The sequence below is a fragment of the Harpia harpyja genome, chromosome Z (genome assembly GCF_026419915.1).
Source record: "Harpia harpyja isolate bHarHar1 chromosome Z, bHarHar1 primary haplotype, whole genome shotgun sequence".
Classification (NCBI taxonomy): domain Eukaryota; kingdom Metazoa; phylum Chordata; class Aves; order Accipitriformes; family Accipitridae; genus Harpia; species Harpia harpyja.
This window is the reverse complement of record NC_068969.1, coordinates 9651034-10800897: the sequence shown is the minus strand read 5'-3', so window position 1 is coordinate 10800897 and position 1149864 is coordinate 9651034. Positions and strand designations below refer to the sequence as shown.

General features: G+C 37.1%; 12 protein-coding genes and 1 long non-coding RNA gene across 37 annotated transcripts; 9 read left to right on the top strand and 4 right to left on the bottom strand.

Annotated features, from left to right (window-relative positions):
• The first annotated feature begins 557 nt into the window (after window positions 1-557).
• Window positions 558-12507, top strand: ARF4 (ADP ribosylation factor 4). The gene is made up of 6 exons (XM_052777905.1): window positions 558-997; window positions 7856-7936; window positions 8450-8559; window positions 9942-10013; window positions 10539-10664; window positions 11559-12507. Exons 1-6 carry the CDS (start codon window positions 931-933, stop codon window positions 11643-11645), a joined length of 543 nt encoding a protein of 180 aa, XP_052633865.1. The 5' UTR covers window positions 558-930; the 3' UTR covers window positions 11646-12507.
• A 7037-nt stretch (window positions 12508-19544) lies between these two features.
• Window positions 19545-24343, bottom strand: PDE12 (phosphodiesterase 12). The gene is made up of 3 exons (XM_052778463.1): window positions 23099-24343; window positions 21933-22011; window positions 19545-21193 (listed from the first exon to the last, which is right to left on the bottom strand). The coding sequence occupies exons 1-3, from the start codon at window positions 24341-24343 to the stop codon at window positions 20751-20753; spliced, it is 1767 nt and encodes a 588-aa protein (XP_052634423.1). The 3' UTR covers window positions 19545-20750.
• A 3086-nt stretch (window positions 24344-27429) lies between these two features.
• DNAH12 (dynein axonemal heavy chain 12) lies at window positions 27430-100223 on the top strand. Its single transcript, XM_052778441.1, has 73 exons — window positions 27430-28131; window positions 30292-30382; window positions 30670-30696; window positions 31635-31824; window positions 33707-33782; window positions 34639-34797; window positions 35472-35667; window positions 36854-37042; window positions 38127-38277; window positions 38387-38478; window positions 38744-38922; window positions 40952-41087; window positions 41947-42072; window positions 43772-43906; window positions 44903-45096; window positions 45988-46228; window positions 47402-47587; window positions 47955-48155; window positions 49271-49465; window positions 49689-49810; window positions 49939-50221; window positions 50850-50969; window positions 51357-51513; window positions 51750-51922; window positions 53399-53551; window positions 53967-54206; window positions 55269-55514; window positions 55821-55940; window positions 56677-56786; window positions 57699-57882; window positions 59162-59302; window positions 60227-60310; window positions 60394-60582; window positions 61265-61384; window positions 62227-62415; window positions 63095-63246; window positions 63972-64110; window positions 64198-64364; window positions 65445-65700; window positions 67838-68137; window positions 69336-69514; window positions 71111-71303; window positions 71394-71555; window positions 73545-73739; window positions 74562-74695; window positions 75039-75201; window positions 75655-75735; window positions 76931-77107; window positions 77947-78078; window positions 78521-78610; window positions 80167-80307; window positions 80442-80683; window positions 81025-81172; window positions 82032-82177; window positions 83658-83872; window positions 84849-85041; window positions 85906-86098; window positions 87096-87268; window positions 87778-87918; window positions 88877-89035; window positions 90061-90205; window positions 91035-91185; window positions 91516-91769; window positions 92334-92474; window positions 93300-93437; window positions 94356-94589; window positions 95015-95200; window positions 95676-95779; window positions 96883-97087; window positions 97283-97420; window positions 97891-97982; window positions 98240-98307; window positions 99436-100223. The coding sequence occupies exons 1-73, from the start codon at window positions 27968-27970 to the stop codon at window positions 99624-99626; spliced, it is 11877 nt and encodes a 3958-aa protein (XP_052634401.1). The 5' UTR covers window positions 27430-27967; the 3' UTR covers window positions 99627-100223.
• Window positions 100224-101076: 853 nt separating this feature from the next.
• Window positions 101077-124635, top strand: ASB14 (ankyrin repeat and SOCS box containing 14). 2 transcript variants are annotated; one of them, XM_052776290.1, is made up of 12 exons: window positions 101077-101133; window positions 101540-101579; window positions 102724-102935; window positions 103450-103504; window position 104836; window positions 105469-105600; window positions 105698-105856; window positions 107744-107989; window positions 109634-109805; window positions 110757-111300; window positions 112139-112292; window positions 113097-114419. In XM_052776290.1, exons 3-12 carry the CDS (start codon window positions 102808-102810, stop codon window positions 113288-113290), a joined length of 1785 nt encoding a protein of 594 aa, XP_052632250.1. In that variant the 5' UTR covers window positions 101077-101133; window positions 101540-101579; window positions 102724-102807; the 3' UTR covers window positions 113291-114419. The 2 variants fall into 2 exon arrangements, 1 of the variants encoding a protein (XP_052632250.1); XR_008233397.1 differs by lacking the exons at window positions 101077-101133; window positions 101540-101579; window positions 102724-102935; window positions 103450-103504; window position 104836 and adding an exon at window positions 123500-124635 and having other exon boundaries at window positions 105471-105600; window positions 113097-113437.
• Window positions 114196-146491, bottom strand: APPL1 (adaptor protein, phosphotyrosine interacting with PH domain and leucine zipper 1). 2 transcript variants are annotated; one of them, XM_052776288.1, is made up of 22 exons: window positions 146322-146491; window positions 141487-141585; window positions 140336-140395; window positions 138339-138410; window positions 137422-137509; window positions 135766-135807; window positions 134875-134933; window positions 134238-134384; window positions 132666-132748; window positions 132402-132560; window positions 130857-131045; window positions 130315-130357; window positions 128528-128584; window positions 126663-126754; window positions 125889-126071; window positions 123488-123537; window positions 122927-123101; window positions 122786-122822; window positions 121131-121277; window positions 120826-120876; window positions 120372-120461; window positions 114196-119797 (listed from the first exon to the last, which is right to left on the bottom strand). In XM_052776288.1, the coding sequence occupies exons 1-22, from the start codon at window positions 146373-146375 to the stop codon at window positions 119648-119650; spliced, it is 2127 nt and encodes a 708-aa protein (XP_052632248.1). In that variant the 5' UTR covers window positions 146376-146491; the 3' UTR covers window positions 114196-119647. The 2 variants fall into 2 exon arrangements, with proteins under 2 accessions (XP_052632248.1, XP_052632249.1); XM_052776289.1 differs by having other exon boundaries at window positions 114196-116202.
• Window positions 146492-149289: 2798 nt separating this feature from the next.
• Window positions 149290-156168, top strand: HESX1 (HESX homeobox 1). The gene is made up of 5 exons (XM_052778248.1): window positions 149290-149390; window positions 153953-154211; window positions 154324-154529; window positions 154836-154937; window positions 155907-156168. The coding sequence occupies exons 2-5, from the start codon at window positions 153998-154000 to the stop codon at window positions 156003-156005; spliced, it is 621 nt and encodes a 206-aa protein (XP_052634208.1). The 5' UTR covers window positions 149290-149390; window positions 153953-153997; the 3' UTR covers window positions 156006-156168.
• IL17RD (interleukin 17 receptor D) lies at window positions 149367-224695 on the top strand. Of its 3 annotated transcripts, none has more exons than XM_052778247.1 (13): window positions 149367-149390; window positions 200839-200896; window positions 204274-204399; window positions 209015-209133; window positions 209583-209703; window positions 210710-210754; window positions 210854-211005; window positions 211847-211912; window positions 212455-212509; window positions 213462-213572; window positions 215286-215470; window positions 218148-219084; window positions 221361-224695. In XM_052778247.1, exons 4-13 carry the CDS (start codon window positions 209086-209088, stop codon window positions 221474-221476), a joined length of 1836 nt encoding a protein of 611 aa, XP_052634207.1. In that variant the 5' UTR covers window positions 149367-149390; window positions 200839-200896; window positions 204274-204399; window positions 209015-209085; the 3' UTR covers window positions 221477-224695. The 3 variants fall into 3 exon arrangements, with proteins under 3 accessions (XP_052634207.1, XP_052634205.1, XP_052634206.1); XM_052778245.1 differs by lacking the exon at window positions 149367-149390 and adding an exon at window positions 171735-172024; XM_052778246.1 differs by lacking the exons at window positions 149367-149390; window positions 200839-200896; window positions 209015-209133 and having other exon boundaries at window positions 204314-204399.
• A 6265-nt stretch (window positions 224696-230960) lies between these two features.
• Window positions 230961-371729, top strand: ARHGEF3 (Rho guanine nucleotide exchange factor 3). 3 transcript variants are annotated; one of them, XM_052777527.1, is made up of 13 exons: window positions 230961-231080; window positions 243983-244078; window positions 276981-277047; window positions 305360-305422; window positions 352236-352343; window positions 359236-359406; window positions 360959-361021; window positions 361378-361474; window positions 361576-361652; window positions 363166-363423; window positions 365743-365913; window positions 368298-368484; window positions 369450-371729. In XM_052777527.1, the coding sequence occupies exons 1-13, from the start codon at window positions 231046-231048 to the stop codon at window positions 369794-369796; spliced, it is 1740 nt and encodes a 579-aa protein (XP_052633487.1). In that variant the 5' UTR covers window positions 230961-231045; the 3' UTR covers window positions 369797-371729. The 3 variants fall into 3 exon arrangements, with proteins under 3 accessions (XP_052633487.1, XP_052633488.1, XP_052633489.1); XM_052777528.1 differs by lacking the exons at window positions 230961-231080; window positions 243983-244078; window positions 276981-277047; window positions 305360-305422 and adding an exon at window positions 340279-340539; XM_052777529.1 differs by lacking the exons at window positions 230961-231080; window positions 243983-244078; window positions 276981-277047; window positions 305360-305422 and adding an exon at window positions 350839-351346.
• A 7551-nt stretch (window positions 371730-379280) lies between these two features.
• TASOR (transcription activation suppressor) lies at window positions 379281-413976 on the top strand. Of its 5 annotated transcripts, XM_052778943.1 has the most exons (24): window positions 379875-380449; window positions 384042-384065; window positions 387272-387417; window positions 388597-388689; window positions 389584-389656; window positions 390969-391060; window positions 391411-391569; window positions 392917-393044; window positions 393720-393751; window positions 394448-394553; window positions 394992-395095; window positions 395219-395322; window positions 395558-395630; window positions 395779-395853; window positions 397495-398211; window positions 399957-400399; window positions 402870-403014; window positions 408285-409228; window positions 409947-410069; window positions 410656-410815; window positions 411489-411597; window positions 411770-411948; window positions 412035-412190; window positions 412841-413976. In XM_052778943.1, exons 1-24 carry the CDS (start codon window positions 380356-380358, stop codon window positions 413401-413403), a joined length of 4842 nt encoding a protein of 1613 aa, XP_052634903.1. In that variant the 5' UTR covers window positions 379875-380355; the 3' UTR covers window positions 413404-413976. The 5 variants fall into 5 exon arrangements, with proteins under 5 accessions (XP_052634899.1, XP_052634898.1, XP_052634897.1 ...); XM_052778939.1 differs by lacking the exons at window positions 379875-380449; window positions 384042-384065 and adding an exon at window positions 379281-379829 and having other exon boundaries at window positions 408408-409228; XM_052778938.1 differs by lacking the exons at window positions 379875-380449; window positions 384042-384065 and adding an exon at window positions 379281-379829 and having other exon boundaries at window positions 412955-413976.
• CCDC66 (coiled-coil domain containing 66) lies at window positions 413432-441430 on the bottom strand. Of its 5 annotated transcripts, XM_052778945.1 has the most exons (20): window positions 441259-441430; window positions 439904-439968; window positions 437581-437603; window positions 436296-436713; window positions 435299-435434; window positions 435023-435126; window positions 433919-434043; window positions 432953-433117; window positions 431397-431528; window positions 428475-428728; window positions 428014-428098; window positions 427016-427177; window positions 425366-425513; window positions 424792-424914; window positions 423032-423510; window positions 421607-421644; window positions 421040-421326; window positions 420430-420557; window positions 415806-415890; window positions 413432-413564 (listed from the first exon to the last, which is right to left on the bottom strand). In XM_052778945.1, the coding sequence occupies exons 1-19, from the start codon at window positions 441267-441269 to the stop codon at window positions 415807-415809; spliced, it is 2967 nt and encodes a 988-aa protein (XP_052634905.1). In that variant the 5' UTR covers window positions 441270-441430; the 3' UTR covers window positions 413432-413564; window position 415806. The 5 variants fall into 5 exon arrangements, with proteins under 5 accessions (XP_052634905.1, XP_052634904.1, XP_052634906.1 ...); XM_052778944.1 differs by lacking the exon at window positions 413432-413564 and having other exon boundaries at window positions 415490-415890; window positions 441259-441427; XM_052778946.1 differs by lacking the exon at window positions 413432-413564 and having other exon boundaries at window positions 415490-415890; window positions 437581-437669; window positions 441259-441425.
• A 27984-nt stretch (window positions 441431-469414) lies between these two features.
• ERC2 (ELKS/RAB6-interacting/CAST family member 2) lies at window positions 469415-1012304 on the top strand. Of its 10 annotated transcripts, XR_008233622.1 has the most exons (22): window positions 469415-469806; window positions 487981-488783; window positions 550792-550815; window positions 551468-551884; window positions 599383-599457; window positions 612156-612311; window positions 618791-618958; window positions 660869-661036; window positions 689785-689922; window positions 705450-705590; window positions 706143-706283; window positions 709743-709778; window positions 715667-715696; window positions 716572-716765; window positions 722685-722696; window positions 737566-737701; window positions 781442-781602; window positions 858797-858944; window positions 875835-875969; window positions 893138-893203; window positions 949992-950182; window positions 1009334-1012304. XR_008233622.1 is itself a non-coding variant. In XM_052777994.1 (21 exons), the coding sequence occupies exons 2-20, from the start codon at window positions 488127-488129 to the stop codon at window positions 893162-893164; spliced, it is 2964 nt and encodes a 987-aa protein (XP_052633954.1). In that variant the 5' UTR covers window positions 469415-469806; window positions 487981-488126; the 3' UTR covers window positions 893165-893203; window positions 1009334-1012304. The 10 variants fall into 10 exon arrangements, 1 of the variants encoding a protein (XP_052633954.1); XR_008233624.1 differs by lacking the exon at window positions 550792-550815; XR_008233625.1 differs by lacking the exon at window positions 715667-715696.
• Window positions 1012298-1025457, bottom strand: LOC128137236 (uncharacterized). Its single transcript, XR_008233631.1, has 3 exons — window positions 1025366-1025457; window positions 1014655-1014864; window positions 1012298-1013884 (listed from the first exon to the last, which is right to left on the bottom strand). It is a non-coding gene; the product is annotated as an uncharacterized LOC128137236 (long non-coding RNA).
• Window positions 1025458-1027298: 1841 nt separating this feature from the next.
• WNT5A (Wnt family member 5A) lies at window positions 1027299-1042314 on the top strand. Of its 2 annotated transcripts, none has more exons than XM_052778268.1 (5): window positions 1027299-1027606; window positions 1031169-1031302; window positions 1032460-1032725; window positions 1037560-1037852; window positions 1039450-1042314. In XM_052778268.1, the coding sequence occupies exons 1-5, from the start codon at window positions 1027601-1027603 to the stop codon at window positions 1039906-1039908; spliced, it is 1158 nt and encodes a 385-aa protein (XP_052634228.1). In that variant the 5' UTR covers window positions 1027299-1027600; the 3' UTR covers window positions 1039909-1042314. The 2 variants fall into 2 exon arrangements, with proteins under 2 accessions (XP_052634228.1, XP_052634229.1); XM_052778269.1 differs by lacking the exon at window positions 1027299-1027606 and adding an exon at window positions 1030607-1030731.
• Window positions 1042315-1149864: the final 107550 nt, after the last annotated feature.

Genomic DNA, 1149864 nt, shown 5'->3' with positions numbered 1-1149864 from the left:
CCAGGTCATAGAAACAATGTAAGAAAAAGATCCTTCGGTAATCAGCGTTCCCGTGATAGAGGTTGGGTTTTTTTAATTACCTGGCTCTGTTGCTACTAGGGTGTATTTGGGGATCCTCTGAGGATTTGGTTTGCCCTGAACCCCCTACGTCTCGTGCTCTGAGCTCTCCTGCGGCCCTGGGGCAGAAGAGCCTGTTTGCTGTCGTGCCTCAGCCTAAGCCCAGCGGGAGCGGGAGCTGCAGTGAGGTGAACTACTCGGGTGTGGGGGTGCCCCGGGGAGCGGCGCTCCGGCCCCCGCCGGGCGGTGCTCCGGGCCGGCCGTTGGCAGCGGGCCGCTCGGCCTCGGCCTCGGCCGGAGGAGCTGCCTGGCGCCCGGCGGACTACATTTCCCGGCATGCCGCGCTCCGCCTTGCCCCGGGCGGCCGGAAGCTGCGGCGAGGCGGGATGGAAGCCGTCAACTACATCCCCCGTCGTGCGCCGGCAGCGGCGGTTAGAACGAGCGAGGCGCGGAGCGGGCGCAGCGCTCGCTGGGAGTAGTAGTCCCCGCCGCCGTTGGGCGCTCGGGCCGTGTGGCGAAGGGTGGTTCCGCGGACGGGGGATGTGGCGAGCGTGACGTGATTCTGTCCGCGTTGGAGCCGGGGCGGCCGTGGCGAGCGTGACGTGGCAGAGAACGAGCGAGCGAGCGAGGTTCCCCGGTCACAGAGCAGCAGCTGCCGCCGTCGTTGCTGCCGCCCGCGCCTTATAAGTCGGCGCCGCCGGGCGAACCCCGCGCCTCAGCAGCCTGCCTCCTCGCTCGCGGAGGGATCCGTGAGCGCAGACAGGCGCCGGGCCGCGCTCCCCCTCCCTCCCTTTCTCCCTCCCTCCCTCCCTCCCTCCTCGCCGCGCTCCTCTCGCTGCCTGCGCCGCCGCCCAGCCGCGCGCCGGAGCCGCCATGGGCCTCACCATCTCCTCGCTCTTCTCACGCCTCTTCGGCAAGAAGCAGATGCGCATCCTCATGGGTAAGGGGCGACAGCGGCACGCTGCCGCCGCCCCCCGGAGCCTTGCCGCCGCAGCCGTTGCGCCCTACCCGGCCGCGGCCGACGCCAGGCCCGCCCGCTCCCTCACGGACGCGTCCCGCTGGCGGTGGGGGAGGGGAGGCGGGTGGCAGGGGGCCGCGGGCTCAAGGCGGGGGGGGCTTGCCCCGTCCCGGGGCGCGGGGGGGGGGGGACGGGACACCCCTCTGTCCCCTTTCCTTAGGGCTTGCGGGGTCGTTGGTAAGTGAGCGAGCGGAGGGGAGGGAAGGAGCGGTGGGGGAAGGGGGTGGGGATCGGGATATGTCTGCCCTTCCTTTTCCTTTGCCGTGTTCTCGTTTTCTTCTCTCTTGTGCCCCCCCCGCCCCCGCGTCCCGCTGATCGGGGGTCGCGGCTGCGCTGGACCGGGCGAGGCAGAGCCCCGCTTTCCGCGGGGTTTGCAGCGAGGCGTGCGAGGCTTCAGCCCCTTCTCCTTGCACCTGCGTTTCCGCTTGCGTTGAGCCGGAGCGAAAACGTAGAACAAAGATCAAATTGCAGTAGGTGAAGCCGGTGCCCGCCTGCCGGGGAAAAGTACGTGGGGCGGAGGAGGGTGTCCCTTTTCCGAAAAGCGAGCGAGGTCTGTGCCTTGCTTTTCCCCGCGCTGCCGGTGCGGTTGTGCTCTCGGCCTGGAGACGCCGCTCCTGCCCGAGCAGTGTGGCTTTTCGAACAGGATGTGACAAAGCCTGGTGCGTTTGACACCAAGAGCTTAAGAAATTGCCATATAATGGCCGATTTTCGGCAACTGTGGTGCCTGTATCTCTGACTCTTGTGAAAGGACATTTCGGTATAGCAACTGTGCGCTTTAATTCTGCTGTACCTCATGTACAAAATCATAAAACCCAGTAGGCTGCTCTTCCGGCACCTGCTTAGTTTTACTGTCTGCCCGTAACTATTTATTTGGAATTAGATTGTGGTTCTCTTGACACAGACTGCGTAAGAGTTGAAGCAAGTGGCTCTTGAAGGTTCTCACTTTAAGATTACGGTTCAAAAGGTCGAAGCCAGCGCATACTGCATTCGGTATTTCCTCCTCCACTTCAACTCCTTCCTGCCTTCTTCCACCCACCTACCCACTCCCGCAAGCTTTATGTACAAACAGATCTTAACCCCCAAATTTTTCTCAAATTCTATTACCAAAGTGAATGGAACTTGATTCATGGCCATTGACTGAAGTAGCTTGTCCGAAGAAATTACACGAAGTGCTCACTTCAATACAGCCAGTGATGGGGCTAGGTCCTAACTGTGAAACTTCTTGGCACGCAACTCATCCTTAACGCTGCCTGGGTATGCGCAGCAGACACAATAATGAAGCTTTTTTTAATTATGATTTTCCATGATCTCCATACATTTTGTGATGACAGAGTTCTTTACTGCATGCACAGTAATTTTTATTGTATCTTCTCTGTTTGAAATTAGAGACTCTGATCCATTTCAAAATAACCTGGGTAATTTTTGTCTTCGAGACAACTTAGTACATCTTTTGGTTTCAAGGAAGTGATTTGACTGTCTCCCTCGCAGCCAGACTCTTCATATGACTCTGAATGAATGAAGTAGAATCTTCAAATGAGCTTGACTGTAGGATGAGATAGTGTCTATGGTATTTGTAGTTCTGTTGCATTCTGCAAAATAATGAGAACAGAAAGGCGATGTCCTACAGATCAAAACAGCTTGCAAGACTTTAGTTTCTTCATTGGTAGGTAATCAGTTCAAATTTAGGCTAGATATGAGTTAGGGAGCTGTACTTTCTAGCAGTTGGTTCAAATGCTTTTTAATAATTTTGATTTTAAGGCATTATATTCAAATACAGGACTGGATCAGAGCATGAGACTGCACCATGTTTGTTATGTAGTATAAGAGGCTAAAACTTTTGCTGTGTTGTGATGAGAGTGTATCATAGGACCTAAACTGGATGTTTAGAAGCAGAATATGTTATATTGGATATGACATAATTCATTTATACCTGTAACATGGAAAAGAAGCTCTTCATAGCATACTACATTATATATCAGCACTTTGAGGAGAGATGTCTGAATTAATACTGTGACTGAATTAAACTTCTCCTCAGGGTGATAATTTTCAGTTTATGGTTTGAAAATGAGCTGTACAAGGCTAGGCATTTAAGTTTTTGTATGTAGTATACCAATGAAGTAACTTTATGGGGTAAGGTGTTTCTGGAGAAATATTTAGGGGGAAAATATTATATGGGTGAGTTGATAATGAACAGATGATTAATTTATAATTCAGACTTCCCTTTCACAGCTTGCTTCTGTTTCTGCAGAATTCAAGATAAAGTAGAATTAATTTAGCTCTTAAGACAGACTTTGTGTTACTGAGTTCTGCAGAATTTGAATATTTCTCATCAGGTACCATTACCAACAGTAAACATGACATACTAGCTTTTATATTCTCAAATTACATTTATGATAAAAGGTGGACATTTAATGGTATGCTGTTACTGAAATTTTGTTTTTTAAAAAGTGCACTTGTATAATTAAGTATTTTTCAGAAATATTAAGTTAACATTCTGAGGAAATAGATGCAAAATAATTCCTGCATCATCTTTATAGGTGGAAGTAACATGAGGGAAAAGAAGTAACTGTAGGATAGGATTGAATGACTTAAAGTTAAACTAGGCAATGGGGGCGTTAGAGTGGAAAAACTGAGTCCTAACCCTACACGTACCTGTCTGTAAAACTCTTCGCTCGTAGTTTCTCGTGCTTAAAAAAGTTATTGATTCATTGTGCATCTTTCAGTATCATAATTTAGTGTTCTGTGTCTTGGTGTAGTTGTGCAAGTGTTAACTGAGATAATAGCTACTCAGGAGCTTCAAATACAAAGGTAATTATTAAATACATTGGGGAAGAATTTGTCAGATTCTTTGGGAGTTGTGTCACTGTACAGCACAAAACCATTTAGCTGTTTTTATTTGTTTGAGGGTTTTTGTGTTGTTTGTGGTTTGTTTTTTTTTTTTAAACCGCTGTTGGTTTGCATGCTGTTGGGGTTTGGGGTTTTTTTGTGTGTGTGTGTTTTCTTGAGAAGCTGTATTGAGAATTGCCCCTTCATGTCCCACAAAGACTTACCCAATTGAAGCGAAACCTGAAAGAGGAATAGTATGTAAAGGATAAATAAGTTTTGAGAGAACTGGTATAAAGGTAAAAGAAGAGTGAAAGAATACAAACCTGTAGTAAATTGGGATTCCTTAATTTCACTTTTTTAAGCTGGCTTTTGATTGTAACATGAATGTCACAAATTGGTTAAATACAGTAGAAGCTGCTTTTTTTCTTTGCTCCCCCCCCCCCCCCCCCCTTCTCATTATGGGAAACATTCATTTTGGAAGTGGCAACATGCTGTATTCTATAGTAAACTTTGGAAATCTCAATCTGACAACCAAAATCTATTGGTCGTGATGGGGGTTCCTTTTTAAAAGTCAATTCTCAGTTTTTCTGCATCTATAGTTTATATGAAGCTCTGTGCTGTGATAACTGAGGCAGCTTGATATTTAGCCACCAATGATTAAAGTAGAGAGTTGGTAAATGAGGAATGCAGTGGGGTCACAGGGGTGGTGTTCCCAGGGACAAGTGAACTACAAGCTTGAGATTTAGAAACACGACTGACGGGCTGTGCATAAAACACTCTTAAGAGGAGTAAAGGGCTTAGAACCACAATGGTTTTAAGAGCAACTGGAGCATTATAGGTATTTTTTCTCCAGCTAGAGGAAGAGGATATTTGACTCCGTTTAAAGATAAATGGTTGCAAGTGCAAGTCTGTGCTTCCCATTTGTACTTTATTGTAATCTTAATGCTTTGTGGTACAACTGTTGACCATCATACCCACGTCAAGATACTTACGCCTTGGTCTTGGTGGTGGTCAGTCAGGTAATGGAATCAGAGTGAAAACGTAGAATTGGAAATTTACATTATTTGGAGATTTAAGACTTAAGTTTTAATCTTGATAGTTAAATCAGCTTAAACTTTATGACATGGAAGTAGCTCATAGATTTACATTTAGTGTTTCAGTGCAAACGTAAACATGTGTTTGTTCTTGGGCTGCTAAAAGCAATAGTTACACTTCCTAGTAGCTCAAAAGACCAAATGTGATTTGGTGTTCTGAAATTTCTTGTTCTAAAAAGGGTGGTAAATGGTAAGTTGGAGTAAGAAGTATGAATGGAGGCTATGCTCTTGATGACTATTGCTTGTTTAGACTTTGTAACATTAGCAATTTGGCTAAAAGAGGCAGGTTTTGCAAATACGGTCATTGTGATTTGCAGAGCTGCCTTCCCTTAGTTAAAAGCTGCTGTCTCAAGTGTGGAGTCAGAAGAAAACGCATGTCCATAACTCAGCCTGCCTCAGTGCAAAGTCCAACAGCTTAATTAGAATTGTGGATAAGAGTGGATTTAAGCAAAGTCTCTGGGCTTTGTGCTTACATAGCTAATGTAGCCTTCTGCCAACACCATTGAGGTGTTGGTGAGTCCTGGTAAAAGAGTAGAGTGGATAACTAGGGCAGTAATTTCTTAAATTTAGCAAATAGTTTAAAACTCTTGACTAGTTTCTAATTTCTTAACTCTGAGTCATATCTTCAAATGGTTCTCAATACCCTGTGTATATTCTTTGAAATGAGATTAGCTTTTTTCTTTTTGTCTTTGTCTGTGTCTTTAGTATAACCCCTAAATACACTAAAACCATTTGTGTAGATAACACCATCTTTCTTTCATTGCTAATTTTAACAAAACTTGTCAGTGTTTGTTCTACTGATAACTGTTTGGGGGTTTTTTTGGGGGGGTGGGAGAAGAGTTTGTGGGTATGTGTAGCTTTAATTGATGGTTCACTAAACTATCTTAATTTACTCAAACTATCACATACATATTATGTACATGCATTATATTTTCTTGTAAAGATCCAGGCACCATACAAATGCTCACTTGAAGATGAGCTGTGTGAGCATAGTGTTGGGCTTCAAGCATTGTGCTATCAAAAACATATTTTTTCAGCATAGATGGAGTGTTCAAGGGTTTCAGAGTTTGCTTAAAGGGTTTTCTAAGGCTACCCAAAACTTTATTGGTGTAGGGAAAATGCTAACATTTACAAGTTTCATGACTTGCAAGCTCTTGTGAAACTTCTGCTGCACCATGTCTTGTCTGTCTTTTTTTTTTTTTTTTTTTTTTGTTCATGCTTGTGTGTGTTTCTAAGAGACCAACACTTAGACAATAGCAAATGTAAAACTGTTAAATTTTAATTTGAGCATTTTGGGAGGTTATTACCCCTGAAGGAGCTTTGGTTTTGATGGTAGATTCCGCCCTCCCTCCTCCCCCCCTTCATGACATTAACAATTAGAACAACTTTTTTTTTTTTTTTTTTTGAAACACACAATGATAATACCAAAGAAACTGCGTTGGCATGTATAATCCTGTTTACAGTATCAGATATAGGACAATTATAGGTAGGGTTTTTTAATTAGTTAGCTGTAACAGCAGTTTGTGTCTTGAGAAAGAGGCGGCTTTTTAAGAGTTTGGTTTCATTCTGAATAAGCAGGTAATTTCTAATTCCATTTTATAGTAATGCTAAGGAAACAGTTGTATTAATAGTCAAGTCATCAAACCACTTAAAGCTTAATATATCACAATCACCAAGTAGGAAATTAACATTCTTAAGTGTTCTCAGTTATCAAACAAGGATAACATTTGGTTTCTTGTGCAAGTATTATTTAATTAATTCTTTGATGGGGGTTTTATTTTTGTTTGGGCAAAATTTTATTGGCTATTTTAAGTTTCACAAATAGATATTTTATTCGAACTGTTGCAGTGGTGTTCAGTACCTACTGTTTATTTAGGTGCTTATGTGCTAGGCATTGGATTCTAACATAAAGAATTGTGTTTTGAGTTGCTCTTGTGTGTTCTGAAATGCCTAACAATGAGCAGTTGCACAGACAGTTCTAGAAAACTACAGTGTGTGCCTGCGGGGTTGGTCATGCTTCTCAAAAAATGTCTTTGAGGCTCCAGTTTTTGGTTTGTTTTTTGTTTGTTTGTTTTTTTAAGGATCACATATTTACCACATAGCTTACGTTGAAAAAACAGCAAGCTTAAGTTTTGTTGTAGAAACAGAAGAGCAAATTTTGGTGCAGAAGGCCTTCTTTAAAGATCAAAAGTGGAGACTCCTAGTGAAAGCATCCTAGTGGATCTCAATAAATAGAATTGATATTCTAAAGAAGAGTTACAGTCCTTAGGCTATATGCGGAGGGACGACAGGATTTTCCTAATGTATGTGTTTCTGTCAATGCAAAAGAAATGTTTTAGCAAAGGGAGAAGAGAGTGGAATAAGGCGGACTGAAGTGTCCTCTAAGGATAGTGCCTGTTGGTTCAGGTGCATGTGAAACTGGCCTTAGCTGAAGGTTGAGTAAGTGAGACCTTCTCCAACTTGAGTGCAAAGTAGCAAACGTGATCAGTTAGAAACTGTGTGCTGCTTCTAGATTGTTGCTAAGCATTTAAAACCATCCTGACTTAGAAGAAACTTTGAAAGTGAATGATAAAACTTAATTAAGTAACACAAATACGAAGGAAGGTGACTAGAAACTTGTGAGCCTGTAGGTTGTGGGTGGAAGTGTGTTATCGAGCTTGTTTTCTTCATTGCTTGTTCTCTCTGTCAGTGCTGGGTAGAGAAACATACAGTAGTATATCAACAATGACTTAAGAGTGTTTAAAAAGGTGTTTCTTCTCAGAAAAAAAACCCTAATACTCTGCATGTAAAATGGCATATTTTAAAATTAGCAGGTTGTAGTTCATATTGTGAACTAAATCAAATTTTCTGTTTATTCTAGTTGGTTTGGATGCTGCTGGTAAGACAACTATTCTTTATAAACTGAAACTAGGAGAAATTGTCACCACAATTCCCACTATTGGTAAGATAACCAATTCTCATGTCTTCATTCTTGTTACTGTAAATCTGTGTTTTAGAGACGGGCTTCTGAATAGCGTAGGGATTTGCTATCTTTGCTGTTAGTGTAAGAATCAAGACAAACATGGGCTTTCTAGTACTGCCATAATGTAAATGTGTCAGACCAAAGATACATCTAGACCAGAATCCTGTGTCTGATAGTGGCCAGTAGCAGGTGCTCAGGAGTATAGGAACCGATTAAGTACCAGTACTTCCCCCAAACATCATGACCCTCTAGCAGTTTGTGGCTGAAAGATTTGCTGAACCAAAGGTAGTGTATGTGAATTTAAGCATTTAATATTTTTTTTTCTCCACTTAAATCAATGTTATTCTTGATCTAGCAGTTCAATTCTGATAAGCCATTTTATATATATTTGGGAGAAGTATAACTTAGGAAGTAGCTATCTTTAACATGGTTAGAATTACATTTTAACACTAGCATTAACTATTTCTAATCACTTAACTCTTTTATTTTTAGGTTTTAATGTGGAAACGGTAGAATATAAAAACATTTGTTTCACAGTTTGGGATGTTGGTGGTCAAGATAAAATTAGACCTCTTTGGAGGCATTATTTCCAAAACACACAGGTAAGAGTTCTGAGATGGCAATAGTTAAAGACCTGTTTTGTAAAGTCTCGTGTTCTGTAGAGTATATGCGGAAAGTTGTCCTCTGTCCTTTCCTTTCAGAAAGGTTCCTCACTACTTCCTGCAAGTGCTGAGGGATACCCAGATTTTATTCTGGTTGAAGCTAGTTTGTTACCCTGAAGGCTTCAAGTCTAGTCGTGAGTGTAGCCTGGCAAGGATGAAGTCCTTTAGGATCTACCAGTGTTCTGTAATGTGCCAGAGCAGCTGGTTTGTTTGTGAGGAACTCTTCAACTTTACCCTATCCATGCTTTGATCTGTTTGAACTGGCATTGCCTTATGCATAAAGATTGTTACTGTTTAAACACCCTTCTACGTACTCTTTTTTTAATAATCAGCCTTAAAATATACAGCTTTTACTGTGCTATATCAGTGTATTTAGTACATTGAGTATCTAAAAATAGCGTAAAAGATCTTGTTACCAATTGATGAGAAAGTGTCACCTTCCTATTGATGTGACTGCTGTCATTTTTGGTGACATAAATGTGATTCTTTCCTTTGGTTCACAAGTAGTAAGGTAAGTTGCTTATTAGTATCAGGAAACTTTGGGAGTGTGTTGTTTTGTGGGTTTTTTGGTTTTGGTTTTTTTTCTGTGTTGAATATAGAATTGTTTCCAAGAAACTTCTGTGCAGCATAAAGCATGTGATTGGTGCAGAAAAATGGAGAAGTCTGGACTGACAAAAAGGAGCTAGCAAAGTACTGTTGTGAATAGACTAATACTTAATTTCAGTTCCTTATTCAGCCCTGTCACTAAATATTTTTAAAAGATGCTTCTCTTTTCTTAGAATGATAAAATGTAAGGCTTTCAGACTGAAATTTTAAGAGTAAATAGTGTGTGTGTGTAAGGAGGACACTTGAATAACAGAGATGCCATGAGAAATGCTGTTTGGTACAAACTTTTTAAAACAGATTCAGGCCTTACTTTAAGGGTGTGGGTTTTTTTCAGTGAAACATGAGATGGTGAAGCAGTTGCAATTCTCTTGCTGCATTTAACGTGATACAATGAGTGAAAAGAGACGGGGGAGAGTTAGCTTCTGAAATTTTGCTGGAGTCTCCCCCCCGCCCCCCAAACTAATGAATCCCACAGTAATCTGTAAACCAACATTTGTGTGTGTTAACTTTATTGATTTAGAAGGCCTAGCTTTATTCTGCAGTTGAAACTTACATAGCTGTTCAGACAGACATCTTGTGCTGCTTAAGCAGAAATTTCTGTCAGATTTGCTTACCTAAGAAAGGGGATGATCGCAATATTCAATATGAGCTTTTTGGTTTTTAAAATAGTATTGTATGTTTACATTGGTTTTTCAAAACTGCTTAACTTCTTACAGGGCCTCATTTTTGTGGTAGACAGCAATGACAGAGAGAGAATCCAGGAAGCAGCAGAAGAGCTGCAGAAAATGGTAAATATAGATACCTTCTGAAATACGATTGTTAAACTTACTTGTCGTGTTTTTGGATGTCCGTCAGCTTCCCCAAGAGATTTAGGATTTTAAAATTTTAGGGAGTTTGTACAGTGCATATTGTATTCACCTGGTAATTCTGGGTCACGTAGTGCACTGAGTTGTAACTACAACTCTGTAGAGAGCTTTAGCTCAAGAACTACTAATGTGTCAGAACCTTTCTTTCTGTCTTAAAACCATAATAGAAATGCAGCAGAGAAAGAAAGAATTTTGGAAAAACAAATTGGTGCTAAGAATTTCAGCAGCAAGATGCCAGTAAATTTATACTGCCTATTGAAAGAATATTTCCTTACTTGTAGGAGAAGTTCTGTTGGGTACTAGTTCCATTTCACTTAGTACTTACTAGTGACTTCAGGAGCAAGAATGAAAATGTTTATAACCCTTAAATCAGTATTTAGGTTTCTTTAGTGCTTGTTGAAGTACTTAACTGGGCTAATTTAATAACATGACCGTTTTTTCTGTTAGCTTCAGGAGGATGAGCTGCGAGATGCAGTGCTGCTTCTGTTTGCGAACAAACAAGATCTGCCAAATGCCATGGCAATCAGTGAAATGACAGATAAACTAGGTCTTCAGTCTCTGCGTAACAGAACTGTAAGTGCTAAACTTCCTGCTTGCTGAACTCTTGTCTTCCTTTATTATATATCATAAACATAAGTTTTCCTTTAAAGGAAAGGGAAGTTCTCACCTCTTTTTGTAAAAAGATGCACATACCTGCTATTAAACTCTGTACTGCATAGTTTAAGGTCCTTGTTGAAAAGAAGTGATTTAGGAGTATAATCCAGTGTGTATAGCTGTTGCAGGTGTTTCATCTCTCACCTTTTCCTGGAAAAATAAATATTCCAGTCTGTCACTGAAATACAGCTGTCAAACATGTTTGACAAAGTATGTGGTGGGCTTTCCCGTCTTCTCAATATTTGTTATTATGGGGGAGAAAATGCTTTCTGCGTTCTCACCACTACAAAGATGAGAAGAAATTAAGTAGCTCCTGAATCGTTAGATTCCATCTGCACAAGCCTTTGAGACATAGGGTTGCTTCACATAAACCATCTAGCCTTCTGTAATACTCACTTAATGTCTGTATGTTGACACACTAAGATCGTATCCATAGAAGCTGTTTTAGAGGTCTGTTGATTTAGATAATTCCATGTCCCATTTCCTAAAAAGCAGTCTTTCAAAAACAAGAAGCTAGTTTTCAGCATATAAACCAAATGCAAGTTCTGTATTTGTTTCTTGATGCCCTAAATGGTGTTCTAGAATTTGGTAGGACAACACTTGAGTTTCCAGATAATGTCTGAGCCCCATCTGCTTTATATATACTTTTCAAAACTTTAAAAAATACCATGCGTTCAATATTTACTCTACTTAGGGCACAAAACAGTGTTTAAAGAACACTGAGTGTGTATCTGAATGTCACATACTGTGATAACTTAGCTTGCATTTTGTCAGTATTTATATTTAATTTCTGTTTGTGTTCTACATTAACAGTGGTATGTCCAGGCTACCTGTGCTACGCAAGGAACTGGTCTGTATGAGGGACTTGACTGGCTGTCAAATGAACTCTCAAAACGCTAACTCAAACTGGATGACTCTTTCACCAGGGACATGTTTGATATAAGTGGTCTAGGCTTGTTACAACAAAATTAGTTCGCATCTTGGTTATTACAGTATCTGGAACTGATATTTGGGCAGGATATTACAGCGTTTCAACTTATTTTGTTGCCAATTATTGTTTACCGAGCTACATGTTGCAAAGGTAGCAATATGCTTGGGTAAAAATCTCCTTAACTTGGAAAAAGTGTATCTTCTGATTTTATTCCCCTTGTTAGCCTAAATGCCTGAATATAGTTATTGTGACATCTTTAAGATCTGTTTTGAATACTCTTCTGAGCCCCAATAAATTAATGTTTTTTTTCTCCCTGCTACTTTTAGTTTACTGATGCCCTGTTTCATTCCTCAGACAGTCTGCTGATTTAAAAATGTAGCATTCCGTATGTATTTATTTCTCTCCCTTGCCAAAAAGAATTCCTAATACTGCTTGTTCCAGCCAAGGAAATGCTCTAAAACACTATACAAATCTACTGCACTGAGGAACATTTTATTAATCCTTGGGTTCTGTCAGCCCAACTTGCCTTTGTGTGAATTGGATTTGATGGGTAGAATAGTTCTGTGCTGGTTGCGAAGAGCTCATGTTGAGGTTGTTTTTAATATTCAGCAGATTGTCTTCCTTTATATTGTATCTTTTTTTTTTATGTTGCATGTTGCTTTTTGGTATCAGCCTGACTATTTTTGCCCAGTGTATAATAGTTCTGCTGAAGTTTTACTGTTTGTTGGTGAACATATCTTCATAAAGAAATTTTGGAAAATTCATCAAACTCAATGGATTAGTTTCTTCATAACCCACTTGGAATTATTCCTAATAAAATGACAAAATGTATAGTTCTGTGTATGCTCTTCTTGATTCCTGAAATAGTTGAATTGCAAATTACCACTTACTCTTTTTCCGTATACTGAGCTTTCCTGCAGCTTGAACGTGAACATCAGTCTCAGATTTTCACTTGTTTGGAGCTATGTAGAGCGGGACATGGAAGGTGGGCATCAAAGTTGTATACAGTGCAGTAGAGTAGCTGTCCTCAAGACTTAAATGATTCTGTAAGTGTCTTCTGAAGTTGTAAATCTAAAATTCCTTTTAAGATGTCCAGATATGAAAATACTAACAGTTACAAAAATTGTAATAAAACAAATATGAACTGTCTGAAAAGCATGCATGTCTGTTTCATAGCTATATCTACATTTAAAAACCAACATGGGTTCCCGCAGGAGAATCACAAATTCTGTTGATGGCTAGCTGGAAAGCTAACTTGAACACTTGTACAGGGATTTAGTCAATATTATATTAATGGTGATAGTCACCCCAAAAAATCAGCTTTATGCAACTGCTGCTGTCTGCTTTCATGTTTCTGCCCCCTTAAACCTCTGTAGTTCAAAAGACTTAGATTAACATGTTTTTTGAGGCTGCTATTAATGGGTATTTCAAAATCTATTTTTCTGTTGCCTGTCTGCTGTATGGATGCAAATATGGCTCAGTCCTCCAACTGAAATATTCTATTCTATTGATTGTATGTCTTCAGGAACCCAAAGCATGATTTCATTGCAGTTTCAGGCTAAGCTCCTCTTGTAGTTTTAGCCCAGATCTTGTTACTCTTGCTACAAGAAATCCCAGTGACAAAGTCTGGTAAACTCAAGCTAATTTAGGTTAAGAGCACCTTCCAAAGCAGCTTCTGCTGTAACTGAGGTTTAAGTTTCTAGGAAGTACTGTTACTGAGAACACAGCTAAGCAGAGAAAATGCCAGAGCTTTTGAATACAGTCATTAACTGTCTTCAATATGTAACAGAAACCCAGGAGACAATGTGAGTAGGGTTTTGCCTGCACCTTTAATGAATTGCTGATTACATATCGACCAAAGTTGATATATCCATGCATTGCATCGGTAGCTGTTAATATACATATTTCTAGCAATGCAGTTCCTTGAAATAAACCTTAAAAGGAGCACCTTGTTCAGAAGAGGCAGCTTGTCTGTAATACAGATTGTATTGGTAGTCCCAATAGGTTAAAATGAAACAATGCTTGTGACAAATGAAATGCCATCTCCTCTTTCAAGGATTAAGTTAAAGGTAGACTTTAAATAAAAAAAGCAGATACTTAGAAACAAAGTAGGCCTTTTATCTTGAAGGAAACATTCTGTCTGGTAGAGATGAAGGTTCATTGTTTTAATTATTTCAAATGCATTTAAGTAATTAAATACTCAGGTTTAGGTGAGCTCTGTTTAGCCACTATGCTTCTGAGTTACAGCATGTGTATAGAAGTTCACATTTCAAAGAGTCACCATGCTTGGCTTTGTGTACCAGCAGGTTGTAATTCCGCTATAAAGTGAGTAATTTCCCAAAGTCAAAGTCAGAAAGTAGTAAAGATCTTGAGCCTCATTTAAGACTAATAGAGTCTGCATGCGGGGTTAAGGCTACAGTTTACACTGAAGTGTAGTAAGACAAAGTTAATACAAGTCTTGGGTGTAATTGAGTAGTCGCTGTAGTGTTAAACAGAGCATAGAGAGGAACTGAAGCAAGTACTTCAATCTTCCTGTAAATAGGTAAATCACACTTGACCTCTGTTACTATAAAATGATATTTGCCTCTTAGTACTCTGTAAGGTTGTAATCTTGGAAAGCAAGGCCTCTGTTACGCAGTTTATTCATAGTAATACTAAGCTGTGGAAGGGACAAGACACTCGATGGGCTGTGGAATAATGTCACAATTGACAGAAGTAAATAAACTTTCCCTCAGGTTATTATAGTCTCATCAGCTGTTCTCTTTACATTTTCAAGGTACACTCCAGATACGTGTTCTTCATTCTAAGCTGGAGTCCCTGAGATTAGTGCCTGTGCTTAGAAGGCTGCCTTGTCTTCAGATGACAAACATGAAGTAGTTTGTTACACATAGTCTTACTGGCTATTGCTGTGAGCTGAAATCTTGGTGGTTTTCTTTTTCCTTTGGAGTTAGTGCTACTTTTGTAGGTAGTGCTTGTCTGTTAGTACAAGAACAAACTTAGTCCTGATGAGTTTTTTTTTACTATGCTGCCTTATCTCTTTTAGTACCAGGATCACATGCGGTGTTGGAATCTGTATCATATTCCATTAATATGGCTATCTGTTAGTAAATTCATTAGCTGTGGCAGTGATGCTTTCTTGAACTGACCAAAACAATAATTTGTATGCTAGTCTTAACACAGTACAACTCTTCTATTGTAAAGGCACTGACTATCATTTAAGACATTGTGGATAGGTAAAAATACTTTTTTAGCTTTTTGGCATTCTTTAAAATCGTTCAATGATAACAGTGACCTATATATGTTGCATATCAGTAACAACATATAATACAGCCCTGCTCTCCAGAGGCAGATGAAATTCCCATGAAGATCCAATTTTGTCATGTCTCTTAAGAGTTTAGATACTTTGTCATTTCCCTATCAGAAGTCAAATACCTGAACTGAGCTGTTGTCCCAGAAGTTCAAAATCTTGGGCAAGCACAAGACCGCTAAAAATTTGTTTCTCATTCTACCTTAATGACAGGAAATCCTGAGTTCCAGTAGATGAAATATTTCTTTGTGTAGCATCAGGTCCTTTACTCAAACAATGAGTAAATTCTACTGCACCGGGGAGTCAGTCTAGTAATATTTGTATGCAAGAGTTTTTATTTCAGTGTGTCAGATGGCCAGCTTAACTGTAGAGCAAAACACTGAAGAAAAAATGCTTACATGCATGATTGGCTTTTCGTTTTTTTTCCAACATTCAGAGAATAGTTTCGCGTGAATATTTAGATCTACATACAGACCGATGCAAAAGGCTTGTTTTGTTTTTCTTGTGTGTAACTAACCTGATCACTCAATCCCACAACATAAATACTAGTGGATATTTGTTGGTGTTCTGTTGGTTTGTTCTTTTTAAAAAAAAGGCTTCATGAACAACATAATCTAGAACTTGTTCTGCAGCTGTTTTGTAGATAATCTGTAGACTTCTGTTTGACTGTTTGCAAGCAGAACAAAAATTGGTTCTAAACGCATCAGGAATTAGCAACAAATGCTATAAGCATTTCTACTTGCTTGGTGTGTTCTTAGTGTTTTCAACATACACCAATAAAGCAATATACTGGTGGCAATAGAACACTACGAGGGTGCTTACAGCAATGCCCTAGCTTGTGTAAAAAGTGGTTTAGAGTTTTGCCAGTAATGAGAAGTCAGAGCCCAGTTTGCAGTCCCTTGCTCATCTATTAAGGTCTGGACAAAGGCAATCTGAGTGCAGTATGATGAAAATGCACATCACCTTGTCGCAGTATGTCTTTCCCACCCTTGTCAAGAATGGTATTGACGGGACTTGAGTTGGCTACCGAATGTGTTGTGCATTGTGCAGAAAAAATTTTAACAGCATCAGGTTCTGTTAAGGGATCTGATGCAAATTGTTGGAAAACTGAACTGTTTCAGGCTCTCTGGGTGGGAGTTGAAAGTCTTGGAACAATTTTTTTGATGCTAGGAATGTGAGAAATGAGGCAACTCAACAATTAATTTGAGGTGTTGAAAGGTCTGACTCCTTAGCACGTTGGGTATTTTTTCCCCTTCTTTTCTTGTACCATTTTTCTCCTTCCTTTTCTTCCTCCTTTTCTCGGTCGTACTTTGCATTATTGTTTGCTTTATTGTGATACATAAAGGCATTTTACTGCAGGCTTGATTTAGTCCCCTCAAAAATAGCAGTGATACAAGAAATACTGATATGTAAGACTTCAAGTACTAACTGTGACAGGTGGCTAAGACCCCTTTGTCTGGAATGGACAAGGTCAGGGAAGAAAATAATACAAGTTCCAAGTTGCCAGATCAGTCTGAAGGATCTGGTAGAACTTGGTTGGTTTTTATACATGTCAGGTAAGCTACATTTCACAATAACCAGAACAACCCAAAAAACTGGCCAAGTATCTGTTACCTCCAGAAGGCCAGTCTTCCAGTGCTCTTAGTTCTAGTAATTTCTTGTGTTGAGTTTGTCCACAGCAGGAGCCAGGGTGAAAGAAGATGCTCCTCCTTCCCGAGACATCAGCTAGCCAGAGCAGATGCTGGAGCAGTGCTGTCTCTCTTGAGTTTACTGCATCAGAGATGGGAAAGTCGATTAGAAAGCAAGGTGAAATGTTCCTTTTTCCCTTTTTCCTTAATGGTTGGTCTGGGAAAGCAAAGTAGCAACAAAACAAAACAAACGCACACATTTGAAAAGATGCAGAGAGTCTTGCCCAATTTTTGTATGTGAAGGATATGGAGCATTCCAATTGCTGGAAGAGGAACACAGGTGAGTTTAGGTTTATGAAGTAAAATGGGGACAAGCTTAATGGGGCTTCTATAAATCTGGGTTCTAGAGGTGATTTAGAGAGGAGGAATTAATTGCTGGGCAAGATCCAGATGTGTAGGGGGAGCTAAAATGGAAGCTAGAAACACCTTACATGAACTATGAAGCATGAAGCACTGTATATTACCTCACATAGGTTTAAATATAGCTTGGGAATATGGGGGATATGGGCCAAAGGTGTACCTAAGGGTTGCTTTTCACCCCCTGAAAAATCACAATTCTTTCGAATTGTGACTTCTTCCTAACCTAGACCCTAGTGCTGCATTCTCACTCCAGAAATGTCTAACTGGTTCTTGACACATTGCTGCTATTGGCAGTCAGCCTGTGCTGCTGCATTTTACTAATTAAACGAGGGATACTTGGACTGGAGAATCTCCAGCACTAGCTCGTGGGGCTGAATTTCCTCCTGAAGATATTAAAGGATTATCTGCCATGTGCAAGGGCCGTTTAATTTTACTGGGCCTGTTCAGTGCTGTGTTTTCCCCTTACCGCTTGCTTCCTGCAGATGCCAGCTGTTCTGTGCTCTCCCTCTCCTTGGTCTGCAAGGAGACAGAACCAGCAGCCCAAGTACCAGTACAGGGAATGAGAGGGACCTGCTGTGTCTTGGAAGGGAGGCAGAATACAAGGCAAGTCTATTCTCCGAGCAGCTCCATCTTCTGGTACTATGGAAAAGTCAGAGATTTTTTAATGTTTTGGTTTTGGAAAATAAGATGAAGTAATGCAGTTGTAATGGATAGGTACTTAAAAAGGAGAAAAAGAATGTTTTTTAGAGTTATAAGGGGAGCTCAGTTAGCCTATGTGAGTAATACTATTTCACTTCCAAACAATTGCAATCTTACTAGTCTAAGTGACTGAAACTGAGACATTTCTCTTGCTAGGCTGCAAGCCTGCATTACTTAGTGGAGTTTGGTTTTGGGGTTTTTTTTCTGTCAAATTTTTCAGAGCTGGCAAATGGTAGAAGGCCTCTGACTCAGCTGTTTTTCCAAGGTGTTAATACTTAGATTTTCTTCTTGAACAGATCTTCCAATTAATTTTTCTGCCCTTTAAGATGCCATATGCTTGCAAATGTTACATCTTCAGGTGCAAGCTTTCCCTCATTTACTAAATTAGTAAATATTCTTTGCCCAGATACGAGGTTTACAGCTTCCATTGCGTTTGCAAGATTTTCTCCTCGCTCCTGTATCTTGAAGTTTAGTTATGAATCACTGATGCTTTAATTATCCACTTTGTAGTTTGGAAGAGTACAGACATCACCTTCAACTCATATGCAAGATTGAATTACACTTTACTTTTTAATTAGACTTAGAACAGTAACTGACCAAGGACCCACCTGAACTATTTAGGGTCCAATTTTACAGGGCAAGTACTGTCCATCACTCTGTTGCAATGATCTAATATCATCCTTGGCCACTTTTATTGCTACATTCCCCATTTTGCTTCCTTTTTTTATCCAAAGGCCCTCAGCTACCATTTGGCTTTGCTAAAATGCTGACTTAGCAAAAATTGAAATCTGAAGGTTTACATGCAAGCCTGCCAAAGCCCGTTACAATAAATGCACGTTCTTTCAATGCGGTCTTGTGTTATGTTTTGTGGCAGATCTACTTAAGCAGCTGGATGCCTTGCTCCAGGCCTTGATACTTATTCCAGCCTCCAAGCCTGTATCTTGCTCTTTGGGCACAAGAGGCTTTGTGGTGAATCAGCTCAGGATATAATGACCCACTGAAATGGTAATACAGTCAAGAAAATTGAAGGCCCTGTGTTTTCAGCTGGATCACTTCCCTGTTTTAGCTTGGTGTGGCATGAGTGGGAACAAGAAGCCAGGATTCAGAGGTGATAAAGCAGGATCAGGTAAGAAAGGTTGGGATGAGAGGAAGATGGAAGGTTAACTGCTTATGTTGCTGAAAAAAGCTACTTGTAAAGGACATTTACATAAGACCTTTAGTAACAGGGGCTTCTACAAACTTGCATATTAGTGGAGCAGTCCTTTTGTCAGTTTCCGTTTACCTGTGGTTTTATGTGCAGAGTCGGTAACAAAACTCTGGACAGTTCACGAGACTTGTCTTCTCATGTCATGTTGTTTGAGATGTGTTTTGAGATTTATGGGCCTGCATCTTTTTAGCCTTGTATGACCTCTGAGGCTAAACCTGCCTGTTGGCTTTACTAGTGCAGTTGTTTATCAGCATTGACTTGTTAGATGCTCAGATACTACAGTAACGAAGACCAGTAGTAATTTTATTGGAAATAACATACAAAAGTGTAAAGAGCATGCTTAGAAGCTTTTGCAAAGCACTACCCTTCACAGTATAGCAGGTACTATGGCAAGAGACAGGACCGATGACCCTCAGCGATACGCTACTTGAAAGTGGCTATTTTTAGTAGTATATAAACAGCTACAACCTACAGTCCACTAGAATGCAGTGGAGGTGAGTAGTTGTGCAAGTATAGGGTACACAGCTTTTATCAACCTGGGCAGACTTGTTTTGCCATGAAAGTCACCAGTAACTAGAAAAAAATAAATCAATTGACAACAGTGACAGACAATTGAAAAGGGAACATTATTAGGTGAAAGAGGGAGATCTAGTGAAATGGTTTTCAAATGCTGTTTCATATGGACTAATGATGCAGGGAAAAAACATTGTTAAATGATTCAAACCCCTCCAACACATTCAATGAAGGTACAGATAAAACACATTTCCCCACATCCAAATTATCTCCTACAAAATAGGTAAGACTAGACTATTTCTAGAAGGAAAAAATGCAGGTAAAAACTCTTCAGAATTCAGGTCATCTTTGTATGCAATAGAGGAACAAAATAGAACAATTGTGATAAAGGTTTGCAAGTCACTTGTGTTTCTTTTTAAAGATTTAGGCACAGATAGCTAATGCACCACATCATTAACTATTCTGTATCTCCTCCTACCTGGAAACATATTATATTGTTAAAAAGCTCCCTCCCATCCAGAGTTGGCTCTCTTAAACATTAGTATTTCTTTTATCACCAATGACTATAAACAACAGAAGGATGGTCAAAGTAGATGCTACCTACGTATCCAATTTTACCAGGTGCTAAAGTTACCCTCATTACCCATATTAAGTGGGCAAGCAAAACGCTTCCAAATCAACTATAACCTTGAATTTAACATGGCTGATTGTTGACAGAAAGTCTATTCACTGATAATTAAAGAACATATTTTCAGAAGGTAGTAGGTACAAGTACATTGTTCATGCCACTTACTAAAAAACTGGGACACAGTAATGGTAAGTGAACAAGACAATTTCTGAACTTATTTTAAAAAAATTGTCTTGTCATAACAGTAATTACAATGAGGTTGAATCAACTAAATCCTTTTGTTTTCAGGTTCTGCGTTTGGTTCTGAATTAAGCAGGGTTCAGTTTGTACACTGTCTTATAAATCAGATTAAATTCATGTATCTTTTTTACCAAAATAATTCTTAATCCTTTAAAAATACCAATAAAAAGGTATATGATAATCCAATTTTCAAAACCCCCTGTCTTAAATATATTTTTCCTATTAGCATATAAAAAGGGAAGGGAAAAGTTGTCATGCAGATACTCTGAATACTGTGATAATATTCAGTAGAACCATTAAACACATGAACCTCACAGTAATCATTCTGACCTTCCTTTTAGTAGCATACAAGCCAGGGTGTAACCTCAGTTCCCTAGCAGTGAATTAAGTTTCGTGTTTGAAAACCCCCAAAAGCACCATGCAAGAGCTGATCTATTTCCACTTTAAGTCGCATATTAGTGCTATATGATCAGAAGGATGTGAAACACTTGGCAAAGCCTGATGGGTTGTTACTTCTTCATGACTTGGCAATGGAATGACCTGTTCAACCTCTAGAGCATTTCTGTCAATGAAAATGTAGTCCAGACATCCGTGAAACCCACCAACATAGTTTGTATAAGCAGGTTCTCCACAAGCACTTAGCAGTTTGAAAGGATGGCTTAGAGGCATATTGCACCTTTCTTCTTCACCATTTGAGACCCAGTCTTCATGATCTTCAGCAATGCCACCGCTGTTAATAAAACTGTAAGTTCCAGACGATGGTGTACTATTAAAATCTCCACAGAATATGATTGGTATGCTAGGATACAAGTCACATGCTACGTGTTTGATGTGAGACAAGGCTACGGCGATTTGGATGAGACGGATGTTCCCACCTAAAAACACAAAAACATATTATTTTAAATACTTCACAGTAGCATTGGAGGTATTTTCCAAGTTGCTCATTTAAGCATCTATCATGTATAGTGCTGAAACAGCAATCTCATTTTAAATCTTCTGTGCACTACATTTTAGAACAGTTTCCATAAATAAAGAAGCCTTTGAAGTTTGTGACTATGAAAGTTTTGGAGAGGCAGACAATGTTTTAAACTCGCACGTGCAAGAACTCTGAACCTTCAACACCCGTATTACAGCAGCTTCCCATTCCATGGCAACCATCCTAATAATGTTCCTGAAAGGCACAGAACCAAAAGAAAACCAATTTAAAAGAGGAGAATTTCTTCTAAAAGCTTCTGTAGCCTGATCTGGTTGCCCTGCTGGCAGTACCCCAATATAGCTCCTTCAGGTACAATAGGATTGGGAAGCCACGAGCACACACAAAGCTAGCTATATTTTATGGTCTACTCTTTGGGTGATTTGTGTGTAACATGACTTGCCTTGCTTTCAGCTGTATTCTACTGACTCCCAGGCAGACTAGAACAATCTTACTCTAAGGAAAATAAAGAAATAGCAGCCGGGCTTGCTTCATCTAGATAAGGAGCAAGGCAGGAAACCCTCCGTTTCAGAAGAAAAGGTCATAGCTGCAAAAGAATGGGGGGAAATCTATTCTCCCTAGGAAAGACAAAAACCTTTACAAACCCTGTTACCCTACATCCAGGAACACGACAAAATTACCTTTTGGGTGCCAGTATAGGTGGGTATTAGCTACACAAATCTTCCTGGAAGGATCAGTTGTAGACTGAAGAACTGAAACCTTCAAGAAAAAAAAGCAATCTTTGTTAAGCCTTAAATAGAGAGGTTATGTATTTTAAAAAACGCAATGGTTAGCTTATACTTGTATGGCAATCCAGTTCAAAGAATCTGATGCTTATAACTAATAAGCAGTACAGCTCCTAAGTTGAGTCTCTTTATCTTCTATATAAGGTCTGCATGTCAGCTAATATATTACCACTACATGCAGGTATTTAACAAATGTTCTTTTGTCCATTAAGTGTCTGGTTCGGCTGTATTTTTCCCCTTCAATCCATTCCATATTTTTCCCTAAGATGTTGCTAATGCTGTACCATTCTTAGCTACTTTTATTTTCTATTCTCCCACCTCTGCAACAGAATTGGAGCTGTATCTCTGGTTTTAGCAAGCAAACTGTAGCATTGCATAGTTGTTAAATTGAATGTAAGTTTAGAGGTGATTTCGGTTATCAAGGAAGGCTTGTTAGTCCTACTCAGTCCACGAGTAGGAAACTTTTACCAGTGAGCGTTTCTGAAATTCCTGACACGGACCTCTATCTTCCACATTCGTACTTACACAGTAGCTCTGCTGGAAGACCCCCTTGCACCAACAAGCTCACAAACCTGTCCAACCTTATTTCTCTCCCTACTGTCACCTTCTAAAGTGGCATTATTAAAACAAGCTAAATTAACTTAATCTCATTTAGAACTGATTTACAAGATGTGAGTTTTATGAAATACGTATTCTGACATACGGGAGTGAGTAGCAAAAAACTCAGCAGCCAATACTACCAACCAGGAATCGATACCTGGCCCAGAAGTTCAACAGCTGTCTTCAGCTTAAGAGGAAGAAAATAATTTTGCCTTTTTTACCAAATGTTGGTAATTCCATATATCCAGTTCAGCAAAGTCTCAATGTTTTGTTCTTGTTCCTAAGTTGCTCTTCTGCCCTGCTCGTTACCCTAGCTAACTTGTTCTATGTCTCAGACTGTTCATCCCTCCCCCCCCTTCTCCTGTGGTTTGACGCTCAACAAACCTAGCTTGGCTGCGCCTGCCTGGAGACGGTGGGAGGAGGAGAGAGGCAAGAGGAAGCACGCATGTAAAAGCTGGTACCTGCAGCACAGATGACCTCTGCAGCACCTTCTCCTGCACCAAGGGGTACTTGGCCAGCTTATCGCACAACTCTCTGTGCAGCAAGTCCGAGCGCAGGGCTTCGCTGAAAGCTACGTCGTGCTGGCTAAGGAGGCCGAACTTGTCCCTGCGGTAGAAAGTGGCCAGGCCTTCGTGCTGCTTCTCCTTGATCCTGAAGAGCCCTTCGAGTCCAAAAGCGTCTAGGGCTGGAGCCAAGCTGTCCACGAAGACGGCCTTATCCACTTCTTGCAAGCAGATGAGGTCGGCGCTGTAGCCCGCCAGCTCCTTCTTGAGGAGGTTCTGCCGGTAGTCGAGCTCCAGGGCGTACGGGGCACAGTAGGGGTAGAGCACGGTGCGGGAGAACTCCGTCTGGGCGTAGACGTCGGCCAGGATGTTGTAGGAGACGGCGCGCAGGGAGCCCTCGCCGCAGACCTTCTTGGTGTAGAGGTGCCGGGAGTCGAAGGTGCAGGCGCCGGGGCCGGCCTCCACGGGGCCGCTACTCTCCACCTCGCGGGGCGGCCCGTAGCGCTGCGCTCCGTCCCCGGGCGTGCACCGCAGCTTCAGCCGCAGCCCCACCAGCGCGTTGGAGGGCGTGAAGACGCGCTCGGCCGCCGCCTCCACCCAGGCCGGGCCGCCGTCGCCCGCCGCCGCCTCCCCGCCGGCCGCGGGCCGCTGCTCGCGGTACCAGCGGAAGAGGCAGTGCTGCGGCGCGGCGAACTCGGCGCTCACCTTGGGGCAGACGGGGAAGCCGGCCAGCAGCGAGCGCGGCAGCTGGAGCTCGGTGAGCGCCGGCGGGTTGCGCTCCACGCGGTACCGCGCCTCGCCGATCTGCAGCACGGCGCCGTCCTGCCAGGCCGCCGCGTTCGGCACCTCCTCGGCCACCGCCTCCCCGTCGCGGGAGAAGAGCCGCACGGCCGGCGCCACCGCCGCATCTTCCCCCGCCGGGCCGCCCTCCGCCCGCGCCTTCTTGCTCTTCTTCGCCGCCTTGGCGTGGCCCTTGGCGGCGTTGGTGGCGATGCGGGCCAGCGCCCGGCCCAGCGGCTCCGTCTGGTCCCGCTGCATGTGCCTGGCGCTGCCGTCGGGGAGCACGAACCGCAGGCTCAGCTTGGGCTCGGACGGCACGCACCGCACCACGGCCCGCTCCATGGCGCCGCGGCCGGCGGGCAGGCGGCCGGCGCCGGGCGAGCCGCGGAGCCTCCCGAGGGCGGAGCGCAGCCTGCGCCACATGGAGCCGGCGACGCGGCTCGCCCGCTTCCGAGAGGCGCGCCCGGAAACGACCTCAGCGGGGCTGGGCGGGGCCGCGCCCCCAACCGCCGCCGCTGCTCGCGCCCAGAGGAGGGGCGGCGCGCGAGGGCGCCCTGCGTCGCTTTGGGCGGGGGCGGGAGCGTTAGCGCCTCGCCGTGACTGAGAGGGCGGCCGCGCGGCGGCTCTCTTCTGTGCCGGCTGTTCGTTCTTGGCCCCGTTCTCGGCGATTAGCCCGCCCGTGCGGTGCGAGCGAGACCGCCAGGAGGAGCAGCGCCTTTTGTTCCCTCAGCCGTGAAATCCCGTCTCCGGCGGAAAGCTTTCCCGGCCGCCTGGCAAACGGCTTGTCCGAAAAGGGGGTTGGTTTCCCACACAAGGCGCAGATGGGCGTAGTCTGCGCATGGATAAATCTCTTGATACCAAGGGTTTGGGTTCGTTTACTGTTTGTGAGAAAACATTTCACGTTTGGATTGAAACTTAAAACGGAGTAGTCCTGGGCTGTGAAAACGTGTTAGGAAGGTGCCCGGGGCTTTTGAAAACGGATCTAAAATTCTCCCCAGCTGCTCTTGTGGGCTCTGCCCACACAGATACAAAATCAGGATTTTAAAGGCTCTGTCAAATGCGGCCAAGGGGGTAGTAAATCTCTGGAATTTCTTAAAATTTCCATTTATAGTTCTACAAAACGTAGAAGCTTAGCAACAGCTATCTGGTTCGTGAGGGTATTGTCATTTCTTAAGCATTCTTGCTGTGACCTGGAACAAGAAGATTTTTATTTGCTTTGTGCAGGCAGAGCGCTGGAGCAAGGAGACTTACTGACTTGCTTAGGCTGTGTTAGTGGCAGACTGGGAAATTTAAGGTAAGACTTTTCCAAGTATCTGCTTCTTTTCTTTTTTTCTTTTTGATCGCAAGAGTATATTAGTAGCCTGGTATCGTACAAAGCACAAGAATCACCCTTTCTGTGAATAAATAGGCGCTGAATGATCATTCTGTTTTGGGCAGGTGAACCTTGTTAACGGTAGGGATCTAGGCAGGCACAGCTCCCTTTCCAGGGCAGCGCGCTGCTTCGTCTTCGAGGGAGAAGCCTGCTCTGAAAGCAGGAGGGACGCGGTTAAAGGTCTGGCCGTGAAGTCAAGGGGGCGCTCCGGGGAGGGGGGGGGGATTAGTGGCGCGGGCGCTGATTTGCTAGGCGGAGGCGGGCTGGAAACCGCGGGGTGTCTCTGAAATGGCGTCAGGGAAGGCGGCCGGCGTTGGGGCTGTGGCTGGGCAAGAGTGTCCCGCCAGAGCCCCCGACGTAGACCCGCTCCCCCGAGGCCAGAGACCCGCACGGCGCCGGGCCCCGCTGGCCGCGCCTCGCCCCTTCCGCTGACAGCCGCCGCGCCGCCCGCCCTCGGCTGCCTGGCAACCGCCCCGTTGTCCTGAGCCGCCTCCGCGCCGCCGTCCTGCCTGGCGGCCCCCGGCCCTGCGGCCCCGGGAGAGGTGAGGGCAGCGTGGGCGGCGGGGTGGCCCTCCGTGGGGCTGGGGCGGTCGCGGGGGTTGATGCTGCTCTTCCCCCCGCCACACACCGGCAGGGCTGTGGTCCCCGGGCCTTGCTGGGCTGAGGGAGCCGGGAAAACGTGATACTGTCTCGGCTCTCTTGAGCTGAGCTGTATTTCTTTTGATGCCTCCACCACCACCCGTTTTAATTAATTTCTAGGACGTACCGCTTGTTTAGGAGGTAGCTTTGTCTTTCTGCTCCCCTGTGAGAACCTGTTGAAATGCAGGTGTGAGTTTGTGCCTCGTGTTTCCAGGGGAACCCTGCCGTCGATCTTTTGGGATAGCCATACTCAGCCACCAGCAGGACTTAAGCCGCTATAAAAGGACAGTCTTTTAGTGAGCCTGAGCCCAGTCACACAACAGGGTTTTTTCTTTATTTCCCCTCTTTTTTTTGCATTTTTCTGTTTTTATACCAGGTGATTATCAAACTTGTGTTGCCAAGTGTCTTCAACCACGGTTACCTAATTACCTGCTCCACATCTTCATCCTGCCCCCAGACTAGGATTATTATTTCAAACCCATAACTGTTGCCACTTCCCTGTTGCAGAGCCCAGCTACCCACAACTGTGGTCATAACCAAAACTACCATCTGCTTAGCTTGAATCCCATATCCACCCCACCAAATTACAAGCCTTCTTTTCATTGGGAATCTGCATTCACAAGCCAGGGTTTAGCCACATCCCCTCAGCCACATTAACATCTTTCTCGCCTCTTCGTTTCAATAATCTCAGTTTAGTCCTTGCTCAGTTTAGCCTTGCTTCTGAAGATGCGCACCTTGGCATACTGTAAGTGAATATTATCTAGAGAGCTCAGAGTTGGTGCAGTTTAAAAGAGTCAAGTACTGTCAAGCACCTGCTTGGTATTTACAGAGGCACTTGTTCTGGTAGCTCGGATAAACATTTCCAGACAGGCAGTTGAAATGAAATTGTGCCCTGCTCTGCCTCAGGTAAATACATAAAACACTATCACTACGGCCAATTGATGGAATACAGGTTTATATGCAAGACAGGGTTCTTAGGCAGCCTGCTAAGTTCACCACAAGACTTTCAGCACCAGAAAATTATTTCTGAAGTCTCCAATTTTACACTGCTTTTTACAAGATGATCATGCAGTTTCTTAACCTTTCCATGTATGGAATAGAACTTTTAATGTCTACTTTGCACATAAAAGATAAGCCTAATTCTTTTTTCCCTTGAGAAACATGAAAAGAAGAATAGGGTGCTGTTTTTACGTAAATGCTCTCTTGATAATTTCCTGCACTTTGTCTCTCTCTAACAGTGACACAGTGTCTAAAGAGTAACTTTCTCATAATTTTGCTCCCATTTGTTTGACACTGTGGTGAAGCTATAAGTCTATGTTGATGTCATTATGATTTTGTTTCTTTTCCTTTAAAGACTGCCTCTCACTTCAGTAGAATTCTAGGATCTTGTATTCGAAAATTTGCTGCAGCTTTATCTTCACAGTAATACCAAACATCAAGGATGCTTTCGGGCATTTTTTTTTTCCTCAGAACTTTAGAGGGCATCCTTGTCTGAATTTGTTCCACATTATCTAGTATGGGTGGACTTAATGAGGCAGTAACTTTTTTAGTGACCAAACAAGAAAGGAGTAGTTAGTCACCTACTGAAGCCACAGGAACAGCAACGCTGTCTCAGGCCCCATCAGAACAGGAAATATGCCTAGAACAGGGCCAGTCAGGTGCAGCCTGCTGGGGGGTTTAAGAGGCTGCTTTTCTGGTGTCTTCTGTGCTGTGTACAGCTGGTAGATAAGCACTTAAAGAGATTTGTAATAAAACTTGACTTTTATGCAATGTGCTCATCTTGAGTTAATAGAACTGTACAATCATTTTTTACTATTGCAGGCTTTGTACACGCTTTATGTTGAACTTTACCATTTTAACACATACAGTATTTTTCTGTTTTCTGAAAGCTAAACTTTCATACCTAGATTGCGGAAATCTCTGAGACTACCTCATTTTATATCTTCTGTACATTCAACTTAATACATGCATCTGTTAAACTGCTTTCTGTACAGGATTAATTGTATTCTGGAATCTTGGCTTTGTTATGGTTTTAGATGCTGCACTCAGTTGGAACACCTTCCAATAAAAAGACTTTGAGAACTTTGTTTCTACCCACTGTTTTACCTTCGTCAGTCACATCTGATATGTCACCATTACAGAATAAACTACTGACATACCGAAGATGCAACGAACAGCAAAAGATGCTTAATCAGTTACTGTGAGTTTCATGTCATTCAAGAAATGTTGAAGTTCAAATGAAAGAAACATTGCACATTTGACATCTGAGAAATAATAATGGTGTTTGTTAATTTTAGAGGGTTTTGATGTCACTATTGCAGTGCTGAACACTTTCCATCTAAAATCATTAATAATAGAAGAACATTTGATAGAATCTCTGATGTTTTTTCTTTTTAGCACCTAAAAATCTGCTTGAGGTATGTTTGTTGGCGTGAGTTGTGAGGAGAAAACGACCTTCACGTTTTGAATGTTGTTTATGATAGACTGAAAAAAAATCCTTTCTCTTTATGAAAGCCTTTTTCAAAGAGAATCAAAGTCTGGATTACTTGCTTGCTTTTGTATGAATGATCGAAACGTGGGTCTACTTCTACCAGGCTTCTCTGTCACTATCTTAATGCATTTGCTGCTGAGCTTAGTGATCTGTGTTGCTGCCAGAGGAGCACAGCTGCCAAGATGATTGGTAAATTCACATAAAATTGTCTTTCAAGATTTTCATTTGCAAAGGAGGAAAGACAATAGGAAGGGGCTGCTTTCATGTAATTGTTGTAGGTCTAATAGAAAATTAAGTTCTTTTTTAAAAGTTTATTATTTTGATAGAAATTTATTCCTGAAATACCTACATTATTTTCAGGAATTTACTGAAGAATCTCTAGACATGTTGATTATCTTAGCCCATGAAATATATAGCAACTTGCATTTGCATGTAAAAGATTAAAAAGATAAGGAAATCTAGTGGTATTTGAAAGGATTAAAAAGCACAGAAAGAAATTGTTTGGCCCTTCAGAAGAAGAAATGGAAATTAAAGACCCACATACAGTCCTAATTTAACCCATTTTAGATATTGTCGCTGATGTAAATAATTTTATTTTTGTTGGTGTGGGTTTTTAGTGATTCCATTTGCTGCGACTAGATTTGGTGATGGTAACCAGTTATTTAACTAATTCCTATGCAACTGATGTTCTACTTCAGTGGCTAAATTTTTAAGTGGCCAAGTACTACAGTTGTTTTTTTCTCGAAAGATACCTGTATGTGTCCCAAATTGTTGGCTTCATTGGAGGTTGGCAGTGGTGTAAAACTAAGTTGAAGGATCAAAGTCTGAGAAGAATTGATCACAGAAGGGAATCTGATTTGTGCCAAACATAAGTGAGGGGGGTGTTGCATTTTCTTCTTTTTCTCTTCTCTCCTTGTCCTCTCTCCTTGTCCTCTCTCCTTCTCTCTTTTATAGTTATAGAAAGCAGTTAATCTATATAGAAGTTAAAAGCAGAGAAAGATGTTTCTTTTAACAATTTAAATGCTGTTATAGTACAAATCTAACAAACAAGAAGTCTTTTAATTTTAGCTCTTGGAAAGTAAATCCTGACTTTTCAATGATACCTCCAGTGACACAGTGCAGTTTTTAGAATGCAGGTGTTCAGTATGCTGAAAATGTGAACTATGTTGTAGTGATAACTTAGTGTGCAGTAAGATGACTGCTGACCAGCCACCTCACAAACAGTGAATATTCTGCTGGAACATTGATTCAGTGACATTTTTGTACGAAGTGAACTGAAGTAATGATTTGAGCGTATACTTGAAATTGGCAGTCTAACTTACACTTGGGAGTTTTTAGCTGAGTTATATTGAGATAAGGCTGAAATACTGTTTGCAAGATATGTACAGAGTGCATCCCAAAAGGGTGGACTGAAATGTCTTAGTGCATAAGGTCAGCAGGAGATGCCAACATTAACAATTTAAAGTTTTCTGGTAGTTATTTAGCAATTTATAACCACAGGCAGTAAAAAAGAGCTGGTGTTAAAATAAACATCTTTAGGAGTTTTGTTCTGCACTTTTTTTTTGTTTTCATAATACAGTTGGACAAGAACTGTTGCAGTTGTTTGAGGTGAAGTAAGGTATAATCCTAACAGGAGCACTGGGCAATTGGATGAGGTGAATCAAGGCATGTATACATTGCGATTGTGGTCAAGACAAATGTGGCTCTTTACATAAGAGAAGACAGAGTATGCAAAGGCAGCCTTAGCTTTTAGTGATCAAAGAGTTGGTAAACATGACAAAACAGGTTGCATCAATTAAAATGATAGCGTTATTTTTGATATATTATTTGTAGTTTTTCTGCTTTTCTGACTCGTATGTTTTACTTTAGAATTGATAGAGCTTTAAAAGTTTGTCGTGTATCAATGGAAGAAAAATATCACAGAGATCCTGTACCTACTATCCCGGAACTGCCTTCCACTGTGAGAAAGTATTTCTTTAATATTTTAACTATTGCCTGTTTTGTTCTTTGTTATTGGGGCATTTATGCCTCTTATTTCTTAGTATTTACTTAAAGATACTTATCTCAATCCTTAGTAATTCATAAATGTATTTGTATGCTGAAGTAGTCCCATTGGAATTGATTCCTGCATATCTACAGAATAAAGTCTTTATTTAGGAATAATATTTGTTAAATTTTATAGTTCTGATTTTTTTTTTTGTTTATATGTTCACAATACATTACGATTTTCTGTTCCTTTTTATACAGATGAACAGTGAGCAAAAGCAACGAAGAGTGAGTTAAATTCTTTCTTCTGCTTTTTTAGAGTAGAAGAGTGAATGGTCTCTATTCAGTGGGGTTGAGTATGTTATGTGGAATTAATGGTGGTTAAACAGGAAAAGCTTTTTCAGTAGTCTTGTTGGGGAAAAATGGAATAGGAAGCAAAATAGGAATCTTTTGTGGTCCAATAGAAGGAAAGTATTTTTCTATCACAGAAAGTATGTCCATCAGTAATTTCAGTTTTGATCTAAACCTTAGCTAAAGATCATTACTTAGAAAAAATTATAACAGGCTTCAGGATTTTTTCAGTTGAGGTCGTAGATCATACTTTAGCCTGTACAAAAAGTAGTCTTTGACATTGTTCACCTGATCTGAGGAACATGTACAAATCCTGGAATTTGTGTATAGCTTTTAAAATAAGACTTTATCTCTGAGAGCCACTTTAAACTCAAATTAGCACTGAAATATTAAGTAGTTTAAGGGAACATCTGTTCTTCCTAGCCAATGTTAGGTAAACTCATTCTGAAGACTATAGCGATTCAGATCCTTTTTTGTTTTATAACAAAGCTATCACTCAAAAGCATAAATACCTATTTCTTTGCCCCCCCCCCCCCATTTGTGCATTCTTTTTGCCAGATAAATGTTTGTCCAAAGAACAATAACAGGAACCTTGAACTGTTTTATCGTCATTCATAAACTTCAGCAGAGAACCAAGGAAAATGCTGTACTAAAAAGTACAGTATTTTGTATTTAAGCATTGAGATAAGGAGACCATTTTACCCACCATAGAGTAGCTTTTAGTGTAGTAGTCAGTGAACACTAAAAAGATTAGATTATGTTGCCTGTCCTTAAGCATAAGAAATGGTGAATAAAAAGAGACTTCATTGTCAAGCCTAATGGAAAAATACTTACATAGCCAATTATTAGACCTCTGACAATATTTGTCCTTTCAGACAAACTATCTCTTTATGAAGAAGTGCGTGCAAAGTAATCCGGTGGTTCCCATTCAGCAGCAGTGGCTAATGTCCATGCTCGCATTGGTGCCACAGTCGCTTATGGAAGGCAAAGATAGACAGCTGCTAGCTGAGAAGCTTTTAGGGGAGATAATAAGGGATTATGAAATGAGCATGAGAAGATGCATGGGTAAGTACCAGAAACTACACAGTAGTAATATTAATATATTAATGTGTATATATATATGTTATAAGCTGTTTCATGTTCTCCCACTGAAAATATTTTATCTAGATTGTTCTTTCAGCCAGGCATGATCTTTGTAATTAAGCACTGATTTATCTTTTTCTGCCTCATCAAGTGTGTATTTGCCATAATGTTTAAGGCAAAACTTGCTGACTTTATTTGGACTAGTAAAAAGTTAACCAGCCAAAGGTATAGTTCAAGCAAAGACAAAGGCAGCTGTAGAGTTCATGAGAAAAAGGTTGATTGCTGATGACCTTATTTCATCAAGTCTTTAACCTGTTTAGTTAATTTGATGCAAGAATATATTGCTGTTTTCTACTAAAGAAGGTAGAAACTTTTTATGTACTAGTCATTCTTTTTTTTTGCCTCTTCAGGAACAGCAGCTTTTTTTAAGCTGTTCGTCCACAAGCACATCCATAAGTTTTCTGATGCTGCCTTCTATGCATGAGGAAGCTCACAATAAAAATCTGCAAAGATAATTAGCAGTTTTCAGATCTCACTCATACAACTTACTTTGATTTTTAAACTTTTTTTAAGAGAGTCATGAACTGGAATTTTGTCCCTGTGAAGTCATGTATTACTATCTTTTTTTATTTACATTTATAGTATTTGAAATCTGAAATTGAGCCAAGTTTTATCAATATTTTGGTGGATGGCTGATCTTTTTAAAAATGCAGATTAAAAAAATACACAATTTAACATGGGACTAACTTCTTCGTAATGTCATCAGTGGGATAATTATGGTATCCCACTATAATTATGGCAATTTTGTTCAATATAAATACTTAGAATTATAGACTATCTCAAGTTGGAAGGGACTGTCATGGTTTAATCCCAGCCGGCAGCTAAGCACCATGCAGCCACTTGCTCACTTCCCCCCTGCAGTGGGATGGGGGGAGAGCATCGGGGGAAAAAAAAAAGGTAAAACTCTTGAGTTGAGATAAAGACAGTTTAATAGGACAGAAAAGGAAGGGAAAATAATAATAATAGAATATACAAAACAAGTTATGCACAATACAGTTGCTTACCACCTGCTGACCGATGCCCAGCCAATCCCTGAGCCACAGTGCCCCCCCGGCCAGCTCCTCCCAGTTTATATACTGGGCATGATGTAATATGGTATGGAATATGCCTTTGGCTCGTTTGGGTCAGCTGCCCTTGTTATGTCCCCTCCCAGTTTCTTACGCACCCCCAGCCTCCATTGGCAGGGCAGTATGAAAAGCTGAAAAGTCCTTGACTTGTTGCTAAGCAGTGTTTATACTAACTAAAACATCAGTGTGTTATCAACACTATCCTCATCCTAAATCCAAAACACAGCACTATACCAGCTACTAAGAAGAAAATTAACTTTATTCTAGCCAAAACCAGGACAGGGACCTATAAGGATCATCAAGTCCAACTCCCTGCTCCTTGCAGGACTACCTAAAACTAAACCATATGACTAAGACCATCGTCCCGATGCTCCTAGAACTCTGACAGGCTTGGTGCTGTGACCACTTCCCTGGGGAACCTGTTCCAGTGACCAACTATCCTCTCAATGAAGAAACTACTTAACAAAGTATTTAATTATTTAAACACTAGTCTATCTGAAAACCTTCATGAACAGGGGACAGAATTGGAATTAAGCCACCTGAATCTGTATATATATTTAGCAGAAGCTGTGATTTTGAGTTACCTTTGAGAGAATGTGTTTTGAAGACTTGGATGATAGTTACCTTTCCATCCTAATATGTGCTTGATTCAACCTGGAGAAAGACTGAGGAAGTACAGTGCCTATTGAATATGGCTTAATTTTCTTCTAATGTTCTTTTTTTTTTTTTTTACCTAGTGCGAAGTGTTCTTATTAAGCCAGATGTAAAAGGACTTGAAGATGAAGAGGAGGCACCTTTGCCTTTATCACCTCTGTGAGTGGATTAAGTTAACAAATAACCCACTGGCAAAACAAACTTGGTTGCATGAGTGAAATTCTCATTGAGCTGCATGAACAGAGTTATGGCACAATATTAGTTCTGGAGTCCCTTAATGAGACATTTTTTTCTCTCTATAGAGGATCTTACATTTGAACATCTTGTATTTGAATGCTTTACAAAGTTTTAGCACTGACAGTGTTTTATTACTGTTTTTACAGTTACATAGAATAGCACTAATGACTGCAAATGAGACTTCTGGCTCTGAGTGCCCAGATACTAAAGTCGTATTGCAGCCACCTCTGGAATGAAGTGTATGTGTACAGGGCAGCTTACTGGCAGACAGCAGCATTGTACAGTACTTTAACATGCTAAAACTGCATCTAATGCCAAGGTTTCATAGGACTTTGGTGTTATGAGGTGAAACCTTGAGACCAAAGGAAAGGCTATTATGCTCTGCTGAAATAGAAGAGGAATTCAGGTAGACGGAATATAATTATCTGAATTGCACAATTTGCTGAAGCATCAGAATGTGTACCATCTAAATACTGATGATAAATGCTTCCTGTTAGCAGTTGGTGAAGTTAGAAGTTTACATTGAAAGAGCTTCAGGAAGAGCAGGTGATCTGAAAATACTCTGGAGTATAAAACATCGTTGATCAGACAGGGTATCTTTATGGCTTCCACTGCATCATATTGAGGATATGTGTATGGCACTTAAATTTCATGTTAGGGAATAAGCTTTTTAACTCTACTTTTTATATGTAAGAACATTTTACTCAAGTATTGCTTGAGCTCTTAACTTTTGTTTGTTTGTTTTGGTTGGTTTTGTGTGTTGGGTTTTTTTTTTCAGAGGCTTGGATTTTTCTAGACCATGGCATAACAGTTTTATCCAAGCGAAAAATAAAATCCTTTCCAACTTGCACATTCTTCACCCCACAATGAAAACTCTACTGGATTTTGGTTATGCAGCATTCTCTACCTGTCTCATAGTAGATTTCTCAAGTTTCAGGTAAAGTCTGTTTTGGTGAATTATTAACCCATATAGATTTTTGAAGCTAGCAAAGAAGAGTTTGTGCGATTCTGTTATTCATCATAGGGTTTTTTACGTAATAAATTTCTTCAATGTGTCATTTAATGTTCTTTGAGTAGGTTACTTTGTGTCATGACACGTTTAACTTTTCTTCTCTGTTAGATATAAGTATTTTATCAGTGCTTAAATTGCCGGTAGTATCAGCCCTTTTGATTTATGTTTTGCCTTTAATTCTGTAAAGGTCTCATTATTTATTTAATCTTAATGCTGTGATCCCCATAGAAGTCTGGTTGAAGTAGCATTTGAAAAATTGACTTCCAGTAGTATTACTATCTGTAGGGAATTCTACGCTAACCCTAAAGATCAGATTCCTTGCCGATTTTCATCAGTTGAATTTTATTTTTAATCTTGGAACTTTTTGGTTTCATAATTTTCAATATCTTTTTCCTCATTATTTTTTCTGGTAACTGTTCTTTATTTTCTGGGGTATGGGGTATTTTTTCCTTGTTTAAGTCTACAGAAGTGATGCTTAGGTTCTCACTGTGCTTTCTGCTAAAAAAGAATGGGTTTGTAATACAGTATATATTACTATTACTTCACTCCATGGGTTTTTAAATTTCGTTTATAAAGTTGCCTGTAACTTTCTTTTCTAGATTGAAAGGGCCAGTTGACTGTGAATCTTTAAAGACTGATGTCTCTCTAAGCTGTTCTAAAGCAGAAGAGAAGATACTGAACACATGGTATCAAAGAGTTATCAGTCTCTTCAGTCAGAAGGCGGCATTGAATGGTGTAAAGTTGGATCAGGTTGACTCTTTTTATAACTGTGTGGCTATGCTTATGTCTAATCAGGTAAAAATCTTTCCTCTCCGTGATAAACTTAATGTGAAATTTAGGTAATTTTAATGAGTCAGCGCATTATGTGATATGGGGCCTGTTTAATTAATCATTGTTAGCCATCTGTTGCATATAATCCAGTAAAGTATTCAAAGTGTTAAATGTTGTCAACTTCCCTCATTTAAAATAAATACGTGGTCTTGTCTGCTTCTTTTTCTTCTAGTTTTTTGGATGCAGAAAATTTATTCATTCTACCAGCTACAGTGTAATTAGCTTAAAGAAGGAAATATCTCAGTGTTCTCAGGACAATCTCATTGCCAATCTTGGCACTACAGTGATGTCAAATATTAGCAAAATGAACAAAACCTGGTCTCTTTCCCTTGAGAGTAAACATACTTACAAAACTAGACTGAAAGTCCAGCTCTACCAACGTGTGTGCAAGTGGCTATAGTTCTGCAAAATTTTCAAACACTTTTTTTTTCTGTGGAAAATGATACCACAGTGCTTTGCGAGTTAATTTTTTTTTTTCTCCCTGATTGTTTATATCAAGATGGAAGTTATATGAAGTGTTTCTCAGTTAATTTTTTTTTGTTTTAAGGAATTTCCAATTGTTTTATTTCCTAATAATAATAAAATGAGAACATTCAAATGAAATCACTGATTTCAGACTGAGACAATTGTTTTTCAAAATTCTTGGTTTACTGAAAATTAAAAATCCATTAACTTCCAATTAACTTAAAGCATTTAAGAATATAATAATCAGTGGGAATATGTATGTTCAGCAGTTTGAGAAGGCAATAATTTTTAGGATTAAACGTTTATTTACTTTGTAGAAAAATAATAGTACAATAGTCTAATGAAATCATTGTCATATTAAAAAAAAAAAAGTAGTCAGAGGAAAATGCATTCCATATATTTAATTTATACTTAAAGCATGTATTAGTAATAGATTTACTTTTGTAGCAAAAATAAATGCATGGGCTATACTGAAATGTTTGTTTACTTGTTCATTAGTTTACATCTTTTAAGGGTTGGGACTAATACCCACTGAAGTCATCAGAAAAATTCACACTACTTCAGTTATCCATGAATCGGGCCAAAAGTACTAAAATGAATGGAAATCCTGGCTTACTGAATGAAGGGAAAGCAGGATGGGGCTTTCTGTTCTTTCAACTAATATGTGATATATGTTAATACCTAGCTGAAAGAATTATTGAGAAGAACAGTTGAAGCTTTCGTGAAACTTTTTGATCCTGAAGACAGAAATTGTCTACCTTTATTTAAGATGGAATTGATTCTTGATGAAAAGAAAATGGAGTTTTATCCAAGCTTCCAAGACCTAGAAGAAGCAATTCTGTTTATAGTAAATCGTATAGGACAGACTCTCCAGGTATGCTTTTATCTTTATTTAAATATGTAACTGCTAAGTTGCACAGTACATGAAAATATTAGTAATTTAGGACTCTGACTACCACGGTAATGGGAAGCAGAATGAAACTTGAAGTATTTATTTTTCATGAGCATTCTGCAGGTCGCATCATGAATCTTGTTGCCCAGTGGAACTCCAGGCTCTGAAACTCATTTTGTTACTCCTTATTCATAAAAAAAAATGGTACACCTGCTGCTGATTGTTTTAGTCTGCTGTTTTAATCTGCAAATCTGTGTGTATGTCTACACATTGATTGTCTGCTTGTTCATTAAATAGAATTCAAGCTGAAAACTTACCCAGGAAAGAAAACTAGCTAGAAGATAACCTTTTTGTTTTCTTCTGTGGTATGTTTAGAAAACCTGAGAGTACTTTAAGTATAAGTAACCACATATTCTAATTTATTTATGTATTTATTTTTAACATTGAAAATCAAGTAGGTTTGCAGTGTATACTTTCTGTGAACTATCATTTTGCATAGAAATATAATTAGCACCTTATTTATATATGTGATGATTTACAATAAACTTGCATTAATAATTACGATCCCCAGAGAAAGACAAGGAAAATTAGAGCTGATAGTCCTTTTCTTTCTAAGAAAAAGAAAAGCCTCAGATCTCTAACAACTAATATATACAATATCTAAAGATTTCTGTCTTGGGAACCAATCTGTGACTCCAGGGAAGACAGCCTTTCTGGCGGCTTTAGATGTATCTCTGTGGACTGAGTATGGGCCTTTAATCATACATGATGGCACTTTCAGAGAAGTGTTTTGGATTTAGTTTTGTATGTTTGCACATATGATAGAATTTAACTTTATGTAAGATTGGATAATTATTTTTTTGTCTGTTTTACATGCTTCCTGTTAAACTTTTTGAATCAGGATGAGTCATTCTAGTTGTGTATGAAGCACCTGGCCTTGGTCACGATTAGGGTCTCATACTTTTCTGACACAGTGTCTTCTGCAGATTGCAACTTACTTTTAAAATATATATATCCTTGTATTGCTTTTTAAAATTCAAATAATCAGAACTTGCACTTCTGTTAGAACATCCAAACGGTACGTTCTTGGCTAATGGGAGACACTACAACTCTGGACACTGAGCTTCCTAGTCATGTCATAGTATGGGCCACATCTACACTGAGAAAGTCTATCAGAGACAACTTAGAAGGTCCAAAGGAATATTTTGAAAACTATGGTGAGTGATAGAAGAGTGTTTAAATAATTGTGTTACTTCTTTGCCATAAGTAACTTACTGTACAGTGTATGTGTTATAATAATATTAATACAATATAATTGAATTCTAGTTGAAAGGTATGGCTGGCTTGTAGATGGAACTGCACAGGCACGGATAGAAAGATTTGAAGCAGAAGAACACAGTTTTAATGAATATACTGCTGTAAGTTTTAATTCTATGTTTTATATATATTTTCTACTATACATACAGCAATAATAAAAAGGGAACAGAGGATAACAGGTGCTTAGCCTTTAGCTAAAAATTATGGTAACTACCTACAAATCTACAACATAAGTGTTTTCTCCCCTAAAAGTCTGTGATAAATAGAAAAAAATACTATTTATTTTCTTCAGTGTGTATTACTTATTCATGTAGCCAAGTATTTCAATAACAGCTCTGAAGTGTAAAATCTAATGTTTTTCTGAAGTTCATAGATGAATTCTTCACCCACAAGAAGGAAATTTTGAGTTTACCAGAGGTGGCTCATTTCCCTATGATCTGTTTGAATTGTGAGGATTTAAAGCAAGGTTTGGCTAGTAAGGCAGACACCTTTGCAAAAGTGCTAATGGACAGAATAGTTGCAAATCACAGAGAGGAAAATGAAAAGTAAGTAAAATTTTCTGCTTGTGAATGCTATATGTGTTAAATGCATAGTAGAAACATGTAGAAGAAATGCAATTACACCATACTCCTGTTTAATGAAGACTCTTGGCTAACTAATGATCTCATGCAAATTGCACCAGCTGATGTATTTTTTTCCTCTGTTTTAGACTCAAAAACTAGTCGGGGACCTTACTAGTAGACTTGGATACAGAGGAGCTAAAAGATCAAAGAGCTTCATTACCGTTCTGGCTTTTTAAATGTGAAATACAGTAATACTGCACTGTCAAAGGAAAGACTAGCTAGAATCTCTTATTATATGTTAGATACCTCTAGGTTTTCATAGATAATGGCAGATAATAACACTGATCAATTAGAATAGAATAGACTATTTCAGTTGGAAGGGACCTGCAATAATCATCTAGTGCAACTGCCTGACCAATTCAGGGCTGACTAAAAGTTAAAGCATGTTATTTAGGCCATTGTCCAAATGCCTCTTAAGCAGTGACAGGCTTAGGGCATCAACCACCTCTCTAGGAAGGCTGTTGCAGTGTTTGACCACCCTCTTGGTAAAGAAATGCTTCCTAACGTCCAGTCTGAACCTCCCCTGATGCAGCTTTGAACCATTCCCACCATTCCTATCACTGGACACCAGGGAGAAGAGATCAGCACCTCCCTGTCCGCTTCCCCTCCTCAGGAAGCTGTAGAGAGCGATCAGGTCACGCCTCGGCCTCCTTCTCTCCAAACTAGACAAGCTCAGAGTCCTTGGCCGTTCCTCATAGGACATGCCTTCCAGCCCTTTCACCAGCTTTGTTGGCCTCCTCTGGGCACATTCGAGTTCCTGAACATCCTCCTTAAATTGTGGGGCCCAGAGCTGCACACAGTACTCGAGGTGAGGCTGCACCAATGCTAAATACAGCAGGATAATCCCCTCTTTTGTCGGGTTGGTCGTGCTGTGGTTGATGCACCCCAGGGTGCGATTTGCCCTCTTGGCTGCCAGGGCACACTGCTGACTCCCATTGAGTCTGGTGTCAACCAGCACCCCCAGGTCCCTTCCTGCAGGGCTGCTCTCCAGCCACTCCTCTCCCAATTTATACTTGTGCCCGGCATTACTCCATCCTATGTGCAGAATCCAGCATTTCAAGTTGTTAAATTTCATCCCATTAATCATAGCCCAGTGCTTCAATCTATCTAGATCCCTCTGCAAGGCACCCCATCCCTCAAGAGAGTCAACAGCACCTCCCAGTTTGGTATAATCAGCAAACTTTCTAATCATGCATTCAACTCCTGCATCCAGTATGTTGATAAATATATTGAACAGAACTGGCCCTAGAATTGAACCCTGAGGAACACCACTGGTGACTGGTCACCAGCCAGAGGTAGCCCCATTCACTACAACCCTTTGAGCTCTGCACTTCAGCCAGTTCTTCACCCAGTGCACCGTGAACCCACTCGTCCCACAGTCGGACAACTTGTCCAGAAGGATGCTGTGAGGGACAGTATCAAAAGCCTTACTAAAATCCAGAAAAACTACATCCACCACCTTCCCTTCATCCACTAGGTGGGTGAAGCTTATCATAGAAGGGTATTGAATTAGTTAAGTAGGAGGTTAGTTTGGAGGTATGGATTAAATATGAGTGAAGTCATATTAAATTGTTTGGTTAAAATGAACAATTACAGTCAAGTTTTATAGTGATTCCCCATTACCAAAATGACAATATATTTACTAGGAAAGTGTTTGTGTGTATGCTAATGATACTGTACTTAAGTTCATGTACTTACCAAAAGTAATTGAAGCATTTATTGCAAAAGAATACCCCAAAATCCAAACAAATCAATTATTGCAAGTTAATAAACAGTATTTTTCTAGACTGACTTAGTCATATTCCCTATTTAGTTTCATAAAGTAATAGAGTTAGTGCGGGCATAATACTTAGAGAAGTAATTTGAACTTTCAATTCCATTAAATCTGTGCTTGAAGCCAGTCAAATTAAAATCTTAAAATTTTGATATTTTATGTAAAATAAATTTATAGGATATGCAGGGAATTTGAAGCGATTAAGGAACGTGCATTAAAAGTTCCTGAGACAACAGAAGAAATGGTGGAAACAATAGCTTACATAAAGAAGGTCAAAACCAAAGGTATTCAGGATCTGTTGTTAAGGATCAAGGTAAATGACTATCCTTTAATTCTTAATCTTTTACCAAACATGCTGGCCTATACAAATACAGAATTCGTTCTGGAGCGCAGAGTCTTTTGTCTGATCATGCTGCGTGTATGAATAAGCTGTACCCTCAGTGTTACTTCAGACAGAAGTGGGAAGTCCAGCTCATTCTTTGCTATATGCCTTTCCTTCTTATTCCCCATTCCTATGTGTTCTGCATGTCAGTGAGGAAAATGCAGCTTTTAATAAATCATAGCAGATTGTAAGACACTCCGTTTATTGTTCGTACTTAGACACTTCAGGGCTGCTTAAAAAGCTATTTGTGAAAATGTAACACACAAGTGTAAAGAGAATTTTATGTGTAAAAAGAGTCATGACTTTGAACACGCAAGAAGCAATTTACTCTTTGAGCAGAATATAGATGATGTTACATTAGCAGTAGTACTTGTGTGCGCTCAGAGAACAAAACTGAAAAATTGTGTAAGGTGTGGGTCAGCCAAAAACATTACTGGATAAGAAGCTTTTTGCTATTATGTTATGATATGTATCAGATTTTCTGTTCTGGTAATAGGTCTGTATAACACACGTTTATTTTTTATATTTTTAATAATATTAGGATTTTTGCATGTAGATTTACAGACCACAGGAGTCATATTTAGAGAAGAAAACTCATGAATGGGGCAGGGATTTGAATAACTTTTTATATGTACTTTGAATATTAATATTCAATTGGCTGAAGTAGCTCTGAATTCAGAAAAGTCCATGAAATGTAGACTTCTATTTTATCTTTGTAAATAATATTGTTCTACCCTATATTTTAAACAGACCTATGATACCTAAAGTTTTGTGAAATCTCTTTTTATAGGAGTCCTGTCAGCAAATGAATTACTTCTTAGATGTTTTTTTATTTGCTCCTGAAGACATCGCACTGAATGCAAAAGTTCTATTATGGCCAAAGAAGATTAACCCTGTTTTTGATGAGCATGCTGATGTAAGAGCATTTTCTTAATTTACGGTATATTTTTCCTTGTTAGACTTTTCACTTTACTTGAGCTATTTATTTCCTCAGCAGGCTAAATGTATCTACACATATAACATGAACCATACTAATTTAGACATGCATAAATAATGTATTTCCAGATTTTTATCTGGGCTTTTTGTGGAGTAATGTAAAAATTTTCACTGTAACTTAAAACCTTCAGCAGGTCTTACTATCTATAGTTTGTTTGTGGTCAGTATTAGGTAATTCATTGGAAGGTGAAGATTCACTACACTGCGGTTGACTAGTACTGAAAATGTAACTGGCAGGCCCTTAATCAGAGTTAGTGCTCTGGACAGGAAGTCATTTAGTTAAAATAATATTTTGTTCTGTTAATAAAAGAACAGTGGGAATTGTGGTTTCTAGGTAGCAATCATTAATAGAAAATATGCAACATCTAATTTTCTCTGTGTGACTGTAGATTACTCTTTTCTACTTGTCTGTATTCGTCTTGCTAGCATTCTTTCTCTCTGGCTATGATACAGTAAGTCAAGCCTCTTGGTGTTCTCTTGCCTCTCTATAGTAATTTAGCGTAGATTTAATAATTGCTTCTAAAAATGTTTAAGAATTAACAATTGACATTTTTTAAAATAGAAATACCTATCCTTTAAAAATCACAATTGAGGATTTCTCTTTCACTAAGTCTTACTTAGATACTAAGGAGTATGTCCAAGGGCAGTAAATACGCCTCTGACTTAAAACATACCCAGCTTTTGGGAGACTGCTATGTTTGTAAAATATTTTGTTTGCATGTTATCATTCTTTTAATCCCCCAAAATGAATGAGTGAAATTAATTTTCTACTTGTACACAGGGAGTCCATGATGCTTATTTAAATTCTTTTTAATGAAAATGGTAGTACAGAGTGTATCTGACTTAATGAGAGTCCCTCAGGAGTATCTCTTTGTAGTTGACTATCTAGCAACTTGCATTGTGCTAGAGCTTGAGGACAAGAATAGTTTCATATCAAATTTTTTTTGAGTCTGCGTATTTGCATTTTATATTCTCAGATACGAGTCCATTCATATTCTAATGCAGTAGGAAAAGACAGGTTGCTCCTTTGGAGAAGTTCTCTTTGTCTGCTTCACAATTTTTGCATGGCAGTAGGTGTCCTTGTCTTAGGAGTTCTCCTCTGCCTCAGTTGATTTCTTGTTTGGTACCTTAAAAACAACTCCTCTGTGTGCAGACCCTGTGCTTTGGAGTGGTCTTATGTTCTAGAATTTCTGCCTTTTATAGCAGTAGATACATGTGGGACAGCATTGGCTTTCAACAACTGCAGGTGTCTTCTTTTGGCAATAAAACACTAAATCCCAAAGATGAGAAAATCTCTGTTTTTTTCTGTAGTACTTTCCTATTTTTTGTCTGATTGCTGAAGAAGGCCTTTAAGGCACTCCTAACTGCTATGATTATTGAGGTAAGGGTTCCATGTTAACATATACAGGTTGCAACCACTTACATGGGACATATAAAAAGCAACTCCTGAAGAAATTTCTGTTACTGTAAGGATAATTACTTATCTGTATTGTTTATTTTCTGTCTGTTTGTGCTAAATGTTTAATTTAGGTGTACTATGTATATTAATCATTGAAGGAGTTACAACCACTTTTGCATTGCTTTTTTCCATTTAAAACAATAAATTGATTGTTTTGTAGCTGATTGAACAGTCTAAACGTAAAGGAGAGCAAGAACTAATACATAAATGTGAGAAACTGATGGTGGAATTAGACAAGCTGACACGTTCTGTGACAGAGTTTGAAGAATACTCAGAACTGGACTGCATGCAACAGGTCTGATTAACACTTAGGATAAAATGGGTAGAAATGTTTTTTTATGTTTAATACACAGAGGTCATGGAGGAAACGTAGAATTAAAAGTAATCAGTTATTTTAACATGTGAACTAAAACATTTGTTATCCTCTTGCCACAATGAACAAACTCATAAAATGACCCCTGCCCCCGCCCTTTTTGTATTACATTGGCAATAACATTTGACTTAAAGGAAAGTTTACTGTAAAGTTGTGCTTAGATTAGCTGATAGGTAATCCCAGCAAGGACTGAGATACTACAGATGTATAAAGCAAATGATTTTTTTTTACTCTGGTTTATATAAAGCATGGAATTCTGGCCCCAGTGACATTATTTGTAAGTAACTTCAGTGAGATCAGAATTTCCCTCCCTGTTTTTGATATATTGAGGAACTGAAGGAAAAAATAGCAGGTTAGAAAGAGTGATTGGTAGCAGTTTGATTTTTTTTTTTTTCCCTATGAGCCTCAAGACTTCATTTTTCTGCTAATGAAGACCAGACCACTGATTCCAAAACTTCGCAAATTTCTAGAACTATTTTATAATTGCCAGAGTATGTCTTGTGCTTTGATTGGAGGATATCACAATTGTGCGTAGTAATTTTGTTTTTTAAAAAAAAAAACACTTTAAAGCACAAAACAGAAATCCTAAGCTAATAAATCCCAGTTGCCCATATGATATGTCAGGTACATAAAAACATGTATGCCTGCATCTTGGAACAGTGAATTTTAAAGCTGAAACATTTTGAAAATGGTTTTATACTCTTGAATTCAGTAATGATAAAACCAACTTTATTTTTCTTAGTGTTAATCTGGGTTCTTCAGAGTTTATCTACTCAAGGATAAGAAGACAACTTTTTAACTCATGTTTTCTAAAATTTTAATAAATGCAAAGACTTATTATATTTTTATATCTTATTTTGATAGCTGTTCAGAGCATAACTTAGTTTTCTCTCAAGACATACAATTATTTGATTTCAGTATGTGGCTGACCTGAGGGCATTACAGAAACGCATACAGGAGGCTGATGAAACAATAGCTCTTATTAATAAAGAAGAGACTCTGCTCAAATGGAAACTGAGTGACTTTCCACTCCTCAACAACTTAAAAGTTGAGATTGAACCATATCAGAAACTCTTTCATCTTATACTGAAATGGCAACGAACAGAAAAAAGGTAATTCAGCTCCTGAAGCTAAATGAGGGAGAGCGGGGGAAATGCTTATGCTGGTTTTGTTCATGTCAGATGTAGAATACAGATTTGTTTTCTTATAAACATTTATTTATTATTGGCAATCCAAGTATAATGGTAATATAACTTACATATCAGGTTGTTATTTTTAATTCAGCTAGAAAAAATGTCAGCTTTTTTTTTGTAATGCAAAGGTGTGTATCGCATACTGGGTTCTAACCGTATTGGTTACGCTGGTGAAGCCTATAATAAGACAAACTCTGTGAAAGAAATGTATTAGGAGGAAAAAATTTGATTAGTTGTGAGCCATTTTGTATAGCAGAAAAGGAAGAAGTTCAGCTGGAAAGCTCACAACCTGTATGTAATGAAAACCATTTTTAACCTAACAGCTGTCCAAAATGCTATGTAGATGTGCTCAAATTATTACATTGCTATCTGGTGGCTAGATCCTACCACAAAAACTGTAGTATGTCTGAGTCTAAATTAGGTGAGATTGTTTACCAGTTCCTGCACTCTTTGGAAGTTACTTGATATGGCTAGAAAGTATGGATTTTTTTGAAAATACAAAGGCCTAGTATATTTTGATGTCATATGTTGATCTCTATCCAGAGCTTAACTTAAATTTCTCAATCCATGCAGTTACTTGATTTCAGTACATGACTGACCTGAGAGAATTACACAAATAAACAGAAGAGTGTGATTAAGCCACCTTTAGTTGTGCATTAGTGTTTTGCATAGAATGACAATAATTGGAAATGAGCTTTGTTCTAATTTAAATAACTATTAATCTACATCTCGCTTGTGTTGCAAAACAAAGTGTTAATTATTTGTGGACTATGTTTGTTATTCTGTTTTCTAACTTTGTGGTTTCCTCAGATGGATGGATGGTACCTTTTTGGAGCTAAATGGGGAAAGAATGGAGGCTGAGGTTGACGAGTTTTTGAGAGAGATATACAAAGTGTCAAGACTCTTCCAACAAAAGCAGAAGAAAATTCAACAGGAGTGGAAAAAGACATCACAACACAGAACTGCAGAAGAGAAGACAGAAGAAGAAACAAAGGCAAATCCAACTCTTTCAATGTGTTCTTCAGTTCTGGAGCAGATGAAAGACTTTAAGGTAAGAAAAGGTGAGGGATATTAATATTTGATGCTGAGGGACAAATGTGAAATTCAGCGGTCTGTATAGGTAGATGATGCAATGTCAGAGACTCCTATTATTACAGAGAGAGCGCGCTCTGAATCACCATTTCCAGATTGTACTGTCCCATTGATTTTAATAAAATTGGATTTTGGATATCTTTGTAGTTTTAGGACTGTGAATTGTTAAGGAGTGGACACATACAGGAGAAAAGTAATTTTTTGATGCAGAGAAACATTTAAGGATGTAGTTGGGAATTTTGAAATGGGACTATATGTTATGTTAATGGCAGCCCAATTTAATATAACATAGCTGAAAAATTGTTCCTTTTCTTTTTTCTGCTAAGGCTGTGCTTAATAGTTTTATATTTCTTCTTCAGTAGTTTACTACAATTATTTAGAAGTGGAATGGATAATTGAATGGATCTGTCTGCACTTTTCAGAAAAGATTTTCATGTCATCAGCTACTGTAGCAGAATTTTAAGTGCACATCTGTCGTGGTTTAACCTCAGCCAGCAACTAAGCACCACGCAGCCGCTCACTCACTCCCCCCCACCCAGTGGGATGGGGGAGAAAATCGAGAAGAGAAATAAAACTCACAGGTTGAGATAAGAACAGTTTAATAGAATATAAAAAGAAAAAACTAATAATGATAATGATAACACTAATAAAGTGACAGCAGTAATGACAAAAGGATTGGAATATACAAATGATGCGCAGTGCAATTACTCACCACCTGCTGATCGACACCCAGATAGTCCCCGAGCGGCGATTCCCCCGCCCCCACTCCCCCCAGTTCCTATACTAGATGGGACGTCCCATAGTATGGAATACACTGTTGGCCAGTTGGCGTCAGGTGCCCTGGCTGTGTCTTGTGCCAACTTCTTGTGCCCCTCCAGCTTTCTTGCTGGCTGGGCATGAGGAGCTGAAAAATCCTTGACTTTAGTCTAAACACTACTGAGCAACAACTGAAAACAGCAGTGTGTTATCAACATTCTTCGCATACTGAACTCAAAACATAGCACTGTACCAGCTACTAGGAAGACAATCAACTCTATCCCAGCTGAAACCGGGACAACATCAAAGATTATTAAAAAGTTAAGAAATCATGCACATCACAATTTTTACCTTATAAATGTTTTTCCTCAATTAGGAGAACATTCCCACCGTGACTATCTTTTGTAACCCCGGCATGAGAACTCGTCATTGGCAGCAGTTGTCAAATATAGTAGGATATGATTTAACACCAGACTCTGGAACTACCCTGAGGAAAGTTTTAAAGCAGAATCTAGCCCCTTATTTGGAAGAGTTTGAAGCTATAAGTGTAGGTGCAAGCAAGGTAAGCATAGAGATTTGATATTGACAAATACAACATCAGGTATCTTAGTGATGGCTTTTATGGCTTACTAGAATTTTTTTGTCTTTGCCCTTATGCAACAAAAGAGATTTGGTGAGACTTTGGACCATTAGATGATAACAGTGAGTGTGTAAACATTTGTATCTCACGTTACATTTTTAGTATTTCCTGAGCATACTGCTTTCTGTGCACTAGAAAATGACATACTAAGAAAAATAATAACAGGAAGTTAGTTTATGCTGTTAGAGCAAAATAGCTTATTCAGCTAGATAAGTTTATATATTGAATTAGTGAGGTGGAAAAAAATAATGCAGTGACTAAAATAAACTGTTTTCTTCTTAAACTGTAGGAATTTTCCTTAGAGAAATCAATGCATGCCATGATGGAAACCTGGGGTTCAATTTCCTTCAATACAAGTGTGTATCGTGAGACTGGTATTCATATTCTGTCTGCGGTGGATGAGATTCAAGCTGTTCTTGATGATCAGATTATGAAAACTCAGACAATGAGAGGATCACCTTTCATTAAACCATTTGATAAAGAAATCAGGGTACGATGAGTACTCTTTTTTTTTGCTGTTTTTATTTGCAGGATGACTATAATGTAAGAGTATGCCAATTGTATTACAGCTTTATTGTTTGACTTATTAATGAAATGCTTTCATTGATTTTTCAGCAAGATTCTTCTGAGTTCATGTAAGTCCTATTTACATTATTTCTGTGTTGGAATTCCCTCTTTCATTCAGATTCAAGTGCAACCAAGAGAATGTGATTATTTTTTCACATATTTTGCAAAACCACTATTTCTGTTAGTGTCTTTAACCTTGCTTCTTAATAACTGGAAATTATGTTTTTATTATTGTTAATAAGAACATTTAGTGACTTAATCCTTGAGTTTTGGACTCAAATTTTGAACTGTAGTGTTTTTGTCTGGGCAAGGAAACTTCTTGAGGGCTGGGAGGTTTTTTTAATCAGGCCTCAGAACAACGATGGGATTGCTTTACACCTGCTTTTGTATTTTCAGGGCTTGAGTAGTCTTTGTGGTGCTAACGCCATGACTATTGACAGGAGAGAAGCTAGTGAAATTGCTTTGCAGTTACCGTCCCTAGTTCTTCATTGGTTTATGTAGGAAATTTTCATGTTTGGGCAGGCTCAGTGAACATAGGCGGTATTTACCCTTTACAGGCAGCCTCTCCAGCCTCTTCCAGAGGTATCTGCTATTGTCCACTTTAGGGACAGGATACTGGGCTGGCTGCATCTCTCCTGTGATGTAGTGTGGCCTTTCTGGTATTCTTGTGCCTCTGCTGTAATTAGGCTGCAAACCAAGAGCTCCTTGCTGTGGGGAGATGAAACAGAATTTGCCACTGGTAGCCTCCTGGGTATTAATTAACCATTAAGTTGTTAAAAGATCATAGCACTAAAGTGATAACTGCATTTTGGAAAATTAATTTCCAGGTGAGTTAAACTTACTGATATTTTGGCCATCTGTATACAGGGAAGAACATAAATACTTCTAAATATTTTTGTTTTATTCTGTTTACTGCTAGACATTTTTATTTTCTCCTTGGGAACTAGAGTACCACAGTGTCTACCTTTCCTGTATTTATTCTCTCTAACATTATTAGTTTGGAAATATTAAGGTAACATTCTTTAAATATTTATTAAGGAATGGGAAAATCGCTTAATTCAAATTCAGGAGATTATCGATGAATGGCTGAAAGTGCAAGCACAGTGGCTTTATTTGGAACCCATTTTTTCTTCTGAGGATATTATGCAACAGATGCCAGAAGAGGGGCGACTCTTTCAGACTGTGGATAGATGCTGGAGAGATATTATGAAGTATTGTGCCAAAGACCCAAAGGTAAGGGAAGTATACAGTACTAAAATGAAACAGTAGCTTCTCTCTTTCTTTTTTTTTTTTTTTTTTTTTGTCAGTGCTTTTGTTTTCAGAATATATACTGGACTACTACATCAGTTGCCTAGGCTTTCTAGGAACAAAGCCATGTTGTACATTATTCAAATAACTTCTACTGTTTGAAGTATCTTATTTATAACTTACAGTTTGCGTGTGTTTGTTGTTACAGGTTCTTGTTGCTACTTCCTTGATAGGGTTATTGGAAAAGCTTCAGAACTGTAATGAGCTTCTTGACAAAATCATGAAAGGGCTTAATGCTTATCTTGAGAAAAAACGTCTCTTCTTTCCCCGGTATGATGAGTTTTGGCTATTTAGAAAACCAAGATTCTGAATGTTTATTTTGTTGTGAATAAGGTCGGCCTTTGAAGTTGCTTGATAATACATTTGCCTTTTTTCTTTTTTCTTAATTTTTTTTTTAGCTTCTTTTTCTTGTCCAATGATGAAATGTTGGAGATCCTGTCAGAGACTAAGGATCCTCTCAGAGTTCAGCCTCACTTGAAGAAGTGTTTTGAAGGCATTGCTAAGCTACACTTCCTTCCCAATTTGGATATTAAAGCAATGTATAGTTCTGAAGGCGAGCGTGTAGAACTGATTTCAACCATTTCTACTTCTGAAGCTCGAGGTGCAGTGGAGAAGTGGTTAATTCAAGTAGAAGATACTATGCTGAAGAGTATACGCGATGTTATTGCTAGATCAAGAATGGTACGGATTTTGTAATATTTTAATAACTGTGGCACAAATAGACCTTTCTTTATTTTAAGGCTGTCTCTTGGCTTCCTAAAATTCTTCCTGAACACAGGAGTTGATGAAGTTATGGGGCCAGGACCAACTTAACATGACTTGTATTTATAGGCCAGTGAGATAAGTAAGAGTTTAGTTTGAATAAGAATCAAGTCATTTTCCTGTAACACTGAATATAAATTCTTTTAAAAGCTTGGCAGCAATAGTGTGTTTATAGGATATCTCACCTGACATAAATAAATTATTCAGTTTTTTTATTTAATTACAAGTTAGAAATACAGCACTTGTAATATGTTTGCTCCCTCCTAAAAGAAAGTCATTAACCAGGAAATGTTTCTTTGTATAAAGTTAGCAAGTTGTGAATATTTACATAATATGGAAAGATAATTGCAAAAATCTTTAAAATTATTTGATAACAAATTGCAAATCTAAGGGGAAAAGAGCATTTAAAAGTTTGTTTGGGCTTTGAAAATAGGAAAATAATATTTTTTAGCAAAGAATAGGAATAGGATCACATTATATGCTTCTGTATTACATTATGATATGTAGGCACTGGCACTGTATTTGTATACTGTATTTAACTCTTCAGGCGTATCTAGAGACTGAGAGAAAAAGATGGGTTCTGGAGTGGCCTGGACAAGTAGTATTGTGTGTGTCTCAAATGTTCTGGACAAGTGAGGTACATGAAGTTCTTTGCAGTGGACCACAGGTACTTTGTAATGCATAATCTTTTTAAAAAATCTTTATTAATTTTTCATTTCAGCTAATGTATTTCACTTAAATATTTTTCTACAATAAAAATAAAATTTGAAAAAGGATCAGCATATGCATTTGATATACATGAGTTTATGTACAGTGATTTATACCTTTTATTCAGGTACTTGAATATTCTTGTTTAGAGCAAGCATAGATTAAAATGTAGCTTTGCAACAAAAATGAATAACTGTAAATGAGAGAGAAGTTGATGCAAAAACATGACAATGTAAAAGAATAGCTTAATAAGCAATCTCCATTAAGATATTTAGTCAACATGAAGAAGTCTGGAACACTTGAAACTGTCATATAATCAGTTTCATAATTACCTTTTTTCTCCTAGGGTTTAAAGGATTATTATGATACGCTTCAGCTTCAACTCAATGATATTGTAGAGCTGGTAAGAGGAAAACTGTCGAAGCAAACAAGGACTACACTGGGTGCCTTGGTTACTATTGATGTTCATGCTAGAGACATCCTCATGGAAATGATTGAAAATGGTAATTATCTTTTAAAACTTTTTTTCTCCACATGTGTCTTAATACATAGTTAATTAAAAATAATTAACCAATCTGATTTTGCTGCCTAAACCACAACAGTATTAAGATATGTACGTGAGTATTTGGATGTAAGCATCAACATTAGTAATTTCAAAGCTGTTTTAAATTTAAACCTAATAGAAAATCCAGTTACCTAAAATGTCTTTTATGATTGCTTTCAATTCTGTGTTTATCAGGCGTGCAGAGTGAAACAGACTTTCAGTGGCTTTCACAACTACGATATTATTGGGAATTTGAGAACGTTCGTGTCTGCGTTATTAATTGCAATGTAAAATATGCCTATGAATACCTTGGAAACTCACCACGCCTTGTCATTACTCCTCTTACAGACAGGTGTTACCGCACCTTGGTATGATCTTCCACCAGTGCTACTAAATACTGTATTTACTGTAGTATAGTATTTCTCACACTGTTCATTATAGCCTTATTTTTAGGGCTTGCAGTTGCTGTCAGACTCTGGTATTTCTGTTAAAATGCAGTTTTCAAAGATTGTAATTTCTATAGAATATTGAACGTGAAACTGACTTGTAACAACAAATCTGGACAGCCCACCAATGTGACTGAAACATTAGTGGATTGTTCTGTTGTGGATATGTTTGTTAAAATACAAACAGAAAAAATGCCCAATATTTTTATTGCTGTCTAGATTACGAGAACACAAAATCCTTTTCTGATGTTCTGTGGTTGCTAAATAAAGTAGAGAAGGACCCACTTGTGATCATATTGTTCCTAAGGCTAGTACAACAGTTTGGCCACATTTTAGTATCCCTGCTCTTGTTAGACATTTTTATTATTGTACCGGTCTATCCTCAACTAACCTGGCAACTGAAAGTTACCAAAGTCATCTCAGATATGGCTTTTCTGACTATCATTTACTGCAGTTTATTTGGCTGGAGTTTCAAGTTTTACTAGGCACCCAGACTCCTCCTGTTGTAAGATGGTAATTCTCATGCTGTGGAGACCTAATCACCAACTCCGTAGGGTTTAAGAAAGAAAAGGTCCGAAAAGACCTGACTGATGCATCTGAAGATATTTTTTTGCCCTCTTTGTAGCTTCAATTTTTATGGTACAGTTGTAGCTGATGCTTGGTAAGTTCATCAAAACTTCAAGGTACATTGGTGTGAGAGGGCAATGCAGCTGGTAGTTTGTTTCTTTTTTAGGCTGACAGACCTTGAATCCTGGAACAAAGCAGTTGAAAGCCTGGCACTCTGGCAAATGGAAGTCTCATCCTTTGCCCACTAAGGTCTTAATACAGTATTCCCAGAGCTTGTCAATATAGACGTGTCCCTGTAACTGTGGATCGGAAGCCAAACACATCTGAGTTTTTGTTTAGAGTCTGCAACTTTATTTTTTTCTGTCAGATTTTCCTCCTACTTCCATGGAATATGGGAGATAATATGGAATGGTAAATGGAATACACATGCAACAAAGGGGGACAGTGTGGGAAAGAAAAAAGAGGAAAAAAGTATATTAAAGGAGAAACAGGGATAGAAAAGAGTAGCAACCAAGTAATTGCATTGAGTTTAATTTGAAAGATGTATCTAAGCAAGGACTGAAAGATTGAGTCCAATAAAGTTTGAGTAACTAATCATGGTCATGATGATAATAAAACTAAACTCTTTTAGGGTCAAAATTCAATTCCCTTGTATATATTTCCAAGCTGTAAGTAAATTTCAGATTATTTTTTAATTAGTATAACCATACTCTTTATGTCAGATATGACTGTATGAAAATATCTAGTGCAATTTAATTTAGCATTTTCATTCAGAATAATTTAATATGAATGAAGTACTAATAATTTCCATAAACTATTTCTGTTTCTTAGATTGGAGCCTTTTATTTAAACCTTGGTGGTGCCCCAGAGGGTCCAGCAGGGACAGGTAAAACAGAGACCACCAAAGATTTAGCTAAAGCTCTTGCTGTTCAGTGTGTTGTCTTCAACTGCTCTGATGGCCTTGATTACCTGGCAATGGGAAAGGTAAATAGAAAATAAATGTATTTTGTATTTTATTTTTTCGGATGAAAATTGTAGGGTCCCTACTTTGCAGAGACAAATAAATGTGGCACCTGTGGTCTGCTACCCTTGGACACTATATACTGGTCTCTACCTAGGTTTAATTTTCTGTGCTTTACGAAATCCTATTGAGTTGCTAATTAAAACATGAAAGAAACAAGAGTTCACAGGGTCAGGATCTTCTGATTTAGCTTTCTTTAGAACCAAGAGAAGACTTTGTTCTTCAGTACATCACTGATCTTTGCTCTAAACAGGCTTAGATATTATTATCATAATAGTATCTTTTATGTAATTAAACTTCCAGCATGATACTCTTAGTTTCTTTTGAATCTTCTAAGATTCTGTTAGCGATATTATTGCTATCTTTCTTTATTTGCAGTTTTTCAAGGGTTTGGCTTCATCAGGTGCATGGGCATGTTTTGATGAATTCAATCGCATTGAACTGGAAGTACTGTCTGTTGTGGCACAGCAGATCCTTTGCATCCAGAGAGCCATACAGATAAAGCTAGAAACATTTATTTTTGAAGGAACTGAACTGAAACTTAACCGCAACTGTTTTGTAGCTATTACTATGAATCCAGGTTACGCAGGACGTTCTGAACTTCCAGATAATCTGAAGGTAAAATAATAAAATACACACTTCTGCTTAAGAATGAATTTTTTTTTAAAATTGAGGGACACGTGTATTGCTGGTTTTAATTCAGACTGTACCACCTGGAATATAAACATATACATGTTATACATTTTACACATACTAAGCCTCTTTTTTTCTTTTTTTTTTTCTAAGTACTTTGTTCATTTTGAAGGAATTTGAAATATTTTTTTATTGTGTCTATTAGAGTTTTTCATGATTATTTTTCCAGGGCAAAGGCTGTAATACTGTAGCAAGTAAACTGGCAAGTGTCGGGTTGGGGGTAGATGATAAGATTTGGATGCTAACTTTTTTAAGACAGAGTGATAGTTTGCAAGAATGCTTTAAGAAAGTATTTTTACATTGCATTCGTTGTAGTCTTATTTAAAAGAGGTGTTGGCAAACTACACTTAATACATGTAATGAATTTGCTTAGATTACCTGATGAAATAAAATCTTTGAAATGATTGTTTTGACTAGATTAGCTATTTCGTTGAGGAGGCTTGGCTTTAGCAAAGTAATCTGGAGCTTTTTGGAACAGCATCTATTCCTTAAGACTCAACATGGCACAGAGCTATTACTTAAAGAAAGGAAGTGCATTCTCTCACCTGCCATGTACAACACCTTCCTTTGCTTACTGCTGTGTTGGATGTGTCAGTGTAAGGGGCAAACTGCATTCTTGAGACAGTGGTGAGGGAAAAGAGCTGGGAGAGAAAGTGTCTTTTCTGCACTGGATTGTACATTGAGATGGATCTTGATGGCAGCTTGCTTACATTAGCTTCCTAGTGAGTCATAAGCTGCAAACGATAATTCTTCTATTTCATTGGCTGCCAAGTGTTCTGCAGGCCACTGCTTACCAGTGTAACCGTTTTAAATGATCCACAGCTTACCTAATCATACTAAGCAGTACTTCATTTAAAATGTTGTTACTGTTTTCAGTTAGAAATGCTGTGATGGGATGAATACTGATCCATCACCTGCAGAAGTTCTGAGTTACTTTCCATTCCTCAACTAATTACTTAAAGATATTTCTTTGGGTATGTATTTCAGGTTCTTTTCCGAACAGTAGCCATGATGGTTCCTAACTATGCTCTGATAGCAGAAGTTTCGCTCTATTCATATGGATTTTTGAATGCTAAGTCACTGTCAGTGAAGATAGTAATGACCTACAGGCTTTGTTCAGAACAGCTTTCCTCTCAGTATCACTATGACTATGGTATGCGAGCAGTTAAAGCTGTGTTGGTGGCTGCTGGGAATCTAAAATTGAAATTTCCTACGGAAGATGAAGATATATTGGTGAGTTCCTGAGGGAGTAATTCTTAAGGAATTTTATAGATGCACGTAATTCTGAGTTCTGAAGGGTAGTTCCACCATGTCCAGTCACATCCCTGATCCATGTTTCTTAGTTTGTGAAACGAAGATAATAAAATACATGCTGTGCTTTCCAGTGCTATGCTGATGATTGCACAGTTGTGCTTAACTGATTATCAAAGGCACCATTTAATTAATTAATCTTTATTACTTATTAGATTATTTTAATTGCTGAACAGTTTATTCTGTGTTTTTAATAAGAACAGTAGAATGTATTTTTGTTTCCTCTAGCTTCTTAGATCAATTAAGGATGTGAATGAGCCCAAATTTTTGTCACATGATATACCTCTGTTCATGGGTATAACTAGTGATTTATTTCCTCGAATCAAGCTTCCTGATGCAGGCTACAATGTAAGTACACTTGTAATTTTTCCTTGGCCATAATCATTGTGGGTTGTTTTGTGGTGTTTTGTTTTTAACTAAGTGTAATTAATACAGTAATTTGTGAGCTATTGCAAGATAAGGAAAGTTGCTGAATGTTTGCAGTGAAACTTAGTACCAAAGAAAATTCTTGTATCTGTTCTGAGTATAATCCACATCTGAGTTCCCTTGCATCCAGAAGGGTTGTGTAAGGCATCCTACAGATTGGAAATTGATCTGTGATTTTACCAGATTTCAGGGTCTTTTGCTGATTTCTTTCCTAATTTTTGGACATAATTAAGTGAGATTAAGCTTTGTGTTTGTATTTTCTTTTGTTTATAGCAACAATTAAAGCATAGCTCCTTTGTAGGAGGATGGTTGGGAAGAAGAGGAGCATGTTGGAAAAGACAAAGTAGATTAACTTTTTAAAAATTTCCAGTAAATACTGGAGTCTTGTTAAAAGCATAATGTTCCAAAGCACACTGTTGGTTTCCTGATGGTGATATGCCTTCTCAAGATAAAAATTGTAGTTAACTCCTGTTCTAGCATATGAAGTACAGAAGTGATTTTTTTTTTCCCCAGGGATGTTTGCTATGTTCTGATTAATAGTATTTCAGTCATTAATTACTTTGAAACTCTTATTGATGAGCATAAACTGTTCTACTGTAGTCCAAGGCAGCAATTTAAATTGTAGCAATGATAAGATTACGATCTATTTTGATTTTAGGATTTTCTGGAATGTGCCAGTGAATGTTGCATTCGACATAATGTCCAACCTGTAAAAGCTTTTATAGAGAAAATGATACAGACATATGAAATGATGATTGTTAGACATGGGTAAGATTCTCATTACTGTTTCACAATCAGTATTTGTTGTAATTTTGGCTTATACCATAGTGGTTATTTGTATCAAGTATAAAAGGACTTAAGGGTAGCAAAATGTTTCTGTTTGTATTTCAATAGTTGATCACCAATAATGCTTTTACATGTACAAAAATTCCTGTGAATGTATGTCTGGTGAATTGTACTACTCTTGATAGCAGAAGTAGCCTCACCTGTGTAATGATTTTAGGTGCGGCTATCAGTATGGTGAAGACTTAGGACTGCAAAAGTTTGTCTGTATTAAAATATTAGTTATCATATCTCTGCCATTTTATTCCTAGCTTTTATTAGTGAATAGCAACTGTGTGGAGAAAATATATTTAATATGACATTAGCCATATGATTATTAATAATCAGCTTATTAATTAGTCTTTTCAGTGTGACGTTGTTATAGTTGTATCCTTCTGCTGGGTGACTAAAAAAGTGATTTTGAAATGTGGGTGAAGATAGTTTCATGATTTTTTTTTTTTATTATTATTATTATTTGGGGGGGGGGGGGAGTATAGTACACGTGCTTACTGTTTGTATTCTTCCAGAACTTCGTTATAAACTCTGTCTAGACTGAAAAGAAACTAGAAAGTAATCTTTGATTCAGCAAATAAATTAACTAGTGTGGTGGTAAATCTGTGTTTTAGAAGACAACTTGTGTACAGTGGCTGTGCAATCAGATTTGCATGTGCAAATAAACTGGTTTTGCCTAAATGAAGTTTTGTATATACCAACCAGATTTACTTGCTCTGCTTTTTGAAAATTAGGTGAAAATTAGCTTTAAGCATATGAACGATGCTGTTGGCCTTCATGTGGTCTGTAAGAGTCTAAATGGCAAGAGAAATTTATTAATAGCTTTTTTTTTTTTCTATCTAACAGCTTTATGCTGGTAGGGGAATCTTTTTCTGGGAAGACCAAAGTTCTACATGTGTTGGCAGAAACACTGTCTCTTATGAAAGAGCGTGGTTATGGTGAAGAAGAAAAAGTAATTTTTAGAACTGTAAATCCAAAATCAATCACTATGGGTCAGCTTTTTGGGCAGTTTGATATGGTATCCCATGAGGTAATGTGTGTTTTTAAAATAGTGTATAATAATTGCCCACCTTTATCTGTTTCTTCCTCTCTCACCTGCTGTGGTTTTCATGGGGTTTGTATGAGTGCACTTGTGTAAGTATATTCTAACTTCAGCTTAACTCATGGTGTCATTCCCAGTTATTTTCAGGGGGCAGGAAAAGCAGTTTACAAGGCTGCTGCTTCTGGTTTTTAAGTCCCAATTCCAGACAGCATTTCTTCATCTTTTCCCTGGACTCCAGACAGTGTTTATAGGGCTGTGCTATAAATGAAATTACTGGTGTGGTTTTAAGAAAAAGAAGCAAACATACCAGTGTGGGTTCAAGACTAGAAGCTAATAATCCTGTCTGTTTTTTCTGCTTTTTAGTATTTCTAGTGCTTTCTTTTTTTTTTCCTTTTCCTGTATATGTCAGACCTCCATTATTCTGGATAGTAAACCACTGAAATCATAATTTTATGATTTTACGATTTTAAACACAGATGAGAACACAATTATAAGTTTTATTTTAACTAATACTTTTATGGATTGTTTTAAATTAGTGTACTAAAAAAATACATTACCAAGTGTGTATGCACTTATGTAGGCTTAAATATGCAAAAAACCCACAATAGCATTCTGAGGGTCATTGTCCTAATATAGTTGCATCTATGCTAGGAAATCATACCACATTTAACTGTATTCATTTCTCTCTCTGTTCCTAACCAATATAATCAAAGTAATGCAAAAACTATCTAGAAAAACTTATGGACTTGTGGGTCCCTAAGTGTGAAACGTAGGTTTGGAGAAAAAACTGTATGAAAAAGTGAATGTGAAATAGTGAGACTTAGGGTGACTCTGGGGAGAAACAGATGCAAGATAGAGCAGAAGCACTTCTAAGTTTCTGTAAACTGAGTTGCTGTTTGTTACAATATTTTTTAAAGTGATGCAAGATAGAGCAGAAGCACTTCTAAGTTTCTGTAAACTGAGTTGCTGTTTGTTACAATATTTTTTAAAGTGATGCAAGATAGAGCAGAAGCACTTCTAAGTTTCTGTAAACTGAGTTGCTGTTTGTTACAGTATTTTTTAAAGTGAAAAAAACACTACTTTAAAATTTGCTGATGTTGCATGACCCTCAGTGAAACTGCAAAGTTATGTTCTGCTCTCTGCAGAACAAGAGAAGAATAAAAGAGAGGAATAATGAAGAGGAAATAGAAGGTTTTTCTGTTACTTGCAGTTTAAATTGAACTATGTGTACTGTCTTACTTTTCATTCCTACGTTCTCCCCCTCTAGTGGACAGATGGTATAATTGCTAATACTTTCAGAGAATTTGCATTATCTGAGACTCCTGAACGCAAATGGGTTATCTTTGATGGCCCAATTGACACTCTGTGGATAGAAAGCATGAACACAGTTCTGGATGACAACAAAAAGGTATCAGTCAGTGGAAATAAATGCCTAAATAAAATAATGTGACATTTTGAAAATATTCTTCTACATATAAAACCACAAATGCAAACAGCAGTGCCTGGCATTTGCAAAGAGTAAGTGCAAAGTGGCTTTGGTAACAAGTTGTAAGCTTTTTTTGGTTGTTTGTTTTTGGTTTTTTGACTTTAATGGAATCATAATCACAGAATCAACTAATTGCTGTAAGACATTAAATATATATTTCCTTAATGCCATATTGTAAGCTTGTAACATAAAAAATTGAAATTTAAATTTAAAAGATTACATTTAATTATATTTAATGTAAATCCCACAGTTTCAAAACTTGCACAAACTTAGGCGCTTACATTTAAAGGCAATCCCAAGACGCAAAGGGTTGTATTTTCAAAATTAATGACTTCTGAAGCCAAAGTTGTAACCTTACAGCACTTCTGAAAATGGGCCTTAGGAGTCTCAAAGTGAATATAAAAATTAGAGATGACATTTTAAATTTAAGTTCTGGATGATAGTGTGTCAAAATACTCAAACTGGAGTTTTATTTTAGTAAGTAGGAATGGTGGGTCTCCAGCTGGAATGCTTCAATGTAAGCAACAATAGCAGCAGATAGCCTTCCTTTTTTCTGCTTGCTGTCTTTTTGCAAGATTTCCTGTCATATGCAAGATTGATAGTTACCTGTAATGAACCTACTGGTAGGATAATGTGGAGTGCTGTGGTTTAAGTGAAGAATTTAGCTAACGCTTGAAAAAAATAATTATTGCTGCAAGTGATTAAACATTTTATGTGGTTGACCTTGCCTTTGGTTATACTCGGTTTTGCTGATTTTTATATAGAAATCTGTGATAGGATGCATAATTTACAACTAATTTTTTTTTTCTAATCTTGCTTGTGATTTTTTTTTTGTTATTATTAAAGCTTTGTTTGATGAGTGGGGAAATCATCCAAATGTCCCTTCAGATGAATCTTATTTTTGAAACAATGGATCTTTCCCAGGCATCAGTAAGTTTTGTATTTAATGAAAATATAAAACAAAGTTCAATATATTAAATGTATAATAAAATGAGTTTACAATTTTTCCTTAGCCTGCTACAGTCAGTCGTTGTGGTATGATTTATTTGGAACCTTCTCAACTCGGCTGGAGGCCACTTGTTATCTCTTGGTTGAGTAAACTGCCTGAACCTCTTAACTTAAAGGGACATCAAGATCTTCTGCAGGGACTTTTTGATTGGTTAATACCACCAGCATTAAGATTCCGTCAGAAACAGTGCAAGGTATTTTTTGCCATTTTTTTTCCTGCAGTAGCTAGGTGGCCATTTCTATTCTGTTACCCTTGGTAGGGAGGGACTATTCTCTCATGACAAGGACAATTAGAATGAATATGCAGCAGCCTCTTGTTGTTTTGAGAAGGGCAACTCTTGGGTCTAATTTGGAAAGTTAAAATGAGAATGTTAAGTAAGACTTGTATTGTGAGTTGATCATAGTTTTCACCTTGTTCTTTTCAAAAGTAAAGTAAGTATTTAAAACACTGATTGAGAAGTCTTCCCAAGATAATTTTGTACATTATTTTTTTCTTTAAAGATGTCATGTTGAATAGGGAAGTACTTTTTTAAGTATTAGGGGAAACGTACATGTAGTTCCTTGCAAAATCTATGTGATATAGCGCTTAGGCGTTTGCTCATGTATTGCTGTAGTTACTTCCGTGGGGTTTTTTTGTTTTAGGATTTATGACTGTAGTGGCCACGTGGTAGCTGTGAACATGGTTAACAAGCTAAATGTCTTGATGTTTCAAGGACAGAGGAGGGCAAATGATCCTTTGATAAAAGTCAGTGTAAACCTTGCCTTCAAATATTTGTTCAGAATTAGCTAATTATCTAATTATTTTAGTATTTTATCTCCAAAAGATAAACTAACTGAACACGTAAAGTATAATACCCATCCTTTTGTATCTCATAGGAGCTGGTACCTACAAGCAATACCAATGTTGTAGTAGCTCTTACACGGCTTTTTGAAATGTTGATTTGTCAAACTGTGCAAGAAGATCCCACCAACAGAAATATCCGTGCATGGATTATGGTTGGTTTTTTTAACCTGTAGAAAAATGTATATCTGTTTCTGCATATGCCAGTCTTCAAAAATAATTGGACTAATCAAAACAACTTTAGTTTGGGATAAGAGACATGTGAAACAATTTTACTACCTCCTTGCTCCTACCCCCCAAACTTTGGAGATGCCCAGATGAGACGCAGGTCTTGCAAGTAACAAATATGATTAAACATTTTACTATTTTTCCAATTAACTGGGATAAATAGTGTTTTTGGTTAGCGAAAAAGCACATTTAACAAGTAATTAGCTAAAGCAAAGTGTCTTGTTTCTCTTAAAGAAAATATGTGTTCATGTAAGACTGATGGGCTTGTTTGAGCAAAATTTCTTTGGGAAGTGTTTTCTGAGAGTTGTATTAGTTGGATGCTCTGTCCGATCTTAAATGACTGTTCTTATGAAAAACTGAAGACAACAATGTAAAAGTATTTATTTAAAATTGAACTAGAAAATTCCTAGATCCAGGTTTGCAATTAGAAAATCTTGAGACCACATGATTGAACTCTTCTCGGGCTTTATCATGGGACTTAATGCTTTAGTCAGTGGCCTTTATTTTTTTGTCATATATATCTCTCTCTATAGATATCTAGATAGACAGATAGATAGATATATCTCTCTATATCCTTGAATAAAGTTTTTGGTTTACTCTGTCTTTAATCAGATTTCTGAATCTCTTTAGACCAGGGCTATCCAAGCGTAACTTGTAACACCTATCTGCTTAACAGTATTTTTCAGAACTGTGTTTGTTAATCAGACTGTACAAGGTTCACATAATATGTCAACTTTTTAGGCAGTTGCTCATCTTTTTGCTCTTGCAGGGCTGCTTTGCTTTTGCCACAATCTGGTCCATTGGTGGAACTTGTGATGGTGACAGCAGGATAATTTTTGATATTTTCTTGAGGGAAACTGTGGCTGGGAAATCTGGAATAAATCCTGTACCAACAAGTGTGGGAAAATGGGAGTGTCCCTTTGAAGAGAAAGGCTTGGTCTATGACTACATGTATGAGGTATGATTGATTGCTTCTGTGTTGACTGGAGTGGATTCTTACGGTCTGAATGGAAGGAAAACATAGCTAGATGGATATCTTAACTTTACAAAGCTTGTTGGATGTTGTAGAGTATTGGTGTTGGATTAAATCCCACAGTGCATTTTTCACTTCTTTTTTGAATGCTAACGTGCTGACCAAATGTTTTTAGAAAACACCAAGATGTACACATCAGTTATATTTATAATGTTGCCACATTATAGTTATTCTGTAGCTAAAGCTAAGCTGATGGACCCGAATCTGGTTTCATATAGAAGAAATGTGGACTGAAGGAAAGCAGGATATTGAGCCCATAGGCAGTTTGCTTATATTACAATTTTGTTTATAGTATCCATTAGAAATGTTAGATTATAATTACACTTTTTAATTTTTGCATATGTTCTTCTGTTGGGTTTTTGTATGTTTTTGTTTGTTTGGTTTAGCTGAACAATATCTTTAAGAAAGGGGTCTAAGCTTATGTATGTACCTTAACACTTTATTAGTGAGATAAAGCAAACTAAATATGAATTTCTGAAACATTTAATATTAATTAATTTATTAAAATTCATTATTTTCATTTTTCAAAAGTGAAGTAGTAGAGAAAACCTTCCATATGTCTAGAAGTAACACCATTCTATTTTACATCTGTATTTCTTTCTAGCTGAAAGGCAGAGGATGTTGGGTTCATTGGAATGGATTTATTAAAAATATTAATTACAGTGATAAAAATGTGGAGATTCAAGATATTATAGTCCCAACTATGGATACAGTCCGATATACCTATTTGATAGAGCTATTCGTTACCCATGGGAAGTAAGTTACGTTACTTCATTGCAAATTTCTGAAATATTGGTCATAGGTAGAAATATCTCTTATTCTTTCCATTGACTTCATTGTTTTTATCAAGCCCTCAAAGGTTATTTGGCCTGTTAAAAATAGACATTTACTATAACCAATGCAATTTGTTGCCTTAAAGTCTCTTTTTGTTTGTTTTTTTTTTTTTTTTTTTTATGAAGCCTTATTATAATCCAGTTTTAGTATGCTCGTTCTGAGGATGCTGTTATGACAGCCCAAAGAGTTTTTGTACCCTCTGTCTTCTTTGGTAATGAAATTTTTTTTTTTCTTTGATTAGTCCTATCAAAATGAGTTACATTATCTGTGGTCAGATCATATAAGAGAATGAAATATAAACCAGCCTCTCATTAAATTTCAAGGCTGAAAGTTTTATGAAGTTTAAACTACTGCAAGACCTATCAGAAGAAATTTAACTCGCATGTATGTTCATGCGTACTCCAAAGCCAGTAGAATGAGGGAATGAGAAATGTCTCTTTCACTTTGTCCCCTTTGTCTTGTTGGTGGGAGCAAACTAAAATTATGAGAGGGTTATATGAACATGTTAAAACATTTTAGTTTCTTCTTAAGGTGTGTAATGTTTTTAGAGGTAGAACAAGCAGGGCAAATTAGTAAAACCTTTGACTTCTAATTGCAATTAGCATACAGTTTGTTAGTCTGTACGCTTTATTTCTTTCTTTGTGAAGACCACTGCTTTTAGTGGGACCAACAGGTACTGGGAAATCTGTGTATGTCAAGGACAAGTTAATGAACAACTTGGAAAAGGAGCGCTACTTTCCCTTCTTCATTAATTTTTCAGCTCGAACCAGTGCCAATCAGACCCAGGTTAGTAGAATAGATAATTTATGTTTCATAAAGATAACATGTATGAATATTTATTCTGTGTTTTGAATATTCCTGTCTGCGTTATAGAACATTATTATGGCCAGGCTGGACAAGAGGCGCAAAGGAGTCTTTGGCCCTCCAGTGGGAAAAAAGTGCATTATTTTTGTAGATGATATGAATATGCCTGCTTTGGAGAAGTATGGTGCACAGCCTCCTATAGAACTTTTAAGACAGTTCTGTGACCATGGATTTTGGTAATTATTTGAACTACAATTTAAACTTTTTTGTTGCTGCATTTCCTGTTATAATTATTTATTGACTTGAATTTTACTTTCAAAAACTTTTTTAAACTGCTTTGTGGATGTTAAGATAGCTTTGGTTTATATAAGAATATGTTATTTAAAGTTAGAGCAACTTCTCTCTTGCTCTTTAAGTGACTTTTCAGTTTAAGAAATTGATGATCAGATTTGGTTTGGGTTTTTTAGATTTTATTGCTGAACTTCAGCAGTATTTGTATGTATAAATAAAATCATTCTTTTACACCTGGATTTTTTTGTCTACATTTTTCATTGTTTTTATTTTTGTCAGTGCAGTTCCTTGTTTCTTTCCTTTCTTTTCCTCCTCACAGTGAATTGGCAGGTTTATATATATATATATATATATATGCAATTATATAAAACTTTTGATTTTACTCATTGCATTGGTTTTTACTGTCATCCAAGATCACAAATTTTTTTTTTAACAACACTTCAAAATAATTTTTTAAAGTAACAATGAAATCAACTGGTAATAGGCATGAAGAAAACTAAGCTAAAGGTCTGCCCTGCTTTTGAGGTTATTGGCTCTGTTTATATTGGAAGGTTGGAACAGGTGGTCTCCTGAGGTCCCTTCTAGCCTGAATATTCTGTGATTCCAGGCACTTCTCAAATACTGCTACTTTTGTGATTCCAGGCCCAAATATCTGTTGCTCTTGAATAGAGATAATACATCTTGCCACGTTACAGTTTTAAATACTTGTCTCAAAATTTCATGTCAGGTTTTATGTAACCCAGTTTAAATAAATATTCTTTCTTTCAGGCCAGCATGATGTGTTGAGATTAACTGGGCCATAGTTATAAGACTAGTTGTTCTTGGTTTTTTGTTTGTTTTTTTTTAATATAAAATATATATAAATATATAGAAAAAATATAGTATGTAATATATGTAATGTAATATATTTTTAAGTACATATGGTATGCATACAGAGAGTGCTCTGTAATATAGATGCATCTAAGCTGTAACTAATGTGTTATATCTGTAACTAACTAAATGTCACATTGCAATTTATTTTGAAGGTATGATTTAAAGGACACATCTAAAATTACACTTGTTGATGTACAGTTACTTGCTGCTATGGGGCCTCCAGGCGGTGGGAGGAATCCTGTTACTCCTCGATTTTTGCGACACTTCAACATTTGCGCTATTAATTCTTTTAGTGATGAAACAATGGTCCGCATCTTCTCTACCGTAGTAGCTTTCTACCTATGGACTAGTGAATTTTCTGCTGAGCTCTTCACAACTGGAAATCAAATTGTCACTGCCACTTTAGAGGTAAGAGGCAAATACCTTAATGGAAGTTTCCTTTAATTTGTTCAGTAAAGTTCCACTGGCTTTATAATAATTTAATTGGTGAAGTAGAGGTTTTAGATATTTTGTTCCTTCTTATTTTTAACATACAGCCTCATCTGCTTTGACAAAAGCATCTTAGTTTCATTGTTGCAGTAACCGTCTTACTCTAGGAAAATTGTCTTTAAATTTGTGTTAGTGTGGGCTCCCTAGTACCTGTCCACATAATGTCAAGACAGGCACAGGAAGCTGTCACAAACACGCAAAGACAAAATGAAAATATCAATCACAACCCTTCCAAAATTCCTTCTAAGAGAGACTAACAATGAAGAAATCACCCTCTCCACTTTCCTCCTTCCTCTCCTAGTTTTTACGCTAATTATGGGCACATCACAGCAGACTAGGGAAGCCAACATGAACATGCCGCTTTGTAGAATCTGACTCCAGTATGACAAAAGACATCACAGAAATGTTGTGAAACTGAAAGCCATTAGACCTGGCTGTATGGAATTTATTAATGTTTTGTGAAGTTTCATGTGACAGATTTTAGCAAGTGTCCCATTTGCAATGTACTATACATGTAAAGAAAGGAATGGCAAATCGTGACATTTTTGCAATGAAGCATTAAGTTGCAGACATAATATCAAAGTATAGCTTTGCCGGCTTATTACGTAGCAGAAATCATTAGCAGTGTGAACAAATCTATTGCCTACCATAAGTATTCATCATGGAAATGCATTAGGTAGCTAATATTTGACCGATGAAAAATTCTGACAGAAAATCTGGTCAGCTTCAAAGGCAAAATCAAATGGCTGAAGTTTCACAGGGGATGTGACTTCCTTCTACTGCAGAGCTGAGGCCTTTCTCAGACTTTTCCACTAGTTCTGCTTATACCCAAGGACATATTCAAGATTGAATCCATCTCATTCCAAGGACTTGCAGAGCTGGTGTTTCAGAACTACTCTTAGATAATACATTCAATGTATGAATCACAAGGCTGACTGACTACTGCCACTAGAAATCTTTTTGTAGGTCCAAATAATCCTCCCAAAACAAACAAACAAAAAAATAATTTGCAAGAAATTCACAAGTTTTGCTTCTTTAAATAGAAAATAATAGTAGCAGCTACTAGCAATTTGAATGCATTTGACTACGTGTTTAAAACATTCAGTTTTGTCAGGATACATCTTAGACCAATTTCAGAGTGTTGTATTTTAATAGTGATGGAGGTATTTCTCATCAGACTGCATCAAATTTTGTTTATACTGTTAGACTCATACGCATTTACCTGCTAGAGAATCTGTTCTAACATGAATTTTCATCCTGGTAAACAATACCTTCTAATTCCTAGGATTAAAGTATAATACAAGAACTGGGCTTTGGAATTGGCTTTGGACATGGGACAACAGGTGGAATGTGTACTCAGTACCATGGATATAGTCAAGCCTGTAACACTTGATTTCACTGTACTTTTTTTTTAGCCGGTTGATGTTTGATAATTGTCTTCACCTGTGAGTGTACAGAGACAGATTAAAAGTTTCCTCTGTCAGCATTTGCTTCAGCATGTTATTTATGTTCAATGTAATAAGAAATGACACTGTTTCTGTTACAACAGCATGAGCTAACCACAGCTGATGCATTTCACATTAGAGCAAAATATAGTCAAGAGACACTTTTCTTGATCTGCCTATTCCTTCAGCATTTTTATTGACTCTATTTTTGAGTAATTTGTAGTTATGCAAACAAATAGATTTAAACAACTGAAAATCTAGGAAGTTACCATTACATATCATTGAGTCCTTCACTTGAAGGAGGATATCATATAATTAAAGGAAGTCAAGAGATCTGATTGGTATTCCTGGTCCTACAACAGATTTCTTTACTCTTGCTACAATTACTTTTTCCATTTTCAATTAGGTTAGTAGTACATAGTTCCAGAACTGCAGAAGGTGCATCTGATACATTTGGAGGACTTTGAGATCTTTAGACATTATTAGGATTATTAAGTGTGAAATGTTTTTCTTGGAGAAATATAATTTTAGAAAACATTTAAGATTTATTGTAATAATATAGTCGGTGTTACTGTTTTGTTGATTTTGTTCTTTGTTGTTATTATCTTAAGGTGTACAAGAAAGCCATCAAAAATCTTTTGCCCACACCAGCCAAATCTCATTATACATTCAACCTGCGTGACTTTTCACGTGTTATCCATGGCTGCTTGCTCATTAAGAGAAAATCAATTGAAAGCAAACATGTAATGATTCGGCTGTTTGTACATGAGGTATTTCGGGTCTTCTATGACCGTCTAGTGGAAGACAATGATAGAGCCTGGCTGTTCAATTTAATGAGAGATATCGTGAAAGAACATTTCAAAGAAGCATTTGATTCAGTTTTTGCACACCTGAAGCAAGGAAACACACCTGTGAGTATTATGTTTAACCTGTCACAAAACAATTGCTTTCCTTATAAATTTAGGACTAGTAAGTCTCTCAATCAGAGGTGAAATTTTGGATCAAAGGTGCTTGAAATTTTGAGTTGAATGTGGCAAAATGGCTTCTTTGGAAAAAAAAAAAAGAGTAAAAATGTTTGGAAGGGTTTAAGTGTTGTACATAAGCGTTCTTTTCAAAAGTATTTCATTTAAAGTGTGGATAAACTTACTATTTTTCCATAAAAGAATTTTGTGTATTTGATAGTGAAACGAAAACTTGTTTCTTATTCAATTAAAAAAATAGTGCAATGTTTTTTTCACATTTACCCCCAAACCCCTGGGTATTTATATCTTATGAAATTCAATTTATCAAGCGTAGTGTTTTATTAAGCTCCTAGATGTCTGCATATAGAAATAAAGCATCCAATTAATCAGTAGGTCAGCAGAGCAACTTTTCAAAAAAATTCTGTCACATCTTTTCTTGGAGATGTAACACCACATACTGAATCTTTGGGCAATGGGAGATAAGGTAACAGAAACAACCAGAGTAATTTATAAATCACTACCACAAAAGTAGCTGGGATCTGCGCATAGTATTGTGCCTGCAAGGAGAAATACAAGTATAAATACTCTTCAATAGACTTCCAGAGACCTGCTTTACAGGATAAAGAAATATTCCCTTTTTAAATTTAGCCTGTGACTGAGTTACTGTGTGGTAAACAGCATTCTGTAATTGTTATGAAATTTTAGTTTTTAAAATGTTGTATGATCATGTTAGACTGTATGCCTTCTCTTCCTTTTTCTGTTTTTCTTTTTTTTCTTCCACTGTCACTTCATTGATGTATAGAAGAAATAACTTTGTGGTCGTAGTTATCCATTTCATAATATAATGAAAATTGCTAAACATACATCTGTATAAATTTGGTGTAATCTGAAGGTCATGATTGTGAGACTGCTAATGGCTATTTGAGCCAATTATGTTCCAAGAACAAATTAAGAATAAGTATATTGTTTAATATGGGAAATAGAGAATTTTGAGGTGGGTATTATCTGTGAGTCAAAATATTTCAGAGTGCTTGTTTCATGTCTTGAGTATTTGTCTAAATTCTCCTTTGTTTTCTAAAATTCCAGTGAGGGATATGTTCATTAAATATTAAACTTGATTTCATAATTTGTTGAATATTTACCATAGGTAACGGAAGAAAACATGAGAAGTTTGTTTTTTGGTGACTACATGAATCCAGAACTTGAGGGAGATGAAAGACTTTATGTTGAAATTCCAAGCATTCAGCTGTTCAGTGATGTTGTGGAGCAGTGTTTGGATGAATATAATCAGACCCACAAAACAAGAATGAACCTTGTAGTTTTCAGGTGCATTGATCTGTATTATTAAGAGCTTTAAGCAGTAGTTGATAATTCAGTATATCCAATTTTGTGGGCTGTGTTTTTTGTATGTCTCCTCCCCTTTATGCATCCACAAAAGTGTGTGTGGTGTTACACTGTTCTGCATGGAAGTGAACTGATTTTTCTCTTATGCCCCTGCTTTTTCTATCCAAAAGTAAATAACGAGAAGTTTTTCTCCTAAGGGGCTTTGAATACATCCCTTGGTTGTTAAAGAAACATTGTGCGCCAAATCAGGTGGGTGCTCTGCTTCTGCTAGGCCTCTGTTAGGGGTGAAGATGGGTATCAGTTTTGTCTGCAGCCACTGGACTTTCATTTCACCAAGGACAAGGATTCTATGGTTGTGAGGTACAGAGTGAGATATAACACAATCATCGCCATCTGTCTGCTCCGTTGTGATGCAGCACAGCTGTGCCCCACTTCGGGGTGTGTACCTAGCCTGGTGCTGTAGCTAATCCTATGAAAGTTTAGACTCTGCGGGCTGCTATTGTTACCTTAACTTGTGATCAGGCAGAACTACAACTGAGACAGATTGGGAGGTCAGAACTCCCTCCTCCTCTTTATTGCTAGAGATTACTGCCTCTTCATACTTGCCAGTGTAACTTGACACATAGATGCTTTGTGAAGGTAATTAGGGATAGTTTAAACACTTCTAATAGCAGTTTATTTCAGTCTAGGTCATTTTGACGAGCTGGATTTGTGAGTACCTTTATATACAGCTATGCTGGGAGTTTGAAGAGCTGGCGGCCTCTGATCAGAGGGCACTTCCTGAGTGTAGAAGCAATATCCCAGTTACCTCACTGAACAGCAGCTGGGAGAGCATGTCTGACTGTAGGCTTAGAGTCCAATCTCATGGATAACATCTGGATTTGACTCTCTTATTTTTCTAACCAATCAAAATAAACAAGAATTTATCTTCTTTGAAATGCCTTAACCTTTTTTTGAGACCACTTTTAACTGCTACTCAGCTTACTTTAACTACCCTGTGCCTTGTGCTGAAACAGGCCATTTCCTATAGACCTTGCTGCATACTCCAAGATAAACTGTACTTGTGTTTTCACAATAGATAGGACTCTCAGTAATGTGCAGATACTGCTTTCTGAAGATGTTGTTCCAATATCTATTTCACATGTAAGTTATAAAATACTGCCAGAGGCAGAGGGTGTTGATATAACCCGTTTTTCCCCAGTTGTTCCTTTAAAAGTATTTAAATTGTTATACTTCAAGAAAGTTAAAACTGATAATACTGTTATGGTTTAGAAGTAGAGAATTTCTGTTGGTTTTCTTTGACACCTTTATCCATATAGAGCTCCTGTTCTCACCACTGCCTATTCCTTTCAGTAATTTGTAGTAATTTGTCATTTAGCTAAATACTGATGTTTGTATAATAGAAGAATTGTAAGTTTTATTTTATTTTGTGGTGCAAACCCACTCCCTTTCTTCCTCTTCCCCACCACCCCACCCCGCCTTCAGAAATTTGTTTTGGAGATGCTACTTCTATACGTTCACAAATTTATATGTATATGTATTTCTGCCATTCTGGTAATCAGCACATTTCAAATACAGGTATGTGTTGGAACATTTGTCTCGTATAAGTCGTATTCTGAAGCAGCCAGGGGGTAATGCTTTGTTGGTTGGAATGGGAGGAAGTGGACGTCAGTCTTTGACTCGTCTAGCAGCATTCATGGCAAAAATGTGTGTTTTTCAACCAGAGATTTCTAAGACCTATGGTACAAAAGAGTGGAGAGAAGATCTGAAAGTGAGTATTAATAACCTGTCTGCATTTTGACTTAATTCTGAGGAAGGATGTTTTGGAATATACAATATTTCAACTGTCTTGCATTTTTAGAGTCTTCTGAAGAATGCTGGTGTAAAAGGCTTGAAAACTGTATTTATAATCACAGATTCACAAATTAAAGAAGAAAGCTTTTTAGAAGATGTTGACAGTGTCCTCAACACTGGGGAGGTACCCAATCTTTTTGCAGCAGATGAAAAACAAGAAATTATAGAGGTATCTTTAGAAATTCTCTTTAATGTCACCTCCCTTTTAAGCTATTTTGTCAGTTCAGTGTGAAGTGTGGCCTTTGGATATATGCACTTAATTCTGTGACTTTTTTTGAGACCTTAGATAAATCAGCCAGTTATTATTAAACTTATGGAGTAGCTTATGCCTACTACTAGCTTTAGTTCTGACCTGGCATTCTGTTCACAAACACATTAAGTTGTGCATTTAGGGAGCTTTGATTGTTCACAAACGCCCTGTGGCCATAATTATTTTTTGCAGTTTATTGTGCACAAAAAGAATCTACCTCATAATGTTTTCATTGATCAATTAAGGACAAAGACTTTTTTTTAAAAAAACACAGCCTGCTTTTGTCAATAGACCCTTGCTGTCTAGAACACTATGGCGTTTTAGACAGAATTTCAGTCTTGACATTTCTACTCAGAGAGAAGTTGGGGAAGGGTGCTCCATGAATTCAGGCTCAGAAGTAAAGATGCAATGTACTCAGGCAATTTAAAAAAAATTTCTAACTAAAATCAGGCTTAGATTTTCAAAATAGCAGTCACCAGTTGGGAGTGAGGGGCATCAGTCTTTGTATACATCAAGCTGGAAACAATGTTAGCTAACAATATTTGGAACTGTATGCTGTGCTGTCTTCATATCTCTGTAGTATGTTTACTAATAAATTTCTTAGGTATGCTTCTATTGACATTCAGAGCGGTCCTTAGTACATACACAAATGTTTTTTATTGAAATAGCTATGTCACTTGATAAATGTTACTGTATTGTTTGTTCTTGTGCTTAAGTTATAGAGCATGTTGATACCTGTATTCCATGTATTTTGCAAAGAAGTTAGATTATAATTCTAACCATCTTTCTCTATTACTGTTTCATTCTTGCCAGGTATATAATAACAATATTAAGATAATGTGGCTCTCTTGCAATTTTATAGTTTGTATGAACATATTCAATTGGTGTATGCTAGAACTTGGTAGCTATCCATAATATGCCAACTGGACCAAAGTTGGTTTTTACTCATTTAAATCTGCTCCATCAAAATATTTCCACTTTTACTCTATTGCTACTAAACTAATTTTTGTCATTTATTTTAATTGTGGGATTATGTAAAGTATACATGCTTTTGTGGAAGAATAATTTGAGTTTTAGGGGTTTATAGTCAGTGTTTCATGGATTGTTAATTGAGGATAATAATACTTTTATGAAGTAGTCTTTAATTTCAAATCTAGAGGTTTCTTGTTTTGAGAGATTATTGGTTTTGGTAAATGAACAAATGGAATATGTTTTGATGTTTGAAACTTAAATATTCCTCTCCAGTTACATAAATACAGCATATTTTAGTATAATATTAAAGCTAAAAAAGTCCTTAGTAAGTTAATGCCTTGAAATATCGTTTAGGGGACTTACGTGGCACTTAAGCGTAGATGATGAGAAAAACATTTGCTTTTATTGTAGTGGCTTTTGTGTAATGAGAGTAGTAATTTGCCTCATCTGTTTCTATCTTCTAAATCTTTGAGTGACTGAAGATTGATTGTAGTTAAACCTGATAGTTGTATTTATCATTAGAAGGGTTTGGTTCTTTATTTCTTGAGGCATCTGATTATGAATTTTGATTCTTCAGAATGTCTTAACCCTCTGTCTGATCTTAATGTGTCTTATCCATCTGGAACTCATCTTGGGATGGATTTTTAGTTTTTGTTCTGGTGTATTCTCAGTTGCTCAAAGCAGCAGATGAGTTGTCAAGGTCACAGATAAATACTGTGACCTTGACCTTGACTCAAATCCTATTCTCAAATAGTATTTACTACTTTATTTACTACTACTTTATTTATTTAATACAGTTTTTCTAGTTTATTCTGTTTCATTTATCAATAAAAAATTTACGTCATGGTGATGCTCATTAACAGGATTGATATAGGACTTTAGAAGTGCTTAACGAGAAATTATATAACAGTTTTTACACTATGTGTTATTCCTAAGGGTGTTCGTGCAATAGTTCAGGCTGGCAATAAACATGAAGAACTCAGTCCCTTGGCCTTGTTTGCATTTTTTGTGAACCGTTGCAAAGAAAATCTCCATATTGTGGTAGCATTCAGCCCAATTGGAGATGCTTTCCGCAGTCGTCTGAGGCAGTTTCCCTCACTCATCAACTGCTGTACTATTGATTGGTTCCAGGTACGTGAAAGTATTTATATTGTTTTCTCAACAAACTACTTCAGTTTTCTAAGAATCTGTATTTTTATGTCCCATTAGATTTTTCTCTTGTCTTCTGTATAGAAGTACTCCATGTTTTTCAAAATTTTAAAATAGCATAGGCATTTTTTGTAATATTTTGGGAGCTCTTTGATATGCAATCTAAGCATTTTTACAACTAAGGAAACTTAAATTTTGTTGCTACAAATTTTACATTTCTGAAGTAGTGAATAGTCTCAGTTTGGTGATGGTAATTTGTCATTTTATTGCATAGTATGTGTGTTTTAAAGGACTAGAGAAACAATTTCAATGTGATTGTAAAATGATCATAATTTCTGCTCCCTGTTAAGAGGTCATGCATCATGGGAATAACTAGCAAATACAAGTCCTGTTGTTTATCAGTAGATCTTTTATAGCAGAATAAAACTTGGAAAATTACTGTAGTTAACAATCCTCGATGTAATGGGTGTTACTCTCAGTGAAGTGCAGTTAGCTCTATAGCTTGGCCTGGTGCTGACATTAATTAATTTTTCTGCCAAAGGATGACATAGACACAGAAATCTTTGGGTAGAATGGCAATATGTAGCTTTTAACTAGAAGGTCAGCCAGGAGTTGCCAGAGAAGATTGCATGGGTAGTGACCCTGCTGCCTGATCTAACCCTCATATCAGTTAATTTTTCTTGAGACGTAATTGGGACTAGTGTGTCTCGTTCTGGTGGTTTGAATGGTAAAAATTGTTTTTAAATTATAAAGACTGCTAACAGCTGAATTTTAGAAATGCTTCTCTCTTCACTTCTCCCTCAGCCGTGGCCTGAAGATGCCCTTGAACGTGTGGCTAATAAGTTCTTAGAAACACTTCAGCTCACAGACAGTGAGCGTCAGGAAGTTGTGCCAATCTGTAAATACTTTCATACTTCAGTTTTGTCACTCTCTGTAAGGTCAGTCTGTTTCTGTTGAAAACAACTCATTAATTTATAGAAATATTAAGAGGGAAAAGATTATGCTGTTGAAAGTAGTAAATTGAGCAACACAGAACTCAAAGGTTGAATTTTTAGAAGCAAGAAACAACAATATAGTAGGTGATTGAGTTTCATTACTACTAGTTTCTGTTTTAAAAGTTAATGTATACTATCTGCGTGCATAAAAATATATAAAATTGTCGAAATTGTTTACTCCTATTATTTGTCAAACAGTTACATAACTTTGCTAACAATAGTTAAACTAGAAAAAGAAAACAAAACTTAAAGGTACTCTTTTCTTTTTTTTTTTTTTTTTTAATAGGTTCTTGCAAAGTCTGGGACGCCATAATTATGTTACTCCTGCTTCTTATCTTGAGCTTATTGCTGCGTTTCGGAAACTTCTTACTCAGAAACGAGACGCTGTAATGAAAGCCAAGAAGAAATATGTGAATGGACTAGATAAACTAGCTTTTGCTGAATCACAAGTGAGTTAGGACAAAAATGGAACTGAAAATACAAAATGTTTGGCAAAAGCTGGTCTTTTCCTGGAGAAGTCAGTCAAAAGCATTACTTCAGATTTTGTTTAGCTCTAACTTCAACAGTAAAACTATAAGAAATGTATTTTACCTTTTCTTTCTTACAGTCATAGCAGTTGTGCTAGAGGCCACAGACCTATAAGCATGTATTGCTTAGCAGTATGTGAACAGAACTTCCCTTTGCTAAATGGTTGACAGGTGACTGTAAGTGAATGTAGTTCTTAAAATTAGAGATTGCACATATGAGATAAAAAATAAGTCTCTGAGGTGTTTTGATTTGAAACAATGTTATTTCCTTCTATCAATAAATTAGTCATTAGGTAAAATCTAGGTCTTATAGAATTTGTTGGAAATTGTACTTGGCACTTCTGAATCCTGTCTGATTCTTCTGCATATGTATAGGTTGGTGAGATGAAACAAGAACTAGTTCAGCTGCAGCCCAAACTGGAAGAGGCTAAATTTGATAATGCAAACATGATGAAGGTAGAGTTATACAAATACAGTTTTGTGGTTTTTAATGTAAGCATGTGTATGCTTGGGATCCGTAATTTCACCTTTGTAATAATTAGCTTTGAATGAGGAATCTTAATCATACAATGTACTTCAACTTCAGTATCTCAGCTGATTGTAGTCAGGTTCTAAAGACTATGCCTGTATAAGGTTGCTGATATGTGACTTTCAGAAAATAAGAGTTGAATTCAGGTTTTTGAGGTCACTTCTTGTTTACTGGGGTTTGCAGTATTGTGAAACTTGTCACTATTTATGCTTATATCCTTAGAACTGGAAGAAAATTGTGTTCTTTATGTAAGGTACAGACTCTGGATGTACAGTCCTTGCCTAAGCTCCACGCTGAAGGATGTTAGAGGAACTTTCATGCTAATAGTGGTTAGGCTGGATTTCCCAAAATCATTCACAAACATTGCAAAAACCACATATAGTTCTTCAGCATACAAAATAAACAAGAACAGTTTTGCACAGTCTGTCTTTGCATACACAGGGATTACACACTTGGTTTCTAAAAGGATTCACTTAATAGAAATTTAGTGGGATGTAGGAACCAATCTTTTGCGTGTTTTTGAAAATTCTGGCTTGCGAAAATACACTTATCTAGTATGTTACTGTCACATCACAAAAAAACAAGATTTGATTGACGTTTTTATGCACTTCTGATTTGTAAGTGTTTTTAGATACAGTGATCTCTCTTCTACCTACTGTTACAAACATATAAGAAAACTAGATGTCACTTACGTGGAACTGAAAAGGGAGTACTTGTATGAAGTCTTGACTCATCACTGAAAAGAAAATAACTTTTAGTAGTCAATGTTATAGACTATGAAGCTATGAAAACTCACTATAAAAGCTAGTCATTTTTTAATTGTAGCCTGATGCACAAACATTGAGTTTGTCTCCTGAACTTCAAACATACTTTAAATAGCTTTTATTGATAGTAATCTGATTTCATGCAGTTTACCTACTGTTAAAGCTCCATGATGATTTTGCATTATGCTAAGAAACAAATTATTCCCTTAATATAATTTGAAAATATATGAAAATATTGAAATACTTTAAAATATAAAGAGAAAATTGAAGTAGTCCATAAGTGCTATACTGGGTAATTTCAGTTTATTTTTGATCATTCACTGCTCAGTAGGAAGCTCACCCATGTGTTTTTCTTTAGACTATAGAAATAGAATCTGCAGAAGTAGAACAAAAAAGAAAAACTGTAAAAGTAGATGAAGAAATTGCTACAGAAAAAGCTGAAGAAGCTCAGACATTGAAAAATGAATGTGAGAGTGACCTGGCAGAAGCAATCCCAGCCCTGGAGGCTGCACTTGATGCTCTTGACACTTTGAAGGCAAGCTGATCTAAACTTCAGCATTTGAAAGAGTTATTTAACATGATTAAACCCTTCCGTTTATTTGGGAAAGAAGGCACTAAGATGAAAAGAATTTGCAAAGTGTTAAATTTCCTTGGTTTTGGCAAAGGACAGGACCTGTACAGTCGTAGTTCAATATATTTGTTCTTCATGTACTCAGAATACCAACGGGAGGGGGGCATTTAAAAAAATTGTTTATTTGCAAGAAAGCCCACTTGTGGTAAAAGTAACCAAAACCTGAAGTTACCAGCAGTGGTATCAGCTGAATTTCCTCTTTGAGCGAAGTTAATGTTGACTGCCAGTGTGTAACATGGCATTTGTTTATAGCTAAGAATTATCTCGATCTTTGGTTTAAAGGTTTTGTCCTTGTCATGACTTACACATGATCTGAAAGCGGAATTGTTGGGAAAGTCCTGCAGGAATTTAGTATAGTAGGAGGTAGTTTAGTAGGAGTTATGAAGTATATGAGATGTCTTAGATGACACTTATGGAATTGTATCAAAAAATATATGGACTTTTAAAATAAAATAAAATAAATAAATAAAAAATACCTGGACTTTTTAAACCATAATTTTAATTAATCATTAGTTTACAGTTACTAGCATTTATTTCATTTTTATTTCCCCTGCATAGGATACATTGATGGATATTGTTAATTGTCTTGCTAACACTGTATCATCCCATCTAAAAGTCCTCTCTAATTATGTTCATTGATAATGGTGTTATAATTCCCCCTTTTTTCTGTTAGTTCATTTATCTGAGTGGTGAGAAAAGCATAACATTTGTCATAATTTTTTTAAATGTGATTTTTATTTAAGCCTTCTGATATATCAATTGTCAAATCAATGAAAAATCCTCCGTCTGGTGTCAAACTTGTCATGGCTGCTGTCTGTGTCATGAAAGACGTAAAACCTGAGAAAATTGCAGATCCTTCAGGGACTGGAGGCAAGGTAAAATGGCAGACAATAGTTTCAAATAAAAGTGTAATTCATGTTCTTCTCAACACAGAGCACTTTTCAGTAAACAAGATCACCCAAGGTCCACTAAAGTAGGCAAGTACTTACAGCCTCCATCCATTATTTTACTGAAAACTTCCAGAACTCCAAATTTTTAAAGTTTTGTAATGTGCAAAGACAACACATTTAATTTGCTTGACTCTATATCTAGATAATAGATAATACATAACTCTTCTCTGAGACACTCTTCAGTTTTGGGGTTTGGGCATGGTTTGGGGGAAATGTTTGATCTGATAGGCTTTCTCCTTTATTGACGTCTCAAGGAGATACGAGGTCATCAGTATTAAATATACATGAGTTTTAGTTAAAAGAGATTTGTCATTTTTTGTTTGTGTGTTTGAAAGGTTGAAAAGATATTTCCTACTGTATTTTGTAGATTTTGGATTACTGGACTCCAAGCAAGAAACTGCTTGGTGACATGAATTTCTTAAAGGATTTGAAAGAGTATGACAAGGACAATATTCCAGTAAGACTTCTGTGTAATTTTTCAGTGATTTTTACCATGTAGACACTTTCTTGCAGGGAAAAAAAAAAAATTAGAAAATACTATATCAGAGGCCCCATTTGTCCCAAGTTAGTCAACTTCTGTTATGACCAAGGATCTTTATAATATGATAGGGTGTCCCTATAGGATGAGTATGATCATGGAAAGTGAGTCAAAATTCCTCACGGTGAGCATTCCAAGTGGCATTTCAGAAGGTTTTAGAATTTCTTTTGGAAGACAGCCTGTCTTCTATTTGAATGAAATGTCATTCTGTGCACAAATGTTTCTAACTTTGCAATTTATAGGTAGTATCTCATCAAAAGGTAAAAATAACATGTAAAAAACCCTGTATCAGAGTAAATAGTCTGTCCTGTCCATTATCCTGTGTCTAAAAATGGCCATAAGCAGGTGTCTTGGAAAGAGTAGGAACAGCATATATGATAATTTCTCCAAATATTCTTCCAGCCTCCAGCACTTTAAGTGAAGGACTTCCAAAGCTGGATGTAGTTTCTGTGTGTTTAGTAGCTGTCAGTGGATCTCTCTTCTGTAATTTCTCTAGTCTGCTTAAGCCCATGTAAACTTTCTGTATCTACAAGATCTTTTTATAAAGCATCCCAGAAGTCTACTTTAAGTGGTATGAAGAGGTATCTCCTTCTGTTTCTTCTGAACCTGAGTCCTTTTAACCTCATTTCATGTATTCTGTTTTGGGTTTTGGTTCGGGTTTTTTGTGGAACCAGGGAACATGTGATCCCTGTCCAACCTTTCTATGCCTTATTTTGTACTAGTTTTTCTAAATCAATTACTCTGGCATTATAAACTTTTTTCTATTTTTAAATAACTGCCCACATTCATGCTTTTCTTAATGGCTGTTTCTAGTTGTATTTTGATTGAATGAACGTTGACAAAATGGGTAATGTTTTGTTAAGTATACTAGAAGAATATAGAGTAAATGCAGAAATGTACTAGCTATATAACTTTATTTAAAATATGACCATCTCCCTCGAAGACCTTACTATCTGAGAGTGTGATTCTTGCTGTTTGCCCAATTCAGTGGAAATTGAATATAAAAATAGTCCTTTATAAAAAAAAAAAAAAGCTCTTTATAAAAAAAGTCCCCAAAAGTAGGCACAAGCAATGTAATTCATTTAGATGTTGTCTTAGATTAGTAGAAACATGTTTTTATAATGATCCCTAACAGCTGTGTCATGAGAAAAGACAGCAAATAAGGAAATCAGCATCTTTTGCACAAGGGACAGTGTAAATTAAGGCTTCTATGTGACTGTAATGCTCTTAGCACTTAGGTAGCTACCACATGGAAGACATACCAAAGGCATAGGACAGGATTAGGGTGAAAACCAGAAAAGGCCAGAAAGCGTGATAGGAAAAATCAAAAGAAACAAATGAGCAGTGGTTTCTACTACAGTTAACACTGAGTAGTTCTTTCCTATTTCATTGTGTAGAGAAATGGCAATCAATCAGTGTAATTTTAAAGTGTCAGCCACAAGACTTTGATGAGCTGTAATGCTTTTGTTATCCAGGCAGCTGTCATGCAGAAGATTCGGGCTGAGTACTTGACTAATCCTGAGTTTGATCCACAAAAGGTGGCTAAAGCTTCCTCAGCAGCAGAGGGTTTATGTAAATGGATTATGGCAATGGAGGTGTATGACAGGGTTGCAAAGGTGCGTTTTTGATCCTAGTCCCTCAGTGCTAGGAAATCTTTCCTTAGCTTGGTATATTCACCCTAAGCATTGTATTAAATAATGAAGTTACAAAATGTGCTTTAAGCATTTGTGTATTGGTTGTAATTGAATAGGTGGTTGCACCCAAGAAAGATCGTTTAAGAGAGGCACAGCAGTCCTTAGCAAAGACACTGACACTCTTGAATCAGAAGAGAGAAGAACTTGCAGCAGTTGAAAATCATTTGGCTGCTTTGGAACAAACCTTCACTGAGAAAACTGAAGAAAAGGCTCGTTTAGAATTCCAGGTTGATCTGTGTGCTAAAAAACTAGAACGAGCAGAGAAGTTGATTGGAGGCCTTGGTGGAGAGAAATCAAGGTCAGGTTAACATTCAAATGTCAGATATAACAGCCATTGTTGAAACTGAATTTGAACATCAGTTCTCTGAGCCTTTAATGCTGTATCTCTCAGGGCTGTACTGCTGAAGACTGTAACAGTCTGGGCCCTTGAAAGATTCCTAATTGTTTGTAATGTAAAAATATGGGCAGCAACATTGAAGAATTGTAGAGAAAGTCTTCAAAATAAGAAAATACGTAAACACAGTGTCCTTATTCTCCACCTGAAGTTAAGATAACAACAACAATTTGTTTTTTATTGTCAATATCATTAATGTGGAGGTTTCAGCACCGTTTTTTTTCTGTATTTTCTGCTTGTTATAGATGGAATAATGCTGCAAATGATCTTCAAGACACATATGATAATTTGACAGGAGATGTTCTGATATCAGCTGGTGTGATAGCATATCTTGGAGCTTTTACTGCTGCATTTCGACAAGAATGTACCAAAGACTGGAGCAAACTGTGCAAGGTTAGAAGGTTATCTTAGATTTAAATGACTGTTTGCTTTTTTTCACACTGCTGCAAAAGGCCTCAAAAATAGCTTGTCGTTTATTTAATATTAGCCTAGTAAAACTCATTAAGATCAATGGGATAAATTCTGCTGATCCAATATTCTGTAAATTTGAATTTAATTAAATCAGTTAATTTACTCTAGAATTAAAGTACCATATCAGAAACAAGAGCACATCATTGACTTTGTAAGGCTTGATTATTACTTAAATAAAATCTCAGAATTTTCTCTTTTTGCCTTTATATGAAAGAATTAACTTTAAAATGCAGTTATGTATAATGTAAAAAAACTTCTATAATAACTTACACTGGCACATATTTATATGTTAATTAAATGGTCGATTATGCTGTTTGCAAAGGGACAGTTCCAACATACTTATACTAACACCATAATTCATAAATCAAGTGACTTGAAGTCACTGATTGTGGCTGTGACATTCAACAGTAACAAATCAGCATTGGATTACTGTATTGAGTTATTGGAAGATATAGTCATTAGAAGATTTCCAACTGTGTGTGAGTTTCTTAAGGTAATGCATTGTCATAACTTTATGTAACAAAATCCCCACATTTAGAATGTACAAAAAACTAGACAAATCCTACAAAATTTGGAGAGTAAATACTCAGTGGGGAAATATAGTTAGCTGTTGAAACTATGATATTATTTTTCCCAGAATTTTTCTTATACTTGACCTATTTCAAACTCTTAAGAAATTGCACATAGTCACTTTGGATTTAAGTGGCATTTAATAAAAGATGTAAAGAAACATGGAATAAAGTTAAACAGGGTTTTCTTTTCTTTTCTTTTTTTTCCGCAGGAGAAAAATATCCCTTGTTCTGAGAATTTCTCTTTAAGTAAGACTCTTGGTGACCCAATAAAAATAAGAGCCTGGAATATTGCTGGTTTGCCAACGGACATATTTTCTGTAGACAATGGGGTCATTGTTGACAATTCAAGACGTTGGTAGGTGACAAAAAGGTTTAATTTTCAAATCCAAACAAGCTTTCACTTTTTTTTAAAAAAAGCATACAATGTCTAGAGACAGTGTAGCTTCTGTAGAGACAATGTGATTGAAATCAAGAGTGGAACCTTTATATCCAGCTCCTGAGAAATTTAAGATGTGTAACACTTTAGAGATTTGTGTATGTAGTTACTTGAAAGCTTTCCTCTCAGGAGATGGAGTGCTCTTGGATAAAGTTTTTTTTCCCTCCTTTTCCCTCCTTTTCCCTCTCCTCCTTTTCCCTCTCCTCCTTTTCCCTCTCCTCCTTTTCCCTCTCCTCCTTTTCCCTCTCCTCCTTTTCCCTCTCCTCCTTTTCCCTCTCCTCCTTTTCCCCCTCCTTCTTTTCCCCCTCCTCCTCCTTTTCCCCTCCTTTTTTTCTAATATTGTACCTTGTTGTCCTATTACTAGCTAGCAAAGCATTTATAAGAATTGGTTTTAGAACTACACATAAATCCTCATGCTTCACATGTTTAATGATAAGAGTCAGGTTATGTAAGTTGCAGGGTCCAGATACATCACAGTCCACTTCAGGTTCTTATGGTTATAAGGCTATCAGATGATATTTTAATGCTTTATAGATATTTATTGTGTGTGAAACTCTCATCTATATAAAGTATTATTTTAGGACCTTTAACAACTTTTTTTTTTTAAATTCCAACTGAAATTTTATTTCAAGGATAGTATCTGTTACATTATATGAAAACTTGTGATAGCTGTCTGCAAATAATCTGCACTCAGTAGAAATACAAGATTATAAAACTTTCTAGTGATGTTCTTGTGATCTGTGTTCTCTTAAGAATTAGTCTTTGTGGTAGATTCAGATTATATTCAGCTTATAGTGTGTAATTCCATTTTTAGAATGTTGCTTAATTCTCTGAGGGTGCAGTTAGAGGAGGTGTTTGATATCATTCATGCCTCACATTAAAATACATACATATAGATGAAATCAGCAAGTACAAAGGGGGTCAAATGTGTCAAACAAAATTAAAATATTGTCACCTTTCCCTGCCCCACTTATATTTCCAGCCTTATACTAGCTGATATACCAACATATCAGATTTAAATTGCAACTAATTGTTGACTTTTTTTTTTAAGTGAAAAAATGTATGAGAAAGAACTCAAAATTTGTAAAAATAAATATATTCTAAATACTGAGAATTCCAGGGGAGAGGCAGAGCAAGATTTTACAAGAATTCTGCATTCTGGTGTATTTTATAAAAAATGTTATGAACATTTTTTGCAACTCTTAAAACTATTTTTGGTATTACTTTTCAAATTATGATAAAATATATATACCTCCATTTCTCACTGATCTGTTAAAATAACAGAATCAAAATTGTATCACTTTTTCCTTGACAGCCTGACACATAAACATTTTTAAATAGTTTAAATTTTTTAAAAACTCCTGCAAGCACTGAGAAAACTGTGTCTTGTATGTTCTAGGCCGTTAATGATTGATCCTCAAGGTCAAGCAAATAAATGGATCAAGAATTTTGAGAAGGAAAACCGCCTGAATGTTATCAAGGTCAGTGACACAGATTATATGAGAACCCTGGAGAACTGCATTCAGTTTGGAACTCCACTTCTGCTAGAAAATGTTGGAGAAGAACTAGACCCATCACTTGAACCTGTGCTACTTAAACAGACTTTTAAACAAGGTACACAAAAATTAATTTTGAACCCTGAAGTAGATTACATTAATGTTCATCTTGTAGTCTATGGTACTGTCTGATGTTTTTCTTATTGCTCTCTGGTTTACTACTGCCTGTGGTAAGAGGAAGGTAACTTCACAATGGCCTGAAGTTTTATTTTATTTTTTAATAAATATCATTCACCTATCACATGATAGTAGTTTTATGTGAAAACCTTCACCATGTCACTATAGGAGACTAAATGAAGACACTTGACTCTGCAAAGGGAAGATTCTCAATGAAATTATGTTTTGGTTGTTCATTTTCATATGTTTTTGTCTAATACTAATATTTACTAAATTTTGCACAAATCAAGGAAAGTTGTCAAGGCATGTTGCTTAAGGCACAATTTTCCTGTGTTTCTCTGAAACTTGCTAAGTAGCTATGAATTTGGTTTTAAAACTTTTCTTTGTTTTCCTCCTGGATAAAAAGAAAAATTGCAGAATAGCACAAATATGTTTTCCTTCCTTCTTACATAGTTTACCTTTCCTGGTTTTCACATTCATACTTAAAAAAAAAAAGAGAGAGAGAGAGAAAAGCTCAAACACTTTTTATCCCTTTGGTGGTTTGTTTTTCTTTTTTTTAGAGTTTCCTATTTCAGACAGGTAATTCAAGGAAAGAATAGTCTGTAAGAATATCATATTTAAGAATAATTCCATGGCGCTCTGTTGCCATCTCCAGTATTGTATATGCACATTGAAAGTACGGTAGTAATTGGATTGACTGGATTTCATCTGCTAAGAGTAAAATGTGGCCTCACTGAAGTCTGTGAGAATTTTTCAGAGTATCAGATTTATTTATTTATTTATTTAATTATTGTTCCTTCTCAGGAAATTTGTCATTGACAAGAAATTTGCTTTTATTTAATCACAAAAGTAATTTTTTTTCTGTAAGTAATTGAAGAAGATAACGGTTTTCTTAACATTTCTTATCTCAACTTTAGGAGGCATGGAGTGTATCAGGCTTGGTGAGACCATTATTGAGTATTCCAGTGATTTCAAGTTTTTTATTACCACAAAACTGAGAAATCCACATTATATGCCTGAACTTGCTACAAAAGTTTCTTTACTCAATTTTATGATAACACCGGAGGGACTTGAAGACCAATTGCTAGGTATTGTCGTAGCAAAAGAGAGGTAAGTCTCTCTTTATGGCAAATAGCCATTTAAAGTTTTTATGGCGTAATTCCAAGGAAATGAGAGATTAATTTATTGGAAAGCAAAATGAATGTTACATGGTGTAAATGTTGCTCAGTAACAGCTTTAAAAAAAAAAAAAAAGTTGTTTTTCTAGTTGTCATATCTAAAAAGTTTGTTAGGGAAACAGATTGTCTTGTTTACTGTGGGTTAAGTGTCCACAAGTTAATTAAAATAGCAGATGTAAAATCATTGTTTTTTCATGGCAGTTTTCTCCTGAAATATTCCTTTCATGTTAGAAAACTATGTAAATATTATTTGAAGTTTAAGTCATTACTGTGATTTTTGCAATTTGACTGAGCTTCCAGACAAGGATGCAGAATTATGAGGATTTAGTTTTAATTTCATATGAAATAAATGCACAGTACCTCTGAAGCTGATTATGGGTCTTATCTGAACCCTCACAGAGATACAGAGAAGTAGTTTCTAGGTTGTACAGAAATGGCTATGCAATTAGGCTAAATTCTGTTTGCTAAAAAAGCGTTTCCAGCAGTAAACTTACTCCACATATCACATGGAGTTTTTTCAGGCAGAAGAGATACAATAAAGGAAAACTAGGATGTACTGACATGTGCAAAATGCTATGATGTTAAAGTTTAGACCATCATTTCCAAATACTGAAGTTATGCAAAGAAATCTATACTCAGAATTATAAACATATGCTGAACAGTAACAACCTATTTAAACTGAAGAGAGCATTCACAAATATTCATTGTACGAAGAGGGAGTCATCTTCATGGGCTTTCTTTACAGTCAGTGGAAGATGAACATTAACTGTTTTTATGGTATTTGTTTTTTTCATTAGACCGGAATTAGAAGAGGAAAGAAATGCTCTCATCCTTCAATCTGCAGCCAATAAAAAGCATCTAAAAGAAATTGAGAAGAAAATTTTAGAAACCTTACATTCATCTGAAGGGAACATTCTGGAAGATGAGACTGCTATTGAGGTCTTGGATTCTGCTAAAATAATGGCTAATGAGATCACAAAAAAACAGCAGGTAAGGAGTGTGTATATGTGTTTTTGTTAACAGTACATAGAAATTAAATGTTAAAAGTTGCAGCTAGCAGAAGGAATGCAAATGAGATGCAAAGTGTAAGGAGGAAATTCTGTGCTTGTGAAATGTGAAGAGAAATAAAATTGGATCTGTTCTCACATCTTCACTGGTGGTTTATTAAGTCTCCAATTAAAAAAATTTAAATAATATGTATCTATCTGTAAGGACTGGGTGAGAAGTAACAAATTTTGAAGTTAAGGTAACATGTTAAGATAAAAGAAGAAACTAATTTTTTAAAATGACAAAAATATTCAGGGAGACATTAATAATCTGGGTGACCAACGTATGTATGCAAACGCAGATTCTTTTGTTATACTTAATGCAAAAAATATCAGCTGAACTCAATGAGAGCTAAATAACATTGGTAAGAGAATAAATATTTTTATTTTTTTAAATTACTATAGACTCAACAGAAATCCAATACTACTGTTTCCTTCAAGCTGCTGTTGGCCTTCCTGCTCTTTGTTAATGCCTATCAAATGCAATCTCAGAATATGTCTGATGGTCAAATTTTGAAAAACTTCTTTATATTCAAAGTATTGTTTTGTATAAAGCTGATTTACAGTAGAATAACTAGAGCTTAAATACGTAACCAGTCTGAAATTACCCATGTTTTTGAAAATTGCAGAGATAAAGATTGATACTTTTGGTGCTAAATAATGCATTGAAACCATTGTGCCTCCTTTGTCCTTTGTTTTGTCTATTGCATCCTGTAGTATACGTAAATAGATCAGGCAGTACTATGTTAAGGGCAAGTACTCATTTTACCTAGTGTAGTTATCACCTACTGTGACTGTGCATTTTGGAACATAAAAGTTGTCTTACTCTGGCATTATAAAGTGCTGTATGGAAGTATTTTAATAATGTTATTAAGTAGTAATATTTTTGTACAAAAGAGAATATTGAAAGCTTTTCTTTATCAACTACTATTCATATTTAGATTGCAGAGAAAACAGAACTTAAAATAGCCGAATCTCGAGAAGGTTATCGACCTATTGCAAAGCGTTCATCAGTGCTGTTCTTTAGTATTGCGGACTTGGCAAACATTGATCCCATGTACCAGTACTCCCTTAGCTGGTTTGTTAACCTCTTCATCAACTCTATTCATGATAGGTAAATACAGTCTTTTCTGGTGTAAAATAAAGTGTTTTCCTTCTCTTCTTATAAACAGTTCCCTCCATTTTGAAACCATGTACCTCTTATGCCTTGTTAAATGCAGGTTTTTGAAACAAAATGTGATTTGTTAATGAAGTAAATGCTCTTTTTAATTACTGTTTGAGCAAATAATGAACTGTAAGCATGTGCTTTATTTAAGTATTTTTGAGAATGTGACTTAGAGAAAGGGTGAAGTCTGATTCTGAACTAGGCTCCATTACGAACACTGTGAGTGCACCACCTAACTGGCAAATTGATTTCAGATCATTATTTTGCTTGTGACTTTTAAAAGAGCTGTAAAACATTGAGTATAATTGAAACTTGGGTGAAATGGGCATCTAAGACCATTGTGGAGCATGTGGTCCTAATATAATTCCTCTGCAACTCTAAATAGATTTAGATTTCTTAACTGATTTGCCTAAGTTATTCAATTTGAAGTCTCAGTTTCTCACTTCTTTTCTTTTTAGTAACAAATCCAAAATTTTGGAGAAGCGACTTCGATATCTAAATGACCACTTTACATACAATTTGTATTGCAATGTGTGTCGTTCACTGTTTGAAAAGGACAAGCTGCTCTTCTCGTTTTTGCTATGTTGTAATCTTCTCATGTAAGCCCATTTTTGTGAAGTCTCTTAATAACAGAAACTAATGATTTTCTTATAGTGGAAAAAGGTATTGCTGAGATAACGTGTTCCCGTGCATATTGGTAGTATAGCCTTTGGAGTAATATCATGAATGTTTGGGGTTTTCTAATACTGATAATATTTACAAGTGATGGAGTATGTGAGTACATGCATCACTACTATGTATAGGCTTTGGACATTTTACATAAGGAATGTTCCTATGCTTATTAAAACCAATGGTTTTGTCAATGATACATCTTTGACTCCCTTTAAAGGACCCGGGTAGTGCTACATAGCATCCTATGTCAGGAACAATTGCTGTTATTTAAGAAAACGTTCTAGAAAGAAATCTGACAGTAATATGCCATCCCAGCAAGCTTTTGTCTTTGTTTTTAATTTTCTCTCTTCTTTCTCTTTTATCCTTTTGCATACATCATGAGGTCTCGCTTGCAGTCTTCCCTCTTCCACAGGCTTTTCAGTTTAGTCTTCCTGGGTTTTTTGTGATTTTGTGTGACTACATTGTGAAAGGAAAGATAAGTTCAAAATTGCACGATCACAACTATCATGTGCATATTTATTTAATTATAATGTGTACATGTCTGTATATGGACCATTCTTCCTGGGTCAACTTGTAAAGCTACTGTATTCCCAGAACCCATTATTTTCTATAAAGCCTTTAAAAATCAGGAATAATTGCACTTTTAAAAACAAATAAGCAGATATATACCATTTACCCCTTGAAACCCTTACTATATTCTTAATCAGTCATTTTTACCATACAGTTTTTTAACTATATAGAATACTGAGATCTGATTTCAGCTGCTACTGCAGTAGAAGTATTACTAAATGGCAGTGAAGTGTAATTAATTTTAAACAACTCTTTATATTATGTAAAATCATATCTCAGTAACTGAATATTATCCATCTTTTTTTTTTAATATAGGGCTAAAAATGAAATAGAACATCAAGAGTTTATGTTCCTACTAACTGGGGGTGTGGGTCTCAAGAATAAGTATAAGAATCCAGATCCATCTTGGCTACCAGATAAGAGCTGGGATGAATTATGTCGTGCAAGTGAAATCCCAGCTTTGAAAGGACTGAGGTATAGTAAAATGTTGATGTGAATTAGCCTTAATTGTTTTTGACCATAGCATGTGTAACATGCTGAAAGAAATGTTTCCTGTACGTTTTCCAAACCAGTGCCAGAATGCCAATATGGTAAAACCAGCCCCTTTTTTCATCATTAGGTTTGCTTCACTTAAATAAGTCAAATGGTCAGTTGGCTAATTGTAATATTATTTAATTAAGCTATTTTTCTAAATTATTTGAGGCATTCCCTAACGAACCTTTTCTTTTGGAATGTCTCCATGGTAGAGAAACAGTGTTTCAAGGGGGTCAATGGAGGCCAAAGGAAGTATATGTAGCAAAATTCGAATGCAGTGCCAGGCGAGGAATTTTTCTGGTAAAATCTAATCTCTTGAAATCAGGACAATTTCACCCTGGATTTAAATAGAATTTAACCCTAAACTCTGGAGCCAGCATGGCTGTACAAGTCTTGTATATAAATAGCTGACAGAGCCCGAATATTTGGAGGATTTGGATCTGATTGCGTAAACACTGCTCTCTTAGAAGAAATTGTTTGGGGCTGTTTTGTTTTTTCCCCCCTTTGAAGTTTTAGTAGCAATTTGGATGATGATCCAACCTTTAAACAGTCTGGGAGTTGTCCCATTGCAGAGGACATACTCTGCATGTTGCGTGAAAGAAAAAAAATTTTTTTCCCTGGTTGAATTTCCTGGTCGTTTTCTTCAGTTAAAGAGTGGAGTTTTCATGAAATATGAGAGGCAGAAAATTCACCCAGACCTTTGAAGGTCCAAGCAGTGCTGGCTGGAGGAATAGGCAGAATTTATTGTCAACTCAGAACCTTTCAGGTGGAGTCTTGTATGTCTGCAATAGCATGGTGGGAAAAGATTTTTTCACTCTTCAGCACGGAGAAGCTCAACTGTGGGATTATTTGCTGATGCAGATGTGGAGTGGCTTGTATGACAATACAATGTAATTGGCTTCTGATAAACATCAAAAAACAGACTCCAGGTATTTACAGTAATTGTAAGTGCTTTTTTTCTCTAGGAGTCACATCTCTGAAAATATAGGCGAATGGCAAAAAATTTATGACAGCAAAGAGCCACAAAGCTTTCCGTTACCAGAACAATTGAGTAATACATTAAATGAATTACAAAAGATGATAATTCTTCGGTGCTTAAGACCAGACAAGGTAACGTGATCTGTTATCAAGTGTTTGTAGACTGTTCCGTGTCTTGTAGCATAGTTTGCACTGGTTGTTAAAATAACTAATCTGTTGTTTTATTAAGAAAATAAATGCTATTCTTATTTTTCAGTTGAGCAATACAAACACCGCAAGCATCAGCTGACATCTTTTGTCTGACGTCATTTAATGCATCTTTCAGAGTATACTCATTGTTCTAGTTTTCTTCAAGTGCTTGTTCATGCTTAGTCTGTTATATACTTGAGAGCGGGATATATTAGCCTGAAAAAATACACAGTGTCCAGTACCATGTGCTTTCATACAAAGGGTTCCAAGGCAAAGAGAGATCAAATGTGTTTATTTGAACAGCCAAGGTCAATTTTTAACACATTCTACCTTTGGTGCACTTAGCAAATTGTATTGGATGTACTTTAGGAGCAATCAATGTTAGGATTTAAAGTATGTATTGCAGTTGCTCCTTAGAATTAATTAAAAATAATTACATTAATATTTACTAAGGGGGAATGCAGTGGTCCTCCACATCAGGTAAAGCCTTAATTAAAGTCTTACTTTAATTTAATATTGTTTATATGAGGTATGTTATTTTCTAAAAGCATTATTTTTCCTCTTGTAAGGAAAAAAAAAGGGGGGGGGGGTGTCAACAAGAGGTGAAATCTTTGCTCCTGAAGCATTCTGCAAGACTAGTCTTAAATCCGTGCAAAGCAGAGAGGTGTCTGTAGGCTCAGGAATTTAACTAATATATGGTACATAAAAGATGCTGTCAAATATCCAGTTATGTTTAATTTATGTTAATGGTTTTATTTACTTTTTTTACCAGATTGGTCCAGCTATAACAACATTTGTAACTGATAAACTGGGGAAGAAATTTGTAGAGCCACCACCTTTTGATCTAACAAGAAGTTACTTAGATTCAAATTCTACAATCCCTTTACTATTTGTGCTATCTCCAGGAGCAGATCCCATGTCTAGTAAGTATACACAGAAAGAGAAAGCAAAAGCGTAGTACAGCTTTTCAGATTAGGGACCTGAATTTCCCCTTCAATACACAATGAGGATTGTTTTGCACTTAGTGCAAGTAGATTTGTGTGCCTCATGTCACACTGGTAAAATTCTGTGCTCCCTAAAAATGGGAATGGTATTTTAAACTGAATAAATTTTACACTCTATATCAAAGCTGTACCATCTTATTAGATGTACATTTTAACACAATAGTAATAAAAAATTTTAATTTTTTTTTTTTTCCTGACATAACGTTTTTTTAATGAAGAAATGCTAAAATCTCATGCTTTCTGTTCAAGGCCTCCTGAAATTTGCAAATGACAGAGAGATGGCTGGAAATAAGTTTCAGTCCATCTCATTAGGACAAGGACAAGGACCTATAGCTACAAAGATGATTCAAAAAGGAATGGAAGAAGGAACCTGGGTTTGTTTACAAAATTGTCATTTAGCTGTCTCTTGGATGCCAATGCTGGAGAAAATATGTGAAGAGTTTAACAGTGAAAAATGTCATCCAGTCTTCAGACTTTGGCTTACTAGTTACCCTTCACCAAAGGTACATGCATTGCCAAATATTCTGTATTTGGGGAAAGGAAAAGTTGATGACATTTTTTGGAAATATTCATATCCCTGAATGAGCTGATGATACAGAACTTTTCTGAAATACAATGAGGCTGTTGACGAGATAATTTAATTAAGAAAGTACATTTAAAAAATAATAATAAACATATTAATACCAAGCTTCCTTTGTAATATTTTGATATTGTGATGTGTAATATTTTGTGTACTAGTGAATGGAACTGCATTTCGCCAGCGTTTATAATAAGTTTTTATGCCGTCACCGAGGTTTTGTTTCACATAAATTAAAAAATTTAATTTTGCATTTTACTTATAAGGTGTTGAATACCAAGAAAACATTTTAAAATATAGGTTTGTTGTTTACAGCAAGGTCTTACTTTCTTGATGCCTTTGAGAATTTTTTTTAAAAGCTTCTAATGTTTAAAATGTAATTTCTTACAGATAATTGTTTATATAACAAACACAGAGTAATAATATATTGTTATAACAATATAACATCTATTCCACACTTTCTGAATGTTTTGCTATTTTTTATTTCTAGTTTCCAGTAAACATTCTGCAGAATGGAGTGAAGATGACAAATGAACCTCCTACTGGTCTCCGGTTAAACCTACTGCAGTCATTTCTTTCAGATCCTATTTCTGATCCTGCATTCTTCTCTGGATGCCCAGAAAAGGAGCTGGTAATGTACCTATCTCTTGACAGTTTTATTCTTTCTTTTTTTTTCCTTTCCACAGATACACTGATTTCTGTCCAGTGAATATTATAAGCTGAAATTTTTACTATGGTTTTGAGTTTAGGTTTTGCAATGATAAAGATGATTAGTTGAGAATTACTCTGCCAGGTAATTTCATGTGGCAATATTTAAAATGGTTTCTTAAGCTTTATTAAGTCACATACCTATTACACACACATATTACACAATATACATAAACTCTGAGCATTAATTAGTAGGGCATACCTATCATTATTGAGATGGTAAGCACTGAAAAGGTCTTTTCTTGCTTCCAGGGACCAGTAGTGCAGTGCCCATATGTCTTACTAGTAAGTGATAAACCACTTAGCTAATCATTACCTATGAAGGAAGTGAAAAAACAGTGGGATTACTCAGAGATATGAATGTGGTAATCAATATACATAGGTATAAGTGGGTGCATGTAAGGACTTATATTAAACAATGCATCTGTATTTTGTGTTTGTCTAATGAGCCTTAAAAGTAAGTATCTGGTGCTATTTGAATTCTTACGAAGTCAGCTGCCCTTTACATGGAAGAAGAGAAGAATCTTGTGTAATGGTACTTGAGGAACTAGCTAAATGTGCTTGCATATGTGACAGCTATGTGTGTATTTGTTCCCAAGTCAAATAACCACATCATACTTAATAGTTGCCTGTATTTGTACTTTAGATGGAGAGTGTTAATCAAATGGTGTGTTTTCTATGTAAGTTACAGACTGGCATGAGCATATAGGCTAGTTAATAATACTTTGTTGTTTTGTTTTTCTCAAAGGTGTGGGAGAAACTGCTCTTTGGAGTTTGTTTTTTCCATGCTCTTGTTCAGGAGAGAAGAAAATTTGGGCCTCTTGGTTGGAATATACCCTATGGATTTAATGAATCAGACTTGCGAATCAGTATCAGACAGCTGCAGGTAAAATCTTATATTGCTACCTTTAACTCAGATCTTGCAAAGCATAGGAACAAGCTGATAGTCAAAAAGGAGCAATACACTTATGCTACATCAAATGTTCATAGATTTTCATGGCTTCAGTTCAGCTATAAAGGCAAAGAATGTCAATCATATTATAAATACTTTCAAAATTACAAATGAAATAAAATTTAAAATTGTCCTTTTTGAGATTTAGATTCATATAGATGTATGGAATATAATGAGTATATATGAGTATAATAAGAGTTAAAATTGTCATATATAAGACTTCACTGTGTTTTAAGTAACAACATGTCAGTGACAGTCACCTATTATGGTGTTTTTTGTGGTTAGTAGGAGGAATTATTTTTTTCTACATATAGACTGTTAGTTAAACAGACCCTCAGACTGTTCTCCTTCCCTAAAATGAAATTCTGAACACTGCTTGACCTTGAGTCTTCTGCAGGCCCTGTGTAGAAAAGTCAGTAGAGCTAAACCTGTGAATTACAGAAGCTGAGGCTGAACAGTTGGAAAAGTTATCAAGAAATTAAGGAAAGAGATCAGAGGGTTCTGAAAATTGGAAGAAAAATTACATGAAATGCATATTTCTTTATGACACAGAAAAGTGTCCATCTAGAAAGTTTAGACTGGAAAAACTATCCACTTAAAAATAATTCAAGAATTACTTGAATGACTTACTAATTTGGATATTCAGAAGAAGCTTTTACTACTAACTCCTCTTTATTTTAAACAGAAATTTTACCCGAAAAAGGATTTCAGAATTCAAATTTCCAACACTTAGGGCGAAAACTCCATAAACTGCAGTTTTGCATGCACTATAGCTTCCAACCCTTTAGTCTGTAGGTCACACTTGTTCTGCAGATATTTTGTCTCTAGAATTACTCATGTCTTCTGTTTCAGTTATTCATAAATGAATATAGCCATGTTCCTTTTGAAGCTGTGTCTTACCTAACTGGTGAGTGCAACTATGGAGGTCGAGTGACAGATGACTGGGACAGACGTTTACTGCTGACAATGCTGGATGACTTCTACAATCCAGATATAATTGAAAATCCTCGTTACACTTTTTCTCCCAGTGGCAACTATTATGCTCCACCAAAAGGCACATATGAGGACTACATTGAGTTTATTAAGGTAAAAAGTAGCAACAAGATTTTGAACTGTTATAATGATGATGCACTAAAAAACAACCCTTAAAGGCTTCTCTGTGTTGAAAAGGTAGTTTTGCAGCACATTAAACTGTGTGCTTGGCTTCTTGCCTAACTTCCTTGTATGATCCTTGCCATGATCTAGAACGTGTCTCAGGGGGAATCAGTAGGTAAACAGGAGGGCCTAGCATAGATAATCAAGAATTCCTTGGAATGGAATGGCTTTCTGTAAGTGAGGTGATGGCTCTATCACCCATAATACTGTCTGCAAATACCTACCATTAAGGTCCTTATCCACCTTCAATTAAAGTCAGTGGTAGTTTTTCACTCTGCTTCTTAAAGAAGACTTGGATCTAATTCCAAGCCTGCTGCTTTATCTCATGCAGATGTTTGTTGTTTATTTTGTCTTAGAGTCTTCCCTTTAGTCAGCAACCAGAGGTATTTGGTTTGCATGAAAATGTGGATATTTCGAAAGATCTTCAGCAAACGAAGATCCTCTTTGAATCTCTGCTTTTAACACAAGGAGGAGGCACTCAGGGAACTTCTGGAGGTGGTGACAGCACTCTTTATGAAATTGCAGATGATATTCTCAGCAAGGTATTGTATTACACCAGTGATTCCAATTTATCTTTTTACAAAGCAGAAATTCTTTAACTAGAATCTTCCGTGTCAAATTGATTTCGTGTTGGAGGAAAAACCTCCTGGGAGGGATTTAATGCAACATGAAAGTAATAAATAGATAGGAGATGGGAGACAGAGAGAGAAAGCAGAGTAAACTTTGGAAGAACAGTGATTCATTCACATGAACAAGATTAAAATTAATAAAATTGAAATGTATTCATAACTTTTCATGGTATGAAAAATTCTAGGTGGTTTTTAAAAGATAAACATCACTTAAAAAAACCCATAATTTTTGTTTAGATTAAACTGCTAAATACTGTATTGATAAGATACTCATCAGAAAGTTTAATGGTATCTATTACCCTGCAATTTTTTACATCTGCATACTTTTAATATAATACTGTTGCATAATGATATATGGCATGATTTCCAAATATGTTGTCATTTACAGCTTCCAAATGATTTTGACATTGAAGGTTGCCTAATTAAATATCCTGTGAGATATGAAGAAAGTATGAACACTGTGTTGGTGCAAGAAATGGAAAGATTTAACAAGTAAGAGTGTTATATTTTATTTAATGTAACTGAAATCTTTCCATTTGCAGAAAAAGTTTTCCTGCAAATCATACACTCTAAACCCTATGTTGTGTGAAATATTTTATTTATTTATTTGTTCCCTTCTAATTGTCTGCAGTGATATCTGCAGTCCAAGCACCATTACTCCTTGTGGAAAGTCAGAATGTAGGATAGATGTCAGGAAAAATGATCTAGTGGCAAAATGAACTGAAAGAGGAAAATACATGACAGAAGAAGGGAGTCTGAGGAGGCACTTGGAAAAGAGAATGTGAACAATATTTTTATGTTTGGGGTTTTTTTTAACTTCACTTTCTCTTTCACCATCTTTATCTTCAATTATATTTTATTTTATTTGTATTTATGACCTGTAGGGTAAAGGGGTTAGAAACTATAATACACGCACAGTTATAGTTTAAGAAACCTTTTCCTTGATAGTTGGAAATATTTCTGCTTATTTCTTGTGTCATATGCTTCCGTTTTAAATTATTCCTTCTTTTCCCATTCCCTGATGCCTTTCTTCCTATACCTTATTTTCACAATTATTCTTCTAGCATTACAAACTTATAATCACTTTTATTTTTCTCTTTGGGTCCCCAGTCTCTCTTTTGACTTTGTTTCCTAATTTTCTTTCTTATCTTCACCTGCTCCTCCATTCTTTCTTCCCCCTCTTCTATTTGTCTCTGCATGTCTCCCACTTCATTTTCTCCTAAACTTTCAGTAATGCTCTCTGGCCTTCAGTCTCCCAGTTTTCCTTTGTTGCAGACCCTACCCACCTCTTCTTTTGTAATCTAAACCTTTTTCCTTCATCTAGTATACGGTGTATATATTTGGAGTTCCAAATTTATTCTCTTACCAACAAATACAGAGAATTATCAGATATAACAAAATAATTTATTAAACTGTTCCTAGTCTTAAATAAATTGTCACAAATGCACAAATCCACGACTTTACAGATGTGGCTAATTACACAGTTATATAGCAGCTATACAAGTTCTGTAGATGGTTTCATAATCCATGGAGGATGTTGTGTTTTACAAATCATGCAAAATGTGTGAAAATTTTGTTTTATTTTTAAATTCTAGTTTAATCCAAACTATTCGTATTACACTAATTAACCTGAAGAAAGCCATTAAAGGACTGGTTGTTATGGATGCTGAACTGGAGGCTCTGTGTGGCAGTCTACTTATTGGAAAAGTTCCTGAGAATTGGGCGAAACGTTCATACCCAAGTCTAAAACCATTAGGGAGCTATATTCTAGATTTTCTAGAAAGGCTGAAATTTTTACAGGTAATGTACAAGAGGCAGTACTACCAACTATTTAATCTACGTCTTCATATAATTTGTCATTTACGTTAAAGGAGTATTGGGAAAGGAGTGATAGATTTCGCTTAGATTTTCTGAGTACAGTTATGTAGAAAATGGTCAAACAATATGGGATTTGTCTCTTTCTGATTATTGAATGTGTCATTTTTCGCTTTCCAGGATTGGTATGAATTAGGGAAGCCCACAGTTTTTTGGCTGTCAGGATTCTATTTTACTCAAGCTTTCTTAACTGGAGCTATGCAAAACTATGCTAGGAAGCACAGAATCCCTATTGACCTTCTGGGGTATGAATTTCAGGTAGGGAGAAATTATAAATGCATCTTTTGTTAATCCGAGTCCTGATTTTGCAGTGAGATGTAGTAAGTAAATTCTGACTGGAAGGTTCATTTTGCAGCTCACTCACTGCAATTTGAAGACATACATTTAATTCTTTGATAAGGTAGGCATGTTAAATAACATCCGTAAAAGAGTTACATTAAAAGTAGTTTTCTGATTGGACCTGGACCTCCACTCAAGAAAATAGCCTATAGAGTAACATGTTTGTCTGTGTGATTAAAGCCTTATTTTCTAACCTACAATAAAGGTAATTAAAAAACCCACAGAAATCTGCTGTCTTTATAGTTTTGTATAAAAGTGGTACTGAAAGGAAGGTATTACTATATTATTCTCAGTTTGGATTGATCTTCTGAAAAATGGCTATTAGCATAATACCTCAAAAAGCAAACAGCTGTGAACGTTTAATAACATGGAACACTTATTTCTCCTAGGTTATTCCTCAGGATACTGCTGATACTGCACCAGAAGATGGTGTTTATATCCACGGATTATTTTTAGATGGAGCTCGCTGGGACAGGACCAAGTCAGTAACAAAGTGTTTTACTATGGTTCTGGAAGGCTTTCCTAGGTGCTTAAACAAGATTTGTTTAAAAATTTTAAGTGATACTTTTCATATTGTTGAAATAACACATCAAATGAAATACTCTTTCATGCATGGAAAATGGAGAAGGAAAAAACCAAAAAACCCCAAGCAAGTAATAACCAAAAAAATACACACCAAAACCCTCTTCAGTTTAACACCAAGCCACAAATAATTACTTTGTTGCTTTCTCTCACCAGGGGAATGTTAGCTGAGCAGTATCCCAAATTGCTCTTTGATATGATGCCAATCATTTGGATAAAGCCAAGTGAGTATAATTTCTCTGAAGTGTGAGCTATTCAACAAGAAGTTGCAACAGTGAATTCCTTTTTTACAGATTGATGCTCCTACCCTCACCAAAGTTACCCAAATGTGCACAGAAATCAAGTGCATCTGACCTATGACTTTTACATTAAAAACTGGTCCTACTAGCTTCATCTCATCTGAGCAATAGGCCTATCCCTTTCCCCACAGATGTTTATAATTATGAATTAGATGAAAGGACTAGCTAAATGAATTTTTTTATAAATATGTTTAAGTGCTGCCCAATCTATTTTTTTCAACCAAAAATTAATTTGGGTAGGAAAGCACATGGTGCTTGAATTCCTGGCTCTACTCAAGTTGAGGAGAACTTTTAATTGACTTACAGAGACTCAGTGTTTTACCTCACATGATTTAGCAAGGTTTGCTCAGGTTATTTTTAGCTGCTATGCTAGTTGTCTGTCATACTAGTAAGATATTTTCCATAACTTTTGTTTTCTTTGAGCAGGAGCAGTAAATCCCTGGTTTTGTTTATTCACTTCAGCAGGACTTTCTACTGCAACTGTTGCAACTTAGATGTTATTAGCTAATAGGCAGTCTTATAAAGTTTCCACTTTTTCTGCCTGTGCTTTCTCTTAAGGTTGGATGAATCTGTTCAGATATGCGTGACTTTAGACTTTGCACAAGTTGCATCTAAGCAGTCTAGGCATACAAAGAGTTCCTGCTGAGTTGCGTCCTTGGGATCTCAGGTGATTGAATTGCAGTTAGGTTCTGTGGCTGCTGGACCAGAATTCTTGTGGAGCTGTTAAAAGCTTGTGTATAAACTATGCTTTAAATAAGTAACTATTCAGATTTTAATGTGTCTTTGAATGATTACAAAGCTGGTAGAATCACAGAAAGGCATCCAGTCCTGAAAACAAATTGTAGTTAAATTAGTTGGGTTTAAAAACAAAACAAACTACAAAAGAAAACACACAAAAAAGCCAGATGATTTTACTATGTTACTCACAAAACAATTTTGCTTTTTTACTTAGCTTTAAGGATGTTACTGTGAATACTTCATATTTGTATGTAGATTATGTTTCTATCAATAGATCTGCTGAATGTAGTATATTATTTTGGGTTTTTTTTGAAGCTGCAAAATCGGACATCAAGAAATCTAATGCGTATGTTTGCCCACTCTACAAGACGAGTGAGCGTAAAGGAGTCTTATCTACTACTGGACATTCTACTAACTTCGTCATTGCTCTGATGCTTAACACGGATAAACCAGTCCAACACTGGATCAAGCGAGGTGTTGCGTTGCTCTGCCAGCTGGATGACTAACTTTGGACAGTTCAGATTCAGATTTCACAAGATCCCATTCTTGTCGTTGGCCTATAGAGGAAGTAGAACATCCTGTGTAAAAGAAACATCTGGACTTTTTTGATACTAAAATATTTTCTGATCCTCAATATTTTGTCTTAAATAAGTATGTATTATTATTAGCGTCTTTACAATCTATAGAAGATACAGCTAGGATTTTAGCCTTTGGTAATATTATTGATGGGTAAACATCAATTTTATGCATTACTTGAATACCACAACATATATCTTAATGGAAAATGAAAATAGTCTGCACTTTCTGAGAGAAACATTACAGGTAATGAACTTGAAGCATTAAGAGTGCTGAATTATGTGAGTGGAAAGCTAGTAGGTAGTAAGTTTTGGGATTTCAGTCTGGATTTCTATATAGCCTATGTTCTGTCAAAGCAACAGTGAAGACTGCAGTTTGAGAAATTGTTTAACTGTCTATAGTAGGTACTTCTGGTGCCTTCATTCCTCAGCAAATTCATCCTTTCAGGATTTAATTCAGATATTCTGATTTTTGTAAGGTTTTTTTTCCAAATAGTTTCTGTGAAGAATAAATGATAAAACCTCCCTTATGACCACCTGCCATAAAATGTTATCTGTTTCCCTATTGCTCCAGAGAGGTAGTCCAGTTTCAGTTCCTTCACTAATTCTGCACTTTTGTTTCCTTTAAAAAAAAATTTACTCATTCTTCCTAGATCTCCTCTAGCAGAAAACTATTTCCACCTTGCATTCAGCCACAGCCATCAGAATTTCTTTGTAAGGATCCCTCTGTAAAATACGGTAGGAGTAAACTAAGCACATGAAAGTCTCACTCCATCCTACCATCACTATTATAACTAGGCATCTATGTCCTTTGTGTCTGTGCTTATCGTGTGTTACACCAGCGTAAGTTTTCAGCGTAGGTCTGTCTTTCTGAAACTGTGCTTTTCTGTTTAAAGACTCTATATATTTCTCTTTTGTTTGCTTTTCTATTTATAAGAATTGTGATTAAGCAATCAGAAACACATAGTAATTTTTCATAGCATTCTTACTTGATTTTATTTGCTTTTTTATGTTTACTTTTATTGGTTTTATTTTTTCTTTTTACGCTGTCTTACTCTTTTAAGTAAGCTCCTAACAGTAACTTCAGTTTACTCTCTTAGGAAAGCACTAAAGAATTTTCTTTCCATAATGTAATAGCTACTACTTAGAGTTCTCAAATTCTCGTTCCAGAAATTTTAACAAGTATTTTTACAAAGAAACTGGATTTTTAATTTCTTCTTTTCCTGACACCATTTGTCAGGTCAGATTATTAAACATAACTAACCTATATGAAAGAAACATGGAGAAAGTCCCAGAGTATCTTATGATCGGGTATTTATAGTGAGCTATTAATGGACATAGGCTCTACTGAGATCATAGATCATTTTCAATCCTGAAAATATCACTTTCAACTTAATAATCACTTCTTCAAAGTGTGAGGTCTTCCCTCTTTCAGAAGGTGAGGAAAACCAGTATATTTTCTCAATTCATATGAAAAATAAGTAGTCTTTTTACAAAAAAGAAATAGTCTAGATTTAAAATGTTTACATACTCATTGTACTATAGATATAATCGAATACTAACAGTTACTTGTGTGTATATTTTGTTACATGTGCAATTACAGAGCAAGGCCTTGCAATCACACATTAGGTGGATCAGGTAACGGGTGATGCAGATTTGCTATGAATTACTGCTCCTCAACTTTAAGATGTTTCTAGAATGATTCCAAACTTTGTAAGTGGCATGTTGACAACTTCCTTCATTTTGCTGTGCTCATTCATTTTGCAAATTTATTTATTTGCTTTCAGTTTTTCTTATGACTTTTATGTTAGTTTGCCCTGTTTTTTTTGTTGTTTTTTTTTCAGGCCAACTCTCTTGAAAGACAGAAGTGGGAGTTTTGATAAGGTAAAACAGATGAGAGGTTTAAGCCTAACAGAACATCTGTGATTTTAAACTATAATAGCACATAGCTGAATATACAAAAGAATAGTGTGACTACCTATGCATATAACAGTGTACATCTACACACATTATACTATTTAATGATTGATTTGATTGTTAATAATTTTTTATTATTTCTTTTAAATTTTAACATCTAGACTTAGCAGATAGTATCAATGGGATTTATTTCTATGCTCCATTGTTTGTATGACAATCTTAAAAGGGTAAAAATATTTTTAATTGAACCGTTTCAATTTGGGGAACTCTTTAAATTTTTTTTTAAACTAATGCTATTCTTAAGCTTTTATTTTTATTATTATTAACTCCATTGTGGTTATACTAGTGTGTTTTATTTCTGCCTGTATTTGGATATATATTGTTGCAGTATTTTATATATATATCCCTTACAAGTATTAGGAAAAAAAAAGGCATGCATTGAGGAAGAGAATGCAGAATTGTAAGTTTATCTGTCCTAAATGGCTGTAGATTATGTAGATAAGATGGTAAAGTTGGTCTTTTTCTCAAGCATGGAGTTCGATGTTGTTTCATTTGGAAGGCTGATGCATGTAATAGCACAAATCTACAATACTTTCCTGACTACAAGATATAGCCCTCATGATATCTTTATTGAAACAGTTTGAACGAAAGCTATTATTAAAAACTTTCATGTCCTTGACTTGTCCTTCACTTCTAGGCCTTCTGTGAACAAACTGAAAAAACATCCTGAGTCTTATTACACATCTGTTGTCATACTAAGGAAACATCGTAGCACAATTGTGATGATATTTGAGTGTCTAAAAAACTTAAGAGGGAATGAGTATTTATCTGAAAACTAGGTTTTACTTATTTTTGTTGCTGTCTAATAAGTAATGCCAGAACAAGTAGCTATTCTGTATGTTCAGTCTGTGGAACAGAGATAAAAGTGAGCACATGTTATTGGAATAGAAAACCTTTACTCTGTTCTAAATAGAATAACTCTTTGCAGTGCAAAATTAAATAATTGGGAGAAGGCTGAAGCTTGAGATGGAGAAGTTCCGTATAATTTATTTTAAACTGTGTTTCATTTCTCTTGATACTTAACCAGCGATTGCTATTTCTGTTATTCCAGATTTAACCTGAAGATTTAACATCTGCTTCCAATTAAAAAGCAGGGTTTTCCTTTGAAAAGTGATCCAGGTTGTGTTGATTTGCCATGTATAATTCTACGTATCTGTTCAATGATGATTCTGATGATGAAATCCCTACCCAACAAGCTATTCAGGAAAGCTTACAAGATAAGCATAAAATTGAAACCAGTGGCAGTGCAACAGAGGATGAAAGGTAGTATGTTACTACTTCTATTTTGGGTGTTTTCTTGACATTACTATAAGCATGTAGTAACCTTATTTTCATTTGTGAGTCCGTATGTTGTATCGCTCTGACCTTGTCTAATGGATACTGGAAACCACTGGTAGCTCACTTGTTCTGAGTTCTCCCTGAAAAAGTATACCCATTTCCTCGAAAATATGGAATGTATGATGTTTTACATCAATATCTAAATGAGTACAAGGCTTTATGAAGAAGATAAGTACGTGATGTAAAAATAGATTGGTATGGTAGCTTTCCCTCATTTTAGTATTGAATTGTTGTCTTTGTGTGAAAAATCCAATATTTATAGTGGCAGGGGAAGACCAACAAAAAAAGTGTTTTAATGTGTTAAACCCTGACAAAACCTACGTAACTTACAGAACTTTAACATGTAGTCTAGACTTGAGTATTTAAATTAAGGTATAATTATATCCTGAACTTCACATTAATTTTTACTTATCTCTCTATTTTTGTTCTGTTTATGCAGTTTCCAGTATATTGCAAGCAAAGAACATGGAAAGATAATTGCAGCAATTCGGACAGTTAAGTACAAATACACCGCACTAAGCCTGTACTCCGAGGAATCACTTGGATATTGCACTGTCGAGTAATGCCTACATTTTGGGTGTTTGATCACGTGATTTAACTGCACTTTTTCTTTATATAGTCTTGGGAGGAGTAAGGCAACTAAAAACAGGACACCCAAAAGCTAATTTATTAGATGGGAACATGGATTCAAATGTCACTCCTCTCAGATTCCAGTGCTTCATCTCCTGGAATTAGGGGACAATGCCAGACCTTTCTTGTAATATAAACAACAGGATGGCAAGGCCCTCAGTCAATTAATACTTCATAGAAGCATTTGCCACTTTGTGAGATACCCAGATTGAAATCCCTTCTCTGCCTCAAGAGTGTTCCAGAATTGTTCCTTAATTGCCAAACTTTAGTGTATTCCAGCACGAGATGCTCTTAGTCTGCTCCTCTGAAACTTCTACTTTTTGTGATATAATCAATTTATATCTCTGAGTCACAGAGATAACTAAACAATGAGCATAAGTAGTACAGTTGTTTGGACAGTTCTCTGGCAGTGGGAAACTTTCAGTCCAGTCCTTGCACACATCATAGTAGTTATAGAGAGATTTAGAGGAGTAGAAATCAAGAAGCCAAGTCTTTTCTGGAAAAGCAAATGCTATAAATGTTCCATACACAATGGAGAATGTGTCTAAACTCTAGTTACAGTTGCTGTCTGGCCTTATGAATATATAATTCTTCCATATGTACGAGAACTTCAGCAGCAGTGATTAAGAGCAGTCTGTCCCCCCACCCTATAGTTGTAACTAACAGAGGGCAGACTGCCTTCTCCCAGGAATGATGGGATAAAAAACAAGAGCAGAAACCAGGCGTCTACTTAAACAGGCTTTCCAGCCAAGAAAGTTTTGCTGTTTCTTGATGAGATATAAAATTGAAAACATAATCACTTGTGTTGATTAAAGATCCAATAAGACTGTTAGTAAAAGTAGGAATAACGAGATAAGTCTCATCCCTATTAGATCAGCTTCATTTTACTTTCATGTCCTTATTTTGGCTGGGATAGAGTTAATTTTCTTTATAGTAGCTGGTATAGTGTTATGTTTTGGATTTAGTATGAGAAGAATGTTGGCAACACACTGATGTTTTCAGCTGTTGCTGAGTGGTGTTTATACTAAGGCAAGGATTTTTCAGCTTCTCATGCCCAGCCAGCAAGAAGGCTGGAGGGGCACAAGAAGTTGGGAGGGGATGCAACCAGGGCAGCTGAACCAAACTGGCCAAAGGGATATTCCATATCATGTGATGTCATACCTAGTATATAAACTGGGGGGAGTTGTCCAGAGAGGGTGGATAGCTGCTTGGGAACTAACTGGGCATTAGTCAGCGAGTGGTGAGCAATTGCATTGTGCATCACTTGTATATTCCAATCCTTTTCTTATTATTATAATTTTATTTTTGTTATTATTATCATTATTAGTTTCTTCCTTTCTGTCCTATTAAACTGTTCTTATCTCAACCCACGAGTTTTACCTTTCTTTTTTTTCCCCCCAATTCTCTCCCCCATCCCACTGGGTGGGGGGGGAAGTGAGTGAGTGGCTGCATGGTGCCTAGTTGCTGGCTGGGGTTAAACCATGACATTTTGCCAACCTAAATATTTTTTCCTACAGTTTCACTAGGACACCTGTTTATACATTAAACTTGCATGCACTGTTGCTTATGAGAGGATTGTATTTGAAATATTTTAACCGTACTATTATAAGCAAGTTTTTTCAATGTATAATTTAAAATGCTTTGTGAGTCAATGTCAATCATTGATTGTTCTGTTCATGTAAACCACCCCCTCAGAAAAAATTGCTTTGACAAAGCAAGTTTTTTATTCTAGATACACTGATGGGATAAATGGCACTCAATATATTAGTTGCCTGAATTTTGTTTTATGATGAGTAATGGGATATGTGTCTGTCTTAAAATTTCACAGGTCAAGAAGAAGCGTTGATGAAGTTGGTGAGGCACAGTTCTGCTTTTGAGGAAGCAGATCAGCAAGGCTGGCTTCCTGTGCATGAAGCTGCAGCACAGCTAAATAAGAACATCCTCGAAATAACTTTGAAAGGTACAGAGTCCTTCTGGTTTTCCACCAAAAAAGTTTTACAAAGTCGGGTTTGATGAATCATCCAGCTTCAAATGTGTTCTGCTTTTCTGTATTTCAGCCTCCCGTGCCATTACGTGGGAACAGACCACTCTAAAAGGGGAAACACCTCTCTTGGTGGCAGTAAGAAATTGCTTTGTAGACAATGTCCACTTTCTCCTGCTCAATGGCTGCAATCCCAATGTTAAGAATGAAGAGGGAGATTCTCCTTTAGTTATAGGTGAATACCTTATTTAGGGGTGGAGAGGTGAGGGAATGAGGTGAGATTATAGTTACACATTTTAGGTTTCAATTTGACATATTTGACTTCAAATCAATGTCTAAAATATTTTGCTATAAGGAGCAAAAAATGTTAATCTCAGTATTGAATGTGTCTGTCCCCGTCCGTTTTTCTTAAACAAAATCAAGGCTTTAAATGACCTGACAATTCCAAGTTAGGGACTGTCACCACAAATTTCTTAGCATTGTTTATTAATTAAAGTATTATCCTTATTGGTCTACTGAAGTGTGGGAAACATAGAATTAGGAGGAGCTAAAAATCTTTCCCGTAAGTCTGATCCAATGCAGGGAGCTCCAGATGCCTGCCATTTTCCATCCCTCAGTTGCAAAGAGTTTGAGGTTCAGGTTGAACATACAACTTTTTCCTCAAAGAATCAAATAGCTTTCTCCACGAAGTGCAGAGTGTCATCCTCTGCTTTCCTTGGCATCATTTACGCAGTGGTGCCAGATAACCAGGTCCACCTGCTTTTTTCATGCTATTACTGTCCTTCATGTCTGCAGGCATAAAACATTCATATTCTCTGCTTACATGGTATCTCTTTCATTGCATCAGCTTCTCTTTCTCCAAAAACTAAGGTAATTGGTTTTGATTTTCAAAAATTATAGCTAACCAGCCTGATTTATCTGCATTACGTAGAGCATAAAACAGTGTTTGTCCCTATTCAGACATTGTTGGAATTAATCCAAGTATGACAAGTGAAGAAGCTAGCCAGGCCTAAATTCTTGGTTCACTTCTCTTTGAATTTTTTTAACTGAAGAAGAAGGTCCTATACCTGGTATCACTTTTAATGTGAATGCCATTTTAATTTGATCATGCACAAGAACTGTAATTCTTGATTTGTAAGGAACCATATTTTTCCAAGATGCTTTTAAAAAATGTTCTGTGTTCATTTAATTTGCTTCCCTCAATTTGGGCTATGATGCTATTATTCTTACTGAGTCCTAGCCAAAAAAAGGAAAGCGTGTTCTCATTGTCTGAGTTCTAAAGGAGCACTGTAAGTTTCCTTACTGGACCCCCAGTCCATCCTTTTGAAATGACTAAAGCTTCTAGTCAGGGCCACCTGCTTAGAAAAGATGTAGAGAATTCCTAAATACTTTTGAAGTGCACTATATTAAAATGCACCATCCCCCAAGAAAGGGATGTATGGGATATATCTAAAGCAGCCATGTAGGTTACAGATAATGGGATATCACAGGTTATAGTATGCTGTCAATGGTATTTCAAGCAGCTGTGGCACATGAAGCTTCTCTGCCTAATCTGTCTCAGTGAAGGGCACTCACTGCTCTACCCCGCACAGCCTGGGAGATCAAAGAGAGAAGGAGGGAAAGGTGTTGCCTATTCATTCCATCCACTGGAGCCAATGCAAATTACTCTTTTAAGATCCTTACTGACTTAACAGATCAGGCTTATTAAGCTAAGGGGGCATATGACACAGTCATTTTAAACTTTGTTTCATATTATGGTAACTGTTTGTGAAGATCCAATAGAGCTGAGCAGGCCAGCTCCTGACTGGGCCAAGTCCCTGTATAGGATCTCCATCTAGTGGCAAGGAAAGTTGCATTCTGTTGCATTACCAAACGCAACGGGATTACAGAGAGAAAAAGAGATTACCATAAAATTTTTCATTTGAATAGTTAATGTTCTTCTGCAAACAAAGAACAGACTTGTTGATAAGTAAAACCTTTCAGTGTAGTGTGACATTTCTCAGTGTATAAATAGCACTGCCAGGAACAGCTCGAGCTTTCCTGGGCTGCCACGTAACAGAAGCCATAGTGCATAGAATAGTGTTGAAACATTCTGGCTGATACTTCGCTTATTGTCTTACAGCAATTAAACATGACTCGTATGAGATTGCCTCCTTGTTGATAAGTTCTGGTGCAAAAGTGAATTTGCAGTGTGTCCACAAGAGGACTGCTTTACATGAGGCAGCCAGACTAGGCAGGAAGGATCTGGTGAAGCTGCTTCTTCGTTCTGGAGCAGATCCTGACCCTCGCAGTGGATATGGGCTTACACCTCTAGCACTGGCTGCACAGATTGGACATACAGAAATTATGGAGCTCTTATTGCAAAAAGGTGAGACTTTATTACATAGGATGTTACAGGAAGAGAACACTCAGGGTGGGGGTCTATCTTGCCAGTGTTATAAGTATCTGATGGGATGGTGTAAAGAGGACAGAGCCAGATTCTTCTCAGTGGTGCCCAATAACAGGACAAGAGGCAATGGGCACCAATTAAAACCTAGCAAATTCTGTCTGAACATAAGAAAACACTTTTTTTCTGTGAGGGTGGTTGAACATTGCAACAGGTAACTCAGAGAGGTTGTGGAGTCTCTATCCTTGGAGGTACTATAAACCTGACTGGACACTGTCCCGGGCAACCTGCTGTAGCACAGGCTTGGACTGGATGATCTCCAGAGGTCCTTTCCGACCTCAGCTATTCTGTGGTTCTGTTTTACAACTCAGTAGATTGATTTAGTAACATGTAGGTTCTGTGGTGGTAGTCTTCAAGTGAGTAGAAATTGTAAGCCACGTGTGTTAGTACTGAAATGTTTAAAGCCCAAATGGGAGAAAGTGAATCCTCTTTCCAACAGAGAAAATTATTCCTAAATGCAGAGGCAAAAAATTGTTCTTAGCTCAGTAGCCAGTAAAACTTCGCATAACTGAAGTGAAAGGAAATGGACTGTTATCATGCTACTGAATATACAGCCTGTATTGTTAATAGATCCAAACATATACAAAATATATTTTTAAAGATTACTTACTTGTAGCAAACTGTAGTAGTAGTCATCAGTAAATGCTTTGCAAAACTGCAAGCAAATCTGACGCACTGCAGCAGATATTTTGTTTGCATTTTTGGATGGCATCTTAATATATTTGAAGAATTTGACTCCCAAATCACGTGAGTTGAGGTCCATCTAAAGAATTCCTAGCATCTTAAATTTCATGTTATAAGATATATATATGTGTGTGTGTGTGTGCATATATATATGTGTATAAAGTAGTTAGCCTATTTACACACATTTTTATTAGTCTTCTGAAAGTTCTGTGATTGGATGAAAACTGGTTATTGTAAAATACACCTTCGGAAATAGCAGCAGAAATAATTTCCCTTACTAAAGAAAATTAAATGCTATCTGCTCCAGGAGGATTGTTGTGATGTAGTTAAGTAAAGGCCTGATAAAGACTACATTTTCATAATATTCAAATAATATTTTAGAGAGCAGTTGTAATTGTTTTTAAATGCAATATTGTTTTCTCATGTAGACAGGTCACCTTAGGGGAAGGCCTGATGACATTTGTGGTGGGGAATTTTGTATGATGGCTCAGCAGTGCTGGAACTGGATTGTATGAACTGTTTCGAGACTGGCTTCCCTCATATTTAGTTATACCTGTCTTTGTAAAGTAGAAGAATTGAAATGCATTGTATGTAAGCCAAAAAACAATTGTTTGTATAAATAAGAACCAAACCCCTTCTTTGCCCAGTTCTAGCAGCAAGTCTTACTATGTAATTGTGTTCAAAGCAGTTTGGACCTTCTTGTTCCCAGGATTACATAAACACATCTAAAATCGAGGATCCAACGTGAAGGTTTATGCCCATAGTGGTTTTATTTGCTGAAGAATAGAATTCACAATACTGTATCACTGGAGGGTTGGAGATATTAATTATTGCTGGATATTTACAGTGACAACTGTGAAAATCCTTGATGCTTCTTTCCAGGTGCGAATGTTCTTTCACAGGCAAGGGATTGTGCTTCTGTTTTATTTGAAGCAGCAGGAGGAGGAAATCCAGATTCTCTGAGTCTTTTACTAGAATATGGGGCTGATGCCAATGTACCAAAGCACTCAGGTCATTTGCCAATCCACAGAGCTGCATATAGAGGACACTTTCTGTGAGTTAATATACTTAAAAATCAAGTAATGGTGACATGAGAAATATTAATTTTGCTAATTCTACGTTATTCAAAGCAGGCAGCAAATCTGTAGTTTTGTAGAACTCTTTTTGATTGTGTAAATATGAGTTTTCTGTGTCTAAATGTAAGAGACTGGTCAGGCTAAAATATTCATCATTTTAGGATGAACATACTAATTCCTATAGTATCTCCCCACTTGCCACAAATAGTAACGCTGTGCAGTCTGATGTTGAGGTTCTTGGGACGTCCTCACTCTCTTTGGGTATGCTTCATCTCCACCCCATCACAGGAAGTTAAATGTACTAAATAAATAAACAAATAGACTTAGGGGATAAGGTTATCCCTATTTTAAAGACAGGAAGGTTACTGGAAGATAGTTATGCTAAAATCACAACCAGTAAGTGAGAAACAAGTCTTCAATACTAGGAATGTTGCACTGTGGTTAAGAATCTGAGGATTCTTAATTCCTATGTTAGTATTTTATATCTATGTTTAAACCTAAATGTATCATATATATTAAATTATATATGTATTCATGTTATATATTCTATTCTATTCTATTAAATTCCCTAATTCCTATAGGTTAAGCAATAATACTGTGCTCTCAACATTCAGGAAAAGCTTCTATTGAGAAGGAATCAGTATTTCGCTAGCAGGGAATGGGGTTGTTCCTGAATAGTAGTATAATATAATAATATTTTATGCGTAGTAGGTGTGAAGTCAGTATCCATTGCTGGCTAACAATTTAATCGTTAGCAATTAAAGTCAATGCAGAGGTATAGCATGCCATGGTACTGATTTGGTAGACTAAGAAAATTGTATACAGTCATGATGAATTCTGAAGCTCAGCAACACAGAGAAATTCAAACACTGAGCTAGGTGAACCAGTATGTTTAAGATTCTGAGATTCTTCTTTTTTTAATTCTTTAGAGCCCTAAAATATTTAGTTCCAGTTACTAACTTTGATGCCATTAAAGAAAGTGGGATAAGTCCAGTTCACTCAGCAGCAGCAGGAGCACATCCTCAGTGCCTTGAGTTTCTCCTCAAATCTGGGTTTGATGCCAATTTTATGCTGGATCAAAGAGTTCGCAAAGGCTACGATGACCACCGGAAATCAGCGTTGTACTTTGCTGTTTCCAATGGGGATATCTGTTCAGCACAGTTGCTGTTGAATGCTGGAGCCCTGCCAAACCAAGATCCCATCAACTGTCTCCAAATAGCCTTGAGAATGGGCAACTATGAGTTAATGAATCTACTGCTCCGACATGGGGCTAATGTCAATTACTTCTGCAGAGTGAATACAACACATTTTCCATCAGCTCTACAGTATGCTCTGAAAGATGAAGTCATGTTAAGAATGCTGATGAACTATGGGTATGATGTGCACCGCTGCTTTGATTGCCCTCAGGGAAACAGTTCGCATTCCCAGTATGTGACTGATGGATGGACTTCTACTGTTATCAAAGATACAATGGTAAGTATATCAGATGGCTTCATATGTTGTTTTACTACCAGTATCCTTCCTAAAGCTAAATGAAAATGTACTTAATGCAGTGTCAGAAAAGGAAGTTTTGAAACTGTAGGACAGTTTACACAACAATTGATGTTGTCAGGAGGCCTGGTTCATGACAGCAAATGATCATGAACAATATTTTTGAATCATGAAAATATAGCTAATGATATGCTAATGATCAGTACAGAATTGGCTCTCCAGGGCAGTCTTGTCCATGCTGTGAAAGCAGGGACTTGAAGGTTGGCTCACTGGGTTGTCTTGTGTCATAACACTAGTACTGGAAGGCTGTTGCAAGGACCCCCTGGAGCTGGCACAATAAGCACTGAGCAGAAATTAACAAACCTGGACCAGTCTAAAGAGGTTCCTAGAGACACCCATCAGCATCATTGTTTTGTAGTCTGCAAAGTCCACTTGAACCTAATAAACCCTTCTTTAACCTGAAGATAAGGGGGTGTGGCATGCACTGGACTGGTGGGTCCCCCTGTTCAGCACGTGGGGACACAAGTCTAAATTCCACTTAGTGAGTGGTAGGACTTCTTTTTAAGCACTTAGTTACTAAATATCCAGCTACTTAAGTTCACTTTTAGATCTAGTACAAAATAACCATCTCTCAGATTTTCAGATTCTACTAGTGAGGCTTAATGCAAGCTGTGACAACCTCTAAAGCTCCCCTGACTGACAGAACACTCATTCTTCCTAGCGTTCTGCTGAAGTTATTTAATTGCTCTTGTCCTGCAAAGGCGGAAGTCATTTACAGGAGTATTGAATATCATCCTATTAAACATTTTGTTTCTATCAGTTCTGTGAAGTGATAACCTTGTCATGGTTGAAGCATCTGTCTGGGAAAGTAGTGCGAGTAATGTTAGATTATGTCGATCACGTCAATATCTGCTGGAAGCTAGAAGCAGTTCTCAAAGAACAGGAACTCTGGCCAGACATCAATTTGATTTTAAGTAAGTATCTGGTGTTCAAATTTGAAATGACAAGCTGTTTTGGGATTGGGGCCTTTTTTGCTGGTAGTATTTTAGTTTTCATTTTCTTTACATCACACTGGTGCTTTTCTTGACCCTTGTTAGGCCAAAAGTTATATTTGACAGTAGGAGACCTCTTAAAAATCAGTCTATGCAGGGTTTCAACTAAGTTTCTTTCAGAAGTCTGACAGACAGTAACTGCATAATTTATGTAGAGCACTTGGGAACTTTAATTACAACGTAGACAACACAGTCCTCTTCAAGGGGAGAAAAGCTTTTCCCCCTGCCTCAAGTTGATGGAACAAATCTAATAAATCACTATTTTTAATTGAGTGATTTAATTCTAGTCTAGATTAATTCTATGTCCTTTTTGCTTGTACACAGATTAAGTAGTAGTGACTCAAAATTCTACTTTTAGTAGCTTCTTTAGGTTGACCGAAGACTGGCACCAGTTATTTAGGAATAAAGTATATTCCCCAAACTTCACTACTTAAACTTGCATTAACCTATATTTAGCCAACTTGACAGAAACAAAATCTGTTGATTTAGCTGCCAATGATTGTAAATATATAACTGAGAGGTGTATGGGCTAAGATAAAAAGGCTATATCCGGACAGGTCCGGTTGTCCAGGGACAGCCACATTCATTTTATTCGACTATTTACAGAGTGAATATGCAGCAAAATTGGGAACAAAGCTTTTGAAAGGTAGAAGAGTACTGAATAAATAAACTGAACAAAATTTAATAACTAACTTATTAATATCAGTCTCGCCTTCTCATTTCTAGCAAATCCTCGCGCTCTGAAGCATCTTTGTCGTCTGAAGATACGGGAATGCATGGGCCGGTTGCGTCTCCGTTGTCCAGTCTTCATGACCTTCCTTCCACTGCCAAACTGCTTGAAGGATTACATACTGTACAAGGAGTATGATCTTTACGGACAGGAAAACTTCACAGGAACCTACAACCTCAACTGTACATAATTAGTAGTTCTATATTTTGAAGGGAATGTTGACATGGATAAGACTGTTGTGCAGCTGCTTTTTTCTTTGGGGATTTTATCTCCTATGTATTAAGGAATACCAGCATTTCCCCCTCACCCCTCAAGAAAACTGGGAGAACCCCAAAATGTAAGTATTGGTGATCCCATTCTACATATCTGCTGGAATATAAACTATCTGAAAGTTATGGCAATAGTCTTTTAAATGCTTAGCGTGAACAGTTAAGGAACTGTAAAATGTAGGTCTGCAAACCTGGTGTTATTGCTAAGTTAAAGCTTGTCATAACAGATAACGCTACGCCCCCATTGCAGGGTTAAACTCAGGGTTTAGTTAAAGGTCAGGGATTTAACTAAAACTGGGAAGGGACATACTTCTTTTTTGTCTTGTACTTCCCTTTCTCTTGCCAAGAAGTAGTTTTTATTTGTAAAGTCCTACAGTGAAGTTCTGAAGAGCAGCTTAAGTAGATTTGTTTTTTTCACCCAATTAAGCAATCCCACATTCTAAGCAGTGAAATGGGATTAGCAGCTATAGAAACCTCTGCTTAGCACAGCAGCTAGTGTGAAATACCGATGTTTCAACAAGGCGGCACTATTTCTGAAAGACGTGTTAGTTCTGCATCTCATTCTCAGGTACTGGTATGTCTCATTCACCACGTACTTTGATTGCTCGCTCTAGAACTAGGTTTTCCTTTCACAGTGCTGTCCAAAGGCATGCTTGCAATTTTTGAATAGTTGGAGCTTAAGCTTTTGGAGCACTATCTGTCAGCAGTCACAGTTGTCTTAGAAGTCTTACATAGTACAGAGAGACCCACAGCATGCCAGTTCTTTCTAAAAATACTGCAGATGTCAGTCCGTATTTTAGGAAAAAAAAAAAGTTCATCAACACACTTGACATTAGTAGTATTTATTCCTTCATTATCAAGTAAGCATAGATTTATTTTTTTTTCTAGTTATACATGCATCTTTATCATGGAAGTTACATAATTCAAAAGTCTGCTTTTCCCCAGAAAAATCTACAAACCTTATAAAATACAAATTTAATCATAATGTAGTAATGACCCATTGCTTTTTACATGGTGTTTATCATATAATAAACTAATGAAGCCTGTGAAGATGTGTATCGGTACCCACGTTAATGGCTGTGCTGGTATAGCCTCTGTACATGTGAATTCTGATCACTATCACAACCACAGCTCTGCATAGTGCTACACATTGTCATGTGGCTACAACGACGTGTGCACTATGAAGAGCCAGCTACAATGGTAAGGATTTTCTTCTTCTAATGTTCAGTCTTTGATTGTTGCAAAAATAAGTTATCAGCGTTCCCAAGTACAATAACTTCCTCTGAGGTTATCTAGCTAATACAATTAAAATTAAGAAAATTGAGATACACTTCAACAACAGAGGGATAGCTGCATGTTAAAACTTTGCTTAATGGAAGGGAACGCATCCTGTCACCAATAATGGTACTTCCTGGAAGTCAGTATTATGAAAAATGCAGGAGGTTTTTGCAACAGTACAAATCCCACCCAGAAAGTTACTATAACTTAGCTTTTATTTAATCTACAAAATGCTGACTGGCATAATATGTTTACTATCCATGTTTTCCAAGATTAAGACACGACAATCAAAGTTGACGTAAGTATGCCATTGGAGGTTTTTAATACAGCTATTCAGGGAAAATGTGTAAGTCAGTCTCAAACATTGCAAAAATCACTTACACTTCACTAGAACTGGACCAATCCAGAACAGCATTGTAAGAATTTGACCACTTCACTCTATTATAAAAATGACCTGAAAGATTGTACAAAATCCTTGGCTTGCAATATAAACTTCGTTAGGAATACAAGTGCATTCACAATGACACACTGACTTAGTCTTGTCATGACAACCTGGATACCACTGTGGCAGGAAAAAAAAAAAAAACAACTCAACTTACTGCTTGGTTAAAAAGAAAAGCCTTGGAGGCTAATTGACTTGCAAGAAATTTTGTAAAATAGAGCAACAGAAAGAATATAAAATATTAGCTCTTGCTATTAGACTCTACTAAATTCACTAAGCAGAGGCAGGTCATCTTTCTCTACGTGAATTATTTCCGAAATAACAAGAGACTATATCATAACAGTTTTCTCCATTGGCTTCTCCTAAATTCTGTGCAACTATTTCATCAGAATTTACCTTAAACATACGCATAGTCAAATTTGCTTCTTTATATCAACATACATAAATTATATCTTCATAAATAGCTTCAGCTGTTTCAGGATTTTCAGCTCTGGGTTTACATCCATATAAAGATGAAATCTGACAGCACTGTAGAGGGGGAATGCTCCTTAACTCTTAAATATTACTTTACTGTTAGATAGTAAATTGTCTTGATACAATTTCAAACCTAAACAGATTAAGGAAGTAATAGACTACGAAATTCAGATTAGTTTACGCTACCCGCTCGTAACCAGTTATATATGGCTAAGTTGTATATGACTCTTAACTTGTCCTCTGATTTAAACTTGGAGAAATCTATTAGTGGCCATAGAGGAGTGCTAGGTATTACCTATAATGCAATAAAATGCATACCCATAAGCACACTTTATATATTTTGATATTCATGCCATTACATACATAAAGACGACTTGCTTGGTCTGCAGTGTGTAAATCTACATAGTGTAACAAACTTAATATCCCCTTACCTAAGGGAAAAAATGTGGCAGTAACTATGAGGCTGCAATCAACAATATACATAAAAAGTTAGTCCTAAACAACACTGCTGATTCAGTACCTATGCAAAGTCACTTTAAAATCATGTACTTGAAAGAATATTTTCAGGAGTGTCTGAAATAATAGTAGATACACATGAAGCAAACTACAGCTTCAGCTGGAAGTGCTTGAAAGATCAATCTGTAAGTAAAAGGCAATAGGAAATATTAAACAGGAGAAATAAATTAGAGGAGAGGAAACCAACCAGTAATTTACTTACAATAATAAAATGCTCAGGCGGTGAAATCCTACCGCAGTTCTTCCCAGGAGAACATGAGCTGTTTATATTAGAAGTCATACTCTCTAGGAAAATACTGAGCACTCTAATATTTTTTAATGAACAAAAATATTTTCCGATGAAGTAGTTCTAAACCTCACAGGAAAAAAGGTACCAAATAGTTTTTTATTTTGGGGAGGAGGGCATGGATAAAACCTCAGCAGCTGTTTTTTGCCTTGAGGTAGTTCTAATTACAAAGCCATGTGCTCCTCCCCTTAAGCAAAACTCAGTAATTCTCACCCCACTGCTACTTCACTGCACCATTACCATTTAACTTCCTCATCTCTTCTGACCTGCCATTTGCTCTTGCAGCTTTCGTCACTCTCCCAAATGCTTTTATATCTTTTTGCTCACTTTACACCAGTGAAACTCTCCTAAATAAGCACACCCCCCCTTTTCATTCCTGCATATCCATCTGTTTTCTTTTAAACTGCTCTCTTCGGTCATTTCCCCCTTTTTTAAGGGTTAAGATGAGAATCATCCAACACAAATGAAATGCACTTCACTCCTATGCTGTCTGTTCTATAAAAACTACATGTAATGGCATAGATGGAAAGCCTGAAAATCAAATGGAATAATTCCAATCACATATTGCTAAATCTGAAAAATCCTGTATGACAGTAAATTCATCTGCCAACTTTATTCTCCTGCTTTCGTCCTCATCTTTGCAGATTTATGTCTAAAACAGTAATGGTAGGTTTCAAGAAAAAAATACAGTAATTCAATTTTCTGACATTTCTTCAGTAAGGCTAATGCAAAACAGGCTACACATGAGAAATGCTTTTTGATGAGATGATTGCTAATCTCTTATCTGTTTTCCGTATGGAGCTAGGGCTATTGCAGCTAAACTGGTTAACACGTTAATCAATCCTACTCTGACAAGCTGGGGGACTAGATTCTAGAAACTGGAGACTGCTGATTTCATATTCTTCCTGTGCTGTTTCAAAACTACTTCGTATTCAGCATGTACTTGAGGAAGATACAGTAAGACATAGTAACCTTGAGCTATGCTGTCATATTATTTGATAGAAAACAGAAATATCAGTAAGTAAAAAAAAAAAAACAAACAACCCCAACCCCCCAAAAATGAAAGAAACATGAACTGGAACGATTTGCAGAGACAAACTGCCTGCCATGCACTATCTGTAAGCCTAGATTTAGGCACAAAAAGGGAAAAAATTTGATTTGCTGCCTCTGTCCATTTTTGTTGTCAAGAATAAAAACAGCCTCTTAAGGATGAAAGCTGAGAATAGAAGACTGTATATGAAATAAAAATGCCACTCCTCTTTAGAAAAAAGCCTCGGATTTGTGTGGTCCACCTGACAGTGTACTAGCCAAATTTGGCCACAGGGCAATGCCATTTGGCCTGACTGGGCAACAGCAAAAGCAGGTATTTCTGCAAGTGACTGGCTGGCTACTCTGGGGATGAATATGTACTGGAACAGGAGTTGCTAACTAACTTGGGAAGAGAACCTGGAGGGTCTCTGCTGCTCTGCCTCCCCCTCCACCTCCTCTTTTAAGGCAGGGGTAAAGTGACCCCTTCCGAGGCTGCTCAAGCCCTTCCCTAGGCTGTGGTGCCAGTAACATCTGCTCCAAGAGCTGCTCTAGCTCCTGCTGCCGTAGCGGCCCCAGTGCAGCAGACTCTGTTAGTCCTGCCCAGGCGCTGCAAGGGCAGGCACTGCTCCCCCTTCTCTCCTGTGACAGGAGCCAGATGCAGTGAACTTCTGCATGGAAATTCACATCTCCAGCATAAAGGGCAGGAGGACAGTGCCGCCTTTAGCCAACACAGGGCCACTCCAGTGCATGAGAAGAGCTAAGGATACTGATGCCTCCATGCACCTACAGCCATCTAGCAGAGAGGTCCTGAGATTCCTCACTTACTTCATCAGCACTGAGCAACTCCAGCTATGAAGGACTGGGCCATCATCAGCTGACAGGGACATACTCTGGAAATTGCTTCCATTCCTGAACACCGGAAATGCCCTGCAATGAACTGTAAAACACTCTTAACTGTTACACTGTAACTTGGAGTATAATTATATTATTGTCTTTCTACATTTCCTGTTACTTTCATGCCACTATTAGAGAGTTCTGTTCCACTGGATTTTAGTATTTATAGTAATTAGTGCAAAAATAAATATTTATCTTCAAACAAGTTTTCTCTTCTGGATCAAAAGATGAATGCACATTTAGTACTATACAAAATAAATATTACACAGTGTATGGAACATGGAGTTCAGATTACAAGCTGTAAACAGACACTGCTTTGAAAAATGCTTTGTGGGATTGACTGTAGGATGTAGATTAGCATAGTCTCTTACTTCAGAGCTAGTAAATTCTGTTTGCAAAATCAATTTCCATAAAGAGACTTAAAGAGCCTCAACTCATTTTCAGTAAATGTAGTGTACTGGTGGCAAGGTATTTACATATTCAGAAGATTTTTCAAATGATAGAATTCAAGATGTTCCTGCAACTCTAAGCATGTTTTATAAGAAGTGAACTCAAAGGCTTACAGCTTTTAATTGTATGTACTGGGGAAAAAACAAGAACATGGCACTTGTGCTACAAGAATATATACATTATTCTTATCATTTGATAAGGAATGCTTTATACATTCCTCAGCAAAGTGCAACTGCACCTCATCAGCTATTACCTAGATCTCAACAGGAGAAAAAAAATACTGTCAAAGAAGTCTTTCAGCATTATATTCACCAAAAAAATCAAGACAGTATCATACAGTGCAATATGAAATAAAAAGTAAGATCCTTCTGTCTAGAACTATTGCACATCTCACTGATGTTAATAAGGATTTTTCTTTCTAAATCTAATAACAGTTATGTGCAACAAATTAGATAAAGCTTAGCACTGTCTTATTTGGACATCCACTTTGTTTCCAGCAAGGTGTTCTCCATACTGCAGTGTAAAGAAAAAATTTCAGTGTACTGCTGAAGTCCAATGAGAGTTTAAGTTTTGCTTCAAGAGCAGTCAATTGCACGGAGAGGTAAGTGGGGAAAAAAAACCCCACAGTTTTTTCCATACTGCAGAGAAGCCTTGAGAAAACATAATTTTGTAATAAACATGGTAGCATTACCATGCTTCATCTGGCATACAGAAGAGAAATTATACTGACATGAAAATGGAAATCACTTACTTAACTGAGAAAGAAAAACCAAGGCATAACAGGGTCTACATATTGTGAAGTTTTTTTACATAATACAACAGACCCTCCACCTACATTTCACTTCTTGTAGAACTTGTGCCATTTCACCAGATATACCCATGATTCCAATTTTAATAAAGTAGGCAACCTTAGGCTTCAGATTCTCTCTTCTTCTTTCCATCTTCTCCTAAATCACTGTCTTCTGACTGACTACTGCTAAGCACTACAAATTGTCCTTCTCCGCTGCTCTGGTTCGATCTGCTGGAAGCAGCTATCAACCGGCTTTGCTCCTCTAAGTCCTAATTTGAGAAGGGGGGAATCAGAAAAAGAGTGTTAACTTTAAAGCCATCTACCATGGTAGGATACCATTATTGTGATTTCTAAACTATCTTTTAATACTATCAATGGACAGCTTTCTGTACAGAGGGAATTAAAAGACTGAATAGGAAACCAAAACATGTACATTTCATTAGTTGGCATTATTAGAACAGCTAACACATTAATGCATCTGTACCTATAGCCCACAAAATGCAGCCGGTCAGAACAAGTATCTTTGTCTACAGCCCCTTCCTCACTGTGTAACTGAACCCTTGTCAGCAAATGAAATTATTTTGGGCCTGTGAAAGGTGTTCCTTCAAGCACTGCTCTTAAATATTCCTATAAAGACATTTTGTGGTTTATCTCCTCAGAAGAGCTCTTTTAAAAAACTACTAAATTATACAAAATCTGCACAGGAAATAGTCCTATTAATTAACTCCATAATGTTCTATGAACTTGTACTAAAGAATATGATAGTGGAGCTTGGAGTACAAAACTGCAAAAGAAAGTAAGTAGAAAAAAAAAAGAATATTAAGAAATAATGATGAAATGTACCTTTTCAATTTGTTTTTGTTTATTCAGTTCTTTTTGTTGTTTCTCTTTGACTCTATCTATTTCTTTCTGCTTTTCTGATGCTTTTCGATCCTAAAGGGCAAAAACATAAATAAAGTAAGTAACAACAGCCTGAGATGTTTGATACACTACTGATTTATAGGAGTTTGCTCAAAACTGTTATACCACGGTTTTGATTATTCTTCTTCTAAAGGACTGGTATGTTTGTTACAGGTAGCAAGCTGAATCCTATCATCTTGAATATTGTTCCACAGTAGACATTAGTCAGTCCTTTTATCTTGGGTTTAAATTCTAGAAAACAAATCCCTTCCTTAAAATACACCACAACAGTATTACTGCATCTGTAAGCATCTTGTAGAATATATTCTATTGCACATATTAAATATACCCTCTCCCTTCCATTCACAAGTATCCCTTGCCCCCAAAAGATTCTTACCAGTTCTGCGTGAAAAGCTATCTGTTTTGCCAGTCCAACAGAGTCACAAATCTAAACACAAAACAGATTGGAAATAATCAAAAAGACTCTAATAAAAATGCCTTTAAAATTAAGCCAGATTCCCAAATTAGATATAATAGCATATTAAAGCACTTGCAGGTACTTAAGACTGTCAGGTTTAACTGTTTTTTGGTACATAAACAAAATACTCTCCCATAGAAATTCCTTAGACAGCTTGAATGGATCTAATGTCTTGGAATCCACATCAGGCTCAAAACTGATACAAGTATAACCATCACCAATACCTTTTCCCCTTCATTATTTGATTCAAATATATAGCAGACGGAAGTTTGGCGGCTCTCAACTCTCCCTCCTGAAGTTCTAAGCACAAATCCAAAAAGGCGCTTATTCTCCTGGTGCGTAGCATACAAGACTACATTGGGCAAAGGAAACTGCCAAAAGGATCAAATATGGAGATATTAAAACTGGTTCCAAATATTTTCTATATGAGGTTTCAATATACTGCGCATTAATTACTTCAATATCATAAATGCACAAGCACATCAGAAGTTACGACCTGACCAAACATGTAAATATGCAACACAAACAGTAAGTCAGAAGGCAAGGACTAAATTATTCAAAAGGTAGGAAAACTTCTAAAAAACACATTCCATGTAAGAAAAGGGGACCACATTTGCAATGCAATGCAGTCATCTTTCTAAATGTGAATATACTCCTTTTCTGTTTTATTTTCTTTAAAGAGACATAATTCATACAAATTACATTTGTGACTAAGATTTCAATATTTGGTGCCAGGTGAAGGCACTACTCCAAAGCCTTTACTGCAATTAGTTCAGCTCTCCTGAATTATCTAAGCAAGAAAAAAAAAGAAAAAACCCAACCCCAAATGAACAAACCACATATCCTCATTATTTTGTTACAATAAAACTATTTTGCATTCTTATTCCTAAAAGAGGGCAGACTTAGAAATTTCAAATGTATCTTTTTAAATGTAGGTTTTTAAATTCTGAAGGCCCCTACTACAGCTGTTATAATCTGATAGGATGAGTTTTTCCTAACCTGAAATGTACACATTTAGAATACAGGACATGCACTCAGTTGATATATCTCACCTGTAAAAGCTTACAGCTTTGCAGCAGGTTTGAACTTAATGCCACAAAGGTAAAGAAAAAAAGCTCTACTTGAAATATCAAGATATTTTCACATGCTTAGGATTTCCTTTTAAGGAAATGAAAGTAATTCAGAGTTCCCAAAAAACTGGATGTTTTTAAAAGAAGACCCAAAGAAATTAAATGACAGACCATAAATTGTGCATAAAGAAAAAGAGGGGGAGGGAGGAACAGTTTTGAAATATGAAAAATAAAGACTGCTATTACTGAAAAATTAAGATGGCCTTATTTGATATCCTAAGAAGAATTCCACTTATTTCTTTCAAGTGCGTTTTTTATAAAGAATTAGGAAAAAACACCCAAACACAGAAACTGCAACACACTCAATGCAATTGTGCATTAAAAACCAATTATGCATTAAAAAACAAAAACCCAAAACAAAACAAAAAAACCCCAAACACCAAGCAAACCCTTTTGGACTTCGGAACTAATTAGACTCCAATCTTATTGTTACCTCTCTACTAACAATATAAATGTTTATAATTCAACACATTGTTAAAATAAAATACTCTGTTTTCCTAAGATTTTACCCTGTCAAATCAGGGGAGAGAAAGTTTCAAAAGCCTCTTTGACCTACTGAAATCACTTCCCTTAAATCTGATTTGCTAGTGTTTTTCTGTCTATTTTTAAATGTATGCATTAGTCTCCTAATTTCAGTGGAAATTTTTCTGGAAATCTCATGCTGTCAGTGATTTTTGCTAACATCTAATAGTATTAAAGTAGAAGAATTACATTGTTGGGTATTTGTCTTAAAATGTAAAGTTACTTACTCGTAGTCTTGTAACTTGTGTCTGTGGATCAATTAACCTAAAAATTTGTTTTTAAAAAACAAACCAGAAAGTAAATTTTACCAAAGTGAAAGAAGATCATTCTGTAAATAAACATCAGTACAAGTCAGGAAGCAAACTTACTTTAAACAGTCACAAGTCACTACTAAATGCGATTCTGTCATCCTGAAAACGTTATGGATGGCACGAGCTGCTAGTATTTGACGCATCGTTTCATAAACAACATCTGGACTTTCATCAGACTTCACCTCCATAGAGCCAAGAAATCTTACAATAAATAACTGATGAAGAATTGAATCTAAGACAAAGAAAAGTATTGAAAAAAGTGAACTCCCTTTGGGTCTTCCATTCAAAACCAAAGATGGACTGCAGTCAGGAAAACTCCAAACTTCTAATAGCTTGGAAAGAGATTGCTCACACTTAGGAATTAGAGGTACAATTACTAAACAGTAAGTCACACATCTTTTCATTTGGTTTAATGAATACAAAAGATGCAATGAATTATTTTTAAAACAGACTTTCAGACAGTAGCCTGATTTAACTCAACTTGTCTAATACATTGCTAATGTAACTAAGCATTCTAAAACAGGTGTTAAATTACAAGGAGAAGCTACAGATGAAAATAGAAAAATAATTTTCAAATTATATTTTTTATTTTGCACTGAAATAAAATTTTTGTTTTACCTTCTGTTTCAGATTTTGAGCCTCCAGATTCACCAAAAGGATTTGTGCGTCTATTAAAAAATGAAAACATTAAACCAGGAGTCAGATTACAAGAACCACTAATGAATAATGTAGTAGTCTCATGCTGCATCAAATAAGAACATGTAATGATTTCACAGACGTGCAATCTGGAGGAATAATGTATGGTAAATCGAAGGACAAGCAATTTAATCAGGACATAAATAGACATAAATTGCTATATTCGAGGGCTCAAATTATGGGAAAAATACCAGATATTATTGTCCTATTGCTGCCATCGAGAGTTTTGCTCACATGGGGTTTTTTAATATCTGAATTAAGCCCAAGGCAAAACCTTGTTAATATTTGAAAAGGTACAGTTTCAGGGGATGAAATTTCACAGAACAGCTTCAGGAAGTACAACCAAAAGCTAGTTCTTTCAGAACTCCATAGGAGCACCACACTTCTCATAACTGTCTCAAGTTGTTGAATTACTTACTGAAGAGAAGTCACTGGTTTTGTTTCAAATGCAGCTTTCTGAAAACATCACGGGAGTTTTACTCCTAGAGGGTCAAGAGAAATGTGGCTATTTCTGGCTCTCAAAGACAGAATTGCTATCGGTTACAATGAAAAGTGAAAATACTCTAGGCTTCCAAGTCTACATTTTTCAAAAGCAGTAAAGCAATGCTGAAAAGAGTATGGGAAATGGGGAAATTTTATTTAAAACTTCTGAAGAGGAAAAAACCCTTTCTTCTTTGGTTAACTGGTAGCTGAAAAACAATTGTCAAGGGTTCAATAACTTCAAATTAGATTTTATAGGGGCGTAATGAAGGTGTCACCTTTCAATAGCTAGTGTTCTAAAAATAAATTTCAGAACCAAGAGAAAAAAAGTCAGTTTCTTGTTCAGTTACATGTCATACCAACTGCCAGTTTTATCAGTGAAATCTTATTAACTGAGCAATGTCTAGTTTAAAGTAATAAAATTGTTCTAGATTGAACTCTGAAGTCAAGATGGCATTGCTACAATGTTTATATAACATCAACTCAATCAAGAATCATCCCATTAAATGTTGACCTGTGTAAATAAATACTAAAGGGAAATTATTTTTATTAGCATCTTTTATTGCTCAGACTTTTCTTGTCATTTGAGATTAGACTGGAACAGTAAATGCAAAATCTCACAGGATCTCTCAAAAGGCAAAAGTAAAATTTAAATATATGTCATCAGCATCAGAAACTAAGGAAAGTCTTTTTTTTTTTTTTATTAATTAATACTTCTGAAGTTGCATGTTGCCTATCTGTACAAACACTGTGGTTCTTTATTGACAGTGATGGTTAAGTGAAAATACTGAGCACAACTCTCTATAATTTCTACTATGAAAAATATGACTTTCTAGAATGGAAGTATAACTGATGACATTAATTTAGCTGAAGTATTAACCTTTCCACTTCCTGGAATACAGTTCAAGTCTACTTTAAATCAATGTATTCTTAAGGATCTAGCTAGTCAACTGATTATCCTGCGATACCAAACAACAAAAAGAAAACTGTCAAAAAAAAAGAAAAAAAAGAGTTGAATATATATATAATTTTAAATCTTATGTATCTGTGAGGTGCAACTGAAAATTCAAATATTTTTCTAGAGGGCAGGGGGATACAACACATTATTGTGACTAGAGTCACGTAAATTAGTTGTCAGCTTTTTAGCTTGCTTTATTGTTGTTAAGAGCAGCTGGATCTGCAAATATATTTTCTTAATGTCTGAATTCTGTACATATAGTTCCAGAAATGCAGTGCAGATTTACAGGTTTCTATTATTATTTTTGAGTGGGACGTTTACAAAAAAACAAGTAGGAGAAAAAGTTTTTATATTTTGGGAAAAGTCTAAAGCTTAAGACTTGTCTGTATTCTAGATTACTCTAGAAGCCTAGATCATTTTCACTCACCTTTCAGGTTAAGAAGAGTGTCATCGTATGCCATCATCACCTGGAGGCAGGGCTACCAAATTTCTCTTGAGTTTCCAAGAGGAAATAACCCAAGCTGCTGGGTGAGCAAGCAATAGGAAAGGAAAATACTTTGTGAAACCAAAAGATTAAAATAAATCAATAAATAAAAGCATTAGCTGTTAAAGCAAGAAAAGCTACTGCTAAATAGAAAACTACACCTTGAATCTAGTGCATGTAATTAAGCCAATTTTTTACAAATTTAAATTTAACAATTTAAAAAATTGTTTTGCTTCGCTGGCCACTGCAAATTTTGTGACGTGAGTCAGGGCAAAGGCAATGTGTGTTTTGGAGCTGCAGCCTAAATATGGTTTTCTTGTTTGTTAGTTAGTTAGTTAGTTTGTTTTAAAATTAGTAACATTAACTTCAGGAATTTTTTTCCTTCTCTCTACATTTCCTACCTGCCCGATTGCCCTGAAGATTTTGCTTGACCAGGCAGATCTTCACTAACTGGAGATATGATGTCAAATTGTATAGGAGTGTCAGGGGCAACAAGTGAATCCAAGGAAAGTGCTGATAAAGCTGCTGATTCAGATCCCAATGACCCTGTGCTGCTAGTACGAGCTGCAGGAGGACGAGATGGCCTAAAACAAAACAAAAAACCAAAATGAAGATATCTTAGTTTCAGGCTGGTTGATAATAAATTAAACCATATGGGAGACCAATACAATATTCCAAAACTTGGATGTAAACCAAAACAAAAACTAAAAACCTGAAGAAGATCAGGGTATAGTAAACAAAAATGGAGTCTGCATTCCGAGTCAAATTTAAGTAAGTTAAAGTTACTACTTGCATTAATAATTGCATCAGACTGTACTATATTTCATATGTGATTATATGTTAATGTTAAAACAATCTGAGGTCTGCTTCCAGGAGTTGGACACATTAAAAAAAAAATCTCATTATGCATTACTACAACAAACCAGACATATGATGGAACCAACAAAACTGTCTAGTCAGCTGGAAATCCAGATTACTTGTTAACAGTGGATGCTAAACAATGCTAAAAAAGTGAGTCCAAGAAACTTTCCTCTAGCCTATCAAAGATTTCATTCTGAACATAGAAGGTTTCGTTGGTTTTTTTGTTTGGTTTTGGTTTTTTTTTTCCTGGAACTTTATCCAGGATTCTCTTTATAGATGTGCTCTTCAAATGACCTATAGTTCCATCAACTTACATAGTTGGCCGCATACTCTCATGCCTCTGCTGAAAGGAAGGAGATGGAGTAACAGCCTCCAGAGCTGTCTGATTTACACGTGCAGCAATTTCCTGCAATAGAGAGATGTGAAAAAATAACTGAAAAGATTTTCCTCAAAATAAGCTTTAAGATTTTATTTTTATTTATATGCAATTGACAGAAGTTATAAGCTCAACCTTTTGTGAGAATCTTCCATTCCTAAATTTTCACCAACATAGTTGTTGTATTTTCTTCTAACTTGCAACACGTTTCCTGCTGTTCACTTTCTAAATTTAAATGAATACACTTGTTTTATAATACTGCAAATGTTAATAAAAGCCAGCAATAGAGAAAAGTCCCAATGACAAGTCTGACAAAATAAGTGAACGTAGCCAGGAAGAAAAAGAAAAATGTCATTTGAGAAATGCAGTCCTCAACTACTAACTAAAAACATGAAGATTCAAAAGTCTGCACTTGAAATTTGGGAACACTTAAATTTTTCTGAAAAACCAAGACATGAACAACGATCAAGTAAGGACTGTGTAACAGTGTTATTTCAGTAAATAATGGACCATTTACCATTGAAGAATTCCATTTTAATCTTTCATTGAAATCACTAATTCTGAAGTATCAGTATTAATGCTGATGGCTTCACTTCATGGGGTAAAGCCAATAGCAAAGTCCTTGAGGAAAGAGGATTTTTGGAGAGAGAGGTGCAGGAGACAAACAATGAAGAAGCAACATTTAGTGTGAGCGTATGACTCAGAAAATGAGAATGACTATAAAGCCATTGGCAAGTGAGGAGAAGGCACTAACATTGAGGTGTAAATGCACACACCTTCACTGATGTAAGGGAGCTGCACCTGTTTATGCCAGGACTAAACAGAACCTCAGCTGTATATTCATCAGAACATGTGCTTTAGGTAACTGAGCTCTGCACTAAAACCGTTTTGTTTCTCACCTGTATAGTTAACTTAAGACAGTCAACCAGGCATTTATATTATCTACAAAGTTGTATTTAGTTCCTAAACCAAAAACTGGCATGACACACTTTCCATTTCACCTTGATCTTCCAGCTCATTTGGCAAGAGCCTTGTGTTACGTAGGCGAATGATGGATTCCTGTATTCTTCAACTAGCTGCCTGTTAACTGCTGCATCTACAGTTCTCATCTCTGGTATATGATCACTGGAAAGTTTCCTTTCGAATAACCTGCTTCAGACCTCAGCAGGGACACCAAGGAGTACAATTTCACTTTCAACACACTTTATATAGAGATGAATGCTCTGTTATAAAACAACAGATTTTATTGGGCCAATTCCCCTAATTTAGCAAGTAAAAATCACTATGTAAGTTTGTATCAATACGAATTTACTATATAAATATAAACGTAAACCATATAAATGACATTAACTTACCCAAATTCTCTATAAGAAACAAATAATTTATAATTGTTCAAAAGGCAAATAACTCTTTCATGAAGTTTTTTCCTACAAAACTGCTATGCTCGTAAGATTCATATTCATAAGATTGTCAGTTCCCTCTAGTAGAAATTAAATGGATCCATCTCGAGTATTTGTCATATTAATTTGTAACAAAGTATCATATACAAAATACAAATATAGGATCTTGAAAATGTCAAAAAGTTATACCAAATATAAAAGTCATGTATTTTTAATGCTTTCTATATAAGCATTTAGATGAAGGAGAGAATGAACTGTATGCTTCCATACCATGAAAAGCTTATAGTTAGACATGTAGGAAGTACTCAGCTTAATTCTGTGCTATCCAATTAGATATCTTTTTAATCTTGTGCATATCTACATCTTAACGTATTACTGATATTATAAATTTTAGTAAAGTTACCTCAGGGTTTTCACTTAAATATATCTGTTTAGATATGTTGTTTATGGTGCATATCCACTGAAAAAGAGAGAGAGGAAAAGAAAGAAAAAAAAAATTTAGTTTTTCACAGTTTTTTAACGAACTTGATTAAATACCTGAGTTGGCTAGTTTCAGCACTTTTTCCACTTCCTTTGTAACTTCAGAGAGCCAAACCAGTATTCTGCGCACCCAGCTTGTCACTAAATTCACTGCTATCTGCATACTGTACCTTACAATATCAGATCTTACTTGAAAAAATTGTTTTAGTCACACTAAAGATCAAAACTAAAGCAAGCTTAAATCATGACTCTAAGGAATTAAAAAAAAAAAAAAAAAATCAGGATTCTCCGTACCCCATTATTCTGTGACTGCAGAAGACATTGTTTCCTCAAGACATTATGAAGATTCCATCTCTCTTTTGTGGAATTTGCCCATTTCTTGCATCTGTAAGCTAGAATCTACTTTCTCCCTGTGCTATGGAAAACCATCTGCTCTTGCTCCTTAGTTTTCTCCTTCAGAGAGAAATTGAAAAGCAAGTGGATTATATGCATTCTACCTGTGCTGCTCCACTGAACCCCAGCTTGTTTTTAGGGTTGTCAGAGGAATTTGAATGCAGGCTGAAAAGTACCCTATTTTCTGTATTTCCTTATCCAGCTGCTTGCTCAAACACATCTTAAATCAACAGTGCTTTTAAAACATTTTCTTTCCCATCCTGCCCCTTACTGAAAAGTCTATATTGAATAACAATACAAACAGACATACCTTTTTAATTAACAAATATTTTATGTCACTTACTACATTTGTTCCTTTGTTTCTGGACAAATCTGTATTCATAGACTATGAATGTAATGAATCTATCAGTTTGGCCCTTCTGTGCAAGCCTTTGGAAAGCAGTAAAAAGCTGTCCAAATAAACATAATTTCTAATAACTAGAACCTTCTTTGTTAGACACGTACAAGCCTATAACATTAGGCTATTATTTGCAAAGTCTAGAGAAACTTCTTATTTTCACCTCTAGAGAAGGCTAAAAAAAGTAGGGAAAAGATATCCCTGCTGGTTGGGTGGGGATTTTTTTCCATTTCCTTTCCCCATCAATATTTACTACAACATATAAGGTTGCTGACCTAGTATTTGAATACTGACATTTTTCAGCTGGTATTCATCCACTGCAAGTAAATCTGCATCACCAGACTTAGCAGCTCTTTGGAAATAATGATCACTAGCAGCTTTGAAAGCAGTCCAAAACCGAACTATTTCACATTTCCTGATTCAACTTGTTCATGAAATAGAAACATGTTTCCCATCATGCATCAGGGGCAGAAAAACAGTTTTTCCTCATTTCTCAACTGCCTGTATCATTATCTGTGTCCTAACCTAAGACTTCCTTTATTTTCCATTCCTGACAAGCACGTAGGAAGAAAGATGGTTAGGAAAGCATGAACAGGAAGAAGGAGAAGCAGCATTTGTCACGATTCCATTACTGCCAGCTATTTTGCTGTGGGCTTTTTTTTTTTCTTTTTCCCTTTCTTTCTTCCATAATACTGAAAAGGTCTTGGTGGCAATCATAACTACATTTTTTTCTCTAGGATTTAAACACAGTAATATTATGTCAGACTTCCTGAAACCTGTCATTATGGACAGAATGAGTTAAAAGTTCACTGCTTCCCACCTAGAGAACATAAAATGAGCATTCCAACTGTTGTTATGAACATATTACTTCTGTGCAACAGAAGATTACTGGACTCCATGAGAACCTCCTATAAGCTTACCTCTTCATAATCTTTTTTACTCTCTGCCTGTAAGATTGAAGACCTGAAAGAGGAGAATGGAAAAGACAATTTTGTCTATTTAAAATGCCTCACAAATACATTCAGACAGGAAACTCCATTGTCATGTTTGTACACTGCACAACAAATTAAGAAAGGCTGAAGATTCTGTGTACATGCCAAGTGCAGTCAACATTTAATTGGGGTGGGGAAAAAAAATAAAAATCTATGTTTTCATTTCAATTTAAAACAGAAAAGGAAAAAAAATTCTAATTGTGCCTGTGTAATACTTAAGCACTCACAAAATGTAATAATACACAATTGTAAACTGATTATGGTAATTTTATTCTGAAATACCACTCATCTGCATTACAGAGCTTATAAACAAAACCCCAGACATTACAAAGTTAAAAAGACACCCCAGATTTTGCTTCTAAATACCCCCCAAATCCATCAAGCCATAATCTGGCCAAAGGTAGACCATCCTTCTCTTAATTAGTGAGTCCAGTATTACTTACAGGTAATAGTAACGTAAGAATACTTACTTTTTGCCATCAAAAGATGTTATCTGAAAACAGTACCGCCTGTCTTCACAGTCCACAGCCATTACAGAACAATTGTCTATATCCATGACAAGTCCCCCAGCTACATCACCTCTTGCCTGGCTCATGAGATTTCCACCTTGAGTGAAGTAGAACTGTCTCTCCCAACTAGAAGATACCAGCCCTGTCTTACTAAAAGATAAAAAGAGGTTCTTAGTTACTAGATTAGGAATTCAGCTGAGCTGAAAATCACTTGGAACAAACCATCTAGGCAGTTAAGAAAACCTTTTTCCCCATTTAATGTTTTAGGTTAGCTTTACAGCTAAATTAGTCTTTCCATCTGTTGGTTTTTTCATGCTAAACCTATTGCTGGGCAAAGACTACATAAAATAATAATTTCTTTATTAAATTATGTGAAACAATTTAGAATAAAAAGGCGTAAGTACTTCAGTTTTGATGATCAGTTTTTATGTTATTGCTTTACACAATATGCATATTCAAATCATATGCATTATCAATATAATTGATAATACCTCTGAACTCCGCACTTACATTGTTAAGACTAAGTTTTGAAGAGCTTTGTGTTAAGAAGTAGCTTAGTCATGTAAGATACCTCAATTCTCCAAGTACTTTGTACCATTTAACAAGACTTCCAAAATTTTGCTTACAGCATGTTCCTTTTTTGTCTGTTTGGGGTTTTTTTGTTTGTTTGGGGTTTTTTTGTTTTGGTTTGGCTTGGGTTTTTTTTTTAGTTTTTCCCAGAATAACAGAAGAGGAACAATCTGAAACTAAAAATCAATAACACTTGCAGTTCAGCCTCCCTTCTTGTTCAGATACTTTCTTCAATATTAAGTGCTGCAATTGTGTTCTACTACCGAAATTCATGCCTCATTCAGTGAGTATTTTACTCTAACTGTTGTTGTAAAAGTAATCTAAAGTTTTTTAAAAATTGCTTGGAGCTTATTATATAAATTACCGAAAAAATCTGAGTGTTAACGATTTATTTTAGTTAACTATAAATATCAGCGGCTAGACTTTAGTAAATAGAGTAACAGCTCCCTCCGGTGGACAAAAGACTACCTCATGAAACTGAGGCAGCCATTCAAAGTATGTTTCAGTTAAGAGAGAATGTTTTGCTTGTATATCTCAAGGTCGTCATATTTTATTAGCAACTTGAATCCCAAAGCTTTAACAGATACTTATAGAACAATCCCGATAGCTGCAATCTTGTTGTTTTCCAATTAAAATCCAGTGAAATTACACTCTGATAAACTTTTTCTTTTTGATGTGAAAATTCAGGCAAAGTTAGACTAAAATCACGATAACTATGCCTTGCACCTGAATGACACAATTTCAGTGTAACAGTGAAATTAATACTAATTAAGTGAAGGAGTCCAAAGAAAGAAACAGAATAGCTCCTATGTGACTTACTCAACTAAGTATGTAAAATCAGCATAGCTAACCTTCAAAAAAATATTACATACCTTTTTAGCTTTCCTTTCCCAAAATTAAATATTCTGGAATTTTTAAGTAACAAGTTAGTCTTACTTTCTTGCATTGAGATAGCCAGCCTTCCGTGTTAGATTTCTATGAACAGGAAATTTCGTAGGATCAGGATCAGGCAAATACAGTGGATCACTAGCTACTTCCAAGTCCTCTATAGTTTGTTGCATGTTTTCTACTTCACACTCCATTTCCCTGCGAACACTAAGGTAAATGATGTGTTATTAACAAAGATAACTTATTAATAAGTAGAAACAGAAAAAATAATTGTCTTGATAACAGTTCAAAATTCAACAAAAAAAAACTTACTTCTGTACACTTGTGCCAATATTGGTCAAAAATTCTTCCAATTGCTCAGTAAGATTTTCTGAACCCATTTTAAAAAAACTTATCTTTAAAAAAAGAGGAGGAAAAGGGAGAATTTAGTCATTAATAAAACTACATAAACAATTAACAGATGAAACCACAGGAGGTTAAAGTTTCTCAGAGAAATCTGTTTTCATTCCTCATTCTCACCGAAACCTCTCAATAAAAGGAGCAGAATACACAGTTTTGTTTGCAAGTGAAGGTTGATGCTGACATTGCAGTGGGATTTCATTGAGTCAAGAGGATGTACACAGAGTCACCTGGAGAAAATACAGAAATATGCAGAAACTGCCCTGGAAAAGGAACAAGCTTTGATCTTTTAGTGGTCCCAAGGTGTCTCTATACTTTTTCAAGCCCACCAGTCTGCTAACTGTTGTGTTATGGGTGGGGTTATTTGCGGGGCACAGGAGAGGGGAAACCTGTGAGGACTTGTCCGGGACCATCCTCTAACTGCGGACACTGCCAAGGGGAACTGACAGTATGTATCTTAAAAACAGTGTACTCCATATTGGTCCAGAAAAACTGCCACATCTAAATTGAGTTTAGCCATATGAAATCTCAGAACAGGAAGCCACAGGACATGGCCCTGCCCTTCCCATTCTTAGATTCAGCAAAAACCTGCACCTAAACAACAGGTTGCACTATCTACTTTGTTACAGAAAACATCCAGAGCTTAGTTCTTAAATACAAGCTGCAAAGTTTCAAAAAGAAGCAAGAGTTCTTCTTGGACTTGGAAAAGCTTTCAAACAGTCTGTAGAAGTTAATTTCTACTCGGGACACTGTGGCAGTGCCACATGCTGGAAAGTTTGACTTTTTTTCTTTTTAAAAAAAAAACAAACCATACTGATGACATACTTGTGAAAATACAAATTAAGACTCTCCAAAGAACTTTTTCATAATTGTATTTTCTATTGCACCAATCCTCAAATAAACCAGTCATGAACTCATTTATATTAAACAAAACCAAGCCAGAATGATTTTTAACATTCCAGTTCTTCCACACCCTTGATTTAAAACAGTAGAGACTATCTCATCTCAGAATAGCCGCCACAGGAAAGAGTTTAACTGTCTCCACATTACTTTCTAAGAAGGTACACCTCCATGTGGACTTGCATGCATGAAAGTTTTAATCTGCTATTCCCATTAGTGATTGAGTGGAAAAAAGTACCTAGCAATGAAAATTTACGCAGTGCAGTAAATTTAGCCATCTGGGGTTTTGGGTAGGATTAGACCTTTATATTTGTCACCCAGACTTTCCTAAAGGATTCTCCGATGGGAGTGAAGGCATGTCATGCTGAAATTCATATATTGAGTGGGAAATGACTAGTGCTAGCTAATGACAGTGTTCACAGCAGCAGCTATGACAGCTACAGGGATGAGAATGGGGTATGTCTTTTTCTCCATTTGCTTCCTTGGATTGCAAAAGAGGTCTTGCAATGGATTTCAGTACATCAACCTTCATTAAGTACTTTTACATCTTCTTTCAGACCTACAGCTTTCAGAATCTGAAATTACCTGAGCTTGCATGTATCCTAGCAAGGGTTCTAGCATAGCAATTTTCTTTTTGTACTGAAGAGTATTTAATGCACAGAAATAATGCATCATAGTCTGATGCTGTTTTTTCCTTGAAGTATATACATCTTCTGTAACTTCAGCCTTGATCTAAAGAGACACAGACAGGGGGAGGGAGAAAAAGGAATGTTTGAGACTTGGTATTCATCATATGCCTTCTGGACAGCTTTATAGCCAGCATGGAAAAAACAACACAGGAAATGTTCTACCCTCTTTCATCAGCAATTGCATATTTTACCCTACAATTCCGCTTCTCTAACTTATACATGAGAGATACATGAAAAACAAATACAGCATTCTTTTATCCCTGGGAAGGGTAGTTATTTCTTTAAAAAAATAAATTGAATATAGTATCACAATCTTACTCCTAGAGCATTTTCAGTGTTACAAACACAGGCGTGTATTGGGGAAATCTGCTTTTCTGCTCTGAAACAAACGGTCTAGACTGCTAAAACATAAACTATCAAACTTCAGCTGGAATCTGCCATACATTGTCTTCCATCATACATATATGTATTAGATGAAAATTATTTCTTATCTCCTCTAAACATCTTCATATTAAGTATTTTATTTTACAAACCTTTTCATTTTCCCTTCTTTTTGACAACCGACTGTATCTGGTAATGGCAGCATCATGGTCTAAGCAATGAAGAGAGAATTTATGATCATTTTGATAAATTAATGACTTATGAAACAGCAGAAAACCTTTTATATCACTGTGTGTTGCACAGCCAGCTGAATGCAAAGTTCTGTCGTATTAAAACCTCCAAGAATTGTTCTTGCCTGTTTATAATTACTTCACTGCCACAAATACTTGGGCTGTAGAAAAATACTAACCAGATGCAAATATGGCCAAATTGTTACAAATTTCCTTAAACATCTAATATTCTTCAGAGACAGAAGCTTTCTGTAAGTAGAGACAACTTTCCATTATGAAAACCTCTATCTAATCTTTTTTGCCTCTAAACCAATGAAGCAATTTACATTGAGAGAAGCAGAATCCTTACTTAATCCTTACTTAAAGAATATGTTTCTACAAGGATATAGTAGAGTTAGCTAAAAAAAGTAACTTCCAACAATAGGGAAGAGAACTATCAAACTAAATTTAGGGAGGTAAAATTTATTAATCCAGTCCTGACTTTAAGAAGTGAGCTAGTACCTTACTGCTTTAGTAATTTTGGTAGCATAATCCTAAGTTATTTAATAATTATATATACATTTTAAGTATTGTAAAAAAACACTAATATGTAAAAAAGACTAATACTGTCAATTTGCCTTAACACTTCAGTACACAAAGCAGGGATTTACAAGTGAACTAAGGAAAGCTGGGTGCCTAAGTATCACTGAAAAGAATTATACCTTAGTTAGTCACTTTAAGCCTTACAAATATCTTCACTAGTTTTCTGAGTAAATAATCTACAATAATACTGCCATCTTGTAATATCTATAACATTAAGTATTTTACACTTACCATTGCTTGCAATTTGGAAAACTTCTTTTAGAGTTAATATCTCTACAAAACAACATATGACAATTTAAGTAAGTTGTTATTAACATAACATTTATATATTAAGGTTTCTCATGCAATGTTTCACTATTGAACACTTGTAGTTCACACTTTGTACTATACTGAGTTACCAGTACAGGCACTATGTGGCCAGGAAAGTCTGCTCCTACTTAAGGCCTGAGTATCACTTATGTGGCTGTCTAGCTTACCAAAAAAAAGATACTGTACTGTACTAAGTTAAGGAGGAACTTCTTTTCAAAAGACTTTGAAAGACATCGTCAATACAAATGTGTCACCTATAGTTCTGGTCTGAGCTGTGGTCTGAGTTGGGGAAGTGGAAGCACAGGAGACAGGGAAGTATCAGTGGATCAAAGGAAAGCCCCAAACACATTATGATTCCTCCTACCTAAAATTAGTCATGTTCTAGATGGTTACTTAGTCTCACTGTGTCAAGGAACAGAACACAGTACAATACTTAGCACTTGTTCTGTTCTTGACTGTGGTTTTGTGTCATATTACAACATAAACAAGCAGAGAGTGGTGTTCAGCTTTATGGTAAAGCAAAGACAAAAAAGCATGGAAAAGCTTTACAGAAAGTGTCTATCGAGTCGCTAAAGAAGTATGGTGTCATTAAATACTACATCAGCTGGTGGTTAAAAACTTGCAGTGGGAAAATTTAATTTGCGATTATTGCCTCACGGATGCTTTTTCAGTAAATACTAACAGATTTTTCCATGTTCTGAGGAGTAATATTAGCCTTGAGATACTCATGTTCCCTTGCTCAAAAAGCATAATCTATTTAATCCATAATTTTGTAACAAACTATGGCCAAAGAAGTATTTCCCAAGATTTGTAAAGGGCTACAAGACTTATGGAAGAGTTATAATTTTTATTTCAATTTAGACTTAAAATGTTCATATGTTACGTATAGCCACTCCAGGATGTTCACATTAGCTATTTAAGTTATTTTGGTTTTAACTCTTATCATTTATATTTTAAGCCCATTTGCCACACCAGTCTATTCACTTTGGCATCTCGAGTAAAATCTATCACAATCAGATACATTATATATTATTTTAGACCAGGCAGAGCAAGATACAACTGTTAAAAAATAAGAAGTTGGAAGCGTCTTATGCCTGCATATAAGAAGCCACCTGTATTACCAGCAGGGTTAAAGAACCACCTTACTAAATCTTAATAATATAATAAGTACTACAACTTCGGCACTTTACCTTTTGACTTTAGTCCAGCCATTATATTGATGTCATGGTATTATAATATATATAAATATTTCCTGAGCATGCAAATTATCTGCAAATTATTCTTTCCTAATGCTTACAGTAACTGCAAAATTTTCATCTTGAATAGAAGATAAGTGCTTCCATAATATAATATTTCTGTTGAAACAGTAATAGTGTTAAGTTCTTCAACCGTAACAATCTCATGAATAGAAATAACTTACTTTTTTTTTTTTTTTTTTTTAATTGGGAGATACATACTTTTGAGAGCTGAAAAATACATGGCGTATTCTTTTTAGTGAAACAAGAGCTATGGAGATTAAATGCTACGTTTTTGTTATTGCTGCTGTTGATAAAACCAGTATTTGTTCAAGCACTCTACCTTTTAGATCCCTTTCTTTAAACTGGGTAATAGGAAACATCATTGCATCCGCAAGTTGAGTTGAAAGTACTGCGTGGCAAGAGCTGAGCTGTAAAAGACAAGAGAAAGAAAGAAATTTTAGGAAAACAGTGCTGAGACTAAATCAAATCAAATTAAGATAGGCTGACATCAATTTCACTCAAAGATGACATGTACAAATCAAACACAATTTTGCATTCATTTTTTTGCAGCTATTCTTTTCTAGGTTCCTGATCTTATCACTAGCTTTTTATAGAAGACCTTTAGAGTTTAGCATTTGTCCCTACTTTTCCAACTTTATTCCAACTTACTGGATCATGTCAGAAGTGGCCTCATACATTCTGATGACTAGTCAGTTTATTTCTCAGTTTCCCTCCAGCTACATCACAGCCCATCTCTCACAGGTTACAGAGGTAGAACAACTGTGTTCTTCCTCCCAAAATGCTGTTTAAGTAGTGCTAAGCGTGAGGGATCACAGAAAAAATCCCGATTCAGATCTTAAGTGTGCTAAGCTGTCTTTCATAAGAGTCAGTCTCTGTCTCTAATACGGACAGCAGGAGGTTCATTTGTCAGTCAGGTATCTAAAATCAGACAATACAAATACCTTCATGAAATTATAGTTTCTAGCTGCCATTCTGTAATGTTTTTTGTCTGTATCTCCAGTATGTTAAACTACATTTTTTCTCAACACTGTATCCTCATTTTGCTGAATTGATTCTTTACCTTCAGGTTATATAACTTCAAATATATGCTGCAATATACAATTAAGTGTTACCTTATTGACAAATGAAAGCCATTTCTGTACCTCCTATCTTAAAAAAAGGCTGGAATGATTAAGCAAGTTAAAGTCTACACATGACAACATTAGCAAAGTAAGTGAAACAAATACAAGTACTTGCCTCATCTATCACTTTTGCAAATTGTTGTAGAGTGGAAGTCATAACTTCATCATCTCCCCCTAGTGGGAAACGCTAAAGGAAAGTAAAATAAGGCATGTTGTTTGCAGTGTTTTCTGCCATTCATAAAACTGTATTGATCATGTCTATGAATGTATTAAGTATTCCATTATTTTAAAATATTATACAGTTAAGATACACTGAAGCACTTCTTTATTGTCCTGTGAAGAAGGAATATTTCGGGGTGGCGGGAAGTAATAAACAATTCTCATTTTTTTAAAAAATCTATTTTTAAAATAGATTAATTAATCTAATTAATGATCTTATAAATTAATTAATATATTGTATTTTACAAAATCAGGAAAGACCCAGACTTGACATCTATTAAGATTTTTATCTAGCTTTGCAAATTATTTTAAAATTATTAAAAATTAAGCAATATTTGGTGTTCATCTTAAACTTCTAGATCTCAGATTATGTGAAATTTTTAAACCATCCAGAGGAGTTTACTTCTATAATGCCCCGATGGAGGCAAAACTATGACCAAAATAGTCACAACTGAGAAAGAAATAATTCAGTTAAAACATTACTTGTGTATTTTTAAGCTAATCTCCTAACTGGGAAAAATGCAGTCCAAAGGAGACAAATCAGAAAAATAAGTGAAAAGGTCCAATGCTAATTCAATTCTTCTTTTAATTTACAGCAGCTATACATAAAACACTTGGAAATATAAAAAAACCCCAACTTTTTTATTAAAAATTTTGAGCACCTCCTTCCAGCTTGTTAAGTTCCCCCTCCTTCTTATCAATGAATCTAACAAACTGTACTTGAAAAAAGGATATTTAGTGTATATTTTGATATCCATAACTGCTAGTGAATAAGAATACCTTGCCCTAATTGGTTCTTCTAAGCTGAAACTTCTTTTCATTTTGATTTTGCAAATACTATATTTTTGCTAGAAAACGGCAGAAACAGTGCAATTTATTAAATAGCTGTGTCATTAAAGTCACTTTGGAATTGTATCAACAAATGACAGTACTGCAGCTACTTCTAAACAAAAAAAAAGCAGAAATAATTTAATTCCTGCTATAATTCAGAGTGTGCACACACATCTTAGGCAGCATTTCCAGTCTGTCATTAGGAATATAAGACTTCCCCCCCCCCCCCCAAAAAAAAAAAAAAAAAAAGACACTCTACATCTTTCTGTTTCTCCATCTCTTCCTAATGGGACTACTGTAGGTATGAATACTCACTATTCTTTTGGATCAGCACCATTGTGTTTTTCATCCTATCTGCATTACACCTATTTGTTAGTAACAATTAGCAAAGGAAAAACAAAGTGTCATCTCACCCCTCTAGAAAGACTCATGAAATCAAAATAATTTGTAACTAGTACTTTTTCCAGTTCACCTCATTAGGTGGAGAATGAGGATAGGGAATGCCAGCCTCCCTAAAAGAAGTGACTTTTTGTTTTTAACGTGCATCTGAGAAAGGGGGTCCCAGCAGCATAGCTCCAAATAGGAAACCCTTCATAGTACAGGCTACGAGTGGAGAAAGTTATGGATTCCACAATCTGTGCTTTCAGAGATGGAGTTATTCTCATGATAAGAGTAAATGATGGTTGTTAAATGGAGACTGCTATGCAATCTCTTCTCTTTCTGACTAGTAAAAGTAAAGCACTTAACAGTAAACAGGTTTATAAAACAAAACCAAAACACCACCACCACCACCCTAAGCAACCCCCAAAATGCTGATCCAAAAGTACAATACTTCAGAACTTACTAATATTCATCACAGTTAAGAGGAACTTCATTCTGTTTTAGTTGGAAGAACTATGATGAAGACAGTAGATTCTTTTGGCAAAGATTTGAGCCACCAACTACAGAAATTATTTTATCTGGACCAAACCTAAATACATTCTACACTGTGCTCTGGCAGGTAAAAGGCTACAAAAATACATAGTCCTGACCACACTAGGACAACAATGATTTACACTGTACCTGTTTCTCATATTCCTTCAGAAGCTTTGAAGTCAGATGAGTTGCTGCACTTAATTCATTCTGATTTAAAACAAACAAAAAACCCAAAACCAAGCTTGTTACTTTTGGATTTAAATTAATATTAAAAAAAAGACATATTTGAAGAGGAAACTATTACAAACATGGAACTTAAAATCTGACTACAGATTTTCAGAAAACCTAAGTTAAGCATCCTGCCCTTCCATCTCTCTAACATTATTGAGAGTTACAGGTAATCGGTATTTACAAATACCAAGTTCACAGCGTGTACTATGTGCATCGATTTCTGTATTTTTTGTGTTATGCAGTGCATATCTGCATTTAATTATTTCAAATTAGCTGCCCTACTTACTGAGTATTAGGAATTTGTTATCTGTAAAGGAAAGGAAAGATTACAATGAACCTCAGTACTACCGCATTACAAACTGCTCTGTACTTGTACACAGACAGGACCTAATTAGCAGATTCATGGTATCGAACAACTTCATCTTTCATGATGTAGTTGAAGCAGAAGGCACAGAAATTAAAAGCTAAGCAGAAAGGCAATAAAATAAAACATAACAGCAAACCTACAATAAACACAGTAGTCATTAAAGTAAAAACAACAGTAAAATAAAAATATGAAAAGCAAGAATAACAAATCAGTAGAAAAGTCAAACAGTTCAGGTATAAACAAATTAAAAATACAGCCATAAACTCAGTTGTTCAGAAAAAACACACAAAATAGATTCTGTCTTTGGCATAAAAGTGCAGTTACTTATAGATGATGAGAGAAACATGAATATACTGTGGGTAAAAAATAATCTCCCACTTGGTACATACTATTATATACACTAAAATCATGATGGGAAACATTTTCGAAGCACGTGGGAAATAAAACAGAACTACTAGAAGACCAGAAAATCTTTTTACTTGTCACAAGAAATTCTGTTGCAAAAGAAATCACAAGAATTTAGTCTTTAGCACTGCCTAACATACAGGAAAACAATAATTTAATTATTTTATTTTGCTTCCACATTTAAAGAATGTGGAATTTAAAAAAAAAAAAAGCTTATAATAATTTAAAAAAAGCAAGAGACATGAAGGGTGGTTCAAAAGCTTTGTAATGCATTCAAGAATTTCATTAACACTACCTGTGCATCATATATTCTGTGCATGGCTTGAAATAACTGATTGATGTAATTGGAAATTGCAGCAGCATCTTCTTCAAATACTCCCAGCAAAGACCGTGTCTGCAAAAATGAAACAGCCAAAACACTAACATGTCAAGTTAGAAAAGTAGTATTTAAATGTAACAGAAATTTCAAACTTAAATAGCATTGTTTCAGGTTTCATTACTGCAAAGTTTATAGACCCTCCAACACTGTTTACAGGAATGATACCTGTTGCAAGCCAGAGAATCTTAAAGATATCCAAGCTCAGCCTCACTCCTACTGTCAGCTTCTCTCCACGTTAATACAAGTACATTTTCAGAAAAGAAAGGACCAAGGGAGACAGATAAGTGTATAAAAAGGTTGGAACTGTGGGCAACTACTGGACCCACTATAGTACATCCCTAAGGAAAAGGGTAAAGATAACTGGTATTAAATAGCATGCCAGGTATACACATTTCTTCTGCAGTGAGATCAAAACAAAGGCTGTGGCTTTCTGATACTATCCACCCTGCACAAAGACAGTTGCTGGCTGTGCTTGGACCTATAATTCACCTGGGCAACAACAGTCAATTCCGTGATCAAAAGGCTGAGGAACTAAAAGCCAAACCAAAACAGCACAACCTACATCTTATTGTTCTTAAGATATACGTTCCCCTCATCACTCCACGGTGAAAGGGAGTGAAAAGATCTGTCCTTTTGTCCTCACCCCAGCTTGTCAGCCAGTCTGTTCCTTAGTTGGTGTCGCCCACAAGCTTGATAACTACGCAACCTATTGCACTGCCTGCATCACTGATGAAGGTGCTTAACAGTATTCACCTCAAAATCAACCTCTTTATCACTGTCCACCTATTAGACTTCAGTTTTTCTACCCAGGTCACAGTCCTCCCGCAACACCGTACTTCTCTGTTTTGGCCAGACGAATGTTACCAGAGACCGTGTCAGAATCCCTGCTTAAGTCAAGGTAAATGACATCCACTGCTCTTCCCTATGATGAGATGACTGACTCTGGATGAGAAGGCAATCAGGTTGCTCAGGCATAATTTGCTCTTAAGCTTAAATGAGATGCTGACTCAGTGTTCTTGCATCCTTTTTGCACTTGGAAGCAATGTTACTCCTCACCATGAGGACATCGAATAGCTCCCTTCCACCAAGACAAAAACCCAAAAGGGGGAAGAGCAGAGAATGTACCTATAACTCTGCACAGGCTACATTTGCTTTTCTTAATTTAAAATATTGGTTGGGATGCTTGGATGTAGAAACTGGAGTATCGCTTGCAAGACCCACAAAATAAACCCTTTAACTCCAGTAACGATTTAGCAAGAGGACTGTGCTTTGTTTTTAAGTTTACACTAAAATTTATGTCCAGACAGAAAATGGAAAGAATTGTAAGTACATAACTGGGTTTTCCTCCCAAAATTATGACTGTTAAACACTTGAAATTGGAAGTTCTCTTTCTTGGTCTTTCCTAGGCTAAGTAACTGTGGTTTCCTCAAAAAGGGAAGGAACTTAATGGGACCTGGGAAAAGAATGGAAGACTGACACAAGAAGTCTGGACATCAAGAAAACCTCTCTCATGAGATCAGTGAAAAGCACTGGATCACACTGCATATGAATTGTGGCGGTTTTATTATTAGGGGTTCTTGCTGTGTCAAAGACTTGTCTTGAAATGACTTAGACTTTAGCCCATCTCCCCTTGAAGCATGGAGGTCTTTTTCAGCTACTTTTCTGATTTTCTGCTTTTAATGATAATCAAGGAGTAGATGCCAAACCTGTACAAAGTATATTATTTAACTATTCTTTTGACATGAAATTCTTTTATTTAACTTGAATGAGATGCCTGGCTGTCTCACAAATATTATCATACCATATAATGCCTACAAGATACTTAAATATTAAAAAAAAACCAAAAAAACAAACATCATCATCAACACAATAAATCACTTTAATGGTGGTTCTAGTTAATAAAACTAGAAAAGGGGGGTAGAAGAGGAAAGAGGTGGAGGAGAACTCAAACGTTTGCCAAGTGTGGCAACACATTGTGTCATCCTAATAGCCGTGACTCTCCCATTAAAGGAGACATACATGAATGAATGAAAAAGAAAAAATTACATAGTACCATAACCACTGAATTATATACTCATGACCTTTAAACCTGAACATAAATAAACCTGAACATAAATAAACCTGAACTTGTAATTTTAAAGGAGTATCATGTGAGGTTTCTGGATTATGCTTACTCTTTAAAGCTGAACAGCGTGGAATAAAAGCATTTCTGTATTTTATTGTAAAAATACCAGTTACTGATGTCTGGACTTCAAACTGACATTGTATGATATTGATGGAAAGAAAATAATCTGAAACTGTACACAAATTATGGCAGACTATTCCTTAGCAAAAAATTAGAGGAATTACGTACTCATGTTTCTAGTAAAACTTTGCATCACTTTGCATGTTCTTTAAGATCCTTTCAACCCATGTATATGAGCTAGAACACTAGAAACTGCCAGTGATAAGCTGCACAAAGAAACGACCTAGTTAGAAGTCAGTGAACTGTTAAGCATTCTATGTAATCGTATGTATGGTAGTGTAAGTGACATGAGATAGAGCCTGTACTATCAAGTCTCTTGGCTTTTTTATTGTGCAATGCTTCAGATATGCAAGTAAGTCTGAGCAGAAACTCTCTCTAAATATATATATAAACACTGAGTATGTGTGTAATATATGTCTTAAGTTAATATTTAAATTGCACTGCTTTGCATAGCAAAAGACAATGTAAACTTGTCTTTGGTTTATGTCTAAAAACACAGTGGTTAGATTTTTATCCTGTGACAAGAGGAAATGAATGGGTTTTGCCATTTAAGAAAAGCCTTTCCTTCCCTCAGATTAAGTTTGATATGAGGTTTATATACCTAAAGTTAGTGTCTGAAACATGTCTAAATGTGCAAAACTCCAGTCCATAGTTCAGCGCTAAACAACAACCTAGGCTGATGATCTTTTTCAATATTACAGCATAAACACATCAATCAGAAAGTCGTGGCAACTCCTAAAGAAAGCAAGGTTTTATTCTTTCTTCAAGCAACATTTGTTGCCATTTTCACTGTACTGATTTCAGAATAATAGAAATGAACTAATGTAATAGAAGACCACAGAGTCCTTGTTATGTCCTTCTAAGAGGTGGTTAGCCAGAATTCACCTGACATATTAGGTTGACTGAAGAATGTAAAATTTTGTACCTAAAATAGAAGAAGATATTGGCATGTCTAATAATTTAAGCACATCAAACTCAATGGGCTGAGTTAGGCTTTGCTAGTCTATATCACAAATAACCCCAAATGGAAGATTCTAGAATTTATAATCACGTTCCAATACGTAATTTTTTCCATGTGCTTCCCAAGTGAAATTCCAGTCTTGAGTGCTTGGAACTGCCCCCCGCCCCCCCCCCCCGCCACTTTTTAGGGATCCTAAGTTTATCTTACATTCGACATTTCCTATAAATACGAGTAGTTCTACCTTCTCTATACTAAGAACAGACCTTCAACAGATAATTTTGTTAAATTACTACTATTATAACACTTTCAAAAATTTTTCCTCTTCAGGGGAGTAAATCAGGTTCAGTCTCTGGGCCAGAGACCATACTACAGGCTAGATCTCATCTAACATCTAGTATTTGAGCTATATGTCCTTCGGAAAGCAATGATACACTTTCTGCGTGGCCGCCTTCTGCTGCCTTTTCTAATTTGTCCCTCCACTTGATGGAGATTTGTTAAAATGGTTGTCATTTTAGGGGTCAAAATTCCCTATTAAGCAAGTGAAGGTTTCTCTTCCTGTGGTTGAGGAATCAAAACTACCCATGCGTATGTTATTACAATATAGGAAGTCTCGTTCATCTACATAAACGATGCAGCAAAACAATTCAAAAGGCTGTAATAAAAGAAAATATATTGTAAACTTTTTTTTCACGTCTAGGAAGAGCAATACAAAGTACTTGCTGTTGTTGCTGATAGCAGGAGAAACCAGTGCAACCCAATAAAGCATTTCCTGCTTAACAGTAGTATAAAAGAAATGCCAATGCAATATATGGCATGACTGATGAACGTCAAGTGGCAGAAATGGAAGTGAAGGTATCATCAGAGCAATTAAAGGCCTCTCAGCAACATGGGTTTCCCACCTACTCACAGCATTAACAACCGCCACGATAATCTCATCCAATAACTGCTTTTCATACGTATCTATTAAACCTTAACACGTTTTTAGTAAAAGACTAAGATAAGAAAAATCCTCTTGAGAAGTAAGGCGCGGTTTTGTCGACACGAGGTCTCCAAAATAAATCACGAATGTAAACGCAGGGGTGGGCAGCTAAGGCAGTCAATGCGAGCTACCACCCTGGCGCCCGATGCTGAAGCACAGTACCTCTGGAAAATCGTTACCGAGCTCGCTGCTTTACGAACAGCTCATCAGCCCGCTGCACACCTGGGAGGAAGCGGTGATGCAAACGGGAAGAAGGCGTCGCCGAGACTGGGGCGACCGGGGCGACTGCCGAAGCTGACAGCCCGAGAGCTGTCAACTCCTGGCCCCAAGCCCCTGCCACGCCACAGGGGCGAGGAGGACAGGAAGGCACCTGGCCGTGCGCGCAGCGTCCCTGCCCCGCTGCCGGGGAGGGTTTCCCCCTCCTCCCGACCGCCGCCGAGGCTCTCCAACGTCTCCCCGAGGGAACGCGGGGGCAGAGAGCGAGAGGGGAGCAGCGCTAGGCCCGACGCCCACGGGTTGCGCCCGAGCTGGCCTTCACCCACCGGCCTGCGTCTTGCCTCTCGTACCTGGGGGCTGTCTTCCAGCGTCTCCTCGATGGGGAGCTTGTCGATGCCGGGCATGGCGGCGGCCGGGGTTGACTCTGCACCGCTGCAGCTCCCGCACCCCACCGCACGCCCCGCTGACTTGACCCCTCCCCTTCCCCCCAGTCACAACACAGGCGCCCCCGCCCCGCTTCGCGCCGGATGTCCCGCCCTCCCCCCGCTGCCCGCTTGGTCTTTCTATTGGTTCTCCCACCCCGCCCGCCCAGCTTGTTATTGGCGAGCGGGCCCATCTGTTTGCTTACCCGCGCGCGTGGGGCTGTTGGCGCTGAGAGGTGCGTCGTGCTTCTGCGTGGGCGCGCGGCTGCGCTCCCGCCCTTCGTCGTGGCGGCTGCCCGGGGGCGGGGGGGCGCGCGCGCTGCTCCCGCTCGCGCCCCGGCTCGCGGCCCGCGTGCCCCTGCCGCCCGCCGTCCCTCGGGGCGGGGGGGCAGAGGAGTGCGTCCCTCCCAGTCAGCCCGGGCCCGCGTCTCCCTGTCAGTAAAACGCGGGGCCTTTTGGCGGTCAGATGGGCTCCCGCTTCTCCCGCCGCGCCGGGCCGCCCCCGGTTCGGGGAGGTGAGTGAGGAGCGGGGGCAGAAAGGGACGTTTCCACGCCGAGGTGTCTGTCCGGCGGTGCCGCGGACGGATGATGGTTGCCAAGCGAAGTTGCTGGGAAAAACCAAGCAAAGTTGTTTGGGGTTTTTTTTTGTTTTTTTTTTTGTCTTTTTACCTTTTCAGTTACATGCTCTGTGTTAAATTCAGTATGTCCCCCTAGCCCTGTTTGTGCTGGATGCTGCTGTCTTCTCAGAACAGATAAGACAATTATCTTGGGGGCAGAACCACAGTGGGACTAACACTGTTCTCTCCCTGTCATGATGGAAGCATCTTTTGCACTCTTTTGGTGTGACCTGGAGTGTCTCTTTTGAGAAGTCCCTTTTTATCCCTGTCATGTCTTTCTCCACCGTCCACCAGGGCTTCTATCAAAAAAGTATTTCTATCGGTAACTACCGAGGACTTTCTGTTACCAAGTGATAGCTTCAGCTGCAGACCTGGTGTTCCTGCTTGTGTCTTAAAAAAACCAAAAACATTGCTGACTGCCATTTTCCCCCTTCAGAAGCAAGAACATAATCCGCTCTAATGGACTCCCTACTTTCTTAGGCTGGATAAGCTTGGTGCTGTAGGTTGGTGGCCAATTTTAAATGCTTAAAACTACTGTGTGGGCTCGCTGGAATTGAACCAGATCATTGTGCACTGTTTAAAGAAGAGCGTATTCTTCAATTGCCCTCTTTGATTAGTATGTTTTGACCAAAGTTATTGTACTTTAAATTATTCCTACAGGTTAAGCAATTCATATTTTAGGAGTAGGTCTCTTAGGATGCGTCGAGTATGTACAAATTGCTAATCAAGAATATCCATCTAAATTTCCATTAATTTAAAAACAGATTAAAATATACTGTGTGTCAAACAAGAGGCTGCATAAAATTCTCACACTTAAAACTAACAAAAGCAAAACCGAGTCTTACATAATATTTGAATTTGCAAACTGGTTCAACTCTGAAATTATTTGATGATACTTCATTTCTGCATTTTAATAGATGATTGGTAACTTTTTAGATGCATCTATTATTACAGCTTAAAAAAAAAAAAAAAAAAAAAGAAAGAGGGTGCTCCCTTGCTGGTTTTGCCTTTTTGTGGCCAGGTGAACTTAGTATAAAACCAGATTAGAAAGTATACCAAGTCATCCGGCAGAGCAAATGATTAACTATTGTGCAGTCTTGCTGTGGAGACCTTTCTTTATGTTGTGTCAGATCATGTTTTACCTTTAAAAGCAGATAAGGGAAAAGGCTGGTATTAAATTACAAACAAAGTTTTTGGGGGGAGGGGGGGGTGTGGGTTTTTTTGTAGGGAGTGGTGAGGAAATTTCAAAGTTACAACTCGGTTCACTCAGTTCATTTACCAGCTCAGCTGGTGGTGACTCACCTGTCTGAAGCAAGTCACGCCACTTCTTCTCTTGCCCCGTCATATGAGGGTAATAATATAGAGTTATCTTACAAGGTATTTTAAAGACTAAGTCTTGTATCTGTAGTTATTATGTGACAGAACGCTATCATTGTTTCATGACCTATATATATGTGCATAGCTTTCTGGTTTTGAGATCAGTTAACTTGTGACTAAGTTTTACAGCAGTCTTCTGTAAGAAATGCTCTCTGTTTTGTACTATAAGATGTATTTCCCTAGCAGAATTCAGGAAGGTAGTAACGTTAAATGGAATTGGTTTTAGTTAGCTTTGTATATTTACAGCTGTAAGAAGCAGAGGAAAAAAAGAACTTTACCTGCTATGAATAGAGGACAGCTCTTTGACAATTAAATGTTTTGTAGAAGAAAAACCAAAACACTAACAAATATATCTTTAATGTGTAGAAATGTGCTTTGGTATCTCAGCTGGCATATAGCATAAAAATGTGTCTTGTTCCTGTTGATCTTAGCTATTCAGTTTAATGATTCAGTTTGGTTTAGTAGCAACAGAGAGGCCTTTCTAATAATTTCGTAGCATACCAGGGCCTATTAGTAGTCAGCTTTTTTAATAGAGCCCTTATGTTGAAACATTCTGTAAGATATTACTACTCTTGTTCTTACCTTTTCTGTATGTTTTTTACAAGTGTTACAAGGAATCAAAAAGTTTTATTTGAGATACAAATTTGACAGCAACAGATGAGATTTGATAGTAATGAATTAAAGAATCCCTCTGAACCATCTAATAAGTGTGTTTTTAGTGTTACACTTTTTTCAGCATTGTAGGCTTTTTGTTAGTGTGTGGTTTTTTGTTGTTGTTGTTTGGGTTTTTGGATTTGTGGAGTTGTTTCGTGAGTGGTTTTTTTTTTTTGTTCTTTCTGCAAAATACTTACTAAGAGGCCTTAAAAATGGGGGGAACTAACACTTGGCACTATGTAAACAGGGAGAAGAGCAGCCAACGTCTCTATAGAGGATTCCAGATGTGTCCCCCAATGGAGAGAACATTTTGCCTCTGCTGGAGGGTGAAAGTAGCTGTCTGGATAAGGTAGGCTTTATTCGCATGTTACCCACCGTTTCTCAGACTTCTGTTAGTGCCACCCTTGGATTTACCTTGAATTTATCTGTGTTCACTTAATCTGCCTGGGTAAAAATAGCTTTTACTTCAGCCAAGAAATAGCTAACTGCTTTTAGTCATGTTTTGTGAAAATTGGTGTTAAGAGTTTTGAGGTATTCTTGCCTAAAAAAAAACCAAACAAAAAAACCTACAAACTAAAAACTTTTGAGTTTTGAAGTTGGCTTTGAATATAATCTTTGTTATTCATGTTCAAAACATATTTGAAAGTGAGCTATATGCAGCAGAATATCTGAGGTGGTGAAATACTTGTGCGGTGGGGTAAAGAAGCTGTGGGAAAGGTGAGTTGAAAGGCAATTTTTTTGAGTGTGATAAGTAATCAAGAAAGATCATATATACCATTTATACCTTCTTAAAAAGCTGAAAATATTGCACAGGCTGTTGTGAAAGGTGACCTGGCAGTGGAGTAGCAATGGGTGAGAACAGCAAAAGGTAGCAACAGTAAGCATTGGGGTTTCAGACCAAAGCCAGCAAGAACTCTTGGTGTGGTCTCTTCAGCTGGTATAATCAGAGTCCTTAGAGGCTTCACATCTCTAAAGAACAAGAGCTTCATCTACTAAACAGATGAGCTCTACTGTCCCTGGGCAAAAAAAACAGTGGTACAAAATCTGAAACAGACATTAGTTTGCTGCCTCATCAAGTATGTGATGCTGTAAGAGGATTGGATTTGCATATCCAAGGAACAGTGATTTCTCTTATCATTGATTACTTAGGATTTTCGACTTAATGTTTGTTGTGTTGCTCTAATTGCTCCTACAATGGTATTTAACTAAAACTCCATAGGTAGTTTCATATAGGTTGCAAGGGAAGTATTGATCATTTCTAATGGGCCAAAATAAGGAAATATAGTTTTTGAGTGAAAGCTCAAGGTCTATTTACACTTGCAGTGGGAATTCCTAGAAATTTACTACCAGGTATTCTTGGATCTAAAACTTCAAGTTTTCTGCCCTGTGGAAAATACATTTTCATCCTTATTTCTTAGAGAAAGGTTTGTTGACTGTTTATCTTGATAACAAATAGCTTTCTTCTACAACTAAGCAAGCTGCTCTTCAAAGAAATCTAGCAACATTTGAATGCTGGACCTTTAGCCAGACTTTCCAGTAGATTTATCTCTACATAAATGTTGTTTTAGAATTATAGAATGGTTTGGGTTGGAAGGGCCCTTTAAAGATCACCTAGTTTCAACCCACCTTTGGGACATTTTTCACTGGATGAGGTTGCTCAGAGCCCCATCCAACCTGACCTTGACCACTTCCAGGGATGTGATGGAATTTTGGCATAATGCGGACTTCTTATCTTTAGAATAATTTCTCTTTTCTTGTGAAATTTTCATAAACAGTTATGTGGAGCTGCATTAGCATTATAAAGGTCTCTTAGATACATGGTGTTTCAATTTCACTGAATTTCTCAGAAATTAGAGAGCATAGTGTGAGCACCTACCTTGTGACCTTCTGAATTGGTACTTGCTGTTCCTATATGCAGTTGCAGTCATGAACTCTGTTTAAAAACAGGAGTGTTGATATGTTTCAGTGACTGCATTGCAGTCTCCAGGTCTGATTCAATTCAACATTGAGCAAATGAATGTAATATGATTATTTTAATAACAACACAGTTTGTTACTCAGATAACATTGCTGAATGAACCTAACAGCTAGGCAAGGCTAAACACCAGGTGGCAGTATTTGGTGAGCTTCTAACCTGTGCCTAGCAAATGAGTTAACTAGTTTTGGCCTATTTTATGAAAATTCTTCTTGAGAGTTACAAAGACCTCTTTTCCCTGAAAAGTCATTAAAAAGTCTGAAAGAACGAGTGTTTCCAACTGGGAATTAAAAGCAGACTACCCTAAAGAAGTTTTTTTCCATCTTCCACAATCTGAGAGACCAAAAATAAGTTATAATTCTTGGTTAACTTAATGGTTAGCTTTGGGAAGATACGTGCCTCTCATAAATGTGTCTCTTACCACCACATATGCCTGTCTTTATTGATAGTTCTTGATAGCTTCCTGAGAAGAACACCTATTAAGGTATTTACCACTTTGAGACTTGAAGTATGTGGTAATCTGAGTCTCAGCTGTGTGGCTCAGGTTAATGTCATTCATATTCATCCGGAAGAAATAAATATTTTCTGAAATGTTTTGTATCACTGCTTGTGTTGTTTTTTTCTTAAGTTCTTTAAAAAAAATTAGTGGGCTGTATTTGGAAACTAGCTATTTATATTATAATTATTAAGAGGTTTTTTGTATTATTAAAGTTTTTATCCATTAGTTTCTGGATTCAAGAGTCTGTGCCTCTATTAGTGATCATGCTTTTCACCTCTTTGGGACAGAGCAATCGGTAAGCAGCTCCAAGTTCAGTACAGAAGGAGATGCATTGTTTTCTTTTGGACTTAATGTGTTTTGTGGGAATTTTTTTTTTATTTTTTTTTAAGAACTGGTGTTCCATGTAGAGACTGTAGAGGCAAAAACTGATCTACCAATCACTGCTGTGTAAGAGGCTTTGCATTATCTCTTTAGTAACCTCTGGACTTGGTGTGCAATCTAAATACTTAAAATAACTGCCAGCAATCAAGAAAAGGAGTCCTGTTGCTTTGTTAAGGTCATAGATTGCCTTGTTGGGAACAGCTGTACTGAAACATAAAGGGCTGTGAGGCCCTTGCTTAACAGGGTTTCCTGCTGACCTCTAGTTCACCAAATATTCCAGCAAGCAGTGGTTTCATACATAGGTCCTTATGGCTTTTTTGTATGTCTACACTTTGTGGTTGCTGAGGCTGTTAAATGATGGTTGGAGCTTAGCTTGCCTGTGGTCATTGCAGTTACACTGATGCCACTTCAAGATCCATTGATATGTGCTGATAAGGTATGCTTAGTAAGATCACTTCTTGAATTGTCACTCTTTGATAGATTGGTTTGACAACAATATCGCTGCACAACACAAAGTCAGTCCAGTAAGTCAACATTCTTCAGCTGAATGTCCGTCTGATATAAAGCCACATATGGATTGCATTTTTCCTCTGTAGAATCTCCCTCAGCACAGTATCATCAATTCTAGACTGCGCCATTTCTTTAGCAATTTTCCTGCTTCTGTCTATTCCTAAAGGTTAGTCTTGGGTTGCTTACAAATGTACAGGAAGTCAAAGTGGAGGTACTGTTTATTTCCTTAATATTAGTTGGTAGCCATGCGAAAGTGATGGATTACACAGAATAAACTGCTCTGAGAAAATGGTAAAACGCGAAAAAATAAAGGACCAGATTTTTCCTCTAAAAGCATACAGTCCTACATGCTCATGTACTCCTACATAATGTGCTCCAAATTAAAAGTTTTATGTAAGAGGGGTCACTTTTGCATCCTGAAATTAAAATATTGTTTTCATTTTTGCATGTTATAAAATAAAGCTTTCTCCAAAATAAGAAAAGGAGGAATCTCTGTAGAGAGGTTATCCTGAACCAAAAGCTGGTTTTGAACATGTGACGTGAACTGCTGTGTGGCTGACACCTGATAGCTTGAATATAAAAATGTTATAGTTGGTACTTTCTTTGTAATGAATGAAATCGGAATTCTGTTTTCAAACTTTGAACCTCATTACAAAACCTTTACCTCCTTTCTCCCTATTACTCATGATTTTTGGTCATTTTAAGTGTTTGCTCTGTAGGACTTAAATAAATTTCTATTGGTTATAAACCTACAAGAAGGAAGGAATATCTAGCAGTAAAAGGATTTTTTAAACCAGTAAATTTGAGCATACTGCTTCTATTAGTTTAAGTTTTGTTTTTATGTTGTAAAGAATGATCAGGAAATTTCACATAGGGTATGTTTCAAAAAAGCTGCAACAAAGTTATTTTAATAAGAAAAATGAATGCATGAATTATTTAAAATAGTTGGTGCAACCGTTCCTGTTAACTAATCCAGGCACTCGGAAGGCAATTACACTGAGCTTTGACAACATTGCCAACCCGCTGCACAGTGCCTTATGCCAAAAGCTATTGTTGTTCTATTGACCATGTTCACCATTACATATGCATATGAAAATACAGAGGCATTTTCATTGGGATTACCCTAATAGCATTAAGAGATTATTTTTTAAATTTCCTTGGAAGGAAATTCACTTAAATGAGATTACTTATTACTTGACTGGTTTCCTATCATGCTGCTATGTTTAGGTAAGTGGAGTCCATTAGAGTATAAAGTTTTTTAAAAAACTGATTTTATACATTAATGATTTCAAATAAAAGAGAAGTACTATATTTGTGCACAGCTTCTTTTGAGAAAGTTAAGTCGATGTTCTGGTTAGGAGAGATAACACTTTTTGTCCCTCTTGGTGGCCCCCCTAGTGTCACCATTAGTTGCTAATTACTTGCAAACAAATAAACAATTAACTCCTCGTGCCTCTTGGTGGGAGAGTTTTCATTGACATGCTAAAACTTTCTAATAAAAGATTTTAATTAATGACGTTGCAAATCCAACCCCCTTGTCAACATAGCTATAAGGAGGACTTGTGGAGAAATTCAAGTACAGTATACATGCTATGCTGGCGGAAGGTGAAAGCATGGCAAGTACAACGCTCCGTGCCGCAAATACATCAGCGTCTCAGAATCTTCAGAAAGTGTCTGGTTTTGTAGAAAATAAAACCACACCGTGCTCATTTTCTATTGAAAGTATTTTGGGACTGGAGCAGAAGAAAGATGGCATTCCAGCTGTGAAACCTCACAGACCATGGATGGATGCATGCACCAACTTGGGTAAGTCAGTCTGTTTTGTAACCTCTCAAGCTTTTACTCCTTTAAAAATGTAAAAAAGTAGTTTCTACTGAAAATGAGTAAATTGAAACTCTCGTTTGCTTGCTTTTTCTAGTTTTAGGTGATGACAGTAATCCTCATCTGCAAATCCCTGTTGTTTGCTATGAAAATCCTTTATTTCATGCTAACAGTAATCCGGTGCAAGAGGAAAAAGTTTTGAAATGTGAAAAATATTTTTCAGTCACTGAAAGGCTATCTTTCAAACGAGAATTGAGCTGGTACAGGGGTAGAAGACCAAGAACTGCATTCACTAGAAACCAGGTAGGGATTTCTCAGTATTTAATAAATGAATAACAATGTAGTTTAGTAAAATGTTGGTAGAAGCCTATAACAGCTGATTAATTCAGTATGATGTACCTCTGCAGAGAGAAATGTAATCAGGAACTACTGTAAATTAACAGTAATGTTGCTAATTTCAGCAGACCTATGTTTATGCATGGAATCAGAATTGTGCAAACACTGCTTAGAAGTCTCCTGTTGAACAAACTAAACCCTTTTTTGTATTTGTTTTATTACTGCTATGAAGGGAGTGATAACTATTCAACAAGTGTGTTTTAATCTCCTCAGATTGAAGTCTTGGAAAATGTTTTTAAAATGAACTCCTACCCTGGCATTGATATTAGAGAAGAGCTAGCTCGCAAATTAGATTTAGATGAAGACAGGATCCAGGTAATTAAAAATGTATTTGAACTTTTCTGTAATTCTACCTATATGTACTCTCTGGTTATATAAATAAGTAGTTTGATAGCAGTAGCAATAATTTTAATAATCTCAATTTAAAACAATGTAAATTTATACATGTGGTATGCCCTCAATGATTTGTGAAATGGAAGCCATTGAATTCCTTCTGAAATATGAAACTTTCTTCCATAGCATTGATGAGGTATTCATTGCTACAATGTTTGTTATATGTGCTCTGTTAATCTCTAGTTATCATGTGCAGAACTTCATATTTGCCTCCACATTTTAAAATCATGTTTATATTATGCTTGTCATCATGTGAAAAACAAATTTGAAACAAATATTGAAATAATTTGTATGAATGTCTAAGTATTTTGTGAGACTGTCAGTAGAGAGCATACATGTGTTAAACCAATGTTTGAGCCTATGTCTTCATCTGGCCAAAAGCAAAATCTACTTGGGGATTTTAATTATTGGTGTCCAGTAGTCCAATGTGATAAGAAGCATACCATAAACATTAGAATTTGGGCCTCATCTTGATGTTTATTAAGCTTTTGATGCAAATATTATGTTGGGGTTGGTGGGAAGCTTGATGTTGCTATTAATTAAGCAGCTGAAGAAATAACACCTTAAGACTTGTGTGAATTCCAGATGTTCAGGATCTTCCAGGGTCTGATTCAGTGTCGCTGAAGTTAATATTAGTTTTTATAGTAATTACAGTGAAGCTGGTCCTCACTTTCCAGTTAAGCTGGGGGTATTATTTTCTTCATCTGCGGTGTTAAAATTATTGCAGATAGCTACAGGCCATCATCTGCAGATTTTAAATTTGTGTTGAACTTCCAAACTAATGTCATTACACAAAATACTGTGAAGTTGTGTGAGTATTTTTAAGTTTCAAAGCTTATTCTGCTTACAGTGCTGTATTTCTGAAAAGCACACCTTTTCTTTCAATTTTAGATCTGGTTCCAGAACCGTCGTGCAAAGCTGAAAAGGTCACACCGAGAATCTCAGTTTTTAATGGTGAAAAATACTTTCACCTCCAGCCTGCTAGAGTAGAAAGAAGGATGGTTTGCTGTTACGGCACTACAACAGCACATGAAGAATTATTGGAATTTTCATAACTTGTATTAAGTAGCGGTGATATATTAATTATGACTTTATCCCCAGATTTGAAAGTTTATCATAATTTTCATTCAAATAAACTAAATACTTAAAGTTATTATAATCTACTTTTTGTGGAAAAAGTAAACTTTTCCTATATATTTTAATAAGTATTTTCAGAAGAGTTTAGATATTTTTGAAGTTTAAAAAAATCCAAACCCTAGGTTGCACAAGACTTTCAGCTAGTATGAATTACAGCAGCTTAACTGAAGATGAATTAACAAAGCTTCATAGTTTTAAAAAAAGTCTGTTTAAAGTCTGAAATACACAATATGCAAAATAGAATTTGCTACCTGAAACAGATTGTGTGCTACAGTGGAGTTTAAATAGCTTATTTATAAAGAGTATGATAGTTTTCATAAAGAACATAATTTTTAGAAAAAGGTGTCTCAAATGGAACGGCTAGTATTCAACTGACTGTTCGGTTTAGAAGAATTGTTTGGTTTAAAGAAGCTGAAAATTACAATATTTTTATATCATATTTTAATTAATTTAGGATATTTGCCTATTTTAATACTTGAACTTGGCTATTTCCAAGTTAATTTTAGGGTGTTGAATTCATTTTTATCAAACAATACACGAAAGTATCATATTTGATATTCAGCCTGAAGTCTACGTGCATAAGGAGAGCCTCATACAAAAAAACCAACTCTTCCTGGCCACAATGTAGGAAAACATTGTAAGTATGCATTTACACCGTTCCTTGTTCAGGAGAGCTTTAAGCACTTGCTTGAAGTGCTGGTGTCCTTCAGTGAGACTTCAGCCTGTGTTTCTTACTAGAGATATGTTCTACATGGGCCCAGCTGTATATACAAAAAGTCATTTTGTGTTAGGCTGATGGTTCAGCAGAAGCACTGACTTTAAATGATATTTCAATCTTTAAACCTGAAAGAAGTAGTAAATCCCAAAGAATTTAGACATAAAGCTTTGTTAATTGCATTTTCCCACTTCGCTGACTTGAAAAATAAGTTTTATTTTGAACAAAAAATATATTTACAGTAGTCAAAAAACTGAACTGAATCATTTTATCTGATTTTAAAAAAAAAAAAGCATAGGGAAAAATTTTGAAAATTAGGGAAGGGAAATTATGTGAGTGCTTATGACATTCAAATTGTTTTTATCTAACTCAGAGTATAGATTTCAGACTAACTATCCCACATTGAAGGAATGCTTAGCCACTGACCTATGATGTTGGTTTCCAGATTTCTTGTGGAAATGCTTTATACAAAGTACTTTGATATTCGCTGGAGGAAGAATTTGAGCCAGTCTTCAGTCTACATACCGTAGCCACCAGGCTCATTCACAGTCTGACACTCAGCTTCTATGAACTCAGTTAGGACACTGAGCACGTAGAATTCAGCATATCATTATTAATATAGGCTAAATATAAATAGCAAAAAAGGGAAAAAAAAAATCCATAGCATCTTGTAGTGTTTTAGTAGTGCAAATACAGTTAGATTGTTCTTCACTTGCACTTTCGTGTTTAATAAAATGACAACAGATTTTTTTTTTTTCCTGGCATGTTACTTTCAATGTAGTATAGTCTCTAGAAGAGGTAGGTCTTAAAATTTTAAAGACCTGTCTCTAGTGCTTCCAGACAGTTTTTGATTCCTATAACTCTTCTAACATGCTCTGCTTTTCCTTCGGTTTGTGTTCTTTCTTATGACATCTACATTTCAGTTGTTACAATGGATGATTTAATGTAGCTTTGCTGAATGTTTGCAAGGTATTGCGAAATGCAGTTAGTTAGGATTTTATGAGATAACATTGTACCTGTTATATCATGAACAAACCAAGTATTGCTCTTCCTTTCTCGATGCTTGCATCCATGATATCTGCTGTCCTATAGAATGAAAGGTAAGTTTGAGAAAAGCTGTGATAGAAAAAGCTTAGTTTTATGTAGTCTCATATTAGGAACACTAAAGGGAAGGGTGATCTGACCTCAGTCCTTAGTTGATATTTTGGATGATAGGTTGAGATATAAGAGTTTAAATAAAAAACATTTCTATATTTACTGAAAAGCTGCATTACTTTAGAACCAGGCTACAGGTATTTGCCATTTTGTGTCTTTAACTTCATGGGCCCATTGTCTTCATTTTTATAGAATCTCTAAAATCTTGAATTGTTTGACTTTGCTCCTGGAAATCCTATTTCAGTGTGAAAGTAAAAACTTTTATCCAATATTGAAATGTTAATTATTCATGCTTTGTTGGATTCAGGAAATAACATTAGTAACAACTTCTGTTGTATCCTGCATTCAAAAAATGCCTAAGAGAAATGGAGCCAAATCCATTAAGAATAGTTTTTAGAGAAATTGGAATCTCAATTCAGATGCCTACCTGATCAGGTAAAGACAATATTGGGAGTGCATGAATTCTATTTTGTTTTTCTTCTCACCCCAAAACATATATTGCCCATAGCTTAACCTTACTGCAGGTAATTTGAAACTATTGTCTACTTTACTGCTGGAAACAAGGTTTCCAGCAGCAACAGATTAGACTAATCTGTACAGATTGATGCCTAAGAACCTTACTCTATTATCTGGCAAATACCTAAATACACCTAATGTCTCTTATAATGGAACTTGTCTCAAGTGACGGAAGTCTGACAAAGCAATTTAAGAGGAGTAGAATAGTAGCAGAATAATAATAGCACCAGCCCTGGTATCCAGCTCTCAATTAGCAGATGCTACCAGAAGGATGATTGGTGTAAGGTAGTACGAGTGTAGCACATACTCCTGAAGGGCAGAAAGTTTAATAGCATAATTGCATTATTTGCTTCATCTTGGCTTAGTTTGTTCTTTCCAAAGTAAATGCATCAAGAAGTTAAAGGAGAACCTCAACTTTACATTTATACCTACTTTGACCAGCATGGGGTTAAATTGTGGCCATCACTTTCTCAAATACAGCTGAATTTTTTTCCACCTTAAAAAAATATGCCTGGATTTCACAGGATTTTCTAATCTTGTACTTCCTGATAATACGCAGCTTTCTGGGCTAGCTTGGTAATACATGCAATACGTGATGTTCTCTGTCTAGGCACAGCAAGTCCAAATAACAGTAGTGGATGAGACTGTCAGAAGAGGCTACCATGCGTGCTGAAATCTGGTCCCACTCCAGTTTTGCATACTTTGCCTTGCAGTGTTTCTGTTTGTCTATCTACCCTTCAGAACTGTGATCAGAGAAGTCTCAATCTTCTTGGTTCCTATTCTGACTTAAGATTTGTGAAGCCACAACCTCCTTTACTTCCAGCCATGTTGCCTGGCATTGGCTCCAGTGATCAGTTGACCCTGTGATAAGCTAATACATTTACTAGGATTGTGAAAAACTTATAGCAAAAAACTGGCTAGTCGTAATACCTTAATATTGGCAAGCTGTTACGTCAACATCCATCAAATAGGTCCAGTTCCTGTGACCCTAATTGGGATGCTGGGCTGCATAATTATTTGTTTTAAATTGATGTTCTTCTCTTAATTAGTGTCTCTATCTTTGATTTTTTTTTTTTTTTTTTCTAACCACAAACTTCAGCAGTGCCCAATGCTGTCCAAAAAAGATGAACTATGCTCACGGTCTAAAAGCAGATTCAAATTAATTTATACCAAAGAGCCAAGGCTTCCAAAGTTCCATTGTAATATTATTACTTGAAGCATACATAAAAGCATAGTTTGAAACTTAGTCTGTAAATTACCAATGTTAGCATTGAAAGCCCAGATTTAGAACACCATTCATTAAATTGTCACTTAAAACTTTGAATTTGAAATTATTTAGTTTATCAGGTCTGTGCTTACAAATAGGAAGCTAGCACACCAGCAAGCGGTATGTTATAGTTTTCCTGGTGTGTGTGGGTACATCTACAATTTTCTAGTTGTTTGAAGTTTTGTATTGAAAATACTTCAAGAGCAATGAAACCCAGGACTTTTTGTAGTTATATGTAAGAAGATTAGTGCTGTGTTCATAACATTATTAAAAGGAAATGTGGCTTTAAAAATAATCCAGCATTTATGTGATTGGATTTAACAAAAGACTTGCACAAAAGTAGCATAAAATCATTTGCAAACACCTTCAGATTACCTAACATGAAATTAAGCTAATTTTAAAGTTGAGATTAACTCTCTGCGTTAACTAGCAATTATAAAATCAAAGCTTTTTAGAAATTGGTTGTAAAAATAACCTTTTTTTTTTTTTTTTTTTTTGATTCCTTGGATTGACTTAGTTTCCCTATCAATTATTAGGTTGGTGCTCTTTGTCCCTTCGTTTTAACAGACTTAATATTACATAATAGGATGGGAAATATAAGGTATTTTATTTTCACAAATACTTTTGAACAATAGCGATTAACCTACATTATTATTTCATGTCCTGTTATTTGTGTCATGGATTCATCTTGACTCAAAATTATATTCTGTTACTTTTATTAGAGCTATTTAGAATATCTTATATACTTATTTGATAATGGAACAGTAAAAAGACAAAGTAGTAATGATCATTATGTGAGGGGGAGCTGGGGCTGTTCAGCATCTTGGGGGGAGGGAGTATCCCATCTGATTGCATGACAAAGGAAGTTCAAGTGGTCATAATGGGCAAACAATTGTTAGTGAGGGAGAGGAATCTAGGGCTGTTGAAGAGCCATCAGTTCTAGATTCCTTTGTGGGGGAATAGTCCCTTGACTTGCATGACTTCAGGGGGAAAAGGTTAGACAGAAAATGTGGAAGACCAGTCTTTCTACTTTGGGCACCCAAAGCTGATATTGGCATGGACTGGCAGTATTAGACCAAATCAGGAGAATCTCAGAAAGTATGAAGTGCCATGTTAGCATGGCACAGTATTAGCATTGCTGTTTTACTTTCTTAGATTAACTAGCAAAATAGAAAACTAATCGTATGTTTGTTGTGTTTAGATGAAGCAACAAATTGAATTTCTTCTAATACCTGTTTTTGCAGGATGCTGTTTATTAGTAATGAGGCAAGAACATGATCAAAAATGCTTAGGCATATATAGGCTTTGGTGTAGTTGTGATGTAATTGCCGATGACTTTCATACCACCATATATGTTTTATATTTGATCATATGAATGTGGTACAGTGCTGGTATTAGAGTGATAGAACAAGTGGTGCATTGCCTGTGCCTTAATTAAAAAAAATTTAAAAATGCAAAGAACAAAAGAACAGTGAAATAATAGATTTTTTCAAGTGTCTTTTGATCCATGCTGCAAATCAGTTGGTGTAGTCTAGTGCCTTTAGCAAACAGAATGTCTGTTGATGCAAACAGAATGTCTGTTGATTCAAACAGGGCTCAAGTAATGCTTTTGATACCAATTTTCAAGCATGGTCATCTGGTTTGGGATATTGTAAGGATCCGTATGTGTGGCCTGTAAATATGATACCATACCTGGATTGGGAGGGAAATACATATTCCTTCTTTTTGGATTTACAGTCCAATATTTTGTTTTTCCTAGCTCCTAAACCAGTTTTTCCTCTGCCACTGTGATGGCTGGAAAACCCAATGAGTATAGTCTATCACTCTTTTCCTTAATATTGTGCAATTTGGAGCAAAAAGGACAAAAGTCAGCTGGTGGAATAAGATAGTCCCCTTCATTAAAAGTTATCTACATTATGTTATTAGTCTTGTTACTAATCACTGTAAAATTTGGTGAATTTGCCATTTTTAAATTGCATATGTAAGCATGTGTTTCAAACTTGTTATCTCATGGTGATCTTTTAAAAAAACAAAAAACAAAAAACAAACTGTAACTTTGTACCAACTTAATTACAGTACCTTATTTTTCTCTAATCCTTTCTTGCTCTTTTAACACTGAATTTTTATTTTACCAGTCTGTATCATTTTACTACTTCTAAGGCGATAAGTGCCTGTCCACAATTTCTAGATTCTGGGGCAGTCTTTTGTCTGTGTATAGCCAAATTATGTTTTATATATTAAATGAAAAGTTATATATATATTTTAATGATAGATTTCACACTCTTTTAATATTTAGAATAGTATTGCATCAATCATAGTAATACTCCAAAATATCTTGGGATTCAGTTTCGATGAATGATGCCATATTAAGGAAATGAGAAGATAGCAGATCAAATATACTGCATTAAAGATTGTTGGCTATATATTAGCTGCATCTTAACCACTTTGATTTTTCGTTTTAAATCAGACTTCCTAAATCTTGAAACAGTGATGTCTGTATTTGAAATGCCTATAAAAATGCTGGGCTGCTTTTGCCCTCTTGTGGCTAGATTTTATAATTACAGTTCTACATGTTAAATTGATTTTGAGTAAAATCTGCAGTCATGAGTTAGGCTGTAGGTAGACAGAATGCCAGCAGGTGACTACCTATTTTAATTGTTGTACGAACTTTGTGACAAAATTTATATTGTACGTGCATACAAATGCTTGACGTTGGGCCTGATTTTCAAATGTTCTGAGTGATCAATATTGAACTGAAGCTAGTGAAAATTGGCGGGCGCTTAATATTTTTGATAGTCTGAACATTTATTAATAATTAGCTATTACCTTAAGAATTCAGTTGTGGGCAGCCAACCTTTTAAAATCTTGCTTCTAAATTAATTTAGGCTGCTTTCATGAGTACATGTTTATAAGACTGCCCAACATAGTCAATTTAGAGTAGCAAATCTTTTTACATTCCAGCAAGCATTTGACGAAGTGGCCAATAATTCTAAAAAACCCACCCCTTATAGTGTAAAACTTAGAATAACTTCTGGTACAGTATCTACTAATATAATTCTTCTGTGGTAATATCAAAGTTGACAATGCAAAGGTTTGCCATGCAGAAACACTTATTACTACCAGACTTCTCGTTTATCATTGTTTTATCACATTAGAAGGATAAGAAATGACTTTGTGCTGTTTAAATACCGTGCATTTCTTAACAGTTTGTCTTGAATTTCAAAGTGTTCAGTCAGGGTAAAATATTAAAAAAATGTGATAGTATCCACTTCAATTCCTTTCTTGATTCAAATATTTGTAAGTTACCAGGTAGATATTTGGATATGAGGCATACAGTGAAATGCAATTATCTCACTTCAGAGTTGGAACAGCATCTTATTCTATGCTACAGGATGTGTCTATCTGACAATATAATTGCAAATTGCTCTAATTCATTTGACAGAGAAAAGAAGTCATAGGGAAGCATTGCCCTTAGAATGCAGGTGGCTATGGCTAGACGTAATTCAAGGTTAATATTCAAGGGTCACCTCTTCCAAGCTCAGGAGCAATGCATCCCAACAAAGAGGAAATCAGGCAAAAATGCCAGGAGGCCTGCATGGATGAACAAGGAGCTCCTGGACAAACTCCAACACAAAAAGGAAGCCTACAGAGGGTGGAAGCAAGTACAGGTAGCCTGGGAGGAATGCACAGAAATTGTCCAAGAAGCCAGGGATCAAGTTAGGAAAGCTAAAGCCCTGATAGAATTAAATCTGGCCAGGGATGTCAAGGGCAACAAGAAAAGCTTCTATAGGTATGTCAGTGATAAAAGGAAGACTAAGGAAAATGTGGGGCCTTTCCAGAAGCAAACTGGAGACGTGGTTACCCAAGACATGGAGAAGGCTGAGGTACTCGACAACTTTTTTGCTTCAGTCTTCACCAGCAAGTGCTCCAGCCACACTGCCCAAGTCACAGAAGGCAAAAGCAGGGACTGGGAGAATGAAGAACCATCCACATCTAAGGAACCTGAGGGTGCGCAAGTCCATGGGACCTGATGAGATGCACCCATGACTCCTGAGGAAACTGGAGGATGAAGTGGCTAAGCCAGTCTCCATCATATTTGAGAAGTTGTGGCAGTCTGGGGAAGTTCCCAATGACTGGAAAAGGGGAAACATAACCCCCATTTTTAAAAAGGGAAAAAAGGAAGACCCGAGGAACTACAGGCCAGTCAGTCTCACCTCTCTGTGCCTGGCAAAGATCATGGAGTGGATCCTCATGGAAACTATGCTAGAGCACATGGAAAATAAGGAGGTGATTGGTGACAGCCAACATGGCTTCACTAAGGGCAAATCGTGCCTGACAAATTTGGTGGCCTTCTACGACAGGGTTACAGCATTGGTGGACAAGGAAAGAGCAACAGATATCATCTACCTGGATGTGTGCAAAGCATTTGACACTGTCCTGCATGACATCCTTTTCTCTAAATTGGAGACATGGATTTGACAGATGGACCACTTGGTGGATAAGGAACTGGCTGGATGGTCACACTAAAAGAGCTGTGGTCAACAGCTCGATGTCGGAGTGGAGACCAGTGATGAGTGGAGTTCCTCAGGGGTCGTTACTGGGACCGGTGCTGTTGAACATCTTTGTCAGCGACATGGACAGTGGGACTGAGCGCACCCTCAGCAAGACTGTCGACAACACCAGGCTGTGTGGTGCGGTTGACGTGCTGGAGGGAAGGGATGCCATCCAGAGGGACCTTGACAGACTTGAGAGGTGGGCCTGTGCGAACCTCATGAAGTTGAACAAGGCCAAGTGCAAGGTCCTGCACGTGGGTCAGGGCAATCCCAAGCACAAATACAGGATGGGTGGAGAATGGATTGAGAGCAGCCCTGATGAGAAGGACTTGGGAGTGTTGGTTGACGAGAAGCTCAACATAACCTGGCAATGTGCGTTCACAGCCCAGAAAGCCAACCGTATCCTGGGCTGCATCAAAAGAAGCGTGACCAGCAGGATGAGGGAGGTGATTCTCCCCCTGTACTCCGCTCTTGTGAGACCCCACCTGGAGTACTGCATCCAGCTCTGGGGCCCCCAACATAAGAAGGACGTGGACCTGTTGGAGCGAGTCCAGAGGAGGGACATGAAGATGATCAGGGGGCTGGAGCACCTCCCCTGTGAGGACAGGCTGAGACAGTTGAGGTTGTTCAGCCTGGAGAAGAGAAGGCTCTGGGCAGACCTTACAGAGGCCTTCCAGTGCCTAAAGGGGGCCTACAGGAAAATTGGGGAGGGACTCTTCAACAGGGAGTGTAGTGATAGGACAAGGGGTAATGGTTTTAAATTGAAAGAGCGTAGAGTTAGATTAGATATTGGGAAAAAATTCTTTACTGCAACGGTGGTGAGGCACTGGAACAGGTTGCCCAGAGAGGTTGTGGCTGCCCCATCCTTGGAAGTGTTCAAGGGCAGGTTGGATGGGACTTTGAGCAACCTGGTCTAGTGGAAGGTGTCCCTGCCTGTGGCAGGGGCGTTGGAACTAGCTGATCTTTAAGGTCCCCTCCAACCCAAACCGTTCTATGATTCTCTGATATTTTTGTGAAACCTAAGTAAGTTATGTGGAAAACCTCCTTTTCTTGTAGACATTCTTGTTTAAATGAGAAAACTGATCCAGTGTTTCCCTTCTTTCCTCTGTAAACATACAGTCCTGGGCAGTAAGTTTTATCACAATATACAGTTTAGTAGGAGTGGTGTTTTCAGTGATTGTTACTCTTATTATCAAATTAGAAACAAATAATAATTAACTTATATTAACATGCATTAACTTTCTATGTAAGTATTAACAAATCTTGTTCATTGTGTTTGATCAGTCTATTTTTGTCTGCATATTTATCTTACTCTTTCAAAAAATAAGCAGATAACTCAATCCTGATCCAACTACTTCAAATTTTTGTTTTAAAAGAATGTGCTAGACTGTAGATAGAAAGAACCTTGAGTTTGCTTGTTTGAGAGGTAGGGCTGCTAGCAACAATTGTCACTCCTAGCAGGGCCCTTCCTCTTTTTTTTAGCCCAGTGTTGTAGAATTGCTGTGGATTCTTTTGTAAATCTACTATAAAATGTTTTAAAATTCTTCTCTGAAATATTGTTATGTATCTATCACATAAACAAAGATTGCTATTTCCATATGCTTCCAGCCTTAGTATTTTCTTTTGTTTGTGTATTTCCCTTAGTGGGAATAGAATGAGGTGCTATTGACAAAGTGCTTTCCAATCTTCTTCCATAATGGTTATACAATAGTAAGATTTTTTTAATTCTTCCAGCCATGTTCCTATTGTTCTGTAACGGTATCTGTTACGAGTGTCTCTATGCATTTTAATTACAAAAATCTTCAAAACATTTTCTTTAGCCTTAATTACCCTTAGCTTTTGGCCTCAAATAACAAATGATGTCATCCTGAAGTGCTTGAGCAAATAGCTCTCCCTCAGTTAAATGGGAAAGGGTTTAAGGCAGGTTATGCTCAGTGAGGGGTCTCTTAGTGTGCTAGGATTAATTTTGCAGACATTGCCACAGGATGCTGTTGAATTTCAGAATAGACTGTTAAATCAGGTTAGGGTTGCTCCCCCCACCCCTGTCCCCTCCCCTGTATTTCCCTGCAGAAGAAAAATGACAAGTTGTCTGGATGGAAAGTATTGTGCTGTAATAAGAAAGGGTTGAGATTAGAACTAAAACTGAGAAACTTTTGTAAAAACATTATTAACATTTCTAGCATTTATTCAATCTGCATTGTGGGGATCTTGATTTGCATTTTTAATAGTTGATTGAGATGAAATGCCTATATTGCAGAAAAAATTTATTTTAAAATTGAACATTAAAAATTATTCAATTATTATTAAAGAATAAAACACACATAACTTTGGGGATACAGTTGTTGGTTTGGAATATTAATAGTTCAACAGAATTTTTATTGAAAAATGACTCTTCCCTGCAATTTTTCATTTTCTTTGCATCACAAATCTACTTTTCTCTAAAAGTGCAGTTTCGTATTACACCTAATCCAGGGTAACAGAAGACTGCTGCTGAAAGATGCAGTCCTGCCCTGCTTGCTCTTTTCTGAGAAACAACATGTGGCCACAGAGTGAGTCCATTCAGCATGCCTTTGGAGCAGGGAGGAGTGTATTTGGTGGCACATCAGTAAGCTGAATCATCGCAGAGAACTCATCTGTCTGTTCCTTTATTATATTCATATGAATAAACAGAAGCAAAACTAAAAAGAAGTACAGAGACTTGACATTTGACTGCAAACGTTCTCTGCCAGCAGAACAAGTTGCCCTGTATATGATGCAGAGAACTGTGAGGTCTGGGGAGTGGTAATATTATATGAAGATTTGCATCCATGAGTCACTGATAAATTGTTATTTTGATGGTCATCAGAGGTAATTTTCGTATAATGACTGTTTGGTTTATTTCAGTCAGTTCCTTTTCACCATAACTTAATCTTACATCTAATGCTAACTTGAGCCTTTAGGAATATAGGACTGAAACTTCCTTGGTCATTAAGTGCAATTTCCTGTAGAAGACATTAAGTCATCCAGAAAGGTCACAAGACCATTCACTCCTTACTGTCTGAACTCTACAAGCCTCAAAACATCCCCAAATACCTGAAGATAGACTTGAGATTTTTAAGAAAAAAGGTCAAACATGACAGTGTGACATAAAAAGTGAGCAGGAGAGAAATCTTACTGTCAGTATACTGCAAAGGATTCTGTACGGTCTAGCCTATTCAGCATTAAGGACTGGATACACAATTTCAAGACTTGTTGTAAAGCATCTGGGTATAGAAGTGGTGGCTACCAGTGTCAAAGCAGAATTCATGCATCTAATTCCACTTTCAAGTCCCATCTGGACACAGCAGCAGCTACTCCAGAAGTGCTAATAAATGTTTGGACACAGCAGGAGGCAGCTGGCTGCCAGGACAGCATGCTGTGCTCTTGCCACTCGCAAGATAGAAGCAGCCAGTTGGATGGAATTGTTCTGGAGGCTGGATCTGGGCTCCATGGCCCACACTATTTGAAGCATCCACTGGTAATGTCTGGATGACCTTAGGAAGTTGAGTGTGTGTCTATAGAAAGCAGCAAATTAAAAACAAAACACACTACACCCAGGGGTCTTTTCCTGTGTTACTAGGGGGCAGAGTCTTTCATAACTCCAAATCTAATTATTGGTTTAGCCTTGAGCATGTGTGCACGACATAAAAGCAAGCATCTTTATGACTCTGTGCTTAAGTTTCCTCATCTATAAAATGGGACTAGTAATACAGATTTTTCTTTCAGAACTCAGTGTTTTTCACGAATTTTTGGCACATTTCTCAAGGCCTAGCGATTTAAAAAGTTGCCTTGAACAACCTAAGTATTCATAACAATTGATAGATTTGATTCAAATTACAATTCAATTTTATGGCCTGAGGTCACTGTCTTAACATTTGATAATCTTTCACTTGAGCTTAGCCAGATCTTTTGAAAATATGGCATGTTATAATATGAAAGATGCCATCAGAGTAGAATTTTTGGGACCCTTGACACCAGTGGGAATGTTCATGCCCTTGCTGAGAGTGTCCACATCCATGTCACACTTTCTAATTCTGTTCTTAAGGTTTGATACCGGAAGATCTTTCTTCCTCCTTTTTATGCTAGATGTTCATTCCATAGGTAAGCCATCCCCACGTGGGACACTTTAGTATAAGTGGTTATTTTCAAAAGATCTGGTTTTCTGCCTTCCATTATCTGCCAGATGAAGTTCCAGAAAACCCTTGCATTGCAGGTTCTGGGATCTTATTTCTGCTTTTATGGAGAGTGAGATGATATTTTGTGATTCCAGACCTGTAAGAGGTTCCTGAGATGCTGCCAATCTTTTCGCATACTGCTTGGTTCACCGTAGCGCATCTTTGTTTCCTAACAGTGGGAGGTGTTTATTTATAACAGAAGTGTGATACTGCAATAGTCACAATTGTCTGATTAAGCTGAATATTTCTACAAGTACGATGCATGCTTTCTGGCCCAAAAGTGAGCTGTTTTCATAACTCTTTTTCCAGTCAAGATCAGTCTATCTTGGGAGAGATCTCATTGCTAGAAATATGAGGTATGGATGGAGCATACAACTTCCAAGTCTAAGAAGGAACTTTTGCTGAGCGATAGAAAAATTTGGTAGTGAATTTTTAACCATATTATCAGAACATCTTATTAAATGAGTTTTCATTTTTTTTGTAGGAACTGCTGAGTTCTCACTGTCCCCTCCATCTGGGAACAGCTGCTCAGAAAGGGGAAGAAAAAAAAATAATGCTTTTTAGCTTTAAGCAAGAAGGTAGGGTGGCAACAAAAAACAGCTGTAGAATGCATGATATTGATACCCATGACTTTTGGATATTACACGTTCTATACTATTTGGAAACAAGAGACTGTTGTAAAAAGGACAAAAGAGCCTACAGACAAGCAGAGTCCCCACAGCCACTTTTGCCCTTACATGAGCTAGCAGCATTTTGGAGAACCTAGCTAAAAATGTTAACTGCTGTCATTTGATTCCCACCTCTCCTCTACCCTCTTCCACAAAAGATTTCAGTGGAAGTTATTCTAAATGCATACGAAACAATGAAATACATCTGTATTCAGTCAGTTCATTCATGTAAGTTGAACATGGTGGCAGTATGGAGGTAATTTTTTTTCAGATGTGTCATTTTGTTATTAGCTTAAGCTGAACTATGGGGAAGGAGGCATCAATGCTGATTTTGTCAGATGGCATCTTTGCTTTGGGCTAGTAAGTTTGAGGTCTTAGTGAGTAAGACCAATCATTTTGCTGCTTTCTGGGTACTGCCAGTGTAATCAGTGGTAGCTAAGAGTTAGTTCTTGAGATATTCTGCTACCTAGGAAATGTCACTATTCATTCTGTATCTTTGTTTATATTAAAATCATTGTAGGCTAATGCATCAATAGCACAGATAATGCTAATTTTCCTCTTAGTTCTCACTTAAAAATTTCAGCTTCTTGAGCAGTCTACATCTCTATTAACAGAAAATGCCAAAGAGATTTCGCCATAGTTTAGTAGGAGATCTGTTTGCAGATCAATGGAGATGTGTTCAACAGGGAGTCATTGCTTGTTATGGGTGGTTATGGGCAGCAGAGACATTGTTGTCCTCTAAATAAGTTGTACGTATGTCTTCCTTTCTTTAGCCATGATACTGTGTTGCTTTATGTCCTTTGTAATACATTAAAACATAAAAGGACTAGTTATTTACAGTTTTTATACAACCTGACTTGATAAAAGAAAAAAAAAAAAAAGAAAAGGCATCTATAGTTTTCAAGCCTGTTTGGTCACTTCTGAGTAATGCAAGGAGAAAATGAAGCAAGAATACCCAGATAGAAGTGTTCGGTGTGCAGTGAAAAACATGTGCTAAACTTTAATTCTGGTCTGGGATATACTTGACCTTAGAAAATATCTCATCATAAAATCAGTGAAATTCCACCTATAGAATGAGTAGTCTTAATACTGCCTTTTTCAGGATTCCAGCCTGCACGGGAAATGGAGATCAAAAGTAAGCATCATTTGTTCCCAGAGCCTTAAAAGGACTATGGCCTAATCTCCGATTGGTGCTAAAAAATGTTTAATGGCAAGAATGTAATTTCTGTTCATGTCACAGTGAAGGGCTATGACCATCCTGAGACCACAAACCTGTTTTCAAAGGTAACTGTGAGTGCAAGAACTGTGATTCATCAACTTAAACAAGCAGCTTAAGAGAGTTTTATTGTATTATTTTTGCCAATAGTCACAAAGGATAGAAAACCCTGTGGTAGGCGCAAAACCAGTACTAGTTTAAAAATTGCCAACTGGTCATGTTTCCTTTCAACTGATTGGCTTAGTGGTGGTTTTGCATACTATTTTGATCCAAACTGTAATGTCTTTTATAATACTGATGGGTTTGTCTGTTCCGTTAGGATTATGGTTTTGTCCAATATTAATCACAGCAACAGAATGTACTAAAATCAGGTTTTTAAAAAATAATTGGAGTTAGGTGATGTGTAAAAGTGACGTATGATGAGGCCCTGAGCTGCCTGATCTAAAACTGAAGTTAGGACTACTTTGAGCAGATGGTTAGACCTAATGACCCCCTGAGGTCAATTTGGTCCAAGCCAAATTATGCTGTGGTTCTGTGCTTCAGAGGAGCCTTGGTCTTCTGTGTCTCTTACATGATTTTGAGAAATTCACGCAAGGGGTTTGTAATTGATATAATTCACTGATAGGTATCAGAGCAGCTTGCATTTGAAATTTATTAGAAACGTTATTTATTTTCAAGGAAAATGTTTGGGTCGAAGCATGTGGTACCAAAATTAGAGACTCCAACAGAAAAAGCCGATGTATTTATTGCTACATACAACTTCTGTTGCATTTTCTGCAGTTGAACTTCTATGATAGGATATTCCTCCAGCTTGTCTGTCTTAGTATTTCATGCATTACTGCTTAATTGTTAAAGATGCGTGATTGACTTCTGGCCTGTGGCCCCGACCTTGCCAAGTACTTCCACTGTACCGCTCCGGTTTCAGGAGGACCGGTCCCGTTACTGAAGTGGCACCTATCCTTTCTTGCTTGCCAAAAGCAGCCCAAATCCATAGGTTACTGTGAACTGCATCCAGCTCTACAGCGCAGTACACGGATCAGCAGTACGGTCTCGCACCGTGTAAAGGCAGACCGGGAAGGACGGTCAGGTACTGGGGAACGCCGCTGTGTTTCAGGAACGCAGCACAACGCCGCTGTTGTCCCCGCCGAGCGTAGCGAGGGCTCCTCGGGGAGGAGGCGGCGGGAGGGTGTCCCGCTCGTTCCCGTTGTCACGACTGGCCAAGGCTGCCGACCCGCTGCGGCCCAGGCCAGCCCTCCACCCCCCGCCCGGGGCTGTGGTGACGGCGGGGCGGGGGCGGCGGGGCCGAGCCCCGCGCCCGAGGAGGAGCCCCCCGCCCCCGGGCCGGCGGCGCGCATGCACAGGACGGCGGCGGCGGCAGCAGCAGCCGCCCTCCGCCCCCCCGCCCGGTGCCGGCGGGCCGCCTCCGTCCTCCGGCGCTGCTGGGCTCGCTGCAGACCATGGCACCTGGGCTGAAGCTCGGCTCCTTCCTCTTCGCGCTCGTCGCCTGTTTCGGTGGCCACCAGCTCGCTGGGGCCGCCGGAGGAGGCAGCGGCAGGAGGGGGCCGGCGGGCGATGCGTGCGGAGGGAGGGTGAGTAGAGCGAAGCGGAGTTGCCGCTCCGTTCCACTCGCGGGCAGGCGGGGCCGCGGAGCGGGGCGTTTTGCGAACTGCCGCGTTCGAGGGGCGATGCTGAGCGTTTTGCGACCTGGGGTCTCGGGCGCTGTCCCGCGGGCAAGTGGCCGTGTGAGCGGGACAGGTGGGGCGGGCACTTCCCCGGGCGTGCGAGGAGGGAGCGGGCTGCCGTGGAGGGGGAAAAACGTCTTCTGCAACTAATAAAGCAGCTCCAGCGCTCTGTGTCTGGTAGTTAGCTTGCGGCCGGGGCAGAGGGTGGCATTTCCCGGGAAGGGATATTTATTGGTCTCTCGCCTGGGGCAGGGAGGCATCTTGTAAGCAGAGTGTGTGAAGAAGTCACTCGCTCCTCCACAGGTCTGTTACCGCCTGCGCTCTCCCCTTCCTGAAGTCGACCTGCGCTGCCAGAAGGATAAAAGCGATCGCTTAGGCTTTGTTATTTTAATGATTCGAGGCCGGCTTGGGGTCTTAGCTTCAGGCCTGATCATTATACAGAGGATGTAGGAAATTTACGGGAGGGGGAAGGGGGGAGGAAGGTGATAAGCGTTTTGTTACTGGTCCTTGCCTTTTGTTCCTGTTTCTGGTGCGTTTCGCTGTCAGACTTTCCTGGATTGCTTTTCCTTTTTTGATATTTTTCAGTAACTTTGGTATTGTGTGTTCTGTTCTGGTTTTTTCCTTTCTCCTGATGTCTAGTTACAAATTTAGTTGAAGCGTGGTGATCCAGGAACACTGGGGGGAACACGACTGACTTTCATTGCTTTTCCTTTTTGTTGGACTGTCACTAAGGATTTTCTTGGTTTCAGATCAGATCCTTTGAGAACGTTACAGCAACACACAGTTCAGAAGTTTGTAGGGCATAGTTTAGAAAGGCGAAAGCATTGGGAAAATGTGTTAAAGAGGAGTGTGGAAAAACAAACTTCAAACCCTGGTAAAGCTTAAGACCTAAATCTTTGTGTTGGATGGAACTGTTGAAGGTTTGGACTTCCCTATTAGGTCTTTTTAACTGAGAATTAGGAATAAAATGTTTTGGCTCGGTTTGTTTATTGTATGTTTCACCAGACGTAGGCAGGATACTCCACAGGCTCATATTGACCACTGGGTACATTTCTGTCGAGTTTTGCATCAGCTGTTAAGTAACTTACCACTATTTAAAAGTCATAATGTTCAATTAGTGTATTTAGACGTTTGCAGAAATATGCAGATGCAGTTTGTATTGGATTTATTTTTCCTTACATAATGAATGTCACTGTGTGTATTAAAGCTCAATGTGCCACAATATAATTCTTTTAATATAATTATTTTGACTGGCTTTTAGATTAGTAAAAAATACACTCTTTGCAAGTAGCATAAACCCCCCTTTGTCTTTATTGCTCACAACGAATGTAATATTTTAGCTTATTAACTATTTGTACTAGTTTCTGTTTTCATTGTATTCTCAGCTTCAAGTTCAGATCTCCCTAGCCAATTTATTACCTGTCTTGTCTGATTGTTTAGTTATAATTTCATAGTCTGATTTTGCCAATCTTGCTTATGATAACCTACATAATCCAGGCAGGGCAGCGTTTATTAGAGTAATGACTGCAGGATGGTACCCATTGTCTCAGTTAATGTGGTATTTATCTTGGTCTGCATGTAAGTTTTGAGTAGACTTGACATACTATTAAATGACTGATGGCCCCTCTAACACATTGTCTGCTCTGGAGCAGGGTTGCCTTTGAAGTAGTACCCTGTAGGAAGTAAAGAGACTATTTGCTCTATTAAAATTCCTTGGTATTTCCTCTGTTTAACCACAGGCCACTTCCCCTCTGCCACTCTAAACACTGCAGGGACACTGACTGATTGAAAAGGCACAAGCCCTGAAGTAATTGTATCCTATTCAAATAGATATTCTTATTGCAGGTTATTTGTAAGTTGTGTCTAATTAATGTATGCTAAGGGTATGAATAAATCTTAAAATTCTGTTTATAGAGAAAGTAAAAATGTCTAGATTGTATTAAATGAAGCACTTGAAGTAATTCTCAATGGCATAAATAAACAATCTAGAAAAAGATCAGTTAACTTTTAACAGTTTAAGGAGAAATAAAATGTAGATAGCTGGGTGTTTGTATGTACATCTAGATATGCACACATGTTGGATATTTTCCTCTGCTGAAACTGTGTGTGGTGCACTTCCCACCCCGATGAATCTTTTTTTATTGTTAGAGTGTTGTTTTTGAAAATCTGTGTTCCATCTTGGTACGTTTATACAAGTAATGCTCATCTTCCTTTCGCTCTACAAAATACAGTTTTAAGTTTCCTCAATATTTTGTGGCAGTAAAAGCTTGACTTGATGAGAGCATATTACTGGACTACTGGTTAAAAGAATGTGATGAGGGAGTATTTGATGTTTTGATTCATAGCTCCCGAAATTATTCTTAATACCTAAAGTTTTCAAAACTAAAGTCTTTAGATGTAAAAAAAAAAAAAAAAAAATCACAACTTCCATTGCAAAATATATGCCTGTATTAATCGCCTTGTCTAGTAATACTTTGGCATTTGTCTTGCAAGCTCAACATACGTCTGCAGCAGGAAAGCAGTTAATATTAGGACAAGTAACCTAACATTACTGTTGCTAAGAATTATCAGTGATTTCAATGGGTCCAGGATTTTAGAATTTGGATTGACTTTGCTAAGTCTCAAATTTCTTTCATTGATGTTTAACAGAAATTTTAATGTATTCGTACACTTAATGTTATTTCAGATTAAGGTAGAATGTTTGCTTAAAGCAAAACAGTATTGCAAAGTAGCTTTCCATATGGATGGTCTTACTACATCATATGCATTTTATCCAGAAAAAAAAAATCAGGGAAGGGCCTCTTTTAATCTAGAATAAGTATGTCCACATGGGGAGCTATTCTGGAAAAGGAGTCTCAGATTTTTTTTCATCCTATAAACAAGCCATGAGGTGTGCAGAGAAGATGGACTTGGGCTCTGATGATGATTTGAATATATTTCAGATTCATTTATTTGGTGTTAAACACATGAGCAACTTTACTCTCAAGTTGTTTTGTAGATTCTAATGGGACTACACACATGAGTAATTTTTTTCATATGTTTAATTCCTCTGAAGTTCCTGGCACTGAACCGTGTTCAGTATAAAGCTTAAATTTAATGAGACTGTATGATGAGAGAGAATAAATAATACAGCATTTTAGCAAACCACCTCCCCCCTTTTGTTAGCAGAGAGTTGTACCTTCCTTTGCTCTGCTAAGCAAAGCTTATCAGACATACTGTGGTCTCTGTTCCCGTGCATCCTCCCCTGAAACTCTCCCTGTGTCATCTTCTATGCTCTTTATTTAAGGAGCTTTCTGTTTCCTTTTCTCTTTCATTGCAGAGACTCTGAAGATCCCCATTTCCTACCGTTCCACTATAAGGAGCTGTGCCTGTCTCGTTATGCTTCAGGCTTATGCTGCTATGTCTGTACATTTAACTCCTCAAGCATCCCTCCCAACACACACTCATTCTTCTCTTCAGCTAGGATTTTTCTTAGCACAGAGCGAAGTCATACTGAAATAATTTTCCCAGCTGAATATAAGTTTTGGGAACTTTATTTAGGAGGAAGAATACCCTGTAAAATGGTAAGAAATAATTTACCAGAGTTTAAATTCCTCCCTTTATTTCTTATTATTTTCCAACAGTTAAAAAAATCAGATTTTCTCCTGCAGAGTATTTAAAAATTTTAAAGGGTATTGAGCAGAAGACAGACCTAAGATGAAGCATGGTGGAAGGTGTTAATGTTTGCCATCAGGGGGTTCTTTAATGTATAGACCAGTTCCAGAGTTGGTTGAAAGCTCTGCAGACCAGATGCCAGCAGTTCTGTATCCTCTGTTTTTTCTGAATTTTTAGAATCAATAGATTCCTTTCCACTGGCATATAGAACAATGTGATAGCATTTTAGAATTGATTAGATGTGTCATTTGAAGCTTAGTGCGTTTCTCTGATTAGATACAATGCAACATGTTGAGTGCAGGGCTTTGCAAGCATGGTCAGTCAAGCAGGTAAGCATCTGTATTACTTTTGTTTAGCTTAGAATTTGGCTTCAGGATCACTCCAGGGTTTGGTTTTGGGGTTTTTTTTTTTAGTTTCATTTACCAAGTAATGTAGCAGAGAATGTGACCCCATTTTTACTCCAGTGTCAAAAAGTGTTGATGACCGTCTGCCTATTTAAGTTAATTTAAAAATGCAAGTAGCTTAAGTATGTTACTGTTTAAATAAGCAGATGAATGTTTCCTCAGGATCTATGAGGGAACAGTTTAAATGCTGCTTTTTCAGAATGATCGTTAAAACACACAACCTAGAGAAGAAAATTAAGGAAACATAAGCCTGCTTATGTAATTGAAACTGACTCTCAGTATTAACAACTAAAATATTTCCTTGTATGTTTGTGTGAAATTGGGCAATTTGAATATGATGCTAATTCATAAGCTGTTGATTTAACAAGGTTTGTGCAGCTGAAGTCTCTCAGGACTGCTACAGATTTGATTAATTTCCTCTCTAGATTGTGTCCCTTAGTTTAGATGTTGAACTTCACTCCCTGCCTTACTTCCCCGCAAAATCTGCTTTTGAGTAAGTAGGAGTGTAGTAACTACTGTATCAGATTTGTTAATTTAAAATCTTGAGACACTTATTTGAGAACAAGTTCTGCTTTAATAGATTAATACTTTATAGTCCACTGGTGAAAAGATGTTAAGCAGTCATGATTAGATGATGCTAGCTTTTCTTTAGTTAATTATTTGGTAATGTTAATATAACATGGATGTTACTTAATTAAAACTGCAACATTTAAAGGGTGTTTAATAAGGACCAGCTGTCTTTTCCAACAGATCAGTCTAAAGATGATGAAACAAAGCTTTGATGTGAACTTGCCTGCTTAATTCTGCTCAAAGGTGGAATTTTACCCATAAATTTAGCATGGTTTTTTTAGAAGCAAACAAGATAAGAGGAGTTTGAAGTATTGCCGGAGAATGGTTAAGCTTGAATACCATTTTTAATTTTTAAAAGTAAAAATATTTTTTAGTTTTAAAGTATATTGCTTTGTTTTTATATATACTGCTACCAATATAATGAAGTGTATTTGAAATACATTTTTTCTGAAACTTTAGATTAATGCTGATGTTTCTATACTATGTGTTGTTTTTACATTTAAAAATGAACATTATGCCTAAATACATCACACCTAGAAAAACACTTAAAAGTTATATCAAAAATACATGGATGTTTGTTATATCCTTCTCCCTATATTATGAAAAAATATTTTATGGAAGTGCAAGTTACAATAACTTAAAATAAGGAACTATGGCTGGATCAGTATATATAAAGTACTTAATTTTAGATTATGGTAATGTGAGACTATTTAATGATCAAAATTGAAGTGCAACCTTGAAAAATAATTTTATCCTTTTATGCATATAGTATATGACAATTGTTACATTGTCCAGCTATTTGTCTTTTCCAGCTCTCCTCAATTGGAGTCACCCATCTTGACACCCAAAACTCCTACATGATTTTCTCAGAAAGTCTTTAACCAGATATATACTTACTAAAGTAGTGAATACATGATACCGAAAAGCCAGTCGAAGAAACTCTCTAAAACTCATTTTGGAGTTTTAGAAAGCAGGCGTTCTTTATCGCAGTGCTGGATGCATGGGGGATAGTTCCACCTAGCGTGCATGCCACAGCTTTAGCACAAACAGGTTCTATAGAAGAACTAATTGCATATTAATCAGAATAGTATACATATACATAAAAATGATTGCAACTGATTATCATTGTACTGCCTACATCCGATCATGCGCAATGAAGGATCCATTTGAGTCGAAGGGCTGCTTTTGCGACCACCAACCCACTTGAAGTTCTTGTTGGCTGTCCTTGAAGTCTTTATTCTTGTCCTTGTTCTTTGATCTTGAAGCTTAATGCAGTTTCAATCACATGTGGTCAGTTTCAACATTGTTCTCATCTAGCATATAGGCACATCTAGTCATAAGAGCAAAGAACTGCAAAACTTATGAGTAACTACCTCTACTAGTTAATTGCTTGGCTATACTTTTGTCTATTGTTTCAATCATAGTGTTAGTATAAGATTTCTAATAATTATTTACCAAATCTCACTTTTACAGTCACCTAGCAGCAAACCAGTTTCCACGGCTGGTACAAAATATTAAAACCATCAAAATATTTAGACATGCCATACAGAATGTATGGAAATATGCTATCATACAGGCTTATGCCAGTAATGCATAGATTCATTTCTGTAGTTTTACTGCAATATTTATTTAACAGAAACATATATATTATCACTTTGATTATCCAAAATTCTGCCAGCTGAGCCAAGGTATAAATTTGAATTTTAACATGCCTGAACCTGTTTTTACTTAATAAATTGTACTTTCAACATCATATCTAAGACATCATTCCTGGATTTAAAAAAAGTATTGGTGACCTCCATGGATTGGAGAAGATGCCCCTTACCAAATGGGCATACTGGTATAAAACAAGCAGATGTTACTTTTGGAAGTGACTCAAACTGTGTAGACAATAAATATTAAAGAACAGAGGAAAGTACAGTTAAGAAATATTTCTTAATAAACTACAGTGGCTGTCCAGTTTTCTCTGGGTCTATGTATATCAAGTGTTCCATCTTAGAAATTACTTCCTGTTTGCCACCAAAACTCAGAAGACTATCAGTAAACCTATTTCTAATAAATACGTGAATTCTTAATGCTGTATGTTCTAAAGTTCATAAATAATTTATAACTGCAGGTTCTTAACTGTTTTTTGTTTTATCCTATCAGCAGTGTTTTTACATTTGGCTTAAACCCACTTTGAACAGAATTTCTTGGCCATGTGTACGGATAAGGCCCTGAGTTTTGCTTTTGAAAAGGGCTTGGCGTAACCAGCTTTGCAGCAAAGGTACATCTGATGACTCTGTATCAGTGTTTGAGTTTTTGCTAAGTCTTCTAGTGGCACCGGCTTTCAATGGGTCTCTGCTTGCCAAGCTTTCTGTCTTACAAGTTGCTTCATTTGCCACCAACTCTCAGAAGGCAAGCTGATAGCTGGTGTGTTAACTGCCTAGTTCATCGGGCCTGTTCTGTTTGGTAGTATCAGTCAAATAGCTCTAGGAGATACTGTCCAAATGCACTGCTTCTTTAGACTTCCTAACAGAGCAGAGTTGGAGGGAGAAGAGAGGGAAACTGCACCAGAGGAGCCCGTCATGGTAAAAAACAGAGATGAGGCACAGATTAGCAAGAAGGTTCTTCTGTTAATAACAACGTTTTAAAAGGTATTGTAAGCAATAGTACATGAAACCACGTGTACAAGTTGCATCATTGTTCTAGTCCTCCTGTCACCTCTCACCACTGCATGGATGGATTCCAAGAGCGTGAGGGAAATTAAATGTGCAGGTAGGGATGTGTTCTCTCAACGTTTGACTTGATTATTAAAAATAATTAAAGCTTGGATTAGAGGTTTAGCAAGCATGAGCACATGTTTCAGGAGATACTATATTCTTTGGAATTCTGTCTCACTCAAAGGTTGTTACAGTGTTATTTCACTATTGGCTTTGAAGAGTTGTTCCAGACATCCTGTTTTATTATTCCTTGTGCTGATAATGGTGCAAAAGTCCCATGGGTATGCCAGAACACTGCCTCTTGGTACTCTGTTCTTGCTGTACCATTCAGGTAGTAAGGGGTTAGCAAAAGGAAGCTAGTTTTGTGGCTAGGAAGTGTCTGCATCCTAATTTGGTATTCTGTTCAATGATCACCCATGTTTTTCCTCATCTCTTGGCCATTGATGAGGATTTTTCACACATTTGAAACTCAAAATGCTGTTAGATTCTGGTAAAGGACACATTGTAAGTGGCTGTTTCTGTACTTTTTAAGCCCCCTGCATTCCTTGGTAGGCTCTTTAGGGAGTAGATGATGAATGTCTTCGAACAGGTGGATGAATTCCTTTTATTGGCTTAGAAAAGTAGTTGTCTGCTCCTGCCAGAGCTATCCAGTACATTAAACTCCTCTGTTCCTCTTTCAACCCGAGTTAAACAATCTGTTACTGACCCTAGATGAGGTCCTTAGTCTGTCATGACCAGGTTAAAAGAGTTGAGTATGAAATCCTTTTCTTAGTGTGTTATCAATAATTAAGGCTGGAATCATGGCTAGCAAAACCTTTTGAGTAGGTTTATGTAGTGATGAAATAAGGAGTACAACAAGATTAATTTAAGTATCAACCTGCAGGTGTGCATGGTGCAGAAGGTAAGGGGTAGGGATTGCTTGCTTTTAGATGACCAAAGAATGCTAGCTCTTTCATTTCACTGGTAGGACACTGTACCTTTGAATAGCCATCAAGACCTTTTGGGAGAAGGCCATGCACTTCTAGGGAAGGTAGGAGGAAAAAGACCAATAACTCACCTACTGCATGAAAAACATTGATTCTGGCTACAAGACAGGTGAGCAACATTTTCAATGAAGTGTCAAAATCTATCAGTAGTACATAAATGGATATTGAACATATGGAACATGTGTCATAGCAGTCTTAAATGCGTGTTATGATCTTTGTTCATGTTGCCTCTTAAGTGTAAAGATGTAGGTGCATGAGCACCCTTTGTTTTTCTTACAGATCTGATCTTGGGCTGTTATTCAGCAAGACAGTAAATCTGGTTTTGGGCCACATCACTCATGCTGCTTATTCTAATGTGCCCAAATAAATGTGAGAGGTGGCTTTGTCCTAGGAGATTTCATGCTGGATCAGGTATCCCATCTCTTCTTGCAGGCCTGAAAGCACAAACTCTGAAATGTATATTCTGGTTAATTCAACAGAATTAAACTTGTGTGTCCATGACTGATCTGAATCAAATTTGCACCACTTGGTGATCTGACAGTGTACAGAGGTGGCTGTGAAATGGTGACCTCTGTGTTGACAGATGCACCTTCTTGTTGGCAGCACTGAATCTGCAAGCCAGTAGTCTTTGAGTCTGTACCTGGCTTTTTCCTTTTCCTTTACAAATGCTGTGCAGAGCATAATGTGTCACAGTAATGCAGAGGTCATTGTAACGACTTCAAGGGAAGTGCTGTTGAAATGCATTCTTCTGTTTTCTGTAACCTTTGTATTCTGATGATCTAACATTTAAAGTACAAGCTCCTTCTGTGCTGGAACCTTGTGTTGACAGAAACTATAAGGGACAAATGAGGAGCATGCACAGTTCAAAGGGCTCCAACTAAATGTGTGTATCAGGTCATAAGTTGCTATAAACGGTGGGTATTACACTAACAACTAGACATCAATCTAAGTCTTGAGGCTGCTATGTGGAGAAGATGATAGGCATGCAATTCTGCTTGGAACTGCACGTTCTGTGTTTAAAGGTTTCCAAATAATTGATTTCTATTGATCTGTCTATATGATTCTCTTACCTTACAGAATTGTATATAATAACCATTTTCTATACCCACTGTAATATGGCAGTGCTGGATTTTCCTTGTGGTTGGTGGGCAGGCTTGGATTTTAATTTCTGACCTTCCCTATGTTCTTCACTCTTATATCAGTGGGAGGGACTAGATATTTCTGATCTTACTTCTGACTACATTCAAATCCAACCAAGCAATCAGTGACTTCTCTGACTTTTTTTGTATACGGCTGTGGGAAAATTCCTGGTTGGCTGGCTATGAATTAATGAAAATCCTTAGAATGCTTCACTAATGATAGCTCCTGTGGCTTTAAAAATGCTATTCCCTTTTTTAATTTGAGGGAGGTCACAGAGGTTTACAGAAACTAAGAAAAGAAAACTTAACATCTGGTTGTGCTCTGTTGATGACTGCTTTTGTGTGAAGAAAAGTTATGGCGTCTCTTCAGCATCAAACACATTCAAGGTGATCCTTTCTAAGAACTCTTTGCAAGAATACTTTTCACTCAAACTGTGTTTTCTAATTAATTGTGCTTTGTATTTTCAAATGGAGGATTTTAGTCCTCCATGGGAATCCCAAACTCATAATATTGTCACTTAAAATACACCCTACCTTTACAAAATAAACCTATTTTCTTGAGTTTTGTGTTTATAACATAAAGAAAAAATTATGTATGTTTCTAATATTTTCTTTTAAAGTTGTAGAACTCCAAGATTAAAACGAGCTATTTGGTTAGATTTTGGGATTCATGAAAAGAACTTTTTTTTGTTTGCATATCCATAGTGAAATTCAGTTTTGTCTATTTGCATATCAAATTCCAAAGAGTAATCTGATTTGTAAATGTCCCCTTTATATAATTTTAATTTTACAGGCTAAAAGAGAATGATTTTATTTTTTCTTAAATAATGCAGGTTAAAATTATGTGTGAATTTAGCTTAGCTAGTAGGAAGGCATAATATGAGAATGTTTAGGTCCAAACAGTAAATATTCTAAATTGTTAAAACTAGAAGCTATCAGCTGCTCAGTTAAACATATGTATTCCAGGTGTGACTGGCCTGGAATCAGAAAGCATAAAAAAATACAACTTTAGAGACTTTTAATAGTCACATTATCTTTTTATTTTATACAATGATTTAAACAAACTATATGCAGGCCTCTATTTGTCATCTACTTGTGGAAACACCCCAATCTGTTTTCCTTTTAAACATAGAATACTAAGGGTTTTGTTGAATCATTTTTTTTCTGTTGTTTGTTGGGTTTTTTGCTCTCTTTAAAGAGCTAAAATCCTACCTGTTAAAATTACTGGCAAAACTGTGACTTCCGTTTTGATGGGATTTTGACTTTTATACCTCAAGTATGATTTTTATACCATCGAGCATGTCTCGATGCTTTGTGATTACCTAGCACTAAACAGCTGTAGAAGCTGGGTGCTTTGCACACTTGAAAAACAGGCCTCTTATCTGGCTACTTCTTTGTGTATATGGCCGTATTACTACCCAGTAAACTAGGATGCAAGTTCAGAATGCAGTTCACTTCCACAGTAACGGCCCGTGTGGAGAGTTTTTTGGTGCATGTTCTCAGCACAGGGCAGTGCTGCAGACAGCTGGACCAGCTGTGAGCCAACAGGCTGAATACCAGAAGCAGGACAGCTGTGTTAGTGGGGCATCATACTTGTGCTCGTGGCTGATCCAAAGCAGAGCAGTTTGCTAGCATGGTAACTTCTAATGCTTAGGCTTTCTTGATAATAGCTATCTTCAATCTCAGTGTTGCATAGGTGTGTCCTGGAACAGCCTGTATAGTATGTTGTCATAGAGTAAGTAGTGTGCTGTGAAGTTATGTCTTAGTTTATCACATAGTAGTAACTTCCTTTACAAACAGGCCCTTAGGGATAGATTTTTTTTTTATTTTTTTTTTTTAGTGTACCAGGGTAACTTTGGGTACAGCTGCCCAGATAATGAAGAATTCCATCCCTTTCCCCTGTCTGAGCTATTCAGGTGCCAGTTTGTATCTTGTCTCAAAGCCCTCGTAAAGCATGTGTGCACTGCTTCATATTCCTCCAGTTCCTATGGGGATCAATGTTACCGACCTGTCTGGGCTTGCCCCTAATTATAGGCAGTAGTAACAAAATGAGGATGGAAGTTGGAACTGGTAAGTTGTGCAATTTACTCTGAGCATAAAGACTGCTCTGTCTGAATGAGCTTTAAATATGGTGTGGGAAGGGGGTGGTGTTGAATCGCAAACCTTTTTAGCAAAGTTTTCAAGCTGGTGCTGGGCTACCCCTTGAAGTCTTAGAGATACGCAGTATAAATGGGTGATTTAAGCTTCACCCTGTAAGTGTGAGTGGATCCTTAGAAGCTTGGAGTGGGATTCTGAAAGAGAATGGAGTGCCCTGACTCCTATTAACTTTCAATGGGATTTGTTCTCTTTTGTGGCTCAGGGTGTAGTTACATTTTATATTGACTCAGCAGTGAAACTGGTTAGTGAAATTTTCACTCCCATCTGCTTCCTCCTACTTTGGTGTTGCTGTTTGCCCTTTCTTCCCCACCTGTTTTAATGCACCTGGTTGTGAGCTGCATTGTAAATCACACTATTAAAACAGGTTGAATTGAAAGTATCCCAATTTTTTTTTTTTCTTTTTCTTTTCACAACTGGGGTAATTTCAATGACATGGATAAAATGAGGTCCCCATGAAGTTATGTTAAGTATATGTTTAGAAGTGGTGAACTACAGCATGAAGGAAGAGCCAAGGACTGGACAGGGGAGTCAGGAAATCCCTACGCTAATTTTGTGATTAAGTCAATGTTCCATGTAACTATTCAGGTACTTTTAAAATTCCCACTCTTGAGGTGTTTTAACTTAGATACCTTTAAAAAAAAGTATCTCATCAAAAGAGTTTAAGGTTAGTATACTGAGCATATATGAAGCTTTAAAGTCTAAATTATGCAAGATTTTTCATGTGAAGATTTTTTAAATGGTGAACTTTTCACAAACAAGATGATAATGTTTCAGAAATCACTTCAGTGTCTGTTGAAATGCAGCCAGCTCTGTGGTGGAACACAGAGTGCATGGTAACGCTATACAACCCTTCCTGCCAGGAAATGAAGAGTAGTGTATTCATTTGTAACCCGAGGCGGGGACTTCACTATACAGCCTATAGTTTGTGAATGGAATTTGGGCAGATTACCACTAAAATTGCAGAATGACCCACTAGGCCTACATAACTCTATTCCTTATATTGCTCTGAAGACAGCATCTCCTATTAGTACAGTATCTATGAGCAAATTTGTGTAGTTACGGAGCACGGTGAAGGATTATTCCCCATTATGAAGAGCTTTGATTTTATTTATTGCATCAGAATTTTATCTGAGGCCTCGTGATACTGCTTCACAAGGCATGTATTAACAGCCCTAAAAGAAGAAAGGGCCAGATGCATAGCCTGATGCTTTTGTTATAAAAGAATATCTAACATTTTCCTTTTTTTGTTATATAATGCAAAATATTTAGCTGAGATATTTTTCAAAGGATCAGTAACATGATCTATTCCAAAATAGTTACAGCTTTGCTTTATTGTTTAAATTTTTTCAGCAAATTATGTTGGTGATGTTTAATAATTATCTTTACCTTAGTTTACCTTCTGACAGGAGTAATAGGTTAACCACAAAAAAAGTTAAAATAATCAAAAAGACAAAACAAACACCTAGCTCAGCCTGATCCTTAACAGGTGAAAAGTTATTATTCCATGCTTCTTCAGAACATCAATGGAAACAAAACCTTTATCTTTTATTCATTAGTTAGGAATAATGCAAGTTGGGATAGCTTAGGTTGCTCCATATAGTTGCATTTGTAAGAGTAATTCACTAATCATGCCATTCACTTTTGGGGTTCTCTTTCAGTAAGGACCACTAGCCGTGAAATGTCATGCAGAGGTTTGAAAATGGGACATTCAGCACACTGAAGAATGAGCTGCAGGGACAGAACTTCCTTTTTATTACATTCTGGCAGTAAATGTAGGCATCAAAGCCACAAAAAAAGTGATAGAATAATGCCCAGTATCATCTAACAATGCTGATAGATAAGGATGACTAATGTTCAGTGTAGCCACATTACCTTTGGTATGTATGTTTTAGTTACTGTTTGTTATATACCATTCAACCACAGGAGTTAGCAATATGTAAACTCCAGTAGTTTATTTGCATGCTTACATGTAGAAAGTTGATTTGTAGTTACAGGTATGATTTCCCCCCTCTTCCCCCAATATGGTTAGATTTTGTTGCAACAGAAGAAAAAAATGTTTCCATGTTTATATTTTACAATCACGTTCAAGTAGTATTCCTGTTATAAGTTATCATTTATATTGCAGGTGAAACTTGCTGGCCTTTGGATCTACTTCTCAATTTACTACAATAATGTAATTTTATTTTAATAGAGATGAAGGTTTAAACTGAAAGGGTTTTATATTCTGTATCATATTTATCTTCCTGTTCAATGTTTTAGGATTAGCTATTTATATATTCAGTTTAACTTTGATAAAAGGAAGTCAAGTAAAAGTTTGAGAGGAATACAGGTTCAATTTAATTTTATAATCTGTTTATTTAAATGCTTAAGCTCTTAGAACTTAGGTTGCAGTTCTGGCTTCTTAAGTAAGATGACTACTAGAAGGAAACTTGTTCATGGTATTGACTTCCTGTATAGAGACTTTTTTGTTAGAAGTGACTGTTTCCTACAGAAAAAGATCAATTAGTTTGTGTCTCTTTAAAAATAAGAGGTTAAAAAATTATCGTAAATGCTTTTTCAAGTATTTTTAAATTCAAAAGAATTTTTTCATAATTTGATCAAAGTCGCATAACCTGTGGCTCTGTTTTTGTTACACATGCTGATGGTCTGTGGATAACATTACATTTTTTCAGCATGAAACTGAACACTTCAAATCCCTAAAGCAGTCTCAAATTTATGGTTAATAAAAGAATTTATTGTACTGGATGTCATCTGTTGTATCACTCTGGGAACAGAAACTGGCAGTGAGTGGACAGGAAATATTTCCATTTCAAATCGCTTCAATCTTATGGTCTAGGGTGAAAGTGTCTGATTTCAGAAAAATCACTGTGAATATCGATGTAATAGAAGTATTTTATTTAAGAAGAGTATAATCTTTTTCAAACATTTCTTTTTGCTTTATAGTATTTTATGTAAAGATACTACTTAATTTCTCATACTTTCTGTATTTCAATATTGATCCCTTAACCTTTTCAAGGCAGAAGGAATAGTAGTGATTTATTTTCAGGTAAATATCTGTACATGCCAAGCGAACAGCAATTTGATGAGTTACTGTACGATGGCCAAACTGCTTCAAAGTCTCAGACCTTTGTATTTGTAATGGGTTGGTTTTTTAAGAGTGTGAACTCCTATGTGATGATTAGGTTCTAGTTAAATGGATTTCTTCAAGTTGTCTCCTTTTCAAATGTATTATAAAGTGTGAGATCCATGGATTGTAACTTTATTAATAGAACTTCGAGCAGTCAGATTGAAGTTTCTGTATATTTTTCATGTGTTAAGTAGTACTTGAGTAGCTCTACATTTTAAAGTATTTAAAGCATTTCAAATAATTATACATTTTAAATGGATGTATTTGTCTAGGGGACATTATAATCGGTGGAAAAAAGTTCTACATTTTTATCTTCAGCATGTATTAACATCCTGAAATACTCAATTTTTCATTTTCATACTGTTGTGCATTAATACGTGGTTATAAAAGTTTGGAACCAATTGTGTATTTCCTTCTTTAAAAGATATGTAGCAGAGGCAGAAGTGTTAATTTTTTTTTTACAGATACTGTGTAAGACTGATTAAAATTCATTTAATGAAAGGTGGGTGTCATTTAATGAAAGATGTGTTTAACTTTTTCAGTGCAAACCAGCTTATCGGCATTATTTTGAGGAAAATTATGTGAGAAGAGCATATGAGAAGAAAATGGTACCATGTAGTGGCCATATGAACACTAAATCTGGCTGATAATTTTCATTTGAGTTCTTCCATTTTCAACTAATTAATTATATTTTATTTTATGCTTTGAGTAAGTTAGAGATGGAAGGAAAAAGGAATTCATGGTAGCGTTCAAAAGGAAATAATAAAAGTCTAGTATGGTTGCTTTCCTTCTGGGAGTGTGTATACCTGGATGTGGCACGGGTGTATTTGTAAACAGAGAAAACTGTTCTGAAGCTTTTTATTGATTGTTTTACAGAACATGGGTAAGCAGTGAATTTGGTGTGTGTCATGACTTGGAGGATCTGGGCTGGAGTAATGAAGGATCATCACATTAGAGATTAAATAGGGTTCAGATAATACTTGCTATATTTGCTTGATGGGTTTCTGTCCAATCATGGTAAAATTATGAAACAAAGCTAACTATTTACTTAAAAATCAAGAGAAGAGTTAATATACCCTGTCACTAAAATCAGAGCAGATGATTATTTTACCTGACTTGACACCCTGTTTCTGCTAGAGTGTAATTCCATGTCTTGAACATCACCTTGTGGAAAGCTCAGTATATTGCCACTGTAAGTGTGACCTTTGTTCATCCTTAAATGTTTTACACATTAACTTTGTACTTTTTTTTTTTCTAAGCCTCAGTAGATTATAATTTAGGTTTCAAATAATTCCTGTCAAATTTATATCAGCACTTATTAGCAGTTACCCTGATTATACTGTTATAATAATTTAACCTCATACCTTATTACTAATCAAAACAACTCAAGCAAATAATCCACAAATTATAATGTGGAAAACTGTGCATCTATTTTCTTTTATAGTCAAGCCTTAGCTTCTGTATATCAACTCTGCATCAAGTAAGTTATTTGGGTGTATGGGATTTTTTCTGTTTTGCGTTCCTGCAAAGCTGAAAAACAAGCCTTAATAGGGTCAAGATTTATTACTTAACTTGGGCAGTTTGGAAAAGTTTTATTATCTGAGGTGTAGACTAAAAGAATAATTAAATCTATATGTAAAACCAAACCATTCCTCTTTTAGAGAGAGGAAAAGTTTAAACTATGGATTTTTTGTAAAACTTATTAGTTACTATGAATATCACCAAAGGACATGAACTGAAATCTGCATCTCATTATGCTGAGTGTGTGGTGTGCCTATGTACACAGTCTAAATGGAAGTCCTTGCTCTGAGTACTTCGCTATCTGAAATTATTTCATAGACAACTGGAGGAAAGGAAATTCTGTTATCCCATTTTACAGACGAGAGGCTAAGGCACAAAAGGTGTTAAATGGCTTCCTCAAAGTTGTTGATAGAGGGTATGGATAAAGCAGGAAATGAATCTGTTTCCCGAGTCTCTGAGCAGGGAGAAATCACAAGATGATTCTTCTGTTCAAAATACAATGCAAAAGGTGTTTGTGTGTTTTAATGGTCAGTCCTTCATGTCTATGGCTTTCATAGAAAATTAGTTGAGAAGGAAAGTGAGATTGAGAATATTTTTTCAATCTAAAGGTTTTAGGAATGCCACTGTCCTCCTTACGTGTATGTGCAACACCACAGGAACATGCTGGTCTATGACTGGACATTATAAAATATGCCATTGTGATAATCACAGCCTCTTGCATACTGGCACCTAGCCTAGCTTGACCTTTCAGATGTTACTGCAATAGAAATGGTATGTAAGAAAATACATGTCTTTGCTGATTTTTTTTTTTTTTCACTTGAACAGCTTATGTGTTTGATACAGTATTCTAAAATTATTTTTTATTACTGGCAATTTTAGTGAGGTAGGTGAAATTACAGTTTAGGATATCCTCTCTTTGGGTTCCTTTCACTTGTAAGGACTTAGTGTGGAATGAGTCTGGATCTTATTGGTGCTGATTGTGTGGAAACCAGAGGAATTTCTTTAGAGCAGCACAGCAATGGTATTTTTCCTGAGGCTAAATGCACTTTGTACTGTTCCTGCATCTTGTCAGAGTAGGCCATGAGAGGGTAGACCCATATGCCAAGCCTGTGTTTGTGCATCAGGCATCTGATTCTAGGGTTCCTGCTATTTTTCCCAAGGTGTGATTTCCTTTTATTACTTATTAGTGAGTATGGACATTCATCATTTAAACGAAAGCTGCTTTGACTGAAAAATGTTACCAAGACATAGGTTTTCTTTGCCATAGTTTTTTTTTAATTGGATAATCCAATTTTAAGCAATAATACAAAACCAAAAAGTGCTCCAAGGTTCTAGGAACTGGCTAAGAACAATCCTTCATGAGGAAGATTTAGAATGAAAATATTCTAAGAGCTTAAATGGTAGTTAAGCAAATGGCACCAGTGAAGTAATTTAAAGCCCAAGCAGGTTGTGACACAGTTTGTATCAGTGTTTTAGCAGATACCACAGTTCATGTCAAATAGTGTATTAATTAGTATAAAAATTGCAGTTATGAACTAGCCATGTGCTGTACAGATAGAATGTGTAACCTTTGCTTTGGCCTACTTTCAAAAGCACTTAACATGAAATACATAGCAAAAATGCATCTCTTAAACTGTTTTACTTGTTCAAGTGTGTTATAAAGTGTGATATCCATAGGGTGTGACTTTTATTAGTGGAAACTGAATGCAGTCAGACTGGAGTTTCAATACTATTTCAAACATTAAATCTCTATTTTTAAAACTGTATTTAGGTTCCCTTTTTTAGTAGTTAAAAACCTCATGGGACTTGATAGCACATAATGCCTGAAGAGATTGCCAGTACAGATAGACTTAAAACACACATTTCCTTGATTTTTTTCCAACAGTAAGATTTAGCAATACTTAATGCTTTTCAAATCCAAGTACTGAAGAGAGATGAGCACACAGGAATATTTGAATGTGTTCTGTCTTCTCTTCATCCTTTTTTTCATTGTGAAAAGCCTCAACAATCTTGATGGCAGAAGCTATTCTGTATGAAGAGATGGTTGAATACAATTAGGGACAAAATACATGTATTTGCAGAGTGTGAAAATCAAAACCGTAGGAGAAGAAAGTCAGCCTTGATGATCAGGTGAATTCTGAGGTAAACTTAATTCAAGACTGGAGGTTCCCAGAAACATTCTCAAGAACGTCTCCACAGAAGGCTGTATTTTGGATGGTTTTATTGTGTTGTGTTCAGATTCCTGGTGTTGATGATCATTTGGTGGAACTTTTCCTACTTAGATGGCTGTAAGTGGGGAAGCTCCAGTATGCTTGCAGAGAGGGGCCGGTATAGTTGGAATATTTGACTACTATTTCTTCCAAGTATCCTTCAGGTGGACCAGAAGTGTTTGTGCAGCTTTGTGTATATTTCTGACACATTCCAAATGGAGTTTTTTTGGCTGCAAATATGATGACTGTACTTCATAGAGGGTAACCAGGAGTGTATAAATTCCCTGGCAGTTGAAGCTTTAAATCTGTATCTGCCTGTGTCTCTGAAGTTCAACCATGTGGATCATCAGTAAATAGTAAGCACTGGACCTTCTAATCCTCACTGCTGATTGTATTACTGCTTAAGCTGTGGGAGTAATTTTCATCTTCCCTGTGGACCAGGACTAGATGGAGGCTCTAAAACAAAATTTATTTGCTAAAAGTGCATAGTTCAGCAGTAAGAATCTCTGCTGGCATGCTTGTCTCGGGGAGGTGGGAGTAACAATGGGTAGCAGTGAAGGAACCAAAGCCCATAGCTTTAACACCGTTAGAAGGAAGGGCAACATAACTGAGACTTGTTTCTAACTCTGCAGGAAGCCAGCTTATGCAGCTTGTCCATTAACTTTGTGAAAGGAAGAAAGGGAGGAATACTTGATTGCTTCCTAGGGGCAGATTTATAGGGAAAGGTAATTTATTTTATTAGCATAGTTGATGCACAAGAACTTTTCTTCAAACCAAAAAGTATTTTTAGCCATTGTGTTTGACATAATGGTGCCTCTGTTTTTGCTGGTGTTTGGTTTTTTTTTTTCCCCAATCCAGATTAAAAAAGTCTGATACAGTCATCATGCCAGTTTGTTCTGAAACTATAGCAATCTGCCCCTCACTTTTCATGAGGGGATTGTATAACATGGCTGTATATGGAATAAATGTGGTGCTTCTTGGTATGTTATTCTTATGTCCCTCATGATATTGAACTTAATTCGAAAGATACCTTTGCATTGATACTGAGTAGATGCCTATCACGTTTAAAGTCCCAGCTTCTCATTGCCTGAGCCTTTTTAAGTTATGTAGCTCACAAGGATGGTAACTTTGGGAAGAGATGCTTGATGCTTGTATCATTTTAAAGAAAGGGTTTTTTTGTGGGGTTTTTTTTTTTTTTTACTTCATCTCCTGCAAAAACAAGTTTCATGTGAGGTATTAGAAATACTGTTGGGGGAATGGTGAAAGATTCTTTAAAGCTGGAACATGGGATTTTGGCAAGCAAATAATTGATTGTTCCTGGAACTGAACCATACTGCTTACAAATTCTCAGTTTTAAAATCTTATGGATGAGTACAGTTGTGTGTTTCTAAATCCCTAAGAATAGGTTTTTATGTCCAAAATAATTGCATTACTTCAAAGGGAGGGATTAAGATGGAACAATCCCAAATCCTATCTACTTTAAAAGTTTTATGTGTTCTGTGGCACTCTAATCAGTAAAGTGGAGTTATTGCTAAATTACCTTGCCTCCATATCCTCCAAAACCAAAACTTTGGTCTGTTTACATGTTGGTTCTACAAAGCCAATGTGCATTAGTTTCCTTTACATTCATGAGCTCCTGTGACTTTCCTTAGTTGTCCCTCTATGTTTCATTTGTGTAAGTAAGAATTAAAATTAAGTTTCTAAGAATATGCATTTCATATTTTCTGACTGGAAAGCTCTTAAAGAATTTCAGTGACTTTCAGATAATACAGGAGAAGGATTAAGATTGGGGAAGATACTGTGTGAATATGCACAAAACAAAATAGATGTGCTATGTCCAATTTTTCACATTCCAGCCTTTATGTGATGTTCTGCTCTAAAGATTTCCTTGCAAGCAGCTGTTCTTACCATTTTCAAAAGTTACAGATCGGGTAAACTCACCCTGTACTGCAAATGGAGTATCTTCACTCTGCTTGCTCTAAGTTTGTTTGCAATGAAAATCTCAAAAAATGCAGTAAATTTCAGATTAGAATTTTTTAGGTAGAACAGTTATGAATAAAGCAGTTAATCGACATTTGATGACAGTTTCCCTCAGAATTCTTAGGGGGGGGTTGTGTGCACTTTGGCATTAGATTGAGAAGCCAAGAGCAAAAAAACCCACCCTGAAATAGTTGTAACTCTGAATTGTGTTCTGGCTGAAGCTTAAAACTGAACCTATGAAGTCAGTCCTAGTTGCTTTTACAGCTTTTCTGTTTCTTTGGATGAAACCTGGGATCAAACAAAGAGCTCGTGCTAGGAGTTTCCAATTTGAAAGGTAGGAATCTGGCAGCAGAACATTATTAGTGAACCATTTATGATTTTGGAAATAAGTTCCTTTAGTTGTTCTCCAGGTGCCATTGCATATGCTTAGCTTTAAAGGAAAAAACTTTCTTTTTGGATCTGGCTGGCTTGCAAGTACTTACTGATTTAGGAGAAGCAGCAAACCTTTATGTGCATAAAATCTTGAAAGATACAATTTGTAGCTCTGAAGTATTGTTCTTACTTGCTTTCCTTTTTCCCTGATGCCCTCTCCTCTGAAAGCTACATCATTTCTTAATGTGGTAAGCAAAATGAATGAATGAATATATCCATATATATTATATACATATTAATATAAACAATGTATATCCATTGTTCTCTCAAGCTTCAGTCACCTCTTGATACCTTTTCTTGATTGTCTTCTAACTCTCTTTGAACATCTTTGAGAGAAAGACTGTGCCTCTCAGCTTATGGCTCTGCATGTTTGCACATTAAGTGGACAGTCAATTAAATGAATGAAAATATATGGTTTAGTTGTTTCCTAGACAGGTTAGTTTAGAAGTGCTTGGGCATAAGCTAAAATTCAGTGCCTGTGCAGTTGTTCCTCTAAGTGTGGGACCCTGTAGGCTTATTGAAGTTGTAGATAACATCCCACCATAAGAAGAAATATATTCTTTAAGTGGAATAATTAGCTAACTTGTTCATCTTACAGTATGCTGTGTTGTATGTTAAGCAGTAAGCATGCATAACAGGCTTCATTAATTTCTCCTCCTCCATTATTTCAGTTGTAAATTATTCTATTTATTTGTTGTTTATAGCACAAGTCAGTGCTTCTCAAACTAATTTGTCTTGGGTTTCTCTAAAAACAACTTTACCATTTCCACCACCCTTCCTTTGCAGTCACAATCACCATTCGTGCACCTGTCTTGGCATTGCTTTTCTTCCCCCTCCCCTTCCCAAACACCTCGTCTTTTCTCCAACTCTCCTGCCAGGGGTCATGTCCCAGAGTTAAGAGAACACTGGCTTAACTACACACTTCTGGCTTTTGTCCAAATATCCTTATACTAGCAGGTTTCAGTAAAGTTTGTGGGAAATGTGCATTGTTTGAAAATATTTATTCTGTTGATTTTGGGGGGGCTTTTTGTTTGGTTTTTTAGAAGGCTTTTAATTTACCAAACATTATTCACACAAGGAAGTTGGAAAAAAATTGTGACAGGCAAACTACAGAAAACTGCTTAGGCAAACTTGCAAATTGCATGAGAGAAATAAGAGCTGATACCCTTTTTCTTCCATGCTTTGCTGCATTGAATTCCTGGGTTTGACTCAGAGACTTCAGATTTTCACAGTAGGTGGCAAACAGTATAGATTAAACTTGCTTCTATTGTTGTTAAATTGTAGCTTTCAGGACTGTCTGTTCCTTAAAGTAAACAAGTTGACATACATTCAGTGAACAGCTGTGTGAAGCCATGCTGCATACTGAAGAGTCATGCTGTAAATATTTTTTGTAGTATTTCTTCATTACAATGATTTCTTACCTCTCTGTCAGACTGACTAATGTGTAAGGTAACCTTCCACATCGCCTTTCTAAATAGAAACTAAAATAGCTGGGAATGAGGCATAATGAAAAGGCATTTCTACTGTTTTTTTGTTGTTGTTTTTGTTAGTTTTTTTTTTTTTTTAGATAGGATACACTGCAATTCGTGATCTTCAATCAGCATGTTTGACCCCCAAAATCTGAAAAGACCCCCATGAAGCTAGCTGGCATATGAGTATACATGTGTACGTTTAAGGACAGGATTTAAGTCAGCAGCTGTTCAATTCAATATCCTTTCATGACAGGAGGAACTTGAGAAAACCATGTCTAGTTGAAATGGCAGAAGAATTTGTTCAGACAAAATGTAATTACCTATGTGGAAAGTCAACCATGAAACCATGGATAATGTCGTCATTTTGTGAAAAAGTGAGATATTTAACGATCACAAAAGGTCAGGACAATTCTTATACAAATGGGGTATGAGTTCCTTGTGTTTGGTTTAGGAAAGTAAGTTTTGCATGTTTCGTCTCCCAGATTCTTATGTAAAGTAGTTTGTTTGTTGTTGATGATGTACCTGGATTATAACGCACAGTGTCTGGGCCATCTATACAGTACTGGTTTTGAATTTTTGACTTCTTAGAAGATTTTGACTGCTGCTTAAGGTAGAACATTTTTTTAAAAAGGCTAGTATGGATGCTTCGTAATGTTTTTCCAAGTTACAGGGCTTAAATTGGGGTAATAAGCTGTATTCTGGGAGATGGAGAAGGAATATGCTAAATGTGAACGTGCCTGACAGTTTTAAACAAAGGGAAGTGTATTGTGCCTGCCTCAGGTCACCAGGCATCTACTTACTCCCTGGAAGGCTGAGCTGTGCTGAGAAAGTCAAAGCATTAAGTATGTTCACATGAAACAAAGGTTCTTCGAGTTCAGAGGAAGGGCCTAATTGATCTACCAGGCAACCTAATACTCTGTCTGAAAGGGACAATTGTGTAAGAGTAATGTGCTAACACCTGGAGATTGACCATTGAATTTTCACAAGTGAGGTAGAAGAAAAATTGGGATCCTTGAACATGTCAGGCTGCTCTTGACAAGGATGTGTTGGGGAAGAATCAGCTAACCAGCTTGTATAACAAGAGGATAACCAGGGGTTGGATGGATCATGAAGTTCCTTCGTGCTCAAAAATGATGGTTTTCTTCCCCCCCAATACATATTTTATAGTGAAGTAAAACCAGTGCTTTATCTTTCATATCTCAGGTCAAATTCAAGATGCAATGCTATGAAGACACATTCAGCTCCTCTGTGGCTGAATTTACGTGCAGTGGCTCTAAAGATGAAGCAGTGAAAAAGTAAATAAATAACAACAAAGAACCAAACAAAATCTGGTAATTTCTTGTAAATCATTATGTTGCTTACATAAGAAGAAACACAAAAGATACCAACTTATTAAAAGAGCTTTAAAAAAATGTTTTTAAGAATCTAGGTCCCTGTTTCAAATATGAAATAGGCACAGAGAAGGCTATTGCTCCTTGAATTCACTTTTATTAAAACTTACTTCTGCAGTGTCACTGAGATGTTTCTTTAAAATGTTTTTCCCATAATTTGTGCATGCAGTGCAGGAACATAAATACATATATATAAAGCCAAATCTGAACAAAATTTATGTTTGGAATTGTCAGTTACACCAAGGATATAGTAGTAACAGTACAAACCCATCCACCCAGGGTTTAGAATTCATTCTGCAGTCAGTGGAGTACGCAGAAGTTATATAGCAAACATTAGCATGGATTATGTATTTTGTTATATTTTGTTGGAAGCAATCCAAAATGCAGGCGTATAAACAGTACAGATAATTAATCTTTTTACTGATGATTGTAGAAACGGAAAATACTTTAACTTGGTTGAAAGCATCAAGAAAGCTTTAAAACGAAAAGAGCAGATGTCAAATATAAAGCTTTTAGTTTACTGAGCAGTGAGTATGATAAACATTGATTATTCATCTTGATGTTAGAGTTCAAAAACAATTGTCCCTTCAGTTTGCCTCATGGGAGCATGAAATTAGGACCATGTGTGCATTGATTAACAACATATGAAAGATGAATCATGATTACTGTTTTGGTCTGGTGCACAAGGCTATGCTTGAGGGGTAGTGATTTCCTACCTCCTTTAACAGATCTCTGTAATTAGTGCTAGCATCTCTCTCTGTTTCCTAGTATTGATGTTAAAGTGGCTGCCTGACAGTGCCTATTCACGTGCATAAATTGCCTTTATTGAATGAAGGAGTGTTTGCTCAACAGAAGTTGAATGTTGAGTGTATTTCAATATTATTTGTAAAAATGGTTATTCATAGGACAATTCTGAAATCACCAATGCCATCTCTGGCAGGAATTGTCAAATATAAAAGATAGATGTTACTTTCAAATATGAAACAGTATATGTTCTAGATTAAAAGGAAGAGGGGAAAGTTCAACAATAAAAATCAAGCAGATTTTTTTTATTTCTTTCTGTTGTACTTAGCTTATGCCTCTGATGGCAGGCATTAGTTAAATTTAACTTTTTTTGGAGGCACAATTAGTTCATGTGGAAATGTAATCCTAACTTTGTTCCTCTCTGGCATAGTAATGGGTAAAAAGAGTTGTTTTAAGTGCATTTCATTAATAAGTTGTTACCATAAATGAAGTGTAGGTATTAGAAAAATATAAGCAAAAAAAATACAGGTTAACTTCATGTAATAGTCTTTGACTGTTATTAATACTTGTGCTCTTTCATGTTGAAAGGTGAATATTTAAATAAAATTAAATGCCTGCACATGCCTTGAACATCCAAATTAGGTATTCCTTCTTCAGGAGATTATATGTATTAGTGTTATTCAGAACTGTGCTGATTTAAGATATCTTAGGATCTTAACCTTAACTGTCTCAAGTTGTTCATATGGATTGAGGAACAGATCGAGCATTGATCTCTGTGATTTGAGGTACGTGATACGTGATGGAAATTCTTTCTGGCTTGCTTGCCCAATGTAGATGCAGGATTTGGATCTTAGTTTATCATGTTTTCTGCGGAGTTCTGTGCTTTGAGCTCACATAATATGAGATTTAATGTTGTTATGGATAACCCCCCCGCCCTTCCCTCATCCCTGCTTTTTTACAAACAAGGTTATTGGTAATCTAATCTGTGTGCATTTCAACTTTGATTATCTCTTTAAAGACCAGTGGTCTATAGCTCTTCATAAAAGATGTTTTGGCTGTTTTCTTTCCTACGTATTCCTTCTCAGTCGGTGTGTATAGAAGTATGTGGACCAAAGGGATTTTATAGACAAGGCTTCAGGCAATGGAGACTTGCTTTCTAGTAAAGTTCAGAATTAAAAGCTTCGTGTAAATTCACAAATGTTTGTGGTTAATTAACTAAGAATGTGGAGCCCTAAGGCCACAGCATTAGTATTTATAGTTTTAAAGAAAGATGCTCTAAACAAGCTGTCTTAGCTATAAGCCATTTAAATACCACAATTACTTTATGGCTTAAATACAAGGGAATGCTTCCTGGAAGAATATATTTTTAAACTCACAGCAGTAAGTACTTGGAGGATTAATACCAAAGTTTAGCATGATCAAATTATCTGACTAGGTTACATGTTTTTACTCATATGACAATTAGCTAGTTCAGCACTTTAAAGTGACCCTAATTCTCACCCAAATTACTGCAGCCTTTTTTGAACCTTTTATACACTTGGGAGCATAGTTTTACAACCTGTAAGTGCTGCTTAAGTTCAGCAGAGTTTGGCTTATGTTATGTTTACCTTTTGCATCTACTTTATTAATGATTGTGGTATATTGATTTATGCTTCTACTGTTACATATTTTGTGCTGTCACCATAATTCCAGTAGAAATGCAATTAAAGGTGCAGTAAAAAGCATTGCTTTATTTTTTTTTTTTAATACAGGATATAAAAGATCCTGTCTAAAGAATTAAAACATTTGTGCTAATTTTCACTGGGCTTTGGTGAAATTTGTCTCAAAACTTCAGCTCTAGGAGACAAAAGGAAGACGGGTAACAATTAATTTGATGGTTTATCTGTCTTTATTTATAAATATAAAAAGTCAATAGTTTTGGGGGGGGGTTTCTGCCTGTTGTATGAAACACATAATGTCTTTGCTTTGCTGTAGTACTGAGTTAAATGAGATTTTATATAGCTTAAGAGAAACAGAAAATGAGTTGAACAAATATTAATAGAAAAGTTAAGACTGAAAAAAATTTACGTCTTCCTGTTTCAGGAAACCTTTTTGTATAACAGCTTGTTTAATGCCAAACTAAATCAAAGTTAAACAAATGAAAAGCCACCTAAGAAGAAAGTGAGATTACAAATTTCACTTTTAACAGTACTATCAAGATCTGCTTTGCTTTCATTCTTTATGTAGTATTTTACGGTTTGTGGGGGTTTTTTTTAAAGGTAACTTAACTCATACCTCGTTTTTCTTTCTAAACACCTGTCTCTGACTATGAAGTGAGATGCAGTGAATGTTTACATGTGATCGTGACAACATCTAATTAATGTTGGAGTTCTTTCTGTCCTTTACAATGTAGCTGTAAACCCAGATATAATTCCATGTAAATGGCTCATATTTTTTGTCAAGATAATGGTAATTATGATGTTATTTGCCTTTCAGGGAATGATATTACTCCATAAGAATCAGTGTTACGGTTTTCTACTTTGTGTCTAGTAAGGGTGAGGGTGATGCTATGTTTTGCGTTCCAAAAACAATTTCAGTGCTTTCTGAAGAGTAAGGTATTGCTGTCTCTGAAGTCCAAGGTTCTTTTGTGTACGTATAGAAGAGACACCAGACGCACCAGCTTGCGTATGTGTCTGGATTCCTCCCTGGGAGAGCAATGGAATAATTCTCCCATTGGTCCTCAGATCTGCGACACTCAGCAAGGATGGCAGTATCTGTTTTAATAGTATTTGATAATAGGAAAGTGTGTCTGATGTAGCATAATGGATTTCTATGATATGCACTTCTGCTGGAAAAGTTAAGGGATATAATTATCTCAATTATTCCAGTTGGAAAATCCACTGCTTCATTTGTTCTCCTTTAACTATTTGTTGATTTTAGACAATAATCAATGGGAAGATCGAAATTTAAATTCTCCATCTGTGTTTTTGTCTAATTAAGCTCTTCTCGGCCAGAATTTCTTCAGAATATTTACAATACATGGTAAAATGATTTGGGCCTCTATATGGGGGCCTCTCACATAAATAAATACAACAGGAAAGTAATCCAGCGCATAAACTGCGTAAGACTCAAAGCACATGGAAGTATAAATTCCACAAGAATGGTATCAGGCACAGAAACATAAGTTACATATAAATATATCTGTATAAAATAATTTAATGAAGGGTAGGTGTGGGCACATATCTAGACACTGGACATTGATACTCTCTCTGTAGTAAGAGTTTCTCCCATATACAATTCAGACACACTGATGAACCAGGCCATAGGTTTTGTGTCCTGGCTTATCGTACCTCAGCTTATGTTAAGCTTTGAATTCTGTGTAGTTCTTGTGAGCATTGAATAATATTAGACTTAAAAAAAAAAAAAAAGGATGACTTGATTGTAGATGAATTCTGAGTGCTGAAAATTTGGTGGGTTAGTTTGCCCAACTGACAAATAGGTAATAGAGTCCTTTAGCCACCTGTTCTGAGGTAGTTAATGGGATGAGGAGTGTCTGGAAGGTGATGAGTGCTCTTTCATCAGTTCTTCTACTGTTTTGTTCCTACCTTTAATTTCTTTCCTGCAACTGACCTTCACCAAGAAAATAGAGCTAAAGTGCTATGACCACAGTGCTTAGCAGTGACATTCCTTCTTCTGTCTGTTAGAACTTCTTATACTCTTTTTCACGACTGTGGAATTGAGATCAGCTTTTTCAGACTGACATTCTTCTCTCTTCTTTCTCTCTTCTTCTACATTGTGTTTGCCCTGGGAAACCCAATTTGATTTGTCATTAATCCTCGATTAATAGGTGTGGGGTTTTTATGGGCATGATAAACCTATATGGTCGAAGTTGAGAATGTCACATAACTTTCTTTCAAAAATAAGCTTCTATGATTCACATCTACTGGGCAAGTCGTACTACCGAAGTCACAATTTCATGTCTTCATGCAAATATTGTATTTGGACTTTCATTTCTCTTTGTTTTCACTTCTTTGAGTATTACATTTGGAAAGTTGATGACAGGTGAGTGCATGCAGGTATATGCAATCTTTTCTGTCATTGCCTGTGTTCAGATTGATGGATGCTATGCCCAAACAGAAGGAAAAAAATCATGAATTCTATGATCCTGCAACAAACTATTTACAAAATAAAAATCTATGTAAGTTCAAAGTAGCTTGCTTTATTCAAATTATTTTCTTGATATTTCTCTACAGGGGCTGTCATCAGTCACCAAGAACAATGGACTACTCAATATCACCTTTAAATATGACAGTAAGTTGAAAATTTGCACTGTATTCACAAAAATCAAGGACTCCATCACAGTTGTCAATATATAGCAACATGTGTCTTAAAAATGACTCTAAGAATAGCATGAGCTCTTTAGTATTGACATAATTTTAAAATCTAGATTTCTTTTTGCTGCGTCTGGTGGATCTTCTCCTTCCTGTGTTTCACTGATAATAAAATGAATTAATAATTTGTAGTAGTTTCACTTTCAGATTGATGTACATCATCTGCCCAGTATTTGGCTGGAAAATTATAGAGAATGTTTTTATTCTGTGAAAGAATGTAGCCATTGAAAGGTTCACTACACACAAAGTCATAGGAAAGGATTATTTCAAGCTTTATATATCTTTGATGTGTAATTTTTGGGGAAAGTGGTGTAAAGTGCCTCAAGGTAGAAAACGTGTAGTTTGTATTTGAATATATTAAAAATGTGTCTTTGCAAGAATTAATATTGAATATGAATATTGAAGATGAGTAGAATCTCTTCATCTAGTTGAAGTAGTTGGAACTTTTTGTTAGCTACAGTGTTAAAGGACCAGGTTAGTGGAAAACTACTGTTTACGTTTTCAGTGAAGACAGATGGTTTTAGTCCTGTAGCAGATGTGGTCTGTTTTGCAGCTAAACTAAGAAGAAAGTAATGTCTAGCATAATAACAGTAATAAGCAGGTTGCAGCAATAATACTTCAGACCTCCTCAAACGTCTGCTAAATAGCTGTGTCTTTTTGTTTTCATTTTTTAAAGGTTTTTGTCATCTATGTTGTCTAGTCAGTAAAGTATGACTATTGACAACATTGGGAATTTATCCTTATTTGGGCAGTTAGTGGCCATCATCAATATAAACTCAATGTACAGTCAAGAGAAGGTCCTAATTTACAGCATTAATGTTTGTATTAATGCCAATGCAAGTTACAGGTTGGGTTTTTTGCCTACCCAAAGAAATTAGATACTGAATGTGGGTATAATTTCATCATTGAGAGCATGTATCAGGAAACCTAACAATAGTGCCTTTGTTTCATTCTGATCATCTTTTTGCTGCTCTATTTTTGCGTTAATTTCTGAATTTGCAATCCTTCACTGTGAATTTTTTTAAATCTAATTTGATGTTAATATTTAAAATGAGCAAAATTTAAGTATGTCAGATTGTACAAGAGGTAAGTGGTCACTACAAAAGACTTATTTTTTTTTATCTACATAAAGAAAAACAGGAAATAATACCAGTCAGAACAGAGATCCCCACATATAGTTAACACAATGGAGTCTGTTTAAGTCCCCGTATCTGTCATGTTTTTTCCATTAATTCTGGCACCAGGAACTGTGTTTAACCAATGACAAGTGTTAATTCAAAATTCTGCTGGCACTGCATGCTTCCTGGACAAAAGAGTTATTTGAGTTCTGCAGTACTAGAAAAAGAGTTCCCTGATATCAAGGCTAAAGAGTTTGTATAATATGGAAATACATACTTATCGTGAATAAGCCAGCACAAAAGAGAATTGGACTTGCTGGCTGGGACTTAAAGGCTTTTGTTTGTCACACAGCAACTCTAGCGAACTGTGTTTTATGTTGTTAAATCAGTTGGTTAGATTATTTATTCAGGTGAAGAACAAATGTTTGTATGTTTTAGTATTTTCATTTGTATTCAAGTAAAAGAAGTGGTTTCCTGAAAAGTGCAATTTTTCCCTTCTGTTTTCTTCCTAAATCTGTTGTTCTTTAAAAATGTAAATCAGTGACTCACAGTCAAACTTGAGACGTTTGTGCTATATTCCATTTTGGCAAATTGTCGTTTGACCATAAAATTTTAGTAACCAGGATCCAAAATCTTGGGCTTGCTGTTAATTAGATCCAGACCTAGCAGAAAAACTGTTACTTCAAACTTTCCATTGAAAGAGATACTCTATTCTCCTAAGAGGAAGTTCATGCTGTCATTGAGTTCACTCGTAGCAACAGAATTCTACAAACAGCAAAGTAAGTACCAACTGCCCAGCTTTTGTAAAAGGCAGTGTTGTACAAACTGTTCTATTCTTATTTGCATGGCAGTTACATAAAAGATCCCTTACCATTGTTCTTCACAGTAAGAAGCCATTTTCTAAAACTGCTTTTCAGTTAATAGTTTTCCTTTCCTTGCCTTTAAGATCACACCTCTGAATTAAATTCGAATTTCCTGCATTGGCTTATCGTAACACTTGGTTTTTCATGTTTCGTTTCTACAAACTCAGTATAGACAAATACATAGCATATAGATTATCTCAGTTTTTTAGAGTTAATTGTGAGTCAGCAATATATAGTCTACTGGTCAACTTTTTCTGGATTTTGTTGGCTTCACTAGTTTAGAAGCAGAATGTTTGTTCATACACATCTTCATGTATACTGTGCTCTGGAACTATTGAATTCTCTGGCCGCTACTTCTCTTCCTGCCACAAAAGATGACTCTAAACATTGTAATGCTTTAAAAGTAATAAAATTCAGGGTAATTTGTTTTCTTGTTTTGAATGCATGAACACATGGTCAAGTTCAATAACAAAATCAAGAATGTTTTTTTTATATTTTATTTTCTTAATGAAAGCTGAGGTTTTCTATAATCGTATGTTTGCAGAGCTGTAACTTAAGGGAGTACACTGTTTTTGTGAGGATAACAAGACAAAACTAGTTCTGACTGGATCCAGTGGCAGGAAAATGCTCTACTGGGGATATGGCTATTGAATGGATGACAGACATGAGATGGATTTAGGCAGTAGGTTCTTTATGGTCAGGATCAAACAGTGTCGTGGTTAAAAAGCACTTATTGAGTACCAGTTCTAAAGCTTCATGTTGTTCGTTGTTCTCATACGTGCCTGATCATTGACCAATATTGTCTTGCTCTAAGCTCTGTACATGCACAAAATTAATATCAGTCTTCATATTCTTTGGAGTAATTAGTGAGGAAAAGTTGTTCTCTTTTAGGAGTCCCGACGTGTCGTTTTTAGAGTGTGGTACAGGCTACACTGGTATTATAAACTGGTAATTTCCTTTGGAGTCCTGTGAACTAGGGTTTTGCAAGTGGTGAAGGTGGTTGTGCTCAATGATTTGGAAAGTTTTGTGGTTTTCAGAGTCCTGAAACAAAAGCTTAATTTAGATTTACTATACAGTACTTATTTTTATAGAATAAATAGTGCACATGTACTTTTACTTTGCTCAATCTTGAGGAAAAGTTAGGAAATTAACTTAATTCTTTATTTACATGGAAAGATGCGGGTCATGTTGGAAACTGGTTGCTTGAATAGATCTTTAAGGTGCTGTTGGCAGATAAAGATTTAATTGCCCTGGTATGGGACAAGAACGTCGGTTAGAATGTTTTTCCTAAAGCATTTATTTCTCCATATTTTTAGACTGTACACCTTATCTGAATTCAGTGGGAAAACACGTGATTGGAGATGTGCAGAATATAACTATCAGTCAGTATGCATGTTATGAACAGGTTGCAGTGACGATACTTTGGACAGCAAATGCCGTTGGTAAGTAGTAGAGGGAAATGGACTAATTCATCATGTCTTCGGTAATAACTTCTTGCTGATCGGTATTAGGTAAAATAATTAAATTATGCTTGGAATCATTGAAGCAAACTGCTTAGGAAGAAAGAAATTCTTAACAGCTTTGCAAAGCTGCTATTTTTACTAGCTCACTTGAAATACCCTTAAAAGTAGGATGCTCTCTGCAGCTGTACACTGCTTTTTACTATTCCAGTTTGTTGAATTTTTCCTGCTCTTCAGAACTGTGTAACAGCCCTGATTTTATTCTCTGCCCCAAGGCATTGGTGCATTTCAGTGGCATTGATTGAGTTTAATTGCCAATACACTTAAAGATTCATTAGGATGCAGATTGTCTTACAGGTGGAAACATTATTTAATCATAGCTATACAAACTTTAATGTGTTTCTTTGTCAGGTCTGGTCACTAACAATATTCCTCAATCACTTAAATGTCACTGGAAGTACCTTGTTGCCCACTAGAGCAGTAGTCTCCAAAGTGGGGGGTGGACAAGATGATCCACTGTGTCACATGTAGAAAATTTTAGAACTTCTATTTGCATATTTTTTAAATCTTGAACAGAAAAACTAAGCTATATATATGGATTGACACTGGCACCCTTACTTGGTCTCTATGTCAGATGTTCATTTTTCACATGTGGTATGTGAGGTATCCTAAAGGAAGAGTGGGTGTTCTACAATGTGGAGGGGTTCACAGTGGTGCCCTCACTCTTTCATTTGCTTTCAGTATATTGTGACTTATTGCAGTGTATGTGTGCCAGGTTAAGTGGATTTACTGATTATATTATCTAGTTTTAACTAAACTAGCAATCACGATGAAATGGACAAGTGGCTTAAGGTAATTGAAGATAATACTAATAATGCGAGCATATGCAAACAACAAGAAAATAGTAGAGCTGACAGTTCCCCTACTCCTGGTACAGGCTCTTTGTCAGTCACATTAGAAGGTAAAAACAATTACTATCCAATCAGTTCTGATAAAAAGTAGGCCAAAATTATCAAGATTGTTTGAAATACAGATTTACACCTGCCATTGTTAATGATGAACCTTGCCGAAAGCATATAGCGTGCCTTGAGATATTAGCTAATACTGTGAAGCCATCACGATTAGCAAGACGTTTGAAAACTGAGCATCTGGAACATGAAGACAAACCTCCACAATTTCTCAGCGATGTTTGAAGCCATGCAATACTCAATAAAGTACAAAATTTCACTGAACTTAATGATAAATCTTTGGAAGCCTCTTTTTGTGAACTCTCTTTTGAGATTTCTTACTCAATAGTGAAAGACAAAAAGCCACATACCACTGGGGAAACACTTGTTCTTCCTGCAACAGTAAAACTGGCTGAAATAATACGTGGAAATTACGGAATGAAAAGGATTCTGGCATAACGTTACAGAGATAGCACCACACGTGAAATTCAGTCATTGCATCATTCATAGGGAAACTATTGCAGCAATGAATTTGGAGCCAGAAGTGCACAGGATGTCATCAGTGGTTAGTTTTATAAAAACAAGACGTTTAAATACTAGAATCTTTACAGTACTTTGTAATGAGATGGGCAGTGACCATGAAAATCTTTTGTGCCACTGGGAGGTTCACTGGTTATCTTCTGGTAAAGTGCTTAAGAGTTGTCAAACTTAAATCTTTGAGTTAAGCTTTCTTCTTTGACAAAAAGACAAGTCTTCCAAATTTGCTGACCTTTTCTGTGATGCCGAGTTGCTGTCAGTAGTATGCTTGCTACCTAGCAGATACTTAAAAAAAAAAAAAACCAAACCAAAACCCAAACCAAAACCACATTTAATGTGTCTCTTCAAGGTAAAGGTGACATTTTAACAATGAGTGAGAAGTAACTGCTTTTCAAAAGGAACTGATGCTATGGAAAGGGCTTTTTGAAAATGGATGTTTGAAATGTTTCCTTTGTTATGTGATTTTGTTGCTGAAAACAATGCCACCTTCTCACGTATAAAACTATCATGTTTTTACACTTAAAAAATCAGGAAACAGAATTTCCTAGCCTGTTTAAAAATCTTCTGAATGCAGAGTTTCAGTGAGTTTTGAACCCATTTGTTAAAAATACAAAAATGCAACACATTCTGATTAGTTTGCAAGAAAACTGACATCAGGGAAGATAGAAATTTACTAGCCAAATTTCAAGAAAAACCTTTGTGTAATTGGAGGATGAAAGTGAAAAGTGAGTATCATGATTTAGTAAATGCAGCCGATGATGCACTTCCTTCATTTGGATCCATGTATCTTTGTGAGGTTCTTTTTTCTGCTATGATAGCCATTAAAACCAAGTAACGAAATTAACTGAACTTAGAACCAGACCTTCAAATTGCCTTATCATAAAGTGTTAAACCAAGATTTAAAAAAAATAAAAACCAAAGCCTGTTCAATCACATAGCTGTCACTCAAAAATATGTATTATTATTAAGTGGGAATAAAATTTTTATATCATTAATAAAATTATTTTTAAAGTAGTTTTTAATCTTTATCTCGTGCTTTTTGTGTGTGTGTATATTTTATAATGTACATTAATATATTACCACAGTAGTACCTATGTATATTTTATAAATATACTGGGGGCTTGTGCTCAAAATTTTTTTTGTTGATAGGAGTGCATGATCAACAAAATTTGGAGACTGCTGTGCTATAGTGCACTCTCTCTGTAGCAACACCTGCTCATAATTTCTTTTTCTTCACACTAATTGAGGTCCTAAATAGAGTAACTTAATATAAACTCATTTTTTTTAGTCACCGGTGTTTAGCAAATAAGAGGTAGAGTTTCCTTCTTGAATGTTTTTAATACTTCATTAAAGAATTTTAAATGCAAAGGTGCTTTTCCATAACAATGAAATAATTCTAGTTAGAGTTAAGCACAATACAGTTTTCAAAATTAAAACAGAAATTTGTTTTTTTTCATGTTCTTCTTCTCATACAGCAGAGTCTGAACTTGATATTTCATGGTTCCTACTCCCTCAAAAAGCTTTTAAATCAGGTTTTTCTTATGATTTAGTGAGAGCTGGAAGTTCCCATTTATGTGGTAGGATTGCATCCTAAATGATGAGATATAGCTAATAATGCAAATGTGTATTTATTAAACTTGATATAAATTTTTTAGCCTAGACCTGCATTTATTAAATCAAACATTTTAGGTAAGAAAAACTCATTTTTTTGTGGCCTCCCAGTATTAAATCATGCTTTCATAATTTTTAAAATAAAAAAAAATAATTAATTTCTGGGGTTTAAAAGAGTATATGAAAATTACACTTGTTTCTGCAAAACTGCAGTTGAAAGCGTTTGATAATCTTTAGCTGCAGACTGGATGAATCAAATCTCTATGGGAAACAAAGCTTGGTGTTCTTTCTTGTAATGATCAGAGGTTAATCCTTTGGAAAGCGTGAGGACAGAACTGCCGTTGAAACATCTCAGGTAACATGGAGGCTGAACACTTTCTCTTTCATGGTCTTCATGTAAGCACAAATAGTGCTTTTGTTCTATGGATTATTAAGAACACATTGGGCAACTCATGGTCTTTATCTTCTACAAAATTATAAAACATTAAAAAAAACCCCACAAAACCATGAAAACTAGTGAAACAGAGGAGGTCTGTGGTAAATCATACATTTGGGATTTTTTTTTTTTTTTTAATTTGACAAGCATAGCATAAACTCAAATTAATCCATTTTGATTTATGTAGCATTTAGCTTACGAAGGCTGTGGCTGTGGCTTTGATAAATATCTATTCTGATAAATATCTATCTGTAATGCTGCTGAAAAGATGTGATTAGATGGAGTAGTGGTAGTTAGTCTTGAAGAACTATGCAGTGACTTTGATACCTGAGCCACAAAACTATCACAGGGTAACACTCTGGTATTGTTCTCTGACATTTGCATCACCATGACTCAGTTTAGTCATGTAATGAAGTAATTCCATGATTTGAACATTGCAAAGAAATGTAAAGACACTGTGCTGAGAGTTAGTTGTGTTAGAGTAACTTGAAAAAAATGGGTGTAGTTCTGGCATCAGTTACAAATAACTGGAAGTATTCACGCACTGGAATAAATTCCATTCCATTTAAGTCAAGTTTTCTGTTATCCCGTGCTATACTAGAACTAAAGAAGTTGTAACAATGGCTATCACTTTAATCTGCTAGTCTCAGAAATGATAGGAAGATGTTATAAAGGAGTATTTCTATAATTTGCTAGCAAAATGTTATATTTAATTGCTAATAATGGAAATGTGAAGTTACTATAAAGTATTCCTGAGGGTGATGAAGGAAATGATAACTTACATTGCAGTGATAATTTGGAAGCCCCAGCTGAGATGTGGGCCCCTCTGCTCTAAGCATTACACAAGTATGTAGTAATTGCAGCCTTTGCCAAAGATTGAATTCTAAATAGGCAAGATAGAAAATGCGGGAAGAACTGACGTACAACAACAGATATTAAAACACAAATGCATTTCATATGAATGGTAAGTTTTATTTTTAAAGACAAATATATTCAAATTACATAAAATACCACATTATGCATTTTGAAATATTAGTCTTCTATTTAAATGCCCTGCTGTTTGCAGGGATTGAATACCTGAAAGGATTTCGAGTAATACTTGAGGAGTTAAAATCAGAGGGAAGACAATGCCAGCAGATGGTTTTAAAAGATCCAAAGCAGCTCAGCCCCAGTTTTAAACGAACAGTAAGTGCTTTGTTTCAAGAAAAGTTTCATTGTTGCTTGATTGTGTGAGTAGTCTTGAAAGTGTTCCTATGCTGCATATAAATCTATCTCTGTCTAAGCATATACACAATGTGCTGTTTACTAGGATGCAAGTCGCTTCCTAAAAGTATTACTCTTTAAACTAGTGATAGTTGTTGCTCTAGAGACAGATCTAGTCCCCTTCTATAGAAGCTTTCCTGAAACTGGAAGCTGTCATTTGGGTGGCTCTGGAGTACAGGTGCACATCTGTAATAGTCCACATCCAACTCTGTTTTGAGATCCCTTGTGTCCATTTGCAATGGAGGAGTGGATAAAGGATTCTTAATGTATTAATTTCTGCTTATGTTTGCAAAACTGTGGGCTTGTTTTGAAAGATACTTTCAGTTATAGTAGTTGTTTTTACAATATGTTGCAATCTTGTCTTTTTGTAGGGAATGGAATCCCAGCCCTTTGTAAATCTGAAGTTTGAAACAGATTACTTTGTAAAGATTGTTCCTTTTCCTTCCATTAAAAATGAAAGTAATTACCACCCATTTTTCTTCCGAACTAGACGTAAGTATTGCATACAATATAGTATCGCATATCATCTCTTCACCAATGGGTGCGTCCCCCACCCCAGCTTTTTAGTTTTCCCAACAAAGGAATGTAGTAGATGAAGATGTTAGCTGAGTCTGGGTTGAGATAGTTACTGACATAGTCTTTGAAGGAAAATCTGGGTGCAACGTAGAAAGAATTCGGATGCCGCAGATAAATATGTGGTGTATGATAATACGTGTTAGGCAACAACCAGAAGAAAAGTCTCAGGTAGGCCTGAGATTACCTCATGTTTGCTTACAGCAGGATTACTCCCATGGTTCTCAGGAACATTTGACTCATGGTTTGCTCCTTCTCCTCTCTGGACATTGTGAAGAAGCTCAGGTTGTTTTTAGTTTTGAGATCACGGTTTCAAAACCAGGTATCTAGAGATGAGTATATATAAAATTAGATAGCAACAAATCAGGTTGAATTTCTCAAAATTACATAGCAGTTCTCATTGGAGTTAGAAGAAACTTGAATAAGCTCCTCAGTGCTTAAACTGTATAATGAGAAACTGCAAGTACCTTTTGGAGTGAAATGTTGATATTTGTCCTGCTTAGGGGTTTTTTTCCCCATTAAACTTTCTTAAAATATTTTCAAGTCTGTCTGTTGATGCAGACCGTAGTTTGTCTTTGTAATAGTGCTCAGCATGCTTATTTACTTGGAGTAAATGTATTTAAGGCTAGTTTCAACTTCCTCCTGCTGTGCTGTCCCTGGTGCTATCCCTTTTGTCTCACTAAGGAATGCTATTTTCAAATTAATGAACTTGTGTTTCGCATATAAAGATGAGAAGGGACTTGAAATCATAACAAAGCAGCTAAGTTTGCAAAGTATATTTACTCCATGCATATTAGAGACTGGGAAAGAAATGGGGGTATTGTCTTCAAAATGATGAACTCTCTTCTTTTGCCCTCCTTTTTTCTGTTTGCATAGCATAGCATTTTGATACTGTATCATTAATAATTTTTGTGTGTATTTGTAGCATGTGAATTGTTGCTACAGCCAGAAAACCTTGTCTGCAAACCTTGTAAGTAAAGTGTAATACTTTCTGTATATTCATCTTACAACAAGGTACTTTACTTGAAGAGCCACTTTTTTTCTAATTCATTAATATCTCTTCTGACAGACTGGAAGCCAAGGAACCTGAATGTTACCCAGCAGGGTTTTAACATGCAAGTGTCCTTTGATCATGCACCTCACAACTTTGGGTTTAGATACTACTTTCTTCACTACAAACTTAAGCATGAAGGGCCATTTAAACAAAAGACCTGCAAGCAGGTATGTCGCTGAGTTTTGCAACTCTTACAAGCACAAAACCTATTAACATTAGATGTTCTAAGGTTTTACAGAAACCTTAAAAACTTAATATAGTATAGAATGCTATCAGTTTTAAAATTTTTAAACTATTTGGTACTTTTTATGTAAATAATAATTGTATTGTGATAGCACTCATCAGTCAAAACCAGGCTTGAGGGCTCCATTGGAGCTGGATAGTATAAGCAAATGGGAGGAGACTGTTCTCTCGAAGACACTACAACTAATTAGTACTTCAAACTGCAGTTTTATTATGTTTGTTATACATATTATTTTTTTACTTTTTTATTTCACCTTTGCACCAAATTTGATCACTTTATAGATTACCCATCTGAGATGGTATCACAAGATAGCCGTCATTTTAGTTTGTGCATGGCATTAGGCTCTCTGTGATTTTTGTACAGCTGTGTGCCTAAATCTTATTATGGGAGCTGCAATTTGCTGTATTATTTTCCTTAACTTTGGTTAGTATTCAGCGGTAAGTTTGTTCTCAGTGGTCAACCTTTCATCCGAAGTCTCTGAAAGCTAGGGAGCTCCAGGGCATAATGTAGAGTTTATATATTAGACCAAACTTTTAAGTTGTTTTTTTGTTTGTTTGTTTGGTTTTTTTAATTAATCATATTTTAGTTCTGCAGGCAGAGGATTGTAGTCCTTGCATATTTGAATGGAGAGACTTAGTTTTGCTGGTTTAAGGTGTCTTAATACAGGAGGGCACTGTTTATTTCTAAATCAATGTGAATGTATATTTTATTAGGTTTTAAAAGTATGTGAATGGCTTGCAAAGTATTCTCTTTCTTTGATGTAGGAGCAAAATACAGATACTACAAGTTGTACTCTTCAGAATGTGTCTCCAGGGGATTATATAATTGAGGTAATATTTCTAAATAGCCATTTGTACAACAGCTAAATGAGTATGTTAATGGAGAAATTAACTGAAATTAAAGTATTTCAGGTTATACTCTAGTAAAATTGGACCTCACATCCCTACTGAAATACGTTGGGCAAGTAAAGGTTTTTATACAGATTGTTCTTGACCTTTCCGTAGCTTTGCTTCCCTGAGTGCATAGCAGTTTCATCTGTGCCTTCAAGTAAAGTTGTGGGCCTGTGTAATTCTTGGACTTCGACTTTTTTAGTTGGAATTCAGTAGTTTGGTCAATTTTTACTACACTTAAAAGCTGTGTATTTCTCTTGATGGTGACAGTATGTGAACTCTGAAAATTAATGTTACAACATTAAACTATGTACCAACAAAGGTGATTTCACTAATTACTAGTTTGTGGTGCTCTTTAATTTTAACTTTTTGAACAGTAAGTGTCTTCACATTTGGTCATGAAAGCTGTTATAGTTTATGTATTGCAAAAATAAACAAAATTAAATATCCACAAAATAACATTCAACTTTTACTTTTCAAAGCTGGTTGATGACACTAATACAACAAGGAAAACAATGCACTATGCGCTAAAACCAGGTATGAATTTTGTTTTTTAAACAGTATACAGTATTTACCTTATTAATTTAGATTGTTTTAATTATGTTGGAAACAAATCTCGATTTGACCTGTGTCTGTTTGCCATAATCAAGGCTACTGAGGCAATTGTGCTGTGATTTTTTGACCTAAGGAAAAAAGAGCAGACGTGCACACTCGTACATACGCATCTGCCTGTCTGTACATTTATATTTAGTAGTTTAGATCAATATGTCATTGGAAATCTGTGTGGGAAAGTCACTTTTGTTGTATATATGGATATGAAGAATCATAGTCTGTATCTTAATTGCATGCAACTTATGCATGCAGTAGTGTGGAAATAATGTAGTGAAACTGAGAGAGCAGCCTAAATGTGTTACCTGCCTATGTACTTCAGCACTGAAGTCAAATCAAGCAGTCTAGAAAACCTGTCAGGTGAATGCTTAGCATGTCTGTGGATAAGACCAGTTATTGAGAAGCTAAGTAGGGATTTCAGAATGTAACTGCAGACACAAAACATAGCCTCAGATGAAGGCAATGGGCAAAATGGACTGAATCCTAATGCACATTGCTAAAGATAATCTGTGCAGGAAGAGAGTTGTTTCTAAGTGGCTAGTTCAGCACCCTGGAATAAAAATCTGTCGGGTCCAAATGACTATTGCATATCTTACCAAAACTACACTTTGTGTAAAGTTCTTACGGGGGGAAGTATGAGTTGGTATGCAGCACTTGATACTTGTGTTAGTTGCTCTAATGCTGTGGTGATGGAGACAGTCAGCATAAAACCAATTTAAAATGGAGCAGAACATGATGATGATGTTTGATTCTACTGGATATTTGAGAATTACCTGCTAATAGTGTACTGCAGCAGTTTTACATTCCCAGTGTGAAGATTTGATTAGATAATTATCATATAGCTTATTTTTTTATGGCTAATTCTGCTTTATTTTTCAAGTACATTCTCCGTGGGCTGGACCAATAAGAGCTATTGCCATTACAGTCCCATTAGTTGTCATTTCAGCATTTGCAACGCTTTTCACAGTGATGTGCCGCAAGAAACAGCAAGGTAAGAGGGTTTATTCAATACAGACTTCCACTTAAAGATGCACTGTTGCAACCAAAAAAGTCTTAACTGGTAGGTTTGTTCCAGAAATACCTTTGTCTGAAGAGCTTTCTTTTCTTTTCTACTTCACTCTCCTTATTGCCCACAGCTTTTTTTGTGTGTTGAAACTTGTAGCAAATTCTTAATCAGTGCTTGATGGTAATTTGTTGCCACAGAAAGTATTGTATCACAAATCAAGACTTCACTGTAGAAAGAAGAGAACAAAATTGCTGTTGGGAAGTATTTTTCGTTTTGGGTTTCATTTTATTTGTGAAAGTACTACATGACCATGTAGAATACAAATGGATCTGTAAATTGATATATTTTAAACATTCCCTTATTTAACTCAGAAATGTCTAATTCATATTTATTTTAAATGAGAAGGAAAGTAAAGCCATGTGATACAATACAATTCTCAGCACTCTCTGGAATACTACCTGTATCTATTATTCCAGATTTGCTCACTTTCCTGGAAGTTGCCTTTACACTTCATCCTAAGCCATCTTCCTAAATTTACTCTTTCGAAGACTTACTTGCAGATGTTTCTCTAAATGAGATTCCATCCCTCTTTGCTGACTTCTCTCTCCACTGTGTCCAGGAGCTGGCAAGCCACGCTTGTTAAACATTGAGATGTTAAAATCAATTGGCATTTTTTGTAGAATCTAGGGAATCATGCGGTTTCATGGATATGGAAAAAGAGATTACTTCCCCAAACCTCACATATCTGTGTTATCCATCTGAATTTTGGCATTGAGGTATACTGCAAGCGCTATATGCCATCTGGGTTAAATCCTTTTACCTTCTGGTCTTCTGTAGCTATCCCTTTGCTCATAGCTAGCACAGTTCCAACACAAAACCCAGACAAATCAGTAAGGATTTGTCTACAGAGAGAGTTGTTCCAGAATAGCTATTCCTTTTGAATTGTTCTAAATTAAATCCCTAGATGGATATTCTTGTTTTGAAATACTCATGCTTTATTCCAAATTAGTTTAATCAACTGTAGAATTAGATTGAATTAGTCTGGTGTAAAGCCAGCCTTTTATGTTCCAGCATAAAAACATCTATACAAGGAAAGAAACACTAATAGCTATTTTGATTTAAATTAATCATATCCTAATTCAAATTAATGTCAAATTAATGTCCAAATGTGTGTGTGTCTATATACACCAGAGAGATACTATATGATATTCTGAAGGGATCTGTGTTCCTGGAGTTTAATATTCTTACCTGGCTTGTGTTGTAGTTTTGTTTTTTTGTTTTTTTTTTTAAATAAGACCGTTATACAGGGAGCTCTTGATGATGATACATCTTTAAGGCTTATACTATTTGAACAGAGAGGTGAAGACTGTTGAAGCTGGATAGAATTGAAACAAGCTCACTATTTATAAAAATAAACCTTTCTTGAGTTTGCTGAATTGTACAGTAATAATTGCACATTTCACTTTCAAAGTTTTTTCCACATATGTAGCAACTCATAAGCTGGATAAATAGAGCATGTGCAACTTTTGTTTTTCAGGCTGGAAAGGAAAGGAATCTCTTATGAAAAAAGTCATTACTGTATGCATTAGTAACATGCCTACAAAAGTTTAAAAAAAACCCCAAACCAAAACAAACCCCACAAAACCCGAACAAAACCAAGCTTTATAGTGTGAACTCTCTTTCTTTCTTCCAATCTAGAAAATATATATTCCCATCTAGATGAGGAGAGCTCAGAATCTTCAGCATATGCTGCAGGTCTCCATGTGGAAAGACTTCGTCCCCGGCCAAAAGTGTTCATCTGCTATTCCAGTAAAGATTGCCAGAAACACGTTAACGTCATCCAATGCTTTGCTTATTTTCTTCAGGACTTTTGTGGCTGTGAGGTAAACTCATTTCTTCTGTAAACAGTGTTTCCGTAATTGAAACAGCACCCTCAAAATTTGTAATAATTATGTGCTTGAAAGTGAGGTATTTCAATCTCTCCACAGAGATAACTTTCATTATTTTTCTAGATATTGGCTTTATACATTTCCTTTACTTAGGGAAAAGGAACAGATCATAGCCCATGTAAAAAAAAAAAAAAAAAAAAAAAAAGTAGTGGAAAATGTGTACTGTATTGGTTCCAGGACTTTCATTCAGTCATGTTTAGCTTGTTTCATATTAACTGCTTTTTCTGTTAAGTAGGTCTTGCATCTTTATAGTCAGCAGCCACAAAGAGGTATTGGTGTCTACCTGATACACTTCAGTAATCCTAAAAGATGTTTTATATTGTAATTTTAAAGTAGTTGAATGTATCAAAACTCCTACTCATAGAGCAAAATCTATGTAATTAGGATTAATTGTTGTCATTATGTATTAATTTTTATTGATTTTAATTTTTTTTAACTTCCCTTCTGTTCCATTAATGCTGTAAAATCAGCATGTCTTTTTCTTGTTTTTGATTTAAAGCTATGAGAAAGACATTCAAATTGTTACTTTGAACGACTAGGCTTAGAATCTCAGACTGCTTTCTAAAATATAATCAATACGTGGCCAGTCTTTCACTTTTCAACTGTAAAAAGGCAAGACAATTGTTAATCTATTTTTGCTGCATTTCCTGCCACCGTGATTTTAAATGTGAATGGGAACTAGTTTTTGAACTATACAGCAAGTCTGGCCTCTAGTGGCCACACACAGTAACATAATCGATGCCTCTCATGTTGGGGCATGTCCACAATTCATTCATAATGTTTAAAATAGTTCAGGTAAGGTGTTTTATAGGTAACTTACTTAAATCCCCTTTTTAGAGATGTACTTTAGCCCTGCTACACCATACTTCTTTGAAATAGTGTCAAGGTGAGCTGTTATTGCTATAACTGTGTATCATGGAACACATGGTATGAGGCATCATTTAAGATTTATATAACAAAATATTGATAGCGTCTACATACAGAAATAATATGTGTTATTGTTAAAGCTGTGGAGTTTAGTACAAAAAAGTGGTGCTCAATGCATAATGGAACAGTTGCACAACCATTTTTCACATTGAATTGGAATGTTTCCTCATAAAGGACAAAACCAGTGGCATTTAACAGTCATTTAAAATAATAACATGGCCATACTAAAAATCCTTTCTCACAGATAGGAGATCAGCCAGTGTTTTGAAGAACAGAAACAAAAACAGACACAAAAGAAAAACTACCTGCATTGTACAGGTAGTGTCAGAGTATGTCCCAAGCAGCTGTAAAGTGACTTCTCTTCCCCATGCATAGAATAGAATAGTTCAGTTGGAGGGGACCTACAATGATCATCTGGTCCAACTGCCTGACCACTTCAGGCATGATTACTTTGTTCTTGTAGCTGACTCTGCGATAACAGTTTTCATGAGTCCTTGTGTTCTAGGCATCCACCTACTCTCTGTCTTCTGACATGGCAAAGTTTTCCGCTCTGTTATGGGTGAGGTAGCAGAGCAAAAATACTTTGTTTTCTGGAAGAATGCTTGAGAGAAGACTTTATAAATAGTGTTGATGTGTATCTATTACAGAAGTCTTTTGCATCTATTTTTTTCTGTTATTCTCCTGCTCATTCTTTCTTTCATGAGATTAAGCATTGTGCCCTTCATCTTGGTGTACACAGACATTTCAGACCATGTTGAATGTTCAGAAAATTTGACAAAGTACAAAATAAAAAAACACTTATGATTAAATTTTCAGAGCTTTCTTATCAGAGATAAGCTGCTGCTGTTTTGCAGCCTAACTGAAAGGGCTTGATGTTACAGGCACTAATTATGTTTGTATCTAGATATGAAAATTCTTGGCATCAGATTTCATTAATATGAAAAACATGATAAATGAATATGGATTTCTTTCACATTCAGCACATTAAGAATCCAAACATACAACAGTTACATTGTTTGAGGCATGCACAATATATTGTTTAATCTGGATTGATGATATCTAATTTGATCAGATAAGTAAATAGTAAATTACTTGGTCCAGCCACATTTTCTATATTCTTTTTATTCCCTGAGAAATATTGCGATGTACCAAATCCATAGTGGTTTTATTTTTTAAGGAACCAGTTTACATTCAACTACCTGGCTTTGCACTGTTACTTGTTGATTCCATAAATTTATACATAACATGGGTATAATTAGGTATGTAATAAGTAAGCAGCAAAATGGGTTCATATAGTAAGTAGCATTCTTGTTTTAAAAAAAAAAGTCCAGAAGGTTCTCCTTTTTACCTTAGCAATTCACCTACTTCCTTAGCCCACTGAAATATTCAGCCTGCAAGCCAAGTTTAGTATGAATGTGAGGCCTTGCTTATTTTGGGAAATAACTACTGACATAGTTAGTATCATTGATTCCAGGTTGTCCGCTGTCAATGCTTTGTTAATTATTACTTATTTCTCTTTTAAAACAGCTTGTATTTGTATCAGAGACAAGCTGTAGTTAAATTAATCATTAATTCTCAACTGTCAGATAAATACAAGCTGACTCACTGAGTATAACTCATTTAAATTTTATTAGCAAATATATCTTATAATGCATATCAACCAGAATGTTCTGTTCTTTTCCAGGTGGCTCTAGATTTGTGGGAAGATCTAAAAATTTGTAAAGAAGGTCAGAAAGAATGGCTTATTAAAAAAATAAACGAGTCCCAGTTTATCATCATTGTGTGTTCCAAGGGAATGAAATACTTCGTTGAAAAAAAGAACTGGAAACACAGAGGGATAACCAAAGATGCAGGAAGAGGAGAACTCTTTCTGTTTGCTGTGTTGACTGTTGCAGAGAAGCTTCGTCAAGCAAAGCAGAATTCAAATGACCTCTGCAAGTTCATTGCAGTCTACTTTGATTACTCCTGTGAAGGAGACATCCCTGGTATTCTGGATCTAAGTACAAAATACAAACTCATGGACAATCTCCCTCAGCTGTATTCGCATTTACACTCCAGAGATCTTAGTGTACAGGATTCAGAGGTGTTTCCTGTTAACATTAGTAAAAGGAATTATTTCAGGAGCAAATCTGGGAGGTCCCTTTATGTTGCCATTTGCAATATGCATCAGTTCATTGATCAGGAACCAGACTGGTTTGAGAAACAATTTATTCCCTTCCCTCCACCTTCTTTACATTACTCGGAGCCTGTCATGGAAAAATTTGATTCAGGCTTGGTTTTAAATGACTTGGTGACTAAACAGGTGATGGATGGCGATTTTTACCTGAAAACAGATGTAAATATTTCAGCGGGGAATTCAGACTCTCACTGTATAATTCAGCACTTAAACCTTGGAGAAGATATAGAAACTCAGGACATTCAAGGTGGTGGCAGCTCTGTTCTTCAGCCGTTGTTACATGTTGTTAAAGCTTCAAATCTTAAAGATATGCCTCGAGATTCTGGAATCTATGATTCATCTGTTCCTTCATCTGAATTATCTTTACCTTTAATGGAAGGACTATTGACAGACCAAATTGAAACATCTTCCATTACAGGAAGTGTTTCTTCATCATCAGGTTTAGGTAAGATACAGCAGTGTTTCAAAAATTATGTTCAGTTACTGTGTGCATATTTCTAGCATCTCAAAATACTTAATATGTGAGGAGTCATATAGAACGCTGCAGAGAAAGGTAAGCATTGTATAAAGATGTTAAAAAAGATAGGTTTCAATAATTTCAGCAAAATGAATCTTTTCCTTAACTTATTGGGGGGTGGGGATTCTTAGCTAAGTAAGAGGTCACTAAAATTCTATTAGTAAGTCACTTCTCATTGATTGACCTGTTATTGGAGAGATGGCTTCCTTCTTCCAGGGACTTCTTGGCAGCTGGGATACTCAGCTGACAGCTGTGTGGTTTAACGAAGAGGGTGATATGGTGAAGCATTCTTACAGAACAGCCATAAATCTAGAACTGACATCCTATTTTGCTCCAACACATGCTAGAACCTTTAGGAATATAGTCTGTACTGTGGTTAATTGAAGTTTCAGAATGACATTAGGCTTCTCACTGGATATTGGGCTGGGGGGAATGAACAAACAGGTTTCAGTGGAGGAATTTAAATGCTTGGAAGACACTCTCTGAAATAGATACCTAGCTTAGATGCCTATGGTTAGAAGGTGTAGATACTGCCTCAGGCTATATAAAAAGCTGATGCGACCTTACCAGTTACAGTACATTGAACTGGCATCACAACTACGTCAGTGTGGAATGTTCCAGCAATTGTATTCATAGGATTAAACTGCTGTTTGCCGAGATTTTCCTTAAGCAGCTACAACAGGTGAATATTGCATTTTGATGGTGGTATGCTGTTCTGCTTTCTTGAATGCGCATTGACAGTGAGGTAATTTCTTAGACTTTTCTCTTGGCTAAATGGATTAGTTTTTTATTATTCAGATAATTCATAACTAATATTTGATGCCAGAATTATCTTGGGGGGAGAGAATAGAGATGTTGATTTACAGACATAGCATCTATATTTATAGGCTAGATAGTCTATAGGACTAAATAACTAAAACCTGAAAACTTTTCAGGTAGAAAACCCCCAGATTTACTGATTTCGTTACATAAGCCACAAATACTCTGTTATTGTTACAAATTTAATATATTCTTTAATTTCCTGCCATCTTCTAACATAGCCTTTTTTCACATTTGTGGGAAAAATTACAGATGATATCTGTAAAGGTTCTAGTGTTGGATGAAAGTAGGATGCTAGTTTAAAATTTATGGCCTTTCTGTGAGAATGCTTTACCAGTATTCCCCTCCTGATTCAATCACAGAGCTGTCAGCTGGGTATCCCAGCTGCCAAGGAGTCACTGGAAGAAAGAGGCAGTCTTTCCTGTAATTAATTCTCAAGTCACATACCTACTTGTTCACATGTTTCAGCTATAGAGGTTAAATATTACAGCACTAGCTGGTAGAGTTGGATCTTAACACTGACGTTCCAACATCTTAAGAAACCACAATAACTTCTGCCATTTTCCCATTTGCTGTCCCTGTCCAAAAGCACTGCTTTGACCGACTCTCACTCAAACCTCCCCTCACCCAAACCACAGCCCTAATTAGGTACAGGGTACAAAGGAGACAATATCTAGAGCTGAGCATCATCTGCCTTTTAGAGTGCAACCCATTAAATATTTTTACTGTCCCAGACATACAAAATATTTATAGCCCTAGTATTTATATGCCTAATCATGAGAGGAATAGAATTTTTTAGCTTTTATTCTTGTTCTAAGAGTTGGACATGTCCAAATTGTTACTTTGAATTCACAGTACCATTTCTGTTCTGGCTACCTATTTTTTATCCATTACTTGGTCAGAACAGAAGTGGATAGCTCTGTCATTTAGCATCTCAAGGTAGATCTTTCCTTTCTTCTTTAAAGGACAGTTTGATTTAATCTTTTCAATTAAAATCATAAATCACATAATTTGTAATACTTTGTCTTTCAGTGCAGTTCATGTGCAGACTACTGATCTGCAAAGAAAAGATTCTCAAAGAGATCATCATATTGGGCATCATCAACTGAAGTTCAAACCAGTTTAATTTTGAGGAAGTACCAACAACCAAACCTTTACTAGGTCCATTCACTAGCAAGGTTTTCTCTAAGAAGCCCTGCCTGGGTAGAAAATTTGTATTAATTCTTTAGATAAGGAGTTACTGAGCATGGTAGTTCAGCATCATGAATGTATGGCATTATGATCCAGAGGGTTTTCATAAGTTTTCTTTGCATTGTTTCTAAAATGTTGACCAAACAGAAAATCAGTGTTTCAATTAATGAACCTCACTTTTTTTCCTTTTATAGGAGAAGAAGAACCTCCTGTAATCACTGCTACAAAATTCTTAGTGCCTGGAATATGTAAAGCAGAACTTCATTGCCATATCCATACTGACGAACTGCAGGCAATTGCTCCTTTATAATACATTACAGCATTGTTATGCATTGCCACTTTATCAACAGCCTCTGTTTGTGCTTTAACTACACTAACACACTGTCTCAGCACTACATCTACATGAAGGAACAAATACTCCCTGAAGAAGATCTGTTATTCCTAAGGGATTTTTTTATGGCCAGTAAACTTGAATCTGTTGGTCTTTCATGATTTGAAAAATGCAGCTTGGAAAAATAGATGAGAATGCATTTCAAAATTATTCCTATTATTAATTTAAATGTTATGATATTACATTGTTTACAGATGCCATAATCAAAATTGACTTTTTTTTGCTAGAAATAATCTTGCAACTGGACATAAAATAGCTTGGAACGTTAAGTCTTAGTAAATTCTGTAGTCCAGCCTCTAGTTTTAAGTGCTGACATACTTGATGGCAGGGGTGTTGTAGTGAATGAGAGCAGGATTATTTTCAGAAGCAAGATAAAATGCCAATTGTGAGATCAAGAAATTTATCAGCAGAAATTATTTTCTTTTAGAAATGTTTGAGCTCCTTTCCTCACAGTCTCCTCTCTTTCCCAAATGTAAATGTGTCTCAGTATTTAATTTCAGATAAGCACCTCTCCCTCTTCTGTATGATTCTTCTATCTCTTCTCCACAATCTGGCTATGATGACTCACAAATAGTACCATATTAAGTCTGAAGTATCATTTTTATAATAGACAACAGTATAGCTACTGCATATGCTGAGTGATACCAAGGAAACTGAAGTTTCCTGTTTTCTTCCTGGAACGGTTAATATAAAGAATACTTTAAAGAGATGGGGGAAGGAAGACCAGATTTTGTATTTAAGGCATCATTCTGGATTTTTTCAGCCATGAGATGAGTATGCTTTATGGGGGATTTCATACTATCCTTCAAGAACATACTGCTACAAGATTACCTGGGGTAAAACCAGTTAAGCAGTTAACAGGCATGAATACTTTGTTTTGAGCCAACCAGTAAACAGAAGCCTATGAGTTATTTTGTGGTTCGTACTACTTATCATTACTTAGTGATTAAGACAGTATAATATTACTAGTGTTATATTAACAAAAAATGCCAAAACTAAAACTGGACATGTTTATCTAAAGACACAGAGCATGCATGTCCTTTCTTCTGCAGTGACCAGGTAGATATACCATCATCCAAAATATCCCTGCTGTTTCCAAAGAGCAACTTTTCATAAGTAAACCCCATCTATGTAACTGCAATTCTAGGCACTATTGGAGTAAGCATGATAACAGAAAATAGTAAAGGACACCTTATCAATGTGCCTTTGCTAATTTTGCTCGTGGAGTCAGATTCTGTCTTGTTTAACCTGTCTTCACGTTCCACTATCAGGAGGTTACTTTAGGAATACATCAAGGGAGAACTAAACCACCTCAAATATTCTCTCAGTTTTGATAGATGAGAAATAGACATTGCTAACTGTTACATTGTATTATCCATTTTAATAGCATGAGATAGAACTATTAAACCAGTGATGATTTTGGCTGAGCAGCTTTAAAGCTCCAGGGTAATTTTTTTTTTTTTGCGTCAGTTTATACTTAATCATTTGAATTTCCAAACAAAAGACTTGAAATTGTTGTCACAACTGGAGTAAGAAAGTGCTGTAACAATTATTTGAACATAACCATCAGTGGCATAACTCCGACATGCTTTGCAATTGTAATACGGAATTCTGTGATCAACTAGATGTATGTGTCAGGTTTGGAGGGCCTTGTCCATTAATGTAATGTTTCTTACGCTTCCTGTTTTCTGAATTTGAAAGAAAGAACACTAACTGGAAAACCTCAAACTTGCAATACCCAAGTAAGTTTTTGGTAGTTTTTAAGTACATAGTGAATCATCTGCACCTTCAGTGATGGTTTTTTTTTTTTATGCTGTGCCTTGAGCTGTACTGAAAGCAAAATTCTTCATGTTTTCCCATTATTTGAAGTGGAAATATACCTGGGTCAAACTAGGCAGAATAATCTAGAGGTAAATGGTCTTCCACTAAATCCAGCTGTGAAGGATCTTGATTCAGTGCCATTCTTGCCATTTTAATAGAGAGTTTGGGTTGATAAGACAGGCAGAAAGGTTACAAAATTTGTGTGCTGAAGAGCTGCTGTGCATAGAAATGCCAAAGCTGCAAAACATGAGGAGGTGGCAATTTCTTAGCAGTTAGCTGGTGAAGGCAATGCTGCTTTCCTCCATGGAAAGTCCCAGCTCACATACTGTTTATTTCATGCTAGACTAAAGATAGGGAAGACTTCCTGGTGCCATTAAATTCAGTAGCAGAATTGGTATTACTTTAATGGAATTAGGTTTTCATTTTGAGCTCTAAGAAAGCTCAGTTTTGAAAACAGATGAAGGCAGTTGCACAAAGAATCACTTGTCATTAATGTTTTTATTTTTATTTCTTCAAAATTTGCTGTACAATCCCGCAAAACTTATTTTTTTAATTGTAAGATCTATGCAGATGCCAATCAAATCTGTTGGGAGAGAGGGGGAGAAAAGAAGAATTCCTTCATTCCTTCTTAGCATAAGGTAGAAACAGCATATTATATGTCCTCAGAAGAAAGAGAATATAATTAATTAATTGAAAATTTAGAGTAGGACAAGCCCACACTTAAAATATACAAAATTGAGAAAAGTAATACTTAATCTGATTTAGCATAGTTTGGGGTTTGTTTTGTTTTGTTTTGTTTTGTTTTACAAAGCTACAGTGCTTTAAAAAATTAGAAAAATATTGTGTATATTGAGAAGCTGGAAGGACACAGTACTGAATTTGCAAGAATTCTGTATTTTCCCTTCAAGAAGAATAACAGCAAAAATCCTTGTAAAAAATATTTTTAAAACAAATATTTTAATACACATATTAGAGGTTAGCTTACTACTCTTTTCAAGCATTAGTAAACTCTAAACAATGTTAACAGTGAAAGGATCCCTTTAATTTCTACTAGACTCAAGTGTGTGGACGTTGTTTGGATGTTTTAAAATGTATTTTCTGGGAGGGTGGGAAAAACGTTGGAAAGCTGAAGGTTTGAGATACAGCAGTGTGTTCAACATTTTAAATGATAAGTATAGGTTTTGCCATAATTTGTACCTGTACACAAACACATCAACTGTTGAAAATAGAGTGCAGCTGACATTTGCAGAAATAAAATTTTTATGATACTATAATTTAGAAGTCAAATATCAAAATAAAACATTACTGTTCAGTTTCTTTCATTGGGCTTTTCTTAGTAATATAAGAAGATTTGGCTTAAGAGTCCAGTTGTTTTATCCGAAACACTTTTAATGCAGTTATGGATACCACACAAGTAACCAGACTCTTTAACTGCTATTCATACTACATCTGGAAGTGAAACATATTTTGATGGGTGTTTAATATAGTCAAGCAACTGTAAGAAACTTTAATTTTCTAAAACTTTTATATTGGAGAGACAGGGTCTGTTTGGTTTTTGGGTTTTTTTGTGTTTGTTTTTTTTTAATTAAAACTGACTTAATATGATTTTATGTAATTATTTTTCCTATATCCTCCTTGAACGTCTCCTAGCAGTACATGGTGCTGCATGTCAAGTGAAATGTATCCACACCAACTACAAAACCATAATAACCTGGATTGGATTAGTTTTGTCAAAGAAGATGTGATCATTACCTAAGATTTGTATGCTTTTTGTTTTCATCCAAGTGGATTTCAAAGCACTGTTCCAGTCAATGAATCCTGCAAACTGTAATTTTAGGGATAAGCCTTGAAATCGCTCGTATTCCTTAAGTTGCTCAGGTAAGGTTTTTATAATGGACTTTTGGTCTGGCACAATGAAGCTTAGAATTCTGTAGAAAAATCTGTAATGAATCTGTAAAACTTGATATTAGTGAAGACTTGAACTGCTTCCTTAATGTTAGATAGTTTGTGTACACATTAGCTATGTTAATTTACAGGATGATGTTTAAAATGTTTATACCTGTTGTCGTCTTTGGTTGGGCCTCGATCACACAATTCCTAATTCTGTTTCTATCACCAGTTAAATCAGAGACATTCTGAAGGGTCACTAAGCATGTGAATAGTTGCATTAGTAATTCAAAAGGGAATTTGATAAGTTACTTCTCTGTATCTGAACTGGACTTCTTTCAGATATGTTATCCATATGTATATCCCACAGTCCTAATCTCTGTCCTCTGTCTTGGAGCCCTGTACATGAGGGACTTTGTGGCTGAAAGAAAATGGAAAGAAGGTGTTGCTCTAGTTTTTATATCTTCAGTTGAAAACATGAGAACCCTCAGGATGCTTTCCTGATGTTTGGGAACTGTTGGCCAAAATTCTTCCGCCTTGAGTATGTGAAAAGATACGCTTCAATATAAGGATGTGCATGTGGATAATACATCTCAAAAAACTTAAGGAAACAAGCTCTCATTTTCCTTTTTTTTTATCTTGCATTTAAATATTGTGGTGACTTGATACTGAAATCTGCCCCCCCCCCCCCCCAACCTCTCAAACAACCAAAACCACACAACAGCAAATACTTCTTGAGTTAGTGAAAAATGTGCACTGCACACAGTATATACATTCAAACTGTAACTGGTCAGACCTGAATTATTTCTAAAAGGTCAGAAGTTAAAGGTGGTGCTATAGATCAGCTGAAGGAATTTTTCCATCTAAAGGCTGATTTACCAATGATGTTTGTTTTTATGGGCAGCTGCACTTTTGACAATGATTTCATACTTATAGTAGTCCATGGAAAAAGTAGAGATTGGTCATATTGTCCTGTTCACAAAAAGCAGAGGAAAAGGAAGTGTTCTTTCCTCAGTGTCAGATGTCACCTAAATGACCAGAAATTGAAGTGTTTGCCCATAACCTACCTCAGTGCTGAAGGCTCAGTTCTTAGTGATTTTGGTATTTTACTCCAATGCAGATACTTTGGGAGGGCTGGGAGTTTGAAAACATTAATGTGAAAATATGAAAGATGCTGGGGTGGGTGGGCAATTTAGTTATATATAGTTATATATAATAGTTTATAATAAACTATTAATAGACATAATAGTTATAATAGTAAACATCAGTGCAAGAAGAAATTAACATATGGAGAATTTTCTTCATCAGTTAATAAAAACCCTTCATTTTTAATGGATAGGGAGCTGTAACATTCAAGGCTGATTTACCACAGAAATCAAACTACTTTTTTTCCAGATTCTGCCGATTAGGTACACAGGCCTTGACAATAGATGGAAGGTTGAACCAGCATGAGTGAGTGTATGGAATGCCATCCTGTTGGGCTGCTGACTTAGCTGGAATTCTAAGTGTTTAGTTGCTAATGGTTGCAAAAAGATCTACTTGGAGAGAGGCAGTCTTGTTGATTATACAAGTCAGGTAAATTTATTTCATAATAGTTTATGGAATTGGTATTTTTTCTGCACAGGGGAAGTATGCATCTGTGGTTTCACGTAATTGTAAATGCTATAACACGTGTGCTCCCTGTGCAAATTCTGTATTAACCCTTTGACTGTAAATCAACATCAAATAGTTCACATAACTTGCTCTGAATTTCTGTAATAGCCAACCATGTTTATGATGAGATTTTACTCAACCAAAAATATTTGGTTGTTGATAATCATAACATAATTTCGTAAGGAATTCATTTCTTACTAACAGACATGGAACCTGACATTATACAAAGGGCCTGGGAGACTGATACAGTGTTTTTCCCATATCAGAGTGAAGCAACCTTTGGAGGCTATGCTCTGCCTTTTATTGGAATATTGACTATTGCCAACAACTGCAGACCAAGAGTTCTTTATTACCTTTGACTGTACACTAAAAATACAGATCAAAACTAAAAATGGAAGTTGCCAATTTTGTGGCTGAGAAAATTTTATTTCTAACCCAATTACAGAGGATTAAGCTTGTCAGAAGACTGGATGCCTAGCACAGCAAAAGGGAAAACTAAACACTTAGGGAATGGACTTGTTTTATTTATTCTTTACATAGTTCCAAACTAAACTGTGTTTCAAAGAAAAAAGTTCCCAGAAGGATTTTACGTTGATGAAATGAGTGCCAAGAGTGTTTTCACTGAAGCTAGCGACTGCCTGGTGAAAGTAATCTACAGTGCAAGTTGCGGGACAAGGATCATGATATAAAGGTCTTTTTCAGTAACATTTTCTAAGCCTTTTATGAATGCTGTGGCCACACCCTTTTTAGTAATGTTTTATTTATCAGATGACTCAACCATTTTTAGTGGGTCTAGTTATGAAATCAGATACTAACAATGTGAGTGGGACATGCATCAGAGGAGTTGTTTGGTGTGTCACAAGTCAGGTTTTTTTCCTCACAAGTGCACAACTGGGGATATAAAGGCCATAAGCAAGTGTTATTATCGTCATTTTACATGAGAAATGGATAGGAACTGGATAGGAACTAGATCCACTTCAGAACAGAGAGGAGGCTGGTGTCAGCTGAAGACAATGCAGGGATTCATGTCTTAGTCTTGTGCCATAATGGTGCTTCTTTCAACAGTCTGTAACCAGTCAGTGTGTTTGGTTAGAGGTAGTATTATTGCAGCTTTTGCCATTTTGCAATAACCTGCATGATGGAACAATCAACAAGGCACTGTTTTTTGCCTCAGAGTTGTGTGGCACTGCTGCAACAAGTTACCTACTGATGGAGCATGGTGGGAAACAAGAGGGCGGCACAGCAAGAACCGCAAGAGAAGGAAGAGGTAGATTTGGGGCAGATGTTAAGCAATGTGCTTTATTTCCTCTACAACATCCCAGAGAGACCTCTGAAGTGTGAGTTACCTTAGGGCAGCCTTTTGACGGACTCTGCAGGGGCCTGTTTCAGCCCCATAGCACTCCTTGGTCCTATATCTCCTCTGGAAGTGCATTGCTTGATGTGAACTTGGTTTGCAAGAATGACTCCTTTATAATTTTGCTGAAAATCAGGAGTGATTTCATTGCTGTCAGTTACATCATACTTATTTCAGAATAATTAAAAGTGAGAATAGAATTAGACCTCCTTGTCTTTAGCAACATCTAATATAGGGGATGTACCCATAAAAGTCATTAGTCATCAACAGAAAGGAAACTGTCTACTCTTTGTTGTAGCTTTTGCAAACATGCCAAGGTGTGATTTAGGTGTTAGGAAGGAAACCACCATCTCTTTGCAGAATAGTTGGACAATGCTCAGCTACTGAGGGTGGAGTGAAAATAATAGTTACAGTGAATCAGCAAAGCAGGGCAAGATTCTTATTTCTAAACTTTATCCTCTTTGCTTAGACTGCCTTCAGACCTGAGAAATACAGGTACATTTATTTCAATATTCCTGCTCTTCCCTTTAAATTGGCTTGTTAAACATTTTTTTTAAGTATAACTGTCAAACATCACTGTATTTTAAGATAATGTTTTGGACTGAAGTAATAATACATGTAACGCATTCTGTATTTTGCATACTAAAGAAAATTTCATGCTCATGAAGATTTAAAAATGCTGAACAAGCAACAATTGCAAGTTGTGTTATATATTATCATCTTAAAAACCAGAAATTACAAATTAGTAATTACTAAAAAGTGTTAAATCTCCCTGGACAACATTTTTAGTTGATGTAGTTGAGCGGATTCCAGTATGTTACAGAATTTACATCAACTAATCGTTCATTCCCTGTGTATGTAAGTTAAGTGGAAATTTTGAGGACACATAAAATAGACTAAAAGTTAAAGGTCTCTAAACAGAGCATCTCTTCCCATTTCCGGATAATGAATACCAAATTAAGCTTTAAAACAGGGGTCTAAAACTCACTTTTCCTTCACAGGCATGCTAAGTCCTAAATAAAAATTGGACAGGCATTTGCTGCCTATTGCAGCTCTGCTTTTGTAATAGGTACCACTTTGGCACGACCAGAGCAGGGGGCGGGACGTCTGTTTTCTAGTTTTCTTGGCAGCAGCCATGATGAAGGCTCAACATTTCAAGACGCCATGAGAAATAATCAGACCTGAGCAGCCTCAAAGATTTCTCCATTCTGCTAATTGTATCAATACTACTGGGAGCCCAGGTTTTGCCCATAACATAGTGTTGATTAAAACATAAATCCCTGTGTAGCTAACTGTAGGGCTAGAAAAGGGCCAGGTTCCCATATACCTGTCTTAATATCTGTGAACTGCTGCTTTAGGAGCAGATAAAAAGTAGTTGTAAAACCACTGTGGCATCTTGATTGCTATTTTGCCGTCAATTCCAGTTGAATTGTCCCTAGCCTAAAAAGAATATTTCATCTTAAGAACTAGTTTCTTTAAATGTGACTTTGATTCCAGAGTGTTTTCATACTGTGTGGAGTTCAGAGATCATTTTAGTATCTGAAACTGAAGAAATTAAATAGAATTTAAGACATTTACTTAAAAAGAAACAAGGTCTGATGTCCATATGTCTGTACTGCATTTCTAGCCTCAGCGATTTGAAAGAACTGAAAAATTAAATCTCGCTGCAAGATGTTAGGTTTGAAATGGAAAGCCTAACCATAGTTGAGAAACACAATTAATTATTTTAAAATATTTCTGGTGTCTAGGCTACAAGATGTGATGAGCTACTTTTCATCTTTTATTGTTTTTCCATTGGCTGTTTGTAGTAGTTGGCAATACTACTACTGAAAAAGATCTACCACCTACACTTCATTTGTAGTTTGTGTTAAGTGATGTACTTCTTACACTAAACTGGTGCCTATAGACTTTGGTCACAGAAAATAAGTTTATCTTTACCAGGCACAGTACAAATGCATACCAGAAAGATAGTCCCTCATCTAAAGAGCTCATAATCTACTTGCTTCCATCTTCATACCCCTATTTTTTTTTTTCTGATCAATAGGGCTTCCTAGTGTATTTCCATACTTTTCTGCAAAACAGACGTGCCTATTCCTAGCTGGAGATTATTTGTCACTACTTTCCCCAGGTTGTTGACCTAATGGGACCTACTCCTGGTCACTTGCTGTTAATCTCGTTTGAGATCGTGGTGCCGTTTGCCTATTTTTGGTCGGTCGTCTTCCTTAACTGTTTTGAACACCAACGAGGCGGTGGGAACTGAGCTTCCGGGGCGGCACAAGCCGTGCAAAGCCCGCGGCAAGGTCTTCGGTGCCCCTTCCCACCTCCGGCGTTTCGCAGGAGGCGGGGAGGCCGGGGAAGAGGCAGGGGCCGGTCGGGCCACCGCTGCGGAGGCAGCTGCCCCGGAGCCGAGCGGCGGCACCTCGCCGCGGTGGGTAGTTCAGAAGGGACCTCAGAGGAGGGGAGCGGGGAAAGGGGGCGCCGAGCGGGAAGGGCGGAGAGCCGGGCGCGGTGGGTGGAGGCGGGCGGCAGGCGGGGCGCGAAGCCGCGGGGCGGGCCTCGGCTGGCGGAGAGGGGCGGGCTCCGGCTCCGGGGGGCCGGCACGCACCAACACGCGCCTCCTCCCTCCGCCTCCCCTGACAGCCGTCGGGCCGGCTCTAGAACCCCCCGCGTCCCGCCCGCTAACGGCTCCCCCTGCCCAGCCCCCGCCGCCCTTTCTAGCCCCCGCCGACGGCTGCCGCCGGGTCCTTGCCGGGGCGGCAGCTCTGCGAGCCGCATGCCGGGAGCCGAGGAGGAGCAGGAGGGTGCAAGGTAAGGTGCTGTCGCTTGCGTCGGGGCTCTGCTCGGGGCCGGGAAGGGAGGCGGCTGCCTGTCAGAGCTGGAGGGGCTCGGCTCCCCCCGGGGCAACCTGGAGGCGGCCAGGCTTGGCGGGCACGGAGAGAGGCGGCCGTGACGGGGCTGTCCACAAAGGTTGCATTGTGCCTCCGGGGGGACCCGCCGCCCCTTACGGACTCCACACGGAGTGGTCGTGGGGGTGCCCCGGCGGTTCGGGAAAGGGCTCCCGCTAGCTCCTGGTGGATGGGGGGGCCGCACCCTCCTCCTCCTCCTCCTCTTCCTCCTCCTCCGTCTCCTCACGCCATCGCCGCCCTCCTTGCCCCGCTCTGGCGATGCCCCGGGGAGGGGGAGGCACGGGGTTCCCCACCGTCGTAGCTTTGCGTCGCCAAGGTCGGTCTAACGGGAGTCGGAGGGAGGCGGGCAGGAGGGACCCGCCGCCTCAGGGCTCCCCGGGCTCCGCTCGTGCCCGGCAGCCCTGTGAGGGGCCCTGAGGCGATGGGGGCGGGGGGCGCCACCGGCGAGGCGACGGTTGGAGGCGGCGGGCGCTTGACCCGCTTCCTCTGAGGGCTCAACAGCCCTTTTGGTTTTGCTCATTTATTTTCTAAAGGACTTTTAATACTTATTTAGGGACGAATCTCACACGAGTGTCAGTTTAGAAGAACCCCGCAAAGGAAGGGCCGAAGTCCCAGGTGCCTGTTGCCTCCTTTGAAAACCGCAGTTGTTATTACAAATAAGTTGTTCCCCCAGCTGCTTGTTTGGCTTGGCGAGTAAGAGAGCGGCTCCGCCGGTCTCCGGTTTTCAGCCCTTCCCTCCGCTCGGCACAGCCTCCACCTTGGGGGAGGAGGTGGTGGAGATTTGTAGGCGAAAGGAAAGTGGAAAAAACAAACACTGAGCGTAATTACTTACACTTGCGAAGTCAGTTACAGCAGACTGAATAGGCTGTAAAAGAGAGAAAACGCTAATTAGCATGGCACGGATCATTGCCTGAATTATGTAAATAGTTAATGCTGGTGAAGGCCCGTGTAGGTGAAAACACGGTAAGGTTGTTCGGGGCTGGCGCCGGGGTCGTGTTGTAGTGCCGGCGTTTTGCCAGTTATCTTAGTGATGTGGTTGGCAGTGACCAGAATTTGTGATTGACTGAGGAACCACTTACATTAATGCAAGAAATCCAAGTTTGGTACTTGATATCTTTTTTTTTTTTTATATATATATATAGTTCTTAAATCTTGTGAATCTATAAACGTTCATGTATATCTTTTCTGTGTGTGCATACATATATTAATATAATTTATAGTTAAATGTTATCCTTTAGTACCTTGTGTGCTACGTTTTCATAGTGAAAAGATAGAGAAAATTCCTTCATCCTCAAACACTTGTCGTAGAATTAATTTGGTTAATTATCCAATTCTGTAGCATCTACAGAGGTCTGCTGAGTGCAACACAGCTGTTGCACATCTGTTATAGGTAACGGATGCTGTTATCTGTACAGAATCTGAATTCAGAATAGAAGCCATGGGATTTGGAAACAAATGGGATTAAAATATTTATTGCAGAATAACAGGTTTTGCAAAATGTAGGTAGGGGGGTATGTGGAATGGAGCTGCCCCAGTGTACGTGAAATAAGGGAATGCAGAGGAATATCTTTGGCTTGTCATTTAGTGGATTTAGCCCTTTTATTTGGAATTTTTATACATGACTTGCTACCTGCTCTCAGTAAATATTTATTACCTAGTTCTAGCAACCCCCCCCATTGTTTTGAACAGAAATCCCATTTAATTTTCCATGAGAATTGCGCGTATCAGTTAGCAATGTGACAAGGCCTTGTGACCCATGAAGACACTGTAACATTCAGTATCATTCCCTGCACATTTTCTCAGACCTCCGCTCTGTTTTGAATAGTGCACTTCTTCTCGGGACTGCTTTTGTGTAGCAGTTGTTCTGGCGTGATTCCAAGTTGTGGAAGTGCTATGTGTTCATGATTTGGAGGTGTATTATGTGGAGTTGCTTCCAGCAAGTGGCCGGTGAGACCACATGTCCTTAAACAAAAATCTGTTTTGTTTTGCTGTTCATGAATTGAAGGGGGTGATATCTGATTCTGCTCGGGAGTTTATATGTAATGTCTTAATATCAACTCAGGAGCTAGTTTTCCCATGTTAAATCTTTTGCTTTAGGTGCTAAAGAAAATTAACCTGACCTCTTAAGTTCTGTTTATGGTAGTTTTATTTTTCAGTATTTTAGGTTTTTGAACAATCTCTTTTGACGAAACATAATTTTTCGGGGTGTATTAAATCTTGGGGATATAAGCATTGCAAGGTCACACAGGATTTACAGATAAATTCTAGTACTTATAGATAAATAGGTAAATCTAGTACTTTCTAATCTGTGACTTTGAAAGAGCCTGAGCAGAGCAGCACTACATTGGAATAAAAGGTAGAAACAGGTGAAAATACTTGAACTTGCTGGACAAAGAAAAGTCTTGAAATTTTCATGTTTGCTTCTATACTTATTGGCTGGAAAAAATGTTATCTCCATGTACCTAATATTTTCTAGGTCCTATAAAAGTCCCTTTGATTTTTTACGAAATTGTGCCTTTCAACTTGTGAGGGTGTGTTGGCAGATTTCAATTGTCCGAGTCATGTGAAATCTGGAATAAACAAATGGCTATGGTCTTGCACAAGTCTCTTAAGAGCATGTAGAACTACTGTAGTGTAGTAGGTAAATAACTGAAAAATAAAAGACTTGGTAAATGCACTCCAGTAATCTGTGATTAGCAAACATCTCATGCTTTGCTTTTGACTATAATAGCTGCAAAGTAACTGTTCTGAAGTAAATAGTTATACAGCATGTAACTTGTGGCCTCCATCCCCAAATGTAACATAGAGCATGTAAAACCAAACAAAAAATGTTTTCCCATCTAGTGTCAACCAGGGTTGAACATGAAGTTATATGCTGTCAGTTATGGAAATGTAAACAATGATTAACTTGCAGGTGCTCGACACTGTACAGAATCCAGCTGAAGTGGTTAGCATGCTAATGATCAGGCTGTTAATATCTAAACACAAGGGCATATGTACATGCATATTTATTTACTTCTTCCTAATCACATGCCTGATGAGTAGTCTAAGGATTTAAAATCTGAGTAAGTGTGCTGCCATAGGTATATGAGTTAATTCAAAGTAATACGTGTCTGATACAGACCACTGCTGAAGGTGGTACTTGAAGGCATGGCCAGTAGTGAAATCCAGTAATCCCCTCCCAAAAAATTGTTTCAACGGAAGAAGAAGTAGGAGCTTTATGTTCTTTACAATAAAAGAGTGGGGTTTTTGCTTTTCATGTTAAATCATTATATATACAAACAGAAATGGTAACATTATGTGACTAGAAAGGTGCCCTGTACTGCTACTGAGTTTTTTCCTCTCTATATAGGATTAATTACCCTGACAGTCATGCAGTTCCCCTCATAACTCTGCAGGTGTAATCAATGTGTGGTACAACTTGTATTCAAAAGGGTTTACTGGCTTTTATGCCACTGAAGCTTGCATAAACTTGGAAAGTTGGCAGGAGTTATCTGGACTTGAGTGGTTTCTGTAGAGCAAGAACAGCTGTTCTGTTGGTATCATTTCTCAAACATTTTAGTTGTTAAATAGAAGTACAGCTTTCATTAGTTTATTTTAAACACTTCAGCATTTTTCCAAAATAAATTTTTGGGACTATAACTAGGAGAAGAGTATGTCCATTATGCTGTCTGTACTGTATCAGGAATCCTACTGATTTTGTTTTAAATATTACAGTGTGTCCAGCTAGTGTTCCCTCATAAGGTTCTGTCTGTACCATCACCTTTGTCTTGAAGACAACAACCAGCTATTTGGACAGCACATGTTTTGGGGTTGGCTGACTGCTTCTGCTTGTATACGGCCTTAACTGATGCATCCAGATAGCTGGTGGTTGGGGGAGGTTAGAGGCATGTATGAATTGCAGTACAGTGCTTAAAGCCACCACGTTTGTATTGACACAGGCTATGATGAGTGTATCCCAAACATGGTATCCCTCTGTAGATAGTGAGGTTCTTACGTGAGTATGAGCCTTAAAATACTTTGCCTACAGAAACAGATGCTGTCAGAATTAGCATTTGTTGATGCTCCACAGATAAGTAATTAGTATCCTAGAAAAAATTCTCTCAAGCAAGTCAATTACTGTGTGGAGGGGTGATCTTGCAAACTTTCCCATGTAGGTTTGGGTTCTGACTGTGCTTAGTCTTCACAGCTTTTCAGCTGCAGTTGCTGAAAAGAAGATAATTTTAGCACAATACACCTTTTTGTCTGCCATTCAAATCTATTAAATAACCAAGAAAAATAAATGCAAACCAACTAGACGAACTTCAGTGACTTATTAAACTGTGCAGCAATCCTGAATGAAATAATCATGGTTATTAAGATAGTAGGCTGAAAGGATCATAATTTTAATGTTAAGGAGGAAATGTGATGCCCTTCCAGGCAGATAAAATTTTGAACCTGCTACAGTTCCCTGGCAGTGATGATTCTGATAAAGGGGAAATGGGTTGTGTTTGTCTCAACTGTGGTGGTATTTCTCTTGGTTTTCATTTATTCTTAATGTATTTTTGTTGAGGATAAACCCCTTTGTCATGAGGGAGGCAGGAATATGTTGAAAGGAAAAGAAGAATATGAAAAAATGTGGCAGTGGTTGCATTAATTTTACGCTGGGCATGCATGCTGCATCTCTTTTTTTTCTTTTTTTCTGAGTCTGTCATTAGCATGAAAAAGACTTAAGTGCTAGTTTCAGAAAATTCCTCTTTTTTGTTTAATAAATTGTCCTTTAAATTGGTTTAGCTTTGTATAGCCCTTCTAATATTCTTTACAGAAATAGCATAGTTATTTCTGGAAATAGTTTTCCCCTAGATAAAATCTAGATTAAAAAAAAATCACGGAATCTTTGTGTTTGTCATTATTACAACTTTTGAGTAATAACTTTGTGCTTGCTTTCAAATTCAGAAGTTTGAGGACGATAGAGTTAAATTAATCTCAGAAATTGCTAGCTGTATGAGTCACTAAATTGGGAACATAAATACTCATAATCTTTGGAAAGAACCTCTCAACATTGTTTTGCTGCATAATGTCAGCTACAAAACACAATACAGTATGCTTAGCTTAAAAGTAGTTGTATTTGCATTTGAAATCATAGTTTATGAAAAAGTTTTTGCCCCATTTTGCTTGTCAAACTGACTAAAGTCTAACACTGAGTCTGTAGTAGGAGCTAGATTATTACTGTTGTGTTTTGTTTGCTTGTTTGTTGAAAAGAAATAAAAACTTGGAGAGGGGGAAAAGGGTAGAGAAATGGCTAGTGCAGAAGAATTCTCATTGCATGCTGATAGAATGGATAGGTTGCTTTGTTTACTGTGTGGTGCTGAAGCCAGATACTTGAAATAGGAACATCTGGATCTTTTAGTCCAGAGAGAAACAGATTTGTCTGAGAATGACATATGTAATTATAACTTCAGTGACAAAAAATTCCTTGATATCTATTTACGTTGAACAGAATATAGTACTTAGTGTTCTCTGTATTCTGCTTAAACAATATATTTAATTTTGTGTGCACCTTCTGTATTTTAAACCTTCTGTTTAAAATGTTCTGTTCAAGTCTTTGCTAGTGTTTCATAACGTTAGATTTTTTTCCTGATCAGATAAGAGAGATTTAGTTGTGTGTCATTACTAAGACACAGAGTACTGAAACATTAGGTTACTTTTTTTTTAAATTGATATGGTAATCAACTACCATCCCTAAAAGCTCATAAACATTCCCTATTCCCCCCTACACTGCTAAAGTTTGAGTTGAAACCACTGAAAGACTCAAAGCTCCTGATAACTTTGCAGATTGGACAGTGTTGATGAGTCCTTGCGCTTCTATTCTTTATCACAGTCATATACAGTATTATATAATATGCTGATACTCAGGATAGACTAAACCAGCAGTCTGAATTCTTTCATAACTCATTTTTCACAGCAATAACCAGCTCAGAAAAATCTGTGTTTGTATTTTGGGAATAAAACATGTCCATGTACCTGCTTGTGGTTTCCATGATACTGATGTCTTACTATATAAACATATTTAAACAGTTCAGAAAGATGTCTGAGTTGTAACCACATCCTCTCTTTGATGCTGGTAAACTTCTCCATGTGCTTTCATGAAGGTGATGCAAGATGAATTGTAATGTAATTGGTTGTCTTCCTTTTCTTTTGGTAATTTTTTAGGGAAAAGAGCCAAGTCTTGGTAAACTAAAGGCCTAGTCCTGTTGAGAACAGTGTCTCATAAAAGGCTGTATTTCTCCAGCATGGAACAGTATTCCATGTCAGCGCTCTGGCCTGGTACGAACTTGTATTTATTTATTTAACTGTTGTCTTTTACCTTTTAATCTACTTTGTGCTGACGTTAAATATAACATTCATGCTATTTCAAAAATAAACATTGTCTTTTATATATGGCTGGATAGGCTGTCTATAGCAAGTGTATGTGTATGGGAGAGGGAGCCAAACGATATTTGTTGTGAGACAGAATCATTACATTATTTTAAAGCTTCTTCTCTGTCATCTTGGAGAGTTCTGATGGAATCACCAAATATGGAGTAAAAAGTTATGTGCAGTGCCTGTGGTTCTCTGAACTACTTCCTTCAGATATCTTGATATATACACTTGTGTAAAGTACCTATATAAAACTTACCTCTGCTTCTTAAGAGGACAGAAGGGTAACTATTTTTAATGAGATGCCTCAAGGACAGGAATAAAAACCCTTTCAAAAATACGTATTTTAAAAGGTCTTCCAAAACCGCATTCTTTAGTGCATCAGGTGCATTTTTAAAGACTTCAGGAGGGTAAGTAATGGTATGCCATATGGGTTCACTGAGGTCAGAACTTACTCGAAATAACCATAGTGTGTGTGAAACAAAGTTTATGGTATGCTAGGCTTGGACTGAAGTGATTATGCAATGTGAAATTTCTCAGCACTGCCTGCTACTTGGAGTTGTAGTCAGGAGAAATATTCTTCAAGAGCTTCTTGAGTTTTCACTCTGATTTTACTGAAGTATGCTTTAGTGGTATAAAGAGGTTTGGCAACTGCAGTATCTGAAAACCTCAGAAAAACAATTTGGATAAAAGATTGTTTTTGGTATTTGTTGTATGCAGTTAAATAATGAAGTTTGTTTTAAAGTTTAAATCTGCTGTTCAACAAGCTATTTGCCTAAGACCGTTGCTGGTTAGGAGCTGAGTGCTATCAGATGTGAGATACTATGGGCTTGCTAACTTTGTGTGTGGAAATGTGACTTTTCAGAAAACAATACAGAAGTAACTATGTTTGTTCACTAGAAATTACAGACTTTTGTGCAGCTAGTAACAGAATCGGCTCTTTAATTTTAAAGGTGTTACAATCATGCTTGCTAATTAGTAATCTAGTGTTCAGGTTTTGTGAGCATAAAGACTTCTTGAGAGAATGATGGTGTATAATGCTCCTAATTTTTTTTCTTTGTAGTAGATGCACATTACTATAGTGGTGCTACTGCCTTCTTTTTCATTAGAAGGAATAATAGTTTCTGCTTTAAGGGGTCTTAGGGATCAGTAAAGCTTTTTTTGCAGTTCTCTTATCAACGAAATATAACAAGATATTTCAACAATGCAAAGCATTTTGGTGAAGGTAAGGAGCTGTGGGAACATGTTTTTTTCAGAAGATACTGGTTATTTTTACTTCAACTGTAGTGAACAGCTGTTGAATGATACATTGTTTTTTAACTAGTGCTACTGTGAATATCTTACTTGTCTAGAGGTACCACATAGGGAGTGGAGGCCAAGGCAAAAAAAGATTTTTAGCCTGAGGATCCAAGTGCATCTACACTTTGTAACACAAGGGGCAGGGGCGACCCAGAGAAAGAAAATGGGCTTTGTGTAGGGAGTCATGATCAGCTAATACTTTCTCTATTCTGCTAGATGTAAATCACAGGCTGGTTTGAGCCCATGGGGTGTTGTGGCTTCAACACTTTTCTTGAAGCTTCTCATTCTTTCAGTTCAAATGATCCTATAATGCTGTTCTGTGCAGGTGTTCAGAGGTTGAGTGCTGTGCAATACTAGATCATTCCCCCCCCCCCCTTTATTTTTGTCTATTTAAGGGCAATTACAGAACTTCCAGAATTAAAGCTAAATATAAATGAATAAAATACACTTAAACATTACACGCTGTTCAGTTCTTGAGCCTGTGGCTTACCACTACTAGGCTTTTCTCTGCCATTATGGCGTGTAAGAATCTACACTAAGGCATATGGACTGATAATGCATCAGATGATCGAAGTTAGTTAATTATTTTAATGGAAGCATAAAAATTAATTTCTCTTAAGTTTTCTCTTAAGAGAATTTTGGGGTGCTCGCTTCCTTCTGGGTACTCTAGTACCAAACAATCTATACTCAGTCATAGAAGACTAAGTATGCTAAATTTCTACTGTCTCTTCAAAACCAGCAAGGATGTTTCTTCAAGGCTATTCCCTCAATAAGATAGTGACAGTAGTGTTAAACATAGCTGCTATAAATAAAGTCTTTGACATTGTTTTCCTATGTTTTTGTTCTCGAATTGGCTTTTACCCACTTCCTCCTATTACAGCACAGCACGATCTCTAGGAGAACACCTAATTTAAGTGCATGTTCCTTATCTGGAACACTCAAGGTTCAGTGTACAGAGGATGAGGGACAGAATACGTCTGAAGCAGAGTCTCTTAATATTCATTCACTTGCCTTGGCATCTGGCTTTAAGTTGTTAAGAGGGAAGATGATAGATTTATTTTCCTCCATCAAGTTTCATCATGTATAGTGCCTATGCCATAAAGTTCAAGTCCAAACAAGAGTTGGATGGTGATATAGAAAGAGGCACCTGTGAATAGCATATTTTTTCTGAACATTGTTCCTTTGCTTCTTGAATAGCATTTAATTTTCTAAGATATTATTACTGGAGGCTGATTTCTGGGGATAGTGGTAGTATTCTGGTTGAATAAATCCTAAACCAGTATATTCTAAACAAAATTTTACTTTGCCAGTTTTAGCTTTATTTTTTTGTGGTTCACTTTGAATATAAACAATATTTTTGGAGAGTATAAGCCTTACAATAACTTAGCTTTTCTTTCTACAACAGAACAATTCAGTTTCATTTTAGACCTACTAAAGCAGTTCCTGTTCACTAGAAATACTTTCACAAAATATTCTTAATGCTTGAAAAAAGATATCCCCTTCTACATCTTAAAATAGAAAAGGTGTTATTTATTCTGAAGAAAGAGTCTAAGAGCAGTCTGTGGCACAAAAATGAGTTGGGATAGAATCTACAGGCTCAGAATTTTTCATTGAAATGACTTTCAAGTAAGAGAAGTAGTGGTAATATTTGGTATCCATGGCTGTGGAAAGTGTAGATGGATACCAATTTTCCATTTGTCTTTTAGAAACGAAAAAACTTATGGTATTTTGACAAGGCCATAAAACTTGTCAGTGATGTGGGGATCAGCTGTATAATTACTTCTTGCTCCTGGTAAAGAGTGAACTAGGACCTGTGTAGACCTGTTGTCAGGAATAGGATGACAAAAGAGTATCCCTGATGATTTTCCAGAAGCTTGTCTGACTCATTGCTGTCTGACCTCTGAGTATGGATGAGAAGTGCTGCTGGATGGCAACACTGAATAGACAGACGCTTGGTCTCAAAATTTTAACAATCTCCTCCATCTCAAAAGACAGTAAGGAAGGAGAAGTATGATTTGAAAGAAACTGGCTGATAGAGACAAAAAGTTAAGACGCTAGGAGTTTATGCTACAGCAGACAGGGATTACATGATGGGTATTGCTGGAGCATTGTTCATTCTTTGGCGTGGGTGTAAAGTTAGAGGGATGCTTTGCGCTACTTGCTCCTATCTGGAGGAAGTGTGCTCTTGGCTGCTGCAGCACAGAGGACAGGAGAGGGCTGGGCAGGCATGGTGGTGTTTCCTGTCCCCTTTTGTCAGTGGTAGCTGAGGAAGGATGCTTGTCCCCCGTTGTATCAGCTGGCTGTTACTCTTCTCCACATGTCCAAGTGAAGAGTGCATTTGTTTAGTTAGTGGGTGACTTGGCAGATCTCCCGTATTAATGGAAACGTAGCAGTGGAGGCTGCGAGAGCATGACTGTGTGTCTTGAAAGAATATGACTCCTGGTATCCAAAAAGCCTGCTGTCTTATCCAGCATATAGATATCTTTCTGAAGATGTGGTGGATGAGACCTTGCTATCACAATGAATAAATGCTGACCTCTTGATGCCCTCCTTTTATGTTATAGAAAACACCAGAAGTGGATTTTTGTAAGATCCTAAGGTTGTTGAGGGGAAGGAGTACAATGTGTTACTGACATTTTCAGATATTAGACTGGGAATGTGAGGGAGTTGAGAAGTTTGACAAGATGTATTCCTCTCTGTATTACTTTATGTAGTTTTCTTTGCGGAACATGTGAGAACATAATTTGGGTTTATGCCATATTTCATTTATTTTCTGTTAGATATATGTCAACCTTTATCATCAATTGTTCACAGAAAAGTTCGTAATGCAGTAACTTTTATCACTTCTTCTCTCCTCTGCTTTTACGCTAGTTTCAGTGTGGAAGTCTCAATGCAGAGATATGTATGGAGTGTTTGCTTAGATATTTCCAACAGTGGGGAGGGGAGTGCTGAAAACACTTTTTTTTTAGTCATACATTGAACACTTGTACTACTTTACTACTAGTTCACAAGTGAACAGTAGATGTTGTATTTTTTTTTTTTCCTGGAATGACAACCTTGTGGTTTTGTAATTTGAATCTTTCAGCTTCCAACTTTGAGAATTAATGGACTGCTTAACCTTCCCTTGAACCTTTGGTCTTACTTGTACAAGTGACTGTAAGAGGAGGTAAAACTCTTATCGGCATAACTTGCATGATCATTGAAGCATTTGGGCTTTCCCAATGTAGGGTAGAAATTCATTACCAAAAGAAAAGTTTTAATTTGCTCTGTCAGGAAATTGCTTCCTGAAAGAGGGGAACTTTGCAGAAGATGTTTTGAGTATGGACTCTTACATTGTTGCTTCAAAACATATTTAGGAACAACTCCTCTCTTCCTGTGCTATTATAGACTAGAAGCAAGTAATAATTTAACTTTCAACACCTGCTGCTGAGCCACTTCTAGAATTACTAGTTTTTTGGGTGAGTTTGGTGGTTTTGTTTGTTTGTTGTTGTTGGTTTGGTTGTGGTGGTGGTTTGCTGGTGGTGGTTTTCCTTTATTTACACTTTTGATTTTTTTTTTTAAGTGATCCAACTTGAGAATCAGGAGTAAATTTGAGGTCAGGCACAGATCCAAAAAGAAGTGATCTGGGTAACAGTCTCTGTTCCTGCCCTCACAGAGGTGAGGCTTTTGTTCTCCCTTTCAGAATAGTTTTCTGGATCTTGAAAACAAGATTTCAAGAAGTAAATTTGCTCAGAAACAGACTGTGCGGAATTTTATCCCCTTCTGTTATGAGGGGTGTGAAAAAAACTGCAAAATTAAGGACCTGTTCTTCTAAGTCCATTCTGTTTTCTCTGGAATGGCAGTGCTGCATGCTCTTCACAGCAAACGGCGGGCAAAAAGAAGTCCAGTCAGCACCAAATTTTGGTTGCTGATTTTGGGACTTCTGTCAGATAAACATTCTTGCTAGGGCTGTTTATCTACTCCTGCATGGAGAGAATTTTGATACAAAGATTGGTGTTCTCTTCAAAGTACTCGTTTTGTGAAAATTGGCCTAATCTGCCTGCCATTGATGGGACACATGCACTGTACTCAACTTTTCATGCTGTCCATGACTGTCATGTCAAGATTTTGACCCAGGTTTCACACAGGTTAAACCAGCTTTGTAATGGTTCTTTATACCTACTTGCAAAAAGCAAGGGATTATTATCTTGACAAGCACAGTCTATTTACTGGTTATGTTCTAGTAGATATTAATTAGCATACAGTTGAACCTGTTCTCCGTTAATCAGTTAGGTCTTTGTGCTGATCAAAATAGAAACCAGGTGTCAAATCAAGTCAAGTAAGATGACTTTGATGGCTAAAAATATTTTTTTTTCCTCTCTTTTAAAAGAAAGGGGGGGGGGGAAATCTATAGGTGCAAGAAGTTCTATGTTAACATTGTGGATCCTGTTACCAAAAAATAAACTTGCCTTACATACAGACTTCATTTGTTCTTACCATGCAAATCATTTATGTGAAGCACCTTTGGCCATATAGACCTTTTGGAAGTGTAACTTTAGAATTGCAATGGCAATAGCCAGCACTTGGAATATGTCTGTGCTGGTTTTGAGAGTGACTTCAGCCATGAATGAATTGTTATTTTCTGCAAATCAGCAAAGTATGATCTTAAGTTATTAAAATATGGATCTTAAGTTATTAAAATATGCTAAAAAGCTTCTGTAAATCTTTACATATGAGAAATAGAAATTTTCTCCCCAATGTTGTGTGGATCATTCCATGGCAACACTAGCTGTGACTGCTGGTCTGAATTAACATAACTGACACTATGCATAGCCCTGGATACAGGCTTGCTGACATCAACTCTTTTGGCATGTATTCAGAAAAGTAAACAAAAGACAATCAGTGTTGAGTTTGGCATAACTAGCAAGTCCATGAAACTGCCAAATCCTTCTCAATGTATTCATCCAATTAATCCCATTGATTTAGGACATTTACTTAAGTGAGCAAAACATACTGTATTTGGTCTTAAAAGTTCTTGTCTGAAAGTTTTGGTTTTCAGGTGAATTAGTAAACACATTCTTTACTTATGTTACATTTTTCATGTTTTTTAATGTTGTTCCTTTGTAGAAAAAAAATGAATTCTGACAGTTCAGCACTTACCATGAGTAGCCCTGCTGTAATAAATCAATGTGCCAGAGGAGGAATGGAAGAAGATAAAGTTTGGTAAGCTTTACTTCTACTTTTCTAAGAGGTCAGTAGACAGCAATATTGGGAGATGTAGTTTTAAAATTAAGTAAAAGAATTACTTGCTATAAATGTTTGCATTAATTTTGCATTTTTTAACAACAGAGAAGGAAAAAGGGAAATGATTTCTTATTTTGGTTTTGAATTTTTAGCAGATGACCATGGAACAGGTTGTCATGGGGGATGGGCAAGGGAAAAACTCCTGTTCACTTCAGCAGTGCACCAGTTGTACTCATGGAATCTTTCACATATGGCAAATGTCTTAATCCCCCAGTGCTGTTTCTATGCTTGTGCGATGCTATTACTAGTACCCTTCAGTACTGTGCAGGCTTGTGGTATCCTGAGATTCACACCCTTGGAGACATTACAAAGTCAAATAGTTTCTACTTTTTATTAAAAAAAAAAAAAAAAATTTGCACTGGAGAAAAAAAAATACTACGCAGTTCAATGGTGGGTGTGGACAAATGCTTACACTTCAGGACTTTTTTTTTTTTGTGAAAACTGCCACTGACTGTGCAATTTTTAGCACCTCCTTTGGTGTTTTCATGAAGGGAACAGGGTATTGAGAAAGCATTGAGACTATTTCAGCTGTGTTAATGAGAGCCTGTTATTGAGAGCCTGTTGATTTTAACTTGCTGTCGTTCACTGGGGTTTAGCTAGTGTTTTGTTACATTATTTACCATGTAGAAAACAACCAAATAAACTCATGACAGGAAGCATGGCGCTCATATGGACAAAAAGCAAACTTACATTGTTTTTTGTAGTCTGAGAAATACTCTTGAAAAGGTAAAGAATTAAATATTAGCAAATGAACGTTTTATTTCCTGCTGGATGCATGTCAGGAAATCACGTAGACTTTTTTTTTATGTGGGATTAAATTAACAGCATCATACTAACTGGAAAGTAGTTTCTTTTTAAATGACTCCCACTATTCTACTATTCCTGGAATATCCTCAAAGCTAGAAACAAAAATCTTTGGATGAAAGGGCTGCATGAGGAAGACTTGTGAGCTTCCCTCCAGACTCCCAAATCTAATGAGGGGTGGGGAATTGTCACATACTATTCCTTTGTTTGATATTTTTACTGTTTTTTATGCTGCTTGTGGTATTGAGCAATATAATTTCGTTTTCTGCATGGCAGTTCTTTGTAATGCTTCATGGCAGTTCTTGGTAATGTTGACTAAAATAGTGAGAGAGTACAATTTATGTTATCAAGTATTAGAGTATCATGAATAAATGGTATGTTGTTACAAATGTGTAATTGACCTTGGGGATAGTGGTAGAAAATATAAGAATTTGCTTGTCTACTAGTCCTTGATTTGCTTTTGGTCATGTCTGTCCCACTCTCCCTGACCCCCCCCAAATTCTTGTCTATTTTTTTTGTGTACACTAATCTACAATTTCTTTGACATACATTCAGTCATACTGGCTAATATTTTTTATCACTGCCTTCCTGCAATTCTTCATTAAATTAGTCAGAGCAGAGATTGTTCTCCAGGAATTAAATGCATCTTTTTATTTAATATCCTAGGATGCTTAGGAGTTCTAATTAGGAGATAAAACAGATTCCTTTTTTCAGACATTGTAAAATTACCTTGGTATTTGAGGTTAAATAAATATCCACAATTCCAAATGCTCATCTGCAGGAGCAGACATGCTCTCAAAGTTCCTCTGTTGTTGCTAAGCCAAGTTATTCAGTGTGTCACTGAGATGCAGAGAATTGTTTCACATCGTAGGATTAGTTTAATGCAATTTACATGGCACTTGGAAATAAAGATTTCTATAACCTCTAGAGTATTTACATTGACTGTATACTCACCACTGTATACACGGATGTATGCTTGATAATATTTTCAATCAGTAGGATAAATGTGAAATGAAAATTTTAAATTAGAATATCGCCTTGTAGACTTTGTTGGCTATGAGTAAGTATGTGACAGCTTATGAGAGTGCTAATTGTGGCAGTAGAAACTTGGACTGAATTGTCTTGACATTGAAGTGTTTATTACTGAAAGATAAATCGATGAACACTTCAGGGGTTAAGGTTATATTGAGATTTAACTCTTCTGTGGGCAGAGAATAATATATGCTGTCATAGGTTTTGATATCCTTTTATATTTAAGTACCATGTATTAGGTTATAGAAGTGGTATAAAGAGCCAGGTTATTTCTTAGTGTAAATTGTGGGGCCTGTGCTGAATTACAAGGAGCTAAAAATATTTAACCCAACTGTAGCTGTGCTTCATATATTCTTAAATGTTTGAACCTGTATATCAACCAAGAATATCACTTTTGTTAGCTTCTTATTTTGTAAACCACAATCTTGTTTGTTAAAAAGGGCATCATGTTTGCAATCTGTGGAATTTCAGTTGGGTTTTTGATTTGAGAAGCTGAATAGCAGTCTGATGCATGTCTGGTATCATGAATGCAAAATGTGGCCGATGTGAATTCTTTACTATCTGTGACTCAGCTATTACTCGGTAGGTGCAGTAAATACAGTGGTGAAAATTTCATTTAGATTTATGTGGAATATATTTGAAGTTTGCTAAAAAATTTTTTTGCTTGGTATTGTGGGGTTTTGTGAGTACTAGACCTGAACAAACATTTTCTCAGCCTAGTAAAGTGCAATGTTGCACTTGTTACTGCATCACGCATTTATTATTGGTTTTTTCATAGTCTGATTCTTGAAACATATTTACATTCTGCTGTGTTCTCAATTGTTTTATTTTCATGAAAATGTGACTGCTGTTAGTCATAGCAAGGTCAGGAATGTATACTATTAAAAGTATGCAGTGACAGTGTAAATTATTCAATCAAGTCAAAAGTCTCCACAGAGCAAAAGCCCTGAGCAAGACCTTACCTAGCATTTAAACATCACTTACGATGCATGTAAAAGGCTTTGATGTTGCCTAAGGTCTTATATTCAGCCCCCCTAGAAATAGAGGGAAGAGTAAATAATTGACTGGTGGTGATTTTTACTCAGAGCCAGAAGACAAAAGTTCTTAATTTTTTTCCTTGACTAAATTATTACTAAAATGTGAGCAACAGGTAGATACACTTAATACCAAGGACATTAATATTATACAACAAACTTGTGGTAGAATTATCCACATAACCTTAGTATATGGTGAAGTTTTCTCAAGTGCTGTAACTAAACTTGCATGCATTGTATGAATGTTGTGTATATTCCTCAGTGAAAGCATGGTGCATTTGTTCAGGTGGAAAGTGTAAATTGCTTTTGTCTTGTCCCATTCCTTAAAGTTGGGATCTTTTATATATTTATACTTTGTTTATAAATTGTAAGTGATGTTTTAATGGCTGCCAGTCAGTATTTTATTCTAATAAACTACCTACTGCATGGTATCCTGTTTTAAATAAAGCTGCCTTAGATACTTTTGGCATGATATATTTTTATATTGGGGATAGATTAGAGGATAAATTAGGAAATGGAAATAGTCCACCAATTTACTTTCTCCCCTTTTATAGATGATAGTGTAACTTTATAGAAGACAAAGTATACTAACAGTACAGTACTAACTAGCTAGAATTTTGAAGTTCATGGACAGGAGTGCAAGAGGGAAGAACTCTAAATTTCAATCTCCCAAAAATGCTAATGGGTATTGCGAATTTCATGGTTTAACTACTGACTATGACGAGGACATCTGAAACCTTATCTGCTTTCTTTCTCTAGAGCTAATACCAGAAAAAGAATATAAACTGATAAGATATGAAAAGCTTGTAGAAAAAAACAACCAAAAATATAAAAAATATCAGCTCTGTTCCTCGTTACATTGTGTAGACATTTACAAATTCTGCTATTCCGTTTCATCAGTGGTTTGTATCTGCATAGTTTAGTACTTCTACAAGATAAAGTTAATTGAATTCTCAAATTTGCAAACTTCAATTGCTTCTATTGCTTTTTTCCCTCCAACACACATAATATTACAGCAGCAAAAAAATGTTAATAGTAGTATGAGCATGACTGCTGTAAATGTCTGATAACTAGAGGGCACCACAGCAGAGTTCTTGCGTGAATCAAATTAAGCTGTTCTTGATAAGCAGGAATACTGAGAAATTTAGCTGATACTAATCAGATGTTAGGACCATTCACTATCTGAGCTAGTACGCAACAGCAGTTGAACAAATAAAGGCTTGAGAGCCTTGAAATTCTAGAAGCTACCAATTTGGCAGGTTCTCAGTTTCTTAATGTTGAAAATTGCAAGAAAGGAACTGAAGATAAGGGAGCAAGTGGGAACTGTGTCAATTCGTCTACGCTTACTATGAAAGTAGCTGGCTGGCACATTGTTTTTCAAAACAAATGTGCAGGGGAATTGGAAGTTTTCCAGTTTTTGTTATTGTGTGGGGGTTTATAATGTGCTTCCTCTGGGCTGGATGAAATCTTGCTAGTCACTTCTTTATCTTTTTACATAGGATTAAGTGAGGAAGTATTTCTGCTTTTTAAAGCTGCTAATTGAAATTTGGGGTTCTGGATCTCTTCCATGACTGGGTTTGTGGTGCTTTGGCTTTCCATTTCTGTCTCCAAATACTCGTCATGTTGCTTACTGTGACAGTCACCATCACTTTTAGAGCAGATCTCTGTGAAAACTGCCTTTGTCTGTCATGAGGTCTGAAGAAATAAATTATAAATTTTAAAACTAGCCAAACAAGCAGTTATATGTGGACTCCAGTGCATTCTGACTGTCTTTGTATTTATGACTTGACTTAAACTGAGTTCGGGGAGAGAAATATCTTTAAATTGTTCCTGTTTGTTCTTTGTCTTCTGCTGTAACAGCTAGGTTGTTTTTTGTTTCAGCTTTCCTTTCCAATCTGAGATGGAAGTATTTTTGTTATCTATAAAGGCATGTGGGTACTGGTGCTAATCCTGGCTGAGAGAGCAGTGGCTTGCAAATAACAATGTTAAGGATCTTATGTGAAAACTTTTATTTGGAATCTGTCATTTTTTGAGTTATGTGTTTCATTAGGGGATGGAATTACAGTCATGTTTCTGCACTAAACTTTAATAGAAGAATAACTTGCTTTCTGATCAATTTATTGTAGAAATTGACAATTTGTAACTATTATTTTTGGTGACTTTTTGGGGAAGGGGGAGCTATTGAAACTCCAGTCTGTATAGTAAGAAGACAAACTTGGATACTGAACTTGGGTATTACAAAAATTCATTTCAAAACCAGCTCCATGATTGCATACATTGAAGGAGAAAAGCTTACTGTCATATCTTAATGTGAATGTATCTAGGGTGCAGAGAGATTGTTAGGATCTTACTCCTAACGTTTGCTGGTGTGATGCATGGCACTGCTGCTTGGCATGCAGTGTGGCTGGGCAGCCCTTCTGATGAGTTTGGGTCAGCCATCTGCCCTACATACAGCTGTGTCCTCATGCCTAAAACACAATCTCTGCAGGATCATGCCTCAACATTGTCTCACAAAGTTGAAAGAGCCTACTTTTCTTGCTCATTATTGACATAACAGTCCTTCTAGCTCACCATTGTCTGTATGAGGGCTAGATACCATTACAACACATTGCACCACTCCTATTTAAAGGGATATTCTAGAAAAGGGGCACAGAATGGTAACTATGACCATCTTTCATGGGGCTGTCCTCAGAATTCTAGAGGCTTATCCTGTAAATTCAGTATGGTTGAGATTTTGAGGCAGGAAAGAAAGAAGTACAATATGGAAACCCTGAGATTCAGGGATATATGAACTACCTACTTTCCCTTGCACATCTGGCTTCTGCAATTCTTAAAACTAGACCAGCTCTAAATAGAGGAATGTTGAATGCAGCAGTGACTTTATGGTTTGTTCCCAGGCATATATTATGTATATAATTAAATATTCATTCCTTTAGTCAAGTATGTGCTGTTACCTCTGATAAGAAAAACATAAATATTTGCCAGAAATATTAAGGAGTAAAAAGTTGTGTACCATTCTGTGTTCCCAAAAGAGATGTACTTTGGGTGTTTTCTACTTCCCTTTTAATGGTCCAAGTTAACTTCTGAGTTTTCTATTAAAAAGGAAAAAAAAAAAACCTAACAATGGTCTTCTCAGAGTTTGAGTAGGTCACCCAAGCCTATACTAAGGATTTACTTCTCTTTTTTTCTTCCAGTAGTTTAAAGTGGTGTGGTTATCCAGAATGTGGCTTCTATAAGAAAACATGGCACTTGCTGTATTTGATCATTAGAATGAGATTTTGAAACTTTTTTTCAATCACTAAGGCCTGTTAGAAGATGCGAGAGAAACAGCCATCAATAAGCAGCAAATTAGTAATTTTAACCAAAATTTTGATTCTCCACCTTGACAATCCAAACCTTATTAAATTAAAATGACTTTCCTGGATCCTAGTTCTATATGCTTTTCTTATTTTGAATTTTTTTTTTTAATATGAGTAATTAGTAATGATTTGCTAATTTAGGGATAGTTACCCAGAAAAGCTTGTGTAAGTTAAAATAAATGCAACTTTTTGACAGCAAAAAAAAAAAAATTTTTTTTTTTCTTAGTATTGTAAGTGACTGATGAAGATAGAGCTCTTCTTGGTTTTGGGCTTCACTGAAGCCTCACACATTGTTTGGTGCTTGGCTGTTCCTTTCCCTAGGCAAGGAACGTGGTATACTTTGGCATATAATTAGGAGCAAAGGTGTTTTACTGTTGTTGTCTTTTTTTTTAATATCATGGCCTTAGAAATGTGAAATAGAACATTGTAGATAGACACAGGAAATAATTAATTGAAACATACCAGTTTTTTTTTAAATCAGTAAAACATTTGCCAATGAGGCTTCACAATAATCTGGCTTTTGCAGTGAAGCCAATTTAAAACACTCTAGCCCCTCTGTGCCTGTTCCTATTTTCACTGTTACTTGCCACCACCTCTGTTGTGCCAGTACTGTATTTATACATTCTGTGAATTAGATTAAAATAGTTTTGGTTAAAAATAGCTTTCCCAAAAGGAGATTAATTTTTTTTCAGTACTTTTATATGTAGCACAGCTGTACAAATAGTTGTTTGGTGCAGCTCAGAGGGTGAAAAACTGAGGTATGGGGTAGGACACAGTGACCAAGGAAGCGGGGAGTCACAGGGTTTGACCACTTTACTAGGACTTCTATGCCAAAACTTTTTTATCCTAAAATGGTAAAATACAGTTATAAAATATATAAGGAAAAGTAATCTCAAATAAATAGACTAAATTTCATACTTATCTTCTTTAGATAATTATTTAGAAACATTAGCTTTATGAATAGAAATTTCTTTTTGATCTTTATTTTTGGTGCTGTTTCATAACTGGATGCAGTATCTGGTATGCATGTTTTCTAGGGTTTGCAAGAGCTTCATAGGTGAACATTACTATTTTAAATGACTGGAAAAAGATTTCTGGCTTCAAAAATACACTTGCAGTATGTAGCTGTCTGATCAAAGGAAGGAAGTAGGCTCATGTAGTGAGAGTATTGACTTCACTGGAGCAATATGAAGCTATAAGAATTTATAGAGCCCGCCCAAGAATGATACAGGCCTGCTTTAAAGACGTTTTTCTTATAATTAAATCCCTGTTGTCACTTTTAAGTATTGTATACAATATGTCACAAAAAAAGTTAAAATTGATATTGTTAAAAGATACCCAGTTTGTTTAATAATATGAGCACTCTGCAGTTCTGTTGACTTTACTGGGACTAATTCACTGTACAATTAACTTGTGAGTAAATTATTACAAGAGCAAAACTTTCTAGCTTTTCCACTGAAAAAATGACTAGTGCCGAAGGCACTAATTTTGTTAGGCTACTTCTAACAGCAGATTTTCTTTAGGAGGCTGGCCTTGTTTTATGTCACAGATGATGGAAAAAAAGAAACAGGAAAGCAAGGGGAAAAGAAATAAAAATACTGGGCAGCAAAAAGTCAAGAGATGCAGGTTAGCATATAAAAGAAGCAAGTGTGCAGGGTGGAAGGTGGGGAAAGGAAGGTAGATGGAAGAGGGAAAGCCTCAGGCTGCCATAAACGTGTTTGTTAGCTGGACTCTCACAATTTCCAAAAAACATTACTGTGTGCTTATACCTATTTATGTAGCATTTCTATTGCTGTACAGTCCATTCAATCCATAGTGGTTGGGCTTACTGTGGCTGAGCTCTTATCTCAGTTGTGAAGCACTTTCTCACTTTTGTAATTCTAGGTTCTTAACAGCTGTTGCTGAGCTAAACTATTTTTGGTCATTCAGTTATTTAGGATGCACCAGGCTTACAATTACACAGCTAGCTTTTAATATAATTTTATTTAATAAGGAAAAATGGTTCTACAGTGAAGTTCTGCCCAGTGGCTAGATATCAGATCACTCGCTGAACATATGGTTTATGTTAATATCTGTTGATTATTGTTTTATCTGAGCTTTAGAATTCAGAAACTCTTTGGTATAGCAAAAGTAGTTATTCTGGGGTATTGTGCAAACTGTATTTGAAGCTTTTTTTACTTTTAAATTAATCTGCTATTTAAAAACCAAATAGAAATAACAGGGTCAACTGAGATTAAAAATATGCTTGAACTGATAAGCCCATGACTGCAATGTGAGCAAAAGTAAAGTGGGAAAGCAGTGGTGAGCAGCTGAAAAATCTGCATTTTCATTATGAGGTAGTATGTAGATACCACATGGTAGATACTTAGCTTAATGCATGTGGTTTTAATCGCACAACCCTTCTTCCTTTATGAGGATCAGAATAGGGTAGCTAAATTGCTTCATACTGTAGCTCAAAGACAGGTACTGAAGCTGACTCCAAACTTGTGTGGGAAGTAAGGTTTCGTGACATGAATCATCATAATTCTGTTGCAGCTTTTGCCATCTGCTAACTGATGAAGGAAGAATTATGCGTCTGGAATTAAGAGTGAGAAGAGAAACAAGTTTAACAGCTTTCCCTGTTTCTCCTATATCCTTGTTCAATCAGTATAAATGAGTCACCCTGAAGAACTGAATTAAAATGGCTCTAGTCAAGTGCAGTTTAACTGCAGATGTTTGTGATTAAAAAAGGCACATACATGTTTGGAGAATACAAGGTTACAGTGTCTGCAAAAAGGAAGTCCCATAGGTTGCAGATTAACACTTTAGATAGCTAGATAAAATTAATCTTATTTGCAAGAGGCCTTAAATTAGTTGTTTTCTAGTAATGTCTTATTGCTAAGACGGGAAATACTCTTCTTGGAAAGCTGAAGAATATTCAGGATAGTTAGCATAACCTAACAATTATGACAGACTATTTTAATAAAGCAGATAAATATTTACAAAATAGATTTAAAAAACCCCCAGTTTTATCTTACCTAACTGTTGTGGTTTATTTAATGTACTTCTCTGCCCATAAAAGGAGTAGTAGCATTGAAAATTGTTATGAGGGAATCATTTGCATTGGGACTTGCTGCCTGAGAGCCAGTCCCTTAAAGGAAGTGGATGAAGATCCAGGAGAGCGATGTAGAACATGGAGAGGGTGACTCATACCAGCTTCTGTAGCACACCCAGAGTGAGAGATGAGAATGTGCTGAAATGGTTAAAGTAAGAGCAGTCGCCAACTGCTGACTTTAAGTCTCATGCACACATGAAATGGGCTTTGTAACTGAAGAAAATATGCCCCAGAGGCAAATACAAGTTTAAACATATGTTTAATCATCATGTCTTACAAAACTTGGTATGGATTGCATTTCCTCATCCGGGATGGGATCAAAAAAAAATCTTCATTGCTGCCTTAAGAAAGAAAACCGTTGAGCTTGCATGCTGGCCTGAATCTGAATCCCACAGGGTGGCAGGCTTGATCTGAAATTGAGAAAGGCTGTTTTCTCAGCCTGGCAGAGGAACAAGTTGCTCTCCGTGTTGAACCCACTGGCGTCCTGGTTGCTGGTTGTTCTTCCCCTTTCCCATCCCGCCCTTTGCTTTTTTCTGGGACTGCATAACGAGATATAAGCAGAGGTGAGAGTTATTGATTGGTTGTTTCAAAAGCAATCTTACTGGCCTAAGGCTGCTGCTTGTAGGTAATACTGAGTGGTTTTTTTTCAGGGGCTTTATTTCTTTTTTGGTGAAAGATCACCACTCCCTAGATTCCTGGATAAAGCAGTCATCTGCATTTTGTACCTGTGATTATATTGTCTCTAGGTCTGTCACAAATGATATTTTGTTACGTGGCTTTGGTTTAGCAGCTATTTAGGATTTATTAATATTTGAGATGGATCACAAGATTAGGTTGTAGAATTTCAACAGTACTTGAATCATCAGCCAGTTTAACACAGTGACTTAATGGAATTTGTTACAATCAAATTTGCAACCATCAAATTTGCAGCTTAAGGTAGAGATTCGAAAATGACAAGGATCACCCGAAACTTACAGCAGGGTTGCACACACAGATGGAGGTTAAATCAAATCACACATGCACAGACAGATAAAAACAGTTCTGAACGACATGGACAGAAAAAATAATTCCGAACCAAATCACACAGAGACAGACAGTAGTTTTGAACCAAAGTGCAAATGCACGCACACAGATACAACAGTTCTGAACCAAATTTTACACCCCGCCCCCCCCCTCCACCGAGCTTAACCTATGATTCAAAGTTCTCTTTCATGAGTTTCATGAATTAATCACTTTTATGTGCTGGCATGCATCAACGGACGGTCAGTGAACCTCGAGAAATTGGGCCTTTTGAGTCTTCGCAAAGTCGTCAACAGACGATCTTTCAATCCTTCCAAAATCTACCCCGAGAGGTGTCCTGGCTCAGGGGGAGACTGCTTCACACAGCTCGCTGCGGTCCGGAGAGCTCAAAAGGTCTCACCTTGGATAGCTGTGTATAAGGTCTCGACGTGATTGGCTTTGGTCATTATTTTGCATTCTGGCCATGATTCCTGCCGAGTCATTCTGATACACAGTTCAGGCAGCAGATAGCCCAGGTGTGCCCAAAGGGGTGCCCAGCCACCCCAGCCTCAGGCTACTGCACTTGCAACCAAGATAACAGCACAATAGGAGTTTTTCCCAAAGCATGCATAGCTTATCCTGAAATATCAGAGTGGCCCGGGGTGGTGGTGGGGGATGCACCATCTCAAGGTCATACTTCTAATAATTTCTATTGGTATTACCTCTCTTGAAACATTTGCTACATGTTTGGTTATGACTATTGTATTCTACCTGCTTTTTCACTGTTATGTATCTCTTTTTTTATTATAACTGTTAGCCTAGGGAGTTAGAACAAACATTTCTGAAATACCTAATTGGTTCCAATTCAATGTCAAGAAATCTTTATCCATGTAAAAGGTAACACTATCTTTGGGCTGCCCTCAATGGTATTTTGTTTATAAATGTGTATTAGTGAACAAGCTAGTGACATGGCTTTTATACTCTGACATACAAGTAAATGGAATGTTCACAAAGAATGTATAGAGAGAGTTAAATATATTTAGTTTAAGAGCTGAAGAATGTTTAAAAACTTGAATTTTTAATTACTTTGATGTAGGAAAGGAATATAAAAATCTATCAGTCCACCTGTCATTAAAAGTCGTCTCTGTTTCTTCCTGATGGGGTATATTGGTGAAGTCTAGAAAAGACATTTAATAAAGATGAGTGTCACTTTGGACTTGCTGTGGCAGTCACTCTCCTGGCTGGAACAGGAATCACTGGAACTGAGAAGCTGAATCTGTATAGCTTTTATCTAAAGAACCAGGTTTTCTCATTTTGGTATGTTGGGTTTTGTTTTGGGGTTTTTTTGGGGGGGGTGGTTTTTTTTTTCCTCTCTGTGGATGAGAGAAGTGCATGTTGACAGGGTGATAATGCAGGCGTGGTGATTAGGCTTGGATCACCAATGTAGATAATTAATACATTGTGGAAGGAGGCCTCAGCATCCCTAACTCATCTTTTGGTCATTTGCAAGTTGAAGTTATGATTATAGCAGATGAGAACTTCTCCTTCAGTGCAATCTTGCAAACGTAGAACAAATGAATTTGCATAGTTTAGAACAAGGATGAAATTTGTCATCTTGGTTGGTTTTTTCATGCTGTAGAACCTCATCCTCTCACTCAGATATACTGCATTGTGCTGCATTTTCTTTTCCTTCTCTGTTTTATGAAAAACCACAAAATTTGCAGAAATAGTAAAGATTTTTGTTTGCAAAATATGAAGCATGTTAACAAGCAAAGTAAAGGAAAGAATTTCCTTCCCTCCTTCATAGTCTGTTCCAATAATGGTGAAAATAATTTGTGGCAATAGCAAATTAGCAGTGATAAGAGAGTTGTAATGTGTTTAGGTTGTCTTAATTCCCTTAATTTCCATTTCTCTACCAAAAATGTTTAACTCTGGCTAAATTAAATATACAATGATGTGATACTTGAATCATAAACAATAAGCATTTAATATATCCAGAAAATCTCACATGTTGTAGTAGAAGAGCTTTTAACTGAGTCGGTGGGTTACTCGTTATCAATATCCCCCAAAATCATCCCCCAAGCCCCCCCATTAGAGCTGCTTTAGCACATCACCATATTTGATGCACATACTGACGTGCGGAAAACAGACTCCACAATCGGTGAGATTGTAAGGTAGGTATGTTCATTCAGCGCTGGGCAGCACGGGGGGTAGTCCCACCAAAGTCGTGTGCGCCTGATTTTGGCAGTTCACTTTAAATTTATACAGTCAAGTGTTACATATACATAGAGTTTCGCAATACGCCTATACATAGGCATTACCTATCCCCGCTTCATATTATAATTAGCTCTAGGAAGTCATTTCCATAGTTTCCTTTCAACTGCGCTTGCGCAGTGCCTCCTTATGGTGGTCGTCTGGTGGTCGTGAAGATGAAGGCTGTATGTCTTCTTCACAGTGAACTCTTAACCTTCTGTCCCTGCGCAGACTCAGTTGTCCCTTGGCGTTTGTCCAAATCACAAGGTCGGTCTTGGCTGGTTCTTGGAGTCACTGCTGATTCTTACCAGGGACTATCTCCTGTCTCAGTCAGCCTCAACAATGGAAACGTTAAACATCACTTCTCATCCCCTTGGGCCATGTCTACCTCTATTGAAACTTCTTTAATTTCATTATAAGCTAGATAATTATTAAACAATTCCTATCTACATTCATATATCTACTATATCTACTAAGGTTCCTTTGGTTCCCCGTCTCAATACTATGCATTTTGTAGGAAAAATGCTATTATTTAAAGATCTCCCTCAGATGGGTTTGATCTTTAAATACTTTGTACAGTATTATGACATCTCAGCAAGTAAGTCTTTTGATCAAGCTAACAGAGAAACAAGGCAAGGTTTTCCTATTTCTGCTTAGAGAGGCTGCAGGATATGACATTAAACAGATGATACTGGTAGTACTTATGGAAGATTTCATCAAATACATGTGAAGTTGACTGTTCTTACTGGAATATGCCTTTACTGCTCATCAGCCCCATCTCTGTTAACTGCTATCAGTACTTCAGGAACAATTAGCCCTGCAGGGACCCTTACTCATTGTGGGCAGCTGCTAACCTCTTACTGCAGTCAAGTCTGCCAGTGTGTTTCAAAACACACCATTTCTGGGATAATTAAAATTTTCCAGGCCTTTCTAGCAATTATGTATCCTACAGGCTTCATTGGAGCTGTATTAGCACTATCACCTTTTTGACCATGGAGATTTTCTATTGCACAGAGGCAAAAGCTAATATTTGATTTAAATCTAGTTGCCACAATCTCTTCAGTCTTGTGGTGGGTTTTTGTTTTGTTTTTTATTTTTTATTATCTGTATGTAGGAACCAGTTTAATACATTTTGGTTTTGTTTTTAAGCAATATTTGGCTGATGAGCTCTAACAAAATATTCTCTGCTCCGTTACATTCTTCCCTCGGCCAGTACCTTTCCCTGTTCAATAAAGGCACCCATGTTCAGTGGAGCGTACCAGGTTTTGTTGCATTCCATTGTAGGTAGAGTATGTTTTACTTTTAGGCTGATTTAGAAAAAGCAATAACTCTTAACCTAAACCCACTAAACAACTTAAAAATTAAACAAACAAACAAAAAAGCCCTCAAAGTAAATTGCAATAAAATATGTAAGTAAATATACATAAAATGTAGAATAGTGTGAATTTCTACTAACCATTTTGAAACATTTTGATTCTCTGAGTGGGTGTAGGTACATGTGCCTATGTGAAGTGTGTCTATGACATTTTTATCAAATGTAAAAAGAAAATCCCAGTGATCCACCATTGCCAACCATCTGTTTCCTGTATGCCTACCCTGCTTCTCTTCTAGAGGTTCTTGTCCTCATTTATGATTCCTTTTCACTAAGACTCCACTATCTGTTCGTGTGAGCAGTCTGTTATTATTTTATACACTTGTTCAACATGTAATACAGTTGAGCTTCTGGTTAATACCCTAATACTAAGACACTTAACTCCTACACCCCACCCCCCACCCCCAAATAATAAGTGATTATCTATTTGTAGTTAATTATCTGACTGTAGAGGGAGCTGGTGATAAAGTTTTCAAGGAAGACAAATGTGATGTTTCTATGGGAACATTTAAACTTTGTAGTGTTTAGAAACAAAAGACTGATTTTTACCTTGGTCTTTCCTTTGGGGGGCAGGGAAGGCTGGAGAATGCGAATTGTTTAAATTAACTGCATTTTCCTGTGGACCTGAAAACTTATCTATAGATAAGTGTTGTAAGAGAGGAGGATTTGAGTGTGTATCTTTCAAGCTGAATACTTTCGGTCACCTGCAAATCTCTAGATACAAAATATAGCTTTTCTGTAATAAGTGGTCATTACATTACTTTAAAACTACACAAGGAAATTCCCCAGCTAAATTTGTAGATTTGCTGCTTCTGATGTGGAAAAGAAAACCTGGGCTAATAGTAGTAGCTCATATTAATGTAATTATGAACAGAAACTCAATAAGAACATGACTAAAATAAGAGCACTGCAAAGTACTGAAAAATACCTGCAAATGTTTCAGAATATCCACTTACATTTGTTAGTATTAAGAATGCATGTTTTTTTTTTCCCTGACTTTGAACTTCAATATCACTGTAAGAAGCATAAATTAAAATTCAGAAAAATTAACCTGATCTATCTTCAGGAATGTAGGCACTCTGTTTCCTGCTGTATTGTCATCTTCTCTGTCATGTTTTGCACTTGGTGAAGGATAGAAGCTAACTGTTTTACTAGCTGTCCAGTTAGTTATGTCTTCATTTAAAAAAATGGATTCTAAAGGTGTATTTTAAAAAGTGAATTCAATTACTACTGTGCTTCTGAGTGTGGAGAATATTTTTGTTTCAAAGACTCTTGTTTATGGTAGCAAATTGCACCAAAAAGGAGGAACTCTTAATTTTTCGTTCTTGGTATCTCCCCAACCTCACTCTGTACAGAACAGTAAGATAAAGATGGCTCTATTTTGAAAGCAATATAATGTGTTTCTATTCATCAGATTAAAATGCAAGTTGTATGTGACCAGATAGATTAAAAAAAAAAAAAAAAAAAGAGCACTCAAATTTAAAAAAAATGGAGGTCTCTTTAATATACTTTTATAATAATTTTATTGCTGCAACTTCATTAGATATGTTCACATCCAAAACTTTATGTTGTAGAATTTATTACCACAGCAGAACTCAAAAGATCTGGCAAGTCATAACTGGGCCTGCCTAGGCATGTTTCCCTCACTCTGTTATTTGTCTAACTTAATGCAGTTAAGTGAAATCACAGTAAGTCAACTACAAATCAGTAAGTGATTTGTATCAAAGTGCAGACAGGGAAAGTGACGATATGCTTTTATTGTACCTGTGTATATAGCACCCTTTCTGTCCCATCCATCAAATTTTGTAAGTTGTGGGTTTTTTTTTTTTCTTCCCCCAGATATCTATCCTCCTTTTTTCTGAACTGACAACTGACCTAGGGATCTCTTTTGCCTTTCTCCCCTGTGCTGTGTTGACATGGGGGCACTCCATAACAAAACAGAAAATAGTAGGAAATGTCCACCCAGCTCCATACAAATGAAGGAGGAAGCAGGAAGAACAAAATTGGGATTTAGGAGGCTGAATTAATTTATCATTAAACATCGACATTTATTTGCTAATCTCCTGGTTTATTATTCCTGAAATCAGAGAATGATAATAAACGCCTCCAACTCTTGCCTTCCAATCTGTCAGAATATGATCTGGTTAAACTTCTACGACAATCCAGTTAATCAGCAGCGATGCCTGTTCTATAGCATCTTCCTGATCAATTCTTGTAGGAGATAAAGCTATCTAAAATTTGTTGGGCATCATATGGTTAATCCAGAGGTTAGATAATAGCTCCTTTTTATCGTCTTTTTATTCTGTGATTAACAATATTTTTCCCTCCTTAATGTTTCTTATTTAATCTGCAACTCATCTGGCACAAGCCAACGTTTGCCTGGTCACGTATTCTGTAATAGAGTACTTAATTGATTCTTTTGCATTTCATTTCAACAGAGGTTTGAAATTAATCATGAGCTTTTCCACCTTCTGATTTATATTTCATTATATTTGGAGGATGTTTTAAATATATGTGTGTATATATATATAATGTGTTTGTATTCAACATTTACAGCTTGATTTAAAAAAAAATAAAAATCATTGAACACGGGAAGAGGGGAATTTAGAGGGAAGGGTCTCATGTATTACAGTGAATAGGATGCTTAATACCTGTCCGTTCAGAATCTTTTCATTTTCCGTTTACTGGAGTAGGAGAGTTGTGAGGAAATTGAATTTCTTTTGTTATCGCTTGTCATCAGGATTTTTCTATGTAAATGAGAGAGTATACAATAATTTATAGAAAGATCATAGAGCAGTGACAGAAAGGTAACTGCATTACAGGTTTTACATTTTGTGCAGCAGGGGGCTGTATTTACCAATGGTATGTGAATAGATGTTTCTTGTTTTGTTTTTCTGTGGGGACTATGAGTGACTACATGGGGTGTTTAATTTTAAAAATGTATAATGTTTTAATTCCATTTAAGGCTTAGTCAAACTTCTCTCACTGGTGTTAGTCCTTTATTTTGGAGGACTTGTCATATTACAATACTTGGTTTCATGGTTGTTTTTTAGTATCTATATCAAGGTATTGAAAAGGTAAATTCTTCTAGCACCTGAATAATTTCTTCTTTTCCTCTTTGAAGGTTATTCCTGTAGGGTTTTGGCCATAGCGTGTACGTATGCTGTGCATGTAAGACTGGACTTTTTTTCACCAACAGTGTCCTTCAGGTCTGTATGTGTGCTTTGTAGTTTTCTTCTGTCAACCTGAGGAAGTCTCTTTTACAGCTCGTAAATAGCCTGCTTACAAGACAACTGTGAAATGTCCCCTTACTCTGTACACTGCAGTTTACAAAAACTGTATACAGTAACTTTGTAGTCATAAACAGAATAGTGGTTTCTTATATTCCTTTGTTAGTGTGGCAACTTCATGCAACTGAAACAGCTGTCCCTGCCTCTCTGAGGAACGCTATCCATGAATGTTCCATCTGTTTGTTTTTCTAATAAACAGCACAGATAGGACCTGACCATGTTTTAATCCTACCATGCACCTGCCTCAAGCCTTTCAGCAACTGAGTTCTACCTACAGAAACACATAATTGTCACAAAGGGCAGGTAGGAAGATTGACAAAGGACTCTAGAACTGGCAAAAACTTGTTTTGGATTCTGAATCTCTGGTGTCCTTATTTAAAGGAAATGGTTTTGTGTTAAGTTCCATCGAAGATCTTGAGTATTATTTCCTTGTCCATTTCAACTTAAGCTGTTTTAATCAGTGATCCAAATAATATTTTTTTGGCCAGCAAGGAATCTGTGACTGTCTCTTTTGCCAAGGTATTGGCAGTCCTAGGAGCTGTCTCATCCATCATCAGATCCTGGTTGATTTAGGATTTTGCATGTGCTAGGTGATGAATGAGGATAGTTAGTAGTCTGGTGAAACAAGCAGCTGTGTTTCCCCTGAGGAAACCGCTAACCCTTTTTCTTGGCCTAATCTAGCAGTTTAGAAATTGCTCAGGTAAACAAAACTTTCATGCTACAGAGCAAAATTCGGGATCAGTATGGATGCCTGTTGTCTTGCTTTGTTACAGACTTCATGAAGTGGAAATTTTAACAAAGCGTATGAATTTCCTTGGTTGCCAGTGCTAATTTGTGTAGGAAAACAAGCTCAGTTATTCAACATACCTGTATTTATCTGAAAGTCAAGCATCTAGAATTTCATGTTCTTTACAAAGTGACTCTTATGCTTTGAGATTTCTGTGAGAATGGAAGAGTTTTGTGTGAAGCTGTTGTAAAGGTGTCATAACACCCACTTTTTATTATGTGTTATTGCCTATTAGACATTGTAAGCTGGTGTGCAAAGATTTACACTCACGATATAAGAGCATGCTTGCAATAAATGTCTTTTATGGTAATTTAATGCCTTAATATCATTTTAGCAATCAGTTAAATCTCAAACACACTATCAGGCAGATTTTTGTTTGCTGGGGCTTTGCTCACAGTAGATCTCATTCATTACAAGTGTACTGCAACTCTGTTTACGTTGTACTAGAGCAAAGATGTAACTTTTTTGATCAGGTTTCCATTTAAAGACAATTTAAAAATACTGTAATGTTTCTTTTCTGCATTTTCTTTTCACAGTGCAGTCAAGTTTAGAATGATCATGTTAAAGCTCTTTGTTTACGTATCAGACACAGTGTTAATATATATTTCTTTGTGGTTTAGGTTTAACGTTAAATATTTTTCATTTCCTAGTAATTTTAAATTTTTCTCTTGAGATCAGCCACCTGATTTTACGAACTTTGGGGAAAAACCATTGCACTTCCCCCCCCCCCCCCCCAAGTAGAGTGGTTGATTCATTACGATAATTTAAAGAACAGACTTTTTTTTTTCCCCCTTTCCATAGATTTACTTGAAGAAAAAAAATTATGACACATTTTGAGTTTAAAACCCCAAACACCACCACCCCGCCCCCCCCAACTTTCATCTTCAGTAGGACATAAAGGGGAGTGGGAGCTGGAAGTTATGATACTATTTCCTTTGCTTTTCAGGGTACCTAGAAAAATCAGATTTGCAGAAAGATGTATGTGTGTGGTTTGAAGAAAGCCTAGTTTCCTCAGGAAATGGCATATGACTGTGCTGTCTGTCTTGCCAGTAACTTTTCAACCCATTGCCCAGTTTCACTTTTAAAAAGATATAAAAAATATCAGAGCCAATAAACTCAAGTTTTAATGTAATTGTGTATGGGTGGAGGTGAGAGACCCCAATTAGTACCACCATTGTGAGGAAGGCTGCCAGAGCATAGCCATTTTATGTTCTCTTGACAGGAGCCTACCAGCAGATGTGTTGCTCTGAACTAACCACAGCCTTTTCATGGCAAGAGTGTCACGGAGGTAATGAGAGACAGAGGGTGTGCTGAGGTGTGGGACAAAACACAGGGCCTGCTTCCACAGGAAACCAATCTTCATCACCTCTGCCCCTTGCAGAGTCTGTTCGAGTGAGCTTATGGGGGGCTAAGAGGTGGTGTCTGCTTGCAACAAGATGATCTCTGCTGTTAGCCTGTGTGCTCAGTGCTGTATCTCTGTTCTTTACATTCTGATTGAGATCATGAGGTCACATGCTGCGTATAGGATGTGGCTGCTGCTTCACTTAATTCCGAACGGAATGAGAAAGCAGCTTCTTACCGTTAATCTTTGCCTTTAACGAAGAGCCCGTACTGGAGCATCAGACTTGCAAGGCTGAGCTCTGTGTGTTCTTCATTGCTACGGCACTTCTCCCAAGGGATCGCATCACTGCATACATACTCTTTCTGAGTTCGACAGTTGTCAAGGTTGGGAGATCTGCCTGCAGGGCTATTAGACAAACAATGCTATCAATGAATCTTGCAGCGTTGTTAAATCGTTAACGTGTTTAATGGGAAAGACCCCACTTTAGTTGGAGGTAGGGAGAGTATTGGATGAAATGAACTCTTTTCATATCAGTTTTTCACAGAATCATAGAACAGCATTTTTGATGCATTTGGAAGTGGAAAGTGCTGTGTACCAAAAGCAAGATGCTATTTTATTAATCAAGAGGTATTGTATAAGTGATTGGAAAAATCCAACAGCTTGGCTTCAGGAACATATTTCACATACTCAAAAGAAGTAGGACTATTTACCGTATGTTCCTGTCACTCTGATGGCTACCAACAGCAATGCTGGTATCAATGACCATAAAGGAAATGGTAAATAATTTTGCATCATCATTGATCAAATCAACATTTGTTTGATTTCTTCCCTTGTGGTTTGTGACTCTCTTACTTCACCTGCTGTAATAAGTAGGAATACTGTCCTTGTATTCTGGTGCTTTCTGTATTCGGACTGAAAATGCCTGTTCTTTTGTTTTTTGTAATTGTAATTAGCAAGCTTTTCAGTTTTTATAATGAAATACTGCAGTGTATGTCTAATTCCTAAACCTAATTAATATACCTCTTTGAAACCCAAATACATTAGCTGTTAGCAAGAGCAAAGATAAACGTGCCCTAATTTAAAGGAATGGTATTAAAAAAAGTTTCAGAGGAAACATAATAGTGGTGAATGACTTGAAAAAAACAAAAACCTGGTGAAAATACAGAATGAAACAGTGTGCAATTGTGCAACTGCTAACATTCAGCAGTGTAACAAAACCCAATAACTAATGAGTCTAAAACTAGTAGTTTCTGCATGTCAGAGTGAATCTTGTACCATGTATTACAAAGTTGTTAAAAATCACAGAGTATTTTCTTGGAGAAAAAAAATTATACTGTACTAGCTTACGTGATGAGAATATGTCAATATGTGCAAGGGCAAATAGCCCCAAAATGTTTATTTCTTTGAAAGCAAATAATCTCTGGCAAACTTATGTTAAAGATTTTTCTGATATGGGTTACTGGAGCAAACTACATAATTCTTCGTGGTTTCATAAATAACTGTGGAAAAACCTTAAAGTTTCATATACAGCTGTGTTTATTTCATAGGACCTTGTGACAATCTTTTCAGTAGGTAATGTCAGTTCTGTATTAGCTTTTTTTTTCTTTTTAAATGTGCTTGAATAGGAAAGTTTTTGTATGTATGGCACAAACACATAGCAGAAGCAAATGGATTTTTGTTCACGTTTTTTGGAAGAGCAAGGTACAGCAGTGTGATCTTAGCAATATTGATAATATATTAAAATAATTATTTGGGCTCTATTTTTTTTCCCTACAGCAAAAATAATCTTAAAAATAATGTAAAGAAGCATTGGATACTTACTAGCAGTAATTTTCCCTTGATGGTGTGTACAGGTGATGTTTCTCACAAGATTTTTCTGCTTGCACCTTTCATACGTGGCTACTTTTTGACCTTTATGTGCTTTCATTGCATTTGTTTTGGGAGGCATCTTAAAGCAGGTAATCTGGAGTCATGGGCCTGAAATTTTTGTTTGGCTTTGTCTTCTTCCTATAACAACATACACCAATACATTTGAAGCAGATAATGTGAATGCACGCTATGAGGCAAACAGTGTAGCGTAGTTAATTATTGCATTTGCTGCTCTGATATTGTACTTCAGTGAGTGATTGCAGAAGGAAAGCAACTAAATACTTGTATTAATTAAGGTAGTTGATAACAGATCTCATAAATAAGTAAAATAAGAAGGATATGCACCTTCCTGCTTCTAGGCATGGACAGACAATCTTATCTTGAGAGAGATGTGAAAATTTCCTCTATTGGTGGATCAACCCCATCACTGGTCTACTTTACAGCAAAATCCCATTTCCTGTCTGATCCACTGGTCTCACATAACATGGCAATTCCTGTTTTTTGCAGGAATTGCATTAATTCAGAAGGAAAAACAAAGCAGGGGGGTATGTATTTATCCATGTAAATACTTTTTTTTTTTTTTACATATATATTCACATATATATATATGTGTATTTCTGAAAAAACTGGCTCCAAATCTCTCCTACCCATAAATGCACTTTTTAACGAATGTACTTTGACCTGGGACAAAACAGAAAATATACACTTTCAGTCTCCTCACTGGTATAATGTTATTTTTTAATTATAGGATTCTGTACTTGTAACAAAATTATTTTATCAGTGGTTTCTGTATGCTCTTGTAAAATGGTCTTGGGCTCAAATTACTGTACTGTAGTTAAAGTATTTATATTGAAGAGACTAGAAAACATAACTTGTTGCTGGCAGAAGTAGAGATAAGTGAACATTTTCTGTCCTGAGTGGATAATTTGAATGGAGCTTTAATGGAATGATAGTTTCAACAGGTTTTACTCCATTGCATTCATGGGTTTCTATAGTAACTACTATGGCAACACTGATGCAGAAAATGTTCCCACAGGAACCCAGCTGTGAATAATAACTAACAACTGAAAACATTTTGCTTTTGCATCTCATGTTAAATATCCCTTCAGAAATGATGGAAATATGAAAGTGTGGGGTTTTGCTTACTTAGTAGGAAGTCAGTCTACTACATAAAAATCCAGGTATTATGAAAGGAGTGTCTGGTTTCAGAGTACATACGCCCTTTGAATACATTGCTGAAGTATCATCCCTCAGACCAATGAAGAGTGTTAGAAACATTAGGTGTAAAATTTGGCACCGGCTTCAAATGTTTCACGTTGTAAAGAAACTTCCAATGCCAAATATGTAGTACAAAATCTTCTGCTCAGAAATTATAACTTAGCTTTTATTAACAGTATTATTTGTTATGTAAATGGGTTTACATAATTCTTGAAGATAAAACTATCTTGATAGCCTTCTGACCTTACTGTGCAATGAAGATCAAGATCACAAAAGTCACATGGTAGAGGTCAGTATTTGTTGACTTCAGTGTCTATTTATAAATTGCCTTCAAAAACTCTTATGATTTTTGCAGAAATAAATTTGTCAGTGTTTGTATTAAATGGAATATCCTGATGTCAGAGGATGCAATATTTATTGAAACTGTTTGTTGTTAAATCTAGCTCTCCTTGTAAGTGTAAACTGGCCTTTGTGCATATAGTTGCATTGTTTGTATTTATTTCACTTGCATTCAGAACAAAGGAGAAACCAGTCTGGTGTTTATGATATGAATAAACTTTTAAACTTGAAAGCATTTTAGGGCTTGATTTGGTAGCTTTACTGTCATGGAGTAAGATAAAATGCTTATGGAGCTCAGGGGATTTATGGCCACAATAAAAAATCCTATTGAGTTATATCAAACAAGGGAAACTAAAGTAATCAATAGTAAAAGGACACTGCTAATTCTTTTAAGATCTAAAAAAAAAAATCTGTTATAGCTGAATAAGGAAATTGTGAAGATCACTTTGTTAAATATGAGGAGAAAAAAGTTTTCTGAGCCCAGGGGGCTGATGGTTGCTCTTACAGCTAGTTATGCAGCTTAATAGGAATTACTGTGCAGATGGAAATGAAGATGAAATGGAGATTAAATCACTATTTGTTTTATTAGGGTTCCTGCAGTGTACAATCTGCTAATAATGCAAGCAGATTGAAATGCAAGTGAAATTCTTACAAGTGAAAAAGTGTTCATAAATCTAGAAGGTGCATAGTTTGATCTTTATGACTTTTATGTAATATCACATATTGCTTTAAACTTTGATTCAGGGTCTCTTGTAGTTAATTTTGGTGCACATAACTGAGTTAAATAAACATTACATATACTGGCAGCTTATTAAAGAAAACTGGTTGTATTGGGTACATAACTACTGAAAATGTTTGCTTGTCTGCAGATGTTTCAGCTGTGAGTATCTTAAATAAGCATAGTTGTGTTTATTGTACCTATTGATCTTAGTAATCTAACGAACTGGAAGTGTTCTCTCCCAGGTTTTATATTCCCCTAAAAGAAAAAACGGGTGTTTCATTGTGTGCTTATCTTTAAAACAGCACCTAAAGCGGGGGGGGGGGAATCCCGAGTCACGGTACTTTAAATTTCTAAATAAAAAGCTCTAGAAACAGGGAAAGGTTGTTTGAAAAAGTTGAAGCTTTTCCCTCAGACTTGTTATAAATATTGAAACTCATTCCTATGAAAGGTTTTGTTATCAATAAGTTTATGGATTCCTGAGGTTTTTCCACTTCTTAATACTCTGTTCTTTATGAAACTGACAATGCTTAAAGTGTAGGAGAAGTTCTGTTGCCCATGTGTTAGTTATGCCATAGTAAAATACTTGTTTGTGTCCTGAACAGAGTCCCAGTATGCTGTGGAATTTAAGCTTTGGTGAGATTTTTATGTCCAAGTTATGGAACTGTATATGACAAAGTAGCTAAATGGAATTTGCCATGACAGCCTGCAATCCGTTAGGCATAGCAGAGGGCAGAACTAGTGTAGACATGAAATTATGTGGTATAATTTGACTTGGGGGGGTGGGGGGGTGTTAGTGATTACTGCACACTGAAGTTAAGTTATGGGCATGATTGCATACACTTGGAGAAGTTTAGTTTATTAGCTCTGGTCTTGACAGGTCTGTTATAATCTCAAGACAAGACATTCTGGTCTGTCTGCATAGAAATTACAGGAGTGGTTCTTGTCACTCAATGTAAAATACTCCTTCATGCAAGAATAATCTTTCTCAATGAAACAGTATTCTGAAAGTTACAATCCTCAGTAACTGATCGCATTTAATAAAAGCAGGTTTGCTTCTTTGACTGACTGGCTTAATGCCATATCCTTGGAAGCGAGGTGTGAAAAGTATCACACAGCACTCTTTAAAAGGTGTGCAGTTTTTCACTTTTCAACACAGAGAAGTCTCTAAATTTGCTATAGGCCTAATGACATAACGATCTTGTTTGACATTTTTGTTACAAACCTACATTTTTGGCCTTTTCAGTTGAAATACGAGCTATACTGCAGAAAAAGATAAAGTTGCAAATGAAGGGATAAGGAAATAGCAGTACAGGAGTTTTAAAATCTTGTATTGGATTGACTTGCCCCCAAATGTTACTTCTTTTAAATAGGGTTGCTCTCTTTATTCAGTCCTTCTGATCTTTCTAAATGCCTGTTAGTAAAAGACAGCTTCGCAGGAATTCATGTTTACCTTCCAGAAGAGGGCTAGATATGAATCCAAACAAAAAGGATTTTCAGAAAACACACATTTCCTTTATCAAGAACATGATGTGATGGCACTTGAATGATCATTTTGAGGGTGTTAGTAGCTTCTCTGTAGGCTAACTGAAAATGCTGTTTGGTTGGATTTCACCAACTGCTAAGAAATCTCTTGTCTGCTTTCTCTGGGTGAACATTTTTGGTTCTATCTAACCAGTAAGTATCCAGTCTTGCTAAACTAAGTGGATTGAGCATGAATATTGTGAGGTTTTTGCCTGGAAGCATGCTATTTCTGATGCTCTCATGATGGGGGCCATTTAAGCATTACCATCACATTTTTTTTTTCCCATGGACCAGAGGATCTTATCTGGCTGGCTGGCTGTAGGATGGAGATGAGCAAACATTTCTTTTTAATGAGGAGTTGCTCTCTTTGTAAAGAATTCAGTGGGATGAGGTAATGACTAAAAATTAACAAACATGTTACTGTCATTTCTTCTTCCTAGTATTATTGAAGTGCTACAGGAATAATTTTAGGCTGCGGATTCCAAGTGAGCCAGTGAATAATCTTTCTAATCTTAGCTTTTACAATATTAATGAAACAGTGATATTTTGTTACAGAAACATAATACAGGACTCTTCTCATCCTCCCCAGCATTAATGAAGTTATACCTTTGTCAAACGGCAGAAAAGCCTGCATCCTCCTGTTGGCTAGTGAGTAGCCAGGGCTTTCTGTTTCAGTTGTGAACAGAGTTCATGTATGTCAAGGGGGATGCTTTTATAGTGGTGTATATCAGACATAATTTATTGCATTAACCTGCAGTAGTTACAGATGAAGAAATAGATTGTTTCAAGCTTTAAATCAAGCCTATATCTCTTCAGAAGATGAAATGTTACATCATTAGCAATATCTGATTTTTAGATCAAAATGTAGAACATTATTTGGTCTTCAGATTTTTTTCCCTCTTCAATAAAATTAATACTAAATTTTTACATGAAATTAATCAAATACAGAAATGAAAAAATGTGTTTTGTAGCTTTTTGGGGTTTATTAGTGATGGGATATTTTATGGTGCTATGCATTGATTCATAGTATAAATAAACATGTTCTGAAGAAAGCATGGGAAAAGAGTAGGTGTGGGACAGCTCACTGGTACGTGTACCTGCTTCAGTGATGCAGGCTTTCATCTGTGTATATCCAGATTCACAAGGGCTCTTTTTCTTTCTTGATATGTTTATGACACATAGTTCATGATAGTAGGGCAATAAAAGATTATGTTAATATTCAGGAAGTCAGCCCAGCTAGTAAAAATCAGTCATCTGTTTTTTTTCCTTGCTGGACATTTTTGTTTCTCTCAAGGTAGTAAGTGTTCAATCCTGCTCATCTAAGTGGCATTCTTCCCCCCACCCAAAATTATTTATCAGTAGACACTATGGGAGCTTGAAGAGCTCATGTCTGCAGGTTGGACCTTTGTAAATCAAACATACACACAATCTTTATAAGATGCTTTGTCTTTAGGAAGAAAAGCCTCTCAAGTAAACTCTCTATATGAACTTAAAAATTTTCTGACTCAAGTTCTACTGTATTAGATTTGGTTTTTTCCTTCTGGAAAATAAATGAAATTTTCCACAATCTCCTTTTAGCGCCAAAATGCACAGGCCTGGTGTAGAAGAGAAATAGTATTTGAGTTTCAAATGGAGGAGTCAGTGTTTTTTAAGTAGGTCAAACCATGGGTTTTTTCTGCTTTTAAAATCAGTACCACAGCTACATTAATTTATTATTCTCTGTAACTTAAAACATCCAAGAGAATCGGTATTGTTCAAAACTATTGCTCAAAGCTAAAATGCTCTTGCATATCTCTCAGGCTTCACCAGGTAAGCCACTTCGAAATTTTTTGTGTGTGTGTAATTTAGTATCACAAATATCCCAGTGTGTTAAAATAAATGTGCTTTTATGAACAGTGTATTAGTGTACCCTTTTGATAGGCTGAGCAGATGACATTACAAAGAACAGTTCTGAACAGTAAGTACTATTTATTATTTAACAGTATCTTCGTAAAATATTCACAGCTGTAGTAACAACCTTTTATTTTTGCAGATTGAAAAGAATTTTTACATAGCACAGCTTGTCTCTAAGTGGTTTGAGCTTTCCTTTTATTATCTGAGTGAGTATTCATGTGGATTTGTGAAATACACTTTTATCTTCAAACAGATGTAGCAGCTGAGTATTTTAAACAGAACACACACAGCTTGGATATTCATATCTAAAAAAATACTGTTGTAGTCAGTGATTCTTTGTGCAGAAAGACTGCAGGATCAAATGAAGATGTAGAAGTTATGTAAGCTTAATATAAACCGCCATAAATTGTTCATTTATCTCATCATCATGCTTCAAGATGGATAACACTTTTTTTTAATTAAACGTATTAGAAACTTTAAAACATTCAGTGCATGTTGTAATCTTTAGATTGCTTTATATACTTTTACTTATCGATTGTCATTATATAACTAACCTACAGCACAGTAAAGGTTGCACAAAAACCCTCCACTGATTTATTCTGGGCGGCATGTTAATTTGGTGTCTAAAAATTGTGTCTAAATAAAGATTTCAATACGGATATCTTTGCCCAACAGATATTTTTATTATATCTATTCATAGTACATGTGTGAGGGAACCTAAACAAAACCCCCGCACATCATAAAGAGAAAAGCATTATTTTATGACTTGTAATTCTTTTTCTTAGCGTTGTCAACAAAATTCTGGGGAACAAAGCTGGGTTCTGTCCTGAGTTTTATGCAGAAAGAATAGTTATGGGTCATGTTCAGTCTTGCAAAAGCTCTACAGTTTCACTGATCTGTAAATGTTATTGCTACTTGGTGACAGGTGAGAAGAAAAAAAATTCAAGTTTTAATTAAAGTTCTGAGGCAGAATTGGAATGTGCTAGGTATGTACTTATTAAACTCAACAAATGTAAAATATAGGGATCATTTTTGCAAAACTGTTTTAAGAAAGATCAATGTTTTGTTTCCAGATAAGCCTTTATGATGGTGCTGGTTTAATATGAAATACTGGATTATTTTTTTTCCTGAATGCAAGCAGCAGATGGGAAAACATAAACATACTATAAGACAAATAATACCTACTTCAGTCTTGACGGAGATGCATCTTTATTTTTAATTCAGTGTTCCACAGTGAAAACCAACTGATGTTTATCCTTAATCCACTTCAGTACTTTATTAGAGTTTATGGCAATGTCTTGTCTTTATTGTATACAAACTTCTGTAGTACATACTTAGCTGTGAGAAAGAAAACAACATTTCTCTATCTGTGATAGCTTTTTATTTCATGGTTTATCTTGTTCTTTCTCCCCCCCCCCCCCTTTTTTTTTCTCCTTTTTTCCCCCCTCACAACCTCTACAAGTGGTTTTCTTTTGTAAAGCTTTGCTTCATGTTGGGCAGTGTGTAGTACAGCCTTGTGTACTACAAGAAACATAGGGAGTTGATTTATTGTAATTAACCTAAAAAATTATATAAATTAACTCATGGGTACTAGAAGTTCTAGGACTTTAAGTGATTCTCATGAATCACAGAATCTGGGACCTTACAAATCTTAAGCTGATAATTCACTATATCTTTAATTCAGTGGACACTCACTCTCCAGGCTACAAAATAGTGGTAAAAGCACTTTGGTTAAAGATAGAGCCACAGCTCAGAGGGTATTACCAGTGTCAAAAGTTCCTGCAGTAATAAATGGTTTGTTCAGTAAAATTCCAAATTATCCTTATTGAACAGCAGGATCACTAGGAAAACAGCAGGCAAGCAAGTCAGTATAGTTCAGTCATTCCCTGGTAAATGTGTCAAGGGATCCAAAATACATCTGAGTTACTAAGATGTGAAGATGCCATTTCCAAGGCTTATTTTGCCAGGGCTGGAGCTTAAAGATTAAATGGAAGATGAACAATTAAAACTCCTAATAAAAAGGAGGAGGTAGAATTTGACACTCAATCAGATAGACATGGCTGAGGGTTGAGTATCTTCACTGGCTGCCCTTCCAAGTGGCAGGCCTCTGCTTGCACTTTTCTCGAACTGGATGGACTTGGTTTCAGGCTTTTATTTCTGTGGTAAACTTGGCATAGCGATCTCCAAACCAAGCCCAGCTGACAGGTTTGCGTCTGAAGAGTTCCTATATAGTCCTACCTTCTAGTCTTTCATTCTTAAAACTGCAGTACTGGGGAGAAAATGTTTTGGTGACTTTTAGCTAAAAGAAAAAAGATCCATCTCTACAAATGGTCAAGTATTGTAAGTTACAACTCTGAGATCACTGCTGCAAGTAATTGTAGGGAGGAACTCCTCTCTTTCCCTCACACATTATGTACTTCTTTTTCTCAGCCATGACCTAATCTGTGATCGTCTATTTGATGTATTTTAAGAGTGTTAGTCACAGTGCACACAGTTATAGGAACCATCCCTGGCTTGTTCTTGACATCTGAAAAAACCTTACTATAGTATCTGAGTAATTAATTTTAGACTACTGTGCCTCTAAAAGTCAGATCTGCTTATCACTGTTAATGCCTATTAATTTGTCTTCTCTTTCCATCTTTAAGCTAATGTTTTATGCCAGTGATAACTTTTATTAGTTATCTGGTAAATTATTTTATTTTCAAACCAAGTGGGTCTAATACACCTATTGATACAGTATCCTTTCTATTAAAGTGTAACTTTTATTGCTTATTTAAAAAATAGAATTCCTTGACAGTTTTGTAAGCTTTATGTTTTTGTATTTAAAATATCAAATAGCAATTTAGTATTTTAATAGTTTTATAATAGACAGGCTGTTTTTTAATTAGCTTATATACTGCTGCAATTCAGAAAAGGTTTAACCAGTAAACAGAATGTTCAGAAGTAACAGTAGTAGTGCCCTATAGAAAAAAGAGCAAGACATTAATTTAAAACATATTTGAAAAAAATCTGCAATACTTTAATTCTTTTTCAGTACAGTTCTCACTGATGTTGACAGTTGGGAAGACCAAGAGATCAAAATAACTTTAAGATAGTGAAGGACAAAACTGAAAACTGTAAATGAGGTCTCGTTTTTGGTAGAACTTTATTTTGTTACTTGAGGTGCAGTTGAGAACAGAACTTGTATTTTACTTAATTTTGATTTAGGGGTATGTTCAGCTGAAAAATGCTGGATCAGAATGGTGGTCATAAACAATTTATGTTTAGCCTCGATCGTTTCTAGTTATGGGAGCAGTGAGATTTCTAAAATAGTCTTTCAGTAAGAGAGTAGATCAGTACTTTTGCAGTTTTAATATCTTGGTTAAGTTTGAGATGGGCTATATGAAATGGTTGCTTGTAATGGGAAATTAGACTTGATGTATTCACTGTGTTCCAGACTTAAACTTTGAATACCCCTGATAGAATAGAAAATAGGGAAGTAATAGACAGGCCAGATGGGTAAAAGTGAAAGGTTTTGAAGAAATTAACTTAAGGTAACCCATAGGGTGGTAAATGAGTATAATGCTTCAGCCCGATTTCTGCTCATTAAGAGAATGCTGCACACATTGGGTGAAAAAACAATTTGCGAAGGATTTTGTTACACCCTGTAGGTATCAGATCAGGCCAGTAAGTCATGGAGGAACATACAGTGGCTTCGATACGTTTCACTACCTTTTTAATTAACTCCTTTTGGTAAAACTGGCTTGTTTCGTTAGGCTGCTGCATTTGAGGCTCTTAAATAACTCTACAATAGTATTAAAAAGAAAGGAGTTAGCATACCATTGTGAATAATAGAGGGATTAATTCTCACCAAAATGAAGTAAGGAGCTTGACTGATAAGGTAAGGAATGAAGATACCTATTGTGAAAACTGGCAAAATGTAGATTTAATATTGTCTGCTCTCTGTAAAGACTGGCTGTTGTGTAGTCTGGGATGCTTTCAGTGGATGGGAAAGTTACAGATTGATAACAAATGATTAGTCATCAGTCTTCTAGTGGATGGCCTTCGGTTTAGTGTACATGAATGATACCATAAGCTTACTTATTACAAAGTTTTTAGTTCTTGTTACAAAATGATTGTGGGGAAAGATAATTTTTAATGGAAGTTTTCATTGCCTTGTAACTGATGTCTAAACTATTATAAATCCTGCTTTGTTGAAGTTGACATGTCTTTTGTTTCCCCTATATTCAGCTTAATTAAAATAGAACTACTGCAATTCTTGATAAACTGGGAAAATAAATGCACGAACAGCATTAAAATATCAGAAAAAAATGCAGAAATGTAAGTTTAAACATGAGATTTTTTTGAAAAGTGACTAAGGAGCACAACTTTATAGAAAGCTCACAGTACTTTTTGAAAAAATCTGACTGGTTCTAGTGTGAGATTATTTGTGAATAAAAAGGGTGCAAAACACTGTCAGGACAATTGATAGTTGTGTAACTTGCTCTTGTTAATCACATTTTTCTCTTTTCATAATACAGTTCCAGTGAGGCTTTTGGGTTAGAAATTCAGTTTCATTATATTTAACTCAGAAAGCTGTAGTAGGAGGATTTATTAGTGGGAGAGTCTTTAACGCTAACGTCTGTCATGTATGCTGCCTTGTGCTTCTTAATGACTTTATCAGTGTGCTTCAAATATTGATAGTCTTTCTGGTTGGCTGACGGGTAGAGTGAAAAACTGAGATTTACATCTCAACCTTTGATGTTACAAAAATTACTCAGTTGTCATGATTATAGTTTATTATTTACATTATGTTGGCATCTAAAAATGTCTACTGTGATCACGGCTCTGTGATGTGCATTAAAACACATAATAAGAAAAATGTCTATACAACAAAATAGAGAAGGCAGAAAAAAGACAGAACTATTGCTGTCCTGACTCTACAGAACAGAAACTGAGGCATGGTGTGCTGGAGTCCTCCAGGAGCTATAAGCAGCAGAAATGAATCCCAGATCTTTCATGTGTTAGTCCAGTGCTTTAACTGCAAAACATCTGTCCTGTTACTGTTGAATGGTGAGGTTTGGTAGACAGCCATTTAATTTGCTATTCTTTAACCAAGTTCTTGTATTCCTGTTATTGTTTGTGATCACTTCTGTAATCTGTATAATTGCATGGTTGGAGTTGTAGTGTGCTCAGCACTTAGGTCCTGCTGCCAAACTATTTGTTGGTTTGGTCAACTTCAACAGGTCAGTCAAGCTTTAATCTGACTTTATGTGTAAAATATCAGCAATGTTTGCCTACCTTTGTGAATTTAAGATCTTACTGGTGAAAAGCACTCATTAAGAGCAAAGTGGAGAATGTTATGGTTACTTTTCAGAAATAATTGTACAGCGATAATTATAGGGTAGGAGAAAGGTTTTTTGGAAGGAGTAAAAACAGAAGTCAGCTTCTAGTTTTTAGTGTCACACAAAGGTATGGCCAGCTTGCTTTACTGGTGCTTCGTGTAGCTTCAGTGTTAGGATTAAAGGCTCTTTAGTGTCCCCATGTAGTACAGCCAGCAGACTGCACCATCTTGCATCACATGACATAATTGCAGCTTCATAGACCCACACTGTTCAGGTCAGGGTTGTCTCTGCTTGTTGAAAATCAGCAGGAGTAATAAGTTGTTGTCAGACATCAAGTCAGTGCGTCTCTGAAGGCTTGTAAGGCTGCCATGTCCCTTAGCTCTCAATCTGAATTAAAACATTTAACTAAACTGAAGAGAGAAACCTGTCAGAAGTGCAGCCAAGGAAATCTAAGGTGTCTTAGTACTTGAAGCCTGTGTTTTTCTTTTCTCCCTCTATTGTCACTCTGTTATTGATTTAGAAAATATGACAGCTGAAAAGGTAAACACTCTTCTTTGTCTCATCTTGCAGGCCGAAACAACAGCAACAGAACAATTTTTCCTTGTTTCCTTCAACCAAGGGGTGGAATTTCAGAGGGGTAAGTTTGGTATTGTTTTGTTCATACTTTGTAACATTCCCTCCTGCTTCATTCTGTTGCAGTGTAACTTCATAGTTAAACCACAATCTGTGAGGACTAAAATAGCAAAACAACTACAGAATGGAACTTGTAATTTTGTGACCTCCTAAAAGTCTTTCTAAAAAAACCCAACTTTTGTTTATGTGATTGGCTGACTTATTATGAAGCATGGGGAAGATAATTTAATGTAAGTGGGTTAATGTACAATGTGATTTAAAAAGAAAAAAAAAATGTGTTTTCATATCTGAAAATAAATCAGCAAAACTGAACTGATATGTACTGGTTTTTAAGTGCTCTTTTAATCTGATATAGATATTTGTAAAGTTACTTGCTGAAAGCTTGTATATGTGCATTTTGCAGAAGTACAGGTGGAGAATCATAAGAAAAATTACATGGATTTCTTACGAGGCAGAAGGGACTAGGTTTTTTCTCTGGTTGGCTGAGCAAGGAAATATGGAAGCATGTGTGTTCCCACAGTAATTGAGTGAAAAGGTACATGAAAAAGCAATACAAGTGAAACTGAGAACCTTAATATTTGCTGGTGGTATCAGGAGCTTTTATTCATGTTTGCTTCAGGTTTCAGAGGTAGGTTAATTTTTTCAGAGTGTCATGTTGTCCCCTCTCTGTCCCCTATGACCTGTGAAGCCTTCTACACCATTTGTTGAAAAACTTAATGGGATGGTGGCAGCGTTCAGATGACAATGGTGCGTTTGCCATGTGTGTAAGTACTGTAGCCTGGGATACAGTCTAGAAGAAGGAGTTGTCACTGCATGTTGTATCTAAGTCACAGTGTTACTGTCATCTTCTGGTTAAAGGAAGGGCTTTTCTGTTTTGCAAACTTCATTTGGTATAATAAACAGTAAATTACCATTATGTGTAATGTGGACTGACTTATACTGAATCTAAAGAGTTCAGTTTTGTATTCAGGAGAGCATATAAATGTGTTTTGTTTGAGGTTCTTCCAGCAAAACATTTATGTAGAAAGACATTACTTATATGCTTTGCTGAAAGGGTAAATGGCACTGACAAGTTTACTGGTCTGTGTTGGTCATAATATGGTAAACTTCATTAACATGAAAAATATTTTTCACAATATCTGATACTGATTTCTGCATTCTAATTTCATATTTTCAATAGAGCATCCACTACTGTTTACCGTGAGCTTTTTATTTTCACCATGTATTTCTTGTGTTGCACCACAAAATTGCGGGGATGAAGTTATCAGCGTTACCGAGAAAATAGTTCCCTCACAGCAGCATTGTCAAGAATGTAAGGAAAATACCGACAACCTCTAACCTGTAGATTAATTATAAATTTCAGGGTCAGTTTAAAAGTAAAATTGACTCTAGTATTTTTCCCAGTTCTCAACTGTGCTGGCAAAGTAAATGAGGAAGAAGGTAGGTATGAAAGTAGTAGGAAGAGTATTGCAGGTATGCGTTGTAGCTGGAGAACAATGATCCCAAGTTCAAAGAGCAATAGCTCACTGGAAGCAAGGGCTTAGGGTTGGTAAGTGTGGCAGCATGAAGTCCATGATCCAAGCTGCATGGCAGAGGTGGAGTAGGCTAGTAGGCGAAGAACAGAGAACTAGGGAGTAAAAGACTTCAGAATCAAGAGGAGAAATCAAGAACCTGAAAGGAGATAGGAATAGGTAGTATTAGAAAAAAAAACAAGGCAGTGAGTAAAGGATCTTCAAACTGCTTCCTTCATGTGTAGAAATGAAAATCTGTGGGAGTTGTCTGCCACCTTATTTTTAAGGAAACTTATGGGATACTAAGGGAGATGTCAAGTTCTATAGCTGTAATATTTCACAGAATGCATAGTTGCAGTTAATTGGTGAAATAAACTACTACATAAAGAGAAGAAACTGTATGAGTTGTTTGCTTGATCTGTTTGGATGCTGAAACCAAGACAGTTGAGCACGGGAAAAGACAGCTAAGTTTATTCTGATGGATGGAAAAATTGTGTTATGAAAAGCCCAATGAGCAGACTTGAAGTCACAAAGGTTTTCATACAGCTGGTGAATGATAAAAGGTTAACTTTTATGTTTTTTCTCAAACAGGAGTAAAACCTTATTGGGTAAAAGAACTAAGTTAATGTCGACTGTGGAACAGTGCCATGCTTGAGTATAACAAACAAAACTCTAGAGCTGACTTATTCATAGCTACGTTTTTTTAAACATATATGCTATTTCTATATTACAGGCTATAATACAGGATCATTTCAACAGTCAAAAAGTAAAAGAGAAGAAAGTTGCTAAGCACCAAATTGCAATGTTGTGTTCATCTACCTATCCACTTTGCAGTCAGTTCACTGATTTTAAATGTCTCTGTATCATGCTGATAAAGTGGGCATGTTAAAGTGTCCTTGAACATACACCAACATAAACCTCAAAGTAAGATAAGCAAGGCCCAGATGCTAAACATTTACCAAAGAAACTCCTCTGCACTTCTCTTTTCCTCTTCTTACTTAAATTTATTTTATCAGAAGAAGCTTTTTTCCGTGTTGAGCAGCTCTTTTGAACCCCATGGTTAGAGATCACATTTAGTTCTCTCAATGGGGATTTCCATGTCAAGATGCTATCATTTATGTGTTTCTACCAATGCGGTCATTTTTAGATAATGATAGTAGTTACTTCCAGAACTTTAGGCAGTGCTCAGGTATCAGTGATATTGACATCAGTATTTTGATTTTAATTTTTTTTTTTTTAATAAATCACTCAATCCTGGTTTAGATTAAATTTAGACTTTAAGTTACTGAGCAGTGCAATCTCTCTGCTATATGCTTCTCCTACATATACGCGAGGCATCAGGTTAATTTGGTCTTTGAAGAGATTGTATAGTCAGGTGTCCAGAAATAGACTATTTTAGAGGGAAGGTATTTATAGTGAGAATTGCAATTTCAGAGGAAGAAACACCACCTGTGGAGACAAGAATATCGCAAACTGGAGGGATAGTGTAATGGGAAACCCACAACATAGGAGATTAGGTGGTGGATGTGGTACTCGGAGCAGAAAAGGAATAAAGCAAAGGAAGATACTTGGTACAGGTTTGGAGAAGGAAAGAGGAGGAAGATGCAACTTGGGAAGAGGGATAGTCAGGATGGGAAAAGCAAAGAGCAGTGAAAGATGGGGGGGGGAAGGGATAAATTATGGAAATGGATGAAAGCTAGTGAGTGTGAAAGCAGAGATGGAAGTATAGAGTGGAGGCAGAAGTCTTCTGTAAAACACTACAGGTTAATCAGTTCAGCCTTTGCAAATACTGACTCTGGGAAGATAACGATGCCATGTAGGTGGGGAGCAATTTGTGGCCAGGGCTTGGTTAAGGAGAAGAGGCATGAATATCTGATGGGATGAGGCAATTCAGAGGCAGGTCAATAATATATATAAAGAAAAGAAGAACACGGATCTTAGCACAGAGATTGATATTAATCCTATTTTTTTCCCTCTCTTCCGGTTGCCATTAGCTCTCACTCTTTTTCTTCTTCTCATCTCCATGCCACCCTTCCCTTAAAACCTTGATGCCGATAAAAGGCTTTCCTCAGCACCACTGTTTGGTGCTTATACATAAGAGATAGCAGTTCAATATGCTGCTCCTAGTGGCTATGGAAATAATGCACTATGTTGCCACGTAGGCTGGGAAACAGTTTTATTTAATAAAGCATCTCATCAAATGAGGATTACAGTTGTACAGTCATGCATGCGCAGTTGGAAGATGCCAGGATTAAACCTTCTGTGGTTGTTTGCTAGTTATGATGCAGTCCTGAGTTACATGCTTGTGTGCTATTTTTTTCCATAGTAAGAGTAGTCAGGTTATTTATAAGAAAGTTCTGAATTGAAGAAGACTAAGAATCTCTCCTGGGGAGTTTCAGCTTTCAGCTTATCTGTCTCTTCTCCTGCTCCCTTAAAATCACCCACTTCCTGTTTTTGCCAGCAGGATAATTTTCTAGACTTAGTTATGTGAATGGTGGGCTCAAGTTACTGGAAGTTTTTAAATGATTTTTTTTTTCTAATGATGTATTTGGATACATTTGCAAAAATAGTGGTACATAGTAGTCCCACTGTTGATATGATGACACTTCAGATGGCTGTGAAGAAACTGGCAGACAATTAAAAGAAAAGCGGGTACCTGATTAAGGAAGACTATTGGGGTTGTAGGCATAACTGAAGAGGATGCTGGTTTTGTCTCTGCTTATCGTTGATATTTCTCTCTACTGTTCCACCAAGAGCTAGCATCATTTCCTGCATATGTTAAACAAACATCTGAACCATTATGATGGTTTCTCTACTTCCCTCGCCCCCGCACCAAATTTGGCTGAAGAACTTTAGTCCTAAAAATAAAAAAATAGTGGAATCTAAACCAACATTTTCTACTTGAAATAGTTCGAGGCATGTGTTTGGAATGCAGTTGCCTGAAGATTGAAAATAATTTACTGCAACTAGGCTTCTTCCTATTTCCTTCTTTTCTGCTTCCTTTTTAGTTTTGCAAAAGCATTTAACCAACCAAGCTGCAGATGCGGTCACCTGTGAGGAAGGCTGGTCTAATTTATGAGAAGCCTGACATAAAGATGTGCTAAAAATGCTGAAGGTCAATTTTAGATGTGTAAGTGGTTTCTTTGCTAGTTTTGCTGCAAGTGTGTTTGTGGGGAAAAAGGTGTCTTTCATGCCAAATGGTAAGAATACAAAACTTTTCAGACAGTATTTACGAAACAGTGTATTTATTTTGTGCAGCCTGGCAGACTGCAGTTATTCCCTTCAGGGTGCATGAATCTAAACAAGATAAAAGTTGCTGAGAGAAGTTCTTTCCTAGCTTTATCTTCATGATTAATTACATAAATTACATAATTACATATTACCACAGAAAGCACCTCTTTACCTCTCCTGGATTCTGACTGGTTTTACTTAATGTCTGTATCCACAGATACTCATTTGCATAAGCAATGATGTTACCTGTAACAGACACTTATTAGAAGTGATATCAGACAGGCCTGTATTCATACTTGTTGAAGTAAAATTATGCACTAATGTCTCTAGATTAAATGTGCTTAAATACCATTATCTCACCGTATGATCAATGTGATTTTAAAGCACAAGTTATCATATACATTAAAAAGCACGTGTGGTTTTTTGTTATTTTAATATATTTGTATGTTGTATGCACGATTGAAATAGCTTCCAGGGGAGAGAGGGGCAGAGTTTACTTTGCATAATTGGCAGCATAGCTGTGAATGGAATTATTATACCTATTATGACTTAACCGTCAGAAACGAGTTCCTTCATGTGTCATAGAAAGACTCCTCCACCTGGGGGAGTCCTGCTTGCATCCCTGCTCTCCCATGCCTGCTCTGGTACTGTATGCTCATCTGTTTTCTTTGTGGAGAGTCCTGTTTCTTCTAATCTCCTGCAGTAGGTTAAAGAGATGCTAGGTGGATGCTTGATCCCTGACCAGTCTTATCCCCCTTTCTCTTTGAAAAGAAAAAGTACAAATTCCATATTCCTTTTTCTACTTTCTAACAGATGATGTTTTCCTGTGCTCCACTCGCTCGTTTTAGATCTCTTCCTCCTTCCTCCAGTGGGTTGCAAGCTCTTCCATTTCAGAGTTTAATTGCTCCAGCACTTCTCCTCTTTTACTGTCTTTGTTCAGGCTTGCTTTTATTCTGCCCTTGTCGAGGTGCTGTTATGCCTCTGTCCAGCATTGACCTTTCTTGGGCCAGAATGCCTCTGCTACCTGATATTAGAAGTGGTAAGAAGCAATTCCATAAGTCTTTCTGCTTTAATGCATTAGAAGATGGATGCTGTAAACATAGGGCCTGTATAATGGGCTTGGTGGAAGCTGAGTTTCTCTGTAGCCTTGAAGTTCTTCCTTTGGAGCATTGCAGAAGCTGGGAAACTTTACTTCACTGTTGATAGCAGCAATGTTGGGGGCAATAGGAATGTTAAGAGTTCCCTTCCATGATACGCAATATGTAGTTCAGAAGGCTAGAGCTTATAAACTGTAGCAAGTAGACACCCTGGACACTGATTTTTATTTGTAGAAGTGCTGGTTTTGATGTCTCCCTGCTTAATCTGTGGGCAGAGTTTTAAATGGTTTAGCTTATTATTGGTTTTGTTTTTGAACAAACCATTGGAACTGTTGTTGATTAGTCACAAGACTAATTTGTCTTGGAACAGCAAGGTTTATGTTGGCAAACAAACAGAGATGCTATCAGAAATTCATTGTGTGGCATTTGCGTAACTGGATAGCAGTCAATTCCATCTGCAGTGCCAAAACACACATCAGAATTGTTGTGTTCTTAATGTATACACTGAATTTAAAAAGCAATTCAGTGTGACTAGTTAGACAATTTTGAAGAATTCAGGAATGTATTATTCCAAACTGATGCGCTGACTTAGCATGATTTAATTACCATGATAAGTTCTATCTACAATGTGTGATGTTAGGTTAGCTATGTCATGTCAGCATGTGTTATTTGAAATTCCAGCAAAACATGGTTTGTTGACATATTAGTTCTTAGGTCTGTGATAAATGGCTGTATCTTTTTGTAGGATCAATGGATGGTGTAAATTACAAGGTTCTTCACATACAGTAGTACTGCAAAAATCATGAACGTCTGCTGGAGAGATATCTATGAGTTATTTATGAATCAGTTAGTTATAAAGGAAAATGGTGCAGGCTGGCCTTTAGACTTCACCAAGTTTCTAGTAGTTTGGGACTCAGAAAAACCTGTGCACATTTTATGAGCTGTTATTGCTTATGCTATCTAGACGGTGCTCTAATGCTTAGGAGTTTGCAATGTTTTCATTAACTCAATTCAGTAGCTGTTTTATTAAACATATGCAGTTTTTATGTCTAAAATAATCTATGAGTTAAGTACATAGCCATTAAACCTGTCCAATTACCTAGTTTACAGGGATACTTTCAAGTTAATGACATGTTAGTTAGATAAAATACACTTTAGATTATCTGTTTCTTGGGGCAAGAATTTTGACACATGGTTATGGAGCACTTGGCTAATGCGTTCTTGAAATGAAGAGACTGTCATAGGCTTGTACATCTGCAAGACTCTTCTATCGCTATCTGTATTGTAAAGGGTAGGTATTCTGTTTATTCAAGCTCAGTTATTCAATTAATATTTTGAGGTTTTCTGATAATGAAAATAGTGTGATATCTCCCATTTGGAAGGATTTCTTATAATTTCGTGTTATCTTTTCACAGAATAGATATTTTCTTGAAAAATACTTTCTGCAGTCATTCTGTTAATGTTGTAGGGCTTTATTTTATAGATCTTTGTAAGTGCTTTGTAACAAGTTTATTTTTGTTCTGGGTGTGGTTTGTTATTTATAGTAGAAATATTCTGTATATGCTATAAAGCCGTCATGCCAGCTATTTTGCACATACAAACAATACTGAGCTAGAAGCAACGTGATAAAGCAGATAGGTCCAATTGTCATTCTCTTAGGCTAAGTTTGATGTTCTGTTATATAGCAGATTTCCTGTCTTTAATCATAGATTGGGTGTTACCTTGTACTCCTGCTGTCATTTACTGTTCTTTTCTTTGTTCAACAGCAGATGAACTTGACCCTGTTCAATTTAACTCAAACCAAACTTTGCCCATTTCTTTGTATTTGTTTCCCCCCACCCCACCAGTGACTGCTCTTTGAGAACACATGATGTGAAATTACTATTTCCTATGGCTTTTTTTCAGAAACTTGTAATGGTTAACAGGATGATGCTGTTGTCTGGTTGAATTTGATGCCACTCAGTCTGAGAAACCAACATTTTAGAAACAATTTTGAGCTATATATTGGTATTTTATTGATGCTACACTATTTCAGATTAGCAATTTTATTTTAAAATTGCTAGTGGACATAAATGGTTGTATGCGTGGACTTTAATTGGTTTTTTGTTTGTTTTTACTAGTCATGGATGCTTGCAGTAGAACTTTGGTGTTATTACAACCTATTACAAAGATATGTTATTAACATCACCCTTTCCTTTTTTACCAAATTGTTGTGATGGTGTGTTGTCTAATTTCCTAGTGTTCATACTGTGAAAACTCACTGGTCAGTCTAAGTTGATTGTAAAAGTTTCCAGTTTGGCAGTGCTTAGATAATACTATTTAAAACTATGGAGTAAGTTTTAAACAAAAAGTAAATAAATGGACTACACAGTTGGAAAAGGCTGCAAAAGCGTTATTTGCAGAAGCAGTTGGGAAATCCTCTGTGTTCTACTAGAGGTTTTATTCAAACATCTGCCTCTCCATCTCCAGTTCCACAGGTTCTGATTTAAGTTGTCAAGCTGTATGTGTGACAGAAATCCAAACAAAATATTTTAAGGACCAGGAGAGAAGTAAAGCCTGAAAACTTCTGAACTTCTGAAAAAGCTTATGAACAGTCCTCAAGAGCTGATGGAAAAAAAAAAAAGGAAATTTGAGTTCCTCCTGATCTTTTCAATTGAAAGAAGCATTTTGAGTCGGTTTTTTGGTACTCTCTGTGAAGACTGCTGTTCATCCCAAACGTAAAAGTGCTTTCACAGCCAGATTTGCTCTGAGACATCTCAGTCTTAGAATGAGTCCTAATTATTTTTAAGCCAAACATAAGAACAAGATTTTTCTTGAAAGCTAATGCTATTTCTGTGGTTAGAACGTACACAGCAATTAAAAATTATGGCCATCTTTTAAAATATGACACAAATGCATAATAAGAGTAATACAGTGGTGTCTTTTATTTATAGCAGCCTGGAAACAAATTTTGTTATTACAGTAGCAACTAGAAAACAAGGTCTCCATTTTGCTAAATATCATGTAAACATAATAATAAACTATTCTTTCTCTAAAGCATTTATAATCTAAACATTTGTAAGAACATACTGTAACGTTTCTTAAATAATACTAAATTAAATTTTTTAAAGTAAATTCAGATCTGTTGTAGCTCTTAAGTTCCACTCACAATGACAGATTTTGTAATTCCTGGGTTCTGCTATGTGTTTTGAAATGGAATATTAAATCTAATGGAAGATGTATGAAGCATTGTATATAATATGATCCTAACATGATTTGAGGTAATGTTCTAAAACTCTGTAAAATGCACATTTAAAAATATTAGAGTTGAATTTAGCATCATTAAAACACTCGTAATGCACAATGAGAAAACAGTTTCAATCTATGTGCCAGCAGGCTCCCCACTGAATTTGGAAAGCTTTATTTCTTTTCCTAACACTGTTTCAAGTTTTCAGTGGTTCACAACCTTAAATATCCTCAAAAGAAGTAGTCTAAGTTTGAACAATTACTGTGTCCTCTCAGACACTTCCAGTCCAAAGCAGACCAGTAGCCTTATGAAAAGGTCATAAAATGAGGGCAGTTACACCAATGCTAAAAAGATTAGATTGCATGCCCTGACTGGAAGGATACTAGAAGAAGATGGGAGAGGAGAATCGCAGCACTTTCTGAGGGTACTCAGTTGGGCAGTGGCTGGTGCTTTTCAGTGTGATGCTTCTGGGCTACTACAGTTGTATAAGCAGTAAGAAAAATTATTCTCTTAATGTCTTCAGAAACTTGTGACAATCTTTCACATTCTGGGAAGCATCATCTTAAGAGTTTGCCAAATAGTTATCTCTGGGAGTATATGTGAGAAATGACAAACTCAACAGTTTCTACTATGGGAGATAGGCAAATCAGGAAGTCTTACAGAGAAATTGCTACCAGTATGCATCTCTCCTAGCTCTTAGAAGGAGCCAGGTCAAGCCTCTGAATCTCTACTTGATTGTAACCACAGAATTAGGAACCAGTTGACACAGCCAGGCCCCTTGTTAGCACATGCCAGTTAGGTAGAGGCCAGTGTTCCAGCCTGTGAGGCGTTATGCCAGGAGTTTCAGTTAGATAAAATACAGTCAAAGCCAATCCAAGAGGTGATGTCAGCAGGTACCCTAAAAGTATCTTGTAGGATAGACAAAAGCAGGACCAAAACCAGTATGTCATCTCTTGAGGATTACTGTCATGCAAGCTTTTGTGTATACTCCTGTTTGTTTAAATTCTTACGACCTTTTATTGTTTTGTAGTAATGTTTTGTTGAAGAGTGCAGAACCTCTGTTATTTGCACAAGAACTTGAGCCCCCTCATAGCTTAATTCAAGTAAGTTGCTTTCCTCATGCTACTGTCACCTACTGAAATGGATTAAAGCTTCAGAAGTTGTTTTTTTTTAAAGGAATATTTAAGTAGGTTGATATCTTTCTTCTGAGTAACAGTATTTTTTTCAGTAACTTTTTTTTTTTTTTTTTACATTTACTATTGGCTATTAAATTATCTCAAATGCCAACCTTGAGGAGGGTTTCCTCCAACAGGTAAATCAAAGAATGGGTTCACTGCTACAGAAAATTTGAAGTCAGCCCCCTTACAAACACAGTTTCTGAAAAGAGGGAGATCGCTGCAGGTTTTTTTGAAAGGCCTGGTGGCTGCATGTGAACCTGCATTTAACTTGCTTAGGCTTCTGGATGGGGAAAAAGGGAATGTTACATGTCTTCCTACCACAGTACTTCAGATGTGTATGTTCCCCTTTGTTGCACAGTTAAAAATTCTAGTTGCAGCAATAGGATACTGCCCTGAAAGAATGATTTTATTTATTTTATTCTATTTCCTTACTTTTAAGAACTATAGAGAAGAAAGCAACAATGAAACTGCTTAGGTAGTTTTGCTTGCACTTTGCTATCATTTTGACAAGATCAGTCAGCAGAATGTACTTGGAAACTGACTGTATACTGTCTGAATAAAGACTGATCATATGCTTGTTATAAACATTTGACAGACTTCAACCTTATGCCACCCCAGTGCTTTGTGCATTTTACAAGTGAGAATACTAAGGCGGGAAAGTTTCCCAGGCAAAGTGTTGTCAGATTTTTTCTTTTTAATTTAAATCATGAATATCCTGTGTTCATTCTTTGTTCCTATAAACCAAACTTATAGTAACATTTAATTCCTTTTACCTACAGTTTTGTGGATGTTTCTGACTATTCGATCCTGTGTTCGTGGTGCTATCTTGTTTCATGTTTTGTTACTGCATTGGACTCAGCAGCAGTGCTATAGCTGCACACATACCGAATGAACAACTTTCATATATTTATGTATTTTGTCAATTATAATTTCTTGACCTCAGTCTTTTGAGGCATTTGCTGCCTGGAGTCTAGATAAAATGTCTTCGATTTCCTTCCTTGGTACTTATGTGCGTGTTTACAATATATGTGAGTTCAAGCTGCACTTTCTTTCAGGTGGATGCTGTTGATGTTGCTGTCAACAAAGTCCAGAGTACCTTGGAGCTGACTGATACAACGCTGCAGGGAAAAAACACAAATACAATGTTTTATTTACTCAGAGGTTAGAGAGCAGGTTTTACCATCCTGTTAACCTGTGTTGTTTGATACAGGTAGGGAGGGCAGACTGTTTTAAACGTTGTTTACTAGATTGATGAGAAAAAGTTTGGTTGGCCAATCTCATGCCTGACGCTAGGCTGAAGTCTGTGGTATCTGTCTTTAGGCTTCTTAAATTCTGATGGCTACTGGGGCAGAAGGTTATAGGTGACCTAAGAAATAGTGCAAGTGCAAATATAAAGAAGCATAGCAAGTTAAAGAGTTTGCATGTTGTGGTCTCCAGGAAATGGAATACGGAAATCTGAATGTTACCAGGAAATCTGATTGAAAAATGCCTGCCTACCTAACTTCATATCTGGTGCAATTTAAGACCTATGGAAACCACACCACTTCAAAAACTTGCACCCCGGTATTTGAGCATGGGTGAGGGATTACCAAATTCTGATAGTAAAGGATTAGGTTTTCCTATGATGGGGTGAAAGATTGTTTAATAACAACTTAGATCTACTGACAGCCTAATGACAAGTTAATGGAGAGAAAGGAAAGAATCCTTGGAAAAAATTCCAGGCTTATATGTAGAATTTATATGGATTTCCTTTGAAAAATAAACTGTTCTGCTGGAAGGGTCTGAAAACAAGGCAGCTAAGATTTGGTTTTAGCTCATCTTTAGGCAGGGGAGACAGGCCAGCAGCATTTACAGTATCCCAAAAGCGAAATACTTCGGTAATTTTTTTTAAAGTCTTGGCCTAAAACGTCTGCTTCCTGAAGATTCTTTCAATTAGTATTTTCTGTCTGCAGAGAGATGCAATGGCTCTTGTTGTCAAAGGAGTTGGTTGCTGACTGATACCAGTTTCACCTTTTATCTTCTTCCACCAAGCTCAGCAGAAACTTTTCTGAACTGATGAAAGATTGCACCAGCTCACTAAGGACCTGTTTTTCTTTAAAAATGAAGTTCAAATTGCTCTTAGCTTACTACGAAAATTCAAATTTGTCTTGAAATTCTTGCCTACTGTAGAATTTTGCATAACAACTCGGTGTCGATAGACCTAAGCAAGTCACAAAAGATTGAACAGGGTAAGGACAGATCAAGAGTGAGGTGTAAGGATGTAGGGTATATGAAGTAATTATCTGTGTGTGTGTACAAAAATGTATTCATCTTCTGTTTATTATACTGAAAACTTGATTTTTTTTTTTTTTTTTAATACGTTAAAATGAAACAGTTGAGTAATACATTCAGCTGTTTCTCTTTGTCCATTATGGATACTTGCCTGAGCTTTGCTTTTCACACAATTATTAAGTCTTAAACAAACAAAAAAGTTTGTTTGGAATAGTAGTAGGAACATATTCCATCTTCTGATATGACTAATCAATAAGTCTTCTAAAACCAAGAATGCGCTATCTTACAAATGTATAGAAAATATTTTAAAAGGTAAGCACTCAAGAAACTTTTTGCTGTGTATTTGCAGTGTGTGTACAAAGGATCAGAAAAATTCCAGGATTTTACTTTTCCCTGTATTTATTTGCACTTGTTCTTTACATTAGAATCTACATATGCTTTAAAAAAACCCAAATCTCATCTATCTCTCAACAGTTCCTATTTACTAGTTTCTGAGGACAATTTCACTTGCCCCAAACAGTTAATTCAGTTTGTAATGCAGGAAAGATGAAGGAAAACTATTTTAAATCACTCATTTTTAGTTGCCATATAAAGCACTGTGTTTCAATCGCTTGTGATGATTATGGATTCCATTTTTGGGGGTCGAATATTCTGCATTGTTTTCTAGCTAACTTCGGCTAAGGGAAGTTGATATCTATGTATGTCTAGATTTTGAAGAAGGCTGCTCAAATGCACATCTAAACTGGTATATATGAATCATATGCAAATATAATTTTTCATATTATGTGTGAGAAGTTATGTATTTTGATAACTTGCAGATTAGCACCTCATGAAACTTAACTTTTCTTACCTTGAAGTAAGGTAACTTGATATGATGGCCAGATGAAGCAATTAACTGAGTGTACATTAAAGGCAAATATGTACTAGAAAATGCTAGTGACCTAGCTGGTAGTTTGAGAGAGACCACTGAAGACTCTCATTATTAGCAGATCAGTCTCTCTGTTGTTCTTGTCTGAAGAATGATTTGGCATGCAAATATAAGAGCTCTCAAGGAAGCATTATATTTTGTAGTTTGGGTTATGAGTCTGGAACCTAATCCTCTAAGTTTACTGACTTCAAGTTCTCAATCATGTTGATTGCCAGTGTGTACGTGTCCAGGGAGTCCTTGCAGCAGGAGATGCACAGTTTTGAAATTTCAAGTGGGCTGGGAAATTTTATGTCATTGAGGTAGCAACAGTCTTATTTGATATTTTTAAGGCAGCAATAACTTTAAGTTTAGAGTTTTCTTGATGCTTAAGGTATATAGCTTTCCAAACTCCAGTGAAATGAAGATTCACTGGGTTTCATAGGATGCAGTTGCTGAAGTCTTGCTTATCTAGATTGGTGAAGAATCAGCAAAAATGGAGTTTCTTTCATTAGTTATATTGAACTACCAGGGATAAAATCAAGCTTTGTGCTTTCTTCACGTGTCCTCACATGCAAAATTTGGGTCCTCTGCCAAGCTTATCTTTGGGCCTTGATCCTGGGCTGATTCTAAAGCATTCTGTGCTGAGTTCTTGCCATTATGCCTTTGTTAATTTAAGAACTCCTGTTTAGCTGATCCCTTAATTTCTGAAATACTGAAAGTTTTCTGTGAACTAAATGTTTAAAAGTTCTACCCAGTGTCTACCAGCTGTTTTGTTTTCTGAGGCATCTACATTTGGAGATAGTTGTCTGCCCTTGAGTTTAAAGCCCATTGCTGCTGTTTAAGACGGAGAATTGCACAGGTAGGAGATGGACTGTGTTTCAGTTACTGAGTCTCAAAGTTCCCAAAGACCTACCTATTACTTGAAAAACACATTAATGATGTCTTTACCTTTACCATACTGTTGCCATTCACTTGTTAGTAATTTTTAAAAAACTTTTGTCTGTTTCAAATATTACTTGAAGCAGCCTATGAGGAAAAACCACAACAGAGATAGACATGGCAATATGTATCACTCAGCTTCTGACACTTCTAGTACACTGCATGACAGGAAGCGAGAGCAAACTGTGTGGCTGCATGGGGAGGAGTTCCTGCCGAAAAGTGAAGGAGCGACATAGGGACTCCTTTGTAGCAAAGACTTTTCACTGTCACGCCAAAGATTAAGAAACCTTCTAAAATCTGAGTACAATAAGAAGTACCTCATGGTGTGGTGTTGCTTTTTTGTGCATCATCAGGTAAGTGTAAATTTGGGATTGTGTTACTTTTTATTGTTTGTGTGTGTGGTATTGTAGTAAGTTAAAATTGCACAGATATTGCTGCCAAGCATGCCAGGATTTAAAATTGGGTATTAATGAAACCAAAACGTTGCTTAGCAGGAATGTTTCCTTCTGTAAGGAAAGAAATTTGTTAAAAGGTTAGATTAATGTACCCTGATATTCCCAATGGGATGGATGACCGTTTATTTTTCTCTATGTATTGGTAGTTTATTGCTGCAGGATGGTGGTTTTATGTTTCTGGTTTTGGTTTTTTCTGGTTTTTTTATCATACACGTGTAAACATCTCTGTTTCCTTGTGTGAAAATGAGGATTTTGGCTGATGCTAGGGTTTACATGGGAACATTTATAGATATGTGCATGAGTCTATCCATTGTCAAAGTGAAAGCTGTAACAGATCCTATTTACAGTGTATTTACAGTGCATAATGATTCTGCTCTGCAGCATGTGTATGTGGTATCACCTGCAGTTTTAGACATTGCACTTTGGAAAGATGTGGTCAGAAAAGTAGCCAGATTGATAATAACTGTAGAACATACAGCCTATGAAGAAAGTTTAAAAGATTTAGTACCATGTTGTGTATAGAAAAATAAGACTTGATATGAGGTACAAGTATACATTTGTCTCTTGAGTGTGTGGGAAGAATTATAAAGTTGGTACTTGTTCTCTGTATTTGCCAAGGGTAGCACAGGAATAAGTGGGCTTATTTCATAGCAAGGGAGATTTAGGTTAAATATTGGGGGGAACACTTACCGATTGTAATGTTAATTAAGCAGTAGAACAGAGTATACAATTATATTATAAAATCTGTCATTTCAAACTTTTCAGGATAATTTAGAAAGAGCTGCATTGTACACATTAACCTGTTTTACATGCTGCAATGGTTAGCATTTACTACTTGATTGTTCTTAATGATTTGTATGGGATTTTAGTTTTGGGCTGTTAATAATATGTGAATAAGAGTAGCACATTAGGGTCACAAGTGCATAAATCTGATCCCTTAACTTTGTACCTCTAGTCTCAGCTTGTAGCATCCTTCCACTTGTTGGAAAACTAAAGAGCTTCCTCTTACTTAAGAAGCAAAGTTACTTAAAATATTTGCATATATGTTGAATAAAACTGTACTTTGAAGTTCTTAGAAACATGATAAAGGTGGGGGCCTGTAGTGCCAGGAAAGCAAGTCAGGGATATGTTTGAGGGCCTATATGCACTTGGATTTGCTGTGGAGAATGTGACTTAAGTACACTGAAGCTTAAGACTGGATTGTTAATTGGGATATATATTTGGGATATTTTTTTTTTTCTGTTCCCTGTGACAATTTTCAATAGAGAGAGATGATCAATTTATTGCACAGGATGTTTTTAAGATGCTATCTGGAATGCTTTATGCAATTCTGACTTAAATCATGTTTAAGAAAGGTAAATAAAAATTGCAACAGGCTCAGAAAGTTTATTAACACTGTCAGAGAAATGAAGAGCTATTCAACTAGTGAAAATTAGTTTAATAGATGTTACATGTTTGAATTCTCAGTTCTTATTAAATAGCTTAAGAATGGGACTGGTGATTACTAACTGCCATACTGTTAAATTGGTGTAGTCTTTTTGGTTGTACTTAATATGCATATTTGCTGTGGCTATATTTTAGATATCATTCACTCAAAAACTTATAGCAGAAGAAATCCAATAAATGCCACAGTTTTATGGAACACCAGGGAGATGCATGTTTGTGAAGTAAACTCACACAGATTGTCTAGCATCTGCTAATATTGCTGAGCTTACTTTGAAATCTTTTAAGTTGGGTGCAAATTCTGTCTCCTGTTCTATATGCTTTGTCCAAAATGATATAAGTCTTTATCTCTTTGTCAATTTTCATTGAAACTGGGCAACAAGTTTTACAAAAATAAAATAATTCAAGAATTGGGAGTCACTTGGATATTGACCAATATCCCATAAGCTTGTTTCCTGAGAAATGGAGCTAAAGTGTTTGTGTTTATATATATTGAACCACAAAATAGATATAGCAACGTGTAATTTTAGTAAAGTGGTATTGTTTTTATCTGCAGAAGAATCCGTTTTTGGTGCAGCCATTTTATCTATTCTGTGTGATGCTGAAGAAGAGCACTTGAGATGCTTAGATCAAAAGCCATATGCAGGAACCTGTCTGGGGTTTTAAAGGTACAGCAGCATAATGGTGCTGAATGCAGGAGACTGGGGGAAAGCAGACTAGCAGTAGAGTATTAGAATAATAAGGGATTAATGCAGTTTCTGCAAATGTAAGCCAATTGAATGCCACGTGGAGACCTAGTTTATGGAAATTGTTTCATTCTGCTGTATGTGGTTCCAGTGCTGTGCACAGCATCAGTAATCCAAGCTCTCTTTTACAATAAGAAGCTCTGTTGGATCCCTGACATTCTTAAAAACAAAGAAAGAATAAACCTAAACAATAAATAATATAATAAAAATAATAATAAAATGTCATTTGAATGAATCTGCTTTTCAAGTGAGAAAATTTCACTGTGATTTTTGTTCCAAGAAAAAAAGTCTTAGCTCTTACGTATGCAGATGTAGCAGTTTTGGAACCAGAAGTGGTGGTTGACAGCTGTGATTAAATGGTCAACCGCGGCAAGTACAGGTCATTGCTGTCCAGTCAGAGTAAGTCCCCATGCATTCAAGTGTGCAAAACCTTTAAGGGTAGAGTTAGAGCATTAAAATAGCCAAGCTTTGATTGTCCTTGCTTTTACAACTAGACCTATAATAAACTCCCTCAACACAAACATACAAGGCTGGGAACTGCAACTTCATCACATCAGCTTGCTAAAGGCAAAGGAATCCAGGGATTATTTGCCTGCTGACTGATGATATTACTTGGGGGCACAAAGAACTGGATCAGACATATCCCATCTGAAAAGTGTTTGTGAGAACAGAAGATGAATCTAAACAGTGTATGGACTCTTTTAAATTGCATCTTTAGTTTTCATTTATATGGTAGGTGAATTTAGAATCCTTAGGTATTGATTGTGTTAATTAAAACCATAATTTATGTAGCAATCTTAAAGTTTTGACTGAGAAAGGATCATATAATAAAGATTGCTGTTCACTCATGTAACAAAGAACTCCTACAGAGAAAGAAATAAAAGTATGTAACTTAACTGAATTTGATTCAGACTTTACAGTAAACTGAAAATGTTTCAGCACGTTTAACTCTCTGCTAGATTCCAGTGACTGATACTCTCCCCCGTCTTCCGAAAAGGGGAAGGAAGAAGGTTAAATAAAGATAGAATAAATACCAGTCCTCAAACAAAGCTCTGCTGATCCTTGTCCTTACAGCATCCCGTACATGCACACCCATTTCCTGTTGTTAATGTTAAACACATTGAACATAACTTTCATTTCATTGTTCACTTCTGTGTTCATTTTATAATACATTGACCGGAAAATCTCAAATCTATCACAATAAGCACTGCAGAAATAAAGCTTGCTCTCTGTGCTCAGAGAAAGGTGAAAAGGAGCTGCCATTTTGTCTGGCAGAGATGCGAATGATTCCTCAGAAGTGCTTAGATAGTTTCAGTGGCAAAGTCTTAAGTGTCATAGATTACCTCATCTCCATTTCAGAGTTTTCTGCTGTGTTGTGACAGACTTAGAGCAGAGTCTGTTTTTTTCATTCATTTTGCTTGGGACATCAAGAAAAGCAAGTTTTGTTACTAACACCAATATACAAAGAGCCTGCCAGCTGAACACGTGCAGAGTGGGAAATAGAACAAAGGCAAAACTTTGTACCAGACTAGGTGCAAACTGTGCTATTGGGTCATCTCTGACTGTTTCTCCCTCAAAAGGAATAAAGCTTTGGTTTAGATTTTTGTGCCACTCTTGAGAAAAAGAAACCTGTAATGTCTTCGGTATTCTGAACAGTAGAGGGCAGCGGAAATATATGCAGAAACCAGTTTTATTATAAAACTAAGGAATTTTTGACTCTCTTTAGAGCTTAAGCACGTTCTTTTTGCCAACATAATGTAAAGAACTGTGAATTGGAATGCAGGATAACAAGTTCTGTTCTTTTTGTAAAACTTTATATTAGAATTCAGTATTCTGAAGTTATGGTCTCAAAAAGCACGTATGATGCATCATTCAGCTAAAAAAAGGCACTATGCTCTGGGAAACCTTGCTTTAAGATGCTGTTGTCTTCCCATGCCTTCAAGCTCTTAGAACTGTCAGTGGTATGCCATGGAAATGAAAGATAAGCAGGGAGGAATAATACTACTGGCATGAAGGTGATAGGCTACGGTAAAGTGAAAAGAGGGCTGGCCTTAAAAGATGACAGGAGATGCATCGCTCTGAATGAGCTTAAAGTAGGGAATGTATTATCACTTGTTTGTGAAATTGTAATTGGTTAGCTCTGAACCAAACTTAGGAGGAACACCATATTCAATAGGAAATTCAGAGTTTTCCAGCTGGTTATTGTAGACAGAGATGCTTATGTGATTGGTATGACATGGTTTCACTCTATACAGACTTCTTTCTAGAACTATGCATTGTATCAGCCAGGCCAAAACTTCTTTTTTTTTTTTTTTTTTTTTTTTTTTTTTTTTGGCATCTGTACCTTTATTTCATCTTAGACACTTGAATGTCACTGCAACAGTAATGTGATAAGATGGAAAATGGGTAATCCTACTTGAGGCTTATTCTTGTTTCAGTGTCACAAGCGTTCTGGCTTGAAGCTTGGTAATGCATACCACTGCTGCCTCTTCTAGTTCTCTTCTGAAGTCTGCTTTGTGATGTTATATCCCATCACCTGTGGCAGGAAATGTTAAATTAGTGATTATTCAACTAATCTTAAGATAGAAGGTTATTAATCTTTTGCCTAGTAATTTCATACCCAATTTGAGCTGGATCCAAGGCATATTTTGTTAACTGAGTGATAACAGCAGGTGAGAAAAATGTTGAAGCTTTTAGTCAGAATTTCCTTCTGTTGTATCAGGAAGCCCAAACTGAAATATTTTAACTTTTTTGTGTTCTGGCTGTGTCATGTGTGAAACTTCTGGAAACATTTTACATTAGTCTGGAGAATTGAAATACTTCCCTCCCAGTCAGGTTTGTCCTTATTTCTTTCATTCTACTTCACTTCTGGCATACTTTTTAACATCTGTTTTCTACTATTTGTGCCTCATCACTGGACTCTGTGTCCTGACTTGGAATCCTCCATACTCTGCGATATAACTAACTGGGAGCTTGATACCTTTGAGATCATTTGAATGTGATTTGAAATGGAAGCAGTGAAAACTTGAAACAGATCTAACATAGAAGCAACAGCAGGTGGAGGTTTTGGAGTCATTAAAGGAATAAATTTGGTCTTGGCAAGTGGTATTTTTCAGGGCTTTTAAAGAGAGGGATCAATGTGTTATGGATGGGTGTGGAAGTACTGACAAACTACAAAGGAAAAAAGATGAGAACTGTAGTGTCTGAATATTCTTTTGAACTTACCAGCTTCTGTACATTAGGTATTTAAAAATAGAAGAGTGCTTAGAATCACTAGTGTATTTGAATATATACATATGGATTTTGCTGATAAAAATGATTTACATATCAAGTGAATTTATAAGCTAACTGGATTTTTTTGAAGGAATGTTGTATAAAAACAGTGTGATGAGAAATTCACATGAAAGTCTGGACTATTGTTGTGATTTGATGTCTTTATAGAAAGAAAATGATGGTATGTTCCTGCCTTATTCCCGGCTGCTTAAACATCGACTGTGACTCCTAGTGCAGAAGACCATCATCAGGCATTTGATGTGAAGGTTCCTTGTAGACTGAGAGCGCTCTCAGATGGCTAAGAAGATACTGATTGCTTTTTAAAATTAGAAGAAACCATGTAGTGGAGTTGCTTTTCATGCAGACATAGTCCACCCTTTGGAATGTGGCTTGAACCTTTTCTGGCCTATGATGTTTGACTTTCTGTTAAGTATTTGGTCTGTTTTCTCCCTGCCTTCCACATTAATCCCTTTTGGATTTTATTTTTGATTCTACGTGATCTCTTAAAATTGTTTTTCTTTGGTTGGTTTTGTTTTTTTAACTCAGTCTGATAGAGATACTGTCCTTTGGGTTGTCCTTGATAATAGTGTACCATAAACTGGAGGGGAGCATAAAACCCAGAACAGTGAATCCCTTCTTGCCTTTTCCTCACCAGTAAAAATGATTAAAAAATTTTGTTGGCTAAATGGTTTTCCCTTTTCTGTATTATTGCAAATTTTGGTTTTGTTTAATTAAAGGGGTTTTATTTTTTGATTAAACTTGTATAACATAGGACAAACTTGGTGAAAATGCAGTGTTTATACATTAATGAATGAATGCATTCATTGGGTCATTATTCATGACCTAATTTTCTTTCATAAAAGTAGGCAATTTATTAGGAAATCATTCACATATAAAATAGAGATATAAAATATGTTTACATTCATGCCTCTTTAGATATTTTCCCTTGAAAATGCAGTGTGGGGTGATGTTCTATTATGAGAATTAGGATTGGGAGTCCACAATTGCTCTCATTATTGAACTTTGCAAAAAATATGTTAACTTTCATTTTGCCACCTAGAAATCCGTTTAAAGAAACTTCGAATTATTACTGGTATGGAAAACTGTTTCTTTAACTTGGGTTTAACGATGTTTACCCAAATAATTTTTAGTTCATTGCATACTTCCCTCCCCCTAAATCTTAATAGGACATTCAAAGGAACCATAGTAGAACATGTTGTGGTATGTTTGCCTTGTTTTTTAAAAAAGAAAAAAAAACCAAACCAAACCAAAACACCCCCCCCCCCCAAAGTAGGTGATATATACATGTATATATGTATTTGTATATGCACTTATAGATTATATATAAGTATGTGTATATATATGCACCTCTACCTACTTATATTTATTTAAATCATATATTAGAACTCTGTCTTTTACAAAGTTGCTTTCTTCCAATTAGCAGTGTTGAAGTATGCCCAGATGCATTTTCTAGAAAGGCTAAGGGTTTTAGATATTTTTATATGAAAACAATTTGAAATACAGAATGATTAAATGGTTTTTAGTTTTTCTTTATTTTGGACTTTTTGTTTTAGGGGTATGTGGAGAAAGTCTTTTGGTAGAATGAATGGATCCTCATTTGTTAAATTGATTTCTGTATGAAAAAAGGGCTTAAAAAGTAAGTTATTTTGTGTTTTGTTTTGAAACGAGTCTGTCTATGACTTAGAAGGTTTAAGGGTATTATGCACCTATGCAAATACATTGTCTTAAACTATTATTTATTTTGATGCCAGTCCGTGTGCAGACACGTTTCTAAGCAATTAGAATGGATAGATGATTTAGCAAAAGTCAGCGATTCTTCTGAAAAGCATTTCCTTCCCCATCACAGGATGGGTTTTTTTATCAAGCTATTTTTGTGCATCTTTGCATTTTATCTCCCAGGTGGTAAAATATAAATCTCTGGTATTGATAACTAAAACCCTGTGATGGAGAGAGGATGTTAATCCAGCCTTCCTATAACAATGTCTTATTGCTCTAATTCCTTTAATTAAATCACTGCTTTAATATATAATTGGATATCTTACTTTCTCATCTCCTGTGAGATAATTATTGAGAACAACTCTTTCCTGCTATGTTAAGACCAGGAAGTGTTCTGTCTCTATAACTATGGATGTAATCACAGCCTTTTAGGCAACAGTACCACAAACGTGGATCAAGATTCAAAATTGTTACACACCCGGTCATTGTGGTCTGGGGACTTAGATTTTTTTTTTTTTATTTTTTCTATTTTATTTTATTTCAAAAGAAAAAAAAAAAACAGGTGTGATAGAAAACATTTTTCAGTCTAGATGTACACATTCAGATGCATGTAATGCATCTGTATGGGCAGTCAGAGACACATTTCTATTCAGAACAGATACTTGGTATACTTTTTCACGCAGACCTTTTTTAGGGTCTACAAATATTGTGCAGGAGAGGGGAGTTATCGAAGTGTTGCAAGCTGTCCTTTTTTCCCAGCAAGGCAAACAGCTTCTTAATGTTTTTCAATTTAGTTTGTTTCAAGTACATAAAAATTGTAATAAAGAAATACTCGTTGTGGTTTAACCCCAGTCGGCAACTAAGCACCATGCAGCCACTCGCTCCCCCCCCCCCCCCCCCGCCCCCCACCATGGGATGGGGGAGAAGATTGGGAAAAGAAGTAAAACTCGTGGGTTGAAATAAGAACGGTTTAATAGAACAGAAAAGAAGAAACTGATAATGATAACACTAATAAAATGACAACAGTAATAATAAAAGGATTGGAATGTACAAATGATGTGCAGTGCAATTGCTCACCACCCACCGATCAACACCCAGTTAGTCCCTGAACGGCGATCCCCTGCCCCTACTCCCCCCAGTTTCTATACTAGATGTGATGTCACACGGTATGGAATACCCCTTTGGCCACTTTGGGTCAGCTGTCCTGGCTGTGTCCTGTGCCAACTTCTTGTGCCCCTCCAGCTTTCTTGCTGGCTGGGCATGAGAAGCTGAAAAATCCTTGACTTGAGACTAAACATTACTTAGCAACAACTGAAAACACCAGTTATCAACATTCTTCTCATACTGAACTCAAAACATAGCACTGTACCAGCTACTAGGAAGACAGTTAACTCCATCCCAGCTGAAACCAGGACAATACTCTGCAGTGAGATAGCAGGTGGCATTTGTCCATTGCTTATAGCCTAATATGGAGTAATCACAGTATTTTGTATTAAATGTATTTCATACAATGCTGCAGTATGACATTACTCATGTAAATAATATACACTGGAGATGATGAGTGATCATGTCTAGTATAAGGATAGCATACTACCTTTTAATGGGATTATTTTTAATATTATTACTCTGAATTTAAAATAGAGATGGGTTCTAATTGGATAGTTCAGTTTAAAATTTCAGGAATATTCACATTAATAGCTTTAATGTGCTTCCCAGGAACAAAGATATGGAATGCTAATGGTCATGTGTCTTAAAACTTTATCCCTGTTTCATAGTATTCATAATATGTTAGGGCTTCTTATGGGATTTTAATGAAAACAAAACCTGATACAATCTCTAACTGGACATGGTTCTGTTAAAACAACATGCATATGCAGTATATTAGAATATGACTGTGTATTACTTAACTTGTGTATATAATTCAGGCATGCTCAGGTATCCATAAGGCCTCAACTTTTTTATCCCTTGACATTTTTGTGGTTAAATCTTCTGCAGTTTTCTGTAAGATGTCTGCATGGGTATACTCATGGATGACTTAGTGTATGTCATCTTAATACAGCACACTCAGCATGGGCTTTCCTTCTCCCTATTGCACATGCTTCTTCAAGCCATATAGTCCTAAAAAGACCTATTAAATTGTATTAAAAATGGTGATTGGTACAGCCATAGATAATTGTAAGAGATATTAACAAGAACTAGGGATACTTCACGTGCAAGGTAATAAAATGGAATTAAGAAGGCAGTACTTTCTCCCTAGTGCTATGCCTGGGCCAGTGCAGGTGTCATGTTGAATAAAGATTCACACATTGTGTTTTTTGGCTTAATGTAGTCCTCTGTGACAATATAAGCTGGTATGAAAAATCTACCGTAATACATTATGATGCCGTTAGGATTTGTTTGATATGTTTATTTGTCATTCAAGCAATGTGTGCAAGTAGATATTTGAACCTCTCAGAGCACTGCTTACTTAGATTCTCTCAGGAAGTTTAACTTCTTTGTTAATATGCCACTTAACTAATTTCAGTATTTGGGCTATAAATTCATTTCACTGTTAAAGATCCTCGGCTTTGCAGTGACGCTTATTCTACTATGAATGTGTGCAATACATACAACGCTTAATCCATTAATTCTTCTTCTGGGTTCGTGCTAAAGCTATCAGACTGTACTTCTAGGATCTTTTGTGAAAGGAATAAACACGGAATTGTTGAGAATGGGGTGAAGTTTGTATTACTTGATGTGCCGTGTGATTTAAAACATAAGGTGGAGAGCAATATTTAAGGGGTGATTTTTCTGGAACATGAGAGATTCACAGGTCAGCTGCGTTGTGCTGTGGCAACCAAGACAGGGCTTGTAACTCCTTTGGGTAAAAGATCCTCACAAAGAGCAGGGATTAATTTAATGAGCACCTTATGCTCCCTGCACAATATCCACTGCAATCTTTGCTTCTAATCCATTTATTATGGGCAAAGAAATTTATTTGGTAGCTCAATTATTGGAATTTTTTTTTTTTTGCCATGGTGTTTCCCCCCTACACACACACTTACACAATGATAATAGCCCTTGAAACTCTTTAGAAAATTTAAAACATTAATCTTGCCTGCAGCGGTTGATATTTAACAATTTCTGTATTAAATGACTTGTCTTGCATAGCTGCTGAGACAAACTTAGAGAGAATGGAAGTGGTGTAATACTTGCAAACTTCCAGGTAACAAGAATAGTATAGTATACATGTTGTCAGGCAGATTTTTGTGTGCGTGTGTTACTTTTCAGCAAGTAGAAGAGCTAAAATAAGGTGAGGAGTGATCCTTTGATTAGCACAATAAAGTATAAGGTAGAGCAAGGGATCTACTTTGTGGAGGCTTTCCCAGACTCGTTCAATATGTAATTGCTTTTCTTACATTTACCTGTCTTCATCCCTTTTGGTGTGTACATCACAGTTGCTACTGAATATATTGAGAGTTAGTTATATAACCAAAGAGGTTGTCTCTAAAGACAATATAAGCATGTTAATATTTACTACTAACTACGTTTTCTGCTGTGCTTTACCTGAATAGCCTTGCCTTGGACACTGCTTTGTCCATGATACCTCTATGTTTTGGACCCATATACCCACTTTGAATGTAGTAGTCAGAGGCCCACACATAATTGTTGTTGTTGTGTAACTTTCCTTCTACAGTAACAGGATGTCCTGTCTCATTCAAGTTCACTTTAATCCTGTAGCCTTGCTAGTAAACTTGTACTTCATATCAGGTAATTTATAGTCTCAATCTGCTTTCATTAGAGTTGGCCTGTGTTGGGAATGGCACATTCTATGTTTAATCTGTAGCCATGTGACCACCAGTAAGAGTCTTTTAATCAGTTACTTAACAAAGGAGCTACCTATTTGTTGTGTGTGTGGTCATTTGTCACACTCTGTTAACAATGAAATTGCATTTATTCCATTATAAAAAACATTTGTTACAGTTCCAAAATGCATAGTATTCATTTTAGAGACAATTTTTTTTTTTAAATTTGACCTGTATATAGAGCATTGAGAACACATACTCTAATCAAGCATCTAACTTTTTGTTTTGTTTTGTTTTGAGTGATGTTGTATTATTATAGCGATTCTTTTGGAATTAACTTTTATTCTAATATTTTGCAGACCGAGGCTTAGGTTTACACCATTTTTATATTTCCATAACTAAAGGTGTCAGACTTAAACCAATACCAACCCAAGCTGTGAATGCAGTGGCATCCCATCTATCCATACACCAGAATCATCAGTTAGTATAGATTCAGGTATACCAGATCCATACACCATTTTAATTTACCCTTCTCTTGTAGAAATCTGTATTCCAAATCTAAACACCCTTTGTTTTGATTTCACCTGTGTCCACTGTGTGGGAGGGATGGTACCTTTTAGGTTTGTAATTTCTTGTTTGCAAAGTAAAGGCTCAGTGTCGATTTAAGTAGAATCAATATGTAATTTTTTGAGGAAAACTGGAGGACACATGCATTTGTATCTAGAGAAGTCTAATTAGGTTTGAAGAATAGTCTGCAACATGTTCACTAGGATCTTAGGAAATGTTACCCTCTGGACAAAGTACTGACTTTACAGATCTCATCCCTGTTTTGTGTTTTTCATCATGAATTCATATTGGCTAACCCTAGAATAATAATTCAGATTAGTTTATCCTGTGGGGGAAAAAACCAAACCTTATAAAACACTGCCACAGGATAAACAAATATACTCGGTATTATTTCAGATATTTCTGTTTGTTGCTCAGTGTTGTCTGGTCCAGAAATTCCTGGGTTCTATTCTGTCCTTTAACTTGTTGCTGAAAATCTGTACTGTAACGGTAAGAGGGATTTGATTGTGCATAGTCTGCGGGTGAAGAATTACTTTTCATAAAACACTTCTTATTGTGTAATGTGGTGAGAGAACTCATGATCCAGTTTCTGTTTCTGAATAATAACAGTGTTAAGCAGAAACCAGGACACACAGCTGTCCTAGACTTTAAAATTATCATTGTCAGAAAAAAGTGAGACAAGTTATTTCCTAAAAAATAGAGAAATTGTATTTAAATGTGATTACACAAGTCAAAGATCTGCGGAAAACTAGTGAGTAAATACAAAAAGTTTCAACACCTACAGTTTAATTTTAAACCAGCATGAAATCAAAACTTCTGGATTTTATGATAAATATTCCTTATCTTCGTTCATCAGAGAAACAGTTCTCAGAAACCATATGCTCAACCTAGTAGTTGCAACGGTTGTTTTACTAGCTTGATGGAATGAAACCTCCAGGCTTCAGAAGAGCTAGGAGCACGGGTTCTGGGGAGGAGGGATACAGTTTATATATATATATGTATAAGCAATTAAAAAATACCTGCAGAACATGCAGCTTCCACCTTTTAGCTGAGCTTTCGTCATCTCGTAACATAGGAGCTCCATATGGCATCTGTATGAGTGTTTTTGTTCTTTACATTGCTCATCTTTGACTTCTGTAGACTGGAAACTAAATCGCAGCTATTATTATGTGTGAATGCTTATCTGTAGCTGACAGTGGAAGACAACACAGCTGGATAAATAAGCATCATGTATTCTGTGACTTCTCTTGTTTCCTAAATCTTCCTGGCCTGGTAGAAAATGCAGAGCTCTGTTAAATGGAATTTCATGCTTCTTATTTGAAGGGCATGAAGATTAATCTTGTGGTGAATCTGTGAAATGACATGAGGGAGGGCTTGCCATTTTCCAAAACAAAACCTGAATATAGAGCAGAATGCAATCACTGATATGGATATTGAAATCCAAATATATGTTAATTTAATTCCTGCAGTACATTTCACCTATTATCCTCACTATGTAATATTGACTGTCTGGGAATAGTAACTTGATTGCTGAATGTGTGTTTTGAAAAATCTAAGTATAAGCTTGTGACACAAAATATGAGTTTCTCCTCCTGACAGTCTCACTAGTTACAAAAGTTCCTATCAAGTGCCAAAGTACAATTTACAATATGCAATAATGACTTATGCTTTTAGTTAGAAATAAGTTTCTTAATTGAAGTGAACCTAATTCTCTTTAAGCAGAAGAAACAGCATTTGATTTACTAATGTGTCAATAGATAGCTTTTCAACTTGTAAAAATAAGAGTTTATATTCACATGCATGGTGATTGTAATGATGATGAGAGAAATTAAATAACTATACATATATGTATGTGTATGACTTCATTATATATACCTGATTCAGGATCAAGCTAATGGTAGTTGGCACTATTCATCAAAACTGAGCTTTTCTTTTCACTTTGTTTTGTAGAAAAAACGAAAGCAGAGTACTCAAGATGAAGATACATTCAGTGTCTGCAGCCTGGATACAAGTGTGAGTAATTTCATTTTCATTATTGCCTTCCCTCCCCACCCCCACGAACTAAAACGTGGCTACTATGGGTACTCTGAAATAAACCCATTCATCTTTTCAGCTGTATTGTTTTCATATATAGCATGACTAACTTGTTCTCCTTATTACTAAAAAATTAAATTTGATGTATTACTGCTTTTCATTTTTCTGTAGTAAAATTTTAAAGAGAAAAAAAGTCAAAATGACAGTTTATTGTAAAGCAGTGAATCTCTTTTTAGTAAATAATTACCAGGATAGAAGGGCATTGTGAATGCAGGACTTAAAAACAGACCTTTTATCCCGTTGCACAGCTGTAAGAAAAAGATCTTATTTCAGTTATGTCAGTGGTCGTTAATGCTGGTGGTGTGAAACTCTGTAATATGATATTAATAAAGCTGTGAGACCTACGTGTGTTAATGCTGAAGTGATGTGGACATTACATACAGCTATGCTACTCTATCACACACTTCAGATGTGAAGATGACATCAGAAAACATGTTTTATAAAAACTGCACAATTTATGATGTGTATACTTTTCCGTACAAATAGGTTCTTTCTAACTTGTGAATTTTTTGTTTCTCTAAGTAAGGGTGAAATATTGACTTGTTTTATTATTTAAAAAAAAATTACTACAGTAACTGTTGTCTGTTTACTTCAAAAATAAGCTATAATCATAGAATAGTTTTAGTTGACTGGCACCTTCAAGATCATCTAGTTCCAAGTCCCTTTCTGTTGATTTTGGTGGATGTTGAATCAAAGTATTAATGAGTGTAAGCAGTAAACTGCAATGTGTGTTGGTTTTTATGTGACTTAAGGGTACACTTGCATTTATAATTTCAAATCCATGGAACTAAAATAGATGTAGGAAAATTTACCATTCCTTCTGTTCAGTGTTTGTATCATCACTTTCAGTGTTTTGTTTACAGTCAGCTGTTGAACCAGTTTTCTCTTCTTGTAGACCTCTCATAGTACAGACAGAAAAAGTAAGTTAAAAAATGGAGAATAAAAGCTGCTTTTTTTAACAGTTTCTTATTTATTAGCAGGTGTCAAACCTAGTGCTGTGGTTTCTTTAATGGTCAGATTTTAATTTTATTTTTGAAGTATACCTGTAGTTTGAAGAAGTAATTACATTTAAGGGTTCATCTGCCTCGATGGCTGCAGACAAATGCAAGCTCTTGTAGACACTTCAAGTGGGCTGGGTAGAATCCAGCACCATTTTGGAGATCATAAACCCACAGTAGTCTGACCTTGTCTGTTAGTTAATACTTTAATGTTAGTTAATCACATTAGACCTTACATTGGGCCCAACTTCAAAGGAATTGTTACTCCTTTAAAGGAGTTTTAAAGGAATTGTTATTCTTTAGGGAAAATTCAAAATCGACTATTTATTCTGCACAAATTGATAGCTTTTTAGATGCCTGACTGATCTGGAATGGAAAATGTTGGGTTTAACTATTTTCATGTTTCTGTAAAGAGTATGGATTTTATTCTTGTATAATTAAGACAATTATATAAAATTCTCTCGTGTAGAAGCTGTTATGCTGCTGTAGAAATACTTGGACGAGTATAACTTCTGTTTTGGCTAAGAGCTAAAGATTTAAATACTGCTGAAAAGGTACAGTTTCTGTTAATAGGTGAATTCTTAGAGGAGGACAATCTAATGTGATTTTACCTCTGAATTTGGCCCACAGAAGTACAGACAGAAAGCATAGAGCTAAGTGAGGTTCATGGTTTACTGATAAGCAATAGAATGTCCTTCATTTCCAGCTATTAAATGCTACTTAAAATTTATAAAATGTTATTTCCTTGATACTGCTTTTCTGCGTAACCATTATTATCAGAGAATCATAGAATGGTTTGTGTTGGAAGGGACCTTAAAGATCATCTAGTTCCAACCCCCCTGCCATGGGCAGGGACACCTTCCACTAGACCAGGTTGCTCAAAGCCCCATCCAACCTGGCCTTGAACACTGCCAGGGATGGGCCATCCGCAGCCTCTCTGGGCAACCTGTTCCAGTGCCTCACCACCCTCACAGTGAAGAACTTCTTCCTTATATCTAAGCTAAATCTACCCTCTTTCAGTTTAAAGCCATCACCCCTTGTCCTATCACTACATGCCCTTGTAAAAAGTCCCTCTCCGCCTTTCTTGTAGACCCCCTTTAGGGACTGGAAGGCTGCTATAGGTACTGGAAGGCTTCTATAAGGTCTGCCCAGAGCCTTCTCTTCTCCAGGCTCAACAACCCCCAACCCTCTCAGCCTGTCTTCACAGGGGAGGTGCTCCAGCCCCCTGATCATCTTCATGTCCCTCCTCTGGACTCGCTCCAACAGGTCCACGTCCTTCTTATGTTGGGGGCCCCAGAGCTGGATGCAGTACTCCAGGTGGGGTCTCACCAGAGCGGAGTACGGGGGGGGGGAATCACCTCCCTCGACCTGCTGGTCACATTATTGGCAGGACAAGTGAATATAAACATGAATTGCAGAAAAGATAAAGCAATTAACTAAATGTGTCTATGCTGATCTACGAGACAATGACTATTAAAACTGTTGAATTTTGATTTTCATGAAAATACTTGTAAAGCCCTAATTAGAGGGATCTTGTCAATAAAATGTGTGGAGGGCTGTTAAGAAAACTATTCCCACTGTCTTCAGTTAACTTCACTACTTAAATTTAAATGCGTACTGAAGTCTGTATTCTTAGAACATTGTAGGGACAAAAGGGGTGACAAAGGAATGAATGAAGAAGTTTGAATCTTTCCTTACGGGACTTCAGAATTACTCAGGTCAGCAGGGTGGGGAATATCCTGTGAGGATATAATGGGTAGTGGTATGCGGTGTATCTTGAAGAATGGTCAGTTTATTTAAATGGACAATTTATATAAATCCTAGTTGATTTATCTTTTTTGCTTGAGGTAGCCTCAAGCCTGTCACCACTTTTTTCTATTACCAGAAAGTATTGATTATTTTATGCTGTACAGCCAGACAGAATATACGATGTCTTGTGTCTTTGAAACTTACTTTGCCCTTAACTCTTCTACATTATAATACTACAGTTTCCTATTCAGCATGTGATACTGTGCTGTCATCACTGATAATAATTGGTGTTAAGGCTAGTTTGCCTCTGGCTGTAACAGAAGACTTAAACTGTCAGGGTGACTTTGAGAGGGAAAGTGCCTTTTGGTTTGGAAAATCAGCTTGGCATGTGACCTCAGAACAACACCCTTGTTTTTTTAGCTTTAGGTGTTGGTTCAAGTGTACCCATCAAAACTTGGTGCTGTCGACATTAAAACAAGTTGGGCAGGAAGAATTAATGCTTTTTCTAATGCCTTGTGTTCCTGCCAATTAGATTATAATCATCGTGGTAAAGGAGAACTATCACCTTTTGTAAGCCTTCTGGACATGGCAAATAAACTTCTGTTTTTCCTTTCACATCATATTTTGCTGATGGATAATTATAAAGACAGTGCTGAATATGCATCTAGATTGAATACCTGCTCCTTAAGTTCCAAGTGTCTCATGTCATCAGAAAATATTAGAGAGTCTTATAGTTGCACTGTGGAATGTTGTAGCATGAGAGGTGCAGTTGGAATCCAGCAGTCCGTGGCTGAATACTTACCTGTAGAAGCATTTTTTTCTTTGTGTGTGCTTAAAAAGCACAAGAAAAGGGAGACGTGCTACAAGATGGTCTACTGGGGAGAGATGTTTCTTTTGTCATCTCGGGTTTTACTCTTAGAGAGCCATAATTGACATTCCAAACAATTATAGATTTTGTTACAGGGCGGAGAGTTGGTTGTCTTTTGTTCTCATGTTTGTGAAGGCAAATTTCAAAAAGAGTCAGTTCATACCTCACAAACCAACTGTGGTGGTGTTACGCAAAATCACCTTTCCTTACTGTGTTGCTCTCCACTATTTGTATACAAGGTAACTTAAGTCTAAAAAAAACAAAGAGGGGGGCACTAATAGAACTATCTAGAATAATCAAAAGTTTAGAACAGTTCCCATATAAGAAATAGTCAAATATACTGAAACTTGTATAAACTGAAATCAAATATACTAGGAAAAAAAAATGGTGGGTGATTAGTTCTATGAAATACAATCAGTGTAAGGTTATTCCTTCTCTTGTGATTAAGGGCACAAATGAAACTCTTTGTAGATTCAGATCAAACCAAAGGGGATACTTTGTCACCTAGCAAGCAGTGGCAGAATTCTGGCACAGGGTGTTCTGGATACCAGAGGTTTGTGGGAGTTCAAAAAGTAGGTTGGTCAAATTAATGGAAGAAAAGTCCATCAAGAGCTATTAGACCAAGTGAAACGATCCATCTGAAGAAATCCTTGAACTTGCATACTTTTGGAGTCTGGGAGAGTAAACTATGTGCCTATCAGTAGGTGTTTAATCTGCTTTCACACACTTCCCTGGACAGCTGTTCTTTACCATTGCTGGAGACATGGTACTGGCCTCAGAGATCCATCCTTAGCCTGAGTCATGGTCATTCTGAGATGACTTTAATTAGCCCACTACACTACCTTTTTTTTTTTCCTTCCAAGCAATGACAGTTTTGAAATGACATAGTGAGGGCTCTACACTCAGTTGGAGCCTTTGGATTGTAGCATGATGTAAATAACTAAATGTTCATGTTCCTTTGTCTAGCAACTCTCTCATGTCTTTGAAAAGATGCGCCAAATTGCTTATATGTATATCATCCATGAAAGCATTTATTTTCCAGGGCAGTGGCTAAGAATATAAAAATGTGAATGCATGTGTTCCCTATTATGAATGTAGATTCTAACTGGGATAATTATACTTTATTAAATTTTTGCAGCTAATAAATCTCTCAGACTCTGTAATAAAATTGGTTATTTTTTATTAAATAGCATATGTATTTAACAAATAAGCATATTAGACTTTCCTGTGCAGCATACTTCCTGGTTTACATAATTAGGTGAATGACTCCAGTTCCGCCAACTCACTTAGCTGCTGATGTAACGAAGCGCTGTCAGTTGCATGCTGCAGTCACTGCTGCACTGGCTTCACAGGCATCACCTCAGGGATATGCCTCTTTTTTGTACTTGCCAATGGAAAGTTCTGGCCATCTTTTAGTCTGGCTAAAGTTTCCAATTTGTGTAAATGCATCTGTTCACCACCTTTGTCCAGGAGAGCATGGGGGATGGCAAAGAAAGAGGGTATTAACTATTCAAAGACTGGATTGCTTCATACCTTGGAAAGCGACATACATATGGGTCTCCTGCCAATTTACATCATCATCTGTCTACAATCTTTTTATAAAAATAGATTTTAATTTTTTTTTTATGACTGACCATTGCCAGAAACACCTGTCTTTTCCAGGGGAATCACTCATAAAGACAGAATTTCCTTTCACAGGAAATGCTGGTTGGAGCTTTGCTGACTCAGGACAAGGACTGAGCATGTTAAGTGATCTTTGTATTTGTTCAGTGATCTGGACTGATATTGATGCTTCAGGAGTTGATAAACTGGCTTATTAAACTGACTGGTTGGTCTTGGTCTTGGTCATTTTATTGCCAGCTTAAAGAAGTGGATTTGTAAATCCCCTCAATGTCAAATAGTTTGTGATAACTTGTGACAGATGTGGCCAGCAGACTGTGAGAGCTGAGTGCATGAACATACAAGGCCACTGCAGTCTGAAGTCTGCATTTAAAGGAAAATGTACATATTATCTGATGTGCTTTTGTTCATGTCGGCCTCCACCTGAAGGCTTAACTGGTATTCAGTCTATACAGTTAACTCAGCCTGTAGTGTGTTTCATGCTTGTGCTCTTAAAATGGTGATATGTTCTAGATTTGCATATGCATGTTGATTTACAGACATCATATAATTAACATGGCTTACATAAAATTTAGATTTTATAGATGTCCCTTCAAAGCTTGGAGAACTGGGACAGAGAAACTGAGACAGCTTTAAAGATCATGGAGGGCTAAGTACTTTTTTGTGTTTAAAACACCCCCCCAGAGCTCTACAATTCTCTGTATTCTTCCTCGTGCAGACACTATGTCTCTCCTTACTTAGATTCTGAGCTGCTTCAAGATTTTTTTCTGCCTGTGCTTTCATTCCTTGTTGCTGCTGCCACTTTTGTTCTATTCTGACACAGACTTTGAAACGTGGGTCTTCAGTCTGTGCAACCTTCTTCTGAGCCTGGTGGAGTGCTGGAGGAGTGAGTGCAATGATTTGTGCTCCTTAGTCAGGGTCAGGTAGCCAGTTCTTTAGCTATGTTCTGCACCTTTCTTGGAAACAAGGTATTAATTTAGCTTCTCTAGGCCAAGTGCTCTTTGGGAATTTTGAGCTGCTAAATATAGCTAGTATATCACACTTAGAAAAGTGGCGATGGACATAGTTATCTGGAGATTTTTACAGAGAGCACTCAGCAAGGTAGTTAAAAGCAATGTATTTTTAATGGCTATTGCAAAAGGGGTGACTGCAAAGTAGTTGAAATCTTGTAATGGTGGTAGATGATACCATGTGCCTCAGGAGTCTCAACTCTATAAAATCATAACTAACTCAGGAGGTATCCAGAGCAAAAAGCTGGTAAAACCTAATGCAAAACTTGCACTTTTCAGAATAAAATTATACTTATTTAAGCAAAATCGTGTTCAGAAGAAGAAATAGGGCGATGGTATGCAGTTCTTGTCTGCAATCAGTTGTATGCAAAATTTGTTGTAAATTCACGGAAGTTGCTTTTTTTTTCTTGTTATGAGGAGAAGGAACATAGAACAAATACATGATGAACTAGACAAGTAAAACACTTTCATAAAGAAGATAAAATTCCATATGCAAAGCCTCAGAAGAGTTATTTATTTTGGTTAAATAGAACATTTATTACTGAAAATAAACCTCTTCCAAACGGTCATTTATTAGTGCATTCTGAACTGGAAAAGTCTTAGTGCTCATCTGTCTACTTGCAAGTTAATAAAATACGCCCCAATATAAAATACAAACAAAAAGTTACTCAGACTTAAGCTACATTTGCATACACTATATCAGAGTTCATTAAATTTGATTGCTTTTAGTGCTGAGTGATCATTTGTTATGTATTTGAGAGTCAATATAACTGAAACATTCTTTGACCTAATTAAACTTAATTATAAACTCAATAATATTTGATTGCTAAGGTATGGCGAGCTAGCTTTGAAAAGCTTAGAGAGGATTACTTTTACATCAGCTTATCAGATTTGAGATAATTAAAATACATATTGTATCTGGGTCTTTTTATTTCTATAAACTCTGGTCTGTTGCATGTTCATAGTATAAAAGGCCTTCAGCTTGCCCAGTAAGACGTATACAATGTGTTTGAATTATGCATGAGTTTTTAATATTGCTGTATTCCATAGGTGGTCAGTGCTCCATCTGGATTCAGACTTCATTATAAAGTGACTGTTCTTAATCCATTATTAATCCATCATATGATTGTTATAGACTAGACACTGTCTGCTGTTGGTATTATTTGGAGTAGTGTAATGTCATTTCTCTTAAGGCTATGTTTTGTTATTCTCTTCCTATTTCCCATTAAACAAGGCCTACAAGTGCTCTGTTGGAAAAATGTATAAACTGCGGATTATGCTGCATTTTTGTGTGTGTGTGTGTGTATTCTGGAATGATATCAGACTTCCTGTGTAGTGTTGCAATACAATTACTCTTTATTTACGTGAACAACTTCTCAAAATTTGGCTAATTGTTCTAATAAGTCTCACAGATTATTCTGATGAAGATAGCAAATGTGTGATGAAGTTGGACACCTTCAGTACAAATTGTTTATACAAATATGCCATGGAAACATGGACCAAACTGTCTTAAAATATACTTGTGCAGCTGGGAGCTAAGAAAATGGTCTCTTGTATGAATTCACCCAGTTTCTAGAAATTAAAGCTGATCTGTAGATAGCTTAAATGAAGTATGGTTGTTAAAACTAACTTTCTTTAAGGCTTAACTCAAACTGTAGCAATATCTTACTGTGACTTGATAGCATCTATTTATCTGCTCCTATTTAAATTCATGTACAAGACATAATTTGAATACAACATCTTTTCCTACAGGACAGAGAATCCACTCACCTCAGGGAAATGGTTTCCTCCTTTTTTTTTTTTTCTTTTCTTTTTGGAAATTGGACATAGAAGAAAAAATTCTTTGACTAATTAACATATGTGATAAATTCAGTACAACTCTGCCCATGTGCAAGACTGTTAAGTGATTCTGTATGTGTTAAGGATTCCAGAAGCATTTTTTTCTTGATGTGCAGTGTTCAGATTGTCTTAGTAGTTCTAATGTGCTACTTATTTCAGATAAAACAAGGTCTGTTTACAGACAAAAAAGAAAGAGTATCTGTGTAAGAATACCCATTATTTAAGTAGGGTCTATAACTGAAAAATGACTGAAAATTGGGATCGGAGAAGGAAAACGTAGTTAGGGAGGTAAGCTACAGTCATCTTGTCTTTGGCAAACTAATAAACCTTTAGGAAAATGTATTATTGCCAGTGGGTCTCTAATTTTATATTTCATAGAAAAGGAATAGTGTACATGAATAAGCACTGTTTATAATATTTATATATTTAATATGTAAATAAATATATTTATGTATTTATACACTTAATATTCATTTATGCCAGCATGTTAAAAAATTATCAACTAAATGAAAAACATCAGTCCTTCTGAATACTATGTTAAAGAAATTACATACTCTTTTTAACAAAATAAAAGCGTGACCAGAATGAGCATTGTGTTCTGGCAGAATTACTGAAACTGTTGGTGTATCAGCAATAAGTTTAACATAGGCAAAGTATTTACAGACAAAATGGTGTGGGGAGAAGGGGGCAGAGAGACTGTCAGACATTATTTAAATGGAGTTTATATAGAAGGTATAAATAACATCTGCAAATCATATTTTTTCAGGGAAACAGAAATTGCTTATGTCTGCATTAACACACAGAGATCTGTCTGTCTGTACTTGGTCTTTTAACGGTTAGTGCTTTGGTGGTAGGATTCATCTTGCCTACCTTTTGGCAGCTATAGCTGTGAGTTAGTTATCTAGATTTCCTTTCTACTTTTGAGATTTGGATCTTGTTTTGACAAAAACATGTATGAAAGATCAGCTGAATCTTGCCTTGATACTGTCTGTGAAATGTAATGTTTTGCAGCAAAGGGAAGATACTACAGAAGAGACTGGAAGGAAAATATAGGTACAGGCTCTAGGGAGGTTGTTGGGACATGTGTGCCTTGTGCAAGAATGCATAAACTGGTGTGCTTCCGAGCTCATGATACAGCTGCAGAACTTTTTGTATCCTTGCCTAGCATTCCCTTTTCTAGTTCTTTTTCTTCTCTCATTCAGCTTATTGGCATGGATGTTGGTTAGAATAGAATAAACTATTTCAGTTGGAAGGGACCTGCAATAATCATCTAGTGCAACTGCCTGACCAATTCAGGGCTGACTAAAAGTTAAAGCATGTTACTGAGGCCATTGTCCAAATGCCTCTTAAGCAGTGACAGGCTTAGGGCATCGACCACCTCTCTAGGAAGGCTGTTGCAGTGTTTGACGACCCTCTTGGTAAAGAAATGCTTCCTAATGTCCAGTCTGAACCTCCCCTGATGCAGCTTTGAACCATTCCCACCATTCCTATCACTGGACACCAGGGAGAAGAGATCAGCACCTCCCTGTCCGCTTCCCCTCCTCAGGAAGCTGTAGAGAGCGATCAGGTCACGCCTCGGCCTCCTTCTCTCCAAACTAGACAAGCTCAGAGTCCTTGGCCATTCCTCATAGGACATGCCTTCCAGCCCTTTCACCAGCTTTGTTGGCCTCCTCTGGGCACATTCGAGTACCTGAACATCCTCCTTAAATTGTGGGGCCCAGAGCTGCACACAGTACTCGAGGTGAGGCTGCACCAATGCTAAATACAGCAGGATAATCCCCTCTTTTGTCGGGTTGGTCGTGCTGTGGTTGATGCACCCCAGGGTGCGATTTGCCCTCTTGGCTGCCAGGGCACACTGCTGACTCCCATTGAGTCTGGTGTCAACCAGCACCCCCAGGTCCCTTCCTGCAGGGCTGCTCTCCAGCCGCTCCTCTCGCAGTACTGCCGTATCTGTGGTTTCAATGCTGCTTATACACAGCCAATAATGGCGGAATCAATCTAGTTGAAAGCTTGCCTGGTCCTGCTCCACAGGAGATCAGTAAGTAATAGGCAGAGTTACTGAAACCATGTGCAAAATAAGGGAAGACCTTAAGGGGTTTCCTTTGTCAAAGTACCTAAGCCTATAGTTTGGCAGACTTTTAAGTGTTTGAATAGTCTTGTTGAAATAACTGCTGGAAGTCAAAGGAACTACTTAAATGCTTGAAGACAGATAAGCCTGTTCAGGTGTTCTTCGCTGAATTGCAGCGTGATCTGTAGAATTTAAATTCCATGCATCTTGTAAAATCTTTGAAAGATTAGAAGATACTTTATTAAGAGATGTCTGAAGAGATACATCTGAACAAAAGGAAGCATGTCCACTTGCTATTTATCATCTTGACTAAAAAAGGCAGAGTTAGACCAAACAAGTTAGTGTACTGTTAAGACATGTAACAGTAGAGGAAAATGTGGTAACACAAATTCCAGAGCTAAGGATGATTGATATGTACATAAAGATACAATAAACAGTAAAAATGAAATAGAAATGCCTGAGTGAAAAAAAAAAAAAAATTCAATTTATTGTGTATGCCTTTTCCTCTGGTTTGAGATCCTTTCTTTGTGCAGTTCTTGGCATTCTACAGTCTTCGAGGGGGAAATAAAGCAGGATTTTGTGAGGAACTCGTTGGTTCCTAGAAAGCAATTTTTCTTCTAATGTTTGGGTTGGTTTTTTTTTTTTCTTTTTTTTTTCTGATGAGGCATACTCACTGTTACTGTTCCTAAACTGAAATCTGCATAACTGTGGAGCAAGACAGACATTGTGAAACCCCTTACAGGAATCCAGGGATGCTTTTCAGGTATTGCAAAGCTACGGCTTACACTTTTGCTCTCTGTTTTAATTGTTGATCAAATCTGAAATTGTGATAAAGTCTTGGGAGCTGTGGAGGACTTCTGGTACAAAACTGGAAACAGGTTATCCCAATTCTTAGATTCAGTGGTTTTTTGGTGAGATTAACCATGGTCATGCAAATTTTTTCTTCCCTTGACTGTAATGACAAAAGAGAAGAAAATGAACTAAGGTTTTGCCTCCAAATCAGAACTGTTTCATCCAAAAGATCCATTCAGTCTGTAAGCTTTGCTCCAAAATGCAGCCAATCACCTGACTGAAAAGTATGAGACAAAAGAGAACTTTATCTTCAAGAAATACAAAGAAATTGTTATTTTTATGACATCTGCACGTAACACTATCTCTCTGATTCAGTTGAAAGGAGTATACCTAAGTCCGGGTTAGACTGAAAATAATTAGTTTGGATAGTAATATATGTTAGGTTCAGTTCAGGCAGGCTGTCTGGTTATTAAATGAGGGTTCTAAATGAGCCTTGCAGTGCGTACTGAGTTCTGAAGAAGCATATTATACTGCTTGTGGGAGGTATTTATAAACCCTCTTAGCCACATCTACATAAACTGCAGGCCACATCTACATAAACTGCAGTCCAGCACTTCTTAAGCTACAGCAGTTATTTTGTGTGTGGAATACTAAAAGTGAGTTTTTGATTAATTTCCTTTAATATCTTTTCTATCCTATGCTGTCTTTAGAACAGTGACTTTATAGCCAGATGGTTGTTAGCAGTGTAGTATTTTCCACTTACTGTTCATATCTCATTGCAGTGTAGTAATTTGTTAAATTGAATGGTATTTTCTTGAATTATGCTGTTTTTCTTTATGATATTTCTCCATAATAGTAAACAGCAGTTGAAGTTCGAATTCAGTTTAAATTACTTTTTGGTTACAGAACCAGACTTGACGTATGCTTATTTTCAACATGGCAAAACCCAGGAGCATTTGTGAACAGAAATTAGCCAGATGTTATTGACAGCTATGAAGTTGGATATCCATTAAGAAATGCATGTGGTGATTGGCTTGATGAAGATTTGCAGAGGAGACGTAGTTACATTTTCGTAATGAAATTGAATCAAGAAACAAGAGTTATCATACTTCGGTTTATTTGGAGGTCAAAATAAAAACTGATATTAGTTCTATAGTGATAAATATTATATAATCCAATACATTTTCTAAAATTAAATTTTATACATCATCATTGGTAACTGTATTTTATATTGAATCTGTAATATGGACCATGCAGACGGCATTTGTAAGAAAAATGAAGGCTCTGTGTAAGCAATGTGCTGGGTGTGCCCTTTAGTCAGAGAGTTGAGTTCTTCCAAGTTATGTTATACTTCTGATTAAAACAGTATACCTATAATTATTCCATTGAAGAGGGGAAGATGGCCCATTCATCTTCAAATAATAACCGCTGGGAGTGTTTGACATAGTCCAGTGCTTACTGAAGTCTCAAGTGGAAGTCAGGTCAGGATTTCATTGAATTAGCATGCCTGTGTATTTTAAAGTCCATAAACTTCTGTAGTGCCAGCTACATTTTGGCTATGCCTGTAGAAGTGACCAACCATAACAGGAAATTAAGTTTGTACATAAATACACTGGTATGCCTCTAACATCATAAGGTTAGGACAGGCCTCATGAGGGCATTTGTCCCATCCATCTCTGTCGGTGGTTGAATTAAATGATAATGAAGTTATTCATTACAGATATTTCTGCAAGTTTTTTTAGAATTCTCTGCTGCTTCTGCAAGCAATCCAGGCCAGAGCTTCTCTGTGTCTATTGTTAACAAGATTTTCCTAGTCACAAACCAGTTTAAGACACTGCCTTATACCATACATGATAGTTCAGATCAATGTCAGACTATAAAATCCACTGAACAGATATGGACAGGGGATCCTATACTACACTTTTCATAGTATCCAGAACCTACTGATAAGCAAAGTTATTTCAGATGATGCCTTTTGCTTTGCAAGAGTTAAAAATAATCATATTAATGAAGTGGAGCAATAGTTGATCTTTTGGTTAGGCAAATCAGAGGAGGTACTACTTGTTTCAGCAAACGAGAAGTTAAAGTAATTTTATCAGCATGTTGGCCTGATTTTCATTAAATACTGGATTACGTCTACCTGTATCTTCTGAAGAAAACTGTTATACTAGGTTGTGGGTTTTGGGTTGGGTTTTTTTGTTGTTGTTGTTTGTTTTGTTTTTTTTAAACTGGCTAGATTTTAGCAGGAAAATCATTCACAACTTCTTGAGCAAGAACTTAGCAACAAGAAAAAACAAAGACAAGCCTCATAACTATAAATCTTATCAGTATTTTGTCAGTAGTAGTATTACTGTACAAAACTTTCTATTAGATACTTTCTACTTTTGGCTGGTACGAGTAGGTTAAAACAAACAAACAAAAAAAGATAGAGTTGCACACAGATACTTGAGGTTACATGGTCTGCTTGGCTTTTGTTTATTCCAGCATGAGCCTTAAGTTTTCTGTGTAACCTTCAGTGAACCATCTGACCTCTCTCTTGATCAGATTCTTATCTGAAAAATACAAATAATTATGCTTGTTTGTTTTCCTAAGCTGCTTTGTGACCCAAATGGAAAAATTTCTAAAGGAGTGTTCTGCACTGCCATTGCCAATGACTACAATTGGAAGGGGTATATACCAGTGCAGGCTGTTAACCAAGGTCATTTCAGTGCAGAATAGTGTAGGAAGACATAAGCAGGTGAATTGTAAAGTTTATTGTAACAGAGAAGTGTAACACGATTTTTCATAAAAGTTTCACTAGTTTTCTCTGGGGGCATTTTTCAATGCCATGGTAATCTTAGAATATTATCTCTGCATAGCAGTGATTTCCCAATTCATTTGGTAGCCCTTAGGTCCCCTTATCTCTTGGGGAAACTTTTTTTTATTACTTCTACTATTCCATTATTACTGTAGCTATGTAATCAGGACAGCTGAAGGATATCTGCTTACAGCTGCTGACTCACTTTGTTATGCAACTGCACCATTTCCTACGCTATGGTGTGAAAAGCAGCAAGGAGGGGGAAGAACCCCCAGCAAATAGAAGCCCAAGTGTTTGGAAATGCTCTAAGAGTATTTTACAGAAAATAATATCTTATTGTTTACAAGTGTGTGAATGTGTTTCTCAGTAAAATACTAGTGTGTCAGCTCTAATGATGAACGAATGTGCAGAAAAAAGAGAATTAAAACTTGCAGAGCAATATGCTTGGTGGCTAATCTACAACCGCTAACACACAGGAGGCTGAACAAGATAATTTAGTCACTTTTAGACCTACAGGCAATGAGCCTATAACGCACATAGCATTACAGGACCCTACAAGTCTGCCTTACAAAAATTAGATTTTAAGATTAGACTGAGAATTTTCGAGTTTATTCTGAGCACTGGACTGTCATAAAACCATCCTGCCTGTGTGAGGACAGAACATCTGAAGTGGTGACTTCTGAGATCTTCACAGTTATTTGAACTTGTTCATTTAGATAACTACAAAAATTAGTCCGTAGAAAATACAACAGTTTTGCTGTGAACCTGCAAGGTTCATACATGGAGTCTTCATTCACGCAGTTGTAACTTTGCAGGGTCAAATCCAAATCTGCTGCTATATTGGAGGATTGTTTCATTTATTTCCCCTATACTCTCCTCTGTTTTATCTGCTAAATCAGTCATTAGTTGGATTAAAAGGTCTATTCTTTTAATTGATCTGTTAATTCTTAAGGCAATGGTTGTATAACAACCTAGCTGATATTTTTCACCACTGTTCTCAAGGAAACCAATGCTGCAAGGATTTGACTGTGTCTTAGGAAATGCTGAGACTTTCAGCTGCTATTTTTGTATATAGAATATATTATTTAAACTGTATATATTTGCTTTGTACTGATAATAGAGGTTGCCCTTTGAGTTTTGTTTGCCTCTAAGAGCTTAATCCCTTCATGGAGGAGGGATTCACTTGATTTATCTCAGTAATCTGGCTTCTTTAGTGAACACTTGATAGAATTGGAAACTGAATTGCAATCTTTTTAAAGCTCTCCTTCCCAGAATGCAAGCAGTTTAGCTGCCAAAGGTATTTCTTTGCACTATTTAGAACTGTAGGGATGGATGTATATATCCGCATAGAATTGTAAAAGGTGCTGAAGCATTTGATTTCCAAACTTGACTGTTGGTAACTTAATACATTAAAATACCTGCTGCTGTGTGCTTAATAGTTCTACTCAATTTTAACTCACTGTGAGAATGTAATTGACTTTTGATTTGATTTTGTAAAAAAGTTATTCAGAAGATGGCAATATTCCACTACTCTGTGTTTTCTTTAGCATGTTGATTAAAAACGCTTTATTAATTTTTGTGTATTTTCTCATAAAACTGTTACAATTTGAGGATTTTTCCCTTCCAAATTACCTTACTGTACTTTGTTATATTTGTAAAGAAATGTAAATTTGTCATCCATATGTGTTTAGAACAAACTTGATTTCAATATTTGTAGGGCACGAACCTGATGTTGTAGCATATTACAGCATAAGTGACTTATCTACTTGATAAGGTAGAATAAAGCATTAAGGTGATGTTTTGAATATTAAGTTTATTCTATACCAGCTGCATATTACTGAAAATTTGAGGCATTTTATAATGGTTTAGTTTTACTACTATGTGGATAAATAATGGATTATTAAAGCTTTTAAGAATTCATGTTACATAAAACAAGAATGTGTTCCTACTGGTGTAACTGTAAGCTGTGTAGATACCCTGGTAATAACAAAGAGTATCCATAGCATTACTAGAATTACAATTTACCTGTTTAAGCCCAAAGTTCTAATTCTATGATTTTGCTTTTCTGTGTTATAAGCTAGTTCTTCAATGAAATGTAAAAATTGGCTATGTGTTGTTTGGCCTTGTTTGAGTACACCATCTTTCAAGACATCTCACTCACTTATCTTAGTTTTGAATTATGGGACATGCAAATGAAAATGTATGATAGTTGAGGCTTAAATATAGAACCTTGGTAAAGAGCTTTGGTGTTCTTTTCGTAGCTGCTACTCTTCTGTAAACGTTAGTGAAGAGCTTTGAAAGTAAATGGAACTAATTGCAGACTTCCAGAAGTGCAATAATTAATGAAACAAATACAAGCCCTTAGCTGGAGGGGGAGAAGCTGGCAGTAGATTTCTTGTTCCTGTGAAGTTAATGGAATTTCTTCCAGAAACCTTTGATTTCAGCCAAAGAATAGGGACCCTGATTATGCGAAAATATTAATAAAGACAAGTTGCAAGTTTTAATAGGCATATGCTCTTATTTATTACTTACAGGTATCTTTGTATCAGATCTGTCAGCATCTAAATCGGATATTTTTGTCTAATGTGTATCTATTGTTGGGTCTAAAAGGTGGTCAGTGATGTGTATGTGATGGGATGTAAACAGGATGGGCCTTTGGAAGGGGCAAACTGTGCTACTGCATTTGTCATGAGGGCAGAAGCATTCTTTGAGAGTCTGCACTAGTGTTTGTTATACCTATTAACTATTTAACAGTTAAGTAAAGTTCTGAAAGTATTTATAGGTAGTACAGAGTAGTTGGATGAAGTTTTTCTTACCTCTTTTATGAAAGCTCCATAGTTGCTTCTTAATTAAGCCAAATGAGTCAATTCTAAGGTATAAAGCTGAGAGTTGTCTGAGCGTTGCTGTATTGGAATATATGTTGCATACATTATGTTATTTATTGTATGCATTGTGTTATTTCTGGGAGATTTGTTGTTTTTGTATTCTGTTGTTTCTTGCTTACATCTGAAGCATGTTAATTGTGCTCCTTTTGTGACTGTTTTTCTTTTGTACCATCGCTTCTTAGAATAGCACAGTGACTTCCTGCGCACTGTGTGAAATTTGCTCTGAATTCAAGCAGCTTGTGTATTTTGATGTTTGAAGATATTTTTGGTTTTAGAGTAGAACCTCCTGCCAGGATATGCAGCTTTTTATGCCCTCTTCTGCTTGCATGAAATTTTTAACAGTGTATAGATAATGAACTTGCTGCCCATGTCTATGTGGAATTGGCCAAAGGACTGATGCGGAGGCTGGGTTTGTGCCTATTTGGAGTTATGAGACTATTTGTGGTTGACACACATTTCTCGTGAACTTCATGTATCACCTATTCTGTGGCTTGTTTTCACTGGTTATAAAATGCTGATGAGCTTATTTTTCCTTAGTGATACTACGAAAATTCATTCATACTACACAAAATGTTACTAAAATGGAAACTACTATTCAGTTATTCTTATGTGATTGGAATTGAGGTTGCTTTGCTTGCATAATTTCAGGACCTGCTGAAGTTGAGGTAGTCTTTTGATGTAGGATGCATAGCTGTGAAGGAAGCAGAGTAAAAGCACTGCCAGGAAGTACTTCAGTACAAATTTGTTAAAATCCGTTTACTGCATGAAGTCAATGCTATGGTGTTCTGTTATATAGTAAGAAGGGTTAAAAAAAAAAAAAAAGAGGAAAAAAGAAAAAAGGAAAAAAAAGTATAAGAGCCATTACAGCATGGCTGAGATAACAGTGAATACTGATCTCTGCCAGAACATTTTCTAGCCAGTACCTGCATCAAATTCTCACTTGATTTTTCTGCATACAGGCTTTAAAAATGTCATGTTAAACAGGCACCTTATTTTACATTTACAGAAGTTCCAAAATACACTAACTGGCCAAAGAGACAGCTGAGGATAATATGGCCCCTTTGTTGCCATTGGTCATCCATCATTCCTCTACCTTGTATTTTTAAATTCAGGTTTTGTTTTTTTTTTTAAATGGGGGTGGGTTGGTGGTGGGAGGGAAAGACCAATAAAGTAGGATACCACCCGCATCTTGGGTCATGAATGGGTTGCCTAACTCCTCAGGAAGTTAAGATGGTATGCCTCAGGAAAAGCAATTTTCCCCATTGCTTCCTAGGAGGGAGACTTTTTTTTTTTTTTTTTCCCCTCCCTGTGTCTGGGGATAGGAAGAATGAATGTTTGCTTCCATTAAATTAGATGCCTTGTTTCCAAAATCATTTCTTTAGTAGCAATAGTATAGCTATACTGTGATTCTTACTGTTGTCATCTGTCTTTTAGTGGTCTTTATTTACATTAGCAGAAAGCATAAATAGTGTCAACATATTAATAGTTTTTCATCCATTAGTTAAGCAATGATGTATCTCTTGCTCAATATATTTGCTCACATTTGTCACTTTTAGTGCTCTTTAAAAATAACTTCCTTTTTGTGGTGTTCACTGTTTAAAGTAGGCTAAAAAGCCTCTACAAATGAGATACACAGATGAGGACATCTTAAAAAGCAGTTCTTCACATTAAACAGACCACAAAGTTTTAAATATACAGGTGCTGGATGCATTTACTGATAAACTTCTCATCCTCTAGTTTTCCCTTAGTGACCTTAGTTTAAGAAGCAAAGAATTGGTGCATTTAGCAGTGTTTAGTTTTTTTTCTTTTAATCTGATGTGCAAGGTCATTCCAAAATGCAAACCTATATGCAAGTGAGAAAGGAAGGATTGATAAAGCCTTTGTAAAACAGTTCGTGTGATATATGTAGGTACTGCTACACGTGTAATATAGCTATGCCATATTTCATTATAGCTTGCATAACTTCCCACTTCTTAAAAGTAACTCCAAAAAAGTGAGTTAAAATTTCCCATTGGGTAAAGAAATAGGAAATGGAAGTGGGAAGAAATTGTTAATGGCAACATTCATCCTGCTTCTGTTAAAGAATTGTCAGAAAAGCTAAAATGTCATAGCTCTTCCATGTGGAAGCCTCTATGTAGAAAAAGTAGGTCTTGTCCTTGGGGATTATGAAAGCTAATGAAGGAACCATTTATTGTTCTCATGTTACTGTCACTTCCTAATACGGAAAAAGTTTGAGCCAGCCAAGCTTGCACTTTGTGATTTTTGGAGTGGCACCACCTGAAAAATACTTGAATAGGTCCTTTCTCCTTAATAGAATTATTAATAATAACTACTTTAAGTGGTGTGTGTATATATAGCAAAACTGAATCAATGACAAATATGTGAAGCTTCAAATGAGTGCAAGTTCCACTGTAAGCAGCAATCACTGACACTCTTAGATTCTGGTAGCTGTTTATGTGGTGTAGCTATAAATTTACAGAAGTAATCTGTGCTGATTTTTTTTTTTTAATGTACATCATTTGTGAAGGAATTATGGGCTGCTTTGCAGATAAGCTGTAAGAACAGTTAAAGCAAAACGCAACCCTGTGTTTTACTGAAGAAGCATTTTTTTAGATATTTCTCACAAAGAATCTCTCTGAATCTTGACTGAGTTGCTTAATGAAGTGCTGTTCATTACCAAAAATTGACTGAGGAGAAGAAAGAATGGTTGAAGACAAGATACTAGATGCACTTTGCTCATAAGCTTTTATTGAAGTATGCAGTCTGTTTAGAAGTGTATTTAAGGGCTCCCAGAGAGAGACATAGGGACCCAGGCCAGCTTAGGAGAACAGGAGCCATTAGGATACTGTTTATGATGGACATCTCATTAAGCTGCTGCTAAGGTAAATCTTCTACTGAAGTTTTTAGGGAGAAAAACCGCTTAAACATCTGGAACAGAAGACAGACAATCAGGAACTCCCAAATTCTAAAATTTATTCCAGATATGATTGCCATCCTGAACTCTCTTCTCACATAATTTTTCATCTGGTTTGAAATTCTCCTTCCTGAAGCAGGAGGCATGCTTTACTGCTTTATAGGAATAGTATAAGAAATTTGTAGGGTATTTTGAAGAGGAAAATTATTTTGGTAGAGGTGTTTGCTCAGAGCTTTAGAAGGGAAGCTTCATTCAAGAGAAACAATCCAAAACATACAGCAGAGATACTCTAACATTTATTGAGGTAAAAAAACCGGGGGGGGGACACTTACATTGAGACTCTTTGAGGATACTAGAAATAATCTTTAAGATCTGCTGTTACTTAACAACAAAAATAAATGGAAGGAAATGCTGCAAAAATAACTGTGTATGTTTTTTTAGTCTATATCCATCCAAAGAGTGTTCTGTAAAACACAGCATTTAGATGTCTGGCCTCATCTCTGGGAAGGTGGCTTGTGCTGAACACTAAGAGCTGATCAAGAAGGAAAGTTACAGAAATGACATTCATGTCATGAGTTGGTGAGTACATGAAGCTGATGGCATTCCGCACCCTGGCTTTCCAGCTGAATTAGTAGTTGAAATGTTGATTCTGTGTACTGAGAGGTTCCAGCTGAGACTGTTTGTAACAGCCACATGAATCATAGGGCTTTAGACAGATGATTTAAAATAATTCTAAGACCAAAAAGCCTAAAAATGTCAAAGGCTTTTGTTTATTAGGTAGGATAACTATTCTTACTGTACCTCTTTGTTCAGATAATAGCTTAGGAGCTGACTGAGAGACCCAAATGGTAAAAATGACTGCTAGAGGCACTGTCATCCATTTGTTAATTTGCATTTGGCTTTACTGTTTTACCTTTCCACATTTTGTAGCAATAAAAGAGTATTAAAGAAAGCAGCAATGTTTTTCTATACTGCTTGCCATGTTTAATTTTACACTGCATTCAAATATGTGCTGGTTCCACTTCATTAATTAATTCCAGGCTGCCAATTACAGGAGGCAGCTGAAATAAGGACCTAGTCTTGATGTTGACACATCCCCTCCCCCCAGTCAGGTGTGACATGCTAAAGCTATATGTGACTCAGTGTAACAGGAAGAAGTAACACTTGTAGATTTAATTAAGACAAGGTGTCTTTAAAGTTTCTTCCCCCATCCCCCTCATCCTCCAGTTATTTCCTGATACGTTTTTGGGACCAACTTTAGCAAGTTTAGGAAGGAACAGGTTTAAAAAACAGATGCATGCTTCCTGAAAAGGGCCATTAAAAACTTCCACCCAGTTTCACAAACAAGACATAATCCTCATCCTATAAGAACTGAATACAGCAGAAAAGAAACTGTGGTCTTAGATATTGGAATTTTTTCACATATGAAAAAATATTTAACAAAATGATCATATCAGAATCTTAAAAACTGTAAGCAAATATGTTCTCTCTTAAGAGTGTTTCGTTCGTATTCTTGCCTTTTTTCCACTGGTGAATACTAGGGGGCATATCGAGTTTCATTTGACTTTCTTTTGTGTGTGTTGTGAACTGTTCAGTTACTTTGCTAGTATTGGTCACCTCACAAGCACAGCTGTTACTAATTCTAGAGGCAAAAGGTCTAAAACAGTCGTCTTGAGATTATGGATGGCAGACGGCACTGTCTCTGAGATCACCTTAATGTTTCTTGTGGCCATATGAAATTTAGAAAAAAATTCCTAATTACAAGGCTGAAGTTGTCAGTAGCATACCACTTGCTTAATATTGTTGTCCACAATCCCTAAAGTTTGCGCATTACCAGCAAAAAATCTGTGTAGCTTTTATTTCTAAAGAATGTCTGACTCTTGAGCCCACTTGCTAGCAAAATGTACTTACAGAGGTATCTGTACATGGGTATATCATGGTCCGAAGGCAAAACTGGATTTGTACTGTATACTTCTGTAAGGTTAGGTAGAGAATGAGGAACATTGTACAGTATTTCTGATGTAATTTTTTAGCATGGTGTTTGGTGACATTTTCTTACTGAGTTGGACATGAACTCCTAATGAAAGCTGCTTATCTCTAAACACCAAAGATGGAATCAGGACGGATTTATCAGGGTTAAAATTTACCTCTTTTTGTTTTCTCTTTTTGCAAGAAATAGGGGTCTCTGTAGCAATTTGTTAATTGGGTTTCTCTCTGTTACCATTATTTTGGAAAATTGGCAATATCTCGCTCAAACCGGCTTTCTCATAGTCTGGATACAACTGTAAAAATTGGCTAATGTGATATTTTTGATTGCATTGCACCTTACAAATGGTGTGGGGATATTGCAATTCTGACAAATGTTAGATCCGAAGCTGATTAATTTAGAGGATTTTGCAGCTCAAATGTTGCAGATGTTGAGAAAGAATGTGAGGGCAGGCAATGATTACAAAAAACCCCAAACCCAAACTCCACAAAGAAACCAAGCTCCCTTCCACCCCCCATGCTGTTGTATCTTGGGAAATAATATCTGAATCATAATTGTATTGTAGTTATACTGTAGATATCTAAATGTGTAACTCAGGAAAAAAGAAGTGCTACTAGGGTAGGTAGCAGTTGTGAAACAAGTGTACTGCTGCAAGGCATAAGACTATGCCTTACATAAGATCTATTGCCTGGTTATTGTATCTTTCCCATATGTGTGAGTAATATCAGACAGGTGATTTAGTTTCATAGAGATCAGGGAGGCTGCTCATGTTCAAAAAGGTCTTTGTAGCTTCTTATTTCAGCTGTTTGACTTGTTCATGTGATGTGGTTAATATATCCTGCAATGACACATTTTAATGCACATCTGCTGTTAGATAGCACGTACTAAAATAAATGTAACTTCCTGAAGTAACAAAATAGATAGATTCTTATTGTGGTAAAACTGCAATCGTTTTGGGAGGATAGATATCCTTTATTTTAATACAAATACCAGATTTAGCGGAAGCAATTATGAACAGAAGCAACAGAAGCAGGTAGTCTCTAAATGTTTGGACAAAACCAAACCCATCAAATTCCAGAGAACAGTACGTAACAACATACCTGCTTTTCTATTCCAGATATGAAGAGCATTCCGATCTTTATTATACAGCTATGCTTTTATGAAGCTGTCCTTTCAGCCTTTCAATTTTGATTCATCAGTGCAATGGCTGGACATTTCATAGGACTTCAATACTTAGTTTTTTATTTTGTGGATTATCATTGCAGCTCCCTTAGGTCATCCTGAATATCCAGTCTATGCTCTCTTCCCCTGTCTTGTTTTGTTTTAGGGAGGAATGGAGTAGTAAATTCAAGGAGAGCTTGCAGAGCACAGTGAGAACACCTGTACCAGACAATGTGCTTGAAGTACAACATAAGGATTAACATTCTTCCTTCTACTTTATTGCAATAAGTTCACATGCCAGCACTCTGTTGGCTCTTGCTTTTTCTCCTAATTGTTTGGCACTTTGATTATACTTTTCTATTCATTATTTAATTATCATGTCTAGAATAGGGTAAGTATACAGGCACTGGAATGTATCATGCTTCTAATCGATAATTATTACTGGAAATCAAAACGAAGGCCCTGTATCCTGCAGCCTGGAAAAACACATGTTTTTTATCCCTATTGCACCTTTTACTTCCCTTTTCCGCTTTCAACATTTATATGTGACAATTTTTTTGCTTCAGCCTACGTTAGCAGTTCTGGATGGTTTTAAGTTTGGTTTTGGTTTCTTTGGTTTTTATTTCTCCCCTTCCCCTGTGCAGTGATTTTTATTTTTTTTAATTCACTTTTTTCTAAGAGGAATTTAGCTCATTGCTAAGTCAGTAAGATGGCTTCCATTGATACCTTCTTCTGTTATCAATATATCTAAATTAGCCTAAGTTGCTGATACTCAAATTACATTAAATTATACCAGTGCAATGTTTTTCTGATATGGGTGAACTATAACCCGCTTGGAGTTCTGGCAAAACTTCCTTTGATTTCAGTGTGGCCAGGGTTTCTCTTTTGTGGTTTGCCCCTCTCTTTAGGTCTAAAAGATATAACAAAACCAAAATGAAAGGTTTTTTCTCTGGTTTGGGCATAGAAATACTTTGTTTATACTGTCCTTCAAGGTAATAAAAATCAGAAAACAGTTAGTTGTTAAAGTGCTTGCAAGCCATTGTAACTACAGCAAATGTAGTTACTGAGAAGTGTTACGTGATGGGTAGTAGCCTAGAACTCATACATGAACTCACATTTTGAGAGTTTAAGAGTGAAATAAGATTTTTTGGGAGGAATTTTTTTATTCAAGATCACTTGTATCTCTACTTAAAACTGCTGCTTTTGTGCAAGATCAAAGATTCAGTTAAGTAGAAGGAATGTCTTTGGGAATTTCAGTGTGCAGTATTGTGTAGAGTTTGCTAGTGGGATATTCATAGTACATCACCTTCAAAACAAAAATTGTTCTACCCATCAATTACGGAACATGTATTACCACACATAAAATTCAGATACAAGAATTCATTTAATGCGACAGTGCCATATCTTCTTAAATTATTTTGCTGTGTTCTTGAGTGGCATCAGACTCACCTGAGGAGTAGGTCCTTTTATATGACCTATGTCTAATTTTGCATATTATTTCCAAGTCATCATTAGTTTCTGGTCTTTTCTATTTACAAAGCTAAAATTCTCCTCCAGGATCTTACTATGTTGAGTTTTGATTATTGCAACAACCTTTTTTTCCTGACTTTAACAAAACTAGTTTTGCCTTCCATTTATATAGCCAAATGTTATTACAAAAGCCATTTTCTTAGGTGGTCACTTTGATCATGCTGTGCTGCTCTCTGCATTGCTCTAACAACTTCTATTTTGCATCAACCAGAAAGTACAAAGGATTTTGAAAGGACAGATAAATTATTTATCTCAATCCCACAAATCATTCTGCCACTGAAGTGGTTCTCTCCTGTTCCTGTCTGGTCTAGAATACAAGCCTTCATCCTTAACTTGATTTTTTTTTTTTTTTTTAAAAAAAAACCTATGTGCTTTTTTTCCCCCCTATACAGCCCTGTATTTTCAGAACTCTCCCCAAAAGTTACATGATGGTCAGAACAAACTTGACAGCTGTTAATCATCTTGGGCTCTGAAACCAATGCCTGGTATTAAAAGTATACAGCCTCTTTTTTTTTTTTCTCCCCTATATTTTCTGTTTAACATGCATCATAAGAAAAAAAATTATGGCTATAGGTTCATATTTAGGACTCCTCACGTTCTAAAGTCTCATGTTAAAATTTTGCTGTTTTCTAGGGTTTTAAGAGGACAGTATGTTCATGTTTCTGCAGGGCTTTGAATATACAATATTTGACATCCATGTAATTTAACACCAAACCCAATTATATAATAAAATCAGAATGTTTGCTAAAACATTTGAATATATCATCTTGCTTTTGTGTTCAGTCAATTGCTATGTTTTCAAGACTAATAGATGCAAAAATTCTGTTCTGATGCAATTTTGAGTTGTTTCTTAGCTTTTAAAATAATAACAAATATTTTACCTGTGGTGGTTGGAATTACTTCCCAAGACTTTCTTTTCCATTTTCAATTATTGACTATTTCTGCTATTTTGGGAACAAAGTTAACTGTAGTTGTTAGGGAGCTGTCTAAAATTCATAGTTGCTGGGAAATGGAACACTTATGGTGGATCGTGGTTGCAGATTTGATAATGGAGATCATGTAAAAGTAGGATGTACTTGATTTTTTTGCCAGATAGCAGTTTGTGGTTAACAACTTGACCAGTGAGGAGACAGCCTTCAGAATTTATAGTTAGCATTCTTGAACCAAGAAAGAAGTATTCAGGAAAAGTGTTTCTTATTTATGTTTTTATGTTTCAGTTAAAACTTATCACAGTAACTTCTGTACCATATGGGATTACTTCATTTTATTTATACTTGGGAAGATAATTATTTTGCGACTTTAAATAAAAATTTTTTGTAACCCAAAGTAAAACATTCCTGGGAATGGCTTCTCAATTCCCTGATTCTTGATGAATGGGTATGAACAAAGAAGTTCTGTCCTAGTGTGAGGTTTTTGGTGTGTCTTTGAAGATGTTATGTTCCATTTCAACTGTCTCTGAAAGATTAGTCACATTGTTGCTAATGCTACATCATCTTTAAGGTCATACATCTACAATACAGTTGGTACTGGGAGTAGGTGAGTTCTATCATTTGTTGATGCATTATCAGTTTTTGCAAGGACACTTCTTTTTGAAGTTATATCATGGTTTTCCTCCCCCCCTCACAGGGAGAGGATGTGGGTAAGAGAAAGATTATTTAATTTTTTGTGTGTTCATTTTTGTCTTTTTTTTTTTTTTTGTACAGTATGTCATAGCACATGGGAATTGAACAACATTTCTGAAAGATTAGTGGACCACAATAGTGGAATATTGCAATTTAGATTATCACTGTGATAATTTGGATTGTAAGGCATTGTGTGATCTGCAGAACTCTATTCAGGACCAAAGGTGGAGTTTTTCTGCACTGGGTTGTCAGTGAGTATTGTAGTGTGAAAGAAGGCACAAGGTTCAAGATTGCTCTACTGTAGTTAAGATACTAGACTGTTCTTACTGTTTGCAAAGCACTTTATAGTCTCACTGTTTTGCTTGACTATCATCAGTCTTTCCCATGGATGTCTCGTAACCAGTGTCAAAGAATTCTAAGTTGTTTAACTTCTGGGTCTAGAAACGCTGCTGGCATCTCCTTGCCTATGGTCTAGAAAAGGGTATATCATGCTCAGGAGAACATGAAATCAGTCTCAAGGTTTGTGTTCTAAATATTTATTCAAGAAGCACAGATGTTCTCTTAACTTCAAGATATTCAAATTGGCAAAAAAAACTGACTAGAAGATGAGTAACAGTGCACAGTTGTTATGGAAATTAATAGGTGGGTCTGTTTTTTAAAATAAATAAATAAAGCTTCTGATCCAAAACTTTCATCCAAAAAATATGAAATGCTGACAGTATTCTTTGGGAATGACTTCATGAAGCAACTTAAGCTGAGCTAACAGTTTATAGCTATTAGAAGCAGAAAAATAAGCCTTTTCCCTGTCCTGTCCTTACTTGTACCTGTGCGCTTTTCCACCATTTACCTTTGGTGAGTTCTGGTGCTTTTCTCATAAGCCAAATAGATCATCGTGCCATAAAACCAGCAGAAAAGAAACCTGGCGAAAGAGGGTATTTTTGTGGTTTTGGACTGCAGACTTACCTGTGTGATGGGATGAGTGCTAAAGTTGGCATAATGTGTCAGGGAGGGACTACGCAGAGAGAGGGTACAGTGCCAGTGGAAGAGTGTGAGAAGAGGGAAGAGAAGGAATTTGGATAGAAGAGAGGGAAATGAGGTTTATACTTTCATGAGTGGCAAATCGTTAATTCACTCAGCCGTACTGTAAAATCCTATTCTTTGTCAGCACTTTAAGACTTTATTTGCATCTTGAGTACAGCACTTCCCAAAGTAAAAACTAATTCCAAAATTAATTAAAAAAAATAAAATATTAATGAAGGGTAGAATGTGATTAACTCAGTATGATTCTCCCCAGTCCTGAGAAGTTATCTAACAGATAAATGCAGTAAAATGTGTCAAATTGAACACAACGAAATGTATAACAAGGTTTGAAATTTGTACAACTAGGTAAATAAATGAATAGGAAAAGAAAACTCAAAAGGCCCAAGTCTTATTTTTTTGCTGCTTTTATTTCTGACCTGAAGAAGGACCTATGTACCTAAAAGCTCTCCTGTTGCTGTTTATTGGTTTGGGGTTTTGGTTTGGGTTGGGGGGGGTGTGGTTTGTTGGTATGGTTTGGTTTTTTTGTTTGTTCATTTTTTTGTTTTTCCCCCCAGTTACATAGTTTGGTCTAATAAACAGTATTAACCCCAAACTTCGCTTTACATATTGCAGTTGGAGGAGATGGTTGGAAGAACAAACTAAGTGGCATTTGGCCAATATTGCGTTTGAGATCAGTTATAGAGTGGGGAAAATTCCTGTTACTACTTAGAGCAGAATTTTCTTCTTGCTCATATCTACACATACACACATATCTAGGCATACAGCAAAAGATTACAAAATACTGTCCTCTCTGAGGATAAATATTACGGAGTTACTCATGTAATATAAATGTTATTATAATAAAATTTAATCAAAACAAAAAATAGACCACTACTGTGATGTCTTGTTAAACACTCTGCATTAGAGGGAATGATTTCTTACAAAGAAATTTGTTACTTAATTCTCTAGTCAGCAGGGGTGCTCTGGAGAGAAATTCGTGCTCCCACACTGCCTGTAACTTAAACAAAAAATATTTTAATTACATTTAATCTCATTTAAACATCATACAAGTGGTTCCAGTAATTTCATCTCCCTAGAATACCTCTTCCACTGTAAAATTTCAGGAAAGGACACTACACTTTGGGTCTTCATTTCACTCTCTATAGAACTTGACTGACTGTTTAAAATCCACATTGATAAATCAGTACAATCCTTCCAACCTTCTCCTTTCTGCTCTCCCCAGGGAAGTATACTCAGACAAGCTCAACCAACTTCTTGGTTATAAGTGTAACTCATGAAGGGTCATTTTATCCAGCCTCACCACACCCTGTGCATTACCTCACGAGGGACCACCGTGGTTCATAATTAGTTTGCGCTGCTGGGTGTGGTAGAGGGGTGGAGAAGCATGAATCCTTCCTGATTTTTCTAGGCGGGCCATCATTAATCTTGAGCTGCAGACCAGTCACCATAACAGTTTTTATATATGAATCTGAGGCAGCTTTAAAAATGGGTTGTTATTGTCTTCCTAAGGGAAGCTCCCATCTCAGTGCAAATGCAATTGTTAGAGGGCATCCTTTATCTGCACAGTACTTTCTGTAGTAATTGAAAGTTACATGAATTTAGCAAAAGGAAAACAAACAAACAAAACAACTTGGCAGGTTGTTTTATCTGTTTGTCTCCCAAAGCAATTGTTCCACAGGCTACATTTATATGAAGAAATAACGTATGCATGTCTTACTTTGAAAGCCTGCAGACTGCTTTACAAGCTGGATGTGTGTTTATACATCAGTTCAACATAAGTGTGGTTCACTAGAAAGGTAGTATTTTGAAATAGCCATCATTCACATTGGAAGACAAAGGAGACTTCTGCTATTTATTAATTGTGTTTGACAAAACTTAGGGGCATAGTTCAGGGCATCTTGGCTGCAAATCCCAAGGCACAGCCCGTGATAACAGTGAGGAAACATAACTTCCTCCTTCTCTTGTTACTCCATAACCTGCACAAATAAGGGTCATATGAAAGGTAGTCTTGAAATGGAGAATCTAGACAGAATAGAAATCTGGGTTTCAGTTTTGTAATGTCAGATGTTCCCCAGAGATGCGTTTCTTTGTTCTGCACTGATCTTTCCAGGATTAGGATTCTACCTGGAAAAATTACAGCTGTAGTTTTTGAGAGGACATTTTTAGTGGTAATGACTTATTCTGTAATCATATTTTTATTGGAATTTCTCAGCACCAATGTGTTTAATCAAGTGGTCTCTTCCTAATATTTATTACCTAGTAAATTGTAACTCTCGTGACCCTGTGTACTATCCATATTTGCAATGAGGAAACTGCAGTTTCTTCAACAGCTGTGTAACTGCCTGATAAATACCCTTTATCTAGCAGTTTATATGCTTTCTAGCTACTCATCACTGTCAGTATTTCTGCATTCCAGCTCCAGAGCAGATTCAAATTTATAATGTTTGGTTGAAATGACTGTTTCAAAAGTTTTCTTTTGGCTGTTTGCATGTGGCTTTGGTTTTGGTGTTTGGTTTTTGTTTGTTTTGGTTTTGTTTTTCTGAAAGGAAAGCTTCCTAATGATTATCCTGAAGAGATATTGGGGTATGTTGAAGAGAGGCTTCAGAGATACTCAGTAAGTGCAGAATTGTGTGTGTACGAGGAGCATTAGCTTGGCTAACTTCCACTGTTCATTTCAGAATAGTAGGAGTAGTAGCTTTTCTTTGAACATTCTTAGCGAAATTGTACCTCTCCTACATGGTGGCTTCTGGTTTGGGGGTTTTTGGGGTTTTTTTGTTTGTTTTTTGGTTTTTTTTGAGAAACCACATACATAGGATGGGTGCACGTATGAGAGAATACTCCATAAAGTGCAAATTACTGAGATTTTTTTTTTTTTCCTTAAAATGTGTATGCAATATTTCTACTTAATTTCAGGTTTTTATGGTGGGTAATATTTCCAGTAACAACATGTGCCAAGTACTCTTTGCACACTTAGCCAAATTTGTATAGGAGATTCTGGTCCTCTGCAACACACTTTATATTAAATCTTTTATTTTCTCCATAAACCTGGAGTAACTTAGCTAGACAGAAGAGCTACTCTACTCAGGATGACTCAGAGACTGCTGGATAACTTGATATTCTTACAGCAATTAATCTGCTTTGAAAACAAAGCAATGGACTGTTTATTGTTCTTAATGTAATTTTCTTAAAATCAGCTGAGAATATAGTATATCTGAAGATGATAGTGATAGCATAGTTGGTTTTGTTGGTTTGTTTGGGTTTTTTTTAAGCATTATACTTTTTCTTAAATTCTTGTCTTGTTACTGGAAACTTGTCACATAGGCATATATTTCACCAAGAAAGTATTTATGTGCCTAAGTGTCTATTTCCAAGTCATCAGAATGGATAGATTGAAAGGAAAAGCTCCCATAAATATAAATCACAGGAGAAATACAGTTAGTGTTTTTCTTTTAGCTTTGCTAGTTGTACTTAAGAAAATAAACAGACTGAATTGTTGCAACTAAGGCTAGGCTGCTGCTTAGGCATCATAGTCAAACACAGACCAACACCAAGCAAAGGGCTCTTTTACATTGGGTGAGGTAAGAAAAGCAGAGACAGACAGACAGTCATTCAGAGTCTTTTACTTCTTGGCATACCAATAATTACCAAAGATTAATTGTATTTATCTGACTTTATTTTTTTTAAGAGCTTGGCAAAACAGATTTTGACTTTTAATAGGGAAAGCGGTCACATTAACATACCAGGAGGAAAAATGTAATTGAAATCTGGGTGTAGACATATCAAAATATTTCTGTTTAATCATAGATTCTGTATTTCTGCCCAAAGGCAGTTAAAATGTGTTGGCAAAGATCATGTTAAAATAAAGCTTAAACAAAACAACAAAAACACCAACTCAAATCTTTAAACAATGTATTTGTGAGTTTTCTTCCTTAGGCAGAGTTCAGCTTTAATTGATGATTTTCTGTGCCACTGCACTCCTTAAAGCCCATGACTCCGATGTTAGAAGATTCTTCACTCCATTGGGTTTTCCTTATTTAAACATTTAGATGAAATGTTTCAGTTCCTTTTGCTACTGCTTAGCATAATGGCTTCTTAACTATTCTTGAAAAGGAAACAGATTTTTTTGTTTTGTTTTTTATTCTTTTGCCATCATATTTTGGACCCTTTGAGAAATCTTTAATCAACTGCATTTTAATTTTAAAATGACTGATCAAAGCTATATGAATGTCCAAGATTAGCATCAGATGAAAAGGAATTCTAGCCACATATGAAGGTAGTTTTAAGGTTCAAACCCTAAATATTTCAAAGGACTTTGCCATACAGACAGATGCTTTTGCAATAATTACTTCACTATTAGGTTTTGAATGTGTGAGGAAACTAACTAAAGGCATTTGTGTGAACAAGACAATCACAGAACAACTCTGTGAGTGAACTTCAGTCCTGAACCAGGTCAATGGTGGTAGGCACTGTTCTTGAGCAGAGCTTTCTGGAGTTACCATATAGTTTACTTACTTCTCCCTGACAGATAAGTAACTGGCAGACTAAATTGTGCCTTTGGCCAAAGTAAATTAAAAGAAACCAAAACCAACAAACCCACAAAAACCTGTTCCAGAAATGGCAAAACTGATGCACTGGGCTGCTGTGCAATCTAGTCGCTAGCATTGTTTTTTCTTAAATGTTAGTTTCTTTTTTGAAAGTAGCTTGCAATTCAGATCTAATTTTTTATAGTGTTAGTGTAGATTTGTAGTCTAAGTATAATTTTTTGAATGAGTGGACTCACTGGCTTCAATCTTACAAGATTCCTTAGTGATATCACTGAAACCTTTATTTCTCCAACTATATAACTGGAGTTCACTATGGAGTCTTTCAGCCACAAGTTTATGAACCAACATTTGGCTCTGCTTGGGTGTGCGTGCACATACACACACTACAGTGACTAGTGATGGGCAGTCACTTTGCATTCTAAATTAATGTAGAAATGAAATGTAAACATAAATCAGTACTGACCAAGTTTGTAAGATCTTTCAGAATGGACTCCAAGTTTTGTATTTCATACGCAATACAGAAGGGACTTAATACCATGATTAAACTGACATAGTTTTGATTATGAGTGTACATAACAGTCTACAGACAAATTCAGTTCCCTAGAAGAGATAGTTGTTTGAAATTGTACCCTTGTGTTATGCCATCAGATAATATGATACTTATAAAGTTAGGTGCTATTCATCAATGAACTTTGAGTCCAAATATCAGTTCTAAAACTATATTTACACTCTTCTGGTGAAGTAAACAAACATCCAAAGTGTCTAATGAATCCTGGTTTAGGTGTTCATTGAAGTCTATCTTGTAGGTGCAAGATGCTCTGAAACTTACTGATGTGAAGGTCCTGCCTATTTTTAAGAATTGTATTCCTCTTAAGACAGATTTTTCTCTTGTTTCTCAAGAGTGCTTAGTCAAGTTGAAGCGTACTGGTCTGATTAATGGAGAAACGACAGAACGCCTCTCTTGGCATATTTTTTTACGTGTATAAACCAAAGTTCATTATTTCAGTCTCCAAACCGGTACACTCTTGTCCTCTGTGAAGTGCTCTTTATGCTGTGAAGCATGTTACAGGATTAGAATGCTTTGAGGACAAGCCCTGAAGGCATTTTGTCTATACTGATTTAAGTGAAGCTGATTTTTAAAATGGTGTCAGCACACACATTCATAAACAAACATACACAGATGGTATTTGAAGTCAGGGCTTCTTGGGCTTAAATGGTTACACAGCAGCTGCAGTGTTCTCAGGAGGTTCTTGACCATTTTATACAACCTGTGTGTATTGGTGTTTTAATACACTTGAAATGTGAGGAGAAACCATCCAACATTATCAAGTTGTGCTCAGAGGTATTTCCTCTGAATATCACACTGAAGAAGACTTGCAAAAATGAATGCATGTTCATGTGAATGAAATAATTGTAGCTTCAGAAATCCTCAGGTAAGACAGGTAGTCTTCAAATAAAATGCTACAGTCTTTTCATTTTTTTTTTTAAATATGGAAAGGAAGGGGGCTGCAGCAAAGATTAATCTAACATAATACCAAATCTCCAGTGGTGGTCAGCAGTAAATGCTGAGGGAAGAGTATAGAACAGAAATAGCCTGTCATGATGTTCCCCCCAAATACTGTCCTAGTAGCCAAGAATTTGTGTCTGAGAAGCCTTCTTAGCAGCAGCATCTTGTGACAAATACTTCCACTGTATATAACACAGAAATTGTACATAATATGAAGAATTAGCTTGTTTTTTTCTTTGCTCTGAATCTCCCACCATCTGGTTTAATCTGATGTACTGTTTTTTCCCTCTAGTTGAATGCAGTGAAAAAATCATTCCCTATTTGCTTTCTCTGTCAATCATGGTTTGTAGATCTTTATCACACCTGCTCTGATTTCTCTTTTCTTCTCCAAAATGTCCTGTCTGCTTAACTATTCTTTACATGAAAGCTGTTCAATGCCTCTTGTCAAGACTTTTGCTTTCAGTGAACCTTGTCCCGTCCTACTATGATGGAGATGAGGAGAGCAGTACTGCACATAACACTCAAATTGTTCAATTGCCACATTTCCTTCTAGAATAATTGAACATCTAGAAATACTGATAACTTTGTTCCTACCATTTTCCAGGAACTGCAGGGTCGGGAAACTGGTGGGTTTTTCTGTTTTATGAGCAGACTACTACAAAATAGATAGGTCTGCATGACAGGCAGCAGGATAGCAGCTCTGGCTCTACTGCGGTTGCTCCTGAAAATGCCTAGGAGATAAGTGTGAGACACATTATATGTTTGGGATATTGGTGAAGTCAAAGGAAAGTGTCCGAATGAGGTCTGCCATTTGGCTAAGCTTATTCTGAGGACACCATTTATCTAACAACCTTTAGGAAAATAAATGCTTGTAAAGCAACATCCATCATACAATCTGCCTTTAACACCAGTTCATTCTTTCAAAATCTGTAAAGTTATTCTTGGTTGTGCTGCTTCCTTTTGACTGAAAATACCCTTCCCTCCTCCCCCTGTCCAGCTTCCTACCCAGTTTCCTTTTCCTTGTCTCCCACATACTCTTTTTGTCAGATTGATCCTGCATCGCAGACAGGGCCCCTAACACTTCCCCTTTCTTTCCAGGAAATTTTTACTACCTTTGTCCTAAGGTAGACGTCAAACAGAATTTGCCTAGCTCCACAGACACTGAGTGCCCTATGAGATACGTTAGGCAAAGGTATTTTTCCACTTTCTGAGCTTGTTACAATGAGGGGTGCGGGCAGGGGAGCTCTTTTGACTAAACAATAGCAACAAAAGTGGAACTTGAAAAACACAAGAAACAAACGCCTGCTTGCCAGACAGGAAAAAGCAACAATATGGGTGAACAAAAAAAAAAAAGCAGGGGGGTGGGGGGGGGAGCAATGCTGTATGTTGTGGCAGCATAACGGGATGCAGCATTCAGGAAGAGCGTTGCACACAGAACGTAGATGCCGCTGCCGTCCACAGGACCGCAGACTGTATTTGGGACACGACTACTGTGCCGTTTGGGACTGCTGCGAGTTGCCGTGAAGCCCCGCACTTCTCGTCAGCTCCGCAGCTGTCCGAAAAGCCCAACGCTCACTGAACTGCAGTTACCCCGTGAGAAGCTAGCAGGAACGCGGGGTTAAACTTTCCCTTTGCCCCTGCTGTTGCTACCGTAACGCTGCGCCGTCAGTAAGGGGGAGAAGCCCCGGCGCAGGCGACGAGAAGCTGCGGCCGCGGGGCGGAGCAGCCCGGCCCGCCGGCAGCCGCGGGCGTCTGGGGGTGTTGCGCTGCCCCGCCCCGCGGGCGGGCCCGGCGGGGGTGGGGAGCAGCGCTGCGGGGCGCCTGCCTGCCCGCCCTGCCTGCTTCGAGCGCGGCAGCTCTCGCGGGTCGTGCGCTCCGGAGCCTCAGGCAGGAGATCTCGGTTACAGAGCTGCCGAGTGCCGGGGAGGGGAGGCTCAGCTTTGTCTTCACGTTCTGTACTCGGACAGAATCCGCTGTGACCCCCGAAACCGCTCCTTCCGCAGCCACGATGGTGGCCAAGGATTATCCTTTTTACCTTTCCGTCAAGAGGGCAAATTGTGCCTTGGAAGTGCAGACGGTGACCAGCCCAGCTAAAGAGACGGAGGTACCGAGCCTGTTGGTGATACGGTTGCACCTTTGTTTTTCTTGATAGCGTGATCTGTGTTGATTTGGGGAAGAGTTACGTGCTTTGAAAATAGGCTTCTGTGTATAGACACCTGGTTTGTTTAGGCATCCTTTACTGCCGCCTTTAGATATTGAACTCGCCTTTACAATAAGGCAAGGAACAAAGAACCTAGATTTTTGGCACCTGTCACTTTAAGGAATTAAATCCAATCTTTTAAGTAGCTAATTGAGAAATACCTGGTTTAGATATGTAGTTTAAAGTAACTTACATGTATTTTATTCCAGGGCTAACCATTACTTAAAAATTGTTAAACTTAACGCAGGAACTGGGAGGGAATCTGGAAAACAGTGCCTTAAAGCGTTATCTGTCTTTTCCTCATTAGTAACAAACCAAGAAATTAATCTAATAATACAGTTAACTGAAAACCTGCCCTATCAGCAGGTTGACTACTGTTTCTTAAAAAGCACGAAGTCCTTTCAAGTGATGTTAAAAATCTTATTCGTTAACCAAACTCAACATACTCATTTGCAAATTTCTGATGAATGGTGGAACGTTTCAGGAATAAGTGTTTGTGAAAGACTTAAATAATTTGTACTTTAGGTTAATGTTGCTTTATGTGCTTGTTTGGAAAGAAAATGGTGACCTTAAGGATTCTGGCTGGCTGCGCTGGAGGAAGGATAAAATTTCTGTCTGGAAGTTTTTATCACTTAAATATATAGCTTCTTCATTAGTCTTGTTTGCTGAGTAACTTGAAGACAACTTACTAAATTGGGTGCATTTAATACAACTACATCAAAGATTAATTACCTCCAGCAGTTGAATGGCTCTAAAGTACAAGTAACATAAGCCAAGTGACCCTATTTAGTCGTGATGCTTAAGCTAAGAACTAATAAGAAGATGCTGCACTCTTGCTTTTCAGTGTACTTTTACATAAAGGGATTTAATTACTACAGTTAATGACAGTGGAGTTTCTTTCACCTGTGTTTTTGAAAAGTAGCACCCTGAGTGTGTGTGTACATATGCATCTATGGAAAACATGAATTGTTAAGTACTAAATGGTTCTCTTAAGGTTACTCATTTTACTAACCATAATGTTAGAGAAATATGGCTTTAGTCTTTACTGCATGAAGTTTTTTTTATGAATGAATTGTCAAACCTAAAGAGTTGGAGTGTTGCTTTCTTACAGTTAGGAAGGGCAGCTTGATTATAGTCAAATTTCAAAGAAAAAGTCTCAAATGAAAGCTTAGAGCGTGAGGAAGTATCTAATAACAGATGTGACCAATCAAAATTACAATGTGCAAACAGTTGCTTTGGATTTATCATCTTTCAGTTTGTGTTTTATACGAATAAACCACCCTGTGCTTTCAGGCTGTTTTCTGAGAGTATGACGGACTTCCAGCATTCTGAAAGATAGACTTTTAAACATTCTGTTTGTCTTAGGAGGGTATGAAAAGACCACCTGCCACCCCAAAGATTTGGTTAAGGAAGCAGAAATAAAAACTACTCTTTGGAAAAGGCATTATAAGGATAGATGTATGCAGCCTGTTTCTTTGAAGTCTGTCAATATGTGGGGGGGGGAAATCTATGTTTCTTCTCAAGCTGTGATGTTAAACTGTTCTTCCACCCTTTAGTGTTTACAAGGCTAACTAAAGCTATTGGGCGCCTTCTGCCACAGTTCTGTGTTACTACACCAGAAAGGTAGCTTGCTGCGTGGGGGTTATGAATTTCTGGTTTTGAAAAGCTGAATTTCATTTTAATTATTAACATGTGAAGTTGGTTGATTATTTAATAACCTAACTTGTGCATAAATGTTGATATATGTAGAATAGAACAGGTTTTCTGCTATAGAGACGTTGTGTTTTGGTTTTAAATCAGAACTCAGTATTATAAAATATTTCCTCTGACTTTATTAAACAATAATCTTTTAGTCTTTGTTTTGAACAAATACAAAATACAGTCTGGAAGATCAAGTACAGTAGTACTTACATGGGATGAAATTCAGCAAAAATCTTGAGCATATACTGTATTGTTGAAATTTTCCCAAATTTCCAGCTGGAGGTTTCTGGGTAACAAGCTGAAGCTTACTGGCAATAGATTAATTCTTCCTTATTCTTGGGCTTTGCTTGGAGCCGGCAGAGCAGCTGTGGAAAACTAGGGATATTTTTGTGAACAAGTCAGTGGCACAAAAGAGAACAGAGGTTTTCTACTTACAGTTCTTTCTTTAAGCCACACCAGCTTCCTTGGCATAAACTCCATAGAGGTAGCACAGTCACAAAACAATGACAAATGAAATGTCCAAAATGCATGTGAACAGTAAAAGTCTGGGTTCTGAGGAAAGGCTAGTGTACCTCTAGTCAAAGTACAATTATTATAGTTCTTTCCAAATGCAGTTAAAGGGCAACAAAACACTGCAATGCCTGAGGAATCAGTTAATATAGGAAATATTATAAGGCTTTTACATACATCATTGCGTACCCCACATAAAATACTGTAGTACAATTCTAGGTGTAAACAGTACAAAGGTGTTGGGCTGTTTCCAGCTTTTTAATAATTAAAAAATAGAGACAGTTAGTAAAACTTGAAATTTGGTTGCTTTAAGATATAAAAAGCCCCACATCTTTCCCAATGATCATACCATTTTCTGTGTTTCACTGGTTAAAGCAACTCCCTTATCACCCCCTCTAAAGGAAACAAAGTGAAGCGCAGCCAGTGGTTGGGCAGTGGGTAAGAAAGCATGCACAGTCACAGATGGAGATTTAAAGGTCTGAACGTGAAGTCACGGGAAGGAAGACATGAATTCCTCAGAGTAAGGATGTTCTGTTCTGCTGTACAGGATCTAATACAGTGCCTGGGGTTAGGCTCTAAAAACTACCATGGTGGCATAGAATTCCTTTGCATCTCCAGTATGTCTGCTTACATCTCAGACTGCAGAAATCTTAGAACTAGGCATCAGGGCTGTTTGCAATCTGTCTTCTGTTGTCTCCCGATATCCTCACTGTTTTGATGTGCAGGAGTCGAGGCTGCCTTGTGCTTAGGACTGTGTTTAATTCATCATGGGGAGTGCAGGAAGGCTAACCCGAAGGGTAACCCACAGGCCTCTAGGCCATGGCACATCATTAACATGAGAACCAGGCATGGAGCCAGAGGGAAGAAGGGCCAAAAGATTATGAGATAAACTGCAAGTCATGAATTTTCTTTGATCTTCATAAACGTATGTATTTCATTTTTAAGGAAATATTAGCAAGTTGCAGTTTTGATATATTTCAGGTAAGTTCATGTGCAGTGTAACCACAGTGAGCTAAAACGTGGAAACATGTCAAACCCCCTCGCTTGGAATTGCTGATCTGTTCTGCTTAATGGCAATTTGGAACAAACAGCTTGCCTTTATTTTTCCATTCAGTAACTTGCCGTATGATGTCTGCTTGTTAATTGGCAGCCCAGCTTCGTATCCAGTTTGTTCCAGAATGGAAGAGGTCTTTCTTAGGTAGTCTCTACAAGCAGCTTCTATTGAGAAGAAATTCAGAATTTAATCAACTCTACGTTAGTTGTCTGGGTTTTTCAGCGTTTCCGTTACTTGTGTTAATTCACCTCAGTGTGAGGTTTTTCTGTTAATTGGCCTTCATTTCCTAACTGCTGGTAGATATATTGATTTCTGGATATTGCGGACAAATGATCAGTCAAGATAGCTGTATGCAGCTTGTCCTTGTGCTACTGACGCTTCAGTGCTTCTGTCTTGCATATGGCAAATCAAATCTGAGGTCTTAAGGGTGGTGACTAATGAGGGCAGCCTATTTGCGGCAAGGAGCCAATCTTTGATGAACCCATGATGCGACAGCGTGTTGCAAACTTTAGCTGATTTTCTTCGGCTGGAGTACTTCACCACTTCTCTATATGGCTTTTCATTGTACCCTGACTGTCGTTTCAGGTCCTCTTCTTTATAACGCTGTGATTAAAACAAAGTGTCTCTGGATTTTGCTTTCTTTGCTTGCTGGTTTTGTGGAGACTGGCAGAGGAGGAATAACAAACCTCCTCCTGCTCCCATCAGAGAGCACAGGTGGTGGATGGAACCTTATGGTTTTGAAGGGAAGTTGTATGACCGATACACACGATTTATTGGATGATCAGTTGCCTTTAGGTATCAATTTACTTAAACAGCTTAATAAATTGTTCTTGCGATGCTGGCAGTTTTACTAGTAGGATGCCTCTCCCAGGTTTTAGGATGGATTTGTGCGGATGATTACAGTTAGCTTTGCAACACTGAACTATACTTAGAACTGCTTTAGTCACCTACTTTTTTCTTGACCATCAGCCTCAGCTCTAGAAGAGTGAATGTTCTAGAATTTCCCAATCAGAATATTTCTAAGATACTATGAAGCAAAGGCAAATACTCTGCTGTTTCAAGTATTTTAAAAAGTAGTCTTTATTAGTGCCCTTAACAATTGAGAATGTTGTTCTAGTTTTAGATTTACTTCTTTCTGAAAGTGCAAAAAGCCTGAGATGCCTGGCTTAATTTATTTTTAGGTTAAGTGTTTGCTGTATTAAGAGGCTCTGTTTTAACATAGGTTGTTTTTTCTATTTTAACCTTTTTTGTTTGTTTTGGTTTTTTTATCCTGCTGAAGGTTAAATACTGATAACATCCTGTGGAACAGAGCTTGAATGTGTTTTTTTATTAAACTCCAAGTTTTGGGGGCATTTATTAGAACTGTTTAATCTTAGGCCAATTTAACTAGTAGCAGACTAATAAAAATAATAATGTTGGGCTTCCTGCCATGACAAATGTTGACTTACCCTTATAAAGCTGACTAAAAACTAATAACCTTTAAAGTATGGGAGTATGGAAATTTAGCCAGTTACATGAGGTCTGAAACAGAGTCGTTCTGTTTTAGTTTGCTGGCACTGCTTGTGAATTAGGTTTGAAGCAAAGGTTACTGTACTGTTTCAATTTATAGTGTCTTCCATTTATTACACTGTTAACTCTTTTGAGACTAATTTAAGTTAAAACATTTTGCACTAACGAATGCTCCCATAGCACGGAATGAATGCTTTGGTTATCTGTTTGTCTTGGTTCACAAATAGAAAGTATATCAAAAGAGGAAAAAAAAAACCCAGCATTTTTTTTATAAAACGTCAAGAAAGTCAGCAACTGCAAATCCAGAATTACTCCTGTAAATAATTATCTCAGAACTTGTTGAACTCTAATAAGCTGGGATGTTTTTAACAAACATTATCAATTTCAGCGGTTTTGTATGTGAATTGAGAGAAAGTTAGTTTGCCTTTGAAGGTAAACGAGGTAAATTCTAATATTCTAAAATGCTAAGTTCCTGTGCCAGTTTTCACACGGCACTTTCTGGGCTGCCTTAAAAATCTCTCTAAATTCCTTTTGTTGAGTTTGTTTTTAAATAAAATCAGAAAAACAAACACAATGTGGTCACAGTAGTGCTGCATGTGGGCTGAAGACACAAATGTGATGACCCCTCAGGGAAATATTTTCCCTTGTTTGTCAAATTCAGCACCAGTTCTCCGACATGGAGACTGTTGTTGAAATTGCTGATAAGAGATGGGAGAGTCGGGTGGAAAAACAATCATACCAGCAGTGAACATCCGTTTGCTTTTACTGTTCACTGGGAGGAAATCAGTGGCTAAGCCGGTCAGGAGCACAGAGTGAACGAATTTTGAAGTGAGGTACTGAAGCAAATGAAGACCTTTTATATGGCACCTAGACTACTACTCAGTGCTCTTCAGTATGTGTTAATCCAGGTCATTGGTTCTGCTGTTTTTAGGGCAATATAAAAGGAACCTGGCCTAGTTCTTTTTTGTTTCCTTTCCTTCTGTTTGTTAGTAAATTAAAACCAATCTTTTGTTGCAGTAATTTATACATCAAACTGTGATAATTAAGCCGTCGGTGGCCTTGTTGAATGACAATGTGTAGAAAACTAATCAATATTATTAAATGGATTTAATTTACTCTGACACTCTGCTTTGAATTTGGGGAAAATTCCATTCTTTACATATACTAGTAAAAGATTTGTTTTATTTTGTGGATGAAGAGCACGAGAAGTGTTATCTTCTTCCCCTAAATAGCCTCCTAGAAGCTTTCATATCTGTGTAGTGTGTTATTGGAGACAGTATATCCAATTATTAGGTGCCTGTTTCACTAATGAAGAAATAAAAATATCAACTTAGCTGTCAGTACATTGGAACTAATGTAAGTGCCTAATTCTTCAAAGGATCTTCTGCTTTAACATGCTTCCGTGGCTGTTGAATGCTTAGTTTGCCCCAGGAGTGGGTGCTGTGTGCTAAGATTCAGGCTTTTAAATGGTAATGGGTGTGTATTAGAGCCAAAAATAATGATACAAAAGTTACCTTTTGCCAAGACATTGTCATTTTGAAATGACTATATCACAGTTTTAAAAAGCGACACCTCATTCAGTTATGCAAGGCACAAAGACTTAGATTCTGCTGAAGAGGGAGTTGGCCGAAGTTACTCAGAGGAGTATGGCTTCCTGGTAGCACTATAGCTGAAGCTGCTTGCTGTATGCATTTCCTAGCTGTCTAAAACATTAGGTTAGAGTTTAGTATGTAGAAGATATTAGAAATATAATTGTATATAGGATCTACAGAACAAATTACAATGAAGAAACAATTTGGAGCACTGTGTCCTTCATTCCAAATTAGAAGAATGGTGAGGCATGGCATCTTTGAAACTTATCTGATAGCTTCCTGTCTTAAATCAGTGATAATCAGTGAATATGCCATTGTGATTACTGTAATCTTTCTTCCTGCAAATTCCCCAGAAAAGTATATGATAATAATATCCTCTCTCAGAAGGACATAGTAGTTGTTTGAGATGTCCACTGTCTGGTTTCGAGAACCATGCAGATTTTGGACACAGATTGGCTGCTCTTACCAGTTTGTTCACAGTTTCAAGAGTTCTTTTTGAGGCTGCATGTATACACAGTATTTCCAGCTTTAATTTTTTGCTCTCTGAATTCAAATGTTACCAAAGTCATCTTGAGTTCAGATATACAGCTCCCTCCAAAAGCCATCTGCTCTTTGTTCTAGCCCAGTCAGGTATTAATTTGACTTCACTTGACTGTTCAGCCTTTGAAGTTCCTGCACTCATGTTTCCCTCAGCTTTATTTAGCCTTATATCAAATTTAAAGCCCTGTCAGATTAACATTACTTGTTCACATATACCAGCTCCACATTTTGGAAACTCTGCCAAACTGTAGTCTGGATCTTTTGTTTTCTAACTTACTTCCCATATTGTTTTGGCAAGCCTTCGTGACTCTGCAAATGCAGTCTAACATTTGGTACTTTCAAAATTCTGAAATTATTTTTTAATACCAATAATAACAACTTCAAAAGGTCAGGCAAAACTTTGTAACTCCTGAATTTTTTGTGTCATAGCTTCGCCCAGTTCCCAGTCTGGACAGGTGATAGTTGTTGCAAGTGGATCCAGCCACTAAATCCTACCTCACAATCCTGTCTGCTTCCAACTTCCCTGAACTGAGCGAGGGAGCAGGAGGGAAGGAGGACTGATGACTTGTAGTAGCTCTGAGTCTTGTGAGGACACTCAGAGGTACAGACCTGGGATCTGATGTTCATTCTGTCTGCACTATATGTCCTTACCAGAGCCTCTTCATGCTGGACAGATGCTAGAATAACACAGTTTTGTGTTCCCATGTGCTTAGATTCATACCCCAAAAGATTTTATGATTGCGCGACCCCTGGTTAACTGGAAAATCAGGAATTTTTCAGAGACAAATTAGTAAAATAATGAACATGTACTAGGAATTCCTAACTGCAAGCAGTTTATTATTTTAAAAATAAATAAATGAAATTGAAGAGGCTTGGGAAGCAGCATCTGGAATGCAGCTCCCTGATCTTATTGGACTAATGTGCAAGTGTAGATTCTGGTCAGTATATCTGGGTGAAGCAGAACAGTTCACACACTCTCCTCTTTGCATTTATCTGTTGGTTGTGAAGAGCAGAGCCCTTGGTGAAAAGAACAACCATCTGTTTAAAACTTTTTTATGCACTTGACTGTGGAATTTTTCCCTATCCAGATCATTGGTCTCAACAGTTTGTTCAGCTTCTCTGTGGTGCTGGTTTGGAGAGGTGACTGACACAGCTGGAGAATGAGGGTATTGATGAAAGGGGAGATAGAGGGGGAATGGATGTACACCATGCAACAGAAATACTGTGATCAAGTGTCTAACAGTTTCAGTATTAGCATCTTACAGTTTTAGAATTGCTCCAGTAGTGCTATATTTTCATTGCACAGTCAAAGCCTTACCCATACAATCCTACATACAAACCCATACCCCACAATGGAGGGGGTGACTCAGCGCTGATTGCTTTTGTTGTTAGACTTCTCTGAGGGAGATGACACCTGGAACACTTAAAGTTTGATGAGTTTTCACTTCCAGCTAGGTATCTTAACCTACCAGACAGTTTGTAATGCAGGGTGAAAATCACATTAGAAATATTCAGAAAGCTTTCTCCATAATTAAGAACTTATGATTAACAAGATTTACTTTCAGAACTCTTTGGTAAAGGTGTAAAGTCTCAGTCTTCTGAAATTATCTTAAATAATTATATTGCAGAGAATCCTGTAATAATACTGATCTCTTAATAAAATTGAATTCCTAATTTGAACTACATATTTAGCTGTTTTGAATTCTGATCAGATTTTTCAGTGTGAGATCAGAATACGATACATTGCATGAGGAATTCAAAATAGGGTGCTGACACAGAAAGGAGTAGGACCTTTGCAGGCGTACCTTCACAACCCATTATCTAACTTTACCTTTCCTTTGACTGCTGGGAGAAGTGCTGACCTCTGGTGGCTTACAACAAGAGAGAAGCTCTAGAAGAGCTTAATGGTTTTTGATGGTGGCTGAAACTCTGTTTGGAGTTCCTTGTCTTTAACATCAATTTCTGTTTTCAGTAAGGTTTTGCAGCATGAACATTAGTAAAAATTATACTGCCTTAGCGTTTTTCTCCTTGAAATGGATAGGGGACTTTTAAAGGGCTGGGGGGGGCCTCTACTGTGTTCCCCCTGGAACCGCAGGCATCCTTGGCTAGGAGACAGGGCAGGTTTCAGAGAGCCTTTGGGCTGTCTGACATGAAGAAGAGGAAATCATATTTCTTTTTTTCACTTCCTCTCACTCTTCAAGAGAAAGGAGTTGGTTTCCACTCTTTTTACTCAGGATTATTTTCTCCAAGGTTATTTGATGCTGTGCATCAATTTTCACAGCTGCCTGAGGTTTATGTGCCCCACACGGCAGAGCAAATTAGGTCCTGGTCTGAGTGCTTAGCCTGCAGGCTACAGTCTGCAGTCACACATGCAGTATTTGGAAGTATTCAAATAAGGATAGGCTGACTTGCTGTTCCTTACTTAGTTTTAAACACTACTCAGGAAGCGTCGTTCAAGTTTTTTGCAATGCAGTCGAATGAAATGCTGCAGAGAGGCAGTGAAATACAGATTTACTACTTTTGTGATTTCATTTGCTGTCAGTAGTCTCCTCAGAAAATTATCCAAGGGCTTTTGGGCTTAGTTTTGTTATAAGTTAAGACTGAAAGACTGCAAAATTGTGAACAGATCACAGTGTGTGTGGAAAAGGTCTGTAAGACTGTGGGGACCATTTAACTTTCAGAAAGCAAGATATTGCTATGATATTGTATAGATCAAATTTGTACTTTTTTGCATGAATTTTGTCTTTTGACCAAAGAACATACACATAGCAGCAAAGTTGTAAGATAATAGAAAGGATACAGCAGTAAAGAAGGAGAAATCTTTTCTATTAATCCTAATTCCCCTCTCCCTGTCTTCTGGAAAATCCACACAGTCTTGATTTCCAGATTTCGCTTTTGGGCTGTGATACTTACGCCTAAGTAATCTTTGCTGCTAAGGTAGAGCTGCTAGCAAAAGCTGTGCTGCTGGCATAACACTGCCCAACTCTGGCTGGGACTTCATGTCCTTTCACTGCAGTGCAGCACAATTCATAACAAGCAGGCTCTGCCATGGGATATTATTTGTGCACCAGGACTGGCATTCTGAATAATCATAAAAAATAATTAAAAAAACCCAACCAGCTGATGGCAGAGCCACCAGTTAGAGAAGAGTTACGGTGGAATCTCAAAGATTTTTCTTCTTTTGTGGGGGGAGGGGGGTGGGGGTGGTGATGCTGTAGATGCTGGTGGTGCTGCAATGACGTAAAAAAAATACTCCCTTCAAAAACCTGTGTCAAAGCCATGGTTGCTGAAAAGGAAGGAATATGAATAGCAGTGCAACGGTGAAGATAAGGATGTAACTTGATTTAGGCTGCTAAAATTCTTTAATGGCAGCTTTCATGTGTGGTGGAATACGTTATTTTTGCTAGAGGGTTAAACACTTTGTCCCTCATCTCAGCTGGCATTTATGGATTTCCAGGTCTGCCTGCCGAGAAGTAAATTAAATATGTAGCTGCTTCTCACCTTTCCTCTGTTGCTCTACTAATGGAAGAGAATTTTTTTTGCCAGTAATACAGATGGTGATCATCGCTGCTGAGATTTATTATTTTGTGATATCAGGAAGGATGACAAATCTGCATTATTTCCAGAAGGATTTCTGAACAGAAGGATAATAGGCATGCTTCATTTTCTTAAAGCTATGTCTAGGAAATTGGAGGCATAGCAAGCCTACACAAACTTTATAAGCATGGCTGAAAAAGAAAGATGAACTGCTTTAGGATGTCCTTGAAATATGATGTTGGATGGGTTTTTTAACTTCACTTGGAAGGTTTGGCTCTTTTTCTGTCAAAAGTTGCTTTTTGCATGTGGTGTTCAAGATCCATTAAATGTCAGATGGAGGTTAGGAAGCCAAGGGTAACTGTTCTATTTTTATGTATTTATAATCACTTTTTTCTTGTGTTACTAATTCTGTTAACGGGGGTTTTTTTAGTATTGGCAGGACAATTGGCATATTATATTGAAGTGGTTATGCATTATTATAAGCACTGTTAACAGTATGTACGAAAAGAAAAACATGTATTTGAATGCTTTATGGTAGATTTTTGTTTAATTTTCCTTTCTGTTTTATGCAAAAATTAAATATATGTAAACATGTTATTAATGTGTTTGCCTGTATATATATTTCCATAGGAACATGCACTGAAAGCACAATTACAGTTAGAGATTGCTGTCTAAATTATATACTCTGGAATAAAACACATTTAACTGCATAGTCACATGGTGACAGTGCCAGAGGCAAAGAAACAGAATTGGTTTTTATTTGAAAATATCCCTTTCAATGACAAGATTATCATAACATGCATTAGCTGCAGAGCACTGCTGAAAATTTCTCTTTTATGAATGAGTTAATATAATAAAATGATTTAGTCTTTCTTTACCTTCCTCCCTTCCCCTGCTTCAAGCCATGCCAACTTCTCCATCATTACATTTTTCAGCCGTTTCCAGGATCTGTATGTACCAGCCAAGAGTAATCTGTCATTGTCAGCGTTTAAAACTGCTATTGTTTTACTACCCTAACTATATACCAGGTTTGCAAACTTGCTTTTTACAAATGCTTTCTTAGGAAAATCAGCAAAACTGTTAGCAACGTTTATCTGATAATGCTCACACTCCCCCCATTTTTTTTTTCCTTTCCCTTGTCCTCCTCCCTACTACAGGAGCCCAGCAACAAACGGGTCAAGCCGCTTTCCAGAGTTACATCACTAGCGAGTCTCATTCCTCCTGTACGAGCCACTCCATTGAAGCGGTTCAGCCAGACACTTCAGGTAATCACAGTAAATGCATTGCTGCATTAAACTGCATTGCTAAAAGGGGAATGCATACATATTCACAATTTCTTATTGGGTTAGCATGGGAACGTGAACTGCACTTAGGCGCGCGCGCACACGCACACCATTGTAATGTGCCAAACAGGTTTAGGCAACTTATGAACACAAAGTAACTCAACTTAAAAACTCGGAACTCTCCCTGTAAAAAACCACTTCTCTGTCCAGATAATTGATGTTTTTTAATTACCAGTAAGAAAACTATTGCACCTGTAGCATATAAAAGTTGTTATACTAAAGGATTATGATTGCTTTTTAAATTAGATGAACAGAATTTTCCATGACAATTTCTATTAATTTTGGCTGGTTTCTTTGAAAATGTTATTTTGGGTATAATTAGTCATGCAGGACTGCTAAATTTCCTTCTGTGTGGTGAATTTGACCTTACCTAAACAAAAGAGCTAGTGAACAATTGGAAAAAAGTCATTTTTGCAAAGCTGATGATGAAAATTAATAAAGGGCAAGCAAATTTGAAATGCAGTTTAGAAATTAAATAATTTTGTAGTTGCAATTTCTATATTATAGATTAGGTGCATCATATTTAACATACTTGGAGACTAATGGAACTTTAGTTTATAAAGTATTTGTGCCTTCAAGACCTAGAGACTGCAAAACATTTGGGTGCTCAACTCTTAATGGTTATCATGAGTGGCAAACAGTTGGGAGCTGCAATACTGCTGTGGGTCTAGCCTAGAAAGTCAGACTGTTTCCTCTTTAAAACAGTTTACGTAAGAAGGCATGTATAAGATCTAAAGAAAATTATTTAACAAGCCTAATTTCTGTGATGAGAGGAAATATAAAAATATCTTGAATGTATTAAAAATGTTACTTAATCAAAACAAGCTTGATTAGAGCATTACTGAAGTTATCTGTTAATCTCAAGGAGGAGAGAAATAAAACTTTAGAGCTATGAGTCTCATGACAAATAAAAAGTCATGGGAAAGAACCCCATTTTTCTGTAGTGGTAGTTATCTAGAAAACAGAATTTTTTGTTAAAAAATTTGTTTTGTTAAAAAATTGATTATTTTTGTTAAACAGAGTTTCTTTAACATTGGTTTTCCTGTGTTGGGTTTCTACGATTTTGAAAGTGCAAACATCTGCATAGAAAAGCCGCATGTGTGGGGTTGGAGGAAAGGCAAAATGGCTGAACTCCCCTCAGTCTGGGTTTGATCCAGAAGGTGTATTATAGCGTGACTAGAGCAGAGATGCCTGTATTCCCTTGGGTGTATAAATCTCCTCCATAGTCTGCCTCCAGGAAAAAAATTGGCCTGACTCTGAAAGGACTACATTAGTTCCAGTTGTGAGGAGTGTGGAAAGTGAATTAATTTTTGGCTAAACTGCTTCTGAGCATGGCGCTTCCCTTTTCACAGCCTTAGACAGCTGTTGTCCTCATTTAAGTACCTACGCTATCGTTCTGTAGTGAATGCCCTTGAGAGTGGCTTGTCCAGTACAATTTGTATTTAATAAAGTTTGATTTAGACTGTCTGAAACAAACTATCCTTTCATGCATGTAGTAGCCGCTTCCCGAGATGAGAGCTACATAAATGTGTTGCAGGGCAAATTTTGACAAAAATAGGAGACAAAACGGTGGCTTCGTTGCAAGTCCTACTGTTACAAGCATTTCTGTCTTGCTCTGTTCATACTGATTATATTTTAATTAACTGCTTCAAAGCAGATTAAACAGCGATGTTATTCATACCATCTCCTCTAAGTAACTATGTGCTTGAAGGAGCTGTGATGAGAAATCAACCTGTATGTTCTCCAAATCCTAGGTCTGAATCCATTTCCAAGTGATGAATGCTGGTGATGTCTCTCAAAACTGCCTTCATAGCTGGCTGTAAATTGACTTCTTATCTGATTTTGTCAGCAACAACAGAACAGGGGAAAAAAGACTGAGCTGCTTGTGCTCGGGTGTCCCATTTGGAATTATTTAGAAACATTCTGGGAAGCATGTGTAGCTTTTTCACCTTATTATGTATTGACATAACTGTCGCTGTGCCTTGTGGAACAGCATAGAACAGGGGTTTTTTTCATGGTGTAATACCTGTAAAAAGAAAATGGTATTGATTTTTGTGACTGGATGAACTTTTATGTATCTTCATTGTTAAGTTATTTCAGTCAAAACCCATGTTTCTTCTTCCATTGCTGCTAGATGTTCTGTATCTGTAAAATGAAGAAAACTACTATCATCACCACAATATCCAAAACAAACAACTTCTTCCCCTGGAAGAAAACAAAACAAAGCCAACAGAATATCAATTCAAAAAGACCACTCCAACAGCATCAATAAAAGGGATTAGAAAATTCTGAGTTTCCTTTATGGCATTTCAAACAAACCTTCTTACATATTCTTTCTGAATGGAAGATACATGTAAGCAGGGGAAAAAAAGTTTATTGTGCATAATTTTCCTTACCTCTGTACATGTAACTTCCACTTTATATTAATGGACTTTCTGCATGCCAGTTGAAGAGAAACACCTCTGTGTCTGAGATCTGTGTAGTGTCTTTTAAGATATGTTCCTAGCAACTTTTTGTGTTTTGCATATTTTATTGATTATAGAGGTATTTGATTTTTTGTGTCTTCCTAACTTTATTACAATTTTCCACATTATTGTCGATACTTTTCCCCAAGGACTCCAAGTAACAAAACACATTAAGTCTTTCCAGCTTGCTTTCTGTTTTTTTTCACTATTTGTAGTCACTCTGTTTCTGTCACATAGAGCACTGTAGACTGACTAATATAATGCTGTTAGATTCATCTCTGACAGAGTCCGTCTGTGTATCTTCAGGATGCCAAATGCGAAGCGCATCTTCTTACTTGTTTATCCACCTGGAAAACCACTTTATTTCATAGCTGTATTGTCAGTCTGCATCAAGCTAGACTAATGATTATGATGATCTGCTTGTTTCTGCTTGGTCTTACTCACAGCTGTGCTGTTCGGCTTAAAAGCTGAAAATAGGATCAGAAAAAGAACTCCAGCTGATGCTGAAGAGAGAAATTAAAGTCTGGCTAGCTTCCTCTGCAACTTCAGTTTTCATCAGTATGTCTTGAATTTAAGTAGGGAGTCCAAATTATTTTTATCTATCTTATGACACCAGAAACTTCTAAAAATCCTTAAGAAGAAAATGCTTTTTAACATCAGTTCTGAATGCTAGGACATTGATCTGTAGTGCCCTTTTCCCAGTACATGAAACTGTTTGCTTTACTGCAGCTGAAATTAAGGTTTGTTAATTGCGTGAATTGATATCAGTAGCACATAGACCCTTCATAGTAACAGTCTTGTAACAGCCAGTGAAAGCTATTGCAGTCAGATAAATACAGTAAACAAAATCAGGGGTTGTGGCTGGATTCTTCCCCAGCTCCTTTAGTTTTTGGAGGTTTTGATAATCCCAGATGGGCATAATTTTTAACCAGTATGCTGGACATGTTTTTTAACGAAGCCACAAACTAGGAAAATATTTTTAAAAGACTGGAGATGTAGAAATGCTGCTTTGACATTCCTACAATTCCTTCATGGGATTCTATCACATGACTGATTTCTCCCCTGCCTTTCATGGCAAGTACCAACCAAAGATACCATCAGACTACCTTTAAACTTGTTTTTAAAAATTTCTGGTAGAACTTCATTTTAGGGCTCTATTCCACTAAACTGAAATGGGTCTGTTTGTTTGCAAAAAACTGGGTAAAGTAGTAGAACTGAGATGGTTGAACTGATGTTGTACATTTATCTTAAACTATCAGAGAGTTTTATTGAAATAATTTATTGTTTATTTGGGGATTTCTTTAGTTAGGCTTATATATCAGGTTTACATCTCATTTCTATTCTTGCCTGTTACAGCATTGATGATTCAAGTATGCCTGACTCTCAAGGGACAAAGTATTAATTTTAGCATTAAATACTATTTCCCTGGTGATGTATTAGTTTGTCTCTTTATAGCTTTACAAGCCAATTTCTGCAACGTTTATGCAAAGGAAAAGATAATATGTTAAAATAAGCTTGGATTCCACAGTGAAGTATGTGATTCCCAGCCTAACTAGACTTCAGTGTACCAGGATAAGTCAGTCAGTGTTTTTGCCTTTGCTGTGTTAGTGTATAAAAGAAGGAAACATGCCAGACAAAGAAACCACTTGCTCTTGAAGTGAAATTTGTCCTCATTGTTAAATAACACCTGAAAACATTTCTGTCCCTTTCCACTAATAAATACCTTCAGTCCTATGTTCATTATTAATATTAAGCAAGGTATACTTTCGATGGTTAATTAAAAGGCTGATGTATGAAAGAAATCAATTAAATATATAGTTCCTCTGTCCAGGTAGCAAAGATGCTAAGCAAGCAAGCAGGATTTTGGGGAGTTTGGTTTCCTTTTGAGTTTCTTAGTCTTTTTGTGCCCCTTCTGCCCAATGGAGGACAGTATAGGGCTGTAGAGAATAGTATCAAGCATTCTCGTGCAGCACAAAGGAACGTTACTATCAGTGGATGTGAAAGCTTACTTTTCTCAAAACACTGTATGTAATTTCGGTTTGCTGTTACGGGTGCATGCCATTTTGTAACATGATATATGACTTTTTGTTAAAAGGTTTCAAGATCAAGGCATTTACTTTAAAAATCAGTCTGCCTGGTGCCTTTCATTAAAAGTACTTTCTTCATTCAACATAAAACATTCCTTTAAGAAACCACCACAAACAAAGGAGCTATATACTGGAGGATGCGTATGGGAATGCATGGAAAGGGGCATTCCACCTTGGGTCATGGAATGACAACTGTTCTGCTTGGCTGCATTCTTGTGGTTGGTGATTTGTGGATGCAACACACCCGCCTCTTTTCCCCAATCTTTCCATTTGCATGTGAAAATAATGGGTTTCATGATTCACCATTATAACAAGTGTAAATTAAGCATGTAGTTTCACGTGTTTCTTTATCTTCTTAACTCTTGAAGGAAGACTAGCACCTGACTTGCAAAGTTTTGGAAGGTTGGTATATACATATGAGTGTGTGTTTATTTTTAAGGGTTTTGTCAGTTCCAAGTAGGGCTCAAAATGGCTTCTGTTAAAAGGCACAGTTTTCATTTATGTCTTCTGATATTTTAAAAACATATCGTTTTTATAGGCACTATTTGCATTTCATGGGCTTGTATCTTCAGAGGAGAATTTCAAATATTGTACTTTGTATATGCTGCTTTCAACCTGGAAATGAAGAGAATTTATTTTGTTTTAAATATTCTTACCCAAGGCAATCGAAAGATGATTGTGTTATGTAAGGCAGGTTTTAAATAACAACAAAAATTTAGAGTATTTAAACAATGTGAAATACTCGAGGCATTTCAGAGGTAGGACCTCAAAAAGAAGCCTCTAATTTTAATGAAGCAAGAAAGGAATCTTTTCAGAATAGCGCAGTGAGAGCATAAGGTATCCATCCTTAGCCTGAACTGTTTCTAAGAGTCTACAGGCAAATAGAACTCTCAAGTCTCACTTAAAATTGGACTTGTTTTTATTGAAGTTTAAGACCAGACCACATAATAGATACAGACGTGCTGGTACGCATCATCAGGGTTTAGAGGCTCTGGAAATATTAATAAAGATTCTACAATAGTAGAACACAAGACTGGTATTTCACAATTTGCTATCTGCTAGCACTGATTGACATGTTTCTTCAAATGCTGAGAAATAAGTAGGAGCAAGCGGTGTGAGAAGCCTCTGGCTTGTTGCTTGTCATAAACATTAAAATATGAATATTGACATACCTTTTCCTTAAAGATAATGTGATTGCCCTTCTCTTTGCAGTCAGATATCCATTTCACACCTTTCTATGTGAATTAGTTTCTTGATCTCATTGCAAATCTGAAGAGGCAGAATGTTACCAGTTGAAAGGGTTTCTCTATGTATCAAAACCAGTTTGGTCAGAGTATTATAGCACTAATTATTTAATCCTGCTTAAGGACAAATCTGGAATGATTATAACGGTCAAATCTTTCATGATTCTGACAGTTTACCAAAAAAAAAAAAAAAAAAGGTATTGCCACCATCAGGTAGCAAGACACTTATTAAGATAAGAGGAAAGGTTTTGAAGGCCAGTCTCACTTTATGAACTCTCTTTCTGCACAACTGAGAAAACTTTTTTTTTTTTTTCTTAAACCATTGATATGTGTTTGATGTAATGCACCTTTTCATCTGATATCCTCGAGGTAGGACCTATTGTTTCTTAGTACAGACATCTTTGAACAATCCCCACCCCCAAATAAACAAAACTCAACAATTCTGTTGACTTTTAGTTAATACACAAGATGAGTTTATCTACCAGATTGTGCTGTCTTAACTTTCCAGAGTTTTCTGTGTACCAATTGAATCTTTCTTTCAAAATGAACCAAAAAAGTATTTGTACTAGTTTTGTCTCTAAAATTTGCATTAATTCTAAATTTTTAAGTATTAGGGATCTAATGAGGCAGATATGTGTAATGCATGAATAATTCCTGTTTATTGAATTGAAGCTTTGTATTTGATCAGTTATGTTAGTGTGTTGGACCATTCTGCCATTATCCCTGTAGTTTATTCTTGTTGTGTAGTATATGAATGCATTGTATAGTTTTAAACATGCTGAGAACAGGACATGGACATAGTTCACTGCAGGAATGGAAGTACTGGCCTTCCATAAAGATGTATTAAAATAATTTCTCTTACATTCCCAGTACTAAACATTACTGTTAAGTTCACAGTAAAAACTAATCAGATAATGTTTGTTTGTTGTACTGAACTACGTATATAAAATCCTTAGAAGAAAAACGTGTCATGTGAAACTGTTCTAACAATAAAAACTATTCTTCTATGTATTTCTAGCGTTCTATCAGTTTCCGTAGTGACAGCCGCCCAGATCTGTTCAGTCCCCGACCATGGTCTCGAAATATGCCCCCTGCTAACACAAAGCGGAGAGACAGCAAACTATGGAGTGAGACCTTTGATGTTTGTGTCAATCACATGCTTACATCTAAAGAAATCAAGCGTCAAGAGGTAATTTTTTTTTTTTTTACCATACATTTCATGTTCAAAAGTCATCTTTAAAGCATGGAGTTGAGGAATGCTAGTAGGCATTAGGATAGCACCTGAAGCTTTCCTGAAATAAAACAGAATGTCACCACCTCCACTAGAAGCAGAATTCCATCCGTAGTCTTTATAATTCAAGCTATATTAGATGAATATATTCTTTTTTAAAATCAGCTTATCACATTTCCTTAATAAATGTGAAGTTACTGTGATATATTGTACTATGATTGGCTGCATTTGTGTATGTGTTCTGTATGACAGTTTCTGTAGTGATGTTTCATTTTGTTGTTCTAGTAATGATAGATGAGCATGCTATTTCAGGAACAGTACTTATCAAGTGATATGTATGCACAGAAATGCACAATCATTTTGCTTGTTGGAAAAGAGTGTCTTTGAGGACGTTTTCAGTGCTAGAAAATGAAATATCGATCAAAAGATGTATCTTCCAAAGCAAAAAAAGAGTATATCAGTGGTTTTAATATGTTGTACGTGACAAATTCTAAATAGTTCATGTTACAGCCAATGACAGAGCTCCTGCGGAATCAAGACATTTTTTTTTTCCCCCTAAAGAAATTTCTAGCAGTATCAACAAAGTTTGTAAGAATCTCTCTGAGAATACTTCAGGGACTGAGTCATAAATCAAACAACAGTAACATCAAGCATTTCTTGTGCAGATTTTAACATTGTACAGGAATTAATAGGAAATAACTTTTAAAATTGAGAACTTCAAAGGCAGCTTATTGAAAAATAAACTGTATTGGTTCTTAACACTGCATGCCTCAACAGAATATCTGAACCACTTCCATGTGTGCGCTGTCAGTTAACTCACACTATGGCAAGCCTTCCATGTATGCATATTATCAAGCTAGGAGAATCTGCAGTAGCTGAAGATGTTCTTCCATGATTTATGTAGGTTGAAAGCCTTGACTGTAAAGTTAGTAATTCTGACTGACCAAAATGTTGTCAACTTTTACAGTACCCAAGTTCAGAATGAAACAATGGTATTTTGATAAGCCGGTGTATTAGGGTGGTGGTTATTTTTAATCTGAAATTAAAAAAAAAAATGAACTGGTACCAAACCAAAAGTGTTCACTACCACAGAAATGTTTTAAAGAAGATCTGTCTTTTACTTAGACCTGGAACTTTTACCGCTGCACGTGTTGAAATGGAACACAACAAACGCCTATGCAAATAGCTGTATAAATGGTTAAGATATAGTTGAGTCAAAAGAGCACACTGAAGATAGCTCCCCCATCTGGAAGCACATCTGTTTGAAAAAAATTAATTTTGTGGCTATTTTAGATAAGCATTTTATGGACAATCTGATATAGCTCTGCTTTAAAAAACACTGCACATGATTCCATACCTATGGAATAAAGCCTGACTTTTTTTCTGCAATTTGATTTAGCAGAGAAATTCTGCTACATGATATTAAGACAGCTGTTCAGAATATAACATCAGCTCAAGGGGGTATAGATTAAATAAACATATTTTATAATATTTATGTCTTTTTTTACAGGCTATCTTTGAACTTTCCCAGGGAGAAGAAGACTTGATAGAAGATCTGAAGTTAGCAAAAAAGGTATGTTTTTTTTTAAAAAAAAAATCACAACAAACAGTATTCATTGGTTCATATCACTTTTAAAATAATCCTTGCTTTTTATAATTGCTAAGACAGTAAGAGGGGGAAAAAAACCCAAAACATAAAAAACCCAAAACATATTTCTATTTTCCCATTCTTTCTGAAACACTTAAATGTACTGCTTTTTAGTTTGTTTTTTTTAAACATGAAATTGATAGTTTAAGATATGGTTATGAAACTTGAAGATATTCTCAGCGATTGGTGTGGCTTTACTTTCAGGGAGCTTTAAATGCTACCACTAATTTTTCAGTCACCAATGATATATTAATTACAGAGCTCCCCTTTTTTCTTTTCAGGCTTATCATGACCCAATGCTTAAACTTTCCATAATGACAGAGCAAGAGTTGAACCAAATTTTTGGAACATTGGACTCTCTAATTCCTCTACATGAAGGTAAAACTCAAGTAGTCTTTGCCTGTGTTACTATTGCACATAGATTTATAGTCAACTGGTTCATTAAGTGAAGTTTCTCTTCTTTTTCTAATCATGACCAGATCTTCTCAGGCGACTTCAAGAAGTCAGGAAACCTGATGGATCAACAGAACATGTTGGCCATATCCTTGTGGGTTGGGTAAGGCAGAGTTTTTAATCAGTTTTGGGACTTCAGTCTGGAGCTGCAACATGTTTTTTATCAGACAATTTCCTTCCCATATCTAGCATAACATGTCAAAAATACTTTGTCAAAGTATTTTTAAAAGGTAAGGCAACTGTTTAGAGACATAATGGAATATTTTATCTTTTCAGGGATTTCCCATGAAAAGATTTAGACTAGGATGTTGGTTTTATAGCTTTTGCTATTCAGGAGACGAGCAGTATTTAATACACTTTAAATAAAAACGAAGAGTCAGATTAGAGTTTGTCTGATGTAGATCATTTAAGAAACTGCCCCCATTTGTATTCTGGTTTCCTAGGGAAATGAAGCTTGAACAGTCACATTGTGTAAGGGCACCCTACCGTTATTTTTAAATGTCAGTCTGTTCCAGTCAAGGTAACAGGTAGTTGTTAGTGCTGTCAAAGGTAATAATTTTCTAGAAGCTTGTTAAAATAAGGCAGGCAGGGATACAAGAGAGATGCTATTGCTGCCCCACAAAAGGAAAAGTTGGTAAGTTCACTTTCACTAGCATCGAACAGCATAAACACTGAAAATAGCTTTTGTTAGTTTTGTTGATAAAATTGCTCATTATATTAAAAAAGAGGTATTTTTAAAGGATTCAGATATGCAAAAAGTTTACTTGTAATTATATGTAAGTAATGAAATTTAGCAGGAAAAAAAGGGCTTGAAATTTTTAAGATATTAGGTAACAACATATTTAGCAGCTCTGTGTGAACAGTGACCTATTGTAAACGAGAGAAACATGATCACTACTAGTACATAATGCAAATAGTTAATGATAAACTTGTAAGTGTCAAAAATCATCTCTTTTTCTTTGCGTAAGGTGATTTTAAATATATTTATTTTCTGGTGTGTTTGAACACCAGTGAACTTCTCTTGGTCTGAATATGTCTGAGTCTAGTTTCCTTTGTTGAAGATTTTGCATATAATTGTGTGTTAATATAGCAGTTTTTGTAAATGGATATATTGTTCTAATCAAGATACAAGCTAGGTTTTTTCAGATTTAAGGCACTGTTCTGTCATCTTAGTTTGGTCAAGGTTCTTGAGGGCAATACAGAAGTTTGACTATAGAAGTTTGCTTATCTAAAAAAGGCCAGATTTGGGACTACTCATTCCTAGGCTTTTATTTCCATTCATAATTAAAATGAGACTTCTGTGTTCAACTATTGTCTGCACTAGGTAGTGCTCAGTCTTAAGTCATGGATATTTTTAATGCTTTGGAATAATACTGGAGATCTGTAGGAACTGAAAGATGAGCTAGTGCTTCTAAATGGTTTAAATGATGAACAGGGTGGTCAGAGGACCCTTGTAAACCTTATATATGTTGGAAATATTATCATCAATAAATTGTGGATAAATCTCCAGCTAAAAGATTCTCAGCATGAGTTCTGACATCCTGAATCGCTTGAAACTTTCGATGTAGCAAACTGTGCTTTGTTTCAGCTGCAGAATATTTTATTCCTTTCCGCAGCTTCCATGCCTAAACTCCTATGATAGCTACTGCAGCAATCAAGTAGCAGCCAAAGCTTTATTGGATCACAAGAAACAAGATCACAGAGTGCAAGATTTCCTACAGCGCTGCTTAGAGTCTCCTTTTAGTCGCAAACTGGACCTTTGGAATTTCCTTGACATCCCAAGAAGCCGTTTGGTTAAATACCCATTACTACTCAGAGAAATTTTGAGACACACACCAAATGATCATCCAGATCAGCAGCACCTTGAAGAAGCTGTGAGTTACTGTGGGGTTTGGGGTTTTTTTAGGAGATTATAGCACTTTTAGCTTATTAATGAATTAAGGGACACTACATAAAATATGGAAGTGCTAATACTTATATGAACAGAATATCTAGCCCCACTCCCCCAGTTAAATCCTATTTCAGTAGCGAAGTGATACAAAAAAAAGAAAGGGTGGCATGGGAGGTGTTTTCCACAGCTCTTGTCTGATCCTTGTCCCTTTTGCATTTCCTTTTCAATGTCATTTACCATTCTAATCTAAGTTGGGTAATGTGGAGGTTTCTTTTCGGGTTTTAGATAATTTAGATAAGTTTTATTCCCTGGCTTAAGACCTTACATAACCTCTGAGTCTAGATTAATTATCATCTGCAGGAATGTTGCTGAAATTTGCCTTCATTTTGTTTTTTAGTTGGAATAGCGTTCCGCTTTCTGGAGTAAAACCAGAGGGATAAATCCAAGGCTTTAGAAGTTCCTTATTAATAGAAAGGAACCTGATTCAGATATTCTGAAAGGTTTCTAAGATTTCTTTTCTTTCCCATATATACACACACACTTATATATATGTGCACGCATGCAAACATCTATCTCGGAGTAAATGAGTTTACTGTAGCAGATTTGTTTGAAATACTTCTAAATTAATGAATAAATACATACCATCGGTATCCTACTGCTTTTGAATAGTATTTAAATATAAGTAAGTTTCATTAATATTTTGAGGACAAAATTCATGATTTGCCTAGACTTGAATATGTTGTACATTTCAGTATTTCTTTGCTGAAAAATGAGAGCCCTGCTTTTTTTGGAAAGTGCATGTTTCAAAACACATGTACCTGACCACTATTGTTCTGCTATTCCTTCCCCAAATCCCTTGCCCAGCTCAACTTCTCTGTTGTAAAATTGGACAACTGTGGTTTATATTCAAAGCTTGGATACTTGCATTTAGATGTAATCTATAAGGTACCTTTTCCCCTTGTCATATTCTTTTAAACCCAAACAAAAGTCATAAATATCTCAAAGAATTCTTTTGCTTATTTCTAAGGTTTGCTTTTCTACATAATGTCTGATAATATCATCTAAAAAATGTTTTAAATGCTTTCTTCCAGTACCTGTATTTGGTAATTGTTTAATAAAATATCATATATCATCAGGATTTTTTTCTTGATATTTCAATAGCCTTGTATAGCTTTGTGGTGTTCTGCTTCAGCAGAACACTGTTTATCTTTGAAATGATGTATTTCATAAATTGTATATTTGCCAAGTTAAATTAGGAAACAGAAATTACTCTCTGTGGTTGCCTCTTAACACTGTTTCAGGCTTATGAAGTACATTTGTCTTCCTGTCTGGCAATCTGCTATAAGCACATTGGGCCAAGCTGATCCCTGATAAATCTCCTGGGATCAGTAGATTCTTGAATTATCTGTTTGGGCATGTATGTCTCAACCCATTCTCCTGCTCCACCTCTAGTTATTTAACAGAGGAAATTGATCGGTCTAAGCAACCTATGATCGCTATTAGAGTGGACTAAAATTAACAGAACTTCACATCCACATGCCCAATTAAGGACCTGTATTTTAAGTTTCAGATGAATTGATATCAAGGTCCTTAAAGACTGCATAGTATAAGGAAGTTCAAGATAGAGAGCTTATTTTTATAGAAAAGGCAAAGCTTTCTTTTTAATTTTTTTTAAAGTAAAAAGGCAAGATAGTTATTACTTTTAATTGTAAAATTGTAGGTATATGCAAGTAGTGGAATTGTAAAATAAAATTAATTTATCTTATTTCCAGAAGGTAACTTTCATGATGAACAAAAGTTGAGAATTTAGTGTTTTGGGCTAGTTGAAATTTTGCAGGATAAGGATCATGATAGTTCTTCTGTTTCTTGTTCTCTGATTTGATGCAGCAGTTTTCAGAGAATTATAATCTACTTTAAATAAATATTTTTAAGACAGGTTATTTGTCCTGTGTCATTTATTGGCACATTATCAGCTGACAAAAATACATCTCTGATTATATTTCTTACATCTGTTTATCTTAATTCTGCCTATTTCAGTTTGATATAAAGAGATAAATACCAGATTTTTAAGCCATTGTTAGAAACAATGATAAAGCCAAACTGAAGTGTCTTTGTACACTGTAGTCTGCTTAATTCTGTTGCTAATATTAATACTCTTATAGACTGGTCTGCAAAATATTCATTAAAAATATACTGTAAGTTAATATGTATTTTCTTGTAGCTACAGTTCAAATTATTAGGAGTAGCTCTGAATATTGGATTGTCTAATTAAAGTTCGTGTGTTTTCATTGTTTTTCTGTAGATAAATATAATTCAGGGCATAGTGGCTGAAATCAACATAAAGACTGGTGAATCTGAATGCCAGTATTACAAAGAGAGACTTATTTATCTCGAAGAAGGCCAAAGGGATTCATTGATTGACAATTCACGTGTTGTATGTTGTCATGGTGAACTGAAGAACAACAGGGGAGTGGTAAGGAATAAATATTTTGTCATAAATAGCTTTTAAAAATATCTTCATTTTGCATGACAGTTAAGAGCTGCGAGTATACATACAGAAACATCACCCTCATATATAGGAAGTTGATAAATATGAACTATTATATATAACACTCATCTTTTTTGTTAGCAGTCAGATATCTGTATATGGAGATAATAAGCTTATATGTGCGTCTGTCTCTTAAGGGGACCTAACAGTATCCTGGCTAAATTGTAAATCTGATAAATTTCAGTAAAACTTGCAGGAAAAAAAGGAAATAAAAAACATATTTCTGGTCTCAGAGACATGATAGTAATGTCTCTAACGACACACAAAATGTACTAACAAATTTTAAATCTGTCAAAGGCTGTGGTTATTTTTTTTTTCCTCCAAGGTTAAGTAGAAACAACATGAAATTTTGAATGGACAAACAAAGAAAAACAACCTTTCTCATTAACTGAGGTTATGAAAGTTTTATTGAAAAACCTGACAAACAAAGTAAGCAGGATTGTAAATGCATTTTTCAGCATTGGAAGTGCTTCTATGAAGCATGTTTATGCATACAATAGAAGGATCATGTTTTACCATACGGCTGAGATGGAAAGATGACATGGATGCTGTTTTCTGGTTCACCTGATGATAAAGATCAGGCAGGCAGTTAACATACAGCAAACCAGCAGGAAGAAACTGGCAGTTTTCATCTTTCTGGAGAACTTTATTTATTCCATCCACACTAGCCCTGCCTTTCTTTGGTAGCATAACATTAAGTATATAATTAATTATTTTCAATTTATGAACAGTATTTAAAGTTCCCCAGCATTTTTGGGAGGTTTCCACACTGATGTATTCCTTGAATACAATTGACAGTGTGGGATATTTTTATGTTTGTGTGTTTCTTTGATTTGGGGTGAAAAAACGGATCATTTTTATCTTAATGTTATCAGTCTCCTTTTCACACCTGCTATTACAGAATATTAGCTTTTGCAGAAAATAAGAGATCTCACCATTGAAAGGAGTTTCATATGACTTCCACTAAAATCAGCCATAACAAAGCTTTACATTATGAAGAATCTGCAACATTTTGTGGATGATGATTTGAAAACTGAGTTTCAAAATAAACAAGGTATTTTTGCTGCACATTTAGAATATCAAAAAAACCCCACCAAATTCCAACCCTACTGAACGAGCAAACATCCATACCTGTATATACCTCAAATATTTAATCTCACACATTTTTGCTTTCTTTCATATTTCATTCACATGAGAAGGTAGCCATTTGCTGAACATATAAACTGAAACACATGATGGATAGATTCTTTACCAGACTCTGCATAGAGTCGCTGTTAATACAAAAGGTGACAGCACTGCATAATAAGGAACAAACACAAAGTTTAGGTGTGTGTCCTGCAAAGACTTAGAGGGGCACAAGTGGAAGAAAATTGGACTATTCGTGGATGTAAAATGAGGCATCTGTTGTGGAAAAATAGAATGAAGATGGACTTTTTCAATGTCAGAAGACTGCCAAGGCATATTGGGAAATGTTTCTGCTATAATTACTTCTTTCATTATAGTTTTCTGAAAACATGAGCTACCGGAAGATGGGACAGTGAGCTAAATGGATCTGAAGCTCTATTATGTGTTAAAATTGCAAATAATGCGTCTATTTAGATTTAGAGTCAGGTCAACTTAAGCAACAAACAGTTACTCATGATTGGGAAGAAAATTTTGGCAGTGAAAAACAAAAAAACTGATTTCAATGCATTATATCAAGTGAAATTAATTTAAAATTTCAGTTTGTTTATTATTGGAAGCCACTGGAGATTGCAAAATGTGAGGAGGAACATAATTTAAAGGTGATAACAGGTGACTTGGGCCACCTAGGAGCAAAAGTAATTTTCTGAGTTTCAAAGAGCTGTGGTGAAGCCGATTGTGAGCAGCATGTGAATTGTAAAAAGATTGCTCATAATTGTTCATTGAAAATATTTGGATGAATAAGATGGCCTATTTCTTAGTAACACAGGCAGTAGAGAAAAGTGAAAGTGGCTGTCAGAAAGAAGAATGCGTATAAGCATGGTGCTGTAGAGAGAGATTTTGAAATGTCATGCACATTTCAAGGCCTCAACATTAAGAGATTGATCGTGATCATGACATAAGAAACTGAGAAGAGGACAGGAAAAATAATTTTTGAAGTTTTAAAATAGGTGTATTTAAGTACTTCTATGCTATTGCACCATAAGACTTTTAAATAGTGGGAGGAGAGGAATCCTTATTTTAACTGTTGAAAACACAAGGTCATACCATACTAGAGTTTAAATATATTTGGTTTAATGATGTTCTAAAAAAGGAGTAATGCTTTATTATTTACTAATTTTTAACAGAAACTGCACGTATTTCTCTTTGAAGAAGTGTTGGTGATTACTCGAGCTATCACCCATAATGAACAGCTCTGCTACCAGCTGTATCGGCAGCCAATTCCAGTGAGGGAGCTTGTGCTAGAAGACTTGCAAGATGGAGAGGTGCGATTGGGTGGATCCATACGTGGTGCATTCAGCAACAATGAGAGAAGTATGACTACACCTTTTTTTATTTGCTCATATAGAACTATTATAACCTTAAGACACCTGCCAATGAGACATCAGAATGTTTTCTCTAAAATTCACATTATCTATATCCAACAGCTTGATTTTTATTTCAGAGTGGCTTATTACATTGTAACTTGCTTCTTTTAGATTGTTTCTTAAAGTTCATGGTATTGGTAATGGGATTTCTCCACACACCTGCTTCTGTACTGAATTGAAAAGGGGAGAATATGTAGAATGTAGTGGCAAAGCCACAAAATTATAAGCAAGTGTATTTTGAAATCTTAAGCTTTAGCTGTTAGGACTTCCCTTGTATTATGGAGACATTGATTGCTATTCTGTAATTAAATCTTTCAACTGACAGACAATTAATGTAGTGCTCAGTGTTAAGACTGCAGCTATTCATGTTAGTGTCAGGAGGTAAGAGTTGATGTCCTTCTAATTAAGCATATTATAATATGCTTGTTTCTATTACAAGGGTCCCTTGAATCTCACTTATCTTGTGAAAACTTTGAGGGGTTTTTGTATGTATTCGCTTTATTGGTGAAGTGAATGGAAGAGACGAGGCAATCTCCGGCTGACACAAGACACAGTATTCAGTGAAGGTTCTGGAAGTCTGCTTTGCAGAGAAGTAGGAGGAGAGGCGTTGAAGTGTGGGAGAAGCCTTAGTCCTTCTGATTCACTTAAAGCTTTATGGGTAGCTCATGCATGGCAGAACCAAAATTGTTTAATCCAGCAATATGAAATTATTAGAAGTGCTTGTGCTGTTCTATGTTCTTGCCCCGCAAAACAAGGAGATAACCAGATTCTTTTCTCTGGTCTGACATGGTGTTCACAGGAAAACACCTTAAGTCAAAGGTTTTGCAGATTCTGTTACTTAAATATACTCTTTGATTATAAAATCCATTCAGCCAAAGCATTCAGCATTTTGGTATGTATTGTTTCTTTCAGTCAAAAACTTCTTTAGAGTCAGCTTCAAAAACGGATCTCAAAGCCAGACGCACTCACTCCAAGCCAATGACTCCTTCAACAAACAACAGTGGCTTAACTGTATCCGCCAGGCCAAAGAAAAAGTTACGTGTGCAGGAAAAGCTGGTGTGCTGAACTCGGAAGCACACTTTCTTTTGTCACCAAATGGAAGCAGAGTACCCCAGGGAGAAACCACACTCGAGCAAATGGACCAATCAGACTGTGAGTCAGACTGTAGTATGGACACCAGTGAGATCAGCATCGACTGTGAACGTATGGAACAGACAAACTCTTGTGAAAATGAAAAGCAAATAGAAACGAATGTTTGACAAAAACTTACAGTTCATGGAAGAAAATCTGTCTCTTACCTGTACAGTATTTGCATTCCATACATGGAACCATTTGGAGAAGCACTTTTAAAATATTTTTTGTGACAATGTCAATGCAGTCCTTCTTGTATTCGTACCTATGAGTGTAGTACTGTAACTGCCAATGTGTATAAGCTGGAATCTCTTGCAACTCATGTCCTGTGATTATATTCCATAAACATCTAAGGTGGATGAAAGAGGTACTTGACCAGTTATTCTCAATGTCCTGCTGTAAACAGAATCTCTAAACTACTGTTTATATATGCATTACATAAAGAATCTTTTCATAATTTTTAAAGTATTTTATTTGCCCTTTACTGGGGCAGACGAAGATGTGGACTTAATATGGAGTTTCAGGATGGGTATCAAGATAATAAGTTTTCATAAAGGCATGGAAGGAAAAAAGTTTCTTGGAAAAAAAGAAAAACATCTTGCAATAACTTATCTGAACTCTTGTGATATTAAATCAGCAAGAACTATCAACAGCGGGCCATGTAACCAGTGACCCTTTAGGGATTAATTTTTCAAAATGAAGCACTGTCCTAAGATCCAGCAACCAAACTTAGTAAAACCTGGTCAGTTAAAGTGGTCAGCATAGTGCTATGGTTTATTTATCAAAGCATGTAATGCTAAAAATAATTAACTGAAAAAAAACCCCAACCAAAACTCTACAGCCAGCACAGAATTAAATGAAATGCTGAGAATACTGGGTATTTGTAAATAAGCTGGTAGTTTGCTTTCAGTGCCATATAAATATATATATATATTTTATCCCAAACAGGATAAGAGTGGAAAAAAGCTTTTGCTTGTGAATAGGCCCTCTTCAGCATTTTGCACTCCACTGACCTCCACTGTTGGTTTTAAACACCACTAAACTAATGTTAAAACATTTAATTTTCTGTAAATGTCTGTTTACAATTACATGTAGTTGGTTTTTAAACTAAGTGACAATTTTATATAAATGGTGCTCTACAAATACCCTGTGGGATTATGTAGAGAAAGCTTAAACAAAAAGGGAATTGCTTTTCCTTTAGGATGTATTACATCCTTTATATTTTTCTCAAGTTTTGTTTTAAAAGTTTTTGTTGCATTTAATCTCATGCTGTAATTGGAAATGTTACTGTGTTTTCTGGTGGCTCATTTAATCTACTCATTATGATGAGAAGTAGATGAGTCACTTAAATGCAGTCTAAACCACTTAGTTCAACATCCTGTTACTTTTCAGGAATCCCTGGGTAATATTTTATTTCTTAGTTTAAGAAATAATGCCAGTCCTGTATGGCAAACTATGAAGATCATATATTAATAATGATCCTTGATATTACACAAGATAACCTGTGCAAAATACTTGTACCAACAAAGGTAGAAAAACTGCTAAGTTATTACCAAAAACATTTTTCTTGTGTTCTACAAGTTTACAAAAAATTTACTATGTCAAGTATCTTACATATATATATGCTGATGTGCATTACAGAAATCAGTGTGACAAGATGATAAACAATATAAACCAAGGTATTTTTATTTTTTACAAAAATGTCATTTTTACCCTATAGAACATATTTCTGTATTTATAGTTTTTAAAAAAAGTCAATTTTCTTTTCTGTTTCAGGCTTTGTAATTTATTTCAACTGCTTCATTTTTAGAGCTGAATGAGTATGCCAGTGAAGATGAGAGAAAGGAAAAAATTGCAAAAGAAAAGGAATAGGAAAGCATATTAGATGATGAACCATTTTCATAAAACCGGCTCAGCAAAATGTTTAAAAAGGGCAAAGAGCATGTAAAGTGTTCAGGTAGAGAAGAAAGAATGAATGTGTGTATTGACTTTTTTTTTTTTTTTTTTAATAATAGCCTTAAACTTTTCTGGAAGCATTTCAAATAAATTACATTAAACCATTTTGATTTTTATTTGATTTGGTTGTTTGTGCAAGAAGACCACAGAAAGATTTCAATAGTGCACACAGTGAGGCTTAACATACCTGACCAATGCTTATATTTTGGTTTTCCTGGAAGTGTTACATATTTGGATCTAATTTGCTAGATACAAACAGTAACAAAGAAACAAGTCACTGCACTCACTTCAGCACATTCCCTGAAGTTTTGTATTATATAATCAATTTAGTAAGTAGGTGGAGCAAAAAATTAACATCCTGCCATCAGTTTCTTTGTCCTGGTTCCTTGTGGGTCACAGGTTTACTAATATATATTATTCCAAAATGCTGAGATGATGAATTTCAGAGCATGTAAAAAGTCACCAACCAGCCACTGAATCTCAGAAGATTAATTTACATTTGTTTACTTTCATTTAGCAACCCACTTAGCATCATGTTCGACATGCTGCAGTGCAAGTGTTTCAGTTTGGCTTTGTAGTTGACATGCACTTAGCCTACTGATTTGATCTAATAAAGCTTAATAATGTGGGGGGTTTTTTTCAAATCATCTTAAGGAATAAGCCTTCCAGTGTAAGAATGCTAATATCGTTCTGGATTTGGTTAGCTTGTTTTGGTTCTAGCACTTGCCACTGCTTTTGAAAGAATGACTTTTGGGGGTAGGGGGGTGGGCGTGGACAATAAAATGTACCAAAAAGGATGGATAAAATGATGAATGCAAAGTAAAGAAGAAAAGTAATATAAGTAAGTATGTCAAAGTGATTATCACGGTTAGTAATCCTCGTGTCAGCAGAATGGAGTCTGAGAAGTTGCAGCAGTGAACTGGCATGCATACTGCAGCCATGCAGTACACATGGGCCTCTACATTATTCTCATGCAGAAAATTGCTTCTGATTTCTCAGGTCACCCACCATTGCATGTATAGCGCTTCCACTAATGAGTTCAAAGCTGTGTAATTTGTATTGGATCTCTAAGAGATCTTAGATCACTTCTGTCTCGGATGGAAGAGTAGTGCCAGGTGGATTGTGTAAAAAAGACAAGGCAGTGAAGAACCTGAAGTGTCAAGGGCTTCCAAGATCACCATGAGGGGATGGCAGAATAAGGAGAGGACCGCAGATGCTGGATGAGTTCGAGCTCCTCTAAATCCAAGGTATGAGTACTCTGGATCTCACAGTCTCGGAGAAGAGTGAGTGATGAGGCATCTTGCTCTTAAGAGCAGGAAGTCAGTAGTCTGATGTGGCAGTTTTGTCCCTTTTTGACAAATCTTAGCAAGCTGTTTGCTCTTTTATTCCTGGTGAGAACAGTCAGTGTAGTCTTGGCTTGTGGAACTATCTGATGAACCAGAAGTAATAAAGGTAAAAGCATAGATCATCTTGACTGAGAAAGGTGAGCAAAGAGAATGCCCTTGGAAGTCTTTGAACTGTATGGGTCCTCTGAGACTACAAAAGAAAATTTAACTCTCTGTGGTCTTTTGTTCCCTAGATTTGGTCTGCAGCACTGAAAAGAACAATGAAGGATGGAGACCTATCTATCTCCTGGAACACAAAGGTCCTCTATGAGACAGCAGGAGCACTTAGTTTAAGGTCTGCAGAGCTCAATACCGGGGAGTCAGTTGCCAGAATCTGGATAAAAGATAGGCCTAGATTTGAACTCCAAGGTAGAGAAAGTATTTCTCAGTGGTGACTCCTATTCAGCATGACCCACCTGAACCAGGGATTCTGCCGTAGGAATGCCTCTGCAATAGTGGGAACCAGGTTTCTTGAGGTTTCACAGAAGTTTCTAGGATTTGAAAGATAGGTCACAACTTTTAGGTATCAGTTTAATGGACTGCTCTTTTTGAAAAAGTTGATGGTGTATGGTGACACTGTCTGGCACTCAACAGTCCTGATTCTCAGGATCTAACAGCCAGAAACTGAGTTCTACATATATGGAAGAAGATTTGTTTCCTTTGAATAGGGGGTTCCAGATCCAGAATGGACAGTTCTTCCATATTTAATACTTACTCGTGAATACTGATTTTAAAATACTCTAATCTGTTCTACAGGTTGATGCTGCCATCTTCTGGAAATAATTGCATATTTTTAGAGCTGATTTGATTACACTAAATTTAAAATATTTTAAGATATTAAATGTATCAATAATTATAAAATGAAAGTATTTTTTAAAATATAAGTAGATATTTTCAGACTTTCACCTGAGGATCACAAATTTGTTAGAAAAAAGTACTTGGTGAATTTCTGCTACTAATCCCTGGCTTTACAGAGCCAAGTTGAGACTACTTTCCCAGTTTGTCTCACCTTTTACCATCATAGGCATGTTTTCTCCATGGCTGGTAAATGATACTAAAGCTCTTTCCAAGTGTGTAAATTAGGTTTTGTCTCTGAATTTTCTGAAAGAGCCTCTCTTTTCATGGTCTATGAAGAAAGCTTAATGATACAGTTCTTCTCTCTTTGATCTCTTGGCACCTGAAATATAGTTAGCACAAAATTAGCACTTAAACAAAGAAATGTGACGTGTTTTGCATCATTAGAGTAACTTCTGGAAAGTAAAATAGTAATTTCTAGTTATTTAAATTAAAGTGTAACAACATCCTCAGACTAAATAAAATTTTGCATTTCTAAATTTGCTTTTGTAAAAGAATACTGAGGTAATGTCTGGAGCAGGCACCCAAGTTTGCTCCTTGAGCATGGAGCCTTATGCAACCCTTCCTTTTAAATGACTTTTATTTTCTGGCTGTTAATCTGATCTAAGTCTGCATTACTAATGTATTACATATCATCTGATCTCAGAATCAAAGGGATCTGCAGCTGCTTTGTACTTGGGTGGGAAACCGCTTGGTGCAAGCCAGGGAGTCGTGGTTGAATGCCTGGCAAATATCAGAAACCACAGAAACCAGAAACTAGAAAGACAATATGGTGACAGATTTTATAATCTTTTTTTACTTCAGAGTATTCAGCTAATCTCTTCCTATGGTGATTTTTCCACTGAACCTTTGTTTCGTGAACTGGGATTCTTGCTACCTATTTTATATCTATCAGGATTTAAGATTCATAGTGGTACAGTGATCCAGAATTGTTACATCGTTTATCAAGTAGTAATTAGCAATTTTTGTGATGATCTCTCCCAGGCTTATCTTAATACATAAAATAATTTCGTACAACTGCAAAGAAGTATCTTTTTAAAGCAAGTGGTAAATGAAAACTTCTTTGTATGTTGTTTGGTAAATAAGCAAGACTTCATACATTGTTTGGATATGTTATGATACAGGCTTATGATGTTTATATTTCTCATTATTGAACACATTTAGATACATTGTAAACATATGCTTTAACATATTTTCCAGTATTCATTGTGAGAGAAAGTGGTAGTAAGCATACTTCTCATGGTTACAGGGTAATTTTAGTAGACAGTAGTTTCCCACCCTGTTGCCTTTTTTGGTAGTTGTTTCTTCAGTGCTTGTTGAATTTATTGGAACAGCTCTATAGTTGATCCGTATAGAATTACTGAATTATTCCAGAATTACTGGAATACAGTGAAGATAGGCAATTTAGACTTAATGTTTCTTCTGAAGTCTTTGAAATCTTACTGTCATGTGGTTATTCACTGTCTGTGTATAGGTCTTCATCTAATGTGAACAGTACGTTAATAGAGCCAAGATAATTCAAACAAGCAAGGAAATAAATGTCATGTGTATATATATACACACATGCTAAAATTATGTTTTCCTAAGGAAGAAAAAAAGTCATGTATACTTACTACATCTATACCTATTAACTTGGTGGCTACTGGAAGACCTAATTTTCTTTTGAAAATTCTTTCACCCTGCCCAAAGCATAGATACATTTTTCAGCAATTCTTTTGGAATGAGAATAGACGATATGGTTGGAAGGACCTACATTAAATAAATGTGAACCCATTCCTGGAAGAAATTTGCCTTACCTAACTTTAAAACACCTGTTAAAGAAATCCCAGTGTCCCCAAAGAATTTCTTCCTGTACTTAACTTCTCTAGCTAGACAGTTTTTCCTAACATTTAACCTAAATCTCCTTTGTTACAACTTAAACCTCATCCCAGTTACCAAGGTCATAGAGATTATTTCTCCTTCTGCAACAGCGTTTTCCATATATGGTAACTGCTATTATCTTCTCCCTTCTAGACAAAATGCCACCATTCTTCCAGTCTTTCATACAGTGGTTTAGATTGATGCAGCACAAAAGAATCATTAGATATGTTCCCAGAATTTACAGCAAAGAAGAGTATGTGTAAAATGAGAGTGAGGACACCAACTTAGCTCTGTAGTATCATTTCATATTGCTCGTTTGTGAATGCAGGTAAGCCCAATGTAATCAAATCCAAACACTGATCAACTGAACTAGTTGTATATTGAAGACGTACACAGCCTGGAAGTAAGATCTTAACAGCTTTGCCAATTCAAACTTAATAAATCAGGTTGACATGTTTGGAGATGTATAATGGATCAACACAGACTTACCACTAGATTGGTATTTCAATTTTTTTTTTTCTTGTATATGGAAATTCTATTTGAGTGATGTAAAGCACAGCAAAATTATTCTGCTAATATATCAACTCATCTGTAATACTCTGTTTACCACCACTGAATCCTCACAGGGGCAGGACATCAAATTCTCAGGGAGACAATATTAATTTATCCATAGGTTGAACATTGCATGTGTGGGTTTTATTACCTCTGGATAATTGAACACCATGTTTCTGCAATTAGATAAATGTTTGGTGTTATGTTTCTGTAATTTATGTAAATTATAGTTATAGATACTAATTATCCTATTTAAACTTGGCTGGCTCCTCAAAGACTTCTAAGAAGAAACTAATAATTATTAGCATATCTTCTTTTAACACCCTGGAGGCTAGCATTAGCACCAGCCCATTTGTGAGTTGGTAGGTTGCTTATATTTTCTGACTTACAAGTAGTATAAAAAGAGATCAATAAAACAAAAGGGCTAGGTTAAAATATTTGTTCCTTGTATAGGAAAAACTTTGCACTTAAACTCAGTAGCTGCTTTCGAGATGACAATAGCCGCAGTTATCAGGATTTAAGATAATTGGTGTAACTAATGAATATATGCATTTGTTTAACAACTACAGTGCTAGTATACTTTTAACAAAGAAAAACTGTAGGCTTCTAATGTTTTGCTAGTTACTGTAAAACTAAATGTCTGGTATTTGTACTTCTAGGCACTGCAAGAATGGGTTATTTTCAGCAGGCACTTTTCAATTTAGTGCATTCCTCAGAGCTGCCAAAGAAAGGTCTTTGTTTTGGCTTTCCCATATTCACAACCTTCTTTTACCAGAAGTTACAAGCCTTGCGGCAGGGGCAAATAAATGTTAACCTTCTGATTTGGTACTGGCCTCCAATACAGGTACAGGACAGACAACATGAGGTAGCAATGCCTTAAAGTACTGCAGAGGAATCCAACAAAGCTTGTCTGTGAATACCTAACAACTGTGTAGATGTGATGAAATTTCATTATTTATTGTTTCAAAATACCAGATATTGGCATTGTATTTGAAGCATTGATTTTCCTTAAAAGCTGATTCACATCCATGATCACAAAGATTAAATGCACTCTCATTATTCTTTTAATTACAGAATATAGAACAGACTGAATGATGATGTGACAGAGAAGTAATTTAAGTTAGTGCTTTTCCATGTTTTACTATGTCACACTTAGGTCCATAAATACACCATTATGTTTTCTTTGTAGGTAAACAAAATGTGTACCAGTTTTACATTATTATTTAGCTCTGGCACTGAAAGAAAAAACATGTTGCACATAATGATCCCAGCATACTACCTCATTAGTTTCCTTAGCAAATCTGCTGAAAAAACAGGTTTCTGATTTAGCTTCAATAGCACCAAAATCATTCATAGCATTCGGTTTCACTGCATTTGAAAAATGGTACTCTTTGGTATGTGAATAATGGATTATGTTGCCTTCAGTTGATCTGTAATTCTTTATCCTATTGATGAGACATTATAGTTGTTTTATTTTTTACAAAGGTCAAATAGTTCACTGCTTGCACAGGCAGTTTTTTCCTGTGTAAGCTTGCTTGCAATTTGTAGTTTTACAACACAAATAGCTATTGTCACTTAAGTACCCTTACTATGGAATCTGTCTTTTGTCATTATCCTACATGCATTTGATTAAACATATAAAAGAGGATTAAATTCAGTGCAGTTACAGAAACACATAGAAGTCTTTGGGATAGCACACATTTCCTTTGCAGTTTAAGATTGTCCCAAAAAAGCATAACAAACCATATTGTTCATATTTTTAACTGATTCAGTAAGAACCGTATCTTTTATAGTCTTTGTACAAAGCTGTCATTACTGTTTTAACTGGAATTACTCCTTACACGGAAGACATGTTAGTCCAAAGACAGAAAAAGTTTGTCAGTGTTTGTACCCGTGTCCCCCCCCTGCAAAGAGGGGAAGATGTTAAGGGGGGGGGGGGGGGGGGAGGGAGAGGAAAGGTTATTTGGTGCTGTTCTAATTCCTCATGAGACTATTGAAGAATTCTGCTAACGTATGTTAAGATTTTTGCCTGTCCTTCATGGTTAATAATTTATCCTTATTCTTCAGAGGGGAAGTGTTGTCATTGTGTCCAATGTCTTGAAAAAACCTTTAAATTTCGGAGGAAGAAGTAAGAGCTGGCACTCTTGGCGCCCTGCTACTTTTTTGTGCTTGCGACTCTGTCGCGATAACTTGGGAAGTGCCTCAGGCGGCTTCGGCTGGACGGGAGGGCGCGGGCCCGGCGCAGCTGGATCTCGCTCTGCCCGGCCGACCTCCTGCACGGGGCGGATGGCCACGCGTTGCTTCACCGGCACGCTGCCGTGGGGTCCGCGCCCGGAGGAGGGTAAGCTTGCTGACGCGCGCTTCCAGGGAGACCGCTCTAACCCTGCGCGCCCGTTACTGCCTCGCACGGCGGGGGTGCCGTCTGCTCGCTGTAGGTTGAAGCCCGTGGCGTTATCTGCAGGAGAAACGCTCCGGCCCCTCTTCCCCCGCGGCGCTGCACGCGTAGCGCACCCGCTCCTGCCCCGCGCCGGCGGAACGGGGAGGCGGGCCCAGCGGCGGCCCCGCTCCCCGCCAGAAGCGGCGACGGACAGGGGGACCTGCCGCGCCCAGCGCTCCCCTCGGCCACGCCGGCAGCTCGCTCCGGGCCTCTCCCCAGAGCCCGGAGGCAGGAGCTGCCGATTCTCCTCGCCCACACCGCCGGTAGGAGGGAAGCGGGAAACGAGCGAACTGCCTCTTCCGCCCCATGCTGGCAGGCGGCGGGAGGAGGGCCGCGGAGCGGAGGGACCCTCCTCAGGCGCTGCCGACGGCCCGGGGCCTCGGCTCAGCGGCGGCGGCTGCTGCCACCGTTTTAAACAGGGCTCCGCAGCCGGAGCTTCCGCCTCCCGCAGCGGCGGCGGAGCGGCAGGCGCCCGCCTGCGCCTCTACTTACAACGTGTGCCGCGAGCGGATTGGCTGAGGCGGGCTGCTCCAGCCCCGCCCCCTTTCTCTGTGCTCTGCCGCCATGTTAGAGAGCCGGGAGGGGTCGGCGGGGCTGCCATAAAGCGAGCGGACGGAGGGGGAGCAATAGCGGCAGCGGGCGGTGCGTGGCGCTGGGGAAGGGGTGGTTTGGTGGGGGAGGAAGAGAAGGCGCGGGCTGTCGTGCTCGCTTCTCGGCCACAGGACTGAATGGCGGATGCCCCGATCCCCAGTGGTGGCGAGATGGAGCCGGAGCGGCATCAGCGGACGGAGAAGACCAGCGCGGGCCTCCTCGGGGTGGAGAGTAATAGAGCAGGAGGCGCTGAGGACACCACACAAAATGGCGGACGCTCTGAGAGCAGTAGCACTGGGGAGGCGCTGCTGGTGGCTGCTGTTGCTGCAGAGGACAAGGTCCCCCCAAACCTCAGCATCACTAGCAGCAGCCAGCGCAGGAGCAGCATCTCAACGGCAAATGAACAACAACAGCAGCAGCCGCCCAGCGGTGTGTTGGGGGGGCCTCCCCCTCTCCCTAAGCCCCCAGAAGACCTGCCTGTTAGGAGGAACTTTCAGATCCCCAGGAAGAGCAGAGAAAAGAAAGGTTGTTCCTTCCCTTTCCCTCCCTTCTCTCCCTCACTCCCCTCTTCATCTTATTCATTAGGCAGGATCTTTATGCACCTCACACAACTGCATGCAAAATCCTGCGGGTGTGGAGGAGGCTGTGGCATGGCTCGGACTAGTGAGGCTGCCGGGGATAAGATATTTAGTGTCAGAAAGGCTTTTACATTCTTTTCTCTCCCTACCCCTCCTTCTTTTCTTTTTCGTTTTAATTTTGTCACAAGGAGGAGGAAAAAAAAAAACCAAAACAAATCCAAAACTCGGCTTGAATTTCAGACCGTTGCTTTAAAAGGACGGAAAAGCTGGATGCAGTCAGGGTGGGCTTGAGTGTTGATCCTGGCTCTGCTTCTGGAGATGCAGTCGCATGCAGAGAAGATGGTTCTATGGGACATGGACATGCAGAGAAGATGGTTCGCTTTTCTCTTCCCCCTGACCTCCTCTCTGCAGGAGAGGGGTGTAATCCTGTTTAGGGTAGACTGGCAAATACTGAGCAGAGTTGTCTTTCATTGATGATACGCAGAAGACTGTTCTTACCTAGTGAAAGTTCCTTGCTTTGCAGGGAGGAAGCCAGCATCCCATGTTCACATGCCTCACCTTGGAAGCGTTCCTCTTCCAAGCATCCAGGGTTTGTTTTTTGGTTTTTGAGTAACTCTTCCTCTAAAAGCCTGTGGTATTTCTTGCTTTTCGTAAGACTCCATTGGCTTCTGCTTATCTTTGATTTTGTTAAGTGGCGTTGAAGATGTGTCTTATTTCTTCCCTGAAACTTATCTCAGTTCTTGACCTTTTGCAACATGGGGTCAGTAACTTAGTATGTATCACAAAAATACCTGTTCGCATAGGCTTCTAGTTCTTCAGAGAAGAGCCTAACATCTAACTTCTTGAAATGCTTTCTTCTGTAAGGAAGAGACGAAGGTAGGTTTATTTCATTATCCAGTCTTTCCTTTTCCCTCCTTCCATTTTTGGTAGTAATGTCCCCTTTTTCCTTTTCTTCCTTTTCCATTGCCACCCCCCGAGGGGGGGGATACAAGTCTGGCAGAGATATATTGTAAAAAGGACTGGGTTGATTTGGAGTTAAAAAAAGCCTCATTATTCATCTGACAGAAAAATGTCTGGATAAAACATGGTGCCTCTTGCACTTCCCGTATGTCAGACCCAAGTGTGGTTACATTTGAATACCTTTAAATATATATAAAAAATGTTTAGTATTTAACTACAGACATTGGAAGTTCCTCTCTAGCATTTGGTTCCAATGTGAATGAAAACCTGCAAAATACCTTTTTGGGTCATCTAATTCATCATTTGCCTATGCAGAACCATCTCCTACAGGGTGTAAAAAGCTTTAGAAAATGTAGTTCAAACATCAAGCTTCTGTGTCTTCTAGGGTAGAATGGAAAGCCATTCTTACCCTACTTCTAAAATTCACTTGCTAATGTCAGGGTCATTTGACCCATTCTTAAGGGCTTACTTTTTAGCGTACTTGTATTTTTTTCTTTCCCTTTCAGCTTACAGAAAGCTTCTTGGGCATTTTAATCATACTGGCGACTTACGGTTTCCAAAATTCTCAAAACAGACCTCCATTCTGTTGGTGGTGCTTGCAGTCTTATAGTTGCTTACGGTTGCTGATCATTGGTCTTACACCGTGTGATACCATGATGCAAAGTGCTATGAGAGAGCATGTCGTAGGCAAGACTAGCAAAAGTGGGCTAGCATAAAAGCTGCCAACATGATTTTTGAGGACAGCCAAATTGCTATTGGAATTAGTATTGGCATTTGAGAAATGCAGTTAAATCAGTTCTGGAGCTAAACTAGAAGATAAGCAGTGCATTGATCGTCTTACATGGTAGTGGCATACGCTTACAACATGCCTAGTACCAGTGTTCAGTTACATCTTGTTAAATTACAAAATAATCAAAATATCATCTGTCCCTCTCAAAAGAGCTCTCTTGGCTGGATTCTAAATTCTAGCATGAAACAATACACATGGAAGCTTCCTCCATCCTTCCTTGTATTGGAATTGTCCTTGTTTTGCTTTTTAAACCTCCATTTTATTCCTGGACATGCCGTCCTGACAGATACATGCTGTCTTGATCGCGAAGACTAATCTGTTATGTACAAACTTTAAAATCTGTACAGGATGACTTTGTTATTTGGGTGGGGTTATTTTTTTTTGGTTGTTTTTCTTCTTTTTTTTAAGCAGCAAAATGTGTTTGCAGAACAACTTTTGATTGTGAAGCAATTAAACATTGAATCTGCAAAGCAAAAATGTAAGGGAAAAATCCTAGAAAACTTAGGATTTAGCTGCTTATTTAGCCTTTCTGGAATTTATCTCCACCTCTGTTGGAGACTAACAAGTGACTGAAAGTCAACAGAAAGAATCTTGTTAATGTGGAGAAATGCATCTGGAGGAAGCGTACTTCTTAAAACTAATTGTGGTTAGTTGTCACAAAGAATCTTTCTTCTGATTTCCTTTTCTTTTTTTCCTAGCGGAAGAGTTCAAGAAACCAAACTAAGAAAGGTTGGCTGTGAGATTTATTTTTTTTTAAGGTGTGCGTGCATTTGTTTTCCTACTTAGAACTGTCTTGAAAGTTTCTGTTTTCTTGGTACATACAGTTTAGTAATGATGTTACGCTCTCTTGAGTAGCTTATCTCTTTTGTTTTTTTTTTTTTTTTTTAATCTTGGTACTACAGCCTGTTGTCATGGCCTCTCTGAGGCCAATTTGATTGTCAGATTTTCGCAGGTTTCCAAGTCTGCTGAAACTTCAAAGATCCTTGTTTAATAAGATGAGGAAAAACAAATTTTCAAGATAAAGCACTGGAAGAGCATTTTTTAACTTACTGAAATAACGCTATGAATGGTCCTTATGCCAAATGACAATCCCAAAAAACATGCTCAAGTAGCAACCAGTGACTTAAGGGGTTGCTTGTTGATTAAGGTTGGACATTTATTTCCATAGTGTACCACGTTATCAAATGTCGGCTGTTTCTCAGACTGAGTGGGGGAAAAAGGTCTTGCTTTTATCCATGAAAATCTTAGCAATACTTGCTTGGAGGTCTAGGTTGTCCCTTTTCTACTTAATAGTATTTGATGGTTAGTTTTGAGTTGTCTTTTGTCTTCTAATTTTCCCTATCTTTGGTAGAGATGCATATCTGCTATTTGCTACTTAGTATTTCTACATGGGGATTTCATTAAGCAATCCTTGAACTTGATAACTGTTTAGACCTTTTGAGAGCAAAAGATGTTTGAGGCTGAAAAAATCACAAAAGTAACATTATGGTTCATTAACACTACAGATTTTTGGTTTTAGTCTTAAAAAATGAACTTAAAGAAAATCATGCTTCTCAATGGAGTTTTTGTAGCAGGAGCGTTTGTTTGTGAAGAGTGCTAGCATTCTGCCAACTTACAATAAAATCATTTACTTATCTTCACTTAAAAGTTAGTTCAGGATTCCTTAAAGAGAATGTCTCTGTCATCTTCTTCACATTCTGACTTAAAAAAACCCAAACAGCCAAACCCGCTAACTCCAAACTTGGTTTTCTCAAGTTGAAGCATCAGACAGCTATGAAAGAGAAACTTAAAGCCTCTAGGGAATTACATGCATCCAAACATCCAGTCTAATGTCTGTCCCTAGACTAGGTACTGTATTAGCTAAACTAAGTTTCCACCTAAAAATACTTGTATATGTTCCAATACACAGAGTAGAAACTGAACAAAACCAGTATTTATTTACTTATTTTTAATTATGCAGAACAAGCCAGCAAAAAACACAATAATTGACTTGTATGTATTATACTGCAAGTTAGTCCTTAACATAAAGTACTGTTTAATTTACACGGGTCAATAAAGGTGCAGCATACCCACATCAGGTTTGTATAGTGAGTCTGAAAAATACATATGTACACGCTACTGGTCTTTGAAGTGATGTAGGACTGGAGATAAACTTAATAATCTCATCCTTTGCCTGTGAACATAGGGTTTGGTGACTGCTACAGAAGGTCCAGTTTAGTACTTCTCCTTTTTTTTTTTTTTTTTTTTTTCCCTTGCTTCTGAACTCCTGTCAGTGAGGTACAGGCTCTTCTGTAGTGACCTTAACCTTTCAGAAAACAGCTGCCCTTTAGCAGCAATGCTTAGATGACAAATTGAAAAGTATTGCCTTGCTACTTACCTCATTAGGTAATGTTTCAGGTTTTTACCAAGAACCTGAAGCCTGCAGTGCCTCAAGTTCTGGAGAAACTGGGAAGTGGATTTGATCCTGTCATGAAGCATGTGATGAGTGTGTTTGAGGAGTCATACTTGGAGAAGGGGGGAGGGGGAAGTTTATGCCATGCACTCTAAAAAATTTATTGACTGTTGTATATGGTAGTTTATCTGAAATTCAAAGCTAAGTGACATGGGTTTTTTTGCTTTATGATTGCAGTGCTATCCTGCAGTCAGTTTGCCAGTTACTCCTTGCTCCATCATTTGGCAACTCAGAAATGGAATGCAATAGATAACAAAACTAGCAGGCTGCCCCCAAAGAAGAAATGCTTAGTGGGTACTGTCTAGGTCTCAGACCAAATGTGGATTGTCTGCTACTACTATATATGAAAAGGTGGCAAGCAGACAGAAGGTTTTGGTGATAAAATTCAGTATTTATAAGTAATCTTCAAAACATAAGTAGTGTATTACTTCTGTAAGGATTATACATTCAACAAATTTCATTCATGTTCCTTTTTTCTCAGTCAATGGGTGACATCTGATCATGAAGCCAATCACTCTTAATTTATGCATGAAGTAAACTAAGGCAAGATTGTATGTGTCGTTGCTGTTTTTCACTTTGTATTGAGTAGGCAGTGCATGTCAAAGGAATAGAAATTCTATTACCGTGAGGTTTTTGGATAATTAAGCATTTTCTTACTAAAAGGTGGATGTAAAGTCTTGTTCTTGGACTGATGTGATCAATTAGGTGGAATCGGTCTTGTTTTAATGTGTGTGCTCTCAAATTGAAAAATTGGAATCTCAAAAGTCACTTTTGTGCCCAAGTACTTAAAAATATTTCAGTTTTGATCTGTCTTTATTTACAAAGGTAGCAACAGTCCTTCTAGCTTCAGTAGTATCTGATGAACTTAGATGATGTGTTTGGGGTATAAATTTGGTGAAGTACAAAAAAGTATATATATTATTTAGTAAGTAACAATAGTAGTAAAACATACTTTCAGTTCTCTGCTGAGAAACTGAAGAAAAAAAATGCAACAATCTTTAAAAAATCTCTAATTTGCTGTATTCCATAATGTAAAGCATTAGGTAGAGCTCTTCTGTATGTCTGTTGAGAGCTGTTAGTATAGTAGTTCATGTAGGGTCTCCCTAGCTGCAGAACAGGGGGACTTGCTGTTCTTGGGCAAGTCTGTCTCAGCTCCAGAAAGCAGGAAATGTTTAAACACAAATGGGAACGTAGTTGACAATGTTTGAATGAATGACAGGATCTTAATTGATGTAATAATATGCCTCTTCCTAGGTATGCATCTGGGAAGGAGGCAAGACGTTGGGTATAGTTCGTGGTCAGTCTTTCTAGCTAGCCCTGTAGAGTTTTCTACTTGCCTGGACTCAAGATGGAAGAAATAGGCTGGGTTTGACTGAGCATGCGTTTTAGGGGGAGGGAGGGAGAAGGGGTGAGGTGCAGTAATCACTGTTAAGGAAACAGGAAATTTGGACAAGCAGCTGGCATTGGTAACCTTCTGCCTTAACTGGTCCTTTTAGACAGAAGAGGAGCAGGTAATACATGAAACTCATGCACTGCAACGCGAGAGTTTAGTAACTCCTTGTCAGAAAGATCTAAGAGGTGTTTGAGGATAGGGTGGGACAGGAGGTGCTTTTCCAGTGTGTGTAGGCTTGTTTTATATTTTACTAATAAGTGTTTCTCTCTTCAGTACAAGTGCATTCAATCTTAGTAATACTAAGTTGAGAATTTCATTCACTTCTAATTATCTTTCCTCCCATATTGCTGTCAGCCTTTCAAGAATGAAGGCGTTACTAAAAAGGATGTTATATAAGAACCGTTTCTTAATCACTTTCATAACTTCCACTCTTAAAAAAATCACTTATTCATTGTTGCTGGTGTTGGAATCATTGTTTTACTTCAGTTTGTGGATGTGGTATTACATTATAAAAATGTGTGTTTAAATGCAGCTTTTACTAGATAACACAAAACAGTTCAGTTTTCATTTAGAACATTTGTTTTATGTTGAGGCTAATGCAGTAAATTTTTCCTGCAAATGAGGAAAAGATTACTATGTAAATCTACTACTGTATTATTTAATGAAGTTGGAGATACACTCCAAAGATGTAATTAAATTTAATTTGCTGTTAGAGTAATGGTAGATTGTCTTTTATGTGAGACTAGTACTGTTGTAGTTCATTCCTAACTATTGTAACTTCTAGCAGTTTCAGGTGGTGGTGGTTTGGGGGTTTATTTTGGTAGAGAAAAATAGGCCATCCTACAAAAAGAGCAAAAGGGAATACTTACTGTCAGAAGTTTGCAAATACCACAAAAATACTGCACTTTTTGTAAGTATTTTGGAAGTTACCCTGAGGAGAAAAACACTTGCCATACTGAACTAGTTCAGTTCCCCCAGAACTATTATTTTCCTAGACATTACTCTCAAAATCTGTGCTCAAGATTCTCTGCTGGCCTGCTCTCGGGTTGCTCTTCTGATCAGTTTGCCACCTTCAGTACCCTAATACAAATAAAGAAGCTTGGGAGATGAACACTTTATTGTGCAAACTTAGGCAAAGGTTTGCCCAGAAGGTGAATTTGTATAAGTGAAAGGCTTTCCTTTTTAATCAGTTACTGTAAGGGATAAGATCATAAAGCATGAACGCAGGCAGTGTGTTTTTTAGTAATAGGAGCTTATTGGACTTCTTAAGACAGCATTGAATTTGTAAATATTTAGTCTAATAAGCAAGCATACAACCATAAGCAAACGAACAAAAAACTCCGTAGCGGCTCTAAAGAGAGGCTAAGCTATGAAACTCTTGTTGAGGGTTTTATTAGAACAATTTGTTCCTGGTTCTTAATTAAGAGCTAATTAGTCTAATTAAAGTTCTAAAAGTTTAATTACAGTGTTCTGCAATACGTCAGATGTTTTCAAAGGGTAAATTCAGACTTGAAGTGCTTCCCTTATAAACTTCTGAGAACTAGCTGTTCAAGTGTAATATTAAAAAAGCATAAAGAAATACGGTATTTTTTTTAAGATGCTATAATTCTAGGCAACTTTAAGTTAAACTTTCTATCCTAAATTCCATCTTTTTCAAATATTTTAGGTGTCTTTTATTCTAAATTGAATCATGAACCATTTCTCTTTGAGCATAAACTGTCAATGAACTGGAAATTTTTGGATTTTTTCCAGATGTGTATTGGAGCTTATTATCTTATTTCTTCTCTTTTATAGCACTCTTTCAGCCAGTAGCTGTAGGCTCTCGAGAATTTGAGGATGTTGTGAAGATTCTGCATTCATCTTACTTGGAACCAAGTTCAGTGTCCAATTTTAATTACAAGAGAGCTAGCTTAGTTCATAGTGAACTGTTGGAAAAGGAAGTAAGTATATTTTTGGCTTCTCTTTATGAATAAGGTACACATCAAATGAAATTTAATGATTTTTCTGAGTCTAGAGGCAAAGACCTGGAGATTATTTTCTACTTACGTGCTTGATATTTAATTGCAAACTCACATCACCAAAAATGTAAGCAGGTATTTTTCAGGCAAGTTTATTACAGCATAGACATATAATCTTGCCTGCCATATACTCAAAAAAGACTAAAAGAAGAATTTTATTTGGCACCACTTGTCTCTGTGCATTTTTAGTTTTCAAAAGTTTTCTTAATTTTTAATGTATTTTTAATAACCTGGAAAGATGTTACAGTGTCTTATTTGAAAGGCCTGATGCTTCCCATGAAACTTAAGATTAAAATATTTTTCTGATACTAAGTTTACATAGTCTCTGTAATTTTGTTGTTTTCCAAGAAGAAGTACCTAAAAGAGTTGATTACTTGAACTAATAAGTGGAGCAGCTTGGTTAAAGCACTTCTGCTGTACCTTATCTGGTGTCTCTTAAATCCAGCCTTGGCTTTCTTTCATAACTGTGAAATTAGTTTTCAGTCCCAGTGCCAAAAACTTCATGTATGGAGTAATAGAATATATAATTGGTTTGCTATAATTATTATCTTGAAACTATAAGGTAAACTCTGAAGCTTTTTTTTTTTTTTTAAATCTATTGTAACATTTATGATTCATGGTTACAGCTAAGGAGTATTGCAGCTGATGAAAACCACCTCAGTAGCAGTGAGATGCAACTGCAAAAGTACATGTACAACATAAGAGATAATGGGTCTGTCTCCTAAAAAGAGAAAAAGGCTTATTTCTGGAATTCCAAAGATGGTATGGAAGGCATTGAGCTGGATGCTTGTAGATAGTTATGCTACAAAGATGACACTAAAACATTACTGCATAGGCTTGTTTGAAGAGTGTCTAAAAAACCAACCAAACAAAGAAATCTTTGGGCAGATTAAGCCAATGATATTTCCCATGGGTATAATGTTTTTGAAATTTAATTTTAGCAACTATAGCCTCATTCAAATTATCTTTTGATTATTTTTGTACGCTTGGATCTGCTGACATAGATGGGGCCTTAAAACATTGACACTTGAATGTGACAGCAGTAATCTCTCTACATGCGTAATAACATGTAACTTTACATGTAACTTTCTGTAATAACAGTTCACAGAAAAACGCAGAGAGCTGAAATTTGATGGTCGCTTAGAAAAAGAGCTTTCTGAAACCTATGCGTTTCTGATGGTTGATCGACCTCAGGTAAGAAAACAAAATTGCTTATGAAATGCTTTCTCTTCTTTTTCAATTAAGAGTTGTTTGGTTTTTTTTTTAACACGCTTGTGTTTGTATTTACACACTTGGTAATCTTTAAATTATTTTTACAAAATTCAACACTGGAACGTGTAGAAGGATGGGAAGGAGATATGATACTATGTCACCATTTAAATCCTTTATTCTCTGTTATTTAAGGTGCTCCATTTACATGTCTCTGTAAAGTACCTTCTCTGGTTTAGGCTCTGCTTTATAAATAAAAAGATAGATTTTCTCCAAGGCATGTGGGTTTTTATTGGTTTTGTGCTTGGTGGTTTTTTTTTTTTTTATTTGAAAAGGAGTGTTGTGTGTTTTCATTGCAGTTGGGTTTTGGTGGTGGTTGGTGGTTTTTTTTGCATCAAGAAGGGGCTACCTTTAGGAGAAGGTAGCCTGTAATACTAGAAAATGGGCCCTGTCTTCTGTCTCTCTTCTTTGATCATATGTTTTTAATGGAAGTGATGGAGAGGGAATTTCTGTGCTTTTTCTGCTAATATAGAGCCACGATTTCTTAAGTATTCAATCATTTGGCAGGTTTACTTCTGCTTTGTGTATTAAAAGCAAGTAATGTTCATAAAGTATGTTTAAGGTATAGAGGGGCTGGTTTTTTTAAGATAGGGGTGAGTCTGTGTAACTGCTTCATACTGAATGTTTGACTTGCACAGTTTAACGGTTTATATAGCAATTCAGACTAGTCTTACCTCTGGGTGGTTTTGTTTGTAAGGGCTTGGGGGGAGGGGGGCGGGGTTAGCTCAATCAAAGTTCTGTAATTGTTGTTTCTAACTGTTCTGTTCATATTCTGGCTTTACTGATAGACTTGCTTAAAAACATGTCTGTTCTCTTCAGATCCAAAGCATATGTGAAAAGGGGCTGCAGGTGGGCCACTCCAAAATAACAATTCTCGGCAGCCCTTCCATGGGTAACTATCTTTTGATTGTATGTGCTGGTATTACTCAGTATGAGTTGGCAGATAATGTGATGCAGTTGTGTAAACTTTCAGTCCTTTTTCTATCACTTATTGCAGGAACATCACAGCTAGGTATTTTTAGCAAAGTAGATTGACATCAGAACATTTTCATAACTGGTTTTGACTAGTTCATTGAAATTCCTTTCCCAAAGGGAAGACCTAATTCTCATTTTGGCTTGAGTCAAGCCAATATATCATGTCTTCCCAGTAACATTGGGAGGTCAAAGAACTAATGCAATCTATGGCTGTGTGCCTCTGTGTGTTTGTACATATGTATATGCATTCAGAAATACCTAATAGAAATAGTAGCTCAGCTTAGTATTGATGTAGGTAGAAGAGTCACAAGGTGTTAAGAGATTTGAAAGTGCAAGATGCAAAGTTCCTTTCGCAAAGCTTTTCAAATAGAAAATTAAGAAACAATTTTGTCATCCTCTAAGAATAACATGATACAGAGGTGATAATATGAATGTTGAAAGCAGAACAGATGCGAAGGTGGGGAGAGCAAAGGTACATGAGCATATAATTTTTTACTGTTTTAGCCAGTAAAGGTTCTGGAGCAATTTATCAAAGCAGTTAAATACAGAATTGGAATGAGAAGAACCTATACAAAATGGAAACTCTTCTGAGTATCTGAGCTCAATTAACAGTTAATTGATCTGAGGTAGTCGGCTAAACAACAGACAGCATGTGAAGCTTTAAAATCTATGGAATTATGGCTGAAGTCTTGAAAAACAAGAAGTTATTTTACCTTTCCATTTGAGTGTCAATTCATGATTCCAAAACTGTGTATTTTTGTTAACAGTGTAGGATGAAAGATTGCTGCAGTGTTTTCATGCCTTATTTCTCAATCATACTGCTTATCTCCATATTGTGCAATCGGGCATTGTACAGAAGGACCTCAGCTGTTTACAAAAAACCAGAACACCTGAAAGCAGTATCTGTATGGCCTTTGGGCAGGGCTTGTCCTTTTGGTCACACCACTTTCAGTAATGTGGGTGTGCTCCTTTCAAACTGAGCTAGTGTCCATATTCTGCTGTGGTGTTTCATACTACAGTTGGTGCAAGTAAACTTTTATTCTTCTGTCTTGAAGTTGCAAGTTATGAACATGCCCTTACACCTTTCTCTGATCATATTCCAAAAAGACTGTTGTATCTTTATTGTTTGGTATACATTGAGCTTTAATCCCATGTAATGCTTCTTAAACTTCTAATAACGTTTTAACATTCAGCATAATGTGTTTTTTTTTTTTTTATACTTCTCTCAGGTGTATATATCTCCAGGTATGCTGATTTATTGCAGCCTAATCCTCTAGAAGCTGGAGCAACTGGAGATGTCATTGTTTTTAAAATAATAAAGGTAAAATTATCTTGCTTATTTCTCAAGGATTATATCACTTACTTATAAAATAAAGGTGATTTTAACCTAACTTATTCAACTGCATTTACAGTTATCTGCTTGTAGGGAAACTAGAACTCTACTAGGTTTAAAATCTGATGTTGACATTGAGCTTAAATAAAGCATAATAAATTTTTATAAAAGGTGAAAATGTCTTGTTTTCTTTGAAAGTATGAAAATAATGTACTTCTGTAAATGGCTTTTTTAATGGCCTCTTTTCATTTCCCTGCTCTTACTTCCTCTGGTGCTTGAAGCAATTTGCCGATTTTCAGGAAAAAGCTTACACTTAAAATTCTTCTGCTTTATTACAGGGAAGAATGAAAAGCATATATGACCACATCGGTATGAAAGCGATGGAATCAACAGTAAAGAGTGCATTAGATCCAACACCAAAGCATGAGTGTCATGTTTCAAAGAATGCAAATAAAGTAACCTCCTTGTTGGCCTATCGAGCCTACGAACTTACTCAGGTAAAGGAAAGTTGAGCATGTGTTAACTTCTTCTTATATAAGAACTTTATAAACAGAACTTTTGAAATGATGGAGATAAAAATCACTGAAGATATAACAAATACTGAGCATGTCCTGTAAAGCTGCAGTCTGGTGTATGTTTAGCAGTAGCCCACAAATGCCTGTATTAGAAATAACAGAACATGGCAGCCTCTCCTGTTTCCCTTATATATATACCTGGACCTGATGGAGAGGATCTTCTTCAGATTAGGATGTAGGTGGAATAAGAAATAGCTAGGGAATGTGCATGGGCACTGGAATGTAGGCCAGGGAGGAGGGGAGGTAATATGTGAAGTTTGAAGTGTAAAGGTAGAACTGGCTAGTGGGCATTAAGTGAGACTCCTAAAAGGGAAAACATTGGATAGGAAAGAACAGCATTTTTCTCTCTCTTTTTTTTTTTTTTTTTTTTGGGGGGGGGGGGGTGGTGTTTGTTTCTTTTTTTTGCTTCCCTTACCAAATTCTCAAGTTTGGAGATGGCGAGGGAAGAGAGAATGGAGTCAGTTCTAAGCATCTTTGTTCCTGCCGTTGTTCCATCTCTGTTACTGCAGTAGTCTGTTGCAGTCAGATTATTCCATCAATTCCATAGATTTCAGGATATTTACTTGAAAGCATTCTCTTCAGTATTACAACTTCTTTTGACGTCTGTAAATCAGAGCTGGGCACTGAATCAGATGACTAGAAAATGAATGTATGTTTTCATTTCTCCTTACAAACTTGCCTTAATTAACATTTTTCTTTAACATTAGAATTTTATTACTTAACTAAGGATAGACTCCAAAACTCACAGCAATACTTACTTTCCTCAGTGAAATTTTTTTTTGTTTTTGTTAATTGTCCTTTACCTCATCAAGAATATACTTTCAAATAAATGTTGCAAAATTATTTTTTCATTCTTGGTTAGCTCCTGAAGTAGTGTCCATCCTGTCAGTGTTTATAAAGGAGGGAGGACAAGTTGAAAAAATTACCTTAATTGATTGTGTTATAAAGTACATATGAGAACGGCATTTAAAGGCTTCCTTATTTTAGGTATCAGCTTTTGAAGAAATAGGCTGTTGGTAAAAGGAACATAAATGTGATTTATTATAGTAACTTGCAACTTGTTTTATATACCAGTTAATATTTGGCATAATGGGTTTCAAACAAACTCCCTTTGTTTATTTAAATAATTAATCATGGGGTATATTTTGTAAGTTATTTCTGTAAACAGAGTACACTTTTCAGTGAAGAAAGGTCTTGGATTGTTTGTATATTTGCAAAATACAGTTTACCAGACTTATAATTTAACATTGTGTTCACTTCTTTTTCTAGTACTATTTTTATGAATATGGCTTTGATGAGATAAGGCGAAGACCAAGACATGTTTGTCCTTATGCTGTCGTTTCATTTACTTACAAAGATGAAATGGTGCAAGTACCAAAATTCTTGCCCCCATCAAGGTAAGCTAGGAGATGAGTTTTGGAAAGACTGCATGCAGCATGAAGAATTCATAGCTCTTGGCAGTAGCTTAGAATCGATTTAGATGAACAGTGCTGAAATGAATGGACATGTCACAGGGACTTAGCATAGTTAATACTTCTAATGCAAAGCAAGAGGTGACAAAATCGTTTTTTTGCAGAAGGCTGGCCCCTGTAGGAAGCAGTTCTGCTGCTCTTTTCACCTACTTGCCTTCTGCCTAAGTGAAATCCATGTATAGTGTGTTTTGTTTTGTTTTTCTTAACTGAGGAAATTCATAGACATCAAAATGTTCACACAGCATTATCTTTCTTGGTATTCTAGAAAAATATTCTTTATACTTTGTCACTGAACTCTTCACTGGTGTCATCTTATTCCTTGTGGAGAGAATATCTAAATGGGCAGTTGATTACAGATACAATATGATACCTATGCTGATAGGGAGGCATCCAGATGTGGGGACTGTACTATGTAGTGCTAAAAATAGTTATAAAGTATCTAAAATAGCACAAGATGCTGCAGCAGTGATAGCTTGAGGTTAGAGAGCGAATTATCAGTGTTGCTATTTTGTTAGACTGATAAAGTATCCTTAATGTAAAATTTAGTAGCCAGAAGCTTCTGTCTCAACCTAGTCAGTCTGTCTTTTTTCTTTTTGTTAGATCAAACAGCTTCAGCACAGATAGAAGTACAGGTAAGAATGAACTGAAATTCATTGCTTTTATGATATAGACATGGAAGGTTTTGGACTTCTTTCCCCATGTAGTTTTATTTGTTTTTAACCAGCTTAGTTAAGCTGACTGTATACCTGAGTTTTATCCTGTACCATACTGATTGCAGGCATCTCTTCCTGATACTGAATGATCAAACAGACACCTTAACATGTGTCATCTTTTACCAGAACAAACCAGAACTCAACAAAATCAAAAGTCTTTTTTCCGCTCCTTTTCTACTTGTAACATAGGAAGAACTTATCTTCTGTTCCCAAATCTCCTGTTCAATGGCACTTCAAATAATATGATCCTCTGTCCTGCCTTTCTTTTGAATCTCATTCAAGCACAATCTTAATACGTATGAAAGTGGTTGACAGTTAAGGTAAGGAAAGAGGATATAATTTCACAGATGTTGGCATCAAGGGTGTGCTTATATAGACAGGTACAGGTAACATGCCAGCCTCCTTTACTCTGCTCAGAGCAGGTCAAAACAAGATAGGATTGTAAATAGCCTTTCTGTTGCCTTTTAGTTTATTTAACATACTATTGTCAGGTCTGGTATGAGTATGAAATTTTCCCAAAACTGCTTTTGGAGATTCAACAGCCTCTTTACTGCCATTTTATTTCAGTCCCACCTAGCAAGTGGCTTCACTTCCTCTTTCTCCCTCTTAATTTAGATAAATCTAACTATACATTATGGAGGGGACAGCTTTGGAATAAAGGCAAACTTTTGTGCCACGTTTCCTTGAAATCAGCAGCACGTCCTTTCCTTCCATGCAAGCTGTGAGTATAACCATTTAAAGAATAAGTTTAAGATATTGCTGTGTTAAAACTCTTTCTAGAAGAGACTGGTGAATTTTGGATATATTCAGATGAAAATCTAAAATACACATTGACTAGATGCTTTTAAATATGTCAAACTAGAGTCTTGAGTCATGTGTGTCCAGACAGACCTTCTTTTAGTTCATGCACACAACTCTGTCAGCATCTCTTTTTTGTTTGATGCTATGTTGTGGGTTTGGTTTTGGTTTTTTTTTTTTCTCCTTTGAAGGGACACACACTCCTTTGCAAGAACAAACACTACTGGCTCACAAGATAGTCTGGGGAACTGATTTTTAAGCGAGTATTTAATAGTTCTTATTTGGTCAATGAGGGTAGGACTGTGGGGGGAAAAAAAGGTCTTTAATTGTTTTTCTTCTTAACCCCACCCTTCATCTCCAGTCCTGAGAAGCTTGAGGTTGAAAAAGTTGTGAGCATTGATCAGTTGAAGAAAAAAATTTCACCAGCATTATTCTATAAAGAAACTTACATAGGAGCAAAAGAAGGTAAATTGTTCTAGTTTAATTTTTTTAAATTCAGAATTTTGAAAACTTTTCTGAATTACAATTTTGTTTCTTTTTTTTTTTTTTTCTTTCTTACCTTCTCTTTCTACCCTTGTATCATGTCAGTGTTGAAGAACGGCATGTACTGTAGCCTTTACGAAGTTGTGGAGAAGTCCCGTTCTGGTAGCCACTTGGAGGGTTTACTTCAAAAACTAGAGAGAGAGAAACTTGTGAGTGCAACGGATTTGACTATTTCTGTTTTTAAAGATAATTATACTAAGTAGTAATTGAAGTGTACTACAAGATCCACGATCTCGCTGGAATTCCTTAGCTGGCATATTCTTAAGTATTGTATCAGGGCACTTTTCTACCCATGATGGAATTTAGCTTATGCACAGTAAGAGTATTCATAGTGAGCAAATGTCTGATTGTTTGAAACAGTATAACTTTTTTGCTTGAAAACAGGTTCTTGTGAAACCACTTCTGGACAGAGGATTTCTTTTTCTTCTTTCTCCTTGGCAAATGATGTCCCCTTATGGTATGCATACTCTGGGGTTTTTGGTTTTGAGTTGGGTTTCGGGGGTTTTTTTGTTTGTTTTTGGGGCATGGGTTTTTGAGTACTAGATTGTCTTTTGAAGCATAGTGGTCTCAACAGTCTCAGCTGTTTTTATTTTCTTGTGTTCTAGACCACCAAACTGGACGGCCCCGCATGCTACATGCACTGTTTCTGTTTCCAGAACCTAGAGGTGTTATGAGCTCAAGTAAGTTTGTTCACTGTTGAGAGTGTTGTGTACATCCTTATTTAAGTGTAGTTTATATTCTGTTGAAGACTTTGTAGTGTTACAGCCTGTGAGTGTAAACTAGGAGTAACAGATTGCATTGGTTATGGTCATGGTAATACTGTTCAAAAAGTGTTTATTTCTTCACAGAAGTAATTATCACACTACATATTTTGGGTTTGTTTGTTCATATTTGAGAAAGTAAAACTTTGTTCAAATTTCTTGATTGTATATTCTAGTAGAACTGAGCATCAGTATTCCAAGAGAGCTATGCATTAGTAATAACATTGCACTTCAGAGGTTTGAGGGCTTTCTTTAACTGTCAAAACATTAAGGACAAAACATCTGAAAGTCTTCAATGTACCTGTAATTATATTTTTTTGCTTTGGGATGTACACCAAAACCTGAGTAAATCAGCAAAGAACATATTGATACAACCAAGTAACAAAAGATGTCTGAAATGACTTGGCTTTAGTAGAACTTTAATGCTTTGGGATGAGACTTTAAAGTTAATCTTTTACAGTTGAAATTTGCAGTAAGTAGTACTAGTAGCAGAATGCAGTCCTTTTTGGCCTGCTGTGAGTTTGAAGTGATACTGTCAAAACATAGCTTTTTCCAGACATTTCACTTTTACAAAGAAGTTCTTGTCCGAAGTCTTGGCAGCTTCCTAGATTCTTGTCTCTATATTTCTTATTTTAGTAAACCCCTTACACTTTTCTTATTTAAGTAACAATTGTGAAAATTCAATCCGTTATAGATTGGGTAAGAGGACATACATGATGACATTTTAAGTGTGCGCATGCCAGTTTCTTAAAAATATTCCAGTTCTTGCTGCCGTGACATTTCAAAGACTTGTAAGCTCCAGTTTCTGTCAAACACAAGGTTAATCACTGGTTTGAGTCTTCAGGGTGCTTAAATGGTTGAATGGAGAAAAGTTTCAGTCTGTGATTGGAAGGGGGGGAAAATTGTGAATAAATAAAAAAAGGATATAACTTAGGGCTTCCTTGAGCTGCTGTTTCAAGGATGTGGTAAAAGGATCTAATAGCTTCCCAGGACAGGGAAATCCTGCTCTTGGCACATGGTCCTTTTGCATCTCTTCGATTTAGTGAGTTATATTGCTTTGCAAAGGAATGGAAAAAACTGTATAGGCTTCTGCTGGGTTACTAAGCTGAATCGTTTTATAAGGGTCCAGTGAGCTTAGAAGCAGCACAATGAATGCATTGGGACTGCATAGGAAGGAGTAATGCTTCCCCAGTGTCTTGCAGGGAGCTGTTAGGCTGCTTCTTAGTAAATCTTGGTAAGCCTTTGAAGTGGCTTTCTTCTACAAGGCTGAGTAAAGTGGTTTGAATTGGAAATGATACGTGTATCTAGGATACAGGTTACCACAAAATTACGAAAACGAGCAGTTCATCATGACTGTGCGTAGATTGACTTTTAAGTAGGCTTTAAAGCTGGTTACCTCGCAAAAAAATTACTTTCCTGGCTTTTGGGTTATTTCTCCACAGTAATTCCTAACTGTGTTTCACTAAGTATGTATAATACAGAATATTGCTAACTAGTGATCATTTATTTATAGCTTTATGATTTGATTTTAATTGTGAATTCCCTTTTCTCCTATGGCAGCACAAAAAAGTGTTCCATCTGGAACACAGAAAAATTCAACTACCATGGTTTTGCACGAAAATCAGGAAATCATTCCAGAGTTCACAAAGTTTATTCAGTCTCTACATTTTGCTTTAATCCAGTCTCGTAAAGACACTACTGCAGATTTCAATGCTGTTGTGGAAAAGTATATAAATGAGTATTTGAAAAGATGCTGTAGTGGCCCTGGAAAATATAGAGAATTTATATTATATCGGTATGAATCACGGCTGGATGACAAGAAATTTCTTTATTCTGCTCCAAAAAATAAATCTCATATTGATGGCTCCTTGCAAAACTATATTTTTGGTTGTGAGGGATATCAACTACCTGTTTCTAGAGCTAAGGAACTGATGGCGGGAAATCGGAAATTTCAACAGTTCAGTCCCATCTCAGATTATGAAGCCACAGAAGAAGACTCCAATTTTGCCAATGCAAAAAGCGGGAAAAGAATCCGTGCAAAATATGAAGCCACTGCTGCCAAGCGAAAACTGCCTCACTCTGGAGATTATGATCCCGATCGACTCAAAGAACTTATTAACTTAATCCAGTGTAGGAAAAAAAATGTAGGTGGAGATTCTGATTCTGAAGACCTTAGAAGTAAAAGTGGTCTGAAGAGGAAGCTGGAAAAACAGTCTGAAAATTTGCGGAAATACTTAAAAATTAATGAATCTTCAGAGAACAGTTGTCAGTATGAAGGTAAGAAAGTCTTTGTTTAGAGTTCCTCTTTGAACAGTTGTAGTTCAAAGCATACTTAATATTTAATCTTTGTAGATTGAATATTTTTTGCATACTGTGGATATTTTAATGCATGGTGGTTCATTTAAACATTGGCCTGAGATCTATCAATAGAGGTTAAGTTCATTTTTATGTAGGTTGCCTCTTTCTGGGAGACAAGTTAGTTGTCAGGGAAGCTGATTTTGTTCAGCCTCTTTGTAAAGAAGGCAGACTTCGAAAGAGTTTGCTTAGCTGTGGAACTGTCCAAGGACTTTCTAATACAGAGACTAAGCAGACTTGATATCGTAATGTCTTTTGCAGAGTTTGACCTTAGGCATTGCTGTAATTCTTGATGGCTTCAATACCCTATATAATACCTAATAAATTTAGATTGTAAGGGGAGAATTAAACTTCTAAGTATGAGCACACTTAAGTTTTGAAATAGCCAGTAATGTGTGGAGTGGGACAAAGGAAACAACCTAATAGTATTAAGATAGAATTATCCTGTACATAAGATCATCTACCATTCAAACCAAGTCAGATACTTAAGATCTGCCAGAACCCCTGCCTTGATTTCTGTTTCCCTGACCCTTTTCTCAAGGCAATGATACAGGCTTCCTTCAGAAGGGGGAAAAATGGGGGAGAAGGGTGGCACAAAGAAGAGGGGGATTTACATCAAATACCTGTCATTCTCATGTGTACAGGAATCACTTTGGAAGATGAAGTGGCTGATCTTAGGAGTAAGTTTCCCTTTTGAGAGGGACAAAAGATACTGGCAAGTGCGGATGGAGGAGACAGTGTAGGCTACATGCTAGAACCTGGGCTTCCTGCTTGGAAGTCTGTGAACCGTCAGGGTCTTTTTACATTGATTATTAATGTAAAATATGTGAATGCGTTTCTACCTGGCTGTAATCAGAACGGTATCTGTTTAAAACTAAATTTTGACTTAACTCTTTCAGGGGTACCAAAACAGCAACGTCTATCTATGGTTTGAATTCCATGTTTTTATATAACCCTAAAAGTAATTTGTTTGTCCTGCAAAAATCTTACCTAAAATATTGTGAGCTTAAGTAAACATGATTAGATTTTTATTAGTCAAACAGCACTTAAACAATTCCGTATTTCCATATATGATAAATGAGTTAGGGGTTCATCAGATACTTAAAGTAGTTCCTTGGCCTCTCTCTTCCCAAGATGAATAAATACCTATGGTATTTACTCATTCAACGGAATTAGTAGAAGAATAATAACCCTGTTCTAAAGTCACGTTTAGTATAAATAGGCATGGTAAAGTTTTAGTCTAAGATAACTTACAAGGTTAAGCATTAAGATACTCGTCAGCTTCTGGAGCAACAGTGATAGGATGGAGAGAAGTAAATTTTTTGCTCAAATTATCTTTTTCTTTCAACAAGTAATGGAGCATTTTATAAGGTTTCCATAAAATACATAGATTATAGTATGTGACTTCTATTAAAACATAAAATAGTGTGGTAAAAAAATGTAATTATTTATCTGGGGAAGACTCTTAACTTTAGAAACTGCCCTTTTATCAACATCTACCTGTTTAAAAATTTTTGTTAAGAAAGTAAATGTATGTGTATTTTATGAATTGATGCTACAGAGTGAGACTGTGGGTATGTGGCAGGTGTTTGGGGGGGGTGTCTGGTTTTGCTTTTATTTTAAAATTTAGTAATGGATTACTTTTCCCCTCCTCCCCCTACTCTAAGGGGGCAGAACCTCGGATTCGCCACACTCTGTTTTCTCAATTAATACTGGTCTTGGTGGACATGATACTGACTTGAGGCAGCAAGACGTATCCGACCCTGCTGTTACTGACACACATGGCCTCATTAAACTGCTTTTAGAATCACTAGCTAGTGCAGGACACTTGGATTCATCGTTGGCACGGTCTGTATATCAAGCTTTAGGATTAAGCACTGATGAAATTGAAGAGGATATGAGACAAAAATATGAATATGAATCCATTCCAGCACAGGACAAAGATGATCATGAGCTTCCTCATACTGCTCAGGCTGAACATGTTAACTTTAAGGACCCACAGAGCCCAGGGATACTGGAAACTGACGCAGCATGCTTACCCTATCCTGTTGATGTTGATCTACGGCTTTCAGCCAATGAAGTAGGCCTTGAACACACGCTACGTATAAAAGTAAGTGAAACTGCCATGTACATAGATGCTGATAATGAGTATACTATTTTCATAAATATTATGAGACTGAATGAAAAAAACATTCTGTTTTTTTACATAGGTATAGATAAGCACTTGTCTGTGAAGAAGCTTTCCCGTTTGGTAGGAGTGTATATGGCAATTTTCTTAACTCTAAGATACATGTTCCTGTTTCTTTATGTCTACTCTTTCTGTAATAAAATTATAATTAAGAATACCTGAAAGATGGAAAGCAACCATGGTCAGTCTTCCTCATTAGCTTTATAGTAAGTGTCATACACAGGTGCACCAGCAATAGGCAGCAAAACTTCGTCATTCTGTTGCCAAGTGCTGTATATGATGGTGTTTCTTCATGTTTGCTGAGACCAAAGCCTTGCAGTTGTCTTCTATCTCTTGTAGAAAAAGGTACTCTATTCTGGCTCTCACCTTGCTTATGGCGGTGGGTTTTTTTAGTGATCTGTGAAGTTGTTGCATGGAATAAGTGATAAGTTATATACTGTAACAGCTTGCATACTGCCTTCCATCTTCTTCCTCCTTCGGGGGTGATTCTTGATGTAGCTAGGGTATTGAGGTTTGCTGAACCTGAAACACAGTAAGGAGAGATCTGAGAGTTCCTCATCATAATTATTGCCTAGCTGTTACTCTTCCCAAAAATAGGTTATAAGGCAATAGTTGCTGTTCCATATGGACTCTGTCTCAGGAAAGTTTGCAGGGCAGGCCGTTAATGATCGTGTACTACTTAGTCTTTAACCTTAGAGGCCTAATAGGTGGTTTGGATATGACAACTTGTCATGCCTATGAAATTCCATCTTGGGCACAGAAAGGAGACTTTTTTTGACTGGGGTCCTCCCTGATCTAAGTTGAGACAATCTCAAAGCTTATGCACCCAGAATTCTTCCCTCTTCTCCCCCAAATGCAAACCAAAAATAAATATATCAGTTGTAGGCTGTATAATTTCAAGACTTTTTTTTGGCCTGTTGCTTTCTTGTCATAAGCAAGAAAGTGAAAGAAGTCAAATTGCAGTCTGTGTTTGATATTTAGAGTTGGTTGGAGGTATCTTAAACAAGAATGTTTAGCCACAGGTGATCAATAGTCACTCTAGAGAAGCAGAATGAGAGCTGTTTCCTTTGTAGCTGTCTCTTTTGTCTTGATATAACAGATTGGCAAAACTAAGTTGGTTGTGTTTGGAAACTAAATATGCTTCAGAGGTTCTGGACTATTATCTTACAAACAAGCAAAAAACCCCAATGGCAACAGCTTACCTCAGCTGACTGCTTCTGTGTGTGAATTAGCGACCTTTTCTAGTGACAATACGTCAGGGTTAGTAAAGTGATTCTTACTGCTTTACAACCATCAAGCATCCTTTTGCTCTAATTGTAGTTACTGCTCCAGTTTTGGGAACTGGTCTTGGTCCAGCCTCTTCAGAGTATATTCTCTCTCCTACTTCATAGTAGCAAGCATTTCACAGGGCAGGAAGACGCCCCTCACTTGTGTGCACAACTGAGGATCCTGCAATCCTCGTCTTTTGGTCTTGTACTGTGGAAAAGATGGTGGGCTTGTTTCTGTCCCTCTAGCAGTGTCTGAGTGAGAAAGCGTTAAGAAATATATTTAGTGGCAAGTCTTAAATTCTCTATGGATATTAAAGATGGTTGGGGAGTTGGCTTTATTTAGTTTTGGTGGGAGCAGAGCTGAAAAATTCTGAGCACTTAAACGCATGCCTGGCTTTCTTTGTGTGCCCTCTTGGTGCAATGGTGTATATGTGTTCCATGCATACTTTTCATGACAGCATATAACTGGCAGAACACCCTCTGAAGAAGGCTCTTGTGCTTAGGGTTCAGAGTGCCCCAACTGCTTGCTCGATCACATTACTCTACAGAGTGGATGTTCTATGATCTCTGTTATTGATACTTTAACACAAAGCCCAGTTTCCAAGTCACGAAGCAGGAAAAGTGTTTGTCCTACCTGTAATTTCTGTGCTGTTTTGCTTCGAAGTGTCTGGAATGTGAGATGAAATTGGATTGTTCAAGGGCTTAATACAAGTTGCAGGCAGCTCCTCAGTAATGCCAACATCTCATGGCTTTAGTCAGCTATCAAGAAAACAGCCTGAAAAAGGCTAAGGAGCAGATGGTTTTCCCAACCTTTTTCCCCTCTGCCTCCTTTCTTCCCTGCCCCACCTAGCTTCTCTACTCTTAAGGTATGTGCTCAGGACTGCCTTATTTACTTAATGATAGACCATCAGCAAAGACATCTGTCTCAGAAATTATCAAACAGGTAAATGAAAGTACCTCATGTAAACATTTCCAAGTTTGACTTGACTTGATTGACAGAAAAATTGCCAATATGCTGGTGAACTCAGGTGCATTTTTACTGTCAGCTGTTCAGAATGTAAAAGCTTAATAGCTACCAAAAAAAAAAAAAAGTTTTGAGCTGAGAATTTTTTATTGTTTTTTAGGAAGCAAGCACTGGAAGTGTAAGTAGTTTTGAAGACTACACTCCCTGTCCTAGCACACCTATAGAACACGTTTATCGCAGGCAACATTCCAATTCAGATAACATAGGAGAAGTTGGAATGCACTGGAAACTTATTCCAATTACAGGTAAGATGGGTTTAACTCTTATGTTGCTACAAATAGTGAATGAAAACATGTTCTAAAGGTTTGTATCTTTCATATATCCCATTCTTGGGTCACATGTTGGTACACAAGCATATATATAGCCTATGCAGTTGTTATATTTGATTAATACAGAAATCTGCTGGATGAAAACAGATACTGGTGGAGCATATTGCTTTGGATACACACTGACATAATTTAGAAATATGAATGCTTGAGTATTTATCTGGCAAGGTACATAACTGGTTTGAATTCAGTGTTTGAACTTGCTAGGTTCTGCTGAAAGATTGGACAGGCGGATAATTCCAACTAGTAATCCAGAAAAGTAATGAAAAATGTGTTCTTATAAAAAGTAGTCTACTTCTCACTGCATCAAGCTCTTCCACTGGAAGTGCTTCAAAGTCTTTGTCTTTAAGCATTTAAATCTTAAATAATCTTACGGAAGAAGCTTCTTGTTCTGCTACTTGATAAGTCAACAGTGTCAGGTCTTGGGAGAGCATAAAAGCATAGATTTAAACGATGTGGAAGCTGGGCTGTAGGAATAGTCATCAAGAGCTCTAAATTCAAGGCTGCAAATCCAGTTGTCTTATGTCTCAATCCAGATAGAATTTAACTGCATTCTCTGTGTAAAAACTTAGTGATTTATGATTATGTTCCAGGAATGATGGAATCTGTCTCTTGGACACTTCTGATACCCATCCAGTTGTGTAGTTCAGCAGCTCTTTTTTGTTTGTTTGGCTGAGAAGGAAGGAGGGCAGGGGAAACAGGTTTTCTTTCACAGTATTCATAGGCCTTTCAACGAAATGACAGGGTAATTCTGGATAATGTTTTCTGCACCTTAAGGGCCAAACATCAAAAATCTGTTCTGATATTTTGCTAAGTTATGGAGTATGGAGACTGTAAATTTGTTTGGATAGGACATTATTTCTTTTACTCCTGGAGGAAATGGCCACTGTGCATATAGATGAGGATATGGTTGCTGAGATAACTAGTTAAGTGGATGATTAAGCATCTAAAAACTGTAATACATGATAGACACTGGATGTGGGAATTCATGCAAGCATTTGTCAATTGACTGACGTTGCACAGTCATCTGTGAGACTACAAATCTTACTAGAAAAAAAATTCTCTGAAGTCTTCTGAGAGGGAGAAGTGCTGTTCTCTAGAGATGAAAGAGATTTGTCTTTAGCATCACTGGATTTCTTAAGTGCCTATGAGGTCAGTTATTCAAATTAGCTCTTGCTGCAATAAGTATTGACTAGCTCTGCAATATGATCATGTAAAAGGTGCTATATAAATACCAAGAAACTATAAATGCTAACTGCTGCTGCCCCTCAGGAGGGGCAGGAAGACTTTAAGAGGATCAACTGTAAAAGCATGAAGATAAACAAAGAGTGGGTGGGACAGGTTGCATATGTCATTACGCCTGACCTACTGAGCAGCTCGTATTCTCACCTTGTATTGAATTTTCATCAGAAAATTAGATCAGTAATACGCTATATTCAGCAAGTGGACTCACTTTATTGAAGTACATCAAGAAGGCTATAGGACAGTCAAAAGAGCCTTTAATGTTTTGGGTTACTGGCACTTGATTTTTACTGGGCATATCTTCCTGTATAGTATTGTCCTGGTTTCAGTGGGGATAGAGTTAATTTTCTTCTTACAGTATAGTGTGTTTTGGATTTAGTGTGAGAATAATGTTGGTAACACATTGATGTTTTAGTTGTTGCTAAGTAGCGCTTATCCTAAGTTAAGGATCTTTTGATTTCCCATGCTCTGCCAGCAAGCACGTGCACAAGAAGCTGGGAGGGAGCATGGCCAAGACAGCTGACCCGAACTAGCCAAAGGGATATTCCATACCATAGAACATCATGCTCAGTATATAAACTGGGGGGAGTTGGCCGGGAGGCATGGATCACAGCTTGGGCATCGGTCAGCGGGTGGTGAGCAACTGCACTGTGCATCACTTGGTTTTTTTTCTTGGGTTTTATTTTTTCTTTCTTTTTTTTTTTTTAATTTTATTTTATTATATTCCTTTTCATTACAATTTATTATTATTATTATTGTTATTGTTATTTTAATTGTTATTATTGTTAGTATTACATTTTATTTTACTTTAGTTATTAAATCGTTCTTATGTCAACCCATCAGTTTTCCTTTTGTTTCCGATTCTCTTCCCCATACCACTGCGGGGGCAGGTGGCGGACTGAGCGAGCGGCTGCGTGGTACCTAGTTGTTGGCTGGGCTTAAACCACGACAAGTATCTTCTAGAGGGCTTTGAATTTTTATTCTGGGGAATTAAGATCAATTCAGTAATATAATTTAAAGGAAGCTTTGTTCTTTTCTGAAACTGATTGCTTTCCAAATCTGATGGCTTCTCCATGTCTCTCTTTTTTGTAGCAAGGTAGCTATAGAAAGGAATTCAGAGAACATCGGTCTTTCTTTTTCATCTCTGCACAGTTGCAGGAAGGCAAATTAGCAATCTCTTGTTTTTTTCCATTTACAAGAAGGGTCGGAGGGAGGATATGGGGAACTACAGGCCTGTCAGCCTGACCTTGGTACTGGGGAAGATTATGGAACAGTTGGTCTTGAGAGAACTCACGTGGCAAGTCCAGGACAAGCAGGGGATCAGGCCCAGTCAGCATGCGTTTACGAAAGGCGTGTCCTGCTTGACCAACCTGATCTCCTTCTATGACCAGGTGGCCCGCCTAGTGGATGAGGGAAAGGCTGCGGATGTTATCTACCTCGACTTCAGCAAGGCCCTTGACACTGTCTCTCATGGCATACTCCTTGAGAAGCTGGTGGCTCATGGCTTAGACAAGTGTACACTTTGCTGGGTGAAAAACTGGCTGGACGGATGAGCCCAGAGGGTTGTGGTGAATGGGGTGAAATCCAGTTGGCAGTGGCTCACAAGTGGTGTTCCCCAGGGCTTGGTGTTGGGCCCCATTCTGTTTAATATCTTTATCAATGATTTGGATGAGGGGATCGAGCGCACTGTCAGCAAGTTTGCAGATGACACCAAGTTGGGAGGCAGGGTCGATCTGCTTGAGGGTAGGAAGGCTCTACAGAGAGATCTGGACAGGCTGGATTGATGGGTCGAGGCCAGTTGTATGAGGTTCAACAAGGCCGAGTGCTGGGTCCCTGCACTTCGGTCACGGCGACCCCATGCAGCGCTATGGGCCTGGGGAAGAGTGGCTGGAAAGCTGCCTGGCAGAGAAAGACCTGGGGGTGCTGACTGACAGCCGGCTGAATATGAGCCAGCAGTGTGCCCAGGTGGCCAAGAAGGCCAACAGCATCCTGGCATGTATCAGAAATAGTGTGGCCGGCAGGAGCGGGGAGGTGGTTGTTCCCCTGTACTCGGCACTGGTGAGGCCGCACCTCGAGTACTGTGTTCAGTTTTGGGCCCCTCACTACAGGAAAGACATTGAGGTGTTGGAGCGTGTCCAGAGAAGGGCAACCGAGTTGGTGAGGGGCCTGGAGCACAAGTCTTATGAGGAGCGGCTGAGGGATCTGGGGTTGTTCAGTCTAGAAAAGAGGAGGCTGAGGGGAGACCTTATCGCTCTCTACAACTACCTGAAAGGGGGTTGTAGTGAGGTGGGTGCTGGTCTCTTCTGTCAGGTGGCTGGAGATAGGACGAGAGGAAATGGCCTCAAGTTGCAGCAAGGGAGACATAGGTTAGATATTAGGAAAAATTTCTTTACTGAGAGGGTTGTCAGACATTGGAATAGGCTGCCCAGGGAAGTGGTTGAGTCACCATCCCTGGAGGTATTAAAAAAGCACGTAGACGAGGTACTCTATAACGTGGTTTAGTGGGCATGGATGGTGGTTGGACTCAATGATCTTGACGGTCTTTTCCAACCTAAATGATTGTATGATTTCTATGATTATATGATATTCTTAACTACCTTGTACCTCAAATGAGCTTAAACTAAGTTTACTCTGTTAACGTTATAATTTTGGTCTTTTAAAATCAATATACTTGTGTATGCAAAAGGTGTAGATCAACATTGAAGATATAGGGCAACAGAAAAAATGTTCAAATAGAATAGGATGGAACTAATTGGAATAACCTCATTTATATCTGCGTTTAGTGCTTTTAAAGAAAACTAGAAATCTGGGTTGACTCAAAGGATGTGCTTTAAAGAATGAAGAAAGAACATATAGTTTAATTGATAAGGAAAAAAAAATGGAACCACGTTTCTGGTTTCTCTGTGAAGTGATACTGTCACCTCGAAAAAGGGATCCTGTTAGTGGCAGATGTTTTCCTTTTAGATCTGGATGGACATGATCAAATTAGGGACTGAAAATAACTTTTTTTAACTGGCTACCAAAATGACTGCATTCCAAAAGAACACTAACTTTTAGAAAGTGTTTATACTATTTTGGTTATTGCTTCTGTTCCAGAAATCTGGTTTTCTGCTTACAACTGTATTAGCTTTAACAATAGCACAACACTTAAACCCCCCCCCCCCTCCCCCCCAAACCTCAAACAAAACGAACAAAGAAAACCTCCTTTGAAGTATTTACGGAACAGATATATACTGAAATACTTGTATGTATCTGAACTATCTGTGTTTATATATTATTAATTGCAATAAAGTGTTAAATTAGGTTTAAAAACAAACAAAACCACAGTTTTGAATGTGGATGGTTAAGAAACTGAGTGCTGCAGAAAGGATCTGAGGTTTGGATTATGGGAGGCTGTCAGTACTCCTTGCAGTGTAACTGATTCTGTGTATCAGTAATTACCATAAGACTTACGTCCTACCTTTTTAGGCAAAAAACCTTCTGTTCCTCATTGCGAGATTGGACACGCAGCTGGCAATTTGCAGTCTAACTCCAGAAAGTAGTGTGTGGCTAAAATAAGCCTTTTGAAAGTCTGAGGATTATAACCTAGTAGCAAATGAAAATACTTGAATAAATTGTCACCCTGCTTGATTTCTAATTTGATCTTTTTTTTTGTAATTAAGGCAGTTCCTGTTATGCTTAATCAGATGTTATCTCTGGGAAAATTACTTGTGTTCTGCTTTTTGAGCAAACTTTGACTTAATAGCTCCTAAGATGGTAGAACAATAAAATTTTCTGTGCTTCTGTACCTCAGCAGACAGTAACATCCGAGTCTTTGGATTTAAGTTGATTGGCGGGGGGAGGCACAACAGTAATGCTGTTTTAAAACTGTGTTTTGGAGGTTTTAGTCTATCAGTTGTGTATGACTTTCAAACATGAGATGGTGATGATGAACTCTCCCTATATAGGTCTGAAATCACCAGAAGAAGCAGTGGTGTATTTACCGCCAAAGGATGCCTTTCCTAATGACCCCCGGGTAATAAATAGACAGAGAAGTTCTGATTATCAGTTTCCATACTCTCCATTTTCAGACACACAAAAGGGGACAGCAGAAGATGGACTTTATACAAGACAACTGGAGAAACTTGAAGATGAATGTGGGCTAGCAGATCACCCTTTTACAACTAAGCATTCCATTAGTGCAGTAATAGAGACTACACTATTAGAAGAATATAATCTCTTTGCAAGAAAGATTCAAGAAATTTTGCAGCAAAAGAATATTGCTTATGTTAGTGGCATGTCCACACCAGTCTTCTCTGCCCGAGAGAGGATAATGAGACTTTCTGAATACATATGTTTACAGGCATCAGAGGTGTCTGTCCAAGAATATATAGAGACACTGAGTGAGAAGTTGAATAGTGTTATTTTGTCGTCTTCGTACATTAGGCATACTCCGCCAATTCATGCTAGTCCTGAATCGGCAGAAGTGGTTAGTAACGCTGTGCTGAATCCTCCACCCGACACGTTACCTGTTTGCAGGGACTCTGACACGGTGTTGTTACCTGAGCCACTGTGTAATAACATAGTGGAAGATCTGGATTCTAATGAGCAGCATTCGTCAAGCTTACCCTTAGTGAAGGAGGAGACAGATCATGTGAATGCTAAAACACAGGATATGTTGACATCTGATCAGACCTCTTCCAGTGGTGATCTGATGGAGCCACCAGAAAAGACACAGAAATCCCCAGAGAACTTAAACATTTCAACGCAACCAGCCCTTTCTGATTTTATAAGCCAGTTAAAACCTGAAGTATTTAACAGTTTGGTCAAAATTATTAAAGATGTACAGAAGAACACTGTGAAATTTTATATTCATGAAGAGGAGGAAAGCATTCTCTGCAAAGAAATCAAGGTATGTTCCAGTTCAACCTCTCTATAGTGTTAAAATAGAATAGAGTGCCTTTCAAATCAGAATGTGTAAAATTGGACTTGCAAACATGAGGTAGTCTGAAATTTGTTTCAAAAAATGTTGAATTGTGAAAATAGGCTGTCCTGTCCCATTTCTCATTTGAGCTTCTGAGGTGCTTATATTTAGCTTTTACGTAAGTCTTTTTCTTACAGTTGTAAAGCGGAACAGGCTGTAGTTTGGTTCTTTCTAAAAATACTGCCAGGGGGGTAGCCTTATGGAAAAACGAGAACAAGGGCAAAAATGTGATAGCTTACCATTTTAGAAAGAACGTATGAAAAGTCGATGTGTGTGCATTTGGTTTTTCTGTTTTTTCCTTCCCCTCCAGTTAATAATACAGGTAACTTTTGGAGATTACTGTTCTTTTGTATTTAAATGTGTAAGATGAAAGTTGGAAGTGAAATAATAAAAACTTTTGGCTTTATTTGAAAACTGATGCAGTTTTGATAGACTGCCAGTTGGCCATTTATGTACTATTCTCTAAGAATGACTGACTTGCTGAAAGAGCCTGTGTTGCATCCTCCTGATTAATGTATCAGAAAGACAAGGAAACCAGTCCCTGAGATTTGAGTGGAAAACTTACTTGACATGGTCATCATGTGGGGATTGTTTTGGCCAAACTACCTATTCACTTTTTCTTTATCTTCTCTTTCTGTGGCGTTAGGAATACCTTACAAAGTTAGGCAATACGGAGTGCCATCCAGAACAGTTCCTTAAAAGAAGAGCTGCTCTAGATAAACTGTTGATAATTATCCAAAATGAAGACATTGCCAACCTCATCCATAAGGTATTTCACAGAAGTAAATGTGTACTATAGAAAGCTATTGTTAAAACAGTGAGATGAGCTCATTTTGAGCAAGGCTACCTTCTCATAACGACACAGTATTTCAACAATGTCCTGTCTTTAGCTGCCGTTTGAAGAAACAAAAATGCTTGTGGTAAATACCTAGTCTTGTTCCATCATCTACCTGTAACTTCTTCCACCTTCACATACGCGCTAATGCATATTTATTCTTAGTAGTTGTAAAGTTGTACAGAGGCCTGAGTAGTTCTGCTTCTAGTTCTGTGATGCTCTAATGGCAAGTGAAGGCAGCTGTCAGATTACCTTAGGTATTCCTGACAGCTGTGGTATAGGAACCTGTGCTGGACAGAAAGTAAAATTACTCCAAGTGCTCAACTTCCATTGCCTCACTACTGTAATGCTTTTGAGAGAGCACCTCCCAAAGCAAGAGAAAAAAGTAATAATTCTTTGAAAATGTGTTTTGAAGTTTGGTATTTGGTATTAGTAAAGTTCTGTAGGGTTTTTTGTTTGGGTTTTTTTTTTTTTGTATGATCTTTGGTATACATCTCTGATATATAACATTTTTAAACAGATACCTGGCTTAGTAACTTTGAAGAGGCTTTCTTGTGTCAGCTTTGCGGGTGTCGATAGTTTGGATGATGTGAAAAATCACACTTACAATGAACTGTTTGTGTCTGGTGGTTTTGTTGTGTCAGATGAATCTGTCCTTAATTCAGAGTCCATCACTACAGGTAAGTGTGATGCTTTCTGAAGCTTTAAAACACAGACAAAAAAAGCCTAACATTGTAGCATATGAGAGATGCGCCACACTCAGCGCAGTGAAGAATCAAGTCTTGTAATTTTCAAGTCTTCTATCTCATTTTTGTGAGTTTTTTTGCAGACCTTCAGCTTACTCAGTCTCTCTCTTGCCTCAGTGGCCTTTTTGGAGAACATGTTTCTGGGGAACATGTGAACTTGGAGATCCTCTCTTTCTGAGTTCGTGTTAGATTGTGTAGTTATGTGTATGGAACCTTTCATTCCTTACTACTCAATCCACAAATACACTAGAAAAAAAATATTGAAAAGCTACATTTTTTCACTTTTTCTTTATTTGAAATTGAATAGTTAACGAAGTTACCAGTTTTTTAAATAGGTATTTTAGCAAGGCAGACCAGTTATGACTGAATTCAGCTTTTACATAAGCAGATACCACTGTTAGGCATCTGACCTACAAAAAAGCAGGTCAGTTTTGGAATATTGTTCTTGGCTAATCTGCTAGGAAGAAAACCTCAAGTACTAGGCTAATGTTCATAGTTGTGTAACTGTGCCTTGATGAAAACAAAGAAGTTTTATGTATTATACTGAAGCAGTATCTTCAGTTTGCATACCACAAAATTTAACTTCTATTCAATATCTCCAAAACAGATAAACTGAAACAGTTCTTAAAGTTTCTGGAGGATCTCAATACCCCAGATGGGAAATGGCAGTGGAAAGTCCACTGCAAAATACAAAAAAAACTTAAAGAGCTGGGGAGGTAAGTAGCGTTCTTCAATACCAGTTGTTAAAATGCTTCAGCTTTAATTATGCTCTCCAAACTCCAACTGAGTACAACTTACTCTTATGTTTGTCTTCTGACTTAATTTTAAATTTAGACTGACCTTAAATCAAGTATCTTTCTAATACTGCATCATTTTTGCCCATTATAGAATGAATGCTAATGCCCTGAGTCTGCTGACGCTTCTGAATACCTACCAAAAGAAGCACTTGGTTGAGATTTTGTCTTACCATAATTGTGATTCTCAAATTCGAAATGCTCCAGAATTAGACTGTCTTATCAGGCTTCAGGCTCAAAACATACAACAGAGACATGTTATCTTCTTAACAGGTAAAACCAAAATTTACAAATACTTCTCACCCTCTTTTGATAATAGGTGCTAAGTATTAATACAAAATTTCCTTTTATGTGTTTAGAAAAGAATCTCAAAACACTTTCAAATTACGTTGATAATGGAATAGTGGTTGCTACTGTTGATGACTTTATGCAAAATTTTAAAAGTCTCGTTGGGTATCACAACTCAGTTACTGAAGAGAACAGCCTTCCTCCCTCTGCTCACAAAAGACAATCAGGTAATATTAAACACACTTATACTTTCTTTACCTAATTAGGTGTGTGGGGTAGAGGTCCCTGAGATAGCGTGCCTTTACTCTTGTAAGTGAATACTACAAATGGGAAGGAAAACCCAACTCACATGCTGTTCTTTTTCCATTTTAAATGATGAGGGGAAAAGCAGCTGGGATGGAGCCCCAAAGGAGATCTGAAATATGGAATTATAGGCTTAACATGGTATTCAAGGAAGTAGACATATGCCAAGTGGGGTAACCATCTGTTTTCAGGAGAAGGATAAACATAATGATAGCTTTTAGAAACCGTAATAAAAGGACTGAGATGTCAGTAATTGTACTCCTTTAATTGTCTGATCAAATAGTCACCTACTGTATAACTTTAGATGCTGTTTTAACACTAACCCCTTTGGAGTTGGGATTTCCCAATGCTAAACATGAACATGGTGCGCAGAAGCTTTTAGCATTGGAATAACTGGACACTCACAGAGAGGGTTAAGTCTGCGTGTTGAGCAAGTGAACAGGAGTGGCAGAAGACCAAGACTTAAGTGATAATTGGACTCACAGACCTGAAGCATAACACTCTGAGTAGTGTATAGCTTTTCTAACAAAAGTCTGTATTTCAATAGAATAGCACTTTCTTTTTTTTAATGTAGTTCTTGTAGAAAACGATGAAAAGGATGAGGAGGACATGTCTCTGGATTCAGGGGATGAAACATCACAAATAGAAATCTGCAATGATGCTTCTAACTATGATACTCATTTGGAAGATTTGCAGGCAGAGGCCAAGGGCTCACATGGAGTAGATGCAAAAGAAAGCGGCATATCAGTTACAGAGTTATGTCCCGAAGCACAAATTGGCTTGATGGAAAAGACTTCTAAAATTGACTTGGAAGAGATACAACCAATTACTCCAGTTTCTACAATGTGCACTGCTGAAGGAGAAAAACACAATTCAGTTGAACAAGCTCCTTTCAATAACTTCCCAGTTTATAGCAGACAACTAAACATGTCCCATCAGTTCAGTCACTTTAATGTACTCACTCATCAGACTTTTCTGCGAACAACATACCCCATTTCTTCTGCAAGTCAGAACCAAGAAGGGGGCAATTATTTTCTATCTGCTTACAGTCAGAGCATGGATACAGAAAAGTCATCATCGCCTGGTGGTTGGGATATAAATTGTGATTCTTCCAGGCCATATTCAAAACAGAAATAAACTCGTAAGTCTCTTTTTATAAGTTGCTGTGGACTTTTCTGTTTCTAAAATGGTGGATTAACAATTTCTATTTTATTCTGGAACAAAATGTTTCTTGTCCTTTATCTCGAATGTTTTCTTGTCTTATTTAAATCCTGATGGCCTGTACTTGTTGGAACCATCTGAAAATTGAAATAAATATATATATTTTTTAACATTTACTGTACTTGAATTATCTTGTTTGTTGGCACTTTTAAGTTTCTACATTTGTATTTGACCTGTACCTGGGCTTCAGTTTGAGGTCTGTTTTAATGTAAAACTGAATGTTTGCCTAAAATATGTGAAACAGCGAGGTTTGTTTTTAACTGTAAGAGTATCCAAATCACTTTTCTTTACATAAATATCAAAATTTATGTATTTATTTGACATTTGACACAAATTTTGTACAAATGTTTTTACATAGCTATAAGGCAGTGTAGTTATTTTAATGACTATATACTGGATTTTGGCTAAATACCTCAATTAGAGTAACCAATGGTGCAGTTCCATTACAAAAATAAAATAAACTCTTAATGCACAAGGGACTTGCTAACACATTGCATTGTCTGTGGTTTTTATATTGTTTTCAAAGTACATGAGAAACATACCCAAACTTTATTTCATGAATAGCAATTATCGTTGTGTCTGACTTTGATACTCCGTGCTTATTACAGTACCATCGGAGTGATCTTAACTTTTATCTTGCCATTGTAATTACCGTAATGAGAGGACAAATCTAGTTTTAACGACTGTGGTAGTTCAGTTTGCATTAGAAAAAACTCAGTCCTCTCCCACTTCAGCATAATGATTACTGATCCTTGCTTTTTTTTTTTTTTTTAAACTGCCATTGTCACAAGTATAGAGTTTTGTCTGTTTCTCAATCTTGTCCTTTTTAATTTCACATCTGCTGAGTTATAAACTTCCTTTTCCCCAGTGATTCTCTCTTAATTGGCTCATTTTGTACATCTTCTGACTCAGGATTCTGGAAAACAGCAGCTGATATTAAATAGCTGTGGAGTCTCAAAACTACCCTTGTTATTACATTGCTGATTTTGCATATACTAATACTCCTGACTCACCCATTTAATGCTCTTGTCTTCAAGTTGTCCAGAGTCATCCGTTTGGAGTATTTTTTTCTGTTCGTAATTTTATTTTAGTGCTTTTATGTAGGATGTGCGGTTTAGTACCAGATGACAGTGTTTGAAACTACATCACCCTAAACTCCCAAAAGTAGTTGGGATAAGTATCATTGGTTAAAAAAGGACAGCTTTTAAAAAACAAACCAACCAACTCCATAGTCTTGTCCCTAAAGTTGAATGCTTTCTATTAACAGTTCTTTCATTTATTTGTTTAAATTAAGAACAAACCAGTACTAGACTCATGTAGCAGTTGTTACCCTCTCTTCTCCCCCCTCCCCCAAACATGGCAAATAAATAATCTTTTTTTTTCCTCAAAAACCCCCAACTCCCTTGTATCAATAAACCTTAATGGATTTTGTGAAGAACTGTTCTACCACCTACGACATCAAGTGCAGATTCTCACCTACTGCCTGACTTGGCAGACAAAGGAGAGGACTGTTCGCTACTGCTGTAAGATACCTTCAGGTTATGTCTAAGAACAGTCACTGCTGGGAGGAGTCTCAGTTTGGATGTTCTGTGACATTTATCACATTGTATCACAGAACAACTAACATGAATTCAGGTTATGCATCTTCTGCAGAGGTCTAGAGAGAAAGTTTTACTCCAGATTATCCTATCTTTTGAAGACTAAAAGCAAATGAATCTGAAGTAAACATTTAATACTGATCTGTTCAGGACCTTGTTTATAAGAAAACTTCCTTAAACTGAGTTCTACTGCCTTGGGCCCAGCACACTGTACTATTAAGTGGTGCGATCCTGGTTTAATTGAGAGGGGGGAAAAGTTTATAGTCAGCACTTCTGTGGTATTAGAACCTGGGATTACTTGAGTTAATATGCATTGTCTAAGCCTAAAAGCTATCTGAATAGTTAAGTACAAGCAGTTTCATATAGTTAAAAATACCAACAAAGTCTACCCAAGCCACTTGCAATACATCTTAATCTTTTTATTTATCAAAATACATACACTGAGTTCTACAAAAAAACCCATGTAACATTTTTATACTGTGTTTTGGTGGTTTATATTAAATGGACCTATGTCTTCAGGTAGCATGAAGACCATTCTAAACAGACACACCATCATTAGTTTAATGTATCTTCAATATAAAAAGCAACATGACCCTGTAATCTGTCAAAAGTTCACATAATTTAAGTCTTCCATTAAAAAGATAGAGATGGTTCATAATTAATTACAGTAGCAAAGTGCTGTGCATTTACATTTTAAGAATTCAGAATGTTCATGTGTACCTCAAAATGGCAAAATAAAGTTCTCTTCTTGTGCTATAGTGGGAATCAGAGCAGTCTCCAACTCCTTCTGCTTCTGCAGGAGGCCCTGAAACAAATGGAATATAAATGTCAATGTTCTGTCTTCCTCGTGCAGCCTGAACTAATAAAGTGTCACTGTTTCATATTTTAAAAAAATTCACTTGTTAAGGCTCGATGGTTTTTAAATATATGACTGACTGACTTAAAAAAAAGCAGTACAATGTAATACATTCAGTAGAGAGGGAACTCAAAATTTCCTGTTGTCTGTAAAAGACTTGCAGTGTGACTGAAGTGGAAGCCAGTCCACTTTCCAAGGATGACTATGCAGAGGAAAAAGGACTTTTCCATTGTATTAAATTCATCTTGTTCACTCTGTGCATTGTCACTACATTTGTAGTATTCTAGCGTATTCTTGTATGAAGCTGAACCCAAAACCTTGATGGGTTAGGCAACATAAATTATACTCTTACGATAAAGGACAGCATTATCATTTGAACTAGAACAGTGTCAGACCTTTTAGGATAGGCATATTTACTCTCAAAAGGTAAAAGGCTCCTGTAAGTACTAGATAATGGAGAAAGCCTGCGATAAAAAAAAAACTGGAAGTGTATCGTTGTCCATGTGATAAGTAATACATGATATAGCTATGTCAGGTACATTCATAAATTTAAAATAAGTCTTTTTACTGTAATTAATAGGCTTGTATATATCAATACATCTGGCCCCTTCATCTCCATCCATTTTAGACCTGTCAGAAGTAATTTAGTACCAAGGAAGTATGCTTAAAAAAAAAAAAAAAAAAAAAAAAAAAAGGAACCGCTACAATGGTATTTTTTCTCAGAGTTACAAGACCTGTCTCAAAGATAAGGGTTATAGGCTGCTGGCACAGCTCAGTATAGACCTAATGCAAGCCAGCAGGTACTATAACAATTTAGACAAGGCATTCCTGGTGGCATGGAAGGGGAGAGAAGTCCTGCAGAACTGGCTTTGGTTAGTTAGCAAAGAAAGAAGCCTGTTAAGACTTCACTTTGCATCCTTCCAAAAGCAGTAGCTGCCTATTTTCAATCACTTGATGAATTGCTTTCTCACTGATCAACAGTATCTGCTATTTCTATTAATGGGTCATTGGACTTGTTCAGTCCCTTTGTCAGTAATTACTTTTATTAAGTGTTTTTTGCATCTCAGTGTTACAAAACATGCTAATGCAATAAATTGCCCTAAGCCAACCCAGAGCCAAGGTGAGAAACAAGTAACACCGAAAACTGGAACAAAGTCTATCACATAGTTTGCAAAGGTAATAAAAAGGGCCTAGAGAAAAGTAATATGTGAAATATCTACACAGGGACAAGTAGTGAGGTTTTTTTTTTTTTTTCTTTCTTTCTTTGCCTGTCCTTGGACAGCCTGCTGGTGGCTGGCAAGATCACTTAGCCATTACAGGCTACAGCATGTTGGCACGTGGTTTTATTGCCTTAGTAAAAGTAAGAAAGATGCTCTGGTATGTACTGACTGTAGCTGGAGTTTTTATCCTTTTTCTTAAACTTTGGCCCTTCTTTTTCACAAATGCTTAATTCACTTTGCTGGATAATTAAACTTGGGCTTATTCCACTGACTCTTTTGATTTCAGTGAGGAAAACAGATGTCTGTTGATAGTTCCTATTGCTGCTGTCACCTGAAATACAGGAAGAGACTTGCTGGCTTATAACAAATGCAATGACAGAATCACCCTCCCTTTGGCAGCGGAAGGCCCTCATCTGCCCTCTGTTTTCACTGGTGCCTTCCAAGGGTCAGCCAGTTCAGCCAGACTGTTACTGAAACAGCCCGATTGTATATCTATCACTCTAGTTGGGTGTGTGCTTCAAAGGCTAAAGACTGGTCAAAAATGCCGTGAATTACCCCAGACAAAAGGCGGCTAAAGAATGGCCAAATATGTTGTGAATATATATATTCTAAAACTATGAATCCAATATATATATATATGTGCATGTATATATAAATTTTAAAAACAAGACTAGATTATCTTCTGAAATAGAAAAGTAAACTCTGCTCTTTCTTTGTCTAAATTATATTTCATACAAAATACTTCATTACTCTTCCTTTCTCAGTGAAATAACTGATGCAAAACAGGTGTCATCTGTAGGAGTATACAATACTTAGGTATGCAAGATATACCCAAGTTCAACAGTTAATGCCCTAAATGCATTCTGCAGCTAGTAGGTTATTTAAAAAAGAAGTCTACATGTTTTAAGTTAACTCTCTTCCAGAACCAAGGTCCATAGAAAGACTAACCTTAGCAATAGTTTTTAGCCACTGTTAAGACCTGAATATATACTATGCATCAAAAATGTCCCTAAGCTCCTGTCTCTTAAGTTTGCCAATAGGGGTATTATCACCTTAAACCTCTTTAAATGCCCATGGCTTTTGTTTACCTCAGCAAGCACAAGGATCAAATTATGCTTTGAGGCTGGCTTCACTCTTAACCAAAATACCACTGACAAATGAAGCCTGAATACAAGATACTTAACAGCTGTAGATAAAATGTCAATGAGCATTGGGGAAGACCAGATCCAGTGAAACCTATCTGGAAGCCATTAGAAACTGGCAACCTTTTGGTGTTCTTGGGTCACAGCTTTTCTTAGTAACTTGGGGAGAGCCATGACCCTTCATTTGCACAAGGAATCTACCTACTACTGAAGTACGATGTATGCATAGCAGAACTTCTGTCTTTCTAAAGCCCAGCAGTAATTAATAGCATTAACTACTGGTAGTTTTGTTGTACTTAAGTCTGTCAGATTTTCTTGCCTTTATTTTCATAATTTATGAAATTTTTCTCCCTTAAGGCAAAGTAAAATAAATAGTGCTGCTAGCAAAAAAGTACTTTTAGTATGGAGCCATTCAAAAACAAGGGAAGATACTTGTCATGGTTTAACCCCAGCCAGCAACTAAACACCACGCAGCCGCTCATTCACTCCCCCCCACCCAGTGGGGTGGGGGAGAAAATCGGGAAAAGAAGCAAAACCCGTGGGTTGAGATAAGAACGGTTTAGTAGAACAGAAAAGAAGAAACTAATAATGATAATGATAACACTAATAAAATGACAACAGCAATAATGAAAGGATTGGAATGTACAAATGATGCGCAGTGCAATTGCTCACCACCCGCCAACCGACACCCAGCTAGTCCCTGAGCGACAATTCCCCGCCCCTACTTCCCAGTTCCTATACTAGATGGGACGTCCCATGGTATGGAATACCCCGTTGGCCAGTTTGGGTCAGGTGCCCTGGCTGTGTCCTGTGCCAACTTCTTGTGCCCCTCCAGCTTTCTCGCTGGCTGGGGCATGAGAAGCTGAAAAATCCTTGACTTTAGTCTAAACACTACTGAGCAACAACTGAAAACATCAGTGTTATCAACATTCTTCGCATACTGAACTCAAAACATAGCACTGTACCAGCTACTAGGAAGACAGTTAACTCTATCCCAGCTGAAACCAGGACAATACTAATACATATTTATCTTTAGTGTTCTTCAAGAACGAAATGCAAACCTAAAAGTAAATGTGGGGTTTTTTTTGTCTTGCAGTCCCCTGTCAGGCCATTTAGAAGCATAAAAGGAAACTGTTCATGTGATTGTCCAGACCTGCGGTTTGAATCTGCTATGGGCCACACCTTGTTGCCAACAGGTGGAGTATCCAATTCACTCATGTTTTAATAATAACTAGATGCCTGACTATTTTTCCTGGTATTCTGACTCCAATCAGGAAAATATGTAACTTCAGTTACCAGCTATAATCTTTTGTGCTTTGTTAATTTACTGCAACATGGATCCTTAAAGACAGTCTCACCATATTCAAAATCATTCTGGCAATCCTGTACATCTAATCATTACCAGTAACTTACTGTAAATAGAATAACGTATACAAACATACACAGGCTTTTGTTTCAGGAGCTCGTGTGTGTGTAGTATTAAACTGAATTTCATTTTACATTCACTCACTAAATCTGGCTGATTGACAAATCCTGATTTTTACATGTTAACGAACAGCTATCTTGGAAGGATTTTTTAAGTGTTCACAATTCAAATTTGCAAATTACAGTATTTTTTCAGGACTGACACATGAGTACCACCCCAGTAACTCTTCTGCACCAACCACACTGCTCTGTCATGCATGACTGGCTTACCCATAAAATGCAGAAGTGAAATTTCATTAACAAGGGTTCTAGTGTTTTGTTAAAATACTATTCTTTTCCTCCTTGAAACTGAAACAGTCTTACCATAGGCAACCCTAACTAACAAAACCTGGAGACTAAATCAAGCCACTCCTCTTGGTTTCAAGTTTTCTCAGGTACTCCGCTGTTTCATAGCTAATCTAAGGACTAAGGAGTCCATAGTCTCTCTCCAAGGACAGTCCAAAGGTGGAAGTAATGCATGAAAAACAAAATTAGTACGAGGGAACAAAAGTAGAGGACAGGGCCCAAAACTTAATCATATATGATGGAAAAATGATTTAAAGACTAACGCTTATAACTATGTAATAATAGTCCGCAGTGTTCATTTTGACTTTAGTATATATATATACACATACATGTTTAGCCAGTAACTTTTGGCTTACCTGGCGTAATTCTGACAATCCTTTGAGAATTGCTTGTTGTCTCTCTCTGATTTTAACTACATCAGGATTTAGAAGAGGATCTCTAACATGATCAGAGCTACAAATCTGTCGTGGTGTTTGGTAAGAATCTAAAAGTAAATGTATATCAAATCAGTTAACAATACTCTTTATCAATTTTGCTTTAATTTTGAAGCAGTAGATTTTCACAGCTTGTGAAAATCAGGTTTTGGTTGCTATCAGATTATGTTCACTATTTTTAAGTAAGTCAAACAACACTTAAGATTCCTAAACCCAAATCTATATAAAAAATGCCAGAGAAGTGCAATCATACTTCATTAAAGGTAAACAGAGAAAAAAGGCAGATAAAAGAATAAGAAATGTTTTGCCTTTTTTTTTTTTAATTTTTCTGTGGGTTTTTTTGTTTTTGTTGGGGTATTTCTTATACAAAGTATCATTTGGTTGCATACGCTTTCTGTACAGTGCTGTGACACACATGGGTTGCTGCAAAATTCAGTAAAAACAAACACCAAATTGTATAAATTGTAGCACTTTGAACTAAATAACTGTAACATCTCTTCTACATGAATAAGTTCACAATACATTTCAGTACCATTAAACTGTCGATACTGTGGGTCATGCGTTGAAGGTCTAGTCACTGGTGCATCTGGATCAAGATAATATATTTCATTTGTTCGAACATATGGAATAAATTGTGAAGAGGGAGGTCTTCCAGCTTCTGTAACAGGAGGAGGTGAGCTCCTCTGCTGTGTATCTGTCTTGGTATTTTTCTCTCTTCTATTGTTGTTGTTATGCACCAGAAGATTAGAAGCATGTATCTGGTTTTGTTGTACTTGGTGTAATCTGTTCTTAACTGCTGGAACAGGTGGTGATTCAGATCTGTATGAAACAATTTCAGTTAAAAAAACTCCAAACAATACTTAAATAATGTGATTAATTTTCTCAAATAGTAGAGACAAAGAATCCTCACAGGACTAGACTTTTGCTCATTTACTCTGCTTTTATACCTGCAGTTTGTCTGGTCTTGTGTATTTTTAATAGTAGACAATTAGATGCATCTAAATTATTTTTTTTTTAAATTAAAAATCAGGAAAGAAAAGCATGTGTATTTCACCATAAATGTATTTATACATTTCATTAATGCAGAATATTGACGTACCTTTCTTCATTCATATGATTCTTACGTAATTGTTCTTCCTAGGAGAAAACCAAGAAAGTAAAAAATAAAATAAAAAGCTCCATGTTTTTTAGTAAAAAGCTTTCATTTTTCAAGAAAGGTTTGTTCTGAAATTCCAAAAGGACTGATTGACCTGGGTTCAGGAGAAAGGTATTTATCAAAGACTTGCAATAAAGAGACTTGTAGTGTCTATGAACTAAATTAAACAAATTACCAGAGGATTTACTCCAATTTTCCATGTCTTTGGCAGCTATAAGCGCTATCAAAATACTATATATATTTTCCAATGACCTTGGAAAACTGCATTTATAAACCTGAAAAGTTCAGCCCAAGATAATGATTATTAAAGGAAAGGTCATGTTTCTAGATACAGTCAGTAGAAGTTTTCTATTTAAATGAAAAATATTAATGTATCCCATACTTCTTATGGTATCAAACAATGCTTACTTATCTTAAAAATCTGCTTAAAATTCATTGCCCCATTTCTCAGGTACAAAATTCTTGAACATTTACCTTTAAGTAATGTAAGCACAAAACTTATGATTTACCATTAACCTCAAATAAACCAACCGCACTTTAACAAATGAATAAATCTTTAAAGATACCTATGTGAACAGTTAATGTATTTTCACATACTTTTTTTTAATACCCACAGCTTCTAAAATATGTGTATGTAGCCACAGTAAACAAATGGCTAAACAATATCGAAGTGGCCACCTTTTCTACGTCAGATTTTTTCTATCGGAAGGTGTGAGAAAGTCAGGTGTTTATGTGTACATATGCATATACATACATACAGAGAGCGAGCAAGCAAGAGAGAGGGGGGGAGAGAGAGAGAGAAGGCATGAATATATTTTATAATATTTTCTTTAAATGAAAATTCTTTTATTTCCCAGCCACAAGCTATACTGATACATGCTTACTGCAAATGGAGAAGAAATTACTCCACTGAGGATGCATTTCTATGACAATAGAGTACATCCTCAGTTATCCATATTCTTTGCAGAAATAAAAATTGTTTTCTTGAACAGGTACTCCTATACCTCAACCATCACTAAAACATAATGACTGGACAAAAAAAGGCAAGTCAATGATGTCCTTCTATCCTGCACAATGCTTTCAATCAAGCTCCCTGTTTACATAATGAATCAATGATAATGAATAAATTAAAGAGAATTAACACTTTGGAAGACTGAAATAACAGTAAAAGCTAAGTCACAAAATCTGACTATATTCTTCTGATCATGATGAACAAAACAATGTTGTAATACCATTCCTTACACAAAGGATAGTAATAGGAAAATTCTCAGTGCTTGAGTTACATAACCGAATTCCCATCCAGGCAAAACAGTGTGGAACAAGAGTCTTAAAAATACACATCATTGTTGTTAAAGACCAAATAGTTACCTTTCTGACTCTATGTCCCTTATTCTTCATATTTATTTCTTCCTGAGGTGAAGGAGACTTGTCTGAATAACCACCCTTTTTTGGGCAGAGATTCCCAGGTGTATTTCTTTCTACCAACTGAAGCAGCTCCATTTGTCGTCTTACTTTGTTTTCTTCCCTTTGTTTTTGTAGCTGTTTTGGGTATCTTTCTGATGCTGGAATGTATCTTTTCCCAGGCTTGTTTATGTTCCAGTCAGGTCTTTTGCTGTATTTTTCTGAAGGTTTAATTTGTCTTTCTTTTCTTGCATATTGTTCATACAGATCACTGTAAATGCCACCAGTCTCTTTTCCTGAAATTTTATTTTTATCTATATACTGCATTTCCTTCTGGTACTTTTTGCTGTTAGAGATTTCTTTATATTCTATGGAAATATCAGGCGATCCGCAACACACAGTTCTTTCCTCAGCTGACTCAGTGTGTTCTGAAGTATTAAAGTAATCTAAAAAAAAAATATTATATTTTAACTCCAAGTCTAAGCTATTCAAATTAATTGTTTGACTTTTGTATGTGTTCAATCTACCATTACTGATTTTATTAAAAAATTGTTCGTTACAGTTTTATAATGTTTTTTTTTCTTTTTGATGTAGAAGACAGATAGGACCAGTAGAAGCAAAAAAAAGATTGGAGAATGAAATCAAGTCACTGTAAAGCAAAATTTATGTAAAATGGAACATTATTTTAAAATGTGTAATTCTTCTTCTGTCATAGTACCCAAAGCTAAAGAGCAAAACATAGCTTCTGTTTAGTTTTTCAGCATGCCGATGGTTTGGTCATACTCACAGTGCTACTGGGAATAACTTACTTTCCTAGTCCTTGTCTTCCAACGGAAATACTTTGTTCAATTTTTAAATTACTAACAATTCAGCTTCTTTCTTTACTAAGGGGCATACACAAAAACATTATTTGTTACAAATTTGTAAACTCTCCAAATTCACAGTAAAATTTCTACCAGCACTGTCAAAACCAAAAATATTAATTGTTGCTTAAGCAAATAGAAATAAAATAAAGCTTCCACTTCACAAGTGATAAGCTAATAAATTTCTAAATACAAGGCATAAAGTGACTGTAAGTTTCCACTGAATCTGCTCATTCACACCTCACCTACAACTTTAATAAATGCAGACTAAGTTTGAGCTGGGTTTTTTAACGGTGTGATGCAAAAATCAAGATAAAGACTGCAAAGTATTCTGTCTAGATGGGCCTGCAAGTCTGGGTATTTAGCAAGAATTGTAGAAAGCTTTTCTAAACATTTGAATGTAAGCTCTCATTTTCTAGTAAGTCTAGTTTTCCAATTCTGTGATTATTGACAATGTTTCTGCCAATATTTTCAAGGATTCATTCGGAACCCAGCCCTGCTCAATACCAAACCACGTTATGTAAACCTGTGAACATTCACACTGAAGACTACTACAAATATATTTAAATGCCTTAATAAATGGAGTCCTACACGGCTTGTGACCATGACTCTAAGTCAACACTATATTTCAGACTGCGTGATTTGAATCTCTAACTGGTAAGTAACAACTACATAGACATACCATTTATTTAGAAGAATATAGTAATATATTGCAATATACTAACCTGCCTGTGTCTGTCCAAGTATTTTTTTCTAGTTTTATTCCACTGTGAATGACAGTGATTTGGCTCAGTTTCACAAATACACTGTTCTACTGTCGTTCTTGAGGTGCATCACAGTAATTAAATTTAAAGGGCTGCATACCTGTCTGTACAGCAGTGTCTTTCCGAGGAGAAGTCTGCTCATCAATGTGACTCTTAATGTCATCCGGAAAATTATGACTTTGATGTGAAATGCCAGTATTACAATTTTCAAATTCTGTATCACCTAAAAAGAAGTAAGTGAAATTGTTCAACTTAGTAACGTATGTTCCATTTAAACCATGCTATCAAGTTATCAGACTATGGTGGTTTAGAACTCAAAGCAAGACTAAGAACTATTGTTCAGATCCTAATACTCTCCCTTTTTCACTGGAAATCTAATCGATAGCACATAGGTCTGAATATTCCCTATGCATTCCTGGTAATATCTTTATATTTCTTCCTTTATGTAATATAGTATTTGAAGCTTACTAAAATACAATATTCTCCATATTAGTTAACACTGCTATTTGTTTGACAGGTAAATAAGGCAAAATGAAATTTGGTTTGTGAAGCAAAGGAACAATTTCTGACCCAAAAGCAGACAGGGGAATAAAAACCAAAACAAAACCCACGAACAGCTTGCATGCAAACACCAAAGGAATAGGCAAACTGAGTATGAAAAGACTTCTACTTACCACCACCAAGATTCTTCTGAAGTTTTGAAATGTCATGTCCCTTCTGAGCCAAATCTCGAATGCGCTGTTCTTGTTTTAATCTCTGTGCTAATTCTTGAGCTTTCTGCATTGTCTGATAGAGCTCATTTGTTTTAAGAGTCACAAGTTCCTTTAAAAAAAAAAAAGTAAATATACGTGATGATTTATTTTGAAAATAAAATTAATAGGATTATTTTATCCCCATCTAATCCTCAGGGTTTACATATATTCTTATTTTGGGTAAATCTTTTTTTTTTTAAAAACAAAACCAAAACTAGTTGAGTAAAAAATCATATGTTACATATTGCATCATGATTATAAAGATAAATTCAGAACCTCTGCTGTGCTAATGAAAGATGTTCAATCCTACCATTAAAAAGCAAGCATCTAGATCCTCAAAGTTATTTGGATATTTATCTCCTTTCTAATAAATTCATATTTTGCTAAATGCCATCCGATTTCAGCCATCTGTGAATTCCTATATCATGTGGTTTAATGAAATAAAAGAAGCCTAAATAAAAATAATTAAAAAACCCCACCTTCCTCCTACATCTACAGAAAGGAGACAGTAGAAGCCTCCCTAACAAAGGCAGAGCATCCCTAAAAATGAGGGTTACAGTTTCCAGACTCAGCAGGTTCAAGCCACAGGAAGAGACCAGGCCAAGGAAAACCTCCTTCCCAAACTGCTATTACCATCTCATCCCCAGTTCCTACGGCATTTGCAGGTGGAAAGAACAACTGATAGCATAACATGTTTTGAAGGAGCCGAGCAATTACAGAGAAAGATGACTTGCCCAATTTTTTACCAGTTTGTTCTAGCATCTACAGGCAGATGCTATATATTTCCATCCAGAATACACAGAGAAATCAGGGATCCATATTTCTGCAGGTTTTAGAGAAGGGTGTGTTTTTGGAATCACTCTATCTTATGACATCATAAAATTCTGTTACTGTTCCAAATATGAAGCAAACAGTAATAGCTGCTACTGTGCCAAAAGGAAGAATAAAACATCAGACAAGGCTTTTAACCTTCTACAGAGGTAAGAATGTATACAAATGCAAAATTTGTCTTACCAAAGGTCAAAATGTATGTTTGGTTTAACTTTTATAAGAAAGGAGTATGTAAAGCTCAGCAATAGTTACAGAGGAAAAGCTCTAGAACATGAATGACTCTTAAAATGCCTTTTCTAGACTATATTCTTAAAAGTCTTTAATCCAGAGTGAAAGCACACCCAGTCAGATAAATTTCATGGTACTGAAGCACCTTAAAAGCATCACGTTACAACAATAATTGGATCACAGACTTTGAGGTGGTTTTTTTATTTAAAATTTGCATCTAAAAATGCATGTTTCTGCATTACTTATAACTACAATTCAGTTTTTGCCAGTTCTTATCATTTCTCTTCCTGAAAAGGCCTTTGTCCAAAAAAAGAAACCTGCCTTAAACTTGTATGGTGTTGTAAGTTTATTAATTGAGGAAACAGATTTTGGTTTCAAATGTCGAAATTTCAGATAGTGTTCATTTGCAAAATGACGACGTGACACAATTTTGAAAGTGAAGAACAAGAACCATCTTCCTCAAAACGCACTATTATTACAACTATCTGCACTAAAGAAAATGCAAAAACCCACCTCCTTTTGTTTTTGTTTCAGCATGTCTTCTTCAAACTGTTTCTGCATTTGTTCTTTTTCTCGTGCTAGGCGCTGTTCTTCCTCTTGTTCTTCCCATTTTCTCTGCTCTTCCTCCAGTTGTTTCTTCTTCCGTTTTTCTTCTACCTGAGCCATTATTGCTTTCTAGTAGTATCAGAAAAAAAGGAAAATTGAAAGATAAAACATTAAGGTATTGTAAGCTATTTATGCATGTATTTCCATATACATGTATAATAAATAGATTTGGATGAATAAAAAAAAAATCAAGACAATTTATTCCAAACACTTCTGTTTCTTTTAATTTCTCACAAGAGAGTTAGCTGCCTTCCTTTTTCTGGGGGGGTGGGCAGAACCACCAGCCCAATAAAGCTGTTTGAAATACTTAGAGACAAACAGAAGTAGCTTTTTATGTTTTCAGAAATGCTTCTATTTTTCTTGTAAAGAAATGGTGGTCTGATTTTTACCTTATGTATTCTAAGCTAGTATTTTGATCTAGCAGAGTTTGACCAGAACAGGCTCATTACATTTATACTAAGACTTCTTTACACTGTGCTAGAGACATCATCATGCAGATATGTATTCAGTTAAGAGTGCCACGGAAGTTATGCAAATGACAATAAAGTGGATAAAAATTTAAAGATTCATGGCAGGTTATCTGTAAATATCAGTCCTCCTTATGACAGGGGAGACTGAAGAAAAACGCACACAAACCTACAAGAGCTCTAAAGACTGTACTGTATGTTTTTTGAGGCAAGAATTCAGTTACAGAAATGCATCTCTGTACAAATATTAAAAGAAAACTGTAGAGTCTAGCTGAACGAAATACCGTTAAACAACTGTAAACATGTAATCTGAAGCATAGGAGTCAAGTGCCTCAATGGATTCTGGTATTAAATCTCATGCTTTATTCATGAGAGAACACTACCTTTCATCCTTTCTTCTCATTAAAATACCATTAAGGCTTTAAAACAAAAGTCTACCTGATGTTCTAACTGTTTCTGCCGCCGCCTGTCTCTCTCTTCAATCTGTGCAGGGTCCAGGAGAGCCGTCATTGAACGGAGGAAACTATGAACAAAGAAACATGTAAATGTTTTTAATCATTAAAAAATAATCTCAAATCCCTTCTTAATTAGGATCAGTTAGATTTCAAGTAATATTTTCATATTGAGGTTATCCCATTGAATTAATTTACAATTATGAAATTCATTTTATTAAGGCACAAAGTAAGGTTATTTGCAGTAAATTTTATTAATGAACAATGGAAGCACTTGTGTCTTTCAAAAGTGAAACAACAGGTATTTCTGAAAAAAATAAAAGCCAAATAAATAAGATCTAAAGATCAGATTTAAAGAATCTTATTCAAATTTATTTTTTTAATTTCTGAGGTGGTATCAGAAATATACTGGCTGGGAAGATAATTACCCTTACAAAGTCCACTCACCTGACTTTCTGACTGTGTTCTGAAGCACTGTTTTTAGCAGCTTTTTCTGCATTTCCCACCTTTAAGGGCATGATGTTGCCTAAAGCTGCAGGTGAAAAAGGGTGAATAAAAGCAGTCAGCTCCTTAGGGTCAGGTGACAGGCAAAGACTTTCAGGCTGCTTTTTGTACATTCCATTTAAGGGGTGTTGTGCATTAGCGTTAAGGTGGCTCTTTAAAGAATCAAAATGCATTGCCCATCTGTCATGCTCTTCAGCCTAAATAAATATGAAGCAACAACAAAAAAAAGGAAATGCGCTTAATTACACTGTTCTATAAAGTACGGTTAACAAAACAGACAATACACATTTTGTACAACAGTAACATCTGAAAAGCTCTGTTACGGAGCTACAATACAGACAGTAGTTAATTCCCTAAATAGGAAAACAGAAGTGTTTCTTTTGCTTAAAATGTAGTTAATTCCCTAAATAGGAAAACAGAAGTGTTTCTTTTGCTTAAAATGCAAGTCAGATCAGAAATTATCCTGCTGATCCATATACTTGGTCAGCAAAAACATACTGCTACTATGTTTTCAGAAAAAAACCCCCAAAATTAGAAAGTGAAAAAACCCCTTGAAAAATAAAAAACTAAGTTAACATGGAATCAGGCTTTTTGGTACTGTTTTTTCAACTTAAATTATTATTCCATTCCATAATTTTTCAAATAGTACTGGGAACTGCTTGATGGAGAGATCAGTACCATGTCCACTCTGCCATGCTCTCCTCCTGTCATGTACATATTCCCTCTAGTAACATGAACAAGTGGTACCTTCTACGGTGTCCTACATTTACCCCCTCCATTTTAAGTCTGGACAGTAGCAGAATTAATGTGGTTTGGGCAGAGATATTAAACTCTAACTTTCTATTTTCAGCTAGACAGGCCTATTATAAGCCTTCTTTCAAAATCTCTTCCACCCACAGCAGCCACCACTGCTATCCTAGCAAAGTACCTAGCACTTTTGTTGAGGTGACATACTGGGTTTAAGTCTGTCTTCTGTACCACCCAGGCCTATCTTTTTGTCTCAGTGTTGGCAATTGGGACATTCCAATATATCACTAATAAAAGATTTTTACCTAAGGGCCCTTTGTTTTTGCTATAGGTACTGAGAAGGTTTTCTCTTCTGACTAAAAGAAGAACTGTTTCCCTGGAGGGACTGAAGAATGGCTGCCTCAAAACTTGTATTCTGCAGGAAAAAAATGAACATAATCTGATCTAATAAACTTCCCAGGAGTACTTTCCTTAAACAACAATTCCCTTGTGTCAGAAAAGTTTCACACCTATTTTAAAAGAAGCAAGAAAATCATAGTCCAAATAATAAGAATCCAAATTATTCTTCCTCCTGTTCCCTGAGTTTTGTTCCCTTTGAACACTGTGATGTAGAAGCAGATCAGAGTAGTTGGAAAATCTACTTTATTCTTATGCAAGTCTGTGGTGCAATATGCAGAAGGGTTGAGAGTATAACACAAGACCTGAAAAAAAACATGTTGAAGTAAATGAGATTAAGTGCACGTTAATTTCCTTTCAAAAAGAGGCTGGAAGTGAGATTATTGTTAGGTTACTCACTGGTGACTGCAACCATCTTCCCACAGCACACCTATCAAATTAAAAAACAAGGCAGCTAATGAAGAAACCTTTCACAGCTGTGTTCCCTTCACAGTTACAAAGGTCAATTTATAAAGGAAATTTGATCACTTCAACAACTCAGGAAATGAAGACTTGTATTGTGTGTAGGTATGTAACTAACCTTGGCAACAAGGGGGTGGGTAGGAAAGCTCTTCTAGTATTATGAACTGTGGAATTAAAATGAAGAATTTGTGTCTAGGAATTGTGTAATTGCTGTAAATGCTTCAGTTGAGAGTAAAAACTACAGCCTTTTTATCTAGAAGGCCACAGGCTATGAATACTCATATCAATCAAGTTTTGGTAACCAAGATTCTTGTTCACTAGTAATACAGAACATCTCATGATGTGAATACATCTCATCCGTGGTGAAAGATATAATCCCAAGGTTAAAGCTGTGTACAGTAATTTGGAAATCACGATCCTAGCAATAGTACAATCTCACTTCAAAAGACAGAGTCTTTGGAAGAGCGTATCAGTATTGGGCTGTATAAGTATGCAGAGTATTCCACTGACCTTAAAACTACTACTACTAGTAGAAATAGTAACATGTAAAGGAAAAAAGTCAGCTTCTGTATGAAGACGATATATTGACCAAATTGGCCAACAGTGACAGTATTAAAAGCCTCTTCAGGTATTCCACCTGCAAAGCAATTATACTGGCCACAGTTTCCTTCTAGATCCAGCATAAGAGACCTACATTCAACAGCCTAGAAAAACCAAAGGGTAAAAAAGGTAAGGCTATTTTCTTCAATACTTTTTGGGTAAATGTTTAAAGAAGTTTCATATGCGTATACACATATTAAAATAGTATTTCTAGAAGCAGGATTTGAACGCCACTGTGACACATGGCAGTTGTCCATAATTTTCCTTGTCTTTTCTCACTCCTTCTGTAGTCTACAGAAAATTTCTTTTCACAAAGTGTCTAGCCAGTGTCTCTACACCACCTTCCAAACCCTAGTGCTTTTGCACAACGGTGGGAAAGTAAAAAAATATAGTAATATCACTGTCTTCATCTCTGCAGCAAGCTCTCTAACAAATCACACCAGACACACAGTAGTTGTTCTCTGCCACCACAATACTGGAACAGCTACTGGCTGAATGTTCAATTAGACTGTCCTGTGGACATATGGTGAAAACCTGGACATGCTGCAGGCAATTACATCTTTGTCGCTACTTCATTAAGTCTACGATTTCATCCTTTATTTCTTAGAACAAAAACATAGAGGAAAACTTCTCTCATTCCAAAAAGTCCCTCTAAACCACAGATACCTTTGATAAATTTTCTTCTATTTTTCGTAGCTTAGCTTCTTCCTTCTGTTTGTCCAACTCTTCAAGCCACTTCTTCTGTTGCTCATGCTTCAAAGCACTAAAAGGTCGTTCCTGCGGCACAGCTTCCTGAAATAAGATAAGTGCTAGTCTCTTCCTTGTACAAAAAATTCAGTACCTTGTCTAGCCACATAATACAGACTTGGCAGAAAACTTTGTCTTCAGCTGCTAGACATAACTGGGCTGTTCTCTTGCACAAAAAAATGAATGTAAGTTTGTAACTGTAGCAAGTGTCTGACTACTCCATAAAAGTGCTTCAGTTGGAAAGATGCTAAATAAGCCAGTCTTTGAATATTTTTCTAACTGGAACCATCAGCCTCTCACTCCAAAGAACCTTACTTACATGTATCATGAATAAAAATCCCCTCCTTCTTCCTATGGTTCACTGCTCAGTCTGTGTTCCAGGTAGATTCAGCGCCATGATCTAATTAGTAGTGATCTATCTCAAGTAAATTCTAGATACCATCTTCATTTTTCTGTTTCTGCTTCTTAATGGGTATCTGTATTATTTAACAAACTCCAGTGGCACTGGGAACTTTCAATGCTATCTGACAAGTGCCACACTTCAATCAGTGCCTACTAGCAATAACTCAAAAACTACTCCTTCAATCTTCTACCATCAATGTATTTTTTTTAAAGTCTTGTACTTCTGATAGGTTCCCACTTCTCTATTTCTTTAACACTGTCCTGGTTTCATCTGGGATAGTTAATTTTTTTTTCTAGTAGCTGGTATAGTGTTACGTTTTGGATTTAGGATGAGAACAATGTTGATAACGCACTGATGTTTTCAGTTGTTGCTAAGTAGTGTATATACTATGTCAAAGATTTTTCAGTTTCTCATGCCCAGTCAGCAAGAAGGCTGGAGGGGCACAAGAAGTTGGGAGGGGACACAGCCAGGACAGCTGACCCAAACTGGCCAAAGGGATATTCCATACCATATGATGTCATGCCCAGTATATAAACTGGGGGCAGTTGGCCTGGGGGGTGGATAATTGCTCAGGAACTAACTGGTCATCAGTCAGTGAGTGGTGAGCAATTGCATTGTGCATCACTTGTTTTGTATATTCCAATTCTTTTATTATTGTCATTTTATTATTGTTGTTATTATAATTATTATTTTCTTCCTTTCTGTCTACTAAACTGTTCTTATCTCAATCCATGAGTTTTACTTTTTTTCCCTGATTCCCCACTGGGGGGAGGGGAAGTGAGTGAGCAGCTGTGTGGTGCTTAGTTGCCGGCTGCGGTTAAACCATGACAAACGCATACTTAAAAGCTAATTAACACTTCATCTCACACTTCTAGTGCTGTTCTTCACATCAGGCTTGAAAATGCTCAGTCTTCAAAGCATCAATATTCTGATAAACATTCATTCAGACACAATTCTTTAGAGCAAAAGGGTCTACTGAATTCTTCTGGTTTAAAAGAACTACTGAAGATATACATCTGTTGTCAATAAATAAGTAAAAAAACGTGCATGCATTTCAAAATCTTACCCCAAAAACAACTGCTGAGCAACTAACAGCTGAACCAAAATCAGAAGACTGCCCAGCTGGAGCACTTGAAACATTCAGTGGAACTTTATTAGCCTCTGTGGTTAAAGTAGTTGTACAGACAGAGTTTTCCTCAGTGGTAATAATTGAGTCAGCTGGAAACATTGACTGCAAATAAAGTGACCACTTTAAGACTTGATTTATTTAGCTCACCTGTTTTGTTTGTATTAAATAGCCTTTAACATATAATAAACAAGTAAATTATACTTCTAGAAGCTGCTATTCATTAAAACTTCAGCCAAAACTCGTAACTAAGCATCTCATACCCAGTATTTCTTAATTATGTAGATTGAAATAAATTCTTACAGGGCAGAGTAGTAACTTTTCTAGGAATGCTGAATAAACCACCAAAAAAGCAACTTGCTTTTGCTGTAATAACTGATAGCAGGTACAACCCTACCTTCTGTTTAACAGCAATCAATTTCCCTGGAGAAGTCTCATCTGAGTATAATATATTTCTGACACAGCATTTTCAGACTGACACCTGACTTTTTAAAAGGCAGGTTAAAGTCAAATTGCTATGCTCATTTTTATGTAAGCAATCAAACATATGTCAGAGCTCAAGAACAATGTAAATAATTATATAACCAGGAATTACATTTGAGACTATTTCTCAAAACAGCTAGAAAAGATTTATACCTTTTAGGTAGGAATCAACGTGGAAGGACAAGAATGGGTTGTTCACGCTACAAAGATCTTAATTTCTGAAGCTACAAATTGGAGCAATAGGTAAGTGTAAAACAGGGAGTTTCAGCAATTCATGCCACTAAAAGAGCTTAAAGTGACCACTGAGATTGGATTCTCCTGGATTTGTACAGAAAATAACATCTTGTATGAATTAAAAGTTGAACTGTTCTGGAACTGTGCTGTGGAAACTGTGTGCTCTTCTGTGTTTATTGATAGCCTTACCTTATCTGGGTCAGCTGTTTCCACTTTCTCTTTATGGGTTTTATTATTTCCAGGGTTTTCCCAGAAATAACCCACCTCTCCCTCCAAAGTTTCTTTCAGTTTCTTCTTCAGTGCTATCTGTTCATCTTCAAAAAAACAAACTCTAGTAAGAGTTCCTAATACAGACATGTAGCAGTTTAACAAACAAACAAACAAAAGGCAGCAATGTATGTCTACCCTGTAATTTTGATTGTAAAATGGATTACAAGAGTAAGTCACCATTGTCTGACCAATCAGTCTAAACGTGACTTTGCTCTTAAGAGGATAGTGGCTGAGTCTCTGCCCAGAGATGTACAGGTAATTGGGGAATCTTTCTGAGAAGTCTACAAAACACTGAAAGCTTAACAATGTCCCAGGGAAAGAGGGAAAACTAACAAACCACCAAGTATATAAATTCTCTCCATTTTGTTATACCAGTCTTGGACTACTGTAATATTATTAAAACCAAGGGAGCTATACATGGAAGCTACTGACAATGCAGAATCAAACCCTGAACCAGATGGTCTACACCCAAGTTGAAAACAAAACACAACACTCCTGCATGTGAATCATAAAAAGCATCTGTCAGAGAGATTTTACTACTGTTAAACATTTTTATTTTTCGACAGAGATTCCCCTTGATTGGTGATGTGGCAGGACTGCAAACCGTTTCTCAAGTTCAAATTGCAACTGGATACATTCAGTCATGCTTGTAGATCAGGGTGACGCTTTTCCCATTAAAAAACAAATGAATTTGTTAATGATAATGGCTATCAACTACTGGCAAAATGTGACAAAATTGGTGGCAAGTACCTCCTAAAATATGAAACATAACTGAATATATTTGTTTGTGATAATATTTATTTGGTTAAGAAGCATTTTTGCAAGAATTTATAGATCATCTTTGCATAAAATTTTGAAATTTAAGAATCTTAATCTGTCTTGGAGACTAATAAAACTGTACTTTCCAATTTGTAGCAACTGCACTGATATAAGTAAATTTAAAAGAGCATAAGGAACACAAAGTTTCTTTGCATCCTGAGTGTAATAAATTGATCAAAAATATATTCTGTATATGGTAAGTACCTAATTCCTTCTTCCATTGGGTCTTTCTAAATTCTAATAAGGCTTTCTCCCCTTCTCTTTCACCCAAGGTACTAAACATGTCAGCAGGTTTCCATGAATCCTTTCTAGAGAAAAGGAGGGGAAAAAAAAATATAGTTTTACCTAAAAAGCTAATCTGTTAATTTTGAAGGTAACTTTTTAATTAGTATTTATAAAGACTCTTACTGTGATTAAGAACTACAGTATGAATCTTACTGGAAATACAATTTTTGTAGACAACACCACAGATCTACGTACATAACTTTCTGTCCTGGCTGCGGATATGCTTCTTGTTTCCGGCTTGAATCAGAGTTAGCTTCATCTGGAACGGATGAAACTTCACAAGCTTTTTGGAGCAATGCTACAGTGTTTTCCTCTGATGCCTCATTAGTAGCTGTGGTAAAGCATAAATATATATATATATATAAAAAATAAATATACATATGATCACTAAACTTTATTCAGAGTAAATACTTTGAGAACAGCAGAAACTTGCAAATTCCCCGCTATTTAACAAAACTATTTTCAGCCCTGCTCGTATAGTTAAGACATGTAAGTTACAACTTCACAGGGCTAAGAGCTCAGACTTTGGGACTCTACTTAATTGCAGCGTGTCTTATTCTTGGTGGCAGAGCTGACCACCTCCACAGGTCCACAAACAGGAATAAGGATGTAATACAGGAAGATACACAATAGTTCTTACGCTTCTCAGTAGAATAATTGGAGAAAAAAAAAACAAACCAAGAAACTATTCAACAGTAATATTACAATTAGGCAAAAAGATACATGTACATCTTTGCACCAGAGGAAAATGCAGTAGTGCTCTTGAGACACATAGAAAGACCTCATCTCTTCACAAAACCAGAAGGGCCTAGCTGCGGTTTGAGTGGTTTGGTTTTTTTCCAAACTCCTAATGGTAATGGTACAGTGCAGTTCAATGTTTCCCCCCCCAGTGTAAAATGGTTCCTTTTTTGCATGAAATATTGACAGAACTGCTTGCTGTTTTGCTCTTCAAAGTACTGGAAGACTATCAAGCAATCCTTAGTTTTTACTGTTAAAATTATCAAATGCTTGGTTCCTAACAGCAACAGGCAATTTTACATACACAATAGCAAACAGTATTTCATCTGAGACCATTAAACATAAGAGTAACATCTCTGCAGCCTGCAAATAAACTTAAATTACGAACTCAAAGTTAAGTTTTCACATTTTGCTGTTTCCATGAAACTAACTCATTCAACTGTCGGCATCTTACCCCTTTCCTCTTGCTTTTCTTTATGAGTCTCAGAGATGCTTCTAGTTCCTTCTTTTACAGTCATCAAAATCTTTTGAAGCTGTTCTTGTGTTAAACACACCAAACTTAAGTCTTCAGCTGATACAGATGGGTTTTGAGGTTTCTGTTTACTTTTTTTAGCAACATTAGGATTCTCTGAATCAGGGTATCTGTCTGTGCTATCTCTTTGGAAAATCAAAGAGGGATCTTTAGTTGTGGCTTCATGTGAGGAGTGTTTAGTAACTTGCAGTTTTTCACCTTTTGTCATTGATAAGCTTGATTCACTCCTTGGTTTTGTTAAGTTTTCCTGCTTGATACAAGCATTTTGTGTTGACCTCGGAACATGCCCAGTATGCTTTATTCTCAATGCCTGTTTAGGTGCTCTGGCTTTATTACCCATCTGTTAAAGCAATAAGATTTCACCATGTATTAAATAAGGGAATAAAATTGCATGGGTAACAAATGAAAACAAGATTGAAGCAACAAGCAAACTAAGCATCATTTTTCTTCTCTGTTACATCAACAGAAACTAACTCAGTATAAACTCATGAAGTATCTTCATGAGTGCTAGGAATACCCTGGAAGAGAATAGAGCACCTAAATTTGAGTATTTAAAAATGACAGTATGAAAAATAACTTTATGTAGCATAACATTTAGAAGAAGTATTAAACATTAATTCTGCTTTTCTTTGGTGTTTCTGAAGCCCAGCTTTAAACAGGTATGTTTTCACCATACAGCCAGTATTATTTCAATCTTGATTTTTCCATTCTGTACTGAAGTTTTATCCTTTTCAATGTCCTTGATTATCTCCTATGTATTGAGATCTTTCTCTGCCTTCTTTCCTTCCTCAACCCACTGCATTCCAGTTTACTTAGACAGACACAACCTATAAGACTGAATTGGAACATAAAACACTCTTCACATCCCTATTTTACTAGAATCGCTTTAAGGTCTCTGAAAGTTCTGATTTAGATGATTCCCTGTGCTGCTGTAACTTCTTGGCAAAGTAAACTAAAGCATTTTGCAAAGGTAGAAGTAGTCATAGAACTTTTAATTAATCCTTTTTAACAGCTATTACGAACCTGAGAAATCACAGAATCACAGAATATCTCAAGTTGGAAGGGACCCATAAGTACATATTTATTTTTCACAAATATAATTGATTACAAGTATTGAGACAGTTCAAATGTGTTCTCAAATTTCTGTGTTAACAAACTGACTAGTCAATTTGTGTGGTCTAACCAAAAAAGTCATTTTTGCACTTACCTTCATTGCAGGCTTTGATTTATCTTTTGGGAAACAAACACAAACATATGAAAGAAGTATTTAATAACAACTTCCTCCTGAAAAACAATCTTGAGAAATTAGTAAACTGTTATATTCATCTGATTTTTGTAAGGTAGGGGGAAAGTACTTTCCCCACAACATCTGCCCCAATTATATATATATATTTTTTAATTTCAGTACACACTTCAAGAGTATATTGGAAAAAAGATCAGATATATTCAGTAACTATTTCCAGTTTTATATAAATCTATTAAAATTATTGTGCCAGTCTGATCCTCCCCTGCTATTCATTCTGTTTCTCAGAGAGCCCTGTGGTAATGGCTTATTTTCAATTGTTTACTGTGACTTTTCAGTTTGCTTTCTGTGTCACATCCTTCCAGGACAGTCCCTGCATCCAACCCCATCTTACTACGTGATGTTATCTGTCTCCATTGCTGATAGCCTAAAGAAACAATAGTTGCGTAATCACGCCATCCATTATTGTTCCCCTTACCTATGCCCTGACATACTCTTCAGTGTTTTAACCCAAATCCTACAGGATGCAAAGAGGTGTAGTGGTCTCAAAAATAATATTAAGTACTATGTTTAATATAATACTTTATTAATAAAGAATATTATAATATAGATTAATAGAGGGAATGTGGTACTCAACACAAGATGGCCAATGGAAAATAGCACATATGGCTAATGGAAAAGGGAGAGAAAACAGTCAGATGATATTTTAGTGGAACAGATCTGTTGGAAACAAGGCTTCTTCAGCTGCACTATGCAATTATTGCTCTGGCAGTGGTTGTTGCACATTTTGCACTAGTACCAACTATACCTTTTTTTTGTGTTACCAATTAAAGATACTAGAGAACACTGACTGTTCTTAAAGCCTGCAAAACCACACTATTAACAGTTTCCAACCTAGATGAACATTTTAAAATTTAGGAGCATGCCAAATTGTTGTCCTGCAGAGACAGGCGTTAAATCCGGAAACATCTTAATAATGGTTCAGTACTAAAGGTGTTCTGCAGCCATGTTTATCACTGGGTTCTCAAGCATTCGACCCTCATCTGAGTAGGTAAAAGTCACTTTTTCACTTCTGGCAATTCAGAAACTAAAGTGGGATTCTACATGCTATGCAAACACCCTCTCTCTGTGCAAAGGATAAAGAAACATAAATAGGGTCTTTGCCATCACAGTGGGGAGACATAATGTGGTACGCCAAAGTGCTGCTTATGGGTTACTTTCTTTGGGCTTTTTCTGTGTAAGAGAGAAACAACTATCTCAAGTAGCAGCTTAAGCTACTACACAATCCTACTTTAGCCCCTGTGAGCAGTATTTGACAGTGCAGAAAACTGAAATTCAGAAGTAATACAATTTGATGCATTTTTTGACACAATTCAATTCAAGGAAGTGCTGTTTATATCAGTTGTATAAACATGTTAATTCTTGGAGAAGACTGCTTGTTCAAGGCTAGTTCAAAGTCAAAGGTAGTGCTTTATCTTGGAGCACTCTGGAATGTACACTGGCCCTATCCAGGCAATGATGCTTACTATGGTTGTAAAAAGTTAAAGCTGTAGCATTGCTTTTTCAGAGGTGTTGCAAGGTATTCCTTACTGACTCAGTATACCCCATAACACCTCATCACACAGTTGTCTAGTAAATGCAGAAAATGAAAAATAATTTAGAGGGCATTAAACAGAGAATTTCTGTATCCTGACTGCTATGTGGAAGTTAGGAAAAGTGGACTTGTGCTTGTACAGAAACATTGTCTGACAAATCATAAAAATAGAATTTATTAATGCTTAATTATGAACATATACTGGAAAAGTCTATTTCAGATAGTAGTAATGAGATCTGGCCTAAATAAACTGCTCATTGAAAATTATAAACATCAACTGCCAAATACTAAAGCTGCTTTAAAGTCAGACATGTGACTGTAATGATGTAATTCTGTGTAAATTAAGCAGGCCTCTTTTTCCTTGGTAAGTAAGGTGCTATAAAGTTACAGAAATTATCAAGTCATGCCAGTCAATATATAATAGTACTTTTTGTTATGAATGGAGAAACAAGCTGTAAAGAATCAAGACTATTTGCCAGCTGTTCACCAGTGGACAGACTATTCAGAAGTTCATTATCAACCTACTGTTCAGTATCAAGCTTGTAACTAAGAGGAGTTCTAAATAACAATGCATAACTATTCTTCCTAATCTGAAAAATATTTCAATAAAGCTGTGTTTCACATTGCTTGGATCTTAGGTTTAACTTCAAGAAGCTTTAAAGATTACTTGAGACAAATTATTAAAAAAAATACCAGAAGCAGCCAAAATTAGCCTAGGCTTTCCACCCAGCACTTCAGTTTCAAGCTTCAGTCCATCGCTGCAAAATAAGAGAGAGAGAGAGAGGGAGGGGGGTGGAATCTGAAATATTAAGTAATCTGATGATGGTAAGATTTTTACATTAATAACACGGACAACTGTACTTAATTACAACACACTATTTACTATTGGTCCAGACGGTCTTTCATAGCCCAAGCTTTCTACATTTGTGAGAAGTTACTTAATATGAAGAAATCAACAGGTCCTGAAGAGGGTGTACTTTTATTATTGATACTGGAAAATTTGGATTTGCATGTTACAAAGTAAATCTTCACGCTGAAGGTGCCGCTCTGTATTGTTATATACAGCAATATGCTCGCCTCAAGAATTTAATAATCTAACAATATAAACTGTGCGCTACAAAAAAATGCTAAATAAGTCTCCCCAAATGCCAGTGCTGATCACAAAGAGGGGCTGTATTCTGAAAACAGTCTTTTAATTGTGCTTCCATGCAAAATAGTCCACATTTTAAAACAGAACAAACGTTGTTACAAGGGTTTTTTAAAAAAAAGTTGGTAGTGTTTAGGTATACGGGTGTGAAGTACCCAAACGCTTTTCCTTCTTCCATGAGTTAATTTAAGAAAACGTAATATGAAGATTAATGTTCAAAATAACGCTTATCTTCAAGCTGTCTTTCATTAAAAAAAAAATTTTAAAAAATCTAACACATCTAAAGCTCGCAAGCAACTTTCTAATTAACGCGGCAGCAGAGAAGTGCCTGAAGCTGTAACTCTAGACGTTCAAATAGCAAACGGCAGCAAAGCCGAGCCCAGCACCTATTCTTCTCCGCAGAGGCTTTGTGTCAGCAGGAGGCGGTGGGGCAGGACGCGATGAACGGCGGGGCCGCGGGAGGGGTTGGGGTTCTGGCGCCGTCCGCCCCCCCCGCTCCTCCTCCTGGCGCGCTGGCGGGGCTGCCCTGACTTGAAGGAACGCGACCGGCCGGGTCCGAAAGCGGTCCTCTCGCACCGCCGAAACGCGGTGTTCCCAGTATCTCCTCCGCCTAAACCCATTCCCAGACCCCTCCCCGAGGCCCTCCCAAGAGAAGGATCTCTTAGCCCCTCGGCTTTGTCACACAGATCGCTCCCGTTACCACTGCCTCGGCCGCGAGGCACTAAGCGCCTTAACGCTGGCGGGCCGCGGGATTCCCCTCAGAGCGGCAGCACCGGCCCGCTGCGCAGGGAAAGGCCGGGCAGGTTCCCGAGCCGTGAGGGGCTGGGGCCGGGGCCGGTCAGCCGGCGGGAGTGACTCTCGCTGCCAGCCCAGCGAGTCCCTTCCTCCCCTCCCTCCTTACCCCAGATTCATGGCTCTGCCCGGCTGCGAGCGGGGCGGCTGAGGCTGAGGAGACGCACGGCAGCAGCACCCATCCCCCGCCTCTCTCGCTGTGTACAGCGGTTCCCGGCCCCGTACAAGGAGCCGGGAGGCGATAGGCTTCCCGCGGAGCGGCGGCTTTGCCAATGGACTCCTCGCACACTGCGGGGTCTGCCGCAGCGAGGCGTTGTGGGGGATGGAGTCCCACACCCGGGAGATTTCGCACAAGTCCCGCCGCTGCTGCCGACGGCCTCGCCGAGGGTGCAAAGCAATTACAGGGGGATTATCCCCGGCGCTCTAAGCGGCTGCGGGGGGAGGAGGGGAAAGGGGGACGGCCGGGGGGAAGGTCGAGCGGGAAGGGAGAGAAGATGGGTGCGCTACAGCGGGTGGGAGAAGGGCGGGGGCCCGGTTGGTTCTGCGGCGTCCGAACCGGCTGCTGCCTCCGGAGCGGCCACTTTTCCTGGGAGGGTGGCTGCTTCTCCCTCGCCTTTCTTTTTTTCCTTTTTTTTTCCTGGTGTGGTTTTGAGAAAGCAGACACAAGGTAGGGAAGAGGGGCGTGTGGCTGAGGATGGGGGAAGAAATGGCTGTCGGCGGCAGGCGGGCGGTCTGCTCGAGCGGGTGAGGCGCTTCACCCCCCCGCCGGGTGTCCTGGTGCTGTGCGGGGCGCGGCGACCTCGGAATCTCGTCAGGAGAACAGAGAAGGAAAGCGGAAAGTAGCTGAGGAGGGAAGGAGTCGGCCGGGACAGCCTGCCTGCCAGCCGCGCTCCGGTGTCCGGGCTGGTGCGGCCGCAGCGGCGGGCGGGGGAAGTGGCCGGCAGCGAGCCTCTGCGGGCGTCCTCTGCTCGGGGCGTCGGCTGAGGGCCGTCTGCTCGTAGGACGTTTTTCGTCCTTAACTTCTACTGTTTTTAACGGGTAGTTGTATTCAGTAGGCCCTTTGGGGCTTACTTTACTTTGGGCTACTTCAGTGGTTTCTGCATGACAGTCCTGTTGGACTTTGTGATCCTGCCCTTTGCGATCGTCGCTGTGTTTGGTGGGTTTCTCAAACCGTGCTCTGGGTGGTGGTGGGTATTCGTATTCGTGGCCCATTTGTGATGTTCCTGAGAAGCGTTTTAGGAGCTGAACATTAAGCACCATCCAGTCTGTTGTTTTGTAGGTATAGCTTCTTCAATGATGGGAGATGTAAACATGCAAATTAAATGAATCTACATTTTGCCTCATTTTTAGGAAAAACATCTTCGACTTATGTAAGGAGGACTTGGCTGTGTTTAAGAGTATAGTCAGATTCAATAAAATCCTTCAGAGCCCGTTTAGACATTTTTTCCGTTCAAGATGGCATTTAAACTTATGCTTAAAGCCAAATGCTTACTGAAATCCTTCATTTCAGTGGATGTTAAGACCTTAAGACTCGTCTTGAATAGTGTTGCTTCTAGATGTAGTTAATTTTCTCAGGCCAAAGGTACCATAGATATATAGGGCTGGATCCCGTAGTGCTTACTCCAGCTGGTAGTCATAGAAGTTTTGCCCTTTTCAGACTACAAATAAATAAGCAATAATGGAGAAACAGGCAATGAGGCTGAGTCGAATGTGTACACAAAATCTCTCTGCCATGCTATCTGAACTGCTTTGTTTGTCTTTAGATAAAATCAACATGTCAGTCATCAGACAAAATTATGTCTGTCTTTCAAATTCTGCTTCGCAGTTGTTTATATGGTATTTATTGATTGATACATCAGCTAATGAGTCTGAAACTTTCATTTAGGGACTAGAACAGGGGAGGAAAAGAAAAGAAAACCTGGAGTTTTTCTCAGTAGTGGACTACATATGAAGTTTTGTGAAGCACAGAACATACAAGATATGTTGTTGATAACTGCTGCTGGTTTTGGCTGCCTTATACCAGTGTTTCTGAATTTCTTGCTCTCTGAATCTCCCTGGGATGTCATCAAGAATAATCTCTGAACATTAATTTGTCTAGCTGATATATTGTAGGATCATCGTTAAGTCCAGGAATGAAAATTTGATAAAAGTGAGACAAAACAAAACACATGCAATTTTTGTAGTGTTCTGTACAGCAACTTTTTATTTTCTTTTATTACTAACCCGGTCCCAGAAATACTGCTTTAAGCTCTACCCTTTTAATTAATGCAATTTCATTTTTTTTCATTTAATGGAGTACTTTTGGGGTTATTTTTTGCCAGATGCTTGAGTTAGTATTCGTATGTCTAACCTTTCAGTGTACATCTTTTAATCTTTCTTTTTTTTTTTTTTTGTGGGGGTCTCTGTTGGTATTCATAATCCCTTCTGATTAATTTAACAGTGTTTATATACCAATTAACTTATGTTCTGTTTAGTTCTCTCAAAACACTCAAGGTGTTAAAAAAACCTTAGCCTCTACTCTAGTTCTTTCACCATCCTGCTTCTCCCAAAACTTAATTCATTGAAATGTAGCGTTACTGTAGAGAGACTTAACTCCTAGTTTCCTGTAGACAATTACCTCTTTGCTAGAGGAGATAGACTGAAGCATTTTATCCTTCCTAGTCAGCTTGCAGTATCCACAATCTCTTTCAAAACATTGCATCTGTAATAAGGGGCTCTTCACTTTCATGAATCTCATATGCCTGATTTCATCCCAGCTGTATGTATATCGTCACAATGTGATAAGAGCTGCAAGAGAATGTTGTTTTATGGTGAGCAGGGCATGACTAGCTATGCAATCTTCACTGGTGATTTCCTTCTCATTTACTTGTTTTTTCTGGACCAATCATGGCTAAGCAAAAGAAAGGGAGAGTGGGCACTAAATCATTCCTCAGAATTTTAAAATTTATGTTTCATCCCTTGCTTCACAATGGATTTCCCAAATCAATAGACTTCTATTATACTTGCGGAATTTTAAATAATATAGCCAACCAGACCTGTCTCCTGATTTTTGTTTGAGACAGCAGGTGGCAATATAGTTTCAAGCATCTCTCCAAAAGTTTAACTTTGTCATACAGAAAATCATCTTATAAAGGACTCTAAAACCATTTTTTTCCTGAAACAACAAGTTTCACAATCCATTTGGATTTCTTTTCTTTTAAATATTTTATAAATAAAACAACAGTGTTCTGCTAGACAAGTGTTAAAACAAAAAGCTGATAGTAGTTGATCAAATGCTGCTATCTGAAGCTGTAAAAAATTTTTAAATTCTGTACCTGCCAATCTACTCTATAGCCTGCTTTTTATCAAGATGTCAACAGAAATGGTAAAGCCGTTTTTCTGTTCATAGTGAACCCTCCCTGAGGTGATGATATCAGAATTAAGATTAAATAGGCCTTTTAATGTAAATCACAGTGGTTTCAGGACTTGGAAAAAAACAGTACTGTTCTGTTTTTTGTCTACAAGTTAAGACCATCTAGAAAACGTGTTCTACACATAGAGAACTGGAGGTTCCAGAATGGGATAGGGTTGAGGGGTACAATATGCAGTCTTAATAGATAATTAATCACAAGTTTGTTTCAAAAAGCTACCCTAATATTAAAGAGCAATTCAGACTCTTACAATCAGGTTGTTGGCTGTAGCATTATGGGAGAGGGGAATGCTTTCAAAGTAACAGAATAAGTGTGTCCCCTATATTCTATGTTTAATTCTGTTCTATATTTAATGCAGTTTGTAAATGAACACATATGAAATGTTACAGAGAATTCATACATTACAGGAGATTACAGGAAGGCTATAATACAATTGTACTACTACATCACTGTTCAGTTTTGATAGCTGCAGAAAATTGATCACTTTTTTGTTTAGGTCATACCAGTTCTACAGTAAACATCTACAGAATGAAGAGTTAATCACATGCTAATCACTGTGGTTTGGTAAAACTGCATTTATTTATTTTTGGTATCATTAACAAAAAAGTGAGAATCAGGGTAGCTGGAGCAAAGTCACCTTTTAGCCCTCTCTGAATTCACTCTTCATCCCTACTTACCAATTGTTGATATGCCGTTTTACTCCTTGTTTTCAGAACTCTTGCCTCCATGCATGGGAGCATTTGCATAACTTCTAGTCATTAAGATTACTGCTACCCTTTCTGGCTTCCAGGGAGAAATCAAAATTTTTGCCTTGCTGTATTTGAAGGTCTGGTTAAGAGTTATTAAACTTTAGGATTTTTTAAACCATTTTAAACCCAAATATTACAACTTATTTACACAAAATAGATGTCTGAGCGCAGCAGAGGCTTGAGGATGGAGAGAGTATGGCTTGGTTAGCCTAAGTAAAGAAATTTAATCATTCATTTACTTGTTCAAAAAGAAAAATACTGTGTATTTGATCCTGTTGTAGGGTAAAAAGGAATGTATCAAATGGCCTGTTGATTCACCAAAATCCTCAAGAGACCTACATTTACATTCTGCCCTGGGATGCACATTTATTTTTTAATTTAATATTAAAAATTTAATTATTTTTTAAATAAATGTGTACATGTGCATCATGAGACAAAAACTGGGCTTCCTCACTACACAGAACTTTAGCACATACACTGTTCCATAAGACTCAAATGGAAAAAATAAAATGTGTTTAAGTGAGTTTTGTCAGAGAGGAAGGTGTTAACTAGAATGTACCTTTGCTCTTGGTTTGACCAGTAATCTTATTGTAGCTTCAATACATAAAACATGTAAGTATCTATACTCCTTTTACTCTGTAACTTTGAATTATCTTCGTTGAATTGAACAGTCTGTTGCCCTTTTTATATCTGAAGCAGAACTGGTTTGGCTTGCTGTCGTGGTTTAACCCCAGCCAGCAACTAAGCACCACGCAGCCACTCACTCACTTCCCCCCCACCCAGTGGGATGGGGGAGAAAATCGGGGAAAAAAGCAGCAAAACCCGCGGGTTGAGATAAGAGCGGTTTAAGAGAACAGAAAAGGAGAAACTAATAATGATAATGATAACACTAATAAAATGACAACAGCAATAATGAAAGGATTGGAATGTACAAATGATGTGCAGTGCAATTGCTCACCACCCACCGACCGACACCCAGCTAGTCCCTGAGCGACAATTCCCCGCCCCTACTTCCCAGTTCCTATACTAGATGGGACGTCCCGTGGTATGGAATACCCCGTTGGCCAGTTTGGGTCAGGTGCCCTGGCTGTGTCCTGTGCCAACTTCTTGTGCCCCTCCAGCTTTCTCGCTGGCTGGGGCATGAGAAGCTGAAAAATCCTTGACATTAGTCTAAACACTACTGAGCAACAACTGAAAACATCAGTGTTATCAACATTCTTCGCATACTGAACTCAAAACGTAGCACTACCAGCTACTAGGAAGACAGTTAACTCTATCCCAGCTGAAACTAGGACACTTGCATATAACGTGTCAAATTAATTCTTTAACAGCTACACCATAGATGAAGTTGGCCAAAATAATTTTACTTTGTGTAATACTTTACCAAATGCCTGAAAGACTTGCCATTTTTGAAGGATCATATTTTGTTAAGTGCAAGATTTTTATATAATTAAATGCAAATAAGCAGATTGTAACTTGTGTAAAAGGACTTCCTACACTGTAAAAAAATTATTGCTTCCATTAATGCACACTTGGCTTTGTATTGGCCAGATAACTACTTCTTTTTTTTTTTTTTTTTTTAATGTCTTTCAAACTACTTTGGAAGTTTACTCCTGAAATGTCATGTGTCATTCCCACATCAAGAGGCAAAATTCTAAAAATATCTAATACCCCTTAACTGAACCGCAGTTTCACAAGGATTCCCTATGTAATGTTTATATATTGTGAGAAGGACTGTATTAAAGTATTTCTTTATCAAAGCTAGAAAGGAGGATTACCTTGTCCCATGGCAGGACACTTCTCTGCCTTGCGCTGAGAGTACCTTGTGCGGTAATGCTGATAGTACAAATTTTAAGGCAGTCTAATTACCTGCAGCCTATAAATTGACATGCTTTCTTAAATGAGCAAGGAAATCTAACTATCTAGTGTACATGCTATAATTTAAAATGTTTTTTGAAGAACCAATGAAGGAGTCTTTGAAGATAAATCCTGCTCTGATATACATTTTTAAAAATACTGAAGTTTCTTCAGCTTTCAGTATTTGTTACTATTTTGAAACATGGGAACCTTTCAACTTTAAGACAATTATTCTATTTTATTTGAGGAGTTTTAACATAGGTTGCATCAGGTAGTAAAACTCCGGCCTTAACTTGTGGTTTTATCTTCCCTGTATCTTTTCACTAGATATGAAATTAATTGCCTCCACTGTCGTACATTTTTAAAATATGTGACTATGGAATCTACATATTATCATTGGGCATTTTTGTATTTTGCACTGGATGCTTTAGCCATGCATTCCAAACTCTTATGTGGATAATATATCTATTCATGACATTATGTCTCATTGTATGGACTATATTCTAACTTGCCATGCTTCCATACTCATAATTAACATCTGTAGTTTTATTTACAGATTCTTATCTGCAGAATTTCATGTGAATATTAAAATTCAATGTAATAGGCATGATAGGAGTTGACGTGAAATACCTGAAGAAATCTAAAGATTATGTTTCCTGCTACTGCTTGTCCAAAAATATTATTTAAAGTGCTTATGCTTTTAGGAAGGAGAATAGAGGAGATAATACTTGTTTCTATAATGCAAGGACTGTAGGAATGCTTGCAGGAAAAGAATTACCAGGCTCTATTTCATTTCCTGATAAATTAATCACCAGCATTTTAAGTCCTTGACTTATCATTCCAAAGGACCGAATAAAAATGCTTTCAGGCTACATGTGTCTCTCATGGAACACTATACAAAGCACTTCAATCACTCATTAATTAAACTTTCTAATAGCCCATATAAGAAAGGTAAGAGGATGAGATTTCAGTGGGAGGTAGGTGTTATGAAAGCCCCATCAGGTGTCTGTCTTGATCTCCAGACACATAAATACCATTAATATCTGGTCTTAAGTGACTTTAGAGAACAAGTCCCATTGATTTTTCAATCACTTACACACTCAGAATTGTTATGCTTGTTTTCTAGGTGGATAAATGGATTGGCACAATGATCAAATTCAACATCTTTAGTGATAGCTTCTGGAAGCTAGAACAATGGGGTTTTGGCCTGGGATTGGGTTTGTAAATGCATTTACAATACAAATGCAGCTGAGATGCTCCCCCAAGAATACATTTCTTTGGGATTTGCATATGGAATGTAGCCAGATAAGTATTTGGCATTTTTGCTGCATGGGGGAGTATTTTTTAAATAGTTGAATGTACTGCAAGTGTGGTTTGAGTCCATTAATCTATGGTTTTTAACATAATTTGGGGGAAAGGGATTCCCAAACCTTTTCAGAATAACATTCAGAGAAAGTGTATCCTTTTGCCTTACAGTGGCAGACAGAAATCGCCATCCTTCCTCTTAATACTTGTATGTAGTTCCTCTGAGATATCCAGTCATTGCAGATACAGTAAAGTAAATCAGGAATGTTCTTAAGGTGTATTTAATTTTTCTTAGTGAAGTTTAGTAGTTTGAACTACAGAGAAGCTGTTTGCACAGGTGAGCAAACAGCAAATCCCTGTCAAGTGCTCTACAGGTGAGCATTGAAACAAAGATGACTGCTGAAGAACAGCAGCCCTCAAAGCATGAAGATGTCTTACATGCTATCGGACGGGTTCAAATTCATACTTACTTTTAAGCTCTTCAGAAGTTAAATGGGAAACCCAAACAGTTTTGGCCTTGCTTCCAATACATTTTAGGAAACGTAAATGAAAGTTTTTAGACTTGTTTTGTTGATTGCTTCCTGCAAAAGCAAAGAGACGAAGAGTAACTATCAACTTTATGCAATCGAATGCCAGCATGAGATGGTGTTAATCTTTAGCTGGCATACTTGATGATTAATGAAATGAATGTATGAACTGTATGCCAAATAAACTGATTGTTGAAATCAAACAAAATCCTTCTTTCAAGAAAATCAGTTACTTTTTGGCACTCCAATTGATACAGGGCTGCATGTTCTGGTTTTAAAATAGTATACCAAACAGGAGCTTATGTGATGTCCGTAAATTAGACTTTATATCTGATATTATAGATTACTACACACTAAGAAGATTTTAAACACTAGAATATTTCTAAAATATCTTCTGTTGTAGTAGAGGAACACAGGTCCTGAAACCTGCCTTTGTGGCCAAGAAATATGCAGACCATACATACCATAGTTCTGTTCTCAGTGTGGGGTATTACACATTTCCTCCCTTCATATTTATGGATTTAAATGATAGTTATGCTTGAGATTGTGTTAATAGGCATTGCCTTTGTATAACTTGTTAGATTGCAATGAATATTATGTGGAAGATTGGTACTTTATGTTCTGAAATATAGACAGTTTAGACCACCAAGAAGCACATAAAGAATGTAAAGAAAATCTATTCTTATTGCATATGCATTACTGAACAACATTAAAGCAGGAAGACAAACTCAGGAGTAAACCAGCCAAATTTATGTAAATTGAAGCCTACAGTAGTCTTCCTTTTGTAACCTTCAACTCCATCAGTTTGATTGGGTTGCAGCCAAATTAATGGGTGGCAAAAATGTGTGTTGCTCCAGTGGAGTTGCACTGTATCAGAACAACAGTGAATCTTACTTTCCTATTGAGATAGACTCCTTAATTAGTTTCTTGGGCTTTATAGCATTTGCCTTAAGTATTTGTGAAGTATTTTCTGTATTCGGCTATCTCATGCGTACCTATGAATGTTAACCTTTGCATGCAGCATTGTTTGTAGGAATTGTTCAGAGATTACATACTTAACTGAATATTCCAGTAGCCTCTTTTGGAAGAAACATTTTTTGAAGTGAGCCTTGCTTGAAAAAGACAAGTGTACTTGCTGCTTATCTGTTGTCTGTACATGGCATGTGGTATTTTGAAATTGCACATAGCTATACAAGGTTCTCGTCACAGTCATTTCCCGTCCCATTTCTTCACATGGCAGTCTTAAATGAAAAAAATCTCAAATCCATCACAAAACTTACTTCAAAGTTTATGTGACTAAAAAAGGATTTATGTGTGGTGTTATAGAATTGGTACAAAGTGTAGAAATCAAACATATTGCATAGTAAGGCAAAAGGTTATCAAGCAAAGAATGGATTGTGATCCAAGTTAAGTACCTGAGTGGCTGCAGATTTTTACCAAGTTTTCTTTCTACATTCTTAAAAACAAAGCAGTAAAACCTCATGGTACTATACTGTAATACAGTGATTGTCAAAACACACAATAGTCAAGTCATATTTCTTACAAATATATTCTCCATCATATGTTGGGGAGGAATAAAGCTTGCATCAAAATAACAGTATTTTCTGGTAATGAGATTAGTATGTTAATTACATAATGCTAATATGTAGCATCAAGTTTGGATTTTTTTAAAAAATGAAATTACTAATGATCAGCCTATATGGACCAGTGTTTCTTCTGAAGGATGTATCATTTTTTTTTCTGAAAGTATGTTTTGATATAGTTTATAATAAAACACTATAAAAGCAAAGGTTACCACTTAACATTTCATTCTTGTCAGGAAAGCATCTCCTGCAAAATACTTACAAATGAGACTCTTGCTTCTCAAGTCTTGACTGAAATGCATTATGAAGAAATCTGACAACTGTTCAGTACAATTTGCAAGCTGCAGAGAATTCAAAATAGTCTTCGATGCCTAGGCAGAAATTCACTGTACAGCAGGGAATTTAGGTAGGTTCTCTGCATTTTATCAGCCCATGTTGTGTTTAATTAAGACATGGCAAGCTTCTCAGGATTATCCTTTGACAGCTAAGAGGTTTTGCTCCAGGTTAATAAGCCTGATTTTTTTTTCCTCTTTCTTCCATTTTTTCCCTTCATAAAAATGCAATAGGCTGTCAAATCTTTTATTACTTTTCTTGAAGGAGCCTTCTTTTGGATAGAGATACCATATTGGCTCTGATACATTCTTCAACTTCAGTAGACTAGGTTCTACTAAATAGCAGAAGCACTTAATGTAATAAAATTAATATCTCACAGCAGATATAAAATAATCTGATGTGAGGACCACAGAAACTGTCCTCACAAGAAATCAATCAGTATGGATTTGAACATACAGTAATGAAAGCTAAATTAAAACAACCAAAACCTTAGCAAGAAATAACAGAAAATAATAACCAAATAATTGAAACAGTAATGATGTTTATTTGTACTTGCTATCGAAGATGAATGGTTATCATAAAGCAAGGAAAAACTGTAGTAAATGAAACACTAATAAAGTAAAACTATATTTAAATTTAAAAATTAAAATTTTAATTAAAATTAAAACTAATTTAAAAATTAAAACTGTCATCTTAAACTTGAAATAAAGAGGCCAAAAGAGTGGAGAAAAAGGGGAGAAAGTTAAGTCCTCTGCATACCAAAAATGGATCAAGCCACTGAATTTTTCTGAGCAAGCACTTGATCAGGTGTTACGCAGATACATTTCTCCCCTTCTTTATTATTCTTCTATATACGTATACTTATAAAGTGCAACTTATAAGAAGAAAATGTCCATAATTTGTTAAAAACCCCTAAGGTAAAAACAACTGTATCAATTAAATGGGGAGTGTTCGTGAGAGCTTGGACAAATCATCATGCAGAGGATATACCAGGAGAAAGCACTGAAACAAAGTTAAACCAGCTGCAGAAATAGAAAAGAAAATTACAGCTTTAGCAAATGAATGCTAGTAATTATATTTCCATCATTTTGTATTATATTGTTTGTCTTCTTGGGATAAGATTTAACTTATTCAGAATCTGAACTGTTCTGATTTCTAGAACTTGGGCAAAGGGACTATTCAGAAGAACCCCTGAGGGAAAGAAAAAGCCTATGTTCATATTGTAATGGATCATATCGGAAACGTGAAAGGTACGTTCTGAGCTTCTGGGGCTTCTTGCGTTCAATTTTTAAAACCAAATTTTCAGGGATTTTAGAGTAAACAATACTGAGTTGCATAGCTGCCTCAACTTGGGAAGTGAGGGAAGGTATGAAGGTGCTTATTTCTTTACAGGAAATAAATGGAGCTCTGTAGTATCAGAAAAATAATAGACAACACTAATAAACAAATACTGTGAATAGCAGCATTAGTTAGAAATTGTGTGGCTTTGAGAAATCAGCTGTGAGTTGATTTTTACCTTCAAATGAAATAATGGAGGTATGAACAGGAGAGATGATTGTCATTTATCTTGCTTTAAGATAAATATATTCATTTATCTAAACTGATACCCTGTGTATCCATTTATTGTAAAGTGGGAAGTGTTACTAGAGGAGACCACACCTTCTTTTATGATGTGACATTATCACAGGATGACAGCATGTTAAAAAAATCCTTTTTTCTTCAAAACTGTTAATGTTTTGTATACTTTTTCCAGTTGTTTTGTGGGGGGACAATTAGAAATGTTACATATGTTAAAATAGTCAGTGAGGGCATAGTAAATACAAATATTACACTTTATTGTAACAACACTTAGGAAAAAATAGTTAATATACCATTGTGTTATTTAGGGAATATGTGATTATTTTGTGTATTTAGAAGTTTTAAGATGATAAATCGAGATCACAGCACTTTTGTGTGATAATGGAAGAGAAGCACATCCACGGGCCAGAGGCAGATACAAACAAGCAGAGATCTCTACAACCATTTTCAAGATGCTTTTGTATTTTTGCTAATCTGATTAGGAAAAATCTGAGTATCAACAGGCTGAATATAAAGGTATTTGTGCTGAGGGATAAATAGTAGGATTTTTCTACCAAATTCCCTCATCTGCCCTTTTCTTTCTACACTCTAAGTAATTCCATTTTCATAAGCATTTCCATATTTTTTTGTTCTTCCCTTTATCAGTATCTGGTTTCTTCCCCAAATTTCAGCACATTGTCTTTTCCTTCACCCTTGAGCTGTACATGTGATTGGATTCATGCTTATGTTTGGGGGGAAATGTTAAATTGTTGCAAACTTCACCTTCTGTATTATCTAGAGTAAGAAGAATATGAAGGAAAAACTTACATGTCTAGTTAGCACAATTTTCTATTTGGTCCCAGAGGTTTTCGTTTGGTTGAGCATTTATTTCTTTATGGTTGTCGATGAGAGTATTTAACCCTGAATGTAAAAAAAAAAAAAAAAATTGTCCTTTTCATTGCCATTTTTGATAGTCGCTGTAACTGTATGAAGAATTCCATTGGGCAATTAGAATTTTATATACATTTTCCAAAGATACTGTTAACATTACAGATTATATATGATGGTGAATCAGTCCTTCAATTAGTATAATGTCATAAATGCTCCCACATGGAAAGTTTTATTATAGTTTTGCCTTCCCTCCTTCAGAATTTCACAGTTGTAATTACAGTTGGCAATAGGTGAAACTTCATAGATTTCTGCAGATTTATAAACTCTGCCCTAACAGTTCAATTTCCAGAAATTCCTTGGATTTCTTTCATATTTTGTGCAGTACTTCGTAAATCTTTGGCTGACTAAATGGTGCATAAAAAAGTTAACCAAAGCAGTAATAGCAGATGCAGCTCTGACTAAAATAAATAATTGCAGAAATTTATTTGGCTTAAAACCCATCAACTACACTGAATTCTAACACCACCCCCACCCCCCCGAAATTTAACAATAAAAAGGCTTTTAGAATTGGAAATGTTTTGCTTTTATCCTTATGTCTTGTTTTTAACCTGTCCAACACTTGAGCATAGCTGAAACAGAAAATGCAGCGTAATGGATGGAGATTTAACAAAAAAAGAAAAGGATGACCTATGCTGATGTAATACTTTCTCTCATCTTTTGTATGAGTCTCCCCTTTTGTCAAGTTTTCTGAGCAAAACTCTTTAATCATACCTTGCTTCTTAAACCAAGTTGGGCTTGAACTTGGATATATTTCAAAAGAATTTTAATAAATCTCAAGAAATGTTACTTGCTGAATATTTTTTCGTATATGCTTTAGAATTTCTGAAGATGTAAGTTCATTTAGATGTGATCCTTATCAGTCTTTGAAGAGAGTGTTCATTATATCTGGCAATAATTGTTTTGCAGAAAATTGGCAAAACAGCCTGGATCTCTTGAATGGTTTATGATTCAATCCCACTTCATAAGTAAGCTTTGCCAACTGTTTTGTTTCTACCATGAAAGCTTTATATATGTGGGGGGTGTGTATACACACACACATATATTAAATATATATATATGGGGTTGTTCTTGTAAGTTATACATACACAAAAATGTATATAAGTATATACTGTATTTCTTCCTGTTCGTTCTGAAAGCTTCATACTGTTGAATTGGATAAGCTTGAATAGAAACATATTGGGACACTAGTAATTCAGGATATTCCTTTTGAACAGGCAAAGGAGCTTTATTAAGAAAAGGAGATAAAAATGTTGTGCCATAGCTTTCAAAAACGTTCTGCAAAGAACGTTTCTTCAAAGAAAATACACTTATCTAGCTACTACAAGATGAGACTGAACTTGTGATGACAAGCGTGACAACAAATCATCATGTTGCTTACTGTAGCTCAAGTCAGTCTAGTCTTCCTTGTGTAGTGATTTTTCTATACTACTGCAATGCAAATGTACATCTGATAGTGTTACTGTATTATATTCTGGAACAAATGAAATCTGCCAGCAGTTATTCCACAAGCTACAAGAAATTGCTTCATACTTGCACAAATCTTTACAGGTTATAGAAAATTGTCAGTTTCTGAAAGGGCGTTCTATAATATTATGTCATACCTAATGTTTTTAATTGAGTATGCTTTTACAATGTGGTAATTCAGAAGCTTACGTTATTGAATCATAGTGGTAAGAATCAGCCAAATTCTGTCACTTTTATGCACACTAAATAGAAAATAACTTGGTTTTAATGGGATTGTTGCCAAACCAATGTTAGTTTCTAAGGAGTATCAGTAAAGCTGCAAAGGAAGAGCCTGCAGCGCTGACATAGTAATGACTGTTTCTGTTTCTAACGGTGATTAAAAATATTTTCCCTGAAATTTTGTATGATTATTCTTAGCTGAGTGTATGTGTGTGTGTGCTTTTTGACTTGTATTTGGGGAGTTAAAATACAGAGCTAGATGGATTGAGTGGTACTACTATACTGTCAGAAATACCCAAATAGAATGTCCAAAGATAGTCTGTGAAACAGCCATATGGCCAGGAGCTGAAACATATTAATTGCTATTCCAGAATAATTGGGGTGTAACCTTTTCCCTCCCTACTTTGCTTTTCCATTTGCAAAATAGGGCAGTATTATTAAACCATTTGGTAGGATTTTTCTTCCAGTATGTTAGATTACGCTCTACGTGGCATCTCACTTTCATAGCATGTATATTGCTCTTGTTTCCAGTAACACAGAAAAATGCAGTTTCATCTCATTTCTATGGCTACGTGGCGTTATGCAACATGATTTTTGGAAAATTGTAAGAAGTAGACTTCCCCCCCCCTCCATTTTATCAAGGTAAAGAAATCCTTTTGTCTCAGGGGAAATCTCAGGAGAAGCAAAATACTGAAAATAATAGTATCAGAAAGGCTATGTGGTTCTTTGTGTGTATATTTCATAAATGATTTAACTAACCGGCAACTTGAAGTACTGAAGCTTTGCACAAAAGCTATTTGGAAAGGGATTCCTTACCCAGGCCTTGCTATACACACATCACCCCAGATAGATACTGTATAGAAGGGGTTAACGCCTGTTGTTGACATGTCTTTTTTCACTTCCATTTCTTTCCTAAAACAAGGAGTGAGTTACTGTGTTTTCTTCTTTCATGCTAGGGAAATGAACAACATAGAGCACTTAAGATCTTATTTGAATGACCTTAGCATACTTGCAAAGTTTGAATAAGCCAGATAACATCACCATGGAATTAAACTAAACTTTTAAACCACTTGAAAGGTCATGGAGATCATAAAATGCTTACACATTTGAATCTTGATTTGGTGAATGAAAAGAAGATGATGTCTGTGACACTTAGAACTGATCGTCATGGGTGAAAAATAAAAACGAAAGGAGAAAAATAGGAACAGTGGGACTGTTGACTGCTTAAAGGTCAGAAGTTGCTGAGCAATTAATCAGCAACTGATTTATGAGTTTCAAGCTCAAAAAATATTTTAAGGGTGTTTCAGAAACAGAGCTATTTTTTTCTTTGTGATAAGTATGATATGGATTGTGGCAATGAAGACTTTCTATTCCCTCCTTCCATCTGTGTTCTACATCCATCTGTCCTACTTTATCCCTGTTTAGATGGAAAATGTTCTGGATTTGTGGCAGTGTGTGTATTTACAAACCAACCAAACAGTAGGCTGAATGTGACAGAAGCTGTGAGACCTACTGATACAATCCCTTGGCAATAGGACCCCTGCTACGAGTAAGAGGCCATTTTTGTTATTGGAGTTGATAAATTCTGGCACCTAATGCTTATCACGTTACAGCTAAGAAAAAAACATGGTTGCGCCTTACTGTCCTTAGGACACACCACTTCTGAATAACAACAGATCATCCAAAGGATGTTTCTGTTGGAAACAACTGGCATCTGAGTGAACAGAATGATAATACTTTAGAAGACTCGGGCTGATCAATAGCTAGCTTGTTTTTTTTCTCAGATGACAAAGCCAAATGTCTAATTGTTACTGTATATACAAGCTTTATAGTCTTTGCTATGTCTTTAAGTTGTTACAAACTGGATATGTACAGAAGGGGAAAAAAAAAAAAGAAAATTATTTATCAACTCCCAGTTGAATTTTTTTATTCAATACCATCTTGAATATTATCACAGAGGTCAGATAAGAACAATGGTTTTTACTTCTCTGAGAGGCTCTTTTCCCCACCTGCTTAAGGATTTTTTCTAGAATTACACAAACATTTATTTTAGATCGAAAAATACCATACCAGTATACTGTTACTTTATCCAGTTAACCATATGACAGCACTTTCTAGATAAGAATTGTTCCTTTTTCCTAGAGAGATATGTATTTAATATAAACAGTAGTTTAGATATATGCTTACTCAAATTATGACTCATGAACAGGTTGGAAATGTAAATAAATAAATTAGGAAATTTAAAAATAGCCCAAGTACTGTATTTGTAAAAAGAGTATGATTATATCAGTAGAGCAGCAGAGGGCAACATGGTTATTACGTGAATCTGCAGTCTGAAATTGCACCTTTTTTTTTTTTTTTAAGTTCTAGTATCTGAACTTTCAACTAGAAAGACTGTAGCCTGATACTCTTAGACATGAGAAGCTTTCTCATACAACTAAGCCAGCATTTTTCACCATGGTGAAAGAAAGAAGCTCCTTGGCTATATTAAAAGATTTAATGGAGATCTTGCCCCTTCATTCACTGCCATTCTTTTCTGTGTGCCAGTACAAGTGTTTCATGCTGTCACATGTGGAGCTGGACTGAGAACTGATCTGACTAAAAATTTTGTGTAGGGAAAAAAAGGGAAGAGAAATGGAGGGGTAATTTTCAGTGGATCACTTTCTTGATTTTCACTGCATAACCATACAAATAGCTGTGCTGTCATAATGGAAGAAATTGTGGTGCAGCACCATATATGAACTGGCAGATCATTGAGTAGATGGATAGCAAGGAATGCAAAACCTGGCATTGCTCCTGAAGTAATACATATCAGATTATGCCCTCATTTCTGTCATTGTGGTAAAGATACATATGTGTTTTTTCCTGATAACTGTGATAAGATGAACTCTGAAAATGTCCCATAAAGCAAGAGTTAAAATATAGACCAGGCAGAGCAAAGACCAGCTAATGCTACTGCTGAGAGACCAAGAAGAGACTGCCTCAAAACTTGATCTGCAGCATCACTGCACCTTATGTGACGAAGCAGTTCCTCAAAAGAAGTAGCTACTTCCTTGCTGATCTTGTTGTCAGATGACAGAAGACTATGGTATGAACATTAAAAAAAAAAAATTTCAACTGGAAAAGAGACTATAACTTCAGGAAAAAGCTACATACTTATAGTCTATTTATTTAGGAATAAATGAAATTGTTCCTGTTCACTGGCATGATGAAGCTTATTATTTTCTTAAAAGAGCTTCCCTTATTAAAAAAAATTGCAATTTTTGCATAGTAAATGAAGTCTCGATGTGTTTCTCACTTCATTTGAGCAGTCATAAACTCTCATATTAATTCCAGAGCATAATCTTTTTAAATTTATTTTAAAATCTGTATTAATTTTATCATGACAAAATAAGCAATCTCCAGCCATGCTATTCATCTAATCTGAATGGCATGTGAAGTTAATTTCCAGTGGGCTCTATGTGAAGCACATTTATTCCCCCTTAAAAATCTGCATTCAGCACAGCACTTCCATCAAAAGTAACACCTTTTCATAAATTAATGGTCGAGATTCACTTAGTCTATTTTTTTATACTGTCTTTTTTTTCTACTATAAATAGCAATCTTGGGGATAATACTGTACCCTAAATTCATTAAATACTGACTGCCAGAGGTGATCAGTATAGGGATCATCTCTGTACTTAAAGTGCTGACCATTGCTGGAGTTGGACTAATAAAAAGTACTTAATCAGTAACTTGGTAGCTTTCACTTGTTCTTCCAGTATCTATTTCATAACCACAACCATAATTCCATTGCAATATGTTTTTTTTTTCTTCTACAAATAAAAATTCTAATTATTGCAGTACTTTATTCTGGTCTTTCTCCCACCTCTCTCCTTCATTTCTTCCTTAGTTTATTTTGTTCTACTTGCATGCGTCTTAGTCATTTCTGTGCTTCTGAAAGTGTTCTACTTTCCAGCTGATCTGCAAAAAAGCATCTCTAAGATGGACGCTAGTTAATATGGATGTGCTTGGTGACCACAGCTTAAATTTCAAATAGCAACATGCAGTTCTTAGCTATTTTCTGTTCTATATAAGAACTATGTGATTTTGGAACACCTCAGTTTGAGCTTCAGTAGCATACAGGATTTGTCTTTTAATAACTTAGTGTAGGAGAGCTACAGTACCCCAACCGTCTGCTTTATGCTGAACTCTCTGAAGCAGCCAATTTTGTCTTCCAGAATGTGGCTGCTGCACATGCTGGGTGCTGATTGCAAGTATTATCTTAAGAGAATCACTTCTCAATATTTAAGAAAATGACTCTTCTTTTAAACGCATTCTTTTGTGCTTTTACACTCCTGTTGGCTTCATCGCACTGGGAGGTAACTGACAAATAGCATCATTCAGTTCTGTGGCTGCCTTTGCTGCTGCATTGTGTTTATCAAACACATTGGGAGGAAGAAGAGGACTATCAAAAATCAACAACCTGCAGCTTCTCAAGAAGCAAAGAATGTAGCCTGGCAACAAAATGAAAACCTGTACTATAGTGCAACCAGAGAGGTTTGTGTAGCAAGATGGGAGCAGTGGTTGAGAAGGACCTGAAACAAAGATTCATAGCCTTTGGACACCCTAATGTCCTGCTTTACAGAGAACTCATGAAAAATCAAATGCAGGTAGGAGCCCTGCAAGAAAAAGTGTTACCAGGCATTTTTCCTTACCTTTTTGTATTAGTAGGCATATGATAGGAAAGTTCAATAATGAGTGTGCTAAATAGCCAGTATCAGAGGTCTTGAAGATCTAGTAGGTTTATGTGCAAACAACCTGAACTCACCTTACATTCCTGAGTACCTGCTGCTATGCCAGACTAAATCCTTTTTAAGCCTGATCTTCTTTCTTCACTTCTATTCCTTATAATACATTGTGGATAACCATAATCTCTGCTCTGTAACAAGAACACGGAAGTAAAGAGCTATTTCATTCAACTAATATAATTGTAAACTATTATAAATGAAATAATTGTCAATGTCCAAAATACTTTGTTTCTCTAGTTATGCTCCTGTGTTCCCAGCATTTTTCTAATTAAAGACAACAAAGTAGTTTTACTCAGATTCCCTTTTATTTCTAAATTAACCTTTCTGTCTGTTAAGCACAGGCCATAGTGCTGTTTAGGATCCTAAAACTGCAACTGTACTTAAACACCAAAAACATGAATCCCATTAGATGCATGAAAGAAGCAGGCAAAATATTTCCAGTGAGATAAGGTTTGTGTAGAGAGGTAATACGTTTTCTTGTACCAATTGCTGTAGCTGCAGAATATTTCTACTCATTTTTAAATGTACTCCTCTTCACAGCTGCCTGGTCAAGGTATTAAAAAAAATGAGTGCAGGAAATAAAAATATATTTTGGAAAATCCAAAGTACATTTAAATAAGGAGCAGAGAAATGTGATTACATACAAATAAGAAGCAGAGAAATTTTATTAAAAATACTGCTGTTGTAACTACTGCCTCCTGTTTTATCCCAGTATCTCTGTGGTTCCTCCATTCATATTACAGATGGTCACATACAGTTCTCATACAACACTAGTAGCACAGTCTGCTCACAGATCAAGAAATCATGCTCCATATCGTAGTCTGATCTTTCATGGTTTATAAAAATCTTTTTAATTGAGCTATATTTCAGTGATTAATGCATTTATCCTCCCCTTCAAAGCGGCTGCTGCTGCTGTAACATATGGTTTGCCTGTCTGCCTTTTGCTATACATATTTGCTTTCTGATTGCCCTGAAAATTTCGGAATAAATTCAGTACTGCATGGCAAAATACTCCTTTATCCCAACATGAAAAATCTTGTGATTTATAGTTTATAGTTCACTTGTATATAGGTGTTTTACTTCCTGAAGGAGCAAGAAATGGTTTTAGTACAATGGAAATAAGCTATATTTGTGAGGTTTTCCATTGCTTTTCTCTTACCTTCTCTACGCCTGATAAATTTATAGAAATTTTGCATAGATATTTCTTCCTCTAGCTAGTAATTTCACTAAATAATTTTACCAATACTTCTATTTGTTTCTATTGCCTGATTTTTCTGGGAGTTCTGAATCTGCTGCTCAACATTTTTATACGGCTTCAGCATAGATGATGGTTTTCTGCTTTTTTTCACATCTGCCAAAAGAATGCTGTGCTACTCAATGCTAATGGATTGACAGGAGTGTACATGTTTCTTCCTCCTTAAAGGTGAGGGAAGGATAGAGCAACAGCTGTTTATGGGCTTCATTTTTGCTTCCTATGTTTTGAGGTTTCTGTCATTTTTCAGCAGCTTCAATTAAGTTTTCTTCCTAAGATTACGTCTAAATAATAAAGAAGAAAAAGTATGTGGAAATTAAAGTTACTATGGTATATTTAATCCATAACCGGAATTGGTTGAAAACAAAATTATTAGTTATTTTCACTAAGCTTTAAAGTTTGATGTTTTGGTGGTTTTTTTTTTTTAATTTGACTGCTCCAATAAAGTCAATTAAACAATGAGAAAGCCCACAGAAGTGGACAAAGGACATTAGGCATAATCACAGACAAGTATTTTTTTCCCTCTAAACAATACTTTATCAAGGGATAACAGAAAAAAAAGTTCCTTGAATTTGCAAGAGCTACGTTATGAGAGCCACCTTCTCCCTCATTGCACAGTCACACCTCAGGCATATTCATGATCGCAAATTGCATATGCTGAGATTTGCAGTCCACTAGAAATAGATGTGCCAGACTGACAAGGAGGAATTCCTGTACATTAGCAGCCATTTTGTACCTATTTGTAGGGAAATGTTATACAATGTCAAGTTGACAATTACAAAACATTTCTCCCTCTCTATTTTAACTTGTGAGCTCTCTCCTTTTTTCTTTTTTCTATATAGCTTAATAAAGAAATAAAAAGTCATCAGTTCAATTTAATGTAGACCTCCATTACTGTTATATACATAAGTTCTCCTGTTACAATATGTGGTTGTGTTTCTATTACTGAAGTCACAAATTGCTGTTAGTCAGAAAGATAATCAACAAACTATACTAGTGGAATAGGATGTAAAAGTAGGATTGGAGCAATGAAGAAAGCAGAAACTCTTAGGGGAGGAATGCAAAAAAAGACAATATCGAGTTGATCCCTGGATCTAAATGCCCCTAAGGAAGGCACTTAATCTGCAACCATTAATACTGAAGTAGGCTTTGTTTTTTAAGGCACATCTCAGGTTCTGAGGAGAACTTATTTGTTAGATGCTTCTGTAGACAGAGGAAAAGAATGTCTTCAGAATCAACCAGATAGAAAGAATTTCACCTACAGTTACATTTACGCTAGTAAATTAAACAGTTTCAGGAAGCACTTCTTGGCACTGGAACTTCACTGTTAAATTGTTAGAACAGTACCTATCATATTTTGAACTAGACAAACTCCCTCTCTCCCAGTTCTTGGGCATGTTTTGGAAGTCGGCATAAGTTTGATTATATTCCGAATAGGAAATCTATATGGGAATAGCCTATTTTGGGAGCTGAGTCTAGAGGCACAAATCCAGATAACGCTAAGCCATTTCCTCTTTACACCAGAGAGTGGTTCTGGATAAATTTAACTAAATGTGCTAGCATACATGTAGGTTACAGGGCTGGTTCTAAATGGTAAAAATGAGGAAAAATAAATAAGAAAAAGACCATTATCTGGTTTTAGTTCTAGAGTTGGTAAGATAAGTGGACATAACCACTTGAAGTTAGATCCTCAAATAGTGACCAAGTTTTACTCAAATGTGAGAGACATCCTGATATTTCATAAAGTCAGGGTAGTAGATGATTGTCATAGAAATACTGATAGATATTTAATTATAGCAACATAACAGGATACTTTCAAGCCTATATTCAACCTTTCTTCAATTTTAAAGTCCAGAACATAAATGAAGTATTCAGAATGGCATGTGCCATTAGTTATTCTGTGTTACAGCACTGACAAGAATCTTGATGACAAGTGAAGTACAATGGTTATGAGATCTTTTTGTAAGTTATCACTACAATACTAAGAAAATGGGACAGTGAAGTTGACTACTACAATGAAGATTATAGAGTATATGACAACTGTCCGGTTACTGAAATGTAGGATTCCTTAATATCTGGCCTTAAGTTCTACATGAAGCAAAAAATATATTGGTACAGATAGATATCTAACATTCTTGTGTTAGCTACATGTTTTTTTACATAGTATACCTTTGTGTATAACAAATAAATTTAAAATTAATTTTAAAAGAATGCTGGGATGGCATAAAATATTCCCTAACTACAGTCATGAACCATGAAAGCAGGAAATGTGATGTTTTAGCTATAGAGTCAAGCATAGGTTATAGTGTTCAAATTTTTTTCTTAACGTTTTGCGTTGTAGTGAAGTTGAAGATTGAGAGAACCTGAGCCTCTGTATCATAGTTTTTCACTGGGGAACTTGTGCAGGGTTTTATGTGTTTTTACGCAAAAATACCAAGAAGGAGTACTAGTATACGTGTAAAAGCACCTATAAAAACACCTTGTAAATTGTCTAAAGTGATATATAAAACAAATAAAAAATAATTCCCCATAAATTTATACTTTGCATAATCCTATGGAGTATTATGAAGTGGATATAAAGTGTTACCCTCTCAAAACAGTAGTTCTATAAATCCTCTTCAGCATGTCTATGTAGAGTAACAGCTGGAAGACTGTCAAGTCCTCGTGTTATAACAGTTGTGTGAACCTCATGCCTTCTATGTAATGTCAGTTATTAGCTGATAACTAGCATTAGTGTGAGCTGGATTGGCCATCCATGGTCAGGCATATTATACTTCTTGCTATTCTGCTGGACACACGGTTCCTGAACAGAATCCACAACTAGTACAAAAGTAGGGAAGCATCTGCATGTTCATTGTCAGTTTTGAAGCAGTCATACAAGGCTACTGTTTTTCACTATTTTCACTTTGTTCCTTAATTTGTTTGATCTAGTGGGGAGCTATTTGCTATAGAAATTTTATTCCATTTTGGGACTACTCTTGTGGATGAAGTTTCTAGCTCCACCGAGCTTAGGTAGTTTGGTTCTGGCTGAAGTCCTTCCACATGTGAATGTGACAAAGGCAGTAACTTAGGCTTCAGAACCCAGCTGTTTACAATTGGAGGAGACTGTCTTACCAATAAAAGGTTCCCTTACCAAGCAACTACCCTGTAGGTTGGCTGAGAGGAGGTGATGTGCTGGGGGTGAACAGTCTACAATCCTGATTTTGTTTGTACCGGCTAACTTCACTGTAGTGATTGAGAGCGTAAGTAAGGAAAGAGATCTCAGTTTCCTGTGACTGGAGAATTGAGAGGGGAACCTCAATTGCCTTCAGATGAAATGCCTTGTGTTGATGCTTGTAAGTAAAAGTTTTAGTATCTAGATTTACCTTTCAGGAATAAGGCAGGTATTTAAAAGCTTAAGCCTTACTGAAAAGTTAGTTGGACTTTAGCTCTGAAGTGTCTAAACTGATTTAAAAAAATTAACCAGCATCAAAGAGTTTACTAGTCAGTGGTCATTTAGCAGCAGCTCTAGTATAGTCACTGAGTATAGTCACATGTACGATAGTGGTAGCAGTAATACTGTGTTTCCAGAGAACTGATTCCAAGCAGGTAAATAAAGGACTATTGGTAAAATTTTAGGTATTAAAATATTAAACCAAATTCAAGATATTTTAAGCTAGACTTACTAGATGCTGTTAGGGGCCACTGGAGTTTGAATTTTTCAAAGAAATATTTTTAGGTCTCTGAAATATATTATACAGTTGATGTAAAAGCCTATTAATAGCCCTATTTTCAGATGTGGCAGCTGAAGAACTTCTGTGAGATGGGTATTTTTGCTCTATTTGCACCAATGAAATTAAAAGCATGTGCCACAGTAGCTTTATTTCTATCCTGAATCAATTAGCAGTGCAGTAAATAATAAATTGCTTAAATTATGCATTTACAAAAAAGAATATACCTTCCTTGTTTGTTTTTGCATAATAATACATTATAATGAATTCCACAATAGCATATTGTGCATTCACGTATATTCAAGTAACATTTTTCTGTCCTCTGTAAAGCATGTGTCACTGTTAGATTAAAAATAAATAAATACTAATGATTTTGAAAACTAAGACAGCAGACTTTGGTGATCTGTCATGAGGAAGGTAAAGAAGGAAACTAACATTTGGTGGAAACTATTTTATGATTCAGTTTGACAGATATCTGTAGGTGGATATCTGAACTGATAAAGAGGAAAGAGAGCAGTCCTGTAAGTTATTGACTGACAGGTGCAACTCCTCCATGGACTAGACTAATAGGACCTCATTCTGAAATCAACATAAAAACTTAATTTTGTTTCAATGATTTTGTTTGTTTGGAGTTTTTTGTTTGTTTTGGGGTAAGCACTTGACCCAAGTCTGATCACCACATCTTGGTAAATGCAAATTTTTTTTCTGTAATATTCAGTGCAAATCATGCAGAATTCAGTTTTTTTTCTTTTCCTCTAGAGATACTGGTGTAGTCCATGTGAAAGTAGTTTTCTTGTACAGTTCCACTAATTATCTTCTTTCTGGAACTTGGCAGTTTGGAAAGAACTTGCACTATGAAAGTAACTTCCTGATTTGATCCTTGCTGGGAATCGGGTGTTAATATGAATAAAGAGCACCAACATCCATCATGACTTATTTATTTTTTGGAAAAGAAAGTATATCCCTTAACCCTTTCTTAAATATTATTTAAACAATGTATCTCGGTAATATCTTGTAATAGTGAGTTCTACTGAACAATTACAACTAACATTAAAAGTGCTTGTGAATGCAATAAACAGCTACATTTTATCAAGAAGATTACTGTCATGTTTATTTGCTTTGTACTGCAAAATAGGGTAAACAGAATTACTGATTCCATGTCTTGATAATAGGCTAGTCTAGCATTATCTTATGGATTTCTGGTTTTTTACCATCAAAACACAGGGGCTGATGTGCCTGATCATCTCTTATTGCTGCTTTAGAAGCTCCCATGCTTCTAATAATTTTCATGTCTTTGTGTTGTTTCTATTCATGCTGTATTTTCATGAGAAAGTAATTCAGTTTTTCATACATTAATATACCAGAATTATTTTTTACAACTTTTAATTTTTAGTTAAAAAGTAGACTTAAATCATGTTCTTGACTTGGCTTTTGTAATAGAAAATGAAAGTTGAAAGCAACTCTGCCACTAGGGAAGCACAGATGAATATATCAGGGCCAGGTTCAATAGAATAAAGCTAAAATGCCTTTTCCTCTGTTTTTAAAGCACACACCTGCAATTTCTTGCTCTCAATTATGCAGCAGTGGTGACTGAGCTCCATTTCTATTTGTATTTCTGTTTTTAAAAAATGAAGCCCTAAACAGCATACATTGTCACCAAAATATGAAAGGGAGCTAGCTGTTGCTAAAGTGTTATTACCACAGGTAAGAAGAGAAGAGAGAGCTGGGAAGGATAAAGGGAGGCACAGGAACTGAAGACAATCAGTAACATTATATGAATAATTCAAAATAACATTAGAAAACATACTTAGAATAACTAAACAGAAAAATTACAATACGAGTATGTTTTATACTTTCCTGTTTCCAAAATCAGTATAACAGGCTGAGGAAAATAGCAGACTTTGAAATCTGTATTTCATATGTACTTTAATTATTTAGGGCCTAACTTACTGTCATTTAAACAAAAAAGAATTTTGTCATTAATTTCAGTGGGGTTTTCATAGCTCCTGATGTATGATATAAGCAGAAAGAACTATGAATATGCTGCATTTTTAAGGTAGAAAGCAAACAAACAAAAGTATGCTAGTATACAAAAATGTATCTGAAGGTAGAAACTGTTGAGAAGTGCAAACCTTAGATATAGCATCACATGACACTTAAAATGTAAGTACTGGTTTAAGTTTTACAACAGACTGCTTTCCTCTAACAGCTGACTGAAAGTTATGTCTAGTAGTTAATGCATTGGAACCTCTTGCAACAAAAACCAAAAGAAAAAAAAAGTGCTAGTTTAATCACATGATCTTGCTTTCTTCTTTTTGTGCTTAATGGCACCCACCTGCATCATGACACCAAAGACAACACAGATGTTACTGTGATTAGACTGAAATGAGAACTTTCATCAGTTGCAAAGAAGTCAGTCTTAAGTACATACTATTGTCATTACCTTACCCTTTGGATTTGGATTCCAGCATTGTCTTGAATGTAAGGAATGAATATTACTGAAGGGTGGGGATTATGTGACCCTGAGGTTGTTTGCCTGGATGTTGTTTCTATTAATACAATAAGTAGATTAGCTGTAAAATTCTGACTATTTTTTTCCCCTTTATTTGAACTGCACATTTTTCTAACAACTCTCTTTTGAATACAATTTGGCTAAATATTGTTTCTTCACAAAGCTCTATACCAAATGGTCTTGTCCGTAGTGGGTATATTCTGTTCTTTGGCACTAGTAATACTGACAGTCCCCTTGCAGATGGTCTACTGCTCCAAGATGGTCTATGATTAATTCTGCTACGAACTATTGAAAGATAGCAAGCTAAATTAATTGCAATATTGTTGCAACCTTATGGTAACTCTGTGGTGTCTTCCCACAATGATTACGCATTGGAAAGAAGAATCTTAGGCTACTGGTCTTCTGTTGGAATGATCCTGGCTTTTGCAGGCTATCACAAGGCCCATTACCTTTGCCAGTGAATGAGTCACAAAAAAGATAAAGCAGAACCTGGTGTTCCTGTCTTTTCATATAGACAGGGATGGTGTGATATGTGGTTTAAAAAACTGTCAGCAGCTGACACCACTTAGAACAAAAGTCCTGTCATCATTAACAGTACAGAGACAGGTCTGCAAGATATTCTTATTGCATATCGAATGCAAATTAAGCACTAAACTTTTGAAAACGGACACTTCTTGTGCTTTGAAGCATTTGGTGTAGTGACCCACATTTTATAGTGTTTATCCATTTTCTTACAGATGCAGACTTGCTAACTCTTCAAGAGTACTTTCTGTTTGCTTTTTCAATCAAGTGAAATTATTTGTATACAAAACCATGTCCCTTCTTGTCAATTTCTCCAGGAACAGATTTTCTCTGTCCATAATTTCCATGGTTTTGTAACTATTTTAACAGAAGTGTCTTCAAGTAAATATGCAGGTTTGAAAAGCAACTGAAGCTTGCATTTAAATCATGGTTTTCCCATTACTTTGAACTTGAAAAAATATTTGCCCCATATTGTAATCATAGCTGAGGTAGACATATTGTCTTAAAAACTAAAAAAACTGCTATACTTTCACTGTGAATGGCATTCTAGCATTGTTTTGAGTATTTGCATCTCTGAATAAGTATTCACGACAGCAAGCTATTTCAACTGGCTTTGGATAATTCAAATACAGCAATGAAGGGATTATGTTAGTTTTAAACATGAGTGGTTGAAATCAATTTCATTTGACATAGTTTTTAATAGTAATTCCATAAAAGCTGTTCTTATTGATAATGTTTAATAGTGGCATGTATGGGTGCATATGTGGGCAAGAGAGAAATAAAATACAGATTACAGTAAAACAACTACAGAGCTGAAGTGCTTCTTAAAAATGTTGTCACAGCAATGAGGTTACGAAGAGGCAGATAAAATACATTTGTGAAATTGTGTAAGGTAAGTTATGAAGTTGCATTGAAGCAAGGACTGAGGGTGATCGGTTATAATAGCATCAAGAGCAATTAAACCCCCAAAAACAAAATTTGAGAAGAGGGAAAAATAGAAGAGGAAAAAAACCCCCTCATTTCTTAGGATGAAAAGTCGGTGATCTTTACAGAAGTTTCCCTCACTCCCCTTAATACAAAACTAAATAAATAAAATCTCAGGAGTAATTTTTAATGCAGTCTGCAGTTTTCTGATGCAAAAGGCTTTCAGGCTTCACATAGCAGTTAATCTCCTGCTTTTTTTTTTTCTGCATACCTTTTTTTTTAAACAAACAATATGGATGTTGTCTTAATTACTTTTACACTTAAGCCAAAACACAGATTTAGATTTCTTTTTCCTCCTGTGTGTGTACACACATATGGTAATGGATTTTAGATACCATGTTCTTAAGCACCTAGCTTTGAACATTTTGGGCCTTTGGTGAACAGGGACAAGAAAGCAATTTTGCCCCTGCAGTTTTACACAGACATAGGTGTATTTTTAGGCTATTTCACAATGAGTAACACACTTTTCTTTCAGACGTTTACTGGGTGGGGACTGGAACCCATGGGTTTGCAATGAATGGACAGAGACAAATGCTCTGAGAAATCCAAGGTTTGCAGTACGTGTGCTGTTGCTGCCAGTGCTCTCTGCCTGCTGTTAAGAGAGCTTGCTGCTGCCCCCGGCGGCAGGCCGCTCTGCACTGATGAAGCCCCAGCTCCTCGGGAATGCTGGGAATGTTGAGTCAGGGACTGGCAACCCAGACAGCCAGGCTCGCAGCTGACTGAGGGAGACTCGCTGAGGGACAGAAAGACGAGGGACAGGAGCACACCAGCCTCCCCCGACTGCAGCAGGTTCCCTCTCTTCCTCACCTCGTAGGTGTTTGGTTGCTCCAGCTCTCCCTGCTGCCTCCTTCCTCCGCGCAAATGAGATGTCAGCTAAACGTGATGTTGTAAAATCCATGTGAGGACGAAAGACAGATGCAATGATTTGAAAGGTGAGAAGCTTAAATAAGAATATGGCTGTAATACATTACTGTAAATTTATTATGATTAAGGAAATTGCTATATATTGCTTTCTATAACTGTCTGGTAGTTGAAACTGGAAATGAATTCGCAGAACAGGCTTTTTGTATTGCTTTAGAAATACATTGTAATAAATGGGACCAAGTGCACATCTTATTCTGGTAACAGAGTGCCTCTCCCTACAGAATCGTCAACGAGAAACCTCTCTTGCAATTTCTATTAAAAGCAGCCATAGGAGTCTCATTTTTTGTGCCCAGTGTTTAAAAATATTTTTGTTGCTGTTAAAGTTTTCTAGAATAGAATTGATGAGCTTTGGAAATTCCTAGCTTTATATCTAAATACTGGATAATGTTTGGTGTTTTAAAAATTGTGTCAGGAAAAAGGTGAGTGATTTCTGTTCCCTTCTAGTGGCTGGCAAATGGAAACCAGAAAGTAACAGGATATTATTCTGCAGCTATATAATTAATGAATACTTACTGGGGTCCCTCATTTATGATGCTGTGTGATTGATTTTTTTTTTAAAGATAATTTTAGGTTGGACAAGAGTGATGCACATGATAAAAACCATGCAGATATTCATCCAGGATACATATATATTTTGCTGAGAGTACTAGAGTAGTAATGTGATGGAGAAGGAATAGATATATTTTTTTATTAGTGTGTGATTGATTTCTAGGCGGCTACCTGCTAAGCCTTGTGATGGATGGATGGGAATCTACTCCCTTAGCGGCGAATTGATATTTCCCTTTTGATGGACACGCCAACCGACCACTTGCATTGGCAGATACAAGCTCGTTGCAAATAAGCACGGCCAATAAGTGCAGTCCAGAGGAGGGCAAATCCTACTTGTCAGGGTTAGTTTTCTGGTTGGCTTTTTAAATCAGTGGTTTCACTTAACTATTTGTTTGTTTGGGATTTGTTTTTATTTCCGATTCCTGTGCCCCCATCCCCCGTGTGCATGTCCAGGGCGGCCACCTCGTACGCGACCCCTTCCCGGCAGCTCCACCGAGAGCAGGCCCTTCTCCGGCTCCCCCCTCCTTCGAAGGGCGGGGAAGGGGGAGAAGGTTCCCCCCCCCTATCAAGTCTCTTCTCCGCTGGCACTTCATTTCCCTGTAGTGAAGTCGAGGACGGAAAAGATCCTCCGTCTCATGCCTGCCCCCACCCCCGCCAGCCTCCTCGCCGCCCTGAGGGAAGCATGCTGTAGAGATCCATTACCGCCCTCCTCCCACCTCAGGAAATCGTAAAACTCCACAGCGTTGATTCAGCTGCGCTTTCCATGGCGCGGGGAGAGACCTCCTGCGGCCCTACAGTCGGTCGTTTTCTAGCCCTCCCAGTCTCACTTCTCATCAGCGAGGAAGGAAGCTCGACCACCTTCCTGGCCCAGCTCCCCCCCACCTGCGTCTCTACAGGGACCCCTAAAGCAATCCCTATGCCAGGGGGATTTCCTTGAATTCTCCTCATAGAAAGGACACCCCCCCCCCCCCTTCCCCTCGCCCCGCCACTGCTGCCGCTGCTCCGGCGAACGGCACCCTCTATCTACCTCGGTGCGGGCTGACCCTCGCGGCCGTACCAGCCGCCCGCGAAGAGGCAGGCGGGCAGGCTCGGTTTTCTCTGGCCGTCGCTGCAGGCGGGATGGCAGCGCCGCCCCGTCCCCTCCCTCCGTGGCGGGCGGGGCGGGAACGCCTCAGCTGGCTTAGCTACGAGAGGGCGGGGGCTGGCGCGTGCCTGCCGCCGCTCGCGGAGCCCGGCGGCCGCTGTCCTCCTCCCCACAGGAGCCCGCGCGGGCGCCCCGGGGATGAGGTTTCTTCACCGCCCGCTTCTCCTCAGTGCCCCGCGGGCGCTTCGTGGGGTCAGGCGGTTTGCCATCTTTGCCGCTAGTGCTGGCTGGTATTTTCTTTACCTGTTCTATGGAAGAGCGAAGGCTCTTGTAGCCCCTATCCCTTCACGGTCTCATCTGCTTGAGCAGTGCATTTCACGGTTTCTTCCTTTCCCCGGATATGAAGAGGAAAAGGTCCCTTTTGGGGGTCTATTTTTGCATACAGGGAGTGTGTACTGGTAAGTTTCTCCAGTTCCCTTAAGGAATATGTTTCTGTGGGAAAAGCTTTGTTACGGTTTCTTGATGCAAGAAACTTACAGTCTAAGTCTTGGCATCATGGGTGACTTAAGGGGTGTGTGTGAAAACAACTCCTTCCAAATCTCCTCAGTGCTTTAAAATAAACCTTTCAATTACTGTTATTTTTTGCTTGAAAGCTCTGTGTAAAACAGTTTTCAAAGGCATCAAGGTGAGTTGGCAATTTCACTTTTCCTAGAGGAAACGGGGGATGGGGTGGGGAAGGAGTAACTTTCTGTCTGGTGAGCGAAGGGAACATAATTTCTTCTTCCAAAGGATTAGTGAGATTGAGGGCAGTCCCTGAGATCTGTGGCTTCACAGCTCAGGTTGAAACTAGATGTTTGAACTATGGAGAAACTCTGTGCTGTATCTCTTACAAGTGCACCCAGGGTGGGGTAGATCTTCAGTTAAGAACTGAGAGATTTCTTATTTGTTGTTTTTTGTAGTGCTAGTTCATTTTTACTATGTCTTCAAATAGACATATCTTTTATCACCACTAAAATTTCAGATGCAAAGGGAAGGCGATAATGTCGCAAGTATGTAGACTGTCCTCTACGTCGTTCTCTCAGAAATGCCATTTGTTTACTTGAGAGAGTAGATGGTAAAAATACTAACTCCAGAAAACAGTTGGAGTAAATAATTTTGAAGGGTAGTGCTGAGGGTCGAAAGGTTGTTTCTGTGTTGGAGAAAGTGTGTTTAGACAGGTTTGGAGGAGTCTTGGCTGCCGTTATCTTTTAAATAGCTCCTATTTTAATCCTGCTCAGTTGGTGGGGCACCTACGCTGATATTCCTGAATGTGGAAGATGATACTGTCTTATTTTCCTTCCCCACTCTAGCATTGAGATCACATGCTTTGACTTTCTAATTGTGTTGTTTTTTTTCTTCCTGTACCATGAAGATGAGTTTATGAATAGAAAGTGTCTTCTGCCTTGAACTAAAATGCACCCCTTTTTCCAGTAGGTAGAGGATTCAGTTACTGAAAGGGTTTCCCTCCTTCCCAAGCATGAAGGAGAAAGCTGGCATGCAGAGGCATCTTTTGTTCTTTCCCACCCTACTGTGCAAAATGGAGTTCCTTGCCTTAGAAATTGTGTCTCTGGTCAATGTCTCTTCCTGAACATTGACCTCCTTTCACCTTCTGTTCCTGTTTGAATGCCTCATTATACCTGTGATACTCTCTCTTGTGGTTAAGCTACATTTGGAGGAGACCCATCTCACCGTCTCATGTATTCTGTGGGTGGTTCTTCAACTCCCCTAACCTACTGGTGGTCAAATTCTGATGAATGGTAGTGTAAGATACCATTATGCATGCCAGTTGCCTCTCCTGTTTCTTGCCTGCTCTGAAGACTGTAGAAAAGTGGCAAGGAAAGGGGTGGCCCATATTCTTAGCAGCCAGATGTCAAGTGAGCACATTCAGCCATCTTAAGATGTCAAATATACCTGATATTTAGAGAATTAGCTATTCAGCATGCATGTTTTTGAAAAGAATGTTCAAGGTGATCTTGCTTTAGAAAGATGAATCTTGCAGACCTTTGAAGGATGACTAACAGAAAAGAGTGGGTTCACACCTCCAAGAGGGTGAGGCAACCAGCCTGTGTATTACTTTCAAAGACAACATGTGTTCTTCCACCTGTATCTCTTACGGTGTTTATTATATTTTTATCCATTATGATGGATTTGTTATCTTCTCAGTATAATTTAGTTTGTAAGATGCCTGGAATATATATATGGAGATGGTTAGTCAGATCCACCTAGGAAATATTACTGTGATACTGAATTTTTTTTTTGTAAACTGAGTGTTCTTGTATTTGTGAGATTATATTTGTTTTTTTCAGTTTTAGGATTGCTTTAAAATATTTTTACAATGTAAGTTTTAGGTTTTGAATGATCTTATATGTGCTTAGCAATGATGAGGTTGCCTCAACTTGTTTATTTTCCAACGTTAATACTAGCTTGTATTTTCTACAAAGTCCTGGTAAAAGGGCAAGAGTTACTTTAAAGCAAAATGAGATTATAATTTCTTTTTGAGGATAATAGTTGATCAAGGGAAAGCTCAGAAACAAAATTCTCTAAGTGAACTGGATAGTGCTGCTTCTCCTGGGTGATACTTGGAAGAAAATGCAAAGGCAAATCAGCAGAAACATCAGTTAAATCTTTTTCTGGAGCCCTTAAGTTTTTAATTGGTCACTTTTTGGTCACATAATGCATTTTATAAAGAAACAATCTTTTTGAAATAAAGTGAGATGGGTTTATGATGATTTGTTACTGCTTACATGTAAGGTGTGACAAAAATAATAAGTATTTCCCTATTTCCTTGGAGAACGGTTGTGGTCTTTGTGGGGTCCAAGAAAATTTGTAAGCATAGATACCCAATGTTTATTTGTGTTAAAAAAGTAAATGTCTTTGAATTAACACTGGTAGTGTAGTATTTAAGTTGTGTTGTTGCTTTCTTGGCTATTGATCTCAGGGAGTTCTTATGATTCATTAAGTGATAGTAGCTTTAGCAATGCCCAGCTTTGGAATATCTTAAATAGCCAGATTTTGTTTTGGAGTAGTTGTAACAATTAGGAGCACCAACCTCAACTTCTTTCAGAAACTGTCAGGTGCTGAGCTCTGACGAAGGAGAGAACAGTAGCAAAGATGTTTTAGCGCTTCTCTAGATAAGGCTCTGTTAGTGTTGCACCATTTTTGTTCACAGAAACCTGCAATTTCTTCATGATATTAGAAGTATACGGACAGTTTCCATGTTCAGAAAGTTATATCACTATAATCTTTAATTTGTAATGAGAATAATGAGGGAGAACTATAGTGTCAGAATTTCTGTTCTTTTAGATGGCAGATGGAATGTGTCTAAGAATTGGAGGTATACCCTCAGAGTTTCAAGGTGTGATTGGATGTGTGGGAGCCTTTGTTTTGGATGTTTAGCAAAGTCTAAGCTTCTGGGTTTTTAAAGGGGATAGCAGCTTTCTAGTCTATCTTTTCTAGACTATCCTAGAAACTCACTCTTGCAGACTGGCATTCACTGGAAAGGCTTTGGACTAGTTAACACGTGGCTTCCTTAATGACCAATGTACTTTTTACTTGGTTAAAGTATCCCACTGTCAAGAAATACTGTCTTTTTTTTTTTTTTTTTTTAAGCTTCTCACTGCTTGTATGCTTATTAATCTATCCCTCTAACTGAAGTCACAGTGCAGATGTAAATCCAGCAGCTAAATTCTACAGAAATGGAAAATTCAGAGAGATTTATTTTAAAGTTAAATCACTTTAAAAAAAAAAACCCTCAAATTGTGTGGGAAATGCCATGAAACAGTGAAAGGAGTAAAACGATCAGTGAAAGATAAATGGTATAGGTATGTGTAAAAATGATGTGCTGTAGTAACTGGGGTAACTGTGGAGTTGAGGTGGGAAGTCACTAAGGAAAGCAATGTCTATAATGATTGCCTAGCTGGATATAACGTGCAATTTATTTCAAAGGAAGTGAAAGAAATGTAACAAAAGTCTCTGCCAGTCCTGAATTTAGTCCAACAGATCGCATGTTGCACAGAGCATTGGTAATATGTGGGACAGTTTTCTTCCAAGTAAATAGCTCAGATCACTTGCGATGAATGCTGATTTACTGGCTATCCATACTATTCTACTGACTGAGAGGCTAACAAAACACACTGGTGACTTCGTTCCAATTCCTAATGGAGGCTTACCGTGTCTGTACTTGTGGTACACTACTTGGCATCCATTTGGGTTGTCTTATTGCAAAAATAACAAGTTGAATGGACTTGGAGACCACAATACTTGAGTTCTCAGGAATTGATTTCTTTGTCAAATATGAGTTGAATCCTGTTGGAGATTGTGCTGATGCTTCTTCAGTTTTCAGTATTGTTAACTAAGCACTTTTTATGGTTGGTAAAATTAATTTACAGGTAATCTGCTAAGATACATATCTCATTATGTCTGTGGTATGTGCAATGTCTGAATCTAATAACTTTATAAAACAGCATAGGCCTGTGTTATTTCTGTGACAGTGTGGACTTTGACTTAAACAGTTTTCTGTAGTGCATTCTTTTCCTCAAAATACATTGTTGCTGAAATATGGTTCTTACCACTTAAGTTCTCTGAACAGTTCAGATTAGTGAACAAATATGACATCATGGAGCATAGTTCTTTTCGTTGACAGAAGTCAAGCAATAGTGCAAGACATGAGTACTCTCCCGTGCTTCTCTGGAAGACAGTTTGCTGTGTACAGCATGCTTATTTTTGATGGCTAAGCATTGGCCATCATGATGTACCTTGGTTTTCATTTATATATCTTTCACAGACCTCATTTGAAATCTGCTCAGACAATTTGTTTTTCCTTAAGGAAAGCAGTTACAATAACATCTGTCATCAATGTCAAATGTTGATGTCGGATGCCTGTAAGAACTTTAAATTGCACTTGTGAATTGGCATGATTATGCTCAGCTAAGATAGGTTCAGTGTCAGCGCAAAGGTGGAAGATTGGGTTGTGCTATGAAGTTGTTAATAACCAACAACCAAGTGGTTGGGGAACTCTTTTCAACGTTTTCTGTGAATAAATAAATTTTAAAAAAGGTAATTCCAGAAGTGCAGTGCCTTCTAATGGTTCCATGGTGTTGATTCTGTGCTGAATTGAGAGGTAATCTAAATCACTTGTCACTTAGAGGGCTTGTAAGTTCCCTGGAGAACTTTTGATCTACTGTGGCTGAGGCACAGCCAGTTTGTGTTTGGTTTGTGGTTTGTTTGTTTTTTTGTTTTTTTTTTTTTTTTTGGCATGATCCTAAAACATGTGCATACCCTTAAACCCTAGTGAAGAGAACAGAGGAGAGATGTTCTGCTTGTTTTGAATTCTGATGGCTTCGAAGCATGCTGAATGCACAAATGTATGCTTTTTGTTTTATAATTGAGTTTGTATATTACTACGCTTGAATCCAAGAAATGTAAAATGCACGGTGGATATTTAGGCTTGCTAAATTGTAAATATCCAAATATTTCAGTATTTTAAGAAAATGCTGGAAGTTACATAGGTAACTGATCCTATGATTATTCTGTTGCTTTCTTATGAGAATGGAAGCTTTGTAGCAAAAAAGAAAAATATAGGTTTATCCCGCAAATATACAAGCCTATGTTTAATAACGTTTGCGTGAGTAGCCTTAGTGAATTCAGTTGAAAATACTCTGTTGTGTAGAAGTATTTCTGATTATTTCTAAGGTAGACTTGTCATTTTCAGATGCATTTAAAAATTATAAGTATTATTAATGTAAATGACAGAATATTCTTAAACATACTTAATGTGAAAATAGACAAATTTATGGGTCTAATTATAAATTCAGTCAATTTCTTTTTACATTATTTTCAGTTCTTAGGTTTTATTCCTAACAGAAGTAATTGCCGTCTTTAATACGTGTTTAATGTATGTATGTGTTATCAGGTAAACAGCCTTATGTTTCAGAGACTGTTGGTATGAATGTTGACAATATAGATGTTTGCTGTTGCATGAACATGTGTAACAAGTTTTTCCAGTATTCTACCTTTGTGGCCTTATTTGAAAAACATTGTTTATTTTGGCATTATCAAAATATGCCTGATGCATTGGAAGTGTGACTTTTCCTATTGTAGACGTAACTTGTAAGGAAGTATTTGTTTAATATCATAATGTCCTGGTTTCGGCTGGGATAGAGTTCATTTTCTTTCTAGTAGCTGGTATAGTGCTATGTTTTGGATTTAGGATGAGAATAATGTTGATACACACTGATGTTTTTAGTTGTTGCTAAGTAGTGTTTATATACTAAGTCAAGGGTTTTTCAGCTTCTCATGCCCAGCCAGCAAGAAGGCTGGAGGGGCGCAAGAAGTGGGGAGGGGGGACACAGCCAGGACAGCTGACCCAAACTGGCCAAAGGGATATTCCTTGCCATGTGATGTCATGCCCAGTATATAAACTGGGGGGAGTGGGGCTGGGGCATGCAAAGCACTGCTTTGGGAACTAACTCAGCATTGGTTGTTGAGTTCATGAGCAATTGCATTGTGCCTCGCTTGTTTTGTATATTCCAATTATTTTATTATTATTGTCATTATTATTATTACTCTCATTATTATTATTTTCTTCCTTTCTGTCCTATGAAACTGTCTTTATCTCAACCTATGAGTTTTGCTTTTTATTTATTTATTTATTTTAATTCTCTCCCCCAACCCACTGGGGAGGGCGGCAGTGAGTGAGTGGCTGTGTGGTGCTCACTTGCCAGGTGGGGGTTAAACCGTGACACAAGGGTTCAGTTTTTCTTGCTTATAAACAAGGCAGAAGAAAACAAGGACTAGATGATAAATTAGCAATATGAAGTTGCATATGTGAATCAACCTACTTGCTTCACTTTTTATTGTGTACGACTTGGATGCTCCATGAGCAAGGCAAATGAGATTGCAGCTAGAAGAAGCAGCTTGGCTATTTAAATTGTAATATAGATATATTATTTTTTACTTAAGTTTTGTTCTTTTTTTTTCTTTACCCTACTGTTTTCTTTACCTTTTAAAAGTAATTATAAAAATGAAAATGCAAGCCGAATTATGTCCTCATTTGATTCTTTACATGTGTTTATAATGAAATAATTGTGTAGTATTGCTCACCCCCCCCCCCCCCCTCCCCCTTTTTTAATATGTCTGGAACTGTCTCTTGTGTCCCTCTTGAAGTTACAGGTGCTCTGTAAAGAAGCTTTAAAAATTAGGCTTTTGTCATTATTAAGTATAAATAAGAAGTAATATTGCTTAAAAGGGGAAGACAAGTAGCATTTGTTGCCATTTTAGATTTAGAAATAATACAAAGAACAAGTCTGGCCTTCCAGTTTTTGCTAGAAAACTTTCAGGTTTTCTTAGATTGTGCTTATTTTTAAGCTCTAACTTCTCAATTGAAATAGAAAGGTAATTCAATCTATAACAAAGACAGTATTTCTGTAAACTGTTAAATAGTCATTCAAGTTAGGTAAATTTTGGCAAAAAAAAAAAAGCAAAATTGTGCTACTCATTAGGCATAATTTTTAAGTAATCCTGAAGAACGGTGTATACTTCTACATTTTAATGTTTTTCCCTACAGGAGACTATTTTAGTAAAAATTTAAGACATTAAATTTTTTATTGTTGTTTAGTTGTCTTTAAACTAAAAATACTGTTTGTCTGGCTAACCAGGTGCCTTAGAATAATTCTCCACAAAAGACTGGAGTTCGTAAATGCAGGCTTACATTGATAAATGAGATTTTTGCGTTGAGAAAGAAATAAGAGGCAAGTGATTAACAATTGCAGGATGGAAGGCACAATGAATACAGACTAGGATACAGAATTTAGCACACAATACCTGCGTACCTGCAAAGACTAAAGTGTTAGTAATTCTTTCTCTGGAAAGACAAAAGCTTGTCAAGCCTTTAGAAACATCTGTGTATCCTTAGAAGGTCATTGTGGTACAGGGAAGTTGAGAAGACTAAAAAAACCAAAAAGCTGCAGGCAGTGTTTTGGAATGTATGTGTTTCTATCCCGTATTACTTGTGATTCACACCACCTGCATCCCCCTCCCCCAACAAAAAATAAGATATTAGTGTTAAAAGTTGCAGAGAGTGCAGTTGGATAGCAAAACAATGACACAGTGAGCTCAGGACTGTGTAAAACTGAGGTATTTTACTCTACATCTTTGAAACTCTTAGCATGGTTAACAATGGTGCTAAATATTTTCAACAAAGGGTAATGCTAAACACTGCTGCTTCTGTTGATAGACCGTTAAATCAGAATAAACTTGGATAGTGATATATAGTCTGCATTGGAAGATAATTCGTTGTGCAGGCTATACTTGGTGTGCTTGCCCAGAATTGGCAGGTACACTGCCCTATAGCTTTTTATAAAGATATAGTCTGTTCTCTGGCAAAACCAATGAAAATTAGATGTGATGATTCTGCCATTGCTTGGCTATAGAAGCCTTTTTTTTTTTTTTTTTTTTTAAATGATCTGTCTTCATGTCTTTAATGTTTGACACAACATAAGAAAAGTAAAACAAATCTTAAATTTCTCACTTCCATTAAGCATCTTAGAAAGCCCAGGGAGACTTCCTTTTGTCACATGCAGGAGTGCAGGAAAGAATTCTTTTAGTGGAAGTGTTAGAGATAAAATGTTAAGAATTAGTGTTTCAACAACAAAGAGAGACCAAACTTAAAAGTTACAAAGTAATGGAGGTGTCAGTTGGTGAAGTCTAAATATTACTTTTATTTAAAGCCCATTTCTAATTAATATTACGCTTTAAAAGTGTTTTAAAACAATTACAATGTCTCTAACATGGTAATAAAGAGGAAAAGTAGCACATTGAAAAAATGTACCTCTACTGAATACTAGCATTCTTTTAAAACTGTAAAACTTGTATGAAGGAGAATTAAAATGGTATTGTTGACTCTTCACTTAAATATACTTGGGAGTCACGTAATTGACAATCCTGATAATTGTCAGAACTGCTTGTTTTTCAAGACTTTTAATACTGCATTTTGAGCAAATATTTCCATTGCTGGTGTTTCCTGATCTCATGATAAGTATTAATTGCTGTCACTGCACCTAACAACATTAGAATGCCTGACAACTTTATTTTCCATGTATGTCACTAGATGCATATTCAGCAGCCATTCCTGCTTTCTCCTTCATATATGATTTCTTTTGTATGAAATGGAAATGAAAGGCAGGTGTAATGAACTATTCCTGTGAGGTGATAAATGCCAATTCTTTCATTTAGTATTGATGGGAGTTGAGGGACATCACCAACTTGCAAGATCAAAACAGACTTTGAAACTGACTTTATATACAACTACATATCTACTATTTTTATAACTAACTACAAAAGAAAGTAGATAAATCAATGTTTATTGACAAGTAAAAAGAAATTTATTGTGCAGACTATAGTAAAACTTACATTAACATTAGAAATGCAGATTCAGCACACTAAGGAACTTAAATGAAGATGATGTTACTTTTAATGTTGTCATGTATATTATTTTTCAAACTTCTAAGGAACAGTAGTGTAGTAGGAAGAAATGAGTGACTTATGATTAAAAAATGGGGGGGAGGAGAATAAGTAATTTGATCTAAGTTTTTGGTAAGTAGGAAAAAAGAATACTTTGCCCTTTTAATAAAAACAATGCGGGTCTTGTACTAACCCCATATGAACCAGCATTTTGTTCATTATCTTTTTGTTACTTTATTAAAATAAGACATGCTGTGCTGCTCAGATTAATGAAGAAAGGAAGCATACTGTACAATACATTTTGGTTCTCTGTATCTAGTTTGCATCAGCTTGCTGTTTTTGTGGTTTTGTTTGTTTTTGTTTTTTTTTTTTTTTCCCTAAATCAGCACAGATAATTACAAGCATGCAAAGAAAAGAATATTTTCTTCTGTGAGGACATGTTGAGCCACTGTTAAAGCAGTCAAAAACCAAGGTAAAGCAAAAGAACATGCCAGAAATATTTCTGGCTCTTGGTCACTACTTTAAATACGCATGCATCCCTGGACTTCTGCATAGAGAGATAGTGTTTGTTGTGATAACAGTATTTAAATGTTTCCTTTATTTTGGTAAAATCCTTACTGTTTGCCAGGACATGTGTTTGTGGAACAGAACTTTTTCTGTGAATCTCCTTCCTTTTGTGGTATCTAAAAATACAGGGAAGATGAGTCCTGCTGGAGAATATAAGAGCATTATCTTCTATATCACCTCTTATTTCTTCTATTTTGTTGCTTTTGATTTATATCTGGGGTGCTGTATAGTACTAAATAGTTTTAGACAATTTGGAAGCCACTGAGTGTTTTAAAAATCAGATTGATAATTTCTGCGCTCAGCTGTCACTATATATTATTTGGGGAGGATAGCTGTAAGGAAGGGGTTCCCTTAAAGTTTTCAGTAATATTACAAATGTCTGAGCTCTTGGCTGAATGTTAATATTGGCAAGTAGTTGTGCAAAGCTATTAACTATTTGGCTAATATCCAAACTTACTGCTGACTAGGTGATTCTGGCCAGAGGAGGAGACACAAACTGTAAATTGGCCCTGAGCTTTCCAAGCATAATTGTCAGGATTCTATGCTGCCCCCCCTTCCATGTATCTCCATGTTCAAATACTGGTTATCAGTTGATGATAAGGAAACAGTAATGCTGATCCTTATGAAACTAGTAGAGTGCCCTGGTCTAAGCAAAAAAACCCAAACCAAACCAAAACCCAAAAAAACAACAAGCACCCAAAACCAGGAGAAACAAATCAAGTCTATCTTTCACTAAAAATGTTTAGCTGCTGTTAGTAATATGAAAAATGATTTCTGTATGGTTAAGATGATACTTTAGATTTAGTAGTCAATGTGCTTCCTGAGCATAGTCTGAATAATTGCTCATATTATGTTTTCTGTCATGGGAATATCTCATGAGGAAAGGTTTGCTACATTTTGTTGTCTTTGGCCCCATATCTAGTTACTGAAATTTTTCTACACTTGGTGTTTTCCACATAGTGTGATTTGATAACTTTTTTTACAATAAAGTTGTTAAATCTGCTGTGGAATTAGCTAAACTGCGTGCCGTCTAGCATCTGATTGTTAGTGAAACCCCTAATGTGAAACTGATGAGAACTCTGTATGCACTGCGGCTACATGCAGAATTGGTAGCAGAGTTCAAACTGTTTTTAATGGTTTGGCATATCTGATCTGAGACTACTGGGCTGCTTAGGCCCAAACATTTTACAGGAGAGACATGGAATGTAACAACATATTATGATTTTTTTCTGCACTAAATGAAGGAGGAATTTAATCATTAATTTATTCAGACACTGAAGGCTGTTGTCTGGCAAGATCTAGTTTCCATTTTTTTGTGAACCATCATGATTCACAGAGCTCAGGAAATGGGCAAAATAGCCCCCAGTCTGTTTTAAGGTTAAACTACAATGCCTCTACACAATTCTTTTAAACTTGTTATGAAAAGATTGACAAACACGATACAGAAAATTCTCACTTGCTTTGAACTTGGTGACACTGATTTGTTTAAACAGCCTAACAAAATTAATTGGGTTTTTTTGGACAGGGGGGGTGAGAGTATGTAGCTGGTGAAAGCCAGAAATTATGGGGTTCTGTGAAGAGTGTTTCAAGGAAACTGTGTAATTATGTAAAATGTAGAAGTAATGCATTTGGAAAGTAAATTGAGTGAGACAGACCTTTCATTAGCATCATATTAGAATCCTATATTTTAAGTGTGTATAAAAATAGTTAAAAGGCAAATAAAATGACCTATGATGGTGATGCCTGCAGAGCGCAGGTGGTGAGATGAAGCAGAAATGTGGAAAATAAGCTAAGCCTAAGTTAGAACAGTCACTGGGAAGTATTTTAGCATGAAATAGACTTTCTTATTTGCCGGGATTTTCAAGGCTGATGAGAATGTGGCAGGGCGGGTAGTGTCTAGTTACTGCCCCCCTCCCCCACCCTGCTGAAAATGCATGCTTAATTTTCTGGAGCCTTTTATGTAGTTTTGTTTGCAATGCAAACCATTAAGGTCACAATTGTAATGCTTAGCTTTTAAGTCATACATTACGTACATCAAAATATTTTTTGAAGTAAGAAAAATATTGAGACAAGTAGATGAGTGTATTTTTTTTTTCTAGTACTATTAAGCTGATTTGGATTTTAAAACTCAAAATAACTTTCTATAGGAAAATGCACGCAGTGGGTCTGCAGTCTGTCCCAGACCAGACTGAATGAATCTGGGTGACTTTGTCTCAGAAGTTTTTGGGAGGATACAACCTTCATGAGTTGTATCAGAGCTCCTTTGTGCTTGCTGCAGCAACATCTACAGCTTCTGGGCTTCTATCAAGAGGGAGGGTTGGTCTCTTCAGTTGTGGGTATACTGATCTTGTCTATACAGCTCTCCCATACTCCTCATAATATATGAGATTCTTATGTTTCTGCTTGATTCCATTTATCTTTCTCTCCACCCCTTGCACTATGGTGCATAAAGGTTATGCTTTAGTTCAGCAAAACTATCCTTGAAATACTGGGTGAAAAATGGTTGCTTTAGAGTAATAATTCTTCCTCCTCCCCCCCCCAATTAAAATAGCAATATAAAAAAATCAATTTAGTTTTCAAGATAGAATCATCTATATCTCACTTGCCCACTCCAAGTTCAACTAGAACAGCCCTGTGTCAGCAGGTTCTGTGGGAAGATGAGAGAAGGGATCTCTTCTCTTTCTCTTTTTCTCCAGGCAGTAGATGATGATCTGTGTGGCAATTGTTGAGGCCCTGAGGCTGATATTACTTCTTCATGCCTCCAATTCCTGATGTGTTGAGACACACAGTAAATCTTCCTGAAGCTAGGAAGGCTCTGTGTATAAGCAGTAAAGAGTCAAAAACTATGGAGGTGCCTTTCTTTCCTTTTCCATAAAGCAATGGTATATGGTTTCTACTGTATCTGAGACTTTTCACAGCCATAAAGGAAGGCTCAAGGTTTATCCTTAAGATGTATACACTTCCAGAAAGCACACTTTCATGTGCTTTCCTTTTTCCAAGGTGTTTGCAAGAAAGCCAGTCTCTATAATTGAGGTTGTAGAACGTAATGAATTGCAAATGAAAACAGAGATAAACTGTAAGAATTTCTTCGAATCAGGATTTTCGGCTTTTGGTCTGTCAGCTATCCTTAGTAGCCTGTGAAAGTAAGAAAACCAAGCATATTGTCAGTGTGCTTGTACTTTCTACACAGATGTCTCCATCTTGATTAGAATATTTTTAGGGGGAAAATAATAATTTAAAAGCTGTGGAGGTAATAACGTTTCTTTGGTTGGTGGTGTTTTACTTCTCTTTTCCTGTTGTTTACAGAATTTTCACAGGCATATAAAAGTTAGTTTTGAATCAGTATGTGAACATTTATTAAAGAAGTCCAGAGAGGAGTTTGCCTCCCTTTGGATGAGGGATGATGATTCCCTTTTTCAGTAGGGCTCAGTGGTAAGAATTGGAGTGCTAAGCACGGTAAGTGTTCTCTGCTTTGAGATGGGAACTTCTCAATCTCACACAAGTAGAGAAAAGAAGACAGACCACAACTAATGAACTCTAAAAGGCAAAACAAGTACCTAAAAATACATATCAGAGACATAAACAAAAGGCTAAGTAGTATATTAAGTGACTCAAAGGAAGAAACATAAATTACTTATTTATCACTGTGGCAATGGAAAGGAAAAACAGTATTGATATGATGTAAGGGTATCCTATACCTATATGTTTGAGGATCAATAAATCTGCACCAAGACCCATCACCTGGTCACGGATCAGGTCTGCTGTATCTAAAAATATTTTATTGTTTCCAGTTTAAATTGCTAGCATAAACTGTTAATGTCAATCTTAGATTTTTCACCAGGCCAAATTTTTTTTTGGGGGGGGGGGGAAGAATTGTATCAGTCTAGAAGACAGTTTCTTCTGCTCAGGATCTTCCATGAGCCTGTGGAAGGAAAATCATCTTCAGTTCTGATCTCATGTGAGATCCTCTTTGAAGGAGCTACAGAACTTTTTCAGGAAACTAGAAATATACAAGGATGGATTTCTCAGAGTGCATTATGAGTGGTGTTTGGCCAGAGGACGGCTGGCACTTGAGAATTGGGATAAGCAATTGCGCTGTCCCCAGTCACCATGAGATATGGTTTTTATTGATCAATGCATTGAAGTTGAGATGACAGAAAAGCTGCACCAGTTTTTTGTGGAACAAGCTGTGGGTCATCTCTTGAAGGATGGATGACAACTGAAAAGGGGGACAGATTTGGATACTAATGATGAAATGTCAAAATTTGAAAATGCAAATTAGCAAGTTACATCTGGTTCCTTTAAATCTGTGCGCCTTGGGCTGGAACTCTGGAAGCTTTAATAGGTTTTCATGGCTCAAGAAGTTGGATCAGGCTTTTGCCTCTGGAATTAAAAATATTCATGTTATTTTGAGTTATGTGATCCTGAAGTAGAAAAGAATTGCTAGAATGTAATTTTGTATCGATGTCTTCCTAAATAGTTAAAACCTAAATTTTCTCATTGAAGTAGGCACCCTTGCTTCAATTTATGCATAGCCGAATTGTTCGTACATGGCAAAAAGTGGTAATGTTTTATGACAGAATTACTGGTCTTGTTAATATAGTTTGTATGGAACAATGTTATGTTAGCTTGTTTGATCCATTTTGCCAAGGGCAATGTTTGCATTGAAATGAATTACTTTTAACAGAGCAGCCTGGGTGCAGTACAAAGAGTTCAGTGTTTCCAAATTATCAATGTTGAATAAATACCACACTCATATATTTTTGCCCAGCACCCATAGTGGCATTGTCATCAACATTTCAGTGTAGTGTAGTGCTGTGCCTTCCACTTCTGATTCTTGTGATTCTTGACACGAGTCTTGTGACCTCTTGGGGAAGAGGTGAAAACTAACAAGAATGGCCACTGTTGTATAATAGTAGTTGAAACATCTCAGCTAATCCACATGCATACTGGTAATTCAAATGAAACAAAAATGCTTTAGACTATGTTGGCTGTTTAAACTTGATGAAAACATAGCATATACCAAGCAATTCTTAAAGTTTATATAAGCCATGTGGTATATGATTGTGTGGGATGAGGGGTCAGTGGAGAATTCAGTATGCTCCTTGTTTACTGACATAATTGGTATCCATGATGTTTTATGCTAATATTATTAGTGAGGATTTAATATACTAGAGCTTATTAATAAATATGACATCAAATCATCCTTCTGCTTGCCCCTGTGTCAACACTTTTTCACAGCAAATGTAGAACAGATGTTTTAAAACACCTGGAAATTATCTATAGATACTGAGGATGACTTTGAGGGTATGGTTAAAGATTACTGGATTTGACTGAATCCAACTTTCGTTCTTCCTCTAGTTACCTTTGAAATAAATGGTACTAGATCTGGTTAATGACCACCAATTTAATTAATATCACAAATGTATTGAAACAGATTTGTTTTAAAAAAAACCAAAAACAAAACCCCCAAAAAACAGTGGGCCTACCTAATCCTGAAGTCCTACTGTATGTTTCTATTTATGCTATGTACAGTTAAACTTACTTGAAACTTGGTAAATGTATGATGGTGGTATTGAATTTGAAAACAGACCATTGGTCCACATCTGTCTGTTGTTTGGTTAAATAAATTACAAGGATAGTTTTATCAAAGTAATGGTATGATATCCATAGGGAAAATAAGAAAAAAAAAATGTATTTCTCAAGCACTTCTTTTCTAAATGAAAACCTAGGTTATTGTCATGCAACCTCTTCCTGACAAGCTCATTAACAACAATTATTAGCAAGCTAGTACTTCATTGAACATATAATACTGTGTTGTAATACATTATAATTGTTTAGAAGGAAATATTCACTCAAATTAGCTTAGTCTTATTGTTTATTTTTCTTACTAAAATACGTTTTTACTGGTTACAGCCAAACTATTAGAAACACTGTTTCCTTCATCTTTTTTCCTATCCAAAAAACTCTTTGTAAATTTAAACAAAAATTAAAACCCCTGCCTATTTCCTTGTTCTGTCTTAATTAATCTAATATTATTAGAGAATATACAGAACTGCTGAACTGCTACTTTTATACTGTCTTTTGAAAATGTAATATCTTAGTTTGGGAAGTTCTTAATGTCAACAACAGCTATTTTTTTTTCCTTTATATAGTTCCACATCGTCAATCATTTAAGGCCATTAACATATCAGCTAAGATGTTTTTGGGCCCGTGTTGTTTATTGCAACATAAAGCTTGTTAGACTAAGTCAAAATGTCAAGATATTTTCTAGTAAGAAAAAGAGCAGTTTTTTCTCCTGAATGAAATTAGTTTGAAAATGCATTTTTAACTAGTCATCCTAAACATAAAAAGTGTAGTAAATTTTGTTCTTGAAGTAATTGCCCTAGGATGTGGGTTACTTTATTTTCTGATATATGCTGATTACTTGTAAACTTATTTTCCAATATGAAAATTTAATTAATTTTATAATATATTTTTTCAGGTCTCTGACTTTGGAGAAACAATAGATTCTTGCCTACTGGAAGAATGCAGTGAAACTGCCAATATTTCTAGCTGGAATTATAAATTTAATATTCAACTTCAGTGTTACTGATTTCTTACTAAATAGTACCTCAAAGTAGAAGAAAAATGTATGGAAGTGCAAGAACAATCAGCAACTTAGAAGGAAGTCCCTCCAGGTCTCCTCGATTGCCAAGATCTCCTCGCCTGGGCCATAGGCGAACAAGTAGCGGAGGAGGAGGAGGAACAGGTAAGACGTTATCAATGGAGAATATCCAGTCCCTTAATGCAGCCTATGCAACATCTGGACCAATGTATCTGAGTGACCATGAAGGTGTAGCTTCTACTACTTTCCCAAAGGGCACAATGACTCTTGGAAGGGCTACAAATCGAGCTGTGTATGGTGGTCGAGTCACAGCTATGGGAAGCAGTCCTAATATTGCTTCGGCTGGACTTTCACACACAGATGTCCTTTCTTATACTGATCAGCATGGAGGTCTGACCACATCTTCACACCATCACCACCATCAGGTTCCTTCTATGCTGAGACAAGTTAGAGATAGTACCATGTTAGACCTGCAGGCTCAGCTTAAGGAACTACAGAGGGAGAATGATCTTCTCAGAAAAGAACTAGACATTAAGGACAGCAAACTGGGATCCTCCATGAACAGCATCAAAACTTTCTGGAGTCCTGAGCTAAAGAAAGAAAGAGTATTGAGGAAAGAAGAAGCAGCCAGAATGTCAGTTCTTAAAGAACAAATGAGAGTTTCCCATGAAGAAAATCAAGTAAGTAATTCTGAAAGCTCCTTTCTGTTGACCTACAGCTAAGTACTTGATGTTTTGCTTATGTATCCTATGCTGGAATAAGTTTAACATTTACAACAAGAATTGTATGTCTTGATCTATCTGCCTTTGCTAAACAGTAGGAAAGCACATTAATATGAATGTGAATGCAGGTTATAATTTCCTTCATGCAGCATTCTTTCACACTATAGCTTGAAAGAATGATTGTTTGTCACTACCCTTTTTCTTATTTTTGAGGCTTTCTCTAGTGCTTTTTTGCAGCAACAGTCTAAATACATTTAACCTTTTCTGAAGAGGTAAATAAGCCATCTCTGCAAAAGTATAAACAAACATCTAGAAGCATATTTTGTATGAGCTGTATAGGGATTTAGCTGCCCAGGTTTTTTAAAAGAAGATGTGATATTAAATCCACACATGCAACCTTGTGTAATTCTGTGTTTACAGAATGAAGTTGAAGTTGTCTCTGAAACATTGCTGAAAACACCTGTGAGTTAGAAAAAGAGCATCTTGCAAATATGTATTTTAAATACTTCTATTCACAACATAACATTCTTTTCCCAAAGTTATAAAAAGATTGAAGTATTTTAATCTGGATGAATAAAGCTATAAGGTCAAGCTTTGAGACTCTTTGCTATTTCACAAAGCTATACAGAACAGCGGCACAGAATAGATCAAAAAAATTCTCATATTGCTGTTTCCACACACTTTTTGGCTGCTGGTCTTATTTTAAAGCTGCTCCTTTTTAGACCATCTGTTAACTTCCCCCAGACAAAAACACAATCCTGTGTTTCTCTCACTTCTAGATTCCCAATCTAAACTTCTTTGCTGGCAGGCAGCAATAACTGAAATTTTTAATTTACTTCCAAGCTTGTGATCATTGGTGCTTCTCACCAAACTTTCCACCTCTTAGACATGCTGTGAACCTAAATGTCTATGGAACTAACAGGCCTTATACCAGTTGCTTCAGTGTGAAACTGGGTCTTGATGGGGAATTCAGTACAGTGAATTTATTATTTTCTTGTATAACTTGTATATCCAGACTGACAGTAATAGTTACTGAATATTTATTTATAGTAGGTGCACTAGGATGCTGCTAGAACCAATTATTATCAAAAACATATTTGGTGGAGGTTCTGCTATTCAAAAGCTTTAATGGTTAAACTTTCTAATCATGATTGTTGGTGTCACCTTAGCAGTAGGAGGAATATTCTAATACACTCTGTTTTGATAGCCTTTCTTACGGAAATGTCACATTAATCTTGTATTAGCATTTGGCATCTAAATCTGGTGTTTAGAGACTTTGTCACCTGCCAAAGTAGTTACGTGGGTTTTTTTGGTGTTTTGTTGTTTGTTTGGGGTTTTTTTTTTTTTTCCTAAAAGCTATTTCATCTTGAGGGGAAAGTAAATTAGTAAATCTGTTTTGAGTCCTCCTATTCATTCACTTCATGGAAGATTACATCTTTTTAACAAGTGCTCTTATTTTCTTGTAAGGGTGAACCTAACAAAAGACAAAAAGAATGTATTTTACCCTATCTGTATATTTAACATGAAGCTTTACTCTATAATAAAATAACATAAACACTGGGTAGCCCAGTATTCTATTGCTAACAATGTCCAAAAGTTCATAGAATAGACCTAGTATACAGTGATATCTCCACTGAGTACTTTTTATGATCTAGCTACAGTTTCTGTGTGCTTAACTCTCAGTGGACTCTTCCTTGAATTAAGCCAGTTGCTTTTGGACCTATGTAGAATTCTGGTGTCCACAACCTCTTATGATAGTGAATCCCACAGCTTAACATGTGATGTGAGGAACCACTGCTTTTCATTTGTTTTCTGCACTAGACTTTGGCTGCTTTTGCTAGAATTTCCTGTTCTTTGTACTGGAAGAAACATTAAATAGTTGATGTCCAGTGCCAGTCTCAGTGCCACCTATGATTTTATAGGTCACTATCACATTCCTCCCTCAACTCTTTTCCAGACAGGAGAATCTCACCATGTGTTCCTTTCACGAAACTGGGACTTTCTTTGATTCTCCTCTGAATCTTTTTCAGAGCTGTTACTTTTTTTTTTTGAGTTGAGGAGACCAAAATGGCTCATGTTTTTCATAATACAGGTGTAAAATGGGTTATGCATTGATGTTATAGTATTTACCCTTTTATTCTGTATGTTTCTCCCAGCAACTCCCAACACTCAATTTGTTTGTTCTTTCTAGCTTTGAATGGCTACTTTTTTTTTATTGCTACTGAGTACTGAGCTAATATTTTAATGAAAATATTTATCACAGCTGAAGAATCTCACAAGTGGTTTTAATCAGTTTAGATCCCAGCTTGTTATGCATGAAGGTAGGATTAGTTTCACTTGTGTATAACTTCACATTCATCTCCCTGAATTTCATCTGCCAGCCCTTGCCTAGTTGCTTAGTCTTATAAAAATCCTTCTTTGCATTTGGCTTTTGTCTTTAATGCTCTGAATAACCTGATATTATGAGGAAAACTAGTCATCTTGCAGTTCACCCTGTTCTCTGGGTTGCTTAGGATATGTCAGACAGCACAAAGCCCAGGCACAGGTTCCAGCAAAACTCCACAGGGACCTTCTCTTGGTCTTATACTTGACCATGTGTTTCTGCTATTTCCTCTCTTGTAATCAAATGTTTATGTATGAAAGGATAATCCCTCTTATCTAATTGCTGCTTAGTTTTCTTGTAAGCATTTGGAGAGGAGCCTTTCTGAAGGAATGGCTTTGGAAGTCCAAGCTCGCTGTGTCAGCTAGTTTGTCAGTCTTGCTTATCCACATAGTAATTGATTCTTTCAAACAACTAATTTCAATTAAAATTATCAAAAAGCTGTAATTTTAAAGACAAAAGTGATGCAATCAATCACATCTATACTAAAAAGTGATAGATCTATCCTTGCATGTCTGAGGGTTACTGGCTTATGAAACTTCCTTTTTTAAAAACAGGTGTTTCATACTGAAGCACTAAAACCTGTTTTCACATTGGCTGTGCATGATGAAATGGCCCCTGAATGGGGCCATTAGTCTCACAGCCAGCTTTGGGAACTCCCAGGAGGCTGGAGAAGGGCAAATCTAGCTGCCTGCCAAAAAAAAAAAAGGGGGGGGGAGAAAGAGAGAAATGAGTGAATTATAAGCTTGATATTTTTATTGTGGTTTCTGGGAAAATATTGTAAGAACAATAGAAGAAAATTATTTGTAAACTGTATTATTTGTATTTAAAAAATATTAACTATTTCTGAAATATAAGGAATATGGGGGAAAATATAAAAAAAAAGGACTAACACTCAAGATTTGGATTTGTCAAACAAGTCTGATTTTCTTGGATTGGAAACAGGAAAACAGGCTTTATGCGTAAGGGGAAAAACAGTAGTAACATTGAAATAAGGAAAACTTTTTACATTGTCTCAGATTTTCATTAGCAAGCTGGTGGGAAGCATATGAGATGAAATTGCTATTATGTGGATGCCTATCTGATTGGAAGACTGTGTCAAAGTGTAATTATCAATGATTCATGGTGAAATTGGAAAGACGTCTAGTAGGATCTGGTAAGGATCCGTCATGTGTTTGAGGGTTTCATCAGTGTTCTGAATGATGGATATATATTATGCACCCAGATAATGTCAAGCTGGGCAGGGTTAAAAACATGCTGGAAAATAGGATTATAAATGAAAACAAATTCAGCAAATTTAAGAAATAATCTAAAAAAATAGGATGTGTTTCAACAGAAAATTGATAAAAATTAAACTTTTTGGAAGGAAAAAGAGACCCATGAAGTTTATGGACAGTAACTTAGACATTTCTGACTTCTTGAAGATTATTTTACTTTTGAAAATGTATGCTTTGAGCACCTGTTCTTTGATATTACAACCCAAAGTTACTTTTCTTGTCTTTCTATTCTTCATATTCTTTGTGACATTTTCTCACAGCATAATTAGTATTATTTTTTACATGGATTGATTATATACATAGGGGCAGGAAGTACTCTAAATGTTTTTAACTATTTAAAGTGATTCTTCATCTTGGAATCATCCATTTGCAATGTCTCAGTCGGAGATTTTGCTTTTTTTATTTTCCAGGTAGACAGTTATTTTCTCTAATCTTGCTTGAATGTATTATATAATAAAGAGTTAATGTAGAAGGTTTCAATGGAGAGCAGAAGGCTATGAGGTGGAAAGAACTGGGAGGACACAAGAAATTATTCAGCAGTATTCATTCCCAGGATTGTTGCCTGTCTGTCAAAAATAGAGGGAGAACTAGCTTATCCATTTTGATCAGCTGGTTCTAAGACAACATTAATGTTTATCAGTTGACATGCTTTTATGACATTGCGATAACTGAACTAGATTCTGTGACATTTTTTAAATAAACTGTAAACTCAGTTGCACAAAATAATGCCCCTCTTCCCTACTTGTAAATGCCATTATTGAATACTACATAATTAATACAAAATGAACCACTGTATGCAATGAACAGTGGTGCTTTTTCATTCATGATATGGTTATATGTGGTTGTTGGAAATAAATGGTGAGCTTGATCCTTTTTTTTTTCTTGCAGAAAACCAGGTAATTTTAATTTGCTTAATGTGTTCTTTGAAAACATATTATAATTATCAACAAATATCAACATATTTGATCTTCTTTTGAAGTTTAGTTCCTGTCCTGATACTACAGGAGTTTGCTTCTGATTAATGAGATGAAGAGAAAGGATTAAAAAGGTAGTGAACAGTTCCTCTGAAAGGCTCATACTTTTGAATACAGAATTGTTCCTTGAAATAATTTTTATACATCTGTAGCAATATGAATAACTCATAGATGCTGCAATTAACAGAATAGAGCTGATAAAATAATCAGTAGATAAGGGGATGCGTATTCATGAATGTAGAACTGTGAATAGCTACTCAATGTTACTTCACATGCTCTTCATTTTTACTTTGTTTCATGACAAATATCGAAGTAGAACAGTAAAAGAAAACACACTAAGAAATATTCTGAAATTGTTTCCCTTCTTGGTATTAATTAAACAATATTCCTAGTAAAACCCTGATCAGGCTAATGTATACGTTCTTAAAAAAATGAAATAAAAAAACCCCAAACCAAACGTACCACATACTTATTTTGCTTTCTGATGCATTGCAAATCATACAAAGTACAGTCTTTTAGTCATCTTTCTGCCTTGTAAAAGAAAAGTCAGGAAGCAAGGGCTATAAGTTAATTTGCTGTAACTTTGCTAGCTTCTCTGGGAACTAGTCAGTGGAGTTAAAAATTATATATTATTTATATATACTTGTACAACTCTATATAGTTGGAAAATATTATGTATTACTATAGTAATATATTTTTAAATTATAGTAATATATGTTTAAAGAAGCTCGCCACTTCTTAACTTTACCCATGGCTGGGTATCATGGTTTCCATGGCTGGGATCAACTCTGCCTGCTTCCAAACTGGACAGTTCATTGCATAGACTCTGCTGGCATTCTCTAAATGCAAGTCAAAGGAAGTTGAAGATCTGTTATCTCTTCACTCTGTCCACTTCTGAGACTGTTTTTCATCTTTTTTTGAGTTACTTTGTTTATGCCCATTGAAATTCTGGAGGTTTGGTCCTAGTGGGATATGCAGGGAGTAGCCAGCAATTGGGTCTTTGATTTGAGTTCCCAGGTAGAGATATTTTCTTCCTTAATATGCATCAAAGTATACACTTGATTACTGGTTGGAAAGGTTCCTAAATACCAGAGCTTGTCAGAGGAGCTTTTGGGGGTATAAATACCTTTCAGCCTGTCTCATTGTCTCTGTGTAAATGTGTGCAACGCCATGAATTTTGAAGCTTATTGTGAATATTTGTGAAGTACAAGGTTATACACAAAAGGTAAAGATAGTAACCTGAGGAATGGAAATGTTAGTGTTTTACTATGCTTCCTGAGGTATGTTATCACATAAACAAATTTAATAAGAAAAACAACAACAAAAATTACCCGATTCTTTTTTTACTAAATATGTCTCTTTGAAGAAAAAGTAATAAATTTAAATATTTTTAATTCAGATTTGTAATATAGTATTTACAACCAATGAAAGCCTCTTTTAAGGTATTTAAGCACATTCATTCACCTTATTTTCTGTTTTTCATTGTACTGTTGTTTCCTGCTTTCTTCAACTTTTTTTTAATACTTCTGTCTTAAGAGCTGCATGCATACTTGATTTTAACTTTATTTTGCATGTTTTCACTGTTTTCATTTAAATTCATGTACATTGATGGCAATTTAGGTAAGTGCAAAATATTTCTTCAGTTCTTTTTAAATGAGACAAAGTGCTTAAAAATTTAAATGTGTGGAATAGATTAAAGATTCATTATAGAGCAAAACTTCAGTATCTGAAGATAAAAGTATAATGAAACAAAGTTCATCAGAGATAATGCATCAAACATTATCCTTGGTGAATTTCTTTTCCACTGATTGTGATGGAGCCTGCAGTTTATGGAGTGTTGTTTTTTTTTTTAAATATTTTTATTTCTCTGTTAGCTTCTGTAAACTGGTTTCCTTACTGCCTCTAAACCTTGAGGCCTCACAGTTAAACTGAAAAAAAGGTGGAAATGACTCTTCAGAATTTTTTCAGTACTTCCTCCCCTTTCTCTCCCCCACTTCAGATGATGGAAAAGAGTCATTCCTTTCTCATTATACATTTTTAGTCTTTACCGTTTCAGACATTTTACCTCATTTTGGTCCTTTCATCTTGAATTTTCTGAGAGTTGTCCCCAATTTACCTACCAAGCAGTCAATAATGCCATATTCTGTTAGCCTGCAACAGGGAACTTCATCCTCTAGGCTATTTCTGAAAAACACAACCCTTTTGGCTGTACTGAGAAGCATTATTTTTACTTATTTTATATTTGTATATAATTTAAAGATAAACTTGCATGACACTTCCTAACCTTTCTCTTTTCTGTCATGTTTCTGAGTTCATAAGATGCATTTCAGATTATTGTGTCGGAGTGAGGGCTATGTTATGGTGACTTAACCTGTTGGTCATGGATTCAAGTTTCTTCTGAATTTTTGCATGTCTGGGAGTTATGGTTTGTTAATGTCACGCAGGGTCAGATTCTGACTTTTCCTGTCGTTTGCTCTGTTCAAGGTGTCTAGCATTCCTGACTATAGAACTGCGTATTTCCCTGGTGCCAGAGAGTCAGTTGTAAAAGCTGTCAGTTGCAAGATATGATTTGCTACTTGAATTTATTGCTAGAATATCTGTCAGTTAAGTTAGCAAAGAAGCTAGCATTCAGGAGCCCTTGGTGTATTTTATAGAGGATAACTTTGGTTCAAGTTGGATTGCCTGTAGCAGGAGCAAATAACTCTTCTGAATTTAGTAACTTTAGAATATTTGGCCTCTGGGATGGGGAAATCGTATTTACTTTTTGAATTTCCTTAAGCATCTGCCACAATATAGTTATTGCTCTTACTCTTGGTGTTTGAAGATGATATACAAAGCTGACAAAACACATGTGAAAAAAAGGCAGTAGATTTCATGTGAAGTGCTCTTCGAACCCTGGAGGGAAAGGAATAAATGATGTTTTTGCTAACAGGAAAATCCTGAGGCAAATGAATGTAAATATTTCAGCGTTAGAGACTCAGAGAACACTGAGGTCTTGTAAGGTAATCTGTATTCCAGTTCCATCTATAATTGAATGAGGGTGTGAGGTCTCTACCACATCATACTTCTGTTGAAGAAAAGCAAAGGTCAGCAGAAACTAGAGAAAAAGCATAACACACGTTGGGATGTAGCTTCAGAGGAGCAGCAAGCCCTGAAACAAGTTCTGCTTTTTGCAGACTCAAGTTTTCCTTTTAATTGACTACAGTATTAACTATAGAGTACAATTCTCACTTCAGAATCCATATTTGAATAGAAAGAAAAACAACACAGAGGCAGGGAGTTGTACTTTGAAAATTAAATACTTCCTGTGTATTTTGTTTTAAATTACGTATAAACTGATGTTGTATACCTCTTTCAATTTGTAGATAGAAAGTCTGAAAGAACAGTCCTGTTAGTGTGAACTTTTTCCTCTGTGTGTTAACTCAGATAGCTAATGGTTACTGATAAAGCATAATGTTCTTGACTAATTCAGTGAAGAAATGCTTGAATATCATGGTATAGTGTTCCTGCTGGATAAAGTAGAAGGTGGAGGTGAAATAGTGGGATGCTAGTTAAATCTTGCTATACCAAAGCATTAATAAAATGTTTCAATCCAAACTTGAAAAACACTGAAATCAACAAGTGTGTGATAAAAGCCAGCTGGTCTTTTGATGTATATATGTAATTATGCACATATATATGTATATATACAAAAAAATTATACATATATTGGGATATTCAGAATGTTTTGCATTCAGTGATCATTAAATTCCTTCCCTGTGTCAAAAGTTTCTGCTGTTCTCTGAGCGATAGAAACTAAGCTGTATCTCTTTGAATTTTGAGGGAAACCAAAATTCCCCATTGGCCTTTATTCTGGAGCCAAATTTGTATTTCTTCCCATGCCACTCTGAAAATGTACCTACTTGTCAGCACAGCTCTCTGGAATACAGAGTATATGTTACCTACGTAAAAACTACTTAAAATTGTCATGGTTTAATCCCAGTGAGCAACTAAGCACCATGCAGCTGCTTGCTCACTCCCTGCCCCACCCACCACTGGGATGGGGGAGAGAACAGAAAAAAAAAAAGTAAAACTCATGGGTTGAGATAAGAACAGTTTAATAGGGCAGAAAAGAAACTAATAATGATGATAACAATAATAAAGTGACATTAATAAAAGGATTGGAATATACAAGTGATGCAGAATGCAATTGCTCACCACCTACTGGCTGATGACCAGTTAGTCCCTGAGCAGCGATTTTGCCCCCAGCCCCACTCCCTCCAGTTTATATATTGGGCATGATGTTGCATGGTATGGAATACCCCTTTGGCCAGTTTGGGTCAGCTGTCCTGGCTGTGTCCCCTCCCAACTTCTTGTGCCCCTCCAGCCTTCTTGCTGGCAGGGCATGAGAAGCTGAAAAATCTGTGATTTTACACTAAACATTACTTAAGAACAACTGAAAACATCAGTGTGTTACCAACATTCTTCTCATACTGAACTCAAAACATAGCACTACACCAGCTACTAGGAAGACAATTGACTCTATCCCAGCTGAAACCAGGACACATCTCAATTAAAAAAAAAACCAAAACAACAACAACAACAACAAAAAACCCAAAACCAAAACAGTGGAGAAGTAGTTTGGAAATAAAAAGGTATCTTTGCCGTACACCAAACTGGTCCCAACTTCTATTATTATTCTGTGTGGGTGTGTTTTCCCCCTGCCTTTCTCTCCTGCCCCAATCTTCTCTGCATTTGCTGCATGTATCTGCTAGTTTTGGAGAATGGCATTCTTGTCCAGATGGCATTGTTTTTCAGGGTTACTTTTTCAGTCCTCCTGTGGCTGCTAGATAATTGACAATCTGTGAAATTCAGCATTGTATATATACTTTTTTGAAAGAAATCCCATTGTGCGTAGAATTTCCATCTTGATATTCTGATGAAGGTTTACTCTCAGTAGCTTTCAGGGCATTCTTTTACCTTTTGGACATCCATTAGGAATGGGTGATTCAGCTTGCAGAGTTTTGTTTAGAGAATGTTTCACTTGAGCTTCATTTATTTCAAATTCTACTCCTTGTGGGTCGTGACTGTATTTCTCCAGTATTTTAATACCCAAACCTGAAAGTTTATCTGCTTTGACAAATGTGTGTAGATTAATGTCTTCTGACCTTTGCTGTATCATTCTTTTTCTGCAGGACTTTGGATCTTAGTGGGAGGGGTCACAGAGCACTTGCAAAGTCACTTTATTTTTGTGTAAACCAGCAATCTCACACATTCTTATGCTGCTTTTCCCAATAGTTGTTATTAGAATTTGTATGTCAGCATAATGTGCTACATTAGGGACAAAATATTTAAGTTTTTTTTCCCTGTGTTAATTTTCAGCTGGATCACTTCACTGACTGCTCACATCTAGTTATGGGCTGGTGTAAAGCAGGTAGAGGATTGAGCGGCCAAGAGTTGGAGATGAAGGAGGGATCTCAAATTCTGGCAGCAGCTCAGATTCTGCTGCTGAGCCTGTGTGCTTTGTCATGGTTTAACCCCAGCCAGCAACTAAGCACCATGTAGCCGCTCTATCCCTCCCTCTCCTCAACTGGACAGGGGAGAGAAAATATAATAAGAGGCCTGTGGGTTGAGATAAGGACGGGAAGAGATCACTTGCCAATTACCATCACAGGCAAAACAGACTTGACTTGGGGAAAATTAACTTAATTTATTTCCAATCAAACCAGAGTAGGGTAATGAGAAATAAAACCAAATCTTAAAACACTTTCCCCCCACCCCTCCCTTCTTCCCAGGCACAGCTTCGCTCCCAAACTCTCTACCTAGCCCCCCAGCAGTGCAGGGCGATGGGGAATGGGGGTTATGGTCAGTTCATCACACATTGTCTCTGCCACTTCTTCCTCCTCAGGCGGAGGTCTCCTCGCTCTATCTCTGCTCAAGAGTGGGGTCCCTCCCATGGAAGACAGTCCTCCATGAACGTCTCTAAAGTGGGTCCTTCCCACAGGCTGCAGTTCTTCACGAACTGCTCCAGCATGGGTCCCTTCCACAGGATGCAGTCCTTCACGAGCACACTGCTCCAGCATGGGTCCCCCACGGGGCCACAGGTCCTGCCAGGAGCCTGCTCTGGTGCAGGCTTCCCATGGGGTCACAGCCTGCTCTGGCGTGGGGTCCTCCCCAGGCTGCAGGCAGATATCTGCTCCACCGTGGACCTTCATGGGCTGCAGGGGGACAGCCTGCCTCACCATGGGCTTCACCAGGGGCTGCAGGGGAATCTCTGCTCTGGTGCCTGGAGCATCTCCTCCCCCTCCTTCACTGACCTTGGTGTCTGCAGAGTTGTTTCTCTCACATGTTCTCACTCCTCTCTCCAGCTGCAGTTTCTGTTCCGCAGCAACTTTTTTTTTTTTTTTTCCCTTCTTAAACATGTTATCACAGAGATGCTACCACTGTTACTGATTGGTTTGTCCTTGGCCAGTGGTGGGTCCGTCTTAGAGCCGTCTGGCATTGGCTCTATCGGACATGGGGGAAGCTTCTAGCAGCTTTCTCACAGAGGCCACCCCTGTAACCCCCCTGCTACCAAAACCTTGCCACACAAACCTGATACAGTGCTACGGAGGCTTGACTGCCTTTGGCACTTAAGAAATTTCTTGAAAGAAAGCTTGAATATCTGTACTATACTGCAGTCTTTGTTTCAGACGTACCTCAGTGGGTACAGAGACTAATACTTGGACTACTTTAGGTATTTTGTACTTGCATATTTGCATCATGAGAAAATGCTGAATACTGATATTCTGGTGACTGCAGTGTACAACACAATTTGCCATTGAATTATATTCTTTTTTCGGCAGGTCAATAGTGCATTTTAGCTCTAATGTCGTCTTTGATGTTTGCCCCGAACAATTTATTTTCAAATGTCCATAAATATTTTTTTTATTCTATCTTGATATAATCTGAAAGGTTGGATTTTTTCAGTGACTTGATCAAGATCAGTCTTTCCCTACTACCATAGTAATATTTGGGTGTGGTTTTTTGTTTATCCTGGCTTAATAGTGTCTATACCAAATCTAATACTTTCAGCTTTGAAAGGCTTATTTTCCTCATATTTTTTTTCTAGAAGTAATCATCTGTTTTTAATAATTACCTTAACAGATGAGGAATACTTAATTGTGCAGAAACAAACAGTTTTTAATGCAAAAAAATCTAGTAAATATATTTTGTTATGAAGTATCTATCTTCTTCCTCTCATTATATTGCTTAATTCATTTTTACCAGATGGTAGAAAATTCTGGAAAACAAGTAATGTTTGCTGCTGTTCTTGTTTTTAATTCAGCTCACAAAAGGCTACTGGGAGGATTATGTGTGATCAAGAAGAGTGAGCGAATTTGTATAAACTCTGTACTTACACCATTTACACATCTTACACATTCAGTGTTATCCTGCCCCTTTCTGTTGTGCTGAGACGATGCGCTTTCTTTGACTCCTAAATTTAAAGTCTGTAATGTCTTGAGGTAGTAATTCCGCACTCTGAAGCGTGGCTACTTGCCTACTTTTTCCAGTTTGACAAGCTGAAGCATTTAAATACCAAAAGAATAACTCTGTTTCTTCTTCACTGATGCTTCGGATAGTGTAGTCATTAAAAGCAATGTTTCCTTCTGTTTCTCTGTGCAGGAGAAAACCTGTACCAGGCATCAGTAACATCTGAGAGGATAAAAATTTAGGTGTGAGGAGCCATGAAAAAAACGCGAGGTTTCCAGTTCTCCAGATGTTTCGCCTTCCCTTTTCCCATATAACTGTGCTCCATGAGTTTGTACATGGAGTGGAGTGCTGTACTGCAGGATCAATTTAACTGAAACAAGCAATCATTTGGGAACATGGATGTGGACATAATGGAGGACTTTGTAAATATTTCTAAACCATTATAATGAGCATAGCAATTGGTAAACTATTGTTCAAGTTTGAGTGGTACTTTTTTCCCCATCGGCAAACTGTTTAATCAAAATGGGTTTACACTGCCTTCTTTACAATTCACGAAAAAGGAACATCCCTTTCCTGATAACCTGGAGCAAGTCTTCCTTCTAAGTCAGAGTGAATTTACCTTCTCTAATAAATTAATATGAGAAAATAGATGATGTCTGTTCAAGTTGTTTAACTTGCTGTTTATAGCACGATTTTTTTAGATATACACAGATTATTTAAATATTGAAATCAGGCTTCACTTTTTTTAGCAGGAAGAACTTAAAATCTGCAGGTTATAAGCTATAGATGGGGGAAAGAAGATTCTTGATGCAAATTCTGGAAAAGCAAAAACTGTTATTTAAAGACAATTAAAAAAGTGATACTTTTTACACACACCCCCCCACCCCCCCCACCCCCCCACACCTGCCCCCAGTCCAAAAGATAATTGGTATATAAAAGAAACATGGCTTGAGTTGTTCCTTCCTTTGTTTTGAATACCAAGAAGTGTAATTGTTTAAGGCTTTAAACACTATGCAGCAGATCAACATTTCTATTATAAAACTATTCTGAAATTATGAAACTTTAGGCTTTAGATGTGAAGCAAGAAAACCCAAACAAAATCAGTAAAGAAGCAATTTCCTTTTGAGTTTAAGTGATTCTGTCTTTGCATGTGAATCTTGCATTTCCTACGGTTATTGTAGGAGAATAGGGAGGGTGGATATTCTCATGTCACTGGCAGAGGCAAGCACTGAACTTTAGATCAATACATTTGCAACTGTTAGATAACTAAAAGCAGTACAGACCTTACCATTAAAGAGAACTTCATAATTCAGGGTGGTTAACTAATGGATTGTTTTATAAAGCTCCTTTCTCTTGCTTTTTTGTTAAATTTTAGCTAGAAGTTGATTGATTTTAGACCAGTATGTATCACAACTCTGCTACTCTCTAGGTAAAACACTGGCTAAATTGCAACTTCATGTTGTTTCAGAAAGGAGAGGATTTCCTGTAATACCATATTTGGAGGAAGCTTTATTTCAAATAAGCTATTAATTTCTTTTGTATTTCAAGAAATTATACTGAAAAATTTACTTATGCTTCTATGAACTCACGTAAAACAAATGAAAGAAGAAAAAAGGTGGGAATTCTGGAGAACCCAGCAGTGGATTTGGCAGATTACATAGTAATGCTCAACAATTCTAGTATCACTTAAAATAGTGTGCAAAGGCAGGTAACTGTACATGGTTCTGCAGTTCACAATCCCATTTACCAAGTTGCCAGATAAGAATCTTAAGGAAAATAGAGCAGTTTGTGATAAATGCTATAAAGAACAAGTATACACCTGCACATTTGGAGTATTTGTATTTTAAAATTCTGCCTATACACAACTATATTGTTGAACTCTGCATTTCAGATTGATAATTCTTGTATGTGAAGCAGTTCTCCTGATCTACCTACATGTTATTGAAATGATGTTTTTTCTTTTAGTATCTTTCAATTTTCTGCTATTTTTCTTGTGGTTTCATTTGCTTCAGTCTACTTTTGAATAGTATCCAAGCAATGAGTTAAGTGATTCTGAACAGAGTCTTACAGGTTTCTGTAGTGCTATTCTATTTTAGTTTACATTTGCTTTTAAGCTGGACAAAACCTGAATGATGCAGCAAACTAAAAGTCTTAATAATGTTTCCTATTGGAAGTGGATTGTTTCAGTTCTCTGTACAGGAATCTTTAAAATGATTTAGCTGTGCTCTACTAAGTATTTAAGAAACAAATGTTTTAGATGATGTCTGTATTCTTGAGAATTGTGGTGGCTTAATTCCAGAAACAAAAAAACCTGTACAGCAGCTGAAGAAGTTCATGCTCTGTTGTGTATGGGCAGCTGGAAATACTCACTGAATAAACACGCTCTTTTTTGGTTTTAGCCTGTTGGATCTAGTGTAAATCTTGAAGTTCAGAAACTCTATTGTCAAAGGTTTCATAGCTTCAAAGCATATGAATTACATTCCTGCATTGCTTTTGAATATGGATCTCTGCCATCAAATCACTTAATTTGCCTTCATCAATCACAGAAAAGTATTTTTATATTTTAGTGACCAAGGCTTTGATTTTTCTAGTGTGAAATAGCACATTAGCTTTACATCAGCTCAGACTGTGATTCCCACTATTTTAGTTGCGTGGATTCTTGCTGTGCTGTAAGGGATTTCATGATTAAATACCAGCAAAAATGAACCCAAATCTGACCTTTAAGAGTAGTATAAATTTTACTAAATCCCATTAATCTTTTACAAATAGTATCCTGTATTTAAAAGTTCAAAACTTAACTCTTTGTAGTCATTGATTACCAAAATATAAATCAGGAAGTTTCATGTCGGTAGAACACAGGAACAGCGATTGTGCTTAAAGGAATACAAGAAATACTTTTCTTGGTGTATCTGATTCCTTACTGTTAATTTCATTTCCACTTTTTTCAGTTGTAGCTGATGATCTGGAATAATTCTGTAGAGTAATTCAGTGCCTTCAATGTGAAACTGTGAAAAGATGCACTTTAAGGTGCCCCTTCTACAGTGTCTGACAGTTCTAGTTCCTAACTGTGCAGTTGGTAGTGAACCCAATTCATTTTTTAAATTTTTTTTTTTTTAAAGATCTTTACTGGCAATTCTGAACCACTAATAAAATTAAGGAAAGGTGGTGGCCACTGATGCCATCTGGTAGGGGAAAAACAGAGATTGAGACAAACAGCCCAACCATTTCTCTCACAGGGAGTGGGATGCACATGGGGGAGAAGATTCTGTTGAGTAATCACACTAATCAGAATCACAGGATGAGCTTTGAATAGGTAAGGAGGTCTGGCTATTATGTAAATATCTGTACTTCATAGATAATCTGCTCTATTTGGCATCAGAGCTATAGTCTAAATATTAATTTCAACCTAGATGTCATTTGACCTTCTTTTAGTCTTCTGGCTAGACTATGGACATATTGATAGATACTGTGCTTGATAAGGTGTGTCTGCCACTTTTCCAAGTTATTGTTTAAATCTAATGAGGTTGACTTAAAATATTTGTGGATTTGCTCTGAGTTGTGGGCTGTCTCCTTCTGTGCAAGGAGCACAGAACAGAAGAATAGGTTAATTTTGCTGCAACCTCAAAAGCTTATTTAGATTTTAGTTCATTTTTAATTTTAATAAACATCTTAATGTTGAATGAATAGATTGTTCTCCCTTCAGAACTTTAGGTCAATAAGTTTCTCTTAACTGAGGATGAGAAACCAAGACCCAAAAGGGAGATTGCAGTAAAAAGAGTAAGTAAACGACCTTGCAAAAATGTAATGCAACAGAATGATATTTATTAAAATGTCTATTAACAGAAGCACTAAGAAAACTTGCATTTAAGAGTGCCTAATGCATAGCTGGTAAAGTAACTAGTAACTGGAAAATGCAATATTCATCACTAATTTGATTTTTAATGTTTTTGATCATTATCAGACCTGTGTTTTCATAGAATAGCTAAAGAAGCTATGAAAAAAGTATTTAACACTCTTAAAATACATTACTGTTTAGGCTGCTGTTCAGATAAAGAGTTCCATGCTGTCCCTACTGTTTAGCTATATCAAAATGCATGCATTTGGGGAAATGTTTCATTTTCTTTGATTCTTTGCTTTTAGGAGACTGTGTATAGTCCAGTATTTTAGTTTAGCATTGCCTGTGTTAAAAAGCAGAGTTTATTTATGCTTTTAGTTACTTAAGACTCCAAATGTTCAATTTGTACACAGACAGTGTACTCTAAACTCCTTGGCAACTATTCGATCTGTAGTTGCATCTTGGTACATGTTATAATCTGAGCCACATTCAAGGTATGCTGGCTTTTTTCTGACTTATACCTTGTAACCTGATTTTTACATGGATCAAGAATAAAGTATACTTAAAAGTAATATTACCCCCCTGCCCCAAGCTCACTTCATATTTGTTTTTTAAATAATTTATAAAGAACCTTGTCCATATCTGTCATGGTTTAACCCCAGCCAGCAACTAAGCACCACGCAGCCACTCACTCACTTCCCCCCCGCCCAGTGGGATGGGGGAGAAAATCGGGAAAAAGAAGCAAAACCCGTGGGTTGAGATAAGAACGGTTTAAGAGAACAGAAAAGGAGAAACTAATAATGATAATGATAACACTAATAAAATGACAACAGCAATAATGAAAGGATTGGAATGTACAAATGATGTGCAGTGCAATTGCTCACCACCCGCCAACTGACACCCAGCTAGTCCCTGAGCGACGATTCCCCGCCCCCACTTCCCAGTTCCTATACTAGATGGGATGTCCCATGGTATGGAATACCCCGTTGGCCAGTTTGGGTCAGGTGCCCTGGCTGTGTCCTGTGCCAACTTCTTGTGCCCCTCCAGCTTTCTCGCTGGCTGGGGCATGAGAAGCTGAAAAATCCTTGACATTAGTCTAAACACTACTGAGCAACAACTGAAAACATCAGTGTTATCAACATTCTTCGCATACTGAACTCAAAACGTAGCACTGTACCAGCTACTAGGAAGACAGTTAACTCTATCCCAGCTGAAACTAGGACAAAATCTTCTTTTAAATGAAATATTATATGCAAAATATAAATACAGGTTATCTGTAGGATACATGCTAGAAGCCAAAATTTACAAAGGAATTTCGGTTAGCACAATAATTCATAGGTCTACTCTAATTTTTAGGCACCCAACACTTTTCTATGTATTTTTTTCTTTATTCTTGTGTGTAGAATCCATAATCAATAGCTGTTAAGGGACCAGGAATTCCCTTTCTATTGTCAGCAGAATACCTGTGCAATGGATTACTCGTAGTTCCTTTTATTATGGTCTTTCTGGTCCTATGAAATTTGCATACTTGGTTGTACAGTGGCAAAGGTTTACTGTATTTCATCTAATGACTTTTAGATATCTTCCATTTCCCTTTAATAGCTTTATTAATGAATAACCCAATAAAATAATTGGATTTTTTCCTAATATCTTAATGGAATTGTGTTTTTACCAGCAACATAAAAAGTATACCTGTTCTCAATAATTAATATGGAATATCCTATTACACTATATAATGTCTGAAAGATACAGGTCAGATTTGCCTGGGTAGTAGGGGGAATTTTTAACCATATGGCTATGATTATAAACTGTGACAAAGAATGTCTTGTGCTATTTTCCTCTTTACATATATGCACTTATAGGGCCCTTAGGACCACAATGCTCAAGCTAACAAAAATTTGAAGGGAGAGAGGACCCTCAGCCCATTTCTCTTTTAGGATAAAGGCTGCAGTGTACCTTTTATCACAAATGTTTTCTTATGAGCTTTTGTAGCTCAGCAGTGCCCAGCTACAAAATATGCGCAATTCCTCTCTTTCCAATCAGGTTAAAGACCCAGCTATTACAAACCTATGTGTATTGAGTTTTCATGGCTGCAGGAAATCATTGTTGTCTAGGATTCTGACCAGTATATTTAGCAAGCAGTGTCAACACGTGAATGGATATAATTTAAAATACATAGTTGAAATATCAACTTATTATCACCACTTATTTCTAATGGAAATTCATGAAGGAAGTAAAGTTGCAAACTTTTCTCGTAAATGAGCTACTGTTACCCTTTATGGCTTTCTCTTTAGACACTGAAACATAACAATTTAAAAATGGTGGCAAGAACAGATCATCTGTTGAATTTTTCAATATGCTGATAGGAAAGGAATGTTTTACTTCAATTTTTTTCCAATCTTAATCAGATAAAGGCTATTCTTGTTTGACCAACTTTTTAGTTATGCCTGAGCATAACTAACTTTCCCCTTCATTATAGAATTCCATCAGTATCAATAAATAAATACAGAAAAGGTCTGGAGTAGCTGCTGGTTTAGCATGTTGGATGCCTTTTCACATCCCTTACAGCATATCTGTTCCTCTTCATGGTGAGCCACTGTTTTGTAAGCTGAAACATGAATACGTTAATAAAGTATGAGTGACATACCATTTTTTGCAATTAAATGGTCCAAAATAATAAGATATGTCTTCTGACACTTCTCAGATTATCATAGAAGTACAGAAGCACTTTTCAGATGTCTGTTCATTGAAATCCAGTTTTACATTGGCTATTTTGACTCTTAGGTATCTATAATGCTCTTTGCTTCCATTAGATGGTTGGCAGCCTTTGGCAATTCCAGGATCCTTCTTTGTGAGACTAAAAATATCTTCCCACACAAAAGTAGTTTGAAAACTGACTACTGCTTCCTTTATTGAGGAAACGAGCATCTGGGTGGTTTGGTTTTTTTGTTTGGTGTCCCCACCCGCCCTGTCTTGTGTAACATACCTCTTCTATTCTCTAAACTGTTATGAGATGGAAGATCTTGTTTTGTTGAAACTTTTAAAGATTTTCAAATTCTGTGTAAGAATGCTAAATAGTGATTTGTGCTTGGGTGGCTGCTGTATCAAAGAGCTGCAGAAAGTGAAGATGGGAGTCTCTGCATTTTTGTAAGAAAATACAGATCTATTCTCTTTCGAACTGAGCAACTATACAAAGCAGTATCCACATTATGAAATGTGCAGATCTAAAATCATCTTCCTTAGAGACCAGTGAACACTTTGGGACAGCAATGACACTGAATATGTAGTCAGGCTCATGCTATCTTCTAAAGGAGCCTGTAAAATGAACAGTTTCTCTGTAATTAAACTTGTCAGTAATAGCAGCATCTGCGGAAGTTATTCATGGATCTAAATAGGCAAACATGTTTAAATCTACATTAAACCTGATGTAATAGAAAAATATCTGAACGACATATAATCTGAAGTAATTCCTAAAAAAGCATACCCTGAGGTTAGGAAATAACTTCATCCAAAGTTACCCTGTTTCTTCTTTCCAGGTTTACATTTAGAAATATCTGGCCTGTGTTAAAGATGACCCCATCTGTGATTTAGAAAAAAAAAAGTTACAGATAAGCACTCTTTATAAAGACAAATCAAATTTCTACTCCCAACCCTGTAACTGTAGTTTTATTTTTTTAAACAAGAATTTAAAGGATTTTACTCAAATTTTTCTCCATTTTAAAATTTGCATGATTTTTCTGAGAACTTCTGGTTTAATGAACTAAAGCAAAATCTTATAGACTTAAAAATTATAACACTTCAGTATCTTCTGGTTTTTAGTTTAACAGAGAAAACAGAAAAGGATTTAAAACTATTTCTTTGTTAGTACAACTTTCTACCTGTGTGTACAGGTATAGAGTTTTATACACAGGAAGAATAAACTAACACAGCAAATTTAAAACAGTGTGAGAAAAATTGCCTATGTTTATATATAGTACATTTATCAATAGCATAACTGGAAAACATAAAACTATTTCTGAAGTCCAATTGAAATATTTATTAAAAAAACCAAACCAAAAAAACCCAAACCACCAAAAACTTGTGGGGAGAGTAATTTTTATTCCCCAGTGTTTGAAATAGAGGAATTTCTTGGCCTACCTCATGGCAGAGGCTGAAATAGTAAAATATTCAAACAAGCCATATATTTTTTTTAAATCTACTGTTAGTGTTTTGTCAGTGGAGCAGTGGGATAATAAGGGATTTGAAGGGAGGAAAAATGTAGCTGGCATACAGAAACAGCCAGAACTACTTTTTCAGGATGTGGTACAAACTCATAGAGTTTTGCCTTAGCTCTTAATTGTTTTGTTAAGTGCCATATGTATAGGCCATTTATTTTTTGTATTATCAGATTTTACCAAATCTGTCTTTTGGCAAATTGGTTGTCAAATTCCTGAAGAGATTAACTCAAATTGCTAAAATCATGTTGTTAATGACTTTTTAATGTTGTGGATTAGATGGGAAGCGTTGCAATTCATTAGATAAAATGCTGGTTACAAGTAAATCTAGCACCGTGTCTGACCTCAGTACTAGTGCAGGGAAAGCTGGTGAGGACACACACTGATGAAAAGAAACTTGATCCTAAATACCTAGTTTGTACTTTCAGAGAGATGTCAAGAAAGCATAGTTATCTTGATTAATGCCAGCCTTAGGTGTACTGGAGACACAAGCAAACCCTAGCTTCACCTGAGGGGAATATTAATTAGCACTAGCAGACCTACTGTTCTGTCTTGAGTACTTAATTGCTTTAGCCTAGGTGAGAACAGTGATTCATAAAACAATGTAATGACTGTATTAGAAAAATGGTTGTGAATATGAACATAAATCAATCCCTACAGTAACTTCCTCTATAACATGAAATAGGGAATGTTTCTGCAAATTTAATTTTATATCTCACATACTAATGTAACTTTCTTTTTACAAAATATTAACTCAGTTTGATTTTTTTTTTTTTTGAAATACATAACTGACTACTTCCAACACATTAGAGTAATATTAGAGTGTTCATTTGGACACTTCATTAGGGGCAGAAAGAGGAGTGTATTTGATGGGTCAAATCCCATGGTCCAACTAATTTCTATTGAGTGATGTCATGTCTACCACTAAGAAATTTTGTCCCCCAAACTTTTGTCACATTTCAGCTGCCAGCTTTGCTGTGCTACTGAAGCACATGCATGCTTGGCTGCTTTTGCTGGTGTCTCTCCTCACTGAGAGACAGTGCATTGGCAAAGGCACTGTGCATGGTGGATAAGAGTCCAGAGCTTACAGCTGCTGACATTGCTGTATTACTGGAGTGTGTCCAGGCTGGCATTTTGCCATCAACTGAATGTCAGCTGAGGGTTTGTGTCATTTGTGAAGGTGGTTTCAGTGGAAGGACTGGATTTTGCCAGCCTTATTTTGAGATATTCTGGATATTGTGGAGGCATGGCAAAAAGGAGGCAATATCTTGCCACAAAAATTGGCAGTATATGACCCATCCAAAATCCAAAAAATATTAAGTGATAATTTTGAACACTCACCTTACTTTGAAAATGTTCATAACCTGATTACAGAAACATTTCTTTTTAAAAACTTAATTAAGCAATGAAATTGTTTCATTAGGAATACTGTGCTATATTTTAGATGCATGCATATAACCAAATTTACTATGCCCTGAGACTATTTATATCATTCTTACTGTGCACTGAAGTTGGTGACATAAATGCATATACAGTTGAGGAAAAACATGTCTGTCATTACTGACTGAATGTATGTTGAAAGATGAGGGCTATGGCTCAAAAATATTAATGAAACTATAAATACATGTGATGGGTTAACCCTGGCTAGACACCAGGTGCCCACCAAAGCTGTTCTATCACTCCTCCTCTTCCTCAGCTGGACAGGGGAGAGAAAATATAACAAAGAGCTTGTGGGTAGAGATAAGGACAGGAGAGATCACTCACCAATTACCGTCACGGGCAAAACAGACTCAGCTTGGGGAAAATTAACTCAATTTATTACAAATCAACCAGAGTAGGGTAATGAGAAATAAAACCAAATCTCAGAACACCTTCCCTCCACCCCTCCCTTCTTCCTGGGCACAACTTCACTCCTGGATTCTCTACCAACCCCCCAGTGGCACAAGGGGACGGGGTTGGGGTTTACGGTCAGTTCATCACACGTTATTTTCTGCCGCTTCATCCTCCTCAGGGGGAGGACTCATCACACTCTTCCCCTGCTCCAGCGTGGGGTCCCACCCACGGGAGACAGTCCTCCACGAACTTCTCCAACGTGGGTCCTTCCCACGGGCTGCAGTTCTTCACGAACTGCTCCAGCATGGGTCCTTTCCACAGTGTGCAGTCCTTCAGGCATAGACTGCTCCAGCGTGGGTCCCCCACGGGGTCACAAGTCCTGCCAGAAAACCTGCTCTGTGGGCTCCTCTCTCCACAGATCCACAGGTCCTGCCAGGAGCCTGCTCCAGCGCGGGGTTCCCATGGGGTCACAGCCTCCTTCAGGAACCCACCTGCTCCGGCGTGGGGTCCTCCACGGGCTGCAGGTGGATATCTGCTCCACCGTGGACCTCCATGGACTACAGGGGGACAGCCTGCCTCACCATGGTCTTCACCACGGGCTGCAGATGGATATCTGCTCCACCGTGGACATCCATGGACTGCAGGGGGACAGCCTGCCTCACCATGGTCTTCACCACGGGCTGTAGGGGAATCTCTGCTCCAGCGCCTGGAGCATCTCCTCCCCCTCCTTCTTCACTGACCTTGGTGTCCGCAGGGTTGTTTCTCTTACATGTTCTCACTCTTCTCTTACATGTTCTCACTCCTCTCTCTGGCTGCCGTTTTTGTCTGTCCAAAGTTTTTCCTTCTTAAAAATGTTATCGCAGAGGCGTTACCACTATTGCTGATTGGCTTGGCCTTGGCCAGCGGCGGGTCCGTCTTAGAGCCGGCTGGTATGGGCTCTGTCGAACACAGGGGAAGCTTCCAGCAGCTTCTTACAGAAGCCACCCCTGTAACACCCCCTGCTACCAAAACCTTGCCACACAAAGCCAGTACAATATATTGTAATAAAAATGAGAGTGAGTTGGAAAAATGTAAATATGATTTTTTGTAATTTCTAAATAACTTTTCTAACTGCTGCTTGTACCTTGGTAAAGGAAAAAACAAATCTAATAGCAGCTAGTAGGGTAACTTCTGAGTACATCTGGAATGTGAACATAGTCTTGATACTAAATAAGGTAAGAAAGCAGGAGTGTATGAATGCCCTGGCTTTTTATTCCTTGAACTGGAGTGAATGCTACTCATACAATGCCACTGTTGGCATAAGCAATGTATTTTGATGTATCTTTTCTTGAGCTAGAGAAGAATGTTAATTTTAAAATTAGTCTGTGCAAGCTTGTACTCAATGCTTCAAAGGGACATTGTGAAAAATGCCTAGGAAAATTTGGAGCTGATCTCACTAACTTTAGCTGTTGAACTTGTGCTGTGAAATTCTTTTGAGGTCTTGCAAAATCCCATCCTAAAGTAAAACATAAGTTTCGAAAAAGTGATGCAATACATACTCTGTAGCACTTAACCTTTCACAGTCATGAAAACGTAGCAGTGTAGCAGCCAGAAGAAAGTTGCTAATTGTTTGCAGGTTTAGACTGGATATTAAGAAAGATTTCTTTACTGAAAGGGTTGTCAGGGATTGGAACAGGCTGTGCAGGGAAGTGGTGGTGTCACCGTCCCTGGAGGTATTCAAAAAGTGTGTAGACAAGGCACTTCAGGACATAGTTTAGTGGGCATGGTGGTGTTGGTTTGACAGTTGGACTTGATTATCTTAAAGGTCTTTTCCAACCTAAACGAGTCTATGATTCTGTGATTCTATTTTCGTAGTACCTTGTTCACTTGCTGTTTAATACTCAGAAAGTATGACCCAACTCTCCTTTTATCAACAAAAATTAAAACCTTCTGGAAAATTACCTGTACAAGATCTGAATATTTATTGGAGTTTTTGTTTATAGATCTCTCTTTAAAAGCTTTTCTACTGGTATTCTTTCTATTGGTATTCTGAATCATCCTATAGAAATAATGTTGTAGGACTTTGTATTTTCTGTTTAAAGATATATAAACACATACTCTGTTTCTTTATATATACAGGACTTTCCATACAGTAAGGAAGCATATTGATATTTTTATGTTTTGATATATGGGAAACTGCTTTAATATTTCAGTCAATGGCATATTTGGAAAGCTTATCTTAGTCAACATTACAATTCATATAACTGTCTACTGAAAACCATATGTGTTAATTTTACCAAAATATGAAGAAGTATGATATTATATATCACATCAGTGTTATATCAGTTGAATCAATGAATGTCTAAAACCCCTTTTCCTCCTGTAAATAATACTGTATTCCCTCACCAGGTACCTAAAAACCCTTTCCTGGTGAGAATATTTTTTCTTTTTTTTGAATATACATGTGTGTTAACTTTTTATTAAAATGCAGTTATTTTGGTGGTTATGCAACAAGAACAGGGAAGAAACAGTAAGAGTGCCTTAGAAGTTAGAAATGGAGTTGTTTATTAATTTATGGTGTTTACAGCATGCCGTAAAATATGTTTAATAATATATTGGCCCAAGAGGAAACTATTCAGACTCTATAATGGTGAAGCGGCTGGAGAGTAAAATGTTCCTTTAGCTTCTACTTCATAGATTATGATCTAATTCATAGATTCATCTTTCTCTGTGTCAAAATTGAAATGGAACACTTTCAACTTCTGGTGCCAATTTTCAATGTGCCAAATCTAACTACCTTCAGTCCTTTGCTTTCCAGCAAAACTACCATCTGCTTCACAAAGAAATGAAAAAGGTTGAAGTCTTGCAATTAAAATTGGCATTTCAACAATAGTACTGTATTATTTTTACTGAATGTTTGTTTAACAAAGTGGTAGTCAGATTTGCCAATCAGTGCTCCGTTGTGTAATGTGATATAAAGCCCATCGAGAAAGACAGCTGCTAAGAAGTATTTAGATTTTCTTGGACAGATTGGAGAAAAAAATATTTTTGGCGAATTAAGTTTTTTTTTTTTTGGTTACATTTATTGCTGTGTTTTTGATGCGATGACATCATCAACTTCTGGTATCAGATTCACAAAAGATTGTTACTAGTTGGTTGCTCTCTGTATCTTCTCTTTTGCCTAAGCTGTTCTGTATGTATGCAGTTGTTAAAAAAAAAAAAAAAAAGTTGGGTGTCTCCATTATGTTTATGCTCAAACTTGTTATCTTCTCTCTTGACTATTTGCATATTCACTGCTCTGTCTCCACTCCCATCTTGCTGCTTCTCCACACCTGCCATATTATTTCCCCCAGGCTTATTATTTCTCAGTGAGCTCTTTTTATATGCATTTCTGTATATCCTTTCAGTGTTGCTTCTGTCTCTAAGTCCACCCTATAGGTAATATCTCTTCTTATTATCTATTTATTTTTCCTACCTCATGTGCCTTTTGCCAGCTAATGACATTTTTCCGGTTTCAGTTCCTTACCATTCTTTTCTCAGTGCTTTCGTCCAGCTCTCTTGTCATGCTTCTTTCCTCACAGACATTTTAGCATGGTTTTTGTGCCTGAGGTTGCCTATACAGTTGGAGAAATACATCTTTGTACAGATCGGAACAAGTATTAGGGTTTGCTTAAATGAGTTATAACTATTGTTTTTGTTGGTGTCATCTTCTTTCTGTTGCCATCACTTTCCCTGTGAATTACAGTGTAGGAGTGTTTGCGAAAACAAGCTTCTGGAAGTGAAGGAGTGTAAAGTATTTGACAATATGACTCCTGGTCTCTCTTGTCTTAATTTTGGTTTTGCTAACTTAATATTTTACCATACGTTTGTATGAGGAGGGAGGGAGGAATATCATGTTCTTGGAATGACAGTAGAGGTAGGCTGTTTTTCATATGCAGCCTAAAAATAATTATTATGAGCCAACAGAAGTATGTTATTGAATGTTGAGAGAAATAGTATGACAGCAGAAAGGGAAAATATGAAACAGATGTACCATATGTTGCTGTGCATTTGTTTTCTATAACAAAACCATGGGGCATGTAAGAATAAATGTATTATAGAAAAAGTAAATTTTATTTCTTTTTGCAAGGGTTGGGGAAAGCCCCAAATTTATGTTTCAGATAAATTCAGAGGAACTATCTTTATGCTTGAGTATAGTGTTTACTGTATTATAATCACTGATGATAATTTTTTTTTGGCACTTGTTCTCTGTGTGCTTTTTGGCAGTTGGGAAGGGCCTAAAATGGACCTCAAATGCCCTGAAGCGCTGTAATAAGTATTACTCGAACAAGAAGGGACATGCTTCTAGGTGCAAAATTTATGGCCAAATGTACACCTATCCCAGACTATATAGGTGTTACTGGGGAATTAATGGGTTTTAGAAGGCCTGTGTGGCTATTATGCCCTGGAAAGTGGATACATTTGCTAAGATTTCCCTGCTGTTTCTGGCAGTCTCCACTTATTTTGCCATAGCATAGGGTAGATAATGGGTACGAACGTTACCCTTCAGTTTTACTTGTGGGAATTACCTGAAATAGAGATTATATTTATTTTTAAATTTTTTTTTTACCTCCTACCTGGAATTTTAAAACAATTAATTGTTTTAGTACTTCATGCAAACTGACCTACTAGTGAGAAATAACATGTATTTTTTTGGCTTTGAAGGGAAGGATGGTGTTTTGTTGAACACTCGATTTAAGAGTGATTACATAAGTGTCTCTGTTTTCTCTATCCAAATAGTAAAAAAGTTTCACTGACTCACAGTGTATACGTGAAGTTCAGCTGTATGATCTGTTTAATTAAAACTCACTTGGTTTTCCTTTGTGTGGAGCCTTGGGGAATTGAAAGTCTTAGGTTTGTAAAGGAAATAATGAATTTTATGTAAGGATCTGATCCTTTTCTCTCTTGTTTTTCTTCATGGTGTCATTCTGTGGGCTTCAATGAAGCTACTGCAGATTTGCAGAATAATGAGTAGGAAAAGAGCTAGGCTCCAGTATAGGTTTTTGGTTTTGGTTTGTTTTTTGTTTTTACCTACAAATATCCCTGTTTCAGTTGGTTTTGATGGGATTGTAGTTGTAAATTAATCCTGTTTAATTATTCAGTTATCTGCTAGAACAAGTTTTGAATTAACAAGGCAGACCACCTGAAACTTTCACATTTAGGCAGAAATAATTAACTTCGGTTTCACATCCCTTTTTATTTTAAAAAGGGTTGATGAACAAACTGAAAGATCAGAAACTTATTCTGTCTTGATTTTAACTGTAATTACTGCTTTAAATCTTGCATTAAATATCTTTTGATCATTACAGCACAATTAAATTTCTGTAACCAAGTTAAACTGAAACTTGGCAGAATAACTTATATGTTTTTCAAGCACTGAGGCAAGTACATACTTTTAAAAACTGTATTCAGACAAGCCGATATAGATAGCTAGGAAATAAACCAGCATTTTCAGTTTTGCTGTGAGTCAAAACTGACAATTCTAACTCAAAACTTTAAGTCATTTGGAGTTTCTCCTAAGTAGAAAATGGAGGACTACATGTCTTTTTGGTTTTCCTCAGGGAAAATGGAGAGGAAAAAACCCCTAACATCTGGATTCTTGCAAACAGGAAGTGATTAATATTATTTAATTTTTTTAAAAAAGAGGTGTGGGGATGGCTGATCACCCTCCCCATCTCTTGCCTCCACAGAAATCCTTCTTTACATTCCCATGGATTTTGGATTACGGTGTGTAAGAAAAACCCTGGGATATCAGCAATAGGATTGTGCTATATCATCATAGCATTTGAATATTCTAGATTGAGACTGAAGCTATTCTCAGTTATGCTGTTGGGGTACCTGGACTAGACAGTGTTAGGCACCTAAGTCTGATTACTGTTCCCATCACTGCTTTATAAGATGGCCTCTTGAAAAGGATGTTTGTGATATCTCCTTTTTAGCTAATTTGCTAGTTGCTATAGAAATGTTGATCTGCTTTAAAATGAAGGCTCTATGGATTTCTCTTGAAATTGCTAGGGTCTCTGAGTGTGTCTGAAAATAACAATCTTCTCTGAAATCTTCAGGACACTTTCTACCTGGAAAAGAAAGGAAAGCTCCACAATTTTCTCTACAGCACTATAGCTCCTTGAAAGCTCCAGGGAAAAGAGACTTTAGTCTTGAATTATTTCTGTAGAGTTTAGCCTTCTGTGTTTTAGAAATTACACATGTTGAAATAGCAGATCAGAAATGTGTTAAGTAGTGTCACCATAATAATATAATTTTTTGTTCTGTCTTAATTTTATGCTCTGTGTCACTTACAGTGATGTTAAACACCCATATGATTCCTTTTATGTATGAGTAAAATAACTTGTTCGATATGTGCCTCCCAGTTTCATATATGCAAGAGGTCACACTTCTGTTGTAATTTTTATTGAAATAATATTAGAAGAGCTTCACTTATTTAATGCTCATGTTGTAATCGCACGTGAGTATCCTAATGTGCAAAGTGATCTTGAAGTTCATTCAATGTTTAACTTGATAGCCAAGAGAACTTCACTCTGAAATAAAATAAAAATAATCTCTGAAACATGTTACAAAGTACCTGTTAATATGGGATAGTAGGATTGATACCATTATAACTCTAAGAATTTCTTTTATAGATAAGTTAAATTCAGTGGCTAGATTATTTGATGATGTAAGTTTATTCTAGAAAATGTAATCAAGTTTTCACTGCTTGTAGTAGAAAGTAAGGAGTATCGGAATACAGTCAAGGTGATTCAAAGCAGGAAGAGGAAATTAAATTTTTTCACTACGTATGAGCAAACCTTGCTTTGAGATTTTTATGAACCTTGTGATTATTATTTTTTGGGTGTTTTCTTTTTGTGAATGAATTCAGATTGCATTCAGTGCATTTAATCAGAACTAAGACACGGACTGATCTGTTATCTGTTGATGCTGCTCTGTAGCTGCTTTATGTAGTACTGTAGAAGCAACAGAAACTACTTCACAGGCTTTTTTGAGGTCATGGAATTCCGTTAAAGAATTACTATTCCCAACCTTTTTTCTAGTTATACGGAATCTTATTTTTGAATAAGGGCATAAAACCTTATTTGAATTGGCAAAACTTAATACCAATCAATGATATATGTTCTTTGTGTTCTTATCACTAGATTTTATTTCTATAAAATTTCTAATTTCTGGCTAAAAGCAATGAGATGAGAGTAAAATTCAACTTTGAGTTTTTGAATATAGGAAGTTTGAATGATAGTCTTACTGTAGGTGTTCTGCAGTACCTCCAGGTCAGAGATAATTCTTACAAAAAGTGAGCATTTACCAAAAGTAGAGTCAAAGTTTCGTATTGAATAGATTAAAATGTCAGCCTTTGATACATATGTTTTGATGGGTAAAAACGGTACCATTATAGCAACTCCCTTAGGAGTTACAAGAGGGCCTTCATTTGTTATCTAATGAGATCTGAATTTTGATGTGCTTAAAAGATTTTCATTTATGCTTACTTCTTATTTATACACGTTATAGTGTCTAGCTGCTGCGCTGATTGGCACAGTAAAATAAACAGAAAAGAAAAACTCCTAGTTTTATAATTTCATTTCATATATTGCTTCTGGTCCACTTTTTAAGATCAGCTGAGATTTCTGCTCTGAACCTTGCTTTTTGTTGGGTTTGTGTGCTTTTTGATCTGCATTATGAGACCTAATGACTTTTGTAGCCAAGTATAAAGCTTGTGATGGCTTCTCTTGCCTACTAGTTCCTATTATTATCTAACAAGGAGTTGAAAGCCTATGGTTTTGCTCTTTCATCAAAGGTTACTGGTAATCCAGTTACTTAAACTGTTACTTGCTAGGTAAGCAATGGAGACCTATTATCTAGGAAAGAAAAAAAGAAAAACCTGGGTTTTGTTTTGTTTGGGGTTTTTTTTGGTGGTGTTTTTTGTTTGTTTTTATTTTTTCTTCAGAAAACCATTCACTGACATTGCTCTGGCATAATGTTTCAAGAGAGGATTGTTACACCATCTAGGAATCTAGTCTTTCTACTCAGTTGAGCAGAAGAAGATTTTTATTTATAAAATATTTAAAAATATTTTATTTTGAAGAATCCTATTTTGGGGATTACCTTTGCAGGGGGTTCTTGAGACTTCATGGGCCTCCTATCAATCTCTGTAGCTCACTTCTGAGAAAGTTTGATAATGAACTCCATTTACAGACAGAAATGCTCCTGATATTTTTGCTTGAGAACCATTTTTTCATATTTAGTAATGACAAGTTGAGATTTCATTTTCACTGGTGATGAAGTGGCCAGGAGCAGTATAAAGGAAAAATACAGTTTCTGTATGCAGACAGTATGCCTGAAAGACCTATGGCACATCCTTACTTTTTCAGTTAAAATTAGTATTTCCCTACTGTTCAACTATTTTCCCTCTGGGTGTAGTATCTTATGAATAGCTGCTTCCTCCACGGACAGTGTGATTGAAAGTTTTGTGGTATTATCTGTTCTTTACACTCTTTTCTCAGTGTACTTGGTATGAGACAGCCGTAATCTAACACAGGAGGTAGGTGAATAGATGCAAAAAAAATCAAATTGCATTCAGTCTTCCAGTTCTTATTCAGGGAAGATCATTGTGAAAAAAGTTATGTATGGGCTCACATAAGAATTTTTCATTGTTGTTACCATATTGCTGTAGTCTTCAATAAGAAATGTGTGAAAAAACTTTAGTTGATATTTTGGAGAAGTAGGATTAAATTTCTAGGTGTCTGCTAAGAGTTATTTTCCTAACTTATTAAAAAAAACCACCAACCCAAACTCTTTCATTTGTATTTCATTATTAAGATGTTATACGTTCCTATTGTTTACCACCTGTGGAAATACATGACTCGCATATACTGTTGACATATTCTATATGTGCAATTATATATGTGCAATTATAAGGTACAAATAAATTCAAATGTAACTCATGCAGTTTTAGTTAAGAAATTTGGATGCAGTATTAGCTTAAAAATGACACACAAATAACTTAATTCATTTAGAAACTTGCACATTATTCCAAAGTGTCAGTGTATTTGAACTAAGATGTAATAATAGTTTTAGTGTATTTTGATAAATATAGAAGACAGGTACATTATGACATTTAAACAATTGTAGTATGTCGCATTTTCAGTAACAGACTTGCAGTATAGGCTGTAAGAAGAGAATTACTCATTTGCATTCCAATATTGCTGAGAGATTCCAATTAAAACTGAGGTTTGCTTGTGAGAGTAGTTGGGCAAGATAGTTTAGGCTTTGGGTTGAAATAAAGGATAAAAACATACAAATGGTGAACAATAACATGGAAAGATAGACAGGGAAGAACTAGTTTTGTATTCAAACTCATCCAGCCTCCCACAGTTACAGGTAACCATCTATTAGAGATTTAGTACGGAATGGTCCCGAGAGGATACTCTATCATGTGTTGTTTCTTATATGTGTTATTTTTTAATTTGGAGTGCTCTGTGGGTCAAGTGTCATCCCCACAGTCTTTTAATCATTTAAGGCCATAACCAAGTACCTCAGATCTTCTAAGCAGGAGGCTAGCAAATAAAGAACTGTATGAGATCTACGCATCTACTTTATTGGAGAATTCTGCTCTGCAAGCTGTTGTCTGCTAAGTAATAATGGAGCAATTTGAGAGATGCTAAAAGAAGCAAAAGATAAACCTGGCTCTATTGATTATAGATTCACAGGTCTAGTTCTCACTTAGGTGACACACAGGAAAATGGGCTGCTATTGTACTCATTAACTGTAGCTGGCAGGAGGGTTGACAAAAATATCTACATACCCTTGTAGACAATTGTTCTTACTCTAGTAGCAGGCAATTCACTAGTTCTGTAGCAACCTGATCATAGCAAATTATTTTTTATAACCTGTGGTCTTTACTGTACAAAAGAAACTGGCCCATTTTAGCTGGAGATGTGGAAAAGAATTATACCTTATGGCCAGTTAACATACTGTAAATTCCTGGCCTATTCTTCATGGTTCACTGGTATACTAAGTTTTGAAAACAGTGGTTTAAGGAGATTTAAAAATACGTATTATTATTACTTTTCATATTATGACATAAGCAATGTTCCTTGGCAAAAATTCCACAAAATATAGAAAACTTTGATTAAATCCATAAGCCTACAGTTATTTTTTGATCAGATTAAATGTAGGAGTAACTATATTCCCCTAGTCATTAGAGTCCAAACCTGATAGAAACTAATGTGTTCATGCTTATTTGTATCATTATTCAGTCATCCTTGTGTTTTGTGTATGCCAAGGAGTCACTGATTACCTAGGTAATGATGACATAGTTGATGTAGTCATATAGGATTTTGAAAAGCTTTTTCAAAGTCACCTGTCAAAGGTTCTTAAAAGAACTAATCTGATGTGAAATGAAAGTTTCTTCACATGCACTAATCACTTGTAGAATAACTCTCATGAAATAACAGGTTGAAATGATTCAGGGAGATTGCTTATGGAGTCCAAAAGGGATCTCCTCTATTCAACAAACTAATTATATGAAAAAGGGGGCAAAGGGTATGGTGGCATCTTTTGTTGATGTTCTTAATCAGGATAGTAACAGTGAATGCTGACTAGAAAGAGTTGGAGGAGTGTACTGAATGAAGGTATGATAAAACTGTAAATGAAATTCAAGGCTTCTAAGTGAAAAGTGGTGCACCTGAGGGAAAAACAATCCTAAATTTACATGGACAGTGATGCTCAGTAGGCTATTAGCAGACAGAAAAGAGGTTTTGGGATTATAATAGATTTTTCTATCAAAATGTCAGTTTGTATGCTATGTACAGTCAAAAAGCTGCTTGAAAAATAGAAAAAAATTAGGAAAAAGGAATGACATGCAAACTAGAGAGCATTACAGTGACAGTTTATATTTTGTAGCTCATCTATGTCCTGAATTCTCTGCAAGTCAGATCTCCTTCATCTCAAAAAGGGTATGGTAGAACTAGAGAAGGTCCTACTGAGAAAGGAAGGAAGTGTAAACAAAAATATGGAAGGTCTACTAAGATTGGAAAAGAGATGACAGAAGTGGGATGTAATAGAAACCTGCAAGAGTTTGAGCAGCATGAAAAAAAGAGTGAAAAATAACTGATATTTCTCATAAAATGAGAATCGGGAAATACCAGATGAAGGGAGCATGGTCGGAATTAGCAAACACATTTAAACAAAAAATGTGGAGTTAAGCTGGTAGCTCATTGCCGTGGGACTTTGGCTTCCACAAATTCAAAGAGTCATTAGATAGATTTTTACAAGTCTTTCAAGGACCATTGAGCACATAGATACCCAATCTGGACCTATAACTACTTGAACTGAAGACTACTGGAAGCTGTGTCCCCCTCTGCCTATGCCTCTTATACTCTTCACTAGGCATCCAATATGGGCTGGTCTTTAGATCCAGTACAAAAACATGCTATAGTGTCTGACTTAGGAGCCCCACTGTTTCTTGCCCTTGTTCAAAAGATGGTTCAAAGATTCTTTTTTTTTTTTTATTGTGTTGGATATGTAAGATGTTTTTTCACTAGATCATGCAATCACAATCTTATCTATAAAAGAACAGAAAAAGAAAGCACTTAGGTTGTTATTTGAACTACATTTAAACTGTGGTTACCCTTCCCTGTCTGTAACTTTAAAAGATGAATCACCTGTGTGGACTGTATTCCAAACCTCTCACTGATCTTAATAAGGACAGAATGATCATAGTCATAAATAACATAAGGTCATCAATGACCGGTGACATCTTCTGGGCACATACATCAGTCTGTGTTCCAGACATTCTTTCATCCTGGTTCTCTCAACCAGGGATTCTGTCTCTAAATCAAGAGAACAAGTGCTGGAAGGACATCTCTATCTGGAACCATGCTCACAATGAAACTAAATTGTCAGCAAACTTAAAGCAGATACTCTTGTTCACAAGCAGATTGTGTTAACTCATTTCATAAAAGCTGTTCAAATGCTAAAAAATTTCAATCTCTAAACAAGAGTTGCCACTATTGAATATATGTTTAACATCAAAACTGGCAAGTAGATCAGTTACAGGATATTTTGGGAGACAATACATTTGGGTTTAATAAAGGTTACATTTTGTTAGGGAAAATAAAAATGTTGAGGTATACCATCTGGTCAGGATTATTCTGATGTTTATAGACAAAACTTCCTTTAAGTGGGTACCAGTTATCTTAGAAAGCACTTACAACCCAAGGCACCAGCTATAAAGTACCAGAAATGATTCAGATTTAACATACAAGTTTGAATTAAGAAAGTAATATCCTTTTCAGAGGAAGGAAGACTGTCAAAAGGGTTGTTGAGTTTAAAATCAAAAGACCAAAACTGCTTCCTTTTTTTCTGTAACTCTTAAATAAGCACATTTTGACGTTTCTTTCTTATGTCATGTAAATTTAGACTTTTCTGCTTCCCAATGAAGAGTAAGAGCCAGCAAAACCATCAGTGTTCTGAACAGTCTAATTAGCCTAAGCTATTGCAACTATTCACATTATTTCTGCTGAAAAAAAAAAATTAATACTGGCTGGTGAAAGTGTGCTATATTTGGGTAATATTTATAACTAGCTACAGTGCATTGAATTATTTATTGAATAGTTTTATCAGATGTTTGCAATGAATCAGGCTTCAGGACCAGAAAAAAATGTATCTGTGCATCAGTAATAACATAGCCTTCTAGTACTTTGTCTCATACAATTGAATTTAACACAATAAAAACTACAACCATACTTTCTTTTGCAGGTAGGTATGTAGTTATCAAACTTTTGTCATTGGGGTAACTTTCAGCAGAGTTTCATTTTGAACAAACTTTTAAAAATGGATTTAGTATAGAAGAATACACAAATGAAGTTGCACAATAATTCTGAGTAGAGCTGCTTGATTATTAGGGCTTATTCTTAAACTCTTGGTTAGACTTAACAAATTTAGCTGAACAGAGCTCTAACACCAGGTTCCCAAGATGTCTTGTCAGACTACCCAAGTGAGAAATTATCAACTTGTTGCCCTGAACTTATAAAGACTGTTGCATTTTCTTTCTAGACATTATGAGGAAAAAAAGGTGACAAAAGATTCTACAGAACAAAATATTAATGTGAAGTCTATTTGGTTACAAAAATAATTAAATGTATCATTTTTCTTTGTTTTCTGAAATGTCTGGAGCCATTTCCTCCTTTATTCTATTTAGTGATAGTTTAAAAACAAATGATCCAGCTGGCTGAAGGCTTTTCACTTGGCAGGTAAACAGCTGGTATTACTCTCCGGGATGGTCAGGATATTTTGTATTTCATCATTCCTGGAATTTATCTTCTATGGTCCAGCTTGATTAAACCTCCTGTGGCACTGGAGGAAAAAGAAGCAAAGGTCTTAAAGCAAGAAAAATGTTATTGACCAATTAGAGTTTAGAACTATGCAAATTTAATTTCTCTTTTTTTCTGCTCTCAAATACTTGTGCAAAACAGAATAGAGAGTGATCACAGAAGAATAGTTGCTTGGAAATATAAATTGATTATTTAATTATTTTATTTGGCAGTTTTACTTGCCATAAAGAGGAGAAAGGTCTAAAGAATTAAAGAGTTTTAAGCTCATGGACAGTAAAGCATTGTGAACTTGATGTGGGTGTGAAAGCCATGAAAAATATTTTTCATTAAGAGGGTTATTTTTCTTTCTCTTTGCAACTGAAGAGAACCATCAGAGCCCTACAGTGATGATAGCATCTCCTGTTACCCTTTCCAAAGGAATTTTTTAACCAGTGGACTATGTGGGTATCCTACTGTTTTGTCTCAGAAATAATTTTCAGTTTCCCCCCATGCAAGTACAAGTAATCTGAATAGATTACACTGTAACATACAGACAGCTTCTAGGTTTTGAGTGAACTGTGAGATGAAAAAGAATGAGGCTAAAGCAGATACATGTTTACATTTTATTGCAACTAACAAGGTTTTCGTCTATAAATGTGCATACAAGAAAAAAGGTGTGGTCTTTGGAATGGACAGCCTTTATCTTTTAAAGTAATCAATAATAAAAAAGCTTGATGTTTTCTAGAATTTGCTTTGTCAATAAGTATTCATTGTGATGAGCAGTTTTGGAACACAGAGGAAAATGGAATGGTTATTCACATCATACCCTGATATTTGATTCATATTGAATATGGATAGCACTTATTCAGGATTTCTATAGGCTCTGTTTATCAAAGGAAAAAAAATTGTCTCTGAAAAGGATAATATATTTTACTAAGGTTTTTGGCAATAGAAATGGCAGAGTGCTATTTTAAGGTATGCTTTTCTAGAAAGGCTTTTTTCATGTTCTCAAAGATTCAGAGTAAAAGTGGTGTAGACTTTTTTTCTCTTAGTAGACAAAATTCAATATCTAGGACTGAACTTGTGTTCCCAATACAACTGGGAATATTAAAGAGAGGGTCTGTGCAACAGATGAATCATGGTAGCTGCTCAAGTTATTTCAGTAAGAAGACAGTTTGGAGAGGAAAAAAACCCTAAAGAGTACCTTTGACATGGCTTGAATAGATTGAATGTGCTGGGGTTTTTTTCTGTTAGAAGTGATACCAAGTGGTTCATTACTCATAATTGAAAATTCAATGGAGTAAAGTTATTAAAAAAAAAAAAAAAAAAGGTATGAAATAGGCCTTTGAGCTGTAGCTCTTTGGTTCACTGCTGCAGACATCAATGAGGTCAGTATGTCAAGTTTGTGAGTAAAATTACAGTTTTAAAACTGTAATCTTTTTTGTCTTGGGGTTGGGTTTTTTTCATAGAATAAGGTAAATTAATGATAAGACAGAGGAATTGAAGCAGAAAGAGAAGGGAAAGCTTTGTAGAATTATTTTGTCTGAGATAACGTTTTAAGACTTGACAAAAGGACAGTGTTCCACTGACCACCTATGTTCTCTTTTGTGATCATTTAACATCTCTGTATTGGATACAGAAATTGATCATACAAAAAAAAAAAAAAAAGCCTGTAATGCAGTTTTCACTGCTATCATTCTGGCAAGTGTTCCTATTAGAGATAAAAGGTAGTGTAACACCTTTTAAGCTCAGTTTTATTCTCACTTCTTAGGACTTCTAATCTCTTTCCTGAACTCCATGATCATGCTTTTTGATGTCTAGTCCTTTTCTCCTCTATGTCTTTGAACACAGTGTCTGGCCGTTCTGTTTTTTGCATGTCTACCTCATTAGCTGACAGTTCCATACCACTAAGTGGCATCATTCCTGAAGAAAAGGTCTTAATTTTTTCTTGTGTAGAAATAACTTCTAATAAATGTGCATAGGATGGCTTCCTATTGTTACTAGCAACTTTATCTTCCCCCTGTAAACTGGAAATAAGTAAATTAGCCTGTGGTCATCAATCCATTTGTTGATTTCAGTAGCGACTTAATCTACAGGCTGCAATTAGAAATGTCTAGTCTGAAGCACAAAAGAACAGTGTTATGTTTAATGTTGGTTTCTCTGTGCATCTCTAATAAAACGTGTCAATTGATTTGGAATAATACTGGTTAGTTAACCAACTTCTGTTGTCTCACACGTTCTAAATGTAGGGCTAAATACAAGCTTGCTTTCTTGGGCTAATAGAATTCTGACTGTAAAGAGACTTAGACAATACTTACAGAATTAAACCTGCTTTTTTTTTTTTTCTATTTTTCAGTGGAAAAAACAAATGCAGTTTTCTTCAGGAGTATTAATTGTAAAACATTAAATGGCTTAAGATGCAGGCTTTTTTATTTTTTATTTGTAGTGACTGATACAATTTCTCACTTATGGTAGATGGCGTTCTCTAGAAGAACTTCCTTTGGATGGGGCTTTCTGGTCACCTGAGTAGCATAAAGGTTTAATCCAGAGAATTCTGGTGAAGATTTTACACCTCAAGGAGCATCTGCATTACTGTATGCCTCCTAGAAGGTGACATAAATGCACTTACTTCTTTATAGATTGAGTGAGAAGGCATACCGGAAATTATAGGAGCTGCAGCATGTGACATAGTGGAGAGCAATTCCCCTGTGATTAATCCTTTGCTGTTACTAGTGATCTCATCTGTACAGCATCAGAATGTATCAGAGCAGGACCTCTTCCAATTCTTAGTGTGGTTAGATGGCCCTAAATTAGAGAACTATAATTCAACATTTTATTACTTCCAGCAGTAGTGCAGTTGTTTGAAATATTAATTTGTCTGTGCAATCAGTGCATGTAAAACTGTTCAAGAATAGTGGAATATACTATGTCTGTTACTAGGAATGTGGTGTGAAAATATCCCCTTGTAGAGTGGTGATTTTCTTGTTTGTTAGAGAAGGTATTTCAAATGGAGGGCTTAGAATCAGCTTTTCTGGATTTGATGCGAGCACAGTAAGGACTGCTGATAGTGATAGCTGGGCTGAGAGAAGACATTATAAAGACTAGTTTGGAATATGGGAAAAAAACTAATGCATCATATTGCTTGTCACTATTCCTTCAGTGGTAGTGCTTTTTTTTTTTTTTTTTATTGCCATATAGGCTATGGGGTGGGGGCGTAGGGAGGGGAGCACTCATGATTTCAGCAGATATCCAACTGCTTTGCACTTAAGGATCAACAAGCAGCAGCCAGAGCAGGAACAGAATGAAGCTTTGTCTCTTAGCCTTTATATAGAAATTTATATCCCATAAAGCTTTATATAGAAATTAATTTACCTTTGATTATTTTTATTTATATTTCCAATAGTGTCTTCAGTTTACCAGATTATAGTGTAAGTAATCTGTGCTGAAAAAAGTATGTTTTTCCCCGGAATCCTCCTCAAATTCTAGTGTGGAGTCTGATGTCTGACATAATTATTGTAAGATAAATTATTCTGAAGTGATATAAGAACATGAATGAAGTACAGTACTGAACCGAAGTAGTCTGGCTTCTGAGAGATTAACTGCAGCAATGTGTTATTTTCAGTCTTGTATGAAAGTCAGGATGGAAATTATAATCAGCATTGTGAAATAGAACTCAGAAACACTGTAATCCTTCAAAAGAAGAATAATATTTGTTTTCCTTGAGAAACATTTTGTATGGGCACACCCATCTCACTAAATAATGATTGACAGTGCAGTCTCTGAACACATGTATAGCAGAAACATTAAAACTTGAAAATCTTTGCAACACCACAAAGGAAACATAATAAAGGATCATGAAGCTTTCTGTTTAAATCAGATATTCTTCTAATGAAAGGTGGTAGATAAGCTGCATTCAGTCATAAAGTTTAGTTCACTTTTATATAGTTATTTTTATCTTAGAAGTAAAGTTAAAAGCATGTGTAGCACAGCAAAGAATATTGTGTTTTTCTGATGTTTATAGTTGTTACTTGATGTTTTGTGTTCAACCTCATGGTCTCAGTGGAATTTCTCTCTCTAAAGGTTATACTCTGGAAAAGGCATGGTTTTAATTCCCCAAACAGGGATATTGTTACGTGTCTACAGTGGTTCACTGCAAAGCAATGACAATGCATGCCATTGCTTTGGGCTTTTGTGAAGTGGATGTAGTGATATTTCTTTAAATACTGAATAATAAGTTGCTTTGTCCATCAGACTGTGGAAGACCTAGGCACACTGGAGTGCGTTATGCAGTATGTTTTGCCTATCATAGCTGACATTTATTGTACATTTAAAGTGCTTCAGATATGGCTATAAGGGGTTTTTAAATCATTCCATCATGTTGGAAAATAGTTTATTCTGCTCTTTTTTGTTTTATTTTCTATTTATTTTTACTAATTATCATGTCTGTGTGTGTACTTGGGGAAGTAACAGCCCGCCTACCCACAGTAACACAGATGTTCTTGATAAAGATTTTGCTACTGCATGAGTTCTACTGAAAATACAACATTGTCTGGGAAACTTTAGAGTTAAAGGAAAGCTGCAATTGGAAATTATGTGTTGAGCAAAGTAAACCAGATATGAGTGAGAACTTGTTGCAAATGTATAGGAAAATCTAGAGAAAATGTGGGCTACAGAAGAGAAGGGAGGAGGAATCAGAAGTAGATTCAAGCAAAATAGAAAGCTGTAAATTCAGTTCATATGGTTAATATGCTCCATCTCTTGTGTGCTGTTCAAGAGTAAGATAAAATGATCTCATTATAAAGATGCATCTAAGCATGAATTAAAAGCTAGGAAGATGTACGGTTGCATAATTTCTTAAAGTTGAAAGAGCCCATACATTTTATTAAATTATTGACAGAAGCTGACATTAGCTGAGCAGGATGCATGGAGTGTTTTGGATGACAACATAAGTATTGATTCTGTACTCTTATCTCCTTTTATACAGCATAGAACAAATCCTCTCTAGTCATACAGTGCAAAAACTGGGGATTAAGGGAGGATGCGTTGAAGGCGATATTCATTCTGATCACAAATCTGTACTTAAACTGCAATGAGTTGCATTATATAGCCAACAGATGTGTAAGCATGTGATTTGGGGGAAAAAAAAAACAAACCCTAGCAGTTTGTGCTGATTTTGGCTGGGATAGAGTTAATTTTCTTCATAGAAGCTAGTATGAGGCTATGTTTTGGATCTGTGCTGAAAACAGTGTTGATAATACAGGGACGTTTTATTTATTGCTGAGCAGTGCTTAACAGTCAAGGTCTTTTCTGTTTATCACCGGACCCCACGAGCGAGTAGGCTGGGGGTGCACTAGAAGTTGGGAGGGGATGCAGCTGGGACAGCTGACCCCAACTGACCAAAGGGATATTCCAGACCATATGATGTCATGCCCAGCGTATAAAGCTAGGAGAAGAAGAAGGAAGGGGTGGAGCTATGGCGTTTGTCTTCCCAAGTAACCGTTATGCATGATGGAGCCCTGCTTTCCTGGAGATGGCTGAACACCTGCCTGCTGATGGGAAGTAGTGAATGAACTCCTTGTTTTGCTTTGCTTGCGTGTGCGGCTTTTGCTTTACTTATTAAACTGTCTATCTCAAAACATGAGTTTTCTCACTCTTACTCTTCAGATTCTCTTGCCCATCCCACTGCGGGGGGAGTGAGCAAGTGGCTGTGTGGTGCTTAGTTGATGGCTGGGGTTAAACCACGACACAGTTAAAACTAAATAAGTCTTTTGCACTCCAGGGTGGCTCTAAAATGCCTCACCCACCCCACAGATCTTGTGGTGTTCTTATCTGCAATGTGGGGTGGTTGAAGGGAAATCAATAGTGGTGGTATGCTTGTGGAGCTTGCGTTGCTTTTTTGTGAATATAAGGCTTAGAGCACAGACCAGATCCTGAAATTGCTTTACCTTTTCTTGCCTTAATCATTGTTTTGTGTCCAGTGGTTGAAAAGTGGTTGCAGAGCTTTAATAAATCCTTTCTTTCTTATTAGCTGTAAAAATGGAATAGTCTTACAGCATGGTTACTTAAAAGCAGTTTGAGAAATAAGGAAAAAGTATGGTACAGTAGACTGTTGGACTGTTGGCAGAAAAGAAGATAGTGCTAACAATTTAAAATTCAGCTCTGTGGAATGCAGTTGGCCCCAAATGACCCTTAGTACCTGTTTGTTTAATTGGAGTTGGCAACAAAAGGCTCCCTGGAGGCTTCTGGGCACTTCATGAGTTTGAACCACTACTAAACAGTAGACTAGCATATGGATATACTGCTATTTCAGCACTGTAGTAATTAAGATTATGCTATATGCTTGGGGGAAAAAGAATCTACCAACATACAAGGGAAGAAAAGGGTGGGGGGAAAATATAGCGGTAAGGAATCTTCAAGTAATTTAAAATGAAATATTTAACTGCATTCAGTTTCTCCCCTGTAGTGGTTTAATAGTGGATCTGTGGTCTTAGCTGAGGAATTTCTTGCTGTTTGTGGATTAGTTTCAGAATCATACCATTAGTTTGATATATTTTTTCCTACAGAAACCTATAGGTTTTATAGTAATGTTTAAAGAATATAAGCCAGTAGTACTTAAAATCTGAAATACTTAACTATTTAATTAAAAGTCAATTAAGTATTTTGTGCAGTTGAACGGTGATTAGGAAGATATACAGATTTAACCATTCTTTGATGTATGTAGCTATACTATATTTGTAATTGCTTCTTAGGAATGAAGGCTGTCCCATATTTAAACATGCAAGTACAAAACATTGCATCTGACTGTTAGTGTTTGCAGTGCAAACAGTGTATTTGGTGTTGTCTGACCAGTGTTCATGTAACCAGGGGAATGAAATAATTTCTAGCTTAGAAATATTGTGGTTCTGTATCAGAATTTGGAACAAAGAGCCAAGGTTAACTTGTTTTGTTGTTAAGTGCTAACTGTAAATCAGGGATTAGTAAGTTTTTCAAAGCTTCTATGGGGAGGAAAAAACCCAACACACTTTTTTTCCACTGTAGCCTTATACATAGTTTTGGGGAAATATAGCAGCTGTTTTTGATTAGTGATAAGTCAGCCTGTGAGTTAAGGTTTTAAACTTAAGAATTAAAGCAAAGTTCCAGACTAGTAATGCTTTGATTTAAATTTCAACAGTATTGTAGTTTATGGATCCCCTGGTGTTCATTTAAGTAATTCTGGAGAGGATACTTGGCTATGCACTTGAGGCGCTCCAAATCAGAGAGCATTTTGCTACTGGATTTTAAGTTCAGTTGTGTGTCGTGTCTGCTTTTTAATGATTACCTTTTGCAAGGCAATCCAGTTTGACTTGGGTGGATTTTCAGTTTCTACAGATACTTTTGCGTATTATACATTGAGGAACAAATGTTTGGATTTTATTTATATATATATATGTATGTGTACAGACATGTATATTTAAGTATATATTAAGAATATGTAAGTCTATATAAAAGCATATATTGTTCTTGTCTATGTCTGTGTGTCCCCCCCAGTTGTTGAATTATGAGGGGAAAATTGCTATCTCTTTTAAGAAAAGACCTGGCTTAGGGTTTTAATTTTATTTTTCCATACTTAAAACTTCTAATTCTTATATAAAGTTAGTTTGTTTGTTTATTTTAGATGTGTGACCATAGTTTTCCTCTGTGGTTTTGTGCTTGTTAATAATTTTCTGCAGGATATGGATTTAGTGCCATCTTGTGGGAAAACATAATAACTGCAGATTTTTTTATGAAAATGTACTCGATGCATTTAGGCCGTAAACAAGAAGATACTCCTATTAAATCTGATGAGAATAAATATAGATTTAACAAAGTTTATTATGAAACCAAAATCTTCCAACTTATGAAAGTATATTTTTGTGAACTGCATAGACCTTTTGAGCCCAAAATGTTGCCTCCTTAATGATTTCTCTCTCCTGCTGGTCTGCGCTTCAGTAACTCGGGATGAAATGTCTTTCCAGATGGTCACCTTGCTTTGTAATGCATCATTTTTCTCTGGATCTGTCTGAACACTGCTTTGATTAGAGCTACTGAAATCTCTATATTGGTGGTTTTTTTTTTTTTTTCTTCCTTAACTGTGTCAGAACACATAGTTCTAAAGCTCCTTTTCAAATTGTTTCAATGGGAAATGATTATGTATTATGGTTAATCAACTCATAGTACTATTCCTAGTAGAGGAAAAAAACATGGAAGCTGACGAGTGCTCTTTTATGTATTGTGCCTGATTAAAATATAGCAGGGAGGGGTTGAAATTGGAACTTGATTTATAATTTTTTTTTATTTCTGGCTTAGTAAAAGCTGTGCTTGAAATTGACATGTGAATAACTTATATTCATATGATTTTTCTAGTGATTGCATTAAAAGAATATAGTTAGAAAGTTTCAAAATCGAAAGTGGAGAGGATAAGAAGGTCATACAAAATGTTAAGATGACTTGCTCCCACAGCTTTCAGTGATGCTATGCATTTGTCTCATGTCAATGAAGATTTCCTGTATAGAAACTTCAAGCACCCATTTCACATGTAAATTAAACATGTATGTTTGCAATGCAGTGCTGAGGTTTTGTCTAGTCTTCTATCTTTCCTATTCTGTGTCTTTCAATACAATGTAAAATAATCGCTGGAATCTCTTTTTGAGAAATCGACAACCTATATCAGGCTGTTACATTTCCCCATATTGTTTCTTAGATATGATATGGAAAATGTTAACTTTTACAGTATATGGCATATTAAGGTCACCTGAGAAACAAACACATGCTGTATGTTATGGAAATAATGGTTTTAATATTTCCAATGTAATTCACATCATTCAGTGTTTTGTCCATTACTACTTACTGATAATGGCAACCATCTCTATTTCAGTCTCTTATGACCTTATTATTGGCAACACTATTTGGACACCTATATAGTTTTCCTTTATGTACATTTTTTTCTTTGATAGCTTCAGCAGAACCTGTACTATGTCCACAGAAATTCCTGTCCTCAGATTTTCTTTTATTTTTTTTTTAAATGAAAGAAGTGGGATGTTTCTTTCTGTGGAGGCAGACTGCAAAACAGGAAAAGAGAGCCCAGGTCACATGTTTCTCTAGGAAAAGGATTATTTTTATTTTTATTTTTTTCAAGGTAATAGTGAGCTTTCTGCCAAAAGCCTGTAAACTTTGTAACAAAAGATCAAGCAGATAAAGGGAGGAACTGAAGATCAAATACCACAGGTTTTTCAGTGTTTGAAATGTGACCTTGTTTACTCTCAATGCTCTCCTTTTGTAAGTAATTTCTTGACTCGATGCCCGAAAAAAAATATCTGTTAATGTAGCTAGACCTCAGTTTTTGAGAAATAAGAAAGTAATAGGCTTTTTTAACATCCAAGATTTTTGCTATGCCATTATTTTGACTGAATCAGCAAGCTGGACAGTATATTCTACTGTCCAATAAGAGAAAGGAAGTTACTTGCCAAATATTTTTTGGCTTATTAAGCTTTTTTTAAAGCTGGGAATCAGAAACTACAAGTTTCTAACTTCCTGTTCTTCGTTAACTGAAGTTTGCCTGATGGTTCATACTGAACTGGTGTTACCGAATACAATCTCATGGATATACCAGGAAGAAGGCAAATAAAATTTCCCAGATTTTCAAACAGGTGCATTTCAGTTGTACATGACCGCAGAAGCAGGAATACAGCTCAGCTCCCTATGACAAATGCAATTCACATACAATCTTGCTTTTTAAGTAAATATTCCCAGTATATGCTTTTGGCTTTCATTTCTGGGCCCACTGTGATCATTGCTTGAACCTAATTTCTTCTCAAGCCCCAAAACAGCATTGAAGAATGTTGATCCTATGGCATTCTACTTCTGTTTAAAAGCACAATTATGGAGTCCCTAGAGTTTTTCTGAGAAAGAAAATTGCACTCTAGTAGATCAGTAATCTATGCTGGAATCTGACAGGGCAGTGTTCAATCTGCTGCTGGTCCATTGAGGACATAGTATGTGATTTCACTGTGATGGTAGTTCTGCATTTTTTTTCTTTAAAAAAACCCACAAACATCCCCACAAAACCAAAACACACCCCTGCCCTCTCCCAACATTTGATTAATCAATTTCTGTATTGATAACAAAAATCTGTAACTGATTATATGGAATAAAAAAAATGTAAAACTTGTAGTTATGGTAGGACTGAGACAAGTAATAATTTAATAATTTTTCAGACACTTTAGTTACATGTTGGCAGGTTTGAAGATTGGGGAATGGTCAGTAGCCTTTCTTATTGAAAGTTCAATTTGTACCTCTGCTTCTTTGCTCATCGGTTTGACAAGAGTGACATCGGGGAGGAATCTCTTCATATCTCTGTCTTACGCAGTATATTTTCCAGTGCCTGGAGGAGTCCATCTCTTTACTGCTAATCTTTTCTGAGTAAGAAGTAATAAACTGATACAGTGCAGTTAATAGCATTTCATGGAAGCTATCCTATACTGACAGTATACAGAATTACTATAATTTCAGTATGTACAATATTTAGTATAGGAAATGCTCATGGAAACTCTGTGAAGTATTGAGTTTTATGGCTTTTCTTAAATGTTAGTCAGAAGTATTGTTTTTGCAGTAGCGCTGTCATCCATAGGTGAAGGCCAGTGATCTTCCTACTCATTATTGGAGGGTACAGTTGAAATGGTGCAGAATGTTCCCTGTTCTGAGCTATTGCAGGGATATTCAAAATCCCAGTATGCTCAGGACCTAGTACTGTTTAGAATTTGAGCCCTAGCATCAGGGACAACTGCAGCACTAGAGAAGTGCTACTCAAAGGAAGGAAAGAAACCTTGGGCTTAAGGCTCTGAGGAATTAAAATTTTTTAATAACCATGAAAGATGTTAGATCATTCTATGTAAATAAGTTTTGGTTTTGCTTATAGAAAGGATAGCCAGAAATATTTGAAATAAAAATATCCTTTAAAATTCTGTGAATGTTTCCTCCCTTGGTCTCAGTTATTTGGCTGTTAGCATTTCAGAAGCCTTAAATAGGAATTCTATTGCAGAGCTGAATTTGTTATTTCCAATTATGTGCTCAATTATACATGATCTTAATTCAACAATATTCTGGATTGTCATTCATGTTCTAAACATTTTCCTTTGACATTTTTGTGGTGGAATAGTAATGTAGTATTGTCTTTTTGCATCTTTAATGTACAGTTTATATATTGCAAAAAAGTTATTTTCTAAGACTTGTATAATTTTGCTCAAATAATTTGTTGGAAGTTACTCAACGTTTTCCTTTAGGGAATGATTTAATGGAAGCTGTTGTAATTGTTGGCAATCTAAAATACTTAGTATTATATTTGCATGGCTCAAAAACAAGTGATCAACCTAAAAGAAATTTTCTAGTTAAGCAACAGGTTCAAGGCCTTTCTAAGAATGAATAAGCCCAATGCATGCAGTCTAAGGCATGCAGGTGAGAGCTGATTAATGCCTAGCACTGCAAAGTGGTAAAATACCACAAAAGTATACTGCTTGTTTTCTTAGGTGAAAATGTTAGAATGGAAACACTAGAAATAACTTACATTAAAGGATAATAAGAATAATTTTAGTAGTGACTTTGATGAATGAGACATGTGAAATAGACCAGACTTAATTAAAAGCATTAAGGCCACACTTGTTTGAACTTTCTGGTAGAAAAAAATAGGTTTCTTTTGACTCTTGAGAAGATGTAAAGCAGAGGTGCTGACCGCTTATAATCATTAATGAACCCATATGCACGTTTCATAATAAGTGTGCTAAAATTTAGTGTGTTGGCTAAATTCCATGTGATTTAATAACTTACTCTGGGTATGGCACTTCTGCTGTTCTGGGCATTAAACACCCACTAATTATAACCATAACAAAAGAGGAAGATAATGCTATTTGATAAAAAGCTTGACATTAAACATCACTGTGCTGGGAAAAAAACCCCCTGCTTTTTTCATGGAAACTTGAACTTGCTAGAAATCAGGGAAGAAATTATTTTTTTCTGAATTTCCTCCATTTTTTGGTTAAAATAGAATGGAAACAAAATTTCAGTGTTCTAAATATAGTGCAACATTTTGTTAATAAACAACACTTTGCTCATTGAGTTTTAAGAAAGTTTTTTTCCACAAAGTTTTAAGAGCTTTATGTGTGTCTGCAGATATCTTCTCCAAATAGAACATATTGAAAATACTTGATAATTTACTGCAAATTGTTATCTTCTAAAAGCAAGTGATTATTACTTCAGAGGTATATTTATGATGTTGAGTTAAATCTTTTTTGATAGGAAGGTTTTAACAGCAGAGAAGGCAATCCCAAAAAACAAGGGGTTCCAGAAATACCAGACAGTGCATCAGCAGAATTGCAAACTTACTGTTCCCTTTAGATAAAAGGCTGAGGAGATAAATAGATATGTACTGTTTTATGAGCAAAAGAGAGCTAGGAATGATGGGGGTTTTTTCTTTTTGTTTTTCTTTTCATCTTGTATCTCTTCATTAACAGTAGGGTTTGGGGGTGGGCTTGTTGGGGGGTGGAATTTTCTTTGTTCTTTCGAAAAAGTCTTGAGTGCTTTTGCACTTTCCTAGACTTCTGCTGTGATGATGTGAAGCTCTGGGGATTCTGTTCTGTGACTGCAGTTACTCCTGGGATTAGCTGTAGGACTGAGATTCTGCTCATCTTTAGTAAACCATGGGCAGTCAGAATACAAATCTAAAGGATTGGTTATGTAGAGCCTAGGCCATGTGAGAAATCTTGTGTAAGGAGGGTAAAGGTTTATGGTCCCAAGTGGTCTAAAAGATTCCTTAGAGAACCTTAAGTGCTTCAGTCCCCACAAAGAGTGGAAATTATTTATCCTGGCAAGAAAAGAGTTATCAGAGAAACTGCAGTGCATAAAAGGATGGAGGATTTCTCACAGTATATAGTTACTTTATCCGATGAGAATAGTTTTTAAACATGAATGCCTAAGATTTATCTTTTGAGTGTTCAGGACTTCCAAAACTTGCATTGTTCTTAACTGGGTGCCTAATGTTAGAGATTTTTTTTTTTTTTTTTTTTGCGGGGGGGGGGGCGGGGGGAATCTGCTTTTCTTAAGCTAACATTGATTTCCAGGCCTTCTTAAAATGTATTTTGTTTTTTCCTCCTGGTAAGTTGTAATAAGTAATCTTGAAACAGATTCTTCCAGATGTGTTCAGATTGGTCAAAATCTGTGTTATCAGGTCATTTTCAGTCAACTAAAATACCGTGTAGTGATTCTGGCACTGCTCAGCCCTAAAAACATAATAGCAGCATTTTTCCGAAGGGAAGGGGGGGCGGGGGGGGGGAAAGGAGGCCAAAGTCTTGCCATAACAGCATAATTGGACTGTTTAAAAGTTTTAGTAGTACCAGTAATGATCACCTAAATATAAACCCTTGCATTTTGCTATGATACTGTTGACTTGCATGTTTTAATAAAGTTTGGGGTTTTTTTTTTTTAGTAACTAAAGAACTTTATGTGGGCATTTTTGTGAACATGTATCTTTGCAGATTACTCCTCTCAAGGCTTTGTTTGACTTCCTAGGTTTCTAAAAGTACCTTCCTCTTGGCCTTCTGGTTCTTATGATTACAGGCTACAAGATTTGGCCCATGAGTATTAAAGTGATATTTATCAATAGGAGAAAACATATAGGTTAATTCAAATTTTCTAGGTTAAAGGTATTGATGAAAAAGGTTGTACTGAATTTTTGCTTTTGAGATACTGACTACTTTATGCAAGGTACACTATAACTGAATTCCTACTGGTAAGTGTGGACTGAGGTAAAATGTACTGTGTCTTCACAGAGGTAAGACTGTGTTCTGACTTTGGTTAAAGCTGGTTGATAAATATCAGAAATCCTCCACTGAATAAATAATGCAACAAATAGTATTCAGTTAGCTTTCTTCAGAGGAAAAAAAAAATGGTACTGCATTTTAGAGGCAAGCTGAATTTGAAAGACCTGAAATGAGTTCACACACCACAGAAAGCATTGGCTATGCTGGAGAAATATAGTGGAAAAAAGGAGAGGATTATAGGGAGAGATATTTCAGACATTCAGTTAGTTTTTTCTACCCCAAAATACTCCAAATTAAGAAATTAACTTAAGTACTTTAGAGATGGATTCGTGGTACTGTAAATATCTGTTATGAAGAAATATTATTTGACAGAATGACAAACTGTATCTGTGATAGCAGGCCTACTTAGGGCAAATGGCAAAGCAAAGGAAATAAATGAAAAATGACACCTCTCAGCCCACAGCAAACCAGGGAATCAGGAAAGAAATATATTTACAGGTTGTGCCTTAAGAATTAGGTGCAAAACTACTATGAAACTTGCAATACTAAAATGTTTTAGCCTACAGTTACCCCTCAGTTATAAAGGGAGATGCATTTTTGTACAATGGCCTCAAGTTTTTAGGCAGTACTTTATCTTTCCAATCTTAGTTGTTTTTCACCAAAATATTTGTGTGAGATGACCCAGAGAAGCTGACTGAATAGTAATGAAGTCTGATAGTTCAGATTAAATATAATGTCTGTATTAAGAAATGAAGATTTAAATGTACATGACAAGGTTACTTTTCTAACTTGCAAAGCATGGTATTAAGGGCAAGCTTAGGGGAGTGATAAAGCAGCTTGTTGGGCACCCACCACAGTCCTTTTTGGCACCCAATGTGGGGCATGAGACAACGGCAGTTTTGTATTGTGTGCTATAGCTCTAGAAGTTATTAAATGGCAAGCTCCTGTGCAGGTCACAGAATTTGGCTGCACTGCTTATCTCTTTATTTTGCTGAGCTTGGGAACATGTTAATACAAATAATGGCTATATGCTTTGCCTGGGCATTGATGGCCTTACTGTACTGGGGGAGCTATTTTATGGAGAGGATGAGGGAATACATCTCCTTCTTCCTATCTGGGATTGATGTGGATGGTTTTATGCAGATTCCTGAGATCCTTGTTCACCCTTACATGAGCTGTTTATACTACTAATGCTGTTGGCGTATTATGGGGTTTGTGGAATCTGGTGTCATCCTGGTGTAAGAGAAGACAACTTTTGTGTGAGGTGATACTGAAATGTGCCCTGAGGTGACTGGTCCCTGGGTGGCAGGGTGTGTGGAAAGATTTGGCCTGGTACCTAGGGCGGTTATCACCTCCCATGACCTGGGACTTTACACCTGAACAGGAGAGCAACCCTGGCAAACTGACGTGCCACTTGATAGAAGGGTACCTTGCCTACAGCAATGAAAACTAGCATCTTCTAGCACTGCACTGGGGCCTGGCCTGTGCCTATCGAGCCACAGTTCAGTACTCTGAGGACTGTGGTTGAGGCAGGGACCCAAACAACAACTAGAGTAATTGCCACGGTAGTGAAAAAGAAATAGTGGACAAAGAAAACAGCGGGTCCGTTAGTAAGGGAGGAGGAAGAGGAAAGGTTTGATCAAGAAACCGATCCTTCGACAAAAGTAATTGGAGGAAGGAGTGAGAGAATTCAGACAGGAAGCGGAAACTACCCGGTCCCTGACCTCATAAGAACTTCAAGACATGCGGAAAGATTACAGCTGCAAGCCAGGTGAGCGGATTGCTGCGTGGCTGCTCTGATGCTGGGATAATGAAGCCAACAGTCAGCAACTGGAAGGTAAGGAAGTCCAACAGCTAGGATCCCTTGCTAGAAACTGGAGAATTGAGAGAGGAATAGGAAAAGAGGCAGCAATTTGCAGTCTCTGGAGACGGCTCCTCTCAAGTGTGAGGGCAAGATATCCATTCAAGGAAGATCTTGTGAGCTCCCCAGGGAAGTGGACTACCACAGATGAAGGCCTCCAGTACCTGAGAGAATTAGCTGTGCTGAAAGTTCTCTACAGCAATCTAGACGATGAAGTCTCCAGAGATCCAGAGCATGTCCTGTGCACACTGGCCATGTGGAGGAAGGTGATTCAAAGTGCTCCAGCGTCATATTCTAACAGCTTGGCAGCAATGTGTTGGCCGGATATGGAAACACCAACTGTGGAGAGAGTGTCTTCTTGGCTCCAAAACTTTGAAGAAAATCTCTGTACCTCTTCATCCCTATGGGCCAGTGCCTTGGCTGTCAGGGGTGCCCCAAGAAATCAGTCCGCTCCTGCCTCAGTCAGAGGGAAAGGGAGGCCCAGGCATATGCAGCATGGTACCCTCCGGTTCTTCCTGTGTGACCAGGGGGAGGACATGTGAAGAAGTGCAATGGTGAACCCACCTTTAAGCTGGAAATCTGTGTATGTGAACGGAGAGGGAAGACAGCTGTTAAGAAGGGGCCACCCAAGAAGGCTGTCAGCTTAGTTGCTGTAGAGACACAAGAAGGCAATCAGTGATCTTGCAAACAGAAGAACTGAGATCACCTCCTTCGATCCTTGTGAGGGGACTTCTGGTCTGGCACTGCAAGGGTCAGACAGTGAATACTCTGACTAGGAATAGGAATAGAGAGTCCCTGCCTTCGGCCAGGAGGAGGAAAGGGGTGACTGCGTATACTGGACTGTGTGGATTTGATGGCCTGGCACATCAGACCCACAGAAGTATAAGGCTTTGGTAGACACTGGTGCACAGTGTACACTGGTGCCATCAGGGTATAGGGGCACAAAACCCATCTGGATCTCTGGAGTGACACAGGGATGCCAAGCATTGTCTGTATCAACTGAGGTGAGCTTAACAGGGGACAAGTGGGAAAAGCACTCCATTGTGACCAGCTCAGAAGCACCTTGTATCCTTGGCATAGAATACCTCAGGAGAGGGTACTTCAAGGACCCAGAGGTGTAGCCACTGTGAACACAGAGAAGGTCAAACAGGTATCTACCCTGCCTGGCCTCTCGGAAGATCCCTTTGTTGTGGGATTGCTGTGAGTTGAAGAACAGCAGGTGCCAGTTGCTACCAGGACAGGGCACTGGTGGAAATATTGCACAAACCGAGACCACTGGCTCCCATCCATGAGCTGATTCATCAACTGGAGAGCCAAGGAGTTATCAGCAAGACCCACTCACCTTTTAGTAGTCCCATATGGCCAGTGCAAAAGTCTGGTGGAGGGTAGAGGTTGGCAGTAGACTATCATGGCCTGAACATAGTGATGCCACCACTGAGTGCTGCTGTACCGGATATGTTAGAGCTCCAGTATGAACTGGAGTCAAAGGCAGCCAAGTAGTATGCTACAAATGACATTGCCAATGTGTTTTTCTCAATTCCTTTGGCAGCAGAGTGCAGGGCACAGTTTGATTTCATGTGGAGAGGTGTCCAATGCATCTGGAATTGACTGCCCCATGGGTGGAAGCACAGCCCTACCATTTGTCATGGACTAATCCAAACTGCAGTGGAAAAGGGTTGTGCCCCTGAACATCTACAATACATCGATGACATAATTGTGTGGGGCAACAAGGCAGGAGAAGTGTTTGAAAAGGGAAAAAGAGTAATTCAGATTCTTCTGAAAGCTGATTTCATCATCATAAAGAGCAAGGTCGAGGGACCTGCACAGGAGATTCAGTTTGTAGGAATAAAATGGCAGGATGGATGCTGTCATGTGCTTATGGATGTGGTCAACAAGGTAGCAACTATGTCTCTATCAGCTAACAAGAAGGTAACACAAGCTTTCCTAGGCCTTGTGGGATTCTGGAGGATCCATATTTCAGGTTATAGTCAGCTTGTGAGCCCTCTCTGTCGAGTAACCTGAAAGAACTATTTTGAGTGGGGCCTTGAGCAACAACAAGCCTTTGAGCATATCAAACAGGAAATAGCTTGTGTGGTAGCACTTGGGCCTGTCCAGACAGGACCAGCTGTGCAAAATGGACTCTACACTGCAGCTGGGGAGCATGGTCTCACCTGGAGCCTCTGGCAGAAAACATCAGTAGAAACCCAAGGTAGACCATTAGGGTGTCGGAGCCGGTGACATTCGTTATTAAGACATTTGTCTTCTGGAGCAACCACTATGCGTACTGAAGCCCTACTTCCTGGGAAGTGGCTGGACATGGCCTGATGAAAGGAAGTAGAGAATAAATCTTTTGTTTTCCTTTGCTTCTGTGTGCGGCCTTTGCTTTTACTTTATTAAACTGACTTTATCTTGATCCATGAGGTTTTTTTCCACTTTCTTCCCCTGCCCCCCCGTCCTGCTGTGGAGGGGAGTGATAGAGCTGCTTGGTGGGCACCTGGTACCTAGCCAAGGTCAACCCACCACATGTATGTATTAAGAAATTCAGATTTAAATGTACATGACAAGATTCCTTATTTAACTTGCAAAGCATGGTATTAAGGGCAAGCTTTATAGAATTTGACAAGGCACCAAATTTAAAAGTATAAGGAAAGAAAAACTAAGGAAACCCAGTAAACAATTGCATGTTTGTCCTTAACAATGTTTAGTTATAAATATTTGCAAGTCTAATGCTTATACTTGTTTCAGTAGTATAACTAAAGTTAACATACAAATTGGTTTAGATGTAGTTCATAAGAAAGCTTTAAGTAGTTTGTTACCCTTCAATGGTAGAGCTTCATACAGTGAAGAAGGAAAATGGAGCAGTGCAGATTATAGAATAAATAATGAAACTTGATTTTAGAAAATGAGAATATAGTCAATAGTATAATTTGCTGTTATACTTGTTCAGATGTATTCAGTTGTAGCTTTCTACAGTGTACAGTTACACAGTAGGATTTTTTTTTCCACAGCCTTCTGTATCATATATTTGCCACTGTCAAGAGACTAGACTGTATCAACTGAGCCAGCCCTGTAAATTCTATATTTGTGTCCCAAGACACAGGGCATTTTAGCACATTTTATTCCTTTCATTGCATGCACCATAGATATAATGTGATCATGCAAGGCTGCTTATTAAGGTGTCCTATACCATCAAGAAGTTAGCTGCAGAGACTGCTTAAAACAGTCATCCATAATTTGAAGAATAAATTCAGAAAAATGCTGTGTTAGACCATGCCTTTTCAAAGGCCATAACAGATCATAAATGACTGACAAAAGCCTTTGTCATTTTTATGTGCATTAATACAAGGAAAAAAAAGAAAGAGTATATTGAAATCTTCAGTTTCGCTTGATTTCCAGCTCCTCTGGAAGTCTTTGTCATGAATCCATCCTGATGTGGTCCTCTGTATTCCCATACTGTCAGCTGCCTGGTGTAAGTTCAGCCTCACCTCACTTCCCACCCTGCAGTATGTGGATGTCTGTTGCCTGGACCTGCTGTCTTTCCTGGACTCTGATTACTCCTTCTAAACTTGCAGGGTTTTGCTGTCAGTTGGTTTTCACTTTGTCAGATTGTTTGACCATCGCATTATATGGAAGTTCTGGCATTAAGACAGAGACTGTTATCACAGTAGTTGTTACTTCTCGATTGTTGTAAAACCAGATAAGAGGGTCCCAGAGGACAAAGCTTTGTCCTTGTGTTTGGAGTGGGAAAGAAACAGGAGAATCAGGAGCTAAAAATGGAGCCTTGAGAGATAGGAACTAGAAGTCAATAAAAAGATAGTGGGGGGTGAGAGGGAGGATTGAGGCATTAGGTGGGGAAAAAACACTCAAGTCCAATAAAGTAGCTATAGCTCTTTTTGGATAAAGCACCAAAATAACAAATCATCTTGGATGGCTACAGAAATACTACTGGATGATCTTGCCATCATCCCCTTTAGTCATAGTGCTGTACTGAATTATTTAGAGCAGAAACTATCAAAGAACATACTCAGAATCCTTCAGCAGCTCTGGTGCCCAAATTTGAGTGATTCCTATGTGAGGAACTGGCTTGTTAGATTATCACTACATTAGAGAAAACTACTAGTAAATTGTATATGGATGGATGTATATTTCGTCAGGTATTGGAACAGGCTGCCCAGGGAAGTGGTTGTGTCACCATCCCTGGAGGTATTCAAAAAGCCCGTAGACAAGGCACTTCAGGACATGGTGTAGTGGGCATGGTTGATGGTTGGACTCAATGATCTTAAAGGTCTTTTCCAACCTAAATGATTCTATGATTTAATATCCATCACTTGATGATAGCGTAAGACCACTTTCTTCAGGTTGGCTTTCCCAGTCAAGGCAGCCCCAGCTATAATTTCTCTCTTTCTTGACGTTACACAAGGTTTATCACTTCCTGCCATGTTAGTAGCAGGCAATTTTTTACACAACAGTAGGCTGGATTCTTCAACATGTTCTTTGTTTTGGTGCCAGGGTGATGGTGCAAAGTATGAGAAGCTGTGTAGGTTCTGTACCAACTTCTGTAGGTTGACAAACAATTCTAAATCAGTGAGTCTCCTTCTGATTTCCTTTTCATCCACTGTTCACTGTATATCTAAGGCTTTGGGATGCTCTGAAAGTGCTTATGTGCTCTGGCCCAAGGCATACTATGGCAGGACAGTTGTCTGCAGGCAATTCCTTTGGGAATAGCTAGTTGGCACAGACCAGAGGAACTTCCTTGGGTAGAATGTGAATTGGAATCCAGAGAGGGCCATTAATTCATCTTCCTTTCATAGTTTTGTTTCAATTTATGGGGGCAAATTTTGAAAACCTGCACTATGGTTAATTCAGAGAAGGATTAATGGAAACTCCTGTGCAGTTCCATGGATTGCCTCTTGGAACTGGGCTATAGAGAAGGAATGAAAAAGTTCCAACAAAACTATTTATCTATTACCAAGAAATTGGTATGGAAATATTTCTGGTCAACTGTTGTTTTTTTTTTTTTTAATAGAAATTATGAAATATATGATAGATCTTGCTTTTTTTTTTTTTAAATCCCATAAAGTTCTATGTCTGTGTGATGACAGTAGTGTGACAGATATTCACAGCACTCCTACATTCTTCCCCCACTGCAATTAATTATACAATTTCTTTCCACCCTCACAACATTTGTTCTTTCCTTTTCTTAGCTAGCTGCAGATACAAAAATCTGTGCCACCACAAGTCTAAATCTAGTCCATCATGTTCAAAGAGAGTTCTAAGTCTTGAAGGTGTACAAAAATGGATTCTTTTATGTCAAAGTAGCAGTAGCCTGCCACAGCTGATGCTGTTAGTTTTAACATAATTACTGAGAAGCAGCCACAACTACTGTTGTGTTTAATGACAAACATGGTTATGGGTAGAACCTAAGAATTGCATACATAGGTTGCTGTGGGACAGAAAAGGAAGTTGTCTGTTCTATCTTAACCAGAATTGATGTTTGAGTTCTGATTTCTAATTATTTGTGTATTGATCCAACAGTTCTGGCTTTTACAGCTTCCATTCAGAAGGGTTGTATGTTAGCAACGTGCATGTTAAGTTTGCTTTTATTTTTTCTTACATCATTTTAAATATTTTAGAAATTAGTTTCCCTTTGCTTAGCTGAAGTCTTATGGATGTATAGTCCTTTAGTGTACAGAGACTGCTGTAAATAGCTTTTACCATCAAGTAATAAATATTGTCTAATTTAACATTAGGAGGGTGTATCTTAAATCATTATTCAGATCAGAGAAAACAATTCTTTTCTTTTGACTATTTCTAGACTACTAGTAGTTGCTGAATATTGCTGTTGCTTAGTAGTGAAATAATTTTGGAATGCAGAGGATTTAGTTTACTGTGCTTATGCAAAGTAAATTTTATGTGTGTTCAGTCAGTCATTCTTTTGAAGAATATATAGATAGGAGCTTCATTCTTCAAATAAATGCCCTGCGACTGAACCTCTGGCTGATAGCTGATGTGGACACCAACTTGAAAATTAACTGGAAGGGAAATTTCTTTGTATAATGTCGAGTGAAATTTTGTTTGATCAAAAGGAAGCATGTCACTTACAAAAATTCTAACTCCATTTAAAAAAAAAAGACTACTTAAAATTAAAAATAGCATGAACAAGTTTAAAAGACTTAACTTCTAGTTTGAAAAACAAAAAAGAAAATATTTCTTGAATTCTTTTGAGATTTTGAGAGGTGCTGTTTGCAAAGCTTGATGCCAAGTTATGAACAGTTTAAATGGTTACAAATCTATTTTTCCATAATTATTAATCTGAAAATTTTCAATAAGCTCTAACTAAGGCTTCCTTCCATAACAGGAATCATAGAATCATAGAATAGTTTGGGTTGGAAGGGACCTTTAAAGGTCAGCTAGTCCAAGCCCCCTGCAATGAGCAGGGTCATCTTCAACTATATCATAGAATCATTTCGGTTGGAAAAGACCTTCAAGATCATCGAGCCCAACCATTAACCATGCCCCCTAAACCATGCCCTGGAGTACCCTGTCCACTCGCTTTTTGAATATCTCCAGGGATGGTGACTCAACCACTTCCCTGGGCAGCCCATTCCAATGTTTGACAACCCTCTCAGTAAAAAAATTTTTCCTAACATCTGACCTAAATCTCCCTTGCCTCAACTTGAGGCCATTTCCTCTTGTCCTATCTCCAGCCACCTGACAGGAGACACCAGCACCCACCTCACTACAACCCCCTTTCAGGTAGTTGTAGAGAGCGATAAGGTCTCCCCTCAGCCTCCTCTTTTCTAGACTGAACAACCCCAGATCCCTCAGCCGCTCCTCATAAGACTTGTGCTCCAGGCCCCTCACCAACTTGGTTGCCCTTCTCTGGACACACTGTAGCAGCTCAATGTCTTTCCTGTAGTGAGGGGCCCAAAACTGAACACAGTACTCGAGGTGCGGCCTCACCAGTGCCGAGTACAGGGGAACAACAACCTCCCTGTTCCTGCCGGCCACACTGTTTCTGATACAGGCCAGGATGCGATTGGCCTTCTTGGCCACCTGGGCACACTGCTGGCTCATATTCAGCTGGCTGTCAACCAGCACCCCCAGGTCCTTTTCTGCCAGGTGGCTTTCCAGCCACTCTTCCCCAAGCCTGTAGCGCTGCATGGGGTTGCTGTGACCGAAGTGCAGGACCCGGCACTTGGCCTTGTTGAACTTCATATGATTGGCCTCAGCCCATCGATCCAGCCTGTCCAGATCTCTTTGTAGAGCCTCCCTACCCTCAAGCAGATCGACCCTGCCTCCCAACTTGGTGTCGTCTGCAAACTTGCTGACGGTGCACTCAATCCCCTCATCCAAATCATTGATAAAGATATTAAACAGAACAGGGCCCAACACCGAGCCCTGGGGAACACCACTCGTGAGCTGCCGCCAACTGGATTTCACCCCATTCACCACTACCCTCTGGGCTTGGCCATCCAGCCAGTTTTTCATCCAGTGAATAGTGCACTTATCCAGGCCACGAGACGCCAGCTTCTCAAGGAGTATGCCATGAGAGACAGTGTCAAAGGCCTTGCTGAAGTCTAGGAAAATAACATCGACAGCCTTTCCCTCATCCACTAGGCGGGTCACCTGGTCATAGAAGGAGATCAGGTTGGTCAAGCAGGACCTGCCTTTCGTAAACGCATGCTGACTGGGCCTGATCCCCCTCTTATCCTGGAGTTGCCATGTGAGTGCTTTCAAGACAAACCGTTCCATAATCTTCCCTGGTACCGAGGTCAGGCTGACAGGTCTGTAGTTCCCTGGATCCTCCCTCTGACCCTTCTTATAAATGGGAGTCACATTGGCAAGCCTCCAGTCCTCTGGGACCTCCCCTGTTGACCAGGAACGCTGATAGATGATGGAGAGTGGCTTGGCAAGGACCTCTGCCAGTTCCCTCAGTACTCTTGGATGGATCCCATGAGGTCCCATAGATTTGTGAGTGTCCAGATGGCGTAGCAGGTCCCTAACTAATTCCTCCTGGTTTAAGGGGGGTATGTCAACTTATCAGGTTGCTCAGAGCCCCATCCAGCCTGACCTGGAAAGTTTGCAGGGATGGGGCATCTACCACCTCTCTGGGCAACCTGTTCCAGTGTTTCACCACCCTCATTGTAAAAAATGTCGTCTTTGTATCTAATCTAAATCTACCCTCTTTTATGTAAAACCATTACCCCTTGTCCTATCACAACAGACCCTGTTAAAAAGTTTGTCCCCATCTTTCTTATAAGCCCCCTTTAAGCACCTAAGGCTGCAATAAGGTCTCTGAGGAGCCTTTTCTTCTCCAGGCTGAATAAGCCCAACTCTTTCACCCTGTCTTCATAGGAGAGGTGTTCCAGCCCTCTGATCATTTTTGTGGCCCTCCTCTGGACCCGCTCCAACAGGTCCACGTCTTTCCGGTGCTGAGGGCTCTAGAGCTGGATGCAGTACTCCAGGTAGGGCCTTATGAGAGCGGAGGGGCAAGAATCACCACCCTCGACCTGCTGGTCACACTTCTTTTGTTGCAGCCCGGGATATGGCTGGCTTTCTGGGCTGCGAGCGCACATTGTCAGCTCATGTCCAGCTTTTCATCCACCAGAAAAACAAGTAAAGATGTGTCAGATAGGTCAGTTATATAATTCCAAGTGCAAAGTCATAAAAAAATGAAGCTGTTTCCCTAAATTATAAGATTGAATGAAAACTTTTATATAAATTTTATTCTTTATTTGATTGTGGTCGTTTTAATTTTTGTCACATTTGCAACACTCTCATGGTTTCCTTTGAAGCCTTTGAATAAAAATGTATTTTTGTAAATGGAAGCTGTGAGTCTCATGCACACTTGCTTTCTGTCAGAAGCTGGGATTTAAGTGCTATCCCCCCCACCCCCAAGCAGTAACAACAACAAAACCTGAACAGAAAAAACCCTGTTCCTTGAGCTTCAAGATAGAAACTTGTATTATAAGTTCTTAAATACTTAAAAAAAAAAAAACCAAAACCCCTTACCAGTCATGCCACTGAAACAAACTATTGAGTGTAATTTTAAAGTAGCTTGCATCATCATCAAATAAGCTAAAATGTTCTCAAAGATGAGAATGGAGATATTCCAATGTATTCTTTGAGGTATCTGTCACATTTTTTTCTGAGAATTTACTTTTTGAAAAAGTGAAATGTTACTTTCACCTGTTGCCTTGCCTTTTCCATCTCAATAGTCACGTATTGAAGAATGTAATGTAATATGAAGGTGGTTTCTGGTTTTCTTTTTCCTTTTCTTTTTAATACTCTTAAACTAGGATTTCATCCATATTTATGCTCTAATGCTAGTGAAGAAAAATAATATTTTCTTGTATAAAGGAAACTTGCAATCTATTTAGTAAAAACTAAATTATTTTTAATTCAGTATTTTCAAGTATCTATTCTCCTCTAACTTTCAGTGTTACAAAGCTAAAAAGGATTAGAGAATACTGTAAGTCTGTATTCTCTAATGCAAGATGTCATTTAGTTTGGAATCATTGCAAAACTACTGCATTGGCTGGTTAAGGTAATCTACAAAAATTATGTTCCTATGACTTAACATAGTGAAAAAGCATTTAAAAAGAAATGTTTACTTTGCAGCATCTGCTTGTCATTGGCATTGCCTTCCCAGATCTTTAGTTCAGTCATTCATGATAATCATTGAATATAACTTCTATACTACTTGAAAATGTGATTCGGATTTATGCACTGAATTTCTGTGCTAAAACTGTCAGCCTTGGGGTCATAAACACTCAGTATATTAGTAGATTTAAGTGGGCAAATTGCTACATCTAGAGGAGTTTTAAGTTTATTGGGAGCTTTTAAGTTTATATAAATAATTAAAAAGATTATGAGGTAAAGAAAAGCTAAGAATTACCATTAAATAAAAGCAGGGCTGTAAATGAGTAGCCTACATTTGTATGCTCTTAACTGAGTGTGTGCGTAATAAGATGCAAATATTAAGAGAATTAAGATTTGGACATTGATTAAAACAGTGCTATTAATGATAGAACAGATTCAAGGTGTTTAACTACAGAATTCTACCACTGGTAATACTTTTTTCCATTTGAAATAACTGATAAAAGATGTGATTTCAAAAGTTATTTTCTTAAGGTTTTGCATTTTTCGTTTAGTTTAAATTATTGTTACAAACTGACAGCTTTAGATGTAATTGTGCTCAACATGATGGTAGTATCAAATGAAATAATGTTTTGTTGTTTGTTTGGGGTTTTTTGTGTGTGTTTGGTTTTTTGTTTTGTTTTTAGAATGTGGAGTTGCAGAATATCCATTAATGCAAAAAAACTCTGGTGCCATGCATTTAAGTCCCCTAATTTCTGCAATCAAATATCTTCTGGTCCAGACTGTGCGACTATTCAGGAATTCATATTTCTATAAATACAGTATGCTGTGTAGGCAGTGAATACAGGGAAAAATAAGAAGAAAAACAAATAGATAAAAATACAAACTGAAATGAACATCATAAACCATAGTATTTTAGGATAATTATCTATGTTCCAACCTTAACATGGGCAAAACGCTTTTTGATTTTGATTTGCGTTGAATAAGGAGTGCAAGATTTACTTCTTGAACAGAGAAAGATCCCTGTACTCAGATGTAGTACAAATATTTTAGGACAAGTTACTGTGTTTTGAAAAACCTTAAAGTGTAAAAGAACAGTAAGATAGAATAGGAATGTTATTATTCATTGTGGGATTGATTATTTCTAATACATTTTTCTTTGTCACATCTATTGAGTAAAGTCTGTCTATAGTTTAGGTTTATATATCTGAGTATTGTGAAGTTGTTGGTGCCTTTCTGTATAACTCAATTATTTTTTTCAGTTGAAGGTAAATTTTTGTTGAATTCAGTTCTTTCTGTTGAATCTCCTTTGCTTGCATCTGACCTTTATTTATGTTGATTTTGCTTCATTTTTTCATTTACCATGCTGTTCAGTTTTTGGATGCCAGGAGAACAAAGGTTTGTCCACTATTTGCAGTCAATTTATTTTTCAAAATTCAGTATTGCTTATTGTGGTTTTTTGTTTGCTTGTTAGAGATACAGTAATCCTGTTTACTAAACATGTTCATAGCTTTAGTTGCGAAAAGAAAAAACCAACCAGCCCCAACTTAGCCCCTCCCCATAGCCCCCTTACATTGTAGTGAGTGCTTTGATGGACTTTATAAACAACAGTATTGTTGAGCACCATGAAGGACAGAATTACCTTTAGTCTATGAAGTAATTTAGAAAACACGGAATACTGAGTCTTTCAGCTTTGTAGGTACATATTGATTGTACTAATGGATGTGTCACTGCCTAGTGTTTGGGTTTGTTGGTTTGCCTTTCTTTGCTATTTATTTTATCTGTAGCTGACACTATTTTGTGTGTGTGTTTATTGTCTTTTTTTTTTTCTAGAAGCACTTGAAAGATATCATTACAAATATTGTCCCATGCATTTGCTATTTTATAAGGTCATTTGGTATACTTTCATCATTGACTCTAATGATTTTTTTGTAACAGCATACAACAAAAGTTTAATCCAAGACTAATCCTACATTCAGATTCTAAATTGTGGTTTTTTTGTTGTTTTGTTTTTGTTTGTTTTTTTTTAAATTTCTTTTCTGTATTGCAGCATCTGCAAATGACAATCCAGGCACTTCAAGATGAGCTTAGAACCCAGAGAGACCTTAACCATCTTCTCCAGCAAGAAAGTGGTAACCGAGGGGCTGAGCATTTTACCATTGAGCTCACAGAGGAGAATTTTCGAAGACTTCAAGCAGAACATGATAGACAAGCTAAAGAGCTCTTCTTGTTGAGAAAAACACTAGAAGAAATGGAGCTTAGGATTGAAACACAAAAGCAAACATTAAATGCCAGAGATGAATCAATAAAAAAGCTTCTGGAAATGTTGCAAAGTAAAGGTTTGCCAACTAAAGGAATGGAAGATGACAACGAGCGAACCCGAAGGATGGCAGAGGCTGAATCTCAGGTTAATCATTTAGAAGTGATTTTAGATCAGAAGGAGAAGGAAAACATGCATCTTAGAGAGGTAACAAAAAGCTCATTTATTTGTTTAAAAGACATTGTCAAAGTACTCACAGTTTTAGAAATATACTTTAGAGTATCTAAGTGTTTTCTTTTTCTGCTCTCATTTTTTCATAAAAAAGATTACATGCATTTGTTTTACATCTGTAATAATACATAACAGGACTATATGACATTTGAAAGCAAGTATAAGAAATTATGGAAGAAAAGTAATTGTATTTGTGGCTTATCAACTCTGACATTGTTGCTTTACGTAGTTTCTGTATTCCTTGTATTTTGACAAACCGGTGTTCGGCAAATGAAGACCAGAACTACTGAAGAGGGAAGTAATACCTTCTGCTGCTATGAACTAGTCATGAGTGCATGTTACTGTTGTGTTTGATTTTATACACCTTGTGTTTGAAATGAGTGTTTTAAAATGTTTTGCCTTCCATTTTTAAACAAAGGCTTCTGCCTATGTGCATTTCTAATGTATTTTCACATGTGGTACCACAACTCCTTAAGTAAATATACCACATAATATTGCCACATTAAAACACTTGGGTGTTGGCTGCGCTGTACTTTGAGAGATCCTTAATTTGATCCCAAGCCCACCCGCACCAGCTGTCCACATCACTTCTTAATGCATTTTGGGGACTGGATTTGGGATGATTGGATTACTACAGTTGACAGAAAATCTGGCCTGGTGTCAAGCCCATCTGTCCCTCTACATCCCAGCAGCCCATCAGCATTATCATGTGACTACTGTCAGGCAAACAAGACAGTGTGAGTCTTCCTCAGAAAGACCTTGTTGCTTTCTGTTAAGAAGGGTGAAAATTGCTGGAAGATTGTGTACAAGCTACCCATAGTAAGGGAAATTGGGATAAACGGGTCTGTTTCCTTAGAAACTCAGCAACAGTGTAGTCTGATTGAACTTCCAGTTTAGTAGAAACACCAGTTTGCCTGACAGATCAAAGTATGAATAAAATTAGTACAAAAGCATAGAAAACTATTATTGGCTCTTGCATATCATTAAGCATATGAATGCTAGAGATTAAGAACAGCTATTTACATCTACAGAATGTTGTTAAAATATTTTCTTTGCTATGGACAAATTCTTTCGTATTTAGCTTATGGTTACTTTGGGGGGGGTGTTCCTTTTTTTTTTTTTTTTTTTTTTCCCTCTAACCTAGAATATGTATTGAGAACTCAGTGGTATCTGGGGCCCATCTGAAGCTTAGAAAGTGGAAAATTTGCAAGGCACGATGATACATTTCAGTAAAATTTTCTTGCGAAGGTGTGGATCCTGAATCTTTTTACAGGCAGAATTTTATTAAAAAGTGATGCCACCCATTAATGAAGTCTGAAAGTCAGTGGATCCTGGAAGGAGTTGTATAAGGAATTAATAATACTGAGTTTGTGATGAGGGAGGACTGTGGGAGAAGTTCTATAAACTAGCAAACAAGTTTCTGGATTTAGATCTGCTATTCTTAGAGTAGTACATACACTCTGTTTCAAGGATGGATGATTTGCTATTTAATATTTGTTTTGTTATGTGACTATATTTCACCTGTTGCACCAGTATCACTTAAGTTTGTGAATCCTAATTTGGATATGTATTGGACATGAATAAATTTACAGTGGAAATTTGAAGAATGTTTCTAATTAGCATAGTAGTCAAGAGTAGTGAGAGAAATAGAATTAAACAGAGCTTGAAAAGTAGATAAAATGTAAGCTTCTAAGTGATGTCCTTGGGCATCCACCTTATTGATTAGTCCAAGGAATGCTAAAAGGAGATCATATTGCTACTTACAGACTGTGCATGTTTCTGCTATATTTACACTGAATTATTTTTGTTCCAGAGTTCCCCAGGGTTACGCTCAGGGGCCAGGAAAAAAATTATTTCTCCCTCAATTTATATGAGGATATAGAGGTTGTCTTTTGTCTGGAGTACTGCAAGTATAGAATGGGTTTTACTGGAATTTCTGCTTATGACATGCTGATATGCCTTGGTAACTGGTCAAGGTTTAAAAACTTAATCGATTTTGCTGTCTGGAATATGTCCCTGTCAGATTGGCAGCAACTATCTATTGCTATTATAAGAATTCAAGGCTTTGGGTGAAGTCTGTCTCTCCAGCTTTCTTCCTGTTGCACATGATATTTATGGGTTTTGAGGTTGTTGTTGTTGGGAGCTCTGGAAGTATGATGTGTAGGGTGTATGAACTCTTTAGAAACTATATGTTTAGTAGATGCCTGCTTGTTTTTCTAGGTATCTGGATTTGATTGTTCAAGTGGGCTCTTAAAAATTGTTCTAAGGTTCAAATTTTTTCTTTTGCTGTATTGTTATGGGAAGTTGTCTGCATGCTTTGAGGGAATATCAGATATTCTGTATAATTTTATCTATTTGTTAAAAGTCTGAATGGATCAACATTTGATCTTCATTTGTAGCTTGGTAAGTCCTTGTTATTCTGCCGTGCTCATCTGAATTGCTGTCATTGTGTGTAGTCTTCATCCTGTACCATACAGTTTTCCAGTGTGATAAAACAGGAATTACTGTGTAGAATCTTCTGGAGTGGTCTTGTCAGTGGATTGATATTTTTATTTTTTTAACTAGCGTTTGTAAGTTTTCATCCTAACTGTGTAAATGACCTTGCAGAGTTACTGGATTTTTTTCTTTTCCCCTGAGAATGCTTTAAAAGTAAACTGGAACTTGGATACATTTTTAATTAATTCCATTAATGAATTATTTAGCATTCACACAAATTGTGTTAATCTTTCTGTATCTTTAACAAAATATTTGTCACTTTAGAACTTCACCTAAAATATTCTGCTTTCTGTATTTTTACAGGTTGGAGTATAGAGCTCGTGTTGAGTGTATTTCTGAGAAACTAGTATACTGTCATGTGTAACATGCTGTTTGATCAAATCCCAAACACTTGTTTCTGTTTAATTAGTTTTGCTATTTGACTTTCTGCCTCTGCACTTGAAACAGGTTAAGGAAGATAAACTTCTTTGTAGCAGCAAATTAAGTTATTCAACGAACAGAGTTTTCTAGTGTGTCAATTTACCCTTACAGTGATAGATTCTGCTGTAGTCTCCATCAGAAAGAGTGCTATCTATGGAAAAAAAAGCTGAACATGGTGGAAATGAGGTTGAATGTGGAAAAAATAACTGAAGACTACTGATTTTTCTACAGCCTCAACGCTACATTAAAAAGCATATATAGATCAACTTCTCATAAGCTATGCTATTGGTATTTAGTTTAAAAATACTTTCAATCTGAAGTTTTTAAGTTCTTGAAATCTAATTGTGTACCATCCTGTTACCTTTTAAATCCTAGCTGGAGAAAGGCCAAGTCTTACATGTATTTTGCTGAGCTTTTGAGCATGTTTTCCCCTAATGCAACCACATCTTTCTCCCTTATGCTGTTCATTTCTTAGTTCTTTAAAATAGTGCCAAAGCTGGAATCTGTCTTCTCTCTTGTTCATTCACAGTCTTTTAGATCTCTCAACATGGTGGAATAGAAAGCTAACGCATGAGAAGCAGAAGAAATTGATTTTGTTATTAATAATCACTGGTGGGTGGAATTTGACCAAACCAGAGAATTAAAATAACATGCTGTGAGAGAAACTGAAGCAACTGGTCGTGACAATTAAGGACACCCTCTTCTACACACTCATGTCTCCAATGGCTGTCAATTTTATCTCCTTCACCTGCACTCCCCTGAGACCTGATCATACTAGGAATTGGATAGTAAGGGATATATATGTTCTTTGTTATTCCAGAGCTGCTTTTGTCTAGCTAGTAATTTTTTCAAAGTTTACTTAACTAGGTAGAGAGAAATAACTTTTCTTGTTGTCCTTCAGTTTCTACCACTTTGTCAATTATGAAATGTTTTTCATATTCATTTTCTTCCCATTTCACATAAGCATGCACGTTACCAGAAACCAATATCCTGCTGTTTTGATTCAAAATAATTTGCCACATATCCAAGAATCATGTAAAAATTTCTTTAAGTCATTGATTATTTCTTTTTTTTCCTGTGAATAGCTGTAGCAGAATTTCATAATATAGCTGCCTTCAAAGATCTGGAATGTCTCCAGGCCTTAGATTATATTTCTTAAAGAAGGTACATGGAAGAGACATAATAGTTAGTGTACCAGAAGCATAGGAATAACTCCAGAAAATGAAACAACCCATTTTTAAATTTTCTTTATTTTCATATTAGCAGATTCAGACTGACTTTGGTATGTTAACTACCTGGCCCTCAAAGACTGTACTTTTCTGTAGTGTGCAGTGTACTGCATCTTTAAACTTTGTTTCACAGAGGCAAACTTGTGATGATAGGTTTGCTCAAGTTTTTTGTTTGAAGGTCTTAGGAATGGCAAATTTGAGGCTTATTATACAGGAGGAGGAGGACACTTCAGCTGAAGTTGGAATCCTGCTCTTTTACAGGAATAGCAAAGAATGTCAGTTGGTAAGGTTCATTAAAATGTTGGGAAATAAGCTATGCAAAAAACGGGATTAGACTTCTTTCCATGTATTAGGGAATTTAAAATCTAGGCAATAAGCTTTCAGAAGGATAGCTAGGTTCCCAGCTTTGCGATAGTTATAACAAAAGTTTCCTTATCTGCTGATTCACAAAGCAAGAAAGAACAAATAAAACTCTGACTGAATAGCAAAAAGTGTGAGCATGTGTTTCTGCTTCAGTTTTGGAGATTCAGCCTATTGAGGAGAGAATGTTGAGCTCTTTTCCATGGTTTCTGAGAACTTCGGCCCAGTTTGCACTCAGTTTTCCATCACTGAGTTAGACTGAATCCTATGTCTGTGACTAACCTCACTCAAATATTTTAGTTAATGTTTTTCAAAGGTGGCTGAATTTTATTGATATTTTCTGAGACAAAATGATACGGTGTTTGCTTTGATAAGGAAATGTATCCTGTATGGAACAAAGTGGTCTTTGCAAATACACTCATGTAAGAAAAAGGACATTCTTGGGCCAGGTAGTCTCCCTGTAAGTATGTTAATGGTTGAAAATCTGTCTTGCAGCCATAATGTCATACCATGGCATTCTTCATGTTCAGAATTAAATATCATGAAGATCACTAAATATACATTCCTGTCAGAAAACACAAGATGCCTGCCTTAAAGTTCTTAAGCTGGTTATCACATGTCTCTTCTAGAATTTTAAATAAACATTTTTTTCTCTATAACTTTGGGAGAACTGTAGGTAATATGGAGATTTTATCATGTGGAAATCTAGCACAGATGTTTGGTATTACTTTTTTTAAACATAGTGACCACACATTATTTACCCTAAGTACCATTAAGTATTTTTTTATTATTGCTATTAAAAACTTGCCTTGGGCAAAGTCCCGCTAAATCTCTAGTAAAGTCAAATGTTAAAATTCCAGCAAGTATTTTATTATATATACATACATATATATTACACATGCCCTCTTTATATAACATACAATTTCACTAAAACAGAATCTGAGATCATGTAGGATTTTATATGTACATTTTAACTCTTATCTTGCATGTATTCTTAAAATAATGTTGTTGCACATGGTTTAAAGCTACAGCTTTTTTATATTTAGTAGAAAGAAGAACAACACCGCTTCTTTATTATAATTTAAAGTGTACTTTTAAAACTTTCAAGGGTTTTTTAAACCTTGCTCTATCTTTGAACTCAGCTTGGTCAAATAATGAAGGCTGCTGATAGGATTTGAACTGCCATCATGAATTAGTTATTGCATGTTTTTAAAGTTATTAATGGAGCAAAGTTCCTTCTTCCACTGTGAATAGAACAGATGCCTTGCAGACTTTTGGTGTTTACTGTAAATGTCTTACACTGGAGCCAGTAGTAATTTACTAAGGAAATGCTTTATCAACACCAAACATTTCTTCCCTGAAGTTAGTTATATAGATTGACAACCATTCTAGACTGAACCTCTTTATTAGGTTCATTAGTGCCTCTTTCCTTTTATTTCTCCTGCCTCAGCTCAAAATATTAATCTAATCAGTTGTTATAAAGACAATTACTTTGTATCAAAACATCAATGGTAAAATGTGTTTTTAAGGTGACCCCTTAAGCATACAGAAGGACTTTGCAATGTTGGCAGTCACTCCAGACATGAGAAAGTAGACAGAACCTGATTATGCTCTAGAGAACAGTTATTACTTCTAACATAGCCCATTCAGATTTTGTTATGCCCCATGATGTTCAGGATTAAAGGGAGGGCAGGGACAGGTGACATTATAGTGGGGTTCTGCTACATGCCACCTGACCAGGAAGACCGAGCAGATGAGACCCTCTATAGACAGATACGAGCAGCCTCACATTCACAAGCCCTGGTCCTCATGGGGGACTTCACCCTGATATCTGTTGGAGGGACAACACAGCAGGACATAAGCAGTCCAGGAGGTTCCTGGAATGCATCGATGATAACTTCCTTCTCCAAGTGACAGAGGAGCCAAAGAGGAGAGGTGCTATGCCAGACTTTGTTCTTACCAACAAGAAGGGGCCGATACGGAATCTGAAACTCAAGGGCAGCCTTGGCTGCAGTGACCATGAACTTGTGGAGGTCAAGATCCTTAGGGCAGCGAGGAGGGTGCACCGCAAGCTCACTACCATGAACTTCAGGAGAGCAGAATTTGACCTCTTCAGGGATCTGCTTGGCAGAGTACCGTGGGATAAAGACGTGGAGGGAAGAGAGACCCAGGAAAGCTGGTTAATATTCAAGGATCACCTCTTCCAAGCTCAGGACCAATGCATCCCAGTGAAAAGGAAATCGGGTAAAAAGGCCAGGAGGCCTGCATGGATGAACAAGGAGCTCCTGGACAAACTCCAACACAAAAAGGAAGCCTACAGCGGGTGGAAGCAAGGACAGGTAGCCTGGGAGGAATACAGAGAAATTGTCCAAGCAGCCAGGGATCAGGTTAGGAAAGCTAAAGCCCTGATAGAATTAAATCTGGCCAGGGATGTCAAGGGCAACAAGAAAAGCTTCTATAGGTATGTCGGTGGTAAAAGGAAGACTAAGGAAAATGTGGGCCTTTTCCGGAAGGAAACGGGAGACCTGGTTACCCAGGATATGGAGAAGGCTGAGGTACTCAACTTTTTTGCCTCAGTCTTCACCAGCAAGTGCTCCAGCCACACCACCCAAGTCACAGAAGGCAAAGGCAGGGACTGGGAGAATGAAGAACCATCCACAGTAGGAGATCAGGTTTGAGACCATCTAAGGAACCTGAAGGTGCACAAGTCCATAGGACCTGATGAAATGCACCCATGAGGCCTGAGGGAACTGGTGGATGAAGTAGCTAAGCCACTCTCCATCATATTTGAGAAGTCGTGGCAGTCTGGAAAAGAGGAAATATAACCCCCATTTTTAAAAAGGGAAAAAAGGAAGACCCAGGGAACTACAGGCCAGTCAGTCTCACCTCTGTGCCCAGCAAGGTAATGGAGCAGATCCTCCTGGAAACTATGCTAAGGCATGTGGAAAATGAGGTGATTGGTGACAGCCAACATGGCTTCACTAAGGGCAAATCATGCCTGACAAATTTGGTGGCCTTCTACGACAGGGTTACAGCATTGGTGGGCAAGGAAAGAGCAATGGATGTCATCTACCTGGGCTTGTGCAAAGCGTTTGACACTGTCCCATGTGGTATCCTTTTCTCTAAATTGGAGAGACATGGATTTGACAGATGCAGTACTTGGTGGATAAGGAACTGGCAGGATGGTAGCACTCAAAGAGTTGCGGTCAACGGCTTGTCCGAATTGAGACCAGTGATGAGTTCCTCAGGGCTTAGTATTGGAACTGGCGCTGTTGAACATCTTTGTCAGTGACGTGGACGATGGGACTGAGCGCACCCTCAGCAAGTTTGCTGATGACACCAAGCTGTGTGGTGCGGTCAACGCACTGGAGGGAAGAGATGCCATCCAGAGGGACCCTGACAGACTTGAGAGGTGGACCTGTGCGAACCTCGTGAAGTTCAACAAGGCCAAGTGCTGAGGTCCTGCACGTGGGTCAGGGCAATCCCAAGCACAAATACAGGCTGGGTGGAGAATGGATTGAGAGCAGCCCTGAGGAGAAGGACTTGGGGGTGTTGGTTGATGAGAAGCTCAACATGACCCGGCAATGTGCGCTTGCAGCCCAGAAAGCCAACCGTATCCTGGGCTGCATCAAAAGAAGCATGACTAGCAGGTTGAGGGAGGTGATTCTCCCCCTCTACTCTGCTCTTGTGAGACCCCACTTGGAGTACTGCATCCAGCTCTAGAGCCCCCAACATAAGAAAGAAGGACATGGACCTGCTTGAGTGAGTCCAGAGTTGGGCCAAGAAGATGATCAGAGGGCTGGAGCACTTCCCCTGTGAAGACAGGCCGAGAGAGTTGGGGTTGTTCAGCCTGGAGAAGAGAAGGCTCTGGGCAGACCTTATAGTGGCCTTCCAGTACCTAAAGGGGGCCTACAAGAAGGTCAGAGAGGGACTTTTTACAAGGGCATGTAGTGATAGGACAAGGAGTAATGGCTTTAAACTGAAAGAGGGTAGATTTAGATTAGATGTGAGGAAGAAGTTCTTCACTGTGAGGATGGTGAGGCACTGGAACAGGTTGCCTGGAGGGGTTGTGGATGCCCCATCCCAGGGGCAGGGGGGTTGGAAGTAGATCTTTAAGGTCCCTTCCAACCCAAACCATTCTATGATACTCTTGCCAGGGTGCTTGGTTGCAAAGGTTTTTGTAAGTCTACATGGAGGATTAGAAAGCTTAGTTCATTTAGAAATCAGTTTCTTTAAAGATAGAATTGCTCTCCATGACACCATCACCAGTAGTTTGGAATCCAGAATATGAGAAAACTGTAAGTTTCTAACTGACATGTCTTAGAGTAGCAACTAAAGAAATTATTTAAGGAAGAGAGAGGAAAAATCAGAGATTCATGAATAAGCTGGATTTTTCTATATCTTTCAATATGTAGAGGTGATAAGTGTTGATCCTGCCAGCATTCCTGGAAAGTTCATCCTTTAGAAAGAAGTAATCTGGGGACTGTCTTGAATTGCTGTAAAACTAGTATTGTCCCCAGATGTGTAAATACTATCTTAGCAGGGCTGTTTGCTCAGTTCACACTTCTACAACTTTCAAGCTGCATGTAAACATTTTAGAGACTAGCCAATAATGAAACAGAGAAAAATGATCAATTTTGGTTTATCTCATAGGTTTTGTTTCCTTTCATCTTCTTTCTATTATCTTTTAAAATCTCTGTTCTGTAAACATGCTGCTACTCACCTCTGTGGCAATAACTTCATTACTCTATAATGTAATGAATTTTCTCTAGCTTTGTCTTCTTGTCCTTGTTCATATGAATGACAATAGCTTACATATGTGACTCATAGCTCTGACATGTTGATGTATTTTCACAGAAAGAATCAGAGCTGAATTTGCAGGGAAGAGGGGAGTTGGTTACTCTTGAATTCCTATGTATATGTTTCTGCTTTAGACTCTTTCCTAAGTGCAAGAAGATGTACCCAGAGAGTAGTTAAGCCATGGAATAGATTGCCCAGAGTTATTGAGGAACCTTATTGGGCTGAGGAGATACAGATCGTAAATCCCACAGAATTTTTGCACATAGCACAGTTTATTATGCGTAGAAGTGCATTTGAAAGTAATTTGGTCATCTTATGTGCTATTTTCAACATTTATTTTAGAATTATTTTCATTTAGTAATTCTGTTCCCATTAGATAATCCATGGCTAAGACTTTTCTTAGAACAGTCATTAGAAAAAGAAAAAACTTGTCAGAGAGAATGTGGAAATTTGCCGCTTCTACTGAAATGGAACTAGACTGAGAGTGATTATGCATCTCCGTAGTCTCTCTGCACAATGTAACACCAAGACAGTGCTCTCTGATAGAAGCAGTGTTTCCTAATCACTTGATCCATTCAGGGAGAAGTCATATTTCTACCACCTTAGAGCCTCTAAAAAAAAGAAAAAAAAAAAAGAAAAAAAAAGTAAAATGAGTGGTGCTATGTTGTTCATATAAAATATAATGAAAATAAATAAAAGGGGGAAAAAGAAACATCATTGAAGATTAAAAAACAAATACAGAAACCAAAACAAAGCACCAAATTATTTAAGATGTAGTTTTATTGTATACATGCTCATCATAAATGATGAATACCTGTTGCATCTCACTGGGATCAGGCAACTCAAAATTAAGGAAATATGTCACAGAAGAGCATGAATGTGTCTTCCAGAACTTCAGCACTCTAAATATAGCAAAACCACTGATCTGTCCACTGATCTGTGTTGCTGATAATGTTTGCATGCCTCAGTTTATTTCTAACAAATTATCTCTCAGTGTCTGTCTTAGTGTAGTACTCCTATAGCTGAGGAAAATGAAGCAAAAGGTAAGTCAGCAAACTGCCCAGGTTTTCTCAGAAAATCAGTAATGAAGCAGGGGAAAGGATCTGCGTGATTTCCATATATATTCCCTGACCACTGTTATTCATTTCATTCCACTATGCAAATAGAACTGCAGTAGTTGAAAAAGGAGTGTCTTTATTCAAAGATTTGAATTTAAAATAGAAGAATGTATTTTAACACGTTAATGTGTTAAACAGGTCCTGTTTAAAACATGAGCTACTAGAAACTGCTGTAAGCAACTACAGAAAAAACACCTTAAAGAGGAGAAAGCTGGAAATGAAAAGTCTTAGCAAAAGGGTAGTGCTAATAGTTGTGTGAAGAGCAGGCCCTGGGTAAGAGGGTTTTCAGTTCTTAATTTAAGATCAGCTAAGTGCTTGGGGTGGAAGAGTTGCCATTAGGTGTGAGATTTCTAGTACAAGCACTGTTCCTTGCAAGCACCCTGTTTCAAGCCAGCCAGACCTGGAGAGTTTATCAGACTTCCAATTCTGCCCAGTGCAAAGCTGTCAGTATTTTGTGTATTTTGAAAGTTCAGGCGGATCAATTCAATTCCAGGTGTGGGCAAGAGTGTACATCCTTAACATTTGATAACTTTCTGTTGCATTACAAGCTATTTCTTGAGGGGAAGATCTAATATTCTGAAACGCTATTGCTTTATATTTTCCTTCTATTATTTACTGTCTTTCATAGTCTTGTAAGATCATGCTGGCCTATTTCTAATAAAAGAAGTGTAGACCTGATTACATAGTATTAATGCAGGTTCTAGGCTGTTCTTTATATCTTAAAAAAGGTTTTTCAGGATGAGGCCAAAGAATTAAGGCTTCAGTCAAGTGGATTCTTACTCATGTGCTGAATTATTGTTCATACTTCTCAATAAACTTAATTAAACCACATCCCTCTAGTCTTCTGCTTACACTGGACACATGCAAATAATGTGTCCTACTTTTGCTGACTTCTACCTGCATTTCATACTGAGGTACAGCTCGCTGAATCTACTGGGTTTTTTTTCATCTTTCTTTGGGGCAATAGCCATTGGACAATGTTTAAGTCAGCATATAAGGTATCATTAGTTAATGATATGGTGTCTTATGGCAAATGCTGTCTTCCTACTGAAAAACATTACAAAGAATTTAAGACCATACTACTAAGCAAGTGTTAAGAGTAACAGTCATGTTGGGTGCATTTACTGCATTTTAAAATTACTGACCTTCAGCCAGCAGGCATAAGGAATTGGAAACATGTTTGAGGTGGACCTCAAACCTGAACCAACTTCTTTATTCCAGATATATTGGTTTATAACACCACAGAAGGAAAATCAGTCTGAAAAATTATTCTATCATCCATTTTAAATGAAAGCTGCTGTTGAATATTTTTATGGTAACAGTGCTTTCCCACTGTATGAACGTTTCCAGAAGAATATTGGAAGAAGAGACTAAGAATCTGAATAATTTCAGTTATTGTTAAAAGTTGCTGTAAACTGGCATCTCTTTTACTTACCACCTCCTGCATCATCTCACAAGAAAACCTTAGAACTCTAGAAGAAAATGAAGGTTTTGTAAAATAATAGGTTGAAGAACACTCACTGTTCTTCTAAATGCTTTACCTATATAGCTCCATGAGCAGACTAAGATTAGCAAATCCCATTTTGTCATTTTCAGGGCTAGTCTTCTAAATTCTAAAACAAACCTGCTATTTCCAGCACATCACATGCTTTAGCTAAGTTGAAACTCTGTTGTCTTAGGAATGATGCAGCCTTTTACCTGGACTAAAAACCCAGGTATTGTAGTCATATGAGCTTGACTTCCAGATGATTGCAACAGGCTAGCCTCCTGCCAGAGACTGTATGCACATGTGTATTTATGTGTATGTACACATTTTTTTCCATTGTGTGCATGTAAAGAACTGAAAGAAGAAACTGTGTTTTGTCATCTATAAAAAAAAGCACACCCCCCCCCCCAGTCCCCTAAAAAGGAAATACAGCTTTTCATTTGCTAAACTTTTTCCTTGTACAACTCTTAAACTCTGTGTAGTAACATGAGTTTTGCCTTTGTATATGCATGGCCTATCTCAGTAGTAAAAGTGGAAGTGTATTATAGGCAGTAGAATATGGCTAATAATGTAAACTCTTCCTGAAGTTTCACCTGAAACACAGTTTGATGAAGGAAAAGTGTAATGTTAGATTAAACCATTTAATGAAACAGGATTTCTGATCTAGTGAACAGATGTAAATTTCTTGTTGAAACAGTGTGACCCTTTTCTCCAGAAAGAACATATAGCTTTTGATCTTGTGGAACTGGAATTTAGCTGGTCACTGATTAGCTGATCATATCCTAATTTTATAGATTTATTCATTGGCTTGTGAGATAATCTTGATTATAGGTAATTTTTTTTTTCTGTTGACAGCTTGAGCCTGATAGTCCAACATGATTATAGAGTTCTCAATATATTTATTTGCAAATATAAAATTTGATAATGAGTATAAATATATCCTGTCTCACTATAAAGATTTGTTTAAAATATTGATGAATAACCCCAATGTGCTCTGAAAGACATAGCCACAAAAGTTATGGATATGTTTGAAAGTACTAAGGACCAAATCTTGTTTGTGTGTTTTTGTGAGTCAAATGAGGTCAATGGGATTGAGTGATTTAAGGTGAACAGGATTAGATCTGAAAGAAGAAATGAATCCAGACTTTGTTACTGCTTGGTTACACTGGTTGGAAGGAATTAGTTCACTGTAGCTTTTCTGTAGATGGAGCTGACTTCTTCACCTGCTTGGCTTATCTCTGTTTAGCAACATGTATGTCATCACACTCATACGTAAAAATATTTTGGTTGTTCTTCAGATTACTTTATTCTCCCTGAAACAAAGCTTTACAAAACAAACAAACAAAACCACCCAGACTTTCTAGAGCCATTTATGTATAATGAATATATTAGAGTAGTTACTGGTTCTGTGTGTTCTTGTGACCATCATTTTCAACATTAAGGACAGTAATAATATAGGCAGTTATATGAACTCAGGGGACTACTTACTATTATGTGTATCTGTAGGGTTTGGGCCCTTGCCTGTTCCTTCCACTTTCATACAAGAGAGTTGAGCAATATTCCTGCTGGTCTTTTAATAATACTTCATAGTTCTTGTTGAAGGAAATGAAGTGATAAATAGGAATGATATGTGATGCAGGGAAGTGTGAATCAGACATGTTTCTCTAATTACTAAAAGAGAAGTGCATATGCAATACCCTATTATAGACTGTAACGAATTATCAATTTTTGGGGGGTGTAGAAAGACAAAACTGTAGTGTTTCCTACCCTGTAGACTCAGGAGGTATAAGGGGCATGTCTAGCATGTTATTTATTGTTCTGCATTTTACACAATTTACTTGAATTTATTCTTTTGAAATACACAGTTTGTATTCTCTCCTAGACACTTATGATACTAGAAGATTTTATACGTAGTCCAAGTTCCACTGATATAATTCAGAAGAAGAAAAATAATCTAATAATTGACATAAAGTGCTTACTCAACTTACTGCTATACTTGGTAATTGCTAACAGGTGGTTCTTAGTGGTGTATCACTGAGTTCTGGCTACTGTATTCCTCTATTAGCAAAATTCTTATGCTGCCATTGCTCTGCTATGCTGGCAATTTGATTCCTAATTCACTTCAAACGAGCATTTCTTGTGAAGGTGTTCCAAATGGGGTTAGTAAATGGACATCTTACTAAAGTGAATGTGCCTCACACACTGTTCTTAAAATCTTTATTTACGGACTGCATTATTTTCATCTGCTAATAGATAATTAACAGCTAGATATATTTCTTTAGTCACGCTGCTTTAATTGCGTTTAGCTCTTGACATCCTTTATTTCCCTGAATATAATTTTATTTACAAAAATATGTGGATCTTAGGTTTTAGATTTATAACAATGAATATAAGCTAAATGATGTGGTTTTTCTTTTCTTTGGTTCATTATTTGACTCAAAAATAAGAGAATACTTTTTTGCAATGTTTAACACGTGATCTTTAGGAGAACTTGAGTAATTTCTCAGTTCATGATATCTTTTTAGCAAGTTGCTGCAAATAGTGAGTTAATTAAATTTCTACTTTTTCATTATCAGCTGAATTTTTACAAGGTTTATTAACTAAAACAGTGGTCTTCAGATGCTGAACAAGAAATAGCATATTGTTTACTAGATGTCTGGAAGTATTGGGGAAAAAAAGGTGTTACCACCTTGTGCTCTTATTTGCCACATAAGTTTTTGTGGCTATTGATAATAGTCAGATGATATTTTAAGATTAAAGCTTAATTGAGTTCAGGTTTCTCTTATTCAAGTGAAATTGCTTAATTGCAAATGTATATAACCCATAAGAATTAGTCTGTTATGCAGGATTGCTTTTGACAAGAAACAATTTTTGGTGATGAAGTAATGCATTTTCTTTGGTAGTTATATGCTGAATAAGTAAAATTATGGTGCAGATAGTTTGGTTGTGGCTGTCTTTAAAGTGTGGTACTTGATGCTTCTTCACCAGTTATTGACAACGTATCGCACTTACAGGGAAGCTGAAGCTTCAAAGAAGCAAGTTTGTGCCAACAAAAAAGAGAAGATGTGTTGTTTCTGCTTCCAAAGCATGATTCAGATTTGTAAGTTCATAGATCTGGCTACTGTAGAAGAGGTTTTAGTAATTTTTACTGTGTTAATGAAAAAATAACCAATGGCATGTTATGTAAGCAGTACATATTAAAATTTCTATTAGAAATTACTATACAGCTATTATGATTATGCTATTCTTTTGAAGCAGTATTCACGTTAAAAGAGTTTGCATGGACTTTTTATGTTTTCCTAGAGGAACTGTGCTGTGAAAATTGGAGGCATGGAGAAATTTAACATATTCTATTTTCATATATCCTCTTGTCAAGGAGTGGAGATTAAAAAAAAAAGCCAAATGATCGTCCAAGAGTAGAGCATATTTTTGTCTGATTTGCTTGCTTTTTCAAAGTTCTTTCCTTTTTAAGTGGGCAATTGGTTTATAATGTACTGTCATATAATTCGTTAACTACAGAGTACTTTATGGTTCACTTTTTCTGTTAGTTTCTGATTCTGCAGTCATACCCTTCTTTTAAGATGCTTGTGTAAACTATTGATCAGAATCTAATTGTAGAGTTTGTTTAAAAACAAAGATGTGAAAAAGTATCTCCCGAATAGTTCTAATGTTGGCATTTTGAATTACAATGCAAACATGATAGGCCTTATCTCATTAAAACCTCAGTACAACTGTGCACGTGTTTGTATGAATAGTCCCAGTAAACATTGTATAAAATTGCATAGCATAGGGAACAATATTAATCAAAGATCTAATCTCTCCTTTCTTTATATCACAGACCAATCCCCACACATGGAGATTTTTAATGAGAACTGAGAAAACTTAGTAGTGTATTTTATAATAAATGCTGCATGTTTCCTTAATACCCAGCACTGTTCCCAAACACCACTTCTCCATTTACATACACCTTGCTTTGTTTCCTCTGGAATAGTTAGACTTCTGCAGATGTGCATTTTCATGGATATGCACTCTGAGGTTTATGAAGATACAGATTTCCAGGTATATAAAATTCATTCAGCATTGGAGGTCATAGATGTTCAAATTATGCTTGTCACTTAAGAATGTCCTATGCGTTGCTGTGGCCTTCAAGTGAGATACTATAATCTGCAGCAGGAGTAGCCTGTTAAAGATGAGAAACTTTGTCATTCTACAGTTTCAAATGTAATATCTCCTCTTTAAAAAAAAGGGGGGGGGGGGGAAGGGGAGAGGAGGGCGCCTAAATAATTCCTAAAAATCAGCTGGTATGTAACTCGATCAGTTCACATCCTTCATGTAAAGAATGTAGGGTTATTTTGGTCACTAGATGGCAATCTTGAATGAGGATTGGTTTTCATTCTCGTTTTCACAGATGATCTCGCCCTGTTTATTTTTCGTTGTTCATTTTACAATGATAGAATTAAGAGGAGAACTACTCTCATTTAAAGTTGATGGAAAGACAACTTCACAGAGATTTTGTAGTAGTCTGTAAACTGAATGCAGTTTAGAATAGCTGCATCTCAGAATCAAAGCAAGGAGACTAAAAATTATAGTGCAGCTCTGTACAGAAAAAGTGAAATCAGGAATTCAGTCTGAAGGTATTAGTGGAATTCGGTCCCGATGTGTTAGTCAAAGTTTGTAATTGACTTTAATTTACAAAAGTAAAAGAGCAAACTAAGATGTCGTCTTCCTCTTTTGAACATATTGGAGTTTCACCATAATATGTGCTCTCATACCCCAACTGCTGAAACATACCTTTACACTGATACTATGTGATTGGGACCTGGAAGGTGGATGGTGGAGAATATCTCAAGTCATGCTGACATGCCCTGCTGCGTTTCAAGATAGGCTTGTAATACCTAGCTTACTCGGAAGATTTTCTTGTCTTTTTAATGGCATGGTAATATATAACTATATTGAAGAAGCAAAAGGCAGCGGATATACAGCTGCCTTCACATCACATTGTTTGTGATGCATTTTGGAGTCTCTGACATGAAAGCCAATATATAGATAGAGCCTTCAGGAATGTATGAAATACTTCCTATAATTTATTATGTAAAATAAAGTACCTGACATTAGATGAGAAGGCTATATAAATATAATAAAATTAAATAATAAGATGCAACAAGAATTTTAAAAAGTGAATTTCTTATTAACTCTGGTAGGAATTTAAATCTAAATCTTCCATTCAAAACTTAGTCTCTCATCTGCACGAGATATTCATTGTTCCTTTATTATCTTTGTGTAGTAGTTAATACTTAAATTATTGTGTTCCTTGAGAAGAAATAGCTGGGACTTAATCAAAACAGCAAAAAAGAAGCATCATTTCTATTAAAAATGTAAAAAAAGTTCAAATAAAGGCTCTTATAGATCACACAATGGGCCTTTGTATTTTTTTTAGTTTTAAAACTTGTAATCTACTCAAAATATGTAAGACTTTTAAACAACACAAAACTAATAGCACAGAATATATGCAAGACATTAAAAGAATTTCAGAACCAGATCCTGTAACAAGAGAGATGGAACATGTTGAGCAACTAGTGACCATTGAGAGAGGAGGAAAAAAGACAACAGATGAATCAGAATTTTGCTTGTACCCTTGCACCATCAAGATTTTTTGGCCTAACTGCACATCAAGAAAACTTTGGTGTTTCTAAACACATCTTTACTCTTTAACATTTTCAGTGCTTTACTTTGTATTTAGTACAGGGAGCCTCTATTCTGTAATGTGGTTAAAACTAGACCTCATGTAAAACCCAGGAAAGTAACGAAAAACCCCAAACAAACTAGTTTGTTTTTATTATGTGACAAAATTTTGTTTAATGTATATACATCTTTGTTTCTTATGTCAGTATACATAGAACACTGGAGCAATAGGAATAGGGATTGCCTCAAACTTTTTTCTTTTTTCTTGGTTTTTTTTTTCCCTTTTTTCCTTTAAATCTGTGGTGAGCAAGGTAATAAAGCAACAGTTTACAGCAGTATTGAAAAGATGACTAAGGGGTGTAATTGCATCTTTTTGAAATAAAAGTTTACTATTAAATGTCTGACAATCATAATTTAATCCTCTTTTATAGTAAAATACAATTTAATTATTATGAGCTGGTCAAATGTACAGGCAAACTATGATAGCACATTAGGGAAGCACTTATTTTAAACGTTAGCAAGTTTTTAGCAAGATCTTGAGTTCAAGCAGCACTGAACAGAGCCACTGCATCTTGCAGCTTAAGGCACCTATGAGACACAAAGCACTCTAATGGCTCCAGCATTCCTTGTTTCAAAATTATGGTGAAGAAGGTACCATCCAAAAGAACTGTTTTCAGTGAGAAAATGGATTATTCTTCTACATTTTAAGACTCATAAGCTATGTCATTCCTGATGAATTTATCTGTCCTAATAATGGGTAATTCAACTTTTTACTATTTACATTTTTACAAGGGATTGTGGAAGCGCCAGATAGATGAGAATACCCAATATACTGCCTGCTCAGTTGTTGCCTTTGCTGTCATCTGTTAAACATCTGTTTTGATGAAGAATTACAGTATCCTAGGGAATTACCATCCTGATAATTCCCTAAGATGTAGCTTTCATTCTTCACTTTTTTTTGCCTCACATAGAAGATGCCTGTGGAGGTTTTTGTAGCTTGAACAAATAACATAATGGTGAGCAAACTTGTGTTGGAGATTTCTGATTTTGTAGTGCAGTTATGCATACATGCCACAAGCAACTTTTTCCTTTTGTACAGTGCTCTCAGGAGAGCTTTCTCACAAAGGAAGTAGAATCTATATTCTGTTTAAAAGTGTACCATCGTAGCACAGGAGGAAGGATTTTTATTGGCAGATGCATTGTTATTCCCAACAAAAAAGTTGGTCTGGTTCAGAGTATTGATGGACTGAACACGTGCATGTTTCAGAGTCAGAACAATCAGTTTGTTCTCAATTATTCCTGACTCACTTGGAGAGACTTTTTTTCAGCTCTCAACTTGAAAAAGGCATATTTTCACATAGGAGTACATCTGGCAGACAAAGGGTTTTCTGCTGATAACAAATCTCAGAAACCATTATCAATATAATGTTACCCTTCAGCCTCTCAACAGTATTGTGAGTCTATACAGAGGTCTTTTGGCAGTGCTTGCATCCTATCTGCATCGTTAAGGCACAGGATGATTGGCTAGAAAAAAGGAAATCTTACCAAGAGATTGGGAACAGATAAACATACTCCCTCTTGTGTGTTTTTCTTATCTCAAAAAAAAAAAAAGTAAGTTCATTTTAACACCAACTCAGATGGTAGAATTTATCAAAACAATAGTGGACTTCAGCATGGTAAGACAGAGCTTCTGGAAGGATTCCAAATCAGGGCTACTTTGATCGTTTGTTTCCACTGAGCCCTTCAGCAGGAGGGGTTTCTTGTCTCTCTTGCATGTAGTTGGAAGCCTGGTGTCACATGCAAACTTGTTCTTTAATTTATTAGCCATTTTTTTCTGAATGGTTTGCATTCCAGCAAAGTCTGAAAATACTGGTTTAAATCTCCAGAAAACCTGGGTGTGTTTGGTGTCTGATGGAAAAAAATACAGAGTTAGGAACTTGTATAAAAACTTTCTTTCCTTTTATTCCTTTGGAAACAAATTATGAATATATTATTCGTAAGCTGAGTATTCCCAGTGTATAAATTTATGGTGGTTGAGCTTCACAGGAATCTTTGATTCAATTTAACATTGTGGAGCTTTAACTAATGTAAAATGTATTTGAATATTTCCTACAATATCTTCCTGCTAGAATCATTGGGCAGTATGACAGTGATAAACTCCATAAATAAGGGAAAGCGTAGGCTGTGTAATTACAAATGCTAGCAAGCAGGGTTTGGAACTGGTGCGTACATCATCATGTTGTGATATTTGTGAAACGCTTACCAGTAACTTAAAACACGCTGACCGTCTAGGCAGAAACTCTCCAGGGAAGAGAAGCAAAAGAACTAACGTGATACATTTAGTTTGCTAGTTGTGGGGGTTATCCATCTGTGGATTCATTGCAAAGAAGAATATGAAAGAGTTCTTGGGTCTATGGCTGGTCAGAGATCTCTAAGGGATGGTTTTCTGAGTCAGTGGTCAGGTTAACTAATACCTGCATTCCTATCATTGCAATTATTGTGGCCAAAGCAGCGGTTCAGCTAGCATCTCCTGCATTGAAGTGTCCTTTGGATTTCCACAACTGTTTCAGCTGGCTATAGAGGCCATGTTCAGTAATCACTTAAATAAGATTTCTTGTCTCTGCAGGAGAGATCCGTTTGACACCTGTCTTCTCTCCTCATGTTTAGTAGCATGCTTTTTGGATAGATATTTACTATAGAAAAGTCAAATTTAGACATTTGTGAGAGCATGAAGGAATTTACAAAGAAAGCTCGTTATGTCAGATTGGAAAAGGGTTTGTACATGACTTGAATAATTACATTTGCCATTGTGACAGCTAAATTTATTTGACTGTGTTCCTTCCAGGTAAAAATTATTTATCGTAAACTTGGCAGTCATTAGTGTTTCTAGTCCTTTAATAGACTGCTGCATCTTAAGGTTGCAGTGACTCACAGTTAGATTTATGAAAAAGCTGCAAGAATTCTTTGCCCACAACAACATCCTCCCCTCCTTTTGCAGATCTGAGTTTAATATTCCAGCTCTAATGTATTGAAGTCTTTTGTCTCCCATGCCTTTTCCATTTCACTTTGAAAATGTCATTACTTTAGCAGTAACAGTATCAGCCAGTATCAGGGTGAAACAATTGAGACTTTTCTGTGAGATTCTTTTGTCCCATGTTGGTACTCTACTGTATTTCATCATGAGATGATCTTGATGAAGTCATACTCAAAAGTTTTGCCCAAGATAGTTCCAGAATTCCACATTTAATCAGGTTATATGCTAACCTGTATTTCTTCTAAGACACATTCAAATCATGAAGAAATTATATGGCACTTCTTAGATATCAGAAGAGCCTTGTTATTTGAAGGTTGAAGCCCTTCTTCCCTAAACTGTTAGTCTTGTTGAGAGACTAAAAAATTTGACTGTCTCTTTGAATAAAGTTTTGCTATGAATTATCTGGCTCTGAACACATTCAGAACTTTTCTTTCGAGAAGTGTTATATGCTGCTTGGGATTCACTTACAGGGAAACACTCACAAGAACAAGCAACTGAAAAAAGGAAAGTTTACCAGCTTGTCTGTCCTCTGGATTTCTTTGAGATGCTTTGACCCTTTATGTATTCTACTTCCTGCCCCCCCTATCACTTCCACTGTCATCTATACTTGGAGCATAGAAAGAATGGCAATAGGTCATGCCTTGTTCTTGCATGTTTTATACTGTGTAGCTAGGATGCATGTGCAGATAAGTAGCAGCTGTTACAACTCTCTTGCAGGTGTATAAAGCACTTGAATAACCTTGTGTGTCTGGCTGTCACACCTGTCTGGCTACACAGCTCAGACTTGTTATTTCCCAACTTCCAATCCAAAAAGCAATTACTTGGGAATGATGGTTGCATAATTATTTGTACAAATACAAACAGCACCAACAAAATCAATGTAACGTACAGAACAGGGACTTGAATCTGTCTTTTCCAAGTGAATTTCCTGGCTATAGGACTATAATAATTCCTTTTTCTTTTCTTTCTTTCCTCTAGACCTGAAATGTTCTACCTTAAGTTTCAGAAATGCACCCAGATATTTTTGGGGTTGACAATTCCCATCTTCCAGCAAAGAAAATGAATTTTTTTCTTTATCAGTGTTCAGCTCATGAAAATATAAAGCTTCCTTTTCCTACTGTCACTTAATATTTCTGCACATTCATGTTTCTCTCACTGTAGTTTTAAATAAACACCGTCAAATTAAATGCAAAATCTACATATTAACATTGCGTATTTGTTGTGTGTGATACTTTGCATAACGTTTGCTTTTCTGGACACTTCACAATTGCAAAGGTTTATGTTATCCTTAAGCTGAAACTCAGCAATAGCTAATGGGATAAAGACTGTGACAGATATTAGGTTGTGAGAAACATTTTCACTAATAATTTTAAATACTGACAGAGATAAGTTATGGTACAAGTCTCTGTTAAATAAACCTTTTCTAATATGACTGCTTTTTGTGGGGCCCTTGATGTTTTTGGCTTATTTCATAGAATTCATCCATAGAGGAAGAATCTTGATTCAAGCTTCAGAAATGTCATTCAGAAGTGCAGTGGGAAGTCTAGTAATACACTTGTTGCAGTCATCGTGTGCATTAACTGCAGATTTTTAACTCACCTGTTATATGGAACGTAGACATAGAGGTCTGGATATTTTCATTTTATGTTCATTTACAGAACCACAAATAAGAAATTGTGCATATGTATCTATTTTAACTTTTGGTTTTTTTCAGAAGTAGATTTGCGTGGGTCTTAAAGTAATGTGGTTTAAGGCAGCATTAGGATTCCCTCACATTTCTTCTCTACAGTAGGATATGAGTAGATTTTATCTGTAAAGTGCTATTATATTAGTATGTGTAACTACTTCAATTTTATGACAATTAGTGATTTGATTTTTGAGTTGGTATAATAGTTTGGAGGTGCTTTGCAATTTAGGTATTTTTAGAATAGTAGCAAAAACTTATTATTGGCAGAATTTCTGCTCAGCACCGTGCAGAATGAATATACTTGCCTTTTAGTTAACCAGTTAAAAACTGAAAAATAAGAAAAATCGGGTTTATTTTACATGGAACATTCGCTTTGGGAGTAAGTGCAATTATGGCTAAAATGTTGATATTCTTTTTGTGTCAGAGGATTTTCTGATACAAAAATATTTTCTGAATAGCAAGATAGTCTTTGTACTTAATGTTAAGTATGCAGTCCCTCACAGTAGCTGTGCAACTGAATAGGAGTTTTTAATCAGATATGAACTAATGTTTTAAAAAATTCAATGTAAATAATATGCCATATATAGCATTTGATATAATGTGAGATTTGTGGTATTAATAGATCTGTGAAAATGTTTTGGGTGATGATTTGTATTAGTTCTTTTGTGCGATAGGAATACTATGTGAAATGCCATATATAAAAAGATGGAATCTGAAGACAGTCAAATGTTCTTTTAAAGATATTTTAGACAATAATTTCATTTTTTTTTCCTGCAATGTGAACTCAAATTCTGATTTACTCCATCCATAAAGGTTCTTTCTAATAATTCTGAGAAAATGATAATACCCATGCTTCTGTCATGTGCCTTTCCACATTTGTTTACAAATGCAAAAGTAATTTTTCTTTAGTGATGCAGTAAAATTTCTATGAATGGCAGAAAGAAGAAAGTGGGGGTTTGGGGGTTGGGTTTTTTTAAATGTAGGAATGTAGAGTTTTTTCTTTATAGGGTATCTATTTTGTATTCAGAAATAAAATTAAAGATAGATTGTCTATATTTTGCACTAATTCTGCCTTTTGCACATGTTCAGAGCTCTGGATGTCTAAGTTGTTCCTTCTCTCCTTCAAGATTTGAAGCACTACACATCCTGATTCTTGGCGTAAAATAAAAATAAATTCAACAATTGACACTTACTGTGAAGGATACACAATAGGTGTATATATAGCATGTTGAAACTGTGTGTATTGTCTTACAGAGTACCTTGCAGCTGTAGAGATATACTTGTGAAAATACTTTTTCCAATGCTTTCTTGAGTGAACAATCTATCAAAACCTTGCTATGAAAAGGAAGTATCTTTAAAAGTTTTCATTATGTCTGCAGCTGTATTAAATCAGTGGTATTAAAAGAATGGATTTATGCACTCTGGTACCTGAACAAAGTAATCTGTAATGGGATTGTTTCACTGTGATGGTAGAATTACAAATTATCTTTAACAGTGTAAAATATTAAATATGAGGCATTTTTTATTTCTCTTTGCTAGCAAGTTCCTGAAGGACATAAGATTTTAGATCTTGTCACACTCAGAGGCAGAGTCTCAGCTAACTGGATAACAGCAAGATAAAAAAGGAGGAAATAGACCTGTAAAGAACAAAGCTTTTTGGGATTTTCAGGGACTAGCTTGGAATCTCTTGAAAAGAAACTGAGTTAATGATTGACCTTGGGAGAAGGAGTGACAATAATGAGGTGTCATTAAATTTTCATAATTGCTGACACTATAGGTGATAACTGGAAGCAATATATTGTTTTATTTTGAAAACACCCTTCAAAAGCTATTTTAGGTGCCATTATACTATAACAGGCAAGCAAAATATTAGTGTGCTTATATATGAATCTGTTAATCTTGTGTAATCTAATGCACTGAGTAATCAAGTCTAACTGCTGTGGGTTTTTTTTTGTTTGGGTTTGTTTTTTCTTTTTTTTTTTAAATGAGCAAGTAATTCTATGACTTTTTAATGGAAGAAACTCTGTCCAGCACGTTTTCAGTGTTATGGTAAAATAGCACAGAAGTAAAGGATGGTTTTAAACTCTATTTTTGTAACACATGGGCTGTAACAGTGCAGGCTATGATTTTTTAAAAATTTTTTTTCTAGTGGAACCTCTGTTCATGTACTCTTGCTTAGTAATGAGAAAAAGGATAGAAATAGAGGAAAGGCAAGAATATCTGAAGGTAACTGAGAAAAGTCTGGTACTACAGATTGGAGAGTGGCATGTGAAAAATACAAGCTCTTCACTGGCTCTTAGATGGCATTGACATTAGCATAATAGGGAAGCATAACAAGAATAGCTTAGGTGAGCTAAATAGTTGGTACTGAGGATATTTGGGGGAATTTAAGCTGGATTTTCTTGGCTCTGCTCTTTTCTTCCAAGAGAGAGAAAAGTTGCTTTTGTGCTTTTGCTCAAACGTTTACAGTGTGCTAGATGTTGAAGGAAAACACAATTTGACAAGAACTTGGAAGTGAAGGTACTCGCTATATGTGAAACTTGTGCTAAAAAACTTTCAAAGAATTTTCAGTTATATTTGTAATTTAGTCAGAGAAATTTTCAGTGATTTATAGAATATCTCAAGTTGGAAGGGACCCATAAGGATCATGGAGTCCAACTCCCTGCTCCTTGCAGGACTACCTGACACTAAGCCATATTACTAAGGGTGTCGTCCAGATGCACCTTGAACTCTGACAGGCTTGGTGCCATGACCACTTCCTTGGGAAGCCTGTTCCAGTGACCAACCACCCTCTCAGTGAAGAACCTTTTCCTAATGTCCAATCTGAACTTCCTCTGATGCAGCTTCATACCATTTCATGAATGTTCAGTTTGGTTCTTGTTTCATTCTAGAAAACTCTTTGATAGAGGAGTATCTTTTTATTTTTTCTTTTTTTGTTGTTGTTGTTAAATGTTTTTCTCCTTTTTCTCTCACTACTTTCTACTCAAAGCAGGCAGGTTTTTAAAAAAGTATTTTAAAGAATTTTTTTTTCATATTACTAAAATAATATTATAAGAGAACAGCCAAGTACTCAGAAATTATGAAGCATAAAACCTGTTTTTCTGTAGAACCTCTAATGTCTTTGTCTTTACAAAAGATATGCTGTGTTTCCACAAGACAAAACTCTTAATGTAAAAAAGTAGACAGCACTGAGTTGTTCCATACTGGGGTCAGGTACTCAATCAGGTGGGGTGGTTTTTTTTTGTTTTTTGTTTTTTTCAGAACTGTGTCATTTGCTCTAGAAACTGGAAGAATGTGTATTGAATGAAGCAGGATAAGAAAAGAAATAGTGATGCTATAGATTAAAGGGGTTATATGTGACTTCAGACATGATGTTTCTTGCTGGCTCTGCCACTACGTTTCTCCTTATTGCTGGCCCAGTTGTTTCAGGCAGAGCTTTTGCAAATGTTTATTTGTTTCTGATTTTTCTGGGTTATCATCCTTCCAATCCTAATTATTCTGTAAATGCTAATTGTTTAGAACTGCAGATGAGTAATTGGAAGTCACAGATAATCTATTGGGGGGAAAAAAAAAATCAGTCACCCAGTGATTGGGGCGTCTCACACTTTGTATGGTGCCAGTAGCTCATAAATGAGAATGCTGTTAAGTCAGGTCTGTGACATCAAAACATCATTAGTTAGGAATCTGGGAAGGGTATTTTTCCGAAATAGCCACATAAATAGTGGAGAATAAATATGTAACTTTTCAGAATAAATTCAAAATGTAACAGTAATTTACACTTTGATTAAATTACAAATGTCAAAACTTTTAAGGCCCCGTTCATTAACATAGGAGCTGTTTTTTATTTTGTTTTTGAGAGAGAAATATAAAGATCAAAACTATAAAAGTTAGGGTCTTTAATTTATTTAAGACACATATTGTGCTAGCCTTAATGTGATGGTTTTACAGAACTATTTCTGTAGTCCATTAGGCTGTAGTATTGCTCTTTCATAATTCTTATTACTGCAATACATTGTTTAGTTCATGTACACCATGTTTAGTCAATAAACAAACATCCAGAGCATGTGGGAAGTTAATTTTCCAGAGGTTTTGGAAAAATCTAATTAGATGAGATAATGTAGTGTTACAGTAATGCAAAAGCTAAAGTATAAAATAAATTCACTTGTAATATGAGCACTGCCCAGACTGCTTTCTGTTAAATATTTTCTGTTGGAAATTACTTGCATTAAAAATGCAGCAGTGCTTTCTGATGAAGGAAAACCCTTTGAAAGATGCTGTTCTTGCTACAATTTTACTTAACAAAGTCTTGAAAAAATTTAATTTTATAACTTAGAATGTTCAAGACTCTCTGTTTTCATGTAATATTACCAGTGCAGTGGTCTGAGAAGTGGAAGAGATGTACTTGTTCCAGATTTTGCTTGGCGTCTTTGAATAGGGTCTGCTGGCATTTCAGGATATTTGGAACTTAATAGGATATGATCTTTAATTTCTTTACAGTTGGTCTTGCAGGACACTGAGTAAAATTTGAGAAATTAATTTTAGAAAATAAAGACAGCACAAGATGTGTTCAGGGCCTGGACCTTTGAAGCCCAGTGAGCTTTATATGTATTCATATGAAAGTACAGCATTTATGCTTAGATAATGTGCAAATCTCCTACCACTTCAAAAACAGAAGGGAGAGTTGCATACTGAGCTATCACAAAGACCACTAAATTTTTAGTCCTCAAAGCTCTACTGAAATGGTAAATGCTTGTTACGTAGCAGCTTAGGATTTTGCAGAATTACTGGAATGAAAACTCACTAGCTTTCCAACAGCTTGACAGAAATTCTGCGTTCATGGGAATGTCATATTTCCCAGAGGAATATTTGAAGGTTGGATCAGCAATAATCTAATAGGATTTTTTTGTGTGTGTGCTAGTGTTTTCCTAATGATATAATAAATTCAGTCCCTAAGAAAATGAGAGTGAGTAGTATTTACGTAGGAAGGCACTTTTTCCAGTGATGTTTAAAATTAAAGTGACTGCCCTTTATGCAAGCCTGAGTCATTGTCCACTTCATAATTTTGATGCTTCTCTGGAAGACAGGTACATGCCAGCTTCCAAAAAGTGAACAGCATTTGCATTTTCTTCTAAAATACAGAAGAGGGGTACTGGCAGTGATGATGATATATTAAATAGCCTTGGAGTAAGGGCTGAAATTGAGTTAACTTGCTAGCTGTAGAGACTTGTACATCTTCTGTGTACTCCAGTTAATCTGGACTTATTTCTGCTCAAAGAAGAGCTTTCAACAGAAGAGGTGCAATATGCTATCCATCATTCTAGGGTGCTTTTAGAAGGGAAACATGATTTTCAGTCTTAGAGGAGGTAATCAGTATAAGTGTCCTTTAGTTGCTCAAGAATGGAAGGAGCGGGCAGAATATGCTCTGAACATTCTTATTAAAATGAGTTCCAAGAGGAAGACAAAGAACATGCTTCAGTTCAGATAGATCTGAATTTTGAGCAAGACACATTGTATCTTAGTGCTGACAGTATTAGACGTGGTTCTGAACATGTGCGGAAAGGAAGTGATAGACAACTGTAGTACCTTCCACTGTTGCAAGGACATTTTCATGTAAATGTTTTGGTTCTAAGTATCTATATTTACAAATTACAACTAAACCTCAGAAAGTCTTACTTTTATAAATATCCTGCCTTCCAACCTTGAGAATATTCAGATCATTTGGTTCAGATTTGAATTTCTCTGATTCTGAAGGGTCGCAGGACTTTGAATAGCAAGAAAAGCCCGTGAGGTCATTTGTATAAGTTGTGTTATCTGGAAAATAATTTGTCTACTCTTTCCATTTATTACTGCTGTATATGAGTTGTTCTTCCTCTGTTGTATAGACCTTACTCTGGAGCAGTGTCTCTTCTCACTCAAGCTTGAAAGTTCTGGTCTACTGTCACCTCGATCCATATTTAATGACCTTATAGAGCTAATCTAATATTAGAAGTACAGAGCCTGCTTTTTCTTCAGCTAGTATCTGTAGATAAACTTTTAAAATTTAGATGGGTAAAGGTAAATAATGACTAACAACCAAATATGGATATAAACATCTATATTTAGATGTTGGCAATTGAGCATAACCATACTGATGCTTGCTTATACAGTGTGCTTAGAACATTTTGTGTGTATCGGGAAAACCTACATCAAGAGTAAGGCTGGAGAGTATTGAGTAATTTAAGGTAAAAATAATTCAGATTAATTGTATTTTTTTTTTTAAAAGCACTTAAACCCCCAAGAAATTCAGAGGCAATGCATAACCAAAACCCCGAGGTGTTAAACCTTATCTTTCATTCTAACTTTTAAAGTATTGTTTATTGTGAATATATCAATACAAACTAATTGTTAACTATCTGTGTTTATTGCAAATAAATCATTACAAACTAATTGTTAACTGTCAGATAAACTATGGTAATTGAGAGAATTTCCAGGAACTGATTTTGAAAGCTATTCTGTAGTAAAAGAAACTTTGTAGCATTGATATTGCTCAAAAAATAAGAGATAAAGATACTGAGATTAAGGACTCATTCCTATAGATAGGAAAGGGAACCACATGTTAAGTGAAATTTTGAACCACGTTCAGTTCTATTTTCTTAGCAAAACCCCCCTCATTAACATGATTATTTCTCATTTTGTGAAACAGTCATTGATTAATTAAAAAGAACCCCATAAATTAGTACTTATTCTGTATATAGGGATTGTTCTGTATGCATACATCTACAGATGGGGAGAACATCAGGGTGTAGCAGAAGAACTAAAGGGGGGCCTTCAGGGTGGCCCACTTCTTCCGGTGAACACAGGGTACTGGTCATGACTGCACCACAGAAGTCCTACAAGCCTTTCTGTGGTAAGTTTGCTACAGTGAATGAATTATTTGTCAGTTACGCTCGTGTTTATGTTTGTGATCACAGAACTAACAATTTGTGCATGTATCTTGTAATAATTTTTTTTCTAATTTTTCAATTAAATTTACTTCATCGTTATATTTCAATTTCTCTGTTTCTTTTGTTTTAAGGGGTTGGATAATGGTATAAGCTACAAATCAATTTAGGGTTCTTTTTTCCTTTTCCTGTCTTGCAGATACTTATCATCTGTTAGGAAATGCATTGCATAACAGAAGGGTCAGAAAAAGAAATTGATGATCCCAGCTTGAAAGACTAATATGAGGCAGGTAATGATGCAGTTCCTTGGCTAGTAATTCTTCCCATTTGATATGAGGACTATATAGCAGCTGTGTGTTAGAGTGCTGCATGATATATATTAATGAAGCAAAGTACAGAATCACAATCCTTTTACCTAATTGCTTTGTAAAAAAAATTAAAGCACCGTTGTACCATTCTTTCTCTTAGATCACCCCTGTGATGAGATCATCCAGTGTACCATCATTTTCCTCCTAGAAAAAGTGGACGATAGGAGGATCAGAAGAAGCCTGCAAAAAAGGATTACGTTGCACTCATTTTTTCTTCAGAAATATTTCCTTATGTTGTAAACTGTTCTAAAGAAAATGCTATCATCCAAAATTGCAATAAGATGAAGAGCTTACAATAAAAGTATATAAAACGTAGTTATTTTTAAGTATGTTTTTATTACAAATGCAAAGCGTATCATAAAATCATCGAATGATACACTTCCAAAACCGTGCTTACAGAGATGTGGTATGGAGGACTTGAACAAGGAAAGAGACAAGTGCACATAAGAGATATAACTTATAAAGTTGTTTTATTGTTGGTATGTTTGCTACTAAATGAAAATATTATATCCATTTCCTTTTTATTGCCTCTAAATATAGTGAAGCTAATGTAAGATGCCTCATAGTATCTTCTTCCATTCTGTTATGCTTAACACACTTGTGTATGATTTCATCTGCAGTGACTTTGCTGCAGTGCGATGTCATTGATTAGTATTGCACTTGACTTATGCTGATGTAAATAAGGAAAAAGTCAAACTATTGGTTCATAGAGACCTACTGACCACTGAAGTTCAGCCTTGAAATTCAGTCTTCTGAATAATGGCACACAGCAATATCCAAATAGAAAATGAATAATGTATGTAAAGGGAGCTTTTAGCATGCTGAGATACTGACTATGGACCTGTTACTGAAGAGATTTCTGTTAGGTAGGAGTTGATGCCAAGAATTTTTGACGTTTGTGGGATAAGTCCATCAATTGGCAGGATATGTGAAGAAGTGATTTTGGAAATGGAGGTTATGTGGTAAGACGTAGGGGCCTAGAAAATCTGCTAGACTCTACTGGGAGAGTCCATAGAGAGCTGTAAATAACTAGGTAGTATTTAACCAAGAAGCAACGGAGTAAGTAAACTATGAAATAAATTGTTTCTGTAATATGTCAACAGAGTTACATAGTTGGCAAGTTTCCACCAGGTATCTTTTTATACTGTCTAGTTTTCAGTTCTTACTCTACAGAGATTCTCTCTTCTTTGTACAGTTAGCCTACATCTTATAGTTTTTAACCCTTAAACTATTTATAACTGTGTTTTTAATTATCTTTTGCCAAAATGTCTTTATGTACAAGCTTTGTTATCTGATGTCAGCAGAGTTTGGGTAATCTTTGTTAACAGCCTACTGCTATGTTTAAATTAAGGAAAATCTATCATTTCATAGAGTTGCTAGGGAAGTTATTAGTTGTTTTATTTTTTTTTTGTCATTTAGTGACAGTATTGTACATTCTGTATTCACGGAGAGCTTCTAAATGCACAGTAAATAGCTAATTAAAGATATGCAACATATATGAATGGCATTTATACCTAGACTGAAGGTTTGGCATGTCCAATCAGTAGTATGCACTTAAACCAGTGACAGAAATATAAGATTCAGGGTCCCTAGTGATTTACAGAAGGCCTAGACCAAATTCCCCACAGGGAGGTTTGGGAAGGCATAGAAAGTAAACTACTGTGTTTGAAAGGATTGTTAGGACTGACCTTGTCTAAGCCCATAAAAACTTAAGTAATAGATATGAAATAAATGTGAAATGCAACATCTCAGGCAGTATTAAGATAAAGAAGAGTGGTAAGAAATGAACCTGAGAGAACTGACTAAATCAGGTTGCTATGTTTGCTCTGTGGTGTGAAGGTAGTATGAAAAATAAAAAAACAGTCAGTGTGAGTTATGGAATCCCTAAAGAGAACTGTCAGCATTAACAGATGCTTAACTCCTTACAGAGAAGTATCAGAAGAAAAATGGATGTACTGAAGGAGGATAAAGTATAAATATATTCAAGCAAGGGATTACCCTGTTGCAGCCTCAGAGCACAGAAATTTTCTGTTAACATGATAATCAATGAGTTAATAATGTTAATGTTTATATTCTAATAACTGGGTTTAAGACTGAGTGATGAACGAAAATTATTTCATCCCCTAATATACAGTGGTCTATATAGTGGAGACTTGGCAACAGGTAACATAAAGCAAATGTTGAGTGAAATTTTACTCCATCTGTGTTGTAGTTTTCACTTGCTTAGCACCTTTTGCTCAGCTATTTCAAAGAGCTTTACAAATACATTATTAATAGGTCAGTGAGGTGTATTATATTTTGAAACTGATTTGTAAAAAAAAGGCAGGAAAAGGGTGGTTCTCCTTTGTTATGATACATATTATAGTCTGTGTGTCAGCACACAGGCTAAGGTTTGCTTTGTTTTCTATTCTGAGTTTTAGGTCAGAGAATATTATAACAAGAACTCATTCGGTATATGCTTATCTACAAATTTTTATTATGCTAATTTTGTCAACAATATAGATTCTGAAGTGTTAATGCATTAACTATGTGATAATTAAATAGAGATCGGGAATTTTTCAGATTTGCTTTTCTTTTTATGGCTACAGATTCTCAGCAACAGATCGTGTTTCCAAAGATAATTGCTCTTTTTAAGTCTAACTATATAAAAGCATATCTCCATAGTAACACTGTAGGTTCTTCTGCCAACCTGTGCTCTTGCAGATTTACTTGTCAAACTGAAGGTAGTTTCACAGTTGTATAAAAACAGTCTTTGACACATAGTTAGAATGTAGAAATAAGATCAACAATTTTATTGGCTATTTTGCTTATAGTAACATGTATTGTGTATCCTTTCTCATTTACATTGCAGGTATTTTATGTGCTTTACTCATTTGTGGGAGGTAAAAAGTGTTCTGAAGGGGAATTTTAGCTAGTAGTTTTACTACACAGCATACGTATAATTTAAGACAAACATGTCTCAGTCAAAAAGCTGTTTCTCCAACAACTTTAATGTGATTCTTTTAGTATGTTGAGAATTCTCTTTCTATTCTACAAATCTCTGTTCACTATTGAGGTAACTAGCATTTACCTATCAAGGGAATTAGTAGCAAAATGACCTGTGCTAATCAAATCAAAATGGCATTAAAATAATTGCTCCAGCTCAGAAATATTTTCATAAATAATGAGTTATACAAGTTAGATGAACATTTCTAAGTAAATAACCTGAATCAGCTATCATGTAAAGGTATGTATCGCTATTAAAACCATGATTCTGTGGCTAAGTTAGATTTGATGTTGGCCAGTAATCCTAAAATGACTTGCTTACTTTCTCAGTTCAGAATGAATCTCAGTTTTGTGATAAGGAGAAACCATCTAAGGCATCCTTTTCAATGTCATAGAGACCTTTAGAGGAGGTTCCTGCTGCTCTTGGTAGCCATGGGTGAGAACAAGAATGGAACAAAATAGATGTTGCAGAATGATTACTAGTGTGGAATAGCTTAGCCTCACATGGTGCCAGACTTCCCTGACTCCTTTGGGAAGCAACACAGTGTATATCCACTGTGCTGCTCAAAGTCTCTTATGCTGAAGAGAAGCACTGTGTGTGCTTTCCTGATCTCAGGAGGCAGCACTGTGGATTCTAAAAACTGTGGGTCCTGATTACTGCTGGCATGTAAGGTGTCCTAACGGACTTATAGATAAGTTGTGTCTCACTGTCTGATAAAGAAACAGTTCTTGAGTGGGACTTATGGGACTGTGCAGTCATTAGACTGGGCAGATGATGTAGCTGCATATGAAACATTGAATGTGTGTACCAACCTGCCTTCACACCTTAAAATGAGAAGTAGACCTAATGTATGATCAAAATGCTGTTGGCATGGCTTAGTGACAAGATGTACCTGCTTATGTATGAGAAATGTCTGTATTCTTACTCATGGAATGGATGTGCATTTGGTCATATGATCAGTGATGGGCTGCAAGTTTTTCAGGGAAAATGGTAGCAGTGTGCAGGCTGGCATAACTGTCCAGTAGGCAGAAAGGAAGAGGGTATGGGCTGAATAAATTGTTCCGGTTTCCTACATATAGTGGGAAGTTTACCACTTTTGATGACTAAAAATGCTCGTTTTGTGGAATAACAACTGGTATTATGATACTGCTGCCTATACTTAAGATTGTGTGAAGCTTACTCAGGTGTATAAAGGTCCATGTAGATTCAATAATGCTGCCCATCAATATGTGCACATCTTGCAAGGGGGAAGGTATGTACTATTGGTGTCTAGTAAACTGTGGGGAAAATAATTTCAGATTACTAAATCATGTTGTAACTGGATCTAGTCAATGTTACATGGTGACTTGATATTCAGAAAGCATTTTTGTCTTGATTTACAGATAGATCTTGTTGAACTGGACCGGAAGTCCAAAGTCAGAAAGTCTAAGTTGAGACTTTTAATGGCTAGAACCCATCTGCTTTTTATATATTCTTCAGTTCATCTGTGGGACAGAGATCTCATGAATATGCATATGCAGTCAACTGATGAGTAGAAACAAATCTATAAGGAACAGACCATTTAATACAATATAGGTAGTAGCTCTTTTAGCTTTCTGAAAGTTTTTGTATTTGACAAGCCATCTTCATTTCTTCATGTTTTTTCAACTGTTTTTATAAATTTTAGGTTTTAATTTTTTAATTTTTTTTTTTTTTTAAGTTAGGTTATGAAGTTTTTAGTAGAAAGAGTTGCTGGAACATACCTTGGAAGGAAATTAAACCTGACCTTTGGATGATCTGATAGAAAATTAGTTATCTTGTTTGTCGTTACACATTTATAGCTTGCTGTTTGTGGTATGAAAATATCTTTGTGTATGCTATCCTTCTCCGTACAGGGACACAAAATGGCAAAAGTTGGTGTAGTGGGCTGAATTACAATTGCTGCAGAAACTATGATCAGGACTTTACTGGTGTGTACGTGTTATTGTTACTTGTTTCCACTAGTTTGCATTTACATTATAAGAAGGGTCAACAGCTAAGTTTATCATACTCTTCTGATTTCCACAGGAACCATTTTGACAAAGTTATTCAACAAAGCATTATGGCACTGCATTCTAATAATCTCTTCACTTAAAATTCTTTGTACTTAGATGGTGGTGGGTGCTGTTCTTGCAGTCATTTTGACATCTTTGATATGATACTTCACAGCAGAATCATTTACGTTTTACTCTATTTAAGACTATACTGTGCTTGAAAAGTCTTCTTTCAGACCAATCAATTTATTCCTGGTCTAATCTGTTAAAGCTAATTGCACCGTAGTAAACTACATTGTTGCAATTCTTTACTTTGTAGCTAAATACTTTGCATATTAGGAAGTTGGATGTTTAGGCATAAAACATTGCAGTAGCAAGAGTAATAAAACATAGTAGCTTTTGCAAACTGTGCTTCCAAATGACTTTTTTTTTTAAGGTGGTTGTAAGAAGAGGTATAGTTTTAATGGGCACAAGGGTTTAATTAAACCACAGAACTCCATTTAAAATTTCAGTTTATGTACTGCAGAAGATATCCAGGACTTTTTAGGAAGTGCCTGAACCAGAGCCCAAAAGGGTTGATGGCATCTTGTCTATACATACCGTATTTGCCTTAGACTGGGTAAGTTAAGCTCTAATTGCAATGTACAAGCAATAGTAGGTGGCTCAGACTGGACTAGGAGACTCTGTCTTTTGATGTGTGTTCCTGAACTAGAGTATGTGAAAGCAGATAAAGATTGTTAAAAATGAAAATATTCTAAGGTATAAAGGAAAAAAGGTAATGGATGCATTTAGATGCATCAGTGTTGGGATCCCGCTGTGAATCGTGAATTATGCAAACCTAACTGAAGTCAGTCTGTTCACTCCAGCTTGTTCAAGTAATGGACAGGGCAGGCAGTTGCCTTGATGGTAGTCTGCCTGCCATTGTCTATGCTGAGAAGCTGCGAATCATCTGCTCTAAACCAGAAAGCCTTCCAATCTCCCCAGCTATCTAAGGAAGGGTTCAGAATGTTGAGTGGCTCCCTTCCTGTGACAATGATTTCTGTCTCAGCTCCTCCTTGAAACTCTAAAAGGAGTGTTTTCTTTGCTTGTTCAGCTCCATTTTGCTCCCCAAAGCATGAGAGGAACAGGAAGGTGAATGGGACTTCTCAAGAGAAAGGAGAAATGGTAAGGAAGAGAAAGCTGCTGCTTCTAGGGTGTGAACTGAGGTCTCTGCAGTACCTCCAGGCTGGACGCAAGCATTACATTGTCCTGTGCTCCACATAAAAGAGAAAATTAGATCTTCTGAAGAAGAGTGGCCTGGGTAAGAGCAGATGAGAGCATTAAACCTCTGCCCTTGCCTGTTACTTTCTTTCAATTCCTTTTTTCTCCCTAAAGATTTTTTGAAACACGTGTAGCTCTGAGAAGCCTTGAGCTGACTCTGCTGTTATTTTGAAACAAAGATGACATAAAATGTTTAAAATAGCAGTAATTCCAAGTTTTTGAGTTTGAAAATATAGATGTAGAAATTAGATAATATAAAACATGTAATTTTTTTTCTCAGTATATTAAAGCACTTTTATTTGTTGAAACTATACCTGTCGTCTTCAGCCCATCTGCAAATCTGGCTCCAAAATTTACCAAAGCAAAACAAACCCCATACTTATACTAAGGTAAGTTTAGTGCCTAAAAGTGTAAAAAATGGAAAGCATTAGATAACTCTGGTTTGTCATTGCTACCACTTCTGTTTGTAAGATGGTGAGATTTTTTTTTTAATACATGTGGTAACGTGTTCTTTACAGAATTCGGTATCCTGCGTCATCATGTAGTTTTTCTCCATTTGTCTGTTTTCCAGTCTTACCCTGTTTATATCATCACATGGATTCCCAATGTTCTGGAAATTCTCCTTTAGGGTCTGATTTTAATCACAACAGATAATACCAGTAATTTCAGTGGAGATTATTTTGATTTACATCTTTAGACAAAACTACGCATTTAGATATTTATGATATCTATGCATTCAGCATTTATTTTAAGTACTGATGCACACAGCAAAGTAGTTTGTAATCTGTGCCTTAGCCCCTGGGCTATAGGTATTAATGTTCAGCTTACAGTTACAGAAAAGACGCAGTCCCTAAACTGTATAAGAAAGTGGTGTCTTGCTGCTTATATTGCCCTGAGGCAAGGAAAAGGAATAAAACAAAGAAATTTTTTTGCTTTCTTTTTTAAAAAAAAAAGTCTGGGAGGGGAAGCAGCATTGTTTTGAAGAGACAATATCAGGTATTTTTAACTGTTATAATTTTAATGCCTATAAGAATCTGTAGCATCTTTTATGTAGTGAGAAAATATTTTTTTTTCCTGATCATTTTTTCACTTAAGGGGTGGGGTTTTTGTTCTGATAAAAAGGGAAAACTGAAAGAGGAAACTTGAACAGATGGATCCAAGTTACCAAGCAACACTTTGTTTCCCAGGCAATGGAAAATGAATTGGAGCAAGTGCTAAGTGGATTTTCTTTCCTTTTTTTTTTTTAAATTTTTGTAATTATTGTGAGTTGATGTATGAACTTCAGTTTAACAGACTGTTGACAGACTTCATAGAATGATGAATATTCAGCTGGATGATAACTACTTATGCAGGTTGTTTACTGTGTGACTTGAATGGTTCTTTTCTGTAGTTATCGTAGCGCACAGTATAGGTGGCAAGCAACACATCACAACTAGTTTTTGTAGATGACTCTGGTGGTGTTTGCTTCACTCCAATATTCTCATATACAATCAACCCTATTTTACAATATTATGATTTAAATGTATTCCTGTAATGATGCATTTAGGCTCTTCCACAGAATATAAGTTTCAGAGTGAAATGAGTGTTCTGCATTCTCAAATATTTAGATATTAACCCCTACCTCTTCCCTGCTGAGAAAGACTGACTCGGTTGGCGTATCTCAACTGACAGGTAGATCTGCATTGAATTGGTGGGTTTGGTTTAGTTTCTGGCAGATCCCCAAATGGGATTTTTCTTTAAAAGGTCAATGCAAAATAATGTGTCTCTCCTTTTTTATTTTTTTTTGGGGGGGGGGGGGAAGTGGGGGGGGTGGGGAGGGGGTGTGTGGCGAATTTTTTTGGCAAGCATAAAATTTAGTTTTTGGTTAAAGAGCATGATTCTTTCTTTAAATTTGAGTTGCATTCTAATTGTTTGTTTTGAAAAAGATCAAAGGCAGTGGAAAATAAAAGCAGTTTCAATTATTTTTTCCCAACCATTTCATTTAACACTTTGAAAAATTTTGATTGCTTTAGACTTCTAAAGGTTTTTAAAGATCATTTAACAAAATAGAAATATATTTATTTCAATGTTGCTTAAGAGCTTTTTCTTAAAAAACCAAAACACCCACCACTCCAAAAAACCCCAACACTCAAATTGTATGAAAAATTGTCCATCCCTTATCCAGAATTAGGTGAGTGTTCTCATGTCCCTCTCTGTCATATATATTTGTATAACCTAACAGCTATATAGAATTTCTATTAATCAATGATACTTTTTACTACTGTCATCCATACAAATATTTGTACATACACTTATTTATTTCGAAATAATATTATATTGCACACTCAAATTGTATGTAGTGGAAAAAGCTGATCAAAGAATGTTTATATGATATATTGTTAAAAACCCCAACTTCTATGGATATAGAATACAGTGCTTAGGCAATCCAACACTTTTACCTGCACATATATTAACTACTTGGGGATGTAGGGATCAGATTTGTCTGAATATCTAGGGGAGATAATTTTGTTAATTGAGAGCTTTGACATTCTGTTACAAGACAATGTGATAACTGTAATCTTTGTAATTATGTTATAAAATAATGATATCTAATTTTTCATCTACCAATATCTCCAAGTCCTCCTCCGTAGAGCTGCTTTCAATCCATTCATCCATCACCCAACCCGTATTGATACTGGGGGTTGCGCCGACCCATGTGCAGGACATTGCACTTGGCCTTGTTGAACTTCACGAGGTTCACATGGGCCCACTCCTCCAGCTCGTCAAATTCCCTCTGGATGGCATCCCTTCCCTCCAGCGTTATCAACTGCACCACTCAGCTTGGTGTCATCCGCAAACTTGCTGAGGGTGCACCTCAATCCCACTGTCTGTCATTGATCAAGATATTAAATAGTAGTGGTCTCAATACAGATCCCTGAGGGACACCACAAATATGACCACAAAACTTTGTTTGCATTTAAAAAAAAAATTGCTATACCAAAGAGCCAAGGAATTTACACATCTGAAGTCTTACTAGCTCTGATGTTTGTTGGCTTTGCTGATTAAGGCCTGATGTTTAAATACTAAGTAGCCTAAACCAGCAGTAATTTTAAATGTATGTAAGTAAAACCCACCCATATTTAGAAAAGCACTTCCTGCAGAATTAGGGAACTGAAAATCAAAACCATAAATTATTTTAGCTAGTGAATTCACTGAGCCAATGTGAAGAGAAAAGAGACAGTAAGGGACTCACTAAAAGGTAGGCTAGAAAGATAACAACAAAGCAGTATATCCATTAATAACAAGTATAGATATTAGTAGATACAACTATGAAACTATGCTTTTCAAAATCGAAGAAGTCCCATGCTAATCAACTTAAAGCACTACTGCAACATGGGGATGTGTATCACATAGCCGACACTTTCCTTGGTTGGCTCAGGCTGTTTGCAGTGATACTCTGATCAAGAATTTATGTTTAATCAATGCTAAGTTTATAAAAGTGATTTCTACAAAAAAAAAATGTTTGAAGTTCAGTATATATTAACACCAGCTAATACATTCTTCTGTAAACTTAGATCTGTCCAGCAAGTGTGTGAAATACGTAGTACTTCTGGCTCTGAGTAGTCGAGTTTGTTTTTGGCAGTGTTATTTTGCTTCCATTGAAGAAGTAACAAATAAATTGTTTTTCCACCTGCATTCAGTCTGAAGAGGAGCACAGATGCAGAATAGAAATAAAAAAAAAAAATCACTGGGTGTATGTGTACCTTGGAAGGTAGGGAAAGCACTAAAATGGATATGAACCTTTGTCTTTTTGCTTTTCTAGAACAGAACTCTTACGTTTCAGCTTGTTTAAGGAAACTAGCAGGATGTTAGTTATTTGAATATGAGAAGAACTATTGGAAAACTCTGTTTGTCTCTACTTATATGAACTAACCCATAGAAATACCACAAGCGCTATATGTTGGCACTGCTTGTAACATCCTCTCTCACAGTACTGTACACACTTTAAAATGTTTCAGGGTTTGGTGGTTTTGTTTTTATTTTTAATTTATGGAGTGGAGTTGGCACACAGCAGCATCTGTGTTGTGTGTTCTGGGTCTTAGGATTGTATTTGGTAATCTTTGCTGTGACTTTACCCCTTTAAGCTTTGCCTGTATGCTTCTGATGGCAGGAGCTAGGGAAGTCTACTCTTAGTTACACCCTAAGGTGGAATTCTGTTACTACGCCATGGTTAGTATTGTGTTGCACTTATTGTAAAACTGATGTGATATTTCTTTCTTTTTCAACCTTACTAAAAAATTCTTTGTGTGTTAAAACTTCTGAAGAGGAAGGAAGGAGTAAACAGTTTAAGGGGTGTCGTGGTTTAACCCCAGCCAGCAACTAAGCACCACGCAGCCGCTCATTGACTCCCCCCCACCCAGTGGGATGGGGGAGAAAATTGGGAAAAGAAGTAAAACCTGTGGGTTGAGATAAGAACGGTTTAATAGAACAGAACAGAAGAAACTGATAATGATAATGATAACACTAATAAAATGACAACAGTAATAATAAAAGGATTGGAATGTACAAATGATGCGCAGTGCAATTGCTCACCACCTGCTGATCGACACCCAGTTAGTCGATTCCCCTGCCCCCACTCCCCCCAGTTTCTATACTAGATGTGATGTCCCATGGTATGGAATACCCCGTTGGCCACTTTGGGTCAGGTGCCCTGGCTGTGTCCTGTGCCAACTTCTTGTGCCCCTCCAGCTTTCTCGCTGGCTGGGCATGAGAAGCTGAAAAATCCTTGACTTTAGTCTAAACACTACTGAGCAACAACTGAAAACAGCAGTGTGTTATCAACATTCTTCTCATACTGAACTCAAAACATAGCACTGTACCAGCTACTAGGAAGACAATCAACTCTATCCCAGCTGAAACCAGGACAAGGGGGTGAAAATACATCTTTAAAAGCATGGATTTGTTGCATAAGGATTTTTTAAACACTATGGATTACATAAGGGATTTGTTGTGATAAGGATTTTATATTACTAGAATTTGAAGATGTGATTTTTAAAAAAGATAATCTTCTAAAAAAACCAAACCACCCCAAACCCAAATGCCTAAAAATCTTGGTTTATAACTCCCAACTATGTTTCATTCATTTATCCCAATGTAAATTGACTCCTTTTAGTGCAGCTAGGTTATTAATAAATGTCTATTTTAAACATTTAGATTTTTAAAAAATGGCATACTTTTCCATGCAACTTTAAAGCTTCATATGCACTGCAAAGAGAAAGTTTTTTAGCCAGGACGTTTCCAGAGCATATATGCTTTGCAGAAGTGTAAGCAGTGATTGGAACTTTTATTTTCTGATCCTAATTGACTACCCCTAAGAACAAATATATGGGCTTCCTTTACTTGCATGCACTCAGGGGTTTTGTTCTGGGTTTTAAAATAAAATTAGGATGGGGAAAAGAGAGAAAACTATTTATCATCAAGTTTCTTTCTCTGAAGATATTTGTGAAGCAATAACTTTTCCTCTTTCTTAACTTTGGAGAAGTAATTTTGGTAAGAGGAAAAAAGATTAATGATACTGGGCAAAAAAAGAAATGATCCTCTAGACCTTTTGTTCCTTCTACAAAGAAAAGAAATAAATTTTCAAGAATTCTGGTGAAAGTAGAGTTTCAGTAGCTCCTTTCAGGAAACATTCTATGTGCTTTCAATTAGAAACTAAATTGTCCCACGTGCATTTCAAGCTCCATACACAAATCGCCTTTTCATTTGAATCTTTTTATATGTGGTCTTTTGCCAGAGGACACTCTTCCAGTATGACAACATACATGGTTGCTTGAGGTGTTTTTGACATACAAGTCAAAGAAAAGCTGAGTTTCTTAATGCTCAGATTATTTTTCCTTATAGTCTGTCTTTAGGCATATTGGTAAAACATATCATAAGCCCTTCTTTTATGCATGAATTCATAAATAAATGGAAGTATGATCATTGTAAAGAAATGTTTTGGCTAGTGATTCAATATGGTGGTTTTAATCTGGTGTGAAAACTCCTCCTTCTTCCCTTCTACCCTTCTTCACACCCCCAAGTTTTCTAATGTAGGCCAGGAGTGGTGTCAGAATCATTGTTCAAGAGTAATACTGAAGCCAATGAGATTATTGCTAGATTTGTCTGTGGTGATGGACTATTGATCTTTGTTTTATAGTTTGGTGGTAGTGCCTAATTCATGCAATTTCTTCCATATTCATCAAAACTCATGTTTGCCTGATTATTTGAAAACACTAAATGGAGAGAGAACTAGGCATGCATCTGAGTATTTTACTTAACTGTGAGAACTCAATGAATTTAAATACACTTACTTTACAAAGAAACTCTTTCTCTAGTACAGAACTTGTATAGCTATCAGCTCTTTATAGTTTCCTGTGATTTTTCATTTCATATGCTTGTATCCACATTTTCACTCCTTCAAAGTATAACATTTGTTGGGATATGACAAAATTTCTTTAACAGGTTCTCACAGAGTTCAAATACCTAAATATTAGGTGGTATTCAGGTAGTGGGATTTTAAAAGACGACTAATGGCAATGTGATTTTTAGAATCCTTCTAATAATAGGGCTTTTTTTTCCTACATGCTAGAGCCAGACATAGAAATTTTCAGTGTTGTCAGTTTATGGTTTCCAGAAAGATAAAGAGTTTGATCAGGATTTCTAAAATATACTTTCATCTAAATTACTGTGAGACCGTTTTGGCAGAGGGTAGATGTGAAGGGTTAGAAAACAGGAAAGAGAAGATAAGCTTATATGTTAAGAATAAATTAATTCCTATATGTTATATTTTTGTAGTATTGTGCTTAAATAGAATTTGATCAGTGGTTCTAATGCTATTTTTGGTTGAAGAAACACTACTGTTTAGGCACTTTAGGTAAGTGGCTGTGCTTTTACTTAAATTAAATAATTGATTGAAATATTAATATACTGCTGATTTAAATTTTAAAATTCAGAAAAACTGATCATGTAGAAGCAATACCAAGGCTTTCTTTTCCAGGAGAATGGAAGCAGTCTGCTTTGAGGTGTTTGAGAGAACTAGCAGCTCCTATACTATTGCCTGCTGTGATTTACAGGTTTATACATTTTACCTAGGAATACAAGAAGCTAGATTTACTGACACCATGGTTTCTCATGCCTGTTTTTACATTGCCTTAGGTATAGTTGCTGCCATCTTTAATCATCCGTCTTTCTTCTTCTAACGGTTATTTGATTCTGACATCTATATTCCTATTATGTCTTTATTTTTTATAAATCTTGAATTTTGTGTTAATTTTAAAAGTCTTCTGGTTTTCCATTTTCCTTCTGTTCTTTAATCAATAGAAGCTTACCAGTTGAAATGCAGGCACTCACTGGCAGTTTCATGATACCATCTCTAAATTGCCTATTTTCTTCAGAAAAAGTCCTTTTCTTTCTAGCACTTTGTCATGCTGTTTTAGGCAGTTATATGTAAATAGAAGCTAAAACCCTGAACTGCATTAACAGCATTGGTATGGCCTTTTATTTAAGAGTTTCAGCTCAGTCTGATCTAATCAGAACAACACTTAGTCACTGATGTCTTAGGAACCTTAATAAAATACATCAGAAACAGAATAAAAGGAGAATCATTTTGCAGCACCCTGGCTTTCCTACAGCCAAGTGATGAAGTGTCTTATAATAAAGCTGGGATCAAAAGGCAGTTTTGTTTGGGTGTTAATTAGTATTACGTTCAGACTGTGCTATGTAGTGTGGCTTTTGAATACTAGTCAATAATGATAAAAACTTGTAAGGTCTTTTTATCGATTTCTGAACAAAAGAACAGGACTCATCTTCCACCATTATTTTAGGAAGTATATGATAGAAACTGTCTCCTCTTGGGATTTTTTGATATTTAAATTGGTGGTGAAAGAGTGTGCTGAAGTTACTTTTGAGGCCAACACAAGATACTAACCTAATATCCCAGAAACACATGGAAGGAGAGAGCAATGGCCAGCTTTGGTTTAAGACTCATTTTGGTCTAAAAGCAACGAATATTAGAGTAAATTTAATGTGCAGAAAAAGGTCTGATTACCTGTCAATTTTGTGTGGGTGTGTTAATCACCTTGACAATTAAGTATCATCATGAAATCCCAGGTGTGGGCATCTGATTATGCAGAATTATAATTAATTTGTATGTGCAAAGTGGTTACTGAGAACTGCTACCAATTGCATTGATACAGATGTCATATGAGGGATATAATGAAAGTGTAATTTCATAAATGAGTACATCTCTCAGAGATTATTAGTATAGATCTTGATGGTTGCAGAGATGATGGCACAAGTACTTTATCAGGGATATAATGATCAGTATTTCCATTCAATACAGTTCAGGTTGAAAGAAACTATCCCTGATGTTTTGGTGTTTGGTTGTGGTGTTTGGTTGTTTGTTTTTAAAGTTTTTTATTAGGCTCCCTGGGCTTTTTATTACAAGAAATTAAAAAGACAAAGCAGCATCGTTCCAAAAATGATGTAATGGATAAAAATTTGGTTTCCTTAGGCTATAAAGGACTTCATGAAATGTTCAGAATATCTCTTGGTTAGCTGTTAGGCAAATTTGAAACCCTCCAGATGATGTCAGATAGCAAAACAATCAGTATAAGGTATCATGCACATAAAGTGGTAGTATCGTTGAATCAGTACCCCAAAAGTATATCCCTGAATCAGGTACCCCAAAAGAAAAAATGCATACATAGAACAATGTAAATTCAAGAACTGAGCCTTGTGGGAGTCTCCAAACATTTGAATCTGATTGGAAGAAAACCCACACAAAATAATAAAGTGGGAGTCATTTTCTGATCTTCTCCAGAATCCTAAAGTCTGCTTCATTTTACCATCAGGGATAGAGAAGAAAAGCTTTTAAGTCAGCCAGCATCAGATTGATTCATAAAGCAAACAGGAAAAGCATTATGAGGCAAGGCTTCATGCTATGATAGACATCTAGGAATACTCATCTTTGGCAGTCTATTCATCTTTGGCTAAGGGGGTGGAAACTCTGGTTTGTCTCCCTGGGTAATGTGTGGAATCCTGTTTATATTCCAACTCAGTTTATGTGGCCTTGGGGAGCAAAGTCTGGTCTTAGAATTAGCTGTAATTTTTGCTGATCAGATAGTGGTATGACTGGCCAACTATTTTTCCATGACTTTTGTAGGAGAACTGTATGACAAATCTATGACATGTTCTTATTTTTTAAAACATTTGTGTAGAGAAGGTACTTGTTTCATCTGAGACAAACAGCTGGTGGTGATTGAGAAATTCCCTGTATAGGTGATTTGCAAAGATTTCTTTCTTTTTATAATGTGGAGAGTTAGTTGTATATTAAAAAACCAAGGAAAAAGGACCATTCAGATGTACTTTTTCATAAATGCCCAGTGCAAAATTAGAAGTTCACTGTTGTCATATATTAGAAGTAGTTTAAATATACATACATATATCTGCAATATATTTAATGTAATAAAAAAGCATGCAGACCTACTTAACTTTAGGTATGCATTCAGACACTTGCACCTAATCTGACTCTTCCAGGCAGTGCTGTGGTTTATCGAGATATCAATAGGCTTTTTCAGGTCAGAATTGAATTTAACAGTTTATCTAACTGTTATGTTTTGTGCTCCCTTCTATGGAAACAGCAGAGCGGTCAAAATAGAATAGGCAGGACAGAGCATACCCAGCTCTTTCTTCTTTACATTGCCAGGGTTCCCAAGAGGTTCAGTCATTGACTAAGGTACCATTGTTAGCTATGGTACAAACATGAGAAAATGAAAAATGAGATCAAACTGATGTGATCTAAATGGTCTTAATTTACCAGCTATTTGACTGTAACTTGGCTACTTAACTGTCATCCTACAGATCATAAGTATTGATCTATTTCTGTATACATAAAATTTTCTGTTACCTATGGACAGCTGCTTTTATTTTAACCAAAAATGCATACCAAACCTGACAATTTCGGTGATGGGTGTCTTGATATTATGTCCTGTCATATACTACATTTCAAGTTAAATAATCTATGTTCAATTAAATGGAGCACACACGACTAACTTGTCTCTTTCATTTATTTTAATATATTAGGCCACACCATTTTTTGAATGTATTTTATAAGCATGTTTATTATCAGTAGAATTTAACAACATGGCCCAAATCACTCCTACTACTTAGCCTTTAAAGTGTGATTGTTTCTCAAAGTCATTGATAAGCAGTATGCTTGTCGCTAAACAGAACAAGAAACTGATTAATAGTTCATGATACAAAAAATTTTGACTTTTAAGTTTGTAGGTTATAAGGTAGGCAAGGCCCAGAGATGTGCTAGGATAGGGTGAGGGGGAGCAGGATAATAAATGTGCACAATCCATAGTTGATTATATTTTTGATTGTTAGTCTATCAATTCATTGTCAAGTTGGACTTTGTTTGCTTCGCTCAAGAAAAGGGGGTTTGAGAGATGGGAATAAAGATAATTAGGACACAGTGTTATGGTTTTTTGATGATCCCGCCTCCCAGAATTTATGAGGATGAGCTGGGGGAGGCATAATTTGGAAGACACAATAGCTCAGGTTCTGGAGTCAGCTAATGTCTTTGTGGTGAATGAACCTAGCTTTTCAGCCTACCAGGCATAAATGTATTTTTCGTGGTTATAAAGTTAGTTCAAGTGTGTATGTGGAGCACTTGGGTAGAAAGAACAGGGAGAGAAAGACATCTACCATGGCAGTCCTGTCCTTTAGAGGGGAAGGACTCTAAAGGACTAGAAACAGGACTATATCTGTCCTGTTTCAGTTTTGTTTTCTAATAAACTGCTCAGATGGTTTGTGGGAGGGGTATAAGCACCACCAAATTCTTAAATGCTGATGTTCCATTACAGCTTTACAGTGTTCGATGTAGGTATGTGAGTTTTTTATTGAGATATTTCATGCCAAGATACAACTCCTGTGTTTTATAAGAGATCAAATGCTGCTGTCTTCATACTCTTTTTTTTATAAAGACCAGTAGATGTTAATTCTGTTAACTGTATGTCTTAACTAATGCAATCTATTTTCCTTTTACCTGTGGATGAAGATACATAAAAAATAGTATGAAAATACGAAAACTGAAATGTAATTGCTTTTGTAGAGGGTGCTGCATCAACCCACTTTATAATTATTATCCTTAAAATGTCAAATTTAAATATAATGTCTTTAAATTGCTTATTTCAGACATTAGAGCAAAAACTAAGAAGAAACTACAGTAAAAGATTTTAAATGACTTAACAGTGTTTAAATTAGTAACACCACTGAATTTATTAAATTTTGATGTTTAGGCAGAAACAGCAGCACTGTATTTGGACTAAGAAATTACTTGCTGGCTTTGTCACCGTTGACATTAATTATTGATAGGGGTTTCAGAAATAGCGCATGTGCCGTCAGAGTTGGCTGTAATATAAGATAGGGACTGCGGTGATGCTAGAGGGATTATAGAGAGGGAAGCACCTGTAGCATTTGGAGTTACGTGCTTCTAATCATCGGACTTTTATTTTGCTGTACTAAATTCATATGAGTGATTAAAATAATGGAAAGATGAGTCGTCAGGCTTATTTCTATCGTGTCCCTCCACAGGAATTACATAGAAGAACCCAACTTCAGCCTGAGCCAGCAAAGACGAAGGCTCTTCAAACAGTTATTGAAATGAAGGTATGGTCTTTGCATGTTTTCCCATACATTATTTTTGTAGCATGAACTCGTGTACTTGGTATGGCTGGGATGGAGTTAATTTTCCTCATAGCAGCTTGCATGGTGCTATGTTTTGAATTTGGGACCACAACAGTGTTGATAACACGCTGATGTTTTAGCTGTTGCTGAACAGTGCTTACACAGAGTGAAAGCTTTTTCAGTTTCTCACTCTGCTCCCTCCCAGCAAGTAGGTTGGGGGTAGACGAAAGGCTGGGAGGGAACGCAGCTGGGACAGCTGACCTGAATTGACCAAAGGGATATTCCATACCATATAATGTCATGCTCAGCAATAAAAATGAGGAGATGACATTCAGAATTACAGCATTTGTCTTCCCAAGTAACTGTTACGCGTGATGAAGCCCCGCTTTCCTGGAAATAGCTAAGCATCTGCCAGCTGATGGGAAATAGTGAATGAATTCCATAATTTGCTTTGCTTGCATGCGCAGCTTTGCTTTACATATTAAACTGGCTTTATCTTGACCCATGAGTTTTCTCACTTTTGCCCTTCTGATTCTCTTCCCCATCCCACTGAAGGGGAGTGAATGAGCAGCTGTGTGACACTTAGCTGCTTACCAGGGGTAACCCACAACACCTCGATTTATAACTTCTACTATTAAATCATTAAATGCTTCCTTTTACTTGTCAATTTATTTTGCTGTGAAGCTAGGAATAACTAGTATTTCTTTCTCCCAGTCTGTTTTCTTAATAAGACTTGATTAAAAGAATCAAGTGCAGCATTGCTGATTAATGAGAACTGAATATTGCTTTTTAAAGAGACTCAGGGGCTTGGGGAGAGAAGTTTCAGGTGAGCCAAAGTAGATGGAATAAACTGACAAACAGAAACAAATACAAACTGTCCAAGGCTTATGTAGAATGTTTTTCTTTTTGATCTTTAAAAACAATATTTCTCTTGGTGGTTATTTAGTCATCATTTTACATCTAACCTAAGGAAAATACTCATTGCATCAGCAGAGAGATATGACAAAATGTGATGAAACTCCTATCTTAGTCCTGAATATAGTTTCTTCTTTTTGATATATAATATTACTAAAGTGTTGTGGCTTTCCCCCCCACAATAACAAAAGATAATAATAGTTTAAAAAGTGAAAACTGCAATTTTTGCATAATTCTGAGTCTGGAATGTACATCTTTAAGAAAAATACCATGAGACTTGACATAATTTGTGAGTTGGCAATGCTGCCTGAAATACATTAATGATGGTCTTTCATTTCAGTCTTAAAAGGAAGTGCAAATTAAAGGCCTCATTTTGCCAGTGACTTCTGTTATGAGCAAATGAGTTCAGCATGTCTGAACATTGTGGTAAATACACAGTTACAACAACAGCAGGACTTTATAAATACAGTATCTGCCTTTTAATAGATAATAATTAGTTTGGATTATATGAGTAACAAAGAAGGTACATCGATTTCACTATTGCATCATCTGATGTGTATTGCCTTGGACCTTCCCTGTTTATTCTAGTTCAGAAGTCTATGTATGAAATCTAAAATGTGTGGTTTTGCGGTACCTTGTTACCCTAAGTATATGGGAAAGTAGGATACTGGCTGAGAAACTTGTTTCTTTCTATTAATATTTGGAATTATAAATCTAAATGTTTTGAGATACAGAGATAGTGTGTTAGAATGATTTATGGTCTTCCACGTGGGTTATTAACACTGTAAAGGTTTTGTTGCAAAATAATTCGTAATTCCTCTTCCTGTACCAAAACTCTGAAAAGAACGGAGGTGGGACATGACACAAGAATGACACACGTGACGACTGTGGTTGCAGCCACTCTTGACAGTGTCTGTCCCTGAAGACAGTAAAGTCTTTCCTGTTTGTCTCCCAGGGAAGTTGGGTGTGGTATGATGTTCCACTTTTCAAAAATCTGATCTTTGTAGTGAGGGCTTTCATTTGTCACGGGTGAGGCTGTAATTGTGTTGCTGGAGTGTTCTGATGCAGAGCTGCCTTTTGGCTCTGAGGCACACAGTTCTTTCTTTCCCTATGAATACACACTCCTTTGGGGTTGCCCTGTTTAAAATAGGCCTAATATTGAAAAGAAAAAGGGGCAAATGTAAGATGTTGAAATCCACATGATTAAACAGCAGTTTTCATTACAAGTTCCAGCTTTGGAATATTTTCAAGTAAATTTAAATTGTCTTAATCCAGACAGCATTTGTTTTGAAAAAAAATGTGGAACATTTGTTTTGAATGATCAAGCATTGAAGCAATAATTTCCCTACAGTGTTGAGGGTGGAAGGAGGGAGAGGATTACCCTGTAATATGGCAGTCTGAGGCCATGCACTCCCCCATGCAGAGGCTCCAAGCAGTATACATTTCTCTTTACCACACCAAACCCCTTCCACCCCCTTGTGACGTTAGCTTTTTTCTGAGTCCCCTCCATGGCTCCCCCAGGGTCTGCTAGGAGGCAGCTTTCCCTACTTCGTAAATCCCTCTATTCTTTCCTGTGGTTTTCTTCTGTCCCTTGCCACTGCTGAATTATTTCTGTCCCTTTTCCCAGTCAGTCTTCCCTTTCATCCAATGAAGTATACCCATTGCTCCTACCTGTCATCTTCTATGTGAATTTTTTTTGTCCTAAACAGCTTTTCTTCTGTGCTGTCCTGTCATGCTCTTCATTTCAATCTGAAAACTTTGCAAGTAGTTGCCTTTTCTTATAGCGATTGTATTTTCTGCATAACTGTTTTCTCCTTGACCAGTGTTTATCTTCTGTATACTTATATAAAAAGAAAAGGGGGCAAACAAAAAAGATAGAAAATTCACATCCTATGTCTTGACTCCTGTTTCTATTGCTTTATTTGTTCCTTTTCAGATATCTATTGTCTTTTCACATGCATTGCACAGGCCTTTCTTTCCTAACTTTCTGGTTTTGCTTCTTAGACATGTTTGCTTCCAGATGTCCCATGTCTTTTGCTTATTCTTTTCCCTTATATTCTTTTCTCTTTGTTCCCTTGTCTGCAACAGGTCTTCTTCTCCAAAGTCTGTCTTTGTTCTGGAAAGCAGAGTCACAGGACAGGAGGAGGGCAGTATACTTCCTTTTCCCACATGCTCCTGTTAACTCCCTCAAGCTCCTGTTTTTTTGAGACTTGCTTAATCACACTGTACACCTTGCTTTCAAGAGATTGTTTTGTTTTGTTCCTCCAGCCCTCCACCAGGGTCTTCTCTGAGATCCATTTTCTAGAAAGTGGGGTGTACTAGATATGCTGTCTGTATTCTGGGTTTAGTAAAGGGGTAAAAGTTTTGAAGTGCACATCTGCTCAAAACAGCGAGTTACATAATGGAGCTTATTGTGTTCAGAGAAGAGCCACCAGAATGTTTAAAAATATTACCAAACAATGAATGACTTTACGAGCTTAATTTTGTGTGGTTTAACAAATAGGAAATGACAGAGCAAAGAGATTACAGTCTGTAGATACCTACCTGAGATATCTTCATTAAAAAAAAAAAAAGTCCTCTTCAGTAATGAAAATAAATATATTGTAAAATACAGTGTGTGGAAGCTAGAGGTAGCAAATGCACACTAAAATATGGTGTGTATATTTAACAGTATTCATGTAATTTTATGACTTGTGTTATACAGGAAGCCAGTCTAGTTTTGTTGCAATGGTTGCTTCTGACTTTGTGACCACAGATATATGTAATCAAACAGCATTTTTTCCTCATGCCTAAATCTTTGTTTAAGTGTAGAATAAAGTTGATACATTGAGGTCCTTTCCTTTAATTGCAATTGCACCCATGCATACTTCTTTGCATATTGTGTGCTGACAAATTCCAGATCACTGATATCTTTGAATATCAGTGATATCCAAAGTTGATTAACACTGATTAATATAATAAAAAAGATGAAAAGGAAACACACTTTACATTTCATTCTTTCAATAAGAAGTACTCCTGAGCACATAAATCAGGTCAAAAATGGCTCGTCTCTTGTGAGGCCCCACCTGGAATACTGCATTCTGTTCTGGGGTCCCCAACATAAGAAAAACATGGACCTGTTGGAGCAGGTCCAGAGGAGGGCCACAAAAATGATCAGAGGGCTGGAGCACCTCTCCTGTGAGGAAAGGCTGAGAGAGTTGGGGTGGTTTATCCTGGAGAAGAGAAGGGTCCTCAGAGACCTTCTTGTGGCCTTTCAATACTTAAAGGGGGCTTATAAGAAAGATGGGGACAAACCTTTTAGTAGGGTCTGTTGTGATAGGACAAGGGGTAATGGTTTTACACTAAAAGAGGGTAGATTTAGGTGGGACATAAAGAAGAAATTTTTTATGATGAGGGTGGGGAAATACTGGAACAGGTTGCCTAGAGAAGGTGTGGATGCCCCATCCCTGGAAGTGTTCCACTCAGGTTAGATGGGACTTTGAGCAACTTGATCTAGTGAAAGATGTCCCTGCCCATGGCAGAGGGGTTAGACTAGATGATCTTCAAAGGGCTCTTCCAACCCAAACCATTCTATGATTCTCTGATCTTGTTCAGACACTTCTGGGCTTAAACCAGTGATATTACTTAAGAGAAAAAATCAGAAATGAGTTGCCTACAGATATGGCATAAAGCTCATTCTAAGTGTAGGGTATTGACCATCCTGAAATATAGCAACAAGAATTTAGAAGTCTTTAGAAATGGTAAGCTGTAAAGTAAATGAAAATATTTGTGGTTTACCTTACTTGCAGAAAGAGCCATCTTTATGTATTGATCCAGCTTTGATATTTCAGGTATGGGTTTGATTCTAAAAAAGTGTGTAATGTGTGTTTGCGGTGCAACATACTGTTAAGATTGCATGAACTTTCACTTTCCCTTGTCTTAAAAAATAAACCTGAATATTCTCTGTATTAAATTGACAAAGTTAAAAAAAGTATATAGTAAGAGTAGTCATCTATGGTCTGTTGATAGCATGTGTGCATATGTGCATTTAAATGCAAGTTTTATTAAATGTGAAGTTTCAAATATTTGCTTCTGATTGCTTGTTGAATGCCCTACGAGCAAGATTTTTCACAGACATAGTTTAAATTTATCAGGTATTTGAAATGATGTTGTAAGACAGACAGGAATGCTGTATTATTTACAAATGTTCCCCCCCCCCAAATGTTCAGGAAATGTACTGTAGCACTCTTGTTGTAAGGACTGGATATGTAACATTCATGAAACATTATTGTGGAAACTTGTTTGTAGAGTTAGTCTCCTTTCCATTGTGGAATATTATTTTCTTCAGCATCAGGACACATACCAATTGTTTCATGTTCCGAGAGAGATTTCTGCTAGGTCCAGCATAGAAATAGCCCTAAACTCTCTCGCAGAATATCTGCAACACTGTTCTAATAAAGGAGATGAGAAAGAAGTATTGATTACTGCTGGAAGGAGGGGATAGATTAGGGTGAGTACCCTGACCTATATCACAAATCCTGCTATATAATCTTATGTCTTTTAACAGATTTAGAGGGCCTGACTGGAAAAATCTGCACAAATATTGCAGTGTTGTAGAACTCAGAAGATGTTTATTAGTAACATTTAATACTAAGCTGCTTCCTTAATATTACTGCAAAGGAATCTTCTTTGTGATTCGACACAGACCCACGTAGTTTTTTAGAATGCTGCTAATGTGTATAAGTCTTAATGGTTTGAAGGAAATACTGCATCTGTTCCTATTTCGGTTTCTGAAAGATTGCCAGACCCTGTGCCACAACAAGAGCTGGTTGAAAGTTTTCCAGTTGAAGTTTTCTGTGGGAAAATGCTGATTCAGCTGAATCAGAAGATTTTATGGGAGTGTGCCTATTCTTTCAAAACTTCTAGTGAAAGCAAAGCTATCTAACTTTCTATTCATCCAGTAAGTCAACCCAGCTCCCTTGTGGCAGTATCCATTGGGAGCTCTAGGCTGTCTGTATTATCTTCGACCTACCAGGTTCCTCACTTTCTAGCAGTTGTCCAGACAGGAAAACTTTCAGGTTTCCTGGGCAAGCCAGCAGCCTGTCTGGTATATTTGCAGAATTGCGGGTCCTGTATTGTTCATACATAAGGGAACAGTACCTTTGATTCCCTGAAGAGTCTGTGAATGAAGGTGATGTCTGGCTTCTCTTCTGTCTTGTCATCAATGATGTTTTTGATAAATTATTCTGAAATAGATTTTAGTCTTCAAAATTTGTGAAATTTCTGGCTTCTGTTCCCATAAAAAGTTAATACAAAACTGATAGTGACAATTTTTCTAGAGATAGGAAAACTAGTTTTTACACAGCTGTAATCACAGTATGCAGAGATTGATTAAAAATAAACTTTTCCTTGGAGAGTTGAAACTTGTTGTAATAAAGTAGAAGTACAGAAAATGCTTCCAAAAGTTGTTAGCTATTTCTCATAAAGCTTAAATGTTATTCTGTGATGTATAAACCTTCTAAAGAGTGTAACAGGCTGTGCTGTAAATTATTTCTGCCATGTTATATTTGCAAACATGTAAAATACAAATGAAGTACAAAAAGCCAGACTCTTAAAGACTTAGCTGGAGAGATTTGATGAGGACTACTCCCACATGAGATGCCATAACAGGTCATGTAAGTATTAATGTATTTCAGTGCAAAATCATTCTAAAGTGCAGTGAAGCTTAGGTTTTGCTTTTATCTTCAATAATAGGAGTAGAAAATTTCTAAAATGAAGTCTGATGGAGCAAGGTGACTTGAGTGTAATATCTGAGTGCTACAATAATTTATTGTTGTGCGTAAGCCATGGTAGCTTGTAAAATTCTTTTTTTCTCTTTCAGTATTTTTCTTTTCACACAGTTTCTCCAAATGATAAGATTTAATGACAGTTCTTCCCCTTTCCTTTTTCCATTCCATCTCAACTTTTTACTTTGCTTCTTTTTAAAAAAAAAAGTTTATGGAAAAATGTTTAGTCAACAGAACAGTTAACCTCTTAAAAATGTTCTGTTATGTCATTTAATAGAAAGGTTACTTGGTTTTTATGGTCATTCATACAACCTTTGCTCTATGATACGAGTAATGCTGATTCCATGGACAAATATTAATAACATTTTTAGTATTCTGCTATTGGAAATCCATCATGTTAATAAAGTTACACTAACATACTAAGTAATTTAGGTTGCATTTTACCTGTAACTTGAGAAGTTGTTATTCAAAAAACCAACTCCATAATTATATTAGATATAGGCATATAACCTAAAAGCTGGTTGGATCCAGAATGGGTGGTGGTGGTGGTGGGGTGTGTGTGTGGTAGGTTTTTTGCTGTGGTGGGTTTTGTTTTGGGGTTTTTTTTTGTTTTTAAAGTCGCTCCTTTGTGTTTTTTAATTGATTTTTTTTGTGGAATAGTCTTTCTCTTTGAACATACCCTTCAGGTAAGGAAAATACTGACTTCTGTTTAATATTAGCATCAGCATTTCAGTATCAGGTACTTTTCCAGAAAAGAAACAGCTAGTGAGGTAAAAGATAAAAAACAGCAAGTTTTGCATTCCAAGAATTTTTTTTTTTTCCTTTGCACTCTGGCACTTTTTTCTCTTTTGGCCGGAGCTCCTTTTCTGAAAGGGGATGCAGTCAATTTGGAAACTTGTAAGATGCACGAAGGGGTTTGGTATCCCTCTCCAAAGTGCATTACTTTGCCTATATGGCATGAAAGTATGTTTGCTGTCATGGAAGACAGCTCTCCTCGACTTCTATTTTAAATTCCTTTGTCTCAAGATTTCTTATTGAAAAGTTTTACATCCTTTTACATCACTGAGCTCTTGTCTGGATTAAAACACACTGAAAAACTCTTCAGACAGGAACGACAGCATATTTGCATAGTTGTACAACCTAGAAACGTATCTGCCAGTGAAAACTGGTATATCACAGTGTGATGCAAGTGAATGAATCTGTATTCAGCAGCAGGCTAGATGTATTTTTTCCATTTTCACAATGTTAGCAGTAGGCAAAATTTGACAAGTCTTTTTTTTTCTTTTCTTTTCCTTTTTTATTTTTTTTTGCCCCTTTCATCTTATGACTGTGTTTTTTGGTGGTTTTTTTGGTTGTTGTTTTGTTTTGGTTTTTTTTTTCCTTAAGTGAAAATTTGTATTCTGGACTTTTTAAGTACCTGGAAGGGAGCTGACTGTATTTATCAGGATTCTGATTCACACAAAAATTTCCTGCTTATGTTGTATGACTGTAAGCAAGTGCATATCCTGCTGTTCATTTAAAGCTATTGTCTTTGTATGGTTGTACTGGTATATATGTACCTATATCAGTATATTGTTATTAATTTACTGTGGTTCTGATTGTGTGATTGCACAAAGCTGTTTAGTGAGGCATGATCTTTCACAGAAGAAATGTGCTTTTACTCTGCTAATTTTCAACTAACTGTTTTGAATTAGGTTATTTCAGTGTTATACTCCTTGCTACAGTCATAATATCATGATTTTCTGATGTTTTCAGCAGAACAGGGTTTGAATTGAAAATTTATTTACATATGAGTAAAAGGAATTAGATCTAATAAAGACTTGTAAATTTAAATTTTTTACATTACTTTGGTTATGAACAATGCAGCTGGCTATTTGCGGAAGAGAAAAGCCAAGAAAGAAGCACTGAAGTCAGTCCTCTTTTGGGAAACACATCCATCTGCTTCTACAATTAATTATATTGCAAAGCCATTTGTGATTAATTATTAAGGCATTAATTATTAAGGGTGCTAAAAATCTTAATACAGTTTGCTAGTGAAATGCTGAACATATTTCAGTGGCGTCAGACATTCAGGCTTAAGATCACTGTACTACAATTACTGTGGGAGTAATGACAGAGAATATTCTTTCTTATTCTTATTCTGGAATTCATGAATATTTGCCTGCAGTATATTGTATCTCATGATTGCAAAGCCCAGATGAAGAGAGAGAATCAGGGCTTTAACCTGTCAGATCTTGAAAATCCTCCAGAGATGACAACACCACCTCTCTGGGCAACCATTTCCAACGCTTATACTCAAAATATAACACTTGTAGATATTGCAAGGCTACTTTCAGGTCCCCCTTGAAGCCGTCTCTTCTCTAGGCTGAATAAGCCCACTTCCCTCTGCCTCTTCTTAGAGGGCAAGTGCTCCAGCACCCCTGCCCTCTTGGTGTCCCCCTGCTGAACTCATTCAAGTTCATCAAGTCTGTCTTGTACTGCAGGGCTTAAAACTGGATACAATACTCTAGGCGAAGTCTAACAAATGCTGAGTAGAAGGCGACGCTATCTTCCCTTGATCTACTTACCGGTTATGTTCATGTTAATACAGCCCAGGATGCTGTTTGCCGCCTTTGTTGCCAGGTCACAGTCCTGGCTCCTGTTAAACTTGCTGTCCAACAAGATCCTCAAGTCTTTTTCAGCAGAGCTGCTCCCCAGGGAGTTGGTGCCTGCCTGGTAGGGCTGCAAGGGGTTCTTTCTTCCCAGGTACAGGATTTTGCTTTCGTCTTCTGTCAGATTTCCTAAGGTTCTTGTCTGCCCATTCGTCTAGTGTGTCTAGGTCCCTTTGGATAGCAGCCCTGCCCTTAAGCATATTGACTGGTCTCCCAGCTTGGTGTAATTTACAGGCTTTGTGAGCAAGCACTCTTGTCACCTCTTTCAGGTCACTGATAAAGATATTAAACAGGACAGGTGCCAGTATGGACCCCAGGGTACTCTTGTTACTGGCTTCCAGGTAGAGCACAACCTATTAACCACTACCCTCTAATCTTGATCATAGAACTACTTTTTTACCTTGCTAGTTGTCTACCTATCCAGACCATAATGTCTTAACTGGGATACAGAAATATGGGAGACAGTGTCCAAAGCCTTGCTAAAGTTGAGGTAAATGACACCCACTGTTCTTTCTTCATCTACAAATCTAATCATTTTATCACAGAAGGTAATTGGGTTGGTCAGGCATGATTTACTGTTTGAAAATCCCCCCTGACTGTTCCCAATTACCTTCTCCTTCATGTGATCAAGTATGTTGTTCAAGAAGACTTCACCATAACGTTCCCAGGGAACAACATGAGGCTGTCAAGCCTGTAGTTCCCTGGTTTGTTCTTTTGGTCTCTTCTTGACGATGAGTGCAACATTTGCCTTCCTCTAGTTGTCAGGGATGTCCCCCAGTTTCCATGATTTTTTGAAGATGCTAGAGAGTGGGCTTGCAAGGACATCAGCCAGTTGTCTCGACACCCTTGGATGCAGCCTGTTGAGTCCTATAGGTTTGTATGGGTTGAGTTCTCACAAGTAAGCCCTGACTGAGTACTCACTATTGATAGTCCTCTTGCTTGAACCCTTTCATTAAGCAAAGCACAGAGGCCTGAGAGACCTTGTCGTTGAAGACTAAGGCAAATACTTGTATCCTACATAGTTCAGATTAACTTGAATTTAAGCTCAATTGCTCTGACTTTATGAAGACAGTGTGGATATATTATTTCTATGCAGACCTTCTAATTGGCTCAATCTGTGCTATGATTTATCAAATGAACTATTATGTGACAGCTTACTTTTCTAGGCAAACTGTCTCTGTATCCTAAATACTTTCATTAATGGAGATATATGGGAAAGCTCTTTGTGTGGTTCATTGAGCGTGTTCATGTGACATTATTTTGCAGAGAAGCTGTGAAGTTCTAATGCTAATTTTGGTGGGACTCTTTCACACTGCACAGGTAGAATCCTCTCACACAGCTCTTATAGTGTGAATTATTGTTTTTGACTCACTAATAATGGAAAAGATATCGTCCAATAAGTTTTTATTTTCCTTACAAAAGAATAGTGTTATTAACTACAGTAAATACGATTCTTTGGGATGTGTTGTCCCACACAGGAATAGGATTGGCTAAGAATAAGTGTTCTTTATTTCTGTAGTTGAAGGCATAAAGGGATATTCAGGATATTCTGCTCAGGGACTCTAGTCAGAAGTATCTGTATGCACTCCAGCATGTTTGGTGAAAGAGCATCATCTTCCGAGAGAAAAATCTCGAAGTACCACAGTTACTGTAAATTAAGTCATGTTATCACTTTATTTTTAAGTAGAATTTCTCTGGGAGCGAAAATTATAAGAAAAATACAAACTTTGATTTCATATTATGAATACTTATCCTGTCAGATCTTGGAAAAACTCCAGGATTTCAGACTATGAATATTTTTATTTGTTTATGAACAGCTTTTTGTAGTGCAAAGTAAATAGTTAAAATCTTTCCCATTCAAAAACCTCTATTAATTTAACTTACATAAAAATAAGAAAATAATAAAAGAAAATTTCTCTCAGCCTGAGACTTATTATAGCGTGCCATCTAAATGACATTGTTTAGTCCTTATATAGCTTTGATTCCATACGGATTTGTAACAGTGGTTGCTAAAACTCAATCTGAGTTTCATTTTTATTTTAGTACCAAAAGTTCACGTGCTTTTTGGAACTTTGTCCTAACTATCCTGTGTCTTAAATTGCTAGATTTGCCTAGCTGTATTATGAAAGAAGGTGTTACAGGAGTTCTGGTTTTGCTTGCTTTTAGGCAGTCTAGTACTGGTGTACTCTTAGAACTCAGGAAAATAAAACTAATTTTGAAAAAAGAACCAGAAACAAAGTTGTAGTTGAACAGAGCGATTCAAGCTTAGCTTATCCTGGTTAAAGGATCAATTAAATTTGTATTTTTTTCCCCAAATTATCTTTCTAGGTTAATATCCTGATCTTACTGAATCAGAGTTGGGATTTTTTTTCACTGACCTCTGTGGAACAAGAACTTCACCCTGATCTCTGATTTTTGATGGGTGGTTGCTCCTTCACGTTCTTGAACTGATTGTCTGGCCATCTGAATCACAATGTTCTCAATTTCTTAATAAATGTCTTCAAACAGGGCCTAAAGCAGATTTCCTAATAAGTCATTTTGCAATGCACTTTTAAACAGAAAATTATGTGAGAAGTTTGTGTAATCACTTTTTTAAACTTTGACTCTCACTGAAGAGATTTAGTCAATTTTCCAAATGACTGGCAACAACAAAAAATCAGTGGATGTTTTCAGTGCTGTACTGGCACAAGTGGCAGCCATTGGCTGTGATGCAGAAATTTTTTAGTGGTTGTGGTTTTGTTTATTTTGGGGCTCATAATAAAAAGTGCTAAATCCCTTCTTAGCGATGTGGCTGCATTAGTGGAGAAAAAGGATATGAGGAGACAACCTTTCTTCCTCTTGACAGCAGGCAGAACTCTATGGAAATAGGGAAACTCAGCCTCAAGCTGAGTCACATAATGAAGTGGCCTGTCATCCTGCAGTGATGATGTACTGGCCTCCCTGTGCTAAACTTTGTGTTTAACAGCTTGGAAGAATAGCCAGGTCTAGATGGTTAGCAAAGCAAACAAGGTATGTTATCATGTACACGTGGAAAATAGGGCATCTTCCATTCTCCCTTCATCCCTAACTGTGTAGGAATGAAGACAGAGTTTTGACCAGAATGTATTCTCCACAGACTACGCAACAGATCATACCATTGCACATTTTTTTTGTGGTGGTGAAAGAGGTCTGAATTCTGCACTACTTTAAGCCAAAATCAATAGAATTACTCTTGGTTTATGGCAATATGTGCAATCTGTATTTGTACCATCTATTTTTGCTATCTTATTTGATGTTCATGCAAGTACAGATATACTTCTGTTACGCTTTAATATAAGTTTTGTATCATTTTCAATACTCTTTTACTTAGGATACAAAAATAGCTTCACTTGAGCGCAATATAAGAGATCTTGAAGATGAAATACAGATGTTAAAGACAAATGGAGTTCTGAATACGGAGGACCGAGAAGAAGAAATCAAACAAATAGAAGTTTACAAGAGTCACTCAAAGTTCATGAAAAATAAGGTAAGGTCTATTAATGAAATAGCTTAATGCTGTTTAAATAATGGAAACAAAAGTTTTAACTTGACCCTTTTCAACACAAGCAGCTCTCTGCATGTCAGCTTTTGGTAAATCTCTACTATGCAATACTCAGTAGCTATGGAGGAGTGAAGCATTTTGGATAAATAAAAATGTGTTCATGTTTTGACTTAGGAAGAGGTAAGGAAGAGGCCATTTCAACACTTTTGCAGACACTACTACAACCCTGAATCTATACCATGTTCCCTTTTCCCTTTCTTGCATACGGTGTTTTAATGTTGGCTTTCTGAATTAGTTCATAATTTTGACTTGCACCATTTTGGCACAACTTTAATTGTTCATTTTTTTTCTGGTTTTGACGGTAGTTTTGCAGTAAGGACTGCTGTTCCATAGATGATGCCAAATTGTAATATTCTAGTATTTTAAAGACTTGCAATTTGATGACTTTGTTCCTGCAGAGTACCTTTCATTTCAAATTATTGTACATAGATAATTATGAGTTGACCACAAGCAGATAGTAAATGTGTAGTGATGTAACACATTTCCTGGTATCAAGCTCACAAAACAGTATTGCTTGTTCATTGTTTTAAAATACATCAGAAGTAAAGCTTGATGTCTAAATTGTTGTCCCAGATGGTCTTTTTAGCTCCTTTTGTTTTGATGTGCTCAGCTACTGTCTAGTTAAAGATGAGCACTCCAAATAGTCTTTCTTGTGAGTTCTAATATTACTTTTCTGATATTTTTATAATTGCCTTAAAAATTGTAATAAATATATATAACATTACAATTTGTGCTGGTTTATTCTCAGCTCTCTACCTTAAATGTGTTTTGTTTATGAAGTGATAAAATGCTGAATTAAAGTACTCGATAAAAAGAAAAAAAAAGTTTGAAATTATGGAGACTGAAGCTCCCATTCTCATATAAATAAATTCAGGTTTTGGAAATAGCTTTTTTTTTAATATTATTTACAAGCTAAACTAAGATGGGGTGAAACAAGTCACAGCAGCCTGAAGTGGAAACACTGGAGGAAAGCCAGCCATCTCATCTCTTGCAGTGGTGTTAAAAATTTGACCATAATGCCAGAATAAAATCTAGGCAAACAACTTTAGTAGTCATGATTATTATGAAATCTTATTTTATTTTAAAAGTCTTTCCATCCTAGTTAGTTGTTTGTTCTTATTCTGTTTAATATTTAGGGGTTTTTGTGTATGTGGAACTTGTGTATGTGAAGTTCTAAGGAACCGAGATGGATTGATTCATGTTTTCCGAAATGTGTACTTGCAGCTCTGAAAAAAACTGCTTGAGGAGGAGCTGGTACTATTACCTTTCTAGGGGCCACGAGAACAAAAAACAGTAGGAGTTACTTGGCTTGAAGCATAGTTCTCTGCCTACCATTGTGTGTCGATAATAAAAATACTTAGCAATGTTGTTGTTTACGTGCAAAGTTTGCAATATTGAGTAGATAAATACCATTACCACTCTCTTCAGAGTTGGGCAAGCTAAGATTCAGAGAAAGTATGCAGCTTGTCTATGGTCAGATAATGAAAAGGTGTCAGCACCTTCTGGAGAATCAGAGTTCTCTGATTTTCTGTTTTCTTGTGTAAATTAGACCTTCATTGTCTTCTTGACAAGATGCTTTTACTTTGTCTGAATTCCACAGTGAGTATAGGAGTAAGAAAATTCACCACTGTGTAGTATTGGATCCTGAAGATTTTCCATCAGAAGAGCTGTTACTATCTCCCAGTTTGGAAACTGTAGTATCTTGTAAACTACATCACAGGAAATGCTGGTGTCTTGGGACACTGGGGCATATTTTTATCTTCTCCTGGGGGTTTGTGCTACAGAAGAAATGGAAGTGTTATTGTCCATGTGGAATTAATTCAGATTTAGTAAAAAAAAGAAAAAAATCAAAGAATATATTTATTCTGTTGAAAAAAGTAGCTCTTAAGCTACTGAAAGGTGGCTAAAGTTCCTAAGTAGCATTATGATCAGGAAAATTATTCTGGCTATTTAAACATCATCAATTTCAAAGCAATTCAGTTTTAGTAATTTACAGCAAAACTCTTAATGCACCTCAGAAAATCCGTTGATATAAAAATAATTTACAAAGCCTAGTATTTTGTTAACAAACTTCTGATGTTTTTGAGAGGAAAAGCTTCAGTATCTTTCTGTGGCACAGAAAGCAGACAAATGAGAAGACTGTTAAACGTGCCTTGTTTTGCCACAATCTTCTGATCTTTGACAAATGCCACATTCTGATGAAACTTTGTCTGTTTTCTTTCACCAGTTCTTTTCTTCCACTTAAAATTGAGATTTGCAGCAGAAGATATTATTTTTATCATTCATCTGAGAACTTTCAAGGTGGAAAAGTATTTATGTAGCTGTCAGCAAACAGATATTATTATACCTGATCTGTTGAACCTGAGATTGTTGATAAATTCTGATAAACAGAAGTCTTGATTGATGGCAAAAAGCAGAACAAAACTCTTCTCACAGTTAACATCTTAGGTGCTATATAGCTCTTAATACTTCCCATTTATTCTTGAAGTATAACTTGTTTTAAATCTGTTCTTGATTGAAATAAATGTGAAGGTATTAAATGGAGGCCAGTGCTGAATATTATTTATTGTACGTGTGTGGCAGAGAATGTTGGGAAGTGTTCCTTGTCTTAACTAATTCTTAGTAATATTCACTCCTTCCAAATATATAGGCTTTAATTTTGACTTGCAGTTAAATAGATGTTGTAGAAATGAGAAAGAAAACTTGCTTAGATTTTTTTTTTCTTGCCCACTTGATGAGGACTCTCCTTGCTCTGTTTTTGAAGGGACAAAAATTGCCATCACTCATATGATATAGAAATTGTCAAAACAAGTCTTAAAGTTTTCATGACTAAGGGATATGAAGCTTCAAATATCTTCATTAAAGATATGAAGAAAACATATAGGATGGTAAGCATTATTAAAAATAACTTCCGCTTTGCAAGACTTCCTTCTCTTACTAGGGTTCATCCTTTGGCTAGCAGCCAGATATTTAAAGAAACAGGTGTGAGTTTGCACTCTGGAACTCAAGTAGTTCTTTGAGTATTAGAACTCTCATGCTATCGACAGGAATGAGTATGAAAATCTAGTGATAGTTTAGTACAACTTCAGCAAATTACTGTTAAGATGAGTTTTAAGAATTGATTAGGCTGTAACAAGGTGCTCTGTAATTAATGTCTGTATGTAAGAACTTTGAAGTATGAAGGAAGCATGCAAGTCCTAGGTCATCCTGTAGAAGAAATATACAGGAAAAGAACTACAGCATATTTTTGTGGATAGGCCTGGAAATATGATAAACACTTCAAAAATAGACCTTGACCAATAATAACCTGTAGAATCTACAGATAGGCTTGTAGAGTCTACTGTATACAGCCACTTAATTTGCATTGCTACCGTTCTTCCTTTACTTAAATCCTTCACTTTAAAAAGCAGTTGTCATTTGTCACATAAGACCAGATCCTTATGATGCATAAATCAGCGTAGTTTCATGTAATGGAATTATTTACTTAAAGATTTAGCCCATTAATTTAAATATGCAATATTCAGGGGAAAAGCTCTGACTGTTTGTTTTATTTTGTTTTCCTTGTTTTCCCAGTTACTCTGTGTAATGTTGTGTGAGATTCTGGTGTATAAAAATAATGTAAGAAAAAGGATAATGGTTTTCTGGAAATGCTAGTATCTAAGGAACTGAAATTATGGAAGGTGACAGCATCAGAAATTGAGAAGGAAGACAAAGAAACTAGGGTTTCAGGAAAGGAGGTGAAGCAAGATATTGGGCAATGTTGAAAAAGTGGTGACAGGTAAATTACACATATGAAATATGTGGGAAGGTCAGGATCAGAGGACAAACTTGGAGTTCTTTAGATGCAACAGCACTTATACCCAGACATGTAGGTTATCTTCATTGTAGTCTTTATAAAGTACAAAAGTGTTTTTTGCCTTCGTTGTTTTTGTACTGAGATTGGGAGATCTCCTTGAATCATAACTGTTGGTATTCTATACCACTTAAGATATAGCAAAGTGAAAATGTTTGCACATCTGCTAGAGGCAGAAATTTGTTTCATGCTCTGTTTAATTTTTTTTTACACACTAATAGATAATGCAGAATTTTGAAAAAGCAAATATACCCAGGTCTAAAAATTTCTTTTAAAAAGTTATGTGGTTTCTCGTTATGCCTTTGGTATTTTTGATACTTATTTTTTTTTAAATTGAAGTTTTATTACATTTTCACCATTATACTTTATTTTAATAAAACACCAGCCAAAAGCGTAATTATTCGACACATTTTTTGTGGTTTTTTTTTTTTTAATTTTTTTTTTATTTGAGAGCTCCAACACGTTTTTAAACTCCTGGCAATTTGTAGGTCTTGTAGCCAGAACTTTATACTAAACGGATTCTGTTTCAAAAACACAAAGAACATACCTCCCATGAAAATGAAGCTTTTTTTGTTGTTGTTGATTATTTCTCAGGGTGTGGGCTGTGTCATGGAAAAAAGCGGGAAGAATTTCTACAGGAGATTAAGCACCTGTGATGTTCACATGGGTCTCATAAAGCATGTGATGTAATTCAGATTGGCTGCAGATCTACGTTTTGTCTTTATATCTTGTAGACAGATTTTCCCATTGTTCATTTTGTATACATTTTTGTCTTGGTTGCCATACTTGCTTACATATTCTGGCAAGGGGTGGAGGAAGGTGGTTTGCTTTCAAGAGAAAATTTTCTCTACCAGTTTAAGTGCACTCTTACATTTTCTTGACATCTGTTTTTTTTGTATGCTCCTTTTCTTATTTTGATATTTTCAGACTGTGAAGGTGATTGCTTTTAGTGCCCGTATAGATTCTTGATTTTATACAGTAGCTCAGGGGTGGCTAGACAAGTACCTTAACCAGGTAGACAAACATACTGATATTTATAAAGAGAAATTAGGAATAAATATGTTAAGATGTGCATATGGACTATAGTTGGAAGAAACATCTTTTAAATTTAATTTTTAAGAATATACTTGCGATGTAAAACAAAATAGAAATATTTTGATCAGCAGTAAATGTTTTCAGTGACTGTGCCATACAATATTGAATCTGTGAAATATTTTAGTATGTGCATCTTTAGGATTTGGTTGAGTAGGGTCAGCCTGTGGATACATATTCTTTTTTTTCCTGGGGATTTTTGTATCACCTTCCATCTAGCTCTTCTAGATTTCTTGTATCTCAAATGTCTGTTGGGATGCAGCTGATGGGAGAGAATGGAAAGAGCTCTTCTAGCACTTCTCCGGTTGTTGCAGGATTGAAACTTGAATTTTAAAGAAAAAATCTAGGCCTTACAGTCATCAAAAAACTTTCCAAATGTAAAGGAAGTGTGGTTTCTCTGAGTTATGCAGATGCACTGAGGCGTTTTATTTAAAATAATCCTCATGAGATGATGTATCTGAACTCATCTGGTGACCAGTGTTATTTCACAGAACGTTAAGAAGAATAGTTATGTCACCTAATTCACCATCCTTTAGCATCATTCTGTGTATTGTCCAATGCTTTGTTCAGCTTCATATATTCTAAATCCACCACACTTTTGCATTCTGTGGTTACCCCTCCCATTTATCATTGTGGAAAGGGAAGAATAATCACAATTCCATGACATTTACTGACGAACCTTAAATTCACTTAAATTCAGAAGCTCCGTCTTAGTGACTGCGTTTCTGGTGTTTCCCCTAGGGTACGCTTTTACAATCTCGCAGACCTTTCACTCTGTGGAATTTTTTATAACATTTTCCCCAGACTTCTCTTAAGTTAATCTCTTTGGCTTGGCTTTCCTAGTACCTGAGAATTCCATATGAACTGCCAGGGAGGAAAAAAGGAGGTGGGGATGGTGGGCAGCAGTACATTTACAAGAAGGTGGGCAGCAACACATTTACAAGGTTAAAATTCCACTTCTCTGTTTTTCTCTCCTTACTAAGATGCCTGCTTTTCCTTATCAGTCTACTAAAAAACCTTGATTTGCTCTGGCCAATGATAAATCACAAGAATCATGCTGTTGGAAGGAATAGGCTATTGGATTGAGTTTATATTTTTATGAACACTTTTTTTCCTATGCATTTTTGCTGTCCTGCCAGACTTGCCTCACACAGGATAAATTCCTTTGAACTTAAGTGAGGTCCATGGTGAATTTATAGGCCAAATCATCATGTATAATCTTTAAGAGTTTCCTTTTAACTTCTGCAACAGCAGGGCAATCGTTCTTAAGACAGGGTACATTAAATTACAAGAAACTCAACTGAAGTTGTGCATGTAAAAAGTCTGAATCTTCATTCTCTTCCAGAATTCACAGGTGTATGAGTTGTCATATCATGGTCATTCACACTTTTTGGATTTCAAGTGCAACTATGAATTGGAAATAAAATTAATGATCTAACTTTTTTTTCCCCCATTACAGATTGACCAACTGAAACAAGAACTCTCAAAGAAAGAATCAGAACTTCTTGCCTTACAAACTAAGCTTGAAACCCTTAGCAATCAGAATTCAGATTGCAAGCAACACATTGAAGTGCTTAAAGAGTCACTTACTGCCAAAGAACAGAGAGCTGCCATACTTCAGACAGAGGTATGGTATCTTCTAATCATAAAATGCAATAGAAATATTTAGTTAATAGCATGTGTCAACGTGATGATGTGTTTGTTGTGAGTCTGTGTAAAAGGCAATTTGTTAAAGAATAGTGAAATAATTTAAAACCCTTTAAATGCCAATATATTTGGTATATATTTTTTGGTAGTACACCAGCTCTCATTCTAGAATTTTTTTAGAAGCACCTGTGATTGCATTTTAAGAAAATGTTTGTGCCTAATTCTCATTGGCTTCAATGCATTGAGCTGGGCCTTAATGACTTGATTGTTGTGATTTCATTCCTTGTTTCTTCCTCTGTTAGTTGACCGAGTTTTCCTTTTGGTTGCTCTGGCTTGATGCTTCTTTTCTACTGTGTATTTCTATTCTCAATAGTGAAGCTACTGATGTATTTTGAAGGGATCTGTTGAAGGATGCATGATATTAATCTGTGATTATTGTTTTGAGTGCAATCAACTTTTATTTTAAAATATGAATAATTTCAGTCTTTAAAACAGGCCAGTGCATTAGTTATGTATGTATCTACAAAGTCAGATCATAAAAATATGGGTAATGGAATATACGGTTGAGATGGTTGTCATGTTTGATGGAATGTGTAAATCCAGTGTTAAAAATGTTGTCCATAAGTTCATTTCCTGGGGTTTTAAAAAACTTCATAGACTTGGAGCACACAATACTGATTAGATTGATTCCTATTATAACTTATTCATTTTATTTTAATGTGTGTACCCCTTTCAAGAAACAGAAATACCTGTGAAATTCAGTCATACAGTCCAAATAGTTTCTATTCAGAGAAGTATATTATTTAAGGTATACAGGAATCTTACAGAATGTTTCAAATTTCTGGCAAACAAAGCTCTAGGAGAAAAAACAGCTTAAAATTATCAGTCTTATGGAAGCAGGAAATAAATATTCCTAAGATTCTGATTATCCCTCTGTGCTGTGTGTCTTATCCTCTCTACATTAAGAAGATACAGATGAAATCTTGGAATTTCCAGCTTGTGTTTAATGGGCTAGCCAGCATATGTATATAATACAAAATAATCACAATAGAACAAGGGCAAAAACTCCAGCAATGTTGGCAGATCTCAATCTAGCTTTTGAGTAGTAAAGAGTACATATTTTAAATCTTTAGCTGTGCAAATCTGTTTTGCAAGGTTTGTATTACCTCTCATTCTGCTGAGGATGATAATGAATTCCATTGGCTCTCCGCTAATTTGATTTCCTAATTCTTTATCAGACTGATATGTGTTCAAGGCATTACAGTCTTATGGCTGGCAGATGGGCAGTGGTAAAAAGAACTGAATCTACAGTGCTATTGATGAAGGGCTGCTGGGATTGTGCAGTCCTGGTGGAGAACCAGTTGGTTTCTGACAGGTATTCAATTCCTCTTCTTCCCAGTTTCTGCATAAGGCAGTTGAGCTCGAAGCTTTTACATGAAGCAATTTAAGTTAAAATGAGCTGTAACTGCCTGTTAGTGTGCAGCTGACAATTGGTTTTATTATGTCTGCTTATTGTTAGTCTCTTAGGGAAACCAAATGAAAAATTAATGTTAAAATTATCAGAGAGGTAGCTTGATAGAAGGAATGCTTTATAATAGCAGAGAATGAATCCCTTTTGTTTGGCCTAATATCATGTTATTTGTGATATAAGCGATTGTGATATTTCATACAAATCATGAGATTCTTCCAGCTTTCAATGAAAAAAAAACCTGTTTAGGTATGTGTTCCATATAATTCCTGTTCAGTGGAAGATATCAGTTCCTGGTTTTGATTATTTATTTTAATTAACCCTTTACTTCCATATAATCCAAAGCATTCTAATGACAAGCTTTGGTTTGTTTCTGAATGAAATAACACTGTAAGCTATGTGAGTCATTGCAGATATGAGACTTAAAAATGAAACAAAACAACTCATAAATCTTCTCATGGTATACCTTGGTGCTAGACACTTAAGGCTGTCTCTGCATGGACTTGATAAATCAATTGAGCCTGAATTTGTTTGTGACTGAATCTTCAGAAACTGTGGGGTTTATTTCATATGCATTATTGCCTTAGGTAATTACATTACCTCATGAATAGATGAAGCTCTGAAACACTGCAAACTATTTTATATTCCCTGTAGGAATCTAGGTGATTTCCATTTTCTGCTTTGAGTAGGGTGTAGGTAATGATTTTATCAGACAACAGTTTTTTGAGTTTCTTTTCTCTTTTTAAGATATCTTTGTAAAGGGAATTGGGGAAAGTTGGTGAATTATGCCCACCTCTTATGGGAAGTAATTTTAGTTTGCTGTAATTGTCTGTTCATGTACAGGAGGCTTTTGGCAGAAGGGTCACATTAATGTAACTATTTTTTTTTTCTTTTTTTTTTTTTTTCCCTGGGAGATCATACAAAAATGAAGGCCTCTGAGTATTGGGTTAATACCAGACTTCATTCTGGGGTATGGTACATCTCAAGATGCACTAGAAGCAACATAAAGAAAACAAGTTCCAATTCCAGTTATACACGTGTATTGATGCAGCCACTGTTTGAAATGGTTTATGAAATAGTTTTGTTCTAATAGCAGATTTAAAATGGGAAATAACTTCACTTGCCTCAAAATTTTTTATTTACTTTTGAAAAGATAGCGTTACAGGGTGTGTTTTTACATGCACCATTTACCCATGAGGCAGAGACTTTAAATAACCTGTGTTAAACTTTAAATTATGTCAGCAATGTACCTGATCTTGAAATACTTTAATAACATGCATACTTTGGGCAATATTAATTACATCTTTCTTTTTTTGTCCATTTAAGATGTACTGAATGTTTTATTGCTTTCCTGTACTTGATGGTGGAGATGTAGCGCATCTCAAATCTGCTGAAAAAGATCCTTCACGTTATGTAGGTAGAAATAAAGCACACTGTGCATCTGTTAGCTTCTCAAGTCAGGACTTATCAGGAAAGAACTGTACTTTTTGTTATTTTAAAGCCTCAAGGCTATTGTAGGCGTGTCACAGGCTGTACAACTTTCCACGTAGAAGATTAGTTATTCAGGGGTTGGAAATGAAGAGCGGTTTCTGGAGTTAAATAATATTGAGGCTCGCAAAATATATGTGGTTAGTCTGAACATACTTTTCACCTCTTTTGAATAGACTTTGAATCAAGAGCTCCTTAAAACTACTGACCTATTCCAGTCTTGTTTCCTGGAATAGAGTCTTATAGTAGGTTTCAGCTAGCCATAAGAAATATGCTCATATAACCAAACACAGGATTTGTCATAAATTGCTGTGTAACTATGTGAGAATGTTAGTTGCTTTCTCTAACAATCATGAAAACAAGTGACAGAGCTCTGTGTCCAAGCAATTTCACAGGTTAGAAAATAGGATTCTTCAAGGCTGACCTGCATGTTCTAATGATGTGCTATTGTTGCATATTTTTAAGACCCTCAGGTTTTCGGCACATTCCTTACCACCGTGCTGTATGCTAGGGCGTTTTTCTGGTTAAAAATGATTGCCAGAATATCTCTTCTCCACAAACTATTATGTTACAACTTCCAGACTGGGTGTGCAGTTTATTGGAGAGTCTGTTAAACTGTGGGCGTTCTGGAGAAACGTGCTGGAGCTCCAAGGAACACAAAAGCTGGACAGCGGCTGAATTTGTAGATTGCTCCATCTACTCCCGTAGGCCAAAGTCCTTGTTTCTTATCAATATTTAGACAAAAACCAGAAAGAACACATCCTTAAAATAAGCCACAAGAAGACACCTCTGTAAAAATTAATTACTAAGGCTATAGACCACTCATTGGACTCTATAAGTTTGAGGGTTGTTAGAGCTGATCTTGTTCCTAACGTTAGTCAGTTATGAGATGGTTGAAAGCAGGCTGTTTGTGCTGCTTGCACTTTTTCTTATTCAGGATTGAAATGCCTTCTTTTTTCTCTTATTTCTTTTGCCTGCTTATTTGCCCTTCATATATTTTGACTAACTAGGGGGCCAATATGTGGCAATAAGAATGAAGTAAATTTTTTGTTTGTTTCATTGTATGCTTCATTATACATTTCAATTAACAGCTCCATGCCTTCAGGCTGCATTCTCCTGTTACATCCTGTACAAACTAAATGTGATGCAGCAAGACAGGAAAATTCAAAATGATGCCTTAGAATAAATATTCCTGAACTCCCTCTATACCAACTCTTAGTTTTATGGGGAGCCTTTTTGGTAATCACTTCGCAAATATCAACTTCATATAACTCAACAATTTCTGTCTTCAATAGTCAGAAATATCCTGTCTTTCAAAAGGACCTTTTACATTTCCACTTAATCTTTAGTTTGGACAATTCTGGGGGAGTAGAGGGAATGTTTCTCTCATATGAATCTTTGCTGAAAATGTTACATTTGGTTATGTGTGAGAGACTAAATGTGCGCTAATTCCAAGTATCAGCAGAGGCCATTGATGTTTTGTTTCTGGTATATATATTAAGCTGTGCTAAATTAAATAACAAAACGAAAACCCCAAAGCTCCTCTAATGAAGCTCATACATTTCCTGCAGAAAATTCAATCCTTGCAACGAGAGACCCATGATAGGATAGCAGAGCTTTCTGTGCGTTAAAACCAGGATCCTTCTTATCACAGACCTGAAAATGAACAAGTGTCATTTACATGGTGATCAAGCATGTGGCCTGCCGGTGTACGTGGATGAGGAATAAAAATACTGCTTTGCCAGCTGGGCTCTCTCTGAGACTTGAGTTTTGAGCTGACTAAGCTAAGGCCTAGACTGTGCTGTGGTAGCAATCCAGCAATGATTCTAGACATAGCAGGTTTTGTTCTCCACAACCGGGAATTGGGAAAAGATTTTGTTTGCTTAGAGCAACTGAATCTTCTGTCTCCAGGTCTCAGGTCTTATCTAAAGGGAGAGCAATGGCTTCCAGCAGCAGATGGGGAAGCAGCTGCAGAGAGATGCAGGGCAAATGGCAGCCCTCCAGCAGGTGGAAATCATTATGGAAGGAATTTTGTACTGTACAAACTATTGTTGGTCATTCCCAGATGAGTAAAGTTAATAACGTTTTGGCCTGCATTAAGCCACACTCCTTTCTTCCTGCATGTCCACAATGTCTATTTGTAGAATAGATAGTTTTTGTTAATTGTCACTGTAGAATTTAATGGTGTCCTAAAACATGCTCATAACCTGCCTTGATGAGCTTCTTTCTGGAGGTGAAAGTAACCATCAAAGGCCAGTTCTAATCCTGAGCTGAATAAGGTATTTGTAGTTGCAGTGTCAACTTCCTGCCTAAATAGGATTGCTTTGTGTGATGGGTTAACCCTGGCTGGATGCCAGGTGCCCACCAGAGCTGTTCTATCACTCCCCCTCCTTCTCAACTGGACAGGGGAGAGAAAAATATAACAAAGAGCTTGTGGGTCGAGATAAGGATAGGAGAGATCACTCACCAATTACTGTCACTGGCAAAACAGACTCAGTTTGGGGAAAAATTAACTTGATTTATTACAAATCAACCGGAGTAGGGTAATGAGAAATAAAACCAAATCTCAGAACACCTTCCCTCCACCCCTCCCTTCTTCCCGGGCACAACTTCACTCCCGGATTCTCTACCACCCCCCCCCAGCGGCACAGGGGGACGGGGATGGGGTTTACGGTCAGTTCATCACACGTTATTTTCTGCCGCTTCATCCCCCTCAGGGGGAGGACTCATCACACTCTTCCCCTGCTCCAGCGTGGGGTCCCACCCACGGGAGACAGTCCTCCACGAACTTCTCCAACGTGGGTCCTTCCCACGGGCTGCAGTTCTTCACGAACTGCTCCAGCATGGGTCCTTTCCATGGTGTGCAGTCCTTCAGGCACAGACTGCTCCAGCGTGAGCCCCCCACGGGGTCACAAGTCCTGCCAGAAAACCTGCTCCGTGGGCTCCTCTCTCCACAGATCCGCAGGTCCTGCCAGGAACCTGCTCCAGCGCGGGGTTCCCACGGGGTCACAGCCTCCTTCGGGAACCCACCTGCTCCGGCGTGGGGTCCTCCACGGGCTGCAGGTGGATATCTGCTCCACCGTGGACCTCCATGGACTGCAGGGGGACAGCCTGCCTCACCATGGTCTTCACCACGGGCTGCAGGGGAATCTGCTCCGGCGCCTGGAGCATCTCCTCCCCCTCCTTCTTCACTGACCTTGGTGTCCGCAGGGTTGTTTCTCTTACATGTTCTTACTCCTCTCTCCGGCTGCCGAATACCGCCGTCCCAACTTTTTTTCCTTCTTAAAAATGTTATCACAGAGGTGTTACCACTATCGCTGATTGGCTCGGCCTTGGCCGGCGGCGGGTCTGTCTTAGAGCCGGCTGGTATGGGCTCTGTCGAACACAGGGGAAGCTTCCAGCAGCTTCTTACAGAAGCCACCCCTGTAACCCCACCCGCTACCAAAACCTTGCCACACAAAACCAATACACTTTGTAATCACCTTGTAATTAAATCAGCTTAGTAAATCCTGTAATAAAAAAAAAATCCTCAACAGGATCTCAGTTACTTCATAACAAGCCTTTTATTATTGTTTAGCTTAATAGTGATACTCTGCAGGTTATCTTCAAGTTTTGGAGACAGCGGCTGCATATGATGAAACAGGATGTGATTCATAGGATCGCGTAACGGTTGAGGTTGGAAGGGAGCTCTGGAGGTCGTCTGGTCCAAGCCCCCTGCTCAAGCAGGGCCACCTAGAGCTGGTTGTCCAGGACCATGTCCAGATGGACGTTGAATATCTCCAAGGATGGAGAATCCACAACCTCTCTGAGCAACACGTGCCAGTGCTCAGCCATCCTCACAATAGTGTTTCCTGATGTTCAGAGGGAACCTCCTGTGTTTCAGTTTGTGCTCATTGCCTCTTGTCCTGTCACTGGGCACCACTGAAAAGCCTGGCTCCATCTTCTTTACAGCCTCGCTTTCAGATATTTATATACAGTGATAAGACGCCCCCTTCTCTTTTCTAGGCTAAACAGTCCCAGCTCTCTCAGGCTTTTTTCATATGAGATACTCCAATTCTTTAATAAGCCCTTAATTAATCCTTTAATTACTTTGTGGCCAGTTCACCAGACTCTCTCCAGTATGTCCATATCTCTCTTGTACTGAGGACCCCAGAACTGGACACAATACCCCAGGTGTGGCCTGGCCACTGATAAATAGAGGGGAAGGAACACCTCCCTCAACCTGCTGGCAGCCCTCCTGATGCAACCCAGGATACTGTTTGCCTTTTTGCTGCAAGGGCACATCGGTGGTTTTCAACATGGTGTCCACCAGGACCACATGGTCCTTTTCTGCAAAGCTGCTTTCCAGCTGGGTGGACCTTAGCATATACAGGTGCATGGAGTTGTTCCTGTCCAGGTGCAGGACTTTACATTTCCTTTCCCTGAACTGCATGAGGTTCCTGTCAGCCCATTTCTCCAGCCTGTCGAGGTCCCTCTGAACAGCAGCATCGCCCTCTGGTGTATCAGCTGCTCCTTCCAGTTTTGTACCATCAGCAAACTTGCTGAGGCTACACACTGCTCCATCATCCAGATCATTAATGAAAATATTGAACAAGACTGGATGCAGTATTGACCCCTGGGGTACAATACTGGTTCTACTTGAGTCCCCTGATTCTACTTGATAATCCTCCACTTTCCTCCATGGTTCTTGCAATCCAGGTCTAATAGGGCATGAGGCTTAGAAGTAATCTGTTGGTATTAATTATATTTTCTTGTAGTTCAAGTATCCCTGGAAGTTCATTAGTTTCACTTTCTTTGTTGGTGATTTTTATTAGTGTTTGTTATTCAGTAGAATAGGTTTGGGGTTTTTTTTATATCATTTCAAGTCTGGAATTTTTATGATGTTTTAGCAAAATTAGCTCAGAAAATGTTACTACTTTAGAAGTATAGTTTAAGTTTGAGCTCATTCTTACATAGCTGGTTTCAAAAGTTAGAAATGAAGTGTAAGCAGAGTTATAATGATTCTTAATTTCTGCAGAATGTTTACTACGATTGAGAGGCATGATTAGGATATCTGTTTATTCAGGTAGTTGTTTTACATGTGTTATAGCAGATCATCAGCTATAAGAGGACATCTGGATTTTTTTGATGAGTATAGTTTATTTCCTTTAAACAATGGTAATTGGATCAGATTTCAGGTACAATGGCCCTTTGTCACATGATGTGAGAAAATTTAAAACCAACAGTAAATATGTTAAGTCTAGATCTAAACAAAATGTGCTTTTTGCACGGTGTTTCTGTTCTCAGTGATGTCAGTATTTTGGGTTTTTTTTTATAGGTTTATTTGACTTAAACAGCTATCATTTGAAGTTTTATTGACAACTGAAACAAAAAGATATAATCCTGTAAAGCAATAACTATCATGGTGGCCAGAGTTGGGAGGTCTGAAAATAGTTTATTGCCAGTAGGAAAAATGTTTGGAACCAGTCCTTAGAAGGTTCACCAACTCTGCTACGTGTGTTTCATTTTGTTCCATTTTTAAGGGTATATATGATAATAGTGCCAAACTATGCAACTTTTCTTACCCTAATGTATGTAGTCTTTTGTTTTGATTATCTCTTTATTAATGATGTGAAAACCCTGAGGTCAGATAAAAATGAGCCAAGGTCAGGCTACTCCAGCTACAGAACACTGAAAATGTCGCTGTGCTCCATAGAAAATTATTAAAAGGAAGAATATTAGACTTGCTGAGATTTTCCTTGCTGTTGTGAAAAAGCTATAGATGTTAATGTTTAAATGAAGCCTTGTACTCTTACTGCAGAGGGAAAGAGGTTAAACAGTATGAATGATCCTTTTTGATGTTTTAAAAAGATGAGGCGCTACCATTTGTATACTTTTGAGTGGTCGATGGTACAGTTTGAGACTGTATTTGCGCATATTTGCAGTGACTGATGCTTAACTACTGCTCTTATAATCAGGAAAAAAGCTTAAATAAATTGATGCAAATAAATTCATTTCAGCTGGGTAGCTCAGTGGAGAAAAACATTCATTTCATAAGCAATTCTGACACAAACACTTAGCACTATTAGTTAGTGTATCATTGCTTTAGATAACATACTCGAAAACTGGCAGGTGTGCTGTTTGAGGGTTAATGAACCGTGAAATAAGTAAATGTCTACAAAGAAATTTTGTAAATTGTGAGCATAGTCCTGTCAATGGAGAAAATGGATTAGAAAAATAGGTGGTCTGTGCTGTAACTGAATGCTGTTGTGTTCAGCATACATGTATTAATATAGAAAACCTAATAAAAATGAAGAGGAAAGGTGATTATATTAGGTATTTGTTGCAGTCTCTTTTTTCTTTAAACAGATCTGTTTACAGAGAAGGGCTGTAAAATGATTGATGACTTGGCAGTTTTTAGTTTGCATAAAGAGCAAATAAAAGCAGACAGCACAAAATACTTGGAACAAAACTACAAACACTATTTTTCTTTCTGTTACAATGTTGATATTTGATATTGCTTGAACTGTAAATCTGCTTTTAATTTTACAGTAATAATGTATAAGTACGTTTATTTCACTCTTACATTTTTATTTTTCTAAGTTGGAGTTTTACTTTGAAATTGAATTTTTCTATTGTTTTGTGATTTTTCTTGTTTCAAACAAGGCTGGGCCAGATATTTCAGTGTGGTCTATTTGCTGTACTGCCAATGTATTGTTCTGGTAGATCTGCTGTGCGTGCAAAGGAAAGATCACCCACTGTAAAAAGCACTATTCTGGAGGCTTGTGTACCATTTACTCTCTCTGTCACTCCACAGCTGTTCACAGCTTTCTTGATAGCGTGTTCCATATTTCAAACAGAGCTTTATCTCAGGTGGAATTTGCCAGCCATTTTACTTTTTATACAGTTTTCATGTTTTGTGGTTCCCTGTGACAGTTTAGAACAAGAGAGTGGAGCATAGTGGCAAGGCAGTAAATTCGAAGAGTTAAACTGAAAGCACACTTAGATGAGCAAAATGCCATATTTAAACAGAAGTAAACTGTGAAGCAAAGTGGTTTTTGTCTATCTGCTATAGGATTTCAAGACTTGACTGTTCAAAGGCACATCAAATGGCATGGTCTGATTTCAGTGTTTGTGCTTTGAGCAGGAGGTTGAACCAGTGACCTCCTGAGACCCATTCCAAGCTCAGCGACTCTATGGTACTACAAAGGAAGCTCTCTCAAATACATGATAGGTAATACTGTCCCAAAGATGTGCTTTTTCTGCTTTGTGAGTTATATACTAGCATTCATTTATCCAGAGAAAGATTAAATGTTGATTAATTTATTTACAACCCCCCCCCCCCCCAATCCATTCTTGATAGTAGCTTTAAATGTTCTGTCTTCCTTTTGGGGACACCAATATTTTCATTTCATAAAAAATTGAAATGGAATTGCCTGAGGGAAACACGACTGAAAGAGTGGAAAGTTCCATTTGCGGGGCCTGTAGAAAGTAGTGTCCAGAGACAGGAAAACACAGATAAAAAGAAAATGGGAAAGATGAAAGTACAAAGATAAGGGCTGTATACTTGATGTGTAAAGACTTTATGCAAGTTGTTTGGGACAAATAGTTTTAATAATGTTAGATTTATCTTGCTGTCAAAACACTTCTCATTTTTGTCTATTTTATTTAATTAAAGTGATAAATAACTGTTCCACCCCCCCACCCCCACCCCCCCACCCCTGTTCTTAGATTTACAGAAAATTACCTTGTTGCCATTTAAAACAATATTCAATTAGACAGTTTTAATGGGTTTTTATAACTAAGCAAAATTTACTGTGATAAGATAAATTAAGCTTCAATTAGGCTAGATTCTAGTGGATGGAAATGATTAGAAAAATATTAGTACTGTTATCTACCAATTTAAAACCTTTGCTCTAACTGGAGATGTTTTGAGAGGAGCTTCGGTAGGATTGCTTCAGAAATGACTCTTTGTATACTTTAACTACTGCTTATATTGTGACTAAGTCTAAAGGGGGCCAAGTTATGGTCCTAGTATATTGGCACTGTATACAAAGAAATGCAAAGGAAAACCCACCTCAAAACAGTATTGAAATTTCACCAGATTGCTGTAAAACCAAGGGGAACTCATAGATTCTGTAGATGTTGTAATCAGTGTAATAACTGGTAGACATAATCCCCCAGTCTGAAACTGTTAATGATGTTTTGCACATATTGCTATAATGATGAAGCGTGAGGAGAAGTTAGTGAAGTAGTTTTACATATTTTTGGTTTTTATGCTTAAGAGACAGCTGGGGAGAACGGGCTAGAGTCACTTAAAGGAAGAAATGAATTAAGACCTCTGACCGAAGGGAGACTGGAGGCCGTGGTTTGGTGAATAAGCCATGAATAGCCTAAGGCCAAAGACAGGTGGCTATGTGTTTCTAAAAGTGAAAGAGGGAAAGGGCAATGGTGGCTGGTGTTTTGTGTCTGCTATCTTGGGGTAAAAATGAAAGAAGGTAGCAAATCATTGGTGAAGCTGATCCTTGTGTAGGGTACATCCAGCTAGGTAAAAGTTTGCTATACAAAGGTAGGGACAAGGTAGGCTTTTTTAATTCTTACATAGTACCAGTGTAAGGGTTGTGTTTTGTTGTTGGTTTTAATTATTTTTTCTTTTTAATATGGGTGTTAAGAATGCAATGCAGGGATATAATGTGGGACAGTTCAGCCTTTGTGCTGAGACTAAGGCCAGAGATGCAAACTGTGTCTTTTTTTAATTAGTGATTCAGTGTGGGAGCTTCCTTGTTCACTGAAGAGATCTGCGCTTCCTAACATAGATAACAGAGTTGTTAGCTCACAGTTGCTCGTAACCCCAACACTCAAGCCTGTGGTAAGTGCAAAGATACATTCTCCTGCCCTCTATCTCTGCAGAGGAAAAAATCATGCTCGCAGCAGGAGCAGAATTTAATAAAGTAGGAGATATGGCCCATCTGAAATAAAAAGCTTCTGCAGCTGTGGTCATCCGGAAATCTTTGGAGGTGCTCATACTGACAGTAGACCTCAGATGGCTCTCTGATTCTTTTCTTGGTAGGATTCTGAAGAATATTTTCCTTATAGCTTTGTGGTGGTGTGGGTGGCTTGTTCCCCCCCCGCCCCCCTTGTTTAACTTTTAGAAGGAAAGAAATCTCTAGGTGTTAGTATGACAGGGGAAAATGAAAGTAAGAATCTAAGCTTGTAAAAGATCAATGGTTTCACAGGTGACCTGCTAATATTTAGGGAAACCACTAGATAAGATCAGCTAAGGCAAACAGAAGTTATACACTTCATGTCCCAAGTGATAACATAATATAATTACATAATACTTTACATTTCTCTAGTACTTTCAATACTTAAAAATCATCAAGTAATGCAGGCTGTGAGAATTTTTGAAAGATTTGTCATTGTTACAGGTAAAAAGTATTTACAAATTATCTCCCGCAAAAGAAGCAGCAGCTGCATTTTCTCCTGAATAATTTGATTCTGTCATTATTTGGTATATATTCAACTAGCTGGTGTGGTAAACTTAATGGAATTCCAGTTTTGTGGCTTCCATTTTTGTTTTCTGTTAAAGTGAAAGATGCTTTTTCATTTTATAAATTGGACAAAATAGAAACCCAGACATAAATGTACTGTTTCATTTAGACAAATGAAGGATAATACATGTGTGGTGAAAGCTGTCCTCCTGAAGTAGATTTGGTACTTCACAGCTCTACCGTGGTAAGTCATGGCAGTTAAGTTGTGTAGCCTTAAGGCTTTAGTAAATAAAAATCCTTGTGGACCCTTGGCTGGCACAGACATGTGGGAACAATCATCTCAGTTTCCAGTTGTTGCAAGGAGGAATTGCAGTTGTGCATAGTGACCCATGAAAATAGTGGTCTGACTTAAAAAGAAACTGGGCTAAACAACTACCGTGCATGATAGCACCTAGTTAAATAAGGATATTAATGTCCTTAGAGCAAAAATTTTTAAAGATATGTAGTTAATGAGAAGGCTGTGAATTTAATTTAATTAAAATACAAAATGTTCTCAAAGGCAGGATGCTAATTAACATTTGCTGGACTTGACTAGGTAAAAAGTGCTTGTAACAAAGTTCTGAAATCATCCGTCTCCTTTGAAAAATGTTCTTTTTAGATCTTTGGTCATGTAAGTGGTTAATGATGTTAGTAAACTGTTCAGTTGCTTGACTGTGGTGCAGTTCTCCATTTGTTTGATTCTTTGATTCTTTCCCTGTGATTATTTTAATGTATGGCACTATAACTTAAATCTTAGCTCTTCAAACAAATCCTTTGCATTTGTGTTTCCTGTACAGAATTGTATACTTTCCCCCTGCTAGCATTAGTTACATTACTTCTATGCAATAAAATTTGTAATGCAGTAATCTTTGTTAAAGAAAGAGCACTATGTGGCATTAAGTAACTTGAATCTGTATAATTGCCTTTGGTTATTATCTGTTCTGTGAAACATAACGAAGAAAAGCCTTGAATTGTTTCCTCTGTACTTCTCTGTTGAATATGCATTCTTTCTCACACAGAAGATCAATTTACTCCTATGATTTTCAATGTTATTTCCATTTTTTTGAGAAGGAAATGTGGGATGTGAAAAGTGATGAAAATGCCAAGGTTTGCTGATGTTGCTACAGACACTATATATTGTAGGTTTCTCGCTCTTATATGATCATACTTTTCCTACCTGTGTCCATTCTAGCAGCTGTAATTGTTTAAAGACTCCGTGTACATCCTGATGAATTTCTACTGTATGCTCTTTGCCACAGATCTGTATCTCTGTTTTGGAAAGATTCTTGCCTAGCAGTAACTGTGAATATTTTCAGTGTGATAACATTTTTAGTTTTACAGAAGAAACCGTGCAAGTAGCACCATGCTAGAAGTAAAGGTTTAGAAAAGTGGAAAAAATTGTTTTAAAAATGCAAACAAATATTTCTGGTGCATTTGAAGGAGTAATAGTTACAAGAGAAGGAAAGGAGAGGAGATTTTTGTCAAGTACTACTAATAATCTAAAGCTTCATGGAGAAAATCAGGTGTTCTACAGAATCAGCAGGAAATGAGTGAAAAAGGAGCATGGAACTGTGGAGAGGGATTGCAGAAGAGGCTACTACTAAAGACCTCTGGAATAGGAACATCAGTGCTGGTGTATAAAGCTGCTTAAACATTGTCTGAGCCAAAGTTCTGCTATGATTAATGTTAGAAATGTATTTAAGTGTTATAGGACTAAGCCCTAACAAGATAAAATCAGGGAGTTAGAAGTCAAGTATTTAGAGAGTTTTGAAAATGTTGGTACTAGTGTAAAGTTGGATTGAGAAGTAGATCAGAAGATAGAATAAAATGGATAAGGATGCTTTGGTTTCTGTTTCTGTAGGAATTCTTTGGCTGCCTATTTTAATATAAGGGGTCAAACTGGATATTCTGACATTGTGTAATATGTGTTGTTGATTTTTTCCAAGTTAAGCAATAATTTTCCTTTAAAATAGGTTGTTTTTGTAGGTATTCATATAGGGCTTGTGAATCATCATTGCCTTTGCTAGGTTCCCTTCTACTTCTGGCTTTCAGTGGAAGTAAGTTTGATGCAAGCAAGGTGCATGTCAGATACTATTACCAGAGTTGGCTAGAAATAGGCTGAAACAATTCTGCAAATAGTGCATTTATGAGGACTATTTTCTTTCTCATGTCCTTTTGCTTTTGTCTTTCAAATTCTTCCTCAGGTCAAACAAGCATAACAGCTGTTTCTTATCTTTAAAGACTACTTTCTTCCAGCTGCCCTATCTTGTGAGATCAGGCACAAGATTGGTATAGGGTCGGAAAGACTGAGGAGCCTGTAAATAAAAACACTTCTGGATCATGTTCACTGCATACTTATTTTCCCCTTTAAACTGTTTGAACTGTTGAAGTTCCAAGAAAATACTTAAAATACTTTCCATTAGTTTAATTACTTTTACACTGTGTCATTTACTCATTGTTCTGGACACCATTAGAGCAACACTAAATTAGATTCTGGAATAGATTATAGTATTCATAAATACTATAGCTGTCTTCCTATAATACCTAATTGAAATGAAAATGAATATCCATTATATCTGCCCATTTCTATATATTCATAATCTTTTGCACGAATAATATTTTGCTGTTTTCCAAGTATGTGTACTGTTTGTGGTTGAATTTAAAGCATTTCTGTAGCAAGATCAGAGAAAGTTACTTCTTATTGTAAAACATTTACAGTGGTTTTCAGTAGTAAATTTGGAGGAACATTGCAGTTGAAATATTCTTCACTGAGGACACTAATGTTGTCTTAAAACTTAGGACAAATAATAACAACAACAACATTTCTGGTAGGAATTACTACCAGTAGTAATAGAAGTTACTAAGATTCTTTTTCTTTGCATTTTTGCAAAAAATGTTCACGATGCCTGCTTGCCATATCGAGTCTAACAGAAGTCATTCTTTGGTCAGTAGCTTCCGTGGAAGATGGATTACTACTGTAAAGATTTGTATTGGAGGTTCATCTCTCATCTTTAAATTTAGATACATAGCAAAATCATGTAAAAATAAGCAGAGTCCTTACAGGGCAAGGAAGGAAACTGTAGAGGAAAAAGTGCTCAGATACATTTGAGCTCCAGATTACACTCGCTTTGCTGATCCTTTATGTGTTTTGGAACTCTAAAACATAACAGTGCACAGTTTTTAATGGACTCTGCACTACACTGAATTTCAAACAGAACATGTATTTTGCGTCTTGCTATAATTCCACATTCTTTTCTGTCTTTGAATATTTATAGCTAAATTTTTCTGCTTTATGTCAGGAGCAGTAAGGTTCCTGAGATTAGAAAGTATGCAAATAAAAGATTGAAACCTTAATTCTCTGCAATACCTAGTCAGATCCACATTATTTGAGTTGCAATAAAGTAATCTTTTCCCTTACTATTAATTTGTTTAATTTCTGAGGCAAGTGTAAATTTCATTTTACTCTTTTGGCTAGAAGAAATTCCATTTTCTTCATTAATAGACACAGATAATTACTAGAGATACTTCATTGTGGAGCTGTTTCGTCTTTCTACATAGTTGATATAAGAGAAAATGGCTTTTCTCTTACTGGCTAATTTATTTACTTATTTAATTATTTATTTATTTTTATCTTTCCTGTAAATAAGGTCCTGGCTGACCTTTCAATATAAGGATTAGTTTGCTTCCTTGTTTATTTTGAAATGTTACCAGAAATTGGGAGGGGAAGAGAAGTTGCCTTTATTTTATCCCATTTTAGGATTTTATGCATGATTTCATAAAGTTGTGGTAAATACAATAGTACATATTTAATACAGCTTGTAGGTTTATGTTTGCAACAGACTGGAAACAATTGAGAATAGTTTTCCTAAGCATAACCGTAAACATAATGAAGTTTATCCTGCCAAGTGTCAGGCCACAAATAAAGACAGACACATGTGTGGTCAACCTGCCCTCCGTTTCTAGGAAAAGTGCCATTGGACCAAATAAACTGAGTTTAAATCAGGCAGGAAATCTTTGCCAGACTTGACCTAGACTCATATGCATTGGTGACTCATGGTTGTTGCCCTGCCCTGCAGCTGCATTGGTTTATGAGCCAAGCAAAAGTTCAGGCCTATCTGCATTGAAGTGCCAGTTGCCTCTGTTATCTTTTTCTCTTCTAGCATGATTCTGTGTACTAGTGGTCTGGCAGCAGGCTAGTTTACTTTGTGTCATCTTCTGTCATAAATTTTGAAGCAGCCTGTCACATGTCTAGTGAGAGGGTAAGCTTAAATGATATATGTTTTTCCTGGACAAAGAATGCTTTCAGGAATTGTTAAAATATATGAGAATGTTTTGGTACCATGCATTTTTACAAATGATCACTTTTGTGTAACTGACATCTGCTCTCATTCCTCCTCCTCTAATTATGAGGCTAAATAAAAAGGAATGATACAGGGGGTGGGAGCAGGCACAGGTGGCTTGGGAGGAATAGGGAGACCTCATCTGAACATGCAGGTATAGAGTTAAGAAAGCCAAAGCCCATCTGGACTTGAATATAGCAAGAGATGTGAAGGGCAATAAGAAAGGTTTCTACAGGCACACCAACGGCAGAAGACTAGGGAAAATCCAGGCTCACTGATGAATGGGAGTGGAGACCTGATTCTAAAGAACATGGAGAAGGCCAAGGTACCGAATGCCTTCTAGCAATTCCAGGTCTCTGAAACCAGTGCAAAAGTCCAGGGCCACATAAACTTACCCTCGGTGGAGGAGGATCAGGTCAGGGAATATTTAAACAAACTGGACACACAGAAGTCCCCTGGCCTTGCTGGAATGTACCTGCAAGTGCTGATGGCATTGTGTCAATTATCTTTGAAAGGTCGTGGTGGTTGGGGCAGGTTTCTGAGGACTGGGAGAAAGCAAATGTCACTCTAAGAAAGGCAAGAAGGAGGATCCAGGGAACTACAGGCTGGTAAGCCTCACATCGATCCCTGGGAAGGTCATAATAAGGAAGGAATAATGGCTGGAATGGAAATGGAAGCCATTTCCAAATATATGACAGACAAGAAGGTGATTTGGAATAGCCAGCATGGATTTATGAAGGGGAAATAATGTCTGACCAACCTGATAGCCTTCTTCAGTAAGGTAATTGCCACTACCAGGGTTGTACATTTAGTCCTAAAATCTTGTGTAAGTGTATATTCTAATTTATGCCATTGTACTAGTTTTCAGCCTCTTTCATTTTAGCTAGAGTAATTCCATTTGCAAGCTAAATCCTCTTTAAAATATACTTTGCCTTATTATAATAAAGATGTGAAGGCAAGAGACTGGTCTTTATTTCTGTTCACAGTGGCATAATATAGTTCATAGTTTTTAAAAAACAGATCATAATTATTCTATCATTCTATTATTCTATCAATTCTTTCCTGAAAATATTGGAAATCGGATTAAAATAAAATATATTAATGAAAAGTGCTTATAGCTAGCTAACAAAGCATGTGAATAGTAATGGCTAAATATGACTGAATATAGCAGGATGCCATGATAAAGGACAAGATTAGCCTGATTTTCCCTGTGTACAGGTCTATGATTTATGATTTTCAATAGCTTTCAGATTGCTTGTCTACTTCTCAAAATGTCTGATGCTTTAAGCATGTTTTCAGCACACTCTCAACATATCCTGTCAGTGGCATATTTTTTTTTTTATTCTCTAGAATTTCTGGGGATGTCAACTGGGAATATAGTAATTTTTCTTGTTGGTTTTACTATCACTTAAAATAACACACAATCTGTGAAAATAAAAGTAGTATTCTGGATGTACCTATAAGTAAACTCTGCCTTGTATTTTATTTAAACTTTTGCAATTTTTCTGGGTGGATTGTCCCCAAGAAAAGCTGTCTTTGATGGGTTGCTGATAGTTTGATTTGAAATCTGACATTCTTCTTTGCTTATGTTGGGTTGGATAATTCTTAAGCATTTTTATTTGAGTATTTCTCTTTTGCAGTTACTGGCAATCTCTCTTTTTAAATACTTCATGTCTGTAGTGGTTTTAATGGTTTTTAGGGAAGTAGAAACCTTGCAAGATCATCTTTGTTCAACTTCATTGTGGAAAGGATAGTTAAAAGCACAGTTACATAATAAATTCTCACCACTTACCTCCTGAACAAAATCACAGGGCAGGTTGCTCAGGGCTGTGTCCAGTCAAGTTTTGGATATCTCAGAGATGGGGATTCCATAACCTCTCTAGGCATGTGTTCCAGTAGTTGACCAAGCTTGAGGTAAAAAAAAAAGTGTTTTTTCTATGTCAAGGTGGAATTTCCATGTTCCAGTTGTGTCTCATCTCTTCCCAGTGCACACTTCAGAAGATTTTGGCTCTATCTTCTCACACCCTCCCACTAAGTAATTGAAGACAGCAGCAAGATCTGCCAGTGGCTTTTTCCTCAGTGTGCACAAACCTGGGGCTCAGCCTCTCCTGATACGTTTTGTGCCCCAGTCCTATGACCATCTAGGTGGGGCCTCAGTTGGACTCATGCCAGTATTTCAATATCCATCTTGTACTGGGCAAGTCCAAACTAGGCATAGAGGTCCGAGTATGATCTCACAGGTTCCAGAGACAGGCTCCACACCCCCAAGGTAGGTGCTGCCTGTTCCTCCAGTTAGTTGGCTTTGTTTTGTGCTGGTTTAGCAATTGTGAAGAGTTTTGTGTTCTGATGCATAACCAAAAGAAGCATTTCTAGAACGTGAGTTCAGAGTTGCAATGTGTAATTAATTCCAATAATTATCATGAGTCATACATAAGTCCAAGAATTATTATCCACTTACAGTTCTAAGATAAACAGTTTGATGAAAAGCTTATATTGTTATTTGTTATTTAACAGTTCAGTGTATTTAAAAAAATACATAGTAGTCTGTCAATAAAAAGAGAACCTTTCCTATCCAGCAAAAACCTTTGTGTCATCAGTAGACCAAAAATTATTAGGTAAATTAGTTCAGTGGTTTTATCTTATTTTCCTCCACTGAGACAGATGCAGTTTTTATGATTTGAAGACAAATCATAAAGGTTTTGCAAACCTTGCCTTGGTTAGTTGCAGGATTTTCTTGATGTTTTTGTATTTTCCCTATTTGCTTCTGTGGGAACAGTGAGCAAATGATTTTGATGAGCAGCTGCTCAAAGAGAACATGAAAAGAAGCTACGACAGCAATTTAAGTCAATCTGATAGCACCTGCTGTCACCTGGTTTCATTTCTTCATGAAGGAGAAAGAGTTCCAGGGCATGGTTATGTGGTTCTCTGCTTCCATCTCCAGTTACTGTACTGAACCCCATAACCATCTCATAGGGAACAGGAAGAAAGGCATGGCATACTTTGAAGTTCAGGACCTCTCTTTCTTTCATTATTTTTGAGCTGGCTGAAAAGTGTCAGCAGTTACATGCACATGGGGGTTGGCCACATGGGTAAGAATCATTACAGAATTCAGACCCATTATGTTGGATTTTTCCCATCTAGGAAAGACTTCTTGCATGGCTATAATAGTTTTATACATCTAAAATGTAGTGGCAATAGTTAATGCAAAATTTTAAAATATAAACAATCATCATTTAAAATGTCAAATGCAGCAGCTGAGAGGGAACTCAGGATGGCAGCTGTGATGTGCCATATTGATAAATCAAAATAATAAATTCAAAACATATGTTATGATGTCAGTAATGTAATCCAGATTATGCATTAGAAGGGTAACAGTTGTGCATTTCGAGTGCTATAAGTTTACTTTGCCTTTGACCTGATGGCTCGATGTACACTAAAGGTACAGTGTTGCTGTATTGTGATAAATTTTATTTGTGCTAAAGTGGTACTATCAACCTAAGTTTTTGTTCAAATGAGACATACAGGTTTGGTTTATAGCGTAAAACTATAAAGATTCTTATTCCATAAGAATTATATTTCCTTTTCTTTGTTGCATAAGATTCAGTGGGAACTTTAAGGTACAAAATTTGAGGGAGGAGGGGAAGCTACTTGCTGTGGTAAAGCCTTAAAGTGAGTGTGAGAGCATTTTTATACAAGTGATGAGAACCTCCTGGACATGATTGACTTAAATTAGCTTGATTGCTTTTTATCAATTGCAGCTGTGCTATTTAGCATAAAAATGCAAAACATCCAAAAATCATTTGCCTTGCAGTGTAGTAGAAAGATGGTTTTAGTTAGTCTTTAAGATGTTTCAAATGTTTATTCCACACAGATTCTCTGAGAATGGATCCAGAACATATCTAGTTACAGAGAATTAGTACAGATATTGTAAACTTTGAGAAAATTAATTAAGGAAAATATGCTGCTTTATGAATTACATATTTAGGATTTTGGTTTTTTCCTTTTAACTGTGTTAGTAAGTTAAACAGTTCAAAGATATTTGTTATAGTGGCATAATCAGGCATCTGCTGTTAAAAGCTAAAAGAGAAAGACTAGAACTTTTTGTGTGATGTACAATTGTCTCGCTCTCTCAACCAGTGACATGGTTGAAAGAGAAATCCTGAAGTTATGTAAAAATAAATTTATTTCTAAATAAGAGGAGAAAATTTTAGACCAGTGTTGAGGATTGCAACCCAGTGTTGAAAACTTGACCAGAGAAAGGCTGCTACTGTTATTTAAAGGCTGTGTTCTGTAAATTGAGTTTTGATAGCTGATGTCCATTGCCATCTGAATTTCCTTTTTGTAGGATTGTACTGCTTGCAAACTCGCAATCCTGTCTTTGTTTCAAAGGCTTCTATTTTTCAGTGGCTTAATGATTTATATAGCATGTGACCTTGAGGCTACTTAAGTGCTTCTTTGTATTCCTTGGATGCTTAACGTTACCTAATTCACAGGAAAAATATTCATGTCTATAAAACTTGCATCATTTACTGCAATTAATTATGACCAGCAATTGTGCTGAAGAAGAACTCTTATTGTTGTGCCAAGCAATAGATTATATTAGAGAATAAGATTGCCTGAAGTCAATCTCTTGTACACTTCTAAGTGTTTTTGATACAGTATGCCTACATTGAGGTCAAACCCTTTTATTATTCCTTAGATTCATTTACTCTTAAATGTTCCTAGGATAATGATGCCAGTTTAAGTCTTTAGACAGATTCTGGGAATTAAGATGTTCAAAATGGACAAATAGCCAGTTAAGGGCGTACTTAATGGTACAATTTCAGTGGCTGAATGCCTATTAAAGGCAAAACCTTAAATATTTTTATATATATATCTATATAAAATAGAAAAGTTTGTACATATATATAAAGCAATGGGACTATTTTATTTTATTAATTTGAAAAGACACCTTGTGCTCCTCAGGTTTATTCTTTGGTAACATTAAAAATCACATCTATATACATCATTCAGCAAATAAAGTTTTAATTTTCTTTAGTCCTCTGCTAGATCTTGCAATCCAGTACAGAGATGAATGAGGGTAGAGGGATATATTTCTTCTTGCATAAATAATAGAAGGGTTTAGAAAGTTTCAGTTACAGAGGCACTTAAGTGCATCTGCACAAGTTTACAGGCAGACTGTGGAGGTATTACTAGAAGTATAATATATGCAGGAAGAACAAAGGCTGACTTTCCTGTCCTAGATTTAATTTTCAGGAATGATAGGCCTAAAAACCCCCTTGTTTTTTGTGAAGTGAGATGGAAATCAAAGAGGCTAATACACCTATGTATCCACAGATATGCTTTTGTAATGCAATCTTAAGGTAGATCTATATTTAATAAATTAATTAAATTAAATTGTATGTGGTTGGTTTTATTCTCTAACTACTAGCTCTTCACTTCCCCCCCCCCCCCCCCCCAAAACATCCTTATTAAATGAGTACTTGGAAATTAAATTCTTTGAAGCATCATTTTAGGCTCCAAAGTGCTTATGCATTTTGCCGTTTAGTTGAACTGTGTGAAATGTGTGTCACTACATGGGATTACATAGGGAAGGCCACTAGGTATTGTTTAAGACTGCTTGACAGCTACAGAGAGAAATATTAGCAGTTCTCTAATGTGTCCTTTTTAACTTACTGGGTTGGAAAAGTGGGGGGGTTTCTGGGGGTTTGGGTTTTTTTTCCCTTCTCCTTGACACGGTATTGTGATACTCATATGTGCTGATAAATACAATTAAATTTGCATAGTGCAGGATCCTATGTAGTTAATCTATGCTAAACTTTACATTAAGATTCCTTTCGTGTGCTGGCATTGTCCTGTTTCTTGAAATGTATCTTTATTTTCCCAGTCTTTTGAGGAGATTGGAAAAAGGAGCAAAATTTCACCCATGTGCAGAATAATCTATGTCTGGAAAAAAGATTACTTTCAGAATGCTTTCCAGGAAAAGAAAAACAGATGAGGAATGATACTTGCTTTATTTATTTATTTACTTTTAGAAATTTCTTAAAGGGCAGATTTATAAGGCTCCATGTTAATGTCAACTGTCAAAGATTGGGGAATGAATTTTCATACTCAGGTTTCATGTCCATGACTAGTAAATCTGCTGTCATGTAGCCTCTACTTCTGTGTTAAATTATTTATACCCTGATTTTTTTAGCTGTAATATTTGTTTATACATTAATATGTATATACATCTCTATATATGCACTAAATATATATAGACTAAAAAGAATATACACTAAATATATATACTATATACAATAAAAAAGGATATTAAGAATGATTAAACAGTAAACATTTAAAAAAAATGAATGTTTCTTGCATGCTTTCTATGGCATATTAGCAAAATCCTTTCCACAGTCATTTATATCTTCATATTTAAGGATAACCTCAGTTGAACGGGTTAAAATCCTAGAAGATTCAATCCTAAAAGTATTTCAAAGACATACTTTCAAGTACAGAAATTTTCAACAAAAGCCTTTTGAACATATTCTATTCAAAAAACAGGAATTCTGGTGATATTTTGTATGGAACACAATAGTTATTCAGAGTTTGCAACTTCATTGCTAGCATAGGTTTTAGAATAGAATTTTACCACTTCCATTCCCAGATTGCATAGCAAGCTTGAAACAAATATTAAAAATCCATTCGTATCTAAAGTACGTAATGTAAAAACATTTAAAATGTAAATTACGTAAAGTAATGTAAAAACATACATTATTCTGAGTATCCCCCTTTGAATTTGCTATGAAAGATTATTCCTCTGGTATGAAAAAACCCTCTTCATTTAGCCATTTTTAGAGAGCCACTGTGCATCCATTTTGGTTATGAAATCTGTTAACTTAAACTAAGACAGTATCTTTCTTGGATAAGAGCACTAATCTGTAGACAAAGAAAATACATTATGTCTAATCTAGCTGAATCTTAGTAAGGCTTTTCACGCTGTATCATGTTCAAGTGATTAAAGTGGGAGACTCTTCAGTCCAAGAATGGTAGAATTGGTGAAATATTGGCTAATAGAGAAGCAGTGTAGATAGTACGGAAGAGGAAAGACCAGGCTGGGGGAAATTATTGTTGAAGCATCTCAAGATCTGAGAAAACCGAGTAAAGAAAAGGTTTCATTTTGAAAGGCCCTGATAAAAGAATTATTTGAAATGTCTGCTTGCATTTTTTTTTCTCAGTTGAACTTTTGCTACAAGCTTTAAAATATGGGAAACCTTTCACAGGCTACCTGAGTAGGGGTACATTTAACTGTCTAGGGGTAATGATCAGATTTTTACATAACATTTATAATAATAATACTACTAATGGAAATTGGTCTGGAGGATATCTGCTCTTAAGATGCTGCACATCATACTGCATTCTTCCTTCCAACCTACTATTTTAAAGTATAATAGCAGTTCTTTAATGTCTCTATCAGAAGTCTTGAAAATACTTCACAAGCTTCAGTGGGAGAACTGTCATTATGGGACTCTGGATCTTTCCTTGGGAATTTTTGGAAGAGACCCTGCTCCTAAAGAAGCCATGGTGTTTCCAGAAATGGCTCAAGCTGCCTGCCTGCTGTCCTGTTTCAACACTCCATTACCCCATCTACTTATTTTTTTCCTTTGTGGAGTGACACACCTCTGGCTTTTTGTGCAAGGCACTTTTCAAAGGTTTTAGCAAGTGTTGGAACTTCATAGTATGTCTGAGAGACAGGTATAGCAATTACTATGTTTACATTATGGACAGGAAAACTGAGCTGGACAGAGTAGAACCATCTTGCTGATGATTGCCTGCTTGAGGTATTGTCTGAAGACACTAATTCCTTCTACAGAAAATGGTAGGAAATGTCATTTGCACCCTGACATAATTATATACTTTATTGTATTGACTACATTTTTTTTTACTCCCCCTGCATTTTCTTTTCCTGCTGGTGACAAAATTTTGCTATAAAAGAAGGAAAAATAAAAAGAAAAGAAATAAACCACACAGAGCTTACATGTATAATTCAGTTATGTTCAATAATGTTTCACTATCTGATGTGTAATGACCACAATTTAATGCATTTGGATCATTTATCAAATATAATTAGAGTTTTTTGGTTTAGTTTTGACAGCATTTGTCCTGCAACATTATTTTTGCATCTAGTCCTTTCCTGTAGGTGGGAGACTGTTGACATGCTTTTGGGAGGAAGTCTGAGCAGAGAAATAATTCTTCAACTCTCTAAAAAGCATATATTCATCATATTTTCATATTACTGTATTTGTTTTAGGTTCCTTCTGATTAGCTATGTTGAATGCTATGACACCTTTCTCTTCTATAAATTCTGTTGAAACATACCCAGCATACAGATTATACATTTGACAAACATTACTCAAATTAGTGGTAAGACTTGTGCTAACAAGATTTAAAAAAAAAAAAAATAGTAGTAGTAGATGGAAGGTCAATGAATTAGCATTTTATTGCATCACACTTAAATTTTAGCTTAGTACAGTAAAATGAAAAGCCTTTTAATTTTTTCAGTGGCTTTTTTTTGCTCCTTTTATAATTCTAGGAGTCTTCATTTGTTGAGTCTTATTTTAGGGAAGGCTTTAATCCGTTTTATGGGTGAAGGCTCTCCCAAGCCAGGGATAATTCAGATAAACTCAGTTCGGTATAGTTTTGATGGTTCCTGTGAGAAAATTAGGCTAGTCTGGAAAATATTTCTTTTTTTTTTTTTTTGTCCACTAGGTACAATCATACAGTCTTATTTTGTACGTTGGATATTCTACAGAGGTGATTGCCAAATCTGTAACTGGCCTTGGGCTCTCTTAGGGACCACCGTTTTAATCACACAGCTGAGAAGTTTGTAGATGTTATTTTGTAGCTTTGTTCTGTGAACCGTTTTTAGTGGCCATTTTAATATCCAACAGAGTTATGAATTTTATTCCTAGGCATTTCATTTGAAGTTGTTTTGCAGGACTCCCTAGAGGAATGAGATGTCAGGAACAAATTGCCTTGTGCAAAATTGTTTTCTCATGGCTAAATAGTTCTCCTACCGCCCCATTGATTGTTTCTGTGTCTTCATTATGATACGACATATAATAGTAGTTATGTTTCACCAACATAATTTTCCTTATAACAAATAGTACATTGAATCCAGTATATAAAAAAATCCGGGATGCCTCTGCAGGATTTAGAGGGCCCAGGGAATTTTTGCTCTGTGACACTCTGGTTGTACTAGATCTATATTAGCCACATTTTTTTACTGATTATGAGCTTTATAGATTGGAGATTCCTTGAAGAGATCTGGGAAAGGGGGAAGAAGGAAGATTTCTTTCAACTGTTCCAGTGTTGGTGATTGTGGTTTAATGATTTTTCCATGCAGGTTCTACTGCATTGCAGGACCAAACATGGAGTTTCTCTTTTTGAAATGTAATAAAGTATGCATGATATCTAGTATTGTCTTGCACATTTTGGAGAAGGAAAGACTATAATGGCATCCTAGAAATTACAGTTAAGAGATCTGTGGGTTCTAGACTTGTACTCCGAAGGATCAGAGTTGGCTTGTATTCTCACTGAATTGGTGTTCAGCTGAGGGCTCCTTCTTTCTTTAGTCCCTGTGTCTTGGCTGTCACTGTTGGTTCTTGTAGGTTGCAGGGCTCTTTCTCTGAAAGTAGTTTTTGAGAGTTATTTCACTGCTGATTCTTTTTCTGAAAGTATCGCTTACATATTTGACAGTGTAAGACCACTTCTGTGATACAGTTTGTTTTCATATCTAACTTTACATAGCTTGTTTAGTGTCAAGACTGTTATGAAAGCAACACATACCAGTTTTGCTTTATCTTTCTCATGCAGATGCTGTTCTGTCCTGAGAAACTGAGTGTCTTCCAGATGGAATATAATTGTGGTAAATTAGTAAACCTATAGCTTCCAGCTGAATAATAAATAAATGCAAGATCAGATCTTGACATGCCTCTGACTTGCTGCTAGATGATCTGGCAGACAGGATTCAGTAAAAATATTTGGCAAGCTAATCTCTGTTAGTATGTTAGGAAGCCTGCAACTGAAGCTTATGTCTGATTTCATTCCTGCATAACTTTTTATTTTTAATTTACCATGTAACCTCTATTATAAGCACTGTATTTGTACAAAGAGTAAAATGGTTGCTTTTATGTCCCTAATTCCAATCTCATGCATTTCTTTGCAGTATTGTTGAGTGTCATTTATATTAGACTTTGCAAACACTTAAAATATGAGGTGAAGATCTACCATTTCTGTGATGATTTAAGTTTTTTAGGGTAAATTGCCTTCTCCAGTTCTACCTAAAATGCTTAAAGAATGTTACTGCAAAGACGACGTAAAAAAGGAGTTACCAATCTGGAATCTGAAACTGCCCTTTTAGTCTTTTCTTGACACACTGCATCTCAAGGAGCCTCTCGTGGTCTAAGTAGTCTTCCCTTGTCTGTAATTCTTATCACAAGCCAGCACAATCTCTGGAAACTAGTTTGGGAGTCTGTTTCCAGCATAAAAAATAAATATATTTGCAATATCTAAGATAGGCACAATGGCTTCACTTCTGTTTCAGTAGGACTACAATCTGCTTCTTGGTTGAGATGCTTATTGTTAACAAAATAGTTTAATTCTAGCAATATTGCCAAGCCTCATCGTTTTCAGCTGATGGGCCATCTACTATCTGTAAGATTTCTCTGAATAATGACTTACAGAATTAAATTAATATATATGATACAGCATTTCAGAGAGCAATTTCTTAAAGGGTTCAGAATATCACTGAAAAGCTATTAGTTTCCATAAATCTGAAAACTTCATATTTTAAATCAACTCATCTGTTGAGTCTGAAAATCATAACATTTTAAATGTGATCTAAATTGTATTTTTATATATTTTTCTTTCTGTTTTGAGTTTTTTAGATCTTGGTTTTTCTCCACCATCATAAAGACCGGAATTTTTTTTAAGAGTTTCAACACTTCTTATTTCCAATCTGAGATTTTAAGAAAATAATTAGTTATCACATGATTTAGAGTATGCTTTTAATCTTGTTCTCAAGCCACTTGCAAACTAGCCTAGTAAAGTTACTTGTCCTAGGTACTAGCAAGGACTTTGGCTGTACTTGTAAATGAAATGTTTTCAGATTATTCTCTGGTCCCAAAATTAACTGACATAACATACGTATGGCTATTCAGGTATCATCCCCTAATATTGATAATACAGATATAAGCTTCCAGAAAAGATATTACCATTCTTGGCACTCTGGAAGGTTCCATGCATTAGATAACAAATACAATATTGCTATTAGTAGGTACTTGTTTAAATTGTTTCTGGATAAGGCACTGATGGGAAAAGTTGAGAGAACTGCATGTATCTGTACTCTTACAAGACTAGACTAGCTGGCAAGTTCCTGTGCCAAACAGTTGATGATCCATCCAAAGGCACTGCTACAGCTGAGCTATATTAGGGTTGCTTTTCTGATTTTTTCAAGTTGATTATTTGCAAAAATCAAGTAATTGTGTGATACACAGCTCTGCTACATATATCTTTGAGTTTTGTATCAGAGTCCTTAATTTTGAGCAATAGATTGCTATTACAGTCTTAGCTTTTTCCTTTTACAATGTCAAGTCATACAAGAATGTTGGTTCTTTTGTTATTCCTTTTGTTAATCTCAGCACAGAGCTGTTTTCCTTACGTGAGCTTTTAAGTGATATCCTGTTCTTTTTCTGGTTTATCTTTGGTGTAGACTAGTCAATGCTACCATTCACATGAGAAGCAGCGATTTGTGCAGATATCACATTGAGGCAATGCTGACAAACAGTTTTTAATTGTGTAATTCAGGACTTCTTAAAACCTTGCCTGTGGTAGCTATAAATATGTATTTATATTGTTAGATTTTTTTTTATGTTTCACCTATTATCAAAAAGAGTTTTCATTGCTCAACTTCGAGTCTGAAATTTTTGCTTTGTGATCTTGGACTTAAATTTTCTTCTGAAGTTCATATACCAAGTTTTACTTACTCCCAAAGCAGAATCTCAACTCTTGCTCCTCCTTCAGTTAAAGAAGTAGATTTTACATGAGTTGCATGTGTTAAGCATTTTCATTCCTCTGGAAAGATTTTTTAATCTTCAAGACTCCATAATTGAAAACTAAGGTCATACCACACCGCTAAAAAGAATCATTATCATCATCAGCTGAGTTTGAAATGCCTATGTAGATCATTTATAGCACTGAGATTACTATGGACTTGCTACAGAAGCATTTCTTTTTGGGTCTCATCAGTCAGAATTAATCAGTGATTTTTCCCTTAGTTCAGAAATAAACCTCATATTAAAAAAAGTTATCCTTACAAGCACTGGGATCAACACCATTTTTTACTCTTGATCTGAGACACACATGTACTTATTAAGTTGACCCCTAAATCAACCTACCGCTTGCAGGAAGCAAAAGACTTTGCTGTAGATAGAGTGCATAGTGCCTTTGCTTGAAACAGACTTCCCACTGTCTCTGAGGTTGATATGCAAGCTTTGCTATTGAAAGAACTATTTATTGCTATTTATTATATCCTGAATAGCTTAGAATGTTCTTGCTGGGAGATCTCTATAATTTTAAAAATCTTTTTAGTGTTTAGTAGATACAGAGATAAACATTTATCAAGAATGTACCTTACTACATGCCAGAGTAGTCCTTTTAGGGTCCATTTATGGAACGTAAAGTCCATATTAAAAAAAAAAAGCTTTTGCTATTGCTCACTAATTATTACTTGCACCAAACATTATAGAAGGTATGGTTCAACTCTGAGTATGGAAATAAAGATCTCTCCCGCGGTAATCTGCTCTTACATAGCTTCTAGTTTTATTTCCAGAAAGATGTAATTTAATTATCTAGTCTCTTAGTTTTCTCTTATTTCTTGTTTTAGCGGATCTGACTTCTGAATTCCTTGAAATCTGTGTCCTTGGCCTGGTAGAACAAATAATGTAAAATAGGATGTCACTTTTAATTTCATTTTTTGAAGTTAATTTGCAACCTCTGATTTGAGGTCTGCATGGTTCTGATATGCCTGCATAGCTCAACCTAATTTATTAAGATAAAGATGGAGAACTTTGTACACAGTGTGATCAGTGCAGTCTGTTTTTACAGTTAGTAAATTGTAAAGTCAAATATTGTCCTTCCTCCAGTCAAACACTTGGCATCTATAATAATTCTTAATTTGTGTACTGTTACCCCAAGAAAATATACATCCCAAATCTGCATGGGTAAAAAAGGCTGACTATGAAGCTAGGAAAAAAACCCCAAAAGAATAATGTACTGACCAGGCCTTTCTGAAGAGGGTGGCTGATGTCTGTAATTGCATGGAGGTCAGAGACCTCCTGAATAATTACATGTTTAAGCGCAGAATCTTCCTGCAAAGTACCTTTTTATCTTTTTATAAAAGTACCTTTTTTATCCTTTTATCTTTTTAAAACTTGATTGTATGAGGGTCTCGTAGCATACTACCAGCTCTAGTTGAAATGTAAAAATATTGAGAATATGCCAGATGTTGTCAAACTGAACCTTCATTGAGTTTTTTTCCTTGAGAAGAACTTCCATCATGAGCAAGTCTCAAAAAGAGCCAAAATGGACCTCCTAACTTATGTGACAACTTTTCTCTATAGAACATTACTACTGGAATGTCAAATATTCCAAAGCACCTTTTTGTCTATCTAATGTAGTAAAACACCGCACTCTGTTCTGATACCAGGCAAATATCTTCTTGCCTCATATATGCAAGGGGAGTGAGCAAGGGGGTTGCCTTGTCTTACATGCCTCAAAAGCCAGAGCTAATGAGAAAGTTCTGAGTTCTAGAAGGGCCTAGAGAACCAAAGGTGTGGATTGAGGACAAGTGATGGAGCTAAGCAGACCCGTAACACTTGCTGGTACTCAAGGTCGATACCAAACCAGCTGATGTTTACTATTATCTAGGAGATTATGGAGCCTGGCTTGTTGGGAGAGAGAGGACTTCACTTGCAGCTTTTAGATTTGGAAAATTTTAGAGGTGAATTTTTAATCTGAGCTATTACAAGTAGTTAGAAGCTTATTCACTCGTGAGAAAAATGCAGCAGTTTGCAGAGAAAAGGCTATAACTTGGTCTCTGGAAGAATGTGGGCAGGAGAGATACAAAAGCCAAAATGGCATATTTCTTGAAGAAAACACTGTGTTATATTTAAAGTAAACAATATGTGTTTAGCTTATTGTTTTAACCTTCTTTTCTGTTCAGTGTGTTCTTATGAGTAAATGAAAAATATTGCCCAAGCTGGTTTATGTCACTCTATTTATGAGCTGGCCATAGTTTCTAGAAGATAAGCTTCTAGCCAAGCTGATTCCAGCTGGACCTACTGATGTAGGAATGTCTGATAAACAAGTGGGTGACATAAACAGGTGTTCCAGTCTCAGAACAGGGCGAATCATAAGGTTCTCCTCTGAGAGATGTCTCTCACTCAAAACGTGAAATTGAGAGAGAGGTCAAGGGTACAGCTCACCCCTGCAAGCATAACACAGGCTCACTACCTCAGTTGGAGAGTGCTTTATCTACAGGCACCTCCTTTGTTTGAATGTTCTGGGTAGGTTACAAACCTAAATGTGCTTTTTGAAAATTACACTTTCACTGCTATGTCAACTATTTGTAATAACTGACTTCTACTATTAAAAAAAGTTAAACTGAGAAAAACAGTTCATGTAAAAATTCTATTTTTATCATGTATAAAGCTAACATATTTACTGATGATTCATATACTGTTATGGAACTCTACATATTTTTTTCATGAAGCAGTTAAATGCATTGGCATGACTTTAAAAAAGAACATTGTGGCCTTTTAATTCACTTTCTATTAATCTGGTACAGTATAATAAAATTTGATTGTTATTGGAGACAGAAATTTCAAAAGTTAAAAGCTTCCAAGGTTGATAGTTCTGTAAATTGGTTTTAAGTATTTTGAATTTATAACTATCATTATGTTGCTAAATAACATTGACTCTGGAATGACTGACTTCCTTTTGCAGTAATTCAAAAATATTATGACAGCTATAGTTTTATAGTGAGCATAAAAATCAGTGAGGTAAGTTCAATGAGGTAAGGTTAGTGTTGGAAGTTTTATTAACAAAAACTTTAAGTATTAGCACATGAGTTACAATTCCCATGTGTTTTCCAAAATTTGCTAGAACTGAACTGAATATTAAATTCTGAACTTTGGACTAGTTGCTTTAAACTATCTAATTTTAGTGGTAGGAGCAGGCAAAGATGTAAATTTGAATAAACAGCTGTTAGGCAGTTGGCTGCATTGATAAGCTACACATGATCAGAATTCCTTGTGGCATATAATGTTCCACAAGGATGAGTTTCAAACTGCCTGAGGGAACCATTTATATCTCTGGTTCAGCTAAAACCTTTTCTAGTGTAGTTTGACCAGTCAGTATTACCAATTTTCTCTTTTAAAGAGCAGCAGAATCTGGACTAGTGGAAAAAAAGAATGAAAGAAAAATCAAGATTGATTAGTAGAGATGGTGGCTGGCTAAGCTGTCGGGGAAGGAGGCTGGGAGCTTTATGAAATGTGTAGGTGCCATCTTTCAAGGAGTAAGTAAAGGAGAATGAGTGCGTTTGATGCATTACACTAGCAGGTGGTTCTCCCATCCTTGTACAGAAGGATTGAAAGAGCTTGTGACAGTGATTCTGTGAGGGAAAAGGTGTGAGACGGTATGAGTTTGTTTTCCTGATGTGAACAGCCAACACAGAACAGTGTTTATAAACCATCTAATATAGCTTGCTGTATGTTCCCCTTGACTACAATATACTCAGCTGCTTTAAACCCCTCTCTTTTTGTCAGCTCTTAAATACTGAAGTAGTAGAAAGAAGACAGTGAAATAGGTTATCCTTTGAAGAATATAAAGCCTGTTAACTATCAGCTCTATAGAAACATCATTTGCTGAATTAAAATGTAAACTAGAGCAACCCTAATACCCAGAGTAATAGGTGTGGGAATGTTGTTGAAATAATGCTTGAAAGTGGAATTTTCCTCTATGAAGAGAAAAAGCTAGCTAACTCACTAAAGTTTCAATTTGGAACAAGAATGTAAAGTGTATTAATTGTATAAAATTCAAGTGTCTGCAGCTTCAAAATGTAGCCGCGTTCTGCCTTTTCTGCCTTGAATTTTACATAGATCAGATGTTTTTGAAAGAAACAAATGTATTATACTATGGATTACCAGGTACAACCATTGCTTTGAAAAAAATCATGTTTATCACGTCAGACTGAAAAATGGGGGACAAATATGATGAGGGGATAGTTTTCATTTTATTGTTGTATTTTAGAATGGTTTTTTTTTTACTAGCTCTGAAGTGGAGAGTACAGTTGGGACATTTTAAAGACAGATGATATCCTTTCTATACTTGTAATGCGGTTCTCATATTTGCAAAAAGGCCCACGTGAGGACATGTTCTCTGTACTCACAAGTCAGTATTTCTGTATAGAAAATTGAAGTGACAGCTCTTTTTTTCATAGTTTAAACTGGTTTTCATAATCAAAACTTAGTATGTTACATTTCCCTAGATACATACAGATGTATAAATACAGGCACTAAGATCTTTAATAGAAGTTTGTTGTTTTGATTAACTGAAGTGGTTCCTCAAAAGATACACCGAGAGCAAATAGTAGCATAGAAAAGTGTCAGCAGTCCTGTGGAGCCTGTAGGGGTCATCAGGAAGGGAGAGAATGATAGTACAAAAGGGGAGAAGACTGGCTTTTGGACACAGTGGCAAATGTTGACTGCAGCGTGTGCTGGAACAGAGGTGGGGTTAGGACAGAGATTGACAATGGGTTACAGTTTGCTTTCTCTATTACCTCAGGTGTGGTACTACAGTACACTTAGTGCTTGACTAGTAAATTCAGAATTAGTTTAAAAAAACCCCAGCCAAACTTTTGCTTTAAATGTATTTATTTATGATGGTAAAATAAATAATTCTTAACAGTGAAACACAGCAGTGCTGCTTCATGTTTTACTTCCTCATGGAGCTCCATAACACTAAAACCACTTTCATAAATGATGTATATAATACGGCATACAAGTTAAACAATTAACAGTAAGGAACTTCAAGAAATAGACGTCACTACTGGAGCTTGTCATGAGTGGTAGGTGATGACATGAAGATTAATAAAGTTCAACTTTGAATTTGGCAATTTTTGCCACTTACATGAACTTTTCTTTTCTTTCTAAAGTATAACCCAATTCTGAAGTTTTTGCAGTGTGTTGTATATTTCCAGAGCAAGTGACACAGTTTATTGTATTAAATAGTTGAAATAAGTAGTTGCTGAGGAAAAAGTTAGACAAAATTAAAAAGCAATTTACTTGGACAGAGGTCTTTGAAATGCTTTATGTGTTAGCTATCAGATCTGCTTTTGCTTTATTTTTCTGGAAAATGATGGTGTTCTTCAGATTGCCAAGTTTTACTACTAAATGTACTGCCAAAGCTTGGGAGAAATAAGTCAAGGACTCTTAAAATTACATAGTGTTGAGTGAAAAGCCAAAGAGAGGGGTTTTGTGTACCAGAAATCCTTATCCTTTCAAATATAAAAATATATATCTGATGCTGTAAAATGACCCATATTTAATTTCCTTTCACAATATATTTAAAATGCCATAGATGTAAATGGAGGAGTAACAAAATGGCAGACATTTCTCATAGTGTACTGGCGTGCTCCATTTAGAATACTTCATTGTTTTGTTATTTTGGGGAGATGTGATTTCACAGTACCATTTTCAGGGAAGAGATAATTTCTAATATTGGCAAATTCATCCTGGCTATAAATGAAGTAGTATATTTTGCTCCTTGTCTTCCACAAGATGAGGAACTGATTTAACAGCTTTTTGGTTTTATACCATCTGGAGGTTCATATTTGACTTATGAAACGATGTCATACATGCTTAGCACCAAACAGATACCATATAGTAAAAGGTCGCATGCAGTTCAGGCTGAGGTAGTTTTATTTTGCATTATGAGAAATATAAAAGTCTTGGTTCATGATTACTGGAGGCAGAAAGAAGAATTTAGGGAAGACGAAAATGACTGACATAACCGATGTTCTTGTAAACCTCCACATTGCATTCCTGTGAATAGAAAATAAATCTGTACACCTAAGACCACACACAGTATGAGTTGCTTATTCACTCTCCCGGACTGGCACTGGCTCAGAGTTTTGCCTCTCTGAAAACTCATGTAGAGCACTGATTTCAGAACGGCTCCTTGCTGTGTATGTTAGTTTGGGGGATGATACACCTGTCCTATCAAAATACCTGGGCTTCATTGTGTAGGTGAATTTTTGAATTAGAGTATTCTGCTGTATCAGTCTCAAGATATCTGACCACTGGTTGACGAGATGTGAGAAAATAGAGATATATTTAGCAGAATTTGTTTTTTTTTTTTTCCTTCCCAACATTGGTGTCAGGACACAATCTAATCTGAGCTCCACAAAAAATAGCTTCTGGGGAGGAAGACTGAGATAATTCCATTTCCTGTACTTGCAAGGAGAAAAGGATGACACAGATTGAAAACCACGGTGTGTTATCCTTTTCTGATATTAAAGGTTTTAGTTTGAGCTTTCACATGGACTCGGCTTTAATTATTATATATAATGGTTAAAATATTTCTGCACGAAGGGGGAAAAAAGAAGGAGCATCAAATAAGGTATTGTCTTATAAAAGAATAGGAAAATGTATGGTTTGCAAAAGATTAGTTTGAATCTCTGTGATCCAGATTGAAACATGGAAATGCTATGTCAGTAAACCAGGTCACTAGCTGCTTCTCATCATCTCTGAGAAAGATTTCTGTTTCACCAGGAAGGTGAAATTCCTTTAAGAAGGAATTTCCTCGTAATTCTGTGGAACTCAAATTCTAGCTAGAACAGTAGAGTGTTTGCTGACCTATATTTAATTGGGAAAGGGCTGGGAAAAAAGACAGTTTAACCTCCTAAGTATGACATTGGATTTGTTGTGGCTTGGAGGTTACATCATGGGTTGTTACGGAAGTGTCAGGGTCCCTGACAGAGAATGATGTGTAGTGTAAGCCTGTCTTTTATCTCTCTGTGTTGGCAATAAGGGTGGCCTCTTTGGCTGTGGAGCAGCCAGAACCACTCAGCTGCCTGAGAGGCAGGAGTGGGGCTCGGAGACACTGGGACTGGAATGGAGGATCTGCCACCTAAGGCTGTGGTTGGACATGCCGTACTCTTTCCTTCTGAATGCTTGCACTGTCCTCGTGTGAAATGGGGTTGCTGGGATCGAGATTCTTTGGCTGTTTCAAATCTTTTAGAACATTTTTCTCAGTGCAATTGAAGCTGTACTTCAGTCATGCTTTAGAGCTTTTATTTGAATCTACCAAGGCTAGAAATGAATTCTTAAATGAAAATCGAGATAGGCTTATATTAAGAACAATCTCTTGTGGGAACTGGGTTCTAGGCAGAAGTTATACCACTTACATCTCAATGTATTCAGATCTTAAGTCCATGTGCAACTTCTTATGGAAGAATGCAATTCACCTCAAACACATGAGTATTCATTAATAAGTGTTAAAAAGTTACCATGGAGCAGAAAGAATTGATCTAAGGTGTCAACTATTTACATGAAGGTGTGTGAAGTAATCTATTTATGACATTAACAAGAAAACAATCTATTTCTGCATTTTGAGTCAGTCCAGACAACTCTGAAATACTAGGTGCCTGGTACTTTGTGGCACAGTTGAGGTCATAACCTGTGTGCTAACTTAAAGGTTTCAATGTGGATGGCCTGAATGCTAACCAGTGAAAGGAAAGATGGTGATTGCAGCTCTGCTGTGGAGTTCCATGTGTGTTTCTTTTTGGTGTGAAAGAAAACCACCACGCACCTTCTCTCGTCCCTCCAGGTTGAAATTGTGTCTTTGTCTAGGGAGTAGAAATAATGTATTAGTCATATTATGAGCCGGCTAGTGGTGAAAGGAAATGCAGACAGGCTCAGTCATGTGGTCCTTTTTAATTAACAGCTGTGTGAGGGCAGGACTGGGGTCTTGAGAAACTGGAGTGGACACGGGGCTCTGCTCTCCTTTCCCACACAGGTTGTCACTCACAGACTTGGACTTCCGCACCATCTACTCATCCTCTCAACACGCCTTCTTGCGCTCCCAAGTTTTAATGCCTAAAATCCCCATTCCCGAGTTGAATCTAGGGAGCCATGATGACAGGGTGTGTGGGAAGAAATCTGTGAAGAAGTGTGAGAATTGTCTGCTTGGCCCTTAGGGTGGGGATTGGATGGGTAGAGAAGAAAAGACTATTGACTGGGAAACTGCCTCGTTCAGCCAAGCAGAACAGAACTGTATCAGCACATGTGCAAGCTACTGTGTTATCCCAGTCACTAGGGCACGGTATCAGTGCTTTGTTTATCAGTGGGTCTAATCACCTTCAACTCCCTTTGACTTCAAGCATTAAGCTTCTGCTTAGTGGCAGATGGAAAATCAGAGTTGCAGTGACGGACTGAGGAGAACCCCTTTTGGAGCTTGCGCTGCAATGTTATGACGAGCTTCTCAGCTGCAGCTTAAAGGCCCCACAGAGACTTTTGTGATTTGACTTAAGGGATTGCTTTCAGACATGAAGCAAACAAGTGGTTATGTATAAAGAACATGTGGTAATGAGTTTCAGATGAGGTCTTTTATGTTTATTAAAAGAGGTCTGAAAGTTTGCTGCTACTACTATTTCTTGTTTTCTAACTTAAAGTCATCTTTGAATCTCATACTGCACACTGCTTACAAACTGCAAAATCCTATTACTGTAATATAGTAGAAAAAGTCTTAAAAATAAAATAAATCCAGTAGAATATAAATCTTTTTTTCCAGCGTATAGAAAAGCAATGAGCCATTTTAAAAGCAGGAAGAACATGCATTTCGAGATCCAATAGATCATCTAAATTGGTCCCAAACCAAGTTTTAAAATGGCATTGCAAAGACTTTTGCTTTGAATAAATTTAGCATTACAAAACTCAGAATATAAATAAAAATAAGTTAGATTTGCCGATTGTTTTGTACTTTACTAATATTCTGATTAACTAGGAAAAAAAGTGCTTAATAGATAGGACCCTTTCTGACTATTCCAACTGCAGGACTTGAAAATACAAAACTAACTTTTATGCCCTTTCAGTTACTTCTATCTAGCTTTTTATTATGAATAAACTTTGTGAATTTCTAGGCAATGTAAACTTTAAACCCTTGTTCCTTATTTTCTGACATCTGTATGTTTGAAATTTCGATTAGTGAATCTAAAATTTCTCACTTGCCTGACTTCCTGCAGCACTCTTGTAGATGGAGAATTATTCTAGATTGCCACATCATATATTTTCAATCCAGACCTTGTCTTCTCAATGGCGTACCTTGCGGCCAAAACAAGCCTGTGTAGGTCCACTTAATGTGAACACCTCATGGTTTCAGAGCTGCAGAAGAAAACAGTATCAGAAAAATGGCCTCTATTCAAGGAAAGCTGTCTTTGTAATAATAAATGACTGCACTCTCTTTATCTTAGTTCTCTACTTTGCATGAAATTATAATGTCATTCTAATGGATTGCAAACCTTGCTGCCACCTCTGTGGGCTTTCTGTGCTACATAGCATCTTCCTCTGGGCAGAGCGGAAGGGCAAATGTGGAAGTAGGTCTATAGCAGTATTTTTAGTATCTCTTCTCCTGGACTGAGTTTCAATGTGTTAACCAGCCTTCTGGAAAACTGAAATATTTTACTAAGAATGGACTCCTTGATTTCCATACCCCAGGCTTGAATTTGGGAATTTGAGACTGCACAAGGAACGCAGAATTGAATCCATAATGCTTAACACTAACAGTGGATTGGTTTTGTTGATCTCTTATGATGTTTAAAGGTGCTGACAAAATTTCAGGGGTTTACTACATTTTCTTGTATTATTTATTTGCAAATTAGTCTTCAATAATATGAGGCTCACATTAAAAAAAAAAAAAAGCGTCTCTTTTGGCCTTTAAAAACTTGATCTATGATGAAATCTGTTTTTTACCCCAAAATATCCCCACCCAGTATTCTATGCTGTGTTGCCTATGAGCTGCTCAGAGTGATTCATTTGTAACTGCATTTCTGAACCAGAATGTGGAAACACAGAATCATAGAATGGTTTGGGTTGAAAGGGACCTTAAAGATCATCTACTTCCAACCCCCCTGCCATGGGCAGGGACACCTTCCACTAGACCAGGTTGCTCAAAGCCCCATCCAACCTGGCCTTGAACACTGCCAGGGATGGGGCAGCCACAGCCTCTCTGGGCAACCTGTTCCAGTGCCTCACCACCCTCACAGTGAAGAACTTCTTCCTTATATCTAAGCTAAATCTACCCTTTTTCAGTTTAAAGCCATTACCCCTTGTCCTATTACTACATGCCCTTGTAAAAATTCCCTCTCCAGCTTTCCTGTAGACCCCCTTTAGGGACTGGAAGGCTGCTATAGGTACTGGAAGGCTTCTATAAGGTCTGCCCAGAGCCTTCTCTTCTCCAGGCTGAACAACCCCAACTCTCTCAGCCTGCCTTCATAAGGGAGGTGCTCCAGCCCCCTGATCATCTTCGTGGCCCTCCTCTGGACTCGCTCCAACAGGTCCATGTCCTTCTTATGTTGGGGGCCCCAGACCTGAACGCAGTACTGCAGGTGGGGTCTCACCAGAGCGGAGTAGAAACAGGTATGATTTAGTGGAAGTGCTCACTGAAGGCACCAATGCATGTAAGGTGCAACTCTGCAGGTACTGATGGTTAAACCCAAACATATTCTGTTGCTTTAATGAGTTGATGTGTCTACTATTTTGTTACATAAAATACCTTTTATTACAAATGTATTAGGAGTAGAATTTATGTGGTGGATAATTCTTTCTTTGGCATTAGTGAATTAAGTTCTCCCCCCCCCCCAACACATTTTAGGTTAGACAAAGAAATTGATAAACATTTTAAACTAGAGAGAGATATTCCAATGCAGCTTAATTTCTGGTTTTTTTCCCTTTATAATTCTTCTTTACTTGTCTATTCAACTTATCCCACCCTTCCATACACTTTTTCAAAAGCATTCTTGTAGCAATAATGTTACTTGCTCTTTCCATTTCAGTGAAATGTATAATTCTTCATTTTGCTAAGTATCAAGGTCAGCACAGATTACGTGTTGTATTTTGAACCCCTACATTCTACAGTCAATATTTTTATATTCTTGAATTATTACAGTATTGATTCCTAATTGTCTTGTTCTTCTCTCCTACATAAAAAGCTGCACCATTAAATCTTGCAAAACTTCATTTTCCAGCTCTACTTTTCACTTACAATCTCACCTTATGGTTTCACCTCCAGTTCACCATCACATCATTGTAAGACCACTTATGTATTTGCTTTATTCCATTCCTTTATTATATTTTAATTTAAGGAAGCTGTGACAAGATCTCTTTCTTTGAATACCTTTTTAAAATTTCTTCAGAGCCAATCGTCTGTATAGTATATTAGAAGTTTTCAAAGATTGTATCAGTGAGCATCTTGATAGTGACTGCTTCCTCTGCTCTTCACAATGTGGAGAGTAGCACCTTTTCCATTTGGAATCATACCTTACCTTGTGGTAACTACTCTAGGCAGTGCTTATGTAGAAAGGTATCATTAAAAAAGGTGCTAGGAATTTGAATCTGTGAAGTAGGATTGTTAAATCTACTTGAAAAAAGTTGCTTTTCTGTCTAGCTCTTTGTTTCTTCCCCTATTTTGACATTTTTTGTGTGTTTCTACCTGGATCCATGTGTATATGCCTGCTGCTGTGGCCATGTCTGGCTATTCACATTGTGCATACTTTCCTGTTTCTTGATTATACTCCCCAAAAAGCCAGTTCCCTCCTCCTCCATTTCCGTGAACAGGTACCCTGTCATTTAGATTTTCCTTTTTCTTGCTACTTTGTTCCTTGCTTCACCAAATGTTTTTCTTGTTTTTGATGATAATATTTATGCTGCTGTCCTTGCAGGTGGCTGTTACTCCCCCCCCCCCCCCCCCCCCAACTTGTAACAGAGGAGAGTCAGCTATTTTTCCTTCTTATTTCCAAATACTTTTATGAGTACCCAAGCTTTTAATTGCAATTAGCAATAGAGTTGGTTATAGAAACAACTGTGTACAAATAGTAACCAGTATCAAGTAATCTATGGACTTTTTTCCAGACCACTAGCAAGTATTTGCCTAACCATAATTTGAGAACTGTTCGAATTGCATTATGACAGCAAAAAATTGCATGCTTGAGCATTTATAGAGCAAGAAATGAGAAAATCAAGGCTACATACACCTTCTGGGCTGATAGAATGCTTTTGGGTTTTTTTTCTTTCTTTTTTTTTTTTTTAATTTTCTTTTAGGGTTTCTAGAGGAAAACAGTTATGTAATGCAGAGTAATTTGGTGAGGTTCTGTATTAAGACATTTCTGCTTAACAAAATCTTTGGAATATCCCTTATTTTGGTTGACAGGGTTTTGTGCTTACTGCAGAAAAGTACAGTAAGGCCCATTTGTTAAGAGACTTATGCAATATACACTGGAGAATAGTGAAGAACCATATCATTGCCCAATTTGCCATGTCTTTGTTAAATAATTCTGTTTCTAGATTACTGATCTGTGCCCAAATCTGTGTAGTGACTGTAGTATCTGATTGCCTACTTCGTGGCTTCAACGGGCAAATTAAATACAGGATACAGAACACTATTTTCCATGAGTTATATATTTAATAAGTCAAGGTGATTTTTTTTTTTTTGAGTCCTTTATGCATATGTCAAGTTAGGACTGTTTTAATGCTATTTCATGTTTTGACTATTCTACTTTTTCTGTTCATGCTTTGGTGCTAAAAGTGCTTTCATTCTTTATTATATTTTAACAAGTAAAAGAATCTTAGTCTGAGATAAAGTGGGAAAATCTATGTAGAAAAGAAAACATTTCTTAAGTGACCAAAAAAAAGGGAATTAGAAAAAATAAATAAAATATGCTGATGATATTTACTAATACCTAAATATGTTTGATTTACTTACTGTAGGTTGATGCCTTGCGGTTACGATTGGAAGAAAAAGAAACCTTTCTGAATAAAAAAACAAAACAACTTCAAGACCTCACAGAAGAGAAAGGAACTCTGGCTGGAGAGATTCGAGATATGAAAGACATGTTGGAAGTAAAAGAAAGAAAAATTAACGTCCTTCAGAAAAAGGTAAGATCACTGATTAAAGGATATGTTGTAAAACTTTTGAGGAACATTTAAAGGAAATATATTTACTTCTTACAGCATATTACTTTTAATATATTTAAAAAGTGCAAGAGGTAAGTCTGTAATAGTCAAGTTCTCTAATGTGAAATGTGTTACTGTTTTCCATGGGATCATTTCTATACTATTGTATCTTAATTATATTATATCACAAAAATATTAGGTGCTGCAGCTTCTGCAAAATTATTAGAGTTAAATGAAAGTCCTAAAAATTTTGGCAAAACTTCTTATTCCTCAACATAAGGGATTCCGTTATCCTTACTAACACTGATTACTATTACTACTCTTTCCAAATAATGTAAAATAAAACATGTGGGACTGCTAAAAGATAGGATACTGCTTTTTTATTTTAAAGACTTTTTTGGGTGGGGGGGAGGAGGGGAGGGAGGAAGGAACCTAAATTAAGCCAATTATCTGCTTTTCCTGTGAGCTAAAGACATTAAGAAGGGAGGCTTGCTCTGAACAGCCTTATTAGTCTTATTTTTAATTTTCCACAAATTTAGCTAACTGCATTTACTTTCTTTGGGAAGTTGGATTTAATCATTATAGTTTCCACTTGGGGGAGTGGGGAGGGAATTTCCTGGAAAGGCAGATCTTCAAGGGTTCTGCGTGCAGTAGTAGAGTGTTTATTTACCATATCCTTTCTCTTACACTCACAGAAATATTTATGCTAGCAGGTATGTTGTGTGTATCACTCTTTTTCATATATAGATGCACGTGTGAGCATACAGATGAATGCAGAAAAAGTTCTTGGCATCAGATACAGTTTACTATTACTTCTCCTCTCCTTTTACAGCCACTCAAAGAATGTCTACTCCTTACTCTCTATTATTATGTAGGTAGTTCATGTTACTGTGGTTTTCCTCCAGGATTCATATAGTCATACAGGTCACATGGTCTAGCTGTGCTTCTGTCTGCTGTTGGTTAACTACAGTGTTTAAAAAGCCAAGTCCTTATTTTCGAGAAAATGAGAAGACTGCTTTTTCAGGCCCAGGAAATAAGGCCTATCAAAACTGGAATATAGGTACTCATCCACTTTAATCTTATTTCTAAATATTTGCCTTGTTAGCAATGCTTACAATGATGTAAAGATAGCAAACCTCAAGCCTTTTGTCCTGTGCTGAATGCTAATTAGTTTTGGACATCACTGGAGAATTTTGAAGAAGAGAATGCATCTTTTCTTATGGTTTCTATTATTAAAAAACCCCAAACAAACCAACAATTTACAGCTGGTCTTGTATTTACATCTTGAGGAAATGGATCAGTAGGAGGAATCTGGATTCAGTGATCAAAATTGTGTGATAAATACAACGTATCACAGAGCTGTCAGCACTATCTGTCATGGCTATGTGCTCAGAAATATGCAATATAGTGTGTTTTCCTGGTTTTAATACATCATGGATATTTTATTAGGGCTTGCAGATCGTCTTGCCTTTTTTGCACCTGCTTCTTAATGAAAACAATCACTCTCAAACTGCACTATCTCTCTTCACTAAATCATAGAGTAAACACATGTTATAGCCTTGTAAGCTCTAGTATACAGTGTGATAAATCCTGTGAACTACTAGGTGCAAAATCAGAGTTAGTACTAAATTGATTCTTTAAAATTGGAAGTAGCATCTGAATTTTTTTTGAGGTTTTTATTCTAGTAAATATGCTTCATCAGGGGACTTCTGAAGTTCAGTTTTTCTGCTATGGACCAAATACTGGGCTTACTTAGAGAAGAATGAATGATGATGATTACTTTAAAAAAAAAAGAGAAAAATAGTTCATTTACATCACGTGAAAGTTATGCGTAGATTTGGTTCTCTGAGCATTTTTAATAACCACATTATCTAATATGTAGATGTTAGCATGCCCAAAAATGCTAATATCAGATCATTGTCACACCATTATTTTGTTTCTAGGAAAAGAATATCATATTTGGAAAACACATTTTTAAAATTACCCTTAGGTCACTTTTTCAGCTTTGGATCATTATTTTATTTGTGCCTCACTTCTGATATGTTTGGAGATAAATTCACTCACAGATAATTTGACTAGAGAAAAATTTGATTGAAATATCATCCTGTTCTACTCACGCCTGCTATTTAAATAAATCTAGAGTATGATACTATAAAGGAGGCTTTCGCTGTTCACTTTTCATGTGCCTGGTGTACAATTCCGAAGTAGAAGATTCTGTATGTCACCAATGGAAATCCAGGCTTCTAAATTCATCTGGAAAAAAGTAGTAATCTACTTGCCTAGTTAACCCAAGTGTTCAACTTCATTTTGGCAGTGCATATTAGATCATAACTTCTCATGGTTAGTCTCCTTGAGCATCCCAGCATCCTTGGCAGCAGATGCAATCTCATCTCTGGACCACAATACTTGCGTGTAGAAAGGAAGATGTTCAGTGTCTGTCTACTTTTTTCAAGAAGCTTTCCTGGCACTAGTGCCTTTCTGGTTTAGATAATTTTATCCTCACTACATGAAGTTACATATTCTAGGGCATTCATACCTCATAGAGTCTTTATGTTCTGTCAAAGGCAAAGGGAGCGCAGCTCCTTTTTGACCATAGGCAGATTATTCATTCAGTCATGTGTTATTTCAGAAATACGTTGGACTATGTATAGTAGTAATTCCTAGTGCTGTAGTATTCTTATTGTAAAATTTTTGAACAGTCACTTTTCAGGGATTTTCAGTTAGTCTAGTAGTGGATGCTGTGCTTTAAGAAAAAGATTGTGCGATGTACCTCTTTTCTTTCCAGTTTTGGCAACATACCTTTCCAATAGCAACCATATATAAGAATAAATTTTGATGGAAAAATATTTAATATATATTGATTGCAGTAATTTTATCCTTTACTTGAATCTAATTATGATTTTATCCTTTAATCCTTGCTGGATTGCACGTGCCTCTTGCATTCCTCCAGTTTTTGCTTATCTTCTCCTTCTGACCTTTAGGCCACTTCTTCCGCTATTATTTTCACTTCAAGTGATGGCAGCCAGACATTTGCACGTTGAGCATTTAGAAATTAATTTGTTCTCATTGTGCACATATATGTGGAGAATTCAGTGGGTGGAAAGCAACATGGACCATTTCATATGACACTTAAGAGGTGAAACAATTACTGGGCCCTCAAGTGGATTGTCCTGCCTTTACATACCTTCTTTCAGGACTTTGCCCTGGTTGCTGTCTTACTCTCATGAAAACCCTTCTGCAAGTAAAGAAATTGCTTCTAGTTCTTCTTCCTAAGTTCTCTCTAGACATTAGATTCTTCTGATTGTAATATTATAATGCTTGTCTCCATTTTCTTTTTTCTATGCAGTGCCAAATTTTATATCTATGCATTTTTACTATGCATTTACTTTTGATATAAGGACTTGTGAATAACCAGGTTTTTTAGTGCCTTCATTTGTTGATGCAAGATAGATGGCTACATCTCTCTCCACTCAGGCTGAAGTGCTTCACTCAGCCTAAAATAATATTCATTTTAATGGTTGTATTCAAGTAACTGAAGAAGGAAGAATTTGTATATAGTGCTTAAAAATATTTTTGTCAGTGATAAGCTGAAACTGAGTAGGAAGGAATATGTAACCTGGAAAGATGCAATTTCTAATTCTATATTCTTTCTCTTGTGCACATTACTGTTATCTGCCATGTTGAAAAATACAGAGGAAACCAAACCAAAACCAGAAAAGCTCCCTGTCAGAGTTGGAGCTGTTTCTTCTTTCTGGAGAGCTGTTATACTTGGAGAACAGGACAGGTTCTGTTGAGGGCTCCCTACCAAAGGTGTTGAAGAAACAACAACGTTGGCAACAAAACAGCTGTGGTGAGTCCCAAGAGGTGACATAGGAACACACTTAAGGCAACATGTTGCAGAAAGAAGTAATGGGCTAGATAATGAGCTAATGATGCATTGTCCTTCCATGCAGTGGTTTTGGTGTAATTTTTGACCAAATTGAAAAATCGCTACACTATTCAGTATGATTTGCAGGTTTAAGGGAGGCCCAGCACTGGAACAGCATGCATTTAGAGGATTTGGATCAAGGCAGATTGGCATGGAGTAATAATAAACTCATGTCAATGTCAGAGGTGCTATATTACTTAATATTTCTTTCTTTTAGAATCTTTGGCACCACTGTTCCATTTTAGTGCCAGTAAAGTTGGGTATGCTGTTTTAATAGCCTTGTTTAACCTGGCAAAGCTAGTCTTACACCTCATATCTGTCAGTTTAGCATGCAGAGAGGCAGACCTCAGAAATCTTTATGTATTTCTTACTAGAACACGCAAGTTCTATGAATATGGCCAAGTTGTAGGCTGAAGGGTAGAAGTGCTGAACTGGATGATAATTCTTTCGTGTCCCTCTTTCCTCCCAAATTTTCTCTTTCATACAGTGGCTATACCTGGTGTGTTTTATCCTCTAAGAATCTGTAGATTTTTAAAAAAAAACAATTATATACTCTGAAGTATGAGTCTCGGTGTTGAAAACAGTAGCTGTTGAGACAAGAACAGCATAGAGGATGTAGACCTGGATCATATTAGGACAACAGCTTGTGGAAATTCTTTTGTGGGGACTATTATAAAAGAACACCATGTAAAGGGGGCTAATATAATATTCTACTTTGACTTGCAACATAACTTTTCATGTAAAATGTTACAGTTTCTATCTTTAATAGTTTAAGCTTTGTGATTGATGAAGTGCTACATGACTGAGGGCCCTAACCTACCAGCTAATTAGCATTTGTAGGAAATGTCATAAAGTCTTAGCTCTAATGTAATAATTGGAATCTGTACTTGGAGTGGCTGGGCTTTGCACACTAAGTGATATTGCCCAGTTCAGGTTAAATTAAAATGTGTTGTACAACTAATTGTATGCATTACGGTTAGCTGTCTTCTAAAAAAGAGGAAATTTACATACAGTCAGATTAGAAGTATACTAGCGTAAACAAATGAGTCCTACTCTTGTGCTTAGAAATTTGTATCAATATTATTGCTTGATGCAGGAATTGCAACTGAGAGCACCACTGAAATTGAAGCTTCTGAATCCAGAATGGTCCAGGAGGACCCGAGAGACGAATTTCTTTAATTTGATCTTAACGAGTAGAAAGTGCAAGCACATTGCTGATAGAAGATGCCTTTGATTTTTTTTTTTTCATGGTTTAATCAGTTGGGAGCACATTTTCATAATCCTGTGAAGGGGTCATGATGGCATGATGAAGGACATTATTATTAACTTTGTCAAATTCTATCAGAACACTATAAATAGACTGTTACGTGAACTGTGGTTTGCAATTACCAAATCAGAGTTCTGTTGTATTTCTGGAGTGAGACGACAAATTTTGAACTAATTAGTTGTTCTGTGACTGCAGATTACCAGTGTAGTTAAAAAAAAAAATTAGGGAGTCATTCTGGTGTAACATGAAAGTTTTGATGTTTCAAAGCTGGTGTGGTGACTATTGACTTGTGTATTATGTTAAGAAATGTTTCTTTTAGTAATATATGCCCACTTTAAGGATACAGCCTTCAGTGTACTGAGTATTAGAAAATTGTACTTTGTTGGCTGCTTATGCTTGCAGCTTTGCCAAATCATGTTATGTTATTCAGATAAGGCAGTCTGAAAGTGAGATTGAACTAAATGTAGCCAATTGTTCATCCAGGGTGGTGGTGTTATTGATCCCAATACATTGTCAAAAAAACGGATCCTCCATGATTCTGCACAGGTTATAAAAGGTCACTGGAAATATGTGACTTAACATAGGTTCACTTAATGAAGCCAACCTGAATGATCATTCAGCTTTAAAACCATAGCTATGAGTTTAGCTAAGTCCTTGCACCTTGAAATCCATGATCATTATAAAGTTTTCCAGTCTGTGATTGAATCTACTGTCTTTTCCAATGAATTTGCTACCCACTGAAGCTAGAAGCCCAGCATTTTTGTGTTCCCCACCATTGCCGATGACCTGCTTGCTACTGCTGCTTTTGTTCAAGTCTACATTTCAAAAGGAGTATAGTTGGATTACACACTTCTGCTTACTGACCTATTTGAAAGAAAACCCTTATCTTTATAGGACAAAATCACTGAATTCCTCAAGTGAAGTTTCATGAGATTACAAAATCTAAAAACTGTTTTATCTAATGCCAGTTCTGTAAACAAGGTAATTTTTGAATATCAGGCATATTGTAAATCATGGACCCTCAAGTAAGTGAAGAAATGTTGACTGCACCTGGTCTTGGTGTTAAAGTTGTTTGGAGATCCGCTCATAATAACCATGTCTAAGCAGGTCTCCTCTTTATCAACAGCAGCTGACAAATTAATGAAATGGCTGGAGATGTTTGGTACCAAGTGTTTGGAAGAATTCAGAAGCATCATTAGGTTTCAGTATAAGTAGCTGAAACTGCAAGCATGTCAGTTTACAGTAATTATTCCTGCAATATAAGGGGGAAGCATCTATTCTTTGGGATGGCCTTCACTTGCCAGAAAATATTACAAGAAGCAACGTGTATGCAGTTTTACAAGAAACAGGGTCAAACTGCAGTTGCAGTCTGGTTTATGTACCAGTAATATACATCTCTGAACAGGTAACAAAGGAACCTGTTTGTTTGCATGTTTGTATTTTAAAATCCTAAAAGTTAAAAATAATAATTTGGCTGCCTTTGTATGCCACCAATGGAAAACTGAGCATTTTGGATATATAATTTAATTCATTTGGGAGCTATAGGGTAAGAGATTGTTAGTGGAAGTGAAAAAAATAATAGTTATTTGAAGAAATAGGCTGAAATAAGTAATAAGTGCTTTGAAGAGATGCTGTTATATATTTATGTTTGTGTAGTTTTTAGCACAGTAGTCTGATACTATTACTACATACTTTTAAAATAATACATTATTAACTTTCTAAATGCAGTTATATATACAGAAAGGAGGCAATCAGTTGTAAGATCTAAAATAAGATGTAGTACAATATATAAATGAGAGATAAAAAAAGATCACTTTTTGGGAAATAGAAAATATATATGTGTAGATCACGTGTATTTAGAATTTTAAAGATAAATCCTTAAGTGTAAGTAACATAAGTTATTTTAGATCAATTTATGCTGGCTAGTTTTGAGAGGGTTCTTCACATGCAGCTCAAATGAAGAGAATTGTATAGTTCAAGACTCAGGTTATACGGAGCATAGAGAAGTGCTCTTAAAAACAGTATGGCATTTGCAAAGTAGGACTGAGCTTAATGAGATACTTACATAAGGGTTCCATACTGCTAGTGTGACACCAGTGCTATTGGCGAGGAAGGAAACTGCCATTTGGCTCTGAAATGTCAATACTAATTAACAAAGTTATCTTTAAATAAGATCCTAAGTTTTATTCATGCTGAGGAAGCAGCCAACTCACATGCTGGGAATTTTAAGCTGTGAAGAGTAATATTTTCTTTTCAATAGAGTTGGAGGAAATTTCTTTTGAAGTGTGAAAGAGCTAAATTATGTATAAGGTGACTGGACAAAAATAAAGTAGAAGTTGTCATATTTGGGAGGTGCAGAAGAACACAAAGGAATTATTTAGGGAAATGGATGACTACCTGTATATCCAAAAAAGAATTGAGGGAGAATCAGAATTGCTTAAGAGAAGAAATATATTTTTCTGTGAAACAGTCTTCCAAGAAATGTGATAAAAGTCTGCTGATTGGAATTAAAAATGATAAGGGACAGAGTTATAAATGTAATTGAGAATAATTTTACATTAGAGAGATATCCTGCCGGCATGACTTTTTTTTGGATTTTCATCTGCTGACTGAGAGGAAAGAGCGTATGATGTGATTCACTGCTCTTGGAACTGCATCTTTGAATGGCAGCCCGACTATTTCCTAACTGTCTCAACATGACAAATTAAGCTGGTTTTATACCTGCCAGCTGTTTACCATTGAATCCTTGACAACTCATTTAAATGACACAAAATCAGATCCTTCAAAAAGTAGCCCATGGAACAAAGTTTTGCACAAACCCAAAAGGCTTGTATGTCTTATTTACATGCTAATCTTTTTCTTGAAAGCTCTTTCAAGCTCCACGCTCTAGGTGACTTGTGGGAGGGAGGAAGGAGGTTGGGTAGCTTCTCACCTTTTCTGACTGACACAAACATTGAAAAGGGGGATTCACAGGAACATGCTGCAGCTGCCTCTCTGAATCAGCAGCCATTTCTCTGTGTATGTTGTAACTGAGTATAGGAAATACTCTCTGCCAGACTCCTAAATTTAGGCCCACTGGATTAGATTACCATTTTAGACACATTCTGCAGTAGCATAAATACATGTATGTTAAAAGCATAGCTCTAGCTTCAGAATATAGAAGATGGCAAGCTGGGAATATGTTGCCAAGTAATACTTTAAGGAAAGCAGCAGTTGTTTTATTCTGTATATCGTATTTTGTTACACAGCATAACTGTGATTACACCAATATTGGTAGAGATGTTTAACTCGCATCTTTTTCCTTTGGTATACTGAAGTTGTCACCTTCAACATAATCCTTTGTGAAGCTGGGAACTGTGCATCCTGTTAGGCTAGTGTATTTGGAGATGTTATATATATTTCTTGGTTCAAGACTATAGATCCCACAGCAGCACACTTCACTGTTACACCTTTCCATGGCATTGGAGACACCATCTTCCATTCATTCATCTTGATATCGTAATATTCTACATTATCAAGGCCACCATCAAGGGAGATTTAGGTTAGATATTAGGAAAAATTTTTTTACTGAGAGGGTTGTCAAACATTGGAATGGGCTGCCCAGGGAAGTGGTTGAGTCACCATCCCTGGAGGTATTCAAAAAGCGAGTGGACAGGGTACTCCAGGGCATGGTTTAGGGGGCATGGTTAATGGTTGGACTCGATGATCTTGAAGGTCTTTTCCAACCAAAACGATTCTATGATTCTATGATTCTGTGATTCTTATTGCTACATGCATAGCGGGAGCAACTGTTGATGCTACTAGTTTGGGGAGATTTTTGTTAATGCTGTAATTACTTTGTGCTCAGGTAAAGTGAGGATGTTATTTACAAAATTGAGCAAACAAAGTATTTGGATATTATTTATTTGTTTTCATTTGAACTAGTGCACCATTCATACTGGAATTTGGTGTATTAAAACTAAATCTCAGACACAGTTCAAAGTTTACTAGGATTGCCTATATGCAAAGTATAATGATAAATTTTGAATCTAAATAAATGGTCCTTATGATTCTGTATCATGGTTATAGTACACTGTTTCAAACATATTGCTACCAGGTTTTTATTAATGATCCTTATTCCTTTTTAGCATATTTTAGCTAAAAATTGCTACAAAATTGTGAATCATAGTTTTATGAAATGGTTCCTAGGAAAATAAGTTCATCAGCTTGTTAATTATATGCAGTAAAATCCATGAGAAGACAATTTTAAATCTTGAGTGATTCAGAAATGGTACATTTTATGTATGATTTTGAGCCTATTTTGACTGAGAGATTAATGTTTTTGTCATAGTCTGATGCATGAAATATTTAGCAATGTAGTAATTGAATAACTTGTTAATGTGATAAACCATCCTGACCTTATCCTGAAATAAGAAAGTAGATCCCACTGCCCTTGTTCATCTCCTTGCTGGGATAGGCAGTTACAGCTGATCTGCTACTTGACCTAATGTATATCCAAATTTGTTATATCTTGAAATAAAAAGAAACATTCCCTAATAAATATAAAAAGTAGACTTATGCATTAGCAGTTGGTTTTTACCAATTTTGTAGTATATTGAATTTCTACTACTTTGTTGGCATAGAATCAAACACCTTAATTTATACATTGCTGGAGCTCCTTGATGTTGGCAGTCATGCTTTCCTGGTGGTATTCCATTGCTGTCCGTCTGACTGAGCAGTCTGTGACTAGAGACTCTAATACCTTAGTAAATTGGATATTTTATCACTTTTGGAAAAGCATCACCCCTCACCTTTGAGTGGAGCTCTTATTGGCTTTATGAAAGCATCAAGTTCAAAGACTTAAGAGTACGCATGCAGATAAGTTTAATGGTAACAATAAATGAAATTGTTATCTTCATACTTCTCTCTTCATATTATTGTTACCAGATGTAGTCAGAGCTAGTGGTGCCAATTTGGTCAGATTGCTTTGATAATTTTCTTGTTGCCAAATAGTATGTATTTCTTGGTGGTAGAATCAGCAGTGGTATGTTTGAGTATGAGTAGAATAAATACAACTTTAGAATGGCATCTGAATCTAATTCACTTCCTTCTAGCACACCTGACTTTAATTTTTAACGCCTAGCCAGGCACAGTGCTAAGATCAAAGTGAGATAAAGAGAATGGAGTAAAGCAGTTCTTGGAAAGTAAAAAGAAAAAAAGCATAACATTGCATAATCTTTTATATATGAAAGAAATATTGGGCCTATTTGCCATTCACTTAGGAATAAATCTGCAGTAAATTTACTAAAGGTAATTACGCCAGTGTAAACCCTTATTTATCTGGGAGAAAAATCAGGCCCACTATATTTATTACCTAAGAGATGCCTTGATTTGACAGCAGAAATCTCCATTCATGTCCCTAGACAGGCACAGAGTCCTTTATTGCTCTTTGTTTAACCCCATGCCAAAGTGACTGTACACCATGGGAACTTCTATACATTGCTCTCTGTAGTGCCTACTGCTGATCTTGAATGAGGGTGAGAAGCTGCTAAAGGGCCACATGATTTTGTAAACTATTTGTCTTAATGCAGCTGCTTGTTGATAGACAGGATTGAGAGTATTTAAAAGCACATTTTAAATTTGAGTGAAATACATGCTGTGACCTATCCCAAAATCTTAATCTATGGTTAAGTCTGGATTTTTGTTGTTGCTGTCATGGGAGCCATAAATAGCTTGATTTGATTGTTTATTTAAGAAAAAAAAAATCCATGACTTTTGAGAGTTTCAGATTTTTTTGCGTGTCAGGAGGTGGATGTGATAGTAAGCAGCTGAACAAATGTGAAGAGCTTCAAAGTATGGAATCTAGACTACATAGTAAGGTAATAGAAAACAGGAGTTTGCTAATTTAGTTGTAAAAGAGATCATCCCTGTGAACTATCCATGGGAGCTAGTCTTGTAAGTTGTGTTAGATTTACAAAACATGATTTCTTGCATGACATTTTACATATTCAGCGATTTTCAGTTAGCACTCTTTAATTGTTACTAATTTTTGTATACTGTCATTTTATGAAATGTAATATAATTCAGCCTCTGCCTTGAAATGTATGAATTGCAACACCTTCCCTGAGTCCCTATAAATCATTCCAACTTTGGGGAGGGGGAAGAAGAGCCACCTCATAGACAGCTAGCTGCAGGCGGGGCAGCAAAATGAACCAATTCATACCATCGTCCTTGTGAATTGCCTCCCCTTGGCAAGGCAGGAGCATTTCTTCTTCTTGGGGCATACCGTAATGCTGACAGCAGTGTTTAGTGCTGACAAATGTATCATCTTCTTATTGAGAACTGTGCTACAATTCATGCTGCAGGACATATTTCTCAGTAAGGGCTAAATCTGTTTTTATGTGGGGGGGAGGGGGTCTGGGGTAGGGGGAGGATAGGCAGTGCTGCAGTCACTGGTTATCACTGTGCCTTAAATGTTCTGCTGCAAAACCTGTTAAAAAAACCCCCAAACCACAAAAAGGTACAGGAACAGAACAGGAAGATTTGCTTGGTTTTGTTTAAGTTTTAATATACTATTTACAGAATACCTGATTAGCACTCATAGACTACCTGATTAACTTTTTGTACTAATGCTAAAATAAAAATTCTCTGAGTAGAGCAGTAGAAAATAATCTATATATATATGCTTAGTTCTGGAATAAGCTCTTCTCTGTGTCTGACAGTTTTTTAGCATTGAGCTGGCCATCATTCAATCATTTAAAAAGTCCAGACCATTAGTAGTAGCTATCATCTTCTGAATGGGAGACACTGAAAATGGAAGTGTTGTCAGACTGTTGTAGTTTCATTGTTAAGCAACGCTCAAGCTTTTAAAAAGAATTTTACAGTTAAAGTTAAGTGCATGTTCTTGAGGAGAAAGCCTGACAAAAATTAAGTTCTATAATAATTCTAATGCATGAAGAGCTACAGAGATATAGTCGTCAATCTGTGTAATATATTTTGATATAGTCATCATCTCTAAAGGACTTCAAAGTGTTCTTAACTGAAAGCTCCTAACTCACCACTCTTCTGAAGGTTTTATCTAGTGTCTGTCAAACTCCACCATGGAGAGGGGCATGTTTCAGGTAGTAACAGAAGTGAACATGGAGCTCCAAGGGCTTAACGCCATGGGAGAGACAACTGCATCTGACAGTTGCTGAAACTTCTCACCATCCTATGTAATTAAGATAAACTTTTAAATATCTGGCATAAAAAGCAAAGAAATATACATCAGAGAAAAAATAGTACAAGTATACAGTTTTGGTATAGTATGAGGTCAGTGCCACTGACATTGCAATAGCAGATGACCTCCAAATGCATCTTCAGGATATTACAGTGGATTTTCCTGTAATTGCCAAAGGGACGATGTGTGTTCTTCATGGATCCTTTCATCAAGGCTTTTACAATAAATTAAAAAAAAAAAATGAAGAAAGCCAAATGAATAAGGATGGCTACATTGATTAATAAATCCCAGGCATCAGTGACCTAATGAAAAACTGGGTTGGGGAAGAAAGTATTACTGTGTCATAGATCTACTGTATAATAATTTTCCTTTTTATTTTTTTTTATAGTTGATATTAGAATGAGGCTAAGTTATACATACAAACCTGCTGGTTTTTAGGAGATACATGATAAAGGAAATTCAGTGAGAGATTAAAAAAAAGGACATTTCCTCGTACCAAAAGCAAACTTAAACACAGAACTAGTTCAGATTATTTCTACTTCCTATTCAGACATTTATATAAAAGCATTGCTGTGTTACCTTTGCTGCTATAGAAAATCTAAACTGTTCAGCAGATGTTGATTAAAGACATCCAAGTTGCTGCATTTAACATTTCAGTTTAAGTTTAGTGGTGCTTTGATAGTTTATACGTAGAAAGACTGTGTCTGGCCTGCAGTAACTAATGGTGAAACTCAATATGTGCATTGTCTTTTGTGCAGCTATAATGCATATATTAAATTACATCTCATAGTAACAAGGACCTTAGTTCTTTGATGAACAACATTTTGAACACTTCAACTCTTAATTGGTATAAACCTCTGTACATTGACCATATGTTAATTTAGAATGATTAAGAAAAGACATCTTTAAAAAAAGGGGGCAGGGAGATATGTTATCCTTCTGCAAAGCTTTTCTTTCATGTAAAGTCATTACACTCTCCCTTATATATGAATATAGATGGCCTCTGTAACCAGGGAGCTAAAAGGAAACTTTCCAATAGAAAGGGTATTATTATTTCTGATTAATTACTGCCTAACTGTTTAAGCTCTGCTGCTATGTTTTTTTTCCCTACTTTTTACCACTGGTACTTAAGGAAACTCATATAAAATAGTACCATGTGAGATTGGATTCTCTATTATAAGCTCTTGAATGCAATTTCTAAGGGCAGGATGCTCTTCTAGTACAAATCAACATAGCTGTATTGAATTCATATAGCCATCTTTTATTTATAGTAACTATGGGGCAGGCCCGTTATTTTTACTTTCAATAGAAAAAATTTTGCTATTACAGATTTTTTTTTTTCATTTAAAATTATTTCCCATTTTTAGGGCTTCCCTCCTCCCTCTTCAACCTGTCTGCCTCCTTATTCCTTACTCTGAGAGTAAGGAAGTGTAAAGTTTAATATTTTTCCTCTGTTGATTTTGATGAAGTATTATATTATTACTTAGAATATTTTACAGGAAAACTGGGAAATATAAGAATATTGGAAATCTCTGAAGTAATTTACTAAGGTTGTAGGACGAGGTGTGTAATTAAGGACTAAAGATGACACAGCAATTTTGAAGTGCTGTAGTTGCACTTTTTTTTCTCTTCAGGTGTGAAACGTCTGTGATTTATAAGTTCTATACAATCAATTTATCATTTAGAACTAAGAGCAGTACACTTATCTGAAAGTGTCTGAATTAAAGAAACAGTACTGAGTTCTCTATGCTCTGGAATGATCAAAGAAATCTTACATTAAGTCTCAAGTGAATTATCCATCTGTACTTTTGAAGTCTTTATACCAAATATGTTTAATATTGTCATACAGTTCTATGTAAAAGGCATGTTATGAAACTATTAATATAAGGAGATATATAATAACTGTTATAATGTAATTTATGGCCAGAGTCTTCTAACAAAATTAGTTGTAGCATGCTGCAGTAAATGTTAGACATTTGCTATACTCATAATTGTATATGGTCTGTGTTACACTGTCCTGTAGAACAGGGTGATGTTTAAATGTGCATTTATTTTGCTTTTGTCTAGACTCTTGTATCTTTTATAGCTTTCTATTGGAATCAAAACTATAGGCGTTGCTTAAATGACAGATGTATTGAGTTTCAAATTCAAACCTTACAAAGCATGTTAAATCTCTCTTTAAATTTTCCAGGAAAGGAAATAAAGGTATTCTTTTCTTTCACTCAAGCTGGTGATTTAAATGGTAATCCTAAGCCATCAATAGAAATATATAGTGGTGTTAGTAAAAACAAAACAGATATTCTGAAAGTATTACAATGCATATATACATAAATTAAAAGTATATGGAAAATAGGCAAGAAAAACTGGGAGACTACAGATTATGAGTTTAAATTTGGTGTTAATTCTTTAATTGGGTTGCCCACATAGATGCATATGATATCTCAATGGAGCAGTGACTTTCTGGGCTAGAAATATTTTATTATAAACCATAGTTCTGGATTGAATGTGGTAAGAATTAACATAAGAGAGCAAGAATAAAAGTAAAAAAATCCTTCAGGTAATAAAAAAAATTCTCTGCATTGATTGAAGTTGATTGAAGAAGTATGAAAAAGGATAAACAGGCAACTACAGATAAGATGAGGGGGACTTATTTGGAGTGAGAAGGCAGACTTTTATCCCAGATATGGCCGCCTTCAATATTTTTATTTAGAAAATATTCTTCAGTATTTCAATTAGGAAAAAAAAAGTTTAAGTGCAGACAGGGGAAAAATAAATGGTGACTAGTCTGAAAAAGAATTTTGGAGTGTTAATGCCAGGAGGCTGAAGGGAGTGATTAATATCAATTTAGAAGAGTATTTGCAATGGGATGTGGTACAATATTTCTGTCCGCAGAAATACTGGGTAGCAGAACAAAAGATTATAACCTCTCTCCAGATGGCCTTTGTGTCATCCCACCTGAAAAACCATGCTTGATTTCAGTCATCTCATTGTCAGAACAATGACATAAATGTGAAAGAGTTAGACAAAAAAATCATTAGAGACCTGACAGGTACAGGTATCTGGCTGAAACTAATACAGCTTAGTTTTTTATTCTAATATTCTGAAGTTATAAGTATCACAAAAGAGGAGAAATTATTTTGGACAGTGTTAAAGCTAGAAAATGAGTAGCATGAAATCAGATTGACAAGGAGATCTGTTAAGTGATTGGATAGCCTTCAAATGGGAAAGGAAATTCAATTACCATAGGTTTTTCAGTGCTAGGTGTAACATAGGCCACAGTTCTGGAAAGGATCTTAGAGTATCACAGTGCGTTCCACTGCCCACAAGCAGGATTTGAAGGAGATTCTTGCAGTGAATGAAAACATTGCATTTTCTCTAGGGATTAAGCCAGGCTTCCAGCCTCTCTACAACACAACCTCCTCAACGTTTTCACTTTGAAATGAAGTACAGTTTGTAAGGTTTCTGCCTGTTATTCAGGACTCTAGATGATGGCTGTTTTCTGTAATTAAAAAGAAATCTTTTTTCTGGATGTCTGTCTGTTTTCCTATCTTAATAATTTTCCTAGGTATGTAAAATCATAACTCAAGATACGTTATGGTAAATCATTCTTTCTGTTATTTTTCTAAACTCTTTTTAGTCTTTTACTGATGGAGATTGTTTCTGTTTTACTGCTTTGTTTTCATTGATGAATGCTTCTCATTAATTTATCAGAACTGTATTGCTCTTTAATAACTACATTGAATATCATAGCTTTGTAAAGTGAAATTATATTATTTAAAATGAGGTAATATGCTTTTTAGCTTCTTTCTTGTGATACTTTGGATACCAAAACCTAAATTTGCTTTCTGAACAGATTGGTCATCTATTTTAAAGCTTATGTTATTTTTCTATTTTTATATATATATATATATATATATATATATTTCCCTTTATATATCTGTGTATTTTAAAATAATGCATGCAACATATACATCTTGTGCTACTTCCCATTCATGTTATCCAGCATATTGATTTCTCTGTGTTCATTGCTCTGGAAGGCTTTCCATACCACTGTCTAACTGGCTCTTGCTCTCTTTCTGCAGCTCTCGAGGTGCCTATCTTACTCTGTTTCCTTTGTAGCTTCCCTTTTCAGTATTCTCTGTTTCCCAACACTTGTCTGTACAACTTATCTCCTGCCTCTCTCTTCCCACCATCTGTTAACTTTTTTATGAGATGTGCTGTAATTTTTTAATCTGGGCAGAGGCCCCCAAGTCTTCCCAATTGATACAGACATAATAGGAATGACAAGATACAAACTAAAAGGTCTATCACTGTTTATCTTAAATGATTTGTATTAAAAGTATAAGTATGCCAAAGCAGCTTTTTTCTACATGTAAGTTTACATTAGAGTATATTAGAATATATATACTTCTCTGGCTTGCATATGACATATGTAACGGTTTTCCATGCAAAATCTTCTTGAAAAATTCTTGCGTAAGCTAACTTACCCTATTTTATATGCACCTATACCAAATAATACTAAACTGACCATGAGTAACAAATTGTCAGATGTCTTCAAATACCTGAAAGGTAGGATTGAGCAGAAAGGTATGATTTTTCATGGTTAACTTGGAGAAGTAATACAGGTCATATTTTCAGGTGCTCTCAATGTGCAATCGGACTAGACTTCAAAAAAAGTTCAGCAATCAGGCATTACCCTGTAACATGTAAAATGTTGTGAGATGTAGGAATTCATACCCAACCAACCCAGCTTGAAAATCTGGCCCTGAATATATACAGACAGTTGCTAGAAGAAGCATTAGCTTGTTAAGAATGAATGTCCACCTCTTCATACGTCATAACTGGAATTACATTAGTCTATTTTGTATTATTGTATTTACTATCTGGAAATTACCTATTGCATTTTGAATTATCTCACAATAAATACACATAAGGAGAGTGAAAACTTTTCAATGAATGTCTCACAAGACTGTGAGTCCAAGAACAGTCCAAGAGTCAAGCTGTTTTGTTCAGAGAATTTATTGGTCCCTGAGGACAAGGAGACAGAGACTGAGTATTTCCAGATACACAAGTGGATATTATCAGCCCAGGCTTCTTTTGGCTAGCTTCCTGGTGAAGGTTAATTTTAGCATTAAGTTCCAGCTCTTTCTCAGCTGGAGTCTGGCAACAGAAGCCAAGCTTTCAGTCCAGGAGCTCCTTTCTGTGTGACAGCCTTCTCCTCTCTTGGCTCAGTTTGCCCACTGACCTGCTTTTATAGCCCTGTAAAAGTATCAGCTGACTTGAGGGCAGATCCCTTCCCTAAGCAGCCCTAGGGGAGTTTTCTCCTCTCTGTATGAAAACTCAGCATGCACGTCTTCTTTCTTAATGCATGTTGATTCCTCTGAATCCTTCCTGTACCCATACATTTGAATCCTGTCTTGTGGGAGGAGTCTAGAATCTCACAGTAAATAAAAATGAGTGAAATGTGGAGACCAGTGACGGGTGGCATTTGTCAGGAGTTGATATTGGGACCAGCGCCGTTGAACATCTTTGTCAGCGACATGGACAGTGGGACTGAGCGCACCCTCAGCAAGATTGCTGACGACACCAGGCTGTGTGGTGCGGTCGACGTGCTGGAGGGAAGGGATGCCATCCAGAGGGACCTTGACAGACTTGAGAGGTGGGCCTGTGCAAACCTCATGAAGTTGAACAAGGCCAAGTGCAAGGTCCTGCACGTGGGTCAGGGCAATCCCAAACACAAATACAGGATGGGCTATGAGTGGATTGAGAGCAGCCCTGAGGAGAAGGACTCAGGGGTGTTGGCTGACGAGAAGCTCAACATGACCAGGCAATCTGTGTTTGCAGCCCAGAAAGCCAACCGTATCCTGGGCTGCATCAAAAGAAGCGTGACCAGCAGGATGAGGGAGGTGATTCTGCCCCTGTACTCCGCTCTGGTGAGACCCCACCTGGAGTACTGCATCCAGCTCTGGGGCCCCCAACATAAGAAGGACATGGACCTGTTGGAGCGAGTCCAGAGGAGGGACATGAAGATGATCAGGGGGCTGGAGCACCTCCCCTGTGAAGACAGGCTAAGAGGGTTGGGGTTCAGCCTGGAGAAGAGAAGGCTCTGGGAAGACCTTATAAAGGCCTTCCAGTACCTATAGTGGCCTTCCAATCCCTAAAGGGGGCCTGCAAGAAAGGCGGAGAGGGACTTTTTTACAAGAGCATGTAGTGATAGGACAAGGGGTAATGGCTTTAAACTGGAAGAGGGTAGATTTAGCTTAGATATAAGGATGAAATTCTTCACTGTGAGGGTGGTGAGGCACTGGAACAGGTTGCCCAGAGAGGTTGTGGCTGCCCCATCCTTGGAAGTGTTCAAGGCCAGGTTGGATGGGGCTTTGAGCAACCTGGTCTAGTGGAAGGTGTCCCTGCCTGTGGCAGGGGAGGTGCAACTAGATGATATTTAAGGTCCCTTCGAAACCATTGTATGATTCTATGAAATATTTCCTGCAGTGATTGCACAATAAAACAAACATGCTTGTTTTGCAAGAAAACGTATTTATCACTTTTGATCCCCAATTTTAGTTGTATTTGCTTCTATTTATTGATGCAATAGGATTCTCTCAGTTTCTATGTGCACGTGGTGAAATAGTAGGCTGATATTTCTGATCATAGAATAAAGAAATTTTTTTTTTCTAGTCACACATAACAGCAGTTTATTGCAGTACTGACCAGAGAATATGACTGCATATTCCAATTAAATGATATACGTTTTCTCTTAGTGATCAACAGGTCATAGGTTCTTTTCCTTCTTTATACCTTTTTTTCCCTCTCCCAAATTAAGGGGCATATATATTTTCTTTTTTCTTTAGGTAAACTTCCAGTCCTATTGGATTTTTTTTAGATACCATAATGATACTTTACACTTCTGTACTGTTTTCCATAAGATTTTACTACTCAATTGATACTCCATACGTTTAACAAACTGAATCATGCAGAACATATAATGACATGGGAAATACTTGTACCTTATGTGAGTAGATTTCTTGATTCTACCGCTGACTTATTTGCTTTCCTCAGCCTACTTTAGGCAAGTTTAATTACTGTGTAACATCTGTTCAGAAGCTCGATATCAATGTAAATTTCATGTCTTCATTAATCATGTCCTTTTTGTTCTTTGCAGCTTTACAACCATACTGTGGTGAATGTGTTGAGTGGACTATCAAATGGATGAATAGACAGAGTGAACATAGAGACTAAACTGTTCAGTAGCAAGAATGTCTTCTAGACCTTAAAATATCCCTGTATTCCTAAATCACTTGCTCCTTAGGACAGAGATTTGTTGTAAGCAAACCTGGCAAAACACTTGTAGTAAGTTACAATATAAAAGCAACTATTAGTCCTGTTCAGGTGACAGAGGCCTACAGCTATGTGTTTCTGTGACAGCTAAGAGGGGTTCAAGGACTGAAATTTTGTTTGTAGAGCTTCTGTGCAAAGTGGGCTTCAGGTACTGCAAATCTGTGAAGACCTTATTTCTTTTCAGGTTACTGTACCTGTGAAGTATGTGAGAATTATGAGAACAGTTCATTTAGTTATCAACTAATGGGAAAAGGACATGTAAGAGATGCATTTCCCTATTATTTTAAGGAGTTCTGATAAAGTACTTGCAATCAAGTTCAATATACTACTGCAATCACACTAGACTTCAGAAATTGTAAAAATACAAAAATATAAATAAACGTATGAATTCTTCTGTTTTCCCTTTCCAGGATAATGATTAAGTGTTGGGACCAATTTTTAGTATTTCACAGAATCATAGAATCATTTAGGTTGGAGAAGACCCTTAAGATCATCAAGTCCAACTGTTAACCTATGTATAAAAATTGTGTATGAAATTTTCACCCTTATTTGTTTCTTTAAAAGGAAAGAAAAAAGGAAATCAAAACTGAAATCCACATTGGAAAATAATTATCTGAATTCTCATTAATGGCTTTGAAAATATCTCAAACTTTGCAGTTTGAGAGAAAAAGGTATGAAAGATATTGATGCAGAGCTTGCTGCCATTACTAATAATTGAAACAGGAAGTTTACATCTACAAGCAGAGGAATACTCTGTCCTGGTTATTCTGCTCTCTCCTCCTGGAGGCCTTGCTGGTGCTAGTTGGGGGAATTCAGCATGAAACAGAAGAATTGGTAGAGTTCTGGTGACAGACGTGGGAGTTCACTGATGCGATAGCCATTTCTGGTGCTGCCATTTTCTTCTAGTTTTTATTTTCATGGTTGTTAGAAATTTATGTATCCTTTTGATATTTTTTTCTGGGCAGTCTTTTGTTGAGTGTCTCTTGTTTAGAGATGATATTAATTTTTTGCAGTAAAGGCATTTGATGACATAGTGGTGGAAGTGGCTGAATATTTTAGACTTCAGTTTTCAAAAACACATGCACATTGACTTTGAAATTATTTCAGTTTTCTGTATTGTATGTTTTGGTTTTGTTCACACAAAAGAAGTTGTGTATATCTTGAAGCAGAACTAAATTTAATCCCAAGAAATCTTGAATAGACTATTTCTCATATTTTTTTAGAAATGTTTTTTGACCTGATTGTTATTAGGTATGTAATGTTAATCCTTCTGATCAAAATTTTAACTGCCCTTTCCTTTTTCTTTTGTTTGATGCTGCTGCCAATGTTTGTTACTTACCACTTCATAGATTTTTATGCCCTCCCTTCCTGTCTCCTGTTCTTTTTCATTTTTTCTTCTTTTTCTTCATTTCATTCCTTGAAAATTCCCATCTCCAGATGTGAGCAACTGTGTGAACTCTTGCTTTTGTTTGTCTGGTATTTTCTTTATGTTTGGTTGCTACTACAGCTTTTAGTGTTCAGTAGTAAGAGCATCATTTTTTCATCCAAAGTTCTGTATTCTGGTCTTTGTTTGCATATTTGTTATAACTTCCAACTCTCTTTTAGAGGCGTGATGTAATCTTTGCCTCTCATCTTGCATGTCCACTTTCTCTCTAATGGTAGTATCTTCAGATATTTTTCTTACTTATTCAATCACATGAGGAGTTCACCATACACACTACATAGCTTATTTCTTTTGAAGAGTGCATGCAGTTGATAATCTCTGTCTCAGGTCCTGTTGGCACTACTGTAATTTTACACATTCAGCTTCTTAAGTTGTTGCTTGTGAATGAACAAAATGAGTTGCCCTCTCTTTTCTGCATTATTTCATACCAGGTGCAAACATGTAATGTGCATCTCCATGGTATCAAGTTGTTTTTCCAGTAACTTTTTATGTGGGTTAATTTGCAGTATGCATTTTAATGCTTTATTTATTATGTTAGTGACAGTTTTTGCAGGTTAACAAGAAATTGGAGATAAATATGTGAGTGAATAGCTTTCATAAAACCTTGGATGGTCCTGGAATACAAGTGGTAATAAACATGAAACAAGCACTCTTTTCTCTAGCTCAGAATTTCAGCTGAATTCACAGTGCTCTTTTTTTGAAAATAATTTATTCTAGCCACTGAGCAAGGCAGAGATCAAATTCTCATGCAGTCTTTCACAACTGTCTTTACACAGAGCCTTGCCTAACAAAATTAGTTGTACTTAGTATGTCATCCCAAGACTTGACATTTGTTCTCTGTGAAATGGTACACTTGGCTTACTTTACATGTCAGTGCGTATTACAAGGGACAGTGTAAATCCAGGGGTTATAGTTTTCCTCTAAGTTCTTGGTTGACAGTGTTAATACTGGGTAATAGTAGCATTTTGTAAGTATAGAGAAAGGTATGTCTTAGGTGAGTTATTGGTTTGTATTGTTTTATTGGAGCTGTTTTATACAGAATTGTTTTACAATGGCATTATATACATTAGTACAATAAATAATGCGATATCATTACCCAACAAAATGTGATGAAAAATAAAGATGAATTGATTTCACTGAGAAAAAAAATTCATGTCACGAATGCTTCAATTTCATTTGTGAAATGATGTAGTATTTTATATCACAGTATTTCTGTGAAGACACCAATTAGAATTTGAAGCATTATTTTGCTTAAATGCTGTATAAACTAACATCCTCCTGGCCCAAATCACTTGCTACTTTGTTAGAGACAAGTTCACACGTAAAGATTAGCAACTTCAAATGAAGGAAAAGTGAAGATCATTCTGTTATATTGGATAAAATGGGCACGACCAGGTGGTTCTTAATAATGTAAATGTAGTGGGTAATTAAAAAAAAAAAAAAAAAAAGTCTTTGGTGGTGTAAGAATAATGAACAACTATAAAAGTAAGCTTTCAAACCACAGTGTTAATCTGATCAGTTGTGTAATCCTAACAGCAAAAACTTGATGAGTTTGAAGAAGCAGAAAATATGTTGTATAGAAATGCTGTAACTTTGGAGGGAAACAATGTAAGTGTACCTCAGGAAAAGTATTTTGTTTACCTTTTTTCTGGTTTCTTATTATGGTTTTATGGGGGTTTTTTCTGTTTTTTTTTTTTTTTAAGCTTGTCAAATAGAGCAAAATTCTGCAGGATTATTTTCTTTGCTGCTTGGATTGTCTGAGTTGGGAAGGTAGCAGTAGGGTAATTACTAGCTCATGCCACTTCTCTATTGCTCTTGTCATCAGGTTAATGTGAGGGCTGATGTCTGAAGCAGCATTTGCTTCATTAGCTCCTTTGTGACAATCACTGTGCAGCTGCACTTTGCTACTTTGCACTGTAGTCCTGAAGGAAGCCTGAGGTAAAAACTATTCAGACAGATCAGTTGTCTTCTCTGAAAACCTTACAGACCCGTTGATTTGGAGACTGCTTTCTCTTCGGGCACACACTGTATCCATGGTTGGAAATGTTGTTTTACATAACCTAAAGGGTTATGTAAAACTTACGCACAGCATTACAAATACCTTTACTGTCTCTGATTTAGTAATCCACTGTCATATTGACAGCGTAGGATTGAGCTGATCCTATGCTTTGTGCCATCTAAAATCTCTGATGTTTAAGAAAGTCTTGTGGGGCAAAATAATGAGAGAATACAAAGCCAAAAGATACTGTTGAACCATGAGGTATGTTGTAATCTGAAGTAAGTACAATGCTACTGTATTACTCCAATTTGGAAAATATAAATTTGGAAGGTAGTAACAGGAAGGCACTCCGGAAATATTTTAAATTGAGAACATATTGTTCAATAGGCAACTACAGATAAGAAGTTTTACTGAGAAATAATAAAGCATTTTGGTAGCTATTGGAACTGCTTATGAAGTCCAAGAGTATTTTATCATGTCATGATAAGATTAGCAAACTTAGCCAAAAATTAGATTAGACAAAAATTGGTGCAAATCTTATACTTTAATAAATATATTTAGTTGCAAGCATCAAAACCCCACTTTATAATATTTTAAGAGTTTTATATTATAGTATAATTTTTCAATAGAACATTTATTTTAATTTTTAGAATCGAACTGTAAATACATTTTGACTTTCGAAAAAATATTCCTAGTTAATGCTTGTCTGTCTACCTACTTAAAAGGAGGAAAAACAAAATGAAAGTTAGTGGTACTGAATGATGAAGCACTTTTGGGGCTAGTCTCTTTCAAAACAAAAGAATTCTGCAAGGTCAAACTGTTGAAGCAGAAGTTGTCCTTCAATGAACTCATTTTGTTAATAGAAATCCTGCTTAAACTGAAAAATGTATTTAGGTCATATCATGAACGTTAGTGGAAAGCTATGGATCCATAGCCTCCCTCTCTTGCCCCATAGGCTGAAACTTCAAATAGCTGCTGTAAAGACTGTTAATTTTAAAATACGTTGACTTGATATTTAATAACTGTACATCATTTGGTACAAATTGCTGGCTAAAAACGTACAGTGCTTTCTGAAAACTATACCTCTGAATATTGAGCTTTCAGGTAGTAATATTTTTACAGTCATGGTAGGGAAAAACTATTTCAGTTTTTTGTAGGTATTTCTTTACAAATTATGCACGCACACACACGCACTCGTAAATGAACGTAGGTGTTAGGACATCTGTAGATACATCTATTTTACCAAGTCACTACCAAAGCTGGTTTCATGTTCTGGGATATACTAAGATGTTTCTGAAAGGACCATATGAGACAGAATATTTATCATGAGTCTTACTAATAAAAATAAATTGTGTGTAAGAAGACATGTAGAGTATTTGCATTTGAAATATACCTAACGATATTTTTCTGTTTCAGTTAATAGTTATCTTCTTTTGTATTTTGTTATGTATATCTATGAGGCAGCAGCTGAAGTCTGAGAATGAATATTAAGGTTTAAAGTAGTCATAGTTAATGCTCATGTTGGATGAATGCTGTTGTTTATTAAATCTCTTTTTCTCATAATTCTATTAGCTGTTTAAAGTAAAATGTAACAGTACTTGGGAAATTGTTCAGTAGAATTTGTTTTCTTAAAATAGACTTTTTTTTTTGTAAATAATGAAAATTATATATACAAAAGTTCTGTTTTCTCCCCCATGTTTCAATTTTAAATTTAAATTAAACTAATCTTACATTATTGATCTACTTCACTGGAACAGACATGACCCGTGTTTTAATGGGAAACAAATCTCAAAGAGTTCTGCCTAGAGAAATTTAGAATAGAGCAAAATGAATTTAAAAAGATTTTAAAAAACGATAAAATGATTAAAAAAGCCAGTGTTACAAAATACTGGTTGTCTGAGTTATTTAAAATTCAAATATAGAGCAGAGAGGAATATATATGGATCTAAGTTTATGGCTTTACAGTTTCACTAGCCAGGCCTAGGAAGTCTCTGATAAATTTTCTCTTACACTGTCTTAAACTCTCTTATACTTTAATGCATATCTCTAAAGGCAAATTGTTATAGCACAGAACATTTTCTTTGATTATATAATTTTCTTACAAATTCCATACTACAGTACCTTAATTTTGATAATGAAAGTAATTTTATTTTGAGAACTTGAGTTATCGTAGAATTTTAAAGCCTGGCTGTGGGTGAGATTTGATTTAATCTCTTGAGTATTTAAGAAGCATTCCTGAGACCATTGCCAAAAAGTGACAAGATTAGCACTTGCAGTTTATTGACAGGATACCTCATAGGAAGGACATTTATCTGTAAGGGTATTGCTTTTTAAAAAGGAATAAAGTCTCTCTTAAGCTCTGGGAATATACACACTTTCTGAAATATGGAAAGAATGGAGCAGTTTCTTTTCATACAGCTCATGGCACAGGGACATAGCAGTGTACAGAGGTAAGAATTACATGTTGACAAAACTACACAGTAACTAATTTCCTATCAGATAAAAATATAAGTGCTTGAGGATTAAGAAAGTCTTAACAGTCCCTGTCATAAATTGAATTCAGGCATGCTCAAAAGTAAGTAATTATTCAGCAATAAAATTGTATCCTTACATATATGCCTGTACCCAAATATATGTTGGAGAATGACAGAGGTTACCAGAGGGTTTGTTATTCTTTCTGGGTTTAAAAAACCCAGGAAGAACTAAATCATATCTTGTGTTCCAAGATTTTAGCATGTGAGACTGCTCAATCACTTTGTCTCCTGTAATCTTTTTGAGAGAACTCTTTGTGATTAGCTGGTCATAAAATCTTGTCTGCATTAGCAGATCTTTACTAATCCTGTGCCCATCCCAACAAACAAATACTCTGCGGTACTGATTCTACTTTCACATACCCTAGTGTGGTCCTGTTCCCATCAAAGTATTTCCTTCAGATTTATATAGCACAAATAGAAGAATAATCAGATCCTTTCCTCTTATTTTATCTATGGACTATGCATTGAATAACTTATTTTAAAGAAGTTGTGATTCAATGGGGATGTTTTTAATTTGCTGCCTGTTCTCTTTACCTCTGAGGAAAGAATTTTGTAAATGCTGAATAATTTTAGAACATGTTTTCTTGGTTAAGGGTTGGATCATATTTTAAATTAGTTTTAAGAGGAAGGAAATCGTGTAAATGCTGTGGAATTCAGATAAGCACTGTGCATAGGAAATAAGTACTTTAATTTAGGGTGCCTAGAGTTGGTAGGTCAAGCTGATGATAATAAAGGACAAGATCTTAACTTTGTTTCAAAGAACATGTAATCAATATTCACTCTCCTGTTTTATTTCCTTTTTGCTTGAGAATTTATTTTGGTGAAGCTGAAATGTGCAATTGCTTAAGTATTCCACAGGGTGTCATGAGGTAGTTGTTGGAATCATTAATACTTGGATGAAAGCAAAGAAAGAAACATAGTGTGCAGTCCTCTGAGTGCCAGTTAATGTAATTTTAGATGTGACTAATACACATGCCATAAAATAAAAAGTTCTTAACTCATTAACACATGTATCTTATTTCTGTATCTGTATAAAATATACACACGAAGAAAAATATTATGAGAGGTCATTTACAAGAGTGAGCTATTCTATGTCAGGTCTTCCCCCAAAACCTTTCTATATATACCTTAGTATTTTATAGTTTACAGAGCAAGTGGAATCTTTGGCCCATAGCAGTAATCTGACATACCAAAGTATATATATAAAAAGGGGGGGGGCAGGGAGGGGAAGAAAAAAGGTACAATACTTGTATTTGCCATACTGTTATAACGAATTTCTAGTTGGAATGTGCTCCTCCAAATTTGCTTTCAAATTTTATTTTACTTTTATTTTAATTTTTATTTAAGTTCTTTAAAATTTAAATGTATTTAAACAAACATTATACAGTGCATACAGCTGTACTGTGGATTTTATGATTTGTTAATTATAAATATATATGATGTCAAAACTTCAGGCTTTTTTTTGTGCACATGTATAATGCAGTAGTAGGAGAATTTTTACCAAATTATGCCCCAAATTAAAGTGTGTTTGATTATGGTGATACGTTTTTGCATATGGAGACCAAATTTTTATTGACGTAACTGTTAACTTCTGCAGACCTGCACATGCATTGAATTCAGCTTCAGGTTTGTAAAAGAATCTTTAAATACAGTTTAACAGTAATTATGAAGGATCCTGCTTCTGTTAAAATCTGAATTGCTTTAAATGAAAATTACATTGGCCATGAGAAAAATTACATTACTTTATGAAATGAACAGCAAAATTTCATTCATTTCGGTAGCAACAAAACATGATCCAAAGTGTAAAATCACTGATGAAAGTAAGAATTTGAATCTGTGTTGACAGTAATAATTTGTCTAATTTAAATAGCATATTTAAAACCAGTTTTGAACAAATGATACCTTATGGATTTAGGCATATTTTGTCATATTATATAAAGTGGCATACTAAAATAATAGACTAATTAATTTTCTTGTTACTATTTATTTGTGCTAAGCATTATGGAACAAATTTTGGTTTTATGCCAGTGGTATAATAGTGAGTGGCACTGAGAGTGTAGGATGAAGGGAGGTTGATTCTTCTGACAGACAACTAATAAAATTTTACACATATGACATACCACATGTCCTCTCTGCACTATGCCCAGAAAGTCATAGTGCCTTACAGCCATAGAAGGTGATTGCCATGACAATCAGAAGCTGAGTGCTTTTATTCAGATTTGTTTCCAAAATCCACATGGTCCTGTGGACAATTTTTTGTACAAAACCTTTCTGACTTAACCACTATAAATCGTGACCTGTTTAACAAACCAGTGTGTTTGTAGGTACCTTAGCAGTATGTTTAGATACTTGCTAGAGGAAGAACTAGACCTGTTTAAAGCAGTTTTAATATCCAAATTAGTGTGACATACCTTAAATCTTCATGGAGATGAAGAAAGTGAATGGAAATGGTGGCCTTTGGGTTGTTTGTTTTTTTTTTGTTGTTTGTTTCTGGGTTTGGCATTTTAAAATATAAACATCCTGATCTCTGTCCAGGTGAGTTTCCTTTACAGCAGGGCATCGTGGAAGAAGAGGGTTTTTTACGTAGGTAGGTTATCATCTTTCTTCTTCCTCAGTTTAAGGCTCACTGAACTCGCTTTGCCTCTCCCTTTCTTTGTCCTTCTTATTGCAGCTAGAGTAATCTAAAGGGGTAATTCCACACATACTTTGAATTACTGAGATAATGCAGTACCTTAAACTAAAGTGATTAATATCAGAAAATATTTAAATAATAAAATATCTGGCTGCACTGAGATTTTTCCTAGAATTTGTTAGAAAATGATACTTTTTAGCAAAGGAAAACAAAATAGAAAGGACAGAAGTTAAAAACTGTTGATATTATACCATGTAAAAACTTGGCAGTATACTGAGGCATATGTATCATATGTGTGATATGTATACATTCCATTGATTCTAGCACCCAAGTCCCTTTCTGAATGTTAAGGCAAGGTTGATGAATATTATAATCTGTTTTTATTTTCAGATTGAAAATCTACAGGAGCAACTTAGGGACAAAGACAAACAACTAACTAATCTAAAAGACAGAGTGAAGTCATTGCAGACGGATTCTAGTAACACAGACACAGCACTAGCAACCTTAGAAGAAGCTCTGTCAGAAAAGGTAATGTTTTCTCATGGAACAGCATTATGTGCTGCTCTTGTGGGTGAAGAGTGTCCAGAAAATGTCTTTTTAGGTTGTTCTGGCACATGTAACAAAGCCTGTGGGCCTTGTCAGGAAAGCAGGTGGCTCTCTTCTGGTAGGATGAGCAAGGAGTGATTCCTGGCTGATGAACTGAAACAGGAATATGAGGTAAAGAAGGATGTCCTTTTAAATGGGGATGGAGTAAATGGCCCAGGACATGGGAGGATTTTCCCTTAGTCAGTGGGATGAGTGGTTGTTCCCTGAAAGAACTGAAAGGCATGGACGCCTGATGTAAAGAAGGTAGAGTTTTGGGTATTTTGGGGGCTTTGTGATCTTGATTATCCTGTTCTTTTGTCTGTTAAGCAGAGCCTAACCGAAGAGCCAACAGCAAGTGAGCGTACCAACTGTTAACTTGCCTTGCTGTTAGCACTATTGGTTTCCTACGCTTAATTTATAAGAGAAACTGTATTTCATAACAAAATGGAGAATTACTTTTGTTGCTTTACAAACTATATGCCTTTAATTTGAAAATACCTAGCAGAAGGGATAAATCTGGACTGTTTAAATTAGTGGCAACATTCCTACCTCTTTCAGTGAGGTCAGGGTTTTTCTTCCAGTTAACTTTGAATACGAGATAATCCAAGCAAATTTATATGCCCCCAAAATTAGTACAAGTATCCACTTTTTGCAGCTCACAGATCTTTATATATATATATATATATCACTTAAATGTGCACAGGTGAGTGCAGTTAATTAAAGTATTATGTGCCATTCTGTAGTGTGCAATCCTATGAAGATATTTATGACTGTATACAACTTTAAAACGCCACTGTGGGCACTAACACCTAAAATGCTAATGTTGGATTTTTGATGTCTTTGTATGTTTAATCACCTTACTAATGTTTGCTTGGTCAACAACAGTGAAAAAAGTTGGCATTACTACTACTTCTGTGGCTTCATATGGATAAGTTTACAGCATTTATGCAGTAAAGAAAGTTACACTCATTTTGTTAATCTTTCACTGCTAATCTGGACACAGTGCTCACCAATTTCACAGCATATTATTGAAAAATGACAGGAAGTACTTTTTAATCTGTTTTTCCTCCTTGTAAACTCTCTTTTCTGGATTAGTCTAGATTGTCACTTTCCCAAAATGCCCATAGAGGCAGCCGAGAGTTTAAAACAGTCCTTTAACCGGCGTGCTACTGTTGCCAATGTAGAAAGGAGAGTGAGTGTGACACTGCAAACTTACCAGTTCTCCTGTGCAACTGGGCATGAAGTACATTATCAAAAGCCAAAGAAATCTTGTCTCCTATCTTCTGCCTCAGCTATATCTGCAGCAGTTCAGAGAAAACACACTTATGCAATACTTCTTAGCTGGGGTAATTTGCTAAGTTGCAATCTGTCTTCAATTGTAATGTTATTTCTTTGTTGAAAATATTAAACTAATGACGGTTTGCCAGGGTTCGTAGTAGAATCAGCTTGTGTGGAGGTATTGAATAGATCACATATAGTCATCTTCTCTTCTCACTACCAGAAATACAAAAGGTTAAGAATTACTGGGTTAAAACCTAATCCAAATTAATAAGTGGCAGTTAGTTGTTTTCAAGTCATTTTGTACCAGTACCATTCTAAAATCTGTTGAAATAAATGTAAACCAATAAATAAATAAATAAAAGTTTTATAATTTTGAAGGTTTTGTATGTATCTGATAATGAAATATTATATTATTGTCAGACATACAAATTGTAAAATTTTACTCAACTCAGGATGTGTTATTTTTGAATATCATAGTGAGGATTTGTCCCAGAGGTTGTTTAAAAATTGTGCTATAGAACTTCTTTGTGTATATGATAACTTGAAATGTGACAACAGTAGAGACCCTGATGGTATGGAAATTTTGTGTCAAGTTTTATTTATTGCTGTAATTAAGGTTCAAAGTCTGATAAATGATGCTAGTTGTAATGTTTTGGAAAAATTAGATAATCTTAGATCCTTCTCTGAAATGTATTTTTGCAATTCATGTCTACTTCATTTGGAATTGCATAGATATATATGAACAGACACTTTTTAAAAGAATCAGTGTGATTAGTGGTTTTTCCAAGTGGAAATGGTTAGAACTCGCATGGGGTCCCTAAGGTTGAATTCTGTACAAAGTAGTCACTTTGCTTACATACAGTCAGCTGAAATGGCATCTTTCCTGCAGTGTTTGCAGGCTACTCTGAGACACATATGCAATGAACGCCATGGAATGTTTTCCTCTGCCACAGAGATTTCTGTCTTTTTGCAGCTGATGAAGGCAATGGTATCTTCCGTAAGCCAATGCTTTTGAGAAGTGGCATGAAGCTGAGTTGTGCTGTGGTTTCTGGTGACTGTTTCAATCAGTTATGTAGAGATTGTTACTTCTAAAAGTTAGGTGGCGGTATATAAAGGGAAGTACTCTGTTAGTGATATGCTTATCGTTCTATATTACTTCAGAAATGCCACTTTGTTAATCTAAGGAAAAGGTACACAGAATTGTTAAATAATAGCCTTTTTCTACAAATGAGCTTTGTAATTTTAATGTGTGACCAGTCACTGTGTGCTACTGGGAAATCTTTTTACAGTTGAGGAACGAGTGGTATATTAGATTAAAAAAAAGGAGAAAAGCAACACCGCAGAGTAGAATTAATATGAGCTTTTGAGAAACAGGGTGCTTGACCTTAGAGCGTTAGACACAATGGAGGAAGTTTCCAAGGTAAAAGCACATCTCTGTATGATTTTGTTTATAGTACAGAGAAATCATGCACAATTTCTTTCCCATTGTCAGTTTCTTGAAGGCCATGCTTTCAAGGGCAGGTTTCTCAATCTTAAGTGTAGTCTCTGGGATGTATACATTGAAAGAAGCCAGTAGGCATCTTCTAGAAGTTCCAAATGAACTATTATGTCTAGCTTTCTTGTGTCTTCTGGCTGCTAAATACCTTGACTGATTACGTTTACATATGTCTCATTCCTATTTGTGTCCAGCTTTCCAATTCATCCTAGCGGCTCTCAGTGAGTAACCTTTCCTATCCCTATTCCTGTCTGCAGTAGCATTCTTAAGACCTACAGACTTTATCAATAGTTATTAACTTTTTCCACTGCAAATACTGGTAGAAATATGGAATAGATTTTTATCCAAATGGGACAAACCAAGAACCCTTAGTGATAGTTTCTTATTAACAACTGCATCAATAGAAGTACTTTTATCAATTTAAATTTGTAATGCTGTCAAGAAAGGATGCTGCTTTCATTCAAGAATACCTGATTTCCATGGAAATACATTGTTTGCGGTTTTTTGTTTGTTTTTCGTAGAAATTATATCAGACCTACTTTGCAGCTATATTATCTTGTTTTATACTCTTGAGGTTAGGACCAATTTTTGGCTTTACCTTAATTCTTTGTCAATTCAATAGTTTTGAGAATTTTAATTTTTTAAAAAATGAAGAAAATACTCTAACAGCATCATGGGAAGCTCCTTTAAAATAGAAATCAGGTTTATTTATACCAGTTTAGTTAACCACAATTCACTAAACTTCAGTTGAATTGCTTTTCGTAGTTTCTATGGGAAGAAAAAAAACCCTAAAACATGATCATATGTTATGAATGAATTATGAAGCTCTTTTTCAAGTCCAAAACCCAAGTGTTTGAGCATTTATGTTTTCCTGCATTGTTCTTGAAAATATTCAGATTGAGATTTTGGCTCTGAATTAGATAATATGGCTCCTTATTCTTCATGAAAATAGTTTTTTTTTCCAAGTACCTATCTCTGATTTTCTTTTTCTTTCATATTTAGTGATTACGTAGCTTGGTAACACTAAATGAGAAATTACTGTATACATCATAAAACAGCATAAAAATTTCCTGAAATGGACTCCTTTCAATCTTTGTATTTTTCCAGCAATACTGCTGATATAATTTGTTCGCTTGTCAGGAATCAGAAACGCATCAGCACAACTTTAGTCACTTTTGAGTGCATTTTAGAGCTAAACTAAAAAAGTATTCATTCAATTCTTTACCCCTAAGTTTGGCGCCTCTCCTAAGCACTGAAAATTCTTAACAGCAATAAAGGTTACATTGCAATAAACAAAAAAAAAGTTTATTCCTATTAAAAAAAAAAAGTTTGAAAATCAGAATATGCAAAAGTGCTATCAGCTTCCTTGATGTTTTAACAAGAAACTTTTCAAAGAATATCTCAGCTCTTGGACTGGCCCAAAGCAGCTCAAGAGGTTGCTTTCATGAAGCTGATATTTATAAAGTTGGTCCTACTGTAGCAGCATACAGCAGATAAGCAGTTGAGTATGTCTGATAATAGAGCTATATGCTGTGGCAATTCAGTTCCTGCTTCTGTGATAAAGTGCAAATAGATTAGACCTGTGAGGTCCTAGATTAGTGCATAAGGAAAGCTCGCCAATGCAAATAAGACTGAAACAAGAACACATTGTTGGGATTTCTGCAAGTTAGCTGTTAATCAAGTAAAACATGGTGTATTAGGGCCTTTTAACACGTTTTTGACATTTAGCCTTATGCAGCTGACAGATAAATTAGTCTTCTTTTGTGATTGACTTAGAAAAATTTATACTGTTCATTAATAAGATGAAATAGTGTTATGTTTAATTTGTTATAGAGAAAAAAAATCATTTAGGTAAATAAATCTTCAAGAAGGAATTGGTATAAAACTAAGTCTGAATATAACTAGGTGGATTCTGAATGGTTATTAAACTATTCCACTTACTGGAGGCTGGCATTTTGACATTAATATTCAAGGGATTAAGAATTTATATTATTTGTTACTAGGAGTAATCTTGAAGTTATTTAGTATCCCATATTATCCCTTTCTTGCATAATCTATATAGCAAAAGCCAGCTGATACTAGAATTAAAAAAAACAACCCACAAAACTAGTACATTTGCTGGTTTGTTATTTATGTAGTGCTCAACAATGTTGCTGTTGAAGGACCTTCATTCTGTATGAACACATTTCTACCTGAAATCCTGCCAGGTATAAGTCAAAGGGAGATTTTGCAACTGGGCTGAATGAAGCCAGGAGTTCTGTACCTCTGCAGTTCCAGGGGTCTCGGAGCACAGACAGTTGATACTGTCTTGGAAACAGGTTTAACTACAGATAGCTTGCTACCTTAAGTTTTGACCATATCTTTTTTACTGTATGCTAAGTGGAATGTACTATGTCATCAATGTGTATTTCTTTCTGAATGAAATAAATAGGGATATAAGTTTTATGTGAGTAGTCAACACTGTTTTCTGTGAGGATTCTTACAGTAACGCTAGTTTGGTAATAGGTATGTTCAGTTAGCTACATTTTGAAAGGGAGTTCCTGATGTCAGAGGAATGCTAGATGCAAAATGAAAGTAGCACTATGAACTTCCAGCCCTTTGAAAAGGTTTTCCTTAGGAACTGGGTAGCAAAACCTAACTATACCAATATTCTTATTACAAGATTATTCAGTATAGTGCTGATTATTTTCCAATATCTAAAAGATTCAAAATACATTTATTTACAAGCTCAAATATAACTACTTATTTGGTAAAGATCTTTACTAATTGTTTAAAACCTTCTAATAATATTTAACATTAATTTCACTAATACATATAATTACATCATAAAATACTTAATATAATGCATTTTTAAAAATTTTCACTATTGGTGAAACAAATTATTACAGCTGGAAGCCAATATTATATAACTGGAAGAAAAAAAAATTATCAGAGGAACATGAATGTTTGAAATGGCTCTATAAGGAATATATTTGAAATATATCACATTTTGCACTTAGGCCTAGTTTCACATCAATAACAGACTAGTCATATAACAAGCATCTATGAAGATTAATACCCCACATCTGCTTTTGATGCTTGATCTTAACAGCTCATGTTACATAATAAAATATGTTGCATCATAGCTTACGTTTGCTGTATAAACATAATGCAAAAGTAAGTTAATTTTTAAATATTTAAAATAAAAATAAGGGAATATAAAAATAAAGATTTAAACTAAAATTCTAATATGCTTAATTGCACTTACACTGGGGTCTACAATTATCTCTCTAGTAAGCAACCACAAACATTAGAGTCATCCCAAATAAGTGAAGATCAATATAGGAAGCTGAATTTTTCTATTTCTTGAATTAGCATTTAAATATTTTCAGGGAAATGTATAACCCGTTAAAGTCAAACTGTTTTAAGTGTAGCCAAGTTTTAAATCAGTAATTTAAAATAATATTTATTCAGTTCATACAGAAACTGATTATTAGTTTTAAACTTCATACATGCAGATAATATGGCATTTAAATGATAGGAGAGTGAATAAAAGGGAGATCTTCAACAGATGCTTAGTGAAAGGCAGATATATAGAAGCTGAAAATACAAGGGGACACTTACAGAAAACTTCGCAGTCTTCTGAAAACACTATGTGTTCCATTTTCTAGTAGGTAGTCCCTTTGCTATGCAGTATGAAAGGAGGAACAGACAACAAGCAGAGGCAATGGACAATTGTCAGCAGAGGTGCTGAGGTGGTCAGTGTTACAAAGGGATGAATTGTGAAAATGGGGGGAGAGAGACTGAGCAGAAGAGAAACAACCGGTGTTTGAGGTACAGAATCTAGAAAATGTCTCTGCCTATTCCACAGAACAAGTGAGACTGGGAAAGATCTCTGGAGGTTATCTAGTCCAACCCAGCTGCTCAAAGCAGGGTCAACTAAAGCAGTTTGCTCAGGGTCTTGTCCAGCTGGGTTTTGAATATCTCCAAGGTTGGAGACTGCTGGGATGAAAATCACAGCCTTGAGTTTAGGCTCTGTTTTATGTATATAAGTGTTGACAGTTGGCTTTCTGCAAAATATGCCTTGAGCTTTAAAAACCACAGAAGCAATCTTCAGAAGATCCTCTAGAGCTTGGAGGAACCTCATACCTAGTGTATGGAGAAAATGAATGAATAACCAGGATTATCTGAACAATACACACTTTTTAAAAGTGCTTTTACTACTCAGCTAACTTTAATAATGAATTAATTTTGTTTCTTTTATTATAATGACGAAGTTTATTACAAATCAGAATGGGATGTACAGCTGCTGAAATGTTGCTTGCATTGTAATGTTTGTTGAGATACAATAACCACAGCTGAGAGAATATTGATATGGTGTCGTGGTTTAACCCCAGCCAGCAACTAAACACCACGCAGCCGCTCACTCACCCCCCCCCACCCAGTGGGATGGGGGAGAAAATCGGGAGAAGAAGCAAAACCCGTGGGTTGAGATAAGAACGGTTTAATAGAACAGAAAAGAAGAAACTAATAATGATAATGATAACACTAATAAAATGACAACAGCAATAATGAAAGGATTGGAATGTACAAATGATACGCAGTGCAATTGCTCACCACCCGCCGACCGACACCCAGCCAGTCCCCCGAGCGGCGAATCCCTGCCCCCCACTTCCCCGTTTCTGTACTGGATGGGACGTCACATGGTATGGAATACACCGTTGGCCAGTTTGGGTCAGGTGCCCTGGCTGTGTCCTGTGCCAACTTCTTGTGCCCCTCCAGCTTTCTCACTGGCTGGGCATGAGAAGCTGAAAAATCCTTGACATTAGTCTAAACACTACTGAGCAACAACTGAAAACATCAGTGTTATCAACATTCTTCGCTCTGAACTCAAAACATAGCACTGTACCAGCTACTAGGAAGACAGTTAACTCTATCCCAGCTGAAACCAGGACAGTATCCACCCCTTATTCTATACCATTGACGTCATGCACAGTTCCCATACCTTTAGTTACATCCTGATCAATCATCACTTTTCCATCCCTTTAAGACATATGAGCAATGATATATATATATATGTATACACACACAGAGATATCATTCCTTTAGTTCATGGGTCATGTTCATAAAATGTTCATTGAGTTCATTTAGTTTCCGACTCTGGGCTCCATCTGTCATACCAGTCTTTCTGGGCAGGAGGGATGGTGCAAAGTCCTCTCAGTCGGTAGAGCAGAATTGGGCTTCAGTGCAGTGTGACAAGCAGGTGACATTTGGCTCAGCAGGAGGATGGTGTGCACCGTTGGATTGTTGCATGCTGGAGTCAGTTCTGGTTCCATCACTACTGCGCTTTGCTCAGTTTTATCACAGTTCTTTTCTTGCTTGATCTAAGTGATTCTTACTATAGTACTATGGATATAGCACATAATTATAGTAAGGATAATATACAGTAGCAGGGTTATATAGCAACTAATATACAGTTTAATTCTGGCTGTTCTCACCTAAAATTAAATCCCCTTGAGGCACACATCGGACTTCCCCATCTTTTCGCATCACCCACCAAGTGCACCCAGGCCCTTGAGCAAAAGCAATCCCACGAATGGGTTTACCTTTGCCTGAGGCAGGAGTAACCCAGACTGTCTTCCCTAACATATTTTTTATGTGCACTACAGGGACTTTATCCCCTTCTACAGTATGTAAAAATTCCGACTGGGCAGGGCCACCCCGATTGGCAGATCCTCTGGTGTTGACTAACCAGGTGGCTTTTGCTAAATGTGTATCCCAATGTTTGAAAGTTCCACCCCCCATTGCTCTCAATGTAGTCTTTAACAGTCCATTGTATCGCTCAATTTTCCCAGAGGCTGGTGCATGATAGGGGATATGATACACCCACTCAATGCCATGCTCTTTGGCCCAGGTGTCTATGAGGTTGTTTCGGAAATGAGTCCCGTTGTCTGACTCAATTCGTTCTGGGGTGCCATGTCGCCACAAGACTTGCTTTTCTAGGCCCAGGATAGTGTTCCGGGCGGTGGCATGGGGCACAGAATATGTTTCCAGCCATCCAGTGGTTGCTTCCACCATCGTGAGCACATAGCGCTTGCCTTGGCGAGTTTGTGGGAGTGTGATATAGTCAATCTGCCAGGCTTCTCCATATTTATATTTCAGCCATCGCCCTCCATACCACAGGGGCTTTAACCGCTTGGCTTGCTTAATTGCAGCACATGTTTCACATTCATGGATAACCTGTGCAATAGTGTCCATGGTCAAGTCCACCCCTCGGTCACGAGCCCATCTATATGTTGCATCTCTTCCCTGATGGCCTGAAGCATCATGGGCCCACCGAGCCATAAATAGCTCACCCTTATGTTGCCAGTCCAGGTCCACCTGAGCCACTTCAATCTTGGCAGCCTGATCCACCTGTTGGTTGTTTTGATGTTCTTCAGTGGCCCGACTCTTGGGTATGTGAGCATCTACATGACGTACTTTTACAACCAGATTCTCTAGCCGGGATGCAATATCTTGCCACAGTGCGGCAGCCCAGATGGGTTTACCTCTGCGCTGCCAGTTGCTCTGCTTCCATTGCTGTAGCCAGCCCCACAGGGCATTTGCCACCATCCATGAGTCAGTATAGAGATAGAGCACTGGCCACTTTTCTCTTTCAGCAATATCTAATGCTAGCTGGATGGCTTTCACCTCTGCAAACTGACTCGATTCACCTTCTCCTTCAGCAGTTTCTGCAACTTGTCGTGTAGGACTCCATACGGCAGCTTTCCACCTCCGATGCTTTCCCACGATGCGACAGGATCCGTCAGTGAACAGGGCATATTGCCTCTCATTTTCTGGCAGTTTATTATACAGCGGGGCCTCTTCAGCACGTGCCACCTCCTCCTCTGGCGACATTCCAAAATCTTTGCCTTCTGGCCAGTCCGTGATCACTTCCAAAATTCCTGGGCGACTGGGGTTTCCTATGCGAGCCCGTTGTGTGATCAGTGCAATCCACTTACTCCACGTGGCATCAGTCGCGTGATGTGTAGAGGAGACCCTCCCTTTGAACATCCAGCCCAGCACTGGCAGTCGGGGTGCTAAGAGGAGCTGTGTTTCAGTACCAACCACTTCTGAGGCAGCTTGAACTCCTTCATATGCTGCCAATATCTCCTTTTCAGTTGGAGTATAGCGAGCCTCGGATCCTCTGTATCCCCGACTCCAAAACCCCAGGGGTCGGCCTCGGGTCTCCCCAGGTGCTTTCTGCCAGAGGCTCCAGGTAGGGCCATTCTCCCCAGCTGCAGTATAGAGCACATTTTTAACATCTTGTCCTGTCCGGACTGGTCCAAGGGCTACTGCGTGAACAATCTCCCGTTTAATTTGTTCAAAGGCTTGTTGTTGCTCAGGGCCCCATTGAAAATCATTCTTCTTTCGGGTCACTTGATAGAGAGGGCTTACAATCAGACTGTAATTTGGAATATGCATTCTCCAAAACCCCACGACACCTAAGAAGGCCTGTGTTTCCTTTTTATTAGTTGGTGGAGACATAGCTGCTATTTTGTTAATCACATCCATTGGGATCTGACGACGCCCATCTTGCCATTTTATTCCTAAAAACTGGATCTCCCGTGCAGGTCCCTTGACCTTACCTTCTTTTATGGCAAAACCGGCTTTCAGAAGGATTTGGATTATTTTCTTCCCTTTCTCAAAGACTTCTTCTGCCGTGTTGCCCCATACGATGATGTCATCAATGTATTGCAGGTGTTCCGGAGCTTCACCTTTTTCCAGTGCAGTCTGGATTAGTCCATGGCAAATGGTGGGGCTGTGTTTCCACCCCTGGGGCAGTCGATTCCAAGTGTACTGGACACCCCTCCAAGTAAAGGCAAATTGTGGACGACACTCTGCTGCCAGAGGGATTGAGAAAAACGCATTAGCAATGTCAATTGTAGCATACCACTTGGCTGCCTTTGACTCTAGTTCGTATTGAAGTTCTAGCATATCTGGAACGGCAGCACTCAGCGGTGGCGTAACTTCATTCAGGCCGCGATAGTCAACTGTTAGTCTCCACTCCCCATTAGACTTTCGCACAGGCCATATGGGACTATTAAAAGGTGAGCGAGTTTTGCTGATCACTCCTTGGCTCTCCAGTTGGCGAATCAACTTGTGGATGGGAATCAGAGAGTCTCGGTTGGTGCGATATTGCCGCCGGTGCACCGTCGTGGTAGCAATTGGTACTTGTTGTTCTTCAACCCTCAGCAACCCCACAATCGAAGGGTCTTGAGAGAGACCAGGCAGGGTAGACAGCTGTTCCGTGCCCTCCGTCTCCAAGGCAGCTATACCAAAAGCCCATCGATACCCCTTTGGGTCCTTAAAATACCCTCTCCTGAGATAGTCTATGCCAAGGATGCACGGAGCCTCTGGACCAGTCACAATGGGGTGTTTCTGCCATTCATTCCCAGTTAGGCTTACTTCAGCTTCCAATACAGTTAACTCTTGGGATCCCCCTGTCACACCAGAAATAGAAATGGGTTCTGCCCCTTCATAACTTGATGGCATTAAAGTACACTGTGCGCCGGTGTCTACTAGAGCCTTATACTCCTGTGGGTCTAACGTGCCAGGCCATCGAATCCACACAGTCCAATAGACCCGGTTATCCCTTTCCTCCACCTGGCTGGAGGCAGGGCCCCTCTAATTCTGGTCAGAGTATCCAGTATTCACTTCTCGTAAAATTGGCTCAGAAGTCCCTTCAAGAGGATCAGAAATAAGATCAGCCCTTCTACTCTGTTTGGAAACCGGAGCGGCATTTTTCCTGGTAGAATCCCCTTTTGTGGTGTTTTTTCCTCGCAGCTCACGTACCCGTGCATTTAGGACCGAGGTAGGTTTTCCATCCCATTTCCTCATGTCCTCTCCATGATCACATAAGTAAAACCACAGGGCACCTCGCGGTGTGTACCTTCTATATTCTTTCTCTTGGGCAGAGGAGCGCTCACTCCTAATAGCTGAGACATTGGTCCTTACAGGTGGGCAACAGGACATCTCCTCTTTGAATTGCTGGAAATCCTCGGACAGCTTCTCCACAGCCGAAATGCAGGCTTGTAGGGAGGAGGAGAGATTCTCTTCGTATTGACGGAGTTGGCGAGCCACTTCATCCACTGTCGGTGCCTCTTCGTCTTTCCAGGTCATTATTGCCAGTGAGTTGGCATAGGACGATGGTGCGCTCCGTACAAACTTCCGCCACATGGGTCGTGTGCATTGGACTTCGTCTGGATCTTTGGGTAATTGTGGGTTGTCCGGATCATGATGAATTGTCTCTAGCACAGCTAATTCCCTCAGATATTGGATACCTTTTTCCATGGTTGTCCACTTGCTTGATTGACATATAACATCTTCCTTAAAGGGGTACCTTTCCTTCACACTTGACAGGAGTCGCCTCCAGAGGCTGATGGCTTGTGTCCCTTTTCCAATTGCCTTGTCAATGCCACCTTCCCTGGCAAGCGATCCCAGCTGCTTGGCTTCCCTACCTTCTAATTCCAAGCTATTAGCCCCATTGTCCCAGCATCGGAGGAGCCAGGTGATAATATGCTCACCTATACGGCGGCCAAAATCTTTTCGCATATCCCGCAGCTCACTCAAGGATAGGGACCGGGTTATTACCTCTGGTTCTGCCTCTTCCTCCTGTTCCCGTGATGACCCTGGTTCGCCTTCATCCTTCGCTAAGCGAACTGATTTTTTTGTATATTTCTTTTTCTGTACGGGGGCAACTGATACTGGTGCAGGTTGGTCCACTGGTTCAGTTGCAGTACCGCTCGCCGGGTCTTGGATAACCGCAGTGTCTGTTGCCAAGGTTTGGGTAGCTGCTGTGCTCGTTGCTGGGGCTGGAGGGACCTCAGTGCCCGTTGCTGAGGTTTGGATAGCCACAGTGCTCATCGTTTTGTTGTTAGGTCCAGAGACCTTCTCTTCCCCTTGAGGGTACTGAGTGGTGTCGAACAGGGCTCGATAGGCATGGGCCAGGCCCCAGCACGTTGCAGTAATTTGTATCTCTCTGGAGCTGCCGGGGTGACAGCATACCTTTTCCAAATATTTTACTAGTTCTTCTGGATTCTGCACTTGTTCAGGGGTGAATTTCCAAAACACTGGAGGTGCCCACTTTTCTAGGTACTTGCCCATACTACCCCACACACCCTGCCACTCATAATTATCCAGCCTTGGGGCAGATCTCTGGGTGATTTTCTTAAATAGTTGTTTAACCTTAAATGAGAGCTGAACCACATTCAGAAGCATGCTAATTCCTAGCAGTAGGGCTAGGACCGTGCTGGTCCCAACATCCCAAGAGTATTCAAATTTTTCAAAATTCTCAAACACCATTGTAACTGGACTGAAGGAGAAAGGAGAGGGGAAGAAAGGTATCCCACCCATAGACTGGTTTTCCAAGGAGGAAAGGTAAATGGTATAATTATTAATAGTTTCCCACAGATGGCTTCCACAGTATAAAGGTGACAATGCTGGGTGCAAGTACCGGATTAATCCCACAGCCGACGACTTTATCATACCATAAACCAGTGTTATACAATACATCAAAGCGAAAACCTTAATCCACCTCCCACGGATGATAAGCAGCAGAAGAGGGACTACATACAGCAAGCGAGGTGATACATAACAGAACTTTAAAAACCAGAGCAACAACTCTAAGAACACATAAATCAACATAATGACCAGCAACTATTAGACCGATATAATGAATGCTTATAACAAATTTGTTTTAACAAGCTCTGGTCAGGTTTGTCGTTATCTCAACCCTTCGTGCCCCACGTTGGGCGCCAAAAAGGACTGTCGTGGTTTAACCCCAGCCAGCAACTAAACACCACGCAGCCGCTCACTCACTCCCCCCCACCCAGTGGGATGGGGGAGAAAATCGGGAGAAGAAGCAAAACCCGTGGGTTGAGATAAGAACGGTTTAATAGAACAGAAAAGAAGAAACTAATAATGATAATGATAACACTAATAAAATGACAACAGCAATAATGAAAGGATTGGAATGTACAAATGATACGCAGTGCAATTGCTCACCACCCGCCGACCGACACCCAGCCAGTCCCCCGAGCGGCGAATCCCTGCCCCCCACTTCCCCGTTTCTGTACTGGATGGGACGTCACATGGTATGGAATACACCGTTGGCCAGTTTGGGTCAGGTGCCCTGGCTGTGTCCTGTGCCAACTTCTTGTGCCCCTCCAGCTTTCTCACTGGCTGGGCATGAGAAGCTGAAAAATCCTTGACATTAGTCTAAACACTACTGAGCAACAACTGAAAACATCAGTGTTATCAACATTCTTCGCTCTGAACTCAAAACATAGCACTGTACCAGCTACTAGGAAGACAGTTAACTCTATCCCAGCTGAAACCAGGACATATGGGCAAAGGTAAACTTTATGTATTTGTGTAGTGTATATATATGTGTGTGTGTATATAGATATATATCTCCAGTGTGTGTGTTTGTATATATGGCAGTATAAGGAATCACAGACAGAGGGAACTAGCATGAGGTTTTTCTTTCTTTCTAATAATAGTAGGCTTCCATGAGTCTTGTCCAGTTCTATGAAATAGTATTTTAAGTATTGATCCCACTCTTACACTCCTTGGAGATTTCAAGCATAAGTACAAAAGGACTTGAATAGGATCCGTGAGCATGCTGGTGGTTCTACCTGAGCCATGCCACTGGTAGTGTAGAACTTCATCAGCCAGAATGTAGTTCTGTCCCATGTAGGTTTAACTTTCCTAAATGATGTTGCTTCCACTGCATGCCTAACTACTACTTCCAAAATGATACTAGTATTTCCCCTGATACTCTGCTTAAATTGACCTATTCCTGATTCAAATGCAATTCTACTGGTTATTTTATTTTACCCTAACTATTTCTCTCTAATTAGTATTTGCATCCTTCAAGTATTGGTAGAATGTGATTTTGAAGAATGTAATCAAAGCTTAATAAAACCATACTACTGCATCTGCTTTTTACATTTCACTCTTTGAATTCATCACCCAATCCTTGATGGGTGATTTTCAGCAATCCTTATAATAGTAACTGGAAGTTGGCAAAATATTTAAAAATGTGGTTGAGTTTAAATATGTGTAGGGTCACTGTTAACTAGATGGAGAAAAATCTTCCTTTGGATACCGTAAGTTGTATCGGGCTACTTTTTCTGTGTCTTGGACAACTTTTGGGTTTTGTCCTCTCAAAATATAATACATGTACACTGTAAGTTACTGACAGTTAGCAAGTGATTGATTTCTAATTAGATTTGGAACCTTTAAACTTCTTGCAACAACTGTAGAGTCTACCAGCATTCAAAAAAACCTAACCAAATTCAAGCTGAGTAAATCAGTCATGGCCTCTCTGTTTTGAACTTATAATCAAGACTTCAATAGCTTATGAATACAGGAAATACATTACTGAGGTGAATGACTTTCCATATCTATCACAAGACTAAACATATTCATATTGGTATAGATATTTAATGAAGTTTCAGTACCACATTACTCTTATCAAGTATTTAAAACCTTGATCTGATGCTTTTGAAATCAGGGGAAATCTTGCGTTGACTTTAATACCATTAACTCAATCATCCTCTGCTTCTGAAGGCTGATTTTTCTAAGTGCTACTTAATGCAAAGAAATTTTATTCTGTCTTTTGTTAAAATGATTTCCAACTTTTCCATTTTGCAATTCTTTCCCTTGTTAGGAAAGAATAATAGAGCGCTTGAAGGAGCAAAGGGAGCGAGATGACAGAGAAAGACTTGAAGAAATTGAATCTTATAAAAAAGAAAACAAAGACCTGAAGGAGAAAGTTAATGCTTTACAAGCTGAACTGACAGAAAAAGAGGTCAGTCTTTTCAGTAAAATCTATGTTCTTCTATCTATGTCATTATGATGAAAGTAAGTGCATTAGGATTACTCTTGAATCATTTTAAGTACTGGAATTCTGCCACTTTGGTGGTCAGCTTCTGAACTGCTATTTTCTTAAGCATTCTTCATAGTCCTTACTTTTTTTCATAAAATATTGCTTCAGTTTTTGCATATTTGTGTGTCATTATCTCTACTTTTTCTTTTACATAAGCCTCCGGTAGGCTCAAATATTCCATTGTTGCTCCTGTTTTCATTTGTCAGTTAGAGGAATAGACTTCTAAGTAATTGTACCTCCAGAATATAATGTCAACTTGTTTGTTATGAATGTTTCTGTTTCACTGCACGCCAGCTCCTGTGGTTCTAACTGGTTGTATTCTCAAAACGGTGTCTTTTGCTATCAATGCTTATCTTTGTGTCAACTCTTTTTGGGGAAGGGGAGGGGGAACAGGATCCAAGTGATTACTAAGTTGGCAATAAGTTAGTGTCCTGGTGACTAGGAATTAACTTTTTACTCTTGGTCATTTTTCAGTCTAGTTTAATCGATCTCAAAGAACATGCATCTTCATTGGCATCAGCAGGGCTGAAAAGAGACTCCAAACTTAAGTCTTTAGAAATAGCCATAGAACAAAAGAAAGAAGAGTGTAGTAAGTTGGAAGCACAGTTGAAAAAGGTAAGTTCCATCTTCAAACAAACAAACAAGAACAATCAGAAAACCAAAAATCAACCCACCCACCCCCCTCCCCCCCAGTTTTGAAAAGTTGAGCTTATTTACTCTTCTGGAGTGAATCTAAAATCTACCCATCTTACGCTGTTTGCTGATGCTTGCATCAAATACTGCTAACTTTGTCTTAAGAGGTTTGTACCAAAGCCACTAGTGAGCCTCAGAAATTATCTTGAATACCTATACGAGGGAATTCTGAGAAGCTGCTACAAATAGATGAACTGGGGGCAGGACATTGGAGGGAAAACAGAATGGCAGAAAGAAATTATCAAACCAGCAATTTGTATGTATATGAATTTATACCTCTATTAGAAGTAGACTGAAATGTTTGTAGCATGGGAAAAAATTAAAGTCTCACCTAAGAAATGCTGTACTTCCTATTCAAAAAAATTCTGCTTCTGAAATGGAAACTCCAGCTAGGTTTTATTTTGGCGTTTTTTCTTTTGGCTTTGTTGGTGAACACGTTTGTGATAATTAAGCAAAATAATGCATAGTTTATCTCAGCTAGCAATTCAGTATTTTTATTCAGCAAGTAGTGGAAACAAACATTTAAAGGAAAACATACAAATCCTATATTTTATGACATGGTTTTATTTAAATTGATGCATTAAAATAGTTTTTGCTTAAATGATTTGCAGGTTTGTTGATGCCTTTTCTACCATATGTTGTTTCTTTGACCTTTTTCTGTGTCATTTGGTAATGTCTGCTCTCATTGTTTGAACACCAATCTCATGACATATTTGATGGGTTTAGGCATTATGTTTGCCTTCTGCAATTCATGACTAAGTGTGTGTCAAACATTAGTTTTTTTATATTGATAATTAATGCTTCATTTTCTAGAAAAGAATATTTATTAGCTCTACAAATGTTACCACCATTAGGATAATATTCTGACACTCTTTTTACCCAGGTTGAGTAGTATCCTGCTCTCTGTTTAAGCATTGTTTCAATAGCCTTACCTGTGAAGAAGGTATTGCCAAGTATAAAGGATATCAGAGTGTAAACCTTATACTACTATTATTTTTTAATTCAGAATGAATATGTGCCATTAGGTGCCTGTGTTACATGTTTAGTTGTGGAGAGGAAGGAAGGGAATCTTTTTCAATAAACATATACAAAAGCTTTTAATGGAAACACAACTACTTCAAATGTTTGATACTTATAAATGTTATTGATGTCAGTTAAAATACCCAAAGAAGCTATTTCCCTGGAAGTCATTTATTTTGTTTTCTTTTGTTAGAAAATGTTTGTTTACTTTGCACTTGACTACAAAATATACTTCATTACAATCTGAAGTACCTTATTTTTTTCATTTAAAAAAATAGTTAAAAATCCCCTAAAAGCACAGATCACTTAAAAGTCAAAATCCTCTTGAAGGACTTGAAATCCTAAGTCAATCTTTTATGACTGTACATATAAACACATCATACAGTCATGGAAAAATAAGCACTTATAAAAGTCAGAGAGTGTCTGGGACGTCTTTCGTATAAAAAGGGAGTATGTTCGCTGTGTATAAATACAAAGGATTATTAAATGAAAGTTGAAAACATAATAGTTTTATTATATCATAAATACAGCATAAAGCCCCAATGGAAATTCACCCAACATTTGTAGGAGACCAGGTATTTCCACAATAAAATGTAGTTACAACCTTCTTTGTGGGCATGTTTAGTTGAACAGAAACAGTGACTGTTAATGATAGTAGACTCCAAACAGTAATTTTCAATTCACATTTTCTCTAATAAAATACTTTATGTTCAAACCTGTAAATATCCTGTGTTAAAAGTAATTGGTCCCCAGAAAACTACCTTCACCATGTTTTCACTCCTTAGGAAACTAACTGAAACAGAAATCTGGGTTATTCTTGCATATGTCTGAGTTAGAGTAGGAGGGAACATCAACATAGTTAGGAGTAAATTAACCTGTATGTCCCATAAGTGTGCTTATGTACAAACATTAACCACTACGGAAGCTAGAAGGAATGGTCACAGTTTATATCACTTTTTCAAAAGTGACTCCAAGGGGCTGTCTGTTACTTTGAGAAATTTGAATGCACCTTACGCGTTACTCTCTCTCTAAAAATATCATAGAGAAGGCACTTTTCATTATGATATTGTAAAATCATTATAGTTTAATGTTGATTTATATGTTTTAACAAATTATACTAATAAATATGAAGATAGTATTCTGTGCATATTTGCTAGGAGTTAATTTTCCATGAGCACTAATGGTAATAAGTACTGTGCCTGAAAGAAAATGTGTACAAAGGGCAAATCCAAACAAGATCTGTAAATTAAAACCCCCCGAATTTTAAAAGTTTCTCTTCCCTTGTTTCCTCTTCCTGTTTTTGGAGAGAATAAGGTTCATTTATTGATAATAAAGATATTTTTGATTGGGTCTCTTTAGATCCAAATTTTTTTCAGTATTACATAACTGGATTGTTCGCATTTCAGCAGGAGAAAACATGCTGATTCTAAACTCACTGCTTTAATTTTATAGAGTAGACACATTTCAAAAAGTAATAAATAGGATATTTGTAAATAGTAATTATTCATGTGACTGCACTATATTTTGGTACACAAAATGTTTAAAACCATAGGCATACTTATTAAACTTTTTGTGACAAAGACTATGGATTGAAATTCATAAAATTTTAAAAAATCATAAATCCCAGAAGAATGTTCAATGCTTTTTTTTTGCCAAAATTCCACAGACTTTTTGTTGACTTACTTTGTATTGCTACTAGTGAAAGAACAGCAGGAATTACCTAATAGGTAGCTAAGTTTTATATATATATGTGTGTGTGTATATATATATATATAATCTTATTATCCACTCTAGAATTTCCTCCTTTTGTTGTTTTTCATTATCTTAAATTTACTTGCTTACTGACATATTTGCAGTTGCTAAAGTACTTTTTGCCAAGCTGTACTGTTAGAAAGTCATTCTGCATAGAAAATTCAGTCTTGTGTTAAACAAAAGTAAAGTAATCAATTTAATGATACAATTTAATTAATCTTTTATTATTACCAGCTTTGAAGCTTTGGTGATAAATTGCAGCCTCAGCCAAAAGCACTTCTTGTGATTCATTGCTTGAGACCAGCACTTAATGTATCATCAAAAGTGGACACCTTTCTTTATTTCATGGGTTATTTAACTTGAGAAAGGGAAAGTAACACAAACCTTAAATTTCTTACTCCAGCCATTCTTTTTTAGGAGCCAAAGTCAACATTTATGTTTCCCCAGTGCCTCTCTCTTTCACCAAGGAATGTTTAGAATCTTAAATTTCTACTTTTTTTATGACAAGTTCTGTGCAAATGCACTGGTTTTGTTGAGCTAATGCTGTTTTCCTGGATCTTTCCTTCTTTTCCTGTCTGTGCTTCACTCCCTTCCAACTTTGCAATGTAGCAAGCTGAACAGTTGTTCAATCAGATGTACAATCCAGTAAGTTCTTTTTTAAAATGCCCGCTGTAACATATGAAAGCATGAGGATCCATTACCTTACTGTGTTGTGCTCTTCCTCTGTGGAGCTTTGCAGAATAATTCTGATGCTGCTATGCTATATTCATTAAATCCAAATAAATGAACTTTGTGGACTTCAAGGCCATTTTAAGAATATGAAATGTATTAAATAGGTACATATAGTATTTCTGAGAAAACAAACATTCTAGCCTTTAGGTCCTCAACTTCTCCATCAGAAAAAGCATGCAGATGATTTTATTTTTTTTTGCTTTGCTTTGCTTTTTAATTCCTCCTTCTGCAGTACTTTATTTGATCCTTCAAACTTAAATTTACTCAGTTTATCTTAAGCGACTGAGTTGATTACATGAATAATAATATCTGGGAAGTGACGTACTATTTTCAAAAGTCTGTATGATTAAAATAGTTTAGATCAGTTTTACTCATAAAAGGCTGTATACATTCAGCATATAAACATTAAGAATATGGAAACTTTTATTTAATTGAAGAAAATGCTGAAATATAAGATGATGAATGTAAAGGGCAGTATTTGAAAAAGCCAAACAGTATTACTTTGGGTGTTTAGCATTATTATTCTTGCCAATGTCTGCTTTAATTGCACAATATCTATCCTTATGACTTGACTGTGTTCCTTTTTCAATTTGAGGAAGAGCAGTAACAAACATTCTGCAGAGAACAGTTTTCATTTTTTTTGGCTGACACTGTTACATTTAATGTGCTGTAAGCATCACAGGACAGAAAAAATGATGTAACTGTAATAGCAATTTACAAGCTATAGTTTACATAGTAATCATAGTTGGAATTACCGTGTAATTGGGATAGTATATATAGAACTGGTTTTGTAGCTTAAGTAATGTGATACTATGCATTAGGGAAGGTATTGCCTTCACTGAAGTCAATGGGAATTTTGCCATTAATGTCAGTGGACCAGGATTCCACCTTTGGAGTCTATTATTGCTAAGTTTTGTAGCTTCTAGCCACATAATGGATATGTCATGACTTATGTATGGCAAAAGAGAGTCCCACAGAATGTGCTGTATTTACTTTTAAAGTTATTGGTTAATTGGTTTTAGAATCCAGTTATAAATTGATTGTAAGACCTGATATCACCTCTACCATCCAGCACACTGCTGGTCAAAGAGCTTTTCTCTTTGAACAATAAAACCTTTTTTTCTGTATCATCTTGGCTCACCTTTGTGGTAGTTATGTTTCTATTCATATCATTTGCACTCCTACTGTGCATGTCTTTTCAGACTGAAGTCTTTTTTGTGTTAGTTTTTATCTTGATTTTCATAAATGCTTTCCAGTCATTATTTCAATATTAGTTATTCTGCTGTATGGAATTCATTTGTTACTTCCTAGTCTATTTGTGTGCGGTATTCCAAAGTCAATCAGTCCTTTTTTTATTTTATTTCATTTTTTCTGCCTTTACGTGCTTAATTTTCAAAAGGACGGCCTGTTGGCAGTTCCGAAATAATGGATGCAAGATCCTTTTCCTTTGGCACCAGGCAGCAATTGTAGTATATCCATGAGACAGGCTTTGTTAAATAAACTTTTCTTGCTCATCTTCTTTCTTCTCCTACTTATATATCAGTCTACTTTTAACAATGTAAGTAGTAATGATCCTCTTCTCCCGCCAAACCACTTAAGATCTTGAAACGAAATCGTGATTTGATTGAAGTCAATGGCAACATATTCTTTGAATTCCATAAGGCCAAGATTTCACCTTTGTTCTTTGTGAAGGCATATTAGCAGTTATTTGAAACACTTTTTTTTGTACTGCAAATCATTATGATACTTTATTTAATAGAATGTTTCCTTGCCTTTTTTTTTGTTTGAAAATAATAGTGTTATAAAAAAACAGATGGCAATTTAATCTTAAAATACTGAAGTTTTGTTTACATGAGTCGGAGAACTAGCAGTCAATCTCTGAGTAGACCTCTTTTAGCCCGTGCAGTAATATAGCATTTTTTTGTGGTGGAATGTGTTTGGTACCTGTGTATATGTCACAAGATATCAACTCCAAGACTTTCATTTATTGCTGAATCTAATGTTTTTTAAATACAGCAATGGATAGAAGTGTTTTATTCTTATACACATTTGGGTACCAAAGTGGAGATGGAAGGGGTGCAAATCCTGCATGCTCTACAGCGAATGATTTCACAATGTGTTCACCTGTGTGAATAAGATGTGAACAGAATTGGGTGCACATTTCTTCATGTTTTGAAAGGTGAACTTTTTGAAATACCCAATGAATTCTTGTGCAAAACTGATTATAAGAAGTTACATGATTGTTTTTGTACTGTAGTGAAAATAGAATAATGTACTTAGTTTGGACTTCTGGTGAACCTTTTTCTCAATAATAAAGACTTAATTTTCCAAATGCTCCACCAGAGCAATGTCAGATTAAAATTTAAAGCACTTGCAGAACCCTCTCTAAATTGCTTAGAGCAGTCCCTGAAGTTAAAAAAAAAAACCTTGAATTTTAAGGAGACTACAAAAAATTAAGGTGACAGCAATTTTTTTTTAGTTTATTATTGAAAGTAATAAAATTTGAAGGATCTTACAAAGTAATTTCTTGCATGTAAATTCTGCTGTTCCATTTTTTTATGAAGTACTCTGTTGATTTCTGTGTATGTTTGTCTGAAGCTTTAAAAATTAAATACTATATCTATCCATCCATTTCTGTTATGCAGAATAATGCATGCATGATTGTACCATAAAATTTTAATAGACTAAATAATTCATGTTGCATGTCTGTGCCACACTATTATGGTTTTTCTGTAGGAAATTTGTGGTTTACATAAGGAAATGTTACTTTACTTCTAGAGTATTTGTAGTACTTATTAAGCAAATATCAGAACAGATACATAATTACTGTAAAAATTAGTGAAATTCTAATGGTAGTGATCTGCTATTTTTATTGAATTCTAAAAGTAATGTACAACAGCACAGTTGCAAGATTGACAGACAAAACATCATAAACTAAGTGTGCTACTTTGAAACTAGCCTAATCTGCATACACAATAATTATCATTTACAGATACAGATTAAGAGATCAATTACTTTGCTGCTGAAAGGTATGCATGAACCAGTCACTCTTACCCATAAAAGCCCCATAAAACCAGAAAATGTATTCCTCCCAAGAAAACAGAGGACTTAGGGAGAAAAAGGGGGACAGAAATGAAAAAAAGGATAGAAGAGAGGACAGCAGTAATAGGCAGAGACTTTCTGATTCACGTGATAACTACGCAGCTTCTGGTTAGAAGTGAGCCAAGCCCGTCTCCCACAGCCTGCAAAGAAGCCAAAGAAATCTGCCCTGTCTGGGTGGGAGCAGGGTCAGTATCAGCCGAGTTGCCTTTAATCTCCTTTGGGCCTACTGTTTGACCTCAAAAGTCAAGTTCCATCTGTCAACAAATCACCCCTGGTCTGCATATAACAACTAAAAAAAAGTGCCCAGTTCAAATCCAAACACATCTTTCAAAACCATAAAATATAATAGGGCTCTTATAAGTAATTCTATGCCTTTGTCCTGGGAATGTCAGATGGATTGTGTTCTGCTGTCTTGTAGTTTTAGCAGCTTTGTTTACAACATGAGGATTCCCTTAAAGGGACTCATTGCAAGTTAGAGTACTACCTGCAGAAAGCTCTTTTTCGAAAATGTTTTATGTTCTTGCTCCCCCTTTTTAACTAACTTTCCTTTCCTTCTTCATTAAGACAATGCTGTTGTAGAAAAATGTTTCCTGCCAGTAGTCCAAAAATATTCTGTATGAAGTGCTTGTAAAAGTAGAAGCAACCAACTGAATTGGTGATTTGCAATACTGGGATTTTTTTTTTAAAATTATTTATTTCTTTTTTAAGATTAGAATAATCTTATGCTTGTCTTTGAACTGAATGCTTATATTGATTTATGTGTGACATTATGGATAACTGTGCTGCACCTCAAAACCCTGTGTAAGTTGGATACTTAATCACATTGGATTTAATCATACCTTATAGCTTCTGCTTCATGTTTGAAAACCATGGGGAAATACAATGACCAAGTTTGTACCACAAAATTTTCCAAAAACACGTCCCACAAATATGGAATGCATGACTACCACAGAAAGCACAAGAATTGAAAATACTTTTGCAACTTAACATCAATTTCCTTAGCATGCCATTGAGCAAGGATTATAGGGCTAAACTGAAGAATATAATTCATATCTATGATTTTAGGTGATGTTTTAGCTATAAGTTGTGCAGTAGATAATTTGTTCAGTACATTTCTGAGCTGCTGTGTGACAGGAATATTCTGTGATAGTTGAACATTTGGCACCTTTGCATTGGTGACACTATCATGTTCTTGCCCAATTATGTATTTTCATCATAGAAAGTCTGGTGTGGCAACGAAAAGCAAAAAAAAAAAAAAAAAACCACCAAAACAAAAAAAAACCAGACAGGCTTCTCTATCTCTTCTGCATTGGTTCTTGTCCTGGGTTAAAACTAGGGTAGAGGTGCATGGGGGAAAAAAGTTTGGGCTGAAGCTGAGAGGTCCTGTATGCTAAAGTGAAGAAAAGACTGCTTAGAGGCAGGAAGGTGGGTGTTTTGCCTGTTTATGAAATGATGGAAGCAAGGCTGGTGAATAAGTGAATTATACATTAAAATAAACAGAAGGGAAAGAAAGGTGACAGAGAGGAATATGAAAGAGTGATCGCATCTAGAGGGGAACTGTGAAATTCTGGATTTACCCTTAGGAGAGGAGGAGAAATCTGAAGAGCAATAGTGAACAACAGACTTTTTGCATAGGTTTCTTAGTATCTTAAAGGTGGGAGTTGGGTTGTATTTTTTTTTTTTCCTAGAGTGAATTTACCTTTACCAACCTATGGAATTATTTTTATTCTTTGCAAAAGAAGACTTAGTATTCATTTTTGGAGAGAGAAAATGTTGTCTAATATCTTAATAAAGCTGATGGAAAATCGAAGTGCTTTGCAGCTGGAAATTGGTACACAGTCTCTCACACAATTGGCCCTGAGTCTGAGTATTACATTTACTTCAAAATTACAAAGCTAGTAGGAAGTAAATTTCTTGATACAATTAACACCCTGTATACAATAAATCAAAGTTTATTATTAAAGCAGGAAGATTTATGAGGATGAAAAGGAATCTGTTGCTAGCATCTCACCCAAACAGTAAAATCAAGATACTCTTTGGATGTTATCTTGAAATGAGCTCTATATTAGGAAAGTCCTGTATCTGCATAGAATTCAGAGCTGGAGCATGTATTATTATCCAAAATAGAGAATTTGAAGAGCAAGGCCAGTAGGTTTAGTAGGCATCTCATGTCATTCCCTTGGCTTATTTTGGTAACCAAATATTTCTTCTGAATAAAAATCTCACAGTAGGATAAATAACACTTAAAATCTACTATCTTCTTTTCTTATTATCCTCATGCTTAAATGATATGTTACATGCAAACTCCCTAAGTTTCTTCCCTAGTAATTTCAATTTTTTAATTGTTGTATTTATACTAAACCCAGGCTTGTTCTTTATTTATACAGAAAATTTTAACCATTGCAAAGAATATGAACCTTCTAGTATCTGTAGTTTATATTAATTCTTTCTGAAACACGCATGTTTCATTTTGATCTGCATTTCTTCAATTGCTTGCTTGCATTGTCTATTCCCTGAAATTAAGAAGGATAAGTAAGTCCACGTCTTCTCTGCGTAATGAGATAGTTGGAGGACCTCTGGTTCTAAATATCCTGGATTTCTGTAAAAATCCTGTATGTTAAGAGAATGTTATCTGAATTTTCTATGTTTAATGTGCACTGCCTTAAACTACTTGTTTTTTCCTTGCCTGCTCTTTCAAGATGCCAATTAGGAATAATGGGAAGCAAGGGGTAGGCTAAGCATTGCAGTGCATTGTTGTTTCCATCTGTCTGTGATTATTCCAGCCAACAGTTTAAAGCACTTGATGCCTGATCATGCTCCCATTGAAGTTAATTGGGTTTTTGCCATTAGGTTTGATGGGAGTAAGATTGGGCTCTGCACTGTTGTTGTTGTATTCATTGCGTTCTTTCTTGTCTGTGAAACTGCCACCCATCCATGCATGTGTTTGCCAGGTTTGTGCCGTTTTCACCAATGGGCTTGGCCTTCTGATGTTTCAGGTTAAGTATTAATGGTAAGAGAAAAAGGATTATTGGGTAAAAAGTCTGCTGAAAGCAAATTTTTAGTTTATTGGTTTGTATTTTAAAAACAGCAGTGCATAAAAACATTTTCATCCTTTTAAATTTTTTGTATCAAACTGCATTTGAATCATCCAGTGATATAGATTAAAATATGTATATATGTATCTTTGTGTGTATATATATACATGGACAAAGTGTGTATATATGTATGGGGAAAGAGAAAGAATACGATTTATTAAGAAATTGCCTATATATTTGAAAGACTTTAAAAGCTTAATGTGAATTAAATGAATTACAAGGTGATTTTTTTAATTTAAAAAACACCCTTAAAATATGGTCACTTTAATGTGTAAAAAACCCTTAATAAATCCCCTGCCCCTTCAGGATGATAGCATTTGACTGTAATTTTAGACTATGCAGATATTTTCATTCCTTTTTATAATGCTTCTGTAGAAAAAATTATCGGACAGAAATACCCATAATCCTTTTTAATGAAAATTTGAACTCCGAGACTGAAGAAGTAAAGCTCTTAAAGCTATATAAATTATTTCATCCTTATTTTTTTCTAAAAAATATTGATTCTGAAGGCTCATGAGGCTGAAGAGGAGGCACGGATGAATCCAGAATTTGCAGACAGAATGAAACAGCTTGACAAAGAGGCATCGTACTATAGAGAAGAATGTGGCAAAGCTCAGGCTGAGGTTGACAGACTTCTGGAAATACTCAAGGAAGTAGAGAATGAGAAGAATGACAAAGATAAGAAAATTGCTGAGTTAGAAAGGTAATTCTTGTATTATTTGTCTTACATTGAGTGGCATTTTTATTTACTTGATCTTCATTGCAGAGTAGAGAAGTAAAGAGTACAATACGTTTTTTAATAGAATGTTCATTATGTCTTGTAAAATTGAATCAGAAATGAAAAAAAATGGCTACCGGAGAACTGCATCTCCTGTCTGCTGACTTTGGAACAATTTAAGGTTTATACTTTTTTAATTGTCTCCATGAAAGGATCATGTATAGGAAAAGCCATATGCAATTTACAGTGACAACAACCCTCCCAGAAAACCTTGTTGGGGAACAATCCTGTGTTTCTAGCAACTGGTAAATCAAAACTTTTCCCATGTGTTTCTTCAGTGTGAACACCATCACTAGTTCTGAGAGGTCCTGAAAAGTATTGGTAAGTATTTCTAACTAGTCTCATGACTGTTTAGTAATAGTTATAACTATTTCTCGGTGTTTCTGTAGTCTTTGTCTGCTACAAATGAATCTTTTCTGATATTGACCAGGCAGTGTTTGTCTTATTTCTGGGAAGGTTGTGCAGTCTTTCCCTAATGGAGACAAGAGGGTTTGGGGATCCATTTGTCTTATGCCCTTCGTAATTAAATGATTCTTGGAACCTTCTCCCATATGGTACGCTGCAATTTATTTGGTTGATAAGCAATTTATGTGAATGTAATTTCTTTGTTCCCTTCCTGTACTTAGGCACTCTTAGGTAAATGAAAGAAAGAATTTTATGATTTCAAATATTTTATATAATTGTTTTATAGTGATCAAGTCAGAAGAAAGTGCTTCACGGTTCCAAAAGAGAAGTTTAAGGGATCTCATTGTTGTGATTACTGCTATAGTTCCAGTCAAGACATAGCACTGCTCTGTCCCATTAGGGAGAATTATGATGAAAGAGGGGAAGATCTCCTGGAAATGTTGGTTACCTTAGGGGGAGGAAAACAGCCAGTTTGGAAAGGATGTGTAGAGCATCTTTTACTGATGATGACTTATCAACCTTCACAGTTATCTGTTGCCAAAACTTATCTTTCTCTGCAGATATTTGGCAAAGGTTTAATAATGGTAATAACAAATGACATACAGTTATCAATCAAAGTGTCATAAGAACCGAGACCTCAAAGTGAAAAAAGATTACTCAAAATAGAACTGAGTGTTTACATGAGGACAACTTTAATTAGCAGTTACCTCTCTCACCACATCAGGAGGAGTTTAGAATACTCTAGTGTTTGCACTGATTTTAATGTGTAAAGTAGATACTGGAGGAAGCTAGTAATGAAGAGTGGTCACTTTGTGCACCGTGACTGAATTCTGCCTAAACTCCCCAAAATCCTAAAGCAGCATATTGGAAAAAGATAACACGATTAGTGAATTTGTGTTGTCAAGAAAGTGCTGCCTATTCCACCCATCAGCACATGTACTGTAGGGGCAATTACAGACCTAGGCTTGTAATATAGTGACTCCAGGTGTGACCAAGCTGGTGGAAACTGACTGTGTAGTTTTTACAGAAACAGTAACTGATATCCTCATTGAGCTATAAAACCTACTGAATTATTGTGTGACATTAGACACAATAGTAGGCCTGCTAAATTTTGTTCAAGACGATAATCTCAAGAGATTTATTAAGTAGCAATCATGTACGTGTTGAACGGTTGAATATTAAAATGACAAGATTAAAAGACGAACATGATGAAGTAGTGAAGCTTGTGATCTAATTTTTCAGTAAATGTTAATGTTTTAAATATTTTATGTAAAAAACAGATAAAGAATTGATATAGATCAGTAGATTTATTTGAATTAAATTGAGAATTATAGATTACAAAACAATGATTACAAAGAAACAAGGAACCCAGTGATGCAGAGATATTACTAAAGCCTTGTCAGCATATAACCTCTTCTTATTATCTGAGAACCTTGTAGTGCATTATGTAATGGATAGAATATTCTATTTTTGTATTAATTTTTTTTTGAAAATTTGATGCACTTTTATCAGTGAAATTTTGGGACACCACTTTCCAGTCTGTTATTGTTGATGAGGGTGTTGATCCTGAAATAACGTTTCAGAAAATAATTTGGTGCCACTGAGTAGGCACAGACTTCTTTGAACAGGATATACTGTACTTTGAATGTGATGAAGTAGTTAAGCTTTTCTATGAACTTTTAAGTGTTTCTGCAATGCTTACAATAAGATATCTATGGCATGGCCAGCTGAGGACAGTAGTATGTTGTAATTTTCGGGAATCATTATGCTCTAAGATTTGTTTGTGAATTCTATTAACTTTAATGCAGTTTCTCACTAAAGTTATGTCCAGCTTTCAAGATTAATTCCAAATTCCTATACACACAGTGTATATAAGTCAATTATTTTAAACTAGGAAAAAAAAAGGAATTATGTAAAAATTATCTATTATTGGTTTCATCAACAGAAGTTACTGCCTTTACTTGGTAATGGAGTCTTAAAGCTACTTTCCACCATGCATAAGCACAGGCACAAATTTGTTGATTAGTACAGTAAGGCTAACAATCTGCCAGCAATATACAGGTGTAATAGGGAAATATTTTTAGAGAGTGGGTGTCTAACCCTTCTTACTAATCAGGCTCAACTTAGGTTTCTCTAAAACTTAATTTATTTTCTCTCCGTCTTCCTTATTTTCTAAAAACATTGGCCTAAAGATCTAAATCTGTATATAGCTGTGCCACCTGTTGGTGTCCCTAGAGAGGAAACTTTGATGTTGAAATTCCCCTTTCTAGGGGGTTAGGTGGAGTGTAAATTGCTGTAACATTTTATGAAGTGCTACTACTTTTTCTGCTTGTAATGACTACTTGATTGGCTCATTATTGAAGGGAAGAGGTGGAGCCAAAGCTCAGTTTACCCACTTTATGGGAATAAACCATTGTGAAAATGACTGCAACTTTAACAGAAGCGTATTTGAAAATGTTCTTTCCTTCTTGTCCCACTGTTTTGTAATTCATATAATGTGCTCTAGGTTGCTATTTTCTCTCCTTACTTTTTCTCCTTTTTTTTTCCTTGCTCAGAAACAGCATATCTTCAACATTTTCCCTAACTTTAGATGCAAGGGCATCTCCAGGGTTTTGTAGGAAAATGAATGCTCTTTTGAAATGTGTTTGTTGGTTAACAGCTTGCTGGGATCCACATTCACTGCTATGCCAACATCTTTACATTGCAAGATAATTGCAACAACATAAATTCTCAAAATTTATAAACATAAATTTCTGAGAGAGTTACAATCAAGAGTATTGCAAGTTATGGTGTCTTCACAATATTTGTTATATTCACATACAAATTCATCAGCATAATGAGGTGTACTTGTATAAACAGTTTGAAAAGTAAAAACGTTTGTAATAAAGTTATAATTTACAAATTCATACAAGAATTAAAAGATGATGAATACTAATGTTCTGCTATTTGTCAGAAAGTATTGACACAAAGTGTCAAATACTCAAGGATAAAAATATCTGCTTCAAAATATGGGCAATTAAATTTATAAGTGTATGCTATTTGGCAAACGAACATTATTAATAATCCTGAAGAAGATTTTGTATGAATGGTAATTCTTTTGTTTTAACCTGATTTTTCTTGCCTCAGAAACTGTCACACCTCTGACTTGCATCACTTAGGATTTATGATTCATACTACTCCTCATATATAAAAACATGTTGGTCTGTTTCTTAACTTACTCCATATATATTAATTTTATGTTTCATAGCTTCTTATTACTACATAGGAGAACCAATTCCTCTTCCTATACTAAAGCCGTTTGATAACTTCTATTACATCTTTCATGATTTATGTTTATAATGAGAACAGGTTAAAATTAAATGCAATATATCCCAGCATAATGTACTTTTGGTAAACTTAGCTTGATGTTTTTCTTTGGTTTTCTTGATGAAGTAAATGTGGTGTGTTTTTTTTGGTTTGGGATTTTTTTTTTTTTTTGATAATGTAAATGAAACTGTAGGATAGTGATCAGCTTAAATTTTAATGTGAAGGGCCTAGCCAAAGAGAGGTAACTGCATCTGAAACGGAACTGTCAGGATGGAAGGAATATATTGTTCAATGCTTTTATTAATGGTGTTAGAATGAAAAGTATATTTATGAAATACGCTAGGGAGTTTGAATCATGACATTTAGTGCAATACAGTAGTACAAAATGCATGATTATGAAGCTAGGACCAGTAAGACTGCCTGCTGTAAGCTAAGGATCATACTTGATACAGTTTAGGAAGGTAAAGTTTGGGTGAATTTGCTTATGGCAGTGTCATTGTGAGCCATCTAAATAATGAAGCAGACATCTAAATAATGAGGTGTGAATCCTGATATGTCAGAATAAATGTCTGCAGTAAGGATAGGAAGGTATTAATGTCATCAAGCGCTAGCAAGACTCCATGTGGAAAACCGCTGTGTACTTCTCATCGGTCATATTCGAGAAGGTAGAATGAAAACTGGAAACAGGTGCAGAGAGGGCTGGTAGGATAATTAAAGGAATGGAGTGCTCATGTCACAGGAGGAGTCTAAACAGCAGTGGCTTGTTTCTCTGGCAAAACAAAGGCTTGGCAGGGATGCTGGTTCTCTATAAATATGTGAAAGGGTAAGCTCAGTGGTGAAAGAAGAGTGATTTCGGTCAAAGAGTGTTGGCACATAAGACAACAGATATAAATTATCCATTAATAAATTTAGACTGAAAAGAGAAAGAAAGTGATGAGAACATCGTGTAGATTGCAAAATCTTGGATCTGCTTTTTTCCAATGGTATGTTAGATGGTCAGTTGTCTGCTTGACTGAGTGTAGCTTTTCAGCAAAACTTACAACAATATGAAAGTCCATTTAAAAATACTGTCCTAGCTATGAGACAAAACCAGTTTGTTTTTCAACAAGAAGTTTGTTTTTTTGTTATCCACTTTTCACAGGCAGTGGTAAGTTTTGCGTAATAACACTATAGATGCACATTTAAGCTCTTGGGGTGATCAGACTACAATTAATTCATTCTGAATTTATTTGGATTTGAATTCTGATGAAAATAAGTCCACAGAGCACTGACAATTCATTGCATAAATGACAAAACATCAGCTCATGGAATAATTGTGTTCAAAAGAAGTATTTTTGAGGCTTTTAAAAAATTTCCCTTTCGTAAGTGAATGAAAACCTGTGTACCAGTGACAACTTTAAGGATTAATCTAGCTGGGTGTCAGGCAGGGATTTTTTTTGCCTTACTTAATTGAAAGGGCAGGTTAGGTATTTTTTAATAAATAAGTTATCAAGCATCGGAGTATTTTCAGTGACGAAGTATTAACCTTATTCTTCAGACTGAAGAAAAATACTGCTGTCAGCATTAGAAGGGGCTGTATTTTTTGGGGGGGGGGTGGCAAATCTGTGTCTTTGATTGTTAGGTACAGTGCTTTGTGAACTTCTAAATGATATCTTTGAACAAGCTGCCAAATTGTTTAGCTGTTTCGGCTTTCATGGGAAGACTTGAATGTGGGTCATCAAACCTATGTCAGTTCAAAAAAGGACTACGTGGTATATGGTGAGACACTTGTGTGGCAGCGAACCCTACCAATATCCACCTAATTTATTTCTTCCATTCAGTGTGTGTATACATTTGGATGGTTCTAAATATGGATGGCTTTCCACAGTCCACAAATGACAAGATGCCATTTTACTTTAAAATTTTTGTTTATTCAGTGCACAGCAAGGATATATTGCTACAGAAATTTTATTTTACTTCTCGCTTTCCCTTCCCTTCCCTTTCCTTTTCTTTTTTTTGAATGTAATCTGTTGATATAACATCTGCTTGTTATATTTTTAAAGAACTAATGTGTTCCTCCCTTTATTCTCTTTTGCTCTCTTCCTCTCTATCTGTTTTTCTCCAAACTGCTGCTTTCATCCCTACTCCAACCAGCTTGACTTCCAGGTCAGTATTTTCTGCTCTCCTACTTAATTGCTCCTTCCGCAATGAAGGTTTTCATTGATGCTTCATTTATTTGACCATTTTGATTCCATATTAATAACTTCTGTTTGTCTTTTTTTTTGATTTTTGTTTTTATTCTGTTTGTCCCTATTGTGAAGTTTTTGGTCATTGCATTTCTAGATCAGAAACTTCACAGTAAATGAATGCTTTTGTCAAAAGTCTGTAAGAAAAAAATATTTATTAACAACATATTCAATTCATATGTTGTTTTGTGTGAAGATTTTTTTCTTCTTTCAGTTTTACTTTTATTATCTTTGTTTAGGGAGTTCAACATTGGGAATAATGTTTTGGTAGACAACCCAACCCAATAGGTAATGGATTGAACAATAACGATAGTATACAGAGAGATTTATACCTAAGATGAGAGACTTATTCTTAATGCTTTACCATCACACCTTTTACTGTTATTGCAGACATAATAGGATGAGTTAGAGTGTTTCAGCTTCTGGTTCAGGAACTTTTAGCTGTTTGTGCTGGCCAGATTATGGACCAGCACATAACTGCAAGGGACGTGTATGTATGTGTGTGTTTTATATGCTGTATTTGTATATAGCATCATCTAGTCGGATTCAGGTTTTTCTTTCTTCCAGATTTTAAATTAGTTTAGCTAGTGTTTGTGCTTGTGCACTGTGTTTGAGTAATCTTATCATCTTATCAAGTATTATTACATATCTTGTGGTGCTTGTTGAAAGTAAAAATTGATCTAGTCAACATTTTTTTTCTCTTAGTAGGCCTTGATGTTAATTTTTCTTTCTTATGCTTATGAATGGCTGTAAAGTGTAAGTTTATACTTAAGTGTAAGTTTACAGCACAGTCTTAAAACATCTACTTGGTATTTCAGAAACTACTAACTTCATATGATTTGGAGTACAGGTTCATCTGCTTCTTCCTTTCCCCATTAATTCCCCCATTCAGTTCTATATTCTTAAGCTCACCCCTTATTTTTCAATTTCTGAAATTGGTGATTGAAACTTGCACAAAGCTTTGTTTCCTGTACTGAAGGAGCTTTGCTTTAGGCAGGAACAAACCTGGTTTTCAATCATTATCAAGGTAGAAAGTGTTTACTACTTCATAGACCAGTCAGACTGAAATATAAAGGAGGGTATATACTGCAAAGACTTTCCAGGTGGATTATTTCAGCTACCAAAGTTTTGCATTTGCAGATACAGTTCCAGGTATTAGGTTGCCATGCAGCACATTTGACTAGAATCATGGCAAATGTCCAATCTGCCTTTATAATGTATTCAGATCTGAAGTTTTCAGGATTTTTATGCCAATGCATACTTTTTGCAGAGCTTGCCAGTTTTGGAGAGTTTTGGTATCTTAGTCTCAAAACCAAGTGCAGTTCACGTTTCACCATTCAGACGTGTCAGAGAAGTTTCTGACGTGGATAGCTTCGAACTGTATGGCAAAAGGTGGCTCATTATGAAAAGATTGACAAGACAAGAGGGTTTTTTTCCTGATATGCTTTAATGAACCTCACAATCACAAGTTACTTTCCAGCCAGAAAATTTTGTTTCTGAAATTTGAAGCTTATTGATTGCAGCAATGACTTGGATGAACACTTTCTTTTTATTGTCTGTCTACTACAAGCACATTTTAATGCACTTCAATGGATAGTTATAACACCTGAATTATAAAAATACTTAAAACAAATTATTTTCAGAATCTTTCTTTCTTCCAGAAATTAATTAAATGCATTTACTCTGGAACTGGCTATGATGAAATTATTGTCTGAATGTGAGAACTTTGGCATTTCTATCAGAACATACTCAACATTTATTGAAAATCTCTCTAGCCAGAGAGAGCTTAAAGAAAGGTATTGTGCTATGCATTTGTCATTATGGTTGATTTCACTGGAATTCAATGATTGGTATGCAGAAACATTTGTTCAGCAGTTGGAGGTGCAATTTCTGTTATGTTTTATTGACCTAAAAAACCAGCTGACCTTGCTGAAGCAAACTGTCCTCATAACCCAGCCAACTTTCATCCCTAGAGTCCTAGATAAGTTGTAGCGTATGATTAGAGTTTATTGTGGGATTTCAGTGAAGTGTTAAGTTTTCGCAGCTTGAATCGTCATTAAGGTCAAAACTTAATTTAAGAAACAGATCTATTAATTTCTTTAATTCCTGCTTATCAATATGTTCTTAGCTGTCATTTTGTTCATCCATATTTATATGGGGTTAGAATGATTAGAAAAATGCTGCGTCTGTTTTACAACATGATGGGCTATTGATACTGATGGCAAACAAGAAAATCAAATGCATTGGCATAACCCCCGCCATGTGCATCTACCTATACAATAAAAAAATGTTCTGAGCACAAGAATCAGTACAGTAACTTTTTTTTTTTTCATTTAGGTTACAGCAGGTTATATACTCCCCAAACTTTTCTGCCTGCATATAAAGAGGAGTTGGATGTTTTTTCCATGTATAATATACTGACCAGTGCTAGAAGTTTTCCCACCAGCCTCTGATGTTGGCCTTCCTAATTGTTTCCGTGGGAGGCTAGAGCTCAATGAGATGTGTAAGGCAAGGTTTAACAGAGTTTTAAATTTAACTTATGAGCCTTCCACAGTTTTGTCAAATGTCAGTTTGATGGTTCCAAGGGCAGAGTGATATGTTGTTCAAAGATAATTTCCCTGGAGAAATTGAGATAGTGTACTAATGAAAACTGAGAGAATCTGTGATATACATTACTCTTCTGAGAGACTGGTTATTCTGAGTGAGAAACATAGTTGTCACATTGGATAACAGGCAGATATTTGTCATGTCTTTCTGTTTTAGTCTGCTACATGTACAGAATCAACATTTTAACGTGAACATTTTGAAAGAGATGAAGATTTGAGAAGAGATTATTTAGATTTATCTGATTACATGTGTGATTTTGAATTTGTATACATTTAGATTTCATTTTATTTAAGAAATAGTAAAGTAGAAAGCTTATTTCCTTGGAATTCTACTTTCTTAAGAAAAAAAAGTAAAATAATAATATATTACAAAATAACTAGAAATCATAGTGATAAATAATAACAAGATACAAATGGATCCCTGGGGCAGGATAATGCATTGTTGTTCATTTTTATCCCACTGACTCCTGAACCTGTCTGCTCAGTTCTATACTTTGCCCTTTCAGTTTGCTTAAAGGCATGCAGAAGTTAAAATAATAATTTCTGAGACAGCTAGAAATGGATTATTTAAATAAGGAAGGATATTTTGTAATTTCTCAGTGATGTGCTTTTTTTTGGTTTTGATTTGGAGTGTAAATACTCTGTGGAAGTAAATGGATATGCAGCATAAACTGGATATGAGGAGAAAAGACCTCCACCTCTCGGAAGGAAAAATATCCGCTTTGGATTGGGTTGGACCTGACACCGCAATTCTATGTTGGGGGAGAGAGAACATAAGGAACTGTTACTCTTTCTGTTTCATGGTTACTAATTTCTAGATGAAGCAATATTTCTTATGCTTCTCTAGACCTGCTGCTTCCACTAGTTTACCCCAGGGCGAAGATCCACAGAGCATGTTTCTTTACCTCTTGAATGTGTGAATAAAGTAGCTGTACAGCACTCCTCCGGGGAGCTTGGTGGCTGCCTGGGTGCAATGCTGTCAGGATTCCCTGTGTACAGTGGAGGGGTGTGTGAGTGAAGAATCATTGTGAGATAGCACAGCTTACCCTCAAAAAGCTGTGACTGAAAAGAGACAGGGGAACTAAATTTAGGAATTGGGCTGTTGGTGGCACCACTTCTTCCACTCACATTGTTTGCTTCTATAATGCAGGAGCAACATGCCTGGACAACGTGATTGTGACTGGATTGAAATGCTCTGATCTGCATTTATAATAAGGGGAATTTAGTATGTCAAAACAAGAAATCATACAAAGTGTACCTGATTTATTTGGAGGTCTGAAGAGGTTACTGCAAAAGCATGATTTATGTATTGAATGATAATGGCTGGATTGATCCTGAGAACTGCTAGGTTGAGCCAGGAGTTGCAGTCAAAAGATTTGATTCAGAAGGAAATTGCAATGAAACACAAAGTGCAGCAGAGGAGGTTTGATCCCGATTGCCGTCAGGCTGAGCTGGACATGCTGGGGAGCAGAGAATAACTGGACAGAGTCAGGAGTTGGTGGTTGTGGTGGGGTTTGTTTTGTTTTGTTTTGTTGTTGTTGTTTGCTTGTTTGTTTGTTTTAAATTTGTTTGTGTTTTTAAAGAAGGAAAAAATATTACCTGGACAACAGCTGGAAAGGACCTGATGGAGCAGCAGCAGGACTGCAGCTCCTTGGTTGCAAATATCAGGCAACAAACTATTTGCAGTTACTGGTTACTGTTATTGCTAATGGTATCAATTAATAAAATAGCTGAGCAAGCAATTGCCATATTAAATCAGATCAAATATCCTTCTCATCTAGCATCCTGTCATCAGCAGTCTTGTCTTTTTTTTTTTTTTTTTTTTAAAGAAGAACATCAGAAGAAAATGCAGAACAATCCTGGGCGTACAAGAGAGATGTGTGACAGATGAGTCTTCTAGTACAGATTTCACACATGTTCATATAAAGTGTCATCCAGTAAGAATGTGCTGAGAAAGACAGTAGTGCAATGCACTGTATTGGAGTTTCAGTGGTTGCAGTGCAGATATGTGTTGAAACAAAGTGATATGAACCATAGTTTGGAACAGGATTTTAGTAGGTCTTTTTCATTCATGCATTATCCTCATGTGGATATTTCTAGCATCTCTCTAGGGCTTTTGGAGGGAACTGTGTCAGACTAAACACTTCTTAAACAAAGATTTTGGAAAACTTCCCAGACTGTGTGTTAGGTAAACCCTTCCTCCCACGTTTTTGTCTTTGAGGTGAGAAATGTTTCAGTGACTTCTGTGACACTTGCTTTATTTCTACCAGGCAGAGTTGTTGGTTCTCTCAAGCCAACAATATCTTTTTGTGGTTCATTTGGAGGCAAAATACTTGTCACACTGAAGCACTGTCATAATCTGAGTATTAAGAAATCTTAAACCAGGCTTCCAACATTTGAAATAATGCGATTTAAAGGAGGAGGAGGAGGAAGAAGAAGAAGAAGGGTTATTTGAATTTGTGGCTTTTTTTTTTTTTTTTTTTTTAACCCAGCGATAGAATCACCTTGTGTTTTTTGAGACCTATAGATCTGTGTCGGCTGCAAGTTGCTCCTTTGAGTGAAACTGAAATAGCTACCCATTGGTAACAGGAGCTAGGAATGTAATGAAAACATTGAATATACTAAAATTCATTTATCTTAACTGGTAACTCTGGGCATTACAGCATTTTTGCATTCAACTGGAGAATTAGGCATGTGGGAATCAAATTCTTTGGAGATTTTAAAAATATTGTTTGGTTTTCATTATTTTTTTTGTCCCTTGTTTGCACTGGTCATTTTGATTGCAGTCCTTTATATCAACACAGAGAGAACACAGGGTGCTTCTCAGTTCTCCTGGTGAGTAGATGGAGTAGGAACAGTGACACGGAGTTTGCTATAGTCTCAGCTTCAGGTGAATGACAGAAAGAAGACCAAGCATTCTTCTTCAGTAAGAGATGGCAATATTAACTTCTTGTGATAATATTCTCTAAGGCATGTAGCAGAATAGTGGCCTTTATTACCAAAAGATGAAGTCAATTTGGCCAAAGTTAATCAGAGAGTATTGCTTTCCTCTAAATTCTCTTGTCCAAAAGTCAACAAAATTTACTCTGTTGTCACAAGCTTATTTCATAAGGGATGGTCTTAATGTTCCCTGTTAGCCTTCCTGGCAGCAGGGGCAATCCAGCCCCAGGGTGACAATGTTTTTCTGTCTCACCAGGAGGCATCCACTCAAACTTTCCTTCTCATCCCAGACTATAATAGACATGCTAAGGAAGCTGAGCTACTCCTATATATGTCACTGTAGAAAAGATATTTTTTTCAGTTACAAGATCGGATAGCACCACTGTAAAACTGAAGTTGTGTCACAGGGTCAGCCGTAGGGGGGTAGGTTATGTTGTTACACAGTTTAGGAGTTTAAACAATTATAAAGGCAATTTCAGTTCAGGCTGTTGAAGTTTTGCGCCTGCTCCTTTTCAGTGGGAAGTAGAGAGAGGAAATATAGTTCTTCTACAGACAAAAGGAAGAGTGGGAATAAGATCTGCCAGTTTTTCTGCTTTGGAATAGTGAGGGCAAGAAGGGCAAAGGTGAGACAGGATGGACAGGATTTTTTTCTATAGGATGGTAATAGGTTAGTCAGACATGCAAAGAAAGGAATTCCTTGGGATTTGGGGATGAAGTATTCCTCCAAAATGTGGCCTTTATGATAACAGACATGGAAAAAATTGTGTTTTTTTTTCTTTTGAGTCTAAAAAAAAAATGAGGAATGATCCCCCCCCCCCCCCGAAAGTCTTCATTCAAAACAGTTTACTCATATGTGCCTATGTAGTGGTCTGTCTTAATCTGTGAGCTTTTTATATCGGTCTGTCAAATTTTCACATTAAAAACAGAAAGACTCCCAAATTCAAAAGAAGAAGAAGAAATGTTTGTTTGTTTTTTTTTAAAGCTGTGATAGCTTTGAAATAGAGAATGGAGCTGATTTATACCAATGTTATACTTCAGTTCTGGATGAATCAGTATAAGCCATGTCCTCCTTAAGGCAGACAATTCTTATTATCTGCTTATATTCTCAGAATCTGGATACGTTGTATAGTGTTATCAAATGGAATAAAGAGGCTGTGCAGAGAAAGTATTACAAGTTTTAGCACCATTTTTAAGAAAGTAACAGCTATTCATAGCAGCTTCATCATCAGACTGTCAGAATAACCAAAGAGACAAAGCCCAAATGAAATAATTACTCTGGAGGGGGTAACATGTTAGAAGTGGTAAACTGCTTAATTATAGCTTTGGGACTTTCTTAGGCTCCATTCTACATACGTTGCTTGTTTTGTGGGTTGATTATGTTATATCAGTGGTGAATATGCACTTGGTGTGGATTGTGGATCAGTTTTGGTAGGGCATCACTGAAACAGTTCACACTTAGCCCTGCAACATACATTCATTTTTCTGTGTTTTGAAGATTCGTTATTGGGAGAGCCAGACAGCTGCTTGGTACCTTTGTTGTGACATGCCTTCCTTCAATGAGGAATACTCTTCTTCTGTGCAGCTTTGGACATGCTGGTTCTTTTCTCATTCTTAACAAATGCACTAGCAATAAATAGTAGCATTCTGTGTTGCTGTAACATGACTTGTTTGCTAGTCAGTGGATCTCACAGAAAAAGTCATTGTGTACAGTGATCAAATGGCTTTGCAGTTTTGCAGTCAGTAGATTTCACTTTACAAGGAAAAAGGCAAAATGCTTGTGAAATAAAATGTTATTATTTTATATGTTAATAAATTTTAATCTGTTTTCTTCCTGTGGTTATGATCATTACTCTCTGCCATTTTATATCAGGGCATAAAACTAGATGAAAGATTTGGCCTGGAATGTACAAGCAGTGTAGCTTCTGAACATCGTCTATGTCATAAAAAAAGGGTCAGTCCCAATATAATTTTTTGCCATCAAGGGAGAAAGAATAAAAGTTATTTTGAAGCTCAGCCCTATTGGAAATGCTGGCTGTGTCAAAGTAATTAATTGCTTATTGGTTGGGGTGATTGCTTTTGGTTTTGCATTTAAGGTATTCTTTAATTTTTTATCATCATGACAATTGTGTTAGATAACAAAAAGAAAATAAGAATGATTAAGAATAAGCAAAACCCCCAAATTTTAAAAGACATTTTGGATACTAATAGTTCTTTAGGTTATAGAATCTGGATTAAAAAAACCCCCAACCTGAAAGTTTTTGTAAATGCAAATGACAGCACAGAAAGATACTACTTAGTTTTTTATTAGCATATCATAAATCTTAAGGTGACTAGAGTCTAACTTACTTAATAAATTTAGCAGTCAAGCATGAGGGCTTTTCTTTAGAAGAATGATGGTTATTTGAGGTATGTTATGTTTTCTTTGTCATATCAAAATTTCAGCCTGTCATGGATATAGATTTTCTTATCATGATAATACTTTTTTCCCCAGACAAATCCATCTATGGGTTGTAAGTAAATAAACAGTGTCCTTGCATATTTGTGTCAGGAATGTGTCTGGAGTAACCCTCTTAATGTCTCTTGTGATGTTTACAGTTTGCTAGCGTCTAACCCATCTTTGTTTTTCAGGTTTATAGATTGGTAGTAGCAAATACATTTGTATTCCAGGAAAATGCCAGAAACAATACTTAAGTTTGCTCATATCTTAATGAAAATTCTATCTTATGGATTTAAATGGAGTTGGATTGGAATTTTAAAGAAATACCATTATGCTGTTTTTTCAGTCTTGACTCAACAAATCAAATTGGAACCTATGCATACTGTCATTTTTAAGACAGTGAGAACTGAACTGTTGGAAGTATTTCTGCTGAGTCTTACTGAAGTAATGTAGTTCAGAATGGACATTCACATGGACAGGATTTACAGGATCAGGTCTTCTGCATGACTAGCTACTGAGATCCAGAGTGCCTAGTAACATGCTAAGATTTGTTTTATTGCTCACATACGTGAAATTTTTTTGTAAAGGTGTGGGCTATCTATAAAGGAGAAAGAGATGATCTGTTAAAAAGAAAAATAATTTTTTCAAGTAACAATGTTGGTAGTGTTCTACCCAGTGCATGCCTAGAACAATAGGTGAAGATGTGATTATTTAAAATATCTGTACTGGATTAAATTTTAAAATGTATTTTTGAGACTTTCCTGTTTTATAGAAATTACTTGTTTTGACTAAATTTTTGTATTTAATAATTTTTTTTTTCCAAAAACATTCTTTGGCAAGTTTATTGCACTCTGATTTTTTTTTTTTTTGAGGAGTACAGGTTCCTAGCATACTGGAGAATTTTTTGATTGACTTTCAGACAGCTGGTCCTATTATAATGCTGTTTAATGTGATGAAAATTATTACAGAGACATATTCCTTTAGAAAATGTTACAGATTTTGCTCTTGGGAGTACTTTGCATGTCTGCATTTTTTGGATGCTTTGAGGAAAAAAAAAATCTTTATGAAATAGAGTAAAGGCTATACTAAGCATGTAACACTTATTTTTGGCTGACATTACCAACTTTTTGGCCAAGGGACCCAGGTGGCTAATTAAAGCTGGGAATTTAATGAAATAGTGTGATTTTCTATAGCTATCAGAGATGAAAACATTAGAGTTCAGGCTACAGTTACACACTACTGTAAAATGAAATCTGAAAGATACATATATGCAGAAACTAAATGTCAGTATTTGTCGCAAAAAGTTGGACTGAAGGAATTAAATGTACTGTAGTTAGAGCTACGAGATCAATTTGTATGCTCTTTCAGAAGAACAAGAAAAAACCAAAACCAAACATGGTTAAACATAGTAATTACAAATAGTGATATTCATACTTGCAAGAACTAAGTGCTACTACCGTTTTGATATTTGCCTTTCTGCTGATCAAGGGTCTGGGTCTCCATGACACTGATGTCTATTTCTTACAAAGACATTTCAATTAAAAAATTAAATAGAATGAACAGCTAGTGTAATTGATGTAAGGACATCTTGCTGTTTGCACAGCAAGATTAAGGGGCTCTAGGTTCTTTGGTCTGGACTTCGTAAGAGACAATGCTATAGGGCTGTATAAGAATTTTTTGTCTTTTCCTTCACCTGTCTTGTATGGATCTATGATATTCTAGGTGTACCTAAATATTTAGCAGTCATAGTTTGATGGTTCTTCAGCACTATCAGAAATCAGAGCTGCTACAGTCTCTTGATTCCTGTCTTGGGGGTCTAAGGCCATTTTTCTGAAAAAGTTGTTGGATGCTGAGGAAAACAGTTGTAGGCATAGCTGTGGTTTACATACCTGATTTTAAGTCTAGGGCCCAGCTGAGGTGGAAATTAATGGCTATGGAGCATTCTGTGTGTTGAGAAAGATGATTGAAATTTATCCCAGATCAGGAAGATTCAGGAAGAGGAATGGGGAATTATGTCTGGCCGATTTTTACTGGAGTAGAATAGCTAGAGTCTATTGTATTTACAGGTCAGAGCAATGGCTTGATCTAGGTTTAAAAAATTAATAAACTCAGTTTAATGTACAGTAAGGTAGTTTCTAGAGAAGTATGTTACTTTATCTAATCTTTTTCTCTTCATTAGGAATGAATGTCTAATGTACTAGAAGAATCAAATTTTATTTAGAATTTTTTCTCGTATGTGGTGTTCTTCATCTCTTCTTTATTAACTTCCAGTATCATTGTCATCTAGTATTTATGTGGCTTGGGTGTTTGCTGGATACTGCTTCTCTATATTGAATGATCAAATGAGTTGGAAGATGCCCATGAAGTCCTTCAGTTTGTAACTATGTACAGAACAGGACTCCTTATCTTTTTTCTTTTCTCTTCTCTTGTCTCTTCTCTTTTCTCTTTTTTCTCTTTTTTCTCTTTTTTCTCTTTTTTCTCTTTTTTCTCTTTTTTCTCTTTTTTCTCTTTTTTCTCTTTTTTCTCTTTTTTCTCTTTTTTCTCTTTTTTCTCTTTTTTCTCTTCTCTTTTCTCTTTTCTCTTCTCTTTTCTCTTCTCTTTTCTCTTCTCTCTTTTCTTCTTTCCCTTTCCCTTTCCCTTTCCCTTTTCCTTTTCCTTTTCCTTTTCCTTTCCCCGCTTACATTCTAGCTCCATTTTGAAGACAGCTTAGCTCCACTCTGAATTCTTTTTTTGTCCATAGATGAAGCTGCTACATATTTTATGACAATTGCTGACTGGCTGCAACCATAGGAACACAAACAGAAATTTAAATTTGTTATCTGAAAAAGTGTCATTAACCAGCCATTTTAATGTTTGGCCAAGATTAAGCATTGTGTAAAGTGTTAAGTCATCTACACTGCTTTTTAGACTGCTTTTTTGCTTCCTATCATGAGCTCAGAACATCATTTCTTTAAGCCCAATGTGGTGTTGGCACCACTTCAGTGCGCTCTGGGCTTAGGTGCTTTAGAACGAGTTCGGAGACTGGCTTTCCAGTTTTGTGAAGTTAGTAAAATTACAAACACAGCATAGTATTCTATAATAACTAGTTTGAGGTGACTGTAACTCCTAGTTCAGTGGTTAAAGAATTTAGCTCACTATAAGATAATAGATACCCAACTGCAAAATGAACTATAACAATGTGGAAAATCAGAAAGCTGTGGATTTCATCTTACTGCTTTGGGCAGTTAGGCTATCAAAGATTACTTTTGCCTATATTTTAGTACCAGAATATGATTAACGTGTGATGCTAAGATCAGTTTTACTGCCCAGACCGCTGCAGCATACATTCCAGATTTTGAAGACATATATCTTAAACAGTAATGTTTTATTTATTTTATTCTGTCTAATGAATTTTGTGGTCTTTCAGCTTTAAATTGAAACAGTGTAGCAGACCACATGAAACTAATTCCTCGTGATAAAGAATAATGTAGACTCAACTATGCATATCAGCATAGCTACTAGTAAATTATGTGGGTATTTTATATCCTCTTTGGTAATGGCGTATGATATTTTGTGCTGATTGTGTACTGTTCCCAAATATTTTTCTATTTCTTGTGCATAATTTTTACTTATCCTAATCTATTTTATTCAAAAGCATTTTAAAAACAGAGCCGTGTGAAAAAATACCAGAGCAAGCATAGTAAAAAAATATACTAGATCAAGGATTATATTTGATATATTTGCTGTTAAAAAATAAAAAAAAAAATTAAAAAATGGTGGAGAATGTGTTCTTGTATTTATTTCCTGTATTGAGCTCCTCCTGTACCTTTAATGCAGGCCTAAAAGAAAACTAGTCAGCTAGGCTTTTTAACTGTAGCATTTTCTTTTCATTTCCATAGGCATGTAGTCAGTTGTGGAAGAAAGAGAGGCTACCACACAGCTTTCTTTTATTTCCTTCTCTTCTAGACTTTGCATATCACAGGCACCAGATGTTTTCCTTTGCAGCTTTACCATGTTCTACTTTTCAATGTGGCATTAGACAGAAAGTGAAATGGGAAGGGTGATGAAAGAAGCAGTTAGCATTGGCATAACATTGAACTTCTTAGAGATTAAATATAAATTAATTTATCATTTACTGAGCATTGGATTGGAAACCATTTTATATTTTAACAGCACAAAGTCATATTACACCACCAAAATTTCTGCCAAATACCGCATTTATATATGAAGTTGTGAAAGTCATTTTTTCTAATATTAATTTTGGTTTTATGGTGATTAGGTCTATGCAACATGGACCCATGAAAGAGAACTGGTTTTCACTTGGAGCTGCACAGAGCCTCATGTATAGTTGAATACTTGATTTAGAAAGACAAAGGCCATCACTCTAAAATTCTTGAGGAAATTTAGCAAAAAATAAATAACTCAGTAGCTAAACCCATTATATTCTTTAAGACCTAGAAGCAATTTTAAACTGGAACATACAATTTCTGGTTGTTTTTTTATTAATCTGTCAGTGTAACTTTGACAGAAATATCCCTGCTGGTTTTAGCACTGTCATATTACTTGCTTATTATTGGGTAGCTGTGGCAGAGCATTGTGTTTTTCAGAAAATTAACACTATGATAAAATATTGGTGATTTATGCTATACTGCCAGGCCTATTGAGGTAGATCTCATGTAGGCAGGTTTCTTCTGACCATCGTGTAGTGTATTTTTTTTTATTCTCAAGTTAACTTAATTTGGGGATTTAAACATGATGCCAGAAATCTACCAAGAGAGAGCTGTAGTGCTGTACTGGTGCTCTCTTTGAGCTGGGGAAAAGGTGTTGTTTCTTAGGAGTCTTGTAATTTTGCTGAAGTTATGTCTAAAGGGGAGAGAGCCTTAGGTGTATAGTTTATTAGAACTATATCTGGGTATCTGGGTGCTATAAAAAATATTTGAGACTATTTAAGGAAGATATAGGCTAACGTCTCAAAGTCTTTAGCATTGCAAAATGCTAACTCCTAACTAGAGTTGGTTCAACCTGGAGAACCTCAGCTGTTCATCTTCTAGTCACTGTTTTGTGTAATATAGAAATGATTGTACTAAAAGAAAAATACATTTAGAAAGGATGGCTTTAGATTTTATTTTTTTTTTCTGAAACTGGTCTATTTTCTGGTAACAATGTCTTGTTGGGGATTCTTTTACCTTTATGGTATGTACAATCTTCACAAATTTTATTTCTAACATTAAAAAATGAGTACAAAAGACAAATGCTGTAAACAGATGATCAGTTAGGCTAATCTATCTTTTTGTGCCTTAACAGGCTGATTCAAACTCTTGAACACAATGATAGGATAAATCTGTTTTTCAGATAGAGGAATTCATATTTGTCTTTTAAAAAATTATCTCTGAGCTTGATGTAGATTGTTTTAAAAAGCAAAGATTTTTATTTTAATTAGTTGTATCCACTTTTATTTTTCTAGGTAAGTTGAAGTTACTTTTTTTAGTAATAATAGATTACCTTTTCTGTTATGTATTGTACTTACAAACTTGTATATGAAGTGTCTTCTAAGAATTTTTAATACCATGGCAACATTTTTTGATTAGACCTTCATTGTAAAGTTTTCAGTATAAATAATAGTGAAAAAAACAGTGGTAAGACAAAGAAACCAGTGATAGAAGTAAATATAAAATGACCTGGTTTCTTTAGCATAATAAAATCAGTGCAAGAAATATATTCTTTAACTTTTTTTTTTTTTTCACTGAAAGTTCTAATGTGGAAGCAACAGAGACATTTTCAGTGATCCTTTTGGGCATTGAATAATATTCTCTTCATTTGCCAAAATAGGATTAGTGAGTAGATCTCAGTAGGAATTTGCACATGACTTTATTTTTAAATAGATAAAAGGGAGTGAATTCCTCAAAGTCAAAGTTGGGAAAAGAATATCTAAGAATCCAAGCAGGTAGAAAGCATTACTGCAAGGATATTTTTTCAGTGCCTGCCAGGAAAAATTAGCTTGCCTTCTTTCTCAAGGGGATGTATGCTAAGTATCAGCATCAGAAACGCTTCTGGTAACTTAATGAATAAGATCCACAGCAAAATATAATTGAACATAGAAACAATTTAATTTTATTTTTTTTTTACTTGAGTACAGTCTTAAGAAAAGAAAATATATAATGGTGGTAAAGGTTGTTTCATTTTCATTAGAAGTTACTCATAAATCTATTTGTTAATAATCTTTGTAGAAAGAAGTCTCATTATTAAAAAAGATAGAAATGTAATGTTTTTGTTATGTACAAAGCTATTTGTAAAGGCATCCTTCATTCTTCATGGCATATTTATGACCTGACCTTCTACCCCATCACACTTTAATCCTCAGAAACGTATTTATAGTCCAGGTTTTCAAAAATAGAATTTCACAACATAGATTAGTCATCACCTTCCCCTTCTGCTTCCTTTGAAATTAATACTACTTAAAGCACCCATTAAAATTGTTCCCGAACTCACTGAGTGTGTAAGGATTGTTGGATAATATCACTGTGTTACAACAACAGTTTTTCTCTGTGGTGCTTAGAACCGGTATGAGTATTCGTGAGCAAATGAAAAAGAAAAAAATCTTGTAGGCTCAAATAATTGCTTTACCATTTTATAATCTGATGGTATTAAAGCTATTTTTATATACCATCTTGAAAACAAGATGAGGTTTAATTGTTTACATCTGATACTTGGAATACTTGTATCTGTTGGAGAATTGATGTCCTGTGTCATAGTCACAAGTTAATTTATAGAGAAAAAGAAGTGATTGCAGTCATTAACACTAATGCATATGTGTATACAATTCTTAGACATATGAAGGACCAAAACAAGAAGGTTGCCAATCTGAAGCACAATCAGCAAATGGAGAAAAAGAAGAATGCACAGTTGTTGGAAGAAGTTCGTAGGCGAGAGGACAATATGACTGACAACTCTCAACATTTACAAGTGAGTTTATTTTTCAATTGTGTTTTAAAACCATCAAAGATAGTACACTTCTGTTTCACTGTGTGTCTTCCAGGATGTATAATGAATCTCTTCCCACAAAGAGCTGATGGATTTCTCCTTTCCTACCAGAGGATGCACTACTGATTTCAGTTGCATCCATTAAATATTTACTATTTAGGATGCAGAAAAAACAATAGAATTTGAAGCCCTCTCTTTACAAGGGCTGTATTTTACTTATTTAAAAGCAAGTAAGTCATTAGAGCTTGTTTTGAGGCGAGTCAGAAAATAGAAGGATAATTATCCTTTCTTCTGGATTCTATTCCTATGCTATTCACAGCATTATATCCACAAGCCATAGTGAGGTTATATAGTGTGGTTATGAATGTTCAGCATGTTTGAATATTACATAGTAGTGTGGTGTGATTTTTTTTTTTTTTTTTTTTTTTTTTACTGGGCAGACCTTTTCATATCTGGGTGATTAGCTCTGTAAAATACAATTTTGTTTTTCAAGAGCATTCAATTGCATAACAGAAATTCTGCCATATTTTCCAGTGTGGAGATTGAATGCAACAACATTTGAGACCCATGAGCCCCTTCCTGTTCTATGTTTCTAGAGGTAGCTCTTCACATTAAATTGCACTGTCTGGGAGTGAAATTCTATATCAGCAGGGATATCATCATCTGGTCGCATACTCAGATCATTTAATGAGTGAGATTTGATCTTACTAACTCACTGTACATGCATATGTAGTGTATTAAAAGGGTGAGGATAGATTGTCTAACAGGATAATGGTGAATTTAGAATCCTTACCAAAGATCATTTTTACCTTATGTACTTAGATGTAGCATAGAGGAGCACTGGAGACAGCTATAGCTGTCTTATTTGAGAGATCTCTTATAATCATTACTGCACAGTTACTACATCAGCAACTCTTTTCTTGTGGTTGGAAAGAAAAGGATCTCCTATATCTCTTTTTTTTTTTATTTAAGATAGACTTTGAACCTTGTTCTAGGATAATTTCTACAGTTTGTAAGTTACTGAGTTCAGGCACTGAGATTTGAAAGATAATTAGCTGATCTGGTTAAATGATACATTACATACTAGGGAATTTGTATTAAAGGCCACAAAACAAGTTTGATGCTTGAGTGCTCTGAGATCTGACCATGAAAAACTATGAAGAGAAGTACTGATTTCTGTCAACAACATCAATGTCTCCATAGCCAGTGTTTATGGGGTAGTTTAATTTACAGTGCAAAATATCAATTTTGCCTTGATCTGGTTAATATAATGGGTTTCTGGAAAATTTCCAATAGGTGGAATTTGACCCTCACATGCTTCATATGGTACTGTGTTTCGCATGTGTACCTACATGCAAAATGGAGAAGTTAACACCACACCTCTCTTCAGGCTTGTGTTGGTGAAACTGTATGTCAGAATCAAGTTCAGGAAATGATACATTATTTATGCATCTGTATAGTATTATGTATACTTTATAACCTTGGTCATTACATACTGATTGCATCACCATGCATTCTACTACATGTGATATAGTAGTAAAACCTTGTGAAGTATGTGGTCTCACAATATGACGTATCAAAATTAAATTGCAGTGTTGAGCAGCTACTTGTAATTAATGTGGTTCAGTAAAGAGAATATATTAGAACTTTATTTTTTCAGTATTATTTTGGAAATCTATCAGAGTGGTGTGATCACTAGGGAATAGAAGTCATTCCTAGGGTCTTTGATGTAACTGCTATACTGGACCTTTCAAGTCATGTCATGAGAATGGGTCTACTAAATGGAAGCAGTATGGCTGAATAGCCTGAATTTAGAAAGAAAAAACCTTGTCTGGTGTATAGCTCATCTGTGCTGTTCTCCTGCTATAAAGCATTTACATGCTTAGAATGGTTTATGAAAACCAGTTAACTAAGAACTGTTATTTCTCTGTTACTATGCCTTAAAAAATTAATATTTTAATATTGTATACTTCAACATATTACTTTCGGTAATGTATGTGTGTATGTGTTGTGGCCCATCCTACACTTGCTGAGTTGCTGGCAAAGTGAAAAAGAGAGGATCCCAGCTGCTTCTGCCTGTCAGTAGGTGCTTTGCATTCCCCAACTCTTCCTCCAGTAGCCGCAAGAACAGGAGGAAGTGCGTATTGGTTGTCTGTGCTGCTGGCATGCTGGTACAGCTAATCCTGCCTTCTCTGGCATAAGCAAAACAGGCAATCTGCTGCTCTCATCAGTTTGCTGCTATAACTAGTTGTTGTATTTCCTGTGTCTAAAATGTTTCCCCATTTCCTTGGTTTATTTCTTCCCACGTCTTTCTTAATGTTGACTGTTGTGTTCATGCAGGGCTGGATGTATTCTCTCATTGCAGTTTGCTTCTTTAGTGAATTTGACTGTCACTGCGTGGATCATGGAGGAGGCAAATCCACCTGAATTAAAATGGCTTGTTTGACTCTACAGATTGAGCCATAAAATACCTGGAGATGTGCAGTTGCGGATCGAAGGTTGACTGTTGCAGCAGCACTATCATGTTCAAGTAAATCCCTAAGGAAACATAGTGAATGTAGAGGGATGGAGAAAAGCAGCCCAACTTGATGAACATCTGGCAGCTTTTTCCTTCCCCAGCAGAGTTGTTTTGGTCTAGCAGGTACAGGAGACAGATACCATTTCACTGCTTCAAGGGACCCTTTCCAAAATGGGCTTGATAACAAGTGTGCTTGTATGATTGCTTCTTTCATAAGATTAAGGAAGGTGGGGTAGTGGTAGTATCTGGGGCTTTTTTTCTTGTGAGGTAGAGGAATTGTTATTCTCTGTAGAAGTTTTGAAAACGAATCATGAAATTCATTATTCCAGGAAAAGCTCATGATACTACTTCTACATCTAATAGAAACATGTCCCTGCCTCACATATTAGGAGCTTGAGATTTCCCTATCATTGCAAGATTTGGGGAACTTTTGATTGTTCTACGTAAACGCCATAGTGAATCTTGTAAGTAAAGCAAAGTTTGGCATTGAGTAGTGGAGGTAACATGACTCTGATGTGCATTTATTCTGCTGATAGGAGAGTCTTTTGATTTAAAGTTTTTCACTGGTATGGTTTATTTGTTTTATATGTGTAAGGTAGGTACAAATATTAGGTGAGAGCATCAAGTCTTGTTCTTATATGAATCTGATAAGCAGGTGGTTGACTGGTTAAAAAGCCAAACAAACTCTAAAGCTCCAGTCATTTTGGTATACAAAGGAATTTTTTTCATAAGAGTTATTTAAAAAAACCTTTCCTCCTCCGTGGAGTTGTTTAAAGAGCAAGTATCTCTTCAAATACAAGTTTTTCCTTTCAAAAAATTTGATCAAGAGCACTGGTGGATGCAGTTATGATTTTGATTGGCCTGTATGACTTGTTATTTCAGGGTGATTTTGATATGAGGCTTTTGTACCTGGTCACATAAAACTATTTAATGTATTTGGCATAAGATAAACGTTTGTTTGCGTAATATTTAACCAAAAATGCCTGGGGGCAGGGGTGGAACACACCTGCTTTCTGCAGGTCTGAGTATGTAGCTACATTTGTGAGTGTTCTAGATTTGAACTTATTTAGGCATGTGTTTCAAACCATACATATAATGCAGTATGTAACAGGTAAATTTATTTTCTTTCCTAAGAACCCAAAGGTACAATACTTTCCCCAGGAAGCAGAATATAAACTGAACTTCTTCTAGTGATGCGAACATATACAGAATTCAAATTGGGATGTAAGAGTTGACTAAATTAATAATCTGACAGAGTAGAATACTTGATCACTCTTGACACTAAATTTTGGTTTATAAATAATATATAGAGTTAATAAAATGTAATAGTAGTGATCTAAAGAATTAAGTAAGGCAGGATCTGTGGGGAGACACATGATGTGAGATATATGAAATAGTTTGAAAAACAAGTTTCTGGGAGTACTATGCATCTGCTAATTAAAAATAAAATTAACTGGTATTTCAATAAATACTGAATTAACATCTTAGGAAACCATAGGGATCTGACCACCTTTTCTTCTTACTGTTTAGAATACCTTCTACTATGTTTAGTAGAATCATTCTATATTTATAGGCATTTATAACACATAGTGCTTGTGTCTATAGTGTACTTGTTACATTTGTGAATGATGTATTGAGCTGTTAGGGTAAAGTATATCCTAAAATCCTCTGGCCTGGTGTAATGATTGTATTTGTTGGCTAGCTGTGATAAGCTGGCTGTTGGCTAGCTGTGATAAGCTCAGCTGAGAATTGAAGAGCAATTAGACTAGTCAAATTACACTTACTCCAGCCAAGTCTCAATCCCTTTTGCAGAAGTACTGGAAAAGATGTAATAAGAAAGCTAGTATAATTGTCCATGGACCATTCAGGGAGTCATTCAGGGCAAACTGAAGCAATCAGTTGAAGTGCCATCCATTTTGCACAGCTCAAGTAGGGACTGAAGCTCTACCCATTCATCTGTCCACTTGCTTTCTGGTAGGTTGGAAGAAGTTCGGAAGTCTGTAGTTTCTTTGAAGCTTCAATACTATGTAATAGTTCCTGAGGCTTGTAGCATTGTGTATATTCATGACACTTTTCACTATCTTCTCAGATAAAAGCCTCTCAAAGCTGATTCATATCCTAACATCAGTGCTTACAGGTCAAGTTTGAGTCTCTGATGGCCCCATCTCACAGCACTCCAGGGCCACTGCTGTAACGGAGAGTGCCCTGGGGTGCCTGGGAAGGGAGTTCACTTTGGTCTCCCTCAGCTATCAGCTATAATTGTGAGTGATGCTTCAGGTGTGGTTTTGGGGTGTTATTTGGATCACTGTAAAATTGGAAACATCAGGGAGCCAGACTTCAGATTAATTCTGGGGAATGAAGAATAGTTGTGAGGTTTTCTGCTTTTTCCTTCCACAAATCAAGGGCAGACCTGTGCAAATCTTGCCAGACATGATGGTCATATATTACATAAAGCATCACAGCAGGAGAGCTGTCCCTTGAACACTTCATCATGAAAATTTTTGAGAATGGTGTATCTAACATGCCTTCGTTTTTCTCTCTTTTTTGTCTGTCTTAAAAAGATAAGCCTTTCTGAGAAATGCTGAGCTAAGAAATATACAGGTATCTTGTCATGAAGTTGTGCATAATTCCTCAGTCTCTTTGCAGGATCTTGACAAGTTATAGATGCGAGACATTTATTTCCTGAGATGTGTTTTTCTTGATTCTTGTATGGAACATGTTTGTTCCAGTAACACTGTTACCTCAACAGAATTGGGAAAGAAAACATTTGCATAACATTGAGAACTTGGGTTTGGTTTTAATTCTGATTTTCAAACCTGCTGTAATAACAACAACAACAAAGTCCTTTCTTTTCTCTAGAGTAAACAGTAAGAATGTGCATGTAATAATATTCCCATATGTCTCATCACATAGCTTCAAAGGAAATTAAATGTCCAGTTTTGTCTGATTATACTTTTCAGAAATGTAAAGAATCAATTTAATAAGTGAATCAAACCTTATGGAATCATATCTGTACTAAGTTCAGAAACACTTCTCTGTGGAAACTTTATTTAAACTGTCCAACGCATACGCGTCAAAAGAGAGGTACAAGGATGAGCCTGAAAACAAAGTGAAAAAGTTTAATACCCTATTCTGCTCTGATCTACACAGCTTCTGTGTGTTTCTGCCTTTTCTTCTGGTTTATCTGCTGGAAAAGTTTTTGACTCTCCTAATGTTTTAAATGCTTGGTTTATTTGTCACAGTTCTCTTTTAGGTAGCTTGGATTTTCTTTGGGCAGAAATCCACATGCCGAAAAGAGGTATTTCACTAAAAAAATTGTTTTTGAGTGAGACAATGTGTTCTCATTGATTTCAAATATCATATACAGGGAGCTTGATCAATGCTCTAAGCCTGAAGTACTGTGAAACAGATTGTGTATACATGTACATTTTCCAGGTGTAAATATCTTGCTTTTCAAATGGAGTCCAGCATGTCAGCCTTGGTTTGTCACTGGACATACTGAGGCAAGGCAAGAATTCTAGTTTTTCAATAGTTTTGTACTGGCTGGAAATTTATTCTTAGGTAATGAATAAAACATGATCAGGAGAAAGTCCTATCAAAAGAGATAGAAACACTGGGTAGTTAATATTACTGCTGTCTGATTCTTGCCATGTGAATATCTGTGATATCTTACTCACTAAAAATAGCTCCCAAGACATTTCACAGCTAGTCAGCGTGAATCCTCAAACTCAGATTTGTTTCTTTATTTTTGTGTGCTTCAGCATATAATTTTCATCTCCATAATAGTTTTAGAAATAGAAAATATACTGAAGACATAGCACATTGCCGTATGTTATGTCTGTGTCTTTTAAAATAAAATAGAAGCATGGCCTAAACAAGGGGTATAGTGACATTAATTTATTATGATTTTTCTCTTAATGCAGTGTATTTCCTACTGCATTGTCTCAAAAACTTTGAAACTGTAATATTAATAAAAAGAGGAAGCTAGGGAATGAGATGAAGTCTTGCAAATAAAAATGAACAGAACAGTGTACTCAGTTCAGAGACAGAGGAAACAGTCGTAACTGTTACATAGACAGGCATTAGTGTAGATATCTGACATAAGGCAGGAGAGAATTTGTTGGATAAACACACAGCTTTATATTTATTAGTGCTGAAATACATATGCAGTGAGAAACCTCAACCTTTTCAGAGGTTAAAATCATGAGTTATTGTATTAAAAGTGAATTCTAGTTTAAGCATGCATCCAAAGGTGGAACTTTACCTCTCTGGAAGGCTTTAATAATTTCGAGTGTTTAGGAGATTCTGTATGTTTCTGTCTTCAGAAGACTGGTCATTTTGTGGGGTCAGATAGGGATTTTGCCTTTTACACCGTTCTTCTCCAATTTCCACAATGTGCATGCATGAAACGCACATTGTGGTCTGGCTCTGATGAGCAGAGTTGCTCCCTACCTCTCATTCAGTTGTGGGCAGAGGATAAGGGGAAATAGATTACCACTCTTGCTTTTCTTTTCTCAATATTGTGAGCAATCAGAACACAGAGGTGAGATATGATGGAGATAAACTTTTGGAAATACGTACAGAGGCAAGAGAAAGGATAAGGTATGGCTTGCAATGCTTGTGAAGATCTTAACTCTTGCTAAGATTTCTGCTATCAGATAGAATATTTTGAAACAAAAGCTGGGTCTTTTGCAAGTCTGTGTAAGAGTCAGCTGCAACAAATCTTTCAGTCTTTGTGTAAGTTAATAAAGAATCATAAGGTTTTGGAACCAGTTCAGTTGACAAATTCAGAAGATTAGGTAAGCTACAGCTAGAATGAAGTTCTCCCTTTAAAGCTCCCATGGATTTGTTTGTGGAAAATACAGAAAAGAAACTTATTTTTATTATGGTTGTAGTGAGTTAAAAACTTATTTTACCAGAACTTTTCTAAAATTAAAGCAGAAGCTTAATGATGCACCTGACATTTAAGATCAAAGACTGTGATGGTCTTGTGTTGTAGATGTCCTATTTAATATTGTAGCCCATGCAGAAATATTTTCAAAACCAACCTTATTTCCAAAGTTTCACACTAAACTGTAATTTTTTTGACTGGATACATTTGTTCAAGCTGTTGCAAATACTTTTTAGCAAGTGAGTTAATTCCAAGTGTAAGTGAGCAATTTTTGGCTAAGTTTGTATATAGTCTATTACATTAACGAACTAACATACAAAGAAATGTAAAAGTCAATATTTTATGCTAGTTTTCTGTAACACATCTACAGAATTCTCTTCAATTTATTGCTTGAAAACTACAATCTCTTCTTGTATGCTTCTGTTTTCAAACTATTGGTTCCTTGGGGTCTGTAGTTTTGTCTTTGAGTGGTTAAGCTGAAGTTTGGTCAATTCGTAGGAAAATTAGTGTTCATGTACATATCAAATAGTTTTACCCTTATAAAGCGAGAGTTATGTACTAGCAAATGGAGAGAACCTAGCACAGTAGATTACATAATAGTGTGCATTAGTGATATGTTCATGGGTACTTCCTTTGGCATTTCTCTGTTTCTCTAATTATAGCTGGATTTTGCCAAGATAGAGTGTATCCCATAACTACAACCTCAAAAATGTCCAGCCTTCAGCAAAATGTATAGCTTATTATAAATTTCACACAGTTCAGGGAACTTTTTTCTCTTGTGAATATCTAGGAAAAAGTCAGGAATTGCATTTCCTTAAAGCAGTAATTTTCATGTAGCTGAACATGAATTTTTAATAGACATTTTTAAAAAGTAAGGTTAACAAAACTCTCTTTTCTGTGACACATTGATAACCACTCTATAAAAAAAAATATCTTTGAGTGGAGACTCAGGCAACGGGTAATAGAAAAAATGAATAAGGCTGTGATGATGTAGTGCAGTAAATTAAAAAATGATTACCAGATTAGAAGTGCATACTTACAAAAATCTGACTAATCATTTCAAACACATGTAAGACTATTGAAGACACAGCTAGTGTACTTATCTTCAGATTTCTAACCTAATATAAATATAAATTGAGATTGTAAACATGGATGGACATTTAGGAGTTTTCCTTCCTTGGCCTGTGGAAATTCCTTAAGTTGTGGATAAATTCCATATGTGTTGCTGAAATGTGTGTTGAACTTCAGCCAGTAGTTTAAGATTATGTTGAAGAAAATATTTCTAAAAGGTTTCAGATGAAGAAAAGTATTTGAGAGTCTGCAGAGGGCAGGAAGGTTGATTGGTAGGTCTGAGGATCAATACCAGAAGTGGTTTTTTTCTTTGGGTTTTTACTTTGACATTTGTTTTCATTGTGCAGTGTAATCCCCAGAAGCCAAAACTACTCTTGTTATAAAATGTCCCTATAGACAATCTGTGGAAATCTCACTTGAACATCAGTTTCTACTAGACTCACAGTCTCTTAAATCTTTTTTCTTCTGTCGTATTTGGTAGGTTGACAGAATTGACTCAGTGTTCTGTGCTATGTTGGTCTAACCAGCTATAATATATATATATATAAAAAAAAGTTTAGTGGGTAAAACATTATCAGTAGAACTGTTGTATGTAGTTGTCATGTCCCTACTTTTCTCTAGAGTATTACATTATATGAGTATATACGAAGTAACATGAATTTTATTCTTAGAACTATCCCAATTTATTACTTTTGGATTTTTAAGCAAGTCCACAGTATTATAGAAATTATATGTAATTATTAATAGAACCTTTGCACTATTACAAGGACTTCTACAGCATCCCACATCAGAAAGTCTGAATACTGACTTTCTTATCTTTCTCAGTTTCTACAGTTAAGTCAGAAACATAATGTTTTCCAGTGTTTTCTATGTTAATTCTCCGACTTCAGTTACCCAAGAATAAAACCTGGCCATCTTGATTTGCAAACAAAGTTAGATTTGTATATTCTAATGTAATTATTTGGAAATCCGTGCACTGCAATTATTGACGAGTATTTTATGTTTAGATTAAATAAGGTATTTCTACTATGTGCTTTAATAAGTGCTTTGTTAGTTGAAAAGGGCATATATGGCAAGGCACTGGAAGAAAACGATCCTGTTGGAAAAAACAAAACTGCAACAATAAGAAACAGGAAAAATTTAATGTGATACACCTTTTTTTCTCCCCCTCAATATTTATGTAATAACTCACACATGTGGGTCTCCTGTTGTCTCCAGGGGGCAATCACATTCAACATGCATCAAAAGAAATAGTTCAGTTAAACCAACTCTCCCTACCCAGCAATAATTACCACAGGTTTACACTGAGATATAGTTGCAAAAGGTTAGTCAGTAGGGCATCTGCAAATCAAGTCATATGTCAACTCTACATCAATAACCTCATTATAATAGATGTTAGTATTTCAGCACATGACTGTCCAATATAGCATTCCACATATAGTTCATTTTTAACTTTTACATTGACTTATAGCTCGTCTAATATTTTACTAACTAATGTATTTAAACACTCTATATTACATAAATTATAATCAATGACAAAAGCAATGATTTAGACTGAAATTCTGCAAAGTGAAATTGCAATAAAATGTCTGACCCTATTTGTGTAGCTGTCTTCAATATAAGATGAATATAGGAGGTTTAACCCTGTAATATAAAAGCAGTCTAATGGAAATTTGTGTTAGCGTAGATTTTCCAATTTAGGCATTGCTTAAAAATGTTACCTATACTTTTTTTATTTTCAGTTTTCACAAATGAAAACTGTTTTCCTATATATAAACTAGCAAAAAAGTAATCATGTTCTAAAAATAGAACTGATTAGCTAAATTCTATGCAAACTATATCTCAATATACTTTGTTATATTCACAGCTTATCCTTGGGCTATAACTTTTTTTGTTGAAAGCTTGACAGGCTGGATGAAAATATAAAAAGGTTTTCAAAAACCTCCTTGTGGTCTGCATCAAGCTCAGATTTCTAGCTAGTTTCATAATTTGGTCTTGTTGTGTTTACCTGTTTGTAACCAGTGCTAGCTGTTGCTGCCATTTGTCACTCTCCATAGATCATTTTGAATAGCATGCAAGTCTGTTACTAATACATCTGGTCAGTTACAAAAGTTCTGCTTGAGGTAAGCCTAAGTAGAATTATTTTGGTTGGTTGCTAATAAGCCAGATTTATACCACTTATCTCTCATTACAAGTGTTCTGTAGTAGACTTATACACTATTACTTACAGACTACCTTGTGTTACAGAGTGGAAAGAGAAGGGAGGTAAAGGTGCTTCTTTACATAATCTTGTATAGAACACTCCTACTTTGGAAAGTTTTCTTAGAATTATTTATTGTAAATGCATCTTTACTTTGAGAAGCTTTCATGTGATAGATTTCATTAAAAAAGATTTTGGGACCAAATTTCACTGTTACACTTTGCCAATCCCTTCTTTTTTTTAATTGTTTGGTTTTAATTGGGCAGGATTAGTCATGGTAGAATAGATAAATCAGGGAAAAAGGAGGTGATTTTCAAATCTGAAGCTGAATCATCAGATCTTGGAGTTAAAGAAAATATACTTCACTTCTAATTTAAATATTATGTGATCAGATTAAACCCAATTGGAAACAAACAAGTATTGGCCACCTACTGAAATTTGTAGTCACTTAGAGCAAAGTTGTATCAGGTATTGACTTCGTAACCATGGAAGTATGAGAGTAAATTGTTAACATTTCAGGTTCCTAGCTATTTTGCAATACATGCAAGCTAAAATCGTACGCACAGGCTGCCAGAAAATACTCATTTGTGACTAAAGGTAAAACTTTTAAGGGTTCAGTTAAGAAACCACACATTTGTCAAAGCATGCTTTATTAATAGATCTCAAAGTATTTTACAGAATAGAGGTATAACAAATACATTGAAAGAAACTGAGGCATAAGGAATAAAGGTTACGCACAAGGTGTCCAGATGGCTGATGGGCACCATTAAGGAGCATAGACTTAAGTTTTAGTCTATCCAGTATTCCATTTACTGGTCTGAACTGTTAATTGATAAGATTTTGAAGTGGTGTGTTACTCCTGATACCAAAAACGTTTGCTAATGAATTGATACTGATTGAGGTACTTAGTGCACGTGAATTTGATACAGTTCTTGGTCCAGTGAGTGATTGGAAGATTGGTCTTTAGCATGTGAAGGACGAGGAAGACTACATACCACGTTAACTATTTTGTAGCAACTAGCCAGTTTTACTAGTCTCCCGCTTCTCTGTGGATGGTCTATAATAGCTGCATATAAAGAAAAAGAAGAGAGTACTGCTATTTGCGGTTTAGATTTCTTTTGCAATGGATTCAGCTTTCTTTTTAACCTGGATTATCAAGATAATCAGATAATTCAACAACAAACAACACTGGAGTGCAGTACATTAAATTTTATAGAAGGCTGTTCTTTCAAGTTACAGCTAGGGTCCTTACTGCCTTAACAAGCATTTCTTTGATCCTCTAATTCTGTTTGTATTTTTCCATTTCTCTTTTTCCTTGGGAAACAGTCTGTTCAGCTTTCTGCATTTGAAAAAGATTCCTTCCCTAGAAATACCTTGAAAAAGCCTGATAGGTTATGGATATTGTTGAAGTCCCAATGTTTTCACTAAATAAATGTATTAATACAATTGGAGATTTTTTTCTGTGACACCTTTCACAATTGTCAATAGGGAAAAATGAACTTTATTTAAAATATTAGTTCGATGTAGATGATCTATAAAAATGTTAACTTTAAATCTTAAACACCCAAAATATGCACAGAATGCAGAATTTTTTCATATTGCCTTCTAAAAAATATATATTGAGTTATTCTTTGTATTTCTGTGGATATTTTAGTGACATGAGTTAGAAATGCTTTTACAAATGCATTTGTTCTTTAGTCGGGTGGAGTTTTATTAAGCAGTGTTACTTGGTATCAGCCAGTCATGTTTCTTTTCACAGTTTCGTATTGGCATAATGAAAGAAGCATTTGACACCTACTCTTTAGCTGTCACATACCTTTGTGGTATTGAGAACTATCATAATTTACCCATGTAGAAGCTATGACAAAGATAAAAGCCAGGTGTATATGATCCCCCCTCTTTTTTTTTTTTTTTTTTTCCAACTTCAAAGGGACATTATAACAATGTGAACAGTGTGTCACATGAGTGCTATAGTCCCTTCATTTTGAAGAAAGAATTTTGTGTTTTCCTGCATATGGGGTGAATTCCTGGCTCTAGTAAAGTTAATGGGAATTTTGCCACTGCCTTGTCAGGCAAAGATTTCTCACATGAAGAGAAAAATAATTAAGAAAACCCCTGTACAGACGAAAAATAAACTTGAAAGGTCATTGAGAAAGCAGATCTCAAGTACAAATGGAAACAGTCCATTGTCATGTATCATTTACATCTGATCTGTTGATGGGAGTTGTAATTTGTGAGAAAGTCCTTCCGCAGTCAGCTGTAAGGTTTGTCAAGATTGGCTTTCTGTCTGGGTGTTCTTTTATAAGAACATTTGGCTGCCAAGTCCTAGCAAATACCATTACTTCTCTTAATACAGACATTAGAAAAGACTGCTAGAAGGCTGCTGTCTGGTTCTTGTGCTTTCAGCATAGGCCTCGATCCTTTATGCATATGCATGATGGCTTTGTTCACCTTTTTCTTATGAATATGATAAACACTAAAATAATCAGTGCTCTCAGCAGTATAACTTGTATCTTAAACTCCTTCTCTTTTCTATCTTTTCTCTAAATGTGAAATAAGCATATCACAAGAATACTAGAAAGCTAGCATATAAAACATCACCTGATAGCTTCTGACCTAGAAAATTTGCTGTAAATATGTTCATGGGATACCTGGATGAGGCTATCCTAAATCCATTGTGGTAGGATATGAATTATTGGCTATATTTAGCTGCCTGACATAAGCTAACTTGCATATTGTTGGTTCTCTAAGGTGCTCTATTCCAATTTTCAACTGCAGATTACATTCTTTCCTTGCTTAATTGAAACATGTATAAAGTACCTATTAAATTAAAACATGTATCAAATTATCTAGTAGACAGGTGAAATAATTTATCTCAAATCCTGAAAATGTTTCTTAAAAGCTAAAAGGGAAAATTTCATATAATTGTTGTCCTGGATGATCTCACGAATCATGATTTCCCCGTTCACTTTGCTGTGGTACTTAGAAAAGCCAGGACATTATAAAGTACATGCAAAGGTGTTTGAAGAATATTTATTTCTGCAACTTCTCAGCGCAGAATTATCCTGCAATAGCACTCTCCTGGTCATAAGAAGGGAAGCAGGGACCATACACAAACATCTGGATACTAATGCTGATCATGCTAAAGAGCAAGCTGCAGCTGAAGTTGGAGGGGATCGAGGAGGCAGGACCAGGGATAGGAGTGGGCACAGGGCTGAGCTGAGATGGAGATCCAGGGCCTGTAGGCAGGGGGTGGGGGAAAGTCCTGGGTGATGCCAGTCAGGGCCATTAAGACCTGTTGGTGCCCCCAGGGCCCTGACAGCAGTCGTCCCCCTCCCCTCCCCTTTCCCACCCTCTGAGAGCACTGGCTGTGAAGTGACCTATTCACCATGGGGTGTCAGTGGGCTGTTGCAGGGGTCAGGGAGGTGGCACAGGGGACTTGGAGCTGGGTCAGCATCATGGCAGGGACATGGCTTAGGGGCCTGCAGCTGGTGCAGGGGAGTTGGTGTTTGAGCTGCCACTGGGAATACACACACACACACGCACACACGCTGACTGGGGCTGGGCAGGGGGTCGGCTGCTGCGAGATCAGAGCCCAGGGCCCACAGGAGGAGGGACACAGACAGGCTCCGTGGCGCAGGACTGCAGCAGGCCAGGGCTCACCACCAGGCTGCAGGGCAGCTGCCCCCTCAGGGACTGGGAGCACAAGGCCACCCAAGTATGGGCTGTGCCGTCGCCAGCTGGTCCAGTCCCACAGGACCTCAACATGGTGGACAGAACTGCGTGCTGGCAACAGGGTCTATCCACAGGCCTAGGCATGACTAGTGATGACCTGGGTCCAAGGGCCATCGGGGAACCAGTCAGGAGGAGCAGGAGATGGGGCCAGATGCCTGACTGGGAATAACTGGCTGCCTCCAGGTCCACTCAAGAGATGAGATATTGACAGCCAAGGGCCGACCTCTGTCCAGGGAGCAGGGATGGAGACAGGTAAACCTACAACGTAGTTGTGGCAGATGTATGGCATATTATGTAAACTGTTTCCTTCACCTTACTGTTGGTTTGACCAAGTTATTTCATACAGAACATCTAAAAAAAAAACCAAAAAAACCGAGTAGGAATCCTTCAGTCTGTAAGGGTAAGTGCTGAAAGGTGAAGACTTTCTGGAGCCTCTGTACATCGTTTTCTCTGTCTGTCTCCACTCTTAGCATTTTAGCCAGGCAGTGCCTACCAGAAATACCCTGTACCACTGAGGTATATCTCAGCTGGAAACATCACTCTAATACAAAGCAATACCCTCAAGATCAAAAAGGGAACACTTTACATAAAAATAATGTCTTAATTTAAAATAGTTGAATAGTAATCATTCAATTAAACCATTTTAAGTAATTGAAGTATTACTATATGCTATATTTATTTTCCCTATCTTTTACAATGAAGAGCTATCAGATTAATATTTCTACCTGAAATTTCTGAGAAAGGAAGAAGTAGTTTAAATGGGTAGTCTTTCAATCTATGTTTGTGTTAGACTGCAACTACAGTAGATTTAGTTAAAGGACACAGACATAAGTGTCTCTTCATTTAAATCAGCTTTCTTACCATTCTGGAATATACATCATTGAAGTTCATATATAGGTGCAGCTTTGTCCTCTCATGCTCAGTTGTTGAAGTATGTAATGTTGATTTTAATGCAGTGTGGTGGGTTGACCCTGGCTGGATGCCAGGTGCCCACCAAAGCTGTTCTATCACCACCCCCCACCCCCCCCCTCCAGCTGGACAGGGGAGAGAAAATATAACAAAGGGCTCATGGGTTGAGATAAGGACAGGAGAGATCACTCACCAATTACTGTCATGGGCAAAACAGACTCAACTTGGGGAAAATTAACTCAATTTATTACCAATCAACCAGAGTAGGGCAATGAGAAATAAAACCAAATCTCAAAACACCTTCCCTCCACCCCTCCCTTCTTCCCGGGCACAACTTCACTCCCGGATTCTCTACCTACCCTCTTCAGTGGTGCAGGGGGACAGGGAATGGGGTTTATGGTCAGTTCATCACATGTTATCTCTGCCGCTTCATCCTCTTCAGGGGCGGGACTCATCACACTCTTCTTCTCCTTCTTCATTGACCTTGGTGTCTGCAGGGTTGTTTCTCTTATATGTTCTCACTCCTCTCTCCAGCTGCTGTTTCTGTGTGCCCCGCAACTTTTTTTCCTTCTTAAATATGTTATCACAGAGGCGCTACCACTGTCGCTGATGGGCTTGGCCTTGGCCAGCGGCGGGTCCGTCTTAGAGCCGGCTGGTATTGGCTCTGTCAGACACAGGGGAAGCTTCCAGCAGCTTCTCACTGAAGCCACCCCTGTAACCCCCCCCGCTACCAAAACCTTACCACACAAAGCCAATACATGCAGTCAACTACTGGGGGGTAGACTCAATTGCATGTGTTGAAAATGACCTACACAGCTACCTTGAAGCATTACAGCACATTTGCTTGTGGTTTTGCTGCACTTCTTCCTCGTGAAAGGAGTCTTACGAGAAATTAGAAAACTTGTTTCAAAAGTTTTTAAATTTTTAAAGATGGGCCCCTCCCTTTCCCTAATTTAATAATATGAATTATAAAATATGAATTTACATATTCACCTTACAGATGTTTTTTCTTGCTCCTGTTCCAGGATTAATGCTGTAATTACACTGTTTGGTGCACATGTATTAAATTCTCCTTCACAGGTTATACCACATGTGCAGTGGCCATCTGTCCTCTAACCCGGATATGGATATAGCAAGTATAAACCTATCTGTCTCTTCTAGCAAGGTTCTGAAGAGTCTCTGATAGGGTGTGTGTTTTGTTTTGTTGTCCTTTTTTTTTAAATTTTCTTTTTCCCCCTCAAATTTATTGTTCCCAAGACTAGTTCTTGAGTAAAAACCAGCTGCCCAGATGTTTCATATAGTGATTGAAAGTCACTAAATCAGGCAGAATGTAACTATAGCATTTGTGATTTAAAGGAAAGTGTAATCAATAATAAATTCAGTGAGCTAGTAACAGAGGACTTAAATGTTTTTCAGAATGTTAGGATGTTGCAAAATAGCTCAGTATTTTCATGAAAATTTGAGACGTTTAGTACTGAATATGTATTCAGAAGGAAAAAACCCCCAACTCTTCCACTACCTTTTTAATGTAATAATTGAACAAAACTTGAATCAAGCTAGGTCAGTAATATGAATATGTGAACTTATACATCCTAGTATGAATCCTGAATGCCACAAATTTATTTACCTTTAAGAAATTTTGTAGACTACTTCCATACATGTAGAAGTTATAAACTGTGGAAAAAAAGTGATTTTGCGTGTGTGTGTTCTGGAAAGAATTTCTCTTTGGTAGAATTCATATTTGAATTATGAACAAATGGAAGTCTGCTTAAGAGAATGTGAATTTTCTGAGGCTTTTAGCCTCAGTCACATTCAGTATCCATATTGCTGTTACATTTTTTTCTGCAATCTGAAAATTTTTTCCAATATTAAAAAGTATATAAATCTAAAATTTGACCCAATTTTGATTTTTATTCTGATTTGTGTTTTATGTATATAAAAGGTTGTATTTATTCCTCTACACTTTCTCAGTCATGTAGTTTTGTCAAACACTTTGTTAATATTCACACAAAGCCTTGTCTTTATTGTTCATATCTTTTAAATGATCCAAACATCTTTATGTATGTTGGCAGTATTATGTCTTCATATTTATGTCTTGATTCCCAGTGTTGAATACCTAAAGAATTCTGTTTTGTGCATCCATAGATATTAACAATCAACACATTCTCATTCTTCATAAACCACTGCAACATCCTTGACGGATGCCCTATTCAGAGAACCTTGCGAGTTCTCTTTTTTCTTGGTCTAAACGAAGTTTCATGATTCGTGAGATAAAGCTGGAAAGCAAGCAAAATACATCTTATGTTTATGTTGTCAAATGTTGTACAGCTGTGGTGACTACCGCTGGTATTAACTGCTGATACTATACTTTCTGTAGTTGTTTAGTATTTTCAGTCAAATAAACAAACTGAATATTAGCCTATGCTGATTAAATAAAATGAAATTGAAACCTGGTTTAAAAAACTGGGGACTGAGACTGATGCTGTAGCATTTGACATTTTACCTGGACTCACTAAGCATGCTGGAACTACAAGAACCAAGAAATACATTGTATCTGTTTAAAAAAAAAAAAAAGGAAACTGCACAAAAATAAGGAAGATGGTAAAAAAGAAATTAAAAAGGACAGTCAAAGGAGTAAGAGCTTTACAGGCATTATGAAGGCTATTTAAAGAAAATTATATTGGCTCAGAGGAAATGGATACCACCTATCAAAAACTAATTTAGGAAGACCAAAGGGAAACCAGCATAGTTAACCAGCAGGGTAAAGGAAGCTATCAAAAGCAAAAAAAAAACCCCCAACTTTCAAAAAACTGAAATTTGTCCAGTTGAGAAAAATAAAATCATAAAAACTGGGAAGTAAAATGTAAAAAGCACAAATAGGCAGACCATGAAATGCATGAAGCACAATAAGGAGTAAGTCATGAAATGCATTCAAACTGGTAATTTTCCAATGTGTCAGAAGGCAGAAGCCTGCCAGAGAATCTATAGAGCCAAAGATAATCAAGACACATAAAGAGTGCTTTCAGAAAATAAGGTCATGAGGTCAAAAAAATGAAAGAAATGTCTTTCTCCTGTGTTCACAGAAGAGGAGCTTGGGTAGTTTCTGCTTCTGGAACTCCTTTTTATGGGCAAAGTATTGGAAGATTTATCTCAAAGTGAGGTGACAGCAGAAGAGATTACACAACAGTTACCAAAATTAACAATGCCATCATCATAGGATCAGTGGTTCAGATGATAATTCAGGTTGAAAGGGACCATCAAGTTCAACCTCTTGTTCAAAGCAGCGTGAGCTTGTGGTTAGGCCAAGTTGCTGTAAGAACCAAGTAGTTTTTATTCTAAACTTCTTGGAAATTAGAGGTGAAATAAGTGAATTTATAACTCCGGTGTATAACTTGCTTAAAATTTCCTTTTTACGAGATGACTGGAAGGTGGCTAATGTGACATCTGTTTCTAAAAAGGGTTCCAGGTAAGTTTTGGAAAGCTACCTCTACATATGACATCTGTATTGGACAAATCAAGAGAAATTGTTTTAAAAAAGTAGAATTAGTGGGCACAAGGCTAAACATAGTATGTTGGTAAAGAGGCAAAGTGATTTTCCTAAAATTAAGTAATTCCTCATGGGTTCGCAAGTCATGATATTTTTCAAAAGTCCCATACGAATCTGTGCTGTGACTGTTTGGTGTGTTTTTAAAAGGCCTGGAAAAGAGAGTGAATAGTCTAATGAAATTCAGCATCATCCACTCCAAGACCAAGGATTGTTTCTTTGATTGTGCCTCCCTGCAAACTCATAGGAAACTGGATAGTATTTAAAAACAAAACCCATAAGAGTAGTTTAAAAAAAAAGACAACTGTCAAAGAATTAGAAAGCCATTAAGTTGTGAAGCTATGTAATCATGTTACTAAATGCAGTACTGATGGCAAAAAGCTTAAGTGTTACAGGGAAGAGGGTAGTGAAAAAGTTTATGCAGAACAGAAAAGAACATTTTGGCAAACTCAGGCTGATTTATGATGGTAGGAGGAACTCTGTGGCTTTGCATGGTTTTGACCCTAAACCTGCAAAAATATGTTGGATTTGGCAACATTTCACTTGGAGTTTTTGGCTTCCTTTAAGCCCAGAAGTCAAAGCAATATTTGGGATATGAACCAAAGCCAAAGAAAAGGTTTGGATGAACCGTATGTACCATAACAGCCAAGTTTCACACAACTCTAATTATCATAATGGTTTTCCCCGTTTCTTTGTTTCTTTACACTTTTTTCCAGAGCTGCTTTTCTATTTCTGAATCTTAATGGATAGGAGTCTCTATACCCAGTAAAAGTCTTTTTACTGTACGTACATAAGGGGATGAAAAATGAGAGCCTAAAGGTTTTGTCTCTCATTTTTGTATTACAGCAGAACTTGAACAAAAAGGTTGTAGATACCATCTGAAATGATGAGGTGTCTTCATGTCCATTTTGGAAATATTTTATTTTGTCTCTTTGGGGGAAGTGATAATGTTAGCTACTTGGCCTTCCTTGTATGTTTCAGAATATGAAATGACATAATTAAGACATCCAAAACACTGAACAGTTTAAGAAAGGGATATAGTTTGGCTTCTTTCTATCACTTATTAACAAGTATCTCTTAAATTCTGGTAATATAAATACCACTTTCCATGAAGACAGCCGTGCCTGTACAATAAATGGTGCATGTTCTGCATCTCATTTGGATCTCATGAAACTGTGAGATACGATATGTTCAAGCTGCTGGTCTGAGAAAGCGTCTCAAATCCATAGTCTTTGTATTCACATCAGACACTATACATATGGTAAGTGATAAACATACCATATGGGATTTGGGAAGTTGAGACTATCAAATTCCTCTCCCATTATTTTTTCTTACATTGTATGGTCAAATCAAAACCATATTATTCTTCACATTATTAAGGGGTTATGTTTGTGGCCCCATTTATAAAGTTACAAAACCGATCACGCTTTAAGCTTTCCCTTGGCCTAAAACTTCTCCCCGTTACACTCAGGTTGTCTTTAAAAAAAAAAAAAAAGGGGGTGTGTGTGTGAAGTTTGCAGAAGTTCGGCCAATTTTTGAATTATAGAGTTCTGAAAACTTCACATGTAACCTTAGCCAAATATTACAGCTCCAAAGAGCTGAGTTTAAGGTTAATTCTGAAAACTTAGTTTTCCAGAATTTTATTGTATGTATTGTGAAGATGTTATCTGGAAAGAATAGTTACGGTCCTGTGCAGTATTGTGACAATATATGCAGTTTCATGATAGTTTTATTTTTTATGTTGGCTTTGTGGACTGGAATAACTTAGTATCCTCAGTTGAACTGTCAAGTGTTTATCTAAAAATTATAAATTTAGTATCTTCTTCTTCACTTTCACATGATGAAATTCTTTTCATCTTACCCCAAAATTGGAATTAGTTATGCTATTGAGGAAATGTGAATTTGCATTAGGTTTATAATTAATCTTTGAACTCTATTATTGAGCAACCATTTACCTTCAGTTTGTTAAAAAGAAAGTGGAAAAGCAGTGACCACAGTAAACTATGGCAATAGGAACCTGTGGGTACTAGGTGAGGAACTACAAAACAAAGCTCCTTGAAAAGTTTAAGTCAGGAGCTGAGGAGAGGGAGAAAAAAGATAGATTTTGTTATTCTGAATGCTGCATAAGCAACATCATTTCTCTTTTGCTACTTGTTTTGAAAGCAAGGACTGTATATCCCAAGTGTATTGGAATGCAGCTCTATTATTGTGTCCCCTTCCCATGGTAAGTCAATAGCTGAAACAGATTAGCAAGAGAGACTTTTTCATGCTATGTGCATCTCTGTGGTTGAACTCTCTCTGTAGGTTAGTGTAGACAGCCTCCGCCCCTGCCTTTTTTTGCGGGGAGTGGGGGCAGGTCCCAGTAGGTTTCTGCTATAACTAAGAATAAAAAAAGTTGGAAGTATGTTTCCTTTTATGTCTCTCTGTTAGATTTTCTAAGTGAAGATTAGTTTTTCAGCAAAAGATCTGTGTGGAATTTGTAAGCAGTAGGGATATGGCTAGGTAATGCTTGTTACATGTGGAATACATAGATGTTTCTTTCCACGAAGATGCTAGAGGTTTTTCTTCTAGACCTGTCATGCTGATGCTGAAGAATATGTGGGAGAAAGTTATATTCCGCCCTTATTTTATGTCCTTCTCAACATCCTCTTCTCCAGGGACAGGCAGCAGAGAGAAGGTTCTACATGTGAAGTCTTTATGTAGATTCATAAACATGTGAAAGGATTCTGCACTCTTATACTAACACTTCTGACAGTTTGGCTCAGTAAATAGACATTTCATCAGTGAGGGGACTCCCTGAAAACTGTATAGGAAAGAAGAGTCAGGCACTTAATACTTGTAGTCTTGGGGGAGGTGGGATAAAAATTTCTGAAGAGATATGGAATACTAGAAATACACAGGGTTTATATGAAACATCACGCTACCAACATATAGGCTTTTAAAATTAATTATTTTTTAACTTACGGAAATACCTACTGTAAGCAATGAAAATGTCTATTTCTTTGTGGAAGCACTAGTTAGGGCACCAATACAAATCTGTAGCTTTTGACAGTGGACTTAATTCTGTGCAGTGTACTTAGTTAAGAAAGTTAGCAGCTGAATAGAAGAATCAGGAATGACATCAAGAATCCAGATTTCCACCTCATACGTCATTAACTGATCTCATCAGTTGAGATGGGAATGAAGCACATTGGGTGTAAGCTGTCCTTTTTCTCATTGTACTTATTAGTTAAAGGTACAATATTATGTTAGAAAGGAGGTAAAAGATACACATTTGTCTATAGAGTGGGTGAGACCGTATACCAGACCTGACTGTATTTCTTAATCTTACAACCTGTGGACCAAAAATTTTATAGATGGGAGCCACAAGACTTACATCTTGGAAAAATCAAAAGTAGGGAGGTAGAAGATGGGCTCTTGGGATTGTTTACCAAATAAGAAATGGCTGTATCTCTAGGGGGTCTGTGGGTGAATCTGCTTTAGCCATCGAGCTGACATATAAATCAATCTCATAATTTTAGCTGGTTCTTTTCCTTCCCAGCCAGCAATTCAGATTACCCAGCTGTATCCCTACTGCAAACCACTGTTATCAGTTGTGTAATGAAATGCTATCATGGGAACTTTACTTGACCTATCCACTAGACGTGTGGCTCAAAAGTCACAGTCTGGAAACCCATTTCACATACAGCCAAAATGTGGCTTAGGATAAAAAAGGTAAGCAGGTATAAGTCTTTTAAAGACAGTAAGAAAACCCAACTCAAACAAGAAAACTCGTATAACTGAGGAACTAGACATCTCCTGCTCTTAGCAAGCATGAATTTGGACTTGAAGTTTAACTGATCAGTTTAACTGATCCCATTAAAATTATCCCATTAAAGTGAAAGGACATCTCACTGATTTCATTGGCCCTTCAATTATACAGAACAGAAATAATAATAAATTAATATTTTTTAATATCTAGAAAACATGTTTACAGGAAAAATTATCTGGTGACAAAACAAGCAGCAGTTAACTGACAGATCTAGAAGGAATGATAGGCTTAATACAACATTTGGGTGGAATCCGCACTAATGGAATTGTTGAGAAATTTTTCATAGTCTTTAAGAAAGGTAGAATTAATGTTTAATGAAATTTAGGGGAACAATGGTTCCCAGAATGACCCCAAGACTGAAAAGATGAACCATTTCTTTCTGTGGGACCATAAAATTGATACTGTTTGAAGGCAGTGAAATTATCAGGCAAAAGCTGAAAATGTGAAACGGAACTGGAATATATAGTGAATGATGTTCTTGGGCTGCAAAAGTAAAATGGATGCACATGGTACTGCCATGCCTCAGAACTTCTAGAGTTGTTCAATGCATGAGTAACACTTAAGTAAGAAGGATGTGCTTTAAATTCTGCGGAGGTCAATTCCTCAATTACTTAGGACTTAGGTAGTAGAAGATTAATATAATAAGTTTGAGACCCCAGGTTTACATCCTTGTGCATACCACCAGTTAGTTCTGTACTTGCTAAAACACTATAGAAATATGTACGAGAATGTTTTAGAATATCTGGGATTGCAGGAAAAAGCTAAAAATAGTATGCTTGGATCTTTGTAAGAGTCTGTGAAAGATATTAATTTTTTATAGAGCTTTTGAATTTTTTAATTTTTTTATTTTTTATTTTAACATCTGAACAAAAGCCTTAAACTTTTTTACCTGGAGAATAATTTGTATGATTTTCTCTGTTTCCCTCCCACCCCCATGCTACAACAGCATATTGTGAACATGCAACCAACTTCATGATGTAAGTCACTGATTGCTTGTAAAAGCCCAGAATAAACTCTAGACATCAAGGCTCATAATCGAGCCAGCTGGTGTCTTACTTTCCAAGGAAAGATTCCAAAATGGCAGCTCAAATGAGTTTGTTTCATGAGCCATCTGAACTGGGGTGCAGTGTCTTTGGACACAAATGGTTTCCTGAGGTTTTCATATGATTGTTATACTTCAGTAAGTAATTATGAATGTAATGGTATGGTATATATACATTTTAAATTCCAGTGTTGTCAAGGAAAAATGTGCATGCATTAGTGTAACATACTGTGATTTACAGTAGGGCACTTCTATCCACATTGCTGTACACCAGAAGGCCAAGAGTATCCGTCGGTTCTTATCTATCTACTCACAGCTGTATTTAAGCAACTAATACACATTTCTATAAACAACTTGATTTGTAGACAAAGTTGGCCACTGAGAAGTAAAGTTTTCCTGAAGGGTACGAGACATGTCATTCTTCTTCAGTTTAGTGGGGAGATCACAAACTTCCATCTTCCGTTGTGCCTTTTTATGTTCAGTACTAACCATAATACTTGTGAGTCCTTTACAATTTATAATATATTTTGTCCTTTCCTAACTATTTATTTTATTTTCATGAAACAGAGAAGTGCTTTTAGTACTTTTATTCTAGTTACTATCATTAACTGTTTGATGGACTTTCTCGATGTTAAGTAGAAACATAGAGGAATTTGACTTACATTTCTTTTTTTATTTTGGAATCCTTAGCTGATTAAGAACTGTAGTGGTCTCACCAAGAGTGATTTCTTCACTCTATGCAGAAGAATGACTGAGAATTTGCTTCCAGATATGAATCTTTCTACATTTCTGTAAGCACTTTTCACCCTGAGATTTTTTTTTTTTTTTAAATCTGATTCCATGTAAGGTTATACATTACATTACTAATGCTTTGAGGCTGAATTAGTGTAACCTGTGTGACATACCTGAGTGGATTTTAGATATTTCCCCAGAATGAATATTAGACTGTGAGCCATGCACAGCAGTAGCTTTAATTAACATTTCTGCAGTTTTTGTGATTGGTCCCTGCAGCTTGGGAACTAGTTCTGTAATTCTGCATCACAGCTACCCTCTGTGCATATTATTATAATGATTATGTGTTCCTGAGGAATTGAGAATGAGTTGGTGGCAGCAGTTTTCAAAGAAGGAGTCGTCAGCCTTGACATCATTCCTGTCCTTCTTTCATGCAATTAAAACACATTAATCTTTGCAGTTTAAGAACCGACTCACTGGATCAGATAACAGATACATATACTTAATGTTTTTGTTCTGGTCAGCAGAAAAAAACTTGAAGTAGAATAATACAAGAATTAGGGCATGAAAAATTAAGAATAGGCAGAGTGGTTTTTCATCAGTATACTGTCTCAGGTTCTACCAGTTGACTTAGGGACCTTTTGAGCAGGAAATAGCATATGTATTGTCATGTTTAGAAGCCATAGAACTTATAATCAATAAAGTGTTTAAAATTTTTTGGCACTCATTTTGGGGCTGAGAATTACCCAAGATCCTTGAGCTGCGCAACTTAAAATGTCATATGAAGAGTTTTTCCTTTTATGTGTTTTTTAAGCCTGTTGCCTAGTAGTGTCCTTAGGTGCCCATAATTCTTTAGCTGTGAGAAATAGTGAACAATAGTTCCCAGTTCACCTTCTCTATAGCATTTATGGTCTCTCGCTTCTTTTTCAATAGTGCATTTTCCAAGCTGAAAGGTCCTGCTTGAAAGTCTGCCTTTTCTCATTGCAGATAGTTTTAAGTTGTTTGTCTTTCTGAAGTGGGAGAGTAGGTTCTTTTCAAATTATTTTTGTCAGGTCTGGAATGTTTTCTCTAGCAATTCTTTTGTGCATTTTATGCTAGAAAATAAGATAAACAGGTTTTATATATATTTTAAATTAAAATATCATAGAAAACAGGGCTGGAAGGGATGTGAAGGTATCTTCTAGAGCATCCATAGTACTAAGTGAGTATCAATTATACCACTTATTTCTGAGAGAAGTTTGTCTAGCTTGTTCTTAGTGACCTTTGTAATAACCTTGTTCATGATTCATTGTCTAAAGGTATTAAAAGATTTCTCTACTATCTTAACTGAGTCTCTTTTTCTGTAATTTCAGGCAGTTATTTCTTGTCTTATCCACATTGCAGTGAACTGATTTTTTTTTTCTTCCTCCTTTGTGATGGCCTGTATCTGAAAATGCATATCATGTTCCTTGGTTTTCTCTTCTTGAAGTTGATAGACCCTAATTCTTTCAATCTTGCCATAGAAGTTATGTTTTCTAGTTTTCTTATTGTCCTTGTTGCTTTTCTTCTTAGTCTTTCCAGTTTGTTCGCATCTTTGAGTGGATAAAATTGGATCCAGTTCTCCTGCTGAGATCTTGCCAGTGCCAAAGAAAACAAAAGGATTACTACTATATATACATCTTTCCATAGTGTGTTTTTTGTGACAACGTGACACTGTTGACTTGTCACCTTAGTGTCTTGATCCTTTTCTTTAGTAGAAAAAGACAACTTCTTAATTGGTTATTTCTTTTCCTGGATTTGTGGAGTTGATTAATTCTGCTGAAGTGTATTACTTCACTTTTCTCCCTATTACATATCGTAATTTTTTTTCCAGTTCAGTTCTCAGGTTTGGCAAGATGTCTTAGTTATGTTTTTGTTTTTCATACTAACACCATCTGCAAATTTGTAGTCTTAGTATTTGCAGTTATTAATAAAAGAATTGAATATCATATGTACCTGCAAAATCCCATTTTTTAAACATCCTTTTAGTTTAACAGTGAATTGTTGGTGGCTCACTACAGCTTCCCAACTAGTTTGGCATCTGTGTTATGTTACTTTCATTTGGATCATATTTTTCTGTAGCCTGCTTATGTGAATATCTTGAGATTTGTTACCAAATATGACTGCTACTCTTGTCCTTCAACAAAGCCAATTACTCTGTCATAAGAAAAAGTTTAATTCGTTTGACATAACTTCTTGGGAAGTCCATATTGATTCTTGTAGGCGTTTACAAATAGTCTGAAGCAGATTACTTGTTCCGGTAATTCTCAGAATCAAAGCTGACTTATCTATAATAATCCAGTCTTCTTTTTTTCTGTTAAGAGCAAAATTATATTTGTCATTCCCTAGTTTTTTAGTATCACAACCGTTCCCCAAGAGTTCTCAAAAACACTTTTGTTTTCAACAGCACTGAGATTTTATCAGCCATTTTTATTCCTAGGACAAAATTCACTATATCTAGCTAATATTAAAACATCCCTGTATTCTGTTACCTGTTCCCCCCCACCAACAGTGAGATTTTTCCTTTCCCCCCCTTAGTCCTAATTGTACTAGCTGTTTGATCAGCACTACCCTTAGGTAAAGAGTGATGTAAAAGAGCATCAGCCTTTTGGTGGTCTTGGCGTAATCATTTAATAAATTTACAGATGTGTCGAAAAGAGTAAGCTTAATAGAGTTAAGTGTCACTCTTTCAGTATAGCTTTAGTAACTTTGTATGCAAGTTTATTTATGACGTTCTTTTAAAGGTTTGAAAATGAAAGGGATAATGCTGTCTCATCTAGTACAAAATGCTGGGCCACTGGAAGTCAATAAGATAGTAGAGAATGCATTTCATAATTATGATAGTTAAAGATCCCAGTGGGGTTTGATATCTACCAGCATCCAGTAACTTTAGCACAGACAGGTGGTAAAGGATGGGGGAAATATAGTTGTAGCCTCAGGCAGATACTCAGTTCATGCAGCTGTTTCATGCATTCTGGCAACATGACTCAGTTAAAATCAAATAACATTCCTTATGCCAATATTTCTTACCTGCATATGAAACCAGTTGTCTTTCATTTTGCAAAAACATGATAATTCAAAGAGCATTAAAAAATGTACTGTTTCTCACACAGAATTTATATCTTGCAGCTGCACACTAATCCAAGTGAAATGGAGTAGAGTTTCACTTTATCAGCCAATCATAACTTTAAACTGTTTTTACAATTCATCGTACAGTTTTTAAAGCGAGATTTAAGTCTGTATATGAAAAATAGTCTACTTGATGTATGAAACCATAGATTAGTCAATACGTATTTAAAGAAGTACTTCAGTAACAACAGAAAAATGACTTTAGAGAATTTACGGACTAAACTCTGAATGATATACATGGAATGCAAGTGTTATGCCATCAGTACAGTTAGGACTATGTGCGAAAGGAGTAGCTGAAAAATATAGTTAATTTGCTCAAATAATCTCTGCTCCTGGTACTCTTTTACAGCTGTCAGATTATTAGTCTATCCCATATCCTAGCTGCTTGTAGCCTTTTTGTTTCTGAGAGCAATTATGCACCAAGTGGAAGACAGAATGGATCTGTTGTGTCTGGATAAGGCTGAACCTGTTCATTATTTCCTTAACTGGGATCATGGAAGAAGATGAACAAACAATTAAATTCCTGCTTGTAACTGAATGTGCCATGTAAATATGCTAGGAGATTATCTTTGTCCTCCCAAGACACCGCTGAGAATTCAATTGCACCTCTGTATTGGGATAGCCACCTCTTCATTCCTATGTCCTATTTAATCCCCTCTTAGGGATTATTAAAATTAAAGAATTATTAATTCCTTATATTAGGAGGAAAGGAGGAAAATAATCATAATGCACGTACTCAGAACTTCTTGTCACATGCTAATGCTCAGGTGGTGGTAAATACTCAGTCTAGGGCATATATTTGGGACTGAACTGTGTATCCAGAGAAATGTTGCATACTTCATCTTCTCTATCTGAAAGTGTCAGGAGAATAATAAGATATTGATTTGGCCTTTTTGTCTAACTCAGATGAGAAATTTTTCTTGGGTCAAGATTGCGTTTTAACAGGAATAAAAAGATTAGAAAAACTTCTCTTGCCAATAACTTAAAATTTTATCTTTCACACCCATATTATTTTTAACATATTTTTGGTTCTTCTTCAGCCATCTTTTTATTCTATACAGGCTCAGATAAACTTGTTTTAATACATGAAAAGGATTTTTTGTATTCTTAGAGGGTTTTGGTACTTCTGGAATTAGTCATGTGGTTGTACAATAAAAGTTACAGAAGTGACTGCACGGGTGACTGTCATGATCTCCATTTACACCACACATTTAAATATATTCAAACTTAGGTACACCCTCATGTATTATTTTGCTAACAAACTCTGAGTACGATGTAGAAAAGACAGCTGCTAGGAATAAAAAACTATTCAAGTTTTATGCCTACTCAGTCCTTTAAATTCTGTTTACTATGCCAGATATATTTTTTAATTGATGCCAGTTATGCTATTTGTCTACTTTTGCCATCATCAAGCTGTTAAACATATTACTTTTCAGCATTTTTGTATGAATAACGCCTTTCCTATTTCAACTCTGTTTTTTTAGAAGTAACTTCCTGTTATAACAATATTTTCTGGAAAAAAGTCAAGAATACTTAAATACCTTAAACAGGTTTTACAAGTTAACAATTCTGCTATAATTAGTCTTCAGGCTACCTCTGGGTCCATGGATTTAAAGCTATCAGAGTTTACTGTTTTGTGAAAAATATGTTTTACTTTGTTTGGACATGCTTGTCATAAGTTTCTCAGTATATCATTATCCTATAAAACCTCCCACTGGCAGCGTCTGGAAGGAAAAAATATAGTGTAAACTATAGAAGACCTAATGGCAGCTTCCTGCCAACATTCATTCTTGAGTCAACAACATTTGTTTTTGGTTTTGCTTTTGTGAAAATATGTCACAATCTAGTCTTTTATATAAGTTTGCTAGTTTTATTTATCAGCCTAGTAGAGCATATATCCACATCTTCTACTTTCCCCTATTTTTTCTCCTTTTCATTCCATGATATCTGTGTTTCTGGTCATACCACCAGTGAGTGTTTGCACACATAAATTATACACCTAAAAACACTCATCACTAGAAAATTTACTGCTTCTAATATCTTTCTCATGAACAGTTGTGTTTATTTCTGAGTTGACTTCTCTGGTAAAGACAGCAATGCTCTTAGCTTTGGTTCAGTTCTTTGTTTTTTCAAGACTCATTTTAGATATTACAGTGTATATGGGACCATGTGGGCTTTCAACCATAAGCCTGTGCTGGGAATATTAGAATGGTTTTAGTTTATAAATGCAACTCTGAGTAAAAATAATAGTGGATCGCTATCTGTATTAACTATACTGCTTCTACCCAGCTGAAGCCAAGGGCAGTATGTGGGACCAGAATATATCCTCCTGACAGAGGATATAACTGGCTTTTCTGTTTTCTGTTTGAAACCCTATTTGGAGAATGCAGGGGGCAGGGAGGAAGGTTGCTGTCCTTTAAGATAAGGAGCTTGAGTCTTCTTTCCTATGTCCAGGAAACTTACGGGTTTTGGTTTGGGAAATCTTTTATCTTCTGGGCCTCTTTTTGGCAGCTTAACTACTAACTCTACTTAACTAAAGTAAAGGAGAGACAAATACTATAGATACTGTGTTGGAAAAATAGATGCTCTTAATTTCTATTTTTTAAAAAAAACCCAACTTCTTTAAACATTCTTTGCCAGTATCTGGGGTTTTTTTTCAATAGGAAATACTTGGTGCTTTTGTAGTATTACAACAGCATAGTAAGTTAATAGCTGTTATTTTTATTATACTATGTTACTGTGCATTTATAGCAATGAGGGTTAGTCTTTTGTGATGGCTAATTTTCCCTCCTCTTGAGGTGGAAAATTGTATAACATTACATAAAGTACCATGAGCTACATCTCAGATTAAACTATATTCATAATGCAATACAGTAGGATACCAGTTATTCAAACAACTTGTATGACACTGTATTTGTCTGGGTGACTCGGAGTTTGTATCATGAGGAGTCACTGTCCAACATGAAAACATGTACAGCAGGGAAGTTTGGATAACCAAGATCATACCGTGAGTATTAAGGTTTTTTGTTGACCAAATCCATTATATGTAGAAAGGCTATATTTCTTTTTTATTCATTTATAGAAAGCCTCTTTAATATTACACTATCACATGAATTTACTGAACAGATGTATTATAAGCCATTACTTTTGATCTTGTCATGAACAGTAGATTTTAGAGAAGTGGCACCAGCACAAAAAAGACCCCAGACTGAAAAAGCCAACTTACTAGAGAATTGTTGAGCTCTAACTTTGAATAATAATTTTATTTACTCACTGTAGACAGTATTTCTTAAAAGGAAAAAAAAGTAAACCCTTAAGTTTTAAGTGCCCAGCTCTCTTCCTAGATAAGAAAATATTCAAAGGACATCTTATATGTATTTGCTTACCACTGTTGTCTAATTTTTGTGTCTTTTGTCTTTGTTAGCCCAAAGAAAATAAGCAGATACCATGATTTAATATACCAAAGATTTAATTTTGTTTCATTTAATTTTATTTCATTTCATTTTATTTTTTACTAGCTGTCCTGGTTTCAGCTGGGATAGAGTTAACTTTCTTCCTAGTAGCTGGTATAGTGTTATGTTTTGGATTTAGTATGAGAAGGATGTTGATACACACTGATGTTTTCAGTTGTTGCTAAGTAGTGTTTATACTAAGTCAAGGATTTTTCAGCTTCTCATGCCCAGCCAGCAAGAAGGCTGGAGGGGCACAAGAAGTTGGGAGGGGACACAGGCAGGACAGCTGACCCAAAGTGGCCAGAGGGGGTATTCCATACCATGTGATGTCAAGCCCAGTATATAAACTGGGGGAAGTTGGCTGGGAGGGGTGGATCATTGCTTGGGAACTAACTGGGCATCAGTCGGTGAGTGGTGAGCAATTGCATTTTGCCTCACTTGTTTTGTATATTCTAATTCTATTATTATTATTTATTATTATTATTATTGTCTTCCTTTCTGTCCTACTAAACCGTCTTTGTCTCAAACCATGAGTTCTACTTTTTTTGATTCTCTCCCCCATTCCACCGGGGGGGAGTGAGCAAGCGGCTGCATGGTGCTTAGTTGCTGGCTGGGGTTAAACCACAACACTATCCTCAAAACACTATTCTTCTCAGTATCCCTTATACCAATCAAGATCAAGAAAAATCCAACTTTCAATAAAAAGTGCCTGCCATTGTCTAAGCTGTGTTGCCTAAATGAATGAGAATTATTGAAATCTACAGTCTCTGTGGAGATTTTGCTTTATAGAGGTGTTTCCTGTGGAATTCATCTTAGAGAGGGGAAGGAATTTAGATGTCATTTATGTGCATATGTGTGTGCTCACTGAAGTGATTTTGAAGGTCTTATGTATGCACCAAGAAACTGGAGAAATTAGATATTTGGGAATGGAAATTGGTGATCTTCCAGGCAATATTGGATCTAAAAGTGCTAAATCCTTTAATAAATAAACCTTGATTCAGACTGGAATGTCTTGGCTTGATCTTAAAGGTGATATTATGAGGGACTTCTAGCTGTTGACTAGCCTCAAAGATAATTATCTGCACATTCCAATCTTGTTCTGCCATCAGAAGTGCCTGAGGTCTAAATGGAGCAAATGTTATTTCCACTAGAAGTATATTATATTTAGACTATCCTCATTCCCAAACATTTCAAAAAATATTTGCATCTGACTGGAAAGATGAAGAATAAAATAATTAAATAACTATATAACATGCTTCTTGGAGTCCTGTGTGCTTAACACAGGAGTCAATTTCAGCCATTGTAAACAGTTTTCTAACTGACATTGTATGTTGTGAGCATACAGTTATATTGTTGGTGTTACTATTTTTGTTAGGCTGTGGATGAAAGAATAAGTTTTTCTTTGCTGAACATTTTCTAGGTGAGCTCTCTTAAAACATATCAATACAATGTTGAGGATTTTGCTCATAATACAGATCAGATGCTCAACAAATTTCATTTACTGTATCATGTACTGGAGCTAATTTGAGAGACTGAATAGTCCATCTGGACCAGTATATATGTATATATTGACCATATAACCCACAAAAAGGCTGAGCAATAACTACTTTGTAATAGATGGAAAATCAATTAACTTTTGTAGGGAAGATCTGTTAGAATATTTCAACTGTCACATCTTTGGACTGAGAAGATAAAAAGGCAAAGACATTTAGTTAAGTGGCTACTGAGCAGAATTTGGAACTGAAGAACTCCAAGAATAGTATGGAGAAATGTTCCGATATTACCTAGACCAGCAGCTTGGGAAGTTGAAGTGGAAGAGGAAGAGTTGGTTCAGCAAATTCTGGGAGCTTGCTAAAGAGGCAGCTCTATGATATTTATTCCATCAGAAGCCAAAAGGAACTAGAATGGACATAGAAAATTGAATTGCAGAGCATCATAGTGGGGGAGGTCTTGTGGACAGTTATGAGAGGGAAAAAGAAACTGAATTCATAGAACAGACAGCTAAGCACCATTTTCTATTGCCGTTCCGATTATTTTCTTGTACCTGGTAGATGTTGGGATAATATAAGTACTCTGGAATAGTAGAGTGATAAGGTGAATAGGGGTGTAGGTATTATAACCTTCTCCTCCTTCCCTTTTTCAGTAGTGAAACAAAATCTATCACTCAGTAGAAATGCATTGCCAAATGCGTATTTGGTTGATATATCATTAACTGCATGAGGGAAGACAAACAAAAAGCCTAGGTGCTGGAAATTTGAATTACAGTATTTGCATTTTTATACTTGGACCAAACTCTCACAAACTGATGTGACAGAATTGAAATCTTTGTTTTCTTTGTAGGTGAGGCAATAGTTTAAGTGACAGCTCATTTTCTTCATCTGTGCATCCTCACTAAACCTGGTTTTGGTTCAGTGATACTCAGACAACGTGGTTTTGTTGCTTGGAAAAGAGCAAGTTCTGTAATTCAGCATCTTTTTTTCTCCCAATAATGTTTTTATTCATTGTTAACTGCTGCTGTATTTCACAAAGAGATAGAGATGAATTTGTCAGGAGCTAACCTGGAATAAAATGATTGTTATAAAGTCTTCCTCTTCCTTCCTTCAGATAGTGATTGAGGAAAATTTTGCAGTTTTAGAAGGACAGTATTTCTTGGGCTATCTTCCTACCCTTGTCAGTGTTTTCTCCCCCACCTGATTTTCTTCTTCCATCTCTGTAATCATAGCGAGCCATTCCTACAGTTTCTTTCCTGAATACTCTATGTATAATTCTGCACATGCTGTCTCTTTGCAACTTTGCTCTGCAGCGTTGCATGCTGTCTGTGCAATTACGTGTAAGAATCTGTTTAGTTGCTGCATAGTTTCCTCCTGAGCTAGTGTGCCTGCAGCATTGTGGCGGCATCTCTGGGCTCTGTTGCTGCCTTGGCTTTGCTAAGTGCCGGCAGCCCTGCTCTCAGAGGTAACAGGCTGTGCAACCACCCTCACATCTGGCTCCCTTTTTGCACTAGTAGTATTTCCTGAGACTGTTGCTGAGTTCAGTTCAGCATCCTGCTCCTCCAGCACTGCTTCTTCCTCCCACAGGGAATTTCTCTCTAGTGTGTTGATTGAGGGGAAGCACTGTGACCTGTGACTGATTGAGCCAGTAAGCTTATTACTGTGTAGTAGGTGTGGGGATAGTTTCATGAACAGGGAGCTACTATTTGAGCAAGATTTCTATTTAGCGCTCTGAAAATTTGACATGCTGATTGTAAACTGCCTTCATAGAGGAATTCTTTCTGACAAATTCTGGGTTGATATTTTTGCTCCATCATGTGATCATTCCTAGCTTATCATGTGTTAATAATTGAGTCCAGTTGTCAGACATTTTGTTGTCCCCTGCAGACCTCCCCTGACTGTCCTATGGGCTATCCTATCCTGGACAGACTCATAAGCACTTCAGTTCTGTTCCTATTGACTGGTCTCTTCCTGAAGTGACCCTCCAAAGCAGTTCTTAATTTTATTTTATTTTTTTATTTTTTTTAAGAGAGATTTCCTTCTAAGGAACCTTTTTCCCCAGAAAAGTACAAGAAATGACACAAAATATATAACCTTTATTTTTAGGGCCTAAGTGCAGCTTATTTGACCTATAAAGACAGAGCCCATATTGGTAAACTTGGGTTCCTTATGCTCGTACCATATCTGAAACAATTAACTTAGTCAACTGTTTGTAGTCCTGCTCCATGTGTTCTCCTGTACTTCACCTGTGGTTCTGGATAAATTTGAATAAGGATGTAACTACCAATTGCTGTACCAAGTATTAAAATTTTTCTTGATAAGAGTGATCTGCAAAGGAGCGTACCAGAGCTTGAACTTGACTCTTTAATGTACAGACATACCGTGACTTTTCTTGAGGTTATTTATATAGCTGATATTGCATTATATACAATAGGTATTAATTTTAGTTTTAAGCGTGTAGCATGTCCATGCCACTGTGACTTTTGTAGGTGTGCCAAGCCAATAAAATATTGCATAAATAGTTTTATATTAAAAATGCCATGGAATTAAGTAAACAGGGAATGATTATCTGCATTAAGAGAAGAACCCAGATACAGCTTCCTTGGGCATTCAGTACTTGCATGAACACTGTCAAAAGTCACAATACTAAAGATGGTATCAAATTTCTTTTGTGCAGAAGCTATACCTTGTTACCAGTTGCATGAATCTTTATTTATCTTGCTGCCTATTAATATTATTTAGCTTGTGTCAAAACTAGATAGGAAATTGTATTTTCTGAGATTTCTCACATAAAACTATCCAAGGTTTTTCATACAATAATGTTTTCACTTTAATAAATCTTACTTGCTATTTCACAATATGTAAGCACATTGTAGCGTGTGGAGAAAGTCTTATGTACATAAACTACCTGTTTGCAGTAAGACTTTACACATACCATGTGAATCTCTGCTGCCTTTGGAAATATTCTAAAGGAGAAGCATTTCTAACTTTAATAATATATTGGGATTATGGATTAAAAGCAGTGGGGAAGTAGCTTTGTGCAGTGTAACATAACAAGTGTGCTAAGAATCAACTTTTGGCAAGAAAACTCCCAATTTGCCCTCTCTCCCTGAAGTTGACCTGGTGGATGAAATAGTAGATGTGTGTATGATTCTAGGCATGCCTTCTCCAAAGATCAACATTTGTACACACTTTAGTCACCTTTTATACGCAGTGCTATTGACATTAACCAGAGAGGCCAGTCTGACAGCGCTGTACTTTAACACCAGCTAAAGAGTTGCTCTGCTCTACTTGCATGGTTTATCTAAAAAGACTCAACACTGAAATCACACAGCGTAATTGTTTTTAGTCTATAAGAGTTCTCTTCCACATACAATATCCTGTAGGACAATGGAGTGTCCTACTGAAATCAACATACGTTCAATAGCTAATTCAATTTTTTTTTTTTTTTTTTTACTTCTGAAAACATTAGGTTGAGCCCTGTAACTTATCAATATATTATATCTAAATCTGCTTTCATTTGCACAACTATAAAGCACCTTTAATGCTACTTTTGTAATTAGGTGTGCATAGTATCAAACAAGTGTAAGTTAGAGCAGAACTGAGGCCACCAGCTGTTTAAAACAATCACAGACTTGCTCAAATGAAGCTCAGTGGAAAAGGAGAGAAAACTAATAAGATATGTCAATGAAATAATTAATTTTGAAACTAAATGAAAAAAAAAAGATGCTACTATTTTTGTGAAAAGTGACTTGCACGATTGCTCAGGTGCTTGATCTTGTTTCCATTACAGTGCATGTCTGAATGACTTCTAGAGTTGAATGGGGCTGACAGCGAGTTAGGCCTTGTCAGCATGAAGTTTACCTTCGACAAAGAACATTTGTTGACTGATTCTTGCAACACTCTGAATACTGTATCTTTATTAACATGGTCTAAGTTTGGGTTTTTTTTCCAATTTATATAGCATTGCAAAATCAGAATATGGTATTAATTAGTCTGTCATATAACTGTATTTTGCTGCTAATGAAAGAGCTTTTATTTGGGGTAAAACATTCCAGCTGCATCTGCGAGGAGTATTCTGCCATTTTGCCCATCCTTTTCAGTTTGCAGGAGGTCACATTCACATTTTGACACTGGGTGGTCATACAGTGTTTTCTAGTTGAAACTAATTGACAAGACTGTAACTGGAGTCCACTTGTGTTTCACAAGATGAAGTGTTTAAATAGAGGACAGTATTCCTGGGACTGCAGTAGAAGCATCATTTTTGTTTGCACTTGAGAATAGTTTTTGTTTTCATCTGTCTAGAAACATGACTGTAGAGCACAGAGGTTAACATTATTTATACCATCATTTTTGTTTGATTTCATTGAAACTATATATGTACAGATACATTAAAATGTTTTTGGTGTTGCTTTTGGTTGTTGTTTTGGTTTGGCTTTTAAAACTGATTATTATTCTATTTAACTGATTATTACCAATATTTTCCAAAATTATTTAATTACGTTTTTCAGTTATAGGTGAAATCACTATATTAATTGGAAGACCAGGTAACGAATCCAAGAATTATATTGTTGTGGTCCTGTATTTTATTGAATTACTGAGGTTTAGAAGAGATGATGATCAGTGTTCTAACTGCCAGTATGAAGAAACTTAATCATTTTAATACAGTTCCCAGAACTTATTTAATAAAGACCGCTACGTTACTAATCCTTCCACTTAGGATATATATTTCTTTTAATCTATGGGAATCTACTAAATTCTAGAATATTTTTATGTAGAGATGGACATATGTCTCTGTCATAACACCATGCCAATATAAATTAACACGACTGGTAGCTACCATTGGACACCAGCAAAGAAATACGAAGGAAACTAAAGGACCTTCTCTCCCTGACTGTGGTCCCTACAAGGCTGGATGGGAAATACGTACTATATCTATACCGACTCTCTTTACCTGAATAAAACTAAACCTCGTGTATTATTAACATAGCACTGAGCAAGAGGATTAAAATATTTTAAATCCTACTTTATGTAATAAAGTAATGTCAGTAAGGTTTCTGATTTCAAATTCTGCAGCATGGCATCCCATTTGGTGATTGTGCCGTTGTGTTCCTATGGAGATGGCAAGCCATTTCACGAGGGTTGCTATTTCAGTGCTTCTGGTAATTTTTGTTATACTACCACTGCATTGCTGGTTGATATCATTGGGACCTACTTGTCTAGTCTATTACGATTTAGAAAAAAACAACCTCAAGTTGAAAATGAACTATTATCCTGGATTTTATAAATGTTCTACTTGATTTTCCGTCAAATCCTTCACTTAAGATGTTTATTTTAAAGCTTATATACATTCTAGAGTATGGTTACTTTTTTCTTCTCTGACAATATCCAAAATTGTGAGAGACAACATGTGTCTAATTTCTTTGTTTGGAAAGGTTCAGGAGCATCAGCCTCCATAACTATACTGGTTCTGTTAGACCTGTTTCCTGCGTTTAAAAGCTGTGAGGGAAAAAGTCAGAGGTGAGGAATGTGGCTATGGATGACGAATGGGATGGGAAGAAAGTGGAGGGGAGGGTGACAAAGAGTTTATTTCCATGTCTTGCAAAGCTCAGTATGACACTTTGCTACGTCTGTTTGCTTTTGTGAAAAACACCTTTGTAATGAAACTGTTTAGGCAGCTTGTACACTGGAGAAATTCCCATTAGAAACAGAAAGAAACAAGGTATTTACAAACCATTTTGCAGGACAGTGTTGGCAATTTTGAGAGCAGTAGGTCCACATGACTTGTGTTGGACCTCCTGTAGGTGTGTAATTGAATTAGTCATGAGAGAGAGTGGTTCTCTGCGTGGCCAGCTGCCGCTGGTACAGGATCCTGGGATGCCTGGCACTCATCCTTCACTATGCAAAGCATAGGCAGTCCATTAGTGTAAAAAGCTGAAGTCTCCAGCCTGTGAGTCAGAAGAGCTGGTAAGTGGATATTTGTGTGTAAAATCTAGGTTTTTATCTGTTTTCCCTCATCTCTGTGAATGTGTTGTCTATGTCCTTTTAGTCCAGTGACAGAATGAATTTGTAGGAAAGCCACAGAGAGAAACTTTAAGGATTATAGTCTTTCCTTTTTTGCAGACTCATGCTTAATCATGGGGAAAACCCCCAAATATAGTTTCTATTAAATTAATCTTCACAGAACTGGAGATAACTGAAATTTATATAGTGTGTAACTTGGCCAAAAAAAAAAAAAGCAAGCATTTCCTTACCAAATGGGAAAAAACAAAGCACCTTTGAAAACAACTGGATGTATTTTTACGAGTGATTTCTTATTATAAAAATGCAGCTCACATAAACCTGTACTGGATGTACCTAATAGTTTGTTAAACCTTTTTTTTTTGTTTTGTTTTGTTTTTGTTATCTACAGTGGTTAATATTTTTATATTAAAGTGAAGAGTCTCTAAGTAAATAGTAGGATTTATTTATTTTATTTTACGATGTAAAATTCATAAATGATCTGTGAGTACTAACACAAGATTAGGTTTTAAATTAAAGTAGGTATGGAGTTTTTGTATAGCTACTGCTACTTGAAAAAGTCAGTTAGGGAAATCCAAAACTCTTGTATTTATCACCAAGAGCATTGCTAAAATTAAGTGCCAACCCTTAAAGACAGTAATACTAATACTAACCTCGATTGCTGGAAAGTTGCCAGCTCTTCGTCATCCTGCAGAAACACATTATACTTGAACTGAGAAAACATGCAATTGTCCCTCCCTCTCCTTATTCCCACAAACTGGAACAGTATTATGTTAGCATGAGTTGTGCTGAGCCGAATCCAATCTGGAATTAAGAATGCTCCAGGGCATTTTTAATAAACCGTCATTCATTTGAACTCTAACCTTCTTTAATTTGCAGAATCTGGTAACGCAGATGTATACTTCAGCCACGTTCATTTCTTTTTCTTTTCTTATCTTGGTGTGAAACACTGCTGATAGGACTTGAAAATGCGAAGCTGCAGAAGAAGTAGGAAGCGTTCATTTAAAATAGACTCAAACCAAGGAATCGTAATAGTTTAGTTTGCTGGTTTTCTGCCATTCTGAAGTATAAATTTAATTCTAGTACTGATTTTAATAAAAACCTTGAAGCGCTGAGGTCAGTTAGGCTTTCTGAAAGTATGAAAAAAAATAATGGCTTTTATTAGAAAATGCAAAGGATAAAATGAGGCCGTCGTCTTGCAGAAGTGAAGAAAACGCAGTTGTTAATGTATTCAGGGCATAGAGTACTTCCTAGCAAAGAACATTGTATTCAATGAGGTTCTCACAGTGACCTCTGTCAAAACATGACTTCTCATTAATTCTGTAGCTGGTATCTAAAATGGCAAAGTTTGTGATTAGAAGTAGCCAGACTAGAGTCAGAGCGGGGAAAAAATGAGCAGGCTTTCAGGCACTACCTGTCTTGCCCGGCTGGCTCGGGAGCTGCCCTCAGCAGCCTCGGGGGAGTTCGGCCATGTCGCCTCCAACCTTCCCAAGAGGTGTCGCTGCAAGGCAGAGGTGCCGCACCGCCGGGCGGGGGCCGGGGGGGCTGCACCGCCGGGGGCGGCTCGGGAAAAAACTCCGCGCTGCTTGCCCGCTGACGATGCCTGCCCTAGCTTCAGCACGTGAAGGCACTGAAAATGCTGCTTGGGTTTTAGACTATGTTACCGATCGACACCAATTACTTTGAGAGACCTTTCTGTATTTCTCTGTAAATAAAGGTCTTCAGGATGCCTGTGTGATGGTTAAGGTAGAATAGGTGCTTCGGTTTGGGAGGAGAATGGCCGGATGAGATATTCCAGGTTACAGATACGGGCGTGAATACAAACTTTACCTTGATCCTTTGCACCGTGATAAGAAAAGGATGTAAATGTGTTACTTGGTCACTGTTGAACTGATAGTTCGATAGGGGACTCAGCTCGGTATCTGGAGAGTGGAAAAACTAAAAAGAAACTGGAAGGCAGGACCATACCAGTGCTTTGGAGAGGAAAGGACTCCCGGATGCACATTATTGTCCAGATGAAGTGCCCCTAAATGCAACAAAAGAAGTATTTGCCATAGGTCAGAAAGCTAACATTTTTCACTAGTACTACTGGACTGGTTTTCATTTCTTACAGTAGGACTAAGAGGTAGTAAATCAATGTTAACCCTTAATTTTTTTCTGCTATCATTTTGATTCTAATATTAAAGAAATGAACATGTGCTTACATCAAGAATTTGGCCTATGTTTTACAATGCTTTTTTTCCCCCTAGGCTTTTATATCTAGGTAATACTGCCTTTAGCGTTTAAAGTTAATATATCTGCTACAGCTATATAATAAACACGCTAAGATGATTGTGTGTGCAACTTCAGCATTCACACATTTACATTTGATAGTAGTTGGTTAAAAAAACAAACAAACAAAACCCAAACCAGTTTCTTCTGCACATGCCTGCCAGTTGAATTCTGCTGTAGGTGTTGGTGAGACAGTTAACTAGGAAAACATACAAGTCTGAACTTGGGTCATATTCAAAAAGTGAAGGAAGAACTAGCTGGCAAATATTGTGTTGAAAGTGTAAATGAAAGTATAACTTTCAAGTCTACACGTGTTAACGATTTGTGGTTTGAAAAAGTTTTCATATTTAAATTTTTAAAGTTTTTTTCCCTCTCCTTTAAACTTTGATCTCTTTTGTCGTAATATAAGAGTATGTTATTAATATACATTAACAAATCCACAGCTTTGTTTTCCACAAGTCTTTAATTCCCTTAAATGTTTTAAAATGTAACTGATGTGATATATCAGAACTTGGGTGAGCATTTAGTCAGTCAACAGGTTGGGTACTAAATTCAGCTGAACCTGTAGGAAAAAGGGTGCAATGGTACAAAAGATATGGAAGTGCTACTATTCTGCCTTTTTACATTCTCATCTGCCAAACAAATCTGCAAGTGTGGTGTGACTTGGTGTTTAAAGATACAGTCGCAAAGCAAGAATCTGTATGAATTAATGACTTTGCAGTCTTGAATCCTTACTACTGTTTCCATTAATGTATGTTGCCTGGAATTAACTAACAGGCTGGAGGCTAAGCAGAAACTATAGGCAGTTTTTAAAAAACACAAGGGCAAGCCTAAGAAATAACCCAAGAAAAGAGGTAGAAATATCATGTTATGTTTTAGTAGTTGAGGCTTGTCCTGTTGGAGACAGCATGGGTTTGTGTTCTTGTACTAAAACAGAAAATGAAATATCTGCTGTTATATTAGAAATTGAGTATATTTTTAAAGAAATATGATCTGTCTCTCTCGTTCTGTTCCCCCCCCCCCCTCCCCGGGAATTAAGTGCAAATCTAGCGCCTTCATCTTTCTTCATGGTTTGCTTTAGTGGAATCTTGCACCTGCACAGACTCTACTGCACAATTGGCACTCCTTGCTATTTCATTTATATCAGTATTACACTGGTTTTATTTTCTGAGTGGAAGGTTGAACATCAGTAGTTTCAATGCTATTGGTAATTCTGATTCTGCGTTCATGAAATATAACTTCTTACGCGCTGAAGGGTATCAGACGTTCTAGTACTCCATTGATCTTATTAGAGTGTTTATAAAGATGCAGATGCAGCTGGTTTAGAAGGGGTAAGTAATCAGTGTATCATTTTCAAACAGAGTGTGAGTCCTCATTATGATTTGATGAAGATTGTATTATTAATTTTGCTTTACTGAACCTGTTATATAGGAGGCAATGTGTGTTCAAATTGAAACAAAAATACGAGGCTTATGAACAGTTTGCATGCTGGTAGGATTTAGATGACAACAACAAACAGCAATTAAACATGAACTTGGGAGAAAACATCTTATTTTCTCTGTAGGCACACTGATTATATGACCACAGTGGAATATTGTCAGACTTTGCAATACGCCAGCAAAAGTGAACACCTTGCAATGACTTGCATAACATGAACAACTGGAATATGTCCTCTCTTCCATTTAATTTTATTTAGATGTTCTTCCTCAAGTTTTCACTAATATATAAAATGTTAATATTTGGACAAAGGAGGTAAGGAAGAAAATACAGGAAATAGGACATCCATTAGTTAAATCATAATATCTCATAAAAACAAATTAAATCGGTTGTTTACTTGCAGCTGTTAATGTAAACTGTATCATTTGCACAGGGGGAAATCATACTGGTGTCCTGGTTGCCAGACACTATTTGTGACCCTCTGGTTCTGTGAATATAATGATTCACCCCACAAGTAAATTTTCTGCTGCCAGACAGGTGTCATATGTAGTGTCTATTCTTTAGTGTGTTCTTTAAATAATGCGATAGACCATGTCATACACTTTTTTTATTCTGAATTTTGTTTTCTGAAAAGATGAAGGTTTTGTGAATTCCTGCAATAAGCAATTTGTCCTACATCCATTTGACATTTACCAACGCTCAAGAAAGAGTGGGATCACCCTAACTTTCCTACATTTCATGCTTCAGAAATTCTCACAGTTGTCATGAGGAAAATAACTTGGTTGTTATTAGATCTGTAACAGACATTTAAACTTCAGAATCATAGAATAATTTGGGTTACAAGGGACCACTAGAGGCAATGCAATCTAAACCCTTGCTCAAAGCAGGGATAGCTTCGAAGTTGGATGAGATTCTCCAGGCTTCATTCAGTCAAGATCCAAAAATATGCAAGGATTGGAGACTCTACAGCTTCCCTGGGCAACCTGTTCCACACAGAAGGGTGTGCATTTTTTGATAAAAAATACATGGATTATTATGACCAGTTTTATATTAAAATATGTATCTATGGCTGCATCTGAAATTTCTGAAATTACTATTATGATGAGTTGCCACCACCCTGAATTTAAATAATATGAACGGTGCAGAAAATATTTATAAATTCTGCCTGTATGTGGCAGTGGCCCAGGTTAAATAGGTTTTTGGTGATCTGTGCTAGTTCTGTTTTGTATAAATGTTGCTTATTACTTGATGGATTCATGGAAATATTAAGGTTTTTTTGTATTTGAAGACTACTTTTGTTAGTTTTTAAAACAGTTAAGATAGGAATAGATTTGAACAGTCATTTACTTAAAAGAATTCCTTTTGTTTGTTTGTTTTTTTTTCTGTATTTATATAGTTTGAATATTTACATATTGTAAAGAATATGGAGCTTAAAACATTCTCTCTCTTAGGTAGAAGAGCTGATGAATGCACTGGAAAAGACTAGACAAGAATTAGATTCTACCAAAGCCCGTCTTGCCTCAACGCAGCAGTCTTTGGCTGAAAAAGAAGCACATCTGGCTAACCTGAGAATAGAGCGAAGAAAACAGCTTGAAGAAATTCTAGAAATGAAGTAAGTACATTGATTTCTCTAATTTCTAGAAAAATTAAAATTACTAATTTCTTGCCATAAGAGAAGGTGGGGGGGTTTTTTCTTTTTTTTTTTCTATGTATATATTTAAGTGTGAATCTAAGGACTTCTAATAGTTTCAAGACTGTTAAATTCCTTTTAAAACATAGAAATGCAAAAGCCTTCATTTTAGTAGTACTCAACAATTGACATGAGAATTTTTTGAAAGGTGTCCTTTGTTGCATGCAAATAAAATATCAGCACAGTATAACTTCCATAAGAAATTGAGGGCCTAAAGCCCCATCTTTCAGTGGGAATTCTATGTTGGAGTTTCTGTTAGTGTCAAATTCAAGGAAAGGGGTTTATTAACTTTACATGGATGGTGCAAAGTTTATTGCATTGAATTGGTTAAAAAAACCCCCAAACCAACAAAAACCTATTTGCATACACATTATCCTGTGTATATGTGTACAGAATGAAAACGGAAGATAGACCTATAACTTAAATCTTAACTTCCTACCCACAATAAAGGTAAATATCTGTAATTATAGGATGTTAAAGCTCTGACATGATCTTTAAAATTGGCAAAAAAGAGTGAACCCATTATGACTTGGCTAGGCTGGTAAGTGTGCATTTAACATTCAACAAAGGAAACTCACAGTTGTAATTTCAAAACTGTTTTATTGAGGGAGGAAAAAAGAACCCAAAACACTTAAGGCATATATAACTTCAGCTAAGTTGTTGTAGATATCCTTACATTTTAAAGGAAGGTAAGTAATCAGAAAAAAATGGTTTTAATAATATTGTTGTAAATAAGACAAAGGGGAAGTGGAGACATATGCTTACTAGACTTTTATAAAAGTGGGTTTTAAGAACGGCTGCCATGTAATATAGGTGCAGAAATACTGTAATGTAAGCATGACCATTTCCAGTGAAATCAAAAGAACTTCTGCTTTTGACTTTAATGAAGTCTATATCTATACAGAAAAATGGGAGCACATATGAATTAGAGTAGTATGTGATATTATATTCTATAATAGATACTTTTTTTTTTTTAGTTTTCTGATTTTCTTTTATATGTACATATTAATTCACCTGTGATAATTCAGATGCTCAGTGCCAGTATATTTCATACAGTCTTCTGTTTTCTGTATAGTGCTTTGGTCTGTTTCTTTCAGTGCATGTTTGTTTTTCATCCTAATGGTAAGATTTTTTTCTTTTTATCATAATTATCAATTATTGAGCAACATAGGGGACACCCCCCCCCCCCAGTATCTAATTCTGTTACTGTGACTTTTTTGGTTAGGTACACAGAAGCTCATAGAAGGACTATGTAAGGCATGTATCTTCAGTGTGGGAAGTGAGATTGGCAAAAACTGGTGAAGTTTGACTTTTCTTTTGATAAAAGTTGTTCTATTCTATGAATAAAGGAGTGAGTGGATGGTACTAGTGGTGAAAGAACCAGTATCAAAGGTCCAAGTTAGGAATAATTAGGAATTTAAAATGAGATATAAACATATAGTGTGTTTTTACAGTATAAATTTTTAAAGTAAAATTAGAAGAAAATTTTAAATTAGCATCTAAAAAATTAAATTAGTAAAATTTTGTAGGTAAATGTGTGTTGGGTTTTTTTCCTTTTCTTTGAGTAGTCATTAGTATGATTTCTTTTGTAAAAGACTTTCTTATTTTTCTTTTTTTGCTTGATTTCTCAGTTGCTATTTTGTTAGCTGTGTAAGTATGTAGACTTTTTCTGCCATTACCTTTTTTCTGTCTTCAAAAGAAGCAATTGTTCATATGCAGTTTTCATTTTTAATCCTGAACTGACCAAAAATTCATTTGAAATTCCAAGTTAATAACAACCCCCTTCTAACCTGTAATAATAAAATACAATTAATTATAATACATACTTCTTCCTACTTAGGCCACAGAGAGTTACCTAATCCTGTGCTAGGTAGCTTTCCCAGCTGCCTAGCCCTGTGTCATTACCTGTAAGAGTCTAATGCTCTAACTCATATACAAGTCACTCCCCCTGAAATCTATGATTCAGCTAATAACTTAGAATTAAAACTCACTTTCTTTAAAAAAAAAACATATCTCCTATTACTACTTTTAATTCTATCCTAACTTTAGTTTCTGTGAAATATGTTACAAGGCTGAGTTCATATTGGAGATAGAATCAGACAGAACTGCTGCTGCTTCTGGTGAGATAGAAAGAAATGAATACGGCTATCAGACGTCAGGATGGTTCTGCTGGTCGAGGAGATAGGAAATAGAGTTAATGAATAAAACAAAATACATAAAATCACAGCACAATATTACTAAACATAGAGAAAAAATAGAATAATGACGGAAGTTCACATAATCATATTTACTTTTTTTCCTTTTATTGCCTCTTTAACAGCATTAGTACTGAATTAAAGAAGCAAAAATGAACATATTTTTTTGAGATCTGTGTATAGGAAGGGCTACATGACTGCTATTAAATATAAATCTTAATTTCAGGTTATTTAATTTTATAAGATATACTGAACAACATTAATAGATATACATGTATTAGTCAATGTCTTTTAGAAATAATTGAGATATTTCATTACAGTAGTTTAATTTTTGCAATTGCTCACTGAAATAAGCGTATGACAAACTTTATAAAACTGCTGCATTACAACAGTATATACTGAATATGGCATTACATTTTTTTTTTTTTTATGAATAAGGTATTCTCCAAAAGAGATTGTAGAAGCTAGCTAAGACCCAGACATCCACTGACAGAATAATGATAAGTCTGTGTTGTAGTTATATACTAAAATAGTGTGTCTTCTCTCTGGTGTTTTAAGATAATTTATTAATTCACAGCATTGATCATAACTTCTATTTATCATTTTTAAAATTTAATATTGAGTGATTACAGTTTTTGGCTGCCAGCTTCCAGTTAAATAGGCATGAACTGTGTGTTTAAGAACATTCATGATGATTTCCTATGCTTATATTATGTTCAAGTTCCAAACATAACTCTGCATTCTAGGCCCATCTGGCTGACATTGCCAAGATCCATCTTAATTTACTGGCTACAATCAGTTCTCAGTTTTAGATAACTTCTTCAGTTGTCATTACATGTTCCCATATACATTCAGTTATTTAAGGAAGTTTAGAATAAAAATGGATAGCAGCTTGTCTGGTTGGTCTTTTTGAACTGGAAACTAGATAAGTAGCCATTAAATGAAAGGTGGTTCAATGGAAGGAGATAAACATCAAGTTATTCTTAACTTGATGCCAACATGTGAAAAAAAAAAAAAGATTTATTATAAAGAATTCTAAAGTGTTAAGTTTGGAGAAGGATTCGCATTTGCATGTTACTCTCTAAATATGGGATTTTTTTTTTTTTTTTCCCCAATGTCTATTAAAAATATTACTATATTAGTTCTGGAGGAAATATTATTGTTATGGTTATATTATTTTAGCAGTGCACACATAACTCATACTGACATTAATGGAAGTTACGCATACATGTTAACAGTAAAATGCAGCATGTGTTCAAATCCATCATTTTGCCTAATTGTCTTAATGCTTTGTGCTCTTACTATCTCAGCATAAAAAACCTCATCACTTTTATATTTTTTAATAAGTGATAGTTTAAAAAAAATAATTCTGTATTGCATCGCGTGACAAAAGGCATGTTAATGTTTTTTAAAACTGTATTTATCATCCATAGAAATATTTAAATTTAAAAACTGGTAGGTAGAAATATATGTCAAGACTACTTTTTCCAGACATTGTTTTTGTTTTCTGAGAGTCCGCAAGAAGGAGCACAGCCTACTGAGAACTTCACAAGGCTTGCCTAGAAAAGCTTATTCATTTTGTAATATGAAGAGCTTGAGGGTAGGAGAAGTTTCTGTGCTGTGATGTGGTGGAGGTTTTTTCAGACATTTCAGAAATGCCATATTTGTGGAGCATACTTTCATGACCACAAGGCGTCCACAATGCTTTCATACAGATGTCCTTTCCTATATGGTGGTTCCTTCCAAAACTCATAAACCTGCTTGTAACAAAATTAGATAGCTGTATAGGTAGATAAATGAGTATTTATGTAATATTGAAATTGCTTTATATATGTATGTGAAATAAATGCCTGTCCTTATGGAAAGTGGATTTTACTCTATGGGATAGATAATCTTTCTAGAAATGGTCAAAATTATTTTCCCTTTAAAGATACAAAGTTTGACCTGCAGAGCCAATAGTCATAAAAGAAAGTCTAATGGCATGTGAGGGAAAAGATATAAAAATTATTACCACTTTTTTGTTAGTTCAACTTTTAAATTATATGCATGTAATCTTCAAGCTGCAACCACTGAAGTTAAAAACAAAACAAAAAAACCCAACCCCCACAAAACCCCCAAAACTTTGTTATAAAAACTTGGGGTTTTCTTGGTTAAAAGCCCTGAAATTAACTTTCTGTGCTGTTAACTCTACTTAGAAATATATTTAAATACAAGATTTTTTAAAAAAAGGAAAATTATTTCATTGTGGTTTTGCATTAATTTGATGATCTTTCAGTGACTTAGTTGCATGTGATGAACACTGCACTTAGTAGTGAGTGACCATGGGATTAATACTCAGAAAGACTGATCTTCGTGTTTTGACTTGAAGATCTGTGAATTCTTAATTTTTGGGATCAAACTGTTAATTACTTAGTGTTTCCTTTAGCAGTCAACTCAGTACACTCAGTGCTCTGAAGCTTTCAGAGTATCCTGAATGAAATTCTTGCCAAGAGTTTGAAAGGCAGTTTCCTTGCCTTTGATAGAGTTCATGCCATCACCAGTGGGTATTGCTAAATCAGTTTTGTTGGAAGTGACTTTGCCCTGAAATTCACTACAAATTTCCAGAAGAATATGTATTTTCCCTTAAGTGGAATAAATCAGATTACTTCAGTAATGAAGCATTAAAGATCTCCTAATAAAATAACCAGCTACTAGTCCTTTCATTCAATAACAACGGTAGAACATCGCTGTGCTGTCCAAAACCCATTTATTTTTAAATTAGATTTTGCAGCTAATTTTCTTACAGTGACAGCATAAAATTAAACATCCCTTCCTTTGTTTAAGAATGTCCACCATTTTTTTCACTGAAAATAATAAATTAATATTGCTTATCTCTGTTTTTCAGTATGTTTACTTTATTCATTTAGCAGCACCTGTGTATAGTCAAGGATGAAGTATTTGTGGGAAGAAGGGGATACAACGTTTTTTCCACCAAGCATTCAGTCCCACCAGCTGCCACTCTTTGCAGAAGTACTGAACACGTACTGCACTTTTACCTGCTGGGTCAGTGGTTCAGCTGCTCTGCCAAACAGGGAGAGGGCACTTGTATTTGCCACTAGATGCCAGTCTTGGGTGCAAGACCATGGTCTGGATCTGCTTGGTTCAACAAACTGAGTATGAGCAGCTTCACAGAGTAAGCAGGAAGCTTGTCATGTTGCAGGGAAGAGAATGTGTCTTGCCTGTTTGTCTGTCACTTGGTCTGACTGGTCCCCTCCTTCCTTCTAGTGCAGGAAAGTCAAGCGTGGACAAGTATACAAATGGCTTCAGGTGGACTTTTGAGGATATCGTAGGGATGAAGAGGGTCTTCGAATGGATTCTGGAAGTCAGGGATCACAGCCTAAGGGGAAGACTGTGTAAGATGTAAAACTAGAGAGTCATAGTCAGAGTTTGTAGGGAAGTCAAATTGCTTTATGAAGTGCTAGTGGCAGAAGTATAAGGAAGTTTACCATTCATCTGGTTTTCTGCAGACATACCCCTTTTTTCCATCTATAAATTTTACTGGAGTAGAAGTTGGGATTTTCACATCTGTGTAGCAGCTCAGCAGAAGCTGAAGCTCTGACAAGGGCTGTTGGATGTCTGGAGAATCTAGACATGTTTCCAGCACCTGGACAATCAGTTCATGTCCCTGCCTTACATTCTCCTATTACTATTTCCATCCATCACCATCTCAGACTGGTACTTGGGGAGGGAAAGGGAAAGGAACTCAACATGTTTTCCTTTACTTATGTCCTAACTACTCCACCTCAAGAGGTTCTGTCACCCACAGGATAGTGGTTTCTTGCTCATCGCTGTGGGTACAGCTATGGTCAAAGGTGCTTCTGAAACCTCTGTGTGAGTAGTTCCAGTGCATCTGGAACATTTCAGAGTAATCATGTACACAATTCACCTGTTCAGTGCATACACAGGCCAGAAGCATGACACTCATTGACAGGAAAATCCCTGATGAAATAAATTGTAGGGACTCTACTTGCATGTAGTCATGAAGTTAATTTCCCGTTTTGGGTTCTTCCATACAGCAGCAAGGATGAAGAAAGCAATATAGCAAGATAGGAGAAATTGGCAGGGTGATTAAGGTTGGAACTACTCTTTGAAATTGCTTGGAACTCACTTGTTAAAACCACTTAAGATGATAGCTTCCCTATAGATGCTGTCTGCTCTCTGTGTTACTGTTAGGCAGTGCTTTCCCCCTGCCCCCTTCTTTTCAGAAAGGAAAGCAAGAAGGTAGATAACTGTTTCTCTTGCCTACACTGGAAACTGAGGTGTTTAACTAAAATGTGTGGGCAAAGATGCTTAGTTTATGCTCCTTTTTTAAATGCTAGTATATTCTAAAAAGAGCCAGCCCCTTCCTTGGGCATAGTTCTAGGCTAAATATGTAGTAGTGGATACATGACATTAAAGGGTACTCTTTGAATTGAAGTTTAAGCAAATACACCAGGGTCAGATTTTTTGACTATTAATAAAGTATCATTTTGAAAGTAGGATCACTTTAAAATAATTTTTTCTGCTTTGTCAGCTCTAATACAGTCTATATTTTGAGAAAGATAACTATAATAGTTTTTCTAACATGAATTCTTTAATGTATCTTTACTTAATAGGTTAGATAACAGAGGTATATAAATAGCTGTGGAGAAAAATAATTTTCAGAAAGTTTACTTTTTTTTTTCTTTTATTAGAGGGATTATTTTTACTTGTTTCAACTATGGTAATGTATGCTATAAACATGTTCAGTGAATGGATAGCAAGTTGATTGTCTCAAAAATTGTACCATTTCAAATGTAGAACACTAGACTGTTTTTTAGTAACCTGTGGACTGCTTCCATTTAATTGTAGGATTCATGCTGAGAGTGTAGAGAGTCATATCCCAAGTTAAATACAAACAAAACAGCAGGATGTTGATACAACTGTGACTTCCATAGGAAGTAGTTAGAATGGTAATGTGGTCTCCTTCTAACTTGGGTGGAAAGTCTCTTGAGACTGCTTTTGCCCCACAGACCTGTAACACAGCATGCCTTGACTAACATTTTTGACACCAACTTGCAAACACCATAAAGATTAGAGAAACCCAAATGAAGGCTTTGTTCTCTGGAACAGAAGCTTTCTTGACTAAAATGAAGAGATGTTTTTCTTTTGTAAACAATGAAGGGGCACAAAGCAATAAAATGTTTCTCTCTGTGAGAATAGAATGAGTGAACTGTTTACTTGGCAAAGCGCGTCTCTTATTTAAAGACATATGACTGTCACCAAGTTCCTATTCACTTGAGAGTCTTATATGTTCAGGCTAAATGATGGTATACTTTGATTTTATTTTATAAGATTCATCACGTTTGAAGTTTCATCAGCATGGGAAGAAAGGCTGCCATTTCTTTTCTTCATTTTGTTCATGTTAAGGTCATAATTTACTTTCAAAATAGGTTGTCACCTGCTATTGATGGTTAGCAAGATCAGTTTAGGATTTCACCAAAATGTGATATGAGAGGCTGTATTTTGCCTGTTTTTATATGTGTATCCAAGCAAAAGAAGCTGGAGCATCTCCCATGTTTCCTGTCCCATTTATACAGTGGGAGAGTGCAGTAACCATCTTTTCAAAGTGTTTACCTCCCAGGAAGGCAATGTCTTCCTCTCTGTTATGGAATGATAGTAGTGCTTCTTATGTCACAGAAACATTGTTTGAAGGTAAACCAGCAAGAGTTCAAACATATTCCAGACAACACATATTATGTTTACAATAAATAAGCATTATCTTCTGATCTAGAAAACTGGTCTGGATTTTGACCAGCTCGTTTTCTTCATCTCATAAGCATTTTGGCTTAATTGTCATGCATTTCCATGAGTAATGTTCTCAAGAGGCTATAGAAATCTAAGTTTCTGACTTTCTAGTTGTAAAAAATGATCCTCCAGGTTCCTATGATCGATATGGTTTGAGGCATCTGCCAGGCAGACAGGCACTTTGATGGTAGTTGCCACTCTGTATCCTAGTAATGCACTTTTCTTTTTATTTTTTTGCCATTATTCTCTACCTGTTCAGGTAACTTGCCTCAGAAGAAAAATAACAGTCAATGCTCCAGCAAACATTTTATGTTGGAAATTCCACAATACTTCTTAGGGGTTTTACTCCTCAAGTGCTTTCCCCAGAACCTGAATGGTAGAGAGATCAAGGGGATCCTGCAGCTGCTTTATGAGGGAGGGACTTAAAGACTTTTCACTCAGGGGAGAGGAAGGCAGGGGGAGGATATGTTTGAAGTTTGCAGAATCTCAAAGGAAGGCATAAATGGAACATAGAACTGTTGTTTGCCAGATTCCCCAGCATGAGGAATATCAGGCACTTGCTGAAGTTAATCAGTGATCGACTCAAAAGAGAGAGAATTACTGCTTTATGGAGTGGTTGGTTGGTGACCTTCTGGAACTTGCTTCAACAGAGGGCAAGGTGGCATCAGCTGGTTCTAAAAGAGGTTAGACAAATTCATGGACAAGAGGTCAATAAATGGCTGCTACTTTGTACTCTTTGGCTGTTGTTTTTGAGCTATATTCCTAAAATTTATTTTCTCTCTGAAGTATTAGCTCTTTCCTCCCACATTGCTCCCTTACACTGAAACACACATAGTTAACGATCACGTGATTTTTTAAAACTTTTTTTTTTTTTTTTTGAGAACCAGTTATATTAAGTCAACTAATACACTCTGGAAAGATTAAAGGCCACACTTTGAATAGCATTTTGCATCTTCTTTTGCCCTGTAGTGTATAAGTGGATTTACAAGATGATACAAGTGACAAAATGATTGTTTTAAAGTGCAGGTTGTAAGAGTGCCATATGACAGTTACATGACATTCTCTAGTGATTGAACCACTTAGAAGACAGACAGGATTAACAGTGCTTCAGGTTTACAGGTATCTCAAGCTGCTTGAAGGACTTTGAGATGCAGAGTATTCTAGTCTTTTGTAATGCAAATGAAAATTTGATGAAACAGTTGCAACTGAAAATCTTTACGTTTGCTTCTCTTTTTTCCTTTTTTAAAAAATCAACTTCTTTAAAATGCTTTTCTGTTTTTTAATTTGTAAATGTGTTAGGGTTTAAAATAGAGCAGTTTAATCTGTGATATATCTTGATTCGTAGCGTTCTAAATTTATGTGAGGTGCAATAGTATTCAGAAAGGGACAGTGATGAGAAGGATAGTACATAAAAGCGAGAACGGACTATGAGTTAGTATTCAGTGAAACGTGGACAATGGTAAAAGGAAGAGGGCTGTATAAACCGGAAGAATGAAAATCCAGGTCTGGATTCTTCCAAAGGAAAGGTATAGTTTGAAGTATTTTTCTATTTTATAAGGAAACTTACTATTTTTATCTAAAGTTAACTTAATAGGGAGTTTAGCAATCTTAGCTTTTTACATAAAGAAGAAGATGTTTGTATGCTATCTATTAAGTATTAAACACTTTTTGTCTGGTTTCTATTGCACAACTTTTTTTTTTTAATGTAAGAAAATATAAGCAACAAAATAATTTTACCAGAAGAACAATAATATAGAAAAAAATTGTACTCTGCAATTACTGATCTTGACAAAGCTATGTATGGTTTGTTTTAAAACTACCTTAAAAGTGCTTTTATTAGCTAAAAAATTAATAATGATAAAAATGATGAAATAGGATGGCATTTGTTTTGAAGTTCAGCCAGCATGGGAATGTGAAGGCCTCCACCTCTGATCATATACTCAAAAGAACAAGTGGCTCAAAAGACAGAAAGGAAGGAGTAGGAGGCTGAAAGTAAAAAAAGAAAGAAAAAGTTAGGCTTCTGTTTCATGGATTTTTTTTAAAGCTGACTGAATTACGCCCTTGTCTACTGAAACCCTCTTAGTGTAATTCCCATTGGCCTCCGTGACACCTAGGGCAGCGCTGATCAACTGCAGGCTCCCATATTCCTAACCTCAGTCAACTGAATATGATTCTAGCAGATGTTTCTGCATTTTAGACCTCAAACTATGATGGGTCAGGTTTTTTTCCATTTTCCAGTGGCAAATCTTGCATACTTGAGACCCAGGACATGCAGTTCAATGATAGGAATTATGAGCCGAGGGTCTCCCCAGTGGGATAATGCTGAAGTTAATACAAACTCAGATCTCTGAAAATGGAGAATCAAAGAAATGTAAAGGTTTGGATCATTTAAACTAAATCACTGGATTATTGTTTAATATTGTATAAAAATATAAAATGTGCTTAGAAAGGTATATGATAATGTTTTCTATTAAAAGGAAAAGGTCTTATAAAGTCAGGAGAGACCAGAGTCAGAAGCAATCAAACAGGAACAGCTTGCTTAGTGGCAGAAGGGAAAGGTTCGGTTAGCTTTATCTGCCTTCCCATTACTCCTTAGGTGCTATGAAGTAAATCCAATGCTGCCTCCTTCCTGTGCTTCCTCATTCCTCCCCCTCCCCATGCCCCCAGCAAAACAAGTACTTCTCTGTGTGCTGTGGAGAAATAAATCTAAGTTCCTATTTGTTTGTTTCCTCTGATTGGGTTCTCTTGTATCTAATAACATGCAAGATGTGCTTGAAGTTTTGCTCTCTCATGTCTGAGAGCATTCATTAATGCTCTCTAATGTGCATTCTCTCATGCTTTGTAAGGTGTGAGCTCATGGGGCAGCCTTTCTGCCTGTAAGGGCATAAGTAAGATTTACTCTTTTATCTAACTGATATAATGACACCTGTAAGAATTTATTGTCGTAGAGGTTTGTATCTCTCTCTTGAAATAAGTCAAAGTTTCTGTCTTTTGGGGAGGGAAACACACTCGTATTTTAAATTGAAGAGAACGTCACACTACTTGTTCTGGTGGTGTTTATGCCCTCCCACTGGACTGTGTATAGCTTACCTATGTAGAGTATAAGCCTGACAAGACTGATCAGTACGCCTTATTAATACAGTGGCAGACATAATGGGCTCCCATCCTTCATCCATCAAGCTTTACTATAATAAACAAGATAATAATAAAAACATGTATCATGTTATCACTGTCAACACTAAACAATGTGAGTGTGTAAATATTGTAGTGAAAAGAGAATTCTTCAAATATGATTGGTAAAATATGGCATAGCACACAAAAATGAGCTAAAGCACTGAATTTCTGAAGAACAACACCTCTCCTTTCAATGCTGTCCTGCTGTTTAGCAGAGACTGACAGATCATGATTTATGACAGTGGAAATTAGGATAAGCTCATCTCAGTTTTCTCTGATTGTGAACAAACTTGGCTATGTCCACGCTGTCGTGCAGTGTACCCAGGTATCATAGCAAAGAAAAGCCCTACCTAAGAAGGTACGTTATTTAAGAAGGTACATTATATAAGTCTGTGCTACATCTTATAGTCAAGCTGTTGTGTTCAGGATAAACATCACCTTAAAAGGCTGCCTTGGCTTGCTTTCTTAGGGTGAAGTGACTTCAACTGAATAGACAAACTTTTTAAGGCAAAATAAAAGCTTGGTGACAGCACAATCTTATGCAGAATATTGTTAGTGGAAAGATTTTTCAACTGTTGGTAAATAGAAATGTTGCATTTGTAGAGGAGCTTGCATATTCCAAATAGGAGTACTATGCTTATTATGTTGCATTTTAGTATTTAAAAGCATATTGGGAGATGCAAGTGAAAGACTGGGTATATTTTTTTCCTCATATATAATAGCAAATTTCTCAAAACCCATCCAGTTTTAATTTTCTAAATATGTAGATACTAAGGGGGAACTGTGATTTACTGGCTTAGATTAGAAATGTAAAAATACTTTTTTGTGGTTAAACTCTTCCCAGTTTCTAACCACTCCTACCTCAAATATGTAGTTTATCTTTGTTGCGTTCGACTCTGACCAAAATTAGTCCACACAGGCCTCTGAGGATCACCATATTGCTAAAATCATTCTAGTTGCTAGGGATTCTTCTTTTTTGCTTCCCAAAAAACTCATCTTGCATTCTTTGAAGACTAGCTTACATGGTTCTGATCTTCTAGGTGGGAGGGAAAATGTAGATTGGTCTAATAGAGACAGTCATTAAATGTACTACTTTGTTCTTTTGTTTTTCAACCCCCCTGAGCTTTCTTATAGTTAGGAAACAGAGACAGGTACTGAGGAGAAAATGTTGAAGGTAGGTTTTATAGGATAGGTAGGTCACCTCTGTGTGCAACACAGAATCAAATCTAGCCTAGATACTTTCAAATCTTTATATTATGTGGATTGTGAATGTAAGGTACTGAACAAAATTCTAATTCCACTTAAATCTACATCCATAAGAATGTAATTTTATATCCTGCCTTATTTCTTTAGGCTGGAAGAGTTTTGGGTAAAATGCAGTGAGGTGTAAGCACAGAACCTTATTGCATCAATCAGCAGTAGTGAGGGGACTTCATGGTAGTTATGTTCAGCTGTCTGCATGTTATGGCAAGCTATGTCCCAAAGACCAGTTAGGAAGGAGTGATGCAGTTAATAGGAAGAGCAATCTGAACTTTTAAGCCCCCTCACTCTAAAAGCTCCAAAATATGGAATTTTCTGATCAGTATTTAGGGGATTTACTGTGTTCGATAACTTATGAGTATTTTTGTGAGCTGGACAGCCTCATCCAGGTCTTGTATGACTATCTTGATAAACTCTTTTTAGTTTTCTGTGTGGTCTGTAAACAAAAGATAAGTAGTTCATGTCTGTGGGGTCTAGAGCAGGAGCTGGTGTTGGGACTAGTGTGAAATTCAGTAGCAAAAAAGAAAGAGATTATTACATAACACCTGAAGAACAGAAGCCCAAGAAGTGTGGTAGATCATCATCTGACATCCAGCAACCTGATACCCTCTTAACAGAGCAGAAAATACTCTGACATTCATGAGCTTAAAGAAAAGACTTTTCACCTATTGAAAAATATTTAAACTTTCAGCATGCACGAAAGAAACTTGACTGCTTTCCCATTTTGTTTTGGGTGCCCATTACCCTCCTCAACCATCTGGATTATTTTGTCAACAACTGAAAGAAAACTGGTGAAATGAAAACAGTCTTCTGGGTTTTGTGGCTATGCATACATGTGTACCACCCAGCTACCCACTACTGCTCCTCCCATCAGATCTCCTCTTAAAAAAAATAGTACAACGATCCAATCAAGATGAAAATCGCTTACAGTATTTTCACAGTTGTATTAAGAAATAGAATTTACATTTTTTTCTCTCTCAGAAAGATGTCCCTTCAACACTGAATACTCTGAATTTTTGTTTAGTCTAATGTAGGTTTTTGTTAGTACCTAGCCTAAAAAGGAACCTAATTAACAGATGAACTTAGGAAATCCCTACTGTAATTTGGCAACGGAATGAATGGGGGATATCAGTATATGACATGCAACTTCCACTTAATGCTAATGTAACTATTACCTCATTAGAAGTGCAACTTTACACTCTTCAAATAAAACCTTTATTGAATCTAAAATATGTATTTGACAAAGGACTAGCTGAACTTACTTGAAATTGGCTTTGTGAAATTGTGCTGCCTTTATTGATACTGACTAGCTTTACAAATGTTTATCTTAATTATGTTTTATTGTGATTAAAAAAGATTGCAGATACTCTGCCATTTCTGTAAAGTGAGCTGTTGGAGCTTTTTTTGTTAAAGATGGGGGTAGGGTACAAAGAATAGTCCAGCTCCAGAGAGGAGGCCCCTCACAAGCCATATGAATCCACTTACATGTAAATTGCTTGTCTATATGAATTAAGGTGAAGGTTATGAAAGAACTGCATTTCTGTGTTTATTGTAGGATTTTTGACAGTCTCTTTCCTCTTTCAAGTAAATTTGGCTTAAGTCCACAGTCAGTACAGTTTTAAGTAAACTCCTCTTTTGTTACATTAACAAGGTTATAACATCACTAAGGCAGATTTCCAGCTGCATGAATTGAGGCCTAAGCATGCAGACTGAGGGGATAATTAAAACCTTAGGGTGGGTGAGTTAAACTACCAACTAAAATTGGATAAAAGGCTAATTGTCCATAGCAACATAATACATGTTTCTAAATACCTGTGAAATAAAGATACATATTCGTGGTCTTTTAATTCCTTTTAGAATGCTCAGATTCACATTATATTTTAGGGCAGAACAAGAATGAAGAGTAAGTAAATAGAAACCCAAAGAATTCTTTCCCAGATATTGTTGTATTTTAGTTATTAATTGAAAAACAGAATAATTTTGAAGACTTCGGTGACTTTCTGACTTTCTTTACAATACAGGAAGCATTTTTGTGGAGGAAGTATGAGCCTCACTGTGTGATACAATATATCAGAATGGACTGGTCGGTGCTTTGTCAAAATTTGTCATATCTCTTTTTCCTTCCTCCTTTTTTTCATTATTAAGAGTGGAGTTACATACCTTTGGTGACCTTCAAGAAGATGACATAGAGTCAGGCAAGATGATACATTACCACAAAGTTAAAAAAACAAAATGGGTTGTAATGGCAGCTTGTACTGAACTAAATGAATTGTGAAGGCCCATTTGTTATTCATTAGGAGAAGCAGAGCAGATTACTGTTCTGCCTTCATAGGGAGCCTTTAAACTTAAGGTCATTTTACACTAGTACCCTTGTGGCATGGACAGCATTTAATACATTTTTAACAGCTTTTACATTTCCATGGTTTGCAGCAGTGCTGGTTGAATCATTTCTGTAATGAAGGTGTTTTAAAGTAGTTTAGAGTTACTTTGGGGGAAAAAACAGGAAAAAAAAGAAATAATTGGGTTGATGAAGTGACTTTATATACTAAAGAGCTAAGCATGCAGAACATACTGCTCTAAAGTAATGCATGCTGAATCCCACTGCTACAGAAGTACATCCCTAGGGAACCTTGGGGTTTTTTTGTGTTTTTTGTAGGTTGGTTTTGTGTTTTTTTTTTTTTTAACATAAATAGAACTATAGTTGTTTTTTCAGAGTGCTCATTCCTTTGGGGAAGGAAGGTCTGAGGATAGAAATTTAAGAATATTTTTTGAGCTATTTCTGAGTTGCTCAGGAGTCTGATGGAGAACATTCAACATTTTGGCATGTTTTGGGGAAGTGTGCATGCTAACTATCATAACCGTTGATGTGGGCATCTAAGGAACCCAACGTAAAATGAACGTGGAGTGGAGGGTAGAATTTTGCTGATCAGAATAAATGTTGATTATTTCAATACCTCTCAAATGGTTCAGTGGTGCTGTGGAAAGTCAAAGCAGAAAGGTAGGTACCAATATGAAACAATCTGAGAATAATTTGTTCGAAAGTGCTGAACAAATCTAAAATTCTATTAGCTTAAAGAATGATTTATAACTCTAAAGAAAGGTATAATAACCCCAGTTAAAGGAGGTAATCATTTCACAAGCTCACGTTTTATTGTAGACAATAGTCTTTCATTTGCTACCTTTTAATTGTTGTGGATGTAGCTGTCAAAATCCATATTACAGTGACTTTATTTTTGTTCAGAAAATATTAGAACACAAATGATGCACTGTGAGTCAAGATTTGTTTACAAATAAACTTAATTAAAAAATGCTAATTTAAATGTATGATGGTACTTCTCCCAGCAGCCAGTCCACCCCTAATTTCCTTTTTCTTGTTTAGCAGATTAACAGCATTCATTCTGTACTTCATTGCAGATGGCTTTCACTAGAGTTTTTTCTATTGATTTTACTGTTTTGTGAGGATAAATTTTGACAAAATACATGTGGATCACGACCAGCATATGAGGAAGAAAAAAATGACTTATTCTTTGACAGCAGAAGTATTTTTTTCTGAGATTTTGAACAATACATATTTAAAAGCTGAAAGGCTATGTATCTTTAGAAAATATCAAGCTTTAAATAATATTATAAATGCAACAAGGATTGCTTTTATTTAATATCAGAGAGATAGTAGAATGTAAGAAACTGTGAACTCTAAAAATTTTGTTGCTGTTTGGACTATATATTTTTTCAGTAAAATTAGATTCTTTTAATATAAGTTTTAAATGTGCAGTTGCACCAGTATTACTGACTTTTCCCCTAATAGAAATATTTGTCTTCTTTTACCTTTGCACTAGCTTCATGTAGTCATTTCTGGTTTGTGAACTAAAGCTGTTTTAATGAAAACCACTTTAATCTCTCTAAGTTTTTAAAAGTTCTTCACACATGCAAAAACATAGACTGTCAGTATATGTCCATAAAATACATCAAAAGTGGTTTTGTTTGGTCAGAAAATGAACCCCATCACTTTTGTTATTTTAGATTTCTGAATATGCAGTGGAGGGACTGTTATCAACCCATGTCAAAGCAATACCCTAAGAAAGGCATAGTGCCACTACTTTCATTTGTAAAACTCACTAATGAGAACATAAAGAATTCTGTGAAGGCCATGCATACTTACCATAGGAATTCTGAATTGGAGAATAGTATATTCAAACTAAATACATGCAATTAATGATAGCCATATTTTTTTTGCCTGAAACTGGTGTTTATTTTTCCTTTCCTTTCCTTACAACCTTATTTTCATGTTTGTGATTTATTTGTCAGAAATGTAAAATAAAGATCATGCTAGTAAGAGGAGAGTTCCAATATTGGGGCTACCTTAATTATATTAAGTGACTAAGACACTTTAACATTCACTCTGTTGGCCCTTTAACACAGGGCTGTCTCCTAAGTTGAGGATTGTACTCTCCCCAGTTCTGAAACTACTTCTAGTGCAGTACTGAGTCAAACACCTCTTGGGTTGCCGTTGCTTGGGCACCTTGTTAGCGTTTTCAGATTTTGTAACAACTGTGATCAATAAAACGTGAGGTAGCCAGAACAACTCCTATGTGCCTCCAGAATGTTCTTTGCATTTTGTGACATTAGGAGGGTCCCTGTGACAGTAGTATGCCAACTGAGGCTTACTTAGAATAATTCCAGATGTTCATTCTGCCACTGGGAAGTCATACATTTAGTCACATGTTTTGATTCAGGCAAGAGTTCCAGAGTTTGAACAGGTTAAAAACAAAAAAACCCCCAACCAACCAACCAACCAAAAAAAAAAATGTCTTGAACATAGGTATGAAAGATTGGTATAAAAAATTCCTTTGAACACTGGTATTGTTTGAAGTGCTTAGACACTGTATGTCCCATTTACGAAATTGTTACCTTGCTGGAGCCACATAGCAGAAAGCTTGGTCCAGCATCTTCATATATGTGAATTTTCTCCTTTTGATAATACTTTTCCTGCAATCTCTGTGTAAGGCAGATGATTCAGATGCCCCTTCAAAGGGAGGGATCCATGTTTGTTTTCTGGACCTTTTTGTCAAGTAGTAATTGGGACATTCTGAAAGACTTCCACGTGAAATCACTGATTTTTGGCATAAAGAAAGAGATAGTCCTTAGTCAATTTTATGCCTTGAGAATTACTTTGTGGTTTAATTTTACTCTTTTCTGGTTTCCAGAAGCAACCAGACTTGGTGATTCAGGATGTCTCTTTGAATCCATGTTCCTACTTCTATCCATTTTCCCCCAAGTTATTAGGTTTTTTTCTTAAAAATAAAGATCGCAGCTACCTTCTGAGTCACTTAAGTAATTTCTCTTCCTTTTCACTACTTCTCATTCCCTTAACAAAGAAATCTAACAATTTTCTTCTTGTTCTCTTTTTCCAAGAGCAAACCACGTCTCATATAATACATAAAATTGTTCTATTTTCAGAGAGGCCTATGCTTTGTAATTTTATCATAAAGATTATATTGATATGTCAAAAGGAGTAGAACTTTAAGGCTGCTGTGTATTTATTTTTATAATTTCATATATGTCCAGGAATGCACAGGTGTTGTAACTGGGACTGGTCCTTGTAAGTTGGTGTGTCAAACTTAGTCTTTTGTGTATAAGTGTTAAAAGGTGGTTGCAGTTCTGAATCATATTTACTAGTATGCTTGGCAATAAATATCAGAAGCTTGTTTGTTCTGGTCTGACTCCCGTTTCAGGGATTATTTTAAAGATTAATTTAAGATCTAATCTTTCACTTTTAATGGCTTTTTTCTCTCAAAAATTGCAGGAAGCTTGGGAATAAAAACTCTGTTCTATGGCTTATCTGTATTAGTATTAGCTCTCAGTTCAGAGGCCACACACATCTAACCAGATAGAGCAAATCTTGACCTGCAGCTGCTGCCTTAATGTTCCTCGTAGAATATAGATACAAAGAGGGAGTTCTTCTGAACAATGAAGTATCACACAGCAACCTGTGTAGGAGATAGCAGAAAGACAGAGAAGTCATGAAATAAGTTCTTTTGTTTTCTTCACCTTTGGGAAAATATTATCTCACAGTCCATGATAATGACTGTTGAATCAAGCAGAGACACTAGGAGGAGAAAAATCCTGTTTTATAGAATCTGTTCAGACCTCAAAAAATAAATATTCACTGAAATAAGACATTAAATTTGTCTCAGCTGATCTTCAGTTATTTTTGTGTTTGCCTTCCATAAATAGTGTAGGAAAAGAATTTGCTTCTAGAAGTGTTCACAAACCCACTGAATTTTTAGCTTGTTTTAAATAATGGTGACCGTGTGTGTGCATCCTTGACTGAAATTTGATTATAAAAGTTGTCTACCCCAGTCTATGGAAAGGCATGTAAAAATCCCAGACATAGGTGATATGGAAGCCTACTCTTGGAAGAAACAGCTTCTTTCCTACTCTGCATTTTTTTTAAAAGTACCTAGGGTTTGAGATAGTATAAGTGTATCTATGGTGGTTTATTTTCTTTGATCCTATGCAAGTCAGCTTTATGACAGATGGATCTAATGCATCCGGGCAGACTGACAGTTTTACCTATCATTCATAATAAAGTAGCTCCATTTGCTGTGGCACAAAAGAGACATGGTGTGACAGGATTTGTGAGAAATTGCTAAGGGTTAGAGCTTTGCAGTGTGACTACTTCCATCTAGGCTAGATGAATCTAAATGCTAAAATTTCTGTGTAAATAACCAAATTTGACTAAATATGTATTGAGTATTACTGAAAATAAATTGAAAATATTATTAAAAGGATAGATAAATGGTAATATGCGGAGAAAATCTTGCAGCTGTTGTGGTTTTTTGTGGTATTCTGGCATTGCAAAGCAAGCCGGGGGTTTCTTTATAGAGAGCGTAAGGAAAATAGCCTGATTTGGAGAACCCTGTATTGTTGTAAATCTGGCAAACCTATGAGAGGAAGAAAGTCTTCTTCAATTATATTTCTTCAGGTGGTTAACCCTCAGACTGATAAGAACAGTAACATCATAAATGAACACCAGATAAAAGATTCACATTAAGAGCAGACATCCTGCCTCTGTAAGGAAAGAATGGATTTCTGTACCAAGTGGTTCTTTTGACATTGACCATTGTGGTTGGAGCATGTTTCTTAGATGAGATAGACCATAAGTACTTTTAATGTAGAATTCATATGAAAGCAAATGTAAGTGCAAACAGAATATATTTGATGTGATCTAATCCCAACTCTGCTACATCACTTGTTTCTAAATCAGGTGAACCACAACGCAGTCATGTTGGGGTCTCATAAAGGGCAGGCGTGGATAATATGCAGTGTATTAGCAGTCTTCTGTTTGTATAGGCAAGAGTTTATAGCAGCTCAAGGTAAAGCACAGCAGATTCCAGGCTTCTACTTGCCAGATCTATAGAATGCTTGAGAAAACTCCTACGGTTCCCTAAGTGAATGAAGCAGTAGCGGGACAGGAGCAGAGTTTAAATGAACTGCACACTAATGTACTGTATATTCCTTCTGACATGATAATGTACTACACTTTGTAGGCAGGTGCTAGTAACAATCCAAAGTAAATTATAGTCAGATGGAGTCTAGAAAATGAAAGTGAAGACATTAAAGAAACAGATCATATGCCTTGTTCCTTTAGAATTAAGATGCATAAGAGGGACAAGCTTTGGCAAAACAAAGGGAAATATTCTCCAGTTGAGAACACAGTATCTGTTGTCTGAAAGCTGGTACAAGCTAGTTGTTCTTCCACTGGAAGGTAGGGGAATTGTCTATGAAATTTTAAGGCAACAGAGGGTTTAAGCTGTATTCCATTCAGAGATTTTGACAGTATGACTGGCTCCCTTAGAGTCCCAGCTGGTACAGTCTGAGGTTAGCAAAGCATGTTTTCTTAAGGAAAATAATAGAGATACCAATTGTTGTCAGGAACCATCAAGTCAGTAATATGTGATTAATAAACATGTGGTCAATAACTATTAATGTTAAAATTTCTCATATCAGAGATCATTGGATTCCCCCCAGTGGAAATGAAAGATCTGATCTTCAACTAGATTATGACTAGAGTTTAGATCTTGTAAGAGAACAAAACAAGCTGACAGATTTCAGTGGTGAAAAGCTTCTGCTTAAATGAAGTGAGCTGCAAGGAGCAATAGTCATGACACAGTTGGGCAGAGACAGATGTGCAGATGAATAACCAAAATTAATAGCAGGTACCCTTAAAGGGCTGGTTAATCTGCCAGTAGAGAGTCTGTCTCTTTTCTACCCACTAGTACATCAGCTCATAAAAAATACAAATGAGCCCAATAGCAGCAAGAGCCTTAAGATCTGCTTCCTCATTAGTGAAACTTCAGAGAAGCATTTCCTATGGCTCCGTATCTTTTTCTACCTTTTAAGAAAAGTTGTTAGCAGGAATGTGCAGACTGAGTTCTTGGGGTGGGGGGGAGGAAGTAGTAGAATGAATCTATAAAAGGAAGAGTTTATCTTGAATTACTTTGGCAAACAGAATATTTAAGCATTTTAATGGTGAAAAATAAAGTGTTTGATAAGTGTTTTTTATATGGTAGAAAAGAAGAACTGTCTTGTGCGGTTTATATTTTTGTTCATGTTGTAGCCTGTCTAAAGCAGCAGCGCTAGTAGATCGTGTGTGGTATACTGTTCATTCTTAGCTATTAGGGGTTTGGTAGCAAATTCTCCTGTTTTGCACAACTGTGGCTAAGCTAAGGAAAAGTGATCCAAGGATGGGCTTTCCTGACAGTGCAGGAAAAGTTCATGCACTCTAAGTTGTGTGTGTAGTGTTGAAGGATAAACAAAGTTGCAAATTTTGAGTGGGAGAAAATGCCCTTTTCAGAAGCTGGAAATAGAAAGACAGGGTAGAGCAAGCTGGAAAAAAAATTGTTCAGCCTTAGAAAGATTCTGTTTCATGTAGTTGTGGAAGATTAAAAAAAAAAAAAAGTGAGACGGACAAGTGGAAAGAAGAGAAGAGGTCACTGGTCAAGAGGTACACTAGGGGTTGTTCAATTGTAATGATAACTTGAACTGATAAAGTTAATTAAGGGGGGTTCAGTCCTCTAAAGAGTTCAGCATTCTAGCACTGAAAAAACAGAGGATGTAAACAACTTTGTCCCCTCTGTCTTCCTTCTGAAATTGCCCAGTGAAAGCTAGGAGCTTGCTTCAAGCACTCTCTCACAATTTATCTTTTCTTTGACCTTCTGTTTGGATATACTGCCTAATATATAGCAATTACCTCAAAGCTATTTGTAGTCATCTTTTGGGATTGTGTGGCTAGTTATGTGACCCATTTTTTAAAAATATTGGAATAAAAATTGTTCCATGCAAAACAAACAAACAGCAGAATTGTAAACCTGGTTGCACATGTGTTTAGTGTAATGAAATTTATGCCTGACTTTCCCTAATGCTACATAATAGATCATGATGATCTTACTCCTGTACAATGTAATCTTTCTCCAGTATTTCTGGGTTATCTGACTGTTACACTATTGTTCAAATTGATTTGGGTGCTTCTTTCTCTCCTTTTCCTTCTCCTCCCTCATAAATAGTAGTCACATAGAGTTACGCGTTCCTGTATTTCTTTTAATGACCTAGTTTATGCTTATCAGCAGCTCTTACAAAGGCATTCATATTCCTTTCCCAAGGTGATATACTCTGCCCTTCACAACTTCTTTGACTAAGTATTTATCCACACTCAGGTTTAGAAGAAAGAGCCTCCATGCATGAAAGATCCAGATAACAATAGCAATAAAGAGCAACAATGCACATTTGAAGTTATTACAGTGATGTACTGACTTGTAAACCTGTATGATTCACCTCAGAATTTTGTTCATTAAGTTTTGCAAGATCTTTTGCAATTTGTCGGTGTCTATCTGCCCCTATAAAACACATACACACATACACACATAGATTTTGTATTTGGTTGTCAGTGATGTGAAAGGTCCTTTAAGCCCCTTCTGCTGTCTAATATGTTCAGGAAGTACTGCTTTTAAAAACAGTTATTGACCTGATGGAGTCAGGAAAACCACGTACATTTAAAATCAAAGGGTTTTCATGTCAGGAATATTATTCATTAGCAATATTATTCATTTATCTAAATTTATACTTAGACTATGTTTAAGTACTTCCTATAGGTCTGTAATTACCAGTTGACATGCCAATTCCACACAGATAAGAGTGTCAAGAGATTCTGAAGCTTTCTTCCCTCTAGGGAACCTCAGAGAACAAGAAATGTATTAGCTATTTAGAACAAAGTAGTTGTATAATTTCGCAAACATTAATGAAATTTGTAGAATTATTTAAATTGTTCCTATTTAAGGGATAAAAGCATTTGTGTTTCCTTACCTGCCTTCTCTACACAACAAATTTGTTAGCTGCCAGTTTCATACAGAGTTTATTTATGTTTGACACAGTGGGGATGGCCTGCACTTTCTCATTCATCTGCCGTATTTGCATAACCTTGCGGAGTTAATGGCTGCCATTCTGACAAATTAAGCTGGTTTCCTATGTCTTTAATGGATTAAGTCCTCTTGGACAAGTTATACTTTATTTTAATCCATGAATAGTGTTTGCTAAGTGTTGTAAATAATACATTCATTCCTTTTATTCTGTTGACATTTCACTTGTATGCTAAAAACCATATATATGAAGAATACTTAACAAATATGGAACAAAACAAGTTTTTTACCTATATAGACAGAATACATAGATCATCAATGTTTAATAAAAGAAAAAATGTGTTATGCTTTAGTTACTGTCAAATATTTGAAAACATTTTGGCTGTAAGAATAGTCATACTTTTAAAGTTTTTGATTACATTTTAGTAGAATTTTACTCAGTTCCTGATTCCTGTCATGATTTTTTAAAATTACATCATTTACACAGCGTACTCCAAGTTTAGAAGCATTATGTATGATACATGTGATAAACGAGTTCCCTGACAGCTGCAATAATATATTGGAGTTGTAAATATGTGTAAAGAGGTTTGAGGCAAAATATCTGAATTGAAAATGTATGTTAATGTTATAAATGCCTGAAAATGTTGTGTTTTGCAGCTAAGGTCATACTTAAAAAAAAAAATCTGTGGGAACCGAACAGCATTGAATCTGAGGCAATACCACCTACCTATTTATAGAGTAGTATTTGGATAATTCTTAAATGATCAATAATGGACGTATTCTTGAAGCATTCTGGTGTGGTAGAGAGGTAGTGCTTCTGCAGTTTTTACTCTACAGATAAACAGAGGTATAAAACTACTTCTTTTCATGTAAATGAAACTTTTTATTGAAGTTTTTTTCAACATGAGAATTGAATTAGGCAATACATTAATTTCACACTACTTCAGGCTGTGCATTTCTTACTTCACTGCCTGTGCATTTCCCCCAAAATGCACCTGGGGTTTGGGAATGCAAATATGCATCTCTGCTCATCACACTGGCATTCATTTAGATGAATGAGATTTTTTTAACTCCGTGAAGTACATGTATAGTGTATGTGATGCTTGCATTAGAACTGCTTTGCAATTGAAATGTTGTATTCAGCCACATCGTATAGCTAAGTGGGGAGGAATTGAATTGTTCCTGGCTACCAGACCTTTTTTCAACTCAGTAGACCACACATACACTGCGCTATGATTTTTTTTGTAATATGTCAGATCTCTGGCAGTGTTCCTAAATTCTGTATGTTTTGTGTGCATGGGCTTATAAGCTAACTCTTCTTTGTAAGCAAATCTGAAATTTCTGTTTCTTCCAAATAAGTCCTAGGCGCGAGATCTCTCCATGGACTATAGAGTAAAACAATGCTATTTGTGAGATATGACATAACAACAAAATATTAAACAGGAGCTTAATTCTCCCCATCCTACTCTGGACCATGACAGTGGGCCTCCTACTGGGAAATACAATGATCTATTATTAAAATGACAGCCCCACCTAGGGAGACAACAGCCCAATTCAAAGAAGAGAGCCAAAAGCGCCTCCACTACCACCACCAGCAATTGAGATCAGCTGGTGCACTAACAATCCCTTGATTTAAACATCTGGTGGCAGGACTTTCTCAGTGGAGGTCTGTTGACTGTGGAATTCTCTTACACAGACACATACATGGTTTAACAAAGCCGAAGTTTCTTTATCCTCAGGGTACAGTGTAAGGCTATTTCCTTTCCCAGGCAGAAGCATTTGCTGATGGTTCCACTGGCATCCAGTACTGCATTACAAGAACCGTCCTTGAGGGATATAGCCAGTGATGCCAGAGGATGAGCTGCTCCGCAGTGTCAATTAGTGTTCATCACCAGCTCGCAACAACTAGTAGAGCCCTTGAGGGAGTGCAGTGTTAGAAACACCTCTTATTCTGCCATGGGAATTCATCATTTTTGCACATTATCTCAGTTTTACATAGAGGTGCACACAGCTGGGAATTAGGAAATCAGAATGGATATGCTCTCCTGTTCTGCATCCTAGAGCCTGTGTTCAACTGCCCAATTTCCCAGGGTGCTGCTTTAATTAATCTCCTGAAAATGCTAAAACTTCATTTTCATTTTGCAGATGTAATTCTGCAATGCTTTTTCCCAGCTTTATCACACCTATAAAATATGTCTGTGTCTTGTTGTTCATTTTAGAAACACCTTAGCTTACTGTAAAAAATAACCAAGCTACTACAAGTGGTCAGGTTGCTGTGGCAAAGAGAAGAGAGTGTATTAATTTATCTTGCAGCTGTGACCTGGTGTCATGCCTCATGGAGGCAGGGTGGGGGGACTGCTGTTCTCCCAAATTACCTATGGACACTAATATTCTTTTTTCCTAAAGTTGAGTGTTTTAGAATCAGGTGAAATCTGCAATCTTCATCATTTGTTTGGTACTACTATACATATTTCAAAATATGAGATACTAAATTAAACATAACATGACTTATTTCACAACATGGTTTATTTACAGCATGTTAGGAAATTAAGACCACACAGTGGAAATAATATTCAACACAGAGATGTGAATCAAGAACAGAACTGGGAAGGAGGAATTAATAGCTATCCATGGAGTTGTGATGTAGCATGACACAGAAGTGTAACACAGTACTAGTACTGTAATGTAGATACAAAGCAGTACAATTCCTCCTCCCTGCCCCCAAATCTTCTACTTTGCAAAGTAAACATAAGAAAGAAGTTTAGCTGAAGAAGGTAAAAATTGTGTATTGACTTTGAGTGCTTTTTAACCGTGTTTTAGCTGCTTATCTACATGATGAAAATTTGTTGTGAAGCATAAGATAAGGAGATGCTGCTACTCTTAAAATGTCTGTAAAACTTTAAGTGTAACTACAGTCTGGAATACTGCACTGCATTAGCTTTCACTGTGAAAATGGAAAAGGAAAAGCTTAAGTGAGGAAAATTAGAAATGTTTTCTGTGCTATTTTGTTTGTTGCTAGAGGCAAGTATTTTTAGTAGCCCAGTACTGTAAGCTGTAGAGTGCCTTAGTTGTTGGTTTTTTTTTTCCTTCTATTCTCACTATGTGCATATTAATGCAATAGAAAAATTGACACTGTCTGTTAGAACCAGCTTTGGTCTAAAGACTCTGGTAGAAAGTACATGCAAGTAACTTTCCTGTATCTCTCTCAGCTGCTTATGAATGGGAGTGACAGAAGCCAGGACACCAGTACATTTACATACACTGTCCTTGAAGTGATGATTAAATTGAGACTTCTATTAATTTCAGCAAGCAAGTTAAAAAAAAAACAACTTATTATCAACTGTTCATGTAGTTGTATGTTTAGTTTCTTTAATTATTTTTTATGTACTTCATGAAGCCAATTTTACACACATGCTTCTCAGTGAAACAACAATGCTAGTTTATATAGAAATAAATAAATATGCTTTCCTGTGTTAGTATAGAGGGAAAAATGCTATTGGCAATACTGCAGAATATGTGTTGTTGCTGTTTGTGGAAGATAAATATTTAGAAGACACAGGAGAATTTCTCCCTAGCAGTCTTCAGTGTAGCCTTCATTTAGATTGTTTAAAATTTTTTTCACATTTATTCTAGACTGAACTTCATTGCACATTACTTTTAATTCTTTTTCGTATTGTTCTTTTGAACTCAGTTCTGTGCTTTTGAACAAAAGAAACCAGAGCAGAACAGGATAAAATTAAAGATGTTTGTGTATATAGTGTATAGAAGAAGGACATTAATTTCTTACTTTATGTGAGAGGTTATATTGATTGTTTTGGGATTTTAAGATAGTACTATATTTATTTCTGGAATAAAAGAAGTCTACGCTTAAAAAAAGGGATAGACTTTTGTTTTATCAAATTCCACTAATAGCCCTTACTGAATACATGCAAATAAAACAAAAATAAATACAAATAGCAGAAGTCCAAAATATTCTTGAAGTCATATTAGCAAACTTAACTAATATCCACTGTTACATAAAATAAACACCAACCTTCACCACCTTCCCTCAGGCATAGTTAAGGAGTATTGGAATGTTGTTCCAAAATGGCACGTGTCTTTGCAGTTCTAATATCATCATTATCCAATAGATGCTATCCCACAAGTGGGAAAACAAAAATGTATTCCAGAGCCTTTTCTGCTCTCTACATGTGCGGTAAAAAATTTCCATGCACCACATGTCTCTTTACTATATCTATATTGTATCTGCCAAAATAAATATTTTATTCCATTTATTTTTAGTTGGTATTGCACAGGTCCTCCTAAGATTAAACAGTCAAAGGTCAAATAAGTTGAGATGAACTGTAGTTTTAAAATAGTTGTGCTGCTCATAATTATGTGTATAGAGGATTTTAGATATATACACATATACGTACATACATATATAGATACACATACATACTTGATTAAAAGCCGAGGATGTTTGCTCAGCAGAGAAGCAAAACCATCATTATCTGATTGTACATGGAATCCAGTGGCTGCTAATCAAACCCGGGGCTGCATCTGGTTAAACATACTTGGCATAGACTTGTTACAATTAGAGGTTTTGCCATGTCAAGGGAATCTTTCACTCAAAGCAGCGACCCATATTGTACTGAACAAACACATGAGTTTTTAATTGAGAACAATAGCTTAACAAACCACTTCCCAGGACCACTGAAAGAAAAATATGTGCCTGTGGCAATTCTGGCACTGAATTGTGTTTATTTGAATCCATTTATTCCAAGCCAGGGTTCAATATACCAAGCAAATAAAAAAAATTTAAAGTCAACATGGAAAACAAAGTTTAAGTGAGAAAAATATAGTATGCTAAAATGTAATGCCAGTCTGTAACTGAAATACCTGTGATTTAGCAGATCTGTGTGTATATGCTTGCGCTCTCTTTGCTCTTTTATAACATTTAAACCTGAAGATCTGCACTTCAATTATTTTATTTCATAGTGTATGAATTTTACAATGTATATAGCTAAGATGTAGTACGTATTTACATTATAATGTGAGCATTGAATATAGCTTTTGTTATGTAGAATTTATTCTACATTTCTATTTCACAATACAACTCAACAGAAATTATTTTATATTTAGAAATAGTTGGAAATAGTAGCAAGGGTGTAATAAACATTAAAGAACAAAATGCTTAGTTTGGGAAGTTAGGTGTTATATACACTAACCAGGGCCCAAAATTTTGAACTAGTACATACAGCATTCCAAATTCAATAATACCTAAAGTCTGAGTATGTATCTGATGGTGTAAGTTAAACCAAGGTAAACGACTGAAAAAGAACAGCAAGAGCTCAACACAGTATTTATGATACTGGAATAAAGTTTAAGATTTTTGAGTTCTATTCTCTGTTTTTCAACAGCTTTCTCAAGATTTTGAAGTCACAGTTTAATAATAATTTTTCAACCTGAGGTTTCTAGTAGAAAAATATCATCTGGTGATTACATGCAGCTGTAGGTAAAGTTTGATACTCAAAAAAGAAAGCATCTAGATTAGCAGAGACTTTTAAAGGTTCTAATCCTAATTTTGGGGGGTTTGTCATCTTGGCAATCGGTCTTACACTCAAACCTTTAATTCTTGTCTAGACTGTCAACATGTTGGTTTAGTTTCTGACTCATGACTGGAACGAACCAACTTCATGCCAGCTGGGGATACAAGGAGGAAGCAGGGAGGAGAGTGAAAGGGAAAGCTGGCTTGGACTTGAAAAGGTATACGCTGTAGTCACTGTGGGTGTAGTTCAGTTTAAGTGAACGATACAGCTTGGGAAATGGTTAGTGGAGTGTTCAACATGTACCATAAAAATGCTATAGCCAGTGCTACAAACAATGTGGAAAGTCTGCAAGTATGCCCAATGAATCTGTAATAGTAAAGGAGCAGAATCTTAAAGGTGAGTTAAGTGTTATGGAAATGCAATGTAAAGTTTCTAAAGAAGGATGGATGTATAGAGACAGTGGAGTACCTGTAGTTGTGTGAGCCACTGACTCTTAGAGCTATCATGCTTAGGAAGTTCTGCCAGGAAAGAACTGATTGTGGGAGAGATGCATGATCTCAAAACTTGTCTTTCTGAGCAGAAATTTGAGGCTGTTTTACCTGGAAGCAGTATGGCCCAATCTGTTGCAGTTCTTTATCAGACTTGTATTTTTGTTTCAGGAGACAGTAAATGCAGTTTTAGGGCAGTTATTAACAGATCAATAATGTTATTAAGTATGAATGCTGTACAAACTCATCCTTGTGGTTTCTTCTGGCAAACCATATTCCACATCAGATATTGTCTGACCATATGGCTATTGTGCCCCGGCAGCCAAGAGGGCAAACCGCACCCTGGGGTGCATCAAACACAGTAAAACTAGCCGGTCAAAAGAGATTATTATCCCACTGTACTTAGCATTTGTGCAGCCTCACCTTGAGTACTGTGTGCAATTCTGGGTCTCACAATTTAAGAAGGATGTTATGGTATTGGAATGCATCTAGAGGAGGGCAGCAAAGCTGGTGAAAGGGCTGGAAGGCATGTCCTATGAGGAATGGCCAAGGACTCTGAGCTTGTCTAGTTTGGAGAGAAGGAGGCCGAGGCGTGACCTGATCGCTCTCTACAGCTTCCTGAGGAGGGGAAGCGGACAGGGAGGTGCTGATCTCTTCTCCCTGGTGTCCAGTGATAGGAATGGTGGGAATGGTTCAAAGCTGCACCAGGAGACATTCAGACTGGGCATTAGGGAACATTTCCTCACTGAGCGGATGGTCAACCACTGGAACAGGCCTCCTAGAGAGGTGGGTGATGCCCCACACCTGTCAGTGTTTAAGAGGCATTTGGACAATTGCCTCAATAACATGCTTTAACTATTGGTTAGCCCTAAGGTGGTCAGGCAGTTGGACTAGATGGTCATTGTAGGTCCCTTCCAATTGAAACAACCTATTCTAATCCTACCATATTTTACAAGAAACATTTCTGTCCTTCTGCAGGAAACTTAAAATTGGAATAAACACCGTATTTTATAATCAGCTGACGTGATGGAAATGGAGTTGTTCACACTTCATTTTTGCGCCATTGGGCTCTAACACTGCACAGATCTTAGTGCATTTAGAGCTATGCTGTTCATTTTGTTAAAACAAAGCTAAAATGTTTTTCTACTCAGGGAAACGTACACTACTTTCTCGTATCGTAATCAGTATGTATGTATTTGTGGTTTTGTATCGCAAATGCAGTTTCACTCATTATTTTTAGTAGGATTATGTAACTTCTGTGTTATATGATAATTTTGATGGTGCTGCTGCTGTTTACATTAAGATCTATTACAAATAGTGTTGCTTAAACTTTGTGTTGGGTGATTGGCAATGAAAGGTACTTGAACTAGAGAGTGGGGGGTTTTTGCCCTGTGGGCATGAGACCTTGGTAATATGGAAAGAGTAACCTAATAAGTAAATTACTTGACTGGATGATTGAACTTCCAATATTCTTGTTTTATTCTTCTATGTAATATTGCTAGTAAGATAATCTTGAAGCAAGAATTCATTCAAGTAATATAAAGTTTGTGTTATCCTGCTGCTCGCATGCTATCATAGTAAGTCACTGCAGCTTAGAATTTTCTTATTGATTTCCTGAAGGCTTATTTCAGCACTGGGAATCTCCCCCTGGCTATAGCATAGTTTTTTATTACTATTTCTTTATACATTTGTCCCAGAATGAATTCCAACATGTTGACAGTACAGCCTTGTACTAACAGGGTAGTAGAACTGAAATATTATTATGATAAAACTGACAAAATGGAATAGAGGGATACACTGACTCTGGTTTTTTTTTTTTAGAAATGGCTTATCTTACCCGTGTTGGTGTTTTGTTTATTTTGAATGGGACATGTTTTTAAGTTAGTCTGAAAATGCAATAGTTAATAAGTCTTATGTTAAACTTTTGTACTGTAATCTCAGTATATGGAGTGAAAATGTTGGTAAGTTTTCCATGATTGATTTAACCCTCTTGCATGTCTTAGCCTCCATTCAGACACTGTGTTCTGGCTGCAGCTGAGTCTGGTTCTGAAATTACCTCCTCTAGTTCAACATTGCTTGTTTCTACTGCGCTAGAGGTGACTGCTCTCCTTTAATTTCTTTGTACTTGTATTAGCTTCCTACCCTAGTTCTGTCAAAATGATCAAAGTTATTTTAAATTCTTTAATAACGCTTAAGGATTTGTCTAAACCAGATCATTTTGATAGAAACAGATTTACAATTACATTTGTAGTTTTACTATGAAGTCTGAGGGGATGGGGATGTTCCCTCACATGATACTTGCAGGGAGATATGCAGTTAAGATTTAGAAAAATGGAAGTTGGGCAGCTCCATTTTGCAGGATCTTCAGTGCTGTGGCAAGTGAGGCTAGTAGTGAAAGTCAGCAGGGAATAGGGATTCATTTGTAATATGCAGGTCTGCTTGTGCTCTTGTGAATGTTTGAAATGAAGTTTATGGTTAGAGTTACAAAACCATGAGTGAAAAATCAGCGTATTTGCTGAATGCTGGATATTCTGCCAATACAGAATAAGGGCAAACATAAGCAGTACAGATGGACTCATCTTTTCCTCCTATGGACAGCAGAGAGTGTTAGAGGATGGTTAGGATTTTGGATAGACTGGCAGGAGGAATGATGCACACATTACAAAGGGGAGGAACTGGTCAATCATTTTTAGGTCATTATTTATTTGCAGGAATGCTTTGAGCCAAAGTGAATGTTGAAGTCTGTGTACTGAAAGCCATGTTTGCAGTGTACATTAGGTAGTTGTAAAGGTTAAAGTCAGAGAAATCAGGAGCTGGAGAGCTACTCTACTGAATCTTGCAGTATTCATAAACTAGGATCAAGAGCGTGTAGAGGGTGGAGTCCAATCTTATATAGGTAGTAATAGGAAGCAGTAATTCCATGTTAGGGTTCAGAAAAGCAGCAGGTGGAGGGCTACTCTACTCAATCTTGCATAATTTCCTAAGCTATGATGGGGTAACAAGCCTACAGGGGGTAGGAACTCCTCTTCACAAAGAACTTCAGTTTTCTTTTTTACTGGTCATGTACATGCTCATTTCTAATTTGTAGCAAATTAGAAAAATGATGCTGTTATGGCATCACTTGTCATATTTTGCATGACTTGTTTTTGACATGGTTTGTGTCTGCAACCACAACTGGTGCGTGCAAAAGAAGTTTCCTTTTTAAAACACTCTGCTGCTTCACTGCTTTTCGCTACTCAAACCAACTTGCTTTGATTGCTCATTGTTATATGCAGCACATATTTGCTGTAATGTTGTTTCTTCATCAAAGAGAAATGGAAAGAAAACCTGGATATTTTTAATAGCTAATATCTGGTATTATAGGACAGGCTCAATATGTACTTAAACATTTGAAATCTGCAGTTTTAGAGTAGCGGCTGTATTTCAGTTTGGGTAGATAGTAGTGAAAAAGAAGTCACCTTTACAGTGATTAGAGATAAAAGGTTTAATCTGGGGAAATGATTTCTTTGCTGTAATCAGCACTACCCATTCTGGAAGTTCTAGAGTGGCTTGTGTAATCTCCTAAAAAACATTAGGAATATTTCTATGGTCTGCTGTAGTACAATATCTGAAAATGTCTCAGCAGAAGGTCTCCCCATCTAGTAAACCTTTATTAACAGATGCATTAGGCATTCCAACATCCTGTGATTCTCAGATCAATCTGTTTGCTTAATTAGTTGTTTTGATATACTTTAAATCAAGATCTCTTCCCCAGTGTAGACCCCTAATATTTTCTTTTGCTTATTGCTACTAGCATATGTGGAAATAAACTCATTTACCAAGGTGGGTATTTTTTCAAAGGTAACATAGGAGTTTGTGCTGTAACTGATGTTTTTCCATGGCTTGCTTGCTTGAAACAGGCATATTACTGCTCCACCAGCCATTAATTTTCATCTTGTCTGTTAATAAATTGTTCAGGCATATCAGCTTCCATGATAAGGAGATGAAGAGAAAAACTATAGTATCATGGCCACTATGTGGAGAGAGTTAGTTCTGTTGTTCTGTCTTGGCAATTTGTGAGGAAATTGCATAATCATTGTTTATCTCACTTTTTGACTTTCAAAAGTAATACAGAAAAAAAGTAAGTGCTCTCCTATATGTGATCACTCTAAAATGATTAAGTTTTTTGCAGGCTTTGAGTGGGGGTATAATGATCCTAAAAATGTATGTATGTACATGTACATAAAACATACACAATGGTTACTGTTTTTATTCCCGTAATCTTGGTCACCTAAACAGCCCTAGGATCGTTCATGACTATTATTTTCTAGTGGAAAATGAGCTGACTCTTGCCTCAAGCAGTCCAGGAAGTAAAGGTAAAATAAAAATAAATTAAAAACTATGGCTTTTAGGAAAGGTAACACTGCATTATCTGAAAATCCAACTTTTCAAAAAATCCAGATAGAACAGCAGTAGTTATTGAAGGGTTTTGTGTACCCAAAGTTGAAACATACAATTACTGTTTTCTCATTACTAACCTACAAAATGTACTGGACAAGCTGAAACACCAGCCAAATTATAAAAGGCAAGGAGTTGAATGTTTTTTCTCCTGAAGTGACGGATGTTTATTCTTGTGAACTTTGAAATGGTAAAGAAAATTAAAGTGAAAATGGGCTGTACAGGCAAGACTCCAAATGTGGGCTTTGAAAAACTAGAGTTTTTCTATTTCAGATATAGCAAATAACTAGTGCGATAAGTATATTCAGCTTGAAAGGTATTATTTTTAAATAGAAAACTATTCCTTCTAAAAATTTTATTTGGGTCCTGTCTCTTAAGTACACCTTAATAAGATGTTAAAGTTTATGATTCTCAGACTGTCAGTATCCTTTTGCAGAGATGAGCATAATCTGAGAAAATCATGTGCAACTTTTAGCCTGTTTAAGGAGTTATTTTTGCTGGAGATACAGGCAATTATGAAATTGGTAGGTATTAGTGTCTTTTTCTTTTGTATTATACAAATTAATTAGAGATTAAGTTGGTAATTTATTTCCTGTATTTTTGCAAAATATATTGTCCTCTAGTGTATGTTTTCCTACCCTTATGTCAGAAATCTCTAGCAATAAGCATTAGCAAGCTATCTCTTAATGTGATTTTTCTGCTGGTAGTAGATTATTAATTCTTTAATGTAAACACCTGTAGATATGAAAAACTTATTTATGTTAAATTAATGAAATGTACATTTTCTGTCTTTCCAGTACATTATGTCTTGTAAGAAGAAAGTGTTTTCAATGTCTGTATTGTTAGAGAAGTTTGGAAAGCAAATTCGTAAAGTGAAAATAAGTTGATGCCAAGTGTGGCATTAAACCCTCCTTTGGTACAAAATCTTTGAAAATCCATTAACTTTGCCTCATCTGTCACTCAAACCTTTATAGCGGAATATATTTTGTTATTGGAGTAATGAACTCCAGAGAGCTAATTTCTTTCTTTGTGAGTGATACTCACTTTTTTTCACAGTAACTCACAGTAAACCAGCTCATCGTGCCAGTGACAAGAGAATAAGTAATCTTCCCAGATCCACAGGATATGACTTCCCCATTTACTGTAACCTACTGTCCTTGTTTCTTCTGGCATCATCACAAAAGACCTGCTTTTTTTCAAATATCACTTCCTCAGTCCATCCACATTCTCCTAGCTTACTAATGTGCAATAAATATGGAAGCATCTCCGTCTAGTTTCTTACTGACAACTTTGTCAAGGCAGGTTAGTGCAAACCTAAGTGAGCCAGGGTACTTTGTATTGATTCTTCATGCCTCAGCGAGTATCACCTTTTGTAGCTGAGGTAAAATTCTGTAGTTAACATATTCAATTGCAAGGACAATTTTATTCTTTCAAATGATTGCTGTTTCATAGGCCACTAAATGCTGCATTTTTCTCATACTCACTGTTTTTAAAATGACAGGGTGAAAGTCAGACACCGTGAAGTCCACGGCAATTTTGCCTTTGATTAAAGAAAACAGGATATCACAAGCAATTTTTGGCAGCATTATCACGTGAATTGTAATTAATTCAAATTTTAAGGAAGAGTGGTTTCAAAGTATCAATAAAAAGAAATACTATCCTTGGAAACTGCAGATTGGAGATTATTTTTACTTTTATTCAGGCAGTACAGTATCTCCTAGCAAAATTACAGGGCATGTCAATTCGATATATATGGTGACATGTGAGGAAAAATTTCATAGTAGTCATGTTACTTCAGTGTGCACAGATGAGTTCTTCCTTGGGCTGTTGAGAGAGGGTCATTCATCACATCTTCTAATGGAAGTCATATGTTGTGGAAATGTACTTTAGCTATTTCTACCTAGGAGAAATAAATATACATTGAAAGGTACAGTTATCATTTGGAGATAACAGGATATAAAGGATCTTTCAGTCATTCTGGAAAGAGTCGTAGGCTTTGCTCTAGTTCAGAGAATATATTTTGTAGAGTCCTTTCAGCTGCATTAATTAAAATTCATCTGAACTTGGCAAAGGAAGAACTGAAAAAGGAACTGTTGTCCTGGTGATACGTATGCATTAGAATCACTGATATGTTTTTTATGTAGTCATTTAGCTGTGCATCATAAAAAGGGCAGTAGACTTCATAATAATAAAGCAAATGATTAAGCAACATATAAAGCAGCTATTGTGGAGGAAGTGCATGTATCTGCATGCATGTTATGCACCACTTTAAAGCACATTTTATTTTTAAAAAGAGATTTCAATTCCCTGTGTTAAAAAAAAACAACAAAAAAAGAAAGCTGTTTTAGATGCTATAGGTACTGTCATGTAATGAGTACTAGAAAGTTTAATAGGTGCTAAGGCATGAGAGACTTTGCATTAAAGCTATGTAAAGGTAATTATTTAATCTTGGTAAAAAATCTTAAATCTATATTAGTGGGTATTTTAAAGTACTTTTTATATTTTCTTGTCTTTTTGTGAGCTGTATTAGTTTTAAAATGAGATTTTTTTTTTGTTAAGTTGGGAAAATATATATTTATACCTCAGTTAGCAATATGTTGTATACTGTATGGTTAGATGACCTAGAATGTGAGACTTAATGGAACGTAGCTGGAGGTTATGGTTAAACTCAGTTTTATTATAGCCATTTTATACACTGTTAGGACGATTTAATTAGCTAATAAGCAAAGGAAGTTATTTCAACCCTCATCTGTTAAGAGGTTGAAAGAATCAGATGGTCCATATGGCTGCATTTAAGCTTCCTGTTGTGTATTTTTTTTTCACAGTTCAGATATCTTCTTTGTATTAATCTGGGGGATCAAATAAGCCAGACATGCCTTAACTGGCACCAACAACAAAGACAAACGCCTTGTAGCTGTGAGACCTCATGAAAGCCAGACTTTGGTCTCTTTGACCTTTTTAATACCATTTACACGTCTACGGAGTCTATTAGTGACATTTTTCTTAAGGTGGAATTACTCACCTTTGAGTTTAGTATAAGCTGAGAACCAAAGATTAGATATTTTGTATGACACCAAGCAGATGATGACAATGACAGGTTTTATTGAATGCATGATGCTTACTTAATATTTAAGTAAATAAACTATTGTAGAATATGTATGGTTCCTATTTCTTTTGGAATTTTATTTCACTTAAGATAATCACTAAAAATAACTTACTATAATGGATAAATAGCTCTATAAAGTAATCTTCCATTCAGGAAATTACTCATTACATGTAATTTTCATGTTCAAGAAGAGATTGAGGTCTATCCTATAACAATACAAATAGAAAGTCTACCACACAATCTGAATTTCAGCACATTTAGTAGTCTAAATAATCACTATTCACCTTAGTCATAAGTTACTAAAAAAAAAATGGAACTGATATGTCTGTAGATTTGCTACATGAATAGGAAGTTGGATACCTTGACATCTGTTCCCTGGAAGCACAAATAGTCTTTCAGTTAGTTTATAGCTTGGCACACTACTAAAATTCAGTTGTCTAACTTTGAATAAATATTTATGAAGGGTGCCCTGCACAGTTTCATTGTGAATTAAGAAATATTGGCAGTTGAACTGATGTAAATCTACAGAGGACCAGAGACAAACATTTCTTTTGATCTTTGTCTTACTAAAGCCCTGTAAAAATGACCAGAACCTGATAGCATAGTCTCATCTCATAGAGGCTGATCTGCTGAACATGTCCTGTAGGATGCTGAACATAATGCTTTTGCTGAAAGGCACAGTTACAGGTTCTGAGCATGTCACAGAAACAGGTCTCTACTTCACAGTTTTTCAATAAGATTTTTGAATTGCTTTGTGGAAATATATTTCTTCTGAGGTAGTTGTGAAAATTAGTTTATTTGCTGGAAAATTTTGATGAACCATGAAATTTCAGTATGGCACTGCAAACAGCTTTTTTTTACTGTCTCCTTATAACATTTAAAATATTTTAGAAAAGTAAATAAAGCAGCACATTTTGCCTTTCATACACATGTATCTATAAAACAGAAGCAGTAGGTTTTTCTGTAGCATGATATGCAGCTTTTCTTTAAAATCTGTGTGAACTAGTAGAAAAGACTGCATTTATCTGTGTTTGGTGGTTAAGAAATCAACATTTCTTTTCTGTTCTGGCATTCTTTGTCTGACTTGAGAAGCTTTACTGTTTGCAGCATATCTTGTGGTTATATTAGGACCACAGACGATAGGCAGAAAAAGTCAAGCTGCATGTATCCCACTCAAGTAGAAATAAAGTAATGCTCCTGAGTTCTCTGTTACAATTTTGTATGTGAAAGGCATATCCCGTTACATCTGTTGAACATTGCGCAGACAGATTTTGTTATCCAATCCTTGCCTATTGTCTCATTTGTTAAGCTGTACTTTTGTGAACAAAACCATGGGAACCCTTGCTTCCAATGTTGAAGTACATTGACTGACATGTCTTAGTGATCTCAAGGGTAATCCTTAATCGTAGCATTACAATAATACAGGATGGAGGTCAAATGGAGTGATGACCTGCAATTTTTCAGCAGCAGAAGGCCAATACAGGCTTGCTGTAATGGAAAATGAGTTGTAAAGTGAAAACAAATTCAGTAACAGGCAGAAATCAAAATTATTTTAGTAAAAGCATCAGTGTGTGACCACGTTTTACTAATCAAATAAGCTTCCACATTTATAGCTATGTAATTATTTTTCAGTTTGTCCAGTGATGGGAGGAATGGGTTTCTTTCTTCTCAAAGCAAGCAAGAATTTTTTTTCACTCACTTGTTTCACTCATTTCCTTCATTGCAGCAGAAAGAATGGTAGTGCTTAGGTTCTCACAGTATCAGAGAAGAAGGTGTACCAACTTTGTTTTAATTGATCGGTTGTGGTTGAATCCACATCCTTCACCTGCCAGGAAAATGTTGTAACCTGTTGACTGGCAGTCAGTCTCTCCTTCTAGAGCTATTGCAATAACGTTCTGGAAAGAAAAAAGAAGTATCATTCAATGTTCATGGGAGACCTGGGGAAAACTGGGTTCCAATCCTTGTGCCAGTGGATTAAAAGAAAAAATGAAAACATTTAACCCTAATTCTTCAATTACTCTAATTGTTTTACTTTCCTGGAAAACATTTATTTTTTTATCTGCATTGAGTCTCAGTCAGTTTTTGTCCAAGCTTCTGTTGCTCTAAGGTATTGGGAAAACAGAGGAATACTGAGATACTGAGTTCTGTTTCCGATACAAGGTGTTGCCTATGATCAGCACACAGGTGGCATTTGAGTGTGTTGGTTTTATCATTTTGTAGTTTTGTCACTGAACTGCACCTCTGTATTGAGTTCCATCTTTAACATAAAAAGATGATTTAGTCCCATTGCTGGAAACCAATCTGTATTAGGAGTCTGTATATTTGTACAAACCTGCAGCCCCAAATCCATGAGAACATATTGGATTTCCTGGGTTCTTTTCTAAACTTTTGATTGAGAAGAAACCATACTGTATTCAATATAGTGATCTCCCTCACAGTTCAACACAAAGCCTTAACTACAATCCTAAGAACATCAACAGATATTCAGGGTTGACATATGTATGGTTTAGGTCTGTGGTATGTTGTGTGTTTGTGGGGGAAAGCATGAGGTTGTAATTAAGGTTTTACATTGTACTGTGTGGAAAGATTAATGTGTTTGTCTGTAATGTGTTTCTTCATCACTGGGAGACAGGGGAAGTTCTTAATAATGATGACAAGCCTGTCACTGAAAATATGCTATTTGGGCACTGGCATGAAATTAAGTATTGTCCCATAATTTGTCATATCCTGGGTTTGCCTTGTGAGTGATGAATTTATTCAGCTTTTTTTCTTTTAACATGGAATTTTTATTAAGAAATTTGACACTGAAGAAAAGGAAGACTGTACTTCTATTCTTATTTCAATTTCAATTCTTGTAACTGAAACTTATAATAGAATATTAATTTTAAGATTGCATGAATAAGCAATATCCTGCAAGATGTATGATCAGAAACTGCTCCCTATGTCCCAAATCTCAGATGTTAAAAATGGAAGACAACATTCAAATAGCTTTTAAAAAAAATCATAAATCCTGTAATTTAGGTTATAAAAGATGATTTTTAGCGTCTGTTTATCATCCTAATCAGCTGCTGTGCTCATGGGCAATGCTCTGGAAAGCAGGCTAGAAGAAATACAGGAATATGCAAGGCATATCGTGACTAAGTTGGAATACCACTGCTTGTCAATTTAAATGGCTGGATCAAGCTGAAGTAGTACTGTCACACAATAATTAATTGAGGCGGCAATAATCATATCACAATATTTACTGAATGAAATATTGTAGGTACTATAACTAGATATATTTAAAGTTTATTTAGGAAGTGGAGTTGAGAAAAAGGTAGCTTAAAGGATTTTAGAATGTTAGAAAATGAAAGGAGAGAAGAAATGTTAGGATGGAAATTGTGGATGTTAGGATGGAAATGTTAGGATGAGGAAATTCTTGGTGATTTGTATGGAAAACGGAAATACCAATTACATAGCTGAACCAGTGAGGAAATACTGGAGAGAAAAAAAGGTTAGTACTGAGATGCTGTAAAAGAATAGGGGAAGGCAGTAAGTACTAAACAGCAGTGCTGTTTCTACATAAGTGCTTATTTTAGTGTAAAATATCTTTAAACCAATTTTGTTTACGACAGGGATACTTTATTTGTAAACAATAACAACTACCTTTTTCCATCATTCACTGGATCATAATAAATAGTCTGGACTGATGCAGTGGCATTTTATCAGTTAAATGAGTATGTATTGGAGTTGTTTCACTACAAAGTCTTATCATAGTTCTAGACTTTTTGTCACCAATAAATAGCCTTACATGAGGTCACTGTTTCTCACATGATCCTATTTTTAGGACAAAAAAAAAAGTCATTTGATTTCCTTTTAAGTCTTTGATATGTGGCCTACGACTTTCCATGAAGATTGCCACATTGTTACCACCAGTGCGGAATCCTTCATCCCATAGAGAAAGCATTTATGGTGCAAGTTCCTCAACTAAACTGAACCATGAATGTTGGCTGGACAACAGAAAGTTGAACTGTTCATGAGTGGTAGGCCTTAGCTTAGATTCAGGAGATGGGTGTAAAGTAGAAATTACAGTGTCTTCTGTCTCCACGCCAACTGCCCTTCTCCCTGTTATTTGATTCCCACATACTACTGTTCCTTCATGGGCTCCAAACATCTTGGTAGTCTCCTTACACTCTGCAAGATGGATTTATATTGTACCCTCTGGAGATGAACATGTCTGTTTTTATAAGGATGTTTCTTTTCAGCTGGGAGCAAAGGGAATTCCTTATGTTCTACATTCAAATTGAGCTACTCTTCCTTCTCAGCATTGCAAAGTGACAGGTATGAGAGCATAGAATGGTTAGGTTTAGTGCACAGATTTGAACATTATGAATCAGATGATAGATATTAATATTTATGATTGTATCTGTATTTCAATATATTGTAGTGATGGAAATTGTCATGAATATTGTTACATTTTTAATGGTGATGATGATAAATGCTTTCATAAATCTATTATGCTTTTAACTTTGCATTGTATTTTCAACTATTTTACAGAGTATTTTAAACATTCTATACTACTGGCAAGCAGAATTTATATGGCAGTGTTCAGAAGGATGGATGCCTGGGAAAGCCAATGATAAGGAAAAAAAGTCTTTGCTAACAGTCATAACGGAATTACATAAAGCGATATGTGTATGACTGTGGCAGTGAGGGCACTGAGTACAAATAATTTAGCAATAAATTTCTGTGTTTAATTATAGACAGATTCAGACCAGATTTTTTTCTTCCCAGGCATGCCTATCATGGGAGAGATTTCACTGTACTGGCTTTAAAAAAAAAAGGTACAAAAAAGGTACAAGTAAGAAAGAAGTTTCTCATGAGGTTTGCTGTATTAGTGACTGAACAATGCTTTAATATACCAGACCTCTCTCTGAGTAAGAAATATTGCAATAAGTTATAAACTTAGTTCAGCTCTGAATTATGCATTGTGTACTTAGGCTATACTAGACCCATAGTATGTTTATCTGTTGACTTCCACTAAGATTTAGGGTCTATTTTGACTTAATAACTTGCTTTATTTTGTTTGACATATATTTTATGTCTTCCATGTGCATGGATACATAAGATACACAATCGTGGGTGAGGGTCTTGAGAGAAAGTGCAGCACTATGAGTACTAATAATAGTGGTTGTAACATAAAAAATAACACATCCCTGTTTTTTTCTGGTGTCTTATCGCTCCTTAACTGGTCTAGAAGCCTTAATAAATGCTAAGCAGCAGAAACTGAAGAAGTTATCTCATTATGCTTTTATTATATTTTACTTGGCAGGTCCAAAAAAAAAAAAAAAAAAAAGAAATCTATCACCACATCCTGCTGACACACAGCTGTCATGTTCAGTGCAAAAAATCATCTTCCAAAGTGTACTGCTGATTGGCATCCTACACTACACCTCAGTTTGTGTTTCTAGTAATAAAAATGAGATTAGTGAACAAGTCTGTGCAGCATGTGAAGTGCTCTTAAGTCTAGATATGAGTTTAAATTGCACCTATTTGACATTAGAGATTGTAAGAATATATGATTTAGAAAGCAAAAAGTTTTCAGCAGTTTGATCTTTGCTGTTAAATAGAGAAAGATTAAAGCTAAACTAATCTGCTGTGTCTATAAATTCTTTTTGATTTCTGCATTCTGTGTGTCTTTTAGCTTTTCCACATTTGGCTTCCTTTTGCTTTATGGTTTATAAAGGAAGTCAAGGGCAAATTGATGTTATGGACCACTCCTGTTTCAGTGCACTGCTGAAGCTAATCGTTGCTTTCTTGGAGATGTATATAGGAAGATTAAATAAAAAAAAAATCTGGACTTTTAGTGGAGGAAGTGTAATCCTCTAAGTTTATTAAAGTTTAAAGTGAGGTGACAGGGCAATCCTTGCCATTTTGTCAAAGATGATAGAGGAATAAACAAAAAAAAAAGAAAATCCCAGAAACAAACCCAAACCAAGGAAGCAATCTGTCCAAAGACAACTTTCCATTCAGTGGAGTTCATAGAGAAAATTTGGAACCTGGTGTTGTCTTGCTTTGCTCCTGCCTTTCTGATATGGTGTGCTGCTCCAGAAGTGCTAGCAAAAGCACTAGTGAGATTCTATGTGGGGAAGCTGATTTTAAAGAGTCAGTGTGGGTACACTTTGGCTGTTCAGTTTATTTGAAAATCTGGCTCCTTTCCTGTCCTACACCACAGATGAGCAGCCGTGAATGTAGGGCTCTCCATGTGAGTAGAGAATTGTGGGAGATCTGACTGGAGGTGTGCTTGTCCACCTAGTTCCCTCCTATAAAGTGCATGGGCATCAAAGACAGTACCTGAAAACAGTGTGATGCATTTTGGGATAATCGATAGAAGGTCAAGTGAATGCTATAAAGTGAATGCTCTAAAGTGACTATCATAAAATACTTTATTGCATAAAATAAATGTCATTCTGTACAGCATAGGCCTTCTGCTGTGGGGTAGAAACGTCCATGTTAGCAACAAGAAAAGGTTACAAGTAGTTGCTTCTGTAGGTTTTTTTTTTTTTCTATTAAGATGGATGGCAAGATAAAGAATAATTCAGACCAATCTTCTCCTGTGAAACTTTGATATAAGGATACTGGTGTAGAAGATGGACGTGAGTGATTTTTACAAATGCTAGCTCAGTTTTAATGGAAGGTCATTAGGAAGGTTAGCAGGAGTGCAGTGTCAGAAAGAGTCTTATTAACTGAGGATGGTCTTCCTGTTCTATAGAGCAATGCAAGTTTGAGTTCTAGGAACAGTTTAACTGCAGCAATACATCACTGTCTGAAACAATTAACCTTGTCAGGTCTTGTTAGCTGGGATGCAGCACTGTGCTGATGTAGCCACAGTCCTCCTACTTTGGAGTTACTTAATTTGTGTTAGGTCAATGATGCATACAAGCCCTTTGAGCCAGCAAACATCATGTGAAGCAAGATAGACTTCACTGCCATTCTTGCCTTTGCCTAATTTTTCAACTGCATTACCTATGGATCTTGGTTTACAAAGTTAATTTCACCTTTGTATTACTATGTTCATCATATTGTCTAACATTGTAGTTTTTGAAAGGCTAAGGAAAAAGTGCATCTGGAGAACAAGCTATTAAAACATGGAACTATTTGTGGAGAAATGTAATGGAAATATCATTTATCTTCCTATGCAGTGATTTCAGGATCAAGCTGAGGGTGATGTTCCAGGCAATGTAATATGATTATTCCTTGCTTAGGAGCTAGGCAATATATCCTTTTTTTGATTATTATATACTGATGACTGAAAAGGAAAGCTTGACAAACTGTGATGAAAATCACATTCCCCCTTGAGAAAGTTTGTTTGATAAAATGATGACCTCCTAGTATAAATTCAGTATGGCACTTTTTTTTTAAAAAAAAAAAAAAAGGTTATATCCGCTATCCATATTTTTTGACCACTGGGAAAAAATACCCATGCAGAAAATAGAAACTGTTCCTACCCTGAAATTAAAACTATAGCTTTTATGATTTCAGGATTTTGTCCAATGTTGTGTCATAATTTGTTATTCATATACAAAATGAACTTTGAATCCGTTTCTCCAACATAAAATATCAAGTTACAGTAAATGCCTTATTGTAGAAATTGATAAGAATTTCTATGAATGCACTTCTGAGTAAAGACCTGTTAATTTTTCTATTACATTTTGAACACTACTTATAAGTTATGAAATTACTTTGGATACGCTGGAGTTTCTCTTCTTGAATTCTATTTGTGAAATATTTCTTACTGTTTTCTGTGAAACTGTATTTAAATGGAATTACTTGCATATATTTAAATAACATTCTAGGTTATATATTTGCATATATATTTCCACAAAAGAAGATCATATTTTGAATAACTATAAATAAGGATTGCTCGAAGATTACATGGGAAGTGTCCTCAGTGAGGATAAAAACCAGTCCCATGCATAAGTAGTAGGTTAGCATTTCAAAGGAAATATGTTGTCAAACAAACAACTATTGCAGACATCCAATGGATTTGCCTCGTCTGGAAGGTGCAGCACTGACATATCTTTTGATTTGTTTGATTCTCCCTTTGTGTTGCATTCCTCTAAAAAAGGAATGACAGGGTTGTATGGAGTTGTTTTCTAGGTGAGGGGAGATAGCTTTTTCCATGAGGAAGAGCTAAGCATGGATGGAGGAAAAAGCTTGGAGGGCATCTCTGGTGAGGATCAAAGAGACACAGCAGGAAGCAGCAGTTTAGCAGTTTAAGCAGAGAGACTGCTGAGCAGAGCAGGAAGCAGCCCCCAGGCCTCAGAGAGAAAGACAGACCCTTCCAAGGGAGCATGGGGGACTGGCTGGATTCTGCAGCAACTCAGAAATCCTGGGCCTGTGTGGATACAATGGACAGGAAAGGGAAGATTTTTATCGGCAAACTTTGTTCCCAATAAAATGGTACATATGTTTAGGAAGCCTTAAGATGTCAATAATTGGCATACTATGAGTTAATTACCCTGTCACAGTTTCAGAAAAATAGGTTATGCCCATGGCTCTTCATGTTCTGTTGGCATAGATGCATTAACACAATGCTTTGCCTACTTAAACACATGTAACCATCACTAGGAGTTCATTTACTTGAGTTTATTGAATCATGTACTCCTTTGGAAGATATTTTGCTATGTAGATATTGATTTTCAAGTTTGAGTTCCTGAACCCCAAATCGGTATTTTAATTGAAATAGGACTGAAAGATGAAATTCGGGTTTTTCTCTGTGGGACTATGAAACATGTCAGGAAAATTAAATATAATACACTCATTTTGATAAAATATGGGAAAATTATATTTAATTTATGTGGTCTTTGAATTATTTTGTTCTCATGATAATGCTGTCATATTTTGGAACTCAGAGATTGAAGATACGCAGTCATTTAAATATATTCTCTCATTTGTTTGTTATAATTTCTGTTGTTCTAAACCAACTGTTTTTTCCCCATTTTATTTTTATGTTATTGCAGATTTTCTTAAGACTTAATTTTACACTTTGCTTAAGAAATATTTGTAAGTAAATGCTATTTTTTAAATTTTCAATAGAACCAAACTATGATCCACTCCTGCCACTGTTTAAGTGTTGCTTAATTTTTAGAATGCAAATAGCTCCACTGACCTTTATCAAGTACATATGTAACCACTGGCAGAGTCAAAGCTTATGGATGTTCCCAAATGAGAGATGTAAACATCATTATTAATACAGCAAATGATGCTTAATAGGATTGTTAGAAGAAAAACCAAATTCAGTGTTATTTCATGATACTAGTAGAGGAAGCTTTGAAATCTCTGTTGTAGATGATATAAAAGTTGAAAGTGCTAGAACACAGACTCACCATATATAGTTTTTTGAGAAGAAGGCCTTTTGCTAGGTGAACAGAGACATTATTTATTGACAATATAAGTCTGCACAGTAAGGGATAATAAATCCACATAGAAAAGCAGCCACAAAATAATTTTGCTATTACAGTTGGTGTCCTGGGCCAGATTAATCCCTGTTTTTTTTCTGGTAGATCAGTAGAATGGCACTAGGGATTAATTTATCCCTTATAAAAACACCCATTCCTCAACTGTAACTCCCAAACCCATCACCTTCTCTTGTATCAGAATATAGCCAAATGTTGGGTATCTATGTATATATATGCTGATTTTACGTGCCTTTTGACAAAAGTTACCATAACATACCATTGCTCATTCTGTGTATGCCAGATGTTGTAAAAAATAAAATGTTTAAGCTAGAACTCTAAACAATAAAGAACTTTCACATTGGATATTTTTGCATCCCTTGAAATGTGAATGCCCTAAATTGCAATCAGTCGAACTGTATAGGGGTTTGTGAAAGCCAGATTTCCTAAGTTCTTTAAGCAAGATAAATTTTTTGTAGTTGCATGATGTGTTGTGTTAAGGTCTAGTATTTCTGGTCTTGGTGTATGAGGAGCAAGCACTGACTTCTAATGGAAAGATGATGTCTACCAGGTAAAAGCTTCAGGTCTCTGAAACATAGTACCACATACAAGTATGAAAACAATTGCTATCCAAGTTCTTAAGTTTACTCAGTCTCCTTGTGGAAATTTTTACTCAGGATATTTTGGACTTAGGAGGAGGAATAAAGGTATATTTCTTTAGTTAAAAAAATACATTTTTTTAAAGTTGTATAATATCTCTATTTTATATACATACATCGCCCAATTACTTTTACATCTAAGTATCATATTAATGTCGATGTAGTTAACTCTTGCAACATGCCTAACGTGATTCCTATTTTGCAGATTAGAAGTGATATAGAAAGAGACAAGCCAGATTTAAATAATTGTGTATATATCTACACAATTAAGCAACAAATCAGTAGAATTTTCTAAAATGACTGGGTCAATGATGGAAAACTTTTTCATGAAATGTTCTAGAGGTATTATCAGCACTAGCTTTTGTGATTCATACCCTGGGTCACCTGTCATGAGCAAGTTCTTATATGAGATCTATCACTAGTTATAACAGAGAGATTCATGAATCTAGGTAACCTTCTTTTCTTTTGTCTGAAGTGGAAATGTCTTAATTACTCAAACTCCCAGGAACATTTGGTAGAAAAGCTGAAAACAAGATGTATCACTATGTTGAAAGCATGTGAGTTTCGAGCACCCCAGTTGGTGAACAGTTGAGATGCTATTAGCAATACATTCTGTTTGCCACATTGGCTATTACTTACCAGGGTTTTTTCTTCAGAAAATCCATTGAGTTTCTAACTGTATCTTTAAACTCTTAAATACCCTCTTCCTAATGTGGCTTTAAGTAACTTTTCCAAAGTAATTTGTAGAATCTAGGACAGAGGCAAGAGGCACATCATTGTCTCATGCCTGGTGTTCTAACTGTACTAGAGAGTTAGACTAGACAGTACTGGACGTGTTAGTACTAGACTAGTTAATACTAGACATGAGAATGTGAAACTGTGTTCTGGAGAAATTTATAAGAAGGCTGGGAGCAGGTAAGGAGATCAAAGATGTATAACAATTTTCAGTCATTGTGTCCACCGGCACATAACAGCTCCCTTTTATTGTGCATGTTATGTTAACAGTTCATCTTTCTCTGAAAGCCTTGCCCTGCTTGCAGTTAACAAAGATTCATTACCTCAACTCTAGCACACCATGTCTGCGCTGTAAGAGGTGGTTAGTTATCCTCCTGTTTTCATCATCTACCTTCAAATGTGCTTAATGCATTGCCTGTTGACAATAATTGTTTCCTTGATAGTCTAGATTTCTTTTGCATATGTAGGCAAGGATATAAGAACATAGAAGAAATATAAAACTGTATCTTCTTATACAATGTCAAATTCTCCAAATAGCATTAACTTATGCAGCAATATCACAGATGAGAGGTGTGATACATCCTCTGTGGAAGTATTTTTGACTGCAACATGGAGAGAGAGTATATTTATTTTTTAATCTTCAGTGGTATCAATACAAGATTTCCTTGTGCTATAGTAAGAGATTAATAATGAAACCGCATTAAGTGTTACTTCACACAGGATCATTTCAAGGTATATACATACAAGGTAGCTGGATGTTAATGGAGAGTAGTCTTATCTCATAGATTGTTTGAAGGAGTATATTGAAATTCTAAGTACTTAGCAGGCCAGTTAGTCACATGTGTGTTATAAAAGCTGCGAGCTGCAGATGAATAGTGGATGTTACTTCTGTGAATTAAAATTATTTCTTAATGTTATGCCACAGTTTTTTACTACTTAGCATAGTAGTGAGTAATTTATGAATAAATAATAATGAGACAAGGATTTTTTGAAAAATAAAGCTTTTCATGAGAGGAAAATACAGAATAAATGACTATCATAATTGTAGATCTTTTAAATTAAGAAACAAACCCCCCACTAATACTTAATTGGGAGAAAATCAAGGTAGAAAACATTTTTTTTTTGTTAGTTCACATACTTTTTTTGTTCTCTGGCTGTGTTTTGCAAAGTTCAGCAGTCGAGCATGACTTAAGAAACAGTAAAGTTCCCTTAGGGACAATTTGGGGATTAGAGACATACTGTAGTAGAAAATGTAAACATGGTAGAGCAAAGAGCAAGGTCAAGCAGAGCACTGTCTGTTAGCAGAAGATCTTAAAATTGATTCACTGCTTCTCTATAAATTCTCTATGCAGAGAAATAATGATGTCTGACATATAGACTGGATGATCATTCTTGCAGGAAGGTTTTGCGTAAAGTACAGTTGCCTAAGGAGAATAGAGAGATGACACTTTCAAATAATCAGCTGTGTTACGCCAGTCCAGAATTAATGGTCAGTGCAAAGGCATGTTAGACTTAAAAAAAAGGTGAAATGAATTACTGTAACCTAAAGAAGTTTCTAAAAATTCTAGAAAATTCTAGAAAGTTTCTAGAAATTTGCTAGGATTATAGATTTATGTTGTGCTTTAAAGAAGGACATAAAGTGAAGCCCAGGTGAGGACTAGTGCAGTGTAATTGATCTAAGGTAGCAATAAATCCCAAACTCCTTGAACTCAACTTTTGGCTGCAACATCAAAAGTTACCATTTATTTTTTATATAAAATTGGTTTACTTTAGGTGTATTGATTTTTAGAGCAGTCAGGCATCATCAGTGTCAGATGTGTGTGTTTATCACCTCTTGCAAATCATTACTACCATGATTTTAGTTTGGAACAGTGCTTCAGTTAGTGTCTCCCCACATTTTTGAAACTGGTAGTGGGCCTATCTCCTACACAGGAGAGTGGCTCTGATGCACGTGTTCTTATGTGGGTCTGAATTAACATCCACTGTGGAGAAAGCAGAAGTGCTATGTGTGCCTGCTGATGTTGAGGTTTGCCACTGCAAGTATGAAGGATTACAGGTGGTTTAATTTTCTTAAGTATTCTTTACTTGACATGCTGCATCACTCCATTTTTCAGGTCCGCTCTGTTTAAAAGTCTGGTAAGTTTTTCTGAAGACACCCTATCATAGGGACTGTGTTTTCATGCTAAGAGCAGTATGCAGGAAGACTGTATGTCTGAGAAGGCACTAAAGATATTATATTATTCTACTCTTGAATTTATGATATTTATCCTGATGTCCCATGTGTTACCCTTTCATACATGAAATCTGTCTCCCCTTCTTTTCTGGCTGCTTTTGCTGTTCTTCCACTCATCTTTTCTGTCGTTAATTCTAGATAATTTTAATTTTTTTTTTTAATGTTTATAATTATTGTTTTTCTGGTGTGAAAAATCATTGCATACAGCACCAGGTGGATTCAGACAGAAATCTGTCCTTTCCAATGATCTGCCAGCCTCTTTAAAACTTTAAAAGACTTGTTTTGTATTAATGAGGTAGAAGACAAACAGGTAATGTACTTTTTAGTCAAGGAACAGAAAAGAGATATCAGAATGCTAAAAAGATTGATAGTTGCTCTTATATGCAGATTAAATAGGATTCTGGGGAACATGAAGAATCTGACAGAATATTTGTGACCCTTTGCCAACTCCTACAACCACAAATAGATGTGGATTTAAGGGAGGATCTTACAAGTAAGAATCTCGCTGTTCCTGATCAGCAGAGCACTTAAGCAGTTACTTAGCTGTAAGCATGTGGGTAGTTCTACTGAAGCCAAATCTGATTTGCTTATGAGAAAGCATATGTTTAAATGCTTTAGTGAATAGGAGCAGACCACTCTGTGGCTTTCAGGACTCGACCCTGTTAGTCAAGGAAAATAATCTTAAAGAGATACTGTAGACTTGGAGTATAATCGCTAATGGTGATTGCAGATCTTTGACTGGGTTTTTCTACACCCTTGACTCAAGGAACCCTTACAGTCACTTGTTTCTGACACATGCATGTTATGACTTGTACATATATGTATCACTTTTACAGTATTTCTCACTTTTCTTTTCTTATAAGTTGTGTCTTCAGTAATTTGAAAAAATTAAAATAACAGATACAAAATTTATTTTGCTAGTTGTAACCAAGTGGCACTGTATGGAAAAACTAGGTAAAACTAGGTAGGTTTCAATTTTGTGTTTTTATTTAGTTATTTATTTATTAAAGAAAGGTCATGTCATTACAAGGGAGAACACCACATTTGGGGTGAACAGAGAACCATATTTAATCACTGTATTTCAAATATATTACATAATGAAACAATTCCCTTTCAGAATTTCTGGAATAGAGGAGCGATGGAAATTCTGGATATGAATGAAATTCTTGAATAGAGAAATGACTTTGGCAGCTTTGCTCCAAGTCATGACAGTGAAAAACCACTGACCAGACAGCACATTTCTCATGTGCTGTATATGGCACATGCAGTCAGGGATTCTGGTGGAGAGATCTGAACTGTTAAAACAGGACCTTTTAGAATAATGAATGAAATTCAAGTATTTTCAATTTTTCACTTGATCTTAATTATTTTCCCTAGTCTGCATAGACCATTAAATGCTTGATTAGTACATAGCATACTATGGTTATTATTACCATGTTTTTACTTTACTGGAACAACACTGTGAAGTCATTTTTATAATTCTCAGGTTTTAGATGGATCTCTTCCTTCTAATATTCTGTGACTCAGGACACAATATGCAAGAGATTCTTGATAATGTGCAAACATGATTTTAGTTTCTGGTATCTCCAACATGCTTTATGTATATTGATATTAATCTTCCAGTATTGAAGTAGCTGTTTATCACTTTTACTTTTCTTTTTTACTAGCTTTTACTGGATGCATCTGAGGTAAAGAAAAAATTACAGGCACTAATGATGGAACTGTTTGTATAAGTGAGTTTTGGGAGCTAAACCCCATCTCTTTTTAACTGCAGTTCCTCTCTTTAGCAGTCCTTCCCCTACAGTGAACTTCAGTAGGATTTGTACATAGGGATGGCTTCTAGTAGAATACCAAAACTTGTTACATTGCACAACAATCCATATCCAATCTTAAGACAGTGGGGCTAGTGAATAAAGCTATACTCTGGGAAACATAAAACTTGAATGTCGTTCCTGATTTGGTTTTTGCAATTTTTTGAAAGATTTTAGGAAAATAATTTTCATCCTTTTTTCCTATTTTTCCTCCTCTTTGTAAAATACTTTGGGATAAACTGAGGAAGAGCTAGGTGATAATTCAGAGAATATTTTCAGGACTCTGTTTTGCTTCCTCTTTCTCTGAACACTTGCACAAAAAAAGAAAATATTTTGGTTATTGTTCTGAAATTCCCACTTATTTAAAAAATGTCAACATAAATATAGTACTATGCTGTATCTGATACCAAGCAGTTTCTGAATCAATAGGATCACAAAATGGCTGAAGAAATAATGGCAGTTCTGTGATGTTTAATTTCTTTCTGTTAGACTTATTGATTTAAAAATGCTCATTTGAGGTGGAACTGGCATTAGTCTAACTTTTGTAATAGAGATTGCTTTTTATCTAGTAGTTTTTTTGCTTTATTACAGTCTGTTCTCTATTATTAAAATAGATTATGCAAATACATACTTTATTGCTGCATTATACACATTTAACTCGTATCACAGTATCAACAGATTTGGAAGAAAGTACTGTATATAAAGCAAATCTGAAGATTTAGTAAGCTGTGAGCTAAATAGCTATTTTTAGCTCATTCAGCTAAAGGTAGCTGTTTTGCTCAATAATGGGTAAGGGTAAACACAGTACTGCCATCTTAGATGCATGAGATCAGTAAGATGGAACTTTTATTTTGGATGATTTTGCATTGCAGATTAATCAGCTGAACACATGCTGTGCAGTTACGGTTTTCCTATATAGCATGATCGGCTTTGAAAAATTGTTGGGTTCACGCTGTCTTTGGGGAAAGAATTTGGAGAACAGCAGTATAACTGGATGAGGAATACGCCTGATGTTCTTTTCCATTTATTCTAATCTTGCTTTTTCCCTGTTATCTATACCCTGTTTGACTGAGTCATGTACCCAGTCCCATTGGCTCTAAGGAAAAAGAATTTGATTCAAGTTTACTACTTGCTTAAGTAACAAGACTGGGTGTCTCCTGAACTCACTTTTGCTCTGTGCTTCAGTCTCCTTCCCTTGTAAGTCATTCCATATGTTTATTGTACGTGTCAAATTGTTCAAACTGTTATTTCTAGATTGTTTTATTTAAGATTTATTTTTAAACTTACAAATACAAATTCAGTGAGCCTGCCTCTGTGTGGACCAGTGTTGACACCCTGTGGCTAACTAGATTAAATCACAGATGAGTATTTAATAGGGATATCCTATGGGACATCTCCCAGACTTTATCTACTGCTTGAATACAGTAGTCTCATAGCTGAACTGTGTATCAACTGTGCAGCATGTTTCTGCTCTCATTTCCTCAAGGGTATATGTGAAAATAGTGCAACAATATATTGAATAACAACTGAATTTTATGGCTAGTTTTTCTTACCCTGGTTCAGTACCTTTTAACTGCTTATATGCTGAAGTAAGAGCTGGTTGCCAAGTGTACAAAAGCATTATGTGATATGTGGTGAAATTGTCTTTTAAACAGTCATAAAATCAATGTTCTATTCATTGACCATTCCAAACATTCAGTTACAGAATCTTTAAGCCTCTTTTATTGCTGTTGTGGACATGGCATTTCTCTGTAAATTGTTGCCATATAATTTATTTTATATCTTAATGTCTGTCTTTACATGAAGTGCAGTGCTTCAACCTTAAAATATAGTGATAAATTCAGCATAGGATCATTGAATGCAGAGACTTTAATCAACTGGGAGTAAGGTGTACTTTAAGCACTGATAAAAATGTGGATTTTTAATATCATCCATTTGAATTTGCTGTAGATTTAGGACATCATGTAAAAATATAACACCTTGTTATTATTTTATTTTCATTATTTAGCTGTGTAGTGATGGCTTTAAAAAAAACCATATACCACTCAAAATACTTTATCATTCTTTAAGGAAACTCCCTAAGTGAAGCCAAGGAATAAAGAAAACCTCAGAATAACTTCACCATTCATGAAGTCAAAGACTGAATTTTTGCCAGTACAGTTAGTGTGTTCATCAAATAGTCATGAATAGGAAATCATACTCTCTTCAGGCACTTAAGTAAAATGATGGTCCTTATACCATAACCTCACGGACTGTTTCACGTCAAGAAGTGCAGTTTTTGCACAAGTAAGAGAACACCTCTTAACGCTTTCTCTTTCTTCCGCCCTGCCTCCGTGCATTCACACTTCCATAGGGAAGACTCTTGCGCTGGATCTCTTATGCTGCCCAGCACAAAGGAAGGGTAAGAGGGAATCTTTCAAGTGAGCAGTTGCCAAGCCATTTAAGATTTTGTAGATCAAAACTAACGCTTTCAGTTTCACCCAGAAGTTGGCAGACAGCCAGCGCAGGTCATGGAGTATTGGTGTTAAGATCTCTGTCTAAAATATACGACTTACTAAATGGATTGCTGCCCTTTGCATTAGCTCAGATTTCCCCTTGCATCAGCGCTAAAGTTGCCTTGTGTTGAGCACATCGCAGTAATTAGCCCAAGAGGGCACTTTAAACTAAATTCTTACCTAATTTTACACCCTCTACAGTGCCAGTCATCCCAGTGTGTATGTTATGTAAATCAGAACAGAGTGATGCTATTAGTTGTTGACACTTGGCAGCATTTTGAGCTGCCTTTTCTCTATAACTGTACTAACTAGAAGCCTTCCCCTCTTCCTTTAATAAATTGTACGTCAGCTGTTTGTGGACATTTTACTCACTGATGCTACATGACTTATGTTATCCATTAAGAATAATTACTAGATCTATTAAAACTTCCATGATTTCAAATTTTTTTTATGATTTAAAGGAATACTAAAATTAACAATGTATTTTCCTGGGTTAACAGAGGGGTTTTGTGGCAGCATATTTTTGGAAAATAGCTGGTTGAGCCTTTTGTTCTCCTTATCTTTCCATGGGACCAGTCCTTGAGGTAAAGTTGAATTAGTATGGTCCATTTGGTATTTCTTCTTTCACTTTAAGCCCAAAGACTGGGCAGAGAGCGGCTCCCATGTAGTGCTGCATGGGTCCCTGCCACCCCCCAGGCTATCTTCCCACTTTAAATAACACTACAGTCCAAAAGACTCTGTCACTTCAAATTTATGCAACCCATGCTGCTTTCACTGTACTGAAGATTTTTCCTATGGTTTTGAGGGAGAACAGGTCTGCCTTGCTTGCTTTCCACCCTATCTCCCCTTAACCTCTCAAATCTCTTTGCCTAGTTTCAAGTTTCATTACATATGCTTTGACCAGCTCTCCTTGTTGCCAGTTTTAGACTTTTGCATTCCTGTTATTATATTCACTTGGGAACAAAATCTTGATGTGCTATAAATTTACTTTTCTTTTACAAGAAACAGAATATAGTTCTTCGGAAGTTAATCTATTGTCCCCATTTTTCTGATAACCTCTGGGCTGTTTTTTTTTCTTCAAGAAAGTGAGTGAAAACATATTTCAGTGTTCTTGTATAAGAAACCAAGGTGTAGGGCTTTACTGTATTTTAGTATATTCCTACAGGCAAGGAACTCTGAAACATAGCATTTAGAAATTTTTAGACAAAGGATAACTCGTTTAACCAAAACACAATGTGAGTTCTCTTTTAAACTTTTTTTTTCTTTTACAATGGGAAAATATATTTCTTTTCTCTTTAAGTGTGTTACTCTTCATAATCCTCCATAAAACTTGAAAGTGTCAGTCATTTAGATAATTGAAAACATATAATAAACTTAAGACTTAAATAGTTGTTAAATTAACTACTGAGTACATTTAAAGACAAAAAATTTATAGCAAAAATGTTTTTTCCCAAGTCTTTTTTGCTTCTAATTATGCACTAAGAAAAAAGAAAAAAAGATTTTACAGTTAGTAAGGTTAAAATATTCTCTTCTGTTTAGTCTTTCATCTTGAGTTTTGAGAAGATGAACTACCATGTTTATCATACTTATTTTGACCTTAACCTTTTTTTAATGAAAGAGACTTAAAATGTCCCAGCTGGCATGTCTCCCACTGTTGTGAAAAAAAAGAAGAAAGAAAACTTTGAGTAGTTCTTCCTGTGCAGTAGTCCTAGCAGGATGAATAAAACCTAATAATGTATTAGGCAGAGAGTCAGTAATACTGTTATTTGGAGATGGAATTTGAGAGATGTCTTGCCCCAGTTTGTTATCAAACCTATGAAGAAACAGTGTAGAGAAAAAAAAGTCAGAAAATATATTAATAAGTGTACAAAAGCATTAAAATATGCTTCTCTCTTAATTTTATTGTTTTGCATCAATAAATACAAGCCCAAGAATCATAATAACTTCTTTACAACTTTTAATGTAAGGTAGTCTGGCTCAGTGCGAGGTTTATGTACCAAACCATTAAGTTTGAACTAGGACAGTCCCTGTGATTTTAGTGGAATTTACAAAATGTGTACCAGCTGGAGATCTGATTTAAGGAGCCTTATGTAAACCTCTGTACCTCACCTATAAAAGCACACTTAAATTACAGGTGAGAATTGGCTCTGCGGATATGTTCTCCTACTAGTATCAAAAGGGCATCACTTCACTTAAGTCAACAGATTCTACTCTGGTGCAAAAGTATTGCAATACAGAGATTATATTTCTTTTTAAATCAGTTTGTATTTTCACAAGTCTGCCTTGCATCAAGTGTAAAGGAGATGAGGTATGTTTATCTTACAGTCTATATCAGATGTCTATATTGAATATTGTCCGAGAGAGTGCCTCTGAATGGAGAACACCTTGCTCCAGATCGCTTCCAGACAGATGTGGGAACCAGAGTAAGGCCGCCCAGATAACAGTAGTATTTGGTCAGGGTCAAAGATGAGAAGTAATTAAGTGCCTTGGGTCTTATTCTGGTGAAGAACATTCTGTTCTGTTACTCAGAACTTGAATTATATGCTTTTACTTTTTGGCAGTTGCTGCAAATGTAGAAGTGTACATAACACTTTTTGCTTTGGAACAAAGGAAGAATCAAGCAGACATACGCTGTAGCCTATGAATAAGGTTTAGCAGAATAAGTTTTTGGAACACCTTACAAGAGTACTTCACCTAAAAGCTGTTAGCTATACACGCTAGCTGTGTATAAAACCTGCATGTGTTGCTCATTATGTTATATGCTGAAATAGAACTTTATCTGGATACAAAGTTCTGTTCTCATCATAGTACTTGAAAGAGTGTTCTTCCTGACTCCATTAAAATTATCCATGCTTTATAGCGAATGTGACTGCTAATTAGCGCACTAGAAAGTTTTTGAAAGCCATACTTACATCTTAGCAAATATATGACCTTGTGCATTGATGTAGCAAGTTGATGTAACACGGACTTTACTCAATGTGTTCAGAATCCCTGGGTAGTTCCTTTGGATTATTTATGGTGTCAGTATTTCACGTGTTCAGCTCTAATATCTCAGCTTTTCTGGCTTTTCATTCAAAGCCTAAATAAGGGAAAAGGTTATAATGCTTTATTTTAATAGGACTGAAGTCCTTTAATTTATATGGCATGCTTGAAGTTATGTTCAGTTGTGTCAATGACATGGAAGGTGCCATGACTTCTGTCAGTCTTGTGGCATTAGCCTAGCTAAGCCTGTTTTAACCTGATGCACTACTGTAACAGAGGGCCAGATAGTGCTGGGTAGGAGAGAGATTCAAGACTTGTACCTTACCTAGTTTATTATTCTTAGTAAAAAATCATAAAATGTTGATGTAGTCAGATTGGCAAATTTGTTCTTTATGAATGATCTGAAGTAATTACAGGTTAATATTCCAGATATTGTTATATTTTGTTAAAAACGTATCAGGTAGCATTATTTTTTAATCCAGCATCTTCCAAATAAGAAAAAATAAATAAATGAGACAATTATCTAAAAAGTATTTGCTTGAAAGCTGTCAATGTCCTGGTAACTTGAAAAAAAATTCTCAGAGTATTAAAGAAATATAGCATATTTAAGCATTCGATGTTCATTATCATATAAGTAGATATCCTAATTTATTTTTCTCTTTTTGATGCTATTGCATAAGGGATAGATAATGGTAAAATGTTTAAAAGCTTGATTATGGTGGCGTTATGTAACAGTCACTTTTCAACACAGTGTTTCAGTTTGCAAATTTTACATACTAAAAAAAAAAAAAAATCAGTCTAGCAAGCTGCAAACTTTTAAAGACTTTAAATCTGCCAAATTATAGCCACTTATTTTTGCCTGACATATTTTCAGCTTAGACCCACATAGGGGCTGCCAAACTTGTTTCTTTTCATTACCTGTTCTATGTCTGGCTCGAAGTTTAGATTTTAGAAAATGGAAAAAAGCTGTTTGTGAAATCACAAGGCTCTTGAGCTCTTAGTTTCCTCTTAGTATCAACGTTTATTTATTTAGGTTTGGGCTGGGTTTCAAAAGATTGAAATTGGAAACAGAGAAGGTGACTCTGAATACCATTTATCTGTATGTAAGCGAACATTCAATGTACATTTAATTTAAAAAATTGCTGTTTCCTACAAGAGGGAGATATTTTTCACATTGTTAAAACATTTTTAGAGGTCACTAGGTGGTCATGTCACCAGCAGGGAGTTTTTGTTTGGCAGGCTGCATTAGCAGTTAGTAACAAATGCCTCCCATGATTCTGTGTTCAAAAGGAGTTGCTTTGCAAGTAACAAATACTTACAACCTGAGAACTGAAGTATAAAAAGTAGTGACAGGGGAAAATGTTTGGAAATGTAAAACAGCATTTTTAGTGGCCAAATTGGAGTGTTTAGGGAGTTGAAGATTACATATCTACTTTATACTTGAGCTTGGAGTTTACAGAAGCAATAATATTTTCACTACTGCAGTTGTGAGTCTCATCATTTACAGTTAGTAAAGGACTGTAAATTTGCAGCTTACAGAAGTCCTTGGTTTGGGATGTAATTAACTTTTTCAATATAATTGTCATCGGATCCTTCATACTTCTTTTAATTTTTGTTTCCTGGTGTGGTATTTGCATATTTTATGAATGCCTATAAATATTCTGACTTAATTTTCCACAGATTTTAAATGTTTTAAAAAGTAAGAAGGAATAAAACTGAATAACACCAAATGTGTACAAAAAGTTTGGCCAAATCTACACTGTAAGAGAACAGAAGCCATGTTTGAGAGGTTTTTTGTAATCTCTTAACACGTTGTCTTTGTTGATTGAGATATGGTGTGTAAACATTTGCTAGTATGAGTATAATGGAAATATGAGTATTTGGAAAGTAAAAGTACTGTGAGTTGGACTGAAAAGATCAGTTTGTTATATATGTAATAAAATTCATGTATAAGCAGATGTTGTTAGTAGTTGGAACAGTGATTTCTTTCTTCCTTTAACCATAGAGTTCACTTTTTCCTGATGAATGTAATACAGAAATTCTGGTTATTCCAGTGTATAATTTAGGCCCATATCATCCCACCATGCAAAAGAAAATGGGGAAGGGCTCTAGAACAAGATAATGCCCATGGTGATGCTAATCTGAAGCAACTGCTTGACTTACTTTCTTTGGACTGCGTTGATTCACACCTCAACCCTGACCCTGACACCTATCCTGTTCCATTGCCAAAATCTCCACAATCCCTAGGCTTTATGCAGTCAGATGCCCTTGATAGGATGGCTGCATTCTTCATTTAAACTGACCATGTCCAGAGTGAGGCCTTCTTTGTAGGAGAGTGTCTGTTGGACACATAGCCGGCCCAGTTCTGTTTCATATGAGGTATACTTTCTATGGAGAGTCTGCAAGGGATGGACAAAGCTAGAACGAGGATGAATTGGACACATGAGGTCTTTTCCTTTGGCATCTCAAAATATTTGTTTTCTTAAAAGAAAGCTTTGCGCTTCTCAAAGGGAGCCTCTTGTTGAGGGACAGTGCTGAAAGTATGAGAACCAAGAATACCTCTGAACTAGGGCAGGATGAGATCTGTGTGTGATCCCATCAACTCACCTTTATACTTGACTTCCACAGGAAGGAAACTCTAGAATACAAGATAGAAGAGAGCTGCTGTGCCCTCTGATCCTGTGACCTTGTAAAAACCAGGCATCCAATCTGGATGAGCTGAAGAATAATGTGCGCCAGCTGTGCAGTCTAGATGTAGCATTGGGAACCAAAAGTCTTTGACAAAAAAAGGCGCTTGGAAAGGCACATTAGTCCAATTAATACCACATGGTGACCTTATGAGGACTAGAGTCCTTGGGGTCCCTTTTCGGAATTAGACCTGGACCAAATATAGCAGCTGGATCTTGTTTACACTAGAGGGTTGCTGTGGTTTAGTTAGCTATACTATTGCTTCTCTGTATTGAATAGGAAAAGACCAGGCCTGGAATTCTCAATATCTCTACTTTATTATACTCAAAAGACACATTCTGATAATTTTTCTGGGGATTCCTGGCAGGAGCAATATGAAACTTAATCTTTACCTCAAGCTCTGCTGTACTAGATTAGCTCATGTATTACTATTGTTAGGGCTAGAGAAGATACAGAAGAGTGTAATCTCAAGTCTATGGGCCAGTGGTATATCAAGCAAGGAGCAAAGGACTTTTGTTTCTCACGTGTGAGTGTTACCTGGTTGCTCTAAAGCCTGCCAGCAAGCTCTCTTATTTCCTGTACTATTACGGGCATTCTGCTCAATCAGGAGATGTTGACCTTCTCTGACTCCTGAGAGATATAGTTGTGTTTATCTTCGTTATTGTGGGCTATAATCATGCAATACCTGGAAGCTGTGACTTTGTGCTGGGTAATGGCGCAGTCTTTGACTAATAAGATTTACTTAAAATATTTTCTTGAGTAGGGTTTCCTAAAAGTGATCTTAGATGATTGGAATAAGCAACATTTACCCGGTCCAAAAGTTCCATGGCCCTTTTTTAGGGTTCGCACCATTTTACTTTCTGTGCAAAAGGGATCTGTGGGATATTTTGAATGTTTTTCAAAAACTTCATTTTTCTTTAATCATTAGGCTAAAGAAGTTACAGCTTTTTTAAGAACATGTAGGCTCATATTTTCACATGTACTGTATGTTAAAATATGTTTTCACATGTATTTGTATGTTAAAAACAGAGTTTGAGTAGAAGATAAGTAAAAATTGATCTGTGAGGTGGTAAATGTTGGTAAATGCTATTTGTTCTTTTGGTAGCTAACATACATCTGCTTCTCTCCTCTCCTGTAGCAGCTGAGGTTTCACTGCTGGAATAAATTATTTTAAGGTGATTAGTGTTAGATCCATCTTTAGAAAATGAAGGCCACAGCTTTTTAACTAGAAAATTTTATCAACATCTTTAACAAATCACCAGTGAGGTGCAGTAGTCATTGTCAGTTATCATTTCTCTGCTGACTTGGAAAAATCATAGTTGCTGAGACTCTATTCTGTTACTTGAAAAACTAAGGCCTTTCTCAACAATACAAACATATGCTTGGGTCCTTTGAGGAATTTAAGCTGTTTCCTGAAAGGAGGTGGGGGCACAGCTGGGGTTCTATCCATCTCTTGACTCGGAGAATTGGTCATTTTTAGGTACAGTGTTCAACTTTGGGAACTGTTTTCAGCTGATATTGATGGTGCTCTGATTCATTCAGTTGACTGTACTATGACTACCTGATGTTTAGTTACCAGAAAAATGACATAAACCTAATGATGAGGCACTGCATAGAATAAACTGCACAGATAAACTCTGCCAGGAAGGTTTTAGGTTTGTCCATCAATTGTCTGTGTATCAGCTGGCTGGAACTGGAGATGCTGGGGTGCATGGGACAGAGGTTTCATGCTAGCCAGCTTCCTGGCTTAGTGACAATGCTGGCACAACTGCAGGATGCAGAAGAGCTGTTGGTGCTGAGGTTAAGTGGAAGTGGCAGTAGTACTCGCTAAGAAAGAAGGTAGGTGGCAACAGCCCAGGGTTGTGAATGGGAAGAATGTCAAGGTGGATCACTCAATGGGACGTTACTCCTTAAGAGATTTTCAGCTGCAAAATGGTTGGCAACTAGTGACGTAGATTACGTTTGGATGGAAAGACTTCAAAAATTACTATTCATTCAGCATTCCAGGTCCAACAAAATTCACTGGCTAACAGCATAAGGATTTGATTATAACCAGTAATAGTTATTCCACCTGTTGAAAAGACGGAGGCAATATCTATTAGCAGTTCCTCCTTTTATTATAATGTGCATGTGTCTTATATATACTGTATTGATTGCAGAGTAGAACAAATAATTTTCTCTATTACATGAATGGCTGAGACAGTGACTTCTTAGAAAACATAAAAAATTATTTATTTTGGAGGTATTGTCAACATATGTGAAATTATGTTCCCATACACTACACTGATTTACTTTTCACTTAGGTAGACAGCACTGATATGTTAAGTTCCTTGTTCTTCAGCTCTCTTGCTTCAAGCTAGTCTGCTTGCTGTAAATGTGAACTGAATATGTCAGCCTTTATAAACATCATATGCACTCTGTTCCTCCCAAACAATTGTAGCTGTTAGTAATTGTTCATTACAAAGTAACTTCCACTAATGTTCAGAAGCATGGAAGTAATTTGGGGAGAAATATACTTTGTTCTTTTGTACTTAAATAATGTGACTCTCTGCCTTAAGGATAAGCTTAAGCCAATCTTAACTATGGAATCATGAGCAGTATTCACATAGTATAGTTTTAAAATGAGCAGAACAGCCAAACCAATTATGTCTTTGCCATGTTTTTAATACTTGAATGTAGTTTTTAATGTTTTAAATATTGTATTTATTAGATTCTCACATAGTGTTTCCTACTTTCAAAAATACATCAGTTCTTTATTAACCAAAGCTTTGGTTTCTATTGTTAAAACAAAGGTTTTTGTAATGAATACAATATTAGCCTATATATCTTTCTCTTTTTGGAAGAATTAAGGCAGACGTAGATAAACTTTCCTAGCACTTGATACTGACCTGAATTTTTGATTTTGTTTAGTCTTCTATTCCAGAAAGGATAACGTTGCATTCTCTCTTTCAGCATCTTTTTGGCAAGTTTGTGCGTTATTTTCTTATTTGGGGAAATATTGTTCTAGCCAGCTAACATGGTTCTCATATGCTTTAAAATAATTTCTGGAATACTGCAAATCTTTGTTGTATTTTGAGAGTGTGCATTTTCTTTGTCTTGGACGGTGCGTTCAACAGCATAGCTACCTGCAGAGTTGAGTTGTACTAATTTACTAGTTCCCTTTTGTGAAACAGGAAAAAAATCCTGTACCTACTTTTGTATCTAGGCTTGGATTTGGTTAGTTCTGGCTTCTTTGAGCTGCTGAGGTGCTATTATTTCCTACGCCTGTACAGAACCTCTGCTCATTGCAGAAATTAACAGCTGTCATTTTATTTCTTATCGCAATGGCACTTCTATTGGCATTCCTCCTGCTAGTGGCAGCGCATCTTAAAATGGATCGTATTATTTGTATGAGTCAGAAGGCCACCCGGATAGCAATTTAAGAGAACATTTTCCATAGCAACTACTTCTTAGGCTCTTTCTGTCACGATTCTTTCCAGATGTGCTGTTGATTCAGGTAATGTTTAAAATCCTGCTTAGAAACATCTTATTTTTCTGTTGTCTTGGACTCTAGAGCTCATCCAAAGTTATATAAGTGTACAATTTTGTACATAGTTTGAAAAAAATAATCAAATCAACCATGGACATGCAGAGGCCTCAGAAAATGTCCTCTATTTGATTCTAAGCAAACTTTTTTTGTTTGAATTGGCTGGTTATTATTTTTCCAAAAGCATTATTGATTTTTTTTTTTTATACTTACAGTCTGTGCCTTAGGTTTTGGAAGCAATTTATAGTTTTTAATTGTACCATAGCCACTGTAGATATTTAACAATCTTTATTAATTTAAATGTTCTTGCAAACATAACCTCTTGTAGGACTGTCCCTGGGGAAACCTGATTGTATGAATTTACTATCTGAACTGAGTACTTTCCAGTTTTCAGTGTTGAAACCTGCATTGCTTTTGTTTTTGTTTTGTTTGTTTGGTTTTTTTTAACTCAAGTTTAAATTCGGTGGGATAAAGTTTGTCATCACTGTTGAATGTCAGATTTGGAAAAGCAAATTGAAAGTATAAATGGTTTGCATTCTACACAATGCTTCTATGCTGTGCTTTTATTTTTCCACTGTAACATTCTTTTAAACTATCAAATTTATTCCTGTGTTAAAATTCAAGTGTAGTATAATAACTTCAGATCCTCCCTGCCAAAAAGTGTCATCCGTCCTGATCTAAGCATCAGGGTTTCCAATAATAATCCCTTTTGATTTTGATTCTTTCAGTCCCTTCTGCTTGTGTTTCTTTAACTGAGTAATTTATCCTCTTTTATGGCTCTTGTAATGTCTAGTACAGGTTTAAGTAGCTTGGCTGCCAAATAGTAAGCCTTCTGTAGTTTTTGTTGACTTCTTAAAGAGTTCTTAAATTTTAGTAAGACTATAAACATCACTTTACCCAGGGTTCTGCAATAGATCTGTATATTTTTCTAAGATACAGCCATCAAAAGTTCGCAAAATAACATCTAGATAGTATTTTGAAGTTGTATTTTTGAAAGTATTTTGATTTTTTTATTATTGATGGCTTTTTGGGTTACTTCTCTATGTTTTCTAAAGACCTACCTTAAAAATAGACTATGCACACTGTGCTCAACATATTTTGTTTCTAACAGAAAAGTCATTTGTATCTGCCCAATTAACAAAATGCAGTGAGGAGGGGAACTCTCAGGCCTTGCAAATCTTGCAGATACAATGAGATGGGAGGGAAACATTGCTAATTCCTGTAGTTTTCCATAAGATAAAAGCAGAAAGAGGAGAAAAATGCTGCATTCTTCATTAGGAAGAAAAGATTTGAAAATATATACAAGACCACTATACACAGTCCTGTTACTCTACTGTCACTTTGAAGATTACAGCAGTGCATTCATTGCCAACATATATGTGTCTTACTGATGAATAAACTCAGCTGTGTGCCATCTGGATGGATCTCAGATCCTATGGTTGATGGAGACATGACTGAATGACAACACACATGTCTAAAAGTCTAATGTCTTGTGACAGGGCCACAGCTTGGTCATAGTTTTGACGTGGATCTATTTTTTTTTTTTGCCCCTAAGCATTCCTCAGATATGACTGAAAGGCTAGAAATGTCTCATCAGAAATTAAAAGACCTATATATAACTTCCCCCCTGCAGACATGCCCCTTTTCCAGCTAACTCAGTGACTTTTGAATGGCAGCAAACTCTCTCCAGTTCCCACTGGTTCCTCAGAAGTACTGTCTGTCCCCTGCCACCCCTGCTTGTAATCTGGGTGTCTGTGCAAGCTACTGGCCCCCCGCTCCCTGCTGTGATATTTTTCTGTGTCCCACCTTGCAGCCTTGGTAGCTTCTTCAGAAAAGGTCTTAATATCTTCTTTCCCCAAGAAGATTCACCTCAGTCAGTTATTTTTAACATATACTTGAGAATACCCAACTGGAACAGATACCTTCTGACATACACCTAGCTGATATTTACAGAAGGGAGTGATCTAACTATGGAAAGAGCTAATAGTTAAAACATTGACAAGGAAGGAGAAGCCATTTGGCTGACCTACCCAACTAATAGTAAGTGCCATATAGTTTTTATTTCTAGTTCACTGATATTAAAATTTAAAAAGTATCATCAAACAACTTTTCAGTAATTAATGTAGTCCTATGGATTAAGTAACTTTATTATCCATTTTTGCAGTAAAATTTGAACTAACTCGATCTTAGCTCAAAAGCAGACTCCTTCTTTGCCCTTAGTAAAAGTCCTTCAGTTTTAGAAGTTTTCCTGAAGGCTGTCAGAAATATTATTCAAATCAATAGAAAACTTCATTTTTTAGTCCTGTTAGTCTAGTATGATATGTAAAAAGTTAATTGCTCATCAAGACTAAACATGCTGCAATTTGTTGTGGAACCATCTTAGAATATCCAACTACTGTTATTTCTATTGTGATGACTCCTTACTGCTATTCAGACATCCGTCTTGCTGGACACTATACCCTCTCTCTGATACAGTTCAGTGATATGCCTCTTTCGTCTGCTTTGAGAAAGTCAGTGTGAACTGTCTTCACTGTGAGTCAATGTGTATTATCTTAGAGCTCTAAGACTGTACATATGCCTTTTTTTAAAATGCTTCCTTAGTCTGAAACAAATTTTGAAACAGTTAACCCACCAAAGAAGATCAATGAGCAAACTTCTTTATGCAAAGTTGAATCATATGATGGTCTTCATGCTCCTGGCAATGCTTGTGAATAGCTCCATTAGCAGGGAAGTCATATAATTAAACAACATCATGTTGTATCCTATCTCTTTCATTCCCAATCTTTTAAGATACTAATTAGAGAAATATTTGTGTGCTGTTGTCTAATTCCCTCTCTCCTTCCTTATAAAATATCTTATGCCTGCTCTAGGCTTTCATTGTCTTTACTGATACTTTTCTATTTTATAGTTATTATTTTCATATGCTGTATTTTGGGCAAGCAATATTTTGTTAAAAGTTAAGGTGGTTTTTTCACTGAGAAAAATGATGGAGGCAGGGTTTGAATAAATGTTCTCTGACAAAATACCTTTAGACACTTAGGTCTTTAGACATCCCACACTGAAAGGAATGGTGGCCTGTTAGTTTCAGAATAAATATCTTAATTATCTTCTTTACTCAGGTACTTAACTACTTTTTTTTTTTTTATGTTAACGCCAATAATTAGTGGTGTTAGTAGTTGGTTTTCTGTGGCTTGATCATAAATACATATCCAATGGTTCCCAGTATAATGAAATCCTCAGAAATTATATGTCTGGAGCAGTATGTTTAAGTTTATTCTGTACCTAGCAATACCCTATCAACTAGGCAAATTTAACAAAAACATTGTAGTTTTAGAAAATAAAAAATGTTGAGTTGTAATAATTTGTAGAATTTCCTGTATCTATCAACTTAAGCTATGTAACAGTTTTAACACATACTCATAGTGTAGCAATAAGTAATGGATGTCACATGTTAATAGTGGTAGTGATGATTCTGACTTCACAAATCTAAATTAGAACAATTAAAATATTAAAACTGTCAGCCTATTTGGGGGTGTGTGTGTGCGCACAAAATTCTAAGGAGTTTCTTAGTTTAAGGCTAACACACAGAATTGTACTCTGACATATATTTGTGGCTAGTGGAAATCATATGACACTGGTTTACCTAATCTCTATCTGACACCCTATTTAGTAAGCGAGCATTTAAACTATGCCCTCAGATCAGTCATCAAATATGAATTATGCACTACCAAGAGAGTGCATTTTGTTAATCGTACATATTCAGGCAATTTTCTTTCTTAAAATTGCCTTCTAATATACTGTTAAGCTCAAGGAATAAATTCTAATACATATTCATATTGATTTCTAGTTGTTTCAAAATGGACCTAATTATTCCCTCTGTGATATACTTTAAAGTTCAATGTGATCTACATTGGATTTTATGAGTTTTGTTGCATATGTTATTCAAAGGGCAACTGCTTATAACTTTATGGAAATTAGAGGGAGGGCCTTAAGTTACTTCTTTCAAAATCAGACCAATCTTTTTCTTAAATTTCCAATGGAAAGGAAGGAAATAGATTTCAGTATCTTTTTATTTGTGTTATCTGTTTGCCAAAAGGATAGTTTTGTTGATCAGGATTTATTAACAGTTGAAAGAAAGCCCCACTCATTCTTTAGCATAACCATCTACTTTGTAACAAATGGCCATTTGGAATATCTTGTCAATTCAAACGTAAGAACAGAATACGATTTAAAAAAGTTTATGTCTTTTTAATATTTGCCTCTGCATCTCAGTTTTATCTGTCTTTGACTCAAAAATTTTAAATTCTCTGCAAATTAATTAAAACAATAGTAACTCTTAATAGTAACTTTTTTCCAAGCTTAAACATTTATTTGGCAGTTTAAAAACGTTACCAAGAACTATATTCTAGAGATCAAACCATTCATCCTGCAAAGTACTTTTATCTTTGTCTTCCATAAACACAAAAAGCAATGTTGAAGGATGAGGAGGCTGACAATGACAGATTACCTATAGTTTTGTTTTCCTGTTTAACTTAGGTAGACCCTGTGCACTGCTATGTTCTGCTGTAACACAATCCCATGCATTCAGATGCCATTGTTCATGTTCTCAGCAGTCCCCATTTCTGCATCACATTGTGGTATGGCATAAAACAGGCAGAGGTATTTTAACCAAGCGTTGGTTGCATTCCTATGGAGAATCATACAAAGCTCAATGAACAATAGGAGTCAATTCTAGTGAAAAGCTGCAAACCCCAGAAATAATTGTCATCTAACTTCTTCAGCTGTGCTTTGCAGCACTGTGAATTCTTTTTTTCCTCTGTATTTCTCTCACAGTCTGAAGCTGGTTATATCTACTCATGTGTGAGCAATGCTGCCCATTTGAATGAAATGATAATGCAGTGGTTATTGAAGCATGATCTATGAAACTATGATGTAATTGCTTTCACAGATGAATATGTCTTTTCTGCGGGGGTCTGTTTTACTTATCTGTCATTTCTGAAACATAAATCATCAAGACATCAGAAGTGCAGTGTTATAGGGCTTGAAAAAGTTCAGAGAATTCAAAGGACAGTTGAGTGTCTACTTCTTGAAAATTAGCCCCAAAAGATGGGCATGAAGTTCCTTCTTCGCCTTTTAAAATTTCTCTCTGAACTTGTACCTTCATACTGGATGATTTTTGTTTGCTTAACAAAAGACCTATATGCCCATTCCCAATTGCTCTTAAGGAGGAAAAGAAAAGGAATAATTTAAAATGGCCAATCTGAAGACAATACAGTTACTGTTACAGGGGGACAAAAGGAGGGGTGTGGTTATGGGAATAATGAAATATAGGGAAGAAGCACTGAACTGTGGCTCTGGGGAGGTAAAGTGGAGGAAAAGGATAAATGGATAAGAAAGCTGCTTTTTCAAGAAACTCCTCCCTGATTATTGAGAATCAGGTCCTCTCTTTTCCTTCTTTCCATTTACTCTAAAATTTCACATTAGGGACAGCTGCTTCCTCCTATTTCTCCTGGATGGTTGGACTTGATGATCTTGAAGGTCTTTTCCAACCTAAATGATTCTATGATTCTAACCTGATGAAAATATACATATAATACAGGTGTAATATAGAGACTGTTGCCTGTCTCTCACAGTGTAAGCTTTGATATCTCCTGATCATACCTGCTTCCGGCAGAAGGCTTGATCAGATGGTAAATTCAAGATTTGATACTCAGATAATATGAGGAAAAGCCCTTGATGTGTTGGATTGGTGGACTGGGGTGTGTAAGAGCAGGGCCCCCAGTCTTTCTGTCCCATAGTTAATGGAGCAGTCCTCTCTGCTTCTTGGTGTGTTTGGGCTGCGGAGCGTCAGTAGTTCTCTGTGCTTGCTGTAAGGGCACCAGGCCAACCTGAAGTGCTATTTCATGCTGGTTTTTCTGCTGAAAGTATTTCAAAAGGGATTGTTCTTTGAAAACAGTGCAAAATAATTGTTCATTTAAAAGAAATAAGCTATAAATATGCTTTTGTAAAACATATTTAGTCATGTAATTGGAGAGAAATTTTCTGTTGGCCTCACATACAATTTTAGGATAATAGGCTAAAATCAATAGTGACTGAATTTACATGTCTGTGTCACACAACTAGCTTAGACTTACAACTCTGTTGTTGAATATACAGATTTTAAATTTCATGCTTGTGATCAGTATGTCTTGTTTTTAACAAAAAAGCTTTAAAATACCAATAATATTCTGAAGTTTATTTTCTAAGATGCATGCACATCCATAATGGATTAACAGCATGTTTTAACAAACCATTTATTTGCTTTAGGAGTGACAGAGAGAAGCTGTTTCAAACAGGATCTCTCATCACCGTCTATCTCTAGTCACCTCCTACTGAACTTAAGGTTGAATACTGGGGGTCATGAGGGAAAGAAAACAATAATTAAAAGGAAAAAGTTGATTGAGCTGGTTTTTTTCTCCTTCAGTACAATTAACATGTAAGAAGCTGGCTGAGTACTCTACTGTATGTCATTAGGTCAAACATTTCTGACTTGATTTAACTTTAATGGTGACTTTTTAAGTTGCATTTCTGTATTTTGTGGAGAGCGGCTAAAGTAGTAAAGGCAGTAAAAGTTCTTGTTAGAAGATCTTGTTTCTATAAATCTTAATCTTGGAATTCTGTTAGATTACTATTGGACTGTTTCTAAGAACTCACCCCACCTCCCCAAAAGTTGTCATGAGTTCTTTTATTAAAGCTCAGAAAATTATTCTTAGACTAACAGTGGTGGGGAGTAAAGCAGGAGTGTTTACAGAGTTCACTTCTAAATTGACTGTGATAAGTGGCAATGCAATGTATTATGATTAGAGGTTTCTGGGAGACTCTTTAAGAAGGTTAACTGCAAGGCAGCTTTCAAAAGAAAGCATTTATCTTAGTGGTCATCCTTCAGTGTTTTATACTACTGAGATTTTTTTGTGGGTGGTTAGAACCATTTTTTGTGTTTTATTAGCTGTATCTTGAATACCTCCTACAAGCTGAATGGCAGTTTAGGGTTATTAAATCTGTTCTTAGTACGTTTTTTTATCCATAGTTAATCTTGACTAAATATATGATAGTGAAAAACCCTTTTTTCTCAGTTGTTTCCCATATTTGTTAAAGAAATTATTCCATTTGACATTTGTTTAGGCTGCAGTTTGATAAAATACTGTATACAATATACTTTTTCAGTTTGGCATTCAACAGAGTCTTTCATGGATTTATTTCTTCTTGCATTATCTTATCTTCCCTTCTAGTATGCTAAGGCTTCCTTAAGTATTTTTTTCACTCCATGACAGACACTTTCACAAATGCATACTCTATGTCTGTATTGCTAGAGATCTGTAAGATTGTGGTTTTCAGGTGTTAGGTTACATTTATAGTTGAGTTGCTTTGGTATCATCTGCTTTCTCTAATCCTATGTATGGTATATTTCTTTAATGCAAATTGTTCTTTAACATTACTTCCAGAGACGTTACTAAAAGATTTATATGATTTTATACTTTTTGTTTGTCTAAAAGCCATGTCTGTTATCAGATTAATAGTTGATAGGTCCCCCAGGGAAAGGCATCTCTGTATTTCACTATCACTGAGCAATGGTCTATGCAGTATAAAATCATTCTCATCTGTAATTGCTGTCATGGAAATTTTCACAGAAAATTGTATTGGTCTTTCTTACTATAGATGTAGAAACTTAAATGTAAAAGGTCTTTTCTTCCAGTCATAGGAAGGCTAGCAAGCTATGATGGAAGCAGATAAAACATGACATTAACTCCAAGGACTACTGTCTTAAATGAGACAGAGTAAATCAGCTTTAAAACATGGAATCATTGAATAATTGGGTTGCTGGTCAGGTCATGTCTTGGGGCAAGATCAACTATACCCAGGTCATTTCTAGCAGACATTTGCCTAAATTGTTCAAAAAGACTTCCACTGGCAGTGACCATATTTCCCCAGCAATTCTTCCAGTACTCAATTGCTATTCATACTTACCTGCCATTATCATTAGACCTTGGCTAGATATTAGGAGGAAAAAACCGCAACTTTTTCTCCCGCAATTCACGCACATTACTACTTGTTTTGTGTGCCATGGATATGGAAAAAAATGTTCTATTTCAATGTGACATAGCGTTTTATGTTTTCACTATCATGTTGCCGCTCATAGACTATTTATTGTAGTTTTTTCCAATGTTTTCTTGTCAGTCATTTCTCTGACTGCTTTTGTTGCTCTCCCCTGAACAGTCTCCACGTTTTTCATGGAGAATCATATCCAGACTGGATTCAGTATTTCAGCGAAGATCTTCCTGAAGTCACACAGATAAAAAGAATCACTTCTGTCTTGCAATCTATTTCTGTTTATACTTCACAGTATAATGTTGGCCTTATTCACAACAGATCTTTAATATGGAGTTCTTCCTGAGTTTTCTAAACAGCATTTTTGGTTTGTCAAGGCGTTTTTATTCCTGTCTTCATGACACTTAAAGATCCTCCCAGTCTCAAGTCTCATTGAAATGTAATAAATAGATTTTCTAGTCCATCATCCATGTAGTCAATGAAAACATTAAATAGAGTGGAATCCTGAATAGTTTTGGGTGCAATACCACTTGCGTAAATAAATTAATTCCTGGCCATTAGAAAGGGATGGTTCCTTTCATTTTTTCTTTTGTATTTTAGTATGAAGTGACATTAAATATACTGAGATATTTATGCAAGTTTGTTGGTACTTCTCACTGGAATCATTAGTATCTTAAGTCCTGAGCTTGTAGCTGCAAGTGTGCTCATAAAGAGACTGTTACATTCACTGTCTTTGTATTAAGGAGACTAGCTTGAGGTAATAGGTTGCTGTGGAGTAGAATGCAGTCATGCTTTGCTGGGGAGCAGAAGTTTCATTTAATGAGTTTTGCTTTTCCAGGGAAAAGTTCTCCCTCTCTTCCTTGTAATGAACAACCATATTATAGTGGAGGATATATAGATTGTGAATCCTAGGAATTACTTTGTGTATGTCAAAGCAAAATGTACAGAGTAATTACCAATACAGAGCAAATGCTGTTAAATTTAACATGTATTTTATTACTCTGAGAGTTTACCTAATTTTACCATGTACAGTTAGAGTGATTTTTCTTGGTGTTAAAAGTACTACCCTGTTATTTGTGTAACAGATTAGTTTGCCAAAAAAGAGAGGAAAAACTACTAAAAGCAAAAAGGATTACTCTTTATAAATATTACTGTTAAAGAATGTCATTTAATTCAGTGCTCTAATAAATTATTTTAAAATGTCTTTTATTACCATCATTTATTAAACAATAAGGAGACATTTTGGCTGCAAATAGTGATAACATCTCTATAGAACTGTATTTGGATAGTTATTTTTTTTCCTGACACAGTAGATAATTAGGAATTATAAATTACACTTACACTCTTAAGCATGTTAGATGGAGAGTATATCAGACTGTATGTTGTTCTTGGTGCCAGTTCAGGTCTTGATTTTCAAAAATTCTTGCACAGAAATGCATGATGAGTTTCAGTTTCTAGCAGCAAAGTGGAAGTGTATTACTCACCTGAGAGATTTAGACAAAGACCTCGCCACCTGTTTACATTCTTGAATGAAGTTTACTTCATGTTTGTAAGAGAGAGAGTAATTTTTGTCAGCTGTTTTGCTGGCATCTTAGCCTTGTTCCTAGTGGTGAGATAACCTCACTTCAAATGTTTCCTGCAAAAATGGTGATAGTAATTTTTTAGCAGGGTGACTGCATAGCTAAAATAAATTGCTCCTGTTCATCAGATTTGGTTCCTCCATAGGAGACTTGAAGTATGTTGACAGGCTTGCACAGCAACTTTCACAGATGTGGGTAAACTAGTGTGTGATATGTAATAAATGAGATATGATAATGTAGAGCTACAGGCTGCTTCATAAATGCTTGGCTCTCTTCATTTACAATGCCTCACCAGCATGGGCAAGGTATTTTTCAACCTCTATCTCCCAGGGACTTAGTGGAGGAACTGTAACTCTAGTAGTATGCTAGGCCATGCAGAAGTAAAGGAGGCCGCTTAGTTTTTTTTAGATGCCCTGTCACAATCTGCATCTTTATTTTGTGCTCTCTAAAATAATAATAGAAACTGTTGGGTCTCTCTGTCTTCCCTCTGTATCGAAGTAGTTAATTAATAAGGATGTAAGCAACCAACATGTATCATTTGGTAGAATATACAGTCTTGCTCTGCCGAACTCTTGTTAACCCGGATGCCTGGTTAAAAGCCACTGGATTATATATTTGAGGTTATTACTGTTCAGATTATCCATGATAATAGACACAGATAATACGCCGACATACTCCAGGAGTATGTCTGTGCAGACAGGTGCAGACAGATGCAAGCTTGCTCTGCCCACACTCTGAGCAGGCTGTATGTGAGCCAGTTCCTGTCTGGAAACCATCAGCATGTTGGTGGCACTATGCCCAAGCTAAAACACCTTGTCTCTTAGATACATGAGGCTTTACAGCTTCTGAACTGAAGCTGACTCACATTCGGGCAGCTTTAAGAGTACTGGCAGTGTGAATTTGCATTCAGCTGTCTGTCTATGTAGATGTATTCATCATTCCGCATTACTGTGGAAGGACTTCAGTAGAAATCCCCATCCTTGTATTCTTGTGCAGTCATCTCTCAACATTTGTAGGTTTAAGGCCTCGCAACTCCACTTACATTTACTATGAAGATAAGAATTAAAAAATACGTTGACAAAAATTTTGGGGGGCCAATACAAATTTGTGTATATGCTGTGGGTTTGATGCAAATCTTAGAGCATCTCAGTGGAGCACTTATGGAGTCATACGACAGCAGCTATTTCACATGACTATGAACCACTATTTCCTGGAAGTGTTTGGTATGAATCATTATTTCCTGGAATTAAGTGTTTGGTTACTTATTTTCCCGAGATAGGACAAGTGCTGTACTGAATGGAATTATCCCGTGAGCCACAAGACAATAGAGAAAAAAGATTTTGTTAGCTTTCCCTTGCAAAAACATTCTCATAACTTCTGGTTGGCTTTCATAATCCCTCAACACCACCAGCTGAGAAAAAGCATGCTAGGGTCTGCAGAACCTTCTGGTTTGGGGGTTGCAGAATCCAGAGTGCAGATTTTTTCAAAGCATGTTGACTGGCTCTCCTCTCCCGTGGAGGGTTTTACCTCATCTGCCACTTTAAAGTGGGGCTAGAGAGTGTTGCACAGTTGAACAGTTATGACCACAAGAATGTGTGATCTTTTTGGCTGGCAATACAAAAAAGACGGATGCGAGTGAATCCCATTATCAGATGTTGAAATGATACCAAATAATTCAGTAGTTCTGACTCTTCTTCCTCACTAGTCAGGTTTGTTTTCACTGCCAATTCTGAGGCAGTGTAATAATATAAACTTTGGAGAAGTAAAATTTCAGTATAGCTTCATGTAGTTTTCAAGTCAATTTAAAACTTTTATTCTGTTTGTGGCTTTTTACAGCTGTAATATGTGTTACACATAATGAAATAACATTATATATCATTAGAAACCTCATAGATGACAAGTATTTACCACAAAATTTGCTATTAGATGAGCAGACATTGTATTGGGTCTGGCTGGGATGGAGGTAATTTACGTAACTTAAGAATTAATCTAAAAATATTTACAAACCTTGGAATTTCTGAGATGTAGATTTCTTTACCTATTTTCATTCTGAGTGTGTGGGGTTTGTGATGGTTATGTCAATCTTTATCTTCACATATTAAATAAGTATATCTTTAGACTGATAATTATGGTATAAATAGATCTATATTTTGCTGTTTACCAGAGGCACCTACTTTACAGCAATGATCACCATGAATTAAAGGTTAGGATTTAATCCCACTGGTGTTAATTGCAGAGGGGGCAAATCTTTGTCCTACGTATCCTGAAAACCAGAGGAACATTGTGAAACCTTTTTATTAATAATGTTCAAAATAGCAACAAAATTGTTGCTTGATGCAAGTTAAAAATTGGAAAATGTTCCTTGATGCAAACCACTGGAACATCGCCAAAACTTCTGACTAACCTTTCTTTGTAATTTTAATACAGTCTGCTATCAAATAACTGTAGAGGGACTAACCTAATCTTATTTAATTTAGAAGAAGAGTATTTTATGTAATAACGCAATATGCTGTTTCTTTGGCTTTAAAGTCACAGACTACCTGTTGCTGACACTTTCTGTCAGAAAGCTTATGTTATCACCCCTGGAAAAAAAGCCCATCATCTAGGCTTAAGACACATTTCTAAAACAGAAGAGTATAGACTTGTATGTAAAAGGTACTGTGGAGAAAAAGCTGAAATTGTGTTACATTTTGATTTCTGTTTGAGCCAGATGCTCCAAAGAGGTCATATTTAGATTTTATATGGTGCATAAATTCTCTGCTTTCTGCAAGGTGAGAGGAATTGTTGAACACAGTAGCAAATCAGCTCTCTTCTATTTCAGTGCATTAAAAATTTAAGATTTTAATGAAAATGTTATGGAATTGATATCGTATTGAGCACATAACATGAAAACACTGACAGTCTTTTGCCAATTACTATGCAGCAAGTTTTATGCATTATTATGAGGTTTATAGAAAACAATATACCTATATCTCATTTCAAATTAGCATTATGGATCTGTGACCCTCTGATTTTTTTTTAAAGTACCTGTTATTTAAAATAATTAATAGCTTTCATTTAAATTAAGACTGTTGGAGACTTATGGCATCCTCTTTTAAACATCATTTAACTGTGATTGAAATGAAGATGACAGAATAATAAATGAGATTATTTAAGTGTATGAATAAAATGCAACTGTTTATCTAAAATTGATCCATGTCTTATAACTTTGAGAGTAAAATAAATGGGTTGTTTTTCTTTGACTCCATCAGAAATATTGTCCTATAAATATTTACATTAATACATTAGGAACTTTGAAATAAAAGTGAAATAGCTTTCTTGACATTTTTGCTGGCAAGCAAAGGACTATGAGAATTCCAAACTTCTAGCTCACCTTGACTGTATGAAGTTCATGAGCCGTATTCTTACATTTATTAGCAGTTGGAGCCTAAGGTTAATTTACGACTCATTTATCCGTGTTTATTTTTTAATGATTGATCTTATATAGTTCTGGAAAAAGGCATAGGCCATAACATATTCTGTTCTAAAAGCTATTTAAGTATTATATGCTTTTTCTTGGCTGATAAGTCATAGTCTGTCATTGAATGCATTGCAGAAGATTAATATATTTCTTTTGTTTAGGAAAATAAGGGACAGATTATGGCCTTGCCAACGTGAGCAGTTTAGAGTATAAGAAATAATAAGATACTGCAAGATCTGTGCTTCCAACTGCATGTTGTAAAAATTACCTTTGTCATATGTCCTCACAAACGATTTACGATGTGCCCCTGCTAGCTTCTATGTAATTCTATATGTTTCTGAGTGCTGTAAGGTTCTGTTTGCTTGTGGAGATTGAGGGGTCAGCATTCCAGAGGAAAAGATTCCTCATGAACAATTAGATCAAGGAACCTCTGTTCTAAATGTTATATTTTACTTCTAGAATTACAGTTTTGTGGTGACACAATGAATAATAATAAATTCATAGGAAAACGTTTAAGTAAATGTGAGGAAGATGTCCAGAGATTTCTGTACTGTGGTCTCTAGGGTACCAAATTAACAGGATAATATAAAAATATGTTTTATCTGTATCACTTTGCTTTTTATTATTCAGTCTGTATGATTTGAATAATTCACAACAGATTTATGTAAGATATTCCAGAATTCGGGAAAGTGAATTTAAAAAAATAAATACCAAAGATTTTTAAAAGCAAGACATTTCACAGAAATATTGTTAGCTATCATATTGTAGTAAAATAGACTGAGATAAATGTTTTATGGGATAGTTAAATAATGAAAAATCTATAAAGAGAACTTTTTTGGCTAATCAGTTTATTTCATGATTTGATTAGACTTGACAATGTTTGCTATTTAAAGAGTGTTCAGAAGGTAGTTGATTGTTCTCCTAGTGGTTAAAAGAAACATCTCATGTAGTTTGATATAGTAGTATATGTTCTGTTTTAATGATAATAGAACAATTTTTATTTTATTTTATCAGACAGGAAGCTTTGCTTGCTGCAATTAGTGAAAAAGATGCAAACATTGCCTTGCTTGAACTGTCTGCTTCAAAGAAAAAGAAGACTCAAGAGGAAGTAATGGCTCTTAAACGAGAGAAGGACAGATTAGTACATCAGTTAAAACAGCAGGTGGGGAGACATTAATTTTCATACTTTCAGGGCAACAGAAAATTGGCATTATTTTCATTTGTGCTATTTTATTCTAACCTCATATTGAAAGTCTTCAAGCCAAGTCTGACATGTGACAGTAGTTATGAAAGGTAGGACGTGTTCAATGTAAGTGTTTATTGCTTCTCTATGGTTGTTAAATATTTAGCTGCACATTTGCTTGGCTCATACTATATGCAGCCAATACACTTTCTGTTTTCCCTCCTCATCTTGCTTCCAACCTTCTTCATTATATGAGACAGAGGAGAGCAGATGCTCTTTGCCATAAAGCAAGATCTATCAATTCTGTTGACTCTAACCTTCTTCTGTTCAGTTATTTGCTTATCTGTTGTAAAATAATTTTGTTTTCAGAAGGTTTCGGGCTTTCTGAGAGGTTACCTGGAAATCGTGATTATCCTTAAAATAAATTCTCTAGTGACTAAAAATCACCCTGTCTTCAACACTGTAAGTCATTTGAGGTTTTAATAAAAGTGTAGTTACGAACTGTAGAAATAGATTTTATCACAAGCAAATTTAATTTATGTTCTGCTTTATTAATGAGGAAAATAACCATACTAGACACAGTACACATGTACCAGACACAGCACATATGTCTCTTCTCTGTCTAATTAAAATGTTTAAAACTCTGCATACTGTGCAGTGGCTACTCCCCCTGATTTTTCAAAAGTAATGGTGATAGCCAGAAGAGGTACTGTAGGCAAGAGGACAAAGGATGTTCAGGTAGCCTAGGTAGTAAAGACCTGTGCTGTGTGTCCTGTATGTTGTTAAACACCTTTCCTCCTTCAGAATAGGTGAAAAAGATGATAAAGATGTTTTCAGACCATGTCTGACGGCGTTGTATCTGATGTTTTCCTTTGTGTGACGTTAGTGAATTCTGTGATTGTTGCTTGAGGAGAATACCATTGGCAAAATCATCCTGGTCTCCTTAGCCTGTCAAAGTAACCACTCTGCTGTCAGGTAGCGTGCCACTTTACAAATGAGCACGCCATGTTAATAATGTTTAGGACATACTGCATAGTCAATGTTATGATTCTTTATTCTGAATTACGCATTACATACTGTAGAACTCCATGCACTCAATGACAGAAAATTAAGGAAAACCCTTGCTGCTATGCTAAATTCCCAATAGCTCTGACCTCATGTATCTAATCATTATAGCTTTTCCCCACAGGTCTATAAAAGTAGGAAACAGCCCCTGAGCATGAACTTACCATCCACTCGTGATGCTGACTTCATTACAGACATTCCAGCCAAGTACCTGTGTTCCAACCATGATGCATTCATGTCTCAGGTCAGTCAGCTGGCCAGGAGACATCCAAATTTTATATGTTAGATAGGCAGACGTGCTTTATGCTTTTTATTACTTCATCCCAGTGTGCTGCATCAGAGCAGATGATGTTATGTTCCAAATAATTTTAGGGATTTTTTTGTTTGTTTTCTTTGAAAAGAGAGAAGGCAGTTATTTTCTCTTTCGGATATATTCTTTTTTCAGCTTTATCTTTCTTTACTGAAGAGTAATTGAATACACCACTTTGCCATGTTCCATGATACCTGTCACGGATATTTTTAAAATGTTCATCAGAGACTTGGGCAAACTGCGTGGTTTTGGTTGTTTTTGTTTTTGTTTTTGTTTGGTTTTGTACCTTTAAGCTGTTGCTGAAAATTGTTCAAAACATTCATAACTTTCTTCAGACAGAGTGAAGGAACAGCAGAAGAGGATTGCTAGAGACGCATTGTTTTGGATAACTTCAATTAGAATTGTAACCAAATACTTCAAATGCCTCCATTATTTATAGTGATAAAGATCTTCAGTAAAGCTATTTAACTAGATTAAATTGATGCCAAAATAATCTCCCTGTTATCTCAGACACCACAAAAAAAAGAGACACCAGGAACAGGAATGTGGTTTAACTAGGTCACCACTTTATTACACTTAAGAATTATCTGATAATAGAGGTTGTAGAGATCATTCATACTTCTTTAATCCCTTTGGGGAGAACCACTGTCAGCCCCCAAAGCTTTCACATGTGCACCCAACACAAAGGCTTGTTAGTGCTTCCTTGCTATGACTGCGCTGGGCCCGGGGGGGGGGGGAGTGATGGATTCCACACAGTGTGATATATCCACTCTGTTCCTCAGTTTCTTTGAGACATGCCATCTCTCAGTCTATTTCGGATTCACTAGAACTTCAGTGAATGATCAGCTGCAGCATCAAATTTTTTCTTATGGCCTTATTTGTCCCATCCCTCATTTCCACAGCTGTTATACTACTGAAAGAAAGAAGAAAAATAAAGCCCAACTCCTCCAGCCTAATGTGATCATGAAAGGAGAGACATTTTTAAATATTAGAAGATGACTCACTGGATAATGCTAAATATTAGGCCCCCAAGTCCACTCCTGTTCTGTATTATAGAGGAATTTTTGCTTTGAGAGGCAAAATAACATGGTGAGCAGTGATAAAAATCTATATTCCCTTCACATATATCCACAATAGCAAATAGATTTTTGATGCATCTACCTACTCAATCAAGCAGGAAGCCTTCTGTTCATGGCTACAAGAGGCTGAGAACTTATCAAGGCAGCAGGGCAAAGGATGAGAAAAGCAGACCTTTCATGTTGCTCATCACAAAGGTTCTCTGTCTTTCAGTTAGCGATGGGAAAGCTAGGCAGCATGTGAAGCACTGTGGCTGAAAATCTTACTAGCAGAGCATCAGTAAGAGTAGGCTTTCCCTGTTTCACAAAGAGGCATCAGCTGGTAAGAGTAAATGTGTTGCAAACTCCTCCTTTCTGCTTCAGCATCTGCAATTCAGACATTTATTCTGATACATTTATATCCTAGAGGAAGTCCCGTTCTTGATTTGCACATCAAATAATGCATCTCCTGAACATAAAATATCTGATATATCTGTTCTGTGTTGCTAGAAAATTGCTACTATTACAGGTGCATCAATTTTAGGAGATTTCTTCATTAAATGTAAAAATTTTTTCTACTGTGTTTCCGAAGACAGTTGTTTTACTCCACTTATTTTTTCTGTCTTCCTTTTACAATTCCTGTGCTACTTCCGAAGTTCTCCAAATTTTGCTGAGAAGTGTTCTCTTCAGAACCAGACTTTCATTTCACCATTGTGTTAGACCTGCAAAACAGAAGGGCAGTTGTTGCAGTGTAAAGTAGCAGTTAATACGGATTATGTCTTAAATCATGTAGCCAAGCTATTGGGAAATCATTTGTAATTATTTTAGAGTGCTAACTGGAGCTAGAAATTTGCTTGAACATAATTTCATCTTGCCTGGAAATCTACACGCACTGTTGTAGATGTCAGCAATGCTCATATAGAAACAACATCCTACAGTTTCTTTAGATAATCTTGTTATATTTTCCTCATTATACTGCAGACTTCATGTGGTGATGCTGCAATTGAGCTTCTAATTGCATCTGCTCTCCTTATGTCCTCCATGTCTCCCAAGAACATCTTGTTTTTCAAAGACTTGTCATTTTAGTAAAGAAGCAATAATTTGAAATTAGCCTTCAGTGAGGATGAGTTTTACCATTTGAAATAGAAAATATTATTTCAATCAAGTTTTATTTTGTGATCTTTATAGACAGGTGAATGACTTTGGCCTAAATAAGCTGTTGTGAAACTTCAACCTTTGTGCTGTATCATCATATATCTACAGTTTAGTTCGCTTTTTGCTTTTGTTTGCAGTTTGGGGAGTTTCTTTCTCTCTCAGAAACTCTCTGAGTCTCTGTTTCTGCTGCTGTCTCTTTCAGTGGCATCCTAGACTTTGTCATGTAGTTGATAAACTCCAATTCCATATTTCTAGCAATTTCAAATCATGCTGTACTATGGATCATTGCAATGGATAATACTTTAAAAAGCACAATGTTATACTCCAAGCCTAGGATGCTGGTTTGCTATTGCTGTTGAAGTGATGGCTTCAGTGTCCAAGGTAGGATCATCGTAGCTTGGAAAGTCCTCTGCTGATATGAAAAAGTAAGTACAACGGCTTTTTTTGAGAGACCTACAAAGGCTGTTTCTTGAGAGAGAGAGTGGAGTGGTATGTATGTGAACTCATCAGAATCCAAGATTTCCGATTGTATACATGAAATGCCTAGGAATACCCTCTTTGAGGTGTAAGAAGGGAAGTCACTGTCTTTGGAAAATCCTGTTGATGAAAGTAAAGTTCCTAGTGTCAGAATTTTTTTTTCATACAAAAAATATGAATACTCTTCCTTAACGTTTCCATGTGCAGGAGAGAGCCAACTACTGCTCTTTCACCGAACTCTGATGAGGCCAGTGAGGGTTGCAATTTAAGGGAAGGGGTTGTGGAGTTTTAATGGATATACTTCGTAACATTTATAGGTGCTCACCTAGTTGGAATATCAAAATGTTTGCAAATTCATCTACTGCTACTCAGAATGCTGTACAAGAGCAGTGGTGGCTCCCACCATGTGAGGCCATCATGGGCATCAAAAGCCTGCTTCATATTTAAAGAGGTAGGGCACAGTATGTAGTAGATGTCTTAAAGGTTCAGGAGGTCAATTCTATTAAACTCAGTGGAGTAACCCAAAGTATTGAGGTTACTCATAGAATTTTATTGTTATTGGATTAAGGCCAGAAAAACAGATTCTATCGCTGTGCTGTAATGTATCACAGACTTGCACTGAGATTGAATTGCCTAAATGCAAATGTAGCTGCTTTCACCACAGACTTACACTGTGAAAAACTTCTCTAATCATTCTGGTAGACTTCTGAAGCATCCTGGTGTATTTTTCAACTGGAAGCTTCTTGACTTTCCAAAAGCTTCCTTAAGGTTGCTTCAGAAGAATGTTAATATTATGCCACAGGCAATGAGCATGAAAAATTCCATGAGAGGAAAAAAAGTACCAAGAGCTTTTCAATATCTAGGAGTAACAGGCTATTGTCTGAATAGGCACCATTCTGGCAAAGATAAAACAAATACAATGTACTGCCTGCTTAGGCATGAATATTCATCTTAGTGTATCCATGTCATAAACTTGATGTTATTTTATAACTTTTATTTTTAATGTGGTTTGTCTTACAACAGTGAAGTCAGTTAAAACTCAGTTTGGACACAAAGTATTTACTTACAAATGCATGCCCCACCCCACCCAACTCAAAAAGATGCCTGCGTCCTTTTCTTTTTAATTGATCAATTATTTTTATAAATAATTTTATTTTATAAAGTATCAATGTTTTCCACATTGACAAATCTACTGATTTCCATTGCTCAACAGTGCCTGCAGACTGACAAAGGACATCCCAACAGTAATCTGAACTAAAATAGAATTAAACCAGAAATAGGATGTGTTCAAAAAAGAAAGTTTAAAAAAGTCTCAATTGCAAATTTCAGGGTTTTTTTTCTCTTTCTAAATACTTCATGACTTAAATAATGCTGCTGGCACCAAATATGCATTTGAATTCCTTTCTCCAATTTTTCTATTCTAATTTTTCTGGCCTTTGGGAATGTCAAACAGATTGTAAACTACCAAGACATTGATTTTGAAGTAATTTGTCACAATTCTTCACAATGAAAAAGAAGCATCTTAAAGAAATGAAATATATTGCCTTTGTAAGGGAATGAGAACATATGTGATTTATTTTAAATATGAAGCTACAGATGTACATATATTAAAGACAAAAATATTATTTATGTGAATGAGTTGAGCAGTCTTTTTATGGATTGTGACTGTGTGAGTTTAAGTAAAACTCCTGTTATTTCTAAGCTGGAAGAAAAGCATTCGTTTTATCTCATGTACTGGCTTACATTTACAGGTTTTTTTCACATTATATTTTGATAACCTAGGAAAATTATTTGTATCACAATATATCCACCTGTAAAATTAGTTGTGATAATACTGACCTCTATGTTGCAAACACCTTCCCATAAGAAATGAGCGTATTGTAATGATTTAATTACAATTTAGCAGCTGCAATCTCTCAGTTAAATATTTATTGTTTAGTCGTTTAAATAAATGGGAAGCATAGTAATGCACTCCCAGCAAAACAGAATCACTGGAATTGTTTTGATTCATACACCAAATGCTGTATTTTGAGAGGCACAGAACTTTGTAGTAGGCTTAAAAAAACCTTTCAGAAATACAGTATTAGACAAAATCACCACAAGGACTTGGCTGAGTGATTATGTAATATTTATAATCACCCTGGCCAAGATTCTTTTTGAGAATTCTGAGACAGCTATTTTTAGAGAAATTTGTACAGTGATGCAATCCTTCATGAAATAATTAGCTTAAAGTCCATTTTTAGAACATCTCAAGAGATTTTGGTAAGAGCAGAAGACACTGCTATGTTACTGATTCATTCTGAACTTGGATACTGCGAGAAAATTTCCCAGTTGCCTCTTTTCACTTTGGGGATATAGAGCCAAAAATGTAAGTGGAGTTGGCCAAAATGCAAGGTCTTCTAACTCCTTGAGAGCATTTTATTTTTCTTCTCAAAACATGAAATTAGAAACCTTTCCAGTGTTTTCAAGACTGCAGGTGTACAGAATACTCTGGCCAGAGGCAAAGCTGGTGTTTGGCAGTCTTCTCTAGTCTATTAGTTCGCTACTCTATATTTCATCACATGAACATATTGCTAATGAAACAAAAAGGGTGAGAAACAATCAAGGAATTTTAAAAATCCGTGTAACCACAGTTTCTCAGCAAATTAACCACTAGCAATATTTTCTCATGCATGCAATACATAGAAGTATTTCTTGCTAATTAACATCCAAGTATTTCAAAGAAATCTTTCAGCAGCAAAGGAGTAAAATGGAATTGAAGGCAGTGTGTTGCTTTACATACACTGTTCTAGTTAAGTACATCAGAAATAGTGCTAATGTGATATTATGGTGCTGATATCAAGCACTCAAGAATAACAAAATACCCCAAGTTATATTTTTTCCTGTTAGATTAATTCAGCTGTATTGCATTGTGTATTTTATGATATTGACTGTATAAGAAAAATAATAGAAGTTGTTGTGATTGTGATTATTCTGGCAGCCCAAAGCATTCTTCTGCAACACTGTGCATTAATTAATTGCATTTAAGCCCTCTAATGTTTAACAAGTGTGGGAACAAAAGAGTCTTGCAATGCTTTCTTATGGTGTCTGTAGACCTTATCATCTGTAGACCTTGTGATCAGTAGCACTGTCCTGGTATTGTGTTGGTTCCTAATCACTATTGCTTCTGTTTCTGATGCTGTCAAACTAAGTTAATGTTTCTGATTTCCTTGAATTTCACAGGTGGCAATATTATAGGAGCACAGAATACTACATCATTATTATTATTATTATTATTATTATTATTATTAACATAGATCTGCTTCAGAGAGAGGTTTATTGTACTGTTGAGTCTAAATGTTACTGCACAGTAAATAGAACCCATGTTATGAAGCCATTCACATGGGTACTGCAGACATGTTTGACCATTGTGCTATTTCTTTCCTCTTCTGTTTATACTGTTTACTGTCACTCTCACAATATTGGTCTTACTCAAGCTTTAAGCACCTAACTGAGCAAAGGAGTAGTCTGAGACCCTTAAGTTTTAAGAGTTTTATTTTTTTACAGTTATGCTACACAAGCTCTTTGTTTTATTTTGGGCAGGTAAGAATAGATGTTCAAATAACTTCATATGTTGAACTCTCATATGAGAAAAATCAATCTGGTTATTTTTTCCTTAAAAATTCTCAGGCAATGTAGCAAAATAGCTATTAATCTCTGATTTTAAATGTGTCAGTTCAGACTCCATTGATGTCAATACAAGCAGCCCATGCATTCAGTGACCGTAAATTTTTTTTACTATCTTAAAAATCCTTGTAGTTTATACTTTTCTATTAATTAGAAATATCCTAAGGCAACATTTCTGCATGTCTTAACATTGGGTTTTATTCCCTTCACTTGTAATCTGAATTTTGAATCTGTATTTTGAATCTGAGTCTGTAATTCTCAATTTTGCGAAGTACAAGCAGCTTAGATATAAACCCAATGCAGACAAATTAGTGTAGGGGTGAAACAGCAGAGTGCCACTTCGCCCTATAGCTTAACGCAGCAGGCTCCATATGGCACAAGGTAAGAAAGAGAATGTGTCTGTGTAGCTAATAACCTTTGCCTGATCAAATTAGTTAATTCAGAAGAAATCTTCTGTGTTGGAAAAATACTGAAAATGTTGGCAGTGCTCACACAACACTTTTCACACATTCTCAGTAAGATTTGACAATTTATATTATAGAAGTTGAAGGACTCAGGTCATAGCTGGATATGGCATCACTTTTTCCTCCTTATGCTCTCAGGAATCCAAATTCTTTCAGATGGTATTTTTGCACGAACATTTTCCAATGAGAGGGGCATTTTTTGCCTTGTAGCCTACAGCAGTCAGACTCTGAAGGCATCACAGGCCTGGTACATAAGTCCTTTCCTGCTTTGTAGTTGGTGATCTACTTTAAACTCTGTTTCTGTTTGTTCTCTGTTCAGAGCTTTTTCATTCTTGAAGAATTTATATCATGTCTTAAGCATGGCCATGGCTAATGGCACCCTTTTTCACTGGCGATAATCTCATTGTGAACTTATACTAGAACCTCTTAATAGCTATAGCTGTCATAACGCACTTTGTTCAGACAAACAGTTTAACTTCACTGAGACTGAAAATCTTAAATGGAAAAAGTAGGTAATGCAGATATAAAATAATGTATATATTAACACTGGAACTTTTGTAATTTTTGATCTGGCTGGCTTGATAGGTGAAAATGGGTATTAAGTATCTCAGATAAGAATAGTGAATATCTCCATTATATAAATGCGTGAACTCCTAAGCCAAAAAGTTTTGGTTTTTTTTGTCCATGAGACATTTTTGAAACAAGTGCCTAAGTTCTATTACAAAGTACTCCATGATAATAAAGCTAAATATAGTTTAACACTTGATCTCAAGTACAGTGCTAAGTAGTCAGTTATTAAAAAAAATTGTAAAAATTGTGTGTAAATTTTTTCTGCTCCTGTGATGGTGGATAAAACTTATCATTTCTACAATCTAGCATCAAACAAAGATTAGTTATAGGTAAGGTGTCTCTATAAAGCATAGCAAGACAGTGTTGTGATGTTATCTCCATTTTGGTCCATATTCCAATATACCATCCATGTGTTGAAATTTATGTTTTATTTATCAATTTTTACTGCATATAATGGAAGAAATGTAGTAATTTCAACTTAGGCTATATTTTGTATATGATACAAATGAGAGACCTGGGCTTCGTAATGAAATTGCAAAACTTACAGCGGAAAAGGACTATTCGGACATTAAAGACGCTGAAAGACAATCAGTGCTACTAACCAGAGATTTGCAGTTTCAAAGGTCTTGTTTAGTTACTGAAGTTTCTGATTCATGTCTGGTTTTAAATAATTATTATGGGGATGTATCTTTTTAATGAGTTATTTCCTGTTGTAAAAAAAAAGAAAAAAAACAGAGAACCTTACCTTCTTACGTTGCTTGTCTGCATTTAGTAGGACCTGGCCTGAGATGTCCTCAGGCAGCTACTGTTTCAGAGCTTTAATTATGCTTTTTAACCCACTTCTTTGTGTCTATGTTCTTACATACTTCTATGTAATTACCAAGTTTAGCAGTAGGACTCAGACAAATACTTTTAGCATGACTTTAGCTATACATTACTGAGTATGCTGTATTATTACAAGATATTTCCTGTGCTTCAAGCCATACTTTTTATTCACAGAACTTAAAAAGACTTCAAAAACACAAACTCTAAATGCAGAGACCACAACTAAAAAGTCAGATGGACCATGTTCAAATCAACATAACTTTGTTCAATCACAAGTGTCAGGAAAGTTGAAATTTGGCCTTAGTACTTTAGATAAGTGTCTGCTTGGCACTTGGAACTGCTGCTTGTCTCAGTCTGCCAAGTGTCTAATATCCCAGCTGGTGTTTGTGAGACTATTATCCTTCAGCTCATGAAGAGGGAGACTTACTATGAGCTCTAACTTCTTTCAGGATAAGTCAGTCACATTTTGTAATCTTGCAAAGCAGCAGGTGTAATGGTTGTTAATATCAGTTAAATATTATTCTAATTGAAAAAGAACCAAAATATATGTAAAACTTTTATGCTCATGTTCAACATGAACAAATTATCAGATCCAAGTCTTTGAAAAGATCTACACTGGAAGCTGCTTTCCATTGCTGCACAGGAGCCAGAGTATCTAATCTGAACAGCAATTGCTTTTGTATTTCACCTGGGAGGAAGGTTGGATTTCATGAAAACTTGGAAAATACTCAGTACTGTTTCTTAGCCCCTATTCTCTGTCCTGTGAAACTGGGAGGGCAGACAGGGCCTGAAGAACAAGTGTTCTGGTTACATGTGTGTTACAAATGATAATAATTGTAAGATTTTAGTGTAAAACATCACATGAATTAAGTTTAATATATAACTAGATATACATGGGAAAAAGGAAAATTTATATGCTTTTTTAGCCTAAAAACTTTACTGTTCTTTACTTCATATGCAACAGTTGTATCATTAATGAGGTAAAAAATAAAAAGAGTTAAATGAGGAGTAGCCAAACTTTTCTCCAATAAGCTATCATGCACACTTTTAGCCTGCATGCATCCTGTCTCTCACACTTTCCAAGACAAGTCATACACTATAACAGGAAAAGAAAAACTTGCTTATTAGCCCATTTGGAATTTTAACTGGGAAAAAAATAATTGTGTTTTTCAATGGAGGCAGGAAACAAAGCAGCAAAACCCATGTTAAAATACAGTTAAGAGTAAGAATATAAGAATAGATTACATTACAGGGATGTTATAAAAAGAAAATGCATAATTAAAGCACTCAGTAAAACATAACTCTACCCCATAGTGATGCATTCCAACACCCATACGGTTATGATTATGATAGTTATTTAGCATCTGGAGTTCCTAGTTAGTTACCATACTGTAATGTTTTTGTTATCTTTTGGTTACTGATGAGTGCTTGCAAACTTATAGTCTTCATAAGTTAAGGTTTTTTTCTGTTGGAATTTTCTGGTATCTAAAAAATCACTGCATAAGCAACAAAAAAAAAATCCTGAATTGAATATTATCATATATATCTAATGATTGAAGACAAGAGAATAGTTTATTTTGGAACTAATTAGCATTATGTTGCTAGTATTATGCTGTTAGAAGTGACCTGAATAATTAGCATAAAGTAATACAAGCTCTGGAATACTTTGAAGTATATTGAAGTATGCTGAAGAATATTGAAGTCCACTTCTTCCATGCAGCTCTAGTATTGGCAAAAGATCCTTCAAAGCAATGGCCAATTAACAGATCCTCTGGCTTGTGGAACAATGACGCAAGGCCTTCTGTCAAAACCATAGTTGGTGGATATATTTTAACAACTTGTCTCATTTAATCATGTGTTGATTCAAGTGTGCTACCATTAAAAAGAATTGAGAGCAGTCGCAAGGTTAGACTTTTTAAAAATAATAGCCTTGGAATTATCTTTTTTGCTTCATCTAGATAATTAGTGAACCAGTGCTCAAAAACCTCTTTACATGGCATTTAATTTTAATTTTCAATGTAGCCTGTGATGACTTATTTGGTCTTAGAAGTGACCATAAGGGTTACTTAGAAACACAGCATTCTGTGTTGCCTTCTGAAATGCCTTTTGTAGCTACTTTTCAAGACTCTCTTCCTGTTACACAAGCGTAACAGTCTACATTGTGGAATATTTTGTATTTTTTAATGAACAAATATATTCTGTTTTCATAAGGTCTTAATTTTGTGCAAACTGTTATAGTCCTTTAACAGATTGTGAGTGACAAATGTAATTTGGTGAACTTTAAGGATATTTGAGGTGAAGTACAGCATTTGTTGTCCAACATTTAATTAACTGTCACTTGTCAAATAACAAATCAGCTATAAATTGTATTCTGTGGCAATTAGCAACTTTTTGTTGTGTAGCAGTAGAAATTATAAGAAATTCTTCATTTGTCTTCAGATGATAACAGTTTTCAAAGAATGTATAAGAATATTGTTCTGACCTGAAAACTGATTTTATTTGGAGAGAGTGAGTACAGAGCTGGCTTAATTAGCAAACATTTTGTTAACCCTCAGCTAATGGAATTCAGGCCTGAAGCACTGGATTCATACTGGAAAACCACTTGCAGTTGCACATGCCTTCATTAAATCCAGCTTAATTCCACTAAGTTTATGCAACTTCTGGATAAACTTTGTGAACTGTATAGTCTTAAGCACACAGTTTTTTAGATCCTTACCTTCTGTATTTCAAAGCTTAAACAAGATTTTATTTGTGTTTTCTAAAATTATTGACTTAGGGGAAAAAAGCTTAGATTAAGTCATGTATTAGTAAAAATCAGGAAGACTAGAACTAAACGTCTACCACATGAAGATCTCAAAGTGCTTTGTGGAAATATTAGCGTGCTTATTTTCAAATAGTGAGATTGCAAGAAATAGAGGTTCTGTGTCACTGAAGACAACAAGAGGCCATTGCAGAATCAAAGCTAGAATGTGGGTCTCTAGATTTTAAATTCCATGCATTAATAATTAGACCACAGGATATCTCCAGGATAGCTTGTAGGCCTTATATCTGCCTCCCTCCTGTATTATATAGGGAAAAATCCTACCCTATTGAAAGTGAATATTCCAGAAATGTTTCAAATTCCATTTAGTGAAGAGAGATTGAGAAGAAAATCCAAAGGAAAGTAATAGCTATTGAATGGTATTACACCTATATCCCAGAGCAACAAATCTTACTATTTTTCCTCATTTGAACCTCATTCATGAGAGTTTTGTTGTTAACTTGATCCAGATGACAGATCAAAGCATAGTTCCCTCTTGCCACCTTGCTAAAATATTTTTTAAAAGACAGTTTTAATATTATAGTTTTACAGTTACAGATTGCTGTTAAGCTATTTAGTCTGTTACCAGTCAATCAAGGACTTTCATTTCACTTCAGTAGATCCTTACTTAAACTTAACAGAATTTTAGGAGGACAACAAATATCTGTCAGTTTTCTTACAGTGCTAGATCATAAATTCTTTGGTAAGTGGGTTAAAAATTCAGTTACACATACCATTCATGACCTTGACATCTTAGCAAACAGTGATATTGAATGATCAAAGACAACTGTTTCAAGCCCTAAGGGTTAATATACCTGTGCACCTAGATTTAAGCTGCTTTTAATTCCTCTATCATTCCTTTATTTCAAAATAGATGCAGTATTTGTTGAATGTAGTCAATAAATTTAAAGAAAAAAAATCTGAGGAAACTGTTTAGGCTAAAACTAATAAGGCTATACATGGTCTGTAGAAGATGCAGTTAATTAATTGTTCAATTTACAAGTTAACATTTTTTTCTTTCCTAGTATAAATCCCAATTAAAACCTGCTCCTTCTCAGGTGTGGGCTTGGTGTTCAGCAGGCATTTTCAAAAAGAACCATTGGTATGATAACTTCATTGTCAGAGCTGTGGCTATGTAAATTTTGAGAAACCCTGTTTTCTGGAAAACTGTATCAATAATAATAGTTTTAGAGGAAAAAGTGAATAAAATTTTGAACTCTATAATATGACTATTTCAGATACAGAGTAACTTGGGCAGAGTAACATATGATGCAAGTTAGATATGGCACGGTTTAAATGCGTCTACAATGATCACTCTAATTTTCATGAATTGAACATTCCAAGACCGAGTTTCCTGAGAAAAGTCATATTAATAATCCGTTGTGCTTTCAAAAGTAAAATGAGAAGAGGTCTTGGATGTTTTTGAATAGGAAATTTTCAAGTATGCTGAAGATGTTGCAGGAAATGATGGCACTGCCATGTCAATAGGTAGTATTTTTCCCTTGCAGTCAGTACTGAAGCAGTGTCCTAATGTGTTGATATGGGACCCAGACCATGAGGATTTACTGTCTGATAAACCAACATCCTAAAATGTATACGCCTTTCTGTGTGTTTGTGTATGTGCTTGTATGTAGCTGTAGGGGTGTGAAGCCCTGGGGTCCTGAACGAATTCCAATGTGGTTAATTAATTTCTTCCTCAAATAAAAATATACCTGGCATTTCAAAGCCTACTAAAGATTAAAAGAGTTAGCAAGGGAATCAAACAGAAGTAATATTACAGATTTTTGTTTAGAAGGACTTGAAAAGAATTGTATTGTTCCTCTGAATGGCTTTACTTTTGTTCCTCCTCCAGAAATCCTTCTGCTCATCCTCCTCAAAAGTCCCGCTCTTAAAAATTTGAAATCACCACCATTGTTCATACTTCTTAAGTCAAAGCTAAGCATACCTGGAAAATACAGTTCAGTGTGGAAGTATAGCACTCTGACAGTAGCTAAAGCAAAGACAATCAGAACCTCAAAATCATATTAGTTATCATTGTGAAAAGCTAACAAATAAAAACAAAAATATTTTTTAAAATAATATTTTGCAAAATATTTAGCATCATTTTAAGAAATTAATGACAATCACAAGTCATGTAAAAGTTTGGATGGTTTGATGATCACTTGAGTGGAAAAGAAATTCTCATTTCACATTTCTTATATATTTTGCTTCCAGAACAGGCACACTAAAGGAAGCCTATTACAGCATTAACATTTCTTTGTGCACATTTTACTGCAATCTGGCATCCAAAAGGAAGAAACATTAGAAGTGGTTTATTTATATTTCAGCACCAAATTAGAAAGATGACATCATTCATTTACAGTTCTTATCCCATGACATGTCTAATCCCCAACACCTCATTACAGGGGACACTTTTAGGATTGCATATATCATCTTGTTTAACTTTTGCATTCTTTTATGGAATACAGTTGAAAGGTAGGAAATTTAAGGCTGTTCATTGATAAGAAAATAAACTAATAAAATGTTAGGAGCTTCCCCAATGAGGCAGGATATTACAGTGTTTACAGTAAGTGGGTTATTATTTGTCTATTAATTCTCCATTTTTTCCACTCTTTTGTTCAAAAGGCCTTCCTCTTTGAATCTAAAGACAAACAGACCAACTATGATGATTCAGATTGAGTTGGTCTTTTGGCAAAATCAGTAGAAATTCATAGCTGAAATTCATACAGCTGTATGCTTCTGTCTTCTTATCTGGGAGAGAGAAAATGAAATTGTTCCAACTGTGCAGAAAATAGTATTAAAAATGTGAAATGATACCATATAGTGACAGTGTCAAATGAATATTTAGTTTGCTTTTTTTCCAGATCTCTTTTCTACTTTAGAAAAAACATTAAAATTGGTGAATCTAATAGCAGTCTCTGAGTTTTTACATTTTCTATTAAAATATACTTACCAGTGAAATTTTCCTAATGGAGATTTTGATATAGGATTGTTCTTATAGGAAAATCAATTTACAATAGTCCTGGAAGTAAATTTACCACATACTAGCTATGGGACACTAGCTCTCTCTTGGGCACTTTGAATTGGAAGCCAGTTAGACCTGTTAATATAGGAACTTACCCAAACAAATGAGTTGTGCTTAAATTAATCTGTTTAAGCTGGTCCTTTAGAACTCATTAGTTTAGGCAAAGTCCTGGGGTAATGTGTTTAGCCAGCATCCTCGCTGGAGTTAGCATGAATCCTGCTACCTTGGAGCATGGGAAGAACTAAACTGTGATTTAGTTTAGTTTGTGCAAGATTTGTGCTTGACCAGCTCAAATGATGTCCACACAGGGAATTGGCACAAAGTAGATAAAGCTTCTTCAGGAACAACCTTTCTCCTATAGAGTTCAGGTGAGATTTTTGAAGATGACATCAAGTGTGTTAAGACTGCTATCTTTCCCTCAGTCATCTGCATGATATTAATTGTATATGTCTCTAATTGACTCTTCTAATTTTGGAAGAGGTCTTTGAGAGTTGACAGCGTTTTCTTCTGGGTTTTGTTAGTGCAAAAATAAGTAAAACTTGATTAGAGGTTAACAAGTTTGCCTGAGACAGCCTTCAGTCGTACTAACAGAAAAAATCCGTACTGTATCCACTGGTATTGGGCAATTGGTAGTAAGGTTTTTTTGGTGTTATGAGCAAGGTTTGAATTATTCCAGTCTATGTATTTCATGGTATGGCATAATTGTAATAGTGATAAAGAGCAGCGATGTATCTTGTTATCTCATAGTGACATAGATTTTATTATCTATACACAGCAGTAGCTGAAGTGTTGATCTTTTTTTCAAGATCTATATCTAAGACTTACTTTAATTCAGTAACATGTGTCAAGTTCCATAATCACTTATTTCTCTAAGTGCCTGTTTCTGTATCAGTTAGTTTGCAGATTCTTTTAACTAACTGTTTAGCAGGGTGATCCTTGTGTACAGTTAAAATAATTAAGCCAAATAGACCTTTTAATATAGCTATTCATGATTGTTGTTGACATGCCTCAGTAGCTAACTGTACACATTTGAAGGACACTTAATATTCCATTCAGTGAGATTTTACAAGTTAATTGGCAAGATATAATAACAGACTGGAAAAAAATAGGAAACTGTTCTAAAACAGTAAATTTAGAAAAGCTGAATGTCTTTGTTGACACCCTTCAAACACAACGTCCTTGATCATATCCTCTTCTGACTTTGTGCAATTCTACTCGTGAAAACTGAGACACAAGATGTGTACCCATACTTTGTTCGCTTTTTCTATTTCTGTTTCCTTTACTTTGTGAGCCAGCAGTCCGGACTTCTATTGTTAGATCCTTACAGCTACAAAAACAAAAAGAAAAAAAAAAAGAAAAAAAAGAGAGCTTAGAAAGAGCTAAGATCTTCCTAAAACACTGTTAGAGTAATATATTCCAGCATGTAATAGAATTGTCTCACTTTACATCTTAAACAGACACAAAACAGAATGAAACTGATGGCAGATAACTACGATGATGACCATCACCACTACCACCACCATCACCACCACCACCATCATCGATCTCCTGGGAGGCCACAACACTCTAACCACAGACCCTCTCCAGATCAGGTTAGTCACCTCTTTTTTCGCCTTCAGTTTTATAATTTTACTATTTTGATATTTCAGGATAAAATAAATACTCCAAAGAAATAATAAGCAAGTGATATGTTCTTTGAACTGAAACTAATAGTTCTGGTATTTATTTCCATCCCTGAAACAATTTAAACATTTTGGCCTTTTGTCTGGTGTCTTACATTTTTCTTCCCTATCTTTCTTTAGAAGTTTTGCAGCTATTTTCAGCATTTTATAACTCAACTTTTTCAGTAGAAAATCAGTGAAAAATTTCCTGCTTAGTGATTACTAGTGATTTCAGAAGTATGCACGTTTTGTAATAATTTTTTTGTTTATTTAAAGTAAATGGATTAATCATTAGTATTGAAAAACCTGTGCAGCAGTTCCCTTTGGCAACTTGTAAACCAATGGTTCAAAACTGTTTTTGAAAGTATCTTTCTGTTGAAGCTTTCAAATAATAGATATAGCTTAAAATCAATAGTGATGCATTTTTAACTAGGCAAGAGAAACCAAATTCCTGAGATGTTTTAGTTTAAAAATGCTTAGTAATTCAGTACTGTTCTTCTTAGAATATTCTTCTTAGTGTCCTGTGTTTCAGAAAGGGCTAATAACTGTCCTAACAACATGGTCTTCTAAAGTATGTTAAATGAGCATGCTAGCATTGAACATTTTCTCCTCCACCGAGGGTGAAAAAACGTCCATAAGCCCAATACTGTGTTGATTTTTTAAATTTCAATATCTGTTTAGAGAGAAATACAATTTAAAAAAAATTGTAAATATGTAACTAATTTGCTTTTATTGATAATATTTTAGAATATTAATGATATGAAAGTTAAGTGAAAATTAAAATACAAGTTTACTGTCACATAGTTTTAAATTAATATTTACACTGTATATATGTTTGGAATGAGGAGGTCGTGATGTTCTGTGGTTTATTAGCATTCCAACACTTTGTCTTTTGGAATACTTTAATGTGGTTTTTCAGATAATGTTGCTGTCAATAGGCAGAAATTTGCTAAGTGTCCAGCATGCATGCTCAGTACTTCTGGTTGCTAGATAATTGGGTGAAGCAGACATCTTGACCAAAAAGTTTATTATTTTGATGTGTTTGAAACAGATGTTTCCAAACAGAAAATGCCACACCTTTTATTTCTGGAAAACTTAAAGACCAGATCCACCAAAAATAAAGTATCTGCTTTAATTTTATAGTTGTCATACTGAAAATAATGCTGTAGTACTGCTATAGCTATAAGTACTAATGTTATAGTTATAACTAGTTATCATTATAAAGTTATAGTATTGGAAATAATAAATTCTTTAATTCATAATGTAATTATATAAAGTATACATTATATTTTTATATATACACACCAAAATAGTACTTCAAATTCTAGTGACAACTTTATCTCATCCTTAAAATGCCCTTCGGCCAGTGAACATGTTTTCATAATTGTTTTCTGAGGTGTCTGATACTGCTAAAAATTTGTTATGGTAAAAAATAGCACGCGTGTGTGTACATGCATGCATGTATGTGTATGTGTGTATGAAATGCTAAACCACAAGAAATGCAAATGAAAGAAGCTGAGCCACAGTAGATGAAATTTCAAGAAACAAACTTATATTTTGAAATTAAAACATATATGTAAGCTGTGCTGCCAGCATGCCATTGTTTCCAGCTGATACTGGGTGCCACTGTTCCACTTTGAAAGAATGTGCTTAGTAAGTGGAGAGCTTGTCAGTTATGGATGGAGTCTGGCCTGAAGATGACTTTCAAATTTTAAGGTAGACTTTTTTTCACTCTGTGACTCTCTAGCCTACTACAATGAGTGAGAGTTGAAAACTGTAGGAGTTTTAGGAGGAACTCAGTCATGGTAGGAAAAGGAGGAAAGTTATCCATGTATGTATTTGTCTGGAGTAGGAAAAGCAGTCTATAGAGGCAAGTAACTCTTTTTTCAGGTAGAGAACCCTGGGGAAAAATAAAACATTGCTTTTATACAAAAAATCACTGTTTGATACTAAATTAATTTATAAGTTCATAATGTCTGGGTAGAAATAAAAGGGAAAAACATTGGTGAAAGTTACAACGGGGATGTATGATAGACTACTTAATTGTGAGTGGGAGACAAAGAGGCAAATCATGCTTTTTTTAGAATGACCAATAGAGTTGTACTAAAGACAGGAACTGGTAAGTATGAGAAAACTCAATTTCTTGGATACGAACTAAAAAGAAAAAAAAAACCAACAAAACCCCAAAACCTGAACAACAGAACACAGAATCCTTCAAGTTCTTGGAATTTGTTAAGAACAACTTTTTCTTTCAGAAAGTGGAGAAGGGTATTAAAGACTTGTTGTCTTGGTTTTAGTTCTGTTTCTGATTAACAGAGATAAGTTGGCTGAGTTTACAAAAGAAGGCAAAATTGTCTGAAAATGACCACGAAATAAAAAAAAGGGGTTGGCTTTGTGTAAGGAATAGAATGAGAAAAACAGAATGAAGGCAAGAGATGTGAAAAAACAGGTAAGAACAACCTCTTTGTTACTGAAACCCAGACACTAGTTTCAACTAATTCAAGAAACCCAAACTTGTAAAGAAAATTTGAGGGACAAGACAATGTAACAGAGCTAATATTTAGTGAAGAAGGTGCTTTTCAATGCACAGTAACACGTTATTCAGGGAAAAGAATGGTTAGGAAGCGTAATGAGGGTCTGTGTCAAGACATATTCAAAAACTTAAAAAACTTAAGAAATTATATGAATGATGGAAGTTGGTACAAGATTAAAGATAGAGCACACAAAATACTAGCTATTTTACTAGTATTTACTAGTACTAGTATTATCAGTTTTACTCTGAACTATTTATGATTATATTCAACAGCTCTCATGTAGGATATAGCAGATCCTTGGAGTCTTGAGGAAGGCAAACTCTGTTCTCATCTTTACAAATAAAATGTATGGGGATTTATGAATAAATATTTTAGACCCTGGAAATTGTGGAATAGATTATTAACCAGTGAATCAATAAAAAGCCCGTAGACCTTTTACTGTTCATTTTCAGTAGCTTGATGTCTGTATCAGGCTGCATGACATTATCTATTTATCCATCTCAGTGTATATCAGATCACTTCATACTTGCTTTGCCCTTATCCTGTTTTCCTAATCATCAACTGGTGGTTCCTATCCTAGACCAGATAAACTATTTTTCTGTTACATTCTTGAAGATACGAGATTGTTTATCAATATGTACTCACTTTATTCTTGCAATCTTTCCTAGATGACAGTTTTGGGCCACTCTCTAAAACAGAATGCAGGTCTAGATGGCTGTTACATGGCATACCTATCCTATATTTAGTCTGCCTGTATTTGTCAAGGACAAATTATGTCAAGCAAATCTAATTTCCTTTGATAGGGTAACTGGCATTGTGGCTAAAGAAGAAAGTGTAGTTGTGACATACTTTGTAAGGCCTTTAATGCTGTCCCACCATATATTTGTAATATGCAAATAAATACATGAATTTGTAATGTAATTAACATTTAATGTAAAATGCATTGCAATAATAAAAGCTGTAACTACAAGTAACACTATTTTAATTAATTATGAAATCACCATGAGATTGGTGTGCAACTGATACAAATAACATGCTACAGACAAATTTTCTGTTACTCGTTGTCAGACTGGAGGGACAGTTATGGCAGGGTCCCAAAGAGGTCTGTCCTTTATCTGCTTCTGTGGAGTTTTTGTTTAGAAATTATTTCAGTGATGAAATAGAAAAAACCATGAATGTTGTTGATAATGAACCAAGCTGCAAGAAGCTGCAGGCATAGTAGGAGCAGTTAAACTGCTCAATAAACTGCTCCACTCTCAGTAAACAGGAGAGAAAGTCTAGACTAAGTAATCTGAAATTCAGTAAAGACAAGTACATTTACAAGGGAGAAGTGGCAGGTACTGATGTGGCAATAGCATGGAAAAAGGAATCTGGATTGCACAATGGAATACCATTGCAATGAAGTTTCATCTAATTCTGGGATGGATGTAATACTGGAAAAGAAGCAGGAAGCAATTCTTCTGTTCTTTTGAGCACTGGTGAGACCTAATCTGAAAAGCTGTATACAGTTTTGATCACCATGCTTTAAGAAAGATAGACACATTAGAAAGGGACAAAAGGAGAGCAACAAGAATGATAGGAGTTTTAGAGAACCTGACCTATGAGGAAGGCTTAAAGAACTGAGTTTGTTTAGTCTAGAAAGTACTAAAGGGGAGACATAAGTCTTCTCATACATAAAATGTTGTTATAAAGACGACGATGATCAATGGTATTCCAGTGCCCAGTGGAGAAAGAGTAGCAGTGGTAAATTTAATTTTACCAAGAATAACTAGGTTAGTTATTAAAAAAAGGAAACTTTTTACTATGAGTCTAATGAATCTGTAAGTGGAAAGAAAGTGCGGACATTCTTTCATATACATGTAATGGAAGATCCTTTCTTGGAGATTTTTAAGAACAGGTTAGATGAATATCTGTGGCACGTGATAATAGCTTTATTTCATCTTGTGCTGGTGCATTGGGCTTGGAGTAGGTGTTCTGAAATACTGCCATCCCTAAATTTCCACAGGCTCCATGAACAATGGATTACCCCGCCAAATACTTGCTTGCAAAGCAAGAAAATAGGAGATCCATAGCAAAATCCTTGCTGAAATAGTCTTTGAGAACAGCACAGTCAATGATAATCATGAGTGAACTCTAGTCATTGCTTTAGCTTACATTTTTCAATTATGGATTTTTTTTTTTTTTTACTTTCTGTGTTGTGTTAGTTACCTTTCCATACAGCATTCTTTTGTACAGCAATATGATGGCCATGTGCCCTACAAACCTCTATTTCCCATTCAATAGTGTATTACACATAAATTCTAGATATGTGTTTTTTGATGACCATAATCCAACATACTGCTAGTGGTTTGAAACCACAGAATAAACTGAGAAAATAATAAACTTGCAAATCATCAGAGGGCATTTTTAATTTTGTAAGGAGACAAGAAAGTGGTGCATGTTGTAACATAAATGCCATCTAATTTAGTGAATGCTAGGGAGGGTTTTTGAAAGTCTTCTCACAAATTCTGAAGAGAAAGAGATAGTTGAACATGCAGTGTTAATCTTGAAATATTTCTCATTTCTATGGGTAATACTGGATTTTCTAATTTATATGCTACATTTTTATTGAGAAATACATCTATGTTACATATATAACTGTAAAAGTATGTACATGTCCATTTGAGTACATGTTTATAACAAAGAGTAAGACATTTCCCACTTCCTGATGTAAAACCCTGTATATATGCTACTGTGAGTCTATACAACCTTTAAAGAGAATGGTGTACCACCAGTCTCTTGGAAGGAAAATGCACACACAGCCTGCTTGAAATATGCATACTTTTTACATGATGCTGTTCAGTTCGGGTATTGACGTTTTGTTTTAATGATCATGTTTTTGTTTTAACTGTTACTCAGTATCATAACCCGCTATGGGCAGCATGTGGCAGCATGGTTCTAGATGTAGTAAAGGGTAGGATCTCTGACTTCTCTTGAAGGAACTAGTTGGGCACTTTTTTCAGATGTAATGGATGTGTTTAGGTCTTCTGGCTGCTGCTAGAGAGCAAAGCCAAGTTTCCAGCCTCTTCTTGCCTTTATTCCCTCTTTTTTTGCTCTTCTGTTTAGGGAGAGGTATAGGTTGGCAACCATTTTGCCCTTGTATGTCTGGACCTAAGCTCTGGGTAAGATGTAAGAAAACTTCACGAGCAGTAGGAAAACTCTGACTCTCCTCTGCCCATACACATGGTCATGTTACAGTGAGTCATGATGTGTTCTCTAGTTATGTTGGTGCATCTGATTTTTATTTGATATAAATAAATTTCTGGGGATTGAGTGCTGCCACATCAATAACATTGCAATTTTAACCATTTTTACTAGTCTTTAAAGAACTTGGAAAAAATGATAATTTTGCAGCTTTGCACTAAAAACTTAAATTTATTCTCTTCAGTTTTGGCTTAAGAGTTGGCAATCTTTCTTAAATTCCACCTGGAAACATTTTGGCAGTCAGTGTGTATCCTGGAGTGCGGGTGTAATACTCCTAGCATGAAAATGAGCTTAATAAGCATTCTGTACTAGTTTCAGTTTCCAAGGAGTTGTAATATGTAGTCCCTTGTAGAGTGCATTACAGTAATCTAATCTGGATCGTTGCATCCAAGATCTATCTGGAACACAAAAACCCCATGGCTAAATAAATTTGAACTTCCAGATTTAGAAGTTGTCCTGCCCCATAGTATAGACTTCATCACAAAGCCTACTGTCCAACTCCCTTCCTCTCTTATTTCTCACCTCTACATACTTACTGTTTTTCCTTAAAAACTTTTTCTCTTGGCCTCAGTTGCCCACATCATCTTTCAGTTTTCTTCCTTGTATTGAAAATGTTTTGAAGGAAGTGCCTGTGTCACACAAGTGACTGTGTGCTCTTGAAGAAAATTGCTGTTACTGTTGAAAGTTGATAGGAATCAGCACATTTGTATTCCCTGCCACAGCTGCCTTACTGTACTGCAGTTCTTTTGTCATTTTTTTCTTGCACTTTTAGTGTCATGACAGACCTGTAAGTTACTAACCAACAGGGAATTCTGTCTCACTAACCAAAAGTCTGGTCAAATTGAGACATCTCATTCCCTTTGGTTTTCTAATCTCAGAAGGCTTTCTGCCCCTCTGTATTTGTAACCTGTTCTGAGTTTCAGGCTCTGGCCATCCATATTCACTTACTATTAATTTCCATGGGCACTTCACGTTCCTTGCTGTCTCTGAATCAGTCCTTAACTTATTGGCACATATGACATCCCTAACTCTAGGATGGTCTCCACATAACAAATAGCATTCTTTTGCTATCGCCCAGGACTTCAAGTTCATGAGATCTTTGCTATGTGGTTGAAAGGTCCTAAGTTCAAGCTACTACTTATGGACTACATAGTAAAAAACTGTACTTGATTATTTAAATTAAAAGCAGCATCTCTACATAAAAAAGGGACTTAAAAGAAGTTGTGTAGGTAATCTATGACATGTATGTGTCTAGGATATACTTAAGTTAGTTTGATGACATTCTTAATAGGAAGTTACGCTAGTTGAGAGGGCATATGGAAGAACTTGATTCTGCATCCATGCAGTGGAAGGCTGAAGGTATAACATCCAAAGAATTTTCATACTTTAGGACTTTATTGCCAGTCCTGATGATTATAAGAACTATCAAGTCTTCTTACTTCCCATAGTACTGGAGATTTTTAAAGACATAAAATGTGAGGTGTTTCTCATCTCATGAGTTTTCTGAATTCCCAAGCTATAGTTGAGTCAAAGGTGAATGCTTTTCTCCGTGGTCACCAGATTACAAATATATTTTAATTTTGTTTTATGATGAGAGATGATATTCTCATAAAAAAGAATCTGATTTTTAGAAAAATATGAATATCACAGGGCGTGCCATAAGGCTGTAGGAACTGGCTGCTTTCCAAAAAGTTGGCCCTATTCTTAGAAGCTGTAATTGAGGATGGAATGTCACATGGTGTTGTAAGCATGTAGCATGTCCTTTTACATCTTTTAATCCAGTCTGGCTATGTTGAGATTTTGTTCCTATTTAAAACATTTTTGATGGCCCTTCTACAAGGTGGTGGTGTTTAGAAGTAATTTGTCACAAACTCACCATCAAGTTTTCCATTACTCTGAAATCTTAGCAAAGAGGCCTAAAAGGTAGTTCGAGGTTTCTGAATTATCCTCTTAAGGAAAAGTACTCCTCATTAGGCCAGTAATGGCACAGTGTGTATCTATGAAGCTTCCCTTACTGCCACTCTCCAGTCAGAAAGCCAACTTTTAAAGAACTGATAGCTGTCTTAGTATTAAATACATGTCATTTTAAAAAGACTTTTGAAAGTATGCTGGTAAACTCATTCATTTGAGAAAAGAAATCATATGCAATGATGCACCAAACTTGACAACAATCTGTTGTGAAGTAGGAGTATGCCACTTCAACTTTTTGAAGAAGACCATGTGCTCTCCAAAAAAAGTGTTTATTGATTTGTAAAGTGGTGACTGGTCTTGGCAACAGGTCTTTGTTCATCAGCTGGAACTGCTAAATATCCTTGGAGTTGCTGAAAGATGATATGTGAAAAACTCTGAACAGGTCAGATGGGATTTTGTTTGAGGTGGATGACTTTGAAATCAGAGCCACAAGACAGTCAAACAACGATTATTATTTTAGTGTCTGGATCCTGATCTGCAAATCACTGTATTGATCCATATGTAATTTTAGGGAAAAGGAGTGCATGCTACTTTGTGTATTTTGGCAGCCCTGGTTGTTAGCACAATGCCATATATTCTGTGGCCATACTGGAAAATTACCAACATCAAACTCCTGCATAGGCCTCAGGAATATTGAAACTGGGATTTGCCTTTAAAAAACCCACAAAACCAAACAACACAACTTAAAAGGAGGACAAACATAAAACAAAACAGATTATTTTAGCTTATTCAAATAACCATGGTTATTTGAAAAGCGTAAAATTCTTCAAATTTCTTTAGGCTGTGAGTAGAAAGTTCAATCTGAGCAGAAGCTTAGTATCTGGAAAACTGAAATACCATATTTAGGAGTTTTCTGCAACATTAAAGCTTTGTCTTTTAGTTGTTCAGGAAAGAAGAAACAAAAATAACGGGAAAACCCAAAGCACCAGTGATATTTTAGTATATAAAAGGAGTGATATGATATAGCTGTTTAATGCAGTAAGTTGGAGTTACCGGCTCCCTCCCTGACCCAGATTTGTTTAATATTCTGTGTGTTTCTTTATCCTGTATGTTTACACGTTGTATTTGGGCAGGTGTGAGCTTGCTCTTGTCTGTTCACTAAATGTATGTGAACTTGTTCTGCTGGTGCCTCAAGCTGCAAGGAAGCACGCAATTGCATTAGCACAGTGCTGAGCCTGCACTAAGCTCATTGGAGTCACATGGATTTATTTAATTTAGGAATTTGGGCAGGGCAAGGTTTGCTTGTCGGTACATTCAGTATAAACAATCCCAGGCATATCCACTGTAAATAACTAGTATTGTGCTGAATTAATTAGTGTTTTGAGATCTCAGGATTGCAGTGCAAATTAGTCATATAAATGCTTTCACATTTTTAAGTATTTCCTCTAATTTTTCATCTTTGCTACACATATTCTCCCTCCGGAAGAACGATCTTGTGATTCATATCACACATTGTTCAGACTTGTTGAACTGAATGCAATAAAATCTTATTTGAATCATGGTCACCATTAAAAAGTCAATTTTCTGATTAAATTGTATGCCATTATCTTAGCTATATTGTTTATTATAAACACGCTACCAAATGGCAAATACTTCTCTTCTAATGAGGATGTAATTTCTAAGCATTTCCCAAAAGTCAGCAAATGTTATCATATGCTTATTTCAGTAGATACAGAGAATTTTTCCTGCCTCTGACATCTATCTAGGTATTTCTGTCTACATTACCCTAAAAAGAAAACTGAAATAGTCTTCCACAGAGGCTTGCCCAGATTTTGATAATAATATGATTGGTTTCAAACCTAAATTTCATTGTAGATTACATTGTACTTGTGATGGAACAAAAGAAAGAGCCTTGAGATTTGGAAGAGTCTGCTCTGAGTTTGAATTTGTATTTCAGGGATACTCTAGTGCTTGATTTTGGTATACTGCCTTTTTAGAGTTACAAACATTATGCTCTACTCAAGGTTTCTCATTGTAAGTAAAAGGCAATAGAAGTTTGTAATATTTGTTAATGCTTTTGTTATTCCTACCTCTTAACTGTAATTATATCATAGCCAGATGATTTTTCATATACCTTTTAGTTATATTAAATTTGTAATTTGACTAAGAGACCAGCTAAACTGGGGCTATATTAAAAGTAAGAAGTAGAAAATAGGTTTTGCTGTCTATGATACCTCCAGGAGATGGATTTTGTATATTGAAAAGTTATACCTCTTCTTTGCTTACAGAAATGAATTTATTTTATGTTTTGAGGTTTAATGAATGTGATATAAATGTATACATACTGCTCAGTGTGTATATTTATATATATCTGTATTTATATGTTAGCTTTGCAGTCTTTTCCACATATGGAAGAATTTTTTGAGATCATGTTTAGCTATAGAAACCTCTCCCCCTCACTTCCCCTGAATGTGTGTGTTAGAATATACAACACTTATATAGAGGTTTACATTTATCTTATATTTCTTACTAGAAAAATTAGCTGCCACCATCATAGTCTAAAATAGGTCTTTAGACCAGCTGAAAGAGCCAAAAATGCATTTCTGGGAGACAGTAACTTGATAACAAAAGTTGCATATCTGGCACTGGTTACTTAAGTGAGATAACATGTCACAGGCTTTCACTACAAAGGGGACCATAAATTTTTGCATTGCAAATCTGATTTCACGGACCACTTCTTGTAAGAAGCATTGAGTTTCCGCTTCATCTAGTGATAAAGCTTTAGAATGCATGAGTATCTGGTGAAACATCTTATTCATGTTAATGCTAGTCTGGGTGTTGTAAAGTAAGTGGTCAGAAACAACCTTTAGCTTACCCCCATTGCCAGTATTTATGTTTGATTTTAACCTAACTATATACAAATAGAACAAATGGTGAGATGGGGTTTGTAGTCATTTTCATAACTGAGTGATGCATGGTTACTTATGACCCCTTCTGTTATGGATAGGTTTGAAAATAGACCTGTGACATAAATCCATATTGCTGAAGCAATTTTTAAGATTTATTCAACTTTTTGAATATACAAATGAAACATACAGTAAAGACCTTCTAAAACTCTACGCACCAAAGCCTTAAATGCATCCACTGTTACTCTTTCCCCTTCCAGTTACAGGCTCAGTTCTTCAAATCATTCATGCACAAAACTCTTCTGTAGTCAATTGTTCTGTGTGTGGAGAGTTCGTGGGATTTGTCCTCAGCTATGTTTGCTCCTAGAAATTGAGTAGCAGATAAAAGACTCTCTCAGCTCTGAAAGATTCTGATTTTAGATTAAGTTCTTGATTTGAAAGACATGTCATTGCTTAGCAGGTAGATTTCTGTGTCACAAGGGGAAATTAATATTTGTAAATGTAATTGTTTGCTGTAAGTAGGACAGTTTCACAGTCCAGAGCCAGTAGTTACATGTTTAATGACCCATTAGTAGCCACAGATAATAAGGAGAGTAGCGTAAATCAGTCATCAGAAAGTTAGTTCAAGAGATGAGCAGGTTATCACTAGATTTATTTAACCCAAGTTAAGACATTAATTCTTAGCATGCCAGCACATGAAAGGGAAATGTGATGAGCCTTGTCAGGAAGGGTCTTCTATTGTGGGAAGAGAGCCAGAAAAGCTTAACTCATCAAGTTTTTAATGTTGCCTGTGTTGCGAAAGCTTTTGTCTAAAAGGAGATTAGGACTTTTTTTTTTTCTTTTTTTTTTTTTTTATTTAAAGAATGGATTTTATAAAGATACTTGCATGCCACAAAAGTGAGGGGATGTGTGCTGTACTTCAGCTTTGTGGAAGTATTTGCTGTCTGTTTTTTGAGTCAGTTTCACTATATTCTTCACGTAACCAAATTTTATACACCAGTGGGCCTCATAGTAATGCAGAATTTTGCAGTCTTTGACTGCATCTACATTGGGGTTTTAGTTCTGATCAAAAGTGCAGATGTGAATCAAATCTCCTGATCATTCCTACTTACTGCACTATGGTTCATATTCAGAAGCAGTGTTGGAGTGGGCACACTGAATTCCTTTTTGATTAAATTTAACTGAAAGATGCATTCCAGGAAGTCCCCCAACACAATGAAATTGCTAAAGGGAATTCAGTCTTGGAAACAGAGCAAAATTAATCCGGAATACCTCCCCCAAGACAGGTGTATTGTACAGATGCTGATTCTCAGTACCAGTTGTATTGGCTATAGATCTGTTGCTGCTGCACCACACTGCTAAATATAACCTCTTGCAACTATTTCACGTTCACCAGTAATCAAGAGTATGCTATATGGAGAATGGTTATGAATAGGCTTAAAATTTCTGGCATCTGATTATTAAAATTTTTTAGATATACTTAATCATATAGACCATGATCAAAGTTATCCTTTGTTTCTAACCTGCTGTGTAATGTAACCCCTTTTATCTGAAGGCCACTGTCTCAATTTACTACTGAAACTGATGAACCTTAAAGAATTGATGGCTGAGAAATATGCCTGTAAATCTTGTATTGAGATACACTTCAATAATAAAACAGAGGCATCTTTATACACACTTTCTACATCTGTATGTAGCATTTTCCAAGTGCTATTCTTTAAGTTCCTCATCCTGCTACTTTGAAGCCGGTTCTGAGGTTTTGACATTAGGTTTTGTGGCAGTTAGATCAGAACAGTAAATCATATTTAGTAACACCAGATTTTTTTTTTTTAAGATGTTAAGCAAATATGGTAAGTAGCAGCACAGAAAAAAGGAAGGACTAGCAAAAGGATGAGATAAAATCAGTGAATTAATAATCTATAAACAGCCCATGTACAAAGGCTTTCATAGTATTTGAGATTATACCACTGTACTGTACTTAATTATATGTCCAAATTAGAGACTTGGATGTCAGTCCTAAAAATACAATGCATTCAATATCTTAAATATTTTGAATTTATAAGAAGTTTATAATAATTAAGCATGTATACTAATTTATCAATTCAAATGGTATTTCTTGAATTTTGTTTTTTTCCCTTTTTGCTGGTCTGTAATTGAGATTTTGCTTTGCAGTTTTTGTCATTGAATTGTTATTCTTGGCCCTATAAACCAATGAAAGATCCAAGTTTAAAAAGCAGTTAATGTACACAAACATTAATCAAAAATTACTTGATTATAGTTTATTGTTTGAAAGAGCCGTAGATTAATGATTCTGTAGGATACACACTGATATGAAAGACTAAGCATACTTCTCGAAGCCTCTGATCCAATATTAATAGATGATAAGCCGTAACTGCAGCTTTTATTTTGCTTCACAGTGTGTCAAGAATGCAAAAATAGGTAATGAACTTCATTTGTCTCAGAACATCAGTGAAGAATTCTGTATTCTCTTACATTATTTGTTTGCATTGAGGTACCACACCTTAGCTTCTTGATAGAATAGTTTATTCATAAAAACAATGAAAACTACAATCCTGAGTCTTACATGCTTTTTATCCAGTGCTTTCGGGTAGTTTTTTCTATCCATACAGAAAAGATCTGTAAAACCTATAACACTAAGTTAGGATTTACACCATTAAGTATCCACTCCTCAAAATGTAACAAGCAGCAGAATGACAAGGATAGTTGAGTCTTATTTCATAACTTTGATTGAATGCACTGGAAGGAGGTAGTGCAGGCTTGAAAACAACCTGTCTGCTTAATGGGAATAGTAAGTGATCAATGAGTTCTTTTAATATTCCTTTAAGATCTTGCATCTGTACGTTATGGCTTCTGTTAAATTAAAAAGTGAGAGCACATATCATGATGTTATGGTTCTTTGGTTTAATCCTATTTTTTTAATGAAAAAGAGGGTCGACATTCTCTGATATCTGTAGGAATTTTACTTTTCTCCTCAACTGTCATCAAGCACCAAGTATTTTTAGGTCAGTGTGTTACCTAGCATCAATATATGACATAATTAACTAACCAGAAACATATTAGGTAATAAAGCACACAATTATGAAATATTGGGCTTTTTTGATAGGGTTGCTAACTGAGCAAGCTCTGCTTAGGTTAGTGCAAGTCTATTTCTCTTCTATAAATAATTAGTGCATGGAATTGAAAATGAGATACGAACAGATTTTCTAGGTTAGGTATATATCAAGTCACAATACTGTATAGATACAGGTTTTTAAAACAAGACACTGTTGAGACTGGTTTTGAGGTTGCTCTTAGTATTAAAAATTTCAAATTCAGTGAGGGTTTGTTTTTTAATTCAGTTGTCTGTAAAAACAGATCACTGAGTTAATTTTTTATGAACTTGTTAAGCACTAAAATTGGAAAATATGTAATAAACTGTGTACAGAATAAGATCATGGCACAGACATTCTCACTAAAACAGATGTGAGGAAAAAAGATGAAAGAGGATTTTTATTAATTGTAGATGTTGAAGGAGAAGTGGACCATGGTCATAATCTGGACCTGACCACTCAATAATTTCTTCATTAAATCTGTAAATTTTCTGAATTATTTTGAATACAGTTAGCCATATCTTTTAGAAAGTGTCTAAGTCTTGATATAAAAATCTTCAAGTCATCCAGAACTGATGTGCTATTGAAAAATATGTACCATATTTGCAGTGCAATTACATCCTATAACCTCTGTCTAGCTTTTTTCTGCTAAAGCTGTCTCCTTTTCTGTAAGTGTTAGTTAATAGTGATCAAACAATCTTTTAATATTTCCTGAGTGACCAGGTTGAGTGTCTTTTGTTTCTCACTGCCAAGTTTATTTTTCAGTAATTTTGTAGCTGTTTCCTGATCTGGTTACAGTCTTTCAAATATTCACAAGAGTATGACATGAGCACCAGATGTGTAATTCTATTATTGGTCTTATGCTACCACATTGAGATACAGCAAACTTTTTGATTTTTATTTCACTGCCTGTATTTGTCCTTGTAAATTCAACATTGTATTGCATGTTCACTTCCACCATGATCTGTAAATCCTTCTTTGATATCATCAATTTCAGATGCAGTCCCCTGTCTTCTATGTTTGCCCTGTACGTTTTCAAATGATGACAGTGTATACATGATTTCAGTCATACGTGTATGCAGCTGATAACATTTATTAGTTAATCCCAAATACGTTCACTTTTCCAAGCAGTCTTTGTTAGGCTTTTTGTTCAGATCATGGGAATACAGAACAAATTTGGGATGAGAAGTATCTGCAGGTCCCCTTCCTTCTCCAGCAACATTCATTGTATATAGAGCTAATTTTGCTGACACTGTGTCTTGTGGCACATCATCAAATGCCTTACAGAAATCTCAGCATATTATTTCAAAACACTTACCTTATCAAAAAGAGTCTCTGTGTAATTGAAAAAGATAGAAAGTTATTTCAACAGGACTAGTACTCAATAAAGCGATGTTGATTGACATTAACTGAGCTCCAGCTTTTAATTTATTGCTTATTGTATATCAGGATCAGTGTCAAACTATATAGCATGTAATTTCACATAATACTCTTTAAAAATATTTGACAATATTTGATTTTTCAACTCTTCTAGAATTCCGCCAAAAAGACATCATGCAAATATTTGAAGTAAAAATGAACGTCTGCCTGTTTGAAGAATTACAATACACTAAACAGCAAAACAGCTGTATGTAGTTAGGAGGAGTCATTTGGAAATGTACTGAGTTGCCCATGTTGTTGATTTTTGCTGTTTTTAAAGATATCACCAAAGATTAACCTAATGCATTCTGTTAGTGAAATAGGATCAAACTACCCAGTGGAAAAGAAATCCTTCAGTCTTTCTTCAACTTTTACTCTGGCAAAACTCTTGTCAACTTCAAAGTCAGTTCAATTAGCGTTAACAGGCCTGAGTAACAGTAGCTCCTGTAGAATTCAGAGGGAAGGACTTGTATTTTCAGTGAGGCGAACGCAGCTCATTGGAAGTTTTACAGAATCTGTCCCTTTGTTTCAAAAATAAATAAGAATATTCAGGCCTTACCGTGTCTTTGCTTTGTGGTGTAGTTGTGCAGACCTTATAACTAAGACGTGTTCCAAGTTAACTGTAAAAAATTTACCCACATTTCTTCTGTGTTAAATGATAGCTAAGTTTATAGTGGACTGTCAGATTTCTTTACTCAATTCAGCAACATGCAAGACATCTATCTTAACATCTGGTTTTTAATAACAGTTGACATCTGGGAGCTCTTTTTTATTCCAAGAATGGACTAGGAACAGTAGTGATACTGGCAGTGTATATTTTCAGGCTAAAATTCCTGTCCGTTTCAATCATAATTAATTACCATTCATTTTATTTAGGTTTTAGATTTAATTAATTGCCAGCAACATGTTACACCAGCTAACTTGCAAAGTTTTGAAACTGTAGAATGTAATTTTTTTACATTTCTAAAATATTAGTGGGTGAATTTTAAGGATATCTAAAATAATGAGATTTTATTTGATTTTGAAATGCTGAGTTAAATGAAAAGCATTGTGTTGCGCACCTCTATGTTCTAGAAGCAGAGTATCGCACCAGAATTTGGCACAGTAGAACTATATATACATATGCGTGTACACACTGTGTGTGCATAGATGAAGAATCATTATAAAAAATGTTATCTTCAGTAAATGTATCCAGGGAAGAACATTTCACTCTGCTGGTTTAGTTCATGTTTTTTATTTTGTTCTTTTTAACTTCAAGTTTATAAAAAATGTAAAGAAAGACCTTCTGCTTTCAGCATATCTACAGTAAAAGAATCCCTTTTAAAAACAAATTCATGAAATTGTTATGATTTTTTTATATTTACCATTAATGTTATCTATCATTAAAACTCTAAATAAATGAGTAATACTAATGGTTCAAAAATGGAAAAAAAGAGAGAAACTGTCTAACAGTATTCAACAATTTGCAGTGTTTAAGGATTGCTTAAAAGATAGATTTAATTGATAGCATGTTAGAAAAGTGTACTTCACTAATGATAGATTTTTTGATTCTTCAGCAGTTTTTATCTTTTAACCTGACAGAATGTAAGACAATTTGATTACAGTAATTACTTTGCTTACTTGTAAGGTTTCATCTCTTTCTGCTGTCAATGTTGGTTTGAATTGTGTGCAATTAAAAAATAGATAATCTTTTAATATTTAATCTTATAATCTACTTCCTACACACTGTTTTAACTGGGTGGGAAAAATGTTTATGTCACTGTTGTTGGGTTTTTTTGTTGCTATAGATGCAGATTCTTGTATATGTAACACAAACTTGTTCAGTTTTCTTCACGGGCTTACATTTAAAAAAAAAAAAATCATGTTTTTAACAGCCAAGAAAATTGTATTTTATATGCACCAAAGTAACTAACCTTTTCTTCTTTCATTCCAATGCTAACATCTTCTCTGTGCATCTCCTAATGTCTGGCACACAGGATGACGAGGAGGGTATATGGGCATAGCCGTTCCTATAAACCAAAGTTCCAGTTTTGTTTTGAGGGGTGAGAAACTCTCTTTTCTATCTCTCTCAAGTTGCAGTCTAATTTTTATTGTTTTATTTTAAACTGCATGGAGCTGTGTGTTTCTTGACAAGTGTGTTTGTGAACCCTGTAAAAAATGTTTTTTCATATGTAATGAACAATGAGAAACTATGTCTAATGGTTTAATGGTCTACTGGTTTAATTTATTTTATAGCCTATTATGGCTAAAGGTGTAGGTAGGTACAAAACTTTAGAAGGAGTGTGTTTCTATCTGTTTGTATCTCTCTAAAGAATTTCCTTTTTTCAGTAGATAAGAATTTCTTTCAACTACTATTAATCTGCTATATCACCATGAAAATCGCTGTAAGAAAACTGTAGTATCTCTGCAGAACGAGTATGAAAGTTTGATAGTTAACAAAGTTTGCTACAGATAGGCATACAATTTTACTGAAATAGCATTTATAATATGCATGGAAATAATGAGACTACCTATTAAGCTAAAACGTTTTAGTGAAATTGTAAAATAAGTAGCAGATGCTTAATAAGGGAAGTATAATCTGTCTATGCAATACATGCTTTTTGCCTGAAATAATCTGATGGACTAACATCCATGCAGTAATTTGGTTGTGACATTTAAGAGTACAAAGTACAGCTTATTTTGTTTAAGACTCTTTCAATTATGAGTAAATATTATATTGTCACTGTATGTCAGTTATTGATCAATGCATATCCACTTTTTTGGTGCTTGCCTTTGAAGCTGTAGGTAATTTGTAGCTCATGATCACTGTGGTCTCAACATTGCTAAGACCATCAGGCCTGGTGGTTTGCTTGTAGAAAATGTTGCTCATGTCACTATGTCTTACTGGAACAATTCTATTTACTACAGTGGGACTGTTCAGAGGAGCAAAATCTACTCACATAAGTAAAGATGAATGTGTTATTAAAGCTGCCATACTTTACTCTATATTGCTTTGCCCCTGTCACCCTAACTTGAAGACTATGATTTGTTTTGTTTCCAGTAGTGTTATAAGCCATGTTACAAGTCAGTCGTTCCATTTGACAGGAATAAAATCTCCAAAATAATTTTTGTTCTTATATACTTACTTTTTAGAATACCTGTGACATCAATATTAGTGCTATCCATAATTAATAATTTGTATTTTGTTTTAAAAAAAAATTAAACAGTTGAAGCTTTCTATCACAGAGAAGTTTAAGATTCAACAATTATAAAATAAAAATGGGCACTGTGATACCATTAACATTTAAAAGAAAGCAACCTTGGTTTATCAGAGTATAGCTATAAACCTTTTTGGTTTTATGCTTTCTGATTCAATTTTAAATGTTATGCTTGTATAGGTCATATGGGTAGATAACCTCTGCGTTTATGGACACACATGTTGCATGTGGTAACAGTAGGAAAGGATGTGACTCATATTCTAAATTTTTTTAGTTACACTTTCTTCTTTCCTGAAAATAAGCAGACTTAAAAAGAATCTGGAATTGTTCTTTTTCACATAAAAATGTAAAAAAGGTTTATGGGTTCTCTTAGAGTTGTGTTTTAAGTAATTAGCATGTTCTGTTAACTGCAGCTGCATGATATTTTAATAGCAGTTTATGATGTTATTTAAAAGTAATGTAATTTTCAGCTGTTTGTCAGCATCATTCTTCTGGTTTGGGTGTGGAGAGCAGATCTTTGTTTATTTTCCAGGCCCATATATATTTCCAATTTAAAAACAGACATTCCTCTCTGACTCTTTTGTTCAAATGCCAGCATAATTTATCTGGTATCGTTATATACCAGACTCTTGACAAATTACTTGTTTGCTGTTTCTTTTCAAGTGGGGGAGCACTGCAAAGGTAGTATGACAAATAGGTGGTAGTAGGCATAGCCTGTCTTCCAGACTGAACTCATGAGCAGACCTGTCCTTGTAGGTAGAATAGCCATGAGTCTAGTGGAATGGCTATCGTAAGGTGAAAATTCATGTCATAGACCTCCTTCCCTAGAGGAAAAAATTAATTTAGGTCCCAGACCTATAAGCCTTTCTCAAAATACATCTGGTAATACTAAATTTCCTCATAATCACTGTTAAGAGCTGTAAGCATATCTTGCAAAAGAGATGTTTACAATAGACATACTTAGAAAAAATAATGGATAAATTTTTCTAATGTGCACAGACTTGAGAGCTAACAGCTTGATTTGGCTGTGTGACCACAGGAGTTTGCAGTGTCCACTCATCTAGCTCAGCAGTGGGGGTTGCTCAGGTAGAACTGAGCTACGTAGCTCTTGTATTAAACCAGAGGAAAACTGGATTTAGTTCTGAGAAATGTTCTTGAAGAGTAAAAGTTATGACATAAATTACTTTTGAGGTCTTTAATCCTCCTTTCTGATGTTTGAGCAGAGCCGTAGTTAAAAATTACTTGATTATAAGATAACTCTATGGTACCTTCTGCCACATAGACTAAAGCCCTGGATCTGTTAAGGAAATGAAAATTTTGGATAATTGGATTATTTCCGGTTTCTACTTACAATCAATACTAACAATCAAAAGGCTGATACGGTTGAATCTTGCAAGGACACCATCCTTGTAAAATACACGTTTTCCACATTTGTTTGCTTTGTAAAAAGTCTGGACATAATAATTAGTTCTGTTATTATAACTTGCTGTATGATACTCCTTTTAGAATCCACTTTATGATGCTGTAGTTATGGATTGAAAGGAATAGTGCCTGCAATTTAGTTTCGGAACATTTTAATAATTTCTTTTGCTATTTAAATAAGACACACAAGATTTGTCTTGGATGCATATGGCTGAAGGCTAAGTGAATTTAATAGCTCAAGTAGTTATTAACCAGGGTGAAATGAATTCTCTTGAATGTTGCATTACTATGGAAAAGTGGCATTGTTAACAAGAGTAGAGTATCCAAGTAAGTGATTACAATAAATCCATTTCTGTGCAGAGTTTTAAAGCTCTAGGCATAAACTCTTCACTACAGAGCACTTTGTCCTGTGTTTTTGACAGTGCACGTAAGAGGAGTTTGGATGCTCTTCTCACCAAGACAAGGTGATGAAACTCCCTGAACAATTGTTCACCACCAGGAATGATGGGTGCACAGTTCACTCCTGTTATCTTCATTGCACTGTGGCTGCAGGGTTAGGCAGGATGGCTCCAATCTTTTTGCATGATAGTAGTAGAGTGGATCACCACTCTGTCAAACTGGTGAACTTTAAGCAGCCTGTTGAAATAGATCTGGAGACTAGATAAATGGAATGGGAACGAGATGGAGATTTCATCTCCATATAGGAAGGAGCTGATTTCACTTTTTAGAGTGTAAGGACTCTTAAAAGAGCCCTTAATTCATGGGATTAGACATGTTTTTATCATTTTTCCTCTCTCACTTTCTCCTGATTTTCATAACAAGTAGTATTGCTGAGGAAGATCAAATCTCTCAGTCAGCTGAATGTATATTAAAACACAGACTTAATACAGTTAAATTGGGTGTATATCTTCTTTAGAAAAGCTCTTCTGTATTTGTTTTTTACTGCAGACTTCTATCAAAAGCTAATTGTGAACATGAGAAAGCCAAGAGACCCAAGGAGAATGAACATGAGGGATATATTTTGTGTTGGAGAGGAAAACATAATTTTAGCAACAATTGAATTTTAAAACTATTTGAACTGCAAGAATGTGGATTTCTAGAAAAAAATCTTTCACCTTACTTTTTTATAGTTTGTATATTTGCCATAATTTTTAGTTATACACTTTAAATTATATGAACTATGGATGCAGCAATTCCATTGCAACACACTTTTGTTTATGAACCAAAGCATATTAATGTCCTTTTAGAGTCTCAAAGACACATTTGTTTTGCTTTTAAAAAACTTGTATACGAAGTGTACAACGATTTTGAAAACTGACTATCAAGAGACTGAGGGAATCTTAATGTAATTTTTGTTACAGTAGTGTAAAACAAATGATATGCTTTTGAATTGGAGTTGATTTTTCTTTAAGAGGATTTTTTTTTTTCCTACAAAACAAAAAGCCCCTGAGATACGAAAATGTTTAGCTTCTGAAATTGCTTTGTTTCAAGTCTAATTTTATCCTGATCATATATTCTTACTAACATTTTTTTAGGTATAATGCAGATAGTCTCATGCAATCAAAAGTTTTCCTGAGGCCATGAGGTAGTACTCTGCCTAAGTAAGGACAGTGCAGGCTGGGCCTCTAATTATGTTTAAAAAGTAGTAAGTTAAAAATCAGTGAAGTCCTTTTAAACTTTACCACCTCAGTGCTCACATACTACACAAGAGTGACATGAAATGATGGTGGAAATGTAGAGTGGCAGGATGAGAATGTGTTGTAAGGTTATAGAGAGCTAGTTACTCATTAAGGAACTTCAGGCGAGGTGTTCAGGGAAATCTCACTGGCCAGCAAATTTGGTAGCACATGTAGCTGCACTGGTTGGGGCTTGTTAGAAACAAGATCTCTTCCCCTCTCCTTGCCCTTACAAAGGAAAAAGAAAGAAAATCGGGAGGTGATGATAAGTTTTAAGAGTTAAGCCTATATAGCAGTCTGTCATGGGTAACTGGAGCCATGTGATTCTCAGAAAATGTGACTCGTGGCACAGCTGAGGTGTGCAGGTAGAACACAAGTGCTTGTTTTTTCCTTTCCAGTTCCTACCACTGAAGTGCAGCAGACACTGGAAAAACAGTTAGGACTTTGCCACAAGTTGTCCATGTGTGTCTGTAATAGAAATCAACACAAAACCTGTTTGTACAGAATTTTGTTTGTACAGTACTGTAGACTTTATTCTTTGTCAGACACGAAGTAAATCAGATGTTTTAAAAGATGTTTAGGAGTGTTTGGACAAGTTTATTGTCTGTTATATCCTTAGAACAGGGTTACCTTCACACCTGAAACAAGGAGGGACAGAAGCTTGTGCCTGGCAGCAAACAGTGTCTAGTGTTGTTGCAACTAGAATCATAAAGCTAGTCAGCTAAATTTGGATTTAGGAGCAGAACATAAAGTCTGTAATTTTAAAATTTTGCCTTAGTAGACACTGTGGAGGCATTCTTCAGGGGGCATCAGTGTCATTCAGTAAAAAAACCCTTCAAAGCAGAAATTGTCTACAGAGTGGGTGAAAGAAGAAAGCTTCTTAATTATTGCTCAGGCAAATATTCACTGTTCACTTCTAACTATTGGATGTGTTTTGTGTGTTTTCAGGAAGGAGAAGAAGGCTGTTTTAAAACAAATGTGGTGCCTAGCTTTGTCTTTGTTGAGATGTGGTGAACAGTTCTCTTTCAAGATGTCCTTACTAATAGCAGTATAAAGCATAACGAAATTTGGTCATGTTACTATATAAGGATGTGTTTAAAGACATTAACTATTAGCTATTGTTCTGCTTTTTGTTTTCATAATTTCAAGTCAAGATTTTTGTAAATAATTTATTTTTCTTTATGTTTGGATATTCTGTTTAGCCTGTTTTGGAAAAAACATGTTAATTTTGAAATGAGTCTCAGCAGCATGCAAAGCAATGGAAAAATAAAGAGCATGACTGTATGCAGTGTTCATTTTAATTTTCTCATAGACTGTATGAATACTAGCTCTATGCTTAATTAGCTAAATGGGTGTTGCTACATTGACTGGAGCCCAAGGGCATTTTAGATTTGTGAATTTTTAGACATGATTGTTGTTTTACTGCAGCTTGGTTTTTACTAAACAAAAGGAGGAACCTCCCTAGGAATGTTTGCTTTGCAAAGTATGGACAGATTTGTGACTAGTCTTCATTCCTGTTAAAATATTTTTATTCATAATGGACGATGGTTATAGTTTTTATTTTAATTGGGAAATAATATATTAGCTAAAAAGTTATCTTTCTTTTTTTCTTAAAGATGTCATTACTAGTGCTACTATTTTTGGGTATTAGTTGTCTACCACTGAGACAGAGTGTTTTCATTAAAAGAACATAGGAATTTATTTAGCTGTATGTATTTGGCTATTTTTTATTGATTATACACTAGAAATACATGAATCGCTTGACAAATGCAAAACTTTTTCTGTGTTTCCTATGGAATGGAAGATGAGTAAAGAAGATCAGCATTGTTCTTTTGAAAAAAAAAAAAAAATTCTTAACTTTCTGTTACAACACTGGAACAGCCAAATACATTAGAGTTAAGGTCAGAAGTTGAAACCCTGGGCCCACTGAAGTCAATGAGTGTCTTATTATTTATTTCAGTACTGTTAAGTTTTCACTCAGAGCAGTTTCTGTCTTTTGATTTGTTCATAGTCTTAGTAGAAAAACATCTGTGCATATACTTATATGTATTCTCAAAAAGATTTGTACAAACTAGATGCCTTTTACTTTACTCCAACAGGCATTTATCTTATCTTATCCTTGGTATTTATGAGACACCAAATCACCCTCATGTCTAGCTGTAGAACTTTATTATATAAATTGAATAGGTTTTTGTCTGTCACTTGTATTTTAGGTGGGTGAGTCAGGCCATTCTGCCTGAACTTTGGCCTCAGCTTCTTCACTGCAGGTGCAGGAGGTGTGCAAACAATCAGAAAATGTAGCTGATGAACTGAACTTCAAAGCTTTTGATGTAGTCAGCCTAAAGACAACAATCACAGGGCCTACAATCATCAGTCGTGCTCTTTTATAATCTTCCATAGTAAAAATAAATAACATACTAGAGCAATTTTTAACACTGTAGAAAGTGAGAAAAGGCAGTATGTATTTTCACAGCTAAACTTTGTTTCAAAATGTTATAGTTGCTGTAAACAGGAGTTAGATAATCACTGACTTCACACCAAAAGAAGTAATCAAATAATCTAGATATAGCTTAATATCTGAAGCTAAGCTGACATTTTGAAAAAAGTAGCAAAAATGTGCTTTAAAGAGATGAATTCAATGATGAATTGCATTTTGTTGGATTGCACTTCTACAAATATTCATGTGAACATGTGAAATGACTATTATTTGTCTTCAAAATAGTTTCAAGCTGTTGTTTCCGAATATTAGGGTATGTGAATATGGGACTGGCAGCACAGCATTCCTCTTGGAAGGTCTTGGTTTGTTTGGAAGCAGGAGTACCACCTGACTTAAACACCTAATCAAAGGTCATATGACCTAAACTTTTGAATGTCAGATTTTACAATTGAATACTAAAATATGAAAAAACTAGCCAATTTTGAACAAACATGAGATTTATATAAATTGCTTTGGGAAGTTTATGAAAAATACAAGAGAAAATGTTCAGTAGAGTACAGAAAATAACACCTAATAAAAGTTATCTAATATCTATTTTTAATATGAATAAACATACTTATTCTGTTAGTTATACTGCTATAATGATGGGGTTGTTTTAAAAAAAAAAAAAAAAGAAAGAAAACCTCCCTGTGCTGACCTACTTAACATCACTGAAATGCCAGTTGTCATTGCATATGTCTCTTGATTTCCTCGAGGAAAAGCTTTGATAGGTGATGACTGCTATCATAGATATCCAGTCCTACCAGCCACAAGGCCTGGAGCCAGTTTTGAGGCACATCCCCGTCTCTTACGCTTCATGTTATTCTGGCAGTGGTTTCTAATGCAGATTTTCAGATCACACACGTGCAATTTTTGAAGCACTTCATCTGGGTGTGGTGGTTAGAGCTCAGACTGAAGGGAGTGAGGTGTACATACAAAGAAACAAATAAAAAAAAGGGCATTTGGCTGTTTCAGCAGATGTATATTGCTTGCACAGCCATTCCCTTTTTCTGCCAAAGAAAAGGAGTTTGGCAGGATGGGATTGTCTTGAGTTTGAGCCTTGAATCAGTGGCTGAAACGTGGTAATTTACAAATAATTGTACAACAAAGAGTACAATACAGAAATCTAGGAAAAATATTTATTCATGTGATTTAATTAAGTTCAGTATCAAACATCTTGGGAATGTTGCTTTGACAACATTAAGCTATTTGTATACTTGTGCTCTAGTAGCAAATATTAATGTAACGGATTAGAGATAGTTAAGGAATGCCTGTTAATATTCCTCATTTTGCTATACTGTCCCACTCTAATTAGGCATCCATTTTGGCATCAATATTCTCATTTGTTCAAAAAAATCTATTGTGCTAATTGCCCATTTCAAGAGATGACTAGGCAAAGAGCAACTTTAGTTGTTGTGATGGAATATCCCTGCATATCACAAATGGCAGAGCCTTGCTGCTTCATTTTGCTTCAGTGTTGATCTTTGCTTTATGGACAGTTCACCAGTGAAAATGTTTACGGGTCTGTTTTCCAGAAAAGCAGTGATGATTTCACTGGTTCCCTCCTGGAGCCTTTCAGATCATCTGGCTGGCCAGAGCATGAGCTCTTCTTCAGCCTGGCTCTGAGTTTTACCAAAGTGAGCCAAGCTAGCTAAACAGTTCATGTACTAGTTTTATTTTGAACCAGATCTTTTTGACTAAAATGAGCAAGCTACTCACTTGAACAGTGTTACTGGAAGATTTGAAGAAGTAATAGTCTTAGAAGGGAGAGGGACAAGTAGCTGGAATCTCTTTCAAGAGCATATCTGGATGTGGATGAGGATATCTGTCCACAGCCTTAGGCCATGGGCAGAGCACTCTACAAACAGCTGTGCCAGTTGATGATGTTATTACCACCCACCCTTACGTGCTTATTACTATTTTTCTGCTAGAGGTTGCTACCCTCCCAGATCTATCAACAGAAGAAATCAATCCCATATCAACTTCAAGCAAACTGAGTCGGGTTAGCTTAAATAGTGATGAATACCCATTCATCAGTCAAGCCTGTTTATCGTTGCCTACTGTGGATTAAAGAGCACTCTGACATTTCTGACTTTCTGTTGGAAACTGTGTGGTAACATCTAGGTGATAGTTGGTGAAGAGCGGCTAGTGGCAGTAACATCTTCAAGTGGAAAAGCTCGGTCTGGAAGAGAATTATGTCTGTAAGTTAAAAACAAAAAGACCCTTACTGAAATCACTTTGTCTTCAAAGGCTCTTGCACCAATTTAGGTAATCAGGTTATTAAAATAATTTAAATTAAACCAGAGCAGTTTTCTCGTTTAACTAATCAGAATCAGAACCTCTTTGTTCATTTTGCAGATAGACATATTTTTACCAGATGCAAGCATGGAGATGAGTAATAAATGATATTTTCCATTTTATATAGGAGCTATAATTTTAGATAGTAAATCTGTGTTAAATTCTAGGAAAACCAGTTCTTCAAACTGTTTTTTGGTTGGATTTTTTTTGATAGCTCTTGCAATAAGTCTTTGCTGGGCCAATTATATCAATAATATGATTAATTTTGTCACACATGGCTCTAGGACCTTGAAATGCATTAGGTGATAAATCTCAAATAAAGCTGAAAGCTTTGCTCTTTGTAGCAGATTTTAAAGTGTGTCTGCGAGCATTTACGAACGACTACTGTTCCCTAATGTGGCTGAGGCCTAAATCTTTATTTGTTGGAGCCATCAAAGCAGCACAGTACAGTCACATTCTTTGTGTAGTGTTTTACATCTGTTGACCTGGCTCCTGCATGTGAGCTTTTCATGAGGATTCATTTTAGTTCTAAGAATATGGATAGGGTCAAATGTAAATGCTGAGGTAAGATTTAATGATTTAGGAATTCTGTTAGCTAGGATGATTTTGATTATGGCAGTTAGAGGCTTTAGGTCTGATTTACATGGGTTCTATACCCCTATAGGAATTTATACCTGTGTAAGTAATAACAGATCCTAACATTTTGATTGAATTAAGTTGTGTTCAAGCCTTTTGGGTAGAAAGTGCTCTGAGATTGCCTTTACATTTTTTTATGTAATTGAGTATTATATACTACCTGCATTAATTGTGGAGGGAAAAAAAAGGATAAAGGTGAAATGCTTTACTTGTTTGCAAAATGTTTTTATAATAGTTCCTGATCCAATGTTGGACTTGCCTTTAATTTCATGCTACTGAAAGAATTTTTTACCAAGTCCCTGAATTTTCTTCCCTGCCTTACTCTATGCTGTAGTTATGATTTAAATCTGTGGCTAGATTTAATGAAAACTCCTTATCCACCCTATTTAACTTATCCTCTGTCTGAGGCTGACAAAATGGTTGAGAAATTTACATAGATCCTGCAGCACTCATTTGTAAGATATTTATGAATGGTAGGTCATCCTTTTAAAAACTTATAAAACTTCTTGAAATCTGTTTGCTGGTTGTCTTCCAGATTTCTTTACCAAACCAGATACAGCTTTTATTCCATCTTTTACACAACTGTGGTCATTCATCTTCTAAGAGATTTTTTTCTTCATTTGTAAATTTGCTTAATTTCTAAAGTCAGCAGGAGAAATTTTAATAAGAAACTGTCTTATTGTTAACTGTTTTATAATTGAAATGAACTATTTTACAATTGCAGTGTTGCAAATCAACCTACGTTGAGGCTTGTAATGTATTTCCAGTGTGTAACTAATAGATGGAAAAATATTTAGAACTTGAATTGCCATGCATTTTAGGAAAAATGATAAATACTCAAAAAATACATGCTAGTAGTAGTAGGTTTAGGATTGAATCCGTCAACCAAAAAAAGCTTGCAAGAGAGAGAAGGGCTTATTCTCAGGGAGATAATGCTTTTTTTACTTGTTTAATAAATTCTCTAATTTTTAATTAGAATAAGTGAAGACTACTTGTTTAAATATTGCAGTGTCTTAGAGTACCTTGTCTTTTGGTTTTCTAGGAAAGACAGGTCTTACTATGAAAACTACTAAAGTTGTATGGGAATCCTCCACAGATACAGTCTTATTGCTTGAAGAAAGTTTGGGAAAGTTTTATCTGGAAATGGTCCTTCAATGTAAGAATCGGAAGAAAAATACCCTTTCCCTCCCTCTTGAGAGCAGTGTAGCTTCTAAGAATGTATTTTAAGACAAGCTGAGTGAGAGCCCTGCCTTAGTTACAGAAAAAAGATACTCTACAGAGAAAAAAAGTGAGCTCTCTAGCTATATTTAACTGCTGTTAGCACCAGGACAAAATGAATACTGTCAACTGTACTTTTACCAATGTACTCTGTCTTTCCTTGAGGATTTATAGGTTTAAATGTACTGATCATCTCCTTGACTCTGTCTGTCAAACTTTGATCTGATGTTGAAGTGTTCAAAAGCTGCATGTGTTGCAGTATTTCAGCAAACTTGATCTTACAGGTTTAACTTAAATATTGTTTCCATTTTGAAGTCTGTCATATGGGTGTACCACAAAGACTGTTTGGTTTTAGCCCTGATGTCTTGGGTGGTGGTATGCAGCAAGTAACAGAATACTTGGAATAAAGAAAAATCCTGAAATGAATCCCTCCAGCTATGGGCCAGTTGAGAGCTAGAGAGACGGGATGTAAAGTAAAACCAGTATGTCTCCCTTTGATCAAAGGATAGATTCCGCACCACCACCCAGCAGGTGATTAACACATAAGTACATTCTCCCCTAAATGGGCTGATTGGACAAAGTTAAGTAGCTGCTCAGCACCCGTAAAGCAAACTTCAGTTAATAAACTGATGTTAGAAATATTTCAAATGTTGTCTTTGTGCATTCAGATCCACAAAGTTACATGATCTGATGTGCGTAAGTTGCTACTAAATTGTCTTAGAATATGAAATTCTCTAAAGGAAGAATTACTAAGTACCTTCTGAAACTTCATTTTTATTTTCAGAAAACAAGCTCTTTCCACCCATAAATTGATACATATTTTCCAGTTGTGTATGCTTTCTGTATTTGGAGAAATTCATTAATAGTCAACTGCACTGTAAATTTCGAGTAGGGTGAAACAAAAAGTGTAGGGTGTGGTGGTGCATGGTTTTATACATAAAAGCCATTCAGAAGCAGACTTCACCAGCTGGAAGATCTGTAAGCCAGAGACTGGTTTTACTTCAAAAATAATGACAGTGGGCATTTCACTTTGTTTCTAGAAGTATAATACTGGGTTTAGAAATCTTTATTTTCTTATGGTTTAATCTAATTTTAGTTATTACATGCCAAATACGTGTTTGTTGAAGAGGAAGGATGTAGCACATGAAGCCAAGCCACCACTGTCCTGAAGAATTTACAGTGCAGTAACACACTAATGTCAGTAAACTCTGTTGTTGTCCCATTGACTTCTTTGAGGACAAAATTTCACACCAGGACTTTTAAAATGGAGAGTGTGTCAGCTATGCTGTTCTCATTTTCATGATTATGAATTGCTTTCCAGTACAAATCAGAATATAATGACCACAGTCTAAATATAAAAGACCTCTGCTGTATTTCACTACTAGTATGATAGAAAAATCTCATCAGTGAGTGCCTTTTTAATAAGTAGCCTCACTTGGGATGTCTGATAGAACATAATCTTAAAAAAAATTTTATTCAAAATTCATTGTAGCACAAATATTTTTGTATGAAAGATAATCAAGCCATCTCTCTCACCAAGCAGGATCTGCCACATATCATCATACAGGACGATGTATTTCAGAAAATGGAAAGCAGTAAGCTAATTACTAAGCAAACTATTTTTTTCATCATTTTCTTATGTGAGATCACGTGTAGGTACACATATGACACATACAGGTTTTGCTAGGAACCTGCTAACAATAATTAACTAAAAGTATTTATCCTGTTACCCAAGAACTCTACGTTCTTCTTAAGATCATGATTGAATTTTTGAAACAGACAAAGATGTGCTGCCAGATTCTAAAAGAACATGAAATAAATAAATCTTAACCAAAAGAGATGCAAACATTCCAGAAATAAAGTGTGGATGTGGTGTTCTAGAAAATAAAGCCCCCAAATCTATAAAAGCTGTACGGGATATTGTCTTTGTTATAAGACTGCACCGTGGTTGCTACGAATTGTGTGCTTTGGTATTGATATTGTAATGCAATTTTAGCAAGCTTCTGTGTAAGAAAAATATTGTTTATCAACCAGTCACTTTTCCTTAGATCAAAAAGCAGTAGTTGGAATATAAAACCCCCAAATCTGCAGGAGAGGTGTTTGACAAATTAATGTAATATAATAAGATGGAATAACACTGTTTTAAAATCTTATTTACTTACTGTTTTTCTATATTATTCCCACAAATGGTGGCTAGAGTGTGCAGAGTTTGCAAGAACCTAATATTCTCTTGGCAAATGTTTCAAAGATTAATGATCAGATAGTTCCAACACTGGTGTTTTTAAATGATGACAGATGAATAAAGGCTTTGTAGCAAGGAGAAAATGGGTGCTGAGGTGCGGAACGATTTATTCTGTGTATTTTGAGGCTTTTTTAATAATAGAAAAGCCACTTGCTTCTTCAGTGACGAGTTTTGTGTTTTATGTTTTTAGCTAAAGACACTGTCTTTTGTGACATACTGCTCAAAGCCCTGTCATGATATAGCTTAACAAAGCATCACCAAGTATCCTGATGTGCAATCCTGACTGCCAATCACTTGGTACCTAAGCAGATAGGCACTATCCCGAATGTCCTCGGGGTGAATTCTTGTTTGCATTTCCTTTACAAAAAGCCTGCGGTTGTTATTACACCTGCTGGTGTTCAGTGTCACTGACCTCTCACCTAATGTACAATCAGGTGCTCTTTTTTAACAGGCAATCTGGCATTCAGCCCACTTAAATTAGGTTCATTTGTCATGTACTCCTATCTGCCAGCAAGCAAACTGGGGAAAAAGAGGTCAAAGTAGGGATTTTTCAAATGTAAATGTTTCCTGGAAGCTGCTGTTGAAACTTAGACATGTCATTCAAAATGCATGTTGCTGCCTGCCTTCTTTCTTAGGAAACTAATTGTCTTTTACAAGTACTTGCTTTTCCGAAAGTCTTTGCAACAGTTTTGCATGAAGTTGTTGCATGCATATTTTTACTGCCAAATATTGTTGCAAGATATAAATAAATCACTGGGCTATATTAAAAGCGTATTTCGCCCAGATGCTGCTTTGAAATACTGGATTAAAATGGAAAAAATTAGTTTTAAACCACTTACAGGAAGTGGGATCATGCAAACGGCTGGTTTCATTTCCAAGTATCTCGTTGCAGTCAGTGCTTTTGTATATGGGATGTGTACAAATTTATATTACAATATGATATTAAGTCTACATTTTAAAATTATTTCATTTTGTCCCCCTTTATGGGGTTTTTTTTTGGCTAATTTGATCACAAGGGCCAATGTAGAAGTAACATGGTCAGATGTAGATTCTGGTAGTAGATGATGTTACTTCTTTAAAACTTAGTGGTAATTAACTTCCTGAAGAATTTTGTGGATTCTGTCAAATTACTAAATATTTCAATGCCTGTGACAACACTACAACTTGTATAAGGCAGTGATCCTTGAATCAAGATTATCACAGCAGATACAGCTATCCCCAGTAACAGAGATGGAGCGTGATGAGGTGGCAGGAAATATGCTTTCTTCCTTGTAGAATAATAATTTATTTTTAGTTTTGCCATTCTTATAAAGGAACTGAAACTTCATCAAATAACTATACAATTGTGCTTGGATCAAAAGTTAACAATATTGGCTAAATAATGTGTTGTCTTTTGCTTCTGCTTTTTCATTTCTACTCTCAGTAATGAGGAGGGAAGGTGGTTTCAGGTTGGTGATATGTCAGTGAGGAGGAAGGGATTGGTTATGAAGTTGGGAGTGGGCTTTCTCACACTGCAGATTGACAAAAAGAGATTTCTTCAAACCTGTGATTGTTATATGTGATTGAGCCACAGACAGACTTGCTGGCCAGTATGAATATTTTCAGGCAGGTGGAAGGAGGAAGGAGCTGAAGAACCTGGCTAGTTTTAGCACCAGGATGGGGTGTAGTTTGTTTTGGTATAATTGAACATCTGAGATGATAGAGTGAAAAGGTGAATGACCAAACAGGTTATTTGGGTTATGTCCAATGAAAGTGGTAGGTAAATTGTATGCTGAGTTAGCTTTGGGGATAGAAGTAGGATATGGGGAAAACAACAAAGGACTGAGAGATATAAAAATAGTCATTATTTCTTTACTCTCTTCAAGTTATTCTTTGATAGATCTTCACCACTTTTTTTGAGGTTCCTTTTGTTTCCATTTTTTCTTGTTTCCCTTTTCTTATGTTTCTACACCTTAATCTTTGGATAACCTCACCTGCAAACACAGTTTATTTACTACGTCTTTGCTGATAGTTCATTATCTGCATTCCTACCCCAGATCCAACTAATTTTCTTCAAATTAAAATCATGGCTATTGTAACCCTCAGGTATCTAGTTATTAGGTTGAGGAAATACATCTAAAATAGATAATCTACTTTTGCTTCTGTTTACTTGCTTTCATGATCATTATATCATAATCTGACTTTTCTAATATTATTTATTAATTGATTTGTTTAGATTTCCCAAATAGCCAAACTACCATGATCTGTAGTTTACTTCTGCAGGCACATCAAATGAGCAGCACACAGCTGAAACCTCAAAGCAGGAAAGTGGAGAGAGGTGAGGTCTAGAACACAAAGGAAGACTAGGTTTTCTTTTTACCTTTGTTGTGCCTGTGTTGTGCCAGAGCAGCTTCTGTTCTGATGACGTTTACTTTAGGCTATGAATATGAAAGGCCCTTTAGGAAATTGGCTTCCAGAATAGAATACAAGTGTTTTATTCATTGCTAAAGGTAATAACTAACACATATAAACTGCCTGCTACTCTAGATGAGTCACTGCACGACAGTTCTAATACAAAATAAACTGGCTGGGATTTAGTATGGGTGGAGATGTAGTATACACATCATCTTGCCAGCCCACAGAAGAATCTTCTGATGGGGTCTTTCCAGTGAGTTAGACAATGTATATTAGTTATGTTACTATAACAAAGCATAACCAAAACTATTTCAGTAGAAAGAAATAGTCATAACTGGCACAGTGAGTTATGTTATCTTCAATCATCTACAGACCAGAGTACAGAAAAACAGAATGGTGTAGGTATAGCAGATGTCAAGTGGACAGATGAAAGAAATCCCACTCCTAGTGTACAGGGATCTTACCTAGGTATTCAAAAGATTAATTCAACAGTCAAAGTCTTTAAACACCATCTTTCAAGACTTAAAATTCTTCTCCTACAATGGATTTACGTCTCTGCCGGGTGAATTCTATTAAGGAAGACATAATTCATGTCCTCAGTAGCTGAAGAACAGGTCAAATTTTAAGAAAAAAACCCCAACAAACTATTAAACCAATCGTATCATAAGTCCTAGTATTTGTTTCATATGCTTTTATTTGCTTTTGTGAGCTAGCAACAGCGTATGAGCCCTGAGAAAACTTTTCTTCTTTCTTCATGTCTTTTTGTCAGTTCTCGAAAAAGCCCTACTCCCTCAGAAAAGTCTAAAACATTGTTCTTTTGTTCTCCAAAGCTAATGGAAACTACACTGGAAGAGATATTTTATCTGATTTTTCTTCTTGTCAGATATCTAGATTAAACAAGACAGATAAGCAGGCCACATTTAGGTCTTCAATGTTTTGGGTTTTTTTAATTATCCATTAGTGGATGGAGAATTCTGACTTATAAAATGAGTTAGAAATATGTACGTACAATGCAGTTAGATATAGAATATAAAATATAATAAAATATATAATGAAGTTAAAGATTCCTTAGAAACTGCTGTTCTGAGATGGTGAACAAGTAATGAGTTCATATTACATATCGTATTAAATATTAAATCATATATATCATATTACATTTCAATTTTGAATTGGGGAAACCACTTTTTTATTCTACAGTTCTTAGTATTTTCCAAATCTCTCTGATTAAGAAGACAATCAAAATAATTAAAGCAGAAAATTATGCATGGTCAGTCACTTTTAAGGAAGTTTTCACTTTTATTACTTAATAAATTGTTAGATTAAAAAAAATAAGTTTTCAAGGTTAATAATACCATGTCTTCTGTTTTCCAGTTGGTGAAAGGTAGAACAGAGTCTTAAAGAATTGGAAAAGTCTTCCCAGAATTTCACAAATTCTAAACAGTTTTTAGGAGCTGGGGAGGAATCAGGAAATGTGTAGAAAGTTGTATGGAAGGTAAAGTTAGTTACTGTTTCCCTCAGTACGGATGGATCATCATCAATGTTATGTTTTTGATTTAAAAGAGCCAGGGGCTTGTCTGTCAGTCGTCGTCTTTGCTGGTCTATCCAGTCTACAAAGACAATTAAAGGCTGGTAATTGGCAGAATCTTAAGTCCACTCCAAATACAGCTTATTCATAGGAATTCATCTTACTGTTCTCCCTCCAAACAAACAGATGCCTCATAATTTCTGTTTGTCTACTTTGCTGTAAAATATGAAGAAGAGATTTTAAAAAGAATCTGTTAATAAAGAGTGCACAGTATAAATTTACTCCTATGAAAATCAGGAATGACTCAAGACTTTGGGTGTGTGGCAGAGTAAGAATTCTAGGTCCTTATTGCCAATTTCCAAGGCAACTGCTGAAGTCAATCTTAAACACTTGTTCTCACTTTAGCAATTTCTGGCAGAGACAATGTTGTATTGTATAGGACAGCTTGTATGAAATCCAAAACAGGACAAAAATTTGGAAACAATGGGAGAATTTGGCATTTATTAATCTGTAGGGTGTGCACATAGTTTAAATAACTTTACAATGTGACATTTATGTGTGTTAGAGTCAATAATCAAAAGCTTTGCAGATTTAGGAGAAAGAATTCCATTTTAAAACAAAATTAACATGTCATAAAAAAATCTTAACATAAAACTGGAATGCAGTATGATATAGCACACCAAGGCTTACATTTCCAAATCCTTTTATGTAGCCTTTTCTGAACACAAAGCCCGGTATGTACATGCAAACTGAAAAAATGAATCAAATGTAAGTCAAGCATCAACAGATTTTTGCACTTGGGTTTGAGTATATCGATTTCCCCAAATTACTGTGACTGAGTGCATTTACGTTTATTATCATTTTGTTTTACAAAATGTCATTGACATCAATGAATCACATAGAGGTACCAAGAAATAATATGTTCTTTAGGTAGCTGCATTTTTGTCATTTGAAAACTGGTAAATTTCCCTTTTCTTCTGATTTTCTTAGAATTGTACACTATTTACATTACTGTGGTGTAAGAGGTGTAACATGGTAAAGAATATGACCAAAATGCTAGTACGCCATCAAAGAATTCCCAATGCTAAAAAAAATGTGCAAGGGTTTGATTCACCAGATTTAAGCTTTCTTTATGTCAGGGCAGAAATCAGGTCTACCAGATTCCAGATCAGGTCTGTAGTGTTTTCCCCAGGGCTTACCACTTAGTAAAAAGAAGGCCTGTTGCGCAGAAGCCTTAAACGTATAAACTCAGCTATTTTGGTTTTGTGGTTAGGACAGTGCTGTTTATTGAGTTTCCAGGTAGGAATCTGGTAGGTTATCTAGCACTCAATGAATTACTGTATGGCCATTGAGCTAAAAAAAAAATCAAGATGCTTACAGTGTCATGATTGCAAATTAGTCAACTAGTCAATCTGCTTATTTAAAACAATATTATAAAAATGACGAGATGGCTTCTGGCATCATTTCCTGGTTCTGTAAGGGCATATTTTGATTTGCTATTCCTATTTACAATGACTTCAAAGAAAACTCATTAATTGCCTTGCCATACATGCTACATTTTGTTGGTTTATTTTTATGTTTGCAAGCACACTGTAAACCTGAAAAAGTAAATATATTGTGCTCATTAGATCAATGAGTTCCTAATTGGTTTAGCTTCTGAATGCTTGGGAATTTGACATGCATTGAAACATAAATATGTCAGTGTTTGGGGTTGAAAGAATAAATGACATGACTCTCTGCTTAGTGAATAAGATATATTTTTTAATGTACTATTTTGTTATCCTGACATATTCAAGGAAGTTGAATTCTAAATTCCGTTGGCCGGTTGGCTTGACTTTCTTGCCAGGGTCAGGGGATTGAGTAGTTGTGCCAAAGTTTTTTATTCATCCCTATTTACACGGAGTGACTGGAAGCTTTCAGAGTCAATCATTCCAATCACTCATACCTGAACGGAACCCACATGAATGTAAATCCATCTGGCATTTACCCATCCCATTTAATTTGCATATTTAGCTATATGGTTTGTATCTTTTTTTTGTAGGCATAGTCAAATAGTGTTTATTATTTTGTGAGTCTAGCTTGACGAGTAGCATCCTCTATGAGTCAGTGAAAGAAGGAAGAGGGTATAAAGGACATGCTCAGGAATAATGCCTCAGTTTGCTGTTTATCTACGGTTTAAGCACAACATGTGCGTGCAGGCGTGTGTATTAGTGAATGTCTCTTTAACTAGCTGTGTGGTATGAGGGTCAACGTGATGAGGTAGAGCATGCCAGTTTTCCTTCCCAAAGGATCTAGTTGTTCATATTGGCAGGAAGTTTTACTTACCAAAGTGGTTAGCAACTGGCAAAGTGAGCACATCCAGGTCTGAGGTATTCCTTACACACATTTCTTCATGGGAATTTCTTATGTTAACAAAGGTACAGTATGCAGTGTGCTTAATATTCTGTTTTATTTATCAAGGCAAAGAAACAACTGTATGAGTAAGGTCAATATACAGTAAAAGTTATTTTAGGTTGAAGGTCAATATGTTGGTCCTTGTGGTTTGTTGTTTAAATCTCTGGAGATTTTACATATTAGCAGCTATTTCCTGGTAGCAATAGGAATGATGTGAAATCCTAGAAGGATTTTCACTTTTAATTTTCCCTATCTTCTTTCCTTTTAGAGAAGAATGGTACTCATCCTCCTAAAATTAGTTCATTTCTTAGTTGTAAAGTTTATATAACTTTTGAAGACTTTAATATTTTGCATGTAGTAAAGAAAACATGTGAATATGTTTTAAAAACTACACAGAGCTCATTCATGTAAAACCTGAATAAAATTAGATCAATTGAAGTGTTCTGTTTACAAAACTTTTACTCTCTTCTCATCTGCACCAAATATAAAGCTATAGAAAGTCCTTGTTTAAGCTAGCAAGTCCAGGGAATTCTCTCCTTCCTCTCATGGATGTAGTGTCTCTGCACTGTCCTACTGTTGAGGTGGTTGCTTTTCACTACTGCATTTGATTTAGAACATTATTTTTATTGAAACTACTAGGTTTTAAAACTTTTGCCTAGAGGAACATGTTTCTCCAAATAATTCACTGAATGATAAAATTAATTTCTACTCTTCTAAAAACCAAACCAAAACACAAACTTGTTGTAATCTTAGCCCAAACAAACAAACAAACAAACCCTGCACCGAATAGCAGTTTAAAGGTAGCAAAAATAGTTAGTTTATCGAAAAAATAACTTTTTGTAATATTGTTGTCAACATTAAGACACGCTGCACTTTGTCTTAAAGTTTTTTGATGGGACAGGGATGTATTTAGTAATTTGTAATCTTTGCGACAGCCTGGCTGTTGAAAGACCATCTCTCTGGTTATCTGGAGGAGATCAAGGTGCATCACCTGTAGAACAAGGCCTTGTTTTGGCTCACAGCTGTCCTTCTGGGAAGGGACCACAAGACTTCGAAAGAATGTTACTGCTAAATCCATCCTTTCACCTCAGTTACAAGTTTTTCTGTATGTGAAGTTTAACTGCAGATGAGTTATTTCCACAATAAGGCTCCTGTGTTGGCAGTTTTTAAGGCTTGCTACATGTTCTGCTATCACTACTGTTTTCTCAGTAGGATGACAGCAGCTGTTCTTTGATTGAAACATGAAGAAAGATGTGTTGAAGTCAGATAAGCATCACTACTAAAGCAGCTTTACCTCCCAATTTGCTGGTCTTTGTAATATGGCTAGTAATAAGGGATGCTGAAATTGAGCTATGTACTTGATTTAAATAATAATCTTACAAGATATGTGGAAATCTAAGGAAATTTTTCTTCATGTCTCAGTTTCTTGAGACAAAATGTACTCATGTCATTGTAAACTAAAAGGCACAGAATAAGAGGACATCATTTGACCCTTGCTAGTAGTTCAGCAGGATTTTTTTTCTTGTCGTTCCTTATGATTATGATTTGCCTTTTTGATGACTTAACACTTTTTTTTTTTTTTTTTAATCTGAAGTGATTTGTGGTTGGACAGCAGTAGTTTCTTTTATCTTGATTTCCAAAGCTGCACTTGTAAGACCACATTCAGCAGCAGATTAAGCCTCCAATACCTTGGTTCAGTTTTCACAGTAGCTGCCAAGTAGGCCTTCTTTCACAGGCCATTTTATACTTTCTGATACTTGTAATTAACAATTACTTATAGCAAGTCTGCTTCTGTATTCTGCACAATGAAAAGTAAGCCTTACTGATGGAAAATAGTGATGAAGATAAGCAACATGAAAATTTACATGAAACTTTCTCGCTCTTATTTTTTAAATGCTGTGAATTATAATGGGTAAATAATCTGTTGGTGTAATGATTCCAAGTGCTTTGGCAGATACTGAAGATTTTCAGAAATTAAGTAGGGCTAAAGAAATGCTCAGATCTGGTTTCTTCTGATCTCATTTGATTTTTGGTTATATACAATGATGAATGGCATTCTTTTAAAAACAGAGTACCAGCTCTGGTGTCTGCTTAAATCCACTGGATGCCATTTAAATTGCATTAGGAATAAATGGGTCTCATAAGGTATATTTCCAAACAATACATGAGGTGAGAAACTAATCTCCCAGCTTTTTAGTGACTTCAAAAAATATGTGTCATCGCTAAATTTTCTTGCCAGGGGTTTGAACTAGTAAACTTTTCAATTCATCTCTAGACTGGCTTTGACTGTGATTGAAATTGAGTTTCAGTTTTAGTTCAACAAACATCAAAACATTTTCAAAATAACAAAACTTCATATTCAGTTGCAGTTGAAGTAAAAAAAAAAAAAAATAAACTTGTTTTCAATAGGGTTTAGCTTGTCTCCTTGATGATCAGTTTCTAATCTTTCTATTGTATTTAAAATAATAAATATATTACTTCAGTATTTAAAATTTACAATACACTCAAATAAGCATTTTCTGAGATTTGCAGAAGCTGGTTTTTGAATCTTCATGAACTACCTGATGTCTGCATTGTTATAAAAATTAACTGTTGCCTATTGGTGTACATATAGATGCCTTTGACCGTTACCCCAAGTGTATTTTTAGCTCTCAGAATCATTAACTCACACATTGTCTGTAGTCTGGGATAAATTATTCTCAGGACTAAAGCTTTGAAAAAGACATATTTCTTCTTAAGATGATGACCACCCAAATCAAACCATATCTTACATGAGGCTCCTCTTACAGAATAGTATTTGTACAAACTTGATACATTGCATAAAACTGAATGGAAAGTCGTCGTCTTAAAAGCATGCTCATTGTTTGCATCAGGAATCATTTTAACAACAGGAATTTAAATACGGACTTCTTCATGGGCTTCGATCCAAATGCATATTAAATAGTGTATGTAGAAGACCTCTCAAAAATACAAATAGGAGTTAATATAATTAAAGCTTATTCAGAGATAAGAGGATTGTGCTTGACCACTAGTAGTATTTTTGTGAAAGAAATACTAATGATGCAAATTTTTAAAAAATGCATACAGATCTACCTATGTGAAGGTACGGATTAACCACACAATAGGAGAAGAATATTGCACAGAAAACTAACATGAAAAATTCACATTCCAAAAAATATTAATAAATAGAAAATTTCTTTCCCCATTTCCTCCTATCTCTGCCAATGCCCTGTTGTTTGGTGTTTTGCACAAGGCAGATATGATGACTCATGATAATAGTACTACTACTACTACTACTACCACCAGTAGAAGCTTGTCTTCTCTAAAGATGCTGGTTTCTACTAACATTTTAAACTAAGAGGTTTTTGTGTTGGTGTGTTAGAGCACTTTGTTTTGAGAATATACCCATTGTGACACTTTAAAGGAACACGCCTATTTTAGCTGCTTGCAAGCTGCTAAGTGACTAGCTGCCACAGAGCAAATTACAAATCTGAAGAAAGCATTCTAACCTAGGCTCTTCGTTCTGTTCTTTTCTGGGACTTACAGACCCTATTATCTTTGAAGAACTTTAGAGTATGCAGAGGCTCTAGGAGGAATGAAAAGAGGGAGTGAATTAGAGCCCCCTCAGTGGGAAAATCTTGAGAAGGGTTTGGTGAAAAACTGTGAGGTCATTCTAGGAAAGCAAAGAATTCACAGTAAATTTAGAGGGCATAAAGAAATTGTGCTTTATTAAAAATCCTTCAAAATTTTAATAAGACTTTAGTTAATTTCTGAAAAGGTCCAGTGTCAGTTCCAACCAATTAGCCTAACGAAAAGCAATTAGAACATCCCTGTTTGCAAAGAGAATTTTCAGACTTTTTTTTCCTTCTTCATTGTTTTTAAGCAGACAGACTCTAAAGTATTTTGGCGTAGCTACACTCATTGTATCCATTATCACTCTTTCTTTTCTCTTACATATTAGTGAATGTAAACCAAGACATTTTTAGCCTGCCTGGTTTTCACTCAGTTTTTCAAACAAAGTGATAGTGAATAAAACAGCTCTATCAGCCTCTCAAGGAGGCCAATTTAAGCTTTGGCAACTTGCCATAAACATGAAAATACTATTTATTTATTTATTTATTTATTGGGGGGGGGCATGCCTAATATGGGGCAAGAGCCCCTTTTTGTTTTCTTAAACAAAAAGAAAATTTCCCCTAGCTTGAAACTTCTTCAATAATAAATCATTCTTTTATGAATTTGTAATTTGGTTAAATAATAACAATAATTAAGCATGTTGAAAGGAGATTGCTAAGTTGAGTACCCTAAATCCATTGTAAGGTAGAAAACAGGTCTCACGGTCTTTAATTACATTGCATTTATATCCCAGTGGTTAACAAAAAACCACCTTTGTGTTTTGTTTGCATATTTTAGACTAAAACCCAATTGTCATGATTATTGATTCTTAGCATTCAGACCCTGTTTTAAGAAATGTCTGTTTTGTTTGCTATTTCCAAAATTCAGCCAGTATTAGAACTTAAAGTTGAAATTCCATTTTGAAATTTTGTGTATGTAGCTTTAACTCTACTACCCAGCTTAAGTCTGTGCCCCTGCTTTGTTCCTAGATGTGATGCAAATCTTGAAAGGGTCTATTTTCAAGTCCTGATTGCATTTGTAGCTGGGTAGCATTTTCTGGTGGGACTTCAGTTCATGGGGATAAAGTAATCCATCTCAATTTCTGAAAACCGTTTGCAAAATTCCCACCTGATTCCTGAATCCAACCCATCAACTGCATATTTGGATTGAAACCTGGTAATCGTTTTGCCCTACTGTGAATTAAAAGACTGACACCTCAGCTGGTCTCTGGTTTTTATTTTCCATGCTGTAAATAATAATGATGCTTTTTTAAAAAAAGATTCTCAGTAGCATTGATATCACATTATTTTCTTTCCCCCTATTTGCCTTTTCCCTGGTCAAAAATATTTGTGTCTTAAACTATGAAAATAAAAGTCAACAGAACCAAAAAGGCATATGTTCAAGTCAGTAGGATCATCTATGATGTTCATCTTTTAGCATAATTTTTAAGCAGTATGGTGCTTCCTTTGAAACACAAATCAGGGATTTTTGACGATTTAACAAAGTGCACAGTATGGAGGAGTGACTGATAAAAGGCTTAGAAGCAGATGTGAGTTAGAATACAAGAAACCTTATGTATCATGGATAAGTTATTACAGGGATCCTTTGAGGAAAGTGATACACTGTTGATTTTAAAGGTTAGAAATAGCATCCTGCTGTATTTTATACTTTTAGGAATTGATATAGCTGCACAGACTGTGCAGACTGTGAACTGGTCCCTATTCTTATGGAATAAGTAACATGTCTTTAAGTATTACCCAGACCCCCATTTCCCAGGTGGCCTCAGCCATGGGTAGCTGCACTGTTCTGATAGGATCAATCTTAATCAAACAGAGTGACATTTCAGTGTGTTTCTTGGAGCAAGGAAAGATGCCTACTGTATGTTTTTTCATACTGCCTAAAATAATGACCACAGAAAATTCACCCTAGGTGAAGTGAACGATAATAGTTCTTTCTTTCAGCATGTTATTTCCAGCTTCTTACGGGAACAGGAATTTATGTAATTTTCAATGTTAATGCTTACAAATAGCGATTCTATTATGCAGATCAGTCTTGACTATTCATAGGCTTTCTCCTTAACCACTTATTCTCTCGTGCTATTTTTTGTTCTAGATTTTAGTATGATGTTGATTTAAATAATTTTCTTGCCAGATCTCAACCACCCCTACCCCCCCCAAACAAACAAACAAGAAAAAGAGTGACAGAACTATTCAGAATTTAATGCAGGACTTCCTACCTTATGGAGATGAAACTGTGTGACACTCTACAGAAACAAGTTGTCCTGAGATGTTCATCAGGTTGCAAAGCCGTGCTGCTTCTGGTGGCAATGGTGAAACATTCAGGTATCGCTTAATACTGCTGCAAGGTATTACATTGTGTTACTTAGATATGCCTTTGGCCCAGGGCTGAAGCTGGGGTTAGCATTTTGAGCTAGAGGTAGGCATAGATAGTCTTTGGGAGATCGGGGCTCCATGCTTACATACCTGCAGCAGCCCACTCCATGAAAGGAAATCAGTGTAACATTTCCAAGTTACTTCCAGGTTACAGCAGTCCATTCCAGAGGACACAATGCCTGCACTGTGGTGCCTAGAAGAGTCATAGATAAGGAGAAAGGTTTGAGATTTCCTAGCCAGTTAAAAGTTGCTGCTTATATAGTTTAAGTGATGGTAAAACACCACTGAGGTTGCACACTGCTCTAAAGAATGCATGAGTAAGTGTCTCACATGCATGAGCTGGGAGAGACATCCTGGTTACTGCTGTCCCGGTCTTACCTGTGAAGAATGCAAGCCAGCTACTTTTTATTCCAACATATTGCTTTACCCATTGTGAAATCATTATGATAACACTGCTTCTGGCAAAAATGTTAGTTGCTAGCTGTCATATTAGTGGTATCACCATTTTCAGCTTGTCATCAAATTATCATGACATTTTTCAGGAAGGTAGAGCTCTTTACTTTCATATCTAACTTAAGTAGTAATTTTCTTGATATTCTGCCTCACTTAAAAGTCCCATTGTATTTTTTGCTGGAGTCACTATGTTTTAATTTTTTCCTAAACTATTCAGTCACATTGCTAGTTTTATTTAACTTTTGTTGATTTTACTCAAAATGAGGTGTGGCTTGAAGTGTCTTCGTTCAAATATACATTGTTTAAAGGATGGATAGATATCCTTCTGGATTACAGATGTTACAAAGATATACTACTGTGATGTGCCCTAATATTGTTTCTGAAGATGATTTATCAAGTGATTAGCAGAGCTGTCAGAATTAGCTTATATTTATTTCCTAGTCTAGAAAGCTTTTTTAAAGCCACCGACTTGTCTCTCTTTAATTCTAAAATAGTAATCTCTACTGGTTCCTGTAGGGAGGTAGGGCAGAGATCTCTGCTTCCCAGGAGGTAGTTTTTGAAGTATGAATGCTTTACCTCTAAAGAATAGTAATCAGAAAAATGTCAGTGTAAAGGATTTTCTAAAGTAAAATTTGAAAAAATCCATTACAGAAGACATCATGAAATAATATTTTTGGTGACTTTGTGCTGTAGATATATCTTTCTTGGAAATATTTGCTTTTTAGTGATTAAAGATATGGTTGGCCATTTGATTAGTTTATGTAGAGTTCTGTTTCATGTGGAATCTTAACTAGCCTGCACTTAAAATAATTTGTTAAGTTGATATCTGGATTCCTCATTTGAAGTTTGTTTTGGAAATAGAATGTTTTCTATATTACTGTCAATAATTACTCGGACATATGATCAATATTAAGAATGCATGAAGATGACTGTTATAGTTTCAGATCTGTATTTGTTGATTTAAAAGAAAAATTGACACGTTAAAGAAAATTCTCATAAATTGGAGCTCTATCTTATTTTAGTAGTTAAACCTTTTATACTTGTTCTGGAGGAAGGATTTGAATGGAAGTAGATTTTTAGATGCAAAACTAAACAGGAATTTGTGAATAAAATTAGATTTTTTTACTTTTTGAATGCATTTTGTTGCTGGAGTTTCTATGCAAACATGAAAATGTGAGAGAAGGGTTTTAACTGGGAATCTAAGAGAGGTTTCAGAAATTCAATTAATCTTCCTTCTAATGACACATTATAAAGGTGGTTTAATCTTACAGTGTGAGTGAGTGTTCTACTGGCAGGTTCTCATGTGATCAGATTAGACATTTTTATCGTATTGATTCATTCCCTTGGACGAATGAAGGCTTTTACTTATTTTAGAGATGATTCCAAGTGGCTTGTCGAGATTACATCTTGCATGTGAATTTTAGCTGGGATTATGTACACATGCCAGTGACAATTTTTAATAGGCATGGTTCAGGTGGTACTGCAGAAAATGAGTAGCTCAGCTTAATGGAAAAAGCTAACATATACATATGTGTAGCAAGCAGCTCTAGGGGAAATCTGTAGATAATGTACTTGAACAGTGCCTGTGTACATAAAAGTAATATAAAAAAATATTGCTGCTGATTTATGTTCTTAGAGAATAGGCAGTTGTATATAAACCATCCTCATGTCTGGGGCACTTCACAACCAAGTGGCAGCTCAGATCATTTTTAAAAGTATGTTCATTAATGGACAAAAGGGAATAAATACTTTCTGAGCCAAACTTGACTAATGCTCAGTAGTGCTGTGACACTTGGTCCCATTCTGACACACTTCAGGCTTAAATAAAAATTTTACATAAAGCTTAGAAATCCATGTTTTGTGTAAATTTTCCACTGAATTTTATCATGAATAGAGTTTTACTTAAGATGACATTCCTGCTTGAAGCAGTGCTAACTTCAAAGTTAGATCAGGATACTCAGGCCCTTGTTTGGATTGAGATTTTTTTTTTTTTACCGAGACATCAGAGTATATGGTCGTGAAATATATGGAAACATAAACAGATAGTACAGAAATAAGAATAATTTATGTATTTGTCTATCTGCATTTCATGCAAGCAAGGATGAAGCAGGGATGTCGTGGAGATGATCATAAACTACCAGATGTAACTGAAAGGTCTTTGCTGGCATCACAAGTTCTATGTAAATGATCCTTCTCAGCAGGAGGACTTGGGGCTTTTATCAAGGAGACTTTAATTCATCAGCAGTCAGTCAGGAACAGAGAAGTTAAGAATCAAACTTACCTGCATATCTAGAGATCATTAAATTCCCTTTTTCTATATGAGATTGAACTGCTGTGAAAGGAACTTAGCACGTAACTTCCTGGTGACTCCTCCAGTGCCAATACACTTTGGTATGTGAATTTATTAGAGCAGTCAGGAGAACCCGATGAATGGACCTCTCTTCTATATTTGGAAACCCCAAATCTTGTCTTCTCTGCCTTAATTTCTCCCTTTAGATTACTAGTAACACTGTACTGCCCATCTATATAGTACTTCTTACAGTCTATTAAGAACTCAGATGATAGTAACTAATTTAATGTTAGCCAGCTGTTTCCTTTAAAAAGTTCACTAACATGAGGTCTTTGCATTTTACCTACATAACCAGTTCTTTAAAGGTCAAATACAAATTCACCCTGTAATGTCTTTACTGATTCAGCATAACGAAAATGGAGTGTTCCCATCAATGCAGGCTATAAATCATACAGACTGTTCTTTCTTTGGATAGATTTCAGTTGTCATTTCTTATATATAGCACTTGAAAAATTATTTCTAACCAGAAGTTGAACTTCTGTAACAAAGTACCTATTCATTAGACATGATATTTCCTGGATATCAGAAGAGTATCTGCAATAGCCTTTTATCAAAGAAAAGATAAGATTCCTCCTTTCCCTGTGACTGAGCCAACCCCAGCAAGGAGCAAATAGGGGAGTTCTGTAAGAGAGTTTTGTATCCTGTTGCAGGTAGTTAAGTCAATTGCTTTTCATTTGGCATTAATAAAACATTTTGTTCAGTTGCAGATTAAGCCCTAGCAACAGATGTCTTTACCTAGAAATGCACTAAATATTTTAATGTTTAAATTTATTAAATATGCTTACAATTGAATTAGCATTGGATTTAAATATGCATTATTTTAAACACATAGAATGTGAAATTGCTGGTGTTTTCCATTTTTCACTAGACAATCATAAATATGTACAGTGAAAACTGAGTAACACAATGAGTGAAGTCAAAGTTGATGGAAATATAATTAGTTCTACATAATAGGCCATACCAAATGTAGAAAAAAGGATCTGAAACAATCCAAAAATATATAAATAAGCAACAGCCATTGGTCTGTTGTAATTTACATTCCAAAAGGTGACCTACACTTTTTAAAGCCTGGTTCCTCCAGTGCTCAATAAAAACAATAGAAGTCACAATAAACTCTCTGGCTTGCCATGACAATCCTCTAACATGGAAGAGAAAAAGGCTTCTGAGATGATGCAAACTAAGAAGCCCTTCATTATGACACTGAATTTTATAGGTCTTCCAAATAACAAGAAGTCTTTCAGAATAAAATGCATTTTGCACAGAATTCTTTATTCATTGATTCTTTTCTCCTAATATGACACATAGAATCTAGTCAGATTTTAGAAGTTTAAAAACAGTCTTGAAAATTATGGTTAAATTGCTTTGCTTAGATGTGTAAAAGAGTGAGACCCACACTCAACTCATGGTATTTGGCGCGTCTGTAGGCATGGATTTTGCATCAGATTATTCCATGTGTTCTTACAAGAGAAGGGCCAAGTGTGTTGTTTTAAGTGGTTTGATTTAGGCATTGTTTGCTTATTAATGAATGTTTACCCAATGCTTATATTCAAATCATGTATATATATTCCATGTATGAATAACTATTTTTAACGGGGAGTGTCTGAGAGGAATGTTACAGAGACAACATTCTGGGGGGAAAAAAAACCCACAATGGAAAAGGTCAGCAGAAAGTGGTGGGCTTCATCCATAATACACTGGTGCCAGGAGCTTGAGAAGGCAGATTCTGTTAGGCAGGTGTCAGCTGCCGGCGAGAAAAGCAGAGGATCGCATGCATATCTATTGTAACTGGCTGTGGATTGTAGTGTGTGCACAACCATATCAAATGCATTTGCAGTGCACAAAGCATATCCTCTATCTTCTATCACACCACATATTTTTCAGTTCTTTCATTGCTATCTATTTCACTATTCCCTTCAAGCTATTTAAGGATCCTGTAATATTTTCAGGATAAAAATCAATCTATACCTACCTTGCAATACCTCTTTGTGGATGGGTTGTAGTTAAGTCTGGATAGAATCTTTTCTGGGTTGACTTAAATCGCATTTCTTATCCTTAAGATGCCCCTTATACTTCTAGACGCCATCTACATCCATCTCCACTCACTGTGTAAATAACACTCTTCCTTTAGACCTAGGGAACCATAATAATTCATGCACCTGTGATGTGCTGACCCTAACTCAACTGGGCTATCACTAGCACCGAGCTAAAATATCTGCGTCCCAGAAGTTGACCCGTAAAGTCAAGGCTACTGTGTCCTTTGGCAGAGCTTCTTTCTACCAGGACACTCTTCAGATAGGTTGTGGGTATCCATGCAGTACAGGTGTGTTTCTTTTCCATGTGTATGACAGGAGTGTTCTTCCTGGTGCCTCCATGGAAGGACTTACACTTTGTGCTTTTAGAATCTGAACATTTCCTCAATTAAATAACTTTTTGGAAAGGCACAAAGTACTTGGACGTTGCAGTAAACAAATAAGCTTGCACATTATTTCATATTATTATATCATTGTTAATTCTGACATATTGTTTCATATGCCCTATACATTAATTTGATTATTTTGGTATTAATATCACTTGCCTTTCATTAATTGAATTTTACCAGTGGCATGCAAGTTAGAGAAATAAATAAATGGAATGAAGGATCACTGCCAGGATAGGTCAAATTTTAGGCCTTCCGGTCTTGATCTGTCACTTTGAAAAAAACCCAACAAAACCACCACCCTATAATTCTGTGAAGACATTACAGTCTATTAAGTTAACAGTGTAAATGTTTATTTAAAGAATAGTTTTTTAAAAAAAACTTGTCACTGACCTGGTGTGATAAATAATCAAGCTGGATTAATTTAAAAACTGTATCCAGCCATGAAGCCATAGGTCATAAGAAGTTTATGTGAAGAATGCAAAGCCGTAATCCCAGGCACTTGCACTGTGGAGCTTACTAGCTTTAGGATCTAGCTCTTACAAAGTTTTGACTGGATTTTGTCATATACACAATTGGAAGTGCTTCAAAAGCATTAACATTAACACTTTAGTTGGGATTAAGTGTTGCACGTGCCAAAAAGTCTTCCTGTTTTTAACATTTTTCCTAACTTAATTTGGCAGTAGGAAGACATACAGGGCACACTATAGCTGTCGCTACCCACAAGATATGAAATTAGGAGAAAGGAGTGGTTGGCCTTACTTTAATGTTTGCATTGTAGCTGATCTGATTAAATAAAGTGTAAAACTACTGATACTAAAACAAGGACTTGCTCTGTAGAATACGATGAGTCTGACTCGGTGTCTGCTGGGAACATAAGTGCAAAGTGCCTGGAAGGGAATGGAATGAAATATTCTCTTTCTCCTGGAGGGCTGTTGAAACGGACCCCATCTTAGAGCAGTCAGACCAGTGTCATTCCTGAGCTTTAGAAAACCCAGCTGCATTTGTTCTTTAAAACGAAAGGGCACTGGTTTTGTATATCTCAATCCAAGTTTCACAAGCACAGAGGCTCTACTGAAAAGTGCAGTATCCTGTCCCGCTGGAGATAACCTCACCAATCAGAGTACTAACCGTGGTTAGATATGCAGTTCCGTGCATGTATAAAGACACAGTTACATTACATGGAGAAGTAGAAGGATGATGTGCGCTTTTCAATACTTGAGGAATACAGACATACAGTAGCATTTCAGCTCCTTCTAAAGGGAATGTAAACTTTTTTTCTGTAACAATAATTGTCTACTGAGTCCTTGCATATTATAGATTATTTTTTCTCATAGTCGTATTTGCTGGGGAATTTGGAAGACTGGGTGCTAGGAATATTAATTCTTTCAAATCGTCTTTTAAAAAGCAAATTGAAGAAGACTGAACTACCCCTTTTCTCTCTGCCCCCAAAGAGCGATTTATTTATGGGGAAACAAACATGTCAGTGTTCCACTGTGCACTGTATCACCACTTGATGTTTTATGTGCCTCAGTTGTTGTGTTTTCAGATTGTAAGCCCCAAGGGGCAGGGACCATGTCTTCTTTTGTTTGTACAGCACTGAGCCTACTGTCAGCACTCTATAAAGAAGAAATAATTATAGTGTTATGCACCCATGTATTTTGAAAGCTTGGGTCTGCTCCTGTTGAATCCAAGGAGATTTTTCCCTCTTATTTCAGGGACAAAGGATAACATACTGTATTAGCTGGCTGAATTTGTTTTACGCTGTGGGGGCGGGGGTGTTTATGTGAGGAAAATAGACTAAAAACTGTTATGCATCCTTTTCAACCAAAGTGCTTTATTATATGAAGCTGTATTTTGATTATGTTAAATGAATATATAGGAGGTGGTGTGAATTAAAAATACTGTTTCAAAAGCTGATAACCAGTTTTCCAAAGCTAACAACTTAGCTTATTAATGCGATAGTAAAATAAGAAATGAAACTGCTACCAACTATGGAAAATTGTAATTAGAATGGAAAATTCCATCATTCTACTCAGCAGACACAAAGGTTTTTCAGAGTGCAAGGAGTGCAGAGAATACTAGAACAAGAATGGGAAACCTGTTTTGAGCTACCATGTAATCTGAAAGGCACACCATTTTTTTAATATATGTGAAACATACTTTAATGCTGAGACCTTGTGTGCTAAGGTTCTGCCTGAAGTGAAGTTTTACGGCCAATTTATAAGGTCTTGCAAACAGGGGTTTACAGTGGAAACAGTGACTCTTACCTTAATTGTAGCAATGTCAATAGCATTGCTGTAATGAGCATCTGGCTACATTCCATCTGTTGACCACACCAATGGGTTTTGTGCATCATAAAAGAAGTGTTTCCCCTCCATATTTGATTTTCCACATGTCAATCCCTCCTACGCACTCCAGCCCTTTCAGTTTGTTGGAATCCCAACATGTGAGCTGTGTAAGTGAGGGAGATGGGTGTTTGCTCACATGATAGAGACAGCCTGGCCCGTGCAGGCCTCGTAGCACGCTTTTTCAGCTGCGTGACTTGCCCTTGTCACTTCCCCCCTGCCATCTAAGTCACACTGGCTACACATGGTTGATTAGCCTGTCAGGTGCATGTGGCATATTAGGTTATGGATTTGGAGAGAGGAAGCGGCACCATGCTGTAAATGCATGAGGTCTTGTAGCGGGAGAGCATGAGATGAGGCCGAAAGAATGAATTTCGTGTTTAGCACATGAGACTTGGCAGATATAGTTACTGGCATGTGTTTGGGGGAAGCTTGTATTTGCATTTGTACAAGGGAAAAGTTATGCATTTAAAAATGTTACCAAAACCAAACTGCATAATTTTAAATGAATGCTGGGCAATTTCAGTTCTAAGTCACTTTATTATATTTTTAATTAAAGAAAGAATTGAATAAATGCACCTACTAAAGTAGGTCAAGAATTTGGAATAAAATATCTTTTGTATGAAATATAAATGAAACCTCTTTTTGTGTGAAGCAAATGTTGCCCAGATGTGCATGTAAGGTTTCACAGCAGTACATACAGCTGCTCCTGTTCTTCAAAGGTAAATCTATTACTAGAACTTTTAATGGTTGATCTAATATCTTCTGATATCAATGGCTCTCCCATCTCCACCAAAGTGAGATGCTATGTATATCCAAGCCGTTCAACACAATGACGAACTTACCACTTTTAACTTGTCAATGTTTGGGGCCTGGCGCATTTATTCCAGGAACAGAGACAATTAACAGTGAACTGTCTTTGTGACAGACCAATATATCTGTGTTCTAATATACACGGCTTGTTTTTTCCTGAGCACGGAAGAAACAAAGTAGAAGTGCCGTACCTACTTGATGTCCTCTCCTGGTCTTGGCAGCATTCAGTCCACACAGCTATCCAGGCTACAGTATCAGAGTTTCTTTCACTGTGCTTTAATTTCTCCTCCGTGTCAGTCCTGTGCTGGTTTTGCGGCTCCTCTATCACGTGTGTGCACTTAAAACACCAATCACTGAAACATCTCTCCTTTCTTCCAATATGCACCTTTGCATTTTTTGCATATTTTGGAGATTGTCCCAAAGATTTCCTAGGTCCACTGTCTAAAATACCAGCCTTGGCAATATGTTGCCCAAGCATCTCCCATTAACTTGTGTGTCAGGTTTTTGTTGGAAGCTCTTGAACCCTTTAGAAAACTTAATGCTGACATGGCTGAAGATATGTATTACAGTTGTGTTATATATGTAGTGGTTGCTATTTTTATAGTATAAACATATCAGTTTTGGCCCTGAGTCTCTGTTAAATTTAGTACACAATGTGTTATGAGTATCTTTCATCAACACTTTTAACCTAATTAGATTTCTAAATGGTAGTCTTTAGGTCTTTGGGAATTCATTGCACATCAAAATATTGCTGTAGTTTTGTTCTCAGGGAACGTTCCTTATTTTCTATCTTCATACCTGCTTGCTTTCTGTAGAGCATCTGCTATTAATGCAGTAGGAAAGATAGAGTCCCAGCTTTGAGGATGAAAGCTGGTCAGTAAACTTTGTCTTCGAGGTGCTCAGGAAAGTATGCAATAAATTAGAATATTTTAGGGCTGTCTCATTTTGGTTTTCACATCTCCAATAAGAAATTGGCTCTCTACCCTTTAGACCCAATATTCCAGGACACAATGTCATTCCTTCCTTGGCTGCATCAGGAAGTCCAACCTTTATTGCTAGTATACTCGTTCCTCCAATAACTTCACACTTTCTCTCGTGTTTTATCCAGGTGAGGGGAAGCTATGTCCAAATCTATAACCTCACCACCATGCTGCCCTTTAAATCACTAACAATTATCCTTAAAGGTTATTAACTTCTCTTTGACAAAAGAGGGGCAAGTGACCAGCAAAGCTGATAAATACTAATTCAAATCAGGGCTGTATCTACCTCTTCATCTCACCTTTATTTGTTTCTTTATATTTTTACCCCAAGTTGTGAAAATTCTGGACAAAAGCTATTTATACTGTGAATAGCATGATGGGACTTAAGTCCTTGAATGGATAATAGGTACAATTGTAATAGAAATCAACAATTCTGAATGTTATGAGCAGCTTGTTTCTGAATTTTCACTTTCAGTACATCATGGGACATGTCACAAATCAGGAAATATGTACTTAGGGAAGCTTATTGAAAGTAATTCTATAAAATAGTAGTTCTTGGGCATTCCTCTGCAGACCTTTTTGGGGGGCAGGGGAAGATTTAGCCCACAATTTGTTAGGATTGTGACAGGCTTTGGAAAGCTGGGAAAGCTTCATGCTCACCCTTACAGCCATTGCATTCTCTTGCTCTGAGGTGGGCGATTTCCCACCTTCCTTGGAAAGTTTCAATTACCATTAATTTTGACTGCATGGGGCAAATGGGTACTTAATCTGAGTATCTCTTCCAGAAGCCTTCATTACCTGATATACCTCACTTTTTGTGTGTAGGTGTAGAAATGGTATTATTTCTAAAACTGTAAATTGCTAGGATTGATATATAGTTTTGCTGTTAAGGCTTTTTGTCTCTATCTTTCAGATGGTTTCTTTGCTTCTCTTGTTCATAGTAAGAAGATCTGTAATTTGTATGTCATAGGCACACTAAATGTTTGCTCACAACAGAAGATAAGACAGTCTTTATCTAACAAACCTTAGCAGGAGTACTAATTTTTGAAATGTCAGAGGAACACTATAATCATAGCTGTCATTATTTATACAGACAGTGGTGAATAATTCCTCTCAGTGAGGGTAGCTGCCCATGAAAAATGTGGAGACAGGAAAGGACTATTGAAACAAGAGGCTGAACTCAGTCAGTTCAGACCCACAACTTAACTAGCGTCCTTGGCTTTGTTGCGTGCACTACAACTACATACTGTGTAGTTGTAGCAGAGCTATTAACGTGTAGTTTACATTACTGAGCATGTTATTGAGTCCTGGATCTTTTTGTGCCTCCTCTAGTGATGTCTCCCACAAAGTATTTGATGTGGGAAAAGCTTCCAGAATTTAGGAGTGGAAAAGATTTTTTTTTTGCTTTAATTTGTTACTGTGCCTGCCTCATAACTGATGATAATGGCTCTGAGAATATAGGGAGCTAACCAGGCATGGCGGGAGTGCAAGTGATTGAGAACCTTAGTGCCTGAAAGTGTTCCACAGACCTAACCTGATCATTTGCTTTGTAAACCAGTCTGTGATTGGTGCTTTTCCTTTCACCTTATACTTGAAAAAAAAAAAATATTCCAAGCCAATGATGAAAACCAAAATATGAAAAAATGATGAAGACATACATCTAATGTGCATCATATTGATTTATAAGATGTTTTGTGTGCTTAGAGAGAATTAAAAAACATTATATTGTTGTGTATAGTGGCTCTCGTTTTCCTTGTTTTAAGTGTGTGGCATGATACTGTATATATGATGTTTGGATCCTTACCGTAACATACCTCAGTCAAGTATTTTTGTTTGCTACTTAAAGGTCTTAGGCATAGCAGTTCAAAGTTGGGTTATTTATTTATTTGCTTATTTTCCTTGAGGTACTCAGAGAAGATAAGTATCCAAAGAATCAAAGACTTAAAAGATGCTTATTCTCATAGCCAAAGGTTTTGGAGTCTTTGAGAACAGGGTTGATATATCTGTTGGAACAACAATAAAGAAGTTTTATTTTATTAGAGCCAAAATATTTTTCAAATGTGGGTAATTAAATTGAGTCCATAAAGAAGCTAGGATATTAATATCAAGGGTGGATATTTCAACATTAGGAGATGCCGGCTTGTAAGATTCATAATTAGGAATGTGATTCAAAACTAGTGTATCTATACCTTTAACCCACACACTGTCATAATTCAGATCATAAGCAATACATAACCAGGGCATACCAGTGGCTTTTTTGTATTTTACTTTATAATAAGTATTTTCAGTATATTATGAGTATTGCTATAGCTGACTATTATCTATTGATAGCAGGCAAAGTTTTAATGCATTTAATAACTTCTAGTATTTCATCACATCATTCTGACATCCATACTCTTTCTTCTTGTTCAGTTTTATTCCTAACTCTTCAAGTTGTTTCCTGATTGTATTTATCCTGGTCATTCGAAATACAGCAGCCAGAAACAAGGGAGTAAGTTGGGATTTGCTTGCACTTGAAGTAACTCTTGAAGGTTCCATTTTGTCTAATTTTGTCAAATAAGAAAAAAATAATTATGATTCTTGTGTTTCTTCAGTTTATTTTACCTCTTCTCAGGTAAGTGTGTAGGTCAAACAGTGGATAAAAGAAACAATGGTTTTGGTAGTTCCAAACTAATGTGTCTAACCTAGAAGATTCTATTTTTTTTATCATTTTTATGGTAAGTGACATGCTTTCTCAGTTTTTGCCACTTTAACATTCTAGTACCTCTTTTGGCCAACATCTGCATATGGATACATTTTTAAAAATATTTTTGGTAATTCCATTTTGTCAGATAACTTATGTGATGATATGTGACAAGCTGAGGAAGTTGTCAACACCATTCAGAGCAAAGATAGTGACAATATGCTGGGAGGTAAACTTGAGAAATGGCAAATAAATGTCTGGATCTTGGAATAAGTCATGGCTAGTAGAAATTATTTTAACAAAGTTAGCTTGTTAAAAATGGAGGAGAAGACAAATCTGTAACAAAGGAAGCTTCATGGATATGAGGCTTTTTCCAGTGATATTTTGCAAAGTCACAGCAGGAACAGAGAAAGCGGAAATTAGAAATATGACTCTTGCAGGATGCAGAAGTAAAAGAAGTCTGATGAGTGAAGAATATAAAGCAGACCAAACTAACATTCCTGACTGTAGAGGGAAACAGGGGATGAAGCACTTAGAAGCCACTGTCATGATATTCAGGGACTGAAAATTGCAAATAGCCACTCAGAATGACTGGAAACTTGTGATGGAACTAATTATAGTGTATATTCCACACCAAAAGAATTCACAGGACAGATGAGAGAGCAATTTGTAACAGGGAAGACAATTAAACATCAAAAAATTGTGGTGGATTCTGTCATTCTGAAACCTTCATTTAAGATGCAGTGTTCCAGCTAAACAAAAAATTCTGGATCTGTTGAAGGAATCACTTGAAGATACATCACGCACAATGTCATGGAGGGACTTCAGCTTTATCAGTTGTTTTCTCATGGCTTTAGCCATGAAGGAAATTATACAAAGCAAAAGACCTGGAGAAGTGTTAAGAATTTCATTATAAAGTAAGGAAGATTTAACTTGCTCACCATCTGCACACTGCTGTCTTCCAAGATCAAGACTTTCCTCTGGAAGGTCATGCACAAACACATACTCAATATTCAGTTTTTATATACCTTTTTGTACTGTCTTTAATAGCAAATATAAGGGGCTTATGACTAATTCTACAATTGTGGCTAATTCTAATTTCATTTAGAAGTAGCGGGTGATTGAAAGGATTTGGAACACTGTTTAAATGACCGCTGCAGTGCCTTTTTTGCCTTAGAAGGTCTGAACATAAGAGGAAAACAGACTGTGTGTGTGATACAGGAGAAAGAGCAGAGGAGTGAGAAGAAAACCTAGTTGCTCAGTTGCAGCTCCGTAGTGGGAGGTAGATAAAGCAGTGTCTGATATACTGTGTTCTGAAAGGAAAAGAAGGAACAGTGAAAGCCCAACCACCACATTTTGATCTGATCTCAGATACTTGGCGTATAGGAGAAGTTATCTGCACAGGCATGACAGTGGAGAAAGTGATTGAAGTGCAGCCTTCTTTTCTTCAAGTAGGCCTCTGTACAAATTTTGTGGCATAATTTCTATTCCAGAATTAAAAAATAGTTGAATGCATTCCTAGTCAGTGGGAGATCAGTTTGTGTAACGAAAGAGCTTTCGTGCTGTAATACTTCAGTTGGTCTCTACTAGTGCTAAAGAGGTAATTATCACTCTCACCACTTTCCGAGTTCACAGCCGAGGGGGTTGAAAATACTTTTTCTGTCTCACAATGTGCTAAACTAGCTTGTAGCGAAGTTGCATATCATGGTTCGTTGCCCCCTGAATTTTTTTCAGGACCTGAAGTGGCTAGTTTAGTGACAAGCAGTAATGTATCAGTGCAGATCAGCAGCAGATAATTTAGTCTGATCTTGTTTGATTTTATGGGTCTCCTAAAAACTTTGTTTCCACATACCTAGCAGCTTAGCGGACAGACATATGATTTCAAGCTGCTAAACTTCAAGGACTGTTGTAGAAGGGGCAAGAATGCATGGTGGAGGAAAAAAGGGTGGAATTAATGCTGGGAAAGAATTTGACTCTGGCTTATACTCAGTTGCCTTTCATTTTTAGACATGTCTACATGGAGTATTATACATTTCTGCATCTGTTTGTGGTACAAAAACCCCAGAAATGAGATGACAAAATTTTAATAAATAAAATGTTTTCAGATGTATATAGTTCTTCGTGTTCCTCTAAGAGAAAGTTCTTTACAATTCTAAATATAACTTAATATCTACAGCTAAGGAATTCTTGAAGTTGTTATTATTTAAAAGTAATCTTTGTAGAAATAAAGGTGCACCTTTCAAATATTTAATTAATATAGAATTTCAGTGGGACAATGTATCCTGGACTTAGCTGGGGTTTCAGACTGTGTTGATGTCAAGGTGTAAATGAATGGATTAAAACGTGGTTTGGGCTTTTTACCTTTGGAATGAAAAAAACGCAAGGCTTTTGTCATTTTACTTCATAGAGTTAAAAAAAAAAAAAAAAAAAAAGCCAATGTCTTAAGCTTACACTCTTTACCAAAATGGAATTCTGATGCAGAAATTAATAGGATAAAAGTTAATGAAAATGCAGTATGCTAGCAAAGTTACCCTCCATACACCATCATCCTTGGGAACCAACAATTTTGAATTTTATGTGAGGCATTAATTTAATGAGGTTGAATTTTCATAGCATTCCCATAGAGTAAAATATACAGTATCTTAGCAAAAGAACAGTCATTCCCAAGAGCCCAAGGAAGATAAAATGTGTTTGCATTCTTATGAATGATCCTTGCCCTAAAAAATAAGGCAATACACTTGCTGAGTTCAACAGACATTGTAGACAACCATTTTTTTGTCAGCAAATAAATCTGATTTTAAAATATCTTAGATTTTAATTTTATAATTATATGTTAAAACCTTACAAATACTTATATTTCAAATGGCTGTGATTGCTGTCATTTCTTCTACTCAGTTTTTTTTCTCCTCTTATAGTAATCATTCACAGTCAATAAAGTAAATAATAGCAGGTGACCATTATTTTAATTTTAGACAGGATTAAGTTGAATCAAATTTAATGGTGGGGTGTGTGTAGAAGGAGCCAAAATACTCTAACAGAGATCTATCTGGTATTAACCAGGGATCACAGGGTCTCACTTTTATGTGCCTAAAAGTTTGATGTATTTATGGAGTGTAGGATAGTGGATAGTTTCCTTTTAGTTTTTTTTTTACAGTTAGACAAGGTATTACTGGTAGGAGCAGGTATTTCCTATATGCAGAATAGGAAATACTGCTAATACAGTTAATAACCCAGCTAACAGAAGGAAAAAAATTAAAAGGAAATGCTTTAAGGGCCCTCATGGCACACTGTGGCATTAAACACATGGCAGCTCGTGGACTCAAAATAAAATCTTACAATTTGTGTGTGATGTCACTGGTCAATTATTTGACTGTGTTAGCAATACTGATAGTGATATCACACCTATGAAAACTGGAATTCATCCAGCTAGGTTTGAAGGTGTGATCTACAATCCATCAATGTCAGTTGAAAGTCAACCATTACCCTTTACATCTAACTATAAAAGCAAGTTTTACCTTCACTGCTGAAGCGTAAGGGTGTTGTTCAAGCAGCCCATTCTTTTTAGGTATTATGTTATATAGTTTATGCATTATGTTCCACTGAGAGGCCTTTGATTGCATCTTTAATCATAATCAATATCTGGTGTTAATTACTACTACTAATGTGTCCTCTTTTTAATAAATTTAAACTTCACAGAATAATTTGTAAGTAGGAACTATTATATTTCTATTATGAGAAAATGAACTACGAAGCTGTTATGACCTGTTCATAAATTATTTTGTATTTATCTAGTTGTATTGACCTGGTTTGTGACTAATCGTACCCCTAACTTCATTTTGAACAGTAATATTTTACAAAATTTTAAAAGCAAAAAATAATTCTTGATTTATTTATTAATAAGATAGCTTTAAATATATTTAATCAGCTCTAAATAGCAACATTCTCTCTGGCAATACTGTAGCTTGAAAGTGTTATATATTCTTTTTCATTCTATTGAATATTTATTTATACAACAATTTTTTATTCCTGTCATGCTGGAAGGGTTTGTTTGTCCTTAGCGAGGACCTGAAAATTGTATCGATATATGAACATTTATATCAATAGGTGAAAAATATATCAAGATATCAATACGTAAATGTAATTATATCAATCTATACAAATTATATCAATATAATTTTTTTGCAAGGAACTTTTACAGTATTTATTAACTTGTTCTGCTGGGGGTTTTTAATAGAGTTTTTTCAGCTGTTTTAACAAATAATTATCAACCAAGATTTTCTACATCTTTTCATTTTATAATTACAGCACTTCAAAATTCCCTTTCTGGTTCCGACAACAAAAAGAAACAAATTAAATAGGTTATTGCAATAAAGCAGTAGTATGGGTTTATTTATCTGCATTATATATTCCCAGTTTATAGACCTGCCTAGTATACTTTCTTCCTTTAAAGGTTGTCTGACATTTCCCATAAAGAAATCCTTTCTTTTAGCTGATAATTTTATAAAATTACTTGGGACACTTGCCAAGTGAGGTATCTGTCTCAAGAGTTTATATTCTGCACAAATGGTTCCATGTGCTTAGCTGAAAAGTCTCAGCTATTTCCAAGACAGAGAATATAAGAAAAAACACTCCAACAAACTAGTAAACAATCCAAGTGGCAACTTCTTTGAAAAGATTTACTAATCCAGTTGCTTCAAGATGGTGTCCTGAGTTTTAGCAGTTGGATAATATTCATTTCATGGATATACTTTTAGTTGTCCAACTAAATGTTAAATTTGGTTAATTTAGAAGAATCCTACTTTCCATGAGATCATTAGGTTCTAACAATTAGGATTCCATTTGCATGATCAGCTCTGCGGCTGAGGAAGATTTCCCTTATTGTCAGTTTGGGACGGCTTCTGTTGTGCCAGGTCCAGAACTGAAGCTGAGAGGTTGTCTCTCCTCTATCTTCTGTGTCATCTGCCCGTCCATAGCTGGAATTTTTCTCCACAAGTTGATTTAAGGGGGGGAGAAAGAGATCCAGAGAGGACTGACACTGATGAAAAACCTCGAGGCAGGAGGAAAAAGAGTTTGGGAATATATCTCGATAGGAAAATAAAGGGTAAATCAGCTGCAGGGGTAAGGTAGAGCTGAGGTAGCTGCGCAAACAGGTGAGAATAGTGGTTGGTGGTTCAGGAGACAAGGAGAAAAATTGGGACAGCTAAACTGTGAAGGAGGGGATTGTGAGATGAGGATTGGAGCGCATGGTGGAGGTCAGAGTACATGAATAGGAATGATTGAATATGGAAAATGGAGGGGAAATTGGAACCGGCTGAGCAAAATCCCTAATGGTAGTAACTGAAGAGAGTCCAGAGAGATAAGGATAACTACAAGTTGACCTAGTAGTGGATGCTGATACTCAGGTAAATGAATGCAATAATGTCATAATAAAGAATGCTCTAGAAAAGCCTCAATGAAGTCAATAGTTTTGTTTTGACAGTAGTGTTTCAATAGCATTCAATTAACCAAGCTTGAAGCTAAGATGTATTAAAAATGTTGTCTAGTTGGTCACGGGCGAGGGCTTGACATCCATTCTGTGTACTGTCTGGAGTCCTGGGGAAAACCAAAATATGCAGACTTAAGGACTGTATCATAGCTGATATCTAATAAGGTGCAAAATTCAAGCTGAACAGATAATCTTAATTCTGGAATTTTTTACACTTTGCTTGTTTCAACTTGTAAGCTGATAATGTTGTTATGCCATAGAAGTTTTTTCTGCGTGTGGAATACACATTAAGTAGATTGCATGCAAGATAGTAGACAAACTTCTGGAAATTCATTGTGTAAATTAAAAAAAAGAATTGTCAATGTGTGTTCAGGCTTTAATCACATTAAGCTAGGTGACAGAAAGAAGGATCAGCCTCTCAAAATATTTTTAATCAGTAAAATATTTGCTTATTCATCACTGCAAGAGGCTGAATATACAGCAAGAGATTTGCTAAATGACAAAAGCTTTAATGTGGACCTCAGTGTTTTATCTTCAGTATGTATGCCTGTATCAGTCATCTTGTAATTTTTTTAATAATTATTTTGTAATCAATTCCATTATTCTGATAAAGCACAGCTTCCTTGAGTGAGCTGCATAGCCCAACAGCTTTTCCTACAAGGCCTAAATGTGTCAACAATGACAGGTAGTTCTGTCTGTCTTTTTTTTTTTTTTATCTGCAAGATAAAATCTTGAACTCAAAAAGCAAAGTAAATAAAATAAATAGGCTTAAAGAGACAGCTGTGTGCTTTTATGAAGAGAAAGAGTAACAAAGGATACATCAAACAGCTGAGGATGATGTGTTTCAAATAAACCTTGGTACATATGACAGTTTTCTGTTTAGGATTTTCTTATAAAGGTTCAAGGTAGAATAACTTAAAGGTGGAACAGAGTACTGCCAGAATATTTGACTTGTCCTGTAGGCAATTTTTTGAGGCGATGCAAGTATTTAATTCACCTAAATATGTAGAATTTATTGTCGAAGAAGGCAAGTTCCATGCATCAGCAGTGTTTACAAAATAATAGTTGTCAGACTCCATGATGGGGTTTTTATTTGACAGGATCTGGTCAGTAAGTTAGTATTTAGAGTAAACAAGAAATTGAATGAAATTCAAGAATACTATTTTGTGAGTCTGGTACAGAAGTCTGAAGTCTATAGTAACCAGGAACTACAGCTTGTGTTGCTAGAAAGTTAGAGGGTGCCTAGTTATTCTGAAAACTGGTGCTGATATGCTTCCCCTTGTTTTGGGAAATTTTCTGTGTGCTAATTTTTTTCATGTCATCAGTGCAGCATTATGTACTAAAAAAAGGTCTATACTTGTAATACATCACAAGCTATTTTGTAACAAATCTTGAAAGCATGTGCAGTCCTGTTCTCTAGGCAGAGCCTACCCTTCAGCTACTTTATTAATAAAAACAGTGTTTTCCTCTTCACATTACTATTGACATAGGCTGTGGAGCACCTATTATTAAGATAAGACTATGTACAACTGTCTACATCTTACATTGTTAAAGACTGCACTTGTTCTCGCCATTATATTTCTTTGCAAAGCTCCAGGCACAGATTAGATGCTGTGTAAGCAATAACTGACAGTTCACTCTGTGCACTACCACCTGGAAATATTAAGGACAGTCAATGAGGGGGGAAAAATTAGTGATGCTGAGTTTGAATTCTGTAGAAAGAATTACCTAATGATTTTTTACTGGTTTGTTTTTTTTTTTTTTTAAATCTGTGTTTTCAAGGTTTTTTTCATTTAATTTTTGAAGTTTTCTTAAGGACTTAAACATAAAGATCTGTTTAAATAAAGAAGGCCTTTAGTGGAGGAATAAAAAAAAAAAAAATCTAATACCACCTAAAAAAGCTTCAAAGTCAGTCTGTCAGGTTCTTTCTGGCAACGAAGCTCTTGCGTTATCTTTTAATGTTGAAATCAGTTCAAGTCAGTGAAATTTCTTTAATGAACTTTAGGGCACATCTTCAAAGAAACCTGCAATTGAACCTGTGGAAAGGCCAATGCCTTTGAACTGTGGAAAAGAAGTTTATCCTAGATTAGCTTGATCTTTTAGTTTACTCTGCCTTCTAATCTAGTAACAAAGATCTAAGCTTTAAGAATACCCCTGAACTGCAGTGACAACCTAAAAGTAGTGTATTGTTGTGGATAAATTCATTACTTCCCTTAGGTTTTGGCATTTTACATTTGGAAGGATAGCAAAGTTCTTTATTTTGTACTGTGACCACGAACATTCTGTGTCTCCCTGAACACTAAATTTTCTTTAGTTTTGTTACTACCTTATAAATTGAAAATTTAACTTCATTTTTGTTTTCATTCACCCTCTAACATTTCACTGTACTTCCATCCAGTTCAGTCTTTCATCACCCAAATGTGGAACAATGTACCTTCAAATGTGAAAGAAATAACAAAATCTGGAACAAATTATGAAGTGATGGAGAAGGGAAATGCAGAACTGTATGGAAATAAGTACATTAATGCATAGGCTCTGATGCACATAAGTCTGGTTTGAAGGACACTTCATTTTTAGTTTGAACTTCTGCTTTTAAATTTTACTGTAATATGATATAACATTTGCTTTGGTGAGTACTTGAGGAACTTTTGGTGTTAACAGTATTCTTTTCTATAGAAATTCCTTTGGATTTCAGATTTTGTACTCTTTCCAGGTTACAATAAGAAAAACATGGAAGAGATTTTTAATAGAAAAACAACACTTGGTGGTTTTCAGCTGGCAATCACAATGCCTCTACTGCTGCTTTTATTTTATTAAGTGGAACAGGTCAATTCAGTATCAGAGCTGACTGTGTTCCTTCTCTGGACAAAGTGAAAATACAGGTCTAGCAAAAGATTAAGTGACCACTAGTTTCTTCCTTTCAATGATTCTGTGAAATGTCTTTTAATAACCATCTCATTTTGTGGAATCAAGTAGGACAAGAATGGTTATTACTCAGCTGGCAAAGGCAAATACGCCTTTTGTCTATAAATATTGACTTCTATAACTGACATTGTTTGCCTACTTTTAATTACGGATTAATAAGAAATAACACTATGCAAAAAGTGCAGAAAAGCAGAGTTAGGTAGAAAATCTCATTCACAATCAGATGAAAAAACCTGTATTTATAAAACTGGATTTTTAAAGAGGGAATTAGAGAAGGATATAAAATGTGGTTGAAGGAACAGAGAAAAATTGAAAATTGAAATTATATGTTAATCCAGCATTAAAAATTAAATGATGCTATATTTTCCCATATTGCATGTTATTTTGAGATTAAATCCTTGACCTATTAAAGTCAATGGGAATTTCACCACTGACTTGATTGGCTCTATTTCACCCTTCATCTGTGAGAAGCAGTTTCTGCTTTTTATTATTATTTCAAAACGGTATCCTTTCTTTTCTTCTCTCACTCCAGTTTCCTAAGGATTTATAATCTTTTGCATCAAAAGGAAAATTTTTCTTGGTATATACTGTATAGTTGAAATCAAATACCACGCAAAAAGCTAGCTGACCTAATGGGCTGATTCCAGCAGAGCAGACGTTTTGAATCTGGACTTTCTTAGTTATTGAGGGTATAGGATTTTGAATGCTTTTATCCTTTTATTGGTGAATGCACTAAAGTGCATGCAGACAGAGAATGTTATAGTGGCAGTCAGATAAACTTGTTAAAGCAGTGGGAGTTTTTCCTTTCTTTCTACGTGACTTTATCATCACAGTGGAGTTAAAAGGCAATTAGCCCTTCAGCTCTTTTCTGGCCAGTTTATTGGCATTTTACACACAACTGTTGAATAGACAGTGCCATATTAAAAATTCCAGTGAAGCTGGCCTGGGGATAACAGACTCTAAATTTCAGGTTAATGTAGGTTTCCTTGAGAGGAACTATTGCCAAAAAGCTTGAGTAAAATTATCTAAATACTGTACCTATGCTGCATGTACTCATAGTTGATGGAAAATTGTAGTAGTCTTGCTACATGCTGTGTTACATTTCCAGGGAAATATTTTTATAAAGAGTGTTTGATGAAAAAGTTTATTCCTTTAGTAATAACAGGCTACCCACTGTGTTACTTAAGGCAATGAACTTAGTGAGTAGAACTAGACGTTTTCATCATAATAACAATTATACTTGCTTTGCATTTCTGTAATTTTCATCCGAGGTCATTAAAACACTTTACAAACATGGATTACTTACTTCTTTCAGTATATGAGAAGGTGGGGCAGAGATTCTTATGTCAAAGTTTTGACTAAATTTAGTCTAAAATTTGTATTCCTTTTTTTTTAAGAATTGTAAAGCAAATATTGTAGGGGGGTTTTCTCATTTCGGTGTCAATAGAAAATCAAACATGTCTTTTGCAGTTCTTGCACCCCAAAATGTTAAGAACCAAAAATTGATTACAGTAATTTTTCATCACTGAGGAGAATGAAATACAGATACAAAACACATAAGCTCACTACTGGAGAGTAAATTGGAATTTTCATAGTATTTCAGTTTTAGTCTGCTCTTGCCAAAGAAAATGGGAGGGTTTTGATAGACTTGACTGAGACTATTATTGGGTCTTAATGATGCATTCATTGCTTCTACAAAGAAATCTATTTAATTAAATTTTGTAGCTGATTCTAATTTACTGATGTTAGAACAGATAATGAGAAATCCATTGAGGTCTGTGTGATTGAAAACCAGATGGTAAAAACAAAGAGTAGATCTGATATTTTTAACCTGACCATATGCATTGCTCAAACTCCTCTAGGTTGTATGTCACCTAACTGTGAAATCAACAAAAAAGCTTCTTTTAAGTCCAGCTGATTTTGGGATCAGATCCATTTCAAAATAGGAAGAAAAGCTGGTAGGTTTAAAGAATCAAAAGCCCTATTTTCACTATTTTTTAGTTTGCATGGCCACTCCAGAGAGGACCCTCAGATTTTGTTCAGAGAGTAAATGATGGATTTATGCTCCAGTGTGTCTTAACAATAAGCAAAGCAACCCAAAATGCTTTCATTTGCTCAGGTATATAAGCTAGCAGCTTTTTCTTTCCATGCACAACACTATAATTGGAAGTGATCACCAATAACCACAGGTTTATTTTAAATGGTGTGTATCTGTACTTCAACTGTCACTGTTAAGAGCTTAAAACTTTGTTTCTGATACTGATGAGCCATCATTAAAGTTGTCTGTAACTTTTGTCTTTTAACACAGCAAATATATGTTGCAAGTCAACAAAATGGCTTCATTAAATGGACATTACAGTGTAAATCAAAAGTCTGGAGGTTAGGAAGAGCCAGATTTAAAGTAGCTCGTATAATTTTTATTTTGGTGCCCTTTTTGTACATGTTACAGTGCTTTTCAGTTATACAGCCATTTACTACCTTTTCTATAGCACCTCACTGCTGTTCCATGTTTGCTATCTATTACTCTAAATACATTCTTGAGTTGCATATTAAAAGGGACAGTGACTGTGGGAGAGACAAACAATAGCGTTATTGGTCAACTTAGCCCTATCCACTCTCTTGCTACAGATTTTTTATGTGCTAACAAATTGTGTAGACCAAAATATAGGTATTGTGTGAACTTCTACTTATTTCAGTCATGAGTGGTCTCAGATGTATATGTATAGAGCATTCACAGTACCTCAGAGCAATGAAAACACCTCCATTTTGGTAGTAAAAGTATCTGGTCATCAGGATCAAAACCAGTGCTGAAGCACCAGGAGTGTTTCTGAGGTTTAGGCCATTTCTAACAGTTCTCTGGGCTGCCTAGGCAAAAGTCACTTTTTAACATCTGCAAAATGAGGAAAATAAAATGTACAATTTTATTTTATAGAGATGTGTCAAATATTACATGTTAAAGTCCATACAACTGTTTCAAAAATAAAAAGAACTATAAAAACTGAAGAACTTTACACAAGTAAGCCTAATGCATTAGAGCAAATGACTGAGACATCTGCAACAAAGACTTTTGAAACTGTGCCCAGTGTCTGTGCACCATCTTTTCCCACACAGATAATAATGCTCTTTTCATATCACAAAGAAGATGCAGAAAGGAGTTTGTTAGTGTTCTAGAGTTAGCCAGATATGGTGATGAGCAGCACAGAGAAGCCCAAGAAGCAAATAGTAGCATAGTTTCAGGGAGATGCTTAGCAAAGGCAACATTTTAAAAACCTCGGTAGTATTGAAAGGCAACTTCACTCTGTAAGAAACATTTAGCCTGTGAACAGAATGACACTGAGATCCTAGAGTGAAAAATAGTGTGTCATCATTAGTTAGAAAATAACCATAATTTATAGACACCAGGGGGCAGAATTAAGATTGCAAGGACAGCTGTAAACCTGGCATTGCCAACCGTCTAAAAGGCTATTTATGTTCAAACTCAAACACACTTTTCAATTTGAATATTTGAATGGTAGAGAATTTGTTGCAAAAAATGTTCTAAATTCGTGGAAACAAAAGTGTTTAAATACAGTTGGAAAAGAAGTGAGATTGCTTGTATATTAAAAATGTGAATTTAACTAAAAACTAATTTTAATTAATTTCAGCTAATGTCCAACACATTATTGTTTGTGGATAAATTAATCCAGCTTTCTAAAGGAAAAACATCAAACAAATCCTTGTTTGAAACTTAGACCTCTTTTTCTTACTTTCTGAACTGCAGAAAATACTGCAGATAACTGCAGCTTTTTATTTCCAACCTGACCTTCCACGTTCTGAAACTAATTTGCCATACTGCTTCTCAAAGTCTGCTCAAGGACTTCCTTTAGCAGAATAATGTGGTTCTTATTAAGTACATCCTATAAGACCCAGGAGGATTGCATGCAAAGGAAATAAGATGGAGACACAAATGAATTTCCATCCTCCAGTCAGATATATGATATTGATGACCAGGATGTATATGAAGGCTATAGAAAAGAAGACAAAGAAAAAGAATTAAAGCAAATGTCTGACAAATTGGCTGTCTTCATATGCAAAGATGACAAGCGGTCTATACAACTAAGTAGAAGAGATGTAGGCATCAAGCCAAATAGTTATATAGTCAACAAGTCTCTTTGAATCACATGGTTATATGTAACCTCTCTTTTAAATAAGGCCTCACTTTAAATTACATCATCATGAAAGACTTAAAAGCCATGAAGTTTTACATGAAAACTGATAGTTTCTCTTAACTCCAAATGTTGTTTTTCCCTGCTATGAATGTTATATTTTTATCAGAAGACTGAGATTTTCTGTTAAAGTGGAACTTCTTTAGGGGCTTCTTTCCCTAGTTTTTAATGAAATGCACCAAATAGAAATAATTGTGAAAATAGCAGCTTTCATTTCAAAGTCTGTTTCTTCCTTAAGTTAAAGTTTTTCTGTAAGGTGACAAAATATTTTCATGTTAGGATAAGTTGATGGAAAAATGCATTGAAATAGCTTGAGTGTACTATAGTCTCTATAATTCCTGTCGTTCTGGTTCTAGTGTGTCTTCCCTAATGTAGCTAAATATGGATTTCAGAGGTGTCACAAGACTGTTGATGAGGAAGATTTATGCTCTATATGTGACTCAGTGCAAGTGTAAATAAGTGAATGGACTCTGGAACTATCACTATTTTTCATTTCATTCTTCAACAACATGCAGAATTTGGATAATCGGGATTCTAATATGATTTTCCTATTAATCTGTTTTAAACCATGAAATCTGATATTTTCACCATGACTAATCCATGAAATTTGTCAACTTTGTCTGTGATTTTCACAAGCTCTATTTATAAAGAGAACTTGTTTGAGTCCTAAGGCATGGAATATTATTTCCCAGCATGCTTTTAGTGTCTTTTTACTAATAAGTATAAACAAAATGTGCTCATTGATTATATTATTATTATTTCAAGATCAGGAGGTAAAACATGAGGAATGTTCAAGAGTATATTCCCCATAGCAGTGTATATGAGTCTTAAGCCATTAAGAAGAAAATAACCTATCATATCAGAGTTGGTAAGAATGGTTGTGATCATAAAGTTTACCTAAAATAATTGGATAACTTGCTTGTAGATTAAAAACATATGTGATACTCGTATGTCTTTATGCTGTAGGCTTTAGAATTAATTGCTGTCAGCATAAAACAGACCAAACAAAAATAGATTTGCATCAATTCTTTGTAATGGGGAACAAAAAAAGCTTGAATGACAGTGAGGATAATTCTATTTTGTATTTGGGGGGGAAATGGCTATACAACGTTCACATACTGGAGTGCAATTACTATATATGGGAAAGAATAAAGATCCTTTATGTAAATGTAATAACATGTGAGTAATACCTTCAAAAGGAAAGAAAAAAGTCTCTTGTGTACAGAAAGTTAGTCTACTCCAGCTGTCCTCTCTCACTTTGTGGGGGGAAGACATTTGGGGAAAGGCCAAAACACAGATATTCACAAAGCATCCAATTTTTAGTTCAGCATAATGTCTTAATCAGCTTTTACAGAGCTGCTCTGCTCTGTACCAAACATGCTATAAATGTGCAATACATCCGTACATGTAAATAAGTCACACTCCCTGTGGTGATGAGAACAAGATGACTACATATTTCAATAACTGCACAGTGCTGCAGGTAATAGAAAAGCAGCATCGTCTAGTTGTTTTTCAGCTGAGCAGGGGGCTAGAGCTAGAACTGCTGAATACTATGGCTATCTCTACATCATTGGCAATTCCCGATCGTACAGTTTTATGAAAGATCTCCAGAAATCATACACATTAACATCACAGATGGCCAGCTTGTGACAAGATCCATAGACTGGAGCCAGCTAGCAAGAACTTGGTCTGCTCTGTAATCTGGTCTTTCTCCGGAAGAAATGACTGTAGATCTGTTTACATGTCCATCAAATTTTCAAAATACAGACATCATCTGTCATGTTCCCTCAATCATGTGATGTGAAATGCCTGTTTTGTGATCAGATGATAGGTGAACTTCTGGTCATGTGCTGAGAAAGGGCTCAGGGAATACAGTCTTCAGGTGTCTTCTGCAAATGTCATGATGTTCTTACGTGGTTGCCGAAGCCATGGCAGGGGAACTCTGTGCCTTTGTGTTTCTGCTTGGCCTTTTCTCTGTCCTGCTTCCTTGATCACTATAGCTCATGCTCTCAAAGGCACAACTGCCTCTTAAACTGATTTCTGAATGAAAACGGTCAACTGGATAATTGATAACTGGAGAACTAATAAGGTTTAACCAAATGCCTGTGAGTTTCCAGAAAGTATAAAGCCATCCCTGATAAAGAAATTAATTCAAAACAGCTACTTACTATCCCTCGTAGTATGATTAATCTGAGTATCAAATAAAATTAGCAGTGGGGGTGGGGGAAGGATGGGGTATTTCTTCCTATAAACTGCAATTCTTCTGTGGAACTGCTTGCTACATGATGCTGTGAGTACCAAAGTTTTTACTGGTTCCAAAAGAGATTTGATTAATTCATTGGGGCGGGGAGCAGGAAATCCATCAGAGGGTATTAAATGCTGAGATACTCTTTGCAATGCATAAAATCTGTGCTGTGAAGGTTGCTTAAGCTGGGAGACTATACCAGGAGCCACCACAGGAGAGAGGATGCTGTGGTGGATGGACCTGTGGTGTGCTCCAATGTTCTTTAGCTCTCTACCAGGCCTCCTGCAGTTACCCCATCACTCAGAAATTATTGTCTCACAACATTCTAAGAGTCGAGGGGAAGTGTGGCCTTTACTCCAGGCTGGAATCTGTTCTTGACCTAAGAATTATAATTTATTTCAAACTTACTAAAGTAATTAGTCCAAAAGGATATTTTGTGGAGGACAGGGAAGAATTTGGGGAAGACAGATGAAAGTTTTACACATGATGTTTTGCATGTCCCTAGCTAAGAAGCAACTGAATAAATTTTCTTCTGGTTGCTCATAATGTAAGATGGAAAGTAAGTGGAATCTCAGCCTTTTAAAAGATATTTTGAAAATAGTGTGAGTGAAAAACAGATGTTTAGAATGAAAGTGGGATGTTATAAAATCCCATCAAATTTAGAAATCAAAACGATCTATTGATCCTTTTTTTCATTAAGTGCATCTTATTTTGATATCTCAGTATGTCTCTCTACAAATGCAACTGTTCCCTTCAGAATGTTAAAACTTCTCTAATACTACTGCTATAGTATGGAATTTATGAATAATCAATAGGGTTACATAGATTATGTTACTTATTCATTCTAGATATCCTAGATATTTTGAGCTAATATTTTTATGTATATTTAACCTAATATACATAGAATTGCTTAGGACAGAATTGAAGCTGTGTCAAACTACGAAAGCTTTTGACTTTATCCATTTACTGAATCATTAAGCAAATACTCGTGTTTTCTGCATTTAGGCTTTTAAAAAATATTGTCTTTATGTTATAAAGGATTCTGTTTTACATGATTAACGTGACATGTTCATGTAAGACAAAATGCTCTCCTGTGTAAATTAGGTCTACAGAATTTACCTAAACATTTGTTGAGTATGAAAGTTCTACAGCAAGGCCTTTTCCTAATGCATACATTTATCAGCTAAAATCTTGATTGTTTTGCCTGTATTATGTCACTCATGTCTGGAAAGAACAGCATCCTGCTATTTGTGAAGCTGATCTCCTGCTGCTATTTAGCCACTTGTAGGATTCTGTCCCAATTCCTCTAATCCACTCTGTTTCAATAGCACCATATTTGGACTCCTTCACACGTTCTTTTGCTGCTCTGTTTGGGATGCTCTATGAGCTGAATTAGAATTTTAATGCTCTGTTCAAAACAGAAGGAACCTTTTTCTTAAATGAGAATATAAGGAATAATCTCTGCTCCCTTGGATAGAATTTCTACACGTGCACTATATTATTTTCCTTCAAACTATTGTCCAGAAGTTAGGGGCACAATTTCAATATATTGGTTTACTTTATATAAATCAGATCCAATTTGAGGTTTAATGTTGCAATAAGGCCTGCTACCATCTTAAATTGTTTCTTTCCTGTTGTAACTCCTCATTCAGAGTTCAGTGCTCCTTGTTCCCATTACGTCAAAAGTTTACTGATATTTTTTCGAGCTCCTTGTGCAAGTCAGGCCTAATTAAAGCAGAGAACCAAAAGGACTCCAAAAATGGTGTTAGAAATGACACCAAAACACGAAGTGCGCTGTAGATATTTTTGCCGTACTTTCAAGAAGTCAGCAAAGATTTGCATATGTGTTTTGCCATTAGCTATTTTCTGATTGCCACATAAAACAAGGTTTAGAGAAAACAACTTAAGGCTTGATTGGTATACCTATATATACATTGTGTGTCACTTCACAGCTAAGCCTGTTAACTTCGGCAGAACTATTTGTGGCTGAGATAGCAATTGAAAAAAACAGGATCGCAGACATGGTCCTTTTAAATGTAGAGCTCCTAGGCTTATACTTGCTTTAAGATTTGTTCTTTAGTGAATGGGATTTAGTTTACTGAAAAATAAAAACGTGAATTATGATGCTAACTTTACTCTATGAAAAGAAAGAAGTTCCTTGGACGCAATGTAATATTGCATGAGTCTCTGTTGTACAATTTTAAATTTTTTCAGTGCAGTATATATAGCTTACCTAAGTTTATAAAGAGAATAAAGGCATTATCCAGGTGAAACGTATTTCAATAATTCCATGAAGTGTCTGTCACTTGTACCAAACTTCCTGCACGGGAGAATTTAGAATGTTTTTAGAGCGTGTACCATGTTTGTTTTAGCTGTAGCTTTCTGCAGTCCAGAGTTCCCTCAGTGTGCTGGATTATCATTGGCAGGAGCCACTGGTGCCAGGACCTGATGAGAAACACCGTCTTGTGAATGGGGTTAGGGATGCAAGTGGAAACTGGAAAAGACAACGGCTACAGCAGTTTGATAATATATAAATTGCTATCAAGTTTTACGGCTAGGAATGGAACAGAGAAGATAACGAAGAAAAAGGGGAAAGAAAAAGATTTCAGAAAGTGAGGGTGGAACAGGGAGAGAGGTAGAGAGTTATAGGAGGAAGCAAAGGAAACCATACTGAAGAAGTGGGACAAAGAAAAAAGTATTATATGGCCTTTCTTCCTTGCATTTGGCAAGTAATGTGTATATATTATTTGTTCACAAATGTGTTAACATTTCTAATGATAGAAACTTATAAGACAGACAGACATTTAGAAGTTTTTATCAAGGGATTTATTTTATGTAATACAAAATGAAGAGATTTGTAAATGATCCATCTATGCAATATCAGCTTGAAGACTTGTGGTTCTGCTGCTCCTTCTCTGTTTGTACTTTAAAATTAATTGAAAGCCTCATTGTTTTGTTTAAACTGTGAAAGCTTCCAAGGTCAATGAGTGAGGTAATTGACCTGCCTCTTGTAGGACAAAAATATGTATGTTAAATTGCATAATTAGTTTTAATTACATAATTATGGTGTTTAATGTGTGGGGGTCAAAGGTTACTATTACATTTAGAAGTCATGGCAAGAAACACAAAAATAAGCAACGTAGTTTAATTCTGTGTTTCTTTGGGTTTTAAAAAAGGGGTCCACTGTGATCTATCCTTGACCTTGGATATTTGATGATTATAGAAAATAATATATTGCTGTTATACTTTTTGGAATCATAGAGACACCTTTGTAAATGTCTAAGTGACTTTACCAAAGACTTCATTTAGGTTTAGAGTACACAAAAGTTAATCAACAGTGGGAACTCAACTGACAGCAATTTAATCTGATTGGGAAAGGTAATTACATGATTACCAGGAGTGTTTATATATGGACAAGGATATTTTTATTGGAAAAAACCCTAATTGCTTTCTTACTGAGAAGAGAAAAACCAAACAAATTTGTTGTCACAGGTTAAGAGGACATCCTTCGTTCCTTGAGATAGCTTCTTTCCATATTTTAGTGACAAAATGAACTCATAATTCTTTGCAAATTTGCACTGGGATTATGTTATGAGTTCCTCTGTTTCTAAACTAGAAATAATGCCATCATTAACTTTTGTTTAAGAAGCTCATTGCTTACACATTAATTGTGTGATAGCCTAAAGATGTCATGATGCTTGTAATTCATGATCTCTTTTACTGTGTGTAAACACTGTTGCTTAAATAAAGGTTGATTTCACCAAACTTAAACCTAAAGGTCCATTATACTAATGGATATTTCTGGGAAGGAAGGCATTATTTGTTTTTCCATGATGGTAAAAAAAAAAAAAAAAAAAGCACTTTGTACAAGATAGGTAGATAAAAGATGGTGTTCCTAAATGCTAGAAGAAAAAGTCCCACTTTAGGTTCTCTGAATGGTCCTTTAGAAAATGCTCTTTCAGTCTATTGACAATGAAGGGAGTGTTGGGAGATGAATCTTCATTAACAAACATTAACCTCTGTGCATACCTCCCTGAAGTGCACTGCAGAGTAGAATCCCATTTGGCTAATAAATACTGGCTTGCTCCAAAGCCTGTTTAAGTAATGGGCCAGGCCTGGCCTTGGCACTTTGTGTGATGGTGTTAGACACCAAAAAAAGAAATTGAAACTTACAAGAATAACTTCATATCTCCTCAGTAACTATTGAACGCATTCTGCCAATGGAAATGGGATACAATCCTCTGAAGGCTGGCTTCTAATGAAAAAGTTAATGACCTAAACGTTAAATAAGGAATAAATGAATTTTTGAAATGAACTATGTAATTATGGAAAGTTCTGTGATTCATTCCACGTTATAAAAATCATTTGTTCTCCCTTTTGCTAATTTTTCCCTAAATAAGTTCTTTAGAAAATATTACAATTTTGAATTGTTTTTCTAAACCAGATGATCCAGTCACTGTTGGAGGCACATAGCCACGGCAAAATCTCATGCTGTACATTGATCACCTGTCCAACCTTTGCCTAGAGTGTGATCCCCAGTTCCTTCAAGAGATCCATCTTTACCAGTCTATAAAGAAGAAGAGGAGGAGGGAGACATCTGGGATATTCAAGTATCAAAGTTTAACACCAGAGCAGGTTGAATCTCCATTTATATTATTCTCTATATATGTTGCTAGTATTGACTTGGATATTTGGCTGAAGATTTTTTTTCAGTAATTATATAGTATGCTCTGAAGTTTTACCAGTATTAAGGCATTTTTGTTTAGACTCCTCACTTACTGAAACTATGCACGCATTTTTCATAGTTCTGTGGTGTGAAACTGAATCCAAAGTCATTCTGCTATGAAGGAAGTTAGCTAATCCTGAGCATGCCTGGCAGTCTGTACCTGTATCTCGAACCCATGCTGACCACAGAGACCAAAATGGCTTGTTTAAAACTGTCCAGTGTACTGTAGTTATACTAGTCTGTATTTAGCACACGCAACTAAATCCAGGTCCCCAGCAAGTAGGCTCATTTTCATTTGCTTGCTTCAGGCAAGTTAAACTTGCTTCTTACTCTTCCTCTTCCATTTCCATGAGGAGTTTGATATCCACAAAACAGACAAGGTTTCACTTACTGTCCTAAGGACTGCCCCTTTAGGAGTCTAGCACAGCCCACACACAATCCTGGAATATGTCCAACTTGTTCTTTGAGCAGAATGTGAACCTCTGACCTTCTGGGCCTCCGGCAAGAGTGCTGCCTACTGAGCCACCAATACCCAGGCCATCAATAAGTTTTAAATGCCAGTTGCAGACTTCACAGAGATAATGACTTCAGTGTGTAAAGGTTTTGTTGTGGAGGCTGCAGTCTCACATATGGCGTGACAGAGTAAATATGCTAAAACCATAGAGAGCTGTTGCATAACTTGCCTTGATATAACAGTTTTTGTAATATGTTTCAAGGCATGGAATATTATTTAAAGGGACCCTGTTATGTAGGCTTAGGCCCAAAATGAAGCTATTATAAAAAGAATGTTTAGCAAAAACAGAAATATGTCCCTGAAATTGTTGGAGTGGGAATTTCAGGGTAAACTTGCTTGGATTTAAACAGTCGCCTGCATGACATTGCACTGTTGTGCTAGGGAATGAGAACCAGCAAATGAAAATACTATTAAGTGAGAATCAGAAACTGAAGCTGAGCAGAATTAAGATATTAGCAGTCTATTACTATTGTTATAACTTCTTGAAAATCTTACCACATCCTCAGGAGGAAGAGATGAAAAAAAAAATTCCAAATTAGTAATTCAAAGCAGCATTAATGACACAGATAAATAAATGTATTTGGATTTTACTATTATTTTTAACCTGCTCTCAAGTAAGTTCTTGTATTTTATATACTTATAAAGAACAAATTCATATGAAATAAGCTTTAGGGTTTTGGCACATCTCAGTTTTACTGATGTTCTCTATTTAAAATTTAGCATTAAAAGCATACAAAAGACATGTTGATGTTTGTGAAAATCAAACTGATAAATGTGATTACACAAAATGTTATTTATAGTCTTGGATCAAGAAGGAAAATGTAGCCAGATTCAAGCTAAGACTTACATTATGGAAAGGCTGTTAAATAAATTGCATGAACCTTCTATGGAGCAAAGGCCAGGAACCCAGGACTCCTTTTTCCAGCTGAGCGCCCAAATCACTAGGCTACAGACTCTTGCTCCCTCTTGTGTTCTTTCTCTGGCCCAATGAATCTTGAATTATTTTCTGTACAATGATAGAGCTTCAATAGGAGAGCTTTAATATATCCCTATCCTCGTCCCAGCATTTAATGCAGCCAGTAGCCTGTTGGTTATAACATTCTGCTAAAAGACATTGCTTTGACTTCTAGACTGAAAAAGGAATTGGACCTGGGGATTTTGCTTCTGGGATGAGTAGTCCTGCTACTAGGCTAGGGATGACTGCTGTTCATGTACCATTTTAGAAAGAAATAGCACCTGAAGGATTTTGTAGGAAACCCACCTGGTTGGTGTTTATTAGGCTGGCTTTGAGAACACCTGTTGGATGTTGGATGGAGACCATCCACGCAGGGGTGGGCTTCATTTCTAGATCCCAAGCAGGCTAGATGTAAGCTGTGCACGGAGGTGTTCAGTCCTGGCCAGGCAGGTAAACTCTGGCCATGCACAGGGATGCAGCTCCTGTGTCTGGCCTGTCGCACCATCGAAAACTGTATTGTCTTCAGAGAACAGACATCTCCAGGATGAGATAGAGGCCTTGAGGATCACCATTTTGGCTGGAGGTGCCTAAATTCTCCACATGTCCTCTTTTTAATTCCCATATTTTTAGGTGCGTAATTAGTTTATTTTAATTTAACAGCTCCTTTGAATGTAGAACTGAGGGATTTTATGAACCTGTTTTTCAAACATAAGCTAACTGTAAAAGAATGTGTTATAATTCAACAAGATGATAGGGAGAATTTCTGGTTCAAAAGTGCATTGACAGTTACGAACCATAGACACAGTGCATATTGAAGCTCTAAAAAGTGAAATTGCTTTAAATGTGTGAATGCTTTTCAGGCATTAATGTAGAGCAGTGTGCATTAGATCTGAACTCAGGAACAGTCAACTAAATTAACTGCATTGCAGTTATAAAACAAATGTTTGTCAAAATTTCTGACTTAATTCCTAGGCTATCATTTTATTTTTTTCAGTGTGTATGTTTTTAGTAAGTCCTGCAGTGCAGGTCTTTATTCATGCAAATGCATTTATCTGCCTCAATGGAATTATTCTGGTGAGTAAGTCAAATGTCTAAGATCAAATAGGATGAGTTTGGTTTTCTTTTTAATAGAAATTCTAATTTTGAAAATGACATCTGTGAATTATTTTCAGTCTGAAGAGCTACAGACGATATAAAATTAGAACTGTGGATTTCCTTAGCAGTATTTTTATTATTGTTTATACCTGTTTAAAACACTGGAGAAATAATATGATTCATTGCACATTACTTTGCTGGCAGTAGATGTATCACCTAGTTTAGTATCCAAGTGTGAACTATTGCTGCTTTGTAATACGGTAAATTGGGGGTGGAGGTGGGAATAGAAACTTATATTCATGACAGGCTGTTGGTTTTAAAGACAGGTCTTTTTCTGCCTCGCTAGTGTCTATTTTCATTGCAGTGGAGCTTTTTATATAGTAGGATAGCACTCAGCAGAAGTAGGAGGGATGCAATCCGTATCCTGGTTATTGACTGAGTAGATTTATGTGCAGTTCATTTGGCAGCATTTATGTTTCCACACACAGGACTTTCACTGTCTCATAATCTGTCTAAAGAAGGGCTACCATTTGCACAAGTTAACACTATCTCTCCTTTCACAGTGAACAGAAGTTAAATTGATAAAGATTGTAAGTCAACATCATATTAATGATTTTGTGTGCATGGAGACCTACCGGTGTAGGGAACTGCTTAGCACAGTGTTGACTTGATTGCTCTAGAGAAGTGGGTGTGTGTTTGTATGTTAAAGGGGGTGCTTAGATACCAGTGTTATGAATTTGGGATAAATAGCTAAAAAAACACTGTAATAACCCACATAATGAAAGAGAAGGATAGAGAGGACTGAAAGAAAACTGGAATTGGAAAACTGAGTAGGAGAGCGGAGGAAACAGAAACATTTCTGCAGGAGGGAAAATTTTTGAAAGCTGTGAATTGATAGAGTAGTAAACTTTGGAGGTGAGTAGAGGTCTTCAAGAATGAATGAATTTTGTATAACTATGGATAAACTATACTACATGATTCTAGTAGATTTGAATCGGTGTAATTTGGGAAGCCTTGCATAAGGCAGTTATAATAATTGAAAGTCGTGATCAGTAAGTATCTTGAGAGAGTCAGGTAATAGTCAAATGTAAGACAAGCTATAGAAATGAAAAACAGACTTGCAGTTCAAGTCACATGAAAATTAGTATTTAACTTGGGAACAGCATTTTCAAGATTACAGATAGGAAGGGTAAAAAGAAATCACAGTAAAGATGACTTATATGTTAGTTAAAGTTCAGATTACAGGCCTTATCCTCCCAAGTATAAAAATCATCAACTGCATTATCAGTTAGCAAAAAAGAAAAAAAAGTAATATGAATGCTGTTGTGTTTTCCCTTGATCAAGTTTAAATGAAAACGTTTTTCATGTTATTGTGTATTTTGATATTTTTGTTTTATATGAGAGGTTTGTTGGTGGATGATTGGTAGCAATGACTCCCCGCCTTAAGTCACTTGATATCTTGAACAGGAAAAGATTGCATGGCCTGGTCTCACTGTCCCCTCTTTAGTGTTGTTACAAAGAAAAAAGACTGTTTACAAATGTGTGAAACTTATTTGCATTTATTCTTGGAAATACTTAAGCTGCTAGGGAATTTTTCAAGTTAACAGAGTTTTTGATAGAAATTGTTGCTTTATTGAACCTGAAGCCTCTCTCATATCAAGGGTAGTTTAAAGAAACTTCCCTTAGGAAGCTTTACTTTCAAAGAGCAAATAACTAATTTATTGAAAATGGAACTGCTCAACAAGAAACCTTGAGAGAAATCTGCATTACAATACCCAGAGCGTAATAGTTAGGGCATTATCCTTTAAGACATGCGACTTTGGTTCAATTTCCTTTTCTGAATCCAGCTGAATAGAGACTTAAACCCAGTTGAATATCTAATGCATCCAAGGCAACTGTCATTACCACTGGACTATTGTCTGTAATAGGTTGGGTATCTCTGCTTTTGTGGAAATTCTGAAAGGATTTGTCCTAATACTAACAAGACCCTTCTGAAATCTTCAGAATTCTTATAGGCTAGGGAAGAACCTTTGTGCCTAGCTTTATTCATAACCTCCAGGCTCTGAAGAAATGCCTGTAATAACCATTATTTTATATATTCATACCAGGCAACATTTATTAATCTGGACTCCAAACTAAATCTCAATCTCAGACTCCATATAGAGCTGTCTTTCCATGCCTCTGGTTATTCCTGTCAGCTGTCTCAGGTTTTTCTCTGTTTTTACTATATCCATACTTCTAACAGTTCAACCAAATCTGCCTAGAAGTAGTACTTGGGATATAACAGCAATGAATTTAATGGCATTTTTTCAGTATAGTCTTCTATCTCTGTTTTTGCACCTTATGATTTATTATGACAAGGTGAACTCAGGGGTGATCACTGTTGAAGATGCTTCTAGTTGAAATGTGCACCTACTGAAAAAAAAAAATTCCAAAACCTGTGGTAAGTAATTTGATTGTGGTTGGGACATTGTTTTGGAATATGCAGTCAATGATGGATTCCATGAAACTACAGGAATCAGGATTGTTTTGTGCCCTGTCAGTGGGTAGGTATTCTTCTGAGATTACCAAAAGGGATCAGTTACCTTGGTAATGTGTCCACCAATATTTATTGTGTCTATTTCTTTACACAGGCTAACAAACATTCATCATGTGGGAATGTTGGTCGTGATCAACTTGAGCTGAATTTAAATTGATGACCTAAAGGTTAAAGTCTTTGTATCCCATTACCTCTCCCTTGGGCTGTCCAGTCCCACTTCAACTGGGTTTAACACCATTTTTTGTTTATCAGTGTCTTTGGAGGAAGAGCAGTCTTTAGAAGTGTTGATCTGACAAATACCATCGATATCCTGTTAAAAAAAAAAATTTAAAAAATTCAGTATGACTTTTGCAGCTTGCCAATACTTGAAGAAGGTTCTGAACAAGTATTCAGATGCTGGACTAATAACTTAACCAGCCTGTTAGGTAGCTTTAATCCAGTCATATGGAAACATAATGCAGTGTAGCAGCCCAGTGAAACATGAAACTATGAGAACAGCTGAATAAATTTAAACACATTTTTGAACATTCTAACCTTTGTCATAAAAATCTGATAATATGGAAGAAAAGCTAATAACACTTTCTTTTGGTTTTGTTATTCTGTACAGTAGTTGAGAAGACTTAATATTTCTTGTGGTTGCTGACTTTAAAGAAGTAGTGACAATTTCTGCTTTTTGCCCCATATGAAGTCTATTCTTTCTCACTCATTAAGGAATGAATCTGGTTTCTGTTTTATTCAATATTGTATATACATCTCACTCACAAATATTTAAACTAAGTAAATATAGAATCTTAAACATGGAATATGCTTTCATTCTAAACTGGTGGCTGTGGGAAAAGGTAACAATATTTTATTCAAATAGCAGTTGTCCCTTTGGAAGAGAAAAGTAAGTGTTTTGCCTAAAATTGGATAGGCTTGTGCTTTCTGTAGGGCAGCAAACTTTTTACCAGATTATACCTATATTGTTATATTTATATGCATAAAATTCAGACTATAAAGGATCTATAGGAAAGGGTTTGCAGATACTCACTTCAAAAACACATGGCTAGTATTCAACCCCTATATCTGGGGCTAATTTAATTCTTCTTCTCCATTCAAAGTGCCTCACTCCTGCCTACAAATGCAGAACAGATTCCCTGTATTTTCTTTCTTGAAAGTACCGTCATTTTATTCCTAACTGGGAATAGCATGAAATGGAAATACATTTATGACTCTACTTAAACAAACACCAAACAAAATAAAAGCAGGGATAATCTGAAAGATAGTTCCATAACAAATTGATGCAGAAAAATGCAGAAATATGAAGCATATTGAAAAGTACACAACTGACATTTTCTCCAGGAAGATTTCCTTTAGCAAACTGATTTTTGGAAGCAGCACAATGTAGCATACCTAGAGTACTTAATTAATTTTGGCTTTATGGCCAGTCCAAACTGGTAATGCAAATTCATGGTTTTAATTTGATCCATGCAAGTAAAGTTCAATACAGGTCTAGGTATGCAGCAGGTCTAGATCCTGTTCTTAAGATACAGTTAAGAGAGTTGTAAAAATAAAGTTTTATTGAACTTAATACAATGACTAGTGGGCATTTGTGCTTTCCAATGTTATGTCTGTGTGACTCTCCTATGTATATTCCTCACTCTTCTTCCATATATATTGTACAGTCTGAAATGCTGAGGGATACTGAATTTTACATCCTGAGGCACAGTCATGCTGAGGCTTTCTTGAAAAAAGACAAGCTCTTTGTTATGTTTTGGAGTCTGTGGTTCAAACTGTAGCTTGTGTAGGTAGGTAATGGGTTCGACCAGCCCCTTCAGTAAAGCCTGGATCCTTTTGTGGGTAATATATCATTGAAACATAAAATAAGCTTTGATTATAAAAGGTGTCTTCTATAAACAAAGACAGTTACAAATATAGCACTTCGGGTTTACAAGGCAAAATCAGACCAAACCTCAAAACAGAAATGGAAACTAGATAATATTTTATTATGCGTTACAGAGATGTAAATAACTGATCAATATGAATCTCCTTTGTTGAATTTGATGAGGTCGCAGAATTAATTTTAAAGGGGAGACAAATCCACCCTTTATTTTAATTGATTTTTATGTGTAGACCAAGTACTTGAACTGGACCGGTGGTAAAGACTGCTTTAGCTAAGTTTAGTATTGCTTCTCATTTTTCTTTTGTTTTTCTATCAAATAGAAAAAGAAGATGCGAGAGAACATAAAATGGTTTAATCTCCATTTTGTCAGTACAGGAGGGTAGAACAGTGTTTTCCACAAGATTCAGTGGCTATTGTTGACTTTTTTATGTTAAACCTATGTTCATGGAAATCAATGGCAAAAACTTTAGGGATTTAGAAAAGGAAGTTTGGGATATGTTAGTTTTGCCCTCTGTAATTAGGCAAAATAAAGAGCTTTTTGGTGTAGAGTTTTTTAAACAGCTTTGTCTGGAGCTACTCTTCCAAGCTCTGCTGGTTGAAATGTTACAGTAATGAATCCTAAATTCAAAGATCATTTCTTAAGAGTGTGGCTTTGTTCTCCTGTGCACACTGACAGATACAGGGAGAGCAAACCCTTTCTTTGGTCTGAGATCAATACTGTAATGAAAATGCAAATACTTGTGTATGTTACCACAGCTCCCATAGAAGCACCATTCACACATTGGGTTTTTTTCCTTACTTTGGTTGTCTGTACCAGCCCACAAATTCAGTCTGTGTTGGCACAGAGCCCCCAACATGGAAAATCAAGACAGAAGTGTCCTGTCATGTCTCCCCATGCTTTTATTTCCCATCTCTTCGAACTGTCCTTCTTCTGAAATTTTCCACTTCAGCTATGTGGTTACTCTAAGTACTCCCTTTTACTAAATTTGTTAAGTGAATCTAGACCTCTGAGCTCCAAGTACCGTTTTCATATGAACATAAGCTCTTTTTCTCTTTGTGGACATCTTAACTCTGCTCTGCAGAATGAAGTACAGTCCCTTTGTCTGTAGTTGTAATATGCTTCATTAGTTTCCAGAAGACAATAACTTGCTTTATTCCCATTTTATAAGGATTAATTATACTAGAAAAAGCGCTCAAATAGCAAACAGAAAAGGAAACCAGATGTTGCAGAGTTATTTAACCAGTGTTATTTGCAGACAAATATTTAAGCTATGTGATTTCATTTTTTGGTGGAACCTTTGGAAGCTGGCTACTGAGTGAATAAAACATCCAAAGTATATATGAAAATATATTTTGCCTGATAGTACCATTCTTTTACTTAACTATTGCAGGTAAATACTTTATCAGCTCCTGGCCAACAAATTTGCAAAAGTATTTGATTAGTACAGGAACAATCCCCAAGGCATAGTGTGTATAGAGTCATAATTCATAAATAGGCTTTTGTTGCATAAGGCACAATTGCACATTTCCAACAGTTTCAGTTTTCTGTGTGCTAATGAAATGGTATAGTGATAAAACTCTGTACAAATTTGTTTTTCTTATAGATGCAGAATCTAAAATAATGAATGTTTAGAACAAGCAAATGAATTCATCATCTGAACACAAATATTTAAATGTGTTTCAATAAGAGCAAGCTTCGCTTCTGGAAATAGTGTTTTGCAAAACAGACATGTGCAATTTCTCTTATAGCAATGGTTTGTATAGGCAGTTGAAGGCATATTTAAAAGTTAGCATGTGTTCCTAAAACTGTTTCTATCTGTTTTAACTAATTTTGATGTCATTTAGTACCTGTAAGATTTGCAAGATATAGTTCTAAAGTATAGAAGCTTCCTGTTCTAGGCATTATAGGACAAACAAGAATATCAGTTTATATTGTCCCTTTCATCGTTTCTACATTCTTGACATCTCAGAAATCCCAAACTGTGGTATCTCCCCAAATTTGTCTTCCTCCTGTCTTCTTGAGCACCTAAAGCTTGTCTTCTGCCAACCAATCCTGTCAAAGACTATGTGCCTCATGTCATTACTAGAAATTATCTAAATGATAAATGTTACAATATTCCAGTTATTAATATCTCAGCACTTACATGGATATGCCTCATATTCAGCTTTGGCTACCCATTTCAAGGAAGCACCTTATCCGTATTTTGCCAGATTTGCTCTTTTAACGTTTTTCACCCAGCATTTCAATGTCTCTTTTCTTATAGCCTCTAGTGGCCCTTTCTTTCTCTTGTGTAGTCCTTCTGCTGTGCTCTCCTTTCCCTCTACAACCTTTTCCAGCTGCAATATTCCTTCCAGGCTTTCAGCTTCATTTGACTTATTTTCAAGCCTATCTCCAGCCTCTTTTCCCTTCTTTCCTCTTTCCTCAGTAGTAACCTGCAGGTTCTTCAAACTCTCTTTTCCCAAACTTAAAACCCCATTTTCCCAGGTTATGTCATCTATCTCCTGCTTCTTCAGCTTTTTCCTACTGTTCTCCAGTGGCACCAAAGTTTTGTAACAGTTGTGTTACAGTAATTTTCACTGTTCCATTCTGACCTTACAATATCCTGTTATTGGGTCCATGCAAGTGCTCAACCTGATGGACTTTGCACGGAGCATAGTCAGAGAAAAAGAAAGCATGTAGCTTCTGTCGTCAGAGATGATAATAATCTGTTCCTCTTTTTATAATACCATTTCCTGTTTATGGGAACCCATTATTCCTGACAGTTTATTGTAAAGAGGCATCATTCTTAAATGTACATTCATCTTAAGAAGTTTGTGCATTTTTTTACCATATGCAAGAATTGTTTGCTTTATGTAACTATTTCCCTTGTCTAAATGTAACTCGCAGAAAGTGATGATAAATGTTAAATGGTTCTTGTAAAACTGTTAAATTGTCAGTTTCAAAACTTAGTAAAACACTGATGTTTTCATTAGATCCCAGCACTGAGGAATGTCCGGCTTTCATCATAACAGTGTTGTTTAGTTCCATGTAAGTCTAAATACTCTGCCCTTGGGAGATATCTTACTGTCACCTGCTCCTAAATTGAAAATTATTTGTTCAGCCAAAGGGTTGGGGTTTTTTCGGAAAGGAATCTTTTTCTTTAACAGACATCTTTGATGTGGGACAGAATCCCTTCAATGTAAAATAAATCAAAGCCTCAGATGCTATTAAACAACCCTTTAGTTTAAATATATCCAGTTCTAGATAACCAAAACCTGTTCTTTCCTGCCCTTGTTCTCTCTTTCTCTATTGAACAGATCTGTAGATTTTTAGACAAACAGTTCTATCAGCTACATCATGAGCTTCTAGCACTTTGCTGATGAATAAAAATGTGGTGTTAAGTAAACTTATTTAGAACACATTCTCAGGATAAATATCTAAAAGTGTTTATCTTGAATAACAAAGGTACAGCAGTCAAAGACAGTAAGTTAATGTCATTCAGCATAAAATAGAATAAAAAAGCTGAATGTTTCTCATCTCACCTAAACAATTAACAGAATCAATTTAACTTACAATGTCAGAAAACTCCTAAAACTGTATAGTGCAAATACAACCTTGATTTAGTTGTGTGTAAATAAGAACTGTTGTCACATTCACCAAGCTGCATCTGGCTTACACCTAAACAACTACTTTTTTTTTTTTTTTTTTTAATAATGCACTGTTTATCTTTAAGAGGCATAGAGATGTAGGGCCAAATCAGATTTTGCTTGAAAGGAATGAAGGAATGCATAAATAAATATATTAGTACCTAGTTGAAGCATATTGTTTTGAATTCTGTAGGGCTTTTTTAAAATAATGATTGAGAATATTAGCAAGTAAGTTCTTCCAGTAGATATGGTTCTTCAGGATGGAAAAGGAGCATGAGGCAAATATTACGAGACTAGGAAAAAACTTTGAAAAGAACCAGATACAGAAAGGAGGAAACAGATCTTAAATTGTTTTACATTTATTTTCCTAGCCCTTGTACAACCAAGAAACCCCCAAACAAAAACCCTACAGAAAGCTCATGGAAGCCTGAGGTGTATTGCATCTCTGAAAACCTTAGAGTATACATCTCAAAACAGAAAAAGAATGTCTGCAGGTATTTTTTTTTATCTGGGAATATTCTGTCCAGGAACCTATGGAAGAACAAGAGTTGGCGTCTTACCCAAATCATTCTCGTCAGCTGACAGCAAGGTACTACACAGCGCTATACATTCATACCCTCCTCGACTCCACTGAAATAAAAACCTTCCAGGCCCTGTCTACTGAATCTGACCTCTTGAATACATTTCTGGTATGTCATACGAGACATTACATCTAGCTTTGAATCTCCTTGGTATCTCCTGTATTTATGCATTCTGTCTCCAGATCTGCTCCTTTGTGGCAGTCTCGTTCAGAATGCCACATGTACGATATGACTATTATAATCCTAGCCTCATAGTCTGCACAGAGGAATTTCTTAAATATGTGCCCTTTACTTATAAAACACATGTGAAAATTACAGATGGATGGAGAAAAATGCTTCTGTGCTGTTCCTTTCTTTGCTTTCATCGGCAAGATTCAGAGTAATTTGGTCTCTGAGGGTTTTTTTAATCTTCTGTCTTCCTATTCTGATGGTGGTATGTCCACTTAGCTAGGGAACATTTATCTTTCTACAAACAGCCTGTAACACTTTTTCTGCTTCTTTTCCTCCCCCCGAAGTTTTTTTCACTTCTGACACTGTAACTTCTTTGTTGCTTAGTCTTTGTTTTTAAAACGAGAAATTATTCTATTGACAACACACGCTGTCCTACTGGAACAGGGCTGTGCCATTATTGGTGGCCTTTTGATGCAGCACCAGACACCTAAACATTAGGTGTCTCTTCCTGATATTAGAAAAATGCCAATTAAAGAGGTGGTGATTGAGGAAGACCTAATCAACAGAGGTCTCAACATGTCTTTTAACATGAAGTATAAAGAAAAATCCTACTTAAAGGATTTTTACCATAGTCTTGATCAATTGTTTGCTACAGGGCCACAGAGATGAGAAAGTAGCAAAAAAAAGATGTCTACTTTATTCCAGGTTCAAAATACTGATCAGGTAATTAACAAATAAGTATAACTTGGGTTTTTTTTCTTTGTATATAATGAATTTATAAAATGAAGGCAAAGCCCAGGAAAATAATAAACAATACTAAAATGTGTATGACATCTATTTCTGTTAGTACTATGGACTTCGCTTACAAAAATAGCAGATCTCAAATGATTATGTGCTAGATTGGGTTTTATACAAAGGGTCTACGCAGCCCACTTATGGACCAGGAGGTCATTGCATTATATACTGTATGAATATATATATGTATTTATGATCCTGATAATGTAAAAGAATGCTTTTGAGTATGTAAATAAGGTCGGTATGTTTGTATGTGTACTAAGCAAGGATGATTTGTATTTCTGTGTGCGTATGTGTGTGTATATACACAGATGTTCATTTTATGCATACACACCTATTAAGCAAGCTTAAACAACACTATGCAAGGAGCTGTCTAAACTTGTTTCTAGGTTCCAATCCTGTTTACAGCCTCTGGGCATTATTTTAATGTAAATAATAAATAGGAGTAAGAAAGGTCTCCGCTAGAATTACTTATTTAACAGCATTTTTCACACCAATTTAGTAATCTAGTAATTTTATTTCCATAATGGATAGCAATGGACAGGAAATAGATGTCATGGCTGCTACCAGTTTGACAACTGTTGGCTTGTTGAATCGTGGTTTCTAGAAGCCTAATCTGAAGCTTTCCCTGTAGTGATATTCAGATTTCCTAGTATTTAATTTCTTTTTTTCCTAACGGGTGTTGATTGTATTTATATACTTTTTTATTTACCTCTCTCTCTTTTTCTATTTTTGCTTTCTCTTATTTATGCAAGTCAGAACTTCAGCACCTTCCCTTATCCTTGTATCGAGAGATTTACTATTCCTATAGAGAACTTAAAGAGTCCATTTTCTACATATATACCCATATAGGAATTTCTCTGATTACTGAAGCCTTGCATCTTCTAGACAAGGTTTTATTCATCATGACCTGACTATAAAATCAAGGTTTAAATGGTAGCTACAAATTAAATTTGTTAATAGTGTCTAAAGAGTATGAAAAGATATATCAGTGAATGATACACGTATGTGAAGAGCAAAGCAACCTGCTGTTCTTCCAGACAATTATTACTCTGGGACACTCAGGTTTGTTAAGAGCAAAGTCATGGAGGCATTTTCTATATGCCATTGTCATACTTCTAGTAATTTTTGAAGACACTAGAAAAGGCTGACATATTGGTAAATAGACTGGTCATATTGGTAGTAGAACTTACATACACTAAATATTGACATGTGCTGTAGGTCTACCAGTTTGTAAGAACATAAAAATTCCTTCTTTTTCAGTAACTGTTTTATATGGTGTCGTTTTTAACAAAATTTTCAGAAATCGGTGTTTATTCAATACAGAATGCGCAGAACTGTTTTGTCAATCAGACTTAAGCCTTCTAACTCCCATAACTTACATATAAGTAGTTAATAGAAAATGAATTCCAATGATACTCAAAAGAGGGCCTATTTTGTATGATGTTATCCTCCATTGTATATCAGGCTTTACACGAGCCTGTAACAAGGATCCAGGGATTGCATATCTTTTAATAAAAAAATATGAATGGAATTTTAAAGGACCTTCTAGAATAACTGTTTCATCAATCAATTAGACTCTATCAGCAATGAAAAACTTGATGTATAATTGTTACTTAATATTTATAAATGTATTTGATATAGAATATGCATGCTTGAAATGCATTTATATGTGTTTAATGTTAAGTTTATATTTAGCCTATGTGTATTTTAAGATTTGGGAGTAATACAGAGTATAGTAATTGTTTTTCCTTTCAACCAGAAAAAAATATAAATTGAAGTTGGCTAAGGCTGCCAAATTACTTAGTTACACTTAGTTAATTATTAAATCCATTCACAACATGACTTAGAAGTATACTAGTTAAAAACATCGTACATAATCAATCTCTAAAATACAGTATTTGGCAGCTTGAAATTTATGCTAAGCAAGGAATGAATTATTGAAGCACTGAAACAATGCCAATCATAAAACCATCTAAATCCTTCCCTGCTTTTGTGTCATTCACAAGAAAAGCACTTGTTATCTGTTTTCAATTTATATTCTGTATTTCTGCTCTATACCCTCAGTTTGGAAACAGAGATCTGGAAATACCTAATGGCAAATCTTAAGTTTCTTGAAGCTAACAAAATAATTTTTTAGTTCATCATAAGTCAATTAGTAATGATTAATATTATCTACATACTATGAAACTAACCATTAAGAGAATATCTAAATTATAGAATACAGGAAATTAACTGATACACGGGTTGCATTCTTTCTTTCTGGGTAAAAGTGCATAGCATAAATATCAAAGCTCAGTCATGTATGACTTCCAATAAGCATGCTGTCAAATACAGTAATAGCTCTGCTATGCTATGTAAATCCAAGCTGCTGAACAGTTAGCAAACAGCTAAATGACATTCTTTCGAAAGCTTTTAACTTAGCACTACCACAGGATACGTAGTTAATAACAAAAACAGCTGCATAGACATTCTTGGATGCCATAATTAAACCAATAAATCTGCAGTGACATATATCTATGATGAAGCGATATGGCATTAGTGGATTCTTTTTCTTTAGTGATCATATGTATATCTATAGCATCTTGCTGAAGAATGAAGCTCCATGCTTAAAAGCCCCTTGACATTCTTTTATAAAAGTAAAAAAGAACTATATTTCGGTTTAGTCATTTGTTAGAAAAATATTTTCAAACAGAAAAATTGCTAATTTTCCCAACCTTTTTGGTAAACTGAATAGGTTTACAGCAAGGTCTGTCACCAGTGTTGCTTTTATCATCACCAATCCATACACTTGCAGCACATACACAAACGTAGAAACTTGTCTCAGAAAAAAATTTACTGCTGTGTATGTGACCTACTAAATCATTGTTGGAAAAAGCACTGAATTGTTAGTATTATGGCTTGCATAGGAGTGCGATATCTTTTCTTTTAGCTCTACAATTCAACTTTCATTTGAACGGATACAAAAATCTCTGAAGGAAGAACCAGTTCCACTATTAAATATTCTTTGCATTCCAGATCATTTTCAGATGTCAGCTGTCTATTTCCCAGTCCCTATGCAACTGAGAATGAATGGATGCAAACTACACACTGTTTTCCCCTCCTCCTGCTAATGTGTGTTAGTTTGTCTGGTTTTAGGTTTGGAAATGTTGGGGGGTGGTTGGGAGGACAGAGAGGGTTGTGTGCAGTATGTGCAAGTTTCAGTTCCTACTGAACACTCCAAAATCACTTTCCTTTAGAAGTATTGAACTGCTGCCTGCAGATCAGAGGGTCAAGTTCATATCTTGTGTCCTGGAAGCTGTCCAGCTTCCTAACAGAGACTCATAAATTCAAGAAATCGGTTCTGATTTTGAGACCAGTTGGGAATTGCAGTAGCAAATAAGAGCTTGGACCAGTTCATGGAGAAATAAGGTATGCAAAGAACAAATACAAATTAATTTGAGATTAACTTAGTTACTGTTTACCAAAAGCCAATGGAAATGTTCCTTACTTACTTAGGATTGTCCACAACGATGATGAATTTTTCACAGTAAGGATGACTGCTTTTCCTGATGGGTTCAACCAGTGTTCATATCTGGCTACTTTGTTTGTTAGGAGTTTCTCCTGTTGTGACGATAATTAGAAATTAATTGTAATATAGTAACAACTGTAGTAAATTACTATAGAAGTGTTAACAAAACTTTATTTTAGCAGTTGCTTATATCTAGATCATGGACCATACTGATTTGTGCTTTTCCTAATTGATGTATAAATCGGATGGATAGAGATGGGCTTTCATTTTAACATTTCCCTGTTCTTTAATGGTAAATCAGTGATGCTTTTGGAGAGGTTTTTCGAGCACTGCATTTTGAGAGAGAATTGCTTTCAGTCCATGTATTGTTCATGTTCCCCATTGTCATGGATCAGTGTGGTCCATATTTGACAAATCTTCTTCCTTGGTGGTCATTACAAACTATTTTCACTTTCTCCTTGTTATGATATGTAACAAATTAAGAAAGTAAATGCCTTGGGCTAGATCGAAATCTGTAATGTCTTCATACATGGATAAATGCTGTGATCATGGTTCAGAAAACCTGTGGAAATATTGGCCTGAAGTATTTTGGAAAATGTTTCAAAAATCTGCTGAGCTCTTTTCTTCATCCAGATTAGTGGTTTCTCTCAGAGTGCAGGTTACCTTTCTAATTTTTTTTTCCAGTTCTGTGCAAAACTATTGATATATTCCAAAATTCAGTTTGCATGAAAGCAAAGCTTTTATTAATTATTTCTTTAAGCCGATAACCTACAAATAGAGATACGTGATTGCAAATACAATAGTTTCATTCTTATTTCCAAAAACATTCACCCATAGAAAAGATGGCATCGTGCCAGTTTCAGGAACTCTAATGTGACTTGCAAATAACAGCCTCCAGGGGAGCAGGAATGCAGCGCTCCTAATCCTGGCCCCGAGTCGCTGGGAGCCAAGGCAGTAACCTGCTCAAAGGTGTCACGCTTTGGCCACTTCTCTGCTGGTGACTGCCCAGCAGGACCAGTCACTTCCCTGTGCACTGGTTCAGATACGCGAGTGATGGTTCTGTCTCTAAGTATCGTCAGCATTGCTGCAAGTCTAGGATTTTGTCAGGCTGTTGCATTCAGGAAAACCAGGACAGTTGCTGCAGCTGGCTTTTGCCCATGGAGCAGAAGGAGGAAAATGCAAGTTCCAGTTCCCTTGCTAGGAACTGCTTCATGCGAGGCGGGTCTGTACGGCATGCTGTTCTCATTGGGATCACGCCGGCCAAGTATCCCATGGGAATGTCAGGAAAATAACACCAGTGAAATGATGGAAAGCAAATAATCTGGTTTGCCTGTACTTCTGAGAGATTGCTTTGTAAGCAGTGTGACATCTTGCTGTGGGTGTTAAAATACTTGTGACATTCTGTAAGTGAAGAGTTATATATGGGTAACACCACGACGAAACTCTTGTATCTAAGCACTGCCCTCTGACTGCATATGTAAGTGCCTGTGTGTGTGTGTGGCTTTCAAACTCTTGCAGAAAAGTGGCTGGGCACACAGATAAGAGAAGGGTCTGCTTCCTTTTTTTAGGATTCAGTACATGTTACCAGTTTGGGCTTTGGTGTCTTACAGTGTACAAAAATTATCTTTGTATGGGGATAATTAGGAACGTTTTTGTTGAAAAATCTAAACTTGTTTCCAAAAAAATGTTTTGAAGGAGGCAATACTGTGTGCAAATTCAGGTCAGATTTGGTGAACAGATGTGCACTTTCTTTTAAGAAATGCTTTTGAAAAGTTTTAAACATTTGTTTGTTCTATATAGAAAGCAAATTAGGATGAATTCATAGACAAGCACAGCAGGTTTTCTACCACAATGTTGAAGCTTGTGTGCACAAAACAGCATATACTTTTGCATTTTTTCTTTTATAATACGTGTAATTTTACTGCATGTTTGTATTAATTTACATACATTTCATATACATATGGTCTGTCATTTAATTCTCCGCTGCGTCATTATACAAGAATGCCAAAGCTGATTCTAATTGTTCAGCAAACTAAAGGAATTTAGGGAGGTTGCCCAGAAATTCAACATCACTTAAATAAAATACACATGTATTTTAAACCTTTTAACAGACACGTTCTGTGCCATATCCCCTTTACTAATATTAAAATAAGACTTATCAGCACAAGCTGCATAAGGTTGTGCTGCTGGAGCCAAATCCTGGGATCAGCATCCAGGCCACGAGCCTGCAATCAGTTACACTTATGTTGAACTTCATGCACATTTGTCATTCTTTTGAAATCAGCAGGATTATTCACCTCCATAAGACAAGTATGTGTGGAACTGATTCCGTGAGCAGACCCTCCATTTTTATTGGCTTCGTTATGTATCTGAGAACAGGAAGAGGAAAATCTGCATTAGGACCACAAAATTTAACTCATAGGGCTCATATTGGAGACAAAATTTTGGTACTCAGGCTGCTGGTAGAAGGAGAAAAGGATCGTGCAGGCAACACGCACGGTCAGTGGCAGAAGGCGTGTTCTGGGGGATAAAAGAGATTATGGAGAACAAGAGAGCGGAAAGTTGTTCCATTGGTTCCCCAGCTGAGCTGAACCTTTTGAGGTCCTGTGAAAAATCACAAGCACATCATGAAATGGTAGGAATGGTAGGGAAACAGTAGAATAAGTGTAGAAGGAAAGATTAGAATTGGTTTTGTTTTTTAAGTTCATAACATCTGGATCTAGTAAATATTTTGATGCCGGAGTTTCCCAAGCTGTTTAGTTGAACCTGCAGAAGGATGTTTTTTGGCTCATCCTAAATGGTAATGTTAATATCATTCCCTAGACACTGCTTTTTTACATCACTTCTGGAAGTGCTGTATGCAGTTTGCAGTGTCGTGTGCAGTAGTTGTAGAAATTTTTGCTGTCAGTGCCAGTATTTAGCAACATAATTTTAAATATATGTGCAAGTATGATATTAATGATCTTATTTCCTTTGGTTCTTGAGGAATTTTTGTTTGTAAATTTGGGATTGAATCTTTTAATAATAACATTCATGCCCTCCCTTCACTGCCCAAATAAAAGACCAATAACAGCTATGAGGAGATTAAGACAGGCTAAGTGAAATCTCGTTACGTTAGATGAACGTAACTGCTGCAGGTAATTAACGCCTTTCATTTTGAAGAATGATTTCAAGCACTTGAGGGAATTTGGAATGATATTTTACGTTTTATTCCAACTAGTAATGTAGAATGGAAATGAAATAAGACTAATTTTATTTTCCATTTTTGCTGTCTCTATTCTCTCTCTGTTCTTTCTCTTGTTGAAAAACTATTGTCATTTATGTCATTAAAACACAGAGTTATTGCCCCCAGACTTTCAGTGAACCACAGCTGTTGACCTTTTTTGTCAAAAGCTTTGAATACAAAGCTACATTGGGAACATTTGTAGCCTGTGGACCATGACAGTACTGTAGACTTCTCTCCTGTCCTGACAGAAGAGAGTGCCAGAGGGTGTGCTCACATAGTGACTGCATTATTTTCTGGCAATTGTGGTAAAGATTTCCTTGCTTTGGGTTTTTCTGCCTCCTCTCAAGTGTACAGTCATCCTTCAAACCTATTATACCACCTTCTGAATACTGTAGCTTTGTCCCTTAGGCTACATAATCTATTGTTTAAAATGTTTACCAGTGCTGTACAGACATTAAATTAAGCATTGCAGCTTAACGTGGAATGTGTGGATACTTGAAGCTGGATTTAAAAGACATCTTGATTTCCTTGCTATGTAATCGTATATTACATTGAATGGGAAGCTTAAACCTTTTCTAGTACAGGAAGTGCTAATTTTCAATGAAGACATGAATATTAAAATAAATACTGAATACTAAGCATGTGAAAAACTCAAGATGTCTTCGCTTGAAATATGCCATAAACTCTTTTATTTTTCCGGGTGATTAAATTAAGCACTTTTCAGTAGTGCACACCAGCTGCTGCATCTGTAACTAAACCAAGTACTTTCCCACAGCACATGCTGTATATTTCATTCTTATGGCATTTTATTTTGACAGGTAATCTTTATTCTTCTGCATATGAAGTCAAAATTCGGAGGATAAGTAAAAATTGAAGGCAAAATACGGTGTGTTTCACAGTTTCTGTGAATTTAAGTAGAGCCATATTTTTATTGACAAATATAAGGACAGGTAAAGCTCTATTTCTAAATACATCGTCTACACGTAGCGTGAAGTCTCAAGTTTGGACCTAATTTCTTTTTCTCTGTACAACTGACATTTCCCCAGTCTTTCTTTTATGATTGTATGAGGAAAGCAGAAAGGGTGGTAGTGGAAGAGAATTCTGCCTTTTTTCTTAGGGTAATTTTTCCTGTGAAACTTGATCTGTCTTAGTTAACGTTTATGAGGTTTTGCGAACAGAGAAGGAGCAATGTGATGTGAATGCAAAAATCATACATTCTCAATACAATTCATTAGATTACACTGCGACTTATATACAATTCCCCCCCCCCAATCCTTTCATAACTGAGCTTTCTAAGCATTACCATAATTGTAAGCATACACTTATTCTAAATAGTCTTTTCCCTTAGAGAATAAACAGGTAATTTTTTTTTTTTTTTGTATCTACAGTCAAGTCCACTTAGAGGTGCAAGGAACAGAAATTGTACTTGCAATTCAACTGGTATTTTGAAATTATACTGGCAGAAGAGAGGCTGCCTTTCAGAAAACTGTTTTCTGTATGCTTCCCCCTCCTGTCCCCCCCTTTCTATAATAGGACAATATACTTCTTTCAGCTGAAGCATGAAGTTCTTGGATATCCTGAAAATCGAAATCAGGATTAATGCTTGAAATATATGTACCTATCACAAAAAACTCAACCTGTGAGCTAAAGATGACCCACAGAGCTCTGGCTTCTGTTCACTCCAGATCCCAGGAATCAACATCAGGCACACAGTGATGCAACAGGAATGCTGTTTGGCTCCGCTTTAGGTAAAACCAAAGAACTGTAGTAATGTCTAAATGATTATGTAGCAAAAAGGTTGAAGAGTGGCAACAGGCATTGATGACATAGTTTAAGACCATTTCACCCAATAACCTCTTCTTCTAAGTTAGCAGTAATATTACTGGAAGACCTTAGTGTTGAAATGTCTACAGCTATTTATAATTAGAATATCTGTTTTCAAATTATACTGTTAGATTTTATACAAGAGCTGTTAGTAGTATATTTAATGCGTATTTTTTTCCCTTTTTGCATGCCTATGTACTTTGTAGTCTGCAGTGAATTAGCCACGTTATAAAAGGCATTCTGTGTTGTCATTTTTTACTGCTGTCATTACTGGTAGGCCTGTATCTCACCATAAAAGGCTGCCTGCTAGTTGCTGAATGCTCCACATGCAGACTGGAATGCTCCGTAACTGCAGGCAGCAAGTTTAGACACCTTGCTGCACAAATACTGCCTCCATTCATATTTTTGGGACTCTGAAAATTTTCTTTACTAGCACCAGTAACGCATGTGATCGTTAGCTGCCTGGGAAAAGGATCCCAATAAACCATGTAGTAGTTAAGAAGGTAAATGGCATCAAATTACTTAAGGGTGTGTGGTAGGAAGCGGATCTCTTTGGCTGAGGATGCACTTCAAAGCACAGGAATGAGCAATGGTTCTTCAGGGCTGAAGAAATGTGATGGAAAAAGAGAGCAGGAGAATTACGGTAATGGCTCCTTACACTAATTCCGAGCAAAGCACTTAAGTTGAGTCAGATCTATGTCGGTGTTTGAGTAGAACAGCTACATTGTTTCCACTCAAATCCATCTTGTTTTCCTAATTTAATACACTGCTACACAAAAGAGAGGTACAGAATTTTTCCTTTCTTTCGGTAGTTGACTCAGTACATCTATTTTATTTTCATTGTAATTGCGGGGAGAACAGCACAAAAGCCATTATATCAGAGAAATAAAATGCTGATTGTATATATGAATTTATCTCTAAATTCTTTGTAATAAGCTAGGACACAAAGGGAAGGTATATTCTGTTGTCATTATTGTGATCCTGTCCTCCTTCGTTTTAGCAAACCTCCTAAAACTACAAAGCAATTATAATATACAAAAAGCTAAAATGAGGATTTGTTATTGGAGAACACAGCAGTGGAAATAAGTACGGACGTAGGAAAAGGTTAAAGTAGTACGTTAAGTAATGCAAGAGGAAACACACAAACTGCTGAGAACTGTAATTCAAAGCTACTAGGATCTAGCAAGGGGAAGCTAAATCCAGCAAGGTGCTGGTGCAGCAGTTCTGGTCTGTCAGTAACATATCTTTCATATCTGTATTTTCTAAGTACATTGGTTAAGTAGTTAATGTTAATCTCTAGAAAAACAAAAACTTAGATTAATAAGAAGATCCTGTCTGATCACTTAGGAGTTTTGAAAACAAAGTTAAACACAATGGTGACCTATTCTTACTATAAACCTCTTTTTTTCTTTCCTCCGCCACCCCCCCAAAAAAAACCCCAAAACCAAAACCAAAAACCCCTCATCAACCTACTTATTTACAGATGTTATTTCATTCAAAGTCTTGATAATCTGGAAGGTACAAACATCTTCCTGAGCTAAACTGTAAGGGAGCTAATATGCAGGGATCCTTACATCAGCACCTATTGCCAGAGGCTGCCCTCTCCCAGCCCAGGCTGTCACTTGCTTGGCGTCCTTACACAAAAGATGTTTTCCCCCAACTCTTCTGACAGGGATTTTTAAAAAGTAATTCTGTCTGAAAACACAGAATGGCAAACCTTCCTCCTGTCTGAGATTCTTCCCCACGACTCTCCTATGTCACCATTTTTTTCTGTTTTTCAAAAAATAGAATCTTTTTTTAATAAATATCCATCATCTTCTAACTGCCCACAACCGCCACTTGCTTCCTCAGATTGCTTTCTGTGAACCAAGAGTGCTTGCAAGACACTTCAGTGGAGGCTCGCTCCACTGACTATGGCAATGTTTTGGGGACAAACACAGAAGTCCAAGAATACTGGTCAGAAAAAAAGGCTGAATTACTCACTCCTGCAAAAGTGGGGTCTCCTATGCAGAACGGCATGTGGCAAACATGGGAGAACTTGCAGAAATGGTATGGGGACAATAGGAAAAGGTGTGACAAAAAGAGGAATCCAGAGTTCAAGTTTCTATGAATGCATGAGATAGGAGATTGCAACCCCTGCTCTTGTTACTTAAGTGCATTCAGACAGATCTTTACTTTGATGTGCATTTCGTCTCCCAACTCTTTTCAAGGAGATCTTTATCACCTGATTAAGTAGATTTTCTGAGAAAGGGGTTCTCTGTACCCAGAAAACAATAAAATGGCTTCTTGCTATTATTAAAATTTTGGGGGGGAAAAAAAGATCAGAGCATTGTTTTTGAAACACAGGGTTAAAGTTCTGAGGGCATATGTGGGAAGTTAAACACTGACGAATATCCCAACTCAGATGTACCCCTCCATCTTGCACTCACTGCTCAAAAAATTTTCTCTTTTGTGTCCCAAAATTTAACTTTATCAGGGAATTACTGTGCTGTATTCTTTTGTTACTGTGCTAATATCAGAAGTACAACAAGGCAAAAGAATTTTTAAAAATGAAGTTAGAAGAGACTGTACAGTTCAAGACAGTGGTTAATCCTTAAGGGGAAAATGGTAATAATAAAAATGAGAAAATAAGTCTCTTTGGAAGAAATAAGAAAGAAGTAGGAACTTATTGGCAATTTTTCTCCCCGTGTGATATTCTTGGAAAACAAAAAACAATAATGAAAGCCAATTAATTATTTGTCATGTCATAAACTAGATTAATAGGCTGAGATGTTTTTAAATTCTTGACATAATTGAAATCAGTATCTATATGAATTGCCAAAATAAAATACAAGGATGACAGATTCATAATATGAGCAAAAGAACATTTTTGAGCACATTAGATGCAAAAACATTGGAAACTATTCATCTGATTTAATTGTAATCTTTTGCCAAAAACATTAATGCAATACCTTTGAAGAGTAACTGGTATAAAGAATATCCTCAAAGAGGAGCATTTCCACATGCCTAGGCTTTATTTTGCCCTCATTAAACTTTATTCGGAGTTGAATATTTCCTGTCTATAGCACAAGGATTATTCTTGTTCTGCAAACATCTTAACCTTTCAGTTTTATCACATTATGCTCTCTGATGCCTTTTCCAGATGCAGATCAGTTAATGACAATCAAAGAGGATTTTTAAGCCCTTTAATGTTTTCAGGTCTGCCTTTCTCCTTTGTTTAATCAGACAGGTTGGAAGCTCATGCTGGTCAGCCTGTTCATCAGGTGAAATGGGCAAGTTTATTAACCATTGATTGCTTTCAAGCTGCGTAAGAACCAATATGTACAGTACAACTGAAGTTCAACACACAACCGTGAATTAAAGACTGAAGAATGATGAGAATGGAAGGAGCCTTGGGCAGGACTGTCATCTACCTTACTTTTAGTCCCAAGTATAAAACTTTAACTGAAGGAAGCACATAAGAAAACTTTGTTAGTTTATCATCATATTCCTTTCTGTATGACCCCATCTTACAGTCTTTGTCTGCAACTTTGAATCGATACTTTTCCTGAGTTAAGAATTAGCTGTATGTGCATCACGATGAATCCCTGGTCATTAGCTAGTCTAATTGGATAAAATCAAGGACTGTTTTTATTCATTTGTATCATAATCAAATCAACTGATGCCATTGTCTATGAACTGGATTTATTTCCTCATGAGCTCAAGATCAACCAGATGCTTAGAAGTCAAGATGTTGTCACAAAGTGGAAGATATATTCAAAATAGAGTCTAGACTTACTATCTCTCTCTCTCTTCTCACCCCTTCTCTCTCCCCCAACATCCTCTTTTCCCCAACCCCATTATCTCATGAACTTTGCTTCTCACCATAAATTTGTCTGATACTGACATTTTCAAGATAGTAAGTCTAGACTTTTGGAAACTCTGGAGACTAACGAAAAAGTCATCGAGGTGGTTCTTAAGTGTCTTAAGCAGCATTCCCAGGGCACCTTTGACAATCACTGTTACTTTAACATTTCCACTCCACGTTTAGAGGTCTTCTCCATTAACTTCTGCCTGAAGCTAACTCTATGGGCAAGCAAATGTTTATGATGGGTTTTTTGTGGGTGTATGATCCAGCAGGATGTTTCATTAGCTTCTCGTGGCATCTCCAGTCACAACAAGTCTTAAGGCTCTTTGCTTTTGCCATTTTTTGTGAGCTGAAGGTTCCCGCTCCTGGAGAGATAATACTGGCCACACAAAGCTTGGTGAAGGACACTGGCTATTTGGTTTTGCCTAGTATCAAGCAGTCACTTGCAGCAGGTATCATATGCTCTCTGCACATGCGATATGACCTCTGCTGTGAAAGCAACTTTACCGCTTGCCATCTGGGGCACCTTGATTGACGTGTTTGGAGACTCCTGTGCGGCCACAATGAAGACTTCAGCTGGTATTCAGCAGAACTCTCTTTGGTTTTTAGTTTACCTGCTTACTTACAGCTTGTAAAGTGATGACAAAAGCTGGAGGAAGAGACTCATGCTTCAGAAGAGATCAATTTTGGTAAGACAGGAGCCCAAGGAGTACAAGAAGGGGTTGGGCTGCTAGTGGACACCCACAGACCTCTGTGCAAGCTCATTAAAAATATCTCCCTTGTCAGTGTCTTTTATCGCTTACTGCTAATGAGTCTGGAAGAGGTAGAGCTTTGAGGGATGTCATATTTTTTTTAAAGGAGAGTTTTGTCTGAGAGTTAGTGGTTTAGTAAGTTATGGCAGAGGTTCTGAAAGCCTTGACTAGGTTCCGCTTTTTCACAAATATTGTAATGATTAGTGATGAAACCGTGTACAGAGATGAAGTTCCCAAGAGGGCAATTCTTCCAGGTGCCAGGTGTTTTTTGCAAACTAAAGAATGAATGTGCTTTTTGGGACTTGAAGAAATACTGCACACCACAGGATTATTCTCAGTGTGGCAAATGTCGTATTTCCATTAGTGAATTTGAACTGATTATATAAATAAGAAGTAATATAATAATGAATATTTACATCCAGCCTGAAAACTTCTAATTCCCAATGACTGCGTGTTTAGGAGTATGAAATCAGGTAATGTAAAGATATCTTATTTTAAAACCCTATCATCTCAAAAGATATAACAAAATTTTCAACACTGCAATGCGCTTGCTTCTCTTCTGCTGTGACATGAGTGCCCACCATACGTTGCCTGTATTATACATAGCAGACTTAAGTATATTTATAAAGATATTTTTGAGGTGTATTTGAGTGTCATTCTGTAATCCAGTCACTGGTGTGCAGAGATTTTGTTTACAGAGGTTCAGAAGTGCCTGACTGCACACCAACCTGCTGCCACAGCCCGCTGTATCAGCACAGCACCTCTTGACACTTAGTGAGCTGAGAGCTGTAACACGGTACACGCTGAGAAACCCCACTGACATCAATGGCTCTCACTCAGACATCGTGTAAAAGTAGTTTTCTGTTTGGTGGATTCTAGCTGTACCATCCTGCCCCAAAGTTTGCTTGTTTGCTGCCAGTGTGAAACACTGCTGTACAGCAACAGGGTATATAATTTAACCCTGTTCATCTCTTCACAACTTCTCTGTCCCTTCATTGCTAAAAACCAGCTCTCCCACTACATGAACAGATTTCCAGTTTCCACCCATAATTAAGCACACACAACTAACTGCACTACTCAATCTTTTTAATGCACTAGTTAAACTGCTAGGTTACTCCATGAAAAAAATGGATACCATCTCAGGTATGATTGATTGTACATGACCCTACATATGTACCATCAGAAAGCATCAAACATCTTACATTTAATGTTGATGAGAAAGATTTTAATTCTTTTGTGAATTAATGGCCTGATCGTCACTTAGATTAAATCGCTATAGTTCCACTAAAATCAGCATAGCCGTGCTCACTTACATTTTCCCTGCTGCCAGACTTCTTTTTCCTTTTAGCCCAGTCAGCACTAAGAAACCTGTGCAATAGCTTTGATGCATCTATCTGTGTCTCAGTTTTCAACCAGTCTTTTCTGATACACCAGTTCCTCTTGTATATGGTATACCCATGTGTTTCTTTGACCTTTCTTGGGAGGTTGATGAATGTGTTTTTAAGCATCCATAAGTGAATTGTAATATATGCTAAAATTATATTTTTGCAATATTTCTGCCAAAATGAGCTACAGTGGATGGCTTGTGTCCACATTACGTTGGAATGTGCATGCTCATAAAATTTTACACTGGACATTTGACATTTTGCCAACATTCATTTGCTATCACATCACCATCATTTCCTACTTTAAACTTATTAGTACCAAGTGCATATACAAGCATAGTTGTATGCTGCTTGGAATATTATATATTTAGAGGGGAAGGAAAGATGAAGTCAGAAAGACTGTATGATGGTCTACTTAAACAGTATAGTAATGCTTGAACTTTTTTCATCCTGCCTTAGACAACTGTATGAGATGGGTAAAAAAATCTATAAGCAAACTTTCTGGTATTTCCAGTATCTACATTCTAAGAGTTTATCTCTTATTAAGTTGAGGAAAATTTTTGCCAATAACAAGTCAGAGCTATTATGTCTTCATTAATATGTACATAAGCTGTAGTCCAGGAAATTACAGGTCAGAGGGCCCTGTGTTGTCTGAAGAATACAATGAAAGGAGCTGTTTTCATGAAAAAATTTATTTAAAACAGTATTTCTTCCTTTAAATAGAACTATAATTAGAGAATGTGAAAGAATATTGTCAAGGTAAACTATACAGCTCCTACTTTGTTATGAGTATCTTGGCCTTCTGCAGCAGAAGAGAGTACCAAAATCTGTATTGACTTTTAACATTTGGTTCAGTTGTACATTTTTATTTCATTTGTAAGGAAGAATTATGAGACTGTTTACTCTCACTTTTGGCAGTAATACATTGCCTACCCTGGTGTTTTTGTTTATAATGCTGTTGCATTTGGGATCACAGCACAGGTTAGGGGCTTGCAATACAAAATAATTCGATTATTATTTATGTTATTTTTAAAACGTGAAAGCATTTCTACTCCAGTTGACTTTCCAAAATATCTTTCACTTTTTTTTTTTAATGTATAAACCTATATTCTAAGCCCTATTAAGTGATGCTGTATTTAAAAGATAATATTACTATTGGACCTGATCTAGATATGCTATGTGGGTAATCTGCCATACACCTACACATTCATACCAGCAAAGCTTTATACAAACACAGGGGCCTGTCCCTTAAGTTGGCAGGAGGATCAGATGGTCTTTTCTAGAAATGTGCATCCTTGTTGGCAAGATGACCTTTGAAAAAGATGAACTGGTAAGCCTGTAATGTGAAGGTGTTCTCAATTGCTGGTGATATTTTGGAAAGAGGAAAATGGATTCTGAGAGGAAAGCATATGAAGTTAAGAGGAGAGAAAGAAGTTTCTATTAGTTAGAAATAAAAGGAAAATACAGAGGAAGAGAAATATAAGAGGGAATATGAGAAATATAAGAGGGAATAAAAGAGGAATGGATGACCCCAAAAGCTTCCGATTATTCTCAAGTTGTCCAAATTTTTGGACTTTACCTGAACCATCTAGATTTTTATACTGATTTTCTGTGTTACATCTATATGAGCTCACACTATAAGAAACAGAAGTACTTGAAAGAAAATGAGCAAACAAGTCTGGTCTTTATTAGCAAAAGAAAACAAAGGACTAAAGCAAAATTAATCCCCTTTGTAACCATATAAAGTTAAGAGGCACAGCGTTATGAGACAAACAGCAGAACAATTACATCTGAAGTCTGTAATAAGATTTACAGCATTATATTTTAAGGAGCTTAAAACCATATTTATGAATGTTTTGCATTTTATATGAATCTTGTGAAAAGATACCATTTTCCAGGATTTCTCTACTTTAGGACTAAAACCTATAGAAAAGTATAACTTGCTGCACTGCAGACTGTTCAAGATTTCCTTCTGACCCCACTGTTGCTGGGCTTGGCTACTTAATTACATTTATTTTGTGCCATCTAGTCACTGTCTGCTTAAAAGATAAATGTCAGATGTTGTTTCATGAGAGAGTATGCATTTCATATAGAATGTTCTGCTGTTGACCTACCTTTGAAAATGGAAATGCTTCTTATAGTGATCTTAGGTAGTTGGAATCTTTGAGTAACAGGTATGTGAGACAGAACTGGTTGAATGCACAAACAAAGGGATTGTAAGAAAAAAATTTAAAGTGCTGTTTTTTCTTCTGAAACTCATGAGACTGAGGAGAAAATGATACATTCCTTGCAGCATCTTACTTAGGCAGAAGCTTCTCCCCGCACCTTGCTGCTGGAAGATGCAGACCTCTCCCCTCTCCATGGGTTCTTCCCATGGTAAATAGGTTATGGACAAACTATCAAATGCCATTTATTACCACAGAGTTCCGGGTGTTCCCATTTTCCCTCTTTCTGTTTTTCTTTAAAAAAAGAACAATAGAAGTCTGTCCAGGATTGAGAATCACATGACTAAAAATCAGGTGTTGGTAGGATATGGCATGAGGGAGGGTGTGACTGCTTTAAAACTCATGCAGCCTAAAGCAAACCCTAGGTCTTGACCAGGAATTATGCAAGTGCAGTGGATATCTCCTTTCTTTAGTGCCTTTTTGTAAATAAATAAAATCACCATGGGCTGTTCTGAGAATGAGACAAATTCAAGTTAGGAATACCATCTGCATTATGTGGCTTTAGTATATGGGTGGGTAAGAGTAAATATTATGTAACTGTTAAGATTTGGACAAAAAACGATGCCTTGCTATCCCCTTGATAGGCCCTCATCCCCTGAGGTACTGAACACTCATTTTCCATAGTAATCACTCAGCCCATTATTTTCATCAGATGATTGCATCAGATAATACATTTTAGCTTGCGTAGCCTAAAACTAGTAATCCTAAGAGATTAATAAGATTATAAATGTAACTAGAATTAATCAAGTTTAATCAAGAGAAAGGATTAACATGGTACTATTTTTATTGTCTTGTTGTCAATCACTCAAAAGAATATGCAAGGCAGAACTTAGCCCAGAGTGATGTAGCATTTCAAAACTTCCCAATTTCCAAAAGTTCTACATTCAAATTGTGACGGTATAAAATAGAATGAAGAATCTATGTCCAGTGCATTAATTCTATGCCCATTGCATTTTAAAACAATCTACACTTAAAAATATAAAATAATATAAAGTATAATGCATGAAAATCCAGACTTGTGACATGAATAAATTTATTTGAACTGGTCATTTAACATGTTATTCATCTACAAAGAATCCCTGATAATGGAATTCCTGGACTTCCATTTTGAAAAAAGCAATATTGATTAGTAGAGATCCAAGACCTTTTTTTCTGACTTTTCACTTGATTTTTTTTTTTTTGTCAGAAAAAAATTTCATACCTGTCTTTGAAGTAAAGCATTGACTCTCTGTCTTCCAGAGATCTTCTTTAATCTTGTTCTAAACATAAAGTTAATTGTACTCTGTTTAATCTTGCTAGGAATGCAGCTTTCAAGGTCAATTGTTGTCCACTTGGAGCCACGGACAACAGAAATTAAAATGTATGTATTAGTTCACCCATTCCATCTTCCTACTCCCTAAGCAGCATTTTCTGCTGTCACGCTCCTGAAGCTATTAATTTTGGATAATACCCAACCTTCAAAAACAGATTTTCAGTGTATGCAAGACTGGAATTGAAAACATAAAATAAGGAAGTTTGTCTTCCAGTTAGGCCTGAATTTTTAGCTGGAGTGTGTTCTGAGTGACTAACTTATGTTAATTTACGGATCTACATTTCTTTGGGGTGGAACATCACTGCAGGGAGCGAGGCCCTATAGTCTAATACTTCTAGCAATGAGTGGGCCATTATTCTACTGTAGGAGGTGGAACATACTGGTTCACCTCTGGTTTTGCTGCTGTTTTCAGTCTTTGTCTTATCTGTTTAGAATGCTTTTCAGTGTGCTTGTACAGCCATTTCAAAGGCTACTTATTATACAAATTTATGATAACTGTAGAGTTAGTTGCAGATCTATTTTCCCTTTGGAATAAATATTTCTCTCCATCTCATATCCCACTGAGGAGTGAAGATCTGGAAAGGCCCACATTAGCAGTGCATGTATTGTGCTTTTGACTTTAAGATAAATAAAAAGCAAACAAACATGTCTTTGTCTGACAAGTTTTGTCTTGGGCACACCCACTTATCCCTCATCAGCCAAGATAAATTGCTTCAGAGGGAGGACTTCCATGTTCACAGAAGGAATGCAGAAATTCTTTCTATTTTGTACATTCTTGGCGTCTTTCCTTTGTTATCAATTTCACGTCCTCTTTGTGTTTTGAAGCTCTGCTTGGGAAAGGAGGTTATAAATATTAAAGCTCTGCACAAGTTCTTAAGAATTATTTGGGATTTTTTTGTTGTTTTGTCTTAAATATTTTTTGTTTCTGCTATTTTTACCTCAAAGCTATGCTTCCTCATCCAAGCAGTGTGTTTTTAGTAGTCCAGCTAGTTGAAAAGATTGTTATTAATTGGACAGAGATTACTTTCTTCTTTCTTCTTTTCCAATTCTGTTGTAATATTGCCAGCACCGAGAAACACACACTTTGAACAGATTTTGCAAATATTATATGGAAAATAGAGAATTTATATTTTGAAAGTACTTTAATGTATCCCCTGCCATAAACAGCAAGAGTTTTTAAGTACTGGAATGTGTGTCTTAAGTTGGACTTCATGAAGAAACATCCAAAGACTTTGTTCATAATTGCATAGGACTTTGTAATTAAAATTTTAACTTGATCAGGCTGTGGCTGATACAGTTTCTACATCACTGTAGACAATGCAAATATATTTCTGGCATGGCTTGAATTAGATGAGAATTTCCATTTTCCCTCTCATAAACATTTACAGTAGTTATTGACACATACCTGAAAGGCCAGGATTTTAACTTTTAACTAGGGGGAAATATATATATTGTATTGAACCTCTAGCTGTAGAGCCCGTTTTTAGGCTCAAGTCCCCTTTCACACTGTTATAGAAAAATAAAAATTATGTGGAACTTTTCCACATAAACTTTTCCACAATTCCCTGTATTTTGTTTGCCTGGCTTGTAAATAGTCTAAATAGACCCTTTTCCTTCATGTGTGAGGGTAATGTACAGATCCCTCTGTCACTTCCCGCAATCACCCGAAGCTCCATAGGGGAACAGTGGGAAAGGATATGGAGTAAGCAATAAAAGGAGCAGTCCAAGTGCAACGCAAAAGAAAAAAAGAATACTTTTCATAATTGGAAGGTCCATAAATTACTGTAGCCCTGGGGTCAAATATTTATGTGTGGAATTGCTGGACCATTTAAGCAGCTACTCATTAAAACCATGTAAACGCTTGAACAATCAAGCTATCATTTTACACTGGTACTTGAACCTACTCCCAAGGAGAGAAGGCAAACAGGCGTTGATAAGGATACATATACTTTTAAAGAAAGGTGGATTCCCACATACACAGCCCTTCTCCACGCAAACATTTCCTTAAAGGCACACTATCAGGTGAACTTTGCAGACTTGCAAGCCAGGCATCTGTATCAATGTTAGGACCTGCTAACTCTAATGGAAAAAAAGCCTACAAGAAATACAGAAAATTTCCTTGTAGGTTGCTCCATTTTTTGTGGTTTTGCCTTTAGTCCAGCAGGAGCAGTGTGGTTTTCCCTTGTGAAGTGAGCAGTGAGGTCGGCAGAGATCACAGGGAATCCTCCAGAGCCGCAAAGCCATCCTCAGGGGTGACGGGTGCTTCTGGGCTACCTCTGCACTTCAGTCTTCCCCCTTTCAGTTTCTCAAACACAGGGAGGAGGGAAGGATTTGCTCAGCAATGGTAGTTTGCTCATCGTTTAATTAATCTTCAACTGCATTCACTTTTTGGCAGCCTTTCAGTGGAGTTCAGCAAGGATGGTGGATATCACTCATGCCTGTACCTGCCTTCTTCCTCTTCCAGAACGAGGGAAGCTTCTCTGCAGGTTCAGAAACAGCAGTGACATCCATCAGTCCCCTCAATGTACTTCAGCACGGAGGGGCCCTCGGGTACAAAGTCTGCAGTCTGCCTTTGTTTAGCACATCGGGTTAAACCCTGTTTTTCTTCTAAGGCAGTCTTCTCTCTTTAATTGCTGAGGGTGGTTTATCTCTTCTATCTTGGCCTTTCTCCATGTCTGTATTTAAATTCAGTTTTTCAGTTTTCCCTGTGCTTTTCCCTTCCAATTTTCAATTGCAACTGTTATGATCAGCTGCTGCTTTGTTCTTCTCTCTGATCCTTTCACCACCCCACTGAGATGAGGTCCCTCATTCTTCAGCCCCACGTGATGTGAGTGGGTGAGTTGTGAGCAGATGACAGAATTAATTTGCAGGTGTCTCCCTCCTTTTGCTTTTGACATCCTGTCATTTAACATGTCCTTATGTCTAGGGGGTTATTTCTCAGAGTTGTGCAATCCTTTTCTACATTAGCATTGAGCAATCTTAATTATTTCAGAGGCAGTCTTTATACAAGGAGATATTTTTTGAGGTAAAAGACTTTCAAATGTTTTTCCTTTAAAAACAGTTGCATACAGTAAAAAGAAAAAGGCATGGAAGTAGTGGCATCATTTTAAAGCATGTCTGCAGCTACTTTAAGCCATGACAATGCAATAGTTTGCAACAGAACAAAAATGCTAAAATTGGAAAACTAAAGATACTAATAGTAAGATTTGTTGCTGTGTGTTCCTTTTTTTGTCTTAGGGGATGACATACATTGAAGTTTTGGTCTACTCTGCACACAGGTGCCTCCTGGTGAGGTGAGGCATATCTGTTTGCAGAAGTGCGGTGTGGTTGACTTGTATGTGAACTTCTTATTTACACTCTCATCTGTTTACAAGAACTGGGATGATTTACTACAAGGAGTGTTCAGAGTATACCTCCTGTACATCCCTTGTATGTCTCATTGTGCCTGCTGAGCATCTCTCATCTGCACCATCAGTTAATTTTCCAGAGGGGGAAGGGTAAAGAAAAGGTAATCTGTGCAATAATGGAGTCAAGTATGAGCGAAGAATTCTGAACATGTATTAAGTGCACCCTTAAATCTAATTATATTTATTTATTTACTGTTTAATTTCCCTCTCAACATTCTAGTGTGCTCTTTATTATTCAGGTTTTTTTTTTTCTTCTGTTGGGTGACCCCCAAAAAACATTCATTGTTCTTAATCATTGATATTCCGCCTCATTTTGGGAAAAGAACGTAAGTAAAAAACGTCCAAAACTGTGAAGAGTCCTTTTTCTTTAATCACTACAGATATTATTTCCTTGGAATACTTCAGTTATGCCTAGCCTTAAGGGAAATCATCTTTCTCTTTAAGGAGTTTCTTTTCATTGTTTTAAACATTTCTGAGAATGACAAGTGAGATTAGCTGAACGCAGTATACATTTGGGGAAAGGAAGGATGAATAAGAAATTTAAAAGACATGAGCACAAATGTTCCTTTTCATGGGCTTCATGCTGTATGTTGTTGTGTGATTACAAAGAGCAAGTCTTGCTAACAAGCCATTACAAGGAGACCCCATTTTCTTTATCTGTAGCTGTGGCCTTAAATGCACAAAACTCTTAGTAAAATAAATGTGTGCGCATCTGTGATGTAATAGCAAAAAGAAGTAAAAACTAGAAACAATTGTAATTCTCCAGTGCTCACTCTGAATGATAGCTGATTTTTATCCTCAATATTACAGTTCGTAACTGGCAGTGAAATAAGAACCCAAACTGAATTATTAAAAAAACAGAAACATTTGTCTTGATTTTTTTTCTTAAGCTTGCATGCTCTGTTCTGAAACTGTTGCTGTAAATTGTGAATAGCATCTAGAATTTAATATGCTTGCATGCTATGTTTCAAGACTAAATGGACTGATTATCATTTATTCCTCATAAACGACACAAATGTTCAGATTCCTTTCATTAGTTGTATGTTCCCACTGACTTCAGTGGGAATTACTGGTATTAAGATCTTTGAAAATTAGGCCAAAAGACAATATTGTGCAATGCTGTTTGTGGAGTGATTTGCAGACAGATGTGCAAAATTCAGTTCTGACACAACCAGAAATCACCAGGAAGCTCTGTCCTCTCCCAGCATCTTTGTGGGAGGAAAGGTTTCTTTTCTACAAACAAATTTATTTCCAAACATCCCAGACTGTTTAAATTGCATTTCGAGTCATGTGAAGCTTTTGCAACAAAGCTGGCATCCTTTCTGTGAAATTGAAGGTTTGCTTTTTAAACTAAGTCTCTGATAAACCACCCTTTTAATATTAAACTAGAGATGGGCCAAATCAAGCTGAGCAAGCTCAGTTATCTTTAAGATGGAACAGAGCATTTGACCAACTGGGGAAGGTGACGGAGTGAATGCTTAAGCCAACCTGTCTAATAAGGGAGTCTGTAACAGTTCTCCCTGTCACAGAAGGCTCTTTTACATGCTCTATTTATAATGTCCTGTTGCCATTTTATTGTGCCTTTAACAGCTATGCAAGGGTGATTAAAAACAGTCCCCGAGTTTCCTGTGTCACTTTTCACTCATCATCACTGCTCTGAATGGTAACAGTTTAAACCTTCCCATGCCCGTCAGCTAATGTTTGTTGAGAACATAATATTGGCCTCTTCCTTTTTATTACAAACTTCATGAATCGGTATTATTAATTTTTCATTGTCAGGATATGGGAAGGATCCAAATCTGGAAATTTAAATAACAATTCATCTTCCTTGTTTTCTGGTCTTCGAATTCCTCTGCGCAATACTCTACTTGACAGAGCATTACTCTAGAATTAGTCTCACTGCCTTTGCCTAGCAACACAAATACATTTTACACTTTCCAGGCTTCTCCTGTTAACTTCGAAAGCTGATTGTTGTCACCGGTATATCTTTGTTTGCTATTTATTTGTTACTAGGTGTCACGGCTCTGGACAGGCTCCCCTGACTGGATGCTCCCCAAGCTCTGTCTCTAGGTCCCACCACACTGGACCTGTGCTCTCTCAATCTTCCTGACTTTGAGCAGAACCCAGGACTGCCTTTGGCTCAGGGCTCCTACGCGCCTTCTCAAGACATGCTCTCCTAATTGCTCAGACCTGCTCTCTGTTCTTAGGCCTGTATTCATGCTGGATCTCCAGGAAGACCCTCGTGCTTTCCAAAGCTCAAATCTTTGCACTGTTCTTCTTCAGACCGAGATGGAAATTTTCACTTTGAACTTTTGACATTGCAAGAAATTTACTGAATCCAAAAGAAAGAAACATCTTTACGTCCTTGCATCGTTTTCTTCTTGCGTTAGGAACACAGCTTTTAGAGAGGGGCACGGTCCCTCTTTGGAAACTTGCAGCCTGTTTCTTGCTGCCAGTCAACTCCCCTTCACCTTTGCCATTACACAGTAAGGAAAGTTTATTCTTTGGCCCAAAGCCTGTGCCTTTGTTCATCTCTCTCCTACTTTTTGCTTCATCTGTCTTCTTGACCCACCCTGTCTTCGTGGCTTTTAAAAACAGTGTTTAATACTGTGCTCCCTTCAGATTGCCCCAGGAGGGTGGTTCTGCCTTCTCAGGCAATCCTTAGCAAACTTGCTGCCCAGCTCAGCACATTCTTGAAGTGTTAGCAACATCTTTGCTTGTTCTGTAGTTTCTCTGAAACAGAAGGTGTCAGAGGACAGCGTCCTCATCAGATTTACTTGGTGTGTGAAATGGAGGGGAAAGAGTGAGGACGTGGTTTGCAGCTTTCTGGTAACAAGAGCTGCTGCCTAATGCGAAGGTAAAGCCCAGCTGCTCGGCAGGATCAGGCTTTTGGGCACAGCACACGTTTGCCACTGCCTGTCCTAGGCTCTGCGGGAGCTGGCTCGTTGTTCTTTCTAGTGGCATCTGTCCTGTGCGTCCCTTCCTGAGTCACCAGCCCACCACGGCCACTGCTCCCTGCAGTGCTGCGGGAGGCCTTGCTCTGCGCCCCGGTGAGTACGTCGTGCTCAGGTGAGGGAGCAGCTCTCGAGCTAACTGGCTGGCAGGGCCCTGGACGCTTCAGAAGGCGCTGGAGACCTCAGGGATGGGCTAAGCTCCAGCATCTTACTGGATGTGTGGGACAGCTGCTTCTGGCAGCACTCAGAATGACTCAGAAGAAAAAAAAGTGGCAGCAGGTAAGCCTGTGCTGGAGTCAGCGCTGGTTGCTCGGTAGCGACTTATGCGCTTACAACCGCGCCTCAGATTTGTCATTTAAGAGCTACCGCCGACACATTCTGCACCCGACTGATGCCAGCGGTGGTGGGAGCCCCTGAGCTCCTATCTGATTTGCCCGGCTGCGTCTCCTCCTCTTGCTGCCTGCTCAGTCGCAGCCCCAGAGGTTGTCACCCGTCCCACCCACCCGCGTGCAGGTGATTTCCAAACAGCAACTAAGTGGAACGAACCTGTGAGCAGAGCCAGTGCTCGGCTGTCTGCACGGGGCTGCTGCTTATGTTGGTCCTCAGCGTATATGTTCCTCAAGAGAGTCAATTCCTTTCAGGAGCATAAATCAAATGTTACTATAAAATGTCCCAGGGGAGTTTTGCATAAGATACAAGTGATTCCTAGTTTTGTTGATTTTTAACTACATGTGTAAATTACACAAATGTGAGGTTGTTGCCTATTTGTTCTTTTTGCAGACAAAAAGATTTGACTGAGGATAGCTTTTTAGTTCATGTGTCTCAGCTACGCACACATTCATGAATCAGTTACAGTCTGTATTGGGAAATATATTGTTAATATAATTGGCTTGGTGAAATGAAACATTTAAAATGAATAATAGAAAGATACTAAAGAATTTATAATAAAAAAAAAATTATCAAAAGCAGGAAAGGACACGACCTTCTTATGTCAGTGATGGTTTTTGTTATTATAGGAATGAGAAGCTTAATTTGTGGAAGTGCTATCGTGGTTTTGGTTGGCTGAATGTGTCCTTCATAGTAGTCTGTTTGTCATCTCAACCTTTTTCTGAAAATGGAATTCAGATTTCTAGCCAAAAACATAATATTTTTTACTTTGCATTGAGGTTATATAACAGATGGTGAGCTAAAATGCACTCGGTGTTTCAAAATGATTTGATGACTCATAAAACTGAGTAACACTTTTTCCTCAGATCACGTTTTGATTCTGTCTAGGGATGCGTAAAACTGTTGAATTAGAGAAAACTCCATGTAAAATATTAAGCAAGTATTTGAATTGTGAAAATCTGTTGAGATTTCTTTTTTTAAATTCATTTACCTGTGGCTTATCTTGTAGTAGGAGGTATTCAAAATCTCACAGGAGAACAATGTGCAATTCCTGAAATATTTAAGGAATAGCTATAGTTCAGTCAACATTGAAACTGCAAACGAAACCTTCAAGTTCCCTGAGAGTTCAACTATTATATGTTTTAACTGGAACCAACATAAAGTATCTCTCTTAAAAACTTCTGTTTTCTCATATATTTGGAATCAGTGGGAGTCTGGTTCCTTTGGAAATACTTTAGAGGGCCTATCAGGAAATTAGGTGTCTAGTTCATTGAATGTCTGTCCCTAATACTTGTGTGATGGACAAACTTAAAAGGCGTGGGTCCAGTGTTGGAAGTTTCACACCATGGACCTATTTGGTTTCTGCTGGTACGATCCATCATTTCCTTGGACATTCTGGTAGGTGCCCTTAGCTGCTTCTGCACCTACACTGGAAGCGGGATAATGCCATTGACTCTGTTAGTTAGGTCTTGGTAATGCACATTTGGTCCAAACACTCCCTGGTCATAGTTCAGTCTGTGATACTCTGCTTGTAGCAGCTGAAATTTGCTTGGGTTAGGAGGGAAAAAGAACAGCGTTTGGGGTCTTAGCACATGTTAATGTATTTGTGAGATCTGGAGAGACAAGTGAGGTTATGGAGCTGAGTAGGGCTCAGTACCCGAAGGACTGTCTGAATTGAGGGGGCAGACAGTTCTCTGGGTGCTCAGAGGATCTGACAAAGGAGGTGGCCACTAACCAACTTTTGAGTTCAGGTTAAGGGTTTTTATTCAGGACAGACTCTATTTCTTCAGGCCTAACAGAAGAACTCCATTATCATACCTTGCTACTCAGCTGTGGGTATATTTTTAAGTTGACATACACATTACTATAGAAGAAGGCAGGAAACTCAGAACACTTCTGTCTTACAAGTACACAAAAGTATATTGTGTATACAAAGAATATACAGTTTTGAAAGGGCTCTTAGGCCTGCTTGTGGTGTTTACATAGCGAGTTAGTATTGCCATTCTAGGTGTATCAGTAATATTTGCCTGAAAAAGAGATGCCACCCCTTCGATTTTCTTCTTTTTTTTGCAAAGTTGTATTTTTGCTCTGTATATCTAGTAGCACAAAGGTTGTTTTTCTACAAGTTGCTCTATTTTCAAAGATAATAGGTAGATGTTAGAGTTCCAGCTTTTCTTCCTAATATTACATGTGTGGCTCTATTTGCATTCTCTCAGCTCATGTTTTCTCAGATGCAGAAAATTATGTAATTAGTTGTGGGGTCTCATACCATCATTTCAGAGATGTTTCCCATTTAAATTAAAGGCCTGTTCTTCTACCCAATCAGTAATTGTCTAGATCTTTTAAGATCTCCTTCAGCTTGATTTAATTGTTAAACATTAATTTAGTGGGAAAAAGTCTTCAAAGGGGAAAAAAAGAACTGCTGGAGGGGTAAAATATTAATAGGTGCTTAAAAGGAAAAACAGTAATTCTTCCCTTTCTAAGCTTGCAGCCCTTCAGGCCTAGTAGAAAAGAAACAATTGACTGTATTACAGGATTATATAGGTTTCATTGACTTAAAATGAACTGAAAGCAGCTGTAGGGAGATTTACCTCAAGTCTTTATTATTAGCCATATGAGGCAGAAAGAAAAACAATGTTTTGTTTGAATCAGAAAATACAATTTTCAATGGTGGTTTAGAAAAGGTTAGATAAAGAGAGCATTGCTTTTCAATAGGGAAAAAGGTGAATAGAAAAATTCTGTTTTGCCAGCATTATATACCATATGAAAGATTTCAGCCAACAGAAAAAGAGGCTATCTTATACTTGTAGGGTCTTTGTTTTCTTTCGTTTCTGATGGATAATCTTTGAGTTTAGTATACTTGATATCTCTTTTACTTACTAATGGCAGTAATACTTCACTCCTTTGAATACTTCTACCATGCAAATGGAGATAAAGATCAAAAAAGTGTTGCTTTTTTACAAAGAAAATCCTCCTAAAGTCTGCATCTCATTGAAAAACGCATTGGTACAGTTTTCCCTCTAAGATTTCTGCTGTTGATTGTTAAAAAAATCTGATTAAGAAAGAACAGAGGGGTTTTTATTAAAAAAAAAAGTTCAGGATGCAAAGTCAGAATCTATTCTAAAGATCCAGAATATTTCCTTACCATGAAATTTTTAAAATATTTAGGATTATTTTACCTACCATAGACTTTTCTGGAAACCATACATGTCATTAAAATGCAATTAATAGTAGTTGTTTTACAAACTGTCTATGCTCAATTACTTTTGTAAATCAGAATGTTGCTTTAATTCCAGTGATGTGCTGAGAATGCTCACTCTCATACTTAGATAAAAGTGCACTGTTGTGCTACGATGTTGGGTAATAAGGCATCTGTAAATATACACATCAACATGAATAAAAGCTGATGCCTGATATCAGTAATAAGATATTACTATTTCAGGAAATACAGAACTTTCTGTCATATTAGGATTTCTGGTACGAGTTTCTTATTTCCTGTAACTTACCTTTGTCCAAGGTCATCATCTGTAGTCACACGTATTTTGTTAGGCTGTGTTACTGCATAGATTCTGTACTACATAATAGACTTATTTTTCCTCTGGGTTGTTCAAGTGAAGTGCTTTATATAAACATATCCACAACAGTATTCATTACGGTGCAGGATGGAATTACGTGATTCTGAACATTATATTAGCTGTATATGCTGTGGCATTGCAGCAGCAACATTTCAGCAGAGCCAAACCATGATTTAGAGATATGAAAAAATAAATACAAAAAAAATTCTATGGACAGAGAAGAAAAGCTGGAATGAAATTCTCACTGATATTCAAAAATGTTTTCTTAACCTATAGACCAGCCACTCCAGAGTCAATTTTGACTGGAGCAAAAATGAAGCATTCAGGGATAAGGAAGGACAACTTTGTGTGGCTACGAGTGGCAGCTATACCTCTTACCCACTTACCCATCAGGTTCCTTCTTCAGAGTCTACAAAGAGAGATGTGACAGATTCTGTCTGCGGCTATGTAGCTTTGAAGTATATATTGTTGCATTCTGATACTCTGTGTATGCAGAGGTGGAGTTTTCCCATGTTTAAGAGTTGTCTTACGCTCCCATATTCAATTCATATTTTTAGGCAATATACAATTTCTCAAACTCTTTTCAGTGGGACAATGACTTTTTGAGATATTATAAATGGTAACTTTTAGAACCTGCAGCACTGTCATCTTAATTATCTACTTTGATATATTCGTGGAAGGGACGTTCTCAACTCTCTAACATTCATGGGATCAACATGCCATTGAACTACCAATTTTTTCTCTTCAATTCTTTTCTTAAATCGTTCGCTAAAGGGTATCTTTCTACAGCAGTATAGCAGCTATTGCAAAACACAGCTTCAAATTGGTGGACCTCATTTTTGGATCTTAAGTTAGAGAAAGGCCGAATACTTTGTGAAAGTAAAACATTTTTACTTTTTTCAAATTTGTCATCCAGAACCACTGTTCGCTCTTTTAAAAGGTAAGCCATGGTCCCTAATCAACCTGAATTCAGATAACACTGCATATGTTTTTCAACCTAAAGAAACAGAAAATGGTTTAGTAGTACAGAAGAAAGCTTAGCATTTACATCCCACTTTGATCTGTAGGTTGTAAGGAACTTCTCCAGGTTTAGTAGCTGCTTTTTTGATTTTTACAGTTGAGAAAATCTTGATACAGAGAGATTAAGCAGCTTGTCCAGGGTGTCAAAGGGAGCCACTAACCCAATCAGAGCTGAACACTGAATTCCTGTCCCGTTGTTCACAACACTTAGATCACAGGCTGGGAAGGTGACAGTTGCTCTGGCATTCAGAGGAGTTTCTTCCTGGAGTCTCATCCCCAATTTGCTTCTCCAGCAAGAAATTATCTCCTATAATTTTTGGTAGGTTCCTCTTCCCTTATGCTATCAGCAGACACTTCTTACTATCAATGTTGCCTTCTAATAAGAAATCCAGGTAGCTGCCACTGTCTGTAGGAAGTGGATGCTTTCGTTCAGGTTGATGTGTTTCATGCTCAAAAGTATTCCCTTCTAATTGAAACTTCCAAAAGATTAGACTTCAACAAGGGAATTTGGTATATTTGCTGTAGACCTGTTGTCAGACTTGCCAAACACCATCCCAAACACCAGCGGGGGCGGGAAGTGGAGAGTAGATACAAGTGACCTGAAACACGCCTGAATTGTTTGCACAACTACACATATAATTACTTGATATGTGCATGCATTTACAGTGCTGTAATTGCATGTCTGATGTACTTTTAGTTATGTATTCATCTGTTAGTCTGCTGAAGAGAACAGAAATATTGAGCAAAATGAAACATTTCTAATGAGAAATTTTATTTCATCCATATATTCACAAAAAGAAAACTAACCTGTATGTATTGTGAATTTAGATTAGCGTTCTTGTCAAAGTGGATGCTGCTTGTAGGACAGGAGTAATCTCCCTTCTTGGAAGTGACTTCCTATTATTTGTGTATAGGATGTACAGAATGTTCTGCTTTCTTGGGCAACGTTCTCTGTTTAGAATTGTGAGGGACATGTTCATTGTGTTGTTAGTGATCAACAGGAGCTATGAATTATTGAAAGTTATCGCACCTTCCAGGCATTTCAGGGCAGTAACATATAACAAGAAGAGGCACATTTCCCTAAATGAATACATTTTCATTCAGTGGGTTATTCACTTAACCGGCATTAAATGTAATCCTCTTTGAATCTCAGTGGCCACCTCCTACTCTTTTCCTGTCAGTCTTCATCTCCTGCAAAAGCATGAATTCAGCCTTCAAAAGAATGGAGTTTGGTTAAATCGCTGTGTAGCTTTCTGTAAGAAATACAAGAGGGATTCTATAGAATTAGTGCAAAATAGCTCAAGGTCAGTAGCTCCTAATATTTACATCATAATTAAAGTATTCAAATTTTGTTTCTTTTCTTCTCTTTTCTTTTTTCTTTTTTCTTCTCTTCTTTTCTTTGCTTTTCTTCCTTCCTTTTCCTTTTTTCCTTCTTTTCCTTTTCTTTTTTCTTTTTCTTTTTTCTTTTTCCTTCTTTTTCTTTTTCTTTTTTCTTTCTTTCTTCTTTCTTTTTTCTTTCTTCTTTCTTTTTTCTTCCTTTTTTTTTCTTTTTAAGATGGAAAGGTACTTATTTGTCTCAGTAATATAGCGTCATCACCTCTTTTTATGCTAATTTTATTTTCAGACAAGGCAGATCACACTGCTGGCCATTGTGATTTACTGCACACCAGCTTTGCAGAATATAATGGAGCGGGACAGTATTCTTTTTGATGTGGTTAATCTCTGTTATACTTGTGCCTCTCCTGAAAACTGCACTGTGTCAGAGAGTCTTTTGTAGCCAATGGTGACAGGAAGATCAACAGAGAGAGGTTGCTCCATTAACCTCTGAAGTAATGAAGTTGCATTTCAGGCAGTCAACACTCACGCTGCCAATTTATTATCATTTAAGAGGAAGTGAAACTACTTCAAGCCACTCTAGTGTCCACATTTTGATAAATACACAGATTGCTAATGTTCTAATGCTAACAATCAGCCTCGAGGGGACCTCCTAATGGCGTAGGATGCTGTGGCTGTGCGTCGTCTTGGTCTTGCAAAATGGTCAGTCTTCAGCACCAAGAAAACAGGCTAAACCTATTTATTTCCATACTAAATATGCAGATGTAGTTTTGCTGATAATGCCAGCTTTATCTGTCCATGTGGAAATGCTGAAAGAACATAAATAATTTGATAACAAATTTGTGTAAAAACTTTCAAGGGAACTGAATTCAGATCTCCAGATTTGCTTTTATTTAATTCTGGTTTCCCAGGGGATACACTTTTGTAAGGGGATTACTTTTCCTCTTAGAAATGGACATAACCAAAGTCTTGGGAACATATTTAAACCTTCAATTTGTTAAAATCTTGCAGGATTGTCTGACCTTATAAGATTTTCATGACCAATAGTCAAATCCGGTGAGAACAGCTTTCTGAGGAAGCAATAACACTAGTCTCCCCCAGCTCAGCAGTAAAACAGTCTTGTAAAAGAAAACACTGCAAAACTGGCATGACCATACCCCCATTCTTCCTGAGTTCTGCTCCTAGGCATGGTCTTTGGCACATATTTTTTCCTGCTAAAGGTAGTGTAATTTACATGTCTGGCTTGCCATAAGTAGTGAAAACACTTTTTATATATAAAAGTCCAGGTGGTTTCATAGCCATATCATACATTCCTTTTCTCCCAGGGTGACATAAATAGTTATTTATTCACAGTATTTCAGAGACACAGAATCAAGGTGGTCAGTTAAGTGCAGTATGTTCCTGCTGGTGCCGTGCCGGATTTCTGATGTATTTATGCTGCGGGGCAAGTTTTGCTTACAGATGGGTCTCTGAGTGTTTGCTTCCTGGGACTAGTTTGACATAGCTCCACTGAAATAATTTGAAAGACACTGTCTTCCGTGGGCTTTGGATAGATCCTTTTAGTGTCTTTCATCTGTGAAGAGAAAGCCCTCAGTAAAGCAGGGGGACTGTTACCTGCATTTTATAAAAGGATATTGTTTATGAACCGAATACCTAGCCACGGCCTCGTGCCCATTGTGCGAGATGACTGTTTTCTAGCCTCTTCTGTCAATCGTCTGAACTGTCTTTCTCTCCGAGCTGTAACTCTTCTTTCTGTAAAGCAGATCCTCTAGCTTGCTCCCTTTGCCTTGCCTCTGCACGAGGAAGGTGGCTGCATCTCCTTGCTTGGGCTTTTATTTCTTGAGCAATGGTTGCTGGAATATGTAGCCAATGGCCAATGGTGCAGAGCGCTGCCAAGGGTAGGAGTAATGGCTGTGGCCAGTACAGTTGCTCACCGCTAGCTCCGTGCCTAGCAGACAGCGTCCTGAGGTCTGTATTGACGCCACGGCATGTTTGCCAGCGCTTGTTACAGACCTGGTGCCAGAATGAGGACCGCGAGCACCTCCCGTGTGCCCCAAAGCTGTATCGAGAAATGCAGCTTGCAAAGCTTAATGTATTTTCTCCCACTCCCTCTCTTTTTCTTGGTACTGAGACAACAGGTATCTGAAAACTCTCCCTTTTGTCTTTTGGCAGACGGGTTTGGAAAGGGCCCCCTACCAGGTTAGAGTGCCAGGTTGCTTCCGAGTACCTGACTCGACACACAGTGGTTGGCTTCTTCAGCCGTTCTCAGCTGGGAGTGGATTAGAGCTCCGCTCCCAGCTGCGCGCAGCTGCCGGGCCTGGAAAGACGCGCGCTGCCGCTGTCTGTGCTGCCGGGAAAGCGCTGCCGGGCAGCAGCACAGCGAGGGTTATGGCACTCGACAGCGTTCCCAGGAAAATGTTTTGAATATTGGGGGAATGGGATAGGGAATCTCTGCCACCTGCACAGCCGGTGGCGGCTGCAGAGCGCTCAAACTGCCTACGTGTCCCCGATGCGGTCTTCAGAGTTTCTGCAAGGGCATGTCGCAGAGGAACTGGAAAAGCTGTCAAGAAATCCGTAGCCATGCTAAACCAGAGAAACACGGGCAACCCTCTGTGGGCCAGTACTGTTTCAACACTCTTTGCCCTCTCAACCCCTTGCTTACTCGATATTACTAGCATTCATAAAGCAAACAAAATGCACAGTGTGTGTGTGTCGAGGAAGAGAGCTGGGATACGTGCTGTGTGGTATTGCAGAAAGATTTTGTTGGCGTCGTTATCAGATTTTCAGGTAGTGAAGATGTTTTCATTTAGCACAAAATTAGCTAATATTCTGTATGCGTTTTCAAAAAGGTGAGATAAGATTAAGCAATACTGAATTATAATTTGTAAATCTACAACTTGTTATTGGTTCATGTCTGTAGTCTTTTTATGTGATTTAAATATACAGTTCACTAATCTTAGCTTCTTCCCTTCTATGTTTAGCCAAAGCGAACTGTTAAAGAATGTGAAATATATTATTTTATTGGCACTGACTCGCAACTGAGTCAGTGAACTTTTTTGCACTTACAACTAAAATTGGATTCTAACTTTCAAAAATTTATGACAATTGCTCCTTCTTGTGGCTTGAATGTTGACATATAATTAATTTAGGATTTCTTCTTGAGATTTCCTGTCTAGGTTTGTACCTGTCACAAAAATATCCTTGGAAGTTTATCTAACAGCTGGAACACCACGAGAGTCGATTGAAATTTAGCAAAGAGATTTACTGGGGCCAACAGGAAGTGCTCAGAGCAGGATGGCATAAATATGCGAAAAGAGCCCTTTTATTTCAGCTGTTTTAAAGGGTCCCAGTACAGGCTGATGATGGCATAATCCTGAAAAATGCTGACACTGCACAGAACAGCAGCACCAGCACAGAAAAGGATTCCACGAGCATGGATTGGCACTTTGTTGAATTATGCACAGAATGGAAATATGTCTGTTGCCTTCCCTCAATCCCAGCTGCCCTGCAGGTTTCAGCTCATTCTTTTGAGAAACCAGATATATTTAATGGGAATTTCCCATGAAATGGTTTCGAAATCTATTTTGTTCCTCTGCAGGACTGAAGGAATTCTGAAAATTCAAAATCTAGGTTGCAGCAACTTGAGGGACTGGGCAGTAAAATGGCAGATGAAATTCCCTATAGATAAATGTAAAATGAAGCATATGGGAGGAAAGCAACCCTAGCACTACACACCAAATGTCAGCATGTAAATTAGCCGTTACTCTTCAGGATGGAGATGTTGGAATTATTGTGCATAGTCCTCCAAAACCAGCTTTTTTTGCAGCAGTAATCAAAAAAGCAAACAATATTATAAATACTTGAGAAGGAAATAGATACCTAAGCACAAAGCTGTTTTTAACCCTTGTACCTGTTCAAGGTTTGCCCACATCTTTGCTATTCCACACATTTCTGATAAGCCACTGAGAGACAACAGACAGCACAGGAAAGGCTAGGAAAAAGGACGATGGGGATGATAGAGATTTCACATTCTTTCTACGTAAAGAGAGGCTATTGCAATATAACTCTTCAGTTTGGAAAAGAAATAGAAATATGAGAAGTCTCTAAAATCATGAATAGTCTGAAGGGTGTGAATACAAAATGATTGGTAAATTTTCCCACAATAGGGACACTTAGGGAAATGAGCAGGCAGTGGATTCTAGATCTAATACAAGCAATACTTACTCAAATATCATGTAACTGTTGCCCAGGCTTGCCATGCCGACTGCAGAGACTACAAGTATAAATGAAATTGGAACAGTGCTAAATGGTTTGTGGATGGTATTGGTCTACTGATGATTATTAAACGCAATGTTCTGGATTTAGCAGGGAACCCTGAGCTCTCAGGGGCACGTGCATTGCAGATAACCTGGAGGATGCATTCCCTGGAAGGGAAGGGCAGGCCCTGTTTCCTTCTGCATAGGGATAGTGGAAGGTGTAAGTTGTTCCTGATCCACACTTTGAAATTTGGAAGAGAGCTAAATTAGAAATTATTACTGGAACAAGCTGCGTTTTCTATGAGCCTACAAAACAATTTGTGATCATTATTATGGCAATGCCTAATGGTGGAAGGTACGTACCTTGGGAAATTAAAAATAAGATTTCATTTAATGAAATGACAGTAGAGATCCCAAGACATTCTATTGGAAAAAAATTCTGCAAAGGACACGGGTGATCCTCCTCCTCCTTTTTAATGTCCTATGTTTGTGATCTCATGACTTGCATGAGAAAATTACTGGGGGTTTTGTTAGTTTTTACACGATTGTTAATTGCTTAGCTCTGTTAAAAAGCTATTCCTGGCTTAATCAATTGCTTTTGATGATAAAACAATTGATAAATTACAGTTAGGGTATATGATACAAAAATTGTCTTGTTCAAAAGCACAGGTAGCTTAGACAAATTAATAAGAAGTTGGTTTGATTTGATCTGTGCAAATGTTTGTAAAAACAAGGTTTTCTCATCAAAAAAATGCAGTGCAACCATGTTCTTTGACTTAATCCTCGTATTTTATATTCTAGTCCTCATAATACAGTACGCTAAATTAAAATATGAAATCATGGTCCAGCTGTGCTTTTTTGCTGAATTTCCCACCTCTTTGTGTCCAACTCTAATGTTCTTTATATAGCACAGGCCACTGTGTCTCATATCCAAAGTGTATAAATATGAACGTGGAGGTGTACTTAGCCGTGGTGACCTATATTATATCTTTAAGTTCAGGTAGAAAATGAGGCAAGACATGCAAGTGTGAGGAAAAAAATAAACCCATAAGATTAGAATTAAATGGGCTAGATAATTTTATTTCTATTTAGAATACTTGATGAGAAATTAGGATGTGTTGTCAAATACGGTTTTGTCCTCTTGAATTACAGAGTCCAGTAAAAACAAAGTTTCTGGAAAGTAGTCCTGAAACTATCTTGTCTGTCTTGTAATGTAGTTGTTGCAGTGGGAAAGATTTTTTTTTTAAGTTCCAGTTTTGTTGCTGCTGCCTCTAAAACCAATGGAGGAACGAACAAAGTTTGTACTGCCATCAGTCTTATTTTCCAAGCTGTTTCTATGAGTTAAGTTCCACTCTGGGCTTTACTTTTTCCTTGGTGGGGTTGACACATTTGTGCATGCACAAGAGTATCTTCTGGTTTTGTTTCGCTGGTTTTAATTAGAAAATTGTTGTCCTCAAAAATGCTTTTGTGAATTACTCTTCTTGTGCTTTATCTTGTTCCAACAAACAGAACTGCAATATGCAGGTAAAGTAGACGGTGATGGTATCACACGATTTCCAGCTATAGTCCAATACCACCACTCAGCAATGAGCTGGTCAGAGACTGGCAACAGAGACTGACAGAGTGGTAAGAGCACTACTGCAGAGAATGGAATAAAAAAAGAGGTGGGAGAAATAAAGCGTAGGCAAGCAGAAAAATATAGAGAGAAAAAATAAAGAAGGTTTGTGCACAGTTGGAATGGGAGATTGAGAGGGGAAAGAAAATGGGCATAGGAAAATAGGAGTTCTGTAGAAAAAAATACTGTTCAGTGTAAGTTGTGATTAATGATGGATTGTAGTGATTATTTTTGCTCATAAATTTACTAGTCTTGTATTGCTAAACACAGTTTAATTGCAATGCATCCATTTTTTATAAATGCATCAAGTAGAAAATGTTGTCCTTGCAATTTTATATGGTTTCATAATGAAGTTCATATTTTTAGTTGTGTATGTTTACCTGTCATTTGACACTTGCATGGAAGGTCTCAGTATCTCCTTCGGAAATTTTGCAATCTAAGCCTCTGATCTCACTAAGTCTTACACGCTTGCACGCTTTTGAGTTCATAAATGGTTAAACAGATGCTGTTTGGAGATTGGGGGGGGGGGGGAGCAAGATTTTGCTTAAACAAGTTGCTTATTGCTATTTCATTATTTCCCCTTATGCAATAGTCATTATTATTTGTATGCTGATAACTGTGGGTCTTCAATCTGCATAGCATATTATATACATGCCCTTAGTAAAAGGATAGCCTGTAAGGTCCCTTTCAGGATAGACTCTTAAGCATTCTCTTAATGTTAGGTGCACGCTTAAGTCGCACTTAGAGTAAAAATTAAAACATATGCTTATACGCTTACCAGAACTGGTCCCTAAGTCCTCCCTATCATGCACTGAGAAATGTGTGGGCAGACCCATAATTGTGGAGAAGCTCATAATATTGGGGCCTAAAGTATAAAAATTATTGCATAATTAGACCACACAAGTTAGATTTCAAAATGCTGCATGTTGCTTGGATGGGTATTTAAAAAGTAAGTAGCTGTCGAGCATGTATGGTCATGTTCACACTGCCACACACAGTCATTGTAATGCTTTAGCAGTTCGAGGAGTTTTAAGTGGATCCAGCGTTGGTGTTACTTCAAATAGACCAACCCTACTAACACCTTCCTTAGCTGTATCTCTTTCTTCTTGATATTAAAAGATGCAACTGTAAATATCACACTTAAAAGTGAACCTAGTTTTGTAAGTAGGTTCATGTCATGAACCATGTAAAATAAAAAATATTTAGGATCATTTGGAGGGGAAGAAGATGAAAGTATATCTCACGTACCATAAAACAGGCTTTTGGTATATAACAAAACTCTGAGCTGTCCTTTGGCATATTGATTTCTTTTATATTATTAATACAATAAGCATACCTCACAATGCTCTCCACAGCACAATGAGTATTTAAATATAACTGATAGGATAACTTTAAGGAGTACAGGGCTATTAACTAGCAGAACAAACTAATGAAATGGCATATTAATGGTTTACCTAAACTATGAAGTATAGATAGGGACATACAGCTGTTGGTACAAATATTCAGATCCAGAGAGCAATATTCTGAAGCTCATTAGTTTATTCTCAACTTTAGAAGATAAGCAATCTAAGGTGATTGGAAAAGCAGACGCAAGCCATTAGATGCATCTTTATTAATTTTCTTCTTATTATTTGGTTAAGAAAAAGATAATCCCAGCAAACTTCTGCCAATTTACTGGAGTCATCTGCCCTAAGGACACCATCCTATGCCCAGCACTTCCAAGAAGACTTGTCCTCTCTAGCCAAGAATCCAGCCTTTTCCTAAGGGAAGAAATAGGCCCACACATGAAGTACCTCAAACCTGTACTCAGCCCTCACCACCTCTCTTCCTCCCGACTCCATCCAGCCTTTGGGTACTTCAAAAGAAGGAGTACAGTCCTTGTATGCCTGCTCGTTGGCTGGAATGCTTTTGGATTAAACTTCCTCACCACAACCACCAAATTTATTAGTATTTACTCTGGTACAACATCTAGTAACCAATACGCTTCTAACAACAGAGTGTGGTGGCAGCCACAGTAACTAGAGTTATCCAAGCACAACAGCCAGCCAATTTTAGCTATTAAATATTGACTGACTCTGGTAGGATGCAGGAGGTGAAAACCAAGTCATACTCCCTACAACCAGACAAATATGTATGAGATTTTAAGAATTTCCTTCTAGTCCTAAACTATCAGCAAATCTAAAAAGATGACAGAAAAAAATAAGTCCTACAAATTCTAGAAATTCCCCTCATCCAGAGAAAAGCCACAGCTATGACCTTGCTTGGCTCAGGCGAACGGCTAAGAACAGAAAAGAAACACTCCTTCATCACTGGTGGCCAAAGAAAGAATGTGCTTTCCCTTTGACATCATTTTTTTGTCCCTCCAAAAGGAGTGGCTGGTCATTTCTGTGGCTCAGCAAGCTGGAACTTACCGAGCCCTCAGCAGTGCTGCCAGCGGCAGAGAGCTGGGTGCACCCAAAGGGTGACTACACCTCAGCAAACCCCCGTTACCTCACCCATGAAGAAACAGGGGAGGGCACCAGGGAAAATGCCTGTGGACAGAAGGAACAAACGATTGCCAAGCCCTTCCTTCCTTCAGCTGTGACCTGTCTTGATCATTCTCTGCACATTTACCCTCTTCCATAAGCTTTAGCTCATTTGGGAATGAGGGCAGCCGCAACACATAACAGGCTGGAGAGAGAGACATGTTTCAGATACACAAGTGTTCAGCTAACTCATCATTTGCTCCATATCTACAGACTGGTAACTCCTGGCAGTGATGAATCTGCAGGGATTTACAAAACGTGGGACCACAATGCAGTTTTGAAAGGCAAACAGAACCTTCAGAGCTCAGGGACCACAAGCATCCTCATCAACATACAATAGAAACCTTGCACTGTTCCCTGAGAAAAGTGTAGTCCTTTGGGAGATAGGAAGGGGTATTCTTCTGATTTGTATCTTATATTAGGGTTTATCATTTAAATCTACCCCTCAGTTATATCAGTACTATCTCCTTTCATTGATTTAATTCATCTTTCTTGTCCATTTCACAATCCAGTTTTTAAAATCTAGATTAAATATATGTTTTATCTTAAAGAAAGGGAAAAAATAAGAACAGTGGGGAGTGTTGATTTAAATAAGTGGATGCTCATATGTGAAACTTATCCCAGTTGAGATTTTAGGGGGTTCGTTTTTTCTGTTTTCATTTTGCACTGAATTTCTAGCAACAAAGATTTCTCTATCCAGTGAAAATTTTCTCTTTTAAGAGAAAACAGCATCTTGAGGTTTCCTTTTTTTTTTTTTTAAGTTAAACAAAACATGCAGCAAGTTGCAATTAAATTTCAGTTAACAAAATGCAAAAATACACCCAACCTCCATCTGCCAAAAATAAATAGTTTGAAAAGTAATTTCACATCCCTGACAATGACGACTGTGTTTATGACATATTTCTGGTGCCATACTCCGCTCTCCTATCACTGCCAGCTCGCGTCCAGTATTTAGAAATAAAACAGAAACACATTGAACTTGCTGAACTAGATGTTGCCACACTGCAACTCTAATGGGTTTAGTGACCACAACCGACAGGGGCCAGAATGTGTCAACAGCAAAAGGGCCAACCTCAATCACTGTCTGTGCTTTTACAAAGTTGTTACATGTTTAATTCTTTGCAGCTTAGTTCTCCTGCTGTTTTGGCTGCTCAGACCCGAGGCTCATATATTGCAGCAGCCTTCTCTACCTCATATAATGCCACAAAGGTCCCAGCAGGAGACCTTTCAGTGGAGCAGACAAGCCACAGGCTAGGGCAAACAGGGCATCACAACTTCCTAATAAGATGACTTATTAGATTGGGGGCTTGACACAGCTTTTATTTAACCACTTCTTTTCCCAGCCACCAGAAACACGAACTGTCTGTCCGCTTGGAGCGCAGCAAGCGGTATGTGGATTTGCAGCAAGCACTGCCACGTGCATCCGATCCAATCTCTAAGTGGAGCGTGGTTTCTGATGCCATCTTTATCACTGCACCAATGCAATAATCATGCCCTTTATGTCAGATTTCCAGCCACGCGGTTTTTTTCTTAGCTTAAGTTAATGCTTTCCCACCGGATTGATCACTGCCTCTTCAGGACTTTGAGTGGGCTTGCGGAGGGCCGGCAGCGAAGGGGTTAAACGACTGCAAAGGCAGGATCGGTTTCCTGCCTGCACTTGCAATGGCCTAAGGCAGTGCCTGCTGTTCAGGAGTTAGAGAGAGTGCCTTGCCTTGTCCCAGGTGGCAGACAGGCAAACCATGTTATTAAGAAGCAGAGATCGCAAAACCTTGATCTTCAAAAAAGGCCCCTAATTAGTCCCTAGCACGAGAATAAATGGCATTCCACATCAGCGAGGATGAAAAAGGCTCCTTGAAAGTTCATTAAGTAATCTCTGCTATTGACAGTTTTTAGGATCACACTGGGAACTCTCGTTGTTTGAACCACTTTACCCAAGAACTCTTCTTTATTTGTCACTTCTGTTTGATTTAAATAAAAAAAAAAGCAGCCTTAATGGTCTCGCATGCTGCATCTTAAGGAAGTCATAAATGTCTTGACAAAGAGCTCCATGCCCTGCGCTGCTGAGTCACTGCTGCCTCCGTGAGCGGCTCTCGGGTCCACTGGAGTCGATGGAAATTCTTCCATCATCTTCAATACGCTCCAGCTCAGCCCATCGAAGAGTGCTAGTCTGAAGCCATCCGTAACATTTCCCATAAGCCTCTTTGTAATTCAGTGTGAAAGTGACAGATTGAAGAATATGTGCTGAGTTTTCTCATATTTCTGAAGAGCTTTGATTTGGACTAGACTTGTTTTATGAAAAGAAAAAGTTTATTAAAAAAAAAAAAAAGCTGTCTTTCAACTCATATACCACTTGTCTAATTTTGATTTATAAACATTCCCAGTAGAGAAGGCATCCTTGTCCAAATAGTCTCAAGGTTCATAAACTTCATCTAATATTATCATATAATTGTACAGTAGTTTTCAAGGACTCTCACTCTCCAGAGGGCTTGAATCCATTTGATTTTATTCATCCCAACGGTATCTGCTTTTATCCCTAACGCAGATTAACAATTCTGGCACTATAGCAATATGGAAAGTTCATCACATTCATGCGGTGATTCTACCACCAGCTGCAGATCCTTCTGAAGTTTACTGTATAATGAATTTAAAACATAAATAGCAACAAATGGGATAAATAATTTCTTTGCCAGAATTGGAACAAAGTTAATTTTGTCTTTATAAATAACTTTTTATACCGATTTTTTTGTGAACCTTTCAATATTTCATTAAATCACACAGTTTCTCGACCTTTCTTTTAAAATATATTTTACTCATGTATTTACTATTTTTAAGCTTTATTGTAAGCAACTATAAATCATTGAAAAAGTAAAAAGAAAAATGGTTCTACTTTTACAATGTAGCTAAGAAGATATTTTCTAGCCTTTAAGAAATACACCTCAGAATTGCTTGCTCAAAATCAAGAGTTATCATTATCAGGGATATTTCACATTATAAAAGAGAGATTTGTTATTAGGATTTTGTTAACTAGGTTTGAGCAATTTATTTTCTGAAAGGATTAGTGCATTAAGAGTAGAGCATGACACCTTTGCCTAGGTATACCTGAATGTTGTCAGACAGTTGCAGATCTCCCAGGTAACATTTCCTGAAGTGGAGTTTTTAAGATGACTAAAATTTGTTCTCCTCCAAGCAGGGTGTTTACTTTGTGTTCAGTGTTCTCCAGATAATGTGCAGTGCTGCACTTACCGTTCAAATGAAGAAACTTCCTTTAGCATTACTTTAACCTGTGGGCTTTATTGATTTGAGATGTAAGAAATTGTATGCCAAAACTTTGGTTATTTTAACTAGTTCTAAACAAGAAAGACTAACATCAGTTTTGACAACAAACAAAACCAGTTTTTGTTCTATCGGTTATGTTTAAAAGATTCCAATTTCAAACCAAACACAACTTGTGGTTATTCTGTCAGATATTTATATAGCCACTGGGGCGCCATAGTTATGCACCGCATACATCATTGTATTTTTAAAATGTACTTAATGAACATTTTTTCTTTTCTGGTAACTACTTCATTGCCTTAAATGAATGCATTCCAATAGAATTTGTAACAAATGAGCACTTTGTGTTTGCATTAATGCCAAACACGTTTAACAAATTTTTAACAAGGAACACTGGCAAAAAGCCAAACTCCTAGAGGGACACTGAAGGAATGCTATAAATTTAAACTAGATTTTACCTTTTCACTCAGCTCAACAAGTGTCTTAGGTGTCTTTGGCATCTCGGCATTGGAAGTTTTCTACATAGGTTGGATACAACTCTGTGTCTTAATTATTTCTCTTCTTGGCCCTCCTCACTAGAGATTTTCACATCGATATAACAGGCTTTAACAGGTTACTGTATTCTTTAGAAAGCGAGAGGTGGGTTTTCATTCTTTCCACGAGAGTTAAGCCAGGAGGAAGTAGCAAGAACAGTATTTATTGTTGGGGCTGTAAAGACAGAGAAGTTCAAATAGTACATATCATGCCATTTTCGTATCCTGTGTTAAGGGAACTATATAGTGGCGAGCACTCCAGCGGATCTGTGCTACCTAATATCATTTCTTGTGCTGAGTTGCAAATATCTGGGCTGTGATCATGTTTGCAACTGCACTTCAGGGGCAGGGGAAAAGCAGCCCGCAGTGCTCCCACTGGTCTGAGCTCTGGGCTCGCACAGAAGCCACGAACAGATTTTTGGCTGAAACAAACATCTGGGGGGGATTCTGCAGTTGTTAAGTTATGCCCACATGGTACATGTCATTACAGACCTTGGGAATCACCTAGTCTGTAATACATGTTCGTATTAAAAGTGTTACAAGTAGCTCCACAAACCACATGCTAGCTCTTTACTTGTAACTTAATATATTAATTTAATTTTTACTATGTTATTTCAGTTTTAATCAAATGCAGGGACTGAAAAATAATAATACTTAGCACTCATCCAGGACTATTAAGGCACATTACAAACATTAAGCCTTCCAAATTCCTGTGAGGAGCCTGATGTTATCCCTGCTATAGCAAAGAGCAAGTTAGGCACAGAAAAATGATATGACTTTTTCCTTAGTCACACAATTAAGGTAGTGGCAGGGACAGAATTCAGAACAGTACTGTGCCAGGGCTTTGTCTTAGTTAATCGTGTCATTCTTTTCATGGTTTTGCACAGACAAAAGTAAAAACTGAGAATGCTTTTTTTTTTTCTTCATGTCATTTGGATTTTGTTGTTGCAAGAGGCACAGGTGAATTCCGGGAGGTCACTTGAGAAAGATTTTATGAGTTATAGTCTTATTTTTTAAATGCTGCTTTTCAGTCTAGTTACCCGTTTCCAGAAAATGAAATAACTTCCCATCATTTGCTGGTACTCTGATCACAGTCATGACGAATGAGTCTAGAGAAGGAAACTGAGGAATTCATCCTGACAGCTTTTTAAAAGATGCCACATTATAACGCAAATGCCTTGTCATAGATTAAGGAGCAGAAATAGCCCTAACAGGTTTTCATTAATGATATCCTTCTCTACCAACATTTGGTCAGATACCAATTCCCTGCAACAAAGTGGCTATTCCCTCTCTTTCTGACTCACTAATTACCATATCAGTTGTTGGCCTTTTATGTAGGTACCATGTGTAACAGGTTAGGAGAGGGCAATTTAAGCCTATGTGAATGGGTATCTGTTTTTGTATCTGGGTGCTTGTTGCAAACATTTGGAAAGCATATGGAGCATAATGGACATTAACCCAGATGTCAAAAATAGCCTGCATTTTACTACTGTTATTAAACAGTTTCCCCTTTAACCCCTTTGTGTTTACCCACCCTCTCCAGCTTGTTTCTGCAAATCACTGCTGAGAGGAAAGGATTGGAGGTAAAAAGTAGTAATCAGGCAGGTGTCTTTATCCAAAGGAAAAACAATCTGAACAAATATTTGTGGGCTACTACACTTTTATATCTTCACATCCTTCTGCTGTTTTCATTGACTGCTATCTAATGGACTGTCAGAGGTGCCAAACTCATAAGACATTAATTTCAGCTGGAGCACTGCTGAATCTCAGGCCCAATGTATGTTACCAAATTTTATTTCTCTTTTAGAGGTTCAGTGACCTATACCAAGTACAGCATTGAAGAAACAAATATAAATTTAATTTACTCAACCTCAGTTGGTATTTGACAGCAATATCCTTTTATATATTTATTTGACTTACTTGAGAAATATTTTGCATTTCCTACCTGTGGTGAACAAGTTTTTGTTACACTTCCAATACATACATGGTTTCCTGATGAATGGGTGGGTTGATTAAGCGGGTGGGGTTTCTTCGGGGGTTTCGTTCTCTAGTAGAACCCCAACGAAAATTTGGGGAGCAAGCCAGAGAGAGAGACTGTATTTTGTGATTTGTTGCTATTACTCAGATTGGACAGTTTATTCTGGGTTCTTATTTTTAAGAGCATAAATGAGTGTTAATTGCAAAGGAACTTCAGCTTGTAAAATATCAAGTACATTGAAGATTTGCTGTGATTATGTTTTAGCGAACCTGTTAAAAAATTATAGACATTTTTGTGCTACAGTTTCTGGAATGAACTCTCCTCATTAATTTCTATGGGTGCTCCCTATGCCTGTGTATCTCTTTGAATGATGATTAAGAAATACTCAGCACACAAAAGAATGGGAGCTATGCACAGTTCACGAAACGTAATGCTTGCTCTGACTTACAGTTTTCATAAAAAGTTTGCAAAGATTTTATGTGCCAGAACTAGTAACATGATCTACTTTAGGAACTCCCTGGCTTTCCAGCTCTGCAGAAGTCATTTTTTCTCCATTCACGGGCCAGATCCAAAACCTGTTAAAATCAGTGGGAACCTTTCCACATTTCAGTGGGCTTTGGATTAGTCCCTAAGTGTTTCAACCAGAAGAATTGTACCAACCTCCCCTTGGAAAAGTAGAACTATTCATCTAAGTTTGTATTATATAAACCGTTATATGTACTTGCCACAAGGACATGAACTTGAAAATAGGGATTTAAAATCACTTGCGAGTTTATTCTGTGAACAGTGTTTCCCTTTACTCACAGAATAATTACTCTGATAAATACTAGATTCTAGAATTTAAAGGGGCATTGTAGTCAACTAGCTCTATTACAAAACATAATTTTTCAGCTGTATACAAAAGCGTAAGCATTCTATGGCAATTTCTTTTTTATAAAATTGAATATTTTGGAAACTTCTAAGGTTACATAAATGCAAGGGCAGTAATGGCGAATCCCATACATATTGCATTTCCACTTTTCTGGAAACAAAGTCAGTGGATAAATGAACAACTGCCCTGTAAAGGAATCATTTAAGTCCTCCCACTCATCCGATATACAGATAATGTGAATAAGACTAGTTCACCACCCTCTGTTCAACAATACTATGCCGTTTGCTTGCAGCAGAACTAGCGTCACAATAAAAGTCATTCAGGCCTCACTCTGTACTCGCTTCCAATCGGACACGGAGCCTCATCCAAAGCCGGTGGAAAGCAGGAAGACTCTTTCCACTAACTGACTCGGGCTTACACCGGCTACCTCTCGTGGTCCCCTAGATTTCAGCAACGCCAGCCAAGCCATGAAGAGCAACAGTCACTGAGTAGTGACTGCATGGCTGAAAAACTCACAATGGGTTTTTGAATATTTTAACTTTTCTAAATCTGAGGTTCTTGTATCCATAAAACCTTTCTCCACTGTTTTGTAAATTAAAGTGGACTTACAGCGCTTAAAATATAACAATAAAACGTTGTTTTCAGTACTTTCAATTTTGGAGAGTTGCTGGAGGTACTACGTATTCCCACCTGCCGTGGAACTCAGTGGAAATAAATGGATGATTCCTTTGGTTTCCAAATAAAAATATTTAGTTTTATTAATAGCATTTCCACTTCAAAGCTACTGTGCTTGTAGATAAGAAACTCACCATTTACAGAATCGCAAGCACAACAGTATTTCACATCTTTGGAATTTAAAATCTTTCCCATTTAGGGGGGATCTTGTCATACAATCAGCTGTAAAACTAATTGCCACCCTATGAACATGATAAGTGGGTTCAAATTGAATTTAAATCCTTACTTAATCCTTAGTCCCTAGAAAAGCAATATATCCACTGATGTCTATGAGAAGCTTGGTTAGATGAAAACTAGGATGTTTTGTATGCTTCAATCATGTTATTAATTGGAATATTTTGTTCCCTTGTTACAGTTGTCAGAGGAACTACTGAAAGAGGAAGAAAAAACGTAGCGCTGGAAGGTAACGATGATAATCTATTGCATTGGATCTCCAAACATGACCATGATATCCTGGAGAAGATCACAGATGCAGAAAATGAATGCTAAGGTTGATATCTAATGAAATGCTGCATTAATTGGCATTTTCTCCATTATTTCTTGTTGTCTACTATGAAATTTGATACTTTGGAAAATAATGAAGGAGACTCAAGCAGAAATTATAAGAGCTTCATTTCTGTCTTTAATGGGTCTTGCAAGTTATTCTGTTTTCACAAAGAAACCATCTGTTTAGAATATTATTGTTTAATGAAGTTCAGTTAAACAGATTATTTAACTAATTTTTAGTAAATTGATATTGATTTTAATAAGTAATTCAGATTCTCTTAGATGTGGTATCTGCATTTGCTGATTTAGCTAGTCTATTCTAAAGTATCACTTCTATTGCACTAGATTATCAAAAAGGTATTAGTAAAATGCTATCTAAGGGTGTTGGCATTAATCTTACCCCCAGTTAGGTGTGGGCTTTTCCAAAAAATAAAAACCAAGCCTTTACCCTCCTCTGTTTTCTTATATCTACTGATAAAATAATAATAATTAAAAAACCCAAACCAAACCAAAACCAAAAAAATATTGATAGTATAACCGGTATTAAGCTCTGGGCCAGGTTGGAAATGAAATCAATTTTTGGTACTAATAACTGATGACAAAAATTAGCTTTATGAAAATATGGTGTGTGTCTCTGACAATGCATAGGACATCTAATTTGAGCATAAATATAAGATTATATACCATCTATTCCTGGATGGTAAAAGCTTGAGGCATATATAAATACATATGTATGTATATATATGGACATATACACAAGGATGTATCAACCTTTTACCATCCAAATGCATACAGGTTTTCGACAATAAAAGCTGGGACTCTTTAAAAAAAAAAACCAAAAATAAAGGTAAGATTGCTGTGAATACAGTATATGCATTAGGTCTCCTGTAAATGAGGAACTGTTTGTTATTGTTTTCTACGTTGAAAAACAGTCTCCAACATGGATCCCAACAAATCGTAGATGTTAAAGAAAATACCAGTGAACAAATAGCATTTAAAGGCTGTTTGTATCAACAAAACATATCTAGTAAAATAAATTTAAAGCACATGCAAGGAAAAATAAAAATATGAAGTCATTACATTCAGTGAGAGAATATAACTGATAGTCAAATCTCTACCACTTCTCAAGGAGAGGATCCTTATGACTCCATGAACATTTTCAGTCAGTCTGGCAAACATGTGCAAATGTTTGGCTGTTTAATTGAGGCGTCTTTTTGCCCATGGAAGAAATGCTTCCATGCTGATGGGAGTGGGAATAGAATATCTGCATTTTTAAAGGACAAACAATAAATTTAAGCATGGGTGGCCTTAATCCTTAGTAGTTTTTCTTTGCTGCTGTAAAAAAAGAGAAACCTAAATGGATACTCCTAAAGTCTTGCACTGAATTTAGAAAAATTATTTTTTGAACCTGTAGTGCAATTAACCCTAAACATCCTACATGAGCCATACATAGTAACCCCTTTAAAATTATTGTCTAGAGATGATATTTTATTTATTTGTACCACAATTCTGGGTGCAATCAAAGAGCAATTTATTTGAGCAGGAGTCCTGCTGGATGCTACTGTCTTCAATAAATAGAGTAAAGTGTATAGAATTAGTATAGCATAGATAATCCCAATTTCATTCATGTTTAAAAAGTTTGTCCTTTAACTTTCAATGGCATTTTAGATCTTTGTTTTTGAAACAGCAAAGCTTTTGGGAGTATATTTAGCACATATGACAAATGTTGCACTTGGAAACTCAGACAACAAAACTAGTTTCTCATGACAAATTTGTTGTCGCAGTAGGGGACAATCGTCTGTGTCTCTTACAATCAGGTCTTTACCTTAACTCTGCAACTGAATACTTGAAGTAGGAAATAAACTAGGGGGGAAATAGGGTCACAGATACAAAGCTGTATAGTTAGATATTTATATGTATGTGCCAATTTTGTCACAAATATTATTTTAGGGGCATTTTTGCTCCACTCATGTTGGTAAGAGTAATGATCTAAACTTTTATCAGGGCCTACAAGTTAGCCCCTAAAGAGGAAAATTTTGTCTAACATTGCTTTTTTCTTTCTTGTTGGTTTTTTTTTTTTTTCCTTCTTTTCATTTCATGTGATACTCTATGATGTTTGGAGAAAATCTTTTCATATACTAAAATAGAATCTCGGGGTTTACAATAAACACTGTGATGTTGGGAAATATTTTATTTGAGCAATGTTTGGTAGAACTTTTTCCCCCCTCTAAGTGTAAAGAAGCAAACCAACTTTTGGTTAACATTTAAGATAATGATTATTATTTTAATGTGAGATCAGTCTTGTACTGCACATTCTTTCTTTCATTTAAATGTACAGTATGAATTTTGTATTTAATGAATTTTGTGTATCTAGTATGCACGTACCTGCACATTGACTTTCATTTGAAAGTGGGTTTCAATTTACTTTTTAAACAGTGTTTATGAAAAGACCTCAGATGTGTTGACACAAACTATATCTGCAATGTTTTTTTGTGTGTGTAGGGTGACGTTTGAATGTGATGTTCTGCAGCAATGGGTCAGTATTCCCTATTTACCTTAGATCCTCATTTGATAGTGCTTCTTGTAATAATTTTTTCAAGTGAGTGGCATGTTCTGGATTGTGATATTGATATATGGTTAAGGACATTGATATGAAACTAAGGAATTCCTAGAAATTACCAGTGGGCATGTATTAGACAGTCATTGTAATTTAATGTCTAGTAGAAGTGTAAAGTACCAAGGTATTTAGAGTTCATAACATTGTTATCATGTGTATGGGAAGTATTTAGTGTTGATCAGCTTGTTTATATTCATCAAATAAACTTTGTTTCTTTCTGAAATCAGTGTTGTGTCATTAAAAGTAGGTTTAATGACTGTAAGAAAATGTGTGAGAGATGTTTTCCACATGGTAAATCTATCACGCTCCTTATTTCTCTAATTGCTACCATTCAAAGTAATTTATCTTCCTGTTGTTACTATCACATAAACTGTTTAAGAAAGCATAAAAAGGAAAATGTCTCCTAGGCCTCACTCCCAGAAATGCTTATGAGCAACTTTACTGAAGTGAGGAACCATTTTCCGGATTGGGCTCTTAGAGAGCAATATGCTTTTGAGTGCGTTTCTAAAACATAATATTCTTGTGTGACCCTGTGTAATTGCATAGAAAATTACATTTTGTTTATGTACTTTACTGACCAAAAGCCATAAGGTGTGAAATTCTCTGCACAGTCAGCTCCTTTTTCAGCTGCCTGGTAAGTGGTTCCCCGTTTCCATTATGTTCACTTTTTTTAGAAAAGGAACTTTTGTTGAACAGGAATTTCTTACCTCATAGAACTCCCTGGACCAGCTCACGGCGCACACAGCAGGAGAATAAAAGGTAAGTAAGTATGCATTTTACTTCGGTTATTTAAAAACACACAGTCTCTTAGTTTTAAGCTCTGTTTCTTTACCTATAAATTAGTTTTCTTGGTAAGAGAGTACTATGTACTAACATAGGATATTAAGTTTCACTTTTAACTACAGCTAAATATACATTTACTGTGTATTCTACTTACGACTACTTAGCTTTGAGTCGCAATACTATAAATTGAGTAGCAGTTGCTTCTATCTTCTTTCTAGACCCGCACAATTCTTCAGAATGGTCTTGTTCTGTATTCCGGCAGTGCCCCTATTAGGGGACTCTCCATCCCACTCCATTGGAAACACACATTTTGTATTCTACTTTCAGCATTAATCACTTCCTCCTTTAAAGCCAGGTCCTGCCTCCGTGCGCGGTGAAGGGGACAGTACGTGCCAACATGTCGCAGTAAGGACATGGAGGAGGACGGCAGTGGACTTGGGGAAACTGTAAAAGGCTCTTGAGCCCCATTTTCTGCAAGATTGTTTTCAGCCAGGAGTCCCCTCTTTCCTCTGTACAAAGGGGCTGTGAGGGCCCCAGGGGAAGGGGCAGGACCAGTGTGTTTGTGTCTGCTGGGTGCCTCCGGGGAGCAGCTCTGCCTGCAGGAACGTCTCACCTCAAGTTGAAGTTTGAGTTCATACAGTCAAGAGCTCCTCCAGCCCCACAGGAGAGAGCCTGAATAAGGGTCAACCTCCTCTGTGCTTGCGGTTTCTTCCAAAGGGAGCCCATTTGTTCGCTCCAGACTTAAGCCAAAGTAGCTCGAGGTTTGAGCAAGCAAAAGTATAAGCAGTGGGGGACATTCAGGGGATGAAGCCATGTGTTGGCTTGCATTTCAAGCCAACATGTCAGTTCAGACACACTCTTGAGAGGCCCAAAAAGCTCTGTGCCGGCACAGGTTGGATAAAGCCAATTGCAGAACACCTTCTGCATCTCCCGGTTGTTCACACTGTGCTCCAGGTCCAGGATTTGATCCTGGAAGAGCCGCACTAATTATGCAGACTGCGTCCTGCCCTGTGCAGAAACCTGTCAGAAGGTACAAAACAGAGCGTCAAAGAACAGCGTGACTGTATTTCACCTGTTGATATTGCTTCTCCAAAACACGAAACTTCTAATAACTAATGTATTAAATCATTCTAAATAAAGCCAGGTCAGCTCTAAATAAGTGATACATTTCCCATTATGAAGTCAGTGGGAGCCCTGCATGTCGCCAGGGCATGATTTGACCCATGTATGAGAAGGACAGCTGAGGGGGGGCTGCTGTACAGATTTTCCTCCTGTGACATTAGAGTGACGTTATTTCATGCTCCTACCTTTTCAAACAAGACACCTCTTTTTCAAATGCACCTTCTCCAACAAGAGGCAACCTCTGCCTTCACCAGGAGTAGCCCACGACACATCACTACAGATTTGGTATGGCCTGGAGGCACTGATGCAGCAGGAGCCCTGTTGAGAAGCCCACCCTCAATGGATGCAATTGCAGAATCAAGGACTGATTTTGTTTGGGTTTACATTCCTTCCACTCCTTGCTCTTCAAAATGACTTTCTTCCGAATGAGACTATTCTAAAACCAGATCACCACAGATGCAGGGGAAGAGTAGGCAAAATGCCAGCGCATCCTAAAGACAACGCACGTATCCCTTTGAAATGTGCGCTTGAATTTGCGTTACAGATAGTTATACCATATATTCCCATGTAGCTACAAGTCTCAGGACAAATCCAGGAACTTTGAACCCATGCAGTTTCTAATGGAGGCGACTGTCCAACTTTAAAAAGGCTGTGCTTTTGGTACTCACCCCAGCGAGGCCAGGAGACAGCAGATGTTCTGGCAGCTGCAGGCTGCCTTGCGCTCGGGGAGCCGGGGCTGGAGGAGAGCAGCCAGCTCCCTCCAGATGGAGCAGACAGTGGAGAGGCGAGTGGGAGGCTGCACAAGGAAGTTAGATAGCTCCAGATAGTGAAGGACTGATGATGTGTGGCTCCACATCACCTAACCAACTTTCGAGAGGCTGCGCGAGAGAAATAAGCATCAATCCACAGTTAACCTGAGTTCAGTAAGAAGACTTCTTGTCGTGGGAAAATCGATAGAGAGGAAATATCTGTGCAGAATGCATGACAATGCAGCATGGTAACTATTTTTTATTTGAATGTAATTTGGACAAATGCATTACTCATAAGTGAGTTATCCAGGGCTTGCCAAATATGCGGCTAAACAGTTATTATAGAAAATTACACCATCATCTAAACACCTCTGCTTTGGCTCTTAGTCGTCGTCTTTTGCAATAAGGTTTTTTTTCTTGATTGTTGTTGTCTAATATAGCTGTATTTACTGCTTTGGTTACCATAGAAATAAATAATATCATGAACAACAACATGCATACAAGCAAATAAGAGCATTTTCTGCATTTCACGAGAACACCCTTGTTAATGAAGACCTATACGGTTGGGTAGTTCTTAACATAGTTCTCAAGTCTATTGATTTGTGTCCTCATATGCATTCTATTGTGGGCTTTATATTTCATTTTAAACTTCCACAAATAAAGGAAAATAGCTGAAGTACATTTTTTTTTTGTTAAATGGCCAGATTTTGGTTAGAGGTTACATAGGCCAAAACAGAACACAGATCTGCCCTGGAGCTCTTACAGTTTTGTTTTGTTTTGTTTTGTTTTGTTTTAATAAAAAGATCCTTATTACAATCCACTTAGGGTCACAGAAATGCAGTCACTATGGACTAGCTGTATTCCTTGTGCATAACTCTCCTGCCCCCTGTACTTTCTCCAGTCTTAGATCAATCACAAGTGTGAAGGCGGGATTGTTGTCAGTCATGATAAGGGTGTGCATTAAGGGACTAATCCAAACTTTACTGAAGTGAACTGAAAGGCTATTGATTAAAAGTAAGTTTCTGATTGCACTCCACTTGCTTCTTTCTGGAGCAAATGCATACATTTACAGGAGCATGGGGCCAAGACATTTCCTCTATATATCAGAATTTGAGCTAAATGTAATTCAGGTGAACCAACTGGCTGACTTTTTGAGTGCTTTGTGATAAGAAAATACATCTTAGGTTTCATTACTGAAGTTCATTTACAATGTATTTTGTGTATAGTAGTCCTGACTCTGTTTCTAGGTCAGCACTCTACTACTACCGCTCTTAACGCAGTCTCTTATTATAGCGTCTGTACATTACGGTCACTTATCTCACAGTATTTGTTATGATTGAATAAGTATCATTCAGTCCACAGGTTAGTTTGCTATTGCTATAGATAGATTTCCTATTGCCTCAGGGAGTAAAATGCATTATATTTAAAGAGTCCGTTTTCTAAAACAAAATAAATTCTGACCAATCTTTCAGTTGGGGTTACTACAGGAAAAAGAAGAGGCAAAAAACTCCCCATAAAAACTAACTCCCAGGGCTGTCCAGGTAGCCAGTTTCTAGAGGATTTGTTCCAATTCTGATGCCATTCACCATGTCAGAGTTATTCTCACTGAAGTTAAACAACCAGTCTCCGTATCTGAAAGCTGAGGGTTGTAAATCTCTCTTGTGAATGTTGCCTATGACAGGGAAGGAAAGACTTGCATAATTACCACTTGTACTTCCTCGGAGAACATGAGCTCAAGTCTAAAGCAGGGAGTTTGGTCAATAAAACATCAAGGTCTGAAAACTACAGGAAAAGACCTGTCCGGCTCATATGATAAGGATTTTTTTCTTGGTTACAAGAACATGAATATTTCAGCGGAAGCCTCTTCTTCAGACCTGAGTATTGTGCAGGTATTCTTAATTTTTCTTCAAGATTACCATCAGTTATTGCAATTCATAGGTAGATTTATTGAAATATCTCACAATCTTCCTTCTATGTGAAGCATAGTGCACTGGATATAGTCAGTCTGCTAAAATACAGAGAACTGTTTACTAATCTGACTATAAATGTTATTATATTCATTAGTGTCTTTGAAACAGGTTAAGAATTTAAAATCAGCGAACAGGAGTAGCACCCTGCTTCGATGAGTAGTGCTACTGAAGTCAGAAGGAATTACTCTTAGTTCTTCTCAAGTGAGTAAGGGATATCAGTGCTTGGCATTTTTGGCTATAATTGGCCAGATGGTAACTTATAGAAGAACACAACTACTCACGTGAGCAAATTTTTACAGGACTTAGATCCTGAAATCAATTATAAATACTTTTGGGGTAATATGAATGCTCATGGTGATACTGATAGCTTTTCATAGCAATCCTCGTCCACATCTGTTCTCTAATACATCGCAGGGAATGATTTCGCTTAAAATGTTTATGCCTTGCTGCTATTCTGTTTGCTCTTCTCCATTGCAGCCATAGGGGCGTACAGGACTGATTTTTCTACTTCTGCAGTGCTCTGCACATTTTTTAGCTCTAAATTCCCTCACGCAGAAGTGCCAGATGCAGTCTTGGAAAACTTCTTTTTGAAGGAATCCTATGATTCTTTGTCCACTTTGCCATCTTCTCTGGGGGTGCACAGAGGACTTTGCACGAGGCAGGAAGCACCTAAGGTAAGACAGTCTGAAATTAAACACATGCTTCAGACTTGGATTACCTATGGGTCCTATTCTGTGCAATAGGAAAATGCTCTCCTTCCTTTGCTTGCTGTGGGATTTGAATATAATCAGCATCTTGCATGACAGAGACTGAAATATAGAAAACCTTATAAAATTTTCCTAATATACATTAGGTTGCCACCATTAGTGTCTCAAAGAATCAGGCAAATCAGGAAATATTAAAATAGGTTGTTTAGAAGTGCTGTTTATTCAGAGTTCACTTGCCTAATCAGTTTGGCTCAATGATTGTTTTTCCTTCTCACTTTTGAAATTCCAAATACAAATTGTGATGCAGGCACGTTTGTTAAACTCTGAGTGATTAGTGAGCAATTGCACTGAAGGGGCATTTTCTGCAACTGATTTGTTGGACCTTGACACCATAGCGAGTTCTGAGAAGAATTTAGATTACTTAGCAACACAGACATTAAACTGCTGTCTGAAAATAAAGAAAATGAGATACTTGAATTGAGTAATTCATATGAAAGGAATGGTGCCTTGATGTGTGATAGCCTAGTACTTTCAGGAGGGTCAAACACCAGGGGAATGGGACAAATTTAAAAAAAATCAGATGTTTTTATTTTGCTAAATTTCTTCCTATTTGCATATCCAAAACATTTCAAAGTTGCTGCCTTAAACCATGTTACAAACAAAATGGCAATTGAAAAGATAGTTTTGATGTTACGCACATCCTACTTGCACCGCAGGAATGAAGATGAAAAGGACACTTCTTCTGAGTGCCACATCTTAGTGCAGTTTTGTAATTATGCTACCCAGACAATATTAACAATTCTTATTAAATACAGGATATCATCTTAAAATGAATACCAGATTTTTAGGAAGGAATATTTTTAACAAATACTTAAAAAAATCTGATTTAACTTTGAATTAGCTTTCAAAATCCAGTCCAGATATATGTAAAGAATATAAAATGTAAATATATTTTCTAAAGTACTACAGTATGTGAAATTTATAAATCATTACATACTTTGCTAATGCAGCTGAGTGAAGCTTAGTCTCAGATCAGATAGAATCTTTTAGATAAATCATTTATGACTAGATGACTTCTTATCCAAAAGTCAAATATGTGATCATTTACAGAGGTCACTGGCTGTATTCTGCTGTGTGTTCCATAATCAGCTGAAATAAACCCCAGGAGTCCCTCCTGATTGTATACTCACAGGGTCACAGTATAATAAAATACTGCTCAAATTGTATTTCAGACAAGGAATGCTTTCCCCAAAACTATTCTAGCCAGGGATAGGACTGTCAATATTCATTCCAGTGCAATTGGCAAGTATAAAGTCCAGCATTTTGAAGGGGAGCACCCTGCCTACTTAGTGGCAAAAAGCCCTGCTGTGACACACATTTAACTATTTAAGTCACTTTTACAATGTATATTCTATACTCCTTTTTTCACAGAGTCAAGCTGGGACTTTTAACTAAGCTACCTTTTTGATAAAGAGGAGAGGTACAAAGAAAATACTGAAAAACTTGGCAATATTTTCCTAAGGAATACAAGCTGGTGCTGTGGGATAGTGAAGAAATACTATCGGCTTCTATGGAAATAAAGAATATCCTCATGATATCCTACTCATGATAATGCAGCCCTTCACAATAGCTTCATACCATATTGTCAAAAAAAAAAAGTCACAGAATGATGGAACTGCAGGGAAATGCACTTCTGCTTGAAAAGCAGGTAGGGTATTAGCCTTCGACATTTCCATCATTCCGTAGAAATACATGTAACTGACCATGAAAACGCAATAGATGTTACCCTGTAAGCTTCAGACGTTCTGGAAGGAAGTGTTTTATGAAAATATTAGCAAAACAGATGATTAAATAAAGAAAAGTTGCTAAGTCGGCAACCCGCAATAAAGACAATTAGCTAAACTAGAGTGCAATGACTATTATCAAGCAATTAAGTGGCTACTTCTGTAGCTGTTCCTTTGCTTGGCTGCTTTGTTAAAAGTGATATCATGGAGTCACCACTATGCTTTGAATTATAGGTTATTACTGACTGTTTGGGTGGAAGAAATGCTGTGACCAGGACAGATGCCAATGAGGCAGGGCTGGGCAATTACCATTGCTGTTCAAAGCAGCACACTAGGCAGTAATGAGTACCTGTCATGCTCTCCCAGAAGCAAAAATACAGCTACTCAACAAAAAAGCTTACAGTGTTCTGTACTATTATAAAGAACAGAAGATCATCTCCCATCTCCGTGGGACTGTCAACTCCAATAGCACAGTAAGCTGCTCGGACGGTTTTCCTCTGCTTTCGAATGAAGAAGCAGAACAAGAGGAGTCACTTGACGGACTTTGATACCAGAACTCAGGTAGGTTGGAGCGCCGCAGAGGCCTCACTGCAGAAGCCCTCATCCACTTCCTTGCCAGGTCCTGCCTGGAAGCACAGTACCCTTCCCACCACAATGGTCCTTGTTTCTTCCAAGATTATACTATAAACATTTTTTGTCAGGTCACTCTGCAAAAAGTGACAGTCTACAAGCTCTAAACAGCAGAAGGGAATGAAAGGTGGTCCACGATAAATCAATTTCCAACTTTTCAAGGCTGGGTTAGTGATTTTAGCAGGAGAAGCACTTGCTGTATGTGCCAGGTCTACACATGTGGCCACCACACCTATTCTGTATAGAATCTTAATACATACTATTTAACCCGGTTCCATGGCTGTGCTATCAGCGTATCCTTGTGTTATTCACTGCGGGCAAACATTGGCACTGTCAGTGCCGTTTTCAAAACGCTTCACAATTTTCATTTAAGTTGAGGAAAATAATGCAGAGCTAAAATGGTACCTTAATCATTCCATGAAAAAATAAAGACAATAGTGTCACCGGGTTAACGAGTCACAAGGTTTGCCTAATCAAATACTTGAGAAATGAAGAGTTCAAAATTAATCTAAACCTTAAATAACTTTGTAAAATGAGTTGTCAAACAATGCCGTATTCTAAATAAACTGGTAAGAATCAAGGTCAATTCACAGACTGTTATGGAGCTTGAAAGATAGGGTTAAATTTATCACATGTGTTGCTCATGGTGCATAGATTGATAGCTATGTTCAGAATTGTATTGGCTTTAAGAAGTCATGGACAAATATACATTGGCTTAGCTGTTATGACATATCTTTAGTCCTAAGGAAATGATGAATTAGCTAAGTAGTCTTTAAGATAAGTGTCATATAAGGGCTAACCAAACTCCCTCCTCTCACTCTTAAACACACCTTACTGCTGACATGTGTGTGTATATTCTAAAGAAATGCTTGGTGATATTTCAGGTGAGAGCTTCAGACAGCAGCCACCTACATTCCTCCTTGAGCTATGCAGACTTTGAGAATCTAATATTGCTACAATTATAAAATTGAGCCTAATCTTCTAATCTTCTCGGAGGTAAGTAGTGCTATTCAGGAGTGGACGCGGCCCCAGGCAACCACACGTCAGGAGTGGGTGTCAGACTGGTCCATGCTCATGGGAAGTCTGTGGTGCTCTTTCCTCTCTTCCCCTTCCTGCCCATTCACGGTCTGCTGGTTTGCCATCAGTAAAATCTCCTGAGAGTCCTGGTTACCTGTGGGTCATGAGTATGGCACAGCAATCACACCAACACCACAAAAATATGCCAGGCAGAAAATGGGATGAAAAAATTTCCTAACGTAGGCGTACCATCTTATACGGTCCAAGGAGGATGGTGAAATGAGTGTGGTGGTGTACCACCTGGCACCATCTGCACAGCCCCAAACCACATCTCAGGCTGCCTGGGGTATGTTAGCAGTGTAAACGGAGCGCAATGGCAGTCTGCTGATAGGGGTGTCTGTTTAAAGAGCAGAGATTATCCCGGCAGGATCCCTCACCTCTACAGCTGATGCTGGGCTGCTTCTGCCCTCTCTTTGCTGCTGTGCTTGGGAACCTGAAGCACAGCCACAAGGCAGAGACCTGCGTGTGAGAACGGGGCTTCTAAAGGGCTGTTACACGTGAGTGGTACAGGTGAGCTGTGGAAAAGAGCCTCGTCCTGTCCTTTCCCCGTCGTCTCCTGTGCGGACCTTCTCTGCAGCTATGGCCTTCCATGCCTCAACTGTTACATGGCTCTCTTAGGAAGAACCAGGAGACTGTGCTGGGCTGTAGTCGGTGTGACAAAGCTCCCTGCCTGGTCATCTCTGGAAAATGAACTCTCTGTGTGCCTCTGTGTGTGTGTATTGGGGAGAGTTATGTTCAGACCACTCAGAAGAAACATATAAGAGCTCTCCAGAGTTTATGGGAGGTGCCTTTGGCCTCAGTGAAAGAAGGAACTGGTAGCATTAGGAGAGGGAAAGTACTCTGTTGTTAAGGAGTGGTGGTGGGATTGTTTATTTTTCCTCCCATAAACGTTTTTTTTAAGGTCCTAATGGAAACAAAGCAAAGTATTATTCCTCTAAAAGCACTATTCTTTAAGTAAACCAGACTCACTACTTGAAACATTCCAATGACATATGGTGGCAGCAGGGCAATGGCCACGATGCGGACGGGAGAGGTATGACCGAGATAAAGACCCACAGCTTGTAGGCAAAGGCACAAGGTGTGAGGAGAGGGACGCCTGGCCCGGAGAGAGGCAGGACAGAGGAGAAAGCAGCAAACGCTTCTGGGGGCATAAAGTTACCCCTTTGACAATTACCTTCAACAACCTTGCTATTCCAGAGTTAAAACTAAAATATGTCAGAAGCTCCCCTTTCACGGTCTCTATTACTATGGAAAGCAGAGCTCTAGGCAGCTTTCCATGTCCTGTTGGCTGCGGGGGGTCATGTCCTCCTTGAACACCTCCTTCAGGCACCTGCGTTAGCGTCAGCGCCCGCACCTTCGGCTCACTGAGCTCAGGGTGCTAGAGCCAGGGCTGGGCACAAGCAGCTGCCTGTGGCACCAGTCTCCCAGAACAGTAAAACAATCATCACTGTGGGGCACCAAAATGCAGCCTTCCCTGCTCTTGTGAGAAGGCACTTTTTGACCATCTTCCACCTGGCTGAGCTCACAGCAGTCGAGCCCCATGCTCCAACAGACATGGTACCTGGTTGGCATCCTGGTTCAACAGCTTTTAGAGTTACTTCTCATTTTTGTAAAGAATTTTCTCACATCTTTATTTTCCTCCATGACCCAGCAGATTTCTGCAGTGGCAGCAAGGTTTAGTAGACCTCAGTAGGAGGGAATGAAAAGAACCCACCTGTGTTTTGCACATTAAAACTGAAAAGTGAGTCCACAACTGTCTTTCTCCAGCTAATAATGCAACTGCTGAGTGTTTTGAGGGGCCTATTTGTTATGCAGTTCATTACTAGTAATAACAAATTGGTATAGTTATCATCAATTCAAATATAAAATGGTGTATTTTTTTCTACAGACTTCGCAGGTTTGTAGACTGCTGTATTTACCGGAATCTGTGACGCTTCATTACCCTGTAAACTTTCCTCTGTTGCCTGCTGCCTTTTATTTGCATCTCACTGCATCTAAAGTATGTCTTTACCTGGTAAAGATAAATGCTAATCTAGACTCTATTTCTTCCTCTCTAGTGCTTATTGCTGCTCCCAAATATCCTGGCTTCTTTCAACATCATGAATTTGGGATTTGAGGGAGGAGAAGGGGACAGGGCAGGGGGACATGACGGACATCCATACTCTTTTCTTTGTCTTCTAGTCTCTTAACTTGTCAAAGTTTCTTCAGCAGTTAGGCAAGGTAGAAATATAAAACGATTATTTAAAAAGAGAGTTTCCCAGCTTTTCTTGCCTCTAGTGGCTAATGATATAGGAAAGTAACAATTATTGCAAGATTTGGCATAAAATCACCATCTTTGGTATTTCTTTTGTAGTTTAGCCATCTTTTGGATGCCAGGGTGGTCTGTAGAAGAAAGCAACAGCACATTTTAGGAAAGCAACAGCCTTAGGAAAGTGCTTGTATGATTTCAAGGCAGTTACATCCAAGTCCCTCGGAGCTTGAAATAAAAAGTCATCCCTGGAATAGATGTCCTGGTGGGCAGAGGGCAGGTTACATATTCAAAATAACATGACATATTTGCTCTGTCTGTTGGTCATTATGGTACTTTGTATGGCCCTCACCTAAAAAAGCATATATGCAGGTACACGAGGCATAGAAATACCAAAGCAGCTGCAGACGGGCTATGCCTTCACAAAGGTTCAGGGCAATATGTGTAATAGTCCCTATATTATATATATTCAAATCCCATGATGAACTAAAAAGAGAGGAAAATACCTTCTTCCCTTGAAAGTTCTGCTTCCCAAATGGGTTCTTCATGGTGGACAACCGTGCCTATCGGCCTCTGACTGCATATTTGCCATTGGCCAAGGTGTAAAGATATAAATCACGCAGCGCTACACGTTAAAATGAACACATGCGTGCAGTATTTCGATGTGGCCACTCCTTTGTTAAAATGCATTACTCTGCAGGAAAATGGCAGAAACACATCTGAAAGACCAGAAATAATCTATTTCTGTCTTGCAGAGCATTGCAGAGCTATAGCAGACCTTCATCTCTAAAATCTTGCAGTGTTGCTGTTTGGGGTTTGGCTGTTTGGACATTCAACAATATCTTTGCACTTCCTGTTACATTACTCTGAGCATTTATTTTTTTTTCCGCCAGAAAACACTTTGACGTAGGCAGTAAAGCACACCGGCTCAACTGTCCGGTTAACTTAAGAGCTCCATCGCCAACAAACCTGGAAAACAAAAGCTTGGGCGGCACGAATGCCTGTAGCATTGTCGATACTTCTCCCTCCTGCCCTCTCTAGCTTCACCCAGCTGTTTTAAATAGCGAGGAGAAATTAAAATTCTTAAAGCCTTGCAGGATGTTTGGATTTCTGCCCTTTATTTCCACTTCTATGCGCCATAGCTTGAAAATTTGCCCGTGATTTATAAATTCCCTGTTCAGTTTTCTTTTTAAAAGCAATGACTAGGAATCCCGGCAACGAAAATGATCTGGTGTTGGCTTCGCCTATTGCCAAGCCGCTGCTAACAGCCCTGCCTGCTTGCCTGCCTGTATCGATTGTCCCGGGCTAGGCGTTTTCCTGTGCCCGATGACATTATGCAATTACATGATGCTAAACATCATTCGGGAATACAAATGCGAGAGGTAAACAGCTCGGGGCTCTTTATTAGTTTATTTCAGGCGATCTTTCTTGTTTTACTGCACGGCTCCTCCCCTTTTTACAGTTTTCTGCTATTCTTTACTAATTCTAGTGATTTGAGAAATGACCTTTAACCCACGCAGTTTGCAGACTCCTAAAGGGGATAATTGAAATGCCACAGTAAACCAAAGGCAATAAAATATTATTTACTAGGCATAAAACTAAGGTTGGTCTTCCTAAAAGGAACGAACAACCCCTTTATTCCTCCCCCCCGTCCCCGGCCCTGGTGCTGCACCCAATTTATAAATTCCTCACCAGCCGTCCCGAGGAATGAACCGCAGCCCGGGCTGGGAGGATGCCTAATGGAAAGGCTCCTCGGATACTAGGGAGTAAATAAATCCTCCGGCAGCGATGCTGCGGCCTCGGGCCCCGTCCGGGCAGGCAGGTGCCTGCGGGGGCGCGCAGGGTCCCCGGGCTGACCGCCCGCCCCCGGGGCGAGCTCCGCGCTGCCTTTACGCCTTCCCCCGCTCCGTTAGGCAGCGCTCCCCTTTCCACGCCGTCCCGCTCCCTCCCGGCGCACCCGCGGCCCGGGCTGCCCCCTCCTCGGCCGCCCCTCCAGCGCGTCCACCTCCCCGGGAGGCGGCGGGCGCCGCCGGGCTCGGCGGGGAGCGGCGCCCCGGGCCGGGCCGGGCCGGGCCGGGCCGCAGAGGGGGCGGCCCGGAGCCTGGGGGGGGGGGGCTCGTAGCGTTGGGGGCCTGGAGGAGGGGAGCTTGCCTGGTCAGCGCTCGGGGCGAGAGCGTGGAGCCGTGGCTGATGCCGGAGGAGGGCTGCGCTTACCTGGCGGGCAGCGCCCCGTCGGGGCGGGCCAGCTCCCGGCCCCGGGGGCGCGTCTGCAGCGGGGCTCAGGCCGGCCGGGATGTGCCTTCCCCCCGTTGGGCTCCTGAAGGGATTTTATTTGCGCTGGAACGGCTTCGAAGGAGCGAAGGCGTTTGTTGACCGCGGAGCTGCTCTCGCAGCCTCTTTGGCTTTCCCAGGGCTGCTTTGATAATGCGCCCCCTCCCCCCGCATCCCCCCCGCGGACCCGCAGTCGCAGGCGAATACGAGGGAAATAATGCGGAGTTACGGCACGGCTGGGGGAACGCTCCCATTTCCTGCACTTGGGTGCATGTGAGATGCGAGAGGTGCAATAAAAAACCTTTGGCTGAGGGCTGCAGAGCGGCGAAAGCGCTCTGAAGTACAAAGGGTCCGCGAAGCCCTCCTCGCCTGTAGCTCTCATTGGGTCCTATACGATTTAACCCAAACGGTTTTGTCAACAGCTTGCCAAATTTACAGCGGAAAAAAGACGCTGAAGAAAGGAGGAACCCAAACCGTCGAGCCCGCTCCGTCCCCCAGCGCTTGGCAAGCGGCACACGCGGCCGCCTCTCGTGTCTCGGAGTATGCGATAAACGAGACTTGTCAAATGAGCCACTCATCAGGAATGCTGGTGCAGCCCCCTCCGGCTCGGCCATGTGCGCTGCACATTGCACGCACATGTAGGCGAGGGGGAGCCTCCGCGGGGCCGGCCCGGCAGATTAGCGTGTGCGTGTCCCCGTGTCCGTGTCCCCCGGCCCAGGATAACCAGCCGGCGGTGCTGGTGGCACAGGGCGGGCCGCGCACCCCCGCACGCACACCTCCGGACGGGGTGGGCGCAGGGGGCACCGCTTTGCGGGAAGAGTTTGTGTTCACGGGGTCTCACGCCGGGCTTGGCCATCGGGAAGGACCGGGGGATGCGGGGCGGGAGGGGGATGCGGAACTCCCAGGGACGCGCAGCGGCCGCGGAGCCCGGGCGCCCCCCGCCCGCCCCGAGGTTCCGCTCGCTGCCGTACAGCTTTAAAATCCAGCCCAGTCTGCAATAGGTCGGCTCTGGGCGCATGCGCTGCGGAGAAAGTTTTTCAGCTGCCGTTGGCTCTCCAACTTATTTTTTTTTTCTTTTTCCTTTTTTTTTTTTTTTTTTAAACTGTTTTAAGCAGCGGGGTGAAGAGGAGCGAGGGAGAGACACGGGGGGAACTGGGCCGGCTGCAGCGGGCGGGGGGCAGAGCCCCGAGGAGGAAGGGTCGGCTGCGGCGCGACGCCGTCTGCTCCGGCTCGCTCTCCCGCGCGTAACTTGCTCCCCGGCGCTGGGTGCCTTTGCCAGCGATGGATTGGGGGAGCCGCAGCTCCTGAAGCCCCGGACTTCTCCCCTCCCCCTGCCCCTACTCGCCTGGCAGGATCAGTCGCCCCGTAAGACAGACACACGCGTGCACAAGCCCCCCCCCCTCCCCCTTTCCCGGTTGTGCAGAAACTTCTTTTTCTGTTGGGCTTTTTCTTCTCTGTGTTAAAATGGAGGGAGCCAGCCCCAGGATGGCTCTGCAGCCGCGGACGCCCGGCTCCGCGCCGCCCAGCCTTTAAGCAAGTGAAGGGGGGCCGGCGGGGGGGAGCCCTGCGCCCGCTCGGCTCCACTCGTCCCCCCTTGCCCGCTCCGCGCCGAGCCGCGGAGGGGGCGCGCCGGCGGCCCGAGCGCTGCCGGGGGCCGGGTGGGAGCGCGGGGAGCCCCGCGGCGGCACCACCTGGGCTGGTGGGACGGATCGTCGCCCGCGGCGCTTTCGCTGCCGCTTGTGAAGATTTTTATTTGCTTCCGCACAATCACGCCCACGGGCGCTGTGTGCGTGTGTTGGGTTGGCTTTTTTTTTTGGCTTTTTTTTCCCCTGGCTTTTTTTTTTTTTGGCCTTTTTTTTTTTTTTTTTTTGCCTCCTTCTTCTTCTGGTGGTGGAAAGCCCTAATTACTGCGATTGCTGATGGACCTTGGAAAGAAGGCTGCACTGGTGCCCCGCTCCGCAGTCGGACACGCTCAGCCTGCGCCGGACAGAGCGAGCGCTCGCCCGCCGCCCCCCGCCAGCTCCGCGGGCCCCCGCGCTCCCCCGGCAGCCGCCGCCGTCCGCTGCTTGGGAGGATACCGCCCGGCTCCTGCGATCCAGGATTTTACTTTCGCCTCGCCCTTTCCCCTCCTGCTCTGCTTGGATTACTTGGCTGCTCTCGCTCGGTGATCCCGCGGCAATGGAGGTGAGTCCGCGCGGGGCGCGGGTGCCTCCGCGCCGCGGGGGGCTGCCGCCGCGGGCGCGCAGGGTGGGCAGCACCGCGGCGGGGCGCGGCCCTGCGCGGGCGCGGGTCCCCGGCCGCGGGGCGGCCCTCTCCTCCCCGGGCTGCCGCCGGGCGCTCCCACCTCTCCGCTCGCACCCACCGCGGCGAGCGCTGCTCCCCGCTTGGAAAAAGCTCCTTTATTTTCTTTTTTTTCCTTCTCTTTTTAAATTTCACACACACACCCCCCCCCCGCCGCGAAGAGAGGCTGCCCGCCGCAGGGACACTTGCTGGGCTCGCTCTGCCCGCCGCGTCCCGGTGCATCGTTCTGGCAGAGGCTCCTAACGCGAGTTTAAAGACATCTTTCCAAACTTCCCAAACTTTCCCGAGGAGGATCGCTATGGAGGAGCTCAACGTCGGCGCTAATGGTGGCCTGTACCTTTAAGGAGAGCTGGCTGGGGGCCAGCGGAGGACCCGGAGTCAGGCCCCCCCCTCCCCTCCTTTTTAATTTTATTCTAAGTTTCTGGAGATTATCACTCTGCATCTGCAGAGGGTCCCGCCTGGGTCAGAGCGGAGGAGCGCGGCTCCTCGGGGTCCCCTTGGCGCTGCGAGGACTCCATGTTGGATAGGCTGTTGGCTTTTTGTTGTTTGTTTGTTTTTAATTGTCAATTGTATGCTAAATCGGTTGCGCTCGGAGGGTCACGGAGAGTTCAGTTGGGCCGAGAAGCGCGGCTTTTCCCCGGCCGGAGCTGGCGCGGAGGGAAGGACGGAGGTGCTCCTATAACCCCCCCCGGCACCCCCCCCCCCCCGCCTCCGCGGTGGGAGAGAGCTGGGCTGGGGACCCAGCGAGTGCCTTTCTCCGCAAATCCGCAACCCGGTCTCGCCCCTCCCAAATGGATGGAAAGCCGCAGCGGGGAGCAGGGGGCGGCCGGGGGGTTCCCCGCGGAGCCGCTGCGCCTCCCGCGGAGGCCGCCGCGGTTTACAGCTCCCCGGAGCCGGGGCTCTGGATGCCGCCTTCCCGCAGGTAGTGCTCCCAGAAAACCAGATGCCTTCGCAGGCTTTCCAGACACCCCGTGTAAAACAGGATCACAGGCGATCCCGCGGCTGCAGGATCTGTAAAAGCCTCCCTTTTCATCTCGGCAAAGAGCGCGGGCTCCGCATGGGGTGCATTAAATACCAAAAACCAATCTCCGCGGCCCTACAAAGTTGAAAATGGTGCCTCACACTCCTGATAGCCAATGCTGCCATGCTGCCGGCGAGTCTTTCTTTTTTTTTTTCTTGGCTTTTTTTTTGGTTTGTTTTGTTTTTGATGGCAGCTTGTCAGCTGCTGCGTGCAGAAGGGACGGGCTGGAGGGGCTGGGCCCCCGCCCGCGCCCCCGGGCGCAGGTGCCTCCTCCCGCCTCGCCACGCAGCGCCGTGTTAGGAAGACGAGGAGGGCGATAACAGCGATGATGAGGAGGAGGAGGAGGAGGAGGAGCGGGAGGTGCCGTCGGAGGGGCAGCGGCCGCCCGTCCCCGGCGCCTCCCGGCGCTGCGGCGGCCGAGGCCGCCCCCTGTTGGGAGCGGGACGGCACAGCTCCCCGGGGGCCGCCGGCTCGGGGGCTCCGGGGCTCCGAGGCTCCGGCCCGGTGAAGCGCTGGCGACGGCCAGGCCCGGGACGGGGGCGGGGAGGGGGGGGCACCCGGGCCCTTTGAACGGGGCAGAGGGGTTTCTGCCCCGCCGTCCGGGTCTCGCGGCGGGGGGGGGGGGGCACCGTCCTCCTCCCGCGGTGCCGCGGCCACCGGCTCCCTCCGCGCCCGGCGGGCCCCGGTCGCCCGCCCCGGCGGGGCAGCTCGGCGTGCACCGGGCTGGCTGCTGGGCCGGGCAGCTGCACGGCTGTTGGGGTCTCGCTTGGGCACCGGCGTCTCCAGCTTCCTCAGGGCTCGGGCAGTTCTATGACACTTCTTTATTATTATTGTTGTTGTTATTTTAAGCACTAGCAGATGAAAGAAAAAAAAAACCCCAAACCCCCAAACCCAACACGTTGGCTTTTGAGTGTCGCAGCGAGCTCCTCGCACGCCTTGCTCCGCCTCGTCCCTTGCTTAACGTGCCCTGGGCTTTCGCATCTTTCCCGGGACTGATCCCATCTAAAGCGGACGGGCTCTTTCTGCTGCGGAAGACCGGCCCCCATTCACCCACCCCCAGCAGTGAGGAACTGGGGGGCTTCCCTCGGGCAGGAGGTATTTAACCCGCAGGAGGGGGCCAGGGCCGAGAGGCTTCTCCCCGGGGGCTGCAGCCCCGGCGCGGTGGCGATGAGCTGCGCGGTGCTCCGCTCCGCAGGCAGAGGCGTGCGGGCCCCCCCCCGCGCTGAGCGCAGCTTCCCCGCGTCTGTCCGGGCGGGTTTCGGGTCAGCCCGACTTCCCGCCGCGGCGCTGCGATCGGTCCTCTCCTCCCGACCCTTCGCAAACAGAAATCAATTAGAATTAAGAGCACCTTCAATTCAGCATTAAGAGCTTTTTGAGAATGAATAGGGAGCCCCCAAGTGTCGAAATGTCTTTTTTTTTTTTTTTTTTTCTTCCCCTTCCGAGGGGAGGGGAAATAAAAAACCGTGAATGGCACTGGTTAGTGAGTTAAAGAGTCCCGTGTGTGGACGCAGACGGGGATCGCGGGACCTGTCGGGGGAAGCGTTTGACTTCCAAGACGGCAGCCCGGTGGTTGAAGGGGCCGGGTCGGGACGCGGAGCTGCTCCTTGTCGCTCCTGGTACCTCCCCGGGCCGGTGCCGACCCCGTCGGGGCCCGGGGGCTGCCGTCGGGGCTGTCACCGCGGCGCCAGCGCGGAGCTCGGGGCTGCCTCGGCGATCGCGGAGAGCGGGCGGCCGCGCAGCACGGAGCCTGCGGCGAGGTGGTTTAGGGGGCGGCGGGGAAGGGCGAGGACCGGCCGCATCGTCCCCGAGCGGGAGCCGCCGGGCCCCGTGTCCCGCCCCCCCCCCCCCCTCCGCGGCACCGACCCTCTCGTGGCACCGGCCTCCCCCCTCTTCGCGCTCGGGCTCGCTTCGCAAACCTGAAGCCGCCTTTAGCCAGCCGGGAGCGTTTCGTGTCCGCGATGCTGGCTCCGGAGCGGGGAGCGATGGGGTAATGCCCGGCCCGGGGGCCGCGGGTCGCCTGTAGGCCCGGGGCAGCGGGGATGGCGGGGGGGGGGGGGTGTGCGGGGATGGGGTCCCCCGTGTCCGGAGCAGCGGTGCGGTCCCGTCCCGTCCCGTCCCTCCGCGGGCGGGGTGCGGGGAGCGGCGGGGCCGGGGCAGAGGGACAGGCGGGCGCGGGTCGGTGCTGCGGCCGCCCCGGGAAGGCGGTGTCCGCGGGGGGGTGGGGGTGCGTGGGTGGGTTTTGCCCGGTGGAGCGGGAGCCGCGACGTGCCTGCGTCTGGCACCAAAAAAGCCTCGGCGGGGAGAAGGGCAGGCGAGTCAGAGTCAAGTGGAAAGGGGCCCGGATACTTCCGTTGTTTAAACTTGAATGCTCGAAAATGGTCTGAGCAGCAATAAACAATCTGATCCTTTTTCTCCCCCCTCTAGAAATCCACCGCAGTTTTAATCCAAGGAGGTGCTTTGGGGACAGTTGGCAGTGCAATGGCTTCTCAGTACCTCATAGTGGCTCTGGCCATTTTCTCCTCTTTTACCCAGGTTGTAATAGAAGCCAGCTCTTGGTGGTAAGCATCTTGTATCGACTTGATTTTAAAAGGGGGTGTCAAGATTTGCTTGGTTAAATGTCTATTTACTTCTCGTGTGCTTTGTTTCTGAGGGAGTAGTACCGCATGAACGAGAGAGCAGGGGCGTAATGTTTTAGTTGTAATACGTTGTGTAGTAAAATGAACGGGTCTCTCGAGTAAGTGTAAATGTGCAACATCTTGTGTTGTAAAATTCAGGTTTTAGAATGCTGTACAGTAGATTCTCTATGGATTTGATCACCCTTAAATTACTAGAATTGCCTCTCTTTTAAAAGAGTCGTTTCAACTCCCTTGGCTTAGGATTTTTGCGTATGTAAGAAAGAATGCTGATTTACAAGTAAAAACTTTTATTAAAGTTTCAGTTTGAACTTTTCTGTAACTTAAATGCTTATAAATGTATTTTGTTACAAAGAAGTACATTTAAATTTCTGCTTTGGCAAATTATCTGCTTCTGTATAGTGTACGATGTTGGGACTTTTGAAATAGGTGTTTCTCTGCTGTTTTAAGTGATCCTTTTCGGATTAGCAGCCGCTTTTAATTGAAATGTATCATGTGAAGAGCACTTTAAGAATTAAGAAAACAAAGTTGATTTTGTTTACAATGAATATACTTGCCTCTGTGTTTTTGTGTGTCGTTCAGAAGAAGCTAGTAGTCTGTAGCAAGTTTCTAACTTCTGGCTTGTTAAAGGTTTTCCTGTTTGTTTATGGTAAAACAGTTTGAAAAATCCAGACTGAAATCTAAAATGTGTGTTAAAATAAATTGGGATTTGGGGGAGCTCTTTTTGTTTTTGCTTTATTTATTTTTCTGGCCTTGCAGTTGTTTGGAGCTTCTGTTATTTTTACTATGTCCATTTAAGCTGGTAAAGGAGTGCCTAGATGCAAGTCTTCCAAGTCTGCGTCTTACTTCAGTCCCTAATGTATGGTGATAACCACATGGATGGAAACTAGTAACTTCTGTGCTGTCTTTAAAACAAAAGTTTCATATTTAAGTGGGGGGTTTTTTTCTCACCTGTTAGCAAAACCGGGAGTTGTATACTCATGTATAAGATACAGTTCTGTTTGGGATTTATAGACTTTTTTTTTTTTTTTGAGTCTTCTCTTTATTAATCCAAATCTTTCTCCAAATCTTTCTTTATGCAGGTCTTTAGGGATGAACCCTATGAACCCCATGAACCCTGTTCAGATGTCAGAGGTATATATAATAGGAGCCCAGCCACTATGTAGCCAGCTAGCAGGGCTTTCCCAAGGACAGAAGAAACTCTGCCAATTGTATCAGGACCATATGCAGTTCATTGGAGAGGGTGCGAAGACGGGCATTAAGGAGTGCCAGTATCAGTTCAGACATAGAAGATGGAATTGCAGCACTGTGGACAACAACTCTGTTTTTGGCAGAGTCATGCAGATAGGTAGGAAGCAACATCTTTATGATTAAACTCTTGTCTAAGGATATGTATGGCACGTACTGTTCTGCACTTGAAACTCTTGCCAGGTTCTTACTGAGTACTGTATACAATCAAGTGTTTTTAAAAGTTGGGAAAGGAGTTGAATTATTTTTAGCTGGAGGTGATTTCCCACCACTATCCAGCCATGTGTCTTGGAAAACGAAGTAAGAATATATATTTGCATATGGGAATAGAGGAGAAAGGAAAATGCGGCCCTGGAATCTCCTTTTAGAAAACCTGAGACAAAATGAAGGCAACCTAAGAGAATTAAAAACAGCAGTGTCTTGTAAAATTAAAGATGTCCATGTCTAGTTCCAAAGTTAGCGGCTGCATAATAAATTGCACTTGGTCTGGAGGTTAACTGAGAATTGCTGCTCTATTAGTGTTTACAGGCAATTCCTTCTTGCTTATTTCCAGATATGGTAACTTTTTTTGAGAAAGGTAGATTTATGTTAAAAATAATGTAGCAGGGTAATTTTTATGAAATCAGTTCGGTCAGGACAAAATGTGTGATTGTCCTTGTAACTCGCATTTAATGTAATCACATCACTGGTAAGAGAGACAAATTCCTGTTTAACATCTTTTCACAATTTGCTGGGCGCTCAACCCTTTCCCTATCAGATCCTCTTTGAAATGTGCTTCTCCAGTGCTCACATGCTGCCTGCCTTTCCTGTCGCTTAAGGACCTCATTGTATTTTAAAGTCCTTGGCAAAATTTTAACCAGTGCTGTGGAACGGGCTTCATGGTGAAACCTTCCTCTGACTTTCCCAAGCCTGGTTGGTGGTTCTGTGTAAGCAACTGAAAAATGCCTACTTTTCTGGGTGACAGTTGTTATCTTTTATGTAGTGATCAGTACACTGACAAACTCAGCAGTGCTTTTTAGCTGGAGATAGAAAGTAAAGCTTTTATGTCAGTGTTTTTCTGTCCTGCTTTAAAAAAATAAGGTTTTAAAATCAGACTCAAGCTAGGTTTTCCTGTAAATGGGCTAACTCCAGTTAAGGCTGAAGGAATACATCAATTCACATTTGGTCTCAATTTTTGTTAAAAGAAGTTTTTATTTGGAGATCGTCAGACAAATAGAAAAAAAATCTATTGCTTAGAAGTACCTAACTGGAACAGCTGATTTTAGATAAACAACCTTGCCTAGGCTTTTTGCAAGCACAGTATTAACACCCCCATAGAGCTTGTTTTTTTACCCTACCCGAGCAAAAGTCTAAAAGCACACGAAACATGAAAGAAAACTTTTTCTGTACACCTTTCTGTTCTAATAATCTAACAAATGTCAGAAAAAATAATCTGTTTAAAATTTAGGCCTTCATCCTTCAGCCCTTATTTATTATCCAAGCAAGTGAAAATTAGCTCAAGGGGACTATTGGTGTGAAGAAATGTACAGGATTGGACCCATGATTTGTGGTGTCTGTCTCCAGAACAGACGTTTCTGCCCTCCCCAAGTATGACAGATCTATTTAAAGGTGGTTTCTTTCAAGTTAAATAACTTTGCCGCACCCTTCTGCTGAATATGACTGTATTAGCTGATGTCTACACAGCAATTCATCATGTAATTAAGCCACTTATTCTAATTGCAGATGGAAGCAAGGTTAATAGCCATATTCAAGAGTTAAAGAACCTAAAGAGTCTATTCCCTGAGACCGAGAGAGGTGCCGTGGGTAACAGTTGTGTTATTTCACGCTGACCTTCGGTAATAAGCAGTTGCTGTTCCTCTGAGTGGAAGGCAAAACGGGTACTTTTAGAGCCTGATTCAATTTTACTTCAGCCCGCCATACCCTGGCTTTTTGGGGACTGTCAGGTACTCCTTACTCGCACCGACGTGGGAAGATGGTAGCCAGGAGCTGAATGCACATAGTTTGGGAGGATTTTGTCATCTGAGCTAATGACGCGCTGTGCTGGCTGTGCACAGGAGAGCGCCTAGGCAAAGCACTGACTGACAGCACGGTAATTACCCCAGTGTATAAATGGACAGTCTTTCTTCCAGGATTTATCCTGCAAAGTTAGCTAAAGCTGTACAAATAAACCCAGCATTGGGTTTGGAAACTTGCTCTGTGGCTTATTGAACTGCAAAATTTGAGGGCTTTTGTTCCCTGCTGCTCTCCTTTGCTGCTGGTTCCCAGGTCAGGCCATGGGCCTCGCTGCCTTCGCCGCCTTGCGCCATCTCCTGGCTTTGCGGCCGGCCCCGGGCTGGCTGCGCCTGCTTGGGCTTTGCAAACCGCCAAGAAGTGCTAACATAAAATAAAATAACTGGATCCTCCCCCAACAGCTCGGTGTAGTTGGGGTCCGGTTTATTCATGCCTGCTGCCTGACGTTGAATGCTTTTAAAATACAAGACAAAGAACATTTTGTATCTCACGTTCAGGTATAAAAAAGTTGTTCTGCTTTTGCAGACTTATTCATATCAAGTGTAAAGCTCAGCTCCTTGCTCTGTGGGTGGCTTCCTACAGTGTGTGTATATTGAACAGTTCCATTTCTATGTTTTTTATATATGGGAGAGAGGGGACTCGAATGTGTTTGGAATGTGTGTTTCCTTGCCATGGCTACAATAGAGAGAAATGCTGGACTGCGGGAAAAGACAGATACGTTTGACAGTGAAGGAAAGCACAGTTGTGCCTAAAGACTTAAAAAAAAGAAAAATAAAAAAGCAGAGTAACTCATCCATGTGGAACCATCACTCTTAATGTGTTCCTGGGGTCGATGACTTGAGGCAGTGTTGGCTTGCAACCTGCGGGGGCTTGAAATCTACTTCAGGAGCTGATGCTGTTTTGTAATTTGCCTAAATGTTCAAGCAGGGAACTTGGGGGGCAGCTTGCCTTTCTGTACCTCAGCCTTTCCTTCTCCTTCCCACTAAGAGTAAGTTCCTTAAAAATATCCTCCAGGATAATAATGAGAACTAGTCAAAAAAAGTCAGCTTTATGAGTTTAAATCCTGCAATAAACGGCATAGTTAACCGTGTGAAAGCGTGAGCTAACTAAACATGAAAAAGAATAAAATGGAACGGAAGAGGCGAGTCCTGTGGTCCGAAGCAGACCACGTTTCTTTCCTCTCAATCTAGTGGAAATTTTGCTTAAGGAATTAATCCAAAAATGTGTGTTACAGAACAAACGGGAACATTAAAATCCGTATGAGGTTCCCCCTGCTATAGTTTGCAGTAAATGCAAGGCATAAGTCGCCGCATAAAGCCAAATCTTTTTTAACTGAAAAGGCTACTCCTGTAACTCTTTATACCCATAATTCATGTAAATTCTTCCATAAGCAGGTGTCTGTGAGAATAGACCGTTGTCACTAAGGGAGAAAAGTGCTTCTCATCTTCCTTAAATCTGACCTTTCCCAACCTAAGACTTCTGATTTTTCCCATTTAAAACCAGCATCTATTACTAAAATTAATCAGTGGATGACAGCTGTTATATTAACAAAGCTGCTCTGAGCATGGTGTCATCTTGATGTTAAATATGGACCAGACTGCAAATTATTTATGTTCCAGAAGTGCTTGAAAGCGCCTATTAGGTTTGACCTGTTATGGTAGGTCTTGTACAAAGAGTTTCTGCCTCAAAATGTTGCTGCCTAAATACCTACGACATGTCCAAAACGCAACCTCTTAAAGGCCTAATTTTGCAAAGGCCCATGCTGTTCCCTAAGAAAAATCTTGTAAAACCAAGATTAAAAAGTAGCTTGATCTATTGATTGGACTAAAGATTAGGAATGAAACTTAACTCATATAAATAGGAAAAAAAAATATTTAGTCTATTCTCAGTCATTCTGGGAATCTTTGTTGGAAAAGACCCAGTGGGATGCTGTCTCTTAAGATGAAAAACCAACTTCAAGTGGTCTCTCTGTTGCAAGGTTTATGTCTGTCGTTGTTTGTTTGTTTGTTTGAAAGCTTTTCTAGTTGTAGTCAGAACTTGTGGCACCCTTAGAAAAGCGGTATGGGAAGTCAGGCTCTGAATAGAGGTGGGATTAGATACTGTCAAGAGCATGGTACGTGGCCATATCTTGCATTGTGGGTATTGCAAGTTTCTCTTCCGAAAGTTTGAAACTCGAGGTTTTCAATTTCCATTTAAGGGCACCAGATGCGGGAGAAAACCTTCAAGGCCGCCTTGTGCCAAGGGTTTCTTCTTCCCTGTAATTTGTAAAGATGATTGTCCATGGACTCACTTGCCTTATTCACATGAGCTGGAGTGGTGGATACTAAACAGCACAGGTTGTTGTTAGTTTTAAATAGCCTCCTACAGAAGTGCCCGATTTATGCGTAGAGTGAAAAGTTGTGTGTTATTCTGCTGCGCATTTCTTTTGATACCAGGAGGCTTTGTAAAACGCTATAACTTTAAATAAATTGGAACAAGTGGGTGAAGTGCATAAATCATGTTTGAGAAGTAGTAATTTAAGAACCAGACTTTTAAAAGTTGTATTTAACGTCTCCTTTTTCTGAAAGACGGGGATTCTGTTTCCCTTTCCGCCCCTCACACGCAGGCACGGTTGCTTCGGCCCCGCTGGCATCGTGGCTCCGGCCCCGCTTCACCTCCTCCCCGCTCCCTCGTCCAACTTTCACCAATATGAATGAGAGGCGACTCCTGCTCTTCACCAACACCTCGTGTGCTCTAATGGATTGGTTTCGCTTGGTTTTTTCAGAGTGAAGACATTTTGAGGAGCATGGTTCAGGGTTACGCGACCTTTGAGTAGGCGAATGACTTTTGGTGGCTCCTGGAGAGCCTTTGCCCTCCTGGCTCGCGGGCGGGCAGGGAGCGGTGCAGGTGGGCTCTCCCCTAACACCGCTTATCTTTCCGCGCAGGCAGCCGGGAGACGGCGTTCACCTACGCCGTGAGCGCGGCCGGGGTGGTCAACGCCATGAGCCGTGCCTGCCGGGAGGGTGAGCTCTCCTCGTGTGGCTGCAGCCGAGCAGCACGGCCCAAGGACTTGCCCCGGGACTGGCTTTGGGGTGGCTGCGGGGATAACATCGAATACGGCTACCGCTTCGCCAAGGAGTTCGTTGATGCCCGGGAGCGCGAGAGAGTTTACCAGAGAGGCTCCTACGAGAGCGCCCGCATCATGATGAACCTGCACAACAACGAGGCCGGGAGAAGAGTAAGTGGCTGTGAAACAGCACGTCCCTCTGCCACCGTCTGCGTCCCTCCTTTTGGGGAAAGACGTGCCTCGGCGGGGCACGGAGCCGCGCTGGGCGGTGACCAGCCCCCAAGGCTTGGCTCCGTTTCGATACACAAAGCACGGAAACGGCAAATAGAGGGTGTAGCTGGGTGGGGAGTATATGAATTTGTGTTGCTCCTGGTTGTCTGACAGCCCTATTGCCTTCGCCGTGGGGGAAGATTGGGACCGAAGTGTGTTGTGTTTCCATCCATATTGTTTGATTAAAAGTGCCCTGCTCGCTGTGGATTCTCTGGAGAGCAGAATTTTACTAGTTTGTATTTCCAACCAGGACAGTGTGCATTGGAGGGAAGAGGGACGCGCTGGGCTTCCCAGGCTGGAATCGTGCCACAGGATCGTTCTGACTTTTTTCTTTCCCCGCTTTAAGAGGATGTGAAAAGCTCCTCCATATTATTAGAAAACATGGTCTTCTGTGGTTAAACATGTCTTTATGGTTTCTTTAATCTCGAAAATGCCTTAAATGAATGGGTGTAAACTTTTCTTTTTTTTAATAGTCTGAATATGAAGAGCCAAAATCATTATTTTCCTAGAGCTTGAAGTGCCAGGAATAGTCGGCTGGAGACTTTACACTTGTGTTCTAAGGTGAAGAAGGATGAAAGATAATTGAAAATTAATAGTATTTAAATGTGAGAGGAGGGTGTCTGAAAGCAACGGACAGGCCAATTTACTATTAGCAAGAAGAAAAATGACACTTTCACAGTTGCTTACGGAGACTCGAGCAGTTTTTTCCTTCCTCAGCCTCATCTTTGCAGTGCCATTTGGCAGCGTTAAGACTCTCTGTAACTGCTGGGTGGAAGTTGTCTACAGTATCATCTAATGTGTCAGACCCCAGGATTTTTGGGGCAGTGTCAACACTGACTCTTATTTCTATTTGTACAGGGCAAATGACTGATATTTCCCTGCCAAAGCTTTGTAAAGAGGATATTGCTATGTAGCTCTGTCTCCCACCCATAGGTGTTTGGGGGTTTCTTCTTGGATGAAGTCTCTCTTGCAGAGCAGTATTTGGGATAGGAGGAGGAAGCCGAGCCAAGAGTAGACAATCAGCTGCAGCTGAGCCAGGAGCAGGAGGAGTCTTAACTCTTTCCCTAATTGCAGCTTCAAGCAGAGATCAATAGAGAGAGTAACTCAGATAGAAAATAAAGGGATGTTTTACATTTCTCAATGAAACAGCAAAATCCTTTGCTGGCGTGAGAGCAAATTCCTAAAATTTGACTGCAGCTTGACTGATGCTGCTGTCTGGGCTGTGTGTGTGCTGTTGCGGCTGTCTCTGCGGTGGCGAGGTGCTGGCGAGAGCGCTCCCCTCCTCCCCCCGGCTGACGGGGGTGCTGGGGGTGCACGCGTGTCGGTTCGCTCGCTCTTCCTTCCCAGCGCGTTGCAGGAGGGAAGGGGATGCTAAGGCGAATCTTGTGGACGGGCGAGTGGGAATGTGACAGAGGGCAGGAAACGAGGGGAGGAAATGCTTTCACAGCCCTGCTAATCTTTCATCATCCTTTTTGCTTTCTCTCCCTGGCTCCTCCAGACTGTCTACAACCTGGCCGACGTGGCCTGTAAGTGCCACGGTGTCTCTGGTTCCTGTAGCCTGAAGACCTGTTGGCTGCAGCTTGCCGATTTCCGCAAGGTAGGCGATGCCCTGAAGGAGAAATACGATAGCGCTGCTGCCATGAAACTCAACAGCCGGGGCAAGCTGGTGCAAGTCAACAGCCGCTTCAACGCACCCACCATCCACGACCTGGTCTACATCGATCCCAGCCCTGACTACTGCGTGCGCAACGAGAGCACTGGGTCCCTGGGCACCCAGGGCCGCCTTTGCAATAAGACCTCGGAGGGCATGGACGGCTGCGAACTCATGTGCTGTGGCCGGGGGTACGACCAGTTCAAGACGGTGCAGCGAGAGCGCTGCCACTGCAAGTTCCACTGGTGCTGCTACGTGAAATGCAAGTTGTGCACAGAGATCGTGGACCAATTTGTGTGCAAATAGGGGACGGACAAGGTGGGAGGAACTGCAGCCACCTGCCAGCAAGGGGTGCAGGCCCCTCTCCCTTTCCACAGGACTATCTCCACTTTATTTATAGAGTCCAATGAGTTGTCGTCTTCTTTAAAAAAAAAAAAAAAAAAAAAAAAAAAAGTGCGGGGGGGAGGAGAAAAAAAGAAAGAAAAATATAAAGGTTGCAAAGAGAAGTGCCTGGAAACCCTCTCTGCGTCCATCCCAGAACTGTGTGTGGCTTATATTTTTGGCAATAATGGGGAAGAACCTGAGAATATTTATTTTACAAAGTAAAAAGAAAAAATTGACTTTTCTTAAAAACAATAGAGTAGTTTGAGGGGAAAAATCCAACATATCCTAATTTAGTCCCATGGGACGTAATACATGTGCAGTAGGCAGAGCAACCATGTAATGTGCTTGGGATGTTAGAACAATCTTTATGGGTGTGAGGAGCACACAGACCTGTCCATGACTTTTAGTTTCAGACACTAGAAGTTATCAGAATAGGGTATATAGAGCTGTTCAGTACATTTAGGGCTCTGTAAATAAGGGGTATATTCATTGCAAAGTGTGGTGTCAGTTGTGTATCTGAATGTGCCCGCTTAAGTACACAATGTCATCGGAGGGTAAAGAGCAAAGGATCATAAAGGCTTCAACTGCGCTAGTCCTGAGTCACCGTGTCTGGTTCCAGAACCTCACAAGACCAAAAAAAACCAAAAGAAAAAAATCTGCCTTGACAAATAATAAAGATACTCTCCAAGGCAGAATTTGGCCTGATTAGCTAATTGTGATGTTCGAGTGTCTCATCTTACAGAGCAGTACTTCACTACTACCGAGTGTGGAGAGCAGCCGAGGTGCAGACCGTGTGGAGCACTGTAGCCGGGCGGAGGGGAGCTGCAATGCTTGCAAACAGTTTTGGTCTCCCAGCCTGGAAAGCCCGTAGAAAATAGAATTCCCCAAATTTGAAAATGCCTTAAAAATGGTGTAATAGCTGGCTGTCTTTCAAAACACAGCTTGACAAATAACTCCTCTAATTTTATGTGAGAAAATAAATCATTAGATATCCACTCTTGGAATGATTGATCTTTATTTTTTTCGCAGATTTTGGGAATGCTTTCACTCAAGGAGACAATGGTTTCATATTTTAATAACATTAACTGACTATTATAGTTCAATGAAATGTTGCAGCAATACCAAATTTATCATCCTATGTCTTTAATACACATGCTTTAGATAATATATTGCAGATATACACTACAACTGTTCAGACTATACTTGAGCAGTTACATATATATGGGAGAACTGTGGTCTGCTGGTGTCTGGTATTTCAAAGCTTTTTGTACATATATATTTTAATGATTTAAGAAATAATAAAACACCTAAATTACAGGGGCAGTTCATCGCCCTTTTTCTTTTTCAGATCTCTTCAGGTTTTTAGATTGATGCTAACCTTTTGGTGGGGTTTTTTTTGGTTTTTTTTGGTTATTTTTTAAAAGCTTTTATCATTCAAAAGTTTTAAGGATAATCACAAAGAAGTAAGCCTCTTCCCAGCTTTAGGACTTTCTTGGGCAGTTGGTAGAGGCAGCACCCTGCACTTGAATTGATACCGGTCTGGAGATCACTTCTATTCCACTCTCACATTAAGGGCATTATTGATTATTGCTAAAGGAGACACCTTCCAACTCTAAAATGTGCTGCATTTGGCCCTTGCTTTTCAGTTTTTGAAATGGAAGTTGTTATTTGTTGAACAACATGCGTTCCCCCCCAGTGCTGTGTAGTTACACAGGATTTCATCATTGGTTCAGATGCCTCTTTCCAACTCAGTCCCATCCAACAAGTTAAAGAAAATGGGTTTGCAAATACCAAGTGAGGAAAATCTTTCACTTTAGCCTAGTTGTACTAAAGCCTTAACTTTTCACGAGCCTTTAAGCTGTATCACTAAGTTCATCTTGATCATTTATCAGCTTCTTAAATGGCGCTTTATTGCTCTTAATTTATTGTACAAGGACATATTTACCCCTCATCTTCAGATGTTTGCAAAGAATATCTTTAAGATAAATAAATAAAGCACTAATTCATTGAATATGTCACTTTGGTTTTTATTGTACAAAAACCATGATCATTTTTTTTTCATTTGCTGAATCACCTCATGTTCCTTTTTAGTGACTTTTGTCTGAGCAGAACTGAATCTCATGATCCTAGCTATTAAAACACTATTTAATGTAAAATATTTTACTTGTCATTCAGATATGTAAATCTTCTATGTCCTTTCCTCTGTTCTGTACATTTAATGTACATATTTCTGTCTTGCGTGATTTGTATATTTCTCTGGTTTAAAAAAAAAAAGAAAGGATTATGCCATAATGGAAGATAGACTATAAAAATAAAACTTTGGTTGTATATTGGGAAGTGGTTTTAATTATCTTTCAGGGGAGGGTTTGTTAAAACAATGAACAGAGTTGATCTTTAAATTTACTACGTGGTAAAACAGGGAAGCGATTGTTCGCCAAATGTACAAAGTACATCTTGAAGTTTTATTTCTATATTAAGAAGGCATACAGATGTAACTACTTCTTAAATAGAAGAGGAAAAAAAGCCCCTAAAGGCAGTCCCAAATCCCCATGACTCTGAACTGGAAAGCATTTTAGAGATGGGTAAGTATTTAATTGGCAATGGATAGGGACCTGGGTTAATGTTATTTGTGTGCATATGGCTTCCAGGGCTGCTTGTAGTGATTCTGGGACAGTGGGGCCCAATCCTGTGAACAGCTTCCTCCAGTAATCCCAGTGATGGCAGCAGGATCCTCGTGTGAGCAAAGGTTTCCAACGCGAAAAGTTTTCAGGACTGGTTTTGTGCGGTTGGGGTTGTGCATGCGGTCGCTGGGGGTGTGGTTCCGCCCCCCATCAGTCTGACTGCACTTGAGCTGCAAGGTGAAAGCTCACCAGTTTTTCCTTAGACTTCTTGCCCAGAAATTGAGTGTGTATGGAGGGTAGAATCCTTTAAAAATCCTTTAAAAAAAAAAAAAAGGCAAAGCACAATGAAGTATTAGTAGTAAGGAAGTGAAGCAGAAAATGAAAATTAATGTAAAAACCAAGCCTTCTGTTTTGAGACTGGCTTTTCTTTGAACTGATTTCCTGAGTAAGTACTAATTTTTTTCTACTATAGGGAGCTTGATGAATTAGTGGCCTTTCTCTACCTCTCTTCTGCTTCTTTTCTTCTTTTTCTTTCTTTTTTTTTTTTTTTTTTGCTCAAGGATAACCTTCTAACATATCAAAACTCCTTCTGGCTGCCAAGAATGTATTATCCCACAAACCAGTAGACCAACATCGTGTGTTTAAAATAGCGATTCTGGGCAAATGCAACGTTCTGTGGTCCTATTACTGACATCTGGTTCAGTTTTCCTTCACTTGTATATTGACCAGTATTCTTTATTGCAAAAACACAGCCCCTATTTAGGAAAGTCAGCATTTTTTTGGACTGGATTGTATTCAAGCTCTTCCCAATAACAGAAAAGTTACCAAAAAATTTCTTTATTGGCAGCAGTAAATATCTGTATTCAAAATAGTCATTATGGGCTCAGATACAAGAGAATTGTTTTTAATTTGCAGCAAAGTTTATCTGTTTAATTTTTTTAAAAATGCTGTTATCCCTTGGTTCAGAATCTTGTATTTTTAGTAATCTCTTCAAATCTTTGTGTTTGGTTATGGCTTTGCCAATAGCAATTTTCACCCTGTTTTTGCAAAACATTGAAGCCCCAGGTGTTAGCAGGAAGTGTACGAGGAACAGGCAAGAAACTTGAAGAAGTGAATGGCAGCTTGGAGTCAGGCACCGCATGCAGAAAGCAAGCTAAAATCTGTCCTTTCTGAAGGATGTGTTTGATAGAACCATCTTACGAAGATGATGATACAAAACTTTAGAAATTGCTACTGAAGCTGACAGAAAGACTGCTTTCCTTTGGGTAAGGATTCTTGAGAAATGATATCTAAACTGTTAGGATATTAATTGTAAAAGGGTGGTTTTGCTGAATCAGTAAAGACATCTAGTTTTTTCTTCTGGACTATATGCTAGAGGAAACTATGAAAACAAAGGGGAAAAATAAAGCTCTTAAAAAACCAGATAAATATATTCATGTATAGTTTACGTACGTACTTGCTGGCTGTGGTAGTCTTAAAATTGCTTATCTATTATTGAAGTCAGTTTGGAAGGCAGGTCAGATCTGTTCTTTCGTTCTTCAAACTGTTTAAAATCCTCAATGGGAAAAAAAGAAAAAAAAAGACCTTTCTCCCCCACCACAGGCTCTGGTATGTCTGTTTATGTTGCAGTGGGGTAAATGAACCCCGTAGAACGCAGTGAGGGGTTTGTACATGCATTTTTGTTTTTTTAAAAGGTGTGATTAAAAAAAATCCGATCTGTCTCATGCTCTGCTCTTATATGAGGTTGCGTGTGTGCATTTGTATATCCTCTGCTGGTATTTTCCAATTGTGTTGGCCAAATTCTGCTTTTAGTTATGGTTAGGCATCTCTCCTGACTTTGGTGGTGTCATATGAGCCTGACATTTTTCGACCAGACGTGAAGGCCCCCCTGCTCAAAGAGAATGCATATGAAATATATCAGCCTTTCTTCTGCTGGCTGGTTATTTAAACATGGGTAACTGAATTATTGTGAAACAAATTCTGGGACTGCAGCTGCAAAAGCAGTAATACAGTATATTCGTAGTGATGTTTCTACGCCATACCTTCTAATTTCCCAGTTGATTTCCAGTGCAGACAGAAAGTCTAGAATGCATGTGGTATGTTCCTCATCATATATTTTATAAATGTAAAATAATGATTTGTCAATTACTGTTTCTATTATAGAGATAAAATTAGGTATTTGGGACTCTCATGATTTCTTGAAGACCTCTTTCCTTTGGCTGTATTGAACATTGCTGGCTAGGAGCGTCATTGAGCAGTGTTACGTGAAGTCGCTTCTGGTACCGCCTCTGAATCCCGGGCTGTGCAGTGTGAATATCGGTACACTGTATGCTTTTATAGCCAATGTTGGTTTATGTTGTGTTGTCTTTCCCAGCAGTCCTGCTTTCTCAAATGGTAATTGAACAGCAGCAGTCGAAATACTTAGCTGACGGAGAACCCCTGGACACTCCATGGGCAGTTATTCAAACACTTTCTGAACCGGTTTGCCCCATTGCTGATTTATTCCAGATCCATTGCGAGGAATTTAAAAAATGCAAACTGTAGCGTAGAGTTCATAGCGTGGCTCACAGTTCTTTTTGGTTTGGTTTTGTTTTTATAAAGCAGCCCATTCCAAAATGCCATTTTTTAAAAGAAATTTTTTTTGGAAAGTCCTTCTCTGGGTGGCACACACTGAGCAAAGGAAACGGTCCCCGCAATACAAGATGATAACCTCTGGGCAGTTCCTCCAGTGACTCCCAGGTCCTCAGTGCCAGGTTACATCGGGAGGACCGCTTTCCGACCCCCCCACCGCCCAGGCTGTCCTCCTGCTTCTCCCCTGGCTGTTAATGAGCAGAGTGCGGCAGCTGCAGCTTGCCAGTCATGACAGCGTTGGCTGCTGCTTTCTGCCTCTTCTTTCTACCAGGGAAGCAAGCCCATCTCCTGGTAGGTTTTCCCGTTGTTTTTCATAAAGAGAACTGCGTCTTTACACAGCTTTTCTCAAGCGTGGGTTGGGATTTGCTTTCCATGGCTACCGATTTCAGAAGAGCTAATGCTTGGTAGGCAAATAGTTTTAGGACTTCTCAAGTAGCTCTGCTTTGTAAATCGGCAACCTTGGAGGAGTAAAGGGTAATCCCTGAGCAAACTTGAACTGGCCGTTACTTGGGGCAGGGAGATTGAGGTCATTAATGCTGTAAAATACTGTTCAGCTGTATTTTTGTGCTCTCCTTTGGGTGATAGGATTCACGGCATGAAAAAGAAAGTTGTTACTCAGCAAGACGTGAACTACTAAATATCTGAAGAAAATGGGGGAAAGACCAAGTTATGGTGGGCAAGTACATTGACTGTGTTGGCAGTCTTCATTGGTGTTGACTGCCATTCATATAAAATCAAAGATCTGTGTATTTCTGCATTTATGCTTTCTGGACAAAAGCATTCCCTTGATGATACTTTCATCTTACATATAGTACATTTGTGGGTGAAGAGCCTGTAAGTAAATCAAGTTTGAGGACTTAATGAACTAGAAGTAAAACCATAACCAGAGAAACAGCTCAAAAAACCCCCACTATAAAGAAAACAGTGCAAGATGTGTCAAACATAGTTTTTTTAAGAGTGAGTGTTGCTGTAGTTCTCAAGCAGGCAAATGGTTACTTCTGTCAAAGACAGTATATGATGTCCATTGCAAGCCACAGTGCCATTTGATTTATATATGTACAACTAGGCAAATGCCAATGATAGTAGTCTGGGAGCAGTTCTTTGGTAGTTATATGCATTATATGGAATGCTTGTTATGACCACTGGCAATCCCCAGTATGCATGATGACATGCTTGTACCTGAAAATAGGTGATAAGACTTTCTTTTAAAATTTGTAAAAGTATTATGATTTGCATTGCATTATATATATAAGAATTCATTTTTTTTGCTACAGCCTTCTAATGTATATGGGAGTGTGAATAGCTGATAAAAATTATGGGACAGGGTGCAACGCCTTGGCATAAACAGCAGCTGTACACAGCCTAGGGAATGTGAGGTGGAAGTTTCTTCATCCCGATGTCTCCTGTAAGAAGGCAGTATGTATAGATCCTGCATAACAGATGCTTTGGAAAAGAATGACAGGCAGACTTCATGAACGGAGCACATAATTCATTCATAGTAAGTACAAGGCCTGATGTACTAGTGTTGCCTTTGCCATGTCATTTGCATGCAATATATATTTCTATATGAACATGTCAAATTCTAAGATCTTTACTCAAACGTAAGGTCTTTATTATAGCAGATTAAAAGCAGAATAAGTTCTAATGAAGCCAGATGTAATAGGAACTGAATATGTCCCTTGTTCTTACATTCTACTGGATTTTGTTGTTACCTTGTTAAGATTCAAAATGTGTCTTCAGGATTTGGCTGAATGAAATGATAGATTAGTCATTGTGGAGGATTTTATGGATAATACATCACTTTTTTTTTTTTTTAGGAAGGGATGATATATGCCTTTTCTGGAGGGCATTTTTATCATAGAATCTGCTTTAATTTGTAATGTAGTTTCTGATCCTCTCTGTGGTTAGAGAATATGTGGAAACATCTATGCCTTGTGTAGACTCTGTCATCTCTCATGTCTTATTGTCCTCCTTGGTGGTGTGTATTTTGAATACTTTAAGTTACTATAGCTTTACTATTTTAAAGCCTGACTCTTGAAAGTAGAGATCTTGTAAGAACCCTGGCTTGTGGATCTTACTGTAGGAGATCTATTGCCAAGTTTAGTGGAACTCCTTAGCATAAACAAGAGTGGCAAAATTTAAACATTTATGTGAGGAGCCAGCTTGACTCTACATTTAAAAAATCTAGGTGTGCAAGATTATGAAAAGATGTGTTTTCTCCACCTTATTCTCATGAACAACTTCAGACATCTACCCTCCATGTCTAGGTGAACTTCTGGAAGGAATAAAAGACCAGTATCAAATGGTAGCCAACTCTTTCCCTCTATGTCATGATCCTAATGTACTTTTATTATACTTTGAGATCCTAAGGCTATGTTGATCTGGTACATGATTATAAAATGCTCCAGAACACCTGTGTAAATAGCAAACAGAGGGGCTTTTTATAGATACTAGATCTTAGATAAGTGGCTCTAAGAAGTAATACAGGATCCCAGCTGTAAATCCCTTCTATACATACCATGTATTTTTGGTTGTTTGTTTATTATGAGAAGTACGGAAGCTGTTCCTCGTAACATAATTTTTGTAAGGCTTGCATATGTAAATATTAAATTTTCAAATATTAAATGGAGAAGCATTAGAGAAACCACTAAATGAATAGCTTCACATTCCTCATTCCCGATTCTGAAGCTGATTTCCTTAAATGTTGCTCCGCTAACATTCAAATCTGTGTGCTGTTTAAGCCTCAGAGAGGAACTATGCAGTCCCTCAGCCCTGGCCCTCTCTGGGTGTAGATCTCAACCAGCAGTCTTTAATGGTAACAGATGTTTGCTGGAATCCTCCTCAGGGCGCTGCTGTTCTGGGTCAGGAGCTTGTGGTGTTAATCAAAGCACCCTGTCCGTCAGTGCCCACTGAGGATCTGGCCCTCTGCAGGGACCATATTTTTCAGGGAGGTGATTCTGGTGTAGGATTCCCCTGGGATAAAATCAGTAGGAACTATCCCATCTCAGCTCCATCTGACAGTAGGAATGTCCTAGTACAATTAACTTGGCTTGCGTTAACGAGAATAGACTAGAATCTGGAGGGGGGGTATTTTTTTTTTTTTCTTTTTTTACAAATCAGCTAACTTGTGAGAAGGAAACTGGTTCCAGTGGTCCTTGGTAGGTACAATTCTGGGCTGCCGAAGCATTACAATCCTCAGATTCCTGACAAAATGTCCCTGAAATCTACAGGAAGGTATATTGAATAGTTTCCCCTCTATACTTCACAGGGGTGGTAAGGAACTACAGTGGTGAGTGAACTGTTGTTTACCAGTATTTATGGAGGAAGGTTGTTTTACATTATTGCTTTTTAAGTGCTTAATAGGGCACCTATTAAGAATGAATCATGTTTTTTCTTCCGAAAATAGGGTGAGGAAAATTGAGGCGAGAATACAAAAATGTGGATGTGGCAATACTGGCACGATACTGTTCCTGTTTGTACAGTGTTAGCAGATGATTCTGCAACCACGTAGCTGTAATTAATAGTCTGTGTGTGGCGTGCAGCCGACTGACCCATGACTTCCCATGGAGTCAAGGTTTCCTTATCCAGCCATTTCTTGCAATACAGTGACGAATAAATGAGTCACATGGGACACTTTAGTCGAGCACCTCAATTAACAAGAAAGTGCAGGGTAAATCCAGTGGCATTGATGAAACTTCTGTTATAAAGAAGCGGTGTACAAAGAAGTAATTTAGATTCCAGGTGCTTCGAATTTCTTAAACTTAAATGATCTATAAGTAAACTAGTTATTCATGATCTCATTATCACCCAAACTGAAATTTATTCAATGGTGGTGATATACCCTTTACTTCGTAGGGGCAAATGGGCAATAATATCCAACGTGCTTAGTTTGGACACAAAACCACGTTATGCAGTGTGGCTTATAGGACTTGAAGTGGCAGACCCATCAACATATTAGAATAAGTAACAATATGCCACAATTAATTAATCCAAGAAGATTTTTTAGTGATTGTTAATTTTTTCCCCAGTACTCAGACCGATTTGTCATGTTGGTGTTTATTAATTTAACATTTGATCCGAAAAAAATTCCCCAAACTTCAAAGTTCAGCCTGTTCTTTAAGAGCAATCCAAAAATATGTTTCTTCAGGCCCCAGGCATTTCTGAAGTAGCTGAAGTTAAACAAAAACCATTTCTCTCCAGCTCTGCAAATGTTCTAAAAGCTTTAAAGTGGTTCCTCACAGGGAGCCGGAGCAGAGAGGGAACCCCTGGGTTATTTTTGTTGCTGTGCAGTGGCACATGGTTTCCTGGAGGAAAGCTCCAGAATTATCGCTTTTCTGTGTGTTTGTGTATGTTTTTCCTTCCTCTTTTCACCTCTGTCACTGGGCTTCTCTCTACCCCTGTGCTTGGATCCCCTGTTGAGAAAGTCTGGAGAAGGTAGGGGTTAGATCATCCTTCCAGCGAGGATAAACTGAATTCATGTCTGAATGAGAAGATGACTCATGTCGGATGTGATTTTTTCCTAAGCTCCGTGTTGGAAGGGATGAAGAAGGACTTTCTTTTCTTGAGGAGCTGCACCACCACGCTGGGGTCTGAGCAAAGTATTTCCTTGGTGTGTTTCACTTTCATAAACCGTGTTTTTGCTCTGCAGTAAAACAGCATTGGTAAACCAGTCTGTATTTTGCTGGTTCCTTTTGCTGTTATAACGGCATCCCTGAGGTTACGAGCGCTGTTGAGAACTCTTTGCTGGAGTAATTTTGGTGTGGTCTTAATTCATTTTCCCAAGCAAAGACTGGTATTCGCATAAGATGACAACATGGCTAATCCGCCTTAAGTGCAGGCTCTGAACATATATTGGCATTTCTAAAGGAATTGCTTCATTACTTCGAGGAGGCCCAACTCAAACTAGTAATTCTGCATCCAGTTCGCTTAATATTTGTGTTTGTTTAAAGCTTTTCCATTTACAGTTCACTTCTGGAAATTTCTGCCACTGCATCCTGCCTTGTGAGAAGCCCTTTCAGCTCACAGCGCTGTTTTAAGTGGACTAGAGCGCTTTTCAGGACTTGGTTGTCACGTAGTGCGTCTCGCAGCGGGGAGTCAAATTAACTTCTCCCAGACAATTGCATTGTATGTTAAAATATGCGCTGTTGCACTTACATCATACGAGAGCTAGTTGTGCCACATCACAGACAAGAGTTTGACATATGTTGCAAAATAAAAGTTGCCAGTCATGGACACTTTTTTGGGTGTTTTCATCTCCAGCAGTGCTGTCATGATCTCTACCAGCAGATCGTCTCCCGCTGAGAGCATAACACAAATACCGCCAACACCCTGCTTCCAGATGTGTTACATGGCATCGAACCAGTGACAAATGATGCTATTTCCATCCTGCATGATAACTGACAGCAAGGAGGGCACCTTGATATCCTCAAGCATCAACACGCTATTAAGCTTTTTGTATGAGAGGCCGGTGGCGTTAAGGGATGGGGTTTGTTTTCTGTCGCTACTCAGCTGCTTTTCGCCAGCTGTGGCCTTGCTGAAACCAGCCCTGGCCGGGACCCCTGGCATGGCCCAAGCTCTCACACAGCCGCCTCCCAAACCCCTAACCAGCCCCTGAATTCGTGTGCTCGGCAGCTTTGGTTTGCACAGGCGCTTTTCCCGGAGAGCAGGGGGAGATCCACAGCCCCCCTCCAGCCACGCTGCCCTCCCGCGCTGCCGCAGAGACATCGTCCTGCCCTGGGAGCCGGGCTGGGAGGGCGAAGGTAAAGCAACGCACGATCAGGGAGGGTTGAGCGGTGGGGTACAGAGCGGGGCATCATGCTGGTGTCATGCTAATAACATTGGTATGTTTTCTACCACAAGCATTTAGCCTCCTGCTGATGTCATGGTGCTGATATAACATCCACTGCTATGTGGACCCACGGAGCTCCAACAAACAGCCTTTACTGCTGCCTGCGTAGCTCTGTCCAAATATGCTCTCTGGCACGCAAACACTCTCATTTACACCTGTCAATGAAACAGGGAAATACTAAAACTTACATTTTTTGCGCTTGAACGGTAAAACTCAGGTCATGCAGAATGTAAAGAGCCATGCGTTAGTTGTAAAGCTGCCTTAAAAAGAGCCATTCTGCCCAGGAAAAGTAATTTTGGTCCTTGGAAAGTAGTGAACAAAGTGGCATAACCTGAATACTATTTACTAGTGCACTCTTGAGCTCTCTCTTTTGGAGATCACTCTTGTAATGATAAGAAGCTGAGTTAGGGTAGCCACAGCCCTCTCCACGAGCCAAATGAGTCGTGCTCCCACTGAAATGGAATTAAAAATATTGGAGGCTGTAGTAGGGACTGCAGGTTTGGGCATTCAGTCTCCTTGTTCGTATATTATTGTAGAACAACTCTGCTGTGGTGCTAATACCTTTGTCTTATACTCACAAGAGAAGTAAATGAGCTTTATTTGGATTTTCTATGGAAGAAACAGCAGTGCTGTTTTACTTGTGGCATTTGAATTACCTTTTCAGAGCTTATTTGACTCCCTGCTGCTTTTGAGACGGGCAATAGAGCCAATCTAGTTTTGTATGTTGAATATTTTACAGTAGTAAGAAATATGTAATTAGAAGGGAAAATATTTAAAATAGCTATATGTCTTAATGTCAGTTCAGGTTGGCATTTGTGCATGCAGCTTCCCTTTTCTTTTTCTTAGTCATTAATCATTATTAGTGGAGATATGTCAGAACTTATAGTTAGATTCAACTCTTACTGTGTTTCTCATTTCTTGGTAAGTTTTGTGTTCTGGAGCTCTATGTAAAAAAAGCTAAGCTGCTTTGGGTTTTGTTTTCATGGTGTAAAAAAAAGTGACTTGTGGCAATAGATAATTATAACAGATAGTCTGTTTTCCTCTGGGAGGTTGAAATAATACATTGGATAATGCATTAGTGATGATGCTTTATCTGCTATAGCCACCGGTGTGAAAAAACTGGACAAGGGTTTCACATCTTTAAATCTCTGATGCTGCATGAGATAATGGTGCCATGAACCTGCCATCCATTTCCAACATGGATCTCCTTTGGGCTCAGCAGTTAAAACTGTAAAAAAAAAAAAAAGGAACAGAACAAACCAGATGAAAATAGACCAAGAAGGTTACAGGTTACAATTAGCGTAATCAGGAAATCACACTGTGCAGGCTCTTTTCCCTTTTCCTCCTGTTGGTGCCAAAGGAGCAGAACATCCTATATTGGGGAGAGAATTCCACTATCGTTGGGCAAATACTTTTGAAAAGCTCAAGGAGCGTCACCTCTTGAACTTTCCTTTCTTGGTTATTTTAACTTGAAAAGACTGTAATCCTGGTATAAACCTTATGAAAGCTGGACTGCAGGTAGGGAGGTTTGAATAGTTATCCAGGCACTCGCTCCCAGGTCGGTGTCCCCCTCAGTTGCACATCATACGCACGGTGTCCTAAAGCCAACCCGCTGATCATCACACACGATAGTTCTGGCACCAAGGATGGAGAGATGAGTGAATCCGCAAGATTGTTAAGACATGGCTTCGTAGCTAATACAAAATCTTGCCAGTTGTCTGGAAAAAATGTCACAGTGGGTAGGCTGTAAATGCAACTGTATTTTTACCTACTTCTCTGATTTTTTAGAAACGTGATTTCAAAACAAAGCCTTTAGTAGAACTCAAGCTGACTTCATGGCTACGTTTTCTTTTCTTCCTCTCTGCGTGATATTGCATCCACGGTTTACTAAGTGGTGCAATTTTGATTTTTCTCCTCATCACAAGTCTAATGGGTGAATGGTGATAAGTTTGTAGCTTTGGAGAGATTTTCTTGGCAGTTTCAGTCTATATTTCTGACAGGAAATAATTTTCTCCCTTGAATTATGATTGCTGGGTTACATGAGTGCAGTCTAACCACTGCTCAACTGCTGTTTGTCTGCTGTCTTTCTGGTCTTATGAGAAGGCCAAACTGCCCCAATGCAAAACATAAAATTAGATGAATGCTGCAGGAAGGGAATAACAACATCATTTTCTGTGATCTCCTGCGATTTTATTTTACCACTTCTTATCTGAAAAGCATCTTCAATCCCACTTGGAGTCAAGAATTAAATTTGTTTAGAGACAGTTCTTCCCATATATGGAAAACAAATGGAACTGACTCCATTTATGTGTTTTTTTTAGTGGAAGATCAGTATGTACTGCTACAGATGTTTGCAAATGAGCAAACTAGCAGAATATGTGGACCTCATCTTAGATCTACAGAAATTTGCCCCGTAATGTGGCCTGTATCATTTGGCTAAACTTTGTGCAGTCCACATCAAATGCATAGTACTGACCTTTCAAGGGTATAGACCTTAAATTTGGTGTGGTGTTCATCTATAAATTGCTGTGGGTCCTACTGTCCTACTTGCTCCTGAAAATGGATAAATTTAACTCTTCGTATTGGAGGCAAATCCAGCGTTTGGAGGTAAATGATTTAATGCGAAGTATTGTTACGGTTGAAATTTATAAAAGCAAGCAAGATCTTTTTTTTTAATAATGACTAGCTGTGTAGACGGACAGACAGACAGCAAAACCCATCTCTTATTGCACAGTTATGTCCCCAGTTTTACTGTCAGCACCCTGGCCCCATCGCTAAGGCTCCGGGCATGGCTGTCGGCAGTGCGCAGGCAGCAATGCAGGTGCATCTCCTCTTGCAACTTGCAAAGTTGGTGAGACAGACAACCGAAAAGGAGCAAATAGAGGAAACCATGACCTGAAAATCGTAAAAGTCTCACCTAACCAGGGCCAAACACAAAGCAGGACTACCATTTCTATCCTAACTTTCTTCCCAATACTGTTTAATGAAAATCGTCATGGTACTCGTGCGAGTAATGGCTGAGGAACGAGAGGGAAGAGGGGCTCAGCCCTGCTGCTGCCGAAGCCCAGAGAAGCTCTGTCCCCGCCTTCTGCGGGCTCCTCGCCGCAGAAAGCTACAGCTGTCAACTTTGATGCTCTATTGAACTTGCTAATGTAATTGTAAAGATCATCTTGAAGTAATTTGATTTTTGTCTTCATAAAGTCACGCAAGTGTTGCTGATTTGTGTACTTGCTGTGTTTATTTTTGTTGCAAGTTCAGTTCTAGTCCATTTAATCAGTAGGCCAGAGGGTCATCTCCCCTCTCCCGGCGCCAAGCCATCAGTAATTTCCCCATGCAAAGTACAGTCGGCTTCAACAGCGGGGAGCGAGCTGTGCCCTTCCTCAGTGGGCGCTGAGCCTCCCATGCACCAGCGCCGGGGTCCCTGCCCAGCCCCTCTGGGCAATGGTGACAGCAGCCAGAGCAGAGCATAAATCCCCATTGCATGGGCCCTGCTGTCACCTGGGAGATGTAAGACCATGTTAATGCAAAAAAATCTTGTTAATTCTCATGAAATGCATGCAGTTATAACCCTGTTAACAGCACAGTATTGATTAACTGAGTGGTGCTTGGATTAGGTACTTATTTAATTTCCCTAACACATGTTCATAACCCATAGCAACTCAGAACATGGCGTGCTCCAGAAAAACTGCAAATGAAAACTGAATCAGGAGTCCTGTAGATTTTCTTAAGGAAAGAAATTCTTCACCCTGACTAGTCCAGTAGTGTCTAATCCCTGTCCCTAATCGTTTTGAAGTCCTGCCCAGTGATGCAGCCTGTGTTTTCCCCGAGAAGAGGAGAGGTCAGCAGGCTGAGGGAATTTAATACATGAAATCTGGACTATACCTCTAGCTCTTCCAGATAACACGCTTCTTAAAGGCTGCCAGTCTCAGGTTTCTGCATGAACGCAGAGGATGGACGGTATAAAGTGGGGTTTAAGGGAAAGAAACGCATGGAAGGCTGAGTCAACATAATAGTAAAGGTATACATTAATAAGCATCTTATAACTAATTGTTTCTGGCTCAAATACAAGCAATACAAGCTCTAGTCCTATTTGTTGTTCTTGAATTAGACTTGCCTTTACTTGGGAACATTTTACTTAACAAAGTAGGTTGATTTTTATCAGATGAAGATGGTTTTTGTAAAACACTGTTCTGACATAGAAGTGATTATCATAAATGCTCTCCCGACACTGGAATTTTTCTTTGATGATAAAAATTTTCATGACAATGGGATGCAGTATGTTAACATGGGTTTTACAAGCATTCTGAGTTTCCTAAAATCCATAGGAGAGCATCAGATCACACGGTCTGTGTTTCCCAGACTGTTAAGAGTAGTCTGCCCAGCACAACTCAGAGAATGAGTTAAGTACTCAGAATACTATAGCTGTAGTGCTGAGGTGCTCCACACAGGCTGATTACAGAAAATCAAGAAATTAAACTGCAGGTAAAGAATAGGAAACCCCTAATGCTGCTCTTTGCAAGACTTTGTTGGTAGTTGTGAGCTGCTGCAATATGGTTTGCTCAGATGGCTGTAGCAGCAAAGAAGTGCCCTGTGGTGCAGAAGAAGATGAAGCTCCCCCAGCCCTACCAACCTGGTTTGGGGAAAGGATTCCTGGTAGCCTAAGAGAGGATTCTTTGTACTGCCTCAAACGCATCCCTGACCTCTCTGTTTTTTGGCTATTAAGCAGGGGTAGGGAAGCAGGAGAGGAGAGGAGTTATTTCCGACCTGTGTGGATGTCCGGCTAAATCCCTAATGCCTGACAGTGATCCAAGTGTGGGTCTGCAGGAGTTTGGAGTAGTCTGTGGGCAGTACGGGCAATCCTGTTCTTATTATGTAATGTTATTATTAGAAAAAAGAGAGTAAAAACGGGAGTGGTAAAGGCATGCTGGAGCTGCAGGGGGGAGGATGTGGCGGCTACGGAGCGAGGACAGTGCCGTACAGCAGGGCCCTGCACCGAAGGGCTCTCCTGAGTCTTGAAAGCAAACCTGCAACGCTGCCCCGGGCTGAGGGTGCCAAGTGGAAAAGTTAGAGTGTGTGTGTGTGTGTGTGTGTGTCTGTCTACATTTCATTTTAGACTATGCATCTGCAAGGCTGGAAAGTCATCACCAAGAGATTATTCTTTTCATGTGTTAGTACCTAAAATCATCAATCAAGACACCTCTCAGCTGCTTCCTAACTCCCATGCCTAGGAGTGAGCAACGGGCTTAGATCGGTAAGTAAATGGTGAGATCAAATATACAGAGTCCATCACATCATCTTAAATGATGTTTATGAGCAAGTGCCAGAGTTTGCAGTACAAACACAAAGACTTAGAGGAGCGCTGCTGAAATGTTTGCTCATGGACAATGAATAAATTGGTAGAAAGCAAAGTATAGTAAAATATGAGCCTCTCAATTTAATCAAAGTTCTTTCTTAACCTGTTGTCCTCAAGAAGTCCCGGTTTCTGAGTTGAATCAATACCACCTTATTTTGCGACAGTGACTACTCATTCTATGTGGAAGTTTTACTTCGGTGATTATACATTAGTGGCACTCTAAGTGCATTGAATAAAATACAAAACCGGTATTCTTAAATAAGTAATAAAAATCAGAGAAAACAAACACTTTTTCTGAACTGGGGTGTGTTCACCAAACGCCTTGTTAGTGCATTTCTGATTTTTTGCCACTGGTAGACTTGCATCCCTCAATACAAAGAACTACTACTACAATTTTATTTTTTAATTTTGTTTTTAGAAAACAGCTGCGTGATTTGGGATTGGCTTTAGGCTTTAGTAGGATGCTGTTGTAAACTGTGTCGTTACCGTGACCTTGATCCTGCGGCTGGCATATGCGCTCGAGTTAGCAGTGTTACATGCGAAGAGAGAGAAATCTGGTCTTTCTCAAAAGATGGTTACCTATGAACGATGTGGATGTTGTTAAATATTTCTGTTCTGCTACAGATCAGGTTTAAAAGAAAACCCTTACAAACCTTTTTTTTTTTCATCGCTGAATTTGAACAAGCTGCAATCTATGCACCAAGTAGCGTGAATGGTACTCTGCCTACTCGTCTATGCTTTTAAAAAGCACAAAGGCTCGTACCAATGCGGATAAGAATTATTTCATGCACAATGCCTTTTCAGTCTGACTTCTGTTATACAGAGGTATTTGAACTTGCAGGGTACTAAGAGAAAACACATGGTCAGCTGAAACATGAGAGAGCCTTTTAAGCAGCGTGTCTTTCAAGTCTGCAGCCATTCCCCATTGGTCTGGGAGCCGTCAGCTCGCCGGCGAGGGCGAGGCCTCTGCAGTTGTCTGGAAAGTCACCAAAGCCCAGGCGCATCGGGGAGCGGGTGGGTTACCGGGAGGTAAAGCCCTTCTGAGTCAGGGGTAGATTGGGGCTTAAGGTAGTGGTGGGCTTCCAAAGGCGCCGTCTTCGTGAAGGAGCGGACTGGATCACTACGGGGTTCGATGGCGTTTCTGTGAAAGTAGTGTCCTGGCTGAATTCCAGCTTAATTAAGGTGCAGTGGGAAGAGCTGACGGCTCTGTGTGTCTCCCACCTACTTTCTGCTTTCGTTGGTAGAAATAGCCAGTGAAGGGAACATGTTTTCTTTCCCCGTGTAGAAGCCTCAGTTTAGGGTGGAGGTGCTTTTCTTTGACTTCACAGGAGACTTTGATGATGTGCCAAGCTTAAAAAAAAGGAGACGCTATTTTCCTACTATACTCTATGTCTTAGATCTGATGAGAAAAAATGATTTTCTTAAATTGCATGGGATGTTTGTGGGATTTGATCCCTGGGTAATAGCATGTGGTTTTAGGGCTCTGCATGTCTCATTAGTTTTACATAACCTCTTGCTCTTTCCTTATACCGCATCCCCCAAACTTTTCATCCTTCTCCCACTTACGTTCCTATGCCTTGCGCTGTCACCACCCACCCCCTCTGTTTGTAAGAACATCTTCCCATTTTTGTAGTAAACAGATGCTTACTTTTTCTTTCTTCAGGAACTGCCTTTATAATAAATCCTTCCTTCAAGACTTCTGTTGGTAAATCCCTTGGATCTGTACATATCTGATGCTAGACTTTCAAGAATCTGGTGGTTATCTGTTATGTACTATGCTGTCAGCACACTTAAAGACCTAAAAATATTTCATTAATGTAGGGCTATAACACAATTCAGTAATAGTGTCTACCCAACAAAGAGCAGAGCATGTTATGATATATTTGGGACACAATGTCCCAGTCGCAGTACATTTTGTAGTGTGGTCAATCTATACTTTCCTTGGGGAAGGAAATAAATGTGAACTATGTACTGTACAGAGCTGAGAATGTTGCTGGTACTGGATAAATTGCAAAACAATATAACTGCTTCTCCAGCACTAATGATCAGAGCCATCCCCAATTATGCTAGTGCCTTGGGCAAAGAATTTTTATAGTGTTGCTACTCCAGCTTAAAAGACCACACTATCCGCATCCTAATGCAGCCATGGCTATTGCCCGGCTAACATCAAGAGCCTGCTTCTTAGGTGGCATCATGGTATCAGCACAGCTCGTTCGAGGCTGCTGAAGTCACTTGTAGGTAAAGAGGTTTCTACTGAGGGCAGAAAGATGTATTAGCCCTAATTTTGAACTGATTACAACTGAGCATGAGAAATCTTTTTGTTTCCACTCCACTTAGCAAAATGCAATCAATTCCATATTTTCTGTGAAACAATACTCTAGATGACATCACAAAACCAGCCTAATGCCTGCAGTCCCGGGCAGATTTGGTTGGAGACAGATTTTCCATGTAGCCATTTTGTACAGCCTCAGGACACAACCAAAAATCCCAGCTCTTTTGAAGGCAGAGAATAAATAACTTTAAATTTCTCCCATTGAATTTCGACATGTTTCTTTTATTGCAAAACTTGGATTTTCATGCCCTTATTTGAATTGTACATTAAAATCTGTTACTTGCCAGCATCCCACCCACATATAGTACTACGTCTCATGGAAGTCATCACTTAGTTGGAAATGTGTGCACCATATGCATACTCTCAACTCCAAAAGTAGCACCCAAGGGTTTTTTAAACTCAGCCCATAATCTACAGACACAGTAAGAAAAATATAAAAGATAAAAGAGAAAATTTTAAGATGCTATAAAATCTTTTAGAAACTATTTTAAACCTCCCTCTGTTATAAGGAATCTGAGGAACATTTATTTTTCTCCTCAAACAGGAGAAAAGATAGGAGACTGTCCAAAAACTTTTGCAAGCATTTTTATTGCATTGCAGGAATAGGAAATGGGAGGCTTGGAGGGAGCGGGGCGGGGGGTGTTTGTTTTCCTAGCTAGAGATATCTAAAAGTTTGGAATCCTTATGAATAACATATACATTGACATATTTCTGGTTGGACAATATCAAACTAACAGACTGTGTGGAAGCTCCTAATCGTACATCAGTATTATAACTATGCCATTTAAAAGAATGCCGCATATAATGCTGCTGATGATACCTTTGTAGCAGCTGCAGTTACTCTTGCTTAATAGAGAAGGGTTTCCTAGTCATACATAACACCTGCAAATCAGTCACCTGCTGTAGGACCTGCTGTAGCCTGCGGTTCTTTGACAGAGAGAAAGGGAAGCCGCCCTGGAGAAATGACTTTCCCTTTCAGATACTGTGCGTTAGACGGGAGTTTGTTATTCTTTTGAAAATGACTTAAATATTACGAGAAGGACTAAGGTAAAAAGAACATTTATAAAAGGAGTTCAGAAACAAGAAGAGGCAACATGGGTATCAAATATCTGCATTGTGGATAGTTCTGGTCAGGTAACATTTTACGTCCTGTTGGCTCAGCTCTGTATGACTACACAAGGTAAAAGGTGAGGGAAAGTCAGGCAAGTAGCATTAAACAATGTTCACTTTATTTTGATAGCTGTGTGTGCATCTTTTGTTTGAAGCAAGAGATCAAAACCTAATGCCATCACCATATCAACGTGTTCCACCTCGTTACTTTGCGTTGCTACTTAAAAAAACCCAAAACAAACCCACAACAACAACAACAAAAAGATAAATGCACTTTAGGAGATGGAAGGAGCTGGGATCAGCACTAAAAAAACTGAGCACATTTTGGTAACTACTGGCCTCAGTAACAGGTAACTGGTGCCAACCATACTGGTGACGTGGGCTCGGCTTACCGCTCACAGCTCGCACTCTGGAGAGGCTCTTGGTCTTTACTGAAACTGTTTTTCTCTCCTCATTTTAGCTCTCACAGTCACTGTATTTGTTTATGTGTTTTTGCTGTTCCGGGCAATAGCTCATTATTTAATCAGGAAAACTTTTTTTGTAGTTGTTGTTTTTTGTTTTGTTTATTTGTTTAAGGGCACACTCATGTGTCATTCATCAACTTGAAACTGGGCGGGGGGGCAGTTTCTTCTCCTTCTTTTCAAGTTTCATAAATGATTTTGGTGTTCTCCTCCTTTTCAAGTTTCATAAATGATTTTGGTGACTCTCTAGCAACCCTGCTGGTGACAGTCACCTGCACACTCGTTATCTTCATCAGTTTTTAAGTAAGAATTTCCAGGTAGTTGTTAATTAAATCCCTGAAATGACTGGGCCTTGTCTGAAACTTATTTATACAAAAAGCACACCTCATAGACAGCTATTACAATTAAATTATTACGTGTATTAAAATATAGCCAAATGCGCTTAAAAACTCAGAACACGTGTAAGTACAGATGTTCAGATCCTAGACTAAGGGTTTGGAAGAGTTTGTTCTTACAAGAAGATTGCTCCATAGCTGCTCGCTACAGGTCTTACGCATCTCCTCCTGCCGCACTGGTACCTGTTACCAGCAGACACAGTGCAGGGAAGAAATCACCTCTGGATGGGTAGGGATTCCTGTGTTCCCAAAACTGCTATAATACACGTCTTGGTTTAAATTCCTGTGGCTCGTGAAAGGTGGAGAGCTCATGGAAGGATGTGAGCCTGGAGCAGGGGAAGGAGGTGACCGGCTCATGTGCTCCTGCTGCCTCCGCTGTGCCCCTCTGCAGGGTCGCTGCTCTTCAGGCCCCCTGCCCACATTGGCAGCCAGCCCTGGCTGTGCTCAGGGGACGCTCGGAACATCGGGGAGGGGACACATCCCTTTCCCTTTGCTATTTATCCTGCTGCAAAGCTCAGTGGGGCTTGAGTGAGTGATGCTTTGGTGTCTCCAGGGATCCCAAGGACCCCGGAGCATTGAACGAAGCTTCTCCACTGACTACTTGAACTACCTCCTGGGTAACTTTATGCCAGAGGAGCATCACAAAATACAATCCTAATACCTCTCAGGAGGTGATACATTTCTTTGAAGTTAAAAAAATCCACAATGGATTTTTGCGATTAGATAGATAGCTGCTTTTTATGAACTCTTTGCTGGAATGCTGATTTTTGGAATTCCTACTGTAGGAGTTACTGGTTGCTCCACTTACTGCTCTTACGTTTAGTAAATTCACAAGAGTTTTGTGGGTAGTGTCCATTTTGTTCCTGAGATTGTAGCTGGCTTGTATCTGGAAAGGCAGACAGGAACCAATAGTTCCCTGGCCTAGCACTGGCTTTAGTGTATTATTAAAATAGTGGTTGTGATTTTCCAACTTTAATTAAAATTAGGTCAAATTCTGAGGCCTTCACATGAGGAAGAGAGCGCGGAGTGCAGTGCTGGCAGCTATGCCAGAGCAAGAGCCACCACCTCTCAGCAGGGTGAGAGGCAGCCCTGTCCCATGGAGACCTTCTCCTGGAGAATGCTGAGCTTTGCACAACTCTCGCAGAAGGTAAAGGGAGCTGTGTTTTCTCAGAGCTGCTGACATCAAGGCCTCTGTTTTTGCTGATTAAAGAAACACTTAAAGTAGGAGGATGATGAATTATAGAGCCTCATTTAAATATATGCTATTAACACTCTACATTACAAAAATTAGGACGTGTCTTTCTTATGCAACCAAATTCTAAACCTCTGTATTTTAGTCTTCCTTTAAGTTGTTTTTCTTACTGAGAAGGTAAATTTCTGAAACATGATTTGCACTGAGTTTATGTAGTTTGCTTAAGCATTTTCAAATTGAAATGTACTTGAGCTTCTAAGCAATATGTAGAGGCTTCCTTGCCATGATGTTATTACCAGCTGTCTACATTTTATGGGCATTTTGCTCTATCTCACTAGTAGCGATCTTGAGGGTGCTCTCTGCAGAATTTTCTGTATTGACCCCAATGTTTTGATTTTCTTTTTTTTTGGTGAACTTTACATTAATTTGTATAATTGATGTGGTCTTTGACTGGCCAGAGAAATTTGAGAAGTGGGGAGCGTACTCATCTTTCTGCTAGCTGCCATGATGTGACCCATATGAGTCACTGTGGCTCTTGCAGGGCTGCAGGCTCAGTTACAGGCGAGCTGCGCTTGACTTGGAAGAACCAAGTCAATACGGGTGCACAAATGGTGTAGACATGGGTGTCTCTGCTCATAACTGCTTGGGGGGTCTGGACTGGTTGTTTTACCTGCTCTAAACTACGTCAAGTGCCCCTAGGGACTCCGGGGACTGTTTCAGCAGGTGGGAACCCCTTTATACAGGGAGATGCCTTTTTTCTTGGAACAAAACAAGTGCAGGGGCCCAGCAGTGTTGTATCAGGACATCTGGCACCAACGCAGCCCACCACCCGGCATCTGGACATACAGTCCTCTTAAGCCCTGATGAAGACATGAAAGTTAAATCGTGGCTTTTTTGCTCAGCACGGAACACATCCCACTTTCTGAGCAGCAGAGAATGCAAATATATTACAAGAACCCCACAGGCACAGGGATCGTGCTTTGTCCAAGTCTGTACCATGGCTATCGCGCTGTGGGCTCCACTGAGGCTGGTGCCTTGTTCTTTTGTAGACATGGGACATCAGGGAATTAATTTGAAACAAGTTTGTTCTTGGTTATTTCTGTGAGAAAATAGCATAGTCACAGATGAGTGAAAGATCTGATGTCTGTTAAAGCTCCTGTTGAGAAATAGAGTATTACAACTGACTTAATTTGAGTATAGGAATTTGGAGGAAATGTACAAGGAAATACATATAATATATCAAATTATGTATGTCATCCATGGGGAAAATTTCTTAAGCATTGAAGTCTACATACTTACTGCATTTCTCTTAAGGAAAAAAAATTTACATTTTCCTTGTAACACACGGTGCTGTATTTGGATTACTTGTGTTCTTTTTGGCATATTCCTATCTGTGCACTCTTTTTTTCAGCAGAGAATTAGCCTGATTAAGAAGCAGGGTTCATACCCTTGTATGTTCCTCTGCCATTGGAACTGAATTATGTTTTTAACACTTTATTTATTCCTACCTTATTTACATAATTGGAATTTTTCAGTAATATTTTTATTGCAGAAAGAAAGTGAGAAATTGAGTGTTTTGGCCAAATTAGCCTACTTCATGTTAGTTTGGCTAGCATGTTAATTTTCTCAGTTTGATCTGAAATAGCAATTACGTCATGATGAAAGTCAAGCATAGGTTTTGTCTATACATTGCTTGTGTTTATTAGTGAGTTTGGTGGGGGGGGTTAAATATTATATTCACTTGATTTATTATTATTATTTATGGCACAGCTCTTTTTGACTGTGTATGCATATATGTATATGCATATAAACACACACATATGTTATGTTATATAAAAGATGGCAGTTTGTGGTAGTAAATACATTTCTTGGCATGAACTTGGAATGTCAGCAATACTCATGAGTAGCAAATTTAATTCTTGCCAAGCTAACATAAGAAGATATGCAAATATTTAATGTTATATATAGTTGTTTTATGGGCTGCTATCTGCACACACGTTCTCTTTATACTGCTTTTGTTGGGAGAGAGATAACTTTTTCTTCAAATTAAAAATCTGAATTAAAATTTTGTGTACCGAGGGGAAGCTGCCATCCAATGACTGGTCTTTTTCCTGAAGAAATCCTTCCTGTTAGTGATGGGAATTAGCTCAGTTGAGGACAAAGAAAAATAGGGACAGAATTTGTCTGCTGCTTCCTTGGGTCATATCAAAGTCCAAGCCTGTAAATACTTATGTATGTATTTAACTTTTATACTTTGAGTACTCTTAATGATTCAAATGAGATTCTTCATGGCAGAGTAGTTAATCATGGGAAAAAATGTTTGCAGGTTTGGGTCCCAAAGCTGTTTTTCCTCTTAAGCTGCACCATTTCAACTTTTTTGTATTCTCTTATAGCCCTCATGTGTGGAAGTAGTATGTAATGATCAGGTTATACCATGTCTTACAAAGCAATAGCAAAATATTTTCTTACGTAGAAGAAGTGATTATTTTTCTTCTGGGTGTCTATGGTTGATTTAAATATTCCTTTTAATTCAACTGCTTTAAAACATTGATTAATTATATGGGAGAATGGTAGGAATCCTAAATGAAAATTGCAGGACAGGGCCACTCATTGGAGAAGAATGAAATACAACATGTTATCATGATGAAGTGGCTGGTTTAATTCTTTACTTTTAAAATCTCATTTAACTCTACTGCGCTGTCATATATTCTTTAGGAAAAAATGTTAATGCTGATTTAATATGCATGTAGTAACCAGAATCTTGCAAGCCATTTGTGATGTTTGGGTTGATAGGACCCAGCTGTTCGATGGTATTTATAGGTATGCTTAATGCAAATATTTAATCCTGGTTCATCTAAAGATGGTCTATTAAAAAACAGAATGAAACATGGTGGATAAAATAGTAACATTTCCTCCCTTAAATGTATCAGATAATGTATTCTTAATTTAGATACTTGTATTTCAAAATGTTGTTTTTTTTAAAAAAAATTAAGTAGTTCTCTAAGGGAAATGCAGTGCTTATATTCTCCTGCATGTTGCACTGCAAGTGGTTTTGTGTGTCGTTGTGGTAGGTAGCACAGTGCTAGAGCAAATGGACTGCCATTTCAAATTAGATTCTAAGTGCTTTTTAATATCTCTTGGAGATGAAGGGAAAAATGGGGATTTTGTGATTTTCATCTTGATAAACAGGACTGTATTTGTGTAGAATTTATGAAATGCTTCAGTTTAATATTGAGTTTGTTTCATCAGCTATTTATCTGGAGAATTGCTGAGAAATGTTGCACATACCTTTTGGGTTATTTTAAATCGACAGATTTGCTTTAAAAGAGGTTTTAATCTTTATCACATCTGTGGTGGATTTACTACACTTCCTGTAAAATGTTTTCTAAGGTAATGAATATAACATTAACAAAGACTACTTTTTATGTGTCAGTCAACATTACTTGATTTTTTCCCCTCTTAATCCATTAGCAGTTTTTTCGCTTTTTCCTGAAATATTTTTACTTGAATGCATTTTAAAAAGTAAACCAGATGAGATGATATATTTTAAAGTGAACCACCAAAGGTACTTGGATAGTAATATAAACTATAATATTTGTTAAATTTTGATACAAGCACGCATTTAAGTTTCTAGAGAAGTTTTTAAAATTAAAGAAAAGAAAAATGGGTATATGCATTATTACCTGTAGTTTAGAATAGCCTTGTGCTTTGTATTCTGCCTATGTTTGTATCTTTTCCCAGAATATATTAATCTTTTCTGTATCTCTAGTTTATAAATGCAAGTAAGAAGAACACTATATATGCAAATAATATTACATGGTACATGCTTTCTTAAATATTCTCATCATCCATCTGGATAGATGCAGAATGTATATTCTTTATATGCAGCAATTCATACTAGAGTGAAACACTGCTCTTTTGCACTTGTCCAGAGTTGTGGTGGCCTGAGCTTTCTGCCATTACTTTCCCATCTGGAAATTCAATACACCTTCCCATGGGCTGCCTCTTCCCCCACTGTGCAGCTCTGAAAGGTGCTGGTGGGCGGAATTGGCCATTTTCCTGATGCTCCAGAATGGCATGCTGTGATTTAAATAATCCATCCTTGAAACTTGGACCTTTCCTTTTTGGTAATAGATTATTCCTAAATGAACCTTAATGAGAGTGCCGGCAGGTAGTTAACAGCAGCAAAGGCAATCTTTCTGAGTACCTGTCAGAGTCATAAAACTTAGGAAAGTAAAATATAATGAGGTTTTTCATCTTACCTGCAAGGTGAAAGTGATAGGGATAGAAAAGAATGAATTTGAGGACTTCATGGACTACTGTTTATTTATTTGATAAATGTTACAGTTTGTGCCACATGCCAGTGGAGCAGTCCATTTTTCATGGACGTTTAAGCAGCTGTTTCGTCTGACCCGTGAGCCTGAGCTCAGATGTAGCCGTTGCTGCTAAGCCTGCTACCTCCCCCAGTTCCAGTGTTTAACAAGTGCTGTGAATTCAGTTCCAGGAACTGTTCACGTTTGAATGTTTGCCGACAAACTTTTCTTCTTCCCTTGTGTCAAGCGCAGCCATCACCTGCCGTTACCCCTGTTAACACTGACAAAAACCATCATGAGAGAGAGAATAACCCCCCTGCCTTCGGTAGGACTTGCAGTATCCTCCTGGACTCAGGGTTAGGCACTGAAACGGCTTTTCCATGCGCAGCAAGCGGAGGCGAGGCAGGCGCTCCCCCCGGGGCTGCCGGGGCTGGGGCGGGTGGCTCGACACGCCGGGGTCTCACCGCTGCTGCGCGGGGCAAGCGTGGAGCCCTGGCCTCTGACTGCTGATTAATCTCCCTCTTGCCCTGCCAGAGCAGCAGCTCTGGGTCTCCCATAGCCAGGCTTGAATGGCCCAGGTTGTACCCTAACCCAGGCACCTAATGAACACCCTGAAACCTGCACTATCGAACCCAGACTTTTGGTAAGCTGAACTGCAGTAGCAGTGATGTTAGCTCTCTGAAAGTATTGCAAAGCTCTGCGTGGAGCTTGGCTCGGGTTTGTACTTGTTCAAGCTTTCTCGAAGGGTGTTTTGGGTTGAATTCTTCTTGGGACTTGGACTAATACAGGAGTGAAGACAAGATGCCTCAAACGAGGCAGTGACAAATGCAAAAAGAAACAGTGAAAAATGAGGAGACAAGGATCTTAAGGAAAAACCATAATAAACATCACATACAGGCTACCCACTTATGCCAGCTCAGCTTTCGGGGTGTTTTTCTAGCCTCTTTTAATATATAGCACAGGCTTCCCTTCAGTTAGGAAAAACATTAAAAATATATTAATCATCCTTAAACAAAAAAACATGTGCTTGAATGACAGGGGAAAAGCATGCAACATCAAAGTAGATGGTTCTGAATTTTGAATACCCCCTCCGTACCCTTCTCCTGAAGTAATTCCGAAAATTTACAAAACGTCCCTGTGATCCCCAAGCCTGGCACTGGCGCGTGCGAGCCACTCTGCGCGGCAACAGGCCAGTGGAGCTCCAACCAGCCTGCAGGGTCCGGTTACCTATGTGTATGGGTGTTTGCAAGGTGATGCCCCCACTTCTTCCCCTCTGTACCTAGGCCTAAATAATACAGATTTAGCAAAGAGTTCTCGTGAAGAGGACTCTGTTTTCTCTCGTAGCAAATGAAATAGAGTAGCTTTGCTTTAGGAGGGAAGAAGCAGCATGACCTTTAGCTTGCCTTTTATGTGGGGAGTTGTTTGTCATCCACTGCAGCAGCATTCAGTGACGGAAGGGACAAGAATGCGGCAGGGTAACAGGAACAAACCTATTTGCATGCAACTTGTGGGTGTCTAAACAAGCTGAATTGGAGCTGTAAATGTAGAGCAGTTGCTGTATGCACCAAAACAGTTCGTGTTCAGCAGGCACCGAAAGGTCTCTGTTTATGCAACTTTAGAACAAATCAGGATTAGAAACGCAACATTTTTAGCACTGGACAAAAGGTGAGTGGTTCCTATTCCAACAAGCTGACTAGCTAAGGCTTTGCACAGTGGCCTGTGTTAAGTGTAACACCCTGATTTAGAAAGACTTAAACATGCATTTTGTCTGGCCTCTAGTCAGAAACCATGTGGGCATTTTAAATAGCTGCTTCACTGGTGTTCTTGAGCAGGAGATGCTGAAGATGCTTTCTGAACTAGGTCACGATCATACTGTCAGGGGGAAGAGAGAGGAAGAAGCAGAAAACTGGAAGAAAAAAAAAAAGGATTTCAGGATAGAAACTTGTGCATACTTACTTTCACATGCAAACCAAGAGAGTTCCCCTCATGTCAGAATAATTACCTCAAATTTGAAATGACTGTACTCAATAGATATTGCACTTGGGAAAAATGGGCAGACTGATGTTAGAGGAACAGGCTACTGAGTTGAGTGTAAAAGAAAACAGATTTTGAGAATTTATGCTTACTTTGGTTATTATCATCTGTTTGATATAACGTTTGTCTGAGAGAGAAACATTTTGAGAACAGGACCTCTGAGCTAGTTTAAGGTGAATATTTGATGTGACTGGCATAAGACATTCATGTGTGAAATGAACAACTAGGTGCTGTGTTTAGCAGGAAGGAGAGTCAGTTTAATAAGACACCAGAGCAAGTAAATGAGGCTATGGGGATCACCTGTCACGTTGTGGGTGCTTTCCACCCATGCATGAATCACAGCAGCCACTGGAGAGTCTCGTCCTATCCCAAAGGTAAGAGGCTGCACCATGGCAGCTTTGTGGCAATTTATGTGCAATTGCTAGAGAAGACAAGGTCGAAAAGCTGTATTTTAGCCTGGGAGCAGAAGTGGTGAGCAGATGGGGGAGTTAATTCCCCAGCCTTGAGCCACCTTTGAGATAGTCCAAACTCTAGGAGCTTCCCATTGGTGCTGGGTAACAGGCTCCTGCAAAATATATTGCTTTTTCCGTGGTACTCCTCTGGCAGAGATCAAAGCAATCAGCACCCAGTCCTCCCCCAGTACTACAGATCCTCAGGCCACTGTGCAGAGAAAACATCCCCTTCCCCTGTTTCAGTTTTCTCAGACATGTAGAACTATTCTTAGAATTCCTGTTTCTGGCCTCATTATCTACTTTGTCTATCTTGTATTGTAGCACTTTATTTTCTTTGAGCAACATATTAAACATGCCAACATATCCAGCACAGCTAATTTGCAGACCAGCAAACTTGTTTTCAGCACCTTCTAATCTCTTAGAAAAAGACTCCGCTTTATTTTCAATAGCAGAGACAATCTGTGAGGAGTCTAGTCTTTCATGTATCAAATCCTGCTCTGCAGCACTACTTGTTTCACATCTAATATACCAATCATCTCCCACGCAGGACTTGCAAGAGTGGATACAATTCCCTTTACTGGAGGCTGCCGGACTGCTTGGGTGGTGTTGGAAGTTTGTTTTTAAACACGATGAAAACAGAAGTCCTGCTTACCCCGTTCTCAAGTGTCACCTCAGCAATCATAAGAAATTTCCAAAAGAGTCACAGCAAAGCAGCCAGAGAGCAGTGACTGCATGTTCTGACTGTCTCTCCCTTCCCTGAGAGCTGATTGGGAGGAAGAAGTGAACCTTGGGCCTGTGGTTTTGAAAGTATAATAGGTTAAAAAATGAACTAGATGATACATTAATGGAGGCTGAGTCCTTCAGGGGCTGTTAAAATCTATGGTCCAGGTGCAGCCCCCAGCTCTGGATGTCCTTATGCTACCTTAAGATTGGAAGTTAGGAGGGCAGCTGTCGGAGGGAGTACCACTGCACACTCATATATAAGTATATCTTCAGATGATCCCTACTGTCCTCTCCTTGTCTGCTAGGGGCTGCTGTCAAAGGCAGAATACAGAGCTGGATGAATCTTTGATCCAATCCAGTACTGACACTCTTACATGAAAAGCTTGGGTCTTGTCTTCTGAAGGAGGTAAGCAAGTTTCTGTTAAAAAAATTAGAGAGGCGACTCACACTGTTTGAAATACACATCCCTGTTTACCATCCTCCCGGCTATCTGTTGTAGAAGACCTCAGAGGCTGGAGAGCACCAGGAACTCAAATCCTGTGCTGCAGGGCATAGTGCATGCAATTATGGGTCTAAAAATTCCCGTAATGCATCCAGTATTATCTGCCACTCCTATCGCCTTGTTCAGCCCCTGAAGAAGACAAAGATAAATGCTCTTTTCTCTCTCTGCTAATTGCAGTGAGGAAGGAGATAGCTGGTAAAACCTACTGATAAGATTTAGACAGAGGTGCCAACAATTCCCAAGAAGATGTGGAACATAAAATGTAAAGCTTTTCCCAGAAGAGCAATTTCTAGCCTCACTGCTAATTCTGCAAGACAAATGCAAGAGAAGCACTTACTGTTTACTGTCTAGAATAAACTTCAAACGCAGTGCAGACCTCATTTACTCACTAGGCGTGGGCAAGAACATTGCTGTGATGTCAAATTTGTCCATCACTGCTATAGCATGGTTTACTTTCTAATTTATGAGTTGTAATTTGTTATGCAGTTTCCCTGTTTCCAGACCTTCCACATAGCACGTTGCTAATGAGCTTTCCCTGAAGATAGGTATTGATAAATGCTGGGCAGGCAGCAGGCTGCCCTTTATAGTGAAGCTTCCTCCCAATAAAAGCTGTAATGGCAACACTTCTTTGAAGCAGATGTATTGTAGAATCAAATGGGATCAATATGTTCTGCTTAGGCCGAAGACAGTTAGACGTACACTGAGCAAAGCAGAGGTGGATTCCGAAAGAGATGTTCCAGGTCTCGTATAATGGGGATTATGAGACCGCTGAGCCTTATAAGATATTTTAAAGCCTATTCAGCAAGCTTGCTGGCAAGCCTGCTGCATAATCAGGTATCAAATGGCCAGTGGTGTGGAGTCCATCCTGATAACTTCCTTGTTTACTGTGGTATTGAATACAGGAGTATCCACAAGAGCTTTGGAGAGTGCTACATGAACAGTCCTTTGCCCACCCTGCCTATGTGTGAATCGCCTTTCCCGTGGCGTTCCCATCAAAATCAGAGCCTGCCACAAGTGGCTTATTTTCCATGACTGATGAGGCTTTGAAAGGAAGATATAAAAAAGAGTTAATGGAAGCAGGGGGACATTTCTGAGTCAGTTGGCCATGTAAATTTTGAGTGGGGCTTCCCAAACATAACTTCAATATTTGAGTTAAGTGAATTAACAAGGAGCTATTGAAGCAATGAGCAATGAGCACTGGATATTTGGCTGCCACGTTGTGGTTTTGATCATAAGCATGGTGGAAGGACTGTACCAATTTCCCTTCTGTACTAAAAAATCCTAAAATACCCCAATTTTGTTTTTTTTTTTTAAACTTGTGAGATAAACTGTAACTGCCTTTTTTTTTGCATTGATTTTACTCATTCTCTTAGCACTTCTCTTCTGTGACATGATCTAATTCTATCTGCTTTCTTAATGGTAAATGAAAACATCCTGGGAATGCAGTACGGACAAGGCACAGGCACAAACTTTAAAAGCAAGGAGTGATCAAAGACAGCATTGGCTAACCATGGAACAATTTCTAATTAGCTTTCAGCTATCTTTATAGAGAGCAAACTGACTGATAAAGAGTAATTATTCATACAGAAGCCACATAATTTAGACAAATAACTTGTAAAACATAGTAATCAGGCTGCATTGCACTCTCTTTTTTAATTAGAATTCATATTTGGGATCAGGGGGAGGATTCTTCTTGTTAAAAAAGGAGGGAAGATGGAAGCTATAGGAATTAGAGAGGAAAAAGCATAATAATTCATCTGGTTATCTAGATAAATCCTAGCCAAATGTGGCATTCTTACCTTGACGCATCACTGTGAAGAGCTAGCCTTGCCACAGCGAGAGCTAGAATATCTTTCCCTGTCTAAAACGAGGCACGCAAAATATTCTAGATGGTTTTGCCCTGTGTAGCATTATGTGAAACAAGTATTGCACAGTTAATTTGCTTTCAGCACATGTTGCAAGAGCCACTAGACCTCCAAGTTCAATGCAGAATTTAACCACCTCTTTCCCCAGGATATTAGCATATATTTGTCTGGGTGGTACTTCATTTGATTTTTCCTCTCTGGGGTTTTAAACATCTCTAGGTCCTTTCTGATATTTGTAGCACTTCCTAATTAATGTGCTGCACATTTTTAGTTAATATGTGCTGTGTGCTGTGTCTTAGAGATTATTAATAAAGTTGTTAAATAAAATTGGTTTTAGCATTTATCCATCAATAGCTTGCTATTGCCCTTATAAAGACATTTATGACAATACACTATATCCATTGCATTTTTTCTCTCACCTAAAATTCTGCTGCTGTATCAGTATTGGCAGTTTCTAATGGAATCTTCCCCAAATTACAATTAAGAGTCTGATATTAAGAATCTGGACTTTTGTATATAATTGGATTTTAAAAATCTAATTGAACTAACGTAATTTGGTTTTGTTAGCTTGTACAAAGCAGCGTAACGATTTTCCCCACTTACAGATTTGGTTGGTGCTGATTATTGTGTGTCATCATGGCAAGGCTCTTCATTTTCTCTTTTGGCTGTTTGTTTCATTGCTTTCTAAAGGTAGATTTATTGCACCATACTGGCATGCATCTTTTCCCTCCCTTTCAATGATTAGCAATACCTTAGCTTTCCTGCCCTCCCTGCCCACTTGTTGCCAATTCCTGATCTGCTTAATCTTTGGAAAATGCTCAGTTATTGCTCAAAATTCAACTGATACTGAAAATTTTTTTCTGTTACAGTAAATATTAATTCTCAATATTAATACACTGTGCTTGGAAAAGAATATTACCATGCTAAAAAAACCTACTCATGTACTAATACGAAATGAATCTCAGAAAGGAATAATTAATTCTGAATTTTAATGAGATCAGTTAATTTTGTTTCTGAAAATGATCAGATCTAGTTTAGCATTCAGTTATATGTACAGAATTAATCTTCTATTTATGATGTTCCTGAGATCATGCACTGCAAGTAAATTGTTTTTTTATTTTTTCCATCAGTGCAGTCTAACCTTTTAAAGACTCTTCATGAATGCAATACGATGAAAAAATCATAGGAAAACAGAGTGGTGTTTGAGGATGCAAGTATGGTTTAGATGAGCAGTGAAAATACTTGTAGCGTAGGCTGGGTTTTCACTATGTTAAGGGAACCGGGGACTTTACATAAACTCCAACTAGCACAGAATGTGGCTGCCAGGTTTCTTATGAAAAGGAGACGACAGGAGCACATTTGATTTATTTTGAAAATGTATTGGCTGCCAGTCAAATACCATACTGGTTTTGAAATTGCTCTCCTTGTTTGTAAGGTGTTACATAGTCCCAGCCTATCTCTTTGACAGTCTTTGTCCTCACATTCCTGGTCAATCTCTGTGATTTACTCAGTTTCAAGAGTCCTCTAAAGACCAAGGACTTTAATTTCTTACTGACAGTTTCTTATACAGCAGATATTAAAATTGTCCCTGATTTTTGCTGCAGCCCTGACTCGGAGAATTTCACTGACCCAACTGAGCAGTCACTTTGATTTGAAGTTGGGCATACTGTTAAGTACCTTGTTGAATTAATCTCTCAGTATCACGTTGTCTTCAGTAGTTTTGCAATGCACAGAGTAAGAGAAGAATCAGGCTTTTGCTTGTTTGAAAGTTAAATACAATGTGGTAATTTCTTTTTCCAGTTTAGCTTTTCTGATGCATTGATTATACATTTAAAAAAAAACAAAAACCACCAGAAAAAACCCCAAAACCGCTGAGGTTTAGCTTTCTATGCCAGTCATTGTGCAATATTTTCATGACAGCTGGTAGAAACACATTTTTTTTGTCTCATGTAAAAGACTTCATCTGATTTTTAAATTTTTTTTTCTTTCAAGTACAATGCAGGAAACCTTTACAATTCATGACAGTTTTTTATTTTTTTAAAAATTAATGTCAGATACGCTTGTGAATTTTTTTCCCCGCCATGCTTTTTTCTCCTTTTGTTGTTTTCTGTTTTTTTCCTTTGCTCTCCTTTTTTGCCTGCATTTTCTATGAAGTTCTCCAGTCGTGATTTTACATGTCAAAAATGCCTCTTGCTGCCTTCCCACTCACACAGATTGAGAAACATTCCAAACTTTTGATAAATTAGAGTGGTAATGTTGTAATGCTCCACATTTTACCATGTTTCTTCAGACATTTAGAAAACATTTAGACTCTTTGGAGTGTGCAGCTCTTAGCATGACAGAGTGACGTCTGGGGGGGGGGGAGGAGAAGAGGAAAGCGAAAGGAGGTGACATATCTTTCTCAAGGACCTGCATCTATATATCAGCTTTTTCTTGAAACTTGTTTCTAAAAAGGCAAACTCACCTTGCTGTTGCCACTAAAAAGGTGATGGGTGGGACTGGAAACTGTTGATTTATTTTTACAACCAGTTTATATTTATTTTCTCCACGTCGCTAAGACACTTGATTTATTCTTTTTTTCTCACAAGGATATCATCTTTCCTAGTGTTGTTTAAAGTTTTACAGTTTAATTAAGTTCATTCCATAATTTAAGAACCACAAATAGGCATTTTTTCAAACTCAAATAAGATGGTAGCTTAGGATCAAATAAGCCACTGCTAGTGCCACCCACTACCACCCACTACTGTGACCTAAAAGGGACTTGCAACCTGTACACCTGCAGTGCCCCAGCTGCTGAACGATGCCTCTGTTAACTCTTGATTTCCAGATTTTTGAACCCGTGAGATGATTTTCCGAGGCGATGGGTTTTCAACACTACCAACTTAAAAAAACCCCAAACTTAGAAAAGGATCTGATTACCGGCCAACCCTTTTCTAGGCAGGTACCATGCAGAAAGAGAATGAGTTATTTAAAGTTGTGCTACCTATTAAGTACACGGGAAAGTTAAAATAAGTGCCCTCTGCGTATTCTTGCCTTTTGCATGTAAAATATAGTTCTACAAAAGTAATAATAATGAATCCCTGCTTTCCTTTTTGCCTGACCACCAAAAATGCTTTCTCTCCCTGGGGAGACAGACCAAGATACTTAGCCAAGGGTGTGTTTTATTTCTCTCAGTACTTCTGCTGCTCTTTTTTCTTAAACCAATGATGTGGTGTATAGTCATGATTTTTATAAAGTACAAAATACGTAGAAACATAGCTGTGCATAGTCACAGTTTTGAGAAGCCAGGTTTCTTTCCAATAGCTTCTGTTCCCTTCTCTCCTGCTCTTATTTTTTATTTTTTAATTTTTGTTGGACAGATTGTCCTTGCTTTATTCTTCTTTCAAAGCTACATAGTAAAGCTTCTGTCCAATTCTATCTTTTGTTTAAGATGTGTGCATGAGTTTCATACTTATACTAAAGAGGCAATTAATGGTGCTGACTTCTTTACACAACCACGTCAATACCTCTTATTTCATAATGGCAATATCCCTTCCGTGTTATGTTTGTTCCTTCACCAAGTAGATGTAATTTTGCTAATTTACTAAGCTTGGTGGTGTGCACAAATGAAGGGAAAGATGAGGCACTACAGAGTATTTCTACTTGTGGTCAAACTGGAATATTCAGAGCTCTTCAGGGCAGAATTGGAGTGCTTTGGGAGTAAAACAAACAAACAGAATCTTCGTTGTAGGTTGGTTTTTTTTTCTGGATCAAAATTAGGAGTGGTTTGCCTTTGGGTCTTGTTTCATTTGAACTTGCAACAAGTGAGGAGGAGCAGGGAGAATTATATGAAATAAACCTGGCTTTGGCCAATTTCTAGACAAAAAGCAAGTGAATGAACTAATGTTCTGCATCAGCAAGTTTTCATATTATCTTACTTTAGGTTTGTCAAGTGCTTACACTTCTTTCCTCAAATTTTCTCTTTGAATCCTGTATTGTCTTCAACCCACCTCAACAATTACATGCCTGGCAGTATCCCAAAGACAGCAGCAGCCTCTCCCATGATGGGATGCCAGGATGAGAAAAAAATAAAGAAAATCCAAACATGCAAAGAAAGTATTACTATCTTTCTTAATGCATGCTGTTTACAAACAGGGAAAAAAGCCTTATAAAATACTGTCTAGATGCTAATGCTTTTGATCCCTTTTTGAGTTGCTTAATACATAATCATGATCCTCTGTTGCACGAGCTCCCTTTGATATTCAGACTCCATTGCAATGAACTACTCTTTTCTCAGAAAGAAAAGCTGTAGTTCCAGATGTGAATGAATAAACACAAATACATACAACAAAGGCAGTCCTGAGCTTGATGTAACTTTATTAGCAACAAGTAGGAAGAACGCAACATAACATACTATAAATCAGTATAACTATAGAAGCACCATTAGAGGGAGCTCTGTTACTTAGTCCAATAGTTTATATTTGACAGGCTTGTAACCAAGTTGCAGATTGCTGATTTGAAGTTGGAAAAAATATAGGATTAAAAAAAAAAAAATAGTCGGCTTTGGCTCTAAGCACAGACATCAAAAAAACACTCTGAATGTGGGTATCTTTCTTGCTGAAAGAGCACGTTGGTTTCAGCCTATTTATTTCAGGCTGCTCCACATAACAGTATCTGTAAAAACTAAAACTGTGACTCAGTCCTTTTTTTATTCTCTGTTCTCACTTCTCTCCATCTCCCTCAAAGCATTGAGATATTGGCTTTAAAGTAATGATTTCTTTATTCTTTTAAACATGTGCTGTTTGTCCCCTTTTTGTGCATAATGTATATTAACTTTGAGCACTGGTAAACATGGGGCCTGGGATTTGAAGATTTATTCTATATTGTTATCTCTACAGAATGCAAAATTGAAAGGAAATAAAAATGTATCTTAGAATTAGCAAGAATTAATAACTACTGATGATATGTAGAAATAGTATAAAAGAAATGAGAGAATATCGCTCCTCTCCTACTATATTTATATCCACTTTACAGTGTATGAGGTGTAATTCTGCAATTAATGTGAAGATTCTTTAAATTGCATACTTCTCTTCCTTGTCTGAATCCTATAAATGCCTTAAACAGTTTATTAATTGGCTCAATACTAATCATGTGGTCCTTGAAAAATTATTCCAGTTGTTTCTTACCTGCAATAGAATTGACTAGAGTTCCCAACCTTTGCTCTACACAGCACTTAATGTTCTTTCTTGAAGGGGATCTTGTTTTTTGACTGTCAGTTTTCCTCCTTTCTCATCCAATGATGCTTAAACCAAACTTTGCAGAAGGAGAAAGTTCTAAAATAACTTCCATTTTTATTTGTTTTATAAAAATAACCCAGCAGAGAAAAGGGACCTAACTTGTGTCCCTAGCAAAGGACAGGTTGTAGTGAATGTTAATCTCTTACTACAGATCACGGCACATCCATGCAGCGGTTAGTTTGGTATCAGGCACAAATTCGTAGGAAAGCAGGCTTTACTGGCTCTGCTGTTAACAGACCAACTGTTATCTCTCAGGGAGTTTGCTTATGAAGATACCCCGAGATGGGATCATTATCAACATTTTAAATTCTTGATCCTAGAAGGCCAATAAATTGCATCTGTCAAAAAGTAAGAAGACGCAAGAAATAAGTAAACACAGGAAAGGAAAACTGGGCTCTGCTTCCTATGTCCAAGTCCAAAGAGTGGAGCTAACTTGTTTCTGTGCAGAGCCAAAGCAGCGGTGCTGGGGCTTGACTAGAGAACAAGGCTGTGCCTAGCACATATCATAATACAGCACAGTATTTATGTAGCAGCCAACAATTGCTAAGTGCTGAGTGCTGGAGCGAGGGAGAGCGCTCATTGCCTTCCTCGGTGACTCTGCACTTTGGTGCCATACATCCCAAACCAGGACATTTATTGGCTTTGAGCACTTGATATGAATAAGTGAACCAATTTATAAAATGGAGTAGCCCCTGACTAGTTGCCACAATTGTAATATTCCTCGAGTTCCTAAATAAATACAGACTGAATGAAGAATATCAGCCATATTCAAGCAAACAGCCATTAGCACCAGTTTTCTTTTCCTCCTCTTGTGTGGCCTCTCTCCTTACACTTGTGGTAGCTTGTCAGCACTTTCTTTAAAGGTAACACAAAGCCCCCTGAATCTCCCAAACAATGAAAAATGAATTACCATAATGTACAATAAATAAGAATCGCCTCTTAAATCAGTCAGTGGCTATGGTAAAGGGGTCCCAGAGCCTTTTGCATTTCCAGAGCTGATGTATGAGTTGGGTCACGCTATTCCCTGGAAAGGTGGCTGGGGCAGAGAGGAAGGGGGATTTCTTAATTTTTTTTTTAATTGCAAGGGGACAGAGCAGGAGCATTCAGAGGAATGAGTCACAAGGACCAACTCAGGAGCTCAGGAATAACAGACAAAGCTGTGAAATAAATTTTAATAATAAACAGTGGTGTTTCAAGTTAATTAGTCTAGACAACCTGGTGGCAACACACTAACACCTTGGCTCACACTGAGGAGTGCCTAATCCAGGAATGTATATTTCCACTGATCTGAAGCCCTTCTCCACTGTTGCTTTTTTTTCTTGGTCTCCTCCCAGAAATCTGTGGGACTATCTCTGAAGCCAGATCCCATGCAGTGGTAAGATAGCCAAAGTCTGGCCCTTACGAGAAACAGAAATATTTCTTCCTGAAAGTCAAAGGAGACATGAAATCTGAGTGCTGGCAAATGTGGGCAACGGGGGAAAAATGTTGGATGAGAATAAAAAATTAGTTAATAACACTGTTATTTACTTTGCCTGAAATTCCTCACCCTCCCTGGCAAACCTCTTTGTGAAAGCAGCCGGAAGAGAAGCTGGGTAACTTAAGACTTCAGTCACTAATGGCAAATATAGCAGAATATTAGTGGCAGCGCTTTCCTGCATTTATTGTAGAGGAGCACTGATTGCAGGCAATTGTATCGATCCATTCAGCCACTCATTTCACTTCATTGGAAAATGAATTAGTTCTGACAGGCTTTGGCAAGAACTCATTAGTCTGTAGCTTGATGCTTAATAAACTGTCATCTCTCCTTTAATGGTGTAGGACCAATTGCCAGCCTGCCTGGGGATGCAGGGAAAATCTGAAGACTTCATTTTTTTCTCAGAAATTGGATTAATAAAAGACAGGATGATATGGGAGCAAACGAAATTAATTACATACAGGAAATAAGAAAGCAAAGCACCTACTTGCAAAAAGAAAAGAAAAATTCTCAAAAAAAAATAGGAAGGGGGGTTGGAATTTAAACCTATATCAGAAATTAATTATTTCACTGTGGCAAAAAGCATTAGCCACTGTTGGATGGCCTCAGGGCATCACCTCCAAAACTCTGTAAAGTGAGGTTATTTCTGGTGGTTTCAATGGTATCATTTCCTGTGCTCTAGACAAAAAGTGTTTAAATGTTCTTAGCATGTTAATTATCAAGATTTTGTGAATATAAGGAAAATTCCATTTAAAAAAACCAGGCTGCACAGAAAAAGCCATATATGCAAATTTGCTAAAAGATTGATTGGCTTCTTTACGTCCATCTATCTGCTTTCAGATGCTGAGGTCAACAATTACTTTGAACAATAAAAAGGCTTTCTCAGGCTGTGATAAATGCTTTGAATACAGCATGATCTTTTTATAATTTTTGTTGTGTTTTCAGATGTGATTGTATTATATTACATATGTTCTCCCAGCAAACCTCTTGACATTAACTTGAAGTGCCATCTAAAAAAAAAAGGAATGCACTTATTTTGTTTTCTGTGCTAGATTGATAATCCTGCTTCTGCATCTATGGTATTTACTGTGCCAGATGTTCCAGCCTTTCTGTGTCTACTCTTAGTTTGTAAAGTGTGTAAGTCTTTGAAGGATCATAGCCATCATTGCTTTGACTCCAGGTAAAATTGTAGGAAAGATGGCCACAGGTGGCACACGAGAAGGTCTTGCACAAACATGTGGGAAATCCTGTGAAATGATTATTGTTGCTATACTGGGTGATTTTTTTTCCTACTGTAATAACGTGCTCTTATTCCAACTCATTGCCAAGTGTTGTCCAATCTTCTTGCTTGCAAGTAAAATCTATTTCCTTCATCTTTTATGATAGAAGACAGCTTGATGAATTCAGCTGAGGATACTAGTGACTACTACAGCTAAGTGAAACAAAATAGCAGTCCTCCTTCTCTCCTAACGCAGAAAAGCCAGGTCTCCTGTCTCTGTATGTGGCAGCGGCCATGCCCCAGTGCGTCTGTCCCATCGCAGCAAATGTATAGGGGTATAACCCAGCCTCCAAAGGCATCTTCCCTTCCCATATTCCCCAAAAGAGTTTGGGCCTCCTGAGACTGCTGTCCTCAGGCAGATTATGGAGAAAAAAAGTAGCATCTATCAATGGCGTCAGCTCCTACATGCAGTACGGTGAGACTAGTGAGAGTTAATGTCTGAAGCAACATTTATCTGCGGCATAGCATGGATTCTCTATGCTAGAAAAGATTTGGCAGTTTGCTATTCTGGCAAACTTTCCTAGTGTAGCCACAGCTTATACTGGCAAGCTAGTGTTTTGTCTGTATGTAGTTTATACCAGTTCCCTGAATGAAATGTGCTATACTGGCAGACTCCTTCCCCCTCCCACCCACATACAGCAGCATCTACTTTGGCATTCAGTATACAGCAGAAGTTTTGACTCTAGATCTATTAGTGTAAAAAAAAAATTATGCTCCTTGGTAAAAAGGAGGCTGAAAGGAGGTCATGTAAGAGTTGGGTAGAAAGCTGTCTTTGCACTGCAACTGTATGAGAAAATTGGAAGCATGTGTGTTTGGTAAGGTGATTTACCAATGCTACTGGTGCCAGATTAGTACTCCAAGAATTGTACCTGCACTGGTTTGCTACTACATTTTCCAGGTGGAGAGCCCGGAGGCATTTCTTCTCCTGTGTTGCATAAGATTGGTGGGTGAGAAACTACTGCCATTGATCAGTTTACTCTTACAAATAACCCTCTTTTCCCTTACAACCCCCCCCCCCTCTTTTCCTGAGGGGATGTGGAGTTTGAAATGCTGATGGCACAGAAGTCCCTGTCTCTGTTATCTTTTTTTATGGTTCTCTTTGAAGGGGAGAATTTCCCTGCCTGTGGCTGAGATAACAGAGAGATGCTAAGTGGTAGGATTTTTCACAGCACTTGACCATATGCAATAAAAGGTCAATTTGGACACACATCCCAGTGAACTTGGAAACATCAGAGTTTTGCTGGTTTAATGTGGAAATCAAAGTGTTTCAATAGCTCACCCAGTAGAGCTATTACCTCCTAATTGCCTTTTTTCTTCATTTGCCCCCCACCTCTTAAAAGCACAGTGCCCTACTACTTACTTTTAAGTTTAGAAAATTGTGAGTATGTTGACTGGGATTGATTCTTGCCTGTCTCTAACGGGAGAACAAGGGTTCACAGGTGAGGGCTGTGGGGGCCAGGTCCAAAACCCCAAGTTATCCATGAGATGAGCAGAAGAACCTCTGGACAAAGGACATTTTGGCTGTGGGATGTTCACATGGGCTCCAGCCAAGACTGGAGAAGCACTCATGAGAGACACCCTCTGAGAGTTACTGAGCAAACCAGACTGGGGTTGGGAATCAGTGGAGCTGAAAATAGTTGGAGACTGGGAGAATGCTCCCAGTATTGGGAGTATTCAACACCTTTGCCTTTTTTTTTTAATTTCCCTGTGTGCCAGCTGAGAGCCTTCAGCAGACTGGATATGGATTAGATGAATCCCAGTATGGTTGTTCTTATGTTCTTGTGTATATGGGGTTAAATCAGTACAGAATTCAAATTTATAGAGCCAGAATATATCCATCCTGTAATGTTCCTACCATTAAGCAGTAGTTTATTCTTTGCAGAAACACTCAGAAATTAAGGTTCCTATCCAGGTACCTCCTTGATAAAGAATGCTTGGCACAGTTAAAATTTTCAGGTTTTGAGTAATATATTGTTAGGAGCTGGAGATAGCAGCACACAATAAATTTTTTTTTGGTTTTGGCTTGGCACCTAAACCCAGCTGAGTGAGGCTCAGTAAAAGGAAATTTGGCATTGCTGCTATTTAGGAGACTGGCTAATGCAAGGATTTGGAATATAAAAATGAAATCAGAAGAAATATTTAATCTTCATAAGGTGGTCCCTAGGCTCAGTCCTGCAGCCTTTGCTCATGCAAAACAAATTTCTCATACAGCTTATTCACATTAGGGGAAAAATATCATGACTGGGCCATTTGTTTGTCAGGTTTATGAACATTTCTGTAGCAGTAAGGGACCCTGGTGTGTCCTTCCTCCTTGCCTCCTCACTCTGTGCTGTCTGTGCCGGTTGAAGTCACAACAAATTTGTCAGCATGGAGGCAGAGAAGGCAGGGCTGCTCGGGGAACCAGAGGGGGAAGCACAGCCAGGGCTCTCCCAAAATACGCCCGAGCCCTCGCGCACGTACAAGCCCTCCTGCTCCAGCGTGTGTCCCAGTGCCAGGCTGGCTGACAGCAGGAGAGTCATTTGTCAGATTCACCCTCCTGTTGCTTCATTGTTTTATTTATATTTATTTAAACCTTTGTCTCTCTTCTTTGCCTTCTCCCCCTCCTCTCCACCCCTTATTTTCTCTGCTTTCGTGTTTTCTTCAGTCTCAGATTGGGGACTGGGCTATGCCAGGCTGCGCAGGGCCAGGCATGGTGCTGGGCGGGCAGTGGAAGGGTCCTGGGGACCCCTGGCCCACACCAGCAAGGGCAACGACATTTTGCCTCTTGGCTTGATGCTTTCCGACCCCAGGGAAAGGAATGGAGCCAGGCCCTTCCCTGCTGCAAGGCTCTTTGTGGCCGAGTGCCTTGAGGACGGCACAGCCTTTGGTGGGTGCTCATCATGGCCCACCCTCAGCGGGTGGGGAAGGGGCAGGACCTTTGAAAGCCCTTGCAAATGGTGATCAGGACATTGCGGGGGGGGCTGTCCACAAACGGCCACGATATTTCTGAATGTTTGTGCTTGGTGGCCACGGTGATGCCAGGTGGCCAGGAAGCCAAGAATGAGGCCTGCAGCACAGGCCCGGCTCTGGCTGGGCAGCCATGTCGGGGCCTTGTGGCTAGGGAGCAGTGCTGCTGCAGGGGCTGTGGGGAAGCAAATCGAGTTTCCATTTTGTCAGCACAAATTGTATCACTCCTTTCTTTCTGTGCCTCTAAAAATGTGGTTTGCCTGAGTTTGGAGGATACCTTGCCCTCAGCAAGTAAATAAACGCCAACTAAAATAAGAAGGAAGCACAAAACAATACTGAGGCCTGCCACACGCCAGCTTTAGAAGCCTCTCGAGGCTGGATGGGAAAGCAGAGTGTAAAGGGCCGAATCCTGCGCCCTGGCTGCTGGGCTGCCGCGGGGCCTTTCCATCCCCTGGCCGTGTTTGCCCGCTGGAGGGGTGACCCCTGGCCAGAGGGTCCCACATGGTGCTGCCAGCGGGGGCAGCCGCTTCCAGAAAGGGAGCGTGTGCCTAAGCAATGGTGGTGGACAAGCATCTGGAAGTAAAAGCTGCCACGCTGCATCACTAACAGGCAGAGAGGGCAGAGGCAGACCAAAGTTAGAATCAGTAAGATTCTAAGATTTTACTTACTGATTTTCAGTAAGTAAAACGTAAAACCCACATACACAGTGGCAGTCCCATTTAGATCCCTTCGAGCTTGCAAATTGCATATGAATTTGCCTAATTGAAACACCTAAAAACTGAGTGATAGTTTTATTTCTTACCTACCATTTCCTGAAGAAGGATTAAGGATTTTTCTTTTTTTCCTGTTGATTTGTAAATGAATGGACATATCACAAAAAGACATATACATTACCATTGAAGGACAAGGGTTTATTGGCAGAAATTTCTCACAGTTTGTTTTTCCAAATAATGTGTTGCTGCTAAAATAAACTATAGAAAATAAGAATTGCATTTTTTTTTTAAGCACATAGTTAAATACTCAAGTCCTAAATAAAGTGAAGGAATGTCGTGGTTTAACCCCAGCCAGCAACTAAGCACCATGCAGCCGCTTGCTCACTCCTCCCCCCTCCCACTGGGATGGGGAGGAGAATGAAAAAAAAAAAGTAAAACTCATGGGTTGAGATAAGAATGATTTAATAACTGAAGTAAAATAAAATATAATGTTAACAATAGTAATAATAGTAATAATAGTAATAGCAATGGTAATAATAATGATGATGATGATGATGATGATGATGAAAAGGAATATAACAAAAAAAAACCCCCACCCAACAAGAAAAGACAAGTGATGCACAATGCAATTGCTCACTACCCACTGACCAATGCCCAAGCAGTAAACCGTGCCTCCCAGCCAACTCCTCCCAGTTTATATACTGAGCATGATCTTCTAAGGTATGGAATATCCCTTTGGCTAGTTTGGGTCAGCTGTCCTGGCCATGCTCCCTCCCAGCTTCTTGTGCACCTGCTTGCTGGCAGAGCACAGGAAACTGAAAAATACTTAACTTCTTAGAATAAGCGCTACTTAGCAACAACTAAAACATCAGTGTATTATCAACATTATTCTCACACTAAATCCAAAACACACTGTACCAGCTACTAAGAAAAAAATTAAGTCTATCCCAGCTGAAACCAGGACGAGGAGATTCCACTATAAATGGAAAGAGCCTGGAAACAAATTTAAAGGGACTCTGTGTGTGAAGGAGATACACTTCACATTAGCCACCCCAACTACACACTTGTTAGGAGAAAAAAAAGTTATGATGTAGCACATTACTTACCTCTGTTTGAATAATTTATTACATATACTTTCCCATTGAGGTGGTGGTAGGTTAAACACTTTATTTTATTTATTTTTGCTCTATACTCTTGTTCTCTCTGATGTTTCATGCCAAACTGCTGTGGTAAAAAGAAGTCAAATATATTAAAGACGTATATTTTAATTAAAAATATTAGAAGAAACATATTAGTGTTCCTTTTTTATTAATAGCAGATTGTTGGCCAACTAGGCAGCAAAGATATATGTTATGCTGTGGAGTAATACTACAAGTAGGACATTGCCTGTGATAAGTGGTTCTGTTGGCAAACTGCTTCACTTCACTTCTGCTGCATTATGGGAGCACTGGGCACATCCTCTCCTGGTGCAAACTGGCATTGCCCTGCCAACACTGGCCCTGAAATCAAAGCTGTCAATATGACCACATTTGGTGTGAGCAGAAAGAAATCACTTCTGTGATGAACTAATTTAGGGCTGTTATCTGTGAAGTGGTCAGAAGAAAATAAGGTAATGACACATTGTGCATGCCAGCTTTTTTGTAGGGTTGAACTAAGAGCTTAATTCCATAAAAGTTAGTTTTCTTTTAACTGTGTAATAGTTTAAGTGACTAAACCAGGCAAGAAAAGTAATGAGCTTGGTCACAATAGCATCAGAGAGAATTATAATAAAAGAGGTGTTACCGATACAACCTAGGCTATTTTTATCATTTTCTTCCCTTCTTCCTCATCTTTATCAGTGTGTTTTATGTAAACCTGACACATTTATATATGTGAAACAGATGCAAAAATGAAGCAGTTTTGTCTTCAGTTATGACCATGTTTTTTCAATCATGGACATGATTTATGGAAATGTTCTTTGCTGTAAAAAATTTCTTTTAAAATCCAAACCACATTAATTATAAATCTAACATCCAATTTCTTTTGATACTTTGGGGAATGTGGGGAAGTAATTTTTTTAATGTAAATAAACAGTTTCTTTAAAAAATCAGTATTCATTAAATGTTGAGATGAAACCAGCACAAGACTTCTTAGTGAAACTACTAGAGAATTCAATTAGATGTTGAGAAAATTAGCTCTCTTTTTAGAAAAATATTGTATGTCTCAGATTTCTATCTGCTATGGTATATTTGGCACTCCTGGGGCCAACCAAACTGTGAAAAGCTATTGATGTTGGCTCCTTGGCTGATCAGCCCGTTCAGGGTTGAGCTCAGTTTACTGTGGAATAAACTCTAAACATTTCAGAGTTCAGAAGAGTTGTGCAGAGGCATAGGAACTGCTTGAGACTGAGCGGTATCACCAATAGAGACCAGGAGAATTTGTAAGGTCAGCAGCTGGAGAGAATACTTTTCTCCTGGACAAGGCCAAACTATATAATATCCACAACACTGCCAGCTATGACGACTTTATCACATCTCTTACAAGGCTTAGGGTTTTTCTTCACACCTCAGCCCTTGAAGCATGTACAAATCCCAGTTTCCATTTTTTAAATAGTGGGTTTCTAGTCCTTGCGATTGCAAACAGAAGCTTGGAAATGTTAACCCTAAAGGCTGAACACCCGGAAAGCAAATAAAAATTGTATTTTTCTCAAATCTCACTTTAAAGCCAGTCTCATGATTTTGGGGGTCTCATTCATAATTTCTGGGTGTGTAGATGTGGCTATACGGAATACCAGGAAGCTAATTCAGCTTTACAGAATTAATCGTTCCTGACAGAAGGTCTCTGTGGTCTGTGGTGCTCTGGTGGTCTGTGGTGAGCTGCTACTTCTCTCATCTCCCTATTTCCACCTGCTATTTCTCATTAAAAGACAGCTAAAAATACTTCTGATGTGCTTTCACTGTATTCCTGTTGCTTATAAGTAATTACAGTGAATTAAGCATTATTTGACAGCATTGTGGCAGTTGAATTCACATGTTCATCTTGTCCCTACCCATTCATTTGACTGTGGGATATTCTCTCAACTTGTGTTTCATACAATGAAGTATTTTTAAGGTATGTGTCTCAAGATCATTTCCAATGTCGGTATTGTGACGTTAAAATTGTTCATTAAAATGCGAAAGGAAGTGAGTTTTACCCAGTCTTTTAAGACTATGCAGTGGCAGGGGGTCTTTTTGACCTGTGCTGGGAGAATGGCTTGTGCTTGAATTAGCTTTTTATGAAGGTTATTTCCCTACCTAGCTGGGCTCCGTTGGAGATGGGATCTCTGTTCTCATTACAGCTTCTGTGTAGCTGAAAGCTCTGATGATAGCCACAGAAGCAGCAGGGAGGACAAGGAAGGTTTGGTTTCTGTGGAAGGGAGGAAGGAAGCCACAAGTCCTGGTATCTGTGTAAAACAAAAGCAGCATCACAGAGTCTACAACTGATCCCCCAATAAACCAATTTTGAAAGCCCCGGCTTCCTCTATCCCCCTCCTCACTGTCTTCCTTTGATAGGAACAGGAGGTAGGAGCTTCCCAGGAGTGTAAAGATGTCTGGTCTGGAAAACATGAAAGAAGAAAGCTTGTATGTTTATTTTGCACACCATAGATTTTAGGGCCAGAAAGCCTTTCTTTTTTTCTAATTAGAAGATAATATCTTGTTAAAAAGTATATGTTCTGAAGCTTCAAAGAGGGAAAAACAAAACAAAATCCTCCTCTTGACCTATAAATACAGTTTGAAAAGCTACAACAATTCATTGAAGTTTACTGTGATAACTTGATTTTGGCCTCAGTCTAGAAGATTTGGGTGCTTTGGGAATTGAAGGAATCTTGAATCTCACTGGTAAACTGTGAAAGGAGAAGTATGAAAGCATGGTGCAATGCTGACAGGGCGGTATGCAGCATTCCTGCGCATCGGCAGTGTCAAAGTGTGGAGTTTATGACTGCTGTTTCTTTCTCCTCCATCAGTAAACACAATCTCTCCCCTCCCTGAAGTTAAATCAAACCACTGTAAAGCAACTCGTGAGTAACCAGGGTAAAATTTCCACTGAATTAATCATATATCTGGTCCAAAATATTTAAGATATAAACAAAAGAGGATAGAATAAGACCAGCCAGGCATGTAAACATTTCCAAAGTGGTTGTTTTCCAGATAGTTTTTGAGCCACAACTGGTGAAAAACAGGGTGGTTGCACAAAGCTAGCTTTGAAAGAAATGGGTTGTCATCAGTTTACACCAGCTGAGGATATGATCCCACATATTTCGTGACTGTCTGTTTAAAACATATCCAAATGTCCTTGGAAAATATTTTTCCATCCCCCAAAAAAGGGCAAAAACATATCCATGAAAAAGTTGGGCAAACTTTAATAGGCGTTCTAATGAAAGTAATCCTACTATTTTTACATAAAAGCAAGGGGCTTTTAATCTACATCCAGTGTCCTTATCTGGCTTTCCAGTACACGTATGAGAATAATAATTTGTATGACAGTTTTCATTTTCTTCCTTGAAAGTGTAGTAAAAATAAGAAGGACAAGTACTAATAAATCAGATCAAAATCAGAGCTGTTGAAGAAGCTAAAGGCACAATGATTTGGGAGACACTAAAATTCCAGACATTTCAGGTGTGGTTCAAAATCTTTATGATACACAGTAGTCATAGTGCAAAACGTGGGGAGGCAGCAGTTCACACAGCAAAAAGTAAACTGGATGACAAGATACAGTACAGTAGGTCAACAGTGGAATATTCTAAATCCAAACTTGGGATGCATGAACAACTTACGAAATGGTGACAATCACCTTTTTATATCTGAAATCCAGTATGCAGATTTTCTTTGGGAAGTTTGAACTGTATTGTTGCATTTTCTAGTGTTGTGTGAAATGAACCCAGCTTGAAGTCCCAATGTCTTTCATGCTTCACACACAGTCACCTGAGCTCTATTAAAATATTAAGCTTCAGATCAGAGGCTAGGAATGCCATTTATTGGTCTGCTACAGTACCTAGAGGAAGAAAGTGCATTTAATGTGTTAGACTTTGAGGTTCTTCCTCAAGGCACATGTTAAATACTGGTAGTATGCAAACTGTATTCATATTTGCAGAGAGGTTTGTGTGAGTGGCTAGAATCCATAGTTCCTATAAAGTCTTTGCCTGACACAGTTCTTATAAAGGCTTTGCCTGACACAAGGGCTTAGAGTTTTTCCAATTAAAGTCAATAATGATCTGAACTCTGGGTGAAGGGAACATTTTGAACGGTACAGGGTTATGTTTCATGTAAGTGACTTTGAAGTATTTGGAAGATAACATGTTAGAATGCATCATTTCCTGGTTGTATTTTCCTTACCAGTGCATAAGCCATTTTTTTGTTTTATTACATGCATTCTTCCCATGGTCCTGCAGGCCAGTTAGGGACTGATTCTTTTGAAGCACGATTTGTAGTCAAAGCGACAAATTGGCAACAGCATCTTTTGGATTAAGCACATTTTGAAACAGTCTAGACAGTTGCAAACGACAGTTTATCAATTGTTACTGCAGCCTTGAAAGTTCAGATGAGATGATAGGGCTGAACTGATTGGAAAAGTATCTCAAAATTCATTCTCTGCCCCAGGTAGACTCATCCCCAGGTTTTTTGAAGGGACACATCTTACACTCATAAGCTCTGAAAAATTCCCAAACAAGTAATTTTCCACAGTGTTTCTCTAGCCTAGTAAAATATTTTGCTGATGGAGAATACAAGTGGTCCTATGACCCCTGTAACCTGCTGGTATGGGTGCTGGATACCAAAACTGAGTCCTTGCTTGGCCTTGGTTCAGAGCCAGGACCTATAAGGCAGTCCTCTGCATGTCTGGCAAGCATCCTTAGCTACCAGACTATTTGTTATTTCTGGATGTGTCCCTGATTTTCATTTTGTATATCTGTCCTGCTTTGTATTAACTAACTCTCCATTATGCAGGGAGGGAAGCAACAGGATTTGGACACTCCAACCCTTGGTTTTGTCACACCCTTGGTACATTAGCTAGAAAAACTCCTAAACACTGACTTATGAAGTTCCAGATAGCAAAGCTGTAAAGCTCCAGCTGCCAAGATCAGGAATTTGTCTTCTCTCTGTTAACTTCAAAACAGTCTCCTGCAGACACAGGACTGTCTGTGCTTTGTGTAGTTTAGCCCCCAGCTGTTTCCTCTTGGCGAGGTGATGGTATTGCTCACTACCTGCTGGAAGTTGTCCATATTATATAAATCTATATGTTGGGGAGCAAGTCCTTAAATGCCACTATCAGAAGTTAGTCCAGATTGATTGTTCACTTTCTTGTGGCTATGGAAGGGGGTGACAATGGATTTTTAGGCTAGTCATGGAGCCTGGACTGGGACCTGACTCTGAGTAGTTAGGCAATAATCTGGAGCTGTTTTTGCCAGCTTTGTACTTCAAAAGGTAGCACTTTGAAGTTTCATTAATTCTTGTTTCATAAGATCATACCTCATTAGTGCATGCTTAATTAGTTCCTGCTCTGTAAGCTGATGCTTTGAACATTTAAAAGCTCATGTTTTGGGGGTTTTTTTGTATGACAACTAGCAAGTCTTTTTAATTGATATTGTACATTTTATCAGTTCCCATGGCGTAACAGTTGGTGAAACCTGGAATTTTATTACAAATCCATGAACTTTAAAAATGTTCCTTCTAGTTAGTTCTCTATTCATGTCCTTTGGGCAAAACAAAGCCCTTTGGTGCAGTAAATAGCGAGCATTTGAGTAAACGTAATGTGCTTGAGGGAGCTGATGCAGTTTTCTATGATGGTATTAAAGATATCTGTGCCAAGCTGTACTCAGTTCCATAGGACTAGTCAGTTGTCTCTGGAGATAAGGATTGAAATATAGGAGTGGCTGCCTCTCGGGTGGGACACCCTTTTGCCACGAAGCACTGAACGTGCCAGTTGGAGTCCTTCGATATGTCCGCTCAGCCAGGAGGGCTGCCTGGGAATAGGATGTTGCATATAACCCGTGTCCACAGCCTGAGCAGAGCAGAAGGCACCAATCACAAATCACTCCCCTCGTATTTATTTTCACAAAAGACACAGTCTAGCAGGCTCATATAAGTACTGATAAAAAAGTTGAGGCTAGCAAGTTATGCTTTAAATGACTGGTGCAGAGTAGTTATATATAGAAAGATTAATTTTTTTAGAGAAGCCAAGGGCTGTCCTTAAGTTTACGAGAGACCTCAACAGCAGGTGTGAGCAGACAGCAGGTGAAGATTCATATCTCCCTGCAGAGGCCGAGAGCTGTCAGCAGAGCTTTCCGAACATTAGCGTTAAATGAGTATTCTATGCAAATAGTACTATTCCTTCCACCGAGGCTTAAGTCATATATCTGGCACACTACCTGCAGATGACAATGACTTGTTTATTTTATTAGATCATGTGCTACTCTCCCAAACTCAAATAAATTATTCATTTCTAAAGAATGTCAACAGCTAATGAGTGCTTGAACAGTTCACAAAACCTCAATGCTCTCTGGAAGGTTGGATCTGTTATTACTACAAACTGGTACATTTAATTGTGTATATACCATATAAAAATGAGGGCTATTTCTGCATCTTTCACTTTTGTAATGCTTTTCCTTTGAGCTGGCTGTAGTAAAGTATATACCAATTAGCATGGCCAATGGTGAAATTAGTTGTCCACACTGCAAAATTGTTTACTCTATTTTTCAAGGGAGAGAAGTCATTAAGGCCCAGACTTGGCCTGTAGTTTGGATGACAAGATTGCTTCAAGCTTCTGGCTAAAAATCTAGGGCATGATTGCTTTGTTCACTTCTAAAATTTGAGTAATGGATGATTTAGAATAAATCAGACAAAAACACTCAAGGAAGATTCTAGGTACTGTTTAGTTTTGTATTTTCTCTTAGTCTCTTATACACTATTTGTGACTGTGAGTGTTATTTCACCAGATTGCTTCTCATTATATTTGTTTGGATAACAAATTATCTTTCTGTACAAAAAATTTGCTTTTATGTTCTGAAACGTGGCTTATTTGAACTGTGAAAACTATGCATGTTTTTTGGTGGTTTTTTTTTGTTTCCAGTAATAGGGTGAATATGCCATGTCTGCAAAGTGATTAAAATTACCTAATAAGGAGATGAGAACAGAGATAATATTTTTAAAGTTATGAAGCAGTTGTCGGAAAAGAGAAACTGTCACAAGTTTTTCAGCAGCTCTTCTAGAAAAGCTACGCAGCAGTTGAGGTTCTCCTTTCTTAAAGGCAACATAGTTATGTATTTCTATATTTATTTCCAGCCAATTCCCAAAAAGCCAAAGAAAAGCACCTGTGCATCATTGTTCTTACATGGGGAGGTGCAAAGCCTAAGTCAAAGTAGAAGACTTGAAATTTGCCAACAGCTTGCTGTAAAGCTACCAGAGCTAGAAGAGACTATCAGGATTTATATTTTTTCATAACATATTTCATATGATATGATAAAGCCAAGCAGTATCAAGCTGTACACACCTGTTTCAGTAATGTATTCTCACAAAGAACTCAAGTGCAACCTGAAATATGAAATGGGAGCTTTTCAGGAGAAGTTTTGTTCTTTTCTTTGTAAAGATGTTAGGTCTGCCCAGAAGCAATGGATTTATGTTGCCTGACTCCAGAACTGCAATGGTCAAGAGACAGGCCAGGGACAATTTCACACAGAGATGTGATTTATCATTGATTTTACATCACCATTACCAAAGCCACAGATGATGCAATAATAAAATTATCCACACATTTCTATATATTTTCCCTCTGCCAAGTTCTAGCCAAGGTCTGGGTGTCTGTAGTACAAATTCATGGCAAATACAGTCCTTACGGTGCCCAGGTATGGTAAGGTATGTTTGCTTACATTCATTGATCTGTGTATGAACATGGTTTTGTACCACTACATTAGCAAAACCAGTGGTGCCACGTTCCAGGAATCAACTTTAATTCAAGGCAAAAAAAAAGACCTCCATCTGTTTGAAACACAAACTCCTATTAATCACTAATAACATGTATCTAAGTGTGGAAAGTGTTTGTAAACTATGTAAACTTCTTTAGTGTCCATCATGAAGCCAGAAATTAATAAGTGACACTGTTGCTACTTCATACATGCCTATAACAGCCTTGTAGAGCTATTCTTTAGATCAACTATTTTGATTAAAATCGCCAGAACATCAAAAGAGGTTTCCTATATTACACAGAATTTCTACTTTTTGAGCTAAGTCGTTGTTGTTCTTTACATGTTCTGCCATGTACAAAATGCTTGTACGAAGTCCATAAAAAACAAGAACAAGAACAAAAAAGCGCCCCAAAGGAAAGGAATGCTAAAAAAATACGTTTGTCTAACAAAGCAATTTACTGTCAGCTTATGTTCTTGAATATTCAAGAACTATCTGCATTAAGTACCATTTCAATTATATTTTCCTCTCTTGGTATAGAATCATTTTTCTAGCATATATATATAAAGGAAAGCAAATTTTTAAACTGTGCCTTTTCTCCTTAACCAGGATGTCTCATAGATGAGATACCGTTGTCACCAAAGGCTCACCGGTAAGGGGGGTTTGGTAAGAAAACTGAGAAATGTTCCAAAACTGGGAAAAGGCACAAATGTCAGTGTAGCCAAAGACTGAAGTTTTAATGACTTTTTATCTGCTATTTGTTCAAGGCTGGATTATGTAAGTTTTCCCTTTGTATTGGTTTTGTATGGCAAGGTTTTGGTAGCAGGGGGGGTTACGGGGGTGGCTTCTGTAAGAAGCTGCTGGAAGCTTCCCTTGTGTTCAACAGAGCCCATACCAGCCGGCTCTAAGACAGACCCGCCGCCGGCCAAGGCCGAGCCAATCAGCGATAGTGGTAACGCCTCTGTGATAACATTTTTAAGAAGGAAAAGTTGGGACGGAGGTATTCAGCAGCCGGAGAGAGGAGTGAGAACATGTAAGAGAAACAACCCTGCGGACACCAAGGTCAGTGAAGAAGGAGGGGGAGGAGATGCTCCAGGCGCCGGAGCAGAGATTCCCCTGCAGCCCGTGGTGAAGACCATGGTGAGGCAGGCTGTCCCCCTGCAGTCCATGGAGGTCCACGGTGGAGCAGATATCCACCTGCAGCCCGTGGAGGACCCCACGCCGGAGCAGGTGGGTTCCCGAAGGAGGCTGTGACCCCGTGGGAACCCCGCGCTGGAGCAGGCTCCTGGCAGGACCTGCGGATCTGTGGAGAGAGGAGCCCACAGAGCAGATTTTCTGGCAGGACTTGTGACCCCGTGGGGGGCCCACACTGGAGCGGTCTGTGCCTGAAGGACTGCACACCATGGAAAGGACCCATGCTGGAGCAGTTCGTGAAGAACTGCAGCCCGTGGGAAGGACCCACGTTGGAGAAGTTCGTGGAGGACTGTCTCCCGTGGGTGGGACCCCACGCTGGAGCAGGGGAAGAGTGTGATGAGTCCTCCCCCTGAGGAGGATGAAGCGGCAGAAAATAACGTGTGATGAACTGACCGTAAACCCCATCCCCGTCCCCCTGTGCCGCTGGGGGGGTGGTAGAGAATCCGGGAGTGAAGTTGTGCCTGGGAAGAAGGGAGGGGTGGAGCGAAGGTGTTCTGAGATTTGGTTTTATTTCTCATTACCCTACTCCGGTTGATTTGTAATAAATCAAGTTAATTTTTCCCCAAACTGAGTCTGTTTTGCCCGTGACGGTAATTGGTGAGTGATCTCTCCTGTCCTTATCTCGACCCACAAGCTCTTTGTTATATTTTCTCTCCCCTGTCCAGTTGAGAAGGAGGGGGAGTGATAGAACGGCTCTGGTGGGCACCTGGCATCCAGCCAGGGTTAACCCATCACACCCTTAAACATCTTTCCCTGAAAAGCACTTCTAAGACAAGTACAGGTAAATTGGATAGCCTCATAGTTTTGTCAAGAGTGTATTCAGTAGTAGTTTCAGCAAGGGTTATGTATATTGTACATAATATTGAACAAGAAATATTCTGACTGCAGACACTGAGGTATTTTCTCTAGTATTGCTAAAAGAGTTGTGTGGCAATGAAGAACATCCAGGCTAGTACATTTGGAAGACTCTGGTTTGCCACTTTTATTCAAGACATGTTCTAGTTTTAGAAATGGGTTTATCATAAACTAAAGAAGATGTGTAGCTGAAATACAAATCCAATTCTTCCCTGTGCCTACTGCACAGCCACGTTTCAGCCATCACAGCCCAGTCTTTTAGAAGAAATGCTTTCCAATGGCAGGAGCAGATGGTGGTGGGAGCTACACAGAGTACCATTTTGGGAGAGTTGCACCGGTTAATGCAGAAGGTGCTAAGAGCAACTCTTTGTAGGAGAGCAAAGTGCCAAAGTGTGGCTGAGGGCTTGCTTAGCCAGCCAGGTCAGCAGTGGGGGAAGATCTCTGGACAACAGCACAGCACAGCAGCAATCAATGCCCAACATCTGCTGTGCTTCCGTGAATGCATGACAAACTGAAGCAGTGTAAAACAGAAAAACAAAGAGATGACACAGATGTTTGATGTGTGGGGTGATGCTCCCATCACACAGGCTGACTGACAGCTACCTCAGACGCTCTCAAGGTAACACAATAAGGCAGAGAAAGTCATCTTTCCAGAGAAGCTGTATTAGTAAAAAACAAAAAATTTGCTAAATTATTGACTGCGGTCCACTGCATGATGTTTTCTGTAGCTCCAGTCACTGTATTGATGATCTGAGTTTTGTCCTGATCACTAGTCTTGTGGAAGAAGCAGAATAAATCAGTGAATCAATGCATAAGTTAATTCAGTCAGTCTTTCTTGCACTCCAGCAGGTGTACATAAAATTTTTATGAATTTAATACTGCACACAGGGGTAATGAAGAAATACTAGGAATCACACATCCCTTTTGGAACAGGAAAGTCTATCAAAGGTGGTGACTGGTCTGCAGAGTTCTGTACTGAAAAAATTTAGTTATGTCTACTACACCTGCCTCTTCACAAGCAATACAGGGAAACCTGGGCATAGTGTTACTGGTGGGCAAAAGGTCAAACCAAAGATAGCCTTGTATGTCCTTTTATCAGCGGCAAAATATATGTTGGTGAAATTTCTATATCTCAGAGCCTAAGCTCACGTGTCTAGCTGCATTTATGTGACCAATGAAAATATTACAGGACCCCTGGTTTAACTGAGCTCTGTCTTCCACCTACTGCTTGAGTGCTGCATTACTGACATCAATAACAAATTTTGAGTGTTATTAGCGTTGAAGAAGGTGGAAGATCTAAATATTAAGTGGCTGCTTGAGACACTACTGTAGTTAAGAATTCATTTAGAAAGAACAGATGCCCCCAAAAGAAAAATGTATCATCTCAGCTGAGGTGTTAAGAGGATTAAGGATTAAATAAGCACAAGATCAGAGGCTAGACTAGGGCCAAAATAAACAAATCTATTTAATCAGGTATAAGAAGAGGAGATCAGAAGAAATGAGAGGAAATAGAAGACATTGATGATGAAGGTGACTCACAGAGGATATTCAAGATACAGAGGTCATAGATGAGAGTTTCTAAACCACAAACCAGAATTGTTAAATCAAAAACAGATGACATGCAGAAAAACAGGCCATGATGTCCAGATGGTAAAATGCTGTGAAGAACTGTCTGAGGATAAAAAACCCCCTGTTAAATAATATTGTTTCGACAAGTGACACAGAACTGTGACATGAAAAGCTGAAACAAAGTTTGCAGTCAAAAAGTCAAGAATAGAAAAGCTTTAGGTACTAGGCAAGGTACTAATAGATTTTCCCAGGTTGAATATCAGTACCAGGGATGACTTGTTCCAAGTGGGAACATGGAAGACTTTGTGTAAATACTCATTCCATTACCAAACAAAAATAATGGCAAGTCTTGTATAAACAACATACAACTTTCTATTATTCCATGGGATCAAAATCATCACTGGCAGCTTTTAGAGAAGGTTTTCAGAGAGGTCAGTGCTCCCCCCAATTCCCCCCACCCCCGAAAAATGAATAGCTTGGTACAGCCTGTGTGAACTGGCCTCAGTTTCTAACATTTCATACAAATTTATGATATTTGCCCATCTCTTCACAACCAGTGGGTTGTCCGCTATCAGCTACAAGATGCAAAGTTACATTTACTAACTTCCATTATTATAAAAACAGAATTACACATCACATGCACCCAAAAGCTGCATCTGTCAGAAAGATAAGTCTGCTCCCGTCAGTCCTTACGTTGTTTACCACAGTCTGTCAAACTCTGTGCCAGACATCCATGTTTCAGCAAAGTTTGTTTTTCCATACTTGTTGCTCCCTTCCTCGTTAGAATGAAAACAGTCACTAACTAACTGGTGTGTAAAGCTCTCTAAAGGGACTTGGGCCCTTTAAATTGTAGGTCTGGAAAATTCCCATGCAGTTTGTACCTCAGTTTGATTGAGTTCCTACATGAGTACATTTCTAACTGTAAATATCCCTGAACACCTAAATATCTGCTTCTGAACATGGCCAGGCCTCACAGGTCCTGACAGGCAATGCGCTACGCACATGGCTGTTCAAAACAGCCTCCAAGGACATGTGGGTACATGGCCTGATCTCATAGAAAAGGGCCTCATACAAAGTGGGGCAAACCAGTGCTGGTGAACCCTCTGGGAAGGGAGGTAAGGAGAGGAAAGAGGTCCTTTTACCATTTGCCTGGAATTCAGATAACTGAGTTTAACTTCCTTTAAAGCATCAGAGAACACAAGTCCATATTGCAGACGAGCACTGTGCTGGAGGTGCTGTGGGTATTTGCCATTCCCTTCTTACTTAGAGATGCGAGACTGTGACAGCTGGTCCAGGAGCCGATGAGTCACGCTGCAATGGGAGGGAGGTGGGGTTGGGGGGAGATTTCCAAGAGGCGGGTGGTCCAGGCACCAAAGAGCAGGGATCACTACAGACATCCTAAGATAACTATCTGACTTGTGAGTCAGAACCCAAAGATACCAAGATTAACAAACTTAAAAGCAAAAGACTTAGCCAGACAAAGATTGTATATAAACTCCTCTTGCACTGCCCAGCCAGTGAGCCAAAGTGCTTGGACGGGACTTCTTAGTGGGAAGTCACTATTTCTGATGGTTCTGAGAGATGAGTTAGAAAGCACGGTGTCTAGTTTCTTGCTCATGAAACTTTGCTAGCCATTTTGAACACATATTTTTAGCTTAAGTAAAACAGAATTTCAGTGAAACACAAAGTAAAGGCCTTGTTCCCCTTCACTGTACAGTTATAGAGCAGTGGCACAGATGAGGGAGCTCCACAGTGGAGGGATGGCACAGCAGTGGAGCTGATATAAGTATCTATGCAATAATATATAATTCTGAAATGTGTAAGCAGTCAGTGTGTAATCCCAGGCCAAACTATGGTGTCCACTGATGGCAGTTAGTGCAATATCATAACTTCACACAAGCAATATACAACCTTTAATAGCATGTTTTCAGGTAGGGGGTTTTGTTTCCTTCTTTCTTAACACACCTGCTCAGAAATACCCATGAGTTCACTTTCTTGTTACTAATGCAGCATGTTAGATGATTTGGGTAATTCTAATATATAGTTTAAAAAGACAGATCTGTTTTGTGAGTTGTGCATTATTTTCTTCTTCCCCAGCTGGGGAAAGAAAAACCCATCAGGTTATCAAAGTGAGAAATAAAACAGTAATGAAGGATGTACTTGATGGTGGGCTTTTTTCCCTCAGAGAATTATTATTTGGATCCAACTTCTTTCTTAAGTTAAAGGCTCTTTTAATTTTTCAACTGCCAACAAGCACTATTTTATGAATTAGAGCCATTTCGTGGGTACTTGTGTCACTTCATTTCCCATGGAGACATGTCTGCAGGTTCATGAAAATTTTCTAATGATACCTCTGACAATTTGCTGTTTTATCCATAATCTGCACTGCTGCCTTTTGCTGAGGAATACCACCACAACTACTGAACATATACCATTTTCATTATCTACAGCCAGACTATGTCTATAAGAAGACATTGCATGTTACAAAAATCCTGGGAATCAGGATTTTTCTGGTGCTACATCATATGCTAATTATTTTTTTTCTGAGTCTTGGCAAAACCAAGAAGAAAATCCTAAAATCAGCATATCTGATTTGTAGCAAACTCAAGGTATAACTAATATTAGCACAATATTATGGTTCAAGAAGGCCAGGGAGAAAATAAATTCATAACTGAACCTCTTTAGGGGGAAAAAATTCAATTTTAATATACCACCCACAAGGAAGCCAGAAGCCATGTTTGCTGTTGTTAAAAACCAACAAACAAAAAACCCCGATACATACAGTGCCTTTTTGGCACTGCAGATCAGATCCAAGGGATAACTTCATATTGTCACACTCTGAGTGAGTGAAATCACGTTAGCAAGCGCTTTTATCTGAGTGTTGGTGACACCTAACAGATATTCCCCAGGGCACTGGCAGGTCACAGATTTGTTAAGACCTGGCGTAGTTGCTTTCCTGTAAAACTGTGATTCTTAGCCATCTGTAGAAAAATTAGTTTTGCTAATTTTTCTGCTAGTGTTAGGTCACACGTGCCATCTTACCTGATCGGCTATTCAGAAACTGGGTCTTGTGTTTGCAGATATAACTTGTAAATTGTAATGTAGAAGTAAAACATTGCAAACCACAGGAGAAGCACAGAAAAGAGAGAGAGGGGCAGGAAGCAGGGCAATCTGTCACAGGAAGCCAAATCATAGAATCATAGAATCATAGAATCATTTCGGTTGGAAAAGACCTTCAAGATCATTGAGTCCAACCATTAACCATGCCCCCTAAACCATGCCCTGGAGTACCCTGTCCACTCGCTTTTTGAATACCTCCAGGGATGGTGACTCAACCACTTCCCTGGGCAGCCCATTCCAATGTTTGACAACCCTCTCAGTAAAAAAATTTTTCCTAATATCTAACCTAAATCTCCCTTGCCTCAACTTGAGGCCATTTCCTCTCGTCCTATCTCTAGCCACCTGACAGAAGAGACCAGCACCCACCTCACTACAACCCCCTTTCAGGCAGTTGTAGAGAGCGATAAGGTCTCCCCTCAGCCTCCTCTTTTCTAGACTGAGCAACCCCAGATCCCTCAGCCGCTCCTCATAAGACTTGTGCTCCAGGCCCCTCACCAACTTGGTTGCCCTTCTCTGGACACACTCTAGCAGCTCAATGTCTTTCCTGTAGTGAGGGGCCCAAAACTGAACACAGGACTCGAGGTGCGGCCTCACCAGTGCCGAGTACAGGGGAACAACCACATCCCTGTTCCTGCCGGCCACGCTGTTCCTGATACAGGCCAGGATGCGATTGGCCTTCTTGGCCACCTGGGCAAAATAACATGAGGAGAAGAAGAACATCCAGATAAGGAGGAAGAGAAAGGAAAGAAAAAGAGAATTAGTGAAGAAAATGTTGATCCTGTGATAGACTCTCTGTTGTCTTCCTCTAATTTCTGTCCTTTGGAAGGGTAATTGTAGTTTTCAGATAAAGTCGTGATTACATGGTGTAACCTGAAGCTCACCTGTGGTCCCAGGCCATTTCTAAGAAACTGCATAAACCCCCAAATGATCTTGCAGTAGTGCTTACTGCCAGAGGAAAGGATCAGTGACGGTATTTCTGTCAAGAAATATGTATGGAGTCTTAGCACTGCATTTGACAGCTATACTGTGGATGGCAGTTGTGGTCCTGCTCCCACAGACATAGACCGAGCAGGAATGGGGAGAAGAAGGAAAAGCTTCAGAAGTCTGGCAGGTAAATGCTTGGTGTAGGCATTTACATAAAGAGCTACATTTAAACTTTCCTTCACTACACTTTGATATACTCTCATATCATCTGTGTAAGAGTCCTTGTCTCTGCTAAGAGGTAAGCTCTTGGGCATAACTTTTAAAATGCGTCTCTTTTTTAATTTAATGGAGCTGCTTCCATGCTTCAGACTAAGCTGGCGGGATTGGAGGCCTGATGGTGTGACAAATAACAAAGGAGCCCTAAACGGCTGGGGAGGCCAGATTCCAGCTCTCATCAGAGGGCACCACATTACTGCACAGAAACAGAGCAGGGGTTGCACTAATTCTGTAATTTCTCCAGCACAGCTCACGTCTCCTGCCATCCCCCAAAATAAATTAAAAAAAAAAACCAAGGAGAAAACAATAGCAAAGCATGTCTCTTACTGTGTCTGGGAAGTGCCAAGCAGCTTGCGGAGGCTGCTGCTGCAAAAAACTAGCAAATGACAGTGATGTGAAGTTAATGAGGATCAGGACACTTGGCTGTGGAGGTTTCTGGGCTGCAGGAAGGAGGGGGGCTCTCAGGAGGTCCCGATAAGCATTAGCAGTTTTGGATGCTCAGCCAAAACTTTTGTGGTTTGCCTGTTAGTACTGAATCTCTTTTTTGTTCAGCCGTTACTTTATACTATGCGGTCTGGCTAGCAGTTGTACAACAGCATTTAAAATATACAACATGCTGTGAGACAGAATGCAGCTACCTTGTCAAAGATGCCAGCGTTAAATTACAAAGAGGCTAGTATACTCCATATATAGGATATAGCCATTTTGCCTGTAAAAGTCCAGATAGCAAACTTCTGTTATCATTGAGCTTAGGATGCAGCAGCTGCCTTGAGTACAGCAAGGGAGGGTGAGGAAAGTACAAGGAAAGGGAGGCGGATGGTCCCATTTGGGTCCATAAGCAGTCGGGCCTGGGAGAATGAGAAAGAAGAGGTTGGTGATCTTTTTTTGGAATCAGCAAAAAGGAAAGAAAAGTAATTTTATAAGGTCTCCACAGTGCTCATCACATGAAAGTGCAAGGGTTGTTTGCAGGGTGAATGTAGCAGAGACAGTGATTATGGTTTTTGTAGTGAAACAGTGAAGAAGCTCTGCCTTTAGGTGTGGGGTTTGCCTTTCTGTTTTTTTTTTTTTTGCATTCGATGAAATTGATTTCTTCTTGAACATTATTGGCTTTGAGAGAAAATATATAGAGTAGGGTATCTGAACAACAACATTGCTGTGACACATCATAATCCTTTGTGCTCTGCAACGGGTCCTTCTTTTCTTAGTAGTTAACTCTGTATTAGTGAAAATAAGTTCCATATTCTTAAAGGAGGTGGAACTAAAGATGCAGCTACCCCAGAAGCTGTGTAAGAATTACAGAGGAAAGCTTAAAAAGATCTCATAGGAGAAAACAAAGACACTAGATTAGCTTTGAACCTGGGAGTTTCCCACACCGCAAATCAAGTGCATTGTCAGAAGCAGCACAGGTGTACACCACATGTACAGGTTAAAATGTAGTCCTGAGTGCCGTGATGACAGTTCTGTGTTCATAATGTATATATCCCAAAGAGTACTTATGCATCTGTTATACATTCAGGTAGGATAGAGATAGGGGAATTTCTTTCTAAGTTACAATATTGTAAATACAGCTTTGCTTTATTGGTATGAATGAAATTATTCATATGTGAATTTGTCCCAGAGGTTTTTCCTTTCCTTGTAATAATAGTTGTGTAGACACCAATATTTAAATACTTATGTATCTCCCCCACTTTAAGACATGGACAAAGATTATCTTGAGACTTTGCTGTGGTCTGATAAGAGCAGTGAGGAATTCTCTGCAGGAGCAGGTCTGATATGTACTGTGGTAAGGATATAAAAGGGCTGAAAAACCCTTGGAGGTTTCACAGCTTTCTAAATGACACAGTGCAGCATAAATGGAGGAGATGGGCTAAAATAGACCAGGAGTTTGAAAAACAAAACCAACATAAAGCAGTTTATGTGACATTGCCAAATAAAAATGGTTTTGCATCAGAAACATGCAGAAACTTACTTTCCTCACCTGATACCACAGTAGGTGTTTCAGCAAATTTTTCTATGTAGCACAGAAGTTGGAAGTAGCAGATGCTTTTGGTAATTATGAAAAATCAGTGAGTTTTTCGGTTGCAATTTTGCACAAAAAAAGCAGTTTGGGCTTTGTGGCCCAGCTTTAGCGAGGTCCACATAAAGCTTCGCACATGATCAAACTTTAAGGGCTGAAGCCTTTTGGGGATGTGGGGTGTAGGGGATTGCACCCTTTCAAAAAAAACACTCTGGTGCCTGTGTTTGTGAGAACCATCACACTGGATCCTGAAAAGAAAGGGGGAAAGTTTAAAGGAGAAGAGATGTTATGCCAACTCCATAAATGAATCACTTTTTGTTGTTTTTATTCATAGTGCGCATCTACAAGCCCTGAGTCAGCTTCAGACCAGTGTACTAGGCACTATATTCCACACTTAAGAAATAAGGTAATTGCTGTCATCAGGCTTGTACTGGCCAAAGAAAGACTTGCCAAATTGTTCTGCCATAAGAATGCATTTGTTGGCCAGGCTGGAAATGAAAGACAATTTGCTCAAGAGCCGAACACAGGTTTTGCATCAGCTTTGGTTAGTCCAAGCAACAATAATACTTAAAAAAACCCAAACCAAACCCAAAACCAACAACAACCACGCCCCAAAAAGATAGTGAACATTGTGCTTTAAGCATCTTTGGGACTTAAAATACGTGAAAGGGTTAGCAGTGAGCTGTGTGGACTTTGCTAAAAACTTGATCAATATTTACATAATTCATGTATCCCACCGAGTGACAAGCTGACAGTCAGAATAGCATCACTTCTACATAATACTACTGCAACAGGAAAAGCAAAATATTTTCTACATCCTGAATCAGTTATTTAAGCCTTCTCTACCTCCTTGGGAGTATGACAGAATCAATCAGCCAAGCTGAACAACACTGGCATTGCAAACATTTATTCATACCATCTGGTACAGAGTCAAATCCAAGTAACAAAGGCTTTTATTTTCCCACAAAGGCTGAAGGTTACATAAATGTTACCCACATACTTGTGGCATCCCAACATGTTATTCTCACGTGCTGTAGAGAGATTGACAATTCCCAGACCAGAACAAGACACCCAGCCACGAAGATTCCTACAGCACAATTGCTTACTAATACCACTAAATGTACATTTTAGACCCCTTGAAGAGCATTAAATTCCCCTTTTTCCTTGTTGCACAGATAATATACATGGTCCAACATGACAGGCAACATCTCCAGTGGTTAAATGCAAAGGTAGTAGTGTTGGGGTTTTTTTACTTATCATCTGGGATGACCACTTACTTGAACTCACTTATGGCTCTATTTCATTCAGCTGCTCATAAATTAGCTCGGCATGCTGAACTCATGAAAGTAAATACATATTTGATGCTTCACCAGTGTACGGTCAGTCTCACTTGCTGCTTTTTTTCCGTATATTCAGATGCTCACATGAAACTTGTTATCCTTCATGACAACTATAAATATCATCTGAATGAGTTTTAGGACTTAAATGTTTTGTAAGGGGTTGTGCAAAAATAAAAGTCTAAGAAATACAGATAGCCCTTCAGAAAGTTTAATGATGTGGGGTAACCTGTTAAGAAAAATGTATTTTTTCATAACTTCCATTTCAGAATCTGGTGCACCTTATTTACAGCCTTACAATTAAGACATTTATATGAAACAGCTTCAGGCTTTTAGGGCACAAAGCTAAACTGAGATCTGAAACTTAGTACGTTTGCTCACCTGCTGCTGGTCTCTCCTATTTATGAGATGCTCTAATGGGCCAGCTCCTGCAGCAACTCCCGTTCCATGCAAGGGGCCACATCCTGCAGGCGCAAAGCTACCAAGGAAATTTCATATTTAAGCATTCGGGAAAATAGACCTGGTCAGAATTGTTCTTTTCCTGAAGGAAACATTAAAGGAAAATAAAAATAAAAACAGGATGGGGAGGGACTTCACGTATTTTGGAGGGGGAAAGAAAACACAAAAAACTTTCATTTTCTGCAACAAGAAATTGATGTGTTTGACATCAAAAGTGGAAGAGCTGTTTCTCCAATGTGCAGTTTATGCTTCTATTTTCATGGGTTTTTATTCAGACTGTATTTTCCATGAAAAACCCAGCACGTGCTCATTGCTTCCTGAGATGTGTGAGACATCCTGAATCTCTCTGAATGAAGGGCATTGAAAAAATTGTTATTAGGGAATATTGGCCACTCTGCTTTGATGGGAACAGAATTTTAACCACAAGGCCAGTAACATCACCGTGATATGGGGAACTGTATTCCCTAGCTCCAAAGATAAATCAGGGATGTAGCATATACTACTGATTTTTTTTGACAAATTAAAAAAAATAATCCTCAGTTCAATGCTTTATGAAGCTACCGAGATCACCTGATGGTAGTAACAGAAAATGGGGAAAGCAGGATGAGATAGTAAATCTTTGCAATAATCCTTTAAAGCTGAGCTGTGGCCACACACAAGAGCCTTCTATGCAAACCTGTTTTTAAGAAGCTGCTATGGAAATTGCCGTTCTTAAAGATCAGGCCAAGCTCAACTCTTGCCTCATTCAGATAAAGCAAGATCTGTCTCTTTTGGAAAAACTATTAATGCCTCATTTATTTGACAGTATTGAGTGTTCTCTCTTAGAAAACAACTTAGGAAGTCCCAAAGCCTGATACTGTCAGAAACTGCAAGGGCTTCTTGAGGAAGAGATCACTATATATATATATATATATATATAGGTATACCTACCCTGTTTATTTATTTATTTTCCTTAGCCAGTGAAAGGCAAACCATTATGTTAGGCATATGTCTCACCCACAACCAGAAGCATGTTTAAGAGTTTGGATTTCATAATGGCTCACAGCTTTCTAGGACAGGTAAAGCCTGGACGGCACTGGGCACTTTGTGCCTGGTAAGGGCAAATGAGACTTTAACTTTTGCCTTATAACAACTTTATCTAAATATAAAACCTCTTACTGTCTCTTCTACATTTTATTACTTAGTTAAATAATACAGCTGGCAAAAAAAGACCTAATTTATCCTTGTCTGACTGATTCTCAGTCACCTAAGAAAAGAAGCTGTCAAATAGAAAGCCAAATCCCGTGGCACCTACACAACAGAAGAAAGCAATGGGGAATGTTCCCTGGGAGATCAAATAAGGACTCGAGCGTTTGATTTCTATAGCAAGAATAGTGCACAATTTCCAGATGTTTATGACTTTGAAGAAAAACTGGTTTAGAGATAAGGATCTCAGAAGAGCTCACACTGAGTGCCGAGTGCTGTGCATATGAGACGTGCGATATTTCAACTTCTGATCTATATAATAAAGTACAAGACATTCATTTAAGGCACCAGACAAGACTGTCTGTTGGTCATGTAACTCAGAAGTGTGTTAATGGCATAGTTTCAGACTTCCACAAAGCTAAAAAAAAAAAAAAAAAAGAAGCCCACAAACCCCCAGCCCTTTCTACTGCCATTATGAGACAACTTGGTGAAAAAATTAGCATTCTCAACCCTATTCCCAGGTTACCGTTCAGGACAGTGCCAGGGTCCTACAACACATGTTTCATAAAATAGTCTGTTATTTGGTTCATAATCATGTACTGAATGAGCTGAAAAAACCCCCACTCTGATAATTTCAATTATTTTCTCAAGATGCTGTAAGTAGATAGATCAAGGTTCAGGTGTAAGGGAAGACAGCATTGGAGAGCTTATCATTATTACTTTCAGTGTTTGTATTGCCATAAAAAGAGAAGGATGAAGAGTTTTGCAGGATTGGAATAAGAATAGTAAAGAAAGAAACGTTTCAAAACAAAAATCAACCTCTTTTGTGTAAACAGAAATAATTTTTCCAGAACAGTCAAAAGCAGGAAATTAATAACTTATCCTTTAGACGATTATGGCTGATTTTTTTTCTCTCATTTGCCATATAGGTGACAGATAGGAATGTCATATTTCCTTGGTACCTGAGCTCTAAAGCAGAGGCGTCTCGTCCCTAGGTGGAAAGTTCAGACAACATTGCAGAACTGAACTGGAGGGCCTGATTTTTCAGAATATTTGACTTTTATGTTTGGAGTTTGATAACATCAGTTAATTATGAAGGAATCTTTTATCGTTTCTCAATCTGGTTGACCTTAAATCATGCAGTTAGGCAAGAAAAGAGCAGTTCTTATAGTCTGAAATTAGAAAGAAAACTAATAATCAGATAGAGATTGCTATCGGTGAGAAACATTTGGATTTAAACTAAACTGCTTCATATACTTGTGTTTAAGTACCATGAAATGTAACACATGCTTAAGTGTATCAATTATTAATCAGGCCCTTGAAATAGGCTTAAGTATATCAATTAATCAGGCCCTTGAATTAGGCCCTCAAAATAGACTTTCAGGGATATATCCTTTCTTCTCCTAGCAATGTTAAGTGTATTATTACACTTATTACAATGAGACCAGCCTCACTAAAATACATGGAGGCTCATATCCTAGTTCACTAGGTTTGCAAGTGCCAGGGACTAAGAAGTTTGTATAGGAGAGGACGTGGCTTGTTGAGATTTTAACATTTCCATTGACCAGACTATACAGTTAATATTTTAAGATATTTTACTCCTTCTCTCCCTGTAAATCTACAGTTTGAAACAGGCATGTCCTTATTCAAAGCTTCCATAAGAAAGAGACTCTTGTGCTAAACATTTATGTCTCACTGCTAGCTTTAAAAATTACTCATCTTTAATAAAGTTACCACAAAATGCACAATTTATTTTTACACAACAGGAGTCTATCTTTTTTCCCTTTCCAGAAAATATACAAAAACAGGTGGCTAGATTTCCTGAAAAAAACCCATTTTAAATGTTTACTTGCTTTAAGGTATACTTAGGAATTTTAAATGCTCTTAAGAAAAACTTTTTAAGTCAAGTTTCAGCAGTACTTTTTCTTTTCACCTGTAGTTTTAAACTTTCTCTAACTCTACATCTTATTTTATTTTATGTCTGTGCTGTTTATGTATTATTTTCAGATTAGGAAAAAAATTCTTCAACTAACAGTTGAGAAATACAGCATGCGGTAATGTTTTTCAAGTAGTTTGTTCAGTGGTTACAGTTCAAAAGGAATGCCTAAATACCTGGTAATGATGTGGCTTATTTTACTTTCATAATTATTGTAAACAATTGATACTGTAAACACAGTGCAATATCTGAAAGGACTCTGGTGGACATTGTAGAAAAATGCTGTCCAGCCATTTTTAAAAGTGTGAAAAAGGAAAGTCTAATACATTTCCAAAGTATTTTCTTGGGTTGGCTTGTTTGTTGGTTTGGTTTCGGTTTTGGGTGGGGTATTTTGTTGGTTTTCATTTAAAGATTCTGGATTGTAATGTACGGATTAGACGAAGGGAGGTTTGGGTAATAAAACAATAAAACCTTTTGAATGCATATTCCTATCATAGTTTCACAAAGAGGCCTCTTTCCCAGTGAAGTTCAGAAATTAGATTTCGTTACTGGTTATGTGGCCATTTTTGGCAAACGAGAGGTTTTTGAGCTTTTTTGGCTGAGCCGCCCTGTAAATCTGAAATAGCTTTGCCCTCCCATTTTACTTCCTTGCATACAATCACGAAAGGATACAAAATATTAACAAAAGTGAGCCCCTTTCCCAGGACAGCTACCCAGCAGGTGGATGGCACTGCGGCCCCGGTGGCAGTTCCCAGGCAGCCCGCGATGAAACAAGATGCCGAACAGCTTCTGCAAGTGCCGAGAGTTCCCAGCTCTGCTGATTTTTGTTGGGATTTGAAGGCATTTAGTGCCCTGTGGTCAGTTATGTCAGGCACCACGGGCTCAGATCACCCTGCTTGTGGGGACTCCAGACTCTTGCTTCCCATCTGACTCTGAGCAGTACTTCCACCACCTGAAAGAGCCACTTTTATCGCCCGAGCCTGTTTCTGATTTATGGACTTAGACACACTTGTTGTAGGCCTCAGAATGGAGGGATGTTAATACCTGATCCAACTGGAGTGCTAAGGTTTGCACTATATTCCTGTTCTTGTGTTAGAATCCTTGTTCTCTGTTATTTCATTCATTGGTGTGTGTATGAGTGCACCATGCCGCACTACTACCAGGGGATTTTTCTTCATCATATTGCTATTGCAAATAGTAAACTATTGAATAGCTGGGAGTTTTTTGATTCCTTTTATTGTCACTAAGAAGCAAATGATTGGATCTAAATCAGGAAATTCCAACACAGATTTTCAGAACTGAAGATGCTGTGGATGGGGTGGGAGAAGGGGAAGGCGAAAGGCAGATGAAAATTTATTTCATCTTCTTTTTCTTGGAAGATGCCACGAATGCAGACTGCATTTTGCGTAGCAAATTTGAAAGACTGTTGTGTAACTCATGTTCAAAATAGTAATTGAAATGTATAGTGTTTATTACATTCCCATATGTTTGTAATCGAGGTACAACTCTAGTGGATGGGAAGCAAAAAGCTATAATTTGCTGCTTAGCATCAGAGCTGTTGCACATTCATTTAAATAGCTTTATTTATCTTCTTCCCCATAAAGAACCTTCCATACTGTAAATTTATTGAATGGTTAATGGCCCAAAAGTATGGGGTTCATTACAAAATGAAGTATTTATTGCAGTGTTAATTAAATAAAAGCATTGTAATCTTTCCAAATTGAACAATTATGCTCATTTGAACATTTTAAACAGAAAATCTTTTATATACTAATTGAGTTGCATAATGAAAAGCATGTGTAATGGAAATTTTAATCAAAACAAATACTGAAATAATTTGAACACTTTTTACAATATAAAAGGTCTACCTCAGTTTTTATTAGAAATATTATAACAGCCAGATTAGTTTCAGAACTCATGACCTTTGAGTGCGGTATATTATTTCTGAGCTGATAGGCCACCCTCACATACCAGTTGGCTAACCCCTTAAACATCAAAGTTACTGCTTGGCTACCAGCCTTAAACCATGACAGACTGGCTGCAAGCCCAAAACTTGACAGCCTGGCGCTAGGCCTGTAGCCTTAGCTGACAGCCTTTTCTGCAAGGGGCTGATGAATGATTTCTGGCAACTTGTGCTGCGCTCTGACTGACTGGGAGAATAGCATTCAATCAGAAAAATGTGCACAAAACCTCCATAGGTCTGTAAGAGATGGCGCTTTGCCGAATGCCCAGATCAACGGCATGTTCACACCCAATTTTTTATTTATTTATTAAATTTCACCGAGCAACCCTAGAATATTTGCAACTGCAATTATATTTCAAATAGCTCAGCCACCTAACATCTAAATTTTAGTCAAAATTCAAGACTATTCTTTTGCTTCTCCCTGTTTCCTGTTCTGAACTCTTGTAGGCATAGTTGGCTTTGTTTTTTCATTTGCTGACAAAAGCTGAATAATGCGTATTCATTTGTGAGTCTGAATAAAATTCCTAAAAGATGAAATTGCATGCCACAGATTTGCAGCTGAATTTTTTCTGTTCAGGGGAAGGCATGTAACCCAGTCCCTTTTACTGGGAGTTTTCTTGTTTGTGGATGGGCATTTCCTAAATTCTATTCCCATTTAATAGGTTTTTATTATTAAATTGAGGAAAAAGGAACGGAACCATTTAGATCCTTTTCTTTGCTTGATATAATTGCACTGTAAGGGGAGCAGTCCATTAGTTGACATCAAGATTTTGCTGGGATTATCAAGAGATTTAAGGATAAATCTCCAGAAAAAAGCCCATGTAATTAAAAGGTATCAGCAGTAAGCTGACAGTTTATTGATGAAAATGCTTTGGAAGAAAATTCCTACTTACTTTATCCTTAAAGTGAACAATTATTTATAGGAATATGCAATAGTAATCCCTTACAATTACTGAATATAGAGGTTTCTCTAATAAAATGGGCCTCATTGAATACAAGTGAAAAAAATGTGGTGTTATTAGGAAAAGGAGCTGTATTTTACATTTGAACTGCAACAAACACTGTGGTCATGAAATACATGTATAGCAAGGGATTTTAATGGAGCTAAAAGAATATCTAAAATGTAAAATTTGCAGACGTGGTGAAAACACCTGTGATGGTGATGGGTTTTTGTCTAGTGTGCACTGACATAGGTACCAGTCTCTACAGGATAAAGCATGTTATTCCATTACTCGTATTGGTACCATGAAAGTCTATGTGCATTAGCAATTTTTTCCTGTTACACAATATGTCTTTGTAGCTGTTTGAGTGACAGGTTGCACGTTAACATGAATAGGCATTCATATGATACTAGTAAAGATGAGTGATGGCCAACACATTATGACACTGATATTTCTAGATTGCTGCTAATGGGATATGACAAACCCTAGTGAAGAGTCAGCTATACCAGTCTTTTATGTTTCAAAATCCATTTTCATCCCTTCTCCCAGAGAGTCTGAATGAATTAGGAGAGGAACCTCTTGCAGTGAAAACTTGTTCTTATTTTTCTTGTATTAGTGTGGAATAGATGTCCTGCTGTTCAGAGCAGAGAGTCAGTGCAAGCAGGAGGGAATCTTGCTGTAGGCTTCCTGAAATTATCCCATCATGATCTAGCAAGCTAGATGAAAAAAAAAGCTATAAATGTGAAGCAAATATGCAGAGCAATATATAAGCGGATCAGAAAGCCTATTACTTTTTATGCATAGGGATGATTAATGCAATGACCAAGGATAGTATTGAAAATATTACCATGTTATTATATATAGCCTTTTCCACCTAAGACAATGCAGAAAAGATTCTTCTTTCCTGGGTTGCAGAGGGAACATTTCCATCTCAAGGAGATTTGACTGTTTAAAAATCCAGGTGAGAAAAACTCAAATGACTTCACTGAATAATTTAACATAATATCTAGAGTATACTTCTTAATTAAGATATCTAAGTTTCACTTAAGAAACCAGAAAGGAGAGGGGGGGGGGTGTTGCATTTTTTTTTAAAGCAGGGAAACCATTTGCAGTCTTATTGTAACCATCTGTGAGAAACACCAAGACAAATGAACTCAAGTTAGAAGGGGCAGCAGACAAAACATCACTGTGTGCACCCACAAAAAAGCACGTATAACAGTTCAACAGCTCACGGTTCAATCCAGGGCGCCGGGAGGAGGCAGTAACTTGCAGCCTCTTGGCAGGGCTGTGGGCAGCCTCCGGGGGGGGGAAGCACAACCATGGAGAAGAACTGTAGTTTTTGCTGCTGAGGGCCTGCAAGGCATGAAGATGAGGACATTGCTTTTGGAAGAAGAAACTCTTCCTTCTCTGAGTAAAAGCTGTCACTCTGCAGGCTCTGACTTCCTGCAGGGCAGCACCCACCTGGCTTGCCAGGACCGGCACGGTGCAGATGTCCTCCCTTCTCCAAGGTCTTGGGCAGGAAAATAGCAGGTAGTTGCACCCAGGTTGAAAATACCATCCAGATCAATACACTACCGATGAGCTTTCCGTAGTGCGCTTCATGCAAAACAGCAAAACAAGAGTAATTTTTGCCTGTAAGAATGAAAATATTAACTTTTATACTGCTAATAACTACTACAAGAAGGTGTGGGAGCTGCATTTCCATAGCCTGTCCATGAACTGTGGCAGCAGCTCCCCCAGGTGAGACCTGCACAGGGTTTGCTGCCTGCTCCCCTTGCCCGCACCCCACTGAGACAGGGTCCGTGCTTGTGGACCCACCAGCTCCCTCCTCTGCCTGACCGTCAGGGCTGGCAGCAGATTGGAACTTACTGGAGTGCTTCCTCCTGTCCTTCCGTGGTTATTCACAAAGATAGCAGTGTTTTACTGAGAATGAAGAGGTAGCCCAGAAACTCCTACTCCCTGCTCATTACTGTAGGAAGGTGATGGGATAAAGAGGGGAAGCAAGCAAGTACCTTCTCTGCTAGACTGTTATTTAAATTGTTCCTAAACCTGATGGAAAGCTGAGACACTGTAGGGACTTTCACAGTGTTAATAACTCATGGCTGTAAGCAGGACTATATTCAATTAGAGAAACAGCTATGGAAATCTCTCCCCCAAAAGCCAAAGTCCAACAAGATACAGGAAGGAGGACTAAGGGTTACAACATGTATCTCAAACGTATTAGCAGGTGTTGAAGGAATCTGAAATTTGCTTTCTTCCAGGGGTTATTTCAGGATTATGAAAACGTAACATAAAGAAGGGCTGTTTCTCCTGCCATTGCCTCAAATTAATCATTTTAATCTTATTCTTGCATGATGTCTCATGTTACTTCGGATCAGGAGGTAAATCTCCCAATTTCTCCCTCTAGCTAGTGTGTTTTCAGAGTACAAATTCCTGGGAGGTGTGCTCCAAAACACCTCCCCGGCTGCTGCCATCACTACGAGCCCAGGCCACAGGACTGGCCCAGAGCTAATCCTCTTTCCCCCCAGAAATGCACCCAGTGTTGATTTTGGGTCCACATCATTAGATCCACCATGACTGCACTGCTTACTTGCTGCCATAGGTACAGCAGTGAATATACCATTTAGGGGCCTGTCATAGAATTGTTGTTTAAATTTTACCCGCCTGCCCTTCCAAATAAGAAAGCCCTTTTGGAAGTATTTCTATTTCAAACACAAAATTAAAAACAAAAATGGAAAGTGCTAGCTTTCCACTGGTGCCACTACAGTTTCTAGGTTTTACCATTTATTTGAATTAAATTAATTCAGTTCAGTATTTCCCAGTCTCAGTCAGGCTTAAGATCTTCACTGCTGAGCTATGTACAGATTGAAAGACCAGGTCATATCTTAGAGATCCCTTTTTTAAAGCACATGAAATGAAGTGAGTTGAAGAGAGGAAGATGATGGTCTTAGCAGAAGTCAAGTGCAGGGACCTGAGTAGTGATTTGGCATATGGGTGGCAGAATAAATCTCCTGCTTTGTCAAAGCTGTCTACAGTGATTTTTTTCATCAGTCACTTTGGTATGACTCATTAAAGACATTTAGGAGTTAATTCTCATTGATTTTAGTGAGAGACAGGCACTCAGATACTCCTGAAAATCCCACAAGGCATGCATCTACGTTTTTAGGTAACAAGATATATCTAAAAAAGCATATTAGCATGAAATGGAGAGAATACCTTCACCACAGAGAAATCTGAGGTTAAAAAAGACTAGAAGATAGTAAGACTTTTGGTTGTTGCAATGTGAATCAGCTTTAAATACCTAAAACAGACCGGAGGGACAGGGGTCCTGATTCTGGGCTGTTAATCACTGGTGTGGTCAAAATGGGCCAAATTCTACAGTCATTACTCAGGCAAAACTCCTGTGAAAAATCGGTGTAAGGTTTGCCAGGGTAAAGATTTGGACTTACAGTGGGTGATTGCTGAGTCTTTTATCATTTGTTAGATCAGCAAACTCTTCTCAGCATGCAGCATGCACACAGGATATAATTTGGACCATCTACAGAACAGCTTGTCTGATTCCTAACTGCAAGCCATTAAAAACTAGAATGTAAATATGATATTTGAGCCAATAGTGCCATCAACATAGAATGCATTTCTGCTTCTAAATCAGAGGTATGTCTTGCCTGACTGGATTTCACAACCACCGCTTGTCTGTGAATTGTCTTCTTGAGACTCTGATGTTAAAAAGACCCTGAGCTGGTAACACGCTGCTGATTTAAGGACTATAATTAGATCAGAATATAGCCTGGCTTTGGGTGAGTTGCAAGACCACAGACAGAGCAAAATTTTTCTCACCTGGATGCTGCTATAGGTTAGGAGCAACTCCATGGACTTCAGCTCCTTGGTACTGCAGAACAGCGTGAAGGTGGGTCCACAGTACCCTACATGAAAAGTTATTTTTAATTAGTGCTAGAATAGGGCTTCAGGAGCTAAATAAAGTTTAAGACCCTATTCTCTCAGGAGCCGTAGACATGCATGCTAGGCCTTCAGAGCTAAATAACCAGAGTGACAGAAATATAACAGCAAACCCTTCAGGAGCTGGAGGGAACTGAATGGTCAGAGATCTGAAGCAACCTGTGTGTGAGGGCACAGGGGAAGGTGATAACGCACCTGGGAGCCGAAGCCTGGATGGCAATTAATGCCCCATATCAACTGCACTACGTTGCCAGCACTGCCTTGGCTGTTCTCATCCTTCAGTGGATATTGTGTACACTATTCTTATGGTACTCTTGATAATTTTAAGCACTCTAGAGTCATAGCCATTTATAGCGTATGGAATTTCAGTGGTGTTTATGTTTCCACGTGAAAACCACTGATATGACGACTTAGTCATTTATGTAACATTAGGGTATAGATGAAGATGGGGATCCTGGCCTCTTTCCATCCTAAAAAATGTCTTGTTTGTAACATTATACCACGTTTGCTTGGATGTATTTTTGCTGCATTGATGAATTTGCGATTAATGAGGTTTTGTCATAAAAATTCTGTACACAACTAAAAATTACATGCAATTATAAGTGCAGAAACAAAGTAAAAAATATTTGGGTTGGAGTGCACAACTTTGATTTGGCCACATTTACTGGTTATACGCAGTCGAATCTAGTAGGTTTTTTTACAAAAACAAAGTAATTAAATAACAGTAATGATACTTTTGCATGCAGACGGAGTGACATAATGTGACTTATTAATGAGAACAACAAAGAACAGTGGGATTAAATGTATCCCTGGTGCAACACAGTTGCTAAAAATCAACATTACCACTGGGACTAATTTGGTCTAAAATGGATTGTTTCCCAGAGGGCATTGCTATGTGAAATCTTCTTATCTTTGAGAAAAAAGGAACGATGACCTCACTTTACATTTGTTTTCTTTTTCACTTCCCTACTTCCACTGGTTTCAGTGTGATTGTACAGGTGAAAATGGGGGCACGAGCTGATCCCATGGTGTAACTAGATACAAAATTTAACACCCTGCTGGGGAGACAGAATGCTTTGAATCTGCCACTTTTCAAAGAGTTTGCAAACAGCGTAGCTATAACATATTAGTCTAACTTAAATATCTCCAGAGGTTGTGTTAAACTGGTGAGCCTTAGACAGGAAACACTGTGTTATCTGAAGAATACTGAATTCCTAGAAGCTTCAGTTGTACATGGCAGGATGAAATGACTAGACATAGTTTTAAAAATAATCCTTCTTTCAGATCTCAGAGGTAACAGGTGGGTCCAGGTGGCCTATTGTTACCCTGATCATGGTCAGGTATCAAAGTCTGTAGGTATGAGGTATCTGAACAGTCAAAAAACCCCTGTGTTTGGAGCATTACCTGATGCATGTAATTAAATTAATTGTGAAATACTCACTGAACAAGTTGTTGTTAATGATTATCAATGATAAACTTGTTAAAGTCAACCTGGCTTGCTTGCAAAAGTGTTGCTGTAATTAAGGCCTAATCCCGCAGTCACTGTCCCTGTGTAAATAATTTAATTCAGTTCTGGACAGAAGAGCAATTCCAGTGGCTCAGAATTCATTCAAGTGCTCTATGTTGATAAATCTTTATTCATGTGTGATACAGAAAAAATAAATTTAGAGAGGAAACCTATTTCAGCTTTAAATTTCTAAGAAGTAATTATAGGCAAAAGTGAATAAAAATAAGTTTTAAATTATAAAGCAGAGGTTGATGGTTTCCACTTAACAACAAATTTATGCATGGGAGGATTAATATAGAACAATAACACTGCACCGTCCTGAAGGCTAGAAATTGAAAATAATATGTCAATGTTATACTGAGATATAATACTCTATACCCTAATTTTTGTGCAGAATAACACATTTTTCTTGGATAGAAGAATTTTGTGTCAGCTCTTAACCATATTACAGTTTCTTCTGGCATCCAGACTTGGGAAGCTAACATTTATCTGGTCGGACTATTAGCACCTTACAGCCCAACCTGAAACTTTCTCTAGTCCCTCTACTAAATAAACTTAACAAAGAGTCTAGGAATCATAGTTTTCTCTTTACAGATGCCCTTTAACCTTCATGACTATTCCTAGCTGTATATTTATTTACATAAAACACAGTACTTCTGTGAAACACTAGACTGCCTACCTCTACAGCCATTTCCTACGGAGGGGAAAAAAAAAAGCAAGCTTGTCAATGTGCTTCAGTTTTCATTTGCCTCAATGTAATCACCTTTTGTGATTTAAAAGCTGGAAATATGCTGATCTTCACCTCACTGCTGTTTTAAAGGAATGATAATGTATACACAGCCAGCTTTTGGTGCATGGATTGGAATAATGTTAATTTTAATCTAAAAGCAATTTAGTGCCCTCAGAACAGCTTGATGTACAATGTATCTTAGTGATGGATGCTGATAATACATGGGATGGTGTTTTAGAGAGGCTAAAACTACAGCTGGCTTGGCTGACTATCGAGCTGTATTACAGTTTCTTCAGCGTAAAATTTAGTTTGAAAGTGTCATATAGGGTCTGGACACAGCAGGATGTTTAATGGACACCCCCCCACCCCAAAATCCAGATAAGAGGGCAGTTGTCAGACTGCAGCATCCATTTCTAGCAGGCCAGTCATTAGGTGATCGTGCTTTAAGATTACCTAGGTGTTAAAAAGTGTTTGAAATACTAACCAGATTTAAAAACAAATTTTCGCATACAACTTGGTGTTCTTGTTGCTTTTACTTCAGCTTGGTTTGAGTCTCCTCTCACCCTGATGTAGGGTGTTGCACCGGTGTTTCGCGACCAGAGCTCACTTGTTCACAGGCTTTCTGCAGAGAGCTTAGAGGTCACCATGTCCAAGGGGCTCCGGGGAATGGCACTGACCGTCCAGTTCTCCTCTGCGGCAGCGGCTGCTGTCTCCTCTTTTGTGCTGGGAGGGGGTGTCCTTGGGAGAGGAACAATTATCCCGGCCAGGGATGCAAAGCAAGCTGCAGTGTTTCAGTGCCTGCTTGCACCGTGCTGATACGCTGTGAATCCTCCCCATAAACAGCTGTTCCAACACACCACGCGGCATCCAAGTGCCATTCAGTGCCGTGGCTGTAGTCGAGACAGTATGTTTTGAATTCCAGAATGCCTCTATTTGCATTTTAAGGAAATACAATTCCATAGATAATTATTTTGCTGCTGAAGGATGGCTTTCCAGGCACGGTACCTTCCCTTTTACAAAATCTGTGTCTGTTTTATCTAAACCACCAGAAATCATAATAACTATAGCCCTCCTCCTTTTTTTTTTTTTTTACACATAAATTTGCTATCATTCCTTCTCATACTTGAATGTTCTCCCACCTGCCCTCAATTTAATCCATGAATGTAAGCACATAAATCTTCATGACATTTTGGCAGAAAGTACCTATTTTCAGATGACTCCTTTAGGAAACTCTGAATCCAGGTGTTTGTTTTTTGCATAAAGTGTTGCAAAAGGGGAATTTTAATGTGACCATACAACCAAAAAACTGGTTACATTTGAAATTCTGTGAAAGGATGGGCTAGCATGCATGCAAACTTTGCATGTCTTTTCTACACCCTGAGTTATATTCAGAGAGCTAAATGATAATTACTGCACCATCTGTAAAGGAAAGGAATACAGAATTTTACTGCTACAAGCATGTGATTACACAAACTTTGTTATGTGTAACGAACATGCGCTGGATATTTAAAAGTCCTTTATCACATTTGACAAAAAGGGATGAGAAGTGGAATGCTGATCTCAAAATATATTTTTGAGATGGGGTGAAAAAAGAAAAAAAAAAAAGAGATGAAACAGTTGGCTATTTTTCTTTGGCCAGATGGTTTCTAAACAAAGATCAGAATCTATTTGAAAGTCTGATCATAAGGTCTGCACTAAATAGTCTTCACATAAGGACTGCATAATCTGAAATTTGAAAAGCCTTTCACCTTTAGTTTCTATGGAGCCTATAAGACACCTAGCTTTATTTAAGCTTGTATGGTGAATTAAAACAGAGGTGCTCACTGTTTGCTCTCTACCATCTTTTAGATACTGTATAGGGAACAGATTTTTTTACTGAGTAAGTGCTGTTCTCCAACTCTTGGGGGAAAAAAAAAAAAAATCGCACTCTTTTATAACTAACTACTCAAATTTGTCACCAAACTGAAAATGCCCCCCCCAAATAATTGATCATTAAAAAATAAAATCCTCTGTGCCTAAGCACATGTGTATGGATATCTTATTAAGAAAATACAGAAAAGTCCTTTGTTTCTAAGATAATGAGGAAAGTGTTGTATTTTGCAGTCCACAGTCTCTTACTTTTCTCCCAAAGGTGAGATTAGCCGGTGGGGGTGCTTTGGCTATTAATGGGACAAATAGCCATGGGACAGGGACAAACTTGAAAAGGGGAGGAAAAGAAAACGCTACTAAAAAAAAAAAAGAAAAAAAGAAGAAACTCTGTCAGGGAATTAGTTGGCTTTTCTTCCTCTGATATAAAATCTTAGCACAGCCCTCCCCCTTCCCTAAAAAAATCCTATAGCAAAGCAGATCTACATCTCACACACACCTTTTTCTCCTGAGAGAGGACGGTGGAATGGACCACACAGGACAGCAGTTACACTATATCTCTTAGCTCACACTCCTGGCAGGCAGGCAGATGTGATGGAGATAAGGGCAGTACAAGGATTTCGGCAGAGGAAAAGAGCGCACATTGTTCCAACGCTGATATTCCCCACTATAGACAGACGATTTTTTTTTTTCTTTAAATCCCGTAATCACTTATATTTTGCAGAACAACAAAAAAACCTTTCTCCTTTTTGCTTCTAATGGACTAATCCTGCAGAAAGGCTTTGCTCTGAATTCATACTTTTCTATAGGGCCACAATCTCTTTTCTAGTGAAAAGGTTAATTCAAAGGTCTTTTGACCAGGCCGGCGGCCGGCAGCGCTCTCGAGGTGGCAACACAATTGCCGGCGCAGGAGGGGAGTGGCAGCTGCTGCGCCCGCGTCTCAGCACCCGCTCCCCGGTGCCCTTATAATTTCTGTAGTTGACTACGGCTCTGGGAGCCAAGATAAGACACTGATGTAAGGAAGATTGATGCGCTGATTGTGCTGCGTGAGACCGTAGTGTTCAGCTGCCCTTGCAGGGCTTTTAACGCCAGCACCGATCTCTCAGGGTTTGCTAATACAAAGGGGAGGGAGAGGCTGCCCTTGGGGGTCTCGATGAGATGCCTGACGTACCTGCTATCACCTTTGTGGTTCACTCTTGTATAGCACCCTTAAAGGCGAGAAAAACCAGCCCCTTGCACTCTGTCTCCTCAATGTACCTTTACTCAGAGAGAAAAGAGAAATTTGGATGGGCCCTTGGAGTTGGCTGTTGTTACCGCTGCTTTTTTGGCATCATCAGAACAATCCCTTTAAATCCCAACTTCCCATGAACTTACCCATTCTGATCTGAATTTCGGGTGCAGGGATTCCCGCTGGCCACCCTAATCTCCCGCCTGGGCAAAGGATTCCTTTCAAGCTGATGGCACAAAGGACTTTGTGGCAAGTTTTACACAGCATGCGCAAATGAACCGATCTTCTGTTTGCAAGCGGGAGGAGAGTTTTCTTTCTTTCTTTCTTTCTTTCTTAAGTATTCAGTTCATAGTGGTTTGTTCCCTTTACTCACTCAAGCTATCCCAGGGTAGAGAGCAAGTTTCTTGCCAAAAATAGAAGCATATTCCACTTTGGGGCAGGGGAACAGCACTTTACACTTGCTCTAGCAATCCAGAACAGTTTACAGAGAAACATTATCCTGCTGATAAAAACATTTTATAAGGTGAAGTTATGCCCCAGGTTCAATGGGACTTGTCCGTGAACATCTGAGGGCAGAGATTGTTTCCTGAAGGCTCATGTTGTGCAGTTCTTTGCTGCTGAATACCAATACCAGCTATAGCAGATATTCCTAAATGGAAAAAGTGGTAGTTGTTGCTATCTAAGGCAAAGATAAACCAAACAAGAGGCATTAAAATTAATCTTCAAAAAAAGAACAAGAAGAAATAAAATGCCTAAAAAAAGTATGTGCTTCTAAAGGAACGGGAGATATTTCTGATATCCAGATGGGATTGTGTCTTCTAGGGGAGCTGATCTGATGTCTCTTTTGACACCAGAGCAATGGCATTTTCCAATCTCCCATCACATCGTCCCCCTCCCATGCAACGGAGCCGAGTCAGCCTCGGGGAGCAGCGGCAGCAGATCTGCATTGCACAGCTCCAGTAAGCCTGCACAGCCCCCCGGGGCTCACCACTACCCCCCCCGCAGTGGGCTCCCGCTCTCAGCCCCTCTGCACCAGCCTCTGACCCTCGGGCACTGGTGCAATGAGTTTCCCTGGACACAAGCCCAGCGGGGCTCTCACTGGCCAGGCAGGGAGCCATCACCTGGCTGTATGCACCCACTAACTGCTGCTGACAGCCCTTGGAGAAGGGTTCAAGCAAGATTTTTTTTTTTCTTTCTGTGTGATAATGGCAGGAGTGTCTACATCTATCACACAGCAAATCCAACATAGACACTCTTTTCTTGCATTTTTTTTTAAACTTTGATCTCATGACACTGAAGATAGAGAGGCCTGTGTGTTTTCAGTGTTAAAGAGTGTATGATTGAAATCACACAGGTCTCAGTGGTAAATTCCACTTTTCATTTTCCTGAGTAGAACTGTAAGTAGATTCAGGGGTTTGGGCTTAGTTTGAGCATTTTCTGGGTGAATGTCCCACTGATTCCTTCTTTCCTTTCATTAGAAAGACTCTTATAATAAGTGCTAAAATGCTAATTGGGGAAGGAGAAAATCCCTAGATTTTTCACAAAATTATTTCTTTTTGCACCAATTCTTAAAAATTTCAGAAGTTCTTAATGAAAGAGAGGACATATTTTGGATAAATATATTTGTATTTTCCCTAGTGCTTAGCAGCTCCAGGTTTTATTTCCCCTGAAAGGGAAGAAAGTTAGTTTTTGCATTTTTTAAGATCTCAGAACTGCATAATACTCACAGGCTGTTTCAGCATAATGCTTCACAACTGCAGTGCAGTTTCTATCTTTTTAAGTGCTTTAGTAACTTAAACAGTAGTATTAGCAAGGTTTGATGTATAAAGCAAGTAATTACTAGAGTATAGTCAGTATTTCTCATACCAAGAGAAAATTAGCATGGTAATTAAATTTGTGTCTACTTTGGTTTGCAGCTGTATTTTTGCTAATCTAATCTAATAATCTTAAAAGGTTATAATTACTTGTTTTTTAAAGTGCATCTGCTAGCTGGCATGGTGTGGCAAGCACAACTGAAATTTGTTTTATTATAACCAGTGCCTGTGCAGTCATTTTGGAGGGCAAAGCAAAAAGCATCGCCACTGAGGTCAGTTGATGATCATTCTCCTTGGTGAGCTTTGGGTAGGGTTTGGTTTTCAGGAGAAAGGGAGAAAAGGCTCAATTTCTGATGCTGTGGCAGCATTACTACATGACTTTGGGCATCCTATTTACTCCATTCCCACTTTCTTCTCCAGTTAGTCCCACTTTAGTTCCTAAAGTGGTGAGGTATTTGAGAGTAAATTCAGCTGAATGGAGTTTCCCCACTTCTGAGCTGGACAATGCAGGTTTTAGGCACTTCTATTCACCGAGGTGGTGAGTTTATCTGGTTAAACCATTTTCCCCAGAAACAGTACTGGGTACAAGCTGACGGAACTTCCATTACGTTATTTAGGTGGGTGCTTGACCAAGGTATGGCCATGGGGTATTTGTGGACATTTCTGCTGGCTGTTCACTCCTTACTCAGAGCTGGGGTAAGCGCTGGATCTTGTGTATCTGCTGGATACTCAATGCTCTTCAGCCAACTCTTCACTTTAAGTCCACAGGAGTTTTCCATGATACTATAAAAATAGCACTGTTGAAACCAGCACCAGAAAAAACGTATCTTACTGTTGTGTCTCTTGCAATTGTCTCCTCTGTACTAATCAGAATTGATTCCTTCCTTTAGTAATAGCATTAGCAGGTGAACAGCTTTATTGCAGGAGAACGAACTCTTTCTGCATGTCTCTTGATTTTGCATAATTTGTTACAACAGTGACCAAATAGGACAGTATATTATCTGGTAAAGAAGAAAGCATTGTCTATTTAGTATTCGCTGTACATACATTCTCACAGTAGTTTTCTTAGGAAAAACATACTGGGCCAGATCTTCCTTTACTCAAGCTAATGATGCAGTCTTATACATTTACTAAATCAATAAACCTCAGAGGAGATAGTATTCTTAATTAAGCATACTAGTGAGAAAGGAGTGGTTGTGAGGATCTTCAAAAATAAGCAAACAAATCCCTAGCTCTGCATTTCAGTCCCAGATTCTCTCTGGATTAGAGAGAGATTTTCGACTTGAGCTCAGTGCAAATGGTATGGTGTTTTGTGACTGAAAAAGCAAGTGAATGGGCAGGTGGGGATGCCCAGCCCTCCCCGCAGCCCTGCAAGTATCTGTGCTCTCACACGTTCAGACTCACACAGAGATGCTGTGGTGATTTCCGTCCCGAGCATGGTGGGCTCCACTATTTCTCTTGCATTGGTGGGGAGAAATGATAGATGGTCTTCCACTGCTCTGCAATAAGCAGTTCTGTGTAAAAGTGACCTCTACAGCTGAGGTGGATGAAGTCTTTGGATAGTTTGTTTTACAAAAAAGAAATCTATTCAGGTCAACAAAATCTAGCCACAATAATTTCACTCAAAAAAGAAACTAAAACCTAAACACTTCAGTTGAAATGAAATACTTGCCTGGCCCCAAAGAAAGAACTCTATCCAAGTTAATTCTTGCTTGTTTTGGGGTAGCTGAAAATTCAGTCCTAACATCTGCTCACTCCCAATATTTTCCTGTTTTGCCAGCCAACTGTCTGCCCAGCTCTACTTTAAAGATTTTTGTCATTCTTCAGAGATGTAAAAATACCTCAGCCAACCAACCAACCACCACCAACATCAAAACCCCAGGGTTAATTGTCTGGTTGTTAAGTCCTCCACCTCAAACACCCACTGAAAGCAGCCCAGAGTGTTACCACCTACGCACCTCACCTATGATCTGGGCTGCTTGAGAGATGAGTGTTGGACTACAAATTTAGGCTTGAGCACATACTTATTTAAAAGCTTATTATGTTTTACCGGACAACAGCAGGTATGCTCAGATTGCAGGTACAATGCAATGTGTGGAGGCCTGTAGTCCCATCCCTGTGCCTGAAATGACCAGCGCAGATAGGAAAAGCAGCTGATGAATATCACTGAGAAGCAAAATTCCAGTGTTAGATATGTTGGTGGAAACTGGAAATGACTCAGCTGAAAGCACTCAGGTCATTTCAGATTTATATATACCAGAGGGGTGAAATTTGATCTCTTAGTTATTGATAACTTTCATACCATTTTAGAAAAATCTCATTTGTTTCTCTCTGCTTCAGCAACAGTCAGGCTTCACTGTAGGACGGGAAAAGCTCTGAATTTCTAAGATGCACTTTGGGAATTAAAACTCCAACAGCATGATATGCAGTGTGATGCCCATTTGTGATGTATAAATAAATATCCCAAAATGTTTTTTAGATTCTTCCTTGGCTATTACTGAAACCAAAAGCATTTGTGCTTCCAAAATTGTCCTCAGAGAGTTGCTTTCCATTTACAGAGGTTTTCAGATTGGCAGGGAGCCACTGGACAACTTATTGAAAGTCACTGAAAGCTAGAAGCGATGTGAGGGTTAGACATGGAAGCACAATTTCACAGATATTATACGGCCAATTCAGATTTCACTTACAGAGGAGAGTGAGGATAACAATAAACCACACTTCATTAGAAAATAAATATATTGGTCCAAAAAGATCCCTATTACCACTTCTATACCTAATATAATTCTTCCAGATGAAAACAATCCTCAAAAGAAAAAAAAAAACAACAATTCTGCTAGCTGTTGAGTAAAGCTGTCATGAGGAGGATAGTCAGAGTGCAAACACCTAGCTATGTGATTTGTTTTTGCAGAGGTTAAGGCTGAAAGTATGAAATACAATTAAGAAGTTCTTTCTTTTTTGTTCACACATATTTTTAAAACCATCCAATTACTTGTCATTTCTTCAAAATATTGTTTTGCTTTTTGAATAGTACACAAGCCATTCACTTTAAGGGTTCACTATTCAAATGTCAGAAGCCTCAGTGGTGTTAGCTTCTGAAGCGATGTGGTATTGTTTCTGGTTACTGATCGGGTGATTTATGTAATACAATGAATTACAAATTGCAAACATAGTAATGGAGAATTAGCGCTATCTCTTCCCCATCCCTGGCAGTGTTCAAGGCCAGGCTGGAAGGGGCTTTGAGCGACTTGGTCTAGTGGAAGGTGTCCCTGCCCGTGGCAGGGGGATTGCAACTAGATGATCTTGAAGGTCCCTTCCAACCCAAACCATTCTATGATTCTATGATTTTATGATTCTATGAAGTCTGACTTCTCAGCCCTGTATGCCTCAACTTCGCCATTTACAAGTGGTGAGAATAACGTGCAGCACACTGGAAGGATATATGCTTTTCTGCTGAGATGCTGTGAGGACTACTGAATGAGATGCTGTCTTTGGTGAGAGCTATCAGGAAGAGCTCTGCTGAACTGCAGCACTTGCAGATGACATTTGTTTAAGCTGTTTAAATTCAGCCCAGTTTGCTTCTTCAGGGCAGCTGTGTTTTGTCCCGCAGGCGCCTGAATTTCTCTTACAGCATCAAAGTTGCTTGGCACTTTTACAGGGTCTTAGCAGAAAAAGGTGCATGTTGGCGGTTTTGATTAAAGCAAAGGAACCAAACTAAGGGAAATGCAATCAAGAGGCATGTGTTAGGTCTGTGCTCACACCTTGTACCTGCAGAGGAGCTGGGTCCTCCTGTCAGCTCCTGTCCTGAGGGCAGGGGCAGGCAACGTGTGGCCACAGCAGCCCCGCTGTGCTGGGGGCACCAGGTCTGGGGCAGGCACTGCAGTCCTTCTCTGTGGCCACAGGCAGCTTGTGGGACTGGGGAAACCCCTCATTTGGTCCCAGTTTGGCAACCAGCTTAGAGGACCATGTAACCCCACACACCCTGCCTGCACCTGCCACCAGGACACCATACACTTGTCCCAGACTGCCCTCGTTTCTCCTCCTGGCACCTCACTTCAGTTTCCATATAACCTGATGCATATGATGGCTCATCAGTTCATCAGCAGAGGTGACATACCTGGGAGTCACCTAAGTGCCTTTGAAAGCAGCAGCTGCCCAACATCAGACCTTGTAAGTGAAATTAAATCGCTCTGGGGCAAGGGGTATACTTTCCAAGGACACACATGGTTATCTGAGCTCTTTTAAATAAGATATTTTACAACAATAATCTACCCTCTTCTGAAGCACATGGGAGGTGTTTTTGTGGGCCAGTGGTTGGGCAGGATAGGATGTAGGGCAGCAGGTGGAGAGGGGGAAGTGCCACCAATTAGACCAGATTATTGGTAATTTTAGCTTTAGTTCTTAGAGAAAAAAAGCGTTCATGTCAGTAAAGGAAGTGGACCAAACATAACTTTGTATTGGCATACTGAACTGCACAGGACCACATAAGGGACAATCACTACAAAGAATGTACTCGAAAACTAAATCTACTACAATTGATGAAGCAAGTTCAGTATTAGTATAACTAGATAGAGGTTTTGGTGGTTTAAACAGGGGGCAAATTCTTTTTAGGGACAAACCAATCTGCATCTCTGACTCCCGTATATTACATGTTGCAGATCCCAGAGGTGTGTTCACAATACCTGCCTAAAAGCTGCAGAGAGACAGGCATGCCGGATACATGGCAACTTTCCTGGCAAGCTTTTGCTTGTAATGCTTTGTTTTGGCTATATGATGGGAGTTGCTCTTTCCGGGCTATACTAAGCGTGCTAGATTTGCTTTGTCACCAGCATTCTGTGCAGGGAAGACTGTACGCTAAGCTGACTTTTGGCAGGGTGCGAGGGAGAACAGCTGTACAACCAATAATTAATTCCATAATTGCTTTAACCTAGACCAAAACTGAGGCAAATCTTAGATGGAAGCACAGTGCTGCCAATGCTGTGATCAGCTGTCTGTGTAGCCAGGAAATGCTAACGAACTACATTCAGCAACATCCAGAAAGAGCTCAGCAGACCTGAACCTATCATTAGAAGTGCAACGGGGCCTTTTAAAAGTAAGATTTCCAAAGCGCAGGTATGATTAGTTTCCCTGCAAAAGTTAGCAAATGCTCCACACTGACTGGAGAATCCGTGAAAGGCAGAGATGCACGTTCACAGCTGTGTCCCTCCTGGGAGAAGCTATTGCCCATGCTTTCCATCTGGAAGTCTAGTGGAGAATACAAATGTCTTCTTTCCATAGTTTCTGCCTAGATGGTCCCTTCACGCAGACTGCTTGGATGTTGCCAGACCGTCAACTGAGGTTGAACTTCCTCTAGACAGAGACACACCAAGAAACAGATGTACTTTTTTCAGTATTTCTTCTTTTTTTAGCTATTTCTGCCAAAGTTGCTTCCAAACGGACCGACGTCAGCAGGTGGTTTGTGCATGGTTTCTGATGCAGCTGCGCAAGTCCTTCTCATTGCTGTAAAAAGCATATCCCAGCAATGACACCCATAGCCTCTTGCATAGGCTGGAAGCTCAAGGCCTCTCATTCAGATGAGCAATACCAGTGGGGTCGTACCTTCCCCTCTTTCAGACCTGCAGGATGCTCTTGTGCTGCATCTTCCTAGGGACGCTGGCAGACCACCCACATGGGGCAGCTCTTGCTGACTAGCTCTGGGAATAGGAGGAGGGCTTCAGGCACAGGCAACTGGCACAAATATCCTCTCACACCACCTGCTCACAGTGGGATATTTTCAAAGCTTTGAGTGGGATTTTTAAACTGTGCGTTATCAGCACAGCGCAAAAACATATAGCAAAAGCTCCGTGCAATGAGCTGAATATACAGCTGATGGTGAGCTGAAGATCTTGAGCTCAACTATCCTGTCCAAATGAGTACTGTTAGCTTAGCGATGCCAGTTTTCTTATGAGATTCTTTAAATAACTACATAAATAAAGTAGCTAACATATTTTCTTAATGCCTTTGGGTATCCACCTTGGATTTTAATTTTCTGCCTCATAGAAAATGATGTTTGTATATTACAGTGGTGAAACATCATCAAAATATCTTTACATGATACATAAAAAGGAAACCATATAGCAGAACAGAGCAAACCGTCAGTAACCGCAATACCAGCTATACAGCCTTTCATTGCAGTGCTACTTGCCAGTAACGATGCCTTGCACGTATAATTGCTAGTTTCTAAATGTATTACTGGCTTTCGGGGGGAATTACTACAGAAATGATCCACAACAATTTTTCTGTATTTCATTTGTAGAAGTTCCACAAGCTTTGGCCTTTCTCTTTGCTGTGAAATGGGAGGAAACTGCTGGTCTCCCACTGAAAAAAATGAAGGCACTCATACTCTGAATCTGAATGCTGACACCTTCAACAGACTCATTAAAGTGCTGTTTCTGGGCAAGTGCTTGGCATGAAAAAAAAAAAATATAATGGAAAAAAAAACTACAAATATTTGTATGTACGTATTTGCAGTCCCTCACAATTGCTCAGTGGTAGCCAGGTGCACAAGGCTGCCATTTAAGTGGCTGCTGGCTACTGTGGAAAGGGTAGAGGCAAAAGTGGAACTGTGATTGTATGAAAAGATGATGAAATATTTCTGCCTACAATAAGAAGGTGGCATATTTGCTATGGCTGTCTGCCTCGTAAGTCTGTCTGTCCGCGGCAACAATCAAGAAAGCTTAGTAAACATCCGTTACCTTTTAATTTAAAGTCTGTTTAGTGCACTTCAAATATGTAAGCTTATGAAACCAGGGGTTTCATTTTGGTCTCTCTTGACCAGTTAAATGCATATCATTTACGTATTTAAAGGAATGTAAAATACTGTAAACAAAGGGGCGGTTCCTTCTCCAACAGTATTAGTCTAAATGGGGAGTTACTTTCAGTTTCATTGATGCTCTTCCGCCTTGTCAATAGTATACATGAGCACAGATTCCGTCTTTACATGCTATCATCCATGAAGTATTGTTAATTCATTATCCGGTGGACTAATGAACAACAGACATTTAGTTCTTGTTCACTGCTACTTCATACTTATACTATGTTTCCCAGAAGTAAAACACTTTATTCTAAACTAGACTTCTGGAATTTATTATTTTTTCTTCTTTTTCTGATGACCGCAACTATGTTTCATAAGCAGCCCCATTTCTTTAGTTTGTGCCAGCTATGGAGAAAGGATAATGGGGGGAAGATAAATCACAAATATGACAATGGTAACAGCTGGCATGAATGTCTTTTTCCAATGTACTGCATTTAGCTCTTCAATTTTTTTTGCAAAGTGCAGACGTAATACTTCATTGGAACAGGTCACAGGAAAACTATCTAGTAAAAGACGAGAGACACCACAAAACAGACATGTTAGTAGCACAATGATTACTACCGCTGTTGGAATACAATGGTAGCAACCATTGGTACTATTGTCCATGCTTTGTAGCTCTAAATCACCAAGTGAAGTCCCTATGCCCTGGGAACTGCACACCAAAAGTTTTGGTCCCTAACTTCTATTCCTTTCATATCCTTTCTATTTAAAGAGATCTTTTACAAGGAAAAATATAACCATTTTGTACTCTGCATGGGCTAACCATGTGAGGGCAAACATCACCCCCATTTGCTCTCAGCACGTGTGGCATACTTACCTGTGGACAGCAAGACTCAGCTGAACTCAGCACCCTAGGTGCCCCAGTGGGTGCCCAGGGGTGGACATGCACTTTCAGCCAGATACAGCTGCCCTGTGCTGCCCTGCTGTCACCACTGAAGGGATTGAACATTATCAAGCGCCTTCTCCAGAACACCTCTTTTTTACCAAACGAAGGCTATTAACAGGGTTAATAACGTGGTCATTCACTGCAAGCAAGCTTAAAATTCAAAGCTAGAAATTTGTTACCGCACCTAATTTTGTTTTCACATTTCTGTAAGATACAGTATGACTAACGTTTTTGTAGTGCTGAGTTTTACCTGTTCTGTAGTGCTTCACACTTGTTTTTTATCCAGATGTATGATTTGGGCCGAATGAATATTTGTTTTTCCCTTGCTTTTCCTATTAACTACTTTTAGAGTAGCTTGTTTAAAATAAATTAGTAAAAATGAAACCTCATTAATGAAACAGAGAAGACAGGACACGCTTATGTTGAGATTCATGTCTGTGTCTGCTTGCATCAAGAAGAAAAAAATCTGGTTATAGGTTTGCACTAACTCAAACCCTGAGAGACTGCAGCTTCAATTTTGACTCACCTCAGTGATACTGGCCCAAATCACAGCCTGTGCCTCCCGTGAAACCTCTGTGTTTCACCAGTTAAAAGGGAAGGAATAGAGTGAGGGTCCGATCCTGTGAGCTTTTCTCCAGAGAAATTCCCATCACACCTGTAAGAGAATTAAGCTAAACAAGTCAACTGCATGGTTAACACTTTTATTGATTTTTTTACTAAGGAAAACGGTAGGCAGATGTCTACGAAACACGTCTAGGCTTAATCTAGTTGGCCACTGGATGTCACTGATGGCCTCAGAAACACAATGGTAGTATGTAAAAAGAACCATGAACAGGTATTAAAAGAAAACCCTGCACATCATCTATACATTTGAAGGGGAGATTAACAGTGTCTCATTAGCTTTGAAAGATGTTACTACTGGAGTTTTTAAGTACTCAGTGCAAACGTGTGCAAAACTTTCTCACTGTGGTAAAAGAAAAATGGTTTCTTCATATAGTAAGAGAATAAAATGCCTACCATCTCCATAAGCTGATGCAGAACCTTGTTAAGATCACAGATAGCTAAACTGGTGAGAGATGAATTGTGTCTGAAACTCACCCAGGTCAAGGTCAAACATTCTGAAGAGTTTAAAATGCATAAAAGATTTTTTTTTTTTTTTAGTTCCTGTATAGTCCCCCCTTAACTCTGGATGGAGACTGCCAATCTGTCAAAAAGAAAGATTCCTGAGCCAGCCTGAAGCAGGAGGTACCAAAGGTCTGGTTTTGTTGGCTCGGGAGTTTGTGTAACTCAGAAAATCCTCTGGCATTTTGGTTGCTCACCCACGCTGAAAGGAACTCCTGCATTTGGGGAGATTTGCTAATTGTCACTACCTTTAGCTAATGTACCCTAAACTGACAGGAAAGAAAATTGCCTTTGTTTTTGTAGGTGAAAATATGTTAGTGTCTAATGCCTTAGTCCTCTGGTGAGGAAGAAACTCCCCACTAAATCAAGCCCAGTCTTGTGCTCTGTAGAGTGGTTTCACCATTGCTAAACATCTGCTGGGCCTGTAAGTAAAACACATTTCTGGAAAGAGCAGATATGATTGTTATTTCCCTACATTTTCTTGGCATAAAAGTTGAATGAGGTTGCATGAGACTGAGAGCGGAGTTATTTTTATTGGAGTGCCTCAGCAAAAAGAAGTGACAACTGCTGATGGTGACTATGTGAAAAATATGTTAATTAAACATTTGAATACATCCAGAGTGTTGGTCAAGTTATTTACAGAAGACAAAGCCCACAGGCTGAGCTGAGTTCCTAGCAATACTAGGAAGACAAGGCTCCTGAATGCATGCTGAAGAGCTAGAAGGCTGCTGAAACCAAAAATTCAGGGGTTAATTTTCATACTAAGCTCACATTTAGAAAAACATGAAACAGATGTTCATATCAAAATCTGGTATTTTTCCGTAAGAGCCAAACATGAAAAAGAAGTGAAGTTAAAGCATGCATGCTAATAGCTCCTTTCAAATAGTTTAGTCTTTTTCAAATGCATAGATGTTCAGAAAATCTCAGTCTAAGCAATTCTGGGTAACGTAAAAAAAGTCTCTGCTGGCTTAAGCTAACAGAGTTGCTGCTTTATCTCAACAGGAAAGAACGTTTCTCTTGGGGTCTTCTGTCTCACCATCGAATTCTTGAGCTAAATTAACTTATTAATCGGCATGTACATATGTCTGTATATATACGGATAACATGTGGCAAACAGGCAACCTGCACAGGGAGATACCAACCACGCTGAGGCGGCTCACGCAGAAAGAATGATGCAAAGCATAGTTAGAACGGTCCTTTGCCAGGTCCTTCTACGATCAAAGCTATAGCAATAGTCAGACATGACACCATAAATGAGAAATGTAGCACAAATAATACAGAATCAACAATGTATTGTACTCAGCATTTTTCCAGCAATTTGCTGTGTTAGTACTTCGGTCATCTGACACCTGGGGCAGCCCCCGGATCATTGTAGGCTCTCCAGCTGCTGCGTTCACTGGAGCTCACCAGCCTTCGGATGCAGCTCTGGTAGCTCCATGTGTGAGGCCCTGTCTGTACATCCAGCTGACTTGCAGATAGATGCTGTAGAAGACTGGAGCTGCTGCTGCTATTTTTGTAACTCTAGGGAATATTTAAAAGTACAAAAAAGCATACTTATTTGGGGTAAAGTCAGCTTCACTGACACTAGCAGCTTTGTGAATGATACTGAAGGTACTGCTTGTGCAAGCGTGTTTTTGACAAAGTCCGCTCAGAACTGTTCTAGTTTAATGTAACTGCACGTCACCACTTCTACTGGCTGCAATTCTTTATCCAGAACATTTTTTCCAGCTGTGTTGACTGGCTCTTTCAGAGATTGTGGACATTTTCTCTCCGTTTTCTTCTCCCTACTTGGCCTGTTCTTTAGGCTTCCTTCCAGCTACTCGAGGCTATGCAGATCTAGCTCCATGAAGGATTTACACATTAAAACCCCCAACAGGCAAAGGCCTACCAGAGGTCCATCAAGAGCTGCATTCTGTCTCTGATGTCACTGATAGCAAGGGGATTGTGCCCTACCCAGCCCACCCTTCTGTGCCTGCCACTCTGCAGGACTGAGCAGGTTTTGGTACCCTTTTCTGCATCTTTTCTGGTTCTACTATTTTTGAAAAGCAGGACACCAGGATTGTACGCGTTGTTCAAAATATAGCTATAGGGTGGTTCTCACTTTTGTTTTTCTTTCCTAATAATTCCTTACGGTCTGGTTTGATTGTGAACTGATGTTCTAAACACATCTATTATGGCTCCAGATCTCATTCCTTGGGAGTGCTAGTAAGTACTTCAGTGCTTCCCTTTCAGTCTGTGCAGGGCTGTGTGTTCATTGCCATTTTAGCATCCAGCCTTCCAGTGCCATACAATTCTTCTGCAAATGTTTTTGTCATCTTTCAGAACCTGGTATCAGTAGCAAATGTGGCCAACTCATTTGTTATTACTTTTCCAATTTATGGTGGTTGCAAAGCCAATTTTCTCTAGTTAGGGACTTTAAGAGTCTCTTGCATGTTGGTTAAGATTTGCAGGATGTTTGCAGAATCTATTTTTTGTGCTTTGGTAGTAAAGAGTCTGGCAGATTTAAGTTGGTCTCTCTGGCATGATAATTATACGTGGTCCAAAGTAGGGTCAATGAACCATCTAGGATACCTTGTGTGAGAAACAGGGATGCCACATGGGGAATGCCCGTATCTATCAAAAAACTCTACGACTGCACTGTATCACTGCAACTGGTAGGTGAAATGGGAGTGGGAAGGAACACACCTTCCCATGGTTATGAAGCCATTGTGGTTTTAAGCGACTTGGGCTGAATAACCTAACTCAAGATGCTCCAAGAGCTGTGCCAGGACATACATTTGATATGTTACAAAGACACTAGTTCACAATTCATGGCACTGGGTTCTGGCAGAAGCAGCTAAGGCGATGTGCAGCTCAGTTCAGGTTTGCTGCAGAGATGTTTTCCAAGTTTAAAGGATATAACAACTGCAGCATGGGCATTTTGCTGAGCCTAGGGAAAGGGGCCGTGCGTTGGCGCAGGAAGCAGTGAAGTGACAGGACTTGGGCACATAAAGGTTGGGAAAATTATGGTAGTTAGGCAAGGGGGAAGGAGAAGGGACCATGTACAGTCTTTGGAAGGTCTAGGCTGACTTTGAGAGCTGCTTTCTTCATTTTATACTATAAATTGATATTGCTAACACAGGACTAAAGCACATCTCACTTACTTTGCTATGGAACTTGAGACTAAAGCAAGCAACTGAATAGGTATTTATAAAGTGGGTTTTTCCTACTGAAGAAAAAAGAAGAAGAAAACCCCAGCTGATGCTCTCTCACACCATCTAATACTCTTTTAAGAGACCTGTTAGTCTTATTGCAGAACGCAATGCTGTCCAAAGATAGCTGAGCTTGCTCTGACAGAGTAAAGCTGAGTGCCAGAAACACCACAGTTGTGTTGGAATAGCCCTTGGTCTGGCCAGAGCACCTCTGCATGCCCCTGTGTTTTCTTCCATATGCACATCGCTATTCCTAATCTCCTGAATCAAGTATCAAGCCAGTGTCTTAATCTAAATAAGACTGCTAATAAGAATAACAATAAGCAGGTTATAGGTCCCGGTCCTGGACTTAGGCCAGGCTTCCACTACAAACTACAATATCAATCAACGAGTATTATCCCTTGTTGTGTCAGGAAAAGTCCCTGCTGTGGACTTAGTTATGACAAAACTGTGTATTTACCAGGGTAGCTTATTTCACCCATATTACGCAGCAAAAGTGCAGTTTTGCCAGAATAAACATGTCTATGCCAAGTGTTAAGACAGTTCTCTAGAAATAGCTACACCGGGAAAGCACTCTGCTATCGCCCAGGTTTAGGCACAGGGAGATTGGGAGATCCTGCCCTAGCACAGATAAGACTGCAAGACATAAGGTCAGACAGTGAGAGACTGGGAAATATCCCAATTCCTAACGTTACTGTCTCCTCGCCTTAGTAGCAATGAGGTATTGGCAACTTGAGACAAGCTGCCTCATGCAGAGGAGCTACAGGCCAAGGGAAGCTAACTATTTCTGTCTTGTTTAATTTGACCACTTAAACAGTTAATCCCTTTGCAATGTCATTTTTTGGCATAGATACCACATCTGTCTGTTTCTGAAAAGATCCTTTTACTAATGCAGCTTTTTAATATATGAAACAGTTTGCATCAGATTACAGTGCCTTAGCAGTAGCAGACAACTATCTGTAGGCATACACACGGAAGTATGCATCCACGCGTGCACATTACCTCTAAACATCTCTGCTCTGTCCCATCTCCTAGTTCTTCTCTGTGATGCCCGGTTTTCCCTCTTTGCTCCCCATCAGAAACGAAGCAGAACATGCCCCGGGCAAGTTGTATTCCTGCGTGCTAAGGCTTTATGTACAAAATCCAGGGTGTAACAAATTATCTTTGATATTTTTTATTTGCTCAGCTTTTTTATCTTCTGTTTCACTGACTGTGTTGCTGCCTTATTCAAGCATGTTTAACCTAGGCTCTGCTTTGCTTTAAACCCACCCTTACTCGCAAATACTGGACATACTGGAGAGAGATCTGCGAAGGGCCACAGAGATGATTAAGGGACTGGAGCACCTCTCATATAAGGAAGGGCTAAGGGAGCTGGGACTGTTTAGTCTAGAGAAGAGAAGGCTCACAAGAGATCTCATCAATGTATATAAATACCTGAAGGGCGGGTGTAAAGAAGATGGAGCCAGGCTCTTTTCAGTGGCGCCCAGTCACAGGACAAGGGGTAATGGGCACAAACTGAAACACAGGATGTTCCCTCTGAACATCAGGAAACATTTTTTACTGTGAGGGTGACTGAGCACTAGGACAGGTTGACCAGAGAGACTGTAGAGTCTCCATCCTTGGAGGAGTTCAAGAGCCATCTGGACATGGTCCAGGGCAACTGGCTTTAGGTTGCCCTGCTTGAGTAGGTGGATTGGACCGGATGACCTCCAGAGCTCCCTTCCAACCTCAACCATTCTGTGATTCTGTGAAGTAGGATAGTAGATTAGTCCTTGGTTTGGGTTCAGCAGGACATTTGTCCAGGAAATGAGTTTTTCTTCTCATTTTGTGAGAAGTTTGTGACAACTGCAGGGCACACTGAAATAATTTAAACTTCTGCAGTAACAGCAACTGGAGTAGGTAGTATATAAGAAAATGACTTTCATAATTAATATCAACATGCTCAATCCTGATGCTGAAGAAGCTGCATCTGTAACTAGAAAAACAGACAAGAAAAACAGTGGATTTCTCTTTCACGATTCTTCTATTTATCCCTATATGTAAGTGATGAAATGTCAACTGTTTTTACATGTGTGAAAAGATCTTGCACAGAGGACTCATGTCTAAGAACGTGCACGTGGTGTTTTTACAGCAAAAATAATGTTGGTTTGCAATGCCTAGGTATATACTATTTTTACTAGAGCTGTGAGAGTTTAAAAAAACAGCTGAGAAGACATGCATGTGTGTGTCTTTTTTCTCCCTTCTTTTCTAAAGAATTTAATTTAATTTTAATCCATTCAGAAATAAGGACAGAAAAAGAGAGGGAAGGGGAGAAGAATGTAGACAAAGCAGGGAATGGAAACTGAGCATAATTTAAATAGGAAAGCTGAGTTTCACCTGCACCTTGCAGTTATTGTGCAAAGATTTGTCTTTGCAACAAACTGGTTTTTTTTTAAAGTACATACAAGTAATGGGCCATGGGAAGGTTATGGAGTAACAGAGTAGCCAGAGTCGGCTGAAAAGACGTTTAATTTGGAGCTTGCCAGATACCCTTCTGGCAATTTAATATTAAGGTTTTTATATACTGTGGGGTGTATCTTGTTCCCTGGGTCAAATTTGGGTGCATTCTTTTGGTGGAATGCATTCTGTGGCAGCTGAGACACATTATTCTCTGGCTACATCTTGTGAAAGTAAAAGAAGTGGGCGAGAAAGATGTTTGGAGATAACACTTGAATGGAGATAATGGGTTTTAGACAGTGAATACAGAAACATGCTTTCAAGAGTTGGAGAAGACAACTTAAAACTACAGCAAATCTGCAAGGCAGAAAAAAGAAAGCTGTTATTAAATTGTTATTAAACTGTTATTATAACAGAAAACTCTTATTAAACTGACACTAGTCAATTTACTTTCTAAAAGAACGTATGTAAAGATTTCATTATATTTCATGTCCCCAGCTCCAATGCCACCCTATTTAAGTGTTTATATGGACCTTATAAACCAGGTATATTTGATATGCCATTCACTAGTCTATGTTGATTCATTGTTTGGGGTCTAGTAATTAAAAGAGAAATTCTTTACAGATTGACTTTAGTTATTCTATTCTGGGCTTGCTAATATGTTAGCTGTGTATTCTGATTCCAATGACTTAATGGTTTCTAATAAACACTGAATAAAACCCCTTTAGGGAAGCCAGCTAGAAATGCATGACTTATTCAGTGTGAGGTATCTGCAGATGACTGATTAAAAAATACTTAGCAGTTTTGGACTGGGGAAGAATTCTAAAACAGTTTCATCTCTGAACATACAGTAACAAAATCATTGGATTGTTTTAGATGTCAGTGAAAATGTTTGTACGTGAAACTAACTTTGTCTTTATTACACATTTGTTTCATAAATTAAAAAAAAGATCTAAGGTAAATGTTCACCTCATCTGGTTTGTAACAGAAACCATGACTATGGTGGATAGGGTACAAAGATGAGCTCATTCAAGAGTTCTTCTGAAACAGTAATTTATCATCTAGGTAATTTTAAAGGTTCCTCATGTCATTGCAAGGGTGGCAGAAGCAGGCTTTTGAAAAAATATTCTTTGTAGTACCCTAGTAAGCTGATGCCTAAAATGGAGATTTCACTAATGACAGACTTCCCATCTTGTAAATTCTGGGTAAAAATTTTCAGTATGAAAATCTGTACTGAAATGGATCATAGAAAATTGTCTCTTCTTCCACTAAACAAGGATGACTTCCAGTATCATTAGCAATTGTTCCCGAGAAGATTCTGGTTTGGATTATATTATATATACAATGGGAATTTATTTGAGGTTTCCCAAGTTTACTAGTTCCATTCCCATGAGCTAACAGACAGTAGATCAAGAGCTTAACAGTCAAGTATTCCCATGGCAAATATCCACCAACGTCCCTTTCATCTGATGCAATGGCATAGTGCCCATTCTTCTGCTTCATCATTCTCTTTCAGTGCGTACAGTGTTCCAGGAAAGGGCCATATCATGTATTAGACTATGCGGGAGACATTAAGCCTAATCTTTAAAACCTTATGGTTCTGTTTCGGTTTTTGCTGACCACTGGAAACAATTACAGCACAGACAACACATGAGAATGTCTGACAGCTTCTTCAGTCCCTTTGCATTCAATCGCTTGGTGAGTCTTCAGGGTTTTGTTTATTATAATCACAGTCCAAAGCCTATATTTACATCAATACCCTGAAAATGAGAAAGAACTAGGCAGCTGGTGGTCAAGGTGACTGTCATTAGATATCTCTCAAATAGGTAAAATATACTTTTAAACAGACATTTTCTTATTTCTGTCATTATGCCAGGCAATACATTAACAGCCACTGATACCAATTTATCTGCATTTTTTTGTGCGTGCCATTGCTGAAAACTCATAGCCTTCATGCTGATTATAGCTATCACACCTTTATAAGCATAACTAGTAAAGTTTACTTGGTACTGTGAAACTTTTTGATAATCTTGGCTTTTGCCTAACAGTTTTCAAAATGAGATTTGGGCACCCATAGAAAGTAGAAAAACAGAGTCGGTGGCTTTATATGCCGTACTTCCAACAGGCACTGTACATTTCATTCTAGAGAAGCAGAGTCCCTATAGAAGGTGCCTTCACCAGAACGCAACAGTTAGTTAGATTCAGGAATGTACAAATGCCATAAGGAAGGCTGATCCGTTCAGAGAATTCAGGAGCTTCTGAAGGACAGTTTGAAGATGAAAGTCAAGAGGCTGCGGAAGTGAAAGGGATAACAACTGAGCAGTATGAAAAGAGGATTAAAAAACCCCAGCTAGTCAGGAAGCCAAAGCTGATGGAGAGACAACTAATTGCAGTCAATTTCTTGTAGGAAAAGGGAAAAATGATAAATTAGGAGGACAGCATTTACTTTCCAGACTGGTTCCAAATCTGACTAGAACCTAGATATTATTGGAGATTCTCCCACCTACAAGCTACTGAAACTGTGACTAAGAAGTGTGCTGCTGTTGACAGAGCTCAGGAATAAAGCTTGTGAGGGCTGGGTACTTTTAGATGTATGCCATTAGCTAGAGAAATACTTGTCAATGGAAATGAGAAAGATCCTAAACCTTCAGGTCTTCAGAGACATGTTTCTTCATTTTTTTTTCAATTAAAAAAGAGTAAGAAACTATAGCAGCATGTTGATTGGTGACCAAAACATCAAAACTAATGAAGATGTAGGGATGGAGCTAACTAAATTTTTAAAGTTGAGCATACAGTGAGCAGATACAATAATTCTACCTAAAATGAGACATAGACAAGACTCAAGTCTAACTGCTTCCATAAGTCACAATCTGTATGTGCTCCTAGATTTTCCCATAATGTTTCTCATGTCCTGGATACTGGGGATGCTTTACATCTTGTGAGGCTGGCAGGATGGCATCAAGTGAGACCAGCCATGTGATAGCTAAACAGGATAAATGCTGAACAGAAAAGCAGTCTCCAAATTTATTAACAGGGATAGTTGTAAATGTACTTGTAGTGTGCTATTCAAAGGTTTGGTCTCTGTTTATTTTTTAATAAACATCCTAAAATGTCACTACTTGCTGAGACTTTTGCAACCATCTTTGTTCTAAAGTGGCATGAAATTCAAAGAAAACTCAGATGTTCTGCAGACATTATTATTGATGGCTGTACTTCAGACTCTGACCCCATATATACTTCATGCAATAGCTCCGTCCCACTCTAACTGACATATAAAAAGTCAAAAGCAAAGAAACATTAAAGCCCCAAAATTTCTTAAATTATAAAAAAATATTGGATTTCATCGGAACTTTTTGTACAAAGGTAGTTTGGTTTTCATGTTCCCTGAATCAAAGAACATTTCTTCGGATGCATTTTTAAAAAATTAGTTTAATCAGACAGTATTCTGTACCTTTGATCTGGTGTGCCTGTGTCTGCTTTCTTGAAATACCTCATATATAGAGGCCTTTTGATGCCTTGAGAATTTTACTTGAAATAACAAACATATACAGCTAAATTAATGTGAAATCCTGTTCTCTTTGAGCATGGACATTGAATGAGACAGAGAAAAGGTCTGGTATGTTTGTAAACAGTATTTCCAGAAGGATTCAGAAAACCAGTACCTTGCTATAGCTTGCCTAAGACTGTCCTTGTATTATTTCTTTATAAAAATAGCAGATTCTTGCAAAAATAAGCACCAATGTTCACCCAGCCTCTTAGCACTCCTTTCTATGTAAGGTTCGGGTAGTCCTATTACACTCTGCAGAGGAACTCATTTAATGTATAACTGCACAAAAGTGAAGTAAAGAGAATAAAATAAGAATGGGCAAACTCTAGAAGTAATCTAATGTTTCTTTTGCATATGTGAATGATGATCCATTCTTGGCTCAAGAATAATATAAATACACATTCCTCAGAGGAGAGATGAAGGATTGACGTGGATTTCTCAAGGAATATTTTTTTAAAGAGGACATCTTGTTGAAAATGACTGAAATAAATTACAGTGGGTAGGTGTGTATTCTGTTTCTATCATTCAAATGTCTGAATAGTGACTGCTGTTAGTAGGAAAAAAAGATGGCAGTTATTCAGGCACTGAATTCATATGCTGTTTATAATTACTTATACACTGTAGTTCTTAAGAATAAATTATGACAGTAGAGGTTACCATCATGCAAAAATAAAAGCACCACATATATAGCAATCATTATTTTGCAAAACCTGATCTTACTACAGATTAAGAAGGACTCAAGTCTCTTATTGGTCTTCAACAAATTGCAGATTGTTCATGCTTAACTACATACTGCCAGGAACAGTGTTGACATACTACAGTGTTTGGGCTGTACATTCATACTCCATTAGGATCCCTGGCAAAATTGCAGGCACAGATAAATTGTTTTTTTTGTATATCCACCTCAATTTGTTGACCTGCCGAAGGGATGCTTCATGACAGACGATGTGGCATTGTAACTTAAAAGGTGTAAACAAAGAAAACTGAGCTGTATAAGGGTAGCAGATTAGAAGACTGATCCTGCCTCAAGTGTAATAAAGCTTTGCTCTGCAGGCAGTCCTGCTCATTTCATTGGGCTGGAATAAAGTACCAGTCAAATTTGCTATGACAAAATTAAACCCCTATGCTAAATTCATTAATTTTCGCTCATTTTAAATCAGAGACACAGCTGTAGTAGACCTATCCCACATGGGTCATGAACCAGCTGATAGACCTGCTGGTAGATCCCTTTCCTCTCAGGTTTACCCTGACCCAAGTGGGTTCCAGCACTACCCCTTCCCCAAACCCTCGTAAACATTGTTCTGGTTTCAGCTGGGATAGAGCTAACTGTCTTCCTAGTAGCTGGTACAGTGCTGTGTTTTGAGTTCAGTATGCGAAGAATGTTGATAACACTGATGTTTTCAGTTGTTGCTCAGTAGTGTTTAGACTAATGTCAAGGATTTTTCAGCTTCTCATGCCCCAGCCAGCGAGAAAGCTGGAGGGGCACAAGAAGTTGGCACAGGACACAGCCAGGGCACCTGACCCAAACTGGCCAACGGGGTATTCCATACCATGGGACATCCCATCTAGTATAGGAACGGGGAAGTGGGGGCGGGGAATCGCCCCTCGGGGACTGGCTGGGTGTCGGTCGGCGGGTGGTGAGCAATTGCACTGCGCATCATTTGTACATTCCAATCCTTTCATTATTACTGTTGTCATTTTATTAGTGTTATCATTATCATTATTAGTTTCTTCTTTTCTGTTCTCTTAAACCATTCTTATCTCAACCCACGGGTTTTGCTTCTTTTGCCGATTTTCTCCCCCATCCCACTGGGTGGGGGGAAGTGAATGAGCGGCTGCGTGGTGTTTAGTTGCTAGCTGGGGTTAAACCACGACAAACACCCAGACTGCGTCTTTCTGCTCTACAAACAGGGTATTGCGGTCCTACTGCTGAAGGCGTTGGGGCCAATGCTCCTCTTGCAGATTGCCCAATAGCTTTGGCATGTTTTTCTTCCATAGTTCTAGGCTGTTCAGTCTGGTTATGGCACAATTATTTTATAATTGAGATAGTGCAAGAAATGTAATGAGCAATGCAAAATCAGAAGTCACCTGCATGTATCTCATTCCTGTGATTTCTTTACTTGTCTTGGAAGTTCCTTGAGTTTAGGAAGCCAAGATGCTTCCTCTCTTCGGTTCCTTGCAAAGCTTCTCCTTCAGAGCCTGGCATCAGCCCTTACTTTGAGGCTTTGCCTCCCACTTCTCTTCTTGTTTCCTGTCATACTGGTCTCTGTTTCTCTTCCTTTTCATTTTTATTTTTTTTTAAAAGGTGGTGAGAGATTCTTTCATTTTGATCTGCCTCAGCCCCTCGGTAAAAGGATCAAAGCTTCCCCCTTTGCTCAGTCTCCCTTTGCTCCTTTACCTCCCCTCACTTTCTTTCTACCCTTTTGCACTTTTGGAGATCAGAGGTGAAAAAAAAAATGGTTTTGTCCTAAGTGGAGCAATCTCTTTGCATAAGGAAATTCTCTTCAAATGGGTGACTAGCAAAGTTGAATGGCCCTCAAGTATTAATCCTATGCCAAACATCGGAATTTCTTCTGTCACCACCTTTAGGTTTTAATTCAAAGTAAAAACAAATACAAATGAGACACTAATAAAGTCCTAGTCTCTGAGTGGAACATTTGATCTGACATAAATATAATAAGAAACAGAATGCTTAAATTGTACATGGAAAGACACATTAAATCATCAGGCATATGAGATTTTTAAGCCTCGTGAATCTTTTCACCTGCATCTTTCCTGCGTGTTTGTACGTCATTTACTGCTTTTTTTCCCCCTGGAGTATGGAAGTGGGATAGCATATTTTACCAAAAAGGGATCTTAACAGAAAACATAACTGCATTTACATGGGATTTCCAGTAAGTATTTAGACATTCCTTGGCTAATAAACTTATTTACCACAAGTGGTAATGTGCAGGTGTGCATTCTTAAACAAGCAAACATCAGTTTAAAATGGGTTGCACAAAACCTGTGAATACAAGATGAATCTTGCATACTGTGAACTTTCATATTGCTTTCTCTTATTGTTTTGTGTACCTCCATGAGTGGAAAGAAATTTAATTAAAATAATAAAGAAGTGTTGCAATAAAGGAAACTCTCATACCAATGGCTCTGTTCCCACCTTATTGTGCCTGAGATAAAACGTTCTCCAAGAAGACGATCTGATACATATCCAGCCTTATTGGTGATAGTTTGTCTACTGTACCCAAACTATATTTTGCATTTGTACTTTCTTCTGTTTGGCTTTTTAAAAAGAGGCGGGTCCCTTTTGACACCTATTTTTGGATGCCGCCTGGCTGGAGACCAAAGCCAAGCCCTACATTTATCTGGCCCAAACATCACACCATGAGAAACCCAGAGATGACAGCTAACGCACAGAAGAGACCACACTGCAGCAAGGATGTTGTTGAGAGGGTAACAGGTTTCCACAGCTCTACCCTCCTCCTTTTGTTGGCTCAGCACTTCTATCCTGGACATATTGGCTGCAATGCCATATATCAGTAATGGTTTGCCCTGTCATTCCCCTCCACAAGGCAACTCAGGTTTATAAAGCCTTAGCAGTCTCTTCACCAAATCGAACCAAACTTGGGATCCCTTGAGTGAGACTAGACTGACCCACATGGCCCTGCACTCCTGTTACCCTCCTTGAATCTATGAAAAGCTGTGCTGGAGGAAGCATGGTGGTTGCGAGCTCTCATTTATAACTAACACATTTCTCCTATGTACAGTGCTTACCTCCACTTTAATGTCCCAATCTCAGCAAAGCCTGTGTGAACACAGATGTGAGGTCAGGAGGAACCCAGCTTACACTGCAGCAAGGTGGGGCTCCCCGCAGGTCCTGGCATGAAGCTGCTTTTGTGGTCCTCGCTCCCAAGGCGATACTCTGGTGGGCAGCACAGAGGCAGACGTTCCAGGTGGCAGCATCTTCCATTTGTAATTCCATTTGCTGTTTGAGAACATGTAACATCCTGGGTTAATAGCGTGCACGAAAGTCAACAGGGAAGAAACTAGTGGATAAACTTATCACAGAGGGTAGCGAACACTCACAAACGTAGGTCTGCTTTCAGCCCCCATGCTATATCACAGCTTGGCATTCTTTGATCACCAGTGGGAGATCTGACAAACGTTAAAAGAAAACAAGGGGTAGGTTTTAAATGCTTGTGAGAGATTTCAGTTCTCTGGAACCTGTTTATCTAAACCAAAGCAAACACTATCTTCAGTGACTTGTGCTTGTGACTTATTTCCCACACACACCATAGATTAGTAAAGCATGTTTTTAGATTTGTTGACATTTAATAAAAGCTAAACACTCCAGGGGAAAATAAATAGTTTTTATTCTGTAGCCGTAGCTGAATTTCCTTTTGGTTGGAATCTTAGCTGGGTGCTCCTAGCATTTATATTCAATTAGAATCAAACACGGCCAAGAAAACTGAAATCAAGACACAGGTTTGTATCTGTGTATGGAGACCATCATTCTACCATATTGTCATGTGCATTAGGAGAAGAAAATGTATTCCTATTAATTTTACTTGCATTAAAGTCTTAAGGAAACCTGGCAAAAATATAATTTTGCATGAGTAATCAGAACAGTCATTTGGAGTTTTAGAAACTGAATCATTGACTTAATCCATATGTTTTAGCTTGGATCTCTGAAATGTACCATGCTTGTTCTGAGATGAAAATAGAGCAGTTTTAAGAAATTCAACTGGAAAAAATATAGCTATGTTAAACTTCAAACTATCTGATAATAAAATATGAAACAAAATAGGTTATGTTCATTAGCAACATTTGAATGACAAAGTATTTATTGTGAGGTTATGCTAATGCTGTTCTCTTGGAATTTTATTTTACACTTCATAAAATGTAACATAACCCATTGCACCTAATTGTACAAAATTATTGATAGGAGAATATCTACATGCTGACATCACCACTCTATGCGTATTTGTATTCAGCATTGTAAGGGATTAAAAAAATGACACCTGAGAAAGCTGTAATACTCATTAGCAAGTCCTGCCACAGCTTTCAGGTCTGGCCAAACAGAAGTGTTAAAACACATTTTCACCTGAGAGCATCCGAGTTGATCACTTAAATGGCATCAGGAGGCATCAGACAGGGAATGAAAGTATTGTAAAGTATGACTTGAAAATGTAAGCATTTTATGAGCATTAAACACAGGAACATATACATACATGTACACACATATATAAACTTTTCATATTTAGTGTTAATTTTGGAAACACCAAGTAGAAAATGTCTTCCCCTTTAAGTGTTTTATAAGGTTCATGTGCCAAATAACCTTTAAAGTATGCATATTGAACTGAAAATGTATTTTATAATTTATTTTTACAATATGAACTACAGAGCTCCTAGTGGTACTTCTTGCTTCTTCTCAAAACTTGAGAACTTACCTCAGATTTGTGTTCTATTTTAATCATAAGTTTTTTCATTTCCATTATCCTGTGATCTGCTGCAAACAACCAACTCCACTTACTGCTGCTAAAATAGGCTCGCTGTTACATGAAAGGACAGTGCTGGTGGTGAACTGGGTGTGAAAGATTTGTTCTAGTAATAAGAAAACCTTTTTCTCAGGACCACTTTTTCCTACTGTCTCATAGCGATGGAAAGATCAAACACTGTCTTAAACACAGTAGTTCTATACTTCGGCAACAAAATGTTACTTTATAATGTGGGACCAAAAACAAAAAGGTCTGTTGTTCAACAGTCTCTCTGAAAACGATTTGGCTTCTTCTCTCATCTCTGTGTACAATGAACTCCAAATCTGTGCCCTGTTACTTTGTAACTCTGCACACGTAGCCTCCCCCGCACGTCTTCCCACCATCAGACATTTAAGTCCTAGGCTAATAGCAGATCCATAGTGCTAGTACATGTTTCCCTGGGATTTGGAAAAAGCCTTTAAATAGATTTTTATTGGTTTTTAAGAACAAGGTTATTTTGTGTTAATAATCGGCCTACATTAGGCTTTAGATAATTGCTTTATGTAACTTAAAGTTTTGCCTTTCAGCTAAATAAACACTGTATGTGTTCACAGGTGTATTGTCCTCAAGGGCATTCTGCTTTTCAGGGTGGCAGCTGCTGCCAAGGTGTTGCTGATACAGCTCTGCGTATAATTTATTGGAAACACGTGCTGGCTTATGATGAAGATAGACAGGAAACTAAAGCAGACAACATGTTTAACCACCATTTTAAAAGTTCAGGTTCAGAAAGACAATGTGTCTGAGATGTTTGGTTGATGTTGCCAGCATCTTAGTGAGAGTTTACAAGCTCCCAGAAATCATCATAAGGAACAGATTGTCCAGGAACTGCAGAATTGCATTCTAACGAGCATTGCATGCGATGGCGCCAGTGCTCATCGATTACACAAATCCTGTCATTTGTAACTAACAGAAATTATAGAACATATTCCCAGGCTGATGTTAAAAATGACTTTGAAATGAGGTTAATATCTAGAACTCGTCTCAGGCTGAGGGATGTTGTGTGGTACGTAACACTGATACGTGCACAGGCACACTGGGACATTTGTACACTTGCAGGATTCTACAATTTTCCTCCCATATTTTACTGTGTGAGGACTATAACGAATAACTGGTAAGCACTGATATGTCAAAGCAAAAGTGGAAATCTGATTCAAATTTACAGCAGAAGGAAGGACACTCCAGAGGAGAGTTCCTCTGCCACCAGTAACTTACCCCAAACCTATGTAATGCATACGGCAGATGAGCGGGCTACTGTGTTATGTGGGCCGCTACTGCAGCCCATCAGCATAGCACAGTAAGGGAGCAACAGGGGAGAGACTGGATCCAGTGCACATGGGAATAGGTGGAAAGCCTTCTTTTGACCTCAGTGGGCTTTGGCTTAGATCCCAGGAGAAAAAAAAAAAATGAACTTCTTTATTTTCTGTGGCCAAGTTAAACCATTAAAGTTATTTAAACGTTGCTTTTTCCTCCCCCCATCTTACTTCCCTTTGCTTTTATTGTAGTTTTAAACAACTTTTTTTAAATAAGAAACTTTCAATAGGAGTTCATAAGGATGTTTATTCATGGACAGCAGTTTGCATATTTTAGCAAGTAATCTCCAGTTTAATCTCTAGTCTCTATAAGATACATATGTAGTAAATATGCATACTAAATATTTTTAAAAGAAGTTGTTAAAGTGTGTGCACAGTTCTTAAACCTCAAACCTTAAATATCTCAATGATTTACATTTAAAAAAATACCCAAAGGCATTAGACCACATTATGGACTAATAGCCTGCCAAATTTCATTTTTTTGGAAATGTTTGAGTAACAATATATGAGTGTAAAAAGGCAACTGAAACAACAAAATTTGGTCAAGAAAATACTGACCCCAGGCTGAGACCTTGTATGCCAAAAATATTGACAAAACTTTATACCAACCCTAGCAGGCATGTCATATTTAATATTGGCAGTATAAGGAAAGAACTTTGGCAATTTAATGCTTGTATTAATTTGAAAAACTTTTTATGCAGTGGGTATAAGCTTTTACATTACCATTCCTAATTTATACCAGCCTTCCTTTTCTTTCTCAAAGGATAAATGATCTACAGTATTGGGGAGAGAGGGGCATGGAGAGAAATCCCCTAAACATACAAACCAATGAAGCCATTTGCTGTACCCCACCCAAACCCGCATACCTGACGCAGAGTGATCACCCGTTCCATCTGATGGATAATTCCATTTTCATGCCATTTGCACTTCTGGATTATTTTTTCACATAAATTTTTCATAGGAAAGCAAATAGTTGAAATAAAAATAAATCTTTTTAAAGAAATATATGTAGAAAATCTTTATTTATATTGAAACCTCTTCAAATAAATATTCCATTAACAAACTTGTGTAAAGAATGATAATGTTTCATACCTTACCAAGTGATGAAATACAATACCACAATACAAGTGGAGAAATTTGATGATTGATTATCAGATTCCTTAAGCAAATAAATGTGCACTAGTTAATGATAGTTCTTTGTGATGGGAGTTTCACTGCATCAATGTTCCATAAAGAAATAAATGAATGGCAGGAATCAACCAACTCTTTAACCTAATGCTTTGCATTTTAGAGGTCTACTCTCTACCAACAACTTTTTCTGAGAAACATGGTGGTTCGAGCTCACACTTTGTTATGTATCAGCAATTAAACTGCGGTGATCAAGCTGCAAGCACAGCATGAAACAAGGGGTGAATATGCCCTCCTAGGTTATGCTGTGGTCATGCCTTTTATAGTCAGCAGGAAGGAATTGTGATGGAGGTGTGTGTCATGACCACATGTGAACAAGTTATGCCCTGATGATTAAAGAATGACTAAAGAAACCTCTGCTTGATTACTACACAAACAAAACCAAACAAGCCCCATAGGATCAACAATGTGGCAGCTGAGAAGGAGCAGGACAGCCCTTTTCCCAGTGTTGACTTCAATCATTTCAAAAAATGTATTCCCAGTTACACACTCAGGATGCATTCTAGCTAGGTACTGGAAATAATAAAAAAAAAAGGATAATGCCGTCATTAAATATTTCATTATGGCCAATCCTGTTCTAGGATACATAAACCCCACCTGTATGGTCTGGGCACACCTGCTGACATCGGTCCCAAATCAAGCCTAATTCACAGGAGTATCTTCCAAGGTTATGGAAACCCAATCAGCAGTTCATCCTAACTCAAATCATGAAGGAAACTGGTTAACATTTTCTACCAAGACTCTCCATCCTTCAGCTAAAAAGGTTTGTGACTTGAAGCAGTGGGTGACTGCACTCAGCTAGAGGCGTACACTCAGCCTACGCCGTGATAACCCATATATATGCAGGGGCTTCCCGAGGCTCTACTGGGACCATACTCAGTGGGGAGAGTTGGGTGTATGTCAGCTGGACTCCCTGCTTCTTAGTGTTATTATGGGAGATGGGTGACTCATTCAACATGGTTGAATAAATGGTTATAAACAATTCTAAATGAGCAATTACAAATTAATAAATGACTGAACCTCACTTCTCAACAGTGTCAGTAGACATCTGTGAAGATTTTGACAACTCTACTTTCAAAGTGGTATCCCCAGCATTGTTGGACTTAAAAGTTTTGAATGAGGTATTTTATTTTGCATCAGGATAGATGCATCACATAAAAAATATAAAGCAATCAAAGTCAAAATAAAACACTTCAGTTTTGATAAAGTAAAACGATTCAGCCAACCTAGGGTGAATTATTTTTCCCTGACATTTTTCTTCATTGAATATTCGGAAATTTTGGAGCTTTGTTCCAATTTGAAACAAAGACATATTTCAAGACCTTGTATGAGACAGATCTCCTATGTTTGACAGAGCTCTGATTTGCATTGTTTTCTATTATGAATAGAAAAAACCAAAGGGTAAACAATCGTTCCCCTGCTTCATTCACCGAGCCTTGTCCAGAGGGAGCCCCACTTGAGTAGTAACTGCAGCAAACTTGTACTTTATAGCCATCATTCATATTTTCATATTCAAGAAATGAAATCTGCATGATCCTTGCACCTTTCTCACGCCACTGGTATATAAAATTCAAAGCTTACCCATTTTCTGTCCCAGCAGAGCAACTGAAGGCAGTTATTTTTTCCTTCTTCCACCTCCTTTGTTAAACAGGGAGACAGTACATGTAAAAGATTAAAAAAAAAAAATTCAGAAATAGTGAATCTATTATGGTATCACTGAGGCTATATAAAGTCAGGTGCAAAAGGTAAAGTTCTCTGATTACTTTAGACAGGGACAGCGGAGTATGGCAGTAATAGAAGGGTGACTTGAGTTGTCTCAGTGAAAATGTGCAATACCTTCCTCCTCCTCAGACCTGGTGGAATTCATGCCAACAGTCACAAAGCTTGGTTGTGACAAATATCTGAAGGCATTGCTGAAGAGCGAGAAAATAGTTATGCCTGGAAATGAATGGGAAAGTCAGTCACCCCCAGTCATACATTGAAAGTCTGACAGCAGATGAAGAGCAGGCTTTGGGCAACACAAAGCAAGAGGTATGGACTTCAGACTTCCTGGAATTTAAATAAGGTTACTGAATAATACATGTTTATCTTAGAGATCATTCTTAATTTGCCTGATTCAAACCCTTCTGTTCCATTCCTTGCCCTGAACTGCTACAAAAGCCAGGAACATCTCTCAGAAGCATGGGTGGCTTTTCATGATGTGTCAAGCACACGGAGAGTACTGGAAGAGTGCTTTGCTTCACACATTGGCTAATGTTATGCAGAAGATAAATGAGAATGAACAAATAAGCAGTAGACCAAGAATAACAACCAGCATCTTGGCTTCCTTCACAAGCACTGAAGACACAAAGGGATTTTTAATAATGTTAAGGGTGCCTTAAATAAAAAATTTAATTCACCTCACTGGTAAACATTGAAATTGCCATTTTCCTTTCGGTGGTTCAGGTATCTCAGAGGTGACTGCTTCTCTTTTGCGGTTGAGATTTCCACATGAACTGCTTCAA

Coding starts and splice junctions, on each gene's coding strand:
- APPL1 (XM_052776288.1), bottom strand. CDS start 146,375: ATGCCCGGCATCGACAAGCTCCCCATCGAGGAGACGCTGGAAGACAGC. Junction 130,358..130,856: donor ACATCTTTTGATGGCAAAAA/GTAAGTATTCTT, acceptor CTCCTCTTTCAG/GTCTTCAATCTTACAGGCAG. Junction 123,538..125,888: donor TCTTCAGGGCAATCGGGCAG/GTAGGAAATGTA, acceptor ATTTTTTAATAG/ACGCACAAATCCTTTTGGTG.
- ERC2 (XM_052777994.1), top strand. CDS start 488,127: ATGTATGGAAGTGCAAGAACAATCAGCAACTTAGAAGGAAGTCCCTCC. Junction 488,784..550,791: donor TTTCCCATGAAGAAAATCAA/GTAAGTAATTCT, acceptor CATGCTGTTCAG/TTTTTGGATGCCAGGAGAAC. Junction 858,945..875,834: donor TACATCAGTTAAAACAGCAG/GTGGGGAGACAT, acceptor CATCTTAAACAG/ACACAAAACAGAATGAAACT.
- PDE12 (XM_052778463.1), bottom strand. CDS start 24,343: ATGTGGCGCAGGCTGCGCTCCGCCCTCGGGAGGCTCCGCGGCTCGCCC. Junction 22,012..23,098: donor AGAGGTCATCTGTGCTGCAG/GTACCAGCTTTT, acceptor TTTTTCTTGAAG/GTTTCAGTTCTTCAGTCTAC. Junction 21,194..21,932: donor CCTATACTGGCACCCAAAAG/GTAATTTTGTCG, acceptor TTGTGTTTTTAG/GTGGGAACATCCGTCTCATC.
- IL17RD (XM_052778245.1), top strand. CDS start 171,893: ATGGCACCTGGGCTGAAGCTCGGCTCCTTCCTCTTCGCGCTCGTCGCC. Junction 213,573..215,285: donor GTGCCGCAAGAAACAGCAAG/GTAAGAGGGTTT, acceptor CTTCCAATCTAG/AAAATATATATTCCCATCTA. Junction 219,085..221,360: donor TTCTTCATCATCAGGTTTAG/GTAAGATACAGC, acceptor TTCCTTTTATAG/GAGAAGAAGAACCTCCTGTA.
- DNAH12 (XM_052778441.1), top strand. CDS start 27,968: ATGCTGCACTCAGTTGGAACACCTTCCAATAAAAAGACTTTGAGAACT. Junction 37,043..38,126: donor GTATAGGACAGACTCTCCAG/GTATGCTTTTAT, acceptor CACTTCTGTTAG/AACATCCAAACGGTACGTTC. Junction 54,207..55,268: donor AACTTCCAGATAATCTGAAG/GTAAAATAATAA, acceptor TATGTATTTCAG/GTTCTTTTCCGAACAGTAGC.
- ARHGEF3 (XM_052777527.1), top strand. CDS start 231,046: ATGCCGGGAGCCGAGGAGGAGCAGGAGGGTGCAAG. Junction 244,079..276,980: donor ATGGAAGAAGATAAAGTTTG/GTAAGCTTTACT, acceptor CTCATCTTGCAG/GCCGAAACAACAGCAACAGA. Junction 305,423..352,235: donor TCTGCAGCCTGGATACAAGT/GTGAGTAATTTC, acceptor TCCCTACTACAG/GAGCCCAGCAACAAACGGGT.
- ASB14 (XM_052776290.1), top strand. CDS start 102,808: ATGTATAATTCTACGTATCTGTTCAATGATGATTCTGATGATGAAATC. Junction 105,857..107,743: donor AGATTCTCCTTTAGTTATAG/GTGAATACCTTA, acceptor ATTGTCTTACAG/CAATTAAACATGACTCGTAT. Junction 111,301..112,138: donor CTGTTATCAAAGATACAATG/GTAAGTATATCA, acceptor TGTTTCTATCAG/TTCTGTGAAGTGATAACCTT.
- CCDC66 (XM_052778945.1), bottom strand. Junction 421,327..421,606: donor AATCATATGAATGAAGAAAG/GTACGTCAATAT, acceptor TGTTTCATACAG/ATCTGAATCACCACCTGTTC. Junction 415,891..420,429: donor GATTGTCAGAATTACGCCAG/GTAAGCCAAAAG, acceptor CATTTGTTTCAG/GGCCTCCTGCAGAAGCAGAA.
- TASOR (XM_052778937.1), top strand. CDS start 379,442: ATGGCGGATGCCCCGATCCCCAGTGGTGGCGAGATGGAGCCGGAGCGG. Junction 391,061..391,410: donor TTGTTTTTAAAATAATAAAG/GTAAAATTATCT, acceptor GCTTTATTACAG/GGAAGAATGAAAAGCATATA. Junction 398,212..399,956: donor GAACAGTTGTCAGTATGAAG/GTAAGAAAGTCT, acceptor CCCTACTCTAAG/GGGGCAGAACCTCGGATTCG.
- WNT5A (XM_052778268.1), top strand. Junction 1,032,726..1,037,559: donor TGGCAGAGTCATGCAGATAG/GTAGGAAGCAAC, acceptor CTTTCCGCGCAG/GCAGCCGGGAGACGGCGTTC. Junction 1,037,853..1,039,449: donor ACAACGAGGCCGGGAGAAGA/GTAAGTGGCTGT, acceptor TGGCTCCTCCAG/ACTGTCTACAACCTGGCCGA.
- HESX1 (XM_052778248.1), top strand. CDS start 153,998: ATGCTGGCGGAAGGTGAAAGCATGGCAAGTACAACGCTCCGTGCCGCA. Junction 154,212..154,323: donor GGATGCATGCACCAACTTGG/GTAAGTCAGTCT, acceptor TGCTTTTTCTAG/TTTTAGGTGATGACAGTAAT. Junction 154,530..154,835: donor CTGCATTCACTAGAAACCAG/GTAGGGATTTCT, acceptor TAATCTCCTCAG/ATTGAAGTCTTGGAAAATGT.
- ARF4 (XM_052777905.1), top strand. CDS start 931: ATGGGCCTCACCATCTCCTCGCTCTTCTCACGCCTCTTCGGCAAGAAG. Junction 998..7,855: donor GCAGATGCGCATCCTCATGG/GTAAGGGGCGAC, acceptor TGTTTATTCTAG/TTGGTTTGGATGCTGCTGGT. Junction 10,665..11,558: donor AGTCTCTGCGTAACAGAACT/GTAAGTGCTAAA, acceptor CTACATTAACAG/TGGTATGTCCAGGCTACCTG.